Here is a 1,146,817-nt window from a genome sequence, read left to right on the forward strand (position 1 = left end):
TTTAAGAGCCAAACCTGCAGCATATGGAAGCTCCCAGGCTAGGGATCAAATAAGAGCTGTAGCTGTCAGCCTACACCACAGCCACAGCAACACCAGATCTAAGCCGTGTCTCGACCTACACCACAGCTCACAGCAATGCCAGGTCCTTAACCCACTGAGTGAGGCCAGGGATCAGACCTGCGTCCTCATGGATACTAGTTGGGTTTGTTACTGCTGAACCATGAAGAGAACTCTAAGAATTTCTTATGAATATGATACTATATGGTATTTGATTTAAAAAAACAACTGAATCAATGCCTTAACTTAAATTTCTGCAAGCAGCCTAACCAAATCAAGTAAACGACACAATGCTGAGGTTCTTTGTGTTGCCTAATCTCAAAGACTTAAAAGAATCCTTAGAATGTACACACCTGGGGGTTTCATTGGGAAAATCAGAGAGTGATGTAAGTTAATATAATTCTTGAGTTAACCTCAATAACTCAATAATCTTCATCAAGGTCAGGTAAGGGACCTTTGATTAGGAATATTCAAAGTGAAATCAAACTTGCTACATTTTCCAAAACCAAACTAAGGATCTAGAGAAATGATGTCTGGAAAACCCTTTCAGTCAGTGCCTAGTGTGAAGATAGGCAATTTGCTGCTTTAACAATAAAAAGGAGGGAGTTCCCACTGGTGCAGTGGGTTAAGAATCTGATTGCAGTAGCTCCAGTTGTTGAAGAGGCACAGATCCCCGCCCCCGGTGCAGTGAGTTAAATGATCGCCCAATGTGGCAGCTGCAGCGTAGGTGGAAGCTGTCTCTTGGACTCAATCCCTAGCCCAGGACCTTCCATATGCCAAGGGTGCGGCCATAAAAATTTTAAAAACAAAACAAAATAAAATAAAAAGCAAATGATGGGAATTCCCCGGTGGCCTAGCAGTTAAAGGATCTTGCATGGTCACTGCCATGGCTCCAGTTCAGTCCCTGGCCTAGGAATTTCTGCATGCCCCAGGCCATGCCTCTTCCCTGCTAGTACAAGCAGAGGAGCTGGGGTACTTGCTTGGGAATCAATCGAAGGAAAACATTTAGCAGCCACTCTGCTCACAGAGGGGATGTCGGCAGAACTGGATTGAAAACCTTTACCCTTCTTGTAAAGTCCCCGGGCAGTCCCCCAACCGACACTGCAGACCCTGGTCTCAAAGTTGTATAAGACCTAGCTGTTCCATCAAGAGAAAGACATTGACCTCCTCCCTCCCCGCAACATCACCCACCGCCCACCCCGAAGATCCCTCCCTCCAATCAAGACCAACCTTTATTCCGGCCGCTCTTTGATAAAACAAAATCCCCTCTGATTTCCCAGTATTTTGCCAGCTTCTGTGTGTCACCACAAGCCTTTTACATTATTAATAAAAGTTTTGAATTCAGTGGCTTTGCTCTTGAGTATAAAAGCTTCTCTTTGCAGGTCTTTGAAACATGCTAGATGCAAACTTTCCATGAAGGCACTTAGAGATAAAGCATGATGATAGTCTCCCTTTGAAACATCTGGAGTTCTTAAAAATCAAGACCGCCCATGGAACCCGGAATCGTATTTGCACGAAAAGAAAGCACCAGAGATGATGACTCAAAGAAGCTCTCCATTTGAATGTGGTATAATTAAAAGCTTACTTTCTTCCAACGGTTGCTATGGGAACAATGTTTCCTTGTATAAGGGCCAATGGGGATACATGACGGTGGGCAAAATGATTTGAGGTGTGTTTTTGAGGATGTGTGCATTTGAGAGGGGCAGGGAGGAAATGGGAAGAAAGGGAAGGGGTGAATGCATCCAAAAGGTTCCTTTGGCTTGAATTATTTGCCCAGAGGCAAATTTGCAAAGATGTCCATCTTAGATGAGTAGAATTCCAGTGAGTTAGTGATGGCATCTATTGCTCCTAAATGGAATTATCTATTTATCTATTAAACATTTCCTTAAAAAATTGTCTTTGGGGGAGTTCCATTGTGGTTAAGGAACCCGACTAGCATCCATGAGGACAAGGGTTCAATCCCTGGCCTTGCACAGTGGGTTAAGGATCCAGCATTATTGTGAGCTGCAGTGTAGGTCACAGACATGGCTCAAATCTTGCCAAAACTTCAGCACAGGTTGCAGCTGTGGCTTGGATTCAATTCCTGGCCCAGGAACTTTCATATGCTGAGGGTGTGGCCATAAAAGGAAAAGGAAGGGGGAGAAGGAAGGAAGGGAGGGAGGGAAGGAGGGAAGGTGAGAAGGGATGAAGGAAGAAAGAAATTGACTTTCTTCCTTGTCTATTGCATGCAGCAGTGCCCAGAAGCAAATCAGTTTGGGATGAATGACCAGGTTGCTTTCTGGTTGGGGAGCTAGGTTCCCAGGGAGTCCTACAATTAATTCAAAATAGGGAGTTGCCTTTTGATGGATTAAATATTCGGTGTTGTCACTGCAGTGGCTTAGGGTCACTGCTGTGGCGGGGGTTTGATCCCTGGCTGGGGGAACTTCTGTGTGCCTCATGGACTGCCAATGAAAGATTACCTGCAATTCAGAGGGCCGGGATGAGGACTGCATAGACAGGGCAGAATCAGTGCTTGGGGCTGCAGCTCAGATCCTGTGTCGCTGTGGCTGTGGTGTAGGTCGACAGCTGCAGCACCTATTCGACCCCTAACCTGGGAACTTCTATATGATGCAGGTGCAACCCTAAAAGGAGAAGAAGAAAAAAAAAAAAAAAGAGGAGGAGGCGCTAAATAAAGCATCAGGAAACTTTATCTTTCTTTTCTTTTCTGTGGGGCTTAGCCTGTTGGGGGCAGAGAAAATCAAAGAGCATTTACTGAGGTTCTGACACCAAGGGCCTGGATTGTGACTAAACAAGCATGCTCTTTCCACAATATCTGACTGTCCCTGACTCTAAACAGGAGGAGAAAGTCCTCCTTTGACTTTTTTTTTTCCTTCACTGCAGGTGAGATATGTGGAAATTCCCAGGCCGGGGCAGGGAGTTGGGGGTGGGGGGCCACACCACAGCAGTAACTTGAGCCACAGCAGTAACAACGCTGAATTCTTAACCCGTTGTGCCACCAGGGAGCTCCGGACTCCCTTTTTCTTTTTGTTTTTCTTTTTTTTTTGTCTTTTTGCTATTTCTTGGGCCTCTCCCGTGGCATATGGAGGTTCCCAGGCTAGGGGTCTAATCAGAGCTGTAGCCGCCAGCCTACGCCAGAGCCACAGCAACGCGGAATCCGAGCCGCGTCGGCAACCTACACCACAGCTCACGGCAACACCCAATCAACCCACCGAGCGAGACCAAGGATTAAACCCAACGCCGGATCGTTAACCCACTGAGCAAGGGCAGGGATCGAACCCGCAACCTCAGGGTTCCTGGTCGGATTCGTTAACCACTGCACCACAACGGGAACTCCCAGACTTCCTTTTTCTTAAATACGTGCCCCCCACCCCCACCCCACACAGAGACATACCTACAGACACATATCATCAGAGGACCTGTGGAACTAATCTTGGAGAGGAACTCAAGACTTTGGAATGAGAAAACACAGCCGCTTTTACTCCTGTTCCATAGCCCTGAAGTGGTAAACCAGTGACTGTTTTCCTTATCCCCCTGGAAACACGTAAGGGGCCAAAGGCAACTTCCAAAGGAAGAGAGAGATTTTGAACTTCTGAACTTTGAGCAGGACGCTGGTGCCACTGGCTGTGCCCATGCGGAGAAATTATTCAAGCGGTGCAGGAGGGACCCACACCTGCGTTTGTTTCCATAAGACCAAACCCGACCAGGGTGCCAGGGCAGGCTCTGAGCTCCGCCCCTCTGTCGTCAGCATGACGTCATGCTCCAGGGGTGCGGGTAGGTGGGGTGTGAGCAAACGCAGGCCCGCCCCGCTTCAGCATCCAGCCCTGGGTCCCTATGTTTCTTGAGCTCAATTGCTACCTCTGGAGGACAGGAGTCAACTCCACCCTGCCCCCTCGCCTCCCCCGCCCCCACCCCCGGAAAGCCCGCCGGTCTGCCACATCCTGATAGCCTTGCTGCCAGCTGAGCGGCCAGAACAGATGTTGGGAAGTTTGCTTTGTCAGAAAAAGACAAGCAGGCCTCTCACAGACCCTTTGATCTCACCTCGGAAGAAAGTTATAATCCGTCCCCGCGAATCTCTGCAGTTGGGACATGAAAGACCAAGGGAGGGGCACGTGACAAGCACAGGAAACTCACGTAAAATCAAGCAAAGGGTCTTTGAACGCGGGCGGGCTCTGGACGCGGCCTTCTGGGCCGGGTTTCTTCCTCCAGGCTTGTCCTTTTTTTATCTTTTTTTTTTTTTTTTTTTTTTTTCAGATGGAGATGTGCAAAGCTGCAGCTTTTGATGGGGGGTGGTGACGGTGGCCGCTTCAGGGGAAGGAAGGCAGCGGAGTTATTTCTCAGCCCTGGGCTGTGCCTGCAACCGCCAGAGCATCACAAGGGTTGAGAGTTCAGGGCAGGGGTGGGGGTGTGGAACCTCCCCTGCTTTTCCCACTCACCTCGGAAGAGTCGACACAGCCAAAAACGCCGTAGGTTTGGCAGCTACCAGAGCCTCGGAGATCTGGGCCTGGGTCTACGGTGCTCCAGAGTGTCCTGGCCTCTCTTTGGCTTTGGCGGTAGAGGCTGGCTGTGCTCTGGAACGTTCTAGCGGATCCAAGGGTCAGCCACTGCCCTGCGGCCTCTGGGTGGTGGCAGAGAGTCCTTGTCCAGGAGAGCTGCCTTCTCACGTGTCCTTCCCCCAATCTCCCCCCCAAGCAGATGATACCACTGGCATTTGGAGTGCTACCTGGAGGCTCTGCTCTGGACCCACTCACTCAGTATACCTCCCTGCCACGGCAGGAGGCAGTGTCACTGTCGTCCTGTGGTCCAGTGGAGACACCAAAGTCCATGATGAAAACTCTGAGCCACGCAGCTGGGAAGTGAGCCCAAGCCACTCAGGCCGGTCTCAGAGCCCACAGATGAGGAGAGAATGTGGTTGTGACCCCCTCCGCCCCTGCCCAGCAAGGTGATTGATTGACAGGTCCCTGCAGGGGGGCTGCTGGCTGGGCATCGCTCCCGTGTCCCCATCCTCTGTAGAGGGAGGTGTTCTAGAATGTGGATGCTTAGCGGATCAGAGATGCCAACCTGAGTTCCTACGAAGGGAAATGAAAAGCACTCCTCCCCATCCACCCACTCAGCAGTGCCTGCTATCAGCCAAGGGGCGGTGCCAGGTGATGCCCGCAGTCCTCCAAGCCTCTGACTGCAACGTTATGTTACCGTTTTTTTCAATAAAGAAGTTCCCTGCTGGCTCAGCAGGTTAAGGATCTGGCATTGTAACTGCTGTGGCTCTGGTTACTGCTGTGGTGCAGGTTTATCCCTGGCTTGGAAACTTCTGCTTGCCTTGGATATAGCCAGAAAAATAAATAAAAACAATAAAATATAGGGAATGACAACATTTTATGATAACTGGGTTCCTCCCATCCTGAGTAAGGAAGGGCAGGTCTGCATCCTGAATCACACTGGTGCCTGTCTCATCTCCACCAAATCAGTGGGAGCCGCTTTCTCGGGTGGTGAAAGGTGCTGTATGATTGGCAAGGATTTACCAAACTCAGCTGACACCAGAGGAGCCCCAAAATATACAAATAGCATGCAAGTGGCCAAGAAGTCCCTATTCCTGAAACATCTGGAACAACTGTGATGGAATGTGAGGCCCCAAAAGTCAGGAGAGAATTCATTTTCGGGAGCGTTCTCCAGCAGGGACTGTGAAAACAGCCATTCTAACCTGAAAAAGGCATCCTTCAGCCCGCTGAACAGAGTGTCAGATCGCCTGTGGCCAAGCAATCTGTCTTGCAGGATGGGGCACCGCTTTGAGAAATGGGGTGCTCTCTCCAAACCACCCCTCACCCCATCCCCATCCCTTTAAAGAAGTGGGCAGTGTTCCTTTTTAGGGATAGAAATCAGGGGGCAATGACAAGACATCAGGGATTTGCTTCAACATACTATATCCCAAATAAGGAGAAGGGAAAGGGGGCGGGGAGAGGAGGGAGTAGAAACAGAGGAAAAAGAACAGATGGTGCTACTGCGGTAAAATGGTGATTGTGGGTGAATCTGGGGCCTGGGTCCATGAGCTCTGCTTTCCTAGTCTCACTTTTGTCCAGGTTGGAATTTCTAAAATTTTAAAAATTTGAAACTAGGATATTACAGATACATTATCTGTAATTATGACAAACTGGAATGAGCCAGATGACCAAAGCTGGCCCAGATCAGGTCCAGCCACCTGCTAGATTATTGTGATTAAAAAAAGTCACTTAGATTCACATGTCAGTGCATGGACCGCTCTCCAAGACTTGCTACTGAGTCCAGAAAATCATATTGATTCATAGGATATGATGCCATTCCTGTAAAAGTGGAAATCTGCCAGCTAATATTTTTGCCCATATAGTCATGGAAATGAGCCGAAACGGGTTTGGATGAAACCTGTGGGAAAGGCCTGGGGTGCCATATTGGGGGCGATGGTCAAAGGAGACATTGGAGGCCCTTATGGTGTTCCTTTCTTTCTTTTTCTTTTCTTTTTTTTTTTTTTTTTTTGCTTTTTAGGGCCGCACCCTCCACATATGCACATATGGAAGTTCCCAGGCTAGGGGTTGAATCAGAGCTGCAGCTGCCAGCCTACACCACAGCCACAGCAATGCAGGATTGTTGGAGCTGTGTCTGTGACCTACACCACAGTTCATGGCAATGTCAGATTCATTAATGCTGAACCATGATGGGAACTCCATTATTTTTTGAGTAGCTGATGTTATGGCAAGGCTCTGTTCTAACTGCTTCATATGCAGGAATTTGCTTAATCTTCATAAGAACTCTGTGAGGTTTATGCAATTTTTTTCGTTTTTGGCTGCACACGTGGCATATGAGGTAAATGCCTTTAATGACAGGAGATGGAAGAAGAGACGAGGTAAGTTCTCACTAAGCACCCATAGGACTGCAGGGGCACAGCCCAGGTTTTGAGCCGGGCAATATGGCCCTGAGCTGGCACTCAGCCACACCCCTGTCCTGCCTTTCTTTAGCCACAGTGTTGCTTTAATTTCTTCTCTATGGCCACACCTGCAGCATGTGGAAGTTCCCAGGCCAGGGATCAAATACACACTGCAGTTGCAACCTGCACCACACCTGTAGCAACTCCAGATTTTTAACCCTTTGTGCCACAAGGGAACTTCCAGTATTGCTTTGATTTTTTTAATATTTATTTATTTACAGCCACAACTGCAGCACATGGAAGTCCCCGGCTAGGGGTGGAATCAGAGCCTACACCACAGCCACAGCAATGCCAGATCCAAGCCACATCTGCCACCTACATTGCAGCCTGCGGCAACACTGGATCCTTAATACACTGAGCAAGGCCATGGATCAAACCTGCATCCTCAAGGACACTATATTGGATTCTTAACCTGCTGAGCCACAACGGGAACTCCTGACTTTGGTTTTTTAAAGTATGTTCACATAGTGTCGATATAACTAGTTTGAACAGAAGAGGCACCTCCAAACTCCAAGTTGCTGGGGTCTACCCAGTCCCATCCTCTTTCTCATGTCCTTGGGTCCTGGCAACCTTCAGGATGTACAGCTTCCAAAATTCTCCTTGTGGGAATCTCATAGCTTTCCCATCACTTGGGCTCACAGGTCTTCTAGCCTCAAATCTGACCAGCAGAAACTATGGCTCTGTCAAGGCAGGCTGTGGGGTGAGCCTGTGGCTTGCGAGACCCTTGAGACCCCCAAATCCTCCCCAGTTCCCAGTCCCTTCCCCCAGGATGAGATGCGGCTTCACAGACTGTCCTGATGCCCGCTGTTTCCAGAGCTGCTTTTGTCTTGCAAAAAGACTTTCTCATGAAGACAGATTCTTTCTATGGAAAGAGACCAAGGTGTGGGCTGATAGCCGAGGTTCCTGGGCTCTGGTCCCCAGGCCTGTTGCCTCATACAGTATCCTTCCAGAATGGAAAGGAGTTAAGCCTCTCCTATCATTGAAAACAAAGCAGGGAGTTTCCTTTGTGGCTCAGTGGGTTACAAACCTGACTAGTATCCATGAGAATCCAGGTTCGATCTCTGGCCTCACTCAGTGGGGTAAGGATCCAGTGTTGCCATAACCACGCATAGGTGGCAGACTCGCCCCAGATCCTGCATTGCTGTGGTTGTGGTGTAGACCAGCAGCTCCAATTTGACCCCTAGCCTGGGAACCTCCATATGCTGCAAGTGTTGCCATAAAAAGATGAATAAATAAATAAATAAATAGGTAGGTAGGTACCGTCCCCCCAAGTCTGGCTGGCAGTCCCCACACCCCTACCCACCTGCCTCTGCTTCCTGCGTGCCTCCCCCGCTGTCCCCCGCCCTGCCCCGCACTTGACCATCCATTTTCCCCACCACCTCCCTCCCTCCTGTTCTCCCCACCTCACCTGTCCCTTCCCAGCCTGAGTCCTCGGGCCTGGTTCCCCTCTCTCCTCGCACTCCTCCTGGGCAGTCTCTGCCACACCCCGGAACCACAGCCACCACCCAGCTCATCCCCTCCCCAAGGCCTGTCTCCTTGGGTGTCCTGCTGTGTATGTCCCCTGCCTGTGCCATGGGCTCCGCAGGCTAAGGATTCTCCACCTATGATATATTTGATGAGTTCTTTCTTCCTGTTCAAACTTCTCCTTTGTGTGTGGGCACTAGAGTTGGACAGAGTTTTAAATCTGTGGTAAAAATGTGTGTGTCTTCTATGTTTGTGCCTGTTTAAAAACGTTCTCTTGTTCCGATTCAGCCCATTCCTTAAATTTCTGCTCAGCTATTCTTTGTTCAATGAGTAAACAGTCATCACTAATTACTCTTGTCTACTTGACTTTGGTGTGTGTGTGACTATACACACCTGTGTACCTGTACACGCTTAAGACACATGTATACATATAATCACACCTGTATGCAGACATATATAAACATGCATGTATACACAAGACACATATGCATATATATATATGCATGCAAACACATATATACATGCATAAAAACATATGTATACACATGTACATATAAACACATACTTAATGCACATAGACACAAATATGTATACATATATACAAACACATATGTATACACATATACAGATAAACACACACATATACATATATACATACAGCCATAAATGCAAATATGTATACACATTCACATAAACACATATGTATACTATATATATAATACACATATAAAAACACAGGCATACACATACATATATATCCTATGTAAAATGTATTTTACAGAGGAAAAACCAAATATATATTAAGTATCATATATAAAACCATATATACATAATATGTCTAATATATGATTTTTCTCCCCTGTAAAATAAAGATAGGAGTTCCTGTCGTCGTGCAGTAGGAACTAATCTGACTAGGAACCATGAGGTTGCAGGTTCAATCGCTGGCCTCACTCAGTGGGTTAAGGATCTGGCGTTGCCGTGAGCTGTGGTGTAGGTCACAGACACCGCTCAGACCTGGTGTTGCTGTGGCTGTGGTGTAGGCCGACAGCTGTAGCTCTGATTCGAACCCTAGCCTGAGAAGCTCCATATGCCACATGTGCAGCCCTCAAAAAGACAAAAGACAAAAAATAATAATAATAGTAATACAAAAAATAAAGATAAGATAGAGAAGATACCTGTTTCACCCACTTCATAGAGTTGTGATGTAAAAAGTAATATGCACAAAAATTTTTAAGCACGTATAAATTGCAATCTTATACAAAAGCTGGTTATTATTTATTTCTTTTCTACCAGACTTTTCCAGGCCAACCTTAAAAAATTCTTTAAAAGAGAAGAAGTTAACTAAGTCTCTATGGGAAATGCAAGTTAAGCTCTGTCTAAATGTCCTTGCTCATAATAGTGATTGCTAACATTTAATAAGCTCCTACTATGTGCCAGAAAATTTACAGCTCCTTTCAATCATTGTCTTTTTTTTACCGACACCTGAGGCTCCAAGGCAGCCTGTGCTTTGCTAGGATAAAGAGGTGAGTGTATTTCCAAAGATGAACTTGAACACAGGAAGCGCTCTTTCCAAAGGGTGGGCTTTGCCCATGCTTGCTGTCGTGCACCTTCAGCTCAGTCACTAAACTTCAGGCCAGTATTTCTTTTAAGCTGAGTTGTGGTTTTGGTTTTGGTTTTGGTTTTTTTTGGCCACGGCTAAGGATGTGGAAGTTCCTGGGCCAGGGATCAAAACCTGCACCATAGCAGTGACAACACTGGATCCTGAACTGCTAGGCCACCAGGGAACCCTTAAGCCGAGTTTTTAAAGAAGATTATTTTTTATTTATTTATTTATTTTTTTAGGACTGCGCTGGCAGCATATGGAATTTCCCAGGCTATAGGTTGAATCAAAGCTGCAGCTGCCAGCCTATGCCACAGCCACGGCAACACCAGATCCACGCCACATCTGCAAACTACACCACAGCTTTTGGCAACACCAGATCCTTAACCCACTGAATGAGGCCAGGGATCGAACCTGCATCCTCACAGACATTATGCCAGCTTCTTAACCAATTGAGCCACAACAGATTTCCAAGAAGATAATTTTTTAAAATATAGATTTGATTTTATAAGCTCTTGGGCATTTGAAAAAAAAAAAAAAAAAAAAGGAGTTCCTGTCATGGCTCAGTGGAAACGAATCTGACTAGCATTATGAGGACTCAGGTTCAATCCCTGGCCTTGCTCAGTGGGTTAAGAATTCGGTGTTGCTGTGGCTGTGGTATAGGCCAGAGGTTACAGCTCTATTGGACCCCTAGCCTGGGACATCTATATGCGTGGGGGTGGCCCTCAAAACCAAGAAAAAAAGGAAAGAAAATGCCAACACCTTCTGATTCTAAATGACAGCATTGGTAAAATTTCCTACAATTTATGTAACTCTCAAATCCCCTTTATTATCATTTCAGAAGCTCCCTTTGAATTCATATTACACAAAAACACTCACCCTTTGGGTAGCTGGACTACCCTTTTCCTGGCAGTTTAAATACACAGCCTCCTACTTCTGACAATGCAGGTCAGTGGGGTGGGGGGGTGGGGATGTGGGGGGCCCTTACTCCCCTCCATTTATCTGGTCATTCCTTCCTAGTCGGCAGAATCAGGATGAGTAGACTGAAAAAGAATGAAGGCAACTTCAGAGAAGCAGGGTAGGTTTTTGGGTCGTCTTTGTAATACAGTTTCCACCCCTCTGCCCACCCCCACCCCTGTGGTATTTGGGGGGGATTGTGTCTTTGGCAGCGAAGATTAAGTGGACTGCATGCCCCCCACGGAGGATTTAATTGGCAACAGAGTCAGAAGCCAGTGATGTGTGCAAAATTCATTATTGTATTGGGGTTTGGAATGCTTGCACGGGCCAGCCGTTTCTCTCTCTGATTTTCCCACAAGCATTCAAAAGATCTGGTGTCTCTATGTCAGAGTGTTAGGCCCCCGGTGGGGCCAGGTTTCTGAGTTCCTTTTTTTTCAGTAACCTCCAGGGCAAGGAAGAAGGTATGCAATTCCTCCAGCTTCGGTGATCACTGGATGAGGCAGAAGAACATGCCAGGGATGAGAGGAAAGTCAGGATGCTTAGCAGTGAGACCGGCTCGGCTAATAGCGATTGATGAGAATTCACACACCAGCTGGGGATCAGGGGAGAAGTCAGCAATCACTGTATCTGGCTCCTTGGAGAGTCTCTGAGGAGAGTCTGAGTTGCATGGGACCCGGTCCAGATGGCGCTTGGGAAGCTGGGTATTCTAATTCCCCAAACCAGCCAACTTCTTCCTAATAGGTTGAATAAGAAAAGGGGGTGGTACTTTTATGGCAGGCAGAGGAGTTTAAAAGTTCCTTTTTCTCCTCTCTGGGAATACAGGGGATGCTTGTTTTTTGGGGGCCACCAAGTGACAACTTACATGTATTTGGGTAAAAACCGTTATTGGTTACAAGCTGCTGCAGCAAATAGAGCACTGACCATAGCTCAACCCAACAAAGGTTGTTTTTTGGGTTTTTGTTTTTTTTTAAGGCCACACCTGCAGCATATGGATGTTCCCAGGCTAGGGGTCAAATCAGAACAGCAGCTGCAGGCCTACATCATAGCCACAGCAACTCAGGATCTGAGCTGCCTCTGTGACCGACACCACAGCTCTCTAGATCCTTAACCCACTGAGCAAGGCCAGGTATCGAACCTGTATCCTCACAGACACTAGTTGGGTTCTTAACCCACTGAGTCACAATGGGAACTCCAAAGTTTATGTTTTATTCATGCACAAAGCAGTAGAGGGTGGGAGATTCTGCCGCATGCAGTCATTCAGGGACCCAGGTTAAGCATGACTCAACCGTTTCTAATGTGCAGCTTCCAAGGTTACCTTCAGCATCCACCATTCCTGTGAGCTGATGGGTGGAGAGAGTGACAGAGAGGTCTTAGGCTCACATTCTACCCACCAGGGCTGAGGAACACAGTTACATCTAGTTGCAAAGGAGGCTGGGAAATGCAGATTCGTTTTCTGCCTGGAAGGGGGGGAGCATGGATTTCAGAAAGCAATCTCTTAGGAATTCTCCCCACAGTTGTACAGTCTTGGTGGGTCTATACATCATGGTATCCTGCCTCCCTAACCACGGCATGTGATCCAAATTTGGCCAACTGGACTGTTTCTCCCATGGCTTTAAATTTGCTAGGACAGGAAAAAGGTTTTTTTTTTTTTTCTTTTTAATGAATTTAAGCAGATTAATTCCAGTGGCAGACCTTCAAGCTCTTCCCACTATGGAGTTCCCTGGAGCTACTTTCTTTTTCCAAGTCTTAGTCTGCCAGCCTTCCCATTAGTTATGGGAGCTCCCTTGGAGAGTTCCAGTAAATGATCCTTTGCTTTAATTAGACAAAGATGTTGCTATAAGCAACAAGCAAAGAATGCTCAGACAGGGGGAGGGGGTGCTGAACTCTGAGGAATTTGGGTTGACCCAACTTGATACTGTGTCATGCCAGCCAAAACGCACTGGGGAATTCCAGCCATATCTGTGTACTCCCTGGGGAGTCTTTTGTCTATTTCACAAGCATGAACCCTAGCAATGGAAACTTGGTGTGGTTGAGCAGAAATGGACCTAGAATTATGAGTCTTAGAGTCAACTGGAAAGATGTCTGTAGTTCATTCAATTCTACTGTCAAGAACAGACAAAATCTTGGGTTCTATTTATTTATTTATTTTTCCTTTTTCAGCTGCACCCGTGGCATCTGGAAGTTCCCAGGCCAGGATCCAAGCCACAGCTGTGACCTACGCCATGGTTGTGACGATGCTGGCTCCTTAACCCACTGGGCCACAGCAAAATCCTAAGTATTAGATGTGGATCTTGCAGGTGTTAAGAATTATGTAAGTCACTAAAGTTGCTTATATTTTCCTGGGAAATAGGATGACCCAGTCTACCTTCAATTTTGTGAAGACTAAATGCAATGAAAGATATTAAAGCCTTTAAAAGCGCAAATGTTACACACATAAAAGATATTTTTTGCTTTGAAGTAAGACCGGTAAGGAAAGTGAAATTGTAAAACAGAACAAAACAAAACACATCAGCCCCGAGGTAGAAAGTTATCCCAGGGCATATACCTCCTAAATCAAGAAGGATGTTGGGGAGTTCCCATGTGGCTCAGTGGTAACAAACCCGACAAGCATCCATGAGGATTTGGGTTTGATCCCTGGCCTCATTCAGTGGGTTTAAGTGTTGTCATGAGCTGTCGTGTAAGTCACAGATATGGCTTGGATGTGGTGTTGCTATGGCTGTGGCATAAGCTGGCAGCTACAGCTCTGATTCAACCCTAGCCTGGGAACTTCCATATGCCATGGGTGCAACCTTAAAAAGACCAAAAAAATAAAAATAAAAAGTTGGGTGAATGTTATCTGAAGGTGGCAGGTAGACAAAATTCACCTTCAGATATTTGTTTGACTTGCACAGTGTTTGAATTATTTAAACACCATAATTTTAAAAACTGGAAATTTCTTCTTCTTTTTTTTTAATGGCCACACCAGCAGGGTATAGAAGTTCCCAGGCCAGGAGTGGAATCAGAGCTGCAGCTGCTAGCCTATATCATAGGCACAGCAACACAAGATCCCAACTGCATCTGAGACCTACACCACAACGCCAGATCCTGTACCCACTGAGCAAGGCCAGGGATCGAACCTATGGACACTATGTTGAGTTCTTAATCCGCTGAGCCAAAATGGGAATTTTGTAAACCAGGAAATTTAGAGTTGTGACTTCCTCATTTTCTTGAAAGACATCCAAGATTTTGCTACTTTTTTGCACCTTCAGTATCTCTCGGTGACTCTAGGCAGGGCTGAGTAACAGCGCCCTCTTTAGGCAAGGTTTTCCTTCCCTTTCCCTCAACCCCCAACCCCCCCCCTGCCGCTCCCACCAGCTGTCTATTCAGTCAATAAAGTTACCAGATCAGCCAGGAGAGGCATCTACATGTATGCATTTGGGAAGGATGACTGAGCCCCTGAATAGCAGGACCCATTGTGGTTTAAGGAGATGTCCACTGAACTCTTCATCCTTATCTCTCTCCTCACTTCACCTTGATCTCCCCACGCATGTGCAAGAGAATCCTAAGCCTCATGTCCAGAATTTCATCATCCCTCTTGGCTTCTGCCATCATTCTCTGTCCTTCCAGTTTCCTCCCCTGGGGGCCTCCTGGACCTGACTCCTAGAGCAGCAGGGCAAGTGCCCAGAGCTGTCTGGGTGGATAGGAAGAAAGCCATGCAGCTGGGGTGTAATTGTTACCTGGAACCAAATTACCTTTAATGACTTTTTGTAGCTACCCAGCCCCCTCCCGATTCCCACCACTAGTGAAGGTGAACAGCCTCTGGGGCAGGTACGCTGGAAGCATTAAAGCCAACTGGCTGCTGATGGCAGAGACTGACTGATGTGATGAGCAGCACCCAGGATAAACCTCAGGGAGAAATGCCCACTGTTCAGACTGCTCCAAGGAGGTGGTATTAGAAACAAGGAGATGAAAGGAGAGGAATCTTCAGACTGATTATCAGGACGATTTTCCCAAGAGTGAAATCAATAGACCATTATGGAAAATGATATTTAAAAAGAATGCATAGATATTTATGACGGGTCACTTTGCGGTACAGCAGAAATGGGCACAACATTGTAAATCAACTATACTTTAATTAAAAAATTAAATTTTTTAAAGTGCTAATTAAATAATAATGAAAAAAAGAGGGAAATCAATTAGCCTCTTAAGACTTGCTTCTGGGGAGGAATTTGCCTCCATCCTGACCCAGAAGAACATCTGCAAGGAAGCAGGAGTGAACCCCCAGCAGAGGAGAAGGTGAAGTCTCCCGTGGGTCTTTGCACACCATTTCTTTAATTTCTGTAAGTGAATTTTTTTTTTTTTTTTTTTTTTTTTTTTAGGGCCACACTCATGGCATGTGGAGGTTCCCAGGCTAGGGGTCTAATCGGAGCTACAGTTGCCGGCCTATTCTATAGCTCACGGCAATGCTGGATCCCTGACCCATTGAGTGAGGCCAAGGATGGAACCTGCATCCTTTGTGGATACTAGTTGGGTTTGTTACGGCTGAGCCACAATGGGAACTCCTGTAAGTGAATTTTTGAAGCAAGATGTCTTTTCTTCTCTAGATGAGTTACAACAAAGTTTGACCTGAGTTCGTTCCTGACTCACAAGTGATAAGAGTATTTGCTGTTTCCATGTTTGTACTTTCTTGGCTTCTCAGAGCTGGGAGCTTTAACCAACAGGCTAAAAAAAAGCAGGGCTCCTGGTCTGAGGTGTCCTGCCCTCCCCTCCCAGCCTCAGACGGCTTCTCCTCATCCCCTGACCCCAGGGTCTGACCACCCAGAACCTTAGTGTGGATTCACTTAGAAAAATGCAGCAAATATTTTTCAAGTCCTTACTATGTGCGGAGCCCCCTTCAAACTCACTGGGAAAAGCAGAGAGTATAAGACCCCTGTTCTCATGGTCTGTAATTGTATTGAAATAGTCCAATAGAATGATATCAGAGGAATGGTCAACCATGTTCAGTTTCCTCTTCTCCCTCATTGGCAGAAACCCAATTTGTTTAGGAGCACCATGTGCTTAAAGAAATCCCAGATTCCCTCTGGGCTGGGCTGGTCATGTCACCTGTCCTGACCAATGAGACTGAAGCAGATATTAGAGGGTGGCACTTCCAGGAAAATGCTTCCAAGGGGTGTAGGCTGATCTGGCTCTTCGGATTGAACCTTAACCTTTCACCTTCTGGATTATGGTTCCAATGCTCAGCCACTTTGCAAACATAAGGCAAAAGTCTCATATAAATATAGTGGAGGAAGGGAAGAGAAAACGCTTAATCCCTAGAGCAGAAAAAGTAGGCTGCCTCCAGAATCCTCCTAAGACTGGAAAAAATAAACTCCTAGTAAGTTAAGTGACATAATTAGTTCTACTATTTAATTCTCTTCCATTTATCTGAACCCAATATGTGAGAATAAGTAATCCAGAAATATCTTTTCAAATAGGGTCTTAGTTTTTGCCTTGTAGTTTGCCAAGGTGGTTATTGCTATGCCGTGAATCACAAATCATTCTTGCTCTAAAAGCTTCAGCAGATCTAGGCTTAGCTGGGATGGTCCAACAGTGTCTAATGTGACAGTGCTAGTCTAGGGTGGTTGATCTCAGGGTAGCTGAGCTGCTGACATGGCAGCTGGGGCTCCACTGTGGATGCTCCAGGGAATGAGGCAGGAGCTGCAGAGCCTTTGGGAGTCACTTCTGTTGCACTCTAGGGGTGAAGCAGCCACAAGCCAGCCAAGTTTCCAGGGGACATCACAGAGACTCCCCCTCTCAATGGGGAGAGTATCAGAGAATTGCAATTCTTCTAAGACTGCTACACCCTCCAAAGCTTGGTTCACAACCACCTCTTCCAAGAAGCCTTACGTCTCCACCCCAATCACTTACTGATCTCTCCTCCTGGTAACTTTAGCAATCCATTCATTTGGCCTTTGTTCACCCTCTGCCCAATTTTACCATCTAACCACCTGGTATAAACAACCTTCTTGATCATGGATGCAATCAGCTTTGGAGCAAAGATGAAACCTTGTGGTTTTACGCTTATTTTGCCCAAGAGACATTCTCCACCTATGTGTCCCCGTCACCTTCTCTTGTTTTTCCTTCTACTTCTCTATCTCTATCTTTTTTCTGTATCTCTTTTCCCTTTATCCCTCTGGGGGCAATATTTATAAGGGATTAGGAGCATGGGTTTCAGAGCCAAAGAGAGTAGTGCTTGATTCTTACCAACTGTGGCACCTCAGGCAAATGGCTTCTGTCTCCATTTCTTCATTTGAAAAATGGCAATTGTTGGGTTCCTTCAGCTCTTTAAATTGTCCCTTATATGATGGAATGCATGTGAACCTCTAAACAGCTGGCGTATAAGTGTGTTTGAAAACGTTATCGCTCTCATCATCACTAACACAATCATCATCTCCGTGTCTGCATTTTGCCTCACATAGATCTAGCTCCTCATTATGTGAAGCCTCGAAGTAGGGGGTTCCATTGAGACTGAGCAGTGCCTGGATCCATGTAATTCAGGGAAGAGACAGTGGTCAAGAAGAGTTTAGAAAACAAACAAGTCTGCAGGAAATCTGGAGACTTTCAAAAACAGCCTATAACAAAGTAAAACAAAAAGGCTGAGTGGATGGTGATATCATCTGTCTGATCAGAGAGGAGAGGAAATTGTCGCCATGTCTCCGGGAAGTGTGGTGTGGCTGGCGGGGCAGCACCGCCATTCCAAGGGACTCCGGGGACTGCCTTTATCCGGCACCAGCGGGGACTCTTGCATCTCATCATGTTTATAAGACATCTTCTTTCCTTTTTAAGATATTTCTCACTGGACACAAATTAATAGGTTTTCAGCTACATATGCACAAGGAAGCATTTTACATATGCTCTGGGGGAGAAGAGAGATGAGAAGTTTTATTTATACCAAACTCTCATGAGTGATTATTTCTCAGGTGAATGTCCATGACTTTTACTGTCAGAAACAAGAACAAATGAGGACTTTGCAGAAGATCTTCTTTACCAAGGATGTAAAAGTATTATGACAGAAAACAAAGAACAATCTCAGAAAAGTCAAGCCTTGAACGGGAACTCATCCTTTACTTTGCAAAACGTAGGACTCTGTTTTAAACTGAGAAAGATGGAGTTTCTACTGCCTTTACTCCACAGCATTTAGAGAAGGAATATTTCTTTACCTGTATTGGTTTTAGGCAGATTTTGTCACATTTTTAAAATAAGTAGATTGATAATATATCTTTTAATTTTTTTTGACAACTTGTATATTGTTCCATTAGGAATCCTGGCTCTGCCACCTGCTGCTCTGTCACCTTGGGTAAGTCACTTAGCCTTTCCAATCCTCAGTGTCCTCATTTGGGATATAGGTGGGATGATGGGTCTGGGATCCTAGAGTCACGTGGAGGAGTGAATGAGATGCCATGTGGCACCACTCTTGACGTATTTCCTGTCCTGTAACTTAACACACTTGAAGTGGCATGAGAGAGAACGCTCTGAAGAAAGGATTTGAACTCCTACATTCAGTTTTGCCCCAAAACAGGTCTACCCTAGACTTTATTGGAGACAATACATTTATCTATTTATGCTGTAAAAAAAAAAAAAAAAGACTTGGCATAGATATACATCATGGAGTACTACTCAGCCATGAAAAATAATGAAATCATGGCAGTTGCAGCAATGTGGATAGACCTAGAGATCATCATACCAAGTGAAGTAAGTCAAAGACAAATACCATGTGATATCACTTACGTGTGGAATCTAAACAAGTGATACAAATAAACTTATTTATAAAACTGAGACAGATTCACAGACAGAGAGAACAATCTCATGGTTTCCAAAGGGGAAAGGGATAAATTAGGAGTTTGGGATTAACAGATGCACACTGCTTTATATAAAATAGATGGCCAACAAGGACATCTGTTTAGCACAGGGAGCTATACTCAATATCTTGTAATAGCCTATTATGGAAAAGAATAAGCTATTGTGTAATAACCTATTATCTTGTCATAACCTATTATATATATCACAGTGTATTATAACTGAATCACTTTGCTATGTACCCAAATCATTGTAAATCAACTATCATTCAATATGAAAAATAAATATTAAAATTAAAAATTAACATTAAAAAAATCAAAAATAAAACAGCTCTGCTTTACCTTCCAGAAGTTTCCTTCTTTTTTTTTTTTTTTTGCTTTTTTGGGGCCACACTTGTGCCATATGGCATATGGAAGTTCCCAGGCCAGGGGTCAAATCAGAGGTACAGCTGCCAGCCTATGCCACAGCCACAGCAACATGGGATCCGAGCCGCATCTGCGACCTACACCACAGCTCATGGCAATGCTGAATCCTTAACCCACTGAGTGAGGCCAGGGATGGAATCCACAACATCATGGATACTAGTCAAGTTCATTACCACTGAGCCACAACAGGAACTGCCCAGAAGTTTCCCTTCTTACCCAGAATCTCTTCCTCTAACTCCACCTTCAATCCTATATCCTCCCTCCATCTCTCTCTGTCCTGTCTCAGCTCCCACTGCCTCCTCCCTAGACCACAGATTCCCCACAGGCGGTGCTCTACCTAGGGCTAGAGCAAGTCTTCTAAAACCGACTGCAAGTCTTGCTTCCCCCTGCTCCACGGCTTCTACCCCGTCCCCCCAGACCTCCTCCCCACGGCACAACCCCCCCCCCGCCCCCGCACCTCCCAAGGCCACAACCGTGCCACAGGCTCCTCTCCATTCCTGCTGCTGCCTCACCCTGGTTCTTATTTTTTTTTAGGGCCACATCCATGGCATATGGAAGTTCCCAGGCTAGGGGTTGAATTAGAGCTGCAGCTGCCAGCCACAGCCACAGCAACACCAGATCTGAGCTGCGTGCGTGATCTACAATGACAGCAGCTTGCCGCAACGTTGTATCCTTAACCCATCCTATCCTGATGGAGGCCTGGGACTGAACCCACATCCTCACAGACACTCTTTCAGGTTCATAACCCACTGAGCCACAACAGAAACTCTGGTTTTGAATTTTGCATTGCATTGCTTTCTTCCTTCTCACTCACGGCCACCACGTTGAGCATGAGGTTGGGCTGTGTTCCAGATTAGCTCTTGTTGGAGAGTCTGTTGGGTGTGAGTGGGAAGACACCACGGCGGGGCCTTCCTCCCCGCTAGTGTGACCCGAATCGCATTCTGATGGGGATGTCTCTGCTTTAGGGACCCTCTCCCCAGCTCGTCTCCAGCTCTTTGGGATGAATTAAGCTAGTTATGTCAGTCGTGGTCATTTAATTCCCTTTGCCCATGACTGGTTTGGGGACGGGCATGTGATATAATTCTGATCCAGGAGGGTAAGTCTGCTGGGTGGGAGCCCTCCTGGGAAAGGTTTCCTCACTCTTTTTTTTTTTTTTTTTAAAGTATTGTTGATTTACAATGTGCTAATTTCTACTGTACAACAAAGTGGCTTAGTTAAGCACATATATATAAGTATGATTTTTAAAATATTCCTTTCCATTATAGTTTATCCCAGGAGATTGGATATAGTTCCCTGTGCTACACAGTAGGACCTCACAGTCTATGTAATCTAAAAACATCTCCTAACCCCAAACTCCTAGTCCATCCCTCTCCCTCCCTCCTCCCCCTTGGCAACCACAAATCTGTTCTCTATGTCTGTGAGTCTCTTTCTCTTTCATAGATAGATTCATTTGTGCCATATTTTATATTTTACATATAAGTGATAGCATATGGTATTTGTCTTTCTCTGTCTGACTTACTTCACTTAGTATGATCATCTCTAGGTCCATCCATGTTGTTGCAAATGGCATGATTTTGGTTTTTTATGGCTGAGTAGTATTCCATTGCGTATATGTACCACATCTTTTTTATCCATTTCTCTGGTGATGGAGATTTATGCTGCTTCCATGTCTTGGCTATTGTTGGAGAGAAGCCAACACGCTGAGGATGGTGCTAAGAACCTGGTGGTCACTGCTCCATTGAGGTGACTAACCCTGTGTCTGCCCGTGTGTGGTCTTTTATAACATGAAATAATAAACATCCAGCTACTCAGGCCTTTTTGAGTTGAGTGTTCTTTTTCTTGTCGTCAGTTTCCTGTTATGGGTAAGGACATCATGACCATGGTTAAGAGCCCAGACGTAGAGTCAGACCCAAATCCAAGTCTTTGCTCGACTGCTCACTTGCTGTGTGACCTTAGACATGATACTTAGCCTCTCTGACCTTCAGTGTCTTCATCAGTCTCCAGACAGGTGGGGTGCTATAAGCCTAACCCGTCGCAAGTACTCAATACATTTTAACTATTTTAAAATTTGGCCGTTGGTCGGAAGGATTTCATGCCCAAGAAGATGCAAAGCCCTGCAGCCCAAAATTTTCCAAACATGTTTGTGACCCAGGGTCTTTAGGTTAAGGCTTTGGGGGCTTTTCCTTGGGCCCTCAGGTTTATAGCCTTACATCCTAGGTGGAGTTGACAGCCTTTTTTTTTTTTTTTTTTGTCTTTTCTGGGGCTGCTCCTGCAGCATATGGAGGTTCCCAGGCTAGGGGTCTAATCGGAGCTGTAGCTGCTGGCCGATGCCACAACCAGAGCAATGCCGGATCCGAGCTGTGTCTGTGACCTACACCACAGCTCATGGCAATGCTGGATCCTTAACCCACTGAACAAGGCCAGGAATGGAACCCACAACCTCATGGTTCCTAGTCAGATTCATTAACCACTGAGCCACGACAGGAACTCTTTTTTTTTTTTTTTTTTTAATTATATGCACCTGTGGCATGTGGAAGTTCCTGGGCCAGGGATTGAATCTGAGCCACCCCTGCAACCTATGCTGCTGCTGTGGCAATGCTGGATCTTTTAACGCACTATGTCAGGCCGGGGATCCAACCTGATCTTCTGCAGCCACCTGAGTCACTGCAGTTGCATTCTTAACCCACTGTGCCACAGTGGGAACTCCTGGAGTTGACATCTTTTAAAGCTCTTTTTGGAGTTCCCTGGTGGCCTAGCAGGTTAAAAACTCAGCATTGTCAGGAGTTCCCACTGTGGCTCAGCAGTAATGAACCTGACTGGTATTCATGAGGACTCAGGTTGGATCCCTGGCCTCACTCAGTGTGTTAAGAATCTGGTGTTGCCATGAGCTGTGGTGTAGGTCACAGACATGGCTCAGATCCTGCATTGCTGTGGTTGTGGCATAGGCCAGCAGCTACAGCTCCGACTGGCCCCCTAGGCTGGGAACCTCCATATGCTGAAGATGCGGCCCTAAAAAAGAAAAAAGGAAAAAGAAAAACTCAGCATTATCACTGCTGTGGCTCAGGTCGCTGCTGTGGCATGAGTCTGATCCTGACTTGAGAACTTCCAAGGCCAAACAACAACAACAACAACAAAATTTAAAAATAAAATGGAAACTATAGTGATTCTTCAATTCAAAATGGACTCATCACCCAATAAAAGGGATAGGTATGTTCACCAAAGAAAATAGACAAGGCCCCGTGGCCATCTGATTCATTAGAGGCCCGTCCTGTCCCCCATTCCCCAAAGTCATATGCTGAAATGACAACACATGGAACCTCAGAATGTGCTCTGATTTGGAGATGGGGGTCTGTCTAGAGGTGATCAAGTTAACTCAGGTCACTGGGGTGCAGTATGACTGAGCTCCTTACAATAAGGGGAAACTTGGATGCAGAGACAGACACGCACAGAAGAAAGACAACGGGAAACACGGGGAGAAGACGGCTGTCTGCAAGCCAAGGAGGGGGCCTGGAACAGACCCCTACCCCGCCCCACCAGCCTCAGATTCAACCCTGCTCATGGCTTGATCTGGAACTTCTCTAGAACTGCGCACAAATATATATTTTTTTTTGTCGTCGACTGTGACCTGTGGAAGTTCCCGGACAAGGGATCAAACCCTCACTATAACAGCAATTGAGCTACAGCAGTGACAATGTCAGATTCTTAACCCACTGAGCCACCAGGGAACTCCATAAATACTTTTTTTTTTTTTTTTTTTTTTTTTGTCGTTTGTCTTTTTAGGGCTGCACCCGTGGCATATGGAGATTCCCAGGCTAGGGGTCTAATCGGAACTGTGGCCACCGGCCTATGCCAGAGCCACAGCAACACCAGATCCCAGCCGCATCTGTGACCTACACCGCAGCTCACGACAACACTGGATCCTTAACCCACTTGAGCGAGACCAGGGATCAAACCTGCAACCTCATGGTTCCTAGTCGGGTTTGTTTCCTCTGCGCCAAGATGGGAACTCCATAAATACATTTTTGTAACTGTGAGACACCCAGCCTGTGTCCTTTGTTATGACAGCCTGAACAAACGGATACTTTCAAGCCTCAACTTGTACAACACAGGTGCCCCTCAGGAATTGGAACAGGTGGATAAATTGTGGTGTGAGACATTGGCACAACATTGCAAATCGACCGTACTTTAGTAAATTAAAAGAGAATTGTGGTGTGTTTGCACAAAGGGGCAGAGAGATTGAACTCCTAACTAAACACACACACACACACACACACACACACACACACACACAAAACCCACTCACATCAAGTCTAGCACGTGAAGTCAGAAGCAAAAGAGGATGTCCTGCATGCTTCCCCTGATGCAAAGTGCACAGGTGGGGACAACAAGTGATGGTGACAGAGTCAGTATAGTGGTCATCTCAGCAGGAGGGGGGGGTAGTGACCATGGGGGACATAAGAGAGCTTCTGGGAACTTGAAGCTCGGCTTGTTCCTGTGGTTGCTAACTCTGGAGGAGCAGTCACCCCCAGGCCAATGAGCTCAATAATTCTAAGAGGCGGGGGTGCCCATCAGAATCACTAGGGCCCAGAGGCTCCAACATGGGTGGGCCCCATCCCTGAGGCAGGTGGTTGGTGACCTCTCCCTCCCAGTCCACAACTCCCTTTGGTGCCCCAGTGTCCCCTTAAGCTCTGCTGTGTGAGCAACCACAAAAGATAAAAGGTGACTTGTCCTCAGCCTCTTCTCTAGCCTCGAAACTGCCAACTTCTTCTTTATGGCTGAGTAGTATTCCATTGTATATATGTACCACATCTTCTTAATACAGTCATCTGTGGATGGACATTTGGGTTGTTTCCATATCTTGACTATTGTGAACCTATCTAGAAAACAAACCCAGACTCAGAGACATAGGGAACAGACTTGTGGGGATGGGAAGGGAGTGGGACGGATGGGGAGCTTGGGGTTAGTAGATGCAAACTATTACAATGAGAATTGATGAGCAATGAGGTCCTACAGTACAGCACAGGGAATTATACCCAGTCTTTTGTGATAGAACATGATGGAAGATAATATGAGGAAAAGAATGTATAGAGAGTTCCTGTTGTGGCTCAGCAGGTTAAGAACCCGACTAGTATCCATGAGGATGCAGGTTTGATCCCTCGCCTCACTCGGGATTAAAGATCTGGCATTGCTGTGAGCTGTGGTGTAGGCCTACAGATGCAGCTTCCATTGGACCCCTAGCCTGGGAACTTCCATATGAAGCAGGTGTGGCCATAAAAAGCACAAAAATAAATACATAATAAATATAAATAAATAAATAATTTTAAAACTGTGTATATATATATATGTATAACTGGATCCCTTTGCTATACAGCAGAAATTTTTTTTTTTTTAAATACTTTTTAATTACTCATATATCAAAGAATGGCTGGAATAGAGCAAGGCCAGGGATGGAACCCGCAACCTCATGGTTCTTAGTCAGATTCGTTAACCACTGAGCCACGACGGGAACTCCATATACAGCAGAAATTGACACAACACTGCAAATCAACTATATTTTAATTAAAAAAAAAACCCACCCCCAAAGCCCTGCCAACTTCTCAGAATTAAAACCAAAAGGAGAGGTCACGGCAGGCAAGGCCTCTTGGTGGAAATGCAGGCGTCTGATGGAGGAGATTCTCCAAACCAGAACACGTCCTAGAGCCTTCAGGGAGCGGCCCACACAAGACACGCACCCACTCGCTCTTGATGACGGGTGTGTTGACATCAGTCATATCTCCCCATTTTGGAAATAAAGAAACAGGTTTGGAAGGTAGAGCGGAGCCCAGGATCCAGTAACCTGGGGATCCGCCAAGTCCACCCCCTTTCTGGGTCCTTCCAAGCCATTGACCCCTCCGACTTGGCTTCCAATGCTGGGAAACTTTGCTTTAATTACCCCTCAGGGACGAGGTCTTTGCAGGGAGCAGATGGAAGGCAGGGCAGAGTGTGCCTGGGCCGTGTGGGCTGTGTTGGGGCCACAGACCTCAGATTCTTTCTTTCTTTCTTTCTTTCTTTCTTCCTTTCTTTCTTTCTTTCTTTCCTTCTTTCCTTCCTTCATTTCTTTCTATGGCTACACTCTCGGCATATGGAAGTTCCCCAGCGAGGGGTCGCATCAGAGCTGCAGCTGCTAGCATACACCACAGCCACAGCAACATGGGATCCAAGCCACATCTGCAAACCACATTGCAGCTTGTAGCAATACCAGCTCCTTAATCCACTGAGCAAGGCCAGGGATCGAACCCACATCCTCAAGGATACTAGTCCGGTTCTTAACCCACTGAGCCATAACGGGAACTCCCATGTCTCCCCAATCTTGAGGCCTTCCTAGTTGATCCCCAGACATCAAGGGGCAGAGAAAAGCCATCTAGTTGTGTCTTGTTGGAATTCCTGGTCACAGAATCCCTGAACCCACAAAACAGCTGCTCTCTTACCCACTACACAGGAAGTGGTTTATTAGTCAGCAGTAGAAACTGGGTCCATGAAGGATACTAGTGGGGATGTCCTGGGGAATGTGGTGGATTTAAGTGGATTGACTAGCACCCCCTCCCCCGGCCCCCCGCAAAGATAGGTCCAAATTACAATTCCCGGCCCTGGTGACCAGGATCTTATTTGGAAATAGGGTCTTTGTGGATGTCGTCAGTTAAGGGTCCTGGATTTATAGGGAGGGCCCTATATCCAATGAAGAAATGTTCTTATAAGAGAAAGAGCAGGGAGGCATGAGACACAGAGACATGGGGGGAGAGGCCACGTGAAGACAGGCAGAGATTGAAGAGATGAAGCTACAAGTTCAGGGATGCCAGGATGGCCAGACAGTGGGTGGGAGGGACTGTCCCTTGGAGCCCCAGACATAACCCACCTGACAACTCCTGTATTTCTTTTCTTCTTTTTATTTTTATTTTATTATTTTATTTTACTATTTTATTTCACTTTTATTTATTTTGCTTTATTTTATTCTACTTTAATTTATTTTACATTATTTTATTTTATTTTTTGGCCACACTCCCCAACTTGTGGAAGTTCCCAGGCCAGGGATTGGACCTGTGCCACAGCAGTGACAACACCAGACCCTTAACCCCCTGAGCCACCAGGGAATTCTGATGCCTGGATTTCTAAATTTTAGCTCCTGAAGTCTTAGAAGATTTCTGTACTTTGTTAGGACAGCCCTAGGAGGTGACAAAGGGACTTTGAGTGGATTAAATGAGCCGGCCATCCTCACACTCGAAGGCCTGGACCAAACGTACCCTCACTGGGTACCACCTTTCCCCATCACTATTGGCCAGGGATGCTCTGTGCCTTCACCCCTGCAGAGCCCCTGGCGTTTCCTTGGTTCCAGATGCTCTCTCTTCCATTCTCATCCCCTTCCCCACTTCAGGGCCTGACTCCAAGAGAGCAGAACCTCCCATCTTCCCTGGCCCTCGGCTCTTCCCCCCCACCCCCCAACCCAGAAGAGCCTCCCAGGGGATGGAGGTGGGGCCACACTGTCACTGTGTCCACTCGCACCCACCCCAGCTCCCCAGCTGCTTACGCCCACCCTCCATTTCCCAGGAACATTCTAATCAGCTCTAGAACCCTTTTCTAACCAGCTCAATGGCCTGTGTCAGTGAGAAGGTTGGAAAGGGCTAGGTGGGAAGGGCTGGGGTTCTTGGCGACCGCCCTGTGAGAGCTCTGCCTTCTGGCTGTACCCTCCCACCCAGGCTGGAGTCCCTGCGTCCCCACGTGGCCTCCTCTGCTCTCTGCTCTACTCCTCAGTTGGACGCAGGGTGGCCCCAGGGCAAAGAGCCAGCTGTGACCTCTCTGTTCCCTGGAGACCTTGGCAGCACTTCTGAGCACCTCCAGAGGCAGCGGTGACACTAGGGAGGTGGTGACGCTGAGCCAACATCCTTGGAGTGATTGTTTGCAAACACAGATGCTTATCTGTGCCCAGTGCTCCCTCCGGCTCTGTGGGGAAATCTGGGCAGGTACTGGAGGCCAGTTGGAACCAACACACCCAAGGGCAGTGGCCCTGGAGCTTTGGGGGGAAGCTGGGCCTGCCAAGCGGGAGGATGCCGAGTGCATGGCCTCCCCTGGATACAGATCACTGGGAAGTCTGAGGGAACCTGTTCAGGATGATGAGAGCCAGGAGTGCCCTCCCCACTCTGCCCCAGACCTCCTGGATGGGAATGGGCCTGGGTTCCTCCTTCTTATGTACCTGGAGATGAGGAAGGAGCTGGGAGTTCCCATTGTGGCTCAGCGGATTAAGGACATGATGTAGTCTCTGTGAGAATGTGGGTTCGATCCCTGGTCTTGCTCAATGAGTTAAGGATCTGGTGTTGCCACAAGCTGTGGCATAGGTTGCAGATACAGCTTGGATCCAGCATTGCTGTGATTGTGGTGTAGACCTCAGCTGCAGCTCTGATTGATCCTTGGCTGGGAAACTTCCATATGTGGCAAGTTAGACTGTGAAAGAAAGAAAAACAGGAAGGAAGGAGAGGGAAGGGAAGGGAGGAAAAAAAGAAGGAAGGAAGGGCCCAGAATGGGGTCATCTTACCCTGGCGCTGTGTGGAGGGGGACTGGGCAGAAGCCACTCTGTAAAGACTAACTGTCACCACTGCTGTCCTCATGGTTAGAATTTCTCACCATTACCTGCTAAGCCCTGACACTCCATCTGCTCGGCTCTCTACACCACAGTTTTGTGTAACCCTTCACGCCATCCCATGAGTTAGTGGCTGTTTTCACACCCATTTTATAGATGAAGAGCCTGGGACCCAGAGCAATGAATCAAGCAGCTCAGACGGGATGAAATTCAGCTTAGATGAAAACTGACCCCAGTCAGACCCCCATGCACCTGCCCACAGCAAAGTGAGTCCAGATTTAATCCGGAAGGATGAGCAGGCAAAAGTATGAAGAGAAACAGGAAAAAAAGATAAACAGGGAGTTCCCGTTCAGACTAAGCAGTAATGAACCTGACTAGCACCCATGAGGATTTGGTTTCAATCCCTCAGTGGGTTAAGGATCTGGCGTTGCCATGAGCTGTGGTGTAGGTCAAAGACACAGCTCGGATCTGGCGTTGCTGTGGCTGTGTCTGTGGCCAGCAGCTGCAGCTACAATTTGACTCCCAGCCTGGGAACTTCCATATGTTTCAGCCACAGCCCTAAAAAGACAAAAAAAAAAAAAAAAAAAAAAGATGGGGGGTGGGGGGAGAAAATTAGATGAAATTCAACTTTCAGGGTCCACAAATAAAGTTTGATTAGCATGTTGGCCAAACTCTTTCATTTCGATACCATTTGCAGATGCTTTTGAGCTACTGCAGAGCAAAATAACTTCAGCAGAGACCGTGCGGTCTGCATTGCCAAAAATAGTGATTGTCTTACCCCCTGACAGACAATACTTGCCCAGCTCTGATCTAAATGCTGGGAATACAGCAATGAGGACCAGCAAAATACAACCAAAAAACCCAAACAAAAATCTCTGAAACCTAACTTATGGCTACCAAAGGGGGAACATGGGCAGAGGAGGAGATATAAATTAGGATTTGGGGATTAACCAATACATGCTACTAGACATAAAATAGATAAGTAACATGGACCTACTGGTTAGTACAGGGAAATCTACTCAATATTCTGTAATAAACTCTATGGGGAAAAAAGAATGGATATATGTATTTGCATAACCGATTCACTTTGATGAATCACATCTGAAACTAACCCATTGTAAGTCAACTCTACTCCAATAAAATTAAAAAATATGTGTATGTGGAGTTCTTGATGTGGCTCAGCGTGTTAAGGACCCAGGGTTGTCTCTGTAAGGATGCAGTTTTGATCCCTGGCCTCGCTCAGTTTTAAGGATCTAGCATTGCTGCAAGCTGCGGCGTAGGTCGAAGATGTGGTTCAGATCTGGTGTTGCTATGGGTGGCGCAGGCCAGCAGCTGTAGCTCTGATTCAACCTATATGCACATATGACTTCCATATGCCACAGGTGCATCCACTTAAAAAAATTCTCTGCCCGCACAGAAGCACGCTTTGTGTGCGGGAGAACATCGACAAGAGAAATAAGGAAAGAACATCATGTGTCTGACAATAAGAAGGGGTTGCGGGAAATAAGGCAGGAAACAGACGGGGAGAGCCACATAGAAGATTGCTACTTTATTGTATTTTATTTCATTTTATTTTATTTGTCTTTTTAGGGCCATACCTGCGGCATACAGAATTTCCCAGGCTAGGGGTCAAATTGGAGCTGTAGCCGCCAGCCTACACCACAGCTACAGCAACTCGGGATCCAAGCTGCGTCTGCAACCTACATCACAGCTCACGGCAACACTGGATCCTTAACCCACTGAGCGTGGCCAGGGATCGAACCTGTGTCCTCATGGATACCAGTTGGGTTCGTTACCACTGAGCCACCATGGGAACTCCGAAAGTTGCAGTTTTAAATACAATGGTCTGAGATGGCAAGACATCAGTAGAGACCCACCAGGGGAGACAGGAGCCTTATGTCAGGCCACAGGCAAGAGTCCAGCCAAAGGAAAGAGCAATTCAGAGCCCTGAACAGGGAGCACGCCCAGCCTGCTGGAGAAGTGGAGGCCATTGTGGCAGAAGGGGTGAGGGCCAGGGAGTGGACAAGGGTCCAGACGGAGAGGCAAGGGAAGCTGGGCTGAGGTCCACAGCCGTGAGCACAGTCAGGACTCCAACTTTTTTCTGACATAACAGGGAGCCACTGAGGGTTTTTAAAGTAATCTATAGAGATGAGATTCACATAACATAAAATCAGCCAAAAGTGAACAACAAATTGTTGGCATTTCATATATTCACAATATCATGCAACCACCACTTCCCAAAGCATTTCCATCATCTTAAAGGGAAAACCTGCACACATTCAGCAGTCTCCTTTTTTTTTTTTTTTTTTTTTTTTTTTTTTGTCTTTTTGCCATTTCTTGGGCTGCTCCTGTGGCATATGGAGGTTCCCAGGCTAGGTGTCGAATCACAGCTATAGCCGTTGGCCTACGCCAGAGCCACAGCAGCACAGGATCCGAGCCGCGTCTGTGACCTGCACCACAGCTCACAGCAACGCCGGATCGTTAACCCACTGAGCAAGGGCAGGGATCGAACCCACAACCTCATGGTTCCCAGTCAGATTCGTTAACCACTGCGCCACCACGGGAACTCCACATTCAGCAGTCTCTGCCTGTTCCTCCTCCTCCATACACTGCCCACCATTGTCTGGCACTATGGATTCATCCACTCTGGACACGTCATATGAATGGAATCCTATAACATGCAACCGTTTGTGACTGACTGCTTTCATTAGTATCATGTTCAATTTGGGTTTGGGGTTTTTCTGCTTGTTTTGAGGGGCAGTTGGCCACAGCTTGATGTGGGATCTCAGTTCCAAGACCAGGAACTGAACTCAGGTTGCTGTGGTGGAAGCACTGAATCCTAACCACTAGACCGCTAGGGGGCTCCCTGCATTACGTCTTTGAGTTTCATCCATGTTGTTGAAGGAATTGGTTCTTTTTTATGGCTGAGTAATATTCCATTCTAGGAACATATCATGTTTTGCTTGTTCCTCCAACTCTTGATGGACACTCAGTCTGTTTCCACTTTCTACTGTAAATAGTGCTGCTCTATGCATTTGTTTGCATGTGTTTGCTTGAGCCTGGAAGGATTTTGAGTAGAGGAGCAGGATTTTCTTTATTTTTTAAATTATTTTATTTTATTTTATTGCTTTTTAGGGCCACACATGAGGCATGCGGAAGTTCCCAGGCTTAGGATTGAATTGGAGCTACAGCTGCCAGCCAACACCACAGCCACAGCAAGACCAGATCTGAGCCGCATCTGCGACCTACACCACAGTTCACAGCAACGCTAGATCCTTAACTCACTGAGCGAGGCCAGAGTTCAAACCCACTTCTTTACGGACATTATGTTGGTTTCTTAACCTGCTGAACCACAATGAGAACTCCAGACTCTGTGATTTTAACGAAATGTTTGGCTGTGGAGCTCCACCGCAAGACTTCCATTCCAGCTTGTTCACTCAAAAGCTGTGTGGCCTTCAGCAAAAAACTCACACTCTCTGTGCCTCTGTCCTCATTTGCAAGTGAGAATTACAGAGGGACCTGCCTCAGGGGGTTGTTTTGAGGATTCAGAGAGCGCATGTAAAGTGCTGTGAGTAATATGGCACCTAGGAAGTGCCATGTAAAGATGTTATCGATCATGAATATTCTTTAATGAGATTCTGAGCCCCATTGAGCACAAAGACTAGTGTCTTTTTTTTTTTTTTTCAATCTTTGCTGTATCTCCAGTGCCCAGCAACAGGTCTGGCACACATGGCCTTGCGAGGATGCTTAAAGGGCTTCAGAAGGATGGACGGCCACCCCTTCCCCCTGGGGAGTGACCAGGGTTGGGTATGAGGGGTGTGTAGACAAGTGCAGCCGGAGCTGGGCATGATAGATCAGGTACAGTCCCCAAGGGAAGCCTGGAGGAGGTGGCAGTATGGTCAGCAGCCAAGAGGAACAGTGGGCAGGGCAAGCTGGAACCAGGGTTGGAGGGGCAGTTAGAAGCTGAGCCATGGAGGAGCCTACACAACAAAAGGCAGAGGCTGCACTTTACTCTCTAAGAAGCAGGGAGCCATCGTGTACGTGTTGGGCCATCTTGGAAGTTGAGAGAGGCTGGGGCCAACTCAATTTGGGGAACTCTTGGCATGTTAAAAAAAAGAAAAAAGAAAACAAATGCTAAAACAGGGTTGTGAAAGCCTGCAGTATGTGGACACATTACCCCTGCCTGGGTATGACTCTGTTACATAACTGAGAGGCTGAAAGGCAGACATCACAGGTGACCCAGCAGGGCTGTGAAATCCCTTTGGACTCCAAACCAGGGTTCTTATCTGATCCATGAACATCAAAGGGATCTGAGCAAACATTTCCTCAATTCTCTCAACAAGGGAGCTCAACTGGTACCCTTCGAGATGCCTAGGAAAAGTTAATTATTCATGTACAGGAGATGGTCTGGCCAGGGCTTACTCCTCTTGGAATCCTCGCTATGAGGGAAAGAATGGAAGAGATGAGAAGAGGGTGGAATCAGGTTGGAACAGAATAGACAGTATCCGAGTACATGACACATGAATAGAAGAGATTGTTTTGAATAGAAGGGGATTGGATAAAACAGGCTAGAATCAGATCAACTGGGAAGGAAGGAATACACGGAAGATATCACAGGGCATCAGACACGCTGAGTATATCCATTGAGGAGACTTCTGGTGCACGTGTTGCATGTGGACCATGATATGAAATGAATTCCCATCTCTGCTGGGTCAGGGCCTGAGCTTGACCCCTAGGCCCAACATATAAGTAAAGTCTCTCATCTTTTCTGTATCTCAGACTTCTCATAAGAAGTGAGGGAGTTCCCGTTGTGGCTCAACTGGTGAAGAACGCGACATAGTGTCCATGAAGATGAGATTCGAGCCCTGGCCTTGCTCAGTGGGTTAAGGATCCAGTGTTGTCGTGAGCTGCAGTGTAGGCTGGAGATTTGGCTGGGATCTGGCATTTCTGTGGCTGTGGTGTAGGCTGGCAGCTGCAGCTCCAATTTGACCTCAGCCTGGGAACTTCAGACACCATAGGAGCAGCCCTGAAATAAAAAAGTGGGGATCGTACTTGTACCTGCCTCAGAAGGTTCTTAGGACAATGCGATGAATTAAGGTATGTTAAGCTCTTAAGATGAGGCTCAGCAGGGATAACAAACGTAGCCATGGGTATTGGCAAGAAGTCAAGAAGTCCCAAGGTATCTCAAGCAGGAAGGGATTGAACACAGGGCATTGGGCTCTTGCAAACTCATTGGAAGGCCTAGGGTGGGCTCCTCCAGGGCTCCAGCACCGGCCCAACCAGAAGACTTCCACCTCCCCCACAGCCAGGAAGGCAGGTATCACAAGTCACCCCTAGGTCAGGTCACAGAAAGAAGGTACCACTTCAGCTACCAGCCAGAGGTCAGGAGAGATCATCACCACCACCCCCACCCCCCCCATCGCAGTCATCATCTTTGTGACATGTACAACCGACTCAAGGAGATGTAGTTGCAGACCCATCAGGAGGCTCTGCACTGGTCTATGATCAGAGGGGATTTGGACTAAACCAAGGACACTGCACTGTTCTCAGGACCTAAAGAACAGCACCCAGTAGAGCAGCAGCGCCAGTCGTGTAATAATCAGGGGCTCTGACTTTTCAGCTTTCACTCACACTTTGCTCACTTGCGCCCTCTGCAGGCCAATGTGGAAGTTACACGTTGAAGTCCTTGAAGAGCCCTTTCCGGCTTTGAGGATCTCAGTGGTTCCCCATCCTGATTGAAGAGCAGAATCACCTAGGAGCTTTTAAATAGTATTGAGGAGATACCTGGGAGCTCAATGGGTTAAGGATCTGGTGTTGTCATTGCAGTGGCTGCAATGGCTTAGGTCACTGCGGTGGCACGGTTTCCATCCCTAGCCCAGAAACTTCCACATGTCATGGGTGTGGCCAAAAAAATTTTTTTTTATGAAAATAGAAAGTAAACGACGCCAGAATCCCAAAAGCCAATCTCCAGGGATGTGGCCTAGGTCTGTGAAAGAACCCCGAGGGGTTCTCATGGGCAGCCAGGGCTGAGAACTACCTTGACAGAGATTTTCTCCGTCACCCCCTGTTGAAGGGTGATTCGACTTCCAAGCTGGCGTGCAGCCAGGCGTGGGCAAGCCCTGCTGCGTGCCCCTACGTGCCCGAGTGCGCAATCGCAGTTAGGCAGCAGACGCACTTTGAACGTGAGGAGCTTTGCCAAGTCGCCCTAAAGCAGCCCTGCTCATTTACACTCCCGCCAAGGAGAAGGTCTCCCCAACACATCCCTTCATACCTGATAACATCAAACTTTTAATTTTTTGGCCAATCCGATGAGAAAAAAATGGCACCCGTTAAAAAAGAATGATGTAGGTTTTACATACCCGTTTGACAAGATCGCCGAGATAAATCTTTGGAGCGAACGAAACAAGTTTTGGGGTATAGAAAAACACGACGCCAGCTGGTGGAAAACAAGTTGCAGAAAGACACCATTCCAGGGACATACTCCACCTGCACGCAGGGGGAAAGGTCCCCTGGGGAGGGATCCAGGGGGTACCAAGCAGGGGGCGGACGATGTTGTCAAGCGGGATGTCCCCTACGTCTGGAAAGTCTCTGTTTTTTACAAGGAACATGAGTTCAATTACATCATTAAAGATTTCTTTTTTCTTTTTTCCTTTTTAGGGCCGCACCTGAGGCATATGGAGGTTCCCAGGCTAGGGGTCGAATTCGAGCTACAGCTGCTGGTCTACGCCACAGCCACGGGCAATGCAGGATCTCCACAATGTCTGCAACCTTCACCACCGCTCACAGCAACGCCACAAACTTAACCCACTGAGCAAGGCCAGGGATTGAACCTACATCCTCATGGATGCTAGTTAGGTTCTTAACCTGATGAGCAAAACAGGAATTCCAAGATTAATTTTTTGAAAGCTTAAGGGAAAAGTACATATATGTAGATGTGGGTTATGTATGGAAAAAGAGAGAAAGTACAGCAAGATGTGAAGATCTTACCACTAGGCATCTGGATAAAGGGTATCCAGGAATTCTTAGCAGTATTCGCACACATTCTCAGTAAGTCTGAAAGTATATTGAAATTAAACATTACCAAAAGACCTTAAAGGGATCAAGGAGAGCCTTGAGGGGCCATGGGCAGCCTGGGAAGGATGGAGGGCCGGCTGGGCAAAACTGCCCCTCGGTCCCAACTAGCTCCATCCTGCCATTCGGAACACCGAGGACAGACAGGCAACTTCCTCTTCAAAGACCATCCTGCTTAAACCAGGACGCCTCCCGGGATGGGAGTTCAAAGTGACATTGGGGCAGGGCTGTTTGGTGCCAGTGTTTGGCCTGGGGATTTGAGCGGATTACTGAGCCCTGTGTTGCAGGCGGCGGGTGATGGGGCCTCAGGTGCAGTAGGCCTTTGATGGCCCGGAGCTCTTTAGAGGCCCAAGCAAATTGAGGACAAACCAGCTGGGCTGCCCAGGAGGGGGGCCGGCTGTTGACCCTTTCTTGCCAGTCTTAGGAAAAACAAATACTTGATATTCCAGAGGCTGAGTAAACTCATTAAAAGGATCTTGAACTTCCTGCCTTTTCACGAAGCCCTTGGAAGCTTCTCGCTGGCTTGCAGCGAGTGGGAGGAGCAGGGTGGCTGGGCTCATCTGGAGGCCCTGGCTGCCTGTTCCAGCTGGTCCCTGGGAGTGCAGACCTCAGCCACGGATGCCTGGGCACAGACACGGGGCTGGTGTGTGGCTCTTCTCTCCCATCCCTAATCTGCCTTTTTCTGGGGTCTGGGTCATTCCCACACTACCTGGCCTTAGAAATTCCCACTTTCTCAAGTTGCCAGCTTCAGGCTACAGAGCAAGCAAGACAGAAAGGCTTTAGTGCCCATGACCGCATCGCTACTCAGAAGTGCTGATAGGATACTGCGAGGGCCTCTTTTTCTCCCATTGATTCCAGTTCCTTCATCTTCCCTGGTCCTCCTCCCTCTTCTGCCCCTAAATCCAAAACTGGCCACAAGAGATGCCCTCATGGGAGGATCACCCATCACGCATGTCAGCCGGAATGGCACCATCCCCCATTCCCCGGCATTTTCTAAGAATCATGGATGCTGGCGGCAGCTGATGGGGCAGCGTCTGCCAGCAGGGATTTGGGGGTTCTAAGGTACAAAGGACCCGGGGATGACGGCTGTGGGGTACAGGCAAGGAGGTGGAGACCAGGTTCACGGGGAAAATGACAACTTGAGCTCCAGCTGGCTTCAGAGCCTACGTGTCCTTGGGTGTTGGACAAATCACTGTCGCATGCATGTGTCTTTCAGCCCAGCACTCCCGCAGGGAAGGTGGATTAGGGCAGAATTGCCCCAGTGTGGATGGGGTTCCCCTGGCCTCTCTCCCATCTTCTCCAGCAGCTCCAGCGTACTTGTAGATCATTTTTAAAACTACAGCTTTTTCAGGGCTGCACCCACGGCATATGGAAGTTCCCAGACTAGGGGTTGAATTGGAGCTACAGCTGCCAGCCTATGCCACAGCCACAGCAAGGTGGGTTTTTTTTTAATTTAATTTAATTATTTGACTGCCCTTGAGGCATGCGGAAGTTCCTGGGCCAGTGATTGAACCTGCACCACAGCACACAGCAGTGACCATGCCAGATCCTTAACCTGCTGAGCCACCAGGGATCTCCAGGGTCAGATTATTTTGGGCGTCTCTTCCAGCAATAACATTCTCTGAGTTTCCAAGAGGATGGGTTTTGAGGCTCATGGGGATGCTTCAGTTCCAGGAGACCCAGAAGGGCCACACATTTATGGACTGTACACCACGTGAGAGATGCTGGTCAGGAGTGAGGATACAGCATGAGCCAGCCCTGGGGCACTGGAACCCGCTCAGGGCACTTCCAAGAATGGATACAATTTCAGGAAATTTGCAGGCTGGTTGTTATACACAGTGCTTACTCTTTTTTTTTGACAGGGCCCAAAGCATGTGGAAGTTCCTGGCCCCAGCCAGAGCAGCAACCCAAGCCACAGTGTGACAACACCAGATTCTTAACCTGTTGAGCTACCAGGGAACTCCTAGTCCCTATTTTTTAAAAAGATAATGTAAACTTACAGTTAAATAAATGATATTTTCAGTAATGGTAATCATATCCAAACATATTATTTCTAATTATTCTATTATGTTTTTCTATTAGCTGTGCTCTTGAGGTGATTTCCATCCATTCAATCCATGTGGTGAAGTTAAAAATGATGTTGTGCTAATGAGCGGCTCTTCCTAATTCTTGTTCATTGATGTCTCAGCAGTTAGGCAGAAATTGGCCCTGGTGGGAGTCTTTACACCACAGTCATTGGCAAACACTCTGAATAGGGGCTTGTTTATTGCTTTGTTGATTGTCTAGACTTAAAAAAGTAATGGAGAAAAGTGTTAATGATGCAGATCAAATTTACAAATATGGGAGATCCTGCCCTGGCTCAGCAGAAATGAATCTGACTAATATAATGAGGATGCAGGTTTGATCCCTGTCCTCCCTCAGTGGGTTAAGGATCCGGCATTGCCATGAGCTGTGGTGTAGGTTGCAGACTTGGCTCGGATCTGATGCTACTGTGTCTGAGGCATGGCTGGCAGCTACTGCTCCAATTCAGCCCCTAGCATGGGAACTTCTATATGCCATGGGTGAAAAAAAAAAATTAACAAATATGTCATGTCTATAGCCATTACATGGTGAATAAAACAAAAAAGCAGAGGAAATACTCTAGCATTTGAAAACCATGATCTCATTCAGCAAAGAATTCACTTTGTTGACAAACTAGTGAAGTTCTGACAAGAATTTTGGTTGTTTTATTTATTTATCTATTTATTTATTTGTCTTTTTTGTCTTTTTAGGGCTGCACCCATGGCATATGGAGGTTCCCAAGCTAGGGGTCTAATTGGAGCTGCAGCTGCCGGCCTATGCCACAGCCACAGCCACGCCAGATCTGAGCCATATCTGTGACCTACACCACAGCTCATGGCAACACTGGATCCTTAACCCAATGAGCGAGGCCAGGGACCGAACCCACAACCTCATGGTTCCTAGTCGGATTCGCTTCTGCTGTGCCATGACAGGAACTCCCATTTTGGTTGCTTTATATTCTTCTTTCTCAAGAACAGAAATGAAAAAAATAAAAACACCAGCCAGTGAGCCAGTGTTTGCAAAATTAGATTCATTCATCCATTACCATTACTACTTGTAAGATCCAAGAGTTCTGCAAAGGAGTTCCTGCTGTGGCAGAGTGGGTTAAGAATCCAACTGCAGCAGCTCGGGTCACTGTGGAGGTGTGGGTCCTACCCCTGGCCTGGCAAATTGGGTTAAAGGAGCCAGCCTTGTTGCAACAGCAGCTCGGATTCAATCCTTGGCCCAGGGACTTCCATATGCTGCTGGTGTAGGCATAAAATTAAAAAAAAAAAAAAGTTTAGGAGAAAATGGGCTAAATTGTTCTGTGAAAACCAGCTTGTCCTATAGAATCTACAATCAAGAGGACTAAATATTTTATTACTCTCTGTAAATTGTATGCTTTGTGAATGGTATCTAATTCCTTAATCAGCTATGAAATACATTAACATAAATACAAATAATTAATATAATTTAACTTTTGTAAATTGTATTTTTCTTTGTAAATTGTAGAATGTATCTATAGACCACCTTATAACAGTAAATCTATAGGACACACACACATAAACATTCCCCCCTAAAAGAACCGGTGGTTAAATATTCACAGGCAAAGTCCTAGATGAGAGCTGCTGCCCTGATGGAATCTTCATTCCTGTGTCAAGGGCAAGGTGAGTAGATGGCAGGAAGGTGGTCCAAAGAGGAGAGACATCTGGGCATGGCTTTCTAGGCTATGGAGGAAGTTGACAGGAGTCCCTTGCAAGGGGCAAGCGGGCATCACCTCCTGTGATGACCCTGCTGGGTCCTTGGGAAGAGAAACATGGCATGCATCCCATTCAAGCCATGTCTTGGCCTGGGGAGGATGCAGCAGAGGTCTCAGAGGACACTTAGGATGCAGGCATTACCTGCTCCTAGGAAGCACTCAGGACAGGAAGTGCTGGATTGCTCAAGAAGGGAGACATCGGAGGATGATTAAGTAGATCTGAGCCATGCATGAAAGTCACACTGACCTTCCCCCACCTGTACCTCCACGTCCACCTGAGGTTGGCTGAGAGCAAGGAGAGACCTTGCTTAGAGTCTTGGTGGCCTGGGCTTTGACCCCATCCCTGCCATGTCACCTAAGCTCTCTGTGCTCTGATCCCTTACCTGTAAACTGGGGAATTAGGAAAGGACTTGGAATAAAGCTTGGGATCCAGGGCCTTCTCTGCTGTGAACAGGTCACCCCTCTACTTAGCTGGGTCCTAGAGGCGAAACAGAAGACAGGCAGGCAGGGTCTGAGTGCTACTGTGGACCCCACTACATTCGTCCTTTTAATAAAAATGAATGACAATATAGGCAGTTTGGAGTTCCCGTTGTGGCCCAGTGGCTTAAGAATCTGAACACCCATAAGGTTCTGGTTTGATCCCTTGCCCTGCTCAGTGGGTTAAGGATCCAGCATTGCCATGAGCTGTGGTATAGGTTCCAGACCAGGCTCGGATCTGACGTTGATGTAGCTGTGGTTTAGGTTGGCAGCTGCAGCTCCTATTTGACCCCTGGCCCAGGAACTTCCATATGTCGTGGGTGTGACCCTAAAAAAAGACAAGAAAAGAAAATATAGGCTGTTCTCACTTTCGTGCACTTCACAGATATTATGTTTTTTTACAAATTGAAGATTTGTGGTAAGCTTGCGTTGAGCAATCTGTTGGCGCTGTTTCTCCAACAGTATTTGTTCACTTTGTGTCTCACAGTATTTTCAACTTTCGTTGCAGTGGTCTGTGAAGTTATTGCTATGATTTATTGAAGGCTCAAAAGATGGTTAACAATTTTAACAATAAGAGATTTTTTTTTGGCTGTGCCAGCGGCATGCAGAAGTTCTCCTGGCCAGGGATCAAACCCACACCACACCAATGACACAAGAAAGAGCAGTGACAAAGCTGGATCCTTAACCTGCTGAGCCATCAGGGAAATCCAATAAGGGATCTTAAAATTAAAGTACAGACGTTGTTTTTTTTAGACATGATGCTACTGCAACTTAGACTACAGCATAGTATAAACATAAGTTTATTTGCACTGGGAAAACAAAAAATGTGTGACTCATTTTATGGCATAGGCATGGAAACCAACCTGCAATATCTGAGATTTACCTGTGTCAAGTCTCTCTGATGGGGGAAAAAATCAAAGCTCACTGGGATAGGGGTTCATGGTGGGCTTCCTGGAAGAGGAAGCAAGCTGGAAATCAGGGGCTGCAGAAAGAAAAGCCTGCAGGCATCAGCAGGTATGGCTGAGTGACTGATGAAGTCCCATAGGAGGAGAAGGGCTCACCCTGTGGGAAAGGGGGAGTCCCCTTAAGAGAGAAAGAGAGAGCGCTTTGGCTCAGCCTGGCTCCACTGCTAGGCTGTGGACATCAGCTCATCTTGTCAGATAGCTGATATTCCAAGATTCCAGGACTTTTGTGAGCATGTGTGAAATCTCCCAGCTTTTTACATTGACAACTCACTCCATGGTTAGCCCTCAGTGGACCACACTACACCCACCTCTGGGCTTGTAGAGCCCTCATTGCCACAGCTGGTCTAAGGAGAATTCACCAGGTGAGAAAGTAGTAAACAAGCCAGGAAACAGAAGGTTCAAAGGCCCTGGGGAAGAGAGGGAGCAACCACAGTAATCCCAGGCTCATCACTTGACAAATGCCCACTCGTGTCCATATGCATTTGCACATGTGTGTGCATACCTGTAAAGTGTGCATGTGTCCATTTATGTGTGCATTGTGTCCACATGCATAGGCATGTCATGTATACCTGTAAAGTGTGCATGTGTACATATGTGCATTCCTGTGTGCATTGTGTCCACATGTATCCACATGCATATGCACATGCGTGTGCATATCTGTAAGGCGTGCACATGTGTAATGTGCATGTGTGTGAGCCTTGTATGCAAGTGTACCTATGTGTGTGCACCTGTGAAAGTGTGTGCATATGCATGTATGCATGTGCATATGTGTGCGTGTGTGTATCCATGGGTGGGCCCATGGATACACTTGTGATTGCCTAACAATGGCCTCTCCAAGTCTTGCTTTCAGGGCCGTGTCTGGTCCTCCCGTGGTTGTTTTTCATGGACATTGGTGTCCCTCAACGGTGAGCTCCTAGTCCTCCTTGGAGCCAGCTGTTGGGTGGAGGGTATTCTCAGGCTGGCATGAGCTCAGTAGAGATGTAGGGATGAAAGAGACCTCTGAGGATGGGGACAGATGCCTCCACGAGGGACTAGAGGAGCTTGATAGGGGTCACGGAGTGGGGCACGGAGCACCAGTGTCTGGTGAGCTCCTAGAGGCTGGTGCGGGGAACAAAGAGAGCAGAGTGGGAAAAAACGTTTCAACTTGAAGCAGATCTGCTGAGGCACCAAGTACCAACCTTTATTACTTCGTGCAAATGCTGCCACCTGGTGGCAAATTGGGGGCCACTACCAGAGGTAGAGGCCAGCGATGCTCTCCCTGTGCCTGATGGGAAAATCCTCTTCTTCCTGATGGGCTCTCCCAGGGGGCAGCAGGCACCTTTTTGGAACCTATGCTGTGTTTATCTGCACTTTTGTGGATTTCAGACTTAGGAAGCGGGTGACGGAGTCCAGAGAAAGTGAGAAACCCTGTCATTTACTGAGTGTGTTGTGAGCTGAGCAGGTTCACAGGCAGCCGAGGACAGAGATCTGGTGGGTGGGTGCTGACTCTGGGTTCAGAGCCTACATCTCTTTGCCTCAGTTTCCCCCTTCAGAATGGATGGATGGCTTTTAAGGATATTGGAAGATGAATGAGATAAGTGCCTTACAATGCTGAGTCAGGCTCTTAGTAATTACACACTTTAGAGACTATTAATCTTCACAATGACTCTGAATTATTATGTTTATTCTACCATTTTACAGATGAGGAAACTGAGTCTTAGAGAGATCCAGTAAATTGCCCAAGCTCATACTCGACTGTAGAGTCAGCTTAACCTCCCCCCCCCCGCCCCCGGGTCTGATGCGGAATGATTTTTTTCTCTCTTCCTCCATCAGGTTCACATCTAGATATTTTTCTTTAGACTGAATTCCTTCCATTATTCCTATGCTCTTTGACACCAGAATGAAAATTCCAAGAATTCCACGAGGGTGGGTCTTTGCTGGAAAATGTTTAATAACAGGCTCTCTGGGGGTAAATGTGTGTGTGTGGTATATATACATATATAGATACACATATATATGTATATATACCACACATTACATATAAAATAACTTTAATGGCAGAACAAGTGTGTGGCACACAGTTTACAAAGAATAAAAATATACCCCAATGTACATAGCAGTACTACGCACAATAGCCAAGACATGGAAGCAACCTAAATGTCCATCAACAGAGGAATGGATAAAGAAGATATGGTACAATGGAATATTACTCAGCCATAACAAAGAATGAAATAGTGGCATTTGCAGGAATGTGGATGGATCTATAGATGATCATACTAAGTGAAGTTAGTCAGACAGTGAGAGACAAATATCATATGCTATCACTTATATGTGGAATCTAAAAAGAAGATATGAAAGAAATTATTTACAGAACAGAAACAGACTCACAGACTTTGAAAGATTTGTGGTTACCACAGGGGACAGGTGGGGGGCAGGAAGGGGCAGGCTGGGGTTTGGGATGAAAATGTTCTAAATTTAGGTTGTGATGATGGTTGTACAACTATAATTTTTTTCTTTTTTTTTTTTTTTTTTTTTTGTCTTTTCTAGGCCCACACCCACAGCACATGGAGGTTCCCAGGCTAGGGGTCTAATCGGAGCTGTAGCTGCTGGCCTACGCTAGGGCCACAGCAACTTGGAATCTGAGCCGCATCTGTGACCTACACAACAGCTCACGGCAACGCTGGATCCTTAACCCACTGAGCGAGGCCAGGGATGGAACCCGCAACCTCATGGTTCCTAGTTGGATTCGTTAACCACTGAGCCATGAGGGGAACCCCACAACTATAAATATGATAAAGTTCATTGAATTATTAAAAATATGTGCTCGGGAGTTCCCATCATGGCTCAGTGGTTAATGAATCCGACTAGGAACCATGAGGTTGCGGGTTCGATCCCTGCCCTTGCTCAGTGGGTTAAGGATCCAGCGTTGCCGTGAGCTGTTGTGTAGGTCGCAGACACGGCTCGGATCTGGCATTGCTGTGGCTCTGGTGTAGGCCGGCGGCTCCAGCACCAATTTGACCCCTAGCCTGGGCACCTCCATATGCTGCGGGAGTGGCCCAAGAAATGGCAAAAAGACAAAAAATAAATAAATAAAATAAAATAAAAATATGTGCTCATACTTAAATTATAATTTCCACTAGAGACAGTTATTTCTTTTTTTTTTTTTTTTTGTCTTTTTAGGGCCACACCATGGCATATGGAAGTTCCCAGACTAGGTCTAATCCAAGCTGTAGCCACCAGCCTATGCCACAGCCACAGCAATGTCAGATCCGAGCCATGTCTCTGACCTACACCACAGCTCACAGCAACGCCAGATCCTTAACTCACTGAGCAAGGCCAGGGATCAAACCCACAACCTCATGGTTCCTAGTTGGATTCGTTTCTGCTGCGCCACTGTGGGAACGCTGGGACAGTTATTTCTCGTAGCATTCTTCTGTTCATTCTGTTCCCGAATCCTTAGCCTACCTCGGGCTGCACTGCTGAAGCTTGTGTTTCCAAAGGGAGGCTTGGCTGGTGTTTTCTTTGATGTTCATGAAGATGGTGAGTGTGAAAAGAGAGCTCTATTCTGGGGTGGCCCAGAACTCAGGAGATGGGGGGGCACCTGGCTTGGGCAGGGTTTCAGCTGGATGGCCCTGGTGCCATGCTGGCCAGGCTCTCACCTCTCTACCGCCAGGTTCCTGACTGACCTCCATCTGCCCCACCACACCGGCTTCTTCCACCTACTCTGCTCCCCATTCCTTCCAGATTGGCTATTCCTCCCAGACTGTTAATGAGTCAACACCGGGCACTATTGGCTCAAAGTCTAGAGGTATGGCTGCCATTAACTCCCCCAAAGAAGACCCTGGCGCGCTGCAGGGTCCGTCAGCGGGGTAGGGTCAGTCAGTCCCCAAGGGACTCAGCCCCCGGTAGGGAGGCGGGTAAGAAAGCACTGTTTTCCATTTTCTGCAGAGAGTGACCCTGCTGTGAACAAGACCTGACTCTTGCACTTGTCTGTTTACCTGGTCCGAAGGCCCGGAGTCCCAATTCCCTTCGCGCATCCTCGCAGGCTGGGCGCCCCCCACCACCACCACTGTTTGTCTTCCCGTTGGTTTCCCGAGTCTGCCAAGTTCCTCTGCACCCCCAGGCCTCTGTGTGTGTGCCATGCCATCTGCCAGTCCCCTACCCCCGACCCCCAGGAATTGCTTCCCAGCATCTGCACTTCGGCCCAAGTGGAGTCCGCACAGAAGCCCCCCACCCTCCAGGGACCAAGCCACCTGGGGCTCCTCCCACATTTCGGGGCTGACTATATAGAGGGCTCTTTACGCCCTCTGGTGGCTGGTTGGAGAACCACGGGAACAGCCATCAGATCACCTAGTCCTGACAAATTTCCAGGGCCCGGAGACCGTCTGGGAGAGGTCATGGCTTCAGTGCAGGACTTCTGGGTTTTAGACGCCCGGTTCCATCTCCGGGGACTTATTAACGTCCTGAGTCCCCGGGCGCCCAGCTGCAAACAGGACTGAAGCCTCCCCACCCCCACCCCGCCTACCCCCAGGGCTGGTGTGGGGATTAGGTGAGCCATTCCAGCCCAGGTTGGAGCCAGGCATATGGTGGGTGCCCATAAACTCGAGCTGTTACAGTTCTTTTGTTGTTGTTGTTGTTGTTGTAAATAGGCTCACTGCTGTCTTTTCCAGAAAATGGAGTTGAAAATGCTTAACATGAAATTTACCATTTTAAAGTGAGCAATTTACTGTATTTAGTACAGTGACAATATGCAACCACCCTCCCTATTTCCAAAACATTCTCATCGCCCTAAAAGGAACCCTCCAACCCCTCAGCAGTCACTCCCCACTCCCCTCTGCCCCCAGCCATCCCCCACCACCACCCCACCCTCGCAACTCCCAATCTGCTTTCCATCTCTATGGATTTAGCTATTCTGATCATTTCATACAAGTAGGACCATACAATAGGTGGCCTTTTGTGTCTGGCTTTTTTTCTGTTAACCTAACGTGTTCAAGGTTTATTCATCTTTTTTTTTTTTTTTTTTTTTGTCTTTTTGTCTTTTTGTTGTTGTTGTTGTTGTTGTTGCTATTTCTTGGGCCGCTCCCGCGGCATGTGGAGGTTCCCAGGCTAGGGGTCGAATCGGAGCTGTAGCCACTGGCCTACGCCAAAGCCACAGCAGCACAGGATCCGAGCCGCGTCTGCAACTTACACCACAGCTCAAGGCAACGCCGGATCGTTTAACCCACTGAGCAAGGGCAGGGACCGAACCCGCAACCTCATGGTTCCTAGTCGGATTCGTTAACCACTGCGCCACGACGGGAACTCCAGGTTTATTCATCTTATAGCAAGTATTAGTTCGTTCCTATGGCTGAACAATGTTCTAATTACAGGCATAGATCACAGTTTGCTTCTAAGCGCAAATTGTTTCCACCTTTTGACTACTGCAAATAGTGCTGCTATGATCATGCCATACATGCTTTGGTTTGAGTACCTGTTTTCATTCTGTGGGAATTATATACCGGAGAATGGAATTGTAGAGTCAGATGATAATTCTCCATTTAACTTTGCTCAACTTTTTTTTTTTTAATGGCCACACCCATGGCATGTGGACGTTCCCAGGCCAGGGATTGAGTCCAAGCCACAGCTGCGGCAATGCCAGATCCCTTAACGGATAGCACCAGCTGGGGATGGAAACTTCATAGAGACCCAAGCTGCTGCAGTAGGATTCTTAACACGTTGCACCACAGCAGAAACTCCAACTGTACTTAACTTTTTAAGGAGTCACCAAACTGCATTCCCCAGTCCCTCCAGTCATGTAGGAGGGCTCCGATTTCTTTCCACATCCTTCTCCCGTCTCTTTCTTTCTTCTTCTTTTTTTTTTTTTTTTTTTTTTTGTCTTTTTGCTATTTCTTTGGGCCGCTCCCACGGCATATGGAGGTTCCCAGGCTAGGGGTCAAATCGGAGCTGGAGCCGCCGGCCTACACCAGAGCCACAGCAATGCGGGATCCGAGCCTCGTCTGCAACCTACACCACAGCTCACGGCAACGCCGGATTCTTAACCCACTGAGCAAGGGCAGGGACCGAACCCGCAACCTCATGGTTCCTAGTCGGATTCGTTAACCACTGCGCCACGACGGGAACTCCTCTTTCTTCTTTCTTCTTTCTTTCTTTTTCTTTCTTTCTCTTTCTTTCTTTCTTTTGCTTCCTTTCTCTCTCTCTCTCTCTTTCTTTCTTTCTTTCTTTACTGCACCTGTGCTATGGAGAAGTTCCACCAGGAAATTTGAGCCACCGGGGAACTCCCTGGATCTCTCTAAATTGACAACCCAAACTGGCAAGTCCCCCCACTCAGGGACACCCCCGACATCACTGGCCTGTATGATCAGTGAGGGCAGAGAGTAGGTGGTCAGCTATTAACATCACCTATGAATCCCTCCGGGATCGGCAGACCTGTGCAATGACACCTTTCCTGCAAGGCTGTCATTATGATGGATCCTATTAAGCCCATTCCCAGATGGGGAATCCGAGATATAGGCTGCTTTTAGAATGCCTGCCCATCCCAGTGGCGCTCATTAAATCATTAATATTTCTAAATGCTCCGAGATGCGCAGATGAAAGGAACAGCATCGGGCAAGCATGTTATTATCTAGATTGGCACCTCCCGAGAGATGATGCTTTCTTGTGTCTGTGCACTGGCGGGGCAGGTATGAAGAGATGCCCGATCTGAAGGCAGTCTTGTCTCTTGGGTTCCCATTGAGAAAGGCTTGTTCTTGTCTGGTCCAAACAATCAAAGCTTTCTCATAAGAATGTGATCTGGGAAATTCGCTGCAGGCCACTCACAAGTTTGCTTGAAAGCAGATCTGGGGGCACCCTCACCTGCTGGGAGTCCATCTCCCGTTCTGCCCACAGAACTCCACGCCCACTCACTTCATGGTGTGGGGTCTTCCTAGGGAGCTCATGGCACCTCCCAGAGATCTCTGTCTTGATTCTACTTATACCCTTCTCTTTCTGCTTTTTTGTTTTTGTTTCTGTTTTTTGGCTTTGCCGGTGGCATGTGGAAGTTCCCAGGCCAGGGATCGAACCCGAGCCACAGCTGGAACCAGAGCCACAGTGGTGACAATGCCAGATCTTTAACCCATTGAGCCACCAGGGAATGCCTAACCTTCTCTTTTTTGACTTTACTTTTTTTTTTTTTTTTTGTCTTTTTGCCATTTTTAGGGCCGCTCCTTCGGCATATGGAGGTTCCCAGGCTAGGGGTCTACACCACAGCCACAGCAACGTGGGATCCGAGCCACGTCTGCAACCTACACCACAGCTCACGGCAACACCGGATCCTTAACCCCGTAAGCTAGGCCAGGGATCGAACCCACAACCTCATGGTTCATAGCCGGATTCATTAACCACTGAGCCACAACGGGAACTCTGACTTTACCTTTTTTTAATAATGATTTTTATTTTTTCCATTGTAGCTGATTTATAGTATTCTGTCAGTTTTCTACGTCACAGCAAGGTGCCAGTCACACATAGATGATTCTTTTTTCTCTCTTTTTTGACTTTAAAAAAGCACATGTGCTAGGGTGTTTGTTGACCCAGTGGGTGTACTTATGGGTGTAATAACTACATCTTCTCCTTCCACATTTTGTTGCTAAAACTCGGCCTCTGTCCACTGGTGCTACGTAGAAATGAGAGACAGGGTTTTGGGTGAAGGGGAAAAAAATAGCTTTTATCGCTTTGCTAGGCAAAGGAGGCCACAGCAGGCTAATGCCTTAAAGACTGTGCCCTCCCTCGGGGAAGAGTTGCAAGGAGTTTTATCATCTAAAAGGAGGAAAAACAGGGTTTCAGGTAAGAATCAAGGTTGGGGGCAGATATGCATGCTTCTTTCTTTGGGGGAATCTTAGTCCTCAAAGCTGGAGTCGGGAGATCTCAGCATGCTCCTGGGGGTGGTCTTCTGGGTTATTGCCTAGAGTAACAGTACTTGCGAAAAGGGAACATTGATCAGAGATGAGAACAAACTAGGAAAGTTCCTGAAAACCATCATGTGCTAATCATCTTTCACCCACAGGCAATAGTGTTCAGGGTGCCTAATTTTTAGCTTATGGGTGATTGTGTTTAGGGTGCAGTCAAATGAGGGAGAAGCACAAGTAAGGGCTTGAAGCTGTCCAGTTTTAAAGTATTCATTTCTAAAAGAAACATCAGGAATATCACTTTTCTCTTAGGTGTATAAGATGCCTGTGTCATTATGTGTCTCCCTTGAGAGGGAACCAGGATCCTGCCCCAGGGCTGCTCTATTGTCACTTGACTGCTCCTCCCTGGTCTCTGCCTCCCCTCCCTTCCCTGATCAGCAACTGTCTGAACCTGCCCCTTGGAGCTCAGGGAAGGTCCTGGAGGCTGAATGAGGCCCATTTCCTAAGAACAAGAAATGGGGGACACAAAAAGGCTTCTGTACCCAGAAGCCCCATAGGGCCCTGCTCCATTACAGTTTGAGGTGGAAATTAGTCAAGGTCAAGGTGAAACAGAAATGGATTGAACAGCTACTCTGAGCCAGGCTTAAGGGATGGTAGCAGTGATCAGACAGGTGTGTGATAACCTAACACTTACAATCTGTAGGAAAGAGATGAATGATAAAGTATAAATACATGAATAGATTCTACAGAATGGTCATGATGAGTGCCAAGAGGACCTGAAGTGGGAAAGTGGACAAAGGGGCACTGGGGGAGGCACCATTGGACAGATGAGTCATGGAAGAGTTCTTGGAGGGGGAAGATGCTTGAACTGGACCTACGTGATCATAAGACAGGATGTGGGAGAAAGCTTTTTTGGGAAGAGGGAACAGAAAGTGCACAGGTCTTGAAGCAGAAATGAATTTGGTGAGTTGAAGTAACAGAAGCCAATGCAGTCAGAGAATAGTGGGTGAGTTGGAAATGCAGGAAGGGACTACATCATACAGGGCATTGTGACACATTAGGAGTTTGCTGTTAGTGTTGGAAAAAGTGTATCAATCAGTTTTTGCCATGTAACAACCAAGCACCAAATCTCTTTGTTTCCAACCACATACATTATTTTTCTTGTTTGTGAGTCTGTAGGATTTAGAGGAAGGGGTGGCTGATTTCAGCTGGGCTGGGTTGGGCTGAGCCCCAGGTTGCAGGCTGTGAGTTCAGACCTTCCTGGGGTGAGTCCTGGACTTGTTTTCTCCCAGCAGGTGGCAGGAATGCCAGGGCCCATTGAAACTCCTACTTGCATCATATCTGCTGACATTCCGTTGACTAAGGCAAGTCACATGGCCAAAACAATGGGGCAAGAAGTATAAAAAATAGTCCACCCCCAAGGAGAGGGAGTGAAGGCTTGTGGGAACCACAGACCAATTATTTAAGGTCATAAGAAACATCTTAAACCCCATACTTTAATCCAATCCTCCCAAGAGGAAAGGTGCCTGGCTTTGTAGCTAAGCTGACATCACACCTTTCTCAATACTGTGTTCTATGCCTATATACCTGCATCTTCTTCTCTTGGCCTTAAATAGAGAAAAAAATGCATTAGGAGGCTGCTGTATGTGTGAAGATTCTCTTTTAAAAATTGAGCTATAGTTTATTACAATATTAAATTAATTTCAAAGTGGGCAACAGAGTAATTCAGGATTTTTACAGATTATACTCCATTAAAAGTGATTATAAGATAATGGCTCTGATTTCCTGTGTTATACAATATATCCTTCTTCTTATCTATTTTATACACAGTAGTTTGTACCTCTTAATCCTCCTTACACACCTGAGATGGAATGATAAGATCATTTCTCCAAAATGGTAAATTCTCCAAAAGTAGCATTGACTCATGACATTTTTTTTTTTCAAATAGGATGTTTTCATTGTGATAAAAAATATACATAAGTTTTACCATTTTGACCATTTTTACAGGTGCTGTTCAGTAGTGTTCTCATAGTCTTGCAACCATCACTCCACCATCCATCTCTAGAACTTTTCACCTTCCCAGACTGAAACTCTGTCCCTATTGAACAGTAGCCTCCTTCCCCCTCCCCCTCCCCCAGCCCCTGGCACCCATCATCCTACTTTCTGTCTCTCTAAACCTGGCCCCTCTAAGGACCTCATGTGAGTGGAGTCATATGGTACTTGTCATTTTATTATTGTCTTTTCACAAATATAGACATATTCAGCATGGATCAACCTTGATCCTTTTGAAGGCTGAGTAATATTCCACTGTGTGGATGGAACATAGTTTGCTATTCCATTCCTCTGTCAATGGACACCTGGTTTGTGTTTGGCTATCGTGAATAACACTGCTATGGATATTGATGGACAAATATCTCTTTGAGTCTCTGCTTTCCATCTTTGTGAGTGTATACTCAGAAATGGAATTGCTGGATCATACAGTAAGCCTGTTTTTTTCTTTGAGGAACATTTATCCAGTTTTCCAAGTGGCTATACCAATTTACATTCCCACCAACAGTGCACAAAAGTTTGCATTTCTCCACCTCCTTGCCAAAACTTTCTGTTTTTTCAGTCATAGCCATCCTAAAAGTTGGAAGCCCGATCCTTTTATAGGTAGTTATTCTATGTTTCCTCTTTCCTTGTTTATGGGAAATTGGACCTCAAATTCCAATAAAGCTCCATGAAATTGTTTATTAAAAATTCCACATAACTTTATAGAAAAATGATTAGACCTTGACAAGCAGGCATGATCCCACCTGTGTGATACAATTTTGTTTTTTTTATGTTTCATCTATCTTTGCCCCCACAAATCCACACCAAATACATTTCCTTCTCCCAAGTGAGTTTCCTGCAGATTTATTCCAAAACAGAGAGGAAAGAAGGAAGCTCTGCTTTCCAGATAGACAATTCCTTAAGAAGACATTACTGGGAGTTTCCTTCGTGGCACAGCAGAAGCGAATCTGACTAGGAACAATGAGGTTGTGGGTTCGATCCCTGGCCTTGCTCAGTGGGTTAAGGATCTGATGTTGCTGTGAGCTGTGGTGTAGGTTGAAGACAGGACTCGGATCCTGTGTTGCTGTGGCTCTGGCATAGGCCATCGGCTACAGCTCCAATTCGACCCCTAGCCCGCCAACCTCCATATGCTACAGGTGTGGCCCCATAAAGCAAAAAAAAAAAGAAGAGGAATAAGAAGAAAAAGAAGACATTACTGTTTTGCTTACTGAATCATGTACTTATTTCACTATGTTGGGGGGAAGAAATTGTGCCTGGTGAAATTTGTCACTTCCTGCCAACCTAAAATACAAGCTAAAACAAACAAAAAAAATCCTGAGGGCCTTTACTGTGAGTTTCTTTTTTTTCTTTTTCTTTTGGCCACACCTGCAGCATATGGAAGTTCCCTGACCAGGGATTCAAACTAAGCCACAAATGCAGCAACGCCAGATCCTTAACCCTCTGCACCAGGCTGAGGATTGAACCTGCACTTTCTCAGCAACCTGAGTTGCTGCAGTCAGATTCCTAACCCACGGGGCCATAGCAGAAGTTCCAAAAAAATGTTATTTTAAATGAATTCTTCAGCTAAGAGCTTTCTATTTTTTTTAAAGGAACTCTTTCAAAAGGAGCTTATAGGGAGATGAACTAGACTATATAAATGTATGTGCAGGAGTTTCTGGGTGGCTCAGTGAGTTAAGGAACTGGTGTTGTCACTGCTGTGACTCAGGTCACTGCTGTGACGTGTGTTCCATCCGTGGCCTGGGAATTTCTACATGCTGTGGGTACGGCCAAAAAAAATAAAATAAAACAAAAATATATACAAATAATATATACAGACAGTTGAAGAGAATCTTTAAAGTGGAAAATAGAATGGAATAGCAGAAACTGAAGACCAAGGGAAGTGCTAATAATACTGGCAATTGCAGGCATAGAAAAGCTGGAGGATATTGGTTGGAGTGAAGGTTGAGAAAAGTAGAAGTTCTACAAGACAGTATATATGCAAATATTGCCCCAGATTTCATGAAACTCAGAAACCCATGAACCTGAGCATTTTCCCTCAAGTCATGGAGGGAGCATCTGCATTATGGAATCTAGTCTGTCTTTTCCCCAACCAGCAACACAATATTCTTTGGGAAACCCCACTCTCAGTCCCAGTGGGTTAAGGATCTGGCGTTGCCATGAGCTGTGGTGTAGATTGCAGACGCAGCTCGGATCCGGTGTTGCTGTGGCTGTGGCATAGGCTACAGCTCCAATTCGACACCTAGCCTGGTCACCTCCATATGCTGCAGGTGCAGCTCTAAAAAGACAAAAAATACAAAAAAAAAAGATTCACCTTAGAGCAGTTTTTGCTGTAGAAATACCATGATCTGGCCCTAGTCTTATTCTGTTTAGCCATTGTATCAAAGACTTAGAGCAAGATGATCAGACCTAGGGATGACTCAGAAAAGGTAAATATTTGGATAGTATACTTAAAATTCAGAAGTTCCTGGTGACCAAAAGCATTAGGTCAGAACTAGCAAGATTGAAATGTAATCAAAATAATAGAAAACCTTGACCTCTCAGATTCAGAAAATCAGCTATGAGAGCAATCAGGGCAAAAAAGCCAATGTTTGTGGCACCGTGCACTCTTTGTGAGTGTGATATGGCCATGGAATCAACCCAAGTTGCCTTTAGGCACATTAGGCCATTTGTTTTATTTCCTTAGAAGCCCAGATACTTCTAATAGACCCCAGGTCTACAAGAAACATTTTTAGGAAAAACTCTCATCTTTGTTGTTGTTGTTTATTTTTTCTTATTCTTTTTCTTTTTCTTTTTATGGATACACCTGCAGCATATGGAAGTTCCCAGTCTAGGGGTCAAATCAGGGCTGCACCTGCCGGGCTACACCACAGCCACAGCAAGGCCATATCTACAACCTATGCCACAGCTTGCAGCAACGCCGGATCCTTAACCCACTGAGTGAGCCCAGGGATCAAACCTGCATCCTCATGGATACTATGTTGGGTTCTTAACCCGGTGAGCCACAGCAGGAAGTCCCTGTCGTCTCTACTATACATAACTGAATGTCATTTTGAGGGGGATTAATAAGGACACCTTTTTCTCAAGGGAGATATGATATACTACAATTTTATTTATTCATTTATTTATTTTTTGGCCACAGCTGTGGCATGCAGAAATTCCCAGCCTGGAGATTGATTGAACCTGAGCCACTATAGAGACAAGATTGGATCCTTAACCCACTGTGCTATAAGGGAACTCTAATATTCTATAATGTAGTTGGAAATCTTGTATGCTAGGTAATCCACTAACCAAGAAAAGATAAAATCACTTAACTAAAAAGAAACGTGTTGGTTTCAGTGAATTCTGTTAGAGAACCAGATTATGGTGAGATGTTAATAAAATCATCCAGTCTATCTTCCAGCAGCTCTTTGTCCCATTTTGTTTATTGTTGTTGGATTAGTAATAAAACTCTGGTCATGGAAAATCTACATTGTTTATCGTGTTTCAAAAGATTCTGTTGTAGTCCTTTGTTAATTTTTCTTGAAAATAACTGTTTTCAAGGAAGAATGCCTTAACTATGTTCCTAATTGTAACCACAGCTTTGATGTTGGCTGATCTTAATATTGTTAGATCACTGCAGTTATAACTCAGGTTAATGGTCACAAAGTTGGTGAAAAAATTCAATCTCTGATGAAAAATGTGTCATAACCTTATAACGTTTAATAATCAAGTACTCTTTCCTGCAAATATTCTCTGCAGTATAACCTATAATATACTTTCCTAGTTCAGGGTCTGAGAAGGCACTGGCTTCAGGAACAAAATTTAAAATTAATGCAGAAAAATCCATAATGAACAAAATGTCAAAATGTAACAAAGGACCAATGCAGGTGGAGCCATATCTGAATCTGAGGCCGAAGCAAATTCATTGACAAGATTTTCAGAAGCTTCTTTGCCTTTGTCAGTTTCAATCAGAGAATAGCCTTGCTCAACAATTTCTCCTCATCACCGGATGATCTTAAATCATTTTTTGTTGTTGTCTTTTTAGGGGCCACACCCACAGCATATGGAAGTTCCCAGGTTAGGGGTCTAATTGGAGCTGCACCTGCCAGCCTACGCCACAGGCACAGCAATACCAAATTCGAGTTGGATCTGCGATCTACACCACAGGTCACAGCAACGCCAGATCCTTAACCCACTGAGCGAGGCCTAGGATCGAACCCACCTCCTCATGGAGATAACATCTGGTTCTTAACCCACTGAGCCACAAGGGGAACTTCTTAAATGGTTTTTAATTAACATAAACTGAGGCAGAAGGATAATAACTTCAGTTTAGGTATAAATAAAATATTTACACTTAAGGAATGTAAGTTGTAATACACCCTCTTTTCAGTTTTTTAACAATTTTTAAACTACTTGAATGTTCTAGAAAAAAATAATCATTAAAAAACACAAGAAAAAGCACAATAAAAACTCACAAAACCATGAGTATAAGGCATACTTTTTTCCCCTCATGAAAAATCCTAGCTTTGCTCTCAAGGACTCTAGTCAAATGTTTCATGGACCAGTTAAAAGGTAAATTCTTTGCCTCTTTTAACTCAACTTTTGATAAGACTCAGGTTAAATTTTATATTATAGAATATGCAAATATTTAGTAACCTTCCTTCTTTATTAAAAAACAAAAAACCTTTGCATTTTAAAAGTGCTGTGTCAGCAGGTTTTTTTTATTGTCTCAAGTGATTAAACGAAAGGTATTTTCCATATACAGTAATCTACTTTCTTTTTTATTTATTTATTACTCACATGACTTTATCACATCTATAGTTGCACTACTTTCAACTCACCAATGAGATAGGAAGCTGCTTCGGTCTCAGAGCTCCTGTTCCAAGGGCGCCCCCTACGGGGAAGCAGCCGCAATTGTTTTCCAAGCCTGGTGCTTAACCGTTCATCTACAAGATGCTTTGCACTCAGGGGCACTGAGAAAAGCGTCCCTCATTTTTCAGATTGGTGGTGGACTGAAAAATAGCGCTATCACCCGGTTCTTTCAAAGCCTATACCATTAAGCTCGACTCTATTATCACCGTTACCCTGATGTTGCTTGTGAGTCATGCATTGCGGCAGCTATAAATTTCAAACGAAAATGTTGGGGTGTAACCTAATCTCCTCTGATTGGTTGCGCGGTCTACAACTTGTCAGTTCTGTTAAGATGTGGAAAGGGTGGGGGCCCAGCATCTTTGCTGGACTATTTTGTGTTGCTGACACCACACGTGGCGTGGGAGTCACTGTGGGCCTTCATCTTTGGGGTTTGGCTCTAAGCAAAGTGGGCACAGAGCAAGGTTGGGGAAACTTTTTTTTTTTTAGGGCCACACTTGCGGCATATGAAGGTTCCCAGGTTAGGGGTCAAATCAGAGCCACAGCTGCCGGCCTACACCACAGCTACAGCAACGTGGGATCCGACCACAACTTCAACCTACACCACAGCTCATGCCTACGCTAGATCCTTTACCTACTGAACAAAGCCAGGGATCAAACCCACATCCTCATGGATACTAGTCAGCTTCTTAACCTGCTGAGCCACAGTGGAACTCCATGGTAGTTTTTTTGTCGAGGAGGGGGGGTGGTGGTTTTTTTTTTTTTTTTTTTTGGTCTTTTTAGGGCCGCACCTGAGGCATATGGAGGTTCCCAGGCTAGGGGTCTAATTGGAGCTGTAGCCACCGGCCTACGCCAGAGCCACAGCAATGCTGGATCCAAGCTGAGTCTGCGACCTACACTACAGCTCACGGCAACGCCGGATCCTTAACCACTGAACGAGGCCAGGGATCGAACCTGCAACCATGGTTCCTAGTCATTCGTATTTGTTCACCACTGAGCCACGACAGGAACTCCCCTGTGGTAGATATTTTTGATGGGCATTTGCAAGCTGTCTCATTCAACCATCCTGCATTACAGCTGAGGAACTGTCTTTCAGGCTCTCTGCTGCTAAGAGCCTGGTTGTGCATTAGATTCTGTATTCAGGAGGAGTTCCTGTTTTGGCTCAGCAGGTTAAGAACCAGACTAGTATCTATGAAGATGCAGGTTCAATCCCTGGCCTCGATGAGTGGGTTAAGGACCCAACGTTGCCGTGAGCTGCAGTGTAGGCCGAATCTGGATCTGGTGAGGCCGTGGCTGTTTTGTAGGCTTGCAGCTACAGCTCTGATTTGACCCCTAGCCTGGGAACTTCCATATGTTCCAGTTGTGGCCGTAAAAAAAAAAAAAAAAAAAAAATTCTGCAATTGGGAGAAAAGTTCCCTCCTGATGCTTTTGATGGCAAGCATGTTTGGAAAAAGGATGGTTCTTTTGATTGTCTGTTTGTTTTTCCCTCTGTGGCCAGCATGCCTTCACAGTGACTCATTTCACAGGTGTCCTGAGGCAGCTATGAGGCAACATAAGTAGCTTCCTGACTTTTGATTGTAACATGTCCTGGCCCCACCACTCTACTGAAAGTGGCCAAGGTAGAATACGCCTCCCCCCTGCCGCCGCTGCCCCATCATGGGCTGCTTGGTTCCCATCTGCTGCTCTCACCTTTGCAATGCTCTCACAGGCAGCCAATTTCCTGCATTCAATCCCTTTCTGCTTGAAAGAACTAGAACGTTTTCTGCTTCCAGTCTCTGAGCCCCGACTGGAACAGGCAAATAGCACAGATTGGGGCTTGGCAAACATTCTCTACAAGGAGCCAAGCAGTAAAGATTTTTGGCTTTAGGGGCCCTCCAGTCCTCACTGCAACTACCTAACCCTGCCATCACGTGGCAAAAGCAGCCCCAGACAACACACGAAGTGAGGCAGTTGTGTTCCAATAAAACTTTATTTATAGAAACAAGAAGCAGGCTGGGTGTGCTATAGATTGCTGATCCGCAGGAAGGAGTCAGGAGTGCTTTACATCCTGAGGTGGAAATGCTAACATTGCCCTCTTTTTTTTTTTTTCTTTTTTCTTTTTACGACCAAACCTGCATCACATGGAAATTCCCAGTCGAATTGGAGCTGCAGCTGCCAGCCTACGCCACAGCCACAGCAACACCAGATCCAAGCTGCATCTGTGACCTATGCCACAGCTTGTGACAACGCTGGGTCCTTAACCCACTGATCAAGGCCAGAGATCGAACCCACATCCTCATGGACACTATGTCAGGTTCTTAACCCACTAAGACACAACAGGAACTCCAGCCATTTCTCCTTTGTGACCAGACAGCCAGAAGGCCCCTCCTCATCTCCAAGAGCCGCTACAGCCACAGAGACATGGATATTCATTTTTATGCATCATTATGTCATAGATATAAATGGCCATTTCCTGCTGAGTGGAAACCTCCATACTGTTTGCCACAGTAGCTGGACCAATTCACCGTCCCACCAGCACTGTACAAGTTTTCCCTTTTCTGCACATCCTCACCAACATTTGTTTTTTATGTGTGTGTTTGTTTTTTAATGGCGACACCCACAGCATATGGAAGTTCCCAGGTCAGGGATTGAATCTGCAACCTACGCCACAGGTGCAGCCATGCCAGATCCTTCAACCTACTGGGCCGGGGCCAGAGATGGAACCTGCACCTCTGCAGAGACCAGAGCCACCGCAGTCGGATACTTAACCCACCACGCCATGGCGGGAATTCCCTTATTTGTGTGCTTTTTGATGATGGCCAGTCTAACAGGTATGAGGGGACATCTCTAGTGTTGACTCACAAGTTTCTGATGCTTAGTCACATTGGGCTTCTCTTCCTGAGTCTGGAACAATGTACACACTCGAGTAACTGTCCTAACAACACAGACATGGGCAGACATTTCCCTCCCCCCAAAGAGCTCTCTTGTGTCCCCAGTTTCCATCACCCCGCTCCCAATCGGTTTTCTCTCACATAGATTAGATGTGCCTCTTCTAGAACTTTACACATGTGGAATCATAAAATAGGTACTCTTCGGGGGGGACTCGGATGTCTTTTGCTCAGAAGAAAAGTTTGAACTCAATCCATGTTTGTATGCGGAACGTCTCTCTCTGTTTTAAACCTAGCCTGAAGCAGACAACGTTGTCGTTAACTGTCTCCTTATTTATGAGGTCGTTTGAAGGCATAATGTAATGGGCTGCATGTTAATTTTCCTTGCACTCCTGCTACTGGAGGCCAAGCTCAAGGACTGGAAAGTTATTGGCCTGCACCGTCTGCATCAGAAGTTCGTGACGGGGACCTAACGTCTGTATCATCATCACGTGGCTCTATTATTTCCAAAAGCGCATGCAAGGAGCAGTGACCCCAACGCTTATTCTAATTCCTTCACTTTTTATTGCAGAGCTGAGCCAACCATAAAATAGATGGACAGAGAGAGAGAAAACAAAATCCTATATTTTACAAGCAAACGACATTATTTTGCTTCACGTCAATGTGGAAGGCTGATGAATGGTCCTGGGGTTTCTAAACTTAGGCATCTTCCCGGTTCCCAGAGATGAAGCATTGCAGAAACAATGATAAGTGTCCACAGCCCTGCCCCCATTTCATCTCCTGAATTACCCCCTATTCATTTTTCTCTCAGATGGTTTATTTAATGAGGGCTGTATTTTCAGGACTCCAGGTAGAGGTCAAACTGTTTGAAATACGTTGTCAAAGATAGAGTGGAAGTGATCTGAAATCCCGACTTCTGGGCGAATGAGGTTAGGCTCTAAGCCACAGATTTCTAAATTAACTCAGACCACAAATATTTATCAAGGCAAATATTTCCTGCATGGCAGCAATACTCTTGAGTGACACTGGGTGGCAGCATTGCACCATAGCTGCTGCCACCCTGGGTTCTGGGACCCCCTTCACAGGTGCCTCCTTCATATCCTGATGCTCCCTGTCTTCTTTCCCAACCTCCTTCACTTTGACCTGACCTTGGAGTGACCCGGTCTTCAAGATAATATCCTCTTCCTTCTCTCCTTCACTTCCTCTCTCCCAGTTCTGCTGCTTCTCAGCCCCATCCCAATGCAGCTTATTTCTGAATCTGAAGGATTAAAGATACTCTTTGACCAAGCCTAGAAGACTCGGATGACTTTTTATACAGACCCTGTATCCATCCAGTTCCTAGTCCAGCGCAAAGGAAGACTGATGTTTCTGTCAAGGACTGAACACTGAGACTCAGGTCCCAGGCTTGCATTCCTCACCTCCATCCTACTGCAGACATCCCATTACTCTGCTTGTTAATTTCCCATGGTTCACTCCACACCCATTCCAAGGAGCCCAAGACGCCTTGAGGTGTGTTGTGATGGTTGCTTCGATGTGTCAGCTTTGCTGGACTATGGTACTCAGTTGTTTGGTCGAATGCTATTCTTGATGAGCAGGTATCTTATAGACATGTTTAACAGTTACAACCAGTTGGCTTTAACTCAAGGAGATGACCCTCTCTCACGAGGGTGGGCCTCACCTAGTCAGTTGAAGACCTTACGAGTGAAAACTGAGCTTTCCCAGAGATGAAATTCTGCCTCAGAATTGTAATGTGTGGAGTTCTGGGGTGGGTCAGCGGTAAAGGATACGGCATTGTCACTTTTGTGGCTCAAGTTGCTGCTGTGGTATGAGAGGTCCCTCCCTGGCCTGGGAACTTATGTATGCTGTGGGCACAGCCAAAAAGAAAAAAAACAAACTGTAACATAGGAATCCTAAGTTTCCATCCCACTGGGCTGCTCTACAGATTTTGGTCTTTCTCTCTTTTGTATCTTATACATAATATATGTATTATACCCTAGGTCTCATATATATAATATACATAGTATGTGTGCATATATAAATATATATATGTATTATATATATATAATGCATGTATTATATCTTATGATCCTCTGTATAATAAACATAGTATATATATGTATTCTATGTATGTGTGTTATATCCTATGTATCCCATATATAATAGACATAGTATATATAAGTACTCTACATATAATACATGTTCATGTGTATATATTAGATATCTTTTTATTTTTTTTTTTAATTTTTTTTTTTTTTTTTGCCATTTCTTGGGCCGCTCCCGCAGCATATGGAGGTTCCCAGGCTAGGGGTCTAATCGGAGCTGTAGCTGTCGGCCTACGCCAGAGCCACAGCAACGCGGGATCCGAGCCACGTCTGCAACCTACACCACAGCTCACAGCAACGCCAGATCGTTAACGCACTGAGCAAGGGCAGGGATCGAACCCACAACTTCATGGTTCCTAGTCGGATTCGTTAACCACTGTGCCACGACGCGAACTCCTAGATATCTTTTTAAACGTGTCTAGAAATCCTTAACCCACACAGGCACATTGTCACATTCCCAAGGGGAAGCCTGAGGCTTGAGGACACTCAGCCTTGAGCCATTGCCACTCTGCTTGCTTACAGCAGAACCGCCCTCGCAGTTTTGAAACAGGATGTCTCACTTAAGCACACCTGCACAGAGCAGATTCTTGCAGAAGTTTCAGATATTTTAGTATGTTGTGCATGCACTGCTAGAGACTTGATAGAAAAGTCACCTGTGCCTGGACTGCTGGTGTGTATTGTGGAAGAGGCAGCCCGTGATGGGTTAAGGCCACACTTGCTGCTGTAACAAGTGGGCCCCTGTGGCTTCTCCCAGTAGGAGGAGCAGAACCAAGGATGTCCTTGGATAGCAGGCCCAGAAGAGAAGGTGAAGGAAAGGAAGGTCCCCAGACACCCTGGCCTATTTCCCTGCCAAGAACATGATGTCAAAAGTTATCTGGGAGAAGCAGCTCATCTTGGAAGGGGAAGGGGCAATTTCAACATCTAGTCTTTTCTGCCACACCATGTTCTCAGGGCTTTCATATTTCTCTTCCTGGAAACCCTTCCTGTGACACCACAAACATCCTGCAGCAGGACGAAGCTTTCATTACTGTGTTTACTGCCCTGGGAGCCAGCTTCCCAAACAGAACAGTCCTTAAAAATCAGGTGGTGGAGCTCCTGTTGTGGCTCAGCAGATAAAGAACCCGACCAGGGTCCATGAGGATGTGCGTTTGATCCCTGGCCTCTCTCAGTGGGTTAAGGATCCAGTGTTGCCGTGAGCTGCGGTGTACATCGTGGGCTGCAGTGTAAGTCAAAGATAGGGCTCGGATCCTAACTTGCTGTGGCTGTGGTGTAGGCCAGCAGCTGTACCTCTGATTAGACCCCCTAGCCTGAGAACCTCCATATGCCGCGGGTGTGGCCCTAAAAATGAAAAAAAAAAAAAAACACAGGTAGTTACCTGAGTGTGCTGGAGTGGGGGCGGTAGTGAAGAGGGAGTGTCACCTGTTTTCTTTCTGTGCTTCTGGATTGTTTGAAACATTTACCAGCATTTCTCCAATGATTAAATGGCACCAATTTGAATAATGGGGGCAGAGGGCAACATCTTTCATCTCTTGGATCAATGCTTTGTTGACATGTTTTTGTTTTGGTTTGGATTTTTTAGGGCCACACCAGCGGCATATAGAAGTTCCCAGGATAGGGGTTGAATCAGAGCCCTAGCCTCTGGGCCTATGCCTCAGCCACAGCAACGCAGGATCCAAGCCACATCTGCAACCTACAGCACAGCTCAGGGCAACGCTGGATCCTTAACCCCTGAGCAAGGCCAGGGATCGAACCCAGGTCCTCACGGATACTAGTCAGGTTTGTTACTGCTGAGCCACAACAGGAACTCCCTGTTGATATATTTTAAATCCTGTGAAATAAATTATCCTACCAAACAAGCAAAGAATCAAATCAAGTGGGTTCTCTATTTATGGAAATGATGCTGTACTGATTTCTAGGAGCCGATGGAGTAATCACATAAAGTTATAGAGATGATCCTATTTTATGTTATTTTATTTTATATTTTATTTTTTTAGCCATGCCTGAAGCATACAGAAGTTCCCGGGGCCAGGGATCAAACCTGAGCCCCAGCAGTGATCCACGCCCCAGTAGCGATGCCAGATCCTCAACCCACTGAGCCACCAGGAAACTCCAAGATCCACGTCTTTTAAATGATGTTCAAGGAAAAATAGCCTTCATCTTCTCTTACCTCGCCCCTTGGTAACTTGTCTTCCCCATCACCCTCTTTTCCCCACCTACTTCTGTGACTCAAAGAGTCCAGATACAGCGTGAGGTTCCTGCGGCTTGTCCGCCTCATCGTTCCTTCTTTCCCTCTGAAGAAAAATTATTGGCTGGTGTCCTTTTTGGGGGGAGGGGGAGGGAGCGGCATGTTGGTTTGCAGCCCATTTCTGCAAAGCCCTATTTATCTCACACAGATGCAGGAAGTTCAATTTTGATGATGTGCTTAGCTGTGAAGGAGGGTGAGGAGATGATCTTCTTCCGACAGAAAGGGAGAAAATGAAGCATTATTATCTCAAGAAAGGGATCTGATTGGGCTGTCTTAGGAAGTCAAATGCGGCTGCCAAATTCTCCGTGGATGGGAGGGCGGGGGACCGAGGGCGAGATGCTCAGACCGCAGCTTTTGCCCGGTGGCGGGGGAGGGGGGGGCTGCCTGCTTTCTCCCCCCTCAGGAATAAATCCCAGTCAGCAGCCCGCAATGGCAGGTGCAGGGTGGGGGCTGGGCGGGCAACCCGAGGGGCACCTGGGGGTGGTGAGTGTCCTCAGCCCAGAGGCTGAATGGTGGTGGCTTAGAAACGATGCTCACGTGAGCCTGGGTGGTGTATGGGGCCCCTGGTCCTCCCTGCATCCATCATTGTGTGATTGGTGACTCTTCCAATTTCAAATGCAGAAACCAGGAGTTCTCGTTGAGATCAGTGAGTTAAGAACCCAACATAGTGTCCGTGAGGATGCATGTTTGATCCCTGGCCTCGCTCAGTGGGTTAAGGATCCGGTGTTGCCCTGAGCAGCAGCATAGATCGAGGATGCAGCTCAGATCCGATGTTGTTGTGGCTATGATGTAGACCACAACCGCAGCTCCAGTTCGACCCCTGGCCACGAACTGCCATATGCCGCGGATGCGGCTATAAAAAATTAATTAATTAATTTCTAAAAATGCAAAAACTTCATTTAACTGTTGGAGCGGGTTAAATGACACACATTTAAAAAGGTCAGGGACTTGAGGCGATGCTATATAAAGATGTCAGAAGCCTCTGATTCTCTCGGCTCCTGTTTCCTCTGTTGGCTTCAATCCAGGGCCGGGCCTTTTTAAATGCTGACCTGGTGGCCATGACGATGGAAAGAAAGGCTGAGTGTGCAGTGCTCATTTCTGGAGCCAAAGACTTTTCCACCTACATCACCCTGTCAGCTTGGGGCATTGCTGCCCAGAGGCAAGCCCGGGGCGCTATCTTCTCATAATCAGAGTTCCCATCATGGCTCAGTGGTAACAAACCCCACTGGTATCCATGAGGACACAGGTTCCATCCCTGGCCTCTCTCAGTGGGTCAGGGACCTGGCGTTAGGGTGAACTGTGGTGTAGATCCCAGGTGCAGCTCAGACCTCTACTTGCTGTTACTGTGGCTGTGGTGTAGGTGAGCGGCTGCAGCTCCAATTAGACCCCTAGCCTGGGAACCTGTCTAAAAAAACTAACTAACTAACTAAATAAATAAAATAACATGGGGTAATAAAGAGGACGATGCACAATTTATCCTCTCAACTGGAACCCTTCTAAGAGGCCCATGGAACACCCTCAATAATCACACTGAGGCCACAGGGGTAAATGGGGACACCCCCCTGGGCAAATAGGGGTGATAAAGTTACCTAAGTCACCGGATTGCTGCCAAGATAGAGATCATGGTCCACAGAGAGGGCTGAGCAAACTGCGGGAATGAAGAAAGTGCTGGAAGAGGGCTTTTACAACAGTGCTATCGGGGAGTTCCCTTTGTGCCTGAGTGAGTTATAAACCTGATGAGTATTCATGACATTGTGTGTTAGATCCATGCCCCTGCTCAGTGGGTTAAGAATCTGGCGTTGCCGCAAGCTGCAGCATATGTTGAAGATGTGGCTCGGATCGGTGTTGCTGTGGCTGTGGTGTAGGCTGGCAGCTATTGCTTTGATTCGACCCCTAGCCTGGGAATTTCCATATGCTTTGGGTGTGGCTGTAAAAAGAAAAGAAAAAAAGCAAATGAAAAACAGTGTTATCAGGAACTCTGTGTTCTGAGCCTAGCAAGATTGGGGAGGGTGGGTATCAGAGAGGCTTGGTCACCTGTGAAGGTTCCCTTGGTACCGATCAGGTGGCTGATGGCACATCACCTGGGATTCTTTTTTTTTTTTTTATGGCTGCACTTGCAGCATATGGAATTTCCCAAGCGAGGGGTCAAATCAGAGCTGCAGCTAAAGGCTACACCACAGCCACAGTCACACCAGATCCAAGCTGCATGTGCAACTTGCACCATAGCTCATGGCAATGCCAGATCCTTAACCCACTGAGCTACAATGGGAACTCCTGGTCTTGGATTCTTCGCACTAGAGAATTTTCAGTCCCATGGCGTCTAGAGAAATGGTGCCCCATTGAAGCTACTTGGTTTTCGGTCCCTAATTATCTCTGAAAATGGTCCCCTGTCTGACTAGGTAGTGGTCAGCCTGGGCTTTTCCCAGAGAAGTTTCTTTCTGCTGCATTTTTGCTTCTCTGCATGTGTTTGACTGTGAGGCAGATGAGTAGCTCCCACAGCGATGGCACACATTGGAGCTTGTTGACCCTACTGATGGCTCAGGACCTGGACCACTTGGGGCCTCTCTCCAGGTGAGGCTCCAGGAAAGCCACCCGCCTGCTGCTCTAGCCACTGGCACCATCACCCCATCCCAGCCCATTCTGGGACGGGGACCAGACAAAGGGAGTTTCTAGTGTTTGTCTTGCTGCCTGGGATGTGTCAGAACTTCGGGTGGGGTTTCCATAACGACCTGAGCTTACTTCCTTTACGATGCTTTTAAGAAAAAGAAATCGTTGGGTTGGTTGTTGTCAGATCATCTGCGTGGAAATAAAATCTACCTCCTTAGGTCTTCAAAAGAACAGAGCAAATGGGGCTGCTAACTTCCTGAAATGGTGACCTTAAAAGCATTTTGGGGAATTCTCTGGTGGCCCAGAAGGTTAAGGATCCCGTGTTGTCACTGCAGAGGCTCACGTCGCTGCCGTGGTGTGGTTCGGTCCCTGGCCCGGGAACTTCCACATGTCTTGGGTACAGTTAGAAAAAAAAAAAAAAAGCATTTTGGTCCCTGAAACAGAGGATGTTTTGAGATGCCCCCACAGTGGTCCTGTGATGTTTATCACTTGCCTGGCTAGAAGTCCCTTCCCTTCTGGGCTGCGTAATCCAGCAGGCAAAGCCCCAGCCTCTCTCGGTCACTGTTTTGCCCCCAGCATCTCCGGTGACACTTTATACACATAATAGCTTAATAAACAGCTGTGCTGTGAGTGACGGGGCAGCAGTGGCCAAACCAAGGCACAGGACCAAGTGGAAACGAGTAAATGAGAGAAGTCAGGAATAACTTGATCCTCTAGGTATCTGCCTGCCGGGCTCTGATGGGAAGAAAGAAATGGGGAGAGGGATGGATATTGGGTTGGAAACCAGAACCCTCCGCCCACCACTGGTGTCCATTTAACAAATCCCCCCGCCCACTGCCAACTGCAGGCACAGATGTAGTGGAGGGCTCTGGACAAACTCAGACTCACTCTGTGCTATTCGCATCCCCCTGGAGTGACGCATCCTATTCCCATTTTCCTGTCTTTCGTCTGATAGATAAATTAACCATGATGCAGACATGCCGTGGAATACTACTCAGCTATAAAAAGAATGTACTTCTCATATACACGACAACACCGAATTTCAAATGTATAGTGCAGGTGAAAGGTGCCAGGCTGAAAAAAAGCTACATGCTGTACAATCCCATTTATATGACACTACAGGAAAGGCAAATGTATAGCACCTTAAAAAAAAAAATTAGAGTTTGCCAAGAGCTGGAGAGGGATTTATTAATTTCTTCTTTTTTGGCCACATATGGAATTTCTGGGCCAAGGATCAGATCCAAGCCACGGTTGTGACCCATGCCACACCTGCGGCAACACCAGATCCTTTAAGCCACGGTGCTGGGCTAGGGATCAAACCTTCGTCCTGGTGCTGCAGAGATGCTGCCAATCCTGTTGTGCCACAGTGGAAACTCTGAGGGACTGATTTTGAAAGGGCTGCAAGAGGGAAAGTGTGAAGCTGGTGGAATTCTTATATTTTGTTTCTGGCAATTGTTATTCAACTGTGGACACTTGTCAGATTCTTAGAAGAGTACACCATAAGCATGGTTTCTTCTGTCTCTCAAATTTTAAAGGAATAAAATGTAAAGATATATTAAAAATCTTTCCACTGTCTGAATTGAGAACTTTTTTTTTTTTCTCACAAAGAGGAGCTTAGAGAAGAGTATGCTAAATATATTTTCCCACTGACTAAGTTCAAGAAGTGGAAGTTTGAGCCAGGGTCTCAAAACTGGGTCAAGACACAAATAAAACCACCTCTGAACAATCCATGATCTGCATTTACCTACCATTCTGTGGACATGGATGATGTATTTTTCATTGTTGTTGCCTTTCCTTGACTGTGCTTTGTATGCTATGTGTCAGCCTTATTTGTTATTCTTTCTGTACAATTTCTCCACTTGGATGTCAACTGTTCCGATGACTAATACCTTAAAACTTTAGTCATTGCAAGACAGATTCACTGGATTTTCTTCCTTTTAAGTATACAATCTGGGGGGACAAGCTTTATGGGCATAGTTACACCCAGGTGCCCACAGGTCCCGTAAGAACACGTCAACAGCCATGCAAGCCAAATTCAAGGGCGGGCAGCAAAGAGAATATTTCCAGAGAGGGGCTTACTTCCCAAAAGGGGTAACTGCTCTTAGACAGAGGGAACTGTAATGCAGACAAATATGTATATCCGTACCACTCTTTCTGTGGGTGGAGTGTTTTGCGGAGGGCTGATGAGGGCTGATAATAGTTTCCATCATCCATTCCTTCTTCTCCACAGGGGAGGGATCTGACTTCTGTGGAGCTCATCTTTTCTTCTCTCTCACTCAGTTGGTTCATGGGTACTGGGTTGAGTCAACCCCTACCCCTGTTCCAGGGTGTGTCACATGACTCAGATCTGATGGATCAGAACATCACATCCCCTCAAGGATAATGACTGGTTCAGGGATAAGCAATGCAATCAGTTAGAACCTAGGGCATAAAGTGAATTTACTTGGTTGAGGTTTTGAGGTATTTGGGGTACTACGGAGAAAGAAACACACACTCTGTACCATTCACCACACCACACACCTCTCTCCAGACTTGACCTGGATGGCTTTGGTTGTGAGCTACTGGCTGCCATCTAGCTGCAACGTGGAACGTTGGGATGAAACCCATATGGGGACAGGAGAGCTGTGACGTGTCAAAAGATTGAGTTCTAGGGACAATGTGGAAGGGCCTGAATCATTATAGCCATTGATTTTTCAATTAACTGGCCTCTAAAGAAGTTTGAACTGTTTTCAGTCAGAGAAACTGACATCAGGCTATCAACGATTCAATGTTTTAAAAAGTGATTTATAATTCAGCTTCCATTTATTGAGCATCTGCTATGTGCAAGTGTTATCACATTGGATCCACACATTACTCATGTGTGGTGTTGTATTTTACCTTTCAGTCGGTGAAGAAATAGGAGTCAGAGAAGTCAGGTTCCTATGTATCTTCAGTGCCAATTTTCCTCCATCCAAATAGCTCTTCCATGCATATCTGCTGCATCTAGTCCCCATAAGTCATTCTTGTTTTTCTTCCATGTTGAGGTATCTTTCAGAAAATATCTCTACAGAATGAACCAAACCTGGAAGAATAAAATGTGTGGGAGGGTAGGTCATGGGAACAGAATATCCTTCAGTCATCAATTTGAACATGTCCACTTGTGCCCTGGTGGTTGTGTTGTTTCAGATGCTTATGAAATCAGCATGCAAAGGGGTCATGGTGGCCAATATTCTTCAGCCCCCCTCAGAGTCCCACGTCAAGAGACCTTCTGTGGTTGCCACGAATGTTCTGTCTCTAGACGCAGCCAGGAAAGGAACAGGAGGAAAATCATTTCTCTTATTCCTACCATTTAGTTGCCCATCACTGCCCTCCACTGGCAGAACCGAACAGGAAGTGGCTGTAAGGAGGTCCGGAAATGTAGTTTTCAGACAGTCGACCCCCTGCAATGAAGCCAAGCACAAAGATAGGAATAAGACTGAAGGTAAACAGGCAACCAGCCAAGGCTCCATCCCACCCACCTTCCTCCATGCCAACATCTTCTCATCGTTAATTCTCAGATTCAATTTTTCAGCGAGAGCTTCCTAGAACCCAGACAGGTCTTCTTATGAAATAGTCCTAAATCAGCCTGGGCTTCCCCTTCCTAACTCTCTCTCTCTCCTCATTTTGGTCTTAGTGCCTATTGGGGACTTAATTCAATGATAGAAAATGTTGTAGGGAACAGGCCAAACTCTTTCAGAGAGTTTCAGGTCAAAAAAAAAAAAAATGACCAGAGTTCTCCTTGTGGCTCAGCAGTTAACGAACCCAACTAGAATCCATGAGGATGCAGATTTGATCCTTGGCTTGCTCAGTGGGTTAAGAATCCAGTGTTGCCATGAGCTGTGGTGTAGGTCGAAGATGTGGCTTGGATCCCCCATTGCTGTGACTGTGGTGTAAGCCGGCAGCTGCATCTCCAAGTTGATCCCAAGCCTGGGAAACTCCGTATGCCGCGGGTACGGCCCTAAAAAGCAAAAAAAAAAAAAAAAAAAAAAAATTTTAATTAAAAAAATTTTAAACCACCATTTTCTTCTGACTCAGCACAGCCTCCGTTATCATTTTGTGCCAATTTTCTATCAATTCAAGGAAAGTTTTATGAAACTGACTTTCTTAACAAAATAAGAAAGTTCTCTATGAATCTTTTTGAACAAGATGATGTTGATATGCCAATATTTTAGATCCAGAGGGTTAAACGCCTATTAATAGCTAAGAAACCCTTCAAAGGGAAAGAGGAAAGCAGATTAATTTAAGGTCCTACAAAAGAGTGTAGGTGTTGGGGGTACTTGTTTTCCAGGTAGGATTCTGGTACAAAGGCATTGGGTGGGGCTTTGGGGAACTAAGCGAAAGATAAAAAAGGGTGAGGTCAGAAGAATGACCTTTAGAGGATCTGATATGGCAATCTTAGGGAGATTCTATGAGGCAGGGACCCAGAATCCTTATTCAACAGTCTCCTGGGAATCTGGTGGCAAAGGAGGTACAGGACAGGAGTCTGATCTGCTTGTTTTTCTACCTGTAGAGTTAAAAAGAAAACCACATTAGTTCTCTTGTGGCACAGCAGGTTAAGGATCCAGCATTGTCACAGGTGTGGCTCAGGTCCCTGCTGTGGTTTGGTGTCATCCCTGGCTCAGGAACTTGCACATATGGCAGACGTGGCCAGTAAGTGAGTAAATAAATACATGAGTAAATAAATAGAAAGAAGGAAAGAAGAAAGAAAGAAAGAGAGAGAGAAAGAAAGGAAGGAAGAAAAAAAAGAAAGGGAAAGGGGAAAGCAGATTAATTTAAGGAAAGAAAAAGAAAACCACAGAATTAAAGAACTTGAGCAATGAAAGAAGGTTTAGAAATCACTTAGTTTGGAATTCCCATTGTGGCTCAGCAGGTTAAGAACCTGACATAGTGTCTGGGAGGATATGAGTTCAACCCCTGGCCTCACTCAGTGGGTCAAGGATCTAGAATTGCCACCAGCTCCAATGTGGCTTGGAACTGGCTGTGGTGTAGGCCAGCAGCTGCAACTCTGATTTGATCCCCAGCCTGGGAATTTCCATATGCCATAGGTGCAGCCCTAAAAGGACAATTAAATAAATACATAAAAATCACCGAGTTTAATTTTTCTCAACCTCAATTGTGCCTGAGAGTCAGAAACACCAAGACTCCATTCCTGGTGACCTCTTGGAATTAAATTTTGAGGGAAGCTCTCTGGGACATTTTTTTTTTTCCCCGCCCATTATTTAAGAACTTTATTAATAGGTGCTTGCAGTTTGTTGCCTTTTTTTTTTTTTTTTGAAAAAAATCAAGCTGTAAACTTTTATTACAAATTAAAAATTAGGTTCTTAAAAATCTCAACTTGACCAGATATGAAACAATTTAAAAACCATTAAAGATGTATTGAGACAAACCAGGCCTTTTTTTTTTTTTAACACATTTGTCATTATCAAAACGAGACATGTTTAGGTAAAAATAATAAAAACCCCATGCTGCATAGATAATGCAGATAGTTCTAGTTATTTGGTCAACAGGCAAAAAGCAAGCACTTAAGATCTTCAGCTCCAATCTTTTGTTCATTTCTTATTGCTGGAATTTCCTATTCATTTCTTCTTGTTGGATGGCTAAACCAGATGATGGTAGAATTGGTAAGCCGGCATTTACTCAGCCCCGCTCTGCTCTGCCTCTGGGAGCGGACGAATTCTCAGCTGTGGATCGGGTGCTTTTGTCTCTTTTCCATCTTGTGGTTTAGGGTTTTCTGGGCATCTACACCGGTAATTGAAGTTGCGGTGGTACCCACGTGGCGGTGGCTGCTGACCCTAGGTCTCATCTCCTTGATTTTCCTTATCTTCCTCATGGCCGTCCTCTCTGGCTTGTCTTGGGCGAGGAGGGCCCCTGCGGCAGCGTGCTCTATAGCCCGATGCACACTCTTGTCTCACTGGTCTACCTTGTTCTCCTGCACCCTGCTTGTCAGCACTCCATCCCTTCTCCCTGCACAGGACGGTTGGAATACTGTGGTCCACGCCCATAGGCTCTCCCCATGTAGTAAGGTGGGAACCTTCACTCGCGGTAGGGCCAGCGCTATGCCTGGCCTTCAGGACACTCTCTGATCCCTCATTCTTTTCCCCGCGCTCACTATTCTGGTAATTCCGCTGGTAATTGCGTGGAGGACCCCTGCGACGTGGATAGCGTCTATAATGGTTTCGGTTTGCTGCATATTTACTGCCTTGCTCTGGAACTTCACCAGGGCGTGTAACGTTTGCTGCCTCCGCAGGCTTTTCTCCTTCAACATCAAACTCCGCAGTCTCTCCATCTCCTACACTGCGAAGGGACTTCCTGCGGTCATTCTTCTTTATGGCAGTCTGGGGTACAAATACATCTTCCTTGGTGTCATTCCTGTTGATGAAACCATATCCCATTTCTTACATTGAACCATTATATTGTCCCCAAAACCTTCCTTGAGATGATCTCTGGGTCATTTTGATATCCATTCTCAGGGATGACTCTTGGATGGGGACAAAGAAGCAGAGACGTGGTCCCTATCTTCCCTGTGAGTTTTGTCTCCAAGACACCAGATGGCCACATACCCCTTTCTGTTCCCTGGCTCCCACCTGGGCGAGGTCATGTGACTCATACCATCCAAAGGTGATGTGGTCCATTCCAGGCCTGGCCCTTTAAAGCATGTTGCAAGCTGCTCCAGCATTGCAGTTATGAACTTGGAAACCTACGTGTTCCATAAGGGAGACACTAAGATCACTGAGTTACCACATGGAAACTGTGACTTTCATTTGATTCGGATGAGCAACGAAGAGCATTTGTTGTGTCGAGCCACTGAATTATTTTTAAAAGAAAAATAAATCCACATTTTCCACCTTATTTTTATTTTATTTATTTTGTCTTTTCTAGGGCCACATCCAGGGCATATGGAGGTTTCCAGGCTAGGGGTCGAATTGGAGCTGTGGCAGCCGGCCTACACCATAGCCACAGCAACACGGGATCCGAGCCAAGTCTACGACCTACACCACAGCTCACAGCAACGCCGGATCCTTAACCCACTGAGCGAGGCCAGACATCGAACCTGCAACCTCATGGTTCCTAGTTGGATTCACTAACCATTGAGCCACAATGGGAACTACCACCTTATTTTTTTTTTTTTTTTTTGAATAAATTTTATTGCTGTTCCCTTTGTGGCTCAGCGGAAACAAACCCAACCAGTATCCGTGAGGTTGAGTGTTCAGTCCCTGGCCCTGCTTCTTGTGTTAAGCGTCCAGCATTGCCATGAGCAGTGGTGTAGGTTGCAGGTTCGGCTCGGATCCACATTGCTATTGCTGTGGCTGAGTGCAGGTGGGCAGCTGAAGTTCTGATTTGATCCCTAGCCTAAGAACCTCCATATGTCGCAGGTGAGACCCTAAATTAAAAAAAATAAATAAATACATTTTATTGGAGTATAAGTGACTTGCAAGGTTGTGTTAAGTCACTGAAATTTCAGGCTTATCTATTGCGGTGGCTAGCATTAATTACACTGAGATTGTTATTAAGATGAGGTCTGTATTAAAGAGATCAGTATCTATGCTGGGTATCTTTTTTATGTGTGTGTGTCTTTTTTTTTAGGGCCACATCCGCGGCATATAGGGGTTCCCAGGCTAGGGGTTGAATCGGAGCTGTAGTCTCTGGCCTACACCATAGCCACAGCAACACAGGATCAGAGCCACATCTGTGACCTATGCTCCAGCTCACGGCAATGCTGGATCCTTAACCCACTAAGGGGGGCCAGGGATTGAATTTGCCTCCTCAAGGATGCTAGTCAGTTTCGTTTCTGCTGAGCCACGATAGGAACTCCTAGGCTGGATAGCTTTTGAAAGACTGTGGCTTGTGAAATTTGGCTTTCAACTATATGTACAAGGGTAGCTCTGGGCTGGTGAGATCACAGAGGTGTTCTCTCTGCTAAAACACCTGCTCTTGTGTTGGAAACATCGTCATTGGAACTTCACTCTGTGGGTTTCAATGATGTGTGCTGGGGAGACTTACAGATGACGTGAAGGAGCCTGTCAGAGCTTAGAAGACAGCATTGCACACTTGGACTCTGCAATTTATCAGATCTGAGTTCAAATCTTCCTCTTGCCTGGCTGGCTTATCGTATTTACCTTCCTCCGAACTTGTTTCCTCGTCTGACAATGTGGATGTGAACTGACTTCTTAGGATTGTTATAAGATGGAAATAAGATCAAGTCACATAATGTTGGGGTCTTGATGTTTATTGATTTTTCTTCAATGCAACAGGGAACCAAGAGAGGCTTATCAATGTGCATCTCTGCTTACATCAGCACATTTAGATGGGGGTTCTGAGGAGACCCTGGGTTAGAGAAAGACAATCATTCAGTCATGAAACATTTATGGAGCATTGTTTTTGAGCTAGGAGGAGCTAGTATTACAGACGTTGAACAAAACGAGGGTCTAGCCAAATGAGCTGACTGGCTTAGGACAACAAAGAGACCATCCCTGATTACACAGAATAATGAAGAGTGGGCCCCATTGTTGTGTAAATTCTTATGAAAAAATCCTTAGTTAGTGGTGCCTGTGGGGTTGGGGTGAGGTTATCTTTGAGGCCAGTTTTATCAATAAGTGTCCAGCCTAGGCAACCCAAAATACAGGGAGAAACTAGTAGATTCTTTCTCTCACCATGTGCCATTCTGAGCATCTCTTCCAGAACTGGTAAGGTGGCCTTATGGGGTTAGAGACACCCAACTCCTTTTATCTTGGCTATCTCTACACACAGATGAAGAACAAATAGAAGATACTGCCTATCTTAGATCAACTTCCCTGAGGGCAAGACACTGAGCTAAAGATGTGAGTGTAGGCAGTTTCCCAGGGGTGTTCTTGGAAGTAGAACCTAGGAGGCATTGAAGGAAGCAGAAACAGGAAGAAAAGGAAATTGCTTTAGGATGAGAGAGTCCTAAGTGGATCCAGACATCTGGAGTTGGCTGGAATTGGGGAAGCAGGCTGGACTCCTGTATTTTGAGGCTGACCAGTCACTGGACGTGGGCTGGGGGTGCGATGTGGGAGAGGCAGACCCCTGAGGCTGGGAATAGTTCCTGGCGGGGGAGCGGGGGAGAGGTGGGGAGACTCACCTGGGAGCTTTCAGTCCAGAAAAGGAGATGGTAAAGGCCCCAGAGCATCTGTCACATACCTCTTGCTTATAATGACAAGACCCAAAGATTGCTTATGGCTTCCTCTTGTTTACCATGGACCAGACTGTGGGATAGGATGGCCATGCCTATTTGCAAGAAGGTGAGAATAAACATTCTTTACCAGCAGAGTAGCTTTGTTCTCAGTGAAACCTTAAGAATTCTGTTGCAAACAGAAGGGGGAATATAGCTTGGGACAGCCAAGTGGATGTCAGATGGGGCTAGACAGTCAGAAGACGGAGGGACTTTATTCCAAATGGAGATCTCCATGTTTATGCAAAGGTAAAAAGGCACTGGGAGCAGGGGCAGGGGCGGGGACGGGTGCCACAGGGGAACTTGCCAGCATTTGAACACTGAGCGCATGAACTACTGAAGAAAAAACACAAGCGGGCATCAATGTCCTGAAGCCCATTTCGGCTTCCGAGTGCTGTCTCATCAAGAACTGGCTTTGGCTTTGATGCCAGCCCTGTCACCCAGCATGGCTCCAGCGGCCTGGTTGGGTTTTGCCCCGAGGTTCAGATTCAGGCTGTGTTCCACAGCATCTGAACATCCAATACTTGCAGCCAAGTAACTTGCAGCCAAGAGACAAGTGCAATCAGCTGGTGTGCCTTATGGACAATACACAGTTTGGCTAAAGCTCTCCATTCTAGAGTTTAGCTCTGGCATCTGGATTTCTCACTGGCCCCAGAATGAGATTTTTTTTTTTTTCCACCTGGGAAACCAGTGGTGGCATAGAGTAGCCAAAAGTTCAAACATCTTCCCCAGAGGAATAACTGATTTTCTCTAGCCCATGTTTCCCTGCACAGAGACCCATAAGTTCAAAGGAAAGCCACGACAATCCCCATTTTGTGGAGATGGATGCAAACACCTGCCTCATGTACGTGTGTTGTCCTGAAGAGCATGTATGTTCTCCATTTGAATCACCCCAGTGTAATGGCCTTATTGGGCTTCTGGCCTTTTTTGTTTTTTATTGATTAGTAAAAGATATTTATACAGGAGAGACTTAGCCTTTTTTTCTCCCCCTTTTTGGGCCACACTTGGGGCATACGGAATTTCCCAGGCCAGGGGTCGAATCAGAGCTGCTGCTGCCAGCCCATGCCACAGCCACAGCAATATGGGATCCAAGCCATGTCTACCACCTACACCACAGCTCACAGCAACACCAGATATTTAACCCACCGAAGGAGGCAAGGGATCAAACCCACATCCTCATGGATACTAGTCGGGTTCATAACCCGCTGAGCCACAATGGTATATCCAACCTTACTTTTATGTTTGTGAAATATAAATTTACCCCATTTTGTCATTTGTCATTTGATGTTGTTTGCATAAACAGTTAAATTTATCTGTCCAACCTAGAAAGGCCATTTCTCCATTAAGAATATAGAACAACTCTTCCGTAAGGTTCTCATTTATTTGTCATATGGATGACCAGTTATCCAATTATCATTGGATAATATATCTTTTAAATATTATTGCTGATTTGATTATGGGGAAAATATTTTTGTTTCTGTGAAGCAGAGAAGGGAACAGAAACCTTGACTCTTGAACGGATTGAATTAAAATTCTATTCTTTTTTTTTTTTTTTTTTTTTTTTTACTCTGTATCACTTTTTAATTTTTTTTTTTCCTCTCTTTTTTTAGGGCCACACCCACGGCATATGGAGTTTCCCAGGCTAGGGAATGAATCAGAACCATAGCTGCTGGCCTACGCCAGAGCCACAGCAACACCAGATCTGAGCTGCATCTGCGACCTACACCACAGCTCACGGCAATGCCAGATCCTTAACCCATTGAGTGAGGCCAGGGATCAAACCATGTCCTCATGAATACTAGTTGGACTGCTAAGCCACAACAGGAACACCTCACTTTTTAATTAAAAAAAATTATTGAAGTACAATTGATGTACAACATATGTTGGTGGTGACAATGATGGAGATGGAGAAGGCGATGATGATGATGATGACGATAGTGAAGGAAATGATGGTGACGAGGGAGATGATGGTGGTGATGGTGATGTGGAGAAGCTGATGATGGAGATGATGATAATGTTGATGAGGGAGATGATATGATGCTGATAATATGGAGAAGGTGCTGATGGAGATGATGATAGTGAAGATAAGGGAGATATTGATGGAAATGAAGAATGTGATGATGGGATAGGGATGACAAAGACGATAAGGGTGATGTGATGCACCTCAGCTCCCAGCCTTTTGCTAGTGCCTCCCTGACCATCACTAAGTCCTCCAGACACCACTCTACCTGGCTCCACAAACTCACCATAGGTCCTACAAGACAAGAGTAAATGAAGGTAATTCTGATCCCATAGATCCATCTATCCCATTGCAAATGTTCAAACACCTTCACATCCTCTGCCTCCAAAGTGAGAAAATGAAAACAGGGAATTTCTCAGTATCGCAGAAATAGTAAACCATGTTTACTATTTGTTGATACCATGCTACCTTCTCCTCCTCCTCGTACCCGTCTTCCATATTCCAAGTGTCTATCTGGGTATACTAGGGTTCTTTACATCCCTAGATCCCTGGAGTCTTCTCTTGCCTATAAAGAGGTCTTTTCTGGGCTCACTGGTGGCCACAGCCAAGAATGTCCCAGACCTGATCCCAAAAGGAGCCAGGCACCCACCAAGAACAGTGCTTACAATGGCTTCAGAATTCAGACTCTAAACTGGAACCATCCCCATGCACATGTGGGTTTTGCTTGTAGGTTTTGGGAAAAGTAGGACACTTGTACATTTCTGTGGGTTCCTGTACTTCTGTTAACACAGCGCTTTTTCATTTTATTGTTTCTAATCAGAATCAAAATGTTAAGGTCCAACAGAACTCCCAGACTCTGAGAATTGAAATGCCAGCCATGACAAATGACTCTTTGGTTCTGTGGTGTTTCCCGTGCATCTGTCAAATGCCATTATACTTGCATAATGGTTGGGAATATTCATCTTTTGGAGGAACAGTGTAATCATCCTAGCCTCTGAATTATGAAAAGTGACATTCTTTCTCCCATGAATTATCATCAATGGCATGACACACACAGGCACATGGCCAACTAATTTTGCAAAATAAGGAGAAAACACACACACAAAAGCTCTACTTCTATCTTCTAGACTACCTTACTCTGAGGATTTCCTGTTTGTCACAGTGAGATTAATTTCAGAGGCCAGGCTGAGTGCAATTCTGTCCAGGCAGATGCAGGCACTGGGGACCATTTGTACCTGGACAACACTTAAAAAGTCTGAGATTCCCACTCCCTAACCAGGATGTAGACCGAAGTCATTGACTTTTCTACACTCTGATGCTGATGACTTCATCTGGTTTGTATTAGTGATGAAAATCAACAATTTACTATTTTTTCCTGGGGCCTTTGACAGCATGAGCCCATTCAAAATGGGAATTAGTAGCCAATTATAAAAAGACAATAGTGGAGTTCCCAACATGGCTCAGCAGAAGCATATCTGACTAGTGTCCCTGAGGACACAGGTTTGCTTCCTGGCCTCGCTGAGTGGGTTAGGGATCCAGCATTGCCATGAGCTGTGGTGTGGGTCATAGACATGGCTCAGATCTGACATTGCTGTGGCAATAGTGTAGGTCAGCAGCTACAGCTCTGCTATTTTTACACCACTGAGGGCAGGCATGATCATGTAGTTGTCCAATGAAATCTGAGTAAAAGCAATTCACACCATGTCCAGTGAAAAATTCTAAGAAACATGCCGTGGCTCTGCCATGCTGTCTTTGCTCTCAGAGACTGCTTGTTCCAACTGAAGAGCATTGGAGAGATTCTGCAGCTGACTAAGGCAGGTGTGTGATATGGTCGAGGGCTTAGTATTTGCTAATCAAGTTCTGGTGCTATTTGTTATTGCAGCACAACCTAGCTTAGGCTGACTGATCTGACTCCCATAGCTGTCACTCTGCAGTCGTACTTTCTAACAATAGAAATAACCAGGCAGGAGTTCCCGTCGTGGCGCAGTGGTTAACGAATCCGACTAGGAACCATGAGGTTGCAGGTTCAGTCCCTGCCCTTGCTCAGTGGGTTAAAGATCCGGAGTTGCCGTGAGCTGTGGTGTAGGTTGCAGACGCGGCTCGGATCCCGCGTTGCTGTGTCTCTGGCATAGGCCAGTGGCTACAGCTCCGATTCGACCCCTAGCCCAGGAACCTCCATATGCCGTGGGAGCGGCCCAAAGAAATAGCAAAAAAAAAAAAAAAGAAAGAAAAAGAAAGAACCAGGCATGTTATAGAGGTGGCAGCCTCTCTTCCTAGTCATCAGCTATGACTCAAATTTGAAGAACTGGCTCATCCTTCCTCTCTGTTTTCTTTTTCTCCTCAATTCATAGGACAGGCACAGCAGAAATAAATCCAACTAGGAACCATGAAGACGCAGCTTCGATCTCTGACCTCACTCAGTGGCTTAAGGATCCGGCATTGCCGTGAGCTGTGGTGTAGTTCGCAGACACAGGCTCAGATCTGGCGTTGCTGTGGCTGTGGCATAGGCCAGTGGCTACAGCTCTGAGTAGACCCCTAGCCTGGGAACCTCCATATGCCATGGGTGCAGCCCTAAAAAGACAAAAAGACAAAAAAAAAATAATTCATGGGACATATAAGCACCATGGGAAGCAGGAAGAAGATGAGACATACTCTCCAGTAATGCTTACCATTCTCTGTGCCTGCAACTAGACTTCAGGTTGAACTCAAAAACTAAGAATGTAAATATATATTCCTTTCTTAAAAATAGTGTACATTATTTCACTATTATTTTCTAGATAAAATCTTATTTTATAATACCATAATACATTCTAGCAGATAACCAAGTAAACGTATTTGTTGAAATGTCCCATCCCAAGTCTTCTGTCTTAGCATTAATAAATAGCTCAACTTCAGATCATTTCAGTCCTTCTGCTGGAGGCTCTGAGGCCTCTGTCTTGTACCGTGTTTCTTAATTCAGCTCTAACCATGGAAATGGACATACTTTATGAGGCCATTGCTCCCAAACATAAGCACTTTCATCCTCATCCTCACTGGCCCAGTGTTCAGAAGAAACGCCTTGAAGTCTTCTTTCTCCAGGAAATGCAAGTCTACTTTTTTTTTTTCTCTGACATCTTAGCCCTCCACCCAAACCAACCCTGGCCAGATGAGGAAGAGGAACCCTCATTTTTCATGGCAGCTACACCACTGTTGCTATCCCTGAGAACATCACTTTTGTCATTAAATAAAAAAAAAAAAAGTTCCAAAAGTTCCAGGAGTTCCTGTTGTAGTTCATCAGGTTAAGGACCTGACCTTGTCTCCATGAGGATGCAGGTTTGATCCCTGGCCTTGCTCAGTGGGTTAAGGATTCAGCATTGCTGCAAATTGTGGTATAGGTCACAGATATTGCTCAGACACGGTGTTGCCATAGCTGTGGTTTAGGCTCAGCTGCAGCTCCATTTTGACCACTAGCTTGGGAACTTCCATATGCTGCAGATGCAGCTGCAAAAAAAAAAAAAAAAAAAAAAAAAAAGTTCCAGGGAGTTCCCATTTTGGCCCAAGGGGTTAAGGACCCAACATAGGTTCCATGAGGATGTGGACTTGATCTCTGACCTCAATCAGTGGATTAAAGACCCACCATTGTCACAGGCTATGGAGTAGGTCTCAGATGTGGTTTGGATCTGGCATTGCTGTGGCTGTTTGACCCCTAGCCTGGGAATCTCTGTATGTCAAAGGTGTGGCTGTGAAAAGGAAAATAATAGTTTCGAAGATTAAACTTCAAAAGAAGAAGGAAAAAACAACTAAGAATGTATCTCTGTTATTTATTTCTGTTGTAATAACCTCACTGCACCCCAGGTGATGGATGACTTAGTCTCACTCTCTGAACAGATGAAGGCCACAGTATAAATACACAAAAAATCAAACTATTATCCTGTCACACATATGTTTACCAGCTGTGCTGTCTACCCTTCATACAGTACAGCTCAGCTGGGTGAGACCTGAAAACATACACACCTCCTTAAAAGATCTTGAAGTTAGTTGAGTCTTAGAACAGGAATAAGTAACATATGACCAGACTAGATAGGAACCCCTGCCTTTATAAATATATATTTATAAATAAAGTTTTATTGGCACCCAGCCATGCACATTTGTTTACCTAATACCTGTGGTTGTCCTTGTGCTACAGCCATCAGAGTAGTTGTGGCAGAGACTTTAAAGCCTAAACATGTACTTTCTGGCCCCTTCCAGAAAAAGTTTGCTGACTCGTGCCTCAGAAGAAACTTTTTTGTTGGCGTTCTCTACCTGAGGCAGAGCAAAGCCACCAAGTGTCACATTCCAGACATCAGCACAGCCTCTGTCCTGGTCCCCATTAGTCTGGGGTTTGCTACCTGCCATTGCAAATATCAAATCTTCTCCATCACCTGTGCAACAAATAGGCTGGAGAGATGAGGCCAGGGTCAACCATTTACTGGTTTATTAGTCCCTTCTGTAAGAGCTGCTTGGTACTCTCTGTTCTCTTAGGAGCTCTGCGATTTCTACAGAGCATTTTATCATCATTTGGGTGACCTTCACGGTGGTACCTACAGGCCCCTCCTAGCACTCTTCTCTCAAAAGGATGATCAAAGCAGAGATATTGTGGTTGCAAGAAGACTGCAACATCAGCAACTTCAACTTTAGTAAGAAAAGAGGACGGGGGCAGGCTAGGTAGGGGGATGTGAGCCCGATGTGATTAAGACATTGTAAATATTAACCCAAATCCTCTCCTCACCAACATGGTCATTCAAACCTTCCCTCTCACCAACATGGCCACCCATACCCTCCACTTCACCCATAATGAAACATGGAAGCGAAACAATGTCTATGTATTTATCTTAATGGAATTTAGTGTCTCTCTGTAAAAGCAGTAATTCATGAGGTCTATTACAAATGCATGATGGGAAATGTAACCATAAGCTCAGCATCAGAAAGGCACAGAGGCGGGTCTGTTCTTACCCCACACCTTCAGTTCCCAGATGGAATGAAATCTTGTAGTGATTGGGCCAGTGCTAGAACTTGACAGTGGACATGGAAACCAGCTGTGTGGTTTGTGAGTGTAAGTTGAAGTTTTGTTGCTTCTGGCTCCAGGAACAAAGGGCTAAATTCACAGCAACCTTACCATTTTCATGTCTGAACAAGTAGGGCCACATCTCCTTGAAGACTGGATCCATCAGTATCCCATGAAGCATGGTTGTTGACTAGGGCATTCATCATAGAGGGCAAAGCCACCTAATACCAATCACAAAGTTGATGGATAAATCTAGGTTTGAACTGGTTGTGTTGTCGAACCAAGGTATCCTAATACCTAATGGCTCTATAGCCCTTGCCTAAGAGCTTGCCCCTCCCCAACCCCTTCAGCAGGGACCAAGCCACCTCTCATCTCTGGACTCCCACTTAAGACCATTGTAGCAACCAGCCACTTCTTCTCCAAGCAAAGAAAAACAACACCACAAAAAAGGCAGCAAACAGCAAGTTATAACCATTGTCCAATTCTACATCCCTCGAGTTTTGCTCAGCAAGCTACTTGGAGCCTGACTTCTATCCAGAGGAGAGAGAAGCATTGACATGAAGCTTGACCTCATGATGGGTTAATGCAGATTCCAGAAATCTTATGGGTATCTTGATGGTTGGTCCCAAGATGATAATCACAGGGAGGATTTCTGTGGACTAATCTCTCCTCTGGATCCCTTGATAAATTCTTTTTGTTTACTTGTTTTTTGTCTTTTTAGGGCCACACCTGCAGCATATGGAAATTCCCAGGCTAGGGGTCCAATTAGAGCTATAGCTGCCGGACTATGCCAGAGCCACAGCAACGCCAGATCCGAGCCATGTCTGTGACCTACACCACAGCTCACAGCAACACCAGATCCTTAACCCACTGATCGAGGCCAGGAATCGAACCTCTGCAACCTCATGGTTCCTAGTCGGATTCGTTTCCACTGTGCCAGGACGGAAAGTCCCACTTGGTGAATTCTAAGAATCTCTCCTCTTGACTTCTCTGTTTCAAAAGCCCTTGTTCCCTTCATCTATTCTGTTCATGTTTATGCTATATTACATATAGGACAATATGTTTTATATACTGATTTTTTTCTTCATTTTGTTTCCTTCCTCCTTGAACTTGGTCTTTGGTTGGGGTGCAACTGGTGTTGAATGCAACTGGTGTTGATTCAGAGGAGGAAGTTTGCAGCAGAAGAAAGAATTTGAACAACTGGTATTGATTGCAACTGGTGTTGATTCAGAGAAAGGATGTCGCAGCAGAAAAGAATCTGAACCTTAGAGCCTGGGCTGTGAGGGGAGTCAGGGTATAAAATGAACAAAATACATCACATCTAGATTTCATTCCAGGATAGGCAACATTTTCCTGGGGCAGAAGGGAGCAAAGAGAGGTGACAAGGGAGACAGAGTTATGAGCCAAAATCCTCCTCTCAGAGCTAGAAAGAGCATCCCATTCCCATCAGGCATCCACAACTACGTCTGATCTCAGCATCTTTCCTCCATCCATCCCACAAGCCTGCCTGTTGTTCCCCAAGGCTTGGCTCAAATTACCCTGTGTGGGAATGTCCCCTCCAGGATGAGATAAGCCCTCAGAGGGGGTGGGGTCCTGGACATTTGGTGGGAAGATGTTATGGAGAGAAGAAGAATCCTGGACCTATAAGTGAGGGAAGCTGAATCTGGAAAGTGTCTCTCCTTCTATCCCTCAGGGAGATAGATACCATTATGAGAGCACGACAGGATGGCACACCAATGCAGCCATCCCTTCAGCCTAGACATTTGTAATTTTAGCCATGGGGGAAGGGAGGATAAACCTGACCAACCTATCAGCCACAACTTAATTCAGCCAAATTCCCAAATTAATAGTTTCTGGGCAGAAGAAGACACGGAAACATATTTTATTTGGTCTGTGCTGTATTTTTTCTTTCTTTCTTTCTTTCTTTTTCTTTTCTTTTTTCTTTCCATTTTTGTGTCTTTTAAAAATTTTTTTTATTATAGTTGATTTACAGTGTTCTGTCAATTTCTGCTGCACAGCAGTGACTCAGTCATACATATACATGTAATTCTTTTTCTCACATTATCCTCCACCATGTTCCATCATAAGTGACTAGATATAGCTCCCTGGGCCATACAGGAAGATCGCATTCCTTATCCACTCCAAATGCAATAGGTTTGCAGCTACTAACACCAAACCCCCAGAAAATATGGAACGCTTCCATATTCCATATAACTGACATGTTATCCTTGTGCAGGGGCCATGCTAATCTTCTCTGTGTTGTTGCAATTTTAGTATATGTGCTGCCAAAGAGAGCACCTGCCCTGTATTTTCACATTTGTAAATTCGTTTTTTTCCTCAGAGGCATATTATTTATTTATTTTAGTGGAGGTGCAGTTGAGTTATAGGGCTGTGTTAATTTCTGCTGTACAGCAAAGCGACTCAGTTATACACATATATACATTCTTTTTTATATACTTTTCCAGTCAGGTTTTTCACAGGATATTGAATCTAGTTCTCTGTGCTCTGCAGTAGGACCTTGTGGTTTATCCTTCGTGTATGTACTAGTTTGCATCAGCCAGTCCCTAACTTGCAATCTTTCCTTTCCCGACCCTCTCCCCCTTGGCAACCACAGGTCTGTTCTCTATGTCTGTGAATCTGTTTTTTTTTTTCCATAAAAGTTCATTTGTGTTGTATTTTAGATTCCATTATAGATGTGATGTCATATGGTATTTGCCTTTCTCTTTCTGACTTACTTCTCTTAGTATGAGAATCTAGTTTCATCCATGTGGCTGCAAATGGCATGGTTTTGTTCTTTTTTATGGCTGAGTAATATGTAAGGTCATTTTTTGGCATTTAAAATCATAAGTGCTCACCTAACAATTCTGATTTCTAGCTCCTAAAGAAAAAAATAGAGGAGTTCCCGTTGTGGTGCAGTGGTTAGCGAATCTGACTAGGAACCATGAGGTTGCAGGTTCGATCCCTGGCCTTGCTCAGTGGGTTAACGATCTGGCATTGCCGTGAGCTGTGGTGCAGGTCGAAGATGCGGCTCGGATCCTGCGTTGCTGTGGCTCTGGTGTAGGCCAGGGGCTACAACTCCGATTAGACCCCTAGCCTGGGAACCTCCATATGCCGCAGGAGCGGCCCAAGAAATGGCAAAAAGACAAAAAAAAAAAAAAAATAGACAGAACCACAATTGGCCTCTGTCCCTAAATGGCCACAGTGGGCTGGCACTGCATGCAGGCTGCTTCTACACAGGCAGAACATCAGCTTTTCCTTCCTTATTATCTAAACTTTCTCAACTCCCTCATTTTGGGTATTTTCCTAGCCCCTGTCTATAAGCTTTCCAATGTGCGGTTGCATAATCCTGAGCAGAGAGAGAAAACCCCGCCCTTTTTTTTATTATCATTACTGCTATTGAATAAATTGGCTACTTTGCTAAATTCCTGGTGCTATCAACACAGCTAATGGCCTGTCATCTTGGTTCCAAAGGAACTGATCAGCATGTTGGACCAAGACGAATAGGAATTCTATGAGAGTCTTTCATCTTCCCTCCCGTTCCAGAGTCTTCTTCATTGTTTTGTTTCTCACGATTCTGAAAGGTCCATGGAAAGTTGTTTTCTCCTCTTTCCCTTTTTTCTCTTCTGCATTTTACTCTCATCCCAAATACCTTTCATCTAGATCTAAGGCTTGTCAACATTTTACCATATTGCCTTTTTCCTCTCCCATTCCCTTCTCCTCCTCTTCCCCTCATGCTCTCCCTCTCTTCAAATTCGTTGCTGACGTTGAACAACTTGGAAGGAAACAGCGGACATCAGGACACAGGCTGCTTCACCTCTTAATCCTCACGCAGGCATCTCCTGGGGATAAAGATGGAATCATTATCACCCTTATCAAAAATAATTTTAATTTCATCATAGCATCAAAGATTCAAGCCAGATTTAAATTCCCCTAATGCACCTGAAAATCTTCTAGAGCATTCAAAAACTTTTGAACCACCTCCTGCCTCCTCTCCCTCCAACAATGTTGTCGTCTTGAATTTATAATCTACTGGCCTGAGACATGAACGTATGTTACAAGGCTCTCTCAAACAACCTCAGTTCCTTCTGTCTTGGCAAGATTGGAGATCCCCAAGTTACAGGTACTACATCTTAGCAGCAAATTACCGCAAAACTGATCAGCTTAAAACAAAACTCGGGAGTTCCTGTTGTGGCTCATTGGGTTAAGAACCCAACTAGTATCCAGGAGGACATGGGTGCAATCCCTGGTCTCACTCAGTGGGTTAAGGATGTGATGTTGCCACAAGCTGCAGCACAGGTTAAAGATGCAGCTCACATCTGGCATTGCTGTGGTGGTGGTGTAGGCCTCCAGCTGCAGTTCATTTTCCCCTAGCCTCCATATGCATCCCTAAAAGACAAACAAAAACCTCTTTTGTGGTGCTCCTGGGTGTGGGACTCCAAGGCCTCTCCAGAGGTAAACTCAAAGAGTCTCAGGATGTTAATATTGCTGGGATAAAAGTGACCAGATCCTCATCTCCCCTTCTGCCCCGTTGTAAGTGTTACAAAGTCCTTGAGCCCCTCCTGAGCAACCTGGCCTATTTCACTCCTGCCCCATATAAGGAAAGATATTAGGCCCACTTCTCTCCCTGACCCTCTAGGAAAGTATACGTTCCCAACCAATCAGCAAACATACTCTAAGACCTCGCCCCCCCCCTTCTTTGTTCCTGGTCTATAAAAATAAACAAAAAGGCTATCCCCGATCATCCGGAAGTTGTCCTGCTGTGCTAGCAGCATATCTTATCTCAGTAAACTTGTCTTTCTCTTTGCCTCAATGCATGGGCCACAGCACTGGGTTCTGTGGGCCAGGAATTCAGATGGGGGTGCCACAAAGATGGCTTTTCTCTGCTCTGAAATGTCTGGGTCCCTGCCTGGGAAGACTTTAAGGCCAGGAGCAGGAGCTGGATTTACTAGAAGTCTGCTACCTCTCAAGCCTGGTGTCTGGCATGAGGACTGGGACTGCTGCCTACATGCCTACACACAAGGCGTCCTCACAACAGTCAGTTTCTTAGCTGGTGGCTAAGGGCTCCAAACGTGTTTCAACCAGAGAAGGAAATTGATGACATCTCATGTATGAGTGGCCAGGACCCCGTGTAGACAATTATGTGGAAAGGATAGTCATTAAAGCCAACTTTGGAAAAAAACAATTCGCTGTGTCATATCTCGTGCATTGCTTCTAATTACGCCTTGGAGGCTTCATTCATCAAATTGTCATGTTTCATTATCCTCCATTCTCTTTTACAGACCACTTCTCAGAGTTTCCATTGTAACTCAGCAGGTTATGAACCCGACGAGTAACCATGAGGACTTAGGTTCAATCCCTGGCCTCGCTCATTGGGTTAAGGATCCGGTGTTGCCATGAGCCGTGGTGTAGGTCACAGAGGCATCTCATATCTGGTGCTGCTGTGGCTGTGGTGCAGGCTGCAGCTGCAGCTCTGATCCGACCCCTAGCCGGGAAACTTCTACATGCCTCAGGTGCAGCCCTAAAAAGATAAAATAAAAATAAAGACCATTTTTCTTATTCCTCTGCAATAATGAAATCACCTTCCCACAAGCTGCCCCAAATTCCCATTTCACCTCCTCTTTCTCTCATACACACAACTGCTTTATACAGCTCCTTCAAGGAGTTCCTGTTGAGGCTCAGCAGTAACAAACCCGACTAGCATCCATGAGGATGTGGGTTTGATCCCTGGCCTTGCTCAGTGGGTTAAGGATCTGGCATTGTAGAGAGCTGTGGTGTGGGTCACAGATACAGCTTGGATCCAGCATTGTGTGGCTGTTTTGTAGGCCAGCAGCTACAGCTCTGATTAGATCCCTAGCCTGGGAACCTCCATATGCTACAGGTGTAGCCCCCAAAAGCAATAATAATAATAATTATAATAATAATTATATTATAATAATAATAATTATTATTATAATAATAATCCTACCATTTCTGAACAGGGAAGGTGTCATTGAGTTATTCACATCCACCTGCTTCCATTTAACTGGTGATGAAACAGTCTTGGGTGTGAATTCAGTCGGTGACATCCCAATGAGACTGTGCTCCCCTCCCCAGCAACTGTTCATCCCCCAGCTCTGATGCAGTAACAGGCCTTCCTGTGAATGGAACCAAGCAGGACCCCACGACACCTTCCCCCACATCTTCTGCTTTAGCTCCTCTCTGAAGTACCTAGATAACAGTATCAGTGAGTTCCTGTTGTGGCTCAGGGGGTTAAGAATCAACTGCAGCTACTTAGATGACTGCAGAGGTACGAGTTTGATCTCGGCCCAGTGCAGTGGTTTAAAGGACCCAGCGTGGACCTACACCAAAGCTGAAGCTCAGATTTAATCCCTGACCTGGGAACTGCCATATGTGGTGGGTACAGACAAAAATACAAACAGACAAACCAGAAAAAGTATTTGATGAACATTTCCTGAGTTGTTTTACAGATGCTAAAACTGTCACCAGGAGTTCCCATTGTGGCTCAGTGGTTAACAAACCCGACTAGGAACCATGAAGTTGAGGGTTCCATCCCTAGCCTCGCTAGTAGGTTAAGGATCCGGTGTTGCCGTGAGCTGTGGTGTAGGTCACAGATGGGCTCGGATCCCACGTTGCTGTGGCTCTGGTGTAGGCCGGTGGCAACAGCTCCAATTAGACCCCTAGCCTGGGAACCTCCATATGCCAAGGCTGCAGCCCTAGAAAAGACTAAATAAATAAATAAATAAAACTGTCACCAAATGGAAGATGTTAACTTCTTGGTGACCCTGAGCCCACAGCCCTTAGACCTAGTGGCACCTAAGAATTGATTATGTTAACCCCTGCAACACCACCCTGTTACCTCACCCTCAACCAATCAGATAATTGTGCATGAGCAGACTGCACACCCTGTGATCTCCCAACCTCAACATGGCTTTTTTTTGTTTTTGTTTTTGCTTTTTGTTTTGTGTTTTAGGGCCACACCCAGGGCATATGGAGGTTCCCAGGCTAGAGGTGGAATCAGAGCTACAGCTGCCAGCCTACACCACAGCCACAGCAACGTGGGATCCCAGCCTCATCCACAACCTACACCACAGCTCTCTGTAACGCCTGATCCTTAACCCACTGAGCAAGGCAGGGGATCGAACACGGGTCTTCATGGATTGGTTGGGTTCATTACAACTGAGCCCCAGCAGGAACTCCCATGTGGCTTTTTAAAATGCTCTACAATTTTGGTTCAGGGAGTTTGGGTTTTGGAGGGGGGCTGAGCCACCCGTCTCCTTGCTGGACTCTGCAATAAATCCTTCTCTGCCCCAAAGGCTGATGTTTCAATTTGTTCGGCCTCACTGTGTGTCACGCACATGAACTTGGGCAAACGTAAAAATATCCAGTAGACAGTCTTCCCACAGTGGATTTATGGACTGGACATGCTCTCCCCGCCCCCCGCCCCCCGCCGTCTGCCACAGTTAGAGTGAATTTGAGGTTAACCGTCAGACGCTTTTCTCCTAGGTAGATTTCTTAGCAGGTTGCAAGACTTTGGAAGTAAAACGCATTAACAAACTACAACCACTGCTTGGGCAGGCACATCTCCCACGGGGGATTAACAAAGAATTTCCATGCATTCCTTTTCTAAAGAGCTAGTGTTCCGGAGTAGACAACCGAGGCATAATTAAAGGTAGTAGCGTCGCAGTCACTAATCACCTCCAGAGGAGGCTGCTGTTCTGTGTTATCCATAATGGAGTATGTAGTTAATGTCTGTGCACCATTTGTCTGACAGTATTTCAGCTCATTGATTTCCTGGAGTCCCCTGGTTCCTCCATTAACTGCATGTGCTGTCGACATCCCCCCGGCCCTCCGCCAAATTTCCACTACGATCATGTGCTTGGAGGGAAAAGTTTGTGCAGTAAGTGGTTTTTGCTTTGTCTAAACAAATGAAGTTTCAAAGTGACTCTAGTAAAAATAAGCAGGAAAATGATAGAGGGTTCATTTCATTATGATGATTTTGAAATTGCTCTACAATTGCTCATCAGGAAACACCCACAAAGGTGGAGCCTAGCTGGCCGAAGTGAAATTGTCATTCCAGGAGTTGTCTGAAAATAATGGGAGATTTGGCAAAATGCGGTGAGAAAAACATGTCTTCTGTGTCCTGAATGTGACAGAATAGGAAATCATAGCAGAGATGATGATTCTAATGAAATAATAATGGGATTAACCTGAACTCAAATAAGACTCATCAAAGATGAGAGTAAATTTTATTTGTTTGAACTTAAATATGCATGTATTTACTTATTCAATCTTCATTCAGTATTTTGGAAGGAACGGGGATCTCCAGCCAGAGTTGAAATATTCCGGAAGCTGGTTGGTTGTTAAACTCTGGTGTTTGTTTCTGTCCTGGGAAAGTTAGTTCCATGTCTGTTATTTTTTTAGGGCTGCCTCCATGGCATATGGAGGTTCTCAGGCTAGGGGTAAAATTGGAGCTGCAGCTGCCGGCCTACACCCCAGCCACAGCAACACCGGATCCAAGCTGCGTCTGTGTCCTACACCACAGCTCATGGCAACGCCGGATCCTTAACCCACTGAACGAGGCCAGGGATAGAACGCACGTCCTCACAGAGACAACGTCCAATTCTTCACCTGCTGAGCCACAAGGGGATCTCACCATGCCTATTATTTCTATTAGAACATTACAGGTAAAGGTTTCCCACAGGATTTTCTGTTGGGTTTGAATTGCCACCTCCCCCGCCCCCCACCAAGGAAATACATGTAACTTGAGTTTCTGTGTCTGAATTGCCTTTCTCTTCAGAGTCTGGTTTCTTTAAAACTGCCAAAAAAAACCAAAAAACAAAAAAACAAAAAAAAAAAAACACAGAAGAAAGAATAAGACATGAGAGGAGATTTCTTTTTTCTTTCTTTCTTTTTTTTTTTTTTTGTCTTCCCACCCCTACCCCCATTGCATCCCCATCCTTCAGCCAAGACCCTTTGGAATCTCTTCCCACCATCCCCACCTTCTTAAGTGTAATTCCTAGGCAATCTTTCATGACTAAAATTCTTCATTCTGCCTTCAGAACCCCATTGAAAATGATCCAGGAGTTCCTGTCCTGTAACAAACCTGACTAGTATCCATGGGGATGCAGGTTTGATCCCTGGCCTCGCTCAGTGGGTTAAGGATCTGGTGTTGCCATGAGCTGTAGGTGGCATGAGTCTTGGATTCCACGTTGCCGTGGCCGTGGTGTAGGCCAGCAGCAGCAGCTCTGATTTGACCCCTACCCTGAGAACGTCCATATGCAGCAGGTGCGGCCCTAAAAAGAAAAAGAAAGACTCAGATTTCCTTTTCTTCATCATAGAAGATCCAATTCTGACACCAATTACAATGTGTGGGTTTTTCCCCAGCACTAAGCAATTCTCCGATGCCAGCGGGGTGTTCAACAATACAACTCAGTTCTGATACTGTCCATTCAGAAGCAGTCTCAGACCCCCCAGGTTGAGGGCTTGGTCCTACAAGACCACCCCTCCCCCACACACACCAGACACAAGCCCAGTTTGTCACCTGAGCTTCTCACCTACTGACTAGAGATTAGAGGTTTTACGACCTCCTGCTTGGGTGTGATTAATTTGTTAAAGCGGCTCACAGAATTCAGAGAAACGTTTTACTTACTGCTGCCGAAATTCGGCCTTTGTCCACCGGTGCCAAAGAGAAATGCAGAGACAGAGTTATGGGTGAAGAAGAAAACAAATAGCTTCATTACTTTCCTAGGCACAGGAGGGTCACAGGAGTCTAATGCCTTAAGGACTGTGTCTCCCATTGGGAAGAACATCAGGGAGTTTTATAGCAAAAAGGAGAAAAATAGGGTTCTGGGTAAGTATCAAGGTTGAGGGCAAATACGCCTTCTTCTTTCTTTGGGGGAATCTTAGTCATCCAGGTCGGTGTCATGAGATCTCAGCATGATCCTACTGGTCTTCTGGGTTATTGGATGTCAATTTTTCCTAAAATAAAAATACTTGCATATTGGGCAAGGAAGGGCATAATGGTCGGAGATTAGGGCAATTTGAGAAAGTCCCTAAAAAAAAAAATCACGCTTATTTGACCCACAGGCAGTTGTGCTCAGGGTGTCTCATCTGTAGTTCACCAATGATTGTGTTTAGGGTACAATTAAGCCAGGGAGAAGCAAAAGGAAAGGACTCTAAGCTGTTTAATTTTAAAGTAAAAGAAGCGCAAGGAACATAACTTTTCTCTTAGGTACATAAGACGCCTATGTCATTATGTGTATTCCTTGAAAGTATTGATTGAAAAAACGCACACCCTGGAAGTCGAGAGTTGTGTGCTGCCCTCCAGTTCACAAGGGGATGCAAAGACCAGGGAGCAACAGTCAAGAAACAATAGTTCAGCCTTGGGGCAGGATCCTGGTTCCCTCTTCTGAACTGGAGACTGGCCCTGGCCATCTGCCTCTACACAGATTGAATCATGAGCCACTGCAGCTGCCGACCCTCCACGCCCCCTGAAAGGGGTTCAGGGTGGAGATCGGGACTGAGGCCCTCTGCGCTCCGAGGAAACTAGCAGAACAGACCTTCAGAGAGTTAGAGATTTTTCAGGAGAAGATTTGATGAGCCCAATTCTTGCATCTCTTCATATCTAGAAAAACACTAAACTCCTGCATGGTGATGTCTACACCTCATGACTGGCAGCCACCTTCACGAGGCCAGCAGCAAACGTTTGTAAAATATGTGTTTGGCTGCAGGTACCTCCCCCTTCATCTTTATGCCATATATCCTAGAGCCCCACTTGCCTCCTCAGAGCAGTTTCTCAGGACAACCTGGGATGCGGTCTCCTGGGCTTAAGGCTGAATTTTGCCCCACACAAAACTTAACGCTGTCAACTTTTGGGTTGTGCTTTTTTTTTTTTAAAGTCTAAACCTATTCCTCGGAACTCAGGGAAGGCCAAAGAGGCTGAATGAGGCCCATTTTCTAAAAAATAAGAAATGGGGGGGCGGGGGGGGGGACACAGGCTTTTGCGCCCAGCGGCCTAAGAGGGCCCTGCTCAGTTATGTTACTAAATTAAAGGGTAAAACTCAGGAAACCTAGATGGAAAAGGTGCAGAGGACAAGATATGGGGAAAAGGCCTGGAGCGTCCATGCTCTGGGTGCCAGGCTCCCCAAATCCCTACAGGTTCGACAACGCGGAAGCTCCCTTGGGGGGTTCTTTCTGTATTTTTATGGAGGGCACCATTGATTAAATCATTGGCCATTAGTGGCTGAATCAGCCTCCAGCCTCTTTCCTTCCCAGGGGGTCAAGGGGTGAAGCTAAAAGTGGATTCCCAGGGGCTCCACGAGTAGCCAGCCCCCAGACTCAGAAGCTTTCCAAAAGTTGATTCATTAACATAACAAAAGACACCCTTAAGGCTCCCATCACCTGACAGGCCAAGGGTTATAGTAGCTCTGTGCCACGAATGGGGACAGAGACCAAATGTTTATTTCTTTTCTTTTTCTTTTTTTTTGTCTTTTTGCCATTTCTAGGGCTGCTTCCGTAGCATATGGAGGTTCCCAGGCTAGGGGTCCAATCGGAGCTGTAGCCATCGGCCTTCGCCAGAGCCACAGCAACGCAGGATCCGAGCCTTGTCTGCAACCTACACCACAGCTCACAGCAACACCAGATCCTTAACCCACTGAGCAAGGGCAGGGATCGAACCCTCAACCCCATGGTTCCTAGTTGGATTCGTTAACCACTGAGCCATGATGGGAACTCCCCAAATGTTTATTTCTTAGTCTAAACCACATTGTCACAGAAGGTCTTACAGAACATGCCAGGCAAATTAGCGCCCCACCCCCACCCCAGCTTATGGTGGCTTTTGAATTAATTAATTAATTAATTAGTTTACTTTTTAGGGCCTCACATGCAGCACATGGAAGTTCCCGGGCTAGAGGGTGGAATCAGAGCTACAGCTGCCAGTCACAGCAATGCCAGATCGGAGCCGCGTCTGCGACCTACACCACAGCTCACGGCCCAACGCCAGGATCCTCAACCCACTGAGTGGGGTAGGGATTGAACCAGCATCTTCATGGATACTGGTCGGATTTGCTTCCTTTGACCCACAACAGGAACTCCCCGCGTTTGAATTTGGAGCCAATTGTTTACCTTTCTTTGAAGATCTTAGACCTGGACCATCTCACACCGAGCTTGGGGTTCTGATGGGAGGGGATTTCGGGGTCAGGGGGCTCTGGCCCGCAGAGCAGAATTCCTGGTCGAGCCCCTTTCCTTACTCTTCGTTACTTGGTGGCAACACATACAGCCACCAACCGCTTCCGCAAGAGCGTGTTGCTTTTGAATCGCCTCTCGAAACCATCTCTATTATTTCGGGTGTGGTGAGGGATGTGAAGATGCTTTCTTTCCCAAATCCGACAGCCTTCATTTCACAGACACAAGAGCCGTGGCTCCTCAAGACTCTGACTATTATGGGCTTGAAAGCAAGGTGCTGTTTGGCTTCAAATTACCGAGAGGGAACGTCTCGCCCCCTTCACACACACACAGAAAAACACGTTTCTGCAAATTCCAGGATCTTCTCGGAAGGGGGGGTGGAGAAAAGCGATGCTGGGGTTTTGTTCTCTTCTCCCAGCCTCGCGTTTCTGCCTCCTCCAGTTTTGATTCCCGTCATTTCATTTCTTAAATTGGCTGCGCTGGAAGTTTACAGGGACGGGACTTGGCAGCCGAGGACCGTTTTGCATCACAAAAGCAGAACCGCTGCAGCGAGAGAAATGACCGCCTAAGGGAAACAAAAAAGTCTCCCTTTGAGACAAATCACTAGGAGGCTTGGGGGCTGTTGGCTGGGGATAGAACAGGGCTGTTTGTGGCTGGCGGGACCTGGGAGCGGCCCATGTCCAGAGTCACTGTATTCCCCGGGCAGCTGGGAGCCTTTCTATTTCTCCACCTCTGGTCCAGAGCTGACCTCAATTTCAGCTCACCTGGGAAGACGGATGGATGGGCTCCCTTACCCTCAGCGGATGGCTGACCCCACATGGGTGGCCCTAATAGAACACAGGAGAGTCAGAGGCCAAGGATCACAGCGAGGCTGCCCTATCGGGCAGCCAGGGAACCAGCCAGCCCCCCTTTCATAATGGGGCAGGGACTAAACCAGTTCAGCTCTGCAAGTCTTCTTCCTCCAATCCTCATGAAAAACATGTAAATCCAGCAACAAAGAGGTGCATTTTGCTAATTGAGGGATTCACTCAATAGGGGAAAAAGGCAGAGTGAGTATCAGACCTAAAAGGACAATGACGCTGGCTAAATTGGCTTCTTTGGATCTTGGCGGGGTGGAAACCAGCATGTAATTATTTTCTGAACCAAGCCTGAGAGAGCTGTCAGTACACTTGTGGAGAGGACTACAGCAGGGAGAAGCTTTGTTCTTGGGCTCTAAGGTGGGAGCTTTATAACAGAGTTCAAGATTCACCCAAGCAGCCACAGAGGAGTGATTTACAAATTAAGGATCTAAAAAATAAAATTAGTGATCCCTGTAGGGCTGTGGCTTGTCAGTCTGGGTACTTATTCAGGAAATCCTTTTAAGAAATGGAGTTCCCTCGTGGTGCAGCAGTTTAAGGATCTAGAGTTGTCATTGCTGTGGAGCAGGTTCGATCCCTCTCGGGAACTTCTACATGCCACGGCTAAGGCCAAAAATAAAATTAAATTTAAAAAAATTTGAGCTCCAGGTACTATTCTGGGTGTTAGGGGCCCAGCAGTGGGCAAAGTGCCTTCTCGTATGAGTTATCCCAACCAGAAGTGATTCCAGAAGGAGAGGAAATGGGAGCTGGACAGACAGATAAAAATAGATGGATTACTGTGAGCTTTTTTTTCCTGTCTCTCTCTCTCTGTCTTTTTTTTTTTTTCCTTTTTTGGCTGCCTGGTTGCATGTGGCATTCCCAGGCCAGGGATCAGATCCAAGCAGCAATTGTGACCTATGCCACAGTGCGGGATCCTTAATCTGCTGGGCTGGACAGAGGATTGAACCCAAGCTCCAGCGCTCCAAAGATGCCACCAACTCTGCTGCACCACGTTGGGAACTCCCTTTCCGGCCTCCTAATCTCTCCATCCTTCTATGACTTTGACCACAGCCTCATCTTCAACACTCTTATCATCTCTGTCTCTGTCTCTGTCTCTGACACACGTGATACTTTGGACAATGGAAAAGATAAGGAATTTCATCTGGAACAGCAAACTGGATTCTTTTTTTTTTTTTTCTTTCTTTTTAGAGCCACACCCGAAGCATATGGTAATACCAGATCCAACCGCATCTCCAACCTACGCCACTACTCATGGCAATGCCGCATCCTTAACCCACTGAGTGAGGTCCACATCTTCACAGAACACCAGGTCCAGCTCTTAACCTACTGAGCTACACGGGAACTCCCACTGGCATGTCTGGTTGTCAGTTCCTTTAGTACTGAGCAATCTGGTGTCTATGAGGCATAAAGAAAACCCAGGAAAATAACCATTCTCTTGATCTTTGGGCCTTATGAAATCTGCCTTCTTCTCTTGACCATTCAGACTCCCTTTGTGTTTGTTGCATATGTAACGTCTGTGGAATTTAGCAGTACTTAGAAGGAGGAATAGGGAAAAGTACACCTAATCCATCTTTCCAGAAGTGGAAATATACATGTCTAATGGTCAGAAAATACTAGGTGATATGAACAATAGTCTCTCCTGGGAGTTCCTGTTATGGTTCAGCCGTAGTGAACCCAACGAGTATCCATGAGGATGAGGGTTCAATCCCTGGCCTCGCTCAGTGGCTTAAGGGTCCGGCATTGCCCTGAGCTGTGCTGTAGGTCACAGATGTGGCTCGGATCTGGCGTTGCTTGGCTATGGTGTAGACCAGCAGCTACAGCTCCGATTCGGCCCCTAGCCAGGGAACCTCCATATGCCCCACCTATGGTCCTGAAAAGACAAACAATAATCATAATAATAGTCTCTCCTTTTCTAACACGTCCTCATCTTTCTGGGCTCAAAGAAGCTTGTGTCGTTATTACATTGCCAGTGCTTCCCCCTTGTCTTATGGCTCCTTTGGGTTCTGTTAGGAAAAAATCAAACGCCTGGTCCATACTTTCCCTGGGGACTTTAAACCATTAGATTCTTTCCCAAACCTTCAATCTAAATCTCTCTGCACAAATTACCTGTCTATGGGAGGTCACTCTAATTCCTGCTTTCATTTTTTTTTTTTCAGGCCTTTGATGATGGCGTTTGGAATTAGAATGCAGCAGACACAAAAGGGAAACACTCTGCCCTGTCGCAGGTTGCAGACACATTGTCAGTCACGCTGCCAGCCCCCGTAGAAGTCAGAAAGGCTGCAAACTTGAGAAACAGCTGCCGTGGCGTTTCTGTTGCCTGTCAATATATGGAGGAAGGCCTCTAGCTACAGAAGGTGTTGGAAACCTTTTTATTTAACAAGGTTTATTTTAAAAGCCAAGCGTGTTTCTTTCTTGTGTGCTTCTGTCTGCTTCTTTAAGAAAATTCTGAAGCTAGCAGCATCTGGGCGAAGAAGGAGACGTAAACCACGGCCTTCTGGCTGGACTAAACCCTGGGAAAAACGGTAAAGTAAGCGGTCCTCCCCAAGCTTTTCTAGGTTTAGAAAATGCATGAAATGAATGCACAAGAGTTGCATTAATCCACGGTCCCAGAAGGAAACAGAAGACACATGACATAGATACTGTGAAACAGGGAATGGAGAGGATCAAAAGAAACCAACAGGGGAGGGGGTGGGTGGTGCTAAGGGACCTTTGACTTGGGGGGGCTATTACCATCCCTGTACCTGGAGGGGCAAGGGAAGGAAGTGGTACCAGAACCTGGACAGGGTGGCTTTATTTATTTATTTATTTATCTTTTTAGGGCCGCACCTGTGGCATATGGAGGTTCCCAGGCTAGGGGTCGAATCAGAGCTACAGCTGCAGGCCCCGCGCCACAGCCACAGTGATGTCATATCCAAGCCATGTCTGTGACTTATACCACAGCTCACGGCAATGCCAGATCCTTAACTCACTGATCGAGGTCAGGGATTGAACCCGAATCCTCATGGACACCATGCTGAGTTCTTAACTCACTGAGCCTCATCGGGGACTCCTTGAGTTTTTTTTTTTACATTCTTCTGGTGAAAACTGCATTAACATCAAGGGCTGCACCTGAGGCATATGGAGGTTCCCAGGCTAGAGGTGGAATCAGAGCTGAGCCGCCAGCCTACCCCATAGCCATAGAATCTCCAGATCCGAACCCCTCTGCAGCATATACCACAGCTCACGGCAACACTGGATCCTTAACCTACTGAGCGAGACCAGAGATCAAACCCACGTCCTCATGGGTACTAGTTGGGTCCTTAACCCACTGAGCCACAACGGGAACTCCCAAAATGCCTCTTCCTCCAAGGACAACAGTCCCTGGATAAGAGTTGAATCGGAGCTGCACCTGCTGGCCTACACCACAGCCGCATGGATACTAGTTGTGTCCTTAACCCGATAAGCCACAACAGGAACTCTCAAAAATGCCTCTTATAAGAACAACAGTCATTGGATAAGAGTGTACCCTAACCTAATATGACTTTATCTTAGCTTGATTACACCTGCAAAGGACCTATGTCAAAATATGGCCACATTTACGGTACCAGCGATTGGGATTTGAACATAGATTTGTTGGGGGGATGACAGAATTCAACTTGTCACAGAAGGGAGATGAACTGTGGGATCATCTCTCCCTTGGGATTGGTGAGATGTTTCTACATGTTCAAGGGTGAGCCCTTCAGAGCTGGGACCCTGTGGAGCAATGGCAGCCTGTGTCTGGCTCTGCATGAGGGGCAGCAAAAGGTCAGGTTTTAAAATGAAATCTCACTGCTCATAAACACCCCCTTAAAGCCCCTCAGGCCCCTCAGGTCCTCTTGGCGTCCCATCAGCTACCACAACCTGAGAACTTTTACTCTCTTGTTCCTCTAACTGTTCTGGGGTTTTTGTGTTTGTTTGTTTTGTTTTTTCATCCATTCATCTACGTTTTTAAAAAAAATTTGTTATATTTGTAGTCATACAACCATCATCAACAATCTAATTTTAGTTTTTAGTTTGTTTGTTTTGTCTTTTTACAGCCGCACCTGGGGCATATGGAAGTTCCCAGGCTAAGGGTCGAATTGGAGCTGCAGCTGCTGCTCTACACCACAGCCACGGTGACCCCAGATCCTTAACCCATGGAGCAAGGCTAGGGATCGAACCCACATCCTCAGGGACACTATGTGAGGTTCTTAACCTGCTGAGCCATAATGGGAACTCCACAACCTAATTTTAGAATATTTCCATCCCAAACCCCCAGTCCACCCCTCCTCTGCCCCACCTCTCTGACAGTTTTTGATCCAGAAGTCCATAAGATCAATCTTTCCTATCAAAGACATGAAGACTCCACCAGGAAGTCAGCCTCACAGTAATATTCATCTGAAATTCCCACCTGCTCTTGCTCTGAATCTGTCTGAGAACTGCCCATTTCTCACCTCCTCCACTGTCACCACCAAACTCCAAGTCACCTCCATCTCCTCTCGAGGTTTTTTTTGTCTTTTTTTTTTTTTTTTTTTTTTGTCTTTTTGCTATTTCTTGGGCCGCTCCCGCGGCATATGGAGGTTCCCAGGCTAGGGGTCGAATCGGAGCTGTAGCCGCTGGCCTACGCCAGAGCCACAGCAACGCGGGATCCGAGCCGCGTCTGCAACCTACACCACAGCTCACGGCAACGCCGGATTGTCAACCCACTGAGCAAGGGCAGGGACCAAACCTGCAACCTCATGGTTCCTAGTAGGATTCGTTAACCACTGCGCCACGACGGGAACTCCTCCTCTCGAGTTTTTTTCAGAGCCTCCATCCTGGGCTGTTTTCACTCTTGTACCTCTACCATTTATTGGCACAGCAGCCTGGGTGGTGCAGGTAAAATGTAACGCAGATCAGGGCATCGTTCCACAAAAAGCCTCCCAGTGGCTTTTCGTCTCACGCAGGAGAGAAGGCAATGTCTTATTGTGGCTCTCGGGTCCTTCGGTGTGTTCCTCCATCATCTTGCTGACCTCATCTCCTATGAGTCTCTCTTGCTCTCTCAACTCTAGTAAACCACCCTCCGTGTTGCTCCTGGAAAACGTGAGTCAGGCTTCCTTGCCTCTCAAGCAAGGGTGATGTTACCTCCCAAGGGCCCTTTTGCAATGTCTGGAGATATTTTTGTCACATCTGGGGAGAGATGCCATTGGAATGGAGCAGATGCCAAACAGAGATGCTAGGAAATGTCTACAATGCATAGGACAGTCCCCCGCCCCCCACAAGAGTGCCAAGTTTGAGAAAACCTGTGTCCATCTGCAAAATCTATTCCCTCGGGTTTCTTTTTTTCTTTCTTTCTTTTTTTTTTTTTTGTCTTTTTGCCTTTTCTATGGCCACTCCCTCAGCGTATGGAGGTTTCCAGGCTAGAGGTCGAATTGGAGCTGCAGCCGCCGGCCTACACCACAGCCACAGCAACACAGGATCTGAGCCACATCTGCAACCTACACCACAGCTCATGGCAATGCCGGATCCTTAACCCACTGAGCAAGGCCAGGGACCGAACCCGGAACCTCATGGTTCCTAGTCAGGTTCGTTAACCACTGCGCCACGACGGGAACTTCTCCCTCGGGTTTCTTAATGAAATTTAAGTTAATACACCAACTTAAAATGTTTACTTGAATATCCTCTCATCAGAGAGATCTTCCCATCTCATCTAAAGTTGCAACTCTACCTTCATCCCAACGCTCCCAGTACCCTTTTCCAATACATCTTTTTACATAGCATCTATCCCCTTGTAACACACTAAGACACTTTCGCATTGATGTTATTTCCATCCCAGTAGGAGATAAGCTTCAGAGGTTCATTCTGTGTCCTGCCTTTCCCCTAGTGTGTGAAGAAGTGCTCAAGAATACAAGAGGCACTCAGCAAATATTTCTTGGCTGACTAAAATAAAATTTTAAGCAAAGTACTTTGGCGCCTCTATCTCTGCTTCTTATTTCTAAAATAAAAGCCGGGCTTCACTCTTGTCCACAAGAACTACTTAAGTGTTACTCTCGAATCAAGTAAAGAAACGACACATTCCACGGATGGATTCTGCCTGCATCCGTGGAGAAAATTGGACACCCATTGGGTGCTCTTTTGAGAAAATATTTTCCTCTTCTGTTGTCACCGTACTTCTTCGGAAAGCAGAATAAAATGGCGAAGCTGAGGGCCTGGCCATAGAAGCCACTAAATTTACCTTCTGTGTTTTCTCAGGACCCTGTCTAGCTCTGCAAGCCCAGAACAGAACTACCTTTAATAGTCTTGGGGGTGGCACTCCATTTTTTCATAAATAGGAAGAGTTAATGCTTTTCTTCATTCTTTTAAAGTTTTCATCTGTTGGGAGATACTCAATTTCTGTGCTTCTGTTTAATCAGCACAACCCACTGGCCCCTTGTTTTTAGAGAGTGCACAACGATATATCAGCGATACGGTTTTATTTCATGGCAGTAGCACTCTCCTAATTTCTAGAAAAATGCACACAAGATACCTTCCGAAGATGTTGGAATTCCATTTATATCTAACTCATCCATTATTGGCATAATCTATATTTCAAAAAGTAATTTATTGTTCCTCTGAAGGAAGTTCAATATTTGAAATCAGTTAGCTCACAATGAATAAAATAAAAGTCTGAAGCCAATTTAACCTCTCCCGCACCTGCTGTCCAGCCAAGGCAATTAAGAAGCTTCTTTCAGATTAAAGTTGAACTTGCAATAATTGAATGGATTTTATTCCAAGCATCCCTTACGGTGACATTACTTTAATGTTTAATTTCCTACTGTGTGGCTATGGATCCCAGCCCATTTTCTGTGAGTCAGTGTAGTGTGGGCTTATTTCCAATGCTGGGTGTGTTATCAATGGCATTGCCAACTCTCCTGCCCAATATGGCCATGACCGGAAGGTCCCCGCTGGCACTGGTGCTTGGTCAGAAGTGGGCATCTTTGGATCCCCCAAACATGAGAGGTCAGGAAGGGCAAGGCCTCTCCTGTGCTTGGAAGGCAGATCTAGCCTTACAGGAGACTAGGGGTGATGGTAAAATGGGTTTCTTTCACAGTGTTTAAAAACTGTAGCCCCCAGAATATAAATTAGTACAACCACTATGGAAATAATATGGATTTTCCTCAGAAAACTAAGTATAGTACTACCATGTGATCCAGCAACCCCATTCCTGGGCATATATCCAGACAAAACTTTCATTCAAAAAGATTCAAACAACAACAACAAAAAGACAAAAGACAAAAAAAGAAAAAAAAAAAGGAGTTCCCATTGTGGCGCAGTGGTTAACGAATCCGACTAGGAACCGTGAGGTTGCGGATTCGGTCCCTGTCCTTGCTCAGTGGGTTAACGATCTGGCGTTGCCATGAGCTGTAGTGTAGGTTGCAGACGCGGCTCGGATCCCGCGTTGCTGTGGCTCTGGTGTAGGCCGGTGGCTACAGCTCCGATTCAAGCCCTAGCCTGGGAACCTCCATATGCCGTGGGAGCGGCCCAAGAAATAGCAACAACAACAACAAAAAGACAAAAGACAAAAAAAAAAAAAAAAAAAAAAAAGATTCATGCACCCCTATGTTCACAGCAGTACTATTCGCAAGAGCCAAGATGTGGAAACAACCTAAATGTCTACCAACAGAAGAATGGATTAAGAAGATGTGATACATACACATAATGGAATACTACTCAGCCATAAAAAAAAACAAAATAAGGCCAATTGCAGCAACATGGATGGAACTAGAGATTCTCATACTAAGTAAAGTAAGTCAGAAAGAGAGAGACAGATACCATACGATATCACTTATATGTGGAATCTAAAAGATGGCACAGATGAACCTATCTACAAAACAGAAACAGACTCACAGACACAGAGAACAGACTTGCGGTTGCCAAGGGGGAGGGAGAGGAAGGGGGTGGACTGGGAGTTGGGGGTTAATAAATGCAAAATAAATTAAGAATGGATAAGCAAAGAGGTCCTGCTGTATAGCGCAGGGAACTATACCCAATCATTTGTGATGGAACATGATGAAAGATAATATGAGAAAGAGAGTGTGTCTGTATATGTATGACTGGGTCACTTTGCTGCACAGCAGAAAATGATAGAACAATGTAAATCAACTATAATAAAAAAATTTTTTTTAACGTAGCCACCATTGCTCTAGACACTATGAGCTTGAATTTGAATGCTTAACTGCACAGAAGCAATAGGAAGTGATATTGGACAATGATCCCTGTGCCTCCCATCCTGCTCTTTGGGTTGATTCTACCCACAGGACACACCCCATTGGCATGAAATTATCCCCTAACGACAGTTCATGTCCTCCTCCTGGACACCACTGAAAACTATCCTCTCCATTACGCCACCACTGAGATGAAATAGCCAATGGGCTTCCCTCTATGCCTGATGAAGGGGATTGAAGAATGATTCAATGGGGAGTTATCTTACCCTTGTTGGCTGAGTCACAGCAGGCCATTCATGTACTGGCCCTCTTGTGACATATGATGCATGTGTATGCACCTTTCAACCTCTGAAAAAGCTATCTGACAAAAGAAATGGGTTTGGGAATTCCCGTCTTGGCGCAGTGGTTAACGAATCCGACTAGGAACCATGAGGTTGTGGGTTCGATCCCTGGCCTTGCTCAGTGGGTTAACAATCTGGCATTGCCGTGAGCTGTGGTGTAGGTTGCAGATGTGGCTCGGATCCCATGTTTCTGTGGCTCTGGTATAGACTGGCGGCTACAACTCCGATTAGACCCCTAGCCTGGGAACCTCCATATGCCTCGGGAGCGGCCCTAGAAAAGGCAAAAAGACAAATAAATAATAATAATAATAATAAAAGAAATGGGTTTGTATGTGAATGACCTTGTAATTGTCAATTTCCTGTCATAACCACCCAACTCAACCATTCCCAGTATTGCTCAGAGAAGATGCATGGATCTGTTCACCTGCTCCAAAACCCCTGCCAAGGGCATGCCTTAGCCACAGTAAATGAATTCCATGCTTAATTTTGAGTTGCCCATAGAATCAACATTGAAAGATGTTTTATCTTGTTCTTTTTTTTTAATGGCTACGCCCATGCCATATGGAAGTTCCCGGGCCAGGGATCAGATCCAAGCCACAGCTTCGACCCACACAAAGCTGCAGCAATGCTAGATCCACAGCCCACTGGGACAGGGAAGGGATCAAACCTGAGCTGCCACAGAGACAATGCCAGATCCTTAATCCTCTGTATCACAGCAGGAACTCTAACATTTTCTCTTTTAAAGGGGGTTAGTAGGTTGGAGAAAACAAGGTGGGGAATTCTCTGGTCTTGTGACATGACTGATTTCTGGGTTGTGACACAGAGACCAGATCTGCAGTTCTAGCTATTGAATGTGTCCCCAGGGAGCCAAGCTCCCCTTTCAGTCATTGGATTCATTGGAGGGTTTACTAGGAAAACTTTTTTCTCTGTGTGATGCAGTCATCTCACATAGACTCAGAGGTGCATGGTCCTGCTTTGGGGTGATGATATCCTGATTTTCCTCTCAGGGTTTGGTGAGAAAGGGAGCTCCCTGGAAGCCATCTTCCTGAAGTGAAGCCCTTTGGAGTGGCCACCAGTGGTCATGAAGGGATAAAGTTCTCAAGCGTCCCCTTATTAGGGGAGTGACATGCGGGGGGTGGGGTGGGCGGGGGCGGAGGGGTTATTTCTCTTGCTGTTTTGACAGAGCTGGGTTGATCAGCCTGAAACTCTTTCTTTTTTCTCTCTCTCTTTTTTTTTTCTTTTTTGTTAAGACCTCACCTGCAGCATATGGAAGTTCCCAGGCTAGGAGTTGCATAGCAGCTGCTGCTGCCACCTACACCATAGCCATAGCAACGCCAGATCCTTAACCCACTGATCGAGGCCAGGGATGGAACCCACATCCTCATGGACACTATGTTGCGTTCTTAACCCACTGAGCCACAAGGGGAACTCCCAGCCTGGAACTCTTTCAAGTTAGGTCACTAAGTCAGTAGCCCAGACTGGGGATGGGACGTTTGGCTGGCTCTCAGCTAGGACACTTTGTTTCTACCATCCTCTCCCAGCCTCTTCCCTACTGCTCTCTGTGCCCTGCCAGCTCTTTCTCCCTCTCCGGGCTTTCCGTGGACACTCACAGTATCCTTTTATGTCCTCACCTCCTCTTCCTCTGTCACCAGCTGGACGCTGCAAGCCTCCAGGGGCCAGGCTAATGGACCTCCCTGTCAACAACTCCATGAACACCTCAGAAGACAGCTTAGGTGTTTCCATCAGCAGCCTCGCCCAAAGGCCCCCTGTGTCACTCTGAGGCAGAAGCACTCAGCTATTACAGGAGATCAGAAGGGGCAGGGCTGCTTGATTGGAGCCCGTGTGCCCCTCTGGGAAGGCTGAGCTGCAAATACAAACCAGTGAGGGAAATCACCTTTGACTGGGCTTTCTTGGGAAGAAAGAGACAAAAGCTCTTTCCTTTGAAGTCAATGGGATCTTCTTTGGTTACCACTTGGTGTCCATCTGTTTTACACTAGATAAAATAAGGAGGAGTTCCTGTTGTGGCTCAGTGGGTTAAGAACCCAACTGGCATCCATGAGGATGTGGGTTCTATCCTTGGCCTTTCTCAGTAGGTTAAGGATCTGGCGATGCCATGAGCTGTGGTATAGGTCACAGATGTGACTTGGATTTGGTGTTGCCGTGCCTGGGGTGCAGGCTGGTAGCTGCATCTCCGATTGGTCCCCTAGCCTGGAAACTACCATATGCCACAGGTATGGCCCTGAAAGAAAGCAAAATTAAAATACATATATATTTAAAAAATAAAATAAGAGCTGAACATTTCTTCCTGGTGTTTGTTAAGAGTGACATTTTATTCCCTGACTTTGCGCCAGAGTTTCGAATATCCAGAAATGACCAGTTTGGGGCTATTTCCTTGCAACTTTCATCTCTGTCACTTTTTCTCTTCTCTGCTTCCTCGTCCTCCCCCAATGGCATTTTTTTGTTTCCCTGTTGTAGCATATCCTTCAGGTGGCTTTTCCTCAAACCTTGTGTGATCCCCTCTCTGAGTGTGGGAGGTGGGGACTGCAACCTGCTTCTCACCAACAGCAGACGGCCAAGTGACGGGATGTATATGTTCTGATTATAGAACGTTGTGACACCCATCTTGCTAAGATCCTGCTGTGGGCTTGATGAAGCAAGTGTCCATGCTGGGGACACATAAGGTAGGGAACTGAGGGCAGCGAGCAACAACCTCTGCTGACACACAAGGTGAGCTTGGAAACAGACCCTTCCTCACTCGGGTGAGACCACACACACACACACACACACACACACACACACACACACACACACGACACCTTGATTACATTCTAGAGGGCTCAGCCCAGCTACATCCATACTTCTCACAGAAACTGTGAGATAATAGAAGTGTGGATTTGGGGTTTTTTTCATTTTAAAAAAAAACATTTGTTTTTCTAGGGCTGCACCCGTGGCATATGAAAGTTCCCAGGCTAGGGGTCCAATCGGAGCTGCCACTGCCAGCCTACGCCACAGCCACAGGAACGCCAGATCAAAGCCACATCTGAGACCTATGCCACAGCTCATGACAATGCTGGATCCTTAACCCACTAAGCGAGGCCAGGGATCTAACCTGAATCCTTGGATACTTGTCAGGTTCTTACCCCACTGAGCCACAATAGGAGCTTCCATTTTTAAAACATTTTATTGAAGTATAGTTGATTTACGATGTTGTGTTAATTTCTGCTGTACAGCAAAGTTTAGGTGCTACATCCATACAAATTTGTTACAAAGCAATTGATATACCAACTTTGCCTCTTGTAGGAAGAAAATCAGTAGCCCATGCAAGGCTCTTTTATGACCATATATTATGCATGACATTTCTCAGCTACAAGGATCTGTCACCTCCCTGGGCACTCCCCTTTCCCTCTCAGATTGGTGTGTTCCCATCTTGAAGTGTTGAAATAATTATCAGATACTGAGATGGTCTCATCCTGTCAGGGATTAATATGTAGCCTCTTGGCTGCTGACGCTGCACTCCTCGTGAATAATTCGTGTCCATTGAAACCGCTGGAGAATTTGTAGGCCACCCTCTCTTTAAAGAGCGTTTCAAGCAGCTGCTGTCATCTGTGAAATAAGTTGGGTTTTTATAAATGAACTGTGTTATAAATCAATGAACCTGACTCTTAAGTACACTGGGATAATTTAGGGATGCTATGTGAGGTAGCAAAAATCTTCTCTCAAGCTTAGGATTCAATGGGCAGAGAAAGCCGATGCCTCAGACAATATCGTCCACCACTACCTGCCAGCATTTGGCAGCTGCCACTTTTCCCCCATTCAGGGCAGCGATATCACCAAGGTGGTATTTTCCCTGAACATGTATATTAATCCATTGATCATCTTTCATTGTATTGTATTGCATTATTTATTTATTTATTTTTGCTTTTTAGGGCCACACCCGCAGCATATGGAAGTTCCCAGGCTAGGGGTTGAATCGGAGCTGCAGCTGCCAGCCTACAACACAGCGACCGCAACGCCAGATCCAAGCCATATCTGCGACCTACACTGCAGCTCACCGAAACCCTGGATCCTTAACCCACTGAGCGAGGCCAGGCGAGGGATCAGACCTGTGTCCTCATGGATACGCGTTGGGTTCATTACCGCTGAGCCACAACAGGAACGCCCCCACTGATCAACTAGCAGCAAGTGGGAGTCATGAGTGTGCAGAGGTTGAGTGTCTCTGTCTGTCCCCCTGAAGGTATACATTCCATGAAGTGTGACAAAAACTCTTTCCTGCAGAGAAGGCCGCAGCCTTCATGATTTCAGAGCAGATTAGAAGCTCGTTGAACGGGACAGTTCCCATTTGTCCTTCCAGATTCTTCTCCACTGCCCTGTGCCTCCAGGGACTCCGTTTTCCCTGCAGGGTCACTGTCTGTTGGCTGCAACTTTTCACGGAGCCTCAGCCCCGGCAGAGGAGACACCTTGTCCTTGCAGAACCTGAGGCAGCCTGGGGGCTCTCCCACTGCTGGTCTCCTGGTGTTTTTATTTGTTAAGTTGGTTGGTTGGTTCCTATGATCTTGCCTCCACCTTCAGCCATGGTCCCTTTTCCAATCTCCCCTTTGGAGTGCCAACTCTGCCCTCCTGGCCCTTTCCCCCAAGCTGAAAGTCAGCTCTAAATTCAATGTCTCAGGACTTGACGGGGAAGAGAGCAGAAATGGCCCGGGAAACCGCTTGGATCTGCACCATCGCCAGCCCCCCCACCGCCCCGCCCCAGGTGGAGAGAGGACTTGGGGAGCAACACTATGGAATTCAGAAGCAGAGGACCATGGGGGGCTTTCTCCACCAGCCAAGGGCTATAGGTGCCTCTGGGCATTGATGTGAAGGTGTCAAGACCCCAGAGAAGGAAGGAAGATGGCGCCCTGGCAGACCATGGGCAGACTCTTGGACGGACAGCCCTGTGCCAAGGGTGGGCCTGGAGGGAAATGCCCACCCCCTCAGCATTCATCTCAGAAGCCACCTTGGTGGGCACAAGAGAAAGGACCACCTACCTGGGCCCTGTATGTTCCACCCCCAAGGAACCTTGATGCCATGTTGGACACAGGAGGAGGTTCCCCCACGATGAGAAAAGCTAGCTTGTATTAAGTGCCTGCTGAGTGCCAGACATCCAGTGCCTTACATGGGAAAACTGAGGCCCTGAAAAGTCTTCCCCAAGGTCGTTTGGCTAGTAAAAGTCATGTGGCTCTCAGTTCTCAGGATATTCTTCTATCACCAGTAGAGATGGAAATGAGAAGGCCTTACCAAACCGAATAAGCCCATTAAACACAAAGAAAGCTGTTGCTTTGGCACATAAGTTTTCAGCGATGTCCACAATCAGGGCTAAGCTGGTGATGCCCAGGGACCTCTCCTCCAACTTCTGCTGAGCTGCCCATGTCATTCAGATCTGTGGACTCCTAGGTCCACAGAGAGAAAAGCTAAGGTTTAAGACTGGCTTGGAGTTCCCTTCGTGGCTCAGTGGTTAATGAGCCCAACCAGAATCCATGAGGATGTGGGTTTGATCTCTGGCCTTGCTCAGTGGGTTAAAGATCCCGTGTGCTGTGAGCTGTGATGTAGGTCAAAGACGAGGCTCGGATCCCATGCTGCTATGGCTGTGGGTTAGGCCAGTGGCTATAGCTCCCATTCAACCCCTAGCCTGGGAACCTCCATAAAGACAAAAAAAAAAGTACTGGCTGATTTTTTAGAGAGCTGAAAACTCCAAAGCTGGAAGGGAAGCTGCAAAGTCACTCTATCCCATCCCCTGCCTTTAGACGGATTGATGGTCCTCCCCATCCTGGAAGATGGGCTCCAGATCCACCCTCAGGACTTCATCCCAGAATTTAGGTCCTTTGAATCTTTCCAGATGGATCTCTTGTCACCAGCTGAGCTTGAGTGCCCTTTCCTGACCTTGCTTCCTAAACTCCCCCTCCTGTCTCTATCCATCATAACAACCTGCATGTGTCCTCCTAGCAGTCCCTGCTCTGAAATTATCTGGTGTGTGCGTTATCTCAGGTGATAGCTGCCCGTTCACCTCTCCAGCCAGGAAGACACACGAGAGCAGGTGCTTGCCTCCATTTTGTTCTCTGCTCCTCTCCCCGCATCCAGAGCAAGGCTGGCAGGTGGCAGGAAAGAAATCAAAATTCACTGAATGAATGAGTCATCCTTGTGATCAAGAGTCACCAAATGAATCACAGACACACAGGCTCTCAAAGTTGGAAGAGATTTTAAACTTCTTCCAGTCCAATTAGCTACCCAACACGTGAATTCAAAGTGCCATTTATAACAGAATCATGTCTGTGAATGTTTTCTTGACATTAATTTTAAACACTTAAAAAAATACTTTTCTTTTGTGAGCTGTTCCATCATGCACATAAAATGAAGCCTCTTCATGACACCTCGTTTGGAATCTAAGTGTATATCACTTACAAAATCTGTCAATTTTATAAAAAATTGTTAAGGTGAGTGAATGGCTAAAGTCCTGCAAATATTAGATCATTTAGTTATTTATTTTGGACTGAGCCTTTAGCATGTGGAAGTTCCTGGGCCAGGGATCAAAACCCTGCCATAGCAGTGACTCAGGCTGCTTCAGTGACAATGCCGGATCCTTAACCTACTGTACCACAGGGGAACTCCCATGGTCATTTGATTTTAAAAGTCAGATTTGGGAGGTTTTTTAATTTTTTAATTAATTTATTTTTATTCAAGTGTTGTTAATTTACAATGTGGTGTTAGTTTCAGGTGTACAGAAAAGTGATTCAGTTGCATAAATAGATATTCTTTTTCAGATTCTTTTCCATTATAGATTATTACAAGGTACTGTGGTTATTTCCCTGTGCTATATAATAGATCTTTGTTCTTCATCTATTTTTATACAGTAATGTGTATATGTTAATCCCAAACTCCTAATTTATCCTCCCCCCACCCCTCACCATTATAACCTTTGGTAACCTTAAGTTATTGTGGATAACCATACATTATCCAATTCTGTATATACTAGTTTGCATCTGCTAATCCCAAACTCCCAATCCCTCCCTCCCCAATCCCCTTAGCAACCACAAGTCTGTTCGCTCTGTCTGTGAGTCTGCTTCTGTTCCGTAGATGGGTTCGTTTGTGTAGTATTTTTAGATTCCACATATAGTGATATCATATGGTAGTGGGCTTTCTCTGTCTGACTTACTTCACTTAGCATGATCATCTCTAGGTCCATCCATGTGGTTGCAAATGGCATGATTTTGTTCTTTTTATGGCTGAGTCATATTCCATTGTATATATGTACCACATCTTGTTTATCCATTTACTTGTCAGTGAACATTTAGATTGCTTCCCTGTCTTGGCGATTGTAAATAGTAAAAGTCAGCTTTTGTTAAGAAAATGCTGTGCTTTGTTCAAACCATTGTCCTGTCTTATAAGTGACCATCAACTGCCTATAATGTACAAACCTGCCGTTCATGGATCATATTTCAGTTATTAAAAGTGTCCTTTGAGGAAACGATAATAAAAAGTTAAAAGGATTGTTACTATCATATGTTGGTGAATGTACTGGAAATGGGTAATTTTTTATACCATTAGTATGAACATACATTGGAATTTTGAAAGCATATACCAATTCCATATCATAGAAATTTCCACTAGAGAAATTCTGCCCTCCACACACAAGGATATTTATTTCAGTATAGGTTAGGGAAAACTGGAAACAATAAAATTTCCATTGAGAAAATGCAATTTAAAAGAATAAGGCAAACCTATGCATAATAATGTATAAATATTTCCATGATATATTTTTGAATAAAATATTTATGTAAAGATACTAAGTTTGTTGACTTTTCATGAAAAAAACCTACACTGATACATACAACAAATCTCAAGTCTCCTGCTCCAATACATGTATAGAATTTCATAGAAAAAAATTCCAAGCAGATACAAAACAAATAGGAATTAATGCTTCTTTTGGGGGAAGGAGGAAAGGAATCTGGATTTGATGTAGAAGCAGATGAGAACTTCAGTGTTACCCTTGAATTTCAGGATCTTACAAAGGAGAATATATGCCTGTATTTCTGGTGCAATTAAAACTTAATTTGGGGAGTTCCTATGGTGGCGCAGCGGAAACAAATCTGACTAGGAACCATGAGGTTGCCAGTTTGATTCCTGGCCTCGCTCAGTGGGTTAAGGATCTGGCGTTGCTGTGAGCTGTGGCGTAGGTCGCAGACACAGCTTCGATCTGGTGTTGCTGTGGCTGTGGTGTACGCTGGTAGCTGTAGCTCTGATTCGACCCCTAGCCTGGGAACTTCCATATGCTGTGGGGGCAGCCCTAAAAAGCAAACAAACAAAAAACCTTAATTTTAAAATGCTATTACTACAAATCAGAAAACAGAAGTTCCTGCTACGGCATGGTGAGTTAAGGATATGGTGTTTCTGTAGCTGTGGCTCATATTGGAACCATGGCCTGAAAACTTCCACATGCTGTGGGTACAGCCAAAAAAAAAGAAAAGAAAAAGAAAAAAAAACCAGAAAGAGAGAAAGAGAACAAAGAGTTCCCTGGTGGGTCAGCAGGTTAAGGATCTGGCATTGTCACTGCTGTGGCTCAGGTCACTACTGTGGCTCAGGTTTGATCCCTGGCCTAGGAACTTCCACATGCTGCAGTCTTGGCCAAAAATAATAGTAAAATAAATCAGAAAACCAAACGTTAGTGCATACGTGTGGGTGAGGGAGAAAATGGCAATGCCATCTTAAGATGTCATACTCCTATTCTGCCTTTCTCTTCTTCTTCTTTCTTTTTACAGCTGCACCTGCAGCATATGGAAGTTCCCAAGCAAGGTGTTGAATTGGAGCTGCAGCTGCCAGCCTAAGCCACAGTCATAGTAACACCAGATCCTTAACTCACTGAGCGAGGCCAGGGATCGAACCCACATCCTCATGGATCCTGGTCAGGTTCATAACCCTCTGAGCCACAGTGGGAACTCCCAAGATGTTTTCTTCTTACTGGCTAAGGGCTTTCTGGAAATTGTTCAGTCAACACAAGCTGCTAACGCTTGTCACCTTTGTGTGCCAAGGTTGAATCCACTCAGCAATCCCTGTGAGCTTAGCCCAGAGACAAATGGGAGCAGAAGAGCTGTGAGGTGGGGGATGGGGACGGAGGGAAGAGTGGGAAAGGGGCTCACCTGGCTTGTCCCCCACCTCAGGGGATCAAGAGACCCTTGGTTTTGCCATCAGCACCTCCCCTGGTTCTGGAAGCAACAAGTTCCTCCCAGAACCTGCCACACCACATGGTTTCAGAGAAGCGGTCACGTTTTCGCATGGCCATTCCTCCATGCTGTCACATTGTCCATGGCGGCCAGTCGACCCAATTGAAGCCCATCAGAGAAGGACATTTAGAGCTGGGGAAGAATCCCAGATCGTGGCAGAACCATGATCCATAAAACCTGGGAGCTGTCGATAGCCACATTTCCCACTGAACAAAGAGTTCAGGTCACCAGCAAGAGAGAATAAAACTGATGTGCAGAAATCCCTGGTGGGGCAGTGGGTTAAGGATCCAGCGTTGTCACTGCTGTGGCTCGGGTCATTACTGTGGCTCAGGTGCGATCCCTGGCCTGGGAACTTCTGCATGTCTTGGGTGCAGCCAAAAAAAAAAAAAAAAAAATGAAAATGATTTGCTTAGAGAGGGATGAGACATAGAAGAAAGAGTCCAAGTGGTTTCCCATTCCTTCTTCTGACTTTCCTGACATTTCCACCCTTCCTGTTTAGTAGCCTACCCCTTCGTGAGCGTTCATAAGCCAATATGGGCCCCATCTTGCAGAAGGGAGCCCTGACTAATTTAAGGACTCCAGCAAACCCCATCATAGGAGCGTGGATGTAGAGACTAGGAGAAGGTCTCCTCCTATAACGAAGTCACTGCCCACAACCCCTTCTACCCTTGTGTCTGGAACCTGAGCCAAGGCAGAGCAACCCCTGGTGCCTTTGAGAATTCCAGCGTTTTTGGCAAGAAAAGATGTAAGAGAAGCCAACTAAGTACTTTAACACGTTCAAGGTTATGGTGCCTCTGCCGAACACACCAACATCACTTCATCTTTATGAAATACAAATTGGATTATGTATTATGCTCAAGGAAAGTGTAAAAGAGTGGCTCTGTGCCTACAGTCCAATACCTTCATGCCAGAATGTCCTAGACCAGCACTGCCTTAGAACTGTCACTTTCCTTTGTTTCAGATGCACTGAGGACGCACAGCCTTGTTTCCTGGGGGGTGGGGGTGGGGAGGAACCCAGGGAGGTGGTTTTCTCTGTCATGTTCTGCTTCTCAGCTTTGATTAAAAAAAAAAATCAACTCAGGAGTTCCCGTCGTGGCGCAGTGGTTAACGAATCCGACTAGGAACCATGAGGTGGCGGGTTCGGTCCCTGCCCTTGCTCAGTGGGTTAAGGATCCAGCGTTGCCGTGAGCTGTGGTGTAGGTCACAGACACGGCTCAGATCCCGAGTTGCTGTGGCTCTGGTGTAGGCCGGTGGCTACGGATCCGATTAGACCCCTAGCCTGGGAATCTCCATGTGCCGCGGGAGTGGCCTAAGAAATAGCAAAAAAGACAAAAAAAAAAAAAAAAAAAAAAAATCAACTCATCCAGTGACAACCTGACAGAAGGGCTCCAAATACATCAGAAAGCTCATTCGTGATGTTCCAGAACTTTCTAGAAGCCCATGCCTCCCTGACTGCCATATTCCAGGGTAATCCATCCTCAGAGAAGTCTGGTACACATGGAGCAGGGACAGATGGGAGGGTGGGTTATCCTGAGGGATGTTTCATCCAGTCTGTGAAAGACTATCTGATGAATTTCTCCTGCTTCATATAAAGAAGTATTTCTATAATCGAATTTTTACCTAAGTTAACATAATTTGCCCCTAAACAGGACTGAACAAATGCTCATATTCCTGACTGCCTATTCTGCTCTTTCTGTAGTATAGGGTGGTAATTAATTATACATATTCTGGATTCAGACAGCCTTGGTCACTAGCTTGGGAAAGTCACTTAATCTTCCAGTACCTCAATTTCCTCATCTGTACTATGGAGATAAGATATATCAATTAGAAACACATCATTGCTAGTAGTTTATGCAAGTAGGACATTTCTTTTCTCACAATGAGCAAGTCCTGAGGTATCAATTCAGTGGCTTAGTCATGTCCAAGACTATGTCTATGATTCTGCTAATCTTTACCTCACAGTTACAGCATAGCTGCTGCAGCTCATGCCCTCATATCGGTGTTCAAGGCAGGAATAAATTGGGGATGGTGGTAGCTGTGCCATTCCGTTCCTTCCCCTTTCTCCCAAATTTTTACTTTTTAATAAGAAAATACAAGCTTTACCAGACTTGCCTCTTCCCTACCCTCTAAATTTCGATTTACATGTTATTGGTCAATATTGTGTTCTAAGGCCTCTTCTGGCTGTAGGAAAAGGGATATTTGGTTTTCCATCCTTAGTTGAAAGCAGCGGCAGAAAGGGAATTTGGAAATGGATTTGGGGTTAACTAAATGGCATTATGAAGAGTAAATAGATAATAAAAACAAATTCTCAGGTGTGAAGTGAATACTGGTAATCTTTTTTTGTATTGGTCTCACAAAGCCATCAGTTAACATTGACTACTACAGAAATGCCTCTAGTTATTTTATTTTAATTTATTTTGTTGTCTTTTTAGGGCTGCACCCGTGGCATATGGAAATTCCCTGGCTGGGGGCTGAATAAGAGCTGTGGCTGCCAGCCTATGCCCTAGTCACAGCAATATGGGATCCAAGCCACATCTGCGACCTACACCACAGCTCATGGCAACACCAGATCCTTAACTCACTGAGAAAAGCCAGGGAATGAACCTGCATTCTCATGGGTGCTAGTCAGATTAGTTTCCACTGAGCCACGACAGGAATTCTGCCTCCAGTTATTTTAATAGATATTAGTAATATATATTTTTTGGCTGTGCCTGCAGCATGTGGAAGTTCCTCCGCCAGGGACTGAACTCAGGCCACAACAGTGACCCAAGCCACAGCAGTGACAATGCCAGATCCTTAACTTGCTGAGCCATCAGGGAACTCAAATATTTATAATATTTTAATGGAGATTATATATATATATAATGGAATCATAGAATTTTTTTAACCTGGTCCAAGTCTCAATATCACGTTAGTTTAATATTTTCTTGCTGAAATCTCCATGGATTTCTTTCTTTCTTTCCCTTTTTTTAAGGGCTGTGTCTGTGGCATATGGAAAGTCCCAGATTAGGGGTTGAATTGGAGCTGCAGCTGTTGGCCTATACCACAGCCACAGCAAACTCAGAATCTGAGCCACATCTGCAAACTACATCACAGCTCACAACAATCCAGGATCCTTAACCCATTGAATGGAGCCAGGGATGGAACCAAGTCCTCATGGATACTGGTGGAGGCTCCTTACCACTAAGCCACAATGGGAACTCCTCCATGGATTTCTTAATGTCTCAAGTATCTTGTGTTCCAATATTATTACTTTTGGTTGGAGGAAGGGGGTCTCTTTTATGCCTTTTTAAACTTTCGATGAAGGTTATTATTTGTTTTTCCATTACAGAGTAATAGGATATCAAGAATATAGTAATTGCTTAATGAATGTTGCTGCAAACTCTGCATAACCAACCTTATAATAAGACTTTCCCTGTATTTGAAAACACTTCCCTTAGAAAGAATCCAGAAAACTCAGAGGAAAATATATATCAGCGATTGGTAATCTGTAACTGAAAAATATAAAAGAACAAGAATCTTGAACTTGGAGTTCCCATTGTGGTGCAACAGGATCGGCAGTATCTCTGGAGAGCTGAGATGCAGGTTCGATCCCCAGCCCAGCACAGTGGGTTAAAGATCCCACGTTGCCACAGCTGTGGAGTAGGTCACAACTGCAGCGTGGAGCTGATCCCTGGCCTGGGAACTCATGTACCACAGGGCAGCCAAAAAAGAGGAAAAAAAGAAAAAACCTGTGAACTTTTTGGTATATAGAATAGGTTCCTTCCAATGATGTTTCTGTATTAATAAAGATAAATATTGTGGCTGGTATAACAGATAAACAATCATATCTCAGTGTCATAACAAAATAGGTCTATTTCTTTTATGTCACAGTCCAACGTGTGTTGGCAGAGAGCCTTTTTCCTGAAAGATACTCGGTGACCCACGTCCTTCGCACCTGTGGCTCTATCTTCTTCCAGATCCTCTTCCTGGGCCAGTGTGGGGAGATGGGGAAAGAATGTCAAGTTCAGCAGCGTATATGGCACGTGCCTGGGGGTCAAGTTCAGCAGCGTTTAAGGCACATGCCTGGAGGCATGTATGCCAGTTCCCCACCTTTCCTTGGCTGCTATTCAGGCACGTGGCCAGGGCTAGTTTCAGGGGAGGTTAGGAAGCGTACTTGTGCCCATCACTCCAAAAAAGAGAGGTCAGCCAACAGCTGGCTGGAGCCCTAATGAGAAGTCTTGCTGGAGTGAGGTTAGCATGCCCAAAGGCAGGCTGCGTGGCTCCAGGAAGAGAGGTTTAAAACAGGAGTTCCCGTTGTGGCTCAGAGGGTTAAGAACACAACTAGTATCCATGAGGATGTGGGTTCCATCCCTGGCCTCCATCAGTTGGGTTAAGGATCTGGTGTTGCCATGAGCTGCGGCGTAGGTCACAGAAGCAGCTTGGATCCAGGGTGGTTGTGGCTGTGGCATAGGCCAGCAGCTGTAGCTCTGATTTACTCTTAGCCTGGGAACTTCCGTATGCCGCAGGTTCGGCCCTGAACAGAAAAAAAAGACAAACAAAAAAAAAAAAAGATAGGTCTCCAATCTGTGGTGGATCAGAGATGGCGCCCTGGCCGCCACAGGCAGAACTGCATCTGCACGGTCGCTGGGACACTCGTGCCTTCCCACACCTTGTCCCCAAAAGCACTTTGGGTGGCACTGCTGCCTGTGTGGCTTTGACGTACAGAGCTCCTATGAGTTACCCAAGATTCTCTCCATAAACCTCTTTTCTGCTTCAGTCAGCCAGACTTCCTTTCTGTTGGTTGCAAGCCTAATAAATCTCACCAAGAGATTGCAAGTGTTCTCAGCACCAAAAAGGGTAATTATGTGAAAATATGGATGTGTTAAGTAGCTTGATTACGGTCATTATGCCATGATGTGTTCCAGAACATCATGTTGTATGACTAGAAACGCACCCAATTTTTATTTGCCATTCATACCTCAATAAAACTGGAAGAAATCCGATTGTTCACTGCAAACACTTATCCAGCTGCCTTGCTCAAGTTGACCATTAACATCCATTGTGCTGAATGAAGGATAAATTCACAAACACCTCCTGAGGACCAGGGATTTGGCAGAGCATCCATGCAACTGACATAGAGCTCTAATGACCCAAGTGTGAGCAAGGACCGTCAGGAGGGCGTCACGTCTGGCACATAATGTCCCTTTATATAGGAAGCAAGAGCCAGCCACTGGACAGGTTTAACAGAGCTCAGGGCAGGATATGAAAGCTGCATTTCCCAATGATGTCCGGTAGGTGTTATTTGCCCTCGTTTCTTATTATGAGTTGCTTTCTACATTCACTATCCACAGGGGCCCTGCTCAGAGTCTAGCTTGAGCAGTTGTTTTTCCAAGTTGGTAAATAATGAAAGAGAAAGGTGGAGTGTCCAGGACATCGCTGGCACGTATGTCCACGGTCATGTGCATTTGGTTTGGCTGAATCGGCTCCCATCTGGTCTAAACATAGAAACATCGATTTCATGCCCGAAGATGCCGGGGTTTCAGCTGATTGCTCTCTTTTACACTAATAAACCTGAAGTCAATCTGCCTGATGACAGGATGTGAACACCTGGGGGAGCGCACGGTGTCCCGTCAGTGAACATGCAAGGTCTGCCTAGGAGGCCTCAGTGAATCTCCACGGTGACAGGTGCTCAGGCCACTGAGTTAATGATCTGGCCAGGCTGCGTGCCCAGGGTATCGCGAGGGCAATTCAGGAAAAAGTCTTCTTGTCCACAGAAGAGAAGCAGTGAGCCTCAGGGACAGGGAGGTTGAGACTGGATGGATATGATGATGTGGCCAGCTCAGCTTGGGAGTCCTGAGACTCCTCCTGCCATGCCTGGGAACAGTGGACCTCCTCCTTCCAGAAGAAAGGAAGAGCAGGAGGGCATCTGGCCACCAACCTGAGAAGTTAGCGAGGCTGCCTGGAAGCAGAGCACGGGGGACCCTGACAGGTGAAACTTCATTCATTGTCATAAGGCCACTGTAGTGTGTAAATCCACGTGCAAATCCTTGCCTCAAGTTTGCTTTCCAGTAGAAAAGGAATCTGGTGACTGAAAAAAGAACTGAAGAGGAACATTACTGAACCAAGTGTTTTTTTTTGTTTTGTTTTTTTTGTTTTTTTTTTTTGTCTTTTGTCTTTTTGTTGTTGTTGTTGTTGCTATTTCTTGGGCCGCTCCCGCGGCATATGGAGGTTCCCAGGCTAGGGGTTGAATCGGAGCTGTAGCCACCAGCCTACGCCAGATCCACAGCAACGCAGGATCCGAGCCGCGTCTGCAACCTACACCACAGCTCACGGCAACGCCGGATCCTTAACCCACTGAGCAAGGGCAGGGACCGAACCCGCAACCTCATGGTTCCTAGTCGGATTCGTTCACCACTGCGCCACGACGGGAACTCCCTGAACCAAGTGTTATTCGAGTTTCTGAAATGATGGTGTATCTCGAGCACCTGATCATCTACTAGAAAAGTGTAAGAGGAGCAGAATCATATACAGTTGAAAGTCCAGGCTCTGCAGCTAGAAATCCTGGCTTTGCTCTGCTGACACTTTCTGGTTTGGTGACCCTGGATAAGTTATTGAAATACTCTGTGCTTCAGTTTCCTTAACCTTCACATGGAAAAAAAAAAAAATAGAATCATCTACCTGATGGAGCTGTAAGAATCAAACAAACAAATGATGTACTTTAGTAAGTGTTGTGTGTTAGACATTATTATGACTACAAGTTTAAAAAAAAGAAACCTCTAGAGTTCCCGTCATGGCTCAGTGGTTAACAAATCCGATTAGGAACCATGAGGTTGCAGGTTCGATCCCTGACCTTGCTCAGGGGGTTAAGGATCCGGTGTTGCCCTGAGCTGTGGTGTAGGTTGCAGATGTGGCTCGGATCCCACATTGCTGTGGCTCTGGTGTGGGCCGGCGGCTACAGCTCCAATTCGATCCCTAGCCTGGGAACCTCCATATGCCGCTGGAGTGGCCCAAGAAATGGCAAAAAAAAAAAAAAAGACAATAAATAAATAATAAACCTCTGTGCCTTTATTCAATTATATTTAGGAGTTCCTACTGTGGTGCAATAGGTTAAGAAACTAACTGCAGTGGCTTGGTTCACTGCAGAGATATGGTTTCAATCCCTGGCTGGGCCCAGCTGCAGTTGCTGTAGCTGCAGCTCAGATCCAGTCCCTGGTCTGGGAACTTGCACATGCCTTGAATGTGGCCATAAAAAATTTTTTTTAATTATGTTTAAATATAATTTAACAATAATATATCACAAGCTTAAATAATACAGACCTAAATTACCAATAAAATACCACTGTACAAGTATATTTGGGATAACATGAGAATATGAATGTTTATGCATCAGCTTAAATGCATAAATGAGTTATAAATGGATGTATGAATACCTCCAACTTTGGTTACTAAAAAATATAGGCCAAAATACTCAATTATGCTTTAACAGGTATGGTGAAGTCAATCAAAACTCAATAGGGGGAGGGGGAGATTGGGGGTTTGGAGTTAACAGATGAAAACTAATATATATATAGGGTGGATAAACAACAATGTCCTACTGTAGAGTACAGGGAACTAGATTCAATATCCTGTAATAAACCGTAATGGGAAAGAATATAGAAAAGAATACGTGTGTGTATGCAGTACATATATGTATGTATAACTGAATCACTTTACCGTGCAGCAGAAATTAACACGGTATTGTAAATCAATGATTGTTCAGTTAAAAGAATATGAAAAAGAACGGGTATGTGTCCATGTATAACTGAATCACTTTGTTGTACAGCAGCAATTATCACAACATTGTAAATCAATTCTACTTTCGTAAAACTTTAAGAAATGAAAGAAAAAAAAAAGATTCACCTTTTCCTGGTGACAATCTAAGTAGTATATGAAAATTTAGACCATTTGCTTCCCCCAAATAAATGTATAATAAATGAAATAAATTTTAAAAACTCAGTATAAAACTCAATGGATAATAATGAAGCCAAAGTAACATTAATTTGAGATTGCCAAACAAAATGTTAGCAGTTGAAAACCACAGCTAACTTAAGATAGAACTGCAGATTTACTGATAAAAATACCCCTAAATTTGCAAAACCTCTATCTGCATCCCCTTTTACTTATCATTTGCAAAATATTAATCTTTTCTTATGCAAATATTTCCCCCACTGTTCATTTGCCTTATTAGTGTGTGTGTATTTCTGTGTGCATATGTGTGTCTTGACATTCAGAAAAAGGTAGGTTGGTTTTTTTTTTTTTGTCTTTTTAGGGCCGCACCCTGGCATATGAAAGTTCAGGCTAGGGATTTAATGGGAACTGTAGCTGCTGGCCTACACCACAGCCATAGCAACACGAGATCGGAGCTGCATCTGCAACCTACACCACAGCTCATGGCAATGCCAGATCCTTAACCCACAGATCGAGGCCAGGTATCAAACCTGATTTCTCATGGATGCTAGTCATATTCATTTCTGCTGAGCCAAGACAGGAACTCCCAGAAAAAGGTAGATTTTATTCAAGCTATCCTACCCATATGTTCTCTTTTGTGATTTCTCTCTTTGGCATCTTGTTCCAAAAGCCAGTCACATCAAACACCTACATATTAAAATTACCTATGTTCTGTTGCAACCTTGTATTATATTCATTTCTATTCCTGAAACATAAATGGCCACTGGAGGAAGGATCCTGGAAATACTCAAACCACATTAAGAGTTTAATGGCTTTTTTATTTTTTATTTCTTTTCTTTATTTAGCTTTTGGGGGGGGCAGCACCGCGGCATGTGGAAGTTCCCAGGCTAGGGGTCCAATCGGAGCTGCAACTGCTGGGCTATACCACAGCCATAGCAACACAGAATCCAAGCCACATCTACGACCTATACCACAGCTCCACCCACCGAGCAATGCCAGGGATCAAACCCGCATCCTCATGGATACTAGCAGGATTCATTTCCACTGAGCCTCAACGGGAACTCCCTGGCTTTTTTATTTATAAAAGCTGTGACCACAAGATAATGGGGACATATTTCTAAATGAATGTGTCAGAAATAAACAATATTGCCAAAAGGTGGCTGTCCCTTTCAGAACAATCTTCTTGGGTACCTATTTAATAATTCCAGTGATATCTTCAATGCTGAAAATAAAATAAAAGTAAGACAGGAGTTCCCATTGTGGTTCAGCAGTAACAAATCCAACTAGTATCCATGAGGATGCAGGTTCCATCCCTGGCCTTGCTCAGTGGGTTAAGGATCTGGCATTGCCGTGAGCTGTGGTGTAAGTCACAGATGTGGCTCGGATCCCGTGTTGCTGTGGCTGTGGTGTAGGCTTGTGGCTACAGCTTCAATTAGACCCCTAGCCTGGGAACCTCCATATGCAGCAAGTGCAGCTGTAAAAAATTAAATAAATAAATAAATAAAATCACTGAGCTTGAAAAGTTAGAATCTACTCTACACAAACTTGTAAAATAGAAACAATATACTATCTTTCTTGGGGAAGAGACAAGGTTGGTTTTTACACTTCCCTCTCAAGCTTCCTTAGGAAAATATTATCTAACATAATCTTTCTTCCTGAGTGTTAAGGAAATAGCATGCTAAATAATTTGTTAGCTCAAGAGTGTTTTCATTTTAATAAAAGGCGAAAGAAGTAGGCAACTCTTTATACTCTTTGTTGTGGTGGAATTGTAAACCTCGGCTTGGGAGTGTGTGTGACTCAGAGGCTGCCCAGATGGCCTCAAAAGATGCAAGTGTAGCAATTGCCTGGTAAACCTATTAGAAAGGCCCCTGTCATGGTGAGATGCTGTTCTTAGGTCCTGGGGATATTTTACATCAGGGTGGCATTTGATAAAAAGTTGAAAAGGGTGAGAAGGAGCTTAGGGGAAAGAGAGGGAGATGGAATGCAAGGGGGGGGCACACGGAGGAGTGTGGTGGAGGTGAGGTCCTCAAGGTGGTGGGAGGGACGTTATGTCGGGCCATGTGGATCATTGTACGGAATTTGGTGGGGTTTTTTTGTTTGTTTGTTTTTGTTTTTGTTTGTTCTTGTGTTTGTGTTTTTGTCTTTTGGCCTTTTCTAGGGCCACTCCCGCAGCATATGGAGATTCCCAGGCTAGGGGTGGAATTGGAGCTGTAGCCGCCAGCCTACGCCAGAGCCACAGCAATGTGGGATCCAAGCCACATCTGCAACCTACACCACAGCTCAGGGCAATGCCGGATCCTTATTAGCCCACTGAGTGAAGCCAGGGATGGATCCTCCAACCTCATGGTTCCTAGTTGGATTCGTTAACCACTGAGCCACAACGGGAACTCATGGAATTTGGATTTTATGCTACATGAGACAGAAGGTACAGGGTTCTTTTTAGCAAAGGAGGTATATATTCAGGGTTCTCCAAAGAAACAGACCAATAGAATATACATATAATATATAGAATGCATATCATATACAGAATGCTTATCATATATTCTGTATGATTTGTATTCTATATGTGATATATTTATTCTACATGGTACATATATGACATGTGTATATGATGTATTCTACATATATATGAAATATATTCTATGATATTCTGTAATGATATATTCTATATATATTTTCTACATATGATACATATATTCTATATGTGATAAATTCTACATATAATTTTTTTTGCCTTTTTTTTTCTTAGGGCTGCACCCCCGGCATATGGAAGTTCCCAGGCTAGGGGTCTCAACGGAGCTATTGCTGCCGGCCTACACCACAGCCACAGCAACGCCAGATCCAAGCTGCATCTGTGACCTACACCACAGCTCATGGCAACACCAGATCCTCAACCCACCAAGCGAGGCCAGGGATGGAATCTGCTGCAACCTCATGGTTCCTAGTCGGATTCATTTCTGCTGCACCACAATGGGTACTCCCTATATATGATATATTTTCTGTATATGAATATGTACTCTATGTATATTTTCTGTATATGTGATATGTAATCTATGTATAATATATTCTCTATATGTGACACATGTGCATATTATATATAAACATATATACATATTTTATACACATGTGTAATCTGAAACAGGATGCCCAGATATGAAGTTACACATTATTTCTAGATGTGTCAATGGTGAGGATGGGTAAAACAGAATAACCTCCAGTGATATTTAATATTTCTTTTTCACCCAGAACGTTAAAAGTAATCCAGTCTTTTTCTCTGTTCCTCTTCAAAAATGAAAAAGACATTTCAGACATTGGCCATGATTAATCAACCCTAGAATCACCCAGATGAAAAGTGAATTATTCACTTACATAAGGGCTAGTCACCCATCTGGATGTTTACTTGGAAGTCCTCACACTTGTCTTTGTGTAGACATGAGGGCCAGGTACATTTCATCCACATTTCCAACTAAGATTGGCAGGCGGGGACTTCCAGGGAGCCTATGTTGAGAAGGATTCCGAAGTCTAATCTGGACTCGGAATCCATGAGTAGTGTGAGCTCCTATTGCTGTCTGCCATGGATGGAGGGGTGAGAAATAGCATCATGCATCTCACAAATTTGACACCTTTGGAATAGCCTTAAGCAGTTTTAGATGCTTAGGTCAATAGGTTTGTTTTATGTAACAGATATTTAAACTAGAGTTGACAGGAACATTTCTCATTTATCGGCTCAAACAGCACTTTCCTTTAATGATAAAAGCCCAAATTATGTCTCAAATCCACAGGCAACTTCTTACACTTGTACCTCGGTGCTGGTTAAGGAGCTCTTTGTTTAATTATTTTTCTATACCTTTGTTAAGCCATCATCTCATTTCTCTACGTGTAAACCTTCATTTTCTCATAAGAACTGCACCGAATTTCAATTATTCACAGATAATAGGTTCAAATAATTGACTTTTGGTTTAAGGCAGAGAAGAAGGAAACAGTGGAAAGCAGAGACAAACCTGAAACATTTGTAATAGGGTCCTTAACTCATAAGTCCTGAGATTTTTTTTTTCTCCCTGTCTTTTAGAATCTCACTCAGTATTGTTTCAGTCCATTAGTGAGTGTTGAAATTAATGTAGCGGGATGTGATCATCATTTTAAAACAAATGAGAGACCATCACATACCAGGGCATAACTCACTTAGTACAGGACAGGATGGGATAGAAAATAACAAGATGGTTTACATATAACAAAGGTAGTAGATTAAGTATCATTTTCTGAAGTTTTGTTTCAGTTGTGCATGTGGGCGCTAGCGCACACACCACATGCACCCATCTGTATGTTTCAGGTAATATCAAATTTCTTAGATGGGTTGCAGTCCAAAAATGTAAAAGACAATTGGTGTGAATGGCATATATTATATGGAAAGGACTCCCCCTGCCCCCACCCCTGCCCCAGCTACACGCAGAGAACATCACCACCAGCAACATTCGGTCTGAGCGGGAAAGAGTGTTGCTAATTGTGTGCAGTCGCCAGCCTTGTGCTATATGCATGTGGGCATTAGGCAAATACTATTCTGGTTTTGATTGCACCAGAGACCCTATCTTGGATATGGAAATTAAAGGCTCTGTCCACCCATCCTCAGAGATGGGAGGAAGCTAAGAGGGACCCACAGCAGCTTTGAGACAGCCACATGGAAAACTTCCAAAGAGGCACACTGCATTTCTCTATTTTGCTGAGCCAGAGGGGAGGTAGTTTCTAATACCGTTCACTCTTCAGACATGGAACCTAGAAACACTTCAGCTGTAACTCTGTTTCTGCCTGTGCAGCAGGTTTGAAAGTAATGCAGCTTTTATACACCTTGAGGGTATTTTTTTCTTTTCCTTCCCTTTCTTTTCTTTCCTTTTCTTTTCTCTTCTCTTCTTTTCCTTCCTTTCCTTCCTTTCCTTTCCTTTCCCTTTCCTTTCACTTTGTCTTCTGCTTTTCTTTCCTTTTCTTGAGGACCTCCATCTTCTAGGCACACATTCTGCTCTTGACTTATGCCTAAGGTAGAGTGGAAGCGTCGTGTTCATGGACCAAATGCTCATTGCAGATAATTTTGCATGCCTGTGGCTGAAAGACTCCATTTGCAGCAGAGAGATTCTCACCTATAGAAAATAGTCTTAGCTTTCTAATACAACCCATAAGGAAAGGGAAACGCCACACACGCACTCACTCACGTACTTAAGTGTAATTTAAAACCAAGTCTTGAGCATAATGGGATATTACAGCTAGTATTTATTTATTTTTCCTTTCATTAGATAAATAATATTAAATTGGTATCCTTGAGAAAATTGTACCAACGGTATCGTTTTGGAATGTATTTCGAGCTCGAGTCTCACTCAGGCAAAATTTTATCCTATGCAAATCATCATCATTATGCAAATAAGAGCATCCTCATTGCAGTGCGAGTGTAAAATGGATGTTTGTTTTTATGATGATGAATTATCTTTCACGGTTCCAGTACACTGCGGTGCAGTTCGGAAATTGGTGTAGGGGCCCTTGTTTGTTTTTCAGACATTTTTGCTGGTTCCAACGTAAATCTATTGCCAGCTTGGGCAACATGGGTTTTCTCTTTTTTTTCCCCAGGTCTGGAATCCAAGTTTCTCTGCTGAAGCGTTCCTGGGGTTCTTTATTATATGTATGGTTTACATGTAATAGCAAGTCTACAGCTGACTTGAAAAGCTGTAACTCTCCTGTGGTTCAACTGGAAAGTTCCCTGTTTACCTTAAAAGTCCTCCGAGCCCTTCCTAGGAACCAGGTGACTTATTAGAATCCCTCCAGGGAAGAAAGTGATACAAACAGTGGGTTATTTTATTGCACTGCTGTGTAATATAAGCAAACTGGATAATATTCATAACAATAAGTCATTAGCAATTAATGCTTCCTCATTGAATCTGAAGGTACTGTTATCATTTCCTTTTTTTTTTTTTTTTTGTCTCTGAAGGGCCACATCTGTGGCAACTGGAAGTTCCCAGGCTAGGGGTTGATTCAGAGCTGCAGCTGCTAGCTTACTGCACAGCCATGGCAATGCCAGATCAGCATCTTCAACCTATACCGAAGCTTGCAGCAATGCTGGATCCTTAACCCACTGAGGGAGGCCAGGAATTGAACTCACGTCCTTATGGATACTAGTTGGGTCCATTACCACCGAGCTATAACAAGAACTTCATCATTCCCATTTTGAACTTGAGGAAACTAAGCTCAGAGATGTCAGATGACTTGTTCAGGGTCACACAGCCCATAAGAGGTAGAATTAGAACTCAGACCCAGGTTCCTGCTCCCACAAAGCTTAAGGGTGTTAGTGAAAAATATTACCTGCCATATCGGTAAACAAAGGATGTTGCAGCCATCAAGCCATCACATTACAGCTGCCCTGAGGGTGAGGCCTGAGGGAACTCAGGATAGAAACAGGACACCTGCCATCTAGTAGTCACTTCCTGCAGCCCCACCCCACCCTGGTGCACCTTGATGGGACTCAGGATGGAGAAAAGCAGAATTCTGGCCTCAGATAGCTAAGGTACATATCAAAGGAATGATTTTCAATGAGCCCAAACTCTTGCATCTTTAGGTACAGAAAGGTGCTAAATTCCTTAAGTTGAGATATCTGGTTTTCTTTAATTAACAGTAAACTTTTAATGTTCTCACTACCTGGTCTCTGTTGGAAAAATTCCTATATGTCCTGGCTCCCCCCACCCCACCCCTCCCCAAACCCTCGCCTCTTCCAAGCAGCCTCTGTGAGTTTTCTGAGATGCTATGTCCTGTGTTTAAGTCCTCAGTTTTGCCTGCCAAATGAAACATAACTCTCGGAGTTCCCATTGTGGCTCAGCGGGTTAAGAACACAACTAGTATTCGTGAGGGTGCAGGTTTGATCCATCGCCTCCCTCAATGGGTTAAATATCTGGTGTTGCCACATACTATGGTGTAGGTCACAGATGCAGCTTGGATCAGATCCTGCATTGCTGTGGCTGAGCGTAGGCTGGCAGCTGCAGCTCCGATTTGACCCCTAGCTCAGGAACTACTTCCATGTGCCACAGGTATGACCATAAAAAGAAAAAAAATTACCAACTTCTATGTTGTGCATTTTTTTTCAGTCTACCCAAGGGTGACTTGCACTCCGAAAGCTGGAGCTATGGGTCCTAATTAAAGCAGGGAGCCTGTCCAGGAGGCAGCAGATAAAGAGAGATGCTTGAATATCCATGCGGAGTGCCTGGGGATCCATCTTACCCTTGAGGATGAAGGAGAAGCTCCAGCAAGATGAGTGGCAGCCGTGGTGGGTGAAGGTGGAGATGGAGGAGGACCAGCTGGTGAACTAGTGTCTCTGAAGGGAGGCAGCGTGAAGACAGAGGACCCTTCATCGTATGGTTTCTGGGAACACGTGAAATAATAGAAGTGGTGTGTCCAGACTCCCATGGCCTGATCTTTATTTTAGTCCTAATTGTGGAACTCGAGCCACAGCATATCGGCTCAAACACAAAACCTGAAGCTGACAAAATCTGGATCTGATGCTGCAATAAAGAAGTAATCTGCCTTAGAAAGCTCTCTAGTGATGCCGGAAAGATGTTACCGGAATCTGGGTTCACGTAGCGGAAGAATGAACTCAGCAAACACACAGGCAGCAAGCAAGCAAAATCTTTATTACAGGAAAGCAAATAGTTCCCAGGGCTCCTGGGAGGGGGGAGAAGAGCCCCCCCTCGCTGTTGTCCTATAGGGGTTTTTATCCCTAAAGGGGTACAAACATGGAGTCCAGAAAGATGTTTCTCCCCACTGGCCTTGCCCATTTACCTACGTCAGTCCTTCTCCAACAGGGATCTTAGGGGTGGAAATGTCCCGTAAGTTTTCTGGTTTCTTTGCCCTTCTCTTCCCTCAGTCACCATTCCTCTCTTTCCTTTTCTTTCAGTTGAGGAGTGAATGAGAGATTAAGGTCCATCTGGGCATAAGTACACTCCCTATAGTAAATAAGGCCTGTGGGGAATTACTCTCTGGAGCCCTTAAACCACAAATGTTAATCAATAGCCGTATGAAAGAATGCATGGAAGCCCTTGCTCCTACACTGACTCCCTGAGTTATTATTCTGCCTCAATAGGTTCCCAGGGGGATGGTGACAGACCACCCCCCAGACCGTCCCAAATAGCCTTTCACCTTGGAGACCTCCTGTGGACATGGGTACCACCCATCACAAGATTTCCCCCTCCCAGAATCTAGATGCTCAAGTTGGGCAGCAGGAAACAATTGCCTGAGGAAAACAACTGCCTGCTTAGATGAACTGCCTTCAAGGATTAACTGCCCTCTGTCATGGGACTCGACCCCCCACCTCTTCCTAGACCTTCCCCTCCTCCTCCTTCGTTGTTCCTGCCACAGGTTCCCACCATGAACTCCTGCCTTGAATCCTTTATAAGCCTAGCATCTCCTAGAGTCAGTGCTGGTGCCATCTCGAGCTCAGCCCATCTGCTTCGGATGCCTTAACACATTTCTCTTGCTTTACCAACTTGGCCTTGAGTGTTCCTCCCTCAGCAAACCTGACACCAAGCGGGCCCTTATCAGGAATGAGGATGGTTTCAGGCCCCCAGCTAATCAGTAAAACCACACCACCCTTTCCCTTTCTGAATCAGAGACTGGCCCTTGCCATCTGCCTCTATGCGGATTGAATCATGAGCCACTGCAGCTGCTGACCCTCAACGCCTCCTGAAAGGAGCGCAGGGTGGAGACCAGGAGTCAGGCCCTCTGTGCTCTGGGAAAACTAGCAGAACAGATCTTCAGAGAGTTAGAGATTTTCAGGAGAAGACATTATGATCCCAATTCTTGCATCTCCTCGCATCTAGAAAAACACGAAACTCCTGCATGGTGATGTCTACACCTCGTGACTAGTAGTCACCTTCACGAGACCAGCAGCAAACTTTTGTAAAATGTGTGTTTGGCTGCAGGCACCTCCCCCCTCGCCTTTATCACACACACGCTGATATTATTTCCCCTGCCTCTCTGGAGCAGTATTTCAGGGCTATCTAAAACACCACTGCCACGCTCCAGGCTATTGTTTTTTTAAAAAAAAAAAACAAAGGATGCCACAGTTTTCAGCCAGTGCAGCCACCCCAAAGGGTGAGCCAGTGAGGGAACTCGGGAAGGAAAGAAAGAATACCTGCCATCTAGCAGCCATCACACTGCAGCCACTCCTGAAGGAACTCGGGCTGTGAAAACACAGGATACTGGCCCCTAATAGCTGAGGTGCTTATCAAAAGAATGATTTCATTGAGCCTGGATTTTACATCATCCCATAGAAAAGTACTAAATTCCTTAACTTGAGCCATCTGGTTTTCTGTTAGTAGCAGTAATCTTTTGTTCCTATTACCTGCCCTTTGCAGCAAAAACTCCTATATATCCTGGTCCCGCCCTCACCTCAATGGAGCAGTTTTCCCAGGGTTACTTGAGATGCTGCCTCCTGGGCTTAAGTCCTCATTTTGCCCAAAATAAAACTTTACTATCAACTTGTAGGTTGAGCTTTTTTTTTTTGTTTTTTTGTTTTTTTGTTTTTTTGTTTAAGTCAATATCTTACTCTCTAGCTATAAAAAGAAGCAACCAGAGTTCCTGCTGTGGCTCAGCAGAAACGAATCTGACTAGTATCCATGAGGATGCAGGTTCAATCCCTGGATCGCTCAGTGGGTTAAGGATCTGGGTTTGCCATGAGCTGTGGTGTAGGTGGCAGATGTGGCTCAGATGTGGCATTGCTGTGGCTGTGGCTGTGGTGTAGGCCCGTGGCTACAGCTCCAATTTGACCCCTAGCCTCGGACCCTCCATATGTCACGAGTATGACCTTAAAAAATAAAATAAAATAAAAAATAAAAATAAGAAGAAGCAGCCAACTTTTATAAGGGTCGGCTTTTCCCAACCACCAGGAAGCCATCCCACTGCGCTAGCCACGTTTCTTATCTCAATAAACTCATCTCTCTCCTCACTCCTCTCCGTGTCTGAAAATTCTTGAGGACCACGATACTAAATGCCCTTTCCCCTCTTCCCATCTACCTTAGCCTCCCCCTGCAACCCCATCAATTCATTCCAGGCTTAAGAGGGACACACCTGTGGGCGAGAACCCCATTCTAGAACATTCCTTCTCAGGTTCTGGGACTTTTCCTTTGTAGGCATCTCACGGCACTGGACCAGAATCAGAGCTGCAGCTCAGGCCTATGCCACAGCCCTAGCAACACCAGATCCAAGCCACATCTGCGATCTACACAGCAGCTTGCAGCAACGCTGGATATTTAACCCACTGAACGAGGCCAGGGATCGAATTCACATCCTCGAGGATATTTGTTGGGTTGTTTTGTTTGTTTGTTTGTTTGTTTGTCCCCCGCACCCTCAGCATATGGCGGTTTCCAGGCCAGGGGTTGAATCGGACCTGAAGCTGCCAGCCTACATCACAGCAACAGCAATGCAGGATCTGAGCCATGTCTGTGACCTATACCACAGCTCATGGCAATGCTGGATCCCCAACCCACTGAGCAAGGCCAGGGATTGAACCTGCATCCTCATGGATGCTAGTCAGGTTCGTTAACTGCTGAGCCACTATAAGAACTCCTATTTGTTGAGTTTTTAACCTATTAAGCCACAACAGGAATTCCCTCTGTGCTGCTCTTTAAGACAAATACCAGAGACACTTTCCTACAAAGAGACAGGTCCTTCCCCACCTTTCGCTAATGTGGGTTCTGCCGGCCCTGGAGTCTCCTGGTTTAAAGTACACAGAGGTAGTTAGGGTGCGAGGGTGCACTACGCCCAACATGAAGGGATGGAAATGCACATGTGTACGAATGATTTCCTACAGGCAGCTCAAAAGAGCTGTGAAGGCTTGTGGTTGCCAGAGGGAGGTGGGTGGGGGAGGGAAGGTCAGGGAGTTTGGGATTAGCAAAGGCAAACCAGAACTAACAAGGACCTACTGTAGAGCACAGGAAACTCTATTCAATATCCTGTGATCCACCATCATGGAAAAGAATCTGAAAAAGAGTATTAAAAAAAAAGAGCTGTTAAAAAGTCAGAGATGGTGGCTTTAAGAAGACAAAGGCCCATGATCATGACAGGCCCTTGGACATGGAACCACCCCACCACCTCTCATCGTTGTCACTGAGCTCAAGATCAGGATTCCCAGAAGAGATGATGTCTTGTGTTTAGCCTGAGTTATAGGCCTGCTGAGGCCGTGTGCAATGGGGAAGGGGAGTTTTTCCACAGAAAACAGGTGCTTCTCCCTTGAGCAGATGGGAGAAATGCAGGATGGGCACACACAACAGTGGTCCACTCAGGCCCTTCCCTTCCTGGCCCCACATCCCACTGAAGGTTCCATGTTTCTGAATCTGAATTTCCTTAGGTCCCTTGCAATATCTCTTGGGGAGAGAGTGGTTAAAATACATTCATGTTTTGGAGTTTCCTGGTGGCCTAGTGGTTAAGACCCTGTATTGTCACTGCTATAATGCAGGTTCCATCCCTGGCCTGGAAATTTCTGCATACTGTGGGCATGGCCAAAAATATATATATGTTCACATTTTGAAGGCAAAATCAACAATATGCACCTCTAGGATTTTTGTACATTTCGAAGTCACATTTTCATTTATACAGGGTACTGTTTTGTGTGTGTTTGTGTGTGTGTGCGCACGCACCATTCCTGGGACATGCAGAAGTTCCCAGGCCAGGGATCAAACCCATACCACAGCAGTAACCCGTGCTGCAGCAGTTACAGAACCAGATCCTTAATTGCTAGGCCACCAGGGAATTCTGAAAGAGTACTGTTCTTTACAGCAACAGTTCTAGGTCCCTGGTATGGGTTGGACTGTATGCCACCTGTGTGCCACTGTGTATCACCTCCCCAAATTCATATGTTGAGGTCTTAACACTTGATGCCTCTGGATGTGACAGTATTTTGAGATAGGGTCTTTATAAAGGTAATTAAGGTAGGAGGTCATAGAGGTGGTTAAATCCAATATAACAGGCGTCCTAGAAGGAGAGGAAATTCTGACACAGACTTACAGAACACAGGGAGAAAATGGTGGGCCAAGGAGCGCAGTCTCAGAAGAAATCAACTGTGCCCACACTTCTAGAAATGTGAGAAAATACATTTTTTTTCCTTTTTTTTTTTTTTTGGTCTTTTTAGGGCTGCACCAGTAGCATATGGAGGTTCCCAGGCTAGGGGTCCAATAGGAGCTGTAGCTGCTGGCCTGCACCACAGCCACAGCAACTCGGGATCCGAGCTGCATCTGTGACCCAAATATACCACAGCTCATGGGAACGCTGGATCCTTAACCCACTAAGGGGGGCCAGGGATAGAACCTGCGTCCTTTTGGATGCTAGTCGCGTTTGCTAACCACTGAGCCATGATGGGAATTCCAGAAAACACATTTCTCATGTTACTTTGTTACAGCAGTCCTTGCAAACGAATACAGCCTCTGGAACTCCTCTCACAGAATAGATGATGTATGCAACTACAGAAGTTGGGGGAACTTTAGTATACATTAAAGGTTAGTTTTGTTTGTTTTTTACAAGTTCTTTTTTCTGACTCCGGCAAGCAGGCAGACTTTCTGAACCTGTCCGTAAGATTAATTGTCCAGAAAATTGTGTGAATTAATTGCTTACATCCTTCAAAGGTCAGGAGGGAACAGGTGATGCCTTTTTAAAGAGGTGGTTTGCTGTATGGGTTTTATGGGCTGCTCCGATGTTTCAGCTGAGCTTAGAGTGAAGAAGTATAAACAGCCCATTCTCTGATCGGAAGTTCAGTGACAGTGACAACTTACCACATAAGAGCCAGACTTGATGATATATATGTATTATATATGATGTCATATTCATATAAAAGACTGCTTGATTAATTTGTGGCTGCTTATTTTTTTTAGACGTTGTGAACTTTGCATAAGTAATGGTGAAATTTTCCGCCATCATGCTTTTTTGAGGCTGAGAAGGTTATTTTGACTGGGCTTTCTAGACCCCTATATGTTACCAAAAGCCCCCCAATTCCCTTTCTGTCAGTTTCAGTTCAAATGGTCCAGGGGATCAAGCACAGCTTCCTCCAGTCGTGCTGATTGGCTCAGGCATGGGTGTGTGAGTTAACCAGGTCCAATCAGAATGAGGCTCAGGCCTTCATGTGCTCCATCAGAGAAGACTACTTCTGATCACTTTAGTCTGAATTTGGGAGGATGTGGGCGAAGCTTCAGCAACTTCGGTGACCCCAGGAGGAGAGCGCTTGGCTGAGAACAGAGTCTGCCAAAGTACAGCCAAGAGGGAGAGAGAAAAATCAGATTTCCGTGAAATCAATTGACCTCAGATTAAGCCATGTGTAAACAGATCTGAGTCTTTTCAGTTACATGGTCCAATAAATTATCTTTTTCCTCATGCGATTTTGGGTTGAGTTGTAAAAGTTTCTTTTCTAAGTGAAGCATCAAAAGGCAAAAATTATACTTGGCTTGAAATATTTAACACAATGGAGAAAAGGCAGCCCATTTATGTGTTAAATGGCCTTTGTGTTAATTATTATGAGAGAGCTTTTGCCACCTGACGTTTGCAATCTTATCCCTCGAGCTCACCTCAAGGAGAGATCTAAGCAGGGATATCACTGTGCTTGAGGGCAGACATTGGTTTGTACCAAGAGCTACACTATTCAGCCATAAGGCAACAATGCATCAAGCCTGGTTTGCTTTCACCCTAATTTATAAATGACAAGAAGTTTTGAAGGCCCAAGGGAGAAGATGGTGGCTTCATTTAAATAAAGATATTTATATAAATATTTAATATTAAATATACACTTATATATTGCCTAAAATAATAAATAATAAATACTGTAAATATATTTATATATCATATTAAAATGTATATTTATATGTGTGTGTGTGTTGTCTTTCTCCCTGTGATATACTCTTACATTGCTCCCTTGTGTTAATTATCACAACAATAACTAAGTCATTAGTAGCATCATAGGGAAAGTTAATTATTACTGATGCTTTCTTCCACTAGAATTTTTTTTTTTTTGGCCATGCGCATAGCATGTGGAAGTTCTTGGGCCAGGGATCGAACCCATGCCACAGCAACACAAGCCTCTGCATCACCTGGGAACTCCTCCTCTGCTAGACTATTAACTGCATTAAGATATGACTTATGTGATCTTGTTTGCTACCATTTCCCTTGTGCATTGTAGGACCTCAGGAATAATTTGGTGTAAGAATGAGGACATCAGGATCAAGATATTAACTTGCTCAAAATCACACACTCATATAGAGTAGAGCTGGAATGAAGGTTTCCTCTTTATAATCTCTAGGCTGTGAGGATGTAAAGGGAAAAAGAGGACAGAGCATTGCATGAGACTCCCAGATGGAAGTTGCCCCAAGGCAGCGCTGGAAATTATAGCAGAAAAGAAATGCAGTGGATTAGTTCTCAATAAAACTGGTGGATTGTCAAAGAAGACATACAGACAGCAAATGAAAGACATACAAGAAGACATACAACAGGCAAATGAAAAATGCTCAACATAATTGCTAGAGAAATGCAAATCAAAATTGCAATGAGGTAACACCTCACACCAGTCAAAATGACCATCATAAAAAAAAATCTACCAAAAAAAAAAAAATCTGTAGAGGGTATGGAGAAAAAGGTAGCCCCCTGCACTGTTGGTGAGAATATAAATTGGTGCAACCACTATGGAGAATGGTATGAAAATTCCTTAAAAACTTAAAACTAGAGGGGAGTTCCCGTCATGGCACAGTGGTTAACAAGTCTGACTAAGAACCATGGGGTTGCGGGTTCGGTCCCTGGCCTCGCTCAGTGGGTTAAGGATCCGGCGTTGCCGTGAGCTGTGGTGTGGGTTGCAAATGCGGCTCGGAGATCCCGTGTTGCTGTGGCTATGGTGTAGGCTGGCAGCTCCAGCTCCAATTCGACCCCTAGCCTGGGAACCTCCTTATGCCATAGGAGCAGCCCTAGAAAAGGCAAAAAGACAAAACAAAAAAACAAAAAAACCTAAAACTAGAACTGCCATGCGATCCAGCAATTCCACTCCTAGGTATATATCCAGACAAAACTATAATTCACAAAGATACATGCACCCCTCTGTTCATTCACAGTAGCTAAGACATAGAAGCAACCTAAGTGTCCATCAGCAGATGAATGGATTAAGAAGAAGTGATGCTGGAGTTCCCCTGGTAGCTCAGTTGTAACAAAACTGACTAATATCCATGAGGACACAGGTTCGATCCCCGGCCTTGCTCAGTGGGTTAAGGATCCAGCATTGCCATGAGCTGTGGTGTAGTTCTCAGAAACAGCTTGTATCCTGAGTTGCTGTGGCTGTGCTATAGGCTGGCGGCTGAAGCTCCAATTTGTCCCCTAGCCTGGGAACTTCTGTGTACCACAGATGCAGCCCTGAAAGAAAAAAGAAAAAAAAAAAAAGGATGTGGTACATAGATGCAATGGAATACTACTCAGCCATTAAAGAGAATGAAATAATGACATTTCAGCAACATAGATGGACACAGAGATTCTCATATTAAGTGAAGTCAGTCAGAAAGGAAAATAAAGAAAAGGACAAATACCATATGATATTATTTCTATGTGAAATTTAAAATATGACACAAACAAAGTTATCTGTAAAACAGAAAGAGACTTGCAGACATAGAGAACAGACTTGTGGTTGCCAAAGGGGACAGGGAGGGGTGGATTAGAAGTTTGGGATTAGCAGATGCAAACTAGTACACACAGGATGAATAAACAACAAGGTCCTACCAACCAGCACAGAGAACTCTATTCAATATCCAGTAATCAACCATAATGGAAAAGAACATGAACAAGCATATGTATAACTGAATCCCTTGGCAGTAGAGTAGAAATTAACACAATATCGTAAACAAATTGTACTTCAATTAAAAAAGAAAACAAATCTGGTGGATTGTCTCAAAGGTCAAAATTTACAAGACACCAGGCTGGGTAGAGAACATGGCAGCATGAGCTTCTGCAGAAGTTTTTGGTCTGAACCCCGTGAACCAGGAGATGAAAGACACCCTTCTAGGATCATTGGCTAGAGGTCCAGTCTGGAGGGCTCTCAGGAGGCAGTGTTTCCAGGGAAGATGCAGGTCTCAAGGGAGGAAGAAGTAGCATCTTATGATCCCCAGGCATCAGGAGGTGGAAGGAGATAAGTGTGGGCAGAAGAGGAAAATGAGTGGGTATCTTAGTCAGAGTCTGGTCGTGAGGAGCATCCAAACCAACTACTGGAAGAGAGATTTAAACCAGGGCCCAAATTATTGACAGAGAGGAAAAGCCAAATTGAGGATGTGAGGAAACCAGAAGTCCTAGGGCTGGAAGGACATGGAGGGAGGCGACCGTCCTGAGGTCCCCTGAAAGAACTGGTGACATGGGGACATCTTTCCTGCCACCTGAGCCCCTGTTGCCCAGCCTCATCAGAAACCAGGTGGCCAGGGATCCTCGGACAGGTAAACTTCCAGGTTCAAGCCTCACGGATGCAGAGGAGGGAAGGCAAGGGGCCAGGACTGGAACCAAAGGCAGGGTCCGTGGTTCAGGATTGAGGACGGCAGGGTGTGGAGAATCACACTTGGTTCTGGAAAGACTTGAATTCAATTCTCCGCCTGAAAATAAGAGGTCTGGGTGGAAGGGTTACAATTCAAGAAAAATGAATTTTGAAAATCCCAAGAGTGCCCACATGTTTTGTTATTAGATAATAATTAAATAGAAAAGGAAAATGCAGTGTTTATGGTCATACATTATTAAAATAGAAACCATGCCCCACAGAATCTGAATTTCCTTCTTTTCTTAGTTCACTGAGGGCCCCTGAGCTTTCTGGATGCAAATTCTGTTTATTCAACACAGTAGGCAAATTAATTCAAATTATTTATTAATGGTGCTTATTTAATTTGATATCTGGGGTGTTTTCTGTGCATGTCTGATGTCATTTGGGAAACAGACCATTGTTTGCTGTTTTTTAGTCCTACGAAACAGATGTGAGAGGGAATTATTCATGGAATTGTTTAATTTTGAGGGAGTTTGATTATGTTGAGGCTGTGTGTCATTTTCTCCTCCTTTATTAAGGCTGCCAGAAGTCAATTAGCCATCCCTAAATGAAATACAACAGATATCTCATTAACAGTTGGCTTAATATTTAATATTTATTTTTTTCTAGATTCTGTTTCATTTATGGTAATAGCTTTTGTTAAGATAAATGATTGTATGGATGCTTTGAAATCCATACATGGCTTTTTTTTTTTTTTTGTCAATGAAATTGAATGTAATTATTTCACACAAAAGTGTTTCCTAGATTGTACACTGCTTGAAAGCAGGGACCACATTTTGAACGTTTAAAGAATACTGGCTATGGGAGTTTCCGTTGTGGCTCAGCGTAATGTAACATTGCAGCCCAGCATAAGGATGTGGGTTCAATCCCTGGCCTTGCTCAGTGAGTTAAAGATCTGGCATTGCCATGAGCTGTGGCGTAGGTTGCAAATGTGGCTCGGATCTGGCATTGCTGTGGCTGTGGTGTAGGCTGGCAATTGCAGTTTCTATTCGACCCCTAGCCTGGGAACCTCCATGTGCCACTGGTGAGGCCCTAAAAAAACAAACAAACAAAAAAATACTGGCTAACATTTAAGGGGTGTAAACTCTATGTAAGTGGATTACAAATATGATCTGATTAGAGTTCCTGCTGTGGAATTCCAGCGGCTCAGGTCACTGCAGAGGCACAGGTTCAATCCCTGGCTTGGCACAGTGGGTTTAAAGGGTCTAGCATTGCTGCAGCTGTAGCATAGGTCTAAGCTGTGGTTTGGATTTAATCCCTGGCCTAGGAACTTCCGTATGCTGTGGGTACAGCCATTAAAAATGATAATAATAAATATGATCTGATTATTCTCACCATATCTTTTTGATATGGGTAAGAAAGAGGTACAAGCTCACAGCTGGCTCTGGCCTTTCCAAATTCTGTTATTTTAATTCATCTCCTCTGAATATACCATGGAGACTGACAAATCATAAGGACCAGGTAAAATTTTATTTTGTAAACCAAAGAAGAAATATAGCTGTAGAAGTGTTTTTGAGCTATTTCTGAAGAAGGGTACAATGTCACCTGGTGATCCTGCAACCCGTTTTGTTCTAAATGCCCATGGGCAATTTGGTGGTTTATTACATAGGACTCTGGATTGCAAATGACAGAAGTGCAATTCATGAGTTCTCTGGTGGCCAAGCGGGTTAAGGACTGGCATTGTCACTGCTGTGGTGTGGGTTCAATCTGATCCCCAGCTGAATTTCTGCATGCCTCTGGCTTGGCCAAAAAATAAATAAATAAAAAGAAATACAATTCAAACCGACAGAAGCAAAAAAAGGAATTTGGTTCCCAAAATCATAGAGTTGGTAGGAAGTGTTAGCTTCAGGTATGGCGGGATTCAGGTGCTCAATCAATGGAGATATCTTTTCACCACTAAACTCTCCAGTCTTCTGGGTTGTGTTCCCAGCAGCATATCACCTCATGAGGTTTTAATGCCAAACCAAGCAGTTCAAATCTTAGTAACCAAGATTACTAAGGTAATCTCTTAATGCCTTTCCATCCAGTGGCTCCAGGAAAAGACCTAGGAGGGGTGTGATGGGCTTTGATGAGGTCACATGCCCATCCTTCAACCAATCACTGCAGCCAAGGAGTGTGATGCTTTGATCAGCCATCCCTGGACCATTCAACCATCCCAGGGCCAGAGCCGAAGTCGGAACAATTCAAACCACTTGGCTTGCCTGGGTGAAGTATGTTGTCCTAAAAGAATGCAAGACAAGACACCTAAGGGTTCACTTGTTGACTTTAGAGAAACTTGGGGTGGGGGGTGTTTGTTTTGGTTTGGTTTATTTTTTGCTTTTTAGGACTGAATCTACAGCATATGGAAGTTCCCAGGCCAGGGGTTGAGTTAGAGCTGCAGCTGCTGGCCTACACCACAGCCACAGCCACAGCCAAAGCCACACAGGATCCGAGCCGCAGAATTTGGCAATGATGAGTCCTTAACCTGCTGACCAAGCCCAGGGATCTAACCCACATCTTCATGGATACTAGTCGGGTTCTTAACCTACTAAGTCACAAAGGGGGGCTCCTTGAGAAACTTGTTGATAATATGTGTCACTTCTTTTTTTTTTTTTTTTTTTTTTGTCTTTTGTCTTTTTTTTTTTTTTTTTTTTTTGTTGTTGTTGTTGTTGCTATTTCTTGGGCCGCTCTGGCGGCATATGGAGATTCGCAGGCTAGGGGTTGAATCGGAGCTGTAGCCACCAGCCTACGCCAGAGCCACAGCAACGCCAGATCCGAGCCGCGTCTGCAACCTACACCACAGCTCACGGCAACGCCGGATCGTTAACCCACTGAGCAAGGGCAGGGACCGAACCCACAACCTCATGGTTCCTAGTCGGATTCGTTAACCACTGCGCCATGACGGGAACTCCATATAATGTGTGTCACTTCTGATTATATCCTCTGCTCTCAGTGTTTGAGTCACTCTCCCAAGAAGGTTCTAGCAATCTCCATTGTCTGGGGATGCAGGTGGAGAATTAATTATCTTACCTTTTTGGGGTTTAGTGTGTTCCATGCATGATTCATCACGGCCGCTGTTCTTAAGGTGGTTGAATGGAAGCTGTGATGAAGTCCCAGATGTGAGATCTCTATTTTTTTAACTTGTCATTTCTGCAACTATGGCTTAAAGACTTGAGGAGCCTCTTGGGGAAAAAAGGAGTTGGAGATACAGAAGTGAGACCCTTTTCTTCCCCTCTCACCTTTCTCCTTAGAGGCAGGACATTAACCCCAGCCCATTTCCTAGCTAGTTAATTAAATAAAGTACACAGAGACATCTTTACTACAAGTCCAGTTAAACAAGGAAGAAAATACATACAGGCACACATTTCAAGATACAGACATTTTTTTGGGGGGGGGCCACACCCACTGCATGCAGAAGTTTCCAGGGTAGGGATCTAACCTGAGCCACAGCAGTGACAAGGCCAACCCTTAACCCACTGAGCCACAAGGAAATTCCAAGATACTGACAATTCTTTCATGAAGATTCACTTGTCTTGGATACGCCATCTTTTTCCTAGCCCAGCATCTGTCTGGATCTGGGAGAAGTTTGTTCCTTGTTGATGTTTTCTGTTTTTTACTTCCAGCCCAAAGAACCTATCTTTTTCTTTGGATTCTCCTGACTACCAAGGAAATATGCTCCTTCTGCCTGATGCTGCCACTTTTTCCTCCTCAGAGTGGCTAGGCGTTTATGACTGTCACAGAATCAGTCACTTAACACACAGACACAAGAGTCAATCGACAACTAGTCGATCAACAATCAATCAACAAACGGACACCAATTGTCTTGCTTTAACATGGTGTTGGTAGGTACTGATATAGCTCTGACCTCAAGGACCTCACACCCCAGCTATCATGAACAGCATGGAGTTCCCGTGGTGGCGCAGTGGTTAACGAATCTGACTGGGAACCATGAGGTTGCAGGTTCGATCCCTGCCCTTGCTCAGTGGGTTAACGATCCGGTGTTGCCATGAGCTGTGGTGTAGGTCGCAGACACGGCCCGGATCCTGTGCTGCTGTGGCTCTGGCGTAGGCCAGCGGCTATAGCTGCAATTCGACCCCTAGCCTGGGAACCTCCATATGCCACAGGAGCGGCCCAAGAAATGGCAAAAAGACAAAAAAAAAAAAAAAAGAAAAAAAAGAAAGAAAAAAGAAAGGCAGACTCTCCTAGGAGGGAGGTTGGGAAAGGCTATCCCATGATAAACTGCGGACAGAAAACTCTTGAGCAGAGAGAGTTGTCAGCGGGCTCAGTCCAACGGGCAACTAGCATTTATTCTTCCTTCCTGGCTGCTTTCTTTTTCTATTTTGGAATTGAGATGCAATTTACATAAAATAAAATTCACCATTTTGTTAAAGTGTACAATTTGGTGCTTTTAGCATATTTAGAGGGTGGTACAATCATCACTATGTAATTCCAGAACATTTTCATCACCCCCAAAGGAACCCCATACCCATTAGCACTCACTTGCCACTTCCCCCACACTACCTCTGACTCCTGGCAACCACTAATTTATCTTCTCTCTCTGTGGATTTAGCTATTCTGGACATTTCATTTAAATGGAATCCTACAGTAGGGGGCCTTTTGCATCTGGCTTCTTCCATTCAGCATGGTGTTTTCCACGTTTGTCTATGTTGTGGACTGTGTCGGGGCTTCATTTCTTTTTATAGCTAAAGCATCTGCATGATTTTTTTTATGGCTGCACCCGCAGCATATGGGCCAGGGATTGAACCCTCGCCACCACAGAGACCCAAGCCTATGCAGTCGAATTCTTTTTTTTTTTTTTTTTTGGCTTTTTCTAGGGCCACATGTGCAGCATATGGGGGTTCCCAGGCTAGGGGTCCAATCGGAGCTATAGCCACCAACCTACGCCAGAGCCACAGCAACGTGGGATCCAAGCCGAGTCTGCAACCTATACCACAGCTCACAGCAACACCAGATCTTCAACCCACTGAGCAAGGCCAGGGATCAAACCCGAAACCTCATGGTTCCTAGTCGGATTTGTTAACCACTGAGCCACGGTGGGAACTCCTGCAGTTGAATTCTTAACCCACTGTGCCACAGCAGGAACTCTCTGCACTATTTTATTTTATTTTATTTTTTGTCTTTTTAGGGCCACATCTGCAGCATACGGAAGTCATATCCACAGCAACGAGGGATCTGAGCTGTGTCTGCAACCTACACCACAACTCTCAGCATCGCTGGATCCTTAACTCATTGAGCAAGGCCAGGTTTTGAACCTTCGTCCTCATGGACTGGCTTCCATTGAGCCACAATGGGAACTCCCAAAACACGGTTTTGGTTTTTGTTTTGTTTTGTGTTTTGCTATTTTTTAGGGCTGTACTCACAGCATATGGAGGTTCCCAGGCTAGGGGGTCTAATCAGAGCTTCAGCTGCCAGCCCACACCACAGCCACAGCAACGATGGATCCCTGACCCACTAAGTGAGGCCAGAGATTGAACCCTCATTCTCATGGATACCAGTCGGATTCATTTCCACTGTACCACAACTGGAACTCATTTTATTTTATTTTATTTTATTTTATTTTATTTTATTTTATTTTATTTTATTTTTGGCCATGCCCTAGGCATGCAGAAGTTCCCAGGCCAGAAATTGAACCCATGCCACAGCACTGACAATACCAGATCCTTAACCAGCTAAGCCACCAGGGAATTCCACATATGTACCATTTAAAAATCCTACCATGAATGTATGAGATTTCCAACCATGCCACATCCTTGTCTGGTTCCTTTGTCTTTTTCCCTTTCTAAGATATTATTTCTTGCTATTATTTATTTATTATTTTATTTATTTTATTTTTATTTACAATGTTGTGCCAAATTTTGCTGTACAGCAAAGTGACCCAGTTATAAGAAAGGGAATGTGTGTGTGTGTGTGTGTGTGTGTGTGTGTGTGTGTGTGTGTGTATACATATGTATTCAAATCAGATAAACTGTCCTCTGGAGACTTAGAGACATGAAGCTCAATAATAATAATATATATATATATATATACACACACACACACACATTCCTTTCCTTATTTTATCTCCCATCATGGTCTATCCCAAGAGACTGGATAGAGTTCCCTGTGCTATAGAGCAGGATCCCATTGCTTATCCATTCTAAATGGATTCATTGGCAGCTACTAACCCCAAACCCTCAGGCCATCACTATTTTTAAAAAAAATTTATTATAGTTGATTTACAATGTTCTGTCAATTTCTGTTGTACAGCAAAGTGACCCAGTCATACATACACGTATATACATTCTTATTCTCACATCCTCTGTCATGTCCCATCACAAGTGATTGGATAGAGTTCCCTCAGCTACACAGCAGGAGCTCATTGCTTATCCACTCCAAAGGCAATAGTTTGCATCTACTAAACCCAAGCTCTTAATCCATTGCTATTTTTAAATTTTATTTTTACCTATTAGATGATACGTTTTATTTTTTGTCTACTATTGAACTTCATATCTCTAAGTCTCCGGAGGACAGTTTATCTGATTTGAGTAAATATGTACATAAACCCTCATCTAGACTACAATGGAATAGTCTCTTCACACAGCAATAAAATCTACAAAATCTAGATTTGATGATCTCCATCATTCTTTCTAATAATTCTAATATCCTCCCTATAAATAAGTAAGCCGAGGTGATCATTTTAGGGTGGGAAGATTTGGCGGGGGGATTTTGTGCATTTGGATGGAGGCAACGGAAACCTCATGAGAATATAAGCAAATATAAACTATATGCCCAGGAGTTTTCTGCGGAATGCAACTGTAAGCGCTCTGCTGGCTGATAAGAACTGGGAACTGGAAACCTTTGTGTCTACTGCTCTGTGCCCCTGAGTTCTGTTTTTCTTTGCCTGTAATGTGCCTTCATTTGTGGCTGGTCTCCTGGGGCAGACAGAAGGCACCTGTCAGCAGGGCCTAAGATGCTTTCAGGAGAAGCTCTCTGGTGGGTCTAGCTTGTCACAGTGACCTGCCAATGGTCCAGTCAACAGCAGACAATGGGGGGGTTCCCGCTGTGGCTCAGCAGGTTAAGACCCCGTGGCTAGTGTCCGTGAGGATGCAGGTTTGATCTCTGGCCTCGCTCAGTGGGCTAAGGATCTGGTGTCGCCGCAAGCTGCAATGCAGGTTGCAGACGTGGCTCAGATCTACCATCACTGTGGCTGTGGTGTAGGCCGGCAGCTGCAGCTCTGATTCAACCCCTAGTCTGGGAACCTCCATATGCCTCAGGTGCGGCCCTAAAAAGGAAAAAGAAAAAAGAAAAGACCAGTGGTCAATGGAGAAAGTGGACATCGGTCACCAAGACCCCACCATGTGGAGACAGGATAAAGGAGTCTTTTGAGCTCCCTAGTGGCCCGGTGGGTTAAGGACCTGGCATTGTCACTGCTGTGGCGGGGGCTTGATCGCTGGTGTGGGAACTTCTGCGTGGCAGGACATGGCCAAAGGAACCTTTGGACCTCCCTGTGTTGATACCTCAAAGGATGTATCTTGGAGGAGACCAAGGTGAAGGAAGAAGTGGGAGAGGAAAAGAGGGGAAGAGATGTCCTGAGAAGACGCCAGGCACACTGGGGTCCAAGGGACTGCACTGGAGTGTAGCGCAGAAGCCCCAGGGGAGCCTGAGACAGTGGGTGAGTGTGAGAAAGTGGCCTGCATTATTCATGAGGCTCGTGGGCCAGGCTGTAAATGCCCACGGCTCTCATAAACCTCTTCTACCAGGTCATTCTCCATTTGGATTAAGAGCTCCCAGGGCAAAGCCCACTTTTCTCCAAAGCCAGCATCCCCTCCTCCCCATTTGCCATGGAATGAGGAAATAAATAAATACACTTGGAAACATAAATGTGTAATAAATAAAATAAAAATGGCAATAAGACACCGTTTACCTTGCGAGGTACCTCCTTATTTTAATGAAAACTTTTTTATTGCACCATTTACCAGCCTTGTGTCCGATCAATATAAAACCTTAATAATGTAACAAGATCCCACAGCGCTTTCTGATGGCACTAGTAAATTTTGGGGGGTGGGGGGATTTTTTCTTATTAAGCTAAGATTCAGTGTGGCCATTAAAATTCTGCAATGGGGGGGCTAGAAGAAAAGCTTGAGTTCTGCCATTGCATGTGAAATGGCTTTGATTAAAATGCCATGAAATACAAAAAGATTCTGCTATTATGTGTTCACGCTGCATCGTAGCAAAGGCTGTATTCCTTGAAAGAAAGCAATTCCTTTTCATGAGTAACCTTATTCATCTAAGAGTTGTAGACTAGAAAAACAAAATGGGTGGGTTTTGGATTGGCTGCCAAATATTGAACTCCCAATCACGCATATGAAGTACAATTGCAGATAAAATACACTCAGCCTATGTCTATAATTACATTTTCTCACAATTAAGACGAGTTAATGCCTAAGGAAAATTGTGACTTATTGCCTCGTAATTCCTATGATCTCACAAAAGCTGTTTTCAAGTCTCTTAGGAAGTTTAAATATTCTGTTTGTATTTCAGTTCAGAGGGGAGACAAAGACTGCTTCACCACTGGCATTGGGACAATTAGCTATTGACGTAGAAGGGAATTAATTACATCTTCACCTCACACCATAGAGTGCAATGGATTTCAGATAAATTAAAGAATTAAATTTAAGGAAATTAAACGGAGAAAACAGAGATGGTTAATTAGCCAGTTTCGGTGTGAAGTTAGCTCTCCCAAGCCTGAGAGCAAAGGAGGAAACTTCAAAGTTGATGGTTTCAACTTCGAGAAAACAAAAACAAATTACTATATCCCCCAAAGACCATAAATAAAATTAAAGAGCTAATTAGAATCTCCCTTGTTACGCCGCAGCAGGTTAAGGATCTGGTGTTGTCCCTGCAGCCGTTCAGGTCACTGCTGTGTCGCAGGTTGAATCCCTGGCCCAGGAATTTCTATGTGCCAAGGATGTGGCCAAAAAATACTTAAATAACGAGCTAATGAACCACTAGGGGTAAATACTGACGATGTACAATAAAGCATTCGTATCTTATTAAGGATTTATACTCAATACCTTAAACATATAGCACATTATTGAAGAAATGTGGAAAAATTGTCAGTAGGTAAGTGACCAAACAGGACTGAAAATAGGTGAAAAACTTTATGCTTATTGATAGTGAAAACAAAAAAATAAATAAATAAAAGTAAAAACAATCTAAAATAATGAGAAATAACTTTTCAACTATCAAGTGAAAGCCACTTTTAAAATATTAACACCCTGGGAGTTCCCACTATGGTACAGTGGGTTAAGAATCTGAATGCAGGGAGTTCCCATTGTGACTCAGTGGGTTACAAACCCTACTAGTATCCATGAGGATGCAGGTTTGATCCCTGGCCTTGCCCAATGGGTTAAGGATCCAGTGTCGCTGTGGCTGTGATGTAGGCCGGCGGCTGCAGTTCTGATTCAACCCCTAGCCTGGGAACCTCCATATGCCGCAGGTGAAGTCTTTAAAAAAAAGTGTCTGTGAGATATGAGGGACAGAAAAAGAGGACAGAAGCTATATATTTTATGACATTATAAAATACTAAATTTTAATTGCCTGTAGAAGTTGTCCAAGAGGCCCTGAGGAATTCAGTCTGGATCTCAGAGCAGTTTCTTGGGTAGCTCTGGGGCCATCTCTTCATGGTTGCTGGAGTGCCCATAAGATGCCAAGGAAGGTACCCTAGCATTGAAAAAAGGATCTATTCCCAGAGGATTCTCGAGAGGTAGATAAAGCAGAAAGCAGAGTAAAACTAAGGAGGAATCTCAAAGAGAGAGGAAAAAAAAAAAGAAAAAACTTTACAAAACCATGAGATAACAGCCTCAGGAGAAAAGCAGTGGATAGTGTTAAGTGTTACAGAGAAATAAGACAGATGGGGAATTAAACACATCCTTGAGATTTTCAATTAGCAGGTCACCTGCGACACTACTGGAAACGGTTTCCGTACACTGATGGTGGAAAGATACATGGCAGGGGGCTGAAGAATAAAAAATCTATTTCGTATTGGCAGACAGAGATATTTTCAACAGGAACCCTAAATTCTAGCAATGAAGGATAAATGGTTATTTGCACTCCATGACCAATTAACAAATGAGTCCTCTGCTCTTCAGAAGATTTAACATTCGACACACAGAATAATGACAAAATTAACAGTCAGAATTGAACACTTGTTGTAGTTGGAACTGTAGTTTTCAAAGCCCATGGAATGGCAATGTCCTTTGAGAGAAGTCTATTGCGGAGGCAAATTGCAGGTACTTATATGTGTGATAAATATAATAAAAAGAAGTAATATTTATTAACTCTTAGGAGCCAGAAATGTTACATATTTTGTTTCATTTCATCTATCCTTATAACTCCGGGGTCCCTGTGTCCCTGACAACAAATGGGTCCATGGATGCTATTGCTCAAATTTCACTTTTTTAGCTCTTCCCTTACTTGTCACTTGTTTCTTTCTCTTTCTTTCTTTTTTTCTTTCTCTTTCTTTCCTTACGGCCACACCCACTGCATATGGAAGTTCCCTGGCCAGGGACTGAATGTGAGCCACAGCTACAATTTATGCCACACCTGTGGCAATGCTGGATACTTTAATCCACTGTGCCGGGCACGGGCTCAAACCTGGGCCTCCGAAGCAACCTGAGCCCCTGCAGGCACTCCCTAGGAGTCGTTTCTTGGATAGAATTGGAGAAGATTCCTCTGTGTGAGCCATAAATCAGTGGAAGTCCATCTCTAAATAGCTCAAGCAAAATGGTAATTCATTGGTTCACATTATAAAATTGTTTAAAGTGCAAGCATAGATCTGGTGTCAAGAAAAAAACTGGAACCAGGCTGACAGATGCCCTCTGGATTTCCTTTCACTCACTGTAGACTTAATTTTCTCGGATTTGCTTTCTCCAAGATGGGGGACACTGTTACTAGTGGCTCCAGGTCTCATGGAGTCTCAGCTTTTCAGCAAGGAGAAATAAGGGCTTCTATTTTCAAGATCCAGTTTGAAAATTCTTAGGGAAGGGAGTTAAGATTGTGATTTAGCTGGTTAAGGACTTGCCATTGTCTCTGTGAGGATGTGGGTTTGATCCCTGGCCTCGATAAGTGGGTTAAGGATCCAGCAATGCCGTGAGCTATGGCACATCACAGATGGGGCTCAGATCCAGTGTTGCTGAGGCTGTGGATGGACCTAGAGATGATGATACTAAGTGAAGTAAGCCAGAGAAAGACAAATATCATGATATCATTACATGTGGAATCTAATAAGAATAACACAAAAGAACTTATTTATAAAACAGAAACAAACTGGAAATTCCCATTGTGGCTCAGTGGTTAAGAACCTGACTAGTATCCATGAGGATGCAGGTGTAATCCCTGGCCTTTCTCAGTGGGTTAAGGCTCTGTTGTTGCCAAAACTTACAGTATAGGTTGTAGATGCGGCTAGGATCCAGTATGGCCATGGCTGTGGTGTAGCTTCAACCCCTAGCCCAGGAACTTCCATAGGCCACAGGTTCAGCCCTAAAAAGACACACACACACACACACACACACACACACACACACACACACGCACACACGCACACACACACACACACATACACACACACAAAATGAAGGAAAGAAATGAACTCATAGATGTCAAAATCAAATTTATGGTTATAATAGGGGAAACTGTGGCAAGGGAGGGATGAATTAGGAGGATGGGAATAATATATACACACTACTGTATAAAATAGATAATTAACAAGAACCTATAGTACAGGGCAATCCACTCAGTGGTTTGTAATAACCTATATGGGAAAAAAGAGTCACTATGTATAACTGATTCATTTTGCTGCATACCTGAAACTGATACAACATTGTAAGTCAACTCTACTCCAGTGGCATTAAAAAAAAAAAAAGCCGTGGAGTTCCCTCTCTGTCAAAATGGGAATCAGCAGTGTCTCTGGATGCATGTTCTATCCCCGAACGGCACAGGGGATTGAAGGATCCAGTGTTGTTGCAGCTATGGCATAGGTCACAACTGCAGCTTGCAGCTTGGATCTGATCCCTGGCCCAGGCCCAGCAACTTCCATAAGCTGCGGGGTAACCAAAAAAAAAAAGTAGAATCCTTGAACAGGAGGTGACCAGTTAGCCAAGGACTGGCATTATCTGAAGGCTCTTGGACTTGCCTACTTGGGGCCTCAGCTGGAGACCCTGAAGATTAGGGCGGCTGCCTGAAACACTGATGCGTGTGGTCCCTCCATGTGACTTGGCTGGCCCCTCCCCCAGGCAGTCAGACTTCTTCCAGGGCAACTCAAGCCTCCATGAACAAGGGCTCCAGCAAGCAGGACAACCTTCCTTCTCTGACCTGCCTCAGAAGTCACCTGGCATCACTTTTCTCTTGGTTACTGGTGAGGCACAAGTCCAGGTAGATTCCAGGAAAGGGGACAGAGCCCCCATGTCCTGATGGGGTGTGTTAAGATGACATTGGGAAGAGAAGATGGTTGGGAGAAAACTTTGGGACCATCTTTGGAAAATACAGCATCATCATGGGAGATTCTGTGGTGGCTCAGTGGGTTAAGAACCTGACTAGTATCCATGAGGATGTGGATTCCATCTCTGGCCATGCTCAGTGGGTTAAAGGATCTGGCATCACCTCGAGATACAGCGTAGGCTGCAGACATGGCTTCGATCTGGCATTGCTGTGGCTGTGGTGTAGGCAGGCAGCTGCAGCTCTGATTCAACCCTGAGCTCAGGAACTTCCACCTGTTGCAGGTGAAGCCCTAAAAAAAAAAGGAAAAAAACACAGCACTGTAATTTGGGAAAGGATATTTATTTGGAGGGTGGTGGGAAGAGATTGACAATATTATATGAGGTAAATGATTGGAATTAGCAATGATTATTGATTTTTGTGTGTGTATGTCTTTTTAGGGCCGCATCCTTGGCATATGGAAGTTCCCAGGCTAGGGGCTGAATCAAAGCTGCAGCTGCTGACCTATACCACAGCCATAGCAACACCAGATCCGAGCTGGGTCTGCAAGCTACACCATAGCTCACGGCAATGCTGGATCCTTAACCCACTGAGCCAGGCCAGGGATTGACCCACTGAGCCAGGCCAGGGATTGAACCACTGAGCCACAGTGGGAATTCCTGATTATTTATTATTGATTAGCTTTAGCTCAAGTGGTGTTGCTGTCCCCAACATAGCCTGAAGACAGAGGTTCATGGGCAAGGGTGCCTTAGAGGAGGAAGAGGGGAGCAGGCACTGGCACTGATCTTGGAAGGAGATGAAGGGCCCCTGTTCCTTCCTCCACTGAGTCATTTGACCTTGGGCGCAGGGCCTGGCCTTGAGCTCTGGAAAGGGCACCATCCCCCAGCCCAGGAGAGCAGCTCTGTCTTCTAGGTGGGCTGCTAAAGTTATATAAACACCCCAGCAACACCCTTTTAAAATGGTAAGTCTGACACTCAACTTGAACTTGGAGTTGCAACAACTCAAGAACAAAGCCTGAAAATGTTATGCATGGGTGACAGAATGGTTTCTATCTCAGTCAGCACTTTTTCCTAACCCTGTACACCAAAATGAAAAACCAACAAACAGAACTTACACCTTTAGGCTCTTCATCACAGAAAAATTTGCAATTATATAAGGTGTCTTTTTTGTGGCTCTTTTTTTTTTTTCTTTTTCCAAGCCTTGGAATTTTTTGTGCCCCGAAAGGAAAAACTTTAACGCAAAAAGAGCAAGAGTCTTATTTTAAACCCCAGGATGAGTAAAGTTGATTCGTAAGCACTATTTCTCTGATTTCTTAATTACTGATGTTTTAAAGATCTGCTATGAGCATAATAGCAATATTTTCTTTTCTTTTTGTCTTTTTAGGGCTGCACCTGTGGCATATGGAAGTTCTCAGGCTAGGGGTCGAATCAGAGCTGCAGCTGCAGGCTACACCACAGCCACAGCAACACCGGATCCAAGCTGCATCTGTGACCTACACCATAGCTCACTGCAACACCAGATCCTTAACCCACTGAGCAAGGCCAGGGATTGAACCCACATCCTCATGGATACTAGTCACATTCTTAACCTGCTGAGCTACAATGGGAATTCCAACAAGTCTTCCATTTGTAAGTTTGATCCTCACGGAGACCATTTAACATCATGCTAAGAAAATCTGGTCCCGGCCTTGGCTCTGCATGAAACCCAATTAATTATGCAAATACTCAACTAGGGAACCAGACAAAGAAAAATACAACATTTTGAACAATGTACTTTCTGTTCTTGCAGAGAACAGTAACTAACAATTGCTCTGTTTTTTAATGCTAACTGTATGCTCGGATGCCAGGTACCATGTGGGTGCTTTATATGGGTGTCCTCAGTTAATTCTGAAACAGCCCAACATGTTAGGTGAGAGTATATCCTACATTTTTTAAGATAAGGAAACTGAGGAGTTCCCATCATGGCTCAGTGGTTAATGAATCCGACTAGGAACCATGAGGTTGCAGGTTCGATCCCTGACCTTGCTCAGTGGATTGAGGATCTGGCGTTGCCATGAGCTGTGGTGTAAGCTGCAGACAAGGCTCAGATCCCAAGTTGCTGTGGCTCTGGCGTAGGCCAGTGGCTACAGCCCCAATTAGACCCCTAGCCCGGGAACCTCCATATGCCACAGGAGCAGCCCTAGAAAAGGTAAAAAGATAAATAAATAAATAAATAAGGAAACTGAGGCTCAGAGGGGTTTGGTAACTTGGCCAAGGTCACACAGCTATTAATTCAAACCTAAGCAGAGGTGTCTCCCTAACCACTCCATCACACTGCCTCAGAAGGGCATCCGGTGGACAGGAGAACTGGGAGATAACCAGTTGTAGTAAGTTTCATATTAAAGTCAAAAAAAGAAAATACAGTCAAGCAGATCACATCACTCCTCTAGGTATCCACCAGCTAAACGAGTGGCTGTTTAACTGCGCTTCAAGCTGGAGTTCAATGTTAAATTCGTTAAGCTGAGCAGTTGTTCTGCCCAAAGATAGCAGGTAAATAGTACCCAAGCCGTGTCCTCTTTAAATAGGCTGGAGAACACATTTTCCCTCAGAATAGCAGAGGCAGGGAGGTGGGGGCAGAAGTCACCAATTCATTCCTTAATTTTAAAAATGCTACAGAGGGTACAACCACTACGGAAAATGGTATGGTGGTTCCTCAGAAAACTAAATATAAAACTATCATATCATCCAGCAATCCCTCTCCTGGGCATCTAACCAGACAAAACTATAATTCAAAAAGATACACGTGTCCCTATGTTTGTAGCAGCACTACTCACAATAACCAAGACATGGAAGTAACCTAAGTGTTCATTGACAGATGAGTGGATTAAGAAGATGTGGTACATATACACAATGGAATACTACTCAGCCATAAAAAAGAATGAGATAATGCCATTTGCAGCCACATGGATACAACTAGAGATTCTCATACTAAGTGAAGTAAGTTAGACAAAGACAAATATCATAAGATATCACTTATACGTGGAATCTAAAATACGGCAAAATGTCAAGTTCCATTGTGGTTCAACAGAAACAAATCTGACTAGCATCCAAGAAGATGCAGGTTCTATCCCTTGCCTCGCTCAGTGGCTTAAGGATCCCACATTGCCGTGAGCTGTGGTGTAGGTCACAGAAACAACTCAGATTCCACATTGCTGCGGCTGTTGTGTAGGCTAGTATCTTCAGCTCTGATTCAACCCTCGCCTGGGAACCTCCATATGCCATGGATGTGGCCCTAAAAGACAAAAAAATAAAATAAAATATGGCAAAAAGAACCTATTTACAAAACAGAAACAGACTCATAGACATAGAAAACAGATTCATGGTTACCAAGGGGGAAGGGGAGGGAGTGAGATGGACTGGGAGTTTGGGGTTTGTAGATGCAAACTATTCCATTCAGAAAGGATAAGAAATGAGGTCCTGCTGTACAGCACAGGGAACTCTATCCAATCTCTTGGGACAGACCATGAGGGAAGATAATATGAAGAAAAAGAATATATCTAAAGTTATGAATGAGTCATTTTGCTGTACAGCGGAAATTAGCAAACATTGTAAATCAACTGTAATTAAAAACTATGTGCATCAAAAAATAAAGAAAACTCAGAGTTTCCGTTGTGGCACAGCAGAAATGAATCTGACTAGGAACCATGAGGTTTTGGGTTTGATCCCTGGTCTCACTCAGTGGATTAATGATCCATTGTTGCCCTGAGCTGTGGTGTACATTGCAGACGAGGCTTGGATCTGGTGTTGCCGTGGCTGTGGCTGGCATCTGTGGCTCCGATTCGACACCTAGCCTGGGAACTTCCATATGCCGCGGGTGCAGCCCTACAAAGCAAGCAAGCAAGCAAGAAAAAATGTTACAGAGGGGACTGCGTTATTCTGCCCTGTTCTGGACCACAAATTTAGACCAGTGAGCAAAACACAGCTCTCATTCCCAGAGACCTGATATTCCAGGCAGTGAGAAAGACAGGTATTCATGGTATTCAGGTGTTGACAAACGAAAGGAAACACAAAGCAGGGTAAGAGGAGAGAAGGCCATGGGGGCTGCTGTTAGAATACTGTATTTAGCTGGACCAGAAGGAATTAACCCTGTGGGCATGTGAGGGAAGCATGTTCCAGGCAGAGGGAATAGTCTGTATGGAGGCTCTGCATCAGGGGCAGGGTTTATATGTTGCAGTTCCCAAGCTAGCAGTCAAACCGGAGCTGCAGCTGCAGGCCTATACCACAGTCATAGCGACTTGTGATCCTAGCAGCGTCTGTGACCTACACTGCTGCTTGCAGCAATGCTGTATCCTTAACCAACTAGGTACGGCCAGGGATCAAACCTGCATCTTGGAGTTCCCGTCGTGGCGCAGTGGTTAACGAATCCGACTAGGAACCATGAGGTTGCAGGTTCGATCCCTGCCCTTGCTCAGTGGGTTAAGGATCCGGCATTGCCGTGAGCTGTGGTGTAGGTTGCAGGCGCGGCTTGGATCCAGTGTTGCTGTGGCTCTGGTGTAGGCCGATGGCTACAGCTCTGATTGGACCCCTAGCCTGGGAATCTCCATATGCCGCTGGAGCAGCCCAAGAAATAGCAAAAAAAAAAAGACAAACTTGCATCTTAATCGACACTATTTGGGTTCTTAGCCTGCTGAGCCACAACAGGAACTCTTGTCTTTCTTTTTTTTAAAAAAAAATTTGTTTTTTGTCCAGAAAGAGTGGGTACGACGCTTCAAAATGGAATGACGCCAAAGCTCGTTGTCTTGCTCCCTACTCTAGCAATATTTTTATTATCATGCTCTTCTATGTTGATTTCAGTTGTTTTACATGCAGTATGTCCTTCCTGCTAGTAATATAACATTTCACTTTTCTAAAAAAAAAAAAAACAAAGAAAAAAGTGGAATTTATGTGGAAATGAAACTGTTCCATGGAAAGTGAGAAATGACAAGAATTAGGGACTAGCAGGGTAGCCAAACTTTGTCTCTTAAATCTGTTCCCCTTGGACTGCTTCTTCCACGTCTCCAAAACATTAGGTAGTGGCCACATGATCAGCAAAGTCTCTATGTTGCATCTTGTATCTTAGGTCTCCAAAGGGAGGTGCCAGTGTCCTGGGGCAGGGCTATGGTGGGTCTGGCTTAGGCGTCCCCTCCAGGCAGTCATCATGATCAGGACCACAGTTTTGTAGTTGACACACAATGGTGCCAGATTTGGCAACAATGTAAGTGGTTTGAAACCCAGCCAGTTATTCAAAAGCATCCAGTCATGATGGGTGCCTACGCAAATAACTCTGGTTTTGCTAGCATGGAAATTTTATCCAGACAGTGCTTTTCCAAAGGACAATTTGGGAAAGGAATGGGAAATATTTGATAGCTAGATTTGTTTTAAGCACAGATTTCTCATAACTGATTTTCTAGAAGCCATTTCCATAGTGGTCCCAGTACAGAAATGCCAGAACAAAAGAAAAAGAAAAGAAAAAGAAACCCAACAATCTGTATTTTAGTTTATTTGAAACATATCACTGAGTAACAGCCACAGCTAGATGCTCCCGAGTAGACAATTTTTAGATGTAGCTGAAAACGATGACTAGGAGGGGCCAATTTTGACTGTCAGAAGTGATTTATTCTCAGATTTCTACTTCCTACATTATTTCATCCTTGTGGTAATGGTCTTAGAAGGTAACAACAACTAAGTTAATGTTGCAGCATATGGAGGTTCCCAGGCGCAGGGTCAAATCGGAGCTGCAGCTGCCAGCCTGTGCCACAGCCACAGCAACGCCAGATCTGAGCCACATCTGTGACCTACACCAAAGCTTGCGGCAAACTGGATCCTTAACCCACAGTAGCAAAGCCAGGAATTGAACCTGCATCCTCCTGGAGACTAGTGTAGTTCTTAATCCACTGAATCACAATGGGAAATCCAGAATTCCCTCATTCTAATTTTCATTTTCAGAAATCCAAAATGGGAGGATGGAAATAGGGCATGGCCAGGATGCCTCGGTGCTAGGATTCTCTATTTTAACTAGTCCCTGCCATTGTCAATGACGCTGGTATGACTCTGGACGTCTCCCAAACGGACTTGTCTTTAAATCACAAGTAAAATTCTCCTCTTCAGGAGTAGGACCCAGGATGCTCCCAATCTGAAATCTCTTTCTTATGCAACTCTTTAAACTCCTTCAAAGGAGCCAGGGTTTCCTACCTTTGCTTAAGAGTATTATTACTTGAGAGTAATACTTTTGTTATTTATATATTATTACATATTATATATAAGTATTACTTATATACTTAATATTATTGTTTTAAGTATTAATTCTTGAGAGTATTAATACTTAAGAGTATTATTTGAGCCTGAGAAAGTGGAGGACGCCCTCAGCAAGCTCTTTTGGAAACATCCATCTGTATAATTAATGTGGGTGCCCACATCCGTTTAAAAATGAGCAGTTGCTTGGCAGATTTTAAAGAACAAAGCAGTGTCAACTCAAGTATTAGGGAAGGTTCACACAGTAAAAATGCTTATATTTTCATTTTTAAGTCGATTCCACGATGCTTTTATTTACATGTTTAGGAACATATAAGGTGCAAGGTGGTGGCTTTCAGAATTTCCTGAAAGAATTTCCAGCCTCAGAATTTCCTCTGTGACAGTGCGCAGGCTTGGTCCCCTACTTCGTTTGTTAAAATACGTGATAAGAAACATTTCCCGGTTTTAAACATATAACTGACTTATTCAACTTGTTGGTTGGAGCAGGAGAGAAAGCATTTCATCTGAGATGGGAAAACAGGTGTCTTGAGCTGCCCCCTCTTCAGCACTAGGGGTCGCTGCAGGTCCACTAAAGCTGTAAGTCCGAGCGGCCCTTCAATCAGCTGCCTGGGTGCCCCCAGGACCGCAGTTCTGCACTGCTGTGCTTGCTGGCTGTGCAAAAAGAAAGGTTTGAGAGGGTCCCATCTCCAGGTGCTGCTTTGCAGCCTTTCTGATGCATTAAAATAATAAAAATAACATTTATCCAGTGTTACATATATTTTACGATTTGGGGGTAACAATTTCAAATGATTTTTTTAGGAGTTCCCATTGTGGCTCAGTGGTTAATGAATCCGACTAGGAACCATGAGGTTTTGGGTTCCATCCCTGGCCTTGCTCAGCAGGTTGAGGATCCGGCGTTGCCGTGAGCTGCAGTGCAAGTCGCAGACGCAGCTCGGATCCCGCATGGCTGTGGCTGTGGTGTAGGCTGGCAGCTGTAGCTCCGATTAGACCCCTAGCCTGGGAACCTCCATATGTCATGGGTTCGGCCCTAGAAAAGACAAAAAAAAAAAAGATTTTTTAAACCAACCCTCCAAAGACACAACATCATCTACCACTGAGTTTACTTTTAGACTCAAAAAGCTCATTGATGTCACCGGTCAGTTTCTCCAGATGGACCTGTCTCATCTGATGAAAGATCAACTTACAAATGACTGATCATATTTAATCACATTGAATGACTCCTATGTTGATCAGCTTACCTTCTGACAAGATGAAAAACAGGTATTTGATGTGTTCCCTTCATGGCTCAGTGGCAATGAATCTGACTAGCATCCATGAGGGCACAGGTTCAATCCCTGGCCTTGATCAGTGGGTTAAGGATCCAGCCTTTCCAGGAACTGTGATGTAGGTCACAGATGCGGCTCGGATCTGGCATTGCTGTGGCTGTGGTTTAGGCCGGCAGCTACAGCTCAAATTCGACTCCTAGCCTGGGAACCTCCATATTCCACGGGTGCCCTAAGGGGGGAAAAAAAAAAAAAGGAAAGAGAAACAGGTATTTGAGAACTGTTAGAAATAATCTTTTTAAAGATTTTTGTGACTATTTATGGTGGAGACCCTACCTCCCATTTTTATGAGCCATAAGAGAACCAATGTAAGTTATTGAAATCCCAAGCAAAGAACACTGTACTGTTGAGAAAAGCTAGCTGCCGTAAAGAAATTGGAATGTACACCTGATTTACTCGGTGAACTTAGAGCATTTTGATTAAGAGGAGAAAGGAGAGTTCATCTAAGCCAGGAAGTCTTCCCAGCCCTATTATTTCCATTTGTTTATTCCCTAAAGCGCCCTTAAATAACTTCCAAATTAGGCCGTTGAAAACATCCTCTGATTTCAGCTTTGAAGCTCTGGAATGTTCGCTTGTAACAAACTGGCGGCACTAACCTTCTCTTTGATGTTGGCAAACTCTACAAATTGCCAGATAAAGCGTTTCCCTCCATGGCTGCTCCGGGTTCCTCGGGGGCAGTATCAACTCCCTCTGTGTAACTTTCATAAACATTTTTTTTTGGCCGGGGTGGGAGCCATTTTTTTTTCCATCACAACCCTGGGATACGTACCTCTGAATTAAAGGTCCACAAAAGGGGTTAACTCACTCCTGACAAAGGTATCTAAACCCCGAGACCTACCCTTTCAAGCCCATTGGAAACACCTATTTCAAAGGGGCTAAAGAAATCAGATCTTGCTGGTGCAGGAGCTCAGAAAAGTAAATGGGTCCTTTCAATGCATTAGTCTCATCATGGGAGCCTGACTCGGGCCACACAGATGCCAGTGTTCTCTCTTTCTCTCTCTCTCTTGTCTGCGCCTGCAGCATGCAGAAGTTCCCAGAGCCAGGGACTGAACCGGAGCTACAGCAGCAACCTGAGCCACTGCAGTGACAATGCCAGATCCTCAACCTGCTGAGCCACCAGGGAGCTCACCAGTGTTCTCTTTTTGTCTGTGGTCAAGTGCTCTTGAAGCATTAGGCAGCAGCTAGATCTTTCTCTGGGAAGGATGCCCTCTGGATTAAGACCTTCAGACCAACACCCCTTTTTTTGTCGATTGTGTGTCAGCAGCCCACTGTCGGTGGAAGAGCCTCTTCTCACCAGTGGCGCTTCTCAAGGATCACAGAGGTGGAAGCTCCAAACTGGGGGTGGTGGCTGCCAGTCCAGCGATGTCAGACAGATTTCCGGTTTGGCCTGGGTTCCAATGCCAATCAGACCCGCTGGCCTCTTTGTCCTGCCCCAGAGAATAATACAGCTGGTGCAGGGCCTGTATGAAAGCCCATGATCCACACTTGTCAGAAGAGGAAAGGTGTTTTCAAGCTAGAAAACTGGGACCAGAAATTAGGGAAGTAGGAAAGGGCTCAGCGTGCTGAGGGCCCGTCCACATCAGCTCCCCAGAGCCAATTCTAGCTCTGGGTGTGTGATTTTTTTTTTTTTTTTCTTTCCCTTTTACAACCCCACCAGTGGGCGTATGGAAGTTCTGAGGAATTGAACCTGAGCCTTTGCAGCAACCGGAGCTGCTGCAGTTGGATTTTTTTTTAGGCCACACCCACGGCATGTGGAAGTTCCTAGGCTAGGGGTATAATGGGAGCTGCAGCAGCTGGCTTATGCCACGCCACAGCTACAGCAACGCCAGATTCTGGCTGCATCTGCAACCTACACTGCAGCTCATGGCAACGCTGGATCCTTAACCCACTGAGTGAGGCCAGGGATACAACCTGCGTTCTCATGAATACTAGTTGGGTTTGTTTCCACGGAGCCATAACTGAACTCCTGAAGTCGGATTCTCAACCCTCTACACCATGGTGGGGACTCTGTGGTAGTGTGAGTCTTAGCTCACCAGCCTCCCTGGCACCCATGTGGCCACACAGAAGCCCCTGTGTCCTGGAGGCAGGAAGGCAGGTGCTCCAGGAGGGGAGGAGAGGCTGGCATGCTCATGATTGGCCCCTGTCTCTTAGGTGCTCTTGGAACACTGGGAGATCTCCTAGAAATGACTTGACCTCCTACGCCAGCCTCTCAGTTTCCTGACTCCAATCCCAGTCCCCACGAGGGTGTGCATCTGTCTCCTGCAGTCCCCTGACTCACCTCCTTCCTTGCGCTCCCTGGTTCACTTGGCCTCATATACTGTCTTCTTTCTGATCCTCCTAGCTTTTTCACAACCTCAGGGCCTTTGCACATGCCATTCCCTCTACCAGATATGGCTGGGACCCGAATCTGCATGCACAGGGTCCTTCTCACCTGTGAGGTCCCCTTCCCATTGCCACCTTCTCAGACAACCTCAGGAAACACAAATGCTGTTCTGCTGGAGTTTTTTCTTGGGCTCTTTCTGAAAGTATCTTGTTCTCTATTTGCTTGTTTCCTGTCTGTGAGTCCTCAAGAAAATATAAGCTCAGGGGTGGTTTGTCCCTTGCTAAACCTCCAGTGCCTGGTCGATAATAGGCAAGGAGTAAATGGATTGAATGGTGTTCAGGATCCCTGTAAATCCTGTCCCTCTGAGTACCCCAGCCTGTGAGGACCCTCCCTTGGAAGTCCCAGCACTTCTTCTCTGCAATACACTCTAAGCTCTTTAAAGGCAGCGTGGAGCTCCACACCATTTGCACGCTGCCTGGGTGCATGCTCATTAATGAGTGTGGTTGGCACAGCCATCACTTGGTGCCAAACCATCCCCATCCTTGAAGCTCTCCTGATATGGATCATAAATGTTCCAGGAGTTCCTGTCATGGCTCAGTGAGTTTAGAACCCAACAAGTATCCATGAGGATGCAGGTTCGATCCCTAGCCTCACTTAGTGGGTTAAGGATCTCGTGTTGCTGCAAGCTGTAGGCTGCAGGTGCAGCTTGGATCCAGCATTGCTATGGCTGTGGCGTAGGCTGGCAGCTGCAGCTCTCATCTGACCCCTAGCCAGGGAACTTTCGTATGCTCCAGGTGCGGCCCTGAAAAAAAAAAAAAAAAAAAGATAAATGATCCAAAGCTTAGTTGTGGTTATAGGCACCCCCGTTTCTCCCTCCACTGGACCACAAGCCATTTCTTGGTGAATAGAGTTGAAGGGGGGTGGATTTTGTTTGATGCTCTGCCTGTATCCCACCCCTGCTTCTGCAGAGCCATCCGAGTCAATGGGGGTGTATTGTTTAGAAATACTCACATCAGCTGTCGAAACAAACCAACCCTCAAACTCCAGGGACTTAACACAATACAATCTTCTTTCTTGCTGGCCCCAAATCCAGGGCTAGATGGTGACCTTTCACACTTGGAGAGCCGGCTTCCCTCTGCCTTTGCTGGGAAGTGCCTACTGGACTTCTGCCTCCAGCTGGAGGATGTGGAGAGAAAGTTTGGAGGATCATGGCTGAGGGAGGTTTCGCAGGCTCTTCCTGGAAGGGACAGGCCTCGTTTCCACGTGTATTCTTTTGGCCCCAACTCAACCTACAGCCACACTTAGCCTTAGGAAGGCCAGGACGCGTGGCTGGGCTGCAGGTCGAAGGAGTGGGTTTTAGCAAACGTGGAGCATGTCTCATAGTCTCCTATGAATGAACAAGTGAATGGCAGAGACAGGTTTGCAGCTTCTCCTTGTCCCCCTGGTAGAAGCCTCCCTCATGACTGAGGCCCCTCGCCCCCGGGAGGCTGGTGAGGCTACAGGTAGAAATGCAGGCTTTCTTCGAGGCAAGAAACTTCAAAGAAGACTATTTAAGGCCCGTTGAATTTTCTGTATTGATCCACGGATCAATAAAATAAGGCAAAAGGTGCAATTTACTACTGATATTTCCAAGAGTCTCTTCCTTTTGGTTCAGCTAGGAGTAACATGAAAAGGCCAGAGGTCGTAGGGGTCAGGAGTTAGTGGTTCACATATGCTTTTTTTTTTTCCCCGGGTTTTTAACATCTGCTTGTGGACCCATGGGAGGAGGTGAATCAGAGGAGAGAGAGAGAAGAAGGGTCTAGATTTCACTACAGTGACCTGGAAGGACCCAGAACCGCAGCCACTTAACACAGTGAGGATTCCTTCCCCCTGATGGGTGTCTCCTGTGGGCTGGGGTGGGCCGGTCTGTCTCCCTAGCTGTCTGCTGGGCTGACTGATGGGAGTCCCACTGTCTTGGAGCAGCTGCGCCCCCTCAAGCACAGCTCTCTTCCCCCACTCCCCGCACTGGGGTGGGGGGAGGAGCAGAGTGGAGAATCACAGGTGGGCTTGTCACTGCCCCATCTTGGAAGTGCCCTCATCACATCTGCTCACATTTGATTGGTCCCCTGCAAGGGAGCTGCGCAGCATCGCCATCCACCCGCCCACGTGCGGGATCCTGCAGCATTCTCAAAGGCACTTCCTGGGGTCCTGGGGGTACTCTGTCTGGAGGGAGGCCCTCGCTCGGCCTCATTGGGGAGGCACCCCCCACGATGACAGGTTAACTGTCCTTGAAAGAGATGGGCACTTGGATTTGGCCTTTCTCTGTCCTGGCCACTCCGTGAACTGGGGGAAATTGAGAGGAAAAGTTTCAAAGAGTCCCCCCTAATATTGTGATAATCTCTGTGGGAAAAAAATCTGAAAAATAGATTGGGAGTTCCCACTGTGGCACAGTGGGTTAAGAATCCAACTGCAGTGGCTTAGGTCACTGATGAGGTATAGGTTCGATTCTCAGCCTGGCAAAGTGGGTTAAAGTATCTGGCATTGCCGCAGTTGTGGCATAGTTCACAGGTGCAGTTTGGATTCAATCCCTGGCCCAGGAACTTCCATATGCCAAGGCTGCAGCCATTAAAAAAAAAAAAATGGGGAGTTCCCGTCATGGCACAGCAGAAATGAATCCGACTAGGAACCATGAGGTTTTGGGTTCGATCCCTGGCCTCGAATGTTCAGTGGGTTAAGGATCCGGCCTTGCCACGAGCTATGTTGTGGGTCGCAGACTGGCTCGGATCTGGCATTGCTGTGGCTCTGGTGTAGGCCGGTGGCTACAGCTCTGATTAGACCCCTAGCCTGGGAACCTCCATATGCCATGGGTGCAACCCTAAAAAGACAAAAGACAAAAAATAAAAATTAAAATTAAAAAAGAATGGATGGGGAGTTCCCGTCGTGGCACAGTGGTTAACGAATCCGACTAGGAACCATGAGGTTGCAGGTTCGGTCCCTGCCCTTGCTCAGTGGGTTAACGATCCGGCGTTGCCGTGGGCTGTGGCGTAGGTTGCAGATGTGGCTCGGATCCCGCGTTGCTGTGGCTCTGGCGTAGGCCGGTGGCTACAGCTCCGATTCAATCCCTAGCCTGGGAACCTCCATATGCCACAGGAGCGGCCCAAGAAATAGCAACAACAACAACAACAACAACAAAAAAGACAAAAAGACAAAAAAAAATAAATAAAATAAAAAAGAATGGATGTATATGTATAACTGAATCACTTTGTTGTACAGTAGAAATGATTACAACCTTGTAAATCACCTATACTTCAATCAAACTTAGAAAAAAAAAAGAGTGAAATAAAAAAAAAGGCTCCCCTGCACCCACAGAAGAAATTGATCTGGGAGCTCACATTTCATCCTGGTCTCTCTCAGACTTCCGGTATCTCTCAGCATCTTCACGAATTTTGTCAAGGGAGGAAGATAAGTGCCCTGGCATCAGTGGTAGTTTACTGTTTTCCTTGAAACCAATCCATTCTTCAAACACTCAGGTAACCGAACTGAAAAGTCAACTTCTACCACTCAAGGGAAACTGAGAAATCAAAAATATTAATTATCATGGTAAGAACATAAACTGAAGTTAATAAATTCTAGAGAGACACTGCCACTCTGAGCAGAAAGACATAGCCTCTGTTTTAAACGCAAGGGCTTTTGCAATCGTGAAAAGTTGTTCCAGAGTTGCTCAGACCTGCCCTTTCCTCCTTGATGTGATCAGAAGAGTTGGAAGAAGATTGACTCAGTATTTTTTTTTTTTTTTTTTTTTTTTTTGCCACACTGCAAGGTATGCAGAAGCAGAAGTTCCCAGGCTAGAGATCAAACCCAAGCTGCAGCAGTGCCAGTGCTGGATCCTTAACCGCTAGGCCACCAGGGAACTCCAGGGTTGTTTCAGTTTTTTGTTTTTTTTTTTTTTTTTTTTTCTTTTCTTTTTAGGGCCACACTGACAGCATATGGAAGTTCCTAGACGTGGGGCTGAATTGGAGCTGGGGCTGCCAGCCGAGGTCACAGCCAGAGACACACCAATCCGAGCCACATCTGTGACCTACACTGCAGCTTGTAGCAATGCTGAATCCTTAACCCACTGAGCGAGGTCAGGAATCAAACCTGCATCCTAATGGAGACTAGTTGGGTTCTTAACCCACTGAACCACAATGGGGACTCCTGGGTTGATCCAGTTTTAAATAATGTCCCATCTTTGTGGTACCCTAAAGCTTCTTCTACCCACCAATGGGACAGTTGCCTTCAATCCTGGAATTCCAGCTTTACCATCTCCCGGATAAAGCTGATCTCTCTGGAAACTGCTGCAGAAAATGTTTTGTTTTATTGAAAGATAACCACCCAAACTGCCTGGTTGTAAAAGCTTAATCCACACAGCACGGACAATTAGTACTATTTAATTACTGACAAAACTCGGCTTACAAATTGATTTACGGCCTTGCAGATGAAACACATATTCTTAGAGGAAAGCAGATTTCTCACAATTAATTTGAAAGAGACAAGGCAGGCGCTTCTGGTGGGAAGTTGTCCCAAAGGCATGGATTGTGGCTAAGGACCTGGCAGTCCTCAGCCCACTTCTCCACGGCTTCCTAAGGCACTGCTTCTCCCAGGATTAGCTGTGCTAATTACCCAAAGAAGATTAGATGTATTTGCTAGAACAGCATACTGGAGGGTGAGTAGCCATGCTGACATCTTATTTTCTCCACTCCTCAGGTATCTAGAGTTGCAGATTCCCCCCAAAGCTTCCACACCAAAGAGTAGAAAAAACTGTCCAGCCAACCATGCAAAACGGGGAAATAGTTTTTTGTGTTTGTTTTCTTTTGCTTTTGCTTTTTAGGACTGGGCCTGTGGCATATGGAAATTCCCAGGCTAGGGGTCAAATTGGAGCTGCAGCTGCTAGTCTATGCCACAGTCACAGCAATGCTGGATCTGAGCCACATTTGCGACCTACACCACAGCTCACAGCAACCACGGATCCTTAACCCACTGAGCAAGGCCAGGTATCATGAACCTGCCTTGAAACAGTGTTTTTTTTTTTTTTTAAATAAATAGTTTTTAATTTTAATTTATTTTTTTTTGGCAGCCCTTGCGGCATAGGGAAGTCCCCAGGCCAGGGATCAAACTCAAGCCACAGCAGCAACCTATGCATCCGAAGTGACAATGCCTGATCCTTAACCCAATACGCCACAGGAGAACTCCTGGAGAAATAGTTTAACATAGAATCTGTTGGCCACCTTTTGGCTTGAGGACACAGATAGAGAAAATCTTTTGCAATGATATATGCTCCCCGCAAAGAAGGTATCTGATGATTGCAATTCTGAGGGGAAAATATTTGTTTTGTTTTGTTTTCTTTTCTTTTTATGGCCATACCTGTGGCATATGGAAGTTCCCGGGGTAGGGGTTGAACCAGAGCTACAGGTGCCAGCCTACACCACAGTCATAGCAACACTGGATCTGGACCACATCTGCCACCTATGCTACAGATTACAGCAATGTTTGATCCTTGACCCACTGAGCGAGGCCAGGGATGGAACCCACATCCTCACAGAGAAAACATCAGGTCCTTAACCTGCTGAGCCACAATAGGAACTCCAAAACGTTCGCGTTTAATCAAGAATAAGGATCATTAGTTCCTAGTCAATTTGAAAATTGTTTTAAAAATAGACTAGATTTCACAGTAAAACTGACTTTGGTGAGTGGGAATTGGCATTTTGTGCAGTTTACTAGCTCTGCCATTAAGAGGCCAGGTGAAGGGATGCCAGGTACTAACCCTCAGTTTTCCCATCATTGGGGTGGAGGGGAATAGTGTCTCAGACCAGTGGTCCTTGGATGGGAGGCATCAGCATCACCCAGATATTGTTAGGGATGCAGATTTTTATTTTTTTAATTTTTTTTTTTATGGCTACACCCCTGGCATATGGAAGTTCCCAGGCTAAGGGCTGAATCAGAGCTGGAGCTGCTGGCCTATGCCATAGCCACAGCAACCTGGGATCTGGGGCAGATCTGTGACTTACACTGCAGCTTGTGGCACACTGGATCTGTAACCCACTGAACGAGGCCAGGGATCAAACCTGCATCCTCGTGGATACTATGTCAGATTTTTAACCCACTGAGCCACAAGGAGAACTCCAGGAATGCAGATTCTTGGGTACCACCTACACCTGCTGGATCCGAGGCTGGGGGTGGGTGGGTAGGCTCAGTGTCCCAGGTGATGCTGATAGTTACTCAAGTTTTGGAAGCACTGAAATGCAAAATGCATTCTCCCTTAGGTTCTTTGCTGCATTGACTCTTCATAATTTTTTTTTGTTTTAAGGGCCACACCCGTGGCATATGGAGGTTCCTAGGCTAGAGTAGAATGGGCTCTACAGAGCTACAGCTGCCGGCCTATACCACAGACAATAGCAACCTGGCATCCGAGTTGCATCTGTGACCTACACCACAGCTCACAGCAACGCCAGATCCTTAACCCACTGAGCGAGGTTAGGGATCAAATCGCAAGCTCTTGGTTCCTGGTTGGATTCATCTCCGCTGCGCCATGATGGGAACTCCCGACTCTTTAGAATTTTAAAGGAGAGTGATACAAAGAGAAAAGGCAGGAAGTTTAAGAAAGAAAAACAGAAAGACATTCATAAAATTAAACACAGAATAAAGTTCCACAGAGTGAAACCCAGATAGCTAATCCTTTGAGACTCCGAAAGCTAAAAACTCTCCTCCTGTCCTTTTTTGGCTCTCCTGCTAAAAAAGTTCTCCTGCCATCGATCAGATCCCAGCCACAGCTGCGACCTAAGAGGCAGCTATAGCAACCACTATATCCTTTAACCCATTGTGTCCAGCCAGGGATGAAACCTGTGTCCTGGTGCTGCAGAGATGCCACCCATCCCGTTGCAGCCACAGCAGGAACTCCGAAAGCATAAAACTCTTAAAGCTTTGGTATGGTTTTGCAACCCCGGTCATGGAGAATAAAACATCTGTGGCTCCCTAGTTCAGATGTTGAGGATGACCTGTTTTTACCTACTCGAGGTAGATCCACCTCATTTGATTGGGCTGCTGTTGGTTTATGATATTCTTTAAATAATCAGAACTCTTTCCCTCGTTTTGATTTCTGATCTAGTTAATTCAGAGGCTCCGATGGAGGAGTGCAGTCTTTGGGCTAAAATCGTAGGATGATGCTTTGTGGCTTTAGTTTGCTGGATATCTTCATTTGGGTTTCAGGAACTGTAAATAAAGAGTTTGTTTTTTCTCATCTTCTCAAGGCCACGTTCGCCTTTAACAGATCCATTCCTAGGCCAGCGGGGAGTCAAGATGGGATTCTTTTAGAATCGCTGACTTGGTGGTCACCCCAGGATGGGGTTGAGGGGACCAGCATGATCCTTGGATGACATGTCAGAGGCCCTCCTACCCAGGGATTGTTGGGGAAAAATCAGTGCGTGGTGAGGGCCCCTCTACAGCCATCTTTGTGTTGACTGGCAGGCGAAGAGCCTCAGAATCCCCAGGCTGGAGGACTTGCCCTCAGCTTGAGGTTTAAAGAGAAAGAGAAGGCAAATGGCCTTTTTGACACCTGTTGGGAGAACAGGACGCTCTCTCTGGCATCCTCTGAGCTGGCAGTGCCGGCCGGGTACTCGCCCGCCTCCCAGAAGCCCCCTCCGACTGGCGCGCGCAGGGAGGGGTGGCCGGGAGGGTGGGTGCGGGGCAGACCGGGGGGAGGTGGGATTGACTGTGCGGATTGGGGCTCACAGCTGTCACTCCGAAAGGGTGGGGCTTTTTAAAAAAACGACAATTTTTTAAGGCAGACCCCAAGCCAGCACGGGGCATCGTGGCGCTCGCGTCCGTTGCCGGATGCAGTTTCGGCTGAGCGGGGCCGGCGCGCGGGCGGCGAGGTCCTCGGGCCCGCGGGTCCTCCTCCGCGCGCCGCTGGCCCGCCTTCCCCCAGCGCCGGGGGCAGCTCTGCGTCCCCGGAGCCGGCCGTGCGCGCCGCTCGCCTAGGGCCCCGCGAGCCCGGGCCGGGGCCGGAGCAGGTCTGGGGCGGGCAGCGAAGGAAGCAGCTGCGCCCCGCCAAACTTTGGGCTCTGGCGCGCGCCCCGGGGCGCGGCCGGGCGGGATGGGGGCCGTGCGCCCGGGCGCCCCGCGCCGCGCCACCCGGCCGGGGACCCCCGTGCCGCCTCCGCCCGCGCCCCGGGCGCCGCAGCCCCGCTGCCCCGCAGCCCGCGAGCGCTAGCCCACCCGGAGCCACCCGCCAGCGTCCCCGCGCTCCCGGAGGCGCCCTTTAGGGGCCACTTGGGGGCCAGTCCTCGCTGGGTAAACGGAAAGGAGCAGATCCTCGTGGATGAAAATAAAAATATCCTGGTGGGGGTGAAGGGGAGGTGGGGTTTGCCTGCGCGCGCGTTGGACTCGGAGAGCAACTCCAGAGCGGCGCACGGTGTCGCCTCCCGGCCGACCATGGACTGGCGGGAGGAGGGCGCAGGGCGCCGCCGCTGCTCTCGCCCCTAGCCCGGCATTCCCTCATCCTTCCGCCCGCTCCGGTCCTCTGGGGGCTTGGTGACTGCGTCTTCTTCGCCCAGACGGCGCTGGGGAGCAGGGGATCTTCGCTCCGGGTCTCCGCGATGTGCACGTCTGAGATGGGGACGCTGTGGCACCATTGGTCCCCCGTTCTCATCAGCCTGGCCGCCCTCTTCTCCAAAGGTAAGGGGATGCCGCCGCCACCTCGGGCCCCGAGACGAACTTTGCTGGGAGTGAGCGTGTGGGAGGGTGCGCATGTGTGTGGGGGTGGCGGGGAGAGAGGGCGTGGGGTGTGTGTGTGTGTGTGTTCGTGCTTGTGCACGCGCGCGCGTGCGGCGGCCAAGGTCCTCCGAAGCCCCTTGGCACCACGTGCCTCCCCGGAAGACTTGGGTGGGAGGCCCTGGATGAGACCGCAAAGGGAAGAAAAATAGCCCGTCCACCCCACTGCGTTTTCAATTCGGGGAAGGCGGTGGAAAATCTTGAAAGGAGAGGTGGGCGCTGGGAGGGCTGAGCAAGAAGTCAGAGGAAGGGATTGAAAGGACTTCCTTGAAAGGTTCTGGAATTGAGACTTGACTTTTCCTGCTGCCACGGACCCGTTAGGAAATGATTCCAGAGCATGTTCTGTATGGGAATGCTGTAGAGTGCATTCCTATGTCACGGAGCTAGGAGAGGTGGTTTTGAGTTTCTCTAAGAGAGGTTTTGGAGGGAGAGGGGGCATCTGTGGCTATTTGCCCGTGGTAGCATCCGTGCAGGTTAGACACGGAGTTTAAACCACACTTGTACCTGAGTTGTCCCAGCAGAGCCCCTGACTTGCAGCTGTGAGGAAAGCAGGGATTCCCCATCTGCTTGCCTTGCCTTCTGTCACCATTCCTGTCTGTCATTGGAACAGCAAGTTTGCAAGCTCAGGACACGAATTCCTTGAAGGGAGATGATTGGATTCACACAGGAGATGGTTGGAAGGACCAGCAGTTCTTTCTTCTTACTGAGCAGGACTCTATATTTGTGTGTGGTTCCTCCCACCCCCCCCCCCAGCCTCTTACCTTCAGAGAAATAGATGAGGAGAGAAGTGGAGCATCTTAATCAGCTCTAGCATGGGGCCCTGATCCCTGTAAACATTTTTTTCTGAGAAGCTATTCGAGATGAAATCTCTCTTAGAAACTTCAAAGCCAATTATCATGCACAGAGCCTTTTAATTACAGGAATTTTCTGTTCTCTGAGCTCATCATGGAGGTTACATTGCTTTAGATCTGACAATAGTTCACTCGCCGGGTTTTTGTGCTGGAGAGTGATTTAGAAAGGAGGGGGGGAACCTGTGCCCACCCTTCTTGGCTGTCTTTTCAAGTGCGGACGTCATGGGCTCACAGCTCCTCATTATGAGTTAGAACAGTTCTGAGGACCGGAGCCTCGGGGGGGTTTATGTTGTGCTTGAGAGAGACGGAAGAAAAGGTTGATGAATTCAGTGAATCCAACCCAGCAGACGTGAGGTTACCAAAAAAAAACCCCCAAATCCACAGCAGCAACAACAGCCCCGCAGACTTGCCTATTGCTACGAGGCGTGCTTTTTTATTGGTTGTCACTTGGTTTGTTCGTCGGAATAGGCTACTCTGTTTTTATGCTGCCATAACAAGTTTTATTAAGAAAGGTACAGAATAGCATTGTAAATGTGACCTAACTGGTGTGTTTTCTCCGTTAAGGTACATAGGTCCCTTAACTGATTTCTCTGTTAGACTGAGAGGTGCTGCAGAGAACTGCATTTCCCCTGATACTTGTGAACTTTTTCAAGTAGAAACACTGAAAATGTCCTTAAAATGAGGAACGCAGATGTGGAGGTCTCAGCTTGTAGAAGGATGCTGTAAGTCCAACCTCTGACATATTTTGAGCTTAACACCCCTAAAACCATCAGGTTGTGTACAGTTTCATGGTGCAGATGTAATTTCTAAATGCAGGGACCTTTTAGTGCTTTTTCCAGTGTGTTCAAATCACTTTCCCCTCTCGGAGCCTCCGGCCAAAGTTCTAAACCAGCTTGAAATCCAAGGTGGATTGTATTTCAGAAGATTTTAACTGGAAGCAAACATGCATAGATACACATGCTCTAAAATGCCTAATTTGTCTGGGTCTGATGGAAACATGGAGATTATTACCAAATATTAACTATATGCTTCAGCATATTATTGTTTTTACTGTACTGCCTTAGTTCTTTCTACCTATGAAGCTTCAAATGAAAAGATGTGCCCATTTTTTAAAAATAAATTTTATTAAAGTTGGTTTCCAAAATTGTATCAGTTTCAGTTGTAGCGCAACGTGCTGTTTATATACATATAATCCATTCCTTTTCAGATTATTTTCCCATACAGGCCACCACACAGGACTGAGTAAAATACCCTTTGCTGTACACATTTGGAAACCAAGTTCATGTCTTTGAACCTCACCTCTGTTTACATTTTATGAGCAGGAAGTGATTGGTCATAGAGCAACTTGATGCAGATCTTGGAAAAATCAAATCAAAATAAAATGTTACTGCTTGCACTTCAATCCCTTGGAGCCTGGAAACTTTACGATGAAACAGAGAATTTTACTGGCACTGTTGTCAGGTGGTCCCCAAAACCCTTCCTGGTGAATGGCCTCATATCAAGTTGTCTGTGAGCTTGTGGCTTCTGTTTTCGGGTCTAGGCTTCCTTAGGGATGCAGCTTACAGCTGTGCCGGCTTGCAGATGTATTTTATACATTTCTGTTCACTTCATGGGAGGAGGCAGGAGCCAGGAAAGTGTGTGTTGGGGGGGGGAGCGAAGACCAATTAAGGATGAGACTGGAGATGCACACGCAGAGTCAGGCAGGTTTCAGTCCTAAATCAGGAAGGCTGCCTCATTCAGGCTGCTTGTCCTGACCCTTCCCTGCATCCCCCGGTTGTGTTCTCTTGCAAATGCTTTTTGAGAAGCAGACACTCACAGAGGCTTGGGATCCTGCAAGAGGAGCCGCTGGCTGCAGTGATGGGGCCCTCCGGGCTATGCCAGCCACGTGTTCTGCCTGCGTCCAGCAGAGTCCAGCCAGCTTCCTGGGGCACAGCTTTGCGAGGGCACCTTCCTGCAAAGTGTTTCCACCTTGATTAGCCTTCCTCTTAGATCAGAGGTGAAGCATCTGAAGGGTGTAGCACCACCTCTAATTTAGGAAATATCCATCTGTAGCTCTGGACCGCAGGTGCTTCAGTTTATAGTGACAGCTTATCCAGGCTTTCAGGGGAGGAAGGAATATTCAGGAGAGAGCACATTGGTATGGGGTGTGGTGTGTGTGTGTGTGTTTGAGAGACAGAGAGATGAGACTTTATTGCTTAGATTTAAACACTATCAAAAGAAAAGGCTACGGAATGGGGAGACCATGAAATTTACTTTTTTCCTGAATTCAAGAGTTAAGTACTAAATATGCTTTTATAAAAAAAAAAATACCTCTATGCATAGAAAGTTAGAATTCCAAGTATCAAGGTCCATTTAATTTAGTTCAATTCTGAAAGTCAAGAGAAAATGGAAAACAAAACAAAAACTCCAAGAATACCCTACTGCAGAAGCTTATACTGCCCTATATTTTAAATTCATGTGTCATTTATCTATTCACCCATTTCTTCAACCAATCATCATCCATCCATCTATGTACTCTTCCATCCATCCATCCTTTATCCATGTATCCATGTATCCATCCACCCACCCACCCATCCATCCACTCACCCATCCATCCATCCATCCATCCATCCATCCATCCATCCATCTGTTCATGCATAAATCCATAAAATGTGTTCATTCAACAAATATCGAAGGCCACAGGCTTCAGTGAGCCTGAAACTGCAGGAATTACTATTTGCCGGTGTTCTCAGAACACAGGGTTAAGGAAGGTACTAAAGTGTCCGTAGATCCAGGATGGTTTATTTACTGCTAGTCATTCTTCTGGTGCGTAAAGTGCAAAAATCATCCGTGGTTTTAAGCCCTGAGCTCAAAACCCCCCAGTTCTGGGTTCAGTTCCCGATTCCTTTTCCTCCTCTGGTTTTCTCCATCCCCTCCCCTTCCTCATTGTGTCACAGTAACTGCCTTTTGACCACCAACCATATACCCTCCTCCATGCTGGTCATAGGGATTGCAGTAGTGAGAAAATCCCACAGTGATACGGTTACCACACTCCCAGAACTAGCAGTTTATAGAGGAGATAGAGGAAGATATTAATTACATAAAATGTAACTGTATATTATATAAAATGTAATATTATATAAAGGAATGTGAAGTTCAACTGTATGCCCTAGAGGGATGGAGTGAGCATCTGGAAGTGCAGGTATGTCAGCATTTGACTTAGAGCATCTGAGTGATGGGGTGGTATTAACAGGGAGGGGATGTCCCTAAGAGGGAGGGTGCATGCACACACGCGTGTGTGCACACATGCCCAGAGAGCACTGGAACTTGTGGTTCTGCACAAAGGGACAGAATAGTGAGTGACCACACTGAATCGGGGACAGGCAGTGGTCAGGTAGGCTGCGGAGCTACCCATGGCATGTCCTGGTTTGCCTGCATCAGCCCGTCACCCACGTCGTCCTGGTGAGGATAGTAAGAGCATCTCTTTCCCCCTCAAAACTGTCCCAGCAAATGATGAATTCTGCAGCCGCCCTTTCCTCTGCCCTGTTGAGGAGAAGAGGAAGGACAGGGATGGATTTTAATCAGAGGGTCTATAAACTTCCTCTGGCTGCCTTATCACATGCCATGGAAACTTAAGACAACAGAACTTCATTCTCACACAGTTCCAGCTCTGGAGGCCAGAAGTCCAAAGTCACTGTCTCGGGGCCTCAATCAAGGTGTTGGCAGGAGAGTTGTGGCACGTTCTGGAGCTTCTGATGATGGGCTGCGGGCCTTACCTTAGAACAATATCGCTGCAATCATCCTCTTGTTTTTCTTTTTCTTTTTTCTCTCTCTCTCTTTTTTTTTTTTTTTTTTTTTTTTTGTCTTTTCAGGGCCTCACCTGCGGCATATGGAGGTTCCCAGGCTAAGGTCCAATCAGAGCTGTAGCCGCTGACCTACACCTATACCACGGCCACAGCAATGCGGGATCCGAGCTGCATCTGCAACCTACACCACAGCTCATGGTAACACCAGATCCTTAACCCCCTGAGCGAGGCCAGGGATCAAACCTGTGCCCTTGTGGTTACTAGTTGGATTTGTTTCCACTGCACTGCAAAGGGAACTCCTTCTCTGTTAAATTTTAAGTACCTCTAGAGACAACATCTGTATATTTTTCTATCCATCTTTGGTTTCTCTCCAATATTTAGTATAGTATTTGGACATTGCAGGGGCTGCATACATGTTTAAGTATCCTTAAGAGTGTAGACTATTGCTAAAAGAAATTTTGTGCAACACTAAAATGGTTTAATGCTGTTCCGCACCCCCCCCCGCCCCGCTCCCATTCAAAGTGCTGCCAGAAATACTTTGGTTGATAATAATAACATCAGATTTTAAAGTCACTACATACTAGGCATTGCATGAGTGACTGATGGAAATGATTTTTGTGCATTTGCAGATAAGCCCACTGGGGTCGGTTTTGCTATTTACCCCATGTTACAGATGCAGAAATTGAAACTCAGAGAAGTGAAGAAACTTGTCCAAGATCTTACAACTAAGAAGTGGCGGAACTGGAATTCTGAGACTGTTAGCCATTTTACAGTCTGCTCTTGATTATATATAGTAACTACAAACAAATCCATGTATCAGGCAAAAATTATACATGGTGATGTTTGAGGGCTGAGAGGTCAGGGTGGAGAGCTGTGAGCCTTGGATGTGGTTGGTGCTCAGTATTTTGTTAGATGAATGGATACAGGGACGTCCTGTTCTCTAATGTTTTCCACCCTCATTTTCCATCAATGTCCATCAATGGACAATGATATGGAAAAGGGACTAAAATGTAGATTTTAATCCCAAGACAGTGCAGAGGTGGAGGAGGTGGTCTGAGGATGGGAAATGGGTATGGTTGCTGCCAAAGCCAGGATGCTTACGATTCTGTAATTGTGCTCCCTGGGCTGTGACTCCAGATCCCTGGATCCTTCTGCTTCACTAGCACGCAGGCACCCTGGGTGAGGGGCATTCTGCGGTGGCCTTGGTTCCCCCAGGATTGAGAGTTGGGGTGGATCTTTACTGAAATTGTAAAGAACTAGGAAGAAGCAGATAGATTGAAGGCAGACGATATTTTCCCTGTTTCTGAAAGGAGAATGTTAGGTTCTGTCAATCTAGGGATAGATGAGTTTGACTTTTGATGCCAGACAAGAGTGAATGACTTAGAGTTCCCCTTGTGGCTCATTGTAACCAACCTGACTATTATCCATGAGGACTCAGGTTCTATCCCTGGCCTCACTCAGTGGTTAAGGATCCGGCATTGCAGTGAGCTGTGGTGTAGGTCATAGAGGAGGCTCCCATTTGGTGTTGCTGTGTCTGTCATGCGGGCCAGCAACTACAGCTCCGATTTGAACCCTAGCCTAGGAACTTCCCTATGTCCCAGGTGTGGCCCTAAAAAAACAGAAAAAGAAAAAGAATGAATCACTTGTGGAGAGAATATTGTGGGGCCCCCAGCAAACAGGAGCAGTGATCACAGGAAAGCAGCATGGATTTGCTGTGAGATGACACCAAAGACTCAGGAAAGTTCTTTATTACTTTTGTCATTTATTCTTAAAAATCTGCTTTAAAAAGTATCTAGAAAAAGAGTTCCCTGGTGGCACAGTGGGTTTAGGATCTGGCATTGTCTCTGTTGTGTCTTGGGTTACCACTGTGATGCAGGTCCCATCTCTGGCCCCAAAACTTATGTATGCCATGGGTGCGGCCAAAAGAACAATCCAGAAAGACTTTAGAGGAGCACTGAACAGCCTGAAGCTGGGGTCTTTTTTTTTTTTTTTGGTCTTTTTAGGGCCCCATCTGCTGCATATGAATGTTCCTATGCCAGAGGTTGAATCTGAGACGCATCTTCGATCTATATCACTGCTTATGGCAACACTGGATCCTTAACCCACTGAGTAAAGCCAGGGATCGAACCCGATTCCTCACAGAGGCTATGTCGGTTTCTTAATCCACTGATCCACAAAGGGAACTCCTAGATTCTTGACTTTTGATTTCGAGAGCAAAAGATTTGGAAAAACATAGGTTCCCAGGCATATGCTTTCGTGGCCTCTTTCTCTTCTTTCTCAAATCAGTAACTATTGAAAGAGGAGCCATTGAGGGAGAGAGGAAGCAAATATAGAGATGAGCTCAGATGACAGTGTTTGGAGATGCTCTGTGTCTCTCCATCCCTAAGATGAATTAGAGGGATATAAGATAGATTTCCCCAGTATATTTGGAGATTCATAGATGAAGGGAAACTGCTGTAAATTGCTGGAGGGAGAAGCAGAAGAAATGCGTGCGTGTGCTGAGTGGGCAGTGAGCTCTAGCCAGGTGCTGGGAATGGCAGAGTGTTTTCCTGGTCAGCTGAGGGAGCTGGTGCAGACATGGCAGAGGAAGCCCAATCAACCTAAGGAGGCCTTGAGGTTAAGTCCATGGAGGCATCTCTGTAGTCTGCATGGACTGAGCTCAGGAGACTGGATGCTATTTGGACCAAAGTCTGGAGTTGGAGTGAACCCTTCTGGCTGTTCTGGGCACTTTGAACCTTTCAGAACTTACATGCGATCCCTAATTGGAGGTGGAAGTAATAATTCGAGGTGGAAGGCCATGATACTAGAGCCATTGTTAGGCTACTGGGTGAAATGGGGAATCCAAAGAGAAATGAAATCCCATCCCATAAAAAGAAAGATACCTGCTTTTCTTGCTCTCCAGAGGTGGGGACCGAGTTTGCGTTCGCTTCAGCATGCTTGTCAAGATGCTGGACGAACATGTCCTGGTGGCACTGAGCTTTGGTGGAATGTAGGTGTCAGATGGTGGCAGGTAGCTAATGTCAACCTGGAGCATAATCGGAGGGTTCCCTTGTCCCAGGACTCCATCCCAGACTTTCCCAAATGGACCTTTCTATCAGAGGCTGGATGTGATAGCAATGGGATGCCTATTCCTGAGAGTAGCCTGAGAATGGCAGATACACACATAGATGGTGAGGGTGCTATGTGGCAGCCTTGCATTGGGAAAGATCAGAGGTTAGAACAGTCTAACACAGGAGATAAATGGGTACATGCATCCCACTGAACGTGGGGCCATAGATGCCAGCAGGGGAAGCACAGCAGACAGGAGCTGGAGAGTGGCAGGTGCAAAGACAAAGTGGAGAGACACCTTGAAGACTTTATCTATTAAAACATTCGCTTCTCCAAGGTCCTTTTCTAAGAAATGCTTCCTAGACCTTAGTACCAGGAAAAAAAAAAAAGCTGTGTTTATACCGGGAAATCGTTTACACTTTATCCTATGAACACCATGAATTTTCTAAGTGAATTTCGAAGTGTTTGTCTTTGCTTCAACTCCTCGGAGTCTCAGAGCCAGATTTGCTATTTATAAGTCTAGGAACTTAAGAGACACATCTTGTGACTCAGCTTCATCCTTGGCTTTATTTTATTTTCCTTATTCTGTCTCTCTTGTCTGCCTCCTTGCCTTCTTATTCTAGCCCAATATGTTTCTTTTTTGTAAGCTACTTCAAAGTAATCCTGACATGAGGGAGAGGTAAAAAAAAAAAAATAACTTCACTACCCAAAGATGACTGCCTCACATTTTGATGTCTTTTGTCCTCGTTGTTTTTCTATGAATTTTTAAAACAGTTGTGTTCACATTGTCTCTGGGACACATAATTGGTTTCGGACTTTTTTTGAGTTCATGTGTTTATATAAGCATTTCCTCATGTTTTAAAAATGCATCACAAATATATTTTTAATGCCATAGCTTTAAATTTTCATCTCTTGCCGGACAATTACATAATTTATAGTTTTCTGCCATTGTGAGGAAATTATTGTCTTTGTGCACAATTTTTGCTTTGTGTGACTTTCTTTGAGTCACTGTCATTTAATTACTGGGCCAAAGAGTCTGGCTAGAGTTTTGCTGCCAAGTTCTTTTCCAAAGGGACTGCACCATTTGCTACAGGTATTAGCGATACATGAAAGCATCTATTTCCTTAAACCCTGATGCTCGTAGCGATGGCAGTGTCGGTGCCTGCTCTGCCCAACAACCTTGCCGAGCACCTTGTTGTCTCTGGAAAGTATTCAAAACACGTGGAGGATGTGACTTCTAAGGCCCCGAAGCTGTTTTCCTGCAAGTGTGGTCCTATGCCCCGGGATGATTTGCCTCTTGAAGGCTGAGGAAGTTGGAGTGGATGAGGTCACAAAGCCTGTGGCTGGTGAAGAAGATGCAGAGTTGGTTACAGTGGGTGCTCCCAGGGATGCTTTGTGAAGAGAACCTCAGTCAACAGATAATGTGGAAGTAAACATTAACGTCTCTGCCTAAAGGAAAATGGAAACATACTTGTTCACATAGCTGGAATTCTGGGGGCATTCTGGTATCAGGCGAGGCTTGATCCAGGTGCTCACATGATGCCAAAGGGACGTAGAGTCTCCTTGTACCTCTTTAACTGTATTGGTTCTATTCGAAGACACATTGACATTCATTTACATGAGGTGCTTCCTTAGCTCAGAGTTACACCTTTTTACTCTAAATTCAGTAAGTAGGAGTTCCCGTTGTGGCGCAGTGGTTAACGAATCCGACTAGGAACCATGAGGTTGCGGGTTCGGTCCCTGCCCTTGCTCAGTGGGTTAACGATCCGGCGTTGCCGTGAGCTGTGATGTAGGTTGCAGACGCAGCTCGGATCCCGCGTTGCTGTGGCTCTGGCGTAGGCCGGGGGCTACAGCTCCGATTCGACCCCTAGCCTGGGAACCTCCGTATGCCGCGGGAGCGGCCCAAGAAATAGCAACAACAACAACAACAGACAAAAAGACAAAAGACAAAAATAAATAAATAAATAAATAAATAAATTCAGTAAGTAGAGCATTTTTCGTAAGAGTTCCATCAAAGTTCTGCCTCTTAAAGGCCCATGTTGCTCCATAAGCCTGTCCTGAATCAGCATAGAAGGATGGGTTAGGTGCAGGCTGATTGGCTCAAGTTGAGCTCGAAAGCTTCTTCTTTGGAGCCTGGAGTAGGAAGCCCCTCCCAACCACCTGCTATGAAAATGGGGTGGGGGAAGCAAGTGATGCAGCATAGTTTGAAGTACTGGAAAAGGGAGCAATGGATACTCGATGGTTGACGACATGACAATATTCCAATATTTGATTCTTATGATCATTTTCTTTTCTTTTTTTTATTTTTTTAGGGTGGCACCTGCAGCATATGGAAATTCTCAGGCTAGGGGTTGAATCGGAGCTGCAGCTGCCGCCTACACCACAGTCACAGCAAAGCCAGATCTGAGCCACATCTGCAACCTACACTGTGTGTAGCTCATGGCAACACCGGATCCTTAACCCACTGAGCGAAGCCAGGGATCAAACCCACATCCTCATGAATACTAGTTGGGTTCTTAACCCGCCGAGCCGCAACGGGAACCCTAAGATCATTTTCATCTTAAACCTAATATGAAAAATATTCACATGTTCTCTCATCGTTAACCTTAAATAGAATTTTGTATTCATGCCCAGACAACAAGTCCCAGGACAGAATTGTCCCCTCTCAGAGAAGTTACTTTATCCTTTGAACGTCTGTTTAGATGTAATGTACGCTTTTGTGTTCCATGATTGTAATTTTTCAGAGGCCCTAATTAGATGTAAAAACTATGCACAATGGAAATTACTGTTGTGAATAAATATTTGCATTATGTGCTGTTAAAAGCAAGCATCAAAATACACAATTGCTTGTTTTACAAGCATTCAATATTTTGAAATGTGAGATCAGTGAAACGACGGATAATTCTATTGAAAGGGAGAGAGAACAGCTTAAATAATACTATTTGCATTTGCAGGGGAACCATGTCAATGAAAGGAGGGAGAACAGTGATTTTGATGTACAGAAATGTAAAGGCAGCTTGCTGTGGGGTCCTGTCTTAGCCCTTTAAGTTCTGCATATCTGGTTCCCATAATGCGAGTGATTGGCTTAATTTCATTAACTAGGGAGTTGAGTTTTGCTTGCACTTTCAGATAAGGGTAACCTTACGACAATGACGGGAGTTCCCATTGTGGCGAAGCAGAAATGAATCCGACTAGGAACCATGAGGATGCAAGTTCAATCCCTGGCCTCGCTCAGTGGGTTAAGGATCCCGCGTTGCTGCAAGCTCTGGTGTAGCTTGCATACGCGGCTCAGATCTGGCATTGCTGTGGCTGTGGCCTAGGCCGGCAGCTGTAGCTCCCATTGGACCCCTAGCCTGGGAACCTCCATATGCCGCTAGTGTGGCCCTAAAAAGCAAAAAAAAAAAAACCAAAAAAAAAAAACCAAAAAACCCACCAAAAACAGAAAACAAAAACCAACAAAAAAACCCCAAAACAAAACAATGGGGAAGAACAGTTTCCAGGATATTCCAGTTTTACAGATAACCTAATATTTACATTTTGTAAAGGCCAAAAAGCTTGCAGTGCACATGCAGTGCACATTTGGGCCAGAAGTCACTATTTTACTTTCCGAAAGTAGTTTTCCTGGGATTCTTTTGGATGTGCTAAAAAGATTTTTGATAAAGTAAAGGACATCATTACTGTTCTTTTAAGCCTGAAGTTTAAAAATTGGCCTTGTGAATCTGAAGGATGCAAAACAAAGTAATGAGGGAAGTTCCGGTTTTGTTGCTTAGCAGGTTAAGGACCCAGCATAGTGTCTGTGAGGATGTGGGTTCAATTCCTCGCTTCACTCAGTGAGTTAAAGATCCATTGTTGCCCCAAGCTGTGGTATAGGTCACAGACCTGGCTTGGATCCCACATTGCTGTGGCTGTGGTACAGGACAGCAGCTGCAACTCTGATGCGACGCCTACCTGGGAACTTCCATATGCCGCAGGAATTGTGAATTGGAAAAGGGGAAAAAAAAAAAAAAACCAATAGGGTGCAATATGCCTTTAGTTTATAAGGGAGAAGAAATGATTTTTATTTTTATTTATTTATTTTTTTGGTCTTTTCAGGGCTACACCTACAGGACATAGAGGTTCCAGGCCACAGGTCCAGTCACAGCCACAGCAACGCAGGATCTGAGCCATGTCTGCTACCTACAGCACAGCTCACGGCAACGCTGGATCCTTAACCCACTGAGCGAGGCCAGGGATCAAACTTGCAACCTCATGGTTCCTAGTCGGATTCGTTAGCCACTGAGCCACGACGGGAACTCTTTTTTTTTTAAATGCATTTTAAAAGCCTTCAGGTTTCCTCCTGTGGTTGGATGTCAGCAGTGTAGCTTTTGATTGACAGGTAGTGTCAGGTGGACAACCATGGCCTGCAAATATGTTTTATGTAGGGTCCCAGGTGGATGTGTTGTCAATATTTTGAGATCAGGAGATTTTCATAAAAGTGTGGATTTCCCTGTTTCTGTGGCGAGCGGCCCTGAGATTTCTGCGTGTTAACAATAGGCCAGAGCCGGGCAGCTGCTGCCTCCACCAGACAGGGCAGAGCCAGCGGTCTGCACGGGGTCCATGTTATTACATCTGTCTTTCCCCCTGATAGTTAGATTTTCCTTGAGCTTGAACTACTAGAGGACTACTGCTCTGGGCTTGGGTATCTGTCAAAAGTGGGCAAATGAGAGTTACGTGGTGGCTCAGTGGGTTAATGATCTGATATCATCCCTGCAGTGATGCTGGTTACTGCGGTGGTCTGGGTTCAGTCCCTGGCCGGGGAACTTCCACATGCCTTGGGTGCAGCCAAAAAAAGAGTGGGGAAATGAACTATGGGCAGGAATCCCTGTTTTGCTTGAATCTGCACAGGTTCACTAATTTATATTATTTCTCTGGGTCCTGGTGATGTGTGAGTTGACAACCCTTGCTGGATAATATTGAGCTTTAATTTCCAGAAATTGCTGGATTTTTGTTTATTGCTTTGGTTTTACTTTATTTATTTATTTACTTTTTAGGGCTGTACCCACGGCATGTGGAAGTTCCCAGGCTAGGGGCCTAATCAGAGCTGCAGCAGTCGGTCTACGCCACAGCCAAAGCAACAGTGGATCCGGCATCTGTGACCTACACCACAGCTTGCAGCAATGCTGGATCCTTAACCCACTGAGCAAGGCCAGGGATTGAACCCACATCCTCATGGACACTAGCTAGGGAGCCACAACAGGAACTCCCATGATTGATTTATTTGGAGTAGTGCCCTTGACAGCAGGATATATGAATGGGTGGGGTGGTGGGTGTCCTGTAAAGACCTTCCGAGGGATATGTGAGTGGGGATATTTTAAAAGGGATGCATTAAGAGTTCCCTGGTGTCCTTGTGGTTAGAGATCTGGTGTCACTGCTGTGGTGCAGCTTGGATCTGGGAACTTTTGCATGCTTCAGGTGCAGCCAAAAGAAAAAAGAAAAGGGAGGACTTCCCGTTGTGGCTCAGTGGGTTAAGAACTTGACATAGTGTCCATGAGGATGCAGCTTTGATCCCTGGCCTTACTCAGTGGGTTAAGGATCTGGCATTGCTGCAGGCTGTGGTGTAGGTCACAGATGCCGCTCAGATCTGCGCTATGGCTGTGGTGTAGACCGGCAGCTGCAGCTCTGATGCGACCCCTAGCCTGGGAACTTCCATATGCCACAGTTATGGCTCTCAAAAAGAAAAAAAAAAAAATTAAAAGAGGGATGCACTGGCATTCCCATCATGGCTCAGCAGTAACGAACCTGAGTAGTATCCATGAGGATGTGGGTTTGATCCCTGGCCTTGGTCAGTGGGTTAAGGGTCCAGCGTTGCTATGAGCTGTGGTGTACGTCACAGATGCGGCTTGAATCTGGCATTGCTGTGGCTGTGGTGTAGGCCGGCAGCTGCAGCTCTAATTCAGCCCCTAGCCTGGGAGCTTCCATATGCTGCAGATGCGGCCCTTTAAAAAACAAAAACAAAAAGGAAAAAAAAAGGGGGATGTATTTATAAATCCTCCAGTTACGTATGTATTTGCTCTTAAATTTGGTCTCTCTAAATTAATTTACAATTATCCTGTTCATCCTGTTTCTGTCACATACACACACTTCTTTGATTTTACAAGAGAAAAGTACCTCTCATCCATCTAGTGTCTTATTATGATTCATTTCTCCCAGGTGTTAAAACCTCCACAGTCTCCCAAGTACAATTAGTAATTACAGTTTAATCAAGGAACGTAACACACCCACCCTATAGCTCATTAAAAGGTGCATTTACAAGAAGAGAATTACTTTTTATTTTTAAAAAAATTATTAAAATATGTAATATGTTTATGTTGTTTGGTGTGGTAATCAGATCTGTAACAACACCAACTTGATGAAGTTTTTGAATCCTGAGAATCTTACAGTAAGGAGAAACTAGGAGTTCCCTGGTGGCTCAGTGGGTTAAGGATCCTGTGTTTTCACTATGGTGGCTAGGGTTCGATCCCCGGCCTGGAAACTGCTGCATGCTGTGGGTGTGGCCAAAAAGAGAGAGAGAAAGAAAGGAAATGAAAAAGTTTTTTGTGTGTGTCTTTTTTTGCTATTTCTTGGGCCGCTCCCAAGAATCCGGAGCTGTAGCCGCCAGCCTACGCCAGAGCCACAGCAACGCGGGATCCGAGCTGCGTCTGCAACCTACACCACAGCTCACGGCAACGCCGGATCGTTAACCCACTGAGCAAGGCCAGGGATCGAACCCGCAACCTCATGGTTCCTAGTTGGATTCGTTAACCACTGTGCCACGATGGGAACTCCAGGAAATGAAAAAGTTTAATTTCAGTGTATACACACCTATGTTGCTGTTGTAGGAAGATATAATGGGATCATGAGTACATTACTTTCAAGTTTAGAAGTATATTAAGTTAGGATAAAATTCTGTAAGGGAATCAGAATGGAAATGTGAGTTTAGGGGAAAAAGGAACAATGTAACATTTCTGATTGTTAGATTTTATAAATGGATAATGGTGGGTGTCAAGTCATTCTGTTATTTATATTTCAATGGATGCATTTAAAAAAGTGATGTAAGAGTTTCATTTTAAATGTCAGGATTTACAGTACACTTAGAAACTTTATCCTTAGCAACTATTCAAACTCTGATGAAAAATATTAGGTAGCAGATTTTAAATGTGCGAGTGGGTACATAGTTTTAGAAGTTTTCTCTCAGGAGAGAGAGAAACAATCCTCTTGGAAGAGCTTAGCTTTTTGGGAGTTGCTGTTGTGACTCAGCAGTTTAAGAACCTGACTGGTAACCATGAGGATGCAGGTTCGATCCCTGGCCTCACTCAGTGGGCTAAGGAGCTGGTATTACCAACCGTAAAAAAAGAAAAAAAAGGCCTGCACCTGCAGCATATGGAAGTTCCCAGGCTAGGGGCCGAAACAGAGCTGCACCTGGGGCCCTGCACCACAGCCACAGCAGCTTGGTATCTGAGCTGCATCTGTGACCTGCGCAGCAGCTCGTGGCTACACTGGATCCTTAACCCCCTGAGTGAGGCCAGGGATCCAAACCCTCATCCTCATAGAGACGACGTTGGGTCCTTAACCCTCTGAGCCACAAAGGGAACTCCTCTGTCTTTTAAATAGTCATTTGGAGCCCATGTTACACGGTAGAATTCTCTGTCAAGGTTTTCAACATTCTATTACAATATCCTGGGGGCACACCCAGGAGTTGGTAGTTTTGAAAGCTCACACAGCTGAATCTGATATGAAATCGAGGCTTAGAACCAGAAAGTGAAGCCATGGAAGGAAGGCATGTGTGCCTTGGAGAAGGGAGATTCTGACTGCTGGCCACATACTGGAATCTCCTGAAAAGGTACTGGGGATGAATTATAGTACATTTGCATGGGGTAGCATTCCTATTTCTGTACATAGTCAGAAATGAAATTTAACAAACGCACATAGTCTTCTATATTGACCGCTGATGCATTCAGGTTAGAGAACATTTCCTTCACCCCCCAAAGCTTTCTTCTACTCCTCCAGCACTGGTCCTCCACTTCCACCTGCCTCCCCTGGCAGGTGGAGGTGGGGAACCAGCTGGCTCTGTTTCCCATCCCTAAAGTTTCGCATTTTCCAGAGTGTTAGCTGAATGGCGTTATGTCATATGTAACTTTTTGAGATAGACTTATTTTACTTAGCCCGATGCAGTGAACCTTCTTCAGGTGTTAAGATATATGCTATAAAGTCCAGACTAGTACTGCTTACCACACAACAGGCCAGTAAATTGAGAGACAAGGTGTTGGGGCAAGGAATAGCGACTTTATGCGAAAAGTCAGCAGACTGAGTTAGTGTCCTAAAGCATCTTAACAGAGTTAGAATTCAGCTGTCTTCTTTTTAAAAAAATGGGTTAAGAATTTGACTAGTATTCATGAGGCTGCAGGTTCGATCCCCTGGCCTTGCTCAGTGGATTAAAGGATCTGGCATTGTTGTGAGCTGTGGTCTAGGTCACAGATGTGGCTTGGATCTGGCATTGTTGTGGCTGTGGTGAAGGCCTGCAGCTGAAGCCCTGATTCGACCCTTAGCCCTGGAACCTCCATATGCCGCAGATGCATGCAGTTGTGAAAAGACAAAAAATTTTTTTCGTAATTAAAACTTAAAAAAATTTAATTAAAAATTTTTAATGAGGAGTTCCCGTCGTGGCGCAGTGGTTAACGAATCCGACTAGGAACCATGAGGTTGCGGGTTCGGTCCCTGCCCTTGCTCAATGGGTTAACGATCTGGCGTTGCCGTGAGCTGTGGTGTAGGTCGCAGACGCGACTCGGATCCTGCGTTGCTGTGGCTCTGGTGTAGGCCGGCGGCTACAGCTCCGATTCGACCTCTAGCCTGGGAACCTCCATATGCCGCGGGAGCGACTGAAGAAATAGCAAAAAGACAAAAAAAAAAAAAAAAAAAATTTAATGAAACAAATCTTAATAAACTTTAATTGTTTATTGAAGTATATCTGCTGTATACTATTATTTAAGTTCCAGGTATAAAATATAGTGATTCACAACTTCTGAAGAGTATACTCCATTTATAGTTATTATAAAGTATTGGCTATGTTCCCTGTATTGTGTAATATATCCTTGTAGTTTTTTCTATATCTAATAATTTGTACCTCCCACTCTTCCAAATCTATATTGCCCCCCCTTACCTCTCCCCACCTTTTTTTGGGGTTTTTTTGGACTTTTTAGGGCTGCACCAGTGCATATGGAAGTTCCCAGCTTAGGGGTGAATTGGAGCTGTAGCTACTGGCCTACACCACAGCCACAGCAATGTCAAATCCAAGCCTTGTCTGTGACCCACACCACAGCTCATGGCAACGCTGGATCCTTAAACCCACTGAGCTAGGCCAGGAATTGAACCTGCGTCCTCATGGATGCTAGTCAGATTTCGTTTCTGCTGAGCCACGATGGAAACTCCATCTCTCCCCACTGTTAACCACTAGTTTGTTCTCTTTATCTGTGTGTCCCTTTTTGTGATATTCACTAGTTTGTCGTATTTTTTAGATTGCACATATAAATGATAGCCCCACAGTTTTTGTCTTTCTCTGTCTGACTTACTTCACTTAGCATAGTGCCCTCCAAGTCCATCCATTTAGTTGCAAATGGCAAAACTGCATTTTATTTTTTTGGGGGGGCTGAGTAGTGTCCCATTGTATGTACACACTGGACACCTAGACTGTCTCCATAACTTGGCAATTGAAATAATGCTGCTCTGAACATTGAAGTGCATGTATCTTCCAATTAGTACTTTTGTTTTTTTTCTGGATGTATACACAGGAGTACAGCTGCTGGATCACATGGTAGTTCTATATTTAGTTTTCGTGTGTGTGTTTTTGAGAAACCTCCATACTGCTTTCCGCAAATGTACAAGGGTTCCCTTTTCTCTGCTTCCTGGTCAACATCTGTATTCTAAGAGGGAAAGAGATGTGGATGGTCGGTGCAGACTTCCTGGTCCATCCAGACCTGGCGGGGATGTGATAATCCTTTGTTCCCACAGCTGTCCTTGTAGGTCTGGTCACAATGTTCAGCCCTGACTGTTGTTATTTTCTGTTCTGCAACTTTTTATCTATATATGACTATAAAGTGTTATTTATACCTTTAAAGGTCACGCCTGGGATGCAGAGCCTTGAGAAAGGGCTATTAAGTATATTTCAGGCTCTAGGCAATGTTCTTTTACTGATGGACAAGACAAAGGTGCAGAGCCAGCTCAAACAACAGAGTACAAAGTTTAGGATAGATCCATCTCTGTAACAGTTATGTCAGGAGTTCCTTTCTGCTGGGTAGTATGTCATAGCAGGGATATATCAGAGTTTGTTGATCCATTTGCCAGATAATAGATGCCAGAGTGTCTAAGAGTTTTGGCTGTTAGGAATAAAGTCTCTATACATGGTGGTGGACAAGTTTTGGTGTGAATCTATATTTTCATTTCATTGTGGATAAATACCTGGGAATAGGACTGCTGGGTAATGTGGAACCTGCACGTGTAACATGTTTATAAGACCCTGCCAAAGTGTTTTGCAAAATTGTCGAACCATTTGGCGTTTGTACCAGCCCTCTGTAATGTTCCAGCTGTTCCACATCCTTGCCAACACTTGATGTTTTCACGTTGTAGTTTGATTTTAGCCTTTTCTAATACACGTGTAATGGTATCTCATGGTGACTTTAATTTGCATTTCCCTAATTACTAATGATGTTGAGCAGTGTTTAGTGGCTTATTTGCCATCTGTATATCTTTTTTTTGGTAAAGTATGTGTTCAGATCCTTTGCTGTTTTAAAATGGGCAACTAGGAGTTCCCGTCGTGGCTCAGTGGTTAACAAATCCGACTAGGAACCATGAGGTTTCGGGTTTGATCCCTGGCCTCGCTCAGTGGGTTAAGGATCCATCTTTGCAGTGAGCAGCTCAGATCCAGCATTGCCGTGGCTCTGACCTAGGCCAGTAGCAACAGCTCCAATTAGACCCCTAGCCTGGGAACCTCCATGTGCCGTGGGTTCAGCCCTAAAAAGACAAAAAAAAAAGGGGGGGGGGCAACTAATTTGGGTTGTCTTAGTTTTGAGAATTGTATGTATATCTTTTTATGTATGTGTTTGAAAATAATTTTTTCCTAATCTATAGTATGCCATTTCTTCTACTAGCAGATGTTTGGTAGAACAGACTTCTTTTATCTTGATGAAGTCCTATTTACTTTCTTTATTTTTAAGTGAATTTGCTTTTGTTTTCTTATCTTAGTAATCTTTGTCAAAAGTAAGGGTCACAAAGCTTTTCCCTTCTTTGTTTTTCTAATAAGTGTAATAGTTTTAGGTTTTATGTTGAGGTGTGTGGTTCACTTTGAGTTAATTTTTTTATGTGGTGCCATGTATGGGTCAAGTTTTAATTTTTTACATATGAATGCCCAATTGTTCTGGGATCATTTACTGTTAAAAAAGACTATTGTTTCTCTCTTAAATTGGCTTTTATATTTTTGTTGAGATCATTTGACTATGCATGGTAGCCTATTCCAGAGTCTTTATCCTGTTCCCCTGATTTATATGTCTGTTTTTTTTTTCCGCCAATACCACTCTGTCTTGGTTACTGTTCTTTATAATAAATCTTTCAGTCAGGTAATATGAATCATCCAAATTTGTTCATTTTCAAAAACATTTTGGCTGTTCTAGTTCCTTTGATTGCAATATAGATTTTGGAACTGGCTTCTCAATTTCTAAAAAAAGATCCTATTGTGATTTGATTGGAATTGCATTGGCTTTGCTGAAAATACACCTTCGTGATAATGAGAACTGTCATCTTAGTCACAATGAATTCTGTAATCCATGAACATGGTACATCTGACAATTTATTTAGGCCAGCAGCTGTAGCCAGCAGCTGTAGCTCCAATTAGACCCGTTCATGATTTTTATGAAGTTTAAATTTTAAAATTTTTATACAATTTTTAAAAGTTATACTACATTTATGGTTAATATAAAATATTGTCATATTCCTTATGTGGTACATAAATCCATGTAGTCTTACACCCAATAGTTTGTACCTCCCAGTCCCCCACCCCTATATTGCCTTTCCTTCCCCACCTCATAAGTACCTGTTTGTTCTCCATCTGTGAGTCTTCTTTTTTTTAATACATTATTCACTAATTTATTGTATTTAGGTTGCACATACAAGTGATATCACACAGTACTTGACTTTCTCTGTTTGACTTATTTCACTTAGCATAATGCCCTTCAAGTCCACCATGTGGACGTAAATGGCAAAATTTCCTTCTTTTTTATACCTTTCTTTGATTTTTATCATCACTATTGTATAGTTTTTAGTATATGGGTGTTGCACTAAGTTTTAGATTTATACCAAAGTGTTTCAGATTTTTGGGTTACATTGGTGAATAGTATTCTTTTTATTTTTATTTTTAAAATTTTTGGCTTTTTGGGGCCACTCCCACGGCATATGGAGGTTCCCAGGCTAGGGGTCTAATTGGAGCTACAGCTGCTGGCCTACACCACAGCCACAGTAATGCGGGATCCGAGCCATGTCTGCAACCTACACCACAGCTCATGGCAAGGCCGGATTGTTAACCCACTAAGCAAGGCCAGGAATCGAACCTACAACCTCATGGTTCCTAGTCAGATTTGTTTCCACTGCACCACGACTGGAACTCCTAGTATTCTTTTTAAAATGTGAATTTATGAACTTTATTGCAAATGTAGAGAACAAAGTTGATTTCTCCTATTGACATTATGTCCTAAACTTATTTGTTTTATTAGCTTTGTTTTTTTTTTTTTTTTGATAGACTCTTGGGGACATTTTATATGGACAGTCATGTCTTTGTGAATATAGTTTTATTACCTACTTTTTGATCTATATGCCTTTCCCCTCTGTTCCCTTTGCACTGGCTAGAACCTCCTGTATGATGTTAAATAACAGTGGTGAGAGCTGACATCCTTGCCCTGTTCCCAATTTTAGGAGAGAGACACTCAGTCTTATATCATTAACTGTGATGTTGTAGGTTTCTTTCTGTCTGTCTGTCTGTCTGTCTTTTTAGGGCCACACTCATGGCATTTGGAGGTTTCCAGGCTAGGGGTCGAATTGGAGCTGTAGCTGTCCACCTGTACCATAGCTACAGCAATGAGGGATCCAAGCCAAGTCTGAAACCTACACTGCAGCTCATGGCAATTCTGGATCCTTAACCCACTGAGTGAGACCGGGGATCGAACCCACATCTTCATGGATACTAGTCAGGTTCATTAACTTCTGAGCCATAGTGGGAACTCCTGTCTTACTGTTTTTTTAATTGGTATGTTTAGACAATTTATATGTCATATAATTTTATACACATTTGGGTTAAGATCTACTGTCTTCCTAGTTGTATGATATTCTTCCTGTTCTTTGTGCCCCCTTTGTTTTTAGTTAATAGAATATTATTTATAATTCTATTTTATCTCTACTACTGGGCTATTACTTGTCCCTTTTTAAATTCACTGCATTTGGGGAGTTCATGTTGTGGCTCAGTGGAAATGAATCTGACTAGTATCCATGAAGATGCAGCTTCCATCCCTGGCCTTGCTCAGTGGGTTTACATTCGGCAGTGGCATGAGCTGTGGTGTGGGTCACAGACGTGGCTCAAATCTGGTGTTGCTGTGGCTGTGGTATAGGCTAGCAGCTGCAGCTCCGATTCAACCCCTAGCCTGGGAACCTCCATATGCAGAAGGTGTGGCCCTAATAAGACAAAAAGTAAAATAAAATCACTGCAGTTGGAATTCCTGCTGTAGTGCATCAGGGTCGGCAGTGTCTCTGGAGCACTGGGATGCAGGTTTGATCCCAGCCTGGTGTGGTGGGTTAAAATGATCTGGCATTGCCACAGCTGTGCCATAGGTCACAACTGTGGCTCAAATCTGATCCCTGAATCAGGAACCCTGTATACCACCGGGTTGTCAAAAAGGAAAAGAAAAAAAATGATCGCAGTTGATTGCCCTAGAGTTTTCAATATAGGCTATTAATTTATGTCAATCTGTTTTCCAAACAGTATTACACCACTTCATATATGGTGTATAAGAACCTCTAAATTGTATATTTCCACTCCTTCTCTCCCACTTTTATTTCTATTAATGTCATTTTTTAATTTTTACACATACTTTGAACCCACAAGGTAGTGTTATTATTTTTGCTTTATGCAGTCAATCATCTTTTAGAGCAATTATAAATAAGAAAAAAAATGGATTTTTTATCTATGTATATTTTAGCCATTTCCAGAAGTCTTTATCTCTTTGTGTAGGTCTAAGTTTCTGCCTGGTCATATATTCTTTCCTCGTGAAGAACCTCCTTTAACATATTTAGTGTATCTGAGATCCGATAGCCATGCACTTCTGGCTTACTTTTCTGAAAATACCTTTATGTTTATCTCTGAAAATATTTACTTAAAGGTGTTACTTTGCTGTCTCCTGGCTTATGTAGCTTCTGACAAGAGGTCTGCTGAAATCTTTATCTTTGATCTTCTCTATGTAATCTGTCTTTTCTCTTGGGCTGCCCTCAAGATTTTCTCTTTCTGTTTCTTTTTCAGCAGTTGGGATATGAGGTGTCTAGATGTGCTTTTTTGAATTTACTTATCCTGCTTGGGATTCTCTGAGCTTCTCAGTCTGTAGTTTGATAACTTGCACTGTTGGGGGAAAATAGCACTCATTGCTTTTTCAGATATTGCTCTCTCTTCCTCCTGGGATTCCAATTACACATATGCTGGATTTTTTTCTTTTCTTTCTTTCTTCCTTTTTTGTCTTTTTTTAGGGGCCCTACTTGTAGTATATGGAAGTTCCCAGGCTAGGGGTCGAATCAGAGCTGCAGCCTCCAGCTAACACCACAGCCACAGCCACACCAGATCTGAGCCACGTCTGTGACCTACACCCCAGCTCACATCAGTGCCACATCCTTAACCTACTGAGCGAGGCCGGGGATCAAACCCACAGCCTCATGGATATTAGTTGGATTCATTTCTGCTGAGCCACAGTGGAAACTCCCTGGGTGTTTTCATGGTGTTCCATGGTTCCTCTGTTTTCTCACTCCTGTTTTCTCGTAGTGTTTCAGTTTCTATAACTTCTGTTGTCCTGTTTTCCTATTGCTGACTCTTCCCTTAGCCATTTTCAGTCTCGGAATAAGCCCACTGAAGATATGCTTCATCTCATAAAATTTAGTAAAAAAAAAAAAGAAAAAACAGAAACAAAGCAAAGAAAAAAAAGATAGGCTTCATCTCTCTGTGGGCTTTTTATGATTATGTTATTTCTAACTTTTCCTTCTGATATTTTCAAAGTTTCCATCTCTGCCAAAATCACCCCTCTGGTCATGAAGTTGTTTACCTTTTTCATCAGAATCTACTTGTGGAGTTCCTGTTATGGCTTAGCAGATTAGGAACCCAATATGGTATCCATGAGGATGCCAATTCCATCCTTAGCCTCGCTCAGTGGGTTAAAGATCCGGCATTGCTGCAAGCGACGGCATAGGTCTAAGATGTGGCTCGGATCCCGTGTTGCCATGGCTGTAGCGTAGGTCTCAGCTGGAAGCTCCCAATTGACCACTAGCCCAGGAACTTCCATAGGCTGCAGATGCAGCTGTCAAAAGAAAAATAAAACAAAGAATCTGCATGCACTTGGAGTCTCTTCCACCCGAGCTCTGGCCCCGGGGAGCCAGTGGCTCTTGTCTTTTTAATTATTTGTTATTTTTATTTTATTTTTTTTGCTTTTTAGGGCCGCTCCCATGGTGTATGGAGGTTCCTAGGCTAAGGGTTGAATTGAAGCTACAGCTGCCAGCCTACACCACAGCCACAGCAATGCAGGATCTAAGCCATTTCTGTGGCCTACACCACAGCTCAGGGCAATGCCAGATCCTTAACCCACTGAGTGAGGCCAGGGATTGAACCCAAAACCTCATGGTTCCTAGTCAGATTCATTTCCACTTCACCTCAATGGGAACTCCCTTGTCTTTTTTATTTCTTTTAAATTTTATTGAAATGTGATTGATTTATAATGTTGTGTTAATTTCTGCTCTACAGTCTCTTGTCTTCCTGAAGGAACTTCTCTTTTCTTGGATTTCAGGCTAATTCGTGTCTCTGCAACCTTAGCTTTTTGATATGTTGAAGAAACCCCATTAGTCTGTAGTTTATCCAGTGTTTTGTTGTTGTTATTACTGTTACAGTGGGAGCAGTGCTTTTCCCAGTTTTCTACATTTGAGGCAAAATGTAGAAAAACGCAGACCCAGAGATTCTGATCTATTTGCCTTGCAAGGGGACCCAGACCTAAGTCTAGTTCTAAAAACTTTTCAGGTGATTTTTTTTTTTAATTTTTATTTTTTTTTTGCCTGTGCCCACAGCATGTGGAAGTTCCTGGGCCAGGGATCAGCTCCGAGCTGCATCTATAGCAATGCTGGATTCTTAACCCACCGCGCCGGGCTGGGGATCAAACCTTCACCAGATTCTTAACCTACTTTTCCACAGCGGGATCTCCCATATTTATATATGTATTTTTTGGCCTTGCTCATGGCATGTGGGAGTTCCCAGGCCAGGAATCTAAGCCACGCCACAGCAGCGACCCAAGCCTCAGCAAGGATCTGCAGTTATTTTATAAGTGAGCTTTGGGTCCAGGTGAGCCCCTGGTCAGTCTGAAAAGGGACCTCTTTGCCAGGTGAGCAATAGATCGTTTCCATAAATCAGTTTTCAGAAATTTCCTGAAGCCGACAGTGTTGATCATCTCACGGTCATACCTTCCTGGGCAGGAATATCCTGGATCAGATCGTGGAGTTGTTTTGATAGAGATGCTCTTTGTTTTCAGTCTTGTTGGTTATGCTTTGGGGATACAGGTGGTCTCTGTTCTTAGGGCCAAAATGGACAGACTCTGACCCCCCATCTGTGTGAGACTGAGTCTAGGCTTCAGCCTTCATTCCAGGGTCGGAGAGAAATCCATGCAGTGTCTCACATGTGCCTTACAGGGAGTGGTTAATAGGAAGGTGTTAGATTAACTAACTTATCCTGGTGGGCTTGGACGAGAGACAGCCACCTCTGTGCCAGTTTGCAGACACCTAGGAGTCAGCTTTCTGAAAAGGGCTGTCATCAGTTCCTAATAGCTCTGCAGGGAAGCTTCGGGATGAGGCTTTAGGGTGTGTGTGTGTGTGTGTGTGTGTGTGTGTGTGTGTGTGTATTTGGTTAACAGGTAGAGTTAGGCTGCCGTTCTCCAGTAGTTGTGCCTGCTGTTTTACCCGTGTCTATTAGTGGGCTGGCCCCGGGAGGCAGACGAATGACACTCTTTGACCTTGTTTTTCCTAAGATATTTAAGGATGTTTTTCAGCAGATCAAAGTGAGAGGTACCAGCCTTCATTCATCAGCAAGGGTCCCTGAGAGTGGACTCTTGATCACCTGGGTTCCTGGGTCTGGCAAGTGTGTGGGGGTTGAGGAAAGGTCATGAACACCTTTCTGTAGTTCATTTCGCCTCTGTGTGGTTCTCTGAATGGGTCTACACCTTAGTCGTAGCGAATATTTTCCTTCACTGTCTCAGCTGTAGAACAGGCGTTTTAGTTTCCTTTTGTTCTTTGTTTACAAGGTCAGAAGGGGCTTCTTCATTGAGGTATAATGCATACTGGGCAGGAGGGTGGGGGTGGGAGAAGATTCACGCTCACTGGAGTGGACAGAAAGTGTGTTTGCACACCCAGCCTCCATCCCACTTCTCACAGCATCATCTTGTGTCCTTTTGGGGAAACCACCCCTCCCACTGTATCCATAGAGTGAGGCTGATGCCAGAGGAAGCAGGAGGGAAGCGATCACCACATACCATCCACCTGACCACCGTGATTGAGTCGAGGCTTGGTACCTGATCTAATTCCTGACTTTTGGTGGAAACCTTGGCAAAGATAAGGTTACCTCTTGTGGGGATGAATGACAGTGAAGGTGATGCAAGTTGGGGCTGCTGGGAGCTGTCTCATTGAGAGCTCAAGAATGAAGTCAACACAAAGACACAGAGAGAAGGCAAACATGATGGCTTGATCCAGCAGCGGTGCCTGAACCCACCAGCTGGACCCCAAAGCTGTTCAGTTATATGATTCAGTAAAATCTCTCTCCCTCTTTCTCTTTCTCTCTCTCTCTCTTTTCTTTTTTTTTAACAGCCACGCCTGCAGCATGTGCAAGTTCCCAGGTTAGGGGTCGAATCAGAGCTGAAGCTCCAGGCCTACACCACAGCCATGGCAACACGAGATCCAAGCTGCATCTTTGGCCTATGCTGATCCTTAACCCACTGATCAAAGCCAGGGATCGAACCCACATCCTCACAGACACTGTGTCGGGTTCTTAACCTGCTGAGCCACAACGGGAACTCTGTTTTTTGTTTTTTGTTTTTTTTTTTTCTTTCAGCTGATTTGATTTCAGTTTGTGTCATTTGTTGCTGGAAGTGTCCTGAGGAATATACTCATGGGAGGAGTATAGCCATGGCCATGGAGACAGCCATGAGAAGGGCCAGTCAGCCACGGAATCCCCAGCTGTGATTTTTTACTGCTGCTCAAAACAAGCTTCTAAGTGGAGAGCTCTTGCTGAGTTGGAAATAATTTTGATTTGATCGCCCTTCCTTTGGACTTTGCTAGGATCACATTGGAAGTCCTTGCTCTAAATGAATGGATTTAGGAGCTCAGACCACTGTATTTAAAACTGCAACTTTCAGAGTTCCCATTGTGGCTCAGCAGTAATGAGCCTGACTAGTATCCATGAGGACATGAATTTGATCCCTGGCTGCACTCGGTGGGTTAAGGATCCAGCATTGCCGTGAGCTGTGGTGTAGGTTGCAGATGTGGCTTGGATCCCTTGTTGCTCTGGCTGTGGTATAGGCTGGCAGTTGCAGCTCCTATTTGACCAATAGTCTGGGAACTTCCATATGCCTTGGGTGTGGCCCTAAAGAGGAAAATAAATAAATAAATAAGTGGATTTAGTGTTGAGGTTGCTAAGGGCTGAGTTCAGATCACCAAATACTTTTATTCAGCATGGAATGGGCACTTATGGCCTCACTTCTTGCCCTTTCAGTGGTGAAAATTCACACACAACACAAGGAACCCCGCTTAACAGTGCTGAGAATGTAGCATAAGAATATTTCCAAAGCTTTTGTAAATAATGAATGAATGAGTGAGCACTGTAGCATTGATTACTTTGGAAATCTCCAGGCCAGAGAATGGTAGCTGGCAGGGCAAACATTCCCTGTGGGCTTGTGTTTGATCAATAGATTTTTGTTGTTTTCTTTTGTTCCTTTTTTGGGTGGAGGAGGCAGGCACAACAGTGACAACACCCAGGCCTTAACCTGCTGAGCCACCAGGGAACTCCGTGTTTTCTTACTTAAATTGTCAGCATTTTCGACTCAGGAGAATTCAAGTGCATTTGAATTTCTGGTGACTTTTTAAAAATTTTTTTTATTTTGTCTTTTTAGGGCCCCACCCACAGCATATGGAAGTTCTTGGGCTAGGGGTTGAGTGGGAGCTGTAGCTGCCAGCCTACACCACAGCCACAGCAATATGATGATATCCTTAACCCACTGAGTGAGACCAGGGATCGAACCCATATTCTCATGGGTACTCTTCGGGTCCTTAACCCTCTGAGCTTCAACAGAAACTCTGGATTTCTGGTGACTCTTGAAGTTTGGAAGTCTGGGCAGGGCCAGTGTCCCACCCTCTTGCCTTATTTTGTGACCTGCCCCACCCTTGAACCCAGTCTAGTGGCCTGGCAGGCAGTGCCTCTCTTCCGAGCTGCGCCCACTGGGTGTCCCATGTCTTCCCTTTAACGTGGTCTTAATTTGAACCTACAAGGCTAAGTGTGAGTCGGGACAGCATGGTTTCATTGTTTTTTGAGTCTATTATTACATTTAAGAAGATAGAACTAGAAGCAGAAGAAGAAAGACCCCAAATGTTTGCATTTGACATTTACATATAATAATTCACTTTGCTATAGTGCTTACACTATACATATATAAACATAATATAAGCCTTTAAGATCTCATTTGTAAACAATATTAAATGGTTATCTTCCCAGGAGGTCCTTTGGAAACAGGAAGTTCAGGGCAGATAGTCCTCCTGGTGTTTTCTCAGCTCTAAGTTCATTCATTCATCATCCATTCAGTATTTGGTGAATGGCTACTTGTGCAGGGCACTGTGGTGAACAGCAGAGAAGTGTCTGCCCGAATAGATAGAGCTTCTACTCTGGGGCAGGGGGCTAGACAACAGAAATGGGATATATAGAATAATTTCGGGGAGTTCCCATTGTGGCTCTGTGGGTTAAGAACCCGACTAGTATCCATGAGAATGCAGGTTCGATCCCTGGCCTTGCTCAGTGGGTTAAGGATCTGGTGTTGCTGTGAGCTACAGCGTAGGTCACAGATGTGGCTCAGATCCGGTGTTGCTGTGGCTGTGGTGTAGGCCAGCTGCTGCAGCTCCGATTCAACCCCTAGCCTGGGAACTTCCATATGCCACAGGTGTGGCCCTAAAAAGAAAAAAAAAAGAGAAAAGAATAATTTTGTTGGCAATGCTGTGTGCTAGGAAGCACATAACATGGAGTGAATAAAGAGTGAGTTGGGATGGGCTGTGGATGGAGGTGGTCAGGGAAGGTGACATTTAAGTAGAGACCTGTTATGTTAGTTTTTTCCCCCAGGTTCCTATGTTGAAACCCCTCCTCCTACATCATGGTCCTAGGAGGTGGAGCCTTTGGGAGGTGATTAGGGTTCAGTGAGGTCGTGAGGATGGGGCCCTCATGGCTGGGGTTAGTGCCCTCACCCATTGCAGGGGACTTGCTTCCTTCTCTCTGCCTGAATTCGGTGAGAAGCCAGCCATCTGCAACCAGGAAGAGTGTCTTCACCAGAACCCTACCATGCTGGTGCCCTCATCTTGGACTTGAGCTTCCAGAACTGTAAGGAACAAATTTTTGATCTTTCTAAGCCACGTTATCTATGGTGCTTTGTCACAGCAGCCTGAACCTGAGGCGCTGGGGAGGCTCTCTGGGGCCAGAATTTTCTAGCATCCCAGTGGAAGGATGTTCTAAGCCAGGTTCAGCAAACTTGCATGTATGGGATGCTATGCAGGCCCTGCCATCTCTGTCACAACCAATCAGCTGTGTCAATGCAGTGGGAGAGCAACCAGACATTATGTAAACAAAATGTCCCTGCCTCTGTTCCAAGAAAGCTTTATTTATAATCACTAATATCAAAATTTCATATGTTTTTCATAGGCCATGAAATCTTTTTTTTTCCCCTGGTGGCTCAGTGGCTTAAGGATCCAGCATTGTCCCTGCTACAGCTCTGATTACTGCTGTGGCATGGGTTTGATCCCTGGCTCGGGGATGTCTACATGCCTCGGACAAACCTCCCCCCACAAAAAAAAGGGAAAACCCATTTTCACATTGCAGCTGTATGGATACAGATGGTCTGGATTGCATCTAGGAGCCCTGGTTCCCTAACCCCTGTTGTAAGCAGGTTGCTGGGGGTGGGATGTGACCAGCAGGGAAAGCAGTAGGGAGTGGTATCCGAGATGCAGGTAAAGCACAGTTCACGGAAGGTTAATTGATGGGCAGTGGGATGATGTTTTTAAAAAACAGGGATGTGATCCAATTTATATTCACAAAATTTACAATCTCATCAACTCTCAGTCTCTCTGGAATACTTTTCTCTTACAAATGATATGGAATGTATTCTCAAAAAGAACCTGTGGGTTTTTTTTTTTTTCCTACCCACAAAAAGGAAAACAGAGTACGTATTTTGCCCTTGTGAAGTTGGGTCTTTGTGAGTTCGATTTTGGGTGGATTTGCTTCTCTGTAGTTTATCTGCTCAAAGAGCTAATTTGAAACAAGGCAGTAGCATCTCGAGGATATGACTCCTTTGTGCGAGGGGTTCCCGCTGGTTTCATGTCTAACCATTGGGGTGGTTTAGCAAAGAGCCAGGATTTAAAAAATTCTGTTGCTGATGCTTCCTGCTGCTTTTGACAAATCAGCTTAAATTCCTATTGTTTGTTTTTTATAATAACGTAGGCAATGGCAGTCTGGTTTCTCTTTTAATTGTCTTCATTTCTGCCTTTATTGGAGTTGCAGTAAATCAGGGAAATGGTGTGATAATGACAATCCCAACAGCTTTTTTCCCCTCTTGGCGTGCCGTGTTCCTTTCCATTTTGTTAATCACAGTCAGAATAATGCATCTGCTTGGAGGGCCCACTTCCATCAGATCTTAGAAGGGGAGACACAGAGATTGGAAGATAAATAGTCTTTGTTGCCTGTCTGAGGCAAGGAAGTAAAGGAAAAATAACCATCTGAACCATTCAATCAGAATAGGGGCTCCTCTATGACAGTTGCAATAGAAAAATGTTAGGTGTTGCCCCCTCTTTCTTTCTGTGATAGAGCAGTCAGAGGCCAGAAATGTGACTGGCTTAGGGCCTTCCAACAAGGCAAAAATTAAGATTTAGGTGTTCCTAGGAGCACTGCCTACTCTGTTTTGAGAGAGGAAACCTTGGGAGTTCCCGCTGTGGCTCACTGGGTTAAGAACCTGACCAGTACCCATGAGGATGTAGGTTTGATCCCTGGCCTCGCTCAGTGGGTTGGGGATCTGGTGCTGCCCTTAGCTGTGGTGCAGGATCGCTGTTGCTGTGGCTGCATTGTCGGCCGGTGGCTGAAGCTCCGATTCAACCCCTAGCCTGAGAACCTCCATATACTGCGGGTGTGGCCTCCTCAAAAAAAAAATTAAAAAGAAAAAAAAGAAAGAAGAAACCTTTGCCTCAGTGGAATGTGCTTCCTGAGGTTTCTAGCAAGGCACCTGGGTCTCTCTTTCTGTATCCGTATGGCGTGAAGGATGAACTACATCATTTCCAAGTTCACATTCAGTGCCGATGTATTTGAATCTCGCACAAAGTACATCTTTTATTAATGGATTTGTTGACCTGATAGACATTTCCTTAGCCAGCCAAGCGTGAACTGTCAACGTCCTTGCTCAGCGTTTAATCCAAAAATTTGTCCTTGAGGTTACGCCCGGTGGACACAGGGGTTTGGACAGGGTGCACGGAGACCCTTTCATTGGCTTTGGCTGTGAAAATGGAACCGTTTTGGCTTCAATGGACACATAGTACCCACAACAGGCTTCTAAATAACTTCCTCATATTTGTTTTTTTCCTGGGGGAGCAGACTTGACCTTTAAAGCTTTTAGCCTGAGAGGAGGATTCATCCTTAGATATTCTGCAGTCAGATAAAAAGTCTTTTTGCACAGCTAATGCGGAAGCGATAATATCACAGTTGGGGAGCCGGAGCGGAGGACAGTGGATTGTGTTGTTCCTCTTGGAGATCAAGGCTGTGTGATCAGAAGGTTCATGTTCTCCATGGTGTAAATGCTTTCCATTTTTCCACTTCCTGTAAAAAACTGGATTAGGGATTTTGTGCCTTTTTTCGTGGGGAGCGTTCTTCCTATGGGGGGAAGGTAGAGACCAGGTATTGAAATGGGCTCTGCTGTCTGTTTCCTCCACAACTCAGGAGCGGGATGTAATCCTATCTGTGTTCCCACTGTCCACGCTGAGAAGTCCCTCAATTAGAAAGCAGTCTTGTGTGGGTCTCTGATGGAAGTTGCTGGAAGAAGCTGGGCGGCATGTACCTAGGGGGCTTTGAAGGATCTGATAACCTCCAGGAGCGAGTTTCCTTGTCGGAGTCAAGCCTGTGCTGCTGAAACTCAGCCTTTGTCCATCGGTGCCGAATAGAATTGCGGAGACAGAGTTTTGGGCCAAGGAGATTAAAAAAAAAAAAAAAGCTTTATTGCTTTGCCAGGCAAAGGAGGCCACAGCAGGCTAATGCCTTAAAGATTGTGCCCCTCCTTGGGAGAGATTAGGAAGTGGTTTTATAGTTTGGGAGCAGAAAATAGGACTGCAGATAAGGATCAGGATAGAGGGAAGCTTTTGTTCTTCTTCAGAGTTGGTGTTTAGTGGCCCCAGGCCCGGTTCTGGTGGTCCTCCTCTCTGGTAGTTGTTTGCTGGGGGCTTTAGTTCTGCAGAAGATATTGCTGTGTATATTCCTTGAGGGGGAGCCAGGACCCTGTCCCAAGGCTGCACTATTGTCTCTTGACTGCCCCTCCCTGGTCTCTGCATCCCCTCCCTTCCCTGATCAGCCTCTGTTTGAACCTCCCTTTTGGAACTTAGGGAAGGTTATGGAGGCTGAAGCCCATTCCGTAAAAACAAGAAATGGGGGACACAGAAAAGCTTATGTGCTCAGGACCTTGCTCGGTTTCATAGTGAGCTGATGCGGTGTAGGTAGCAGATGTGGCTCTGATCTGGCGTTGCCCTGGCTGTGGTGTATGCCAGCAGCTGCAGCTTCAGTTCAGTCCCTAGCTTGGCAACTTGTATATGCCATGGGTGTGGCAGCTCAACAGTGAATGTAGATCCAACAGATGTGGAGAGAAGACTGATTTTCTATCCACCACTTTCTCCTCCAGTTCCTGGGGCCTGAACTATTGAGGCTGGAAAGGGAAGGGAACATCAAAGCTGGGGAGGCTCAGTTGGGCAGGGGGTTTTGTGGAGGTTCAAAGACTGGCCTTGAACCATCCCATCACCTCTGAAGATAGTTTTTTTGGTTCAAGAACTGGAACCAGCGATTTGCTGGTAAATGTTTAGCAATTGGTTCTCACCCCTGTGTGGCTAATTGCAAACAACTGACTTGCAAAAATTCCTGAAGATTTAACAGTTGGTTCCTGAAAGCTGGTGTGAGCTGTTCCAGCTGAATAGAACAATATTGAGAGGCTTTTTGAGTTGCCCCTGTTTGTTGGAAAAGTTTAAGTGGATTTCAACCTGGTGTACTTTTCAGGGCTCATTGCATACAAGTGACAGAAACTTCAAACTGCCAAACATAGAAAGGGATACTTACTGATTTTCTTAACTAAGAGACCAGGGGTCCTTTGCATCTTGGCCCAGCACCTGATGTAGGGACCACAGAAGGTGCTTCAGGATTCACTCTTTTCTTCTCTTTGAAACTGATGACAATTGTGACTTAAACCCAGCCAGAACCCAGATTGGGACTTGAACTCAAGATTTTTTTAATAGAATCACTCATCTGGTGTCTGGACTTACTGAGGCTGAGGTTCTTTGTGTCTCAGCACAGAAGGAATTCAATGAGAGAGAGAGAGAGTAATAGGCAAGAAATAGATCCTCTGCCCTGGGGATTAAGTAGGCAACCTTTTTGTAATCCAAGGGGAGTGGGGGGGGGGGCACCAGCTTTTTCCTTGTTCTTTGATTAGACCTCAGGCTTACTTACATGTTAGCTCCTCCTTCATATCTAGTAAAAGAGTATTTGATCCTATGAGGTCAAACTAGGACTGTCGTGGTGCTTACTCAGATCAGCAGAAGGGTGGTAACAGATGCTAAAATAGGTTGAATAAGCTCAGGTTTTGCTATAATAAAGGCCTCCTACTTTGTTTTTTTGTTTTTTTTTCCCCTCAACTCTTTTTTTTTGAGGGGGGGGTCTTTTGGCATTTCTTGGGCTGCTCCCACGGCATATGGAGGTTCCCAGGCTAGGGGTCGAATCGGAGCTGCAGCTGCTGGCCTACACCAGAGCCACAGCAATGCGGGATCCGAGCCGCGTCTGCAACCTATACCCCAGCTCACAGCCCCGGATCCTTAACTCCCTGAGCAAGGGCAGGGATCGAACCCGCAACCTCATGGTTCCTAGTCGGATTCGTTAACCACTGCGCCACGACGGGAACTCCCATGGCCTCCTACTTTGGAATGTCATCTTTCCCTGAAATTCCTGTCCTGGGTCCTAAGGGTCATTGTCTTGCTGAACTTGAATGCAGGCCTCATTTTATCTTTGACTTAATGACTTGCAGCATCTCATACTTTTATTTATGGTTTTATAATTAAAGCAAGCCTGCTTCATTCAGCTGGCTTTCCCTTTTTTTTTTTTTTTTTGGCTTTTTTGGGGCCACACCTATGGCATATGGAGGTCCTCAGGCTAGGGGTCAAAACGGAGCTGTAGCTGCCGGCCTACACCACAGCCACAGCCATGCAGGATCTGTGCCATGTCTGTGACCTACGCCACAGTTCATGGCAATGCCAGATGCTTAACCCACTGAGCGAGGCCATGGATCAAACCTGCAACCTCATGGTTCCTAGTTGGATTTGTTTCCACTACGCCCCAAAGGGAACTCGGTCAGATGGATTTCTTGAGTGATTATTAACTTATAGTGATCTCCCAAAGTTCCTTAGGTTTCCCTCTCTATCTATGATCCCTTATTGGGACTTCTACAACCCCCTGTGTAGCTATCCTACTCCATCTCTGTCATCTTGGCACTGTTTTATTTTATGTTGGCTTCATTCTTGGGCAGACCTGCCATCATGGTGGCTAAGTGACTCTTCACCACTTCCAGGGCTGCATTCTATCTCTTCAGCAACTTCAGCAGGAAAGAAAGCCAACACTCCTTTGCTCTGAAGCGCTCCCAAGAGTTTCAGACTTGCCTCTCATTGGTTTTGCTGTGAATCATTGTTGGTTCCATGATGAATTGTCTCTGGCCCAAGGCCCAAGTGGAAGCTGCACAGGGATGAACAGTAGAGTTCCTCAGCTCCTGGGTCCCAGGAGACCCAGGATAATTCAGAATAGCTGTGAGTGTGTGTCACAGGGCCCAAATTCTGGGGATGGCAGCCTTAGCGGCCTCAAAACAACTTCCCTGTCTTCATATAGATGTAGGTATGAATAATGTTTTAGACACCAACTCCTTGATGCCAACTGGATGTCCTTCAGTTCAATCTGATCCTGTCTAACTCCCCAGAGTCAGCGCAGACCCCACAGGTTAATGTCATGGTCTGTGCACACGGGTCAGAAAAGAATTTCCCAATTCATATCGTGGTGAAAAGAAAGAGGAGTTTATTGAGCATGTTGAGGTGGAGAGAGTTTATTGAGATAAGAGATGGAGAGCTGACCCCAAAGAGAAGGCAGAGTTTAAGATGAGAGATGCTGCAAGCTACAGGATGACTACCTGATGATTAGGGAGAGCCTACACCGAGCAGGTGGTCACGTCCATTTTTATAACTCAGGGAGAGGAGAGGTCTCAGGATACACCTGCTGACCTGCTGATTGGTTGGGAAAAGATAGGGTTTTATGATACACTTGCTGATTGGTTGGGGGTGTATAAAGCCCTATAGGGGTAGGGTGAGGAGTGGGCTACATACCTTTGCTAGTATGGGCAGAAAAAGGAGTAGGCTAGGTTCCTCAAGATGGGGGAGGGGGCATTACAATGAGACCGGTGGCGGGGGGGGGGGGGGGGGCAATGATAAGGGAGGGCCTGGTGATTCTTGTCTTGGCCAGAGGCTTTGAGTTCAATCTCTTCCAAGGCCAACAGTTAAGAGCTCAGTTCCAACCAGAAAGGTGCTTATTTCTGCTGTTGGCTGTAAGTGAGGTCCCCAGGCACTTCTGACAGCCTTGGCTGCACATTCAGGGGTTCCCATGACACCCCCTTTAGGTTTTATAACTTGCTAGAACAACTCACAGAACTCACTGGAACACTGTACTTACAAGGATAGGTTTTATTATAAAGAACACAACTCAGGAGTTCCTGGTCATGGCTCAGTGGAAACGAATCTGACTAGTAACCATGAGGACACAGGTTCAGTCCCTGGCCTCGCTTAGCAGGTGAAGGAACCAGTGTTGCTATGAGCTGTGGGGGAAGTTGCAGATGCTGCTCGGATCTGGCGTTGCTGTGGCTGTGATGTAGGCTGGCAGCTGCAGCTCCACTTTGACCCCTAGCCTGGGAAATTCTCTATGCCTCAGGTGCAACCCTTAAAAATAAAACAACAACAACAAAAATACACAACTCAGGAGCAGACAAATGGAAGAGAGGCACAGGACAAGGTCTGGAGGGTGGGCCCAGAAGTTTTATCAACTCTCCTCGTGGAATCTGGGCCGTTGACCTTCTCAGCTTTGGATGTGTTCACTCATCAGAAGGCTCCACAGAGTGTAGAGGTTTGGGGTTTTTGTATGGAGTTGGCCACAGCATCAGCCTACTTATCTCCCAGAGATTGGAGTGTGAGCCGAAAATCCCTCTCCTTACCTGCTTTGCGTTTCTGGGGTGGTCTGCCCCTCCCTGGACTTTATCTATGGGGAGTCACCTCATTAGCATAAACTCCTTTGAGTAACAAAGCCTTTTATCGCTGAGAAAAATCCCATGGGTTTCTGAAGCTCAGTGATAAGAACCCAGACAGACCAGACAGTGTCTTTCTTATACCAGATATGGATATAGGTGTGGGTAGGACAGATACAGATACAGATATGTATGTATACTCATCTCATGCTGCAAACCCATTGGTGGAACATTTATTCACAAAACCCTTTCTCACATAAATCTCCCCTTGGTAATGCAGAGCTCAAGAAGCATAGCAAAGTAATTGCTCCTAATTCAGATGAAAAAGGATTTTCGTGCCTGCTTTGGAAAATAATTACTTTTTCTAGTTTACTATATTTAATTAGGTGCATAAAATTAAGCCGGAAAAGACAGGCCATTCCATGCCTTGGTACCAATCTTAAGCAGATATTCAACTTTGTCTCAAACAAAGTTGACGGGACAAATCTTTAGGCCCCTGGAGGTGTTTTATTATGGGAATTATGGCACAGGACAAAATATAGTGGGTTTGCAGTGGGAATTGGAGGTTTTTGTCTTGCCTAAAGATATTTGGAGGAGTTCCTATGGTAGTACAGCAAGTTAAGAACCCAACATAGTGTCGGTGAGGATAGGGTTTGATCCCTGGTCTTGCTCAGTGGGTTAGGATCCAGCGATGCCGTAGGTCACAGATGGCGTTGGATCTGGTGTTGCCGTGGCTGTAGCGTAGGCCGGCAGCTGCAGCTCCAATTCGGCCCTTAGCCTGGGAACTTCCATAAGCTGCAGGTGAGGCTGTAAAAAGAAGAAAAAAAAAAAAAAACAAACCCATTCAGGGAGTTCCCTGGTGGCCTAGTGATTAAGGGCCTGGCAATGTTACTGCTGTGGCTTGGGTCACTGCTGTGGTGTGTGTTCAGTCCTTGGCCCAGGAACTTATACACGCCAAAAAAAAAAATTAAAATAAAAAAAAGACACATTCAAAAATAAGCAAGAAAACACAAAACAGAAATGCTCTGATGCCTGAGAAAATAATTCTAAGGGCCAGCCTTAGATGGTGAGGAGGTGGTCATTTCACAACCCAGAGATGAAGCGGGTCCTAGGTCTTTGGAAGCCTGGATCTTTGATGTGAAGCTGGTGTCACTCTGTCCTTGCTCCCCACCTTTTTATGAGCTCACTTCTAGCTGAGAGCAGCCCAAGTGGGCGGGATGGGAGGGTGGGTGGAGGTGAGAGGGACTCTGTTGTGTCCTGAGCTGCTGGGGAAACTTCTGGAGGATCGACTTGTTTCAACCTGAGAAGGCCAGTCGTGCAGTCTCGGTGGTTCTGAAACATCTGCTCAGGTTTTACTTGTGTCAGCTGTGTGATCAGCTGGCACCTGCCTACGGGCCTGCAGGACGGAGGAGGTGGGAGGGGCTATAGCAGCCCAGATGCTTTTGCTCCAGGAATTCCTGTATTAATGAGGTTTGCCCGGACTACAGGAACTGAACTAAAGCAGCCTTTTTCTTTTTCTTTTCTGGCTGCACCTACGGCATATGGAAGTCCCCAGGCTAGTGGTTGAATGGGAGTTGCAGCCACAACAATGCTGGAACCTTAACCCACTGGACGAGGCCAGGTATCCAACCCGTATCCTCACGGACACTAAGTTCAGTTCTTAATCCAATGAGCCACAATGAGAGCTCCAGAAGCAGGCTTTTCTCATGCATGTGTCTTCCAGGAGGTCCCCCTGGAGGCTGTAAGGTGGCTTTTCATTGTGTAGATGGGATATACTCACTGAAATCTGAATAAGATGTTATCTACTGAAGTGAATACAGACTTAACACCTTGTAAATCAATTTTATTGAGGTGTGATTTGCATACAATCTAACACACCCATTTTAAGTGTATAGTTAGTAATTTTTTTGACTAATGTATACGTGTCAGCATTGTCACAGTTAAGCTAAAGATGATTTTTATCATCCCAAGAAGTACCTTTAATGCACTTGAAGTCAGCCCCTCCCCATTCCTGGCCTGAGGCTGCTCCTGTTTATCACCATAGGTCTGATTTTGACTTGAACATACTTTAAAAAAATTTTTTTATCATACTTGATTTACAATGTGTAGCAATTTCTGCTGTCGAGCAAAGTGACTCAGTTATATATGTATATATGTATATATACATTCTTTCTCTCATATCATCTTCCATCATGTTCTATCACCAGTGAATATACGTTTTTAACCCCAGGCATGTTGAATGGAGCCACAGTGGTGGGATAGGAAAACCCAGCCCAACCCATAACAATTGTTGAAAGACACAGACTGAAACAGCAAGATAATCCTGGTCTCATAACACAGCCAGTATCACCTGGGGATGGAGGTCTGGAGCCAGACTTCCCAGGTTCAAATCCAGGCCCCTCAACCCACTAGCCATCTGACTGCGCGGCCAAGGCTTTCCTCCATTCCTTAGAGTTCCAAGTGCAAATGATAAAATCTGTGCTTCTTGGGGTTGTGAGAATGAAATGAGATGGTAGCTGTAACGATCTTGGAGCAGTGCTGCACAGAAGAAGCCCCAGTCATCCCATGGCGTGTGATGAGACAGTGCCTCCTGTGTCTTCAACCCAGGGCTCTGGCAGTGCATTTTTCACACAGCAGCCAGGATGTGCAGAGAAAATGCAGGGCAGACCAGCACCCACCTCACTCAGCTTCCTGGACCTCTTCACTTTGACTCAGCTCCTTATACCCCCCAACCCCCACCCGGGCTTTATGCTCAGGCCACACCAGACTTGTTTTTATGCTCCTGGAACCCTACCTTCAATTCATTTCCTTTTCATGGTGTTTGCATCTGCTGTCCCCTCTGCCTTCACACCTTTGCATTTGGTGTCATCTTGATTGTCATGCAGTGAGAGGGATCTTTCTGGCCCAGTCTGTGCACGTAGCTCTCTGGGGGGCCTCATTCCCTCCTGTTTCCTGACACTCATTATGAATTATCTTGTGTGTCTCTGTGTCTTTATTTTTTTTTTAATTTTTAAGAAGATTTGTGTTTGTTTTATTTATTTATTTAGTGTTTTTAGGGCCACACCCGCAGCATATGGAGGTTCTAGGTTAAGGGTCGACTTGGAGCTGTTGTAGCCACTGGCCTACATCACAGCCACAGCAACGCCAGATCCAAGCTACATCTGCCACCTACGCCACAGCTCATGGCAACACCAGATCCTTAACCCACTGAGCGGGTTCACATCCTCATGGATACTAGTTGGGTTCTTAACCTGCGGAGCCACAATGGGAACACCCAGATTAGTCTTTATTTTTTTTTGTCTTTTTGCCATTTCTTGGGCCGCTCCCGTGGCATATAGAGGTTCCCAGGCTAGGGGTGGAATTGGGACTGTAGCCACCAGCCTACGCCAGAGCCACAGCAACATGGGATCCGAGCCGCGTCTGCGACCTACACCACAGCTCACGTCAACGCCACATCGTTAAACCACTGAGCAAGGTCAGGGATCGAACCCGCAACCTCATGGTTCCTAGTCGGATTCATCAACCACTGTGCCACGACAGGAACTCCCTATTTTTTTTAATTTTTAATTTTTTTCTTTTTTGGCCACCCAGTGGCATATGGAGTTCCCAGGTGAGGGATCAGATCCAAGCTGCAGTTGCAGCAACGATAGATTCTTAACCCACTCTGCCAGGCCGGAGCTTGAACCTGTGTCCCAGCTCTCCAGAGACGCCGCCGATTCCATTGCACCACAGCGGGAATTCCTATGTGTCTGTTTATAGTCTGAATTTCCAATGCCTCCCACCAGGAAATAAGTTCTGTCATAGTGTTGCCGAAATATTGGCTGCCTCTCTCCCCAATGCCAAATAGAAATGCGAAGACAGAGTTGGAGGAAACAGAAAAAATAGCTTGAATGGCTAGGCAAAGAGGAGACACAGCCGGCTTGTGCCTCAAGGACTCTGTCCCCCTTGGAGGGGGTAGTGAGGAATCTTATAGTCTTTGAGGAGTGGGGCGTGGTCAGCTCATGGACTCTCTCCTGATTGGTGGGTGGTGAGGTCATTGGGAGTCAGCGTCATCAATCTTCTGGTCCCAACTGGTTGTTGATCTGCATGCCTGTGGGCAGCGTTCAGTTGACTTCTTCCACCCAGTAGGGCTTCAGCACCTGCCAAACAGCTCCAAAGACATGGCTCAGAATAGTACTTATAGTCTTTGAAGCACTGAGGGTCCTTGACTTTGCTGAATGGCTAAATTACTATTTTCTTTTTTCTCTGTATTTTTTTCCACACTTCTCCAATTACATTGGTTCTTTGACTAAAGTTTTTCTCCAGATAAAAAGGCAGGGGGAGGATGTGAGTGGGAGGGGGTCCACCCTGGGAAGGCCTCCAGGGTCCTGCTCAGTCACAGTAGGAGACCCTGCAAAGATCAGCAGCTCATGCTAGCAGGCTCCCTGATGAACTCACTGGGTTGGGTATGCCTTCCCTTGTTGGATTGCCTTTCCCTAATCTTTAGTCTACCGGCTGTGGCCAAAAGTAGCAAGATTGTTTTTGCTCCATACCTTGGGATCTACCCATCTCTCTCCTAGTGCAGCAAGTGGACTCTCTAGTGTAACATGCTAGAAGCAGTGCAGGGATTACTGAATGAATAAAGTCGGGTTTTTGAACACCTAATGAGAGAAATCCAACCCAGACTGACTCCAGGTAAAAAACAGAGGTGGTGGGAAGGTTAATTGTCTCAAACAACGAAAAGTTCCAGGGTGAGACGATCATACTAAGTGAAGTAAGTCTGAAAGAGAAAGACAAATACCATATGACATCACTTATATCTGGGATTTCAAATATGGCACAATGAACCTATCTACAGAACAGAAAGAGACTCATGCACATGGAGGATAGAATTGTGGTCACCAAGGAGGAGAGGGAGGGAGTGGGATGGAAGGGGAGTTTGGGGTTAGTAGATGCAAACTATTATGTGTAGAATGAATAAGCAGTGAGGTTCTGCTATATAGCATAGGGAACTCTATTCAGTCTCTTGAGATAGACCATGATGGAAGATGAGAAAAATAATGTATATATATATGTATGACTGGGTCACTTTGCTGTACAACAGAAATTGGCACAACATTGTAAATCAACTATACTTTAATAAAAAATAAAAGAAAATGAAAGTTCCTGTGTAGACTTCAGGCATAGCTTGATCCAGGGACTCAAATCACATCATCTGCACTCAGTCTCTCCTCATCTCCTGTTTCTATCTTACAGATTGGTTTTTTTCCCTCAGGCAATCTGCTCACGTGGTGGCCTCCAGCAGCTCCTGTTGTTTATCTCTCCAAGTGTCCTGTTCAGCAGGAAAACCACTTTCTCTTTTCCAGTGGTTACAAGCAAAGGGCCCTCTCTGAGTCTTACCAGCTTGCCTGTGGCCATGTGCCTTGTATTAGTTATCAGTTGCTCTAGAACCAGCAAGCACTGGATGGTGATAATGATGTAAAGGAAGATACCTATCATTTTAGTTTCAAAAGGACAGAAATTCAGGCAGAGCCCTGTGGGGGTGGCTTGACTTTGCTTTGTGATGTCGGGGGCCTCAGCTGGGGGACTTGAAGGTCAAAGTGTAAACTCATTTGAAGGCTGGACCGGGCTGAAGAATCATTCCAAGGAGGTGCTCTCCTAAGACTGCCTTTGGTTTCTTCCCAAATGGGCCACTTCTTAAGGCTTTTAGCCTCCTTGCAAGATGGCACTGGTTTAGAGATCCTGCCTTGGTGGATTGTGTTAAGAATCTCACTGTAGCGGCTCGGGGTGGTGCTGAGGTATGGGTTTGCTCTCCAGTCCAGTGTAGTGGGTTAAAGGATCCGGTGTTGCTGCATCTGTGGTGTAGGTGCAGGTTGCAGCTGTGGCTCAGATTCAGTCCGTAGCCTGGAACTTCCATATGAGGCGGGTACAGCATTTAAGTTGGAAAAAAAAAAAAAAAAAGATGACACTGGCTTCCCCAGAGAGAGCAATCCGGAGAGGGGCAGGTTGGGAATAGCAGTGTCCCTTGTGACCTCTGCTGGGGTCACCAGCACCATCACCTCCACTCTGTGCTAGTCTTTAGGAGTGAACAGTGGTTCCAGCCTTGTACTGGGGCTGGCAGTCCTGCAGTTAGGCTGACGCTTTAAAAGAATGAGTGGCAGAAGAATTTGTAGATATACTTCAAAGCCACCACCACCGGAGGCTCATCACAGTTGCTGGACCAGGCTTATTGTTGAGGGGTGGCTGTACTGGTTCCTGGGGGCCCTGTCACCAGGAGAGGACAGAAAATATTCTGTTGTGCTCTCCTCTGTCCACCCCCCCCCCAATAAAGCCCAGATATTATCACACTGGTATTTTATGTGTTAAAAATATGCTGGGACTACAGGCGACTTTATTCTTCTCTGGGGAAAAGCCACTGATTTTATACTAATCCCAATTTTTTTTTTTTTTTTTTACTTTTAAAATTTATTTTATTTTTTTATGGCCACACTTCTGGCATATGGAAATTCTCAGGCTGGGGGGGTTGAATCGGAGCTGCAGCTGCTGTCCTACACTGTAGCTGCAGCAATGCCAGATCCAAGCCGTGTCTGCCACCTACACCACAGCTTGCGGCAACACCAGATCCTTAATCCACAGAGCAAGGTCAGGAATCAAACCTGCATCTTCATGGACACTATGTGAGGTTCTTAACTTGCTGAGCCACAACAGGAACTCCAAATTTATTTTAGTTGCACTATAGTTGATTTACAATGCTCTGTTAGTTTCTGGTGTCCAGCAAAGTGATTCAGGTATATATACACACACATATATTCTTTCTCACATTTTTTTTTTTTTTTTTTTTTTTTGTCTTTTGTCTTTTTGTTGTTGCTATTTCTTGGGCCGCTCCCGCGGCATATGGAGGTTCCCAGGCTAGGGGTTGAATCGGAGCTGTAGCCACCAGCCTACGCCAGAGCCACAGCAATGCGGGATCCGAGCCACGTCTGCAACCTACACCACAGCTCACGGCAACGCCGGATCGTTAACCCACTGAGCAAGGGCAGGGACCGAACCCGCAACCTCATGGTTCCTAGTCGGATTCGTTAACCACTGCGCCACGATGGGAACTCCCTTTCTCACATTTTTTTCCCTTCTAGATTATTACAAGCTCTTACGTATTGCTCCCTGTACTCTTGTTTCCTAGTAGCTCTTAGGACGCAAGTGTTATCCCGAAGGCCATACTAGCCAGGCTCGTGAACATTTTGCTTCGACATGAATGTGTTAGGGCTGCTTTAGTGAACTGGATAGACATAAAAAACCAAAAATGCATCCTTGTAAAGTGGAGAAATTAAGCTGTGCAAAATAAGGATGCTTCATTTTACAAACAAAAAAACGAAAACAAAAACCTGACCAACAAGTTACTTAAAATAGTAGATTCCGCCCCTCCCTTTTCTTTTCTTTTTCAGCTGCACCCAGGCTAGGGGTTGAATCCAAGCCACAGCTGCGGCAATGCCAGATCCTCAACCCACTGTGCCACAGCTGGAACTCCCATTTTAACGTGAAATGTCACACTCTCTGCACCCAGTCTCTGCAGGGGTAACTTCTCAGGGAGGAAGGTTTGCACCTTCAGTCCCTAGGGAAGGATGCGACTTTGCATCTGGGCACCTGCTGGTTTCTACTCCTGTGGGCTGGAGCCTTAGCCATGGTCCAGAATCAACCCCTAGAGAATTTCACTGTTCCCTGCTAGCATTCCCATAGATGAAAAACTTCCTTTTAAACTCAGCTTCCAAGACAGACACCAGGATTTGTAACTCTTGCCCAAGCCGAAAATTAGTGTCCTTCCTGTGACAGAGCCTGTGTTTGTCTGATGATCAGCCTGTTTTCAAGTCCAGGCTCCTCCACATGTTCCGTGGCTCCGTTCTTTGAATAGATTGATGAGTGGCGAATCCCTGTTTAAATCTGCCATGGAATTCCTCCCTTGCTGCAGAGGGCGGGTCTACACCGCCAGCATCCTCTCCTTCCATCAAGATGCAAGGTGTGGGAGTTCATGTTGTGGCTCAGCAATAATGAACCTGACTAGTATCCATGAGGAGGCGAGTTTGATCCCTGGCCTTGCTTAGTGGGTTAAGGATCCGGCGTTGCTGCAAGCAGGTCATAGACGTGGCTCAGATCTGGTGTGGCTGTGGCTGTGGCATAGGCCAGTGGCTACAGCTCTGATTTGACCCCTAGCCCGGCAACTTCCACATGCCATGGGTGTGGCCCTAAAAAGACACACACACACACAAATGCAGGGTGTGTTGGGGGGGGCCTCTGGTTCTTTGATTGCTGTGGCTTTTTTTTTTTTTTTTAAACTAAGCTCATCTGCCTTCTTTAGGCGTCAAGCATGTTGCCTAGGCCGTGTCCATGGTCAGTGGTGTTTTTATTTTATTATAATGTAATGATTGTAGGCAGTTGTGGGTAAATGGCTTAGCTAAGTGCTTTTGAATCCCATACCCAGTCTCTGATTATACTTGTGTCCCATCTTGATGAAATTCAAATAAACAGCTCTCTGGCATGAAAGGCCCTCTATTAGATTTATTTCTAAATTCTTTTAAGTGTGTCAGCAGGTAGCCCCCAGGATGTCACAGGAAGGCACAGGCCGTCAACCTCCGTGGTGGCGGTGAATTAGTCTGAATCTATTGGAAATGAAAAGTTCAGACAGCACAGATGGAAGAGATTGAACTAGTGGCTCAGAATGAATAGAAAGGGCAGGTGTGTCTGGCGCTTTACGGGCAGAGAGAGGCCCATGCGTTGACAGTGTCATAATGTACAGCTCTTCAGAGATGCTGGGGGCCCCTTGTTCCAAAAGGCGAGTCTGTTTCCTGTCATTTCATGGGGCAGGGAGATTGCTGGCAGGTCTCCAGCAAGGATGCAGTTTCCCTGGTTGGCATTGAACTTGACATCCCCACCTGATTTGGGTGCTTGAAAGGTAGGGAGGACTATGTCTGCAGTTTGTGGCTTTCCGAGTCAGTCTTTTGAAAGGAGTTCCCGTTGTGGTACAACGGGACCTAAGGTGTTTCTGGACTCCTGGGTTGCAGGTTCGATCCCCGGCCAGCACAGTGGGTTAAAGATTGGGTGTTGCCTCAGCTGCGGCATAGGTTGAAACTACTGCTCAGATCTGGGAACTCCCTATGCCACAGGGTGGCCAAAAAAGAAGAAGGCAAAAAGAGCAGCTCTGCTAGGCAGAGCATTCCTAAGCTTCTCCCACTGGAAGAGTCAAAGGCTTGTCAGAGTGTAATGATTTCAACATTTGAGGTTGTAAACATTTTTGCAAGTTTAAAACATAATGTAACAAAGTAAGCCAAATACTGTTTAATTTGTTGGAGTCAGTAACTTGGTGCAGCTGGAGTGAAGACGGATTGTGAGAAACTGATAACCACACACACATTCAGTGGAAAAAGTAAAAGCATGCTGGAATAGAATTACAAAGTTGGCCGACCTGTGGGCAGTAAAACAGTAACCCCTGAGGTTTTCTTTTCCACGAGGCAGAGATAATTTGCATCTCTCCTGGACAGAAGTTGTTTGCAGCTTATTAATCCTCTACCAGTTAAATCTCCAGTTACAGAGTCTGGGCCTAATCAATACTAAATAGTAAGTCCAACAGAGTCCCCTTTCCCTAGAGGAACCCGTGACATTTCGGTGGGGTTGTTGCATGTTCTCATGTAACTTTGAAAGGGCATGCGCTGAGCTTGTTGCCTTGTTTCTGAACCGTGCATGCAGGATTTGTCTTAACAGATTGCCTTCTTCAAAGGCAGACAGGGTGATGGGTGATGGAAATGGGGTGGGTGGGGGGCAGATCGGGTGGGGCAGCCACTTCCCAAGGCCAAGGGCTTGTTCCCAAGTGCATTGTGAATGCTTTGTGGCTGGAAATTCCAACCTGTCCATGGGAAACTGTCAATCCTAGTGTTTATGGGAAATATCCCAATTAAAAAATGCCAGGGAGTTCCTACTGTGGCTCAGTGGGTTAAGAATCTGACTACAGACCTGGGGTTTGATCCCTGGCTTGGCACAGTGGGTTAAGGGATTCAGCATTGCTGCAGTTGCGGTGTAGGTTGCTGCAGTTGCGGCTCGGATTCAGTTCCTGGCCTGGGAACTTGCATATGCTGTTGGTACGGCCAAAAAAAAAAAAAAAAAAGAATCTGGAAACAGGACTTCAGGTTATATCGAAGCTTCGGGATAAAGCAGAACACGTGAAAACTTCAGGTCAAGCCGGCCAGCTCAAGTGTCTGTCACCCGAGATCACCCCAGGCAGTGACAGCCAGGTTAGGGTAGAGGTTAGCTGCAGGGTATCTGTATATAAGCCTTCTTTTGTCTAGCTGTGGTTCTGACACATCAGGAGGCAGAAGAATTCTATACTAGAGCATGTACTGTGCGTTATTGGAAGCTTAAGGGATTTTCCAAGATAATCTTGAGTATATATAATTTTTACCTTAAGCCCTCACTTTGGAATCTCTCCTCTCTCCTCCACTTTACACGTTAAACTTTGGGGGCCCTATTCACACAGCTGTCCTAGGAAATAAAGGGAATTTATTCTTTTTTCCTGTAGGGAAAAAATTTTAGTTTTTTTTTTTTTTTTTTCTTAATGGCTGTACCTGTGGCATATGGAGGTTCTTCATATGGAAGTTCTCAGGCTAAGGGTAGAATTGGAACTGCACCTGCTGGCCTACACCACAGCTCATGGCAAGGCTGGATCCTTAACCCACTGAGCGAGGCCAGGGATTGAACCTGAGTCCTCATGGATACCAGTCAGGTTCCTTTCCACTGTGCCATGATGGGAACTCTGGATTTTAGGAATATTCAAGTCTGGGATCTCTCCATATTGGAAAATCAGAAAACATCCTAAAAGATGAAAGCTGCAGAACCAAAGGTTGTCCAGCTCTGTTCTGGAACCTTTATCTGTGTTCTGCTTTAAGGCTGTGCAGAGTTTCCTCCCACTTTTCTAAAACTCCTTACTTACATTCTATGGATTGTTTATTTGTTGAAGTTAAAACATGATGCTCATTCTGAAGACCTGGAACAAAACTACTCCCCTGGGAAATTCAGGCAGTTTACTACATCTGCAATCTTGAGTGGGAGATTGGAGAACCAGAGAGAGGAAGAAGAGGGAGAGGAAAGGGAGAAGGAGGGATGAGGAGGAGGGAGGGAGAGAGAGACAGAGAGAGAGATTGGTTCTCTCAGGAAAAGCCCTTAAGGAGTTCCTGTCCTGGTGAAGTGGTGAAATGCAGCAAGGCTGCAGCTGTGGTATAGGTCACAGCTGCAGCTCAGATTCCATCCCTGGCCCAGAAGCTTCCATATGCCATGGAGGCAGCCAAAAAAAATAAAGATCTCTAAACACAGGCTTGGAGTTCCTGTTGTGGCTCAGCAGTTAGCGAACCTAACTAGCCTCTATGAGAACTCTGGTTCGATCCCTGCCCTTGCTCATTGGGCTAAGGATCCGGTGTTGCTGTGAGCTGTGGTGTAGGTCGCAGATGCGGCTCGGATCCCGCGTGGCTGTGGCTGTGGTGTAGGCTGGTGGCTACAGCTCTGATTGGACCCCTAGACTGGGAACCTCCATATGCTGTGAGTGTGGCCCTAAAAAGACAAAAAGACCAAAAAGTAAAAAATAATAAAAAAAAAAAACACAGGCAATGAGATGTTCATACAGATACATGCTGAGAAAGGTTAGAATTAGAAAGAGGGACAGCAGAGCGAGAGTAATCAAATGTAGGGAGATGTCAGATACACAGAGAGAAAAAGAAAAATAGATTTGGAGTCACACTTAACCCTCAGCTGCCTAGCACATAATCACCAAGTGGTCACCAACAATAGGACCCTGAGTTACTTTCAGAAAGAGAGAAGGTTGAAGTTCCCGTCATGGCTCAGTGGTTAACAAATTCGACTAGGAACCATGAGGTTGCGGGTTCCATTCCTGGCCTTGCTCACTAGGTTAAGGATCCAGCGTTGCCGTGAGCTGTGGTGTAAGTCGCAGACGAGGCTGGATCCTGTGTTGCTGTGGCTGTGGTGTAGGCCGGCAGCTACAGCTCTGATTCCACCTCTAGCCTGGGAACCTCCAGATGCCATGGGAGTGGCCCTAGAAATGGCAAAAAAAGACAAAAACAAACAAACAAACAAACCCCCCCCCCAAAACGAAAGACAGAAGGTAAATCATGTGAATAATTGTAAGAAAAGACAGAAGTACCAATGAGTCTGCAGTGATTTTAAAAACTAGCCCAGAGGATGAAATACGTAATTGGATCTGGAAGGCACTGAGGGTGGGGCAGAGGACCAGAGGGGTAGGCAGGCTTGTGGGCTGGCAGTTGGTCATCCACCCTCCTTCACAGCTGCTGATGGTCCTTTGGAAGGGATCAATTCAAGGAAACTCCCAAAGGCTCTCGTATTTGCAGATACCCAGTCAACCAACCCCAAAGCAGGCCCTTCAAGGAATGAACGGAGTGCGGGGGAGGGTGTTCTTTACTCCCCACCCCAGCCCAGTGAAGTTTGAAGAAGGCTTTGCTTTGATTTTCCATCGGGTTCAATCCTCGGCTTCACTCTTTGAGTTAAGGATCCTGTGTTCCACAAGCTGCGATGTAGGTCGCAGATGCAGCTTGGATCTGGCGTTTCTGTGGCTGTGGTGTAGACCTAAGCTGCAGCCCCGATTCAACCTCTAGCTTGGGAACTTCCATATGCAGTAGGTGAGGCCTTAAAAAGAAAAACAAAAAACAAAGAAGAATGATACTTCCTGCCATGAAGAAATTATATGAAATTCTAATGTTGATGTTCAGATAGAAAGTGTTTGTTTTTTGTTTTGTTTTGTTTTGTTTTGTTTTTTGTCTTTTTAGGGCCATGGCATGTGGAGGTTTCCAGGCTAGGGGTCTAATTGGAGCTGTAGCCACCAGCCTACACCAGAGCCACAGCAATGAGGGATCCAAGCCACGTCTGCGACCTATATCACAGCTCATGGCAACGCTGGATCCTTAACCTAGTGAGCAAGGCCAGGAATGGAACCCGCAACCTCATGGTTCCTAGTCGGATTCGTTTCTGCTGCGCCACGACAGGAACTCTCAAATACAAAGTTTTATTGGAAGGCACCCACCGTCGTTCAGTTATGTTTTTGGCTGCCGTTTACTACAGCGTCAGAGTGGAGCAGCTGTGGCATTGACCTGATGGCTGGGAAAGCCTAAAATCTTGACTCTCTGACCCTTTACAGAGAGAGTTGCTGCCCCTGGTATGGATTGTGATGTGGATGCTCCCTGGAGTTGTGCAGTGCACAGCATGCACAGCTGTACAGGAGCAGCACACAGCCACACACATACTTTACAAAATAAAACAATGCCAGCATCCTGGAGTTTATTTTATCATGGCTGGCACTTTGGTTGCCTCTAATTTTTCACTATTGCAAATAACGCTGTAGGAAACAGCCTTGTCCTATCAGACAGGCTTTTGCCTGTTCCCCAAGTTACAGCGATCTCCAACTGAGAGCCGTGTCAATGCAAGCATGTGTACTGTTTCATCCACCATGTGGCAACTGGTGATAAATGAACAATTTTTCAATTTAATATTTATGGCGGCAGCCTGAGCGAGGAAGATCGCCTCTGACTGGTTAAGAACAACAACAACAAAAGTCTGTAATGGTTTGGGAGATTTTCAAATCCTAAATGGGAAACGCAAGTCACCTCATTTCCTCATTTCCAAATGATCGGGAAACTATTCAGCATGGAGAAAATAGAGCATTGCACGTGCTTGGCTTAGCTTCCTATGGAAATTGGATCCTGACTCACTCTGTAGAAGTTGGTTTTCCCTATGGGTAGCAACAGCTGCCTTTGTCTACATCACTGTGAGAGGTCTGGACCACAGAATCCTGAATACAGCATGCATCTTCCCGAATGCAGCTAATATTTGCATGACTATGGAGAGGCTGTTCCCTCTGAAGTAAATATTGACCTTAGTCTCTTGCTTAATTCAATGCTGAGACAGACACACACCAGAATTTCTTGCAAAATTGGTTTTCATCCTGATGGAATCTGCTAGAAACCTATCCAGGTGGCTGCTGTTTGCTAATGGCCTTTTCTGTTGAAAAGAAATGAATAGAGTTGCCTGGTTGCCTAGTGGTTAGGGATCCTACATGGTCACTGCTGTGGCATGTGTTTGATTCCTGGCCTGAGAATTTCTGCATACCACAGGGAGGCAAAAAAAAAAAAAAAAAAAAAAAAAAAAGAAAAAGAAAAAAAAGAAAAATCAAAACAATTTTTTTTTTTTTTTAGGGCTGTACTTGCAGCATGTGGAAGTGTCCAGGCTAGGGGTCAAATCAGAGCTGCAGCTGGAGCCTATGCCACAGCCACAGCAATGCCAGATCTAAGCCTTGTCTTTGACCTACACCACAGCTCATGGCAACACCGGATCCTTAACCCACTGAGCGAGGCCAGGGATTGAACCTTCATCCTCATGGATGCTAGTTGGGCTCATTACTGCTGAGTGCCGATGGCAACTTTCCAAAACAATATTTATAGTTCAACCACCACTACCCCAAACATTACCCCAAACACCAAGCAGTGTACATTTCATATTTTCGTAAACTTGATGTCACTTTTGGGTGATTTTTCTGCCCTATTCATATCCCCTTACTGTGTTTCATATTTGTATGGTGAGTTTCCCCATAAACTTTTAAAAAAATTTTGTTCTATTGCCATATAGTTAATGTACAGTGCTGTGTTAGTTTCTGGCATCCAGCAAAGTGATTCAGTTATATATATATATATGTGGTATATATATATATAGAGAGAGAGATATAGTTATATGCATGATATATATATATATCACATGTAGAAGAATGTGTTATATATAGTTATATAAAATAATGGTTATATATATAAAAGAATATGAAAAAGCTTTTTCATGTTCTTTTCCATTACAGTTCATTACAAGATAGTGACTAGTTTCCTGTGCTCTATAGTAGGTCCTTGTTGTTTCTCCATTCTATATATAATCCACAAGTTTTCAAAAAAGCAACTTCTATATGTCTTTGGAAGGGCTGGCCTAGCCCATTTAAATGGTAGATTTATGGATAGGTTCCAAGGTGAATTGTTCTGGAGCCTTCTCTGTCCAGAAAGAACTCTGGTGGGAACCCCTCCGGTCTGCTTCTTCCTCTCTCTTGCTCTCTCATGTTCCCATCATGGCCCCACCAAAGTCACGGTGAGTGCTGGAAGAGAGCTTCCTCTGTTTTCAAACCTGGGCCTATACCTTCCTTTGTTCTCACTTTAAAGAACTCCCCAAATTAAGTCGTGGTCAGAGCTTTCAAAGCTCAGGTCCACTAATATTTGGGAATTCCACGTTGTTCTATTTGGAAGCTTTTACCAAACAGAAGGTCATTGTTATGGCTTGAGCATTTTCCTCTTGGCTTTTATGAATATTTCCAGATATTGCTATTTGCCAGGCTAGGTAGTGGGGTGTGCTGGCCTGGTGAAGCACCTGGCATGTGTTTACAGGTCGTCATTCAGAGACAAGGTAGAATTTCAGGAGTTCCCATTGTGGCTCAGTGGTAATGAACCCAGCTAGCATCCATGGAAATGTGGGTTCAATCCCTGGCCTCCCTCAGTGGGTTAAGGATCTGGCATTGCTTGAGCTGTGGTGTAGGTCACAGATGTGGCTCAGATCCCGAGTTGCTATGGCTGTTGTGTGGGCCAGCAGCTGTAGCTCCGAATCAACCCCTAACCTGGGAACTTCCATATGCTTTGGGTGCGGCCCTAAAAAGCAAAAAACAAAACAACAAACCAAAAACACAATAAAGGTAAGATTTCAGCTCTGCTTATTTTTTAAAAAATTTATTTTATCAAAGCATTGTTGATTTCCAATGTTGTATTATTTTCAAGTGTGCAGCAAAGTGATTCAATTATATATATATACATATGTATATATATATACTTTTTCATATTTTACAGGATATTGAATAAAATCTCCTGTGCTCTACAGTAGGACCTTGTTGTTTCTCCACCCTATATATAACAAGTTGCCTCTGCTAATCCTAAACTCCCAATCCTTCTCTTCCCTACCCCTCTCTCCCTTGGTGACTGCCAATCTGTTCTCTATGTCTGGGAGTCTGTTTCTGTTTCATAGATAAGTTCATTTGTGTCATATTTAGATTCCATGTGGAAGTGATATGTGATACTTATCTTTCTTTTTATGACTTACTTTGCTTAGTATGATCATCTCTAGTTAGGTCCATGTTGCACATTCTTTTTTATGACTGAGTAGTGTTCCATTGTATGTATGTGCCACTTCTTTATCCATTCCTCTGTTGATGGGCATTTAGGTTGTTTCCATGATTTGATGATTCAGCTCTGCTTATTGATTAACTATCCAACCTGAACGTTTTCTGACTCAGTTCTTTTATCTGCATAATGGGTGTTCTGATATTACAGTCATAGTCACGTTGCACGATTCAAATGAGATAGCACGTGGGAAATACCAAGCATGGTGCCTGGCAAGAAGGTGACCTCAGTAAAGGTCATTTCCCTCCCCCTCTTTTGTTCCCAGCTTCCCTATCAGTAACATTCTCAAAGTGACAACTAGACCAAATAGTTTTTCTAAATGTTGAAGTGATATCATTCTTTGGGGGGTGCGGTCAGTGGTGCTGTAATGTAGTAATTTTATTGTATATGTATTCGTCATGGGTGACTGTATCCACATAACTGTAGTAAATTCTAATCTGATTGGGAATTCCCATTGTGGCTCAGCAATAATGAACCTGCCCAGTATCCATGAGGACCTGGGTTCGATCCCTGGCCTTGCTCAGTGGGTTAAGGATCTGGCGTTGCCGAGAATGCAGTGTAGGTTCCAGATGTGGCTTGGATCCTGCATTGCTATGGCTGTGGTGTAGGCCAGCAGCTGCAGCTCTGATTAGACCCCTAGCCTGGGAACTTCCATATGCCACAGGTGCAGCCCTAAAAAGAAAAAAAAGTAAATTCTAATTTATTATTATAGTGACAAAGTGGTCTGCTTTTTTTTTTTTTTTTTGTCTTTGTTGTTGTTGTTGTTGTTATTGTTGCTATTTCTTGGGCCGCTCCTGTGGCATATGGAGGTTCCCAGGCTAGGGGTCTAATTGGAGCTGTAGCCACCGGCCTATGCCAGAGCCACAGCAACGCGGGATCCGAGCCGCGTCTGCAACCTACACCACAGCTCACGGCAACGCCGGATCCTTAACCCACTGAGCAAGGGCAGGGATTGAACCCGCAACCTCATGGTTCCTAGTCGGATTCGTTAACCACTGCGCCACGACGGGAACTCCTGGTCTGCTTTTTGTAAAGTCAGAACAAACTCCATCCCCAGATTTTTGGTCTAGGTTTTGGTTTTAGATTGATGACTCAAACTAAGGGAGGATTTCTTCCCCCTTAACCCGCCTCCTCCCCCCCGCCAGAAGTATGGTTTTATGGTTATATTTGCTTGCTGTTTAGTTCTACACTTTAGAAGAGCTTGTTTGGATGTTTAAAAATAATGTTTTTTTGTAACCTATATGTTTAAACAGATAAGTAATAACATGAAATAACTTTGGATTTAGAAAATGAGAATGGATTGAACATAGCATCCTCCACCATCCTGGAGACTTTATGTCCTTTGGGAAAGATGGAAGCTGGAAAACCAGAGATGCTTACAGTCTGATTTGTTGCATTAGAAACTCCTGTTCATGACTGTGTCGGTAGAATGTGTTTTTCTCTGGAGCATTTGCCTTTAAATTACTGGGTCTACACTCCAGTGTAGGGAGTGAATGATTTGCAATCCAAGAATGATGATTTGTATAGCAGAAGTTGGCACAACATTGTCAATCAACTATACTTTAATTAAAAAAAAGTTTGAAAACAAGACCAGGAGAAGAGAATGATACTTTGCAATTAGACGAGAGGCATGGATGAGAAGAAAGTTGGATGGGGTGTAACGAGAAAGAGAGTGTTAACAGGGTCAGACGGATAGAATTGAGCAAAGCCAAAAGAAAAAAAAAAAAGATGTGTGAGAATATGAGAATTAAATTCTCTTCCACTGTAGACTCCTTGCTTCAGGGATGTGCTGACCTGCACGGGTTAAGGGACCTTAAAACTGGTTGATTTCATCTCAGAATACTCAAGGAGTCTGTTGAGTCTTTGAGAGTGATGATTCAAATGATCCCTCAAAATTATTTTTAATCTTCGTGATTCAGAATTTCAGTTTCTCAAGGGAGAGATTGAAGTAACTAATCAAAGAGACAAGCCCAAGGAAAAAAAATAAAGTGCTCAAATCTTCCTAAAAATAAAATTTTTCATTTGCAGATGCCTGTTCCATGCTGTTACCCAATGCCATAGTCCTTGCTAAGAGTCATGTAGAGTATTTTACTTTCTTAAGATATTTTTCTCATTGGAACCAAGGGTATTTTTTGATTTTCAAATCTTGCTGCTAGGACCAACTTATCAAAACAAGCCATTTTTATCTCAAGACCAAGCTCAAGTATTTATGTACCAGGTGACAGTTCTTTTTATGTATCAAGGAACAAAAATTGTCACTTCCGTGTCCAGATTCCTCCGTTTCCTTTAAGGGCATATCCTTAAGGGGCCATTTGTACCTGAAGTCTTTACAAAAATGCTGTGATAATTTTCAGAGGAAGCTTTAGGAAATGATTTTGGAGTATTTCAGATATCAAATACAAAAAAATGGCCTCAGTTCAGTGGGGAAATCCTACTGGAATGAACTGTGATGCTCAGAGTCCATCCAGAGGGCACCAACTTTCACTTATTTACAAGTTAATTGAGTAGATTAACAATCTGCTAGTGATGCAAAGTCATTGTCAAGCCACACATGACATGTAATGCTTCCGCTTTGGAGCCAGCATACCCCCGGGTCAGATAATAGTCTTTTTTCCTTCTTTAAAAGCATGATCATTTGGATGAGTGAAGGTGACTGACTTGCTTTGGAGGAAATGTCATGTTCGGATCATTATTTGCCGGTGAATAAAATCCTGATCTTTTTACTAATGATAGTAAACACAGGGATGGGTGATTTTCTGTGAAATTCTTCTTAGGCTTGAAGTATGTCCTGAAGATAATTATTTGTCTTCATTAAAACTGAGTTACATGTTAAATCCATTGGGGTGAGAATTCCTTAAGTTTGTTCACCATCTTCAGATACTTCTAGGTACTAAGGCACCGATGATCCAGCACTGATGATCTAATACAGAAAGTTCCACTTAATGCAGTCAGGATGGGCTGTGCTATGCTACAGTAATGAATAGCCCCCTGCATGTCTGGGGTTTAAAACAATGATTACGTCTCTTCACCCTGCACATCCATTGAGTTTCCTCTGTGAGGTCCACCTGGCACCATTCTCACTCTGGATCCAGGCTGAGGGAAGGAGTGTTCATTCACCCCCTGAACATCACTGCTCATGGGGTGGAAAGAAAGAGAGGGTAGCAAAGTGTCCTTGTCTCCTCAGGCTGCAGGGACATGTTTACTTTCTCACCTTTCATTGGCCACAACCAACCGTGTGGACATATGTGCATGTAGTGTCTGGGTAGGATAGTAGGTTCCTAGCGTGTGCCCAGAAGGACAAGGGGAACCAGACACTGTGAAGAGCCTTAAAGACTGTCACGCAACACTTATGGAAGTGACCTTGCAGAAGGGAGAAGTCCAAAGGTGGGATGATGTTGTGATGAATGCCATGAAGAAGAAAGCTAAAGATGGTGAGAGGATGGAAAATGACAGAGGATCTTGTTCAGCAGCGGAGGGTTGAGAAGTGCATCTCTGAGGATAATCAGATGAGAGGCCCGGATTAAGTGAGGAGACCAGCCCATGAGGATCTGTCTGTGTTACCCTGATACAACAAAAGTTGGCTATTGCATTTAAGGCTTAATGAATGATTGGATGGTTGTAATGGGCACAACGTCTTGTGTGTGTGTGTGTGTGTGTGTGTGTGTATGTGTGTGTGTGTGTATGTGTGTGTGTGTGTGTGTGTGTGTGTGTGTGTGTTTTAGGGCCACACCCACAGCATAGGGAAGTTCCCAGGCTAGGGGGTTAAATCAGAGCTATAGCTGCTGGCTACACTACAGACACAGCAATGCGGGATCTGAGCTGTGTCTGCGACCTATACCATAGCTCACAGCAATGCTGGATCCTTAACCCACTAAGTGAGGCCAGGGATCGAACCTTATGGATACTAGTTGGGTTTGTTTCTGCTGAGCCACAATGGGAACTCCTGTTTTTAATATATTTTTTTCCATTATGGTTTACCATAAGACATAGAATATAGTATTCTGTGCTGTACAGTAGGTCTTTGTTGTTTATCCAGCCTACATATACTAGTTTGCATCTGTTAATCCCAAACTCCCAATCCATTCTTTCCCCACCCCCTCCACCTTAACAACCACAAATCTATTCTCCTTGTCCTTGAGTCTATTTCTCATTGGTGTCATATTTTAGATTTTTCACGTATAAGTGACATCAGATGGTATTTGTCTTTGTCTGGCTTACTTTACTCAGTATGATCATCTCTACTTCCATCCATGTTGCTGCACATGGCATTATGATGGTCTTTTTCATGGCTGAGTAATATTCCATATATATATATATATATATATATATATATATATATATATATGGAATATATATGTATATCTCTTCTTAATTCCTCTGTTGATGGACATTTAGGTTGCTTCCACATCTAATGCCCTGAACATTAATGTGCATGTACAAACATAGGGTTTCTTATTGTAATGGGCACAACTTCTATTTCTAGCTGTGTGTTAGGCTGTCTCAAATTGGTCTGGATCTGTTACTGAGGACAAGCAGTGACATGGAATAATATTTTACACACCCACACATACACACCCACTTTCCTTATTCATTATTTTTTCAATATCTAGAAGTACAATATATTCAGACTACCTGAGGGAAATAAACTCAAAACTGAATATATATATTTGATATGATTTGATTACTAATCGTGTATTGAAAGCAGTAAGAGGTTCCACAACACCAAATAAACCAGTTCTGAGGTTTTCCCCAAGATAAAATTTAACAGCTCCAGCTTCTTCAGTGTTTATCAAAATACAAAAGAAAAAAGTAGAGGATATCATTTTCGATGGCAAATCCGACCCCTGTGGGCTGAGGAAGTGAAAGCCCATGTAGACAGGGGCTCCAAGGGGCTGGGGCTCTAGGATGACCACCCATGCTTCCGCTGGTGAGACCCCAGAGAGCCCGGAGCAGGCCAGCAAGGGGACTGCAAGGCTTCCGCTCCAGCCAGAGCGTTCCAACCAAAGTGCCCATGTTGACTCAAGAAAAGGCTGGGATTCCTCCAAGGGGTTCCTCCATGGCTCCTGGGCGGCCAAGTGAGCACAAATACAAGCAAAAATGTAGTGGGGTGTGGGGGGAGCAGAGATAGAGCGAATCAGCGGGTTCCTGTGGTGACCATGCAGCATGGATCATGGCTAGTTCTGCTCCATTTCATGTTCCCAACGGGCATCAGACCACCAGTGGACTGGACTCAGGCCATTACTGCAGAACCTACACTAGGCGCATTTCTCCCTGCTGTGTGTTCAAGTGTTCTCCTTATCTTGTATTTGCAACTATTTTTTAAAAATGCACTGAGTTTGGGTTAAAAACAAAAATGGATATTAACACAGATCTAAAGCCCAGAGAAGGAGGATTGGGTCTGTCTGACACAGTGGCTCCTAGATGACCCGTGTGCCTAAAATTCCTTCTCAGTGCTAAACAGTGGCTTGGTTTTCTTTTTACAATAAAAAAGCTGAGTAACATTGCATAGGAGTACCAGAAACGGCCTCATTGGAAGCAAAAACTATTTACATTAAATAATCCAATTGCAGGCTGTGTTTGCACATTTACAGCATGTTGAAGCACACTGTGACTGTCCACGGAGACAGCGTCTGGCACTCACACCACAGGGGCACGTTTGCCACCTGAGCGTAAAGCGAGGGTGGAAGGAGGGAGTGAGAGGGGAGGAGAGAGGAGTACAGCTCACTTCTGGTTCCGGAGCTGATGGCACAGCCAGTCCAGTCCCTCATAGAGCCCATCACCACTGGTGGCACAGGTGGACTGAAGGTACCAGTTCCTGTGGCGCAGAGAGTGTAGGCCCAGCTTGTCAGTGATCTCAGCTGCATTCATGGCATCGGGGTGCTTCTGTTTGTTAGCAAACATGAGCAGAACAGCGTCTCTGAGCTCGTCGTCTGCCAGCATCCTCATGAGCTCCTCTCGGGCCTCCTTCACACGCTCTCTGTCATTACCATTAACTGCAAAGATGAGACATTGCATGTGCTGGAAGGAGTGGCGTCACAGTGGCCGGATCTTGTCCTGGCCGCCCTCGACCCACACGGTGAAGCTGATACTCTCATGCTCCACAGTCTCCACGTTGAAGCCTGGAGCAGGAATGGTGGTCACGTTTTCCCCCAGCTTCAGTTTGTACAGGATGGTGGTCTTTCCTGCAGCATCTAGACCCACCATGAGAATACGCATTTCCGTCTTCCCAAAAAGGCTCTTGAAGAGGTTTGCAAAGATGATCCCCCATGCTGTAGACCGCTGGGAGCATCACTGGCCAGAGAAACCCTTGACGGCCATGGTACTGCTGCTGCTGCTCAGAGGCAGGCGTTGGTTTTGCTCCCACAGGTGAATATATATATATTTTAAACACACATCCATGGCAAGTCTGTTTTATGGCTAATATTCCAGGGATTATTAATGATCAAAACAGTGCTTTCCTATAAGAATGTCTAGATGCAAAACAAATGGGGCTACCAGGCAGGCAAAACTGAAAGAAAGAAGATGGTCATCTGATGCAGAGAAGGAAGTCACAATCATTTTCATTATCCTGTGTGGATCTTGCAGTTGATGGGTTCATCTGGGTCATTCTTCCTTGGGGTCTCCATGATCACTGTAGGCAGATGCTGGTGCCAAGGCTGGAGTTAGCAAAGTCTTCTCCACGCTGTCTGGCTCCCAGGCTGGGTGACGCCACATAGCCTCTCCACATGGCTAGCTTGGGCAATCCGACTGAGGGGGCAATCCAACTTTTTTTTTTAAATGAGGCATCTCTTCTTCCAGAGCAAGTATTCCAAGAGACAGGAAGGAGAAGCTACCAGGCTCTTAAAGCTTGAGCTTGGATCTTGGCAGACCATCACATCATCCATAGTCTGTAGGTCAAAGCAGGTCACAGACCTCCCCAGCTTCAAGGGCAGACCTCACCTCTTCATGGGAGGAGTGTGAAGATATCTGTAACCTGTCATGGAAGAGACGTGCCATCATGCACCAAGCATTCCTGATGCTCTAAACCACTTTCTGACTCAGGGCAGGTGCAGATTTTGAGCCACAGCTAAGAGCGAACAAAGTAGATCAGAGCTATTGGTAGCTCATCAGACAGATCTGGAAAGATAAAAAATTGGAGCTCAAGATTAGGAGACATCGGGGACTGAGATTAAGAACCCAGAGAGAAGGAAAAAGCATAGAAGTCAGCCCAACATTCTGCATCATGGTTTTTGCTGTTTCTCGAAGTATTTGCCAATGAATAGCAGCAGCTGAAAGGCTAAGGAATTGGAGAGAAGGTGGCAGCTAAGTGGCTGATGAGCTGATAGGCTAGGGCTCTTGGCAATTTCATTATACATCTACTCAGGAGAGACAGAAATGCAGTTCAGGACCTAGCAAGGAACCTGGGCCCATAAACATGCAGGCTTTTAGTTGGAATCCCTAAGGGATCAGAGGCCAAGAATAAGGGTAAACCAGTAATAGATAAATCCTCACAAAAACTCAAAACCGGCTTTGAGATTGTTCAATGCAAGCTAGATTGAGATCATGTCCCCTTACTCTGCTTGTCTACATGAAGCAAAATAAATCCTCCTTAGGGGAAATTCACATAATTCAGAGCCTTTATAGCTTTTCATATGCATTGTCTGGCATTCAATCAAAAATTGCTAAGCACACCAGAAGCCAGGACCACTGGCAGAGGGGACAGAAACAGACCCAGGGTGATCCAGAGACTGGGATTTTCATAATGGATTTAGAAATACTGAGGGAGTTCCCTGGTGGCCTAGTGGATAAGGATCTGGTGTTGTCCCTGCCATGGCTCAGGTTTGATCCCTGGCCCAAAACTTGTGCATGCCATGGGCATGGCCAAAAAAAAAGTCTGGGGGAGTTCCCGTCGTGGCGCAGTGGTTAACAAATCCGACTAGGAACCATGAGGTTGCGGGTTCGATCCCTGCCCTTGCTCAGTGGGTTAACGATCCGGCGTTGCCGTGAGCTGTGGTGTAGGTTGCAGAGGCGGCTCGGATCCCGCGTTGCTGTGGCTCTGGCGTAGGCCAGTGGCTACAGCTCCGATCCGACCCCTAGCCTGGGAACCTCCATATGCCGCGGCAGCGGCCCAAGAAATAGCAACAATAACAACAACAACAACAAAAAAGACAAAAAAAAAAAAAAAAAAAAAAGTCTGACAAGTATATGCAAGAAAATAGATGTCATGGAGTTCCCATCATGGCTCAGTGGTTAACGAATCTGACTAGGAGCTATGAGGTTGCGGGTTCGATCCCTGGCCTTGCTCAGTGGGTTAAAGATCTGGCGTTGCCGTGAGCTGTGGTGTAGGTTGCAGACACGGCTCGGATCTGGCATTGCTGTGGCTCTAGTGTAGGCTGGCAGCTAGAGCTCCTATTCGACCCTAGCCTGGGAACCTCCATATGCTGTGAGAGCAGCCCAAGAAATGGCAAAAAGACAAAAAGACAAAAAAAAAAAAAAAAAAAAAAAAAAAAAAAGAAATAGATGTCATGTGGATGGCGAGACTTAGCAGGGAATTAAAATATGTATAAAATAATTGAGTGACAGTTCAAGAGACAAGTAATAGAGTAACTAAAATGAGAACATAATAAGTTGATGGACCTAGAGATGATCATCCCAAGTGAAGTCAGACAGAGAAAGACAAATGCCATATGATATCACTTATATGTGGAATCTGAAATATACAAATAAACAGAAACAGACTCACAGACATAGAAAACAAACTTAACGGTTACCTAAGAGGAAAGGGAGGGAGGGGGGATAAATTAGGAGTTTGGGGTTAACAGCTACACAATACTATATATAAATAAATAAACAATAAGGTCCTACTGTAGAGCACAGAGAACTATATTCAATATCCTGTGATAAACGATAATGGAAAAGTATGAAAAGTATGTGTGTGTGTGTGTGTGTGTATAAAACTGAATCCCTTTGCCGGACATGTGAAACGAACACAGCATTGTAAATTAACTATACTTCAATTAAAAAAGAAAATAATAAATTGGTTTAAGAGAAAATGTGGAGATGTGAATTGGAACATGTATAGGTCAGCAGAAAATATTCTGAAGAGCAAAGAGGAGAGAGAGCGAAGACGAGAGAGTTAGTATTATAAATTGGTGAAAAACATGAGTCTGCAGATACAGGTTCAGGAAGCGCTATAACCACCCCCCCAGCATAAATAGAAAGAAACTCACATCCAAATATATCATCATAAAACTGCTAAAAAGAGAAAAATGACATTTAACTTGAAAGCAGCAACAGTAAGACTTATAGTTGACTATTAACAGAAGTAAAACTCGGAAGACAGTGGAACCACATATTTTAAAGGCAGGAGGAAAAATAACTGTTAGGACCTAGAATTCTACATATAAAAAAATACGACTGTAAAAACTGAAGATGAAATACTGATGTTTTCTGAGAAACAGAAACGGAATTTGTCACTGCAGACCTTCAGTGAAAGGGAGACGGAAAGGTATTTTTCACATACATAGAAGGACCATGACCCCAGAGTGAAGCAGACAAAAGCAGGAAGCAGTAAAGGGTGATGGTTAAATATGTGAATCCTCAACTGACCACACAAAGGAATAATGAAAAACCTTTTAGGGTCGTTTTGTTTGAATTTTGCTAAAGCCTGTTTATGACCTGGTGATTTGTGCTCTTGACATTTTTAAATGGCCACACCTGGGGCATAGGGACATTCCCAGGCCAGGGATTAAATCCAAGCTGCAGCTGTGACCTACACCATAGCTATGGCAGTGCTGGAGCCTTTACCCCACTGCGCTGGGCTGGGATCGAATCCCTGCCCCACCACCTCCACAGCCATCTGAGCTGCTGAGGTCAGATTCTTAACCTACTGTGCCGCAGTGGGAACTCCAAGAGTCATTTTAATTTGGGATCAATGTAATATGAACTTGTAACTTTGGAGGCGTGTCTTTCCCATGGGCAGCAGATGGGCCCCTGTGGAATGACATTTGAATACAATATATGCAGGATTTAAATCTATTAAGATAGAGGGCCAGTGGTGGTGGTGATTAGTGCAGTCCTTCTAGTCTTTAAAGTTTTGCTTTCCCCAAACCAATATAAAATGATTTCTGATTAAGATGGGACGTGCTGATCTCTATGCTGCTAGAACAGTGACACTGGGAAAAACTTTCATGTTTTCTCTTGTTTTTAGAAGCTGCTTTCAGATTTGCCTATTTTTCAGCCATTTATTTTGTATCTAAACATTCTTATAGGAAAGCACTGTTTTGATTATTAGCCATCCCTGGAATATTAGCCACAAAACAGATTTGCGATGGATGCGTGTTTAAAATATATATATTCAGTTTCACATTTATTTCCCTCAGGTCGTTTGAATATATTGCCCTTCTAGATATTGAAAAATAATGAATAAGGAAAGTGGCTGATCTCAGCCACTCTCTAGCTACCAACAGGTAATCTTATTTTTGAGAAAACAGGGAAAGGTAGTGCTTTCATGATTTTTTCAGTTTCTTACATGGGAGGATTTGTTTGTTTGTTTGTTTGTTTTAAACGGCCGCACTGCGGCATATAGAAGTTACCAGGCTAGGGGTAGAACCAGAGTTGCAGCTGCTGGCCTACACCACAGTCATGGCAATACCAGATCTGAGCCGCATCTGAGATCTGCTCCACAGCTTGTGGCAACACCAGATCTTGACCAGGTGAGCGAGGCCAGGGGTTGAACCCACATTCTCATGGACACTGGTGGGTCCTCAACCCATTGAGCCACATTGGGAACTCCATTTTTTTTTTTTCTTCTTTTTTCAGCCCCACAGCATGTGGAAGTTCCTGGGCTAGAGATTGAATCAGAGCTACAGCTGTGGCCTTAACTACAGCCATGGCAACACCAGATCCATTGCCACAAACGCCAGATCCTTAACCCAGTGAGCAAGGTCAGGGATGGAACCTGTATCCTCACAGAGACATTGTTGGGTCCTTAACCTGCCAAGCCACAGAGGGAACTCCCCAACTTTTAAAAAAGTCTGTTTGAGGCTCACATGCCCTCCTCAGAGGGTCCAGGACAGGAAGGCTTTCTTTCAAAACTGGAGAAGATCCCACTATCTTTGGATGAGCATCAGGTTAAAAGGTTGGATCTTTTCATAGTGATAAAATTATATCCCTAAACATTGGAATCACGCCTGTCTCAGCAAGATACCTGCCTTATGAGAGGTGTCGGGGTTACCAGGAGTCTGAAAAGAAGGGCAGAAAAGAGTGTCCCCATCTCACAGTCATGTAGGAGACTAACTTGCAGGCATATCTGCATCCTTTAAATTATTCTGCCTTCTGTCGTAAATCAACTATAATAAAAAATTTATTTTAAATTATTCTGCCTTTTCCCCCTCCTCTGCTCCTTACTTTCCTTCTCAATTTTTACAAGCACATAAAAATGGAATTGGTTTAAGTTGCTCTATTTCATTGAAAATAAGCTATCATCTTCCAGGATGTATCCCATTCTCAGATAGGTTGCCACGTGCATCTTAATAATGACAAGATGAAAAAGGATGCCCATTGCATGGAAAAGATACATTCTGATCAATTCCAGGGATGCATTACTTAGATGGTCATGAAAGTATCTTTCACTCTCTTTTCTTTATCAGTAGTAATTTTTTGTGTGTAATTGGGGTGGTGTCTTCTTATAACAACAGCGATCTATTTGCATTATAAAAATTGTAAAATACACAGAAACTGTCACATGGGCCCATCCTGTACGTGGTCTCTGTTCCTGCTCAGACAAGGGGCAGCACTTCTTCCTTTTCTTTTCTTTTTTTTTTTTTTTTTTTTCCCTAGGGCCGCTCCCGTGGCATATGGAGGTTCCCAGGCTAGGGGTCGAATCTGAGCTGTAGCCACCGTCCTACGCCAGAGCCACAGCAATGCCAGATCCAAGCCACGTCTGCAACCCACACCACGGCTCATGGCAATACCGGATCCTTAACCCACTGAGCAAGGCCAGGGATTGAACCTGAAACCTCATGGTTCCTAGTCGGATTCGTTAACCGCTGAGCCATGACGGGAACTCCCCAAGGGACAGCACTTCTTTATGTTGTTCAGGAAGTGTCCATACCTGCACAAACACAGCCTAGATTTGACTAAATATTTTGCGCAAGTGGAAAACGGAGAGTTTTTTATTTTTTGAATGGCTGAACCCATGGCACATGGAAGTTCTGGGCTAGGGATTGAGCCCAATCTGTAGCTGCAGTCATGACAGATCCTTTAACCCACCGTGGTGGGCTGGGGATGGAACCTGTGCCTCAGCAGTGACTGGAGCTGCCGCAGTTGGATTCTTAACCCTCTGAACTACAGTGGGAACTCCCGGAGAGGTTTAAAAGTACAAAAGCTGAGGCAAAAACTTATCAAATCCTGAGCTTCGCCTTTTCTTTTCCAAGCATCTCGCCCACAGACCCCAGACATTCTTCTCTGATTTTTGTTTGTTTCTTCAGGTAATTTGGATCCTTTTCCTTTTTGATTATATAAGTACTTTGTCAATATCATTCATTTTAGCTTTTGATGATTTTTGGTGCTTTTTTTTTTTCCCCTGTTGTTCTTCGTTCCCTGTATTTGATTTGTATCCTGTGTTTCCAATGAAATCATAATGACTTACAGGCTAGACTCGTGTCATGGTTTTTAACTATTCCATTATGGTAGGAATGTGATAGATGTTTGAAAATCTCGGTGTTTGTAGAATTCAATATTTCCAATAGACATCTTCTTGAAAATCTTTATTATTGAGTTGTTCCCTCTTTTAATTTAAAACATGTTCTCATTTTTGTTTTTAAATTCTAATGAAAGTCTTATGGGAACTGATTTGAGACATTGTTTAGGTCCGTCTTTGGAGATTCTTTAATGTATCTAAAGGAAAATGGGTCCTTGCCCTCAAAGACATGGAAGAAATGCGATTAGAGTTAAGGAGTCTTTTGAAGACAGTACTTTTCAGAGATTACCCACGTTCATGGGCATTGCCAAGGATTTCCAAACTTGAGTTAGGTGTGTCTCACTTTTATAATATTTGCCGTATCTAGAACCAAGAGTACACTTGTTTGCTTAATGTTCTTTTTTGGTAAAGAGATACTTGAGTTTTGTTTTTTATCGAAGTATGGTTGATTTACAATGTTGTGTTAATTTCTGCTGTACAGGAACATGACTCAGTTATACATGTACATTCTCGTTCATATTCTTTCCCGTTATGGTTGATCACAGGATATTGAATATGGTTGCCTGTGCTGCACAGTAGGACCTTACTGTTTCTCCACTCTGCATAGAATAGTTTGCCTCTGCTTATCTCAACTCCCAGTCCATCCCTTCTCTATCCTTCACCCCATGGCAACCACAAGTCTGCTCTGTAAAGAGATTATTTTAAAGTACACATTTATATTGTAAATTTTATTTTATGGTACACATTTATATTATAATCAGGAAACCTGAATTACTTCTGAACAATAGAAATAAAAATGAAACACAGTGAAAGAAAACAGTGTGAAGATTCTCTGACTAGATACTGTTACCTGTTCGGTCTTTTTTTTTTTTTTTTTTGGTCTTTTTGCTATTTCTTGGGCCGCTCCCGCGGCATATGGAGGTTCCCAGGCTAGAGGTTGAATCGGAGCTGTAGCCACTGGCCTACACCAGAGCCACAGCAACGCAGGATCCAAGCCGCGTCTGCAACCTACACCACAGCTCACGGCAACGCTGGATCGTTAACCCACTGAGCAAGGGCAGGGACCGAACCCGCAACCTCATGGTTCCTAGTCGGATTCGTTAACCACTGCGCCACGACGGGAACTCCACCTGTTCGGTCTTTATTCAAAGGGCAGGTGAGCAACCAGCTGCCAGAGATACAGTAGCTCTGGAAATGGGTTGCTCTCTGGATGTAAATCTGTAGGGTGGAAAAGACAAGGAAAAGAGAATAACTTCTTCCTGGTGGCACCTATCCTATTTGATGCCAGTTTGTGACCTACCTGTGAAACCTCTGAGTGGACCCTCAGGGGTGTCCATCAGACTCCGTGGGAAAACTGGATGCTGTGATTTTTGAGTCAAACATACTCAAGCTAAAGAAGTTAAAATGCACCAGGGAGGAGTTTCTGTCGTGGCTCAGTGGGTTAAGAAACCAATATAGTGTCCATGAGGATGTGGATTTAATCCCTGGCCCCACCCACGGGGCTAAGGATCCAATGTTGGAGTACCCGTCATGGCGCAGTGGTTAATGAATCCGACTAGGAGCCATGAGGTTGCAGGTTCGGTCCCTGGCCTTGCTCAATGGGTTAAGGATCTGGCGTTGCCGTGAGCTGTGGTGTAGGTTGCAGACGTGGCTCGGATCCCATGTTGCTGTGGCTGTGGGGTAGGCCGGCAGCAACAATTCTGATTAGACCCCTAGCCTGGCAACCTCCATATGCCATGAGTGTGGCCCTAAAATGACAAAAAAAAAAAAAGAAAAGAAAGAAAAAAGAAAAGGAAAAGAAACTAGAGATCTATTGATTCAAAGGAATATTCCTGAGATTATTACTCTGGTATTTGGGGGGACTTCTCATTTAAATACAGTGAATGTTGTAGTGTTGATGGATTCATCTATTCGACTCTCATTGCTCTCATTGTTTCCACTTTCTTCTTTCTCTCTTTGCCTCTCCCTATGAAAGAACTTTATCTATTAAAAGGAGGGAAAATAGGGCAAAAGTTTAAGAAAGAGTTTAAATGCAAATTCCAAATAGCATTCACATTTCAGTGCACCTCATGATTACCACAGAGGAGGGCAGGAAACACAAAAGGTAAAATTAACACGCTCTTGGCTGAAGTTCATGGCTTTGAAGAAAAAGTTCCCTCAGAGGAGCAGGGGGGCTTAGGGTTGATTAAACTGGGACTTCAGCATCTCTCAGCTCTGATGAGGGAGATAGAAAGTCATTCAGTCGAATTAGACAATCTTATGGGGGCTTTGAAATACCCACCTATGGTGAGGTTTTTTTTCTTCTTTTAATCTCAGAAGTGGACTTTCAAAATATTTTTTTCTTCCAGTTGAGATTTGGTACTCTCCAAGGAGGAAGCACATGATTCCTAGCTCCTTGAAAACTTGGGAACTGCATTATTGAGAGTTTTAAAACTTTTATGTATTCATATAAACATATATATATATGCATATATACACATACACAAAAATGTGTGTGCGTATAAGTACATACATATGTACTATGCAATCATGTATGTTATATATGTACATATATATTCCCATATTTGTACCTCTGCATTATGATAAAGTTGAATAAACTTAAGCTATATTATTTCTAAAGACTCAGTTTTAAGATCATACAGCACACTTAGGTAATCTTTTTTTTTTTTTTTTTTTCTTTTTTGGCCGCACACATGGCATATGGACATTCCCAGGCCAGGGATCCAGTTTGAGCCACACCTGCAACAAGGCCAGGGTCTTCACCCACTGTGCTGCAGCGGGAACTCCACAGTCAACTAATGTTCTTACATTTAGTGATTATCTTAACAGGAATGCTTTCAAGTGTTTAAGCATTTAGCGCATGTCAACCCTTGTCCTTTTTTTTTTTTTTTTTTTTGGCTAGGGGTTGAATCAGAGCTGCTGCCGTGGCCCTATGTCACAGCTGTAGCAACTCGGGATCTGAGCTGTGTCTTCGACCTACACCACAGCTGACAGCAAAGCTGGGTCCTTAACCCACTGAGCAAGGCCAGGGATCAAACCTGTGTCCTCATGGATACTAGTTGAGTTTGTTACCGTTGAGTTACAATGGGAACTCCAGTTCTTTTTTTTTTTTTAAGCCCAATAACCCTTTTTAAAAATTGAAGTAGAGGAGTTCCCGTCGTGGCGCAGTGGTTAGCGAATCCGACTAGGAACCATGAGGTTGCGGGTTAAGTCCCTGGCCTTGCTCAGTGGGTTAAGGATCTGGCGTTGCTGTAAGCTGTGGTGTAGGTTGCAGACGCAGCTCGGATCCCACGTTGCTGTGGTTCTGGCGTAGGCCGGTGGCTACAGCTCCGATTCAGCCCCTAGCCTGGGAACCTCCATATGCCGTGGGTGCGGCCCTAGAAAAAGGCAAAAAAACAATAAATAAATAAATAAATAATTGGAGTCGATTTACAATGTTGTGTTAGTTTCAGGTGTACAGCAAAATGATTTAGTTATACATACATATATATGTTCTTTTTCAGATTCTGTTCCATTATTGGTTATTACAAGTTGTTGAATATAGTTCCCTGTGCTGGATAGAGGTCCTTCCAGTGTTGTCTTACTTCACTGTCACCACAGTCCTCTAGGGGAGCTAGTCTTTGTTGTCCATGCTGACAGACAGGGGACAGAGGGAGCTTGTCCAGTCCCTGGGCCGTGAGGGGCAAACTGGACCCAGGCCTGCAGTTGGGAGAGGGTTTGCATCATGAGCCTCCTGCTGGGGCCATTTGTACAACACACTGAACCGGACTTTTTATTTTCAGTTGTGCACTTTGGAAAGTCTGGGTTATCCCTCTGTTTTTACTTTTGTCCAAGGATAATTTGCTTCCTGTGTTGAACTTGGAAGGTTTGGGGTTTTTATTTGCACTCATTATGTACTGAGAATGTACAGTGACACACCACTGGGCACTATTCAAATGAAGGAACCCATCTTCAGGCTCCAAGAACCTGACCTACCTGTGTCACTTATCCAGGCCTGTGACGCGGGTGCTGTCTTGGACCCTGATGGGTGAGGGGACTGAAGCCAGGGGCTGGGGGTCACTGCCCAAGGCTGTTTCGATGGTCAGGTCACTTCCTCTCCCAACCCTACCCCTTTTCAGGACATGAGTTACATTCAAAAGGAGAAGGTGGGCCTTTCTGAGCCAAGGACTCAAAAGAAGGTGATGCCCGGGGTGGTGGGTGGACATGTATGTGGAAGGAAAAGAGTGGAGCTTCTCCTTATGTGTAATTTATACACTACCTTAAACAAAGTTGAGAAAAAGTTTTTAAAATTGACTTTATTGAAGTATTGTTGAGTTACAGTATTGTGTTAATTTCTACAAAGTGCTTCAGTTGTACACTTTTCTTTTTCATATTCTTAATTCATATTCTTTTTCATATTCATATTTCATGATGGTTTAATCACAGGATAGAAAAAGTTTTGAGAGTACATATTATTTTTATTTATTTATTTTTGACTGTGCCCGTGGCCTGCCGAAGTTCCTGGACCAGGGATTAAACCCAGGCCACAATGCCAGATTCCTTAGCTGCTAGGCCACCAGGGAACTCTGAGATTACATTTTATAATGAACATAATATCTTATTATGGTACTTTGTGTACCTCATTCACACAAGGAAAAATATATATAAGTATACATTATATGCATATATAGTACAGAATATACAGTATACAAATATATAGTGTATAGATATATAAATATTACTTACATGTGAATTATGTACACACACCTACCGCTGTACTAATATACTCCTGCATTGATATATGTGTTATACGTAATATATATATATATATATCCACTTATATATTTACTGAGGTGTGAGGATAAGTTCATAATACATATCTATATAGATAGATAGATATGTATACACAGTGGGTACTGAAAATATGGCTTATTGCCCAGGGTGCATTTTTTTTTTTTTTAGTGTTTCATCTTTTCAGGGCCGTACTTGTGGCCTACGGAGGTTCCCAGGCTAGGGGTCGAATCGGAGCTGTAGCCCCTGACCTGCACCACAGCTCACGGCAGCGCCACGGCAATGCCATGACGGGAACTCTGCCCAGGGTGCATTTGATTGTGCAGTGAAAAATGCAGAAGCTGGTGGGTTGAACCCTTGCTGGCCTGGTGTGTGAGTCCAGAACTCAGGGAACTTTAACTTTGTGTGGCAGTTGGTCTTGGTTTATCCTCCCATTTTTCATCCCTGAATTCAGATGCACCCTGGGCAGGAAACACTGGTTTGAGTACCTGCTCTGTATATATGTAGGAGATCCTGGAGGCATGGCTCATTTTCTCTCCCTTCACACCTTCCAAGTGACCTCCTGCAGCTGGGCAGAATGTTTTCTCCTGTTTCTGCAGTTGTGCTGTGATAACTCCCCTTATATCCATATTTTTTTAACATTTGTGCAATCTTTTTAAAAGGCATTTTCCTGGAGTTCATATAGTGTCTCAGCAGTAACAAACCTTACGAGTATCCATGAGGATGTGTGTTCCATCCCTGGCCTTGCTCAGTGGGTTAAGGATCTGGCGTTGCCCTGAACTGTGGTGTAGGTCACAGACATGGCTTGGATCCTGTGTTGCTGTGGCTGTGGTGTAGGCGGGCATGTAGCTCTGATTTGACCCCTAGCCTGGGAACCTCCATGTGCCGCACCTGCGGTCCAAAAAAAAGCATTTTCCTAAAGTGGGATTTTTGGGCCAAGAGTATTTGTAAAAGGCTTTAATTTTGTTTTATTTTTTTGAATATTGAGTTGCAATTTTATTTATTTTTTACATTCTTTTTTATATTATTTTCAATTATGGTTTATCTCAGCAGATTGGATAGAGTTCCCTGTGCTGTACAGCAGGACCTCATTGCTTATCCATTCTAAATGGAATAGTTTGCATCTGCCCACCCTCCGACCCCATCCATCCCACTCCCTCCCCCTCCCCCTTGGCAACAAGAAGTCTGTTCGCCATGTCTGTGAGTCTGTTTCTGTTCTGCAGATAGGTTCGTTTGTGCCAGATTTTAGATTCCACATATAAGTGGAATCATATGGTATTTATCTTTCCCTTTCTGACTTACTTCACTTAGCAAAAACCTTTGCTTTTTAAACTTGGAAGATCCTGTTCTCCATTGGCCTCCAGAAAGTTGCAGTGACTTCCTGTGACCTTGGCTGCAGTGGGTCTGGCAACTGCAGAGGAAAAAGAACTTCTCTTTCTTCTTTTCATTTTCATCTCTTTGATCGCTCTTAGGTGAAATCACTTTCTTACTGGTTTTTCCCCCTTTGCTTCTTTCCTTTTGAGAATCAACTTTACATGTTCATTTCCTATGTAGACTTTTTAGTGTTGGGGTGTTCGTGTTTTTAAAAAAATTTTTAATGTAATTTTTACTTTATATTGGAGTTGAGTTGATGTGCAGTGTTATGTTGGTTTCAGGTGTACAGTAAAGTGAATCAGTTATATATAACTGAATGTTACATATATAATGTTTTGATTCTTTTCCATATGTCCATTCTTTTTCAGATTCTTTTCCCATATAGGTTGATATAGAATACTGAGTAGAGCTAGCTGTTTTACACTGGGGACAACTTTTATCAAATATATTACAGATTTTTTTTTTTCTTTACACAGCTTGGCAAGAACTGTGGAGCCATTCCTATGTTAAACCAGTCTTTTTTTATTCCCCTCCCTTGGAATTCAGTGTGGAGGAGACTGATTGAACATTTGAGTGACAGATGAGGGATCAGACGCAGGAGAGATGGCAGAGCTTGGATTTGTAGTTCCTGCAGGTGGGGTTCTGGGGTATGGCCTCTGGTTCTGCATAGGCAGAGTTGGTTGAATTCACTCACATTCGAGCTGGACAAAATACACTCTTTCGCTTGAAAGTTTAGGAAGAGGATTAAAAAGGGCTTTCCTGGAGTTCCTGTCATGGCTCAGTGGTTAACGAATCCAACTAGGAACCATGAGATTGCGGGTTTGATCCCTGGCCTTGCTCAGTGGGTTAAGGATCTGGCGTTGCCGTGAGCTGTGGCATAGGTTGCAGATGCGGCTTGGATGCCACGTTGCTGTGGCTCTGGTGTAGGCCGGCGGCTACAACTCCGATTCGACCCCTAGCCTGGGAACCTCCATATGCCGCAAGAGCGGCCCTAGAAAATGGCAAAAAACAAAAACCAAAACAAAACAAAAGGGCTTTCCTGGAGTTCCTGTTGTGGCTAGGGGTAATGAATCCACTAGTATCCATGAGGAAGTGAGTTCCATCCCTGGCCTGGATCAGAGGGTCAGGGATCTGGCATTGCCGTGAGCTGTGGTGTTAGGTCACAGATGTGGCTCAGATCCTAAGTTGCTGTGTTCATGGCGTAGGCTAGCAGCAAGTTGGGGTCTGGGAAGTTCAATATGTCACAGCTGTGGCCCTGAAAAAAAAAAAAAAAAAAAAAAAAGAAAGGGCTTTCCTATTGTAGAGGATACCACAGAGCAGCCTTATTTACTGTTTTTCTCTGGGCTGATGAGTGATTTAGGGAAGACAATATTGACATCTCTGAGTTAACAGCAGCTCACCCCTGGCTTTTCATCCTGATTTATGGCCATGGTTTTAGACTAGAAATCCAGTGTAGCAATTTCTGTAATGGAGAAAGCCACCGCCCCCAAAAGGCACACTGAATGATCAAATGTTATTAGTTCATAAGAATGTCAGAGGTGAGTATCTTTGTTTGGTAGGGCAGATGTTTAATTCCAAATAGGGGCAATGGCTTTATTTTTGTCTGAAGAGAGAAAAAAAAAAGATAGATGTTTTGGATTCCATTTTGTGTGTAATTGTATATGACAGATGTATTAAATTAACCTTACCAGGGTTTTTGGAGTTTTGCCTCCAACTTGTAAATTTTACTTGACTTTTTCATTTATTTGCAGGTGGCATGAAACAATTTCATGTATATTTCATGGGCTCCAAAGAGCCAGAAAAGCCTAAGAAGTAATGTGAGGTCACAGCCCATTTGTCCTGAAGCAGACATGGCACGTGGTGGGGGAAGAAATTGTTGGCATTTATGTTTTGGGTTAAAAATATTGACCAATCAAAAACCCCAAAAGCTTTTTGTTTGGTGGGAAAATTCACTATTAGCAAGATCTGAGAAAGTTTGGAGTAGGAATATGTGGTGTTTCTTCTTTCTTTCCTGGTCCGTAAAAGTGTAGTTGCTTCTATTTAGAAAACTTGCCTCGTTGAGGAAGAGAAAATCAAGGTGCTATTTTTGAATGTGATTCCGCTACAGAAAGCTTTGGAAGGCATCGTGTTTGTAAATCTAGTAATTTAATTATATTCCTTTGCGTGTGTGAATTTTCTACCTAAATTCCTAAACTCCCAAACTCCCCACCTTGGAAATAACACTCAGGGCTTGAATTTATTTGGGGTATTTCTGAGTTTATTTCCCATAAAAAAAGTAGTATTCTTGAGAATCAACTCTTTGGGGAGATGTCAAATGAGAAAATTATCAGAAAGCATTTGCACAAATATGCATATTCCAAATGAAGCAAGCAGCGCCCATAAAAAATAAAAATAATTATTAGATTTAGGCGGCACATCTGTTGCTGTATAAATTACATAACTTCCCCTCGGAGACATTACTTTAAGTGGCATCGGTCACACACATCAAACACTGAAGTCATTCTTCTCTTTCCTAGCAAATGTCTTCGAACCAAATTCCTTTTCCCTCTGGGCGAAGAATAGACCCCCCCCCCATTTGCTTTTTCTTCTTTGCTTTGCAAAATTTGGAATCAGTGAGGGGAATAGATTTGTTAAAGGTTGCCTTAATTTGTCTGTTAATAGCTAGAGCCGCGAAGTAATTTTTTAAAAGCTGCCCAAATCTTTAGGTTTGCGGAGTTAGCAGTGCAATAATCCTTGTCTCAGATTGCTGTGTTTTACTCACCGTGTGTAAACATTAACAGACAGCCAGGGAATCTTTTTACTGCAGTAATTCATCTCTTTTTATGGTGTTGGGGAGGGGACCCGCTTTCTGATTTTAATGATTCATGGGAAGTGTTTATTTTATGCGCCTAGAAGGCAGTGTCATTATGTTGTTAGGTAAGCGCTACCTTTGCTTGAAAAAGGGCTAATGTGTACGTCTTTACATTTAGGAAATGCAGAATGTGCATGCACACGTGCACACACACAACACGCACACCCGCACAGTCCGTATTCCATTCCTGCAGCCACAAGCAATGCACACCATTACAGGAACTCTTTCGTTCTTAAATAACAATTCCCTGACACGGTGAAACAATGTATAGCTATTGAGAGCCAGTGGATGGAAAACTCTCTCTCATGGCCCCAGAGGACCCCAGGCTAATGAGATCCCAGCCCCAGTGGTTGGTCACAGAGAGCAGGGAGGTGACGGAGGCAGTGAATTCTGCCAGGTATGAGATAATGGTAAGTGGAGACTTTTATGGACTTTGCAGCCCCCATGCTTACCTGTCTTATCAAACATATGAAACCCACTGGCATATGGAGGTTCCCAGGCTGGGGGTCTAATCGGAGCTGTAGCCGCTGGCCTACACCACAGCCACAGCAACGGGGGATCCGAGCTGCGTCTGCGACCTACACCATAGCCCACAGCAACACTGGATCCTTAACCCACTGATTAAGGCCAGGGATGGAACTGGCAGCCTCATGGTTCCTAATCAGATTTGTCAACCACTGAGCCACGACGGGAACTCCTGATTTTTTTTTTTTAAACCTTCTATAGAACACATGTTACAGAGTGAAAGAAGCTCCCCTGAAAAGGGTACACGCTGTATGATTCCAACCCTAGGACATTCTGGAAAAGTCAAAATGATGGCCCCAGGAAAAAGACAGGTGGTTCCTGGGGTGGGGAAACCAGAGGGTGTTTAGGGCAAAACTAGTGACAAGAGTCTGCATGAGGCCTTAATGGTGTCATTATTCATCACATGGGGCAGTATATGCACTTGTCCACACTCACAGACTCTGCCACACCAAGAATGAATTCTAATATAAACTCCGGATCCTGGGTGACTGATGTCAATGTAGGTTCAGCAGTTGTAACAAATGCTTCGTCTGGTGGGGGCTGTTGATGGGGCGGGGGTGCTGTGCCCATGGCGAGGCAGTGGACAGTGAAATTTCTGTACCCTCTTCTCTATTTTGCTGGGACCCTAAAGCTGCTCCAAAGAAGAGTCTTAATCAAAACAGACTGAAAAATCCGCATATGGAAAATCGGGTTAATAGTGTGAGGTTAGGGAGTTCCCGTCGTGGTGCAGTGGTTGACAAATCCGACTAGGAACCATGAGGTTGCGGGTTCAATCCCTGGCTTGCTCAGTGGGTTAAGGACCCGGCGTTTCCATGAGCCGTGGTGTAGGTTGCAGACTCGGTTCGGATCCCGAGTTGCTGTGGCTCTGGTGTAGGACGGTGGCTACAGCTCCGATTCGACCCCTAGCCTGGGAACCTCCATATGCCACAGGAGGGGCCCTAGAGAAACGCAAAAAGACAAAAAAAAAAAAAAATAGTGTGAGGTTAGACTGTCGTGCACCCTGAACAAGACCCCTTCTTGCTTATTTTCTGCTTTTCCCTTACCTCCTAACCATAGTCCCTCTCTCTTCCCTCTGGGTGCCCATCTAATCCTTTGGTACCGAGCTTCAAATATGAGGTATCTTTGTAAAATCAACAGTCATTGTTTGTAGCGACGTGTTAACGAATTTGATGGCTGTCACACTGCATCCTTGCTTCAGCGTCTTACTGTTTCACTCAGCAGTAGATATATTTTAATACTGAGGCATATGCTGTTACTCATCTAACTTGTGTTCAGTTTTCCATAGCATTCATTTGCTGTGTTTATCACGTCCTGGAAAAGCTTTAGGTTCTGAGGAATGAAATGGTCCAATTCATAGCTCATGGAGCGCTGGAGCATGTGATTTCCATGTACGATGGATGGATTCACTGTGCCGGGGAGCTCCCTGGTGGCTCAGTGGTTAAGGATCTGGCATGGTCACTGCTGTGGTTCGAGTCACTGCTGTGGCGTGGGTTTGATCCCTGGCCCGGGAACTTCCACATGCTGTCGGTGACCAAAAACAAAACAAAAACAAAAACAGGAATGCTGTGCTGGCCCATAGCCCCTCTGGACTGGTTTCATCTGTGGCTCTCTTGTGTGACCCCCTCCATCTACTTACTGCCTTTAGTGCAGACAAAGCTCCAGACAAGCTTTGGACTCTGGCTTGGCCCCCAAAGGCCCACTGGGGAGGGGACAATCAGGCTGACCCCTACATCAGTGATTCCAAAATGAGGCCAGGCAGCAGAATCATCTGGAGAGCTTGTATAACAGGGAAGAATCTTGGGAACACCCCATCCCCACCCCTTTATGCAGCAAGCAGGAATCTTTTGTAAACCTCGCATTATTTTTAGGGATGTGGGCATTTGGAGACACCAGTGGGGATCCACAGACGTAGTTTTTGTATTTGGCTGTGAAGTGTATATTTCTCTAAGACACACCCACAATGATTTGATGTGTTGCCTGAGGGGAGAGGGTGGGAATTAGAAGCTGTGTGTAAGGAAGGTATCTGTGGGGCTGGGCTGTGGACTTGTCATTGGCATCATTTTATTCTCCATAAGAAGCACTAAAATGCAGAAGCAGACTCACAGAAGTGGAGAAGAGACTTGTGGTTGCCAAGGGGAAGCGGGGAGGAGGTGGGATGGGTTTGGAGTGGGGGTTAGTAGATGCAGACTATTCCATTTAGAATGGATAAGCAAGGAGGTCCTGCTGTACAGCGCAGGGAGCTATATCCAGTCTCGGGAGAGAATATGATGGAAGCTAATATGAGAAAAAGAATGTATATACATGTATGACTGGGTCACTTTGCTGTACAGCAGAAAGTGGTGCCACATTGAAAATCAACTATACTTTAATAAAAAATTATTTTAAAAACACTAATTACCATTAACATTAAGATATATAAATGAATCAAACAGAACATCCTTTAATGGTGAGGTGAGAGAATAGCTTTGTGTGTGAAGGGGCGTGTTTTACTAATGGTTTGTATTAAAAAGAATTCAGGGAGTTCCCATTGTGGCATAGTGGAAACGAATCCGACTAGGAACCATGAGGTTGAGGGTTCCATCCCTGGCCTCACTCAGTGGGTTAAGGATCCGGCCTTGCCATGAGTTGTGATGTAGGTCAAAGATGAGGCTTGGATCTGGCGTTGCTGTGGCTGTGGTGTAGGCCGGCAGCTGTAGCTCTGATTTGACCCCTAGCCTGGGAACCTCCATATGCCGTGGGTGTGGCCTTAAAAAGCCAAAAAAAAAAAAAATTAAAAGAATTCAATTGCAAATTTCATAAAGAAACTCTAGGTAGGCTTTTTTATTGTTAATTTTTTTTTGTGGCTGTACCTGTGGCATATGGTTGTTCCCAGGCCAGGGACTGAATCCAAGTTGCAGCTGCAGCAACATCGGATCCTTTAACCCACTGTGCCAGGCCAGGGATTGAACCTGTGCCTCTGAAGTGCCCCTAGCCATTGCAATTGGATTCTTAACCTATTGCACCACAGCAGGAACTCCTAGGTTGGCTTTAATTAGGGAGGTGTCTCAGGGGTCAACGTACACCTAACACAGAGGACAGCCTAAACTAAGGCACGAGAATTTTGAAGAATAAAGTCTGGAAATCTGCAAGAGCCTTGAAATTTGCAAGGGACATTAGTGTGTGGCATCTTGTGTATTGAGGGCAATTTTCTGCCAGTTCCCAGCTGGAGTCGGGGTAGATGTGAAAGGGAAGAAAGCATCAGGGGAGCTTTCTAGTCCTTGGTAAGGTAGAAGTGCAATGGAAGAGCCGAAGCACATAGAGAGAAGCTCGCCAACAGGTGGAGTGGGCTCTTTGGTGGCATCACCAAGGATGGACTTCCGGGACCAGGAGATGTGGCAAGTCAATAAAGGAAGCCATCTGCAGGATCGTGGCAGGGTTTGGAGGCAATGGTGACAGGCAGACCTGAACACACCATGGCTGCAGACTTGGCTGCTTCTGAACCTGTCTCATCAGCTGTTTGTATCGCAGGGCGCGAATATATGGAATATGCAGATCCCGAAGGAGGAGGTGTTGGGTAAGCCACACAACGCTTTCATCGATGTCATCTGGCTTGATTCTGTGACCAAAATTGGGCAGATTTAATTCCTGTTTTCATGAGGAAACAGGCTCCCCAGGGTTTAGTGCAGGGGTCCACAAAGTTTTCCCATAAAGGGCTCGATCATCACTTTTTTTTTTTTTTTTTTTTTTTTTTTTTGCAAATCACATACAAGTCCCTCTTATGTCTTCCTTGACCTTGAGCTCTCCAAGGTCAAGGTAGCAAGGGGCTCCTTGTGAATGGAGTTGACTCACAGTGTGAGGCTGGGCGGAAGCAGTGGGGAAAAAATGAGGGAGGGAGGGGGAGAGAGAGAGAGAGAGAGAGTAAGACCATTTGGACATGTGAATTCTTTCTTAGGTACTTAGAGATTAAAGTAGCAGTAAAAGTCACTTCTAGCTGATGTCCAATGAAGTTGACTCTTCTGTCACCACCTACTGAAAATGTTGATTAAAAGCACTCAGGTTTCAGTTTTTGTGAAGACCTTTGTAATTATAATAACTAACCCTGATAAAATACTGTCTATATTCCACGTGTGGTTCTAGAAGACATGTGTCTCCTTCTCTGTCTCTTCTTTCACTCCATCCAATAACCGCATGGCACAGACACTCTTATCACCCCAGATTTGCAGTTGGAAATGCAGGTGCCCCCCAGGTAATGGAGCCCGACCTCTGGACCACTCTGCCCCTGAGAAGCATGGAGCTTATTTAGATCACACTCCAGGTTCTTTTTCACAAGTAAGAAATGAGATACAACCCGTCAAGGAGACACGCTTAGAGCCTGGGGTTTTAGCTGGAGTGTTGAATGGGGTTTGATGCAATAGCGTGAGTGCTCGCATTCTTCCCACCTTCTCCCCTTCCCTTCCCTCCCTCCTCCTTCCCTCTGTCCTCCCTTCCTCCCTCCTCCTTCCCTCTTTCCTTCCCTTCCTCCTCCCCTCCCCCTCTTTCTCTCCCTTCCTTCCTTCCTCCAACCAAAAAGAAAAGATAAAGGTCTTTGGGCTGCTCAGCCACCACGTCTGCCTGCCGCAAACAACCCCATGGGTTTAATCTGAGCATCGTATGGTACCAATATCCTAGATGATCGCTATGATGTTGGGAGGGGAGGCAAGGCTGTTGTGAATGGTGATAGATGGTTTGAGATTTATCTGCATGGATACATGAGAATTGTTACCATTATTTATACAGATAATTGTATAATTTCTAAGTGCACAGAAATCGTTTGGCTTAATGATTTCTAAATGCATGCAATATAACATTAGGTGGCTTTTATTAATGCTATTTATGGAGGGAGAAGCCAAGACGGAGAATCCTGACTCTTAAATATGCCCAAAGAAGCGGCTCAAGAAAATTCCTCTGCCTTGCAAAGAGGCCAAGATCATTTCACAGAGCCTTTGCAGTCATTTCTGCTTCCCAGGACCCCCAACTTTGCCATTATTTGGCGTCTGTGGGTACCTTTGCATATAATTTGCATACAGTCATTTTCACTGCAGTAAAAGAATATAGTTATTAATGTGCTTGCTCTAAACCCGGGTGAGCATAAGCTTTCATTTACAGAGTCTGTCTTGAGGGCACACTTCATTTCACTTAGAATAAATTATCATACATTTATCATTAGTTAGCAAGTTATTAACATTAATATAAACAAATATGTGGCACATTTCTTCAGGAAGATTACGTTTTTAATCACTTAGTGAATGTAGCAGGCCGCTTATACATATTTTATTTTTCAATGGATGTGCTTTCTCAGTTTCCATATTCACATTAAAAACATAATTCCAGGCACTTTGCATCTGTTAGCTCAGAATACTCTTAATTGAGGTGAGGGGGTGTTAAAAATGAGCTTTTTTCTTCCAGGGACAAACTTCCTCAGATACCTTTTTACACTCGAGTCTTGTTCTAATGCATTGGTTAAGAATGTCTCCGTCTACAGCAAGGACTGTTTTAAAATGCAATTTAGCAAAATGCCAACATAGGAAACAAGAAGTGCTTCCTTGGTGGTACCTGCTCAGAATGTATGTTCCAACAACCCAAAATTAGGAAGGACAGAAATGACCGAGGACACGATTCGATAAACCGTAAAGCTAAGATCGCATCAAGTTGTATCTTGCAAATTCTGCTCTTTGCTTATAACCAGGTAGAGGAAAAATAAGGCAGTATTGGTACAGCTGTTGATGTTTTTTCTCCAGTGTTCCGGAGTTCTCAGTCATCCTTGACCATTTAAAAGCATGAATTGGGGGCCAAGAAAGACTAGACTCTACTATTGTTAACTTTATACCATTGGGCAAGTTACATTGTTTCTTCACACTTCAGTCTCTTCAGGTGAGAATGGGGATACACGTAATAGTATTTATTTTGTAGGATTGGTATCGAAAGTAGGGTCTGTCTGCTGGCTGCTCTAAAAGCCAATAAAGAGGCAAGTTTGGTGGGAAGGAAGGTTTGACTTATTTGAGAGGCCAGCATCGAGGCGGAGGGTGGACATCTGTCCAAAGGCCAGCTCCCCCCAACTGATAACCAGTGGGTAAGAGCTTTTATAGGCAGAGGGAGGGGGCTACGTGTGGAACAAACAGCACAGTCAGCTCTGACAGTCATCTTGAAGTTGGTCCCATGGTGGTCGTGAAACTGACAGCCCTTATGACTCACACTCAGCCAGAACACAGATTTGGGACTTGAACCCAGCCTAAACCTAGACTGGGACTTGAACCCACGGCTTTTAAATTAGATTCACCAGGTATCTGGAGTTACTGAGGTTCAGGTCTTTTTGCCTCCGCAGAAGGAATTCAGTGAGAGACAAAGTGATAGGCAAGAAATAAATGTATTAAAAAGAGAGGATGCTTGTGAGAGATGCAAGCTGGGAGGAGGAGTGGGAGAAGACCACCTCTTTCTCTTTCTTTTTTTTTTTTTTTTGTCTTTTGTCTTTTTTTTTTTGGTTGTTGTTGTTATTGTTGCTATCTTTCTTTTTTTTTTTTTTTTTTTGTCTTTTGCCTTCTCTAGGGCCCCTCCTGTAGCATATGGAGGTTCCCAGGCTAGGGGTCAAATTGGAGCTGTAGTCACCAGCCTACGCCAGAGCCACAGCAACGCTGGATCCGAGCCGAGTCTGTGACCTACACCACAGCTCATGGCAACACCAGATCCTTAACCCACTGAGCAAGGCCAGGGATCGAACCGGCAACCTCATGGTTGATTAACCTCATGATTCTTTAACCACTGAGCCACAACGGGAACTCCTCTTTTTCTCTTTCTTCAGTAGTAGCTCCTCCTCGGTATCCACTAAAAGAGTATTTGACCCTATAAGGTGAAACTAGGCCTGTCAAGGTGCTTATTTAAATCAGCAGAAGAGCTGTCCTTAAACTCCTGCCCTTGGTCCTAAGGGTAGTGACCTGAGGTGTATCTCGTGCTTTTATTTGAGACAAGCCTGCTTCATCCTGATGGCTTTATTGAGCCATTATTAATTTACTGTGGTCCCCCAAAGTTCCCTAGGTTTCTCTCTCTATCTGTGGTCCCCTATGGGGACTTTTATAACTGCCTGTGTAACTGTCCCACTCCATCCCTATCAGTCTGATCAGTGTCACCTTGACTGTTTTAAGTTCAGTTCGTCTTCAGTTCCAGGGCCGGTGTGTTCCCATTTCTCTGAGGCCAGTTCTTAGAATTGTGGCAGCTTAGGTCCTGCTACAGTCTGGTCATCACATAGTTAACTTCTTCCACTTACCGGTGGGGGTTTCAGTATCTACAAGACAGCTCACAGGACGTGGCTCAAGATGACCTCTAGCCCTGGAGGAGGAACTAAAGGTCCCTGACTTGGCTGATGGATGAAACTATTATTATTTGGTCTCTGTTGACTGTTTTCCATTACTTCTGCATTTTCTCTCTTTTCTGATTAAACGTATTCTTTGACTCAAGTTTTTTCCACTGACAAAAGGCAGGTACAGGCCAAGGAGGGGAAGAACCGTGGGGTCCTGCTTCTTTCAGAATTCCAGTAGGGATTTAAGGAGGTCAGGCATGCAAAGAGCTTAGCATAAGCGCAAAGGGAGAGAAGTTCTCCATCGTTACCTCCAGGCATTAACATTCATTGCTGTGAGATAGTCAATTGCCTGATGGGCTGCCAAATAATGACCATATTGTGGTCCTCAAATTTTTCATATTTCATCACATGCTCGCTTATCTATTTATTTATTTATTTTGCTTTTTATGGCCACACCTGTGGCATATGGAGGTTCCCAGGCTAGGGATCAAATTGGAGCTACAGCTGCCAGCCTACGCCCCAGCCCCAGCAATGCTAGATCCAAGCCACATCTTTGACCTACACCACAGCTCATGGCAATGCTGGATCCTTAACCCTCTGAGCGAGGCCAGGGATTGAACCTGCATCCTCATGGATACTAGTCAGGTTTGTAACCTGCTGAGCCACAACGGGAACTTCTCACATGCTCATGTTTAGAATAAAGCTGTTAGCAGAGCCCCTGCCTCCTTTTTTTTTTTTTTTTTTTTTTTTTGGTATGTATTTATGTGTGTGTGTCTTTTAAATTTATTGAAGTAGAGTTGACTTACAAGGTTGTGATAATTTCTACTGTATAACAGAATGACTCAGTTATGCATGTACACACATCCATTCTCTTTCAGATTCTTTTTCCATATAGATGATCACAGCGTATTGGGTAGAGTTCCCTGTGCTCTACAGCAGGACCCTGTTGGCCAGTCATTCCATATATCACAGTGTGCACATGCCAATCACAAACCCCCAGTCCATCCCTCCTCCTCACCTGTCCCCTTTGGTAACTAAAAGTTTTTCAAAGTCTGTGAATATGTTTTTGTTCTTCAAATAAGTTCTTTGTATCCTTTTTTTAAAAATACAGATTCCACATATGTGATATCATGATTCATTTATTCAAATAACTTCTGAGAAAAATCTTCAAACTGCCTTTGCCTCTTCCTTTCACATGTAGTTCATAGATAGGTTTCTATTTGTCCTGTTTGACCTCGTCCCTCCTTCTCATGGCTGGTTCCCCGACCCCATGACCCATCCTGGGGGTGGGTGATGGAGAGATGCTAGTTGGTCACAGGCTGCAAAGTTGCTGTTGGATAGGATGGATGAGTCTAGAGAGGATATGGGCTGTGGTCATAACACTGTAGCGAATACTGGAAATTTACCAGGAGGGTGGACTTCAGGTGGTCTCAGTGCCCTCTAAATGGAACCTGTGTCAAGAGAAGGCAGGTTAATTACCTGGACAGCAGTGATCATTTTACTCTGTATGTCAAATCGTCACATTGTATACCTTACATAGATACAATTTTGATTTTAAAAAAGGATCCCCTGGAGTTCCCATTGTGGCTCATTGGGTTAAGAATCCAACATTGTATCTGTGGGGATGCGGGTTTGATCCCTGGCCTCGCTCAGTGGGTTAAGGATCTGGTGTTGCTGTGGCTGTGATGTAGGTGAAAGATGGAGCTCCAATTCCACCCTTAGGCTGGGAACTTCCATATGCCACAGGTGCATCCCTACGAACAGCAGTATATTTTGAGTCGAATGGATTTCTGGTCTACCTCCAATGAAATACGAACATTCTACTTAGAGAATCTGGTGGCCCAATCTGACCTTGATATATGTAGAATCTATGGGTCAGTGTTCCAGAGTGGAAACCAAGACCAGATTTGCATGCAGAGGCCTGAGTTCATGCCATAGTTCTGCCACACCAGAGTCAGCCCCTTGGACTCCCCGCCTTTGGCTCCCTTACCTGTCCAGGGGCATCCTTGATCCCCACTGACCTGACAGGGTTGTTGGATGGAGATGCCAAGGAAGCAGTGGAGGGAAAGAGCTTTGTTCATACTTACAATGAGGTCGAAATGCGTTGTTTCCAACAACTGGCCCTTGAATTCCTGGTAGGGGGAGAGTGATCCTTGGGGGTGGGGCAAACTCTTGAAAAGCATTCAGGCAATTGAAGGAGCTGGTTTCTCCTGTGGCCAAGATCTCAGAGATGAGAGAGATTGGGAGTGAGAGGAGAGGGAAGAGATGAGAGGAGAGAGGAAGCAGGAGAGGAAGGAGGCTCTTCATGGAGGAAAGCCTAAGAGGGGCTTTAGGGGGAGTCATTCTGAGAGCAGGAGTGGCCTGGGGTATCACTGGGACTGTCTGCTCCCAGGTAACCTTGGAATTCCTTCCTACCTCCAGCCTCAGCCTGCAAATACTGTGTATCACGCTCATGAATATTTTAGGTGAGCAGCACTTCCTTTTTGATAATTTCAAAAAACATGCCCAGGAGTTCTTGTTGTAGCTCAGTGAGTTCGGAATCCGACATAGTGTCCATGAGGATGCAGGTTCGATCCCTGGCCTCACTCAGTGGGTTAAGGATCTGGGTGTTGCCACAAGCTGTGATGTAGCTTGCAGATGTGGCTCGAATTCGGTGTTGCCATGGCTATGGTGTAGTCCTGCAGCTGCAGCTCCAATTTGACCCCTAGCCAAGAATTTCCACATGCCACAGGTGCGGCCCTAAAAAGGAAAAACAAATACCGAACAAAACAAAAACATGCCAGACTCAGAGGAAAATAGAGAATTAAATAAGTGATAATCATAGTAATGGTTTTTTTTTTTTTGTCTTTTTGCCATTTCTTGGGTCTCTGGCCTTGCTCAGTGGGTTAAGGATTCGGCGATGCCCTGAGCTGTGGTGTGTAGGTCGCAGACACCGCTTGGATCCCACGTTGCTGTGCCTGTATGGTACACACACACACACACACACACACACACACACACACCTTTCTTTAGGATGGAGTTGTACCTTAATATCTGGTGGAATTGGCCTGAACTGATTCTCTCTAGGTCTCAAGAGCTAGGGACCCTATCTAGCATCTAAGTTAAGGTCTACATGATATTAGGATTTTTTTAAACCTATTTTATTTACCCAGTTATTTTGTAATGAAAGGTGAAACTAGAGGCAACTCTCCTCTCTGGCTCCTGTTCTTTCTTCTTTTTTTTTTTTGCTTTTTGCTCTTTAGGGCCACACCTGTGGCCTATGGACGTTCCCAGGCTAGGGGTCAAATCGGAGCTGCAGTTGTTGGCCTACACCACAACCCCAGCAACACCAGATCTGAGCACGTCTGTGACCTACTTGTGGCAACGCCAGATCCTTAACCCACTGAGTGAGGCCAGGGATTGAACCCACATCTTCATGGACACTAGTTGGGTTCGTAACCTGCTGAGCCACAATGGGAACTCCCATCTTTAAGGAATTTATTTATAGTCCAAGAAAGCACTTTGGGAATGAACCTATGTTTTTGTTCCACTTGAAGACTTTCTCCAGCAAGGCAGGGGCTGTGTAGTCGGCAGAGGAGGGGCTGTTATGTGACTTCCAGTAGCTCCTAAGGAATGAAAACAACATGCTCTTCCTCGTGCCCCGTGAACACCGCTGCAGTGTGTGTACACAAGGGCAAACATTCACCAGGACAGTCCTCATGCACTGAAGACTCCAATTCCAAGGTGGCAGGTTGGCCTGAACCCACCATCTTGGAAAAATACATAAACACACATGTCTTCTTATCTTGAGTTTTTGGCCTGATTCCTTTCATTCTTCCTGTTGGCTGAAAGGTCCTCTCCTTCATTTCTCAAACTGATAACAGGGCGAACTTTCCGAGGCTCCGCAGATAGAGCCTTCAGAATTATAGCTAGAAATGGCTTGGTGGTCAAGAGCCAGGCTTGATTTGCCCAAGCTCTTCAATGCAGAGACTGGATTTGCGAACCTCTGCCTCTTGTTATCTCTTCTGCTTCTGATCATTTCAGTGAAGGATGATGACCGAGAAGTTAGTGGTCGCCGGCTGCTCTGTGTGCTCGTCAAGCTCCCAGATCCTTGTCCCCTGTGGAAATAAAACATCTGTGTCACTACCAAAAAACTCTAAGTGGCTGACACTTAGTAGGTCTTCAGTAACTATACGTCCACTGAAGGAAGGCATGAATATATGAAGGTTCAGTGACACTTTCACTGCCAGGAATTTTAAAGGTAGCCAAGAAGTGAACTTAGGATCCCTCCAATTTCATCCAATAATGAACCCGCTTTTACCGATCTTTTGCAGTCGTAACCAATTTAGCATGTAATCCATGTCTATTCGTATTAATGTCAGCTGGTTATTAAACTGACTCCTGTCTAATTAGCCAAGCGCTATTCTTGGATCAAATTGAATGACTGTCATAAAAGCTGACTTATTATTTGAATAGGAAAATCTGGTATCTCTTTATGTTCCTGTTTGTGATTATTTTCCAGATTGTTTTGGTCTCTGATGAAACTATCTCAGTATTTTAGAAATACTCATTCACGCATGAGAACCTCATCTGCATGCGTTTTGGCAGATGCTGTAATCGAAGACCTCACATTGGAGAGGAGACCTAAGCTGTAAGGGGTCTGAACATGAACTCACAGGGCTGTTCTGACATGTGTCTTGAAAAGAAACCTTTTCCCCCAGACCCAGGAAGGCTGGTGATTATGAAATAGATCTTTCTCCTTCTTCATCCTAATTGTGGTATTCATCATTTTTATCTTCCTTTTATGGGCTCAAAGATAGAATTTGCTTCTTTTGGATTTTGACTTTTTCCATTTGTGTGTGTTTTATTTTATGCCCGTTTTCCTGTAATTAATATTTGGTATCTCTTGGATGCAAGCAGGGTGGAAGGTGGAGGAGGCCTTTTGCAATAACGGTGTCTAAGAAGGGAGCCTGGTTCGCTCACTTACAAAGTAAGCTCAGTTTTTCTATCTGGAAAATGGAGCTGATACCACCCTGAGTCCCACTCGCCTCAGTGTGGGGCGTCCAAAATTACGGATATTCTAACACATGGCAAGAAATGCAAATTATCCTTTTAAAATGGTGACGATATGGGGAGTTCCCTCTGTGGTTCACTTGGATCTGAGGTGTCTTGGGAGCAGTGGGACACAGGTTCAATCCCTGGCCTGGCACAGTGGGTTAAGGATCTGGTGTTGCTGCAGCTTAGGTCCAAACTTCCGCTTGGATCTGATCCCTGGTCCGGGAACTCCATATGCTTCGGAGTGGCCAAAAAAGAAAAAGAAAGGGTGAAGTTTTTATTTATAGTCATGTGTGCACAGATGTTTACGTTTTGCTGATATTTTTTACATTCTTACAAAAGAGGGCCAGGGTGCTTGGAAACATATTTTGGAGTATTGCGGTAGAACGGAGGCAGTTTGTTTTTGTTTTTTTTTTAAGGCCCTTGGCTGCCTGCTTGGCAGGTTTTATGGTTCCCATAAAGGTACATGTTAGGCAAGAACGAATCTTGGGCAGAGCAGGAATCCTGCACCCACTTTCCAGCTCCAGTGTACCCCAATGTATGGGAAGGGAGGAGAGAGAAAACCAGAGGGAGCCCCAGGCCATGAATCGTCTGGTTTACACGGACCAACTGATGTCTCTTAGTGATCAGTAGCTTCCCTATACTGAATTCAGAAGTTCCTGTTTGGGCGCAGCAGAAACAAATCTGACTAGGAACCATGAGGTTGAGGGTTTGATTCCTGGCCTCACTCAGTGGGTTGAGGATCCAGTGTTGCTGTGAGCTATGGTGCAGGTTGAAGATGCAGCTCAGATCCCACATTGCTGTGGCTGTGGTGCAGGCCTGCAGCTGTAGCTTCGATTGGACCCCTAGCCTGGGAACCTCATATGCCGAGGGTACGGCCCTAAAAAACCAAAACCAAAAAACAAACAAACCAAAAAACCTACACTGAATTCAAACCACTTCTCCATCACTGGATGTGTCTCTGTTTCCTAAAGAAAAGGACTCGGATTTTTAGACAGTGCAGACGAGCCTGAAGCTGAAGATGAATAGTACCTGAAATTCCATTACCTGAGAAAATACCACTTATGCTTGGGGGGGGAGGTTTCTGGAGTCACATGGACAGACAGACACACACAAATGCTTCTAAATAAAAATTAAGTCTTAGGTAAGTATTGCCTCTGCAGCTAATTGAAAAGAAATACTGAGAATGGTCTGTCAGCTTATAGGCCAAATGGTTTGGTATCTGGGCCAGCACCTGGCACATTCACCCATCAGCATAGCTGCAGGCTGGGACTGGTCGTGATTACTGTGTACATGTGTGGTCCATCCAGAGAGGTGGCAGGGCCTTATTTATGTATTATGTTGCTTAACAACTCTCCCAAGCAGTGCCTGGAAGTCCCAGTCCTATCATATTCACTCTTTGGCAACCTGCTCTTTTCCTTCAACAATATATTCTGGATTCTGACATGTTCTTGTAGGACCAGGAACTAAATCATTCTCTTAAATGGCTACATATTCACGCAGTGTGGGTATGTACTAAGCTTTACTTAACACATGCCCTTAGGTTCATTACTCCACCGCAATTAAGGCCCTGGTTTACATCTTAAGATAGTAAGCATCTAGGGTGTTCTAGGAACAGTCTCCAATCTCATGGGACTCTTAGACTGGTGGGGAGGTCTGACGACAAACAGGGAAGCCTGTAATTACAAGTGGAAGGAAATGATAAGGTCATTGGGTGCAGAATGAGAGGTGATGGAGGGGCTTGAGATAGGCTTGTTTGAAACAGCCTGTGTGATAGTGGTTTAAACTGAATTGTGGAAGATGCAAAGGTGTCACTTGAACGAACAGCAGGAGAAATGTGTCTTACAATAAGAGCACAGCCACCAGGGAATTCCCAAGACCATATCTTTTCAAGTGTGCAAAGCCATTTAGAAGAAAGTGTCCACAAGAAATGTCAATAGTTCCCTGAGGAGGAAACAAGACAGTAAATTTTTTGGAACACAGGAGTTCCCATTGTGGCTCAGCAGAAATGAATCCAACTAGGAACCATGAGGTTGCGGGTTCGATCCCTGGCCTTGCTCAGTGGGTTAAGGATCTGGCATTGCCGTGGGCTGTGGTGTAGGTTGCAGACGTGGCTTGAATCTTGCGTTGCTGTGGCTGTGGCCAGCAGCTGTTGCTCCAATTCAACCCCTGGCCTGGGAACCTCCATATGCCGAGAGTGCGGCCCTAAAATGCAAAAATAAATAAATAAATACATTTTTGGACCACAGTCTAGTAGTATTGAAAGCAGCTCTTTTGCCTTTTTTCTGTTTGTCCAATTCTGTTCACCCCTAACCTTGGTGGCTTTGCTGGTCCTGGCTCCTGTCTTTTTTTTTTTTTTTTTTCTTTTCTTTTTACAGCCAAACCTGTGGTATATGGAAGTTCCCAGGTTAGGGGCTGTGAGCCTACACCACAGCCACTGCAACTCAGAATCTAAGCCACGTCTGTGACCTACACAACAGCCCATGGCCACACCAGATCCCTAACCCACTGAATGAGACCAGGGATCGAACTCGAATCCTCATGGATACTAGTCAGGTTCATTACCTGATGAGCCACAACAGGAATCCACTGTTCCTCATTAACCTTAAAAGAACCTAATTATAGGAATGAGATCTCTGGGCAGTTTAACCTAACTCCTGACGTGTACACCACCCCTGGCCTAACCTGCTGATTCTTTTCCTAGATGAAAAGAAGTAAGGATGAAGTATTAAGCAATTAAAGAATAACTAGCTTTCTACCTCCAGTGGCCCTTTTAGCGGTCCTGCAGGCAAGGAAGAAGGATGCAGAACCCAACCTCCTGCCTCCGTGATTCACTGAGGTTCTTCCCCCCACCCCCTTTTCTCCCCTTTTAAAACTGTCACGCTGAGCAGATCTTTGAGGTGGGTCCAGGGTGAAGGAAGAGGGTGGTGAGAGGGACTGAATGCTGGCCAGCGTGGCCAGCTCTTAGCCAGTACAGGGGGTGATGGCTGGAAAAGACATTGACCTTGGAAAAGCCCCTGGGGGACCAAGCTAGCGTTCAGAACACGTAGGTTCATTGGACCAGGGACTTTAGATTGTCTTCACAATAAAACAGAAAGCCGGGGAAGAGTTTTAAACAGGAAGCGAGATGATCTTAGCTCACACTGAGGAAGTCTGGATTGGAGGAAAGGGAGGAAGCAAAGAAACCAGTGGTATCTCTTTGGTCCACAAAAGTGATGAGTGGGACCCAGACTGTGAGGATGATTGGGTCTCCAGAGACACGGACAGACTGGGGAGGTGCTTAGCAAGTGATGCGAACCAGATTTCCTGAAAGATTGAGTGGGAGGGGTGAAGGGAATGAAGCAATCGAGAGTGACTCAAATGTTCCTGGTTGGAGCACCTGTCTTTAAGGTGGCGCCCTGCACTGAGATGGGAAAAGCGGAAAGAACAAGGTTAGGAGGCAAGAGCATCAGCTCAGTTTGGGGCATTGGAGAAACTTGTGTGACGTCTGAATGGCTCTGCAGAGTAGGCATTGGCTCTGCAAACCTGGGTCTCGTGGAAGTGTTCTTGAAGGGTCTCGTGAAGCTAGGCCTAGGCATAGCTGTTTAATTAGGAGGGGACCATGTCTGGATGGTGTTAGGGTCTGGAGGTGGAGGAGCTCTCCTAGGGAGACAGTGGGGGGAGAAAATAGAAGTCGTGAGCAATTCCAACGTTTAATAGTTGCCTGGCAGAGGATTATCTGGGAAAAGAGATTGAGAGGTGGCCCGAGAGTTCAAAGGAGCAGCAGGAGTTGGTGGTGCCTGGAGAGAAGGACGCTTCAGTGCAGGGAGAAGAGGTGGTACCTCGAGACAGGGATGCTTCTGTGCAGCCCTGTTGAATGGTGTTGACAGGTCCCCATGGAGAGATCCTGGCCCTTTGATTCAGAGACAGAGATAACTGGTCATCTGGGAAGCAGCGTTTCAGGGCTGTGGTGAAGACAGGAACCAAATTGGAAAGTCCTGAGGACTGAGCTGAAGGAAATGGAGACTACTCCCGGAGACAATTCTTAGAGCGGTTTGATGAAGAAGGGAATTGCAAAAGGGAAAAGGAGTCTTTTGAAGGTGCATAATAGTAAAACATGATTGTATTAGTCAGGTGCTTTGATACTACTGAGAAAAGTTGCAGTGGTAACTTTAGGCAGAAGACCATTTTTGTTCATTTTTGGCTGTACCCGTGGCATATGGAAATTCCTGGGTCAGGGATCAAATCTGAGCTGAACCTGTGGCCTGCACCACAGCTGCATCAACACTGGATCCTTAACGCACTGTGTCACAGCGAGAACTCCAGAAAAACTTTTTTTTTTTTTCCTTTTTATGGCTGCACCTGCGGCATATGGACGTTCCCAGGCTTGGGGTCTAATTGGAGCTGCAGCTGCAGGCCTGACCCATAGCCACGGCAACACTAGATCCTTATTAACCCACTGAATGAGGCCAGGGATTCAACCTTCATCCTCACAGAGACAACGTCAGGTCCTTAAGCTGAGCCGCACTGGGGACTCAGAGAAGCTTTTTAAAAAAGAACCATATGTGGTTCCCAGAAACTTCGAGGGCTGCAGGGTGGTTGATGAAACTACACAGCCAGGAAATAGGCTCAGTGACACCACACAGCCCCCTTCCGTGGCAACAGCACTGTGATGGAGCAATTCGCTCTGTCAAGGCAGAAGAGGGGTGGGTGCTGGAGGAGGGAGGGAAATTAGACTGAGCCTTGGTGGTGAGAGTGTGGGCATTTGGATCTGGTGCAGTTTCTGATGAAGACAGAGTGGGAAGGAACGGCAGAGTGGATAAGATTTCCCAAGGGTGTTACTCCCAGTTTTATGCATCAGTGGTCCTGTTGGGTCCAGCTGGGTTTTCTGTCTCAAAAGGCAGAGACCCAGGTGTCTGCCAGGCTGGGCTCTCAGCTAGAGGCTTCGGGGGAGTCTGCTTCCAGATGTAGGCTGTTGGAAAAATCCAGTTTCTTGGAAACACGGGACCAAGGTCCCTGTTTACTTGCTGGGGTCACCCACGTTCCTGCCTCCGTCTTCAAAGCCAGCCATGGCACTTGTGCCTTTCTACATTCTTTTCAGCCTGGCTTCAGCTCCTGCACTTGCTTTTAAGGGTTCCTGTGAGGAGTTCCCTGGCGGCTCAGTGGGTTAAGGATCTAACCTTGTCATTGCAGTGCTTGGGGTCGCTGCTGTGTTGTAGGTTCCATCCCTGGCCCAGGAACTTCTGCCTCAGGTGCAGCCAAAAAAAAAAAGAAAAAAGGGTTCCCATGATGACATTGAGTCCACCCAGAGGATCCAGAATGACATCCTACCTTAAGGACAGTTGACTAGTAACCTTCATCACACCTGCAAAATCCTTCTTGCCATGGAAGGTACCATATTCAAAGGGGGTATCTCATCATAATTATATTCTCCGGGATTAGAGCAGGAATCTTCTGGGACCCCCACATTCTGCCCACCCCCAGAAGGTGAAGGTGGAGTGAAGGAAATGGGAGTCCTTCCACAGGGCGGAGGATCACCTTTGTGATGCTGAGGTTACTGAGAATGTCCACAGGCATTGAGGATCACGTGGCTTGAGTATGTTGAAGCAGGGATGGAGAGGGTACCCAGCACGGGAGGTGGGGGGACACCCGCTGGTGTGAGCCTCAGAGGAAGGGCATGGGGGTGTAGGACAAAGCTGTCCCCAGTCCCTGCCCAAGGAAGACTAAGTGTAGGAACCAACAGATTAAAAAGGAGTTGCTGTCTTTTTTTTTTTTCCCCCCACATTGTATTTTCCTCGGTGTAAACATTTTATTAAAGAGGTCTGACACATTTCTTGTTAATCTACTCAGGGATACTGTATATTTCTTTGAAAATTATAGATGGTATCTTTCCATCTTTGCATTTATAACTGGTTATAGAGTCTTATAAGAAGTCCCTAATTTTGTGTTTTGTGTTTTAATTATGTCAACAGTCTCCTTCTTGAATGCTCCTACCATTTAAGATTGTTTTCCTGTTTGGGTTTTTTTTTTTTTTTTTTTTTTTTGGACATATAGTTGATTTAGTTTATAGTTATTAGTTTCAGGAGTATAGTAAAGTGATTCAGTTTTATATATATAAAGTCATTTTCCATTATAGCTTATAACAATATTGAAAGATATGCAATGACATTTTCCTATAGTTTTGGTTGGATTTTCTAGGCATGCAGTGTCATTAGTGCTAAATATCAATAGGGTTATTTTTTCCCTTTTTTTTTTCATTTTTTTAAGGCCAAAGTTGTGGCATATGGCATACTTTCGAGGCTAGGGGTTGAATCAGAGGTGCAACTGAGGCCTTACACCACAGCCACAGCAACACCGCATCTGAGCCGCCTCTGCAGTCTATGCTGCACCTTGTGACAACGCCAGAACTTTAACCCCCTGAGCGAGGCCACAGATCAAACCTGCATCCTCATGGACACTTGGTTGGGTTCTTAACCTGCTGAGCCACAATGGGAACTCTGCAATCTTTTTTGTTTGTTTGTTTAAGAATAACTATTTTATTTTGCTTGAGAATTTTCAGTTGGGATAATTTTGACTTTCCTTAAATGGATCTTTTAGGCAGCACTCAAGATGGTTCTATATTTTTCTTCTTCATTCTATTAATGTTCTGAATAATAAATTAGTAAATGTTTTAATGTTTCTCTTTTTATTCCTAGAATGATTCCACTTAGACCTACTCCTGCTAAAATTAGATATAAATATTTAAACATTTTATTTAAGTCCTATTTTTTAAATTCAAGTACAGTTGATTTATAATGTGCCGGTTAAGTCCTATTTTTGATACACTTCTGTATTGGTATTATTCTAGAACCCTCCTCTTTCTGTGTGCTAAGGAACAGGTTCAACTGTTCACACAGTGCCTGTGTGTGTTTATTTCCTTGAATATGTGAAACAGTTTACATTTGAAACCACCAAAAAGGTCTGATTTCATTATCCCTCTGCCCCTTTTTGGGGACACACACACACAACACACACACAAAATCAGAAATCAGCAGTCATTTATTGGCCATTCCGGATATAGAAATACTAACATTTTGTGTTTTTTTTTTATTTAGATTTTTCTTTTTGTTTGTTACAGAAGAAAAATAGACTATTTCAGGTTTCTGGAGTGTCTTAGACTTTTTTTTTTTGTCTTTTGTCTTTTAGGGCCGCACCTGTGGCATAGGGAATTTCCCAAGCTAGGGGTCGAATTGGAGCTGTAGCTCCGAGCCTCGTCTGCAGCCTGCATCACAGCTCACGGCCATGCCGGATCGATCCTTAACCCACTGAGCAAAGCCAGGGATTGAACCTGTGTCCTCATGGATACTAGTTGGGTTCGTTAACCACTGAGCCATGACGGGAACTCCTGAAGTGTCTTAGACTTTTAAAGGTAGTCCCCTAGTGGTGCAATGGGTTAAGGATCTGGTGCTGTTATTGCTGTGGCTCAGGTTGCTGCTGTGGCACAGGTTCCATCCCCAGTCAGGGAACTTCTGCACAGTTCTGGTGCAGCTAAAAAAGAAAATTGTGGATGTTTTGTCTGCAAAGGACAGTATTTTTCTTTTTTCTGAATCTGTATATCTTTTATGTATTTACTCGATCTCTAGTAATAAATGTTGGCGATGGAGCTATTCTGCCCTTCTTCCTGATAAAAATGCCAGTACTGGAGTTCCTGTGATGGCTCAGGAGGTTAAGAACCCGACATAGTGTCTGTGAGGATGTGGGTTTGATCCCTAACCTTGCCAGTGGGTTAAGGATCTGGCATTCCCGTGAGCTGTGACATAGGTCACAGACATGTCTTGGATCTGGCATTGCTGTGGCTCTGGTGTAGGCCAGCAGCTGCAGCTCCCATCCAACCCCTAGCCTGGGAACCTCCACATGCCTCAGGTCCAGATATAAATAAAAAGTGCCGGTACTATTTCACCATTAAGTTAAATTTTGGCTTAAATTTTGGTAGATCCCAGGTGGGAAAATTGTCTTCTGTAATTGGTTAATTAGGCCCTTTTCCTTCTAATTCCAAATGCTTTTTTCTTAGGGATAACTCCTTGAGAACTTTTCTAATTTATTAGACATCCATTTTTCCACTTTAATCTCATCTTTTTTCCAGAGTCCATTTTTTATACTTTCGAATTTCCTAGAAACATCCCTTTGCTCCAGATTTTCAAATTTATTAACATTGGGTTAATTTATACAGTATTATAAGCCTTTAAATTTCCTGAGCATCTGTGTTTATTTGCCCTCTTTCATTTTTAATTTTCATCATTTATTTTTTCTGCTCACATTCCTAGATTAGGTTAACTGGAAGCTTCTCATTTTTTATTAGTGTCTTGCCACATGATTCTTTAAAAAAAAAAAGCACATCTGCTGCCGTTTTCCCCAGAGTCTCAAATCTACTTTAGAAACTGAGCTCAGTAGGTTTTCAAAAACAGAGGACTTGATAATATTGATGATGAGTTCGATGATGAGTTCATTAGACACTTAAGTGTTAGGGAGAAAAAGGCTACTCTACTTCTCAGCAGGAGGTGGTCCTCCGGCCAATATGGGCACCCCACCCCCTCGCCTTCAGTGACTCACAAAGCTGGCTGCCCAGGATGTTGGCTGCAAGACCTCATCCATTCTGTTCTCATTTGCAGGTTTTATCAGCCAGTCTGCACTATGCCTTCGATTTCAGCTTGACCCAAGATTTGCTTGAAGAATTCACAAATGTCTCGGTGGTTGGCTTGTTGCTATTATTTTCTTCCTGTTTTAAAAGAGTGTAATCTTGTTGCCAAACTCAGGTTCAGGTGCTTGCTTCTCAAAAGCTAATACTGGAGGCAAGTGTTGGTAGAAAGGGAAGTTGCTTTAACCAGAAGGGTGGCAATTTGGGGAGAAGACTGACTCATGTCCTCAAAACCCACTCTGAAGATCTGCTCAACCATGATATATGTTTGTTTGTTTGTTTATTTATTTATTTGTTGTTTGCTTTTTAGGGCCTTATCCCAGGCACAGGGAAGTTCCTGGGCTAGCGGTCGAATTGGAGCTACACCTGCCAGCCCGCATCACAGCCACAGCAAGGTGGCATCTGAGCCATGTGTGCAACCTACACCACAGCTCATGGCAGTGCCATATTCCTAACCCACCGATTGAGGCCAGGGACTGAACTTGCATCCTCATGTATGTTAGTGAGGTTTATAACCCGCTGAGCCATAACGGAACTCCAGCCATGATAGTTTTTAGAGGAAACAAAAGTAAATACATGAAAGAAAATGTGGGAAAGAATCTCTATGAATCACCGAGGCAGGAGGTTAGGTTCTGCATCCTTCTTCCTTGCCTGCAGGATCGCTAAGGGGGCCACTGGAGAGAGAGCCCTAGTCATTCTTTAATTGCTTAATTCTTCGTCCTTACTTCTTTTCATCTAGGAAAAGAATCAGCAGGTTAGGCCAGGCATGGTGTGTGCAGGAGAGCAAAAGTCAGGAGTTGGGTTAGTGATCTCATTCCTATCATCAGGTGCTTTTAAGGTTAGAGGGGAACAGAAATGGGCAAACAGGAAATGGGCAAAAGAGCTGCTTTCAATATTGCTAGATTGTGGTCCAGAAATTTCCTGACTTGTTTCCTCTTCAGGGAACTACTGACGTTTCTTGTGGACCTTTTTTTTCTAAGTGGTTATGCGCATTTGAAAAAGTATGGTTTTAAGGTCTTGGCATGGTCACTGCTGTGGCTCTGGTTACTGCTGTGGCTTGAGCGTGACCTGGCCCAGGAGCTTATACATGCTGTGGGTGCAGCCAAAGGAAAAAAAAAAAGGAAACAGTTTGGTCTTGAGAATTTTATGTTTAATTTTATGTGTAGACAAAATGATTAAATGAACTTTGTTCCTTACATTTTTCACATTCTCTGTAGCTCTTTTCTTCCTTCCAGTCTTCATGCATGGAAAATGCAAAAGTAGAAGTAGTATGTTGATGGTTTCTCATTTCTATTGGGTTCTGTCCAGTGTCTCCTTATTTCTGTTGATCAACTTTTGCTTTTTTTTTGCTTTTCTTCTAGGGCCGAACCCTTGGCATATGGAGGTTCCCAGGCTAGGGCTTGAATTGGAGCTGCAGCTGCCAGCCTACACCACAGCCATAGCCACTAGGGATCTGAGCCGCGTCTGTGACCTACACCACAGCTCACGGTAATGCTGGATCCCCAACCCACTGAGTGAGGCTTGGGATCCTGCATCCTCATGGATACTCACAGATGCTAGTCAGATTTGTTTCCACTGAGCCCCAGTGGGAACTCCAATCAACTTTCAATTTATATTCAATATATAATTCTGTTTTTTACGTTTCAGTGCTATGCAACTAAGCCCTTAAGAGTTCATAATCATTGTGTCTACACTGTCCAATTTTACTCTTTGGATTCAGAAACTGTTTCTTCCTCTTTTTGTTCTTTTTACCTTGAATTTAACTTTTTTTCTCACGCTATTGTTTCAACCCCTGCTTTCTTGATTGATTCGGGCCCAATCTTTCTTTTTGCCCTTTCCAGTTTCTGTGGAGAGGTAGATTTTTGTTTTCTGACCCAATTTGAGAGCATTTTTCTTTCAGTAGGTGAGTTATGGTAACCTGGGTTCACTGTTTTTATTCTGCATCTATAGTCTAGATCTAATAGTATTGAATTCTGCTATTCCCGTGATTTAACTAAAAAATAGAATTCATTAGGCAGAAAAGGTAGGAGGCTTAAGGTGTCGATGTCTGTGATTAAGCCGTGCTGTACAATATTTGTGTGATTTAAATTTCTTTCACCACTCGTGATCATATTCAACAGGCACCTCGTTCCTTCCAGCTGAAAATCGAAATCATTGTTTCCTAAATAGAGTCCTGTATTTTGTAAGGACATGGTATTACATCAGATGCCAAGACTGACTCTGTGAGTTCTGTTAGCCAAAATAGTTACGTTTTTAAGGTTTTTCTCCTGCTAACTCTCAAGACTCCCTGCTGCTTTGGAGCTCATTGTTCTGTGTAAATGGGCATCCTTAAGTAAACCTCCAGGAAAGATGCTGCATATTAAGCCAGAGTGTTATCTAAGGTAGCATAGATTGCTTTAAAAGGAGGGGTCATGGAATAAGGTCGGGCTGCTGGAGGTGAATGGGTATTTGGTTGTTTATCAGCTACTGGTGGACCTCAATCATCACACACTATCTTCACCTCGGTGGGTCCATCCTAATCAGAATCGGTTCAACCTGCCTGCCTTTTGCGGGTAGGCACTGCTTTCAGGTAGAAGACCACGAAAGACCAAAGACAGCTTTGAACAACCAATATTACATCTTCTCTTAACGTTGCAGAAATAAGCTATCAAAGCCGACAGCCGCAGTGCCACATACGAGTAGTTTATACACGAAGGTTGTGAGAGAGAAGCCGTGCAAAATGTGGCCACTTGAGAAAGAATGTCGTTTTTAGTTTTTTCCCATAAGGTTGTGTGGAGATTGGGTGTGGTGGGCGTCGGGGATGGAAAAGCGTGTCCATCTGTCAGTTTCAGTGGAGAGATCAGCATAAGGAGGCCGCTTTGGTGAAAGCCACCTTAGGGGACCATTGAAGGCAGGTCTCCAGACTCACAACACCTCCTGCGCAAGCAGGTAACGGGGTGCTGAACAGGGTCCAGAGGGAGGGGCTGGGAATGGGAGGGGCCTGCATTCCTTGGAGCAGGCTGTCCAGGGCTACAGAAGGCGGGTGACAGTTCACCTTGAATTGATGTCCAGTCATGTTTGGGTCTTTCCTTTTTGCTTGCCAGGAGAACTCAGAAAATCTGCATTTTCTTGTAAAAACCTCTTGATTTTTCATCTGGCAATTATATTAAACAAAAAGAGGGGGAGACCCACTGTTAACCAGTAGTGTGCATGCTCAGATACCTCTGTAGGTCCATGTAGCTCTGCTGATAAAAGGCCAGGGTGTGTCCTGGCTGTTGTCAGGTTGTTCAGGGGGGTGGTGTGTACGTGTTACTCCTTCCTTGAACCCCTAAACATGGTTGCCCCATCACAGGCTTTAACATACCCCTTCTCCCCTATTTGTACCATAGACGAGATGGCATTGCTTGCTCTGTACTGGAGTCATAACCAGACAACTCTATGAAGAGAGAGACCCAGGAGTCTGGGGGGGCCCGGGATGGGGGGTGGTGCACTCAGCATCTAGCTCAGGTCATAGTCTCAATATGGAATCATTGAAAAATAAACATATTTTTCCCCTTTGCTGTTTTAATCGTCTGTTGTCTCTATCCTTGGCATCCTTTATAAACCCTCCCTGCCCCCTAAGTCTAGACTCTACGTTTTGGTTCTAAACACACCTTCTTCCTTTGCACACTTCTCCGCACTCCCTCCCCCACCCCTGGTAACGTCTTAGAAAGATGAGGAATGTTGAGGAAAATAATCAGTAAGAAATCTATAAAAAGCAGAAAAAAGCGTGTTTTTTTGTTTGTTTGGTTGGTTGGTTGGTCTTTTTTTGAGCCAGGCTGAGGCTTCTAGCCTGGAAAGCAAGCCTCTCAGGTTATTCTGAAGATCTGCTCCAGAGAAGTGTGGTTTTCAGCACAGTTCTATGTCTTGTTGTTCTTGAGTGGCCGTGGGGTGAAAGCGCTGAACCCTAACCCCTAGACCACAAGGGCCGTACAGCTTGATGTAGGGCCCCAGTCCTTGACTCTTTGGAGAACAAGTTCAGCCAAGAGACTGAGGGTGGTGAGGCAAATAAAGAGTCTGTTTCCCCAGAGAGGAGAGAGAGGAGTTCCCCCTGTGGCTGGCATCCATGAGGATGCGGGTTGGATTCCTGGCCTCGGTCAGTGGGTTAAGGATCCGGCGTTGCTGTGAGCTGGGGTGTAGGCACAGATGCAGCTAGGATCCTGCATTGCTGTGACTGGTGTAGGCCAGCAGCTGCAGCTCTGATTCCATCTCTGGCCTGGAAACTTCCATGTGCCATGGGTGTGGCCCTAACAAAAAAGCCAAAAAAAAAAAAAAAGGAAGAGAGGTGTCAAAGAAGCATGGCAGGGGCGGGGTGGGGGTGTTGGATGGAGGGGAGCGCAGAGAGAGGGATAAAGACGGAGAGAAGCTAGAGAGGAGAAGAGCGACCTGTGCTTTGGAGGTGGTTTCAATCACTTGCGTGGGGGCCGTCCTTCCGGGCTTCCTCTGGACAATCATCTTGCTTCATCTGGCCTCGAGCCCACATTTGGCCTGACCCAGAGCCCTCCCCAGTGTGTGCCCATCTTTTAGCCAAGATGATTCTAGCGCAAGGGTCTCTGGGATGTTGACCGGATGTATTATGATCTGACGACCCTCCCTTCTCTGACCCCCCCTCCCCAGGAGCCTTTCTGCCCACGTGACCTCAAGAATGAGAAACATGTGGTCTCTACCTTTTACCCAAGCAGGACACAGCTCCTCGCGGTTGCTGCCCTAATCTTCATCTTGAAATATCTGCCGCGGGGGACAGATCCCAGTTGCCCTGCCTGGGACCCATCGACTTTCTGCCTCATTGTTAGAACACAGAACATCAAACAAGACAGGGATACCTTCCTTTAAGATCTCTAAAATAAATCAACAAATAAAGGTCATGTGCACAGCGAGGCGGGATGGCCTTGGCCCTTGGGAAGGGAGTCTTATCGTCGAAGGAGACCCAGCATTGGTGTCCCAGGAAGGGAGGCATTTAATCTTTATTTTTAACACGGACATCCTTTCCTTCTGCTCAGCACGCCCTTTTCTTTAATAATTAAAGCAGAGGGACAATGTGTGTTTGGTTGGCCACAAACAGGCTGTTTGGGTTAGCATGAAATTCAAGTTAACTCAGGCATAAGCGGGAATATGTATGTCTTCTCAATATGGGAAAAGGTCCTCTAATAATAGCAAGATGCTTCCCCTCTGGAAGTTTGTATCATAGCATTTCTAGGGGATATTTATCTCCAGCTGCATATTCAATGACATGATAATGGGCTGGCTTGCTCTTTCTTTCTTTCTTTCTTTCTTTCTTTCTTTCTTTCTTTCTTTCTTTCCTTCTTTCTTTCTTTCTCTCTTTCTTTCTCTCTTTCTCTCTTTCTCTCTTTCTTTCGTGGCATATGGAGGTTCCCAGACTAGGGGTCGAACTGGGGCTGCAGCTGCTGGCTTATGCCACAGCCTCAGCGATGCCAGATCCAAACCACATCTGTGACCCACACCACAGCTCACGGTAACGCCAGATCCTTCACCCACTGAGTGAGGCCAGGGATCGAACCCACAATCTCGTGGATACTAGTCAGATGCATTTCCGATGAGCCACAACGGGAATTCTGCTAATGGCCTTTCTTTGTGGGAAAGTTCAGGCACAATAGGGAGATGTTTTGAGGGTTGGGCCTCCTGTCCTGTAGAAGCTTTTTTAGAGTTTGCTGATTGCCAAGGCTGGTTTTCATTCTAAAGCTGGTAGAATGAATGAACCCGGAAGCCCAAGGCAAGGTGTCCCGCGACCAGGACGTTTTTTTGTGCCAGCATTTCAGGGTGAAATGAGTTTTGACAGCAATATGAAAAGCCTCCTAAGAAGGGCACAGTCTGAGTCCCGGGGCTGCAGAGCTGAGCGCAAAGGACCTTCAGAGGACACACGCCACCCCTCCTGGTGTCAGTCTCCCAGTAGCGGGGGCGGGTGTCGGGGAAGAGGGTTCACTGCTTTCTGGACAGCACTAAACCCTCATTGCCCTGGTAACCCTCAGCATCAAGGCCTCCAGATTCTTCTGCATCGGGAATGGAAAACCCTCTTCCCCATAAGGACCAGGCTGAGCAAAGGGGGCAGGGTTAAGACCCAGTGACTCGAAACTGGGCCGATGTGGAGGAATCAGGCATTGGAGGGCGCTGGGTCTGTCCTGGAGCAGAACCCTAGGGGGCCTTGGGGGGTGAGGTGGGGGGGACCCTTCCCCCTTATCCTCTGCTTTAGGTTCCTGAAGAACCTGGATAACAGTATCGGATGCATGTTTCCTGAGTTATTTTTCAAATGTGAAACATCACCCCCCCAATAGATGATGAGCATGGGTTTATAGCCCCCAGGCCTCCTGGAGCGTAAGGATTGATCATGTTAACCCCTGTGACACTGCCCTGTGACCTCCCCATCAGCCAATCTGAGAACTGTGCACCAACTGATCACTTACCCTGTAACCCTCTCCCTTACCTAGCTTTTATTTGTTAGTGCTTTTTAAAATTATAGTTGATTTACAATATTGTGCCAATTTCTGCTGTAAAATGACCCAGCTATACATATATGTACACGCATGTATACATATATGCATATATACATACACACACACACACACATTCTTTTTCTCACATTATTTTCCATCGTGTTCTATCCCAAGAGACTGTAGAGGGTTCCCTGTGCTGCACAGCAGGACCTCATTGCATATCCATTCTGAATGGAATAGTTGTATCTACCAGCCCCAAACTCCCAGGCCATCCCACTCCCTCCCCCTTCCCCTTGACAACCACAAGTCTGTCCTGTATGTCTGTGTGTCTGTTCCCGTTCTGTGATAGGTTCATTTGTGCCGTATTCTAAATCCCACATATTAGTGATATCACGTGGTGTTTGTCTTTCTCTTTCTGACGTACTTCACTTAGTATGAAAATCTCTAGTTGTATCCATGTTGCTGCAAATGGCATTATTTTGTTCTTTTTATGACTGAGTAGTATAGCTTTTAAAAATACTTTACAATTTTGGTTTGGAGAGTTGGGGATATTTTAAGGGCATAAGTTACCCTTTTCCTTGCATGGCCCTGCAGTAAACTTTTCTCAGCTCCACATTCCCACGTGTTGGTTTGTTTGGCTCCACTGTGTGGGGGGCCCACTGGGGGCAGAATTCACTGTCCCCAGGTGAGAGCTGAGAGGTACCTCATGGCATCCAACCCCAGTATTACCTGAACTTCCTGCATCCCAAAGAAGCCTGAAATCTACCATCTTTTTTTCATTTTTAAATGTAATATTCAAGGATAGTTGATTTATAATGTTGCGATAATTTCTAACAAGCCCCCTAGAGATATACAGTGTCTTTAATGATAAGTGCACAGCGACTACTTTGAGAACCTTAGGAGGCATGTCTCCTACCTTGCCTCCCCGACCCAGCAATCCTCATTAATATGAATGCGAGATTATAGTCAGCAGTGTAATGAAGCATCCATGCAGGCAGACAGAGGCACAGGCAGCCACAGGAAGGGGTGAAGCAAGAAGGTCCATGTGAACAGTATGCTGTCAGTGCTCTGGAGCAGGGAGTGCCTGACAGTCATTGGTCATGTTGCTGGGAAATGAACATTTCTCAAAGGAGTACCAGGCAGTGGGATTAGGGAGTTATTCCCAAGGGCCACAGATGCTCCGAAAACATTTAAAGTGGGTCAGCCCTTTGGCTCAAGGTGTCAGTGGGGGAACTAAAAGCAAAGTGGAGAAGAGTAAAATATCTTCCTTCAAAGAGCGTCCATCTCTCAAATGGCACCTGGGATGGATAGAAATTTTCATCAAGGTTGAAGAGAGAAACAGGAGCAGAATGAGACCGTATGGTGATATCACAGGGGGGAGAGTATGGTGCTAAAGAGGAAGAGGGTGTGTGTGCTTTTGAGAGGAAGTGTTGATAGAATAAGAAAATGTTTGGTTAACCTTTGAGAAAGACAGGCTTTAGAAAGTAAGAAGTGGAGGAGTTCCCATTGTGGCGCAGTGGTTAACGAATCCAACTAGGAACTATGAGGTTGCAGGTTCGATCCCTGGCCTTGCTCAGTGGGGATCCAGTGTTGCCGTGAGCTGGGGTGTAGGTCGCAGATGCGGCTCAGATCCCGCATTGCTGTGGCTCTGGCTTAGGCTGGTGGCTACAGCTCCGATTAGACCCCTAGCCTGGGAACCTCCATATGCCTCTGCAGTGGCCCAAGAAATGGCAAAAAGACAAAAAAAAGAAAGTAAGAAGTGGAGGTTGAGATAAGGTAGCAGAATTAGATGAATTGGGGAAAGCAAGAATGAAAAGAGCTGGCTTGATAGGAAAAGTGTATAGGCATGAAAACTATAGGGGGTTTCCATTGTGGCTCAGTGGGCTAAGAACCCAACTAGTATCCATGAGGATTCAGGTTTGATTCCTGACATTGCTCTGTGGGTCAAGGATCCTGCATTGCCACAAGTTGTGGCAAAGTTGCAGACACCTGCAGGGAGCAGATCTGGCATTGCTGTGGCTGTGGTGTAGGCTGGCAGCTGCAGCTCCAATTGGACCCCTAGCCTGGGAACTTCCATATGCCTCGGGTGTGGCCCTAAAAAGTGGGGGGGAAGAAGTGAAACCTACAGAAGCAGTAAATGCTGTTGTAAGTAAAGGTTTTTTTTGTTTTTGTTTTTGTTTTGTTTTGTTTCAAGAGCAAAAACACAAATTGTAACAAGTATGTAGGGGAAAAAAACTTGACGTATTATTAAAACCCTCCTCCCCTGAAGAAGAAAAAGATTGGGTCTAAATGGTTTGATAGGATGTTTTCTTGTGGTTTTTAAAGGAATGTTCATTTCCAGTGGATATAAACAGAAATAAATAAGACATAGGCAAAAGTAAAGGTCTTTTAGTGAATCTTATGAGGCCAATGTAATCCTCAAATGAAAAGCTGAAAAGATAGTGAAAGAAATTTTTTACTTACTACTATCATATTACTATTTTACTAGAAAGAAAAATCTCATCCATAAAGATAGTTGTAAAAGTCTCTAGTAAAATACTAACATGTCAAGTGGAGTAACACAATACATTAATAAAACCCAAAGTTTTAAAAACCTTCAAGAATGATATAATATTAAGAAATGTGTTATTCAGGGTGCCTTTTTAAAATTTATTTATTGAAATACAGTCAATTTACAGTGTTCTCTTACTTCCAGGTGTGTAGCAAAGTGATTTAGCTACATATTAATATATATAATCACTTTTCAGACTCTTTTCCCACATAAGTTATTACAAGAAATTGAACATAGTTGCTTATACTATACAGTAGGTCCTTGTTGTTTATCTATTTTATATGTTGTAGTGTGGATATGTTAGTCCCAAACTCCTAATTTATCCCTCTCCCCCTGCCCCCACCTTCCCCTTTGGTAACGGTAAATTTGCTTCCTATGTCTGTGAGTCTGTTTCTGTTTTATAAAAAAGTTTATTTGTATCTTTTTTTAGATTCCACACATAAGTGATACCACATGATATTTGTCATTCTTTGATTTAGTTCATTTAGGATAATAATCTCTAGGTCCCTCCCTGTTGCTGCAAATGACATCATTTCATTCTTTTTTATGGCTGAGTAGTATTCCATCATGTATATGTACACACACTACATCTTTATTCATTCATCTGTGGATGGACATTTAGGTTGTTTCCATGTCTTGGCTATTGTAAATAGTGCTGTAGTGAACATTGGAGTGCAGGTATCTTTTCAAATTAGAGTTTTTTCCAGAGGTATGCAGAGTAGTGGGATTGCTGGATCATAGCTCTATTTTTAGTTTTTTGAAAGGTAAAGGTGACTTCTTGATATATGTCAACAACAATTTTGATTTAAAGAAAGAGAAGGAGGATGATCAGAATAGGATGATGCTCTCCCAGGAATGTTATACACAGTATCCCTCTGAGTCCAGTAGCTTTGTTACATGGAATGGCAAAGTATAAGCAACAGCCCGATAAAGGATGCCCATTGTGAACACAGGGATTTAGCAATGCTTTCATTAGGTGAGGCCAGCAGCTTTGGTGCCATGAGATACTTTTGTTAGAATCGCTTGTGAGGTCGGTCAAAACGATTTTTGAATTACTGTTCATATTTATCACTGTCTCTGAGTGAGTTACTGTAGAGGATACGGTGGGATATGGCTGTGATCTTGTACACTTTTTCAGGTGTGAGATGCAGCTTGCACCTGGGAGACGCTGTGTTTCAGCAGCTGTGCAGTGGGTGCCTGGGGATGCTCTGGCTTGTGAACATCCCCTGTCAGGGCTGGGGCTAGAAACAGTCAAGAATCTGTATTACAGTCAATGCAGCAAGTCAAGAAAGGATCAGACTTGCCACCGGAAGGGATGAGGGTGGATCATAGGTTGCTGTTAATGGTTTTAATGCAAAGAAGTATAAAGACCATGATATAAGGCAATAATTCACCTCCCTTAGGTAAACCACCTTCATGTTAAAAAATAGTAAAGGTTGAGTTCCCGCCACGGTGCAATGGGATCAGTGGTGTCCCTGCAGCACCAGGACGCAGGTTCGATCCCCAGCCTGGTACAGTGGGTTCAAGGATCTAGAGTTGCCACAGCTGCGGCATAGATCGCAACTGCGGCTCAGATTTGACCCCTGGCTAGGAACTCTATATGCCTCGGCGTGGTCAAAAAAGGAAAAAAAAAATAATGATAAAGGTAATACATGTACAAGGTTAGATTACTCAAATAAATGTGTATATACTGGTGCCAGAGCCACTTGCCTTCAGCCTGCCTGTTCACACGAAATAAAGTTTATTACTATTAATGTAATAGTTTGGGAGTTCCTGTCATGGCTCAGCAGTAACAAACCTGACTAGGAACCATGGTTCAATCCCTGGCCTTGCTCAGTAGATTAAGGATCTGGCGTTGCCCTGAGCGGTGGTGTAGGTCACAGACGCAGCTCAGATCCTGTGTTGCTGTTGCTGCAGCTGATTCCACCCCTAGCCTGGAAACTTCCATGTGCCATGGATGTGGTCCTAAAAAGCAATAAACAAACAAACAAACAAATAAATAAATGTAATAATTTGCATCTACCAACCACAAACTCCCAGTCCCTCATAGTCCCTCCCCCTCCCCTGGCGAGATCACTGCTTATCCTGAGATGTTAGTCATCCAGAAATCAGTAACATGGGACTTCCTACCCAGAGTAGTGCAAACATTTGCTTTGGAGTCTGAATGGCCCCCTGAGAGGTCAAGGGGACTTACACCTGTAGTGTAGCACTGTTAACAGATAACAGATCCTTTTCCAGCAGCCTGGAAAAATTAAAATGGGGTATCTCTCCTTCCCAAGGCAGGCTGTCAGAAAAGGAGGTTCCGTAGCCTCTTTCGGTCTTTGCCCCAACGTGTAGCAATATAGCGGGTGTATCAGGCATACATTCTAAAAAGCAGATCTGTGGATTATCTAATTCTGCTGATGGCTGTTAGACGATTTGCTTTTCAAATTGATTTTTTTTTTTTTCAGCCAAGATTCCAGACATCAGTGGCTGAAAAAACTCAAGGCTGGGCTGAAATGGAAAGATTCATTGTGTAATTAGATTCTGCAAAATCACAACCTTGGTTCTTAGAAATGTGTGGGGAAGCACAGATTGCTTACTGTGGGGGTTAATTCGGTCTGTTCCTTCCAAGGAGTAGAATGCTTGTGATTGGATGGGAAAAAAGAAACTAAATTAAAATATTTTTCTTTTGAATTCTAAAGTGGTCAGAGTTCAAGGCAATGATCATTTTTAAGCCACATAGAACCTTTTTCACCACCTCTCTTGCCTGGCAGCAAGACAGAATGAATAGCTTCATTTCTCTCCGCTACTTTGCTCTAGAAGCGGCATTTATTTTTACAAAGATGAAACAGATTATATCATTTTCTATACTCTTCCAATGTGCCACATAATTAATTGTTAAAGGTCAATTTCTCTTTTGTTGTCAGTCTGCAGGTATATTTCCATGTGTTTTGTTCCCATTTTGCTTTTAAGATTACTATATTTCAGACCTTGTTTCCTGAAGCAACTCATAATTGTGATTCTAATGAGACAGGACTCTTGATTTCACCCCCTTGTCTGTTCCATTGCCTTTGACTAGACACTGCTAATTTGATTGTATCTTGCTGGGCAGTTTATGCAAGCTATTGAAGTTAAGGAAGCATATTCAGTTTATATTAAACTTAAGACACCTCTGGTGGAGAGTGTAATGGGAATGTCATCAGAATATAGATATCAAAAATGAAATATTAAGCATTCGCACTGCGGCTCAGTGGATTAAGGACCTGATGTTGTCTCTGGGAGGATACAGGTTTGATCCCCAGCCTCGCTCACTGGGTTAAGGATCCAGCATTGCTGCAAGCTGCATCGTAGGTTGCAGATGTGGCTAGGATCAGCTGTGATGTTGGTCTGAAGCTGAAGCTCCGATCCGACCCCTAGCCTGGGAACTTCCGTATGCTGCAGGTGCAGCTGTTAAAAGAATTAAAAAAAAAAAAAGAAATGAAATATTAGATTAAAGGTCTTGATACCTTTGGCCCTTTGATGATTGCCAATTTAAAAATATTTTTTTCCTGTTGAAAACAAATTCAGAAAATCCTAAATCAAGATAGTATGAATGTTGGGAAAGTGATTATGATGCACGTCAACTGCTAACCATTCTTTTTTGTTTCAGGCACTGTGCTTGCTGTGGGGGACACAAGATGTTTATTTGTAGAGAAGACAAAATTAAGACGATAGCATAGCCAGTGCGAAACCTAGACATGTGCTGTCCTATAATATACGACCCATGATGAAGGACTAATTCTCTTTCTTAGTGGATTTTGAATGGTTATTGAGAAATTCCCATGGTTACTGGATTTTGAGAGAGGGATAAATTAGGAGTTTGGGATTAACAATATAAGCACCACTGTATATAAAAGAGATAACCAACAAGGACCTACTTATAGCACAGGGAACTCTACTCAGCATTTGTAATAACTTATAAGGGAAAAGAATCTTAAAAGAAATGTGTCTGTTTTCAGGTTCTTTTCCCTTGTAAGTGCTGTTTGTGTGTATACACACACACACACAACTGAATCATTTTGTGGTACACCTGAAACTAACACAACATTGTAAATCAACTATACTTCAATTTAAAAAAGAGATTTCGAGGCTGCTTGTTTTGTGGGGATAGGGCAAAAACGTAGAAAACATCCATGGTCCTTTTTTGTTTTTGTTTTTTGCTTTTTACTGCTACACCTGTGGCATATGGGACTGCCTGGACTTGGGTTCTTAACCTCCTGAATCATAACAGGAACTCCCACGGTCCTTCTGGATGCATCCTCAATCCGTTGGCCTGTCCCTGTCTCCATGACCCCATCTATCTCCAAGCCACCACGTTCTTGCCTGGTTAGTGCCCGAGCCTCCTTGCCGCAAACCTTGTCCTCCACTCATCTCTAATCAGTCATTGAAAAGATCTGTCATTGCACAAACATACGAAGATTGCAGATTCTTGATTAAAACCCTCCCATGGTTTGCAATCATATTTAGCACAAAATTCAGACTCCTTGCTGTGACTCACTACCGGAGCTGATCTCTTTTTATCCCACGAACTTCTCCTATCATTTGCTCATCACTCACAACCATCCAGCCCCACTGGTCTGCTCTCTTTTCCCCTCGGATGCCAAGCTCCTGTCTGTTTGCTCTTCCATCCAACTAGGAAGTCGTTTCTCCGGGTTCTTCCCTAGTTTGACTCCTTGTCCTTTACGTCATGTATCAACAACCCAGAGAATGTTACTTCCTTGAGGTGCCTGCTGCTGAATCTTCCCCCAAACCTAGCGCAGTGTCTGATTCAGAGTACACGCTCCATGAATGTTTGTTCAGTGGATGAGCCAATCCATGCTGTAGTCGTATTTCTCCCTCCTGAGTTTTGTGTGTGTGTTGGGGCAGGGGGGGTTGTTTGTTTGGCCACTGTGGCACATGGAAGTTCCCAGCCAGGGATTGAATCTGAGCCACAGCTGCGACCTAACTATAGCTAGGGCAATGCTGGATCCTTAACCCGCTGCACCACAGTGGGAACTCCTCCCTCCTGAGTTTACTCATGTTTTGGTTGGCTATTTGGTGTGCTAAACCCTTTTTTTTTTGTCTTTTTGTCTTTTCTAGGGCCACACCAGCAGCATATGGAGGTTCCCAGGCTAGGGGTCCAATTGGAACTACAGCTGCCAGCCTACGCCACAGCCACATCAATGCCAGATTCGAGCCGTGTCTGCAACCTACACCAAAGCTCATGGCAATGCCAGATCCTTAACTCAGTGAGCGAGGCCAGGGATTGAACCTGCAACCTCATGGTTCCTAGTTGGATTCATCAACCACTGAGCCACGAAAGGAACTCCTAAAACCTTCTTGAAGACTTGAAATGGCTGAATGGATGCCCCTCTACTTTGAGTATGGCGAGATCTGTATGTATGTGTGTATGTATTTTATCGATCTTGCTGAAAAATACTGATTTTTTTCTTTTGAAAAATAGGCTGGGCCGGAATCGCCCATCCTTGATCCTTGAACCTCCAATCTGTGATTCATCCTTCCTATTTTCTACAACTTCATACAGGCTCTCAAGCTGCATGCTTTGGGAAGATGCAAGTACCTCAAAGACAAAATTTCCACTCTCACAAAACTTCTCCTCTCATATTTGCGATTGATCCCAGGGGCTTTCATTAGAACACAGGACATAGGAGTTTACATGAAGAATTCTAGAGGGGTTCTACTCTGGCTGCTCTTCAAGAAAATCCAATCATGAATATCTGTGGGCATAAAACAGAGAAAAGAAATACCCAGTTCCAACAGTGTGCTGAGCATCTGTCATGGCTTTGCTTCACCAGCTGGTGAAGAGTTCAGAGAAGGCATTTGAATGCCTTGGTTTCCTTTGTACTCAAATTTGGATAAATTCCTTGCTTTCTGAGTGGTTAGGTCTGGGAAGGGCAGTTACCTGGGTGCCTGGGGAGGGAGGTCGACCTTGAGGTCTGGGTTGGGGTACAATGCTGTCCTCAGGTCCTGCCTTGCCCCCACCCCCACCTCCCTGGGGACAGGATGTGTCTGTGTCTGGGCATTTCTGGGATGAGCAGGGACCGTCTGCTCTCTCCTCCAGCGCTGGCCCTCTCTGCAGGCATTTAAGTGGCTGCTTCCAATGCTCCAGAAACACAAACACAGTCGCCCCACTTCATCAGTGTTTTATCCCCCCCCCCCCCCCGCGCCACCCACCAAGGAGGGACCGTATATCTGATGCTGTCTCTCCTGCCTTCTCTTTGTCCTGGTGGCCTTCGTCCTTTTCCTACTGGAATTCCATTTTGTCCTGTTAATAGGGGTGGGGGTAGGGAGCAGGAACCTAGACAAACCCTTGGTTTACTTCAGGCTTTATGAAAAGCATCTGGGATGGTTTTTCCTCTTTGGAGGAAAGTAGCCCTTCTTGAAATGCCTAGGACTGGGGTTTTAGGGGAAATCAAATAAATGTCATTGCTACTTTCAGGTCAGTTTGGACAAGTAAAACTTTGACTTTTTTGTGTGATGAGATTTGAACTACAGAATTTTTGCAGACCATTCAGTGCAGTGCTTCCATATACCGGGAGGAAACAGGCCCAGAGAAGAGAACAGATCCCCAGGGTGGCAAAGCTAGTCTTAAGCTGAGCTGGTGCTGGAGTTTGGGGAATCCTAATAGCATCTATAAAAGGAGGAAGGCTCTTCCTACGGAAAATGTTTTTACTTCCCTCGTTCCATCCTCCTCTTCCTTCCTTCCTTCCTTCTTCCCTCCCTCCCTCCCCTGCCAAGCAGGAGAGGTGGAGAAAAAGGTTTTACATGGCTTAAAAAATTGTCATTGTGGACTTCCCGTGTGGCTCACAGCATAACTACTCAGCGTTGCTTCTATGGTGGCTGTGGCTCGGGAACTTCCACATGCTGCAGGTGTGGCCACTTGTTTAAAAAAAAAAGAAAATTGTCATTGTCTTGAACTCCCATACTTTAGAATACAGAAGAGGAGCTCCTGTCATGGCACAGTGGAAACAAATCTGACTAGGAACCATGAGGTTGCAGGTTCGATCCCTGGCCTCGCTTAGTGGGTTAAGGATCTGGTGTTGCCGTGAGCTGTGGTGTAGGTGGCAGATGCCCCTTGGATCTGGCGTTGCTGTGGCTGTGGCGTAGGCTGGCAGCTACAGCTCTGATTGGACCCCAGCCTGGGAACCTCCATATGCCGCGGGTGTGGCCCCAAAAGACAAAATACATAAACAAATAAATAAAATAAATAGAATACAGAAGAAAAATATTTTAATTTAGGGTTTTTTCCTTCCCTCCATCGTCTCCCCCTCCCTCCTTCCTTCCTTCCTTCCATCAGGTCACAAGTAGCCAAAATGTTAATATCTGTAAGTTGAGGATCAAGCCTTACTCAAATGAAGGCCTGTTGGAGTAACATGGTCAAATGGGGGTGGGGGGTAGAGTTTGGAAGGAGGAAGGGAAGCATTTCCTCGATTGAACTTCGCCTACTTTGGGGTGGGCAAAGCTTTCCAAAGCCACCTACAGTTCAGGATTCACCCATCCACTGTGACTGCTACCGGTTCCCCCGTCTTTCCTTGTGTCGGCAGGGACCCCAGTGGCCTGGCCGGGGTCTTATCCTTGTGTAATTTGCCCCTCCCACACTGATGTGCTTTGAGCTCCGACTACTCTGTTTTTCTTCCCTCTCTTTTATGTGACAGTAGGATACCATCCAGCTGGGTGTCGCACATTTCCTGGCCCTGGAGTGGAGGAAGGAACACGGCAGGAGGACATAGTGCCTGTGGAAGTTTGTCTTTGCTCCTGTCAGGGAACTGATGAAGGGAAAGTGCCTTTTCTGGAGGTTTCTTTCTGGGCCGTGAGCTCCGTTCCCTGCCTTGGCAGCTCTGATGGACAAGCCTCAGCCATGAAACTTCAAACCCGCAAATTTCTGATAGATAAAATAGATGCTGATACACTAGTGGAAGTATGTAATAAATAGAGTCAGTAAAATTAAAAAAAAAGCAACTCGATGTAGCCGGCTGTCAGGAGATTCAGTAAAAATTAACTTCATTTCTGATTTCCTGGAGGTGTCAGGTTCATATTGAAAGGTTTGTGGAGCAGGTCGTGTTTTCCTGTATCCTAGGGATTTTATGTGCTGCCAAGACAGAAGAAAACGGAATCTTCTAATCTCGGGGACCTTTGGATGCCTGCATTCCTGCAGTGAGCTGGTCCCACTAAGACAGAAAGATGGGCTGGAGCTTTTGTCGTTATGCAAATCACCTTCAGGACAAAATCCTCTATGTCTAAAGCCTCCTGTTGTTTCTTAGAACTGGTGCAAAAGCATAGCTTTCCGGGTACACCAGCCCCATCACCTTCTATTTTATTATTGTTCACAGAGGAGCTTTGTAATTTATGCTTTTCTCACCCTCCAGTGTTGTGGGTTCAGGCTTAGCTTTTTTTTTTTGCTTTCTCTAGGGCCGCTCCATGGCATATGGTGGTTCCCAGGCTAAGGATCGAATTGGAGCTATAGCTGCCAGCCTACGCCAGAGCCACAGCAATGCAGGATCTGAGCCGCGTCTGCAACCTACACCACAGCTCACAGCAACGCCAGATCCCCAACTCACTGAGCAAGGCCAGGGATTGAACCCGCAACCTCATGGTTCCTAGTCAGATTCGTTAACCACTGAACCACGATGGAAACTCCCAGGCTTGGGTTTTTGTAACATTGTTTTCTCTTTCCAACTTCACTCAACTCAATCTCTAAGAGCAGTGGTTCATTCATCCTTTTAAAATGTAAGCATAGGTTTAACTTTTCCACTTAAAATCTTCCCTGGGGGACCTCCTGCTGTGGCAAAACGGGATTGGTGGCATCTTGGGAGCTCTGGGTCTCCGGTTCAGATTTCCCCAGGCCGGCACAGTGGGTTAAAGGATCTGGCTTGCCATGAGCTGTGGTGTAGGTCACAGATGCAGCTTGGATCTCACGTGGCTGTGGCTGTGGCTGTGGCTGTGGCTGTGGCTGGCAGCTGTAGCTCTGATTCGACCCCTAGCCTGGGAACTTTCATATGTTGTGGGTATGGCCCTAAAAAGACCCAAACTCAAACCAAAACAAAAACCCACCTCTTAAGTAGCACCTTCTGTATACCAGGTAGCCCTGTGTGTTATCTTAATTCCAACAAAGTCCCTGGAGGTAGATATTATTATTTCCATTTTACTTGTAAGAAGATTTGTTCTCCTAATGGTCATGTGCACCCAAAATTATGCCCACTGTGTAGCAGGGCTGACCTCAGAACCTACAGTGGCTGTTTTCAGGGTCAGACAGGAACAGAGCAAGGAAGTCTAAAGGAGTGAATCAGGCTGGATGTAGCAGCCAGGCTAGGGGCTTCCTGAGCCTGCCCTCTGCTCAGCTCAGGGCTGCAATTTCAGCACCTAGGACAGGGCCTGGCACACAGCAGGTGCCTGATGAATCTTCACTAAAGGAGAGCTCTGAGGCTGCAAAAAGGAATTTGGATTGTCTTGTGAGACAGCGTGATTTTAAAAGCTGACAAGGTATTGGTGGCAACAAAGATAAACTTGCCACCACATGGGCTGATAATACCTTATTCTGGCAGAAACAATGGGAGTCTCATGAAATTCACACTGCCAGTGTTTATCCTTTGTGATAAATGGCTGGTGCCAGAGATGCCTTTGAGGTTTAGCTAGAAAGTGGTAGACCATCCTTCAGAGAGTTGCTTGTGCACAAGCCATGTGACATTTTGTATACGATGGCTTACTGACCTTCAGGGGTTTATGGGGTTGAAATGCAAGCCCCCTACTCTGGGCCCCTATGGATATTCCCTGCAGGATAAGCCTCCATTAGAGTTTGGGTAGGGAGTTCCCCCGGTGGCACAGCGGGTTAAGAAGGTGACACAGTGTCCCTGAGGATGCAAGTTTGATCCCTGGCCTCACTCAGTGGGTTAAGGATTCTGAGTTGCTGCAAGCTGCAGCATAGGTTGCAGATTTGGTTCAGACCCTGCGTTGTTGTGGCTGTGATGTGGGCTGTCAGCTGCAGCTCCAATTTGACCCCTAGCCCGGGAACTTCCATATGCTGCAGGTGTTACCATAATAAGGAAGGAAGGAAAGAAAGAGAGAGAAAGAAAAAGAAAAAAAGAAGTTGGGTAGAAGGATCGACCTTCAACTCACCCAGAGGTTGTTCACTAATAGGAGGGAATTAAATCACACTTTACAGCTTACTGGACTTTAAGTTTAATATGTACTTTCAGAGGATCTGGCTTGCCTGATCAAAACAAAGACAAGACAAAGATGAGAGAAAGAGAAGAGGGGGGATATTGCCTGGCTCTGTAGCAGTTGTTGGCTGGCACATGGGCTGGAAGTGGGCTCGTTACCTTAGCTCCAAGGAGGAAAAAGAATCTTGCCTGCTAGCCTTTTCTGCCATACTGTGAGAGTAAATACTTTTAAAAAACATTAATGATGAATTAACTGGATTTTTAAGAGTAAATTTAAGAATTGAAAAAGGAAAGCAGAAGAAAAAAAATAAAAACCACCAATGAGGGCAATTACACCTGAGCACACATTATAGCCTTTGCACATGGATAGAAGATGCTTTATTTTACTGTTTTGTTTGTTTTTTTCTTTTTTTAGGCCCACACCCAAGGCATATGGAAGTTCCCAAGCCAAGGGTCAAATCGGAGCTGCAGCTGCCAGCCTATGCCACAGCCACAGCAACGCCAGATCCAAGCCACATCTTTGACCACAGTTCACAGCAATGCCAGATCCTTAACCCACTGAGTGAGGCCAGGATTGAACCCATATCCTCTGGATACTGGTCAGGTTCATTGCTGCTGAGCCACAGTGGGAACTCCATATCTTCCTCTGTTTTGATAGTAAGTTTCCACTTAACATTCCTAGAATGAGCTTCCTGTGACTCAGAGAGTAATTTTAGGATTTTAAGATGAGTTTTTCCCTACAAAGTGAACACTAAGTGCCAGCCAGTGACTTTACCTAGGACTCTTCTCAAGAAACACAGATCTCCTCTGATCTTGCAAGAGGGAAGAAGTGAATAAAAGTAAACCTGAAGATTCCGACTCTACTGGAATCACTGAAAGACATTCTGATCATTGACAAGGTTGTGTATTGCTGGGAGATTGCAAAGATAATTTGTGACCATTTCTTGCTTCAAAGACAGAAGCGATCCTTGCTGATAGGCCTAGCAGGGGATACCAGCAGGTGCCATTTCACCCATTGTTAAACATTTTGAACATTCCTCTTGTTTATCCACTGACTTCATCTTTCATAAAACCAAATACTGAGGGTTTTTTTTTTTTTTTTGGTCTTTTTAGGGCTGCACTCTTAACATATGAAAGTTCCCAGGCTAGGGGTCAAATCGAACCCAGCCACAGCAACACCAGATCCTGCCATGTCTGCGACCTACACCACAGCTCACAGCAACACCAGATCCATGACCCGTTGAGCTAGTCCAGAGATCAAACCTGAATCCCCATGAATAGTAGTCAGACTTGTTTCCTCTGTGCGCAACAGAAACTCCTCAAATACTCAGCTTTTGACTTCCACCAAAATATCAAAATTGAGGTTATTCCAAACACGGGATTGGAAGTGTAAACCACTTGAATCAGAAGTTGAATCCAAAAGACCTGTTTTCCCCGTTGCGTTTGTCTGCCACACTTTCCCTGCATATCTGCATCCTACAGTGAATATATGTAAACCTGGAATATACTTCTGGTTCGGCCACACATAAACTCTGTGACCTTGTATAAGAAAAAGGCAGTTCCAAGGAGGGGCGGTAGAGGAGGGATGGATTGGGAGTTTGGGATTAACAGATGCAAATTAGCATGTATAGAATTTGTAAAGAAGGTCCTGCTGTAGAGCACAGGGAACTGTATTCAACACCCTGTGATCAACCATAAGGGAAAAGAATAGGAAAAACAGTATATATGTACAACCGAATCACTTGACTGTACAGCAGAAATTAATATAACACTGTAAATCAACTATACTTCAATAAAATAAAACTTTTAAAAAGACACTTAGTAATGCAAAAAAAAAAAAAAAAAAAAGACAGAAAGAAAAGAAAAAGTCACTTCCAGGTACTGTAGGACGTCTGTGGAGGGTTCTGAGAATAAACCACCGATGCGGAGGAAAGCAGTTTATTATCAGCAACATTCTTTGCAGAACGAGATCATATTTATGACCCTGTTTTGGACCATTTGCATCTCTGAACATAGGACTTTTTTTAGTACTTTATTAACCCTGCTGACCCTCTGAGGCAAGACCAAAGCTCACCAGTTTTCACTTAGCTTCAAACCTTAAATCAGACCTATCTTGGGGCTCTCAGAGTTGTATGTTAGGAGGGCTTTGGAAATAAAAAAAAAAAATGAACAAAGCCCTGTGAATCTAATAGGATGGTTCTTCCCAGAAAGCTCTTGCATTAGTCTTTTTTTTTTTTCTCTTTTATCTCCTTTTTGCTTCAGTTACTATATACTTTTTAACAACTGATATCATTGGTTTACATTGTTGTGTTAATTCCTGCTATACAGCAAAGTGGTGCAGACACACTTTCTCTCTTTATATTCTTTTCCGTTATGGTTTATCACAGGACATTGAATACAGATCTCTGTGCTGTACAGAAAGACCTTGTTGTGTATCCCTTCTTGTTGTGTAATAGTTTACATCTGCTAACCTCAATCTCCCAGTCCATCCCTCTCTTTCTCTCTTATCCCTAGGTGACCACATGTCTGCTCTGTCTGTCTCTGTTTTTTTTTTTTTTTTTTCTTTTGTCTTTTTAGGGCTGCACCCGTGGCACATGGAGGTTCCCAGCTTAGGGGTCAAATTGGAGCTGTAGCTGCCAGCCTATGCCAGAGCCACAGCAACGTGGGATCCAAGCCACGTCTGCAACCTACACAACAGCTCATGGCAACGCCGGATCCCTAACCCACTGAGCGAGACCAGGGATCGAACCCGCAACCTCACAGTTCCTAGTGGGATTTGTTTCTGCTGTGCCACGACAGGAACTCCTGTTTCTGTTTCGTAGATAGGTTCCTTTGTGCCATATTTTAGATTCCACATAGAAGTGATGTCATATGGTACTTGTCTTTCTCTTTCTGACTTAACCTCACTTAGTATAACTTCAAGCTTATAAGTCCCATGGGCTCACCCAGCTGCAGAAGGGTCAGGAAATGTAGCTTTGAGCTACATCCAAGGAGAATATCTAGTTTTCTTCAGATCTCAAAGCTTTAAGAAACTGGAGTGACCGCTTCAGAGCATCAGAAAGATATTTATTTGGTTTCCAAATTTAGGGGGACACTTACTAGGAAAGACTTCATCTACTGACCGCAATGACCGTGACAACAGAAACAAACAAAAAAGGCACCCAGCTCTGGAAATAGGATCGGGGGTCCCAGGGAATGGGAATTGAGCTGCCTCTCAGTTGGAATTTTCAGGGCTCAATATGCGCTAAGACTTCATTTCCCAGCCTTCCTTGCAGCTATGTGAAACTGTGTGGCTAATTTCTGGCCACTAAAATGTGAGTGTTGGAGTTCCCCTTGTGGCTCACTGGTAACAAACCCAATAGTACCCATGAAGATGCGGGTTCAATCCTTGACCTTGCTCAGTGTGTTAAGGATCCAGCGTTGCTGTGAGCTATGGTCTAGGTCACAGGTGTGGCTTGTATCTGACATTGCTGTGGCTGTGGCATAGGCTGGCAGCTTCAGCTCCAATTAGATCCCTAGCCTGGAAATTCCCACATGCCTCGGGGGCGGCCCTAGAAAGCAAAAAAAAAAAAAAAAAAAAAAGATGTGAGCTCAAGGATTAAGCATGGGTTCTCCTGAATCTCCCCTTCTTTTCCACTGTCTAGGATGCAGGCAGGGTGCTGGGGGCTGAAGCCAAGCATGATTTTATAGTTTGACAAGCATATGTCATTGAATTCTCACTCTGTCCCCCTGAGATGGATACTGTATCTATCCCATTTTTTGCCAGTAAAGAACAAAAGGACAGGGAGATTGAATCATTTGCCCAAAGCCAAACAGCTAGAAGAGTCGAAGCAGAATTCAGATACACCTTGCAGGACTTTTGGTTCTGTCCAACATGTCCATAAGAAAAGGTCTTTGAAATTCAGTCTCCAATTCACACGAAAAGGTCATTGAAATTTGGTCATGTCTGCAATGTCCATGTGCATATTTGGTTTGTGCAGAATGTTTTGGACAAGACCAAATATCAAGGATCTTTTGCTGTGGACCACATTCCTCATGGATGTTTGGACAGGACCAAACATCTACTAACCACCTTACAGAGTGTCCAACCACAGAGTCTGTGGTCTGAACTGTGCTACACGTCGACACATATTTTTACCCTGGGGATCACATGATGCATTAATCTCTTGGTGGGTGCCCCCTCCATCTGTTTGCCAAGAAAGGCCCAAGTGTTACATAAATCACTTTTCACTGCTCACTGGCAAGAGCTTATAAGTCCCATGGGCTCCCCCAACTGCAAAAAGGTCAGGAAATGTAGCTTTGTGCTATATCCAATTGCACAGCCCAAACTTGGGAGTTATAGTATTAAAAGATGAAGGGGAGAAAGGATTTGATAAGGTATTAGCAGTCACATCCACACTAGAGAAGGGGGATCTTCCTGGATTTAAAACACAAAATTTCAAAATACCCATAACCTTTCTGTAACACTTGGGCCTTTCTTTTAAAAACTGCTTCATGGATCTTAGCTTCCCACTGGCTGGGATGTAGATGTGATGGTGGGAACTGAAGCAGCCACTTTGGACTCAGACGTAGAATCCACATGGTGAGAGTTTAGAATTGCCCTACTAGCCCATTTTTTTCCTCTACATGAGAAAAAAATGTAAACTTGTGCCTTGTATAAGCTGCTGTATTTTGGCGTCAGTTTTTATGGTACCTCAACTAACACACTCAGAAATATGTCTCATATTTGGCCATCCATAGAATTGTCCAGGCTTCTTTGCAAAGTATGTCTCATTTCATGCTTGGAACTATTTCTAGGACACACAAGTCAGAAATATTGTGAGGTGTCTATGGTTTAAGACAGATGAGCCACTTTAATATTCATAGATGAAGGGCCAAGAAAGACAAATGTCATAATTTCTGTATTGTTTTTATCTACTGGGATTCTTTTTTTTTTTTTTTTTTTTTTTTTTTTTTAAGGGTTGCACCTGTGGCATATGGATGTTCCCAGGCCAGGGGTTCAGTCAGAGCTACAGCTGCCAGCCTACGCCACAGCCAGAGCAACGCAGGGTCCGAGCCTCATCTGTGACCTTATACCACAGCTCATGGCAACACCGGATCCTTAACCCATTGAGCGAGGCCAGGGATCGAACCTGCAACCTCAGGCTTCCTAGTCAAATTCTTTTCCACTGTGCCACGACAGAAACTCCGCTATTGGGATTCTTAAGAAACTTTAAAACCAAACCTTGACCTTAGGATGTTATAGATTTAAAAAATGCATTTTGCAGCAGAGCCTTTGACTAAATACAGCTTCGTGGTTCATGTTGCACCGCCCCCACAAATATGCTTTTGAGCTCACAAAGCTCAAGATGCCTTCACTTGCCAAGAGTGAATGTCCATAGCAACCCAAAGGAACCTCTCATTCATATATTCACGCGCTTGTCAGAAGTTTTTTTTAATTAGGAACTTTCCTGATAATGGCTGTTACAGGAACACCACTAAGTTCTGTGTTAATCAGTGCTCTTCCCCAGAAACATGGTTATTAACATCCCTTTGCTAAAGATCAAAGAGAGATTCCAGCCACTGTTTCAATTTTCTGTTCAATTTAATGATGATAAAAGGTCCTGGATTAATAGCCCCAAGGTTCTTTTTAGTTATTTATCTATGTAGCAGGTACAGGGACTTGTGGAAGCTTGAGATTCAGTTATTACAGCCTTTGCCTGGAGCTTAACTCTCTGTACCATTTCCCCCCACTTCCCACGGGTCATAAACTCAAATGCCCCCAGAGCCAGGCAGGTAGAGTCAATTTAAGTGAAGCAGACCAGGTGGAAGCGTGGTCTCCATGGCAATGCATCCTGGCTACAGGAAGCAGCTGGTTCTCCATCCTGAGTGGAAATGTGGGCCCAGGTTACTAGACCTTCTCCTTTCCCAAGAGAAGACAGACATTCAGATTTTAATGAGACACTTCTGATTTTTAAAGGTTAATAAGTAATCTTCACAAAGATTTTAAAACATTTTGGCCCCTTGGCTTCCTCCTCCCCCCAAAAAAGTGTAAGCGAAATGAAAATCCTGGCTGGAGTTCTCTTGTAGCTTATAGGGTTAAGGATCTAGCATTGTCACTGCAGCAGCTCAGTTGCAGGTTTGGTCGCCAGCCCCGAAACTTCCACATGCTGCGGGTGTGGCCAAAAACCAAAAACCCTGGCTGCCTCTTTAAGACCTGCTGGCCCACAAATGTCTAGTGGGCAGAAGGGGTTGAAGCTCATCACAGTGCCCTGCATACAATAGGACTGAGTAATTGATGGCTTGAATCACATCTTTCAAGTGAGGCTAGGTATGTGATACCTAAATGTCAAAAAAGCAGTGAGGGAAGTCCCTTGTGGTTCTGGGTTAAGACCCAACATTGTCTGTGAGGATGTGGGTTTTATTCCTAGCCTTGCTCAGTGGGTTAAGGATCCAGCCTTGCTGCAAGCAGTGGCATAAGTTGCAGATGCAGCTCAGATCTGGTTTTGCTGTGGCTGTGGTATAGGCCGGCAGCTGCAGCTCTGATTCGACCCCTAGCCTGGGAACTTCCAAATGCTGCAGGTGCAGCTGTAAAAAGAAAAATAGAGAAAAGAAACGCAGTGAGTTCTCAGGTTTGGACAGGCTGGGTGGGCTGCATCTCCACCCGTTTGCAGCCCTGGTATGTGAGGACAATAATCATCAGAAAGCCCCATCTCAGAGGCAGCAGAGGGGAACACTGAGCCCTTTACACAACCTGCTCAATCTCCTTGGGCAACTCCAGATTCTGGGCTTCTGATCCTTCTTTGCTCTTTGCTGAAAGTGCCACCTTGGAGGAGGGTTGTAAGAATTATATGTAAATGCACACAGTCCCACAATGTTCGATCATTAATAGTAATGATATTGAACCCTAAGTTTAATGAGACCTGCCAGAACAGGGGCTGTGATTGAAAATGGCTGGGACCCTTACTGAGTCAGAGTCTTCTCAAGGTCTCTCCCTGTATCTGTTCTCCTTCCTTAAAAATAGGACTCTTGATTTAAAATAAGCACATGGCCACCTAAAGTAAAAACTGTACTTCGTTGTCGCTAGGTGTAGCCATTTGATTGCAAGAAGAAGTGGCCAATGGATGTGTCCTTAAGATGCAAGTGCCTTTCTTTAATCTTCTACCCTCCTTTCTATCTGGATTTTGGCTGTGATGGCTGGAGCTGATGCAACCACTATGTTTCAAGACAATTTTTAAAGACATAGGTGGGAAAAGATGGAAGGAGCCAGGTCCCCTTTTTGTCATGAAGGCACAATTCCAGTCCTAGAAAGCTTAGCACTAGATGGCATTTACATGACAAACTTGTTAAACTTGTTAAACATGCTTTTTTTTTAATTTTTGATTTTTTTGTCTGTGTGGCCATTACTATATCCTTTTATCCACAAACTGAATCGATTGTCATGTGCAGCATATGGATCTAATGATGATGGGCCAATCCAGGTGTGGTTGAAAGAGATATTTGGAGTCCCCCCAACTAAAAAATATGTAGAAACTTAAGCTCCTCACTTTTAGGATAATAGCAATCTGCTCCATACAGCATTGTATCTCCAAATGAGTAATGATAAAGCAGTGTATGGGTCAGAGTTTAAGCTACTATTTTTCGCAGTCACCCGTTCCACACATTTATTGAGTGTAAAAGTCCCCAATTGTCTAAAATTATCCCAGTTCAACAGCAACTTGCAGTTTTCAAAAGCATCTCCCCCCCTCCCCCTCTTTGCTTTTTAGGGCCACACCTGCAGCATATGGAAGTTCCCAGGTTAGGGGATTGAGTTGGAGCTGCACCTGCTGACCTACACCACAGCCACAACTCAGGATCCAAGCCAAGTCTGCGACCTACACCACGGCTTACGGCAAAACCGGATGCTTAACCTGCTGAGCGAGGCCAGGGATTGAACACGCATCCTCATGGATTCTAGTCAGATTTGTTTCTGCTGAACCTCAACAGAAACACCCTCAAAAGCATCTTCTACCAACTATAATAAATAAAATAAAAATCATTTTTTAAAAAAGTATCTTTTTTTCGTTTTTACAGTTTTTAAAAAATGATTTTTATTTTTTCCATTATAGCTGGTTTATGGTGTTCTGTCAATTTTCTACTGTATGGAAAGGTGACCCAGACACACATACATATATAGAGATTCTTTATCTCACATTATCCTCCATCATGCTCCATCATAAATGACTAGATATAGCTCCTAGTGCTGTATAGTAGGATCTCATTGCTCATCCATTCCAAAGACGATAGTTTGCATCCGTTAACCCCAAATTCCCAGTCCATCACACTCCCTCTCCCTCCCCCTCGGCAACCACAGGTCTGTTCTCCAAATCCGTGATTTTCTTTTCTGTGTAAAGGTTCATTTATGCCGTCTATTAGATTACATTAGGTTTATACGGTTGAGCCCAGTTCTGCCCTGGGTTGTGGAGCATCAGGCTTGAGAACAATGTAATCTGAGTGGTGGAATTTGCACAGTAAATTAGGTTTATAATTATACATACCTGTAGAGTGATTTTAACTTGTTCTTCATTTTGTTTTTGACATTAAAGGAAATTTAAATTTCTTTGCTTTGAGATACTGTTTTGATATTTGGGGTGTTCCTAGAGAGAGTTGATGATGCCCTTGTAATTTATGAAATTTTGGGTGATAAGAAATGGGTAAATTAAAAGAAAAGAGGAAGGTCCTTTAAAGTTGTTTTATAAAGTTATACAGTTCCCAAATGGGACCATATTCACAAGATCTTCTATAGTTATTCTTTTTTAAAAAAAAAATCATTGCCACACCCACAGCTTATGGAAGTTCCTGGGGCCAGGGAGCAAATCTAAGCTGCAGCTGTGACCTACGTCACAGCCATGGCGACTCCGGATCCTTTAACTCACTGCACCACAGTGGGAACTCTGATGGTTACTCTTTGGTGGCAGTGATGATGGAAAGGCAAAGGTGGGATGAGGCAGACTAGGTGGCTCTTCTGGTCCAGTGGAGAGACTGTTCAGAGGTTGGAAGTGAGAATTTGCAGGCTGCATCTAGTTCTTGTTGTTCACCTCACCAGTTTTTTGATATGTTTGTTTTTTAAAGTTTGGATTAATTACCATTTTTTAAACAAATCTATCAATGTCACATAGGAAGGAAATTGTCTAGCTTCTGTATCATGATCAGCAGCATCCTGACTTCCTCTTAAAACAGGGCAGGAATTCCAAAAGCCTGCAGTTCCTGCCCCACTGAAGTTTTCCCATTCATGCTATTGGACTGACCCTGAAACCCTAGGAGTCTGGGCTTCCCATTCCTGCTTAGCTAAATGCCGCCTGAAATACCAGTAAGAAATGACACTGCACCCTGGGGAAGGCCTACAACGTATAGAGCCAGCTCAGCTATTCTGTAGGATTTTCTAAAATGACTGAATCAGGGTGCTCTTTTGTGCCGTAGTGGGTTAAGGCTCTGGCATTGTCACTGCCGCAGCTCTGGTTGCTGCTGTGCCTCAGATTCCATCCCTGGCCTGGGAATGTCCATATGTCGTGTTTTCAGCCCATAAAATAAAATAAAAATAAAATGAACAGGACTGAGTTTTAATAACTGAGTCATGTTGTTTAAAAAAAAAAAAAAAGACTGAATCGAACATATATATATGGTAGGTCTTTAAAAACACCTTAATAAAAAGAGACATCCCAGCGTCTGACTTTGTTGTTGGAAATGCTGCTACTCAAAGGTATAGATTTACTTTCCTACTCAAGTGTGTAGAGGTCGATTAAAAACAGCAAAAGAAGCAATGGGCTTGATTAAAGAGGTTGTCTTTTTTTTTTCCCCTCCCTGGAAAGAAAGGGAATTTTTGTTTGAAGCCTATTATCTAGAAATGTAGCTTACAGACCTGACAAGTTGTTCTTGTTACTTTTTTCCTAGTTAAGAAGCAAGAACTTGCATAAATGATGAAGGAACACAGCCTTTTCCTTCTTAAGTATCCAATTTAAATATGTTTATCACCAAGTATGCGGCTGCTTAAAAAAAAATGAATTGAGCAGTTTTTTACAAAACAGCTGACAAAATATAAGCAGCAAGGTAAGGCTGCCATTTTTCTGTGATGGCTAAGGAATGACCTCCTTAACTGGTAGCTGATAGCCAGGAAGTCTTCAGATCAGACCTGAACTCACTCCACAGTCAATCACTGGTTCCTGAGGAGGAACCAGAAGAGGGAGATTTCGGGGAACTGGGGTCAGGTGAAGGTGTCGGGGGCCACTAGCATTTGAAAATAATGAAAGGGGGAGTTCCCGTCGTGGCGCAGTGGTTAACGAATCCGACTAGGAACCATGAGGTTGCGGGTTCGATCCCTGCCCTTGCTCAGTGGGTTAACAATCCGGCGTTGCCGTGAGCTGTGGTGTAGGTCGAAGACTTGGCTGGGATCCTGCATTGCTGTGGCTGTGGTGGAGACTGGCAGCTATAAGCTCCGATTCGATCCCTAGCCTGGGAACTTCCATATGCCGAGGGGGCAGCCCTAAAAAGATTTAAAAGAAAGGTTAATTCTGACCTTACAGACTGACCTAAAAAGGGGGGGGGGCAGGTTCCCAAACAGCAGTCCTAGAATTCTCTTCAGTAGTAGTCCTTTCTTTCTTTAAATTTTTTTATTATAGTTGATAGTATTCTGTCAATTTCTACTGTACCAGCAAAGTGACCCAGTCATATGTATCATATATATATATATATATATATATACACATTCTTTTTATCCCACATGTTCCATCTATCCTAAGAAATTGGATATAGTTTCCTGTGCTGTATAGCAGGACCTCATTGCTTATCCATTCTAAGAAGCAGCCCTTTGAACTCAAGCATCGGATGTGTTAAAAACAGGTGCCCTGGGGGCAGAGTTTGTGCCCTCTCAGTGTTTCTTATTTCTCTGGGATTGAAGTCATTGGGGTTATGGAGTAATTGGTGTTAAGAACAGGACTCAAGCTGTCCCAGCACAGGAATATCAACCTTTCCTTCTTTCCCAAGATTTCACTTTTATGGAGCCAAGGGTTTAAAGGTATACCACTTTCTCAATCTTCCTGGAATGATGTTTTTCAAGTCACGGCACAAATACAGAATTCATTACAGCTCAGTTTTAAGGCTCATTACTTGTTGTATCTTGGCTTCTCATCCAGAGAGAAGTTAATTTTCTTCCTTATTATTGAAACCATGTAGCATAGAGTACTCAGCATCAAAGAAACATACATATGTATGTATGTGTGTGTATACACACCATAGACACACACACACACACACACACACATATATACACAGATATGGATGCATGTATATGTGTGTATTTTTGTACGGGTATATATATATTTGTGTGTGTGTGTATGTATGTGTGTATTTCAAATGGTATGTGTTTTTATGCAACAAAGTCATTTGCTTCTTTTTTTTTAATTGATGTTTTCCATTTTTCGCCATACCCATGGCAACACCAGATCCTCTACCCACCACACAGGGCACTGAACCAGCAACGCTGAAGAGACAAGCCAGATCATTAACCATTGTGCCACAGTGGAAACACCTTTATGCAACAGAGTTAATGCCTCTAGTAGCCCCTATGCTGCAAGAGTGCAGAGGGAGGGATGTCCCTCAGGACCAGAATGAAGTCACTTTTAACAGAGGGCCACTTGACATTATTTATGTGATTTTTTTTTTTTTTGGTCTTTTTAGGGCCACACCTGAGGCAATGTGGAGGTTCCCAAGCTAGGGGTGGAATTGGTGCTATAGCCGCTGGCCTATAACACAGCCACAGCAACGCTGGATCTGAGCTGTGTCTGTGACATACACCACAGCTCATGGCAATGCTGGATCTTTAACCTGGTGAGCGGGGCCAAGAATCGAACCTGCATCCTCATGGATACTGGTCAAATTCATTTCCTCCAAGCCACAACAGGAACTCCTTTATGTGATTTTTATCCTCACTTCCTTGATCTTCTGTGTTTTTAACTTTTTGTATTTATCTACCAGAATCCCTTAGTGTTAGTTGATGATACTTGTGTATTTTATGAAAGGGTGATAAGAAATCAGTAAATTAAAAGAGGAAGGTCCTTTAAAGTTGCTTTATTAAGTTCCCAAATGGTACCATATTCACAAGATGTTCTATAGTTATTCTTTTCTTTAAAAAAAATTATTGACGCACCCATAGCATATGGAAGTTCCCAGGGCCAGGGAGCAAATCTAAGCTGCAGCTGTGACCTACGCCACAGCCATGGCAACACTGGATCCTTTGACCCACTGTGCCACAGTAGGAACTCCTATGCTATTCTTTAGTGGCAGTGATGATGGAAAGGCAAAGGTAGAATGAGGCAGACTGGGAAGCTCTTCTGGTCCAGTGGAGAGACTGTTCAGAGATTGGAAGTGAGAATTTGCAGGCTGCATCTAGTTCACGGATGTATTTTATTCACCCCACCAGAGGTTTTGTTTGCTTGTTTGTTTTTTAAAGTTTGGATCAATTACCATAAAAAAAATGTATCAGGAGTTCCCAGTGTGGCTGAGCAATAACAGACCTGACTAGTAGCCATGAGCACTGTGGTTTGATCTGTCAATGTCACATAGGGAAAAAGTTGTCTAGCTTCTGTGTAATGATCAGCAGCATCCTGACTTCCTCTTCAAACAGGGCGGGAGCGCTAAAACCCTTTTGTATTTATCTACCCAGAAAGAATGGGGTTGCTTTCCGTCGCGTTGTTAATTGGCCTCAGTTTCTGTCACAGAAATGCTAACGGTGGCAGAAATGTGACAGCCCCCTAGAATCCCTTAGCAACACGAAGCAGGGAACAGAGGGCATTTGTACCTCTTTCCAGCAGCCCAAGAGCGATCCCTCCTCTGTCCATCCTGGGTGGGTTTCAGCAGCCTGATTCTTTGGTGAATTAGGAGGTTCCCTTCAGCAGGATACTTTGCAAGGTCAATGCCTGTATTCTGCCGCTATGGTGCAGTCAGATAGGTTGAACCCAGATGTTTATTTTGCTGGGGGTGGTGGTTGTACAAAGCTCCAGTTGTAGAAAATTGGGGATGTGGGATGGGAAAGAATGCCTGAGAAAAGGAGGGATGTCTTGCATAGAGACAGGATATAAATCAGAATTGTAGCAGAATTCCCAGCGTGGCTCAGCGATAATGAACCCGACTAGCATCCAGAAGGACTTGGGTTTGATCCCTGGCCATACTCAGTGGGTTAAGGATCTGGCAAGATCCCCTGTGGCTGTGGTGTAGGCCAGCAGCTACAACTCCAATTCGACCCCTAGCCTTGGAACCTCCATGTGCTGCAGGTGTGGCCCTAAAAAGACATACACACACCCACACACACAATCAGAACTATAGCAATATCTCTCTAGTCCACAGCTGCAGAATACTTGTCTTTTCCTCTTGGGGATTATTTAACTTTTTGCAGGAGTTAAGGTTAAGCATTTGTGGAGAGTGTTCTTTCTGTCTTGAAAACCAAAAAAGAAAAACTTAAGGAAAGAAAGGAAGCTGCAGTCCAATCCTGTGGCTCTAAGAGTAATGGATAATATTGACCCAGAGCTTTCCAGGTGAATACTGGGAGTTCCCATTGTGGCTAAGTAGGCTAAGAACCTGACTGCTATCCATGAGGATGCAGGTTTGATCCTTGGCCTTGCTCACTGGGTTAAGGCTCTGGCATTGCCACAAGCTGCGGTGAAGGTTGACGCAGATGTGGCGTGGATCCCAGGCTGGCAGCTGCTGCTCTGATTCAACCCCTAGCTTGAAATTTTCTTTTTATGGCAAGTGAGGCTGTGAAAAGAGAAAAAAAATTAGGGAGTTACACGTATAACCTGGACAGACCCTCTAAGCATATGACTGCTGTAGTGACATAGGATTTATAATAAAAACAGAAATGATAAAATGGGAAGAAAACAAAAGAAGAAAGCAAACTAACATGTACAAGGGTCGAGGCTACAATAAAATATGACCAGATGTGGACAAAGACTAGGAAGGAATGGGTAGAAAGGGGAGACGCACTATTGCACGGGATTTGTTACTGGCTCACCCTCTGCAATCAGCCTGTTTGGATTCTAGTGTGTCCCTGCTGTTTCCTGCAGCATGGCCTTGGCCAAGCTGAGTGATCTCTGGGCCTCAGTTTCCTCATCTGCAAAAGTGGGGGTAATGACAGCATCTACCTCACAGGACTGAGAGGATTAGGTTAATGAATAGAATATATGAGAAGCAGAGAACAATGAGATACATACATTTGAGATTTTTTTTCCTTTATTTTTTTAACCATTGTTGCATTCATGAACATTTAGGCTGTTTCCATTCTTCCTTAGGCTGAACCATCCTGCTCTGAACATCTTTGGAGATGTACAAAGATGTACACAACGTACACATTCCAGCCACTCAAGCCTTCTTTATGTTCTTGAGAGAAGACAATCTTATGTCCACCACAGGGCCTTTGCACTAGCTGTTCCCTTGGCTGTAATATTCTGATACTGCCATATCTTCACTCACCCAACTCATTTTTTTTTTCTTTCTTTTTCTTTGGCCACATCCATAGCATGAGGAAGTTTGAACCTGCACCACAGCAATAATCCAAGCCACAGCTGTGACACCACTGGATCCTTCACCAGCTGAGTCACCAGGGAACTCTCACCCAACTCTTTCTTTCTCTTTTTTTTTTTTTTTTTTGTTTTTAGGACTGCACCCATGGCACATGGAAGTTCCCAGGCTAGGGGTCAAATCAGAGCTGTAGCTGCCGGCCTACTACACAGCCACAGTGACACAGGATCCGTCTGTGACCTACACCACAGCTCACAGCAACACTGGATCCTTAACCCACTGAGCAAGGCCAGGGATCGAACCTGCAAACTGATGGTTCCTAGTCGGATTTGTTAACACTGAGACATAATGGGAACTCCTCACCCAACTCTTTCTTGATAGACAGCCCTCAACTCAGATTTCACCTCTCCATCAAGGCTTTCTTGAGTCAATTGAAGTCTGATGTTCTTACCTGCTACTGTGGTTTTACCATCTTATGTTATCTTAAGAGCACTTAGCATCCTCTCTGTTGCTACTTCCTCCTCCTTTTCTACCTCCCTTCCTCCACTGCAGCATCTCCATCTGCTCACTGGTACAATGCACAGCACACAGTAGGCATTCCACATTAAATGCGTGATTAAGGGATTGGCTACACCTTTAAAAAAAATTGTATTCAATTACTTCATTAGAATCAGTCCCCTAGGGATGGGATTATTCTGCCCAGAGGGATATTTTTGCAGAGGATCCCCAGGCACCCAGCGTGGCCGATGGACAGAAAAGCAGCCTGTGTTCCCTGCAGGCTCGCGGGAACAATCCCTTGCCTCTTCCCTGGTGCCATCCTGCCCCGCAGAGATGAAAAGAGTTCTGTTTCCTCTTACTTCCTTTTCTTAGTGGCACAGCAATGAATCTTGTGCACTTTGTCAGCATCTGTGTCTTCTCCGTTCCTCAAAGACGCTAAGGAAGATAAATGATAGGGAAGAAGTCCCAGCTCCAATGCGCTTAAGTGCACGGCTCTTCCGTCCTTACAGGTCTGGGGCCTGGGCACATCCCGCTCTTGGAATTGTCAAGCAACACGGTAATTACACAGTCCTGGGCTTCTGCTGCCGGATCTGAGAGGACTTTCTGTTCCTTTTAGAAATATCTAGATTCCGGGGAGTTCTCGTCGTGGCTCAGTGGTAACGAACCTGAATAGTGTCCATGGGGACCAGGGTTTGATCCCCAGCCTCGATCAGTGGGTTAAGGTTCTGGCGTTGCTGTGAGCTGTGGTGTAGGTTGCAGAGGCGGCTCAGGTCTGGTGTTGCTGTGGCTGTGGCATAGGTCGGCATCTGCCACTCCAATTTGACCCCTGGCCTGGGAATTTCCATATGCTGCAGGTGTGGGCCTAAAAAAAAAAAAAAAAAAAATCTAGATTCTGTTATTATGGGAAATGGAAAAAGAAGTGGGAAGAGACAGTAACGTGGTTTATCCACATGTGTGCTGTCTGAGAGCTGAGTCTTCAGGGATCCTCTTCAGACAGTGCTTCTAGATTTATTTCCTGTAGGAAACTGCATGTAACTCTTGTGTTGGTGTGAAGCCCTGTGTGCAAGTCATGGGCAGGATTTAGGTATTTAAGATGTAGACTGAATATATACATTCACTTTCTTGGAAATCCTTCACTCGTCTCCTTCTTTGATCCTGTGACTCCTTTTTCAAATTAATGGTCCAAGTGACTCCAAGTATATGGAATCCAAATCGTTAAAAAAGCAAAACCAAACAAAACACATTAGGGAGTTTGCTTGTGGTGCAGTGGGTTAAGGAGCCAGAATTGTCACTGCAGTGGCTTGGGCCACTGCTGTGGCATGGGTTTGACCCCTGGCCCTGGGGAACTTCTGCATGCTATGGGCATGGCCAACAGAAAAAACTTTACAGTTTGTCTTCTTACAAAAGCTGTACAGTTTTACCATACGAATCTCCAAATTTATCAAAAAATTAATTTTGGACACAGGTCCTAATAAATTTCAATGGAAATATCTAGGAAATGACTCAAAAAAAAAAAAAAAAACCTATTGCGATCATACTTTGGAATATGATGCACCATTTCAAAAGAATCAGGCCATTTATAATTTATATTTCTATTCAATTTATTAATTTTATTTCTCCCATAGAAATAGTTTTTGGACATATTCGGTGAAATGAAGATGCGTTTCCTGTCCCAGTGGGACCCCATTTGTGAATCACAAAGAGTCATGTTCTCCCATCCTGTGCTGAGAGTGGAAGTGCAGTCCCTCCTGTCTTGGTCAGGCATCAGGGCTGTCCATTGTGTGTGTGACTTTGGTTGTCACTTGAGGAAATGGGATAATAGTAGTGAGTTGTACAAATTGATGAGCTGATGTTTGTTAAGGACTAAGCGTTTTTTTTTGTTGTTGTTTTTCTTTTTTTTTTTTTTTTTTTTTTTTTTTTTTTTTTTTGTCTTTTTGCCTTTTCTTGGGCCGCTCCCTCGGCATATGGAGGTTCCCAGGCTAGAGGTCGAATCGGAGCTGTAGCCACCAGCCTACGCCAGAGCCACAGCAACGCAGAATCCGAGCCATGTCTGCGACCTACACCACAGATCATGGCAACGCCGGATCGTTAACCCGCTGAGCAAGGGCAGGGATCGAACCCGCAACCTCATGGTTCCTAGTCGGATTCGTTAACCACTGCGCCACCACGGGAACTCCCTAAGCATTTTTTATAAAACTTTTGTGTGTGTGTATGGATATGATTGGTAGGTTTATCCTAATCCTCATTATCGGAGAATTTCACACTCTGTATGACATGAAGCTAGTAGAAACTTACTGGTTAAGGGGATTCTCGGGGGAGTTCCTGCTGTGGTGGAGTAGGTTAAATGATCTGGCTTGTTTCTGTAGAAGCAATTGGTTCAATTCCTGGTACAGCGCAGTGGGCTAAGGGTGGATCCAGCATGGCTGCAGCTGTGGTGTAGGTTATAACTCTGGCTTGGATTTGATCCCTGCCCCAGGAACTTCCTTATGCCATGGGGGTGGCTGAAAAGGAAAATAAATAAATAAGTATATAAAAGTGGCTTGGTATCTGGAGCTAGATTCAAGAGATCATGGGATGAATTTGATGTCCTTTTTGTTCCTGGGACCTTCAGTGTTAAGAAACTTGGTGGTTTTGATATGAGCACTTAAGAATCAGACATGAGTCTGTTTCTGTTTTGTAGATAGGTTCATATTTAGATTCCACATATGTGATATCATATGGTGTTTGTCTTTCTCTTTCTGACTACTTAGTGTGAGACTCTCTAGGGCATCCATGTTGCTGCAAATGGCATTACTTCACCCTTTTTATGGCTGAGCAGTATATTCTATTGTGTATATGTACTACATCTGCTTAATCCATTCATCTGTTGATGGACATTTAGGTGGCTTCCATGTCTTGGCTATTGTGAGTAGCGCTGCTATGAACATAGGGGTGCAGGTATCTTTTGAACTGTAGTTGTTTTTGGAGAAATGCGCAGGACTGGGACTACTGGATCATATGGTAGTTCTATGTTTAGTTTTCTGAGGAACCTCCGTACTGTTTTCCGTAGTGGTTGTACCAATTTACATTCCCACCAATAGTAGAGGAGGGTTCCCTTTTCTCCACATCCTCTCCAGCATTTGTTATTTGTAGACTTATTAATGATGGCCATTCTGACCAAAACTTCCTGGACAAATACTGAACCCTCTTCAGATGCATACGGTTAGCGTCCCTTCCTAATGGTCTTCCTAGGATTTGTTACTTTCCAAAGGAGTCCATCCCAAGTCCTCATCTTCTTCTTCTTCTTCTTTTTTTTTTTAGGGCATAACCTATGGTATATGGTGGTTCCCAAGCTAGGGGTCAAATCAGAGCTACAGCTCCTGGCCTATGCCACAGCCACAGCAACACCAGATCTGAGCCACATCTACAACCTACACCACCCATGCGTCAACACCAGATCCTTAACCCACTGAACGAGGCCAGGGATCGAACCTGTGTCCTCATGGATACTCATCAGATTCGTTTCCGCTGAGCCAGGACAAGAGCTCCAATCTTCATCTTCTTTATCAAAATGTCAGGAGAACTTGCTTCCCTCCCTGATCAAGGCAGCTCTTGAAGAGGAGTCTTGACTCCTTAGGGAATAAGAAAGTCTGAAATTGGTGTTTTAGGGACTCAGGAGAGGGGACACCAGCTTCTGAGGAGCACCTCCTTCTTCCTCCTATTAGCACAGTTGTTTTAAGATGAAAAGGTCTTTTTTTTTTTCTCAAATACCAAGTCTGTAATCTTTTCCTCCACAACAGCCAAATCTATAGTCTTGCTTATGTCCACCATGTTTAGTGTATTTTATGTATGGTTGGAGGAGAGTTTCAAAGATAATTGGAAACAAGTGTGATTTTTCTCCCTGCCTGTTGTTTCAAGAAACAAATTGCCAACATAGGAGATAATCCTAACATGTCTTAAACATTGGCTGAAAATCCACAATAGATCTGTATCACCTGATGAATGCTTTTGGCTGAAAAATCCCAGAAAGCCCCATTCATGGGTGACTTCAGCACATCGAAGTGCATTTTCCTATCCTCACAGAAGTCTGGAGGGAGGTGGTGGCTAGCATCATGGTTGCTGTTGATGGTTTGTCACCTTCCAGGCTCCACCCCTGTGTTGGTGTCTTCCTCATCCTTGTCACGTCGCCATTTCAAAATGATGGATGCGGAGTTCCCGTCGTGGCGCAGTGGTTAACGAATCCGACTAGGAACCATGAGGTTGCGGGTTCGGTCCCTGTCCTTGCTCAGTGGGTTAACGATCCGGCGTTGCCGTGAGCTGTGGTGTAGGTTGCAGACGCGGCTCGGATCCCGCGTTGCTGTGGCTCTGGCATAGGCCGGTGGCTACAGTTCTGATTCGACCCCTAGCCTGAGAACCTCCATATGCCGCGGGAGCGGCCCAAGAAAAGGCAAAAAGACAAAAAAAAAAAAAAGATGGATGCACTCTCAGGCAGAAAAACCTGGTGACAAGGAGAGACCACCTCTCACCTGTCAGGATGGGCACTATTGAAAAGAAATGAAACAACGAGTGTTGGAAAGATGGGAAGGACGCGGAAGCCTTGTGCAGTATTCAGGGGAATGTAAATTGCGGAAGCCTCCATGGATAGTTTTATGGTGGCTCCTCAAAAACCTAAATATAGGAGTTCCTGTCGTGGTTCTGTGGTTAGCAAACCTGACTACCATCCATGAGGACTCGGGTTCAATCCCTGGCCTCGATCAGTGGGTTAAGGATCTGGAGTTGCTGTGAGCTGTGGTATAGGTCAAAGACACAGCTTGGATTCCGTGTTGCTGTGGCTGTGGCCGGCAGCTGCAGCTGCAATTGGACCCCTAGCCTGGGAACTTCCATATGCCACGGATGCAGCCCTAAAAAGACAAAAAGACCAAAAAAAAAAAAAAACTTGACTAGCATTCATGAGGGTATGGGTATGATCCCTGGCCTCGCTCAGTGGGTTAAGGATCCAGCGTTCCCACAAGCTAAAGTGTAGGTCGCAGACAGGTCTCGGATTCCGTGTTGCTGTGGCATTGGCTGGCAGCTGCAGCTCCAATTTGACCCCAGCCTAGGAATTTCCATATGCTGCAGGTGCAGCCACAAAAAGAAAAAAAAAAAAAAAAGGAAAATAAAACCTAAGAACCAGCAGTCCCACTTCTGGTTATATACCCCAAATCATCGAAATTGGGGACACAGAGATACTTGCCTGCTCACATTCACAGTAGCGACACTATTCCCAGTCACTGAAATGTAGAAGCAACCCAAGTATCCATCAACAGAGGAATGGATTACAGAATGTCGTCTCTCTGTACAATGGAATATTATTCAGACTTAAAAAGGAAGGAAATTTTGGAGTTCACATTGCGGCTTAGTGGGTTAAGAACCCGATATAGTCTCCATGATGATATGGGTTTGATCCCTGGCCTCGCTCAGTGTGTTAAGGATCTGGCATTGCCACAAGCCATGGCGTAGGTCGCAGATATGGCTGGGATCCTTCTGTAGCTGTGGTTTAGGCCTGCAGGTGCAGCTCAAGCTCCAATTTGACCCCTATCCTGGGAACTTCCATATGCCACAGGTACAGCCGTAAAAAGTTTTAAAAAAGGAAGGAAATTCTGACACGTGCTCTAAAATGAATGAATCCGGAAGACACTATGCTAAGTGAAATAAACCAGATACAAAGGACCAATGCTTATGTGACGATCCCAGAGATAGTCCGATTCATAGAAACAGAAAAGAATGGTGGGGACCAGGGGCAGGGACAGTGGGTAGTTAACATTTAATGGGGACAGAGTTTCAGTTTTGCAAGATGAAAAGAGTTGGAGATAGATGTGATGGTTGTACAACAATGTGAATGTACTTCATGCCATTGAATTACACACTTCAAAATGGTTAAAATGGGAGTTCCCGTCGTGGCGCAGTGGTTAACGAATCCGACTAGGAACCACGGGGTTGCGGGTTCGGTCCCTGGCCTTGCTCAGTGGGTTAACGATCTGGCGTTGCCGTGAGCTGTGGTGTAGGTTGCAGACGTGGCTCAGATCCTGCGTTGCTGTGGCTCTGGCATAGGCTGGTGGCTACAGCTCCGATTAGACCCCTAGCCTGGGAACCTCCATATGCCGCGGGAGCGGCCCAAGAAATGCCAAAAAGACCAAAAAAAAAAAAAAAGGTTAAAATGGCAGGTTTTATATGTGTATTGTGTATTCCACCACAATTAAAAAAAAAAAAAAAAAAACGGGAGTTCCCTCTGACACAATGGATTAAGAATCCAACTGAAGCAGCCCAGGTCGTGGCGGAGGTGCAGGTTCTATCTCCATCGTGGCGCAGTGGATTCAAGAATCTGTGCCCTTGCCCACAGCTGCAGCTTGGATTCAATCCCTGGCAAAGGAATTTCTGTATGCTGTGAGTACGGCCATGATAAATAAAATAATAGAATAGAATAGGATAATAAAGGAAAATAAAATAACATAGAAACACACATACAGGCCATTCTCCTAAAGAAAGACTTTGCCATTTTATTGGTGAATGGGAGTGGATGCTAGTCCGTGCAAGTCATTTACAACCTACCTCCAGGGTTGCGAAATAGCTCCCTTAGAAACAGCTGACCCCAGGGGTGCCCACTTGAATCTAGACAGTACACTCTTCACCAGTGAGGCACACGTGCTTTCCTGATTCCTGTAGCCAGGAACCAGTCATGTTGGTTTAGACCTTTAGACCAGTCATAGGCCAAGAAGAATGGGCCTTCATGATTGGGTTAGATCAGTAATCAGATTAGACCAGTGGGGCTGATGTAGGGCTAACAGCTACCTGAGATGTGTTGGATTCTTCCTCACCACCTGAATACACAGGGCATCAATTTTCAAGGAAGTGGCGGAGCTTGATTATTAGGAGGCGGTGAATATGTGTGCCGTGTTACCTCATCACATACCTACACGCACATGTGAATTTATGTGTGTGTGTAAGCATGGACGCTGTTAGCGCTTTCTCAGCAGGGACCGTGCCATTGACTTCTCACACTCTGATTGTTACTGGAATATGTGTAACCTGTTTATATCCATAGAAGGACCACTGATGAGAAACGACCGATAATTTGTGAAGCTCTTTTTCAAGTTATTTCCCTGCACTGCTGAAGTCATTTTGCTTTTTCACCTTCATTGACCCTCCTATTTTCTTATAGTTTGGATTTGGGGTGGAAATTCAGGAGGGGAAAAGAGACTTTATGGTTTCCTAGTTTCCTTTCCTGCTTTCTTATGTGTTGTATTAATATAGATTATATACTTCTAATTCTTTGAAGGCAAAAGAAAGAAAAAAAACCAAGGTGATGAGATGATCATAGTTTACACTCTAAACATAGAGGGTTTATATTATTCAAAGCACTTCTTGACACTGTAATGTCCTACTGGGAAAACTTTTCAAGGGCAATCAGATGTCTCAAAATCTAAAAACAATAGCAAAAATGGAACCTGCTTTAAAAGGAGTTCCTGCTGTGGCACAGTGGGTTAAGGATCTGGCATTGCTGCAGCTGGGGCGTAGGTTGTAGCTGTGGCTCAGATTCAGTCCCTGGCTTGGGAACTTCATATACTGTGGATGTGGCACACCCCCACCACCACCACCACAGCAAAGAGTTTTACAAAGTCAGATAACTTTGTGGCCCAGTTAGATGACCCACATGTGTAAAGCAGTCTGTTTTAAGATGTGGGAATTAAGAGGACATAGTGCTCAGTGTCTGCTAGTGATTGGCATTCTAGATGCCACGCCCAGAGCTGCTGATGTTATCATAATTGGTGGGGGGAAGCCAGACATCTAGATTCTCACTTGGAATTTCTCATTTAAAAAGTTGAGTTCTCACACTAAAAAAAAAAAAAGCATTAATAGAGATGCACTTAAGCCCTGGGAGTGCAGTTTACAACCTTCGGTTTGGTGACTGTGAGTTGTGTTTCTCCTTATAAATGTCATTGGTTGAAAAAAAGAAAATGTACCTTGGAGGAGTTCCCATTGTGGCTCAGTGGGTTAAGAACGTGACTAGTGTCCATGAGGATGCAGGTTCGATCCCTGGTCTCAGTGGCTTAAGGATCTGGCATTGCTGTAGCATAGGTCGCTCAGATTTGAACCCTAGCCTAGGAACTTCCATATGCTGTGGGTGTGGCCCTAAAAAAAAAAAAGTGCTTTGGAGTTGTGAGTTAGTGGGCTGTTAATTCCACATGCACGAAATGGATCCTTTTGTACTTTTCCAGCAAGGTGTAGGGAAAACAACAACTACAGAGTTCAGTTGATGTATTTCCACCCACCCTAGTGTATGTGCATGGGTGGCACAGAACATCTTGGCTGGCTTTTTCAGGGACTTGATGCCTGGTAATGTAAGAGTGACAGCAATATCTTTTCCACCCCTCTCTTCAAACAGGGATAAAGCAGTTGCTTTGCACAATAAATGGTTAAAGACTCCAGAAACAGAAGACCTGGCTCTGGTGAATGGGGCAAGGTTCTGTGTCAGGAGAAGGTATGCATGACAGGAGGTCCCAGGAGTTTGCAGTTTGGATGAGGCATCTTCAGCCATTAGCACTGTCTGTCTCACCCACTTGCTTATGAAGGCAGAATGCTAATGCTGCACTTAAAATGAGTATAACTGCCTTTGACTTCAAGGAGAGTGGAAAGAAGACAGAGTCAAAATACCTACATAGGACAGGGCCTTTGAGCCTCATTGAAATAATTCTCTGCACTCATTTTGAATTGTCATTATAATATAGCCTGATTCTGGGATTTAAAAAAAAACCCTTTTGGAAAAACAATAGCTGATTAAACAAAAAACAAAAAGCAACTCCATCTGCCCATCTTAAGCAGGCAAAGAACATCAGCTCCTGTGATTGATGGGAATAGGACATTAGAATTGAACTATTTGAGGCAATCACATATCCATCCCTACCTCAGTGAGGATGGCTTGTTTGCCAGTAACGGAGAAGACAGATTGAACTGGGTGACACGATGAGAAGAAAATTGGAACATGTAATTGAAACATTTAGGGATGGAAGGCATCAGGTACAGATTGATCCAGGGGTTTAACCATATAATGGGAGCTCTGGCTTCACTCCTCTCTGCTTGTCCCAGTTGTGTTCTCATCTAGGTGTCAGTTTCATACTCAGGCTGGAGTTTCTCACTGCAGAAAAACTTCTGTGTTGACTCTAGTCCTAAGGAGAAGCAAGCCCTTGAGTCCAGTGTTTGAAAAGTGTGTCTTGATGTTCACTCTTTTGGGATCCATGTTGGCCACGGGCTTGTTTGGGCACCCGTCACTGTTGGCAGGAAATTGCAATAGTTGGATGACTGAGCTTAGGTCTGTAGGTTCATTTCTGAGGAAGGGATGTGGACTCAGCTTCCAGGAAGCTGCTGTAGTTGCAGACAGAAGTTAAAAAGGAACCTGGGGAGAAGTGGATGCTCAGGGGTTGTCAGCACAGCTTCCCTAGAAGGTAGACCCTGAGACACAGCTTGCATGCTGTCATTTTTATGTATGTGTATTAGGGTGGGGAGGATGGAGATGGATCTTTTTTTCGGTTCCTTAATGACTCCCAAATACCACTGAACAAAGTGCCTCTGCAATTCCAGGCTGTTATCAGCGCTTCCAGGCAGATGCTTTGGAAGCAAGATCCATGATGCTGTTGCATCTGAATTGAGAGGTGGTGGGGGAAGCCATATCCTCCAGGTTCATCTGGGTTAGTACAGCCCAGGGGGTCATCCCGAGCTCTGAGATGGGAGGGGGCGGCCGTGGCACTGGGCAAAGAGGTCAGGCTTGTGGACCCAATCTGAAGATGTTCCAGAAGGAGGGCCCGTGAACTTGGCCTTGTGTGGGAGGCTGCCAAGCCATGCTGAACAGTGGGAGTGTCTGCTCTGGAATGCAGCTGGCTCTTTCTGCTAACATCACAGCAGATGTATGTAACACAATGTTTAGAGGCTACAACTGGGTCCTTCAACCCATGTTTACTGAGTTATTCTCTTACCCTTTATAAGGCATTTATCCCCTAATGGATAAAAGAGTAAAGCTATACAAACCATAGGATGATTAGTGTTCCCTAATGCCTTTAGATGCTATACCAGATGCTGTTAAATACACTTACACAAATGGGCTCAGGGTGTGTATGTTTATTTTGGTACTTCAATTCCTATATTTATTTATTTTTATTTTTAAAATTTTTTTGCTTTGTAGGGCCGCACCCAAGGCACATGGAGGTTCCCAGGCTAGGGATCGAATCAGAGCTATAGCTGCTGGCCTTTGCCGCAGCCACAGCAACGCCACGTCGGATCAGAGCCCTGTCTGTGACCTATACTACAGCTCACAGCAACGCCGGATCCTTAACCCACTGAACGATGCCAGGGATCAAAGCCAAAACTTCATGGTTCCTAGTCAGATTCATTTCTGCTGCACTCCCAATTCCTATATTTAAAGTGTATCTTCCTCCCCACCACATACTCATAAATAGCCACATGCATAATTTCTTTCAATGTGCCCTAACATCCTAAGGATCAGGATAAATTCAATGCCAAAAAATCTAACCCCTGGAGTGAATTTGGCTGTTTGATGATACATGCTTTTATTATTTTAAAATTTATTTTGAAATTAAATAGGGTTTATGAAAATTATCCATAGGATCATAGACAAGGATTATAATATGGAAAAAAAAATGAAGAAGACAGTAAAAGTTATTTAGTATTATATTCAGATACAGTGACTGTTGACACTTTGGTGAATAACTTTCCCCTTTTTCTATGCATATTTATGGATTTTTATTTATCTGGATCAGAGGCACTTATTTACTTTCCATTTTATGTATGCATTTTGGCATAACCATTAGTCAAGATAGGATAGGCTTGGTTGTGATAATACATAAATTGCACCTATTTGTAGACTTATATAGCAAATATATATTTCTTCAACATGAGAAGTCTCTTTTGTATAAAATTCCTGCTTGAGGGATGTCTTCTGAGGAATTCCTCCACCCTCTGAATCCGGGATGTGGACTGCTTGAATCATATAATGATCCATCTGGAATATAGGGCTCTGGGAGCAATGTGAAAAAAAAAAGAGTTGGAAATCTAAAAGGGCGTGGTTGGGAGTTCCTGTTGTGGCTCAGCAGAAACGAATCCGACTAGCATCCATGAGGACACAGGTTCGATCCCTGGCCTTGCTCAGTGGGTTAGGGATCCAGTGTTGCCGTGAGCTGTGGTATAGGTCGCAGACTTGGCTCGGATCTGGCGTTGCTGTGGCTGTGGTATAGGCCGGTGGACAGCTCTGATTTGACCTCTGGCCTGGGCAGCTCCATACGCCCCAGGTGTGGCCCTAAAAAGACCAAAAAAGAAAAAGGAAAAAAAAGGGGTGTGTCTTTTTTTTTCTAGTTGATATTTTATTGAAGTATAGTTGATTTATAATATTGTATTAGTTTCTACTGTACAGCAGAGTGATTCAGTTTTATATCTTTTTTGTATTTTTTTCATTATGGTTTATCAGAGTATTGAATAGAGTTCTCTGTGCTATGCAGCAGGACCTTGTTGTTTATCTATCCTGTATTCATTATAGTAGACTGCATCTGCTAACCCCAACTCCCAATGCATCCCTTCTCTACCCCTCACCCTCTTGGCAACCACAAGTCTGTTCTCTATGTCTGTGACTGTTTCTTTTTTGAAGTTGAGTTCATTTCTATCATAGTTTAGATTCCACATATAAGTGATATCATATGGTATTTGTCTTTCTCTTTCTGATGTACTTAGTGTAATCATCTCTAGGTCCATCCTTGTTTATGCAAATGGCATTATTTCACTCTTTTTAATGGCTGAGTAGTATTCCACTATATATATGACCACATCTTCTTAATCCATTCATCTGTTGATGGACATTTAGGTTGTTTCCATGTCTTGGCTATTGTGAATAGTGCTGCTATGAACATAGGCGTGCACAGATCTTTTTGAATTACGGTTTTGTCTGGATATATGCGCAGGAGTGGGATTATGCATCATGTGACAACTCTGTTTTTAGTTTTTTAAGGAACAAAAGAGCATGCTTAGAAGGACCAAGTTTGGAACTGTCTTGATCACTTCCTCGTCCACTCCATGGGCTAAACTTGGGACATATGACCCATCTGAATCTCAGAGTGGACTTCTTGTCTGTCCAGAGAGAGGCAATGTTATGGTCCACAGCCCCATTTACTGGTTTTGGGGGAGCCTGATTTCAGTGGTTTACCTTGTCTTCTGTCTCACTAGTTTATTAACCTAAAAGTGCTGTTGTGTCTGATGTTTTGCTGTTGTCAGTGGGGTGTCAGTAACCATGGTGATACATGTCAACTTTTGCTTATCTTTGATTTTTCCTTTTGGATAAATCCCTAGATGGAGGAGTGATAAAAATAATCACCAAACTTTCATTCTTAGGTTTGTCTGGAATTTTTAGATACTCTCTCATTTAATGAGCAAGACATTATAATAATCTCCATTTTACAGATGAGCCTAACCAGCCTTTGAACTCTCAACTCCTGAGGGCAAATCTTCCACTCTCAGTGCTGATTCAAAGAAACTGGACTTCTGAGCCAGTTTCTTTTTCAGAAAGATTGTATTAACACACACTCTTTCAACAGCACCTAAAAATGATTGAAGACCCAATTCCAACACATTTTTTTCCTTCAGTTTTGTCCAGATGAGTAGTTCCAATGTGAGAACATAGCTCAGTGACTGAGAAATTAAACAAGTACAAGACAGATTTACTTAAGACTCATTGCTCTTCTGTTGCTTCAGTTTATACATTGATAAAATTGGTAGGTCACCTCAAAAGATTTGAGGTTAGAAATGCTCAGAAGTTCCCCAAATATCTTCTAAAAATGGTAATTAAGAATAGAAACTTCTTGCTGTGGCTCTAGCGTAGGCTGGTGGCTACAGCTCCGATTCAACCCCTAGCCTGGGAACCTCCATATGCCGCGGGAGCAGCCCAAGAAATAGCAACAACAACAACAACAACAACAACAAAAGACAAAAAGAGAAAAAAAAAATTAAAAAAAAAAAAAAAAGAATAGAAACTTCTGGAGTTCCCATTGTGGCTCAGTGGTAATGAACCAGACTAGTATCATGAGGATGCGGGTTCGATCCCCAGCTTCGCTCAGTGGGTTAAGGATTCAGCGTTACTGTGACCTCTGGTGTAGGTGTAGGTCTTAGAGTCGGCTTGGATCTGGTGTTGCTGCAGCTGTGGTGTAGGCTGGCAGCTGCAGCTCCAATTCGACCCCTAGTCTGGGAACTTCCATATGCTGAGGGTGTGGCCCTAAAAAGATAAAATAATAATAGTAATAAGAATAAGAATAGAAACTTCCAAGGCATTCAAATTCCAATATTTCTAATTCTGTACCCTTCCAGAAAATACTGAGGTTGAAAAGATTTTTAAACAAGTACAAAAGCTGCCCAATGAATGAAATTTCATATCTGTCATTAGAAGAATTGGCACTCCCCTCTATGTTATAATCATGCATTAACATAATCATATAACAAATATTTGTTGTTATATAACAGCTATATATATATTAGGGCTGTCTATTGACGGGCTTTGGGATGTTCTGGGAAACAGATGTGAGTTAAACAAGCATGATCCCTTGGAGTTTCTGTTGTGACTCAGTGGTAATGAACCCGACTAGTATCCATGAAGATGTGGATTTGATACCTGGCCTTGCTCAGTGTGTTAAGGATCCAGTGTTGCCGGGAGCTGCGGTATAGATAGCAGACATGGCTTGGATCCCTCATTGCTGTGGCTGTGGTGTAGGCTGGCAGCTGCAGTTCTGATTTGATCCCTAGCCTAGGAATGTCCATATGCTGCAGGTGTGGCCCTTAGGGAAAAAAAAGGGGGGGGGCCTTACTGAGTGTTTTTCAAGTGTAGGAAGCCGACACCAAGTAAAACTAGTCACATGCACAATGAATTTCAGCTGTAGCACATTTAGGGTCAGTAGTGCTAAAAGAGCTTCCAGCAGTAGAATCTGCTCTGTTCCTGAGGATAAGGAAATATTTCTTGAGTTCATGCCGTGGTGACGGGATCATAAGGAAGGAGGAAGAATCACACAGTTGTAAAGGAGGAAGGCAATTCCACGAGGCAGAGTGAGTAACATCTGGAAAGACTTTGGGGCAGGAAGAAGCCTGGTGTCATTAACAAAACACAAAATATAGAAGATCATATGGATAACACAGAGAGAGGGCAGGGGAGAGGGTGTTGAGAAGGATGAAGAGAGGGAGCCCCTGGATGGACACCTCTTGGATTTTTCCTGAGCTATGGAATCCTGTTGGAGGCTTTTCCACAAAACTGAGATGTGATTATGTTTGCATCTAAAAGAAACAAACAACAGTGTACTCTTGATGCATGGAGTCATTTCAAGAAGGACGGTGGGGTTGATTTAGGAGGTGACAAAGTTTAGGCTGGTAGCAGTGGAGAAGAGTGGACAGATTTAAGTAACTTGGCAAATGAATGACTTTGAGGTTGAAAGAGAAGGACATGACTAGGCTGTAGCGGAGATTCCCACCCCTGCTAAGACATCAAACTTAGAAGCAGGTGGGGGCGGGAACGATCCCGAGGCTGACTTTGGACAAGTTGAGTTTGGGATGCTGGTAAGACATCCAAATGGAGCTGTTAAGTAGGCAGCGAGAGACAAGGGTCTGGAGCTCAGTGGCAGGATTTTGGCTGAGAATATGGATTTTTGAGTCATTGGCATATAGATGGTATTTGAAACCGCAAATATATAGTCAGAACAACCAAAATTGGCAGCCTTTAAGCAGTGACCCCTCTGCAAAAGCATGAGATAAAAGAAGAAAAGAAGACATCATACACTGGAAGATTCTTTAGCATTAGGAGCTATCATCCCACAGGTGCCATTAATTTTTGAAATAATGGCAGGGTCTGCCTGCTGGTAAACTGGGACTGCATTTAAAGTTCCTTTTTGGGGGAATGTTTCTCTCTTTTAAGAGCTAAGTCTGTCTGGATGATAGATACACTGCTGGAAGAAGAATTGCTGTCTCTTTAGTCTTTAGGTTAACCCCACCCCCATGGGTGGTGTTTTTCAGGCTACTTGATCAAGTATAAAAGTGCTGCCATTTAAACTTAATCTTAGAGAATTTTCTAGCGCATCCCCCCCGCCCAAGGGATCTGAGTGCCTGGTCATGGGGCTTCCGCTTGACACACATTATCCCACCTCTCCATCCATATCAGCATCTTCTCAAGTTGCCATCTTCTCATTTGCTTTCTGCCTGGCTGGTCCAGAATCTGTTCTACCACTGGGTCCCTTCATCCAGACCCACCATCCCCCCTCGGAAAATAGTACTTCTGTTCTTTGGGGTCACCAGACTCTTGATGGTGTGGCTTCCATTTCTTTTTTTTTTTTTTTTTTTTTGGCCACCCTGTGGTATATGGAGTTCCCAGGCCGGGATCAGATCCAAGCCACAGTTGTGGCCCACGCCACAGCTGCAACAACTCGGGATCCTTATTTCACTGTGCTGGCTGGGGATCCAACCTATGTCTGGCACTGCAGAGACCTGCCTATCCTGTTGTGCCACAGCGGGAACTCCACTGCCTCCATTTCTCAGGCATCCTGACTTCAAGCCATTCCTTTCAGTTCTCTGGTTTTCTTGCCATGGAGCTGTGGGAGGCTCTGGTAGGTTTGGACGCCCAAGATTCTACATGGCAATTTAAGGCACAGATTGCTTCTGCTCTGGGACCTCCCAGTATATCTGGAGGGGAGAGGGGTTCTAGCATCCATCACCCCAACTTCCCATGGAGACAGTTCTGAGGAGCAGGCAGCATAAAGTACCGTTTCATCCCATCTCTTTCCAGCATCTATTTTCATCTTTTTCTCTTTGTAACTCTTCCCCTTCCTCTTTCTTTCTCGGAGAGAATTAGGCTCTGAGAGTTTGAAGAAAGCACATAGTCTTCAAAATCTTTTGCATAGAGTGGCCCTTGGTTTTCACACTCCAAGCCAAGAGTTGCTTTTATTCTTTGCATTTATGCTCCAACGTAAAGGGGAATTTGAGACCTGGGAGAATCAGGGTCTTATGGAGGAATGATGGGGGGAGGGACATGAGAAGAAGGAATAAAGTAAAAGATTATGACAAGGGTTAGACAAGAAGTAGACGGAAGGGCAAGATCACGTAATAGTTAAATTTTTTTCGTACTGCAGTTAGCACAGTGGCTTGTACCAACAGGGAGTAATGTATAGTCACGGAGTGGACTAATGTACCTTATATAATAAAAAACACCCAGGAAATGTGCTCCTTTAATTTCCTTTTTGTTGAAATTGATGAAGTTTTAAGTGTGTCATTTCCAGTACTTGCTAAATATCATGTGATTGTGTATGAGTGTGTATGTCTTTTTTCAATTAACTTGTCAGTCTACCCTTATTTTTCAGGAAAAGAAAGCATTTCAAATTGTTCTAAATTGTTTAAATGAATGTGCCTACTGATTTGTGAAAATCCAGGATTTGCTCTGCAGTGTTTTTACCGGAATCACTTTGTAATTCGGAGAACACTGGGAAAGCTGATAAAAAACAATTCTTTCCTTTAATCAATTGGATGAAGTTTAGGGGAAAAGATTCTTTCTGATTTCTTTCAGATCTGAATCATGCATGCGCTATTGGCCTTAAAGGACTTTATGTATTACATCGTGTTATGTGTATGTTTCCATATCGCAGCCCCGTTGGCGCTTCTCAGACAAGAGTGATGAGAAAGGATGCCTGTGGGATGTTCCTTCTGTGGGGTCTTGATACTAATGTGGGGCCAGATCAAAGGGAATTTGGAAGAATTTCATCCTTAGGTCCTAATGGAAAATTTTAAGTAAATCTAGGTTTATAGAGAAGCCTACATTTGCACAACCATCTCCAGCTTCTTGAGAGGTAAATTTCACTCTACTTGCCCTAAGTGCATCCCCATCAAGAACAGGTGACCATGGCCGTGGTCCTGAAAGTTACACATAACATATCATTTGTAGGCTTTTGCCTGCCCAGCATCCATGCTCCGTTCCTCTAACAGCCTCCTGCCCAGGTTGCTTTGGGTACCATCCTTCCTCCTTTGGATGAGGGCTTGTGGGAAAATTCGGTTGATATCTCTTACCTTTCCTGGCCAGCAGGTGGTCCTGCCCTTACTGGGCCCATCAGATGGTTCTTCACAGTGCAGGGGCCCCAAACCCAGAAGTGGTGGAAATGTATTTATCGCAACTGAGGCATCTTGGAGATGATTTCTTTCTCTTCTCAAGCCTGAATCCCTAAAGCTGCTCAGGGCTCTGTCCTTTCTTTCTTTCTTTTTTTTTTTTTTGGTCTTTTTGCCATTTCTTGGGCTGCTCCCATGGCATATGGAGGTTCCCAGGCTAGGGGTCGAATCGGAGTGGTGGTCACAGGCCTACGCCAGAGCCACAGCAATGTGGGATCTGAGCCGTGTCTGTGACCTACACCACAGCTCACGGCAAGCCAGATCCTTAACCCACTGAGCAAGGCCAGGGATCGAACCCGCAACCTCATGGTTCCTAGTCGGATTATTAACCACTGCACCACGACGGGAACTCCAGGGCTCTGTCCTTTCCATGTTGAGTTTTGTTTCAGTGTCTACTGTTCTGGGACCAGTTTCAAGGAGTGTTTGAAGGGGTGAGGGGCATATTCCCATATGGCCAAGCAATGTCCCACTCCAGCTGGAGGTCCTGCAGTTCAACTCAGTTCTTTTTTTTTGTGAGGGAGGGGGCTGCCCTGTGGCATGTGGAAGCTCCTAGAACAGAGATTGAATCCATGCCAAATCCTTAACCAGTTAGGCCACCAGGGAACTCCTCAACTCAGTTCTGACCCTGTCTACCAGGAGAGAGCCTCAGATCCCACAGGTCCAGGGCTCAGTCCCAAAAGACTGCCCCGACCTACCAGCTATAGACTGTAGGTTCCAATGACCCCCTTCATTGGGTCTGATTCATTTGCAAGAGTGGCTCCCAGAACTCAGAGAAATATTTAACTCACCAGGTTACCAGTTTATTATAAAAGGGTATAACTCAGGAACAGCCTGATGGAAGACTGATGCTGGGGGCAAAAATGGGGGGAGTGCTCAGCGCTTCAGAACCACCCTTCTGCCCACGTCTCCACCTGTTCACCAGCCCGGAAGTTCTCCCAGGCTCATCCTCTTAGGTTTCTATGGAGGCTTCTTTACAGAGGCGTGATGGATTAAATCACAGACCTTTGAAGACTGATTCAACCCCTCTCCCCTTCTCTGAGGTCAGGGTGAGGGTGGGGGGATGGGAGTAATAACTGCAAGTCCCTACCCTTTAATCAGAGGGGCTGCCCCACTGTCAACGGGCCCCCACCATTAGCTGTGGTCCAAAGGTCACTTTATTAATATACCGAAAGACACCTTGGTAGCTCTCCTAACCGGAAATTCCCAGCGTTTTAGGAGCTCTATGCCAGAAATGGGGACAAAGACCAAATACATTTTCCTTCCTATAAATAACAACATCCCCGTGACCAACCCCCCATAGCCTTCTAAAAATCTCCCTGAATTGCAGTTTAGCAGCACCGTTGCTCCTGCTTGCAGCTGAAGAGCCCTGAGTTGTGTATGAGCAGACAAAACCCTCTGGAGGCAGAATTAGAATCTAGAAATTTCCAAATTGCATAGAATATTTTGATAGAGCTTATCTGGCCACAAAGAGTTTTTAAGGCTTATTTTCCACAGTGTTCTGATGTATGAAAGTTTGGTTTGCTGGCTCTTCCAGGTGAAAATTCTGCTATCAAGACTTGGACAGAATCAGAGTCCTTTCTTAAGGTGTAAGGGAGAATAGTGAAACCAAAACACCTCTGACTCCAACCCAGGCTAAATCCTTGGACCCATGGTTTTTTAATTAGAATCACTCATCTGGTTTCTGGACTTACTGAGATTCCGCACAGGGGGAATTCAGTGAGGGACAAAGTGATAGGCAAGAAATAGATTTATTAAGATAGGATGCTTGTGAGAGATGCAGATGGGCAGACAAGGAGGCTCTGCCTGGAGGGAGGATTAGGTGGGCTACACGTTTATCATCCAAGGGAAGTAGGGTTGGGAAAAGTCACTTCTTCCTTATTATGAGTAGACATCAGGCTTACATCACTAGCTCTTCCTTCATATTGGCTAAGAGCGTATTTGACCCTATCTAGTGAAACCAGGACTGTCCTGGTGCTTATTCAGATCAGCAGAAGGGTGGTAACAGATGCTAAACTAGGTTGAATCATCTCAGGTTTTCTTATAAGGAGGGTCTCCTACTTTGGAACGTCATCTTTCCCTTAAAGTCCTGTCCTTGGTCCTAAAGACCTTGCTGAACTTGAAGGCAGGCCTCATTTTATCTTTCAATTAATGACCTGAAGCATATCTTGTGCTTTTATGTTTTTTTTTTTTTTTTTTTTTTAATGGTTGTATGTGTGTCTTTTTTTGTCTTTTTAGGGCCGTACCTGCAGCATATGGAGATTCCCATTCCCAGGCTAGGGGACTAATTAAAGCTGTAGTCGCCGGCCTACACCACAGCAACTTGAGATCCAAGCCACATCTTCGACCTACACCACAGCTCACAGCAACGCCGGATCCTTAACCTGTTGAGCAAGGCCGAGGATTGAACCTGCGTCCTCATGGATGCTAGTTGGGTTTGTTAATCGCTGAGCCATGGCAGGAACTCCCTTTTTATGGTTTTATAGTTAAGCAAGCCTGCTTCGTTCCAAGGTGTGCTGATAACTTTCCTGGGCGATTATGAACTTACAGTGATCTCCCAAAATCCCCTAGGTTTCCCTCTCTATCTGTGGTCCCCTACGGGGACTTCTCCAGCTACCCGTGTAACTATCCTAATCTGTGCCTATCAGTAGTACATACCAATCGTCATTGGGTATTGTCACATTCTTGGAGTTTCTTTACTCTGCTTGCTTGTTTGTTTGTTTTGTTTTGTTTGTTTGTTTGTTTGTTTTTGCTACAGCATGCCAGCATGGAGTAGCTTGATGTGGGATCTTGGTTCCAAGACTCAGGCTTGATTCCGGGCCACAGCTATGAAAGCCCTGAGTCCTAGCCACAAGGCCACCAAGGAACTCCACTGGAGTTTCTTACATTTGGTATTTTGAATTACCTTCCTGTGATGGAATACATGCATTGCGTGTGTGTGTGTGTGTGTGTGTGTGTGTGTGTGTGTGTGTGTGTGTGTGTAGTGGTGTAAAACTGTAAACATAAACATTTAAAACATAGCAAAATTTTTTCCCTTTTTTTAAGGGCCACATCTGTGGCATATGGAAGTTCCTAGGCTAGGGATTGAATTGGAGCTGCAGCTGCCGGCCTACACCACAGCCACAGCAACTTGGGATCCAAGCCACATCCTCCAACTACACCAGAGCTCACGGCAACACTGGATCCTTAACCCATGGAGCAAAGCCAGGGATTGAACCCACATCCTCTTGGATCCTTGTCGGGTTCGTTAACCACTGAACCATGAAGGGAACTCCTACCCCTTTTTAACATTAAAAAAATACTGAACCCCATCTAGTGTTTCTTCCACATCTGACAGGGTCAGAATATAATCCACTTAAAATCTTCAAAGTAGGAGTTGCTGTGTGGCTCAGCGGTAACAAACCTGACTAGTATCCATGAGGACAATGGTTTGATCCCTGGCCTCGCTCAGTGGGTTAAGGATCCGGCATTGCCGTGAGCTGTGGTGTAGGTCACAGACCTCTAGCCTGGGAACTTCCCATATGCTGCGGATGGGGCCCTAAAAAGAAAAAAAAAAAAGTCTTCACAGTAGTGGGAGGGCGGGGCACAGAGCAGTTTCAAATTTATGTTTTCCTTTTCATAATTTTATAGAATTGGGATTTTTGTTAAGCAAAGAATGATGAAGCTTGGTGACAAGCAAGATTAATTTTGCATGAATTAGTCTCTGATGAGATTAGTTTTAATTAAGATCCCAAGGAAGAGTAAGTAATGAGAGGACAGCAAAGTCCAAGAGTGAAATTATACTAAAACCAGCTTTCTGTCCAGCAAAGCTATTTGGAACTGCCTTTTAAGTTTTCTCATGGAAACCCTTCAACAGAATACAAAACCGTCACGTCACATTACTAGGGAAGTTGCAAATCCTGGTCAGTAGATGCAGATGTGGTCTTGTCAGACAGTCTATATTTAATGCACAAAAAATTGCATCAGTGTGATCAAGGTATAGTCTGTAGGCTTGGCTAAAGTGGTCTGAAAGCAAATGACTTCCAAAGTTACCTCCTTGTGTCAATCAGCGTTTTAATTCAGGTTCCTGAATCCATGCCTCCAAGGAGGCTGAGGCCTGCAGGGAGATGGGGAAAGACTGGGAAGTGATGGGACAAGTGAAAGATGGAGGAATTTGCCCTTCATCTCAAGAAAGTAGCTGGTGTTCAGTCCTCGCTGAGCATGAGTGAGGCCCTGATGAGTTTTCTCAATGCAAATCTCTTGTTTTTTAAAAGTTAACCATGAAGTTCCCATTGTGGCTCAGCTGCTTAAGAACCTGACATTCTCCACGAGGATGCAGGTTTGATCCCTGGCCTTGCTCAGTGGGATAGGGTCTGGCGTTTCCATGAGTTATAGTGTAGGTCACAGATACAGCTCAGATCCAGTGTTGCTTTGGCGGTGGTGTAGGCCTGCAGCTGCAGTTTAGGTTTGACCCCTACCCTGGGAACTTCCAGATGCCACAGGTTTGGCCTTTTAAAAAAAAGTTAACCAGGAGACATCCAGATGGCCAACAGATACACGAAAAGATGCTCAACATTCCTGATCATCAGGGAGAGGCAGGTCAGCACCACTGTTAAGGTAACTCAGACCCAATTGTCTTTTGCAACATTCTTTCAACAGGCAGAGCAATTCGCTGGTACTCTATGCGGTATTGATTTCCATGCTCCTTTTTTGTTTCTTACTTTGTTCCAAATAGTGACTCATTTATTCTACAAATATTTATTGAGCATGTGCCATGTGCCAAGCCCAGTTCTAAGATGCACAGGATACAGGTTCTTGCAGTTGGTTGTGGAGATGACATCTTGATGAGGACCAGACAATGAATAGATAAAATAAATCTCTCTCTCTCTCTCTATATATATAATATACATACACGTACTTTTGTTGACCCTTGAACAACAAGGCGGCAGGAGTTCTGAGTGCCAACCTTCCTCAAAGTTGAAAATTTGCATATAACTTTAAGTAGCTCATAGTCGCCCGCCCTTCATATCTGCTTTTCTGCACCAGCAGATTCAACCAATCAAGGATCTTGTAGTCCTGTAATATCAGTTGTTGAAAAAGATCTGTGTATAAGTGGACCCTTGCAGTTTAAACCCATGTTTAAACTCATACTTACTCTATCTGTATCTGTGTATCTGTATCTATAGGGTGAAAATCTTAGGTAGAAAAATAAAGCAGGGAGGTGTGTTAAAGTGTGTATGTGTGTGGAGTTCCCGTCGTGGCGCAGTGGTTAACGAATCCGACTAGGAACCATGAGGTCGCGGGTTCGGTCCCTGCCCTTGCTCAGTGGGTTAAGGATCTGGCTTGCCGTGAGCTGTGGTGTAGGTTGCAGACGTGGCTCGGCTCCTGCATTGCTGTGGCTCTGGCGTAGGCTGGCGGCTACAGCTCTGATTGGACCCCTAGCCTGGGAACCTCCATATGCCATGGGAGCGGCCCAAGAAATAGCAAAAAGACAAAAAAAAAAAAAAGTGTGTATGTGTGCATTTAAAATATGTGGAAGTGACATTGAGGTATACAGAATGATTGGCCAACTATGACCTGCTCTAGAGCACAGGGAACTCTACCCAATAGGCTGTGATAACCTGTATGGGAAATGAGTCTAAAAAAGAATGCATGTGTATGTGTCTAACGTAATCACTACAGAAATGATCACAACATTGTAAATCAACTATACTTCCATAAAATGTAAAAAATGAAATAAAAATAAAAAATGAAAAGTGTGGAAGTGAGAAAGTACCTGTCGGGTATAGCTGTGGAGGAAGCAGGCTGATGAACTATGGGGATTTGGATGATAAATCGGACAAGGAGCCCAAGACACAGGTCTTTTAGGGCCCTGACCAAGGGGAGTGTAGGGTTCTGTCTATGGAGTTGGGGAGGCTGCAGACGAAGCAGGTTCAGGAGTGGGGAGACCAGGATTATAAAATTCCTTTAACTATGGGTCACCCCCTCCACCCAGGGCTTCTTTAAGATGTAAAGCATCTTTGTTTTTTGTTTGTTTTTGTCTTTTTAGAGCTGCACCCACAGCATGTGGAAGTTCCCAGGCTAGGGGTCCAATCAGAGCTGCAGCTGCCAGGCTGTGTTTCAGCCACAGCAACACAGGATCCATGCTGAGTCTGCAACCTACACCACAGCTCCCGGCAACGCTGTTTCCTTTAACCCACTGAGCGAGGCCAGGGATCAAACCCTCATCCTCGTGGATACTAGTTCGGTTCCTTACTGCTGAGCCACAACAGGATCTCCTCTTTAACCTAATAAAGCATCTTATCCTCATCACCAAATGCCTTGGGAGGTCCTCTATGAAGGATTAAATACATGATGACATCTTTTTCTTCTCTGTAAGAAGGGTTTGTGTGTATATATAAAAGAGAGTGTTTTTTTTTTTTTTATTGAGAGTGAAAAAAATAGATCATTCTTTGTTCAGTATTACAAAGCACTCCAACCCACTGCCCACACCCATGCTTTCCCCTTCTTTTCTAGGCCTGAACTCATCTTCCTGTATTTTGAGCCTGATAACATCTTTGCATCTCTACCTTCCCTACGCAGGTCCAGGACGCTGTCATGACGTCACGTCTTTTTCCTTGTCAGTGTCCTCCACATTTCCCCCCCACCCAATTCTGCTCCTGGCTCCTTGCAAGTCTTTCCCCATCGCCACAGTGGCAAGAGTGATCTTCAGTGCAGATGCATTCAAATCATTCTCCAGCTTGAAATCCTTTGATCATTTCAGGGCAGCTTAGAGAAGAGGCAGGTTCTTGACCTGAACGGTTGTGCATGATGTGTACCCAGCCTGCCTTGTTTTGCTCCAGTTACACAGCTTTCCCTGATTGGATCCTTCAAACCTCTTGTTTCACCAAGGCCCCTGTGAGTGTTGCTCCTCTACCTGGAAAGTTGACTTGCTGACTTTTTTTTTTTTCTTTTTAGGGCCGCACCCACAGCCTATGGAAGTTCCCAGGCTAGAGGTCACATCGGAGCTGTAGCTGCGGACCTCCACCACAACCCCAGCAAGGCAGGATCCGAGCTGTGTCTGCGACCTACACTACAGCTCATGTCAATGCCGGGTCCTTCACCCACTGGGCGAGGCCAGGGATTGAACCCACCACCTTATGGTTCCTAGTTGGATTCATTTCTGCTACGCTGCAATGGGAACTCCTGTAGTTGACTTTTTTTCATTCATCTGGAAATGTTGTTCTGGGTCCTGGAAAGCTCCTTCCTTGGCTTGGCTCTGTCTGCTGAGGCAGGTCCCTGACTGATGGGCATTCCCTCTGTGAGCTCTGCCCACACCCATACCCTCCTGGCCCACCTAAGAGGTCCCCCAGCATTCTCAATCAGTAGGGCTGGGTGGGTCTGGGGAAGGATGGTTTACGGACCAGAGGTGGATTCACAGACCTTAACTCTACACAGGTGAATGATTTACATCATCCTTCCCTTTGAAAGTTGTTCCTCAAGCTCATCCCTTTGTGTCTTGTTTTATTCATTTACCAAAGTCCTACTGTGTGTCTACCTTGTTCTGTGTCCTGAGGGACCTGTGGGCGGGAGCAGCACTGCTGCTCTTGTGCGTGGCAAAAAGCATCACTGACACTTCCCAGCTGTCCTTCACAGACCAGACCCAAGGCAGATGTGAACTCAGGTGGTGTCATCTTACTACTGTTAGGATTTCCGCTTTGAAGAGAAGAAGATGAGCCATGGGGAGATGAGTAAGAGAGATGGAGGGTTTGCACCCAGGCAAGCTGGGGCTCCACCTCTCAGGTTAGAGCAGAAGGACCAGGAGATGCTCGGGGATGGGCAGATGAGAGGACCATCCAGGTGGGCAGGTTGTGAGAAGGTGGCAAGTCCCACACAATCTATAAGACACTCCCAGATTTATGACCACCTGAGGTCTTGGAACAATGACCAAAGCTGCATTTGTGGGTGTTCTATCGTTATCTATCTATCCACCCATCCACCATCTACTACATATTGTCTCTTTGTTCTATTGATAGATATATCTATCCATCCATCACCTATTATTTATCTGTCCATCCTTTATCCATCTGTTAGCTAGATAGCTATCTACTTACCTATCTATCTGTCTCTATCTATCTATCTATCTATCTATCTATCTATCTATCTATCTATCATCTGTCTCATCTATCTATCATCTATCTGTCTGTCTATCTATCTATCTATCTATCTACCTTTCTATCTATCATCTGTCTCATCTATCATCTATCTACCTATCTATCATCTATCATCTGTCTCATCTATCTATCTGTCTCATCTATCTATCTATCTATCTATCATCATCATCTGTCTCATCTGTCTATCTATTTATCTATCTTTATCTATCTACCTACCTACCTACCTATCTGTCATCTATCATCCATCTGAAAGTGTCAATATTGCAAGGAAATGTCTAAAGATGAGCACATGCTATGGGGTAGAACTTTGCTTTCCCAGCACTTCCAGCCAGTCCTCATGATGGTTTTGAAGGTGATGTTGCATAGATTAATTGAACTTCTCTGCCTTGATGCCTTTGTGTGTTCTCCCCTAGGTCTTCACCAGCCTCTACTTTGAGGGTTTCCTCTTCACTGGGGTCTGCTCAGGGTGGAACCAGGGGGAAGCAAATGGGGTGCTCAGTCCAGCTCCTGCAGATCAGGGATGGTGCTGGAGAGCAAGTACCTCCTTATATTTTGAGCCCTGGGCCTGTGACTTTGCTCACCCTAGTCCAGCCCTGCCTGTGCTAGAAGCTGAAGAGCTTTAAGACACTGGAATATAGACAGGGCTGCAAATATATAATCTCTACACTTAGAACTACTCTTTCCAATTACCCATGGGCATGTATATTTGTCACAGGCTCCATTTCAGCCTGTCTCCTCTTGCTGTGGGCAATATAAAATCTCCCTCCACCGCTTTTAATAATTAAGTAGGAGACTTCCAGAAACATGAGATTCTGGAATAGAATCTTTTCAATGTAACAATAACATTTTCTGCTGTGAGTTAAGAAAGCACATCTTGGGAGCTATGTTACCTTTGTAGCATTTGCAACATTAAGCAGTTAAAAATTGACATTCAGTATGATAGGAAAGGCCGACATTTATTTCATGCTTGCTATGTGCTGGGTATTGTTTTAAGCGTAATAATCTTTTTAAAATAACCCATGAACTAGCAACTGCTCTTACCCCCATAGCATAGATGAGGAAGATGATTTTTTTTTTTTTAAATTGAGGTATAGTTGATTTACTATGTGTTAGTTTCAGGTATACAGCAAAGTCATTCTCATATATATATGTATGTGTGTGTGAATTCATACACACACATATATAATATATAATGTAATATATGCTGTATAATATATAATATGTATATAACCTATATATGATGATGATGAAAAAGTGAGTCATAATTATCTAATTGTTTTTGTCTAGGTCAAGATAAATGTTAGCAGATGAAATAAACCCTGAAAAGGAAAAAAAAAATATATATATATATATACACACACACATGTATAAACTCTTTATCATATTCTTTTCTATTATAGATTATTACAAGGTATTAAGTAAGTATAATTTCCTGTGCTATATAGTAGATCCTTGTTGTTTTAAACTCTTGCATATAGTGGTGTGTTGCTGTTAATCCCAAACTCCTAATTTATCCCTTCTTCTCCCCCCCTTTTCATCTTTGGTGACCATAAGTTTGTTTTGTATGTCCATGGATCTCTTTCTGTTTTGCAAATAAATTCTTTTGTATCATATTTTTAGATTCCACATATAAATGATATCAAACATTTGTCTTTCTGTTTGACTTACTTCGCTTAGTATGATCATCTCTAAGTGTATCCATGTTGCTGCAAATGGCATTATGGCATTCTTTTTCATGGCTGCATAATATTCACACACACACACACACACACACACTCACACGCGTGCACACACATACTGATGGTGAAATTATTAGAGTCTGGCTCCATCAGCACACAGACAACTTACAATATGGTAGATACCTGGATTCATTACCTATTTTGGTTGGTAACAAATTTCCACAAATGTAATGCCTTAAAACATATACTTTTTTTTCCCTCTTGTACTCCTGGAGGCTGGAAGTCTGAGCTAAAATCAAGGTGTCAGTAGGGCGGTGTTGCTTCCAGGGGGGTGGGGGTGGTCCAGGGCAGTGTTTCCTTGCCTTTTCCAGCTTCTCGGGGCTGCCCTCTGGTTCCTGGTCCTTCTCTGTCTTCCTGGTCCATTGGTTGTACCTCCTTTTTGCCTCCCTCTGCTAAGGACCCTTAAGATCACGTGGAATCAGCCCTGATGATCCAGAGTCATCTCCCATCCCAAGATCCTTGACTCAGTCATCTCTGCAGAACCCCCTTTGCCCTGTAATATAACATATGCACAAGCTCTGAGGATTTGAATATGGAGATCTTGGATGGCAGAGAGGGGAGACATCATCCTGTCTCCTCTGATCCCTAAGAGCTGTTAAGTTTGCTGAGGGAGGAACACTCAAGGCCAAGTTGGTAAAGCAAGAGAAATGTGTTAAGGCATCCGAAGCAGATGGGCTGAGCTCGAGATGGCACCAGCACTGACTCTAGGAGATGCTAGGCTTATAAAGGATTCAAGGCAGGAGTTCATGGTGGGAACCTGTGGCAGGAACAACGAAGGAGGAGGAGGGGAAGGTCTAGGAAGAGGTGGGGGGTCGAGTCCCATGACAGAGGGCAGTTAATCCTTGAAGGCGGTTCATCTAAGCAGGCAGTTGTTTTCCTCAGGCAATTGTTTCCTGCTGCCCAACTTGAGCATCCACGTGCCAGGAGGGGGTGTAAATCTTGCGATGGGTGGTACCCATGTCCACAGGAGGTCTCCAAAGTGAAGGGCCGCACTCAGGGGGTGGGGGGTGGGGGTGGGGTCTGTTCCCATCCTTCTGGGAATCTATCAATTACACAATCAGAACTTTCCAAAACAGGAGAGAGGTTGCCTGGATGTGGGAAGGTTTTCTTATCATAAACAGAGACGTGGAAAGCAGACCATGGAACCAGGGTCAGCAGAGGTGGTTGTAATCGAAGGCTGTGGCCAAGAGGTTGGGTTATAACTCTGGGATTGGAGGCAACTTCCTGGAAGCTTTCTCGGGCATGCTTTCACAGCATGATTCCCCCAGTGGCTCTGCGGTCACTTTCAACAAAGGTGGTGTGTTCATTTTCTGTTTTGCAGGGTCAGAGTCCTTGCTCTAACTTCCCAGTTGTTGCTGAAACTCGGCCTTTGTCCACAGGTGCCGAATAGTAATGTGGAGACAGAATTTGGGGTGAAGGAGAAAAAGATAGTTTTATTGCTCTGCCAGGCAGTGAGGCCAGAGCAGGCTAATGCCTTGAAGACTGTACCCCCCTTGGGAGAGATTAGGAGGTGGTTTTATAGTTTGGGAGTGAGAAATAAGGCTTCAGATAAGGATCAGGGTAGAGGCAAGCTTGCACTGTCTTTCAAAGCTGGTGTTTAGTGGCCCCAGGACTGGTTCTGGTGGTCCTCCTTCTTCTTGGAATGAAGACTGCTTCATCAGGTAGTTCTCCCATTTGTGGGGTTTTCTGCAGAAGGGCTCAAAGATACTGTTTTGTAGGTTCCTTGAGGAGGCATCTGGACCCTGTCCCAAGGCTGCACTATGGTCTCTTGACTGCTCCTCCCTGGTCTCTGCATCCCCTCCCTTCCCTGATTTAGTAATTGCCCTTTGGAACTCAGGGAAGGTCATGGAGGCTGAAGTTTATCCCTAAAAACAAGAAATAGGGGAACAGAAAGGTTTGTATTCCCAGGAGCCCCATAGGGCCCTGCTTGCTTACACAGTGGGTTCCTGTTCTGGAAGCCAGAAGGCAATTGAAATTGATGAAATTCTTGCATTTCAGTGCTTCAAAGAACAGGGTTCCATCACTTTCAGTCTCAGGGATGGAGGCCATAGGCAGTCACAGAGTTGGAGAACGCAAGGCTGCTTCGGACCCGTGGCCTGCACGTGACAGTTTGTTTTAAAGCGTTCTGAGGGACTAAAGATCACAGGTACCCCCTGGGAAGTTGACTCCTTGTGGAACACATTGCTGGATTTGTTAAGAGTGGGATACATTTTCTGCAGCCATACCAGGAGCAAACTTTAATTGTTTAAGATCCCAGAAGGAATGGCATTTCAGGAGTTCCCACTGTGGCACAGCGGGGAAAAAAATCCAGCTAGATCCATGGGGATGCGTGTTTGATACCTGGCCTCGCTCAGTGGGTTAAGGATTTGGCATTTCTGTGGCTGTGGTGTAGGCTGGCTGTTGCAGCTCTGATTTGACCCCTAGTCTGGGAACTTCCATATGCCGTGGGTGTGGCCCTAAAAAGAAAAAAGAAAAAAAAAAAAAGCAAAAAGAAGGAGCAGCTTTTCTATAGAGCCTCTTTTTCTCAGAAAGCTGTCGTGGAAACTCTGCAGTATTTGAACCTTAAAAATTTGTTGTTGGAAGTCATTCTGGTGTACCTGCCACACCGACCTTTGAAAGAAGAGCCCCCAGCAAAGCACTGAGCATTCCCTTACCCAGTGTGATGGTTGATGTTCTGTGTCAGCTGGCCTGGGCCTGGGAGGCTGGGAAGCCAGGACTTCTGGGTGGGTCTGGGAGGGTGTCTCTGGAAGAGATGGGCATTTGCATTGGTGAACTGAGTAAAGAAGCTCTTACCTGCGTACTGGGCAGGCATCTTCTTCCTTCAAGCGCCTGAACCAAACAAAAAGACAGAACCCTTCTTGCTGGGCTGGAGCTGAAACATCCATGTTCTCCTGTCCTCAGACATCAGCGCACCCAGTTCTCAGACGTCCTGACCTAGCATGAATTACCTCACCCGCTTTCCTGGATCTCCAACTTGCAAAGGCAGATCATTGGGACTTCCAATCATAGGAGCCAACTCCGTTAATCAGTCTCTGTCTTCTAGATCTGTTTCTTTATCTATCTGTCTATCTACCTATCTATCTATATCTATCCATCCATCATCTATTATATATCAATTATCTATCTATAGAGATATATCTATTCATCAATCCATCATCTATCCATCTTCTATACTCTATAATCTTTGTACTATGTACATGAGTATGTATGTATGTTATCTATATATCTATATATTTATCTATCATTTACCAATCCATCCATTCATGAATCCATCATCTCTCTATCCATCCATCCATCATCTATTGTCTATAATCTATCTATGTATCTATGTATCTGTCTATGTATATGTGTATGTATGTATATATGTATCTATCCATCCATCCATTCATCTGTCCATCATCTCTCCATCCATCCAGCCATCCATCATCTGTTATCTATAATCTATCTTCCTCCTGTTGGTTCTCTTTCTCTGGAGCACCCTGACGAATACACTCAAGTCATCATTTTGTACACCTTGTATGCTAATGATAAGGATGCTGTTAGTTTAGGAACAAATAATGATCCCAGTCATGTCCGAGATTGGCTTTCTTTAAAAGTCTCTGAGGTCAGCTGTGGTCAGTTGCCATTGTCTCTCGAGCATAAAATCCTTAGGACGAGGGTCTGCCCCATGTGTCGATATGTCCGATATTGAAAGCTAAAATGGCCCCTTGAAGATTGCCCTCATTTTGTAGCTAAGCTGCACAGGTCCCCAGGACTTTTCATGACTCTTCCAAAGAGACCGAGACAGGACTTAAAATCATATTTCTTAATTTCTCTTTTAGAATTTCATTTTATTATTATTTTTATTTGGCTGCACCAGTGGCATATGGAAGTATTTGGGCCAGGGACTGAATACAAGCTGAATCCTTAATCCACTGTGCTGGGCTGAGGCAGACCTCTTCAATGACCTGAGCCATCGCGGTCAGGTCCTTAACCCACTGTGCCACAGTGGGAACTCCACAGTTCCTAAGTTCTAATTCGGTGAACTTTGCAAAAGCACTTGACCCTGATGGCTGAGGTCAGCCTCTGACCGGGTGGCCATTTTGCAGAATTACAAGTTGAGGCTTCCTCCTCCCTCCTGTGTTCCTGCCATTGAGAGAGATGATGCTCTTCTCCACGCTTGGTGCCACTGTGCCTTGACTTTGATCTCCATCAGGGTCTTATTTCTGATTTAAGAATCTCTGAAGACCCTGTTCATCTCTTTCTCACATGGGGAGCAGCTGGTAAAGGAATGTGTCTGTCTTTATTCTGTAACAACAGCTTCTATTTACTGAGGGCCAACAAAATGCCAGGCACTGGTTTTCAGCAATCAGCACACCAAATCCATCAACCTGAGGCTGTGGTTTTGGATAAGACCCAGAGTTGACAGAGGAGAAAACCAGGTCCGAGAGGTCAAGGCAGGTCGTTAAACTCAACAGCTCAGACAAGAGCTGGAGGGGAGATGTGAAGGCGGGAGCTCAGGATCTGACTGCCCCAGGCATTTCCTCACTGTGAATCAACTTCTGATCCAAACTCCTTGTTTCGGGGGTGGAAGAAATGGGCCCCCAGCTGACCTGGTGCTGAGGCTTTGTCCCAGTTCTGAGGTGGTGGTGGTGGGGGATGTGCACGGTGCCCAGAGTATCTGGGGTGGCTGCCTGGGTTCCCCGTGTCATTCGCCTACACTCGTATCTCCTGAAAGGTGCATTCTCCCCCCTCATCCTTGCACCTGCATCCATGTGGGTTCCTGTTGACCTGCCCCTTGTTTGCACAAGGCCCTTTCAGATCTAGTGCCTTTCTCAGATGGATTCTTGCTTAAGGCAGGAGATGATCTAGGAGGCTCTTCAACCACTGGCTGCCATGGCCTCTCTGAATCTTTGGCTGCCTCCCACCCTGGGGTCTACCCTGATTCAAAACACAGGCGTCCATGCTGTGGCCTGGCTTACTCCATGGGGCCTGGGCCAGATCCCTTCTGGGGGACCCCTTCAATGTCTGTGCACTGTTGCTTCCGTCTCTGTCCCCCAAAATCCTCATTGACACGCATCGTCTGTGGTGGACACCGTGAACAGTCCTGTCTTTTCAAGGACTCTTCCCTTTAACGATCAAAAACAAGAAGGAAACTGTCAGGCTCTGCCTTCATCTGAGACTTGAGCAGGAAATGATTTGCTGGAACATGGCAGCCCAGGGTCCCCAGGGTTTCCAGGCACTGGGAGGAGGGATCACTTCATATTTCCAATATTATCCTGCCCCACCTGCCCTGTGTGTTTTTGTTTGTGGGATAGGAAGTAATGTCCATCAGTATTTCAACAATTGTAAAAATTAAATAAAGGAGTTCCTTGGTGGCTCAGTGGGTTAAGGATCTGGCATTGTCACTACTGCAGCACAGGCCACTGCTGTAGTGCAGGATTAGTCCCTTGCTCAGGAACTTCCTCATGCCACAGGTGCGCCTGCCCCGTCCCCACAAAAAATAATAATAATAATTTGTCCTCTGCCACCTGGGGAACATTTTACATCAAAAGCTGGAGTAGAAATTCTTTGGGAGATAAAGAATTCTTTTAGACACTTAGGCTGATTGGATACAAATCATAATTTTTCTAAAGCTCTTCAACAAGGCTGTATGTTGGATGTAATTCAGGGCCCCCACATATAAAAATTCTGTCTTTAATGTCATAATTAAATTGGAAAAATCTGAGGCTAACTGAATGGTATATTGAATGAATCCTTGAAGGGGGGGGGGTTCCCTGGTGGCTCAGTGGGTTATGGATCTGGTCTTGTCACTGTGTGGCGTGGCTTCAGTCCCTGGCTCTGGAACTTGCTAATGAGGTGGGTGCAGAAAAAAAAAATTTCTTGAAATAACAGAAAGTAGCAGAAAAGTACAAGAACATTCCCATCCCATCAGTTTACTTTACCAGCATGAACCCTGTGTTCATCTTATATAATAGTATCACCTTCCTCTTTTTTCAAGGAGTTGAGTGGTTTTGAAATGATTTTTCAGTGTACACAAAAAGACTTTGTAGCACAAGCCAGAAAATAATCTATTTTTTTTCTATCATGCTTTCATTTATGTTCTGTTGTGTTGGGTACATGAGCTCTTCAAAAGCCCTCGAATATTTTTGTAGTCGTCTATAATTAGGTGTCAGTCCTCAGAGTCAGTGTGTGTAAGAGTAGAAAGGATGCTGACACTTACAGTGATTAAAACTTCTGCAGCTGCTAGAGTAGAAACGAGAGCTATTTCTAGCATAGAAGGTGACTACCTTCAGGCAGGTACCCTGCCTTATACATTTGAATTTCCAGGGTCCAACCATGATGCCTGGTGTGGAATGACAGCGTGAGTGTTTGCTGAGTGAATTACAGAAGTGTTGGAGTTCCCGTCATGGCTCAGTGGTTAACGAACTCGACTAGCATCCATGAGGAGATGGGTTCGATCCCTGGCCTCCATCAGTGGGTTAAGGATCTGGCGTTGCTGTGAGCTGTGGTGCAGGTTGCAGATGCGGCTTAGATCCCCTGTTGCTGTGGCTGTGACATAGGCCAGCAGCTGTAGCTCTGATTCGACCCTAGCCTGGGAACCTCCATATTCTGCAGGTGCAGCCCTAAAAGACTATACACACACAGACACACACACACACACACATATATATATAATATATATAATGGAAGTGTTGATGAGATATGTGAATATCTTAGAAGCTTAAATGATGAAAGTCACAAAATTCTTCTGCATGAGGGCATGAGTCAAAATTCTAGTAGGAAATGGGCAGTATAGTCCAGTTGTACTGTTATGGCCGCTGTGCTGCAGCCCTGTGGCCACAGTGATTCAGCTCCAGCAGCTCTGTGGCTGCAGTCTATCAGCTCTTTCACCCGGCCAGAAACCAAGCGAGCACTTGGAGAGTTGGAGAACTCAGGTTTATTGCCGGCGGGCTCAGAGGACATTGCTCTCTGGAGTCTGAGTCCCGAGGAAGGGTTTCACAAGGCTTTTGTGGGCTAGTTCTTGTGGGTCTGTGCTTGGCGGGACGGACTGGAGTGAGGACAGGCAAGGTAGTAGATTCAGAAGCAAGTTTACAGAAGCGGATGTGTGGCGGGGGTGGTTGGGGCAGCCGGCTGGACTTTGCTTAGTCATCATGGCCGGGGTGTCTCCTTTCTACCTTTTTATTGGCACATTTTCTCCTACAGTACAGGGAGTTTGTTGATGGGATTCATGACTGAGACGTGATCTGAGTTAAAGGACCAAATCCTGGGACAGCAGGAGTAGGGAGGAGTGAGTCACTGCTCCTTGGGGGAAGAGGGGGTAGGTGGGGGGAACATGAGAAGAGCTGGGGCACAGACAGGCGTGAACACAGAAGAAATTCCCCGTTTCCTTTGCTACCCCGCTCTGGATCTCCTGGTGCCTTCCACTGCCTGAACTCAGCTGAAGCAGAGGCTGAAGGCGACCATACAGAGCGGGCCTGTGGGGCCCACGTGTGAATGGTCCAGCAAGACATTCATCTCCAGGGGCTGGGATGGTTAACCACGTGGAGCTTCCTAATGCTGCCTGGGAAGTGGAACTCGCTGCATGTGAATTTCAAGGGACCCAGACAGCCCAGGAAGTCCCACCTCTGTTCCCAATAAAGGGTTATTTTTCCTCTGTTGTATGAGAATTCTAAGGGAATGGGCTTGTCCACATTTCTCTCCTTCTCCCTTTGCCTCCTCCCCGCTCTCCCCACAGGGACCAGGGCGGGACTGGTGCCGCCACCACCTTGCTGTTCACATGTGCAGCCCCCCTCCCCTTGTGTTGGTTGGGGGCTCATCAGGTCTTTGGGAGGCAGGAATTCTCCCTTCCTGGGTCTCCCCCTCCTGTGTCTCCCTTAGTGTGAATCAGGCGTGGTTGAAGCCGGTCTTTGGTAGCCTAGGTGAGAAGCCAAAGCGGAAGCGGGCTGGAGTGAAGCCTGGGCTTGTGCAACTGCGGAGGACCCACCCACGCATTCACTCCCTGGTCCTGGGACTGGGCGGGGCCGAGGTGGAGGCGGTCCTTCTGTTCGTCTATCTGCAAGCTCTGCCATGGGGTTGGAACCCTGTGCCCCCTCCCTCAGAAAGAGGGAGCCATCCCTCCGCCACTAGACCTGGGGGAGGAGGACTAGGACAAACCGAGATCCCTACCGGCTCTGGCTGCCCTCCCCCCCCCGCCAGGTCACGTGGGGGTGAACCAGGCTGATGAGGCTAGGGGGTCACTGTCTCCTAATAGAGTTATCTTGCAGAAGGAAAGCAAGTTCTGTTGTTCAAATGGCATTGACCATATTCTTTTGGGAATCAAAATCCTGCTCTGACTGTGCTCAGAATCTGCCTTTGACCTGGGTCTGCCTTCGACATACAAGATGGAAAATCAGCGAGAGTGGGTCTGACTGAGTCTTTTAGGACAGGTCCAGGGAGAGCTCTTACGGTTTCTAATTCCTTCTGCCAATAGCCGCTGAAGATTTAAGTCTTATCCTTCCACGTGGGTGTTCCCGTGTTTTGCTCTCATGTCTTGGGATGTTCATCCTTTCTTTTGCATCTCTGGAGTCTTTAGTATAAGGCTGCAAATCAGGAATCACACAGCTTCCCTCCTTCCTTCCCGCTCCTCCTTCTTTCTCCTGCAAAAGCAAAAGCATCGATGCTTTTGTGTCTGGTGGGACTGTTATTTAAATTTCATCCATTAGGCAGCAAGGACTAACGTGGCCACTTAGGTTTTGCAGCAAGATCTCTAATCTCATTGATTTTTCTTGGTATTTGGTAGGATATGATAGCTGAGATGACTTAAATAAGATTTTGATAAATGATCAGAGGAGTCATTTAATCTGCTTGTTCAGTAAAGGCCGATCAATACAGTGCATTATTGGCTATAGAAATGCTGTGGACTTTGTCTCCTGATGGATGACCCTGTAGATGATCAGAGGGCAGCCAATTTAAAAAAAAAAAAATTCACTTTTGGTGGCAGGTGAGTCTTGGTGATGTTGCTGCAGTGCCTATAAACCAAAGAGAGGAATAGAGTAGTTTTCGCTCAACAGATCAGATCAGCAGGTCACATGAGGCCCGGGCCTTGGTGAGACTTGACTGTTTTTAATGTTGATCTTTAGGTAACTCCCTTTACTTCTGTTTGTATTTTACTTGCCAAAAATTAGTTCTTTTGTTCATAGCGGAAATGTCTAAGTCCTTTGCAGTTGGGGTAGATGCGGCCAATTTGGATTCTACAGGGGCTGGAGGTGAATTCTATTTGAGTGAAACTAACAAGTGTAAGATGGAAGGCATAGTGTCAACCCCATGGTATGTGGCTATGCGGCTATGTGGCAATGGGCACAGTTGCTGAGGAGCTATAGGGAGTGGTGTGGACTGTGGGAAAATGAGATTGGGTATCCTCTAAAGAGGGCTGCTGGTTGTGTCAAACCAGTTAATCCAACAGTGCAGCCTAAGTTCAGAGATTCTTTTTTTTTTTTTTAACTTTTTTAAAAAATTTTTATTTTATTTTGTCTTTTTGCCATTTCTTGGGCCGCTCCCGTGGCATATGGATTCAGGCTAGGGATCTAATCAGAGCTGCAGCCGCCAGCCTACACCAGAGCCACTGCAACTCGGGATCCGAGCCATGTCTGCAACTTACACCATAGCTCACAGCAACACCAGATCATTCATTCACTGAGCAAGGCCAGGGATTGAACCCGCAACCTCGTGGTTCCTAGTTGGATTCTTTAACCACTCAGCCTTGACGGGAATGCCTCAGAGATTCTTTATCTTCTGATAACTCAAGAGATAGAAAAAAAATTTGATTTCACTTGAAATATCCCAAATGTTCAGTGTTGGCAACTTATTAGATTTTTTTTTTTTTTTTTTTTTTTTTTTTTTTTTTTTTGGCTTTTTAGGGCCGCATCTGCAGCACATGGAAGTTCCCAGGCTAGAGGTCGAATCAGAGGTACAGCTGCTGGCCTACACCATAGCAAGAGCAACTTGGGATCCGGGCTGCATCTGCGACCTACACCACAGCTCACAGCAATACTGGATCCTTAACCCACTGAGCAAGGTTAGGGATCGAAGCCACATCCTCATGGATCCTAGTTGGGTTCCTTAATTGCTGAGCCACGAAGAGAACTCCCCAGAAAATATTAAAAGGATATTTAGCAAAGACTTTTTTGTTGTCACACCTGGAGAAGATGTTGATGGCCTTGGGGTAGAGGCCAGAGATGCTGTTAAACATCCTACATTACACAGAACAGCCCCCACAGTGAGGAATTATCCAGCCCAAATGTCAGTCTTGTTGGGTTGAGAAACCACATCTTAGGTTGCCTTAGCGCAAGGGCCACCCAACACATTAATGTTTCTCTAAATATTTATGCCCAAGATTTTCTTTCTAAGAATTTCAAATTCAGGAATTCCTATAGTGGCTTAGTGGGAACAAATCTGACTAGCTTCCATGAGGATGCAGGTTTGATCCCTGGCCTTGCTCAGGGGGTTAAGGATTGGAGTCACTGTGAGCTGCGGTGTAGGTCGCAGATGCGGCTTAGATCCTTCGTTGCTGTGGCTGTGGTGTAGGCCAGAGGTACAGCTCCGATTCGACCCCTAGCCTGGGAACCTCCATATACTGTGGGTGCGCCCCCCCAAAAAAAAGACAAAAAAAAAAAAGAATTTCAAATTCAATTTTTCCATAAAGGGAGGCCATTTTTGTCTGTCTCATAGCATTTTTTTTTTATCTTAGAATTTAATGTGGCAAATTTCAGTTTTTTTAAAATATAAAATCTTTCATTATATACAAGGACCTTTTGTAGAGCACAGGGAATTCTATTCAATATCCCATGATAAACCATAATAGAAAAGAATATGAAAAAGAATGTGTATATGTGTATAACTGAGTTACTTTGCTGTATAGCAGAAATTAACATGATGTTGTAAATCAACTATACTTCAATAAAATTTAAAAAATGCTTACTCTTGTTTTCTGTTGGAACAGTAATTCCTCAGGAAGCCTGTAGCTCCATCCCTCTGCCAACTTTCTTCCTCACTGAGCAGTGACCTGATCGCTTTTCCTGCTCTTCTCTTGGCTACCCCTGGAACATGGTATATTTGTTTCAGAATGAACTGCTCTTTTATATTATGTGTAAAGTGCTTATGAAAATACTTGGGGAGAACAATATTTCACATACGAAATATATCTCTCTCCATGTGAGTTGTACTGCTCCAGCCAGTAAAGGAATATTTATTCTTGCTTCTGTGAAACCAACATCAAGGGAAACTAGAAGTGCCATAAAAAAGAAGGATGACGCAATTATAAATGAGCAGTCGATAAAGAGGGTGACTTCTGTTGGGCACATACCTCTTTAGAGAAACAGCAATAGAGACAGTTTGTTTTCAAGGTGGTCTATTACGCAAAGAGAACAAAAAATTGGACACCGAAGAGAAAAGTGCTTGTAAGAGTAGAAATGCTGAGGAGAGCGAGATGACGTTAAGAGGAGAGAGAGAAAGAGAGGGAGAGAGATAAAGAGAGAGAGATGGGGCTCCCAGTTGTTTATAAGGACACAGAGAAGAGGAGCATTTGGAGCCACGCAGCAATTCCACGCAGTGGGAATGGTTGCGTTCTGTTTGCTGCTTCATAGTCACTTTCCTGCCTTCCTCTGTCTGGTGTCCCAGGAGGATGATCCTTATGGGGTGCAGGAGGGAAGAGAAAGAGGTCAGCTTAATGCTTCTGGGCATCTCATGGGGCTCTCTTCCCGTGCAATGGTAGCTCCCTCTAGTGCTGACCTTGAGTACTGCATCCCCCTTGGGGTGGGTTTTGCTGCATTAAAAACTTTACGGTAGGAAGTTCCCCTTGTGGCTTAGTGGTAATGAGCCCGACTGGTATCCATGAGGATGTGGGTTCGGTCCCTGACTTGGCTCAGTGGGTTCAGGATCCACCTTGGCCGTGAGCTGTGGTATAGGTCGCAGACGCGGTGCAGATCGGTCCATTGCTGTGGCTCTGGTATAGGCCTGCAGCTGCAGCTCTGTTTCGACTTCCTAGCCAGGGAACTTCCATATGCTGCAGGTGCTGCCCTAAAAAGCAAAACAAAAGCAAAGAAGTCACAGTGAAGCTGTTCCGGTGGGTTGTTGCTTCCTTGATACAGTGATCCATGGGACTTTTAGCAGTCTAAAATGCTCTAATTAAAATAAAAATACTCCTAATATCATGGAGACATAATACTAAAAGCAATACTTGGAGAACAATTAACACAGTATACAAAGATACCTATAAAGGGACATTTGTTACAACAATGTTATTAAGAAAAAATAGAAAAGAAAAGAAAATAGAGGAGTTCCCATTGTGGTTTGGTGGGTTAAGGACGCGACCTTGTCTCCGTGAGGATGCAGGTTCCATCCCTGGCCTGGCTCTGTGGGTTAAGGACCTGGCATGGCCACAGTTGTGGTGCAGGTCGCAGATGTGGCTCGGATCTGGTCTTTCTGTGGTTGTTGTGTCGGCCTCAGCTGCAGTTCTGATTTGATCTGTAGCCTGGGAGCTTCCATATGCTTCAGGTGCAGTCTTAAAAAGAAAAAAAGAAAGGAACAAAGAGAAAATAGAAAACAAAAAAGATGAGCCAAGTAAGAAAATGAACCAATTAAGCAATTAAACATAAATTTGATTCCCAATGAGAACCCATAGCAGTAGTTTTAAATACATATTATTTATTGAAGTATGATGTCTATAAAGAAAATAGAACAAATGAATTGTTATACGTAATTAATATACCCATGATCAAAAGATAAAAGTAGTTGCTGGGGGCTGAGGGCTGGAGAAGTAGGGAGAGGGTGGGCAAAGGGTACAGACTTTTAGCTACAAGATAAATAAGGTTTGAGGATCTAACATAAAATAGTAATTGAGGGAGAAACAAATCTGACTAGGATCCATGAGAATGCAGGTTCGATCCCTGGCCTCAGTCAGTGGGTTAAGGATCCGGCATTGCCGTGATCCGTGGTGTAGGTTGCAGACGCAGCTTGGATCTGGAGTTGCTGTGGCTGTGGTGTAGGCCAGTGGCTGCAGCTTCAATTCCACCCCTAGCCAGGGAACCTCCATAAGCCATGGGTGCAGTCCTAAAAAAACAAAATAATTTAATAATAATAAAATAAAACAATAATCGAGGCGCTAATGCAATAGTGACTATGGATAACATTGTATGACATTATTGAAATTTGCTGAGAGAGTAGAACTTAAATGTTCACATATGTGTTTAATTACATATAAGTAAATATACTTATTACTTGTATATAAATAAGTACCTGAGGTGATGAGTGTATCAGTTAACTGGGTGGGAGAAGTCCTTTCATAATGTACACATGTATCAACTCATAACGAGGTAGGTTTCTAATGCCTTACAATTTTATTTCTGGATTATACCTCCATAAAGCTGAAAAAGACAAGAAAAAATAGAACATCTTTGGCATCTTAGAACCTCCTGTCACTCACTCCTGGTCACTTTCTCCTTTACTCAAAGGTCACCCTCCACCTGAACATATATTGGTTTCCCCTGTTCTCTTTTTTTTTGTAGAAATTTTTATTATAGTTGACGTACAATGTCATGTCAATTTCTACTGCAGAGCAACGTGACCTGGTCATACATACATATACATTCTTTTTCTCATGTTACCTCCCATCATGTTCCATCAAAAGAGACTGGATATGGTTCCCTGTGCTGTACAGCAGGACCTCATTGCATGTCTATTCTAAATGGAATAGTTTGCATCTACTCACCCCAAACTCCCATCCATCCCACTCCCTCGCCCCCTCTCCCTTGGCAACCAGGAGTCTGTTCTCCATGTCTGGGTTTCACCTGTTCTTGAATTTTTTGCAAATGGCATCCCACACTCTGTAGCTGTTTGTGTGTAACTTCCTACACTCATTACATGAGGTTCAAGAGTTTTCTGTAGGGTGCTAACATCTGGTCCCATCGTTTGCCTAACTTATTATTGTTTTTTTTAGTCTTGTTGCTATTTTTTTCTTTTAGCCTTGTTGGTAGGCCTACGTGCACAGGGCTATTTGTACATATATGTATGATGAAATTCCCAGACCATCACATGTTTACATGTTTTTATTCTGATGTGTCTTTTAAGCAGCTGCCTAAGTTATATAACCATTGTGCTTTACCCCACAACTATGTCCTGGATCAGGCTCTCTAAACATCAGACACTGTGCTAAAATCTGGGGATAAACAGTGAGCAGGATAAAGGTCTTGCCCTTCACAGATAACTAAATAAGCAAGAATGCAAAACGTGGGAGTTGCCTTGTGGCTTCTCGGTAACAAACCCCACTAATATGCATGAGGACTCTGGTTCAATCCCTGGCCTTGCTCAGTGAGTTAAGAATCTGGCATTGCTGCCAGCTGTGGTGTAGGTCTCACATGTGGCTAGAAGACGGCATTGCTGTGGCTGTGGTGTAGGCTGGGCAGCTACAGTTCCGATTCCACCCCTAGCCTGGGAATATCCATGTGCCATGGGTGAGGCCCTAAAAAAAGACAAAAAAACAAAATGAAACGAAAAACCATGGGGAATGTTAACACCATTTCATTAACGAGTTCCCGCTGCCTTGTAATTAGGCCGTGGCAAGATTGTCTTTTTTTTTTCTGAATTGTAATATTTGGGATGGGGAACTTTCCAATCCTTCTAGCCTTTAACTTGTAGTTTTTTTTGTTTTTTTTTTTTGACTTTTTGGGGCCACACCTTCAGCATGTGGAGGTTCCCAGGCTAGGGGTCAAATCAGAGCTACAGCTGCTGCCCTGCACCACAGCCACAGCAATGCCAGATCCGAGCTGTATCTTCGACCTATATCACAGCTCACGGCAAAACCAGATCCTTAACCCACTGAGCAAGGCCAGGAATCGAATTCGTGTCCTCATGGTTACTAGTGAGATTCTTTTCCACTGAGCCAAGATGGGAACTCCAACTTTTAATTTTTTGTTGTTGTTTTTGTTGTCATGCTGTCATATGGGTGGGTCAGACTTATTCTAGCATTTTAATAGTTTAGCAGCTGTGGAAATAACATTGATTTTTGATATTTTTAATTTATGAGGATTAGAATTACTTTGTTCCTTGACTGTCTCTTGGTCTCTGTACTATATTACCACTGAGAAATTGGATATTGGTTTGGATTCAGAAATTTAGTGTTACATTGCCTTACGTAGGAAGCTAACTTTCCGTGATTAAAGACTCTAAAGTCTCCAAACTTCATTTAAAAAAAGTTAAAAAAAATTTTTTTTTGTCTTTTTAGGGCAACAGCTGTGGCATGTGGAAGTTCCCAGGCTAGGGGTCAAATTGGAGCTACAGTTGCCAGCCTACACCACAGCCACAGCAATTCGGGATCCGAGCCGTATCTGTGACCAGCACCACAGTGGATCCTTAACCCACTGAGTGAGGCCGGGGATGGAACCCGCAACCTCATGGTTCCTAGTCAGATTCGTTTCCGCTGCACCACGATGGGAACTCCTTTAAGTCTCCAAATTTTAGAGTTTCATCCTCCCCTTTTTTTTTTTTTTTTCTTTTCTGGTCCCCACATCGTACAAAATTCCCAGGGCAGGGATCAGATCTGAGCTGCATCTGTGACCTGTGCCATAGCTGCAGCATTGCTGGATCCTTAACCCGCTGTGCCAGGCTGGGAATTGAACCTTTGTCCCAGTTCTTCAGAGACTCTGTGGATCCCATTGTGATACAGCAGGAACTCCTTATCCTCTTTTGTTTTTAGTCCTAAGAACACCAGGGGTGGGGGTGTAGACAAGAATGGAGAATTTGCTGGGAATTAAATTCTAAGGTAAACAAAATCATCTCTATTTTTTGCTAAAAGAGGGAAGTGTTTTTCTTTTGTAATCAGTGTGCCCAAAGAATATAAGATCTCTTTTGGGGTAAAATTCATTTTGATTGAGTTTATAGGGTTATGGATTTGATAGAGTATTCTGTTGTTCATCACAATTCATAATCTAAATAGCAGTTCCAGAATAATAGAGGGGATGTCACATGCAACGCGACAGCTAATTGCACAATGAACTGAACAAATAATAACTGCTGTAGAAGTTTAGAGAAAAATGGGATCAAATGGGGGGTGATCAGAAAGAAAGCTCCACTGAGGAGATGGAATTTGACCTGAGGCTTAGTATTTTGACAACAATTTTGGTTAAAGGGGAAGAAGCTCATTTTAAGTGTTTGGAACACCCTAAAGCAGTAGAGAAGGGTTTGGGTTTTGGGGTTTTTTTGGACATTATTTGTGGCTTTTGTCAATATATTTTCTTTATCCATGATAGCTTCCATTTTCATCTGGGCCAAATCCAGGGCAGCATAAAGAGAATAAGCATGATACTTAACTAAGGGTAATTGGGTGTCCCGATTTTTTATTCTTCAAGGGGAGTTGGCATTGGGTTTCTGCTTACTGGTCAATGGCATCCTTGTTCATTCATAAATGGCTGATGTTCTTAGTGCCCAACTGAGTCATCGTCTCTGACGTTGACTTTGTCAGCTGCTCCACTTTTAGCTTCCATCATGCTTCATGATGGAAGAAGATAAAAGAGGAGAATGGAATGAGAGGTAAAATAGGCAAGATTGGCTTGGCTATAACTCCTACGTGCATCCTTCAGCAGAATTTCCACCTTGAACCATATCCATCTTGTAGCCTCTTCTCATGACTGGCTCTGCTGCCAAGCTGGTCCTGGCCCGAGCTGCCATCATCTCTCACCTCCATCAGTGCCATACCCTCTCATTCATCCTTCTTCTTCATCCTTCCTTCCCTACCCTTCTCTATATTAGTCAGGATGGTCATTTTTAACATCTGGGGTTTGTGAATGATTCTACAACCTAGAGATTAAAAAGCAAATGCCTACTGGGGGATGGGATGTAAATGATGCATAAGGGCTGGGTGGGGACAGAGGCCAACTACTGAACTCTTACCCCATTTCAAGTTTACAGCTTTGTGGTTGGTTGTAGTGGGGTGACGGATTCACAAATTTGTCATCTCTTGCAATGTTGGTTTTTTTTTTTTTTGCTTTTTTTAAGGGCTGCTCCTGCAGCATATGGAAGTTCCCACGTTAGGGGTCGAATCAGAGCTGCAGCTACGGGCTTACGCCACAGCCATAGCAACAGTGGATCTCAGTGGCTTCTGCGACCTACACTGAAGCTTGAGGTAATGTCAGATCCTTTAACCCACTGAGCGAGGCCAGGGATGAAATCTGCATCCTCATGTGTACTAGTCGGTTTCTTAACCCCCGAACCACAATGGTAACTCCCTCTTGCAATGTTTTAAAGAAAAACTGAGCGTCAGGATTTTTATGTGAAATGTTCTGTTTTATCAATATTGGCCTTACAAGCTAATTATGTATTTCTATAATATCATGCAGAATCAAGGAAAACAGTCATTGGAGCCAGATTCAGCCCAGTTTATAACATCTGCTGTGGGCAGTAGGGAGAATTTAAAAAAGAAAGAAGTTGGAGTTCCCATGGTGGCGCAGTGGTTAACGAATCCGACTAGGAACCATGAGGTTGCAGGATCGATCCGTGGCCTTGCTCAGTGGGTTAAGGATCCGGTGTTGCCGTAAGCTGTGGTGTAGGTTGCACACGTGGCTCAGACTTCAGATCCGGCGTTGCTGTGGCTGTGGTGTAGGACGGCAGCTACAGCTCTGATTCGATCCCTAGCCTGGGAACCTCCATATGCCGTGGGTGCGGCCCTAGAAAAGGCAAAAAGACAAAAAAAAAAAAAAAAAAAAAAAAAAAAGAAGAAGTAAGAGAAGGACCTGTGGGGTGCCATTCTACCTGGACTTCCTCCTAAACACGTGTTTGGGGAATGACAGGTTTCTCTTAGATGCTGTAGAACCAGTGCCCCTTTTTCTCTCTTTATAACTGCACATGTCCCTTTGCCAGATGAAAGAAGCCCTGGGATTTTATAAAGCAGAATGATTATTTTCAAAACAACTTTTTATTGATGTATAGTTGTTTTGTAGTGTCATGTTAGTTTCAGGTATATCTCAAAGTGACTCCGTTATATGAAGACACATGTACATATATCCATTGTTTTTCAGACTCTTTTCCATTGCAGATTATTACAGGACATTGAATATAGTTCCCTGTACTAGATAGTAGATCCTTGTTGTTTATTTTATACACAGTAGTGGGTATCTGTTAATCCCAAACTCCTAATTTATCCCTTCCTCCTTTCCCCTTTGGTAATGAAGTTTGTTTTCTATGTCTGTGAGTCTATTTTTGTTTTGTTAATAAGTTCACTTGTATCATTTTTTGAGATCCCACATATAAATATCATATGATATTTCTTTTTCTCTATCTGGCTTACTTCACTTGGCATGATAATCTCTGGGTGCATCCATGTTGCTGCAAAGGGCATTATGTAATTTTTTATAGCTGCATAGTATTCCAGTGTGTGTGTGTGGGTGGGTGTGTGTAGATGTAGATAGATAGATAGATAGATACCACATCCTCTTTATCCATTCCTCTGTCACTGGGCATTTAGGTTGCTTCCATGTCTTGGCTGTTATAAATAATGCAGCTATGAACACTGGGGCGCATATATCTTTTTGAATTAGTGTTTTCACCTTTTCTGGATATCTGCCCACAAGTACAACTACAGGATCATATGGTATCTATTTTTAGTTTTTTAAGGAACCTCCATACTGTTTGCCATAGTGGCTGCATGATCTTACGTTGCCACCAACAGTGTAAGAGGGTTCCCTTTTCTCCACCCCCTCTCCAGCGTTTATTATTTGTAGATAATGACCATTCTGACAGATGTGAGGTGGTACCCCACTGGGGTCTTGATTTGCATTTCTCTAATAACTAGAGATGTTGAGCATCTTTTCATGTGCCTGTGGCCATCTGTATGTCTTCTTCGGAGAAATGTCTAGTTAGGTCTTCTACTTCTAATAAGTAGAATTTTTAAAGGGAAATTGAAACTGGTTCTTTTTTCTTCCAAACGGCCACAAGTTGAACGTGGAGAAACAGAATTTACTTGGAAAAGTTAAAGTGTCACTGCTGGCCAGGCCTCTGACCTGCCTCTGAGGACCAAGTCTCACAGGTTGTGCTGGTTCTCCTAAGATTTCCTTCTGGACTCTCATGAGAGAAAGCGGCTGATTGCTCATGGAGAAAGATTTTGCAGGCAAAACTGAGTGGACTGCACATTAATTATAATTATTCCTATTAGAGAGGAGAACTCTGAGCTTGCTCACTCAGAAACAAAACTTGTTGGCAAATGAATTGAGAAACAAGAAAAAATGTTATTCATTGTGAATATCTTTGCTAATGCTTTAAAGAAAAGAGGGCTTATTTTATGTCTCTTCTGATTTTAGCAAAGCTCTTGTACTGATGATTTCCTCTGGCATCTTGTCATGTTGCATTCTTTTTTTTTTCTTAAATGACAGCCTGTATAGACGTTCCCAGGCAAGGGGTGAATCAGAGCTGCTGTTGCTGCCAGCCTACACCACAGTAACAACACCACCAGATCTGAGCCATGTCTTTGACCTATGCCTTAGCTCTAGGCAACACTGATGCTTTAACCAGCTAAGCGAGGCCAGGGATTGAACCTGCATCCTCATGGATACTAGTCTGGTTCTTAACCCACTGCACCCCAAAGGGAACTCCCATTTGCATTTTTTACATTCTTTGTCTATATTCTTCTTTTATGGTGGAATGAAGAGAGGGACTCTTGAGAGACCCCGCTTCACTCCCCCACCCCAATAGTATCTTCAATGAGCTTCCATCCTTCTGGTTTCTAACCCTTATCCTAAACAATTTTTTTGGAGTTCCCTTGTGGTACAGTGGGTTAAGGATCCAGCATTGTTACTACAGTGGCTCAGTTTGCTGCTGTGGTGTGGGTTCTATCCCTCTCCCTGGAACTTCGCCAAAAACAATTTTTTTAACATGTTATGCAGAAGAGATGCAGAAAGAGAGGCAGCATAATGATCCTGGTAGAGAAATGCTGACAAGTTGGATCAGAAAAGAATATAGTTTCCTGATTGAAAAGGATGGGAGAGGGTGGGTAAAGACATTCCATAAACCTGGCCAAAAGTTAGCTGTCTGCCCTGCCTCTTAGCTCCTTTTCTTTTCCATCAGTTCAAAAAACATGTAAGGTTCTTAAGGTTGCAGTTTCCAGTTTTCTTCCAGCGATACCTCTTAATCCACCCACACTTTATGTTCCACGTTTGAGTTGTTCGTTTAATTTAATTATAAAGTCACTTCAGAAAAAATTAAGAAAAAAGTCTCATGCTGAGTAACCAGCTCCTAGTGATAGATGCTTTTGGGGAACTTAACGTGGTCCAGGGGTGAAGAGACTTACATGGTTCCAGCCAGCCCTCTTATTCTCTCTGACCTGGACATACCTATCCCCATTTTTCTTTTCTTTTTAGGGCTACACCTGTGGCATATAGAAGTTCCCAGGCCAGGGGTCAAATCGGAGTTGTAGCTACTGGCCTACACCACAGCCACAACAACCCCAGATCCTTAACCCACTGAGCAGAGGTGGTGATCGAACCCGCATCCTCATGGATACTAGTTGAATTCTCTGCTGCTGAGCCACAACGGGAACTCCCTACCCCCATTAATTTGTCCAGCTTTTTCTGTTTTCAGTCTTGGTCTCTGAGTCACTAAAATAAAGACAATCACCTTGTTGAATTAAGAGATGGAAAAAGGAATCTCAAGAGTATTACTGCACCTAACCACAATTCAGGATCACCTGGAAAATTAAAAAAAAAAATTCTGTGTTTGGGCCACATTCATACAAAGAAGTCAACACAGGCATGGGGTGGGTGGGTACTACTATTTCTTTAAAGCTGCTTAAAGAGAATCCTTTTATGGCTCAGAACTCTAGCTGCTAGAGTTCCTGCTGTGGCACAGTATTAGTGATGCAGCTTGTCTCTATGGAGGCCCTGGTTCTATCCTCAACTCAGTGCAATGGGTTAAGGATCTGCTGTTCCCGCAGCTGTTTTGTGGGTCACCGCTCTGGCTTGGATTCCATCCCTGGCCTGGGAACTGCCATATGCTGCAGGTGCATCCAACAAAGAAAAAAAAGAAAAAAGAAAGGGATCAAGGATGCTGATACTCAGGGTAGAAGCTGATGATGGAACTCTTGTTCTTTGGCCAAATATGTTCAGCTAAGGAAGGGTCCAGACCTCCTCCCACAGTTTGCCAAATTTGCCATATTCAAGGACTTTTTACCACTACACCATCTACACTAAGCCCCTGGGGTTCATTGCTGCTGTTGCTTGCTAACTGGGCTGCCTGCCCAGTAAGAAACCCTTTTGTTCATAAATTCAGTCACTTCATTCAGGCTCCAAATGCTTCAAGGTCTTCCAGACACTCAGAATAAAGTCCAACGTCTTCATGATGGCCTGGACAACCTCTCCTGCTCTGGTCCATGGCTGTGTCTGACCTCATCTACAGCCAGGAGCCAGTGATGCTACAGCCAGGAGCAAGTGGTGCTCTGTGCCTGGTCTGGCTGGATTCTCACAGCCAAAAATCACGTGTTTTCAACTCTAGCCTGCCCTAGAGGTCCCCTAGTGTCTCCCTGGCAAGGAAGAATTAGGAAACGAATGGCTTACTGTTATGGGAGAGGGAGAAATCAATCAGATTCGTCAACATACAAAAAGCAGCCTGGAATCAAAATAGATGATTAGTCTTTTGGGTTCTTGAGGCTTTAGTCACCTGAGCCTGGACTCAACGTGGGGAAACTACAGATCTCTGGAATTCCATTTTTTTTTTTTTTTTGTCTTTTTTAGTGCCACACTGGCAGCATATGGAGGTTCCCAGGCTAGGGGTCGCATCAGAACTACAGCTGCTGGCCTATATCACAGCAATGTAGGATCCTAGCTGCGTCTGTGACCTACATCACAGCTCACAGTAATAACAGATCCTTAACCCACTGAGCGAGGCCAAGGATTGAACCTGCAAGCTCACGGTTCCTAGTCAGATTCATTTTCACTGTGCCGTGGTGGGAGCTGTTAGAATTCCATTTAGACCATGTAACACAATGAGGACTTACAGAGGCAATTCAGTTGTGTTTTAGACAAATTAAAAAAATCAGGGAGTTTCTGTTGTTGCTCAGCAGTAGCAAACCCCACTAGTATCCATGAGGACTCTGGTTCAATCCCTGGCCTTGCTCAGTGGGTTAAGGATCCAGTGTTGCCATGAGCTGTGGTGTAGGTCGCAGATGAAGCTCGGATCCTCAGTTGCTGTGGCTATGGTGTAGGCTGGCAGTTGCAGCTCTGATTCTACCCCTAGCATGGGAACTTCTATATGCTGCATGTGCAGCCCTAAAAAAAAAAAAAAAAAGAAAAAGAAAATCAGATTTCCCTGCAATATAGCACAGGGAACTATATTGGCTAACTTGTGATAGAACATGATAGAAGATAATATGAGAAGGAGAATGTATATATATGTATGACTGGGTCACTTTTCTGTACAGCAGAAATTGACAGAGCATTGTAAATCAACTATACTTTAATAAAAAGTAAAAATATATGTAAAAACAAACAAACAAATCAGATTCCCAGGGACCCAAGTTTGTGATGTTAAATTTTATTCCTTCTGCAGAAGAAGCATGGTCGCCTGGTAGGTTGGACGGGAGAGCCCAGTGGGAGGACCCTTCCAGCGGGAAGTTCTCTCAAGTGGACCCTCTAATGGAATGCATTTACTTATGGTTGTTCACATCTGTGTCACCACCAGGGCTTTGTCCTGAGGGTCTATACGTGAAGGATGCACGATAGGTCAGAAGTTCTGCCTGTCTCACTCCTCTACCCCGCATAGTCACTTGTCATGAAAGCTTCCCAGGTGGCAAACTCAGAACCCAGTTCTTGGCGATCATCTGGGTACTGATGGGGAGGAGATTCATCTATGAGCTTCAGCAGAGCACCCCTTGGCCATGGAGCCCCCCACCCAGTTAGATTCCACTAGTAAGATTCAGGGACTCACTAGAATGACCCTCCCGTCTCTGGGCAGAACCCTAAATAGGTTCTTGGTTTTAGAAACATGGCGACATGGATTATTTCTGAGCACCAAGAAGAAGTGACCATTACTGAATGCAAGTTGATGTGTCTGACGCACAGTGAGGGCAAATAAACTGAAACGTTGTAGTTTTGGAGCAGAGAAAGTCTTGTTGCAGGGCCATTCAAGGACTCTGGGAGCTCGTGCCCCAAGCCCCAAAAGCCCTGAAGGGATTAAGGAAAGCACTTTTAGGGTCCTTTTTTACATTTTGTTTAATTTTAATTTTTAAACTTAATTTATCAGTGATTTATATAACATGGCGGAATAATGCCATCCCCTCTGTAATATTTTTGTTTTTATTTTTTAATTTTTTTTGATGCACATATTTTTAAATTAGATTTGGTTGATTTACTTTGTTAGACCAATTTCTGCTGTGTAGCAAAGCGACCCAGTCATACATATATATATATATATATACATTCCCTTTCTTATATTATCTTTCATCATGGTCTATCCCAGGAGAGTTCCCTGTACTGTACAGTAGGACCCCATCAGCAGAGCCCTTTTTTAAAGGCAAGATGAGGGAAGGGCATGGTTGGTTGGTTGTTGCAGACCTCTTGGTGTCGGAATCCTTTGTTCGTGCGGCTGTCCACATAGGTCACGTCACTATGTTCCTGTGCATCTCCCACAAGGCGAGTGTTATTCTCTGTTGTGCAACTTTTTATCTCCATATGAATGGAAAGGGGTCACACCCTTAAAGGTCAGAGTCTTGAGAATAGGCTCTCTTGTATATTTCGGGCTCTAGGAAATTTACCGCGAAAACAATAGGATGCAAAGGTAAAGTAAAAGAAGCTGATCTAGAAGTTCCCATTATGGCTCCACTGGTTAAGGATCTGACTGGTATCCACGAGGATGCAGGTTCGATCCCAGACTTTACTCTGGATTAAGGATCTGGTGGTGTTGCAAGCTGCAGCATAGCTCAAAGACATGGCTCGGATTCCACGTTGCTGTGGTTGTGCTTAGGCCTCAGCTGCAGCTCTGATTTAACCCCTAGCCTGGGAAGTTCAATATGCCGTGGGTACAGCCCTAAAAAAAAAAAAAAAAAAAAAGGAAAGAAAGAAAAAAAAAAAAGCTGGTCTAATATGGAGTCAGATAGCAGATTTGTTCTTCCCTGTCACTTGGCAATATCAGAACATCTTGTTCTCTTATTTCCTATTATTTCCTATCAAATTCCCTGCGAAGCACTATTTGGACACAACCCTCTTGTGGTTGGATTCTTCAAGGAACAGGACAGTCCTGGGCGTGGATGTGTTCTTCACACACCTGAGTTACCAGGACCATCGGTCATTTAAACCCTTTAGTTCATTTAGAACATTGTTGTGGTTTGCCTGACATCGTTCACGTGTGCAGCGTTTTTATGAAAAACCTCGTCTTTAACAGCGTATCACACATCTGACATGGATCTATTCCACACCGAGGATGACTCCAAAATGTAGTCCTATTAGAACACTTACTGTATGTAGTCTTGATTATAAATCCTTAAAGGCCCACTCGAAACTTTTTTTTTTTTTTTTTTTTTTTTTTTGGTGGGATAAGTGTCCCAGACCACTGGTTATAAAATGTGATTGGCAAATTCCAGCCATTAAATAGCTTTGAAGGAGGCAGTAAACCAAATAAGTAACTCCCCCAAGCCTTGTTTAAAAAACTCCTATACATTTAGAACCAGATATTTTCTTTGTCAGGGTGAAATAAACTTGTCATCGAGAGGCATAACATTTAATCAGAAGTTTAAAATGATGGTGGGTACTGTTTTAGACAAATACTAGGGAAGAACCCAGGGCTCTCAAATAAACACTTTCTGGTAGAATAAATAATGGAATCATTTTCAAAGCAGCTGAGCTACCTGATGTTTACAGAATTCACTGCTTTAAAAAGTGCTTTGCCTGTGGGGAACACTCCTGAGTTTCCTGAGGCTCACAGAAACGTGTCCTATATGAAGAAATATCTGATGGTAAAAATAAGCAATTAAAGTTTTCCCTTGCAGCTGTCATTCATGTGGATTCAGACCTTCCTAGAGAGAACTATTGAAAAATATTTTGTAAATGTGTGATAAATCACACTATGCCTCTAGTTGGGTTTTTAGACTCGAGCATTTTTTTTTTTTTTTTTCCTTTCTAGGAAATACATTTTTCACTAGAAAACTGGATGGAACTGAGCTGGATGTGACAATTTTCACCTCTTTTTTTTTTTTTTTTTTTTGTCTTTTTGCTATTTCTTAGGCCCCTCCCGCGGCACATGGAGATTCCCAGGCTAGGGGTCTAAGCGGATCCATAGCCAGTGGCCTACGCCGGAGCCACAGCATCTCGGGATCTGAGCCTCGTCTGCAACCTACACCACAGCTCACAATGCCGGATCCTTAACCCACTGAGCAAGGGCAGGGACCGAACCCTCAACCTCATGGTTCCTAGTTGGATTCGTCAGCCACTGCGCCACGACGGGAACTCCCACCTCTCTATTTTTTTAGGCTACCTCTTGAGTATGTTGGCAGCTGTGGGTGGCTTTCTTCATCGGAATGGCTAGAATGCCATTTCTGAAAACAGTTAAATTAATAATGTACTAACTCATACATTACATAAAATAACTTGCGGAATTCTCTCAACCACTGCAGGAGGCACATGCGGTTATTATCCCCATTTTCTAGATGAGGAAACTGAGGCTAAGAATGAGTAAATGATTTCCTAAAGTTATACATTGAGTGGTCATACTGGCCATAAACCCTGACCTAAAGCTTATTCCTTAACTTTCTGCTTTACTGCCTGATTTTCATGTTCTCTTTTTCTCAAAGTGGTGGGAGAAAATGAGTTAATTATTGGCTGTTTATTTCTTGTTTTATTAAAAGAACATAAATTAAGAGGAAAATAAATTAAGAATTTGTGTGTTGGGGCGTGGAGGTTTCTCTAACTCCTATTTATCCTCAGAGACGCGTAAAAGGAAATTTCTTCTTCTCTCTAATACCCTAATTAATGCTTTTATAGTAAATCAGTTTCCATTTTGCTGTGCAGCCGGGCATTTCAGGGGAAAGAACACACATTCTGGAATCAGGCTCCTTCAGATCCATGCTCTGGCACTTGGTAGCTCAGTGGGCCAAACATCTGTAGTTCTCTCGGCCTTAATTTTCCTGGCTGCTAAGTGGGGATAGTAAACAGCTTACCCTGGTCCTTCATGAACACTGAACAAAACAATAAATAAAAAGTGACCGGCATTTGGCAGAAACACAATAGATATTACTTACCCCCTTCCGTCTCTTCCTCACTTTTCCTGTGAAACATCTTTTTTTTTTTTTTGGCTTTTTAGGGTTGCACCCGTGGCATGTGGAAGTTCCCAGGCTAGGGATCCAATCAGAGCTACAGCTGCCGGCCTTCACCAGAGCCACAGCAACGAGGGATCCGAGCCTCGTCTGCAACTTACACCACAGCTCACGGCAACACCCAATCAACCCACCGAGCGAGACCAAGGATCAAACCCAAGTCCTCATGGATACTAGTCATACTCATTTCTGATGTGCCACAGTGGGAACTCTGAGAAACATCTTTATAAGTAAACTGGCTTCCAAAGAAACCAAAATGCAAAAGGGTGACTATCAGGTTAAAATAAGGACAGCAAGCCTGCTCAGCTCTTATTTAACTGGGAATGAAACTTTCACAACATGACATATTAGACCCTGCTGTTTTTATTATGTCCGTGACATCCTGTGGGGAATTTCCTAATCCAGGATGTGAGTGGGACTGAATCCACACCAGTATCAGGGTGGAGGTGTGGCCCAGGCCTGGCCAATTAGCATATTTCATTTCCTTGGCCACTGTGATTGGCTTAGTCATGAGTGCCTGACCCACGTTGGGCCAATGATCATCAGGCCTGGGGTTTTTATTGGTTTAAGAAGCAAAGCTACTATTTTCACAGGATTGGACCCTGGGAGAAGAGTCAGGAGCTTCTAGAGGTGTGAACATGAATGAGACAAACTGAAGATTGATCCATTAATTTTGGAGGAAACAGATGCAAGAAACAGTGCTGCTGGTGCACCTGGATCCTGACTATTTTTTTAATCTAAAATATTTTTTTAAAGTATAGTTGATTTACAGTGTTATGCCAATTTCTGCTGTAGGTAAATGGACTCAGTTTATATGGTTGCTGTACGATATTACATAGGTTATGGGTGTACAATATAATGATTCTCTGCATAGTCACTTGGACGCAGCGTGATGGAGGATGATGTGAGAAAAAGAATGTATACATATATGTGTGACTGGGTCACTTTGCTGTACGGTAGAAAATTGAAAAAAATCCTTACAAAAGAAAAAAATAGCGATTCACAATTTTTTTTTTTTTTTTTTTTTGTCTTTCTGCTACTTCTTTGGGCCGCTCCCGAGGCATATGGAGGTTCCCAGGCTAGGGGTCAAATCGGAGCTGTAGCCTCCAGCCTACGCCAGAGCCACAGCAGCGCAGGATCTGAGCTGCGTCTGCAACCTACACCACAGCTCACAGCAACGCCGGATCCTTAACCCACTGAGCAAGGCCAGGGACTGAACCACAACCTCATGGTTCCTAGTTGGATTCGTTAACCACTGCGCCATGACGGGAACTCCGATTCACAATTTTTAAAGGTCAAATTCTGTTTATAGTTTTAAAATATCAGCTATATTCCCTCTGTTGTACAGGATATCCTTGTAGCTTATTTATACCTAATAGTTGTACCTTTTTCTCCCCAAGCCTTACAATACTCCCCCCATCCCCAACCCCACATAACCATTAGTTCTCTATACATCTGTGAGTCTACATGTTTTTTGTTATATTCACTAGGGTCTGATGTATTTTTTAGATTCCACATATACGTGATATCACACAGTGTTTGTCTTTCTCTGTCTGACATACTTCACTTAGCATAATACCTTCCAAGTCCATCCATGTTGTTGAAAATTGCAAAATTTCATTCTTTTCTGATGGCTGAGTAATATTCCAGTGTGTATACACCACATCTTCTTTAGCCTTTATCCATTTATTTGTTGATGGACACTTAGGTTGCTTCTGTATACTGGCAGTCACCTAAATAACTAAGGCAAAGATGACAGGATGTAAAGGGAAAAATTGATAGTAACACAATAGTAGTAGGAGAGTTTAACACCCCATGTACTTCCAACAGTGGAAGAGCATCCCTCTTCCACTTTTAGGGACCCCTGTGATTGCAATGAGCCTACTCAGGTGGTCCAAGGTGAGCTTCCATCTCCTTGTTCTTACCATAATCACATCTTCAGAGTTCCTTTTACTGTGTCATTTGCATATTTGCAGGTTCTGGGGTCAGGAGGTGAGCATCTCGGGGGACATAATTCTGCCTACCACACACTTTTTAGAAAATTTGGTCAATTATTCTAGGCTTTTTTTTTTTTTTGGTCTTTTGTCTTTTTAGGGCTGCACCTGCAGCATATGGAAGTTCCCAGGCTAATTGAAGCTGTAGCCGTCAGCCTGTGCCACAGCCGCAGCAACACAGGATCCAAGCCAAGTCTGTGACGTACACCACAGCTCATGGCAATGCTGGATCCTTGATCCATTGAGTGAGGCCAGGGTTTGAACCTGCAACCTTGTGATTCCTAGTCGGATTCATTTCCACTGCACCACGACAGAAACACCCATGTTTTATTTATTTTTTTTAATTAAAAAATTGTTTTCTTGTGTATTTTGTGTTTTACAGCCACACCTGTGACATATGGAAGTTCCCTGGCTAGGGGTCAAATCAGAGCTGTAGCTGTGGCCTCTGCCACAGCCACAGCAACACAGGATCTGGGCCCCATCTGTGACCTATGCCACAGCTTGCAGCAATGCTGGATCCTTAACCCACTGATGCAGGCCAGGGATCAGAGCCACATCCTCACAGATACTATGTCGGCTTCTCAACCTGCTGACACTCAACAGGAACTCCAGGACTTATTTTAATATTTTAAAATTCAGAGGACCTTGTTTCTGAGCAGATGCAGATGCACTCTCAAGTTTAACTTTTCAAGGAGAAATTCTGTTACCCAAATACAGGCAGCCCCACTCCCTCCCTGGAGCTTTTGTCTCTGTACCTGGGCAATCAGAACTCATCTGACTTTCCAGGTAACTGAGTCAGAACACCGGTTTTGGAGGCTCTCATGTATCATCTCATGTCCCTTGATCCAGGGGGCAGCCCTTTCCCTGGCCGCCTTGTTTGCAGTCTGTACAAGTGTCCTGGTTTTGCAGTTGCATTCAGATAACACCTGAGACTGCAAATCTGGAGCTGCTAGGAATACAGAAGTGGTTCCCTAATCTTTCTGAGATGGCATCTGTCTGGGTCATCTTGCTGTATTTCCCCTGTGAAAATTAGGAGATTTTACCTCTGGGAACTTGGACATCAAAAGGTGAGAAATAATGATCATTTTCTGCCTGCAAATGGATTAGTCCCGCTCTTCAGATGAGGTTTTTACTTTCCCTTGGGATCATCATGGATGGTTTTGGTGCTGAAACTTGGCTTCTGTCCACAGGAGCTGAACAGAAACATGAAGACAGTTCTCGTTGAAGGAAAAAAAAAATAGCTTTTATTGCTTTGCCAGGCAAAGGAGGCTATAGCAGGCTAATGCCTTTAAGACTGTGCCATCCATTGGGAAGAATTGCTCCGGGTTTTATAGTAAACAAGGGGAAAAAGAGGTTTTCAGATAGGAATCGGGATTGGGGCAGACATGCATTCTTCTTCCTTTGGGGGAATCTTAGTCCTCAAAGCTGGAGTCAGGAGATCTTGGCTAGATCCTGGTGGTGGTCTTCTGGGTTATTGCCTAGAGTAACAGTACTTCTGAAAAGGGCATATTGATCAGAGATGAGAACAAACTAGGAAAGTTCCTGAAAAATATCATTTGCTCATAATCTTCAACCCACAGGCAATTGTGTTCTGGGTGCCTAATCTTTAGCTTATGGGTGATTGCGTTTAGGGTGCAGTTAAGCCAGGGAAAAGGACAAGGAAGGACCCTAAGCTGTTCAGTTTTAAAGTGTTCATTTCTGAAAGAAGCATAGGGAATATCACTTTTCTCTTAGGTGTATAAGATGCTTACATCATTATGTGTCTCCCTTGAGAGGGAACCTGGGCCCTGCTGCCCCAAGGCCACACTATTGTTGCTTGACTGCTCCTCGCTGGTCTCCGGATCCCCTTCCTTCCCTGATCAGCAACTGTCTGAACCTGACCCTTGAACTCAGGGAAGGTCCTGGAGGCTGAATGAGGCCTGTCTCCTAAGAACAAGAAATGGGGGACATGGAAAGGCTTTCGTGTCCAGGAGCCCCACGGGGACCTGCTTGGTTACAGTTTCAACACAGGTGCTATACTTCCCGAACCTCTTTCTCTATTTGATCCTGTGCTGGGTCTTCTTGGAACATTCTGGTGGTACCGAAGTGAGCAGTTTAGGGAGAGTGCAGATGTGAGCAGAGCTGAACCGAACCTCCCATCCTCACAGGCATGGGACCTAGAAGACGCCTCCCTCCAACTCCCCCCCCCCCATTCCTCTTCTTCTCCATTAAAAGATAATTTTCAGAAGGAGGCAAAATCATGACTCTCCCACAGATATCAAATGAAACACATGTTAAAATTTTTATTTAATTCATTAAGGAAACAGGACATCAGGCAGATAGGATGGCTGCTCCAAAGAGGAGGCCAAGAAGCACAGAAAGCCTGTTGAATGGCCTCCCTGCTGATGTGAAACTGACCTTTCAGGCCAGTGGGGGGAGGCTCCTCCTACCTCTGGAGAGAACTGATTTGCATACCTATAGGCAAGAATTATTTTGAATTCCTCCCAGTTATCTGCAGCCTTGTAAAACAGCTCCCTTAGAATTTGAATCTGAAAACCTCAAATGGTATGTGTGTGTCTTTTCCGCTGAAACAGATTTTTTGCTTTGGCCCCCTTCCTGCTAGATAAACTCTCCTCTGAACAGCAGTGTTGACTTACCTCTGCCCTTGGATTCCCATTGGCAATCTTTTGCTTGCTCTGTCTCCCCTCTCCCTCCTCCCCCTCCCCACACTCTCTCCTTCCCCTCCTCCCTCCTTCTCCCTTCTCACCCTTCCTCCCCTCCTCCCTTCCTCCTTCTCTCCTTCCCTACTCCCCCCCCCCCCCCCCCCCCCGCCTCCTCCCCCTTCCTTCTCCTTCTTGCCTTTTCTTTTCCTCTATCTCTTTCCTTCTTGCAGAGAATTCGGTATATTGATTAAATCACTCAAACAACTTCACCCTCAGAAAATAGAGAGGGAGAAACAAGTTTGTGGGGCCTTTAATCCCTGAACTAATTAAACATTAATAGAAACAATTTTTTAAAAGTTTTGAGGCGTGCCACTCTACCATTTTTTTTTTCTTTCTTTCTTTTGAGGGCTGTACCTATGGCATATGGAAGTTCCCAGGCTAGGGATCGAATCAGAGCTACAGCTGCCGGTCTACACCACAGCCACAGCAACACTGGATCTGAGCCGTGTCTGCGACCTACACCTCCCTTGCGGTAACTGGTTCCTTAACCCACTGAGTGAGGCCAGGGATTGAACCCTCCTCCTCATGGATACTAGTCACGTTCTTAACCTGCTGAGCCATAACGGGAACTCCTCCAGTTTTAATATAAGAAACTTAATGAAGTCCCCCCCTCTGGATGTGGAGCATGTGCAGCCGGGCTGCTGGGGTCGCTCAGGGATGGTGAGGTCAGAGGTTAAAAATAAAATGAATGCTCTGTGTTCAGGCTGCCTCTTCCTCACTAGATTTTATCTTAGTGGGGTTTCAGGAAGGGCTAGTCTGGGGGTAATGAGACAGAGAGATTGGTTTTGAGCTGTTTGCCCAGTATCTTTTCATTTTATCCATTTGTTTCTTCTTTCAGTCGTGCATTTACCTAATGTCCTTCTGTGTCCTGCTTGTTGCTCTTGGCCCTGAACCTAGAATCATGACCAGGTCCATTCAGATCCTTGCCTCCAAGGACCCAGCAAAGAAGGAGGGATCTTCAGGTTTAATCAACAAAACAAATAGAAGAGTCCATTTAAGATGGGAAGAAACTAAACAGGGCATGAGGCAGGGCGATTTCAGGCTGCTTCAAGGTGCCTCTTATGCTGAGACCTGGACCTGGAGAAAGAGCTATGCAGCAGGCTTGCAAAATAGCATTTCAGCGAGAAGGAGGGGCCAGTGCAAAAGGTCCTGAGGCAGGAGCTGGCATGGTGCACTCGAGAAATGTCATGAAGGGCAGTGTGCATGGAGAGCCAAGGGCCAGGGGGTCATCATAGAGAGAGGTCAGCTTCGTCATGCAAGACTTTGTACATGGCCTTCTATGGCATCTTGAGGTATCTGCTTTGTCCATCCATCTCCTCTTTCTTAACAGTTCTGGGGTGACTTTTCAGGTCTTCGGGGCAATAAGCACATGGTTTCCAGAGGGTCGCCCCTGGATCAGCTGCATCTTGTTAGAATGCAGATTCTTGGGTACCACCCCAGACCTACTGTGTCAGAAGCTCTGGGGTGAGGCCCCACCACTGCAAGTCTTCTAAGTGATTTTGATGCCAGCCAGAGGGTGAGAAGCACCACAGCCAATGACAGCAGGAAGGTTTTGTTTCTCTGGGTTTGATCTTTGCCATCTCAAAAATCATGGCCAGAACTCACCCACCTCCCTCTCAGCCACAGTTACCAGAGAAGACCCTTAGAGTAGCTATGGAATTTAGATGCTGAAGCTCAAGTGAAACATGGCAGGTGAAGATGGGGCCAAATCTGATCAGATTGTCTGGTATGCCTGGCTGGTTATAGTTTTTAAAATTGCCTTGGATCTATTTGTGCTTCTTCTAGAAGCACAAATCTCTTCCACTTACATTATTTGCAGTAGTCTTGCAATTAAAAAAAAATTATTATAGTGGATTTACAATATTCTGTCAATTTCTGCTGTACATAATCAGTTTTTTTTAAAAAAAAATTAGGAATAAAAGGAGAGGGGGCCCTGGGCAAGGTCACAGAGGTAATAGGGGCTGGATCCTTTAGGGACATTGCAGTTGTGCCTTCATTAGTCTTCATGGTCAGAGGATTTGATGAAGACTTTCAACATATATATCCATGAGAAGCATGCATGCATGCATGTATATGTACATAGCATTAGTATGTACAGTTTCCTAAATTGCAAAACTGGAGTGGGGTGGTGGTTCTCTAGTAGGAATGGTTTTTGATTTCCAATTAGAGTAGCCAGGTACAGCCAGTAAAAATACAGAATGTCCAGTTCAGTTGATTTTTCAGATAAACAGTGAATGTTCCATGCAATAATTGGGGAACACTCACTCTCAGAAAATTATTTGCAAAGCTCCCATCATGGCTCAGTGGGTCTATGAGGTTGCAGGTTTGATCCCTGGTCTTGCTCAGCGAGTTAAGGATCAAGTGTTGCCCTGGCTGTGATGTAGGCTGGCAGCTGCAGCTCCAGTTCCACCCCTGGCCTGAGAACTTCCCTATGCCAAAGGTGTGACTCTAAAAAAAAAAAAAAAGTATTCACTATGATTCTGAAACTCAGATTTCAATGCGTGCCCTGTATTTATCTGGCAACTTTATCCTGAGGGGCATTTGGCTATGTCTGGAGACATGTATGATTTTCATAACTGGGCAGGGGATTTCTATTGGCATCTAGTGTGTTGACGTCAAGAAATATTCAACAATGCACGAAACAACCTCCTGCCACAAAGATCCTCAGTGGTCCTAGGGTTGAGAGTCTGTGGTTGAGACTGTCTAAATTTCTGTTTTGTTTCCAGGCATTTGCGTTTAGCTGGTGAAGTGGATAGGCTGACAGGGACTAAATATGATTAATGTATATGGGAACCTATAACTCTGCTCCCAGCCTCCTTGTCTCAGGCTGCAGACCTACCTAACTGGCTATTCTTCAATCTGTGCACCCTGGTTTATTTTTCTTAATGGCACTTACTGCTGTGTGAAATTACATGACATGGGTTTCTTTCTTTACTGGTGTTTTAATCTGCCCTTCTCCTTAGGATGCCAGACACCTGAGGCTAGGGATCTTGTTTGTTCTGTTGAAGCTTGTCTCTTCAGCACCTCGGACAGCGCCTGGGCACAAATATTCATGCCTGGATGACGAGATGAATGGATACCAAAACTATCTTGCTTTTAAGAGACCTTCACAAGCCTCCAAACACATTCTCATAACAAGTTATTCTTTAAGCTAGAGTGCTTCTCACACTTAAATGAACAGTTAAATCTGCTGCTTTTATCACTGGCTACGTTCCTTAGTTGTCAAGCTGCTTTGGGAAGCTGCAGTCAAATGCCCTTTTCCTGAATCATTCGAGGTATGGAAATGGGCTTGAGAAATGAAGACAGTATCTGAGCTATTGGAAGCAACAAAATTCAATGTTTTAGAAGCAAATTAAGAGCCGTGTGTTTAGGAGTTCCTGTCGTGGCTCGGCGGAAACGAATCTGACTAGCATCCGTGAGGATGCAGGTTTGATCCCCAGCCTTGCTCAGTGGGTTAAGGATCCAGTGTTGCCATGACCTGTGGTGTAGGTCACAGACAGGGCTTCGATCTGGCATTGCTGTGGCTGGAGTGTAGGCCAGCCGCTATAGCTCCGATTCTGCCCTTAGCCTGAGAACCTCCGTATGACATGGGTGCAGCCCTAAACAAACAAATGAACAAAAAAGAACCAAGTATTGAAAGGTGTTCATCTTCATCTCCAGACCTTTCTCTTGTAATTCAGGGGTTCTAGGGGGTAAACAGGGGATGCACTTCTTTTTAAAATCCTCAAAAATTGTCCTTTTATTGACACAGGTCCCAAGGAACCACATGGATCTTTCCCCAGAGCTAACATGCTGTCACTTAAAGAGTACATGGCAAGCTCCCCATCATGTGCTGGGTTCTGCGGGCATCACTGTTGCCATTTCCCAATTTTTGCTGCAACAGCATGTCCTCTAAGTCTTGGACCAGAAATTCAAGCAGCCACTGTCCATGGATCACCACCAAGTACCTGCTTTTGTAGCATCCTCAGCAGTAACAGTCAGTCACACATCTTGGGCTTGATGTCAGAATTATATTTTTCCAATATTCATTAAGACAGATGCATGGCCAATTAGGATGTTTAAAAATAGGTTTTTCTGTGTGCCACTGGGAGTTAATCAAGAGAGGTGCCATTGACACTCATGACACATTCTAGGAAAAGCATGATTTAACATGGAAAGATGAATGCCACGGGGTTGGGTCCTTGCATGGCGTTGCTGGAAGTATTGTGTTCATTCATCATTCTAGAGCCTATAGGCCAGTGTCCAGAGCAAAGTAAGCTTAATTTTTTTTAAAGGGCCACACTCGCAGCATAGGCTGTTATTTTGTGAATTGAGAGCAACTGTTTTTTTTTTTTTTTTTAGGGCTGCACCCGTGGCATACAGAGGTTCCCAGGCTAGGGGTCAAATCAGAGCTACAGTTGCCGGCCTATACCACAGCCACAGCAACGCCAGATCTGAGCTGTATCTAGTACCTACACCACAGCCCACAGCAATGCTGGATGCTTAACCCACTGAGCGAGGCTAGGGATCAAACCCACATCTTCATAGACACTAGTCAGGTTCATTACCACCGAGCCACAACAGGAACTCTGAAGTGTAATTATTAAATAAATAATTTGGCAGAGGAAACACACTAACTTAACTGCCATACAAAGCAGAATTTGCTACCACCCAAGGAGAAACACAGAATCAAAATATTGCATAGGCATGGAGAGCCCATTTGGCTGGTGTGTGTAGAGAGGGTTCTTAACACTGGAGGCTGTAATGTGCAGTGACATAGAACAGATGGTAACTTTCCTGTTAGAGATTTGCTTTGGGGGAGAGGGTATGACAACCTGGAGACTGAAAGCAGCAGAAGAGGGAACCTAGGGGTAGCATTTCGTGAATGGCCAGTGTTCAGTTGGGTTGGAGTACAGGTTATGGATTGGAGTGCAGGTTAGATGCAGCTGTTAGCAAGATCCTGAGGCTGGGGAGGAAGGAAGGCTATGAATACCAGGAAGTTTTTGTTAGTTTGTTTCTTTTTGTTTTTTCTTATGGCCTCACCTGCAGCATATGGAAGTTCCCCAGCTAGGGGTCAAATCAGAGCCACAGCCACAGCAGCACTGGATCCCAGCTACATCTTCAATCTGTGCTGCAACTTGTGACAATGCCTGATCCTTAATCCACTGAGTGAGGCCAGGGTTTGAATCCACCCCTTCATGAACACTATGTTGTGTTCTTAACCCGATGAGCCACAATGGGAACTCCACCAGGAGGTTTTGGATGCTGAACTGTAGAATGTGAATTTTATAAGGGGGTCACTGGAGAGCCAAGGAAATCTTTAACAATAACAGAAAAGGTGATAGGCTTATTGGGGAGTGTGTTGAATTCAAACCCAGGCAGCAGACCAACAGAGTATATGTTTAATAACTTGCTGTGGTAGGGAGGGACAGACACCTGGTTTCCAGGGTTTGCCAATGCCTATAGTGTAAACACTCCCACCATGGGTGATTGGCATCTACCCACCGGAAGTCACTGAATGTGGAGCTGGGAGAAAGATGCATAGCATCAGTTCCTGTGAGCTGCACCTGCCAGGTATAGTACACCATTGACCTAGATCCCCTTCCAACCCTCTGGGGTGCTGACTAGCTTTGCCAACCTCAGTCAAGTTGTGGATCCCTTTGACTCTTGGTTTCCTTATCTATAAAAAGAGGAAAATAATATAAAGCAGCAGAAATGACACTTCCAGTTACTAAAAGAGAAAGGCATTGAGGTCAGAAGACTAAAATTGTTCTGTAGGCCAGTGTTCCTTCCAGAGGCTCCAGAGGACAATTGTTTCCCTGCCTTTCCAGCTTGTAGAAGCTGCCCGCATGGCTTAGTTCACTGTCCCTTCCTTCCTCTTCAAAGCCAGTAAGAAGCATCTTCTTCCTTTGTGACCTTCAGCCATTCTCTTAAAAAAGACCCTTGTGATGACATTGGTCTTACCGAATAGATCAGGATCATCTGCCATCTCAAAATGTTTAACTTAATCACACCTACAAAGCCTCTTCAGCCATAAAAGTCACATATTCACAGGTTTCTTTCTTTTTTTTTTTTTTTTTTTTTTGTCTTTTGTGTTTTGTTGTTGTTGCTATCTCTTGGGCCGCTTCTGCGGCATATGGAGGTTCCCAGGCTAGGGGTTGAATCGGAGCTGTAGCCACCGGCCTACGCCAGAGCCACAGCAACGCGGGATCCGAGCCGCGTCTGCAACCTTCACCACAGGTCACGGCAACGCTGGATCATTAACCCACTGAGCAAGGGCAGGGACCGAACCCGCGACCTCATGGTTCCTAGTCGGATTCGTTAACCACTGCGCTACGACGGGAACTCCAAGGTTTCTGAGATTAAGTCGTAGATATCCTTGGAAGGAGGCATTATTTCGCCCACTACCATGGCCACAGACAACTAGACAACTGTGTGTGTGTGCATGTGTCTTGGAAGTTTTCTGTAATCATTGACATAAACATGTCTACAAGCATATTAATAGTAGTATCTGTATTTGTCTTTTTAAGAAATTTTTTATTGTAGTTGCTTTACGATGTGCTATATGTGATCACTTGTGATGGAACATGATGGAGGATAATGTGAGAAAAAGAATGTCTCTTTAAAGGTATATAAAGAGGCATTCTTTTTCTTTGATTATCTTCCATCATGATCTATCCCAGGAGACTGAATATAGTTCCCTGTGCTGTACAGTAGGACCTCATTGATTATCCATCCTAAATGTAATAGTTTGTATCTACTAACCCCAAACTCCCTGTCCATCCTGGGTTTTTAAGCTGAGGGGAGTTATCCAGTTGAGAGGGAGAAATAGATGATGTGGAAGTTTGAGAAGGAAAAGTTGCTGGGCTTAAGGACTGGTTTTTGAAGGAACAGGAGACACTTATCATCAGAGGCCAAGATGGGTAGCAAAGGCTAAGTGGCTGACAGATTTGCTGGAGGGAAGATGGAGTCCATTTCCTGAATGAAGTGCAAGTCATCAGTGGAGCATGCTTGAGGGGTTGAGTGACAGGTAGGGGGTTTGACTCTTGATTATTCATCTCTGCATAGGGCAGCCCCTCTGGTATCTGGGAGCTGGAAGGAGCAGGAGAGAGAGCTGGGAAAGTTAGGAAATTTGATTTGGGCTTCTGTCTGGAATACCCTCTAATCTAAATTCCTAGAGGGCACATCTCTCATCTATCTGCTTTCCTTCATCTCATCTCTGACACTCACACCTGTGACCACGTGACATCACAGGAAACAGGAAGTGCCAATAGGGTTTCTGGTTGTGGGCTTTTCCACATCTTTAGGTCTTGTGTAGTCCAATTAGACCCTTCCAGTCCATGAAATAACCTTCATGCACTCTTGGGAAAAGCGGTTTAATTCATGCTGGGTTGGACATTCTTCATGATTTTGAGTTTTTGGACCGTATTCTTCTTGCTTTATCGGAGATGGGAGAATTTCTCTCTTTTATGTAAGATGTTCTTATTGTTGTCAATGACTTGTAAGGGAGAGGAATGACGTGGAGGGAACGTGACTTCATTTGGATTTATTCAACAGAAACTCCAGAATAGTTTCCCATGGTAATAAGGTATGAATCTATTCAAATCTGTGTATTTTCTGCTTGATCATTAGTCAGATTGAATGCATATTTTCCCCTTGACAATAAGGAACGTCTGCAGTATTTGCCAATTGCTAGAAAGTAAAAAGGAGCATATAAAAATCAATCCAGGGAAAGAGAAGAAATGAAACACACACACAATGGTGGGACATTTAAGCATAAAATAAGATAGCAGGAATAAATCCAAACACATCTATCAGGCACAGGCTTACAATCAAAATCTATTTAGACACTGACACCAAAGAAAAGTGACTCAAAATCACTGAAAATAAAAGCAGGCAAAAAGTTGCACTAAGAAAATGCTTAACAAAGTGCACAGCAAAGGTGGAGAGGGATGGCTGTCTTAATCTCAGGGAAAAAAATACAATTAAAAGCCAAAAGCATTGAGAAGGATCAAAGGAAAGTTTTTAATATTGGCAAAAGGAGACATAATACACAGGAAAATAGGATGGTCATGATTCCTTATGTCGTGACCAACAGATTGAACACCGGTTTGGTTAACTGTTTGAAATACAAGAACCTAACCATTCAAAATCCCTGGGAAAAACTAACACATCTTTCTCAGACGCTGACAAATACGGCAGACAAAAATAAGACAGGAAATAAGAAAACTAAATCTACAATTACCAAATGATCCGATATGGAACCAATTCATGCTGTCTGTGATGTCTTTTAGAACCTCATCAATATCTCTGACCCATTGATCCTGTCCTTATTTTTGCTTCCCAGATTTACACCAGCTTTTTCTTTTCGAGGAATTTTCTGGGGAAGAATATGTAAATGAATGGCCTTAGTTTGCCTTCTGTAACAACTGATTTTATAAGGTTTTTTTTTTTTTGTCTTTTTTTTTGGGGGGGGGCCAAACCTGCGGCATATGGAGGTTCCCAAGGTAGGAGTCCAATCAGAGCTACAGCTTCCAGCCTACACCACAGCCACAGCAACGCAGGATCCTAGCTGAGTCTGTGACCTACAGCACAGCTCACGGCAACACCGGATTCTTAACCCACTGAGTGAGGCCAGGAATCAAACCCGTGTCCTTATGGATATTAGTCAGGTTCGTTAATCACTGAGTCACAATGGGAACTCCATGGTTTTTTGAAAATTTAATTGAACATTTCTTTGGCTTAATTCTCAATTGTTTTAGATTTTTATTTCCTTGAGTGGAATGCTTAGTTTATCAATTTCATTCTGTTTTGTTTAATACCGATAGTATTGGCGACTGTGTGAATTAGTTTTTGACTACATCGTTGGCTGCTTCACCTATGTTTTGTTTGATATGTACTGTTGTCATTATTAGTGATTTGTAGATATAGTGTAATTAAAAGTTTTTATTTATTTATTTATAGTGTCTGTAGAGACTACAACCTCATAATTCGTATTATTTATATCTTCATATCCTTACTTTTCCATCCTTCATAAGTCAGCAACTGTGAAAGAAAGTATATAACATTTTCAAACAAAATCTATTTACTATCAATTTCTAATTGTAACCTTAAGAGGTTTATTACATTAATTTTGGAGATATATTTTTGTAAGAATTATTGATTACTATAGATACACTATGAGTTGCGTCATTCCATAGTTAAGACCTTGAACCCAGGGAGTAATTTTTGTTCTTAAATTTTACTTTATGCTCTGATATTAAAGTTGTGACTCCAGCCTTTTGTTTTGTTCCTGTGGAATATTTATGCTCAGATTTTGTTTTTAACTTTTAAAACCTCTCAGAATTTCTCTGGTGGCTCAACTGGCTAAGGATCTGGCATTGTCACTGCTGTGGCATGGGTCTTATCCTTGGTCTGGGAATTTCTGCATGCCATGGGCATGGCTAAATGAATAAATAAATAAATACATAAATTATATATATATATGTGTATATATATATATATTTTTTTTTAGGGCCGCACCTGCAGCACATGAAAGTTCCCAGGCTAGGGGTTCAATTGGAGCTGCAGCTTCAGGCCTACACCACAGCCACAGCAACATGAGATCCAAGCCGCATCTGCAACCTACACCACAGCTCATGGCAACGTGGGATCCTTACCCCACTGAGCAAGGCCAGGGATGGAACCCACATCCTCATGGATACTAATCAGGTTTGTTACTGCTGAGCCACGAGGGGAACTCCAGTAAATAAATGTTTTTAAAAAAATCTCCCAGTCATTTTATTTTAGGAGTTCTCCTGCAGACATTTTTAACTTATATTCTTATAATTTTGAGTCATCCTGACAGCTTTTGTCTTTTCACGGAAGATATGTTCTTACTCCTTCCATCGAATTTTATGCTGTAATTTTTCTTTTTGACTATCAAAGTTCTGTATTTTCAATATATCACTCAAGGAGCTATTCCGTTTTTCTTTCTTTCCCTCTCCCTTCCCAATTTTGTAAGCCAATCAGATTTTAATCTTACAGAAAAGTTTAGTTGAATATTTATTTATTTGGGTACCATTGACAAAAATAAACCACTTCTATAACTATACAAAATCGGTAGCACACTTTTTTTTCTTTTCATGTTTCTTTTGGCATTTTTACCAAGTTTATGATTCTAAAATGATACAATCTTTGGATTATGACTCTTTTTTTAATTAATAACTATTTTGACCTTTTTGGTTTTGCCTACATTTAGAACTTTAATTTATTCTAGGCTTAAATGTTTTCATGTTTATGCCGTGACTTTCCTGTTCTTAAATATTACACTTTGATTTACCTCCTGGCTGCCTGAATAACATGCTTCTGTGATCTTGTCTTGTTTTTTTAAGGAAGGATAGATAGGCTGTAAACTTGTATCTTTCTGTTGGCCTCACATATTAGCAGGGAAATCTCTAGGTTCGAGAATTGTTCAATTAGAACACTCCTCATCAGATTTTTTTTCTTTTTTTTTTTTCTTTTCTTAGGGCACACCTGTGGCATATGGAGGTTCCCAGACTAGGAGTCGAATCAGAGCTGAAGATGCCAGCCTACACTGCAGCCACAGCAATGCCAGATCCGAGCCCATCTGAGACTTACACCACAGCTCACGGCAATGCCAGATCCTTAACCTGCTGAGTGAGGCCAGGGATTGAACCAGAATCCTCATGGATACTAGTCAGGTTCTTAACACTCTGAGCCACAACAGGAACTCCAGATTTATTTTTTAATACTTAATTTTGCACAGTAGACATAACTGAGGCCAGTTTGATTTTTTTTTTCTTTTTTAAACTTTTAGTTTAAATAAGCACTTACAGAATTATTTATTTATCCTTAACCATAGGAAATGTCTTCAGGAAATGTCTAAAGAGTGGTATTTCCTGTTTTCCTTGGAATTCAGGGAAATACCTATTTATTTATTTTTACTCCAGGACTGTTTTCTTTTCTCTCTTGTCTTTTACTGATGCTTCTTTCTCATTTCTGGTATTTTTCTTAGAATCCCCATTATCTCTGTCTAATAAGGTCTCATGTTTGCAGCCTGCCACTGACCATTTTCATTTCTTGTTTTTTCCATTTAGCTTTGGGAAAGCTTCTCAAATTCTCCTTCTCATAGGTGAAATTCAATTTTCTGCTTTTTCATATCTCTTTCATTGCTTCTGAAATTATTTGAAATCCCTTACTTTTAATACTGCCAAAGGTGCTTCTGTCTTAGTCTTATTTTATTCTAAAACAACAAAGAGCCTGCACTTTCTTGATTATGGAGAGCTTAAAAGTTATCCTGTGTAAACTACACTGCAGTAGTGTGGTCATCACTCTTCAAAGGCCTGTTGTTCCTCTACCTTCCAAATGCTCTTTAAAATGTCTTTCTTTGCTTTTGTAAGTTTTTATTTCTGAAACATTTCCTTCGTCTTCTGTTTTTTTTTTTTTTTTTTTTTTTTTTCTGCATTTGCCTTCTCTTTAGCTGTCTTTGAACGAGGGTGGCCGCTAGTGCACTGGAATTTCCCACACACCATGGAGTGGATTCCTCTTCTTTCCATTTAGTTTGCATTTTCTTTATAGTTAAAAGTTGCATAGGAGGAGTTCCCTGGTGGCTCAGTGGGTTAAGGATCTGGTGTTGTCACGCTGTGGTTCTGGTTACAGCTGTGGTGCAGGTTCAGTCTCTGGCCTGGAAACTTTTGCTTGCCGTAGGCATGGCCAAAAAAATGTGTAAAATAATAATTGCACAGGAAACATCCACTGGGAAGGGCCACTGGCCCAACATTGCCATGCCTGTGACGCTAGCCTGAGGAGTGTGGGATGCATTGGATTTGCTGATATTCCCAGATCACAACTGTAAAACCTTTTCACTCAGTTTGGTGCAGCTGCAACACTGGGGACCAGTTTCCTGTACATCATTTTGGTTTGGCCTGGGGTCAGTCCATGGTGAGACGGTGTCTCTCCAGTGTCTCCAAGTCTGCAAGACACCCTGACTCTGGGGTTCTCTATGGGGTGTGGTCAGACTCACTCTTTTTTTTCTTTTCATGTATTTTTTAGTTGGATTTTTAAAAAATCAAAGTATAGTTGATTTGCAATGTTGTGCCAATTTCTGCTGTTCAGCAAAGTGACCCAGTCATATATATACATACATTCCCTTTCTTCCTTTCTTGCTTCTCCCCTCCCTCCTTTCTTCCTTCCTTTCTTTCTTTTCTTTTCTTTTTACTGCTGCCCCTGTGGCATATGGAGGTTCCCAGGCTACAGATGGATTGGAGCTGCAGCTACAGGCCTACACCACAACCACAGCAACACGAGATCCAAGCTGAATCTGCAACTTGCACCACAGCTTGGGGCAGTGCCAGATCCTTAACCCACTGAGAGAGGCCAGGGATTGGACCCGCATCCTCATGGATGCTAGTTGGGTTCTTAACCCCCGGAGCCACAATGGGAACTCCCAATTCCTTTCTTCCAGTATCTTCCTTCATGGTCTATCCCAAGAGACTGGATAGAGTTCCCTGTTCTATACAGTAGGATCTCATTGCTTATCCATTCTAACTGTAAGTTACTTCAAACTCCATTGCTTTCCACTACCTCCTCCTCCCCCTTGGCAACCACAAGTCTGTTCTCTATGCCTGAGAATCTGTTCTGTAGATAGGTTCATCTGTGTCATATTTTTGATTCCACATATAAGTGATATCATATGGTATTTCCGACTCACTCTTGAGTCCTTCAATGCACCTGATTACAAACATCATTGGCAACCAGCATCAGGACTATTACCAAGGGCGGGTCATTCCTGGAATGCATAGCCTTTGCTCTTAGAAATACTGGGGTAGTTCTACCAGGCTAGTATCTTCTTTCTATGACATCATGCTTAGGGGTCCTAGATTTAGCCAACAGTGGTACAGGAGGCTCTGCTGCATTCATATTTCAGATTAATAACAAACTTTTTCTTTTTTTTTTCATTTTTGGCTGCCCCCCCAGCAAATGGAGCTCCTGGGCCAGGAATCAGATCTGAGCCACTGTCTTGACCTAAGCTACAGCAACGCCGAATCCTTAACCCACTGTGCTGGCCCAGGATCGAACCCGAGTCTCAGCATTCCTAAGACACCACCAATTGTGTTGCACCGCAGTGGGAGCTCCTCATTTGTTTGTTTTTTAAATGATAAGCATGCCCCATGCAACATTTCCATTAATTAGAAATGGAAGCATAACTGGGTTTCTGTATTTTCCGTGGCAACCCTAACTGTGCTCTATTTTCTACGGGAGGGTTTGCATCTCCTATGATTTCTCAGGAAATCTCGCAATCCAAGGCGTGCACTTTGCACTGATTTTTCAGCACAGGAGCAGATTTTTGCTTATTATCACGTTCCCTTAGTTATTGCTTTTGAGTCCACTCAGGGGAAACTTTAAAGGTCTGTGCTCAGATTGCCATCTTCTTCATGTTTCTTAAAAGTATTATTTAGAGGAAATTATCTTTTCGAAATGTTAATCCAAAATCTCTGGGAGGCCACTGAGTTTCTTAAAGATGTGAATATGTCAGTTTCTCTCACATAAGCTTCTAAAGCCAAGGCACCAAAATCCAATGTAATTTTCTTTCTTCATGGGTTATTAACTGAGATTTACCACGTGCAGCTTCTTTGTTGACCCCTTGCTCTTTTTTTTATGTGGGATTGGTGTTCTTAGGTTATAATAATGTCCTCCCCATCCATGTAGGGATTCAAGGATAATGAGTTTTACTCTTGTCCATCCTCTGCATTGTGGAACTGTATTTTTTGAGTTTTGTTTTAAAAAAAAAAAAGGAATGATAGAAAAAGGAAATTAGGGAGTTTCCGTTGTGGCTCAGTGGTAACGAACCTGACTAGTATCCATGAGGATGTGGGTTTGATCCCTCAGTGGGTTAAGGACCCGATGTTGCCGTGAGCTGTGGTGTAGGTTGCAGACGTGGCTTAGATCTGGCATTGCTGTGGCTGTGGTGTAGGCTGGCGGCTGTGGCTCTGATTCGACCCCTAGCCTGGGAACTTCCATATGCCTCAGGTGGGGCCTAAAAAAAAAAAAAAAAAAGATAAAGGAAATCGCACTTGCTTTAGGTCAACTTGGCGCATTTGTTTTGTTTTGTTTTGTTTTTGGCTGTGCCCTCGGCATTCAGAAGTCCCCTGGGAAGGGATTGAACCCTGGCCACAGCATTGACAATGCTGGATTCTTAATGCACTGAGCCACCAGGGAACTCCTTGGAGCATTTTTTTAAAATTAAAAAAAAATGCTTTTATTAAAGTATAGTTGATTTACAACATTGTGCCGATTTCTGCTGTACAGCAAAGCGACCCAGTCATACATATATATATATATATATGTATTCATTTTCTTTTCTTTCTTTTTATGCCTGCACCTGTGGCATTTGAAAATTCCCAGGCTGGGCATTGAATGGGAATGGCAGCTGCAGCCTACACCACAGTAACACCAGGTCCAAGTTGCATCTGTGACCTACACCACAGTTTGCAGCAATCTGGGATCCTTAACCCACTGAGCAAGGCCAGGGATCGAACCTGCATCCTCATGGACTTTTTTGGGTTCTTTACCTGCCGAGCCACAAGGGGAACTCCTACATTCCCTTTCTCATATTATCTTTCATCACAGTCTACTCCAAGAGACTGGATATAGTTCCCTGTTGTGCCATACAGTAGGACTTCATTGCTTATCCTCGGAGCAATTTTAGGCAATAAACAATTAGGTCAGATATCAGGTGAAAAGACAAACAGGTCGTTTGTAGAATAAACCTTAAGAATCACTTCCTTTTGCATGATGCCTATGGTGACCCCCTTACTGTTTTCCCAAATAAAGTCAGAGGACCCAAAGCCACTGCCTTTAGAATGTGTAATTAGTTGCACAGTTAAGGTAGGAGCCCTCAAGTAGTAGGCGTCAGATGTTCAACAGAAAAGTTCACAGAACTTCTGCATCTGGGATTAATGTTTAACTATCTACAAGCTAGTTATTAGGCTTCTGCAGGATCTACAGTGAATGACAGGCTGGTGTGATGACAACCCAAAGTAATTGTTCTGAGCGTTGCCAAGATGTATTTTTAAGACTCAGGGGATGGTGTGTAATGGGTATGATGGGTGTAGGTCTTTTTTTTTTTTTTTTTGGCTTTGCCTACAGCATGTGGAAGTTCCTGGGCCAGGGATCTCACCTGCACCACAAGCAGCAACCTGAGCCACAGCAGTGACAGATCCAGATCCTTAACCTCCTGCGCAGGAGAACTCCAGGTTGTAGGTCTTTTTGTGTGTGTGTGTCTTTTTGCCTTTTCTAGGGCCGCTTCCCGCGGCATGTGGAGGTTCCCAGGCTAGGGGTCCAACCAGAGCTGTAGCTGCCGGCCTACACCAGAGCCACAGCAACGCCAGATCCGAGCCGCGTCTGTGACCTACACCACATCTCACGGCAACGCCGGATCCTTAACCCACTGAGCAAGGCCAGGGATCAAACCCACAACCTCGTGGTTCCTAGTAGGATTCGTTAACCACTGTACCACAACGGGAACTCCCAGGTTGTAGGTCTTTTAAGGACCTCATTGTGCCTACCTTTTTCACTCCCATGACACCAAGATGTATTTTTAAGAATCACGGCCACTGTGTAATGGATTTAAGTCTTTTAGGGACCTAGAGAAGTGCCTACCTTCTTGAGTCCCATATTCCTAAGATTATATGGAGCTCGTACATAGGATAAAAGGATGGAGGAGTCTAATTATAGACTGATGGAAGAAGAGGAGACTACCTATAAAATCCTGATATGAAAATATCATCTGCCTTTTGTAATACTGAAAGCATCATTTGTTTATCGAATATTGACTGAGTACCTAATCTTTGCCAGGTGCTCTCCTAAGGATTATGAATACAATGGAGAAAAGGCCCATATGTCATCTCTGCTCACTTCATATAATTCACGGGGACATAAAGGGAATTACAGCAGAGCATAAAGCCCTATGATGGGGAAGAGCAGGACATACAGAAGGTCATCAGTGGGGCATAGGACTCAGAATCACACAGTCAAAGGCAGCATTCCAGAGAAGTGCCTTTTCCATCAAATCCTAAGGAATGTAGTTAGCAAAGTGGGCGAGGGGAGGTGGTACCCAGAGAAGGGATGAAGGAGACAACTTGAACCCAGATCATCAGTGTGAAATTCACTGCCTGTTCTTTGCTTTCACGAAAACTCACATGTAAAAATATGAGCTTATTAAAATATATATATAAATATATATATAATTATATATATATAATTATATATAATATATATATATATAATATATATATAATGTATAAATATAAATCCTGAGCGATTTCTAGAACATAAAGGAAAATGTGATCCAGAGAAGGTCTTTTGTTAGGTCTACGATATTTTGATTTTTGAAAAAGAAATTCCAGAGTTCTGTTGTGGCTCAGCGGGTTCAGAACCTGACTAGTATCCATGAGGATTTGGATTTGCTCTCTGGCCCCACTCACTGGTTTAAGGATCGGTGTTGCCATGAGCTGTGGTGTAGGTCGCAGACATGGCTCAGATCTGGCATTGCTGCGGCTGTGGTGTAGGCTGGCAGCTGTAGTTCCAATTTGACCCCTAGCTTAGAAACTTACATATGCCGCAGGTGTGGCCCTAAAAAGACAGGTAAAGAAGAAATTCCTGTTTATTAGCTTGAATTGTATGAAATCGCTGAGAGAGTGAATGAAAACTGCTCAGATATTGGAGGTTTCCAATGGTTCTGCACCATAGAAGCCTTCATTGCTGAACTGGGGCTCAGCCTGGCCTGAGTTTAGTGATGCCGTGGGATTGAAAGAGCCCATCTCTTGGGGCTGTCCGTTAACTCATGGTGAGTGTACATCACGCTGGCTTCTTGTCTGGAAGTGGGATGGATCACAGCATAGCGCTCTGTACTGTTAGAACTGGCTGGGGTTTCCAAGCTCTAGTCCATGACCTGTGTCTACAGACCAGCCCAGCAGAAAGGTTCAGTGACCTGAGTGCTCTCTCTTGAGATCTGTGCAGCAAAGCCACAGTCAAGACTCTTTCTCTGATTCTTGAATTTCTCTGCTTACACACAACTGCCAAGAGGGGTCCAGACTCAAGTAAGCCTCATGCATCAGAAAACGTGCTCAGGTGTGGCTCTGAAACAGGTTGGCCGTGGGAATGCCAGGGCTTGTGTTGCTTTTCTTGCAAAATAACCAGAGATAATTACATGGCTATTCATGAGAAGGGCTTCACACCTTGTGGAGCTTTGCCTAGAAAGCCAGTGTTCCCAGAGCCAATGGTTTCCATTTCTAAGACCTGTTAAGTTGGTCCTTGAATTATGCAATTTCTATGTTTGTGTTTTTCTTACTGACTGTAAGGCACACTGTGAAAAACAACATGTTGGATTTTTTTCCCTCTGAGGGAAGGGTACATTCGGGGAGGGGGAAAAAAAAAAAAAGAATGCTTTCTGTGCCTTGTGTCAACACAGCTTTTTCAAAGGATGTGGTTGTCATGAAAGAGATGGGCTCCCCTGATTCTTGGGTTGTAGGGACACGTGGAGGCCACATGATGTGGTCAGCTCGTCATCATTCTTTCTGGAGGGTTCCTCCTAGCATTGCCCTACCAAAGTCTTTTCTTGCTATGGGTCAGCTTTACCCTGGGGAAAGTCCATGATGTCCAAGTGACTTAGGATGGACCGTCTTAACATCTTTTGTCATTTCCCAATGATCAGTGTGTCTTTAAGTGCAGCATGTGTATCTGCCAGACCATGAAATGGTGTCAGTTAGAATAGCGACGCAGCGGCATCCAACCACATGCTGAGAAAGTCATTCCTGTTTCCAGTCTCAGTCTGTCTGGTTGAGTTCAGGGGAAAACCCTTGTCTTTTGGATGCCAGTGGATTCTTGAGACCTTTCTCATGAGGATCTCTCTTTTTTTTAATTTCAATGATTATTTATTTATTTATTTTTGTCTTTTTACCGCCACATCCTTGGCATATGGAAGTTCCCAGGCTAGGGATCGAATGGGAGCTGCAGCTGCCAGCCACAGCCACAGTCACAGCAACGCGGGATCCGAGCTGCATCTGCAACATACACCACAGCTCACAGCAATGTGGATCCTTTACTCACTGAGCGAGGCCAAGGATCAAACATGCGTCCTCGTGGATACTAGTCAGATTCGTTTCTGCTGAGCCACGGCAGGAACTCCTTAATGATTTTTTTGAATTAAAGTGTAGTTGATTTACAATGTTGTGCCAATTTCTTCTGCACAGCAAAGTGCCCCAGTCATACATGTATGTACATTCCCTTTCTTATATTATCTTTCATCATGGTCTCTATCCAAAGAGATTGGATATAGTTCCCTGTGCTGTACAGTAGGACTTCATTGCTAAAGGCATTACTTTAAATTTTGTTTGCACGCTCAACTTCTGTCTATGGCCAATGATACCTGTTGTCTGCTTACTCCAGTGGCATCAAAAATTTTTAAAGAAATATATCTAATATAAAATGAGTTGATTTTGGTGTTCCCTGGTGGCTCCTCTGGTTAAAGACTGGGCGTTGTCACTGCAGCACCTGGGTCGCTGCTGTGGCAGTGGGTTTGATCCCTGATCCCATGCAGGAACTTCCACATGCTGGAGGTATGGCCCCCAAATAAAACAAGATTAGTTAAGTAAGACATTGTGGAAAAAGAATTGCATAATTAGTGTAAAGACAGCAGTCAGTTACAAAGGGGGTGCAGGGACACTTACAGTACTGCTCACCCTGCCCTAGAATTTCTAACACCTGAACCCCATTCCTTCTGACAGTGGCGGAAAGCCGAGGCATCCTGGAAAGCATCCAGAGGTTTTCCTTGCTGCCCACCTACCTTCCGGTGACCTACCACATCCACCACGCCGACGTGTCCTTCTTCCTGAAGGAAGCCAACCAGGACATCATGAGAAACTCCAGCCTGCAGTCGCGCGTGGAGTCCTTCCTGATTTACAAATCCAAGAGGCTCCCGGTCCTGAATGCCAGCTATGGGCCTTTCGCCATTGAGCAAGTGGTACCCCAGGACTTGATGCTGCCTTCCAGCCCTTTTGGATTCACCAGCAAATTTTCTCTGAACTGGAAGCTGAAAGCGCACATCCTGCGGGACAAGGTGTACCTGAGCCGGCCGCGGGTGCAGGTGCTGTTCCACGTGGTGGGCAGGGACTGGGATGACCCCGGCCCCGCGCAGGCGCAGAAGCTGCCCTGCCTGCGGGTGTTTGCTTTCCGGGAGACCCGGGAGGTGCGGGGCAGCTGCCGGCTGCAAGGGGCCCTGGGGCTGTGCGTGGCGCAGCTGGAGCTCCTGGCCAGCTGGTTCAGCCCCCCGACGGTGGTGGCCGGGAGGAAGAAGTCGCTGGAGCCCTCCGAGGGCAGCCCCGTGGAACTCTACTACACTGTGCAGCCGGGGGACTGGGACGAGCGTGGAGACTGTGTCAAGGACGAAGCCAGGAAAGCTGGAGGGATGCGTCCGGATGTCGATGAATCGGGGCCTCCCTTGCAGAGGATCGGGAGTGTGTTTCTTTACCAGACCCACAGCCGGCCAGCCCTGAGAGAACTACGTTTGGATAACAACGTGGCCGTCCAGTACGTGCCAAAGACGGTCAGGCAAGGAGATGTGCTGACTTTTCCCATTTCCATCTCCAGAAACTCCACCGAGGACCGCTTCACCCTGAGGTGAGTTCCTTGGGAGTCTCCCTGTAGGAGCGCCAAGGTCAGGGGTGATTCTGGGACGCCGTCTATTTCATCCAGAGAGCTGCTTTGGCGCTGTCCCGGGTCGAAGCCTCCCACCAGCTTTTACAAACTCCATTTTCACTGTCAAACAGAGAGGCCAGTTGGCTCTCTCTGGGTTGGCAGTTGGGTGGGGAAGATATTTTTATTATTGGGTTTTTTTTCTGGCCATCCCAGAACCACCAAGGAGATGCTGATGTTCTGCCTTTGCCTAAGCTTAGGGGTTCTCTGCGGGTTCTGGGAGACTGGAATGGCTCATGGTTGAAATGAGTCTGCAAATGGGATGGCGACAGTTGTCGGCAAGGATAGAGAATACAGTTTTGCCAACTCAAAATCTCTTCCAAACACGAGAGTTCTAAGTATGCTGTGGTACCAACCTCAGACTTATCATTTTGTTTCTCTCTGGAAATAGAACCTAGTGTGCAACCTATAAAAGAGCAGACAGTGTGAAGGATGTACGGTAGAATTCGTTGAGTGTCTTACTTAAGCTTATACTGAAGATGAGGCATTTAAGATGAGTAACTGTGGGCTTTAGGAGAAAAAAAAAAAATGGGTGTGTTTCTCTTTGGAAAATGGTGTGTGAGAAAAGCTGCTTCCCTTGGTTTGATTGTTTTTTGTTTGGTTTGTTTTAAACACAGACAAGTCTGATTGTAACAGCTATTTGGTTTAAGGGTTATTGGGTCTCTAAATATGACCTAACATTGCTACATTATCTGACATTTGATCTAATAGCAAATTTGATCCAATCAAATTTGTTATGATTCCTGAACATAGTGTTACTGGACATGGGATATGTTTACCTGCAGTTTGGGTTTTGTTTTTTGTTTTGTTTTTGGTTTTTTTGCCATGCCCATGGCATGTGGAATTTCTCTGGGCAGGGACTGAACCCACACCACAGAAACAACCAGAGCCACTGCAGTGACAACACCAGGTCCTTAACCCAGTGAGCCACCAGGGAACTCATATATGTGGGGTTTAAAGTTCATCCCATAATGATTAGTCCCTCTTTTCCCTCTCCATCTGGGCTCAATAGCTACATTTTTTCTTTCTTTCTTTTTTTAATAAAAACTTCTTTCTTTCTGTGTTCATTAAGGGGTAGACGAGTTGAAGAAGGGAATCATTCTTTGAGTTCCTGTTGTGGCTAGGTTAAGAATCCATCATAGTGTCCATGAGGATGTGGGTTTGATCCCTGGCCTCGATTAGTGGGCTAAGGATACGGCGTACTGTAGGTCACAGATGCGGCTTGTATCCAGTGTTGCCATGGCTGTGTGTAGGCTGGCAGCTGCAGCTCTGATTTGACCCCTAGCCTGGGAACTTCCATGTGTCACAGGTGCTGCCTTAAACAGAACAAAAAGAAAAGAAAAGAAAGAAAGAAATCATTCTCTTGCACATTTCAGTTTTGTTGATTGTGACCTAGTGTTGGGAACTCCCTCTTAATCTCAACCAAAGAAACAGAACCAGTGGATAGAATTAACCTAAGGATTGAACTTGGCTGATTGTTGGCAGGTGAAACCTTTGGTTGATATTGAGAGTGCATCTGTGGATTAAACATGGGGATTTTGGGTCATAGGCAAACCTGTGGGACTGAGTCCTCATGATCTTGTCCTTCTGTCCTTTGGAAATCAGACCTAGGTTCAGCTGCTCATGGGCCCTCTGCATGGTGTCCTGGCTCTGTGCTTGGATTTTCCAGGTTTAACACTCTTATATAATATTCTCAGTGAAGATGGTTGCTCATCTCCAGGAACATTTTGCTGATGGGAATGAAAGGTTTTAAATAAGGGGAATTCACAGGATTTCATGCTCTGCCATTTTTTTCCATTGGCCACCTACAGCTGGTTGATTTCCTGGACCCTGGGTTGAAAGCCAGACTCTCCTTGAAGCTTTAACTCTCCAGGAGATGATCTCCACATCCCGTTTTTTGGGGGGAAGCAGTTGTAGGTGTAGAATTAAATTTCACCGAAAGCTGTGCATCTGGCCACAAGTGATTGCCTGCTAAACGTGTTCATCTGAGTTCTGAGGGTGGCCCCAACCTCTGCAAGCTGTGGCACAACCTATAGAAGTTGGCTCTGCTGGGCTGCAGAGTCTGAAGGATCCAAATCTTGGCAGATTCAGAAACAGAGGCCTGTGAAGCATCTAGATTTGGTGGCTCCACTTGTAAAGTCAAAAGACTGGAAAATTTTGGGGTGATCGCCGGAGTGCATTTTTCAGAGTCCATCAATTAGAAATGTGTGTGTGTGTGTGTGTGTGTGTGTGTGTGTGTGTTTTAATCTATTTTTTCTGGCTAAAACAATAGGAAGGGAAATCAGTAAGTATTTCATGAACATGTGTTTAGCGTGGTAAGGTGGCACAGTTTTCAATCTCTTTAAAAGCTGGCATTCATTAATAATGTGCTTGCTGGATGCTTAACATGCACTAATTACAAGTAAGTCTTATCTGTTTATGAAGACAGCTGGCAGGGAACTTGGATCTGGCAATGTCATCAGCCTTTAGTTTGAATTCTCATAATCAGAAAATAATGAAACTGTATATCTTTTTTAATGAAGTCAATTTGACACTAATTTAGCATAGCTTCCAAATATTTAGAATTAGCTGGGGCCTGCTCTATCTGGCCATCTGCTATAAATAACCCTGAGAGATGCAGTCAAGTATCCTTGGGTGCTTTCCTCTGAAATGTTGACTTTGTTGCTAGACTCAGGGGTGACAGTGCTAACGTGGTCCAGAGGTGGGTTCATGTTTAGTAGGTCAGCTGTCAGCCGGCCATCGATCGCTACTTAAGGATGGCCAGGGTAGGGAGGCGACCACATTAACTGCCGCCAACAGGAAGGAGCCTGTTCAGATCGGCTCCTGCTGCAGCTGCAATTCAAGTTCTATGCACGCAGTGATTGACCACCCACTGCCACCTGCCTATCACCGCTGTGCCTGTGATCTCCCGGTGACCCCGTGGCTGCACACAGGGGCTTGGTTTTCATTCTCGGTTTCATTTCAAGGTTTGTCATGCAAGTTATCCATAAGGGCAGTTTGGAAAAAATAGCTGGTTGTGTGTGCGCCTGTGTGTTTACCGTTGCAAAGAGGGAAACCCCGATGGGGCTGTTTGTCATCTTAGAAATTCTGTTCGTTCCTGGAGCTTGTGCCTTCCAAAGCAGACCTCCACAAAGGAAACAAAGGAAAATGCTTTCATTCCTTAGACATCTAAGGGTCCCTTTTAATTTCAGAAAATGTGTTCCTTCCAGTGGACAACTGAAGCATCCCACAGCACTTGGGCCCTTTCTTCCACGTTCTCACCACTCGGTCCCTTTTCCTTCCCCTACAGAGAGCCAATTTCAGCAGCATCCTCAGTCTTTCATTACCTGATGATGCGTCTGGAGAATAAAAGAACTCCAGAGCTCTTTCTTGCTCATCCTCCGCATCTCTTCTTCCATTGCTTTTTCCCGCAGGAAGTCAGTTTCAAAGGAGTTCTGGTTGTTAGATCTGGAGCCACATATTTGCACAGCATTAGCGTGGTTTTTGGACACTCCAGGAGACGCAGGTGGAAAGGTGCAGAACAGGGGCACGGCACTCAGAAGCCTGGGTGCTTTTGTCCATGGCAGAGATATTCTTAGATTGGTTGAATGAATGAATGGACATAGTGTTAATCAGTAACCAATATATTTACTTGGCTGCAGTCTTTACAGTTTGAAATGCTAAATACTCAAGGATTAATAAAGAATTGGTGCCCAGCACTGTGGTCTGATCTAAAGCCATCTCCATATAAGGCATTATTATCAAGTAGGTGTTCTTGCCAAGGGGAGAGTTATAAAAGAGAAAGGGAATAAAATAAGAATATTTGACAAAAGTACAGTGTGGGCCTGAGGTTCATAAGGTCCACAACATAGACTTTGGTGGTTTGGGAAATTCACTTTGCCGAAGGTTTTGAGCTTGTTAGAAATAACAGGTGTGGGAGTTCCCGTCGTGGCACAGTGGTTAACGAATCCGACTAGGAACCATGAGGTTGCGGGTTCGGTCCCTGCCCTTGCTCAGTGGGTTAACGATCCGGCGTCGCCGTGAGCTGTGGTGTAGGTTGCAGACGCGGCTCGGATCCCGCGTTGCTGTGGCTCTGGCGTAGGCCGGTGGCTACAGCTCCGATTCGACCCCTAGCCTGGGAACCTCCATATGCCGCGGGGGCGGCCCAAAGAAATAGCAAAAAGACAAAAAAAAAAAAAAAAAAAAAAAAAAAAAAAAGAAAAAGAAATAACAGGTGTGGAGTTCCCATTGTGGCTCAGCGGGTTAAGAACCTGACATAGTCTCCACGAGGATGCAGGTGCAGTCCTTGGCCTTGCTCAGTGGGTTAAGGATCCAGCGTTGTTGCAAGCTGTGGCATAGGTCACGGATGTGGCTTGGATCTGGCATTGCTGTGACTGTGACATAGGCCAGCAGCTGCAGCTGCAATTCAACCCCTAGCCTGGGAACTTCCATAGGCCACAGGTATAGCCCTAAAGGAAAAGAAAAAGAAATAATATATGGAGCTTCATTCACTTGAATGATGCAGTCTTTGGACTTGCCTTGAACCAGGATAGGATCTCTCCTTATTCTGTTTCAGGTATAGTATGCCCTGGGGTAGCCAATAATATTCTTGGTTACTGGAAATACATCCCAGTCTGACTAATTTAAGAAAATAAATAGAAGTTCCCTAGTGGCCTGGTGGTTAAGGATCTGGCGTTAGCACTGCTATGGTGTAGGTTCAGTCCCTGGCCCAGAAACTTCCACATGCCTTGGGCTCAGCAGAGAAAACAAAGAAAAATAAATAAATAAAAGGTTGGTTAGACGTATATTGTGGGTCTCAAGAATTCATAAGCGATGGGAGTGCTGGCCTTGGCAGTGCACAGTATTAGGGTTGGGGTGGGTGGGGTGCCCTTGGTTTAGATGTGACGGCCTGCTTCCCCAGCACCTCTTCCCTGCCTAGCACAGTGAATTCCTTCAATAATTCCCTCTGTTCTTACTATAATCTCCTGTGGTCATCCAGTGGGGATAAATGGAGTTGTTTCTGAAGCTGAGTGGAGTGAGAGGCAGACAGAGAAGAGAGTGTGTTCCATCTGTTTTCAATAAAACTTCTATTAGAGAATAGACCTAGATTTGCCAAAAACTTATGAAATCAGTACTGGACAATGCCACATGCCTCAAGGCTAGTTTCCCCCTGTTATTAATATCTTACATTGGGATGATTCATTTGTAACAATTAATCAATTGCTAAAGCCTACACTTAGTGAAATTCCCTTGATCTTTTTTTTTTTTTTTTTTTTTTGGTCTTTTTAGGACCTCACCTACACATATGGAAGTTCCCAGGCTAGGGGTTGAATCACAGCTGTAACTGTGGGTCTATACCACGGCCACAGCAATGTGGGATCTGAGCTGCATCTGCGACTTATGCCACAACTCTCAGCAACACTGGATCCTTAACCCACTGAGCGAGGCCAGGGATTGAACCTGTGTCCTTATGGATACTAGTTGGATTTGTTTCTGTTGTGCCACAGTGGGAACTCCCAGAACACCCATTTCTGTTCCAGACAAGTAATCTTGTCTTTTTAACTTCTCTTGAGTGTTACCATTTCTCAGACTTTCTTTGTTTTTGTTGACCTTGACAACTTCAAGACTTCCTGTTTAGACCTTATGGGGAACTGTCCCTCATTTGGGATTTGTCTGACATTTTTCTCATGATGAGACTAAAGCCATGGGTCTGAGGGTCAAAAACCACAGAGATAAATTGCCCTTTTCACTGCGTCATATCAAGGGCATATACTCCCAGCCTGACCTATCACTGGCTTTTTTTTTTTTTTATTAAAGTATAGTTGATTTACAGTGCTGTGCCTAGCTCTGCTGTACAGCAAAGTGACCCAGTCATAGTATATATGTGTTCCTTTTCTTAGATTATCTTCCGTCATGGTCTGGCTCAAGAGACTGAGTAGAGTTCCCTGTGCTATACAGGAGGACCCCATTGCTTATCCATTCTAAATGAAATAGTTTGTAGCTACTAACCCTAAAACCCAGTCCATCCCACTCCCTTCCCCTCCCCCTTGGCAACCACAAGTCTATTCTCCATGTCTATGAGTTTATTTTTGTTTTGTAGATAGGTTAATTTGTGCCGTATTTTAGATTCCATGTATAAGTGATACGGTATTTGTCTTTCTCTTTCTGACTTACTTCACTTAGTATGAGAATCTCTAGTTGCATCCATGTTGCTAAGAATGACATTATTTTCTTCTTTTTTATGGCTGAGTAGCATTCCATTGTGTATACTACTCAGAAGATGTGTACCACGTCTTCTTAATCCAGTCACCTGTCAATGGAAATTTATATTGTTTCCATGTCTTGGCTATTGTGAATAGTGCTGCTATGAACATAGGGGTTCATGTATCTTTTTGAATTATAGTTTTGTCTGGTTAGATGCCCAGGAGTGGGATTGCTGGGTCCTATGATAGTTCTATATTTATTTTTTCCGGGAAACCTCCATACTGTTCTCTATAGTGGTTGTACCAATTTACCTTCCCACCAATAGTAGCGGAGGGTTCCCTTTTCTCCACATCCTCTCCAGCATTTGTTATTTGCAGACTTATTAATGATGGCCGTTCTGACCAGTGTGAGGTGGTACCTCATTGTAGTTTGGATTTGCATTTCTCTAATAACTAGCATCTCATTAGCTGAGCCTTGCTCATATTCCCAGTACGTAAAATCACGATGGATGACACAACGGTGGTGTTCTCGGCCCTTAATATTGGGGTGGTTTGTTAGGTAGCAAGAGATAGGTGGGATCATAAGTTGTCATTAGTAATCAAGCAAAATTTCAGGGAGTTTCTGTTGTGGCTCAGCAGGTTACAGACCCAACTAGTATCCATAAGGATACAGGTTCGATCCCTGGCCTTGCTCAGTGGGTTATGGAGTCAGAGGTCCCATAACCATTGTGCGATGAGGCCCTTCGATTAGTGGGTTATGGATGTGGCTTTGCTGCAAACTGTGGTGTAGGTTGCAGACTCGGTTTGGATCTGGCTTTGCTGTGGCTGTGGTGTAGGCCTGCAGCTGCAGCTCTGATTTGACCCCTAGCCTGGGAACTTCGGTATGCCACAGATGCAGCCCTAGAAAGCAAAAATAAAATAAAATAAATAAAAATTCATCAATAAGCCCTGCTTGCAAAAGAACAGAGGTGGGTGGGTGCCCTGGGGGTACTTGCTCTGTGGTTTATTCCTCACCCTTCTCCTGCTGTGCTGTGATTCTCAGGAGGTCCACCTCTGTCGCCTGCATTTCCCAGATGCCCTGTCCTACCCAGATTTGGCTTCTGATGGGGTTTGGCCAATGAGACCCAACAGTAGGAATCATGGTGATGAGAAGTCAGATGATTTTCTCTCTTGCTCCCTGGTCCCCTACTCTGGACAGAAATCTCCTTCATCTCTGGTTCCACCTCCCACCAGGCAGGCCCGTGCACAGCTCCAGTGCCTACAGGGAGACTGGTTTTGGCCTCTTTGACTGGTTTTGGCCGCCTTACTTTGCCCTTCTGGGCTGAGGAGACAAGACTTCCTGCCGTTATTAATATCTGGGCTGCATCACCATCATCTAGTTGTTCTGTCAGCAATTTCAGCCCCTCTGTACCTCATCCTCTGTATTAAAGTGCTTCTGGTCAGTTATCTGCTGTGGATTCTCTTTGCTGACTTGACCCTGTGGATACAGCCGTTTGCAAAGATAATTTTTATGCCAGCAGAATGTCTCTACTGATCCACTCCACACTGTGCGAGAACCAGGGCCAGTCACCAGGGTTTGTCCCTTGTGTCAGTCCCAGCTGGGAGCAAAGACGGAAGGGTCAGAGGTAAGGCAGAGATGAATTTACCCAAACAGAAATCATCATAAATAAGATAACAAGTTTGAGATGACTCAGAGGCAGAAGAAAGAGAACACACAGGAGTGAGATAATATTTTTCTCTCCAGGCTGTGAATGCTTCATGCAAAGGTGAAAAATCAATGTCTGTGTTTCTTTTTCCCTTTCTCGTCTGGGCAGTTGAAGGATTGGTGATGGTCAAAGAGATCATCCAGGGATGCCTGTCGTTATCAAAGCAAGTGTCCCAGATCCAGAGATGAACCGGAGGGATAATCTGAAGCCCAGAGTTATCTTAGAAGATGGAAGAAGTATAATATGAACGCGCTCATCTTCCATTTCTCTGTCTTAACACACACACACACACACACACACACACACACACACACACACACACTTGAGTGAATGCTGGTGCAGAGTCTGAAAAACTACAAAAAGGAGGGACACGTCCTAATTTCATCCCTCAAAGTCCTGACTGAGCCTTCTTCCTCTCTCCGTGATCCCAGGTTGTTGAAAACTCTAAGTGTTGATGTGTATTTTGTGAGACAAAGCATGTCAAGTCGAATTCATCCCCGTTGCCTTCACACACATAGAAAAGCCTGGGTGTGGGTCAGAGTTGTTCACATTGGGCATGAAGCAGATGAAAAGAGAAATAGCAGGAGTTCCCACAGTGGCACTGTGGGATAATGAGCTGGCTTGTCTCTGTGGTGGCGCCAGTTCGATCCCCAGCCCCGCACAGTAGGTAAAGAATCTAGCATTGCTGCAGACGCTGTGCAGGGCGAAGCTGTGGCTCAGACTGTATCCTTGGCCCAGGAACTTCCATATGCCATTGGTGCAGCTGAAAAAGAAAAACAAGAAGAAAAATAAAAAGAAATGGCAGTATATCTATGTAAATATATTGCAGAAGGGAAGGGAAGAAGGAAGACAGAAGGAAGGAAGAAAATACAAAGACATAAGAGGGAGGAAGAATTTATTTGGAAAGAAACAAACCAAAAAAATTTTTTCTCTGTGTCTAAATGAGTAGGAATTTTTTAAGAGGACTGAACCTAATAAATGAAGATTTCAAATATAGAAAGGAAACAAAAAAGTAACACATGAAATGAAGACCCAAGCACTGTAAAATAGAAATTAAAAACAAGGAGCAGAGTAAACATAGTGAAAGCGGGTATTATTGGTCTATATAGAAAAAGATGGAGGAGTTCCCATCATGGCTCAATGGGAATGAACCTGACTAGTATCCATGAGGTCATGGGTTCCATCCCTGGCCTCTCTCAGTGGGTTAAGGATCCAGTATTGCCATGAGCTGTGGTGTAGGTCGCACATGTGGCTTGGATCCTGCATTGCTGTGGCTGTGGTGTAGGCCATTGGCTACAGCTCCTTTTTGACCCCTAGCCTGGGAACCTTCATATGCCGAGGGTGTGGCCCTAAAAAGACAATTAATCAATAAATAATAAAGTAAAATAAGTACTTTTTTATATTAAAAAACAAACCATAATGGAAAGAGGTATTTGTAGTACAGAAAGACCAACAAAGAATTAGGATGCAGGATATATAAAGTATACCTATAATTCAAAAATAAAAATGGGCAAAAAATATGAGCAGACATTTCACAGAAGAAAAACAAAGTAGCCAATAAATAGAAAAGATAGCCCATCTTACTAGAAATCAGAGAAAAATTAAAACTATTATACATTTTTATGATTTTTATGGGAGTTCTCATTGTGGCTCAAGTTAAGAACTCTACTAGTATCCATGAGGGTGCAGGTTTGATCCCTGGCCTCGCTCAGTGGGTTAAGGGTCTGGTGTTGCTTTGAGCTGTGGTGCAGGTTGCAGATGTGCCTCAGATCTGACTTTGCCGTGGCTGTGCCGTAGCCTGGCAGCTGCAGCTCTGATTTGATCGCTAGCCTGGGAGCTTCCATATAAACAAACAAACAAATTATGTATTTTAATTTCATTTTTACCACATTGCCAAAAGTCAGGCAGTCTGATAATATCATGAGTTGTGGAGAATATGGAGCAGAGGAAGCGCCTATTTATTGCTGGAGGGCAAAATTGGTACAACCTTTTTAGAAAATAATTGGAAATCTTCCAGTAGTATCAAAGATATGCATACACCATGACCCAGAATTTCCCCTTCCAAGATATAGAATCTAGAGAAACCCTTGTGTTTGTTCTCTGGAAGGCATCTAGAAATATTCATAGCAGCACTGTTTTAATAGCAAAAAAATGGAAGTGTCCCAAATGACCATGGAGAGGCTAATGGATAACTGAATGTTGGCGTATTTCCACAGTGGAATCCCATATATTCATGAAAATGATTCAGTGACATCCACGTAGGTGATCTCTGATGTATACTATTAAATGTAGATGAAAGCTTCAGAAAAATATGTGTACATAAAATCAAAACTAAAAATGAGGCATCAAATTAACAACGTGTTCTTGGATGATGGATACACACATTCACTGAGGTAAAACTGTAAGAATTAACAAAGAGATGAAGACAAAATTTAGACTAGTAGGTCTTGGTGGGGAGGGTGAGGATATTCATGGGAGGAAACTTGCACGGGGCTTCAAAGATACTGGGTTAATTTTAGTTCTTAGCCAGGGGGCTAATACCTAAGTGTTCATTTTTGTCTTTTAAAATGTTTATGTATGATATATACTCTTTTCTTTAAACTACATAAATCTCATTTCAGTTAATGATTTGTATATACGTGTGTGTGTGTGTGTGTGTATGTGAGTGAGTGATACGTGCCAGATTTTAAAACCTTTTGTAAGGAAAAAGCGAGTCACTTGTCACTTAGCAGGAGGAAACATTCAGACTGTTTTTAGATTTTCCACGGTAACATCCCATGCCCTTCAACGCAGAAGATAACAGAACCATAGCGACAAATCACTCAAGTGCTCATTAAAGGGATACTGATTATTTACATTCACGTAATACTATTCACAGCATACTGGAGTTCCCGCTGTGGCACGGTGGATTAAGGATCTGAGGTTGTCTCTGTGGTGGCTCAGATTCGATCGATCCCTGGCCTGGGAACTTCCATATGCTGCAGGTGTGACTGAAAAAGAAAAATTAAAAAGAATACTGTATAGCTTTTCTGCTATGAAAGTTTTCAACAACATTAGGTGAGAAAAGTGGAAAGGCAAAGATGGGATAGTACAAATGGATGGAAAGCTACCTGGCTAGCTAGATAATTGATACATAATGGATGATCGCTGGATAGATAGATAGATGAGTGGATGGACAGATGGATGGGTGGAAAGGCAGGTGAATGAGAGTTGAGTAGATACATAGATACATAGATGATGAATGGATGGATAAATGATAGGGGATGGGTGGGTGGATGGGCGGATGGACGTATAGGTAGATAGGTAGGTAGACAGGTAGCTACAAAGATACATGGGTAAATGGTTACATAGATGGGTGGCTGAATGATGGCTGGCTGTCTAGATACATAGATACATAGGTATTGGTGAGTCTCCTTTAACTATTTCATCTCAGGTAGGGTCCCTCCCTTCCTCCTCATCATTTTGCTTTAATTTGTTCTCTAATAAAACTGCACCACCACTTGGCATTCGGCTGTTCAAATCATTGTGCTTTGACCCTCTCAGTCTTGCCGTCTGTGAGGGCCACGTGAGCAGACCTCTTTCCTTTCTTGTGCATCCTCAAAGCCGCAGTGAGCGACCCTGGTACATACTTGGTGATTAATTTAAAGTCAAAGATCATGACCGATTTCAAAGCCCCAGAAGGCTCTCTGTGTGTTGATGGAGCCCAGGTTTGCCGATGTGAAAGCAGAATGACCTTTTACCTGGGGCCCTGTGTCTCAGATCCGGTTACCTTTCGTTCCCAGCTCTTCTCCTAAGGCAGGTTTCCCAGCACAACTGTCTGGACTGAATACTTTGTTCTCTGTCTCTCTCTCTCTCTGTGTCTGATGGGGGGAGAGGGTGTTCTAAGATTTATAGGATTTCCAGTGGCTGTAGGATTTTGAGCAACGCGCCTATCCTTTGCTCACTGGTAACCTTCCTCCTGCTTCAGCTGTGACATCAACCAGTGTCTCCAGACATTGCCCAGTGTCTCCCTGGGGGGCAGATTACCCCCCCGCTGAGGCCATTATCCTAAGGAAACTTTTCCTTCTTATCATGGAATGAAATATAGTTGAATTCCAGACTCTCTTTCCAATGTACACAGTAATTTTTAATGAAGTTTATACCTACCTTCTTACTGATTCTTTGGCTCCAGGTTTAAATTCTTCCTCCATAATCTCCCAGTGTTTTCTAGGCATTTCTTTCTCTTTTTTTAATGCTGCACTTGGGGCATATGGAAGTCCCCAGGCTAGGGGTCCAGTGGGAGCTGCAGCTGAGGCCTACCCCACAGCCACAACAATACAAGATCTGAGCTACATCTGCAACCTATGCTGCAGCTCATGGCAATGCCGGATCCTTAACCTACTGAGTGAAACCAGGGATTGAACCTGCATCCTCATGGATACTAGTTGGGTTCTTAATCTGAGCCACAATGGGAACTCTTCATTCCTTACTGGTAGACGGTGTTTTTAGGCTCTGAAGACAAGTGTGTTACCACTTCCTAGATGCTGTGCAGAGAAAACAAAAGAAACAGAAGAATCTGTTTGTTGAGGGACCAAAACACACATGCTGAAAGCAACCAGAATCTAAGAGAATAATGTTAATTCTCTATCATAAAGCACAGCAACACAGTCTATGTGGAAAATTCCCCAGGAATTTCCTGTTGTGGCTCAGTGGATTAAGGACCTGCCATTGTTCTTGAGGATACAGGTTCGATCCCTGGCCTCTCTCTGTGGGTTCAGTATCTGGTGTTGCTGCAAGTTGCAGGGTAGGTTGAAGATGCGGCTTGGATCCGACATTGCTGTGGCTGTGGCATAGCCTGGCAGCTGCAGCTCCCATTTGACCCCTAGCCTGGGAACTTCCATATGCTGCAGGTTAAAAGAAAGAAAGAGAGAGAGAGAGAGAGAGAGAGAGAGAGGAAGGAAGGAAAGGAAGGAAGGAAGGAAGGAAGGAAGGAAGAAAGAAAGAAAGAAAGAAAGAAAGAAAGAAAGAAAGAAAGAAAGAAAGAAAGAAAGAAAGAAAGAAAGAAAGAAAAAAGAAAGAAAGGAAGGAAGAAAGAAAATTCCCTGGAATGGGTGTGGTGTAGGATTAACCCATCATCTAAATGGTGAGTTCAGAGTTTGGTCTTGAGTATCTTTTAAACCAAGAATTAATCAAACAAGAGAATCATCTTGTTACTACGGATCTGATTTGTTGGGAAAAGATTTCTGAAAATGGGGTTACTTTGGTAAATGGAAATATAGGTTCTCAGAAGAAAAGAAAGTTTTTGTCACTCTAAGTAAAATCGCAGTATAAGAAAAGCCGCCTTTTCTTAAGGTGAATTTACCCATTTTCTTTGCCAGAAGGGACATCTAGGGCAGGGCTGCCTGGATTTCCAACATGCTGCTCAGAAAAATGTGCCCTTTCCAAAGCTTCATTCAATTCCTTGATGCCTCCAAAATTAGCACCTGATGCCCTTTTCCGTTGATTTGAGGTAGATTTATTTTAATTCTACTTTTCAAACTCTTGACTATATTAACAGCCAGGAATACTCAGGGGAGCTTATATTTCCGACAAGTACAAATGGAGAGGGGAAGATTTAAGCCTTCCTGTGTCATCCGCAGTCTGCTGGAGGGAGTCTTCTGCTGCGCCGATGGGGTGACTGTACCCATGCCTCAAATTAGGTCTTGTCTCCTACCAGACCTGTGTCGCCTTGGAAAAGGGGCCAAATCCAATTTTTTTACAGTAGGTTCCCTCATTTTAGGCAAGTTTTATCTTGGAGAATGAACTGGCCTATTTCTGTGCTATTGAGCCTCTGCATCAGAAACTTAAGGGATGCTCAGATTGGTCCAGAGCAAAGGTTTGATATTGGCTTTTTCTGGAGAAATAGGACACGGCTTCTTGGTTTCTTTAGATGTTGGAAACTGTCAGATCCTGAAAATGCAGACTCAGAAACTATCGATTGCACTTCCTCTCCCCTCCCCCTTGGCAACCACAAGTCTGTGCTCCATGTCTGTGAGTCTGGGCTCCATGTCTGTGAGTCTGTGCTCCACATCTGTGAGTCTGTGCTCCACGTCTGTGAGTCTGTTCTCCATATCTGTGAGTCTGTTTCTGTTTTGTGGATGGGTTCATCTTGCCGTATTTTAGATTCCACATATAACAGGAGAAAATGAATGTGTGTATATGTATGACTGGTTCACTAGGCTGTACAACAGAAAGTGACACAACGCTGTATCAGCTCTACTCTAATAAAAAAAGAAAAGCAAAGAAACTATCCATTGTTTACTCCCTGCCTCTTGTAAGGAGACCAACATTGTTCCAAGACCAGGTTGTCTAGGCTGAGCCAGTCCAGATTTTTTTTTTCTGTCTGAGGTCTTTGATTTCTTTGGATTCCTTTTAAGTGGCAACACTTATAATACAACCAGAGGAAATAAGAGACATTACGATTTCAACATTCAAAACCTTTTTATTATTGAAATTTCCCAAATTATGCAAAAAGAGGGAATGAAATAATGAACCTCTGTGAACCAGTGGCCCAGATCCATCAGCTACCAGCCTTTCCCACCCTTGTGTCATTTTCCCCGTCTCATAGCATTTTTAAAAAATCGGCTTTCAAGGCAATCCACTGAGTGAAAGACGCCAGCCCCAAAAGGCTGCATCTTGTGTGATTCCATTTATGTGATATCCTGGCAAAGTATGAGGATGGGAAATTGGTCAGCGGTTGCTAGCGATTGAGAAGAGAGATGTTTTGACTGAAAAGGGAAAACACAAGGGAGGCTTTGAGGTGATGAAACTTCTGGGACTTGATTGTAGGGGTGGTTGTGGAAATTGATGCAGGTCGGAAAACTCATAGAAACATACGGCAACATATTTATATCCATATACAGACATACAGATGCACATGCATGTAGATCGCACGATTACACGGGTCTGTAAAATTGTCAGAACTCAACAACCCTGTCAAATGGATGAATTTAATTGTATGAAGCACTATCCATTTTAAACCCCACTTTTTTTTTTTTTTTTAATCTGACTGCACTGACGTTGCTACTGTCACCCTCACCCAGATGATCTGCTTTTGACTCTTCCCAAGAATTCAGGCTCTGGTTGGTTCCTTCGGTTACCTAAATCCATCTTCTGCTTTGTATTAGAGTCGGTGTCTCCAGATGCTGTAACAAACCAACCCCTACATCTCACATCCTTCCTGCAGTACATGTGTGCTTCCTGCTCAAAGTCCAGTGTTCCCTAGGAAGCATCCACGGAGAATGTGGGAGCCCAGGCTCCCCGGAGACCCTGCATCCTGTAGGACTTGAGGTCCCTCGCTTCCAGCCACTAGGTAGGAAGTGAGAGCGTAGAGGGTCCTGTAGGGAGTGTTGACCATCCTGGAAATGGACATCACTTTTGTCCACATCCTATTGGCCAGATGCCATTGGTCATGTGGTTCGATATCACTCTGTGGCCATGGAAACAAGAGGCCTGGCTGTGTGCTCAGATGGGGCTGGTTTGGTCCCTGGCAGCCTCTCTCACATCCCTCATGGTTTAATTCTTGGACTTCAAAGGTAGATAACCTGGCACTTTACCCTTCATCACAGTCTGCCTCTTTTGCATTCCCCGCCGCCGCTGTGGTGGCCATGGGAATACTGTCACTAGAGCAGCCTGGAGTCCTGGAGTGGGAAATGTCTGTCCTGCACTTCAACATTTCTTTTTACTTTAACCGTGGTCTTCTGTGGTCTGATCCTCACTCTTCTGCAGTCCAGCCTTAGGCTTGGGATGTAGAGGAATACAAGCCATGAGCCCAGGACCGCTCTTGTTACGCCAGTTTGCTTTTTCATCTCTCTTCTTCCAGGTCGGATGAGCTACAGTTTCTCTCCAATTTAGAAATTAACTCTTTGTATTTGTCCCCATAGCTAGTATTGGTGCCTCTCCCCTTCCCTGACGCCACGGGCTGCCCTCCATTCAGAATTGTTTCTTTGGGGGTTTCTCTCCCCTGTGCCCTGACCCAGCCACTTCCTGATCATGCTTTGTTCCCCAGCCTTGCTCCAAATTGTTTAACCCCTTCAGCCCCACAATTTTATCTTTTCCATGTAGTCTTTCCTTCCCCCTTCAACCAGCTTGGTTTTCTCACTTTCTTATATTCCCACTGGTACTTAACTAATATTCCACATTCTTAAAACTAACTTAATCAGCTGGTCTTGCAGTTTCTGAGAGCAATGATGAAGGCTTTTCTGGCCAAGGTGCTGGTTATATTTACTTCTTTCTATCTGAAAATGCACTCACTTTTAATTTATTGGGGTGCATTTTTTAATGAAGGATAGATATGCATTTTGTTTCATTTTATTTTGGCTATACCTGTGGCATGCGGAAGTTCCCTGGCCATGGATTGAAACTGCGTCACAGCTCTAACCAGAGCCATAGCAGTGACAACATAGGATCCTTAACCCACTGAGCCACCAGGGAACTCCTGGGATGCATTTTTTATCAAGGAAATTTCTTTTTTCTTTTTTTTTTTTTCTTCATTTTTGGCCTCCCCACGGCTGTGGCTGAGGTTTAGATCCTTAACCCACTGTGCCAGGCAGGGGATCGAACCCGTGTCCCAGTGCTCCCGTGACGCTGCTGATCCCTTTGCATCACAGCAGGAGTGCCAGGAAATTTCTTTTTAATTTGAAGAATAGATTTACAATGTTGTGTTTGTTTCTGGTATGTAGCACAGTGATTCAGTATATATATGTATGTGTGTATGTGTATATATGTGTGTATATGTATGTATATAAATATATATGTATATATATTGTCTCTTTTTTGTTTTGTTTTGTTTTTTTCTGGGTCCGCACCCATGGCATATGGAGGTTCCTAGGTTAGGAGTCTAATCAGAGCTGCAGCAGCCGGCCTACACCAGAGCCACAGCAATGCCAGATCCGAACTGTATCTGCTGTCTACACCACAGCTCACAGCAACGCCGGATTCTTAACCCCTTAAGCAAGGCCAGGGATCGAACCTGCAACCTCATGGTTCCTAGTCAGATTTGTTAACCACTGATCCATGACGGGAACTCCTACACATATTGTATATGTATGTGTGTGTGTGTGTGTATGACATATACATGCACATACATATGCATGTATGTTTGTGTATTTCCATATCCTTTTCCATGATGGTTTATTAAGGGATACTGAATATAGAGGAAACCCGTTTTTGATTTAACATTGGAAATCTTTTGGAAACAACCATTTCACCAGAGCTTGGAGCTCATCTCTTCCACAAAGTGATCTTTTGAGTTGCTTCTCTTCCTTGTAGAGTAATATAAATTCCTAAATATGAAAAATGTCCCACATGCGGCTCCTTTCCTCTGGTCACAAATATTTTTTACTCTTCTATTTTCTTTGCTAGGAATATTATGAAACGATAGTTTTATGTATTGTCTCAGCGTTTACCTTTTCTTTGTTTCCTCTCTCTCTTGCCAAAATAAATTTTCAGTCCCTCCACATTCCATGGGGAAGGAAACATTGGAAATAGTTCCAAGGTTCCTTAAACAAAAGCTTCCAAATTCAATTTTTTGCTTTTGCAAATGGGCAAGAAATATGGCACAAACTCCTGCCAAATGTGAACATGTGTGTCTTCCCAATATTCCCCCAACTTGTGGCTCCCTCTGGCTCAAACTTACTTCTGGTCTACCACGCGGAGGACTTCTGAGCCATTTTTTTCAGAAGTGTGCCTAAGAGAGAAATGAGTTTTATTTCTTTGTAAAGTTTGTTCAAGGGAATTAAATAGAATGTACTTCATCTAAGAAGAGAGAGTGATTGAAGGTCCCTAAAGACTTCCCAGATCATCCTAGGTGGTTCTCAAATACGGAAGAAAGGCATTGAATATGGATTTTGCAGATTTTTTTCAAAATGTGCCAAAACAGATTAGTGCCTTGAAGTTCTTAACTATGAGGCAATGCATCAAAATGTATTTGAATATCTACTATATGCCTATCACTGTGCGAAAATCACGTATGTTACAGCTCTGTGCATTGTGTAATATATATATATTAGGATATATATAAGATTATATATATGATATATAGGAAAAGGGTAATATAACTAATCTCTGCGCATAGAGATGGTCACATCTTAGGAAGTTTAAAAACTCATGAAACTATTTTCAAATGACTCAGCAAATGATAAAGTGTTCAATAATTCTGTGTCTGAAAGAGATCAAGATTTTAAGTAGAGCGTTAAAACAACGCAGTTCCCTCTTTGCATCCCTCTGCCTTCTACTTCTGATTTTCCATGGGTACCATGTCGTGCTGCCTTTTGTCCTAGCTCATCTTGCAAGTGCCCTGGTTCCTTGCGTTTCGCTCCTGTTTATCTGGTAGATACTAAGGCCTGCTTGCATCACTCAGGATTGCCCATTCCCTTGGTGATACCAGCAGCTCCCAAGGTGAATACCTCTCAGCATCTGTCTGGTTCTTCATTTTCTACTTGCTTAGATTTGGCTCAGCCTGCCTGGAGCATCACTGCTGCTGTTTAGATTGTGTCAGATCCCTACACCTAAGGTGGCCCATCAGCCAAGCTGGAGGTACCCCTGGGGTGTGGAAGAGGATAAAGTTTGGGACCTACATCATGCTTGTTCTTATATACAGAGGCTGCTGGCGTCCTTACAGGTGGCAAGGGCTAGCTGTATTTCTGTGTGGAAAGAAGGTGATGTCAGAGTTCCTGTGTGGCTCAGTGATTAGGAACCCAGCTAGTATCCATGAGCATGCAGGTTCGATCCCTGGCCTCGCTCAGTGGGTTAAGTGTTGCCATGAGCTGTGGTGTAGGTTGAAGATGTGGCTATGATCCCAAGTTGCTGTGGTTGTGGTATAGGCCAGCAGCTGCAGATCTGATTTGACCCATAGCCTCAGGTGCATCCCTAAAAAGATTAAAACAGAAATTAGAAGTCCAAAAAAAACAGTTAGTGATCCCTGTGGGGCTGCAACTTATCAGTCTGTGTATTTTTTTTTTTTTCAGGAAATCTATTTAGGAAATGTTTTTTGAGTAGTTCCCTGGTAGCATAGTAGGTTAAGGATCCAATGTTGTCACTGCTGTGGCAAGATTTCAGTCCCTGGCCCAGGCACTTCCACCTGCCACAGGCATGGCCAGAAAAAAAGAGTTCAGACTCCCTGGGTCCTCTGAACACATCTGATTCCTCAACCTCCAAGTAGGAACAATTACAGCATCTACCCCTGTGGTGATGAATGCATACAAATAACTGTTAACAGTGCCCTGCACATAGCAAGTGCTGCAGTGCTTGGTAAGTGTTAGTTGTCCTGTTATTGCTGTCATTGTTGTGTTCATGGATCTAGTGATTTTTGTGTCTTTAGTTTTATTCCAAAGTGTCTCAGGGCTGACCAATATTGAGGCTTCGTACTTCTCTGAAAAAGTCTTCTTTTTTGAGATTTTTTTTTTTTTTAATTTTTATGGCCACACCCATGTCATATGGAAGTTCCCAGGCTAGGGGTGAATCAGAGCTTCAGCTGCTGGCCTATACCACAGCCACAGCAATACCGTATCTGAGCCACAGCTTTGACCTAAATGCTGCAACTTATAGCAACACCAGATCCTTTATCCAGTGAGTAAGGACAGGGAGTGAATCCTCATCCTCACGTCTACCACTCGGGGTTCTTAACCCATGGGTCTACAACGGGAACTCCTTGAGGTTTTTTGTTTTCGTTTTTGTTTTTTACATTCTTCTGGTGAAAACTGCATTAACATTGAGAAACAAAAAGCAGTTCAAGGGGATTTAGTTACTTTAATTGCAAATTCCCTTATTGCCTGACAGATGTGTTTCTATGTTAGAGCTGGTTCCCACTCACGCAGCCCTTGAAGGTGGAATTCTTTCATTGTCCGGAAGGTTTGGGGACTGTTGACCTGAGCCAGGGGTGTGGAGAGAGGTCAGCCACCCTTCCAGGAGGGCTGTGCTCCCAGATCGTGTACTGATTTTCTCAGGATTGCGCTCGTGGGTCCTTGATGACTTCCAGTCACAGTTTTCTTACCTCCACTGAAAGTCTGATGGCTACCTTCTCGCTATTATATTTTTCCTGTAATAGAAGTCAGAAAAATCAAGAGAGGATGATTTCCAGTCACAAATATCTCCTTGCAAGAGATGTGTAAACATTGCATTTCTCCCCTCTTCTCCTCAATGTATGCACTAATGTTTTTAAAAAATAAAAATGTTTTAAAATAGCTGTCTCTATCCCTTGTGCTATACAGTATATCCTTGTAGCTTATTCATTCGTATGTAGTAGTTTGTAGCTGTTAGTCCTCTCCCTCTGTCTTGCCCCTCCCCCTTCCCTCACCCCGCTGATAACCACTAATTTGTTCTCTGTGAGTCTGCTTCTTTTTTGTTAAATTCCCTAGTTTGTTGTCTGCTGTTAGAGTCCACATACAAGGAATGTCACATGGTATTTGCAATTTTTTTTTTTTGTCTTCTCTGCCATTTCTTGGGCCACAACCATGTCATATGGAGGTTCCCAGGCTAAGGGTCTAATCGCTGCTGCAGCTGCCAGCCTACGCCAGAGCCGCAGCAATGTGGATCCGAGCTGCATCTGCGACCTACACCACAGCTCACGGCAACGCCGGATCCTTAACCCACTGAGCAAGGGCAGGGATCGAACCCGCAACCTCATGGTTCCTAGTCGGATTCGTTAACCACTGCGCCACGACAGGAACTCCAGTATTTGCAATTTTTAAAGTTTCATTGACGTGTAGTTGATTTACAAGGTTGTGATAATTTCTACCTTACAGCAAAGTGATTCAGTTATACATATAGCCACACCCGTTCTCTTCCAGATTCTTTTCCCACATAGATGATCACAGAATATTGGGTAGAGTTCCCTGTGCTCTACAGCAGGGCCCTGCTGGCCAGTTGTTCCTTATACCACAGTGGGGCCATGCCAATCCCACACCCTCAGTCCATCCCTCCCCGGTATTTGCATTTTTTTACGGCTGCACCTCAGCCATTAAAAAAGAACAAAGGTTTGTCATTGGCAGCAACTTGGAGGGCCAGGGTCTGCCAAGGGACATAAGTCAGACAAAGACAAATATTCTAGGCTCACTTTTGAAAGAGGCCCCCAAATACTGATTTTTACTAATTGGAGATGAACTGTCCAAGTCACTTCATTCCATATGATTTGCACCTATGAGAAGAGAAAATAAAAAGCACTGAATGATTTCATGGAGGACAGTTTTCCCCAAGGAACCTCATAAATACTTGGGGGAGGGGGCGTATTCATTGCCATGGATTAAAAGTCTCTCTTCTCCTTTCATTCCTGAACTTGGATAGTCACAGATGGACAGCATGTTGATTTGCCATCAATTATTCAGAATTAATTCTTGGTCATTCTGCCAGAAGCCACTAGCTGCCTAGCCAATGTCTGCTTCCCCCTCTATTCCTTGCTGATAGATTTCTGACTCTATTCAGGAGGGCAAGGGTCCTGTTAAAATCTTTACTTTCCAATGTGGCCACGGTGGTGGAGAAGAAAGACCCCGAGCTCACCTCCTCCCATGGGCACCAATTGCTACTATTTATAGAGCAGCTTTACGCCTCCATTCCCCCCCCCACTCTGTCCATCTGTTTATATTTTATTTTATTTTATTTTTGCATATGAAGGGTCCCAGGCTAGGGGTCCAATCAGAGCTACAGCTGGTGGCCTGCACCACAACCACAGCAACGCCAGTTCTGAGCCGCATCTACGACCCACACCACAGCTCATGGCAAGGCCAGGTCCTTAATCCACTGAGCAAGGCCAGGGATTGAACCTGCACCCTCATGGTTCCTAGCTGGATTTGTTTCCGCTGTGCCACCACAGGAACTCCTCTTTATTTTTTAAAAATTTTTACTAGAGTGAATTTGCAGTGTTCTGTCAATTTCTGCTGTACAGCAAAGTGACCTAATCACATTCTTTTTCTCATATTCTCTTCCGTCATGTTCTATCCCAAGAGACTGGATAGAGTTCCCTGTGCTGTACAGCAGGACCTCATTGCTTATCCATTCTAAGTGGAATAGTTTGTGTCTGCTTACCTCAAACTCCCAGTCCATCCCAGTTCCCCGCCACTCCCTCTTGGCAACCACAGGTCTGTTCTCCATGTTTGTTAGTGAGACTCTATTGATGAGAATGACCCGAAGGTCAGTAGAACAGGTCTTCCATCACTAAAGGAAGGGGTGGACTGGGGGCTTTGGATTGGCATCCGCACACTGAAGTATATGGAGGGATTGGCCGAGGGGGCCTGCTATAGAGTATAGAGCACTCTGCCCAGTATGCTATGATCATTTATGTGGAAAAAGAATCTGAAAGAGACTAGATATGGATACAGGTATAACTGCATCACTGTTGTAGAGCAGAAGTTATCACAACCTTGTAAATTGACTATACTTCAGTAAAACCTAAAAAAAAAGATATCAAAGAGGAACCACAACAAGGCACGTAGGAGGGGCAGAGACACTGTCGAGTCAAGACTTACACCTCTGGTACCAGTGATCAGCAAACAAAAGGATAATTACCATTGCAGGGGTTCTCCCCAAGGAGCCAGGGGTTCAAGCCCTACATTGGGCTCCCCAGCCCAGGGTCCCCTAACCAAGAAGACAGGATCATCTGATTCCAGAACATCTGTCTTGAAGGTCAGGGAGACTTGCATATGGGAGAGCTGGAGGGCTGTAGGAAACAGAGAATCTGCACTTTTTTTTTTCTTTTTAGGGCTGCACCCACAGCATATGGAAATTCCCAGGCCAGGGGTTGAATCAGAGCTAGAGCTGTTGGCCTACGCCACAGCCATGGCAATGCCAGATCTGAGCTGCGTCTTTGACCTACACCGCAGCTTGCAGCAATACCAGATCCTTAACCCACTGAGCAAGGCCAGGGATCAAACCCACATTCTCACAGAAACATCAGGTCCTTAACCCGCTGAGTCACATGGGGAACTCCAGGGTCTTCTTTTCAAGGACTCACGCAAAATCTCATATGCTCTAAGTCCCAGCTCAGAGCCAGTGATTTGAAAGGAGCCTGGGTCAGACACACCTGCTGATCTTGGAGAGATTCCCTGCAAGGCAGGAGACTGTGAGACTTTCCCTGGGGACATGGATGTTGGTGGCAGCTGTTTGGGGAACTCCTTTGATCCTGAGGACATTGGTGCTGACAAGCACCATTGTATGGCCCTCTTTCTAGCCTCTTAGTGCAGGGGGCTTGCCTTCCCATCAGCTGGTCGACCCCAGTCCCTCCATTCCCAGGACCATGCAGCCAGCCACGCTGAGACCCAACCCTACTCACCAGCTACACGCAGAATTACCCGAAACTACTTTCTTACACCTTATAAAAAAATAAATTCACAATGGATTAAAGACCTAAATATAAGACCTGAAAACCATAAAACACCTAGAAGAAATCATAGGGAGTAAGCCCTTTGACTTTGGTCTTAACAACGTCTTTTTTTTTTTTTTCTTTTCCAGGGCCGCATGCGTGGCATATGGAGGTTCCCAGGCTAGGGGTCGAATCGGAGCCATAGCTGCCAGCCTACACCAGAGCCACAGCAATGCCAGATCCAAGCCACGTCTGTGACCTACACCACAGCTCATGGCAACGCTGGATCCTTAACCCACTGAGCGAGGCCAGGGATCAGACCCGCAACCTCATGGTTCCTAGTTGGATTCATTAACCACTGAGCCACAAAGGGAACTCCCCCCCCCTTTTTGGATATGTCAAATCACTGTGATATTTTGGAAATATCAAATCACTAAGTTGTGCACCTCTAACCAACATAATGTTGGAGGTCAGTTATACTTCAAATATAACTGAAATGTAAAACACTTTTATTAGTTTTTGTTCGTTTGTTTGTTTTGCCACACTGGTGGCATGCAGAAATTCTCTGGCCAAGGATCAGACCCTTACCACAGCGGTGACAACCCCAGATCCTTCCTCCTTCACTGCTAGGCCATCAGGGAATTCCAAAATACATATATTTTTTTACTTGCTACATTAAAAAAAAAAAATACTTCACTTCCCAGTGAAGTGGTTAAAGTTGACTGTATGGTCCAGTATGTTCTGGTGAGATCTACATGGAGATCGCTGCAAGAGATTCCTTGGGGAACTATTCTTGTCTTGGTTAAAAAGGGCAGGAATAGCCAGGACATGCTTTCTGCCTTTCTCCTTCTTTCTTGGCACAGAGGCCTAAGAATGGATGCAGAGAATAAAACTGGCGAGCTGACAGTCATGATCTAGAAGTGGTAGCAGGAAACCAGAAGGAGCGTGGGTCCTTGATAACTTCTTTAGTCCATGGCTCTAGCCTGCCTCCAGTCTTCATCTGGAGTTCTTTTACATGGGGGGGAAAACAATCTCTCTTTCTCGCTTTTTTTCAACCACTGTGGTTCAAGCCTGATGCAGTCCTAATTGTTCATGACTTGTGTTTTACCTGCCTTATTAGGTCAATAGATCTGAGCCTTGGGCACAAAAAGCCAAGGTTGTGTATTCTCTTCACCTAGGTCATTAGATTTCTTGAATCCCAAGAGTGACATGCTTGAACCTGGCTGCTCTTGGTAAGTCATTCAGGGAGCGGAGGCAGAAGAGACCATCCACAAATAGATGATCCAGCAAATTCTATTTGGTGGAAACACTTTCACCCCAACTTAAGGCTGGGTTGGTGCTGTCTTCCATCCAAAGGGACTTCTGAATTTAAGGTGAGAGTTAGTCATAGCCTCATTTTCTTTGTGAGATGCACGCCCTGGGTACCACAGAGGGGGAGGCTCAGACTTAGTCCAGCTCCTAGATCGTGTTTGATCTCAGCGAGTGTCCTGCCAGAATGGTTAACCCACCTTCTGTCACCCGAGAACACTCCCTCACCTGAACTCTTATGACACTTCTGATCTGTACCACGTGCTCGAGCTTGTTTCTGAGTTTCTCAAATAATAATTTTTTTTTCTTTTTTTTGCTATTTCTTGGGCCGCTCCCGCGGCATATGGAGGTTCCCAGGCTAGGGGTCGAATCGGAGCTGTAGCCACCGGCCTATGCCAGAGCCACAGCAACGCGGGATCCGAGCCGCGTCTGCAACCTACACCACAGCTCACGGCAACGCCAGATCGTTAACCCACTGAGCAAGGGCAGGAACCGAACCCGCAACCTCATGGTTCCTAGTCGGATTCATTAACCACTGCGCCACAGTGGGAACTCCTCAAATAATAATTTTATTTATCCTTCCAGTTTGGTATCCATGCGTAGACTTTTTCTACAACTTGGATATCCCATAGGTCATGCCTAGCCTGGAACTGATGTTTGGACTCAGTCAAATTATCTTCTCTGATCATTCCAATGAGGGGCATATTCATGAAGTAAAAGAGAGAAAACTCCATCTTTGCTGCCTTGCTATTGTATTTCTCTTTTTCCTTACTCTTGGTGACCTGGAGCGTGTAAACATAGGGGAGCCTGTTTTTGGCCAGAGTGTACTAAAAAGCTTTGGTGACTTATCAGCTTGAAACCGAAAACACTTCTGACCCTAACCCAGCCAAAATGCAGATTGAGACTTGAACTCACGTTTTTTGTTGTTGTTGTTTTTGTCTTTTGTCTTTTTGCCTTTTCTGGGGCCGCTCCCATGGCATGTGGAGGTTCCCAGGCTAGGGGTCCAATCAGAGCTGTAGCTGCTGGCCTACACCAAGCCACAGCGACGCCAGATCCAAGCCGCATCTGCGACCTACACCACAGCTCACGGCAACGCTGGATCGTTAACCCACTGAGCAAGGGCAGGGATCGAACCCTCAACCTCATGGTTCCTAGTCGGATTCGTTAACCACTGCGCCACGACGGGAACTCCCCACAATTTTTTAATTAGAATCACTCACCTGGTGTCTGGACTTCCTGAAGTTCAGGTTCTTTGTGTCTCAGCACAGAAGGAATTCAGTGAGAGACACAGTGATAGGCAAGAAATTGATTTTTTAAAATAGGAGGCTTGTGAGAGATGCAAGAGGGCAGGTGAGGAGGCTCTGCCCCGAGGATCAGGTGGGCTACAGATTTATCATCCAAGGGGGTGGGAAAGAGTGCCTTCTTCTCTTCAAGTACACGTCAGGCTTACATCACTAGCTCCTCCTTCACATCAGGTAGGAGAGTATTTGACCCTATGAGGTCAGACCAGGACTGTCCTGGTGCTTATTCAGATCAGCAGAAGGGTGGTAACAGATGCTAAACTAGGTTGAATCATCTCAGGTTTCCTTATAAGGAGGGTCTCCTACTTTGGAATGTCGTCTTTCCCTTAAATTCCTGCCCTTGGTCCTAAGGGTCATTATCTTGCTGAACTTGAATGCAGGCCACATTTTCTCTTTCACTTAATGACCTGAGGCATGTCTCCTACTTTTATTTATGGTGTTATAGTTAAGCAAGCCTGCTTTGTTCCACGACGTGCTGATGGCTTTCTTGAGTGACTATGAACTTACAGTGATCTCCCAGAGTCCCCTAGGTTTCCCTCTCTATCTGTGGCCCCCTCCTGGGACTTCTGCAGCTGCCTGTGTGACTATCCTACTCCATCCCTATCAAGTCTCACCGTATGCGTATATACACATAGATATGCAAGCAAGCATTTGCTTTGATTCTTTATGCATTGAGCAGTACGGCCACGTTCAGAGGTAAAACTGGGACAGAGAGATCCAGCTGGAGAGAATGTTTTAAAGGCAAGTGGAGCTGTGCTTTCACCTACAATTGGAGATGACTGTCCGATTCATCAAATCGCCTTTGAGTGGTGGGGATGTTGTCTACAGTTTGGCCTTTATGGAGGGAGGAAGTCCAGGTCTACTTTCCTGACTAATGAGGCTGCAGGGACTAAGCTTAGTGCATCCCCAAGAGCTGTATTTTCCAAGCACCAAATAACCTTTCCGCCTTCCCCTTCTCCATTGTTGAAATGTGTTTCACGATCTGTGAAAATTAGATTTTCAGGGAGTTTCTTTGTATTGGATAACTCCAGGAGCCGCTGAACAACAGAAGCGAACCTTTGGCAAATTCATTTCCATTAAAATGTCCTGGCTCTGGGAAAGCCACTCAAATGTCTATGGCTTTCAAACACCAGCTCCAAAGACATTGTTTACAAATGGCCACAGGTGGGAGATCCACTTTAACCCAGACCATGGAAACCACTTCTCCTACCAGGAACTTCTTTTCTTATTTATTTATTTATGTATTTGTTTATTGCCCTTTTTAGGGTCGCACCCACAGCATATAGATGTTCCCAGGCTAGGGGTTGAATCTGAGCTGCAGCTGCTGGCCTACGCCACAGCCACAGCCACGCCGGATCCAAGCTGTATCTGTGACCTACACCACAGCTCATGGCAACGCCGGATCCTCTGCCCACTGAGGGAGGGCAGGGATCAAACCGCATCCTCATGGATACTAGTTGGATTCATTACCACTGCACTACAATGGGAACTCCTTTTCTTTTCTTTTTTTAGATACTGCTTCCTCCACTTGCTCCACGATGACTTAGATTTTAGCAGTGGTGTTTGCATGTTCCACAAAGACTTGGGAAATAAATTGGTCTGTGGGAAAATAAATGTGGTAGGAGATGTTAACTGGGAAAAAAAAAAAAGTTGAGAACTCTAGTTTATTCCTAGGGCTTTCTGAGGTCTCTGCCCCTGGAGGCAACTTCTCGGAGGACTCTGAGGGGCCACTCCAAAGAGGGAAGGGAGGAGCCAGGATAGATTGGGCGTTTTGCAACAAAAACCAGGTAGCTGGAACATCAGAGGTTAGTGTTCATTAAAAAAAAACTAGGCAGCTCAAGTTATTGGATTTGACACTTTTCTATGCATGGGGACATGCAAGGGTCTGGGTTTCTTGCCATCATTCCTTTGACATGCACCTTAGCTCTCTGGTGTCAGTATCTTGTTCTTTTCCACCCCGAGTCCCCTCAGAGTGCACAGTTGGGGGCGAGGCAGCAGCAGTGGCTAAGGGCTTATTTGTTGATAGGGTGGGTGACATTCTTAGTCCAGAGATGTCGGTGGTAGTGTGTTTTAGTCCTCTAAGCTACCTCCTTCGTCTGGATGATGGCATTAGTGATGCTCTCACCAAACGGTGTCAAGAGGATGTCAACTTGAGAAAATGAGACAGAAGTCATCTATTATGGAGGCTCATTTGCCAGAACCCATGGGTGTATCTTCTCCCAATACCTGGGGGAGCCTCAGCACCGCCAGCAAGGGGTAGCAAAATGGTCCATTTTGCGTAGAGAAGAGACTTGTGGTTGCCAAGAGGGAGGAGGGGGGAGGGAGTGGGATGGATGGGAAGTTTGGGCTTAGTAGATGCAAACTGTTCCATTTAACATGGATACACATTGAGGTCCTGCTGTATAGCACAGGGAGCTATATATCCAATCTCCTGGGATAGAACATGATGGAAGATAATATAAGAAAAAGAATGGGTGTGTGTGTGTGTGCGCACACGCGCGTATGACTGGGTCACTTTGCTGTACAGCAGAAATTGGAAAAACCTTGTAAATCAACTATACATTAATAATAAAAAGTTATTTTAAAAAATGTGGCCCATTTTGACCACAGTAACTCTTGCACCCCCAAACTTGAGCTGCTCCTCAGGGAAGGCAGTAAGTAGCCCTCAGGCATCATGCTACATGAGCCTTTGATTCTGGCACATTTGACTGGACCAGAGTTTGGAATCAATACAGAAGCCAACAAAATGCAGACTGGTTGGCTATCAAGGAAGGCCTTATCAATGAGTTTTATTTATTTATTTTTTTTCTTTTTATGGCTGCACCTGTAGCACGTGAAAGTTCCCAGGCTAGGGGTTGAATGGAAGCTGCAGCTGCCTGTCTACACCACAACCACAGCAATGCCAGATCTGAGCCACATCTGCAACCTACACCACAACCTGCTGGGAAGAAGGATGGCGATTCTGAATCATGACTCAGCAGTAATTCCTCTGACAATTCTGGTGACCCTCTTTCCAAGCCCACCTCTTTGATGCCTCCTGGTAATCTCTTCCACTCTTATTTCTTACCTCACAGGCATGCCCACATAAAATGTCTTGGTTTTCACCTTGACAATGATACCTACTTTGAAGATTTAGAGAACACCATTCAGTAAGTCCAGCTGAATCATTCTCTGAAATAGTGATTATTTGTAAAGAGCTGAATTGCCTTTCATAAGAAAATGGTCATAATCAAAATCTCCTCTACCCTGTCGTGTAGTATGATATGGCAAAAGCCATTTACAATAATCTACAAAAAAGGTATCCTGTATTCTTAAGACTAATTGCACAAAACTTAGAGAAGAACAGCAGCGTTTATGTTTTTATTTATGTTTGTTTTGTTTATTCACCTATTTTTTTTTACCCATTATTAGGAGAAAAATCAAGTTGTTCTCAGGAGTTCCTGTCGTGGCTCAGCAGTTAACGAACCCCACTAGCATCCATGAGGACTTGGCTTTGATCCCTGGCCTCACTCAGTGGGTTAAGGATCCGGCATTGCCGTGAGCTGTGGTGTGGTTTGAAGATGTGGCTTGGATCCCTAGTTGCTGTGGCTGTGGGGTAGACCAGCAACTGTAGCTCCAGTTGGGCTCCTAGCCTGGGAGCCTCTGTATGCTGGGGGTGCAGCCCTAAAAAAAAAAAAAGTTGCTCTCAATTCTCAAAATAACAGCCTTTCAAGCTGGCTACTCCTTTACAGTTTATAGGAACAGGGGAAGTGAGTAAACACTGGTTTTTGAGAATTTCTAAGTAGATGGAATCTAAGAAAAAAAATCTTTTTTCCCCCATGCCAAACATCTTAGAAAGTTTCCTTTTGAGTGGTAGCACAATATAGCCATCAATCTGATCATGCTGGGATTCTTGTGTGTGTGTGTGTGTGTGTGTGTGTGTGTGTGTGTGTGTTTAGGGCTGCACTCACAGCATATGGAAGTTCCCAGGCTAGGGTCAAATGTGAGCTGCAGCTGCAGGCCTACACCATAGCTTACGGCAACTCTGGATCCTTAACCCACTGACCAAGGGCAGGGATCGAACCAACATCCTCAGGGATTCTAGTCAGATTCGTTTCTGCTGCTCCACAATAGGAACTTCCAAATGTTGGGATTCTTGATGAAAAGTTATATACTGAATATCTATTACTATATAAAGAATTGTCCCAAACTTAGTGGCTTAAAACGGCTTTCAATTTGTTGACAGTTCTTTGTGTTGGAAACTCAGGACTCAGCTGGGAGGTTTATCTCAGCTGCAGGTGGCATTAACTGGGACATCTGATGGAGGGGCCCCATGGCCAAGTTGACTCCTAAACTCCTTACCTAGTGGTTGGCTTCCCATCATGCATGGATTTCAAGGAAGCAACCCGAAACTTCAGGCCTTCTTAGGATCTCGCTTCTGAAGTCATCCATCAAGCAATTCATCTGTTGAGCAATTCACAGAAGTCACCCCAGGTTTCAGAGCAAAGGAATAAGACATGACCTTTCAATGGAAGGAGTAGCAAAGAATCTGTAGCCCTCTTTAATCGACTGCTTGATGTTTGCTACTGTCGTTTCCCCAATGGTCTGAAGTGCTGATCTGTGAAGCTGGTATTTATAAGATGCCAAGGCTTGAAACTAAGGAATACATTTAGGGGAAGAGCATAAACTATGAATTGTGGAGTAACGACAAAGAATAAATCCTCTATTAGACTATGGGGACTTATTGAAATTTTGTGGGGGAAATGAAAAAAGACATTCTAAGCCCCTCTGAGTTCTTTGGAACTGTTTATCTAAATTGCTCAAACTAGGAGTTCCCGCTGTGGCACTAGGGGATTGTCGCCATCTTAGGAGCAGTGGGTCGCAGGTTTGACTCCCAACCTGGCACAGTGGGTTAAAGATCTGGTGCTAAAGATCTGGTGCTGCTGCACCTGTGCCTTAGGTCATGACTGTGGCTCAGATCTGATCCCTGGCCCGGGAATTCCATATGACGTAGGACACCTAAAAATGGAAAAAAAAAAAAAAATTGCTCAAACAAGTGGTTATTTGTCACCACCAGGTATTAATCCATTCTGGTGGATTCCTTTCTTTAGGAAGCTTGTCCTCTTTGCATAGTTTGTGCTTTGTCCTGGAGCTGGTCTCATTCCAGAGTGTCACTTGCTTCGAGACACTTTGCTGGTTGTTCTCTCCAGCACGTGTCACTGTCTGAAGTTGCATTATTTGCGTAGAGTGTTTGATTGCAGTGATCCTCTCTCCCATGCTGCTCTAGAACTGGTTGATTGGTTTACAACTGAGAACTGTGTCCAGATTAGTGATGTCCTGAATTAATAGTTGATCACACAAAGGACAATGCCAGCTACTAAGCCTCCTTTTCAGAAGCCTGTGTGATGTGTCCGGAAGCTCAGAATAATTGTCTGTTTATCAGTGGCCCGTGTGGATCACTTAGCATCTCAGTTTCTGGTTTCCCTGCCTTTAACCACAGCTGTTTTCCCTAAAGTCCATCCCCACCCATGACCAGATGCCCAGTGCTTTTAACATGAGAGAAAGCCAAATGGCCCTTTACATTGCTCTTAACTTATCCATGCAGGTTTTTCTCTTTTTTTGCTTTTTAGGGCCGCACCTGTGGCAAAGGGACATTCCCAGGCTGGGGGTCGAATCGGAGCTGTAGCTGCCGGCCTATACCACAGCCACAGCAATGCGGGATCTGAGCTGTGTCTGTGACCTACACCCTCAGCTCATGGCAACGCGGGATCCTTAACCCATTGAGTGGGGCCAGGGATTGAATCCGCATCCTTATGGATACTCGTTGGTTTCTTAACCCTACTGAACCACAACGGGAACTCTGTCCATGCAGTTTTATAGACCTCAAGGCCTTGTTGCTTCGAAGGGGAGTCTGCCTTCTGAAATGATGACCTTCAGAATTTATTTTAAATGCAAAAAATATGTTTGATGGATGGTTAAGGGGCTGCATAGAAACCTTGTTTATTTCCCTATTGATGGTGAGAAGGTAGCTATTCCATTGTTGCTTAAGGCATCAGAGCCAACTCTTTGGAGGCTGGCTTGGGACTGGGGCACCCTGGGGGCCTGGGTTCACAGGAGCCCATCTGCTGACTGTTTGTGGCATCTGGCCAGCCTGCCATTAGTCTTGAAAGAAACTAAGACCCTGACCAGAAGTTTGGTCACTTAAAATTGTACCTCTGTGGCTGCTTTTGCACCTGTAACCAGAGGGTTCAATCCTGTAGGAGGTCACCACCTTTGCTCCTCTTCAGAATATGGCATTATCCAGAGAGACAAAAAGCAGCCCCATCCCAGAAAGGGCTCTTTCAAGATGATGCTGTTTTCTGGTTCAGCTGCCAGCAGCTCATTACAGAGGAAATGAAGGGCTTTGCTGCCATGCTGGGGGGATGAGCACGGCTGCTCGCCATTTGTGAAGTCAGCTCTCAGTGTTCTTATGTGAAGTTTGAAAACTCAGAGTCGTCCAACACTGAAAGACAAGTAGGCAGGGAATTCAAGGAAATGAAAGGAGACAAAAATGGAAGGAACGTGTTTTAGGACAAAAGGACAGTGGTTGGTGGGTGCGTTGGTTTAGTTTTTAGAATCTCTGCCTCCATTTCAGTGGTACTCTTCTCATGTTTCTCAAATACATATATTTCCCCGCATATCAAATGTCAAACATCCTGAGTCTTCGAGCAGCCCTTTAAAAAAACAGTTGTAAATTGGACAGGAGTCAAGCATTTTTCCAGTTGTCTTCCTAGCAAGGAGCAGCCTGGAAATTATATATGGCGACCCACCACCATTGCACCACCGTTGTGATTTTTTTTTTTTAATTTTTTAAAAGTGTAAATGCAGGTGTTCCCTGGTGGCCTAATGTAAAAGGATCTGCCATTGTCACTGCTGGAGCTCAGGTTGCTGCTATGGCTTGGGTTTGACCTCTGGCCCGGGACTTCAGCATGCTGTGGACATGGGGGGTAAATGTAGGTATAGGTCATGCATTTTTAATGCAGTTGAAATTGTCCCCCAAGGGTTCAATAATTGGTTCTTGGGGGAGTAAAAAGAACCTTGCTCTTATTATGTAAGAAAATACAGATATATTTAGAGTACTTAACAGATATGCAGTACATCTAGGCTCCTTACCATCTCGTGGGGGAAAGTGATTAGGAAATACATGTGTGACAAAGCTTCTTAGACCTGAAGCATGCTGTAATGGCAGAAAGGAAGACGAGCTCATTCACAGACACACACACACACACATACACACACACCGCAGATGGAAATATGCCACAGGCATAGGAGTCCCAGCTCCCAATGGCCAACGCTGGGCATGTACCTTTGATGTGATGCAAAGGAAATGCCACTTTACATGTATTGACTTCCTTCCAAAGATACTTCACTCCAGTCTAATCATGAGAAAAACATCAAACTCCAATTAAGGGGCATGGTACAAAATACCTGATTAGTACTTGTCAAAACTCAAAGTCATCAAAAAGAAAGAAGTCTGAGGACTAGCCAAAAGAAGCCTAAAGAGATTTGATGAGTAAATGCCACATGGTACCCTGGATGGGATCCTGGAATAGGGAAAAAAAAAATGTTAGCTAAAAACGAAGGAAAGCTAAATACCTGATGGACTCAGTTAATCATGTACCAGTATTGGTTCATGAATTGTGACGTGTGTACTGTAGGAATAGAAGATGCTAACATAGGAGAAAGTGGATAGATGAGAACATCCTGTACTCTCTTAGCCATTTTTCTGAAATGGTTCTAAAATTTTATGAAGTTTATTTTTAAAAAAGGTCTCCCCAGGGAATGATAATGAACAATTAAGGGTTGAGAAACTCGTGTACAGGGACAGGGAGAAACACAGCTGGTTTTAATTGGAGGCACCATGTATACTGGTGAGACCTGTATTCAGCTGCAGACCTGAAGTTACCTAGCTAGCTTTTTATGATATGAATTAATCTTATCCAAGTGTACCTCCTTTTGGTGTTCTCCTGTGGTCATTTGGTGTTAAAGTAAAAAAGTAGCAAAATAGAAGGAACTTTAAGAAAATGTGAGGCTCTTTTCCGAAAGAGCTGTCTTTCGTGATGCACTTGGTCGCCTGTCCTGCACCTGTGGCTGGCGATCAGGTGACGTTGTCCCAGGGCTTCATTGCACGTAAACTGGTATGATCTGGGCCCTGCCTACCTCTCCAGCTCCATTCGGGCAGTTTTCCCCCTTGAGTGCCTAACCATCGTGACCTCCTACTGGACTCACCTATCTCTTCTCTTCACCTGGTTGCCTTAAATGCCACCATGACTATCTCACTTAAAATGTGTCGACTCAATATGGCATCAGTGAACCTACTTACAGAACAGAAATTGACTCACAGACATGGAGAAGAGACTTGTGGTTGCCAAGGGGGATGGGGGAGGGAGTGGGATGGACTGGGAGCTTGGGATTAGTAGATGCAAACTATTCCATTTAGAATCGATAAGCAATGAGGTCGTGGTGTATTGTGTAGAAACTGTGTTTGATGTCTTGGGATAGAATATGATGAAAGATAATATAAGAAAAGGAATGTATATATGTATGACTGGGTCACTGCTGTACAGCAGAAATTGGCACAACATTGTAAATCAACTATAAAAAATAATTTTACTTAAAAAATGTGTCAACACAGTTTTTTCCTTCAGAGAATATTAGGCATCAGGTTCACTTCTTATAAAGACTTGAGGCAATTTAAAATATCTATGATGGCTTGTTTTCTCAATTACTATCTTGGACTGTGGGCTGACAGTGGGGTCTAGGGCGGAGACATGTAAATAGACCCATTGGCTTCATTACTCTGCACCCAGCCCCTAGCACATGCCTGCCAAGCAGTGAGGCTTGTATTAGTTTAGTTTTTGCTGCTGTCACAAATGACCACAAAGCGTGGCGGCTTGAAACAACTAATTTAATACCTTACAGTTCTGTAGATGAGAAGTGAATGGTTCTCACTGGGCTAACATCAAGGTGTGAGCAGGGGTGTATTTTATTTCCTAGAAGGTCTGGGGAAGAATTTGTTTCTTCGCTTCTAAAAGGCCATCTAATGGAGAACAGACTTGTGGTTGCCAAGGGAGGTGGGGAGGAAGTGGGATGGACTCGGAGGGTGGGGTTAGTATATACAAACTATTCCATTTAGGATGGATAAGCAATGAGGTCTTGCTGTACAGCACAGGGAACTAGGTCCAAACACTTGTGATGGAACATGGTTGGAAGATAATATGAGAAAAAGAATGTGTATGTATGAATGACTGAGTCACTTCCCTGTAGAGCAGAAATTGCTGTAACACTGTAAATCAACTATACTTGATTTTTTTTATTATTTATTTATTTTTAATTTTTTTCCCCCGCTGTACAGCATGGGGATCAAGTTACTCTTACATGTATACATTTTTTCCCCTAAATCCTTGATTTTTCAAAAATGAAAAAAGTACAAGGCTGTCTATATTCCTTGGCTTGTAGCCCCTTCCTTCATCTCAAAACCCAGCAGAGTAACATCTTTGACTTTCTCTCTGACTCTGACTTTTTGCCTCCCTCTTGTACGTATAAAGGGCCCTTGGGCTTTATCAGGCTGCCCGGGTAACCCAGGATCATCTTACATGAAGGCCAGCTGGGTAGCAACAAATTCTGTTTGCAACCTTTATAATCCCCCTTGTCTAGTAGCATACCACGGTCTCAGGTTCCTGGGAAAAGGACATGGATGTCACTTGGGGGTCATTTTTCTGCTTACCAGTAGTGTTCAAAATAGAATTGTTGAATGAATGAATAAGTAAGTGAATGAATGAGTTTTCTTTTTTTCTTTTGGCCCCACCTGTGGCCCGTGCAAGTTCCCGGGCCAGGGATGAAACCTGAGCCAAGCAGGAACCAGAGCCACAGCAGTGACAACTCTGGACTCTTAACCTGCTGTGCCACCAAGGAACTCATGAATGACTTTTCTCCATCCAAAGTTGTTAGGTAGAGGTGGGCCCCACAGCTTCCTGCTGAACTTTATCAGAAAGTAAATGACCCTCTTCTCTGTGGAGAGAACCGAGAAGGGATTCCAGTGGATTAACTTGATTCAAAGAATGGGTTACACTGGTGATGCATAAACTGGACATCAAAGCACTAGTGGAGATGATCAGAGCCCGCTTAGAGGCTGAATGAACCAAAGGATCAGCACACCCTTGCTTTGGTTTTTACAGGTACATGGTTTGCAAAGCCACTGACCCCATGTTTACTTGCGTCTAAAGGCGACTCCTAGGATGCTGCTAAGTGATTTCTCAAAGTTACAGACATTTTGAATTCAAAGACTGAAATCAGTATTTGGCTGCAGTGGGCTGAAAACCTTGTTAGTCTACTATTAAGGATACACCACAACCCCTGCAATATTGCAAAGCCCCTACTGTGTGCAGGTGCGTCCAGGCAACAGCCAGGAGAAGATGTCCAGAGTTGTTTGCAGTTTTCAGTTGTTGCTTTTCTTGCTTCTCAGTTATGAATGACTCTGCTTATTTTATCCTCAATGTTATCAACTTAATTTGTTTGGGGTTTCTTGAACTTTAGAGTGACTGAGATGCTGGAGAAACTATTTCTTTAATAGCCTGGAACTTGCCATTAGTTACAGTCAGAGACATGCTGTGGTTTAAATATAATGGTTTTTGAAGTTCCTTGGTAGCCTAGGGTTAAAGGATCTGGCATTGTCACTGCTGTGTCTCAGGTCGCTGCCGTGGTGTGGGTTTGGTCCCTTGCACGGGAGCTTGTGTGTGGTGCGGTTATAGCCAAAAACAACAACAGCAACAACAACAAAAAACAGTTTTTGTATCTCCTTTGCTTGGGGATATGTATATAAATATAAGCACAATATATATGGGTAAGTAAGCACAATTTGTGGAAATATGTATTATAATATATTATGTTATATTACATATGTAATATATATCACATCAAATATATATTAAATATATGTATAATATATATTTTCCAAAATTGTGCTTACTTTGGCTAGTTCAATCCTCACCTCCTTCCCCCATTGGGCAGTAGGAAATGGTGGGGAGACAGGCTAAGAAATGGATCTTTTGTTTTGTCTGAATGAACCAAGATTAAAAATAAATTGGGAACCACGGGTGCACGCTGTCCTCATGTAACTCCCCTGCCTTAGAACATTAATGAGGCTCAGTCACAAAGGAAGATAATGGCTGCAGCTAACACGGGGATATTATATCTTTGAATCAAAGTGATTAAGTCCTTGTTTTCGGCATCACAGTGACACTCTCCTACTGGGGGAGAGGGTTAAATACTCAAAATGATCACAAGCATGCAAGCATAGTGGCACATTCAGAAAGGAATATGGTGAGTAGGGAAAAATCTCATTGATTGCCTGAGATTGGAGAATAGATAAGGACACCACGAGCAGGTGCTAATACATATGCGGGGATGCTGGGTTGGGCTCTGTGCTAGGACATTAGTGAGACAGGCTGGGATCTGGGACCTGGGACCTTGGCTGCAGTGGCTGCAGTGTTTGCACCTGGACAAACATCTCCTCCAGCAACAAAATACTCTAAGGGTCTAAAAATAACTCTGTGCAAGCACCGTTGTGGCAAATTATGGACAGGAAGATGCAAAAAGATTTTTAAAAAAAGGCAACTGCTGCTTCTGAAGAGCCTACAGCAAAAGCAGGAAACTATGCCTGCCCCCTGCCCACACCACCGCCAGAGGGGTGGGCAGACCACCAAAGCCTCCCTTCTGGCTTGACCCCTAGACCTGCCCCTCCCCTCAGCCCATATAAGGAATCAACACCCCCTTCAGAGTGATTAGAGAGAGTGAGCAAGGAAATCTGTTACTTGTTTTCACTCCCGCTCTGCTGCAGCAGGGACCCCAGTAAAGCCTTGCCTGAATTTTCTTTTCTTCTTTTTTTTTTTTTTTTTTTTTGCCTTTTCTAAGTCCGCTCCCGTGGCATATGGAGGTTCCCAGCCTAGGGGTCTAGGGGTCTAATTGGAGCTGTAGCCGCCGGCCTACACCACAGCCACAGCAACACGGGATCTGAGCCAAGTCTGCGACCTACACCACAGCTCATGGCCATGCTGGATCCTTAACCCACTGAGCAAGACCAGGGACCGAACCCGAAACCTCATGGTTCCTAGTCGGATTCGTAAACCACTGCGCCATGACGGGAACTCCCAGGCCTTGCCTGAATTTTCTTGTCTGGCTTCTTATTAGTTTGTATTGATTAAGGAGGCCAAGGATCCTGGGCGGTATCAGTAGAAGAAAATGTGGTTTTTGAGAGCTGTGGGTGTTTGTATATGCTACTTTCTTTTTTTTTTTTTTTTTTTTTTTATGTTCCCACTGTACAGCAAGGGGGTCAGGTTATCCTTACATGTATACATTACAATTACAGTTTTTCCCCCATCCTTTCTTCTGTTGCAACATGAGTTTCTAGACATAGTTCTCAATGCTATTCAGCAGGATCTCCTTGTAAATCTATTCTAGGTTGTGTCTGATAAGCCCAAGCTCCCGATCCCTCCCACTCCCTCCCCCTCCCATCAGGCAACCACAAGTCTCTTCTCCAAGTCCATGATTTTCTTTTCTGAGGAGATGTTCATTTGTGCTGGATATTAGATTCCAGTTATAAGTGATATCATATGGTATTTGTCTTTGTCTTTCTGGCTCATTTCACTCAGGATGAGATTCTCTAGTTCCATCCATGTTGCTGCAAATGGCATTATGTCATCCTTTTTTATGGCTGAGTAGTATTCCATTGTGTATATATACCACATCTTCCGAATCCAATCCTCTGTCGATGGACATTTGGATTGTTTCCACGTCCTGGCTATTGTGAATAGTGCTGCAATGAACATGCGGGTGCATGTGTCTCTTTTAAGTAGAGTTTTGTCCGGATAGATGCCCAAGAGTGGGATTGCAGGGTAATATGGAAGTTCTATGTATAGATTTCTAAGGTATCTCCAAACTGTTCTCCACAGTGGCTCTACCAGTTTACATTCCCACCAGCAGTGCGGGAGGGTTCCCTTTTCTCCACAGCCCCTCCAGCACTTGTTATTTGTGGATTTATTAATGATGGCCATTCTGACTGGTGTGAGGTGGTATCTCATGGTAGTTTTGATTTGCATTTCTCTTATAACCAGCGATGTTGAGCATTTTTTCATGTATTTGTTGGCCATATGCTACTTTCTGATTTCCCTGACTACCCAGGAGTCAGCCAACATTCGGGCACAAAGAGAGTAGTCGAAAGTTACTTAGAAAATGTTCGAGGTGTACAGGTCATTAGCAGCTGCTCTGTTGTGAAGAGTAATTCGAAATACAATGGAAACAAAACAAAACACCTGAACAGGTTACTCTTGAGAGGAAACTGCTCATCAATGGCCGTAGAAAAGATGCTCAATTTCACAAAGAAATGAGGGGAAATAAAGTCGTGGAAATGGATAATTGAAACCAGATCAAGGTGCTATTTTTTTACATCAGTTAGATTGATGATGAATAAGTGTGACAGTGCTGTGTGGGGTGGATGGAACGGTAGGGACGCTCATATTCCACCAGTGAGAAGATGGAATGTTACAACTATTTGAAAAGTGATTTGGTCATGTGGATTCGATATGAAGATGTCTGATCTGCCAAATGACCCAGTCGTTCCTTTTTTTTTTTTTTTTTTTTAATTATCTATCCTGGAGGAAGCTTTCACTCTTCTAAACTAGGGTTAATATAAGACGGTTTAAAACAGCATTACTTGGGAGTTCCCATCGTGGCGCAGTGGTTAATGAATCCGACTAAGAACCATGAGGTTGCGGGTTCGATCCCTGGCCTTGCTCAGTGGGTTAAGGATCCGGCGTTGCCGTGAGCTGTGGTGTAGGCTGGTGGCTATGGCTCTGATTAGACCCCTAGACTGGGAATCTCCATATGCTGTGAGAGCGGCCCTAGAAAAGGCAAAAAAAAAAAAAAGAGAGAGAGAGAGAGAAAGAAACAGCATTACTTGGAGACTGGGGACTCAGTGGGTTAAGGATCTGGTGTTCTCACTGCTGTGGCTCAATTCACTGCAGTGGAGCAGGTTTGATCCCTGGCCTGGGAACTTCTGGATGCTACAGGCACAGTGAAACAAAACAAAACAAAACAAAAAACTCAGCATTACTTTTACTATAAAACAACATACATGTTTATGAAAAAGAATGCATCTCTAAGTTATGAAATGATCATTCAATGTGGGGTTTTTTGGGGGTCTTTTTAGGGTCGTACCCATAGCACATGGAGGTTCCCAGGCTAGGGGTCGAATCGGAGCTGTAGCCACCAGCCTACACCACAGTCACAGCAAGGCTGGATCTGAGCCATATCTATGTCCTATACCACAACTCACAGCAACGCTGGATCCTTCACCCATTGAGAGAGGCCAGGGATTGAACCTGCATCCTCATGGATAGTAGCCAGATTCGTTTCCTCTGAGACACACTGGGAACTCCCATTCAATGTGTTTACTGCAGCAGAGAAAATGAATACACTACAAAGGGGTTGATATCGCACACATAGAAAAAAGATCACATTCTAGGTTGGCATGTACAGTGTGATGTACTTTCCATAAACTTGCAAAACAGTTATTTATAAACACAGGTGTAGATTTATATGTATTTTGAGGGTGTAATTATATAAGATAAATGACAACTCCAAGTGCAGGAAAGGAGAGAGATCCCTGGAGGCAGAGTACACGAGGTGAAGCAAACAGCAGGAGAGGAATTACGTGGGGACTTTGGTTGGATTTGTAATATTTTATTTCTTCAGCTAAGCCTTAGGTACTTATGTCTTACTGTATATCTGAAACAGTTTACCAATTTAATAAAGAATATAATGGAAACCAAATTTTTTTAGAGTTCAGGTTTCTCTAGAGACGAGAGAAAAATACTTATAGTCATAATTATTGAATTCTTTTGCAGAGAAGGTAGAGTGATGCTTGATGACAGATTCACCATCCAGTGGTAGAGATGGTTTCCATCTCACTTTTGTGCCCTTGCTTACTTTTTGGAGGGCTTTCCTATGCTTATGTTGGTATTTAGCTAATTGATGACTTTGGGGGGAGAGGGGGCAGAAGGCAGTTTACATCTGACAATGCAACTCCAAGGTACCCTCTGCCAACCTCAACATCTGGGAATGGGTCCTAAGAGAAAGCATTTATTTGGAAGCTAGTTCAGTGATGATACCTTATTGACCTGTCTTGTCAGAACTCAGTTTCTGGTGCACTGGAAGCAAATTCTTGTTGAATAAGAGACAAGAGATCTGAGTGTGAGTCTTGAGTCCATTACTCATGGTGTGACTTTAGGAAAGAGAAAGGCGAATACTGTATGATATCACTTATATGTGGAATCTAAAGTACGGCACAAATGAACCTATCTACAAAACAGAAACAGACTCACAGACATGGAGAACAGACTTGTGGTTGCCAGAGGTGGAGGGGGGAGGGAGGAGGGTTGGATAGGGAGTTTGGGGTTAGTAGAGGCAAACTATTCCATTTAAAATGGTTAAGCAATGAGGTCCTACTGTACAGCACGGGGAACTATATCCAGTCTCTTGGGATAGACCACGATGGAAGATACTATGAGAAAAGGAATGTATATACATACGTCTGGGTCACTTTGCTGGACAGCAGAAATTGGCACAACATAGTAAATCAGCTATACTTTGATAGAAAGTTTTTTGAAAAGGAAGTGGTCAAAGCAGGCAGCTTTTATAATTTTTAGACAAGGAAACAATACATTGGTGAAGAGTTGACAGGGCCAAGAGACTTAGGTGCTCAGTAAGGGAGGAATCTAAACAGTTTGGGCTTGGCATAGTCAATTAAAGCAGTAACAAGGTTTGTTTATGGAGGTTTCTTGGCTTGAGTTCCCCATATCGGGTGATAAGGGGATCCTGTAGGTCCCATTATGGCCCAGCAGGTTAAGATTCTGACATATTATCTGTGGGGATGTGAGTTTGATCCCTGGCCTTGCTCAGTGTGTTGAGGACCCAGTGTTGCTGCAAGCTGCAGTGTAGATTGCAGACATGGCTCTGATCCCACATTGCTTTGGCTGTGGCGTAGGTTGGCAGCTGCCGCTCCAATTTGACCCCTAGTCTGGGAACTTACCCATGCTGCAGGTGTTGCCCTGAAAAGGAAAAGAAAAAAAAATATCCTAAGGCCATCCTTCTACCTCCAGACACAGGAAGGGCCCCTTTCACATGGGAAATTTCTTCACCTTATGTTTCTTGCATTGGCTGTTTCTTAAGTAACTTTGATTCAAAATAATCACTATGCCATTGAGGCACATTTGCAGGAGGGGCTACCCCAGATTGCCCCAACACTTCCCTACAGGATTATAGCAAGGATTAAATGAAAGAATGAGCCTAAGACATGCAGAGTTGTGTCCACCTTCATGGATGTTTTTCTCTCCCTTCCTGGCATCCTACTATGTTGTGCCAATTTCTGCTGTCCAGCAAAGTGACCCAGAGTGAGACCATATGAAATGTGTTTACCATGAGGTTGTGGGGACTCATTTGTTTTGCTTTGCATTCTGTAGTTAATTCATTCTGAGGTTTTAATTTACCAATTATACACAAATTTATAAAGGTAAAACCCTATTAAAATAAATTTTATGTGAGTGAAAATGTGTCATGAAAATTTTAGAGAGGGATTTCCCATTTATTTGATGCATTATTCATTGAAATCAAATTGTGTTAATAAAATACAGTTGTTTAGACAGGACATTGATGATTTGCTGCAAATAAAATCAACTTGTATCACAGTTGAACATAAATAGTTAGATCCTTAAGGGTGAAACCCATTAATCATTAATACTTTTTAAAGCACAGGCTGTGTACTTGACACAGTCCTGTGTGCAAAGTATATGACAAGAGAATCATAAAGCAGGCTGAGCCTAAAACAATAAAGAATAACTTAAGATCAGAATCGTTAAAGATCTCATGCAAATCAGTAAGAAGAAGCTGAAGAACGATAGAGCATTTAGCAAAGGGCATGAATAAGCAATTCTCCGAAGAAAGAATGTAACCAGTCAATAAATGTAAAAAAGATGTTCTGTGTCTCCAGGAATCAGAGAAATACAAAACATAGGACACTGTTCCACATTTATCATATTGGCAGGAAGGTAAATTCTGATAAGAAAGGGGATAATGGGAATGAACGTTCCCCAGGGGTGGGCATGTAAATTGCTCCATCCACTCAGGAAAGCAATTTATCAACATCAACATCAAGCAAAGCAGAGGGTCCTCTTCCTCCATGACTTGGCAGTCCTTCTGCTAGACAGACACCTTTGAAATTCTCTGCATCTGAAACCAGAGGCAGCTACAAAGAAGTTCATGGATGGTAACAGAGAAAGATTAGAAACAATCTAAACTTTCATCAAGGAAAGAAGTGGATACACACCTTACAGCTTATGCATGCAGTAGTGCAATGCAGAGAGTTAAAGTAGAGCTCATGCCTCAAAATGGAAAAATCCTCCCCAACTAGCCCACAGAGTCAGCAAATAAACAAGTCACAGAAAAACCGTGATTTGACCCTATAACACTTTGAAAAATATGCAAAGCAATACTATGTTTGGGAAGTTCCTGTTGTGGCACAGCCGAAACAAATCCGACTAGGAACCATGAGGTTTTGGGTTCGATCCCTGGCCTCGCTCAGTGGGTTAAGAATCCGGTATTGCCGTGAGCTGTGGTGTAGGTTGCAGACGTGGCTGGGATCCCGCATTGCTGTAGCTGTGGTGTAGGCCAGCAGCTGTAGCTCTGATTAGACCCCTAGCCTGGGAACCTCCACATGCCACAGGTGCAGCCCTAAAAAGTAAAAAAAGCAAAAAAACCCCCAAAAAACCACTGTTTGGTGTGTGTGTATGTATACTAAAAGCTGTACATATATGTATGTGTATGTGCACATATTATATAAATATACATTTATTTACATGCATGCATATATTTTTTATGAACACATCTAGGAGTGATACACACAAGTTCATGGTGATAATTGCAATTTTATGAGATTCATTACCATGAGGGATGGAGAGGGTCCAGTGGGTTCTGGGAAGAGTGTTTATCTCTTAAACTGGGTGATGGGGACCTAGATGTTCATTATGTTATTATACGTTATAATACATCTTTTGTATTATTGAAATAGTCCCTGATACTAAAGCCTTTACCCCTCCCTTACTTTGATATGAGGAGATGCTGTAACAAGTGCTAGGAAGTGCCTCGCATTAGGACCAGGAGAAGCTTTGTGATGTGGTAGAAAGGTCAGGGGTGGGAGTCCAGGCACTGGCAGTTCCTAGCAAGGCCCCCCTCGGGATATTTACCCTCTTGGACACCCAGCATTGTCCTCTGCCAGGTGGGGAAGATCATTCCTGCTCAAGGGAAGTTGTGGGGAATAAAGGAGAAATGCACTTTGTCAGCTCGGAAGCAGGGCTGCCCAAGAGAAAAATAATGTGAGCCACAAATGCGTGCCACATATATAATGTAGAATTTCTTCCCCACCCCCATTTTTTGAAGTTATGTTGAAAGAGAGTTGATTTACAAAGTTGTGATCGTTTCTGCCATGCCACAAAGTGATCCAGTGATACTTGTACACATAGCCATTCTCTTTCAGATTCTTTCCCCACAAAGATTATCATGGACTATTGGGCGAATCCCTGTTGGCCAATCATTCTCCATAAACCCCAATGTGCTTGTGCCAATTCCAAGCCCCCAGTCTGTCCCTTCCTACTCCCTGACCCTTTGGTAACCATAACTTTGTTTTCAAAGTCTGTGAGTCTGTTTCTATTCTGCAGATAAGTTCATGTGTATCCTTTTTTTAGATTCCACATGTAAGGGATATCATATGATGTTTGTCTTTCACTGTCTGACTAACTTCACTTAGTATGATCATTTCTAGGTCCATCCATATAGCCATGCTAAAAAACAAATAAAAACAAACAATAAAATAATTTTAATAATACAGTTTGTCTAATCCAGGGAATCTAAATTATGGTCATTGCAGCATACAATCAGTGTACAAATATTAATGATACATCCTTCTTTTTTTACTATGTCTTTGAAATCCAGTGGGTTTTACACTCAGAGCACAGCTCAGTGAAGAAGAGGCCTGCATCTCCTTGACCAGCACCTAATTTACTGGACATTGTATCCCTGGAGAACTATGCTAATGCTGGTGGGTTATAATTACTAATAGATTTAAGGTCTTTAAACATGGAACAAGAGAAAAATCAGTGTGTTAAAAATACATTGGTGATGGATTTGTTCATTCTCAGAAATACTCACTGAGTATGACAGGATGTGCTTGGTAGTTTACCTATATTATTCTTTTTTAAAAAACCATTTTTTAAATCGAATTACAGTTAATTTACAATGTTGTGTTTGTTTCAGGTGTACAGCAAAGTGATTAAGTTATATACATACTTTTTCAGATTCTTTTCCATTATACATTATTACAAGATATTGAATATAGTTCCCTGTGCTAGACAGTAAATCCTTGTTGGTTGTCTATTTTATATACAACTGTGTGTATATGTTAATCCCAAACTCCTAATTTATCCTTCTTCCTCCTTTCCCCTTTGTGACCATATGTTTTCTATGTCTGTGAGTCTATTTGTTTTGTAAATAAGTTCATCTGTATCATATTTTTTAGATTCCACATATAAGTGGTATCATATGGTGTTTCTTTCTCTGACTTACTTACTTAGTACGATAATCTCTAGGTCTTTCCTTGTTGCTGCAAATGGCATTATTGCATTCTTTTTTTTTTTTTTTTTTTTTTTTTTTTTGGCTGCACCTGTGGCATATGGAAGTTCTTGAGCCAGGGACTGAATTGAAGCCATAGCTGGATTCACCTCAGCCATGTGGGATCCCTTAACCCACTGCACCAGGCTGGGGATTGAACCCATGGCTCTGCAGCTACCCATGCTGCTGCAGTTGGATTCTTAATCCCTGCATCACAGTGAGAACTCCTCATTCTTTTTTATGGCTGAGTAGTATTCCATTGTATATATGTACCACACCTTCTTTATCCATTCCTCTGTGGAGGGACATTTAGGTTGTGTCCATGTCTTGGCTATTGTAAATAGTGCTTCTATGAACGTTAGGGTGCATAGATCTTTTCCAATTAGAGTTTTCTCCACATCTGTCTCATTCTCTGATTGTTTTAATCGGTGTTATAATTCCTCCTTTTGTGATAAGGAACCAGACTTCATCTCCTGAAAGTGTCTAACTTGTCCATGTTCACACTATTTCAGGCTCTCTGATTGCCATGGTAACACTCTTTCTGAGTCCTGTTGTCTTTGTGGAACTGAGAGTCTATTAAAGCCACAAGGTGTATGGACAATTAAGGCAGTGATGCAGCTGTAACAGAAGTGTGTTCAAGGAACAAAGAGGAGGAGCTTTATACACCTTGGAAAGGAACCTCATAGATACAGTGATGATCTAAGAATGATGTCCATCCACCAGGGCAGGGATGGACCCACATTCTATAAAAAGCCAGATGGTCAGCATTTTTGGCCTTGTGGGTCATGCGGTTTCTACTGTGACTGCTTGTTTGCCATAGTGTAGAGGAAGCAGCCACAGAAAATACATAAAAGTGCCTTTACAAATGCAGGCGGTGAGCAGGATTGAATGGGTGGGCTGTAGTTTGCCAACCTCTTCATCAGGGTGTGTGAAATGATTTTACGTGGTACAGTGACTCAGCACACATTTTATATACATAAATATATATATATATATATATACATATATATATATATATATATATTTTTTTTTTTTAGGCCCGCACCCATGGCATATGGAAGTTTCCAGGCCAAGGGTTGAATTAGAGCTGCTGCTGCCGGCTTAACACCACAGTCCCAGCAACACTGGATCCCTGACCCACTGAGTGAGGCCAGGGATCGAACCTGGGTCCTCATGGATACTAGATAGATTTGTTTCCACTGTGCCACAAAGGGAACTCCAGCACACATAATATTTGAGCCCAGAGCTGAGAAAGTAATTCCTTTCCAAATTATTTGTGAGTCCTTTCGGTGATGGCAAGGAGAAATACTCAATTGTAGTCAGGATGTGTTTAACATGTTTCCAACTCTTTAAAAATTTTTTTATTAAAGGATAGTTGATTTACATTGTTCCTTCCATTTCTCCTGTACAGCAGAGTGACCTGGTCACACACATATATACATTTTTTTCATACCATCTTAACTCTTTTTGGAAAAATTTTTGTTTTTCACCATGCCCACAGCATGCAGAAGTTCCCAGACCAGGGATCGAACCCGATCCACCGTAGTGATGATGCTGAATCCTTAACCACCAGGTGCCAGGGAACTCTGACATGTTTCTGATTCTTGAAAAATTTCTGATTTCAGCAAAGATAGATGTCCGTGACATAATCACTACCAACCTAAGACTTTTTCTAGCGTGCTAATGAGGTTCAGTTTACAGTAATCATGCGAGGTTTCTTTTCAACATACATGGATTTTTTTTTTCTAAAGTGAGTTCAAGGTCAGTATTTAGTATAGCACAATATTGGTGATATATACATGCTAAAAAAATTCATGAAGAGTCTACCTGAATATCTGAGATATGAAAGACACAGTTCTTGTCCAAATATCACCTTTTCTGGGAGTTAAAGCTCCGAGCAAGGTGCCAATTGCAAACTATGGGGCTAATTAGGAACAAATCAGTCTTCAAGAGAGCATTGGTTGCTGAGCTGGGTCTAGACGCTGGGCCTGAGATTGGATGTTTAGAGAACACAGGATGAGCTGGACCCAGGGGTTCGAAGTGGACACAGCTCCGTGAGAAGATGGAATGAGGAAGCTGGTCCAGTCTGTCCGAGCATCTGTACAGCAGCAACGCTGGCGACAATCAGTGGTTTACTGTACTTTCCCCCAGGGGCTCTTTCTCAGTGGCCACGAACCAGCCCCCGTGTTGTTTCTTGGGCTGACATCTATCACAGTATTTGCCATATATGAGGGCCTTTTGCCCTCTCTTGCCTGGGATCTGATGAGTTTGTTTTCAGGAACCACAGAAAGTGGAACTCGAGAGTATTTTCTTTGGTTCAAGAAGGTGAACTAAGCACACATTGGCTGTTGTAACTGTTCGAAGACTGTAATGAAATCTCACCTGTCTCTCTGTCTCTCTCTCGCTCTGCCGACAGCAGAGACCCCTGCAATTCAGAGCTGCTCAATTAGCCTCTGACCATGTAGCCTTAGCCATTCCCTGTCCACTAGCAGTTCCGCAGTCCCCCCATCTCTGAACTACTGGATTTTCTGCTTGGTTTAAGATGGAATGGGGCTGTCATAGCGTTCTCCGAAACAGGTTCGGTTTTTACTCGGAGGATTTTCATGATATAACACAGCCCAGTAAGCTCCAAAATGAGCTGCGAGGAGACATTTACACAGTTAAAATCTGAAAATGAAATAATGGGCTCTTTAAAAGCATCACTGCAGGACTTGTTACTGTACAAGGGAAAGCCTCTTCCGAGCTACTCGAACTCCTCTGAAAGAGAAGTGCAAGTGCAGTGGAGTGACCCTCGGCCTGTCTTGCCCCACCCCCACCCCACTCTGCTCCAGAAGTCCTGACACTGGCTGTTTGGATGGGTGTCTTAGGGCTCCGTGTCACAGGGGCCCAGGCAGAGCAGGTGCAGGGGAGGGAGGGGCCTGAGAGCCTGTGGCCACATCAGGTTCCTCTGCACCAAACTGACTTGAACCAGGACGCCCAATGGGACAGAGTTTCCTGCTGGGTCTTGACCTCCACAGCTTCATTGGAAATCACATGAATGCAGGAGACGAATGGATTCGTTTTGAAAGTTGTATCAATGCGCCTTAATAGCATCTCGTGGACTCTTTCGGATAATAGCCTTCTGCTGCTTGCTGGATTCATTCATTTAGTATTTTTTGAAAACGTTTTATGGACTGAGCATTGTTCCGGGCTCTGGTGATAAAACAGATGAAGTGATCGCCTTCATGGAATGTAACTTTCTAGCAGAGTTGAGAATGAATGAAGTCATGGATGAAAGTACGATAAAGGCAGAAGTCATGAGTGCTAAACTTTTAAAAAGAGTGATGTAACCGAGCAGGATTTCCTAATCACCTTCTTTTTTTATTTTAAATTGAGGTATAGATGATTTACAATGTTAATTTCTGCTGTATAGCAAAGTGATTCAGTTAGACATATATAGATACCCGCTTTTTGAAAATATTCTTTTCCGTGGTGGTTTATCATAGGACACTGAATGTAGTTCTCTGGGCTGTACAGTAGGACCTTGCTGTTTATCCCCCTCCGTGTATCATGGCCTAGAGCTGCTAACCCCCACCTCCCACTCCCACCCTCTTCTAAATCGCTCCCCCTTGGCAATCTCAAGTCTGTTCTCTATGTCTGTGAGTCTCTTTCTGTTTTGTAGCTAGGTCCATTTGTGTGATGTTTTCGATTCCACACACAAGCGATATCATAGGGTCTATATCTTCTTATCTTGCCTGATGTGGGGAATAGTATCTGTGCATCACAGAGGGATAAAGGAATACAGTGGGTCCTGAATAGTGGGTGTCTAACCCCTCCCCATCTTTCCTAGATTCCAAGGGCTGCAGGTAATCTATATGGTCATGATTCTTTCCCCAGCAGCTGTCTGTGAAGTTCTGGGATGGGAGTGTTGGGAGGACTTTGGATAATGTGGTCCAGAGCGGGAACATGTGAGCGCTGACAGTTGCATAATGATAAGAAGTCACACCAAGGGAACATTTGGGGTGTGTGTGTGTGTGTGTGTGTTTGTGTGTGATAATTGTATTTCATGGTAAGAAATATGTGTGGCAGCATCTTGCATTATGTCAACATGGGAGCATTTTGATACATAGCAGTTTTATGTCTCTGATACAGAGTGGGTTTTGTTATTTTGGGGACTTTCTTCTGTCCGTTGCTGTGATGACTGTCTGATTCACAGTTACCCAAATCTCACAGTGCCTGTCATGTCACCATATCAAGGAGTTTGGATATTATGGAAAGTAGGGGAGTTCCCATCGTGGCACAGCGGAGACGAATCCAGCTAGTGTCCATGAGGATGCTGGTGGAACAGGGATCTGGCAACGCCATGAGCTGTGGTGTAGTTTGCAGATGTGGCTCAGATCCCTTATTGCTGTGGCTGTGGTATAGGCCGGCAGCTATAGTTCTGATTCGACCCCTAGCCTGGGAACTTCCAGTGCAGCTCTAAAAAGCAAAAAAAAAAAAAAAAAAGGATGAAGAGGAGCCACTTTTTCGAGCAAGGTAGACATGTGATTTGATATATGTGTTTTAAGATGTTGCTTGCTCTGCTCACCCTGTAGAAAATGGTCTTTAGGGCCACCAGTGTGCAAATGCAGACCCCAGGTGGGATGTTCTGTCATCAGTCCAAGCCATGGGGACAGTGAGCTGGGCAGAGTGGCTGTCAAGAGGGAAAAATGACCAGGAGCTCCAAAAAGGACATTCTGCGCACGTACCTATTGAAACAATAGAAATCAGTGTTTCTAACAGATAGCATATCTCCAAATTAGTATTCTTCATACAGCAGTAGAAACTGATGGATCAGATGGAAATTTATTGCGGCGGTCTTTTTGATACCTGACTTTGATGATTAAAAATCCATCTTCTCTACATATATACAATGGAACACCACTCAGCCATAAAAAAAAATGAAATAATGCCATTTGTAGTAACCTGAGTGGACCTAGAGATTCTCATACGAACGGAAGTAAGCCAGATAGGAAGACAAATACCATGTGACACCACTGGTAAGTGGAATCTAAAATATGACGGAAATGAACCTGTCTATGAAACAGAAACAGACTCAACAGACATGAAACGGACTTACAGACGTAGAAAACAGACTTGTGGTTGCCACGGGGGAAGGGGGTTGGAGGAGGGATGGATTGGGAGTTTGAGATTAACGGATATATACTATTATATACAGAATGGATAAACACAAGGTCCTACTATACAGCAAGGAAACTATAATCAACATCCTGTGATAAACGTAATGGAAAATAATATGAATATCCCTGTCTGTCTGTCTGTCTGTCTGTCTATCTATCTATCTATCTATCTATCTATCTATCTATCTATGAATCCCTCTGCTGTACAGCAGAAATTAAAACAACATTGTGAATCAACTATACTTCAAAAAAATAATTTTTAAAAAATACATTCTCTCTTTGACACATCAACTTCTTTGTGTTTTGTGGGTTTGCTTTGTTTTGTTTTATTTATTTGTTTTGTTCGGTGCCATTTGGAACTCCTGGCTTTGCCAGTGCTCCGTGCGTCTCCATTTAATCTAATATGCCTACACACTTGCCATTAAATGAGGAGGCAATGTGGACACCTTTAGCGTTAATTACCTTTCAGACACATAATTGCAGGGACCACTTATCACATTAGGCTTATGTGGGAATGATGTTCACAAACATCACACCTGCATAGTTGATAACTTCCCCTGCTGAAGCCGAGAAAACATTACATAAAGAGGTACCGACGGGATCCACAACTGCTGAAAGATTTGATAGTTCCATTTTCCATATGCTGTCAGTCATTCAGGAATAATATTTTTTGTTAAATTTATGGCGCTGAAAAAGGAAATGTAATTTTAAAATTCCAGGTGTGGTCTTCGCATCCCCTTTATTCACACACAGTCATCTGGCTGGTTGGGCTGCATCTAGAACAATGCCCTTCCTATGCTGGATGTGTCCTAGTATTTGTGGGTGAAGGTTGGGGCTCAGCCATTCGACAGCAGATCTGGGCTTCCCATACAATGTGGGGTTGATTCTATGCCCCTGCTGTGGTAGGAGAAATCATCCTCAAACGCAGGTGTTTCATTTTCCTTTATTACAATGTGCAGCGTCATGGAATTTACAGCCAGGAAGGATGAAGGACTGGGGATCTCAGATAACTTTGCCATCTGATCGGCTCTCACTTATTGGAGCTGTTTCATGTAGGGATCCCTACTGTTTTGAAATGAAGATGATGGTGGTGTAAGATCAACTTAATAAGGCAAGTAAAGGAATTCCTGTTGTGGCTCAGTGGGTTAAGAACCTGGTATAGTATCCATGAGAATGCAGGTTCAGTCCTTGGCTTGCTCAGTCAGTTGAGGATCTGGCCTTGCCCCAAGCTGTTGGCATAGCTCACAGGTATGACTCAGATCTGGTGTTGCCATGGCTATGGCATAGTCCTCACTGCACCTCCGATTCGACCCAGGAACGTCCATATGCCCCAGGTGTGGCCATAAAACACACACACAAAGTAAACAAACAAACAAAAACCAAGAAAAGCAACTAAGGATATAAGGTTCTAGCTATTTTGCCACCTTTTTCTTTTTTTTGAGATCCTTTTATAATGATTTTTATTTTTTCCATTATAGCTGGTTTACAGTGTTCTGTCAATTTTCTACTGTGCAGCAAGGTGACCCAGTCAGACATACATGCATACATTCTTTTTTCTCACATTATCATGCTCCATCATAAATGACTAGATGTAATTCCCAGTGCTATACAACAGGATCTCATTGCTTATCTCCACCTTCTTTTTGCTATATTGTGTTGCTTTGAAATTTCTATGGGTGCATAGAGACTGTCTCTTAGTACCTGGCTAGCAGGGCTGACCCTTGTGTCATTTCAGGTACAGAGAAGTTCTTTGAGAAGTGGCATCATATTCAGTCCTTTTCTCAAAGTCTATAAAAGGCAGCAGAGCTGTTTCAGGCTCTTTTCAGTAAAAGCATGGCAGAGTCATAGCTCTTGTTGATTTTTTTCACCACAGATTTTGCAAATGAAGAGAAATGGCTGTTGGCATTTACAGTGAAGGAGTTTGCTTAAGTGTTAGAATTAAGAAATTGAGCCTGGGAGTTCCTCTCGTGGCTCAATGGAAATGAATCTGACTAGCATCTATGAGGATGCAGGTTCAATCCCTGGCCTCGCTGAATGGGTTAAGGATCCGGCGTTGCCGTGAGCCCGTGTAGGTTGCAGACGCGGCTCAGATCCTGCGTTGCTGTGGCTGTGGTGTAGGCTGGCAGCTACAGCTCAATTCGACGGCTAGCCTGGGAACCTCCATATGCTGTGGGTGCAGCCCTAAAAAAGACCCCCCCCAAAAAACAGAAGGAAATGGAACCTGTAAAGTATTTCCAGGGGAACATGTCTTCTTACTATATTTGGGCTAAGAAGTCTGCTCTGGAATTTGAATCTCAGCCTGGAGAATCCCAGTAGTTACACCGGGTAGGACCTGGGGTCTGTCATGACCCCTGACCTCTAAAATGGAGAAACTTAGATCACAATTTTGTAGTGGATGAACTAAGACAGGTATCAATACAAAAATGTTCCATCGGATGGAATTAAACAGATGGAAGCCGTTTTTCTTCCTTTTTTCCCTTCTTTTTTCTTTTTCTGGAGCCCCATGGCATATGGAGTTCCTGGCATATAGGCCAGGGATCAGATTCAGGCCATAGTTTTCGACCTAAGCCACGGCTGTGGCAAGCCGGGATTCTTAACTCAGTGTGCCAGACCAGCGATTGATTGAACCTGTGTCCCAGGGCTCCCAAGATGCCACCTATCCCCTTGAGTCACAGCAGGAACTCCAGTAAGCTAGAATACTTTATTCAAAGCTATTGCAACAGAGAAGAGAGAGGTCAGGATGCAATCTGAGTTCAGCTCCCCTAAAGAAAGGTGGAGAGGGAGTTCCTTTCACGGCTCAGCGATTAACTAACCTGACTAGGATCCATGAGGATCCGGGTTGGATCCTTGGCCTTGCTCAGTGGGCTAAAGATCTGGCGTTGCCATGATCTGTGGTGTAGGTCACAGACTCGGCTCGGATCTCGAGTTGCTATGGCTGTGGTGTAGGCCAGCATTTGCAGCTCTGATTCGATCCCCTAGCCAGAGAACTCCCATATGCTGCCGGTGCAGCCTTAAAAACCAAAAAAAAAAAAAAAAAAAAAAAAAAGAGAGAGAGAGGTGGAGGGGTTTGTAAGAACTAGGATGGGGGATTTGGGGCCAGCTGTGTATGCTAATCAACTTTACCCAAAGAAAAGTGAAGTTTCTCCCATCTTCCCAATAGGAGGGAGATTGACAACTCAGAGCAGGGTTCTCACCCACCTGAGGCTCCTCCCATCCTAGGCGACTGGGAGGCGGGGCGCTGTCTTCCTTGAAGTTACTTTTCACAGAGCCCAGGTCCTTGAAAAAGACATCTCTGGGAGGATTTTTTTTTTCCTTCCTTCCTTTTATCTTTTTAGGGCCACACCCACAGCACCTGGAAGTTCCTAGGCTGGGAGTCGAATTGGAGCTGCTGCTGCTGGCCACAGCCATAGCCACCCCAGATCCTAGCCACATCTGCGACCTACACCACAACCAGGGTAATGCTGGATCCTTAACCCACTGAGTGAGGCCAGGGATCGAACCTGCATCCTCATGGATATTAGTTGGATTAGTTACTGCTGGGCCATGATGGGAACTTCTTTTTTTAAAATTTTAAACAATTTTTTTTATAATTGATTTACAATGTTGTTCCAATTTCTGCTGTACGGCAATATGACCCAGTCATACATACATACATACATACATGTACCTTTTGGTAAGAAATTTTTAAAGATTTAGGTCTTGAAGGGGCAGAGAAAGAACTTACTGGTGACGAGTTTCTTCCTAAAGTAAATGCTTTAAAAAAGGGAGAGAGGGGGCTCTGTGGATAGGCTGTCTGGATTCAGTAAGGACTGGGGGAGCCTGGCTAAGGTATAGCCAAGTTGAGGCAGGCATGAAACTTTCTGGGTCACCGAGCAGCAGAACAATGGCTGCCACAAAATGTGCAGATCTGATCCTAGAAGGTTTTGGATCTTTGCGAAAAGTGAATTAGAGAGTGATTATCAGTTTAACCCATAGTTTCTTTAGAGTAAAAAAGAAAAAAGAAAAAGAATAACACCTATTCAGTTTCCTCTGCTGTAATGATCTTCCCAATGTATTCAAATAATTCCCTTTATAAAAAATGTAAGAGCAAAGCAGGTTCATAAACTTATTTTTCAGTGTAAATCTTAGAGGAAAAGTGTAGATTTGAATACAGAGTGACTGACTTAAAAAATGGCTGAGTCACTTGCATAGGGAGAGAAGAAACTTGACCAAAAAAAAAAAAAAAGGATATTTTAGTTAAATAAAAGGTGTTTTTGAGAAATAAAAAGCTATTGTAGGTGATGTGAGGATTTTATCCAAAGCAGTTAGGGTTATGTGTGCCCGAGTCACCTTTGCTTTGGAAATTTGATTTGTGTATGTTCTTCTATTTCCTGTTAAGAAATACATGTGGCAGCATTCTGCATGTGTCAGTGTCGAGGATGTGGTACACAGTGGTTTTATGCCTCTGGCATCTTTGAAGTCATTCGTCATTACAGGCACTTTATAAATGCAAACCTCTGTCATAGTTGTCTGATCCACTGTTGTCCTAAGTCTTGACGTGGTCTTCGATTGTCAAAAAAAAAGCAGGAGAAATTCACTCTGAATGAAAAGGCGGTCCAGTTCTGACTTTTGTTAAAAAACAAAATTAATCCAAGCAGGAATTACCACTATGGCTCAGTGGTAACGAACCCAGCGTTACCATGAGGACTCAAGTTCGATCCCTGGCCCCACTCAGTGGGTTAAGGATCCAGCATTGCCATGAGCTGTGGTGTAGGCTGAAGATGTGGCTCAGATCCCACATTGCTGTGACTGTGGTGTAGGCTGGCAGGTGTAGCTCCAATTCGACTTCGAGCCCAGAAACTTCCATGTGCCTTGGGTGTGGCCTTAAAAAGACAAAAAAATTAAAAAATTAACCCAAGCAGATTTTCAAGATCTCATTGGCTTTGTTGAACAATTCATGAATGGGGCAGACTCCAAAGGGCTGCAGAAAGGGAAAGGTTTTTAAAGGCAAGCTGAGGAAATCATCAACCAAAAAGGGCATTTCGGGCTTTGGTAACCTACCTCCTGGGCAAGGAAGGGGATCTTGGTGGCAGACACTTCATCTTCCTTCAGGGGATGGAGGGGGAGCATGTGACAGGGGACCTCCTTGGTGCTGAACAGGAAATTCCAGACTGACAGGTTAAGACTTCATTTCTGGGGGGTTCCCGGATGATGCAGCAGCTTAAACATCTGATGTTGTCACTGCTGTGACTCGGGTCGCTGCTCTGGTGTGGGTTCCATCCCTGGTCCGGGACCTTCCATATGCCATGACTGCAGAAAAATAGAACAAACATAAGAAACTACAATTCAGGGGGAGTTAGAGCTTCAGTGGGGTTAGATAGGAAACCCCAGCTTGTTGGCCTCACATCCATGGCTCCATCTTGAGCTTGTGGTTTCCTTTTTGCCACCTTTGACTTTTGCATCCAAGCTACCACCTCCCTGCCCTTTCACCTCCACTCTGTCTGTGTCACATTCTCTCTGTCTCACACACATCCACCCACCCACCCACCCAGACAAACACACACACACACACACACACACACAAAACCAGACACACGTACACACAACCAGACACACACACACACACACACACACACACACACACTCACTCTCTCTCTCTCATCTGTACCAAGTCACTTGCTTCCCCTCTGGAAAGATGCCACAGAATAACCAAGTCAGGAATTTGGACAACACTCTGCCTTGACAGACTACTTCTCCACATCATTAATTGTCATCTCTGCCAAAGGTAATCGACTAAAACTGGCTTTGAGTCTTGAGGGCTTCAGTGCCACCTAAGGCGAGGACTAAGTGCCCGTCTTCTGACCACCAGTTTCCATGTTAGCTGCTGCCTGGCGTGAAGGTGTGTGCTGCCATGGGGCGTGCCTGCCTGCCCAGAACTGAGGACCTGGGGACAGACAGGTGACTCTCCCGGTCCCTCTTCCTTTTCTCTTAGGCTGCTTTCCCACTCTTTGCCTCCATCTCTGTGTCAGGGACCCTCTCTTTTCCACTTGCTTGAGTGCTTTTGAGGATTTCCTGTTATAGGGATATCGGCAAGGATAAAATGACTCAAGAGCTCAGCCTCCAACTTTCTTTTTCTTTTTTTGGTGCACCTGGGGCATATGGAGGTTCCTGGCTAGGGGTGGAATCACAGCTACAGCTAAGGCCTATACTACAGCCACAGCAATGCCAGATCCGAGCCACTTCTGCGACCTATGAAGTAGCTTGTGGCAATGCCAGATCCTTCACGCACTGAGTGAGGCCAGGGATGGAACCTGCATCCTCAAGGACGCTGCGTTGGGTTCTTAACCCGCTGAGCCACAAGGGGTGCTCCAGGGTTCAACATTTTTAGGCAGATCATGTAGCTGCCACATCCGAATTCACTGTTGCTGGGACCTTGAGGGAAGATGAGTATAGCAATCAAATCTAAGGTTTAGAAATGTTCTCTTTCATAATTAAATCTACGTTATGCATATTCAAATGCAACTAGATAGCTATGTTATGGGAAAGCATTTTATTACAGTTGTAGAGTTGGTTTGGAAATTCTAAGATTTCAAGAACGGAGCCATAGAAGAAGCCCAGGAGGTACAAATTCTTACACAGCCTTGGTTTCTGGTGCCCAAAGCAGCATAACATTTTTAAACAAGTAAATTGCAAAGCAGAGATTAGTGGCTTAAAATTATCTATTTGCGTAATCTCTTAGCCCTTAAGGAAACTCTAATGCACATTTAAAAAAGCAAAACCTCTTTGTTTTCTCTTTAATGTGTCAGTGCAGAAAATACTAAGAAGACCAGAAAGATGCAGCTTTTTCTATAAAACAAAATACCTTAAACGAATATTTTCTTTTTTTGTTTTTGGGTATGCCGATGGCATGTACAAGTTCCCAGGGAATGAACCCACATCACAGCAGTAACCTGAGCCACAGCAGTGACAATGCTGGATCCTCAACCCACTGCACCACCAGGGAACTCCTGCTTAAACAAATTTTTAAAAATAAAATATTCCTGGGAGTTACTCCTGTGGCATAATGGGTTAAGGATCTGAGGTTGTCTCTGCAGCAGCTGGGGGTCGCTGCTGAGGTGTGGCTGTGATCCCTGGCTGGCACAGTGGGTTATGGATCCAGTGTTTGCCACAGCTGTGGCGTGGGTTGCAGCCTGACTCAGATTTGATCCCTGGCCTGGGGAACTTCCACATGCTTCAGATACAGCCAAGTAAAAATAAAATGGTCTAATTTTGACACATGGAGATTTTGCTTTCCTTGTCTGACATTTTCATTTAATACAAGACGATCAATCCCATGAACCATTTAGTAAAACCCAAGAAGGAAATGTAAAAAGCATCAGGTTTGCACTCTAGGTTCCAATAGAATTAAGGTTCGACAGGTGATTGCATAAACTTTGAACTTTTAAAAAATTGACCATTCTGGGAGTTCCCATTGTGGCTCAGCGGGTTCAGAACCTGATATAGTGTCCGTGAGGATGCAGCTTCGGTCCCTGGCCTCACTCAGTGGGTTAAGGATCTGGCATTGCCATGAGCTGTGATGTAAGTCTCAGATGCAGCTTGGATCCCATGTTGCTGTGGTTGTGGCTGTGGTGTAGGCTGGTGGCTGTAGCTCCCATTAGACCCCTAGCCTGGAAACATGCATATGCCACAAGTGTGGCCCTAAAAAAAAAAAAAGAAAAAATTGACCATGCTGGACAATTTCATTAGCACCTAGTAAGTTTGAAGTACTGACTTGAACACAAGTGGTGCACAGCCACAAAGACCCCCACTCGGACCTCAGGGAGGGCGACAGCCTCAGGGACAGTGAGAGAGGTGGGTGGTTGGAATGGGAACAGGCAGAACGGACATATGTTCTGAGACTCGCCACCATTTCAGCATAAGTTCATTGCTTCCTCTGCAACAGAGACAGATCTCTGGGAGAAGGTTTTTGGGGTTTTTTGAGGTTTTTTTCTGTTTTGTTTTTTTAATATTGTTCTAGTAACTCAGATGAGGACTCAAGACTCAGAAGAGATTAGCTTAACTGCTTTGGATGTTGTATGTTTAAGTTTCAGGGGCAAAAACGCCTCCAAAGCCATGGTGTTTCTGTTGCTCCTGAGTTCCCCTCAAAGCATGTATTATTAGTGGTTCTCGGGCAATAAGAAGATGAAGCAATTTGAAGGAAGGCTGTCAGGCCCGGGAGTAAACAGGAGATGGATGGGGAGTGTGATGTGCCCTGACAGCCTGTGAGCTGGTTGCTTTGCCGAGCCCCTGCTCTCATCCATCACACTTCCACCAAGAATGGGAGATGTCACTTGGTGGTACTTAAATTCTCAAAGAGCTGATACGATGACTCTAGTTGGGGATGGCTCAGGCTGTGTATCCCAGTCCCCTGGACTTTGAAGGGGATTAACGCCCAGGAAGAAGGACACAAGCCACCGAGTTTCCATTCACAGAACCCTTAGTAGGCGCCGTTTCCCGTGGAATTCAGATCCTTCACGCTTCTGGAGACAAATATAAAAGATGTAATGGGTTTTCTTGGCCGAGGTATTGGCCAGGAATGTCATAGATCAGCTTTCTCCCACCAGCCTCCAGTATTTCTCTAATTGGTACAAAAGTCAGCTCACTGGGTTTATATTGTTTCTTGAATGTAAACAGATAGAAACTCTTTAGAAGAATGGGAAAGGATGGGGAGTTCCCACTGTGGGGCAGTGGGATCGGTGGCGTCTCTGCAGTGCCAGGACATAGGTTCGATCCCTGGCCTGGTACAGTGGGTTAAAGGGTCAGGCGTTGCTGCAACTGCAGTGTAGGTGGCGACGTTGGCTCAGATCTGATCCCTGGCCCAGGAACTCCATATGCCTCGGGTCCAACAAAAAAAGAAGAGGAAAAGGAAGAGGAGAAGAAGGATGGAAAGCAATGGGATTTTTGAGAACTTTGGATTTGCCTGATTTGCCTGGTTTCAAAATACCCATGGATGGTTGATCCGTAATGCATTAAGTATTGTGCGATATTGGGGAAAAAAAATACAGGGGAGAAGTGGGCCAAAGCCTGTGTGAAAGATGCTTATCTCTTGGTACAGAATTTTGCTTTGTTTTTGATGTCGTGGTGGAGGGAAGCCAAGTTTGCCTCCCCAAAGTCTCTTTGGCCTGCAGATTATTTCAAGCTGACAACGGTCAAGGCCCCAAAAGACTCAAAAGAAGTTTTGACCTTCTCTCTGACTGACTAAAATATCTTCAGTAGAGGGTGTGTTTTCAGACATACCATATTCAGAGAGATACTTGAAAAGAGTGTGGGTTGGGTGTGGTAGGGAACAGGGCCCAGAGATCAGAGGCCATGCTCTGTCCCATTGTCTCTGCCTGGCCCAGCAAACACTTCTTTCTGAAACATTGGCTTTTCTTGTTGCCTTCTTCCCTATTTGAGGTCCTAAACCACCATCCCCAGCATTTTTTTTTTTTTTTTTTTTTGCTTTTTAGGGCCACACTCTCGGCATATGGAGATTCCAGGCTAGGGATTGAATTGCAGCCACAGGTGCTGACCTGCACTACAACCACAGCAACACCAGATCCGAGCCGCATCTGTGACCTACATCACAGCTCACGGCAACACCGGATCCTTAACCCGCTAAGCGAGACTGGGGATTGAATCTACAACCCCGTGGTTCCTAGTCAGATTCATTTCTGCTGAGCCACCATGGGGAATTCCTTTTTTTTTTTTTTCCCCCCAGCATCCTCTTTTGATTTTCTCTGAAGGTGTTATTTATGGGGAGGGCTTCAGCCATGTTGGTGATTCACTCAGGTATTTTTTTTCTTTTTTTCTAGGGCTGCATCTGTAGCATATGGAAGTTCCCAGACTAGGGGTCAGATGCCATATCTGAGCCACATTTTCAACCTGCACCACAGCTCTCAGCAACGCTGGATCCTTAATCCACTGAGTGTGGCCAAGGATCGAACCTGCATCCTTACGGATACTAGTTGGGTTCATTTCTGCTGAGCCGCAATGGAAACTCCTTTACTCAGTTTTGCTATGTCTCTCCCGTGTCTGCATGTCATTAAACTTTTGTGTGGTTTTCTCCTGTTCACCTGTCTCATGTCAATATAATTCTTAGGCCAGCCAGAAGAACCGAGAAGGGGAGAGGAAAATTCCTTGCTCTCTGACAGTGGCAATGTGGGGTTTGTGGCTCCAGTTTGGAGGCTGGATGATGGTTCTGTTAAAAGCTCAATAGTATTTGATACAGAAAACGTCTGTTCTAAACCAAGTTTCCTACTTGTCCCTCTGCAGGATTTGAAGCGCTCAGATGTGACCATGGGGTTTGCAGTCTACTCAGGAGTGTTGACAGGGGAACAGAGTGCAGGAGAAACTCCGGGGCTATGAATGAGTGAATCCAGTGTCTAGACTAAAATCATCGAGAGTGACCTTAGCTATGGATACGGCAAGAGATGAAGGTTGTGGGCTGGGATTAACAGGAGAAGGGGTTCATAGAAGAGTCTTAAGATGACTTTGATGGTTTCGTAGGATTTCCATAGCTGACAATAGAGAATAAGAGCAGATGGGGTGACCTCCTACCAGGGACCAGCAAAGTGCCCAGGGTAAGAAACCCTTGTCCCGTGGCCTTGAGGCAGATCCAAGGGAAGTGAAACACAGTCAGGATGAAAACAGGAGATACAATAAAAGACAGACTGGCTCTTTATTTTAATCGCTTGGAGGCTGAGCTTCAAAGGCTGGCTCTCCCTCTGTGGGAAGTGGGGGAAACAGAGGATCATATGAATTCTTTACTTATTTATTTATCTATCTTTTTATTTTTCATGCCTGCACCTAAAACATATGGAAGTTACCAGGCCAGGGATAGAATCTGAGCCACAGCTGCAGCAACACGGGGTCCTTTAACTCCCTGTGTTGGGCTGGGGATCAAACCCATTCTTCCACAGTGACCTGACCTGCTGCAGTCGGATTCTTAACCCACTGTGCCACAGCGGGAACTCCCATAAATGAATTTTGAATTGAGGATTAATCTCATCAGAGCTGAGCATAGTATTTCTTCTTTTTCCATCCTTCCTCCCTCCCTCCTGCCCTCCCTCCCTTTTCCTTCCTCCCCTTGTTTTCCCCATCTCTCTCTCTTTCTTCCTTTTGCTTAAAAGCATTAGGGAAAAATAGATAAAACCTCTGATCCTACCACTCAGACTGGGCAAACTTTGCATTTGTTCCACGTTCTCTTGCTCTGGCAGTCCTTGGCCACTAGGGGCAGGATTTTTTACCTCGTCATAATGATATGCAGACACAGTCGAGGTCTGGCTTTTTTCATTGATGTGTAACCCAACATAACATCTCTATTTCCCAATTGTGCTAAACTAACTTCCTAATTATAATTTTCAGTACTCTTAATAATCTTTCCTGAGTAAGCCCCCAAATACTTGCAGATTCTTCCTCGTAATCACAGTGCATTTATGATGCTTGCTTGGTTCTCCTGTTATAAATAATGCCGTAGGGGATATTTTTGGACAGTTTACTTTGGCTTTTATTTATTCCTTGAAATAGTTGCTGATTTTATTATGTGTTGAATTAATAGTCTTAAATTCTAAGGTGTGATGTATTTGGATAGCAACCACCCTTGGCTCCGAGGGGCTAAATATTTGATCGCTTAATGCTTCCTGTTAAAAGATTCATGATCAGGAGTTCCCCTTGTGGCTCGTGGCTCAGTGGGTTAAGAACCAAACTTGTATCCATGAGGATGCAGGTTTGATCCCTGCCCTCGCTCAATGGGTTAAAGATCCGGCATTGCCGCAAGTTGCTGTGTAAGGTTGCAGACACCGCTCAGATCCCACATTGCTGTGGCTGTGGCTATGGCATCTGTAGCTCCAGTTCGACCCCTGGCCTGGAAACTGCCATATGCCACAGGAGGGGTATGAAAAAAAAAGAAAGAAAGAAAGAAAAATTCATGATGAGCAGGGGGAAATTGTAAAATAAAATTTATATATTTATGATAAGACAAGAAAAATTTAAACATAAAATAATTTTTTCTCAGCTCTTTGGCCTCCTCTCTCCCCATGCTGTGCATTGTGTATCTGCATTATGCATTTACCAGCCTCCCCCATTGGCAGAAATAACTGCTCAACCATGAAGGGCAATACTCTCCTAGAAGCATCCACAACTCCTTAAAAGATAATCCTTTCTTGATCTTGCAAGGGGCCACCTCACCTACCACAGTGACATCTAGGTCTGGATTGTGTAGACTGTCAATAATATGTCATTTGATGTCATTTGGTATATTTGAAGTCCCTCTGTCTTTAAAAAAACAAAAACAAAAAAACCTTCTATAACTGTGCCTGGACTTCTAATGGGCGGAATAGTTCTTAGACATTTCTGAGATGCTCTTCTCTGGTTATAATCCTCGCATTTGGCTCACATAAAAATTTCCGTTTCTTTCTTAGATTTACTAATTTTTTGTCAGCAATGGGAAGATCCCAGAGTCTGGACTCCTGGAAATTATTCCTTTGATAGGCATCCTAACTAGCTAGGCCCTGTATCCTGTTTTTCGCCATCTCGAACTCCCCTCTGGCTGCACCAAGCGGGTGGGCAGCTGCTGAGGCTGATGGTTTTATGGCCATTGCATACTTGGTTTCCTCGAAAGACTGGGGCATTCTTTGTCCACAAGTCACATTCATAGCCATTAACAAGGACAAGGCTAACCATTGCATCCCTCTGCTTGTCCATCAGAAAGATAGGAGCAACTTGGCTTCTCTTCACCGAAGATTCATTTGTCTGGGAGGCAAGACATTGCAGAATTCTCACATCTTCTTTTTTCTCTCAGTGATCTTTTCCCAGCTAGGAGTTTGTCACATCTATTACCAGGGATCCTGGGATTTCCTCCCCACCTGCCTTTACCTCTTTCCTGGAGAACTTCTTTGCTTTCCTACATGTGTGAGGGTGGCCGAAATTCCTCCTCTGTCCACCAGTGCCGAACAGAAATGCGGAGACAAGAGTTTTGAGTGAAGGAGAAAAAAATAGCTTCCCTTGCTTTGCCAGGCAAAGGAAGCCACAGCAAACTCATGCCTTAAAGACTGTGCCCTCCCTTGGGGAAAAATTACAGGGAGTTTTATTGTCTAAAAGGGGAAAAACGGGGTTTCAGATAAGAATAAGGATAGGGGCAGATTCACGTTCTTCTTTCTTTGGGGGGGATCTCAGTCATCAAAGCTGGAGTCAGGAGATCTTGACATGGTCCTGGTGGTGGTCTTTTGGGTTATTGCCTAGAACACTGCTTGCAAAAAGGGTGTATTGATCAGAGATTAGAACTGACTGGGAAAGTTCCTGAAAAAATCATGTGCTAATAATCTTCCACCCACAGGCAATAGGGTTCAGAGTGCCTAATCTGTAGATTATGGGTGATTGTGTTTAGGGAACAATCAAATGAGGGAGAAGCACAAGGAGGGTCTCCAAGCTGTTCAGCTTTAAAGTATTCATTTCTAAAAGAAAAAAAGAAGCATAAGGAATAGCACTCTTCTCTTAGGTGTATAAGGTGCCTCTGTCTTTCTGCGTCTTCCTTGAGAGGGAACCAGGACCCTGCCCCAGGGCTGCTCTATTGTCGCTTGACTGCTCCTCCCTGGTCTCTGCCTCCCCTCCCTTCCCTGATCAGCAACTGTCTGAACCTGCCCCTTGGAACTCAGGGAAGGTCATGGAGACTGAAGGAGGCCCATTTCCTAGGAACAAGAAATGGGGACACAGAAAGGCCTTTGTGCAGAGGAGCCCCACAGGGCCCTGCTTGGTTATAGGAGGAGCTTAAACCTTTGGTTTGGATGCTTAGAATCCCCCCCTCCCCATCTTTCTACTGCGACATGAATTTCTTAGTAGGTTAACATGTAACATGTAACATATTTCTAAAGCCATGTCTGAATCCTTTTCTTCTATGAGTTTGGAGGTGTGGCATCCTTTCTGCTCCTTTTTTTTTTTTTTTAATCTTTATTTTTTGATGGTCAGACGAAGCCTTTCGTCTTGAGGTTGGACTTGGCTGCTTTCTGGTCCTTTTCAAGAGGTGGTCCTGGCTGAGACAGTCAGGATGTTACCAAAGAATCGGATTTCACTGCTAACCCCTCCCAGAATCATGTACACACTCACGGATGGTAGAAAGGAAATGTTTCTTTAATCAGAAGGCCGGCTCACGGGGGAGATGGTGGACTCAGGGTCCCGCAAATCCCCTCTGAAGATGCTTCTGGGCCACGAATGTTTTAAAGGGAAGACAGGAAGTCATCTCAGTTAATCCTTGAGAGAGGGGGTCAGAGTCATCACCCCCCCTGCTAGGTGCAGGCACGTGGACTCGGTGGTCTTTTTCTAGATGCTGTTGATCACACGGTCTGGTCACATGGTTTGTTCAGGAGATGACTGAGGGGGAAGGTAGAGAAGAGAACTAACTGGTCCTCTGTTTGAGGACAGAATACTAACCCAGGTAGTTAGTCAGTGTAGGAGCATGGGCTCGGTACATTCTTTGATATGGATATGGATTAACATTTGTGGTTTAAGGGCTCCAGGGAATAACACCTCCACAGGCCTTGCTTTATTATAGAAAATGCACATTCCCCACAGGCTTTGTTTACTGTAGGAAATGCAAATCTCTAGCCCACTCCTCAACTGATACAAAAGGAATGAGAGGAATGGTGACTTAACCTAAGGAAAGAAAAGGACAAAGAAACCATAAAACTTAGGAGACATTTCCAGCCCTGGAAGCCCTATTGGACCAGGACTGATATGGGTAACTGGGCAAGGCCAATGGGAGCAAACCACATCTTTCTGGACCCCACGCTGGTGCCCCTCCCCACCTGTAAGAGATAAAAATCTCTATAGGACAATAAAAAAGGAGGCTCTTCTCCCCTCTCCCAGCAGCCCTGGGAGCTATTTGCTTTCCTGTAATAAAGACTTTGCTTGCTTGCTGCCTGTGTGTTTGCGGAGTTTATTCTTTGACTGCCGTGAACAAGAACCTGGATTCCAGTATCATCTTTCCGGTATCATGTTCTTGACTTATTCTTCATTCCTGCTTCTTTGATTGATGTAAAGAGCCAACAGTCTGGGGAAGGTACCATGTGATTAAAAGATCTGAAAAGTGTGGTAGGGCCAGAGATTAGTCCTGCATGGGGGCGCCTGGTTTGGAAGTTGCAATAGAGAACAAACTTGTGGCTGCCAAGGGGGAGGGACCCTGGGGAGGGAGGGTCTGAGAGTTACATTTAGAATGCATAAGCAATGAGGTCTTGCTGTACCGCTCAGGGAACTCCATCCAATCTCCTGGGATGGGAAAGAATATAAAAAAGAACGTACATGTGTATAACTGAGTCATGTTGCTGTCCTGCAGAAATCAGCACAACATTATAAATCAACTATACTTTTAATGTTACTGTTATGATGGCTGTACCCATGGCACAGGGAAGTTCCTGGGCCAGAGGTCGAATCTGAGCCATAGCTGTGACCTACGCCACAGCTGGGGCAACACTTGATCCTTTAACACGCACTGCCTGGGGCTTGGGATCACACCTGCTCCTCTGCAGTGGTGACCCTTGCCACCGCAGTTGGATCCTTAACACACTGCGCCACAGCATGAGAGTACAGCAAATCAACTAGACTTTAATAAAAAAATTCATAAGTTAATTACAACGTAACTTTGCTAAAGTGACAAGATAAGGGGCTTCCTGCTGAGGGAGGTTTCCTGTAAAGAGCTGCTTAGATCAGGAAGGTGCAGGGCTTCGGGCGCAGAGGTCTGTAACCTCCATCCAGGAGCACCTGTGCCTTTATGAAGGAGGATGGATACAGAAGCACAGAAGGAAGCAGGTTCTGACATCACGGCCCTGAGCTGAATCCCAGCTTTTCGCCTCCTACTCTGGGCAAGTAGATGAACAGCTCTGAGCCCCAGTATTTTCATCTATAAAGTGGGTATGACGGAGTTCCCGTCGTGGCGCAGTGGTTAACGAATCCGACTAGGAACCATGAGGTTGCGGGTTCGGTCCCTGCCCTTGCTCAGTGGGTTAACGATCCGGCGTTGCCGTGACCTGTGGTGTAGGTCGCAGACGCGGCTCGGATCCCGCGTTGCTGTGGCTCTGGTGTAGGCCGGTGGCTACAGCTCCGATTGGACCCCTAGCCTGGGAACCTCCATATGCCGCGGGAGCGGCCCAAGAAATAGCAACAACAACAACAACAACAAAAGAGACAAAAGACAAAAGACAAAAAATAAAATAAATAAATAAAAAAATAAAGTGGGTATGATGATCATAATTAAAGCACTCTACTCTGTATAGTCACTATAAAAGAACAACCCTGGGGTGGATGCACTGTGTGCCGTGGCACGTCATGCGCTTTCAGTAAATACTGGCTCTTACTGATCACTAGCATGATGGCAAGAATGACACATTTGATGGCAGTTGCTGCGTCAGGCTAACTGCCCCTCTCTGTTGACTTTCCTTCAGTATTTCCAAGTCTTCTGTCCTCGAAATGTTCCAGGAGACCTGATTTCTATAGGACACAGGACATGTTCCGACCCCTTTTATTTATTCCAAGATGATCCCTGTACAGAGGATGAACAGCCAATGCAGTGTACCATCTGATTCCAAGGTGTCTTCTGCATCTTTGCGATGAGGTTTCCTTTTTCTTTTTTTTTTTCCTCCGCGTCTGCTGCCCTGAACTCTAAATGTAAACCATTGAGTCACGCTGTTTCCATCTGCCTGTTTTCCTCCAACATGCACATGCCACATCTAATTCCTGTTCCAAACGAACACTTTGAAATTGAAAATGGACAGCATTCATTATTATAGCCAGTCAACAAGAGTCAACCAGGGCTCCCAGGCCAGCTGGGACATCTGGAAAATTGACACGGCGAGCTCACATGCAAACCCATTTTTGTACTGGGTGTCTAGCCAAACACGCCACTTTTTAAAAACGATTTAACCAACCACCCAGCAGATAGGCATTAACTGCCTGCTATGGGCAAAGCTCATTTTCATTTGCTGTCTAAATCCAAAGATAAATCACAAACAAATCTTGTCCTTCAAGAATACACTGCACTTTTAATTGAGGTGTAGTTGATTTACAGTATTATGTTAGTTTCAGGTAGAGAGCATAGTGATTCAGTATTTTTACGGATTATAGGCCACTAAAAGTTATTATAAGGTAATAGCTCTAATTCCCTGGGCTGACAATATATCCTTGTTGCTTATCTGCTTTTCTGTTTTATATGTAGTAGTTTGTATCTGGTAATCCTAGACCCCTAATTTGCCCCTCCCCCTTGAATACATTGTGCTTTTACCAAACAGTTAGTTAACTTCAAAAATTCAACTCTATGTGCTCATATTTATATGCAAAGCGTATCCCAAACACAAACCACCCTACACTGTCTGGTGCTCTAGCAAAAAACAGCAGCCTGCCTCCTCTCTGTGGTCACACTTAGAGACAGTACACTGTCACAGGTTTGGGTACAAAGTCATAAACACTGACATTGTGGGTCACCTAGGGGATTTTCAAGGATGAATCTGATTGTACAGCTTTTTCTTTCTTATCCATTCACTGGAGGACCTAACTCTTAAGTAAATTCAATAGCACACATAAAGTCATAGAAGTAAGACATGAGCTTCAGCAACTCTAGGGAAGCATGTGGCAGATGGATGTGGTGGAAGAGGCAGAGATAAATAAGGGGATTAATTTGATGTCTTCCTGGTGGGAGGAGGGGGGTTGGAGGAGACTCCTGAGCTGAGCTCTGATGGATTTATTCATCAAAAACTTGTCAAGCATAACTTTCTGTCATGTGCTGCTCTAGGCTAGATTGCAGCCTACCTACTCTCTGGACGTGATGAATAGACAAAATGCACATGTGAATAGAAATCACTATCATAACTCGGGTAATTGCTACCAAGGAGCCTTACCGATACTCTGAGAAGGTGCAAGGAAGTGTGAAGAGGCACTTTCTGGGGCCGAAGGGATCTAGGCAAGATGTGAACGATAAGGAGCCTATTTAGGGGGAGAAAGGAGGGAAGCATATGCTAGATGGAGGGCACGCCATGTGCAAAGGCACTGTGGTGGAAGCAGGGGAGCTTGGGCTTGGCTGGAACTGAAGGAGTGATGGAGGGAGAAACAGAATGAGTGTGTGTGTGTGTGTGTCTGTGTGTCTGTGTGTCTGTGTGAGAGAGAGAGAGAGAGAGAGGGAGGGAGGGAGGAAGTGATGAGAACAGAAATGTGATAGAACCAAGATTCAGAGTTCCTGTTATGGCTCACTGGTAATGAACCTGATTAGTATCCATAAGGATGTGGGTTTGGTCCCTGGCCTTGTTCAGTGGGTTAGGGATCCAGCGTCGCCGTGAGCTGTGGTGTAGGTTGCAGAGGAGGCTCGGATCTGGCATGGCTGTGGCTGTGGCACAGGCCAGCAGCCGTGGCTCTGATTTGACTCCTAGCCCACGAACTTCCATATGTCATAGATGTGACCTTAAGAAGAAGAAAAATCATATCTGGGGGGACACATGCAGCCCATAACACAGGTCATCAACACCGCCTCATTTTTCTCCCTCCTGGAGCATCTCAAAGCCCTGGACCAGTAGAACTGCTGAGAAGGCGTGCAGAGGAGAAGCCTGTTTAATTTTATTTAACCTAGTGTTTCTCAAAATTAATAGACCATGGAGCTTCTTTGTTTTCAGCCTAATACTGATTAAAATTCCATTAGAAGCTAGTGTTCCAGGAGACACAATTGGTAAACAACTGTAAGTTGATAAGTTTGTAATAGCCATGGACCACTTACAGCTTACAGTGAATTATATACTTTTTCCGCAGTGAAGAGCAGTTCTCCAAGTTAAATTGTTTAAAGTTAGGTAGAGTTATTTGTGTAATTTGCCACAACAGCAATCATCTTTAAGCATCCCAAATTGAGACTTCACCTACCCCCTCTGCGTGGGTGTTATTTAAATGCAGCCTCGCAAGCGGGGCTGGGGGTGTGTGCAAGAAATTCCTGTGGGTGTACAGGCAGTAATTTGTGTTGTGGGTAATAAATCCTGTCGTTAGATGCTGCAACAACTATGCAGGGCTTTCTTTGAACTACCTCATGTTTGACTGGTATTTCTAAAGCATAGCAGATTTCATCCTTACTCTCACTGTTGGAGATATGGTCATTGCTTTGCAGGTCTGCGGGCTGAAGCAGTCTGCAAAGCTGTAGGAATCACATCAGTCTGGAACAGAGAGGGTGTTCATTATTGGAGTGAACAGAGCCTGGGCACATATTGATCCTTGAGACAGAGCTGGCTTCTCCACTTTTGTTTTGACCCTTCGCCTGTTCCTCTCGGTATTGACCTGACAGAAACAAACCTTGGGAGTGTGAGAACACTGTTTAAAAAGTGAAAGCTTCAAAGAATAATGTCGCTTGATTGGGGAAGCTTAGATTTTTGTATCTTTTTCTTAAACTTTAGGAAAACATTGGGTACCAGTGCCAGAAGTGTATGACCTTGAACAGGATGGCTAAGTAGAATCTAGAACATAGGAAAACCTTGCAATCAATGGAAATGCCCAAAAGAAAAGTGAGCAAAGGGTATGAATGGGCAGTCACGAAGAGGATATTGGAATAGCTTGTGAGACTAGGAAAACGTGGTCAACCTGAGAGATAGTCAGGTTCACTTAGAAATAAGATACCCTGTGAGGCAGTATCGTTACGTATCCAGTTGGCAGACGCTAAGACTTCTTCCTGTGCCAGCAATGGGACTGAGTACCATGAGGTGTGGAAGGCTGGGGGCTCTCCTGTGTTGCTGTGGAAAATAGAGTTCCAGCAACATTGCACGGGCATCCCGCTTGGCCCCACCGCATCCCTCCTCCTCCGTTCTCCTCTCTGCTCTGTGCCTGGAGAGGATGGCAGGGTGGGGTAAAGCAATGGGCTCGCTTGCCCTAGGGTTTCTGGGGCATCCAGCCAGTGGGCCCATTAGCAGGAGATCTGAGGTTAGAGAGAAGGTGCATCCCTGGCACTGTTCCCCTGTTGTCCTCCTTGATGGGCTATGAGTTGACAAAGGTTGCTTTCCTTCTTGGAAGCCTCTGCATTTGCCATGTTTCCTACTGGTCTTTTTAACAAAAAAAATTAATTGAAATAACAGTTGATTTTTTTTTCAGCACTTAAAACAATTTTACTAATGTATAATGTTGCACCAGTCTCTGCTGTACAGCAAAATGACCCAGTCATACATACTTATGTGTTGTTTTTCTCATATTATCTTCCATCATGTGAATGTAGTTGATTTACAGTGTTGTGTTAGTTTCAGGTGTATGGCAAATGGATTCAGTTATATATATTTGTGTGTGTATATGTGTACATATATGTACATATCCCCCCCACACATATATTTATATACATACACACACATATTCTCTTTTAGATTCTTTTCCAATATAGATTATTACAGAATATTAAGGAGAATTCCCTATGTTATACGGTAGGTCCTTGTTGATTATGTATTTTTCTTCTTTAATTTTTTAATTATTTTTCCTGAAGATTATGTATTTTTCATACAGCACTGTGTATCTGTTAATCCCACACTCTTCTTTTATCCCTCTCCCCCTTTGTCCTTTGGTAAAGTTTCTTTTCTATGTCTACGAGTCTGTTTCAATTTTGTAAATAAGTTCATTTGTGTAATGTTTGCAGACTTCACATGTAGGTGATATCATATGGTATTTGTCTTTCTCTGTCTGACTTCACTTAGTATGATCATCTCTGGTTGCATCCATGCCGCTGAAAATAGTATTATTTCATTCTTTTTTATGACTGAGTAGTATTCCATTGTATATATGTACCACATCTTCTTCATCCATTCATCTGTTGATGGACACTTAGGTTACTTCCATAACCTTGGCAATTGTAAGTAGTGCTGCTATGAATACTGGGGTGCAGGTATCTTATCAAATTGCAGTTATCTCTGGAAACATGCCCAAGATTACAGAATCATTTCTGCTGGTCTTTATGAATCCTAGTAACTACCCCCTCCCTTTGTCCCTAATCTCTGTGAATAGGCTCTTCATGAAACCCTTTTCAATTTCCACTTGGGATATTCCAGCTTTTTCCTCCCAGAACCTTGAAGAACAGCTAAAGGCCTGTAGTCCCCGTGACCCTAGAATTCATGTTTATAGAGAACCATTGGCATTGGCCCCAAAAACACATGGAGAGGATAATCCTAATAGCGTTATAAAGCTGAAATATTCTAAACAAGCTACATGTCCATCAAGAGAGGATAATTAAAGTTCGATATGTTTGTATAATTAAAAATTACATCTTTTCTGCAATATTGTTTTCCCAGAGAGCATGATAAGATAAACAAAGATAAGAGAGTGGAATGAACTCATTCATGTATTGGATTATTCAACCACATATTTATCATATTTTGTTAAATATTTTATTCAACAAAAGCCTATAGGAGTTCATATTGTGGCTCAGTGGTAAGAAACATGACTAAAATATCCATGAGGATGCAGGTTCCATCCCTGGCCTTGCTCAGTGGGTTAAGGATCAGGCGTTCCCACAAGCTGTGGTATGGGTTGCTGGCACAGCTTGGATCCCGAGTTACTGTGGCTGTGGTGTAGGTCAAACAGCAGCTCCTGTTTGACCCCTAGCCTGGCCTGGGAGCTTCCATATGCTGTTGGTGTGGCCCTAAAAGCCAAAAAAAAAAAAAAAAAAGCCCATAGGCAGGCAGGAAATTGTGCTGTGTGTTGAGGTTGGGTTGGAGAGATATACAAAAGTATACTTTGAGTCTGTTGTTTTTTAAGAAGCTGAGAAGCCACCAAGAGAGACAACACACTAACATTAAAGTGTTACCTAAAATTCGTAGTCAGGATTTTGTTATTATTAAATAAGAGAGAAAACTCAAATCCAACTGGTTTCAGCCAAAAGCATGCTTCTGGCTTCAGGGACAGCTGGATCCAGTTAATCAAGTGTTATCATTAGATTCCTCCCCCAGCCCCACCCTCTTCCTCTGTCTCCTCACCTTCCTCTCAGCTCTGATTTCCTCTGTGTGTGATTTTCATTTTGCTGTATTGGAGATGAACTTACATTGCATCATATATCCTGGGAAGATGCCTATTCCAGCCTTAAATTTTATGCCCACGCTGTAACACAGTCGAAAGGAGCCTTCTTGCAGTCCTGGATTAGGTCATTTATCCATCTCCTAGCCATGCACCAGGGCAATGAGAACAGGTTATTCTGAATGGCCATCCTGTGTCACATGGTCACTTCTGAAACTAACCAGTAGGGTGCCATGATTGACATCTCCCCTGGGACCACACAGATAAGACAGGGATGCTGGGAGATAAAGCACTACTCCATCTATGTAGAAATAGATAATAGCTCTATTATAATATAATTTATAAATTATAATACAGTGCATTTATAATAGCATTTAGTACACGAGTGCCGAGGAGAGGGAAAGCCCTATTTGCTGATACAGTTATGGGACCTCCTCCACGTGAGGGCTGTGGAGCCTTAGCTGGGTCTTTTCTATATTTTGAAAAGCTGGATCAGCTGTAGGGTGTAGGATGCGGGACATCAGAGCATCATTTCATTGTCTGACCTTTGCACCTTTTCCTAAGTATACTTTCCTCCAGATTTATTCACATTCAATTGCCTATATGGCACATTAAGATTTTCAAGGATTCTACTACAGTTGTGTATAGAGCATCTCTCGGCTCCGTAGACTCCCAGAGATGCCACCATTTTTAATGTATTTGCAGGTTTCTGGTCCTCATCTCCCACCAGGGACTGAAATTCACTGGGGACAGAGCCTGCCTCCCCTGATGGTACTGTACCCCCAGGGTCTAGCAGACTCCTGCAGAAGGTGGTTCCTAACATTCCCACGTTCACTGGACTTCACATTGCATGTCATTCTCCATGGACCAGTGCATCTTTCTGAGAAAAGAAGTCATTCTCCTGAGGATGGATGACCTTTCAGGATGTTTGTGTGTGTGTGTGTGTGTGTGTGTGTGTGTGTGTGTGTGTGTGTGTGTGCTTTTTATGGCTGTCCCTGTGGCATATGGAAGTTCCCATGTTAGGGGTCAAATCAGAGTTGTAGCTGCCAGCCTATACCGCAGCCATAGCAATGCAGGATCTGAGCTGTGCCTGCAACCTACACCAGGGCTTGCGGCAAATGCCGGATCCTTAACTTACTGAGTGAGACCAGGGATCAGACATGGATCCCAGTCAGGTTTGTTTCCACTAAGCCACAGTGGGAACTCCACAGGATTTAAAATCAGAGAGGGCACCAGCTTCTTCACTTTCCCAATAAGTCAAGTGGGTGCTGGATAGAGGATGGACCATAGCCTAGACTAATCTAATAAATAGATAAAGAAATAAAACAACAGCACTCTGCAGGAGTGACCATGAGCAGTCACGCATGGGAGCCTGAACCCAGGCCACCTGGTTCAAAGTCTGCCTCTGTCAAGCAGCTGTGTGTCCTCAGGCAAGTTATGTTGCCTCTCTGGGCCTCAGACTCTGCGCATAAATAGGACAACAGACCTACCTTACGTAGCTGGAAGATGTAAAGTGTTAATCTTTTAGGGACTCGGAACCATGCCCGGCAATTGCTAGCATGCCCTCAGGATGGGCTTACTTTTCAAGTATGCTTAAGCTGGGGACCAGGGGCCTCATTCATGTGCATCATGTGTTGAGTTATGGACATGGTGCCAAGCATGCAATTGTGGCCAGTGGTGATGCAGTAGTCAAAAGACAGGCCAAGTCCTGCCTCATGAAATGTGCATTCTAGCTGAGAGAGAAAATAAACATGTGAATGGTTTGTATGGAAAAAAAACTTGTCACTCCCAAAATGTCTTTTTGGCATGTGGATTATTTTGAGCTGAAAACACTCAAGACCCAAAAGACTCAGGAAGAAACTTTGACCTCTCTCTTAACTGCCTAAAAGAATTCCCGTCGTGGCGCAGCGGAAATGAGTTCGACTAGGAACCATGAGGTTGAGGGTTCAATCCCTGGCCTTGCTCAGTGGGTTAAGGATCCGGCGTTGCCGTGAACTGTGGTGTAGGTTGCAGATGCAGCTCGGATCCCGAGTTGCTGTGGCTGTGGTGTAGGCCGGCGGCTACAGCTCCAATTAGACCCCTGGCCTGGGAACCTCCGTATGCCGAGGGTGCAGCCCTAAAAAGACAAAAGACAAAAAAAAAAAAAAAAAAAAAAAAAGAATTTAGATGGAGGGTCTCTCTCTGAAATAGAGCAATGACCACTGATATATGTGAAGAAAATGGGCTGGATATGATGGGGAGAGATTGGAGGTCCACTCTGTGTCCCCTTGTCTCTGCCTGGCCCAGAGAACCGTTGTTTACCAAACGTTTGCTTTCCAGCTCCATGTCGATTGCCTTCCTCCGTTCTGAGGTCCTAAAGCACTACCCCATCGTCCTCTTTTGCCTTTAGCTAAAGATGGTATGGAAGGAGAGGGCTTTAGCCATGCTGGCAACTTAGTTTTCCTGGGTGATTAAACTTTTGTGTGATTTTCCTCCTGTTCATCTGTCTCATGTCCATTTCATGAGTAGATCAGCAGTAAGAACCCAGAAGGGGAAAGAATACCATCTTTCTCCCTGACACATTCTCTAGCAAGACATGTTTCTACATGCACTGGAGAGAACTATACCAGTGTAGGAAGGTCTGGGTGGTGGAAGGGACGGGGATGCTCTATGTTTGGACAGTCTGGACAGGAAAGGCCTCCTTGATGGGCAGAGCTGGGATAGGTGGCATCACAGTCCTCCAGGCAGTAGGATCAGCTGCAGCAACAGCTCAGAGAATGGTATGTGCTTGGGACCTTGGAGAATTCAAGGAGGCTGGTATGGCTGGAGTAAGAAAAAGAGGGGAGAGAAATGATGAGAGAGGCAGGGATGGGCAAGAACCCAGGGGCCAGTGAAGCCTCAGGAGAGACTTTGACCTTGACCTCAACCTTCACTCTGAGCATTATGGGAGGCCATTGTTGTCTTGGCTCTGGATGATGACCTGGCCTAGCATATTTTAGAAGGATGCCGCTGGCTTCTGTGTGCAGAGTAGAAGAGTCTGTTGCAGTGAGAGTCTAGATCAGAGGGAAAAGTGGCTCTCCTTGGTGGAGACAGGGGCGGCGGTCACAGGTGGCTGTGGATGTTGGGTAAGCCTCAAAGGTTGAGTTGCCAGAACTTGCCAGTGAGTTGGTTGTGAGCTTGAAAGGAAGAGCAGAGCCCAAGATGCAAACTATTATATATAGTACTATATATATAGGATGCGTAAACAACAAGGTCCTATTGTAGAGCACAGGGAACTCTATTTAATATCCTGGAATAAACCATAATGGAAAAGAATATGCAAAAGAATATTTATGTGTAAAACTGAATCACTTTGCTATACAGTAGCAATTGGCACTTATTGTCAATCATCTATCCTTTAACCAAATGAAATTTTTAAAAAAGAGGACCCCCAGGAATTCCCTTGTGGCACGGCAGCTTAACGAGTCAGCATTGTCACTGCTGTGGCTTAGGTTCCATCCCTGGCCCTAGAACTTCTGCATGCCATGGGTGCAGCCAAAAAAAAAAAAGATGTCCCCAAAGATTTGGCAGATAGCTCTTGTAGGAGGAGCAGGGTTGGGGGCAAAGCAGACATGGATATGAATAGACTAGAGATACTGCTGACTTGGCTTGAGTAACTATGGGCTATTTTAGGGTTCTGTAATCAAATACGACTAATTCTGAATGTCTTTCTAGAGGGGAGTTTGTTTTTTTTTTTATATCCTAAATGTCTCTCTCCTGTTAGGGCAAATGCACTCAATTGTAAAATGAAATGTCCTTAAAAAAAATCTTGATGGTGTTTAAGAAAGTGATTACTGAAGCTCAGTCTGAGTCCAAGAAAGTTGTTTAACGATTTTCATTAGCACTGCCGATGGAGACCTTTATACCAAATGTCAGATGGTCCTCACATTTAAAACACTGAGAGCAGATATTGGTAATGGGAACATTAAGAGAATGTAGTTCAGCAAAAGGGATTATGGGGGATACCTTTCCTTTCAAAAGTTAATTGACTTTACATAGAAGGCAGTTTGGCTGAAGGTAAAAAATCAAATGGCAGCCAAGGGGACGGGCTAACCCAGGACAGATGCATGTCTGAGGAATAGGAACACTTTGGGATATTAGCCAAACATAGGGACAGTTGGCTGAGTGTTTCCATATTTAATTAGGTAATAAGCCCTTCGTTGGCAGGCACATTCCTGCAGGTATATTTTTTTCTCAGGAGTGTCCTCTGCTAGATGTGACGTGGGTGTCAACAAAACAGAAAACCTTGTCCCTTGTAGGGGGCCATGTTTATAAGTGAATTTCAGTGGGGACATATGTATATTCTGTTCGTGTGTGTGTGTGTGTGTATTTTAATATCTTAAATCCATGTTGCCTTAAAAAAAAATGATCCAGGAGGAGTTCCTGTCATGGCTCAGCAGTAATCAACCTGGTATCCATAAGGACATGGGTTTGATCTCTGGCCCCACTCAGTGGGTTAAGAATCCAGAGTTGCCTTGAGCTGTGGTGTAGGTCACAGATTTGGCTCTGACCTGGCGTTGCTGTGGCTGGGTGTAGGCGGCAGCTGTAGCTCCAATTCAACCCCTAGGCTGGGAAATTTCATATGCCTCAGGTGAGGCCCTAAAAAGAGAAAAAAAAAAAAAAAAAAAAAAAAGATCCAAGAGTTTCCATTGTGTCTCAGTGGGTTAAGAACCTGACGTAATGTCTATGAGGATGCAGGTTTGATCCCTGGCCTGGCTCAGTGGGTTAAGGATCTGGCACTGTTGCGAGCTTCAGTGGAGGTTGCAGATGTGACTTGGATTTAGTGTTGCTGTGGTGTAGGCCTGCAACCGAAGCTCTGATTTGACCCCTAGCCTAGGAACTTCTGTATGCCATAGGTGTGGCCATAAAAAGGAAAAAAAAAAAAAAAGATGCAAATAAACTTATTTAGAAAACAGAAAAAGACTCCCTGACGTAGAAAACAAACGTACAAAGGGGGGAGGGATAAATTTGGAGTTTGGGATTAGATACGTGCTACTATCTATAAGAGAGATAAACAACAAAGACCACTGTACAGCTCAGGGAACTGTACTCAATACCTTGTGATAGCCTATAATGCAAAATAATCTGGAAAAGACTATGTATATATATATACACACACACACACACACACATATATACATATACACACACACATGCGCATATATATATATATATATGTATCTGAATCATTTTGCTGTACACCTGAAACTAACACAACATTTTCAATCAAATATCTTTTAATAAGAATTTAAAAAATAAAAATAATAGCAAACTTACTGAATACTAAGAAAAAAAAAGTTGCTTTTAATGATCATTGAAGCCACACAAATTTTAAGGTATTGAATCTCTGTGTTTAGACAGTCTTCTCTCCTAGTTATTGAGTTTAGCTGGATTTGAAGTAAGTATTTGCAACAGAGACCACCGAGCTGACAAGACCAAAGATAATTGACTTTTCCGGAGCAGGAGAAGTTTGCCAGACCATGAGGTAGAAAACACTGACTTAGAACTAAACAGACATCCATTAAATGAGCAAACACATCAGGTACATTTCATAGGAGGATAGAGTTTAGTTTGCCGTCAGTGTTTTTAAGATGTCTAAAGCTTGATTATTATTATTTTTCCTTTTATTTATTTATTTTTTGCCACACCTGTGGCATGTGGAATTTCCTGGGCCAGGTATCGAACCTGTGCCACAACAGCATTTACAAGCTGGATCCTTAATTGCTAGGCCACCAGGGCACTGCTATTTTTGTTTTATTTATTTTAAAATAGTTTTAGATATTTACGGGTCCAGAGTCTAACAGGTGAGCCTGATCTTGGAAAAACTGAGTGGAAAAAGACCTTGGCACTCGTATCTTTCCTACTTGCAGCCTTTTGAATTTTTTTCTCTCATTTAAAAATCACCTCCTGGGGAGTTCCTGTTGTTGCTCAGCAGGTTAAGAACTCAACTAGTATCCATGAGGATGCGGGTTCAATTCCTGGCCCCCTTTAGCAGGTTAAGGATCCGGTGTTACCATGAGCTGTGGTGTAGGTCGCAGATGTGGCTCGGATCTGGAGTTGCTGTGGCTGTGGCGTAGGCTGGCAGCTGCATCTTTAACTAGACCCCTAGCCTGGGAACTTTCATATGTATCAGGTGCAGCCTTAAAAAGGAAGAAAGAAAAAAAAAAAAAAAGCCACCTGCAGGCACTGTTTGGGGCTGGTTCCCTTCATTGCCTGCCGTCCTCATAACAACACTACAAAGTAGGTATAGTTTTTATTACAGGCTGGGATGTTAACACCCAGGGAAATAAAGGGACTTGCCAAGGCCACGTAGCTGGGAGGTGTCAGGATGTGTCAGACCTGAGATTTGAAATGAAGCCCATCTTTTCCCAAAGCCATAGATGGAGAAGGGCTTATAGGAGGGTGAAGGGAAGATCTGAGGCCTGGCGGCAGCGATGACTGGAATGGTGAGTGACTTTCTGTAAATGAACCTTGCTCCCCCAAGTCTGGGATCTAGAAGCTTTTCACAGATTCTTTTCATCTTTCCACCATTCATTTGCCGGGTTAGCCTTAAAAGTGGAAGTTTCCAGAATGCCAGAGCAGCTGGTACCCTGTCCCTGCTTCATCCCATTGGTACTCCCCTGTGGGCCAGGCCCCACAAGCGTGGATGTCAGGTCTCAGTCTGTTCTCAGACCGTACCCGACGTGACGTTGTGGGTTCTTTGCAGCCTGGGTCCTCTGCTTCCGAACTCTGGTTAATCCAGGCAACTTGTGACGAAGCTTTTACCTGTCTTTCCAGCCTTTTCACAGCTGGACTGATGCGGTCTGGCCCTGACATCACTGAGCTATTGAAATTATCACAGAAATAGCTTGTTTCTGGATCTTCTGTTATATGAGAAAAAAACAAACAAAAATATGTGCATCTTTGGTTAAGCCACTCAAGACCTATTTCTGCTGTTTGTACCCAAGAACACCACTAACTGCTTAATGTCTAAGAGCATTGGTTCTGCAGCCATATGACCTGGGTTAGATGCTGGCTTTTCTGCATCTTAGATATTGCTGAGATGACTGTACCCATCCGAGGTCCACGTGCCTCCCTACATCCCCAGCCTCCCTCGTGATCTGATGTGGGGCCGTGGGACTGAGTTCTGGCAGGTAGGGATGTGAAGTAAATAGCACATCACCTCAGATCCCAGGCACAGTGGTCCAGGGAATTCAGCATCCATGTGCCTCCTCCATCCTTCTCTTCCCACGATGGAATGAACTTGAAAGCCATGTGTTGCTAGGCTGGCATCACAGGATGGAGGGAGCCTGAGTCGTTGAATCACCAGATGGAGGAGAGCTCCAGTCAACACACGTCGGACCTAGTGTGAAGCGAGAACGAAAGTTCTGTTGTGTTGGGCTTAAAATAAACCTCGGGCCCCCAAGCTTCCCGGAATAAGGAACAGGCTTTGAAAGTTGTGCGGCTCTCCAAGTTGGTCAAGTTCATTTCAGATGTACATGGAGGATAATGGAGAGGAAACCCTGCCAGGATGCAAACCCAGGAGCAAATATCGATTACAGCCAGAGACTCCCTCCCAGATAGGATAGCCCTGTCAGGGCGTCAAGTGTGAGGACAGTTGATGTTCATTACCCTAAAAATACACCAGCTCTGTGGTCTTGATCCAGCAAGGGATTCTTCCTCTGCAGGCCTGAGTTTCCTTTGAAGTGAAATCTAGAGAGTAATAGTGTCTAGCTCAGGGGTGTTGTAAGGATGATATAAAGTACTTAGGAAGCTTTAGACAGTATCTGATTCATGGTAAATGCAGAGAGAGGTGGGGGGAGGAGGAGGGGGGAGGGGAGGGGAGGGAGAGGAGAGGGGGAAAGAGAAGGGGGAGAGAGAAAAAGAAGGAGGGAGAGGGAGGGGGAGAGAGAGCGGGGAATCCTCTAATACTTTACAAGCAATCTTGCTTTGAATTCTGCCACAGATTTTGACTCCTGGAATGTCATCAGGGGTGCAGCTGAGATGGGGAGATTGGGGATTAATGAGCATTGCCATTCTGCCTGGATCTAGGTGAATGCAGCTTTTCCCTGGGGGGCCTCTGGACCAGTGCCTCTTCTTAAGTCTGTTATCAGAACATTAGTGCAGTGTCACACTAACGCTCTTTTGTGGGTACTTAGCCTAATCACCCTGTAAATCCCTCTGATTATGTGCTGTTTATTTCCTAACGTGTCCTAAGAACACATTTGTAATTCCCTCATGGACGAACAGAGCTGCCTTCTAATAGGTTTTTTTTTGTTGTTGCTTTTTTGTTTTTTGTTTTCCTGTTAGCACCATCAATTGCCTACCTGCTTGCAACCCCAGGAATACAGCACCACCGTTCTCCCTTCCCCCCCGCCTGCCACCGCCAATTCACACATTTGAGATTTTAAGTGATGCTGGGTATGTACCTGTGGACAGAAGGGAGCAGAACTGTTTGTTCCCTTCTGATTGGCTAGATGTTAGCTTCTCAGAGCACCTTCCACAGACTCCCCAAGCCTCCAGGATATAGCTCAATGTCTAAAAAAAAGACCTTCAAAAGTTCTCTTGTGGCACAGGGGGCTAAGGATCCTGCATTGTCATTGTTGTGGCTCACGTTTGCTGCTGTGGCTTGCATTCCATCCTTGGCCTGGGAATTTCCACATGCTGTGGGTATGGCCAAAAATAAAAATTAAAAAAAAAAAAATTGAAAAAGATACTCAGGGAGTTCTGGCTGTGGCACAGTGAGTTAAGAATCTGATTGTAGCAGCTCGGGTCAATATAGAGGCCTGGGTTTGACCCTGGCCCAATGCAGTGGGTTCAAGATCCAGCATTGCTGCAGCCGTGGCATACGTAGGCAAAGCTGTAGCTTGGATTCTCTCTCTAACCCAGGAATTTCCATATGCAGCCTGTGCAGCCATTAACACAAACAAACAAACAAACAAACAAAAAAACCCCAAAAAAAACACTCGGGTGTTTTGAGTTGTTTTAATGTTTTATTGAGTTAGATGACAAAGAAGGAATAGAAGTGGGAGATTTTTATTGTAACAGGATCCATTAATATATCAGGGGATATTGTTGGTGAAGCTGTTTAGAGGAATTGGCGTTACATGTTTCTTTCTTTTTCTTTTTTCTTTTTTTCTTTTCTTTTTTTCTTTTTTTTTTTTTTTTTTGGCTTTTTAGGGCTACACCTGTGGCATGTGGAAGTTCTCAGACTAGAGGTTGAATCAGATCTATAACTGCTGACCACAGCCACAGCCACAGCCACAGCAACATCAGATCTGAGCCGCTTTTGCAACTTACACCACAGCTCATGGCAACGCTGGATCCTTAACCTACTGAGTGAGGTCAGGGATCGAACCCGCAACCTCATGGTTACTAGTCATATTCATTTCCACTGCGCAATGACAACAGGAGCTCCACCTGTTACCTCTTGAATGCTGGCTCATCACATGCCTCTTCTCATTGAATTCACCAAGTTTTTTATTGTGATAAAATAGACTTTGCATAAAACTGACCATTTTAACTGTTTTTAAATGTACAGTGTAGTGTCATAAGGCACTTTCACACCGTTAGGCAATCATCACTACTGTCCATTTCCAGAACATTTTCATCACCCCAAAGGGTGACTCTGTACCCATTAAACAATAATTCTTCATTTGTTCTTTCCCCTGGCAACCACCGTTCTATTTTCTGTTCCTATGAATGTGACTGCTCTTAGGGACCTCATGTAAGTGGAACCATACAATTTGTCCTTTAGGGTCTGGCTTATTTCTCTCGTATACTGATTTGAAGTTTCATTCATGTTGTAGCCTATGTCCGAATTTCCTTCCTTTCTGCCTTTCTTACTTCTTTCATCCCTCCCTCCCTTCCTCTCTTCCTTCCTTCACTCTGTTTTTGTTTTTTTTTTAATGGCCACCCGAGCCATATGGAAGTTCCCAGGCCAGCAGTGGAATCCAAGCCACAGCTACAACCTACACCGCAGCTGCAGCAATGCCAGATCCTTTACCCCACTGGGCCAGGTTGGGGATCAAACCCCAGCCTCTGTAGCAACCCAAGACACTGCAGTCAGATTCTTTGCCCACTGCAGAATTTCCTTTCTTTTTACGACTGAATAGTAGTCCATCATTTGTAAATCGCACATCTTGTTTATCCATTCATCCAAGAGCACTTGCTCAATGAGATTTAAATCCTGTGTTATTTTCCTTGTTATTCAGACTCAGAGGTGAGGTAACTTATTCAAAGTCAGAAACCTACTGATTTCTGAACTCTGCCCAAAGGGGTTTGGTTTGTATGTTTCTATAAAACTCCTTGTGACAAACTCTTTTCATGATGATGAAGTTTCAAGGCTGGTCAACACAGACTCATTTTAAAGCAAAGAAAAAAAAAAAAAAAGGAGTTCCCATCATGACTCAGTGGTAACAAACCCGACTAGTATCCAGGAGGATGTGGGTTCGATCCCTGGCCTTGCTCAATGGGTTGAGGATCCGGTGTTGCCGTGAGCTGCAGTATAGGTCATAGATGTGGCTCGGATCCTGCATTGCTGTGGCTGTGGCTGTGGCTGGCAGCTGCAGCTCTGATTTGCCCCTGAGCCTAGGAACTTCCATATTCTACAAGTGTGGCCCTAAAATGCAAAAAAAAAAAAAAAAAAAAGAAAGAAAATTTGGAGGTCCCAACACACACCTACTCCAGTTGGAAAATTTGTGGGTAGGATCCAGCAATCTGCGCTTTAACAAGCCCACCATGTGGTTGGGTACCCTTGAACTTTGAGAAACACTTCTCCAGTAGGTTTCTTTGCAGCCAAAGTAGGGCAAGAGTTGTTTGGAAACTGTGGAATGAGAAAGAGTAAGGATGATGCCCAGAGAGGGAGAAAGACGGGAACTGATGGGTCAGTACATTGACTTTGATATTTTGGGTTTAATCCATTAATAGGAGTCACTTGTTTTTCTCCAGGGCATGTAGTTTTGTTCTTTACCTGTAAACTCAGCATTTCCCCCTCCACCCCACCCCCAGAATCAGAGTCACTAAAAAGGACACTCAGAACAGGTTTTTAAAAAGCACATCGATGGCATTTCCATCCAGTGAACAAACTGGTCTCTCCTTAACAGTGTCTGTCATTGGTCAGATGTGAGCTTTAGAGCTGTCCTGCCTCATGGCTTTCTTACTGTTTCTAGTGACATCTGAACCTTTATCCATCATGGACATATTTAGGCTTCCCCTTCTTTGCAGAGGAAAAACAACTCTAGACCTGAATGGAGTGAAGATGGGTTTGGAAAGAGCACTTTTAGTCTCCTCAGCCGGGCGTCACAGCCCACCCCCTGCAGAAGAGCCAGCCTTTGGTTAGCCTTTGCCAACTTCTCTGGTCTGTTAAGTGGAAAGCCAGGGTGTTTCAAGTGAATAAACATCAGCGTTCTTATTTCTGCTGCTGCAGGGTCAGGAGGGCTGAATTAAAACCCCTTAAAACACCCTTCACTGTTCCTTCACAGTGATTTTCGTTTAAACGCCGGAGTGATCATTCTGTTCTTGTGGTATGTTATCTGTTTCCCCCATAGCAATCAATATTTCACAGAATCTAGCAGAAACAACTCCTCATCTGTCAGCCTCCTCCACCCTAGTCAGCACATCCCCTGGGGGCTGGGTATCATTATCTGGTACGGTACACTTGGGCGGTGGGATTCCAGCCATGAAAAGTATGTTATAAGCTGATGGGTGGAATTAAAAGTTGAATTCCTGCCATGAACAACTCCGTAAGCAGCCTCTACATCTTTTGAGAGTTGTAGGGGAGAGCCTGTATGAAATCTCCATGTTCACAAATAAAGGTGAGCAAGCACTTAAATTGCTTATTTAATTTATTTTGGAATTGGTCTTCATTCCTCCCCTCTTCCTCCTCCCTCCCACCCTCCCTCCCTCCCTTCCTTTCTGCCTTCATCAGCCATCCTATTTATTCAACAAACATTGAATTGTGCCCTAAAAGATTAACCTTACCAGAGGACAGTTTTGGTCCTTGGTCCCCAGGTTCTGGGGATGGGGTAAGGGAGTTAATCTTTATGCCCTTGGAATTTGCTACCTGAGAAGAGGCTTTGTTTACCTGGGGACCTTGGGCCATGCCAGATAGTCAGTGTCAACAGTATGATTTATAGAAGGGCCCATGATCCGAAAAACAACAACTCCATCTTTGGACCAGCTGGGAACTAAAATCAGCCAGGCAGGTGGCCAGCCATGTCTAGAGGACCAAACTCCAATAAAATCTCTGGTCACCAAGTTTTGGGTGAGTGTCCCTGGTTGGCAGTGCTCCTTACATAATATCCCATATCACTGATGGGACAGGTAGGCACTGTCTGCTCGGCTCTGCTGGGAGAGGACCACAGCAAGTCCTACATCTGGTCTCTGCTGGATCCCGACCTTGTGCATCTTTCCTCTTTGCTGATTTTAATCTGTGCCCTTTTACTGTCATACACCATAACCTTAAGCATAACAATTTTACTGAGTTTGCTGGGTTGTTCTAGTGAATTCTTGTTCAGGAAAAAATTGGGGACCTCCTCTATTTCAGTACCTGATCAAAAAGCCAGGAGCTATGTTAGCACTGGAGACACAGAGGTGAGGACAAAAGTCTCTGTCTTCATTTTCAAAAGAGACAAGGAAATCAGTGATCACAAAAAAGCATAATAAATGCTCGTGGGAAATACAAGGGTACAGTGGTAGTTACTTGCTTTTCATTCTTTGGAATAAGGCTGCATCCTGAGTGTGAAACTACACACCAAGGATTTTTGTAGAGGTTGCTTCTGTCAGATGATAAACTAAAGTGTGTAAGAAATGCAGTTGTATTCCTCCAAATTTAATGTAATTTCTCTTTCTTGCCCCTGCTTTTTACCCAAGTGGCATAAAATTCATCTCAATCAGTCACAGGTCATTCACTATGGTCAGTTCTGTGTTCTCTTTTCCTTTTCCAAAAAGTCTTTTCTTAAGTTTCAGGCAGTTGTGTAGTGCCTGTCTCGGGTTGGAGTGATGTAGGGTGTAGTATGGTCATGGGTCCATCTTCTTAAGCCTGGTCCTTGGCTGTGCATCCTCTCCCATCAAAGCTATGTTCTTACTCTGTTTCTCTCCAAGCTTCTGTCTGAGTTGGTAATTGAGTTATCCATACCATCTCATGGATAGAGGCATATTTTAGCAGCTTTCCCACATGGCTATGGGCCTGTGACAAATTCAGAAGCTATCTTAGGGTCTCTTTACCTAGATGTGACTGACCTGTCTCATCCTTCTACATCTTCTTGGCCATTTTCCTCCATTTCTCCAGGTTTTACTCAAGAAAGTCTGTGGAGGCATCTATGGATCGACTCCATCCCTAACCACTCCATCTCCCTTCCATCTTTCCTTTTATACTATTGTCAAGTAAAATGACATTTCCCAAAGACCTTATTAGCTGGGGTTCCATCTGTAACTTGTTGTGCCAAGAAGATACCACTCACAAGACTGAGAGGGAGGAGGGAAATACAAGGGCAGGTGGCCCTGTGTGGAGAAATCATCAAACACTCTGGCTGAGGGTCTAGTCCTTCCTACTCAGCTTTGTTGGCGTGTGTGTCATTCAGTCCTTAGCACAGACAGCTGCACAGAACTCATAGCATCTGCTGTGGTATTGTTGCTACAACAGTTTTCTGGTAGAGTTGAGCCTTTTTTCCTGGCTGCCTTGTTTCTGGCTTCTGAGCAACTTAGCCTGTTTATCTGGCCCTTGCAGTTCCAATATGGCTGCTGTTGCAGCATCCAAGAATTCTGATCCATTAAAACAAGGATGGATAAAAAATCCCATTGCCTGTCTATTAAGTTACCATAGGAAATGTGACTATCCAGGATTCCAAAGGAGAGTTTGCTAATCAGCACATTTTCTCCCTAACTGCAGATATTATCTATGAAGCCCTAATTGCCCATCATCATTGAAAGACTGTGTAGGAGGCGTGAAGTTATCGCAAGAGAAACTAGTGAGTTTTCTAGCCCTGAGATCCAAGGGTCAATCAAGGAGAAGATGAGACAAGGTCCTTTTTGTTCCCTTGGATATAAGAGAGACTATAGAACCTTCATAGAATGTTGAGGATTCAAAACAAGGCATCTGGGTCCTTCTCCACTTGCCTCTTACTGTGTATTTTGTACACACGCTTTTAGGGATGAACTGGTAAGAGAGGAAATCGACAATGCTGTGAGAAAAAGAATGTCTCCACAAGTGCACATCATTTTTATAATCACATCCATCATGTTTAAGTCTTCTGTGACACACTGATGTGTTTTTGTGTGCAATAGAGCGGAGCACAGACTACAAAGTATGTGGGAAGGAAATCTGAAAGGGGACCGATGATGAGAACCTTAAGAGTGAGCCCCATCAAGGTCATCTTGGATTTATATCTCTAGTCTATTTTAAGGGTAAATGATTCATCTTTATAAATATCTACACTCTGAAAAGAAAAAAATTAAAATTAATATCTGGATAGGTCACTCCAGTGGGGGAAATATATCTTTGTTCTAAAATTGATATCTCACATCTCCATGTATGCACCAGCCTTTCTCCCCCAAGGGCAAGGCTGTTTTAATTAGAACTGTTTTCTTAGGAAGGTATGCATTTGTATTGTTTAATATTAAGTCTGCTAACAGCATCTTAATTTTGTGCCTTGACTGGGTACCTGGAACTTGGAATTCATTTGCAGCTAGTCAAGCTTAGATAATGATAATGATAATTAAATCTCATGCTTCAGCATCTAAGTATGATAATGCCTCAGGCATGAGGGAGGGAGGTGTTTCTTTTTTTTCCCCCCTATCTGTCATTTTCCAATTGGTTAGCTGCTTTATAGTGATTTGAATGCATCTTTTCTTTCCTAATTCAACTGAAAACAATTACCAGAGGCTAGACAGTTGGGTCAGGTCTGGAAATGATGACATCTGCGAGGTTCTGAATCAAAAATGGCATATGCCCATGTGACTGAAATCAATAGTAGGTCCACAGAAATGCAGAAACTAGGTCACAACGTTGATGTCATGGGAGGTGACTGGTATCAACCTATGATTTTATCTTGACTTCCCTTTCCCCCTCCTATGTTTTTTTTTTCCCTAGTCTTCAATTATTTTTTTCTTATTTTTTCTCATACTTTTCAGGTTATCATTGTCTCCTCCCTTTGTTTATATAAGCCAGTGGTATGCCAAGCATTCCTGCTCTTTCCTTTAGAAGAAAAATATAAAGAGATCATTGATAACTACACTAATATGTCTTGGTATCAGACTTTGGTTTTTGTTTCCCCTGTTTATGGGAAGATGGGATGTTAAGATATGGGTAAATGTTTGCATAGTCTTAAACTACAGTGTAATTGTAATAGTTGGAGACGGGCTGCCCATCTTTCACCTTTCGTCATTCTCCGTAATGGCTTTTCATGTTATCAATTGGCCCTTACCGCCATTCTGCTGACCTAGCATAGCCTTTGTCCGGCACTGTCCTCGGTACTGAAGTTACAAGCGTAAATAGATTCCAGTGGAGAGACCAGAAATAAATAATTGTGATTCCATTCAATACAAGGGATCATGAAAACATTCACAAGATATGGATGGAACATTTAAAGTGCATGAATTATAAAATACATGAATTCTGCTAATCCATGACAGTGAAACTTTTTTTTCATGGTTCTGAGGTTATGTTTAAAATGTGGCAACTTCGGAGCAATGATACATTCTAACTGATGAGACAAATTATGTGATATGGGTACTCATGTTTTGGATTTAAATTCTTTTCTGTTTCACTGGGAGGGATTTTTTTGTATGAAGGTGTTATTCTCACTGATATTTAAAGCTTCTATAATTCCAAGTCACATAGATATTATTACTTCTGCCCGAGATTATAAACAAAGAATTGCAAATACACGCACCAAAACATATCAGTTGTGAATGCATTAATTGCAAGGGACAGAAACCCTACTGAAACCAGATTAGGCAGAATGAGAAATTTATTGGTTTATAAAACTGGGAATTCCAAGGGTGGCCCCCCTTCATGCATGGCTGGTTCTAGGATTAAAACAGAGCCAATGGCAGTAAATCTTTCTCTATTTCTCAGCCCTGTTTTCTGTTCTCCACTGGTTCCTGTCCTTGTTGAAAATGTGGCTTCCAGAAACTCCAAGCCCGCATTCTGTCCCTGAGCAATCTTAGGGGAGAGAGAATACTCCCCAGAAGCCCAGGGACTTTCTGTGGCTGGTTCGATCACATCAAGTATCCATCTGTGAGTCAGATATGATGCAAGGCTATCAAATGGTATGACTGGCCAGGCCTCAGTCTAATGCCCAGCTTAGCTTGGGATAGAAGTAACTCACCAACCCACATGGAATTTGGATGAAGAAGAGGTGGACATATAGCTTCTGACATCAGATTAAGATGGAACAGATTCTTGGAAGGCAGTACAGCTAATATCCAATATTCATTACCAACATGATTTAGAAATCATTGCAGTTGTTTTGTAAGCTGTGACTTTTCCATGCAAAATTTTTTTTTCGTTGTTGTTTTTATTTTTCTTCTCTTGGTGGTATTCCTTCAGCTTGTATGTATCATGATTATACCATTTCTTGCTTATTTTCTGCCATGATTGCCAATGCAAAGCTAGAACTATAGCATCAATAGAAAATACAAACACATAGAACATCTATTTTCAGTTTTGCTATAGAGGTAGAAACATATTGCTGAGAGGAAGAGAATGATGATTCTATGTGGGGTGAGGAAAAACCAGGATCCCAGTGCTTTGCTCAGATGTCAATGTCAGACTGGGAGGTTGACCAGTAGCCTGTCTGTCTTTCCAGCTCTCTTGCAGCCCCTCCTGAGTGTCATTCTAAGGTTCATTATGCTCCTTCACAGCCCAGGAAGGAATAAAGAGCATCCCCATCATGTAGGATGAATGTTCCTTATGGAAAATGAAATGTGTGAAAACACTGTTTCTTAAGAATCTTAAGATTCAGTGTTTCTTAAGAATCTGCCCTAGGAATCTGGCTTGCAGTGTGCCAGGATTCTACCCCTTTCAAATGTACATGATGTCTATTTGTGATAGAATTTCATTGTAGTTTTTTTTTTTTTGTTTTGTTTTGTTTTGTTTTTTTGCAAAGAACATCATGGCTGGGTTCCTACCTTTGACCATCTTCTCGATTCCTCAGATTCCTCACTGCTTTCAAAGGAATTCCAATAGGCTTCCAGCCTATTCAGATGGCATTTAAAACAAACAAACAAACTCATGTTTGAATGGATCCAGCACCACCCCTGCCCCAATAAAGCACATCCAGTTTGAATTCAGGGGTGGGGTCGGGGGAGGATTATAGGACTGTTTGAGCTCCTCCACCAAGCAAAGCTCAGTGGGAAATGATTAGTCCATCGATAATGGCAGGCTCATCTTTGGGGTATTCTGTGATCTGCAGTGAATGGTTCAGCCAATGTAGCTACAAGTTCTAAAAGCTACATCATAGTTGAAATGCAGATGAGAATCTGAACATGATATTTGGATTTCTCAGCTATACATTTTTATTTTATTTTATTTTTTTGGCTGCACTCCCAGCATTTAGAAGTTCCCAGGCCAGAGATCAAACTTGTACCACAGCAGTGACAACACACCAGATTCTTAACTTAATGAGCCACCAGGCAACTCCAGTAGTCATTTCTATTTTTAAAATAAATTTTCCATGTTTCTCTTAGGGGAATGACATTTTCATCCTTGGGCTGCCTGAGGGGACCTGTGCTTATAGAATGGGTTGAGAGGTAATTCTGCTTTCTCAGGGGACATTCCTACCTGTGCTGTGTGGATGTGTTATTTGCTTCTGGGGAATTCTGATGGAACATTGCTCTTTGTAAAATCATTTGACTTATCACCCTGGGAAGTGCTGCAGCTCTGTGTTATGTAAATACTGGGTGTTCATTGCAGGAGATCGGGCTATATTTTATTTCAGAAGGTACCTTTTTAACATTTCAGTACCTGAGAAAATACTTCATAACGTTCTGATGACCAATTTATGCAAATAACTTGGGCTGTATCATCTTGCTCTTCTTTTTAATATTCCTTTGGTTGATATCAGGGCAACTGTGGTCCACTATCTTGAAAATATTACCCATTATTAGGTGGATAGAGAGACAGAAGAACCATGTTTCATTTCCTTGTAAAAAGAGCCCAAACCACTACTCCAGAGCAGAACTCCGACCACAGTTGGTAGGAGAACTCCTTCCATTAGCAGTGTACTCAATACAACTCTTCTAATCTACTAAAAGAGAGAGAGAGAGAGAGAGAGAGAAGGATAAATAGATACAGAGATATATAGAGACATGTACATATATATGTGATATGTATGATATGTCATATAATTAAGTCTGGTTATACGTATATATAGTATGCATATATGCTGTATACACACATATATACATGTACACATGTATTTACATATATATGTATGCTATAACACCTGCACATATGCACACATATATCCCATGTATAATATACTTCTTCAGGAACACAAAGAACTATATGGTTTCATGACAACTATTGGAATAGCCTCATTTTATCTACCTGCCTCTCTTCTCACCTCCATGTGTCCTTTGCCCTACAGCGTTAATTACCTATCAACAAGATGAACAGATGGTGTCAGTTCCTTGTTTTATGACTTTCCAGTGTTCTTCCATCGTAGTCATGATAACATCTCCACCGCGTCCCACAGGGCCACCCTCAATCTAGCCCTTCTTGCTTGTTTGGAACCATGTTCTGCCAGCTGTCACACATTGAGAATGAGCTGCTCAGTCACACTGGATGCCTTTCTGATCCTTCACATCTGACCTGTATCTTCCTTAGAGGATTTGAAGTCAGTTTGCAAATTCCTCCCTAGGATATCAGTGAGCTGTGGCTGCACAGGGTTCCATATGGCACTCCGCCCCCCCAAAGATGGGCAGCACAAGGGAGTCAGCCTTTCTATCGATCTGATGTCACTTGATAGTTGGGGGTTAGCTGGAGATGGGGTGATGCAGGCTAGCCTGGACTTGGTGACTCTGCTGGTCTCTCTAGGCTGGGCTCACTCACACATCTGCAGCCAGTCGGCTCATTGGGAGCTGGCCTTTCTCTGCCTGCCTCTCAGCTTGCTCCTGGTGTCAGCCACCTGCCCAGGGATGTTCCCATGGCCGCAGCCAAAGATGGACATGCCCCAGACTTCTTTTTTTTTTTTTTGACAGTAATAATACTTTATTTGCATATTTTATGGGAATGTTTTAAGGTCCAAATGAGATGGACATACATTGAAGAAATTTGAAAAATATAAAGGATAATGCAAATGAAAAATATTGATTATTTTTACCTGGACCAGTCAAAAATTACTGGTTGAAAAAGATTTCAATTAAAATGCTTTAATGTAGGAGTTCCTGCTGTGGCACAGCAAAAATGACTCTGACTAGTATCCATGAGGATGCAGGTTCGATCCCTGGCCCTGCTGTAGTGTATGTGAGGTTTGGATCCTGTGTTGCTGTGGTTGTGATGTAGGCCAGCAGCTGTAGCTCTGGTTCAGCCTCTAGCCTCGGAACTCCCACATGCCAGAGGTGTGGCCTAAGATCCTGCTGTACAGCACAGGGAACTAACTATATCTTGCGATGGAACATGATGGAGGATAATGTGAGAAAAAGAGTTGCATATATATGTATAACTGTAACTTTTCTGCACAGCCGAAATTGACAGAACGCTGTAAATCAACCATAATAAAAAAATTAAAAAATAAAACATTTTAATGCAGATAAGCCCAAACAAACCATCGTTTCTTTAAAAAAAATTGTTAAAGACTAGTTGATTTACAATGTTCCTTCAATTTCTTCTGTACAGCAAAGTGATCCAGCCATACATACACATATATACATTTTTTGTCATACTGTCTTCCATCATGTTCTAACCCAAGAGACTGTGCACAGTTTCCTGTACTGTACAGTAGGAAGGACCCCGCTACTTGTGGCCCCAGACTTCTTGGGGACAGGTTCAAAGTCATGCACGCCTCATTCTGTTGACCAAACTGTGTCCCATGGGCTGAATTCAGGGTTGAGGGGTGGAGAAGTGGCCCCGCTCCTTTCACGGGAGGAGCTGTGAAGTCATATGGCAAAGGTCGTGAATCCTGGGACAAGTGAAGAATTAATTGAGTCCAGTATGTCGAAGTCAAACTGCCGTCTTTGCCGACTCCTTCCTCTCAGTTCATCTGAAGTGCCCCCCAGAGGTGGTCCCTCTCTGAAGTAGTGTCGACCGTAGGCATCCTCGTTACGTCACTGCATTTTATTTCCTAAAGCTGATCTTGTCTACCTGTGCACTGCCCGCATCCCTAGAGTATAAGATCCGTAAATCTACCCTCAGGATCTGAAACAGCATAGGTACAAAGCAGGCACTTGATGTTGCGTTGTTGAATTAATGACAAGCTTAAATGTCAGCTTCTATTCACATCCATGTTTGCGTATTGTGTGATTTCACTGTGAATTAATTAGGAGTTCAGGTTTCTCATCCAGGATCCGCTGTTCACATGATCTGTATCTAGGAGCAATGTTCATTCTCTCCAGCCTTCCTTTCTTTATCTGTAAAAAGAAGCCATTATCGTGTACGGCTTCAGAATTTGCTTTCAGCTCTCCCCGTCTCTGATTACAGATCCCGAGTCTATTGAATAAGGTAAATTTACATTGCTTCTGTTCTGAGAGCCTTAGGAAGCAGTATGTCCACAATCTGAGCAGCAGTCCAGGTATCGAAAGCTTTTCAGCAAGTGTCAGTTATGTTTGTACTGTGTACACATGTACGTGTTTGAGGTGGAAGACATGATATACTAGGAAGGCAAGGAATCTGCTCCAAGGACCTTACAAGAATAGAAGCAAATGTGAGACCTCAGTGTGAAAAGGTTGGGTGTACAGTCCAGAAAGAACTTCCACAGGGTTTAGGAAAATTCTGAAGACATTGGTGCAAGTTTGAAGATGTTTGCCGAGATTGTGTCTGACTATGCACCTTCTCTAATCTTAGTGGAAAACTATTGTAGCCAATTTTTTTTTTTTCTTTTTAGGGCTGCACCCATGGCATATGCAAGTTCCCAGGCTAGGGTTGAATAGGAGCTGCAGCTGCCGACCTACAGCACAGCTCACGGCAACACCGGTTCCTTAACCCACTGAGCGAGGCCAGGGATTGAACCGACATCCTCATGGATACTAGCTGGGTCCTTAACTCACTGAACCACAAGGGGAACTCCTAGCCAGTTTTTGATTGGATGTCATACTTGCAAATTTCTTTATATGTCAGCTTACTATCGTAAGTGATAGGTCCCTTCTTACACTTATTCTAGTGACAACTGAAGGCAGCTTGCTGTGTCACCTGGTCGAGAACCTCTCTTGACCATCGCTTCTCCAGGTCAGTTAGGAAACAGCATATTAATTTCCCTTGGCTGTGGACATTAACGTTGGTTTAGCTGGTGGTCTAACCGACAACTGTCAAGAAAATCTCTTGATGAACCTTAAACGTACAAATCACCTAGAAGCGGATCATTGTCTCAAATGAGGCCAGGTGGCTTATGGGTGACTAAGCTGAATCCGCTTAGAAAAGCTTTTAAAACCACTTCTGAGTACCACGGGGGAAGCCCTATGAAGTGCTCTGTGTGTGTGGTATTAAGCCATTGCTGATTCCTTAGGGTATCCACAGGTCAAAAGGACATGACCTTACATCCTCGTGGCTTAACCACGAACCACGAGAGCCCAGAAACAAGCTCCTTGTTTTTGACAGGATGCCTTGGAAATCTGTCAAAATGGGGCCACTACGGATTTTTCTTCATCTGACATAAAATGATAGAGACATAATAGGAGGTGCCTTGAGAGCAGGGTGATGGGTGCAAGGTCGGGGGCAAAGAAAAGCTCTGATGAACAGTAAATCATACAAGCTTAAAAACCCCTGGAAGCTGTACGGCACTTATATTTTGGAAATTTCCATGTTAAGCAGAGGCGTTCCCTATGATATTTGATCACAGCTGTACTTAACTTATACTCCTGATAAGTTAAGTTAGAAAGTATAGCCTTTAGATTCAGCACTATGGTAGTTTGTTTTAGCCTACAATATTGACTGTGGAACAAGTAAAGGGAAAAAAAAAAAATCTTCCCCTCAGAAGTTGCCCTTAATTCCTTGATGACAATTGCTGGTCTTTCCCCAAAGCCAAATCCACAGTTGGTTAGTGTTTGGCATCAGTATTTTTCCTGTTCACTCAGCCTTTGCCCCATCCTCCCGCCTGCCACTCATCCACTTTGCCATCCATTAAAAATCAGCCAAAGCCTTTCCCGACTTTCAAGTGTCTGAGACCCGATTTATTTCATTGATGTGTATTAAAACACGCTTGAATTCAGCCAACGTACGTGACCAGTGTTACTCCCCTTTCTCCCTTGCTGGTAATGGAATTTTTATGGTGTAATAAAATATCTGGGGTCATGTGGCATTTTCATCGTCTTTCCCTAAGTTGGTGTAGTTTGACCAGCGTGTTGTTAAGGAAATCTTCCTTCACCATCATTGGGCAGCCTGGGGTCCTGCCAGCCTCTGCGTTGCAAGACAGAACAGGAGACAGTTCAAGCATTTAATATCCTTGACCCAATATGTACCCTTGTTTCTAACCAGTTGAGCTTTTCTCATAGTGATTAGTCGTATGAAATGTGTATCCTGCCTGTGGGAAGAAGCGTTCAAGAGACCAAAACCTCAAAGGGCTCCATATACTTCTTGACAACTGATGTCACATCAGTTTAGGAATGTGTTCTGGCTTTCTTTTCTTTTTTCACTTGTTAAAGTTTTATTGGAGTGTGGTTGACTTACAAAGTTGCGATAATTTCTGCTGTACAGCAAAGTGATTCAGTTATAGATAAACACACATCTGTTCTCTTTCAGTTTCTTTTCCCATATAGATAATCACAGAATATTGGGTAGAGTTCCCTGTGCTCTACAGCAGGTCCCCATTGACCAATCATCATTCCAAATACCACAGTGTGCACATGCCAGGACAAAACCACCAGTCCATCCCTCCCCTCTACCCCTTTGGGTTACCATAAGTTTGTTTTCAAAGTTGATGAGTCTGTTTCTGTTCTGCAAATAAGTTCACTCATATCCTTTTTTAAGATGCCACATGTAAGTGACATATGATGTTGTCTTTCCCTTCCTGAGCAACTTCACTTAGTATGATTGTTTAGGAGTGTATTCTGGCTTTCATCCCCCCTCCATCTCTTCCCCATCCTCCTCCTTACCATCATCATTATTGCATAGGCAATATATGTACATAAAAAAATTACAAAGTACAAAGACATGTGCTATTAAAATAATCTTCTTTCTAATGTCTCCCAACAACTCAGTTTCTGAGCTGTCTCTTTTCCCCTGATCTCCTTTGAGACCTCTGCTTTTACCTACATATGATCCTTATTATATATATGGATGACAGAAAATGATATCATGGTGCATACAGTTGACCCTTGAACAACATGGATTTGAACTGCATGGATCCACTTATATGTGGAATTTTTCAATAGGAAATACTACAGTGCTATGCAGTGGTTGGCTGAATCCAAGGTTGTAGAGGGACTGTGGATATGGAGGATTCACTGAGTTATCTGCAGATTTTTGACTGTGTGGAACTTTTGCATTGTTCCAGGGTCAACTCTATTGTATAATCCTTGTTCTGTCTTCATGGATATACATGAAACACAGTTCTGCATCTTGCTATGTGTCCATTAAGAATGGAGTTCCTGTCATGGCTCAGTGGTAATGAACCTGACTCATATCCATGAGGTTGAGGGTTCAATCCCTGGCCTCACTCAGTGGGTTAAGGATCCAGCATTGCCAAGAGCTGTGGTGTAGTTTGAAGATATGGCTTGAATCCACCGTGGCTGTGGCTGTGACATAGGCCTGCAGCTGTAGCTCCAATTCGACCCCTTGTCTGGGCACCTCCATATGCAGCAGAACAACAACAACAACAAGACAAAAAGATAGAGAAAGTTCCATATTAGAACATATGGAGCTGGCTCCTTTTTTTTAATGGGTGCATGGTGTTTTGTTGGGCAGATGTACCATGATGAATGTAATCGGTCCCCTGCTGTTGGATATTTAGCTTGTTTCCAGTCTTCATTTCACATAATACTGTAGAATGTTCTTGTATATACATCATTTCAGACCTCTGGAAACATATCTGCCTAATAACATCTTAGAAGTTGGGTCAAAGGAAAGGTATTTCCAAATTCTGTAGGATGATTGGGTTAACCCATAAAATGGGAAATTCCAAAGAAAGACTAATTTCATTGGACTTGGGATAGGCAAGAGTAATATTTTAATGGCCTGTAATTTGAGGATGCCTTTTACTTTTTCTCACTATGTCCTGTTCCATCTAGAAAGCTGATCAGGAGTTCCTGTTGTGGCTCAGTTGGTTAAGAACCTGACAGTATCCTTGAGGATGACTTCATTTTACCTTCAGTGGCTGTCTCATACTAGACTACTAGACACTTGATAAACACCTTTATGGCCTCATCCTAGTTCAGCAAACGCAAAACCAATATCCAAAACCAATCTTATTCCAAATGCTGATTGAATGATGGCATTAATTCTATTTCACATGAATGCTGTTCTTGATTAGAGCATTCTTGATGTATCGTAATCTAGCAAAATGCCCCACATGTTCATTTCTTGTTAAGCCACTCCCCAAGCATGATTTTCTAGCTGATGCTGCCACATGGTGATGTTTTGTGCTATACAGGATGCATGCTGTAGGACTTGCCCCACTACAGCCATTCTCAGAAAGAAGACCTGGAGCAGATACGTAATGTTGTCATTTCCAGGTGAATCAGGAACTTGTAGAAGGCCAAGGGGAGAAGCTCATGTGCCAGGACCTTCACCAATGTTTCTTCCCCTCAACTTCCTTCCAGAGCTTTCCCCTGCTCTTCAGAGTTTGTTTACCTCTCCCTCCCTTCCTGTTGATCTGAAGGTATCTCACCCGGACCCCCCTTGTGGATTTTTGGGATTCCTAGTTATCCTTAATAGTCTTTGTTTTTCTTCTTCCTCCTCCTCATCACACAACCACAACGTCTCCTGGTCACCTGACCCCCATGATAAAGACTGGATGTTTTAACTTCCCTTTTTGCTGGGTGATGCCATGTGCCGTGTGGTGGAGACCACGTATACAGTTTTCAAATTATGCCATAGAAAATGATAAAAACAAAAGAACCTATTCAGGAGTCCCCATCTGTGGCTCAGTGGGTTAAGAACCTGAACATAGTGTCCTTGAGGATGTGGGTTAGATGCCTGGCATCGTTCAGTGAGTTAAGGATCTGGTGTTGCCACAGATGGCTGTATAGTGGACAGATGTGGCTTGGATCCAGTGTTGCTATGGCTGTGGTGTAGGCCTCCAGCTGCAGCTCCGATTCGACTCCTAGCCTGGAAGCTTCCATGTATGGCAGGTACGGCCCTAAAAAGAGAGAGAGAGAAAAAAAAGAACTCACAAGAACTTGTTCACAAAATAGAAACAGACTCACATATTTTGAAACCAAACTTAACTGGAAATGTTGGGGGGAGGGATAAATTAGGAGTTTGGGATTAACATGTACACACTACTGTATATAAAATAGATAAGTAACAAAGACCTACTGTAGGGGGCAGGAATAACCTTTAAGGGAAAAGAATCTGAAAAAAAGAATGGATGTATGTCTATGTATAACTGAATCACTTTATTGTACACCTGAAACTACCACAATATTGTAAGTCAACTCTACTCCAATAATATTTTTTTAAAAGTGCCATAAAAAGGAGATAAGCCCACAAGACTTGCTGCCTCCTTTGTGCTGGTTAGAATGAGGATGTGGAAGGGAGCTGGCCTGGACACAACAGTAAGGGGCATGCAGCTATAAGGACCCCAAACCCCATCACCACTGAACAATCCCCTGAGTGCTAGGTCGCTCACACAGGGTGAGAAATGAACTGCTCTTTTAAGGAAGTCACCATAACTGTCTCCCCTGCAGCCCCTGAAACTCTTCCCTAAGTAAATCCAATCCTCATCTGTCCTTCACCCAGCCAGCTAAGAGGAACGGTAGTAAAATGTCTTGTCATCTCCTTTGGACCTCCTGCCAGACTCTGGCAAGAATTAAGAGAAAGAGGAGCCAAAAAAGGGAAACAGCATGTAGAAAAATTTGCACCTTAAAGGGTACCTGTGAGAATGGTGATGTGCAAAATGGGTGATTGGAAGGGACAAGGGCCTCGTGTGCTTTCAAAGGGACTTCAGGGTGTCTGGGTACTGAAGAGATCAATTTCCATGGTGGCTGTATCAGAAAAGGGACCATCCTGATCTGGCATTTCTTTCTCTTTCCTTCTTTCCTTCCTTCTTTCCTTCCTTCCTTCCTCCCTTCCTTCCTTCCTTCCTTCCTTCCTTCCTTCCTTCCTTCCTTCCTTCCTTCCTTCCTTCCTTCCTTCCTTCCTTCTTTCTTTTGCCATTTTAAGGCTGTACCCATGGCATATGGAAGTTCTCAGGCTAGGGGTTGAATTGGAGCTACAGCTGCTGGCCTACACCAAAGCCACAGCAATGCAGGATTGGGGCCATGTCTTCGACCTGCACCACAGCTCACAGCAACACTGGATGCTTAACCCACTGAGCGAGGCCAAGGATGGAACCCACAACCTCATGGATGCTAGTCAGGTTTGTTAGTGCTGAGGCACAGTGGGAACTCCCTGATCTGGCATTTCTTGGTGTCTTGGGATCTGTGGCAAAGAGCTATGGGTAAGGGTGTGCTCATCTCAGCCTCACCAAAGAAGGAGAAGCTGGAAAAATGCATTTCATTCCTGACCCCTTATTATCAGAGAACCACACACAAATTGGAAGGGGTTTGTAGAAGAAAGAAAAAAATAATTAAAAATGAAAAGAAGAGAAATTCCCTGGTGGCTCAGCAGGTTCACTGGTGTTACTGCAATGGGTCAGTCGCTGCTGTTGCCTGGGTTTGAGTCCTGGCTCAGGAACATCTGTGTGCCATGGGTGCAGCCAAAATAAAAAAGAATAGCATATTACTCAAGATTCTGAAGAAGTTGATTTACGAAAGAAGATTAAACCAACTAAATATGTGTCTCGTGGCTAAGTGGTATCTAAAAGGGAACATGAAGATAATGTATTTGAAAGGGTAGAAGCAGAAAGACAAAAGGGCAACATTGAATGTCGTCTCAAGGACTAAAAACAGTGAAATTTAAAAAAGAGAAATGCGAAGTTCCTGTTGTGGCTCATTAGTAATGAACCCAACTAGTTTCCATGAGGATATGAGTTCGATCCCTGGCCTCGCTAGAGGGTTAAGGATCCAGTGTTGCCATGAGCTGTGGTGTAGTTCACAGAGGCAGCTCAGATCCCGCGTTGCTGTGGCTGCAGTGTAGACCTGCAGCTGCAGCTCTGATTGGACCCCTAACCTGGGAACCTCCATATGCTGTGGGTGCGGCCCTAAAAAGACAAAGATAAAATAAAATAAAAAAGAGAAATGTGCTGTAAAGTTCCAGGGGGACAATTCAGGAGGTGAAATTCGTGGCACCACACTTGTCTTGCAGCAGAAGATTCACTGCTTAGTGGGCTTAGTCCTATTGGTAGAGTGGAATAAATGTTTTTTTTTATGTTGAGATGTGGTCATTCTCTGCTCACTGCAGGCCTATGGCAGTAAATTTACTTAACCAGCCATAAATATTAGCCCGTTGCACCTGCCCAGAAGAACCACCTGGAAATCAGAGTCTGTCCTGAAGAATGTATATTATCTATTTCACTTTTCTTCCCCTGTGGTGGTAGTTAATTGCAGAAATCAGTATAAGGATCTAGACTTAGAAAGGACATAGAGAAAAAGCACAGCCAGACATCCATGTTTATCTTTATGTCTGGAGCATTTATTTGTTCTTGCATCTGTAGCCAGGTACCAGTTCCTCCCTGTCCCTTCCCCAAGATAAAGAACTTCTGGAGAAAACTCGAATGCAGAAAGACCCATGCACCACAATGTTCATAGCAGCACTATTCACAAGAGCCAAAATAAGCAAACAAGCTAAATGTCCATTGACAGAGGAATGGATAAAGAAGGTGTGGTACCTATATACCATGGACTAGTAGCCAGAAAAGAGAATGAAATAATGCCATTTGCAGCAACTAAGTGATGAGAGATATTCATACTAAGTGAAGTAAGTATGACAGATAAAGACAAATATCATATGATATCACTTATATGTGGAATATATAAAAAAGTGATAAAAATGAACTTATCTACAAAACCAGAAATAGCTTCATAGACATAGAAAACAAACTTATGGTTACCAAAGGGGAAAGGTGGGGGTAGATAATTAAGACTTTAGGATTAACAGATACATGCTATTTATAAAATAGGTAAACAAAAAGGATTTACTATATAGTACTGTGAACTATATTCAGTATAATGGAATATAACAAATATAACAAATAATAATGGAAAAGAACCTAAAAAATTTTTAGGTTTTATATATATACATATATAAACTGATTTAGATTTTATATATATACATATATAAACTGAATCACTTTGATATACACCAGAAACTAACACAACGTTGTAAATCAACAATACTTCAATTAAAAAATAAAATAAAACTCATACATTATAGGTATATAAAATATATGTATACAAGTGTATATTCTTAAAAACAAACTGGTCCAAAAATAAATAAAATAAATAAAAATATATGAAATCGGAGTTCCCATCGTGGCGCAGTGGTTAATGAATCTGACTAGGAACCATGAGGTTGCAGGTTTGATCCCTGGCCTTGTTCAGTGGGTTAAGGATCCGGTGTTGCCTTGAGCTGTGGTGTAGGTTGCAGATGCAGCTCAGATCCCACGTTGCTGTGGCTCTGGCGTAGGCCAGCGGCTACAGCTCCAATTAGACCCCTGGCCTGGGAACCTCCATATGGCGTGGGAGCAGCTCTAGAAAAGGCAAAAAGACCAAAAAAAAAAAAAAAAATATATATATATATATTAGTCGAATTTGTTAACCACTGAGCCATGATGGGAACTTCCTCTTCCATTTCTTTTATTTACCTTAAAGTGCTTATGTTTGTACCAGGGTAGATACCCTGTTACTGCAAACTTAGCATTTTTAATTGTGAGTATTTGTTAAGTGATTCTGGTTTCAAGAGCCTAAGATTTTTGAATTTTTCTAGAGCACATGTGTGTCGTGTTGGCCACTTAGTGAGTGAATCTAGCCTACTGTGTAAGTTGAGAATCAGCAGTCCTAAGGTTGCCATGTCCTCATCTCTGGAACCTGGGAATATGTTACCTTAGGTGGTGAAAGAGACTTTGCGGATGTGATCAAGGATATTTCTTGTGTGTGTATTTTTTTTTGGTATTTTTATTTAAAGTGTAATTGATTTACAATATTGCGTCAATTTATGCTGTACGGCCAAGTGACCCAGTCATTCATATATACATGTAAATATGTGTGTGTGTGTGTGTGTGTGTGTGTGTGTGTGTGTGTATTCCCTTTCTCGCATCATCCCCTATCCTGGTCTGTCCCAAGAGACTAGACACAATTCCCTGTGCTCTACAGCAGGACCTCATTGCTTATGCATTCTAAGTGGAATAGTTGGCATCTACTAATACCAAAACTCCCTGTCCATCCCACTCCCTCCCCTTCCTTTTTGGCAACCACGATTCTGTGCTCCATGTCTGTGAGTCTTTTTCTGTTCTGCAGATTGGTCCATCTGTGCTACATTTAGTTTCCACCCATAAGTGATATCATATAATATTTGTCTTTCTTTTCCTGACTTACTTTACTTCATATGAGATCTTCTAATTGCAGCCATGTTGCTGCCAATGGCATTATTTTTGTCATTTTTATGGCTGAATAGTATTCCATTGTGTAAATGTACTATATCTTCTTAATCCAGTCACCTGTCAGTGGACATTTAGGTTGTTTCCAGTTCTTGGCTATTTTGAATAATGATCAAGGATGTTGAGATGGAAAATTATCCTGAATTATGGAGTGGATGCTTAAAAAGACAAGGTCCCTTATGAAAGTGAGGCAGAGAGTTCAGAGAAGGAGAGGTCATGAGAGGAGTAGAGGTCAAAGTGATATGAGGCCACAAGCCAAGGGATGAGGTGCCTCTAGCTTCTAGGAAAGGCAAGGAAATGGGTTTTCTCCTAGCCCTTCCAAAAAGAATGCAACCTTTCTCTTAACTTACTGAGACTGATTTTGGACTTCTGACCTCCAGAGCTGTGCGATGGCCAATTTGTGTTGTGTAAGGCGCAGAGTTTGTGGTTATTTTTTTACAGCAGCAACAGGAGACTAATACACCACGGATGAGAGTTCCTGACCCCTTGCATATATGTTTTTTTTCTTTCTAGTTACTTTGTCTTTCTTTCTTTCTTTTTTTTTTTTTTTCTTTTTAGGGCCACTCCTGTAGCTTATAGAAATTCCCGGCTAGGTTTTGAATCTGCCTGTGCCGCAGCCACAGCAATGCAGTATCAGAACCGCATCTGTGACCTACACTGAAGCCTGCAGCAATGCCCCGTGGTGACCTAATGGTTAAGAATTTGGGGTTGTCACTGCTGTGGCTCGGGTTTGATCCCTGGTCCAGGAACTTTCGCATGCTGCGGGCACAGCCAAATAAATAAGTAAAATCTGTATTTTTAATTTGACATTTAACTAGCATTTTCCAACGTGTTTCGTGGTCGTTAGACCTCTCTCTGACGGCACTGGGAGGAATGAATACATTTCTATTGCGTGAAACCAACGGAATTAATTTTTGTGATTGGTCGTCCGTTTCTATCTCACATTGTCTCATTTTCAAAGGGACGGCTAATTATTTGAACACCATCTCTTGAGTCATCTATTCTTTCCTTATTCATGGTAAATGCTATCGTGATCTTTATTACATGTTTTATATCTGTATCAGTCAAGATAGGCAATGGCGTGGTCTTGTAGCCCAGAAGCTTTGAAAATCAAATCGTCAGCATGACACAATAAACTTGTGTTTGCAACGTGCAGCACAGTCTGAGGTTGGTCACGGGACACCTGCCTATGTTGAAGTCATGCCATTTGCAGGAGACGAAGAGATGGCCTTCAAGGAGGATGCTATGGAACAGAAATGGGCTGGAGGGTTGAAGGCAAAAGTGCTAAGCCTAGGCACGCCTTGGGTGGCTTCCACCATGTTCCATAGGCAAAACCCAGTTGCATGTTCCCAACGGAATTGCAAGGGAGCTTGAGAATTTTATTCATCTTGTAGGTACGAGGAGAGAAGAAGGTATGGTGCACATACACCAGTAGCTCTACCCTAGATCAGTGCATACACGGCTCTGGTCCTAGATGCCCCGTTTTGTTCCAAAGAACTATTTATCCTTATTTCAACACAATTCTCTCTTAATTACTATTATCATAATTTTCCGGTACATTTTGACATACCGCAGGGAATATTTTTCTTTTATGTCTTTTTTTTCCCCCTAAATAGTCTTGGCTTTTCTTATGCAAATACATTTATTAAATAAAATTATCAAAATAGTCTCTACACACATACAATCTCATTGGCATTTGGATTGGAAATGCATTACATTTCTATTTTCATGGGGCAGGGGACATCAACATCTGTATGTCATTTACCTTTTCCTCCAGATGCTGCTAGTTTGAAAATGAAAACTTCCAAAATCTTCATCTGCAGTCCCTGGGGAAAGAATTCTGGGGACATTTAGCCTGTGCTCATAATGATGTAATGGAATAGAAAGAAATCAATGGTGGAAATCCATGCCAGCCAATCACCCCGTGCATCGGGCGTCACTTTTGGGCATCTGAAGAGTCACTGGGGGCAGATTATGACGTGTCAGTCATTCCTGCAGATGCCTTCCTCGAGATAAATCATGCACAGGGACACATGGCCTAATGTCTGTCCAACACATAGCAGAGCTGGCTGCCTGCCATGTGTTTGCTCCACTTTCAGTGTTTTGAAAAACTGCTCATCTTGTTTGCAGATGCCTGAATAGTGGTCCAGAACAAACCAATTGGTTCGAGAGCATAAGGATGTGTTTTCTTTCTCTCTCGGAACGTCACCCCCACCACGTGCAAGACACGGGCATGGCAGTGTGTCTTTATTACCTTTGACTCTTTTTTTCAAGCAGACTGCAGTTGGTGTTCAAATATTCCACTCGTATTAGGAGCATATAAGCCTTTTCATGCATCTTATTGAAATCGTGTTTAAACTTCTCTGCTACTCAAATGTTCACACACGTTCCTTTAATATAGGTGAAGTCCTCTTGGATGACTAATTAAGCCTCTAATTCATAATGATAACAACAAAGCTGCTCTTTATTAAGTGTGCATTCAATGCCAACCCCATTCTAATCATTTTATTTGCATCAATGTATTTCATCCTCAGATCCATTTATTAAGCAGGTATTATTACTTTCACCATTTTCCAGGTGTGGAAATGGACGCACCTGCAATAATTTCACAAGTTCTCTCAAACCTCCAGCTCAGAGCCAGGATTTGGTTCTGAATACTCCAGCTCTGTTCTCACTCTCCTTCCACTCATGGAATGGGAGGCCCTTGCTTTTCTCTTTGTGGAGCTTACCCAGAGATTCAGAGCTACTCTTTCTTTTCACCATTAACTATCTCATGATAAATATTGGATGACTGGAGAAAGCCTTGACCTTTCCTATGGTCTCCTGGAACATTCCAGTCTTTGAACATCATTTGAATCAAGGCAGTGAACCCAACTTATAGCTTGGAGCCAAGCCTCATGGCTCCCAGTCACCACAACCTGTTTCAGGCCTGCTTACATCACACCTGCTCACAGCCCATTGGTTAAAGCCCATCACATGGCAGAGCCCAAAGGCAGGGGATGGGGAAGCGGCCTCCATCCACATGAGGCTGGAGGACTTCATGTAGCCAAGGTCAATGATCAATAAGGTGCAAAGTATGCCTCTTCTGTGGAGCGAGTGGAAGGTTATTGATAAACAGTAATTTCATGTACCATAGACTCATTTCAGGAACAATACCAAAACTATCCTTGGAATTTTAAAAATACAGACAAATTTCCCTAAGCTAAACATATTGGAGTATCAGTAAAACAATAAATATGAATATGAATACAACGCCTAAACTAGTTCCTGAATCACCAATAACCAAATCCGACAAGATGCCAGTATTCATGGTTCACTATAGTGAGTTCATGCAGAGAGGAAAGATATAAGACTTGATAACAGGGAATAAAAGTATTTTTGTTGTTTCTAATAAGGTGCTTCTCTGCCAGTTCTTTTTGGAAATTTTTTTTTTCTGAAATTTTACTTGATGGGAGCCCATGGAAGGATGCTTTTCAAAGTTTCTTCATTCTCCTTTAAGATGCATTATTCCGGGAGTTCCCATCATGGCTCGGTGGTTAACGAATCCAACTAGGAACCATGAGGTTGCAGGTTCGATCCCTGTCCTCGATCAGTGGGCTAAGGATTCGGTGTTGCCATGAGCTGTGGTGTAGGTAGCAGATACGGCTCAGATCTGGCGTTGCTGTGGCTCTGGCGTAGGCCTGCAGCTGTAGCTCTGATTTGACCCCTAGCCTGGGAACCTCCATATGCTGTGGGTGCAGCCCTAGAAAAGACAAAAAAAAAAAAACAATACCCAAAAACCAAAAAGATCCATTATTCCAGACACTTCCTTAAAACAATCACAAAATCTCAAAGTTAAAAATATTAAACTGTTCATTATTCTCTTAAACAGTAAGGTTAGAAACCTGTGACAGTCTTCCATTTTGCCATTGTAAAGATATTATTTCTACATAACTCAGTGACAGGGAGCAAGCTTTGTCCGAAGGAGCAGAAAATGTCTTTCTCAGAGAGGAAGAGAAAACGCTAATAGAATTTTAAAAAGCAATGTAAAAACTGTTTCTTGAGGAAACCTTTCCTGAGGGTTGGGAAGGTGATAGAGGTGAGAAAGTACCTGAATGATGTGTTTTGCTTTTCCTCTTCACATAGAGTAAATTGCTGTGAAACAGTGTCTAGATGGTAATAATCAGAGTAACCAGGTGAGGATTCACATCTCAATATACTAATGGCAGCCTACACGGAAAGTGCATTAAATTCATAGGTCTGTGGCATTTTATTACCTCTTTTCCAGACATTTGTTTAAAATATTGAATCCATTGTGTCTATTTCTTTTCTTTCTTTCTCTCCTCCTTCCATCCTCCCTTCCTCCTTCCCTCCCTCTCTTCCTTCCTTCGCCTTTTTAGGGCTGCACCTGCAGCATATGGAGGGTCCCAGGCTAGGGGTCAAATCAGAGCTACAGCTGCTGGCCTGCGCCACAGCCACAGCAACGCGGCATCCTAGCTGCGTCTGTGACCCACACCATAGCTCGTGGCAACACTGGATCTTTAACCCACTGATGAGGCCGGGGATCGAACTCACGTCCTCATGGATACTAGTCGAGTCCCTAACCCATTGAGCCACAACGGGAATTCCCCATTGTGTTTGTTTCAAAGGCAGAGATTCAGAGATGGTAGATCTTATGTTTTGTCACTGTGGACAGTTCCTTTTCTAATATCAAAGTAAAAATATTATTTTGGAAAACATCCATTGAAAAAGACCCTTAGTTGCACATCAGAAGACAAAACTTTTTTTTTTTAAAAATCTAGATTTCTGAAAATATCTTCAGATTGTGGTGAATAAGACGGATTTCTTCCTCACAAATATTTCCTTAATCAGAGTTCCTAATGTGGCTCAGTGGGTTAAGAACCTGACGTTGTCTCTGTGAGGAGGTGGGTTTGATCTCTGGCCTTGCTTAGGAAGTTAAGGATCTGGCACTGCCACAAACCGCTGCAGATGCAGCTCAGATCCCATGTTGCTGTGGGTTAAGTATCTAGCATTGCCTCGAGCTTCAGTATAGGCCGCAGATGTGGCTCAGATCTTGTGTTGCCGTGGCTGTGGTGTAGGCTGGCGGCTGCAGCTCTGATTAGACCCCTAGACTTCCATATGCCGTGGGTGGGGCCCTGAAAAGGAAAAAAAGAAAAAAAATGTCCTTAATCAAAGAAAATTTTCATCTTGGTAAGTTAGGGGAACATCCTGAGGAAGAAAGACATCTAAAAGTGAGAAAGCTGTGGTGTAGGTCGCAGACGCGGCTCGGATCTGGCATTGCTGTGGCTCTGGCATAGGCCGGCAGCTACAGCTCCTATTAGGCCCCTAGCCTGGGAACCTCCATATGCCGCAGGAGCGGCCCTAAAAAGACAGAAAAGACAAAAAATTAAAATAAAATAAAAGTGAGAAAGTTAATTGGAAGACTTTGTATTTAAGTCAATAGGAGATTTCCCGCAAGATGACTATACTGTGTTTTAATGCACGTTCAGGTTTGTCTCAAAACAGATTATTTTAAAACTTTCCATGTATGAAAATTTCTAGAACAATGAAAAGAAAGGACAGAAAGAGTTAATCCTAGACCTGGGTGGCGATGAGTTTTATCATTTGTCTTCAGCTTGACCAATAGGTAATGTCTCCCTAGAAACGTTTTGAAACTGAGTCCATCTACAATTCCTACTCAACTAGAAAAAGTACCAAGCTCGCTTTTATATTCCTCTCTCCAGTAACATACACTGTAAAAGGCCAGAAAGCCATACTTTTTAGGCTTTGGGAGCCATACGGTCTACATGGCAGCTATTTAACTCTGTGCTTGTAGCAGGAAAGCAGCTGGAGACAACACGGGAACAGACGTGGCTATCATTCCAATAAAACTTTATTGATGGATGTTTCAATTTGAATGACATATGTCCTGAAGTATTTCTCTTCTTTTGATTTTCTTCAAGCATTAAAAAAGGTAATACTAAAAAAATTTAGTTTCCAGGCTGTCAAAAGACAGGTGTTCAGCAGTTTCTAATGTTGTGTAGTGGGTTAAGAATCCAACTGCAGTGGCTTGGGTCGCTGTGGAGGTGCAGGTTTGATCCCTGGATTAGGTTGCAATGGTGGCTCGGATCCAGTCCCTGACTGGGAACTTGATCTGTTGCAGGTGCTGCCATTTTAAAAAAAGCTGGGGGGGGGGGGGGCGGGAGGTAAGGGGAGTTCGATTAGTGGCTCAGGGAAATTGAATCCAACTAATATCCATGAGGATGTGGGTTTGATCTCAGGCCTCGATCAGTGGGTTAAGGATCCAGTGTTGCAGAGAGATGTGGTGTAGGTTGCAGAGGTGGCTTGGATCCCACTTTGCTGTGGCAGAGACGGGCAACTGCAGCTCTGATTCAACCCCTAGCCTGGGAACTTCCATATGCCGTGGGTGGGGTCCTAAAAAAACTCCAAATAAATAAAGAAATAAATGGGGAGTTCCCGTCGTGGCTCAGTGGTTAGTGAACCCGACTAGCATCCATGAGGACGCAGGTTCGATCCCTGACCTCGCTCAGTGGGTTAAGGATCTGGCATTGCCATGAGCTGAGGTGTAGGTTGCAGACAAGGCTTAGATCTGGTGTTGCTCTGGCTCTGGCGTAGGCTGGCCACTGTAGCTCTGATTTGACCCCTAGCCTGGGAACCTCCATATGCCCTGAATGAGGCCATAAAAAGACAAGTAAGTAAATAAATAAGTAAATAAATGTTTAAAAATTTAAAAAGGTGGGTGGTCAGATGGATTTGACCCATTGATTCATAACTGGCTGACTCTTGACATAAAACTTGTAAATCAGAAGGGCTGCAGAATGGGCTTGAGTGAGGTGATCATATCCTTTAACTGAGTGCATTCAAGTGACTGTCACATGCAAATATGAGATGAAAGGGCTGATTTCATTATTAAGAACTAAATATTAGCTAAAATATCAGTAAGAAAACCACTAACAATTCAATATAAAAAAAATAGTGCTCGCTTCCGCATCACATATACTAAAATTGGAATGATACAGAGAAGATTGGCATGGCCCCGGTGCAAGGATGACAGGCAAATTCGTGAAGTGTTCCATATTTTTTTGGAGAACAGACTTGTAGTTGCCAAGAGAGAGGGGGAGGGAGCGGTATGGATTGGGAACTTGGGGTTAATAGATGCAGACTATTGCCTTTGGAATGGATAACCAAGGAGATCCTGCTGCTTAGGACTAGGAACCGTTTCTAGTCACTTATGAAAAAAGAGTGTATTATACATGTATGTGTAACTGGGTCACCTTGCTATACAGTAGAAAATTGACACAACACTGTAAGTCAGCTATAACAGAAAAAATAAAAATCATTATAAAAAATAAAATAAAATGCCACTTCTGTCAAATATTAAAAAAAATAGTCATCTGACAGAAGAAAAAAATTTAATAATAATCTACAAAACAGCTTAAAGCATCGAACAGGTACTTAACTCAGAAAAACTATGTCGATTTTCATCCAACAGTTATATAAGGATCCAAGTTCTGGATAAAGAAAAGTGTTGACCATCGTGTACTAAAGAAGGCTCTCTCCACCTGGTTTTTGGGACTTGAAATTGGTACCATCATGTTGAAGGACAATTTGACATCCATTAGTATTTTTCAAAGAAACACCCTTGTTCACTCAGAAATCCCATTGTTAGGGACACAGCCTGTAGCCTACTCGAGCAAAGCTTCTCTACAGGGACACTCACTGTAGCATCATTTACACTTTCAAAGGCAACTGAATGCTTATTTAAAGAGAACTCCTTCGGTAAATGGTGGTCTGCCTTAAAAATGGGTTAGTGTGCAGAAAGGGAAAAGCATCAGTGTATAACTCGACTGATCTGAATCAATCTCTAAGGTATGTTATTAAGTGAAAAAAAAAAGATGCGAGAAAGCTCTCGCTTAGTTAATAATAAACTAGAAATAGAAGTTGCATCTGAAGATTGGCAGAAGAGAAAAGAGTTTTATTTTTCTCCTTTGCACCTTTTTGACAATCTGAATTTCTTGCTACATGCTCCTTCAGTCAAAACTCAAAAAAGGAATGAATGTGTCTACTCAAACAACCGACTCACTCTGTTGTACAGCAGAAATCATCGCAACATTGTAAATCAACTCTACTTCAATACAAATTTAAAAAATGCAAAAAGGGAGTTCCCATTGTGGCCCAGCAGATTAAGAACCTGAGATAGTGTTTATGAGGGTGTGGGTTCGATCCCTGGCCTCAAGAGGTTGGTTAAGGATCTGACATTTTGGCAAGCTGCAGCATAGATTATAGATGCAGCTCGGATCCGGTGTGGCCATGGCTGTGGTGTAGGTTGGCAGCTGCAACTCCTTTAGACCCCTGGCCTGGAACCTCCATATGCCACAGGTGTAGCTATATAAAGAAAAAAGAGAGAAAGAAAAAATTTAGGATAAATTTTTATCAACTAATTATTTATTAGTTCTTGCTTTTGTGTGTGCTTTAAACATTCTAACCTTTATGCCATGTTTATTCAAAGCTATACGAAAATTTAATTCTCCACATTGAATAAAAGCTATTGAGTTTCGGAAAATGAAATGTTTATTTACAACAGAGAAAATGTGCAAGGATGGTCTGTTGAACCAATAATGAAAAAAGAGTAACAAAACAAAGACAACTACCATTTTTCCCCCCTGGGGGTTATTGACTCGGGAAACACATTGTTAAATGAGAAAACTCAAAGTATTGGTAAAAGTGTGGCAAAGCTGTCATGTTCTTTGCCCCATTCTGCAACCTGGCTGGTTCTTTCTAGTCTTTTGGTCTGAGCTTGATTTCTTTTCAGAGAGGGCTGTCTCACTACTCCATCTAAAGCAAGTATGAGCCTTTTGGCATAACTCAGCCAATACTAGCACTTGCTTTGGGCAGCTCTACCTGGCTGATGTTCTTCCATCAGCAGAGATGCTTTTGTCCAGGTCGTCCCTTCCCATGCCGTCCTGGGTACCGGGGATGGCCGAGAACTGATGTTAAAGCAAAGTTTGTGATTAGCTACAAATGTTGTCAGAGTGCACTGAGGAACGACCCAGCTCGAGAAATCTGGAACCATCTCTTGTTAGCAACATCAATCCTTAGAACATCAGTCCATTGTCTATCTACTGCCAGTTTACAGGTGATTTTTCACACCGGGATCCTGCCCATAATTTGAAATGTTTGAACATCAGTGATGGTCTGTGTCAGTCTAATTTACACTAACAGCAAAAAGGTTGAGACAAACTGGGAGTCTTTCCAGAATCTTAGTGATTTTCTTTCTTCTTTTTACAGCCGCACTTGTGGCATATGGACGTTCCCAGGCTAGGGGTGGAATTAGAGCTGCAGCTACAGGCCTGCTCCACAGCCGCAGCAACACTAGATCCGAGCCTCATCTGTGACCTATGCTGCAGTTTTCAGCAATGCCAGATCCTTAACCTGCTGAGCGAGGCAAGGGATCAGACCTGCATCCTCACAGATACTAGTCGGGTTCTTTAACCTGAACCACAATGGGAGCCACAACGGAAACTCCGGTATTCATATTTTTGAGATTTGTAAGATGATGCTCGGAAATATGTAGACTTCTACTTCTAAATTAAGATTATCCTGGGAGTTCCTGTTGAGGTGCATTGGAAACGAATCCGCCTAGTACCCATGAGGATGTGGGTTTGATCCCTGGCCTCACTCAGTGGGGTAAGGATCTGGCATGGCTGTGGCTGTGGTGTAGGCCGGCAGCTACAGCTCTGATTTGACCCCCTAGCCTGGAAACTTCCATATGCTGCAGGTGTAGCCCTAAAAAGCAAAAAAAAAAAAAAAAAATTAATCAAAGATTATAGATAAGCAATGAGATCCTGCTGTGTAGCTCTGGGAACTGTCTATTCACTTATGATGGAGCATGATAATGTGAGAAAAAAGAATGTATACTTGTATGTGTAACTGGGTCACCTTGCTGTAGAGTACAAAATTAACAGAACATTGTAAACTGACTATAATGAAAACAAAAAAATAATCATTATATTACAAAAAAGATTATCCTAGTTTCCTCCAAACCTCCCCCCAATATTTTATTTAGGGGACGTTCATTTTATAGCACAAGGCATTTGTGGATTGGATACCTTTGGGGCACTACTTCCAGTCCTGCCAAGTTCAACTCATTCCAGGCACGGACATGAGGATCAGTTCGGCACAGGCTTCGCCTGGATCCATCCAGGCGCAATCTGACCATTTCTAAGTTCAGGCATGTAGTGTGTATGTGTACTACTTTCTACCTCAAAGTTTCTCTCCTTGAAGGGACCACTTGGCATTCAGGTGCACGGTTCTCGGAAATGTGGGAGAGGAAGTGTCTCATGGGAAACGCTTGAATGACCACAGGGCTGGAGCCAACACATCAATCCTTCCCCATTCTTCTCTCCAGCGATGGCTTTGCCCTGACCCCATGAGGTCTTCCAGAAGGTCCCCTGGTCTGGCAACCACTGTCTCTTTGATGGTCAATCTGATAACACACCGCATGCTCACTCTCCCCCTCATGTCTCTGTTCCTCAGTCCAAACCTGGAGATCATGCTGTCAAAGGCAACCACTCATCTCAGACTTCATCCTAGACTTTCTTTTTGGAGCAGTTTCGGCTAAAATACCTCTGCTGGGAAAAATTCTCTGTAAACGTTCAGAACGTGTGAAAGAAGGTAAATGTTGACATCATTCCTGTTTCCTCTTGCGATAGCGCTGTTAGTAAATTCAGTGTTTCTCCCTTTAAAAGGGGGAGAAAATGGGATGGGATCAGCATTTATGCTGAAAATGTATTTTTCCCTGGGGAAAAAAAATTTGTACTTAAAATCACAGAGGCATGTACGTATTTCGTTTTTCAACAAATATTCAGCACCTACTACTAAGTGCTGTTCTAGATAATGAGCCTACGGTGGTAAGAGGACAGGGTTGCTCTTTTCAGGGAGCTCATTCTGCAAGGCTGTTTCAATAATAAATTAAGAAAAATTGATTAAAAAAATCATTGCGAAAGACCCTCAGGCAACATTCGAGAAAAATGACTGTTGTTTTGAGCTGCTGCTTTGTGGTTTGGTTTGTGAGGTAGTGTCATTGTGAAGACAACTAAGTCTCACAGAGTGTATATGACATGTTTCTCAAGAAGAGATGACAGTTTGCACGCACAGGTCCTTGGGTTGACATTGACCCACACATGGGACAGTTGGCCAGAAAATGTTCAAGTATACCTACAGGTGTGTGTCTTTGAACTAATCTCTGATGCATGTACAGATTTCATGTAAGACTGGATTTTTTCTTTCATTGGAAAAGCAGATCAGACAATACTACATCCATATTTTGTTGGCGCCAACCAGTTGGCTTTAGCAATCTGTGCATTTTTTCAGTTTGTCCAGCTCTTCAGCCCCTTTGTATCACCAACCAGCTCCTGTAATCATCTCACTTTTGACCATAAAGAATTATTCTAGTCACTAATTTAGGGCAAGGTTGCCAGCACTGGCAGGAAAGCTAAGAGCATTGACTAGTTTCAATGAATAGCCGTTGGGGAGCCTTAATAATGCCGGGGACCATTAACCATGCTCATGTGATGAAAATGGTCTGGGAAGCTGGGCATCTCCATCTCAACAACTAGTTCTTCTTAAAAAAATTTTTTTTATTAAAGTATACTTGATTTACAATGTTGAGCCAATTTCTGCTGTACAGCAAAATGAGCCAGTCACACACACACACACACACACGCGTAAATATACACACACATTCCTTTTCTTATATTATCTTCCATCATGTTCTATCCCAAGAGACTGGATATAGTTCCCTGGGCTGTACAGTAGGACCTTATTCCTCATCCATTCTAAATGTTATAGTTTTTTTTTTTTTTTTTTTTTTTTCCCAGTTCTTCTGAAAAAGTCTCCTTGCACACTCTGGGTGGCAAAGAGAATGCTTTAGACTTAAACTGTACCTCCTGCAGATGTAATGAGGAAATGAGCTGCTTGCTGTAGAGTTTTGGCTCCCCTGTGTTTCTGGCTGCATCTGCATGGAGGCGGCTACACTTGGTGGAATGTTGGCATTTGTATCTTGCCTTCTCTGGCATCAAGCATCTTCCTCTCTTCTCTCCTTCTTGATCTGGCCATTTCCTTAGTTGGAGTTCTTTTTCATTTGCCTCATTTTGGATCCCGTCATCTGTCATTTGAAATCTGAAAACTCTGAGGGATATGGTGAACCTCAGATTTCCAAAATATGGGAGAGAACCCCGGACCAGATTCTTAGATTTCCATGCTAACTCAAAGGCTGAGTTGCTGTGTGTTTGGACATATCACTTTCCTCCTATGAGCTTCCGCTTCCTCCTCACTCAAAAGGGCATCAATAACGTCTCACCCCTGTCCTGTGAGACAAGGAATGGTCGTCATCATATTCCGTAATGTGTTTTCCTCTGCACACAGCTGCCACCCCTGTTCATGTTCCCTCCCCAGAAAAACAGAAATCCAAATTCCGGTGTGCATAGAGTCTTTGCCTCTTGTTAGATTTTTTTTTTTTTTAAGTCTCTGAGATTTGGAGTTGCCATTGTGCTTCAACAGCAATGACTCTGACTAGTATCCATGAGGATGCAGATTCGATCCCTGCCCTCACTCAGTGGGTTGGGGATCCTGCATTGCCGTTTGCTGTGTCCTAGGTCACAGATTTGGCTTGGATCCCGCATTGGTGTGTCTATGGTCTAGGCTGGCAGCTGCAGTTCTGATTGGATCCCTAGCTTGGGAACTTCCATATGCTGCAGGTGTGGCCCAAAAAAGCAAAACAAAAAACAAAAAACAAAAAAAAAAGAGAGAGAGAGAGATAATTACCATCGCCCCACAAAGTTCCTTCCTGGTCAGTCCCATCCCTACCCTACTAGACTCTATCCTTGTTTTATGTTTTTCCGTCACAGATCACATTTGTGTCATCTCGAGTGTCTTATAATTGGAACCACACCACACACACTCTTGCATGAGGAATGCTTCCCTGACTCAGAATAATATTTTGAGATTCATCCACAGTTCTGTATATCTGTACTTTTATCACTCGGTAATTTTTCATTGTTTGAAAGTACCATCAACTGTTTATCCATGCTCCTCTTGGAACAGCTGGCCTGTTTCCATTTGGGACAATTAAAAGGAAAGCTACGATGAATATTTGAAGAAGGGAAATTCATAACACACCCTCCAAACTGTCATGATCCATAGTTTTATTTTTAAACACGTAGGTGAAGAATGTGGACTTCAGATATTGGTGTCAGAGACACCTACAGGGAAATGCCCCCTCTTCCACTTACTAAAGGGGGCTAGTCTCCTCTGGGCTGGCCACTCAGCCTCAGCCATCACAGCTTCCTGAGTTACAAACAGAGTTGACAAGGACTAGGCTGTCATTGTGAAAGTGAAATATAATGTTGCTGATCCTGACATATGAATTGCACATGGTGGGTACTCCATTAAGTTGAAGCTACTAGGTTCTTGATAAAGGTGACTGGGGCAGTGACAACATCAAGCCTCTCCCTTTCCTCCGGTCAGGCTTTTCTGGTTCCACATAGGAAAACAGAAGCTTCAGGCTTAGTTCTCTCTAGAATTGCACACCTCAGTGCTCTCCGGCCCTTCATCATCCCCAGCCATGCTGTGGACTATTCCTTATGGTAATGACTCTGGCTTGCTGGCTGAAGCATCAGCCCCTAATAAGAACCAGCCACCCCATAGAGGTGTGGTGTCTCCAAGCTGTCACCCTGGATATTAAGTTATTCCAGGACTTCCCACCCCCCATGGAGCTGCTTTGCTCTCTTGAGGCCATCAGACTAATTTAGAAAACACTTTGACGGGCTTTCCAAACTGGCTTTCCCCAGAATCCCAGGAAGAGTATTTCCCAGTGGAAGTCTCCCTGTGGGTACCACCAGTTCATCAACAGAGCCCTCTGCCCTCAATCCATACGTGTCTTCCCAGATTCCACGCACCTTCCCATTCCAATCTGCAGACACCGTCTGGGACACCCTGCTTGTCTGTTCAGGTCCGTCCTTGTACCCTCCAGCCCCACATCATTGTGTCAAATCAGTTCAATGCTCTTTCAAATATTGTGAGTACAGCAAGGCTTGAATTCACAGAATTCAAGTTCATGGAAAATATAACTGTGTCCCCCCTGTCTGAGTCAGTGTGGGTGACACTCTGGGGTGACTATGAGAGGAGCACCTAGGCTCACTGTGGTCCATGGCTGGTGTTGTCTCCAGTAGAGCTGAGTTTAGTATTCTAGGTTCTGTGCAGCTGGAGGGAGCAGCTCCAGGACATGTCTCCTTGTCTACCTCTTCCTCTTATACTTTGTTAAAAAAAATGATTAAAGAAGGCAATTTAGGAGTTCCCGTTGTGGGGCAGTGGTGAACGAATCCGACTAGGAACCATGAGGTTGCGGGTTTGGTCCCTGGCCTTGCTCAGTGGGTTAACGATCCGGCGTTGCTGTGAGCTGTGGTGTAGGTTGTAGTCTCGGCTCAGAACCCGCGTTGCTGTGGCTCTGGTGTAGGCCGGTGGCTACAGCTCCGATTCGACCCCTAGCCTGGGAACCTCCATGTGCCGCGGGAGCGGCCCAAGAAATAGCAAAAAAAAAAAAAAGAAGGCAATTTAAGTGACGCAAGCAAATTTTAGTTAACAGTTCATGAAGTGGACAGTCTCCTTTCAGAGAACTGAAAACGAGGTGGAAGGCAAGAACTTTTTTCTTGTTCTTACTCTTCTTCTGGTTCTGGTTCTTCTTATGGCCAAGCCCATGGCACATGGAAGTTCCCTGGCCAGAGATTGAATCTGAGCTGCAGATGTGACCTATGTAGGATCTTTTAACCCACTGTACTGGGCCGGAGATCAAACCTGCACATCTGCAGTGACCTGAGCCACTGCCATCGGATTCTTAACCCACCACGCCACAGCAGGAACTCCAGGAAGCTTTTATAGGATCAAGAATAAAGAGAAAAAAAAGAGAGAGAGAATAACAGAAGATATCAGTTGCCTGGGGCCACAGACTCACCCTTGTTTGGGGCGAGAAAACCCAAGTTGCCTTGGCATTTCTTGATTGGCTGTCTGGATATACTGCATATCTAGTTTAAAGGGAGCGTTTACAGAGATGTGAAAGTTGCTTAAGTTTTGATTTGCTGACAGGCACCCTGGGCTGGGTGGCTCTGTCTTGGGCCAGAAAGTCATTTTGACCAAACCCATCTACATAATCCACAGGGACGGCCTATTGCTTTTAGCTATTGTGTTTCATTTTGCCTTTTTTTTTTTTTTTTTTTTTTGCTTTGCTTTTTAAGGCTGCACTGCAGCATATGGAAGTTCCCAGGCTAGCAGTCTAATCAGCTGCAATTGCCTTCCTACACCACAGCTCATGGCAATGCCAGATCCTTCACCCACTGAGTGAGGCCAGGGATCAAACCCACGTCCTCATGGATTCTAGTCTGATTCATTACCACTGAGCCACAACAGGAACTCCCAGCTGTTGTGTTTCTTGACTGACATCTTCATCTCCCAATAATAGGAGTGAATTCTCTTGATTTGTACTATCTAAAATCTGTAGTGAGGGGTCACCTGTTTTCTCAAGTTTCTCCTTATTGGCAGTGCCTTTCTCCCTTCTCTGGGGTGGTGGGTAGTACCCTCCTTTTCCATTCGAAATATCAGATTAAGAATGGGATCAGTTTACTTCTAAACGGTCACTCCCTAGATTTACAGAGATGAGCTTTGTCATTGGCCATTGTTCAAATTGACCACTAAATTCCATTTGTATTTGGTCGTATCCTTGGCTTATGAAAGTTTCAGGGGAGCCGCAGCTACGATCTATGTTGCAACTGCAGCAACACTGTATCCTTAACCCCACCGCACCCAGTCAGGGATCAAATCCATGACTCTACAGTGACCCGAACTGCTACAGTCAGGTTCTTAACCCACCGCACCACAGCGGGAACTCCCAAATGACCACTAAATTCTTATGCAAGCTACTCCCAGATTGGTGATGCAAATAAAATAACACAAGGTTATGTTAATATTAATATTAACAATAGGAGTTCCCATCATGGCTCAGTGGTTAACGAATCCGACTAGGAACCATGAGGTTGTGGGTTCCATCCTTGGCCTTGCTCAGTGGGTCAAGGATCTGGCATTGCCATGAGCTGTGGTGTAGATCACAGACGAGGCTCGGATCCTGCGCTGCTGTGGCTGTGGTGTAGGCCGGTGGCTACAACTCCGATTCGACCCCTAGCCTGGGAATCTCCATGTGCCGCAGGTGCGGCCCCAGAAAAAAGACAAAAAAAAAAAATATTAACAATAACATAGTAATATAATAAATGTAAAATACAATGAAATAGTGAAACAAATATAAGATTTTTCTGTTGCTTAATGCATTGCTTAATATGTTTGAAAGATTTTTTTTTTTAGACAGATTTTTTAAGGAAATGAGCTGCCTTTCTGCAGATGTGCAGTGGGACTTCATAGGGAAGAGAACAATTTGATGTGAGGTTTTTCAATACAACAGATGCTTTCACATATAATGGTGTCGATATGATCAAAGTTAATGTCGAAGAAACAACCGTAGGGAAAATGATGTCAGGAATTAATGGTTTATGAGTGCTCTGGGGTGTATCTGCTTCCCAATGTATAAACATCTCCCCCTTCTGTTCTCCACATAGTTTTTAAATTTTAAATTAATATTTGAGTGGAAAATGAAGAGTAATCTGCAAATAACTTCAAGCTTCCATAGGGAGTTTTGGCCACCCTGTAGTAGGAATTAAGTTTCTATTTAACAGTGTCCATCTGGAGACAGAGAAGATGTCTTCTCCTCTGATTACGTTTCAGTGGAATGAAATCTTGGCATTGCTGCAGCTGTGGCATAGGTTGTAGCTGGGGCTTAGATCGGATTCAATCCCGGGCCCAGGAACTTCCATATGTTGCTGGTATGGCCAAAAGAAAAAAAAAAAAAAAAAAAAAGGAATGAAATCCTCCCTAACATCGTGTAATGCAAACACGATGGAAATCTGACATTAGCCCTTCTGTCCTTTCTCCTTGGTGACTGCAGAACCCTGGTCATCTCTGTGGGCATTCTCTCTGTTGCCTTGCCCCAGGGGAGTAGGCCCCCTTCCAGCCCCAAGGTTCCCTCATGGTTTGGTAAGCCAGCCTCAGTGATCTGGCTGTCCTTGCCATGATGGGTGCAGTTTGAGCATGTGACCTGAGACACTTGTGAGAAGGGGTTTTCCCTTTCACAATATCAAGAGTATAATCACCAGCCACCTCAACTGTAAAGCCTGTGGGAGGGAACATTTTTCATCTCTGATGGATTTTTTTTTAAATTTTGTGTTAAAGAATAGTTGATTTACAATGTTGTAACAATTTCTGCTGCACAGCAAAGTGACCCAGTCACACATATTATACATACATTCTCTTTTTTGTGTTATCTTCCATCATGGTCTATCCCAAGAGACTGGATATAGATCCCTGTGTTACATAGCAAGACCTCATTGCTTACCCATTCTGAACGTAATAGTTTGCATCTACTAATCCCAAATTCCCAATCCATCCGACTTCCTCCCCCTACTCCTTGGCAACCACAAGCCTGTTCTCCATGTCCATGAGTCTGTTTCTGTTCTGCAGATAGGTTCATTTGTGCCATATTTTAGATTCCACATGTAAGTGATATCATGTGGTATTTGTCCTTCTCTTTCTGATTTACTTCATTTAGTATGAGAATCCCTAGCTGCATCCATGTAGTTGCCCATGGTATTATTTCATTTTTTATGGCTAAGTAGTATTCTGTTGTGTATAGGTGACACACCTTCTTAATCTGATGGATGTTTTAACAGGTCCTGTTGGTGCCTGGACCACATTTCTTTGCTCTTATTGTTTTGGTACACTCTCATCCAACATCAGCAGCCAGCATCTTCACTTCCTCATCTGGGGACCATTTTGGCCATTAGTGCTTACTTTGCCCATCCCTCTGGGGACCAGAACTGCTGTAGAATTAGTACTTCCAGGGGTAGCCACCATATTCAATATCTGTGCCAGGGCTGTGTGTTTCACTCTGGGTTCCCAGCAGGATTACCTAAAGTTTCATGTAATAGCTGACTTAATAATGTACCTGGAGGGAGTTCCTGTTGTGGCTCAGTGGTTAATGAACCCGACTAGCATCCATGAGGACACGAGTTCTTTTTTTTTGTCTTTTTTTTTTTTTTGCCTTTTCTAGGGCCACACTCACAGCACAGGGAGGTTCCCAGGCTAGGGGTCTAATCGGAGCTGCAGCCCCTGGCCTACACCACAGCCACTGCAACATGGGATCCACGCCACGTCTTCGACCTACACCACAGTTCGTGGCAACGCTGGATCCTTAACCCACTGAGCAAGGCCAGGGATCAAACCCACAACCTCATGGTTCCTAGTTGGATTCGTTAACCACGACAGGAGCTCCCTAGGATGCGGGTTCAATGAGTGTTGCCTCGAAGTATATTTTTAGACAAAACTAAAATAAGACAGATGTCATTGCGCCCCCTTGAGATACTTGGAGGTACCATAGTCATCTTGAAACTTTAAGAAGAAACCCACAGGCGTAGATGGTGGAAAAGATGAGTCTTACCTGGGCTGCAAAATGAATCAACCCTGATACTGCTCTTCCCCTTGATTTGCAAGATGATAAACCCCTTATTTATCTAAGCAATGGATAGCTGGTCTTTTGTTACTTCAAGCCAAAGCATCCTAACGGATGTACTCCTGTTGCTTTGGTCTTCTGGTCCTACCCTTGTCACTACTAAGTCATTTCTGGGTGGCTTTATTTAGCCAACAGAAACATATTAAAAATGTATTCTGTCACCCTGCTCCTTCCTTTAGAGTTGAAGAAACAGCTGGCTTTATTTGCCATCCAGGAAAAAAAATCACACACCAACTGCTTTACAGGGATTTAGAGCTGACGTAAGCTAGGTCCACTTTAATTAAAAGTGCTCAGTGTAAACTTCCATCCGCTGACTACGAAAACCCAAATGTGAGCATCAAAAGGTCCCTCCTCCCAATATGGTAGCAGCAACTGGTTGATAATTGACCTTGAGTTTTGTTCCCAGATCTCAGTTTCCAGCAGCCAGCCATCTCACAGGGGAGCTTGGTGATAGGAAGCCATTTCTTGGAAAGCCTGCAGGTTCAGCTTTGATGGGTGTCCCAGAAATTGGCATGTTGTACAGCCTTGAGCAATACAAATGTGGTTCTGGAAAGTCAAATAAACCTGTATTTAAATTTTTGAATACTAAACTATTTTCATTCTACAGTATAATACAGAGGAAAAAGGCTTTTATGCACATTCATGTCTCTGTCACCTCACACTTCCTAGAGCATTGAGCCCACAGGAGAGTATCTGCCAGCATGGAAATCACTGATCAAATCTGGGAGATGGGAGTTTCCGTTGAGGCTCAGTGGGTTAAGAACCTGACATTTTCTCCACGAGGATGAAGGTTCCAACCCTGGCCTTGCTCAGTGGGTTACAGATCTGGCATTGCTGCAAGCCGAGGCATAGGTTGCAGATGTGGCTTGGATCCGGTGTTGCTGTGGCTGTGGTGTAGGCTTCAGCTGCAGTTCCTATTTGACCCCTAGCCTGGGAACTTCCATATGCTTCAGGTGCGGCCGTAAAAAGAAACTAAAAAGATGGTGACATCTGTATAATTGCTATGGCTGGTCGCAAGTGTTATACTGTAATACTGATCTGCAAACTATTTTCTATTGTTTGTACCTGTGTAATGAAATGGTCCACAGATATCCAAGTTTACCTTCACTTCTCTTTCAACCTCTGCTTTCTATGGACTTTTTTTTTTTTTCTTTGTTCAATATGAAGTTTAGTAAACTTCTGAAAAGTTGGGATGGGCATTAACAAGAGTAAAGAAAATATTTTGAGAGAGAAAAAGACGCAATCATACAATTATCAATTGCTGTGATTTTCTATGCTCTTTTAACAATGGGATAATCACATAATGTTTTAAATTACTTTTTTTTTTTTTTCTTTTTTGGCCAAACTCAAGGCATATGGAAATTCCCTGCTGGGATTGAATCTGAGCCGAAGCTGCCACCTCTGCCACAGCTGCAGCTGCAGCAATGCTGGGCCCTTAACCCACTGTACCATAGTGGCAACTCCATGAATCACTTTTCTCTTTTTATTAGTTTAATTTGTGGGTTTTTTTTTTAAAACAATGAAATATATGTACCTCAGCTGCAGCCCTAATAAAAATAAAAAAGGAGTTCTCATTGTGGCATAGTGGTAATGAACCCAGCTAATATTCATGAGGACACAGGTTCCATTCCTAGCCTCACTAGTGGGTTAAGGATCCCACATTGCTGTGAGCTGTGGTGTAGGTCACAGATGTGACTCAGATCCCTTGTTGCTGTGACTGTGGAGTAGGCTGGCAGCTATAGCTCTGATTCGACTCCTAGTCTGGGAATTTCCATATGCTGAGCGTGTGGCCCTAAAAAAAGACCAAAAAAAAAAAATTATAGTACAGTTGATTTAGTGTTAGTTTCAGGTGTACAGCAAAGAAATTTAGTTATACATATTCTTTTTCAGATTCTTTTCCACTTTAGGTTATTACAAGATATTGAGTATTTTTCCCTATGCTATACAGTCGGTCCTTTTTGCACTTGCAGTGCTGCTGGCAGGATAGGTAAATTGATCACAGTCAGATGATTGCCATTATTTTATAATCAGAAGACCATCCATGTGAAATCTTATTGATCTGGTTATTGAATGAAGATGCTTGTCCCCTACATCAAATGTTCTTACTGCTCTCATGTTTTCACATCTAGCTGTTAGAAGCTTTAATGGCTAAAAACTACCTGGGCCATGTCACTCTCTGTTACTCTGGGACGGTGGTTCTTAAAGTGTGGCCCCTGGGCCAGCAGCTTCAGGATCACCTGGCAATGGAGGCAGGTGATCAGCCTTCCTGAGTCAGAGTCTCTGACAGTGGGACCCAGCCTTCTGTGATGTGATACCTTTAGTGTGTGCCAGGGTTTGAGAACCACTGCTTTAGGAGTGGATAGTGCGTCCTTATTTATAAGAAAGTTGTATATCTTCCTGACCTGTGGAAGCAGTTACTCTCGAAGTCTACAGGTCAACGTGTACCTGCTTTGTTTTCATTTCTATTGAATAACCTGGAAAAGAAAACAAAAAGCATTCAGATTCTCTTTAAACATAAGATAACAGATTAGAGATACAAATATAACTTAAGATTCTGCTACTATAACAGTAATAATAATATATTTACATAACTAATATGAAATACAATAAAATAATGAAAGAAACATAAGTTTCTACTGCTTAATGCATTGCTTAATGTGTTCGAAGGATTTTTTTTTTTTTTTTTTTTTTTTTGGCTGCATCACAGCAGTGACCGAAGCTGCTGCAGTGGCAATGCTGGATCCTTAAGCCCCGAGCCGCATGGGAATTCCTGAGAATTTTTTTTTTTTTTTGGAAACAAATATTTTAGAAAATGATCTGCCTTTCTGTAGATGTGCGGTGGGACTTCTTAGGGAAGGAAACAGTTTGATTTGAGATTTTTCTTATTTTAACTTTTTTCAATTTTTTCTAGGGCTGCACCCTTGGCAAATGGAAGTTCCCAGGCTAGAGGCTGAATCGAAACTGCATCTGCCGGCCTACACTACAGCCACAGCAGCGCAGGATTCTAGCCGTGTCTGTGATCTACACCACAGTTCAAGGCAATGCCAGATGCTTAACCCCACGGAGTAAGGCCAGGGATCGAACCTGCATCCTCGTGGATACTAGTTAGGTTTGTTACCACTGAGCCAGAACGTGAACTCCTGAGGTTTTTCAGTACAACAGATACCTTCAGATATAATGGTATCAATGTGATCAAAGTTAATGTCCAACAAACAATCAGAAAATTATGTCATAAAATAATGCTTTATGTGTACTTTGAGGATGTGTCTGCTTGCCAAGAAATAAGACTCTCCCCGCGTTCTAGCAGAAGGGACGTTAATGTGTCAGTGCCCCGAACCATTGGCTGTTGAGTGTAAGCTGTCACCCAGGGTAGTTGTGTAAGTTAGGGTCTGGTCGCAAGTGATAGAAAATGCTTAAACTGATTGCACAGTAAATACAATATATGCCCTGTGAACTTGAAAATTCCAAATGCAAGAAACTTTTAGAGAGGTTCAATTCAGCCTTTCAAACAATATCCCCAAGAACTCTGCTTTTGGACTTGGCTGTTCCAGATTCTCGGTGAAGCACCCAAGCAACTGTAGGCTTTCCCCTTGAAGTTCCCATAACAAACCCCTACTGGAAGCCCTAGTGGGGGATAAAATTAATTCTTTGCTCTTTAGAACATACCAGAACATCATCTTTTTTTTTTTTTTTTTTTTTTTCTTTTTACTGCCACACCCTGCAGCATATGGACGTTCCCAGGCTAGGGGTCGAATTGGAGCTGCAGCTGCCTGCCTAGGCCACAGCCACAGCAGTGCCAGATCTCAGCTGCGTCTGAGACCTACACCACAGCTTACAGCAATGCCAGATCCTTAACCCACTGAGCGAGGCCAGGGACTGAACCCATATCCTCAGGGATGCCATGTTGGATTCTTAACCCCATGAGTCACAACGCAAACTCCCAAATAGCATCTTTTTTTTTTTTTTTTAAGGTATAGTTGCTGTACAGTGTTTCTTCAGTTTCTTTCGTACAGCAAAATGACCCAGTCACACAGAGTTCCCTGTGCACATCCATTCCAAATACCACAGTTTGCATCCAAAAAGAACACCATCTTAACTCTTTCTCTCTTCAGGTCACAGGTACATCCCTGAAAGGCTACCTGCAATATGCAGACGTTGAGATCTCCTAACGTGCTTAAAGGTCTCAAGCTTTTTGCTCTGGTTCCCTGCACCCTCTTTAAAATTATCAAGGAGGAGTTCCCGTCGTGGCGCAGTGGTTAACGAATCCGACTAGGAACCATGAGGTTGCGGGTTCGGTCCCTGCCCTTACTCAGTGGGTTAAAGATCCGGCGTTGCCGTGAGCTGTGGTGTAGGTTGCAGACGCAGCTCGGATCCCGCGTTGCTGTGGCTCTGGCGTAGGCCAGTGGCTACAGCTCCGATTGGACCCCTAGCCTGGGAACCTCCATATGCCGCGGGAGCGGCCCAAGAAAAATGGCAAAAAGACAAAAAAAAATAAAATAAAATAAAATAAAATTATCAAGGACTCCCAAGAAGTTTGTTCATTTAGGCTATACCCATTAATACTTATTTTTTTAGAAATTAAAACTGAGGAACACAAAAAAATGTGGCTTTGTGGATTTGTTTTAAGCAAACCACTGTAGGAATTCCCACTGTGGTTCAGCAGTAACAAACCCAACTAGTATCCATGAGGATATAGATTTGATCCCTGGCCTTGCTCAGTGGGTTAAGGATCTGGCATTGCCATGAGCTGTGGTGTAGGGCACAGACATGGCTCAGATCCAGAGTTACTGTTGCTGTGGCTTAGGCCAGCAGCTGTAGCTTCGATTAGAACCCTAACCTGGGAATTTCTATATGCTGAGCTTATAGCCCTAAGGAAAAAAAATTTAACAAACCACTGTAAAGCCACCACACAATAAAATAATGGTATCATTTTTATGAAATACAATTATAGCTTCCCAAGCCAAAATAAAATTCATGAGAAAGGCAACTGTTTTCCATTTTTTTTGCAAAGTTTTTAAATGTCTGGCTTCACAGATGAGGGCTGGATACTCATATTGACTCCTGAATTCAGTCTGTGGTGATAGTATTATTTTTACTGAAGTATAGGCATAGTTTGATTTCACAGGTATATATGTAATTAGAAAAGAGAAAACGGAGTTCCCATTGTGGCTCAGTGGTTAAAGAATATGACTAGCATCCATGAGGATGCAGGTTCAATCCCTGGCTTCGCTCAGTGGGATAAGGATCCAGTGTTTGTTGCTGTGAGCCGTGGTGTAGTGGCAGACTAGAAACCATGAGGTTGTGGGTTCCATCCTTGGCCTTGCTCAGTGGGTCAAGGATCTGGCATTGCCATGAGCTGTGGTGTAGATCACAGACGAGGCTCGGATCCTGCGCTGCTGTGGCTCTGGTGTAGGCCGGCAGCTACAGCTCCAATTCGACCCCTAGCCTGGGAACCTCCATATGCTGAACAAACAAACAAAAAAAACAAAAAGAGAAGAATATTTTATTTTTTATTAAAGTATCATTGATTTACAGTGTTGTGGCAAATTCTGTTGTACAGCATAGTGACCCAATCAGTCATACATATGTATATACATTCTTTATCTCATATTATCTCCCATCATGGTCTATCCCAAGAGACTGGATAGAATTCCCTGTGCTGTGCAGTAGGACCTCATTGCTCATCCATTCTGAATGGAATAGTTTGCATCTACCAACCCCAAACTTAAGAAAGGAATGTTTTAATAATGCTACGCCGAAACTTGTGATGTAGCTTCTTTTGGTTGCAGTGTGGATACTGAAACTTTTGAGTGACTCCCTTACCTAAGTGTGACTGACAACATTCTCCATTGGTTATGTGGAAAATACGGATTCCCTGGCTATGGACAGCTTTCAAATGATGACCCATTTCATCACACAATATCGAAACCCGCATCTTCTTTTGAACAGCGGTACCAATCTCATCAGAAAAAGCCTGCAACCATTGAGAAGCGTTCAGAATATACCAGTTTTCCAAATATTCTACTTTTTGCTTGCAAGCTCTAATTATCACGGGTAACCAATCTGGTCAGATGTTTTTCTTGAAGTGGCAGGCTCACTTTTTGTTCATTCTTGTTTGTCAGTGAACTAAATTGAATACCCATAGTTTGCTAGTTTTTTCTTTTTAAGTGAAAATGATGCTTCAGGCGAAAAAGTAGTCAGCTCAGCTCGAAGCTCAAAGAATAACATGCATAGGTTTCCCCAACAAAGCCATGAGGACTCAGGATGTAGTACAAGTTTATATGTTTTTGTCACATTAGACAATTAAAAAGACATGTATTCAAGGACGCATATTTAATAAAAATCATTTTTTACTGTTCCAGCAAGGATATCCTTTACCAAAGGTGAAAGGAGGGGGAGGATAAATTAGGAGTCTGGGATTAATAGATACACACTACTGTATATAAAATAGGTAACCAACAAAGACCCACTGTCTAGCATGGGAAACTACACTCAGTATTTTATAATAATCTATGATGGAAAATAATCTAAAAAAGAGTATATTTATATATGTATTTATGTATATTTATACTTATATACATATATATAAATATATGTATAACTGGATCATTTTGCTGGGCACCTGAAACTAACTCAACATTATAAATCAACTGAATTTCAATTAAAAAATAACTGGGTCACCATGCTATGCAGTAGAAAAAATATATATATAAAGAAATTAAAAAAATTTTTTTAAAAGGTAACCTTCGGTAAAACTGGCACTTTTTTACTTTGTGAGTGTGTGACAGTGAAAAATATCATTACTAGAGATCAGGTTGATTTCATTGCCCTGATTTGTGCTAAGGTGACAACAACTTTACTCACTGTTGCCTTTGCACTGTTAGTGGGAATGACAACATCGTACAAAAATTTGAATAGCCTCTTGGTTTGATCATGAAAACAGTTTGGATTTTGCAGTTTCCCTGGAAGCATTTTGGGGGTTCCCCAGGGCTTCCCAGGCTATACTTTGAGAATCACTGGTGTGAGCCATCAAGAAACCCTCCTGTGGCGTTCCCATTATGGCTCAGCAGTAATGAACCTGACTATCGTCCATGAGGACTCAGGTTGATCCCCGGCCTCACTCAGTGTGTTGAGGATCTGGCATTGCTGGGAGCTGTGGTGTATGTTTCAGACTCGGCTTGAATCTTGCATGGCTGTGGCTGTTCTTTTGGCTGGCACCTGCAGCTCTGATTCAGTCCCTGGCCTGGGAACTTCCATGTACCACAGGTGCAGCCCTAAAAAGACAGGAAAAAAAAAAAAAAAGTCCCTCTTGTTGTAAATCAACTATACTTTTAAAAAACTGAGCATTGTGCATTAAAAAAAAAAAAAAAAAAAAGAGGAGTTCCCACTGTGGTTCAGCAGGTTAAGAACCTTACATAGCGTCTGTGAGAATGCAGGTTTGATCCCTGGCCTTGATCAGTGGATTAAGGTTCCAGTGTTGCCAAAAGCTGAAGTGTAGGTCACATATGTGGCTCAGATCTGGTGTTGCCATGGCTGTGGTGCAGCCTGGCAGCTGCAGCTCTGACTCAACCCCTAGCCTGGGAACTTCCATATGCAGTTAGTGCGCACCCACCCCCAACAAAATCCATTCATGTTGTCACAAAAAAAAAAAAAAAGAAAAAGAAAAAATAAGAAAGAAACCCTCTGGTAACTAGTCATTTCCACCCAAGCCACAGGGCTGGAGAGTGGAGATGACGATGTTCTGTGGAGGAACAAAACTGCACTGCGCTGCTTTAACAAAAGAAGAGTCAAAGCAGGTTGAGTGGCAAAATAGCAGATGTCCAAGGAGGCTATGGGCATTTTGTGCACAGAGTTCTTGAGGAGCTCAGAGGATGACCTGGGCCCAAATGCTTCAAGCCCTGTCCTTCCCCGAGGCGCCGGGCTGTTGTGATAGGTTCATTTTAGTCTGTAAACTCTGTCAGATCCTCTGACCACAGCCTTCTTATGCAGGTCCTAGGCAGCTTTCTCCCACGTGCTAAGGAGGAACTGTGTCACATGACACATCCCCCAAAACCTGGTTTTATTTTCATCAGTTCAGCAAGTCAAGGAGAGTCAGATCCTAAGACCAGAGCTGCCCCTGACTGGGCAATTTTACTTTACCTCTGTCTCCTTCTCATCTGAAAAATAAGGCAGGTTCCATAAAACTTGAAAAAGTGGAAAAAAGGAGTTCCTGATTTGGTGCAACAGGCTGGATGGTGTCTCCGCAGTGGCAGAGACATGGGTTTGATCCCCAGCCTACCACAGGGGGTTAAGGATCTGGCACTGCTGCAGCTGTGGTCTAGGTTGCAGCTCCAGAGGATTTGATCCCTGGTCCAGGAATTTCCATATGCCTCAGGGCAGCCAAAAAAAAAAAAAAAAAAAAGAAAAAAAGAAAAAAGAATAAAATAAAAATAAAATAAGAGAGTTCCCATTGTGGCTCAGCAGGTTAAGAACCCAGCTGGTATCCGTGAGAGTGCGGGGTCGATCCCTGGCCTTGCTAGGCAGTTAAGGATCTGGCACTGCAGCAAGCCAGTGTGGGTTGCAGATGTGACTTGGATCTGGCATTGCTGTTGCTGTGGCTTAGGTCACAACTGCAGGTCCAATTCAACCCCTATCCTGGGAACTTCCACATGCCATAGATGCACCATAGAAAGAAAAAAATAAATAAATAAAAATGAGGCAGGTTGACTAGATAATTGCTAAATTGTTGTCTATACCAGATTCTCTGGGCAAGGTAAGTGAAAATCCTGTGAAATACCTTAGGCTGTTATATTAAGTTCCTTGTGGTCTGTTTTCTGGCAGTAAAGCTGAAATACTGCCGTGTGTAGAAGTAGCTCTCATAATCTTCAAAAATAGGTGTCTACTTCCTATCAGACTGGCCAAGGATTTGATTCTGTCTTTGGTTTCATTTCCTTTTACTTCGTCCCTCCCAACCCTGCTCCACCCCCCACTCCACCCCCACCCCCCCCCCCCCCCGCCCCCATCCCAGGTCAGGAACAGCTCAAGAAGAATTCATGGCTATTCTGACTGGTTTTGGTAATGTACCCATTGTTAAAAATCCTTGGATTATTATTTAAAATTGAAATTTATTATTATTCCTCAAAAACGATTTAATTATTCTTGCCCCTGGATCCAAGGCTCCCTCTCAGGTGGGCATTCAGATAAAGGTTTCATGTCTCCGCTCTTTGTTAACCTTCTCTCTTCGCTCCCTGACAATCCTACCTCTCTTTCCATTTAGGCTCTTCTGCCCCCAGGGTCCTGAATTCACCGTGAAAGGACAACTTGATTGGATCTATGACAGTTCAGTGCAAGAGGAGGCTTAAGTCCTTCAGATTTTACAAAACTGAGATATCTATCAGAAAAATGAACATCTCTCTTATCAGCTTCCTCGTAGGGTAACTGGTCTATCATGCTGACCGATTCTCTGTCTCTGTAGCACACTCTTCCTTCTACCCCTCAAGAGAGCTTAAGATGGGGATAAAAGAAAGAAGGACGAGAAAAAAGCATCTCGATATACCTTTAGCTATGCCCAGGTAAACCCGTAAGCAGAACCAAAGCACTGAGGATCAAAAATAAATGTCAGAGAACAAACAAAAGCTGTGTGCATTCTGGAAAAGTGGACATTTATGTCAACCTGTTAGGAAGGTAGAAATTTATATCACCATGGTCCTTAAACAAGGTCTTGGAAGTTTTATAGAGATGGACAGAGTAGTGGAGAGAACAGAGAAATATTGTATGTTTAGATGGTATTTGGGGAAGTTGTATCTTGCAGTTATTCTCTCTCTCTCTCTCTCTTTTTTTTTTTTTTTTTTTTTGGCCTTTTTAATTTTTTTTTAGGGCTGCACCCTCGGCATATGGAAGTGCCCAGGCTAGGGGTCCAATAGCAGCTGCAGCTGCCAACCTACACCACAGCCACAGCAACACAGGATTCGAGCCATGACTGTGACCTACACCACAGTTCATGGCAACACCAGATCCATAACCCACTGATTGAGGCCAAGGACTGAACCTGCAACCTCATGGCTCCTAGTTGGATTAGTTTCAACTGCGCCATGAGGAGAACTCCTCCAACATGTTTCTGACTCTTGAAAAATTTCTGATTTCAGCGAAGATAATTTTAGCATCCATTTGTAACTATGGTAAATGGAAGCACCCTCCAAAATAATATATGTGATGTCGCCCTATTAATTGAGCACCTACAATACAGAAAGCCATCTTGATGAAAAGTCCATGGGTAAAGGAGCTTGCTATTTAATATGATAAATTACATATTGATTTCATGTCAATTACAGGCAAAGTTGTAGGTACCATAATACAAATATTTACAGAGTGCTGCTGGAGTACAGGCCTGGTTTATCTGACTTGCTCAAAAAAAAAGCAGGGCATTGCCATTGTGGCTCAGTGGGTTAAGAACCTGATATAGTGTCCATGAGGATATTAGTTCAATCCCTGGTCTTGCTCTGTAGGTTAAGGATTTGGCCTTGCGCCAGGGTGTTGCATAGGTGACCAATGTAGCTTGCATCTGGTGTTGGCTGTGGCTGTGGTGTAGGCCAGCAGCTACAGCTCCAATTCAACCCCTTGCCTGGGAAGTTCCACATGCTGCAGATGCTACTTAAAAAGAAAACAAAATAAAACAAAACAAAAGTAAATCAGGAATGACTTCATTAGAGGACTTTCTAAAAACAGTCACAAAGGAAGCATAATATTTATCCAGGTGAGGAAAAGGCTGAAGAATACTCTAGACCAAGAAAGACCATAGGCCTTTTGACACACATCTGGAAGTGTGGGGTAATTGGGGGGACAGCAGAGAATGCCATGGTTAAGGTTTGTACATGCATGGGTCTTGCTGATTCTTTAGAATAACTTGAGATAACCCTGAAGGTGGGTTATCTCAAAAGAGAACACTGAGGTTCAGGGAGATTATCAGGCTCATTGTCCAAGAAAAAAGAGCTAGTGGAAGACTGTCTTAAGCTGGAATCCAGGTCTTCCTTCAGCTAGGATGAGGATTCCTACTACGCCACCAGATTCCAGAGGTATGGGGGACTCAGGGCTTGCTCACAGTTTCTCTGTGCCAGCCTGTTCTCTAATCTGTTCTCTTGTGTCTGATTATCTGTCTGAGTGATTTCTTCACTGACTTGATGAAAAGTAGGGTTGCTGGCTAGTAGGGAGGGCTCTTTAAATTGGGTTAATTGGTCTGTAGCAGCATTTTCTTTTTGGCCGAGAATAGATAATGCTCCCAATCTACTACATTCTGTTATGGAAACATTGCTATATTGAATGTCACCTTCCAAACACATGATTTGGCACTCCAAGAATTACCTGGACTTGGATCGTGCAGTTGAAAATCAAGCCATAAGCAGAAATTGACACAACACTGTAAATCAACTACACTTTAATAAAAAAGAAAAGAAAAGAAAATCAAGCTGTATCAGATTATCCACTCTCAGAGGCAGGGGCCTTTGATTCCGATACTTGGAGCTTCGAGGAGATCCTTGGTTAGTTGAAGCCGAAGTCCTCCATAAATCTTCTGAATTTAGCAATAAGCACATAGAATATTCTACCAAATGTTTCACTGTTTCACTGTAAAATATTTTTCAAGAAATGTATGTATACATTTTCAAGCGTATATTTATGTATACTTGAAAAAAAATATATACACACACACAAAAGCCATCAGAATTAAGTGGCATTTCTATTTCTGGAGAGAAATGCACTTATGGTCTGAATTATTTTATGTAGAAACTGTTCATCTACCTTTTCCATTCAAGTAGACGGTGTCCCAGAATTCCAGCTCTAACCCAAAGCACTAACCATTGAAATGCTGAGACCCAACTGAGACCCAACCCCTTTTGATGATTAAATTCAGCTCTGAAACCTCCTGAGATTTTTATCTTCAATATTTTGATTTGAATGAGGGTTGTCCTGGTATCCGGTTGGAATGCTTTTCTTTCCCAACTCTTAATTGGGCAGAGAATCCAGAGATAAACAAATTGATTTAATTTTAATCTGCTTTCATGGTGATGCATAACGATAACTAGTTTATGTCTCATAGGGTTGAAAACCCCAGCCCTTAATAAGAGTCTGTGGGTATATTATGCAGCTTTAAATAGCTTATGCTGTGCTAGACTGCCCTCCGTAAATTATTCCAACTCCAGCAGTATCTCAGGGACTCCTGGTTCTTGTCTGCTGCGGATTTTCCATCAGTGAAACTGTTAGTGTGACATGAAGAAACTGAGCCGCCTTCTATGAAGAACAGCACTGATTCCATGCCTAGTGTTCCATAAATGAGATTAGTTCTGGAGAAAGTAGCCTTGCTGTCTGTCTCCAGTGAATCACAGAATGGGCAGGGAGGATGACTGGGCTTTCATGCACAGGTATTGGGAATGATCTTCACATAGTAGGTGCACAGACATTGGTTGGATGGGTGGTTCAGAGTGTTCATCCTGAATTAGGCAGGATGAACACTCCTGGTCTAGTTAGAATGATAGGTCATTGACTCAAAGTGGGACAGGATTTTTAGATTCTTAACCTATTTGGTCCTTTCCATCCCAAATTAAGCGTCTGCCCATTGGAGAGGCACTCTTTGAATCCTTCAACCTCCTTTAGACCCCTTATTTACTTTCTTCTGGTGCCTTAGACTTCATCACACTCACCATGACCTGTCATCATACTACCATGTGCTTATCATCTGTCCCTCTTTATTGGCCATGGCTACCATCCACGGATATCCACCCTAGGAAGAGATGTGAGTTCTATTTCTCCATCATCGAGAAGCTAGGTATGCTATATGATTTTTTCTAAGGATAAATAAGCAAAAGGGACATGCCACTCTGAGGTGAATTCAAGTAAAACCTGTCATGAAAAAACTTCCATCTTTTCTTCTCCTGTGGAGGGCCAGCAGCATTCTAGATCATACAGCCTTTCTTGGCCTTCCCTGAGCAAGGAAGTCACTGCCTCCAGGTGAGCAAGTGAACAAATGAGAAATAAACACATGCTGTTTCTTTCATAGATGTTATTTGTTACTGCAGCATATCATGCGTTAACCTGACCGATTCATTCCCGCTTAGGTGATAAGCGCCATAAGAGTATGAACTAGAACTGTTTTTGCTCTGCTATATCCCTAACAGTTAACAAGTGCCAGGCACATGGATGATGCATCTTAAGTGTTTTAAATGTATCACGTAAGACCCTCACTCTTTCGTGCAGTGTTCATCAATGGATCATCAGGGATAATGGAAAATCTTTCTTGCCACTGCACCTCCTAAGTTTGCCCCCCTAAGCTTCAGTTAGCTTTGAGTGCTCTGACCCTCTTCCTGTTGAACCCAGATCCACCTTCTTTTAGTGTTTATACTTTTCTCTGGCCTCCACACATGTTCATTTCCCTCCACTTCACACTTCTCATTTTCCTTAAAGCCAGTGCCTGTGTCTTTTCTTATTTTACCAGTAGATTTCTGGTATGAAAATTTTCCTTGTGTTTTTTGGATTTAGATTGGTTTCACACGATGACAGAAAATGTGGTTATGCCTGTTCTTTCTACATCAAAAAAATATAGAGAAATGGAAGTCTTAAGGTGGGCTTGACATCAAAGAATCTGTTCTGTTGACTTTTTCAATGTGTCTTCCAACAGAAAGCCCAAGGTAGAAAGACTATTAATAAACACTTCTGATTTAGGGAGGAAGAGGAAATCTAGGTTAAATAGTAGCCTCTGCATGTTAGGTGAAGACAAATGAAATTAAAATAGATTTCCTATCTAGTCTCTCATGTAACCTCTCAAGTCATAGGAAATATTGCACATGCAGAAAACCCATAGTCTTTGTAGCTTCTGGAAAAAAAAAAAAATATCTGGTGTGTTCAGTGGTGTGTTGGTGGGTCATGTTGTGATTATTCATCTCCCTGAACTCTATGTCCCTTTTGGACTGAAAAAAATTTTTTTTAATTGTAAAGGTCTTCCATAGAGAACAGACTCATGGTTGCCAAGGGGGAGAGGGGAGGGAGTGGGATGGACTGGGAATTGGGGTTGGTAGATGAAAACTATTCCATAAAGAATGGGTAAGCAGTGAGGTCCTGCTGTATAGCATGGGGCACTATAGCCAATCTCTTGGGTTAGAACATGGTGGAAGATAATATAAGAAAAAGAATGTGTGTGTGTGTGTGTATATATATATACATATATATATATAGTGTATATATATTGTATATGTATGTATAAATGTATATAGAATGTATCTAGAAAGAATGTGTGTGTGTGTGTGTGTATATAATGCGTCACTGGGTCACTTTGTTGTACAGCAGAAATCGGCACACCATTGTAAGTCAACTATACTTAAAAAAATTGTGGGGTCTTCAAACTGGGGCACTGTATGTCTAGTGTCATGCCAAGCTATTCAAGGAGTCTATAGATTTAAGTCATTTTAAGAGAATCTGTTTTTCTGAGCTCTCTACTTCCTTCTATTGTCTTTCCTAAAGTTAAGCTGCCAAGAAAGCACCCATCAAAGTAGTCAGCTTCTTATTTGTTCTGCTCACCCATCTAAGATCTCACAGTGATAGATGGCTCTGGTAGGAAAAAGCTGTGGGCTGACAACCTGCAGACAATTTAGTGATGTCGGTGCCTTTGAGAAAGCAGATTACTCTAATGATGAGATAACAAATCCCTTTGTCAACCACAGAGTCTCTAATTCTTTGCTCTCAACAAAGCAGAAAAAGGAGGACCTGATCAAATAGTCAGATCTTTACACATTCTTTCTGATGATGGATGGTGATGTCATCTTTCTCCTATGAAGAGTTGAGAGAAATGAGGGATGCTGCTGTAACCGAGCCCTGGACCACATCTAGAATATTGAGATGAAGGACTGGCATGGAGGCTGATCCCGTCTCATTCCTGCAATACGTGAAAGATGTCTCATGATCCACTGACATGTCCTAACTGGGGAAGAAGTTTCCCAAACTAGAATATCTGTTATCAGTTTGCCTCACTTGATACTTATTGCATCTCAGGGCAGAAATCTGCACCCACCCCTCCCCAGACTCCCTTTGCCCCTGTGGTTCTGGGTTAGAGTCTGCCAAGGGAGGCCTGAGGATGTGAAAAGTAGCAAAGATGAGGCATTGTTCTCCTGTGATTTCTCTGGGATGGTTGAGATTTGCAGCATCTGGGGAGCTAATGCTGGACATCATCCACTTTGGGGCAGCACATGGTGGAAATGGTTAGAAGGGGCCTCCCAGCCCTTACTTCTGGCTTGCCAGTAGTTTTTGCATCCTCATATTAAATGTCTTCCACTCACAATAGTCTCGAGTTGCTTCAGTTTTTCTACCCAGGTGGGGCCCTAGAGGAGGGTTGCATTTCCCTGGTTCCAGGAAATAGGCTGTGCTCATGTGACTTGGTTTGGCCAAAATGACGTATGTTACTTCCACGTAGAAGCATGTGTGAGACATGCGGTGATATCTCATGCTTTTCCTTGGGTTGGAAAACTCTGAAGCGCCAGGCAGTGATGGCACCCACATAATATGGGTTCCATCAGTCTGAATGCCTGCCTATCCACATAGAATGTCAAATCTGAGCAAAAAATAAATCTGTGACTTTGAGCCAGGAAAAGTCAAGGTTATTTGCTACATTAGCATAACGTAGACTCTCCTGACTACGTGACCCTCCTCCCGTTATTAATTAATGCATTTCTGATCATCTTTCACTACCTTATGTTGAATAATTATTCTCTCAAAGTTATACATATTTTTTTTCTTAAGGGTATACTGAACAGAATTGTAATGCATCTCTATCTGGAATTTTAAAAACCACATTTAGAGACTTATGGACACAGGGAAAAATAAATTTGAATGTAGCATACATATATTTGTTGCAGAGAAGCATGACAGAGTGATCAATAAGACTTTCAGACATAAAAATAGAACACAGAGTAAAATGCTGTGAGATGAAAAAAATAGATACGCAAGCTAAAAGAGAAAAAAGAGAAATATAAAATTCAAGTCTGGTAAAGAAGGGGTTGTCTGTGTACTTTTTGAAAGCAAATAATGGTGGGTGTCAAATCACCATGGTATTTGGATTCCAGTGACTACTTTTAAAAGAATGACATAACAGTTTAATTTTAAAATGTCAATAGTTACAATATACTGAAAATTTCAACCTTTGCTGCTGAGGAAGGAAAGTTTCAAATGTCAACTTTAAAATGTACCTGGGGATGCATAGTTTTGTAAAAATTATCCTAGAGCATTGCAGGAAATTTTCTAGGATGATTTTCTATACCTGCCCTGCCCGACAGCAAAGCCCTTATCTGCATATGGCTATTACATTCTCAAGTTGTGGCTACAGCACTAAGGAACTGAACGTATTTTATTTTATCTTTACTCTTGGCCACGCCCATGGCAGGCACAAGTTCCCAGGCCAGGGATCAACCCCGAGCCATAGCAGTGACGACACCAGCTCCTTAACCCCCTGAGCCACCAGGGAACTCCCTTATCTTTACTATTTTAAATTTAAATAGATTCACAGGACCAGGGGGTACCTTTCTGGACAGTACATTTTCCAAGACTATGCAAGCAAGGCAACTAGGTTCCTGGGCCATCAGATGTAAAACAGGTCCAGGTAAAATTGTGAGATTATTTCCATTAGCTGCCTTAAAAGAAGGGCCACCTGTTACAGTAGCATGCGAGCTCTTTCCAGCAGTTCTTAACCACCACAAAGACAACCTTGTGTTTCTCACCTTGGCACCTTCAGAAGATGAAGCCCCACTCCATTGAGAGAGGAGGACACCAGAGGTACCTCCATTGTGATGAGTGATATGTCACGATTTGGAGGGGCTTGGACTGATCAGGGGCCGGGGGGGCGGAGAATCTCATGGACCTCTTTGCAGCCCAATGCAAATTAAGTGCCAGGCGGTCAGGTGTTGGTAGCCCTAGTGGCCGAGACCACTTTTCTTCCCACTTTCGTGATACAGGGACAAGTGATGGGTGGGATGGACGGCTCTAGAGGTTTACGTTAGAGGATTAATACCTCCGAAAACAAATGCATGTTTTCCTCGATGCTTTGCACATTCCTCAAGGCTGCACTCGGGCCAATTGGATATGCAAGGAATGAAGGCGAAAAGGAAATGTAAAACTCCATGTGACATCGTCTCAACTTTGTCTTACTAAGGAATTCATGCATATTCATGATAGAAAACTGGTGTCTCAGTGGAGAAAATACAAAGCAGAAAATGTAAATCACTTGTAACCCAGTCGCCTAAGATTTAACTCTCAAAATTGGACACAGTTTTCCAGCTTTCTTATACATATCTATAGTTTGGTCCGTAGTATCTACAGGGAGGAGCATAAATAAGTAAAACTGCAATGTCAGAAAATCTGTTCGTATACAAACTATTATAAATAAAATAGATAAATGACAAAGGCCTATTCTGTAGCACAGGGAGCTATACTCCACATTTGGTAATAACCTGTAAGAATCTGATATATATATATATATATATCATATATATATATATATGATATATATCATATATATATATATCATATATATATATATATATATATGAATCATTTTGCTGTACACCTGAAACTAACAGAACATTGTAAACCAACTATACTTCAATTAAAAAAAAAAAAAGAAAACCTGTTCACTTATATATTATAAACAAGTTTATTTTCTTTATTTTTACTTTTGGCTTTCACTTTACTCAGAGTCTAGGGGAGATATGAAGTAGATTTGGAGTCAGGAGGACTTTAAAAGTCCTAGGCACTCTAGTTTCAGTTGTTGCAGTGGGTTAAGAACCTGATATACACAACAGATGCTGAGTCACAGACATTGAAAAACTTAGGGTCTCTGGAGGAGACAGTTTGGGGGGCAGGGGGATGTACTTGGGCTGTGGGATGGAAATCCTGTGAAATCAGATTGTTATGATCATTATACAACTACAGATATGATAAATTCATTTGCATAATTTAAATTAATTAATTAATTAATTTTTAAAAAAGAGAGGCATTAACAAAAAAAAAAAAGAACCTGATATAGTCTCCATGAGGATGTGGATTCGATCCCTGTCCTTACTCAGTGGGTTAAGGATCCATTGTTGCCATAGCTATGACATACGCTGCAGCTGCAGCTCCAGCTCCAGTTCAACCCCTGGCCTGGGAACTTCCATATGCTGCAGGTGCAGCCATAAAAAGAAAAAAAAAAAAAAAAGTCCTGGGCACTGACAGCTCAAAATGGCCACATTCTTCTGCTAATTAATTTGAAATATAAATAAAATATGAACTACAAAATACATTTTCAAAGGTCCAAAAACTTTTTTTTTCTTCTGATAACTCTCTATGTCCTTTTACAGATTAATGTCTTTGAAATAATGTCTGCTATTTCCCCAGCTTTTTTGTGTGTATATTTCACAAGGCCTGACACTTATTCTGCCCAGTAGACAATGAACTCTTCTCAAGTTACCGTCCTGCTAAGAGATTAATCCTGGGTAATTCTGCGGCTGCACACCCCAGGTTCATGCCACCCGGAGGCTTGTTCTTTGAAAGGTACTGCTGGAACAGACCTCTCTTTTCATTAGGACATCCTTAACTTCAAATACATTCTATTGTAGGTTTAATGTATTCTTATGCATTCAATCTAGCTGCTACAGCTATGTCAATGCCATGGTAAACAATGAGGTCACCTAAGACCTAAGTTCTGTATAATCCACTTCTGTTTCCAATGTGGACAAGAAGACATTGTGATGGTTTTAGGGATGTGATGCCATTCTTATTGTCCTTGTTTGCAGCCTAAAAATTGGCAGGTTATTTGATGATTTGGAAGCACTGAGAGGGACAGTAACATAGCTGGGGAGACTATACAGCTTGGAAGGCTGGAAGTTTTAAGTCACAGTAGGGCTAGAGGAGATAATTATTCAAGTGACTAGAGCTCAATCAGGAATAGGGAGAAAGCATCAGAGGAGACCAGGCCCTCAATATCTCAGCAACATGAGAGTGGTGACTTGAGGGTCTGACTGAGCTGGAGCTCACATTCTTGAGAAATTTTTGGACATTGGACTCAAATGTCGCCCATCTCATGCACCATTAACCTCCTATGGGAGTGCTGGTTAGATTCCTCCTGGAAGCAGGTCTCCAGGCTTCTCTTCCCTGCAAAGCAGAGTTACTTGCTGGGCAATGTCAAAGCCAACACAAGTCCCATTTTCTAGGTCTCTGTCTAAGGGATGGCAAAGAGAAGGTTGTAATAGATGGGCAAGTCATCAGGATTTTTGACTCAGAAAAGAGAGTGTTAATTAAAGAGTATGTGTGAAGCTAGAAGGGAAAGATGATATATAGATAGACACACAGACAGATAGCTAAAGATAGATGATTGATAGGTTGGAGATAGACAGACACATAGATACACAGGTAGATACATAGAACATGATAGTAAGACAGACAGATGGTTAAATGGTCAGGTAGGTAAAATTTAACATAGGAGAAAACACAATTGCAGTATGACTTTGCTGTTGCAAATTCAATCTCTCACTTGCCCATCTATATGCCTTGAAGTGGTTTGGTTGGAAGTTACCCATGGAACACCTCGGTGCACCTTCTTCGTGACTTTGCTGTTTCTTTCAGAACACTGTTCATTCATTTACTCTCAGGCCTCCACAGACATACTCTTTTCTAATATTATGGGAAGGAATTTAGAGCTGGAGAGAAACCTCACTAATCCCTGAACAAAGACTTTCCAAGGACTTTGTTTCTGCCCATATATGTTACTGCTATCTCTCCGGTAATATATTCATCACCTCAACCAAAATACCAGCTGTTGCGTTCTCTTTGTTGTTGAATGTCACAGGACTGTATTAAACTATTAGGCTCTGTGGTTACTGACCCACAAGCAACTTTGGACCCTTTGTTAATTCCAAGAGCAAAAGCAGGGGTCCCAGACTCAACCGCCTTCATGGGACAGGCAGGTGCGGAGTGAATTAATTCAGGTTGGGCGTAAGGGAGATGTTTGTGTTTGGAGATGCACTAGGGAATGGTGAAGACCAGAGAAAACTGAAGAACACCTGTACTGTGGACAGCTGGCAGCCTCAGCTGCTTGGTGTGTAAGGCAGCAGATCAAGTATTACTGTCCTGTGTTTCAAGACAAGCCAATGGTGTGGATTTTTTAAAGATTTTTTGGCTCAGTGATCCAAATGACATAAAGGTATGCCAGGCTGGAGATGTAGAGGCTAAATTCAGCCAGTGAGCTTCCATGTATCCTTTGCTGGAAGAGTCCCACCTTCCCAGGCAGAGCCTAGCCCCCAGTGGAAACCAAGGACAGTTTTACATCAGAACATTGTTGTTGCATTTTCGCTTGCTACATAACAAACTTCATGCTCTAAAAAACAAGGATTTTCTTATGTTCTTGGATTCTGTGATTCAGAAATTGGGAAGCAGCATATCTGGAGTAAATGTTTCTGCTTGGGGCTTCAGCTGGGAAGGCTTGAAAGAGGTGACAGGTACACCGATGGCAGGAATCCTCTGCAGGCTCACTGCAAACATGTCTGGTGGTGGATGCCAGCTCTTGCCGGGACCTCAGGGGGGCTTGTCAGCCAGAGTCTCAGCATGTGGCCTTATCAGTGGGGCTGCCTCACAGCATGGTGGCCTCGCACTGCGCAGGGGTGGGTCAGCATCACGGGAAGACCATGGGAAGCTGATTACCCTTTTATAACTCAGTCCACACATCTCATAGCATCTCTTTCACCCTAGGCACAAGGCTTCCTCCTTGAGAGACAAGGTCCCAGTGTAGGAGGGCGGGAGGGACAGGAGAGAGGTGCCGATGGGTGGTCTTGGGAAAACACGATCTCCCATATCTGCTAAACACCAGGTGGACTGAGGTGATGAAAGAGAAGCCAAATGGAGATTTAAATCCACCCGTTACAAAGGTACAAGCTGTCCCTTCTTATTTACCAAAGTGTCTGTCTTCACCTCCCTGGGTTTTCTTTGTAGTTTACAACCAGCTTAGCACTTAGCTTTCAGCTGGTGTCATTATTGTGGGCTGGTAATGGCTGTGAAATTGTTACTTAAGTGTTGTAGAAAGTGGAACAGCTGGCTGCTGACAAATACCCGTGTGACAGCATGTAGGCTGTGAAGGGCCACGACGCTGTGTCAACAGAGGAGCTAGTTCAGAGGGTGCCTCCGAGGGTTCTGCTTTGGTGTCACTCAAGAGTCTCAGGAGTTACAGCAGGAAGGAATCATCTTCAAGGGGTATCAGAGAGGAGGAACCCTGAGCCTCCCTTGTTCAAGAAACCTCACTTCCCAGTTGCGAAAGCAGAGGGATTGAGCCCTCACCCTCCACTCCTGAGGCCACAAAGTCAACAGGTTTCTCTATCAGGACTTTTTTAAAATAAAAATATAGGAAAGGAGTTCCCCACTGGGTGCAGTGGGCTAAGAATCGAACTGCAGGTCTCAGGTCACTGCAGAGATAGATGCAGTTTTGATCCCTGCCCAGCACAGTGGGTTAAAGGATGAGGCATTGCTACAGCTGTGATGTAGATTCAAGGGATCTGCTTGCCTAGGGAGAGCAGAGGATAAAACCAACTCTTCCCATGCCCACCTTGACACAGATATGGTCACCTGACTTGCTTTGTCCAATAAAATGTGAGGGGAAGTGACGGCTGTGGAATTCAGGGAGGAGCTTGAAGAGTCAATGTGGCGCCATCTGCTGGTGTCTGTGGGGTAGGGTTTTACAGCTAGAAGTCAAAAGAATAAAAAGGGTCTATATTCAGGTTCTGATTTCCAAAATGGGATTCTCTTGTGCTCAGAGAGATAGTCCCTTGGAAAGCCAGGTTTTAGGGAGGGAGAACAGATTCTCTTGAAAATCTTCCTTACCCCACTCCCTTTTTAACATAGCACCAGGGAGGTCTGACAAATTAAATCCATAGATCGTGTTGAACTGCAGGGGCCGGGAGGCAGAGAAGAGGATGTAAAAAAGCCAGATCCCACCTCTGAGGACATAAACAAGGGTTTGAGGGATCTTGGAAAGAAGAAAGGGTCCAAAAGCAGTAGCAAGAGGGTGAGCTGCCAGAAAAGTCATGGGCAACTCCAAGTTCAGAAGGGCCTCTGCTAGCACATAACTTGGGTTCTGGAAGGAGACCGCTTCATGGGTTGATTACATAATGACTTCATCATCAGCGTTTGATGAAGTAAGGTCTAAATTGATGTCAGCCTGATTGTAATTGTGAGGCACACACAGGTTTCCACATATCAAGTCCCCATGTGCCCTTAGAGGGTCAGGGGAGATAGCTGAGGGCAGGGACTGTCAAGTTACCCAAAAGGCATCCTACAGGGATAGAAGAGTCACAATAGAACAGAGTGGGTAAGAGAAGGGCTCTTACCATTTGTTAGCTGTGTGACCTTAAGTAACTTGCCCAACTTCTCTGTGCTTCAGGGTCTTCATCTGTAAAATGGAGCTATAACTTGTCTCTAGAACAGCTTTTGCTGAAGGATACCATTGTCCAGACAAGATGCTTTCCCTCCAGAAACCCAGTAAGAGACGTGATAATGCTGATGTGTGGGTTTAGGTCCTTCCACTGCACTGTGGGATGTTGGTAGTGGGGGAGGTTGGGTGTGGTGTGTGTGATGGGGGTTCAAGGGGGTACATGGGAAAGCTCCATACTTTCCACTCAGTTTTGCTGTGAACCTACAATTGCTCTAAAATATAAAGTTTATTAATTTTGAAGAAGTGATGTTTCAACATTTAGGTTTTAGGCAGAGATACTTTCACCAAAACTTATTCACAGGATGCTTTCTAGTCCATTTTTAGTAGACGAGTATTGTTTAGAACACATTTTAATTGTCCATCATGTTTGGGTGGAATTGCAGTGATAAAAGGCTTGAGTTTGCAGGGAACCCACTGAAATGACCTTGCTGTGCATTGAGTTCTGTTCCCCCCAAATTCCTAACCCCCAGTTACTGTGGATGCAACTTACTTGGAAAATTGAGTCTTTGCAGACATAATGAATACAATACCCCGCTGTGCCCTTAAAAATGTGTTGACGAGTAGATCTCAAAAGTGTTCTTATATTTTTTGAAAAAAAGTAAAAATGAAAATGTAAAAAAGCCCCAAACCTAAAATGATTAAAACAAAATTTAAAATGTGGATCAGTGGGAGACTGGACCTGTGGTAACTAATGGGCAAGTGGTAACAGGCAGACAAACGTAGATCTTGTTTCGACCTGGTTGGGTCAAAAATCCAGAAATAGCAAATTAAAACCACCAGCTCAATCGAATAGTATTTAGTAAGAGTTTATCGTGCATGTAGGAGCAGTTTTCCAACTGAGAGCTTTCAAATTCCAGGTGAATGTGAAGCTCAGAGGCATGACGGTACAAGATGGCTTGTTGTGAACGTGAGGATAGTTTAACCTTTGCAATGATTGGTTTTTACCATGGGGGTTCCCAGATGGCAGGGGGTCAGTTCAAAGTGATTATCTTATACCACTTTTAGGAAGATGACTTAACTTTCTTTTGTGTGAGGCACTTACAAGAAGAAAGCGTAAGTTCACTTTTGCTCACATTCATGAAAGTCGCTGCATTTCATTTGCTGATAGAACTACATGTTTTTGTCTACTTGGGCAATCTTCAGGTCTGATCTCCACTCTATCATACTATATTATATTTTAACTGTTGGAGTCAGGACTCCAAGATCAGCCAGACTCCATCTCTCTCTGCCAGGTTCCCAGGCTCACGTCCAGCTTTGTCCCTTCACATCTCAATAGTTCACATCTCACATCCTCCCAAGACTCTGGTGAGGAACTAGAGAAGTAAAGGCTATCTTTTCTTGGAGCTCTGGGAAAATTGCTGAGCCCTTCAGTCTGATTGGACCAGACCACTGTGACGGAAAGGAAGAAGAGTGCTGATTGGCTGAGGCTGACCCCATCTGACACATGGACACACTTCCAAGGCAAACCACGAATCTGCAGAAGGCTCTCATGGTCATAAAGAACCTTGTGTGTGAAGCAGCCAGGGTCTTGTCTGGATCCAGCAGTCACACTGGACCTCGTGACTACACACTCGAAATTATTTTTCCAAAAGCTATAACTTCTACTTTTGGCCTTCGTCCGCCATAACTGATTGATAATGTGTGAGTTTTACTGTCGGGGCACCTTTTTTCTTTCCTTTTCCTGAAAACTGAAAGCCTACCTTTGAAAATGTGCTGACGGAAATGATTTTCTTTGAAATACGCATCAAGATATTCCTGAAGAAAGGGGGGAAATAAGAAGGAGATAGCCCTACTAGATAATAAAATGTCCCAAGCTATGGTGTTTAAAACATTTGGGTACTGGAGTTCCCGTCATGGCGCAGCGGAGAAGAATCCGACTAGGAACCATGAGGTTGTGGGTTTGATCCCTGGGGTCGCCCAGTGGGCTGGGAATCTGGCGATGTGGTGAGCTGTGGTGTAAGTTGAAGATGGGGCTCGGATCTGGTGTTGCTGTGGCTGTGGCCTAGGCCGGCAGCTGTAGCTCAGAGAGGACCCCTAGCCTGGGAACCTCCATATGCCCTGGTTGCAGCCCTAAAAAAATTTTTAAAAAGCTAAATAAATAAGTAAATAATAAAACTTTTGGGTACTGATGCAAGAGAAGGCAGAGAGATTAATAAAAGCACATGAAGAGGCCAAAAAATCAGCCTAAATTCATGAGTGCATAGTAAAGATGGCGTTTTAAATTAACAGGTACTGGGTGAATCATTGAATAAATAGTGCATGGATTTTCCATGTGGGGAAAAAATTAAGCTGGCTCTCTCTTTCACTCACTTCTCACACTAAAATAAATTCCAAATGGATCAAGGGATTGATTTCCTTACTAATCAATTTTCTGGTAAACCTTAAAAGCAAGGCCATCAAAGCAATAGAGAAATGGATAAAGGATGTGAAGACCAGTTTAAATGGTTATAGGTAGATGGAAAAGTAGTCCACACCCCTTTGACTTAATGAAATACTATTTATATTTATCAGATCTGCTGTGATTAAGACACTCTTAGTGAAGGCACACATTGGTAGAGTCTCTGAGTGGTAATTTCGCAAGTTCTATCAAAATTGAACATGAGCAATCTCTTTTGGCTTGGTAATTTCTCTTTTAGGAGTTTATACTGTAGACATGCTTGTGTGCATACAAAACTATGCATGTATGGAAATTCTCAGAAGCACTGATTGTAGGAGCCAAGATTGGAAACCACCTGTGCGTCCATTCGCATGGGCCACAGGCAGTTAGATTTTGTTCAAATATATTTATACACCGGAATAGTAATGCAGTTGTAAAATAAGAATGAAACAGATCTATAAATGCTGAAAGAGACATGCTATGAGATATGGTTTTTATGCATATATAAGGTGCATAAAAGTGTGTACAGTGGGTTGCCATTGGTATATGAATATATTTAATTTTAGGGCCACACCTGCGGCATATAGAAGTTCCTAGGCTAGGCATCAAATCCAAGCTGCAGCTGCAACCTATGCTGCAGATGTGGAAACACCAGGTCCCTTAACCCACTGCACCAGGCGGGGATTGAACCTACACCTGAGCAGTGGCCAGAGCCACTGCAGTCAGATTCTTAACCCACTGGGCAACAGCAGGAACTCCCACTGGTATTTTGTAAAAATTTACATTTCTGTGTTATCTCCCAGAAAACGGGCACTAAACTGGGGGGACGTAGGAGAATAAGAGTTTTGCAGTGAAACTTTTCAGGTATCCCTATTTGTAATACATGAATATTTACCAACATGTTATTTGATCAATTTCAATGAAAAAAAAAGTGTTAATTAAAAAGTAATACCCCCTCAGTTAGGCAATACATATGGAATGGACAAACAACAAGGTCCTACTGTAGAGCACAGGGAACTACATTCGATATCCTGAGACAAACCATAATGGAAAAGAATATTAAAAAGTATACATATCTGTATAACTGAATCACTTTCCTATACACCAGAAACGAACACAACATTGCAAATCAGCTACCCTTCAATAAAAAAGTAACAACCCCTCAAAACATGGTCCCTGAAAATGTTTCTTAAGCACAGTTCTGCTTTTGATTTAGAATGTTTTCCTTAATTAAAGGCGTGTATTTAAACCATCCCTCTAAGACAGCAGTAACCTTGAAGCCTGGAGAAAACAGCAATCCAGTTCTATTATGTGCCGTAGTGAAATTAGAGGGTTGGGGCTCATAACAGACAGTAAAATTAGGTCTTATCCCAAACCCTGGGAAACAGACACATTCCAGCACCCAATGCATCTCGGTGCCCTGGGAACGGGGAAGGGAGCCTCGTGTCCCCAGACACTAGTCGGAAGGCCGTCCAGACTTGCTGTCCTGCAAATCTTCATCTTGCTGGCTCTGCTGAGATGAGTAACTTGGTGAAATCTGAGATGTCTTAGACCTATGTGGAGTTTGAATCTCTATCCTCTACCTCCCACGAACACACTGATTCAGTCTGAGGGACTCTTCCAAAGAGATCAGGGAGAAGCTGGGATAGATAGGAGTTTTTGCTGGGGGAAAAAATGTGAACATCAGAAGATCATAGCTAAACACACAAACAGACATCCCAAGTTAATGATTTTAGTGCCTTTTTATGTGTGGGAAGATGCAGGAGTCTGGGCTCATTGAAATCATTCCTTTGATATGCACCTTAACAGTGTGGGAAGGGTAGTCTGTTTTTCTTCTTTTTTTGTGTGTCTTTTTTTAGGGCTACATTCTTGGCATATGGAGGCTCCCAGGCTAGCGGTCAAGTCGGAGCTGTAGCCGCTGGCCTACACCACAGCCACAGCAACGTGGCATCCAAGCCTTGTCTGCAACCTATACCTCAGCTCATGGCAACGCCGGATCCTTAACCCGCTGAACAAGGCCAGGGATCAAACCTGCGTCCTAGTGGATGCTGTAAGATTTGTTTCTGCTGAGCCATGAGGGAAACTCCTATTTTTCTTCTTGAATTTCCTCAGTGTACACCATCCTGGGCTGCTGCAGTGGCTGATGGCTTGATGGCCTCAGCATCCTTTGTTTACTGAAATGGCAGGTGACGTTGTCCACGGTTGTGAATAAACCAGTACATAGAAGGATAATGACAAAAACTTTGATGATTTAGGTTCAGTGTGAAGGAAGTTCAGATGATTTTTACTTTTTTCCTTATATCTTTGTGCATTAGTCTTTTTCCGCAATGAGCATATTCCAATCCCTTAATTGGGAAAAAAAAAAGTGATCAAGCTATCATCACATCATGTGTGTTTGTGTGGGTGTGGGTGTGTGTGTGCGTGTGCATGAGCATGCCTATGTGCATGCAGGGGACAGGCGTGTTTTAATGCCCTTGGATATCCCAGTTACACCCCCACCACACCCCTGGTAACATGACACTTGCGCATGACGCCTTCACATCCCTGATTGAATCATTGATTCATTGACTCATTCAGCATGGATGGATCTTTCTACATTCCAGCTAACAGAAGTCACAAACTGATGACGCTGGGCTGTTTCCAATCCTCAATCGCTTTGCTTCCCCAGGGCAGTTTTTTAAATGTGTAGGATTTCACATAAAACTGAGAATTTCTGTCCTCCCTTCGATGTTGTAAAGATTTGGCAACACCCGGTCTGTGCTCACAGTTTGCGACTTCAAACCCTAGTTTAGTTGGCACTTTAAGAGGAATGACATCATTTCCACCGCCAGGGCCTTTGAATGTTCAATTAATCAGCCAATGACTGAAAAGTGCCCGCCTCCCTCCCACCTGACTGGCTGTGGGTCCTGCATCCCGGAGGCCACGCCTCCTCTTCCTCCACTCTTGGCTCTTCCAGGAGCCTTGGTGCCCACCCTTCAGGTGTGAACTAACTTCTCTCTGTATTTGATCTTCTGCTCTTTAATCTCCCAAGGATGGTGCCTTTGACAGCCGGTATGAGCTGCCCACGTCCTGTGCCCCTCTAGCACTTGCAGTGCCTCCCAATAGAAGCCATGAAAAATGGCTCATCTTCAAGTGACTGGCCTTCTTTCTAAATTTAACTTTACCCTCTAAATGGTCCTTGAAAAGAGATTCCTTCATACTCATAAAGGTAGAAACTCACAGAGCTGGCAGTAGAGTTTAAGCTTCTTGTTAATATCCATTTACCTGCTTCCTTGTCACATGACTTTTGCTCATTGAGTTTATCCATCCAATGCTTGAGAACTAACGGTTCCAGCAATTTTGAGCAGTTCTCTTTAAGTGGGGGGGGGAGGTGCTGCGAGGGTTATACAAAATGTTTCATGGAAGCAATGGAAAAAATAGGACTTCTTGACATGTTTATTTGGAACCTCATCTTTTAATATTTTGTGTGTGATTTATAGTCCAAGTGTAAATCTGATAAATAAATATACCTGTATTAAGGTTGAAATCTAAAAAATAATTTACTGCTATGAGTGCCTGATTTTTTTTTTAAAGTATTTAGAACCTTTCAATTTAGACTCTTACTTTAGCTAAGATCAGCTGTTCTGTAGCACTGTTAGTTTCAGTGGTTAGTCCTAAACGATGACCGAGAGACTTAGCAAAGTCATTCCGGTGATAGGAAGGGGACTCATTGTCACAGGAAGGGGAAAGTAGGACACGATTAGCAATGAACTGCTAATAATATCATGTACAAGCACATTAAAATAATTGTTGGCTGGGGCAGGGCCAACATATAAAGAGAGGGCTGAACATGGTCCTTAAATGAAATGTTGTATGCTATGCAGCACAGGTGAGAAGCATACTGCCATAAAGTGGTACAGTCATAAATTGGTCCTGGTCAAATAGAAATTAGAAGCAATGAGTGATTGCGAAATATCACAGTGTAGTTACTGCATAAGAGAAAACAGAACGTACCTATTCTTTCCCACCGTTAATGAGAGAAGACAAGTGAGGAGACGGGAAGGAATTTGAAACAGCTTTGTTTTGACCCAAAGGAGTTTCGTTGGATGGTGAACCAGTGGGGAAAGAGGTTTCCATTAGCTAGTTGGGAAGGATGCCACTAACCAACTCCACAGTGCTTGTAAGTGCGTTGCATCCTTCTGTTACCCAGAATAGGAGAGATTGGATATGGGGAACAGATATAACAGATGTATACCATGGTTCTGGTCCCAGGTTGCTGGCTGTTTCACTTGTTACTGGATAATGTACTTGGACTACATACATGCACACACATATGCATGTACGTACACATATATGTATACGAATATCTATATGTAGATATATGTATATGTGTGTATGCATGTATATGAGTGCATTATGTGTTTATGTGTGTGCATATACATGTCCGTGTACATATGTTTGTATAGGTATGTGTAAATGTGCATATATAGGTGTGTGTTTATGTGTGTGCATATATGCCTATGTGTATATATGTGTGTACATGTGCATATATGTGTGGCTATTGCATATACATGCCCATAGAGGTATATATGTATGTATGTATATGTCTGTATATTTGTGTATATGTTTATATGTGTACATGTGTGTATATGTCTACATATGTGTATATGTGTGTGTACTATAGTTCTGCTCTGATTTAAAAACTTACTTACTCTTAAGCCTAGCTGTGTTTATTTATTCCAAGCCACAGTGTATATGCATTCTATGGGGGGAAAATTATGCCTTTTTTCTCAATCACTGTGGTAGATATATTATTAAGTATAAATATATAGCAAATGTCTTTGGAAATCAAGTGCTATGTTTATCTCTGTGTAATGAAGCTGCCAGTGTAACCTGTATTTATTGAACCACAAGTAGGTTATAAAACTTCCACTAATGAATGTAATAACTCAGTTATCATAAACAAAAGAAAGAATTTGCATTTGGTTCAGACCCAGCGAAGCCAAGTTCCACGTGTTCCAAGGATTATCTTAATGGCTCCAAAACACTGCCACTTAGAGTCCTGAGATAAGTGTTTCAAAATTATTAACCCAAATACAAACCTCACTCAGTATACTCCATAGATGTGCCTCTGAGAAATAACCAGCCAGTTTCTTGCACACATTCATTCTCGATGTACACACTCTATTCAGTGATGACTCTTGCACAAAGATCCCCTTACCCAGTTCAGAACATCTGAAATATGCTATAGAAATGTGTCTTCTCTAATGGAACATATCCTAGGCCTACAAAAGGTAATTTCCGGGTGCCCTGCACTAAATTTCAGAAAGAATCTCTCCTTTGAAATAATGCTGTCAATTATAGCTTCATGTAGTTGCAGTAGAATTTTTAGCAACAGACAGTGGGTACTTTGTGGGTTAAATAAGCAACCATGTTCTTTCCTAAGACCTTTAAAATGATTCAGTGGACAAACATTACCTGAACTCCAAATGACCTCGCTATGAAGAAAATTTAGGAAAAATAGGAGCCCATTCTATATCAGAAAAGGCCTAGGCACCAGTATCTATTAATAAAAAGATTGCCAAATCCAGGTTGATGACCTATTTATTTAAAGCCAATTTGATTCAATAAAATTCCACTGCACAGTAATTGGGACAGCCCTTAGAATTCATTTTAATATGATAGCAGCTGTCCATAGGGAATTGAACTCTTTTTTTTTTTTTTTTTAATCACCCATCTTGCTTTCTTACAATTAGAATGAGTCCCTGCAAGGCGGAGGGCATAGCACAAGTGTCCAGAAGTTTAGGTGGTTTCTGGCCTGTGCCTGCAATTCCCACTTTATAAATGACAGCATTCAAGATGTTAGCTTGGGTGAGGATTATTTATAACAGGAAATATTTTAATTTTTTTCCTCTAGAAACAATGCTATACAGGGCGTTCGCCTTCTAAAAATGCCAACTTTAGCACTGGGTGGGACGAGGGTCATATGTGAAAAGTGATACCTCTTCTCTTGGTAGACCTGTCAAACCAGCATATTTTGGGGTCCCCAAGACCATCCCTGGGTTTGATGACTTATTAGGAAAACTCCTAGGGCTCGGTGTAGAGTCAGATTCATGGGTAAGATTGATTGCACCTAAAGGACGGAAAGCAAATTCAGCCAAGGGAAAAGGCACATGGAGCAGAGTCTGGGGGAACCAAGCACAAGGGAAAAGCCACTTGATTCTTCCAGCAAGTGTTGTGACAACACGTGTGAACTGTTGTCTTCCCGGAAAACTCACTGAGCCTGGGGGCTAAGAGTTTTTACTGGGGAGCCCTAGGCACCGTCTGCCTGGCAGGCACTGAAATTCCAGGCCACCAGAAAGAGAGCAGGTGTCCGGCATAAACTATATTGTTTGTACAAAAGTTTAGGCTCAGGAGTTCCCATCATGGCTCAGCGGAAATGAATCTGACTAGTATACATGAGGTTGCGGGTTTGAACCCTGGCCTTGCTTAATGGGGATCCAGCATTGCTTTGAGCTGTGGTGTAGGTCACAGACAAAGCTCGGATCCTGCATCGCTGTGGCTGTGGTGTAGGCCGGTAGCTGTAGCTCTGATTCGATCCCTAGTCTGGGAACGTCCGTCCATATGCCACAGATGCAGCCCTAAAAAGCCAAAAAAAAAAAAAAAAAAAGGTAGGCTCAGAGAACTTCTCTTATTAGGGACTTGGGGGAACCTTCCTGAAATCCAAGTTCCCACGTGCCAGTCCAGGACCAGCTTTGCAAGCCTGCCTTTATCGATGGCAATCTCAGACTTACTATGTTCACTCTTTTCTGCACAATATGCTTTTATTTTTATGGAAAAAAAAACTTATTGGAATACAGTTGACTTACAATGTTGTATTAGTTTCAGATGCCCAGCAAAGTGATTCAGTTATACGTGTACATATAGCCATTCTTTTTTTCCCATGTAGATTATTTTGGAATATTGAGTAGAGTTCCCTGTGCTATACAGCCAGTCCTTGCTAGTCATCTATTTTATATATAGTAGCATGTTAATCCCAACCTAATTTATCCCTCCACCTCCATGGTTCCCCCTTTGGTGACCATAACTTTGATTTTGAAATTCTGTTTGTTTCTGTTTCACAAATAAGTTATTTTGTATCATTTTTATTAGATTCCACATAGAAATGATATCCTATGATATTAGTCTTCATCTAACTTTACTCAGTATGATCATCTCTAGGTCCATCCATGTTGCTACCAATGAATGGCATTATTTCATTCTTTTTGATGACTGATTAATATTCCATTGTACGTGTATTCACCACATCTTCTTTATTCCATCCTCTGCTGGTGGACACTTAGGTTGCTTCCATGTCTTGGCTATTGCCCAATATTTTTTTGCTTATGCTTTTTAGGGCCGCAGTCATGGCATATGGAGGTTCCCAGGCTAGGGGCCTAATCAGAGCTATAGCTGCTGGCCTACACCACAGCCACAGTAACACCAGTTCTGAGCCGTGTCTGCAACCTACACCACAGCTCATGGAAACTCCAGGTCCTTAACCTACTGGGCGAGGCCAAGGATCAAACCCAAAGCCTCATGGTTCCTAGTTGGATTCATTTCCACTGTGCCACGACAGGAACTCTCCAGTATTTTTTAAAAGTTGTTTCCATGGGAAATAGCATCCCTAATGCTTGCAGACATCTCCTTTCCTCTCCAAGCCCTAGTCCTAAAAGCATCATCTTTTCCTCTCTCCCTACTCCTAATAGCAGGGGGTGGTCTGGCTCATCTCCTCTGATGATAAGAACAAGATTTTAAAGATGGAGACTCAGGACCCACCTCCTTGCCTCTGTGTTCATACAGGTACTACCGTTGTAAATCTGGGGACAGAGGCTGCCACTCTCCCACCTGGCCACCCATCCACCTGCCCCATCTGTCCCCTAGCATTCTTGCTTCCAAATCCTTTATATTTTCCTCAAGGGACTAAGAAAAGAAAACGCAATGGGAAGCAGAACTTGTCCCAGCAGTTTGTACCTCTGACTGTTGGCCATGTCCTGACACTTGTCGTTGTACTCTATCCTTTCCATCCCATGTAGTTTTTTTTTTTCACTTGAAATCCCTGAGAGAAAAATAAGACATACGAGGAAACCAGTTCTGCTGTGCATCCTGCTGCCTCTAGCATCTGGCTTCTCTGATATCTTGGGAAAAAAGCCTATGAGCATATCATCCGTCTTTTTCCAAGAAGGGAGGGAGGGAGGAAGGAAGGAAGGAAGGTTGGCAGGCGTGGATGGAGGATAGAAATAATAAGCAAAGTCTGTGATGGAGGGCACACTTTGCTTGGGCAAAGTTCTCTTTGCCTAACATCTGAGCAGATGTTAGATCTCGCGACAGGTCCTGACCAGCATTGGGTAACAAAGGATGTGAGCGGGATCAAATACGTGGCTTCGGCACAGAAAGTTTTATGTGATGCCAAGGAGAGCGCCGAGCTTGGTTCACCTGGTATGGTGATCAGGAGCCATTTCAAATCCTGGGTCATCTGCTCATGAGGTGTCTGCTCCCTGGGTTGCTCAGCCTCTCAGTGAAAATGAAGATGTTACTGAGCTCAGAGGGCGTGGGTGAGAGGGAAACGGGAGAGAACTGTAACGTACTTGGAAGAGTGCCTGATCCGTGGTAAGTAATCGATAATGATAGTGGTGGTGATGGGGTGATGGTCCTGGTGGTGGTGATGACAATGACAGTGATGGGGTAGCAGGAAGAGCACAGAGGTAGAAACCAGACCGATTCGCGTGCCTATCAGCATCTCTCTTTGCCTATGAACCGTCGTGATTCCTGATCCTGTCTGAGCTGCAGCCTCTCCCTTTTGAACTTGGAACATTGCCTAGGAAATCAGATGAGAGAATACTGATTTAGGGTCTATCAGTGCCTGGCATGGAAAAGACATTCCAGGGATGTGCATTGTTATTTTTAATTTTACTTTTGCAGTTTTTTCCATGTTGAAAGGCTTATTGAAGTAGAGTTGACTTACCGTGTTGTGATCTTTTCTGCTGGACCACAGAAAGATTCAGTTACACCTGTACACACATCCGTTCTTTTTCAGAATTTCTTCCCATGTAGATGGTCACAGGATTTTGGGTAGAGTTCCCTGGGCTATACAGCAGGTCCCCCGTTGGCCAGTCATTCCATATACACAGTGTGCATATGTCAGTTCCAAACCCCCAGTCTATCTCTCCACCCACCTCTCCCCTTTGGTGACTATAACTTTGTTTTCAAAGTACTTTTACAGTTTTGATGAATGTCCTCTTTCTAGCTTCAACAGTCTAATGGTATTCAGGTAATTCTTTTTTTAATTAAAGCCATCCGCTAGCGTAACCTTATTTCTTTATGTCACTCATGCTTGCCTATGTCAGTGAACTATTTCGAGCTCCTCTTTTAAAGGAAGGAATAACTGGGGAAAAAATTAGGACGGATGGACTGGTAGGTGATTGCAAATATGTGATCAAATTCTATTAAACATGAGCATCCACCTGCTAGGCGACAGTGTGCCATTAAGTCCCCTGTGTTCCCAGCAGCAGCAGTGGTAACCTGGGGGTGTCCAGAGCCGTCTCAGCTGTACGCTTGCTGTCTCCAACAGGGCAAAGGTGATGAAAGGCATGAACATCATTGGGGTGAGAGCCAGCAGCCCTTCCATGTGGGAGGTCAAGGAGAGCACGGATTACACGGGGAAGTACACGCCAGCTGTCATCATGTGTCAGAAGAAATCTGCTGGCTCAGAAAACCGGTGAGTCCCAATGGCCTGCAGTATATTCAGATTAGCTGCGACGGTGGCCTGCTTTTCCTCCAGATTTGCTAACAACCCTGTTCGCTGCGGTTTGCACTTGGGGGTGTGTGGTCTGTCGCATTAGTGCTTTCGAGGTAAGATGGACAGACTCCCTTATTTGGAAGAGGTGGGCTATTACTCACAGTGGACCTACTTAAAATCCCAGCACAGCTCCTGATCACCTGCAGGGACAACTCCACGCAGAGGGAATTTGTCTACAAATGATGTCGTGTGGCAGCACACCCTCTTTCTGGTCCCTATGATTGGGTCAAATGAAAAGACTGGGCAGCTCTGATTAACATGGCCTGTTTTGCAAATGTTACAAACAAGAGTTGGGTGGTCTCTCGGCGCACGAAGGAACCTTCCACAGTTGCTGAATAGATTTAAATGAAATACATGGATTGTATTTGCAGGTGGCCATTGTCTGACAGTCCAGTGAACGATCTGCTTTGCAGCTGTAGGAAATTGTGCCTCTGTGTCTGGTGCCCACCAAGTGAGAAATAGTCCATTTCACAGCTGGGCAGAGAGACTCGGAAACTCAGTGGTTCTTGATGTATTTCTGTTTTTTGAACCCTCATATGTGTGGCTCCAGAGGATTTCTAGTCTAGTCACCTGTCTTTGTCGCTTTTAGGTTGGTTGCCTTTTTTTTTGGTCTTTTTAAGTCTGCACCCATGGCAATGACGTTCCCAGGCAAGAGGTCCAAGCGGAGCTGCAGCTGTTGGCCTATGCTGCAGCCTCAGCAACATAAGTTCTGAGCTGTGTCTTTGACCTATACCACAGCTCAAGGCACTGAGCTCAACGCACTAAGCAAGGCCAGGGTTCGAACCCACATCCTCATGGATCCTAGTCAAGTTTGTTACTGCAGAGCCACAACAGGAACTCCAGGTTGGTTGCTTTTTGCTCCTTATGTTATCGGCAATTGAAACACTAATGCATGGATCAATTCCAGGATTGAACCTTATTTCAGGAGTCTGTCTTTTTAAACGTCAGAGCTCAATGTTTGGAAAATATCTTTATTTGGCATTACTTATTCTAATACAGAGGTTGTGGATCTCAGCTAATGGTTATTTCCAAAGTGTGTTTGACACCAATTTGGGGGTGGCGTGACCTGGACTTCTCTATGTGCTCCTTTGTCTCATGTGGGTGCACCAGGGTTTGGGTTATCAATTGTCAAGCTCTGGCATTGTGCCTTTCCTTTGGTGACCAGTGTTTCTAAGACTTTTTTCCTTAAAGATTTGCTAGTAGAGCCAATAAGAGGGGAAAAGAAGCAATCTATATCTGAGTTCTGCCCTACATGTTTATATAGCAATGGTGCATCATGCGGAGTGCCTTCATTTGCTTAAAAATAAACACGCATCCAAAGGTGTCTGTGCCAGTGACATGGCTTGGGAAATAAGATGCTACCTCAATTAAAGGTTTCCTTTGTGTTACGAAGTTAGTAAAAATTAGAAAGGATAGATAGGTAGGCAGGTAGGTAGGTAGATAGATACATGGGTAGGCAGGTATTTTATTCTTTACCAGAAAGGCAGGGTGGAGGTGGGGGGTGGGTGGAGATTTGGAGTAAGAATCTCAACCAATGTGCTTTTTTTTTCCCCTCTTGTTCTCTTCTTTCTACTCTGTAAATTAGCAATAGTGATTGTGGTGTTATGTGCGAAATTCAAAGCGATTTGAAGAATTTGAGACATTTTATTGGATGTCTGGCTAAGAATGCATTCAGTTCATCTTGAGCATGGAGAAGTCAGGAAACTTTTCAAGGGTACTGTTAGGGGGTTAGGTGTAAGCTGACTTTTTATGGATCAAATAAGGCAGGCTCTCCCAGGGGTTTTAACACGTCCTTAAATAAATCAGAAACTCAACAGCTCCAGAACATATCTCAAAACATAAAAATGTACGGTGCTTATAATTTTCTCCCTTTCATCTGCATCATCTTCTTTAAGAAACAAGTACTCTGAATGGAATATCAAGCTACTCCTTCAAAGATCTGATATCATAACGCGATTCACTAAGGAGAATATTCCTAATCCCTTTGTGAATTCTGATTTCGGTTTTCTACTTCCTACTATGGGTCCAGATGATGGAAAAAATGGTACATGCACACATAGACTACATAAATGCATGTAAATATGCCTACATATGTAATGTTATGTGTGTATGTGGAATATTATATATGGATGTGCATATACAGTGTTTGCCTGTGTATGTATATATAGAACACATATGATATGGGCATTTAAAATGTACATATATGTACATGTATTATTTTATGTGATTTATATACACATATATGTGTTGATGCAGAGCTTTATTCTTTTTTTTTTTTTAATCCAGTTCTACACTGCCAGGAAGCATTTGCTTAATTTGGAAGCTATAGAATGTAAGCTCTTTTAGTTGGGAAACCATGTCTGTCTGGTTTGCAGCTGTTTCCAGCCCCTAGAGTCGCATCTGGTACACAGGGGGATCTCCATAAATATTTGCTTAATGATATTCTAGAATTAGACTATATCTCTGTTCCATTATATATACTATATACATTATGATGCAAACCCATACATACACGTATTAAGTTGTCTCTGACACACCTGTTCAAAAACATAAGGTGCATAACAGCATCTATATTGAAGCCCCATTTGGGGAAAGTGCAGAGAAGGAGACTTTTTGAGCAGAAGGACTGGCAACTGTGATTTCTACTGGGAGGAGCTGGGAAGTCGGGGGAGAAGACTGCATGTAAATTACTTTTTTACTGTGAGCCATTTGGACTATGAATTTTTTTACTATGTGCATGTATTACCATTTAATATTATATACACGGTTAAAATAGACTTTCTGGAATATGATATATTCATTTATAGGTTCAACTTTTATCCTCACTTCAGAATTTTTTATTTCCTTTCTGTCTTTATGGAATTAAATAAAGAAAAATCATGCTCTGCTCTTTGGGTTAATGAGTGGACCAAGAGGAGCTCTTTTTCTCTTTCTTTAAAGGCTAATTGGAGGACATATTATGGAGTAGATGTTTTAATATTAGTAGGTTTTGCTTCAGCAGCTATTTTGCTTTATACATTCTTCCTACTCTCTTTGAATGCTTTTCAGTTATTCTTACAAGTCAAGAATCAGATCATCGGAATGCAAAGGAGGGAGTCTTAATTAGCTTGAGAGTTATGGATTTTGTCTTGCTAATAATTCACCATGGATCACAAAGTTGCGTTAATGAAGTTAAGGCACTGTGACAGGTGTAATTTTATGGATTAAGGAGACACGCATGCTAGTGATGAACTCCACAGGAGCGAGTGAAGACCTCTTATCTAAGTTGAAATACATCCATCCTTCTTTTGAAGAAGTTCGGTTGCCGAAAACCTCATCATCCCAGTATTAACATATGAATGTTATCCACAGCTATCAGATCTGTTTTGACTAAGCATGGCAGGGAAATATTACGGAACAGAAGCAGAATAACTAATTATGCTCCATCCGTCAAATTCCACTTGGCATTTTCCGAATCTTGCTCACTCTAGCACTATGTAAACTTAGTCAATGTGTAACAAAAGCCATGTGCTTTTTATATCTTTGCTCTTCTCTGCCTAGATGAGTGTTTTCCAGTTTGCCACAGTTGCTATTTAAATGACTTTAGGCCATACAAAGAAATGGGGTCAAATAAACTTGAATGAACAGAAACTTATGTGCTTTCCAGTTCTCCAGCAAGACTTCTGATTGAAGAGAAATTCATCTCTTTTAGAGACTAATATATCTTTAAAGTCTCCATCCTTTGCTAATAGATTGTAGACAAGCAGGAGGACGTAGTTAATCTTTTTTCATGATTATCATCTGTTTACATCATGCGAGATTGAATTTCCATTTATTGTAGGTAATTTTGTTACAGAGTTCAAGCTCCTACTACGCACCACACAATAGGCCAATAGATCAAGAAACGAGTTGTCAGCACAAGGAACGATGACTTCATTCAGAAAGGCAGCAGACCAAGAAGGTGGTAGATGAATGTCCTAAAGAACCATCTCACCTGACTTAGAGAATTCAGGCAGTTTTTCTAGTAAAAGGGGAGGGGATGTGGTGGGTTGTTGCAAACTTCTTGGTGCTGGAATCCATTGTTCTTGCAGCTGTCCACCTAGGTCAGATCACCACATTCCTGAAAACCTCCAAAAAAGACAAATGCTACTCTTTCTGCAACTTTTTATCTCTATATGAATGCAAAAGTGTTATACCTTTAAGGTCAGAGTGTTTGGCCTGGGCTATCCTGTATATTTCAGGCTGTAGGCGACTTTCTTAATTTGTAGGAAAAGCAATGAAATACAGAGGTTAAAGTAAAAGAAACAGATCCAACATAGAGACAGATTTGTTCTTCCCCCTTACAATATGTTTCATTTTAAAACAAATATAATTGAATCACATGAGGTACCATAAATAAAAAATAATATTTCAAATATATATGGATGTGATCACAAATGTGAATGTATGTTCAAAGTTAGAATATGCCGGCATTGAGAAATCCACCTTATACTATATTTGTTAGGGTTGGGTTTGATTATTTAATAAGAGTGACTTAACCAATTAGAATGACTTAAACAAATTGAAAGTCTATTTCTCTGTCACATAGTAGAAGCCCCACTGTAGGCAGGCCCATGGCTGGTATGGCAGCTCCTCAGCATCATCAGGGTCCTGGGCACCTATTTTTCTTCAACACTGTATTACTGCATGGCTTTCATCCTCATGGATTAAGATGGCTGCTGGAGTGCTAGCCATCACATCTGTATTGCAGGCTAAAGAAAACTGACAGAAAAGGGCCTTCTCTACCAGATCTCCCTTTAAGCAACTTTCTTAGACGCTCATGCCAGCCCCCCATACTCCTTTGCCTCTCACTGGTCAGGACTTAATCACATGGCCACACCAGACTTCAAAGAAAAGTAGGAAACATCATTGATTACAGGCAACCATGTGCTTAGCTCAGAATCCATTTTCTGTTCCAAAAATAGAAGAGCAGACTGGACAGCCTGGGCAATCAGAAACCTCTATCTTAGCAATTTATAAAGAATAAACAGGAGTTCCCGTCATGGCGCAGTGGTTAACGGATCCGACTAGGAACCATGAGGTTGCGGGTTCGGTCCCTGGCCTCGCTCAGTGGGTTAAGGATCATGAGCTGTGGTGTAGGTCGCAGGCATGGCTCGGATCTAGCATTGCTGTGGCTCTGGTGGAGGCCGGCAGCTGTGGCTCCGATTAGACCCCTAGCCTGGGAACCTCCACATGCCGAGGGAGGGAACAGCCCTAGAAAAGACAAAAAGACAAAAAAAAAAAAAAAAAAGAATAAACAGTACATTGTGGGATTTCTAATGGGATGAAGGAAAGAGAATGGTACCTATCTCATTCTACCCGGTTTCTGTGGACATCTCCAGTGAAATATGATAAGGGTGTGAAGACTCACATTAGCAGTGCACTAGCAACGTTATCATGCATGTGTTAGACACAGAGAGAAGTGTTTGTGTAAGGTGCAGGACTGGGTTGAAGGAGGATGCAAAGATCACCAGTCTCAATTGTGCCTTAAAAAGTAAAGGACCAAGAATGTGAGCGAGGGAGACCCAGGCATTAAACAAAAAAAATCAAGACTGTCTCCTAAAAATCTACAGGAGTGGGTGATACAGATGGCTATGAACATGTCAAAGGCAGCAAGATTCCTTCTCTGGACTGGTAACAATAAAAGGCACTTAGTGGGCAAGGAGTGCACCTTTGAAGCAGGTGCTCAAATAGGCAGAAAACCCATAGACTTAGGAAAATATCGTCTTAAGAATTGGAGAAAAATTCTTAAAAATCAGAGACAAACAGAATTCATTAGGGTTAGTGTTAGGGTTAGGGTTAGGGTTCAGTAGAGATGCTTTTAAACACTCATTCAGTAGAGATGATTTTAAACATTCATCAGTGTTCTCAGATTCAACATAAGCACAGTATCGTCAAAGAAAAATGAAACCAGCAAGGCTGAGAAGCCGTCTGAGATAAGAAAGATGGGGAAAAGGTGAGAAATATAATGGCTATTGGATTTGCTGCTGTAGAAAATGAAATCAGTGAAGTTGAGAAAAAACTTTAGGAGGAGAAACTTCGGAGGAGAGACTGAGAAAGAAGTGAAAGTAAGAAAGGGAAATCCTTGAAAACCAGTCAAGCAAGAGTATATGGAAAGAAGGACTATATGAACAGGTGGAGATTACCTGGTCATCAATAAGGTCCCACTAGTTCTACCCTCAAGAGAACTGAAAGCAAATGTCCACTCAAAGACTTTGTACACACGTGTTCACAGTAGTGGTTGTCATGACAACCAAAAGATGAGTGGATAAACTTGTGATACTCCATGCACTGGAATATTATTCAGCCATAAACAGGGAAGAAGTGCTAATAGGTACCACCACACAGATGAACCTTAAAATCATTGTACTATGAAAAATAAGCCAGATGTAAATGACCACGCATTGTATGATTCTATTTATATGCAACGTCCAAAAGAGGCTTTTCTTTTTTTTTTTTTTTTTTTACACCTGCACCCATGGCATATGGAAGTTCCTGGGCTAGGAGTCAAAGCAGAGCTACAGCTAGGGTCTACACCACAGCCACAGCAACACTGGATCTGAGCTGCATCTGTGACCTACACCACAGGTCATGGCAATGCTGGATCCTCAACCCATGAGGGGTTGAACCCGCATCCTCATGGACAGTATGTTGGGTCCTTAACCTGCTAAGCCACAACAGTAACTCCCAGAAGAGGCAAATTCTTAGACACAAAAAAGTAGATTAGTGGTTGCCTGGGGAGGGGAGAATGGAGATATTCTGGTAATGGATATGGAATTTCTTTGGGAAGTAATACAACTGTTTCAAAATAAGTTAGTGGTGATGGCTGTTCAATTCTGCAAAGAAGCTAAAAACCACGATGGGTAAACGTTGAGATGGATGGTGACTTTTATAGCCTTTGACTCATATCTTAATAAATCTGTTATACATCACTTGAACACAAAAGAGCTTACACGATAACGCCAATTCGGCTTATAAATAGAGGGCAGGGAAAATTGAGGAGATGTTCCATCAGGATGTTGGCCATGCTCATCCCCAGATGGTGATATTACTTGTGATGCGTAATATCGCCTTCATTTGCTCAATATGTATATCTGAAAATTCCCGTTGTGAACATGGCTTTTAAAAAAAAAAAAAAAAAAAAAAAACTAGGAAGAGATAAGATAGGGAAAGCAAACCAAAGAAAGTTGTAATGCACTTCGGCTGGGAAAACGGTTTAATTGAGTCCTGGACATCTGTCCTTGTAATTGCTGAGTGGAATACTGACAATTTGGGGATGCTTTCTTCATCTGCTGACTTGACTAAATTTGAAGTCAGAAAGATCTGGCCCTTTTCGTTTTGTTTATTTCAGGCAAAAGTTACTCGTAATGGAGATATTATAGATTGTTTAACCATGTTCTGATTTGCTTTAGAAAGCAGCTTTAGTGATTGCAGTTTATTGCTGCTTGACTGTGTCAAGATGACAGAGTAAGTGATGGGGAAAAAAAAGATCTTGAAGTTTTTTTAATTAATGTAATAATTTGATTAGAGGCATTTTCTAGCAATCTGTCTTCGACGAGACAGTTCAGCTCTACTGACATCCAGAACCTGAGTTTAGCAACAGCAAAACCTGAGACAGGGAGTTCCCATTGTGGTCCAGTGGAAATGAATCTGACTAGTATCCATAAGGATGTGGGGTTGATCCCTGGCCTTACTTGGTGGGTCGGGAATCCGGCATTGCCATGAGCTGTGGTGTAGTTCGCCGATGCAGCTCGGATCCCATGTTGCTGTGACTGTGGTGTAGACCGGTATGTGAGGCTCCGATTTAACCCTTAGCTTGGGAACTTCCAATTGTCTCCGATATGGCCCTAAAAAGCAAAACCAAAACAAACAAATAAACAAAACAAAAAAAAACCCTGAGACAATGGTATAAAGTTATCAAAATGTTATGTCTTTCCTGTGACCAATGGGATTTTTTTTTTGATGCCTTAAATGCTTCCAGTATCTTTATCATTGGCTCTTATGGATTATAATAGACATACATATTATCATCTGAATGATGATTCTTTTACAAGAAAGGACATGGGCGTAAGATTCAGGAAATCTAATATTCATTTCTCATTTTAATGCTGGCCACCTCGAATTTCACCAGACAGGGAATAAGAGGTTAAAACATCCTATTCTGTAATATCAGCCTAATAGTGTCCACCTTGGCTGGACTATGATGAGACTCTCATCTAATCCTACATGTGAACAGACACACTTGGAAATAATCCAGAGTGCCAGTTAAAGAAATCCCACCTATTAATCATTCTTAGATTGTTAAAATGACTGTGTAGTAATATGCCCCCTACACCCAAGGCCTCCTAAATCATGAAAGATTAGACTTTATTTCCATAGCCTAGTGGAAAATTTCCCAGAGAACCAGGTGAATTACATCAGTTGTATGTAGAGCCTGTATTGGGTATGAACAAAGTTTTCCCATTGTGTTTTAAGTTTTGACTCTGTCAGGATCATTTCCATTCAAGTTTGTTTTAATAACTTCTGCATTAGAGATACAGTAGACCAAGGTATTATTTCCCTTACTAGGAGATGTCATTTCTCCTAATCATATTGGCAAAAAAAAAAAAAAAAAAAAGATGCAAGTAATAACAGGTTCTTCTGAGAATGAGGGAAAACGCAGAATCCTCACACAGCGTTGGGGGAATTATAAAGTGGTTCAAAGTGGTTCGTATACTTTGGGAAGAGAATTGTCAATACCTAGCTAATGACTTTCCAAACGTGCATCCATGAGTTTCCAATGCTCCTCACTGGGTTAAGGACCCAACGTAGGGTCCATGAGGATGCGAGTTCCATCCCTGGACTCGCCCACTGGGTTAAGGGTCCAGTGTTGCCACAAGTTGTGGCGTAGGTCGAAGATGTAGCTCAGATCTGGTGTTGCCACTGCAGTGGCATAGGCCTGTGGCTGCAGCGCCCATTAGATCCCTAGATTTGGAACTTCCATATGCTATAGGTACGGCTGTTTAAAACAAACAAACAAACAAACAAACAACAACAACAAAAACTTGCACCCATATGATCCTGAAATCACAGTTGTGGGTACATCCACTCCAGATAAAAGCGTAGCCATGGATATGAAGAGATGTGTACAAGAGTGTTCATTCCGCATTTAAAATAATAGCTAACTGTTGAAAGCAATCTGTATACCCATCAAAAGGTGAATTGATTTAAAAATGGTAATTCATATAATTGAAACTTACGCAGCAATTATGAAGAACTGCCTACCTATAATTACTAATGTTTATCAACAGTAGTTTGAAAATGTAATCTTCAGGGGAGTGGGAAACTTGACTAACAACATATGCAGTGTGATACCATCCAGGTAATTCTAAGAAGAGACCCACAGAAAAATGTGGATTTTTACACATTTTTAAATTAATACAGATTTAATGGGATGAGAGATGGCTGCTACTTAAAAGACCAACATTTGAGCCACAACCCAAAGGACAGTGTGCAAGGATGTAGGTCAGTCATGGTGGAGGAAAGGGCTTTAAAAATCTTCCTAAAGAATGGAGTTCCCTTTGGGGCTCAGTGGAAATGAATCCAACTAGTAACCATGAGGTTTCAGGTTCGATCCCTGGCTTCGCTCAGTGGGGTAAAGATCCGGTGTTGCCATGAGCTGTGGTGTAGGCCGGCAGCTGCAACTCTGATTCGACCCCTCCCCTAGGAACCTCCATATGCCACTGGTGCAGCCCTAAAAAGAAAAAAAAAAAACTGAAAAACAAAAACAACTTCCTAAAGGAGTTCCCTGGTGGCCTAGCAGTTAAGAATCTGGCATTGTCACTGCTGTGGCATGGGTTCCACCCCTGGCCCGGGGACTTCTGCATGCAGTGGGCGTGGCCAAAAAAATCTTCCTGAAACAGCACCAAGTTGTGTTCCGAGGGGGAGATGTAAGCTTATTTGTCTCGCTTCCATTAGCAACATATAGGCTAAGAGAGGAGGCAGCGATAATTCAAACACATGATATTACAGGTTCAGGGAATTATGAGCCTGACTCCCTAGGAAATGATACCTGGGGCTGACTCCTTTACCACTTTCTGACGCTAATCCAATCCCATTATATGGTAGCCCGGGGCAGTGTGAGGTTTGCCTTAATTTACCCTTGTGTTGCTTTACTTTTATGGCATCCATATATTTGGTATTTAACATCTCCCATTTCCAAGCAGAGTACCAAATTTAGAATTAAATTATTTAACACCCACTTTCAGTGGGTAACAGCAGTGAGTTACTGTTGCACGTCTTTACTGGGGAAATTTCCTTTGCTTTCCATAGGATCTCCAGAGCACTGCAATAATACTAAAACATTGACTGGCTTTTCTGCCAGAGCTACAGAAGTAACAAACGTGGCATAAATAATAATCTAATAGAAACAATAATTATCTTATGCCACTTGCTGCTGTTCATCAAAATTACTTCATAAACACACTGTGGTGTTGTAGATCATAGCTAATGTGTGGTTGTTGTGGGTTTGTGATTTCGTAGAGCCCTACCAACCCATTGTCATATTGCCTCTTCATTCACTGGAATTACCAAAAATGTCTGCAGTAGCAGAAGTATCTGATGTGACACGTAACATCCATTGCGAAAAACATGAGCTGCTCTTTGTCTTTATCCAAATTTCTGAGCTTGAAACGTCAATGAATATGTATGTGTGCACCTGAGTGTATGTGTGTGTGTTTACAGCCATGTGTGCAGAGCCCTTGGTGTCCTCCATTCCAAACGTGGAAAACAACAACAGGAAACGCCCTACAGAAAAAAATTCCATCTGTATCTAACTCGCTACCTATATATTTGTATATTTTTTTCCTCTAGATTTATATCCATACTCATATCTTTAACTTATCTGTATCATGCCTATTATAAATATATATGCATAATATATATGCACAATGCAAAGTATAAATTATAAATATATAAATTAAAAATGTATAAATTATAAATATAAATTATAATTATAAAAATATAAATTATTTTTTATTTTAAAAGGGTCATTAAAAACTATAATTCAAAAAGATACATGCACCCCTATGTTCATAGCAGTGCTGTTCACTATAGCCAAGGCACAGAAGCAACCTAAATGTCCATCTACAGAGGAATGGATAAAGAAGATGTGGCACATATAGACAATGGAATATTACTCATCCATTAAAAAAATGAAATACTGCCATTTGCAGCAACATGGATGGAACTAGAGATTCTCATACTAAGTGAAATAAGTCAGAGAAAGACAAATACCGTATGATATCACTTACATGTGGAATCTAAAATATGACACAGATGAACCCATCTACACGACAGAAACAGATTCATAGACATGGAGAACAGACTTGTGGTTGCCAAGGAGGAGGGGTTTGGGAGAGGGATGGAATGGGAGGTTGGGTTTAACAGATGTAAACTATTATACATGCAAGGGCTAAACAACAAGGACCTACTGTATGGTACAGAGAACTATGTTCAATGCCCTATGATAAACCATAATGGAAAAGAATATAAAAAAGAAGACACACACGTATGTATAACTGAATCACTTTGCTCTATAGCAGGAATTAACACAATATTCAAATCAACTATACTTCAATTACAAAACAAATTTTTCAAAAAAGAAAAAAATACAAAGGTCAGGAGCTTTTGTTTTTGCTTTTAAAGATATTTGTTTTGATGAGTGTCCATTGTAAAAGCAGGTGCACAGATTTCTGCATACCTTGGATGTTTTTGACAGTGACAGGTGACATTCTTTGAAAAAGTTATTTTTAGAGTTGAGTTATACAGGCTTCCAGAATCTCTGATCTGTGTCTTCATTCCCCATGACCATCTTTGCTGTAAGCATCCTACCAAACATGCTGAAATTACCTGATTTCCCTGGTGTGCTTAGCTTGATGGAGCAAATGCCGTATTTGGATTATCTGTTTCTTGAAGAGTGCTTGGGGAGCGGTTTAGAAAGATAACAGTATTTCATGGATAGTAAAAAAATAAAAAAGAAAAAGAAAAAGAAAAGAAAATTATGGAATCCATCCAAAGAAGCATTATTTACAGTCCAACTGTGAAAACTATCATCTTGTTTCTTATGTTCTAAAAATTTCACTCTGATTATTGTTCTCTTGGTTGGGATGTCTTATTTTATTTTTAAGTGTACCTATTTTGGATTTTCTGTCGTTTCTAAAAGTGCCTTTCTCTGACAGTTGTCATCTTCCATGCTGTGTGCCAGGTAGTTCAAGAAGTTTCTTTGGTGATTTCTTAGTCTTTTAACCCTGGTGATTGATTTTGTCCGCAGTTAGCCTCGTGGACTTTCTCTCTTAGGAATGGTACTTGAACTTAGATGTAGTCGGAGAAATTAACAATGAGGGCAAGGAACTTTATACTCCTACTTAGAGTTCTTTTATTTGTTACAGGTTTTGAGTTATAAATTATATAACATAAAATTCGCCAATTTTAAGTATGCAGTTAAATGAGTTTTAGAAAATTTATTTTGGGAATTTCCATTGTGGTGCAGTGGAAATGAATCCAACTAGTATCCATGAAGATGCAGGTTCAATCCCTGGCCTCACTCAGTGGGTTAAGGATCCTGAGTTGCCATGAGCTGTGGTGTAGAGTGCAGACATGGCTCAGATCCTGCACTGCTGTGGCTGTGGCGTAGGCTGGCAGGTGTAACTCCAATTCAGCCTCTAGACTGGGAATTTCCATATGCCATGGGTGTGGCCCTAAAAAGCAAAAAATAAATATAGAAAATTCGTTTTGTTGTTCAGCTATTACTTCTCTCTCTCTCTCTTTTTTTTTTTTTTTTTTTTTTTTTTTTTTTTGTCTTTTTACCTTTCCTAGGGCTGCCCCCGTGACATATGGAGGTTCCCAGGCTAGGGGTCTAATCAGAGCTGTAGCCGCTGGCCTAGGCCAGAGCCAGAACAACTCAGGATCCGAGCTGTGTCTTCGACCTACGCCACAGCTCACAGCAATGCCGGATCCTTAACCCACTGAGCAAGGCCAGGGATCGAACCTGCAACCTCATGGTTCCTAGTCAGATTTGTTAACCACTGTGCCATGATGGGAACTCCTCACCTCTATCTCTTTTGAGAACACTTCCATCTGTGGGAAAAGTCCCTTTTAATCCGTTTGCTGTGAATTCCCACTTCTTCCCTAGTTCCAGGCAACTACTTGTCCCTTTTCTGAATCCATAATGGTTCCTTCGCCATAATAGCCTAAGCTGGAAATAACCCAAATATCAATCAATTGGTGAATGGATTTTAAAAAGTGCTACATTTTAGCAATGGAATAGTATGCAGCGATGAAAAGGAACCACCCTACTGATCTGTGAAAAAATGTGGACAAAGCTCAGAAATATTATACTTAGTGTAAGGAGCCAGTCGCATGAGATGACATATTCTCTGGGCCCACTGATAGTAGGTTCTCCATATTTGCAACTTCCATATTTACAAATCCAAGCAATAGCAGATTGAAAATATTTTTTTCAAAAAAATTCCATGAGTGGTTTTTAAATCTGAAAGTTTGTTTCTGTTTTCAAAATAAGTTCCTTTCATCATTTTTTTAGATTCCACATATAAGTGATATTATGTGATGTTTGTCTTTCTCTGTCCAACTTACTTCATGCAGTATGATAATCTCTGGGTCCAGCCATATAGCTGCAAATGACATTATTTCATTCTTTTTTATGACTAAGTAATATTCCACTGTGTATATGCACCACATCTTTTTTATTCACTCCTCTGTTTTTTGTTTTTTGCTTTTGTTTTTGTCTTTTCTAGGGCCGCATCCATGGCATATGAAGGTTCCCAGGCTAGGGGGTCTAATCGGAGCTATAGCTGCCAGCCTACACCAGAGCCACAGCAAGGCCAGATCCGAGCCACGTCTGTGACCTACACCACAGCTCATGGCAACACCAGATCCTTAACCCACTGAGCGATGCTAGGGATCAAACCTGCAACCTCATGGTTTCTAGTTGGATTTGTTAACCACTGAGCCACGACGGGAACGCCATTTTCACTCCTCTGTTGGTGGACATTTATGTTATTTCCATGTCTTGGCTGCTGTAGATGGTGCTGCAATAAACATTGGGTGCATGTGTCTTTTCAAATTGTGGTTTTCTCTGGATATATGGTTACCATAGGCGAAACCATTGGGGGAAGGGAAGAATTGAAAGGGTGGGAATAACATTACACACTACTGTATAAAATAGATGATTAATTAGAACCTACTGTAGAGCACAGGAAAATCTACTCAATGGTTTGTAATAACCTATATGAGAAAAAAGAATAGATATATTTATATATATGACTGATTCACTTTGATGTACACCTAAAAGTAAATCAACTGTAAATCAACTATATAGTTGATAAAAAATAAATTAAAATTTAAAAAAGTTCCAGAAAGTTCCAAAAAACAAAACTTGAAGTTGCTCTCATACAACTATTTACCTAGCATTTACAACTATTTACATAACATTTACATTGTTTTAGGTATTATAATTAATCCATAGATGATTTAAAATATATAGGATGATGTGCGTGATTATATGCAAATACTGCACTAAAGAGACTTGAGCATCTTGGATTGTAGTATTGGGGTGGGGTGGGAATGAATCCCCACAGATACTGAGGGGTGACTATCAATACAGTTTTAGATCTCATTTTATTATATTATTTTCATTAAAGTATAGTTGATTTACAGTGTTGTGTCAGTTTCTCCTGTACAGCATGGTAACCCAGTCATACACATATATACATTCTTTTTCTTACAATGTCTTCCATCATATTCTATCCCGAGAGATTGGACACAGTTCCCTAGATCTCATTTTAAATTAATTGATTTTCTGTTCCTCACTGGGATCCATTAAGTTATCAGGCGCCAGATGACTTGAATTCTTTCTGAATTTATTTTCCTTTTATTTTTATATAAACTTGCTCTTTTATAAGTTTTAAGAACTTTCTCTCAAAGGAACCCTTCCATTTAAATGCTCTGTTATCATCAGGAGAAGAAACGACCCACAGATCAGCCATTCTAATTACAGGCAGCATTAAAAGCTTTCTTCAGCTTACTATTCTGAAGAGGTTTATTTCTTTAAACAGAAGATGCCAATCAATAAATGCAGGGGACTCTACATCATTCATCTTTGTCATAAGGGCAGATCCAGTTTTTATACCATAGTAATAAGATGTTAAGGATGACCTCAACTCACATTACAAGGTCAGTGATCGCTTTCCTATAATCTGAAGTCTGAAATATACCAGAGGGAAAAATATTTTTTTCTTATTCAGTTGTGGACCAGATTAGCTATAGAGAATGTAACTGTGTTAGGATCAACTTCACAATGTGCAGATATCGATTTACATGCAGCTGTCCAGTTTTCCCTGAACCACTTGCTAAAGAGACTGTCTTTTTCCCGTTTTATATTCTTGCCTCTTTTGTCAAAGATCAATAGACTATAGATATATGGGTTTATTTCTTGACTCTCTATTCTGTTCCATTGATCCATATGTCTGTTTTTGTACCAGTCCCACACTGTCTTGATTACTGTCGCTTGGTAATATTGTCAGCAGTCCAGGACAGTTACACCTCCTGTTTTTGTTTTTGTTTTCTCTTTCCTCTAGGTTTGCTTTGGCAGTTCTGGGTCTTTTATGGTTCCATATAAATTTTTTGCGTTATTTGTTCTGGTTCTGTGAAAACTGTCATGGGCGGTTTGATAGGGATCACTTTAAATCTGTAGGTTGCTTTGGGTATTATGGCCATTTTAACAATATTAGGCGAAATAAGTCAGAAAGACAAATACCATACAATATCACTTATATGTGGAATCTAAAATGTGGCACAAATGAACCTATCTACAAAACAGAAACAGACTCACAGACTTAGAGTTCCTATTGTGGCTCGGAGGAAACGGATCCAACTAATATCCATGAGGATGTAGGTTCGATCCTTGGCCTCGCTCAGTGGGTAAGGGATCCAGTGTTGCTGGGTAAGGGATCCAGTGTTGCTGTGAGCTGCGGTGTAATTTGCAGATGCATCTTGGACCCTGCATTGTTGCTGTGGCTATGGCCTAAGCCGGCAGCTGTAGCTCTGATTTGACTCGTAGTCTGGGAACTTCCATGTGCCTTGGGTGCAGCCCTAAAAAAAGCAAAAAAAAAAAAAAGACTCACAGACATAGAGAATATACTGTGGTTGCTGATGGGGAGGGAGTGGGATGGACAGGGAGTTTGGGATTGGTAGATGCAAACTATTCCATTTAGAATGAATAAGCAATGAGGTCTTACTGTATAGCACAAGGAACTCTATCCAGTCTCTTGTGATAGACCATGATGGGAGATGATATAAGCAAGTGAATATATATGTATGTATAACTGTGTCACTGGGTACAGCAGAAATTGGCACAATATTGTAAATCAGCTATACTTTACTTAAAAAATAATAAAAGAAAAGATGTGCAGAAATCACATGGGACTTTCTCAACATATGAATTCATTTGACATTGGCTTTGGTCATGGGTTTTGTGTTTGTCTATAACCACTCAGCACTTTCCTTGTAAACTTATATGTGAGGCAGAAACAGACTCATAGATATGGAGAATAGCTACAACTGCTGGCCTACACCAAAGCCACAGCAAAGTGGGATCCATGCCGCATTTATGACCCACACCACAGCTCATGGCAACACCATATCCTTAACCCACTGAGCAAGGCCAGGGATTGAACCAGTGTCCTCATGGATACTAGTCAGATTCGTTTCTACTGAGCCACGACGGAAACTCCGATGCACACTATAATGTATGGAATGGATAAATAGCAAGGTCCCACTGTATATGGCACAGGGAACTACATTCATTATCCCATAGTAAACCATAATGGAAACGAATATGAAAAAGAAATGTATGTATATATAATATGATATATAATATGTATAACTGAATCACTTTGCCTTACAGCAGAAATTAACACATTGTAAACCAACTATAGTTCAATAAAATAAATTTTTTAAAACATTACAAATTCAGGACCTCCCATCATGGCAAGGCAGAAACGAACCCAACCAGTATCCATGAGGATGCAGGTTCAATCCCTGGCCTTTCTCAGTGGGTTAAGGATACAGTGTTGCCACAAGCAGTGGTGTGGGGCACGATGCAGCTTGGATCCCACTTTGCTGTGGCTGTGGTGTAGGCCAGCAGCTGTAGCTCTGATTGGACCCCTAGCCTGGGAACTGCCATATGCCATACCTGTGGCAAGGAAAGAAGGGAGGGAGGGAGGGAGGAAAGGAAGATAGATTATAATTTCAAAAGGTAAAAAAGTTACTTCCCATTACTTGGTAATTTACAAGACCATTGTTTCAGTAAACCAGGTTTTCTCCACTCAGAATTCTCTTTTCCAATATTAAAGCAGCTGCTAATATTCACAGTAGAAAGGCAAGAAAATCACATTCAGTAAATCCCCAGGTACCTACAAAGTTTAAGTCAAATCACTGTGCCCAAATTCAAGGCTGCCACAAATTTGATATGTTCCGTCTTACCTCTTACCCTAATGAGAGTCAGGACCAGACTTTCCAGGTTCAAATCCCAACCTCATTTATTGTATTAGTAACTATTGCTACCAAAAATGGGGTTTGACTGCTTGCTGCTCTAAAGCCAATAGTCGAGAGACAAGATGGGTGGAAAGGCAAGTCTGCTTTATTTTGGAGGCCAGTTTCTGGGGGAGAGGGCAGACTTGTGTACGAGGGCTGACTCCTCCCCTGACAGTCAGTGGGCAAGAGCTTTTAAAGGGGAATTTCAGGGGTGTACAGGTGGAAGGAGGGGGCTGTGCGCAGAACAGCACAGTCAGCTCCGCCAGTCTTCTTGAAGTCGGTCATGGTGTGGTCTGATCAGCGTCATCTTGATTGTTATAAGAACAGTTCCTCTTCAGTTCCAGGGTCAGCTTGTTCCCATTTCTTTGAGGCCAGGTCTCAGAATTGCGGCAGTTTATGTCCTGGCTATAATCTGGTCATCACGGAGTTAACTTCTTCCACCTGGTGGGGGCTTCCGTCTCTATAAGACAGCTCACAGGTTGCGGTTCAACATGATATATAGCCCTGGAGGAGGAACTGAAGGCCTTGACTTTGTTTAGTGGTTAAACTATTATTATTTGGTCTTGTCTGACTGCTTTCCTTTTCCTTTTTCTGTGTGTGTGTTTTCTCACTTCTCTGATTAAACTTACTCTTTGGCTAAAGTTTTTCTATAGACCAGAGGTAGGTGGAGGACACGGGGGCGGGGGAGGACCATGGCACCAATGGACCATGGACCCCTTTTCACGACCTAATTCTTCACTTTGCTTCTGTCCCTTCCTTACTCAGAGTGCTGTCTCTCCTCCTTTCCTGCTCCACCAGACTGTCATTGTTAAAGCACCAGCTACAGCTTCTCCACGGTCTCTGATCAGCCCCAATTTTCTTTAACCATCTCTGTACATTTATTCCACCCTTACCATAAATCTAGCTCTCTTAAGGTCTCTCATCAGATTCTGCTCACTTATTTAGGTTCACATCAGCTTGTGTTCTTGAATGTATACACCATTCCTCCAGTTAATTCGTGGATTTTATTCACATTTTTTAAATCACCCACAGCACCTAGCGAGTATATAATGCATAGGAGTTACTCAGTAAATATCTCATTGTTCTGTATTGTGTTCAGCCTTTGTATCCAAATTACTTTTTTTTATAGCTGCGCCTGCAGCATGTGGAAGTTCCCTGGCTAGGGGTTGAATCGGCCCTGTAGCTGCCAGCCTCAGCACAACCACAGAAGCACCAGTTCTGAGCTACATCTGTAATCTATGCCACAGCTTGCAGCAATGCCAGATCCTTAATCCTCTGACCGAAGCCAGGGATTGAACCTACATCCTCATGGACACTATATTGGGTTCTTAACCCACTGAGCCACAATGGAACACCTCCAAATAACTATGGTTGAGATTGGTCCAGGTTTCCCAAAGTTCTGATGTTAACATATTGTTTTCACAATTTTTACCGAATCTCTCCTTAGCCTGCAGGATTACCTGCCTACTTCTTTAAATTCTTACATTCTTAAATGTAAGTAAATATATTAAAAGGGAGCTTATTTTGTCCAAAACAGATAACCAGGATAACTTGGATCCAGAAGTTAACTGAAATTCAAACAATGAGAGAAGTTAATATTATTGAATTGCAGGTGGACATTGCTGTATGTGTGTATCCACACACATACACGTATATATATATTTTCAGATTCTTTTCCATTATAGGTTATTACAAGATATGGAGTAGAGCTCCCTACTGTGTTCCGACAGTAGGGCCTTGTTTATTTTATATATAGTATTGTATATATGCTAATTCCAAACCCCTAATTTATCTCTCCCCCTTCACTGTTTGGTGACCATAAATTTGTTCTGTATGTCTCAAAGTCTGTTTCTGTTTTGTAGACAGGTTCATTAGTGCCATATCTGAGATTCCACATATAAGTGATGTCATATGGGATTTGTCTTCCTCTGTCTTGACTTATTTCACTTCGTATGATCATCTTTAGGTCCACGCACATTGTTGCAAATGGCGTTATTTTATTTTTTAATGGCTGAGTACTATTCCATTGTATATATGTACCACATCTTCTTAATCCATTCATCTGTCAATGGACATTTAGGTTGCTTCCATAACTTTGCTATTGTGAATAGTGCTGTAGTGAACATTGGGGTGCGTGGCTTTTTTAGCAAGAAAGTAATTTTTAATTCAAGTGTGTAATTTTTTTTCAACATAATGCTATGGCACACATCATAGACTAGTTATGTTTATACTTAACAGGGTCCCTCCTCATTGTTTTATATGCACTGTGAAACCTAAAAATTCATGTAGCTTGCTTTATTACCCACTTTCTTACAGTGTTCTGGAACTGAACCTGAAACATCGCCAAGGTCTGCCTATATTAAAGACAGCTCTGCACCAAACTGAGGGCTTTGTCCTTAAGGGAATCAAAAGGACTGAAGGAAAGATGGAATAGTGTTACTTGTTTCGTATGTGTTATCTAGTATTTAGCCTGCGTAAGCACTCAAAATCGTGTTAGGTATAGGCTGACACTCTTGTGTAGTTACAGTGGCATGTGGTACACACATTCCGAGAGCCCTTTACAATTTGCACTGTGTGTGTTACCCAGGAAGCTTGTTTTATCCTGATTGTTCCATTGCTGTCTTTAAATCAGGGGTCCGTCTCATTTTTTGGTGCCATCGACCATATTGGCAGCTCTCTGATGCACAGGAATCTTTTCTCAGAATAATGTTTTCAGTTTCATAAAATAAAATTCTTAAGAATAGGGAGGAATGGGATTATATTGAAATGTACTTTCCAAAATATTTTTCATTGTGACAGGACATACATGCTTCCTTCATAAAACCCTGAGAAGGAAGCCTCTCAGCATGTCTGATAAATACTGTGATTTCAAAAAAAAGTGTTAAGGGCAGGCTGTATTTCCAAGTCTCTGTCACAAATGCAATATGACATGAAGATCACTGTGACTTCTACTGGTGGAGATCCTTGTCACCACTAATCTGGCTGTTCCTATATTCATTTTCGAAGGATAGGCTAAATTTCAGTTCAAGCCTAAAATAATAAATAAATTAAAATGTAAATAGGCATTTTTCCATCAAAGACCTCTGAATTCCATCTCCATGGATACCAGATCAATAACTCCTTCCTTTAAAAAAGTTCAGGTCTCTTGAAACAGAGTGAAACATAATTAAGGGTCCAAATATTTGTAACATGTCCAAGCCTGTGCCTCTCTATGCTACATTTAAAATCAGTATATTTTAGTACAACTTCGCATGAATATAATTGTAAAAAAAACCCCAAAAACCCAGAAAGTCTTCATAGAACCTCCCATACAGAAAAGCAATATATCTCTATGTGTCAAGACTTGTTAAAATGTTTAATAACCTTTTGGTCCTATATTCTAGGAACTTATCTTAAATAATGAATTAGAAATATCCCAAGCATGATCTTCACACTTTTTTTTTTGTTTTGTTTTGTTTTTGTCTTTTTAGGGCTGCACCTATGGCATATGGAAGTTCCCAGACTAGGGGCTCCAGTGGGAACTGTAGCTGCCGGCCTTTGTCAGAGCCACAGTAATGCGGGATCCGAGCCGCATCTGTGACCTACACCACAGCTCATGGCAACACCAGATCCTTAACCCACGGAGCAAGGCCAGGGATCGAACTCAAGTCATCATGGATGCTAGTCAGGTTTGCTAGCATGATGGGAACCACGATGGGAACTCCGACACTTTAATTAATAATAAAAATTTTGGAATACCCTAAGTAGGTAAGGATAGGGAGGTGATTAAAAAACTTGAGCGTATTCACATAGCAGAGTGTGACAGGGCCAAGAAAATGCTATTTTAAAGATTTACTGGGAGGAAGAAATGCTCTCAATTGACTGGTATGTTCACACACATACAACACAGTCAAAAGGCTAAACATGAACCGTCTCATCACAGTGAGATGATGAGTAATAGTTATTTTCTTCTGAACCCAAACCATACACTTTATTTGAGAACCTAGCATGTGCTGGGTATTCTGTCATACATGGGTTCAAAGTTAAAACAGGCTATCTGTTCCTGTGGATCTTAAAGTCTGCCTTTCGTTTGTTGACATTTACTAATCTCTATAATAAGCATATATTACTTTTATTCATTACAAAAAAAATCCAGAAGTTTTCATTCTTCTATTGTTATTTTAAACTTGCCATAGAGCAATACACATATTTCCTTCAAGATGAAAATCAGGGTCAGCCTGACGGGAGCTGTCAAGGTATTCATGAAATTGTTTACTCTCCTAGGATAAAGAACTGTCTTTGAAAAATGATTGCCTTCTGACTATCTGAGCAATTATATACATTGTACATTTTTTAGGCATGTTTACAGTTAAGTGCATGCAGCTAAATTCACTTTGGATTGGAATAATGAAAATATCTGCAGTGCTTATGAAATATCATGGGTGTTGCCAGTCTTTCAGTAAGATAAATTAGACTTGATCTCTAACATAATACTCTTAGGATGTGTGTGTGTGTGTGTGTGTGTGTGTGTGTGTGTGTATCAAAGTTATTTAAAAATAAGGAAAATCAACAAGTTCTGATTCACACGATGGTATCAGAAGTTGAATTTTCTTCTTAAAACACAAATATATATATATTTATATTTACACAAATCCAAGCGTAATTTCCCCCATTCCTTATTCACCCATGCCTGCTGCAGAGAAAACTGCCTCCAAACTAATTTCAGAGTGACCTTGTGATGGGGTTACGAGCCTAAGAAATTGTCGCAGAAGCCTTAGGCAGGATTTATGAGAAGATGTGAATTGAATTTTGCATGGGCAAGGAACATTTCATTTAGTATTTATTGTCAGGTGCTGTTTGAACCTAAGGCAATGAAACGGCTTGAAACCCTTGAGGATGACCCTCAGCTCTACCCTACCCTGAGTGGGCATTTGTGGTCCCTCTGACCCTAACTTTGCCATCTTTATCCCCCCCTCCTCTCCTCCATTTTTATTTTTATTTTTTGGGGGGGGCTGCATCCATGGCATGTGGAGGTTCCCAGGGTACTAGGGGTCTAATCGGAGCCGCAACCACCAGCCTACACCACACCCACAGTGACACGGGATCCGAGCTGAGTCTGCAGCCTCCACCACAGCTCGCGGCAACGCTGGATCCTTAAGCCACTGAGTGAGGCCAGGGATCGAACCCACAACCTCATGGTTCCTAGTTGGATTCATTTCCGCTGTGCCATGACGGGAACTCCTTCTCCATTTTTAGACCTTCTCAGGACCTCACATTAGCCCCTTTCCCTTCCAGTATAATGGCTACTTTTGGACACCTGCAAGCAGTAATTTGACAGCTAAGATCTTCCACTTATTAAGAGATGAACATGTTCCAGCATCATCTAAGTGTTTTCTTACAACGACTCTACATTTGACTCGTTTGATTCCTTCTCCTAACATTAAAGGCACAAACTGCATCCCCATTTTATGGATCATGAAACAGAGACCCAGCAAAATCTAGGTAACCCAAATGACTCCCTGGAGTAGGCCGAATTACGCCTCCCCCAGTCCCTCTCCACAGACTCTATCTATGTCCTAATTCCTGGATTCTGTGAAGAGGTGACCTTACAGGGTAAAAGGACTTTGCAGATGTGGTTACATTAGGGATCTTTCGAGAGGGAGACTTTCCTGAGTTATCCTGATAGACCCAGTGTGGCTACAGTGGTCCTTCCACAGAGAAGGGAGTAGAGAGAAGTAGTGAGGTGACAATGGAATCAGATTTGATGGCTTCCAAAAAGGGGCAGGGAGTCGAGCAATGAAGGCAACCTCTAAAAGCTGAACCAGGCAAGGCAATGGACTTTCCTCTGAGGTCTCCAGAAAGAAGCAGCCCAGCTGACCCTTGACCTCAGACGTCTGATCTCCAGAACTTTAAAAGAGTAGATGTGTATGGCTTAGGCCCCTAAGGTTGAGGTCATTTACAGTAGCAACAGGAATCTAGTGCACTTCCCTTGTGTTCAGTCCTGCAGTCATGGTAGAATGGGTTTCGAACCCAAGGGTGACGGGTCCCAAGCTTGAGCTCTTTGCTGCCATGCTGTCCTTAAAGATCCTTTGACTCAAGTCAGGCCCCTGGAGATAGGAAAGCTTAGTGGCGAAGTGAGTGGTAATGAGGATTCAAGGGTCCATGCCCTGGCACCTGTCAGCTGTGTGGCATTGGCCAAGATCTGTGACCCCCAATCTGCACTGTGGCCAACATCTTCAGTGTCCTCTGTGACATGGATATAATAGTGACAAGCCTTTAGGGGTCCTGAGGGTGGAAGAACTTGATGCATGAAAAGGCACTTGGCCTGATTCGTGTCTCATTGTCATATTTAGTAGCAGAAGGCACTCCACGACTTTGTAAGGCCAATTACAGTTTCAGATATCAAATTTCAATCATGTGGCATTTCTGCTGTGGCACAACAGGATCAGCAGTGTCTCTGGAGCATTGGGACACAGGTTCAATCTCTGGGTTAGGGATCTGGTGTTGTTGCAGCTGCGACATAGGTCACAGCCGTGGCTCAGAGCTGATCCTTGGCCTGGGAACTCCATATGCGGCAGGGCAGCCAAAAAGAAAAGAAAAAAAAAGCAAGGCAAAAAAAATATCAGTTGTGTTTCTCGGACTCTTCACTCATTCATTCATTCATAGTCATTATTTGTAACTAGTATGTGAAGGGAGCTGTGGGTACAAAACTTCTATCCTGACATGAGTTTAAAGGACCATAAAAAGCTGAAAACCAATTGACTGAAATGAGAAATGAGACACAGAGACACATGGCAATGAGACACAGAGTTGTGACTTCTGGGGAGAGTTATGTGTGTGGTCACCTGGCTTCCTCCTGGAAGCACTGATGGGCATCTTGGTAAAGAGATAAGTAAGTTAAAATTAAAGTAGGTAGGATTGGGTCTACAGGGCCAATGGGGTCAATTCTGATTTCTGAACATGCTGAATTGGGGTTCTGAGGAGAAGCAAGAGTTGATGTTCTTTGGAAAGAGGCTTTCTTGGTGTAAAGCAGCAGTTGATACTGGAAGACTGTGATTAAATGAGTCTTTCTGAATGACTAATGGGCAGACCTCGTTTGCCATCAGTGGACCTTCTGGAGCATCCCTAATCATGGAGGGTATTGTTTTACACCGGACCATATTTTCCTGTGAGATCAGGGCTGCAAATGGAGGGTCGCATTCCTGGTGGAGAGCTCCAGCTTCCAACAAATCATAGCTATTAAAAGATGGCATCATAATGCAACTAGAGAGTCTCATACTAAGTACGTTCAGAAAGAGAAAGACGAATACCATAGGATATCACTTACATGTGGAATCTAAAACGTGGCACAGATGAACCTGTCTCCAAAACAGACACAGACTCACAGACATAGAGAACAGACTTGTGGTTGTCAAAGGGGATGGGGAGGGAATGGAATAGACTGGGAGTTTGGGATTAGTAGATACAAACTATTACATTCAAAGTGGCTAAGCAATGAGGTCCTATTGTATAGCACAGGGAACTATATTCAATCACTTGTGCTAGAACATGATGGAAGACAATATGAGAACAGGAATATATATACATATACATATATACATATACATACATACATACATACATACATATATATATATATATATATATATATATATATATATATATATATGAGACTGGGTCACTTTGCTTTCCAGCAGAAGTTGACAGAACATTGTAAATCAACTATACTTTAATAAAAATTTTTTATAAAAGAAATAAAGAATGCGTCATAAAACAGAATTCTAACCACCTTAAATACTAACATTCATTTCAAGCACTTAAATTCAGTGAGGTCTGTCCTGTTCTGCAAATGCATATTTTTTTTTTTTTTTTTTGTCTTTTGTCTTTTTGTCTTTTTTTTGTTGTTGTTGTTGTTGCTATTTCTTGGGCCGCTCCCGCGGCATATGGAGATTCCCAGGCTAGGGGTTGAATCGGAGCTGTAGCCACCGGCCTACGCCAGAGCCACAGCAACGCAGGATCCGAGCCGCGTCTGCAACCTACACCACAGCTCACGGCAACGCCGGATCGTTAACCCACTGAGCAAGGGCAGGGATCGAACCCGCAACCTCATGGTTCCTAGTCGGATTCGTTAACCACTGCGCCACGACGGGAACTCCTGCAAATGCATATTACGCTTCTCATTTGCAGCTGGCACTGGGCTAGGCACGGGGGCGGGGGGAGGCAAAGAGAATAAAACACAGTCCCTGCACATTCATGCAGCTGGCAGACACAGATTAATCACGTCATTTCGTTGAGGTAAGCAAGATGAGAGGTGTATGCACTTACTATGGGTTTTTTTTTTTTTTTCCAAGAAGCCGTGCTGTTCGATACAAACGTAAAAATCTAGCCCTTCAGTGTCAGAAATCAGACTGTAATTTGACAGCTGTGGTGTGTCAGACGGAACACTACATTTAGAGTGAGAAGAAGGCATTTCTGATTTCTCTATCAGCTGAATTCTCTTTTTCTTCTGAAAAAGACCAGAAAGCCCCGATCCAGCTAGTTTACTCAAAGCACACAGAAAAAAAAAATAAACTAGGAGATTTGATGGAGAGAGTGGTGGTCGTGGTGACGGTGGTAGCATTAGGAGCTCATGAAACAAAAAAGTCTTGACTGTAGACCTTCAAGTATAACTGCTGTGGTGGTTTCAAAATATGTCTAGAAACAGACTTGCAGTTGCCTGGAGGAGGGGGTGGAGGCAGGAGAGACTGGGAGTTTGGGGTTCACAGATGTAAACGAGTATATATAGAATGGATGAACAAGAAGGTCCTGCTATACAACACAGAGAACTGTGTCCCATAGCCTGTGATCAACCATAATGGAAGAGAATCTGAAAAATAACACATATGTATCATTGAATAGCTTTGCCGTACAGCAGAAATTAACACAGCCTTGTAAATTAACTACACTTCAATAAAATACATTTTAAAAATAGGTCTAGAGGAGTTCCCATTGTGGCTCAGTGGAAACAAATCGGACTAGTATCCATGAGGACACAGGTTCGGTCCCTGGCCTCTCTCAGTGGGCTAAGGATCTGGTGTTGCTGTGAGCTGTAGTGTAGGTCGCAGATGTGGCTTGGATCTGGTGTGGCTGTGGCATAGGCCAGTGGCTACAGCTCCGATTTGACCCCTAGCTAGCCTGGGAGCCTCTATATGCCACAGGTACAGCCCTAAAAAGACTGAAAAAAAAAAAAAAAAGAGGGTCTAGAAATTCTTTGATCTTCCCCCCTTCTAAAGATGCAGTCTAAGAGTTCCCTTGTGGTGCAAGGGATCTGGCATTGTGCTTTAAAAAGCTCAGGTCACTGCTATGGCATGAGTTTGATCCCTGGCAAAGGAACTTCCACACACCACAGGCGTGGTCAAAGAAAGAAGGAAAAAAAAAAAAAAAAAAAGATGGGAGTCTAAGATCCCTCCCTTTATGTGTGGGTCAGACTTAGTTACTCGCCTCTAATGACCACAGCATTGCAGAGTGATTGAAACTAGATTGTCAATGACGTCACCACGTCTGCTTTGCTCTTTGTGGAAATGTTCACTCTGGGACAAGCCAGCCGGCTGCCATGGCAAGTGGAACTCAAGTAACCCATGGAGAGGTCCTATGGGGTTGAACGCCAGGGCTCCTGCCACGGCCAACACCGACCCACCAGCCTTGTGCCTGAGCCACCTCAGAAGCAAATCCTCCAGCCCCCGTCAAGCTTTCGGATGCCCACAGCCCTGGCTGCAGCCTGATGGCAGCCTCAGGAGAGGCCCTGAGCCAAAACAACACAACTACGCTGCTCCGAAATCTCTGACCTCAGAGAACATGAGGAGGATAAATACTGCTGTTTGGTTACCCAATCTGGAGGTGCAGTTTCAAAGATGGCATCAGTACTGAATGTCTTTCTGTCACTTGGCACTTTTGTGCTGTGTGTGGTTTCAGAGAGGTCACCTCTCTTCAAGGCAAACTGGTTCCAGCAGTTCCCACAGCTCAGCATTCCCATTTCCCAATCCAGCAGGAAAGGTGTGGTAAAGCGTTTCTCGGGTTAATTCCTCCAGAACTCCTGGGGTTTCCTCTGATTGTTCCAGCCTTGGTCGTGTGCCTCTCTCTGGACCAATCTCTGTGGCTGGGATTTAGGTCGCATGATGGAGAGAGCGGAATAGCCATTCCTTGGGTGAAACACAGAAAGGTTGTGTGAGAGGCTATTTTCTATCCGTCCTACCATAGTCTTCTTATGATAAGAGAGGAATTTAGTCAGTAACTATTGCAGCGGCTGCTGTGTGCCAGGCACATTTTCTAAGCCCTGGAGATATATCAGGAAAACAAAAAAGCACAACATTTTCCTTTTTCACATTGCTTACATTTCAGTGAATGAATTCTGAGGTGGTTAAAACCACTGCACATCTAACTAATGGTCTGATAGTTGTCAACTGTCACAGCTGTTCAGCTGTGTGACATAGAATAAGTCATTTTCTTCTCTTATTTTCTTTGTCTGAAAAATTAAGAGACAACCTGTCTCTTCTTGCCTTGGCCACTTTCTTCCTAAGGATGAAATGAAGTGATGGGTGCGGAAACCCTAGATAAAATATAGAATATGCTTTTCAATATTAAAACTGAGTTCACACACTGGGAGAAAATACTGGCAAATCATATTGCTGACAAAGGACTGGTATACAAAAGAGAAGATAAATGACCCAATTTTTAAAAAATGGGCAAAACATTTCAACAGAGGTTTCACAAAATAAGATAGGCAGAGGGTAAATAAACACATGACAAGATATTCAACACTATTAGTTATCAAAGAAACACAGGTTTAAACTATGATGAGGTATCTCTACACATCGCCTAGAATGGATGGATTTAAAAAGATGGATAGACTTAAACTTAACCTATTCACCGCAGCTTTATTCCCAATAACTCCAGGGTCCACCATCAGGTGTGGTGATGAACACACTTCCATGTATCTGTAAATGGAATAAGACTCAAAAAATTAAAAGGATAAGCACTGAGGTCCTACTGTACAGCACAGGGAACTCTATCCAGTCTCTTGGGATAAAACATGATGGAAGATAATATAAGAAAGGGAATTTGGAGTTCCATCATGGCGCAGCGGAAATGAATCCGACCAGTAACCATGAGGTCGCGGGTGCGATCCCTGGCCTCACTCAGTGGGTAAAGGATCTGGTGTTGCTATGAGCTGTGGTGTAGTTTGCAGATGAGACTCAGATCTGGCGTTGCTGTGGCTGCGGTGGAAGCCGGCAGTTGTAGCTCTGATTAAACCCCTAGCCTGGGAATCTCCATATGCTGCGGGTGCGGCCCTAAAAACACACACACACACACACACACACACACACACACACACACACACACAAAAAGGGAATTTGTATATATATATACGTATGACTGGGTCACTTTGCTGTACAACAGAAATTGGCACAACATTGTGAATCAACTCTACTCTAATTAAAAAAAAAAATGAGGAGTTCCCGTCATGGCGCAGTGGTTAACGAATCCGACTAGGAACCATGAGGTTGAGGGTTCGGTCCCTGCCCTTGCTGAGTGGGTTAACGATCCGGCATTGCCGTGAACTGTGGTGTAGGTTGCAGACGCGGCTCGGATCCCGCATTGCTGTGGCTCTGGTGTAGGCCGGTGGCTACAGCTCCGATTCAGCCCCTAGCCTGGGAACCTCCATATGCCGCGGGAGCAGCCCAAGAAATAGCAACAACAACAACAACAAAAGACAAAAAGACAAAAAGACAAAAAAAAAAAAAAAAAAAATGAAAGGAACAAAATCCTGACACACACAATATGGATACATCCCCAAACCACTTTGCTGAGTAAAAGAAGCCAGCAACAAATGAGTATAGAGTGTACTGTTCCATTTATACGAAATTCAATAAATGGCAAATCTAAGTCTGTTAGGGGTTCCCTAGGGCAGAGGAGAGGTTGGGAATTGACTCCACAGATTCCCAAGGGACTCTTTGCATTGATGGATATTTTCTCTAACTTGATTGTGGATACATGACTCTATACATTTGTCAAAATTCAGCCAGCTCTAGGCTGCAAGTGGGTGCCTGGCATTATAGGCAAATTGTACTTCAATACATTTCATTGAAAAGTAAATTAACATTGAACTGTGGCCTCATTTGACCTTCCAAGGGTTTCAAATGGCCTTCTGGCGAGGGGTAGGAGAAACCAAGTCCTCGAAAATGGCCTCAGGAATTGAAGGAACCTTGTAAATCAACTATACTTTAATAAAAAAATTTTAAAAAAGAAAGTAAAACTGCCTCCGAGAGTTTGAGCTCCTGCAGCTTTATACATTTCTGTATGGGAGGTGGGGAGATCCTGACTCATTCAATTGGTCTGATTGCCCAAAGCGGTAGCTTCAATAAACAATATCTGTGTAATCAAGGGTGACAATCTGGTGAACCGAAGGCCAGATCAGGGCTCCCCGTGTATGTTTTATTTCGCCCACACTGGGCTTTAGAATTGAAAAATTTTACATCCAGAATGCAGACCTTTGTTTCTCATGCAATTCGCTATAATCTCCAGCACTGGGTCTGCTGGGCTGCAGCTACAATCAGTGAGAGTGACGCGGGTGCTCTTTATACGAGGAATCACAATCAGGTTTGCCTCCATATACCACCCCAAAGCCCAGGACCCACCCCTCATTTTTAATCACTGGCAGACCTCGTTTTATTGAGCTTTGCTTTTTTTTTTTTTTTTTTTTTGTCTTTTTGCTATTTCTTGGGCCGCTCCTGCGGCATATGGAGGTTCCCAGGCTAGGGGTCGAATCGGAGCTGTAGCTGCCAGCCTACGCCAGAGCCACAGCAACTCGGGATCCGAACCGCGTCTGCCGACCCACACTACAGCTCACGGCAACGCCGGATCCTTAACCCGCTGAGCAAGGCCAGGGATCGAACCCACAACCTCATGGTTCCTAGTTGGATTCGTTAACCACTGCACCACAATGGGAACTCCTATTGAGCTTTGCTTTGTTGCACCTCACAGATGTGTTTTTCACAAATGAAAGTTGGTGGCAACTCTGCATTGAGCAAGTCTCCCGGTGCCATTTTTCCAACAACCTTGGCTCACTTTGTGTCTCTCAGTCACATTTTTGGTAATTCGCCCAATATTTCAAGCCTTTTCATTATGGTTGTGTCTGTTACGTGATCTGTGATCCATGATCTGTCATGCAACAATCACAGAAATATTTTGATTTGCAAGGAGTTTCCGTCGTGGCTCAGCAGGTTAAGAACCCGACATAGTGTCCCTGAGGATGCGGGTTTGATCCCTGGCCTCACTCAGTGAGTTAAGGATCCGGCGTTGCCACAAGCTATGGTGTAGGTCACAGATTTGACTTGGATCTGGTATTGCTGTGGCTGTGGTGTAGACTGAAGCTGCAGCTGTGATTCCACCCCTTGCCTGGGAACTTCCATAGGCTGCAGGTGCAGCCTTAACAAAAAAGAAAAAAGAAAAGATTACAATTCACTGAAGGCTCAGAAGATGGGTAGACCTTTTTAGCAATAAAGCATTTTAAATTTAGGTAGGTACATTGTTGTTTTAAGACATAGTGCTGCAGTATAGTGTAAAGGTAACTTTTATATGCACTGGGAAACCAAAACATAGTTGTGATTCACTTTACTGTAGTATTTGCTTTATTGTGGTGGTTTGAAACTCAACCTGCTGCATCTCTGAGGTGTACCTGAGCCTGCTTACACCCCATGAGTCTTTTCTTAAGACCCTTAGCTTCTTTGGTATATGTGGTTCTGGGTATGCATTTACAGGCAATTTGATATATACAGCATCTCCTCTTATTTCTAAAACAATTCCTGCAGAATAGATAATCTTATTTCCTTTTTTTACAATAGAGAACACATCAGCCAATAAATGAAGCAACCTTGCCAAGGTCCCAGTGCTAGGAATTTCTAGATCTAGAATTCGAACTGGCTTCTGCACTTCTGTAATATTTCTTAATAGTGAAAAGGAGGAGACTGAGGAAGAGGAAAGGGTGTGGAGAGGAGGAGAGAATTATTTTCAAATAAAAATGTACTGGATTTCGAGCTGTGGTGCAGTTATGTTAGTGATCCAACTTGTCTCTGTGGCAGTGCTGGTTCATTCCCCAGTCAGGCACATTGGGTTAAGGATCCAGCATTGTGGCAGCTGTGGTGTAGGCTGCAGCTGTAGCTCAGGTTCGATTCCTAGCCTGGGAACTTCCATATGCCACAGGTTTGGCAGAAGAAGAAGGAGAAGGAGAAGAAAAGCTTACTCAATGTCCATTCCCTTTTTTCGTTCCTGCCTTGCTTTATTCAGGGCTCTAGTCTGCGCATAGGCAGTGCTTAAGTGTCATCATTGTCATTGGACTGAATTGATTCCCTCCTCAAATATTCCTAGTTTTTATGTTTTTTAAATCAAATATTCCTTCCACGCCAACCCTTGCAAAAAGTGATTCAAAGTATTACCTTCACCTACAATATATCATTTTAAAAAGCAGAAAGACTGTTATATATTATAACCAAAACACTTAAGGATGCTGCTAGCTTCTGTCTGTCTGTCTGGTCAGCATGTTTGGTCCACAGATGCCATCATCACCACTTGCTGGTTCCAAATTAAATAAGAGATATCACGGCTGCTCCCATCCTCTCAGAGGAGAGGGTAGAACAGTCATTCACAGGCTGGTGGGTTGTATTGCATATTTAAGAGTTCACAGAGCAGGGGCAGCATGAAGGCCACCATGCCCACTGGCATTGGAACAAATAGAATATGGCTCCAGAAAGAGCTAGAGAGGAACGGGTCATAGTGGTGCAGCGTTAAATGTCAGAGTCTGGGCTTTTAGATGAATTTGCAGTGGGTGTAGAAGCTTTGGAGCTCCAGAGAGATAAGAGAACAGTCAGATAAGGGCTCAGATTTTGAAGGAGGAAGGGAAGGAGAACAAGAAGGAGGAGGAGGGAGGGTCCTGTTGTGGCTCAGGAAGTTACAAACCCAACTAGTATCCATGAGGATGCAGGGTTGATCCCTGGCCTCTATCAGTGGGTTAAGGATCTGGCATTGCCATGAGCTGTGGTGTAGGCTGGCAGCTGCAGCTCTGATCCAACCCCTAGCCCGGGAACCTCCATATGCCTCAGGTTCGGCACGGCCCTAAAAAGAAAAAAAGAAAAAAAAAAGAGGAGGACAAAGGGAATCTGGATCATTCTGTTTCAAAACAGAGGGAAAATAAGGACCACCTACTGGAATCTTGGGTGCAAAGAGAAAAAAAAACATTCCGGAAGCTTGGGTCCATCTTTTTGACTGTCTCCCATCTTTCTTTACTTTTTTTTCTTTTTTGTCTTTTCTAGAGCCACACCCATGGCACATGGAGATTCCCAGCCTAGGGGTCCAATCAGAACTACAGCTGCCAGTCTACACCACAGCCACAGCAATGCCAGATCCAAGCCTCCTCTGAGACCTTACACCACAGCTCACAGTAGTGCCAGATCCTTAACCCACTGAGCGAAGCCAGGAATCAAACCTGCAACCTCATGGTTCCTAGTCGGATTTGTTAACCACTGAGCCACAATGGGAACTCCGTGTATCTCATCTTTCCTTACCCATATCTCCTAGTATTGTTAGGATTGATTAACTATGTTTTTTAAAAAGTTGACTTTACAGATGATCCTGACTCTCACTCAGGAGACAGATGCCCTGTTTGGGCTAAGTTCTGGTGATGTGAAATGCAATCTGTAATACAGCTGCAGTTCCCAGATTTAAAATATGTGAACAAAATATTTATGATTTAAAAAAAAAATCCTCTGTGCCTTTACATATGCTGTTTCCTTTGTCTGCTATGTCCTTCCCTCCTTTCTCTGCCTATTCAAATATACACAGCCTTTATGATTCAGTTTAAATGGCCCCATTTCTGGGAGTCTCTGATCTCCAGACCCTTGAACAAAGATGAGACCATCTGTCTCTCTCTCTCTTTGTTCCTGTAAGGCTCTGTCCATAGTTCTTTTGCTGTTCTGGATTTTCTTAAACCATTTTTAATTGAAATATAATTAATATACAATGCTGTGTTAGCTTCATGTGTACAGCAAAGTAATTCAGTTATCTGTGTGTGTGTGTGTATATATATATATATATATATATATATATTCATATTCTTTTCCATTATAGGTTATTACAAGACATTGAATACAGTTCATGATGCTATACTGTAGGTCTGTGTTGTTTATTTTATACTTAGTAGTGAAGATATATTGCTTTTTTGGATTTCTTTTTTTTGTGTGTGTGTGTCTTTTGTCTTTTTAGGGCTGCACCTATGGCATATGGAAATTCCCAGGAGATCAGAGACTCCCAGAAATGGGGCCATTTAAACTGAATCATAAAGGTTGTGTATATCCTGAATCGGAGCTGCAGCTGCCGGCCTACACCACAGCTACAGCAATTCAGGATCCAAGCCGCATCTGCAACCTACGCCACAGGTCACAGCAATGCCGGATCCTTAACCCACTGAGCGAGGCCAGGGATCAAACTTATGACCTCATGGATACTAGTCAGGTTCGTTAACCACTGAGCCATGATGAGAACTCCGGTTTTTTTTTTTTTTTTTCATGGCCACACCCATGGCATATGGAAGTTCCTGGGCCAGGGATTGAATCTGATCCCCAGCTGTGACCTGCACCAAAGCCCCAGCAATGCCAGATCCTTTAACCAACTGGGCTGGGCCAGGGATAGAACCTGAGCCTCCTTAGAGACCCAAGCCACTGCAGTCAGATTTTTAACCTACTGCGGCACAACAGGAACTCCAGCTATTTTGGATTTTTATCTCCTTCTCCAGATGTGAGGAATCTTTATAGACTTCCTTTGTAGGGTCTGCATGTGACACACAAACATGAAGGCAGTTGGAAAATTCTAAACATAAAATCACTCTCGAGTTGCAGATATATTGACTGCGAACAGATACTCCCTAATTATCATGAAGTTACACAAGAATTTTCCTAGGGTCTTGGACTTCTATTGCTTTCTGCTTACTATTATCCAGTCTCCTTTTCATTCATTCATGAATTCTTTGTTTTGCACCTACTATGTGATGTTGGTATTATAGGATTCACTGGTAAATAAGACCAACAAGGTTTCCTGCCCTCATGGAGTTTATATTGTAGCAGAAATAGACAGACTAACACACAACTAAGGGAGTTTCTTCATGGCTTTAGTGATTAAGAATCCAGCATTGTCACTGCTGTGGTGCGGGTTTGATCCCCGGCCCAGGAACTTCCCTGTGGCCAAAAAACAAACAAGAATATAATTAAGTAAGATTGGGACCAGTCCTCCCCAATTCTCAGTTCATTTGCTTGGGGGAAAGCCAACTCCATCCTCCAACCCTAGAGGAGTCAGTGATGTGGTCCAAATCTAGCTAATTCCCCTGGACACATGTACAGGTAGGTCCATAGATAAGTGAGAGACAGATATGTGGACCCAATGAATATCAATCCTAGGATCTTCATGGGAAATAAGCTTTTTTTTTTTTTCTTTCTGCTCTTACTGCCTGGAATTGTAGGATGCAAACTTGGTGGTTAACTTGCCATAATGTGGTATAACTCTGCCTGAGAAGAGTATGCACAGAAGAAAAGCATCCAATTGAAGGCGAAGCCCATATGTCTTATGGCCATGTTTTACACCTAGATCCAGCTCTGCCTGAAGGCGGTGTTCTCCCTAGGCTTGTCACATACATGAGCCAATAATGTCTATTTGCTAAAACCAGTCAAATCTGGGTTTCTCCCATTGGCAGACCTGCCTTATACACTAGGTTGCAGTTCTGACTATTACTGTTAGCGTAAAATTTTCAAATTTTGGGAGTTCCCTGGTGGCTTGGCAGGTTAAGGATCTGGCATTGTCACTGTTGTGGCATGGATTTGATCCCTTGCCTGTGAATGTTCACATGCCCTAGGTGTGGCCAAAAAATTTTTTCAAATTTTATAATATATGTCTCAGAATTGCAAAAAATGGCACAAGAAGAAGAGCTTCTAGTTCCAGCCACTGTGTAAAAGCGTTTATCTAAAAGGACTAAATATAGAGAGCTTGAGATTACTCGGCTTCTAAATATGGATACTGCGTATATCAAAAGTTTTATGTCTTTGGGAGGGTGCTCTCTGAGTATCTTCTTATTTGTTTTGTTTTTTGTCTTTTTAGACCACCCCCGTGGTATATGGAGGTTCCCAGGCTAGGGGTCAAATCGGAGCTGCAGCTGCCAGCCTGCACCACAACCACAGCAACACCAGATCTGTGACCTACAGCACAGCTCAAGGCAAAACAGGATCATTGACCCACTGAGCAAGGCCAGGTATTGAACCTGCGTCCTCATGGATGCTAGTCAAAATTCATTTCCGCTGAGCCACAATGGGGACTCTGTCCTTATTTGACCTGTGGCTTCAAATGGGGAGTATGTGAACATCTGTTATTCTCTGATTTCACATCTTTTGCCAAATTGAGAACTCATGACCCAATAACTTGACACTCAAGCTCCCCAGTGGTCCCCAACATCACTTGAATTAAGAAAATCACAGAAATTGGGAGTAGAGATTGTTTGGTCCGAGACATACATTTCACAGATGGAGAAAAAATGGTTCTGAGCCTGCATCGTCAGAACTCAGGTCTCAGGATGTTCAACGCAGTTATTCTCACCAGCGCCCATTTGGGAAGTCGTCTTAGTTGAATTTAGAATCTGCTGCAAGCTTTTGATAGTTCTTTCCATGTATTGCTTTGAGGATATTCTGGAAGGCTGATCGTTTTAGAAAATTTTTAAATGAGAAATGCACACGTCTCTCTGATATAATCAGATTTTTTTTTTCAGAAGAGAAATTGCAGGGTGGTTCCCCAAGCTACTTTTCTTAGCAGCCTCGGAAATCATGAGACGTGAGATTGTATTTTCGGACTGTCTAAGTAAACCTCCATTTCTCCTCCCAGCCTTGTTTTTCTAATCGGAGGAGATAGATCTTAAGTCTTTCCATCTCGGTGAAATGATTTTGGCTTTGGTTGTCATTTTAAGTATGAATTTCCCCTTAATCCTGGAAGCTTTATTTCGTTTTGCACCTCTTCCTGTAGCCAGAAATTGAATTTTACTTTGAAGTTGCAATTTCGAGGTTCTGTTCTTTATTAACAGAGTTGTGCTTTGGGGTAGACCAAAGATGCTTAAATTGTACCCTCATTTACAGGGGAAACTATAGGGAGAAAACAGGAAAGAAACAAATGCAGTCATGATGGAAATTAACCATGTTTTGAAGCGGAACTCTTTTACTTGCCCAGTTTGCTTGTAAAGCATTGGTATTGTCGTAAAACTCTCACTATGGCCCTCTGGGATGTTTGATCAGATGCCCCCAAAGGACCAGGGTCATCAGTGCAGGAAATGGGATGCATCACAACACAAACACAATTAAGCATTCAGATCACAGCGGCCATTCAGGAGCTGAATGTCCAGTTTTCTGTCAAGAAGGAGCCAGCTCAGGAGCAGGTGGTGTTCCTGAACTCAGGTTTGGTTGCTTGCTGCTCAAAAGGCAGTCATTTGAGAGGCAAGTGTCAGTAAAGGAAAGATGCTTTAATTGGGAAAGCCAGCAATCCGGCGAGAACGTGGACCTGTGTCCTGAGACCAACTCTGAAGATACTGCTCAGTGGTGACAGTTTTTAAAGGGAAAGGGTGGGGGGAGAAATCTCAGTGAATCATTGAAGCAGGAGGTTGACTTCTGTATCCTCTTCCATTGTGGGCAGAATGGCTGGCTCTCTCTTCAGATGGTACCTTGCCCATGTGATCTGCCTGTAGAATCGCTAAGGGGGGCTGTTGAGGGTCCAGAGCTAGTCATTTTCTAACTGCTTAATTTTTCGGTTTTTGGTTTTGTCTTTTTAGGGCTGCTCCTGTAGCATATGAAAGTCACCATGCTAGGGGTGGAATTGGAGCTGCAGTTGTGACCTACACAACAGCCACAGCAACACCAGTTCCAAGCCTACATCACAGATAGTGGCAACACTAGATCCTTAACCCACTGAGCGAGGCCAGGGATCAAGCCTGCATCCTCATGGGTACTAACCAGTGGGATTCTTAGGGAACTCACTAACTGCTTAATTCTTAATTCTTACTTTTTTTAATCTAGGGACAGAATCAACAGGTTAGACAAGGCATGGTGTGCATTCAGAAGAGCATAACTCAGGAGTTAGGTTATACTGCCCAGAGATCTCATTCCTGTAATTAATCTCTTTTAAGGTTAGAGGGGAACAGAAATGGGCAAACAGGAAAGGGGCAAAAGCTGCTTTTAGGACACATGTGCCTGGGGAACCATGAGAGAAGTTCTCTTTGTCCATCTGGAGCCGGGAGAGAGGCAAAGTGGGGGCATTGTGGGTGAGGTTGAGCATATGTATATGTAACAGCATATTTTCTTCATTGAAGGTTGTGGCTTAGCAGTAACAAACCTGGCTAGTATCCATAAGGATGTGGGTTCGATCCCTGGCCTCACTCAGGAAGTTAAGGATCCAGTGTTGCCGTGAGCTGTGATGCAGGTCACAGGTGTGGCTTAGATCCTGCATTTCTGTGGCTGTGGTGTGACCAGAAGCCACAGCTCTGATTTGACCCCTAGCCTGGGAGCTTCCATGTGCTGTGCATATGGCCCTAAAAAGACCAAAAAAAAAAAAAAAAAAAAATTTGGACTAGGCATTTAAATGTCTCACTGTGTCTGGGGCAGACCCCACCCCATGTCTTCTGGTTGTGTTTTACCTCTTTTAACAGCAACAAGGAGAGAGAGGCAGACTTCACAGCTGTTGGTGGTCCATGCAACCCAGTACAAGCATCAAGTGGCTGGCGTGATCTCTTTCCTCCAAGCGGGGAGTCGGAAACAAGGGGACAGATGAGGTCACATGAGTTGCTTCCCCACTTGGGTCTCATGTGGCTTTTGACTCACTGTGGGGGAAACATCAAAGACAGCACAGTGACCAAAATAACTCTTCCCAGAGTTCCCGTCACGGCTCAGCAATAACAAACCCGACTAGTATCCACGAGGACGTGGGTTCAACCCCTTGCCTCACTCAGTGGTTAAGGATCTGGTGTTGCCATGAGCAAGGCCAGGGATTGAACTCACATCCTCATGGGTACTAGTGGGATTCATCCCTTCTGCGCCACAACGGAAACTCCAGGATCTATAAATATTTTAAATGAATGAATGGATAGAGGCAAGCTGGCAATGTACTATATTTGGCAGGCATATTTTTCAAAGGCAAAGAAACAAGATGATGATAGAGAATAGAGAGAGAATGAAAGTGATGCCTGAGGGGCAGCAGAGGTGAGGAGAGAGAGAGCCCTGGCTGTATGGGCTGTTAATTTCAATTCTTTTTTGAGTCCTGGTATATCCTAGCCTTAGAGTCCATAGGATGGTTCTGTATCCTCCTATGTGACTTCTTTCTTCTTACATAACTTTGGTTTTTAAAAATTTTTTTAAATTTCTTATTAAAATACAGTTGATTTACAATGTTGTGCCAATTTCTGCTGTACAGTACAGTGACACAGTCATATATATATTATATATATTTATGTGTTTGTGTGTGTGTATATATATATATATATATATATACACAAACATTCCCTTTCTTATATTATCTTACATCATCTTACATAACTTTGAATCAAATTCTCTTCCTTGCTACCAAAGAACCTTAACCAGTAAAGGCAAACAAGAGATGTGCAATAGAGACTTTGCTGTGATTGAGTTGAATATTTCATCTGCCTAAAGGTGTATTGGGGTTGCTAAGTACCCCAAACTCTGCATTCTGAGCCAGGCCAACCAATAAGGTTCAGAGAGGGAGAAAGAGGTGGGAGATTGCAATTAGCATTGTTTCTAGACCTCAAGATGTTGGAAGGCTGTGTCTCCTCTTGAAGCTGATAGGATGCCCCTGCAGTTATGCATTCTGTTGGGGCCTGAAAATATTTATCCCCCTGAGACGCCACAGCAGCATTTTATTACTGGGCTTCTAATGTCCTCTTTTCTCTCTGGGTTCACATGGAAAGAAGAACCATGGGGGAATGGTATTAATGTGATTTCTCTTTTTTATCTCCTTAATTTTCACTGTTCAGAGGGGAAAAAACAACAAGATAGCCTAGGAAATTTGTATTGTGTGTGGCTCAATAAGAAGAAAGAGCCTTAAAGAAGGGAATTTTCTAATACTTTCTGAAAGCCAGTGGACAGTTGGTTTCTTCCCTGTATTCCCTGCCATTTGACACTCCTGGGTCATTCTGGAATTCTCCATTTATTCAAATACCTTAGGAGATCATCTGAAGTGTTTTGTATGAGCCAGGGTTCCAGCAGGAAACTCCAGATGGTTAGAATGGAGAGACTTTGGTGAAGAGTGAGATGTGAGCAGGATTAAGATAAGTAATGGCATTGTTGGTGCCCTGGAGACCCCAAGAGTAGAAAACCATAATTATCTCTTGGCCTGAGTTGACAAGGGAAGAGAGAATAGAGTTCCTGGGCTCAGTAAGAGGGGGGGTCTCCAGAGTACCCATTGTGGCTCAGTGGGTTAAGAACCTGACTACGATCCATGAAGATAAGGATTTGATCCCTGGCTTCACTCAGTGGGTTAAGGATCCTGTGTTGATGCCAGCTTTGGCATACATTACAGATTCAGCTCAGAACCAGAGGTGCTATGACTGTGACATTGTCCTGCAGCTGCAGCCCCACTTCAACCTCTAGCCTGAGAACTTCCATATGCTGCAGGTCCAGCCCTAAAAAAAAAAAAAAAAAAAAAAAAAAAAAAAAGATGTCAGGAGCCAGATAAGGGCCCACGTGTCACAAACTAGACTTTTGAAGAAATACAGCCACCATCTACAATCTGGAATCCAGCAGAGGAGTGGGAAAGAAAACCCCGAGCCTATCCTCCTGTTTCTTAGTCTCAGACCTGGAAGTCCCATTGGCGAACCCATTGGAAGCTAAAGGCCAAGGGAGACCCTGATGGGACCCGGGGATGCCATCCATCAGAGTCAGCCCCTGGGTTCACAGGAGGTGGAGAATGAACCTTGAGCAGGAGGGGAGGCAAATAGAAAATAATCATTACACCATGGTTTTCAATAGTCTTCTACATCCAGTTTTGGTCAATGCATGTGTTCATCTTGAGAAAGCCATTGAAACCTTTGGGATTTTCTTCTTCCTCTCCTACTGGTGGTTCTGACCGTCCCCCACACTATTCGTTGCAATTGGGAAATATAATAATATTATTACTTCTGAGACCCATATTTTCTTTTCTTCCCACGTGAATATTTCTGGCTGGGGAGTTGCCTATTGTCATCTTTGGAACGTTTCCAGAATATATCCTTACCTTGATTATTATTCATGCCAACATCATTTCCCACGTTGACTAGTGTAATTTCCTCCTTTGTGATCTGCTTAAACCCTTACTCTTTACACATCAGGGGGTCCAGACTGAGTCAGCCAAACACTTTCTTCAACCAAACAGTCTTGTCATCATTAGTGATATTTTTTTCTATCACTTGATAAAACCAGTTTGGAATGTCTTTCCTGATTTTTAAGAGTCTCTCCTAAACGATTTAGTCATGTTCTCTGAATATGTGTGTGTATATATATATATATACATATATATATCTTATATATATCTTATTCCTGCCCCCCCATGTGCATTTCTAAATATAGCAGCTCTCCTCAACAGCTTAGATTTTTTTCTATTTTGTAGTTACTCAATAAATTCATTCAAGAAAATATTAATTGTATGGATTTATTATACCATGTGTGATGGGTGTGGTGGTGAATGAAACAATTTAGTCAGAGCCTCCAGACAAATCTCTTGCAAAAAAAAAAAAAAAAAAGGCTGTGTATTGTTCTTTTTGTGTTCATGGTGAAATTTTTTTTTTTTTTTTTTTTTTTTTTTTTTTTTTTTGCCTAGTGAATTTCTTGATGCCCTCCTTACTGTGTTTTTCTGTGTATCAAATCTTATTGGTAAATGTCAAAATGAAACTCCTCTTTATTTTGGTATCACATCAAAAAACATTTGTGGAGTGGTGGGCCACTCTATCCCAGGTGGAATGAGGTTCAAAGAAACCTGAGCCATGGGCCTCACCTCAAGGGTGTTAAACCAGGCTCCTCTCTTTGGGTGGTGATCAGAAGCAACTCCTTAATACAAAGACAGGCTCATCGTTGTCACGTGTCACTCCCAATTTAAAGCCCTTTAAAGCTCTCCATCACTTTCTGGTTTGAGAAAGACTTAACCAGCCAGTCCACAGTCTTTCCCTCAGGGTAGCAGAGAGGGTGGAAACACCTCCAGAAAGAAGGAAGGCCGCTGATTCTGTCTCACCTCCTGTCCGCTTTTACCAAGGCTGTTGCCCCAGGATCACACCCCTGCCCCTTCCTCAAATAGAAACCAATTCCTCTGATCTAAGTTTTAGGAGGGAGCAGCAAAGAGATAAACAAGAACTGGTTAGAACCAGTGAGGTCCAAGAGGACTGCAGATTTGACTTCCCTTGAACCTTGAGCCTTATTATACGCCCATTGTAATGCTTTAGCAGTGACACACCCACCAGTGCCAAGACAGTTGCCATGACAGCAACCAGAAAAGCTCATTTGAGGACTGAAAGGGAAAGTTGCATCAGTTCTGGGTCCAGACCACATCTTTGGTCTTGGATAAGTCATGAATGTACTTCCTAGTCTTTCTCAATCCCTCCCTTTTACCCTTGACCTGTGCGCACGCGCGCGCGCGCGCGCGTGCGTGCGTGCGTGCGTGTGTGTGTGTGTGTGCGTGCATACACATACATGGAGATGCATGGAAAACAGCATGGAGGTTCCTCAAATAATTAAAAATAGAATTACCATATGACTCAGCAGTGCCACTCTTGAGTATACATCCGAAGTAACTGAAAACACTAAATCAAAAAGATAACATGCACCAAATGTTCCTTGCAGCATATTTACAATAGTCAAGACATGGAAACAACCCCAGCACCCATCAGATTAAAAAGATCTATAGATGTTTCTGCCCTAGTTGGGTTGAGAAGTTGATTTTCAGTCCCACTTCTCCATTCGTTGACCCTGAGTAAAGTTTGTGCTGTTCCAGTCTTGGCGTTGTTTCCTTATTGGCAGTGCAAATGCAAGTGAGAAAAGAATCTCCATGGCTGAGACAGGCCGTCTGGTCCAGGCCAGAACCCCCACCCAGGTTCAGTTGACCTATTCAGATAATGACAGGCCTCCTGGCAATCAGCTGGCAGGGGTGTCCTTATCTTAGTAATGTTTTAGCCCAAGATTGCTCATTGTAAATATTGACTGAAAGAGAAAAGCACAACTGAAAGGTTGAGAATTATGTTTTTTGGGGGGATCTTACTGAGGACTTAAATTTGGGAAACAGACTCCCAAACTGCTCGGAGGAACTGCTCCAAAGAGGTCAGGGAGGAGCCAGGATATATAGGAGTTTCGTTGGGGGGAAAAATGTAGTCAAACATCAAAAGATTACTGCTAATCACAAAAAACAAACCTCTCAAGGTAATGCTTTTAATACTTTTCTTTATATGGGAAGATGCAAGAGTCTGGGCTTATTGAAATGATTCCTTTGATATGTACCTTAACTACCTAGGGCCTGCTTTTCTCCATCCTGAATTCCCGTCAGGGGTGGCAAGGGTGACTTGACAGCCGCCATGTCTTGTTTATCAAAATGGCAGGAGCCATTCTTTGTCCACATAAACCTGGAATCAGTGGAGTTCTGAGTTATGGCTCACAGGAAGAGCACGTCAGCTGTGTGACCGTCTGCATATAAAACAGAGATGCTTGGTGACAGCCAGCTTTCTTCTAAGGGACATGCATTGTGTACACACCACTTGGAGACCTCAGAGGTTAAGCTGGGCCAGCTGTGCTCCAAGTGAGGAGAAAGATCTGGATGTCTGCCCCCGTTGTCCTTCTGGGACACATGTTCCCACCTGGCCCATGTCCAGCAACTATTTGCATCCTTGAAATTACTGGTTAAACGTGCTAAGGGCTCTGAGCTCTTTTTTTGTGCGAATCTGATTTGACGAGCTAACAATGTATGTTATTTTATGGCGAAATTCCTTACCCCTTGGTTAAGAAAATGAGGCTTTTCAAAATATACTTAAGCCCACCTCTGCCCACTCCCTTTCTCTAGAGGAGGCCATTCAGATCTCTTTCTTCCCATTCGCCATGCTCACCTCAAATGCTAGGCCTTTATGGATGCTCATTACCTCACCTGGAAATTCTTGCCCATTCGTCCAGCTGATAATTTCTGAGCATGTACCCTGGGCCAAGCACTTGTTTTAGACACCGGACAGCCACTCTTGAGTGCAGGAGATACCACTGAAGTGTCCAAGAATCAGCAGGAGGCTGGAATGCTTGGAGCTGGGAGAAAGCGAGGGAGAGAGTGAGGAAGGAAAGAGGCCAGGCCTCAGACATCCGATGTGATTTCCTGATGGGAAAATATTGGACAGGCTGAGGAGAGACATGCCGATCTTTGGCCTTTTTTTTTCTTTTAAAGGGAGAGGGTAAGTGTTCTACAATAAAATATTATCCAAACCAGCAGAGGCACAGGGATAAAAATTGAGGCAATGCCAGTGATGAAAGCCAAAAAAATCTATGGCATATAAGTTGATGTATACTGCTTTGTACATTTCTTAATATGCAAGTGTAAACAAGTCATTAACATATCCTCTTGACAGGGCAGGCCTGTGCTTGCAATGTTAAGAAAAGTGGATGCATGAGTTGTGTTCAAAAGAAAAGGTGTGCCGACAGGTAGGCAGCCCCTGCGTTTCCATGCAGTGTGTCTTAGGGCAATGAAGGCACAGACAGTCTGGAGCCAGAGATTTTCCAGCCCTGACACTTAGCTGTGTGACCTTATCTGTTTTTCCTTAACTCCTCTGATCTTTAATTCCCCATAAACTGAATAAAGATGCTAAAGAAAACATGAGTCCCTTGCCCATCCTGGACCCATATACAGGCAGTAGAGGAGCATTCCTGGCCTCTTATTGACTAGGCAGGTGACATCCACCCAATTTGCCACCTAAATTCAAGTTTCTTTTAAATGCCTGAACCATGGGGATTTTGTCTCTTCATTTTCCTCTCCACTCCCAACTGTGTGAGGCAGGGAGTTTGGATGGGTTTGCATCTGTTGATGCTAACTTTCTAGCAGGTGGTCTGCCTCAAACTCTAGACTGGATGGTGGGAGTGGGACAAAGAGGGGAAGATTTTTCTTTCGGCTTTTTAGGGCCAAACCTGTGGCGTATGGGAGTTCCCAGGCTAGGCTTTGAATCAGAGCTACAGCTGCTGACCTACACCACAGCTACAGCAACTCGAGGTCCAAGCCATGTCTGCAAACTGCACCACAGCTCACGGCAACGTTGGATCCTTAACCTACTGAGCAGGACCAGGGATCGAACCCACATCCTCATGGATACGAGTCGGTGTCATTACTGCTGAGCCACGATGGGAACTCCATGGAGGTGTAGGTTTTATGGAAGCATAGTTGATTTACAGTATTGTATGTAGTAGAGCATAGTGATTCAGTATTTTTGCAGATGATGTTCCATTATAGGTTATTGTAAGATACTGAGCATATAATTCCTTGTGCTGTGCAGTAAATCCTTATGGCTTGTTGATTTTATACTGAGGAGTTTGTATCTATTAACCCTGTGTCCCTAATTTGCTCAGCCCTCTCCCCTTTGGTAACCACAAGCTTGTTTTCTCTGTCTGTGAATCTGTTTCTGTTTTGTGTACACCTCCATTTGTATCAGTTTTTAGATTCTACATGTAAGTGATAACATATAGTATATGTCTTTCTCTGACTTATTTCCCTACACATAACATTCTCTAGATCTGTCTATTTGCTGCCATTTATCGTACTTTTTTTAAATTGCATGTATACACACATACATCCTCTTAATCCAGTTGTCCATTGATGGCCACTGGCATTGTTTCCATGCCTTGGCTATTGTAAATATGCTACTAGGAACATGGGGATGCATGTACCTTTTTGATTCTGTGTTTTCATTTTCTTCAGATGTATATACCCAAGAGTGGCATTGCTGAGACAGGTGGTAATTCTATTTTTAGTTTTTCAAGGAACCTCCATGGTGTTTTCTCTCGTGGCTGCCCCAGTTGACATTCCCACCATCGGTGCATGTGCATTCCCTTTTCTCTGAGTGGGAAGGGAAGATTTTACAGTGCCCCCGGATGGTGTTCCTGAGCCGTGTCCTGCAACCTTACCCTGATCACAAGTTGGCAGGAGCCAAGTTTCAGTCCTTAATTTCTTGCAAACTCGGGCGGAGAACTGCGATTTTATTGATCGATCCCCTAACACTTCCACAGATCAGGGTGGCTGCTTAGACTTCGTGCTCTGAAGGCGGCCGTCTTCTTGGTTTCCCTGATTTATCTATGCCTCATCTTCCTCATAGGATGACTCACGTTGCAAGTATCATGAGAATGAAATAAGATAATAAGTGTCATGTGTTTAAATTTGTACCTAGTACATGATAACCAGTCAGTTCACTTTAGATGTTGTTGTTGTGTTGAAAATGAGCACACCCTCACATCATGGATCTGTGCATTTTATGATAATGCACATTGATTTATATAGACTGTTCCTGAGAGGTTACAGAGTAACTGGCTATCTTATTGACTCTAAGGAAGAGAAGTGAGGAATGAAGCCTGGAGAGTGAGGAGACTTACTTTTAACTGTGTGCCAGTTTTTGCTGCTTGAATGTTTCAACAATATGGATCTATTACTATTCCAACCATGAAAATTACTTAGAGTACTGCCCAGCATACAGCAAACACCTACTAAATGTTAACTGCGATCATCCTTGATACTGTTTTGGATATTCACGTGGGCTTATTCATTACCAAGTTTGAGATGCTTATCATATAATAGACTCTTAGTAATGGTAGCTATAAGAAAATATTTTTCCATTCACTGCTGCATTAATTTGAACTCTTTGCAAGTTGTAGAACCCCAGCTCAAAATTAAACAAACAAAAACAAAATGAGAGAGAGGAGAGAGAGAGAGAGAAAGCACATTTATTGGCTCAAGGACCTGGAAGTACATAACATGTAGCTTCAGGTACAGCTGGGTACGTGGACACAAATGGTGTCATGAGGGCGTGGCTTTCCCACCACTGGACTCAGCAGTCTTCACATCAGCTTCGTTATTTCCAGGAGGCGCCAGCTGATTATTGCATAGATAATAATCTCAGGGAAAAAGGGGGTTGCTAACTCTCAAACGGTCCCGGCAAAAGTTCTAGATGTGCGCCTTTCTGGTCTGGATTGGGCCATGTGTCCCTTTGAGCCTTAGGGTACGGACAGGCCCAACTGCCCAGGCTTGGTTCGTGGCACATGTATACAACTGAGGGTAGGGCAGCCTCTACCCTCAGTTATGTAAATGGGAAATGGATAACCACCCTGCCCCCAACATGTAGGGTGTCATGGCCGAAAATGGGGCTGTCATTACATGAAAGGGCAAAGTCACCTTTGTCTTGTGTATACATTGCATTTCCTCTGGCCATCTGAGGAAAAAAGGCCTCCCGATGAGTAAAGTGGCAGAAAGAAAATTACAAGATGGGAGTTCCCATTGTGGCTCAACCAGTTAATCTGACATAGTTTCCATGAGGATGTGGGTTTGATCCCTGGTCTCGCTCCGTGGGCTAAGGATCTGGCATTGCTGCAAGCTTTGGCATAGGTCAAAGCTACTGCTCTGATCCAGTGTTGCTGTGACTGTGGCATAGGTTGCAGCTGCAGCTCCGATTTGACCCCGAGCTCGGGAACTTCCATATGGTGCAGGTGTGAACGTAAAAAAGAAGAAAAATAATTACAAGTCGTATTAAGTAATGATTGTGCAACATGATGTAGAAAACCGGGGACTGCGTAGAGTTATATTCTCTGAACCAGTTGTGATTCTATTATAGTGCATTTAATGATATAGTATATAATTAGATGTTCTCTGCTATACAACTAAGTGTACTTATGTTTTATCACTTTATGGACAAATTTCTTTCATGATCTCTTTGTATGGAAAAGCTCTCTCATGTTTTCTTAAAATAAAAATTAATTGCTTCTCAGCGAACTCTGTGGGCAAGAAGATGTGTCTCCCAGGAAGTATTTCATAATCAGTCAGTTTCCAAGTACTGCATTGGGAACCAGAACTATTCTTAATTGGCTTGAAACTGACGCTTGCTAATTTTTCTTACTAATTTTAACTCAAAAAGAAAGAAAGAAAGACAGAAAAAGAAAAGAAACTCCTAACTAAATCCAGGAAGTTTTTTAACTTGATAATCTGTCAGACATGACAAACTATCGATGGAAGACATTTTCACATATTGGGGTATGGATAAGTCAGTCTGGCTTCCACATGATTTAACTTGAACTTTAGGCTAAATAAAACCACCTGTTTATGGCCTATTAAATATGTATTGTGCCCAGGCGTTAGCTATTAAATAAAATAACGCATTTAAAAAATTGAAGTGGGGGAGTTTCTGTTGCGGCGCAGGGGAAACAAATCTGACTAGTAGCCACAAGGATGTGGGTTTGATCCCAGCCTTGTTCAGTGGGTCGGGGATGGGGCGTTGCTGTGAGCTGTGGTGTAGGTTTCAGACGATGCTTGGATCCTGCATTGGTGTGGCTGTGACGTGGTCTGGCAGCTGTAGCTCTCATTGAGCCCCTAACCTGGGAAATTCCTAAAAAGAAAAAAAAATCCGCTTGCATATCTGTAATTATGAACTCATCTACTATTTAGAAACACTGTATGTTTTTTTGAAAATAATGAAAGTTTTAAAAAAGATAATTATGTTCTACTAGAATAATTTCCGTTTCCCTCAAATGATCTCCTAGGAATAAAACTTGTAAAAAATGGCCTCTTTTAAAAGCCAAGGCCAAATAACATTTACAGCTGCAATTAACAATACCATAGGGCCAGAGAGTGATGCATATGCATATATGATGCATATACTTATTTTATTTTAAATAAGATAGCACCACAGTATACCTTTGTTTTCTCTCAGTGCCTCAAACACTGTTTGAGACCCAGTAGACATTGATTAAAGATGACATGCATTCCCAAGACCCTGTAGACGCTTTGAGTAGGAAGTCCAATGTCAGATGATTCCATGGTTCTGACACAGCACTGAGTCCAGAGTAAAGACCTTAGTATTTGTTGAGCTGAAGTGACCCTGAGAAGGAAGGACATTGAAGGAGAAAATTTTGTCTTATTATTTTTCCCTTGCTTCTAGAAGAAAAATTCCTCCTTCAAAATAATTTTTATTTTCATAGAATAAGAAGTCCTCATTCTTATCACTCAGTCCACAGAAAGGAAGGAAGGGAGGAAAGGAAGGATGAAATAAGAAAATTTTGTTTTTTGTTTTTTTAGGGCCGCACCAACGGCATGTGGAGATTCCCAGGCTGGGAGTCCAGTTGGAGCTGTAGCTGCCAGCGTATGCCACAGCCACAGCCACATGGGATCCGAACGGCATCTGTGACCTACACCACAGCTCACAGCAACGCCAGATCCTTAACCCACTGAGCAAGGCCAGAGATCGAACCTGTGACCTCTTGGATACTAGTCGGGTTTGTTAACCGCTTAGCCACGACGGGAACTCCTGAAATAAGAAATTGAGAAGCAAGTAGAGATGCAGTGGGAGCCCAATTCTTTGGTCCTGAGATTATGGCAGTGTACACAAAATAATCCTGACATCCATTGCATGGTTTAGAGTGCCTGGTTTATATTTGATCTCTTGCTGTGAATATCTCCCTGGACCTTAGCAACAACCCAGTAAATATGTCTGGAGAATATGACTTTCCCATCATTCCCATCATTCCCCATCATGAGCACTAGATGCCACCTGCACAGGGATGCTCAGCAGCAAGAAAGGGACAGACTGAGGTCATAAGCATTTTTTATTATTATCGTAGCTCTTAGTTTGGGACTTTGAGCAAATGACTTTCACGTGCGTAGCCTTTTCAAATGCAGATCATCATAACCTTCTCCATTTGGCTGAAGGGGAGGAGTAGGATGAGTGGGACAAAGTGGACACATGAGGCCCACCCCTCCCATTTGTAGGCCTGGGACAAATGCACCAATGGAGGCCCATGCGCCATCTTGGTTTGGATTCTCCCCAGAGCAGGTGCTGAGACTAGCACTGGGGTGCAGATATTGTTGTGAACATGAAGGAAAACACCAGGAAGTAAGACAGGGAAGGGAATAGAGCCAATAAAAGACATCATCACTCCCATGGATGACTGCAGCCTCCCCCCTGATGGCGAAACTCTGAACACGCCCACCCCAGGGAGAGGAACCCAAGGGTATGTCTCTTCCAACACCCATCGGTCTTCTCTTGAAAGTTGCTCCCTGAAGCCTTGTTCATCTGCATGCTCTGCCTGCTGTGCTGCCAGCAAAGCAGACGCCAACAGCAACCAGAAGCCCTGAGGCACAGAGAAGCAGATTTGGCAGTTGGAAGTCGGGCTGAGCACACCTGAGTGGGGAAGCCCAGGGAATGGGGGAGGGGGGCCCATAGCATCTGCTGCAGACAACATATGTCTCAGTGCTCAAGTGCTGTAAATCGAGCTAACAAACTGATAAATAAAAGATGTTCGGTCCTCCCACTATGACAACTATACCTGAGATGCCAAGTTAGAATCTGGAATTGGACTTGAGCCTTCAGATCTGCCTCCCATGGGACAACCAGCCTGGGCCAGCTTCCCCCTGTTATTGCCTCGCCAACCACGAGGGGCACACACAGGCATTTGGATAGTCCTCTGGGACCCTTTGCAAAGAGCTTCCTGCCCCCTGGCCACCCCTCGGGTCCAGCTGTCAACATGCAGGCAGTGTGGGTCCATTCTCAGGAGGCTGGACTCAGGGAGGAGGGGTGTGCAGACATGGAAGTGGCCTCGGTCCATTGGGACAACACATCTGAGGGTCACCCACTGGAAGATGCTGACAATGCCTGACATGTAGCCCCACTGCCCTCCCTGGAAGCTGACCTCACAGCTGCCAAATGCAATTGCATGTGACTTTCCTTTTTTTCTTTTTCTTTTTTTTTTTTTTTTTTTTTTGATGGTTTGGGTCCATTCAGCTCATCTGTGGGGCAGGCTGGACGTGTTGGTGGGGGTTGGTTAATGCCACCAAGAGCTGCTTCCACTCTGCTCCCTGACTCATGTATGTTGGGTTTTCTGGGGCGAGTTCTAAGGGGTTCCCCAGTGGAATTGCCCACAGTGATTCCCATGCCCTGTGACACACCATATATTGGCCTCCTTCCCCTCTAACTCCCATAGTCCTCTGCATTCGTTCTTGGGGTGACCTTCCAAATTGAACACTCACATACTTATCTCGTGGTCTTAATGTACCTGGGTTCCCAGAATATGGTCTATAAAGGAGTCACAAGTTCCAGGTGATCCTCTTTGGGGAGAGACAAAACAGGGTCTTTTAAAAACACATCTGGGAAAGCTACAATGAGGTACCACCTCATACCAGTCAGAATGGCCATCAATAATAAGTCCACAAATAACAAATGCTGGAGAGGGTATGGAGAAAAGGGAACCCTCCTACACCATTAGTGGGAATGTAAATTGATACGATCATTATGGAAAACGTTATGGAGTTTCCTTGGAAAATTAAATCTGGAACTACCATAGATTTAATCCCCCTCCTGGGCATATATCTGGACAAAACTATGATTCAAAAATATACATGTACCCCTGTATCCATTGCAGCACTCTTCACAATAGCCAAGACATGGAAACAACCTAAATGTCCATGAACAGATGAATGAATAAAGATGTGGTACATATATACAATGGGATACTACTCAGCCATAAAAAAGGATGAAATAATGTCATTTGCAGCAACACATGGATGCAACTAGAAATTATCATACTGAGTAAAGTAAGTCACACAGAGAAAAACAAAGACCATGTGATATCATTTATATATGGATTCTAAAATAAGGCACAAATGAACCTATCTACAAAACAGAAAGAGACTCACAGACATAGAGAACAGACTCATAGTTGCCAAAGGGGAGTGGGAGGGACTGAGGAATTTGGGGTTAGTAGATGCAAATTACTACATTTAGAATGGATAAGCAATGAGGTCCTGCTGTACAGCATAGGGAACTATATCCATTCTCCTTGGGTGGAACATGATGGAAGATAGTATGTAAAGAGAAGAATATATATGTGTATACATATATATGTAGGACTTAGTCACTTTGCTGCACAGCAGAAGTTGGCACGACATTGTAAATCAAATATACTTTAATATGAAAAGAAGAAACACCAGGGGCACATTACAGACAGAGTAAAGGCCATGTGAGGACACGGCGAGAGGGTATCCACCCGCAAGCTCAGGAGAGAAGCCTCAGGAGGAATCAAACCTCAGGACACCTTGATCTTGGATTTCTAGCCTCCAGAACTGTGAGGAAATAGTTTTGTCTTGTTTACAATACCTGGTCTGCAGTATTTTATTAAAGTGACCTTAGTAGACTAATAAAAGCCCCAGTGATTGAACAATGAAAACATAGGGTCTGGGGCCAGAAGCACCCTTACTTGTAACTTAGCAAGAGCCCAGCCAGTGGTACTTGTCATTATTATTGTCACATTTTCAAAACCCAAATCTTTTGAATTCTTATGAGATTCTTTCCCATACACGCCAGCTATGTTTGCTTTCTTTCTTCTTTTTAGGGCTGCACCTGTGGCATATGGAAGTTCCCAGGCTAGGGGTCAAATTAGAGCTGCAGCTGCCATCCTACACCATAGCCATGCCAACACCGGATCCTTAACCCACTGAGCGAGCCCAGAGATCAAATCTGTATCCTCATGGATACTATGTTGGGTTCTTATCCCACTGAGCCACAATGGAAACTTCCCAGCTATTTCTAATACATAGAAGAAAGCTGTGTATAGGGGTGATTTTAGTGCTTAAACTTCCTCAAAGATTTCATTGAAAGCACTGGGTAAAGGAGCTGAGAATACTAACTAGCCTCTAAATTTCTCAGAACCTGGGGGCAGAAAGCAGAGGAGAGAGTGGATTCCATTTCTCCCCCATGTCAGAATGTTAGGGGTTGAATGTTTGGGTCCCCCGCCCCAGAAGCCATTGTCAAAATCCCCAGTATGATGGTGTTGGAAGGTGGGGCATTTGGACGATGATTAGTTCATGAGGTTGGAGCCTCCACGAATGGGATTCGTGCCCTTATAAGAGGAGGCCAGAGACCTCTCTTTCAGCCATGAGAGGACACATCTAGAAGGCTTCAATCTAGAAGGGGGCTCTCACCAGGTCCCAACCACACTGGTACCCAGATCTGAGACTTCCAGCCTCCAGGATTGTAAGAAACCAATGTCTATAGTTTAGAAGCTACCCAGTCTGCGGTACCTGGTTACAGTCTTCTGGGCTGATGAAGACACAAGGGTTGCAAGAGAACACGGGACTTTGGAGAAGAGCAGCAAGGCAAAGTCTGTCTCGCCACTTGTAGGGTCAATATACTACTTATGAAACCCCCAGAGAGCTTATGACTTTTCCTCCAATATGCCAGAATCTTTGCGACCTTTCTAGCGCATGGGATGATATTTTATAGCAAACAAAATTGCCAAGCAAAAATATGAGCCAGGGAAGCAGACATTTAATTACCTGGTCATGTGCCCAGCACTGTGAACATAAACTTCCTGTTCTCTGGAGAAGTCGATGGTCCAGGTGAAGAATTTAATAGCATTTGAGAGAGTAAATCTAGTGCTCAAAAATAGTTTTAAAAATAAAGAACTGAGGGTTCCCGTTGTGGCACAGTGGGTTAAGAACCTGACATAGTGTCCCTGAAGGCTGCAGGTTCAATTCCTGGCCTCCGTTAGTGGGTTAAGGATCCAGCATTGCCATGAGCTGTGGTGTAGGTCACAGATGCAGCTCGGATCTTGTGTTGCTATGGCTGTGGTGTAGGCTGCCAGCTGCTGCTCTGATTCAACGCCTAACTTAGAAACTTCCATATGCTGCAGGTGCAGCTGTAAACATCAAATAATAATAATAATAAACAAAGAACTGACTAAATATAATTCAGAAAAGTTCATAATTTTAAAGGGAGCTTGTCCTGAGAACAGACTTGTAATTGCCAAGTAGGGGAGGACTGGATTGGAAATTTGATATTAGCACATGCAAACTATTATCTATAGGATGAATAAACAAGGTCCTACTGTAAAGCAGAAGGAACTGTATTCAATATCTTGAGATAAACCATAATTGAAAAAATATGAAAAATTATGTATATATGCATGTAACTGCATCACTTAGCTGTACAGCAGAAATTAGCACAACATCATAAATTAATGTAGGTCCATAAAATACATTTTTAAAAAATTGAGTTTGTCCACATATATTTTGGCAGGTACAAACTAAATTAGAAAAAAAAATCATAGAGAAATGTAGCTATTTTCATGCCTTCCAAAGGAATTTTGTGAATGAAATGCTACAGCCTTGGAAAAGATCTTACAACAGAGCTATGAAACACCACCTAATTATAGCGCTGTGTTCTGAACATTATATCTTATGTTGGTATCAAGCAGAGCTTAGTATTTTGACATGGAGACACACAGGCCAGCCTCTGAAAGCCTCTTGCATTCGCACAGGGCTTGTGCTTTCTCTAAAGGATGTTCCTGGTTAGCAGAATTTTTATTTTTATTTTTTTATTTTTTTTTGCATTTTAGGGCCACACCCACAGCATTTGGAAGTTCCCAGGCTAGGCGTCAAATGGGAGCTGCAGCTGTTGGCCTACACCACAGCCACAGCAACGCAGGATCCAAGCTGCGTCTGCAACCTACACCGCAGCTCATGGCAATGCCAGATCCTCAACCCATTGAGTGAGACCAGGGATCCAACTCACATCCTCATGGATACTGGTCAGGTTCCTAACCCATTGAGCCACAATGGGAACTCCAGAATTTTTTAATGAAATGATGTTTCTTTTATTTACTTTCAAACAACATAACTTCCATGAAGTGCAGTTCATATTAAAACCAAATGAAATATAATCCCATGTGTCACTGCTTCAAAAGAATTAAGAACGTGTTGTGTTCAGGAGTTCCTGTTGTGGCTCAGCGGTTAACGAACCCGATTAGCATCCATGAAGATGTGGGTTCAATCCCTGGCCTCACCCAGTGGGTTTAGGATCCAGCATTGCCGTGAGCTGTGGTGTAGGTCGAAGACATGGCTCGGATCTAGTGTTGGCTGTGGCTGTGGTGTAGGCCAGCAGCTGCAGCTCCAATTCGACCTCTAGCCTGGGAACCTCCATATGCCGCAGTGCAGCCCTAAAAAAACAGGAAAAAAAAAAAAAAAGAATGTGTTGTGTTCATTGAGAATGGCTATTGCTCATACTCATTGTGAAACCAATGTTTCTCAGCATTGGGTGCAGATTAAAATCACCTGAGGTTTGCATCTTATATCCTCATGTTCAAGCTTCGTCCAAATTTAAAATCTCTGGGTGGGACCTGGGCATGCGTATTCTGGAGCCTTCTGGAAGATTCTGATGGGACGGCAAAGTTGAGAACCACAGGGTTAGACAAAAGAAGGGAAAAGTCAAGCATACTGTCATGAATTTGTCCAGATTCTATTATGCATGCAAAAGTTTCTCTCAAAGAAGAAACACAACGACAGGTATTTGACAGCAGCATTTTTTGACCATTTGTTTAATGAGTATGATGTGTAGAAAACAAGATCTATTTTCAGGTTTCAGGTCATTCGAATTCCAGAGCAAAAGGAATTTTTGAAGGTGTGATCGTTTAGCTTACCTCTTGCAACACACAGATACACAGACACAGGCACACTCAGACACACACACAGGATAAGCATGTTCCCAGAAATAAAACCAGATATTTGCACTTTCCAATGGAACTTGGTAGGAAGAATGCCAGATAATCATATTAAATGAGTCTTGAAAACCCAGGTAGAAAAAGGCTACTGAAAATTTTCGCAGAATTAATGTGAACCATGGAGATCCCGACATGGCACAGTGGTTAATGAATCCGACTAGGAACCATGAGGTTTCGGGTTCAATCCCTGGCCTTGCTCAGTGGGTTAAGGATCCGGCGTTGCTGTGAGCTGTGGTGTAGATCACAAATGCGGCTTGGATCCCGTGTTGCTGTGGCTCTGGTGTAGGCTGGTGACTACAGCTCCGATTCGACTCCTAGACTGAGAACCTCCATATGCTGCAGGAGCGGCCCAAGAAAAAGGCAAAAAGCCAAAAAAAAAAAAAAAAAAAAAAAAGAATTAATATGAACCTAAGGCTGGCAAAACAAACAAGAAATGATGTTGCCTTTAAAATTAGTGAGAGAACCTCTTGCAGGCGCTCTCAGCTTTACTCTCTGCACTTTTTGATGTTGATTTTTTCAGATGCTGATCTTTAAAAAAAAAACTGTCTTGCACTCTCATTTTTCTCATTAGATTTTCTTTAATTACTGGAGTAGTGTGTGTAATGAGTGCATTACTTTAAAAACACATTTAAAAAGTCAATAATCACCTCGCCACATTCTCCCTCCCATCCTCCTGAAATAATGAGTGTCAACCACCCAGCGCTGTCTTCCACTTTTTTTCTTGCTCCCACACACATTTCTTTCGCATTTATTTAAGGGTTTAAACGTCTTTTTCTAAAACTGAGATCATTCACGAGGCTGCTGTTTACATTTTCCCTTATGCTAGGAGGGTATGTGTTTAGGTGGGCAGGTGTAGGTTTTTCTCACTGTGGTCCTCACACATGCGTCTGCAGGATGGATGCAGTGCAATCCGTCCATCATTCCCCTGTGGGTGGACACCCTGGTGGCCTCCAGTGTTCATCACTCCACTCGCTGCAGTAATGATACAGCCATGGAGGAGATGGTTCAGTTCTGCTCCTTGGCATCCAAGGTCTTAGCTGGGATTGTTTGAATGGCTAGGGTTTGGCTGACACAGCTCTGCTAAGATTGTGGGCCTGGGACCTCATTCTGGTTGGTCACCTGGGCTCTTTGGATCTCCTAATGCAGCTGGAGTTTCTTTTTCTTTCTTTCTTTCTTTTTTTTTTTTTTTTTTTTTTTTGGTCTTTTTAGGGCTGCCCCTGAGTCATATGGAAGCTCCCAGGCTAGCAGTCGAATTGGAGCTGTAGCTGCCAGCCTACACCACAGCCATTGCAATGCAAGATCTGAGCCAAATCTACCACCTACGCTACGGCTCATGACAATGCCAGATCCTTAACCCACTGAGTGAGGCCAGGGATCGAACCACATTTTCATGGATACTAGTCAGGTTTGTTACCACTGAGCCATCATGGGAACTTCTAGCTGAAGTTTCTGACGACATGGTGGTCTCAGGTTTCCAAGAGGGAGTGATCTGAGCCTCTGCATATGTCACTTCCTCCAGTCCCATTGGCCAAAGCAAGTTCATGGTCAAGTCCAGCATCCGTGTGTGTATGTTGCAGGGGGTGAGTACAGAATTTTGTGACTACTGGGAGAAATGGTTCATCAGGGGCCACCGAAAAGCAGTCTTACTAGGTCAAAGGATATATGCGGTTTTCATCTTAGTCGACATCAGTCAAATCACCTTCCCCAAAGGTGTGGCCATTAACATTATCACCAGCAACATATGAGAGCTCATTTCCTAAATTGATGCACAGACTAAATGTTGATTTTTAAAATTTGACAGTGTTTTAGGTGAAAACTGCTATCTTTTTAAGAGCTGTGGCAAGATTTCTTTTTTCATTTTTAAAAGTTTTTTTTCATTTTTTAAGGTTTTATTGACGTAGAATTGATTGACAGCATTGAGATCATTTCTGCTGTACAACAAAGTGTTATGTATACACACACGTCCATTCTCTTTCAGATTCTTTTCCCACCTAGAGTTTTCATTTCCTTTACCATGACTAAGATTGAGAATCTTCTCACTCCTTTGTCAGTCCATTGAATTTCTCCTTCTGTGAGCTTTTTTCATCATTTTCTCCTTTTATATAAAGGTTGTGGTCATATAGTTTCATGGGATCTTTTTGGGTATGAAGCTCTTCTTTGGGTCCTGGTTCAGTAGGAACCACCTGTTTTAGATCTCTTGACTTCAAATGTAGCCTAGACCCTCTTCTGATTCTTACCTTAATCATGACAACCTGTAATTTTACAGTCCACCCGCACTGCTGTGTGTATTTCTGGTGAGTTAACTCTGCCTGTTGGATAATAGTCCATAGAGCTCATGGACCACATTCTGCTTGCCCGTTCCCCATGGAGGGCACCAGGCAGGCTCCAGAGCCCTGCTGCACCTGAAGCCTCACACATACACCTGCATGAGCATCCTTCCAGGTGTGTCTCAGAAGTGGCTTGCCAAGGTGGAGGAAGTGTGTCTGCTTCATTCCAGCAAGTCCATCCAGCTTGCTCTGCAGGGCAGGTCCACTTTCCCCATGTTCTCGCCAACACATAGCATTATTCCATTTTCTAAATTTTGCCACAGATTTATCTAGACGCTGGAAATCCACAATCTCCACCCCCTGACCTGAAAGAAGTGTTGGAATGTGAGATTGCAAAGATGCGATCAGGATGTGATGATCATATATCAGAGAACATTTCTGTCACAGAAAGTTCTATTGGGCAGCAACTCTCAGACCTCTGCTAGGGGCCCTTAGAGGATTTGGCTGGTGCACAGAGCATCTCCCACTAGATGAATATAGGAGCCTCCTGGCTAGTCTCCTTCCTTCGTGGCCCCCTGCAGTTTCAAACAGTAGCCAGAAGGATGCTGTTGAAATCAGATCACGTCCCTCCTCTACTCCAGATCCCTGATGCTGCCTCACATCACTCAGGGTCAGAGGCAAAGTCTCCACTGTGGTCTACAAGAATATGCACAAGGAGGACAATGTGGAAGTTCCTTAAAAAACTAACAGTAGAGTTGCCATATGATCCAGTAATCCTACTCCTGGGCATCTATCCAGCGAAAACCATAATTTGAAGATACCTGCACTGTAATGTTCATAGCAGCACTGTTTACAATAGCCAAGACATGGAAGCATCCTAAATGTTCATCAAGAGATGAATGGATAAAGAAGATGTAGTATACACACACACACACACACACACACACACACACACACACACACACACAATGGAATATTATGCAGCCGTAAAAAGGATTGAAATAATGCCATTTGCAACATGAATAGACCTAGAGATTATCATACTAAGTGAAGTAAGTCAGACAGAGAAAGACAAACACCATATGACAACACTTATATGTGGAATCTAAAATAAGATACAAATTAACATGTCTACAAAACAGAAACTTACATAGAGAACAGACTTGTGGTTGCCAAGGTGGAGGGGAGTGGGAGAAGGAAGGATTGAGAGTTTTGGATCAGCAGATGCAAACTATTATATATAGGATAGATAATCAACAAAGTTCTTTATAGCACAGGGAACTATATTCAATATCATGTGACAAGCCATAATAGAAAAAAATATGAATAAGACCGTGTGTGTGTGTGTGTGTGTAACTGTGTTACTTTTCTGTACAGAAGAAATTAACACAACACTGTAAATCAGCTATGCTTTAATAAAATTTTCTAAAACATCTAAAAATTCACTTCACCTACTTTATTGGTTGCTGGGGATTCAAAGGCGATTAAAAGAACTCCCTTAGAACTCCCTTATCTGAAAGAGTTTCATCTCAATGCTGAGTTGTTGAGATGATCCTATCAAACCAGATGTAAAGCAAAAGTTCGTGCCCTGGAAATCCTGCAGAGCAGAGAGGAGGGGACAGTTAAGTGTGCTCAGTGAGGATGTCCTCATCCATATGCGTAGCTTTCTTTGTGCATTTCTAACACATTTTAAGTCATTGTGAGGTTGAGAGGACATAATGCCAAATCCTTAAGAAAAAAAAAAAAGTCAGGGAGTCATATTTTATTGTAGCTTCATTCAAAGAAAACTTCATGAAGCTCAGATTCTGAATTTTTTTTTTTTTTTTTTTTTTTTTTGCTGCACCCATGACATGTGGAAGTTTCCAGGCCAGGGATCGAACCTGTGCCAGGGTAGTAACGTGGGCCACAACGATGACAATGCCAGATCTTTTATTTCATTTCATTTATTTTATTTTATTTTTGTTAAGGTATAGTTGATTTACAGTGGTGTGTCAATTCCTGCTGTACAGCAGAGTGACCCATTCATACATACATTCTTTTTCTCATATGATCTTCCATCATTTTTTTTTTTTTTGTCTTTTGTCTTTTTGTTGTTGTTGTTGCTATTTCTTGGGCCGTTCCCGCGGCATATGGAGGTTCCCAGGCTAGGGGTTGAATCGGAGCTGTAGCCACCGGCCTACACCAGAGCCACAGCAACGCGGGATCCGAGCCGCGTCTGCAACCTACACCACAGCTCATGGCAACGCCGGATCGTTAACCCACTGAGCAAGGGCAGGGACCGAACCCTCAACCTCATGGTTCCTAGTCGGATTCGTTAACCACTGCGCCACGACGGGAACTCCTCTTCCATCATTTTATATCCAAGAGACTGGATAGAGTTCCTTGTGCTGTACAGCCAGACCTCATTGCTTATCCATTCTAAATGGAATAGTTTGCATCTACTCAACCAACCCTGTCTACCCGACTCCCCCACCTCTCTTGGCAACCACAAGTCTGTTCTCCATGTCTGTGATCTGTCTCTGCAATGCCAGATGTTTAACACGGCACTTGACAAGGGAACGCCATCAGATTCTAAAGTTTGAAGTCAGCATCCTATACCCTCTCTCTTGGATTTCAGGGTTCAGGGTGGGGGGGGGTGTCTAAGAGCATTTACCAGCCTCTGATATTTGCCCATTTAACAAGATATTTTGGAAGCAGCTACCTACCTGGCTAATTTTGAAACAGAGAGGGAGATTCTTTCAGCAAACTGAAGGAGGTTTGCCATGTGGACTGAAGAGACACCACTGGGTGCCTCGATCTAGTTCCAAATGAAATACTTGCCTGCATGTTCTGAACCACACTGCAGACAAAAAAGTACTTCTAGCCCCAACCTTGTCAGTTTGGTCGAATATGTTTTTTTTTTTTTATTATTTTCCCACTGTACAGCAAGGGGGTCAGGTCATCCTTAGATGTATACATTGCAGTTACAGTTTTTTCCCCCACCCTTTCTTCTGTTGCGACATGAGTATCTAGACATAGTTCTCAATGCTATTCAGCGGGATCTCCTTATAAATCTATTCTAGGTTGTGTCTGATAAGCCCAAGCTCCCGATCCCTCCCACTCCCTCCCCCTCCCATCAGGCAACCACAAGTCTCTTCTCCAAGTCCATGATTTTCTTTTCTGAGGAGATGTTCATTTGTGCTGGATATTAGATTCCAGTTATAAGTGATATCATATGGTATTTGTCTTTGTCTTTCTGGCTCATTTCACTCAGTATGAGATTCTCTAGTTCCATCCATGTTGCTGCAAATGGCATTATGTCATCCTTTTTTATGGCTGAGTAGTATTCCATTGTGTATATATACCACATCTTCCGAATCCAATCATCTGTCGATGGACATTTGGATTGTTTCCATGTCCTGACTATTGTGAATAGGGCTGCAATGAACATGCGGGTGCATGTGTCTCTTTTAAGTAGAGCTTTGTCCGGATAGATGCCCAAGAGTGGGATTGCAGGGTCAATATGTTTTTTTCACCTGATTCTCTCCATCCTTAGACCTTGAAGGTTTAAGAGGCAAGGTTTAAGAGGAGGAGATATACATACAATCACTTGGGATAGAACATGATGGAAGATTATATGAGAAAAGAATATATATATATTTGTGTGTGTGTCTTACTGGGTCACTTTGCTGTACAGCATAAGTGGACAGAACATTATAAATCAACTACAATAAAAAATTTTTTAAAAGAGGTGATATTTTTGGAATGGAAGTCGAAGATCTAGTGAGGAAAAGGCAAGACTTAAAAAATCTTGCTGGTTTTTCGGTCTCTTTCTGGGCCTCTCCATTTGGGCCTGGGGCATGCATGAGAGTTAACATAGATGATTTCTGTACGCCAAGCTTATAAAGTGCAGGAGGTACCCTAGGGCAGCTGAAGAGTCTGCTACCTTCTTTTCATATGACGACCAAGCGAAGTCCAACATCATGTCTTCCCTCAGTGGTTTTCAGCCTGGGAAGATACGACTGATTCTGGAGACATTTTTAATAGGAGACAGGTTTACTTCTGACAGCGAATGGGTAGAGGCCAGGGCTGCTGCTAAACACCTCACAATGTGAAGGATGGCTTCGCAAAACAAAGAATTATCGGGACCCAAATGTCCAGGCTGAGAAACTGGTCCTGGCCGTCTTTCACCATGGTAAGCGCAGAGATGTGCTCTTCATTAATTTAGAGAATGTTGAGATTTAGCATCAAACTGAGTGGCAAGTGCCATCCACTGGCCCCAGTTAGTGATGGGAAGATGAAGGTCATGGTAACCTGGGCCAGGTTCTGGGCATCAGAGCAGTTCTGTTACCTAAGCAAAGTGGGGGGGGGGGCTCCCACAGTCAAAGAGACGGCACTTTGGGAGTTAATTTGGTGTTTGTGCACTGGATCCACAAATGAATAAATTAGTTAATTAATTTCTTTCTAAGAGGAAATTTGAGTATTTACTGAAAAAATGATGAGTTCCCGTTGTGGCTCAGTGACAGTGAACCCAACTAGTATCCCTGAGGATTCGGGTTCAATCCCTGGCCTCCATCAGTGGGTTAAGGATCCGGCATTGCCGTGAGCTGCTGTGTAGGTCACAGATGTGGCTCGGATCCCGAGTTGCTGTGGCATAGACTGGCCTCTGCAGCTCTGGTTTGACCAGTAGCCTGGGAACTTTCGTTTGCAGCAAGTGTCGCCCTAAAAAGCAAAAAGAAAAAAAATAGAAAAGGAAGAAAGAGAGAAGGAAATAAAGGGAGAAAGAAAGAAAGTCAGAACACTGCAACCTTTAGTCATCATGTTGCTTTTCATCCTGAATTCCAACATCAGCTTATTTGGAGAAGAGGGGTCATTCTTGGCATGGAATCTACTATTGTAGTCTACCATTATCGTACTCATTGTGTTTACAGTAACCATGTTTATATAATCCTTTGGTTTGCATTTTCTTACTTTTTCTATTTGAACTCAGAGACACTTTAAAGAGTCCCCTCGACCAGTTGTGCTGTGGATATCCAAACGTTCTAGGACCATTTACTGAAAAAAATGGTCTTAATTCTTCTGCTGATCTGAAATGTCCAACTTTGTTGTGTACTAAAGCTCTATATCTGAATCCAATCCATCTTTTTCTGGACTCCATTTTCTGTTTTATCCTCCACCACCTCCCCCCGCCACCCACTGAACAAACATCACATTCTTTTAATAGTGTGAACTTGGTACTTGTGTTTTATAGTAGGTATCACACTTCCTTCATAATGGTTCACCGTTTGCCAAGTCTTGGAGGTTAATGTTGCAGATTCTTCCTTCAGGTGGATTTAAAAATCATCTTGGAGGAGTTCCCGTTGTGGCTCAGCGGTTAACGAACCCGACTAGCATCCATGAAGATGTGGGTTCAATCCCTGGCGTCGCCCAGTGGGTTAAGGATCCAGCATTGCCGTGAGCTGTGGTGTAGGTCGAAGACATGGCTCAGATCTTACATCACTGTGGCTGTGGTGTAGGCCAGCAGCTGCAGCTCCAATTCAACCCCCTAGCCTGGGAACCTCCATATGCTGCTGTGCAGCCCTAAAAAGCAAATTAAAAAAAAATCGTCTTGGAGAATCTCCTAATAAATACTCTTCCTATGTGGATTGGGATTGTAATGAATTTATAGATTAATTAATGGAGGGGGCTGCGGGACAGACGTCTTTGAAATGATGAATTTTCCCTTTCAGGAATATAACCTTCCATTCATCATGTTTCTTTTCTTTTTCCTTGATGGGTACACAAATATATTTAAATGTGGGTGTACAATTTGGGAAGTCATCCTCACTTGCTCTTCATTCTAGTCATAGGCAGCTATTTCTCAGAATGGTGATCCCCAACCCAAAGCAACACCCCCCCCCAAATTTCCATAACAATCCTTCCCACTGAATATATGCAGAGATACACACACAGACACACACACACACAGACACACACACACGCCTAGGGGACATTTATTAATGTATGGGAAGTGTTATTTTTGGCTGATGCCCTTGCTGGGATCTGTCACTAGTGTTTAGTGGACAAAACCCAGGGATGTTTAATGTCCTACAGCCTTGGAGCCTGTCCCTCCTAAAAAGAATTGAGTTCTGTGTGTACATACAATTTTCAAATGCCCTAGAGGACAATGGTGATGGTAAATAGGAAAGCCTCCTTATAAGTGTTTGACCTTGGTACTTGATGCCATTCAGTATATAAATACACTGTATTTTGCATAGCTTTAATATACACCAACTTTTGAGGATGCAATCACTGGGCAAATCAAAACACAATTGCATTCCGTTGAGTTCAGAACTTTTTCAAAAGCCATTCAACTTTCCAGAGAATTCTGTGACTCTACACAGTGTCGCATGCATGATATCCCTTCAAAAGGCAAACGCCTTTGACGTCTTCATTGTGCCTTTCACAGTAGTCACAGGGTGCGTCTTCACAGTGGAGTGTCTCATTAGAAACCACTTTCCAGTAATCACATCATGGTTAAGTCATTACATTTCTTTTGAATTATGGATGCAGATAATCATATTATCTGTGAATTTCATTTTAGAAATGAAAGAGGACAAAACAAAATATTTGTCATGAAGAGGGGGCCTTGAAAATACTGCCGTGGCCCAATTAAATACAAGTCTGTTTTTCTCAAGAAGGTCTGACCCCATTAGTTTCCGACTCTGTGTCTTGTGTGTGTGTGTGTGTGTGTGTGTGTGTGTGTGTGTGTGTGTTTTCCTGTCTTCCCTGAATTGAGGAAGCAGTTTGTGGAAAGAAGCCTGTTCCTGTAGGTCCTTCCTTCTGTGTGAAGAGTAGTAAACACAGGATGACTAAACACAGGGATGCAAGATGAGAGACTCTTACCTCACTCCAGCATACCACCTTCTCATCTTCTGCAAAAGTCCAGTCACAGTGGCTTTCCTTGAGGTTCCTGAAATTCCAAGCCATTTCTGCTCCAGGACCTTCATCAGTGCCAGCACCTCACTGCTTCCCAGCCCCTCACTGCTTACTCTTTTCATCTAAGTTAATGTCATCTTTCTTGATCACCTAACTAATGGGTCCCCCTGGTATTCTCTGTCTCAAGACTCAATCTGTTAATAGCAGTTACTCAGTTTATAATTATACATGTTGGTCTAGGCCGTAGCTTACATCCTAGTTAACTGGGCATTTGATCTGGACTATAGCTTACATCCTAGTTAAGTGGATATTTCATCTAGACTGGAGCTTACATTCTAGTTAAGTGGATAGTTGATCTGGACTGTAGCTTATATCCTAAGTAAGTGTGTATTTGATGTAGACTGTAGCTTACATCCTACTTAAGTGGGTTTTTGATCTAGACTGTAGTTTATATCCTAATTAAGTGGGTATTTGATCTGGACAGTAGCTTACATCCTAGTTAAGTGGATATTTAATCATAAGGAGAAACTTGTGAATGCTTGCTTATATTATGAAGGATTTATGAAAAACATCCAGATACTTAAAAAGTAGTGGGGAGTTCCCATCATGGCTCAGTGGGTTACAAACCTGCCTAGTATCCATGAGGATGCAGTTTTGATCCCTGGCCTCTCTCAGTGGCTTAAGGATCCAGCATTGCTATGAGCTGTGGTGCAGGTCACAGACTCGGCTTGCATCTGGCATTGCTGTAGCTGTGGCGTAGGCCGACGGCTACAGCTTCCATTCAGCCCCTAGCCTGGAATCCTCCATATGCTGTGGGTGCTGCCCTAAAAACACAAAAAGACAAAGAAAAAAAAATGGGTGGAAGAGGTATGATGAGCTCTCAGAGGTCGAGAACATTCTCAGATACCTCCTTTCTCAAATCTCTGAGTCTCTCTGGGTCCTCATGTTCTATTACCTCTATTACATCCTTCCTCTTTCTTCCAACCTGCAGGCTAGCTCTCTGGTCATTTATTGACTTACACACACCCTTGGTTACCTAAAAACGCTCCTAACAAATGACAGCCTTCCCCTGCTTTTGTAGGAACAAAAGGCACGGAGAGAACTTATGGACCAGTTTTAGGCTCTTGAAAGAGCAACTGGTTTAGTAAATGTCCATATCTGGGGGCAGAAGCTTATGTCTAGAATTGCGGCCATCATTCATTGCATGCTGTGCTGTGCCCTGGAACCCTCCCTGTACAGTTTCCACTTGCAACCCCCTTAAGGAATATTGGGCTGAGAGATGAACAGCTCTGAGTCCATCCTTGACTTACTAGCTGTATGTCCTTGAGCATGTGCCTTCACTGCTGTGATCAATAATTCCCTCATCTGAAGAATAAGAACAAAACACCACATACCTCCCCCTCCCACAGACCGTTATCAGGAGGATATATTAAATTGGGAATCATAAGCAAAGCCCCCTTTATATGCCTGACACAAAGTAGGGAACCCTAAATAAATGCCAGTTCACGTCATTCAGAAGATCACAAAATATCTTCTGTATGAATTACACTTCCAGATCTGTTGGTAGGTGCTTCAATCACCTGAAATAATTTAAACACACACACACACACATAAAAATACTTGAAAACTGCTTGGTAACTTCACAAAGAAACCCTCTTCAAAGCCTTGCCAAGTTACTCAGAGGAATTGTTTTTGAAGTTAATAACCCCCAATGCCTTCATCTTATATGACCATTCCACAAAAACAAATTGCTTTTATAGTCTAACCTACAAATTTAGACCCCTTGATCAATACCCCCATTTTATGAGCTGTCTCTGGAGAGAGCTGAAGATGCTACCTTGCTTGATGGCCTAGGAATAAAGATTGATCAACCCAATATCTTTCCATCTATAGATTCCAGGTTGATTCACATACGATACACAGGCCAGGCAGCCACCCTCCATCCCTCATCAAAATTACGCAGTCAATACCTTTTCCTCTGAGCAGTTCTTATAAAGGCTTGAAGGGGAATATGACCCCAGTGAGAAGGGGAGCAAGCAATTCACACAGGTTATCTTTGCTTCCAATGGGGGCCGGGAAATTCAGTTTCCCATTTCTTAGCATCACCTGGCAAAACATTTTCTGTGATTCCACTTTAGAGGTGTTTCTGTGGGTTTGATCTTTGACAGAGGTGGCAAATGACAAAATCAAAGACTCAGGTTGAAGTTTGTCCACTCAGCTTCTTGAGGGGAACATCTTATTTCCCTTTAACACAGGCTTGCCCCAGTGGGGAAGCCCGCAGTGTTTGGCACTTTGTAATCTGAAGGCATTGCAGTGAATTTTAGAAGCATCCAAGGGTCATTCCATTTGACTTTGTCAGAAAGCCAGAGATGTACTCCACCAGCAATCATGATGAGCATTATTCTCACTCTCTGTGCCCCCCTGGGGTAGGCAAGGTCGTATGTCTTGAACTGAATAGGTGATCAGTGATTCCTTGGGTGGTGAATGGAATGAACATTCTCTTCTCTTATTAGACCTTTTGAATTTTTTTTTTTAATTTCTCAGTTACTCTGCAGGAGTAGCTCTCCAATTTTAACACTTACCAGAGTCACCTAGAGGGCTTGCTAAACTACAGATTGCTGGGCCCCCTCTCTGAATTTGTGATTCGACAGGTCTGGACAAATTGAATTTCTAACGAGCTTCCGGGGGGTGGTGGGGACACATTTTAAGAAATCTTATCACGTGTTATCCCCCTAAATGTTTTAAGAACTTGTAGACTCAAAAGCAAAAAAGTCTTGCATGCATAGCAATGAGAAAAGATAAGACTTTTTAAAATCGAAATATAGTTGATTTACAATGTTCTATTAGATTCAAGTGTACAGCAATGTGATTCAGTTATATGTGTGAGTGTGTTCTTTTTTTGGATTCTTTTCCCTTTGGGGTTATTAAAAATATTGAATAGAGTTCCCTGTGCTGTACCCTGGGTCCTTGTTAGTTATCTAACTAACTGTAGTAGTATGTACATGTTTATTCCAAACTCCTAACTTAGCCCTCCCCCTCTTTTCCCCTTTGGTAGCCCTAACTTTGTTTTCTGTATCTGTGGGACCATTTCTGATTTGTATATAAGTTTATTTGTATCACTTTAAAAATTATACATATAAGGTATATCATATGATATTTGTCTTTCTCTGTCTGACTTACTTCACTTAGTGTGATATCTCTAGATCCACCCATGTTGCTGCAAAAGGCATTAGTTCGTTCTTTATTATGACTGAGTAATATTCCATTGTGTATATATATACATATCTTCCTTATCCATTCGTCAAGACAGACATTTTTAATCTCTTGATTTGAGGCAACGAATAAATGCCTGCTACACTAATGGAAGACAAAAAAAGTAGCAATCTGGCTTTCTCTTAGGATCTACATAGTCTTTTATGGATGAAACATGCAATACATATCTAAAAAGCAATCATTCTGTGAAAATGCAGGCCCGTGTTCACCCACAGGCATGCAATTACAATACCAATTTATGAATAATTGAAGTTGAATTGAAATATAAGTCACAAGAGCTCTGAGACAAGTTAGGAATTGGAGTGCTTTGTTTTTATTTAAAAATCAGGAGAAAAAATTTAAAAAAATATTACTTTGGTTCCAGTTAACACATCTGCCTTTGTAATTTTGCTTCTGCTTTCGTTGCCTGCCTTGCCACTTTCTCTTAAAATTCTCTGTAAACCAATTGAACTTAGTATGAGGCTGCTGAAAAAACATTTTAAAAAGATCATATCAGATCACATCAGAATTCCCTTGTCATGCTGCCGGTTAAGAATCCGATATTGTCATTGCGGTGGCTTGGGTCGATGCTGTGGTGTGAATTTGATTCCTGGCCCAGGAACTTCCACATGACATAGGTGCGACCAAATAAATAAATAAATAAATAATTCAAAATAAATTAAGGGGAGTTCCAATTGTGACTCAGCGGGAATGAACCCAACGAGTATCCATGAGGACATGGGTTCAATCCCTGGCCTCGCTCAATGTGTCTGGGATCTGGCATTGCTGTGCGCTTTGGTGTAGGTTGTAGACATGGCTCGGATCCCAAGTTGCTGTGGCTGTGGTCTAGGCTGGCAGCTGCAGCTCTGATTTGACCCCTAGCCTGGGAACTTTCATATGCTGCATGCACGGCCCTAAAAAGCAAAAAGCAAAAAAATAAATGAAGGTACAGTATTAAAGAGCTGTCAAATCATTCTCAAAAGGGGAAGGTGGAAAAGAACTACTTGAAAGTAAATCTTCTGAAGATATTTATGATATATTGTTCGATGAAAAAAGATATATATGTATATCCAACAGTATATATAATCTGACAATATTTCCGGAGAAGTAGGTGATAGACAGGTATGCAGATAGATTACACATGTACATAGTTTCAAGTATAAAAGGACACACCCAAATTATTTTACAGTTAAAAAAAAAAAGTACACACACCATATATTTGTGGCCGATTCTTGTTTCTTCTTTTTACTTATTTGCACTTGCCTAATTTTCTACAATTACCATACATTACTCTGAAATAAAAACAAAAATTAAAAAAATTTAAAAAGGGAGTTCCTGTTGTGGCTCAGTGGGTTAAGAAACCCATGTAGTGTCCATGAGGATGTGGGTTTAATCCCTGGCCCCACTCACAGGGCTAAGGATTCAATTTTGGAGTTCCCGTCGTGGCGCAGTGGTTAACGAATCCGACTAAGAACCATGAGGTTGTGTGTTCAGTCCCTGGCCTTGCTCAGTGGGTTAAGGATCCAGCGTTACCGTGAGCTGTGGTGTAGGTTGCAGACGTGGCTCGGATCCTGCATTGCTGTGGCTGTGGTGTAGGCCGGCAGCCACAGCTCCGATTAGATCCCTAGCCTGGGAACCTCCATATGCCACAGGAGCCGCCCAAGAAAAGGCAAAAAAAAAAAAAAAAAAAAAAAAAAAAAAAAAGGATCCAGTATTGCCGTGGCTGTAGTGTAGGCTGGCAGCTGCAACTCTGATTCGACCCCTAACTTGAGAACTTCCATGTGCCACAGGTGCAGCCCTAAAAGGGAAAGAAAAAAAATAATAATGATAACAATAAAAAGGATACAGTCTCTTGTAGCTTTACAACATTCAACTGAGCTCTTTTTTTGTTTTGTTTTGTTTTGATCCTAAGTTCCCTTATTTTCAGGCCACTTTTCTTTATTAATTCAGGGAAGAAAAGTTTTGTTCTCTGATTGTCTTAATGTGTTAGGTGACATGCAGGCTTGAAGCTCAGTCTTAGAGACGAGAGCTTAAGTAGCCTGCCTTCCCACGTGGGCCTCTTTCAGAGAACGCCCCATTAAAACACACACCGTCAAGAAAGCAAAACATCTGTTTCCATCTGGAAGAAGCCAGATTTTAAAGGCGTAACATTAAAATTGATTTATCTCATCATAAAGATAAAGCAAAATAAAATGCAGCACGTACCCTTGCCTTGGAGTAATTAGAAATATACGGCTGTCGGGGGGAAGAACAGAATGCAAAATACAATACGTAAAATATTGTTTTATGAAGTGTGAAGAGAGAAAGAGAAGCTGCCAAGGGGGGTTTCAAAGAAGTGTAATCACCGACATACAATTGGGAAAATATTTATGAATAGACTTGCATTTTGGATTAAGGCTTAAGGACTTGCGTTTTTTGGAAAGCCAAAACAAAAACCAAAATCTGTTGACTGGAGGTCTCTGGAGGCTGGGGAGATGCTGGGAGGTGGGGACAAGTTCTATCTGTTTCATTGTCCTGTGAATGCAGGCGTGATGCAGCGGTCATATTTGCATCAGTGGCTTCTACATCTCCTTTGCAGTAATGAGAGCTAATGTGTATGCATCCAGGAAGGGCCCCAGGGACATGGTTTTCTGCCTTCTATGTCTCCATTCATCATGGTGCAGAGGAATCAGCCAACAGCAGCCTCACTCAGGGTCAGAGTGGGATGGAACTCCCCTTCCTGGCTCACCACCCTCTTTCCCTCCAACAAAAGAAAGAAAAGGTTGTGAGCTGCCATTGTGACTCATCTGTCATGAACCCAGCTAGTATCCATGAGGATGCAGGTTCAATCCCTGGCCTTGCTCAGTGGGTTAAGGATCCAGCGTTGCCATGAGATGTTGGCAGCTGCAGCTCTGATTTGACCCCTAGCCCAGGAACTTCCATATGCTGTGGGTGCGGCCCTAAAAAAAAAACAAAACTAAACAAAATACAGCGTTGCCATGAGATGTTGGCAGCTGCAGCTCTGATTTGACCCCTAGCCCAGGAACTTCCATATGCTGTGGGTGCGGCCCTAAAAAAAAAACAAAACTAAACAAAATACAGGAAAAAAAGGACGAAAGAAAGAGAGAGTAACCCGCTGGAGGCAGAAGCCCAAAAAAGATGCAGTTGTGGGTCATGCCTCGTAAGAATAGTCCTTGAAAAGGTCTTTGCTTTGTCTCTCCAGTGATATCCCCAGATGCCTAGTGGCTGAAGAGAGGAGCTGGCTTGGGTGGAAAAACTACCTCAGAAGCCACCACTCCCTTCCTAGCCGCTCCTGAATTCTTTTGTCCCCCCGCGTGTTCTTCTTAGAACACCTGACCCTCCTTATCTGTTACCTGGATGACTGAAACCCTCTCTTCACGCTCACCCAGGGCACTTCATACTCAGCTGCCCAATGGGTCTTCCTAAAGCAAGAATCGGGTCCAGCATCCTTCCAATGGAAAAGCTCCACTGGCTTCTGACAGCATTACATCTCCTGCAGTCCAGCACCGGAGGCCTTTTGGGAGCTTGTTCTAAAGTGGATTTCCAAACTAGATGTGTCATCCTGCTGTGCCTTCCCATAAAATTCCTGTCTATGTGTCTAAATTCCTCCTGGTTTCACACCTATGGTCAACTAATACATGTCAAAAGAGGCAAGAATATACTACAGAGAAAAGAGTCTCTTCAATAAGTGCTGCTCAGAAAACTGGACAGCTACATTTAAAAGAATGAAATTCTCTAACACCATACATAAAAATAAACTCAAAATGGATGAAAGACCTAAATGTAAAATCAGATACTACAAAACTCTTAGAGGAAAACATAAGCCGAACACTCTCTGACATAAACTACAACAATATCTCCTCCTAGAGTAATGAAAATAAAAGCAAAAATAAACAAATGGGACCTAATTAAACTTAAAAGTCTTTGCACAGCAAAGGAAACCATAAGCAAAACAAAAAACAAACTACAGAATAGGGGGGAGATATTTGTGAATGAGGCATTTGACAAGGGATTAATCTCCAAAATATACAAACAACTCAAACAGTTCAATATAAAAAAAAAAAAAACCAAACAACCCAATCCAAAAATGTGCAGATCTAAATAGACATTTCTCCAGAGAAGACAAACAGATGGCCAGAAAACACATGAAAAAAATGCTCAATTAATTGCCAATTAATAGAGAAGTGCAAATCAAAACCACTATGAGGTACCACCTTACACACCAGACAGAATGACTATCATCAAAAAGTCTACAAACAATAAATGCTGGAGAAGGTGGGGAGAAAAGAGAGCCCTCCTACACTGTTAGTGGGAGTATAAATGGGTACAACCATTATGGAAACCAGTATGGAGTTTCCTCAAAAACTAAATTCTTCCTGGTTCAAAGGCCAAGTACAAACACCTTGGTCCCTCCATGCCTGCCCTGTTATCATTTCCAAATTCCTATGATGCATCTCATCTTCTCAACAAGATTCATAAAGAGGAGGTCTGCTCTTCTGGATGCCCATCATCTCTTTCTCTTCTTCCCCTAATACACCTTGACTGTGTGATGGGAACCTGCTCCCTCTCACAGGTACAGACAAGTAACCCAGCCCAAGCCAATCAGAACAGCCCATCCCCTGGGCCACAGTGATTGGTTGGGGGTGGTCATATGACTCAAGCATGGCCAATGAGATTCTATCCCAGGACTTTGGCAAGAGTTGTTAGGAAAATAGCTCTGTTTCTAGGAAGGGTATGGCACTGATATCACTTAAGCTTGGAACTGCCCATTACCATCTTTGAGATGGAGAAAAGTGGGGTGAAAAGCTTGTCCTGACGACAAAGTTTAAACTCTGGATTCAGCCAGGTCTGGCTCAAGACCCACTATTTTAATTTCCCAGAAATGTAATCCTTTTTTTTTTTTTTTTTTTTGGTCTAAGCCAGAGTTGCTTACTGACTTTTCCATTCAAGTACTTATAAAAGTAGTAGTACTTATTTTCTTGGCTGGATTGGAATTGTGGATGCGTATTTAAAATTTTATTCTCAAATATTCATTTAATATACATTTTAATGAAGTATCTTTCAGATTCCCTATTTGGCACTAAGAATGGTTCCTACCTTTTTAAGGGCCGATGATCCAACTAAAGGGAGAGATATACAAGATTACAGCAGTGCAAAGTAGCTCTGTAGGCACTTCAGAGAATCTACCTTTTTCATGCCACCCTAGATCTATCTGAACTGACTTCTTGGAGGTGGTGACATTGGAGCAGACTGTTGAAGAATGAATAGGAGCTTCCTACACAGGCCACAAGGGACTAAGCATTCCAGGCTAAGGAAATGAGCACAAATAAGAGCATGTGTAGTGAGTTGCGGAAATACACATAATTCATCCTGGCAGGAAAACTGTCCAGGATTCCCAGTTGACCTCTGAAATACCTACAGAGCAGTGCTTTCCTCAGAGAATGTATTGAATAAGTGTTCATTGAGGGAGTGAGTTAATGAATGAAAGTGATTGTCAAGTGCTGTCGTAGATAGTAGAAGATTCCTAACAGCTACCATAAGAAGGAATGATTCATTGAGGTGCAGAGAAATAAATTATTATATGAAAAGAAAACAGCTACTCAACTAAGCACTGCTACACCTGCCCAACTTTCCAGTGACTTTGAATGAGACACCAGACATGACAGCCTTTGTCATTTGATTGAATTGGGCATGTAGAAAATGATAGTGAAAGTATTCTTAGTAACAGAGATTTGTTATTTGTGCAGCGCTTGCTCTGTGCTAGGAGTTGTGCTAAGCAGTGTACTTGCATTGTGTCAATCACTGTTGACATCAATCCAGTGATATAGAAACTGTGCATAGCCCCACCTTTTAAAAGAGTAAAATGGGGCTAACAGGGGTTAGACAACTTGACCAAGTTCATTCAGATGTTAAGTGGAGATGCTGACTCCAAGGCTGGTAGGAGGAAAAACCAGAATTTCATCCCAAGAAGGACAGTCTCCCCATTCAGAGCTCTTGTCCAAAACAATCTGACTGACAGCATCTCAGGAACAATTGATGTTGGCTGGACCCAATGTCCTTTTGTGTGTCCCTTGAATCAGATTTCTTTCTTTCTTTCTTTCTTTCTTTCTTTCTTTCTTTCTTTCTTTCTTTCTTTCTTTCTTTCTTTCTTTCTTTCTTTCTCTCTTTCTCTCTTTCTCTCTTTCTCTCTTTCTCTCTCTCTCTCTCTCTCTTTCTTTCTTTCTTTCTTTTTCTTAAGGCTGTACCCACAGCATATGGAAGTTCCCAGGCTAGGGGTCAAATCAGAGCTACATCTGCTGGCCTACAACACAGCCACGGCAATGCCAGATCCAAGGTTCGTCTGTGACCTACAGTGCAGCTCACAGCAACGCTGGATCCCCAACCCACTGAACGAGGCCAGGGATTGAACCCATATCCTCATGGATACTAGTTGGGTTTGTTTCCATTGCGTCACAATGGGAACTCCCAGATTTCTTAATATAAGAATTTCAAATGTTTATTAGTGTGAGATCTTTGGGGCGTGCCACGGGCTTCGAGAATTCCTGGGTTGGGTTCTGCGAATTAAAGGCGATAGAGCCTGCCTCCGTCTTTGCCAAGACCTCCGTTCTCATACAGTGGACACAAGATGGATAAGGTAGGAACTATATGTCTCATTCCATCAAGGGCTTGGAATCCAATGGGTTAATTCTCTATTGCCTTGACCTCTGGTTCTCAAAGTCCCGTTTATAATCAGATTGAAATTGCTAATTGGACAAAAGAATTCTTTATTACCGTATCCCAAGGGAAGCCAAAATTTAATTGCTGGAGGCTTGTTTGTGCAGGCAATTTCTGTCTAACAAAGAGAGATATTTAGTGCCGTTGTAAAATTAATTGGGTGTGTTATGCTTCGACCCCCACAATAGTCAGAGGGCTGGGAGAGTGTTTATTAACCACATAGATTTCATAATAATTTCCTTTGCAAGTGCAGCCATAAAACCCCGTCCTAAGCACCATTTTACTTCAATCATACAAATGTGAAAATTACAACTCAGACTGTAACACTTTTTTTTTTCTGGTCTGTGATACCATTTCAATTTTTAAAAGTCATTGTTCATTTTAAGATGAAAATCAAGCCTCCTTCCTTTCTTGTGGATTTCCTCCCTGTGCCCCCCCTCTGTTTTTCTATCTCTGCCTCCTTCCATCAGTCTCTCTGTCTGTGCATATCTCTCTTTCTCTCTCCTCCAGCGGGATGCACTTCTTTAATCAGTACCTCTCCCTCGTCCCTCTCTTTAAACTTTCAAAACGAGCTGCCCCTGCAGTGGTCTCACTCCAGAGATTTAGTTCCCACTTGGTGAATTTCTCTTTTCTCCTACCTCTTCAGCTTGAGGACTACCCTTAGAAGAAAGGCCTTGGGGAGGGAGTTCCCACTATTGCACAGTGGGTTAAGAATTCTACTCCAGAGTCTCAGATCACTGTAGAGGCATGGGTTCTATCCACAGTCTGGAGCAGTGGGTTAAAGGATTCAGTGTTGCCAGCTGTGACACAGGTCGCAGCTGCAGCTCCAATTCAGTCCCTGGCCCAGGAACTTCCATGTGTTGTACAACCATTAAAACAACAATAACAACAACAATTTCAGACAAATCCATCAAAGTCAAGGAAAAAAAAAAAGGCAGAAACACCAAGAGTCACTGGGGGACAAGGTGGATATTTGGGGACACTGAGGCCACAGTGTGTAGGAGTGAAACCCCTGTGATCCAATGAGTCTTGCTTGTAGCTGTGTCCCTTACAAAGTCTCTGATGGCCCTGTTTTCTGTGAACAATGAGTCATGATTGCTAATAAAAGGAATGACAATGTGCTTATACTCACAGCATACTTTAATCAACCCTTGAGATGATATATCAAGAAATAATACATCTTCGAAATAAAGTCAGTCCTTCAGGTGGTGGTTTCAGTACCCAGTTCTGTGATTGCCATTAACCTTGTTATGAAATCTTAGGGTTACTACCCCAAAATGTTTGCTGGTATTTTCTAGTGTTGGAATATTCACTCTGGGCTGTTATTTGTAAATGCAACTAAATCAAATACTTATGAGACACACTTTATTTACCCATGACAATGAGTAAAGAATGTGAAGAGTGCTAGACTATTTTAAGAATAACCTATGATTTCCAAAATCCTCTGAGCATTCCAAGAATTTCCATTTCTCTTTTTCAAGTGCCAAATATTCACATTGCTCCAGAATGCAGAATACCAGCCTGGATGCAGTCCTGCTTTTAACTTGTACTCTAGAAAATCTCTAGCCATACAATTAACATTTTGTAGCATATATATTCCTATCACAAACAGAAATCATCTTGCTTATGGTCTGTGTCATCCACCTGTATGGAACCTTCGTGAGACAAGGACTTGTCTGCCTTGTCTACCACCTCACATCAGCAGCAAGAACGGCTCCCAGCAAGTTATAGGCGCTCAATAAACATCTGATGGCTCCATGAGTAAATTAACATGACCCATCTTTTAAAGTGGGCAAAAACAAAGCATTGCAAACTAGGAAAGAGTGTTCTGATACCAGTCATTGAGCAAAACAGATGCTGTCTTGAGCACAGAAGGGCCCCTTTTATAGACACCAACAGGATGGTTGGTCCACAGCCTGTCCTGATTTCTGCATGCTTCCCTGGGCTGCCCCAGGACATCCACCCAGCAGGATGTCACCCAGAGGTGAAGGGGAAGTCACTGAAGATCTTCAGGGAACACCTTCAGCAAGGAGGTGTTTCTGGTGTCATGAAAATCTGCTGAGCACAGGGCCCTCATGTCCTAATCGTGAGGAAACTTCTGATGTCCCAAACCTCAGACAGCAAACACTAGCCTTAGGCTCTTTCTTGATAATTGAGAAAAATGTCTTGCCCTTTTCTGTGGAAAGGGAGAGAGGGGAGATCTCTGCTTCTGATCCGCCTTCCAGCTTCCAGGTCCATGACTCAGTGGGTCCTACCTACCAGCCCTGAGCTGGGGGTCATCTCTTTCCACTTCACTGGGTGAAATTGTGTCAGAAGTAGAGAGTCAGGAATTCGTGTCATGGCTTAGCATAATGAACCAGACCAGTGTCCTTGAGGACGTGGGTTCGATCCCTGGCCTTGCTCAGTGGGTTAAGGATCTGGCATTGCCATGAGCTGTGATGTAGGTGACAGATGCAGCTTGGAACCTATTTTGCTGTGGCTATGGTAGGCCGGCAGCTGTAGCTCCAATTCGACCTTCGACCCCTAGCCTGGAAACTTCCATATGCCGTGAGGGCAGCTCAAAAAAAAAAAAAAAAAAAAAAAAAAAAAGGAGAGAGTCAATGTGTATGTGTGGTCAATTCCAGTCTTACTGCAGGTGGTGTCTGCTGAATGTCAAGACTGCCGTGGGCGTCTCTGGGCAATCATTTAGCACCTGAACAGTGTTCCTTCTGAACCCCATTGTTTAGCCTGTTGCCTTTGCCCCGAAATGTCTCACTACTGGTTGGAAGGCTGTGAGTTCAAATCCCCTTGGGAATGCGTTTCATTAGCACTTCTCTCAGTTCCATTTCTTTCTCTGTGTGATGCCCAAGGCTCGCTGTGTAATTATCCTTATCAGAGGCATCTGATTAAACCACTTCAGAAAGTCTTTGAATAGAAAAGGCAGAAAATTGTAATGAATATAGCTGGCATCTCCTGGTATCATTTTCCCTGGACTCAAACCCTGTCTTGAAAATAAAAAGAACAAAGGAAAACACAGACTTCTTCTTGCTCAGAAATGAGGCAAATACTAGCTTGTGAAATAGCAACACCATTATTTTTTTGTTGTACTTTAAAAAAAAAAAAATAGAGTATAGTCGATTTACAGTGGTGTGTCAATTTCTGCTGTGCAGCATAGTGACCCAGTCATACATACATAGACACTCTTCTTCTCATATTATCTCCCATCATGTTCTGTCCCAAGAGATTGGACATAGTTCCCTGTGCTGTACAGCAGGACCTCATTGCATATCAGTTCTAAATGGAATAGTTTGCATCTACTAACCTCAAACTCCCCATCCATCCCTCTCCCACCCCCCACCTTGGCAACTACAAGTCTGTTCTCTACGTCTGTAAGTCTCTTTCTGTTTTGAAGATAGGTTCGTTTGTGCCATGTTTTAGATGCCACACATAAGCGATATCATACGGTATTTGTCTTTCTCTTTCTGGCTTACTTCACTTAGTATCCTTTGCAGTGGAGAGGGAGGGCTTATACCCAAAGACTAACCAGCCCTGTTGAGTTTTTGCCCCCTGTATTGTTACAGCTGAGGTCTCAGCAGGAAGCAGAGGAGATATGCAGGGAGGGTGTGGCGGGAGAGATAAGGGGAGATCATGGACTGAGGTGGAGGCAGTAAGAAAGACCCAGTAAGTGATGACCAGCAGCAGGAGGCTCTCACCCCCCAGGGTCTGGAGGACAGAGGGAGGAAAAGATCCCATCAGAGTGCAGGTCAGGCTGGACCCCTGGAGGAAGGGTCCATGGATAAGGGCTCTCGCCGCAGAGGGTGAGGTGCAGCTCCTGTTAGAAATCAGGCAATGGATCAGGGAAGAATTGGAGAATAAACACCCCTTCTCCTCTCTTCTTCTATCCTTTGTCCAAAACCAAACAAAAGCCAGAAAATAAGGGATCCTGGGAGTGGAGCCCCGCGGGGTCCCAGAGACGAACAGAAGGAAGGGAGTGAATCTGGGGTGGCAGATGGGTAGGTAAGGGGAGATATAAATAGAGAAAACTCAGCTGTATGGATCATTTATTGATAAAGGTGACGAAGGTGATGAAAGATGGCAAAGCCTTTGTTTACAGCTAAAAAGAAAATGTTTGGTTGCCCTGCCACTTCATTTTTCCTTTTCTCCTTTTTTAACATTAAAAAAAAAAATTAAATGTACCTATTTCTGCTGTATAGCATAGTGACCCAGCCATATATATATTCCTTTTCTTATATTATCTTCTGTCGTGCTCTGTTCTAGGAGATTGGATATAGTTCCCTGTGCTGTACAGCAGGACCTCATTGCTTATCCATTCTAAATAGAATAGTTTGCATCTATTAACCCCAAACTCCCCATCCATCCCACTCCCTTTCTCCTCCCCCTTGGCAACCACAAGTCTGTTCTTTATGTCTGTGAGTCTGTTTCTGTTTTGTAGATAGGTTCATTTGTGCCATATTTTAGATTCCACATATAAGTGATATCATATGGTATTTGTCTTTCTCTGACTTACTTCACTTTTACTAAGAGAATCTCTAGTTACATCCATGTTGCTGCCAATGGCATTATGTCTTTCTTTTTATGACTGAGTAGTATTGCATTGTACATATGTACCACATCTTCTTAATCCATTCATCTGTCGATGGACATTTAGTTTCTTTCCATGTCTTGGCTATTGCGAATAGTACTGCTATGAACATAGGGATGCATGTATCTTTTTGAATCATATATCCAGACAAAACTATAAGCAACTTTATTTTTCAGTGGCGAACACAAAGTTTTGATTTTGTGCACAAGACTATTCGTGAGGTTTTTTTGGCCACACCCACAGCATGCAGAAGTTCCTGTGCCAGGGATCTAACCCTCACCACAACACTGACCCAAGCCACTGCAGTGACAATGCCAGGTCCTTAACCTGATGCATCACCAGAGAACTCTGAGGAGTATATTTTATCTGCAGCAGGAGGGCCATCTGGAAAGCCAGCTCCATTTGCCCCAGGAAATTTCTGGCAGGCCCTGGGGGTCAGTGATTGGAAAGAAGGGAAGATGCTGGGATTGGGATCTCAGCCAGAGGACCACTGGGACAGCTAACCAGGCATGGGGAGAACTCAGACCTCAGTGTGTTTCCTTCTCTTCCAGCATCATTTCGATCATTATAATGATGACAGTAATAAAGTCAGTGATAACAGCCACTATCCTTTACTGAATGCTTCCCATGTATCCAACTGTATGCTAACAGCTTTTGTGTGTTCTTTTATTTTATCATTATGGTGGTCCTAAACAAGGGTCACTCAAATGATCTCCAGTTTAGAAAAGAGGAAACAGTGTCAGCAGGCATAACCATATAAACACACCGAGTGATTAGGGGAAAAAAATCAAGATCTGAAGCAGGTGGTTTTTCAGTCTGGAGGTTTTTCTCTTAACTTCTGCAATGTCCTTTTGGCACATCTGATCAAATCATGTGGTTCTGTGTGTCCCATCTACCAAGCATCTCTTGAACTCTTCACCTCCCACATTGTCCTGCCTGGATGATTGCAATGGGCTCTTAAATCATCTCCTTGTCTGCTTCTGCTCCTCCTTGTGAGTCCCTTCAACACACAAAGAGTGGAGCTGTCCTCCCCGGAAAACATAGCCACTGTGTCACTCAGAACTAAAACCTGCCTGCTCCCCAGAAGACAAGTTCAGTCTCCTTTCTGCATCAGGCAGGGTCCTTACAAGGAGCTTGAAACCCACCTCACCAGCATCTTCTCCTGAGCCACAGCTTCCTGATCTTTAAGCTGCAGCTGTGCATCCAACCTCTTCCGGGACATACAGTGGCTTTGCATGTGCTCTGATTTCTGCCTGCAGCTCCCTTCATCTTTTCTCCCCATGGAAAATTCCTAGAAATAATTAAGACCCAAGGAAATGATGCACACCTTACTAAACCTTCCCTAGCCCCCTCCCCTGAAACCATTTGTCCTCTCTTTCCTGACCTTTCTACTCAGTATGTTTCTTATCACAATGTATTGTAATCACATTGCTGAAGTCAGCTTCCACCTCAAATCTGAAATCTTTAAAGCAGCAACTCAGTCATTCATATTATCTCCTGTAGTACTAGCGAAACAAGATAAGACAAAGCAAAACAACAACAACAACAACAAAAAACCTGTGAGACAAATGGCTGTGATTATCCTCAGTTAAAGTTGGGAAAATGAAGGCTCCAAAAGGTTAATTACTCTGTCCAAGGATGCACAGCTTTGTAGTGCTGGAGTTGGGTTTGAAGCCAAGAAGTTAACCACCCAAGCTTTGCTCACTCTTACTGCTCTATAGAGTCACGAGCCTCAGCCCTCTGTGGGTTATATCCCCATGGCTTTATATGCTTATCCTTGACTACCCTGCACATCATTCTAGAACCTACCAGAACCCAAATACATGTTTATTGGATAAATGCAGTTTCCCTCTTGGAATCTGCAGCCAGAGCCCAGACCCTTGATGATATTAATTGATGGACCCTCTGAGCTTTTGGTCACCTATACGCACATCTGTTTACTTTTGACATGTTGCCTTGTGATTCCAGGCAATGGAGCTGGGTTATGAGTGCTCTTTGTCTTTTGGAGTCTTTTCAAAATCTCTAAAGGCCTACTGTTAATGAGCTGGATTTCTTGCACTCAACTTTGATGGTCATGCATTAGAGATGGGAAATCCTTGCACTCAACTTTGATGGTCATGCATTAGAGATGGAAGTCATCCCAGTGCTTGCAACCATGGAGTTCTTGGAGGAAAACAAACAAGCGGACAGGCTGGCACCTATCTTGGATTGCAATGATAATTGCAGACAGTGGCTCAGAACAAAGTGTTGACAAACTGAAGAGAAGGGAGGAGAGAGAGACGGGAAGTACACCATCTTGTGGGAGAATCAGCTCCTTCTTAGACCATATCATCCTTGGCTAAGGTCGTGACTGAAGAAGTGATTTCTGGGGAGAAAGCTCTTACCATTTTTAAGAGCCAGTGCAATGTGTCCTAAGCTTGTCTAACACATCAACTGAAGGATCCTTTGGTCTTGCATCTTGGTAAAGACATTTTTCACTTGCTATTGGAGTATCCTTGTGTCTAGACTGCCTTTGATCAACCGTCTCAGAACCCCTTCATCCACCACCTGGAAGACACGTTAAAGTCAAGTGCACACCCATATACGATGTTCTCACCAGGAAAGGTTTTCGCAGCAGCCTACTCTGAGTGCTTCCCAGATATTGTTCCTGTTGGCTTTGCTTCCCACGTCCACAGCCCTCACCACGCCCACTGCTCCACCCACATGGGGAACAGAACACTAGGTGTTGAAGAGATGCCTTATACCCAGAGCCCTACTCCTGGAGTCTAATCTTTTCCAAAACTCCAGAGTGTGTTTTCAACACTCATCATAATTTAATGTCTCTTATTCCACAGCTTAGGAAGAGTTGACTCTTCTTGCTCACTAGTCATAGTAATGCTCAAAACCGTCATTCGGTGAAATGCATAACAGTCATGAGCCCTGTTTAGCGCTGGCAGGAAACGAAGCTCAAAGGCACAGAGTGTGACCTCAAGAAATTATGTTCTGGCCTGAAGGATAATTGAACTATACAGAGATTTATAATACAAAGTGCAGCACGGGCAGTATTGGAGAGGGACTGTTAGAGTTGCTCTTTAGTATCTGTTTTAGAACTAGAACTCCAGCCAGACCTCCTTTACTGTCATCTTGTGCAGTTGAGGAGTAACTGACAGGATACTGCTTCCAAGGGGAGAAAGGAGAACAAGCGGAACGCAAACAGCATCAAACGCACACAGATACCCACAGCCACGGATACACACATATAGACATAGACACACACAGATACGCAAACTCAGTCAGGTACACACACATAAACACAGACACACACAGAGATACCTGCACAGACACACATAACACAGATACAGACACACACATATATACAGACATATACATACATAAGGTACATACAGTCACACGTGTGCACACACAGATACACAGAGACACAGAGAGATACAAACATAGACATAGATTCACACCTAGACACAGATACACAGACACACACATATATGCAGACACATACACACAGACATACAGGTACACACATGCACACACACAGATACACATGCACACAGATTCACACAGTTACATATAGACACACACAGATACACACAGACTTATACACACAGACACACAGAGATACACAGTAGTGACAGTGATGAGTTTCAGAGTGGATGTAGGACCCAAGCCAAGTCCAGGAGACAAGATGGGACTCAGTTCTGCACTCTTGGGAGGTGATCCAGGAAGAGCCGATCCCAATGCCCTGGGCTTCCAGGCACTGAACATGGAAGCCTGGAGCCTCCTGGGGCTGGTCCAGGGGCCAGAGTGAAGTCACAGAGAAGACAGCCCAGGCCACAGCTGGAGGAATCACCACGTTGTACGCTTCATGATGACTTTCTTCATCGGTGATGCCCCAAGAAAGCTAGATAATAACCCCCAAAAAATACCTGAGCCTCATCCTGGTTAGAACCCCCAAGTCCAGCCGCCACTAGACTATCTTATTGCCTGTGAATACATCCTTCTATAAATTATTGTTGGCTTTAGTTAGTTCGAGGTGTCTATTTGCCTTCAACTGGGATGAAAATGAGTCATTATTAGAAAGGGTCCTGTCCAATCGGAAGAAGCAGTTTTAACCCTTTCTTTGAACACAACATGTGTTTAGAAAGGATGGGACATTGTGGGAGGGAATTCCAGGCAAAGGACAACACACGCAGAGCCAAGAGGTGGGGGGAAAACAGATATGGACTCTCACTTAGTCTGCAAAGATTTTTTTTTTTTTTAGATCCTCTGCAGTATGCCTGGGTTTGTTCTAAGAGCTAGAATACCAAGATAATCCTACAATGTTGCAAAAGCCTGTCTACACTGTTTCCTGGTTAAAAGGTTGCGCCAGGTGGGTGTCATAGGGGACAAAGCCTAAGTTAGCAAATAGGCAGGGAATAGATTTCTCTCCCTCCCCTCCCCGTCCCTCCCTCCTCCCTTTCTTTCTTTTTAAAAATATTCAGAAGCCATGGATCAATCAAGGTTTAAAAAGAAAGATGATCAACTTATGGATTCCCAGGAGACTGCTGATACAATAATGCTTCGGTCCACTTGCACACCGTTTTGTTTTCCCGGACAGTGGCTGGCAACGCAATTGCAGGCTTGGGCCCCTGGGTTGCAATGAAGATCATAACCCGACAAGAGTTAAGTCAGTATCCACTAAAAGCAAGAGGAAAGAACGTGACCAGCATGCCGTGGTGAATGGAGACGGTGTCGCAGCCTCCTTCCCTTTAGGGCTGGCTTCGAGGTTTATCGATAAGAAAGCGAGTTTGAAGACTTTGGCTGTCCATCTGTCAAGCCACGTCCATTGACGCGTTTCCTCACAATGAACCCAGAGAATTTCTCCCCACGGCCAGCACGCCTCTCCCCCTCCCCAAGCAGGAGCTGTTCCCCACAGTCCCCACACCCCCCGCCCGCCACTTCAGGCAGAATCCAATAATTCTCCTCGCTGCTCTGAAAAACGATCCAAATACGATGGTGCAGAGGGATCATCCATCATGGTTCCCGGGCCGTGTCTTGGAGGAAATGAGCAAAGGGAAACCTTCGCCAGAGCTGCGGGAGATAGGATTTCATCTCTTTAAACTGACCTCCAGGATCCCAGATTCAAGATGAACTGTTTGTTCCAGCTCCTGTATCACTATGGCAGATGGCAATTTGTCTGCCTAATATTGATTCTGCCCTTCCTCCCCGCTGTTGGTGTGAGGGAGCCGTGTTCTAGGTGAAACCACCCTCCCAGGCTTCTCTGCCGCTGAGGAGGCAGGGGACATCATTCTGAAGAGTCAGTGCGGACGGGGAGTTCCCATTATGGCTCAGCAGGTTACCAACCTAGCTAGTATCCATGAGGATGCGGGTTTTGATCCCTGGCCTTGCTCCGTGGGTGAGAGGATCAGGTGTGGCCGTGAGCTGTGGTGTAGGTCGAGGACATGGCTCAGATCCTGAGTTGCTGTGGCTGTGGCATAGGCTGGCAGCTGTCGCTCCAATTGAATCCCCCGAGCCTGGGAACTTCCATTTGCCGCAGGTTCGGACCAAAAAAAAAGAGAGAGAGAGAGAGAGCTCCTGTCTAGTCCTGACTGTCCATTATCTGGATTTCCTGTTGCACAAGAAAAAACCCCACTGGACAGGTCCCATGGAGACAGTTACAAAGCTCTGTAGCCACATGCCTGACTTTTGACATCTTTAATTAATTCACTTTACTTTGGCTTCATTCTTAAAGTTCATTCTTTGGCCTGATGTATATTTGCATCATAGTTTTGCTGGGTAATCAGTATAATGTCCCCTTCTTTCTGAACATTTCATTATTTACTCGCTTTATGACCCTGTGATTGTCACTCAAACCTCTATGTGAGTTCCGTAGGGGCTATAATGAATGTTCCCTCTGCTGGCCCCCGATATGCAGCAAAAACTTTACTCCAGGAAACAAGATGCCTAAATTGGGGTGCAGCTATGCAGTCATGCGGATCTGAGTTTTAACAATGCTTCTGCCATGATTAATGCCTGTTTATCAGAGTTTTGTGTTGCCAGCTGGGTAAATTCTGGCAGATTTTTCTGATGTATATTTATGAAGACCTCCTCGCCAGCCTCTGTGTATTTTGTTTTCCTTGACAACGCTGAGGAGCTTTAGCCACTCTGTAGGAAACGCAGGCAGTGAGGATTCCTGAAGCACAGAGCATCTGTGGACCATGATTTGAATTTCAGTGCATCAGGAAGCAGAAGCCAGACACATTTGCCAGAGAGCCACGGAGCCTTGATAAGAAGTTAAGAAGATGTGGTCCATATACATAGTGGAATACTACTCAGCCATTAAAAAGAACAAAATAATGCCATTTGCAGCAACATGGATGTAACTACAGCTTATCATACTAAGTGAAGTAAGTCAGAAAGAGAAAGACAAATACCATATGCTATCACTCATATGTGGAATCTAAAATATGGCACAGATTAACCTATCTACAAAACAGAAACAGACTCACAAACATAGAGAACAGATTTGTGGTGGTCAAGGGGTAGGAGGAGGGAGTGGGATGGCCTGGGAGTTTGGGGTTGGTAGATGCAAACTATTACATTCAGAATGGATAAGCAATGAGGTCCTAGTGACAGCACCAGGGAGCTATATCCAGTCTCCTGGGGGTAGAACACGATGGAAGACAGTATGAGAAAAAGTGGTCCAGTCATTCATATGGGTCTCTCTGCTGTACAGCAGAAATTGACACAACACTGTGAATCAACTCCACTCTGATAAAAAAAAAAAGTTCTGGAAACTTCCCAGTGCAGAAACACCTATCTGGATGCCAGGTGATTTCTTTAATGAGCCCTAGTACCTGCGTGTTGCAGAGAAACAGACGAGCTTATAAGTGCTGGTTTTCCTGTTGATGCTACTATCAGCGCATTATCATCAATAATTTTTCAAAACATAGCGCTGCTTGTTTTTTTCTTTTTCCTTTTCTGATAGGAGTGCACTTCTCTTCTACTTAAAAATCATACCTGGAATCTTAACTTACATAAGGATCAGACTGAGATCAAAGCATTATTGAAAATCACTTAACGTCAAAGTCATTTTTGAAAATCCCTCACCATAAGACCAATATTACCCACTTTGAACAAATCAGACATATCCGTGTATCTGCCAGCCCTGAGAAGAGTGCAGTTTCTGTCTCGGGAATATTTCTTTGCTTCATTGGAATACTCAAGGAAGTGGCTCGCTGGCAGACACTGAGGGCTGTGCTGGAGGAAAATATAAATTTCCAAAGCCTGGACTCCTACTTTTCGTGCCAAGACTTTTCACATTGTGAGTTTCTAGAAGACAGCATAGTCCAAACTCATACCTCTCCAAGGTGCTGACCAGCTGGAGGGATGGGCAGCCTGGTTGTCAACACCCTTCAAAGCTGCATTTGTACCATATGATATCACTTATATCTGGAACCTAATATATGGCACAAATGGACCTTTCCACAGAAAAGAAAATCATGGACATGGAGAACAGACTTGTGTTTGCCAAGTGGGAGGGAGAGGGAGTGGGATGGATTGGGAATTTGGGGTTAACATATGTGACCTATTGCCTTTGGAATGGATAAGCAATGAGATCCTGCTGTATAGCACTGGGAACTATATCTAGTCACTTATGATGGAGCATGAGAATGCAAGAAAAAAAGAATGTATACATGTATGTCTGACTGGGCCACCTTGCTGTACAGAAGAAAATTGACAGAACACCATAAACCAGCTATAATGGAAAAAATAAAAATCATTTAAATTTTTAAAAAGCTGCATTTGTATAAGTAACAATATGCATGCTGAGATTCCACAAGACCTGTGTTGGGGTCTAGAATGGCCAGGGGGAGGCAGGAAGATCCACCTGCCAACCTCAAGTGTGGCCTCCCACCACATAGAGGACCAAGATCAGGGTCATGATGCACAGACCTGGGACCACTGCTTCTTCTCCAGGCTTGGAGATGCCAAGGAGGGTTCATCACACGAGGCACCAGTTTAGCACAACACTTGCCTCACATAAAGGAAAAGTGACAGGTCCTCCCCAGTGGTCCATATCCAGCAAGATTCTGCAGGCATGCTTCTCATGCTGCAGATGGAGAACTCCTTCCTGCCCAAGCTCGGCGGGGATACTGGTGGGGCTGGCCAAGTGCTATAGGACCACTTGCTGGGCAGATACGGTGAGGTTCACTGTGTGCCTGGAACAGTGGGAAGGTTCCTCCTGAAATGGAAGAAGAGGCTGCATCAAGCAACACACGCAGCACCTGGCCTTCATCTAAGGAATGTTCCATGCTTAGCATGCTGATTGGGACCACAGGATCCCATAACACTTGCTTTCCCAACAAAATCTGAGTGTGTAAAAGATGTGTTACACCTCAGAGCCTTCTTCTAAACCCCAGACACCCCAGTGGTTGTGATGGAAAGTCACCCTGCCATCTTACCTACCTCTGCATGGTCATTAGAAGTTGGACTGGTCAATTCCTCCTTAATTTAACACTGGACATTGTTAGGTTGTCATCAACTAACTTATTCTCCAAGCATTTTGATGAAGTTGACTTTTTTTTTTTTTTTTTTTTGGTCTTTTTAGGGCCTCACCCATGGCATATTGCAAGTTCTCAGGCTAGGGGTCAAATAGGAGCTGTAGCCGCCAGCCTACACCACAGCCACAGCAACGCAGGATCTGAATCACATCTGTGACTTACACCACAGCTCATGGCAACACTAGATCCTTAACCCACTGAGTGAGGCCAGGGATCGAACCTGCAACCTCATGGATACTAGTCTGCTTCCTTACTGCTAAGCCACGACAGAACTCCGAAGTTGACTTCTTAAAATTGCGACTGTTTGATAGATGAAGACCCAAGAGTAATCAAGTGACTGACCTGGAATTTGAGCCTTGGATCTCCCAACGCCAATGGTCATGCTCTTTCTTACACTCTCCCCCCACCCCCCTGCTGCCAACCCCAACCAAACTCCATTCTCATTGTGGACAATGAAATCTCATTTATCAGACAATAAAAAGGAGGCAGTCAGCCTGCCAGTAGAGAAAGCTCCAAAATCTTCACCACTATTTTATGGGATACTATTGATGAGATGGACTACCAAGGCACCTTATCTTTCTGTTTTTGGGGTTTTTTTTTAAATTTTCTTTCTTACCTTTGGTCCATTGAAAATACTTGATTTGTGATGTGTTCCTGGCACCATGTCAAATTGTAACTTCGTCTGTTTGGGCTGCTCTAGCAAAGTACCACAGACTCAGTGGCTTAAAAGGATGGAAATGTAGTTCTCACAGGTCTAGAAGCTGGAAGTTCAAGATCGAGGTTCAGGGAGGGTGAATCTGGTGACAGCCTTTTTCAGGGTGGCACAGCCAACATCTTGCCATGTCTACACATGGTGGAAGGGGAGAGGGAGTTCTCAGGCCTCTTTTCTAAGGGCGTTAATCCCATTCCTGGGGGCTCCACCCTCCTGACCTCATCACCTCCAAAAGACCCCACCTTCTGACACCATCACCTTGGGCATCTCGTTTCAACGTGTGAATTTTTGTTGGGGAGAGGACACAAACATTCTGTCTCGGGCAGTGAGCATAGGGTAGGAATTAATAACAAACTGCTCTGTTACTTCTAAGTACTCTCTCGCCGTTCTGCATGCAGTGAAGCAAATATGGCAAAGCACCAACCACCATTTATATGCATGTGGAAGGTGTACAGGTTTCAGTAGGTCATTCCCTCTGATTTTCCTGTAGCCTGGAAGTGTTTCAAAACAAAAAAATTTAAAAGCATAGATACCTCATCATATACCATTATGTCCTTTAAAGAAGTTACTTAACCAAAGTGAGCCTCCATTTCCTCATCTGTAAAATACTTGGAATGAACACTCTTTTGTATAATTGTGGAGAATCAAAAGATTACTATGTCAGTGCCTGGGGCAAAGAATGTTTTTATTCCTTTTTTCCACATAAGTTCATTGAGTACCTACAATGTGCCAACTATTTTACTGAAAGTTCTGCAGATCTTATGTCTGTTTTTGTTGTTATAAGCCATTGCAGTTTCCCCCTTTATTTACTTTTAATGGAAGTACAATTGATTTACAATGCTGTGTTAGTTTCAGGTGTATAGCAAGATGATTCAGATGTGCATAGATATCTAAATCTACTCTTTTTCAGGTTTTTTTCTGTTATAGCTTATTACAAGATCTTGAATATAATTCCCTGCACCATATGGTAGGTCCTTGTTGGATATCCATTTTTTAAAATTTTTTAATTATTTTTAATTTTTAAAGTTTCTATTTTTAAAAAATTAGATATTTTTATTTATCTATTTTTATTAAAGTATAGTTGATTTATAGTGTTTTGTCAATTTCTGCTGTACAACATGGTGACCCAGTCGTGTGTGTGTGTGTGTGTGTGTGTGTGTGTGTGTGTATACACATTCCCTGTCTTATATTATCCTCCATCATGTTCTATCTCAAGAGACTGGATATAGATCCTTCTGCTCTACAGCAGGATCTCGTTGTTTATCCATTCTAAATGTGATAGTTTGTAAGATTTTTTAAAATTTTGTTAAACATTTTGGACTACAGTTGACTTATAATTTTGTGTTAGTTTCGGGTATACCAAAGTGAATCATATCTTTATCCATATATCTATTCTTTTCCCATGTAGATTATTGCACAGTATTGAGTAGATTTCCCTGTGCTCTACAGTAGGTTCTTGTTAGTTATCTATGTTATATACAGTAGTGTGTATATGTTAATCCCACCCTCCTAATTTATCCCTCCCACCGCTGTTTCCCCTTTGGCAACCATAAATTTTGTTTCGAAATCTTTGAGTTTGTTTCTATTTTGTGAATAAATTCTCTTGTGTCATTTTTATTAGATTCCATATATTAATGATCTCCCATGATATCTGTCTTTCTCTGATTATCTATTTTATACATAGGAATGTGTATCTGTTAATTCCAAACTCCTAATTTATCCCTCCCTCCCCTTTTCCCCTTTGACAGCCATAAGTTTGTCTTCCATGTCTGACCTCATCTCTTTCAATGCCTATCCTGGAGATATCAGTGGACTCGTTCTCATCTTCCAGGAGCTCACGGTTTGCTGGCAGCCAGCCTTCCAGAGTATTCCAGCTCAGATGAGTGGTCCCTAGACAGGCAAGGTGGTTGGGTAGCTTCACACAGCCAGAGAGTGGCAGAGACAAGGAACCAAGATGTTCTAGCCCTGGTGCTGTTTCCACATCACCAAATGAGCAACCGTGTGTTTACTTTATTGTAAATCTAGAGAGCTGAAGCTGCCAAAGTGCTCCCTGGAAGACAGTGAGCTCGTGTCGCTGGTACACAGACACAGCTGTGGATAACAGTGGTTCACATGGCAACAGAGTGAACCTCTTTTCACTTCTTTTCCAACCATGTGGATTTCCTCATGGAGAAAGGCTCTATTTGATAGTGGGAGGTCTTTCTTTCTTTCTCCCTTCCTTCCTTCTTTCCTTCCTTTCTCTCTCTTCTTCTTTCCTTCCTTTCTTCTTTCTTTCTTTCTTTCTTTCTTTCTTTCTTTCTTTCTTTCTTTCTTTCTTTCTTTCTTTCTTTCTTTCTTTCTTTCTTTCTTTCTTTCTTCCTTTCTTCCTTTCTTCCTTTCTTCCTTTCTTTCTTTATTCCTTTCCTGGCCACGCCCAAGGCATATGAAGTTCCCTGGTCAGAGATTCAATCCAAGTCACAGCTGCAACCTATGCTGCAGCTGTAACAACACAGATCCTTTCACCCACTGCACTGGGCTGGGACTCAAACCCACACCTCTGCAGTGACCAGAGCACTGATTCTCAGCCCACTTTTTCACAGCAGGAACTCCCAGAATGTCTTAATTTATTTAATTGCAATATGGTTATAAGTGTCCAAATATATATTCTTTTTTAATGTTCTTTTTCAGATTTTTTTCCCTTGTGGGTTATTACAAAGTACTGATTATATATCTCTATCCTATATAGTAGGCCCTTGTTGTTTGTCTATTTTATATTTAGTAGTATATATATGTTAATCCCATTCTCCATCTCTCCCCCACCCCTCTGTCCCCTTTGGTAACCATAAGTTTGTCTTCTCTGTTTGTTTCTGTTTTGTAAATAAGTTCATTTGTATAATCTTTACTAGATTCCACATATCAGTGATATTATGTGGTATTTGTCTTTGTCTGGCTTACTTCACTTAGTATGATCATCTCTAGATCCATCCATGTTGCTGCAGATGACATATTTCATTCTTTTTTATGGTAGAGTAATATTCCATTATATCTATGTATATATATATATATAGATGTATAGATATCTCACAACTTTTTAATCCATTCATACTAGGATGTCTTTAAATCCCAATATTTGCATCCTTCATTCTTCACAGTGAAGTGCAAGTCAGAGGCAGAGTCTTTGGCAGGCAACAGTATACAGTTAGAATTAATCGTGTTGTTTATTTTCTCCTCGGTTGTGTTTATGACTGCCTCCTCTTTATGGTAAATGACACAGTTTCCCTTTAATAGTCGTGCGATAAAGCTTCCTTTCCAAATGAATGTATTTAAGTCAAGAAAGCAAGTCCATATAATACAATACTAAGTTTGCATAAGAGTGCTGGTTGCCTGCAGTCGAGCAAACATCACATTCCAGAATGACTGAAGCAGAAAAATCCCTGAGCCAGACTATTTACTGAGCTAAAAATAACTCTTGAAAGAAAAGATAAAATTGGAGAAAGGGCTGGGTTTTGAATAGTCTTTGAAAAAAGTAAATGGAGCCTTCGTTCAGGGCCTTAGGTGCCATAGAGTCACTTTCCCAGTGTCAGGGAGATGAGAAGAGAAATAAGGAAATTGTCAGTTTGTGTCTGTGAAGGGCAAACTCAGTACCTGGGATCCTGGAGCAGCAGGTTTTTATCTCTGCAGATTAGCCTATTTTAGATTCAAAATGATAGTTAAATAATGCCAAGTGCAGTCCACTTGGGAACTTTGCTGTGTGCTAATCATATGCTCAAACTCTGAGGCATTTCTTTCCTAGAGACAGTTAATGCCCTATTAAAACTTTAAAGGGGCAATTGCTATTTCTAATAAAGAACTCACCTGCCCCTCCCACCCCCCATCCAGCGTTTTCCTTCTTAAGGTAAGAGAAGGAGAAATTGTGAAAAAAACAAAGCCTAAAGATACCATGGACAGCAACTTGCAAGTCCTTTTCATCAGTTTCATGCAGCACCTGCCTCACCCGCAGCCTGTGTAACAAGGATGCCCTGGGTATTTTATTGCTGCTCAAAGGCAGGGAAGGACTGGGCTCTGTAAGGGCAGAGAGCTGAGAAATGTTCATGTAAAAGGCAGACATTGAGCATCAATTAATATAAATACATCGGTTCATTCGTGGGCTGATTGAATGTCTTATTCCATATGAGGGCAAGGATCTTGTCTCCCTCCCTCACTGCCATACCTCCCACATCTGAGATTTGGATTCTCAATAGATAGCTTGTAATGAACAGCTAAGTCGTTTCTGCATGGGAATCAGCAGGGCAGCTATGGTGCAGAGCTCTAGAGGGAGCCCCTGGAAGTCACACTGGGCCAAGTTAAAGCAGCCATCCTGCAGTCCTGGGAATTAGGGGTAGAAGGACTGGCCAAGTCATGCCATATTCTCTCCAAGATCTCCCATTCTCTATGTCCTCAGAACTCAGTGCACCAGTGGGGGGTGTCTTGGTGCACCCCCAGATCTTATGCTCCACCCCTGAGATTCTTCCCCTACCAGCTGCTAGGAGAGGGTGAGGGCAGCCAGTACCTACCAACTTAGCCCCTTTTCTGGATTTGTCCTGAGTAGCATCCAAGGTCCAGCTCCTTTCCTGTCCAGTGACTGGAAGGCACAGCTATATGAAGGCTGAGGCCCTGGTTTCAGTTTGGAGGAACCCTAAAAAGCCCACCCAAGTTCCATATGGGGACAGCCTCCATAAGGCTGCATCACAATTTGATTTTTCACTCTGCCCAATCCTGCTTCCTTGATTCCCCTACAGATATTTATTCCAGTAACATTACTGGAACAAGGGAGTAAAAATGCCCCATGTAGGCTATGCTGTGAGTTTTGCTGTGATTGATCTGTATGAACTCCAGGACCTTAAGTGGAGAAAGGGCTGGGTTTTGAATAGTCTTTGAAAAAGCAAATGGAGCCTGCGTTCAGGGCCTTATGTGCCATAGAGTCACTTTCCCAGTGTCAGGGAGATGAGAAGAGAAATAAGGAAATTGTCAGTTTGTGTCTGTGAAAGGCAAACTCAGCACCTGGGATCCATGTCAATTTAGGCCTAGTAGGCAATTGATTGACTCATAAACTGAAAAATCTGGGGTGGGAAACCTTCAGATATAGCTGGATCCAGTAGTTCATGTGAGGACATAGTTTAACCTCTTCCCACCTTTGTCTCCTCTTTCCTCTGGGTTGGCTTCAGTCTCAGGCAAACACCTCAGACAGTGAGAAGATGGCCTTTGGAAACTGGAGGCTTAGATCCTAGTACTTTGGAGTCTTAAAAAACGAGCATCTTTCCTGTGTCAGTTCAGAAAAAAAAAAAAAAAAAAAAAAACTCTGGACTCAGATCATTGTAGTCATTTGGGTCAAATGGTCAAGCTGAAAGCATCATGGTGGACAAAGAACATGAAATGTATTTCCTGACGATGCCTGGTTGATATGCTCATTTCTGGATGTGAGGAGGAAAGCATTACATGGCTTCTGGACTACGTGGACTAATGGTAGCAGAGGGCACCTCTCAAGGAGAAGAGAGAAGCTGTGAGCTAGAAAAGGGAAATTAAGTGTTAACTGCAGTGGGGACGGAGGGAAGAGGAAAAGAGATGAGGGAGAAGGGAAACAGAATGAATGTCTAGAGAGGGAGAGGGGGAAGAGGCGTAGGCAGAGTGAGGACAAGACAAGGAAGCAGAAGGGAGGGAGACCATGAGAGACAGTGTCCAAGGACACCTGGGTGTCTAATCCTGGCGATGCGTCATTGCTCACCAAGCTTCCCTTTTATCTTTCCATATTTATCATCAGATCTGAGAGCATGTGAAACGGCTCTGGATGGTATCAGAATGGGATGTATCAATTCAAATCCGACAGTTCTGCAGTGCCCTCAGATTTAGGGAGACCTTGAGGTGTGGGAGACACTGGAAGAGGTGGATGACCTTGAGGGTCTCATGGCTGAAATGCACACTTCTCTCAGGCAGGGTTTCTGGAGAAACAGGCTCTGAGATGGACATCCATGTGTGCAGGAAGTGTTTGGGGCGTGTCCTTGGGAAAAGCTTACAGAGGAAGCAGGACTGGCCATATCCAATGTGGTTTCCACAAAGGTCTCAGCCCATCTCAGTGGGAGCTCTGGGGCTGGGGTGAAACCACAGTACCAGAACTTGTATCCACCCTGACCCTGGAGGGAGCATGACCCCAGGAGAGGTGACCTCCCATCTTCTGGGGGCAATCTCAGATGTTGTCCACCCCCGTTGCCTTCATCTGGAAGTGGCAGCATCCCACAGCATCCACAAGGCTGTCTCTTGTCATACTCCAAGATGAGTAAAGGTCAGGGTTGGAAGGACTTTGGGTCACGAATGCATGTAACTCATTCCTTGTCCTTGTTTGGACAGTGTTCAAGGAAGGAAAGCCCCCAGGCTTATCTAAATGTGACACGAACCACATTGGGTATGCATGCTGGCATCATCAACCATGACTGTGTGTTTGGTGTTCCACTGTGCTTTGAAACCCCAGCCATTTCCAGCTTCTTGTTCCAAATCCATCCATGACACTCAACAGGCACCAACAGAAAGGCAGGGGAATTCGGTGGATAACCAAGAGACCCCACCACTCTCTCTCAGCTTTGTGTGTCCTGGCTTGTATCCCTCAGTATGGGAGAAATGCTCAGTGACTTTTGTAGGGCTACATAGCAGGGAAAGGGAAGAGTCTGGGGACTCCCACCCCACCCCCAAGTCCAGGATCATTTCTGCTTAACATGGAAGCATGGAGCTCTCTCCCAAGAATGACTGAGCTAGTTATTTGGGCTGATGTAGAACCAGCCATTTCTGGCAAGTTTCTCACAGACCCCTCCTTTACACTTTCCCTGTTCTACTCCCAATCACAAAGCGTGGATTGCTCCAAATTCTGTTTTTCAGGCTCCCTTTTGCACACTGATTACAGGTAAAATTAGGAGATTTGAAAGCGAGGAAGAAGGAGAACCCAGAGTATCTATCTATCTATCTATCTATCTATCTATCTATCTATCTATCTGTCTGTCTGTCTATCTATCATCTATCTATCCTCCTCTCTCCCTGCTCCCCTCTGCTTTGGGCAGCATCTCACTCAGTGGTCATGCCTCACCTGTAGCTCCCTCTCATACCAAAGGGCTTCCGCCATACTCCTATCAGGTGGCTTCAGTTTCTGGCACTGGTAAGACCATGCCCTCTTAGTTGCCTCCATCCCTAGAGATGTGGGTTATTTCCTGTGATCACTGACCCCTAGGTTGCCTTATGATTTTTGGTTCTTCTGATACCTTTTTTGTTTGTTTGTTTGTTTGTTTGTTTCCTACTTTTTATTTTTAATTTTAATTAATTTATGTTTTATGTAATGATTTTTATTTTTTTCCATTATAGCTGATACCTTTTTAAGTTTTTACTGAAATCTATTATGTATATAGATAAGTTCATATAATTTTGGACAGCTTCACGACCATCCAACTTCTTTTAAACTAGTCCCCTGGATTAAATTCACCATGAAACGCCAGACAAAATCTGTGTTTTCCTGACTGGACTCTATATCCATAAAATCACTAATCAAAGCTAGATTAATGAAGACGTAAAAGATGATTGGTGAATAGAATAGTGATGGCTACAAATTCAAATATAAAAACTTATATGAGCAAGACCTAATGTTACTTTTCTATAGTTGATCTTTTTTTTTTTTAATGGCTCTCCCTATGGCATATGGAAGTTCCCAGGATAGGGATCAAATCTGAGCTGCAGCTGCAACCTATACCACAGCTGCAGCAATGCTGGGTCTTTTGACCAACTGCACACGGTTGGGGATTAAACCTGCACTTCTGCAGCATCCTGAGCTGCTTCAGTCTGATTCTTAACCCACTGTGCCATAGTGGGAACTCCTATAGTTGAGCTTAATATTTATTTGAAACTTTCCTTCTGTGGGATGAAGGCACGTCCATCTCATTCACCTCAAGTTCACTCACATCCTCACTCTGCCGATGCCGGCTTCCAGTTTTTTGCACAATTGCATGGACATTTTGAGTGATGTCCAGTTGCCAAGGGTTCGAGAGAAATCTGGATTTGGCCACCATTTAGCCACCTGACATCTCCTTGAGATGCCTGAGTTCTGCCTAGGCTTCAGGTGTGGGTATGCCCTGTTTTTTTTTCTCCATCATGAATCTTTCCCTCTATAGTCACCTTCAAGTCTTATGTGCATGGAGGTGCCTCTTAGGGACCCCGGTGCTTCTATGGGACATGTGAGAGATTTATCATTTTGCCTTTACATCACTGCATCTGAACCAACTCCCCTCCCCACCTCCGTAGTTGGAGCCCTTTGCCTCTTTACACCACACAATCATTTCCTCTCTGGGCTCTTACTTTCTCTTCTGGGTTTTTTTCCAGGGGGGAGGAGCACACCCACAGCATAAGGAAGTTCCCAGGCTAGGGGTCAAATCAGAGCTACAGCTGCCAGCCACAGTCATAGCCATGGCACCTCAGGATCCCAGCTGAGTCTGTGAGCTACACCACAGCTCACTACACCACCGGATCCTTACCTCGCTGAGCGAGGCCAGGGATCGAACCCACATCCTCGCTGATACTAGTCAGATTCTTTACCACTGAGCCACAGTGGGAACTCCTGTGTTCCTACTTTTATTTGAGAGATGAATCACATTCTCCTTGGCTCTTCTGCCCTAAATCCCTTCATTGTCTACGACCTTCTCTCCCCGAGACTTAGGGAGACAGATGTGGCCATTCTGTTCAGACATCCGCAATCTCGACTCAGTCCTTGCTTTTCCTTTCCAACATCTACCTCATACATTTATTTGAAAATGCCTATGTATAAGCATTTTTGTCTTGAGGACAGGAAACTCCACTCATGTTATCATGAATGCTCCAAAATCCATCACTTCTATAGGCACCTGATGCTTCCCGTTTCCCAGGACATCTATATTTTGTAAAAGTCAGCTTAGGTAACAGGTGACCATGAGGTCTCAGGCTCGTACCCACCAAAGCTTGTTTGTTGCCCTCCCTGCCAGCCCATGTGTGGCGACATTTAGCTTTGGGCCATCTCTTTTGCATTCTGGGAGAAAAACAAAGGAGCCACTGTTATCCAGGACAGGTGTGTCCTGGCGAAAGGAGAGATCTTGGAACTGCATTGTAACTCTTCAAGCTGCTGCCCACAAGTGTCCCTGTCAGTTCTGCTTGCATGTCCTGGGTTCAAGCAAATCACATGTCCAAGCCTGACATCCATCGGTGGGAAAGCAGAATCCTACTGCAGCGAGGGCCATCAGGCCTTTGAAAACTGTAGAATAATCTATCACACTTTTTAAAATGCCAGTGCCTGGAAAACAGTCTGTGTCTGCCCTGAGGCTGAACATTAAGAACAGGATAGACTTGCTTATGCATGAATGGTGGCGAGAAAGCTGATAAAGAAGAAAAGGCAGGGAGTGGAGATGATGTTGAAAAACAAAACCAATCCAAAAAAACATGGTGATTCATGCAAACAGAGCACTGTCCATCAGGCGTTTGGATTGACCTTATTCTTAGAGGGATTTTTCTGTTACCAGATGGGGATAAATGGTCGAAACAGAAGCTCCCTTACTGCTTTACAGAGCCCCCAGAGAAAGGAACCTGCTCCTGAAGGTAAACCTGATTAACTTTGTGCATTTCCAGTTTCAGATATTTAATATTAACTCCCTCATATTCAGTAATCCCCAAAGTCCCAAGTGCTGCTTCAGTGTCCTTTCCACATAACTTCCTGCAGCGTTGTTTCTAGGAGGAAAGCCCTGAAAGCAAGTCATGAATCCTGTAACCATTTGGTCTCTTTTTAATCCTCCGCCAGGCATAAGACCTGGGGATTTGGAACTAGTGACCAGAAGCTATGGCAAAAGCGATTTGTTGAGAATTACAATTAAAACAAACAAATTTCAAAGGGGATTCCATATGGCAAGCTTTCTGTACATGAACTGTCAAGTAAACTGATTCTGAAAACACATACTGCTCTGCGATATTATGTTTGAGTTAACTTTTTTTTCCCCCTGGTTGCACCTGCGGCATATGGAAGTTCCCAGGCTAGGGGTACAATTGGAGCTGGAGCTGCCAGCCTACACCACAGCCACAGCAACGCCAGATCTGAGCTGCGTCTGCAACCTACACAGCAGCTTGCAGCATAAGCCAGATCCTTTAACCCACTGATCGAGGCCAGGGGTCAAACCTCTATCTTTATCGATACTAGTCAGATACTTAACCTGCTGAGTCACAATGGGAACTCCTGAGTTAATCTTTGATGACAATTTATTTCTGTTCAACACCTAATTGACTGGTGATATGATACAGATTTTTAAAAATTATCAAGTTCTAACATATTCAGGAAACCTGTAAGTCTTAAGTGTCCACTGTGATGAAATGTTGCATATGCAGACAGGTCCCCAACCCTCCTTATCTAAAAGCAGACCCATTCCATCATCCCAACACATGCTCTTGCCCGTCCGTGCCAGGACCCACCTTCACTGGAGGGGAAGAGTCACTCTGATCTCTCTCCCCATAAGCTAGTTATTGAATATCACATAAATGGAGTCATAGAGTATATACTCTTAGTGTCAGCGAGAGGTATCTATCTATGCTCTTGTAAGGAGAAGTGTTTTCTCAGTTCCTGTTGTGGTTCAGCAGTAATGAACCCGACTAGTGTCCATGAGGTTTCGGGTTCAATTCCTGGCCTCACTCAGTGGGTTAAGGATCTGGCGTTGCCATGAGCTGTGGTCTAGTTCGCAGAGGTGGCTCAGATCTGATGTTGCTGTGGCTGTGGTGTAGCAGCTGCAGCTCCTATTGGACCCTTAGCCTGGGAACCTCCATATGCCAATGGCGTGGCCCTAAAATGCAAAAAAAAAAGAAAGAAAGAAAATTGTAGAGTCAGGGTGGACCAGGATGGCCAGTTAGGCTCTCATAATTGTCCAATAGGGAGGTGACTGAGGCTTGGACCAGAGCTGGAGGGATAAAGGTGGTAAAATGCATTTGGGACCTGGCTCTGGTTTGTAAAGCAGGGTCCAGAGGTTGGAACCCAATACCCAAAAGGACTTCCAGACCCACGGTTCTGGAGATGACGAGAGATGCTCCAGGCAGCTGGGTTCTCAGGCTCTCAGCCCAGATGTGACAGATGTGTCATGGCCCTGTGTCTCTTGGGAGAGGTAAACAGGCAGAAAGTTGGCTTTCTGGAAAATCTGAAGCCAAGAGGAAGAATTCTTTGGGAAATCCAGGAACACAGCAGGCTGAAGTGTGAAAGTGCCAACTCTTCACCCAGCCACTGGGATTGTTGGATAGGTAGCTGAATCTTTCGGAAACTCAGTGTCCTTTTCCACAAATAGGGGCTGAGGACAGTAGCCCCCACAAGGGGAAGTTGCGAGGACCCAGTGAGATAGAGGTGGGGAGCATCCATCCCTCTCACAGTCATAACAATGTGCAGCTCCAGCTCCCCTCCTTGGTAGCTCCCCAAAATAAGGCAGAAGCAGGTGAGCTTGAGCTCCTGGGACTGACCCGCTGGCCAGCACTGACACTTAATCACAGGCCAGGTTCCTCCACCAAGCATGCATCCCAAAGCCCAGCCAGAGCCTGCCTAGGTATTCAGCCTAATGAGAAGCAAGCCTATCTCCTGCGTTCCCCTTGGCAATTCCCCACATACCTCCCCAAGCTCAAGGAGCCGACACCAGTGCATTTTCCTTTCCGTGAGTCACCATCTCATAGACTGCTCTTGTTGGCAACTGGGGAATTGTACCCACAGGAAAGGTCAGGGGAGTCACGGAAAACCAACATTTATTGTGTTTGAAAGTTACCTGGGAGGAGTTCCTGTTGTGGCTCAGAGGGTTAAGACCCTGACATAGTTTCCATGAGGATTTGGGTTTGATCCCTGGCCTCCCTCAGTGGATTAAGGATCCCAAATGGCCACAAAGTGTGGTGGGGGTTGCAGACGCTGCTCGGATCTGATGTCACTGTGACTGTGTTGTATGCCAGCAGCTTCACCTTCAATTAGACCCCTAGCTCAGGAACTTACATATGCTGCAGGTACTGTCCTAAAAAAGAAAGAAAGAAAAGAAAGTTGTCAGGGATTTTACAGGGATTCTTTTTTTTTCCTCTTAAATCTACTCTCCTAACCATTTTTTGGCCACACCCACAGCAGAAGTTCCGGGCCAGGGATGGAACCTGAGTCACAGCAGGGAGCCAAGCCACAGCAGTGTCAACCATGTGACAAGCCGGATCCTTAATCCACTCTGCCACCAGGGAACTCGTATAGAGATTTTTTTTAATTCTCACCATCAACCCTATGAGAAGGATGATTTTCTCCCTATTTACAGATGAGCAAACTAAAGCTGAGTGCTGCCTAGGGCTGTCCAACAGACAAAGTGCAGAAGTGGATTTAAAACCAGATGGGGTAGAAATGGTCAGCTGGCTCACTCAACATCCTCTGAGACTTTAAAGAAGGAAAAACTAAAAGCCATACTGCCCCTCCTCCCTGGCAGCCAGGATCTTGCTGATGAAGGATCTGTCAACCAGATCCTGGGAAACACCGTCAAAAGGCACAAAAGGCATCGTTCTCCTGGTATAGACTTAGTTCTGGATCCAACAGAACTCCCCAGTGAGAGAGTAAAGCGTGTTCCAGGAGCACTGGTGGGACAGTGTTTCCTAAATTTCCAGATTTTTAATTAGCAAAGGCAGCAGCCTCTCGCTAGGTGATCCTCTTCCTAGAGCTTGTCCTTGAAGTTGTTCCTGAATGCCAGCCTGGAGCCAGTTTTGTAAAGTAATCCCATCATCTATTAACCGCCTTTCTCCTCCCCTGTGGGAGGGGGGTTTGGTGAATGACAGCTGTACCCCGACTGACAGAACTGGCCCATCTAACTCATCTTCCCGTAGAAATTAGGGCACAGTTCCCAAAGACTCAGTCAGACCAGCCTAAGAGATTCCCCATAAGTGATTTTGAACTACATTACAATTAAGAGGCAACATTCACTCTGCTTCAGCTATTCCCAAGGAGACGTGTGTTTCCAAAGGAAAACCTCCAGCCATTGCTGATGCCACTTTTCTGTCCCCTCCCCTAAGTGGTAAAAGGAATTCAGTGTTCTCATCAAAAGTGTTCTTTTTCTTTCCTTGTTTCTGTTTATTTTTTTATTATAGTTGATTTACAATGTTGGGCCACTTTCTGCTGCACAGCAAAGTGACCCAGTCATTCATATATAAATAATGCATTCTTTTTCTTATATAATCTTCCATCATGTTCTATCCCAAGAGACTGGGTAGCGTTCCCTGTGCTGTACAGTAGGACCTTGTAGTTTTTCATTCTAAATGTAATAGTTTGTATTTACCAACCCCAAACTCCCCATCCATCCCACTCCCTCCTCCCTCCCCCTTGGCAACCACAAGTCCGTTGTCTGTGTCTGTGAGTCTTTTTCTGTTTTGTAGATAGGTTCGTCTGTGCCATACTTTCGATGCCACATATAAATGATATAAGTTATTTGTCTTTCTATTTCTGACTTCACTTAGTATAAGAATCTATACCATATGATCCAGCAATCACACTCCTGGGCATATATCCAGACAAAACTGTAATTCAAAGAGACAGGTGCACCCCTATGTTCATTGCTCTTCGTCACAATAGCCAAGACATGGAAACAACACACACATCCATTAACAAAGGAATAGGTTAAAAAGATGTGGTCCATACACACAAAGGAGTATTACTCATCCCTAAAAAAAGAACAAAATAAGGCCATTGATGGCAACATGGGTGCAACTAGAGATCAAGTGCATTCTTAAGGAGTGAGGGTGAGTTGATAAAAAATAAGAGCTGTTCCCTTGAGAAAAGGTCCAAGTCATGCATTTACATAACAAGCACAATGCCACCTGAAGCTCAATATTTTTTTTTTCCTTTTCTCGTTTGGTTTTGAGATGGGCTTTTTTTTTTTTTGGCAAAATATTGTTGTATTTCAGCCTCTATGAATATGTAAAATTGAGAACGGACCATGGCTAATCTGTTTCTCTGCCAAAGAAAACTAGCTTTTGTCCTAGGGCTAAAAAAAATAAATAAATAAAAATCAGATTTTCTGTTTGAACCCTCTCTGTCATATATAAGCAATGAGATCCCTCATCCAAATAATAACACATGTTAAGAATTCTTGAACATGGATCGCATGAACCACAACATTTCACAAAATAGATAAATGCAAATTTGAAGCCTTCCCCTCTTTGCTTTTCATCATTTAAATTTCACACTCGGGTCCTGAAGGGCCTTTTTTTTTTTTTTTTTTTTTTTTTTTTTTTCCGCTTTTGCTTTTGCTTTTGTTTCAAAGGTAAGGTGTTTTGATGTTCTGTAAATAAGATGCTGTTGTCTGTGACATATCTGTAAAGCACATCTGGACACTGAATTACCCAATTTAAAAATTGATTTATAAATTCACATAAAAGAAACTGATTTCTTTCTTTCTTTTTTTTTTTTTTTTTTTTGTCTTTTCTAGGGCCACACCCACGGCATATGGAGCTTCCCAGGCTAGGGGTCGAATCCAAGCTGTAGCTGCCAGCCTACGCCACAGCCACAGAAACGCCAGATCCAAGCCACATCTGTGACCCACACCACAGCTCACGTCAGACCCTCAACTCACTGAGCGAGGCCAGGGACCGAACCTGCAACCTCATGGTTCCTAGTCAGATTCGTTAACCACTGATCCACAACGGGAACTCCAAAACTGATTTCTTAAACCTGATTATGTCACATTTAACCTTCCATGTTCTCGGTTTTCTCTTTTTTGTGTTTCTGCTTTTGCTTTTTTGGTTCCTGCGTTCACTCTTCCTGCCATGGATTTTTGTGTTTCTGTTTATCAGGTGGGTGAAAACATTTACTGGTGTGTATACATTTTTACAGAAGCTTAAATGCCCCATCCAAAAATGTGCATTAACCCTAGAGAGAACTGAAAACACAGCCATAAGAGCAGAAATAAGATGGGAAAGCTCAGCGGGACTTAATCCCTGAGAAATCTGTTAATACAGCAATTAAAGTGAAAATACCTCTTGAAGTAAAATCAAAGACTTAAATATCTATTGCATTGCAGTATCCTAAGACCCATAATTTTGTTTTTCTCCTGTAGGAAATTTACAGGATTGACTTTCTTCCAGAAATGCAATTATTTTTTTAAAGTACATCTTAATTTTACATTTTTTCTGACAAAAATGGGGATGCATAGTGAGTCAAAATGACCAGGATCAAACTAAAAGCACAGAATGCTTCCTGAATATTAGGCCTCATATTCTTTCTTATCTCTCCTTCCTCCCTTCCATCCTTCACTCCCGTGATATATGGAAGTACCCAGGCTAGGGGTCGAATTGGAGCTGCAGCTGCCAGCCCACACCACAGCCACAGCAACACAGGTTCCGAGTCCCATTTGCAACCTACACTGCAGCTTATGGCAACACCGGATGCTTAACCCACTGAGGGAGGCTACGGATTGAACCTGCATCCCTCCTGGATACTGGTTAGGTTCTAAACCTGCTGACAGACTTCATATTCTGAACAAGAGAAGAAATGATAGAGCCTTCTTATCCTCTGCCAGACCTTGCAAATTTACCGCCTAGATTGTCTGTCTCCTTATCTCTTACCATCCACACATCTTTGTTCTGACCCTGCATGAGATTCACATCTGCCCAGATGGTAAACATTTCAGCAAAAAGCACTGATAAGGCGAGGATTTTCAGTATGCATGCTTCCGGGAGAAGATTTCATTTATTACTCACAAACATCCTCTGAGGTTTGTGTCATCACTCACATTTCACAAGCCTCAGCATGAGGAAGGTGACTTACCCAAGGTCATGCATCTTTTAAAAGGTTGTGGGTCCCTGGTGGAGACCATATGTTCTGCCTGTGAGAGGCCATGGGTCTGGATGAATGAAACACGCATGTTTGAGACAGGCTGTCTCCTGACTGTGCGGCTTGGGGCAAATTACCCAACCTCTCTGTGCCTCGGTTTCCCCATTTGAATAATGGTGGTGATGATAGACTTTGATCATGTGATTGCTGTGGGATTTCACCATCAATATATGTAAAACACTTAGAAGAGTACCTAGTCAAGGGTAAGTGCCATGTGTTAACTACTGCTGCTGTCATTATTATTATAATTTAGAATTTCATGCTCAGCAAATTCTTCCTATATTTTAACTATTTAAGACAGGATTGAAGAGGTTGTCTTTTAGCATCTCAGTACAGTGAGACATTTAGACATTAATGGGGCCACTATTGCTCATTGCCTTCCCCACCCTCCATCTTGCCTCCTTCTTATTACAGAATCCTGACTGTGCCTGAGGAATAACCATCCCAGCTCTAAGACTACATTTCTGAGCCTCTTCTGCTTGTAGAAGGGGTCAGAAAAGTACGTGGGATCATATGAAACAGCTCCCAAGAGGTTTCTGGAAAGGTTTTACTTCCAGGCTCAGGGAGACTCCTTTCTCCTTGTTGTTTTCTTCTTCGTAGTCTCCCTTCCTGAATTATATTGTTAGATGGAGGGAGGTGGTGCAGCCGTCGTGTGACCATAAGGCAGTCATAGCATGAAAGCCATCCAGGCACCAGGAAGGGTACCTCATGGAGCAAAGCTGGAGTACCTGCTTCTAGACTTGCTACTGTTTGAGCAAAATGAATCGCACCTCTGGATATAGTTACAGGCACCTGAACACAATGTCTGGTCTAACAGTGACCTTCAGTGGATCTAGATGGAGAGATGGGTATCTCTCTGCTGCCAGTTTCACGGGCCCTTGAAAATCTGTGCATTATGCACAGCAGTATCCTATTCTTCCTCAAATGTGTGCCAACTATCACTCCATCCTCCCAAAGATCTGATGAAAAAAGCCCTGATGGAACAAGCAGGGGTTCACATGTCAGCTCATTCGGTCCTTTGCTGCCTGCATGGCCCCGAGGAATCTACTCAACTTTTCCAAACATTAGTCTTCAAGCCTAGAGATGGAGACAGTTGAAGCTGCTTCCCTGAATCTTTATCAATTATACACAATAAGGTGGAAATGACCCCAGTAGGTGCCTGGTTTTGGAAAAAGTTCAATAAGTGTCAGCTATGAATACCGCATACTGTCCCTTGTGTCAGTATCACAGAATCACTCCTAATTGTTGACTGCATAAAGAGGAACACAGTTCTACTTCAGAAAGAAGGGTGTGGTTAAGATGTATCAGGGAGGGTGAGTGGTCATTTTATTCTTGACCATCATGTTCATTAGACATCTGCAGGTTGTGTTTCCAAAGTGTTGGCCAAAAGAGGTTAATTTTCTTTTTGAGTTCCCGCTGTGATGCAGTGGGTTAAGGATCTGGCATTGCCACAGCTGTGGCATGGGTTGCAGCTGCAGCTTAGGTTTGATGCCTGGCCCGGGAACTTCCATATGCCAAGAGTGCGGCCTAAAAAGAAAAAAAGAGAGAGAGATTAGTGTTTTATTGAGGTATAGTTGCCTTACAATATTGTGTTCGCTTTAGGTGTACAGCATAGTGATTCAGTATTTTTGCAGATTAGATTCCATTATGGGTTATTACAAGGTAATGGGTAGAGTTCTCTGCTATATGGGAAGTCTTATTGCTGATCTATTTTATGTATAGTAATTTGATTCTGTTAACCCCACTCCCTTATTTTGCCTCTCTCTCCTTCCCTCTCCCCTTTGGTAACCACAAATTTGTTTTCTATGTCTGTGAGTCTATTTCTGTTTTGCATGTGGATTCATTTGTATTATTTTTTAGATTCTACATATAAGTGATATCATATTTGTCTTTGGTTTATTACACTAAGCATAATATTCTCTAAATCCATCCATGCTGCAAGTGGCATTATTTTGTTCTTTTTATAGCTAAGTAACATTCCATTGTGTGTGTGTGTGTGTGTGTGTGTGTGTGTGTGTGTGTGTGTGTATAAAATGTCTTAATCCAGTTGTCTGTTGATGGGCACTTGAGTTTCTTCCACACCTTGGCAATTGTAAATAGTGCTACCACAGACATTGGGGTGTATTATCTTAATCTTATAATGTCAGAGTAAAAACAACTGGAATGTAAAAACTCCTATTATGATGAAACAAATAGAGGGACTGAAAAAAACCTACCATACAAGCTGCTTGTGGAAAACAGAAGCTCTCCTATCCTGCTGGTAGGAATGAAGCAACTTTGGAAATCTTTCTCTTAAAATGCTAAACCTAAATTAACCATGCAACCCAGCAATTTTACCACTAGACAAAGAGAAATGAAATCACACATCCTCACAAAGACTTGCACATGAATGATTTTTTAAAATTTTTTTGCTATATATATGTATATACACACACGCATTCTTTTTTTCACATTATTCTCCATCATGTTCCATCACAAGTGATTGGATATAGTTCCCTGTGCTGTACAGCTGGATCTCATTGCATATCCACCCCAAATGCTATAGTTTGCTTCTACTAACCCCAAACTCCTGTCCCTACCCTCCTTCTTGGCAACCACAAGTCTGCACCTGAATGATTTTAGCACCATTTATTAACGATTGGAAATAGCACAAATGTCTATCAGCCAGTGAGTGGATAAGTACAATGTGGTATATTCATTCATACAAAGAAATGATGCAATAAACAGGAATGGCGTGTTGCTATGTACTGCACCATAGCTGAACCTCAAAACCTTTATCCTAAGTGAAAGAAGCAGACACAAGGCTACATATGGCATGATCCCATTTATATGAAATAGCCAGAGAAGGCAAATCTACAGAGACAGAAGGTAGATTAGTGGTTGCCAGGGGCTTATGGTAGAAAGGGAGATTAACTGTCTCTGGGCATGAGGGATCTTGCAAGATGATGGAACTAACCTCAAATTGATCTATGATGATGGTTGCATGGTTGCACACCTTGGTAAATGTAATTAAAACAATTGACATGTATGCCAGCAATGGTTGAACTCAATACTATTTAAAATGTACTTCAGTAAAATATTTTAAAGCTGAAAGCAGTTTTATTTTATTTTATTTTAGCCTTTTTTTGTCTTTTCTAGGGTCGCACCCGTGGCATATGGAGGTTCTCAGGCTAGGGCTCTCATCGGAGCTGCAGCTGCCAGCCTTCACCACCACCACAGCAATGTGGGATCTGAGCTGTGTCTGTGACCCATACCACAGATCACAGCAACGCCAGATCCTTAACCCACTGAGTGAGGCCAGGGATCAAACCCATAACCTCGTGGTTCCTAGTCGGATTCATTGACCACTGAGCCACGATGGGAACTCCTGGAAAGCAGTTTTAAAGTGAAGAATTCTTCATGTATTTTTGAGATGAGTCATTAGAAAACAGGATGAATTCTGAAGGTTAAAGAGTATACCATATAAGAGGTGGCCTTTGCTAAACCAAAATCAGGGCAAGGCAAGGAGAAGATGATGGGGTGGAAGACATTGTGTTCTACTGGACAGTCAGCCCCAATATTTAACACCTATCTTCTTGGAGTGAATTCGGGAGAAAGCTGTGACTTTCTCGGGGAAACTTCATGGTGACAACAGTGGAAACCCTGCTTGTGGAAGTTTTGTCATAGACTCACCTTAGGTACAAACCAAAAAAAAGCCCTTATAAGTAGGTTTTTGGAACATAAATCATCCACGCACAGAGATGCTCCTAAATTCCATTCTCATCATCATTATCATCATCCAACTGTCATGAGTTCCAAACATATAAAATCCTTGTAGAAAATAGTATATCTTGTTGGAGATGATTTTTTTTAAAGGTTCAACCATTTTAAATGTAATTTTCTAAAAAGGGCAAATATTTTCTCAGCCAAAGCTGCCCTGATGATCTACCGATGAGGCTGAGAGGAGTTGTAGGAAATATTAGACTTTTGATTTGTTTGGCTTTAATGAATTGAATTTCATGCCCTAAATTGCTCTCCTCGGAAAATGTATTGTTAAAAAATTAGGATGCCGTGGGTTTTCCTTGTCAAAAGTTGTGACATCTTTCTCTTTCAAGTCAACCCATATTACTGTCAATACTATTAGAAGTTAATATTCATTTATGAAAACATTATGCATCTGCCACTTTAGGGTACTAGTTCCTTCCAGTGATGGGCACAAGGGCTTCCATTTCCTATCGCAAAACACCTGTCTTGAGCAGCATCCGGAACTAGGTTGGCAGTCGGCAGACTTTCATTCATGGTCCCCTTCCTCACCGTGGAAGGCTTCAGTAATTAATCATGGTGCTCGTTCATCAAGCATTAACATGGCTCCTGGCTGCCGCTACCCATCACCCACATTTGTTTCTTAAAGTCAAATCCATTTGCCAAGCCAGCTCTCGAAGAATCAGGTCCCCTGATGAGAATGTCACCAAAATGCTGTAGAAGAGACTGTATTTCCCCTGACAAGACAGGGCCAGTACAGTGATGGTCACCAGTGCAAAGATTTGCAATGCACTCAATCATGTTAGTCCACTGTGTCTTATTTTCACCCTTAGTTGGGTGCTGATTTGTGGAGCCCTTTGGGAATTTACAGGCTGGAGAGGAAAATCAAAGAATGGAAATCCTCAAATGATCATTTCTGACTTAAAATGTCAGCCACACTTGTCTAAATGAGTGTTTGTATTTGTGTGCATATTTTTTCATTCAGGGATTGATAAATTTTTTACCTAAAGGTGTGTTCTGCATATTTTCCCGGATCAATACATATGTAATGAACCCGCCCCCCCCCTTATTTCTTTTGCTTTTTAGGGCTATACACATGCAGCATGTGGAAGTTCCCAGGCTAGAGGTCAAATCAAAGCTGCAGCTGCTGGCCTACACCACAGCCATGGCAACACTGGATCCTTAACTCACTGAGTGAGTCCAGCAGTGGAACCCACATCCCCATGGATGCTAGTTAGGTTTGTAACCTGCTGAGTCAGAATGGGAACTCCCTGAATTCTTTTTTTATAAAAAGGCATTTTATATATATATATATATGATGTATGTATTAATGTGTGTATACACACACACACATATATATATGGGATGGAAATGTTCTAAAATTAGGTTGTGGTGATGGCTGTACAACTATAAATATAATAAGATTCATTGAATTGTAAAAAGGGCATTATCATAAAAAGAATAATTTTACCATAACAGACTCAACCATTCATTCCCCTCTTGACTGGTTAGCCTCTTGCCGGTATTTTTGTCAGTAGGAATAATTCTGCACACATCCTTACCTCCTAGTGACTTTATTCCTGTAGGTAGATTCCCAAGTGTGATTTATGGGCCACAGACTATGTGAGTTTTTTTATGATAACAGACATGGCCAGATTAATTTTCAGAATGTGGAAGCAATTCCTTTGTCTGACAACGTTTTGTCAAAGCACTTATTTACCAATCACCTCTACAGACATAGATGTTCGCTTATTTCTTGCCAATCTGATGAGAGAAAATGTTATCTTTGTGATTTTATTTTGCATGTACTTGACTGCTAATGAGGAAAAGCATTTTCCAGATGTTCCCTGGCCTTTGGCAGCTTCTCTTTTGTGACTTGTCTGCTGGTACCCTCTGCGAATGCTTTCGTGTCTTGTTGTTTGTCTTTGTCTTATCCATTGTCCACACTCTCCTCCCATGAAGTGAATGGGCAACATTTGCCCACAGTGATAGAGCAACCCTGCCTCCCTCTTTTGGTTCTGTTTCTGATGACTTTGACCAACTTTTTAAATGATATGACTCTTAATTTCTGCCTCTTACATAGGCTGTAAATATGTTAATACTCTAGAGATGTAAATATGCTCTTAAATATTACCATTATGCCAGTAGGGAGGTAGGAAAGAAAGAATTTTTAACATGGCAATAAGGTTAAAGATTAATTGCAATGAGCAGAAATTAATTTTAAAATGAAAAATATAGGAAAAAGAGGAAGGAAGGGAGGGAGGAAGGAAGGAGAGAGAAAGAAAGAGGGAAGAAGAAAGGAAGGAAGGGGAGAGAAAAAGAATTGAAGAAAGACGGAGAAGGGAAGGGAGGAGAGAAAGAGAGGGAGGGAGGAAGGACAGAAGGAAAGAAAGAAAGAGAAAGGAGGAAGGAAGAAAGAAGGACAAATGAAGAAAGAAAGAGTAAGAAAGGAAAGAAGGAAGGAAGGAGTGAGAAAGAGAAGATGAGGAAGGAGGGAAGGAGGAAATGAGGGGACTAGGTTAGTTGAGGGAGGATTTGACTGTGAAGGGGCAGGACAAGAGCATCCCCAAGGGAATTTGGGGGTAGGGGATGCTGATGGAACTGTCCTGTGTCATTACTGTTGTGATGGTCACATCACCCCATGCTCTTGTCCAAATTCATAGAAACACACACCATAGGAGGGAGCTGTGCTACACGTTAAGTAAAAAAATAAATAAATAAATTTTAGGAGAAAAGATTCCCAACTCTTCTATGAGTCTAGCTCTACCCTTGATGCCAACATTGCACCATAGCTGAAAAACAAAGAAAATTACATGTCACATCACTTATCAACGTAGGTGCACAAGTCCCACATAAAATATTAGTAAATCAAACCCAACAGTGTATTAAAGATATGACCAAGTAGAGATGATCTTGGAATGTAACTCATTAGGACCTCAGGGTCAGCGTTAGGAATCTATTGAGACAGCTGTGTGAGTCTCAGCACTGTTGGCCCTTTGGAGTCAATAATTCCTCGTCGAGAGGTGGGGATCATGCTGTCCGGTGCACTGTAGGATTTTTAGTGGCATTTCTGGTCTCTACCCACGAGGTGTCACTGCACCCTCCTCCATCAGATAGGACAATCAAAAATATCTCCAGAAATTGCCAAATGCCCTCTGGGAGGCAAAATCTCACCCAATGAGAACCAGGGGATTCTCTTGCCATGTAACTGGTTAGCAGAATAAATGAAAAAACACAGGATCATCTCAATGGATGTTGCATAGACATCTAAATTAGATATCTCAAAATTGAGGAGTTCCCCATTGTGGCTCAGCAGTAACGAACCCGACTAGTGTTCATGAAGCTGAGGGTTCAATCCCTGGCCTCCATCAATGGGTCAGGAATCCAGCATTGACATGAGCCATGGCGTAGGCTGGCAGCTGCAGCTCTGATTCAGCCCCTAGCCTGGGAACTTCCATAGGCCACAGGTCCAGCCCTAAAAAGAAAAAAAAAAAAAGATGTCTCAAAATTGAATGCCATTTCTTGATTTTTAAAATAGATACACAAATAGCTCAAATTATAGGAATGGATGAGAATGTTCTTAACTAGATGAAGAGTGTATACCCCAAACTTTTGTTCCCCTTGTGGCTCAGCGGGTTAAGAACCTGACATGGTGTCCGTGAGGATGCCAGTTCCATCCGTGGCCTCACTCAGTGGGTTAAGGATCCGGCATTGCTGCAAGCTTCGGCATAGGTCACAGACGTGGCTCAGATCTCGTGTTGGTTGTGCCTGTGGCATGGGCTTGCAGCTTCAGCTCCGATTCAGCACCTAGCCTGGGAACTTCCATATGCTGCAGGTGTGGCCCTAAAAAGCCAAAAAAAAAAAAAAAATATATATATATATATATATATACATATATATATATACCCGAAACCCACATCAGACACCTTAGGTAATGAACCATGGAAATGTAAAAACATGCCTGGAATCTTTCACCAGTTAGTAGGTTAATACTGGGTATCCTGTGTCCGTCCTCAGAAAAAAATAAAAAATATTGGAAGTTACAGTTACAGTGTTTTGGCTTAGTTGGAGACAGACTTTGGAGGGAGGCAGAAACAGGTGTGACCGCTGGGGGGCTTTCTCCTTCACCTTTTTGCCACTGGTGATGACAGATCTTTGGCAGCAGGGATTAATCATCCGTCTTTGTGACTTCCAGCAGGACTTGAGGTCGGAGAGAGAACTCACCAACAATCCAGCAAAAGAAATAGTTTTCTTTCTATTGTGCTGGCTGTCCTGTTGGCTCGAATTTTTTCCCCTGCTGTTTTCTTCATTTATTTCACAGGTCTGCCGTGATGCTGGGCAGAGGGAACTTAATGCTGGGCTATTTTAGAGATGGTTTGGAACCTGTCAGCATTCATGTAGAAGCTAGGAGAGCCTGTCAGTGACAAGAGTATGTGTGGCGGTTGTTGACAGGTCTTCCCGAAAATGCCGGTGACCCAGACATTCCCCCCCTCCCAATCTGTAACCATTTAAAATGAGCTGCAGAATGTTGTTTGTGAGAGTCAAAGAGTATAATATACAGCATCTTGGCCCTACGCTTTTAGCCAGGGATGATATTCAAGCTAGTTTTCTCCTCTCTAGTCACATATTAGGCATCATAACTAACCACACACTTTCCCCGAGTTTTCATGAACTCAGAACCTTCTTCTTCTTCTTCCTCTTCCTCTTCCTCTTCTTCCTCTTCTTCTTCTTTCTTCTTTCTTCCTTCTTCTTTCTTCTTTCTTCCTTCTTCTTTCTTCTTTCTTCTTCTTCTCCCAAGGCATATAGAAGTTCCCAGGCTAGGGGTTGAATCTGAGCTACAGCTGCCAGTCTACACCACAGCCACAGCGAGGCAGGATCCAAGCCTCCTCTGTGACCTACCCCACAGCTCATGGCAATGCCAGATACTACACTCACTGAGTGAGGCCAGGGATCATACATATCACACACACACACACACACACACAACCTTACATATCACATATCACACACACACACACACACACACACACACACACCTTTGTTTTCTCATATCATCTTCCATCATGGTCTATCACAGGAGACTGGCTAGAGTTCCCTGTGCTGTACAGAAGGACCTCATTGCTTATCCATTCTAAATGGAGCAGTTTGCATCTACTAACCCCAAAATCCCAGTCCCTCCCACTCCCTCCCCTCTCCTCCTTGTCAACCACAGGTCTGTTCTCTATGTCTGTGAGTCTCTTTTGTAGATAGGTTCACTTGTGCCCTGTTTTAAAAATTCCACATATAAGTGATATTATATGATATTTGTCTTTTTCTTTCTGACTTACTTCACTTAGTGTGAGAATCTCTAGTTGTAACCATGTTACTGCAAGTGGTATTATTTCATTCTTTTATATAGCTGAGTAGTATTCCATTGTGTATATATGTACCACATCTTCTTAATCCATTCATGTGTCGATGGACATTTAGGTTGTTTCCATGTCTTGGCTTGTGCTCTTTGTGACTTGACTGGTGAACAGAATGTCATTGCAAAAGAGCTGGCTCCTATGGCGCCACCTAGACATTAATGTGAGGACTGCAGGCCAGGTGCCCAGGGGGACCCTGCTTTCCAGAGTGGCATTTACACTTTAAAGCTGGTTCAGCAGGTGTCTCCTGAGTCACAGCTCTTCTGGGTCAGAGGCAGTATTGGGAAGTACATCTAGTCTCCTGCAGAAAATGAGTTCTCCATGTCTACTCACCTGTGTATAAGATATTATTCAAATTATAAAGATAGAACTCCCTTTCTGTCTTGACATTTCTCTATCATGATCAGTCTCTATGTCACACCAGACCTTCTCTTTGAAAAGGAAGACATGACTTCTTAATGTAAAATTTAAAAAATTGCTATCACATGTTCACAGTAACTCTGAAATTCATTCTCTTACATGGTTGTTGAGTGTGTTCTGTATGCTAGGGAAAAATAAGGGGCCAAAGATCCATTCCCTTCCCTGGGGAAGGTTCCAGTATTGTTTGAATAGCAGACATGAGAAATAAACACAGAGCAAACACTACACTTCAAATGGTAGTAAATGCTAAGAGGAAAAGGTGTTTGGTGTCAGGACAAAGAGTAAGTAATTTATGGTACAAGATTCAGGAAGGCTTTCAGATGCAGGCTGAGTAGGAGTCAGCCAGGCACGCAAGTTCAGATGTAGTGACTTGATAGTGATTCTTTACAATAAAGCATCGCAGTGCCAGGGCCCTCGAAGTGTGTGGGTTGTGTTCTCGTGAGAGGTATAGTGAAATGTTTTAATTCCATTTAGAAAATATTTTGGGAGTGCATGTGGAGTAGAAGATGTGCTGAATTCATGCTCAGCTAAGATGTTCCTAATACTTCATTTGTATACTTCACAGAAGGAATAATTACTCCTTCTTTTGTATTTCGATAGATCACTAGCCCAAACCCCTATCACAGTATTTACAATCTTATTTAATTGTCTCTCTCTCAGAATAGACAGCATGTGATCTCTCCAAGATCAAGCTAAGAGTTTCCTCTTGGTTTTGCACTTAGCAAAACATTTGGCGTGCAACAAACATGTGTGGAACTTGAAACCTTGGGGATGTATTTTCATCTTCCAAAGTCAGAAGGTTCTAGAATGATGCTTGCTGAAAAAGCATCATTTTTTTCCAATATAGTCTATTATATTTCTCTAGGGAGTGAAAATCTACCCCGTCCTCTCAAATGAGTTTTTTATGCCCAAACTGTAGGAAATGGCAGAGAAAATTTCTGTGGACATTTTCAGTCTCAAGAGAGTAATATTAAATATCCAGAAATGTGCATTGATTAGGTATTGTTTGAATCTGTGTGGCAGTAACTGGACTACTGTCATTAAACCCATTTAACCCGATAGAGGATTATATTTTTCTCAATAAAAAAATTTTCACCTAGGCATTCCCATTGTGGCTCAGCGGGTTAAGAACCTGACATAGAGTCCTTGAGGATGCAGATTTGTTCCCTGGCTTTGATCAGTGGGTGAAGGATCCAGCATTGCTGTGAGCTGTGGTGTAGGTCACAGATGCAGCTCGGATCCCAAGTTGCTGTGTCTGTGGTGCAGGCTGGCAGCTGTAGCTCCAATTCAACCCCTAGCCTGGAAACTTACATATGCCATAGGTGTGGCATAAAAAGAAAAGAAAAAAATAATTTAGTGCAGATGAAGACTGTCCGGGTCTAAGGCATCATCTCCTCACTATTTTCCATGTCCATATTTCCACTGTTCCATCCCCAAAGCATGGTTTTCTCCCTCTTGGATTTGAGACAGCTCTTTTTCCCTTCTTTGAAAGAGGAACAAGGCAGGGGTGACACTTAGAGCAGGAAAGCAAAGTGTTTTCAGGATCCCCAGCTGACTTCTGCATTCTCAATACTAGGCAGAACTGTGCCCTGGCCTCCCTAAAAGCAAGGGGAGTCGTTGTTTGGGTTTGTGAAGGCTTGGATCACTGCCAAGCTAAGCCAAAGGGAGGTTCTTACAATAAAGGAGAAAAGGGGATATGAATTTTGGAGAGGCGACTCGCAATGCCATCCACAGAGGGTTCCTGAATGAACAAGTCAATTTATTCAAGCTGTTCATGCTTTGAGGCGAGAACCAAGTCATACTTTATTTTCCTAAAAACAAGAATTCATACTCTGCAAAAGCAATGAGTGTTTTTGTAAATTTTAGCTCACCATCTAAAACCATTACAGTCTTTACCATAGTATCTGATTGTCTGTATATATACACACACACATATGATATTCTGTCATATATATGTACACTATATGTACATTAAATATATTTATATTTTAAATATAAATTTGAAGTTTTATGTATATGATATTCTGTCATACTTGTACACTTTGTATGTATATTAAATTTATTTATTTTTAAGTATAAAACTGAAGCTATATATATATAGATAGATACACATATATATGTCTATATTTAGACTCTCTTTGAAATGAGGTTTTCTGATATTTTGGCTAATTGTTCCAATTCAGATTATTGATTAAAAACTGGTTTTCAAAACAAATAAACAAAAGTAGATGCTTGGATGTGAGTATTATTGTTCAGTTAACTTCTCGTTTGTTAAATCTAGTTAAAGGAGGAGTTCCCCATGTGGTGCAGTGGGCTAATGATCTGGCTTGTCTCTGTGGCATTGCTGGTTCGATCTCCAGTGCAGCACAGTGAGTTAGGATCCGGCCTTGCCGCAGCTGTGGTGTAAGTTGAAGCTGCAGCTTTGATTCAGTCCCTGGCCTCGGAACTTGCATATGCCACATATGGGGTGGCCAAAAAAGAAAAAAAAAATCTAGTTTAAGGAGACAATTATGCAAACATATTTACATCCTTCCCTGCCAAGCTATCATTTAAAACATAGAAAGGAAGTGAAAAGATTATGAACACACAACAGAGAAATTCTGAGGATGGGGCTCTGGGAGGAGGGAAGGTCGAGGTCTTTGTGGGAGGGGGAGAGTATGATGGCAGGTGTAGTGACAGCCGAGGGGCTGTGTGTCCCTCGGAACCTCAGAGAGCTTATGGCTCCCTAAGCGCTGGCAGAAAGCTAGTGTGAGAGCCATTTCACCAAAATAGAGGAATTCACTAAATTCAGGGACAGAATCAACCAGGTATTTTAAATTGCATGTGGTCTTTGTTTTCTTGCTTCTCATGAATGGTTACATAGACGTGAACTCTGACACTGTCCAGTAAGGACACCCCGGTCACCTGTGGCTCTTTAAGCTAAAAAGAAATAAAACTAAAAATTCTGTCCCTCAGTTGAACTGGCCACATTTTCGAGTGCTTGGATAGCTCGTGGCTGTATGATTAGGAAAGCAAAACTTTTGGAGTCAAAAATCTTGGGTTAATTCAGGTGTCTGCCACTTACATGAACAATATATGCATTTTCTCCCTTAGCATCATACTTCAGAAAAGAGGGAGGGTTCTTTCACTGAAGTCCTTAAGATGTTTCTTACATGACATTTAATTTTTGGACACATACCAAAATGATTGGTTTTAAGTGTATTGCTCTGAGACGGCAGTCAAGGTGAAAATCAAGGATCATATTGTGCTAAACATGATTGCTTATGGGAAAAACACTGTAGCTCTGTGTGCCTGTGAACACAAAGATTTTCAAAAGAAATACTGCTTAGTGGCATTATGGCCAGAGTTCTGGAAAGGGGGGAGCCTCTGAAACCCTCTTGTTTACTTGCTAGTAACCATCTGGGGAAGACATATCTGCTCAACCTCACTCAGCCAATGCTGGTTTTAGAAGTTTATAGAGCTTAAAACAGAACTGATTTTACAATAATTGGAGAGACAAGGGGAGAGATGAATGTAACAAATTAATATTTCGAAGGAAATGACTTCATGGTTGCAAACAGGACTTAGAAGATTTAATCTAAAAAGCAATACAGTAAGTGGTTCCTTTTTAAGGTTCATGTACCTGCACCTACAGGATAAATGAGGACGTCAACTGTTCAAATATTACATGGATGAGTTCTCACAATGGGAGCAAAATTTACATCGTAAGTGGTTACATGTGTCCTCAAACAACCTCCATGGGGGTGACAGCTCTGAAAAATGGTGGTTAAAAAGCTGTGGTTAAAAAATGATATCTGGGGGTTCCCACTGTGCCACAGTGGGTTAAGGATCCAGCATCGCTGCAACTGGCGTAGGTGGCAGCTCCGGCCCAGATTCAGTCCCTGGCCTGGGAACTTCCACAAGCCATGGGTTCAGCCAATAAATAAATAAATAAATGAATAAATAAAATCCGACACAACATTGCAAATCAACTATACTTTAATTTTAAAAAAGAAAGACACAGGAGTTCCCGTCGTGGCTCGGTGGTTAACGAATCTGACTAGGAACCATGAGGTTGCAGGTTCGATCCCTGGTCTTGCTCAGTGGGTTAGGGATCCGGCATTGCCGTGAGCTGTGGTATAGGTTGCAGACGTGGTTCAGATCCTGCATTGCTGTGGCTCTGGCGTAGGCCAGTGGCTACAGCTCTGATTGGACCCCTAGCCTGGGAACCTCCATATGCCGCGGGAGCAGCCCTAGAAAAGGCAGAAAGACGAAAGAAAGAAAGAGAGAGAGAGAAAGAAAAAGAGAGAGAGAGAAAGGGAGAAAGGAAGAAAGGAAGAAAAAGAAAGAAAGGAAGGAAGGAAGGCAGGCAGGCAGGCAGACACAGACATAGAGAATAGACTTGTGGCTTCCAAGGAGGAAGCGGGGAGTTGGACTGGGAGTTTGGGGTTAGTAGATGCAAAGTATTCCATTTAGAATGGATAAACAAGTCCTACTCTACAGCACAGGGAACTATGTACCAGCCTCTTGGGATAGAACATGACAGGAGATTATTTGAGAAAGGGAATGTGTATACATACATACATACACATATGTATATGCATGACTGTATACATACGTACATACATATATGTATATGTATGACTGGGTCACTTTGCTGTTCAGCAGAAATTGGCACAGTGCTATAAATCAACTAAACTCTAAAAATCTTTTTTTAAAAAAGGAAAGAAAAAAACGATGTCTGGCAGATGAGAGAGTATGCACATACACACAAACACACATATACATAGACGTAATGGAATACTACTCAGTCATATAAAGGAAATTTTGTCACTTGCAGCAGCAAGGATGATACACCTGGAGGGTTTTAGGCTTAGTGAAGTAAATCACACAGACGAATTATCACTTATAGGTGTAATCTAAAAAAAAAAAATGAAACAAAGGAATGAATACAACAAAACAAAAACAGCTTTATAAAGAAAGAAACTAGTGGTTACCAGTGGGCAGAGGGAAGAGGGAGGGTCATGATAGGGGTAGGGGATTCAGAGGTTCAACCTACTATGTATGAAATAAATAAGCTACAAGGATATATTCTATAGCACAGAGAATATAGCCAATATTTTCTAACAACTTTAAATGGAGTATAGTCTATAAAAATACTGAATCACTTAAAAATGTCTGTGACAAAGACAGCTATGTTGCAAAGACATGTGGAGAGTTGGTACAAAATTATAAAATTTCAGCACAGGAAAAAATACACATTTCTAAATCAAGATATCACAGTGATACAGTTTTAATATGTTACATTTTGAATATTAAATTAAAAATTAATTAAATTGTAATTCAAATTTTCAATTATAAATTAAATATTAAAATTGAGTAATTTTAAAGGTTAAAATTAAAATCTGCATATAAAATTGTGTGATTTTAAAGATGTTTGTATAATTGAGTATTTGAGGAGTTTACTTATATCCTTAAAGGCTTATAAATATCCTGTAGATATAGGTATAAATATAGACATAGCCTGGAGTCCCTGCTGTGGCACAATAGGATCAACAGCATCTCTGCAATGCCAGGTCACAATTTTGATCTCTGGCACAGTGGGTTAAAGGATCTGGTGTTGCTGCAGCTGTGGCCTAGGTCACAACTGTGGCTCAGATCTGATCCCTGGCCCAGGAACTCCATATGCCATGGGGCAGCCAAAAAAGAAAAAAAAAAGTAGATATATCCAATTAGGTGGAAAATACTTTGGAGAAATAGTTTCACTGGGAAAATGAGAGAATCAACTTGTATTTGAGGTGAGTTACAAAGACAATGCACACCTCAGTATCGTTGTCTGAAAATAAGCATGATAGGTGATCCCACTAGGTCATCAGAGTACAGAGAACACAAAGTCCCGTAAAGGGACAGTCAGTCCATAGGAAAGGAAAGGATAAAGGCATCCTGCCTTTAATTAATCACAACATATTCACTGGCATCTTTATTAACCGAAACCCAGTGTTTCAAGTGAGATATCTGAGTGCAGAAAGGGTGATTTTTTTTTCCCCTTTTACTTTTTAGGGCTGTACCTGCAGCATATGGAAGTTCCCAGGCTAGGGGCTGAATCGGAGCTGCAGCTGCTGGCCTATGCCACAGCCACAGCAATATCAGATGTGAGCCGTATTTGTGACCTACACCACAGCTTGCAGCATTGCCTGATCCTTAACCCACTGAGGGAGGCCAGGGATCAAACCCACATCCTCACAGACACTAAGCTGGGGACACTAAGCCACAATGGGAACTCTGAAAGGGTGCTTTTAAAAGCAGCCATGCCAACATCAGTTCTTTCCAAATGCACTTCCACTCACACTGGGCTTGGGTTTGGACTGCTGTGCACCCTTTACTATTGTCAAGCCATTCCCAGGATGACAGTCCTGGAATTTTGTCAAGAACTCATAGCATCTGGAAGCACAATATAGTCAACTGGTAGGTCAGCTTGTGTGTGGGTGGTGGGTAACCTAAAATTAAGGGCTGTATCCTGAGAAAACAAGAGTGATGCAATTATATCTGGCTCCATCCAGGTAATATTGGCCAATGATCTAATTATATAGAGATTTTTTTTCTTCCTAAGATTAATCTAGTCCATTCACATGAATTTTCGTATCTTATGATAGTTTGCTTTTTTCTCTCCAAGTGGAAATTACTTTATTGCTTATTGAGATTATGGATTTTTTAAAAATTGTGTTGAAGTATAGTTGATTCACCATGTTGTGATAATTTCCACTGTACAACAAAGTGATTTAGTTATGCACATTCACATGTTCATTCTCTTTCAGAGTCTTTTCCCACATAGACTAACATAGAGTATTGGGTAGAGTTCCCTGTACTCTACAGCAGGTTCCCATTGGCCAGTCATTGCATATACCTCAGTGTGCATATGCCAATCCCAAACCCCCAGTAAATTCCTCCCCTTCCACCTGTCCCCTTTGGTAACCATAAGTTTTTCAAGGTCTGTGAGTCTGTTTCTGATGATGATTTTATTATTTGCATGTTCATTAGGAAGAGTATTTAAAAATAAGAGTTCCCTGGTGGCTCAGTGAATTAAGGATCCTGCATCGTTATTGCTGTGGCTTGGGTCACTCTTGCAGTGGGTTTGATCCCTGGCTCTAGAATTTCTGCATGCAGCAGGCTGGCTGAAAAAAAAAATGAAAAGAAAAAAAAAGTATTCAAAAATAAAAATGTATAAAAATACAAAGAGTTCTTCTAAAAGAATCCCAGGTTCCCAGATTACCAGCATTCCCGAGCCTTCCCAAGGTTAACAGTTTTCAACCCTCTAATGTTTGTCTCTGCGTTTAAAAACATGCTCCACTTTCCAGACCATTCAGACATCTGGGTTGTGTTTTTGTGCATTTATCAAATTGAATGAATGCGGTTTACTATTCTATATGCACTATTAAGCTCCACAGTCTGAGCCCTGTAACATCTAAATATGAAATCACATAGTTTTCAAATATGTGTATTTACTATTTCTAGGCACCCAGTGCTTTCACACTCCATATGTAAAGAAATGCTTCTGTTTATTTTACGGAAGTTAAAACCACATAGGGGAGTTTCCTAACGTGGATGACAAATTAGCTTCCCAAAATTTTGCTGAAGGTGGCCATTCACAATTTACACAAGGGGTTCACCCAACAGGTTCTTGGTATCCACGGGATGAAATATCTTCTCCCATGGTGGCTTTGTGGCTGGAACATAAATGATTAAAGACCAAGAAAGCTTTTATGTGGGAGTTCCCATCAGGGCTCAATGGTTAGTAAACCCGACTAGCATCCATGAGGCCTCAGGTTCGATCCCTGGCCTTGCTCAGTGGGTTAAGAATCCGGTGTTGCCATGAGCTGTGATGTATGTAGGTCGCAAATGCTGCTTGGATCCTGCGTGGCTGTGGCTGTAGTATAGGCTAGCAGCTACAGCTCTGATTTGACCCTTAGCCTGGGAACTTCCATATGCCATGGGTGTGGCCCTCAAAAAAAATTTTTTTTATGTGCTCTCTGAGAAGACTTGGTAAAATGTTCATACTGCCTTGCTTGTCCTCATCTGGACCTGGGTGCACTCACATGTGTGCCTGTGCGTGAGTGCATGTGTGTGCACACGTGTGTGAGTGCATGGAGGTATTGTAATGTGTGTATGAGAGAATGTCACACTTTCTACTTCCCAAAAGAGACATAAGTAAGTTTGAATACAGACATACGTACATAATGATCACATTAAATAAAAAAGAATTTCTGAATGTGTATCAATTTCTCTACTTAGGAGCTCCCGTTGTGGCGCAGCGGAAATGAATCTGACACGGAACCATGAGGTTGCGTATTCAATCCTTAGCCTCACTCAATGGGTTAAGGATCCGGTGTTGCTGTGAGCTGTGGTGTAGGTCGCAGACGCAGCTTGGATCCTGCATTGCTGTGGCTGTGGTGTAGGCCGGCAGCCACAGCTCCAATTAGACCCCTAGCCTGGGAACCTCCATATGCCACGGGTGCAGCCCTAAAAAGACAAAAAAAAAAAAAAAAAAGAATTTCTCTACTTAAAAAGTCGTTACAGGGAGTTTCCATTGTGCCTCAGTAGGTTAAGGACCTGACGTCTAGGTGAAGATGTGAGTTTGATCCCTGGTCTTGATCAGTGGCTTAAGGATCTGGCATTGCCACAAGCTTTGGTCTAGGTCGAAGATGTGGTTCAGATCTGGCATTGTTGTGGCTGTAGCACAGGCCGGTAGCTGCAGCTCCTATTCAACCCCTAGCCAGAAACTTCCATATGCTGCAGGTGCAGCCCTAAAAAGAAAAAGAAAAGTTGTTGCAGGTTTACTTCACTTATGGTCATGGAACCCAAGAATCTCAGACCCAGTATGATATGCAGGCATATGTGTAAACATAGGCCCACATGCATATACTCATATTTATATGTACAGAGAGCTTATAAATGTCATAAACTTTATCATATTCTCAAAGAAATCCATGACTCAAAAACATTTGGAGCCAGTGACCCAGGGCGTACTTTAATATTTTTCTTCTGAACATCTCTCAGTAGTATTAAGCAGCCTGAGTAAAAATGTAAACTACCCAAGAATAAACTCAAGCCTTTGTTTGGCAACAATATGGAGAAAATTCCCAAACTCAGCATAGGGATAAGAAACAAGCCTTAAGTAATTGGAATAGCATTCCATATTCCTAGATGGTAAAAAAAGGCTGATCTCAAAAAGTGGTTGATTGGCCACAAATTAATTGATAAATGCAATATTACGCTCATTAAAATCCTAACCGGGTGTGCAGAAAAATAACAAAATCATTCTCAAATTCATCCAGAAGAACAAATACTCTAAAGAGCCAAAATATTTCATAAAAGAGAAGTGATGAAGGAAGACACAGATTCCGAATAAATTACATGCTACATGCTTATACCTACATGATGCTGATAAAGGAGTGGAAAAAAAAACATATTCAGTGAGTGTATATCATGTCAGGCACTATCCTAATGCTAGCAGTAAGCAAGAAAGCCAAGGAGTTCCTATTGTGGCTCAACGGGTTAAGAACCCGACCCCATGTCCACGAGGATGCAGGTTTGATCCCTGGCCTCACTCAGTGGGTTAAGTGTCCATTGTTACCACAAGCTGCGGTGTTGGCTGAAGATGCTACTCGGATCCCGAGTTGCTGTGGCTGTAGTTTAGGCCGGCAGCTGCAGCTCTGATTTGACCCCTAGCCTGGAAACTTCCATATGCTGCAGGTGCCAAGCTAAGAAGAAAAAAAAAGAAAGGAAGAGAAAGAAAGCAAGCCAAGATGTAATATGTGGACAAAGGATGGAGATGCTTATCTTATAGATAAGAACGATGGTAAGAATAAAACAGCGTGTGGTGAGGCATAATGGCTGAGGAGAGGAGGATGCCACACTAAATGGTTGGGTTGCCAGCAAAGGTTTCTCTGAGCAAGATAGATCAAGGGCACAGATCTTTAAAATCCAATCACGGACTTGCATATTTTAATAATTTACCATCTATTAATGGTGACATTTGAAATCACTCCACCATGGTTGTTTAGGACTTTTATTATCCGTTTCTAATAAAATAAATATATGAAGTTCCACCATATGCCTTTTTCTCTGAGCTTTTTGGAGACTGATAGAGGCTGGAGCCACTTCTCATTTTCATGGATTCCATGATTCTTTCCAATGAAGAAATGGCAAAGTAAGTTACAATTGTCGTGTTGCATCTTAAAGGTTTATAGTTAACAAATTAACATTTTAACCTCTGTATAAATTGCGTTAATTAGAAAATGTGTTAACTTGCATTCTTTGTTTCTCCTAAGAATTGGTCCATAGTTGCAATTGGAACCTAAATTTTGCTGAAATGATGTGATGCACACTTATTTGAATAACTTTAGCTTCATAAATCAGGGCTTAATCCAACCTCCTTGATAGAAGATAATGTAAGAAAAAGAATGTATAACTGGGTCAACTTTGCTGAATAGCAGAGTATGGGTACAACATTGTCAACCAACTATACTTCAATAAAACCTTTAAAAATGAAAAACGGGGAGTTCCCGTCATGGCTCAGTGGTTAACGAATCCAACTAGGAACTGTGAGGTTGCGGGTTCAATCCCTGGCCTCACTCAGTGGGTTAAGGATCCAGCATTGCTGTGAGCTGTGGTGTAGGTTGCAGATGGGACTTGGATCCTGCATTGCTGTGGCTCTGGAGTAGGCCAGCGGCTACAGCTCTGATTAGACCCCTAGCCTGGGAATATCCACATGCTGCAGAAGCGGCCCTCGAAAAGGCAAAAAGACCAAAAAAAAAAAAAATGAAAAACGGAGTGTGTTTACCATAGATAGCAAAAAAATATTTTCATTGTTGATTTTGAAATGTTGGACCCTATTTTAAGAAGAGTTAGAGTTCCCTGGTGGCTCAGAGGGTTAAGGACGTAGCGTTATTACGGCTGTGGCTAGGGTCATTGCTGGGATGTGGATTTGATCCCTGACCCGGGAATTTCCCCAAGTCATTTGGGTGCAGCCTAAATAAATAAACAAATAAAGTCACTTCAAGGCAAGGAAAACTTGGAAAACTCGCCTTTTCCTGTACCCTTTTTTCTTTGCTTAAGGAACCTTTGCTTTATCTAATAGGGATCATTTCTTTTGTTAAAAGAAAATGTTGTCATTAATATGCAGGGTGTGTTGGAGGCAGAGAAAAACAAGGCAAGGAGAAAAATTAATAGGCTGGACACAGAAGTCAAATATTCTGTGTCTCTATCTGAAAGAGCTACTCCAGGGAGGGTAGGTTGCTTATGGTATAGTTTGGGGTGACTGGAGTGTAGGCTGCCATTCAGACAAGAGTCTGATTATACAACACACAACCCATGGGTCATATGAGAAAACCCAGTCTCTGCCATGTCATCACTGAAAGTTCATATGTGTGCCCAGTGTGTGGTGTATGTGTATGGTGCGTGCATAAACATGCCTGTATGCATTAGCACATGCAAAACATTTGCACGCATATGTGCACATGCATGTACATACCTGTTTGTATGTGTATATATAAATACTTGTATATATGTGCATGTAGTCTGCTTAAGAAACGTTGTTTCTAATTTACCTTTGGTTAAAGTATATGAATAGGCACTGTTTTCAAAAAGTATAGGTTGTGGAGTTCCCATCATGGTCCGGTGGGTTAAGAAGAACCTGACAGAGTGTCTGTGAGGATGCAGATTCCATCCCTGGCTTCACTCAGTGGATTAAGGATCTAGGGCTGCTGCAAGCTGTGATGTAGGTCGCAGATGCAGCTTGGATCCGGTGTTGCTGTGGCTGTGGTGTAGGCATAACACTCCAATTCAACCCCTGGCTTGGGAACTAGGCTAGGGGTTCCAAGGTGCAGTCATAAAAAGAAAAAAAAAAAGTATAGGTTGTGAAGCTAAAGTTGAATTACTCTAAAAAACACAAATACTCTGCTGTAGTAATGACAGCGTGAAATTGATATATATATATATCAATTTATATATTGATAAAGAAGGCTATTTCTGTTTTTCATGGGGTTTCTAAGTGAATCAGTGAATTGGGTTTAACTTGTCTAATGCACCATTATCTAAAAAATGAGTAGGAACTTAAAATTTCTCTTTCAGAACAACAACAACAAAATACTAAAGAAAAAGATCTGATATCTTTGATAGACTCTTGTTTCCTCTCTCTTCTCTCGTTCTTTCTCCTTTTTAATGATTCAAGGGAAGTCTCTACCCCTACAAGTGATCATCCATGGGAGGGTGGTGGGTGGGGAAAGGGATTCGTCTTCTTACAGAAACAGGACTGGCTTTGAAGGAGCCATCCTTGATTTCTTTCCTTCCAACCCAAGACCTACCTGGACCCGTCCACAAATGCAGTTGGATCTACTCTCCAGAAGAAATTCTGAATCTGGCCACTTTGCCAGCTCCTCCCAGTATCACTCCTTGCTTCTGCCCTCAGCCCTACAGCCTCGTCTTCAGCCCTGGAAGCCAGGGAGGTTCCCATATGTCTGGGAGTTTTCCATAACATTAAATTTTCCAAAAATCAAAATGATATGGATAGGTTCATTTGTCCCATATTTTAGATACAACATATAAATGATATCACTTGGTATCTATCTTTCCCTTTCTGACTTACTTCACTTAGTACGAGAATCTGTAGTTGCATCCATGGTGCTTCAAATAGCACTAGTTTATTTTTTATGGCTGAGTAGTATTCCATTGTATATATGTACCACATCTTCTTAATCCATTCATCTGTCAGTAGACTGTATAGCAGAAATGGATTCAATGCTGTAATTCAACTATGCTATAGTCTAACAAAATTTTTTGAAATAAATTAAAGCAAAAAAAAATTACGTGAAGGTATACATGAAGACATGTCCCCATTTAATTCACATCCATACTATGGTCCCACGATTAGGTTGTATGTTTTTATTCCTATATTACATCCATCTTTACATTTTTAAAAGATACTCTTTTTTAACATTTAAACAGTCAGAGTTTCCTGGTGGCCTAGCAGTTAATGATCTGGCATTGTCATTGCTATGGCTCTGATTTCTACTGTGGTACGGGTCCGATTCCTGGCCTGGGAACTTTCACATGCCATAGGTGCAGTCAAAAAAAAAAAAATCTGGATTTTACTGCATTAAATTATAGGTTGTATGTATATTTTGGGTTTGTTACAGTTGACTAACAATGTTGTGTTAGTTTCAGGTATACAGCAGAGTGAATCAATTATACATATACATATATCCATTCTTTTTCAGATTCTTTTCACATATAGGTTATTACAGAACATTGAGTAGAATGGTCTATGCTATATTCCAGGTCCTTATTGATTATCTCTTTTATGTATAGTCTTGTGTATGTGTTAATCCCAAACTTCTAATTTATCTCCACCCCCGTTTCTCCTTCGGTAACCATAAATTTGTTTTAGAAATCTATGAGTCTGTTTCTATTTCTAAATCAGTTCATTTGTATCATTTTTATTTATCACATAGAAGTGATATCATATGATATCTGTCTTTCTCTGTAAAAATGCTCTTTTCAACATGTGAGTCCAATAGCCTCTCTGCTAAAGAACTTCCAGCAACTTCCTATGTGACTCAGAATAAAATCCAAAATCTTGATCCAGGAGAAAAGCCATACACCTTTTGGGTCATTTTCTCGCTGGCTTCATCTCCCAAACACACTCAGCAGATGCCAACCTTAGGGCCTTTGCTTCTGCCCTCCCCCCTGCCGACCTGGAACATGCTTCTCTTTGACATCCCTTAGCGACCTCTCTCACTTCATTCAGATCTTTTGCTTGAACTTGACCTTACAAAGAGCCTTTCCTGACCAAACTTCCTAATTAATATCCTCGTTACTCTTCATCCACTTTATAACAGGTACCATCATCATGAATCTAGTTTTCTTTTTTTTTGAGGGGGGCACACCTGCAGCATATGGAAGTTCCAGGGCCAGGGATCCAATTCGAAGGGCAGTTGCAACCTGCGCCACAGTTGCGGAAATGCTGGGTCTTTTAACCCATTGCACTGGGCTGGGGATTGAACCCGTGCCTGCACAGTGACCTGAGCCACTGCAGCCAGATTCATAAGCCACTGCACCATAGTGGGATTTCCTGAATTTAGGGTTTTTTTGTTTTGTAAGTTTTGTATCTTTTTTTTTTTTTTTTTTTTTTTTTTTTTTGGCTAGAAATTTGATTTCAAAATCTTTTCTTTCTTTCTTTTTTTTTTTTTTTTGTCTTTTTGCCTTTTCTAGGGCCGCTTCCCACAGCACATGGAGGTTCCCAGGCTGGGGGTCCAATCAGAGCTGTAGCCATCAGCCAATGCCAGAGCCACAGCAATGCAGGATCTGAGCTGAGTCTGCAACCTACACCACAGCTCACAGCAATGCCGGATCCTTAACCCACTAAGCAAGGCCAGGGATCGAACCCACAACCTCATGGTTCCTAGTTGGATTCGTTAACCACTGAGCCACAACGGAAACTCCCTGATTTCAAAATCTTTAAGTCTGTTTCTCTTTTGTGAGGTTTAAAATAGTTTTTTATGAGTTCCTATTGTGGCTCAGTGGGTTAAGAACCTGACATAGGGTCTGTGAGGACATGGGTTCAATCCCTGGCCTCACGCAGTGGGTTAAAGTTCCAGCATTGCAGCAGGCTGTGGCATAAGTCACAGATGAGCCTCAGATCCCGAGTTGCTATGATTGTGGAGTAAACCATAGATACATGTCCGATTTGCCCCTTAACCTGGGAACTTCCATATGCTGCAGGTGCGGCCGTGTAAAAACAAACAAACAAAAAAATTAAGCTTTCGTCACTCAAGACCTATAGCAGAGGACTTATCTCTCTTACTTTCCCCTGTATCTGCAGTTGCTACTACCCTGTGCCTGATACACAGTAGAACCCCGGAGATGGTAATTGGCCACGTAAATGAACACGGAGAAATTGTTCAGCTGGGTCCTTGCTTTTGCCTGATTTCTTTTTTTCCCTACTGCAAGTGCATTGCACTTTCCACAACAGATGTGTTCCTCAAAAGTTATGTGTGAGCTGAATTTTCGCAGATCAAGATCTGTTTAAAATTCATTAATGTGGTTTCCCTATTTGAGACTGCTCACCTCTTGTGAATGCTTTGCAGTCACTCTGAACATCTGTTTTGTGAGTTTAGTCCTTGCTACACTGTCTTTTTTCAGGGAGATGTGTGTGTTCTAAAGGATGTCTCTAGATCTTCCTAAGAGAGACATCCCTGGGAATATTTTCTTTTTTTCTAGAGCTACACCTTCTGCATATGGAAGTTCCCAGGCCAGGGGTTGAATTGGAGCTGCAGCTGCCGGCCTACACCACAGCCACAACAACGTGGGATCCGAACTGCATCTGTGACCTACACCACTGCTCTCAGCAACACTGAATCCTTAACCCACTGAGCGTAGCTGGGGATTGAACCTGCATCCTCACGAATACTAGTTGGGTTTGTTTCCGCTGTGCCACAACAGGAGCACCCCTAGGAGCATTTTCTAAAGCCACTTGCTACTTTTCAGCATTCTAGATGAACCTTCTCATCTCACTGAGACTCAGTAGCAGTCCCCTTGCCTGACATGTCTTTGGTAACAAGCAATAGACTTGCATAAGCCACGGGAACTTTACCTTTGGGTCCTGAGGTGGCTTCGAAAGGCCTTCTCAGTGAAGACTATTATTTATTTATAATGAAGTCCTTTAATAATTTGTCTTTAGCACTGAGTTGGGACAGTTGAAGGGCCTACCATTATCCTAGTAAATAATTCTATTGGATGGGTCTTCTTTGATAAGCCATGGCTGAAAACACAATACAATCCCGTAAGACAAAGGAGAATTCATCAATGTATGTAAGTGGACATTCAGTAAGAAGGCTGATACTGAGAGAAATCCCCGCAGGACCAGAGCCTCAGTCTCTCTCCTCTTCACCACCTGTCCGACCAGACTCCCCACCCATCTTCGTAGCACCATGACTAATGGGAAAGAAAGACTTTTTCTACTCCATCAGTCAAAAATGAAATAGATGAGAATTCCTACTGTGTCTCAGCAGTAACAAACCTGACTGCTATCCATGAGGATGCAGGTTTGATCCCTGGCCTTGCTTCATGGGTTGAGGATCCGGCATTGCCTTGAGCCGTGGTGTAGGTCCCAGACATGGCTCAATTCCCACATCGCTGTTGCTGTGGTGTAGACCAGCAGCTGTAGCTCCAATTAGATCCCTAGCCTGGGAACTTCCATATGGCACAGGTGTGGCCCTAAAAATAAAAAAAAAAAAAGAAAGAAAGAAAGAAAAGAAATAGATGCACCGCATCCCATCCTCGAACTAAAAGGCTGAGTCATGTTGATGAGTTGAGCTTTAACATTTCCTGTGAATACCTGGGTGAGGAGGTCTCATAGACCCCTGTGGTGGCCAGTGACCATACCTCCTGGGCATCTCATCAGAGGCACTTGGAAGGGCAGTTACAGCCCATCTTCCTTTTGTTTTCTTTTTCTTGTTTCTTTTTTCTTTTCTTTTTTTTTTTTTTTTTTAGGGCCGTACCTGAGGCATATAGAAATTCTTAGGCTAGGGTTTGAATGGGAACTGCAGCTACTGGCCTATACCATGGCCACAGCAATTCAGGATCCTTAACCCACTGAACAAGGCCAGGAATCAAACCCCACGTCCTCATGGGTAATAGCTGGATTCTTAACCCACTGAGCTACAATGGCAATTCTACCATCTTCCTTTTGGTCCCTAATGGAAATGTCATTGACCCAGAGCTGTACAGGCTCAGATGAATGTAGGATTCTAGAGACCAGGTGAACGTGATTTCTCTTATAAAGTCTTAGAGGCAGGTTTCTAGGAAAGTTGTAGGACAATGAAGCTCTCCAAAGAGTTTTCCATCTTTCTCTCTTTGTCATTCTCCAGATCATCAACAAAAAAACAAATGCTAGGAGTTCCCTTGTGGCTCAATGGGTTAAGGATATGACATTGTCACTGCTGTGGCTTGGGGTCCCAGCTGTAGTGCAGGTTCAATCCCTGGCCCTGAAACTTCTGCATGCTATGGGCACAGCCAAAAAAAAAGAAGTCCTCACAAGTTCCAAAAGTAGATGGGAAATGCAGAAAGGGAAAAGCAGACTGGTAGATGCACATTTCCCCCCAGGCAGCCTGGGGCACTTGCTTTCTGTCCTTGGACACAGACACATTGGGTTGTAGAAATGGATGGAAATGGAGCCTCTGTGGCTGCGCTTCTCCATTAACTCCTTGCCCTCTGTCTGCTTCCCATGGTGGTCCTCCAGTTCCGGCACCCAGCATCACAGGGCCAGTGGATGCATCAAGAGAAGAAGTGCTGAAGTTCCCATTGTGGCTCAGTGAATTAAGAACCTGACTTGTATCCATGAGGACTCGGGTTCCATGGCCTCCATCAGTGGGTTAAGTAAGGATCAGCATTGCTGTGAGCTGCAGTGAAAGTCACAGACGTGGCTTGGATCTAGCATTGCTGTGGCTGTGGTGTAGGCCTGCAGCTGCAGCTCTGATTTGATCCCTAGCCTGGGAACTTCCATATGCCACAGGTGCAGCACTAAAAAGAAAAAAAAAAAAAATTCGAAAGAAAAGAGAGAGAGGCGAGGAAGGGTGTCATTGCACAGGCTGACTTTGATGGGTCAGCTCCCATCCTTAAACATGAACGTGTGTCCAGAGGGTGCAGGACTGTGCGGGTGAGGAGGCTGGAAAAGAAGAGGTTGAGGAGTGGAGGGAAGGTACACAGATTTGAGCTGGAAGGTCAGGCTCCAATCCCAGCTCATTACCTGTGTGACCTAGGAGAGGTTGCTTAGCCTCTCTGTGCCCCCACCTGCTCTTCTGTGAAGTGCAGAATAAGAATAGCCTTCCTACTTTATATGGTCCAGATGAGGATTAAATGGGTTAGAGTGTGTAAAGCATATCTTAGAACACTGGTAGCCTGGGTGGCCCAGCAACCATTGCTTTTATGTTTCCTCTAGGGCTCTACTGAATCCTGAGCCTTTTCACTGTTTCCCCATAAATGAATTGTGATGGTGGAGCAGCAACAGTGTCAGAATGAGATCATTCATTCTACAGCCTTAAATCACACGGCTTCATCATGGCCAGATTCGGTGCTGAAAAACTAAACTGACAGTGGTGTTCAGTAAAAACCTCAGGGGTGCAATGGAGATAGGAGAAATAACACCCAAGGTCTATAGATGGGGAAAAGCCCTAAGGAGACTTCACACATGCACTGAACTTTGTTCACATTTGGGAAATCACATCATGATAAATCATGCAATACTTTTCCTTCATTGAATAATTTCTAAATGACCAACATGCTGTGACTCACACTTTTTTCCCACAAAGATCTTGGTAGTTTTCCCACTCAAAGGGAACAACTGAGAGTTAATGCAAAAAAATATTACTTATTTAACTTGGCATTGGGATTATATATTTTCCCCAAGAATTTTTCTTCCAGAAACTGCAAATTATACAGCTCCCTCTCCATCATCCTGATTTGAAAACATCAGTGTTGAGTGGATTGGACCCTGAGGTTCATTTATTGGATCTTGGAGATACAGAATGAATTGATTTCATGGCCGACAGAGCCCAGGTGCCTCTGCATCTAAAGAGGGGCGTGGACCACGTTAGCCCATTGGCAGGACTAGGCTTCCCAGCATCAGTTAATTACAAGTTCAAACTGAAAAGATACTCTGTTGACTAATGCATCCGCATCTGGATAATACTTCTGGAGATTTGGCCTTATGCATTTGTCCCCAATAATCCTGAACTTGGCCTTTGCTCTAGTCTGCATTCTGGGTCCCCATTATAACTCCTAGGGTACAAGGTTCTCCAAGCTTCTCTCCTCTCATCCCCTGTGACTTTCAGGTACTATATACACTCTTTCTCCAGGGTGTTCACATGGAGGAACCAAAGCATTGGCCCTAAATACAAGCCCTGGTGGCAAGAGTCTGAAAACTCTTAGTCTATGGGTTAACTTTTGCTTTCTTGGAAGATTTCTGGTTCCACAGCCAGAGATGGACCAAAATAGATCTCCATGTAGCCAGAGCAGAGGTGACTCCTCAAGACTGGATGTCACTATCAAGCTTTGCTTTCCAATCTAAGCCATTGGGGGAATGAAAAATGTTGTCAGAGTTAGAATAGTAGATTTATTTGTCGATGGGAAAACCACTCAGCCAACCCATAATGATCATAAAGACCCTTGTTCTTCTGACCCTCAGTGGCAGCCACACACTTGGTGAGCAATAGGCATGACCAGCTCCATCTCGCAGACCACCAAGACTCCTCCGAAACCTCACAGGGCAAAGTGGAACATTAGAAAAGGCCATTTGAAGAGGTTCGTAAACATCCATTGCGTTTTCTGCACTGAGATGCACTGTGTGATGTGAGATGCTGAAAGTGGATGGTGGGCTCTGCAGAGACCTGGGCACTGAAGAACTTGGAGCAAAGTGTCAGTATTCCTAGAAGGTTAAGAATGGGGTTATTCTTTGCCCAGGGCTTGGGAGAACATATGAGATATTAAATAAATAAATCCACCTGCAAACCAAATAAGTGTGTTTATGTGATATAATAGATCTCTTGTGGAAAAGATCTTAAGTCACAGCTTGGGGTACCCAAGCGATGTCGACAGTCTTTATATTTTCTTGGATAAATTTAAAAGTTTCAGGAAAGCACAAAAACTAACACAGACATAGAAATTACTGTGTAGCCATGTCTTACCTCTGTAATAATGAACAATATGGTTTTATCATATTTGCTCTTGGATTTGTTAAGAAATTGAAATGTTCAGATATAATTCATCCTTACATGCAACCTTGTGTAGAGTGTTGAGTACAGGTTCTTTAAGAAGGGAGCGGGATGGAAGGGGAGTTTGGGATTATAAAGTAGATGTAAGCTATTACATTTGGAATGAAGTACTGCTATACAATAGGGAACTATATCCAATCTTAGGATAGACAATGATGGAAGATAATAGGTGAAAAAGAATGTATATGCATATATGACCAGGTCACTTTTCTGTACAGCAGAAATTGATACAACATTGTAAACCAAGTACACTTGAAAAAAATAGTTTTAGGGGGTCCCGTTGTGGCTCAGTGGAAATGAATCTGACTAGTTCCATGTGGCAGGTTTGATCCCTGGCCTTGCCAGTGGATTAAGGATCCCACGTTGCCATGAACTGTGGTGTAGGTCACAGACATGGCTTGGACCTAGCATGGCTGTGGCTGTGGCATAGGTCAGCTGCTATAGCTCCGATTAGACCCCTAGCCTGGGAACCTCCTTATGCCATAGGTGCAGACCTAAAAAGACTAAAATTTTAAAAAGTTAAAAAAATTTTTTTTCAATAAAAAGAAAGAATCATCAGTGGAGTTCGTTTGTGGTTCAGCGGGGGAAGGATCCAGCATTGTTACTGCAGTGGCTCAGGTTGCTGCTGTGGTCCAGGTTTGATCTCTGACTCAGGAACTTCCACATGCCGAGTGCATGGCCAAAAAAGTAAAAGAAAGAATCATTAACAGTGTAAAGAAGGTAAGAGATTGATTCATCTCTCCTACAGAAATCCAAGCTGCCAAGTCACCAGGATAAGGAAGGCAGGTCCATTCTAAAGGTTGTCCAAGACCCAGGCCCCTTTTATTGTCTTATTTTCTAGAATGGTGCCATTGTCCACATGGACATAAATGGTCCAGCCCCATCAAGTCCTTCTTTCATTTCCGTTAGTAGGAAAGGGAAAGAACAGGCAGCCAACAAGCAAATTCCACTTAGGGATGTGACCTGGGTACTGCACAAATGAGTTTTTCTCATCTTCCCAGTGGACACACATTTGCCACATGTCCACCCCAGCCACGTGGTATGATGCAAATGGCTATAACAGGTGATAAGCTCAAGTCATGAATAAGAGGTTCCTGTTATTAAAAGTAAGAAAGGAAACAAAATGTGGGCAATAATTAGCAGTTTCTGCCCAAACTGCCTCCTTCAGTCTCATCCCATTCCCCACTGTCCCATGATGCACTTCTGTCCTTGGTTTGCTGCACATCTTGAAATTTTACATCAATGTGTGTTTATTTTCATTTTATACGAATAATGATGCTGAACATATATATCATCTGGCAATTTTTTCTTCACCCGAATGTTTTTCTTGAGATTAATCCATGCCCACATTCACATACATGTGAATATATATTCATATGCACATATAAATATACTGTATCTACATGCATCTGGTTATTTTTAACTATTAAATAATATTTCACTCTAAAAATTTGTCCTTCTTTGCATGGTTGCTTATTGGGATATTTTTGTAGTTTTTTTCACCAGGATAAGCATTATTGCAATGGACATCTTTGTGCATATCGCCATGAGTGCATGAAAAAGAGTTTCAGGAGTTCCCATTGTGGATCAGGGTTATGACTGACACAGTGTCCGTGAAGATGCAGGTTTGATCCCTGGCCTTGCTCAGTGGGTTAAGGATCAGGCATTGCCACAAGCTGTGTAGGCTGCAGATAGAGCTTGGATCCGGTGTTGCTGTGGTTGTGGTGTAGCCTGTAACTGCAGCTCTGATTTGACCCCTAGCCTGAGAATTTCCATAAGTGGCAGGTGTGACAGTAAAAAAAAAAAAATAAGAAAAGGAAAAAAAGGAATGAAGGAAGAAAAGAAAAAAGGAAGAAAAGAAAAAGAGTTTCATATACACTAGAGTGTTTTTAGACTAGGTCGTGAATGTTTTCTGTTATACCACATACAGCCAAATTCCTCTCCCAAGTGGCTTTAGCAGCTCAACACCCCACCAGCCTTACACTAGAATAGTGTTCCCTAATTCTTGCTCCCGTTCTTATTGTCAGACATCACAGTCTGTACCCACCTAATGGGTGGAAAATGGTACCTGTAATGTTTCATAATAAAAGGTAATTTCCATTTTGAGTCTTACAGTTTTCTTAATGGTTAGAAACATTTAAATGATTTGGGGGTGCCCATACATTTGGAGGGGTGCTTCCATAGAACTCAGTGGATGGATGACAGAGTCCTTAGTGTCATGGTTTTTACAGAGCTTAATAGATGTATAACTTACATTTCATGAAGTTCCCCTGTAGGTTTGTTTGTTTGTTTGGTTGGTTGGTTGGTTGGTTGGTTGGTTGGTTGGTTGGTTTTTTTTTTTTTTTTTTTTTTTTTTGGCTGTGCCCAGGGCATGTGGAAGTTCTTGGGCCAGAGATTGAACCCATGCTATAGCAGTGACCCAAACTGCTGCAGTGACAATTCCAGAACCTTAACTGCTAGCCCACCAGGGAACTCCAAAGTTCCCTTATTTTGAGTGTACCATTCATTGACTTTAGGCATATTTACAGAGTTGTGTAACCAACACCATAATCCAATGTTAAAACACTTCCATCACCCTCAAAACATCACTATCTTTGCAGTCACTCTCTCTTCCCACCACCAGCCCCAAGCAGCTATATACATACTTTCTGTCTAGAGATTTGCCTTTTCTGGACATTTCATATACAAGCAATCATAATATGCAGTCCTTTCAGTATTGTATTTTCAGCTGGTATGATGTGACATGTCGTTGAGTGTATTGGGGGCATCTTATGTACACAGTTTAGCCTATCAGAGGCACCAAGCCCAGATTGTCTTCAGATGCTGCACTGCTGTGCCACTTACCCCACCCCTTCTTCTTGGGTTTTTTGTTTTTGTTTTTGTTTTTCTTTCTACAGCCAAACCTATGGCATATGTAGTTTCCCAGGCCAGGGGTCAAATTGGAGCTGCAGCTGCCAGCCTATGTCACAACCACAGCAACACCAGATCTGAGCCTCGTCTGTGACTTACACCACAGCTTGTGGCAACACCAGATCCTTAACCCACCGAGAGAGGCCAGGCCTTGAACCTGCATCCTCACAGAGATATGTTGAGTCCTTAACCCACTGAGCCACAATGGGAACTCCTATCCCTGCTTCTAAACTCCTTTTCTCAAGATACCCCTTCTGACTCCCCCCAGCTCTAGGAGGGCCCAGATGTAGGGGTCTTTTATCCCAAGAACTGCCCATGAAAGTTTCCAAGAAACAATGCAGGCCCTCCAAGATCTAGCTGTTTCTTTAGTTAGGGAAGAGTGAGAAAAACACTTATTGTCATTCCTAAGCCTCAGTAGTTCTAATTCCTCAGTAGTTCTGTGGACCAATCGGTTCCAATCCTTGAGTTTCTGGGTGGTATTGCAGCCTAGCAGGCCATCCTAATGACCTCCTTTCATGCTCAGGGTTGTATTCCCAGTTCTTACAAAAATGTATTGAAAGAAGCAGCAGCCAGCAAGGATAAAATCTCTTCATGTTTCTTGGCAGAAACTGTAACGGACAGTAATAGCTGCAACTCCCAGCTCAGGGGTCAGTTTTCTTTTTCCTCCCCCCGCCCCTCATTCTGAGATTACAGAGTTTGATCAATGGCTTAGGCTTCTTGGCTTGTTACTGAAAAATGTGCAACACCATGAAGCTGCTCTGCGATGGAAGCTGTTGAATTCAATTTGTAATTCTGCCTTGTTAAGGAGGAAGTGGTGGTGATGAAAAGCTTTGTTGCTGATTTAAATATGAATTTCAATGATGATACTGTCAAGAAAAATATTTCTGCTTGGTCAGGAGGTGGATATCTCTTTGGAGAAGCCTGGCGGGTATGACTGAGTTCTGGGGAAGAGCCCAACCATGGTCAGTACTTGGGGAGCATTGCTTTATCCTTTCCATGTCCATGTGTCACTGTGGGTTGTGATGGGCATTTCTGAGTGATGGATGTAAGAGGGAAGCCCCTTCAGTTTGCCATGAGTTGCTGGCTGAGGTGTTCAGCTAGCTAAATCTATTTATCTTCAGCAGAGCCAAGTCACTCAAGACTTGTCCAGAACGGCTTTTGAAAATTTCCTCGGACCGGTAAAATAGTCATTTTCAACTGAGCCAAGTTTCTGAGAAGCAGCCTAAGGCAGCTACGTGAACTTTGCTCCCCACGAAGCAACCAGAACATTAAGGCTGCAGTGTGGCCTCATGCCATCCAAACTGGAAGAAGGTTAAGCATGTCTTCAAAAACTACTTAACATACTCTTAGCCACTCTTCAGACACAGCCTCTGCCATCCTGGAAAGAGATATGGGAAAAATTCCCTAGGTCGTCATTGCATCTAAATTTTAACCAATCAAAACAAATTGGCACACCAAGGTTGATTGACTTTTTTTTTTTTTTTTTTTTTTGGTCTTTTTGCCTTTTCTAGGGCCACTCCCGCGGCATATGGAGGCTCCCAGGCTAGGGGTCCAATCGGAGCTGTAGCTGCCGGCCTACACCAGAGCCACAGCAATTTGGGATCCAAGCCACGTCTGCAACCTACACCACAGCTCACAGCAACGCCGGATCCTTAACCCACTGAGCAAGGCCAGGGATCGAACCCACAACCTCATGGTTCCTAGTCGGATTCGTTAACCACTGAGCCACGATGGGAACTCCAAGGTTGATTGACATTTTTAACAAAGAGCTGGACAGTGCCCATGTTGGTTTACTCATTCATTCATTCATTCATTCAGTGCTCACTTCGGCAGCACATATACTAAAATTCATTCATTTAGTCAATGGACACCATTCTGTGCCTCTGCAGTCACACACACTGGGCAAAGATGCTGCAAGCAACAAAGCCGTTTTTCCAGGAAATTTCACCTTCTAGACCAGAAATCAGAAACTCATAGCCATTGGGCTGAACCTGTCCTACGGATAACTCTGTGATTCTCCCATAGGATGGGGTTTGAACCCTGTTTAAATGAAAATTATTTACACGTCTTATTTGAAAACTCAAGTGCTTTTACCTAACCATCTGGGCTTCTAGCATTTTGAAAAGTCAAAGACATCTGTAACATAGATTGGAGATGAGTAGAGATTGCTGTCTTCAGGTGGGGTTCACCTCCAGGTAACCACATCCCTCCCTCTGATGCTTATCTCAACATGAAGGGGAGTGCTATGAGTCATCCACCTTGTCTTACTATTTTTGGCCCAGTCTCTTCCCTTGAACTACCTGTCCAGGCCTTATAAGCATTTCATTTTGTCACACTTGGTACAACAGTGTGTATGTTCTCAAATAGGGTTAACACATCACAATGGTCTTCCAATTTTATGTGCATCAAATACACCTAAGAGGTGAAAATTGGGGGTGTGCCTTGTTACAGCAAAGATCGTGAGCCCCACCCAGAGTTTCTGATTTGGTATATGTGGTTACGGGCCCAAGGATTTGTTTCTGACAAATTCCTGGTGACACTTATGCAGCTGACCTGGGGATCTTGTTTTGAGAAAATCCCTTTGTGGGGAGGGCTTTGTCAACAGCTTAGATAATGCATCAAAATATTAGAACAGGTGTATTGCCAGCACATGTCATGTGCCAATCATTTCATTATCATGTCATTATTGTGTCATTCTTCAAGTAGAAGTGAGTTGACTTAAGGAAAATAGTGAAGTTACAAGAAGCATGCTAATGGCAGAACCTTGGGATTAACTTTCTCTGGGTAAGGGGAAAAAGGTAGCCATGGAAAGAATAATGATCTTATTAATCAACAGACACAATAATTGAGAGATATAGAACTTACAATGTACTATATATATAGTGCATATATGTGTATGAGTATTAGCAGGTATTAAACAAAAATCACACAAGTCCTATGAGATAGGTAATATTAGGAACCACATTTTACAAATGAATGAAGATGTGGAGAATTTAAGTAATTTTCTCAACACCCCACTCGTAGTATGGAGTTGGGATAAGGCCCCAGTCTGGCTCCTGCATCTACATCCTCAGTGTGTTCTACTCTCGATTTGACGCAGCTAAGATCAGGTGACAAGATGGAGAGAACTGGGGTTTGCACAGTCACCAGGAAGAAGCAGCATGGAGACCAAGAACAGTACTTGGAAATCAGCAAATAGAAGGTGATACTAGACAACTGTATCGGTTGCCTACCAGCATCCGAACCCACCTGGGTTCTCCTATAGAGAATTGCCCTGACTCATGGCTCAGCCATGTAGAGACCAGAGGTCATCCCGAACCTCTGGCCCTGTCTCTATCTGAGGCCAGGATCAAATGGAACATTTTGTTACAAAAAGCAATAATGCCCTCTTTGTGGTTGACACCACTTTGAGTTGACTTGTCCGTGCCTTTTATCCACAGCTTCCTAGAAGCTTCAGAAATACTGGAAACCTGTTTCTGATCAGTGATGTGGACTCCAGATTGTCATGGGGAAAGAGGGAGTGAAGGGGTATGGATGTCCAGGAGGGAACTGTAGACTGGAAAACGGTCGGAGAGTAAAACTCTTTTGTTTAATGACCACTACTCATCTCAGTCATGGTGACTCTAAAGAGCCGTAGATAACCTGTGACTAGGTGGGGAGGCTGCATTCCAGTAAAACTTTATGTACAAAAACAGAGATAGGCCTGACTTGGCCGTAGGCTATAGTTTGTTTGCCTCTGGTGTAGACTACACTCTAGAAAAGTTAGAATACTACTCAGCCATAAAAAAGAATGGAATAATGCCATTGGCAGCAACGTGGATGCAACTAGAGATTCTCATACTAAGTGAAGTAAGTCAGAAAGAGAAATACCACATGATATCACTTATACATGGAGTCTAAAATATGGCACAAATGAACCTATCTACAGAACAGAAACAGACTCACAGACATAGAGAATAGACTTATGATTGCCAAGGGGGAGGGGGGAAGGAGTGGGATGGACAGGGAGTTTGTAGAAGCAAACTATTCCATTTAGAATGGATAAGCAGTACGGTCCTACTGTATAGCACAGGAAACTATATGTCCCATCCCTTGGGATAGACCATGATGTATGATAATATAAGAAAGGGAATGTGTATATATGTATGACTGGGTCACTATGCTATACAGCAGAAATTGGCACAACATTTTAAATCAGCTATACTTTAATTTAAAAGACAGTTTCTTGGTGTAGGAACGTACAGAGCCATCCGTGCATCCACACCAGTGCTGATAACCAGTGTCACACAATCATTTTCCTCCCCAGCTGGTCCTTCAGCATCGCAACCAGTGGTGAGGTTCAGATGTGGAAGGCAGGGTCCTTATGCTGTAGAAGGAGGTCCCAGTGCTCGCTATAGCAATGGTCTCCATATGGCATTTCCCAGAAACCTATGGGTGGCGTTCACACCTGAAATTCCCCCTCAAGTCTGAGATTGCCTGTTCTCAAATATTAGCTCTTCCTCAGATTTTGACCTTGGACAAGGAGCCTGGCCACTCTCTGCTTCAGTTTCTTCACCCATCCCTGGACATGGTAATCTCCCTACTTCAAAGAGGTTTTTAGGAATTGAATGAGTAAGTACCCTAGAGCTTAGAACACATAGTAAATGTTCGATGTATCTTAGCTCTTGTCATTTTATTTATAGACTAGTATTAGTATCAGTGTTACTATGGTATTATTATTCATATTAGTATGAACCTAGAACAGTATTAACATTGGCATTAGTATTGGGGTTAGGGTCAGGGTTAGAGTCAGTGTTAGTTGTATTAGTGGTAGGCTTAGGTTAAGGTTCATATTAGGGTTAGTATTACTGCTAGAGTTAGGGTCAGGGCTAGTCAGGGTTGGTATTTGTATTCATGTTAGCGTTAAGGGTAGTGTTAGTATTAGTGTGAGGGTTGGGGTTAGTGGGAGTGCTAGTATTAATATTGCTCTTAGTATTAGGGTTAATATCTGTGGAAGTATCAGAGTTAGTGGTAGTAACTGCATTGTGTTAGTGCTGTGGTTACTGTTAGCATTGGTATTAGTGTTGAGGGTTAAGATGAGGTCAGTATTAGGGCTAGCATTAGTGTTAGTGTTTGGTTTGAGGTCAGTATTTGTATCAGTGTTGGAATTAGGGTCAGGGTGAAAATTAGTATTACTGTTAGAGTTAGGGTCAGGGTTAGAGTTAGGGTTAGGTCAGAGTCAGCAGTAGTGTTAGTGTTAGGTTTTGCATCAGGGTTGGAATTAATATCAGTGTTAGAGTCGGGGTTAGTATTAGTATTAGTGTTAGGATTAGACCAGGGTCGGCATTAGCATTAGCTCTAGATTTGGGGTCAGGGTTAGAATTAGTGTTAGATTTAGGATCAGGGTTAGAATGAGTATTACTGTTAGGGTTAGGGTCAGGGTCGGTATTGGTAGTATTATTGTCAGAGTCAGTATTAGGGTTAGTGTCAGGGTGAGTATTAGTATTAGTGTTTGTTAGGGTTATTTGCAGGGTGAGCATCAGTATTCATGTTGGGGTTAAGGTCAGGGTGAGTATTAGTCTTTGGGTTAGTGTCAGGGTGAGTATCCGTATTAGTGTTACAGTTAGGGTCAGGATGAGTATTACTATTAGTGTTAGGTGTAGGGTCAGGGTCCATGTTAATATTAGCGTTAGGTTTAGTGTCAGGGTTAGGGTTAGGTTCAAGGACAGGGTGAGTATTAGTATTACTATTAGAGTTAGGGTCAGACTTAGTTTTGCAGTTTAAGGTCAGGGTTAGTAGTAATGTTAGTGTCCCTTTTAGGGTCAAGATTAGTATTAGCATTCATGTTGGGGTTAGGGTCAGGGTTAGTGTCTGCAGCCCTGGGGAACAGACAGTCGCTTGATGCTTTGGTTACAGTTTCCATAGTTGGGCAGGAGCATGTTCCATTCCCACTGTCAGATAGTCTGACCTAAGGAGGGCTTCTGGCTGCATGCATCCCATGAAGCTTTGATCACACAGGAATGAGCCACAGTGAATTTTCAGGGAAGTGTCATCCTAATTGGCCAGTTGGTAACGAGAATATCAGAGTTGGGCGCTTGCGGGAACAACCAGGGAACCGTGTACGCCACAAAGTGGCCTGTCTCCGGTGGAAATTAATTAAGAGGTTCTAAGGCTCACTCTGCTGTGCTGCTCCTCTCCCAGCCTCTGCGCGGGCGCATGTCAGGGTTGATCCCAGCCTCTTCCTCTTCTTTCCTAATACAGTTTCTTTCTCCAGGGAGTCCGTTAAGTGTGCACCAGTGGTTTGTCTGCTGGCCCGCTGCTCTCTCTAATACACAGTCATAAAATATGCAACAGAAGATATTGTTTGCCTTCTGAGCAAACAATTCAAGCTCTAAATTATTAAACCTGAAGATAAGATGGAGAGACATTTTTAGCAGTTAATCTTGACTCCTAACTCTCCTGTCAGTGCATGGGAGACTTGATTTGTGTTTCCAACTAATTCTTGCTGCATATTTAAAGAAAAGGGAAATTGCAGTCTTGTTCTCTTAAAAAAAACCAACCAGACAGTAAGAGATCAACTACTGAGCCATATTGGTGAGCAGGAGGTGAATGAATAAGCTGTTTATTTTCAGGTCACTGGGAATAACCAAGATACAAAACTATTTTTCCCTGAATGTCCCAATAAATCTATAATCCAATAAGTTTAAGAAGCACTTCAACCATTTAAAATGTTCACTGGAGAGTTCCTGATGTGGCACAGCAGAAACAAATCTGACTAGGAACCGTGAGGTTGCGGGTTCGATCCCTGGCTTTGCTCAGTGGGTTAAGGATCCGGCGTCGCCATGAGCTGTGATGTAGGTCGTGGACACAGCTTGGATCTGGCATTGCTGTGACTGTGGTGTAGGCCGGCATCTACAGCTCCGATTAGACCCCTAGCCTAGGAACCTCTATATGCCACAGGTGCGGCTCTTAAAAAAAAAAAATTAAATAAAAATTAAATAAAATAGAAACAAAAACACTTATAGCCTAATGTAGTAGGGGATATAGGAAATTTTTTCCCCGGGGTTTCTAAGACTGTCATGTTCATATCAATCACTTGGAGACGGGGTTAAAAAACAGATTCTGATATAGGAGGTCTGAGGTGGGCGTGAGAGTGTTCTTTCCAGCCAGTTCTAAGAGATGCTGGTCTCTGGACCACACATTGAGTAAGCAGCCAGGTTTTGTCCTTGAGGAAGAAGTGGATTGATAACCTGGGGCAGACCCTTTATGTAAAAATAGAGCCAGGAAAGCCAATTGTCATTGTTTCATTTGTTTTCTGGGAACCCAGGTATAACCTTGAATTTTGAGACAGTTTTATCTACAGGAAAGACAAAACCATGGTCTAAATCCCCAGGAGTCCTCCTGAATGTTAATTTCTTGGAGATTTACCCCTAGACAGCTTTGTGGATCCCATCCTATTGTGATGCAATTTGTGGCCAGCTGTCTTTTGTCTGTTTTTCATTGTTTGTTTTGTATTGTTTAACTCACTCTTAAAGTTTCAATAAGCTCTTTTAAATTTTCTGTCATTGACTTGCTAGCTGTGACTGTTCATTTTCATCTTTCTTTTATACATAAGGTTTTACTCATCAAACTCCCCCTGAAACAATTTTAATGCAACTCTTTGGCCGCACCTTCTTGTTTCTCGTGGTAAGCCTGTGCTGTAGGAGTGGTTGGAGCATGTTCTCCAGTCTCTCTTTTATTTTGTGTTTGTGTGTGTCATCTTTACTTGCCATGTGGTCCTGAGCCTGATGATAATCTTCTACATCCGTGAAATTCGATGGTTTTCATAAGATACCAGAGGTTTTCATAAGATACCAGGGTAATCACAGTATCTTCAAATCCAGTGTTGCTCACCTCTGGCTGCATATGAGAATTATCTAAGGGTATCCTCAGCCACCTAGACTGAGTGACTCAAAATCTCTGGGATCTGGGGAGTTGGGACCCAGCTCTCTGCATTTTTTTCGGGGTGTCTGTATGAATCTGATGCACAGTGAAGGCAGAGAACCACTGTTCTGAATAATGGAAATCTTAACCTCAGCCAAGTTTGTCTATAAAGTTGACTGAAGATTTAAAAGTATAGAGTTGACATGAGGTGATAAAATGGTCTCATCCAAGTTTCTATTGATAATATTCCTAAATGCTACACGATGCGGGCTGGTGGGCTTGGTTTGCATTCTGCCCTTTTGGGGAGCTACTGAGAACTGCATTTCCAGATGGTCTTGCAGTGAGGATTTCTGGGTGTGATGCAGGTTGCCAATCAGATGCACTCTTGCAAATTTGGATTTGGAACTGGATCATATCGTGAGAGTGGCAAGGCATGGGGCTCCTTCTGTTGCTGGTGCAGCCTGGAGCTGGCAGGTCAAGGGAGGCAAGTGGTTTGGCTGGTAGCCTGCTGACTTGACAGCTCTCTGATTGGGGTGAGGTAGTAGCTCCTTGATGGTCGAGTTCTGTGATGTGGCTTTGGTAATTATTCCCAGAAGCTAGGAACTCAGTCTAGACTGTCTTTTAGGTATCCCAATGTCATTAACAGCCCAAATTAAAAAAAAAGGGGGGGGGGGTTCTGTCCAAGGAAACTAAACCCAGCGCAACAGAAATCACAAACAAGAAATTATAAATAATTAAATCTGTCTTGTCTAATGTCATTTAAGGCCTGTGTTTCTTTATTGATTTTCTGTTTGGATGATCTGGCCATTAATGTAAGGGGGGGTGTTAAAACCCCCACTATTATTGTGTTATTGTCAGTTTCTCCTTTTATGGCTATTGGTAGTTACCTTATATATTGAGGTGCTCCTATATTGGTTGCATATACATTTATAGTTGCTAGATCTTCTTCTTGAATTGATTCCTTGATTATCATTTAGTGTCCTTGTTTGTCTCTTCTAACACTCTTTATTTTTATTTTTTGGCCACACCTGTGGCATAGGGAAGTTTCTGGGCCGGGGATCAAACTCTGTTGCATTTGTGACCTGCACCACAGCTGTGGCAATGCCACATCCTTAACCCTGTGTTAGGAACTTCCTAACATTCTATATTTTTTAGTGATTTTCATTTTTTCCATTATAGTTGGTTTACAGTGTTCTGTCAATTTCCTACTGTACAGCAAATTGACCCAGTCACACACACACACATATATACATTCTTTTTCTTAGATTATCCTCCATCATGCTCCATCACAAGTGACTAGATATAGTTCCCAGTGCTGTACAGCAGGATCTCATTGCATATCATTCCGAATGCAATAGCTTGCATCTATTAACCCCAGAACATTCTATATTTTAATGTCTATTTTGTCTGAGAATTGCCACTCCAGCTTTCTTTTGATTTCTATTTGCATGGGATATCGTCTTCCATCCCTTCATATTCAATCTGTATGAAGATGTGGTACATATATACAGTGGAATGTTACTCAGCTGTAAAAAAAAGAACAAAATAGGAATTCCCATCTTGGTGCAGGGGAAACGAATCCGACTAGGAACCATAAGGTTGTGGACTCAATCCCTGGCCTTGCTCAGTGGGTTAAGGATCTGGCATTGCCATGAGCTGTGGTGTAGGTCACAGACTCAGCTAGGATCTGGTGTTGCTGTGGCTGTGGTATAGGTCGGCAACTACAGCTCCGATTAGACCCCTAGCCTGGGAACCTCCATATGCCGTGGGTGTGGCCCTAAAAAGACGAAAAAAAAAAAAAAAAAGAATAAAATAATGCCATTTGCAGCAACATGGATGGACCTAGACATTATCATACTAAGTGAGGTAAGTGAGACAAAGGCAAAACCATATAAGATCACTAATATGTGGAGTCTAAGAAAAAATTATACAGAAGAAGTTGTTCATGAAATAGAAACAGACTCAAAGATTACAAAACTAAACTTATGGTTAGCAAAGAGGAAATTTGGGGGGAAGGGACAAATTGAGAGGTTAGAATTGGCATATAAACACTACTGTATGTAAAATAGATAAGTATCAAGGATCTATTGTGTAGCACAAGGAAATCTACTCAGTATTCTCTGGTGGCTTATATGGGAAAAGAATCTGATAAAGAAAGGATATATGTGTATGTACAACTGATTCACTTTGCAGTACACCCAAAACTAGCACAACACTGTAAGTCAACTATACACCAAACTTTTTTTAAAAAAGGAAATTATAGATGTAATGATAATTCTACCAAAAGGGGAATCTGACTCCAACAGCACTAACAGCCATAAAAGAAAACTAAGATTTCTTCTGTCCTTGGACCCCTGGCTCTCAGAACAGACCGAGTTGTAAAAATGTTTTCCTTCCAATTCTCACATTTTACTCCTTCAAAAAATACTGCATATCATGGAAAGAGGCCAGGTTCTAAGTTCCATACAAGGTTGACAAACTCAAGATGCCATGGTGTAAAAATTGACCTTGGTTAGCATTTTCGCCTATGATGAAAATGATGCATGCAATCATGAAAAAGTAATGATTTCTAGTTATTAGCCCTTCTCAGCGTTAATAATTAGGGTCTCTCTTCTCTTCTTTCTGGCTCAATTGAGTCAATATTTTCATTTACACTTGAGATTTAGGACTTTATGTTTTCTGCTATCAGAATTGCAGCGGTGGGTAGGCTGCACTTTTCCACTTCATAGGCCCCCTTATCTGTAACTGCTCTGTTAGAGAGATCTGGGGTCCAGCCCTGCCTTTCGATCTGATAGACAGCAAATGATTATTATTTTTGCTGGAGCAAGTCTCTCTACTGTAAATATTGCCTCAAGACATTTTTCCAGTAATGATTATAGTAATACTTGGTAATTGAGTACCCCTTGTCAGCTTAATGGACTGGAAGGAATTTAAGTGCTCAAAAAATTGTGATCAGATGTTCTAATCTCCATTAAGATGACTGTGGCTTGAAAGGTGGTAAATTTCAAAGAAAGAGTCTTATAAACCAGCTTCTGAGTTGATGTTCGATGACCAGATAGAAGTGGGAGGGTTTGATATTTAAATTGACTTCCAAATATTTTAATACCTAAGTACTTTTTCAGTAGCCGGATGGAAATTCCAATTGTTACTAAAATTTCATAGTCTTTCATCATACTTGAGCCTCTAATAAGTTTTTCTGAGAACATGATGGTGTTTAAAATTATGGATTCTGATCCAACATTACAGCCCTGGGTGAATTATACTGCCAAAGAAAGGAGCACATATAGGTTTCTAAAAGAAATGTGCTAGAATGTTCATAGAACATGGGCACAAGTGGTGAACAACTCAGATACTCTTCAGGAGTAGAATGGATAAATTCCAATTCATTCACACAGTGGAATACAATACTGCTCTGACAATGAATGACGCACAGTTGTTCTCAACAATATGGATGAGCTCATATTAAATGAAAAGAACCAGACATAGGAGAGTACACTTTGTGTAATTCCATTTACATCAAGTACCACAACAGGCAAAACTAATCAATGCTTTGAGAAGCCAGATAAATAGCTACTGTTAGGTAAAAAGGCAGTATCTGGAAAGGAACTCCTAGGATGTTGTTGATTTACCATTATTAGATCCAGTGACTAATTACAAGACAAATTCATTTTGTGAAGATTTGTCAAGCTCTGCACATATACCATGTGGACTTTCCTGTCGGGAGCATATACTTACTTCAATGAAAGGTTTAAGCAATTTGGAGTCCCCTGGTGGCTCAGCAGATCCAGCATTGTCACTGCTGTGGCTTGGGTCACTGCTGTGGCATGGGTTTGACTCCCGGCCTGGGAACTTTGCATGCCGTAGGTGCAGTAAAAAAGTTTTTTAAAAAAATAAGAAAAGTTTTGGAGTTCCCATCATGGTGCAGCGGAAACGAATCCGACTAGGAACCATGAGGTTGCGGGTTTGATCCCTGGCTTCGCTCAGTGGGTTAAGGATCTGGCATTGCCGTGAGCTGTGGTGCAGGTTGAAGACGTAGCTCGGATCCCGAGTTGCTGTGGCTGTGGCTGTGGCTGTGGCTGTGGCTGTGGCGGAGCAATAGCTCCGATTACACCCCTAGCCTGGGAACCTCCATATGCCGCAGGTGCGGCCCTAAAAGGACAAAAGACAAAAAAAGAAAAGAAAAGAAAAGAAAAGAGAAAGAAAGGAAGGAAGGAAGGAAGGAAGGAAGAAAGAAAGAAAGAAAGAAAGAAAGAAAAAAAGAAAGAAAGAAAGAAAGAAAGAAAGAAAGAAAGAAAGAAAGAAAGAAAGAAAGAAAGAAAAGTTTAAACAATTAAAAAAGAGTTGGTGCAACTCCAGAGTCAGACTGCCTGGAATCAGATACTGGGTTTTCAGTTAAAAGCCACAAAATGTGGGGAACTCTTATAACCGTGCTGGGTTTCTATTTCCTCATATGCACAATGGGAATCATCAAAAAAAGAAAAAAATGAAAACTGCCTCAGAAATGGCAGCAGACACTCTAGAAGAGTTTGTTAAATAAATTCTAAAAAAAAAAAAAAAAAAAAAAAAAAAAAAAACAGGGAGGATGTTCCAAACCTAATTGCAATGAAAGGCGGTAATTCTGAGTCGGTTGATTATTTGAAAGGAACGAAGTGAGTCCCAATCTTCTCAAAGGCAGATTATCCTTTTGTGAGCCATTCTGGAGCCCAGTCTCCCTCCTTTGCGAGGTTTTCGGGGCAACTTTATCACTCTCTGTCTATATATCCATGAGTCTGTAGGAGGAAAGAAACCAGAAATCAAATACCGAAAGGCATAGTCGTATTTAGAAATAACTTTGTTGTAAAAGGAAAATGCACGTGTTGAAAGGGTGATTTTGAATACTATAAGCTTCTGGAACTACCTGTGAGCTTCAGCTGTATCTCCCACCCCTTTTATCACTTCACAGGAGTGATCAAATGGCTGCAGTGATTTATATCAAAGTTGCCACTGCTGAGCTTGAAGCTCACCTCTACCTTTTAGGAAGATTGTACAAATGACGGTCTTTATATACTTATCTAAATACCCACTCCAAACAATCCTCAAAGGATTCAATATCCATTTTCTTTGTCAAAAAACAATTTAGCAATAAAAAGGAATGAACTATTAGTACATGCAATAACTTGGAAGGATCTTCAGAAACTTAGGCTCGGTGGGAGAAAAATCCTATCCTAAAAGGTTACATGCTTTATGATTCCATTTATATAACATTTTTGAAGTGATAACATTTTAGATATGGGGAACAAAAGAGTGGTTGCCAGGGATTAAGGATGGGGGTTTGGGAGGCAGGAAGGAAGTGGGTGTAGTCATGAAAGGGCGACATGAAAGATGCATTGCTCAGTACTGGAGCTGTGGTGATGGATACACAACCAATACTTGTGATTATAGAGAACCGAATATACAAACACACAAATGAGTACAAACCTGGGAAACTGGATAAGGCCAGTGGACCATATCGATGCCGAGATCCTGATGGTGAGGAGTTCCTGCTGTGGCTCAGAGGAAAAAAATCTGACTAGTATCCATGAGGATACTGGTTCGATCCCTGACCTCGCTCAGTGGGCTAAGGATCAGGCGTTGCCATGAGCTGTGGTGCAGGTCACAGACACGGCTCGGATCTGAAGTTGCTATGGCTATGGCTGTGGCCGGCAGCTATTGCTCCAATTTGACCCCTAGCCTGGGAACCTCCATATGCTGCAGGTGCGGCCCTAAAAAGTAAAACAAAACAAAACAAAAAGGATCCTGATTGTGAGATTGCACAGATATTATCATTGGGAGAAACTGGGTAAAGTGGGTCTTTATTATTTCTTTTAATACATGAAACTACAATAATCTCAATATAAATATAAGTGGAAAATACTTAATTGTCTGGTGTTCTCTGGTGTCCAAGTGGTGAAGGATCTGGCATTGTCACGGTTGTGGCTTGGATCACTACTGTGATACAGGTTCAGTCCCTGGCCTGGAAACTTCCACATGCCAGGGGCATGGCCAAAAAGAAAAAAAAACCTAATAATTGTTAGTACCATAAATGTGTATTGAACATTTAAAAATATTTCCTGGAGTTCCCATCATGGCGCAGTGGTTAGCGAATCCGACTAGGAACCATGAGGTTGCGGGTTCGGTCCCTGCCCTTGCTCAGTTGGTTAACGATCCGGTGTTGACGTGAGCTGTGGTGTAGGTTGCAGACACGGCTCGGATCCTGCGTTGCTGTGGCTCTGGTGTAGGCCGGGGGCTACAGCTCGGATTTGACCCCTAGCCTGGGAACCTCCATATGCCGCGGAAGCGGCCCAAAGAAATAGCAAAAAAAAAGAAAAAAAAAAAAATTTCCTGTAAGAAATGGAAACTTTTCTTCTCTGCTTTATATGTTTGCCTGCTAAGTAAATCCTCAAGGTAATTACCAGTTTATTACATATTTGTCTAGTATTTTTTTTTAAATGCATCTCAGGGTGTTCCCTTGAGGCACAGTGGGTTAAGGATCTGGTGTTGTCACTGCAGCAGCTCAGATTACTGCTGTGGCATGGGTTTGATACCTTGTCTGAAATCTTCTTTGTCCTTTGGGCGTGGCCAAAAATAAAATAAAATAAAATGTACTTTATTAATTGCATCCTCATATAAGTGGATGTTGTTGTTACCATATTCTATTAGAGCCAAAGGGCCTCAGATTGGAAAATGTATTAATATGTTGATTGCCATGAAAAAAAGCTATGCCATTTAAGGGATGACATCTTCTTCTTCATAATTTTTTATGTTAAATGAGAGATCTCTTTTAGACTCATTTGGATTCAGGCTTTTTATTTTATTTTTTTTTTTTTTTTTTTTTTGTCTTTTTGCCTTTTCTAGGGCCACTCCTGCAGCATATGGAAGTTCCCAGGCTAGGTGTCTAATCGGAGCTGTAGCCGCCGGCCTACACCACAGCCACGGCAACTCAGGAACCCAGCCGCGTCTGTGACCTACACCACAGCTCACGGCAATGGCGGATCCTTAACCCACAGAGAGAGGCCAGGGATCGAACCTGCAACCTCATGGTTCCTAGTAAGATTTGTTAACCACTGAGTCATGACAGGAACTCCTGGATTCAGGTTTTAATCACATAAAGCAAGATAAGGCAAAATAAATTGACTATGGCATTTCTAACCTACTCCTATTTAGCCTGACTTCTTTGAATCACATCAACTCTGAGTTACCAATAGCCCCATTTTTCAAGAGTATCACTCTCTCACCTTCAAGAGGCAAGCATTTTTTTTTTTTTTACACCCCACCTGTGGCTAGTTCCCAAGCTAGGGGTCAAATTGGAGCTGCAGCTGCTGGCCTATGCCACAGCCACAGCCATGAGGAGATCCGAGCCGCATCTGTGACCTACACCACAGCTCACAGCAACACTGGATCCTTAACCCACTGAGCAAGGCCAGGGATTGAACCCATATTCTCATGGACACTGTGTGATGTTCTTAACCCTATGAGTCACAATGGGAACTCCATGTCAATACTTGATTTTAATACTTTCTTGATATTTGCACCTGATGTCAATGAAAGGTTTTTGAACCACAACCAGGACTCATGTTCTTTCCTCAACTGTCTCTCAAAGTGGGTTGTTGACTAAAAACTGGGGAGAGTAGCGTTTGTCCAGGTATACCACCCATGAAACAAGCAAGTTCACACATTCACAAAGACAAGATCATCTTGCCTATTTCAAAGAGGTTAGAATGTTAAAGAGGAGAAAAGGGCACTTAGAACTCATGAAATGAAGAAGTACTAGGGTGTCTCTTCAAGGAACCTGCTATTTTGGGGGTCTTGGGAATACTATAAAGATAGAGATCTTGGAGTACCCGCTGTGGTGCAGTAGGTTAAGAATCTGACAGCCGCAGCTCAGGTCACTGCTGAAGTGTGGGTCTGATCCCTGGCTGGATGCAGTGGGTTAAAGGATCTGGCATTGCTGCAGCTGGGGTCTAAGTTGCAACTGCGGCTCGGATTCAAAACCTGACCTGGGAACTTCCATATGCCCCAGTTGGGGCTTTTAAAAAGAAAGAGAGAGAGAAGAAAACAAACATAAAGATCTCATAAAGCAACGTTAGGGTAACTTTGGTTTAGTACGTGCACTGCAAGGAAATAAACTATAAAGTTCAGCAGGGCTCATGGGCTGTGTCTATATGCAAATATTTCTCCTTCTGTAACATCTCAATTTAAGTGGGAAAACTTGTTGTCAGTTACCTTTCATAAAACACATTTTTGCAGCATTTTTTTTTAAATCAAAACACAACTATACCAGGAGAGGAATGCTGGCAACTGGGCATTTTTAATTACCACCACAGTTGTTCTGATAATGTAGGTTTGTGATTAAATCACAGTTTTAGCAGTTGTATTTCCCACCTTTTTTTAAAAAAATTAAAGTATAGTTGATTTGCAATGTTGTATTCATTTCAGGTGTACAGCAACGTGATTCATTTATATATGTATTTTTCAGATTCTTTCCCATTATAGATCATTACAAGATACTGAATGTAGTTCCTTCTGTTGTACTTGTTGTCATACTTAGTCCTTGTTGTTTATCTCTCAGATATAATAGTGAGAGTGTGTTAATCCCAAACTCCTAATTTATCCCTCCCCCCTTCCCCTTTGATAATCATAAGTTTGTTTTCTATGTCTATGGGTCTATTTCTGCTTCATAAATAAGTTTATTTTTATCTTTTTTTTATTTTTTTTTAGATTCCACGTATAAGCAATATCACATGACGTTTGTCTTTCTTGGTCAGACTTACTCTATGTAGTAGGATCATCTCTAGGCCCAACCATGTTGCTGCAAATGGCATTATTTCATTCTCTTTATGGCTGAGTAATGTTCCATTGTGTGTGTGTGTTTGTGTGTGTGTATCTTCTTTACACATCTTCCTTATCCATTCATCTGTCAATGGACATTTAAGTGGCTTCCATGTCTTGGCTGTTGTAAATAGTGCTGCAGTGAACATTGGGATGTATGTAGCTTTTCAAATTATATGTATTTCCCAGTTATCAATCTAAATGCCTGATGGTGAAAAGAGACATCTTTATCACAGTTTCATTCATTCATTCATTCATTCACTGATTCACCTTTAATGATTCCTGCCACCTGCACAACAGGTGCAGCTCTAAAACCTCTACAAAGGGTCTTCCTTTCCTTCTATTCTCATTGAGTACAAACGATCAAACCTGTAATGTAATCACCTATGCTTGTCTGTATGTGTGTGTGTCTAATTGACAGTGGAGCTGTGACCATATAAGATAAGAGGCTGAAACAGGACTGAAAGAGTATTTCCACAACATTAAATCCCATGTTAGAATGAAAGCCCTCCCCAGGATCACACATTTCCATGTTTATTACCCATAATCAGGTTCATTAAATGTAATCCATTGATAGAATTAAAAGCATAGTCTCAAGAGACCTATTTGATGAAGTGCTCCAGTTTTCCCAGGCGATTAGCTCCTGACAACATCCAAAATCATGTTGGTGATTGAAAATAACACTCAGAGCTTATATTTGTTTCTGTCTCTGAAGCTCCTTAAGACATTTATTTCAAAATTTACTCCCTCAACCTCTGCCACTTGTGGAGGCTGAGCTTTCCAATGGCATCCGAGTTCTCACTGGAAAAGTACAGAAAGCAATAATGGTGCTGATGGCTACATTTTAAAATAGCTTGGCACTGCCACCGTACACCAAGCCTCGATAGCTAGAAAATGGGATGCTGTAAGTAGCTGAATGGGGAATGGGGGCGGCATTCTTCCATTTAGAGCTGGCCTGTTCTGCTTCAGGGAAGACAGCCCTGAGAAGGAGCTAGCAAAGCATGGAGAGATCCCATTATTTAATTTTCTCTTTCAGCCAAAGCTCTTTAGCTTTCAGCTGCCTTGAAATTATTTGTCTCAGGTTCCCCCACCCCCGCCAACTCCAAACCTTTGATTAGCTCCTGAGAAATCTACTCTTAGCTATTGAGAGCTTTGAAAGTGTCTTGTGTTTCAGAATACAGCCTGACCACAGCTTTCAATTAGCTTCCACGGTGCTGAGTAGCAGAACCGTTCCCAAAGTGCTGGATCACTGAAAGTAAAGTTGCTTTGATCAACTTTGGAATATCCCTGTTAGACATTGAGGGTAGCCTCAAAGCCTGGACTTACCTACCTCTACAGAACTGGACGTATGATGTGCCTTGTTCTCTCCTTTAAAATACCTTCACAGCTTTTAATTAAAATACCCTTTGAGCCACAGGACACCTAATTGTTCTTCACTATATTTTAAAGTTTCACTTTGGGGAAGTGACCATTTTGATGTGACTTCAGAAAGAAAAGAGGTACGGTGATTATTAAATGTCATGAAAAGATGTGTGCGCAAATATTTCAGGGCATTGTCCCATAGTAGCAGAAACTGACAAGATTACAAAATAATGTGATGTATTGACTTTGAAGACAAAGACCATATTTTGAACATAGCAACACTAGGAATACTTCATAGTTCATATCTACTTCATTCCACAAATGACTTGAAGTGGCTTTGTTTACCCTAGTGAACTGTAGAGGAGAAAAATAAAATAATTAGGGGGTCCACATAAAAGGGAAACATGGATAGAAGCAGAACAGTCAAGTGAGGATTCATAGTGGGAATTCACACCATGAGGTTCTGCACACTTGCAAGAGGGTAGAACAGAGGTTTCTTTCCAAAAGTCTTAGTGGTCAGCAGACCAAAGAATGCAATCAAGTAAAAGATTCAAAGTAACCACAAAATAGAGCCAAACCAGTTACTCGGGAGATGCATGATTTCTCTTGGCAACAAGACCTGACTGAGTAGATGCCTTTTTGTTGATCCCAGACAAGGGATATTGTGCAATATGGCAGACCTTGCCCTTGGCAATATCTCAACAATTAGGAAGAATAATGTGTATTTTACCATTTCTTTTAACATTTTTCAATGCCGGTTGAGAGCTTAATGCATTTTCTCTTCTCTTTCCTGGAATGCTCTTCTCCAAGATGTCCCCATGGCTCACCCCTCTCTTGAATTACGACTTGTTTGAAATGGCCAGTTCCCAGAGAGGTCTTCTGTATTAGTTTGCTTGGGCCACCACTGCAGATGATCACAGACTGGTAGGCTTCAACAACAGGAAGTAATCTTCTCATAGTTCTAGAGGCTAGAAATTTGAGCTCAAGGGTTGATTTCTTCTGAAGCCTCCCTTCTTGGCTTGTAGCGGGCCCATTTCTCGCTCCGTCCTCACAGGGTGTCTGTGTATGTCTGTTTCCCAGTCTTCTCATTTTAGAAGGACACCAGTCATTTTGGATTAGAGCCCAGCCCAAAATCCTTGTTCAAGCTTAATGACTTCTTTAAAGACCATATCTCCCCAAAGAGTAACATTCTGAAGTACTGGAGAGGGTAGGACTTCCATATATGAATATTGAGGGGATAGAATTCAGCCCGTAACACCTTCTGTGCCTACCGTATCAAAAGTGGAAGCTCTGTCTCTTCCCTTCCCTTCATCATGTATTCTTCAGAGCTTTTCTCTTAGATAGGGTTCCCCTGAAATGGACTCTAAGCAAGAGAGTTGGATGCATAAATTTTCCTGGGGAGGCTTTGGGGAACTTACTATTAGGAAGTGGGGGAGGAAGGAATGGGGAAAGGGAGACACTGACCTTCTATTCACCAGAGGATTCAACTGATCCAAATGATTTTAATATGCTGTGCAGGTAAGGATATTGATTTAAATGGTCTCTCCTCAGTTCCTCCCCAAATCCGATTAACTGCCCCAAGCAATTTCCTTGCACTCACAAATGGTGGTTCTCAATCATGACTTTATATTTGAATCATGCAAGGTAATTTTTTAACCCAAAGGCATGCCCAGTACACACCCCAGACGAATTGAATCAAACTCAATGGGAGATGGCATTTCAGCATCCATATTACCTGGTAATGCAGGTAATCCCCAACATGTAGCCAGCATCATAAAACTCTGTCCTAAAATGACACCAACTTTGAGTCTGCCATGTAGACACAACTACAGATGTGTTGCCTGAATCACAATCTCTCGTGATTGGGCTATTTGTAAATTGCTCTGTGTTTACTGACTGCTGTACTGAATAATTTATTGAATTAGTATAAGGATGAGCATAACATATTTGATGTTGGTTTATCATCTTCTTTACATAAAGTGGTCTGTGACTGTTGGATTTGTTCTGGCAGAAATGATAAGAGGTAAAAAAGAAGCTGTGCATTGGGTCACGGCACTTTGAGAATCCCTCTGGTCAGCCATGCACAAGGGCATGGCTTTTCTAAGTGGCTGGAGTAGGGTAGGTCTCCCCAGGTAGGGAAAGCGCCAGGTGGGGGTCATCGTGATGTTTCCTGGAGCTGGGGTACATTTTCCTGGTTCCCCAAGGGGTGACCTGAAGCCCCAGCCAAGTAGTTTTTGAAGCATTATGCTTCCTGCTGCCCTACCAACTTTCTGAACTATTGTTGGGTCAATGGGTTGTTTACCTTGAGTAAATGAAACAGAGCAGAGCCCTGTGGGGTCCTAGGCAGTCAAGAGACAATAGTGCAGCCTTGGGACAAGGTCCAGGTTCCTGCTCAAGGAATATACACAGCAATATCTTCTGCAGAACTAAAGCCCCCAACAAAGGAATACCAGAGAGGAGGACCACCAGAACCAGTCCTGGGGCCACTAAACACCAACTTTGAAGAAGAATGAAAGCTTGCATCTATCCTGATCCTGATCTGTGGTCCTATTTTCTGCTCCCAAACCAGAAAACCACTTCCTAAGCTCTCCCAGGGGAGGGCACAGTCTTTAAGGCATTAGCCTGCTGTGACCCTCCTTTGCCTGGCAAAGCAATAAAGCTATTTTTTCTCCTTTATCCCAAACTCTCTGCATTTCTATTTGGCACCTGTGGACGGAGGCTGAGTTTCAGCAGCATAAGCCAGACTGTATTCTGCCGTCTTGGGGCAAAAATTAGTGTCCTTCCTGCTGTCCCTCACCCGCCTCTGAGCTGCAGTCCCCAAAAGGAAATACTCACAGGCAACATGAAAATGCCCAGCAAAGGTCTTGCATCCATGTTTGCCTCGGTTTTCTCAAAACCAGGCTGCAAGTCTGTTCTGTGCCTCTGTTCCCCCTCTGCCTGTTCTCCTCAGCACTGGCTCTTGCTTCTCACCTCAAGACCTCTTCTTCCTACCGTCCCTGAATCCCCTTCCACTCCCAGCCCAAGGCATTTGCTATGGACAGAATTGTGTCTCCCTCGCCAGAATTCACGTTGAAGCCCTTACCCACCGTGTGACTATTTGGAGACCCGGCTCTTAGGTGGTAATGAAGGTTAAATGAGGTCATTAGAGTGGAGCCCTAATCTGATAGGATTACTTTCCTCATAAGAAAAAGGAGAGCAAGATCTCTCTGCACCCCATGTGGACATGGAGGAAAGGCAGCCGTCTGGAAGCCAGGACGTGGGCTCTCACCTGAACCAGACCTGAGCTGGGACTGCCCGTCTCCAGAACCATGAGAAATAGGTTTCTATTGCTGAAGCCGCCCCATCTGTGATATTCTGCTTCAGCAGCCCCCACTGCCTGGAAGGAAAGCATGTTGGACTGTTCTCTTACACAGTCTTTGAGATTTTCCTCTCTTTATTTATTTATGAATTTGGTATTTCCCTTAGATCCTGGACATTTGAAAAACTCCACGTTTTCTGGCTTCCCAGAAGCACTCAGCACCACCTAGCCTCTCTGCCTGAACTCAGAGAGGAAAGGAAGAAGGAAAATAAGTTAATTTTTTTAAAAAATGTTACCCCACCCTAATCCTCAGGTGGCTTGGCTTATTTTATACCTCGAAGTCCTTAAGGATGAGCCGGCTCTTTGCCTTATAGAGTTAACATAACTGTGACCCATGTGACATCAACAGAAAATAGGAAGCAGGCTTTTTTTCTTTTTTTCTTTTCTTTTACTTTTTTGCCATATGGAAGTTCCCAGGGACAGAACCCACACCATAGCAGCAACCAGAGCCACAGCAATGACAACATCGGATCCTTAATCACTGCAGCACCAGGGAACTCCCAGAAAATAAGTGTTTATTTACATGCCAAGAAACTTCTGGAACTATATCTAATCACTCATAATGAAACACGATGGAGGATAACGTGAGAAAAAGAATGCATATATATGTATAACAGGATCACTTTACTGTACAGCAGAAATTGGCAGAACATTGTAAATCAACTATAATAATTTTTTTTAATTTAAAAAAGAAATTTCCTACCTGCTTTTAAAATGTATGTGTACGTGTGTGTGTGTGTGTGTGTGTGTGTGTGTGTGTGTGTGTATTCATGATGCTCAGAGCAAGGTCCTAATCTGTTTCTCTTTTTTAATGAAGCCCAAACTTTCATCATTTAAATACAAGTATTACGGAGTTCCTTTTGTAGCTCAGCTGGTTAAGGACTCGACATGTCTCTGTGAGGATGCAGGTTTGATCGCTGGACTTGCTGATTGGGTTAAGAATTCAGTCACAGATGAGGCCCGCATCTGGCTTTGCTGTGGTGAAGGCAGCAGCTGCAGCCCCAATTTGACCCCTGGCCCAGGAATTTCCATATACTGCAGGTGCCGCCATAAAAATAAATAAATAAATAAATAAATGTGTTATGATTGGAATAGGGCTTTTTTTGTTTTGTTTTGTTTTGTTTTGTTTTGTTTTTGTCTCTTCTAGGGCTGCACCCGTGGCCCAGGAATTTCCATATACTGCAGGTGCAGCCATAAAAATAAATATACAAATAAATAAATAAATAAATATGTTATGATTGGAATAGGGCTTTTTTTGTTTTGTTTTGTTTTGTTTTTGTCTCTTCTAGAGCTGCACCCGTGCCTTATGGAGGTTCCCAGGCTAGGGGTCTAATCCGAGCTGTAGCCACTGGCCTAAGCCACAGCCACAGCAATGCCAGATCTGAGCCGCGTCTTTGACCTACACCACAGCTCATGGCAACGCCGGATCCTTAACCCACTGAGCGAGGCCAGGGATTGAACCCGCAACCCCGTGGTTCCTAGTCGTATTTGTTAACCGTTGCGCCATGACAGGAAGTCCTGAGTAGGCCTCTTCTAAACATGGGGTGGTGTTGGGGTAATAAATTAGGCTAGAACGATTTGTTCATGAAAGTCATAAAGTCCCTTTCCTCAATGCCTATTACAAACACTTAGCATTCAGACGCACGTATCCCTATTAAAAGAAACTTAGTGTCCTAGTCCACTCAGGCTGCTATAACAAAATACCATAGTCTGGGTAGCTCAAACCACACATGTTTCTCTTTCACTAATGGGGACACGGGAAGTCTAAGATCCAGGCACTGGTATATTCAGTGTCTGGTGAGGATTCTCCTCCTGGTTCACAGGTGGCTATCTTGTTTGTATCCTCACAGAGTGGGTCTTTTAGAAGGGCATGAACCCATTCCCAGGGGCTCTATCCCCAGAACCTAATCACTTCCCCCTGTTTCCCACCTCCTAATACCATCCCATCAGGGGCTTGGTTTTAACATATGAATTTTGTAGGGACCCAGATATTCGGCATCCGGTATTGCCACAGTAGTGGCATAGGTCGCAATTTCAGCTTGGATCTAATCCCTGAACCGGGAAATCCATATGCTACAGGGCAGCCAAAAAGGGGAGGAAAAAAAAAAAAAAAAAAAAAGCAAGATAAATTCATTCTCTCACTGCAAGTCAGGAGTCTGAAATAATTTTCTCTGGATGTCACCAGGCCTAGGCTCCTCTGGACAGGCTGGTGGAGAATGTTTCCTTGTCTTTTTGGGCTTCTAGAACCCAGCTCTGTTCCTTGGGGTCTCACCCGTCCTTCCATCCTCAAAGCTCACCCCTCCAATTTCTGTTTCTGTCATTGTCACATGGCCTGTGGCAAAATCTCCCTCTTACGGGGGCACGTGTAATGATATTTAGAGTCCAGCTGGATAATCCAGGATAATCTCTTCATCTCAAGAGCCTTAACTTAATCACAGCTCCAAAGTCTTTTTTGCCATATAAGGTAGCATTTACAGGTTCTGTGGATTAGGATGTGGATATCTTTAGGGGGTCATTATTTAGCTGACCACACTGGTTCTTAGCTGAAAGGAATACTGGGGATGTGATAGAGAAAAAGATAAACGGCAGGAATGCATTCTTTGCTACAGGCCCCGTGGTCTTCACTCGAGACCCCCGTCCAAAGGCAGCAGCAAACCTTCCCTGCTACCCAGGGCTGGCCAGAGGCTGACTGCAACAGCCCCTTCTTTTTTCTTAACAACTGAGGGATACACTGTGTCATAAGCTGGGACTGACCAATGAATACTGGCCCACACAGTAACTACCACGGAAACAAGCATGTTGGTATAGTCAGGATCTGGGGCTGCCGAGTGTATGTTGGCCCAACAGCAAGCGCCCTGTCAGTCGTGATCATGATGTGACAAGGAAATGGGGGGTGGTTGAGTTGTGGTCTTTTGATACCCCCACAACACTGTACTACGTTTGGCAGACAAGTACAGATATGTATAGACTTCAGGAGTTTTCCATTTCTTTTCTTTCTTTCTTTTTTCTTTTTCTTTTTTTTTTTTTTTTTAATGTCTTTTTAGGGTTGCATCCGTGGCATATGGAGGTTCCCAGGCTAGGAGTCAGATCAGAGCTGTAGCTGCTGGCCCACGCCAGAGCCACAGCAATGCGGGATCCAAGCCTCTGTCTGCAACCTACACCACAGCTCACGGCAACACCGGATCCTTAACCCCTGGAGCAAGGCCAAGGATCAAACCTACATCCTCATGGATGCTAGTCGGGTTTGTTAACCACTGAGCCATGACGGGAACTCCAAGTTTTCCTTTTCTGATCAATGCCCCACTCATTACCATCATCATCATCACCATTGTCACCATCACCATCACCACCATCATCATCATCACCATCGTCACCATCACCACCATCATCATCATCGTCATCGCCATCACCATCATCACCATCACCACCATCATCATCATCGTCATCGCCATCACCATCATCACCATCACCACCATCACCACCATCATCATCATCGTCATCACCATCATCATTACCATCATCACCACCATCACCATCATCATCATCACCACCATCATCAATACTCTCACCGCCATCACCATCATCTTTATAATCACTACCTTCATCACCCCAATCACTGCTGTCATTATCACCACCATAATCACCATCATCTTCATCTTTATCATCACCTTTGTCATCATCATCAAAATCATCACTTTAAAGGTCTGATGGTCAGTGTTACTTTATTTTGTGAAGTCATTATGAAGAAAAGTGGACTCATACATACATTCTGGAGAAAAGAGAATATACCTTATACACTAAGATTAAGACCTAATGGAGGCCCCTTATGGACATGGCTGATATTCAAGCTCATCTTCATGCAAAGGGTTCTGAACCCCAACTTTATGCCTCTTGCCAAATGACGTGTCTGGCATGAGCTATCAGTCTAGAGAGAAGGGGCAATGAACTAATTCATACAGCACCACACAGGCCAGCTCGGCTCATAAACCATGGATGTCAAAAATCAAAAGGATTCTCCAGAAACCTTTATCATTGTCACAGCTTCATGGCAGTAAAGGATGAAACATCCAGTCTCTTAAGTTTCCTTGAAGCCATGCAAAACATTTCTGCCAAACCTGGTCCGAAAACATATTTGTTTGGCCTACATGGTGGTTCTCAGAAATTTGGAATTAATTGTCAATGTGTAATAATCAGGAGCTTTCAGATTTTAAAAATGGATGAATGTCTTTTAAAATTTTTTTTCTTTTTAAAAGTATCTGAGGAGGAGTTCCCCTCATGGTGTCGCAGAAACGAATCCAACTAGGAACCATGAGGTTGCGGGTTTGATCCCTGGCCTCACTTGGTGGGTTAAGGATCCGGCGTTGCCATGAGCTGTGTTGTAGGTCGCAGACTCAGCTCAGTTCCCGCATGGCTGTGTCTATGGCATAGGCTGGCAGCCGTAGCTCCGATTAGACCCCTAGCCTGGGAACCTCCATATGCCACAGGTGTGGCCTTAAAGACAAATAAATAAATAAATAAATAAATAAATAAATAAAAGTATCTGAAGATCTGCCAGTACTGCATTTTTTTCAAGAATCTTCTGTGGTTTGTGACAGTCCTTGAAGCTGCTGCTTTCCTCCACCAGGCTGCATTCCTTATTCTGGGACCTGCTTGGCCTTGGCGGTGTTTGAAACTGGAAATCTCTTTCTCAGTACTATGTCCTTATACGTATCAAAGATAAAGAGAGTTTACAAGGATGCTAAAATTGCTTGATCTCACCTGGCTTTAATCTCTTTTTAAGAGAAACTCTTCCCCTCTCTTTCCCTGCTTGTAGCTTAAGATGACTGTTCATGCCTTCGGCTATGCTCTTTGCTGCTGGTAAATTCAGTTGTCCTGCCTCAAGTCACTTTTATCATGCGGCGATCTTTGCAAATTACTCTTCTGGCAGAGAGAGCCCTAACTGTTTAGATCTGCCCCAAGTTACCTCTCAACAGCTAGGCGGGCTGTTTTAAAGAATAAATGACAGGAGATTACTGGCTCCTGTGGATCAGAGCCGGCTACCTGTGAGTATTTAAATCTGGTCATGTAATCTTGCGATTGTGTTCTCCAGCATTCTAGAGGGGATTAGAATAGTGTGCCATCAGCTAAATTCCATCAGTTTCTGGCCTCATTAACCTGAACAGACTCAGATATAGAATTGCTAGAACAGGGAGTTCCTGTTGTGGCTCAGCGGTAATGAACCCCACTAGGCTCCATGAGGATGGGTGTTTGATCCCCGGCCCTGCTCAGTAAGTTAAGGATCTGGTATTTTGGTGAGCTGTGGTGGAGGTCGCAGATTTCGACTTGGATCCTGTGTTTTTGTGGCTGTGGTGTAAGCCGGCAGCTGCAGCTCCGATTCGACCCCTAGCCTGGGAACTTCCATATGCCACAAGTGCGTCCTTAAAACACACACACACACACACACACACACACACACACACACACACACACACAGAATTGCTACAACAGCAGGACTGATTTTTAAATTTAAAAAAAAGCACGAAAAACAGATAATTTTTATCAAGTTAGATTTTTTTAAAGTAGGTCATTGATTAAGGAGATGGGCAGTGGGCATTCTGATTGTCACATTCTGTCCGCAAAGCAAACATTTCTTTTCCTGTATCCCAGCAGACCTTCACACAGACACCTCAATACACACGACGAGAAGTATACACCTTCTCTGTACTGTTAGGATGGCATTCAGCTGCAGGTAACCAAAGCCCAAATGTAAGTACCTTTAAAACATTGAGGTTTGTGTATCCCAAACAAGGGGAAAATGTAGGTAGGTACTCTGTGGCTGGTATATGGTTAAATGGTGCAGTGGGGTCTCCTTCTATCTTCCTGCTCTGCCACCTCAATTTCATAAGATGGCAGCTGCACCTTCAGATATCACATCAGTATCCCAGGCAGGAAAGAGAAGGGAGGGAAGGTTAAAATCATCTGCTGTCTGAAACTCCACCTCTCTATCAGAGGAAAATCTTGTTTCCTGGAAGCTCCACAAAATAGATTTCTGCTTGTATCTCCTTGGCCAGAAATATACACATGACCTATCTTCCCAGTGAGTTAATTTTTGTTCACAGGGAGCAGGTATTTCTACCTCAAACAGATTGAACTGGTGAGGAGGAAGGGGCAATGGATTTTGAGTAAATCCAGCATTGGTCACATGGTTATTGAATCACTACCTAATTGAATACTCATCTACTAAGAACCTAGAATCTATGGGGGCCTATAAAGTTTGAGTAAAATAAATAGTTAAAAGGAAAGAAATGAAAGACAGAAGAGACAGAGGGAGGAAGGAAGGAAGGAAAGATAGACAAAAGCAAAGAAGGAGGGAAGGAACAAAGGAAAGAAGAAAGGAAAGAAAGAATTAAGGAAGAAAGAAAAGAAAGGAGGAAGGGAAAGAGGGAGGGAAGGAAGGGGAATAAGAGGGTGGGAAAGGAATACTTTCTGTCCTCCAAACATTCACTTTCTGCTAGGAGAAAGAGATACGAAAATAGGTAATTTACAGTAATAACATCCATCTCTTTGTACGGTCTTCAGCCCTCTGAGTACATTGTGTAGATGACCCACTGAACAATTCTAGGGGCACCTTTCACATAGTCTGTGTGATGTGTCTGAGTTGAGCAGTGCACAGCCTGCACAGATGTATGAGGCAGTTCTAGCGCTGGAGATGATTAAATGGGATCATTTGTACAGAAATGGTTGTGATTATCTACTATTTTATAATTGAGAAACTTGAGGCTTGAGGAGACTAAATAGTAGATAAGTAGTAGCTTAAAATAGTAGTAGATTAAGTGGTAGATAACTAGTGACATAATCAGGATCCAGTACTGGGTGTCATATACTCCAAAATCCATTCTCTCAACCACCATGTTTCATTGCTAATAGCTACTCTCTCATGTCAAGAATGTTCACGAAACCCAGATAAACTTTCACGCTGTAAAATCTCTTTGGCAGTGACCTGAACTGTAAGGTTAATAGGTGGATGTTTGAAGCCTTCGATAAAATAAGGGGCAGTAATTTCTATTTCCTTACATGAAACCGGTAACAAACACATCTAACCACTTGTATGAGAAAAACAAACATCTTAATGAAATTTTCCTTCCCAGCAGCTTTGTGCAATTTTCGCAAAATTACCCATCATGCCCCAAACCAGAAAGGCAACATTGACTTAAAGTTTATCTTTAATTATATTTAAATCATGAAGCTTAACTGAATGTATTGACATTTATACCAAGAAATTCATTGACATTCCATTAACCTTAACCAGCAAATTAATTCTTTAGCCTCAGACCTGGAGCACTTGAGGGCTGAAGCACATTTATGTATTGATCACGGGATATGGTATGGCTCGTGTAGGTGGGAGCCTAACAGCTAAGCCTAAAGAAACAGAATCATCCCTTTCCCAGGAGGAATGAACTAGATATATATTTGATTTTTTTTATTGCAGAAGAATAATACATCTGAGCCTCTCAGCATTTCCTTTGTCATGTCAGGCGGGAGTTGTGAAAAACCACTGGGAGAGCTAGCACAGATCATCTCTATCTACTAATAATCCTGTTTGAATTTTCACATGAACCGAGAGCAATTCGGCTGAAGTTGAAAATCTAAAATCTAAGTCTCTGTCACCACTAGATAGAGAAAATTCATCTTTGTTTGCCGTTTATTCCAGGATCAAGCTGACGATGTTAGATTTTTGTCTTCAAGATATCACATGCAATTTAGCTTTCAGGGTTGGATGTTTAGGGCAGCAACCTCACCTTCCCATTGGAGATAGTTCTTTGGTGATCACCTGTAAGCCATAGTGCCTCCCTTTGCTGAGGTACCAAAAAACCCTTGTCAAGACACACAGAATGTCATCCCAAACTGTCTTCCTTTGACCTGTCTGCTGACGTAGTCTGCTAAGATGGAGTCTTTTTTTTTTTTTTTTGTCCTTCTGCCATTTCTTGGGCCCCTCCCACGGCATATGGAGGTTCCCAGGATAGGGGTCTAATCAGAGCTGTAGCCGCCAGCCTACGCCAGAGCCACAGCAACGCGGGATCCGAGCCGCCTCTGCAACCTACACCACAGATCACGGCAACGCCGGATCCTTAACCCACAGAGCAAGGTCAGGGATCAAACCCACAACCTCAAGGTTCCTAGTCGGATTCGTTAACCACTGCGCCACGACGGGAACTCCAATGGAGTCTTATTAGAGGATGTCTTCTCATTCTATTCTCTCTTAAAAAAGTAAATAAATAAATACATAGGAGAAAAGGGAACCCTCCTGCATTGTTAGTGGGAATGTCAATGGGTATAACCACTATGGAGAACAATATGGCATTTCCTTAAAAAAAAAAAAAAAAAAAAACTAAAAATAGAACTACCATGTGATCCAGCAATCCCACTCCTGGTGAAAACCATAACTCGAAAAGATCCATGCCTCAATGTTCATAGCAGCACTATTTACAATAACCAACGTTTGGAAACAGTCTAAGTTTCCACTGACAGAGGAATGGATGAAGAAGTGTGGTACATATATATAATGGAATACTACTCAGCCATAATAAGATTGAAATCATGCCATTTGCAGCAACATGGATGGACCTAGAGGTGATTATACTAAGTAAGACAGAGAAAGACAAATACCACATGTCACTTACATGTGGAATCTAAAATATGATGCCAATGAACTTATTCACAAAATAGAAACAGCCTCACAGTCATAGAAAACAAACTTAAGATTACCAAATAGGAAGGGGAGGGAAGGATAAATTAGTAATTTGGGAGTAACAGATATACACTATTATAGATAAAATAGATAAACAAGGACTTACTATATAGCACAGAGACCTATACTCAATATTTTATAATAACCTATGTGAGAAAAGAATCTTAAAAAGAATATATATATATTATATAGGTTATATATTTAAATGTATAACTGAATCACTTTGCTGTACATCTGAAACTAACGCACCATTGTAAACCAACTATGCATCAATAAAAATACATACATACATAAAAGTGGAGGAGTTAAGGAAATTTTTTGATGTTTCGAAATACTGATTTTTTTTTACTGAACTGTAGTATATATAGTCTTTTCAGATTCTTTTCCATTATAGCTTATTAAACATATTGTGTAGAGTCTCCTGTGCTAGACAGGAAATCGCAGAGGAAATTTTTAAATTAAAAAAATTGTCAAGAGCAAAGTCTAGGGCAAAACTCTGTGTCATGTACACTTGTCAAATTTGGAGAGTAATATGCTGAGCTGGTGCTTCAAAGACAGACCCTCTTTCCAGTCCCCAGAGAGGAGATATTGAGATAACCAGGAGCTAATTGTACATAATTGGCTTGCTCACCAAGTCCCCACTGCATTATGATTTTGTGCGTTCTGCCCAAGACGCATCTAGGGTTTCTTTTCATCAGATGCTGAGCAGAGGAGTTGATGGTGTCCCCGTTACCTGTTTATGCAGACAAGATGTGATCTTGAACAGCGGCAGCCCTGGCAAAGTTGCTAATGTGTCTTTGGCAGCATACAAGTTGTATTTTTTTTCAGTTTAAAAAACTCCTAACGAAAGAAATCTATGAATTAAAATATTTCTCCAAGTGAATGAGTTTTAAGAGAATGTCATGAGGTGGAGATGAAAGAGTTGGCTTTATTTTTCTTTCTCTGTTTGTCTGCAGCAGAAGGGCCAGTACACATGTGGAAAACACTTTCTGATGGGGGCGAGTGAGGGGTGGCAATTCCAGCATCGTTCCGAGAGCGTCTCACTTTGAAATAGAATATCCCCTTTCTGTCCTGTCTATGAGCCTGAAGCCCTTGGTGGTTTCTGATGCTTCAGCCCTCCCACTTCAGCCCCATCTCTCTTTTACTATGAATGTTGGAAGTTCTCACTAGCTGAGGATAATACTCTTTACAAAATCATTTGAAGTCAATCTATGTAGAAGAGAGGTTAAAATGTCGTAATACAAGTGGTTACAAACGAGTTTGATTTGGAACTTACCATTTATAAATGAAGCTTAAGACAGAGACGATCAGGTTATTTCACCTTAAATAAGCCAAAGCTATCATTAGAATGATGTTCTTACTCTCCGATAAAGTCTGCAACCAGTATTGATTGGGTGAGAGAGGTAGTCTTTCAGAGGGGAGGAAAAAAAAAACTTTCGGTTTTGATCAGTTTTGAAAAAGTCATCTAGGTCTTCATCAACTTTTCTCAAAGTGCTTATCTTGTGCTTTTGTGAGTCACCTCACATGTGTTTGAAGTTCCTAAATTGTCATCATCTCCGTTGATTTCTCTCCTTTCTAAACACTAGCGTGTTTAACTCGGCTATGTCCCCCATTTGTCAGTCATTTCATATGTGATCAAGTACTTCCAGCAGTTCTCTCCAAGATTCCATTGGTGGATTTCATAAAATATGACCTCTTTTCAAAGATTAGAAATATCCCTTGACGGTTAATTTGCGTGGCATTTGCATGTGCTTACATTCTGTACACAAATAGCAATCCACGATAATTTTTTTAAACTTCAGTCTTTTTTTCTACTTTCTTATTGAAGTATAGTTGATTTACAACATTAATTTCTGCTGTGCAGCAAAGTAGTCATACATATATACATTCCTTTTTGTATTCTTTTCTATTATAATTTATCGCAGGATATTGAATATAGTTCCCTGTGCTATACAGTAGGTCCTTGCTGTTTATCCATGTCGCATATCTAACAGTTTGCATAACAATGGCATTTATGGAATTCCCGTCGTGGCGCAGTGGTTAACGAATCCGACTAGGAACCATGAGGTTGCGGGTTTGGTCCCTGCCCTTGCTCAGTGGGTTAACGATCCGGCGTTGCCGTGAGCTGTGGTGTAGGTTGCAGACGCGGCTCGGATCCCGCGTTGCCGTGGCTCTGGCGTAGGCCGGTGGCTACAGCTCCGATTCGACAAGCCTGGGAACCTCCATATGCCGCGGGAGCGGCCCAAGAAATAGCAACAACAACAACAAAAAGACAAAAGACAAAAAAAAACAAAACAAAACAAACAAAAAAAAACAATGGCGTTTATGATGGACATTTAGGATGCAAATGCTGAGTAAGGAGACATCATTGAATGAGGTCTAGGGTTCTACCCAGGGTACATCACATACTCCTTATTCAGATACAAGGAGCCTCTATATTTCTTCAAATGTCTCCCCTGATTTCTGTTTCTTTATTTACCTTTCCTTGCTGCAGGGAAAGATGATCTTTATAAACACTTTGGTGTCTTTGTGGTTATAGGAGCAGTGAATACATTTGTGTTGTGTTTGTTTTCTTGCAAATCTGCAGTCATAGACAGTAACCAGTGAAGACAGTCGCTGGACAGGAAGATGGTAACTCTACCAATAGGAGCTTTAAAAAATCAAAACAGGAGTTCCTGTTGTGGCTCAGTGGGTTAAGAACCCAAAGCTGTCTCTTTGAGGATGTGGGTTCAATCCCTGGCTTCACTCAGTGGGTTAAAGATCCATCGTTGTCACAAGCTGCAGCATAGGTCACAGATGCGGCTTGGATCCGTGTTGCATGGCTGTGGTGTAGGTCTGCAGCTGCAGCTCCAATTATACCCCTAGCCTGGGACCTTCCATATGCCACAGATGTGGCCCTAAAAAGAAAAAAAAAATCAAAACACAAGTTCATATATACATGTATATACAGTAGTGCATCGCTACTACAAATTCTTCCACTGCCCACCCAAGCTCCAGTGAGTATCTCCTACAGCCTTATTTGATTTGAACTTCTGCCTGCTATTCTCTGGTCCAGCTCTGATCTGTTCCCAACACCGTAGCCATCATGATGTTTTCAGACCCTTCACCTTTTGCTGAGAATGCTCAGGTGGACTCCCACTTAGATGGGTAGGACTCTCAGGCTGCTTCTGCATGTGGCAATGTCCTGGTGTGCCCCAGGACGCCTTGAAGATGACCGAAACTGCATCTGTGTTTCTAGTCAAGGACAAACTCATTCATGGATTGACTGCTTGACCCCTAGGATCCCCTCCATCAGGGATCCAGCAGTGGACCTATCTAGGAAGGAGCTATGTGCTGAAATGCAGACTCCACGTGCCACTTTTGTCATCAGAATAAGGAAGGCATGAGAACTATGTCTAGATACTCATGTTGCAACAGAAGAAAGGGTGGGGGAAAAAACTGTAATTGCAATGTATACATCTAAGGATAACCTGACCCCCTTGCTGTACAGTGGGAAAAAAAAAAAAAAAAAAAGAACAAGGAAGGCAAAAGCCCAAGTGCGCAGTGGGAGACATCCAGGTGAGGAATGAGGAAGTGCTCGGCCAAGAAGGTGGTGGCCGTGTTTCCAGGGTCGACCTCAGCCCTTTGTGGGTTGACTTCCTTAGGGCAGCCTATCCTGACCTCCGCCCATTGGTGGACTGACCTGGAAAACTCCCCTAAAGCATCTCCACTGCCCACCCACCCAGCATGCCCAGGTCAAGAAACTGAACTGAGCGGTCAGATGGAGGGTGGGTGTGGTCACCAGCTTCAGGGGAGCTTGTCCCATCCCCCCACTGTGAAAAAAGCAAGTATCCACTGCCTGCCCCCACCCCTTTCTGCATCCAGAGGCCTCAGCAGAATTCCTCCTTTTGTTCCGTCCACCCCCCACTTTCATCCCCACTGACCTTGCACTCTTCCTTTTACACGGAGGATCTTGGGGCTAAAAACAGGGTGTGAGGCTGGAAGAAAGAAAGGCAATGACCAGTTCTGAGCCCCACCTGGTTCAGAGAAGGACCCTCTAAGAACAGATAAATGAGACAAAGGATTAAACACACACAGCAGTCTAGGCTTCTCTTTAGAGATTGTTGGGTGTGGTTTGACTGTCATCGTAATTGGGGTTGGCTTTTGGCACTTGTAGGACAGGGCCCAGGATGACACATGGTGAAGAATGTCCTTTACTGGGTTTGAAATTCAAATGTTCTGCAGATATTTTTGCAGGATTCATAACTCATCTGAAAGAATGCCACCTTTACCCCCCGCCACTACAGCCGTCTATAATTTGACTTGACCTATCCCTATCATTCCTAGCTCAGTTAAAGTCATTCTGTCCTTCTCTTAGTCTTATACAAATAAGTTAAGCCTATGAATTCTTATTCTAGTTGCAGTTTTTATTGGAGAGTTGCACCTACATCTTGTATTCTTTCATTTCCTACTCTTCTTAATTCAGTCTTAGATCAACTCTTATATCCAATTTATTTTTTTTCATCGGTAGGAATAAATATTTGACCACCTCACGCTGTCTTATAGTGACACTATTTCCAAGCATTTACATATTGCAATCAAGGTCAGTTTGTTGTTTTTTTTAAAGGTTTAATAATTTCCCATTTCTCTCATGATAAAGAGCAGAGATTTGTAAGCTTTTCCTGTAAGGAGATAGTAAATATCAGCTTTACAGGCCATTTGCTTTCTAGCATGCATATTCTTTTTTTCTTTCTTTCTTGACAATGGTTAAAAAATGTAAAAGCTGCTTTCAGCTTAGGATCTATGCCTAGACAAGCTATGGCTGGATTTGACCTACCAGCTATCATTTGCTGACTCTGACAAAAACCAGCTGTGAATGTGGCTACAACGACTTGCATGGTGTCCCTCTACCCACCCCCAATCTGCATCTCAATTCCAGCCTCTCTGCAGTTCCCAGCCAAACTGATTTCTTTTGTTTCCTTCAACCCATCCTGCTCCCTCCAAGAAAAGGGCATCTATATGTGCAGTTCCTTCTTCCTGATAACTATCCAGTAAAGGGAACACAGCCCAAGGCTTGCTGCCCCAAGAAATGCGTCTTTGTCTCCTTGACAACACGAGGGTCCTCTAACATAGCCCTCATCTCCCCAGCTACATCTGCTTCTCACCTCTTCTTACAGTTGTCCATTTACAATTGTAGATGTGGTAATTTATTCAGTGTCCATCTTCCCCACTAAACTATATGCTTGAGAAGAGCAAGTATGTTCAACCATCTGCCTTGGGGGGGTGGGGTGGAGAAAACCCTGCACTACAGCAGTTGCCAATTTCCATGGTATAAATGCCTACCTCCCCCAGTCCATGTCAAGCTACCAAAAGGATGTCCTGCCATGTAATGGTGGAAAAGGATGCTCAGAATCAGCGTAGTTTGGGCCACCACTAGGTCTCCAGCTTTCTAAGCTAACCTTTGTATCTGCATCTCCCAGAAGAGCATCCAGCAAATAACAAGAATTCCAGAAATATCTCTTGAATGAATGAAATATTGGGATGGAGAGCAATGGAGCACCGAAATAAAAGGAAAAAAATGCAGCATGATTTGGTTCAAGCTTCAACTTTTACATTTTCTTCTCCAGAACAACCCCCATGACCAGACCTCAGAGTATATGATAAGGTGGAAACAAATGACATGAGAAAATTTATAGCAACCAAAAAAAGAAAAAAAAATCCCATTAGAATACATACATTAAAGTGATCATATGTTTTAGTTCATAGTGAAAGGTTTTTATCCTGAAAATGCTAATGAGGATGTTAGGGGGGGAAAAAAGATGTCACTAATGAAAAACTTTATTCCTGTGATCTGGTCTTAAAAGAAACCATTTATTTGAAATCTATCCTTATTTTAATCTTGAAAATAAGATGTGAAGGGAGGGGGAGGAAAGGAGGACTCCTGCATTTGGTAGACATCAGTTTTGTCTGTGTCTGATGCAAATTTCCAAAACGCCATTGCAGACCAATGTTGGCTTGGTCACGAGGATTCCTCTGAGTGGAGCGAGGAAGGCTCAGTACCAGACTTGTGCCCCCTCCCCCCGCCGCCCCTTCACTCATCCCTTGTATCTCTTTCATTGCTAGAATCTTCCACACAGCATTTGTCAGTTGCCTTTTGTGCCGCCTTTAAGAACTGGCTCTCTTTCCCAGGATCTCTAGAAAGCATATGAGGTTTTTGGAATACATCTCAAACTGTTTCCCAAGGGCATGGCCCTTCACTTAGTACCTTCACCCTCTTTCTAGCTTTGTTTCCAGAAATTTTGCCCTTTTGTCTTTTTGAGTACCATCTAGAAAAATGGTATGGCTTAGCTGGAAATGGAATTGCACTCCCTGTGTCCCCCCACCTACCCTGCCCGCTTAGCCTCCGACACTCACGCTGGAGGTGGAAGCCAGTTGCCCACATGGGTGGTTGCAAAATGCAGCCTGATCACTGGCATGCTTTTTTAAGGACCTACCATTATATGTTGGCTTTATAATCGGGAAAAGAAATACAGGTAGTTTTAAGATGCATTGACTTATATCTCAAATACTTAGCTTTGAGCTATACTACTGCTACAGGTCCATGTCTACACACTTTCTCATCTCTCCAAAGGAATGGTAGGCTTCTGTATCTAATGCTCTTGTTTCCACATCCCTAATTTGATTTATAGACACATCGTGGAACTTTAAGTGTTGGCAGTAGAATCTAAAGGCAAGCTAATCTCAAAGCATCTTGTCACGAAAATGTCTTAGCTCTGCTTGTGCAGAATTCACTTGAAACATCGTTTCTGGGTCTCGAATAAGCCCTGTGTAGTGTCCTGACCAGTGTTTCCACTGGGGGATGAGAAGGGTCTTTAATGATCTTCATTGCTAATAAGCATGCTGGTCCTTGCACTGAAAAAAGAGGTGGGGTTTATAACCCTGTGATCAAGAGTGAGCATTCTGCAGGAGTTCCCATTGTGGCTCAGCAAAAATGAACCTAAGTATCCATGAGGACTTGGTTTCAATCCCTGGTCTTGCTCAGTGGGTTAAGGATCCGGTGTTGCCATGAGCTATAGTGTATGGCTCAGATCTGGTGTTACTGTGGCTGTGGTGTGGGCGGGCAGCTGCAGCTCCAATTCGACCCTTAGACTGGGAATGTCCATATGCTGTAGGTGTGGCCCTAAAAAGCAAAAAAAAAAAGTGAACATTCTGCATTTGCAGCAACATGAGTGGAACTAGAGATGGTCATACTAAGTGAAGTAAGCCAGAAAGAGAAAGACAAATATCATGTGATGTCACTTATATGCAGAATCCAGATATGACACAAGTGAACTTATTTACAAGACAGAAACAGACTCAGAGACATAGAGAACAGACTTGTGGTTGCCAATGGGAAGGGGATGGTGGGGGAAGGATGAATTGGAGGTTTGGGGTTAGAAGATGCAAATTAGTATGTATAAGATAGATAAAAAAACGAAGTCCTATTATATAGCGCAGGAAACTATATTTAATATCTTGTAATAAACCATAATGGAAATATATAAAAAAGAACATATATATATTTATTTCATATATATATAATTGAATCACTTTGCTATACAGTAGAAATTAACACAACATTTTGAATCAACTGTACTTCAATAAAATAAGTTGGATTTTTTTTGTTGTAGTTGTTTTTTGTTTATTTTTGCTTTTTATGGCTGCACCCATAGCATACGGAAGTTCCCAGGCTAGGGGTCAAATCGGAACTGCAGCTGCAGGCCTACACCACAGCCACAGCAACTTGGGATCTGAGCGGTGTCTGCAATCTACACCACAGCTCACCACAGCCAGCTCCTTAACCCACTGCTCAAGGCCAGGGATCAAACCTGCATCTTCATGGATACTAGTCAAGTTCATAACCCACTGAGCCACAATGGGAACTCCAAAATAAGTTTGTTTGTTTGTTCATTTGTTTTTAATGAATGGGCATTCTGTAGTCAGACCTCCTGGCTCCTTCACTCTGTAGCTGGTTACTAGACAAACAGTTTACCTCCTTGAGCCCAAGTTTCTTGTCTACAAGCTAGGAGTAAATAGCAGTGATTTATTGAAATACTGTGAAGATTATAGGCACAAGACATAAAAACCTCTTAAAATAGCACCTAGCACATTAAAAATATACAATGAAGTTTACTTGTTCCATCACTCTGGAAAAAAGAAGAAGCATGCCAATCCCCAAATAATACAATACTTTCTTTTTTTTTTTTTTGGCCCTGGGATGCACTGAGGTGGTTTTGCAAAGCCTCATGTTTAGTTTTCTTTCTTGGGTTCCTGAGTTGTGGCCCCAGAGGATGTGATTACTGCCTGTGCTTGCGATGACCCACAGTCTTTGTTTCCTGAAAGGGCATTTTATTTTCCTGAAATTGGAGGAAGCCTCTGGCTATGTCTCCAACCATGTGTCTTTGTTTAAAGGAAGAACTTCTGTGTGAAAAAAGCCTAGATTTTTTTTTTATTGTTAAACTATAGTTGATTTACAATATTGTGTTAGTGTCAAGTGTAGAGCATAGTGATTCAGTATTTTTGCAGGTTATATTCCATTATAGGCTGTTACAAGATAATGCATCTAATTCCCTGCACTCCACAGTATATCTTTGTGGCTTAGCTCAGAGGCTTAGATTTTTGAAGCCAGTGCACAAAGGGGAAAGTTATTGGAAAATGAGAAGAGCTCTTCAAATCAAGGCCACGTTATTTATCCTCTCTGTGAAAGAGGACAGGTTACTAAAAGAGTTGTAGTGCCCCAGCAGGTTAAGAACCTGACTAGTATCCATGAGGATGCGGGTTTGATCCCTGGCCTTGCTCAGTGGGATAAGGATCTGGCGTTGACGCAAGAGGCAGCATAGATTACTGATGCGGCTCGGATGCCGAGTTGCTGTGGCTGTAGTGTAGGCTGACAGCTGCAGCTCCGATTCAACTCTGGCCTGGAAACTTCCATATGCTATACGTGCTGCCCTAAAAAGACTAAAATAAAATAAAATAAGCCTCCAAACCTACAAGTGTGGAACCAGTCAGTAGGGGCCCACGGGAGGCTGCACTCCCTCCTCTGCTTCCATGTCTGTTGTCCATACAAAGGACACCTGCAAGCAAGACAGGGCAGGAAGAGGGCTTCTCGGTTTCCCTGTGCCAGTAGCAGCCACAGAAGTGGGAGAAGCCAAAGCTGCAGGTACCTCCATGCCCTGAGGGGTCTCAGGTCTGTAAGTAAGATCCCCATTGAGCCTCTCCTTGGGCGACTGCACTGTTTTCCTTGCAAACCCTGCCCAAACTCAACAGCACTCAACAGCAGTGCTGCCTTCCAGATCAAGCTCACACATCAAGTGTTGCCCAGATCTGTATTGCTAATTATTTGACTTGCCTATGGGGGGAGCAGTGGAGGGAGCCTGGGTGGGTAGGGCTGTGTATAGGGCCACCAGAAATGGCATCTGAATGCTTTATGCTTATCCAGACCCCAGACCCCTTGGCTGGAACTCTGTTCTTGTCCCTCCTCACTCTCATATTCATGGACATCAAAATCCCTGAATTTTTATTTTTCTTCATTTGCCTGTATCTTTACAGATTTTGCTGATCATATTTCCTAAATCTGCATAGTACATACTATTTCTAATACTTTTATATACGGAATACTTCTAAGAGCACTGATAGCCACATGATTAATTTTTTTATAGCCCTCTAATGCAATCGTTCACAACCCTGGCTGCATAATAAAATCACCTGCATGAAAAAGAAAGAAATACAAAATAAAAGAGAGCGAGAGAAAGAAAGATTATGAAGGAAAGAAGGAAGGAAGAGACAAAGAGAGGGAGGGAGGAAGGAAGGAAGAGAGAAAGAAAAGGAAGGAGGGAGGGAGGGAAGGAAAGGAGGGAGAAAGAAGAGAGAAAGAAAGAAAAAAGAAAGGAAGGGAGAGAGGAAGAAAGAAAGAAAAGAAAGAAGGAAAGAAAGAAAGAAGAAAGGAAGGAAGAAGACAGACAGAGAGACATTGAAAAAACAAGTGCCTGGCCCCAGTCAGGAACAATCAGAAATCTGTGTGAACGGTGCCTGTTATTGGTATTATTTGTAAAATTCCTCCAGGCCATTCAAATGCCTGGGCAAGGTGGAGTACAAATATGTAGACATATTTTATAAATTTCTATTTAGGCTACTGTATTTATCTCCTATAACCTAGTAGATTCCCTTCTGATGAATACCAGATGTTACCCTCTGCGCTGGGCACACTTGGAACCAGATAAGCATGGCTACTCTTTTTAGTCTAATATGCTGACTCTCAAACTTGCAAAGGTACAGTCCATGGCTTTCCAGTTAAACATGAAGAAGTGATAAATATTGCCAAACATGCAAGAGTTCTGGAAGCTCTCAAGTGCTAAATATTTACAAAAAGGTATTAAAATCCAAATTTCCACTACCTCGCCAAGACACACAGGATGAGTTATTCCAAAGTTAGATCACCATATGCAGAATTTACAGAGGAAACTGCTAGGAACACGGTCGCACTCTACTGTATCAGATTTTTTTTTTTTTCTTTTTAGGGCTGCAGGTACAGCATGTTCTAGGATAGGTGTCATAGCGAAGCTGCAGCTGTCAGCCTACACCACACAGCCACAGCAATGCCAGATCCAAGCTGTATGTGCAGCCCACACCACAGCTCATGGCAAGTCCGATCCTTAAACCACTGAGCGAGGCCAGGGATCGAACCTGCATCCTCATGGAGACTAGTCGGATTCTTTTCCAGTGAGCCACAAGAGGAATTCCTGCATCGGAAATCTTGAGAAGCCCAGGCAAGCTTGGGAATCGTTCAAGAAAAACACAATTTCAGGATACACAACCTTCCTAAAGTTGGCTGTGACCAAGAGGTGAAGAATTCCCAATTTAGAGGGTTTTCATCAGCACATCAAAGAGGAAAATCAGCTCAAAGGAGACTGTGTTTCCTTTACATCTTGGCCAGGCAAGGGATCTAAGGGAAAAGAGATCACATGTAAATGGACAACTATGTAAGGTTATTGAAGGAGTAAAATTAGATGAAGTAAATAGAGCACTTAAAAAGTCATTGCTGATGTTGTTATAGGGAGGTCTTGCAGAATGGGAAGAATGTGAATAGATGGAGAGATGGTTATAAAAGTGTTTCTGATAACGTGAGCTCCATAAGTACAATGTGGGAATGTGGGGATTCAAAAAGTCCTATATCCTGGTGAAACCATGATTGTTCAGTTTGCTTGCAGTTCTGGGATCTGCAAGGAAATGGGCGTAGAGAATGGTGTAAGGTATGGAGTAGGGTCATGTAACTGCAGGTGAGGAATTACAGCTCTGAAGGGATTCCCAGACACCTCCATTGTAGCGCTGAATTTCTGAATTCAGCATTTACCAGTGCTATTCTGTCAATCTCCCTTTCCTTGTGACTTAACATAGAAGGCAAGTCTCAGGACAGCCAAAAGAAGGATGATCCCATTTTATGAATGAGAAAGTAATAACAAAATTCTTGCAAACCCCAAATATAAAAACAAAATGGAAAACAGTATGGAGGTCCTCAAAAAGCTGGAAATGGAATTGCCATATGATCCAGCAATCCCACTCCTGGGTATCTATCCAGACAAAACTCTAATTCAGAAAGATACATGCACCCCACTGTTCATACCAGAACTATTCACAACAGCCAACACATGGAAACAACCTAAGTGTTCACCCACAGAAGAATGGATAAAGAGGATGTGGTACATATATACAATGGAATACTACTCAGCCATAAAAAAAGAATGAAATAATGCCATTTGTAGCCACATGCATGGACCTAGAGATGATCATACTAAGTTAAATAAGCCAAAGACAAATATCATATGATAGATGTCACTTCTATGTGGAATCTAAAATATGACACAAATGAGTTTATCTGTGAAACAGAAACAGACTCACAAACACAGAGAACAGACTTCTTGTTGCCAAGGGGAAGGGGGAGAGGAATGGATTGGGAGTTTGTGATTAGCGGATACAAACTATTATGTATAGGGTGGATTAACAACAAGGTCCTACAGGGAACTCTATTCAGTATCCTGTGATAAACCACAATGGAAAAGAAAATGAAATATATGGATAACTGAATCACTTTGCTATACAGCAGAAATGAACACAACACTTTAAATCAACTATGCTTCAATAAAATAATGTTTAAAATATACAAAGGCAAAGATGCATTCTAGCATCTCAAGCCCAAGTTTTCTAAATTGTGGAAACCCCAGTTCCAAATTCCAAAAAGACAACAGCATGTGTCTTAGGAAAAGGAAGCTCAGAGAGTGGATCAGTCCACAGGCACTGACATGATTCTGTTTCCAGTTCTTATCACAACTGCTGTTTCTCCATTTTGTTCTAGTCATGGGTCACAGCCCAGTGTAGCTACTCCTGTTCTGTGCAAGAGGTTGCAGCTTGTGCAGAGGCATAACCTCTGTAACCTGGGCTTCCCTCTTTGGGCTGTTCTCATTTCCTCCTCTGTTTCTTGCCTTCCTCCTCTTGCTCCTCCTCTTTCTCCTCTTCCTGTTTCCTTCTTCCCTCCCTTTCTTCCTCCTTCCCTTCCCCTTCCCTTCTTCCCTCCCTTCCTCCTTTGACTCTGGTCACCCCTGACTTGCTAGTATTCCGCTTCGTCTCTTACTTTAAGAAGGAATCTCCCAGAGTTTCCCTTTGTGGCTCAGCAGTTAATGAACCCAACTAGGAACCACAAGGTTGTGGGTTCTATCCCTGGCCCTATTCAGTGGGTTAAGGATCCAGCATTGCCATGAGCTGTGATGTAGGTCACAGACGCGGCTTGGATCTGGTGCTGCTGTGGCTGCTGTGTAGACCAGCAGATACAGCTCTGATTGAGCCCCTGGCCTGAGAAATCTCATATGCCACTGGTGCAGCACTAAAAAGGAAAATAAATAAATAAATAAATAAGTGGATCTCCAGGTAGTAGACAACCAACAAAGATCTACTGTAGAGCACAGGGAACTATTTTAGATACCTTGTAATAACCTACAATGGAAAAGTATCTGAAAGATTCTGAAAAATCTAATACCTGAATCACTTTGCTGTACACCTGAAGCTCACTCAATATTGTTGTCAGCTATATGTCAGTATTCAAAAAAAAAAAAAAGAAAGAAAGAAGCTTCTCGGGATCCTCACCATTTATCTCTGAGCGTCTGATCAATAAATTTCCTTGGGTTTGATGGTATGATAAAGATGTTTCAATAGCTTTGTCATACAGAAAAAGGCCAAGCCTTATCCTCCTAAATGCCAGAGTCAGAGATGATTTCAACAATGTGAAATTCAGATCTCTAGAGATGGATGTGATAGGCAAAAGTTGCTTTGGTCACCAAGGCTTAGAAAATCTCTCTCCTCCCTGCCTCACCTGCAGTTCCTCACTTCTTCCCTCAGGGACTGGCTGACATGACACCTGTCTTTTTTTCACCTGTCCCTTTTTCTCCTTTTCTTTTTACGGTTGCACCGGCAGCTTATAGAAGTTCCCGGACTAGGGGTCGAATTGGAGCTGCTGGCCTACACCACAGCCACAGCAACACTGGATCCTTAACCCACTAAGTGAGGCCAGAGATAGAACTCATATCCTCATGGATACTGTATCAGGTTCGTAACCTGCTGAGCAACAATGGGAACTCCTCACCTTTCACTGAGAAGAACAGACATTTTATAAAAGCTGACGAAGAAAAAGAAAAAGAGATAGCCAAGAAATTAAGCAAACAAAATTAGCTGCAAAAATCATCCTGAGAGAGTTCCTGATGTGGCTCAGCAGGTTAAGAACCTGACATAGTGTCTGTGAGGATGTGGGTTCAATCCCTGGCCTCGCTCAGTGGGTTAAAGATCTGGAGTAGCTGCAAGCTGCAGCATAGGTCACACAGATGCAGCTTGGATCCCACATTGCTGTGGCTGTGGCGTAGGCTGGCAGCTGCAGCTCCAATTTGACTCTTAGCCTGGGGAAAAAAATTTTTTTAAATCATCCTGGTACTCTAACTTGGCTTTATTTCCAGATACATGTTTATAGAAAACCCAGAATATCTAAAAACTAATAATTTTCATAATCACTCCAGTTTCCAAATAACATCTGACTACTTCCCCTTGCTTATCAGTGTGGATCCCCCCCTCGTGCCTCACCTAGGATTCTCTGCAATTCTGTGTCACCCCTGCCCCCCCACATAAAAAAGCCACCTCACCCTCAGACACCTTTAAAATCCTGTGCACCTGACTTGAATAGACTGTGGCTTTGGAAAGTCCAATACAGGCAGCATAGAGATTTCTGGGAGGGAAGGAAAGAAGCCTATCCTCCTAGATGGAGCACAGGGAAGAAAGCATTTAGGAAATTCAATCACCATTTCCTGTAATTATCCACAAACACCTGTCCTGGGGACTCTCAGCAGCTCACAAAAAATAGAAGTTGAGAAGCTTGAGTGACGGTGTTCATGGCCAAGCCAAGGCTGAGAATCTTGTTAAAGGTAGTTTATTCTCTGGAGATGGCGTTTCTTTTCTTTTCTTTTTTTAAATTATAGTTTTGGGGGTTTGGTTTTTTTTTTTTTTTTTTTTTTTACAGCTGCACCTGTGGCTAGGGGTTGAATCAGAGCTGTAGCTGCCGTCCTGCACTGCAGCCACAGCAATGGCACAGCTTGGGGCACTCCAGATCCTTAACCCACTGAGTGAGGCCAGGGATTGAACCCACATCCTCATGGATATTAGGTGGTTCTTAACCTGCTGAGCCACCATGGGAACTCCAAAATAAAAGTATAATTGATCTACAATGTTGTGCCAGTTTCTGCCATATAGCATAGTGACCCAGGCATACGTGTGTGTGTGTGTGTGTGTGTTTGTATTCTTTTTCTCATACTATCTTCCATCATGTTCTATGTCTTTTCTTTGTTTTTAAAAATCAAAGCATAGTTGATTTACAAGGTCATGATAGTTTCAGGCATACAGCAAAGTGATTCAGTTGATAGATAGATGGATAGATAAGTATAGATATAGATAGTATTTTCCATTATAGTTTTTACAAGATAATGAATATAGTTCCCTGTGCTATACAGTAAATCCTAGTAAATCCTTGTTGCTTTTCTATTCTACATATAGTAGTGTGTATCTGTTAACCCCAAACTCCTAATTTATCTCTCCCCACCCCCTTTCCCCTTTGGTAACCACATGTTTGTTTTCTATGTCTGTGAGACTATTTTTATTTTGTAAATAAGTTTATTTGTATCATTGTTTTTAGATTCCACATATAAGTGATATCATATGATGTTTGGCTTTCTCTGACTCCACTTAGTATGAGAATCTCTAGGTCCATCCATGTCGCTGCCAATTGCATTATTCTGTTCTTTTTGTGACTGAGTAATATTTCACTGTATGTATGTACCACGTCTTCTTTATCCAGTCCTCTGTAGATGGACATTGGGGATCGTGTCTCTGACAAGCTCTTCACAGGGATGATGAGAACACACATGTGAAATAGTCAGTTACCTGCTGTGCACACCCACCTGAGTCCTCAAAGCTGTTCCCTCTTTCTCTGCAGGGTGGATGGCTCCTCCTATGAAGTCATGCAGATCGATGTAGAAATTGAAGAGCCCAGTGACCCACCAGCCACACAGCTTGTCACCTGGCAGGTTGAATATCCAGGAGGAATCACATCTGACTTGGGCGTATCCAAGATCTACGTGAGCCAAAAGGACCTGATTGGTATCGTCCCACTGGCCATGGTAAGAATGTCCCTGCCCTGGGCTGTTAATACAGACCTTGGGCAAAGGCAAGGCACCACACCATGACCCATGACCCAAACATGGTGGGGAAATGCCAGTGAGCCCAGAACCATGAAGTTCCTGCAAATCGCCAATTCTTAAATTTTAAAAAAAGTTTTTAAAATAATATCTTTAGCATAAAAATATAATTAAATAAAGACATTATTTTCTAAATAGCCTTTATTCTTAAGGTATTGTTTAGAAAATAATCCAAATCCAGGCGTTAGATTTGGGTCTTCTACTATGTGAAAAGTGCCGACAGTTTAATCACAGTGTTTGTATGACACACGGGAGACTATTCAAGGATGTGAAATACATACACTGGCAGAGACCAAAACAAATCAAGTATATGGGTGAAATGTGACTTGACAAACACTTCCCCAGTGAAAAGGCACCAGCCAATGTTTGCCATGCAGGAAAGCCTAGCCAGATTCTGAATTCTTAAAGAGGTACTGATTCAAGAAAAGCCATCAATGTTTTTTTAACGTGAAACATCAGCTTGTTCCTTTTGGAGCTAATTTAAAAAAAAAAAATCAAACCTATTTAGGAAAGAGTTAACTATAATCTATTCATAGGCCATCTATTTATATAACTTGTCATCTAAAAGATTTAGGACGTTAAGTCTGTGCATGTGTTTCCCGGGATTTGTGAAACAGAGATGGGTTTTCATCCTCAAAAGGAGCCGCCTCCTGGTTGCTAAGCAGCAGAATACTTTGCCTGGGAAGACTAATCACCTAGGTTCACTGAAAACACACCAAGGCCCTGTCTAGCTCCGCCTCCCCCCCCCAACCCCTGTGGTCTCTCTACAAAAGAGTAATGCATTTTCTTCATGAGAATTTTCACAATGCAAATGCTTGAGCCTTTGAGTTGGCTGACAGGAATTTGAGATTTCTCCTGTTGCAAAAGTACTTTTTCTGCCCAGAGTGAAGGATGGGTTGACCTATCCGTTGACAGCCTGGTGTCTCCCCTTCACCATCTATTAGGAACTATTGACAAGTGTGATTACGGGGTGGTAAAAGGACATCAGGAATCAATCTTTCAATACAAGGCAACACAGACTGTTGCCTAGTGAACAGAAGTTAGTTATTATGCTGTTCATTAGGAAATGTAAAGGTGCTGGGGTCCTGCAGTTGATCAGGGCTCTTATTAACTCTTTCTTTTATTTAAAAGCATGGAGCCTCCCCTGGTACATTATTTCATGGGTGACAGGAGCACACCTTCGTTTAGGCTATTAGTGTTTCTATTACTGGGGATGGCAGGACCACTTGTCTGTAATAAGTAATTATTTGAATGTGTCCTTTTCAGCACCTTTAGTCTGATGAGCTTTTAGCAAAACACTGGGCGGCTTCTATTGCTTAGCTCAGTGTTGGTCTGTTTGGTTTCTGGCACTCAGGATCTCTCCTGCCTTGTCTGTCCCTGAGCGCCTGTTACCTGTTCCAAACCCCGTCATTCTCTCCTTACATCACCTTTCGGACTATGACACATCATCTTTCTATGATATATGTAGTGTAGAGAGTGCATAATAGGGGAGCTACAAAGAATCTCTGCTAAGACCTAGTAGATGCTCTTATCAGTTAGGAGTTGCATTTGGCTAAAGGCAAAAGTGCCTTCCCCACTCACTCCACCCTCCCGCAGCCATTAGTGACTTTAACACAAGTGTGTTTCTTCTTTCATGTAAAAGAACCCCAAGGTTGGTGGTCTAGGGCTGGTATGGTGCCCCTTGCTGTCTGAGACTCAGCAGCATCGTTATCACCGCTTCAGCAGTCGAGGGCATGGATTCCATCCTCCTGGTTACCTCCTGGTCCAAGGTGGCTGCTGGAATGCCACCCAGCATATCCACATTCTGAAGCCCAGAAAAAGTAGCAGATGCGGAAGATCAAACTGGGTTCATTCCTTTTCCCTTTCAAGAAGTCGTTACAAGAATCCAACATAATATTTCTGGTTCTATCCAATTGACAAGGACTCGGACATGTGGCTATACTTAGTTGGAAGAAAAACTGATAGATCTGGCTTCTTCTTTAGCATGGCGCATTGTTCTGTTACACGGAAGCAGGAGATTAGATATTGCAAGGCAGAGAGCAGTATTTGCACCAATCCTTCTCCATTTTCACTTGAGGAAACACATCCCAGCTCAGAGAGGTCCCTGATCGCGGCCCTTGGGTGTTTTCCATTCTATATTAGTCTTTATGAACCTCCTAGGAGGCAAAAATCATATACCTATATCTTAGTTTCCCCTATTAACTTCACCATGCCTCAGTTTCCTCATCTATAAAGGGTGTAATACTTATAAGGTTGATGTAAGGATACAATGAGAATTCAAGAGGGCTTGTAAGAGTGCCCAGTACAGTCAAATATAAGAGCTTCTATTACGATTACTTAATTACTGAATGCAAAGGATAAACAATACCTGGCAATTATGCTGTAAATTCTTTCATGAAAGAGAATCATCCAGGCCCCCATTTTTCCGAGATAAGAAGAGTGCTAGGCACTGCATCGGTACTCACCGGTTTTTTGTTGTTGTCATTGTTGTTCGTTTTTTAAATTTATTTTTTTTCCACTGTACAGCATGGGGACCAAGTTACACACACATGTATATGTGCTTTTTCCTCCCATTGTTGTGTTGTAATGTGAGTATCTAAACATAGTTCTCAATGCTACACAGCAGGATCTCATTGAAAATCCATTCCAAGAGCAATAGTTTGCATCCTTTAACCCCAAGCTCCCAATCCCTCCCTCTCCCCCCAGGCAGCCACAAGTCTATTCTCCAAGTCCATGATTTTCTTTTCTGTGGAAAGGTTCATTTGCGCTGTATATTAGATTCCAGTTATAAGTGATATCATATGGTATTTATCTTTCTCTTTCTGGCTTATTTTACTCAGTATGAGAGTCTCTAGTTCCATCCATGTTGCTGCAAATGGCATTATTTTGTTCTTTTTTAAGGATAAATAGTATTCCATTGTGTATATATACCACATCTTCCTAATCCAATTGACTGTCGATGGACATGTAGGTTGTTTCCATGTCCTGGCTATTGTGAATAGTGCTGCAATGAACATGCGGGTGCATGTGTCTCTTTTAAGGAAGGTTTTGTCTGGATATATGCCCAAGAGTGGGACTGCTGGGTCATATGGTAGTTCTATGTATAGATTTCTAAGGTACCTCCATACTGTTCTCCATAGTGGCTGTACCAGCTTACATTCCCACCAACAGTGCAGGAGGGTTCCCTTTTCTCCACACCCCCTCCAGCACTTGTTATTTGTGGACTTATTAATGATGGCCATTCTGACTGGTATGAGGTGGTTATCTCATGGTAGTTTTGATTTGCATTTCTCTAATAATCAGAGATGTTGAGCATTTTTTCATGTGCTTGTTGGCCATCTGTATATCTTCCTTAGAGAATGGTGTATTCAGATCTTTTGCACATTTTTCCATTGGGTGGTTGGCTTTTTTGCTGTCGCATTGTATAAGTTGCTTGTATATCCTAAAGATTAAGCCCTTGTCCATTGCATCATTTGAAACTATTTTCTCCCATTGTGTAGGTTGTCTCTTGTTTTTAAATACAATTTTAAAGTTTGCTTTCCATTTACAGTTACTACAAAATAGTCCCCGTGTTGTATACTACATCCTTGAGCTTATCTTACACCCAATACTTTGTTCCTCCCGCTCCCACCCCTATATTGCCCATCCCCTACCTCTCCCCACAGGTAAGTTGTGGGGGGGGGGGTCTGAGAGTCTGCTTCTTTTTTTATTATATTCATTTGTTAACTGTATTTTATAGAACCCATGTTGCTGCAAATGGTGTTCATTCTCTTTTATGGCTGAGTAATACTCCATTGTATATATGCACCACATCCTCTTTATCCATTCCTCTGTTGATGGACACTTAGGTTGCTTCCATGTCTTGGCTATTGTGAATAGTGCTGCTCTGAACATAAGGGGATGCTCGCTGATCCTTGAACCTAAATGAATGAATTGCATTAAAACACATTTGGTCCAATGAGTTTTTACTAATCCTCTCTGGAACTAAGAGTAAAGTCTTTAGAGTCCTGACCTCTGGTCTTTTGTATCTGGAATGCTCTGGGTCCCTTTTCCAGAGAAAGTCATTTTATTTCACCTTTGACTTGATGGGTAAAAGAATTTTTGTCATTTTTAAGGGAGTTCCCTTCTTGAAATAGACCTTTTGCCATTTCATTTCTGTTTTGGTTTTGTTCCCTATACAGTCATTGAGAGATGTTCTAAGAGCTCTGATATCAAGGCATCTGTGTATCTACTCATTTATGTTACACATTCTTTTTTTTTTTTCTTTTTAAGGCTGCACCTGTGGCATATGAAAATTCCCAAGCTAGGGGTTGAATCAGAGCTGCAGCTACAGGCCTACACCGCAGCTACAGCCACCCCAGATCCTTCACCCACTGACTGAGGCCAGGGATCAAACCCACATCCTCACAGACATGATGTCGGGTTCTTTTTTTTGGCCTATGGAGTTCCCAGGCCAGGGATCAGAACCGAGCCAAGCTGAGAACTAAGCTACAGCTGTAGCAACACTGGATCCTTAACCCACTGTGCTAGGCCAGGGATTGGATCCATGTCCCACCGCTCCCAAGGTGCTGCCAGTCATGTTGCACCACAGCGGGATCTCCTAGATCAGGTTCTTAACCTTCTGAGCCACAACGGGAATTCCTTATGTTACACATTCTTGCAATGTTAATGAGGCAGTAGGAAGGCCAGGTCGCATGGACCATGATGAGGCCATGAGGAGAGAATACTCAAGCTGTGATCAGGGTCGCTTGGGAGCTTGTAACCTGGTGTGGAGGAGTTGGATCTTTATGTGTGATGGGGAGCCTCTGGAAGGCTTTCAGCATGGTCCCCACTGCACTGATGTCTCCTTTTAGAAGAGCACTCAGGTTGACTGCTGAGAGTGGATTTGGGAGGGTGAGGGGGCATCGGGGAAGGTGAGGGATTATGCTCACGCTGCTGTAAATAACCCTGACCTAAGAAGCTTGGCATCTGCTTATCTCCTCTCTAAATGTGAGTAGCCTTATTGGGTGGCTCTGGGGGTAAGACATCCTTTTGTCTTGTTGCCAAGAGACCCTAAAGATCCTAAGCTCATCCTCATGGCCCCGAATTAATAATAACCATAAATATTGTGGCAGCCAACAGCAGTAGGACAAGGGTATGGTGGGAAGGTGTGCTCATCTCCATGCAGGGCATGGCCTTTCTCTGAATCCCATCAGCCCAGGAACTCAGCAGAGTGACCATGTCTAGTCTAGCTGCAAGGGAAGCTGGGATAGCAAGCTTTATCCCAGGAGGCCATGTGTTCTGCTATAGACATGTTGTGGTGGAAGAAGGAAGGAGTGAACACGTGTGGGGGACCACCAAGGCTAACCTGGACCAGCCCAGGGGACCACCATAATCCCAGTCGAGAAATGGAGAGATAGGTCATCTTAAGATACGTCATAGCAGATAGGTGATAGGGTTTCTCAGTGCATTAGATACAGGTGTCATCATAGTGGGTAGGTGATAGGACTTTTCAACACATTAGATATAGGTGTGAAGCAAAGATGGGAGAAAAAAGATGAGTCCTAGTTTTGGACCCAACCCCCAAATGCCCATATGTCTTCCTGACACCCCCACACAAACTTTACATGTTTAAGATTCCCTGCAATAGGAGTTCCCGTCGTGGCGCAGTGGTTAACGAATCCGACTAGGAACCATGAGGTTGCGGGTTCGATCCCTGCCCTTGCTCAGTGGGTTAACGATCCGGCGTTGCCGTGAGCTGTGGTGTAGGTTGCAGATGCGGCTCGGATCCCGCGTTGCTGTGGCTCTGGCGTAGGCCGGTGGCTACAGCTCCGATTCAACCCCTAGCCTGGGAACCTCCATATGCCGCGGGAGCGGCCCAAGAAATAGCAACAACAACAACAACAAAAAGACAAAAGACAAAAAGACAAAAAAAAAAAAAAAAAAAAAAAAAGATTCCCTGCAATAAAAGAGCCCAGGGTTGACATGGTTGCCCCTCCCCTCCAACCTTTGCACACATCTCTGATGAACTCCCCAAGAGAAATCTTTAGAGATAAATGTGAATCAAAGGCTGTGAATCAAAGCACTTGTAACACTGTCACATTTTTTTGATAACAGTCACCAAACTGCCTTCCGGAAAGTTGAACCAATTTACTCTTCTACCCGCTGTGTATAATGATACCCATTTCCCTGCAACTTCACCAACCCAGAATATTAACATGAAAAGAAGAGACAGTTTAAGCCAAAATGTTATCTGGGTTGCTTTGATTTGCCCTTTTTTGTTTACATTGTTCTAAATGGCCTTCTTAAACATTTGTTCTTAGCCCGTTTTTTTGTTTTGTTTTGTTTTGTTTTTTCGTTTTTTTCCTATTGGAAGGGCAACTTCTTACTTTGTCTTAAAATATTTTTTATTATGGGTAAAAAAACCCTGTGACATCAAATGTGCTGTCTTGATCACTTTTACCTGTACAGTGTATTAGAGTTAAATATATTGACATTGTTGTGCAACAGGGCTCCAGCTGTTTTTATCTGGCAACCCTGAAACTATACCCACTGAACAGTGTTGCCCTCTCCCCCTCCTCCCAGCCCTTGGAAACCACCTTCTGCTTTCTATTTTCATGTGTTAATTGACACTAGCATTTTGACTGACATACAGCTGGTACATTCTCCCCAACTTAACATCTGCCCTTGGATGTCACTGATCGTATATTTTAGCCATGCCGAAGTTTGGGGATATTTGTTTAATTTTAATGTAGTCAGATCTATTGGTCCTTTCCATAATGGAAGCCCTTCCTCTCCCCCTAATTATTAGTATTATTATTTTGTCTTTTGTCTCTTTTTTAGAGGCACTCGCGGCATATGGAGGTTCCCAGGCTAGGGGTCTAATCACAGCTGTTGCTGCTGGTCTATGCCACAGCCACAGCAACACCAGATCCAAGCCGAGTCTGCGACCTCCACCACAGCTCACGGCAACACCAGATCCTTAACCCACTGAGCAAGGCCAGGGATCAAGCCCGCAACCTCATGGTTCCTAGTCAGATTCACTTCCGCTGCACAACTACAGGAATTCCTATTGATTGATTGATTGATTGATTGATTGATTTACTTATTTTTTGCTTTTTAGGGCTGTACTCATGCCATATGGACATTCCCAGGCTAGAGGTGGAACTGGAGCTGCAGTTGACACCACAGCTCACAACAACACTGGATCCTTAACTCACTGAGCAAGGCCAGGGATCAAACCCACATCCTCATGGATACTAATAGGATTTGATTCCACTGCATCACAACAGGAATTCCCTCTCCCCCTAATTATAACCAAGAGGGAAAAAACATGTTTGTTCTATGTGTTCTTCTAAAATGAAATATGAGAATATGCACACATGGCACATTTGAATAGGTAGGCCTATAATCTTCAGAAAATAATGCTAAAAGTAAATGTAGCTGTGATTCCTTATACTCTTATTAAGGATTTGAGATCAACTTGGAGGGACACACCTGGCCCCTCCATTCTTTGTGGGATGTAGAATTCCACCCCCAGGAAAGCTTTGAAATGACATGCGGTTAAACACTTCCATTCAAAGCTAGTTTTCCAAAAGACATTGATTGTTCCTCAATATTTTGCATATTTTTTCCTGACATCTCTCTCTCTCTTTTTTAATCTGTTCATGTATCTCTATGATTTTTATTACATTATTCTTTTTTTTCTGTTTGGAAAATGATACCTTAGTATCTCATAGGTAAATCAATTTTTTTTCATCCTTCGGGAGAAAATTCTGAGGCAAAGGTTATTAAATAAGCATTACCATTAATCTAATCAGTGCATATCTGTAACTGCATGCCAGTGTCAGATTCTGGGAGCCGTGTTTGCATTTCCTAGAAGAGTCAGAACACCTCCTTCTGGGGTGGGGGAGCCCCCAGTTTCTCAAGGCTCTTCATCATTCTTCTCTCCTTCCTGCCTCCTGAATTTTGGTGTAAACAGTGCTTTAAGTTTCCTCCAGGATTCAGAGATGATGATACTGATGTTCATCAGTTTGAGTGCCGTAGTGGCTTTAAAACATATGAAAGTGTGCTCTTTATCTTAAAATAAAACAAACGTGTTTTCATTTGTTTCATTCGTTTCTGGTACCCATGGCCATTGGGTACCAGAACAGTGGCTACTGTTCTAAGGGTGAGATGGACTGGACTGACCCAGCTCTGCTATGGACTATAAGGATACGCTCTCCTCTGGTATTGGATTTCTGAGCAGTTCCTCATTTTGCTGTGTCTCTCATCCTAAAGTGACTTGGTGATGGTGACATGTCATGGTATTGACATAAGGTCACATAAGAGTGCAGAAGTGGGAGTTCTAATTGTGGCTCAGTGGGTTAAGAACCCAACTAGTGTCCATGAGGATGTGGGTTCTGTCCCTGGCCTTGCAAGCTGTGCTGTAGGTTGCAGATGTGGCTCTGATCCCATGTGGCTGTGGCGTAGCCCGGTGGCTGAGGCTCCGATTTGACCCCTAGCCTGGGAACTTCCATATGCCATGGGTGTGGCCCTAAAAAAGGGCAAAAAATAAAAATAAAAAAGAACAGTATAGAAGTGTCTGCCAGACCCAGTCCAGCAGATGCTTGAGAAAGCACTCACACTGTATTTAATCAAAATCAAAGAGTTTGATGTGCCATGTGCTCTTTGTCAAGTGCCATTTGATATATTTCAAGCCTCTCTTCACCCGACACTGACGGGAGCACAGATCCTGCTGAGAATTCTCTGTAGAGCCCATCTCTTGTGCCACCTCCTCCAGGGAGTCCTCCTGGATCTTCACAGCCAAATGCAATTCTCCTTCACCCTTCTGTTCTGTCTTCCCAGTGATTTCCTTGCCCGCAGTCAAGTTGAGAGATTCAGACCATTTTGAGTTATTTTTTGCTGGTTGAGATCAACACCACTGGAAGCCAAAATGGGCCAGAGCTGTACCCAAGATGCATAGGAAGATCTCAGCTCAGGATGTCTCTTTATGGACTTTCCAGGTCCTTCCTTCTGTCATCTTATTATTTGAACCCTATTCTTGTTGTTTGATTCGGATCTTTCTGATCTCCAAGATCTACTCCTCGACTCCGTGGCACCACTGCTGACTTACCATTTATGTCCAACTCAAAAGCCTTCTTGTCATGATCTTGAGTTAAGGGCTCCTCTAACACAGACAATGGCAGGTCTGAGCCCAACAGTTTAGAATTCGCCAGATCCTTCCCTTACTTGACCAAATCCTAAGTTCTTTCTTCTCTAATTCTTGGGATGTCATGAAAGCAATCATCAAATAACCTCTTCCCTCCTTGTCTCATTTGCATCTTCTTAAATCTTACAGATCCGGACATGTTCCCCTAAGTCTAGTATTCGGTAGATGTTCCATTTCTGTAAACATCAGAGACAAAACTCATCCATAACCATGTAATTTACTATTGTGAAACTTCTGATGAAATAAATGCCTCTTAAATACACTTTCCTCGATGGAACACATTTTCTCTTCTTAAATGAAGTGAAGGTTCCTGTTCATCCACCGCTCCTTCCCCAAATATTTAGAACCTTTGGGTCTTAATCTCCTGGCACACTCATCTTGCCTTGCTTATCAGCTCCCAACACTGTGATTGTCATCAAACCATGTCCCCTTCATCTTTGTACAGCCAGCAGAAGGCATGGTGACACCCACAGGAGAAGCCCAGAGAACAGTATTATCACCCACTGGAATGCATACAGTTGTGTCTATGAAGCTAGGTCACCCAGGCTGCTTCATGCCCCATCCATTGTGTCATTAGCACAGGTCATGTTCCATGACGGTCCCCTTCCAAGATCAGAACTTGAGAAAAGACCCGCAAATTGTGGAAGGAAGTCATCTTTCCTGGCTCCCAGAATGAAATTTCTTGTGGTTTTTGACATAAAAGCAAACTCTTGGCTCTTTTTTTTTTTCTTCATTTTTTCAAGTTTTATTGAAGTATGGTTGATTTATCAGGTTGTGATCATTTCTGCTGGAAGACTCTGGACTCTTTTTTATTTGACTTTCTTCGATATCCTTTCCCCGTGTCAGGCTGTTAATTAATATGCCAGCTACCCTCTGTTGTTTTGCACTCAGACTTTTTGAAAATGCAGTCACATTGGATAACACACTACTGCTTTCATTTTTATACTTTCTCAACCAAGTGCAAATTAAGATGCTCCAACAGCCCTTGAGAAAAATCTCTGCTCCAAGACGCAGTCTTGCCTTATGCATCTGCCGAGTGGCCGCGCCCCCCCTAAAGAGCATCTGTAGCAAAGACACCATACTGACTTTAGTACGTACCAGGTATGGCTCTAGGTCCCTCCTTATAGATACTATCCCATTCCATTTTAACAGAGACCCGCGGACATTGCTATGATTCTTATCCCCATTTCACAGGTGGGTTGAAATCACACTGTCTTTAAAGAATGGCCCCAAGTGATTCAGCTGAGAAGCTGAGCTGGAATCAGCTTCAAGATAGATGGGCTCCAGAGTCCATGCTTGCAATCAGTCCACTGTACCAACCCTCCTAAGTGAAAACAGAATTAAGGCTGTTGATCACCTAGAGAGGCAAAAAGATCTTTGGGAAATGCAAATGCCAGAAAGCACGCTCGTGAAAATCTGAAATTGAGAAGTCTTTCTGAAATAGGAAAAGTCATCCGAAAATGAATTATTTATTACGTACAAAGCCACTGCCTTTTCTTTTTCAGCCCACTCGGCTGTCTTTGATGTTCCCTAATGAGCTGTTCTCTCCAGAGGTGATTTATAATGAGACAGCAGCGCTGCTCCTCAGTGCTTTTAAAGGTACACGACACTTAAACAGGTCAGGAGACTTATTGCTATTGTGGTTCATTGTGTGGTTATTACCAGTGATGGTACAACAAGTCGCTCTCGGTGAAACAAGTTCTCGTGATGTAACTCATTCTGTAGACACTACAATGAGGCAGCCCTTTTACGAGACATTTTTCTGAGTTCCCCTTACGTGCTTTTGTGTAGAGGTGCTAACAGAGCTCACATCCCACTCAAAGGAGGTGGCTGGTAAATAAGTAATAAATAAATAAATAATTGAGCATGATGAATTTGAAGTTGGTCTATGTTTGGAAGGAAATAGGATGTTGAGAAGAAGGACCAGCTGGGTGAACTCTTTGAGACTGGGTTGTCTCTGCTGAGGTGACATTTGTGCTGAGCCAAATGTCAAGAAGGATCCCATGTGGAGAGATCTGAGATGCGCTGGCTTTCCGGACAAAGGGAAGGTGGATGCCAGAGCCTAAAGCAGGGCCAGCTCGGTGTGCTTTAGAAGGGAGAAGGTCCAGTGATGCTGGGGAAATAGTGAGATGGGAGGATGAGGTAAGAGCAGGCAGGCACTGAATGAGGTAGACCCTTGCCTGCCATATTATGTGCAGTAAGATTTCTAAATCTCCTTTGATTCAGGATTTACTTTGAAATACCGCTCTGAACCCCAAGGAAGGAATCCATTTTGGAGGGGAACAGATTTTGGGGAGGGGCTAACAATGGAAATGGAAAGATCACATTGGGGGCTACTTTAATGGTCTGGGGGAAAGGGATGAGAACTTGGACTAGGATGATGGCAATGTAGAAGACAAATGGAAGGTCTCAGGATGTCCTTTCTAAGTAGAGCCACCAGAACCTGCTTATAGATAGGACAAGGAATGTGTTTTCCTTCTGTTTTTATGGCCTCACCTGCAGCATATGGAATCCCAGGCTAGGGGTTGAATTGGAGCTTCAGCTGAAGCCTACGCCACAGCCATGGCAACACCAGTTCTGAGCTACCTCTGCGACTTATGCTGTAGCTTAAGGCAACACCAGATCCTTAACCCACTGAGTGAGGCCAGGGATTGAACCCGCATCTTCATGAACACTGTGTTGGGCTCTTAACCTGCTGAGCCACAACGGGAACTCCTGGGAGAGATAGCTTAACACAGCTCCTACTCTGGATACACAGAGAATGAAGGTCATTCAGCACATGGCTAAAAATGTAGTGAAAGTAAATGAAAACCTAACCAAATTCATGGCCATCAAGAAAAAGTAGGCAAGCAGCCAACTCCTGAAGATCAGCATGATTCCTCAACAGAACTCAAAAGCCACCCAGCCACCCAAGAGCTTGCCTCGCCGCTGGTAGGATGGTCCTAGGCTGACATGGACCTTGGGGAAGAGTGCTTTGTCTGTGCCCTTTGCCTTGCTCATTTGGAACTTTTGACTTTGTATCTAGTCCTCTGGTCTGTTTCATGAAACCTTTTATCAGACCCATTATCTGATTAGACAGTACCATCCAACAGAATTTTCTGAGATGACATAAATATTCTGTAATCAGAAATATCCAATATGGCAGCCATGGCCACATGTGGTTATTGAGTTCTGGAAAGGTGACTAGTATCCCCAAGGAACTGAATTTTTTATGTAGTCTAATTAATTTAACTTTAACTAGCAATATGAGCTACTGGCTCTCAAATGAGACAGTAAGGTGTTGAAGTTTGGGCTTGGGAATCTGAGGGTGGCCGTCATGCTACTTTCTGAGTTGGTGGTCTGCACATTCTCCACATGCTTCATAGACCCACCCTCCAGTCTTCTGCACCCTGAGCTGTGCCCCTTGAGTTTTTCCTGAATGGATTGCCTCAAACAGACTGCCTTGTTCCCTGGATTCTGGTTGGGCCCAGACATTGGAAGGCATTGGGAGATTGGCCATGGGTTGAAGAGAAAGGTTGGTGGAGTCGATTTGTTTTTTTTGTTTGTTTGTTTGTTTTTATTGAAATATAATGTATTTATAATGTTGTATTAGTTTCACATGTATAGCACAGTGATTCAGTTATATTCATTTTCAGATTCTTTTTTCCCTTGTAGGTTATTACGAATGTAGGTCCTTGTTTGTTATCTATTTTATATATAGTAGTGTACATGTGTTAATTTAAAACTCTTAATTTATCCTTCACTCCTTCTTTCCCCTTTGGTAACCATAAGTTTGTTTTCTATGTCTATGGATCTATTTCTGTTTTGTAAATAAGTCCACTTGTATCTTTTTTTAAGAGTCCACATATGAGCAATATATGATATTTGTCTTTGTCTCGCTTACTTCACTTAGTAAGATAATCTCTAGGTCCACCCATGTTGCTGCAAATGGCATTGTTTTATTCTTCTTTATGGCTGAATAATATTCCATATCCAACCACTATGGAGAATAGGATAGAGGTTCCTTTAAAAATTAAAAAATAGAACTACCATATGATCCTCAGTCCCACTCCGAGGCATATATCCAGAGAAAACTAGAATCTGAAGGTACCTGCACCCTAATGTTCATAGCAGCCCTATTTACTAGCCAAGACATGGAAGAAGCAACCTAAGTGTCCATCGATAGGCGAATGGATAAAGGTTGGGTTTTGATCCCCCTCCTTCCCTCCCTCATGGGCCACAGTCTGTCTGTCTGTCTGTCTGTCTGTCTGTCTGTCTGTCTTTCTTTCTTTCTTTCTTTCTTTCTTCCTTCCTTCCTTCCTTTCTTTCTTTCTTTCTTTCTTCCTTCCTTCCTTCCTTCCTTCCTTTCTTCCTTTCTCTTTTTCCTTCTTTCCTTCCTTCCTCCCTCCCTCCCTTCTTCCTTCCTTCCTTCCTTCCTTTCTTTCCCTCTTTCTTTCTTTGTTTTCAGGGCTGAACTTGCAGCAAATGGAAGCTCCCAGGCTAGGGGCCAAATTGGGGCTTCAGCTGCCAGCCTACACCACAACCACAGCAACACCAGATTCAAGCCGCTTCTGTGACCTATGCTTCAGCTTGGGCAATGCCAGATCCTTAACCTACTGAGTGAGACCAGGGATTGAACCCACACTCTCGTGGATACTAGTTGGATTCTTGACCCACTGAGCCACAATGGGGACTCCATGCCACAGTTTCTAAATGGCCATGTTACTCTATCAGTAACATCAGTTCCTGTCATTCTGGTCAAAGAACAGCCGTAATACCAGTTGTGGAGTTTGTGTTACAAATAACAAGCATTCATGTCCATCTACGCTGATGGTTATCTCATTCACATCCTCCTACAATTAGGCGAAAGTATCTGAATGCACTATTATGTTTTGTTGTATAGTTCCTGCGCCCAAATGCATGCATTGAAATACCTATTATTTCATTATAAATGATTTGCTTCTATTGCTCCTTTTATAATTCAAAAGCCACCTAAGACATAATACTGATTTTCTTTAAGCATGTGTGTTGGTAGATTATATTCATTATGGTTTTTATTTCAGGGTAATAAAGTCAGCCCTACTTAATTTGTTATATAAAAGGAGCAATATCTCAAATGGGGCTGAAAACAGTGGCAGCAGCAACTCTTTTCTGTGGGGGCATGGATAGTAAATATTTGCAGGTTTGCAGGTCTTGCAGTCCCCATCACAACCACCTAGGCCCACTTTTGTGGCTCAAAAGCAGCCAGAACAAGTAAGCAAAAGGGCGTGGCTGGGTTCCAGTAGAACTATTTCTGGGCATTGAAATTTGAATTTTATATAATATACATGTGTCACCCAAAAAAGCGTGCTTCTTTTGATTTTTGTCCAAATGTAAAAGCTATTTTTTTCTCCCAAACATAAAAACTATTCTTAGCAGCAGGCTATACAAAAATGACAGCCCGTAATTTGCCCATCCCTGGCCTAAAGTGGACCTAACCTTTTCTCGTCTTTGTCTCAGTTTCTCCTTTCAGGGGGCTGAGCACATCCTTCCTGTGTGGTCCAATCATGATATAAAGCTGGATCACCTTGAACGAAGGCTTCTCTAACAAGAAAAACAAACTTAAAAACGACCATGATGGAATTCCTGTTGTAGCTCAGTGGTAACAATACTGACTGTATCCATGAGAACTCTGGTTCAATCCCTGGGCTACCTCAGTGGGTTAAGGATCCAGCATTGTCGTGAGCTGTGGTGTAGGTCACAGATACGGCTCGGATCGGGCATTGCTGAGGCTGTAGGGTAGGCCAGCAGCTGCAGCTCGAATCTGACACCTGGCCTGGAAACCTCCATATGCTGCATGTGTGGCCCTTAAAAAAAAAAAGTAAAATGATCACTAGAAGAGTGTATTTTCCACAGCAAACAGGGAAACCTTTCCCACTGTACTCCACTCCAGGGAGGTCCGCGTTAGCCAGCACAGGTAGTCTGAGGCTTGATTATGCTCTCAGCATCTCAGTATGGACAGCTCAGCCCTGTACTTGTTAAATTTCCCTCTTGAACAAACTCTTCTGATGGTTTGACATTTACAGTCAAATAAATGCCTTCCCTCTTTTCAGAGTCCTGGGAGATCCCCCACACTCAAGATATTTATTCTTTTTAGGGCCACACCCACGGTGTATGGAGGTTTCCCAGGCTAGGGGTAGAATCCGAGCTACAGCTCCTGGCCTTGCCACAGCCACAGCAACGCCAGATCCTTAACCTGTTGAGCGAGACCAGGGATCGAACCTGCATCCTCATGAATACTGGGTCTGGTTCGTAACCTGCTGTGGTGTAGGTTGCAGATGCAGCTCAGATCTTGCATTGCTATGGCTGTGGTGTAGGCAGCAGCTACAGCTCTGATTCGACTCCTAGCCTGGGAACCTCCATATGCCGTGGGAGTGGCCCTAGAAATGGCAAAAAGACAGAAAAAAAAAGAAGAAAAAAAAAAAAAGAAGAGTATGCTTGCCTCTATATCCCAGATCCGATGAGCTTAGGCCACCTTCCCTTGCCTCTTGAATCATTTTCTAAAGGCTGGCTCTCTCCAAGACCTCTGAATCTTGGCAGCATTTGCCAGAAGGTGAAAACACCTCGCAGAAAAGCAGGCTCGCCTGAGTGATCCATAGGCATTTCAGGCATTTACACCAACTGCCAAGCCCACCGTGCTTTCTCATATTTGTGCAATGTGTGCTCTTTCTCACAAGAGAGACCACCCAAACCCAACTCAAAATTTTGGAAAACTCTCAGGACCCAAGTGGTTTAAGATACCATACAGCTCCACCTGGCTTATACGTTAGGGTCACAGCTTGGTGGTCTATAGCCTGTGGTCAAGATCATGGTCCATAAATCCCAACTTCATCGGAAAGGCTTTTCCCAACCAATCATCCTATCAGAAGAGATGGCTCCTTCATTCTCATCTCCTTATCTTCATTTTTCATTCTCCGTGGTACTTTGGATACCTAACATTTCACAGAGGGACATTGTTCAGCCTACAAACACCAAAATAGGGGCATTGCCAGTGAGGTTCATGCTGTATTTCTATCACTTAGACCAGTGTCCGACCCACAGGAGAAGCTCCATAAACATAATGCTGGTGTAGAAAGCATCAGATGGAGCGGAATTAATATCCCAGGCTTGAGCGTTTATAACTGTGTGGACCTTATGCCATTTAAAATACCTCTTTGCACCACATTCTTCTTACTTGTAAAATGGGGATAAATAATGGAATTTTACCTCATGGGGCAACCTAAAATTTAATGAGTCAAAGTAAAACATGTGGCACAGTGTCTGCACTTAGTGGCTGCACCATAACATTCTTGTTGCTGTTAGTAGCAACAACAATGAGAAAAAAAGGTACATTTGGGGATATGAGCATAAAATATTGAAGCAGTTGCTGTTTTTTGCCATATTCTTCCTGTACAAGTTTTCCAAGAAGTGGAATGGAGTTCCCATTGTGCCTCAGTGGGTTAAGAACCGGACATAGTGTCCTTGAGGTTGTGGATTTGATCCCCGGCCTTGCTCAGTAGGTTAAGGATCTGGCATTGCCACAAATTGCAGTGTAGGTTGCAGATGCAACTCAGATCCTGCGTTGCCGTGACTGTGGCATAGGCCAGCTGCTGCAGCTCCCAAGAACTTCCATATGCCATAGGTGCAGCTGTTAAAAATTTTTTTCTTTCCAAGAAATTAAGGAAAAATAACTTTGAATGTTCTGTAAGCATTAGATGACTCAAAAAACTTATAACATTTTAAATAGTAGGTTATATAGTTATGTGTATATATGTATCACTGAATCACTTTGCTACAGACCCGAAACAAACACAACCTTGTAAATCAACTATATGTCAATGAAAAAAATAAGAAAACATAGAAGTAATGAATAATGGCTAAGTTCTATACAGGAAGCCTTAGCTGACCTGTTAGGCAGGTGCAGAATGAAAGCGGTGAATCTTTTAGGACATTTTCAAATTCAATCCAAACTGATGTATGCAGAAATCAGAATGTATTGGCCCACTGTGTAAAATGGGATTCATTTGACTATGTTAAAGAGACCTCAAAACATAACCACTTTAACAGCAATGGAAGTTTATCACTTTTGCATAGGAGAGAAGTCTGGAGGTAGGCACTCCGAGACAAACATGGTGGCTTCGCCATCTATCAGGGACCCAGGATCCACCAGTTGTGTCTTTCTTCCTTGAGACTCCATTCTCAAATCACCTCCTGATCCAGAATGGTTAGTGAAGCTCCATCCATCAAGTATGAGTGATAGACTTAAAGAGGAAGTAGGAAAGGAACCAAATATTCGCCTGATAGGAGCCTGGCTTCCTGGGAGCCTCCCCCTACACTTCTGCCTACATCTTATTGGTCAGGACATAATCGCGTGATCGTACCTCAAAGTGCTGGGAAACAAAGTCTTTGGGCTGAGTGCAGAGGCTGCTAAAGAGGGCTGCGTCATAGTACAACTCTAGGAGTGTGCAGTACAGCCAGTCTGCATGTGAATAAAATTGAGACTCTACCACTATGGGAAAGAGTATGGAGGTTCCTCAGAAAGCTAAGGTTAGAGCTACCATATGATCCAGCAGTCCCACTCCTGGGCATATATCCGGACAAAACTACATTTCCAAAAGACACATGTGCCCCTGTGTTCATAGCACTGTTCACAATAGCCAAGACACAGAGACAACCTAAATGCCCATCAACAAAGGAATGGATAAAGAAAGCATGGTACATATACCCAATGGAATACTATTCAGATACAAGAAATAATGAAATAATGCCATGTGCAGCAACACGGATACAATTGGAGATTCTCATACTAAGTGAAGTAAGTCAGAAAGAGAAAGACAAATATCATATGATATCACTTATATGTGGAATCTAAAATATGACACAAATGAACTTGCCTATGAAACAGAAACAGACTCATGGGCAAGGAGAACCGACTTGTGGTTGCCAAGGGAAGGGGGTTGGGGGAGGGGTGGAGTGGGAGATTGGAGTTAGTAGGTATAAGCTTTTATACACAGAGGGGATAAACAACAAAGTCCTACTGTATAGCAAGAGAACTACAGTCAATGTGCTATGATAAACCATAATGGGAAAGAATATTTTTTAAAAAGAATGTGTGTATATATATGTGTGTGTGTATGACATATATATGTATATATATATATATATCACTTTGCTGTACAGCAGAAACTAACACAATATTGTAGATCAACTATTCTTCAAATAAAAATAATAAAAATAAATAAATAAAATTGAGCCTCTAGTACTAAGGAAATGGGTAGACCAGATGTTCTGAGTAATCAGCCATGTCCTCCAGACACAGACAGCCTCAAGATCCAAAGGCTGGTTTCAAACCAGTTTTACTCCAGATATTACTCAAGATCTGCTTCCCTGAAACTCCTTCATATTCTCAACCAAGAACCTGCTTCACCCTCAGGCAGATTCCCCTCTCAGTAGCAAAATGTTGACGACTATGCAGGCCCCACATCCTCATTTTTCCCAATCCAAGGGAAAAGAAATAATTCTGCAAAGAAATATCTGTAGCTGTTAAGGGGAGAAGAAAGAAATGAATGCTGCAAAGGGTGCTAGTGAATTCCACTGTGTTTTTTGGGTTTTTTTGTTTGTTTGTTTGTTTTTTGGTCTTTTTGCTATTTCTTTGGGCCATTCCCGCGGCATATGGAGGTTCCCAGGCTAGGGGTCGAATCGGAGCTGTAGCCACTGGCCTACACCAGAGCCACAGCAACGCGGGATCCGAGCCGCGTCTGCAACCTACACCACAGTTCACGGCAATGCCGGATCGTTAACCCACTGAGCAAGGGCAGGGACCGAACCCTCAACCTCATGGTTCCTAGTCGGATTCGTTAACCACTGCGCCACGACGGGAACTCCCCACTGTGCTTTTATTTTGCCCAGTAAAGGGGAACGCTCATGGATTTCTCCGGTATGCTCTGCAAAGAAGCGTGCAAACTCATAGACAAGATTGAGAATGCAGATGTCTGACTACTGAACTCCTGCACAACCTGGTGACTTGCACCATACACAAGTATTGTCAAGACATGAATGAAGCATGTATTGTCTTTTTAATAAGAACTCAAGACTTTATTTATTTATTTTTTTTAATTTTTATTTAATTTTATTTTTTTGTCTTTTCTAGGGCTGCTCCCACGGCATATGGAGGTTCCCAGACTAGGGGCCTGATTGGAGCTGCAGCCTCCAGCCTACGCCAGAGCCACAGCAACGCGGAACCCTAGCCATGTCTGCGACCTATACCACAGCTCATGGCAACACCAGATCCTTAACCCACTGAGCAAGGCCAGGGATCGAACCTGCAACCTCATGGTTCCTAGTCAGATTCATTAACCACTGCACCACGACAAGAACTCCAGAACTCAAGACTTTAAAATGCAGATGTTGTGTAATAGAGTAGCAGATGAAGAACAGCCCCAAATAAGTCAATCTCCAGGGAACCTTAGTTTCTTTCTCTGAGACGATGTTTATCTTAGATAAGAAGCTGATCAGCATTCACCAGTGTTGGTTGTAAAGCATATGGAGGAGTTTCCATCGTGGCGCAGTGGCAACGAATCTGACAATGAGGATTGTGGGTTCAATCCCTGGCCTCGCTCAGTGGGTTAAGGTTATGGCATTGCCGTGAGCTGTGGTGTGGGTCGCAGACTCGGCTCAGATCCTGCATTGCTGTGACGTAGGCCAGCAGCTGTAGCTCTGATTAGACCCCTAGCCTGGGAACCTCCATATGCTGCGGGTGCAACCCTAAAAAGCAAAATCAAGCTATCGATTAAAAATATAAATTTAAAAAAATTAAGTATATGGAGAAGTAGAGAACTCCCATTTCAAATAAATCGCGAATAATTCTGCAAAGAAATATCTGTAGCTGTTAAGGGGAGAAGAAAGAAATGAATGCTGCAAAGGGTACTAGTGAATTCCACTGTGTTTTTTGTTTTTTTTTTTTTTTGTCTTTTTGCTATTTCTTTGTTTGCTATTTCTTTTGTTATTTCTTTATTTAATATAAACATGTTGGTAACTACGTACTGGTCATAATGAGACAAAATTTTTATTAAAATTTGTGAGGAGTTCCCTGGTGGTCTAGCAGTTAAGGACATGGTGTTGTCACTACTGTGGTGTGGGTTCATTCCCTGGCCCAGGAACTTCTGCATGCCTCAGGCATGGCCCCCCAAAAAAATTTTTTTCAAAGAGGACATTAAAATTTATTGTCACAAAATGAGACTTAACTATTTTCCCAGTGTTCTTTAACTCAGAAAGTATCAACAAAGAACATTATTTTCTTGACAGCTGCTAAGAACACTGGAAATTTCAATAGCTGTTGAAATTTGAGTTGGTGTAAAGTTGAAGAAAACTCCATTTTAAATAACAGTTCCACAAGCTCTTTATTCATCTTTGTGTGACGGGTGGTAAATGCAGAATGAGACATTTACAATATGGGCAAGTTGGAAAAGAAAAAAACCTATGGTTTGGTATTAAAAAAAAAAAAAAACACTTCAGTTGATATAAACCAGTCTTTTTCAGTTGTGGGGCTAAGTTATCCATTACATTGAGCCTAAGCAAACATGATTGATTTATCCTTCAACTCAGTTTCTCTTTTGCTTCATAGAGGAGATTATGAATGCAAATGATGAAGACATTGCTTCCCTGCTCTTCCTTTAGTAAAAAAGACTATCTTTTTTTTTTTCTTTTTTTTTTTCTTTTTTAGGGCCACACCTGTGGCATGTGGAAATTCCTAAGCTAGATGTCGACTCAGAGCTGCAGCTGCCGGCCTACACCCACAGCCACAGTAACATGGGATCAGAGCCACATCTGAGACCTACACCACAGCTCACAGCAACGCCAGATCCTTAACCCACTGAGCGAGGCCAGGGATCAAACCCGCATCCTCACGGATACTAGTTGGATTTGTTTCTGCTCCTCCACAATGGGAACTCCCCAAAGCGACTGTATTTTCCTCTCTTTCTCTTCTTTCTCCCCTCTCTCCCCTATGCCTTCCTATCCTCCTGTATTAGTCTGGGTTCTCCAGAGAAATAGAACAATTTAATAGAAATGTATATTATAATACATATATACATATTTGGAGAGATAGAAATATCTCATTATATATGTTATTACTCTCCTTTTCTCAGCTTACATTATATTATATTAATATTATATGCTGGAGTTCCCTGGTGACTCAGCAGGTTAAGGATCCATCATTGTCACTGCTGCAGCTCAGGTTGCTGCTATGGCACAGGTTCAATCCCTGGCATGAGAACTTCTGCAGGTGGAGCCAAAAATATTGTATGCTAAGAAAAGGAAGAAATGTGCCCCTCTTCCCCCACCTCCCTGCATAAGCTGGGACATCTCAGCTCATCCTGCTCTCAGACTGGGACTTAAAGCACCAGCTTTCAGACTCAGACAGGACTTAACGCCACCAGATTTCCTGGGCCTGCAGCTTGTGAAGAGCGGATGGTGGGATCCCTAAGGATTTTATTATGGCATTTATCAGGAGCCAGCGGTCCACCTCTGCTGCCGCTTGGTCTTGCCTCCATGCTCCCTTTATGGTTATCATCTACCACTGGGGCAAAGGGACTCTTGTCTACATTCAACCAGAGAAAGAATGGCTCTCTTCCAGCTCTTCAATGGAAATCCATCCTCTTAATCAGTCCTTGCCAGACCAGGTCATCCCTTGCCACAAATCCATTACCAGAAACTCTGAAAAGCCTAAGGCAGCCTTCCTAACCTCATCACAACCGAGAGGCAGAGTATCTATGCGTGGCTGGAATGGCGGATGGCATCAGCCTTTCCTGAATCCACAGGCTCTAAGTGTGGGCTCTAAGTGTAACCAAGCAGGGCCCTGTGGGGCTCCTGGCCACAGAAATCTTTCTGTGTCCCCTGTTTCTTGTTCTTAGGAAACGGGCCTCATTCAGCCACCATGACCTTCCCTGAGTTCCAAGGGACAGGTTCAGACAGTTGCTGATCAGGGAAGGGAGAGGATGCATAGACTAGGGAGAGGCAGTCCAGAGACAGTAGTGCAGCCTTGGGGCAGGATCCTGGTTCCCTCTCAAGGGACCCCTAATATGCCTAAGAGAAAAGTGATATTCCTTATGCTTCTTTTAGAAATGAATACTTCAAAACTGAACAGCTTAGAGTCCTTCCTTGTCCTTCTCCCTGGCTTAATTGCATCCTAAACACAATCACCTGTAAGCTAAAGACGAGGCACCCTGAGCACAGTTGCCTGTGGGTGAAAGATGATTAGCACATGATGGTTTTCAGGAACTTTCTTAGTTTGTTCTCATCTCTGATCAATGCTCCCTTTTCGCAAGTACTGTTACTCTAGGCAATAACCCAGAAGACCACCACCAAGATCATGCTGAGATCTCCCGACTCCAGTTTTGAGGAATAAGATTCCCCCAAAGAAAGAATGCGTGTCTGTCCCAAAGCTGATTCCTATCTGAAAACCTGTTTTTCTTTTTTACTATAAAACTCCTAGCAGTTCCTTCCATTGGGGGATACAGTCTTTAGGGCATTCCCTGCTGTGACCCCCTCTTTGCCTGGCAGAGCAATAAAGCTATTTTTTTCCTCCTTTACCCAAAACTCTGTCTCTGAGTTCAACTTGGCATCGGCAGACAGAGGCCGAATTTCAGCAACATAGGTATGGAGGGATACTTGGATAAAACCAGGTTTCTAATGGGAAGGAGAGAAGAAGGAACGGGAACACGAACCTCTATGGGGGTTACTTAGAAAAATCCCCAGCAGAAAAATACAGAACAAATGTGATTGCATAGGGTTTCGAGTAAAAGGTGATAACTGCCTCTCACATCATTTGCCAAGCCAATCTTAAAACCTTCAACAACAATGACAAACTTCCTATAGAAAAGGTGCTTGAAAAATCAAAATAGGAGTTCCCATTGTGGCTCACCAGGTTAAGTACCTGACTTGTTTCCATAGAGATTTGGGTTCAATCCCTGACCTCCCTCAGTGGGGTAAGGATCCAGCATTGATGTGAGCTGTGGTGTAGGCTGCAGACAAGTCTTGGATTGTGGTGTAGGCTGCACAACAATCTGGCGTTGTTGTGGCTGTGATGTAGGCCATGATGTAGGCCGGCAGCTGTAGCTCTGATTCAACCCTTAGCCTGGGAACTTCCATATATGCCTCAGACGTGGCCCTAAAAAGGAATAAATAAATAAATAGTTGTTTAAGTTTTCATTTTACATTGGAGTATAATTGATGTACCATCCTTGTGTTGGTTTCAGGTATACACCCAAGTGCTTCATATACACATATCCATTCTCTTGCAAGTTCTTTCTCCATATTGGTTGTTGCAGAATATTAAGTAGAGTTCCCTGTGCTATACAGTAGGGCCTTGTTGATTATCTACTTTATTTTTATTTTTTTGGCCACACCCCCGGCACTTGGAAGTTCCCAGGCCAGGAACTGACGCAGGACAGAGTTGTGAGCTGCACCACAGCTGTGCCAATGCTGAATCCTTAACCCGATGCACCACAAGGGAACTTCCTATCTATTTTATATACAGTAGTGTGTATAGGTTAATCCCAAAAGGATTTTAACCAACATGTGCCAGAGTAATTTGACAGTCTTAAACTCGAGTCTAAACTACCTCTAATCACATTTTTGTAAAAAATCAGCACTCTTCTTTAGACTCAATTTAATTCTCTATGGCTCACTGGTAGCAAATCTTTGGTTTATTAATTCATCTAATGCTGCATGTTGTTTATTTCTCTGTTTGGAATATGTTCAGAAGGCCTAGTATTAATCCCCAAGGCCATAGCAAGTGGATGTGTATCTGCTTTTCTACTAATAGAATGACTGTGTGTGTCAAAGAATATCATGATTAGTGATTTCCCACTGTGGCTCAGTGGGTTAAGAACCCGACTAGTGGAGTTCCCATCATGGCGCAGTGGAAACAAATCTGACTAGGGACCATGAGGTTGCAGGTTTGATCCCTGGGCTCGATCAGTGGGTTAAGGATCCAGTGTTGCCATGAGCTGTGGTGTAGGTCACAGATGTGGCTCGGACGCTGCATTGCTGTGGCTGTGGTGTAGGTCAGCAGCTGTAGCTCCGATTAGACCCCTAGCCTGGAACCTCCATATGCCACTAGTGCAGCCCTTAAAAGAAAAAAAAGAACCCAGTTAGTATCCATGAGGATGAAGGTTTGATCCCTGGCCTTGCTCATCAAGTTAAGGATCCAGAGTTTCCATAATTTATGGTATAGGTTAGTTACCAATATGGCTCCGATCCAGTGTTGCTGTGGCTCTGGCTTAGGCCTTCAGCTCCGACCCCAGCATGGGAACTTGCATATACTGTAGGTACAGCCGTAAAAAGAAAAAAAAAAGTATATTATGACTAGATCAGTATGATGGGAAAAGCTAACTACTTCAGCTTTTTTAATTGTAAAAACATGAAAGATATTGACAGTAATAGGAAGAAGGGGCTTTTTTATGTCTTATGTAAAAAGATAGCTGTACCATAAAACAGCAGAGTGACTGCCCTGCGGCAGAATTCTTCAAAATTACTGCCTGAGGGATGTGGTAGTTACAGCCAAAGTGACTTTTTTAACAGAACTGATTTGTCCTAAACTTGTCAGTAATGAACTGTGGGGGAAGGAAGTATTTAAACAGCTCTACGTGTTCCATGTAGATCTGTTTTCCTGACAATTTTTAAATGGAAATGGAGGCTATTGGTTCTTATGACTTCGTAGTGATATGCAAGTATAATAAGATAACATATGGAAAAGCCATGGAATGATTAAGAAAAAGGGTTTTTCTAAGCATGTTACCAGAGATCTGAGAGTTCTATCCATAAATCTTGCATTTCCATATTAAAAGTGTGTGATCAGCCAGTTAATTCTTTTAAGGAATATAAGAGGGTTGGGTATTACCTACCTCTTACTGTGTCCAACAGATTCGTCTTTAAAAAGGGGGGGGGGATGTTGAGCTCATTTCTGAGATACGAGGCACGTGGCAAATTTAACCTTCCAGCGTATGAATGAAGGTATATGATGGAACTCAGGTCCCGTGTCTTTCTGGAAAAATCTGTCCTTGATTTAAAGAAATTCTCTTTGTTGTACTGGCGTTGGGGGATATTAATAAACATACAATTACTGAGCAGAAAGCTCGATACCACAAAAGAAACAGATTGTCTTCTTTATTGAGTACCTAGGTAATTATTTTGTTATCTGACTTGTCATGTAGACTCTTTACAGAACCTACTTTTTTTTTTAAAGCCTCACATGCAGCATATGGAAGTGCCTGGGGTAAGGGTAGAATTGGAGCTGCAACTGCAGGCCTGTGCCACAACCAGATATGAGCAACAGGTAGTGCAGGGAACACCAAATAGGAGCCACATCTTTGACTTACGCTGCAGCTTGCAGAAACTCTGGATACTTAATCCATCGAGCGAGGCCAGGGATTGAACCTGCATCCTCACAGAGAATATGTTGGGTTCATAACCCACTGAGCCAGAATGGGAACTCCAGAACTCCTTATTTATGCTTTTCAATAACATGAAAGGCATCATGGCCATTTTTCAGATGGGAAAACTGAGACTAGTGGAAAGAAAACAAGTTACTGAATGTCATATGGCTAGAAGGTTCTTGTAATTGTTAACCATCAGAGTTCAGTAAGAATATGCAGAAACGTTACTTGCCCTCTGAAGGGGGATGCAGGATCTGAGACACATCTGTGTTCCCGAAGGCAAGAAAATGTAAAACTTTGATCCCACACATGGATGGATGGTAAAGTTGAACCTCAGGCCATGGTCCTAGATAAATATATCTGCAAAATGGAAAATGAGGGAGCAGAGCTGTGGTGTGAATAACCTACTGTGGCGTGGTAGCAATTCTGCCTCCTCTTTTCTGCCTGAATCCCTAGGAATCCTCCCTCAAAAAAAACCCCACTTCTCACCACACACCTCTTGGCTGTCCCTTCCCTGAGGGTTTAGACTTTTCTTCCTCTGGCAATCATTTGCTTTAGTGAAGTCAGAATTTCACTTTTCCCCCTTGGCCGGATCTCATCAAGATTTTCTGTCCATATAACTTTTTTTTTTTCTCTTTTCTCAAAATTTTTAGAAATCTAGCTTCCTTCTGAAACCCTGCTTGGTGACAAGTGACTTTTTCCCACTGGCCACTTCCAGCTCAGCCAGATGGCCCGTGGGAACTTTCCAGCTGTAAAGGATGATTCGGATCTAGATTTTAGGGGCAGTTTTCTTAGCGTTTTCTGAGATCTAGCTTCACTTTTATTTTTTTTTTTTTTCTGCAGGATTTCTTGATTATCTGGTTTTACCACCTCTTAACCTCCAGTGAGTTTGAAATGCCCTGTGTTTCTTTTTGCAATGAGAGCTTCACTGAGCACATCTTCATTGTTCAGTCTATAAGACTCTTTGTCCTCTTAATGTGTGTGGGCAAATTAGCAAATATAAGCCAAGGAGAAGAACACAGTTCATGGGCCTGCATTAAGCCCAGCTCTCCTCTAGATGGTCAGACTGGGGTTGCTTTTGAAAATAGACTATCCAGCGTTCCCACTGTGGCTCAGCAGGTTAGGAACCCAACATAGTGTCCATGAGGATGTGGGTTTGATCCCTGGCCTTGCTCAGTGGGTTAAGGATCCAGCATTGCCAGAAGCTGTGGCACAGGCTGCAGAAGTATCTCAGATATATTGCCATGGCTGTGGCATAGGCCATAGCTGCAGCTTCAATTCAGTCCTTAGCCCTGAAACTTCCATATGCTGCAGGTGCTTCCATGAAAAGAAAAAAAAAAGAAAAAGAAATTGGGCCATCATCTGCGTTAGCATCTTTAACCACTTAACTCACCAGTCTCAAGCCAACTTTCATCCCTAAGAACTCCACCCACCCCAGGGTACCATTAAGGAGAGGAAAAAGATAAGGCCAAAAGTATGTTAAAGAGACAAATCCAAGAGGACTGTACAGACAAATCTTGGAACAAAAGCTGTTTAGATAATTTGGTGCCTAAGTAGTGATAAAGTAATTACTGAACTACTAATTAGATAGGTAATTGGACAATTTGTTTCCTCTGCGTTTAACAGCAGCAACAAAAATGTCACCAGCAACCATAAAAGGAACATTAAAAATCAACTCAGCTTTCAAAAAGAACCAGGGGAAAAATATAATGGGGGACCTCGAAAGAGCTCCCTCTTTAGCGAAGATATGGATGATGGATTCCGCTGTTGACAGCCATGCTACTTGGTGGGCTTGTGAATGTGTTCGTTCAGGAAGTTACACACGTGACACAGAGAGATGGAGAGTTAAACATCTCTTCAATGGATGGGTCGGCCGAGGCTGTGAAGAGCATCTTGTGTGCCTTCAAGACAGAGTCTCTCTGGCTCTCCCCTAACATAAGCAGCTTACCCCTTCAGTACTTTTCTTGCGATTTTGGTTTTTTTGTGTTTTCTGAATTCTATCATTACTTAATTTTTTAAAAGAGATGTAGGTAAGGTTTAAAAATTCTTTTATTTTTGTATAAGTTTTGTATATATATTATGTATTTTGTATATATCTGTGTGCATATATATATACACACACACACACATATATACATACACATACTTTTTCAGATTCTTTTCCATTATAGGTTATAACAAGGTATTGAGTAGAGTTCCCCGTGCTGTACAGTAGGTCCTTGTTTATCTATTTTGTAGATAGTAGTGTGCATCTCTTAATCCCGCAGCATATGGAAGTTCCCAGGCTAGGGATCGAATCAGAGCTATAGCCACCAGCCTACACCACAGTCACAGCAATGTCAGATCCTAACCCACTGAGCGAAAAGCCATATCTTCATGGATACCAGTCAGGTTCATAACTCGCTTAGCCACAGCTGGAACTCTCCACTGAGTCATATTTTAGATTCCTTCACATAAGTGATATCATACGGTATTTGTCTTTCTCTCTCTGACTTACTTAATGTGATCATTTCCAGGTCCATCCACGTGGCTCCAGATAACATTGCTTCATGCTTTTGTATGGCTTCCCTTCGGATTTTTTACTAGAAGCTACGGTTACCTACTTCTCTTATAGAACCTCTAAGAATGTCATTTAGATTAACATCTAAAATGGTGACTCAATCAATATCCACCCAGGCTCTGCTATTGACCTCTTCCTGGCAGAAAAGAGACCCCTTACCTAGGACATTTTTATTCCATTGAATATTCTCTGCACATGTGTACCTGGGATTGGTCCAGAAAGAATGGCTGAATTACGACTGCTCTTTCTTTTCCCAAAGCCTAGGTAATAAATCCGTCTTCCATCTAAATGCCATAGGCCATTTATTGTGTATTATTATTCATTTGAGAATTAACTAAGAGGTATTTTGCTCTTTCTGAAGTATCATTTCATTTTGCTGCTATAATCAATTTAGGATTTCTAAACAAGGCAAGGGGTCATTGATTATTTTTAAGGGAAATGATGGACAGCAAACCCTGCCTGTATTTTGATATGTTGGCCAAAGCGGTTCTGTGGCAGAAAAAATGGAAGGGAATTAGTTAATGAATCGTCCTTTCATGGATGTTTTGCAAATTGTTTACAAAATGTATCATACATTCGAATTACATCCCTTTTTCATAAAGAATCTTTTGTGGAGTTTTCCTCATTCATTCAATCAGGCATAGATTCTACTCTCTATATAAATATACAGACACACATATATATACACACATGTATATATGTATACATATTGTATGTATGTGTATGTATGCATATATGTATATATTTTGTATGTATATGTATATACTATGTATGTGTACATATTAATATGTGTGTGTGTGTGCCTTGAATGTATCAGATAAGTGAAAAGTTTGGTAAATAAAACAAACAAAAACAGACAGATCCCACTCTAGCAGTAAAGATGTAGGAGACAGATAACAGGTAAATAAATAAATAAAAACTGCTATGAAACAATGTGCTATAAAATATCAAACAGAATAATCATTATAGCGAATTAAGGATTGGGGAAGGGAGGGGCACATGGTTTGGAAGATCACGGAAGGTCAGCTCTAAGGAGGTGGTGTTTAAACTGAGACTTACAGAGTAAAGAGATGTCGGTTATGCAAAATGCAGGGGATGCGGGCGCTGCCGATGGAAGGAGCCTTCTGCAAGTGGGCTCTAAGACAAAAAAGGACTCAAAGTGGCCAGGGTGGCCAGAAGATAAGGAGTCAGAGAAAAATGTCTCAAGTTGAGTTTGAAGAGGGTGTCTAGATTTAAGTCCAAGTGCAATGGTTAGAATTTGGGGAGTGTCAGTGAGATAAAATTTTAAATATATTTTATTGTTTTTAAATACTTTGGGAGTGGAGATTGTATGGGAGGAGAGGAGAGATGGAGGTGGCAAGACTACTTTCAGAGGACTTTGCAGCATCCGGCTAAGAAAGGATGGAAGGGGGAGGGGCAGTGAGAAGGGGGTGGAGTCAAGACTTGGGAGGCTATACTGGTGAGGAAGAGCTGTGGAGATGCGCTGGTGGGTGGTCATGTGGGCATGGAGAGAAAGAAGAGGATCCTGATATGTCTGTGTCTGACTTCAAACAAATGGAAAGAGGGAGGCACTTGCTGTAAACTGAAGAGGTGAAGAAGGGAATGGAATGGTTTCAAGGAGAAATGAAATGTTTAGGGTTTTTTTTCCCACATGTAAATGTATTTTACTTATTTATTTTGTTAGAATTTAGTTGATTTACAGTGTTGTGTCAATTTCTGCTGTACAGGATAGTGACCCAGTCTTATATATATGAGTATGTGTGCATACACACACACACACACACACACACACACGTACACACATATTCTTTTTCTCATACTATCTTCTATCATGTTCGGTCCTAAGTGATTGGAGCTCCCTGTGCCATACAGCAGGACCTCTAGTGTATCCATTCTAAATGTAACAGTTTTCATTTACCAACCCAAAACTCCCGGTCCATCCCTCTCCCTCCCCCTCCCCCTTGGCCACCACAAGTCTGTTCTCTTAAGTCTGTGAGTCTGTTTCTGTTTTGTAGATACATTCATTTGTGCTCTATTTTAGATTCCACATAAAAGTGATATCATATGGTATTTGTCTTTCTCTTTCTGACTTACTTCACTTAGTATGAGAATCTCCAGTTGCATCCAGGTTGCTGCAAATGGCATTATTTCGTTCTTTTTTATGGATTTTTAATTTATTTTTTACAATAAATATATGCATTTATTGTTTATATGTACCACATCTTTAATCCATTCTCCAGTCAATGGACATTTAGGCAGGTTGTTTCCATGTCTTGGCTATTGTGAATAGTGCTGCAGTGAACATAGGGGTGCATGGATCTTTTTCAATGAAAGTTTTGTCTGGAAATATACTCAGGAACGGGATTGCTGGATCATATGGTAGTTCTATATTTAGTTTTTTAAGGCCCTCCATACTGCCCTTCATAGTGGTTGTACCAATTTACATTCCCACCAACGGTGAAGGAAGGTTCCCTTTTCTCCACACCCTCTCCAGCATTTGTTATTTTTAAACTTTGTTAATGATGGCCATTCTGACCAGTGTGAGGTGGTACCTCATTGTAGTTTGGGTTTGCATTTCTCTAATAATTTGTGATGTTAACCTTTTTTTTTGTATATACCTACTGGCCATCTATAGGTCTTCTTTGGAGGAATATCTATTTAGGTCTTCCACACATTTTTTGATTGGGTTGTTTGGTTTTTTGTTGTTGGAAATAATTTAGTTTTGAATATGTAAGTGTGGGGATGTCTGGGAAACAGGAAGAAGAGCTAAGGTTATGACCTTCACATAAATCATAGGTTCATTGCCAAAAAGAGTCTCTAGGCTTGAAGTACCAACAAAGTACAACCTTGAAGCTTAAGCTGTGGTGTTTCCACTGATGTCTTTTTTCAGTATCAGTAATAATAACTAATAATAATTTGCTGAATGCCCGCTGTCTATTAGGTGCACGATAGGGACCTTATAGTTGCTGTCATTTATATAAACTCTATCTTTTCCATGGTGTTTTTGAGTTTCTCTCTACTTCTCTTAGAAACTCTCTGAAATCTTTCTACATTAACATATAAACTCCATTTTCAAACTAGTGGCACTAATTTTAAAACAATTTTAAATAGTACCTCTATGAATGTCACAAGTTGCATTTGGAATAGCTAAATTTACTTAGGGGGAAAAAAATCCAGGGTAGTCTTTGCTCACTGTCCTGTGTTCCTTCTTTATTTCAAATCTTAGAATATTTGAAGAAGTCCAGGTTAAAAGCTCACTAAACCCCTCCAAACTACCTGTTTCCAGATTTACCTAGTGTTCATTAGCTGATCCTTAGGTCCACTTGTATTCCTACCTTTCCTTTGGCCAGGAAGATGCTGACAGCCACGTTTGCGGCTGGCCTGCGGCAGCTGGATGCAGAGATGGCGACGGTCTGGACTCAGGTGCACTGCCTGACCCTGGATTTCTCATTCTCATCCTCATTTTTCTCTGCACCATGATTCCCTCAAATCAGCATTTCATAAACAGATGCTCCCTGGCACATGGACGCTCTGGATGTTATTGATTTTGTATTTTAGGAAATGCTTTGCCAGGAAGGCAAAGTGCTGGGCTAACCAAAGTTAGCAGGCTTCTCCGAGGTAGAGCCACTCAGAACCGTAAATAAGGATCATTTTCTGCATGAGGGAGGATTAAGATACTGTTTTCCACAGATTTTCTTCACCTTGGAATCCTATTTGCCAATGGATTTTTCCCAAGTCACGATCACTGCTGTCTATAATTGTTCCATGGAATGCAGTTTGGGATATTTAACTTGTATTAAATATATTTCCAGTTCCTTCTTTTTATTATTTTTCTTTTTTTTGTTTGGAAAGAGGTGAAATGTAAGTTTAAACAAAATGTAAAGTTGGGTAAATTCTGGAAGGGTTGCTATGCTGACATTGGTTTTCAGACCTTTTTTTTTTGTTCCGCTTTTTAGGGCCGTACCCACAGTATATGGAACGTCCCAGGCTAGGGGTTGAATCATAGCTGCAGCTGCCAGCCTACACGACAGCCATAGCAACACCAGATCCGAGCCACATCTGTGACCTACACCACAGCTCATGGCAACGCCAGATCCTTGACACACTGAGTGAGGGCAGGGATCGAACCCGCATCCTCATAGAGATTAGCTGAGTTCTTAGCTCTCTGAGCCACAACGGGGACTCCCATTGTCAAACTCTCTTAATTTTGCATGGATGTTGTGAAAATAGACAGAACTGCATCACTTAGATGTGCTTTTTAAGCTTTCGGTAACCAAGGTGTTATGTAAATTTCCAGGACTTGTGGGTACTGTGGTTATAATAAGCAATGTAACTTTTCTGCTGGGTAACCCTGAGATAACATTATCAGAGAAAAAAAAAAAATGGCTGAACCAAACCATTTCCATGAGTTAAACCCACTCTCCGACAGCTGGCTAGTGGGTGAGCTGCTGAGCTCTGAGATTTGAAGTGGCATTTACAGAAGACCTTATTTTGAGCAGGCACCATGGGGAAATTATAACAAGTGTTATTTAACAGCTCTAATTATGACTTTCTTCCTCTCTCTCTTTCCCCGCTTTGTATCTCCAATTTGGTCCAAATTAATATTTATTTATACTAATAATAGCCACCCCAGATGGATTGCTTTCTATGTACCAAGCCCTGCTCGCAAGGGCTTTGCATGCACTGACCCATTTCATCTTCACGATAACCTGGGAGGTAGGTACTAATAGCATCCCCATTTTAATGATGGCGAGACTGAGGTTACAAAAGGTTAAGAAACTTGTCCAGATTCTAACTCAGAATCCCAAGTGATGTTGCTAGCTCCAGAGCTCAGATCCCAAGTGATGTTGCAATACATCACTTACAGACATTCGTGCCTGGTTCTTTTACCTTGACTTTGTAACTAACACATAACTTGACCTCCTGGTCTTTGGAGGCTACACGAGACTTTTGGCTCAGCCTCAGGACAGACAGTAGCCCTTGGACTCTGTGAAACTTTCAAGCTTCCCAAATACCAGAGATGTGCTGAGGTTGATCAGCAACTCGGATCCTTAGCAGTATTTCTCTACAAAACATCACTTTCTCCAGCTTTCTGGAGCACATGCGAGTTTCTTGTTCAGATGTCTTGTTTGCTCATTTTTAAATTCAACACAATATGGAAGGAGCCATTAATATAAGCTGGTGCTGTGCTTATATTGCACCAGAGGCATCCAGATGTCATAGGCATTCCAGAAGGGAGGATGGTAGGAAACTACACATCATTTATAAAAGAGCAAATCTATAAAAGAATATAATACCAAAGGATTATAAATGCAAAATATAGTGGCACAAAATTTGAACAAGAAGAAACCAGGACATCATGGAAATGGGCAGTCAAGGGGTACAGTGCTGAACTGGGCTATTACAGTCCTTGCTCTTAAATTCCTTTATGAAGAGGATGCTGGCATTGCCCAAGTGAAATAAATAAGAGCAGTTTAGTTCCTGGTGGACGTGGGGAGGGTGTGCCCTTCTGTAGGTGACCTAGTTAGACCTGGATATCAAGAAGGACCAGGAAGTTCCTGTTGTGGCTCAGCGGGTCAAGGATCCAACTATTATCCATGAGGCTCTGGGTTTGATCCCTGGCCTCACTCCATGAGTTAAGGATCCCTCATTGATTGCTGTGGCTGTGGCATAGAGCTGCAACTGCAGCTCTGATTCAGCCCCTGGCCTGGGATCTTCTATTAGCCGCTAAGACATTCATAAAAAGCAAAAAAAAAAGAAGGACCAACACAGATTGTCCACCAAGAGGGTCACCAGGCACCAGACAATGAGAATAGCAAGTTTTAACCACAAATTGGAAGACCCAGGTGTGCTCTGGGACATGAAGTCCAGGTGGGGGACTGTACCAAGATGAAGCGAGAGAGGTTGGCTGGGCCTTGGAGGAGATGGGGTCTTTTAGGGCATGACCTGGAATGGGAATTTTATCCTACATGCAGAGCAGTAAGATTCGGAGTTTACACTTTCAAAGATTACCCCAGCCAGTGTGTGAAGACAGAGGGAACATATAGCATCAGTGACACTGCTTCAGAGCTCTGAGAAATGGGTGATGATCCAGTGGGCTGCTGTCAGTGAAAACAAAGAAGAGGGTGGCGTGCAAGTGGTAACATTGATGCTTGATGCTTGGTGATGGATTCAATGTCTTGGAGGAGTGGAAGGAAGGAATTAGGCACAAGAACTTGTAAGTCGGGTAGGGGACATTGGGTATTATTTTTTGGTTCCTCCTCCATCAAAGCAGTGTACAAGTGAGGGAATCACTGTCAGGAAAACCAAACTAGAAGGGACAGCCTGTGGGAGATCGCACTGGGATCCCAGCTCTCCATCCTATACTTATAGCTGTACCCCTGCCTTCCTGGCGAGTGGAGTTCACCTTCTCCCCCACTGACTTTGAGCTCAGCCATGTGACCTGCTTTGGCCAAGGTGATGTGAGTGGAGGTAGGCGGAGCAGGTTTTAGAAGCGGGTTTACGTGGCCAGGTTTGCCCTCTTGTGCTTCTGCCTTAATTATGAGAAAAACATGCCATGGGGGCTGGCGGTCCCAGAAGAAGGAAAGCCCTGTGGAGCCCATCTGAGCCCCATCTGGAGCTAAGTCCTGGGGTTCTTCTGAGCCAGATGACCCACAGCCTGAAGGGGAACATATGAGCGGACCCTCACATCAGAAATGCTGAGAATAAATGCTTTGCATCCTACGCTGCTGGCTAACCAAGGCAGAGCCCTTCAGAGGCACACCCAGCCCCCGCCCTGTAGGAAGTGTGGCAGACGCCGCTTATGAATATGGATAACTCCTGACTTTTCTTAAGCAAAGTCTTTGGAGCCTGGAAATCTGCTAGGATTCACAGTGGCTACAGTTAATGCCCTTTAGATAAATGCTGCAGATAGGAGGTAGAAAAGAATTGAGGAGTTCCTGCTGTGGTCCAACAGGATTGCAGAGCCTCTGGAGCTGGGATGCAGGTTCCATCCCCACCAGGCACAGTGGGTTAAGGATCCAGCTGCAAGTGCAGTGTAAATAGGCTCTGATCCCTGGCCTGGGAAGTCCATATGCACTGGGACAGCCAAAAAGAAAAAAAGGGAAAAAAAAAAAAAAAGAATTGAGAACCCTCTGGGCCTTTTGGTGCTTTGGAAGTCTTTAACTATGTATCTGCCTAAAATATTATATTTCTTCCCACCGACATCATTGTCTGAGATAATAGAATATGGCGCGTAGAGGTGGAGCCTGGAAATCAGATTGTAGTGACAGTAATTCTGTATCTACCATTTACTCCCTCTTGGTGTTGGGTATTTAATTCAATTTAATCTCCCCAGACCTCAGTTTCCTCCTTTGCTAAAGGAGGCAGTGATACCCACCCACTGAGCTTGGGGAGGAGGGGAGATTTAATTAAATGATACATAAAAGCCCCTTAGAACCATGCTTAATACAACAGGTATGTTCACTAAGTGTTAGCCACTCTGCTGTGGGGTGGCTGTGACCACTGCTGTTTCTGCTCTGGATCAAAGTGAAGGGCTAGATTCTAACCCAACTGTCATTGGTTCCCAATCTGGAAAATAAGAAGAATGTCAATGCTTTGGCAGCAAGTTTGATGAGGAGGTAAATTACTGTGGACCCTTCAATGTCCTGTATGAGTTTATTTTCTTTAAACATTCCCCAAAGGATCTTTGCTCCCATTGCATAGGAGTTCCCATTGTGACTCAGTGGGTTAAGGACCGATGTTGTCTCTCTGAGGATGTGGGTTCAATCCCTGGCCTTGCTCAGTAGGTCTGAGATCTGGCTTTGCTGCAAGCTGCAGTGTAGGCCACAGATATGGCTCCAATCTGGTGTTGCCATGGCTGCGGTGTAGGTTGCAGATGTAGCTTTAATTCGACCCCTGGCCTGGGAACTTCCATATGCTGCAAGTGCAGCTGTAAAAAGAAAAAAAAAAAAATTGACTGCATAAATGTTAAGAGGTAAAGAAGGGGAGATGGAGGGTAGGACAGTGCCAGGACCCCCACCCCCCAATACACACACACACACACACACACACACACACACACACACACGCACGCACACACTCAGCTCTATACAAGGATGTACTGGATACAAACATCGGGAAGAGGATTCAGACTTTTATAATCCGAAGACCTAAGAAACCAAACTCTGAGAAAAGTTGAACAGTAGCAAGAAGCTTGAATTATTGACAGCAAAACCCAGTGTTTGCTCTAATGGGATAGTCCTTCCTGGAATGGGAGTTTGTGCTTTGCTTTCATCATCTGCTTTCAAAACTGTGTGGGAGTTCCTATTGTTGCTGAGCAACAATAAAAACCCCACATGGTGTCCCCAAGGATGCTGGTTCAATCCCTGGCCAGTGGGTTAAGGATCCACTGTTGCTACAAGCTGCAGCATAGGTTGCAGATGCGGCTTGGGGCACAAGTTGCAGATTCGGCCAGGATCTGGCGTTGCTGTGGCTGTGCGTAGACCAGCAGCTGTAGTCCTGATTCGACTCCTAGCCTGGGAATTTCCACATGCCTCAAGTGTGGTCCTAAAAAGAAAATTAAAAGACTGCATGGGATAAATAATAGCCCCCAAGATGCCACATCTTTAATTCTGGAACCTGGGGATGTCATATAGGCCAAGGAGGCTTTGCAAAACCACAGGCTTTGTAGTCAAGGCTGTGAAATGAGGAGGCTGCCCTCATCCTCCCTAAGGATGTGACCACGGATGCCCTGATGTAAGAGAAAAGCAGAGGGAGAATTGGCCACAGGGGGACATGCATGGGAGGATTTTTCCAAGGAGGTTGGAGAGAGGTGACAGATTGGAGTGAAGCTGGAAGGGGCCACAAGCCATGGAGTGCTGGCAGCTTCTAGGCTTTTGGCAAGGCCAGGGGACAGATTCTCCCCTGCAGCCTCCAGAAGGACATACCTTCCTGACACCTTGCTTTTCTCCTGGGGGACTTGCAAAAGCGAAAGAGAATCCATTGGCTCTGTGCTGAGCCACCAGGCTTGTGCTGTTGGGTTCCAGCAGCAACAGGAGATGGACACAGGTCCTTAAATGGGTGACTGCATGGGTATGAGCTCTGAAGTTTGGCAGGTCCCCAGTGATGATCGGTAACCCTGTTTTGCCATCTCTAGCCCTGGCTACCCAACTACTGAAATGTCTTTTTACTTGAATGGGTCAATGACATCCCCATTTTTATGACTCTCTCAGACTTGTCTCCTTTTATAGGATAACTGCCTGGCGGCATGCCTTGTTCTGCGGGTTAATAGCTTCTCTGAGCATTGATTGGCCTTGGGGGTATGGGACGCACACCGCACACTCTTGCATCTTTATTAAGTAGCTGCTCAAGTATTCAGCGTCACCTCTAAAATTAGTTGGCACCCCGGTACGTTTTGATAGGCCCATTAAAACAGTCATTCTTCTATGCATCTTCTTGGTGCCCAAGCTCCAAATGTGCAGAGACTCAAAAAAAATTGAAAGGTGTGAGGTTTTATTTTTTTTTCTTCATTTTTGCACCTCTTTTTTTTTTTGTCAACCTTTAAAGCACTCGAGTTATCTTTGTGTGTTTGACTAATTTCAGATTTTGAAAGCACCAGAAGGTGCTTGAGGTTTGAAGCTTGCCTATGAAAATGATTTAGCGGATAGAGAACAGGCAAGCCTGGATGGCTCATTGAAGAATCTGTTTAACTTTACAGCACAAAAGGTTGATAGAAATGATAGCTTCCTCTTTACCACCACTATGAGAACATCCTGAAGGACATCTGAGAAAGATGTAGTGCCTGCTTCCCTTTTGTCTCAGCAGTGAATTAAATCTACTGCCAATGAAGAAGTGAAAATGATATTTTATTATTAATAATGTCTGCATGTTCCGAGAGTTTCTTTTTAAAATGTTGATTCTTCACTAAGTCCAGTTTTAATGAGAGGTGGGGTGGGGGAGACTCATGAGTTGTCACATGTATAACATTTTCTGAGCTGCCTCAGCTCTCTGAAAATGATTCTTTCTGCGGTTTTGTACCAAAATGTGCCTTGGAAAAACATCTGTCCAGTGTGAAACTTAAAACTCTTTGTTGCAAGTGGCAGAAAACCCAGTTCAAGTGTGTGAAACAGAAAAGAGGTATTTGTTAACTTCTGTAAGAAAAAGTCTGTAAATAGATTTCAGGTATGGCTTGATCCAGGACCTTAAACAGTAGGATCAGGGCCAGTTTTGCTCTCTCATTTAGCCGGATTCCCCTGTGTTTGTCATGTCAGCCTTCACAGACTGACCCCTGCATCTCCAAGTTCACATTATTTTTACCACTCACAGTCCCCATAGACCCATCTCCCAAGAGCCTCAGGCAATATCTCATGACCCTTTATTGGCTGTTATCAACTCGTTCAGAAATTGTTCCTTCACCACTTGTCACTGGTGGGCCACACTAGAGTCTCGTATCTACATCTGGACTTCTTTCCGAAGCACAGGGCCTGAAAGTAGAATGAAGTTGGCTCCGTGAAGGACAGTTGAGGGTCTGATGCCTCCTCAACTTGGAAGAATTGGTTTGAAAGGCAACAACTCCACCAGTTACCTTGCAATGCTCATATCTTTTTTAAGCCCCATGCTGAAACTAGGCATACTGGACATGTGATAATGAGCCCATATGCAGGGGAACTTTAGCCTGACAGTTACCTAGGGTCTGGCCCCAGCTCTGCCGTTGATTAAAAGTAGAAATGTAACCTGATAAGCTATAGGTTTACCTGAGCTCTAGAAGTCTGAGCTACATTGATCTTCCTCAAGCCTCTTGTTGCTGCAATAGCCATGGATCATTTGGTCCACTTGGCACTTATTTTAATACAGAATAATTTATTTTGCTGAAGTATAGTTGATTTGTGATGTTGTATTAATTTCTGCTGTACAGCAAAGTGATTCAGTTATATATACATATATGTTTTAGATGTAAATATATAATATAAAAAGAATATGTTTGCATACTTACATATAAATATACATCCCTATTCTTTTTTATGTTCTTTTCCGTTACAGTTTATCTCAAGCTATTGGACAGAGTTCCCTGTGCTCTACAGTAGGACCTTGTTGTTTATCCATTCTGTGTGGAATAGTTTGCATCTTGGTACTTCTTTCATCTTCCATGGGAAATGACCCTATCCAAGGCTCCCAGGTGTTGTGGTATTAATTAACATTGTTCGCCAAATGTTTCCATTACTCTCCACTTCCACTGTGGACCTACCTTTCCTTTGCCCCTTGCAACTGGTAGGGCTGTTGGACTCATTCTTGCCAAAGAACCTTGAATTACCCATTCAGAAACCTCCAGCCCAGTCTTTCTGGCTTTATGTCTGATGATGTCTTATATGACGTCTGACATGCCCCCCCCCCTTTATAGTCTGGTTCCCAGAATAGGGAGAGCCCATCCGGTGACAGGTGAATGGTGTTGGGGAGAAGAAAATCTTCATTAAAGCACCAGACAATGGGGCTGCTTGTTTTTTCTGTAGATCCTAGCTTATCCAGACTGATGCAGGATTCCAATGGGAATATGTTTCATCCAGTTACCGTGCCCTGTCCTCAGCTGAGCAATTGAGGCATGGACACACCCCAGGCAGGCTGAACCCATCAGATTCTCTCCCAGAATGTTTCAACTTGAAAAGAAAATCTCAGCAACAACAGATCCAGGAATCCCGCTACTGTGTATCCCCTGCATGTAAGAGATCTCGTCCTTCTGGACACCTGCGTTCTCAGTTGTCCTTTCAATCCTGGTGTCCATCCCTGGCATCTTTCCTATAAACCCCTGCCATGGTTGCATGATGCAAAGTTGCTTTCTATTTTCTATAGTGAATACCTTGCCTTGTCCCCACTGTGAGATTTCACCAGGCCAGGACCACCCAGCATGGCCTTTGGAGGGCGGGTAAGAGAGCTGGACTAAGGAATTTAAGAGTGCCCTCATGGCATAGCAGGTTAAGGATCCAGCATTGTCACTGCTGTGGCTCAGGTCACTGCTACGGCCTGGGTTTGATCCCTGGCCCTGGAACTGCCACATGCTGAGGTTGAGGCCAAAAAAAAATTTTGAATTTGTATCAGTTACTCATGTAACTGTGCTGGGTGACCCTCACCTGGTTAATTCTCACAGTCTCACCAGACAACAGCCCAGGTTTGACTGGTAGCCCAACCAAGCTGATACAGAAGATGAACCATTGCAACAGTGAGAAATTATTTTTTTCATCACACTGAAGAGAAAGGTAAACAGTCAAAAGATATTTCAATGAAATATTGGAAGGTGGAAAGAAGACCGTCAGGTGGTAACTGAAGGAGCAGACCAGAAGTAGCTACCATTTGCAGAGGGGTGGAAGGAATATATTGATTAAGGGGGGGTGGAATAAAAATGCTTAGCACTTGGAGGTTCCAGCTATCTTGGAAAGCAGTGTGAGGGGGACCTGAAAACAGGAAGACAGGTTGAAATCATATATAAGAACCACTCAGCCCTTCCAGAGCTATCCTCCCCCCTTCCCCCACAGCCCTTGCTAATGTCACCTGTCCACCAAGCCCTCACTATCCCACTGTGAGACTGAAGATTGGCTGTCTGGATAAGGTTAGTGAGAAGGGCTCTGGCCCTGCCGAGGGGCAGGGTGGAGCCCTACAGAGCAGGGGACACTTCTAAATGCTATGTTTATTTATTTATTTGGTTTTGGTAAGATTTTTATTTTTTCTATTATAGTTGATTTACAATGTTCTGTCAATTTCTGCTCTAAAGCAAAGTGACCCTGTCATATATGAATGTATATATATATACATTCCTTATGAATGTACATTCTTTTTCTCACATTATCTTCCGTCATGTTCTTTCACAAGTGATTGGATATAGTTCTTTGAGCTTTACAGCAGATCTCTTGCTTATCCATGCCAAATGCAGTAGTTTGCATCTTCTAACCCCAAACTCCCAGTCCATCCCACCTCTTCCCCCTCCCCCATTTGTTTGTTTTTGACTGCATCCACAGCATACAGAAGTTCCCAGGCTAGGGATCGAACCTGAGCCATAGCAGTTTCCCAAGCTGCAGCAGTGGTGGTGCTGGATCCCAAACCCCCTGACACACCAGCAACCTCCTTGTTTATTTATTTGTTCATTTACTTATTTATTTGTGGCTGCACCTGTGGCATGCGGACGTTCTAGGGCCAGGAATCAAACCGGAGCCACAGCGGTGACGACCGCAGATCCTTAATGCACTGCACCACCAGGGAACTCTGGGGAGGGGCTTTTCTAAATGTCTTCACACACCCAGGTGAAATGCCTCCCCATGATCGTTCCTTGTTTGAAACCCCACATTACTAACCCAGGGCAGATGATGGATGATTTTATGATCATCTTCATTGCACTGTTTCATTTTCTAAAATAGCTCATCTAGTGACCTTGTTTTCCAGATTAGGGAACAGACATAATGATCTGCCAGCCATTGACTCCCCATACCCATAACGGGTATTCCAGGTGTTTCAGCATCTCGAAGTGTCTTATGAATCATGGTAGAAACACTGAACGTGAGTCCATGTAATTCATCCTATTCCAGTGACATAAATGTTCATGATCCTTCCATGCAAATAGTGTCCCAAGCTATAAACTTAAGGAGGCAAAATAAGTATTTTTATTACTTTTCTATGACTCAATTTCTTTCAGCTTTCTGCTAGGCTAGTTGCTGAAACTCTAATGTCAGTTCCTGCTGTGGGGAAACAGGATCGGTGGCTGCGTCTAGGGAGCACTGGGACACAGGTTCAATTCCCAGCCTGGCACAGTAGGTTAAGGCTCTGGCATTGGCGCAGCTGCAGGGTAGGTGGCAACTAGGTCTCGGATCCAATCCCCGGCCCGGGAATTCCATCTGTCCCACCACCCCTTTTCTTGTTGGGCTGTTGACATTGTGGGATGATCCAAGGTAGGTTTCCAAAGCATATACAGATGGGGACATCTGACTGCATCCAATTTGTGACATCTCAGGCAAACTATCTCTCTGGAGACTCTCCCTGCCCCTGGGACCTCGTCTCAGGGAGCAAGTAACAGGGTAGCTTTTCTGCTCTTGGACCCTATCTCTGCTTAGCTTGAAGCCCAAGACTCGATGCAAAACCCACCCAACCTGCCTCTTCCCATCATCCCCTCCTTTTAGGTTGAAAAAGCAAATTCAGGAAAGTAAAGGACCCTTGCTATTACTTACAGAGTATTCCTTCTAATCTCAACATTGGCTGTATTTTTCTTCTATTCCAGTGTAGACTTTTGGAAATCAAAAAAGCCAGGAACAGATTTTTCTCTCCTTCTTTTGCTTTCTTCTCTACTTTTTATTCACACAGCTCATCCCACACTGTGGCATAATTAGTCATGGGTATATCTGCAGTGGTCTTAATTATATTGTATATTATTAAAAATAATGTCTTTTATGGGAGTTCCTGTTGTGGCTCAGCGGGTTAAGAACCAACACAGTCTCTGTGGGGATGTATGTTTGATCCCTGGCCTCCCTCGGTGGGTTAAGGATCCAGCATTGCTACAAACTATAGTGTAGGTAGCAGATGGGGCTCCACTTCATCCCCTAGCCTGGAAGCTTCCATATGCCACAGGTGCGTCACCCCCCCAAAATAATAATAATAATAATATTAATGTCTTTATAACCCACGGTAATTCCAACTGGACTCCTTAAATGGTTCTACTTGCATTTCTCTAGGTCCATCTCTACCAAGGATAATTGGTGGTGTGGCTGGAAAAACATCCATGTATCATTTCTTCTACTTCGTTTTTAATGTTTCGTGTCTCTGGTTTAAGACACGTTAATAGATGTGTCCATTGTTGGAGAATTCAGTAAAATAATGAAGTTTCATCTTTCTGGGGTTCATTTCTAAAGATAGTAAGTTAAAGTAATTACAGCCCAACTTTCCTTTGCAATGAAGCCCAGCTTCACTTCACTGGGCTTTTCTTAACAGAGACTGTCTTTTGTATAATCTTTCCCCATTGACTAATAGGGATCGTATACTTAACATTGGCTGGGGTGGGGGTGGGACCATCTACACTGTACTTTATGGACAATTTAAGGAAAATTTTAAAAGTAATACATTTTATGCAATTTCTGCCTTTAGCTCTGACTCTGAGACTTAATCTTCTGGGAAAATGCAACTTTATTATACAGGAAATAGAGAGTCTGGCTCTACCAGATTAATGATGTCTGTAATGAAAATGCATCTTTGCCATGGGTTTACAAATCATTTCGTGGAGGTCAACAACTTAACAGACTGCCCACTTTTATGGTGAATTTTAATTACAAAAATGATTTCTGAATATATTATCATATTTTAAATATTATAGATAAGATTCCCATTCTGCATTCTTTTTTTTTTTTTTTCTGCCACACCTGAAGCACATAGAAGTTCCCCAGCCAGGGATCAAATCCAAGCTGCACCTGCCACAGCTGCAACAACACCACATCCTTAACCCAATGCACTACAGTGGGGAACCACATCCTACCTTCTGATGCCTTCTTCCTCATCCAGAATTACCATGGATTCAATTGTGTGTCCTTCTCAACCTTCTTCTGTCTTGGAAGGTTATATACACATCCATGCACTTGTAAAACATACTCATTTTCTACACATTCATCCACATTTCCTTTACCTACAGATTCATGCACAGGTGACACCTGTATAATGAATTTCTGAGATTTTATCTCAGCATAGTAACTGTCATCTGGAAGCGATTGTTTTACAACTTCCTTTCTTCTTAATCAGCTGTGTTTCTAGAGATCTTCCCAGGCCTCTCCACGTAGGATCAGCTATTCCTGTCAGCTGTCATACAGTTAAGTTAATCAGAATGAGGTAGGTTATATTACAGTAACAAGTGTTCCTTGAAAGCACAAAGTCCTAGCACAGCAAAAACTTATGTCTCAGTCATGCAGAGTTAACATCAGCTTGCAAGGAGCTTTTTCATCCAGTGACTCAGGGAACCAAGCTTTTTCCACATCGTGATGCTTCCACCTCAATGCATGGTTTCCAGGAATAACGTGGAAAGGAAAGAGTCGGTTGGAGGAAACAAACACATGGTTATTTGGTCACTTTTTATTTTGAAAGAAGTTTAGGCTTAAAAATATGTTGCAAATGGAGAACTATATTCAATATTTTATAATATCCTATAAAGGAAGAGAATCTGGAGAAGAATAAATATATACATATACATACACACACATATATACATTATATGTAGGTATAATATGTAGATTATTCTGTTTCCCCTATGTATTCATTGGTGTGCTGTACACCTGAAATTAACATGACATGTAAATCAACTATACTTCAATTTTAAAAAAGAATATAAGCACAAACTTCAGTGGAAATACAGCTGGGTTTTACTTAACTATGGTCTGATTGCTTTTTTGGGGAAAAAAAAAAACCTCTTAAGCATATCAAGAAAATGTGTTAGTCTTAGTTTAGAATTGTCATCAGAAAGTGATGTGGGAAGTTCCCGTTGTGGCTCAGTGGTTAACGAATCTGACTAGGAACCATGAGGTTTCAGGTTCGATCCCTGGCCTCACTCAGTGGGTTAAACAGACGCAGGTTGGATCCTGCATTGCTGTGGCTGTGGCGTAGGCCGGCAGCTACAGCTCCGATTCGACCCCTAGCCTGGGAACCTCCATATGCCGCGGGAGACGCCCTAGAAAAGGCAAAAAGACCAAAAAAAAAAAAAAAAAAAAAAAAAAAAAGTGATGTGGATTTATTTCAAATGCCTTTGAAAGGTATATCAAATCTATCAAAAATACAGTCGAATTTTTTGGGGTATATTGATTCAATACTATACACTTTCTGAGAGTAAATAATCCTTGCATTACTGAAATAAATATGGTTATATTGTCACATATATGTATTATATATATGTGTGTATATATATATATATATTGCAAAAATAAACTTCCCTAAATGTGAACATGTTACATAACCACATGGTAATGAGCAACACCAGGAAATAAACATGGATCCAGAATGATGAATAAATACAGACCTATTTGAATTCCACCAGTTGTTCCATTAATGCCATTTTCTGGCCTGCTTGGGGTAGTTCCTTATTCTGCCTTAGTTTTTCATGACCTTGCCATTTTTAATGAGTCCAGGCCAATTATTTTGTGAAGTGTGCCTCACTTTGGGTTTGGCTAATGTTTCCTTGTAACTGAATTCAGGACATGCTTTTTTTGGCATGAATGACCATGGAAAGTATGCCGTGCCTTTCTCAATGTGCTGTCTTGGTAGGTAGATCATGTCATTATATGCCGTTCCAGGTGAGGCTGTAGCTTGAGGCCTTTGGTTAAGATGGCATCTGCCAGATTTATCAACTGTGACATTTCTGTTTTCCCCTCTGCGTTAGATAACTATGGAGATACTTTGAGACTATGTCAATATCCTATTAATTGTCAGACTTTGCCCACAAATGGTAGCATCCTTTAATAATTCTGCTCTGAAACAATCATCATGGTAGTGTTTGCTCCTGCAGATTTTCTATTCCCATCATTCCTCCTTTGTTTATTAATTGCAATTGCAATTAATTCAATGTATTAACTGTTTATTAATTTATTAAATACAATTTATTCAATTATGTGTTTACATCAGGTATGGACTCCTGGATAGTTCTTTTCTTTTGTGAAATGTAATCTCTCTTTGTCATTGTTTATTTTCTTGCTCAAATGATCCCATATTTATCCATTTAAAATGCTTCCAGGGAGTACCCTAGAGGTCTCGTGATTCGGATTCCTGTGGCTTTTACCACTGCATCCCAGGCTCAATCCCTGGTCTGGGAACTAAGATCCCACATCAAGCTGCCACACACCATGGCCGAAATAAATAAATAAATAAAATTTTAAAAATAAAATCTTAAAAAATAGGAGTTCCCATCGTGGCTCAGCCAGTTAAGAACCCAACTAGTATCCATAAGGATGCAGGTTCAATCCCTGGCCTCACTCAGTGGGTTAAGGATCTGGCATTGCCACAAGCTGTGGTGTAGGTGGCACTTGCAACTGAGATCCTGTGTTGCTGTGGCTGTGGTGTAGGCTGGCAGCTGCAGCTCCAATTTGACCCTTAGCCCAGGAACTTCCATGCGCTGCAGGTGCAGCCCTAATAAATACATAAATTAATTAATTAAATGCTTCCAGTTAGTCCTCTATCCTTTCAGAATACCACCAGCTCCCCCCACCACCACCTTTTTTAAACACTTTCTAAATTTTCCACCACCAGAAGAGGTCCCAGGCTCATCTTGTGCTATTCATGTCACCAAGACTGCGATCTGCCGTTTCTCCAAGCTTCCTTTTATTGGCGATGTTATTTAGGCTCCATGACCAGGGTCCTAGGGGCATACACTTGCTCTTTGCCACTACTGAACAGAAACAATGTCTTACCCTCTGCTTTCATTCCCCATTGCCAGCTCCCAGCATAAGAATAGGAGGAAGGAGAAAGTTTCTGTTCTCTGTGCCCAGGTGGAGGGTGCCATGTGCTAATCATGCAACCTTGTTGCCATCACCGTAGCACTGCTTTGTGTGCTGAGCCCTCTATTTATTTAACAACGTCTTGTGCTTCCAACTTTTCACTCTTAAAAATAACCCCACAAGGTACTCCTTCAAGCCTGTCTCCTGGTCACATTCCCAGTAGATTATCCACACTCCTTGTCACTAAAAACTATCTCAGCTGATCTATAAGAAGATCAGGACGGCTTCAAATATGGCCATGGTGACAAGTTTTCCAAATTGTATTCACCACTGCAAGTGACACACCATGGCCCACATAGATATTTTGGGTTCTGCACTCTCTCTGGGTTTGTCCTCAGCTGTTTTCCCTGTATAATGATCTAAAGTGGCTTGTGGCAAGCTGGTGTGTCTGAAACTCTGACTCTAGTTATCTTATTTTTAGTTTGACTTCTCCTCCTAATGAATCCCAAACTAAAGAACCCTTCTCTCCGTAATTGGACTCAGGGCTTGGTGGCCACAGCCTTCCATAAACTGTTCATTTAAAATAAACCTCTCTGGTTAGCAAGAAGAAAATCAGAGGCTTTCATAACATAGGTTTTTTTTTTTTCCTAAAAAAAAGCATCTTTAAAAAAAAGATCTTGTCTGAATAAATAGAAATATGAAACTGTGAGATGTCGTTAGTAAAGTTACATCATTTCTACAACAAACTATGGCTAAAGAAAAATCTAGATTAGAAGTCTCTCTGACAAGCAGAAGGGAGACTATCACTGGTGTAGGAAAAGTGAGTTAGACTGAGGTGACATTTTTTTATAATGATGGAAGGAGAAAGAAGGTACTTTTCACACCTATATTTTAGGCAACTTGATTTAAATATAAGTGGCTACACCATATCAAAATAGAAACTTATTTGGGGACATTAAGATGAAAGTAAATTTCAATCATTTCTCTTTTATGATAACATATTCTTCTCTAGCTATGTCATATGCCAAAGAGTCGTGACCTGGGGTTGCTTTTCCAGTTTCTGGAATCAGAAAGGTACTTTTCCACTGATGGACTGTTGCTCTGTTCCTTCATTACATCCCCATCTGAGATATAACAGATCCTCCTCTACAAAGGGCCATGTCGCCACTTAAGGATACAGTCTTATAGCAACATGGATGGACCTAGAGATGATTCTACTAAGTGAAGTTAAGTCAGACAGAGAAAGACAAATACCATATGATATCACTTATGTGTGGGTCATTTGTAAAAATGATACAAACAAATTTATTTACAAAACAGAAACATACATATCTCGAAATCAAATGTGTGCTTACCAAAGGGGAAATGTAGGGGAGAGGGATAAATTAGGAGTTTTGGGTTAACACATACACACAACCATATATAAAATAGATAACCAACAAGGACCTACTGTATCACCCAGGGAACTCTGCTCAATATTCTGCAATAGGAATTCCCATCATGGCCCAGTGTTTAACCAACCGGACTAGTATCCATGAGGATGCGGGTTCGATCCCTGGCCTCGCTCATGAGCTGTGGTGTAGGTTGCAGACTCGGCTCGGATCCCAGTTACTGTGGCTGTGGCTGTGGGTGGCAGCTACATTGCCGATGTGACGCCTAGCCTGGAAACCTCTGTATGGCACGGGTGCAGCCCTAAACAAAGACACCCAAAAATAATTCTGTAATAAACTCTATGGGAAAAGAATCTAAAAAAGAAGGGATATATGTATATGTATAACTGAATCATATGCATATGATATACCCCTGAAATTAGCACAATGCTATTAATCAACTATACCCCGATAAAACAGTATAGAAAAAGGATACTGCCTTAGTGGCATAAAGGTAATAGAACTGCTTCTAAAAATAATTTATGGAGGTGAAATTGAAATGGCATAAAATTAACCATTTAAGTGAACAGTTTCAGTTGCGGTCACAATGGTGTACAACCATGTCTATGGACTTCCAAAACACTTCCACCATCCCAAAGGGCAACCCCATGCCCAGGAAGTAGTTTCTCTCCACTCCCTTCTCTCAGCCCCTGACCCCACCAATCTGCATGCTGTCTCAAAGGAATTGTCTATTATGACCATTTCATAGAAATAGAATCAGAGGGTAGGCAACTTCTTTCACTTAGTGTGATGTCTTTGAGGTCCATCTACATTGGAGCACCTGTCAGTACTTCATACCCTTTTGATGGGAATCATATTCCATTGTATGGATGGATCTCATCTTGCTAATCCATTCATCTTCTGATGGGCATTTGTGACTGTTGTGAATTGTGCTGCCATGAACATGCATGGGCATAGATTTGTTTGATTGTCCGTTGTCCGTTCCTTGGGGTGTCCACATAGCAGTGGAATTAAGAGGTCAAGTCTATGTTCCATTGCTTTCTGACCTGGATGCCTGCATGGTGGAAGCCATGGTTTTCAAGCTCAGAGAACCCTCAGCCTTCTGTCTGTTCAGACACAGCATTTGACATTAAGGGGTTGTTTTAGCTCTCTGTGGCTGAATGCCTTCAAACAACAGCTGTTTTCTGATCTCTCGTGGCTCTGTAAGATGATCGGGACAAACTGAGTGGGTTTTCTGCTTTAAATGATGTAGGTGAGGGCTTGTTCATCCAAGTGCTGGATTAGACTGAAATGTCACTTGCACGCCTGGATGTCACATGACATCCAGCTGAGTCATGGCTGTGTTGCACAGCCTTCAGTTCTCCTTCACGTCCTTTCCCTGACCAGGGCTTCTCACTGCGTGGTGGCTGGGTGCTGGGTGGGGGCATTTAGAGCTGAGTTTCAAGAAAAAGGAAGCAGAGCTGCTCATCTTCTTATGGCCTCACATGTCATGTCAACACATTCTATTGGTCAACACATTGTACTATCAACACATCCATTGTGGCCCAGCAGTAGCAAGCCTGACTAGGATCCATGAGGATGCGGATTTAATCCCTACCCTCATTCAGTGGGTTAAGGATCTGGTGTTGCCATGAGCTCTGGTATAGGTAGCAGACTCAGCTAAGATCCAGCGTTGCTGTGGCTGTGGTGCAGGCTGGCAGCTACAGCTCCGATTGGACCCCTAGCCTGGGAACTTCCATATGCTGCAAGTGTGGCCCTATAAAGCAAAAAAATAAAAAATAAAAAAATCACAGGGCAAGTTCATATTCAAGGTTGGGAGCATGGGGATAAAGTAGTTCCTCCTCCACCACGTGTATGTACAGAGAGATGAGGAATTTCTGGGGGGGGGAGTGCTGCCTTTGAAGACTCAGTAACCCCCAAGGTATGATATCATTGAAGGAGCATGAATTGTTTGGAAAGGAGATCTCCATCATTGGAGTAACTATTATCCTCATCTGGTTAAGTGGCCTGAGAGTTTTGGAGTACAGAAGCCCAGCCAGTTAACCTCCTGTGGCCACTAGCATTATCTCTCCTTCTTGGGAAATGAGGAACAATTCCCTTTTCAAAGAGATATTTTTTCTTCTTTTTTTTTTAAGTTTTATTGAAGTAAAATTGATTTGCAAGGTTGTGTTAATTTCTGCTGTACAACAAAATGATTCAGTTACATATATACACGCACATTCATTCTCTTTCAGTTTCTTTTCCTATCTAGATGATCACAAAATATTGGGTAGAGTTCCCTGTGCTCTGTAGCAATTCCCCGTTGGTCAGTCTTTCCATCAAAGAGATATTTTGAAAATCATTCAGTAACTTTAGGAAGAAACATCTCTAGTTGAAGGTATTTTTTTTATGTGTATGCAACCACGATAATCCCATTTAAGAAATAAGAGGAGGGAGTTCCCATTGTGGCTCAGCAGAAACAAATCCAACTTATATCCATGAGGATGCATGTTTGATCCCTGGCCTCGAGTGGGTTAAGGATCCAGCGTTGCCATGAGCTGTGGTGTAGGTCACAGATGCTGCTGGGATCCTGCCTTGCTGTGGCTGTGGCATAGGCTGGCAGCTGCAGCTCTGATTCGGCCCCTAGCCTGGGAACTTCCATATGCTGCAGGAGGAAAAGTGATTAACTTGGACAATTTGGAAAGATTTCTAGCACACCAAGAGGGGAGTTCTATGGTTGCCTAGCAGTTAAAGATTCAGCATTACCATTGCTGTGGCTTTGGCTTGATTCCTGGCCCAAGAACTTCCACATGCCATGGGCTCAGCCAAAATAAAGAAAGTGCATGAGGTGCATGATTCAGATCAAACACATGAACCACATAAATCCCTATTGTGTCCAAGAAGGTAAAGGTGCGAGATTCCTATAGTTTGGGGGAGGAATGGGTCCATTACTGAGAACTTTCTCATTGTAGAGAAGCATTGGTGTGAAGCCCTCTTTTCCCATTCTGCTAAGATGCCAAGCTCATGCCCATGTTAGGGGGTTTTGATTTGATACTTCCTTTGCCTGGAGTATTTTCCTTTCGATGTCACCTGGAAGACAGCGGGGTGATAGCTCAAAGGTTACTTCTCTGGCATGGTTTAGATTCCAGATTGCAGGTCCTCTCCTTGGACAGGCTCTTCTTATCTGAAGAGGTCCTCCCTGTCTGACTCCATCATTTGGTTCCCTCTGCGACACTGTCCTGTCCTGCTGAGTGTGTAGCAGTGTAACAGTGCAGCGAGGCTGATCTATAATATGATCACCGTATAATGCCAGGCTGGTTCCAGCCTACCAGTCAAGTGGACCCTGAAACTACACCATCTGGATTGCAAACTACGTTCCACCACTTCCTAATGATGACCTTGGGCAGATCTCTTACCTCACTGCCCCTCCATTTCTGCTTTGATTAAATTAGAACAACAACCGGGAGCTCCTGTTGTCGCTCAGTGGGTTTAGAACCCAACTAGCATCCATGAGGATGCAGGTTCAATCCCTGGCCCTGCTCAGTGGGTTAAGGATCTGGCATTGCCGTAGCCTGCGGTGTGAGTTGCAATTGGATCCTGCATTGCCGTGGCTGTGGCAAAGGCTGGCAGCTGTGATTCGACCCCTAGCCTGCAAACTTCCATAAGTGCGGCCCTAAAAAAATAAAAAAAATAAAAAATATTAAAAATTAGGACAAGTTTCATGTATCTCATGAGGTTTCCATCGTGACTGAGTGAATCCTATAAAACACTCATGAGAGTGTGGCACATAGGAAATACAGATGATCGTTTTCAGAGCACTATCACTAAAATTATATATATTGATAATATATTGATGTATTGTCTTTCCTCTCCCCTAGAATGTAATCTCTATGAGAGGGATTCCCTTTCTGCTGTTATCACTGGTAAATGCCTAAAGCTGATAAGAATATCTAATTTATAGCGGGTACCCAGTAAACAGCCGTTTGATTCATGAATGCCTGGGTGAATGATTAAGAGAATGATAGATCTACAGCTGTCAGCTCCTGCCTGACAATTCCTCTCTGCTACTCTGTCAATAGAGCTTCTGAAAAGACCTGAGAATCAAGGATATTTTTTGTCTTGCGCTCAGGAAACTCACACATTCAGACACAGGTTCCCCGGAATGTTAACATTATACCCACAAGACTGACCAATGCGTTTTCATTGGGCCTCACTGATGAGAAAAGCAACCCCAGCCCGGGTCTTCATAGTTTAGATATTTTTCTTTCACTGCTTGTGCTCTGGGGCCCTAGCAGCCAATGGGTTATCGTGATCTGAAATGCTTTCGAAGCCTACCGGGTATAACTATCATCCCAATAACATAGCTAGACAAGAAATGTAAATTTAGGGAGTTCCCTTCATGGCTCAGTGGTTAACGAACCTGACTAGCATCCACAACAAACCCGACTAGCATCCACAAGGACACGGTTTGATCCCTGGCCTCGCTCACTGGGTTAAGGATCCAGCGTCACCGTGAGCTGTGGTGTGGGGTCACAGACCATTCCTGTGGCTGTGGTGTAGGCTGGTGGCTACAGCTCCGATTGGACCCCTAGCCTGGGACCTCCATATGCCATGGGTGTGGCCCTAAAAAGACAAAGAAAAAAAGAAAGGTAAATTTATCTCATTTTCTAATTCTTGATTTTCATTTTTTCTGCATTCTACCTACATCACAGGTGATTGCAAGTCTGAACTCACACCTCTCCAGGCTCCAGTATAAACTCCATGGACTGGAGTTCCCATTGTGGCTCAGTGGGTTAAAAACCTGACATAGTGCCCATGAGGATGCGGGTTTGATCCCTGGCCTCGCTCAATGGGTTAAGGATCTGGCATTGCTGAAAGCAGATGTAGTGTAGGTCCCAGATGTGGCTTGGATCCTGCATGGCTGTGGCTGTGGCAAAGGCCAGCAGTTGCAATTCCGATTCAGCCCCTGGCCCAGGAACTTTCACACACTGCAGGTGTGGCCATAAAAAGGAGAAAAAATTTCCATGAGCTCTTATTGTCAAGTCATACATTGTGCTCAAAGGAAGTCACCTCCAGGTGTTGCCAAAACTCAGCCTCTGTGCACCAACGTAGAACTGAATCTCAAGACAATTTTTTTTAATATTTTTACTTTTTTGCTTTTTAGGGTCGCACTGACAGCATATGGAACTTCCCGGGCTAGGGGCTGAATTGGAGCTACAGCTGCAGGCCTACACCACAACCACAGCAGCATTAGATCCGAGCTGTCTCTGTGACCTACACTGCAGCTTGTGGTACCGCTGGATCCTTAACCCACTGAGTGAGGCGAAGGATCGAACGTGCATCCTCATGGACACTAGTCAGGTTCTTAAGCTGCTGAGCCACAGCAGGAACTCTGTGCAGAGCCCCCTTGAGCAAGGAAGACGGTCTTTTGTCTTCCCTATTGTTGTGGTCTGCCACAGATTGGAAAAGAATTTCCAGACTCAGAGCAGGATGAAGAGAAAGACGATTTTATTGGATAAGAAGTGCTGCTAGCACAGTGGGATGACGTCCTGATGCTCAGGAGTTCTTCATCTGTTTTTATAGACCAGGAACAAAGGAGGGGGCGAGGTCTTTAGAGTACATTTGCTGATTGCTTGGGGATGTATTCTTTCCTATAGGGTCAGAGAGAGGAGTGGGCCTAATACCTCTCTTTATATGGGGCAGGAGTGAAGTAGGCCAGGTTGCTCAGAAGGGGCTCAAAAACTTTCTAACAATTGCAATGGGACCAAAGGGGCAATGAAGATCTGGTAATTTTCATCCTGGCAACATTGACACCCTGAGACTCTTTGAGTTTATTTCATTGGAGAGGCCTTGGAATCCCATACCTATCAGTCAGGCATGGATAGTGGTTTGGGGTGGTTTTCAGTGGCTTTCAGAACCTTCCAGATAATACCAGGAGAGACAGATCCCATCGCCAAAGGCAGTTCTCAGGGGATTCCTGTGCTGTGAGCTATTAGCAGTTCTCAGGGGATTCCTGTGCTGTGAGCTATTAGCCAACCTCCAGAGCAGGTTCAAGGTTGGAATAGGGGCTTAATGGTCCCAAGTATCTGGAAGTGGAAGATAATTGGGTACATGTGAGTGCTATGGTGAACCAGTGGGGCATCAAGAAACTTCTTTCCGTTCTCAATGAGTCTATAGTCTAGATGAGCCACGTATTCCAAATTCTGCCAAATGCCTCTCCAGCAACAAAATTCAGGGTCACGCCATTGGGGGGGAGTCAGTACATAGGCCCAAGAAGCCTTGGCATGAACCCCTCCCAACTGATTTCTCAAGTTCTCCAGCAGAGTAGGGACTTGGACTTGGAAATATCTGGTTGGTGTAAAAAATTCATAATTCAAATTCATGAATTCATAATTCAAAATTCAAAATTTGATTTTCAGGGTTTGTTGTTTTTGAAAAGACAAATGCCATATTAGGATTCTACTGTAAACACAATGCTCTTGGTTTAAACTGTATGAACAACCATGTGCCAGCTTGGTCTGTTCCTAGAGTCACTGTGTGAGTGATGGCTGTGACTCCCATCACAGGACCTGTCTTGAATGCCTTTTATGAAATAGCTCACATCGTTACTTACAAATCAGAGTGGGGGTGAGGGATGGGATGGACTGGGAAGCTGGTATTAGTAGATACAAACTATTCCATTTAGAATGGATAAGCAATGACGTCTACTATACAGCAGGGAATTATATCCAGTCTCTTAGGATAGAACATGATGAAAAATAATTTAAGAAAGGATTGTATATCTATGTATGACTGGGTCAGTTTTCTGTACAGCAGAAATTGGCATAACATTATAAACCAAATACACTTTTTTTTTTTCTTTTTAGGGCCATACCTGCAATATATGGAAGTTCCCAGGCTAGGGATTGAATTGGAGCTGCAGCTGCCAGCCTACACCACAGCAATGCCAGATTTGACCTATGCTGCAGCTTGTGACAATGCTGGATCCTTAAACCCACTGAGGGAGGCGAGAGATCAAACCCGCATCCTTACGGATACTAGTCAGGTTCTTAACCCATTGAGCCACAGTGGGAACTTCTAAATCAACTATAATAAAAAAAAAAATCAGAGGGATGATGAGGATGTCAAAAGAACTCAACAAGATGGCACTCACAGTTGGCATCTTGACTATACTATGCGTATTTCACTTTCTCTTCTCTGTGTACAACTACACTGTTAGCCTTAATTAGAACATTAAATACTATAGTTTCACTTTATGAAGCCAGCAGGGTTTTCTTTGCTGTAAAATGAGTAATTCAATTCCCCTCCTCCTAATGGATAGAGGATAATTAACATTGTCTTGAGGCTAATTTTCATTTACGCCGCCATTCCTCATAAGCCGCACATTAGTCTCTAGAAAAGTCAATGTGTCACTTTTATGAGCCCAGTTTGCACTTTAACACTGAGAAAATTAATTCAGGCTACATTAACGTACTTGACTTCAGAAACAATAGAATTATCTGACTCTGTCCTTTATGAAGTCGTGTCGCTTAGAAGTGAATGGATGCAGCTGAGTAAAAAAATGAGCTCATCCTTTGAGGCTTGTACACTTAGCGATTTTTCCAAGTTGTGTGGCAGGGCCTTGGGGAAGGATGGACAGAAAATGGTTTTCAGGATTTCTCCGTTTTGACGCATGAGGCCAAACGCGCCATCTTTTAAGACGGTGGGATTCCCAGCAACTTAACGCCCTTGAAGAATTGGCTTTAATTCATTATTTAATCTCTTGCTAAAAGATTTTCTGGGTTTGTGGTTTTCCTATAGGGGGAGAAAAAAAAAAAGATGAAGGAATCAAATATTCAAGACTGTAGCCATTGGGGAATTCTCAGACCTTTTTTTCAAGCAACGTGAAATGTGATTACAATTTCTGTTCCAGGTTTGCCACTTTAGCAAGGATGTTTCACAAATGGCTGGAACTTCTTGGGCAATTATCTACTAAATGAGAACAGAAGTCTTCATTCCTCAAAGTTTCTTTAGGAAGCAAAAAAAGTGGAAAAAAATCTCGTGCCACAACATTTATTATTTTGCCAAGGTCCATTAGATTTACACTTACATAATGTGCTGTTGAGTTCACCAAGTTTTAAGTACTGACCATGATCCCCACAAGAGAAAATCCTAGTTTTCTTAACTGTCTTTCTTCAGCACTAATTAGATGATAATGACTTCTCCCTTTGAATCAACATCTGCAGATAGGTGTCCCCATGAGTCCGGTATGTTGTGCTTGGGCTACATAGGACCTTTTTTTTTTTTTTTCTGACTATTTTTTAAGAGCAATTTTATGTTCAGAGCCAAATGGAAGGAACAGAGATTCCCCCTCAGCCCCTGCTCCTACATATACATAACCCCCACGCTCAACATTCCCCCCAAATAGTACATTTCTTAGAATTGATGACCTACATGGACATCCATCGTCACCAGAAATCCATAAGCCCATAGTTTATATTAGGGTTCGTGTGTATGTTGTGCCTTCTGTGGGTTTGGACAAATGTATAATGAAATGTATCCATGATTATGGTCTCTTATGGAGGATTTTTTTTTTTTTGTCTTTTTGCCTTTTCTAGGGCCACTTCCCACAGCATATGGAGGTTCCCAGGTTAGGGGTTGAATTGGAACTGTAGCCACCGGCCTACACCAGAGCCCCAGTAACGTGGGATCCAAGCCGCATCTGCAACGTACACCACAGCTCACGGCAATGCCGGATCCTTAACCCACTGAGCAAGGCCAGGGATCGAACCCACAACCTTATGGTTCCTAGCGGATTTGTTAACCACCGCGCCACGACGGGAACTCCTCTTGTGGAGGATTTTCACTGCCTTAAGCATCCTCTGGGCTGTGCCTATTCATCCCTCCCACTCCATTCCACCTCTGGCAACCTTTCCATCTTTCTCATCTCCACACTTTTGCCTTTTCCATGTCATATAGCTGAAATCATACATATAGCAGTATGTAGCCTTTTCAGATTCCTCCTTTCACCTAGTAATATGCATTTGAGGTGCCTCCAGGTCTTGTTGTGGCTTGATAGCTCATTTCTTTTTAGCACTGAATAACATTTCATTATTTACCACACTTCTTTATCCATTCTCCTATTGATGGGCATCTTGATTACTTACTCACAGGGATTTTTTTTTTCTAAAATAAGAAATTAAACTTCACATCAGCAAATTTTATGTCAATTCTGGTTGTCTGAGTCCTCTTGTTAAATGAGAAGCTGATGTACAGGTGGGAACCCTGCTTGTTAATAGCCAGTTTTCCATTCATACACTGCATTTTCCAGCTGGCCACAGGACTGGCCCATTCCACTCTATTTTTGGCTCTATCAGGCATTTGTGAGAGTCCTCTGGTCTAAACAGCAACAACAAAATGAGGTCTAAATGAATATTGTCCAAAATGGAGCAAGTTGTTTATGCCTATGACACTTATCCTGTCTTCTGCTAATGTCTCTGCATTACTTTTTACCCTCTGGACCATTCAGGGCTGGGTAGTAGGACTCCAGAGTAGATTTCTTTGAAGGGGGGAAAGCATAATCCTTTTAAAAGTCAAGTTCTCTTTATTCCTCCCAGAGCCAAAGGCCACATAAGCCCTTGGTGCTACAGGTGCCTTTTTCAAATAGCATTAGTTCTCCTCCTTCCTAAAGAGGAATCTAAACGCAGTTGAAGGACTACTTGACCCTGAATGTCAAGTGTTGCCCTCTCCTCTCCAAGCATGGCTGGGACCCAGATGAAAGACTGGGTTTGAGTAGGAGTCTTTGAGTGCTTGGCCTGGAGTGAAAGCATGATTGCTCCCTTCTGAACTAATCCGTTCCCTTCTTTGAAGACTTCCTCCCCCATTTTTTTTTCTTAGGGCCACACCTGCAGCATATGGAAATTCCCAGGCTAGGGATAGAATCAGTGCTGCAGCTGCAATCTATACCACAGCCACAGCAACTAGGGATCTGAGCCCCATCTGTGACCTACACTGAAGCTTGCAGCAATGCCAGATCCTTAGCTTACTGAGTGAAGCCAGGATTCGAACCTATATCCTCATGGATACTAGTCAGATTCTTAAGCTGCTGAGCCGCAGTGGGAACTCCAAGGGAATCATTTTTTTTTAAGCCCCACCTGCGGTATATGGAATTTCCCAAACCAGGGACTGAATCTGAGCTGCAGCTGCGACTTTTAACCCACTGCAGCAAGCCAGGGATCAAACCCATGCCCCCACAGCGACCCAAGTCGCTATAGTCAGGTTCTTCACCTGCTGCAGTCAGATTCTTAACCCACTGTGCCACAGCAGGAACTCCTTCCTCCCCCAGTTTTTCATGACCTTTTCCACTCAGCCAGCAGTAACATAGCAGCAGGTCCCAGGAGCGATCAAGGCCACATGTGTCCATTGGGTCATTCCCAGGAATGATGGTCCCTGAGTCCCCCTTCCCCAGCTCTGAGTCATCACTCATATGATGTCCATCACTGTGCTATGACGTTTGCTGCTGTGTTGAACTCACAGAAGCCGTAGGGAACTCAAGTAAATGTGCCGTGATGGCCTGTATGTCAGCTGAGAGCTTGGAGGGGTGAGGGGTGTGCAAAGGGGTAAGCCATTAAGACTCAAGCTGGCCCAAGACCAGGTCTGCCTTGAGGGGGCCCTGTTGTTGGACCCCAATCCTCCCTACTGCCCTCATCTGTTCCTGAGTTCTCTGATCTTTCACTGTGGCTGGGATTCTTTGTACAAAAAGAAGAGGGTCGAAGTTCCCTGGCAGCTCAGTGGGTTGTCACTGCAGCGGCTCAGGAGAGAGGGTTATATGCTTTCCTGCCTTCAAAGAAATCTACCATGGAGTCCTACTAGCCAGCCCTGAATGGTCTAGAGGGTAACAAGAAATACAGAGACATTTGCAGAAGACAGGATAAGTGTCATGGGCATGGACAACTTGCTCCATTTTGGAAAATATTTATTATTTTAAAAGATGACGTGGATTTCCCTGTTGGCTCAGCGGGTCAAGGATACAGTGTTGTCACTGCGGTGGCTCAGGTTGCTGCTGTGATTCAGCTTCGATCCTTGGCCCAGGAACTTTCACATACTGAAGACTCGCTCCCTGCCAAATGATATTAGGAGACGGGAGTTCTCACCCTTAGGGAATCATCCTTGGGGTCAGCTTGTCCCAAGCTTTATATCCTTACAAACTGGAGCAGCCCTGCGGGGATTGAGAAAGTCTCTAGAGCATCCACAAAGGTCCCTGAATAAGTGATGTATTTATTATAATTATGTGGTTATGATAAGAAAAACAAAACAGAAGCAATCAAGAAAAACATTAAGAGTTCTCGTTGTGGCTCAGCATGTTAAGAACTGGACATAGTGTCCTTGAGGATGCAGGTTTGATCCCTGGCCCCACTCAATGGGTTAAGGATCCGGTGTTGCCATGAGCTGTGGTATAGGTGGCAGATGCCACTCAGATCTGGCGTTGCTGTGGCTGTGGTCTAGGCTGCAGCTGCAACTCTGCTTCACCTTCTAGCACAAGAACTTCCATATCCTCCAGGTGTGCCATAAAAAGAAAAAACAAAGAAAAAGAAAAACATTAGGTACTGAATTTGCTTGTAGCTCCTAAATACAACCTTTTGCATCTCTTAATAAGAAACTTTAGCTTGCACGCCTGAGCATAACATTTACATATCTGGTTTTATTCTTGAAATGGCCACATCAAATCTTTTTTAATGAGCTTTTCAAATTCTTGATAGCATTGGTGAGTAGGTGATAAAAAGACATGTTTAAATCATTTTTTACAAGCATTCAAACATTTACAATAGTTGAAACTACCTCCTTTTTTCCCCTTGACAAATTGAATGTTGAAGTTTCTTGTGATAATCTGAGTAGATCGCTAATCAAATAGAACATTTTTTAATATCAAATATTTCAAAGTAACAAAGAAGCTCCAATCTGACACAGATCCTGCTAAGATTTGGGTTGGTGGTGAAGAATAAATCTCTTTTTTAAAAGAGACTCACAGACACACAAGACCAAACCCCTCTAGCCAGAAAAATAGAATAAAGGGAGAGGAATTCTCATTGTGGCTCAGTGGGTTAAGAACCCAACATAGTGTCTGTGAGGATGCACGTTCAATCCCTGGCCTCACTCAGTGGGTTAAAGGTCCAGCATTGTGGCAAGCTGTGGCATAGGTTGCAGCTGCGGCTCAGATGCATAGCCACGGCTGTGGTGCAGGCTGGCAGCAGCAGCTCCGATTTGACCCCTAGCCCGGGAACTTCCATATGCTGCAGGTGTGCCCTTAAGAAAAGTGAAAATTTTAAAAAAGGGGGAGAAAGCCAGGCTTGTTTCTAAAGTTTTTGTTTTATATACACCCTCCTTTTTCTCTCCCTTTCGTGTTCTAAGACCTTAAGTTCACCTTTTTATAATTAAGCAGAGAAGGTGCTGCTCTATTCAAGCTGACTTTGGAACCCCAGCCTTTGGTCCACATTGGCATCTCCTGGCAAAAGACAATGCTTGCCTCGCAGTCTTGCCTTGAACTCTTAGGCAGAGGGACGCTGACAAACAGCACTGCCAGTCACCAAGGGCACCTGGCAGTGACACATTGCAATTCATCCAAGTGAACAGCAATGGTTTTTGATTTTGCATAATGAGGCATGATCTTACCCAGAACCCTTTGCGTAATGTGAGAACAATAAATCACATTGGCCTTGTCAGTAATTCTCGGGGTTATGCATTAGGTAAACAAATGGGGCGTCATTATCCTTCAAAAGTTTGCAGGAAACCAAGAGACAGTGATTCTGTTATTGTACTTGTTAAACCATGAGCGCTTAGTAATTGTTGAAAACTCTCAGCGTAAGTGGGTTATGATTTATCCCTGATTCCCCCGCTTTGTCTGAAGCTGAAAGAAGATGCAAACAGTCCTCCTCTATGGAGTGGCCGCGTGCCTGGCTCTGATAAATGTATCACACTCCTGCACGACTTGATCTGAGAAACAGATTTTGATCACTTGCTAGGATTTAGGTCAGTGGCTAATTCAGTACCAACAGCAAATCGTAGTGCTATTGACAAAAGCAAAGACATAAATAACTGGCAAATTCCATAAATCCCTGGCTTGTAAGTAGCTCTCTTTTCATAGATTTATCGTCAGTGTCCTTGAAAGCTATCTCTTAAAAAAAAAAATGTGCACATTCCCCATAGTTGGACGGTTTGGTTCTCGGAGTCGCCAGTGACTGAGTTCCCCCTAAAAGCTGCTATTCAACAAAACGGTGCCTTGGGTAGCAAACATTTTATCTTTGGCTAATAATACCAAGAGAAATTTTGCATGGAGGAATGATCAGTGAGTGATGGAGACTTGCTTTTCCTAAATGGACAGAGTCTGAACAATCCCTTCAGCAGTTAACCTCACACCCTCGAAGACCGTCTCTTCCGGGGCAGGAAAGTTCTCTGATCTCAAGCATGGCTTCAGTGACTCACAAGGGACCTGCGACCCGGGAGGACTCTGAAAACGGTGGCAGCACGAACAAAGATGGAACACACCTCCCCCGACCTTGATCTCTGGGTCCTCCCATCCCCTGGGGTGCTTGAGCTGCCCTGTGTCCCTCTGGAATGATTTATTTGGGGAATAATCCTTTGATTTGTTTATTTTGGGAACTCAACTCGACATGGGGTCTGAGTTTTCTGAGCACATGGGTTTGCACTTTTTTAGCTTCTTTTCAAAGCTGGCAAGTGGCACCGAAATAAACTGATACTAAATAATGGGATAAACACAGTATTGCTTAAATTACAGCAGCATTGCCCCAATTTCAGTCATTCAAGTACAACCTGCCCGATTTGGGGATTTTTCTGTGTTCCTGCTTCTGCTAACAGCTTCCTGCTCTTCTTCAAACAGACTCAACTTTTCATTTAATAAATGTGTTTTTCCAGATACCTTATATCACTTTTATTGCTCTGTTGCTTGCAATAAAGTAACTGTAAAAAGAGCTCTATTAGAAAGCAAACAATCCCAGTGCATCTCTTTGCCAGGAAGAGGCCTCTTGGTCTATGTTAAAAGGAAAAAAAAAAAAGAAAGAAAGAAAGAAAGAAAAAGATGGAGAGGGGCTTGGCCACATTGGAAAAATGGTCAAGTCACACCAGCATCAAAGTGACATCAACTCTGTAGCATCCTCAGAACCACTGAGAGAGCATTGAGGTGGAGCCTTGCTGCCTACGGCTTGTCACTTTCATGCTATATGCATGCACTAACCTCCCCCAGGGCCACCCTCTGATTAACTCTGGACCCAAGAATTCCAGTGCAATGGCATCTTCTATTAGATCGACTCTGTCCTGTGTTCTATAAGTTTAAAACACAGTTTGTTTGTTTGTTTTGTCTTTTTAGGCCCATACTTTCGGCATATGGAGGTTCCCAGGCTAGGAGTTGAATCCAAGCTACAGCTACCGGCCTACACCACAGCAATGTAGGATCCGAGCCACATCTGTGACCTACACCACAGCTCTTGGCAACCCTGGACCCTTAACCCACTGAGTGAAGCCAGGGATGGAACCTGCCTTCTCATGGTTGCTAGTCAGATGCGTTTCCTCTGAGCCACAGTGGGAACTCTAAGAGCCCACAGTTTTAAGTAAAAGTATTCCCCTGGATTGGAGAGGCAGTGGGAACAAAGCAGCCCCCATCCCTTTCAACATTCATGCCCAACCCCCTATTTTTAGAGGAAATCTGTTCATTCTCTCTATTTCACCAGGACAGGATCCACATGAAAGGAACTGTCTGTTCTTTACTGTGGTAAGTGCAGGATGTGGTTAAATTAGCTCTGCTGGAGTTCCCCTTGTGGCTCAGGAGGTTAAGAAGCCAACATAGGGTCTGTGAGGATGCGGGTTCTATCCCTGGCCTGGCTTAGTAGGTTAAAGATTGGGTGATGCCTCAAGCTGCTGGGAACTTCTACATGCTGCAGCAGTGGCCCTAAATAAATAAATAAATAAATAAATAGGTCTAGGTCTGCTCTCCCCGTATCCATAACCTGCAAAATAAAGACATCGGGAATCTGGGATTTGAGTCAGATGCACAGAGGCTTCAGAGCAGGGCTGTGTCTCCAGAGTAAAGAAATGTCCCATTTGTGTGGAACACCATGGGACCCCAGAGTTAAAATGTGTCAAGTTCCAATTACAGATTTAATAATTAATCATGTTTCTCATGCATTCACCTAAGGAGGCTGGGAGGCAAGCCTGTGATGTTATGGTCAAGGTTTTTTGGTGACCCGTTTGGTGACCTGGTCCCCTGCCTCGTTGGAGAAGAACTTCTTAGATCTGATGTGCACACAGATGACCTGGCGATCTGGTTACAATGAAGACTATGACTGCATTGGTCTAGAGTGAGCCTGGGACTCTGCATTCCTAACAAGCTGCAGAAGGTGTTACTTCTGGTGCCCCAAGGACCCTCCTTGGAAGAGCCAAGGGCTCTGTGGTTTGGGGGTCCTTTGCTTTCTCGTCCTATTGTTACTGAAAGAGGGGATCTGGCTGCTCCCTACTCTAAAGCCAATAAAGAGGTAATGCTGGTGGAAAGGAAAGTTTGCCTTATTTTGGAGGCAACTGATATGGGGAAGGTAGACTGCTGTCCAAAGGCCAACTCCTCCCACTGATTACCAGTGGGCAAGACTCTTTTATTTTTTAGGGCCACACCTGCAGCTTGTGGAAGTTCCCAGGCTAGGGGTTGAATCGGAGCTGCAGCTGCCAGCCTACGCCACAGCCACAGCCACAACACACCAGATCCAAGCTACATCTTCGACCTATGCCACCACTTGCAGCAATGCCACATCCTTAATCCACAGAGCAAGGCCAGGGATCAAACCCACATCCTCCTGGATACTAGTCAAGTTCTTAACCCTCTGAGACACCACAGGAAGTCCCCCTCCCTTCTATTTATTTATTTATTTATTTATTTTTGGCTGCCCCACAGCATATGGAGTTCCTGGGCCAGAGATCAGATCTGAGCCACAGTTGCAACCTCCGCTGCAGCGGAGGCAGTTTTAGAACCTTAACCTCCTGTGTGAGGCATCTTCAGCTCCAGGGTTGGTTTTTTTCCCCATTTCCTTGAGGCCAGTTCTCAGAATTGTGGCAGCTTATGTCCTGGCTGCAGTCTGGTCATCATGTAGTTAACTTCTTCCACCTGGTGGGGTTTCAGTATCTATGAGACAGCTCACAGGACGTGCTCCGAATATGATCTATAGCCCTCGAGGAGGAACTAAAGGTCCTTGACTTTGCTAAACTATTATTGTTTTGCCCTGTTTGATTGTTCTCCTTTGCCTCTGCATTTTCTCACTTCTCTGATTAAACTTATTCTTCGAATAGTTTTTCTACAGACAAAAGGCAGGTGGAGGACATGGCAGGGTAGTGGAGCTGGGAAGGACCCACAGGGTCCTGCTCTATTTTACTGTCACCCTTGAAATGTTTAAGTACCTGGCATTCAACCACCCCAACTTTGAGGATGAAAAATCTTCATGAGATTTCTCCTATCACTGAAGAGGTATAATTTTTCCAGTGAGACCACTGCAGGAAGACTCTTTGCCTGCTTTTATTTAGCTTTGGTGTTACACAGCTGAGAATAGGAGTTTCCGTCATGGCTCAGTGGAAACAATCCAGCTAGTATCCATGAGAACTCAGGTTCCATCACTGGCCTTGCTCAGTGGGTTAAGGATCTGGCATTGCTGAGAGCCGTGGTGTAGGTCACAGCCATGGCTCGGATCTGATGTTGCTGTGGCTGTGGTGGAGGCCTTCGACTGCAGCTTCAATTTAACCCCTAGCCTGGGAACTTCCACATGCTGCATGTGTAGTCCTAAAATGAAAAAAAAAAAAAAATAGTTAAAAGCTAAGAATAACAGTCTTCTTGAAAACCCACTAAAGGGAGCTCCCCAATCTATCAAGAGCCAGTTCTCTGCTTTATTTTTGTTTGTTTGTTTTGGTCTTCTTTTCCCTGCCAGCATCAGTCAACCCCAGCTAAACATGACTTGGTCTTTTTTTTTTTTTTTCCAAATCACCTTCACAAAAAGGACTCAAGGGAGTTCCCACTGTGGTGCAATGGGTTAAGAATACAACTAAGAATCCGACTGCAGAGGTGTGGATTCAGTCTCTGGGCGAGTGCAGTAGATGCAGTGGGTTAAAAGATCTAGAGTTGGAGTTCCCATTATGGCTCAGTAGGTTAAGAACCCGACTGGTATCCCTGAGGATTCGGGTTCAATCTCTGGGCTCGATCAGCGGGTTAAGGATCCGGTGTTGCCACAGCTTTGGTGTAGGTCCCAGATGCAGCTCGGATCCAGTGTTGCTGTGGCTGTAGGCTGTGCCTCCAACTGAACCCCTAGTCTGCGCAGCCCTGAAAAGAAAAAGAGAAAAGATTAAAAAAAGAATCTGGTCTTGCCAGGGCTGTGGTGTAGGTTTGCAGCTGCCACTGGGATTCAATCCCTGGCCCAGGAACTTCCGTATGCCAGTATGCCACGAGAGCAGCCGTAAACAAACAAACAGGACTTAAAAGCTACAGCTTTAGGGAAAATACACTCCAAAATTCCAAAAACAAACAAACAAACAAATTGACCAAACAACAACAAAAAAACATGTGAACGAATGTCTGGGGTGTTGTAAAACACAACAAGCATTAGTCCTTTACATGGTCTTTAGAATGAAGCCTTTGAGGCAGCTGTCATGGGGAACTGCTGCCATGGATGGCAAAAACCTTCCTGCCTATCAGAAAGCCAGGCCCACAGATGCTACTGAGATACTCAACAACAACCAGTTTTCAAGTGCAAGTTAAACCTTGACATGACCGTAATTATCTGTGATGAATTCCGAAGGGATGCTCATGTTTTGACGTGTGACCAACTCGCAAGTTGAGAGCTAATTTGAAAGCGGCTCAGCCTTTTGTTAATGGAACTCTTTAGAACCTCGCTTGCACAGTGAAACAAAACATACATATTTTTCCGACTTGCCTTGAGCCATAAGCTGCCTCACACGCCCATTCTCTTGATACACACGCTCACCCGCCAGCAATGTGGGATTTTGACTGTGGAGGACCTTAAGGCACTTCCAAAGATCAAGGGAAACCTTCCACATATGCAGTTGCATTTCATATCCTGTCACTTGATGGAGATTTGTCTAGACGTGATTCTCATGGCATTTAAGTAGGGTACATCTCAAAGCTTTGTTTTCACGGGGAACATGTGATAGGATGACACATGCAGACTAGCGCCGGCTTGCTTAATGCTGCGAACAGTTCTTGGCTAGATTGTCCAAATACCTTCCTTTTCCAGAAGTCCTTCTTGACTCTTCAGTCTGAGAATTTAAACTCAGGTGGTACCCTGTGTTCTAGGTGGTTTCTATGGTAACCAGGCCAGACAGGCCCAGATTCTGGTCCTGGTTATTTAGCTGTGGTGACAGGAACCTGCTCTTGACAACAGTTACCTTTCTGGCAGAGGCGTAGATGATAAATCATTGCTGGGAAAGAAAATGAGAAAAGAACAAAGGAAGAACCAGCATAATTTTGTCTGCATGCAGGACATGGGCACCAAGAATCCAGACTTAACAAATTGCGACTCTGAAAAGGCAGAACGTATCAGATTCCTCTGAGACCCTTTCCTGTCTTCCTTGGCTTTTCCCTACTGGATTGCTGGGTTTTCCCATTCTGGTCCAGCTGTCATTGTCACTCACTCATCAGATGGCACCCCGAGTTCATGCCTCTGCCCTCCCTTTCAGAGGATCCTGGTCACATCCTATCCATCACTGAGTGGCAGTAGCTGAAGCCCTTGTTGTTCTGGCACTGTCACTAACATGATGCTGGCTTCTGCATACAGCATGAAAATTAGATCTAGTCTCTGCTCAGAGGAAACCCCACCTAACTCTGACCCAATAATGAAACACAAAGGACCAGCCTGCCAGTGGGACTGAGGGGAAAGGAGCTGAAGCAGAGCAGAGCCGAGAGCAAGGGGCCCTGGGGATTCTGTTAAGTATGTAGTTGCCAGGCTTCTCTCTTCCCCCTCTGCTGCAGTCATCCTGTCCTAATAACCCATCTCCCGGTTCTGCCTGCCACATGACCACTGAACAAGTCCATTCATGCATACATTCACTCAACAAATATTAATTGAGTATCTGCCACATAGGAAACACTGTTGTAGGCTGATAGATGGCACAGAGCCCAAAGTTGGCAAAACCCCTGCTTTCGTATAACTTGACGGTCGAGTGGAGCAAACATCCAAAGGAAGGAGGGGAGGGAGGACAAAGGGAGGGGGGTGAATATCAGAATAAACACTGTACAGGAAAGGACACAGGGTAATGCAGTGGGACAGACCCCCTTGGGCCAGAGGCTCTGGAAGTTTCACCCTGACATACACTGAGATCGGAGTCAGATGGAAGAGCCCGTTATGAAGGATCAGGAAAAAGTACAGTTAGAAGAGGGAACAGGAGTTCCCACTGAGTTAAGAACCTGACTAGTATCTATGAGGATGTGGGTTCAATCCCTGGCCTCACTCAGTGGGTTAAGGATCTGGCGTTGCCATGAGCTATGTTGTAGGTTGCAGGTGCAGCTCAGATCTGACATTGCTGTGGCTGAAGTGTAGGCTGGCAGCTGTAGCCCTGATTCTACCCCTGGCCTGGGAACTTCCATATGCCACTGGTGCAGCCCCAAAAAAAAGGAATATAGATAGGTGCATAGATAGATAGACAGATAAGGTATATATATGATAGATAGATAGATAATAGATAACTGAATCACTTTGCTATGCATCAGTAACTTATAAAACATTGTAAATCATTGTAAAACTATACTTCAATTTTTTAAAATTCTAAAAAAACAACAACAAAGCACAGTGTAGCATGTCAGGATTAGTAATGGCAAAAAGCCATTCCCCTGTACATCTCAGGAAATAAGTAGAGGGTGCAGTAAGTCTAACCCAGAGAGATACCATGTGGAGAGGGCCACTGGGCAGCAGCAGTGGCCTTGGACAGAGGACATGGCCAGCCCACAGAGACCCTGTGAGAGTAGGTGCTGAGGGGCATGGGGAAGGAGATCTCAGATTTCCTTTGTGCCTTCTCTCTGGGCTGTTGCTAGAGCTCCCCATTGGACTGACCCAAATGGAAACCCAAGGCCAAGGAGCCCTGGAGAGCCATGCTGGGCAGCCTCCAGGTTCCTGAGGAGAGTGGGGAGGGGTGGGACGAGCCTGGAGGATGAGGTACCCAGAACACAAGGATGGGTCACCATTGTCCTTTGGTCCTGCCCCTCAGGCAGGGACTTTGCCAACCATCCCACCATTCTCCACACAGACCATGAGCCTCTGGAAGGGGCAGGGGTACACCAGGCCAGAGGTTGCAAACTGGAGCCTCTAAGGTCATATCAGTGAGGAAACACTCGTGTTTTTTCCCAGGTCCTGTTGCCTTTTTCTGAAAGGCCAGTCAGGTAGCCCTGAACCCATGTTCTTCCACCACGCCTGCAGTTTCTTTAGTCGCAGTACACACATTCCAGAATTCCGCGACTTTTACTCTCTCTGTGGTTATTGACCCCATCCCTACCTTCCCAACTCAGGAGACACTTGTGTTTGGAACATCTGCCTTGTACCTGTAGCATGCCTGGAATTCAGTAGAAATCGAGGAGCTATGAGGGTGATAAGGTTCCTGTCAAAGACCAAAACAGCTGATGCTTCTGGCAGGGAAGAATAATTAGAACATTCATTGTTATGCCTTTCTGTGCTCTAATATTTTCAAAGCTAATTGCGTATTCAATTAAGGTCTTTTGCCTTGATCAAGGATATTACCATAAGAAATTAGCTGAAACTCTGCTTTATTCGGTGCATCCTTTACACAAATAGTACATGAGCAGCCATGACAGGCAGAAATATGCAAGGGTAAGCTCTGGAGGGGATGTTTCAGCTACAGAAAGTTCCGAGAAAAGATCAGCCCCTGTGCTGGCCCCCCTGGACCCATCCCTGCTTACCTGCCTAAGGACATGTTCACCTGAGAGTTCCTTCTCTCTCTCAAGTCATCAGTTTCTCTCATTTGTATCATTAAGAAAATATGCTCTACTATCCTGGAGTGGACTGAATGGCATCTTCAAATTCGTATGTTGAAATCACTCCCTCTGTGGATGGACACTTAGGTTGCTTCCATGTTCGGCCTATTGTGAATAGGACTGCGATTGAGTTCCCATGGTGGCTCAGTGGAAATGAACCAGACTGGTATACATGAGGACATGGGTTTGATCCCTAGCCTCACTCATTGGGTTAAGGATCCTGCATCACCGTGAGCTGTAGGTCACAGACGTGGAAACTTCCATATGCCACAGGAGAGACCCTAAAGAAAGAAGAAAAAAAAAAAAAAACAGTGCTGCTATGAACATCTGGTGTGTGTATCTTTTCAAATTAGAGTTCTCACCAGACTTAAGCCTAGGAGTGGAATTGCAAGATCATATGGTACTTCTGTTTTTAGTTTTTTGTGGAACCTCCATACTGTTTTCCATACTCCTGAGATCTTGTCATGGTTCTTTTCCTTTGGGGGCATCTCACACACAGCCAATGCAAGGATGCTGATGAGACTAACTTAAAGCGCTCATGGTGGGGATGCTGGTGGCACTCAGCCTAAGCCCCCCAGCGGTCAGTGTTGGCTTCCTGCCTGCTCTGGAGAATGACCCTTCATGTCGAAAAGCTGCTTCACCTGGGAGGCAGTGGTCCGAAGGGCAGCCCGGAGCCAATGATAGGCAGATATGTGATTCATGCTGAGTGATTGATGGCGCAGGAGGCTCTCCCAAGCCTGGGCTCCACCAGAGACACCTTCTTGCTCATGTTTCCCTCATGATAGGTGTTTGCTCCCACGATAAGGCACACATTCCAAATCCCCACCTCAGGCTCTGCTTCTAGAAAACTGGACCAAAGACACACATTATCTTATTGCCTTATTTATTTACTTTACAGCACTCATCGTTCTCTGAATGATCCCATTGACCCATTTGTTTGCTGACTTGCTGTCCTTTCCTCTCACTCTAAATTCTTTGAAAGTCGGTGATCCATGTCCAATGCCATTCAAGCCCAGGACCGTGCTGGGTGGATAATGGGTGCCCAGAAACATTCCGTAAGAAAATGAAAAATTGGACAAATGAATGCATATGAAGTAGGCAACTTATCTTCCGTGACTGAGTAGCAAATTGATTGTCTTTTGGCACAAAGGCAAAGAGTGAACACATGGCCGGGACCATTATCCTTCCCTTGCAGATGTCAATCGGAACTCATTTAGGACTGTCCCATAACTTCGCCATTCAGAAATGATTACTCCCAATGGCTGTCTATAAGCCAAAATATATCAGGAATGATTTATTCCATGGTTTGAGGATGAGCAACTTATAGGCATGGAACGTGCCTTTCTTTTCCACTTTGGCAGGAAAGATCAAGAATAGAATCACCCTATATACACGCATGTTTGATACTCCAATTACTATTAACAATGATGTTGCTAATAATAATAATTATCTTTGATAGGGTGTTCTGACTATGGCTCATATATGTACTGTCTGATTATACAGATGGCTTCATTGAATCCTTAAAACAACTCTCTAAATTAGGTGGGATCTAGCCCAGCTTTATAAATGGGGATACTGAAGCTCAGAGAGTTTAAATGACTGCCCAAGATCAGTCATCCAGAAGGGATTGAAATATAATGCAAATGCATGCGTCCAGCTCTACAGGGAAAAGTGTCCTATTGAAACAGTGCGGGCAGTGCATCCTCTCTAAATTGTTGCAAGAGGTAGATAACCTAGTCCTAAATGGCTCAGGCAGAAAAGGCTCATGTAAACTCTACATCTCATGTAAATAACATGTAATAGGACAGTCCTTGAGCACTGACTTCAGGTGTGGCTGGATCCAGGAACTCAAACAAGGTCTCTAGGGTCTGCTTTTCTCTCCATCTCTTGGGCTGGCTCCATTCTCAGACAATACCATGTAGTGTCAGAATGGCCCCAGTACTTCAAGTTCAAGTTCAGTCCTCCTAGATTTAAATCCACTGGCATCTCTTAGAAACTTAGGACCAATAAAGCCAAAAGATTGCCAGATAAACAAGTAATTTTTAGTATAGGTATATCCTATATAATAGTTGAACATAATTTTACTAAAAAAATATTTATCTGAAATTCAGTATTTTTATTTTTTTAAGTTTTTTATTTTTTTGTCTTTTTGCTTTTTCTAGGGCCACTCCTGTGGCATATGGAGGTTCCCAGGCTAGGGGTCTAATAGGAGCTGTAGCCACCAGCCTATGCCAGAGCCACAGCAATGCAGGATCCAAGCCGCATTTTCGACCTACACCACAGCTCACGGCAACGCCGGATCCTTAACCCACTGAGCAAGGCCAGGGATTGAACCTGAAACCTCATGGTTCCTAATTGGATTTGTTAACCACTGAGCCACGACGGGAACTCCTGAAATTCAGTATTTTTATTTGCTAATTCTTACAACTCTATCAAGCCCTCACTTTGAGATGGGGTGAATCAGGTCCCTACAGGGAGACACAGTTTGAGCCCCTGGATCAAGCCTTCCTGAATGTATCAGTTATAAAAACAATAAATTCCCTTTCAGATTAGGCTTGAGTTGAGTTTTCTGTGGCTTGCAACCAAAGAGTTCTGACCACTGCCCATGGACAGGGTAGAAGGAGAGGTGAGACTTTAAGGCTAGAAAGACTGGACCACAACCTGGTTAACATAAATAAAGATATGAGTAAACTTGAAGAAGATGCAGATGGTGGGGAAGAATGAGAAAGGAGACTCACAGAAGTGTCCCTGGGTAGCGCCTATTCTAGAAATGGTCAGAAGAGCCTTGCCTGTGACTTGTGTGCCCCTCTTAGGAAAAACAAAACCCCATAACATTTATTGAGTCCTTTGAATGCTCCAGGCCCTGCAATAAGCTCTTTACAGACATGATCTAATTGAATCCTCCCTGCAGCTCTACAATTTAGATACTCTTATTTACTCCCATTTGATTGAGGGATCTGAGAAATTAATCAGAGAGTGATTAATTTGCCAAAGTCCCCAATTCAGTAAGCAGCAGAGCTGGGGACTGAACCTAGGCCACCTAACCCATGCTCCTATTTAAACTCTCTATCCTTCTAAGGGATGCTCTGAAGCACAGGCACTATTTTCTTTTTCTTTTTATATCCACACCTGCAGCCTGTGGATGTTCCTGGGCTAGGGGTTGAATTGGAACTGCAGCTGCAGCCGACACCACAGCAACAGCAACGCTGGGTCCTTAACCCACTGAGTGAGGCCAGGAATGGAACCCACATCCTCACAGACACTATGTCAGGTTCTTAACCTCCTGAGCCACAACAGGAACTCCACAGGCATCATTTTAATAACCCCCCTCAATTTTGATTCCAGGCAACTCCCACACTTGGGGAGTTTCCCACAAATTCCCGACCCAATGAAGATGCTCTGGCCAAAGAATTCGAGCCTTCAGTTCTTTCTGGCACCAGACCTCCCACAATGAAATAATAACTGGCCTTATGGCTACAGCAGTTCCTCTGCTTCTGCCAAGAAAGTCAGCCTCCCAAAATCCCACCCCTTCTGAGAGACTGGGAGGAGGTTGGGGTTTGTTTTGAGCTTTCATTTTTTGCCCACTGACTCCCAGTTCCTTTCAAAGAGATTTTTCGATTCAAACTTCTTCAGAAGGAAATTAATTTTTCACAACTGTGCCTTTATTTCTCTTCCTAATTATTGCTGTGGGAAGAATAACCAGATCCCATCGCACCTGGAAGCATATCCACTCAGCTGGGCGTCTTTGAGTTGGCAGGAAAGTAGCTCCCCCCTCCTCCCACAAAGAGAAGTGAAAACAAAAGAGGCAGCCCCCAGATTGCACCAGGATGGAGCCCGCTGAACCTGCGCTTTCTTCCAGTGCCTTCTCCTTGCTTTGCAAGACGCCCACCCCTCACAGGCGGCTGAGTTCAGCTGAGACACGGAACAGAAAACTCAGTCCTGTTGCCAAAACTCAGCCTCTGTCCACTGGTGCTGAATAGAAACCTGGAGACAGAGCTTTGGGCTGGTGTTGAAACTGCAACACCTCTGCCTCGAACCCAGTCTAAACCCAGAGTGGGACTTGAACCCACGTTTTGGTTTTTTAATTAGAATCACTCACCTGGTGTCTGGACTTCCTGAGGCTCAGGCTCTTTGTGTCTCAGCACAGAAGGAACTCAGAGAGAGACACGGTGATAGGCAAGAAATCGATTTATTAAGCTAGGAGGCTTCTGAGAAATGCAGGTGGGCAGGTGAGGAGGCTCTGCCCCCAGGATCAGGTTGGCTACACTTTTATCATCCAAGGAAAGTGGGGAGGGGAAAAGCCCACCGCCTTCCTCATTCTTTCTGTGGACGTGAGGCTCACATCAATAGCTCCTCCTTCAAATTAGAGTATTTGACCCTATGAGGTCAAACTTGGGCTGTCATGGTGCTTATTCACATTAGCAGAGGGATGGTGACAGATGCCAGATGGTGTTGCATCATCTCAGATTTCCGCAAAATGAGGGTCTCCTATTTTGGAATGTCATCTTTCCCTTAAATTCCTCCCCTTGGTCCTAAGGGTCATTACCATGCTCGACTTGAATGCAGGCCTCATACTATCTTTCACTTAAAGACCAGAGGTGTATCTTGTGCTTTTACTTATGATTTTAAGGTTAAGCAAAGCTTCTTTGTTCCACAACGTTCGGATGGCTTTCTTGAGGAGTCATTAACTTACCGTGGTCTGCCTAGGTTTCCCTCTCAATCTGTGGTCCCGTACTGAGACTTCCATGCCTACTTGTGTAACTATCCTGCTCCATACCTATCAGCATCATTTGGAGTTCCCTGGTGGCCCAGCAGGTTAAGGATCTGGTGTTGTCACTGGAGGGACTCAGGTCACTGCTGTGGCGTAGTTTTGATCGGCCCAGGAACTTCCACATGCCACGGGCATTCCGCCCCACCCACAAAAAAAACCAAAAAGGCGGATGTCCGGCAGTCCCAGGACTGGTTTTGGTGGTCGTTGAGAGTATTGTACAGTGACTTACTTTCTGGAATGACGGCTTCATCAAGTAGTTAACATCTTCCATTTGGTGGGAGTTTTAGTTCTGCAGAAAAGCTCAAAGATCTCATTATGAACATTCCTTGAGGAGGAAACAAAACCCTGCCCCAAGGCTGTCCTATTGTTTCTTTTTCTTTTTCTTTTTCTTTTTTTTTTTCTTTTATACTTTTTAGGGTCACATCTGTGGCATATGGAAGTTCCCAGGCTAGGGGTCACATCGGAGCTGCAGCTGCCAGTCTACACCCCAGCAACCCAGGATCCGAGCCACATCTGTGACCTATGCTGCAGCTTGTGGCAATGCAGATCCTTAACCCATTGAGCAAAGCCAGGGGTTGAAGCCGCATCCTCATGGATACTAGTTGGATTCTTAACCCACTGAGCCACAACGGGAACTCCTAGACTGTTGTTGCTTGACTGCTCCCCCTTGTCTCTGCATCCCCTCCTTTGCCTGATTAGGAAGTATTTGATCCTGTCCTTTGGAACTCAGGGAAGGTCATGGAGGCTGAAGCTTATTTCATAAAAACAAAAAATGGGGGACACAGAAAGCCTTGTGTGCCCAGGGGCCCACAGGGCCTGCTTGGTTTCACTTGTGGCCAGGAGACCTGAGTTCTCTGTTTTGTTCAACATCCAAAACCTGACTTTAGTGGGTATAAATCTCAGTGGACAGGCTCAGTTAGTCAAGAAATATTTATTTCTTTGTTTTGCTGTAACTCAACTTAATTACTTTTCCAAGACCCCATTATTTACGATTCAGCAGGAAAATTAACCCCAGTGTCATTTTGTTTGATTCTGAGGTCGTTTAAAGGTTGTGGTGAATGAGCTCATAGTACCAGGACTTTGGGCAGGGTGGGTCCGTCAGGTTCTCAGATCCCCACCCAGTCGGGTCCCTGCTGGGCAGCCATTGCCTCAGTCACCCCGGCTGTATGAACTGAGGTCTCTTTGAGGTTTCCTGGCAATGCTTGGGAACCTGGAATCTTTCCGGAAGGTGACCCGTGGTCTTATCTGCCCAGCTTCACCACCAGTCGCTTCTGTGGATTCCCACTGCTTCCCCAGAGGTGGAGGCAAAAATCATCTTGGCTAGAGTTCCCTTGTGGCACAGTGGGCTAAGGATCCAGCATTGTCACTGCAGTGGCTTGGATCACTGCTGTGGCCCGGGTTCACTCCCTGGCCCAAGAACTTCCACATGCTGCAGGCAGAGCCAAAAAAAAAAAAAATCATCTTCTGTCTTGGTGCCCCATCCCCACCCCCACCCCTCTGCATCCCCCCGCCTCCCCCCACTGGCATCCAGGGATACAGCCCTTCCATCTCAGGGGGAGGAGCAAATCCCACACCCAGTCCCTTGCTTTTGGACAAATAATTCTGTCCACATTATGATTTTCCTATGTTCCTTTCTAAACAATCCCCTTGTCTTCTAAGATTTTTGTAACTTTGAAATATAGGCATCTGAGTCTCGGCTCTACTCATCATATGGATGTAGTATGAACATGTGAATGATTTGACCACTTTTTATTACTTAAGTAGACTAAACTGCTATAATGAGTAAGGCCCCCAATGCAGTGGCTCAACCATAATTATCTCACATAAAAGTACAGGGTTACACTTAACAGCTACCAAGATGCTCTTATTCTAAAAAATGATTTAGGGGCCCAGGTTCCTTCTACCTTGTGGCTCTGCCATCTCCATGGAGTCATGGCTTCTGAGGTCCAGGCACACAAGTCAATAAAGAACCCAGAACAGGCACACTTGCTCTCCATTATTCCATCTCAATCCATTGGCAATTCTGAGTCACATGACCACACCTAGCAGCAAGGGAAGCTGGGAAATGTAGTCCAGCCTTGTGTCCCAGAAAAAGGGGAGAGCGAAGGCCAGAGTCTGTGCCAAAAATTCTGAACTTAACACTTTAATACCACATGTAGCCTCTATATCTCGTTTAGTCTTCAAGAAAAAATGTAAATTTTTAGAGGCTTGATATAAGGTAAAATGAAGGACTTCCTGCAGGACTGAGGACAAGCAGGCATGCTTAAGAATTATTTATCCAGGAGTTCCTGTCATGACTCAGTGGAAGCTAGGATCCCATGAGGATGCAAGTTCGATCCCTGGCCTCACTCATTGGATTACAGACCTGGCGTTGCCGTGAGCTGTGGTGTAGGTCTCAGATGTGGCTTGGATCTGGCATTGCTGTGGCTATGGTGTAGACCAGTGGCTACAGCTCCAATTCGACCCCTAGCCTGGGAACCTCCATATGTTGTGGAGCTTGGCCCTAAAAAGACAAAAAAAAAAAAGAATTATTTATCTATCTCTCATCCATGAAAGGGATTTGATGTTTAACCTCAAGACAGAGGAGTTTCGATTATTAAGGATCCACATGGGAGTTGCCTTTCCACTTCTTCCTTTGGTCTTGCTCAGTGCATCCAACATCAGTGTGCATAAGAATGGCTGTGCAGGGCTGCACACATTAAACCATGGTAGTTGAAATTCATGGGCAACTTTGGTTACACACAGTTTTACCTTATGCACCTGCTGACGTAAACTACCTCTTGTGTAAAATACAATTCTTTGTACTAGGAAATCTGGGGTGGAAATACTCTGAGTTCGTATCTCACACTCTCCCACCCTCTCACACTGTTTCCTCTTTTGGAACAGCCCCCAAAAGCCCAGAGCCCGACCCTGGTCGGGCTTGTATTCTTGTCTTTGGAGGACTGGTCAGCCACTAGCACCAGCCCACACATGTCCCAGGTGCTCTTGAGAAATGTGGGCATCTCTGTCATTAAATCATTTTAAATCACTCCATAGAGAAAATGAATGAATCACTCACTGCATTAAGCATGAATAGACATTTGGTCTAAGAGGGACCATTAATCTAAGAGTAGCTCTGGGACCTCCTGGCTTTTCTTATTCACTCGGCACAGAAGTGCTCTGTCTGCCTCAAACACTTGTCTGAGGTGCAGGAGGATGGGACTCGAGAAGGATTCATGCTGTTGAGCAAATTGAAATAAGCACTTCTCTCCATGCAATTTACACAAGTCGTGAACCGTTTTACTCTAAAGGTAATTCCAAAGGAAGAGTTTCCAAGAATTCTTTTTTACTGAAGTTTAGTTGATTTACAGTGTTGTGTTAGTTTCTGGTGTACAGCAAAGTGATTCCATTTCAGATTTTTTTCCATTATACTTTATTACAAGATATTGAATATAGTTTCCTGTGCTGTACAGTAGGTCCTTGTCGTTTATCTTTTTTATATATAGTAGTTTGTATCTGCTCATCTGAAACTCCTAATTTATCCCTCCCCCACCTTTTTTCCCTTTGGTAACGCTAAGTTTGTTTTCTATGTCTGTGAGTCTGTTCATTTGTATCATTTTTTAGATTATCATAGATAAGTGATATGACATAATATGTCTTTCTCTTTCTAACTTACCTCACTTAGCATGATCGTCTCTAGTTCCATCCATGTTGCTGAAAATGGCAATATTTCATTCTTTTTATGACTGAGTAATAGCCCATTGTATGTATGTACCACATCTTCTTTATCCATTCATCTATCAGTAGACATTTAGGTTACTTCCATGTCTTGGCTATTGTAAATAGTGTTGCCATGAGCATAGGGGTGCCTGTATCTTTTCAAATTAGATTTTTCTTCAGTTGTATGCCTGGGAGTGGGATTGCTGGATCTATTTTTAGTTTTCAAGGAACTTCCAAACTGTTCATACACTTACATTCCTACCAACAATATAGGAGGGGTCTCTTTTTTCTCCACTTATTATTTGTATAGTTTTTGGTGATGGTCATTCTGACCAATGTGAAGTGATACCTCATTTAGTTTTGATTTGCATTTGTCTCCTAGTTAGCAATGTTGAGCATCTTTTCATGTGCTTGTCTGTATGTCTTCTTTGGAGAAATGTCTATTTAGGTCTTCTGCCCATTCTTGATTGAGTTTTTTTGTTTGTTTTGGAGCTGTGTGAAATGTTTGTGTATTTTGGAAATTAAACCCTTATCAGTTACATCATTTTCCAAGAATATTTTGAGCAATGAAATAAATCGAGGACTTTCCAGGGGCATTACTCTAAAGGTCCCTGAATGCATTGCATATCATTGTGATATTTCTTGAACCATCCATCAGTCTCTTTCATTGGCCACATTCTTCAGTTATTCAACAAACATATGCTCAGTTCCTACTGTGTGCCAGTCCCCATAACGGGTGCAGGTACGATGGGCCAGGGTCATGTGCCATGTGTAGTGACTAATCGCTGTGTCCCTCAGGGCTCTCAGTTGCAACAGATACTTACCTTGGCTGATAAAGACAGAAGAGAATTTAGGTTAAAGGTTGCTGATGGCTCAAAGAATCATGGGGAGAACCCTAGAACCACATTTAGCATATAGACAGTGAATTCTTTGGGGTCCCAGAAGAAAAAAAGATGGCTTACTCACATTAGGAGACTTTGAGGCAAATTTAACAAAGCCCTTAGGGAAGATATTTGAAAGGTGTGATAAGGGCAGTGATAGCAGAGCTGTGAGGCCTGACTGGGTGAAGGGAAAAATTAATTACCAAGACTAGGAGACAAGAGAGGGTGGTGTGGAGAAGGCTCATATAGAGCTACTGAGACCTTCAGTAAAAGGCATGGAGCCATCAGGGGACACCCTTCAAGCTGGAGGACCAGGTGCTAACTTCCTTCTGTTGGATCTTCTCTGGCTCTTCCCATTGGCTGAACCCATCAAGGAACCAAACCAGAAGCCAGTAGGGCCAAGGGTCTCCATCCCAGTCACCATCCAGGCCACCCCCGAGGAGAGGGGGATTCCATCTAGAAAGGGATGTGGAAGAAAGTCAGTGGAGGCAGCTAGAAGGAGACTGGGCAGCCAGGACCACAGCCACACCCCTGTCATAGGGCAGCCTCTGGGTATAGCAGCTGCCTTCCATCCCTTCACAGGTGTACTCTCCAGCCTCTTCTTGTTGGCACCACCTGGTGGGAGTGGGCAAGTCAGATAATGAGAAAACTAATACAAGGACATCATAAATGCAGGTAGTTCTAAGTACTAAGAAGACTTTTTTTTTTTTTTTGGCTTTTTAGGGCTGCACCTGCGGCATATGGAAGTTCTCAAGCTAGGAGTCAAATTAGAGCTGCAACTGCCGGCCTGTGCCACAGCCACAGCAACAGCAACACCAGATCCTTACTTAACCCACTGAGCAAGGCCAGGGATCCAACCTGTGTCTTCAGGAATACTAGTTGCGTTCATTTCTGCTGCACCACGATGGGAACTCCTAAGAAGACCTTCTTGAAGCAACTGCTAGATACCCGGATGTGACAGGGTACTTTAGGGAGTCAAAGATTTGGAAAGCATTATAGGACATCCTCAGGAAGCACTGATTATAAACATGATTTTTCTTTTACTTTTTTAAAAAAATAAAGTATAGTTGATTTACAATGTTGGGCCAATTTCTGCTATACAGCAAAATGATCCAGTCATACATATATACACATTCTTTTTCTCAATTTATCTTCCATCCTGGTCTATCTCAAGAGACTGGATATGGTTCCCTGTGCTGTACAATAGGACCTCACTGCTTATCCATTTTAAACAGAATAGTTCGCATCTACCAACCCCAAACTCCCAGTCCGTCCTACTCCCTGCCCTTCTCCCTCCCCCTTGGCTGCCCCAAGTCCATTCTCTAATAAACATGGTCTTTAAATTTAATTCAGTACCCATTCAGTATCCTGAAACATGACAAAGCATGATCCTACATGATTTTATTACCCTTAATGAGCTGTCTTCTAGCATCGTGGATTAGAGTTGAGGTAGCTTTTATAATAATCCATCTTGTCTGAAAAGAAAATTTAAAACAGATATTTTAATTTTTAAAAAAATCTGCTCTCATTAGTTTTAAGTCCTTGGTGTGGCGGTAAATATCAATTTATGTGGTCCTCAGTTAGCACTTACAGCAATTTCTATGCCGTACCACAATGAGATTTTGAATTCAATTTTGAAATTAATCTATTAGAATTATCTTCTAATTTTTCAAGGAGGAATCACTTTGCTATTTTATAATGTTGAGAGTGTCTACTGCACCCTTTCGTGATAGCTGAATTAATTGGTGTGAGATCAGAGGACTGTATTGAGTTCTGCCACAGCTTTGATGGGGAGATCCAGCATCAATGACACAGTGTCAGCGTGAAGTGAATGAATGCTCTTTGCTCCAGCAAACATTTCAACCCATGGGGTTCCCTCAACAGTTCATCCTTCGGGAGTTCCCGTTGTGGCTCAGTGGAAACAAACACAACTAGTATCCTTGAGGATGTGGGTTCAATCCCTGGCCTCACTCAGTGAGTTAAGGATCCGGTATTGCTGTGAGCTGTGGTATAGGTCACAGATGTGGCTCGGATCCCGCATTGCTGGGGCTGTGCTGTAGGCCAGTGGCTGTAGATACGATTCGACCCCTAATCTGGGAACTTCCATGTGCCTTGGCTGTGGCCCTAAAAAAGAAAAAAAGAAGCAGTTCATCCTCTGTCTCGAAATCACAAGTCAAATCTGATTAGAATGATTAGCTATTGTAATTTTATCTGCAAACACTTTGCCCTTCTTTGCAAATAGACTGGCAGAAGTTTAGCTCCATGATCTCAGGCTCGAGAATAATTATAGATTTGACTTCGATTTTATGTTACCGCTACATCAATATTCAATCAATGTGATCTTATTTATCTATTAAGATGTCACTGCTGGCTTGGAACTTTGTGGCTTCAAAGCACTTGTTTCTTATTCTTTCAAGTTTGTATCCTGAAAAACTTCTCTTGGAGGCTGGAAACCTCCAATTTCAGTGACAGTTTTTCTTTTTTTAGGGCCACTCATGTAGCATAAGGAAGTTCTCAGGCTAGGGGTCGAATCAGAGCTGTACCCTCTGGCCTACACCACAGCAACATGAACCTACACCACAGCTTTCTGCAATGCCAGATCCTTAACCCACCGATCGAGGCCAGGGATGGAACTTGCATTCTCAGAGACAGTATATCAGGTTCTTAACCCACTGAGTCACAACGGGAACTCCTCAGTGACATTCTTCTAGCCACGCAGACTCACCTAATGTTACCACAGTCCCCACCCCTTCACTTTGATTTGAGATGGTGAGGAGGGAATTTTCCTGAGAGCTAGTGACTATTTTAACTAAACCAACTCTAATAATATTTTTAGAAAATGCTTATTCCCATGTTATTAGAAAATGGAGGGAGTTCCCTGGTGGCTTAGTGGGTTAAGGGCCCAGCATTTTCACTGCAGAGTGGCTTGGGTTGCTACTGCACCTTGGGTTCGATCCCTGGCCTGGGAATTTCTGCATGCCATGGGTGTGGCCAAAAAAAAAAAAAAAAGAAGAAGAAGAAGAAAGAAAATAGAATATTAACCTTCTCAAATGAATATAGCAATGTAGACATCTCCTGTGTAGGGCATGAGAACTTTTAACCCCATGGCATACAGTCTCATCTGTGACCTAGTCAAGCTATGATCTCCGCTCTTTCCATTGGCTTCTGTTGCTTTTTCTATCAGCTTTGGTTTGTATGTTGAAAAGAAAAAGCAGGCTTGATGCTTCTGCCGCAGTGCACCATCCTTTCTGCTTTTGTGTCTTTCCTCGAAAAGAACTTAAATTGCTTTACAATCTTTGCATTGAGAGACTTCTTTGTGAACATGGTAATCTGTTCGGTGAGATAAAAAACTTAGCTCCTGTTGTGACTCAGCGGTAACTAACCTGACTGGTAACCACGAGGATTTGGGTTCCATCCCTGGCCTCGCCCAGTAGGTTAAGGATCTAGGCTTGCCATGAGCTGCAGTGTAGATCAACTCAGATCTGGTGTTGCTGTGGCTGTGGTGTAGGCCAGCAGCTGCAGCTCCAATTTGACCCCTAGCCTGGGAACCTCCATATGCTGCGAGTGTGCCCCTAAAAAGACCAAAAAAAAAAAAAAAAAATGCCTATAGGAGCCAGCGTAAGTATGAAGAGGGCCAGGCAGGAAATATGATGGACCAGCCAATACACATTCTGGCTATGGGGGAGGGCAGCTGCCTCTCAACTCAATCAAATGTCCTGGCACAATTGGCAGTTTTTCCAGTTTTTCCCCCCAAAAAAGCCATAGTTCTGTAGTTTTCTGTGAAACCTCCTGATTTTTTTTTTCTTTCTTTCTTCCTTTTTCTTTTCTTTTCTTTTTGGACCACCCAGAGGAATATGGAACTCCCAGGCCAGGGATCACTAGGTCACAGTTGTGACCTATGCCAGATCCTTAATCCACTGTGCAAGGCCGAGTATCGAACCTGCGTCCTGGTGCTGCAGAGACTTGGCTGATCCTGCTGTAGCACTCTGGAACTTCCTGATTTTTAAAGGCTGGCAAGCAACTCTGCTTTTTTTTTTCTTTCTTTAAACACCAGGCCGGCAAACAGAAGTCATCTGTGGGCCGGGTCTGGCTTCTGGAAGGCCGGTTTTCACATATTGTTCTTTATTGTATCAATTTCCTTCTCTCTCTACCACTTTGCCTGCTGCTTGCTTTTGTAGCCCACAGCCATGCCCTATCTCCCACGTCATCTGCTGTCACTGTCCTTTACAAACACACCACATAACCCCCTAAAAATACAGGGAGTAAAAGTTACTAATTTATCAACTGACATCAGAAATCAACCAACGGCAAGAACTCTCTTTAATCAGAAAAATGTTCTCTAATATAATACAAATGAACTGCGCGTTTATTGTCATTTTATTCATGTAATTGACCCCCAGTTGGAAGCAACCAAGATGTTCTTTGGAAGGTGAATAAATGCACTAAGACACATGCAGACAATGGAGTATTTTTCAACAACTCTGCATTTTTTAATTTTATTATTTTTTGTTTGTTTGTTTATGGTCATACATATGGAGGTTCCCAGACTAGAGGTCTGATCCGAGCTGCAGCTGCCAGCTTCGCCCAGAGCCACAGCAATGCTGGATCCAAGCTGCATCCGCATGTGACCTACGCCTGCTCTTTAATCCACTGAAAGAGGCCAAGGATCGAACTCACATCCTCCCATAGACAACATCGGGTCCTTAACCTACTTAGCCACAGCGGGAACTCCTAAAGCTGCTCTTTAGATTTTGACTTTCTGGTGTTATAAATCAACCTTCCTAAGTGTGCCCTCTTCATTTTTTTCTAGTTTCCAATGCATTCCTTGCCCCTTTCTAGTTTCTATACGATCAAGTCAAAATGCACGCAGACACGTGAAGTGTTTATCCTTTGTTTCATGGTCAGTGGCAGTCACTTTCTGTGACTTCCCTCCCTGCTCACAGCTGTCCCTATCCTTATGAGAAAAGTGCCTATGACATAGGAGTCCCCCCCACTGCATCCCCTGAGAGGTGTTAAGATTCCAGATGTAAACCTAAGCCAGTTACCTGCTTCGTTTACTCAAGAAAACGAAATCAGTCAAAACAGAACATTTCAACAGTTAATCAAAATTCCAAGATGCGGGAGTCATAGAAGCAATTATCTAAGATGTAGTCAATCGGTTGTTGGTAAAACCCATTTAAAATTAATCAAGAATAATTTGCTATTTGATATTGACATTTTATATTTCTCATTCATGCTAAAGAAAATCCCATTAAAGAATCAAATTTGCCTTGCATTAACCTCACCTTTACAAGAATTGAAATCAAATCTCGCCCGATGATAATGATGGGACTCAGAAAATACCTGGAGGTGCAGCTCTGTGTTGACAAAGAAATCAGCCGAAGGTGGCACTCTTTCCAGCTGTTCCCATCTGGGCCGCAAAATTGTCTTGGTTCAGCAGCTGCATGCATGTGCGAAAAGTAGAACCAGGTTAACCAGCTTTTGCAACCTTCCTTCCCCCCACTCAGGGCTTCTAATCCACAGAAACATTTACAACCTACAAACAACAAGGCAAATATTGGAGCTTCCACTGTGTATCAGCAGGTTAAGAACCCGATATTGTGTCCATGAGGATGCAGGTTTGATCCCTGGCCTCTCTCAGTGGGTTAAGAATCCAGCATTGCCAAAAGCTGTGGCGTAGGTCACAGATCTGGTGTTACCATGGCTGTGGCATAGGCTGGCAGCTGCAGCTCCACTTCAACCCCTGGGAACTAATAAATGCCACAGGCGCGGCAGTAAAAAAAAAAAAAAAAAAAAAAAAAAAGGACAAGACAAATATCACCGAAATATGTCATGAGTGCAAATTGTATTTATCCAGTCACTGCAGGGCAGTGTGAATGAGTGCAGCCATCAAGCCATCACATTACAGCCACCCCAAGGGCAAACCCCGAGGGAACTCAGGATAGAAACAGGACGCCCACCATCTAGCAGTCACCTGCTGCAGCCGGACCCCCAACCTTGGTGCAGGATGGAGAAAAGCAGGATTCTGGCCCCAGATAGCTAAGGTACATAACAAAATGTCTACTTAAAAATATGCATAACCTGAAAGTTGAGAGTTAAGTTTTATTTGGGGGCAGAGAGGACTATAGCCCAGGAGGTGGCATTTCAGAGAGCTCTGAGATAGTGCTCCCAAGAGTCAGGGGGAAGGTCAGTACATATGTGATTTCGGTGAAAGGACAGGTACATGCAACCAAGCACACATTTTTTTTTTTTTTCTTTTTAGGGGCCGCACCCATGGCGCATGGAAGTTCCCAGGCTAGGGGTCAAATCAGAGCTGCAGCTTCCTGCCTACACCACAGCCACAGCAACACCAGATCCTTATCCCACTGAGCAAGGCCAGGGATCAAACCTGCATCCTCATGGATACTAGTCAGATTTGTTACCGCTGAGCCACAGTGGGAACTCCCCAAGCACACATTTTGCAGAAGGTTACTGCTGGTCTTATGAAGGTCACTGCCAGTCACGAGGAGCAGACGTCACCATGAAGGATGTTTGTGTTTTTCTACATACAAGGAGATGTAAGACTTGGGCTCATAATATCTTCTCCTAAAAATCTCCAACTATCTGAAGCCAGTTTTCCCATAGCACAGAGGGCCTGACTCCTGGTCTCCACCCTGAGCTCCTTTCAGGGGGCTTTGAGGATCGGCAGCTGCAGTGGCTCATGATTCAATCTGTATAGAGGCAGATGGCAGGTGCAAGGCTCCAGTTCACAAAAGGAATGGTTTCGGTGAGCCCAAACTCTTGTATGTTCTCATACATAGAAAAGTGCTAAATGCCTAACTTGAGATGACTGGTTTTCAGTAATTAACAGAAATCTTTTGATGTTCTGACTACCTGGTCCTTGTTTCAAAAACTCCTACCTCTCAGTTCCCCCCTTGCCTCTTCAGAGAGGTCCCTCAGAGTTATCTGAGATGCGCTGTCCCAGGCTTCCATTCTTAGATTTGTCCACCAAATAAAACATAACTCTCAACTTTTAGGTTGTGCTATTTCTTTTTTCAGTTGACGTAGAAAGAGTGCCAGATTTGTTTGTAAATCTTGGGTCCAAATCCCCTGACTACCACACTCTCAAGTCCTCATCTGTAAAACTGAATCAGAAATACCTACCACTGGAGTTCCCGTCGTGGTGAAGCAGAAACGAATCCAAATGGTATTCATGAGGATGCAGGTTCGATCCCTGGCCTTGCTCAGTGGGTTAAGGATCCCAGAGTTGCCATGAGCTGTGGTGTAGGTCGTAGACATGACTCAGGTCTCGTGTTGCTGTGGTTGTGGTGTAGGCTGGCAGCTGCAGCTCTGATTCGACCCCTAGCCTGGGAACTTCCATATGCCTCACCTGCAGCCCTAAGAAGCAAAGGAAAGAAAGGGAGGAAGGAAGGAAGGAAGGAAGGAAGGAAGGAATTACCAAGAGGAAAAGCTGTGAGCAAGTAAAAGCGATTTTTAACTACAACTAGAAACTGCCATATGCTTACATCACATTCAAAAAAGCATTTAGTGACTTGCATAATGGTTTATCTCTTCTGATTAGAGGTAGCCAAAGCCTGTATGTGCGAGAATATGTGCGTGTGCATGCATGTGCTTGCTTTGCTTTGCTTTGACTTGCAGTGCTGGAGGGCTAAATCCAACCATTGGTTTTGAACACAATCATGAAGCAGAGTCTAGATTTTGCCTTCCATGAAGAGTGCTTTCCATTCACGAGATAGAGGAAAGCCAGCCCTCAGGCTGCTCTTGTGGACCCTGATTTAAAATTATTGCCTCTCTCACTGGACCATACTTCCTCAAGGATGCTCTCTTCACTTTCACACTCCTGCTCTCTGGCATTTTGTCACAGCTCAATAACAATTAAATGATTAAAGAACAAATCGATGGACCATTAAAAATAAAATCAAATCTCTGGAGTAATTACTGAAAGTGGCGGGGGGAGGATGAGGGTCGAGAAAATAGATGAGGAGGAAAAATCAAAAGAAGGGAGAAAATAACAGCCAAAACACGAAGCCAAAAACTGAAAAAAAAAAAAAAAAAAAGAGAGAGAGAGAGACAAGATGAGAAGAAATAAAATTTTAAAAGAGGTCAAATTTTAAAAGCCTGGACAAATACAAAGCACAAAATATATACGGCACAAAATAAATAATTCAGATATAAAGGTAATGGTAACCAATGAAAATGAGTTAAACTCTGCAATTCAAAGACCAAGATTGTCAGACTAAACTTAAAAAATATAGTACTTCAGCTGTATGCTTTTATTAAACACACATACACATCTAAAAAGGAAGGGCACAGAAAGAAAGTGGAAGGCTGGAAAATTATATACCAAGCCAATCGTAGCCAAAGGAATGACCCTGTGTCTATATAACTCTCAAGTGAGACAGATTTTGAAGCAAAAAATATAAGTGGACCTAAAAACATTCTCTTTCTATCCATGTATCCATATTACACACATTCTATACCCCCTTTTATTGTTTTGGCTGCACCCACAGCATGAGGAAGTTCCCTGGCCAGGGATCAAACCTGCACCATAGCAGTGACAATATTGGATCTTTAATGGCTAGGCTGCCAGGGACTTCCTTCTATATCCTTTCTGCATGCATAGGTATTTCCCCAAAAATAATAAGCTTCCAAAACCCTACTCCTCACATAGGATAACCAGCAAAGTGATTAGACGTAAGGAAACCTTTTTGAATGAGGGAGGATTGAACTCTAGACCTGGTCAATAGGAAACACTGTAAAGACCCATTCTCCAGAGATAGAAAAGAACAGGGAGGACAGACGTTTTCTGGAATGACATTTTGATTGATGGACTCTAGTGTCCCACCTGAGACCCATTCGAACACTAGGAATGGATGTCGCAAAGCACCCCTTGACCAAATGCCTGGGATCAGTGAATCAGTCTTCAAAGTATCTCTCCCTCTCTCTATTCTTCCCTCCCTCTCTCTTTCTCTCTGTCCCCTTCAGAACAGATTGTTTTTTTTTTTTTCTCTCTCCTTAAACAAGTTTGGTCATTCTCCCTCCATGCATTCATCTTTTTTTTTTTTTTTTTTTTTTTTTTGCTTTGCTAAAAAGGGCCGCACTCGAGGCATATGGAAGTTCCAGGCTAGGAGTTACAGCTGCCGGCCACAGCCACAGCCACAGCAACACAGGATCTGAGCCGCATCTGCAACCTACACCACAGCTCACGGCAATGCCAGATCCTTAACCCACTGAGCAAGGCCAGGGATCAAACTTACAACCTCATGGTTCCTAGTCGGATTTGTTTCTGCTACGCCACAACGGGAACTCCTCCGTGCATTCATCTTTATAATTATTGGCACCTTCTATGCCTCATCCATTCAGGAAATACTTTTGGTCATCTGCTGTTTTCCATGCACTCCGTGAGGAGCAGAAAATAAAAACAAAACACACATGTTCTCTGCCCCCGGGGAGCACAGAATCGGGTGAGCAAGAGAGATCTTAATCGAATAATTACACAAATAAATACAACCATTTATCTCTGACAAGTGCTATGCAGTAGAGCTAGAACATGCCAGAAGAGCTACAGTACCGTGGTTGGCTTATTAAGAGAAGGTGGAGGAACTTTCTCCAAGGAAGTGGTACTTAGAGATCAAAAGGGTGGATCGGAGGGAACTGGGTTCACAGGGGGTAGGACAGTGTATCAGGTGGAGGGAGTAGCACCTGCACAGAATCTGGGGCAAGAAGGAGCATTATGCAGAGATGCAGGGAGCAGGACTCTGGCTGGAGAACAGAGTGTCATAAATTGTATAGGAAGAGGGTGCACATGGCTGTATCACCCAGAACCTTGTGGGCCAGGTCAAGGAAGTTTTTGCTGGGCTGTTCCAAGAGCAAAGGCAAGGAGTGAAGTTGGTTTGGGGGCCAGGGATGGTGAAGGGCAGGGCCATGGGGAACCCACAGATAGGAAGGAGTTTTCTGGCTGGAGGACAGTGATGGATGGACAGGGAGGTTGAAGAGCAGTCTGCAAGCTTCCCAGGCTGAGAGTCGGAACATGGAGAGAAGGTCATGCCCATCTTTAAGATGAGAAAAACTGAAGTGGACCAAGTTCATGGGAGAAGTTCATCAGCTTAGGTATGCACATGGTAAACTTGAGGACAGTACCCTAGCAATTGAGCATTAGTACAAACATCAGCAAGGCCAAGTGCCTCGACTTGAAGAGTTCAGTCTGGGGGAGAAAATATCCATAAAAATATAATGATGACACAGGTGCATTCGATGCTCAAAATCACAAAGCTTTTTTAAATCAAGAAGCTCTTCTGCGTGCTGGCACTTCCCTCATTCTTCTGCCTCTTGACGTTGTAGTTTAGAAGCATTATAATGTCTAGATGGATGCATTCTTATTTGGGACAATTCTGAATTTCTTATTCATTCACCACAAATGTTCTGAGAAGTGACCGCGTCTCAGCTACCTCAGCCCCTCCGTGATGTAATGTCTGCTTGAGCATCATAAGCATCACTACCCTGGGGGAAATTCAAAACAATTTACTGGACCAGGATCAAGCAAATGTTAACATTAGCATCACAATAGGAAGTGAGAGATATCCACGGTGATACAAGCAAGCTAGGGAGTCATTTTATACATAAAACAAACAAATATACGGAGATACTGGGAAAAGTCCTGGAGGTTATGCAATGACACTTTAATAGTGATTCTGTCTGGGTGGTGGGCTTCCTGCTTATGTCTATTTTTTTCCTATTATACACACACACATATATGTGTGTGTAGGTATTTTTTTCTTTTCTTTTCTTTTCTGTCTATTTTCTTCTTTATGCACATATGTATTTTCCAAATGTTGTGCAATAATGCTGTTAACTTTTATCTCTAATGCCAAAGAATGGATGTCCACCTTTTTGGATGGGGAGGCAGACACCCCTGATGGCTGACCTAACAGCCATTTCTCCCTTTTCCTTGCCAAGAGTCTATTTTGGAGAGAGAGCCGTGAGTGGTGGCTTGAATCGAGATCTTCATTCTCTGCTCAGGAGTTGAACCTGGGCAGCCTGGGTGAAAAGCAGGACTCCTAGCCTCTAGACTAGCTAGAAGCTAAAAGCAGAATTGCCCTGATTCTGGCTCCCCATTGAAAGCAAGACTGTTTCAAGGAGGCAAAGACTGTGAAAACTGGTACAAAGAAATACAACGTGTGGGAGCGGGAGCGCACCCAGAGAAGTCGTCTATTTATCCAAGGCAGAAGCAAGGCGGTAATACACACCCAAAGGAGGAGGGAGGGTGTGGGCGTCCCCCCCCCATAAGGAACTCACAAGAGAGGTGATTTAAATTCCTTACATAGGACGGTTCTTTTCGGTCTTTGTCATTCTTTGGCCAATTATCCTGACCAAACCCAGGACCCTCCCCCACAGGCGTTTGCATCTTTTGGCCAAGATGGATTCCGGAGCAAAAGATTCTGGAATGGTTAACAGAAGTTACTATGCAATGGCACTCTCGCCCTTTCTGACCCAGAGAGGTCTTTCTGTGCATGTGCATTTGGGAGTCTCCCTGACCCTGAGGATAGGAAATAAGTGACCTCTTGATCTTTTGCCCAAGCAGGGCTCAGCCCGTCTCTTCCCCTGTCATTACTGTTGTTTAACAAGTTTGCAGAAAACAGGTCCCAGTTACTTGCCCTGTGTCTGTTGTTACTTCTATCCTGAAGTATAGACAGTGGCTCGTTTTAAATGTCTGTTCTGGGAGTTCCCATTGTGGCGCAGTGGTTAATGAATCCGACTAGGAACCATGAGGTTGTGGGTTTGGTCCCTGCCCTTGCTCAGTGGGTTAAGGATCCGGCATTGCCGTGAGCTGTGGTGTAGGTCACAGACACGGCTCGGATCTCACATTGCTGTGGCCATGGTGTAGGCTGGTGGCTACAGCTCCGATTAGACCCCTAGACTGGGAACCTCCATATGCCGCAGGAGCAGCCCTAGAAAAGGCAAAAAGACAATAAATAAATAAATATCCTGGAGCCCAGCTATCTCCTGCCTCAAGAGAAGACCAATGTTGTTAAACTGTTGAGAGTTGAGAAGGAATATGTTCAGGAAATCTGGGTCCACACCCAGGGGGCCGAAATGGCAGTTGTTCCAAATGAAGTGTATTAGTGACTTCAGGCTGCCTTGACCAATGAGCACATGCTTGGATGGCTTAAAACAACAGAAAATTACTCTCTCACTGTTCCAGAAGCAGAAGTCTGAATCAAGGTGTCCATGGGACCATGCTCCCTGAGGCTCTAGGCAAGCTGCCTTCCTGGCCTCTCCCTAGCACCTAGTGGCTGAAATCCTTGGCATCCTTTGGCTTCTAGATGTGTTACTCCGATCTCTGCCTTGGAGATCACATGGCACCCCCCCCCCCTTTCTGCATCAGTGTCCAAATTTCCCTTTTATTATAAGGATACCAGCCATTGGATCAGGGTCCACCCTCATTCACTAGGAGGTCATTGCGGCTCACTTATGTATTCAGAGACCCCCTCTTTCCCAATCAGATTCACAGATACTGAGGATTAGGATTGGAACATAGCTTCTGTGGGGCGGCAGGGGTGGGTCTCAGTTCAACCCTCAGTACAGGTTTTCTCAAACTTGGTTGTAGTTACAACAATACTTACTCAATGCTTCCATTGATATAAAAGTCTAGAAAATGCCAACGAATCTGCAGTGGCAGAGAGCAGATCATTCTTGCCAGGAGACAGGATGCGGAAGAGAGGATATAGCAGGGGGGTAAGGAAGCAAGGCTGACCAAGGGTCACAAGGAAATTTTGAGGCTGATGAATATGTTTATTACATGGATTGTAGTGGAGGTGGCACTGGTGTCTACATATAAACATTTAATTATCGGCTGTACCAGTGGCATGTGGAATTTCCCAAGCCAGGGATCCAATCCAAGCTACATCTGCATCCATGACCACAGCTGCATCAGTGTCAGATCCTTAACCCACTGAACCACAGTGGGAACTCCTTAAATACTTACCTTTAAATATGTCTGGCTGACTACATAACAAATATACCTCAAGGAAGGTGTTTAATTTAAAAAAATTAAACCATCCCAATCCTACACAATCTCTTTGGAAAATTAGAAACAGTATTACCATTTACGTTATGAGACCAAGATTACTCCAATACTATAGCCACACAGAGACATCAAAGGGACTCAAAAAATAATGCCTCGGAGTTCTCTTGCAGCACATTGGGTTAAGGATCCAGCATTGTCACTGCTGAGTGTTGCTGCGGAGGCATGGGTTCAAATCCTGGCCAGATCAAAGTGGTTAAATGATCCTGCATTGCCACAGCTATAGCTCAGATTCAATCCTTGGCCCCGGGAACTTCCATATGTTATATGGTTGGCCCATAAAAAATAAAAATTAAAAAATTAAAATATGCATGGTGGCCGACACTGCTCCATCAAGAAAAGAAAAAAAAAAAAGGAATTCAAGGCAATATTCTATTCTCAAAGAAAGAGTAAGAGTGAGCATAATTTCAAGTTTTAATTTGACTAGAATTTTTTTCAAAGTTATTCAGTAAAGCTTACTGTGTCACTCTTAATGAAGTGTCTCAAATATGCCTTAAATACACATTTAATGTACATCTAATGAGCTTCTTCGGCCAACTAATTATTAAGCATGTTTAATGGAGTTTAACAATTGCAGGCAAGATGCATAGCCCTTTCTACATAGATTTATCCTTATCAAAATACTTTTAAGATAATGGATTTCACTCCCATAGATTGCCTTTGTGAATAAAAACCATTATACTCACCCACAAAAATAGGACTTATATTTCTATCAGTTATTAAAAACCTATCCAATTAACACCAGAAGTCATTACTATTGGCACTCTTTATGGATCTGTGATACTGTGGGCCTGTGGTGTTTTAAAGACATGTAGATAAAATAGGAAATCTCATGAAATGTACTGCATTCTGGTCAAGAGGCAGAGAAGAAATACTGGTTTTGTGTTTGGGGCAGGTGAGAACAGGACTGCGGGTCATTATAAATCACATTTCGGAGAAATGTAGATTTTTCACGGCACTGGCTTTGAAAGCCCAAGTCAAGCCCAGATTTATTTTCTTGAGCACAGAATAGACATTAACATAAATTCTCTTGGAACCAGTTGGGAAAGATTAGCTGTTTAACAGTTGCCACAGAGCCTACAATGAGAAAGGCTTGGAAGCCTTGACCTGCCTTTTTTTCAAAAAATATTATCACAAGGCATTATCATGCCTCTTCAGAACGGCTTCTTGGAGACCCCATTTCCAAACCTTCCTAGATTTGCAAATGACCAGCAGTATAGTCTTCATGGTTTTTCCTTATTTTAATTTCCATTTTTTTTAATTTCCTCATCACCCTCCTGCATTGCAATAAAAAAACTATGTTTTTTTTCTCCTACAGTCATTTTACAAATTCTTCTTTTCCTTTTTTTTTTTTTTTTCTATATTTAGTGGCATATGGAAATTCCTGGGCTAGGGGTAGAATTATAGCAGCAGCTGCTGGCCCACAGCACAGCTCATGGCAACGCTGGATCCTTAACCCACAGAGGGAGGCCAGGGATCAAACCTTCGTCCTCAGGGATACTAGTCGGCTACTAGTAGGATACTAGTAGTCTACTAGTCGGCTTCGTTAACCACTGAGCCACGACAGGAACTCCTACAAATTCTTCTCAATGACCAAATTCCTAAAGTTCTATTTTACCACAGGCAGAGTAGAATTTACATTTCAAAACCAGTATTTATGCACAAAGGGATTTCAGGGTTAGAAAACAAAGTAGTCTTTACAGCCCTCCTTAAAGATTGATGTTTGATGGAATTTGCTTTCTTTCTGTTTTGCTTAGAGCATTTAGACCCCAAATTAGCATGGTTGTGATTTTTTTAAATACATGGTTGGCTGTTTTTATTTTAATCCTTTGACCCTTGGAAATATTGAGACCCAATCATGTTAAAAAATAATTTAAGGATATCAGTTTGCAATTTCAGTTTATTCTCCCAAGTTGCAATGGTATTTATCACCCTGTTTGCTTCAGAGTTTCTCCAATGTCCTAGGAAGCATACTTCGTAGAATCAATCCTGCTTTCACCAAAAATATATCCTATAATGAGCTAGGATATAAGAGCTTTCGGAGCCACTCTAGCAGGACATAACTTTTAAAAGATAAATTGCCATTTGGGGGGTTTGAGTATGAAAAAGAAGAATAACTCTAGGAAAGAAAAGAACCTTTTTTTCTAGAAACTTCAGTAACATCCATCCATCCAGTCATTCAAGGATGATTGAAAGTCAGCGCTGTGTGTCACTACATCATGTGATGGTGTTGCTGAAACGCAGCCTCTGTCCACCACTGCCGAATAGAAACACAGAGAGAGTTTGGAGGTGAAGGAGAAAAAGATAGCATTTATTGCTCTGCCCGGCAAAGGAAGGTCACAGCAGGCTAATGCCTTAAAGACTGTGCCCTCCCTTGGGAGAGAATAGGAGGTGGCCTTATAGTTTGCGGAGTGGAAAATAGGGCCACGGATAAGGATCACAGTAGATGTGAGCTTGCATTCTTCAAAGTTGGTGTTTAGTGGCCTCAGGACCAAATCTGGTGGTCCTCCTTTCTGGAATGAAGAAGGCTTCATCAAGTAGTATACCTTCCACTTGGTGAGAGTTTTAGTTCTGCAGGAGAACTCAAAAGATCTTGTTCTGTGTACCCCTTGAGGGGGAACCAGGACCCTGCCCCAAGGCTGCACTATTGTCTCTTGACTGCCCCTCCCTGGTCTCTGCATCCCCTCCCTTCCTTGATGAGCAACTGTTTGAACCCACCCTTTGGAACTCAGGGAAGCTCGTGAAGGCTGAAGTTAATTCCCTACAGACAAGAAACGGGGAACACAAAGGCTTTTGTGCCCAGGAATCACACATGCCCTGCTCAGTTTCAGTGGGATCAGAGCAGTGAACAAAACACACATGATCCTTATGCTCATACATCTTAAAGTCCAGAGTAGGGAATTCCCTTGTGACTCAGTGGGTTAAGGATCTGATGTTGTCACTGCTGTGGCTCTGGTTACTGCTATCATGGGTTCCATCCCTGGCCAGGGAACTTTCACATACTGCAGGTGCAGCCAAAAAAGAAAAAAGAAAGAAAAAGAAAAAAATCTGAGGTTGGAGATAGATAATTTTAAAAGTTTAAATTATTCATCTTAATTATTCGATCATTTTTCTTTTTCCTTTATTTTTTCTTTCTAGGGCCACACCTGTGGCATATAGAAGTTCCCCAGCTAGGGGATGAATTGGAGCTGCAGCTTCAGGCCTATGCCCACAGCCACAGCAATGTGGGATCTGAGCTGCATCTGAGACCCACAGCTTGTGGCAACACCAGATCCTTAACCCACTGATCGAGGCCAGGAATTGAACCCACATCCTCACGGACACCAAGTCGGGTTTTTAACCAGCTGAGCCACAACAAGAATGCCAATAACATTTAATTTAATAAATTAAAACTTAAAACTAAATACGTATATCAAGCGGGTGCAATAAACCACATATATTAATACCAAAAACCACTAAATATGTATAAAAATCAGATCTTCAGATCTCATTTCCGACTGAAAAATGAACAAAGAGGCAATCATAATGGGGAAGGATTGGGGAGGTAGTTGTGAGCTGGGAGCCCCAGGCAACCAATAGGAGATCATTCTGAGAAGAAGAGCCTTGGAGGCAGTGAAATTGGAATGGAAGAGGATATTGGAGTGGAAATGTGAAAGAAGAGCTAGAGCCAGAAGCTTGTGCCCTGCCTGGGATATCCTGCATCCCCTGGACTGCAGCTTGGAATCTCTGGACCAGATGGCTGTCCTCCAGGCAAGTCAGAGGCCACGTGGTTGTTCCTGGATTTAGCTCCTCGCCCAGCTGACCTCCCTTGCTTCTGTGTTTACTTTATGGCACCATCACTCTCTTTTAATATTCCTTAAACATTGAGCAGTAAACCTTCTGCCTCACCTGGGTTTGCTGATTGCCCTCTGTGTTCAGTCATTTGTCTTAGGCCAAGTTGGTGTGCACACGTGTTTTCTAGATCCGACAGAGTGGAGGGTGCTTTTGAATCACTAAGGAAAGTGACCATCCTTTGTGGACAAAGTGATGGTCACAACATTGGCTTTGCATAGGTGAATCACTGGGGAGATTTGAAAACTCCTAAGGTCCAAACTGCAACCCATCCCAATTAAATCAGAATCCCAGAGCATCTAGCATCGGTACTATTTAATCTCCCCAGGTGATTCCAATGGGCAACAAAGTTTGAGGACTGTCAGGTTAGAGATCACTGATGAAGATGTTTTAAAAAAAATGTAATGATAACTGGGTCCCACTCCCTGGAGATGGTGATATAATTGGTTTGAGGTGGGTTCCTGGCATTGGTATTTTTCTCTGCAGGACCATCCTTTGTAGCCTTTGAGAATCAGTGCTCTGGACCAAACCTTGGATATCCCAGTGCCTTAGGAAGACAAGGTGATTTGTCTCCCAGAATTCCTTGGTGGCTCAGCAGGTTCAGGATCCCAAGTTGTCACTGCAGCAGCTCTGGTTGCTGCTGTGGCACATCTTCCATCCTTGGCCTGGGAGCTTCCACATGTTGTAAAAAAAAAAAAAGGATGGTTGGCTCTGATGTGTCCATTCTTTCTCTTGTACATATTAAGCTGTTGGCCAGACTTAGGGTTACCATCGCAATCTGCTAATTTTGAGCAAACCTGCAGCCAGGTGGGCATTGACCCATGGCCTTGGACTCATTAACAGCATGCTCCAACCAGCTGTACTAATCAATGGCAGATGCTTCTTTGGCTGCCCATCCATTAGAACACTTCTGCCTAAGGCCAGCTTAATTAAATAAAAAAATCATGATAATAATGGCACCCAAGGTGGTGACAGTGTGGAGATCCCAGCCAAGGAAGCATCATTGCCTTCTGTTCTTGCTCGAATGAGATAGTCTGCTTGCCTTACACATGTGATTCCTCTTTCACTTCAAGCCCTATGGATGGGACAAGATTCTCCAATTCCAGCTGGTCAGTGTGGCGAGCTAGAGATTACTACAGGGATACACCAAGAGTATATTTAGCTCTTACTGGAGAACAAAGTATCAAAGAGAACATGGGCAAAATGCAGAGAGTCTGCTGAAGATGGACGTGGATGGGATGGACTTGGACACCAGTTGGAGGAATGCTGATGAGTCTGGCATTAAACAGATGACCCTCAGTAGTCTGAAGCATAAGTGCCACTTGCGTCCTAAAGTTAGTGTCCTGGTCTGTGGGTGCAGGTTGGAAAAAGAGTTTTCCAGACTCAGAGCAGGCTGGAAAAAAAAGATAAGTTTACTGAGATAAGAGATGCAAGATAAGTTTATCGAGATAAGAGATGCTGCTAGCATAGTGGGAGAACTTCCTGATGATCACAGTGGACCCCGAGCATCTGGTCATGTCTGTTTTTGTAGCCCAGGGAGAGGAGAGGTCTCAGGATACACCTGCTGACCTGCTCATTGGCTGGGGAAAGAGGGGTCTTACAATACACTTGCTGGGGACATATAAGGGCCCTATAGGGGCAGGGTGAGGAGTGGGTCACATACCTTTCCTAGTAGGGGCAGGAAGGAGCTGGCCAGTTTGCTCAGGGTGGGGGAGGGGGCATTACAATCATTTGTGTGGGGCAATGATAAGGGTCTGGCCATTCTTGTATTGGCCAGAGGTTTTGAGTTCTATCTCCTCGAAGGGGACTTGAAGTCCCACAGTTAGGTCTGGACTGAGTATGGAGCCACACAAAAGCCCTGCCTTTCTGGAACTTGTATTCTGAAGTGGTTGAAAAGGCAATAAAATCATAGGGGAAAACATGATTTTTGAGCATGACAAAGTTTGCACTGATAGAGTAAAATAAACTATATGGGGGGTTTCGGAGGCTTTTTCACATTTAAGGTGATGTCAGTGGAGGTGGAAGGAGGTGGCTGGGTTGGCAGAACGTGTTGGGACAGGACTAACAAGCATTCCCATGGCCAGTGCATCATGGATGGAGGTGCCATGGAGGCTGAGCTAAAGAAGAAATGAATGATGACTCTTGAGGTTCTGGCTGGAGTGACCAGGTGCCCAGTGGCACAATTTACTATTCAGAGCACCAAAAGAGAGAGTTCCCATGTGGCTCAGCCGATTAAGGATCTAGCTTTGTCACCACTGTGGCTTGGGTTCAATCCTTGTTGCCAAAACTCGGCCTCTGTCCATCGGTGCCAAATGGAAATGCAGAGACAGAGTTTTGGGCAAAGGAGAAAAAAAATAGCTTTATTTCTTTGCCAAACATGGAAGGCCACAGCAGGCTAATGTGCTAAAGACTGTGCTGCTCTTCTTTGGAAGAGAATAGGAAGTGGTTTTCTAGTTTGGGGAGTGGAAAATAGGGCCACAGATAAGGATCAGGATAGATACAAGCTTTCGTTCTTCTTCGAAGCTGCTGTTTAGTGGCCCCAGGACTGGTTCTAGTGGTCCTCCTTCTTTCTGGAATGAAGTCTTCATTGAGTAGTTACCTCTTCCATTCATTGGAGGTATTAGTTCTGCAGAAGAGCTAAAAAATTTGCGATGCAGATACCTTGAGGAAGAACCAGGACCCTGCCCCAAGGCTGCACTATTGTCTCTCTTTTTTTTTTTTTTTTTTTTGTCTTTTTTGCTATTTCTTGGGCCACTCCCGTGGCATATGGAGGTTCCCAGGCTAGGGGTCTAATTGGAGCTGTAGCTACCGGCCTACACCAGAGCCACAGCAACATCAGATCCGAGCCACATCTGCAACCTACACCACAGCTCACGGCAACGCCAGATCCGTAACCCACTGAGCAAGGGCAGGGACCGAACCCACAACCTCATGGTTTCTAGTCGGATTCATTAACCACTGCGCCACGACGGGAACTCCCCTGCACTATTGTCTCTTGACTGCCCCGCCCTGGTCTCTTCATCCCCTCCCTTCCCTGATTAGCAACTGTTTGAACCTGTCCTTTGGAACTTGGGGAAGCTCATGGAGGCTGAATGAAACCTGTTTCCTACAGGATGAGGAACACAGAAAGGCTCTTTTGGAGTTCCCACTGGGGTACTACAGAATCTGCAGCATCTTGGGAGTGCTGGGATGCAGGTTCAATTTCTGACCTGGCACAGGGGGTTAAAGATCCAGAATTGCCATAGCTGCGGCTTAGGTCACAGCTGCAGCTCAGATCTGATCCTGGCCCAGGATCAAAAGAAAAAGAAAAAGAAAAAAGAAAGGATTTTTTGCCTAGGAGCCCCACAGGGCTCTGCTTCATATCACCTCTGGCCCAGGAACTTCTGCATGAAGTGGGTGTGGCCAAAAAACCAAAAGAAACAAAGAAGAACACTGAAAGAGGAGCAGGTTCGAGGGAGGTTATCAGAAGTTCCATGTTGGACCCAGAAGAGTCTGAGACTCCCTGGTTGGAGAGGTCCCATCCACAGGGAGCACCTTTGTCGGGAGCTCATGGGAACAGTCAGAACTGGAGATGGAAATCTGGAAATGAACAGAATGGGAAAACCCCAGGACTGGATGACCTCACCTTCTAGAGTCTGGTCTTCCACGGCAACGTGGCCCCACAGATACCCTGATAAATGGAACTGCTTTGCTCAAACACGCGTTTCTCTGTATTCTCTGACAGGTTGAGGGTAAAACCGGTGTCCATGAGGCTTGATGACAGAGCTTGACCACAGAGGGTCTGGAATTATCATTTGTGTTATGCCCCTGTGACTTTCATCTGTCTTTCTGACATTAGGACAGCCGCCCCCAGGAATCATAGAATCAGAAGCTTACAGACCTAGAGGAGACTGAGGGATCTAAAGGCTCAGGCAGGGGGAGCAGCAGAGAATGCTAATTTTGTCCCTTTCAAAGGTAACACCGGCCACTACCACCACCAAGAAAGAAAAGGAGATGCCTGGAAAGCATTTCCATGGCCAGGACCTTATGGGGCTGAAGCCCATGCTTGGGTGACTGTGGCCAATTTAAAATCCCAGATAGACTTTCCCCTGCCTCTCAGAAGGATGTTAATTGTGTCCCCCCCCGCTTCCTAATTAGTTTAGGCTCAAGACAAGCAAATTCATTGTTACATTAGCCTAAGAAAAACATAATTAAGTTGTCTGGTACAAAAAAGCAAAAGCACATACTGCGTTCCGGGGGCCAAACTGCAAATGACTTTTGGACGTTACACCATTTCAAATTAGCAGTATCATTGAATCCTCATTAGCATAGATAATCAAGGCTGGGCTCCAAGCCCCACCAATAAGTCTGGCTGAGATCTCTGTGGCTCGAAGGTCACAGAAGCACTCAGAACCACTTACAGTCCCTCTGGATCCCTAACCCCCTGAGGTGGGCCATGGATAGAACCCTCGTCCTCATGGATGCTAGGCAGTTTCGTTACCAGTGGACTGCAACAATAACCCCCGAGGGTGGAGATTCTAACGAATCCCTACTTTGGGGTGCACCCATTCCGTTCCACAAAGTCTGGGAGCAGCTCTTTCATGTTTCTTAATTTTGGATGTCTTTTCCTCCTACAAATTAATTCCTTAGTTTCAGAAAACCAAGCGGCTTCTCCCAGCCTGTGGAAAATTCTGTCGCCTTTGACAGTTTGACATGCCTTTTGCTGTAGTGATAGGGAAGAGGGTCCGGCAGCTGGTTGAGTTCCAGGCTACAGGCAACACTCCCCCAGGGAGCTCCCGTTGTGGTGCAGCAGAAACGAATCCGACTAGCATCCATGAGGATTCGTGTTCGATCCCTGGGCTCACTCAGGAGGTCGGGGATCCAGTGTTGCCATGAGCTATGGTGTAGGTCGCAGACACTTGACTCAGATCCTGAGTTGCCATGGCTGTGGCTGTGACTGTGGCTGGCAGCTGCAGCTCTGATTTGACCCATAGCCTGGGGACTTCCAAATGCCATGGGTGCGGCCCTACAAAGACAAAAAACAAAACAAAACAAAAACCCAAAAACAAATACCTCCCCCAGTTTCTAAGAGCCAGTACTTAAGGGTATCAAGAGGATTCTGTCATCAGACATACATTAAATATTCATGCCGAATTTCATGTAATTGCCTTTTGGAGGTTCTAAATGAAGTTTAAATTTCTTATAAGAACCCTCACCAACATCCAGAGTTGTCAATCTTTGTTAGGTGTTGAGTGTACTCAATGGCATTTTTGTCATGTGTCAGAATTTTCTCATCCAGGAGGGCAGTGAATCCCTGGATTTATAATCTGATCCAAAGAGAAGCTTGCTTTAAAAAAAAAAAAATGATGGGAGTTACTGTTGTTATTCAGTGGGTTATGAACCTGACTAGTATCCATGAGGATGCATGTTTGCTCCCTGGGTTAAAGATCCATTGTTGCTTCAAGCTGCAATGTAGGTCACAGATAAGGCTCAGATTCTGCATTGCTGTGGCATAGGCCCACAGCTGTAGGTCCTATTCGATTCCTAACCTGGAAACTTTCATCTGCCACAGGTGCAGGCCTAAAAAGACAAAAAAAAGTTAAACTTCTATTTCTAAAAAGGTTTGGCAAGGAGTTCCCTGGTGGCTTCGTAGGTTAAGGATCTGGCACAGGTCACTGCGGTGGTGCCCAGGAACTTCCATATGTTGTGGGAGTGGCCAAAAAAAGAATAGTAACTTAACAATTAAATAAATAGCTAAAAATGTAAGCAAATGGGAGTTTATTCTCTTGGCCTCTCTTTCGGCCTGCAAGATCTTTGACATTCCCTTCTCTCTGTGTTTTCTTGCCATCTGCTCAGTGTTGCCCAGACAAGGATTAAAAAGCACGGGTGATAGATAAGCCCAAGCTCCCGACACAACTTAGAATAGATTTACAAGAAGATCCTGCTGAATAGCATTGAGAACTATGTCTAGATACTCATGTTGCAACAGAAGAAAGGGTGGGGGAAAAAACTGTAATTGCAATGTATACATGTAAGGATAACCTGACCCCCTTGCTGTACAGTGGGAAAAAAAAAAAAAAAAAAAAAGCACGGTGCAAGGGGGGGTGGCAGGAAGAAGGAGGGGAAGGGAATTCATCATCTTGAATCCTTTCTCCAGTGCTGAGATGCCTAGCCAGCCTCAGACTGACATCTGACATTTACAGTCAGGAAGAAATTGTGATTTCCTCTCTTTCACGGATGTTCCTCTTGAAAAAACAGAAATCCTAAGGATAAAATTGGCTTAAAGTCTTAAACTTGTTCATATGCCTTTGTCTTCTGCATCCGGAGGAGGATACACAGCCCATTATGTAAGGACCAAGGGTTAATCCACATCCTTCTCCTAACATAACACAACTAAACCCTTGGGTTTGCTCCACGTCATAAAGTGCGTTTTGAGGACAACCCCAGCCCCCCATCAAGTCTGTTTTCTTTCTTTTTTTTTTCAATGCAGGGCCTGTTTGTTTAGCAGATCTAAAGAAGTTTGTGTGACTGTTAGATTTGGAGTCTTCTGTAACAGTTAATATAATACATAAAAATCTAGGATTTCTCACTGTGGCACAGGCAATGGGATCTGTGGCATCTCTGTAGCACCGCGACCACAGGTTCAAACACCTGGCCCCGTACAGTGGGTTAAAGGATCCACCGTTGCCACAGCTGTGGCATAGGTTGCAACTGCAGCCCAGATCTGATCCCTGGCCCAAACTCCATGTGCCCTGGGGCAGCCAAAAAAGAAAGGAAAAAAAAAAAAAAAAAAAAAAAAAAAACCCTGTATTTGACCACATCCATAAAGACATCAAGAATGCTTGGCCAATCAGCTTAGCATCTTATAGAATCCTCACAGGGGCCAAAACACGGCCCTGGGCTCTCCCTCCAGTTATACATTCCTCCTAGAGGGGATTTTGGTAATGCTGTCTAATCAGCTTAAGGAGTTAATTAAACACCTGTCACTTAGCTTCTTAATTCTGAAACTTGATGCTAAATAAGATTTGAAATTAAGAATGCAAAATCAAGCAGTGCTTTTGTGACACTAGGGGATTTCTTTAGGTGGCCCAGAATAAAGGAGACCTTATTCCCAGACAGCAGGGGTCTCGGGTGACCCTGAGAGAGGAATCGGGGTCCTGGGAAAATCCTGGCCTTGCTGGTGATTGCAAACAAGTAGAGTTCAAAATCTCCCTTTTCACCCTTAAGGGACTTCCCTGTTAGGGGAGATTATTATCTCCTAGGATAGAAATCAGAAATTGGAACCCAGAGTCATCAAAACCTGTAAACATGCTTTGTTTGGGCTTTCCCAGGGGTTTTCACCAAAGGAGAGTCAAACGGAAAAACCACATAAAAATATTGATTCTTGGTTTCTCTCGAAAAAAATCAGGAAGTGTGCAGACCTGGGTCCACGTCCCTACAAGGCAACCCTTAGCTGGAGCTAGAACTGCCCACTTTCAATCCAGTGTGAGACCCTGGTTCTCCAGGTTTTACCATCCGTCACCTCTGGGGCCCCATGTTGAAACTAGGGCTTTGATACCATGCCTTGAGGCACCACATTTAGTGGATGTTTGTCTGGATGGAGATACCTTCGCCACTCAGGGCAAGAGCCACCTGCATGAGAATGGCCACACCCCTTGAGATGCCTGTGAGCAGTCAACATGGTCCTTGACAACTCCTCCAACCACTGGTAAAATACAGTCTAGAATCTTCCAAATCTACTCTTTTTTTTTTTTTTTTTTTTTTTTTTTGTCCTTTTGCCATTTCTTGGGCTGCTCCTGTGGCATATGAAGGTTCCCAGGCTAGGGGTTGAATTGGAGCTGCAGCCACCAGCCTACACCACAGCCATAGCAACGCGGGATCCGAGCCACGTCTGCAACCTGCAACACGGCTCACCACAACGCTAGATCCTTAACCCACTGAGCAAGGCCAGGGATCGAACCTGCAACCTCATGGTTCCTAGTCGGATTTGTTAACCACTGAGCCACGACGGGAACTCCCAAATCTACTTTTCTAAAAATTTCCTTCAGCGTTGAAATAGATCATTGTCCTTGGTGAGCACCAAGCAATGTTGTTGACTTAGGCTCCATGAGCCTGCGTGTGAAAATTAGATCTTTAATCCTAGAGTTACTATCAGTGCCATAAAGATGCTCCCGCTGGAGTTCCCATTCTGGCACAGTGGAATCGAATCCGACTAGGAACCATGAGGTTTGGTCCCTGGCTTCGCTCAGTGGGTTAGGGATCCGGCATTGCTGTGAGCTGTGGTGTAGGTCACAGACTCAGCTTGGATCTGGCATTGTTGTGACTGTGGTGTAGGCCAGCAGCTGTAGCTCCGATTCGACCCCAGCTTGGAACGTCCAGGTGCCTGCCGCAAGTGCAGCCCTAAAAAGCAGAAGAAAAAAAAAAAAAAAAAAAAGATGCTCCCACCTGGAGGTGCTGTGGGTCCTGAGAGCAACTGAGGGAACTTCGAATTCCTGCCTCTGTGGTCTTAGCCAATGAGCATGAGTTCCCTGAAGGTCATGGCTTTTTTTGTCTTTTTCCACTCTTATCCCACCCTCTCTCCCTCCCTCCCTTTCTTGCTTTATCAGTTGCCAAGAATGTATTGAATATGTATAAGTCATGGTGTGTATCACATGATTCTACTAATAATAACTACCTATTGAAAAATTAATAATGTCGTGCACTGTTTTCACACTTTGAAGGCGTTAACTCCTTTGCTCCGCATAAGAACTTTCTGAGAGAGATACTGTTTAGCATCTTGTTCCCAGATGAGAGAAACAAGGTGCAGAGAATTTAACTAACTTGCAAATTCACACCACTAGGACAAAGCAAAGCTGGGATTTAAACCCAGGAGGCCTGAGTCCAGAGCCTGGGCCAGGTTTCTACCTTAGCTCATTTAAATCTTCTTTTAAGATGAGAAAACTTGCCCCCCTCCCCGACATCTTACATGAAGTGCCCAAAGTCACCTAGCTGTGTAAAGCTGGGGCTCAAATCCTTCAAACCAGGCTCCCTTTCTCCTGTTCCCAGGATGCAAGTCATGGCTGGAAGGGGTCGGGCAGAGTGGATGATCATAGCATTTTTCTTACTATTTTCCATTGTGGTTTATTCCAGGGTATTGACTAGAGTTCCCTGTGCTCTACAGTAGGACCTTGTTGTTTATCCATCCTATGCATACTAGTTTGCATCTGCTAACCCCAACCTCCCATTCCATCCTTCCCCCAACTCCCTCATCCCTTTGGCAACCACATGTTTGTTCTCTGTGAGTCTGTTTCAGTTTTGTAGTAAGTTCTTTTGTGTTATTTTAAAATTCCACATATAAGTGATACAATATTTTTCTCTCTCTGACTTACTTCACTTAGTATGATCATTTCTAAGTCCACCCTTGTTGCTGCAAATGGCATTATTCCATTCTTTTTTATGACTCATATTCCAGTGTGTGTATATATTACATATCCTTTATCCAGTCTTCTATCAATGGATATTTAGATTTTTCCCATGTTTTGGCTCTTGTGAATAGTGCTGCGATGAACATTGTGGTACATGTATCTTTTCAAATTAGAGTTTTGCCCAGAGATGGCTAGCATGTATTTTTGTTTGGCACAAGCCGGTCACGGTTCCAAGTACAGTAATTCTGATTTCCCACATAAAATCCTCACATCAACCCAATATCATGGGAACATTTGTAAGCTCCATTGTACAGATGAGGAAACTGAGACACAGTACAGGCACTAGTTTGCCTAGAGACACAGTGCTAGTACATACGGAAAGTGGAGTTCAAATCCAGGATGTCTAGCTTCTTCACCCTATGCTCTATGCCCTCCTGTCTCCATGTATAATTTATTTTCTATAATAGCCATAATAAAACTATACATAATAACACAGTGATTAGTTCTACCTGGAGAGATTAAGAAAGTTGTAGCATTTGAACTGGGCTTGGATCTTCCATTTTAGAATCATTTTAATTTTTATTTTATTATTTTATTTTTATTTTTTGGCCACCCTGCCGCATATGGAGTTCCCAGGCCAGGGATCAGACATAAGCCACAGTTTCAACTTGAGCCACAGCTGCAGCAACGCTGGATCCTTAACCCATGGTACAGGGCTGGGGATCAAACCTGCATCCCAGCACTCCCAAGATGCTGCCTATCCTTTTGCACCACAGTGGGAACTCCTAGAATCATTTTTAATAGCGAGTTTCCACTAGCACAAAAAAATGTGATTTTTAAAATGTATTTGTATTCTGCTTACATTTACAGCAGACAGCCGGTTCTGGTTACACAAAACCCTGCACACAGTAGACTTTGTAATTGCTGCTGACATAAAGAAAATCAAGGATTTCCCTCCCTCTGACTTTAGCATTCAAAAAAATGTTCCCATCCTTTGGTGCATATATTTCTTAGACTCTGGAGCTAATAAAGTCTCCAAATTGCATCTATGAGGTAGGCTTGGAGAACACAAATGTGGGAACAGAAGCATGGAAAGTTCCACTGGGAAGACTTTCCAGGAGAGTGGAGAGGTCAGTAAAGCGCTTGACAACAGTTAAGTTACAATAAAGACAAATTGTGAAAAGCCGAAGAAGCGACCGGCAGTCAGGAACACCAGCGTCCATAAACATTAGGAGGAAAGGAAGTGGGTCCTACATTTGTCAGCTCTCCCATGGTGGTTCTCAAATGGGATGACATTGGGTGAAGTCGAGACACTTTCAGTCATCACAACAGAAGGAAGATACTGGCATCTCCTGTGCTGAGTCCAGGGATGCTGCTAAACAGATAAAGTGCACAGACTAGTCAGAGAACAAAGACTTTTCCAGCCCCCAAAATCAATAGTGTCTAGCGGAAGAACCTCTGCTCCACCGTGAACAGTATTTGTATGAGTATAATAGATCCATTACCAGTTTGCAACTTTCAAACTTTGTACAAAGCACAGAAGTTTTCATTATATTTCCAGACACAATGTAGCTATCATCAACCTTGAGAGGATTAAAGGAAAAGTGAGAAATGAGAAAAATTGGGAGGTCAGCGTAGCGGTGGAAAGAGCGGAAGGGGTGGTTAAGCTGTGCTAATAGTCTCATAAAGTGTGTGTGTGTGTGAGGGGGTCTCAGTTACCTCTGGATGCATAAGAAAGTGCATGTTGTGGCATCACTCGGTGAGGGTCATTTATGTTGCTCTCTGTCATGGTTCTGGGAGTCGATGGGACTCAGCTAGCTGGCTCCTGCTCAGCTGGGAGGGTCCCCTAAAAGGCTTCTTCAATGATGTATCTGATGGCTCAGTGCTAGATTTCAGCTGTTGGCCAGACCACTTACATGACGTAGCATCCCCATGTGGCTTGGGATTCCTCACAATATGGCAGCTGCTTTCCAAGAACAAACATCCCCAGGAAGAAAACTAGGTGGGAGCTATGTTGTCTTGATGATGGAGCCTCTGAAACCACAGGGCATTTCTTCCACTACACTCTAAGCCTTGGGCGTGAGTCACTAAGGCCAACCTGTCTGGAAGGGGAGGGCCCCAAGACTCCACCTCTGCATAAGAAGAGGGGCAAAAACTGCACAGACATACTTTTTTCTTTTTTTTCTTTTTTCAGCCACACCCACAGCATATGGAAGTTCCCAGGCCAGGGATTGAATCTGAGCTGCAGCTGTGGCAGTGCCAGATCCTTAACCCATTGCACCCACAGTGGGAACTCCTGCACAGGCATACTTTTAATCCACTTGGGAATCAACATGTTATCTCTTGATTTATGTTTGCTTAAAATTTAAAAGATAGCCAATAGGAGAACCAAAATGGGAATCTAATTGTATTGAATGGGACAGAAGAGACCATGAAGGGAGAAATTTTTATCTATCATGCCCCAAATCAGTAGATAGTATTTGAACTTCCTATATCAAGAATGTCTAAGAGAGTGTATTATTGAAATATTTAGATATATGGGGAAAAGCCTTCATAACATAGTAGAAGAGATAGAAGTGATGGCTTGAGGAGAACAAAAATGGGTGGGATGGCTTTTAGTGGTATTTTATGATAAACCCTTCCACAAACGTAATATTTTAACAACAAGATTGTGTGACCTCAATAAGATTTTTATGTATTTCTTTTCTTTTTTTTTTTAGGGCCACGCCCATAGCATATGGAAGTTCTCAGGCTGAGGGTCCAGTTGGAGCTGCAGCTGCCAGCCTACACCATAGCTACAGCCACAGCAATGCGGGATCCAAGCCACATTTCTGACCTATACCACTGCTCATGGCAATGCTGGACCCTTAACCCACTGAGCTAGGCCAGGGATCAAACCTGCAACCTCATTGATACTAGTCAGTTCATTATTGCTATGCCACAACAGGAACACCTCTATAAGATTTTTACACTCACATAAAAAAGTAAATGCACCATGTATTGGATTTGTGTCTCAATGGCATCCAGAAGACAACCTAACTGGTAAGAGGTGTGAGCAGGCTGTAATATGGATGGCTTTTGCTGCTTCCTATGGGAGGGGGGATAATATTATTTTACCGCCCTATGGCTGCTAAAATAATTCTTCCTATCATGCCACAGCCATTAAACCCAAGGGAAGATGTACCTTAAAGAGACAAAGAGGTTTACATATTTGTGTGCAGCACAGCTACCACATTGATGGATGCTTCTGCTTATTAAAAGAAGCACAAAAGGTATTTACAGTGATGCAGCATTATTGCCAATGAGATGGAGTATTGGCGTCCATGGAGAGGGCTCTGGTCATTTCATGGCCCTCCGTTTAATGTGGTATGAATTGGCGTGTTTAGTAGTCAGTGGGGGTGTGGGGCGTGGGGTGGGGGTGTGGGGCTGGAATAACAGAGCTCCACCAAACAAGCAGGAAACAAAGACTGAGTGATGAGTCACTATTCTTTCTTTGTTGGCGAATGAATTGAAAAGATTTAAGAAGGAATCGCATTGAGGAAGAACACAGCAGCAAGGATGTTAAGACCCTGCACTGACTTGGGCAGGGTCTGCCCAAGCTCATTTCAACAGAAATCAGGGCAGCTAACCAGGAGGTAGAGGGCCAGTCACCCATCAGTGTTAAATTTTCATAGCTGAGCAATCGAGTTTGGCTTGGGGCACAGTCCAGAACTCAACAAATAGACATAGACATTTTTTGAAACTGAAGTTGGGATATATTGTGTATTAGTCACATCATTAGGATGTGTTAGGTTATACTGCAGTAACGAGTATCTCTAACATCTCATTGCTCTAAGACAGGAAAGCATTTTAATGACTCCTGCTTCATGTCCTATATGGGTCAGCAGGAAGCTCTTCACCATACGCTGACTTGGGTGGAGCTGCCATCGTGGAGCTGCCCCATCTGGAACATGCAGCCTCCTCAGTGACCTGGGCAGGTGATGAGAAAGAATGGGTCATTGTGCGTGAAAGCTTTACAGCCTCAACCCAGAGATGGCAAACCACACTGACCTTCACATTTTAGTGGCTATAAGTTCACATGTAACCATAAGTCATGTGAACCCAGGGGTAGAAAATAGGGAAAATACAGGAAGCAAATGGCGTATTTTCTGAGACTTCCCTTTTTTGGCATAAGCTGAAATTCACCTGCATGGTATACTCACCGATGTCCAGGCTGATGAACCAGGCATCTCTTCTGATGGACTGGTACCCATGCCATACCAGTGTTTCAGGGTCCCTCCACCATATTTTAAATGTTATTTTGGATATGATATATTTTAGCAGGAAGGGGAAAAATCATTTTTTGGTACCTGATCTGGGCATCTGTTTTTAACTCAGCGGTGTATTTATTTTAGTATGAAAACTAAATTCTCTCTTCCTATATCCCTTTGACATTTGGTGTCCTAGAATTCAGCCTGCCATGGACAAAGAATCATAAGATACTATTTGTTTGCGTCGCTGGAGGGGCATCAAGAGCAGAGGGTGAATAATGCCAATAAGATCAAACTTAAGAGAATTAGCAGACTTAACAGAATATGCCTTCTTGTATTTTAACATCAGAAAAATACCATCGCATGTAGTGTTGACATATATAGTAGGAAAACCATCATTTGTATCTGCCCCAAAGGTATGCTTTTTGCATTCTTAGAGCTCCCTGTGGTGTAAATCTCATCTTCTCTAGGTAAATTCCAAAAATCTACCTTATGCAGCCTCCCCTGAGAGAGAGCAAAATGTGTGAGGGTTTAGGCTTGTGTTTTAATCTCTGCCAGTTGAATGCACCTGCAATATTGTTTCCAGCGTGAGGAAGAGGAAGTATGTGGGCCTACATTTGGCTGCCTGAGATTCGGAAAGAGGCCCTGAGATTCTAGAATCATCTGCCTGATATGTCAGCTTCTTACTCATGACAGAAGTCCATGGTGGGCCCAAAGTGTGGCTCCGGGTGTTGATCTTGGGAGGTGGGCTGGAGTCTATTCCTTCAACCCTGTCAACAATGCAGGGCTCTGTCCACACTGGGCAAATCCCTTCCAGGTGAAATGAGCTATAGTGGATTCTGTCATCTGCAACTAAGATCTTTGGCCCACACACTATTTCTCAAGACTGAACGTTGTTTCCAAGATACCTTATTTATTTATTTATCTTTTTAGGGCTATACCTGCAGCATATGGAAGTTCCCAGGCTAGGGGTTGAATCGGAGCTGCAGCTGCTGGCCTACACCACAGCCACAGCAACGCTGGATTTGAGCTGCCTCTGTGACATATGCTGAAGTTCATGGCACATAGGATCCTTAACTCATTGAAGGAGGCCGTGATCAAAGCCACATCCTCATGGATATTAGTCAGGTTCATTACTGCTGAGCCAAGATGGGAATTCCTACGATATCTTGAAGAATGGGTAAATATGGTAAGAAATTGAGTACCTATTAACACTATGGAAAATTGCAGAAGTATCAGCAAGGAGTAAGAATGTTGCAACTCGTAGGGTGATCTAAACTGTGCTCCCAGGTCCCTGGCAGCTTACTGGGTTCAGGATCTTGCATTGTCACTGCCATGGCTCAGGTCTGTGCTGTGGCTTGGGTTCAGTCCCTGGCCTGGAATTTCCGCATGCTGCAAAAAAAAAAAAAAAAAAAAAAAAAAAAAAATTCTTTTGGGACCACAGAAATAAGCTGTGGTCCCAAAAGTGCAATGTCAGCTCCTGAGATGGTGTCAGTTCTCTTACTGTGGGTCCCTGATTCAGGGTGTATGAATCCCTCATATCCTGATGACCTGTAGGTTCACCATCATGTTTGGGTCTTTGCTTCAGTGGAGCATTTGATATGGTCTCATTAAGTGGGTATTTTAGTCTCTCCAAGGATGATGATATGCAGACAAGTGAAGAAGCATTCCTTCTGAAACTTGCTATTTAAATTAGTGTGATTTCTGGCCACATAGCTCCATGTCAATGAGAAAGTCCAGGTATGTTTCATTTTTCAAAAATTAAGTGAAATACTCATCCCAGAGTTTTTGTTTGTTTCTTTGTTTGTTTTAGGGCTGCATCTCGGCATATGGACATTCCCCGGCTGGGAATCAGTCACAATTGCAGGCCTGCACCACAGCCATAGCCAAGCCAGATCCAAGCTGTGTTTACAAGCTACAACACAGTTCGCAGCAACACCAGATCCTTAAACCACTGGGCAAAGCCTGAGATCAAATCTACATCCTTATGGATACTAGTTGGGTTCATTTCTGCCGAGCCACATTGGGAGCTCCCTGTCCCAGAGTTTGTCATGGGGAATTTCTCTCTCAACATGAGGGCAACTTTGGAACACCTGGGGCCATTTCTGGAGCTGCTGTCACATCCTTTGTCTGGTGCCCTTCCCCTGGGCACATCCCTGACCTGGTCCCACTTTGAGTCATTCGAACAACTTCCCAGGGATTGGCCCAGGGCTCTTCTTACATCCTGGGAGCCTGTGCCCAGGTGTAGAGTTTATACCCATGTTTCCAGCCTTCAGTCAGCTAATCCTTGGAGGCCAGGCCTCTGCAGAAGAATTTAGGGAATTCCCATCATGGCTCATCATTAATGGACCTGATTAGTATCCATGAGGATGCAGATTTGATCCCTGGCCCCACTCAGTGGGTTAAGGATCCGGCATTGCTGTGGCTGTGGTGTAGGCTGGCAGCTGCAGTTCTGATTCAACCCTTAGCCTGGGGAACTTCCATATGTCATAGGTTCGGCCCTAAAAAGACAAAAAACAAAACAAACAAAAAAACCCAATTTATTAAATGAATACAAAGAATGGATAAAATAGCTTAAAAGACAGAAAACTTAGTGGAAATACAGAGAACAGGACAACCTAGATTTTTCCAGGTGCCACCAGTGAAACCAACAAAACCCAAGCATTCTTGATTCTTGCCTCTCTTCTTAAATGAAATTCAAATCCCAGGGTAAGAGGGCGTGACTGTGGAGTTCCTGTCGTGGCTCAGTGGTATTGAACCCAACTAGCATGCATGAGGATGCGGGTTCAATCCCTGGCCTCTCTCAGTGGGTTAGGGATCCGGTGTTGCTGAGAGCTGTGGTGTAGGTCGCAGATGCAGCTTTAATCCTGTTGCTGTTGCTGTGGCTGTGGTGTAGGCTGGCAGCTGCAGCTCCAATTCAAGCCCTAGCCTGGGAACTTTCACACGCCATGGGTGTGGCCCTAAAAAAAAAAAAAAAAAGAGAGAGAGAGAGAGAGAGATCCTGACTATTATAATTTCTCCGGCCCAGGGTTGGTTGGAAGGTTATCATGATTTTCAGTTCTAAGGAGAAGAGATGCTTTCTCCAAAGGAAAAACAGGTATCCAGTTATGAGGAAGGAGTTGGGAGCAGGACAAAACAAAGGCTGTCATCCCAGGAACTCATTATTTTCCTTTAAAACTATTAGAAGGAACTTGTCTTTAATACATCACTCAAATCCTATCTGCTGGAGAGTTTAGACTCTCTTCTTCTGTCCTCATTACCACCCCCCCCAAGTAGGAAACGCTATCTTTGTAAAATCCAAGTCAAATCGGGCTGAGTGTGCAGTTCACTTTTATTGCCACCTCCACAAAACGCCCATCTTTCAAATTTCTCTCTCATGGAGTTAAAAGATGGGAAACACCCTGCTCGGAGAGAAGGGGCTGGGGCTGGTACTGCTGAGACCTGGGGAGCCACCAGCTTTCCCAAATGCCCACCCCACGCCACGCTTCCCACATTACCACCCAAAGAGGAGCTTCCATCTGGGCTCCATTTCCTTTGTTTTATAGGACGTTGCCTTCCCTGCCCTCTTTCTGTGGGATGCTTGAAGCTTCATCTGCAATGCTTTTGTTTAGAGAGGGAACAGTGGATGCATTTGACACTGCATGTATTCTGTTACAACCTTGTTCCTGGAGTTTAACATTTCAGAACCACATATTAAAATAATTTCCAAAAGGAGTTCCCTGGCGGCTCAGTGGGTTAAGGATCCAGCATTGTCACTGCTATGGCTCAGGTCACTGCTATGGCTGGGGTTCCATCCCTGGCCTGAGAACTTCTACATGCCCTGGGTCCAGTCAAAATAAATAAATAAAATAATCTCCAAAACTCACAATAATGTTGAAGGCCAAAAATTGTTTTCTTCTGGAGTTCCCGTTGTGGCTCAGCCGGTTAAGAACTCAGCTAATATTCACAAGGATGCAGGTTCGATCCCTGGCCTCGCTCGGTGGCTTAAGGATCCACCATTGCCACAAGCTATGGTGTAGGTTGCAGATGTGGCTCGGATCCAGTGTTGCTGTGGCTGTGGTGTAGGCCAGTGGCAGCAGCTCTGATTTGATCCCTAGCTTGGGAACTTCTGTATGCTGCAGGTGCAGCTGTAGAAGAAGAAAGTAAAAATTGTTTTCTTCTTTTTTTTTTTTTTTTTTTTTTGTCTTTTTGCTATTTCTTTGGGCCGCTCCCGCGGCATATGGAGGTTCCCAGGCTAGGGGTCGAATCGGAGCTGCAGCCACTGGCCTACACCAGAGCCACAGCAACGCGGGATCCGAGCCGCGTCTGCAACCTACACCACAGCTCACGGCAACACTGGATCGTTAACCCACTGAGCAAGGGCAGGGACCGAACCCTCAACCTCATGGTTCCTAGTCGGATTCGTTAACCACTGCGCCACGACGGGAACTCCAAAAATTGTTTTCTTCTTATTAGGGGTAGTAAACAGTTTAAGTTACTCGCTTCAGCCTAAGACCTGTGGATACTGATCAGGATTTCTTCCTTCTAGGTGGTGTCAGATAGGATTGTGATTTTCTGAGAGTAACAGGACACACACACACACACACACACACACACACACACACACACAGGAAGTGGGCAGGATATTAGTCTTCTCTCCAGATATGTTTGGAGGGAGCTGTCCAATCTTTGTGTTCTGGGGCAGCTAGCACCCAAGCTGCTTCTATTTGGGGCTCAGTCTTTGTACTGGTTTCCTGGGGCTGCTGGACCATATGTGGTGGCTTGAAACAATGGAATTCCCACAGTTCAGCAATCCCCAAGTCCAAAGTCAACGTGTTGACAGGACCACGCTCCCTCTGAAGGCTCTCAGCAAGGATCCTTCCTGCCTCTTCCAGCCTCTGGTGGTGCTGGCACCTTTGAGGCTCCTGGGCTGGTACCTGCTTCCTCCCCATCTCTGCCTCCGACTTCACAGGGCCACCTCCCCTGTGCCTTTGACTGTGTTTTCTCTTCCTATGAAGATGCCAGTCATTGCATTAGGACTTACTCTAACCCATGTTAACGAATTATATCTGCAAAGACTCTCTTTTCTTTCTTTTCTTTTTTTTTTTTAATCTTTTTGCCTTTTCTATGGCCTCTCCTGCAGCATATGGAGGTTCCCAGGCTAGGGGTCTAATCGGAGCTGTAGCCGCCGGCCTACACCAGAGCCATAGCAACGCGGGTTCTGAGCCGAGACTACAACCTACACCACAGCTCACAGCAATGCCGGATCCTTAACCCACTGAGCAAGGCCAAGGATAGAACCCGCAACCTCATGGTTCCTAGTCAGATTCGTTAACCACTGCGCCACGATGGGAACTCCAAACATTCTGCAGTTATTAACCCACCTAAACCTAGGGCCAAGGCAAGAGGTGGGCTCTGTGATCCTCATTTTATAGTTGAAAAAATGGAGGCATCCAGAGCTCAGTAAATTTTGCCCAAGGTCACCCAGTGGGTGGTGTCCGAGGTGGGATTGGAACCCACAGGTCCCACACAGCTTCCCGTGGTACATCCCTGGACCATGTGGCCCTCAACAGCATCCTCCAAGTTCAGGGATATGAGATACAGCCCCAGCTCCAGCATCATCGATGCATAGTGGGCAGGAAATAAGGGAAGATGCAAAACACCCCTGAGAATCTGCTTTTATTTTTCAAACAGACTTTTCTGGAAGCTTCACCCAGTGACTGCCATTTATATCTCATGCACTAGAAGTGTGTCACAGATTAAGGGCAGCCAAAAGAAAAAAAATGCAAGCATTTCAACCGGGCATTTTACAGCCTCACAGTTGACATTTTGTTAGGTAGGCAGGAAGGCAGGATGGACGCTAGTGAGCTACAAACTGTCTCCAACACACAGATCTGCCTCTTGATGTGTTTTTTAAGTTTTCTTTACTGAAGTGTAGTTGATTTTCATTGTTGTGTTCATTTCAGGTGTACAGCAAAGTGATTCATGTACATATACATATATCCATTCTCTTTTAGATGCTTTCCTGATTTTGGTTATTATATTATAGAATATTGAGTAGAGTTCCCTGTGCTATTGATTAACTATTTCATATACGGGATATGTGTGTGTGTGTGTGTGTGTGTGTGTGTGTGTGTGTACCTATACATATATACATAAATCTACATTATATGTGTGTGTATATTTTTTCAGATTCTTTTTCATTATAGGTTATTACAAGATATCAAATATAGTTCCCTGTGCTTTACAGTAGGTCCTTGTTGTTTACCTCTTTTATATAGTGTGTGCATGCTAATCCCAAACTCCTATTTTATCCCTCCCCCCTTTCTCCCTTTGGTAACCATAAGTTTGTTTTCTATGTCTGTGAGTCTGTTTCTGTTTTTGATGTGTTTTTAGAAAGCCCCCCTCTCATAAAATATTTTCCTGTATCCATCATTTCCTCTCCTCTGTGCCTCTGTCGGAAAATTAATTTTCAAGACTGCCTGTGAATAAATGACTGTGCTCAGAAAGAAAACCAAGATACTCGAAGCATGAGGAAACATTTTTAAAAACAAACAAACACTCTCGTGTGGGTTCCAAGCCGCCAGACCTCCGTATGACAAATTATTTCACACCTAAGTCACAGCAGACTGTCAGCACTGTATGCATTTCCCTTGCACCCTGCCATGGCTGGGTGCTCCAGACCAATGCCAAGTGCTCCTGTCTGCCAGGACTTTCTCTGGGACAGTAGGAGGCTGTTTACCTGCACACGCAGCAGGAGGCACCTGCCACAGAATGGTCAGCCCCTAGGAGCTGCTGTATAAATTCCCCAGCTCCCTCGCCCCTCCGTGGAATTATTTTTAGGAGTGTATTTTAGATCATTTCCCCATGGGGAAATATACACTCATACATTTCAGCATACTTAAATACATAAACTACACAGTGGGAGTTCCCGTTGTGGCTCAGCAGTAACAAACTCAACTAGTTTTGACCCCTTGGCTGGGAACTTTCATATGCTGCGGGTGCAGCTCTAAAAACAGAAAAAATAAATAAAATAAAATAAAAAATAGTATATGTGGTGTATTTCATGATAGAAATCAACCTCCAGGATTAAGCTCCAGCCCCTCTGTGGTCCATGGCAGGACATACCCATTCACTGCCTGCCTCTTTTTCCCCAGATCACTTCCCAACTCCCTACGGATGTCTCCTGCACCTCCCAGATAAATGGCCCTTGCATCCTAGTCCCAGCCTCTATTTCTGGGGGCTTTTGAAACTAAGACATGGGTCAGCATTTCTCCAGCAAAATGAGGACAGTTATTCTTTCCTTACAATAGACGATAATGAGTTAGATTCCAAGAAAAGGATGGATGGCCTCACTTATGAGGTTGTCTCTTTTCCCAGGGCCACAGTCAGTTTCTCGTCTCCCTTTCTGCCTCCTCCTGGCCTCTGGTGCCAGCCTGCAGTTCCACAGCTGTGTTGGCACATTCGCAGGAAGGCCTTGCTGGCAGGAACAGTGTCCAGGAGGCAGAAGGCGAGCCTGGGGCTACCAATCGGAACCACAACAGCGCTTTCTCAGGAGATGCCTGCCCCTCTCATTGGCAGCAATGCTTCTCCTAAGAGTGAAAATTACCTAAACATCTATCCATGAGGATTGGTTCAATGAATTGTGTTATACCCATACAATGAAATTCCGTGAAACTGTCCCCAAATAAGGTAATTATGTGTGTAACTCCATGAAAACATATCCATAGTTTATTATGTTGAGAAAGGTTTTGGAAAAAAAAAAAAAGTTTTTTGGAGTTCCCATTGTGGCTCAGACGGTTAAGAACTCGACATGGGGAATTCTCGTTGTGGCTCAGCAGTTAATGAACCCGACTAGTATCTATGAAGACTCGGGTTTGATCCCTGGCTTGCTCAGTGGGTTAAGGATCTGATGCTGCCATGAGCTGTTGTGTAGGTCACAGACGCGGCTCAGATCTGGCGTTGCTGTGGCTGTGGTGTAGGCCAGCAGCTCTGATTTGACCCCTAGCCTGGGAACTTCCATATGCTGCAAGTGTGGCCCTAAAAAACAAAAAAACAAACAAACAAACAAAAAGAATTGGAAACACTAAGAAGGCAGGGAAGTATCACACCTGAAAGCTCAGTCACTAATCCCCACCAAGGCTCTGCAGGCAGAATGCTGCGTTCTGTTCACAGGCTAAGAAAACACCCCATACCTACAGGCTCACAGCTGCCCATTGGTTATCTCAGCATCATCTCCTAGGATGCTGACCTGAATGTGCAGATGCTTAAAGGCCTTTTGAGTTTCACTGTTGGCGCAGACAGCCTCTTTTCTTTTCTATCACAGGTGTGCAAAATTGTTTTCCCCGAAATTTGTATCAGCATGCTCATTCTCTAGTCTGTTTTTTGTTTTTCCCCTTGAGATGGGCCAGTTTGGGCCTGAGAGTTTAAAAATGCCTTTTCCCACTTCTTCCCAAAGTGTGAATCGTTCCTCTTGATCTCTGCCCTTTCGAGTAGAAAAATATGCCTGGCCTTTTTTCTCCCCAGAGGCATCGGGAAGTAGCACCACATTCTGACTTGGCTCCTTCTTTATTTTACTATGTTCATACTCAAAGTAAAATGAAATCAGGCTCAGAACCCACAGGAGAGAAAAAAATAGTGCCTAAGCAATGGGTCATTTGGAGGCCTAGGTATATTTTCAGACAGGCCTAGGCAAATTTTCAGAAAGTATGAGGCGTAGTCTTTGAAATTCAAGAACGCTACAAACTGTAGTCTTGCCTTTTAGAAATAAAATAATGAAACCATATATATATATATATATGTGTGTATATGTGTATATATATGTCTATTTATATATAATCATATTCAAAGGCTACACCAAATGAGCTAATTATAAAATGAACCTAGTCCTATAAAGGAAAAGTAAGATCTTATGTAAGAAATAGAAAGTTAACATAAGGAAAGTGGTTATGTAATTTTAAGATGATAAACTTCTATGCCTTCTTCTGGCGCGCGTGCGGCTAAACAGGCGTTTGCGATTTCACATGAAAATCGAATTAACAGGCATCTTTGCAAGCCTGTCTCTAAGGGATGTTAAAGCCTCCCCAGCCAGCTCCTCGTGCCCGCGCAGACGTTTGGTTGTGGCCATACCAAGGCTAGCCGTACAGGTTCAGACGTGCAGAGGATGCTCCAAGTGTGTGCTGACACACACCTCTTGGGAACATGGCTGGCGTGTGCAGGGTGAGGACTGAACCAAGAATGTCCTGGGCTAGACCTTGGAAGTGCTGTTATACGGAGACGGCCAGTTATATGGGGACTTTGATCTCTGTTTCAAGGAGTCAATCCCTGCAGAGAGGAGTGAGATTCTTGCTTCTTGGGGTCCAGAGTTTTCCATCTGAGAAATGGGCTTCGCTGATCCCCCAGGACTGTGCCAGTTCACAAACCACAAGAGGATAAGGATAAGAGAAGAAGGCCTGGGCGCCCTGGGGGGAGGGGTGCAGGGTAAGGGTTATGGCTCAGCGTCAAGGAAGATTGCCTTGAGGAATCCAGGAATGCAGACGGATAACATATGATAATGCTTCTATGTGGAATCAATCAAATGATACAAATGAATTTGTTTATAAAACGGAAACAGACTCACAGACATTGAAAACAAATTATGGGAGTTTCCTGGCAGCTCCTCAGGTTGTCACTGCTGTGGCTCGGATTCGACCCCAGGCCCTGGACCTTTCACAGGCTGCGGGCATGACAAAAACATAAATAAAATAAAGTAGTTATTATTTTTAAAAAGAGAATAAACTATGATTTCCAAAGGAGAAGGGGGGAGGGAGGTTTAAATTAGAAGTTTGGGATTAACATATACACACGACTATATATAAAATAGATGACTAACAAGGACCTACTATAGAGCACAGAGAACTCTGCTCAGCATTCTGCAGTAACCTATAATGGAAAGGAATCTGAAAAAGAATGGGTATATGTGTATGTGTCACCGAATCACTTTGCTGTATGCCTGAAACTAACATATAATAAATCAACTAGACTTCAATTTTATTTATTTATTTATTTATTTACTTATTTATTTATTTGTGTCTTTTTAGGGCTGTACTTGTGGCCTCTGGAAGTTCCTGGGCAAGGAGTCAAATGGGAGCTGTAGCTGCAGACCTACGTGTAGCTCATAGCAATGCCGCTGGATCCTTAACCCACTGCGCAGGGCCAGAGATCAAACCTGCCTGCTCATGGATACTAGTCAGGTTCTTAACCCGCTGAGCCACAATAGGAACTCCCTAGAATTCAAGTTTAAAAAATAAGATAAAAGGGGAGAAGGGATTCATGCACAGAGGACTGAGATACAGAGCAAGGAGATGATGTGATGTGATGATGGTGGTGGTGGTGCTGATCTTGGTGGTGATTGTTTTGTTTTGTTTTGTTTTCGGTCTTTTTAGAGCTGCACCTGAGGCATAGGGAGGTTCCCAGGCCAGGGGTCTAATCAGAGCTACAGCTGCTGGCCTGTGCCACAGCCATAGCAATGCCAGATCCGAGCCTCGTCTGCAACCTACACCACAGCTCACGGCAACGCCGGATCCTTAACCCACTGAGCAAGGCCAGGGATCGAACCGGCAACCTCATGGTTCCTAGTTGGATTCGTTAACCACTGAGCCACGACGGGAACTCTAATGATGGTGGTGATTGTGATGACGATGTCGTGATGCAGACTCCAGTTCCTCCCTTGCTGGGTCCTTCTCCATTCCTTCCACAGGCCCTGGGCAAGGTCCTGGGGAGCAGAAAGCAGGTGCGGCCCATGGGGCCCACAGTCTAGAAGGGGAACAAAAGGACTGAATACCTACAAGTAACAATAAAATAACAACTGTGTCAGGTGCCCCAAAGGAGAGGCCATGATTTTCTTTCCTGGGCTCTGAGGGGCTGTCATTTTCTGGGCTCTGAAAGCAAATCACTCAAGCAGATGGGTACATCTCGAAGGACACATATTTTGAGCTGAGCTCTGAAGGACGTAATTAATGCATGTCTGGGTATGTGGATGTGTGTGTGTATGCTGTGCACATGTGTGTCACATTGGTGGGGCTGTGGGCGTGTCATCGAGGCCATTCTCGCATTCCAGACAAGGTCAGGACCCAGCCTGGAAAACTGACAGGAAATGAAAAAAAGCTGGCGTGACAGAGTACAGGGCGAAGGTTTGTCCCAGCCTCCACCTGTCCTCCCACCCCCCAACTCTGGTATTAGTACTAACTAAACACCTTGCTCCTCTGGCCAGCAGTTGGCTACTTACTTTGGAATCATTGTGTATGAATTTCAGCCAGTTGGAATGGCAAACCCATGGACTCAGGAGTTGAACTTCCTGGGTTCAACTCCCAGATTCACGATTTCCTAGCTGTGTGACCTTGGGGAGGTGACAAAACCTTTCTGTGCCATCCACAAAATGGATCTAATACTGATGCATGTTGGGATGCTGTGAAAGCTAACAGGTCCATATTTGTAAAGTGCTCAAGACAGTTCCTGGCACTGGCTGAGGTCTGTCAAACACAGTATTCGTGATAAATCTGCTCAGAGTTCCCGCTGTGCACAGTGGCTCAAGAATCTGATTGCAGTGGCTCAGGTCGATGTGGAGGCAAGGGTTCCAACCCTGGCCCGGTGCAGTGGGTTAAAGGAGCTGGTGTTGCCGCAGCTGCAGCATAGGTCACAGCTGCGGCTCAGATTCAACCCCTGGCTGGGAAGATTCCATGTGCTATGGGTGTGGCCATTAAAAAAAACCCACAAAGATACATCTAATCCTTTGCCCTCCAATACAATGTCCCTTCCCCATCACTTTCTCCCTGCGGAAGTCCGGGGGAAGGCAGAACATTCTCTGAACACCAGGTTTGGAGCCTGGGTAGGGGTGGAGTTCTTTGCTGGGAGGCTGGGGAAGGCACTCTGCAGGTGGGAAGGGATGTGACGGAAGGGTGTGTTTGGTCTTCCAGGAGGCAGAAATCCTGAACACGGCCATCCTCACGGGGAAGACGGTGGCCGTGCCGGTGAAGGTGGTCGCCGTGGAGGAGGACGGCACCGTGGCAGACCTGCTCCAGTCTGTGCAGTGCCGATCGTCTGATGATGATGTCATTAAGGCAAGTTGATACCGCCGGGTCCCCGCAGAAATCCGCTGTCATGTCAGCATCCATATTTATCGAGTGGCTGGGACACAGGAGTCCCCAGGGGGCACCCCCCCATCCCGCTCTGGTTATCCTGTCACTTCATTCCCTGCCCAGGAATGGGACAGGATGAGAAACTGCTGTGGGGAGCAGTCCTGGTCTATGAAGGCCCCTGACTGCCCGAGTTTTCAAATGCTTGTGGCCTCTTCCCCACCGCTGGGGAGCTGGCGGTGAGATGAGGGACCTCCACCCTAATGGAGGTGACTGTCCCCCCACTGCCAGGCTGGGAAGGGGGGAAGGGGCATCAGAAGTTGGGTGGATGAGGAGTTCTTGTCATGGTGCAGTGGAAACTAATCCAACTAGGAACCATGAGGTTGCAGGTTTGATCCCTGACCTTGCTCAATGGGTTAAGGATCCAGCATTGCCATGAGCTGTGGTGTAGGTCGCAGACGAGGCTCAGATCTGGCATTGCTGTGGTTGTGGTGTAGGCCAGCAGCTGTAGCTCTGATTGCACCCTAGCCTGGGAACCGCCATATGCCATGGGTGTGGCCCTAAAAAAAGCAAAAAAAAAAAAAAAAAAGAAGTCAGGTGGATGAGTATGCTGTGACGCTCTTAGGTGATGCCATAGTACAAAGCGTTTGTATAAAAGCAGGGGTACAAAGTATACAATTACTCGAGTTCCCATTGTGGCTCAATAGGTTTCAATCCTGACTAGTATCCATGAGGACACAGGTTCAATCCCGGGCCTCACTCAGTGGGTTAAGGATCCAGCATTGCCGTAAACTGTGGTGTAGGTCACAGATGCAGCTCGGACCTCTCGTTGCTGTGGCTGTGGTGTAGACCAGCAGCTGCAGCTTTGATTTGACCCCTAGCCTGGGAACTTCCATGTGCCGCAGGTGCAGCCCTAAAAAGAAGGGAAAAAAAAAAAGTATACAGTTATACCCAGCTTTGACTCCCAGCATGGGCCAGCGGACAAAGAGAAGAAACCATTCTCTACCCCTCTAGCCAGCCTGTGGAGTTCTCTGTGACTTAGGGATGAGGTGACTAGCTCTTGCCGTTCCTCATTTTAATGCCAAGGACCCCTTCTTTCTCTCTGGCTTCTTCTTTCTGGTTTTAAATTGAATGCAAAAACCATCCAAAACAAAGGCCCTCTGGGACTCTGAGTTTGCTCTGCCAGGCAACTTAGAGAGGAAAGAAGCTTGTCACTCTGCTGCCACCATCCACACTGGAAGCAAAGGCATGGCGTGCATCCCCTGGGCCAGCCTCCCAGCAAATGCCCCAGGATAGCGAGGGGTGCAGGGCGGCTGGTGGGGCTGAGAAAGGGGACTCCCATCCTCGTGGTCCCAGGACAAGTCAGAGCCCAGCCTCCCTGCCCATTTTGCACAGGGCCCCCCAGATCTCTCTGCCCCACGTGAACCCCAGGGAGCATTTCCACCCACAGGAAGGCAGTGGACAAATGCAGCTTGAATCTCCACTGAGGGCTAGGTCCCATTTCAGATGTCAGGACCTCAAGTTAGAGACTCCTCCCTGTAGTCCTTCGTTGCTCTGAGAGAAAGCAGGGATGTGGGAAAATGACAGAGCTGTGTGACACGTTACATAACACCCCGAAGTCCACTTATTCCGGAAGCTCCTTCACGTCATTGTGTGGCACATCCATCCCTCCAGTGGCTCAGACCCGTATCTTGTCTCATCCCTGATTTCTCATTCTCTCCCCCCAATCCAGTCCTTTAGCACATCCTGTTGGCAGTGCCTTTGGAAGACACCCAGGACCCCACCCTTTCCCATGATGTCCTGCCACCACCCCAGCCCAAGCCACTATAACGCTCCTCGGTCAAGGCGATGACCTCTTTGCTGGTTTCCCCCAGGGGCCGCCCACCTTTGCCCACCTGCTTCTGATTTTCAGTGCAGCAGCTGGGATGATCCAAGGATAAGCCTGCTGATGTCATTCCTCAGCTCAAAAGCAGCCACTTGGCTTCCCTCCCGTCTTAAAGGAAAAGCCAGAGTGTTCCCAAGGACACGGGAAACACAGCCCAGCCGGCCACGCCTGCCTCCACACCTTACTCTTACTATGTTCCCGCTCCGCTTGCTACCTCTGTCCCAGACACACTGGAGTTTTTGCTTTTCCTCTAAAGGCTCAGACCCCTCCCCCCTCCCATCTTCTAACTCTCCCCCCCCCGGGTATCTGCCCTGCTCGCTTTCCCTTTCTCTTCTCTCCAGAGCCTTCCCTGAGCCACATTTGTCAAATTTTCACACCTACCCACAGCCTTGCCTTTCCCAATCCCTGCTTACTCCTTATCCATCTTATTTATTCCTCTGTGTTATCTATATTATAGTCTATCTATTTCTACATTGTGCATTTATATATTTTCAAATATGTTCTATATTTGAAATGTTCATGTTATTGATTGTCAGACTGTCTTACCAAGATATAAGTTCCATGATGGCAGGGCTACCTTGGTCCCCTTCATTTGCTGCTGTATCCCCATCTGCTAGGCATGCAGTAGGTACTCAACAGATGTTTGTGGAGTGAATAAATGCACAGTAATTAATAAGGAACAGTGAAGAGAAAATGCAGAATTGAATCATGGAAGGGTTCTCGGGGGAAATGTTTAAATTAAGGCCTGAAGGATGAACATACATCCAGGCAGCCAGAAAAACACATAAAAGGGGAGGGAGTTCTGCTGTGGCACAGTAGCTTAAGGATCTGGCGTTGCTGCAATTGTGGCATAGGTCTCATTGCAGCTCCAGTGTGGATTTGATCCCTGGCCTGGGAACTTCCACCTGCCATAGAGGTGACTGACAAAGAAAAAAAAAAAAACAAAAAACACACATACACACATGAAAGGAGAGTTCCCTGGTAGATCAGTGGGTAAGAATCTGGTGTTGTCACTGCTGTGTCTCTAGTTACTGCTGTGCCTTGGGTGTGATCCTTGACCCAGGGATTTCTGTATACTGCAAGTGTGGCCCCAAACAAAAGACATGCAAGGGCAAGGTAGGCAGAAGAAATGGCTGTGGGAAGGGAGGTGGTCAGGGATGTTCCTTGTGCCATGTGGCCACATTCCCTTGGTCCCCTGTGATTTCAGCTGTGACTGAGATAGACAGTTCCTGCATTGTGCTTTGGCAGTGTCCCACCTCTAGGGTCTGGTGAGTTTCTTGGTTTATCTGTCCTGGGGATGTTCTGAAAGCTGGGAGAGCTTTCTCAACCCTTCTGGGGAGTTAGCATATGCAGGGGTAACCCTCAACCAACATGGTCGCCACCGTCTCCATCCCTTCTGAAAGTCTGTGCCTTCCACCAGTTCCTCAGAGGCAGGGCTGAGTCCCAGGTACTCCAGGGGCAACCAAATGGACAACATATCTTTTACCTTTGTTCCCCCTTCCTTTCCTTGTCATCCTTACTTTCCTCTCCTCTGCTGCCAAGAATCACTTTCCTGCCTGCACTTAATCCTTGTCTCAGGCTCTGCTTTCAAGAGACTCCAAAGTAAGATAGTGGGACAGAGGCGTGAGGGATCCTGGGCTCTGGTCCATCCAAGATGTTCCTACCTTTTAAGATGCAGCTGAAAATGTGCTTCCTCCATGAAGTCATCTGTGATGAGTCTGCCCCACGTTGCTGTTTCTTATCTCTGAAATCATATGCAGTCTGACCCAGTGTATCATTTATTGAGCACCCTCTACATCCTGGCCCCAGGAAAGCACTAGGGAAACTGTGAAGGGGAACCTACAGAAAGATCTCAAAACTACAAATTCCCCCTCAGGAGGTCTACTACTGGAACTTGTATTAGCTTCAGCTTTGCAATGTCATGCATGTCATTTTATACTCCAGAAAAATCTCTTTGTTGGTTATTTGTTATGAACTAGGTGTATCATCCATTCTAAGTTTCTTCCTGGTTATACAGCTTTTAGGGAAGCACTGCTGATTCCCAGAGTGGACATTTATGCCTTGTCTCTCTGGCTTCCATTTGCCTTTTCTCAGATAGCTATAACTATGTCTTTGCAGTAAATTCATGCAAATGTTTTCCTTCTTTTCAAAAACTTTAAATTTTCTAAATTTATTTTGCTTTTTTCTTGCAGATTTATTGGAATATGATTGACAGTACAGCCCTGTCTATGTTTAAGGTGTACAGCATAATGATTAGATTTACATGAAACGATTATTACAATACGTTTTGTAGTGATCATCCATCTCTTCATATAGACATATAATTAAAGAAATAGAATTTTTTTCCATATGATGAAGACTCTTAGGATTTACTCTCTTACATACAGCAGTGTTAATTATATTTATCATGTTGTGTGTTATATCCCTTTTACTTACTTATCTTCTAACTAGGAGTTGGTACCTTTTGACTCCCTTCATCCAATTTCACCTACCACCACTCCTTGCTTCTGGTAACCACAAATCTAATCTCTTTTCCTATGAGTTTGGCTGGGGAGTATAATTGACCTACAACACTATGTGAAGTCCTGTTACACAATGTTGTGAATTGATATTTCTGTATATTCCAAAGCACATTCACCCTAAGTCTAGTTAGGATCTGTCACCATACAAAGATATTACACCTTAGTCCCACACTGCTGTTTCACACCCATGACACATTTATTTTAAATCCATGTAATTTAAATGGCATTGTGTCCACCCCAGCTTCCAGTGGTCACATGACCTAGTGTGGCCAATCAAAGCACTGCATCCCTCCAGGCACTGCCATTGGCTCAGGGAGAAACATAGTATCCAATCCTAGCCAAGGAGAGGCAATCTTGAGACCTGGCCATAACTCCTGCAAGAGAAGTTGTTTTCTCTCCTTTTGTTCTTATTCCCTATCTTTGAGAGGATGTGGTGGAGTTACCAGGTTCCATCTTGAGAAAGGAGCCTTCCAGGGAGTTAAAAACAACAGAGGAAGCCAGAACCACTACGCAGAAAAACCAAGCCTTTATGAGAGTGTTGGAGCGCTTGAATCCCACCACCCCTGAAACACGGGCCAATCTGCACAAACTGCAGAGCAATTTGTGTGAGATTTATAATGCCAATTACCCAACAAGTCCACATTTATATCCGTGCCCTAAAGAGTTCAGAATGACTTGAGTCATCTTGGGAGTCAGGAAATCACCGTCAGAAATGCAGAGATGCAAGAAAAGTTGGAAAAGCTCCCTGCATTCGGTTTCACAGCCATCCCCAGGCCTCACCACCCGGTGTACAACTTAAAAATCAAAACCCAGAGCCTACACAGCTGTCACCGTGTTGCTCAGTGAATCACAGATGTCAAAAGAGAATCACTTGGTGTAGATAATGTTTTGGTGTCATTTGGAAGCCCTTGAGGAAGAAAGCCCATGGATCCTTGGAGAAGCTTCTCAATCACCTGTTCCAAGGCTCCTGGGACATCTCTGAGCAGCAGGTCTGCCTTTAAAGCCTGCCCCCCCCCCCCCCGCCGATCTTTTTATTTTTATTTGCTTTCTCTTCCTTCCCCAACCAGAGGCCCAGGACACTCTCCCATTCTCCTCCATCCATATCAAAACTCCCTCTCAGGAAATCCACTGGAGAACTCAGGCTCACTGAATTGTAAATTACATGAAGGCATGGTTACCTTGGGCCCCCAGGATGCTGCGCTGTTAAGAAGGCAGCAGATCCCTCCCAGATGCATTTCAGATGTTGGTGCGAATATCAGTTGTGATTCTTAGGGGTTGGAAATAACAGGAAATCCCACCCGCACTGACATAAGTTTTTTTTTTTAAAGTGTGGCTAATATAAGTGAAAGCTTTAGTCCAGGCTAGTTTATGGGGGCTTTTAATTCAGAACATCAAAAGAGACCAGAACTCTTTCTTTCTCTCTTTCCCTCTCTCCCCCCAACCCCTCATCTATAGGCACTTTCTTCTGGATGAATTTCATTCTCACAGAGGCTGCCCTTGTGGGAGCATAATAGAGCCTCAGAACTGCCTTATCCTTGAAGCTCAGGATTGCCCAAAGCCTACATCACCCTAAAGCACTTAAACTAAACAGAGAGGGAGGAGGGGGCCCCCAGGGGAGTTCGGTGTGCTTTTACCACAGAGTCCGGCTGTGGGCTCCCAACAGCAGAAGCAGCATACACCCCTGCAGCCACTTAGGACTGACAGAGCTATGGAGATTAGGGACCCCTTAAGACCCCCCAAAAATCTGCCCTCTGGAAGCAAAGCCAAGTGCACTTCATACACCGCAAAGATGGGCATGGGTTCAAGTATCACTCCTGAAATGCTTGCTGAGTGTTTCTTTTTTTAATTGCAGTACAGTTGATTTACCATGCTGTATTAGTTTCTTGTGTGTAGCAAAGTGATTCCGTTATATATACATATATACATATTCTTTTTCAGGTTCGTTTTCCTTATAGTTTATTAGAAGGTATTGAATAGAGTTCCCTCTGCTATACAGTAGTAGGTCCTTGCTTTTTAATCTGTTTTATATATAGTAGTGTGTAGCTGTTAATCCCACACTCCTAAATTATCCCCACCCCGTTTCCCCTTTGGTAACCACAAGTTTGTTTTCTATGTCTATAAGTCTGTTTTTGTTCTGTAAAGAAGTTCATTTGTAGCATTCTTTTTTTTAAGAATCTACGTATACGTGATATCCTATGATATTTGTCTTTCTGTGTCTGACTTACTTCACTTAGTACGATCATCTCTAGGTCCATCCATGTTGCTGCAAATGGCATGATTTCATTCTTTTTAATGGCTGAGTAGTATACGCCATTGTATTTATATGCTACATCTTCTTTACCTATTCATCTGTCACTGGGCTCTTAGGTTGCTTCCATGTCTTGGCTATTGTGAATAGTGCTGCTGTAAACATTGGGGTATAGGTACCTTTTCAAACTAGAGTTTTCTCTGGATATATGCTCAGGAGTGGGATTGCTGGATAATATGGTAGTTCTACATTCAGGTTTTTTTTTAAGGAACGTCCATACTGTCCTCCATAGTGGATGCACCAATTTACATTCCCACCAACAGTGTAGGAAGGTTCCCTTTTGGCTGTGTGGTTTTTGTTTGTTTATTGTCTTTTTAGGGCCGCACCCCTGGCATATGGAAGTTCCCAGGTTAGGGGTCCAATCAGAGCTGTAGCAGCTGGCCTACGCCACAGCAATGCAGGATCCAAGCCGCATCTGCAACCTACACCACAGTTCATAGCAGTGCCAAACCCTTAACCCACTGAGCAAGGCCAGGGATCGAACCGGTGTCCTCTTGGATACTAGTTGGGTTCGTTAACCACTGAGCTACGTACGATGGGAATGCCTGCTGTGTGGTTTTTAAAGTATTCACGAACAGCTCCTCAACAAAGAAGGGTCTCCCCCAAATCAGAGAAACATCCTCTGAGGCCGGTGAAGTGAGGTTAACCCCTGCTCAGCACAGCAGAACTCAACGAGCCTGCTTCCTCATCTTATAAGATCCCACAGCATCGGGACCACCCTGCTTCTCCAGCAGAGACCCACCCATGGAAAACTGGGCTTACTCAAGCCTGGCACGCTCTCCAGAGACTGATCAAGGTGGAGGTGTTCTTGCAGCAGCAGCAGATAGCCCCAGGGGGAGGAGGGTGATTTCAGGGCTGGAGTGAGACTCTTAACCACCAGGGGAAAAGAGGAGAAGCAGGAATGGCCTCCCTCTGGGGTTCAGGCTCCGGCTTGTCCTTGGGTGGCCTTGTTCACAGGGAAAGGGGATGGTGGGGGTGGGGAGATGGCTCGCCAAAGAGAAAGCCACAGGGAGGGAGCACCTTCCTGAGTCCTTTTTTTGGGGAAATTAAATCATCTTTTTTTAAATCATGATAACAATCGTTTGAACAGTGCTTGACTTCTTTGCATGGTATCTTTTCTATGTCTTGATGAATTCATATTCCTTTCTAAGTTAAGATCAGCTTTTATCATGTTACCCTTGCGCTTTCAATGTCCTGAAGTGTCTCGGAGTTCCCTGAATGGGAAGGTTTTCACCAATGTCACCTCCCTGAGCCATCTGCGTCCCTTTTTCTTTCTCAGTCTGCTGATCTTTTACTGCAGATCAGCATTTTCATCCCCGCCCCGAGAGGTTGGCCCAGTGGCTTCTTAAATACCCAGCCAAGGAATCAGGAAGTTGCCGGAATAATGCCTTCTCAATCATCCCCGCTGCCTCTTTGGGGGACTTTTCCTGTGTCACTTGCCAGGGAACAGCTCCCGGAAGCAGGTCCTCCAAGTATGAGTGGACGCCTTTCAGGTGCTGATACACAAGATGCACTGTGTATCGCTGTGTATTCGCTAATGACCTATCTCTTGAGTGCTTTTGTTCAGCAGGAGTGTTGGACTCAGTCTCTCAATAGACCCCTTCTTCAGTCCATCTATATGCAAATGGGTGGTTATTTTTCAAATAAACCTCTCATACTGGAATAGAATCTGTAGCTACAGAGGGGGATGAAGCCAGATGCTGGAAGCACGGACGGGACCCATATCTGTCCCCTGGCCATCATTGGAGACCCAGGCCTTACTGGATGCAAATGAAGCATCCATCGGAGGCAGAAAAAAAGCCTGTAGGGTGTACTGCATCAACTCTGCCCATATATCTGGTGCTGTTCTTTTCTTCATGGCCACACCCACAGCACATGGAGGTTCCTGGGCCAGGGACTGAATCCAAGCCACAGCTGTAACCTCTACCACAGCTGCATCAACACCAGATCCTTTAACCCAGTATACTGGGTAGAGGATCAAACCTGTGCCTCCACAGCAACCTGAGCCACTGCAATCAGATTCTTACCCCACTGTGCCACAAGAACTCCTGGTGCTATTTCTTCTTATCATAGCATCCTGTCTGGACACCAAGTAATGGTGTTCCTTCTCTGAACTCGACTTCCTAATGTCAGAAATTTTTTATTGCTTGATTGGGTATAAACGTTTTAGTTTATAGAAAACAAATTTCTCTTCCTCATACAGAGACCTGGCTTTTAGATCCTAATTCTCTTCCTCTCTATCCACCTATCCAGTTTCTAATATATAAAGCATCCAAGCATCCTTTCAGAATTATTAGTAGGTCTAGACTCCTGGTGCAGAGATGATGTAAAGAGAAGTATTATACTAATAATAATACTAGAAATACCAATGATTCTGTAAGTGTTGGGTGTTCATTACACAGCCGGTGAGCATTTCCTTAATCCTCACAACTTCCTGAAATAGTATTATTTTTATCTTTATATTTCGGATGAGGAAATCGAGGCACCAAGAGGTTCTTTTTAAACTGTGGCAAAATACATATTACATACGATTATCATCTTAACTATTTCTAAATGTACAGGACAGTAGTGTTAAGCCATCCACATTTTAGGGCAGTCGTCACCCCCATCCATCTCCAGAACTCTCTTCATCTTGCAGAGCTGAAATTCTGTACCCATTAAGCACTGATCACCGCTTCCCCCTGCCCCTGGTAGCTTCTATTCAACTCTCGTCTCTATGAATTTTACTGCTCCAGGTACTGCATATAAGTGGAGCCATATGATATTTGTCCTTAGCGTCTGGCTTATTTCGCTGATCATAACATCCTCGAGGTTCATCCATACTGTAGCTTGGGTCAGATTTTCCTTCCTTTTCAAGGCTGAATCATATTCCATTTTATGGACAGACCACCTTGTTTTTCCACCATCCATTGATGGACACTTGGGTTGCTTCCACCTTTTGGCTGTTGTGAATAATGCCATTATGAACACACAGAATTTTAACACATCCTCTGAAACGAGGATGGTACTCATTTCCAGGGCCTGTTTTGTTTTTGCTTCCATCACTCATCATTTAGGACAGGGGTTGGCAAACTATGGCTGCCATGGTAACAAGTTGAGGATATTCATCCATTTATGATTGTCCTTTGTCCATGGCTACTTTTTTTTTTTCTTTTAGGGACACACCCATGGCATATGGAAATTCCCAGACTAGGGATTGAATCGGAGCTGCAGCTGCTGGCCACAGCCACAGCAATATGAAATCCAAGCCACATCTGCAACCTGCACCACAGCTCGTGGCAATACCAGATCCTTAACCTGCTAAGCAAGGCCAAGGATTGAATCTGCATCCTCATGGATACTAGTTGGGTTTGTCACTGCTGAGCCACAAGGGGAACTCCTCCGTGGCTACTTTTTTTTTCTTTTTTGGCCATCCGTGAAGCATGCAGATATTCCCAGGATAGGGATGGAAGCCACTCCACAGCAGTGACCCAAGCCACAGCAGTGACAAGGCAGGATCCTTAAGCCACTGAGCAACCAGGGAACTCCACATGCATGGTTACTTCTGCACTGCCACAGTAGAGTTGAGTAACTGTAAGAGGGATTACATGGTCCACACAGCCAAGAATACTTACCGTCCATTTCTCTACAGAAAAAAATTGCCCACCTCTGTTCAAGAACTCTGAGAAGCCTTTCTTTTCATGGGTGATTATTTACCATGGCATACAGGAAGCCCACACTCCCAGCCAGAAATAACTCCTCCCTGTATGGATGCATGCAATCCCTCTAAGAAAACTTCATGCCACTGAGTTAATTAGTAATTCTCCCTGCACTCCTTTGTCAAAGTAAAAATACTTCTGGGAGAGACAATCTATTCCCATTCCCGGAAATTTTGTCAGAATGAACTTGCTTGGATCACTTTCCTCTTTGATAGTCGAAATCAGGACAGACAGAGATCCTGTCTCCTGGGAACATGAGGAAGCCAGGGAAAATGGGACAAAGTGGGACAGAGAGGGCAAGCCAACCTTACCTTTTAGCCTGGGTTAACTGAGAGGAGCATCAGCAAATATATCTCACACAAGATACTCCCTACAAGCACCAGACCTATGGCAGACATCACCAGTCGAATACAGCACATCTTTTGATTATGCTCAGACACTCCTGGTAATCCCTCTCAACACCATCCATCATGGGTGTAAGAGATGAAACCTCTTTGTCATCTCTGACCTTGAAAGAAACCACGTATCTTCTCCGTGTCACCTCACTTACATAGAATTTATGTAAAGGATCTTGGAGAACATTTAGACCAGGGATCACAAACCCAGAATACAAGATCCACACAATGACTTAAATGCCCAAAGACAATAGGGAGTGGTGGGGACTGCAACAAACTAAGGAGCACGTCTGATCTAAGGTGCAGCCAATGCTGCATCCTACCTGACTAGTGCTGTAAGAAAAGAGTACACATGGTGTTTGAGAGTTTGGGATTTGTGTCAAACTGCCTGGATTTAAAGCCTGGCTCTGATATTTGTAAATGAGAGCTGGCTCTATATAATTAAATTCTCTGTTCCGTTCCTGAGTCTCTTTAGTCGTAAAATGAATATAACATTCTTATGATGCCTTTGACTCCTGTTGCATTGGGAGATCAATCTATTAGAGCCAATTTGATCACTTACACATTTGTTTTATAAGTAGGTATAGATATTTACAGTATAAACGTGCCTTGTAGCCACATTCTTCATTTCAGGAATATACGCACAAAAATCTTTCCAGGTTTAATTTAGGACTTAGCAAGTGGGGTCAAAGTTGGAAGGTAAAATGAACTTTCCACACAAGCTTCCCTACCTTACTGCTTTCAGCTTTGTCTTCCACCCCCAAATCTATTCTCAACTCAGCAGTGAAAGTATTCCTTTAAAAATGTGAGTCACATCACTTCCCCACTCAAGATCTTCCTGTGGCCTTCCAATCTCCCTCAAAATAAAATTCCTTGCAGTTGCCACCAACACCATCCAATCTCCCCATCCTACTTCCTGCATCCTCACCAGCTGACCTCATTTCCTGACAGTCCCTCCAATTATACTGCCTTCTGGAGATTCCTGGAACCTTGCAGGCATGCTCCTGCCTCAAGACCTCCACAGACCTGCAACACCTCCATCGCTTCCCATCCCCTTTCTCTGATTTATTTTTATTCTTGAAACTTATCACCATGACCTCGCTTATCTGTTCATTGTCCACCCCCAGGAAGCCAAGGGCATATTGCTTCAACAAATACTGATTTCCCAGTGCCTAGAACAATGCCTGCTGCTCTATCAATAGCTGTTGAGAGGAAGGGTCTTGTCTATAAAGTCACAAAGTGATGGGGAGGAAGAGCTCCATCCTCAGTTGTGACATGGAAGATTATACTATCCAAGGGAAACTTCTCTTCAGTAGGAAAAAAATCAGTAAACAACCCAGAACAGCATTATCCTCTTTGGGGTGAGGAGACCCCTATATATTCATTGTGCAGTAGGATTTTCCTGCACCTTCATATAAACAAGCAAGATCATTTCAAGGACAGTGGGTGGGAACTTTCTCTAGGACTAGGGGAAAACGTGCAGGAGTTCCAATTGTTGATGGATATTGAGTGGCTGGATGGTAACAGAATTGCATTAAAATAGCTCTGTTAGTGCAGTTCGGAAAAGAGTAAAGGTGTGATGATAATGGCTGTAGAGATAATATCTTGGATGTAAAGGCAAGGTCAGGAGAAGAGGGATCCAGCCTCATTGCTACTCCTCCATATTTTCTGTTTCCTACATGAAGGAACTGTGACAGCTAATTAGGATCCTTTGGCAGCTTAAATGGTAACAAGAAGCCATGGGCTGGGTGTTTCTTTCTCAGACTCTGAGCAGGCAATTAGACTGTGCTGGAGGATTATATACTGTTACTTCCAAGACGCTAAAGATCAAAATGACAAATGTCAAGACTTCAGAAGTCAAACAATACATTTGTGGTCCAAAAAGCCCCAATTTAAAAGATTTTCAAAAGTAAGTTTCATTCTAGATGAATGCACATTTTTTTTTTTGACCATGCTTGCAGCATGTGCCAGGGATCAAACCCACACCATAGCAGTGATCCAAGCCACTGCAGTGACAATGCCAGATCCTTAACCCACTGAGCCACCAGGGAACTCCGAATGCACCTTACTTTAGACCTTAACTCTTAGATTAAATGTGGCTGTACTGTGCTTAGAATATGGTCATCCTCAGTTATTTATAGACTTGGAGAAATTCAAGACTAGGGACTTGTCTGACTCCTTTCTGTGTTCTTGGACTTAATGGAAGTTCTGGCACAGTGTGGCTACTTAAGTAAATGTTTGTGGGAGTTCCCTGGTGGCACAGTGGGGCAAGGATCCAGCGTTTTCACTGCTACCGCTCAGGTCCCTGTTGTGGCGCGGGTTCAGTCCCTGGCCTGGGAACTTCAGAATGCCATGGGCACGGGCAAAAAAACAGTTTGTGGCATGAATTAATGGTAAAATAAACCCAGATTTGTGTTGAATAGTGATAAACATGCAGTGAAGCATAAAGTATTAGATCCTCCATTTACCTCCCATGATATTTTCCCTTAACTTGCCTTTTTGTTAATACTCATACTTTGTGTAAATTTGGATTGGGGATGTATTGCTTGCTGGATACCAAGAAGCACCTGTGCACATGTGCAGTCAGATGCTTATGAACCAACGTTTCTTGACGGACACCACCTGGTGGCAGAAGCCCAAATTGCAGGCACGGTACCTTCCAGTATTCTGACAGGCATATAAGGGTGAGTCTGGCTAATTCTCCTCCATTTCTGTGATGGAAATTATTTCTTTGACTTATAATTCTGTGACTACAAGTACATTGTTATAGGAAGAAGAAAAACATGTTCACAACAGGTGCATTAAGGCATGCGGTATAGATTATAAGTCCTTTTATATTCTCTGACTCAATGCTCAGGCATTTAAATGCTGTGTGTCATGTACAGGGTGCATGTCACTGCATTGTTCTTTTGAAACTCAGCATAAGGACAGTAGTGTTTTGCATGATGATTTAGGATTCAAACCTCCACTGGTGGTTAAATGAGGCATGCAGCTACCAGCTCACACATCACATTTAAAACATATCTGAAGGTATAACATACCTGCTGCGATTCAAACCCCAACGTACATCAGAAACTCTCATTAACGAAGCCATCAGTAGATAATTAGTACCAACCCAACAGCACATCCCTATCTTCTGCATCTATAGAATTAAAATTTAACAGGGGAGGCAGAAGGACAGCAAAAATATACATGTAGAATTCAAAACTTAAGATTATACTTAATCGAAGTTGTTTTTTTTTTCTTTTTCATTGTTTGCCTTTCAGGGCCTGGCACTGAGCATTTCTGTCTTGACACAGAATCTTTATTTTAATGTTAGTTTCAGAAGCTTCTGCTGGCTTTCCCCCAAGGGAAATAGTCTTTGAGCCAAGAAGAGAGAGAGAGAGACAAAGTACCAGGATTATAATCAGTATTTGTGACCAAGGCAAAAACCCAGCTTAGGGCCCTTCCAGTAAACCTAGTGAGTTGAGTTTCTCACTTTGGAGGCAGTGGTCACAGTCAAGGAAGAGAATCAGTGTGGTTCAAATCCCAAATGCAGACCCTCTTTGGACCCTCCAATCTCTGGGCAACATTTCTCACAACAAATTAAGTGAGTGGAGGGTCCAGAGATCCAGCCCAGATAAGGCCTCCCCACTGGGCCTAGACACAAGTCAGGCCATGGGAAACAGTAGCAACCCAGCCCAGGTAAAACTCAGGTATTGGGAAAGCCCAGAGATGAGCATTCAGCCACCCCATACACGGAAATACTTTTTTTTTTATTTATTATTTTTTTAACAGAGTCAGATTAAGACCCTAGAGATCTAAAGTTCAGAAGATATTATAGGAATTCCCCTTGTGGCTCAGCAGGTTAAGAACCCAACTAGCATCCATGAGGATGAGGGTTTGATTCCTGGCCTTGCTCAGTCGTTTACAGATGTAGTGTTGCCTTGAGCTGTGGTGTAGGTCGCAGATGCAGCTCAGATCTGGCATTGCTGTGGCTGTGGTGTAGGCTGGCAGCTGCAGCTCTGATTAGACCCCTAGCCTGGGAACTTCCATATGCTGTCATTGTGGCCTTAAAAAGAAGAAAAAAAAAAAAACCCAAAAACAAAAAAGTGAAAAAAATAAGATATTATAGAACCTCCCATATAGAATTCAAAATTAAAACCATGGTGAAATGCTTTTAATTAGTCTAATGAAAAGCTTAATTATAAACATAAAACATTCAACAAATACTTACTGAGTTTTCAATGCATAGAAGGCATGGTTCAGATGCTGTAGATTTAGTTGTAAGGAAAGCAAAGTCCCTGCCCTCGTGGTTCAAGAAGGAAGACAGAAAATCCTATTTTCACATATATGTATCTCATATCTTATATTTATTTCTTCTCAAATATAGTGTCATATATACAGTTTACAGAGGAGGAAAGTAGGGGACATATTTATTTGTTTATCTTACATAACCTATAATATATAGTTTCATGTACAGACAGCTATATATGCTGTATATTTTTAATATATATGGGTATATAATATATGTATATATACACACACACATATTTTCACATATAGTTTCCTCCATGGAGGCAAAAAATAGAATATATATGTAAATATCCTATTTACATATTACTTATTTATATAGTACATACATTATTACATATAGATATGTATATTATATATAATCTGTCTGTATTGTATAGAAAGTTTCATATGCAGTGTCCTTTATAGAGGAGGAAAATAAATATTTTCACTGTTCTGTATATCCTATATTCATGTGTTTTCCTATACAGTCTCTTCATATATATTATATCATATATATTGTGTATATATATATATATCTCCTATATCTTATATAATATTTCACATATATAAATATCCTATTTTCTTATATATTGTATTTATCCCTTATATGTGTAGTGTATATGTCTCTATCCTAAATAATAGTTTCATTTATAAAAATCTGATTTTAATACATATAGTCTATATTTAGCCTACATTTGTGTAGGGTATATGTCCTCTATCCTATATAATAGTTTCACATACATAAATATCCTATTTTCATATCTATAGTATATATTCAACCTATATATACATATGTATATGTAGTGTATATGTCCTCTATCCTATTTTCATTTATAGATAGTCTATATTTATCCTATATATGTGTAGTATGTATGTCCTCTCTCCTGTATAATAGTTTCATATACATATCATATTTCCTCCCTTTGTGCCTTTTCAGCAAGGTGTATGTGTGTGCATATATAAGTGTGTACACTTCCTGAAAGGGTGACTGTGGGTCCAGATCTAGAGGCTGAGCCAGCACGTCCATGGGAGCAGAGGGAGGGCAGGCCTGGAGGTGGAAGCCCAGGTGTGTGGGAGGGACAGGGCACTGCTGGAGAGCCTGAGCACGAGGCAGCATCAGGGGAAGAGCTGGGAGGGTGGGGAAGGCCTGTGGGGAGGCAAGGACCATACCTTTATATGATGGGGTGGGGAGGTGGGACCAGAGGAGGGAGGCCACCTGTCTGAAGGTGGCAGGAGCTCCCTGGCTGCTGCGGAGAATAGACAGCCAACGACAGGCTGCTTGAACTCCCTTGAAATCTATATGCGTTTTCCATTGCTGTTGTGAAAAAATACACAAATTTATCAGCTTAAAACAACCCATATTAATTACATTACAGCTTTATAGATTAGAGGGCCAAGGTGGATCTCACTGGGCAGAAATCAAGGGGTCAATGGGGCTGCATTCTTTGGGGCTGTTTCTAATGGAAAATCTATTCCTTGATTTTCCCATATTCTAAAGAAATTATCCACACTTTCAGTTATAAGATGAGTAAGTCCTAGGGAGCTAATGTCAGCTTGAGGATTACAGTTAATAATACTGTATTATAGATGGAACTAGAGATTCTCATACTAAGTGAAGTAAGGCAGAAAGAGAAAGACAAATACCATATGATATCACTTATATCTGGAATCCAATATATGACACAAATGAAACTACCTACAGGAAAGAACTTGGAGAACAGACTTGTGGTTGCCAAGGAGTCAGAGAGAGAGTGGGATGGACTGGGAGTTTGGGGTTGGCAGATGCAAACTATTGCATTTGGAGTGGATAAGCAATGAGATCCCACTGTATAGCACAGGGAACCATATCTAGTCACTTGTGATGGAACATGATACAGGATAATGTGAGGAAAAGTGTGTGTGTGTGTGTGTGTGTGTGTGTATGAGACTGGGTCACTTTGCTGTACAGCAGAAATTGACAGAACATTGAAAATCAACTATAGTAGAAAAAATAAAAATCTTTAAAAATAATACTATATTATACACACATACAACATGGACCTACTGTGTAGCACAGAACTATACTCAATACCTTATAATAATCTATAGTGGAAAAGCATCTGAAAAAGAAAAAAATATATATATATAAACCGAATCACTTTGCTCTATTCCTGAGTCACTGTAAATTAACTCCAATTTAATTTTTTTATTTAAAAAAAGACCCCCCAATAAAGCTGTACATCACATAGAAAAAATAGTAATATTGTATTATACACTTGAAAGGTGCTAGGAAAATAGATCTTTGTTTTGCAGGGGGGGTTGTTTTTATTGTTTTCTTTTTAGGGCCACACCTGCACCATATGAAAGTTCCCCAGGCCAGGGGGTCGAATCCTTGCTGCAGATGCCAGCCTACTCTGCATCCACAGCAAGAGGGGATCCAAGTCACATCTGCAGCCTGTGCCACAGTTTGCAGCAGTGCTAGATCCTTAACCCACTGAGCGAAACCAGGGATCAAACCTACATACTCACGGACCCTATGTTGGACACTATGTCGAATTCTTAACCCACTGAACCACAATGGGAACTCCTTTTTTTTTTTTTTTTTTTTCTTTTCGAGACTAGGTCTTAAAGGTTCTCAGTACAAATAAACTCATCATCATCATCAGTGACATGGTGGAGGTGTTAACTAACCTAATCACGGTAGTCATGTCACGATATACACATGTATCAGATCATCATGGAGCACGCCTTAAACCTATACAATGTTCTATGTCAAGTTTATGGCAACAAAGCCGGGGGGGGGACTAGCAAAAAACAGGTTTAGTATTGAAACCAGAGGTTAATCCAGTTTTGTCTCTGAATGAAAAGCAAAACTCGTAAAACCAGAAAAGATTGCAATAGCTGTAATAACAAAATGATAAGCTAGAAGAAAATTAAATAAAATAATGTCTTCATAATGCTTATAAGTGTGAAAGAATAAATCAGTGTTCATACTTCATCTGATTTCATCCATCATTGATTTTTACATCGATTTCAAATACCACCAAGAAAGAAAGATGCTACAGCTAAAACGTGACCCAAGGCTGGCACTGTTGATTGTAACATGTGTCCTGGTTTCAGAGATGGTACAAATGGGGCAGAGAAAAGAGCAGTCTCAGAACTATTGAAATCCTGTCTTCCTTCAGGGACAGAATCTGAGGCTTATAATGTTTGCTTTAGGTGAATGCTTTTAAAAAGCTTATTTTGTTTTGTTTTAAACTTTCCACCATCCTCGGGGAATATGTGTGTAAATGCACAAGGCAGGAGGTGTTGACTAAAACCTCAAAGACGGTCCCACTAAAAATTAAAAATCTTGAGTTCTCATTGTGGCTCAGCAGGTTAAGAAACTGACTGTCATCCATGAGGATGCCAGTTCAATCCCTGGCGTCCCTTGTTGGGCTAAGGATCCAGTGTTGCCGCAAGCTGCAGCATAGGCTGCAGATCCGGCTCAGATCTTGGGTTGCTGTGGCTGTGGGGTAGGCCAGCAGCTGCAGCTCTGATTCAACCCCTAGCTTGGGAACTTCATATGCCAGAGGTGTGGCCCTAAAAAGAAAATAAGAAAAAAAAATTAAATCTGCCTTTAAAAAGTAAATAAATAAAGGCTGCCCTCAGCTTCTGGTCTGTGGCCCCTTCCTCCACCTGGAAAGCCAGCAGGATTGCATTTCTGACTGGTCTCTTTCCAAGGTCATACCTCCCTCTGATTCTCTTTTTCTGCCTCCATCTCTCACTTCTAAGGGCCCTCTGACTCAGCTGGGCCCACCTGAATAATCCAGGATGATCTCCCTGTCTCACAGTCAGCTGATGACAGCATTGAACCCCTACAGCCGCATTTCCCTTTGCTGTGTAACCCAACACACACAGCTTCCAGGGACCAGGATGTTGACATTCTTGGGGACACATTGTCCTGCCTGCCACAGGTGACCTTGCCAACATCTTAGCCACCTTGACGGACTCCTCTCTCTCTTTCTTTTTTTCTTTTGCTTTTTAGGGCTGCACCTGCAGCATATGGAAGTTCCCAGGCCAGGGGTCAAATCGGAGCTGCAGCTGCAAACCTATACCACAGCCACAGCAATGCAGGATCTGAGCCACATCTGTGACCTATGTTGCAGCTTGTTAAGTGGGATCTTTAACCTGCTAAGAGAAGCCAAGGATTGAACCTGCATCCTCATGGACACTAGTTGGATTCATTATTGCGGAGCCACAATGGGAACTCCACAAGTGTCTTCTTAGAATGGATTTTGCCTGAGCCAGGACTGCCAGAGCTATCTCTTCAAGAGAAACCAGACACCTAGACTTTTAGTTAAAATCTCTCCCCCCCTTTTTTTGTGTGGTAATAGCTTTATTGAGATATAATTCATACACCGTACAATTCACCCATTTAAAGTGTCCAATTCCGTGTCTTAGGGACATTCACAGAGCTAGGAAACCACCACCACAATGAATTTTTGAACACTTTCTTTGCTCTCAGAAGAACTCTGTGCCCTTTAACTAGCATCCTTCCCATTTTCCCATCCCTGCCTCCAGCCTCAGGCAACTTTCTTTCTCTGTAGATTTTCCTCCTCTGAATATTGCATATAAATGGAATCATAAGGTATGTGGGATTTTTGCAACTAACTTCTTTCCCTTAGCATCGTGCTTTCAAGATTCATCCATATTGTAGCATGATACAAGCATGTATGGTTAGAACTTCATTCCTTTTTAGGGCCAGATAATATTCCATCATCTAGGCATGCCATGTTTTGTTTATACATTCATCATTTGAAAGTAAAGTCTCTCATTTTTTAAAATAGTGGCAGCAGATACATATTAAAAAAAAAAAAAAAGTTCATGAGCCAAATGTGGCTGAAAAGCCATCCATAGGCAACCTCAGCCCTAAAATATCCCAAGGTCCATTCTAGAAGTTCTGTAATCCATGAAATTCAGTGCTGTGGAAATGGAAATATACCTGGGGGTACAGGAAAAAATGAGTAAGCTCTTAATGGACTGTAAGACTGGAAAGGCCTTTGGCCACAGAACGCTTTCATTGGCTAGAAGCCAGTGACAGGAAGTTCTCCATCCAGGGGGCGTCCAAAGATGGTACCACTTCCACCTGTGACGTGCCCCTCTGGCTTATCCTAGCCTTGACAGCATGGTTGACTGTTACTCTGGATGTTCCCAGCTAACCATCCTGGTGTTTATACCCTCATGTAGCCCCCTCCCATATGGATGCTGGCCTTGGCCATGTGGTGGGTTTGACCAATGAGATTTCAACAAGAGTGATGCAACCTGAGGCTTGATAAGTGCATACACGGGCTGGCTCCTAGAACACTGGCTCTTAAATCCAGCTGCCATGACAAAGCTTAATGTAGCCTCATGGAGAGAGGGGAGTCTCAACCTCCTGGCCATGCTGCCATCTAACTAAACCCCATGAGAACCCCAATGGAGGCCAGCAGAAGGCCACCTGAATGGACTCCAGCCAACCCACATGACATTGAGAAACAGTAAATGTTTGTTGCTTTATCCACTAAGCTTTGGGATGGTGTGTTGCTCAGCAGGATGTAATCAAACAAGGGGGTGATCTCATCCCCTTATGTGATGGTGAAGTTTGTGTGTCAGTTTGGCTAGGCCGCAGTACCCAAGCAGTCGATGGCACAGTTATTGTATCTGTTTCTGTGAAGTTACTTTTAAGGTGAGAGCAACATTGAAATCAGCAGATTTTGAATGAAGAGATTGCCTTCTATAACATTGACGGACCTCGTCTAATTAGGTGAAGGTCTCTATAGCTAAAAGGCTGACCTTTCCCAAGGAAGACAGAATCCTGCCAGCAGACTTCCTTGGGACTCAGACTGCAGCATTAACTCTCTCCTGGGTCACCAGACTTTGGTTCTACCAGCCTCCACAACTTCATGAGCCAATTCCTCAAAATCTCTCTAGATAGATAGATAGATATTGACATCAATAGATATATCTACCTGTATGAGATCTGCATATCTGATGTAGGGACTATATCAGATACTTTGCTATATTTCTATCGGTATAGCTAATATCTCTATATCTATGTCTACATCTTTGCCAAATATATGTACAAATATGTAGATATAAAGGTATAGATATATGTAGAGAGAGTGAAAATGAAGATATAGGTCCATAGATACATAGATATAGCAAAGTATCTGATACAGACCCTATATCAGGTATAGACATCTGACACAGATATCTATAGTTTTATGTGTATAAATACATGTGTACAAACACAGACACATACTCAAACATCCCACTGGTTCTGTTTCTCTAGAGAACTCTGACTACGGCAGGTGTGGATGCTTTGGGTCTTACATGTGTTCTAGTTGCAAGATGCACCGTCCAACAGGAAGGTCAATGACTATTGCTCCACATTTCATTCATCTTGGTGGCAGGTTAATTCTTCGTACCTTTTCGTGTCCCTCCCGCTGCCTATCTTCTGTGTTTGATGTGTGTCAGGCCCTTTACTAGATGCTGGGGACACTGAGATGAATAAAACACCTGGTGGCAGTAGGAAACAGAGAAATCTGCGCACCAAAAGAAAAACAGTTTTGCCTGTCAATGCGATACCATATGATATGGGAGAGGATAGAAAATTGAATGGAGAGTAGCGGATACATGCAGGATGGGATTAGTCATAGCCCCACAGAGGAAGAGGAAGGTCAGAGGATGTCTTTGAAGTTGAAGCATCTGAGATTAAATGGGGTCTCACCCAGGATGTGGTTTAGAGGAAATTCATCCTAGGCAAAGAGAATAGGTTTTACTAAAACAGAGAGGCAAAAACAGCCTGGACTCTATGCCTGGCAGGTTGGTCACAAGATGGGACAGGACCATCTAGGGAGCCCTGTGTGGGCCACGCCAAGGTTCAGGCTTTGTCCTACAGTGATGGGAGTCTTTGAATGGATTTCAGAAATGGAAGGGCGTCTCGAGACTTCCATTTCAGAAAAAAATCTCTCTGATATTGGAGAATCAATCAAAGTGAGAAACCAGAGGCAGGGAGACCAGTTTGGAAGTCATTGCGATTGTCAGGGAAAGACATGATAAAGTTGGGATACAGAGAAAAAGACATTTTAGAGGCTTTATTTGAGATGGGGTCCACAAGCTTGGATTGGGTGTTGGAAATGAAGGAGGAGAAGGAATTTGAAAGGGCTTCCAGAATTTTCAAAGGAGAATAGTGGTACCTGAGCTTGAGGCAAGAGAAGGAAGAAATTTGGAGAGAAAATAAACTTAGCCTGTTTATAATGAGGATGGGGTGCCCACTGCATTTCCTGTATCTGTTCACATACCCCATCCTGCACTGCAACAAGACCTGAAACCAGCCACTGGCATCTTTTACCAGGATAACTGCAATATCCATCGTCTGGATCGTCATATTTTCTTCTGTGATCCCCTCAGCTCCATCAAATCATGTCTACTCTCTGTTGAAGTCCTCTAGTGTCTTCTCATCCCACTAGAAAAAAAAAAAATCTAGGAGTTCCAGCTGTGGTACAACAGGATGGGGGGCATCTCTGCAGCACCAGGATGCAAGTTCCATCCCCATCCTGGCACAGTGGATTAAGGATCCAGCAGTTGCCATGGTGGCAGCATAGGTGGCAAATTGTGGCTGGGATCAGATCCCTGGCCTGGGAACTCCACAGGCCTTGGGGCAACGCCAGATCCTTAACCCACTGAGCAAGGTCAGGGATCAAACCCATGTCCTCATAGATACTAGTTGGGTTCATTACCACTGAGCCACAACGGGCACTCCTGGATTCCTCATCTTCTGAATGCCTAGAACAGTGCCGGGCACCCAGTTGGTACTCAGGATGTGAAGATTGAATACATCCATCAATGAATAGCTGAATGAGCATGAGAACAAGTAAATAGATGCATATACAGGCACCCAGTGTGAGTCAGGGTGCTCATCAAAGAAGTGTGGGCTGGCCGTGTCCAGCTGGAGTGGTGTTCACATAAGTTAGCCATTGAAGCCATGGGAATAGATTCATTACCGAGGGAACGTCTGGAGAGCGTGGAGAAAATTAAGTATAGACTGCCTCTTCCTCCTCCCATTTGTGCCGCTTAAGAGTAAACTGGACATCTGTTGAATCGTGCTGACTGGACAGTGGTCTAGAGACAGTGGCTGGTTTCCAGTGGTCCAGATTCTTTCATTTTATGACAGTGCCCTGACCTCCCTGGTGCCCTATCCTGGGGGATGGTGGCAACAGAAAAGCTGCCCTGTCTTCATCAGACTCATGTTCATGCTTCAGCAGCTTCCTTCTTGAGCACTCTAAAGCCCCTGAGAAACTGCACAGTTCCTGGTGGGTTGGTTTGCCTCCTAGGCATACAGAGAGAAGCTACGGTTTCTGCAAGCCTGAGCTGCTCAGTGGCCTGGGTAGGATGGCAATAAAGGAAGGGACACCCATGTCCCTCCACATCTTCAGATCCGAAACGGCTAGGGAGAATCACGCCAGCTTCCTTGTCTCCCGCAAAGAATGACAACAGGGACTCTCCCCACTACCGTGCCCCCCGTGTCTTGGCTCCCAAAGCAGAGAATCTGGGCACTCCTTACAGCTGTCGCACTGCACCCTGAGAAGCCAGCTGCTTTATCGTCTCGAAAAGGGGTCCCCACCAGAGGTACCACCCTTCCCCGCCACGGGGAAATTAAAATCTCGGGCTTCGATTTTCTGAGTCATTGTTGGAACCATGCCCTTTTTGCTGGCTCCTTATCTATCCCGCTCCTCCTGCTGATGGTTTTTCCATCTACCTCCAGGATCCACATTTTGCTCATCCCCACCTGTGTGGCCAAAGGCACTTTTTCTTTGAACCGCCAGGTCCAGCTCAGCTGATGTCTGCAAGGGTGCAGACACCTGGCTGCTCATCTGAGGCAGGAGGGTCCATGGTCTGGCATTCCGCTCAGATGTGGGTGTGACTTGTTGGGGTTATGCCTTTTATCTTCAGGCTGGCTAGTCCCAGCTATGCCCACCGTGGTCCTATGGTTGTAGGGATAGCCAAGCAGAACGCCCCACCGCCCACATGCTTTCAAAACCTTTGCTTATTTCACCTTTGCTAATGTCCCACGGCCAAAGCAGCCATGGGAGCAAACCCAGGTTCAAGGGGGGGAGGAAAAAGATGTTATGATGGTGGGGGCATCAGCAAAGCCCAGTGGCAAATGCACCTGCATGGAAAGAGCATGCAACCAGTTTTTCATTTGACCATACCTTGTAATTTTTTTTTCAAAGCAATTTAAAGGCTTTCAACAGTCATTTTGGCAACTCTCATTATTTCACCCTCTCTTAGTCTCTGCTCAAATATCACCTCAAGGAAGCCTATGTTACTCATCTTATTTTAAATCACTTAAGACTCTCAATCTTCCTTACTCTGGTCCATTTTTCCACATTGGGTATCACTTTCCCATTTACTATGTAATATACTAATTTATCATATTGATTATGTATTCTCTGTCTGCCCTCAGTAAAATATATGCCCCATAAGAACAGGGATTTTTCTGTGTTATATTGACTGATTGAGCCCATATGGGGACATTTCTCGTCAGGCTTTCAAAAAATATTTGTGTTTTTTTGTTTTGTTTGTTTTTTTGCTTTTTAGGGCCGGCCCTGTGGCATATGGAAGTTCCCGGGCTAGGAGTCAAATTGGAGCTACATCTGCTGGCCTACACCATAGCCATAGCAATGCGGGATTGCAGCCGTGTCTGCGACCTATACCACAGCTCACGGCAAAGCCAGATCCTTAATCCACTGAGCAAGGCCAGGGATCGAACCTGCATCCTCATGGATCCCAGTCGGGTTTGTTACCACTGAGCCACAAGAGGAATTCCAAATATTTCTTTTAATGAATGAATTCATTGATTTAAAACCCAACTCACAAGTGAGAGTAACCCTTATTTGTGATTCCATTATAAGTATTTAACGTCATTTTGTTCCTTTTATTCCATAATTCCCAATTTCCTGAGAATGAAGTCTTGCCAATTGTGATTTTGCCAACAAGATATATTTCAGGCCTAGGGGCACCTTTGTCAGTAAGGAATGTCCAAACCACGCCCCACATTAACGAGAAGGGTCTAGATGAGAAGTTCGGGCAATACCACTGAGGGCTCTCCTTGGCCATATTGGCATTTTTCCCTTCCAGCATGTTTGACTATTTCCCAAATGGCAGCTTTTGATCTCAGGTTAAATACACCTCCGTGCCTGGTGCTTTGCTTCGTCACAGCTGGGACCTGGCAATGAATAAGACGCGTGTCAAGGGGAATCCGTCTTATTTCTGGGAAGCTGGTCCCTAAACTCTGTCCTCACACCTGTGATGAGTGGTGCCAGGCCTGCCAACATGGCTACCCTTGGGCAAAGCTAATTACTGACCGTGGGATGTTTCAGGCTCTCTCTGAGGCCACCGCAAAAGTCTCAAAACAGATGGTAAGGCCCCTTAATGTTAAGAAATGTGTTCTCTGCCAGGTTGTGGAGAGAAGCATCCAGGCCAAGTGGCTAGGAGAAGGCAAGCTGCAGAAGGCACCACTCTGGCACAAAGAACAAAAGACGGTGCCGCTAATATTTACGTGTCTCCTGGAGGCCCACATTCTCCCATGGCCTTGCCAGGAGGTGGGATGAGTTTCTGAAATTCCGAAGTTACAGTTCTAAGTCCCAAAGAGCACCTGGGGCAAGCCCTGTGGTGGCTGCATCTGAACCCACATGTGAAGCTACATTGTGTGTGAATTTGTCCTGGAAAGTCAAGTGCATACCTGAGCTTAGGGAGAGAAATCATAATCAAATAATGAGTGGAGTTCCTGCCATGGCACAGCAGATTAAAGAGCCAGCATTGTCTCTGCAGCGGTCAGGTCACTGCTGTGGCGTGGGTTCATTCCCTGGCGCAGTGGGTTAAGGATCTGGTGTTGCTGCATCTGTGACATAGATAGAAGCTGCAGATTCAGTCCCTGGCCTGGGAACTTCTAAATGTCACAGGTGCAGCCTATAGATAGACAGAGAGAGAGAGAAAGAGATTTCACCCACCTTCCATGCGTGGGGGATCTCCCTTGTGGCCATGTGAGAAAGGAGCCAGGATCTCCTCTTCTCCCATCACCTTCCACCCCAGATACTTCTCAGGATGCAAGCAGCTTTCTGCACTAGCTTTTGACAGTACCTAGTATGGTCCCTGCCACAAGCCCTTCACTGGATACGGTCCTTAACCGAAGAAATGGTGACCCATTCAAGAGCTGGGAGCAGGTGTGATCTTGTTAGAATTACTCTGAGACAGTCTCCAGCTCCTGCAGGATGCTGCTCTAAGGTGTTTGCAAAGGAGAGTTAGGCTCTGCAAAACATTGCGTCTTCCATCGTAACTGCTCTTTGAGATTCAGTCCTGTGAAAAACCAGAAGGTTCTTGGGCATGATCAAAACCATCCTGGAAAACAAAGGATACTAATTCCAGGAAGTTAGGTAGACAAAGCACCATTGCGTTTGCAACAGCAATAAATTTTGCAAACTAAGGACACGTGGTAAGTACAGCAGCAAGATGGTCTTGCCTTATTACGATGATTTCATTTATAGAGCCCTTGACATGTTTCTGAACAAGGTTCTGATAGTCTCCACAGTTGCAAAAACTGGTAAGGCAGATAAGGAAACTGAAATATGTAGTGTTTTTTTTTTAATTTTATTGGAGTATAGTTGACTTACAATGTTGTGTTAGTTTCAGGTATGCAGCAAAGTGAATCCATTATGCATATACACATAACCATTCCTTTTCAAATTCTTTTCCCATATCATTTTCCCTGTGCTATGCCTTAGTTTCCCATTACTGGTCTATTTTACAGACAGTAGTGTGTATGAAATACCTAACATTAAATGAGATCCTGATATCAAATGGACAAGGAGGAGATGACATCAAAACCTGTCTCCGGGTATCACATGCTGGGATCAGGACATCATGCTGCATCCCCCTTGGAAAAACAGAGCATCATTTTGTCAGATGGCCTAATTTTGACTTTGGATGCATATTTATAGAGAGCCAGGCTGAGTTCATTTGGGTCCAATTTTTATTAACATAGATGTGCATTTCTCTCTTCTCTTGAACCACAACTTAAAATTATTCTGAAAGTCAAGCAATTGGGAGGCAGGCTTGCCTTTATTCACAATATCTGAACACCCTGAAAAAGAATGACAGATTATCAGCACCTGTTCCACACAGGTGGATTGTTAAAAAGCTGAGCATTTGGTGGAGTAGGGTGGGGACAGTCCATTAAGTAGAAGTTAAGGCCCCCTTTCTAGAGATTCAATCAAGGCATTCATCATTATGGACATTCATACAAATAATCAGCACATTTAGGTCTCGGTTCATAAATGCAAAGTGACAGCCTATGACTTAGCTACAAAAATGGTATTATCAGGACAAAGAGAATTGGAGAGGAAATTGAGGCTGTGGGAAGGAGAAGGTGGTAGAATTGAACGTTGGCAGAAATAGAAATCACAAAAGAAGATTGGTTTAATGCAATATGAGAGTCAGAAACTGCAGGGGTTGAAAAGATCATCTGCTCATGAGGGTGAAGAGTCCCCCAGGCTGAAATCTCTGGTGAGACATAAGCAGGTTTTGGACAAAAAGAATCAGCCCTAGAAAAAGGCAGCTTGAGCTGGTCCAAGAAATAATGTCTCATTAGGGAACATCCTTTTTGCAATTTTTAGGTACCACATTAAAAAAAAAAAAATGTCCAGAGGCACCAAGGATCAGGTCCTTCATCTCAGCGTAGGTTTTCCTTAAAACACGGTCCATTTTGGAGACTTTTGGAGGAGGCAAGATTTATTAATTTTATAGCAACAAATATTTACTGGGCTTATGTGCTTGCTCTCTATACCGCAATCCTTACCCTAAATCTGTTAAATTATCTATTGCCTGGAGCATCCACTCTGCTGGCCTCAGAAGTCATTATCTTTTATTTATTCACCATTTGCATATGATAAGAGCATTTGGGAGCAGTCTCTCTTCATGGTCTCACCCCTGATCTCACCTTCCTTCATGGCCTCACCCATGACCTAGCAGGTCTACTAGCATCTAGGAGCAGTTCTAAATGAGAAAGGGATTTGGAGATGTCATGATTATTCAAGAAAAAGTCAGGCCACCCCGGATTCAATTGCAGAATAGCTGTAGTCCAGCAGGGCATCCTGACTTGTGGACATGACCATAACCACCCATAGCTAACTTAGGGATTCTAGGTGGTACATGGACAGACACTTTTGAAATGCAATATTTGTGTGTTTCCTTTAATCTGTTGGAAAAATATAAATAACATGTCAAAACTGGGCTTGCATATATTTTGCTTAGAAGAAGGTTAAGGGTATTTTTGTGAAAAATATTAACCGTAGAAGGGGTGTTAAGATATGTGGCAAAAATCATGAAGATGGTATAGATAAATGACTGAAGCTTGAGAAGGGTTGCAGCAGTAAATTCATTCATTGATTCATTTATTCATTCAATAAATACATCTTGAATCCCCTCTCCATGTTAAACCCACTTCTAGAGGATGGAAATACAGAGATAAACAAAAAAATTGATGAAGTAATTCTCTTGAGTTACATTCTAAGATGGCAATGTACCTTGCAGGATGCTATCAGATAAAAATAACAGAACGATTGACTGAAAATAGTTAATAATAGGAGTTATGATCTACTCTATAAGACAAGAAGCCCAGAGGTTGCCAATTCCAGAGGTAGTTGTGTCAGCAGTCCTTGATATCAGGGCTCCGACATGGCTTCCAATGTGTCTCTCAGCTTTATACTCACTGTCACAGAATGGCTGCCACAGCTCCAGCCATCCTTATACCACCATGACTCAAAGTTATATCTCCTGCCTGGCTACCACAGCAGATATTTGTGTTTGAGAGTCTTAGTCATAATAAAGGGTAGTATGGGCTTACTTTCAGATGATGGTTCTCAAAGTGGGATCCCCAGACTAGCAGCATCAGCAATACCTGGGAACTAAATAGAGACGTAAATTCTTGCCCCCCTCTCCCAGACCTACCAAATCAAAAACACTGAGGGTAGTGACCAGCAATCTGTATTTTAACAAGCCCTTCAGATAACTTGGTGCATGGTGAAGTTTAAAAACCACTGCTTTAGGAAACATGCTCTTTGGGTAAAAAGCAGCCTGATTTCAGTCAGTTAAATGTGAAAGGTAGATTGCTAAAAAAAAAGTAGGTATCAAGTGCTAGGATTCTGGTCCCTCTTTTGGCCACTAGCTAACTGGGATGTCAGGAAGTAAATGAACCTCCTGAATTTTATTTATTTAAATGGCAATGGGAGGAGTTCTATTGTGGCTCAGTGGGTTAAGAACCCGATATAGGAGTTCCCGTTGTGGCTCAGTGGTTAGCGATCCGACCCATGAGGTTGCGGGTTCGGTCCCTGCCCTTGCTCAGTGGGTTAAGGATCCGGCGTTGCCATGAGCTGTGGTGTAGGTTGCAGACGCGGCTCGGATCCCGCGTTGCTGTGGCTCTGGGGTAGGCCAGCGGCTACAGCTCCGATTCGACCCCTAGCCTGGGAACCTCCATATGCCGCGGGAGCGGCCCAAGAAATAGCAAAAGACAAAAAAAAAAAAAAAGAAAAGAAAAAGAACCCGACATAGTGTCCATGAGGATGTAGGTTCAATCCCTGGCCTCAGTCTTTGGGTTAAGGATCCAACATTGCCATGAGCTGCAGCATACTTCACAGATGTGGCTTGGATCCTGCATTGCTGTGGCTGTGGTGTAGACCTACAGCTGCAGCTCCAATTCGACCCTTAGCCTGGGAACTTCCATATGCTTCAGGTGCAGCCCTAAAAAGTAAAAAAAAAATGGTAATGGGAGGCAGGGGTGGCAGCTTTGAGAAGAGGTTGGGTTAGATCAGTGGTTCTCAACCAGAGGTGATTCCTCCCCCCAAGGGACATGTGCCAATATCTGGGACATTTTTGGTTGCCACCAAAAATGGGAGGGAATGCTGCTAGCATCTACTGAGAAGACAACAGGGATGGTGCTAAACAACCTACTATACAAGGGACAGCACCAGGGAACAAAGAATCCCCCAGCCCCAAATGTCAGCGGTGCCAAGGCTGGAGAAGCCTGAGATGGCTCTAGGGATATTACCACATAAGTGAACCTCGAAAACATTTTCTTAAGTGCAGGACAACAGACATGATGAGCCACATGTTGTAGGATTCTGTTTATGTGAATTATCTAGAAGAGGCAAATCCATAGAGATTGAAAATAGATTATTGATTGCCCAGGGCTGAGGGGTAGGGGAAAAGAGGAGTGACTCCTAATGGGTCTGGGGTTTCTATTTGGGGTGATGAAAATTGGACGTGATGGTTGCACAACCCTAAAGATACTCAAAACTGCTTCACTGAACATTTTAAAAGGGTTGTGTTTATGGTATGTGAATTATATGTCAATAAACTATTATTGAGGAGAAAAAGGATGGGGGGAGAAGATGAAATGAGAAGCCTGAACAAAGCCCCCGAAGTAAAAACCTGTTATGGGAACTTTTCTTTCTGTTGAGAAATCACAGTTATATTTTGTAGAAAGAGCTGTCATTTTCCACTGCTAATACCTTAACTTTTTTTCAAAAGAGAATATATTTTTCCAGGAATCATCCCAACTTGCTACTTTTTCTTCTATTAGCTCTGTCATTTCATCTCTGTGAATTTGGCTCTCATTTTCACCTTTTGCAAGAAGCTTGATTGTTTTGGAAACCAGGGGACAAAGACTTTTTTTTTTTCCTTTGGATAGGCTGCTTCTTCTGGAAGGTTCACTCCATCCATCCTCACACAGTGCACTAGCCCAGGTGCTCACAGCAGCCTCTGTGGTCTTCTGGGTCAAGGTAATTCTATGATATTGGAGCTCACTTCCTTGAGCTCTCATATCTTAGAAACGCCAAATGTAGAGCCTGGGTTGGTTCCAAATTTGTCAAACTGCTGTTCAATTTAAACTTACATTATTTTATGCTATTTGCAGCAACTTGGATGGACCTAGAGATGATCATACGCAGTGAAGTAAGTCGGAAAGAGAAAGACAAATACCATATGATATCACTTATATCTGGGATTTCAAATATGGCACAGATGAACTTACCTACAAAACAGAAACAAACTCACAGACATAGAGAACAGACTTGTGGCTGCCAAGGGGAGAGGGGGAGGGAGTGGGAGTTTGAGATTAGCAGATACAAATTATTGAATATAGAAGGGACAAACAACAAGGTCCTACTGTAGACCACACGGAACTCTAGTCAATATCCTACGCAGCAACTATAATAGAAAAGAGGAGTTCTTATCATGGCTCAGTGGTTAGTGATCTCTGACTAGTATCCATGAGGATGAGGGTTCGATCCCTGGCCTTGCTCAGTGGATTAAGGATCCAGCATTGCCGTGAGCTGTGGTGTAAGTCACAGATGCAGCTCGGATGCTGTGTTGCTGTGGCTGTGGCATAGGCCAGAGACTACAACTCAGATTAGACCCCTAGCCTGGGAACCTCCATATGCCTCAGGTGCGGCCCTAAAAAGACAAATAATAATAATAATAATAATAGACTATGAAAGAGCGTGTATTTATATGTGTATAACTGAGTCACTTTCCTGTACAGCAGAAGTTAACCCAACATTTTAAATCAACTGCTCAATAAAACAAATTTAAAAAAACAAAATTAGATCATTCTAATATTACAAAGACACACACCCTATAGACCTAAGTTATGTCCACTATCATACAAAGTGGGTTAAAGCAAATTCCGCCATGTCACGCCGTATGTGTTCAGGAAGCAAGAGAAGGCAAGTTCCCCCCACCTTTCATCTTTCCACAGAGAGATGTGCTGAGACCAAGGGCAGGTGGATACCTGCAGAGGGGCCCTGACCCCTGCTGCCACTACTGCTTTTTACCTGGTAGGTGGGAAGCAACCTTGTCAGCTGGTAGACCAGAAACAACCTGGATACTATCAGTCTGGTTTTAGATGCCAGCTATTTATAGAAGTTGTCAGGGAAGCTAACTGCCTGGTAGCTGGTGACTTTGCTGCCTCTCCTGCTGAGGAGAGCCAGCCACTGATCTCATAAGATGCTGAGTTTACTGGGTCCCTCCCACTGTGTGATGGGGGAGCCACTGACCCAGCAAGTCTGCTGACCAGGGAACATACAGGGTTCCTGAGATTGCTTTAAGAATATTCGTAAGAATTGCGTGGAACAATCCCAAGAAGCAGCACTGTGTCTCTGCCGTTGACTGCTGCCTCCCAAAAGTGGTCCTTTGCATAGGACCAGAAAGATCTGGCCATTGATGAAATTGTTACATCCAGGGGTTCACACCAGACTTTCCACTTTCCGCTCAGGAATAAGGTTTCATTTTTTGTTATTGTTTGTTTCTATATTTTAATATTATATTTTAGCAGTCACACAACAGCTAATTTATAGCATTTTAATGGTGAATTGATTGCTGATATTTAAGTATTTATTTAGGTATTCAGTTAGAATCTAGGTTTGGTCTTCACTTAAGATATCAAAAAGCCTGCAACCCCAGCTTACATTCATGCCTATCAAAGTAAGCTGGAACTGAAATAGACTTGGCCCTTTAAGCACAAGAGGGGTGGGTGGTGGAGCTTCCATTTTGCCACAGTCCCCACCAGCCCCTATTTAACCCCACCACTGAATCAGGTGAGAGTGAAGGGTCCCTTCAGGTGTTCCCTTTTACACAAAGCCCACGGGGTATTTTTTCCTGCCTGAGCTCTGCAGCCATTTGAGTTTCTGATGCCTGGTTTAAAATCCTAAAAACTGGTTATCAAGTCCTAGCCCCCTAATTATTCACGTTGTAACTAGGCTACTCACATAACCTCATGGAACCTACTTTTTATCACTCTTAAAATAGTGATAAGAATAGCCTTGCTTTCAAATGGTAGCTGTGAGAATTAAAATAATATGTATAAAATCAGATACCATGATATTCACCATGTTTGTTTTTAATCAATTTTTACCTAAAAATGTCCAAAATAGTGAAGTGATTAAACTTCTGCTCTTATTTAATTACCACAGGTTTCATACCAAATGTTGACACATAAATTTGTATTGGGTGCAAGTTATAATTTTGACGTCATGTGAGTTTATATTGATTTTTTTTCATTTAAAAATCCATTAATGGTATAAAAAAGACCAATAGGTGTTCAATGGGAAATGTATTTAGCAAGCTGGTTCTTGCTTAGGTGATAAACTTTGTAGCTGCCTCTTTAACAAGAATTTATAAACAGTTTTTAAGAATTGTTATTTATAACTTTGAGTTGTAATTAGAACAAGGCAAATCTTACATAATTGTGTAAATATTTTTATTTTTTCATAAAAATGTAAATTTCACATAAAAGTTGTACCCTTAATAAACATGTAATACATATTTTTAAAATAATGCATGTAAGTATGATCAGTGTCCAGCACATGGTAAGCTATAAAATTAATGATCACTATGAATAATATCATGAGTGTTTTAATCACCTCTGGCTGCTATAACAAAATACTATAGGAGTTCCCACTGTGGCTCAGCAGGTCAAGAACCTGGCTAGTATCCATGAGGATGTGGGTTGAATCCCTGGTCTCACTCAGTGGGTTAAGTATCAGGCATTGGTTGCTGTGGCTGTGGTATAAGCCAGCAGCTGCAGCCCCGATTCAACCCCTAGCCTGAGGATATCCATGTGCTGCAGGTATGGCCCTAAAAAGAAAAAAAAAAAAAAAATATGCTGTCAGAGTTCCCGTCGTGGCGCAGTGGTTAACGAATCCGACTAGGAACCATGAGGTTGTGGGTTCGGTCCCTGCCCTTGCTCAGTGGGTTAAGGATCCGGCGTTGCCGTGAGCTGTGGTGTAGGTTGCAGACGCGGCTCGGATCCCGTGTTGCTGTGGCTCTGGCGTAGGCTGGCAGCTACAGCTCCGATTGGACCCCTAGCCTGGGAATCTCCATATGCCACGGGAGTGGTCCAAAGAAACATTAAAAAGACAAAAAAAAAAAAAAAAATGCTGTAAACACCTGGAGGCTTAAACAACAGACATTTATTTCTCACCATTCTGGAGGCTGGCAAGTCCAAAATCAAAGCCCTGAAAGATTCAGTTCCTGGTGAGAGCTCTCTTCTTGGCTAGTGGACCTCACCTGCGGGAGAAAAGGCAAGAGCGCTGGCCTCTTATTTTTTTCACATATATGTATATATTTAAAGCTTTATTGAAGTATAGTTGATTCACAGGGTTGTGATAATTTCTGTTATACAACAAAGACTCAGTTTTACCTGGACACACATTCATTCTCCTTCAGGTTCTTTTCCCACATAGATGATCACGGAATAGTGGGTAGAGGTCCCTGTGCTCTACAGCAGGTCCCCACTGGCCAATCATTCCATATACCTCAATGTGACTCTGCCAATCTTCCTTTATTATAAGACCATGGGTACCATCACAGGGTCCCTATTCTCATGACCTCATCGAAACCTAATCACCTTCTAAAGCCTCATTAATACCATCCCATTTAGGGCAGGGCTTCCACACATGCATTTTGGAAGAATACAAATATTCCATCCATAATACAGAGCATCATCTTTTGGTTTTAGATATTAGTTTTAGCTGTTGTCAAGTTACCAGGACTCTGTAGGATGATTCTTCTAAGGAAATCAGATCATAAATTATGCATCCCAGGGCAGTACTTGATGCTGCCAGTGGTCAAGCAGGCATCAGTTTGGGGATTTTTTTTTTTTCCTTTTATTTCCATCAAGAGAAACAACCTAGGGAAAGTCTAGTCAGAATAATTCAGGACTCTCTGGAATGGCTTTCTTGTTGTCACTATTTAACGTTCTATAATGCTTTGGGTTTTTGGTTTGTTTGTTTGGCTGCGCCAGTTACATGCAGTTTCTAGTTCAGGGATCAAACCTGTACCACAGCAGTAACCCAAGCCACAGGAGTGACAACACTGAATCCTTAACCTACTAAGCCACCAGGGAACTCCCTATAATGCTTTGGTTTTAAGATGCGTATCTTCTGCAGGGGAAAAAAAAAAAAGGATATGACCTTGCCCTGCCCATGGCCAAATCTGCATCTGTGACATCAGTCACTTTCCATTTTGAAGGTAGGAGGAGTACATATAGAGAACTGTGTTGGAGGAACCAGGTCAGGAAAAGTCTAGTTTTTGCAATTAATATTTTGCTATGGGATTTCCCATTGTGGCTCTGCATGTTAAGGACCTGATATAGTCTCCATGAAGATGCAGGTTCAATCATTGGCCTCATTCAGTGGGTTAAGGATCCAGTGTTGCCACTAGCTGTGGTGTAGGTTTCAGATGTGGTTCAGATCTGGCTTGGCTATGGCTGTGGATGTGACTGTGGCTGGCAGTTGCAGGTCCTATTCAACCCCTAGCCTGGGAATTTCCATATGCCACAGATGTGGCCATAAAAAGAAAAAAAAATATTGTGCTGTACTTACTTTATCACACTTCTTCTGTCTGTCTATACCTGTAGCTGCTGATATATTTCTTTGTATATTTCAAGGTTAGTTGTAGACATCAGTACACCTCACCTTTGGACACTTCGGTACATTAACTAGAGTTCAATATTTGTTTTCAGTTCATACGTTTCAGTGAAATTTCTACTGCATGAAATTCACAAATCTTAACAGTCCAAGGTGATAGATTTTGAGAAATACCTGTGTGCCCTAAACACCGGTCAAGACAGAACATTCCCCCCGCTCCTCTCTCTCTCTTGCTCTTTTTTTTTTTTTTTTTTTTTTTTAAAGGGCTGCACCTGGGGCATATGGAAGTTCCCAGGCTAGGGACTGAATTGGCAGTGCAGCTGCTGGCCTATGCCACAGTCATGGCAATACCAGGTCCGAGCCACAACCACAACCTATGCTGCGACTTGCGGCAGCAATGGATCCTTAGCCCACTGAGCAAGCAAGGGATTGAACCCACAGCCTCATGGAAACTAATCAGTCTCTTAACCCACTGAGCCATAATGGGAACTCCAGAACATTTCCACTCTTCAAGAAAGTTTCTCCATCCCCTTTTCCAGGCAACTCCAGCCCTCTTCAGAAGCAACCACCATTCTGAAATTTTTTTCAGTAGATTTGTTTGCCTGCCTCAACCTTTCTTATAAATGGAATCATCCATTTACATAAAGTCTGGAAGACTTTTTTCATTTAATGCAATATTTTTGAGACTCATTCATGGTATTGTGTGAAATGATCATTTTTCCTTCTAATTGCTGTGTAGTTTTCCATTGTAGGGATATGCCACTATTAGTCCGTGTGTTTTCCCGCTGATGGATACCTAAGATGCTTCTAGATTATAGCTCATGTCAGTGCCGATAGGAACATTCATACCTAAGCCTTTATATATTTTCATTGCTTTCCTGTAAACATGAGTAAAATTTCTGGGTCAGGTGTTCCCATTGTGGCTCAGCAGGTTAAGAACACAACTAGTATCCGTGAGGATGCTGGTTTGATCCCTGGCCTTGCTCAGTGGGTTAAGGATCCAGCTTTGCTGCAAGCTGCAGCATAGGTCACAGATGCAGCTCAGATCTGGCATTGCTGTGAGTGGTGTAGACTGGCAGATGCAGCTCTGCTTTGATCCCTAGCTTGGGAACTTCCACATTCCACAGGTACAGCCCTAAAAAGAAAAAAATAATTTCTGGGTCATAGCTAGGTATGTGATTTGATTTATATAATTAGAAACAGCCAGACTTCCCATCCACCAAATCTGAGTTCCACTGGCTTCACATTCTTGACAACATTCCAGCAATATTTAAAAGATGCATTTAGGGGAGTTACTGTGGTGGTACAGTGGTATCCATGAGGACATGGGTTTGATCCCTGGCCTCGCTCAGTGGGTGAAGGATCCAGCATCGCCCTGAGCTGTAGTTAGGTTGCAGATGCAGTTTGGATTTCATATTGCTGTGGCTGTGGCAGAGGCTGGCTGCTACAGCTCCAATTTGACCCCTAACTTGGGAACTTTCCTATGCTGTGAGTGTGACCCTAAAAAAAAAAAAAAAAATGTTTAGCCCCTTTAACTGCAGTGGGTGCATAGTTGAAGCTCCTCACAGCGAAGGAGCCACCTGGCGAGTTACAGAGCTGTTGGGCAACAGGGACATTAATGCTTGACCTGGTTCAGAGCAGATGCCTCATGTCTAGTTCTTGCCACTGGCTGACCAGGGAATGTGGTCCTTGTGAGCACAAAGCCAGGGGCTAGAATAATCTCTTGTCAGCCTCCAGACTCCAGGCATGCGTCGTGGGTTCTTCCTGAGGATTTTGCGTATTAATCAAGCAGCCCCCTGGGAAACAAGCTGGGTTGCTGGAGAAGGTCAGAGTGTTAAGGTCCTTGGTCCCAGCCAGGGAGGGCACAGGAGGCCATGCATCATGACATTAATCACACCCTTGGAGAAAGGGCAGACAGACACTCGGTATGCATTTCCATCCAGCAATCCACCTACACGCTTCTCTTTCCTGCAGAGTAGATTGCAATTTCAGGTGAAGCAGACAAAGGAGTAAAGATGGTTGAACTAGAGTGAAAAATAAGGAGTCGATTGTCCTTTATGACTTGGGGTTAGCAGGAAACTGGTGGAGGGGACTGAAAAGAATTGAACGAAGGGCATTTTCAGAGGCATGGGCAGACATGACAAAGAACCAGGAAAGAGTAACCAGAGGAAGCCCCTAGCTTCCTTGGCCCTAAGGTGGGAGGCAGGGAGAGGGAGCAGGGGCTGAACCCCAAGGTCATAACCCCAGGAGAAGCTATGCACAAGGAACTTAGAGGCAGCAGGTGTCAATCAGCAAGAGGTGGAGGAATAAAAGCCCTGAACTTTCCCTGCTCCTGGTCTGATTTCCTGTCCCTGTCTTCCTTTGGGCCAACCCAGCCCAGAATCTCAGTGGGGGAAGGAGATCTGTTGATCTAATCCATGGAAATCAGCTTCCTGGGGTAGCCCAGGGGCAGGGAAGAGCAGCAAATGTACCCAGAGAGGCAGAAAGAGAAAAACTACCCACGGTACATTCCCAAAGCTCATTGAATTCGTAGTAGCTGTTGCTCAGATGTAGGAAGAAGAAATTAAAATGCTATTTAAAACAATAACTGCTGCAGCTGCTTTAGCATTGTTATCTCATGAAATGCTTCACCAACTTGGACACAAATACAATTAATTACCTCTTGTATTGTTGCAAACTAATTTCTTAAGCACACACCTGCCTTATTATCAGGATGTCTAAAATCTTCCTTTCAATGGCCACCCACTTGCGCATTGTCTAAGAACTACAGGGGCTTGCAGAGAACAAGGAAGGTGGGGGGTAGAGGGAAGTCAGGGGGAGGTTTTTAAGCCCCCCCATGCAGAGCACCAGATAACAGATTCACAGCTGCCATTGCAGCCTGCAGCCATGGGGTGTCACTATTGCGGACTGGATGTACAGAGTCTAACGGCCACGTGGTTGATGATGGGGTGGAGACCTTGCCAGCCCAGGTCCCAGGTGTGCACAATGCCCCATGGATGCCAAGATCAACATTCTCTCACTTCACCTGTTCACTGCATTAGCCTCCCCTGGCTAGCATTGCAAAAAAACACAGATTGGACACCTTACGCAACAGAAATTTATTTTCTCACCATCCTGAAGGCTGAATGTCTGAGATCAAGGTGCCATCAAGGGTGTTTTCCAGTATCTCTCTTCTTGTGTTGCAGGGGGCTGTGTCCTCACACATGGCCTTCTCTCTGTGCATGCAAGAAGGGAGGGAGGGAGGGAGCGAGAGAGGGACAGAAGGAGGGAAGGAGGGAGAGAGAAAGAGGGCACCCTGGTGTCTCTTCCTTCTCTTCTAAGGACACCAGTCCTATTGGAGTAGGTCCCACATTTATGACCTTAATTACTTCTTTAAAGGACCAATCTCCAAATACACTGGAGGTTAGGACATTAGCCTAAGAATTGGGGTTGGAGGATGACACACAATTCAGTCTAAAACTAAAACCATTATTCTCCAAAGCATAGCATTTCAGGTGAGACCGCACACTCGCCAGCAAAACTTAGGCTTTTGTCCTCATCCTGAATCGCCAGGGCAGACCAGCTGTGTACTCCTGAGAAATCCCCCTCTTTGGGTCATTCAATACCCGCATACGATTTTTTAGAATCTCCCTCTTCCCTAGTACCAAAGAGGTGTCATAGGGCCCTGCTTTGGGACAGCACAAACGTGTTTCTTACCCGCTTACAGATGCTTCCTACTTGTCCATTTTCAGAATGGTGAGATTCTGGTACAGCAAGGCAGGTCATCCTCAAGGGGGGCTGTGGCTCCTACTTGAGGACCTAAGAGAGGCTGGCCTAATTTGATGACCATTTCCATGGTCCTTCAAGCTCACCTTTGCCGAGCAGAGGGATGGAGAGAGAAGATGGGTTCAGGATATTGTTTATGGATTTAGGAAACCACTTGAATAGCTGTTGGGGGACAAAAAGTCAGCCTGTACCCCCTCCACCTTGCATGGTCTGCCCTGCCACCATTTTTCACTCCAGCGACAAGGCATGGTCTGGAAGGAGGGGACGAGAACGAATCGAGTGCTGGTAACACACTGCATGAGAAAAGGTGAAACAGTTTGGAGATTGGAGACTGACATTTGGGGGGTCTTTTATTTTCTTGAAGTAGAGTTGATTTACAATATTATGTTAATTCCTGCTGTACAACAAAGTGATTCGGTTACACATACCCACATATCCATCCTTTTTCAGATCCTTTTCCCATACAGGTTATTACAGAATATTGAGTAGAATTCCCTCTGCTGTACGACAGGTCCCCTTTGACCATCCATTCCGTATACAATAGTGTGCACATGCCAGTCCCAACCCCCTGGTCCATCCCTCCCCCATAGGGTCCCCTTTGGTAGCCATAAGTTTGTTTTCGAAGTCTGTGAGCCTGCTTCTGTTTTATAAATAAGGTCTTGGTATCATTTTTTTTTTAGGTTTCACATATAAGTGATATCCTATGATGTCTTTCTCTTGTCTGACTTACTTCACTTATTATGATCATCTCTAGGATCATCCATGTTGCTATAAATGGCATTATTTCATTCTTTTTTTATGGCTGAGTAATATACTCCATTGCGTATATGTACCACATCTTCTTTATCCGTTTCTCTGTTGATGGATATTTAGGATGCTTCCATGTCTTGGCTATTGTGAATAGTGCTGCTGTGAACATTGGAGTGCATGGATCTTTTCAAAACTAGAGTTTTCTCTGGATAGATGCCCAGGAGTGGGATCGTTGGATCATATGGTAGTCCTATGTTTAGCTTTTTGAGGAACCGCCATGCAGTTTTCCATAGTCCTTGTACCAACTTACACTCCTACTAACAGTGTAGTCAGGTTCCCTTTTCTCTGCACCCTCTCTAGCATTTATTATTTGTAAAATTCTTTGATGATGGCCATTCTACTGGTGTGAGGTGATACCTCATTGTGGTTTGCATTTGCATTTCTCTAATAATTAGTAACATTTTCAAATATTTGGAATGTAAATTATGCTTTTTTCCACTTAGGGGTTTACATCTTCTTTTTTTCATTTTTAAAAGTTTTTTTTTTGAAGTATAGGTGATTTACAAGGTTGCGATAATTTCTGCTATACCACAAAGTTATACATATACACACATCCATTCTCTTTCAGATTCTCTTCCCACATAGATGATCACAGAATATTGGGTAGAATTCTCTGTGCTCTACAGCAGCTCGTGGACTTTCTTCTGATTGGTTGGTGGTGATATAATTGGGAGCCAGCGTCATCAGCCTTCTGGTTCCAACCTGTCTGGGGGTCTTCATGCTTGTGGGCAGCATCCAGTTGACCTCTTCCACCTGGTGAGGGTTTCAGTATCTGCAGAATAGCTCAAAAGCTCAGAATAGTGTCTATAGTCCTCAAGGTTCTTGACTTTGTTAAATGGCTAAATTATGATTATTTTGTCTTGATTGATTATTTTCCTTTATCTCTGCATTTTCTCACTTCTCTGATTAAGTTTATTATATTAATTTTTTTTTGACTGAAGTTTTCCTACAGACAAAAGGCAGGTGGAGGACATGGGTGGAGGTCTATTCTGGGAAGGTCTCATAAGGTCCTGCTTGGATACAATTCTACACCTCTGCATATCTATCCATACTCCTTTTTTGGGGGACAGGGGGGGCTACACCTGCACATGGGAGTTCCCAGGGTAAGGGTTGAATCAGAACTATAGCTGCTGGCCACAGCCACAGCACAGCAACACGGGATCCAAACCACCTCTGCGACTTACACAGCAGCTGATGACAATACTGGGTCCTTAACCCACTGATCCAGACCAGGGATCCATCCCTCATCCTCATGGGTACTAGTCAGGTCAGGTAACCTGAGCCACAACAGGAACTGCCCCCAACATACTCATTTTTGATACACAGAATGTACCTTTGATACATGGTCCTGCACCTTGCTTTTTCCATTTAACCCTAAAACTCAGAGATCATACCAGATTAGTGTACTAAAAGTTTGGGAACTAAATCCAGTGTGTTTGTGTTGTGGGAAGGGGATGGGATGGGCTGCCCACCAACAAGCAATTCCAGCTGGGTGTCCTACTGTTCAACTCAACCCCGGCTCTATCTACCTGGAGACAGTATCAGATCCCACAGGTGAAGGGCTCAGTCCCGCAAGGCACCCACATCCCACTTCAGACACCAATTGCAAGTCCAGGTTGCCACCTGTCCTTTTGATCAACTGTCTCTCAAACAGAAATTCCTACACCTATTGCTTGGGTTCAACTAATTTGTTAGCATGGCTCACAGAGCTCAGGAAATCAGTTTTATCACTAGATTACTGGTTTATTACAAAGTATTTTAAAGGATATGAATCAGTAGTTCCTGTTGAGGCTCAGTGGGTTAAGAATACCCAACACAGTGTCTGTGAGGATATGGGTTCCATCCCTGGTGGGTTAAAGATCCAGAGTTTCCATAAGCTGTGGAGTAGGTTGCAGACCCATCTCGGATCCCACTGTGCTATGTCTGTGGTGTAGGCTGGCAGCTGCAGCTCCAATTTGACCCCTAGCCTGGGAACTTCCATATGCTGTAGTTGCGGCCCTAAAGAGAAAACAAACGAATGAATAAATAAATAATACAAATCAACAGCCACAGGAAGAGATATGTAAGGCAGGGTCCTCAAAAAAGGATTCTGTCCTTGTGAAGTTTAGGTGACATGCAGATGGGTTCTGATCCCTCATCCTGGAAGGTCTCTGAACCCCATCCTTTTGGGACTTTTATAGAGGTATCATTACATAACCATAATTTGATTAAACCATTGGCCATGGTGATTGATTCAACCTTCAGCCCCCTTACCTCTTGCTCCAGGACACCAGAGATGTTGGACTGAAAGTTCCATTCAGGGTTTGTTCCCCTGGCAACCAGCTCCCCATCTTTAGGGGATTTCCAAAAGTCACCTTGTTAGCACAAACCCTGTTGAGGTTGAAAGGGGCTTGTTATGAATAATGAGATACCCATTTTATCTTTATGGCTCTGAAGCTGTTTTGAGGAACTGAGGAAAGGAGACCAAATATTATAACAAAAGATGCTCCTGTTGTTCTTATAGCTGAGGAAATTCCAAAGTTTTGGGGGCCCGTGATCCAAATATATATTTCTTTTGATAAATCACACATAGGTGTGTATCACAAATACATAGCCTCATTCTGTTGTAATCACCTCATAGTATTCCGTGGTGTGGATGCATCACAATTGATTTAATCTGTTTCTTAATGAGAGGCATTTAGGTGTTTCCTGTCTATTCCAACTGTTTTTCAAGAAGGAAGCATCAGTTCCTAGTTCCAGGGCCTGAGGAGAGAGAAAAGGGGGTTGTTTTTTTCCTACACGGGAGAGCTAGTATTCAAAACAGTTCATGATCCAGAATGGCCAAAGTACCAATTACTTGGAACAAAGGCCAGCCAACATGTTAGTCTGGCTGCCAGGTGGGAATGGATCCAGGTCGTAGATAGATACAAAAAGACATTTATGAATCAGGGATTCAGGATTTAGCTACGAAAAGGAAGTGGGTTTGAGTGCTTGATGGGAGAAGAAATTTTCTTCTCAGAATCTTCTCAAAGCTTTAGGTTCCTAAACAAAGTCCTAACAAAAACTTTGGCGTTGCTGGGGCTATGAAAAATAAAAAGTCAGAAAGAAAAGTGGAATGGTCCAAAATGATAAGGTAAACGGAGGGAGAACCTCTTAGCTCTGCAGAAGCCCAGCAAGTTCTAGGAAGTAATAATACTTTACTGGAAGTTGAAAGAAAAGAATGGGGTTATGATGTAACTTCTTATATATTAACAGTTATGTAAGAGATTCCAAAATTACTGCAAACACATAAAGGATTGGTTTAGCAGTGAGCTGTTATATACTTGCCTTTGTTTTAACATAAAAAGGATCTATTATAAACTTTTCCCAGCTTCTGAAATAGCGCCTTGGGATTAATCAGTACTCATGCTAAATATCTGCAGAAAGTGTGGCTCACCAGAAAATTCTAGATTTTGGAGTTGGCATTGTGGCTCCCAGGAGGTTAAGAACCCAACTAGTATCCATGAGGAGGTAGATTCAATCCCTGGCCTCGCTCAGTGGATTAAAGGATCTGGCATAGGTCACAGATGCAGCTTGGATCCGGCATGGCTATGGCTGTGGTGTAGACCCCCATATGCTGCGGGTGAGGGCCTAAAAAGAAAAAATAAAAAAAATAGAAGATAAAGAAAATTCTGGATTTCGATATTTCTAAGTCTATTCTAAAAGCCTAAGGTGTTTAGTTAAATGCTTCTGTTTACTTTTGTTTTCCGTATTCTTTAAAGCATAAGGAATAAAGGTGCATTTTACAATGAGTTCAGGAAAGGAAAGGATTGTCTCAAAGACATATTTGCACCCCCATGTTTATAGCAGCACTACTCACAATAGCCTAGACCTGGAAACAACCTAAGTGTCCCTGGATCATGAAGAGATAAATAAATGAGAGAAATTGTGTGTGTGTTTATATAAAGAGAGATAAATAGATATAGATATAGTATATACACTATATAGTATATCTTGCATATATATAATATACAACAAAAGAGAGCGATTGTGTGTGTATATATAGTATATACTGTATATATAATATAAAATAAATGTGAGGTATTAGGCAAATATATAGTATATATACTATATATATACTATAGTATATATAGTGTGTATTGTATATATATAATATATATACACATAGTATATATTGTATATATATAATATATATATACACAGTGGAATATTATTTAGTCATAAAAAGAAGGAAATCCTGCCATTTGTGAAACATTAATGAATCTTGAGGGCATTATTCTAAGTGGAATAAATCAGTTAAAGGTAAATACTATAAGATGTCACTTGTATGTGTAATCTAAAAAAAAAAAAAAATGAATGCATAGAAACACACAGTGGACTGGTGGTTGCCAGGAGCCGTGGGGTAGCGGGTGGGTGGAGAGATGTTGAACCAAAGGTACAAACTTCTAGTCATAAGACTGATAAGTTCTGGATCAAGAACCACACTCTTGGCAACATACAAGTACACAATATATACACAGTATGTACACGTATGTTGCCTGGTGGCTGTAACCACCAATGTACCACTAATGTATGGTATACTTGTATGTTGCCAAGCGCATAGTTCTTAAAGCTCCTTACTTCAGAAAGAAAAGATAACTACGTGAGCCGAGTTGGTGGAGATGGTAACCTCTTTGTGGTCATCATTTTGCAACATAAACGTATATTGAATCATCACGCTCTACACCTTGAACTTACCCAATGTTGTAAGTCAATCACATCTCAATAAAGCCGGGGGAATAAAAGAAACAACAGATGGCCTCTACACATGTTGGATTTTGTCTTCAATCTGTGCCACTTTTTAGTTGCCTGCAGCTGTTTAACATCAGGACTACGTGCACCTGCCCCTCTGATCCCATAACACAAGTGCCCTCTGCTCTTCACTTCAGCCTGGGTCCCTTTCCTCGGCCCTTTACAGTCTTTTTTTTTTTTTTTAATTGTGTGGAGGTATAGTTGATTTACAATGTCATATGAGTTCCAGGTGTACAGCAAAGTGAATCAGTTATACATATACACATACATATGCATATGTACGTGTGCACATAATAGGTTATTACAGAGTATGGAATAGACTTCCCTGTGCTCTGCAGTAGGTCCTTATTAGTTATCTTTTGTATATATAGTAGAAGGTATGAGTTAATCCCATCCTCCTAATGTATCCTCTCTCCATGGTTACCCCTTTGGTGACCCTAAGTTTGACTTAGAAATCTTTGAGTTTGTTTATAGTTTTTTTAGTATAATTTCCTTTGTATCATTTTTGTTAGATTCCACATATTTTCCTTGCCCTGTTCCCACCACAGATCACCCCAACCCCCTGTCTTCTCCCATCTTTCTGAGTGTTGTTGGTAAAATATCTCTTCCTCTCATAACATCTGCTCCATTCCCATCCTTCAACTTCCCAGGGCTCCTGGTTTCCCACCTGCCTCTGTGGCTACTCTGCATCCATCCATTCATCTCCCAAATCAGGCATCTCACATGGTCCTATCTTCCACTTTATTCCTTTCCCTCTCTCCCTCTCTCCCTCTCTCAGATGACTGATCCATTCCTGCAGCTTCACTTCTCATTTCTAAGAGAAATGAACCAATTTTTTACATTAAAGCCTACATGCCCTGAATTCTCAAAGCCATGTTGGCATGGATTTTTCTGCCCACAGGGACCCGACCTCACCTCAGATGAGTTCATCTAAAACCAAACCTGTCATCTCCCTCAACTTGTGACCTGCATTTTCTCTAAGTGGCCTCACCATCCTTCCAGTCACTCACACTGGAAAACGCCTCTCTCTCCATTTCTCCTATTCAGTCAGTCGTCAAATCCTATTTGCTTTCTTTTTTGAGTAGCCACTAAGAACTTTCCTTTCCCTGTCCAAATCCATCATCCATGTTCTTCTGTCGTAGCCAGAACTCTTTTGTAGAGAAGGTCAGGAAACTTAACCCCAAAGGGAATTGTTAGCTTGTGTAACTGAAAAGTCCAGGGATGCTTCTGACATCAGGTATAGCTTGATATAGGGGTTCAAACACTGTCATCAGGATCAGTCTCTAGCCATCTATCAGCTCTGGCTGCTTTATCCTCAAGCAGAGTGGTTCAGTGACATGATCCAACTGTCAGCAACACAACAGAGACATTCTTCTCTCTAGTCATTCAAAATAAATCCCAGAACTGAGTCTTATTGGTGCATTTTGGGTTACTTGCCCGTCTCTGAACCAATCAGTGTGACCAGACAGAATGGGATTGATTGGCTGGTTAGACCTGGATGCATGCTGTTCCTAAGCTGATTGATTTGAACAACATGGCCTGAGAGTGGGAGAGAGGTGGTTCCCCAGGAGGAATGGGAATTCTGTAACTCAGATAGGATACAGTGGCTGTGGTGTAGACTGAAACAACAGATACAAAGACATATTTACCAGGAACTGCCTCAGGGGCGAAGCAGATTCCTTCAAAAACACAATCGACCATGATACATGGTTTAATGGATGAAGGTCCCAGATTCCTCAAATCAGAGCTCATCTCTGCCAAACAAGCACATCACTCCACATTCAACAGCGGGTAGTTTACACTTGCCCCATGTCCTCCTGGTCTGCTTCTGCCACCTCCTCCTCCCCCTCACCCCGGGCCAGCCAGCATCTCAGTCCTTACTTCACAGAGAAGTCAGAAAGAGTCAGATCAAAACATACACCTGCAGAGCACCTGTTTTGGCTCAGCGAGTTAATAATCCAACTAGTACCCATGAGGATGCAGGTTCGATCCTTGGCCTCACTCAGTGGGTTAAGGATCCGGTGTTGCCATGAGCTGCGGCATAGGTCACTGAGGCAGTTGCTGTGGCTGTGGTGTCGGCCAGCAGCTACAGCTCTGATTTGACCCCTGCCCCGGGAACTTCCATATCCTGCAGGTTCCCTAAAAAAACAAAACACAAAAATGAAAAAACTCCCAAGAAACCCCACTTACTTGCGTCTCTGGTCATTCCACCTTCTCTCCTTCCTGTCTCTGTGGATGAGGTGGCCTTTCTCTGCAGGGAATCATAGCTGAACCCATTTTCTATAAATCCCAACTCTCCTTGTCTTTTCAGCTTTCCCTTTTCCATTCTGCATGTCACATCTCTCTCTCAACGGGTTTCTTCCCCAGACATCAACATGTTTACATTCCTTTTACATTAAGGGGGGGGGAGGATTCTATACAGAGTGCTCCCTCCAGCTAGTGGCCAGTTTCAGGCTTTTTCAGGGCTTAACATCTTGAAGACATCATCTGCGCTCACCAGGTCATCTCTGACCCTCTGTTCACTCTCAGCCCCCAACCCATCATCGTTTATCATGTTGTTGGGCTAAAAATGCTCTTGCCAGGGTCCCAGAACCACATACTTGCTATTAAAAAGAAAGGTAAGTTTTCCATCCTCAACCTACTTGACGTCTCAGCAACTTTTGACCAAATTGACCTCTCTTTCTTCCTTGAAAAACTCTCTTTCTTGAAATTCCATGATGCATTCTTTCAGTTTTTCTCCTGTTTCTTCATATGGCTCCTGTCCTTCTGGCCAAGACTTTGTCAACTTAAAAAAGATACATAAGGTATGGAGAACAGATCCGTGGTTGCCAAAGGGGCGGGGGGAGGGAGTGGGATGGACTGGGAGTTTATGGTTAGTACATCAAACTATTCCATTTAGAATGGATAAGCAATGAGGTACTGCTGTACAGCACAGGGAACTATATCTAGTCTCTTGGGATAGACCATGATGGAAGACAATGTAAGAAAGGGAACACACACACACACACACACACACACACACACGATTGGGTCACTTTGCTGTACAGCAGAAATTGATACAATATTGTAAATCAACTATAAAAATTTAATGAAAAGCTTTAATTAAAAAGATTTTTAAATACACACTGTGAAGGCTGTGAGTCAGGTTTATTCAGTGCCCTACTGAGGACTACAGCCCAGGAGACAGCCTCTCAGAGAGCTCTGAGGAACTGCTCCAAATAGGTAAGGGGGAAGGTCAGTATAGATGTGATTTTGGCAAAGGGGTTTCCTGCAACCAAGCCCATGTCTTGGTAGAAAGTTGCTTGCGGTCAGAAGGAAGTCCTAGTTGATGGTTTTAGTGCTCTTCTAACTATGGGAAGATGCAAGAATCCAGGTTCATTAAAAAATGGCTCCTGAAAATACCTAACCATCTGAAGGCCTATCCTACCAGTTTTTCCCAGAACTCAGAGGGCCCCCTTCCAGATCTCTGTGCCCTAGACTCCTTTCAGGGTGTGTTGAAGCTCAGTGGCCACAGTGGCAATGGGCCAATCCTGTAGAGACAGCTGACAAGTGACGTTCTTTAGTTGGTGACTTAAAGGTAGATGCTGCATCCTCTGCCTATTCGTTTCTTGTGATGCCACTCACTCTGAGGGATCCCGCCCATTTCTGTGGTTTCACGTAACCATATGAAATGCACATGGATACAATGCCACACCAACTGACAATCCTCAAATAGGAATTCCAATCCCATCGTGTGTTCTGGGCTCATGTCTGTTCCACCTGCCAGAGCACTCGTGCCGTGGACCACTTGAGCTCAAGATGTCCAGAATCAAAAGCGTCACTTTCCCTCAAAATCCTCTTTATCCACTTGAGTTTTCTGTTCCAAAAGCAAGAGTCTTTCCCAATTCCTCCCTTTTCTTCCTGTTGCTTTCTCAGGCCTGCAAAACAGATCCATGGGCTTGTTCACTGGGAGTCAGCCACTAAGTCTAGCATCTGAAACACATCTTCCTTAATATATTTTCAAGCTGTCCTCTTCTCTCCTTGGCCAGGCCACCATCACCTCTCCACTGAATTTCTATAGCAACCCCCTACATCATCACTGGATGCCCAGTTTTTTTGTTCTTTTTAGGGCCATACCTGTGGCATATGGAAGTCCCCAGGCTAGGGGTGTTGAATTGGACCCATAGCTGCACCTACAGCACAGCCACAGCAACACTGGATCCAAGTCGCATCTTCATCCCACACTGGATTCTTAACCCACTGAGCGAGGCCAGGGATCCAACCCGCATCCTCACAGAGAATATGTCTGGTTCTTAATCTGCTGAGCCACAATGGGAACTCCTTCCTGGGTGCCCAGTTTTACTCTCTCCAAGTCACTAAATTATAAGCCCTACTTATCACCCTCTGGTACCAAGGCACTTCCCAGCCTGCCCACTGACTTTTTCTCCGTCTTGTCACCATTCACCTGTCAAGGTGTATTTCCCCAGTCAAACTGAACTACATTGCCATTGACTCATGATACTATGAATTCCACTCTTCTTAAGTTACATCTGGCCATCTAGTAAGTGCTTTGACACCTGCAGAGGAAAAAGCAATGGAATGACATGTGTCATAAATTTTAAATATAAGATGAATCGTGATTATCAAAGAAACCACATTGTGTTCTTAATAATCATTAAAAATTTCAAGTTATGATGACATTGCAAAGACCAGATGGTCTGGGGTTTTATTTCCAGTGACTATTCAGTCATCAGGATGGAATTAATATCAGCTAATGTATTTTTATATAATATGTGTGTTTCATTTGCATTTGTTAGATTTTCAAGGTGCATTGTCTCTAGTCTATTGGCACCATATTCCGAGTTCATAAAAATAGGTCAGTGACTGCATAGGTTAAACTTAGTGATTAAAATAGTAATGCTAGAATTTTATCTAGAATGACAATATTAATGTAAAGAGTGAGCAAATCCCAAGTGCAGATCTGAACGTACTGAGGCCAGTGAATCTGAAAATCTGATGCACTTTCATGAAAAAGATAAGAGTAACTAGTAAGAATGATAATGACTCCCCGAAAATTGGATTTTATTAAACTGACAGGAAGCCATGGAAATGGTTGCAACATTTCAAAAGAAGTACCTCTAATCAACCTATTACAACCAGAGCAACATAATGCTTTTTATACCAAACTAGCATCATGGTTATAGGTAAAGGAAACAGAACTACATAATTATCCTCAAAGACATATGTATTCCTTGTAGCATAAAATGAATACGTATCACACTAGCTCTAAGAAGCTTGCAAATTCAGGTGCAAATTGAATGCCAGATCTGCTTGGAGAGAGAGAGTGTGATGCACTATTGGTAAGTTCCTTTATCAGATTGCTTTCTGTGTGGAAAAGCAATTACTTGTATCTGTGTATTCTTGCAAATATTTTATTTTACAAATGTAAGAAATCATTGATGTGTGCATTTCATACAAAACAGCTCTCGGTGTGTATGCTGATCTCCGCATGCATGAGAAAGAAAGGTTAGATGACTTCATATTCTCTTCACTGTCTTGTGGTCAACACTATGCTTCCTGACCTTGACTCTGGAATACCAGGAAAGTGTAAATGTGATCACGGACACACTGGGGACGTGTCCTTTCAGGAGATGTCTGGAAAACGGGCAGGAATTTATGTAACTCTTAAGAAATACTTGGCGATTAAAAGCCACACAAAATGCTCTGGGTCTGTGGTCATTTCCAACATCCAGAACTGTTAGGATCAAGCAAATTCTAGCTGCTGCCCCTGATGAGCCAAGAAGAAGAAAGAAGGAAGGAGAGAAGAAGGAAGGAAGTAGGGAAGAAGGAAGGAAGGACAGGGAGGAGGGAGGAAGGAGAGAGGAACACAAGGAGGACAGAGGGAGGGAGGGAAGGAGGGAGGGAGGAAGGGGGGGAGGGAGAGAGGGAGAGAGAGGCAGAGACAGAGAAAAGTAACCAAGTGGATGAGTGGGACAAATGGCTTAAGGTGCAAGCCGTCTGTCATTGACTCAAAGACATTGCTGGGAAATATCAGAAATACAATCCTCTTAGGGACATAAGTATCATTATTATTGTTTTAAAATATGCTTTATTTATGAATTTGTGCTTTACACACAGACATCCATTACATGATCCGAGGATGCCAAGTGTTGAAGAAACAGTACCCAAAATCAGGATCCATCTTTGACGCAACTCAGTAAATCTTCAACCCTCTTGGATGCTAAATAGTCAATATTTGTTGAATTAATGAATAAATCTGTGTCATCTCATCCCAGCTCCCTAATATAAATTGCAAAATTTGAAAACTTGAGGATATTTTCCACGGTTTCTAAAAATGTGAAGGAAGGCAGAACTTGAATTTGAATGATACACATGGCCCTCTAGATGCTGGTAGCTGCCTGTCTATTATTCTACTGAACTATAATCCTGCCGGCACCCTCTCTCTCTCTCACTCCCCTTCACTGCATCCCCAGAATATCTCAAAATGCGGTCTGTGGTCCACTCAGCAATCTCTTAGGCTGTTCTCGGTTGTCAAAAAAGAGGCGATGAAACGTGACCAGATCATGCATTTTAAATATGATTAATTATAAATTCAAGAAAACTTTAACAATGAAAGAATAACCAGAAACTCAGTAAAGGTTCTGAATGGTCTTAGTAAACGTTCTGAATCTCCCACTTTCACCCACGCCTGCAAAATGCATTTCCCATGTCGCATTCCAGTCCATGAAATGATTACCATGAAATAAGAGCCAGCATCTTCCAGGGCACACAGGTAAAGATGCAGGACCACCAACCCCCATCCCCTGAGTCTTTCCAATAAACTCCACCTGTTTCCTCTGCCTCTATCACTGACTCTCAGATGACATGAGGGGGTCCCCAAGAACTCATGGTTTTACTGTGGCTGCTACCACCAGCTGAGCTTGGGGTTCTTAGAAAAGCCACCTTCCTTCTGATTTAGTGGTTCTGAAAAGCACCTATTCATTTTTCAGATGGTATATTTACTGTATTTGTTTAGAAGTATGAAAATGCCTCACTACATCAGCCAGTGAGAGTCATTAACAAAAAGCACAGAAAAGTCAAAGGTAGAAACAACTAGTAGGGGAGTTTCTATTGTGGCTCAGGAGGTTAAGAATCCAGCTAGTGAGTTCCTGTCATGGTGCAGTGGAAACAAATCTGACTAGGAACCACGAGGTTGCGGATTCGATCCCTGCCCTTTCTCAGTGGGTTAACGATCCGGCATTGCCATGAGCTGTGGTGTAGGTCGCAGACGCGGCTCGGATCCTGCGTTGCTGTGGCTCTGGGGTAGGCTGGCAGCTACGGCTCCAATTAGACCCCTAGCCTGGGAACCTCCATATGCCGCGGGAGCGGCCCAAGAAATGGCAAAAAGACAAAAAAAAAAAAAAGAATCCAGCTAGTATTCATGAGGATGTGGGTTCGATCCCTGGCCTTGCTCAGTGGGTTAAGGATCCTGTGTTGCCATAAGCTGCAGCATAGGTCACAGATGTGACTCAGATCCTGTGTCACTGTGGCTGTGGTGTAGGCCTCTGCTGCAGCTCCCATTCGAACCCTAGCCCAAGAACTTTCATATGTTGCAGGTGCAGCTATAAAAAGAAAAAAAAGAAAAGACAGCCATCCTTCCCTTATTCACAGCAGGATGTGTAAAAGTTTGCGAGCTGGCTATGCAGGGAAGAGCATTGCAGATTTGTGAACATGGCCTATTGAGGGAAATGTTGCTATAAAGTATGGGGGGGGGTATATGTGGATTAAGTTGTCCAGGTGAGCTGGGGCCACATGGTAACCTGCCATTTGCCCACACACAGGAGTTTCTATCATCTGTTATTCTGTAATGTGGATGGTGTTTGGGTAATTAACGTAGGTTCAGTGAATGATGTCAAGACAGGGAAGACCACTTTGGTGCCCCTGAGAGAAAATGGATCTGACAAATAGAAATGACATTCTAATTAGTTGATGGGGATGGTGACAATCCAGTGGACAGATAATGAGAATTGGAACGCGGGAAGTTGTAGAAAGGCTACTAGGAAGAAGGGATTTGAAGATGTCTAGGAAATACCATCAATAAAATGAACACAGTGTGAGTGACTGATTTAGTGGTTGATGAGGAAGCATCGAGAAACCTTCCCTGTTCCTGTTGTGGCTCGGCAGGTTAAGAATCCAGCTAGTATCCATGAGGATGCGGGTTCAACCCCTGGCCTTGCTCAGTGGGTTAAGGATCTGGCATTGCCATGAGCTGCAGTGTTGGTCGAACATGTAGCTCAGATCTGTCACTGCCATGGCTCTGGTGTAGGCCAGCAGCTGCAGCTCTGTTTTGACCCCTAGCCTGGGAACCTCCATATGCTGCAGGTGCCTTTCCACTGCAGTTCCCTGGTGGCCTAGAGGGCTAATGATCTTGGGTTGTCACTGCTGTGGTTCAGGTTTGAGCCCTGGCCTGGGAACCTCTGCATGACGTGAATGTGGCCAAAACAAACAGACAACCAAACAGTGCCTTCCCAGGCTTCTGGCTTTTGTAGGAAAGAGCTGGTTTGAGGCAGAGAACATACAACTGTCATCCTGGAAAATCTCAAGGGCCGTTGGTACACAGGGGTTCCAGTGGGTCTGCCTAGTCTGTTACTGTTCTTCCCAACTACAGATCTATTGGTTGTGGCTTATGTAATTCTTGTTACTGTCCAAAATATTATTGAGAAGTGGTTTTATTTTGTGATGTGAGCAAAGCTTTGTAATTTATGATAGTGTAAATGAAAGGGAAAGTGTTAATTCTATTAAATTCTAAAAAAAAATGATGTCACTTATATCTGGGATCTAATATATGGCACCAATGAACCCTTCCACAGAAAAGAAAATCATGGACATGGAGAACAGACTTGTGGTTGCCAAGGGGGAAGGAGAGGGAGTGGGATGGACTGGGAATTTGGGGTTCATAGATGCAAACTATTGCCTTTGGAATGGATAAGCAATGAGATCCTGCTATGTAGCCCTGGGAACTATATCTAGTCACTTGTGATGGAGCACGATAATGTGAGAAAAAAGAATGTATTATGTATGTGTGACTGGGTCGCCCTGCTGTACAGTAGAAAATTGACAGAACACTGTAAACCATCTATAATGGAAAAAAATCATTTTTAAAAAGTAACATATACATAGTTTTTTTATTACTCAAATGAATTTATCACATCTGCAGTTGTATAATGATCATAACAATCCAGTTTCACAGGATTTCCATCCCATAACTCAAGCATATCCCCCCACCCCCCAAACTGTCTCCTCCAGAGACCATAGGTTTTTCAATGTCTGTGAGTCAGCATCTGTTCTGCAAAGTTCAGTCAGTCCTTTTTTCAGATTCCACATGTCAGTGAAAGCATTTGATGTTGGTGTCTCATTGTACAGCTGACTTCACTTAGCATGATAATTTCTAGGTCCATCCATGTTGCTAAAAATGCTGGTATTTCGTTCCTTTTAATGGCTGAGTAATATTCCATTGTGTATATGTACCACATCTCCTTGATCCACTCCTCTGTGGATGGACATTTGAGGTTGTTTCCATGTCTTGGCTATTGCAAATAGTGCTGCAATGAACATTGGAGTACATGTGTCTTTGCGAGTCATGGTTTTCTCTGGATAGATGCCCAGGAGCGGGATTGCTGGATCAAATGGGAGTTCTAGTTTAGTTTTCTGGGGAATCTCCATACTGCTTTCCACAGTGGTTGCACCAATTTATAATCCCACCAACAGTATACTAGGGTTCCTTTTTCTCCACCCCCTCTCCAGCACTTATTGTTTGTAGATTTTGGATGATGGTCATTCTGGCTGGTGTAAGGTGGTACCTCATCATGGTTTTGATTTGCATTTCTCTAATAATGAGTGATGTTGAACATCTTTTCATGTGTTTTTTGGCCATCCGTATGTCTTCTTTGGAGAACTGTCTGTTAAGATCTTCTGCCCATTTTTGGATGGGGTTGTTGTTTTTTTGATATGGAGCTGCAGAAGGTGTTTATAAATTTTGGAGATTAATCCCTTGTCAGTTGACTCACTTGCAAAGATTTTCTCCCATTCTGTGGGTTGTCTTTTTGTATATATAGTTTTAATTAACAGAAACTATCAATGGGAATAAATACCATCATTTCCCTTGTTAAAAAAATTAAAATGTAAATTCTAAAAAAAACTATTTCACACAGTAAAAAAAAAAAAAAAATGGAAAAGGCTTGGAAGCTCATCAGTTTGGGTGCCTTTGAGACCTCTGGGTGGAAACATCAAGAATCCTGTTGGCTTTGAGTCCAGAGCTCAGGGTTGGAGATGGGTATTCAGGGTTATCGCTGTCAGCTTGGTGGCAATGTGACTGTGGATGACATCACCTAGGCAGGGTACCCGGGAGACTCCCAGGATCAGTGGTGTGTTCTTTAAATATGATGAAATCTGGGGCCCTCTCCTGGAAAATGCACAAGTCTGCTTGCACTGAGAAGGCTTCTCATACATTTAAGGAACTACCTCTGGAAATTCGTCCCCGCAACCCCTCCCTCCTCATCCAAGTTAAAAACCTCTTTTCTGGGTCAGGGATTTGAACCGTGAGTAACAAGCCATTAGCTGGTTGTGCAATCAATTTAGTGGGTTATTAAGCAGTATTAGTTAGAAAGAGAAGATGAGAGGGAACAAGAGAAAGAATGGCATGAAAGGAAAGGAACAGGAAGAGGAAATATTATCATGCATGACATGTAGCAAAAGCAAGACTTGTTTATTTTATTTTTTTAGGGCCACACCTACAGCTTATGGAAGTTACCAGACTAGGGGTCAAATCAGAGCTGCAGCTGCCAGCTTACACCACAGCCACAGCAACACCAGATCTGAAACACATCTGCTACCTACATCACAGCTCACGGCAGCACCAGATTTTTAACCCACTGAGCAAGACCAGGGATAGAATCCGCATCCTTATGGATCCTAGTTGGGTTTGTTACTGCTGAGCCACCATGGGAACTCCAAGTCTTGTTTCTTATACCTTTCATTTTGGTTCTACGTGCTTACATATGAATACTGTGTTTCAACCTATACATGTATAGGCTAATACAGGCATATAAATAGTTCACACATGTGTAGATATATATGTAAATAAACATATACTGCCTTAGATGGTTGCTAATGGAGTGTGTATCCATTATCTATTGTAAAAGCCAGAGTGCCTTCACTTAATGATCATTTGTATGTAAATACTTGTATGACTGCCATTTGGGCTTATCTCTGCTCTGATCACACAAGTAGCTGCAGTCCTCCACAGGGCTGAATGGTCCCAGAAGCTTCCCTCACAGGTCTGCCAGTCAGCTAGGCTGTCCACTGGGCTCCTCAGTTCCCCTGCACCAGCCTTCTCCACTTGACCAGCGCGGGGGGAGGGGGGGGTTCCCTCACATGGCACCTGATTTCCTAAAGGGCAGGCACCTAGCAGAATTTTGTGTCATGCTTGTTGATGTTACATTTGCCAGAGCGAGTTGGAAAATCATCATTTTGGCACAAAGCCCAGAGCCAGTGTGGAAAGAGACTGCCCAAGGATCTGGATATTGGGGGATGTGAGTGATGAGGGGCCCTTAGCGTAACCTCAACCACAGAGCAACAAGCATGTGACTCCTGGTGTGTATTTTCCATGTTCTGCTTGCTCTTGAGTTTTTGTGTTTGTTTGTTTGTTTGTTTTGCTTTTTAGGGCTGCACTTGTGGCATCTGGAAATTCCCAGGCTAGGAGTCCAATTGGACTACAGCTGCCGGCCTACACCACAGCCACAGCGACGCCCGATCCTTCACTGAACGAGGTCAGGGATTGAACTCGCATCCTCGTGGATCCTAGGCGTATTCATTCACCACCGCGCCAGGAAGGGAACTCCCTGCTCTTGAGTTTTAAGGCTCATCCTTCCCCTGGTTCATCCCTGCCTCCCTCACTCTTTTCCTGTCTTCCCACCTTTCTTCTTCATTAATTGAGATTCTTCAGGGAAGCCTCTGTGCTAGAAGTAGGGAATGGCAAGAAGGTATCCTCTTAGTCCTCAGGCCACTGATCAGCTCTTTGAGTAGATAAGGGTCCAGCAAGAAAAATGCTAAATAATAGATCAGGGCACTGCTCAGCTGTCACAAGGCAGCTCCAGATTCACGGTCTGGGGAATTTCCTCTGGGAGCGCCAAAGTGGGCAGGGTCATGGGGCCATTCAACCCCGTCTCCTGATCACTTCTCTTCTGAAGGGCTTCATTCAAGTTTTCAAGGGAAAAATAAGAGCAGTGTCAAAGTAGAGGAATTCTGTTTTAAAAAAAGATTTTTATCGGCATGTGCTACCACGGACTCAGAATTCAAACTTGTTATTTCTTCTGATTTCCGCAGTTTTTATCAATATAGGGTTGTTGGTTCTGCCTGGCTGTTCCCTGTGAGCTTTCTTTTTTGGGGGGTGGGGATGGGGAACAGAGAGAATAACCCATTTGTTCTTGTGGGTTGAATGGGCCACCCCACCTGTCTCTGGTTCAAGACTTGCAGAATAGAGAATTGTATCCTTTAAAAAAAAATTTATTAGAGTATAGTTGATGTACAGTGTTGTGTCAACTTCTGGTGCACATCAAAGTGACCCAGTCAGGAGTTCCCGTCGTGGCACAGTGGTTAACGAACCCGACTAGGAACTATGAGGTTGCGGGTTCGATCCCTGGCCTTGCTCAGTGGGTTAAGGATCTAGCGTTGCCGTGAGCTGTAGTGGAGGTCGCAGACACAGCTCGGATCTGGCGGTGCTGTGGCTGTGGCATAGGCCGGCGGCTACAGCTCCAATTCGACTCCAGCCTGAGAACCTCCATATGCCACCACAGGAGCAGCCCTAGAAAAGGTAGAAAGACAAAAAAAAAAAAACCAAAGTGACCCAGTCATACATATACATACATTCTTTTTCTCATAGTATCTTCCATCCTGGTCTATCTCAAGAGACTGGATAGAGTTCCCTGTGCTGTATAGCAGGACTTCATTGCTTACCCATTCTGAGTGGAATAGTTTGTATCTACTAACCCCAAACTCCCAGGCCATCCCACTCCCTCCCTCTCCCCCTTGGCAACCACAAGTCTGTTCTCCAGGTCTGTGTGTCTGTTTCCGTTCCGTAGCTAGGTTCATTGTTCCATATTTTAGATTCCACGTATAAGTCATATCATATGGTATTTGTTCTCTTTTTGGCTTAACTTCACTTAGTGTGATACTCCCACCCCCTATTTTATTTTATTTTATTTTATTTTTGTCTTTTTAGAGCCACACCTCTAGCATATGGAGCTTCTCAGTCTAGGGGTTGAATTGGAGCTGTATTCTCTGGCCAATGCCACAACCATAGCAGCGTGGGATACTAGCAATGTCTGCGACCTACACCACAGTTCATGGCAATGCTGGATCCTTAAGCCACTGAGCGAGACCAGGGATCGAACCTGCATCCTCATGGATACTAGTCAGATTCATCTCTGCTGAGCCACGACAGGAACTCCCCACCCCCTATTTTAAATTGTAATCTCCAAAAGAAGAGAACCTTGTCTGTCTAATTCACAGTTGTGTCCCCGAATTCTGGAACAGAACTTGACGTTCTAAGTGCTTCAACATCTGTTGGCCGAATGAATGATTTCCCATCTAAGCACCCTGGCCATCGAACATGAGAAGGATCACGAATCCAAATTGAGGGCAGGACGTTCTTGGAGCTGTCATAGTTTCAGTGATACTGATGTCGAGCTTGTTTAAAGCAAAGTTATTTCCACCCCTCTATTTATATATTTGTAAGTGAGAAGTGCAAGGTTATCAGTGTGATGTGTCATGCTAAGAAATCAAGCTGAAATGCGAGGTTTGCAGTATTATCTATAAAAGCCAATACCTGGAAGCAGCCCATAAGCCCAATGAAAGGTGACTGGATAAAAAAAAAAAATTGTACACACCTGGAGTTCCCATCATGGCTCAGTGGTTAATGAACCCAGCTAGTATCCATGAGGACGCAGGCTCCATCCCTGGACTCGCTCAGTGGGTTAAAGATCCAGCTTTGCCGTGAGCTGTGGTGTAAGTCACAGATGAGGCTCAGATCCTGCATTGCTGTGACTGTGGTGTGGGCCAGCAGCTGTAGCTCCAATTAGACCCCTATCCTGGGAACTTCCATATGCCGCGGTGCAGCCCTAAAAAGACAAAAAAAAAATTGTATACACATACAAGGGAATGCCTTTCAGCAGTCAGAAAGAGTGAACTATACATATATTTAGGGCCACACCTGCCGCATATGGAAGTTCCCAGGCTAGGGGTCAAATCAGAGCTGCAGCTGCTGGCCACAACCACAGCCACAACATTGTGGCATCTGAACCACATCTGTGACCTACACCACAGCTCATAGCAGTGCTGGATCCTTAACCCACTGAGCAAGGCCAGGGATCGAACCTGCGTCCTCATGTATACCAGTCAGGTCCGTTACCACTGAGCCATGGCAGCAACTTCAGGAGTGAACTTATTGTCCCAGGCAAACGTAAGGATAAATCTCAAAAACATGATGGTACATGAAAGAAGTAAACATAAAGGATTCCATGCTGTAAAATTGTGTTTGTATGAATTTCTGGGCGAGGTGCCGGGGGTGGGGGGGGTGTACCTGTACCAGTAATGACAGGAAGTTAATGAGTAGTTGCTTCTGGCCAGGGGAAGGGACCTGAGGAAACTCATAGGATGAAGAATTATTCTGCATCCTGAGTGTGTGGTGGTCACACGATTGTATGCAAATAGCAAAATCTATCCAACCATATGCTTAGTATTGTTGAATTTTATTGTATGGAGATAATACCCAGATAAACAAAAAAGAAGGAAAAGCTCATGGCAGTTTTGAAAAACACATACATCCCTACAGACTTTAAAATATATGGAAAAATAGGAGTTCCCATCATGGCTCAGCAGGTAAAGGATGTGACATAGTATCCATGAGGATGTGGGCTCAATTCCTGGCCTCACTCGGTTGGTTAAGGTTCCAGCATTGCCCAAGGTTGCAGGTGCGGCTCGGATCCAGTGTTGCTGTGGCTATGGTGTAGGCCGACAGCTGCATCTCCAATTTGACCCCTGGCTCGGGAACTTCCAGAAGCCACATGTAAAAAAAAAAAAAAAAAAAAACTAAAATAGGTGCTTATAAAGTTCAGAATAACCAGTTGTTTATTGGACCAGGCAACAATTGCTGCAGAGAGATTTGAAATGTGGTTTTGTGTGGTTACCTACCAGTGGCAAATGTAATGGGCTGGGTAAATGAGCTTGCTTTCTCTCCTGCTGTCTTTGCCCCTTTGTGTCCGTCATGTCCAAGGTAAATACTGGGCAGGATGGCCCTGAACTGAGGGTTTACAGCCTGTATCTGATTGGTTAGCTGGCCGTTCTAACCATGGTGGTTGAAGGGTCTGAAACCCAACACTGCATGTAACAGCAACTCAAAACCCATTCATATCTCCCAACACACGCATGTGCACACGCATGTGCGTGCACACACACACACACACACACACACACACACTTTCTTTGAAGCCAGAAATTCTAGCGGAAAGAGAAGGAACTTGATGGTCATGCTGCCCATCTTTTGCTCCAGGCAACATCAAACATGCTCTGGCAGGATCTTGGAGAATTGATATTTTTTCCCTCTCTGTTTTCCTAACTGTTCGCTGGGACTCATCTTTCCTGCTTCTTGCAGGCTTCAAGTAATATTGCAAAAAAAAAATTACAGTGTTTGGGCAAGGGGAGGATTTTAATGGGCTCTTACTGAAATAGTCAGGGCTGCTATTTCCAGCACTAGAAAGCAGCATCCAAGGTTAAGTCTGGGGGCAGCCATTTGTCATCAGCATGAAGGCTGGGTCATTGGTGTGGGTGCTACAACTAGAGACACAGCAAAGGCTGGAGAAATGGGCTTCATGCCACAATATTTCATGGTTTCCAGCTTCTGGGTTGATGAACGATCGCCATGTGAGAAGATTGTATTTGTCAACTTGTTTTTGCTGTTTGTTTTTATTGCTGGTTCAAAGATCAAAAAGTTCCAGCCTGATTTCTTGCAGCATTTTTCTTCTCCTATATCCCTAAAATAAATAGATACCATGATGTCAGTTTTTTATTCTAAGTCAGAGTTTGCCCATTGGAGGTCCTTGGATCCTGTGTTGCCAATATATGCATTGGCTTTGGCCTTAAAGTTTTTGAATAGTGGCCAAGATTTTAAAATCTGGAATGGTTACATTAAAATTTATGTGAAAGCTAGGTTTATATAGACCCACAGACATAGAAAACAAAATTATGGCTACTACTAAATTAGGAGTTTGAGGTTAATACATACATACTACTATATATAAAATAGATAAGGAGTTCCCACTGTGGCTCAGTGGGTTAAGAACCCAACACAGTGTCTGTAAGGATGCGGGTTCAATCCCTGGCCTTGCTCAGTGGGTTAAGGATCCAGCATTGCTGCAAAGTGAAGCATAGTTCGCAGATGCAGCTCAGATCCGGTGTTGCTGTTGCTATGGCTATGGCATAAGCTGCAGTTGCAGCTCCAATTCAATTCCCAGCCCAGAAACTTCCAGATGCCCCAAGTGCAGCCATTAAAAAAAAAAAATAACCAACAAAGACCTGTTGTGGAGCACAGGGAACTATGCTCAATATTTTGTAATAACCTATAAAGGAAAATAATCTGAAAAAGAATATATATACATATATATACATGTGTATATATATGCATACATACATATGCACATGTATATGTGTGTATATACTGAATCACTTTGCTATACACCTGGAACTAATACAATATTATAAATCAACTATACGTCAATTAAAAATAAAATTAAAAATAGGATTTATAGCTTCTCTTAGAAAATGAAGTACCTGGAGTTCCCGTCGTGGCTCAGTGGTTAACGAATCCGACTAGGAGCCATGAGGTTGCGGGTTCGATCCCTGGCCTTGCTCAGCGGGTTAGGGGTGCAGCGTTGCCGTGAGTTGTGGTGTAGTTTGCAGACGCGGCTCAGATCCCATGTTGCTGTGGCTCTGGCGTAGGCTGGTGGCTACAGCTCCAATTCGACCCCTAGCCTGGGAACCTCCATATGCCTCGGGAGCAGCCCAAGAAAAGGCAAAAAGACCAAAAAGAAAAGAAAGAAAAGAAAATGAAGTATCTGGCAGCACTGACCCCTTCCACCACCACCTTTTTTACAAGGCAAAGGTCAGATAATCCAACAGCTTCCCTTCTTCTGCATGGGAGGAAGCTTTCTAGTTCATACCTAAATCATTTATTTATGTTATTATTTATATTCTGTTATATACCCTCTGTAGCCATTGACATCGGTGACCTCCAAACTAAACTGAAAGTTTTAGAAAAATGTTTAGAAACTAGCATGCCTTAAACAGAAGGAAGTTGTATTTGTGCATGGGGATCAATTAAGATCACACATGGCTAAAAGTCATGGGGATCTGACAATAGCAACATATACAAAAACAAAAACAAAATTCTGCTTTTGTGATTGGACTTGTGACAAGGAGTCCCGAGGTAGGAATCCAGAGCTGTTGTAGCTGTTCAGCAATGATAACAAGAGACCAGCCTCTTTCTTTCCTCTTGCAGCACCATCTTTAGCATGTTGGTTTTCTTGCTCAGGTCTGTTACCTCATGGTCACAAGACGGCTGCCATACTTCCAGCCACAGATCTACATTCCAAGCAGGAAAAAGAATGAAGCAGGAGGGGGCACAGACTATATCGGGAAAGCAAAGCATTCCCAGAACCTATCAGCTTATTACCCGTTGTCCAAAAGGTACCACATAACCATGAGCACCTTCAGGGGGGTTTAGAAAGGTAGACACATTGCAACCCTGAACACTGTAAGGGCAGAAAGGGGTGAACATCAGATTCAAGGAGGAGTGAATATAGCATGGGACATACAGTCACTGAAACTTGGATTCAAGGTGTAACCTAATTACTTGAGCAAGCTACTTAGGTTCCCTGGCTCTTAGTTTCTCGCTTGGCACATGAGGGTAGTAATAGTACCTATCATATCAGATTTTCATGAGAGCTAATGAGTCTGTGACTGTGAAGTAATTCATACAGTACCTGGCGCAGGGTTGGCAATCATGAAAGGTGGGGATTGTGATGGCAGTGGTGTTGATGGTGGTGGTGATGATAGGTTTCATTTGGAAATTATAGGTACAGGGTTTTCAAACAGAGCTTCAAAGTAGTGCTAATGTCCCCAGGAGAAAGGCACATCCCAAATGCATAACCTCAATTAAATCATGAGAAAACACCAGACATATGCAAATCAAGGGACTTCTCCTAAATCATTGAACAATACTCCCAGAACTTTCAAGGTCATGAGCAATTGGAAAAGACAGAGGAACTGTCCTCAGTCTCCAGCCTCTCCATCTTGGCAGGTCTTTCCTATCTGTGTTCGAATGATTTCTTCCCACACCCAACAAACTTCTCCCACACCACGGGAGCCTGGCCACAAGCAATTCCATGTATTTCACCACCAGGGGGACCCATGACCAGGGAGGATGAAAGAATATCTCTTCATAGACTTTACTTTGAAGCAAAATATGACAGGACTCTGATTGGTCCAGTTGGGTTTAGGGTACCTCCTTGGACGAGTCACCATGGCCTGGTGTTGTGACGGTCCCCAGCCAAGACTTATACCACCTGTAGGATGGGCTCTACCCCCAGAAGAAGTGGGATAATGAAAGATATGTCCATGAGAGGAAGCATTTAGGTCTTCGCCTAAGTGCCCAACAGCAGCCCATAGCAAATGGCAATAGCGGGCCAGTCTGTCCATCACCAAAGGTCAGGCTATTAACCACAAACAACACCTGTCTGCCCTGCTGAGCTCAGAGTCTCCTTTGGCCCCTGGAAATATGCCTCATAAAGGCCAATAGCACAACCCTGAATCTCATGTGTAACAGCGAAGAACACAACCTGGGTTCCCAATGATCTGTCGATTTGGCTGCAACCTCCAGGGGGACTTGAGAAAAACCTCCTCTTTGTCTCTTTGTTAAAGGTCTTTGAAAACAGAAATCGTTGCTTTTAGTTTAACCAGAGAAACACTTATTCCTAATTTAACTGCTTAAGAATTCTACTAAGTATGAGAACTACGTTCCTATTTCCTTAAGACAGAATCTTATAAATTTAGGAACTTAAGATGTATAAAGTTCACATATATCATATATAGAGAGGATATATTATTACATTATATGATGATATACACAGTAGATATAATTTATAATACATAATATGTATTTTATTATATGTATATTATGTGTATATGATGTTATATATTTTATATGGACATGTATATATTCGCATATACATATACATGTATCTTTTCTATTTTATGAATTCCTGACACATTTTTAAAGAAAACATTTCTTTAAGAGCAAATGATTGCACCAGCTTTCTTTCCCTTAAACATGCTTTTTAAATTACTCATTGCAAATAAAAACGAGAGTGAAGAGCAGGATAAAACTTAGAATTTAACTCTTGTAAACAGAGGACAATTGCTTTGTACCCATGAATCGTTGCCGTCTTGATTTCAACCATTTGGGCTGGCTAAATTTGAAATCATTCAAGTGAAGCCTTGAACTAAAAGTTTAGTATTTGTCCTCCTACAAAAGTTTGAAAATATTAAGAAAATATTTGCTTTTAATTTTGGTTATTTCATTGAAAGTGTCCAAGAGCAAAGACTGTGTGCTCTTAAAAGGAATTTAATCATTAGAATGAGTTGTTGGGGTCTAATGGTCTCTGCAGAAATTCAGGAAAATAGAGCTGCATGGTATTTAAGCATAAAGTCATCAGCATTGCTTGACAACCCCTTTTTCATGATTTTTTCACTAAACCTATTTTGAGTATGCTGGATTTTTTTTTTTTCCTTTCTTTTTAGGGCCACACCTGCCGCATATGGAAGTTTCTGGGCTAGGGGTCAAATCAGAGCTGCCAGCCTACAGCATAGCCACAGCAGTCTCTGATCCAAGCCACATCTGTGACCAATGCTGCAGTTCAAGGCAACCTTGAACCACCTTAACCCACCGAGCAAGACCAGGGATCCAACACGCATCCTCATGGATACTAGTCAGGTTCCCATTGTACTGATCCACAATGGGAACTCTGAATACGCTAGATTCTTATACCTGTTCATGACCTGCTATTTTTAGGAGTGTCTTGTACATAGGTCTTCTCCAAAAGCAGCCACCTGTAGACCCCCCCTACCCCGATCTGGAAAATGCTCTGAAATATAGAATACCTCACATGTGCTTGTGTGTGAGCACATACATTCAAATGCAATCACATATGTGATTTACATGACTATGTACCTATGAAACTGCATGTAAAGGACATGATTTCCTTTTAGATTTTTCATGAGTATTTTTGTAATCTGTGCGTCATGATCTTCCACATAAATCAACCAAATGGGTGTTTGGGTGGCTGGTGTCAGCCCAGCTGCACATAAAAACACCTCAGGGGCTGTTAAAATGCTGATGCCCGGGCAATATTGTCCAGTTGGATCAGAAACTCTGAGCATGGGTCCTGGGAACTGGCATTTTTTTCCATGTTAAATTTCTATTGGTTTATTTCTTCTTTTAGAGTGTAGACGATTTACAGTGTTGTGTCAACTTCTGCTGTATAGCATAGTGACCCAGTTATACATATATATATACACATTCCCTTCCTCATACCATCTGCCATCATGCTCAACCCCAAGAGACTATACATAGTTCCCGGCCCTGTATAGTAGGACCCTATTGCTTATCCATTCTAAACTTAATAGTTTGCATCTACCAACCTCAAACTCCCAGTCCCTCCCTCTCCCTCCTCCCCCTTGGCAACCACAAGTCTATTCTCCATGTCCCTGATCTGTTTCTGTTCTGTAGATAGGATCACCTGTGCCACATTTTAGATTCCACAAATGAGATATCATATGGTATTTATCTCTTTCTGACATACTTCACTTAGCATGAGAATCTCTAGTTCTATCCATGTTGCTGCAAATGGAATTATTTTGTTTTTTTTTATGGCTGAGTAGTATTCCATTGTGTGTATGTGCCTCATTTTCTTAATCCATTCATCTGTCAATGGACATTTACATTGTTTCCATGTGTTGGCTATTGCAAATAGTGCTGCTATGAACATAGGGGTGCATGAATCTTTCTGAATTAAAGTTTTGTCTGAATATATGCTCAGCAGTGGGACTGCTGGATCATATGGTAATTCCATATGTAGTTTTCTGAGGAATTTCCATACTGTTTTCCATAGTGGTTGTACCAAGAACTGACATTTTTAAACCACTCCCCCAAGATTCTAATGGGTAGAGAACCGTTTTGTGGGTTCAGCCCAGCAATCTGAGTTTAAGTGAGCATCTAAGCACACATCCAGGATAACATCAGGTGTGATGTTCTTGCTGATTTCTATAGCATGCATTTGTTCACTGACAGTCAGCACTTGCCAATTATTTATTTACTTATTTATTTATTTAGGGCCATGCCTGTGGCATATGGAAGTTCCCAGGATAGGGCTCAAATCGGAGCTACAGCTGCCGGCCACAGCCACAGCAGCACCAGAATGGAGGCAAGTCTGTGACCTACACCACAGCTCATGGCAACGCCAGATCCTTAACCCACTGAGCAAGGCCAGGGATCGAACCTGCATCCTCATGGATACTAGCCAGATTCGTTTCACTGAGCCACTACAGGAACTCCCTACTTGCCAATTCTTTAGCAAGCGGCCCCTCCCCAGAACTTCCTCCCGACCACCTTGCCTCACTTTCCACGCCCCGCCCCCGTGCTTGACATATCATTCTTCAGACACTGTAGCCTCTGGGCTACCCCTGCAGGATGCTGACTCCTGCTACAACCTCCAAGGTTAGAACACATGTGGGACAGGATATAAGAAGTGTCCACTACAAAGTGCCAGCCTTCCAGGAGTTCCCTTGTGGCACTGCGACTTAATGATCCAGCATCGTCACTGCTGTGGCTCAGTTCACTGCTGTGGCGTAGGCTCGATCCCTGGCCCTGAGAACTTCCAAATGCTGTGGGTGTGGCCCCCCCCCCAAAAAAAAGTGCCAGCCGTCCTTACTCTCCCTCCTGCTCAGCCAGACATCTTCATTCAGAAACGTGGACGCACCAACTAGGCAACAATCTGGCTGTGGTTAAATCTGTTGCTTCTTTCTTGGCTTGAGGGAGAGGATTTGTGGCCTTCTGCTTTTCTGGCCAAAAATCTAGGGTAAAAGAGAAAGAGGAGCGTTTTCAAAAGCCCCAGTGCTTAGCAAATGCTTGGAGTACCAGCTATTTATACATCTCTCAGTGGCTGATTTTCTTGGGCATTTGGCTTATTTGCTTTCATCTGTACACAAGCAAGGACCAAAATGTGGCTCTTGGGGAAACTTCCAGACCTGCCAAAGCCACAGGGCCTGGTCAAGCATCCCCATCGCTGACTTCTGTCCAGTCTCAGCCATGGCCGTGAAATTAGCCTCAGCTGCTCTGAGGTTATTTGGATTTGGGGCCGGCGAGGCATTTGGCAGGAGGAGACAGGAGACGTTGGTTTGTGTGAGGCTCCACACCCTGCTCCCATCTTTCTCTGAAAGATCGTAGGGTGAGGGGAAAAAGTGTTCTTTGGATGTAAGCGATGGGAAACATCAAAAACTTAATCAAGTTGCTCACTGGGTTAAAGATCTGGCTGCCCCTAACCTGGGAATTTGCATATACTCCAGGTGAGGCTGTAAAAAGAAGAAAAAAAAAAAGTCCATTACACATTTTAATACAACAGAATTTGACAGAATATCGTAAATCAACTGTAATTTTAAAAATTAAAAAAAAAACTTCATCAAAGAAATGCATGCTTTGGTACTTTTCGTGAATAGTATAGGACAGCCTTAATGCCAGTGTGTTCATTCATTTTATGCATCCTTCTCTCTCTTGGCCTCTGCTGGATGGGCCAGTGTGCCAGTTCTTGGCACCAAATGTTTTTCCTCTAAATGTTTCTCTGCAGCTTGTGCGGACTGCAGACTCTGTACCCCTTCGATGTCACCCCCAATTGTAGGGCATCCCATGCCCCAGATCGCCACAAATGTAACACCTTCTTCCTGACTCTCAGCATTTCAGCATCCCAATGACAGCTCTGTTAGCACTAAGGCCATCTCCTTTCTTGTAGAACTTGGCCCCCTCTCGTAATTGCCTGATGCTAATAAGGAAGAGGAAAGCTCTTTGTTCATTTAAAATTCCAGAGCTACTAAGATAAACTCTGTGCTCTAGCTCATTTTAACAGACTCTTGAAAAACACATTCAAGTAGATCCCTGTGTCCATTCAAGGAACACTGATTCGATCCCTAATCGAAATCCCTGCCAAATGCGTACATATCGTGACAGTTATTCCCATACCTTTCACCCCACGCCCCCCAATAGCGCTGGTATATTTTTGTTCTTCAAATAGCCAAATCCCTTACATACTGCTAGGATGCTTGCAGCCTTGAGTGGGCTCCTGAACAGGAGATGTGATCCACACTCATTAAACTAAGAGGAAAGAAAACCACTTTCTCGCCGCTTCTCTCACTGCTTTTCTCATTGCTTCTTACACCCGTCCTTCCTTTCTGTGTGTTTAAGTGCTTCAGGAACTTTGCTGGGGGAGAGGTCTGGGAACCAAAAACTGCAGACAGGACCTTGCTGGAGAAGAAAAAAGTGGAGTCACCAGAGAGAAAGCCATGTCCTTGAGGTCTCAGAACCACCGAAAGAATTCTTTATTGAAGAGGAGTTCTATCAATGTGTTAGAAATCAGGTGTACGACGAAGTGACTCACATACATATAACCACAGACTGAGAATGAACAAATTATCAGTATATTTTAGTATTTGCTAATTTTACTGCACCCTTTTGTTATTTATATGTAGGAAAGTCATAGGGATTATAAATTCAATTTGAGTAAAGTTTAAAACTATATATACATATATATACACACATATATATTCTTTTTCAGATTCTTTTCCATTATAGGTTATTACAAGATATTAAATATTTCTCCATGACATATAGTAGGTCCTTGTTGTTTATCTCTTTTATATACAGTAGTGGGTATCTGTGAATCCCAAACTCCCAATTTATCCCTGTCCCCTCCTTTCCCCTTTGGTAAGCATGAGTTTGTTTTCTGTGTCTGTGAGTCTGTTTCTGTATTACAAAGAAGTTCATTTGTATCATTTTTTAGATTCCATGTATAAGTGATATCATATGGTACTTGTCCATCTCTGACTTACTTCACTTAGGTCCATCTGTGTTGCTGCAGATGACCTTATTTCATTCTTTTTTATAGCTGAGTACAAAGATCTTTTAATTGGCTCTGGAATGCCACCATATAGATACCAAAAATATTTATATGAATATGGTTATATAGATATAAATATAGAGAGAGCTTGTAGATATTAATATCAGTGCATTTCAAGATTCTATATGTATGTCTGGTCCAGGTTACTTTTAAAGCCCATGTACTTCTTGGGATGAGTTGAGCAAAAGTAAAGGGAAATTTTTCGATGCATGCAATGCCCCAAGCTCCCCATATCTCACAAAAAGGACTTGCTTGTTGCGCATGTCCTCCAGGAGGTGACCTACCTCTGTACACTGTGTCAATTTGCAGAAGATTGGGAGGGGCAAGGAACACCATGTCGATAATGTTTCAAGAGGAAAGTTCTGGCCAAGCAGAGCATCATGTCGCAACACTGTGAGCTCAGGGTGGTCCAGGGACCAGCACAGATCCACACACTCTCTGCTAAAAATACTCAGTGAGACAGGTACAGAAGTTAAGGATGGGGGTCTAGAAAGGCTTATAGCAGCTCAACATCATCACATCCTCCAGACGGAGTTTTATTGTACTTTACAAAAGGTGTTAGTCTGTGCTAGACTGGGAATTAAAAGAAAAAAAAATATCTTTCTGTATCACAGAGAGATTAAGGAGCCCTGCACTGGAAGAATCGTATTCTTGTGTTGGCATAACTCAGACCCGCTGAGCTAGTTTCTTGCTAAATTCTGGAAGGGTGAAAGGGATGAGTTTCCACAATGTAGCCCTCAACTTCTCTGATACAGTTTCTATAGGACACACTGTCCCAGAGGATCTAGATTTTTCAAATATCACATGCATAGTCCCTCTGGAAATGAGCATACGTCCAGGAACACGTCACCTTATCTCTCTCTGGGAACCAACAGAAAAGCATGAAGCATCCCTCATACATGCCAGGCATCCTCGCCCTCCAGGGCTTCTCAGGATGTGCTTCATCCCAAAGGTAAACAGTCCATTCTCTTGTCCTCTTCTTAGGATGTGTTACAGCCGCGGCCACGTAATCGTAAGGAGATGGGAAAATGTAATGACATTAATAGCCAGCACCAGAGCAGAAACTGAGTGTATTGGCCAAGAAAGAAGAGGAAGTGCTGGTGATGAAACATAGGTCTATCCGAAACCAAGCAAATCCACCCAAGAAAAATGAAGGCAGGCATCATCACAAATTATATACTATTTACTTCACTTAGTAGGATCAACTTTCAGTCCATCCATGTTGCTACAAATGGCATTATTTCGTTCTTTTTTATGGCTAAGTCGGTCAGAAAAAAACAAATATGCTATCTCTTATATGTGGAATCTAAAAAAAAAAAAAAGATGCAAATGACCTTCTTCGCAATACATAAACAGACTCACAGACATAGAAAACAAACTCCTGCTTACCAAAGGGGAAAGGAACAGAGGGATAAATTAGGAGTTTGGGATTAACATACACACATTACTGTATATAAAAGAGATAAACAACAAAGATGTACCCTATGGCCCAGGGAACTATATTTAATATCTTGTAATGACCTATAAGGGAAAAGAATCAGAAAAAGAACATATATATTATCTATAATATATATGTATGTATGTAAAAGTATGTATAACTGAATCACTTTTCTGTACACCTAAAACTAACACGACATCGTAAAGCAACTACACCCCAAGTAAAAAATTTCTAATTAAAAAAAGATGATTAAAAAAAGCTGTGTTCAAGAATGTTCACAACCACATCATGTGTGATGCCCAAAGCTGGAAAGGAGCTAACGCCCATCAACAGGAGGACAGATAAACACACAATTGTGCGTTCATACAGTGAAACGTTGCACAGCAAGAACAGTGAGCATGGGCACAGCTCACAAGCCTAAAGGTGAGCTGATGAAGCTGGAAAGAAGAGAGGACATGCAGTACCATTTCTTCTCTATGGAGTTCTAGAAGGTGTGAAACTCCTCCATGGGAAGGAAGGCCAAAATAATGGTTCATAGTGGGGGAGTGATAGAGGGATGAGGGAGATTTGGGAGGGTTACAGGTGGTCTGGAGTTTGGAGGGCTGTACAGGTGTGCGCATGTGCAGACACTCACTGAGTTGGATAGTTAAGATGTGTGCACATTCAGGCGGTAAGTTACGACTCAACTTTTCTTTGAAACGGAAGTTCTTTGCATATAGGTGAGAACTGGAGGTCAGGGGTGTGGGTGGAACTGGTCCTCCTGGGGCCAGGTGAGCACTGTGGACAATCCCTTCGTCCCTCCACATTTTTCACAACCTTGGCATTTTGGAAGAGTCCCAGTTAAATATGTTACAGAGTGTTTCTCAGTTTAGTTCTGTCTGATATTTTCTCCCAATTAAATGGAGGTTATGTTTTCTGGTGAGCACAGCCCAGAAGTCATGCGATGTGATGTGATAGCCAACATGATTTCTTCCTGGTGACGTTACCTTTGATTCCGTGGCTAAGATGATGCCAGCCGGGTTTCTCCACGGTGAATTTGCTTTTTTCCCTTTGCAGTTAATCTCGGGGTAGTATTCTGATTCCTTGAAAATCCTCTTCTCTTCAAATATTCATGCACTGACATAAGCATCCACCTGTGAACATTGCCTTCAGACCTTGTTCCCCACAATCCAACTCTCACCAAGTAGCCAGAGTGGCTCCTTAAAAATGTAAATCAGGAGTTCCCTGGTAGCTCAGTGGGTTAAGGATCTGACGTTGTCACTGCTGTGTCTCACGTTGCTGCTGTGGGCTTGGGTTCCATCTCTGGCCCTGAGAACTAACATGTGCCATGGCCGTGGCCAAAAATGTAAATCAGACCTTATCGTTCCCATGCAGCTAGCATCCTAATGGCTTTATGCAATGCTTTTAATGAAAGCTAACCTCCTCACCTTAACCTTCCAGTCCTTGTATGATCTGGCCCCACCAATCTCCTCTCACCCACATTGCTCCTCTCCCTTCGACTTCAGCCATCATGTCCTGCATTTGTTTTATCTCTCCAAGATTCATGCTTGTTTCTATTGTCCGACTTTTGTACTTGCTTTTTTTCAAAATACCCTCAGCTAAAGTCTTCTGAGGGTCCAACCCAGGACTTTAGATTCAGGTGTCTGCTAAAACATTGCCTCCCACTGCTGCCTCCCTCCCCTCCCTCCAGCACCCTCCCCCTCATCCCTCCATAGCCTGGGATTCTACTTCATTGTCAGATCCTACCATTATCTGAATGCACAACTTTGCCCCCAATGGGACCATCTGCTGCTTGAAATCAGAAATTTGATCTCTACCATCTACTGCTTTATCTCTGACATCGAGGGCAGTACCTGGCCCCCCAAAGGTGCTCATGAAACATTTGTTGGATAGGAGTTCCTGGTGTGGCACAGTGTGTTAAGAATCGAGCTGCAGTGTCTCAGGTCAAAGCTGAGGTATGGGTTCCATTCTGGGTAGTACAGAGGGTTAAGGATCCAGCACTGTTGCAGCTGTGGTATAGGTTGCAGCTGTGACTTGGATTCAGTCCCAGGCCTGGGAAATTCCATATGCACAGATGCAGCCATAAAAAAAAAATTTTGGATAAATGAATTCCTTTGACCCTGTGTACCCTGTTCATCACTCTAGCCAGTGTCAGGTCTAGGAGAGGTTAATTTCATTGATTCGATTGACCTTTTTCAGGCTCTGAGGGGCCCCTAATTCTAGCATCTCCAGACTTGGCAACTTCATTCCTTCATATAAAATCTGGTCAAGAGACACCATTTCCAGGTCTTGGCCTCCAAGCTGGAATTCTACCAGCTGTTTTAATTTGTCCTCTCCTAGGGGCCCCCTCAGCATCTCCTGTAATCATTGGAGTCAGTCTCTTGTCATGGAACAGCTCATAGAATATGCTTGAAAACAGGGGCAACATACTTGCAGCAGCATGGATGGACCTGGAGGGCATTATGCTAAGTGAAACAAACCAGACAGAGAAAGACAAATACTGTATGATATCACTTATATGTGCAATCTAAAAAATGCAACAAACTAGTGAATAAAACAAAAAAGAAGCAGGCTCACAGATACAGAGAACGAACTAGTGGTTACCAGTGGAGAAAGAGAAATGGGAGGGGCCATATAAGGGTAGGGGATTAAGAGTTACAAACAATTAAGTAGAAAATAAGCTACAAGGATATATTATACAATACATGGAATGTAGCAAATATTTTATAACTATAAATGAAGTATAACTTTTTAAAGTTGTGAATCACTATTGTAGTCCTCTGACATGTAATACTGTACAGCAACTAGACTTCAATAAAATTTAAAATATTTAAAAAAAACAAAACCCTGACAGCCAAAATAGGCAAACATAGCATAAAACAATCAATGATTGTGCAGCTGGGAATATACTATAAACCATTGAACTGTATGTTTTTTTCTTTTCTGTTTTTGGTTCCCCTGTGGCTCAGCAGTAACGAACCCCGACTAGTAATCATGAGGGTGTGTGTTCGATCCCTGGCCTCAATCAGTGGGTTAAGGATCTGGCGTTGCCAGGAGCTGTGGTGTAGCATCATCTTCCAAAGTTTCACTTTAATTCTTAGACTTTTTTTTTTTTTGGCCACACCCATCATAGCATGTGGATGTTCCTGGTCCAGGGATCTAACCCACGCCACAGTTGTAGCCTGCGGCTGTGGCAAATCCAGATCCTTAACCTGCTGTGCCACAAGGGAACTTCCTGATTCTTAGACTTTCGATCACTAGAAACCTGAAATTTACTGACAAGGATTTAGAACTGCCCACAAGCTATATTTTTAAGGAAAAAGTGTAGACCATAGAATGTTGGCCATCATTTTTTTTTTTCCTTTTGCTTTTATTTTATTATTTTTTTTTAATTTAATTTTTTTTTTTTTTTTTTTTGGTTTTTAGTGCCACACCCATGGCAGATGGAAGTTCTCAGGCTAGGGATCAAATCAGAGCTGCAGTTGTAGGCCTACACCACAGCCACAGCAATGTGGGATCCGAGCCGCATCTGTGACCTACACCGCAGCTCACAGCAACACCAGATCCTTAACCCAATGAGCAAGGCCAGGGATCGCACCTAAATCATCATAGTTACTAGTCGGGTTCTTAACCTGCTGATCCACAATGGGAACTCCCCATCATATTTTTTTTTTTAACAAGAAAATATGTACTTAAAATGCTTGTCCATACACAGACTCTTCTAGAAGGATGCACAAGAGACTGGCCATGATGGTTACTTTCAGGCTTGCAGAGCAGGGGGAGCTCAGGCTAGGAGGGGGCGGGGCTTATGTTACACCTCAAATGCCTCTGACTTTTTTTTTCTGTCTTCCGAGGGCTGCATTCAAGGCATATGGAAATTCCCAGGCTGGGGGTCAAATCAGAGCCGCAGCTGCTGGTCTACACCACAGCCACAGCAACACCGGATCTTTAACCCACTGATTGAGGCCAGGGATCAAACCTGCCTCTTCATGGGTACTAGTCAGATTTATTACCACTGAGCTACAATGGGAACTCCTGACTTCTTTTTTTTTTTTTTAATTATAGTTGATTTACAATGTTGTGTCAATTTCTGCTGTACAACAAATGACCCAGTTATACATGTACATACATTCTTTTTCTCATAAAATCTTCCACCAGAAACCCCTATCAATGTCCCACTTTTATGCCCCCAGATAATTAACAGTTGAAAAGAAAATCTCCAATGAGGTATTCAGACTTAAAAGGCAGGCAATCTGAAATGTTTCTAACATATGACAAAGCTTTATGAATTTTAAAAAACTGTTGAAAGGAAACCTGTACTTATTATAGAAATATTTCTTTTCATGGTAATGGAGGCTGAAGTTAGGCTGTTAATTTGCAAGCTAACTGGTGTTTTCTTTTTAAAAAAATTTTTTAAGCTTTTTGACCATGCCCATGGCATGCGAAAGTTCCCAGGCCAGGGATCAAACCTGAGTCACAGAAGTGACAGCATCAGATACTTAACCTCCAGGCCACCAGGAAACTCCCAAACTGGTGTTTTCTGTATTGAAGTATGACAGGCAAGAATGTCTGAAGGTGCAGCGTCACAAACCAGCATCCTTGGGTTCCTACCAGCTATAACCTGGGCCATTTGATGTCTTAGTTTCCTCTCTCAAAGACACAGTCATGATAACAATACTTCCCTCCTTGTATTGTCATGGAGATTACATAAAACATGGAAAGCACTTAGTGCTTGGAATATAGAAAATACTATAAACTGGGTCACTTTGCTGTACAGTGGAAATTGACCCAACATAGTAAATCAACTATAATTTTAAAAAAAGAAAATACTATAATAAACATTAGGGGGTTTTGAACGAGTTTTGATACTTCATTAATAACTAAAGCCCATAGTTTCCTTTCTTTTTTTTTTATTGGAGTAGAATTGATATACAACATTGTATTAGTTTCAAGTGTACAGCAAAGCAATTTAGTTATACATGTGTATTATTTTTTATATTCTTTTCCACTATGGTTTATTACAGGGGATTGGATAGAGTTCCCTGTGCTCCCAAGCCATTCCTCCCCACCCCCGCCCTTGGCAACCACACGTCTGTTCTCTATGTCTGTGAGTCTGTTCCTGTTTTGTAGATAAGTTCACTTGTGTCATATTTTAGATTCCACATATAAGTGACATCATGTGACATTTGTCTGATTTATGTCACTTTGTATGATCATCTCTAGGTTCACCCATGTGGCTGCAAATAGCATTATTTTATTTTCTTGAGTTCACCCTTGGTGAAACTTCTGTGTTGTGCCTCCATGGATTTTGATCAAAGCATGATGACATGTATCCACCATCATAGCATCATACAGAATAGTTTCACTGCCCGAAAAATCCTCTGTGCTCTGTTTAGTTATCCCTCCCTCCTAACCCCTGATTTTTTTTGCTGCCTCCAGAGTTTTGCCTTTCCCAGAATGTCGTAGAGTTGGAATCAAACATTGCGTAGCCTTTTCAGATCAGCTTCTTTCACTTAGGAACATGCACTTAAGGTTTCTCCATGTCTTTGCCTGGCTGATAGCTTATTTCTTTTGACCACGCACTTTTTAACATTTATGTATGTATGTATGTATGTATGTATGTATTGGCCACCCCAAGGCATATAGAGTTCGCAGGCCAGGGATCAGGTACAAGCCATACTATGCCACAGCTGTGGCAACACCAGACCCTTTAACCCGCTGTATTGGGGCCAGGGATTGAACCTACATCCCAGTGCTCCAGAGATGCCATTGATCCTGTTGTGATACAGCGGGAATGCTCTGTTTCACAGACTTCTATATGCTGGGTCCTCAGGAGTGATTCCAAGATAGAAACCCCTTCCTTGCTCTGTGGGAGGGGTCCCCAGGGGTCCTGAAGGTGGCAGAGGCCACATGGAGACTGAGAGCAGTGACGATCTAGAAACCAGTCGAGGAGATTTTCAGTGATCTATCAGCCAGTCAGGGCATTGAGCATGTAGCAGCCCTGGCTCTCTTGCTTTCCTCATTTCAGGATCCATCCTGGATCCCTCCACATCAGTAGGCAGAGGACCTGTTCACCGCTTTCTCTACCTGTGTCATGTCTGCAGCCCAGGGTGCATGTCCAGCTAGGAACGATGTCATTCAGAAGAAGGGTCACAGGCCCGCTAGGGCAACATGGCCCCCAGGTGGTCTGTGCCAACAGGGAAATACAGGGCAGAGTCAGGGAGTAGGCATTGCATCCTGTTCCCGTCAGGATCTCTCTGCCTCTTCTCTTCTTACTGAGGAACTTCTGATAAGACTGAAAAGGAGGGCATTGTTATTGCAGTATTGTATTCACAGTGCTTCTGGAGTAGTTACTTCATGCCTCAGTGATATATTAGTATGTGTAATCATTATTCCTAGAACCTTATTTATGTGTTTAATATCCATTTGTATGTATGCTATATTTACAACCAAAAAGAAAAATGAGGTAAAAAATATTTTTAAAGATTAATGTGTGTGTGGCTCTTTGTGGTTAACAGGAACCAACACCTCCATCGCCAAAGGAATGAATCACTAATGGTGGATTTTCTAAATAAGGGTGGAAGAAGTAATAGCATTTTCAGTTTCCTCCCTTGGCCCTGGCTCACTGATCCCAACATGTGGGTCACCCTCAGCGTCAGTGTGCATCTTCAGGATCAGGCAGAGCTAGATGTGCAAGAGACTAATCAGAGGAAAGAATAAAGTAGAGAGGGAGTGGGAGTTAGCAGGGCGAGCTTCAGAATGTGATGTGGGTCTGATCCCTGTGAAAGGAGAAGGGTGGGGACAAAGAGAAGACAGGAGGACCCTGCCTGCAGCAAAGCTCAGAATCCTCTAGCAGTTGAGCAGACGGAAAGCTTACACTAGGTGGAAATGACCACCTTTTGCTGTCACCATGCTCGGACACTGGCTGGCAGATGCTGGGGGCCATGTAAGGCAGAAGCTGTCAGCAAAGACATTCCTTATGGTGGTTCCCAATGAAGGGGGATCTGAACAGTGCTCCTCACGGCTGCTGTGCATCTATTCTGCTGCCCTCATCTCTACCTTTCTAGACTGTAAGGTAGAGAGTGGTCGATAGCTTTATTGAGTGTCTGCTGTATGCATGCAGAAGCCTCAGACTGCCCATATATTCACTCATTTACTCAAGCCATGAAGCCGGTACTATTATCCTACCCCCATTTCGCAGATAAGGGAATCAAGGCACAGAGAGGTTAAGTGATTTGCCCAAGGTCACACAGCCAGTGAGTGAAGGAGCTGGAATAATGTAAAACCAGAACATCTGGATCCAGAGCCTAATGACCCTAGACAACCTTGGGATTTATCCAGAAGGAAAAACATGCACAGGCCCCTTCAGGCCAGAAGAGTCTCACTGCCCTGTAGAAATTCTGAACAAGTTCTACTGGTTTCTTCTAACCCAAATGTGGTTTCATTGCCCTTATTTAAAAGGAGTTAGTTCCATTTACACATAGTGATGATAGTTTTCCATCTCTGATAGTAGCACAAAGTTTTTTTTAAGTGAAAAGGAATTGATTCTTAAAGTCTAGTTATTAACGGGCAGGCTGGGAGTTCCCGCTGTGGTGCAGTGGGTTAAGAATCCAACTGCAGCAGCTCAGGTCCCTGCTGAGGCGAGGGTTCGATCCTGGCTGGTGCAATAGGTTAAAGGATCAGGCATTGCTGTAGCTGCAGCTTCCATTCAATCCCTGGTCCAGAAATTTCCATATGCCTTGGGAGGGGGAGGGCAGCTACCTTGATCCACAGACTTCATCACCTGCGTGGGAGGGTGCATGCGGTTTATGAATCACAACCAGAAAACCAGTTCTTTCCCTGTATTTTTGTAGGCATCTTTTGTATTTACTCATTCTCATTTATAACCAGAAAGTTGCCAAAGGACTTGGATTGCAGTCAGCATATTTCCTCCAATTTCTCACTATCAGTACAAATGCTGTTCTCCCTGGAGTATCACTTTCCTGATAAATGGATGGAGGGATTGCGCTGCTCTGGCTTAGGGAGAAAAACAGCATGAAGTAATGAAATGAGCAAGGATGCCAGGGCCGGGAAAACCTTTGGGTCGGATCCCATATCTGCGATGTAGTGGCTGACATTGGAAAACGTGTGTGATTCTTCATGGCCGTGAGGACTTCCTCCCTCAGACAATTCTCTCATCTGGGTTTGGAGGCTGCTTGCATCACTGATTCTCTCCCTCTGGCAATTCTGCCTTTTCAGAGGTTGCAAATCCAAGGGCTGGTGACGAGACAACAGGGGATGGTGGGGACCCTGTGAACAGGAGAATCCTAGGAATGGTAGGAGAGTGGAAGTGGCTTGTAGCAGCCAGCAGGACCCAGTTTTGCTTGTCTCTTCCCAAATCTGCATTCAGTGACTTTAAGTTGGTAGCATGAAATTAGGAGCATTTCTATTAAAACATGCTTTAAATGAGGCTCGTCTTTATTTTACAGAGAGCTGGTGGTTACATTTACCAGCAAACCATTGCCCAGGGAAAGTCACTTCTCAGATGACCATTGCCTTGAGGGGATGTGACTCAGTGTTGACAGATTATTAGTCTTCCAGGGACAGAGGTCTGGCTCTGTCATCTTCTGGCTGACATAAATATGTTCAAGACAAATAAACCATGTCTCGATTTCCCCATCTATAAATTGGGGATAGTAATCATTCTTACCCGGAGGCAGAGCTGTCATGAAACCAATGCATCTTAAGCTTGAGGTCCCTTCCCTTCCCCAGACTCCTTTCCAAGACCTAGCACAGACTGTAGAAATGTCGTGTCCTTGATTTGTACTATTTAGTAATGAGGGCCCCAAATCATCTAGAATTTCTGGCACAAAGGGGGATGTGGTGAAGCAAAGTGCTGAACAGGTAGGGAATGGGAAACTGGGACAAGGATGCTGCACTCCTGAGACACCCCCATGAGAGCCCAGAAAGAGGGCTCCCTTAGGGCAGGCGACACAGCCAAGCCTGGAGCTAGGCTGATGCCCATCCTAGGGCCTGAGAACAGAGAATTGGTTCAAGGTCAGCTTTACATTTTCCAAGTGTATTTTCTTGTTTTGGTTTGCACAACAAACCACAGTGCTGTGGGTTGACTGGGCCCAGTGAGGCAGTTTCCATTTGATGACCTCATGTTGTTGCCATCAGGGAGGTGCCTGGAAGGAGTTATCTGAACACTGAACTGTGCTGACATCCAAGATGGCGCACCCATGCACATGGCAACAGATGTATGTGGTTAGCTCGGAGCCCAGTGTGAGCTGTCGACTGGAGGGTCCACAGGCGACCTTCCCTCTGGCCTGGACTTCCTAGGACATTGCACATGGGTTCTGAGAGGGGGTATCTTAAGGGCAAGAGTTCCAAGAATCCCAGGTGGAAGGCTTCTCACAATCTGGTGTCAGACATCACAGGTGGCCACTTGCATTGCATTCTCTTGGTCCTTGAGGCCAATCCAGATTCAAGGAGAGGAAGTAAAGCTCCACCTCTTCAATGGGACATGGCAAGGCCCCCATGGAGAAAGAACACGTGAGCTGGGAGAGATAGTGGTGGCCACCTTTGAAAATACAGTTTGCCACGTTCTTTCATTTTTTTGAGTCTTAAAGTTCTCAACCCCTGAAAAAGGCAATGTCATCACACTAGCCTCACAGGACTGCTGGGAAGAGCAAAAGGAGATGGTAGAATCCTCAGGGCATGCTTCTCCATATGTAAAACCTGCATTAGAGCACGGGGATTATGCACAAGGACACTCATCACTGCATGGTTTTCAAAAGCCAAAGATGGAAATATGTAAATGCATCTTCATTGACATAGTTCCCTCCTTTGTAAAATGGAGATAGTTCTACCAGGTGGGGCAGAGGATTTTGTGCTCTTCAAAAAAACCATTTAAGAAATGATTCCCAACAGTCTTAAGTGAGGGTGACTTTGCAGCCCAGGGGACGTTTGACAATGTGTGGAAACAAGTTTTTGTTTTATTATTATTATTATAGCTGATTTACAATGTTCTGTCAATTTCTGATGTACAGCAGCAAAGTGACCCAGTTATACATACATATGTGTGGGTGTGTGTGGGGGGGGTGTGTGTGTGTGTATTGGATTGGATGTATAGTTCCCTATTCTATACAGCGGGATCTTATTGCTTATCCACTCCAAATGCATTAGTTTGCATCTACTAACCCCGCACTCCCAGTCCACCCCACTCCCTCCCCTTTCCCATTGGCAACCACAAGTCTGTTCTCCATGTCCATGAGTTTGTTTCCTTCCTGTAGACAGGTTCATTTGTGCCACACATTAGATTCCAGACATAAGTGATATCATATAGTATTTTTCTTTCTCTTTCTGACCTATTTCACTTAGTATGAGAATCTCTAGTTCCATCCATGTTGCTGCAAATGGAATTATTTTGTTCTTTTTATGGCCAAGTAGTATTCCATTGTGTACATGTACCACATCGTCTTAATCCATTCATCTGTTGATGGACATATTTAGGTTGTTTCCATGTATTGGCTATTGTGAATAGTGCTGCAGTGAACGTAGGGGGGGCATGTATCTTTTTGAATGAAAGTTTTGTCCAGACATATGCCCAGAAGTGGGATTGCTGGATCATATGGTAGTTTTATATTTAGTTTTCTGAGGGACCTCCATACTGTTTTCCATAGTGGTTGTACCAGTTTACATTCCCACCAACAGTGTAGAAAGGTACCCTTTTCTCCGGAGACAAGTTTTGTTGTCACAGCTGGAGGGAAGGTTGGCATCTAGTGGGTGGAGACCAGGGATGCTGCTAAACCCCTTACTGTGCCCAGAACAGCTCTTTGCAGCAAAGAAGTATCCGGCCCCAGATGATAATAGTGCTGAGGCTGGCCTGGGGCAGGAGCTGCTTGGATTGGTCATTATTAAAAGTCTTTTCTGACAGAATGCTGAATGGCAACTCTGATAAGACAACGGTGATCTTGTGACCCAGGCCTTGGGGTGGATAATTTGAAGAACTAAGAGAGAATGTTCATTGAATGTGTTATTCCTTCTGACCAAGGAGAGAATGAAAGTGGGAATAGAGGGTGGTGTAAAAATGTTGTTTTGATTTTAAAATAACGGAGCTTCTTGGGAACTTAAATTTAGGTTTCTGGAGGAGAAAAAAAAAAATAGGCTATCTAGTATAGATGATTCTAAAGACACCAGAATAGCCCTGTTCAGTGTCATAAAAAAGAAGCCCATTGTGGTGACACGGAAGGGGTCCCATCTGCTCCTTATAAAAAAGGTTCTTGAAACCTAGCAAGACTCTGCAGGGCCTTCCTGGGGGCAGACCCCGCAGTATCCCCTGTCTCTTGTTTGTAGAAAAGCTTTAGCCTCCTAGCCCTTCCCTGAGTTCCAAAGAGCAAATTTAATCAGAGACGGAAAAAAAATATAGAAGCGAAGGAAAACAGTCAAGCAAGACAAAATAATAATGGTTTAGGCATTAAACAAAGCCAAGGACCTTTAATTCCTTCTCAGGGGGCTATAGATAATATCCTGAGCCATGTCCTTACTAAAACCCTCACCAGGTGGAGGAAGTTGACTGCATGCTGACCACCAATTACTGAAATTCCTCAAAAATCATCCTGTTACTTCATCACCAAACAATCCATGAGCTGATCAGGTACCCTGCAAATTTCACCCCCAATATTGCTTTTTAACTCCTTCCCTAGGAGTTCCTTTTGTGGCTCAGCAGGTTAAGAACCCGACTCAGTGTCCCTGAGGATTTGGGTTCAGTCACTGGCCTCACTCAGTGGGTTAAGGATCTGCTGTTGCTGCAAATTCTAATGCAGGTCACAGATGTGCCTCAGATCCTGCATAACCGTGACTGTGGTGTAGGCTGGCAGCTGCAGCTCCAATTAGACCCCTAGCCTGGGGACTTCCATATGCCCCAGCTGCAGCCCTGAAAAGGAAAAAATAAAAATAAAATCCCTTTCCTAAAAGCCATCGGAGAGTTCGAGTCTTTTGACACAAGCTGCCTGTTCTCCTTGTTTGGTATCTGCAATAAACTCTGTGCTCTCCTTCACCGCAACCTGGGGTCAGTAGATTGGCTTTCCTTTGCATTGGGTGATCAGACCCAAGTTCAGTTCAATAACACTCTCTGCTCTGCCTCAAGGAGCATTGGTAGCCGACATCCTCAGCTATTTTTTAGCTCCTTGGGTCCCCTCAGTTTCAAGTTGAGTCACTTCTTGGGGGAGTCCCAGATGCTAAGACAAGGGTATGAGGGTCTGGCCATTTTCACCAAAGCAGGGCTTCTCCACTGGGCATCTGCTCTTGGCTTTGAGCCACTCAATTGAGCTGGGAGAAATGTCGTCGGGTCTGCATCTGATATGAGAGCCTTACTGCCCATCCTTATTCCTTCAAAGATGTCACTGCCTAATTAAACTTCTGTCCTGGCATCTGCTTCTCATGATCACATCATCTCATGTAAGGAGCAGGAGGGCCACCTCCAGAGCCAGCATGGCTTGGATTCAAATCACAGATCTAATACTTTCTAGCTGTGCAAACTTAAACTCATCTCATCTCATTGGGATTAAGTTTTCTTATCTGTACCGTGGGTATCACAATAATTCCTTGCCTTGGGGATGCTGTCGGAATGAAACTAGTCCTTGCATTTGGACCTTTGGAAAGGTACCAGGTAACAGAAGTCCCCAATTCTGGCTTTAATGGTCACCAATAGATGAAGCTCCTCCCTCCACCCTGGAAGCCAGCTGTCCCCTGTGCTACCTGCTAACCTCCCCTTCATTCAAGCTGGCCATTTCTTCCTCAAGTAGGAAAACAATCTCTAGAGATTGGCTTGAAGGCTCTATCAGTCTGTTAAGGATGCCATAACAAGATAATACAGACCAGGGGGTTTAGACCACAGGAGGTGGTCTCACATCCTAGAGGCTGGAAGTCCAAGATTGAGGTGTCAGCAGGGCAGGTTTCTCCTGAGGCCTCTTTCCTGGGCTTGTAAGAGACCAGTTTTTCGCTGTGTCCTCACATGGTCTTCCGCAGTCCATGAGCACCCAGAAGACTCTCCCTGTGTCCTAATCTCTTTCCACCTGAACGGCCTCCTTTTAATGGAACAGGCTTTGTAAAGACCCCGTGTCCTGATGAAGTCACTTTCTGAGGTCCTGGGGTTTAGGCTTCATTATATAAATCTAGGGGGACACAGTGCAGCCTGCAAAAGAGTCAACTGATGCTCAAGTCAGCTCTTTTTTTTTTGTTGTTGTTGTTAAAGTAGAGTTGATTTACTATATTGTGTCAATTTCTTCTGTATTGCAAAGTGACCCAGTCATACATACATATATACATTCCTTTTATCATTATTCTCTTCTTTCATGTTCTATCCCAAGAGATTGGATATAGTTCTCTCTGCTATACAGCAGGACCTCATTGCTTTTTTTTTTTTTTTTTTTTTTTTTTGGCTGTGCCCATGCCATATAGAAGGTCCCAGGCCAGGGGTCGAACCCATGTCACAGCAGTGACAATGCCAGATCCTTAATCAGCTGAGCCACAAAGGAATTCCTCAAGTTAGCTCTTAAGCTCTCTGCACACCTGGCATCTCCATCAACCTCAGTATCAGCCTTAGGACCCCTGTGGCACATCTGTGGATCCCTGCCTCGGCTCTTCCTCCTCCACTGTGTTATAAAACTTGCTTTTCTCTTGACATAAAAGTGTCTATTTTATAATAACAGATACCACTGAGGTAGGTAATGTCATCTCCCAATAAATTAGCCTGGTGCAATGAGCTTTGTAAATTCTCTTCCAATGAATGTACCCAGTGTAATATGTCTGCCATGGCGATAGGACACCGTGCCTCGTTTTCTCTTCTGAAACTTGGAGTAATGGCACATTCCTAATAGACTTATTGTGAGGATTAAATGAAATGATAGCTAGCAAAGCACATGGCATATAGCAAACACTTAATAAATACTAGCTGCTGCTTTTCTCATTACCGCTATTATTAACGGTATCATTTTTGATGAGATAAAGACTCATCTCAAGGAAGTGATACCTAGCTTGAGAATCAGATGCAAATATTCCTGCAAGCTGTCTCCTTTTGCCAAATTTAAAGGGAAGGGGGATGGAATTTTAATATCCTTAGCTCTCACTCTTGGGGGAAAAAAATAGGAAAGAGAAAAGTATCAGAAGAACATAAATTTTACCATGAATGTTGGTGATATTTAAATAAGATTTAAACTCATACAGCATTTAAACAGAAAAGAAGGAAATGGCATTAAATTCACCTAAGTGCTGGGTTATGCACACTGGAGGCAGACACATTAACTACATCCCCATCATGGAACAGTGCAGCCAGCTGGAAATGGATTACAAAAGGGGTTCAAGGGTTTTCATAGATCCCTCCTTCAAACCTTCAGCACTGTAAAGTGGTAGTTAATAAATTACCAGATGTGTACAGTCAGTTGTATTTTAACAAGAGGGAATGAACAGGTCTTGTCAGCTCACCTAGACAGTCCCATTTCTCTGCTTCCTCTCTTTGAGGGAGTGTGTAATTTTTTTTGTTTTGTTTTTTTGCCTTTTCTAGGGCCACCCCTATGGCATATGGAGGTTCCCAGGCTAGGGTTCTAATCAGAGCTGTAGCCACCGGCCTACGCCAGAGCCACACCAACTCGGGATCCGAGCCTCATCTACACCTTACACCACAGCTCATGGCAATGCCAGATCCTTAACCCACTGAGCAAGGCCAGGGATCAAACCGGCAACCTCATGATTCCTAGTCAGATTCATTAACCACTGTGCCACATCAAGAACTCCAGGGAGTGAATAATGTTTAACACTCAAATGCAATGGCAGGGGAGATGGAGGGGTAGATGGATGAAGGGCTGGATCTGCCCCATTGGCTCTTGTAGGAATACGTGTCACCTCATCTGTCCTGGACAGACACCCAGGATGCGGTCAGGGCCCAAGTCTGCCCTTGGGGGAGCAGGCTGAAGGTCAATCAGTTTTAAGTCAGGAGATCAGGCACCGTGTGCCTGAGATTCGTTGTAGAAAGAAGACCCTCCCCTGGGAAGAAAGGGGGTGAGAGCGAGGGAGCAGGACAGAGCAGAGGGAGAGGGGGGCCAGCATGGCATATCAGGTTCCTGTGGCCACTGTCAAAAGTGACCACAGGCTCAGGGTCTTAAAACCACAGAAATGCCTTCTCTCGGTGTCCTGGAGGCCAGAAGGCTGATGTCGCTCTCTGTCAGGGGCTCTAGAGGGACTGTTCCGGCGGCTCCTGGCAGTCAGCATTCCTTGGCTTGTGACCGCCTCACGTCTGCCTGACCTGCCTCCTCTCCATGTGGCCAGCTCTTCTTTTACTGTCCAGCCTCCCTCTGCCTCTCCTGGAAGGATATGGACACTGGGCTGGCATTTGGGGCCCATCATCAGGAGGATCTCATCTCAAAATCCTGAACTTCATTGCATCCACAAAAACGCTTTTTCTTTCTTCTTCTTCTTCTTTTTTTTTTTTTTTTTTTTTTTTTGGCTTTTTGCCATTTCTTGGGCTGCTCCCGCTGCACATGGAAGTTCCCAGGCTAGGGGTCGAATTGGAGCTGTAGCCACCGGCCTACACCAGAGCCTCAGCAACATGGGATCCAAGCCGCGTCTGCAACCTACACTGCAGCTCATGGCAACGCCGGATCCTTAACCCCACTGAGCAAGGGCAGGGATCAAACCCGAAACCTCCTGGTTCCTAGTCGGATTCGTTAACCACTGAGCCACAACCGGAACTCCACAAAAAAGCTTTTTCTGTAGAAGATGCCGTTGATGGGTTCCAGGGATCAGGAATCTCCAGTGAAGCAGTTCCCACCAGCCAAGGGAAGTTTCCAAAGTTCCCTCCCCCTCCCCCCCTCCTCTCCCCCCTCCTTCCTCCTTCTCTTTTCCCTCCACCTCCTCCTTCACTTCCCCTCCTTCCCCCCCTCCTTCCCCTTCTCTTCCCCCTCCTCCCTCTTCCTCCTTTCCCCTCTCCCTTCCCCTCCCTCTCTTCCTCCTCTCCCTCTTCTTCCCCCTCCCCTCTCCTCTCCCCTCCTGCTGCTTCCTCTGAACAGACTCCAAAGTATTTGGAAGCAGCAGGAGACCAGGAGCACTCACAAGGCAGTGGCAGCCACAACTTGCAGCAGCCAGGCTAAGCCACAACCCACAGTGCAAGCTCCTGACGGCTCCCAGGCTGGAGTCCCCTCCATGTAAGGATGGTAACACGCAGGTCCCTGGGGGACCAGAGTCTCAAAAGCACCCGATTCAGGAGCATCAGTGCCCCCAGGCAGGTGTCATGCCCCCGACCTCCCCGGCACCTAGGCTCAGTGAAACCCATTACTTATCACCAAAGTCTTTGCCGCAGGAGCCCTCAGTCTTTATATTCTACTCAAATCCTTCTCCAGCTTCACCTCAACCCTCTTCCAAAGTGCAGCCTGCAAGGCAGTGCATCTTTCTTCCTTGACTTTTATTTATTTTGCTTGTGTGCAGTTTTAGTCATTTCTAAGGTCATGAGCATGAGGCAGGGAGGTTCCAAGAGCTGGCATTCACGGATGATCTGTGTGTGGACGGCTTAGGGCAGAGACCTCTGCCCCCACCCCGCCCATTCCTTTGCAGACCCCAATTACATTCTGGACTCGTTTTGTGTTTGCAAGAATTAGGATCTTCCCATCTTCCTCATTATCTTACCTGTCCTCATATATCTTATTCACCCGGCCCTAGCCTGCTAAATCCATGAATTCGGTACATTCTAATTTTTTTAATTTATTTTATTGAAGTATGAAATCATGCCATTTGCAGCAACATGGATGGACCTAGAGATGATCATACGGAGTGAAGTAAGTCAGACAGAGAAAAATACCATGTGGTATCGTTTACATGTGAAATCTAAAATACGACACATATGAACCTATCTACAGAACAGAAACAGACTCACAGGCGTAGAGAACAGACTTGTGGTTCTATTTTTATCAATTCAGTAATCAGACTATGTCCGTGCATGTTGGTGCCGTCAGAATTATCTCCACCAACATGAGGTAATGGATCATCCTACACATTAGTGACTTTGAACAAGAAAGGTGTATCTGTCACCCATGTCGCCTGTCCTTGAGGCTTTTTTGGGGGGTTGTGTTTGTCACAGGCACTCAGGAGGCCAGGCTGGCCAGGTAGCCACTGCCTGCCCCATTGCCAGTCCCCATGGTAGGGGAAGAGGGACCTCTGGAAGGTCCCGCATAGGAAATTCAATGTTCCCGCAAGGAGGTGCCATCTCTCGCTCTTGTTCACAGCTCCCTGTCAAGACAGGCAATCCCTGGGAGTTCGCTGGTGGACTAGCAGCTAAAGATCCAGCGTTGTCATGGCTGTGGTGCAGGTTCAATCCCTGGTCTAGGAACTTCTGCATGTCATGGGCACAGCCAAAAAGAAAAAAAAAAGAAAAAGACCAGCAATTCTTGTCCAATGACAGGTGAGCTAGAAGGACAGTCCTACTATGTCACCAGAGAAGAACCAGATGTGGTTGGCAAACAGGGTTGATGCCTCCACTCACAAAGCATGAACAGCAGGACTGGGGCTAGACATTAGCAAATGCACTTGCTGTTCTTATTACCTGATATAAATACACACACACACACACAAACACACACCACTGTCACCACCACTCCCACCCCCACCATCATTACCAGTATCACCCCTGCCACTACCACCACCAGCGTCAGCAGCAGCACCATAATCACCACCATCAGCAGCATCAACAGCAGCTTCTCCATCTCAGTTCTCTGCTCAGTGGACACAGCATAGCTGTTCCGAGTCCCTGGCGTCAGCTGCCTCCACGTATTTCCGCTAAGATGACACTGCTTAGGTGTCAAGCCCTGCTCTCCCTCTGCTTTCCTTCCTCCCACTTTTCACCAATGTCTAGCTCCCACTTTTTCTTAGTACCTTGAGGAGAAAAACAGAGTTCCAAAACAGAAAACAAAATGCACGAAGACTTAGTTTTAAACTCAGGACTATGCCTAGCACACCTGGCATCTGCCTCTTTCAGCAGGAGTAAGGGGGCAAGCCTGCCCACGACAATCACCAGGCTCCTTGTTTGACAAGAGGGTCCAGAAAACTAAAAATCATGAAACAGCTTCTTTTTCTGAAAGCAAGTCCTATCAGTATTTCCCTTTTCATTCCCTCTCTCTCGATTATCTGTGACAATTCAGCCTAATTCAGAACTGAAAGACTTGAAAAGAAAAAGCCAGAGTTCCAATCATGGCTCAGCAGGTTAAGGATCTGGCCTCGTCTCTGTGAGGATGTGGGTTTGATCCCTGGCCTCACTCAGTGGGTTAAGGACCTGGCATTGCCACAAGCTCTGGCGTAGGTCGAAGTGGCAGCTCAGATCTGGCATTGCTGTGGCTATGGCTAGGCCGGCAGCTATAGCTCTGATTCGACCCCTAGCCCAGAAACTTCCGTGTGCCACAGGTGCGGCCCTTAAAAAAAAAAAAGAAAAAGCCTAAGATTCAAGACTCACCAGCCCTGAAGAAAGGACTGTCGCCACGACACAAATTATAATAAAGCCACCCAGGCAGGTTCCATCCTGCTTTGCAGTCAAATTTAAGTATTTCTGCTGCTGGCAGACGCTTAGACACCTGCAGCTCATACATGGACCCAGGTCCGCATATCCCTCCAAGATACTGACAATGCACTGGACGCCAACCCTCCTGGCACCCCTCTGGGTGTGCTGCACCCCTGCTGCCTCACCAGGAAGATATAAGAGGCTGTCATCAACGATCTTTTTTTTTTTTTTTTTTTTTTTGCTTTCTAGGGCCTCCCCACGGCACATAGAGGTTCCCAGGCTAGGAGTCAAATCAGAGCTGTAGCTGCTGGCCACAGCCACAGCCACAGCCACAGCAATGTTAAATCCAAGCCTCGTCTGTGACCCACCTATATCCCAGCTCACAGCAATGCCAGATCCTTAACCCACTGCACAAGGTCAGGGATCAAACCCGTGTCCTCATGGATGCTAGTCAGATTCATTTCCGATGGACCATGATAGCAACTCCCTATAATCTTTTTTCTTTTTTGGCTGCCCCACAGTGTAAAGAAGTTCTCGGGCCAGGGATCAAATCTGAACCATAGCTGCAAACTACACCACAGTTCAGCAACACTGGATCCGTAAACCCACTGCACCGGGCCAGGCATCCACCCTGCATCCCTGCCACTGCAGAAACTCCATTGCACCACAACAGGAACTCCCTTTTTTTTAATGGCCACACCCGTGGCGTATGGAAGTTCCCAGGCCAGGGATTGAATCCAAACCGTAGTGCAGACTATGTGACCTACACCACAGCTGAGACAACACCAGAACCTTAACCCACTACACCTGGCCGGCAATCCTGGCACCTCCACAGCGACCTGAGCCGATGCAGTGAGATGCTTAACCCACTGCACCATAGCGAGAACGCCTCAGCAATTCTTTTTTAAACGTTCGAACAACCTAGTAATTTCTGCCTTGCTTTTTTTCATGCCCTTCTAAGTGCTGGAGGGAGGTTTTGCATCCTTTAAGACAGACTTCGGGAGAGCATTAGGGCAGGAGTGAGGCCCGTGCCAGAGAGGGAGGCAGCTGGGGGCTGATGGGTTGAGTATGGTCTTGGCCGCTTTGCAGCTGTGTTTGGCCTTGGGGAAATGTTCCTTAATGTATCAGACCCCAGGTTGATCCTCTGTGAAGTGACAGCAATGGCCCCTGCCTCCTGGGTTGTTGTGACCACCAACAGGGGTCACATATGTGACATGCTCAGCCGCTCGGCCGGGCACAAGGTAGATGCTCAATAAACCCAGCAGCTCGCTCCTGCCTACCCCCCACCCTGAGTTCAACCAGCCAGGCCCCAGAACAAGGAGGGCACCCTCACGGCCTCTGTGTCCATCCTCCTCCACCTCTCTGCACCCCCTGGTGGCTGCTGGGAGTAAGGACCACAGATGGGGTAGCTTGAAACCACACTTCATTTTCCCACGGTTCCAGAGGCCAGAAGTCCAACATCAGTTTCCCAGGGTGGCAGTGCGCCTCACTTCCTCCTGAGGCTCTAGGAGAGAATGCTCCTGCCTCTTCTGGCTCTTAGAGATGCGTGCCCTGGGGTCCTTGTCCCCTCCCTCTGTCCTCAAAGCCTGGAACGTGTCATCCTGCCTTGGTGACACATAGCCATCCTCTGCCATGGCACTTGAATCTCCCTGTGCTTCTCTCCCATAAGGACATTCGGCTCGCATTCAGGGCCCACCTGAATAATCTAAGATAATCTGTCCACCCCAAGAGTCTTAATCTTACCTTCAAAGTCCTTTTTGGGCCCAAATAAGATAACAGTACCAGTTCCAGGGATTAGGACCTGATCCCTTTAGGGACCATCATTCTTTTGACTACACAGCCCCAAGGATTTGCCCCATTCTTTTTTTTTTTTTTTCCTTCTTTTTACGGCTGCACCTGCAGCATATGGAAGTTCCCAGGTAGGGGTTGAATCAGAGCTGCAGCTGCTGTCCTACACCACAGCCACAACAATGCCAGATCTGAGCCACATCTTTGACCTACACCACAGCTCATGGCAACGCCAGATCCTTTAACCTATGGAGCAAGGCCAGGGATCCAACCCACATCCTTATGGCTCCTAGTCAGGTTCTTAACCCGCTGAGCCACAACAGAAACTCCCTTTGCCCCCATTCTTGTTGAGGATGAGCACGAGCTCTGCTGGAGAGTCAGGAACCAGAGGCAAGGCAACAAGGTCCTTGCTTTGAACTTGGCTCTTCTCTCAAACGTCAGTAGAGAGGAGCAGTCTCATACACAGGCACTAATTGAGAATGTAGATTCCGGAGCCAGACCCCAGGGCCAAACCATGGCTGGCCCTGCCTGGGCGGGGGCACCATAGACAAGCTCCTGGATGCTCAGTTTCCTCATTTGGAATATGAGGTTAACAGGAATGCTCAATCCTCGGGTTGCTCTGAGGATGGACTGAGCTAACAGGTGCCTGGGTTAATGTGTCTGGATTCTCTGGAAAGCAAAGCCTGATACATGGACTTGAGGGCAGCTGGTGTATCTGGGAAGTGATGCCAGGAAGCAGAGGGAGGGCCTGGGAGGCAGGACAGGATAGCTGAATGGAAGAGAAACCACTGGGAGGTGCTATTGAGCTGGTTGCCATGGCAGCGGGCAGGCGGGGAGAATCCCATGGAGAAGTTCCGAGGAACCATGAGGAACGAAGCTCAGTATCTGCCCACACAGTGGAGATGGGAGGGTGTCAGCACATGGTTCACTGAGGACTTTCTCAGGAGACATCTGTTGGGAGTGAGGGAAGCAGGATGCAGGAAACGGGGAGAAGATGAGGCAGGACCCTTTCAGATGAAATTGAAGCTTGGCTAATCCCCGGAGGAGCTCTGGGTCGTGAACTCTACACACAGTTCACCCCTTCTTGAGGCAAACCAGAACTCATCACAGCACGGGGGGGGGGGTGGGAGGTACCTAGCACCCCAGTAACTGCAGGTACAGCTCCATCACCTAGGGGTGGTCCTCCAGAAGAGGTACAGTATAAATTGTCAGCAAAGCACCTGCAGTAAGTGGGGATGAGTGCACCCAGCCAGGCAGAGATCCCAAGAGTGGTGGCAGTGGGGGCTCCTTGGCATTTGTCGTTGCCGAGACCAGCTCAGCAGGTGAGGGCTGAAGAACGGGTGCTGTGAAACTTAAGAAAAAAGTTAACATAAAACAAGACACAGAGACATTTATCTTAATTAAAGGTGGGAACCGGGGAACTTAAGGTCTCAGGGACCAAGAGCCCCACCTCAAGAAACCACATTGCTTTTATTGTGCTCTTTGGGATTAGGTCAAGTGAGGAGGAAGCTATAGGTGCAGGGTATAGTTTTTTATTATTATTATTATTATTTTAAAAGTCATATAGCCGGTATCTGGTTAAGCTTTTATTCTGACCTTTAGGCATTTAACAGTCATTAGCATTGAGGAAGCTTGGCGTCAGCTATCTGTGCATCTACGCATAGCATCTAAATCATCATTGTGCTTCTGCAAACAGCATGCCTATCTGTGGCAACCCTGTGTGCCTAGGTTTGCGCCTCGTTCTCCTTGCTGATGCATGTTCTGCTAATGACCCCTCATAAACCACTTGGGGCCTCGAGGTTCCTCCTTCTCTTATTTTAACAGGACATATCATGCTGTGCAAAGGGCGTGCCAATCTACTCAGGTCTGGCATGTCTAGACCAGGTCTGGCATGCCTAGACCAATGCATTATGTCCTCATTCAGCTGACCACATGAATAACTTATGCCTTTGGTCTTTGTTCTTAAGCTTAAGTCATTTACCAGCACTGCCACTGTGTTTCAAGCAGGAATATGGGGTAAAGCAAAGCAGAACAAGATGGAGTTTTTAGCATAGAAAATAGAAACCGAGAAGCTAAGAAAATATTGTAGAAACATGTCTCCCAAAATGTCATCAGAAAGCAAAAACCAGGAGTTCCCCTTGTGACTCAGTGTGTTAAGAACCAAACTAGTATCCATGAGGATGCGGATTTGATCCCTGGCCTCGCTCAGTGAGTTTAGGATCTGGTGTTTCTGTAGCTGTAACGTAGGCTGGTGGCTGCAGCTCCAATTCAACTCCTAGCCTGGGAACTTCATATGCTGCATGTGAGGCCCTAAAAAGGAAAAAAAAGGGTCTACATTAGGACCCCCCAAAAGCCACAACACTTCCCTTTCCTCCTCTGCTTTTCTTTTGGGATATGATAAAAACTCAGGCATCCCCACGCCCCTGTCTCTCTTCCTTTCAGGTTTCTGACAGATGTGACTATGTCTTCGTCAATGGGAAAGAAATGAAAGGCAAGGTGAACGCGATGGTTCACTTCACCTACCAGCACCTAAGCAGTCCTCTGGAGATGACGGTGTGGGTGCCTCGGCTGCCCCTACAGATCGAGGTCTCGGACACCGAGCTCAACCAGATCAAGGGCTGGAGGGTCCCCATCATCTCCAACAAGAGGTGGGTGTGTTGGTCAAGGCTCATAGCAGAACCCAAGTCAAGTGCGCTTGGGCTAAAGGTGGAAATGCACAGGGTAGCTAACTTCAGGCATGGCTGGTTCCAGGGGTTCAGCATCTCTCTTTCCCCCTCTCAGCTCCAGTTTGCATCAGGCTTTTTCTCATGAGGTTCTGGACTTTCTCTCTGTCTTCTCTGTGACTACAGAAGTTCATCCTCTCTTCCCCAGTAATTCCTGCAAGAGTCCTGGCTTATCCTCATTTGGGTTGTGTGCCTATCCCTGATCTAATCACTGGAGGGGAGGTGGAGGGAGAGGAGGGAAAGAGGAGGAAGAGAAGGGGGTAGGGGAGAGGAGGAGGAGGGTGGAGGAAGAAGGGAAGAGGACAGAGGGAGGGGGAGGAAGAAGATGAGGGGGAGGAGGAGGCTGAGAAGGAGGGAGGGAAGGAGGGGGGGAGGGGAGGGGGAAGCAGGGCAAGTGGGGGTGGGGGAGGAGATAGAATACACTGATTGGCTGGCTAGGCTTTAGCCACAGTTCTTGGCTGGAGCCAGAAGAGCTAGAGAAAGAGGTCAACCCTGTCTGAACCAATGGATCAATACCAGGAGAGGGGAGGATTGATTCTGGAAGGGCACAGAGATCCACCAGAGAGACATCTGAACAGATGCTGCCTGATCTGGGCAGTCTTTCTGTGCCCCCTGCCCAGGAGCTCAGAGATCGCCTTCCCTTGGGGAGATGAAACCTGAAGCTCTGCACCTGTGCGCCTGGCACATCACTCTGACAGTGTTTGATGGAGTGACAAGTCCCCACCATCCACATCAGGCAAATAAATGGGCATCGTACAGAGTTGTAAGAGCTCGGGCTCTTTGTCCAGAGACTTCGTCATCTCAGAGAAACCCCTGCTTAAGGAATCGTATCCAAGTCACCCATAAAAAGTCAAAAATGAGCATGGGCAGCATTAGACAAGGAAATAGTCCTGGGGTCTGGGTACTCGGCAGGTACTAGAGAATTGGTACCCATCTGAAGGATAACTTTTACATTCCTTCCCTTGCAACCCACCTCTTTTAGTTCTTGTGACCCCTGTGGCTTCAGGAATGAAGGTTAAGATCCCCTGTCCAGTTGGAAGATGGTTTCAGTGATGACCCTTTTCTGAACCACTGGGGTTTCGGGTGTTGGGTTGGGAGAATGGATTTAAGAGGGTAGGCAGTTGCAGGAAAAGACTCAGCCAAGAATTGGCTGCATCTGATCTTGGACATCCTAGGTGCTGCTCAGCTGGGCTATGGCAGGGATGTCATGCTGAGAATCTCTGATCACTGGTATGGCCTGAGTACCAACCAGTCCGAAGGGACTGGCTTGGTCAGCAAAGCTCTCAGATGTCCCCAACGATCCCCACCTCCAGATTCACTTTGCAAAATCCCTTCGTTCTGCATATGAGCTGGACCTAGGAAGTTTCTTCCAGGGAAAGATCATGGAAACAGAGTGAGTTTGACAGGGGAGCCACTGTTCTGATGGAAACAGTGGTGCTGCTGGGAAGGGCCAACAGCACCTAACTCTTCAGATGTGGGGAGAAACTAACATCTGCCTCCTGGTCAAATCATCCTTGCCCTTTCTACACTTATTATTACTTAGAGGCTTACCTTGAGTTAAACACTCACCTCCTTTGTGCCCTGGTTTATAGGCTCTACTAGTCATCCATAGCCCGATTGTATTAATTATCTATTACTACATAATTTTATGGCTTATCACCAAATCAAGGGGCTTAAAAGAATAGCATGTGTTATCTCACAGTTTCTCTAGATCTGGAATCCAGGCGAGGATTAGCTGGGTTTCTCACAGGCTGCAATCCAGTTGTCAGCTGGAGCAGGGGTCTTACCTCCAAGCTCAGGTGGGGAAGGATTTGCAACCAAGTTCAGGTGCATGTTATCGGGCCTCAGCTCCTCACGGGCTGCGGAGATTAGCGCCCCACTTCCTAGTTGGCTGTTGAGGTGAGGGCCCCAGTTCTCAGTGGCTAGTGAGCTGAGAGCTGCATTTCCTCATTGGCTGTTGAGCTGAGGGCTCCAGTTCCACGTTGGCTGTTGGCCAGAGGCAGCATAGTTTCCAGCCATAGGATGTCCCCATGGGGCCACCCACCACGTAGCTGCTGGCTTCATCACTGGCAAGCAAGAGAGAAGAACCAAGAAAAGAGTGCTGACCAAGACAGAAGTCACAGTCTTTGAAAACCAAATCTTGAAAGCGGCATCCTGTCACTTTTGCCGTGATCGTTCATTGGAAGAAACTTCCTAGGTCCAGCTCATATGCAAAAAGAAGGAATTTTGCAAATTGAATCTGGAGGTGGGGATCGTTGGGGACATCTGAGAGCTTTGCTGACCAAGCCAGTCCCTTTGGACTGGTCAGTACTCAGGCCATACCAGTGGTCAGAGATTCTCAGCATGACCCCTGCATGTCTGTCTGAGCCCGCCTGGGGCTGTGGACTCTCCGAAGGCAGGGCTCATGCCCACTCACCCTTTGCAGCCCCTCCCATGCTTCACCCTTGACTACTGACCCCTCAAATCAGCATCTGGTAAACTGAACCGACCCTTTGACAGGCCAGCTCGGGACAGTGAGGAAGAGGACGAAGACGAGAGAAGGGGCCGGGGCTGCACTCTTCAGTACCAGCATGCCATGGTGCGAGTCTTGACTCAGTTTGTGGCCGAGGCGGCTGAGCCTGGGGCACACCTGGCCCACCTGCTGGGCTCGGACTGGCAGGTGGACATCACGGAGCTGGTAAATGACTTCATGCAGGTGGAGGAGCCCCGGATCGCCAAGCTGCAGGGGGGGCAAGTCCTGATTGGCCAGGAGCTTGGGATGACCACCCTTCAGGTAAGGAACCACCCCCTGCCACGGTGGCAAAGACTTTCTGTATCCTTGCTTCATCTCCACCCAGATGAGAACCAGCTGTTTGTCATCACTTAGAACAATAGCCATTTATAAAAAATTTTTATGAAATCTAGTTGATAGACAATGTTGTGTTAATTTCAGGTGTACAGCAAAGTAATTCAGTTATATAATTAACTGAATATATATATAATATTAACTGAATATTATCTATGCAATATATAATTATACATATAATTATATAATTATTTATATAAATATAAGTATTTTTTTCAGATTCTTTCCCTTAGAGGTTATTAAAAAATTCCAAGTTCCTTGTGCTATATAGTAGGACCTTGTGGTTATCTATTTTATACATAGTTGTAGGTATATGTTAATCCCAAACTCCTAATTTATCTCTTCCCCCCTTTCCCCTTTGGTAACTGTAAGTTTGCTCTCTATGTCTGTGAATATATTTCTGTTTTGTAAAGAAGTTCATTTTATCATTTGTTAGATTCTCTATATAAATGATATCATATATTTGTCTTTCTCTGACTGACTTACTTCACTTGGTGGGATAATCTCTAGTTCCACCCATGTTGCTGCAAATGGCATTATTTCATTCTTTTTATGGCTGAGTAATATTCCATTGTATATATGTGCCACATCTTCTTTATCCACTCCTCTGTTGATGGCCACCTGATTGCTTCCATGTCTTGGTTACTGTGAATAGTGCTGCCATGAACATTGGAGTGCATGGATCTTTGGAGTTATGGGTTTCTCTAGATAGATGCCCGGGGGGGTGGCATAGCTCCCTATTGCATGAAACATGGAAATGGTCCTATGGGGGTATCTGAGACCCCTAGTTTTTCCCTTTTATTCTCACTGAGCCTTCCTGAGTTATAAATTCCCTTGTCTACTTTTTCTAGGGACTCAGATTTCATACTTCATGCAATTCAAATTGTCCTAACTAGACTTAGAAATTGAAGAGGGTCTTTGGATAGAAATGTGGAGCTTTGATAAAGGAATTGAATGAGTCCAGGGAAAATTAGCATGACATACGTCTTCACAAATATTGCCCACAACTAGGACAAGAAAGCCATTTTACCCAGAAGGTTAAGGATTCATGGGCAGAGGGTAGGGTGGAAGGAGCCTAAATCAGCCCTCTGTAACTTGGGTGAGGGGCAAGCTAGAGGGAGAGATGATTTCATAGATGTTCTTCCAAAGCAGGATTTCCTCCTCAGGGTCTAAATTAAACTTGAATTTCATTCCCCAGAGCATCACAGGCATCCAGAGACAAAGGAGACTTTGGGACACTGGCGTCAGTGGTGGGACTCACTGATGAGTTTATCAGGGGATGCAAGCTGACATTCCAAAGTGCAGCTGAGTGTCACCTGATATGTGACCTCACCTCACTGCTCCACATTCCCCAGAGTGTGGAGCACTAATTCCTGGTGACACACAAGATGCTTTAGGTGGTGCATGGGCCAAGCGTCTCTTCTTCTTTTTTGTTTTTGTTTGTTTGTTTGTTTCGTTTCGTTTCGTTTTGTGCTTTTTTAGGGCCACACCCTCAGCATATAGAAGCTTTCCAGGCTAGGGCTCAAATCGGAGCTGTGGCTGCCAGCCCGCACCATAGCCACGGCAAAGCAAGATCCGAGCTGCATCTGCAACCTACCCTGCAGCTCACAGCAATGCTGGATCCTTAACCCACTGAACAAGGCCAGGAATCAAACCCGAATCCTCATGGATCCTAGCTGGGTTTGTTACTGCTGAGCCATGACAGGAACTCCAAGTGACTCTTCTTTGAGAGCAGCTGGTAATTGAGGATTATGTTATAAGAGAGAAATCTAGAAATAGATAGCTAGCATTCTGAAACCATTTTTCTTTGATGCTATGAGGTTTTTAAAAAGAAATTATTTAAGTAAGATAGTTTGACACAGAAGGCGCACTAAGTAATAGGACAAATGATCCATGCTGTGGAAGAATCATCCAGATGGTGCTCAAATGAAGGAAAATGTGATTTTTTTTTTCCTCTCAAGGACTGAGGTGGTGCATGATGGGTGAGGGAGTTTGTTTGCAGGCTGGGGCTGTGGCACCAAGCACTACCCTATCTACTCCTAACCTCATCTTCCTAAATAGTTAAAAATGCACTAGATTTTCAGAGTTCCCTGGTAGGCCAGTGGGTTATGGATCTAGTATTGTCACTGCTGTGGCTCAGGTTTGATCCCTGGCCCTGGAACTTCTACATGCAAAAAAAAAAAAAAAAGTATTATATTTTCACAAGCAAGCTGTATCTTTTAGAAGAAGGCAAGGTGCTCCCATCGTAGCACAGCGAAAACAAATCTGACAGGGAACCACAAGGTTGCAGGTTCGATCCCTGGCACCACTCAGCAGGTTAAGGATCTGGCGTTGCCATGAGCTGTGGTGTGTAGGTTGCAGGTGCAGCTCGGATCTTTTGTTGCTGTGGCGGTGGTGATTTGACCCCTAGCCTGGGAACCTCCATATGCTGTGGGTGCTGCCCCCAAAAGACAAAAAAAAAAAAAAAAGGAGTTTCCATCATGGCGCAGTGGAAGCAGATCTGACTGGGAGCCGTGGAGTTGTGGGTTCGATACCTGGCCTTGCTTGGTGGGTTGAGGATCTGGCGTTGCCGTGAGCTGTGGCGTAGGTCGCTGACATGGCTCGGATCTGGCGTTGCTGTGGCTCTGGTATGGGCTGGCAGCTGTGGCTCTGATTGGACCCCTGGCCTGGGAACCTCCATATGCCATGGGGGCATCCCTAAAGGGACAAAAGACAATTAAAAAATAAAAGAAGAAGAAGAAGGCATAAGTGGGCAAGACCCATCCTTGCTCTTTCTGACTTGTCTGTCTGTCTCTGTTCCCTCCTTTTCATGGAGCCATCTTTCATGCCACTGGAGGGATTTCTGGAATAAAAGAGGAGGCTTTTCCTCTCTGTCACTTCTGCCTTTCAGATCCTGTCACCTCTGTCAGATGCCATCTTGGCTGAGAAGACCATCACTGTGCTGGACGAGAAGGTGACAATCACAGACCTCGGGGTCCAACTGGTGACAGGGCTGTCCCTCTCCCTTCAGCTCAGCCCAGGGAGCAACAGAGCCATCTTCGCCACAGCAGTGGCTCAGGAACTTCTGCAAAGGCCCAAACAGGTGTGGGGGTGGGGCCTGTGGCACTGTAGGGAAGGGGTCATGTATTAGGAGGGGTCACACAACAGGTGGGTGACATCAGGTGGGTGACAAATTAGGTGAAGGTCACACATCAGGTGGGTCACATCAGGTGAGGTCGCACATTAAGTGAGGTCACACATCAGTAAGGTCACACATGGGGGGCGTCACACACCAGGTGTGACATTTTTCTCTTTATTTGAATCCAGCATGTGTTGAAAGAGGGCGTGTGGAATGTTTGTGTGTATGTTTGTGTTATGTACGTGTGTTGTGTGTACGTGTGTGGTGTGTATATGTACATGTCATTGTGAGTGCTTGTATGTTGATACAATGGGCACTGTCTGAAGGACACTCTCCAAATGTTCTCTCCTCTCCTCCATCATCAGAGGTGGATAAACATTGTTCCGTAGAAGGAATGTAGAGCTTAACCACCAAGGATAGGAGGCTCAGGCTCTTCATTCCTACTCCCCCTGAGATGGGACCATCCTTCCGTGGGGCTGCAGGAGGGTCTGCAGCCCGTGTAGGGAATTTTGAGGCAGCTTCCCCTATAGGTCAGGAGCCCCTCCTGGAAGCTCTCTCCCCAGGCCCATCTGGGCCCCCTCTTGCACCTGCTGAGGCTGCAACTACATTCAAGCCAGAAGACACATGGAGGCTTGCCACTTTCCCAGCCCATACCCAATGCCAGATGCACCCCTGCTAGCTGTCACCTAATCCTTTGCCCCTTTACTATGGTCTTTGGTACAAAGGTTTGCATTAGAAAGCATTTGAGGCGTTCCTATGGTGGCTCAGCAGGTTTAGAACCCAACATTGTCTCCATGAGGATGCAGGTTAATCCCCGGCCTTGCTTAGTGGGTTAAGGATCTGGTATTGCCACAAGCTGCGGTGTAGGTCACAGATGCAGCTTGGATCTGACATTGCTGTTTGTGACTGTGGTGGAGGCTAGCAGCTGCAATTCTGATTTGGCCCCTGGCCCAGAAACTTTCATATACCACAGGTGCAGCCAAGAAAAGAAAAGAAGGAAGAAAGCAAGAGAGAGAGAGAGAGGAAGGAAGGGAGGAAAAAGAAAGGAGAAAAGAAAAGGAAGGAAGGAAAGAAAAGAAAGAAAGAAAAGGAAGGAAGGAAGGAAGGAAGGAAGGAAGGAAGGAAGGAAAGAAAGAAAGAAAGAAAGAAAGAAAGAAAGAAAGAAAGAAAGGAAGAAAGAAAGGAAGAAAGGAAGAAAGAAGGGAAGGAAAAGAAAAGAAAAAAGGAAGAAAGAGGAAGGAATGAAGGAAAAAGAAAAGAGAAAAGGAAGGAAGGAAAGAAATAGGGAGAAAGGGAGAGAAAAGAAAAGAAAAAAGGAAAGGAAAGGAAAAGGAAGGGAAAAGGAAAGAAAAGAAGAGAAAAGAAAAGAAAGCAACAAAAAAGACAAGATATTGAAATGTACACAACCCTGGCGCTGGCCACTCTTTCGTCTCCCAGTTTCCCCCAATGTGTTAAAAGGGGGATGGAGAGACAAAGATTTTCCCAGCGATGAGCTTCCTCCCTCTGGCTGGGTGGTTTTATTCCTGGCCTCTAAGCCAAGACCGTGTCTCAAGCCAACACAAACCTATTCCCAGATGCAGATGTGGCAGGGCCAACACAACCACAGCTGACAGCTCCTCTGGGGCGCCCTTGCCTAAACAAGGGACCTTAATCGGTGTTGTGAGTAATACAGGGAGGCTCGGTATTAAAGCAACTTAAAAATAATGTAATAAATAGCTTTCATTTAGACGTGTAACACTTGTAAATGATCCCACTAACCAGTAAATCTCCTTTGACGTGCAATTTATTACTGTGCAGAAGTAGATCCTGCACCACAGAAAGAACCCATCTTTTTTCAACACCTCGGAAAAGAAAGCAAATGTTATTAAGGGGTTTTTATTCCTGGTCCTGATTTGTCATTGTCATTTCACTGTTGTAGTTGTAGTTTTCTTTGGCTTCTTTACAAGACTTAATTTTTCTTTCGTACCCTTACCACTTTTTTTTTTTTTTTTTTTTTTTTTTTTTTAGCTAAGCTCCTGGCATGAGGATTTTCCCAGGCCAGGGATAGAACTTGCACCATTGCAATGACCCAAGGCACAGCAGTGACAATGCTGGATGTTTAACCTACTGAACCACCAGGGAACTCCCTTGTTTTTTTTCCCCTTGTTACTTTTTTTTTTTTTTAATTTTTAAAAAATTTTATGGCCGCACCTGCAGCATATAGAAGTTCCCAGTCCAGGGACTGAATCTGAGCCACAGCTGCAATTGTGCCACAGCTATGGCAACGCCAGATCCTTTAACCCACTGCACCATGCTGGGGATCAAACCCGTGCCTCTGCAGCAACCCAAGTCTCTGCAGCTGGATTCTTAACCCACTGCACCACAGGGGGAGCTCCCTCCCTTAGTACTTCTTATCTCTTATTTCTACACTGCTTAAACCATTTTCCTTTGTTCTTGCAGTATTAATTTTGCTGCAGAGTGCTTACTTTACTGAGACTTTGTAATCTTTTGACCCATTTTGATGAACTTACTTTTTTCTCTTCAATAGGAGGCAGCCATCAGTTGCTGGGTCCAGTTCAGTGATGGTTCTGTCACCCCCTTGGATATTTACGATGCAAAAGACTTCTCGCTGATGGCCACATCCCTGGATGAGAAGGTGGTCTCCATCCACCAAGACCCCAAGTTCAAGTGGCCTATCATCACTGCCGAAGCCGAAGGACAGGGAGCTCTGGTCAAGGTCGAAATGGTTATTTGTGAATCATGCCAGAAATCCAAGCGGAAGAGCGTGCTGGCTGTGGGGACCGCCAACATCCACGTTAAATTTGGCCAAAACGACGCCAACTCCAACACCAGTGACAGCAGACACTCGGGGGCGGGAGTTCACCCGGATAATAACATCAGCAACAGAAGACCCCCCAAACCCTTGCAAGAGTGGGGGAGTCCCGAGGGCCAGTACTTTGGCAGTTCGTCCATGGGCCTCATGGAAGGAAGGGCCTCCACAACAGAGAAGTCCACCTTCCAGAAGAACCAGGGCCAGGAGAGCCTTTTGGATGATGACAGCCATTTGCAAACCATGCCCTTTGACCTCACCAGCTTCCCAGCCCAGGTGGACCTGACCAGAAGCAACGGGGAAACGGAAGACCCCACGCAGGCATCCAAGGGGCTGAGCGACTTGGAAATCGGGATGTACGCCCTGTTGGGTGTCTTCTGCCTGGCCATTCTGGTCTTCCTAATAAACTGCGCGACCTTTGCCTTTAAGTACAGGCACAAACAGGTGCCCTTCGAAGAACAGGAAGGTATGAGTCACTCGCACGACTGGGTTGGACTGAGCCACCGGACCGAACTCTTGGAGAATCACATCAACTTCGCCTCCTCCCAAGAGGAGCAGATCACCGCCATCGACAGGGGCATGGATTTTGAAGAAAGTAAGTACCTTCTCAGCGCGGGTTCCCAAAAGAGCATCAATGGACAACTGTTCAAAATGTCAGGCTCCACCCTCACGGATGGGAAGGATCAGAAGAGCGAGCCCCCCACGTCCCCTACCTCCAAAAGGAAAAGAGTGAAGTTCACCACTTTCACCACCATCTCCTCGGAGGACGGGTGCTCCACCGTGAACTCTATAGCCACAAGTCGGGAGGATACCATGAACTGGGTCCACCAGGATCTGGACCCTGGGGAGTGTCGAGAGTCATGCGGCTACGTGGAAGGTTTACACGAGGCTGTGTAAGCCGGGGGCGTTCACGCACCTTGGTTCTCACTCACCTTTCAGCCTTTAATTTGGGGACATGTGGCATTCCCCAGTGGGGGAAAGAAAAAGACAGGACAAGGAGCTCCCTGGTGGCTCAGTGGGTTAAGGAGCTGGTGTGACCACTGCTGCAGCTGAGGGTCGCTGTTGTTGGTGAGGGTTCAATCCCTGGCCTGGGAACTTCCGCATACCATAGGCATGACCAAAAAAAAGCAAAAAAAAAAAAAAGGAGAAGATAAGGCTGATATTATCCACAGAGCCCCAGAAAATGACCTTAGCTCCAAGAGGGAGGCCTCAAGTGGGACTCGATCGAGGTCCACATTGCAGGGTACAGTGTCTTGGTCTGTGTTGAGAGGTTTATCATCATGCATGGCAAGATTTTTTTAAAAACTTGAAAGCAAAATGAGTTCTGAATCACCAAGCTTTGGAGAGCTTCCAGAAAGAACAGTCTCTCCCCCCATCTCTAATCAGTTTGGATATGGTCAAAGCCATGCAGCTGCCAGAGTCAGCGCTGCAGACTGCAGGTGCAAAACCAGACTCAGGTTGTGCAGAAGCAGAGAGATGAGAAGTGGTCCTTGCAACTGGTGCCCTACATCCCGCTGTGAGCATGAGCAGAGGCGGAGTCCAGCGCAGCCCGCAGCTCTCAGGAGGCATGATTTCTGGGTTACCTCTCAAGACTGGGTCCAGGCAAGCCCAGGTTCTTGACAAACCCAGGCAGTTGCCGACAAGGACTGAAAGGGAACCAGCGGGCAGATAAGCCACCAATATATTTGTAACTAGATTCTAAGGTCAAACGCGTGCGCACGCACGCACACACAGACACACACACAACCCCTCTGAGCCATTCAGAGCATCTCTTGTTGTGTGTAAACAAGGGGTCCTGGGTACAGTGTTTCAAATGAGTTCAAAGAACCAGGCTTGCTTTTTTTTTTTTTTTTTTTTTAAGCAAAATAACAGTGTTCACATTTGTACACATCCCCTGCATCACCGCCTTTCCAAAAGTCGTTGGTCACTTGTGGGCGGGGCTGGGGGGGGCAGTGTCAGCAAGCATTCATTGGGTCTCTTCCACTGTGGCCTCTGTGACAACCACAAGGTGACAGGCTACACTGAGGGCCCAGTGGGTGACCTCCACACGTGTCTTTCTTTGAAGAGGCTGGTCTTTGAGGGTCAGCAGCACTCACGGTGAATTCGGCCCCAAGGAACGCCCGTGCCCCTTTGCTCTTCCAGAGAGAGGAGAGGCCTGTTTGGGGGATGGGCCTGTCACAGTCCCATCCAGTCGGCTGCTCAAGGCTAAGGAGACCAGGCTGAGTCTCCAAGCAGAGGATAGAGGGTGGGACTTGGGGTGTGTGATGAGATGGGCCGGGCGGGGAAGCCTGTCCCTGCTCCGTGTGGGCAGAACGTGAGGCTTCTTTTCCACCTTGGAGAGGTGGAGGGGGCCCAGGGGCTGCCGAACAGGGAGGAGGGTTGGGTTATGCCAGCGTTTGGTCCTCATGTCAGCCCTCAAAGGGTTAATGTTGCTTAAAATCAGAAGGACCCTTGAATATCTCCAAAATCACTCATATGCTGCGAAGCCTTATGAAAACAGAGGTAGGGGAATGCCTGTTGTGGCTCAGCGGGTTAAGATCCCAACGTAGTGTCCATGAGGATGCAGGCTTGATCCCTGGCCTCGCTCAGTGGGTTAAGGATCAGGCGTTGCCACAAGCCTCTGTGTAGATCGAAGATGTGGCTGCGATCTGGTGTGGCTGTGGCTGTGGCATAGGTCTGCAGCTGCAGCTCTGATTCAGCCCCTGGCCTGGGAACTTCCATATCCTGCAGGTGCAGCTGTTTTTTTAAAAAAAAAAAAAATATATATATATATATATATACATACATATATATATATATATATATATCAGAAGTGGGGAGAAATGAAGGTTCTTACTCCCTTGCCACACTCATTCCAAAGCAGAAAATGATGGTGGAACCATTGCCAAGCAGGTCTGGTTTTGAGAATTTCGGTCAAGGGAGAAGTTACCCAGAGGAAGCCATCCTGTTGAAGTGTGTGTGTGTGTGTGTGTGTATTTTCCCTCCTATGTATCTTCTCCTATCTCTCTGCTCTTTTGATTTCTTTTCCAATTTCTCTTCCTCTGTGTGTCTGTGTTCTCTGAACCTCTCTGCTTCCTCTGTCTCTCCTCTCTGTGCCTCTCTTTCTGTATATAATTGAATTCTCCTTAGATCAAGGGTGTCAATGCCACCAGTTTACCCTGAATCTCAGCACTCTCGTCACCCAAACTACGGTGCTGTAAGTTTGCTCAAAGACTGGGATTCCAGCTACCATAAGCCGCCTGCTGCCATCCCCAAGTTGAGTTTCTCTGTCTGGCAGGGTGATTAAGCTGTCACCCCTTTTCAATGATAATCCTTTCCTTTCAGCGCCCCCCCCATTTCATTCACTCTTTCCCGCCTGATGTTCCGTTGAATCTCACAGCCGCTGCCCCGTCTCCAGTCCCTCTGCGTGCAGAATGTATTGTAGATTGTAAGAATGTAATATATATTTATAAACTTACTGACTGTAAATATAAAGTTTGCCTTCCGGGGCTTTATGGCTGTCCTTTGTCTTTCTAACACACTGACCCCCCCCCTCCCCCCAGGGGACCTGGCGTCCACAGCAAATGACTCCAAAGCTGCGGCTTTGGGTAAATGAAAATGCAGATTTAAGGATCCCAGCACAATCCAATTACATCATGTAATTCAGAGCTCACTGCTCTCTGCATTGAGGCGATGTTGACACATGATGACAGAGTATGTTGTATACTAAGTATCTCTCCTGCAGGACGTGAAAGGATTTGCAAATAAATCACACATGCAATTCTCTGCTAAAAGCCTGCTGACGGATGGCGGTAAGTGAGAAGCATGGCAGGCGAGTGAACATTCCAGCCTCCCTTTGGGCTTCAGAGAGGAAAAGGGCTCTGTCATTTCTTTGGCTCTCGCTGGCACATTCAGATGTCAACTTCCTGAGGCAGGTATGTACCCAGGGTAATTCTGGGCTGAGTTTAAGAAAAAAAAAAAGTTGATTTTTAGATTCCTCTATTAATCAAATCCCCAGATGATTCCCCAGAAAAGGAGGTTGCATGAAATCCTCATCTTTGTGCAGAGTATCAAGTGATGGATCATTCGCTTTTTCAACCAGTATTTATTAAACATCTACTGTATGCTAGGAACTATGGAAAACACTGGAGGTGAACATCAGTAAATAGGGCAGACCTGTGCTTACTCTTAAAGAGCTTACCTCCAGTGGAGGGGGAGGGGGGAAGGAGATAAAGAGCAGACAAGATAATTTGCAGATAGTCATAAATTGTATGAAGATGGGTTACAGAACAGACAAAGATGGAGTAAACATTGAACACGTTGGCTTTTTCACCTAGAAACCCTGGATGCCTGTCTTCTCTCAAAAATTCAGACGCTCTTTGGGAGTTCCCATCATGGCCCAGTGGTAACAAACCCAACTAGTATCCATGAAGACATGGGTTCGATCCCTGTCCTCGATCAGTGCGTTAAGGATCCAGCATTTCCATGACCTGTGCTGTAGGTCGCAGATGTGGCTTGGGTCCTGTGCTGCTGTGGCTGTGGTGTAGGCCAGAAACTGTAGCTCTGTTTCAACCCCTAGCCTGGGAACTCCCATATGCTGAAGGAGTGGCCCTAAAAAGAGGACAAAAAGTTTCAGATGCTCCGGCAAAAAGAGGCTTACAATCCAACTTGGCCCTAATGGGACCCTGTGGGTTGCTGCTGTTGCCTCCAGGCAGGATGGGAGTGCCCCCCCATACGGCCCAAGGTCCCTGAGAGCCCCCCCACACCCAGATCATCTCCCCAACTCAGGAGTGCAAATTTCATTTTGCCACTGCCTCACCGTTTTTCTTATAATAGCGAAATATTTCTCCCCAGCCATGTCCCTACCCCAAAGGGCAGAAAACAGAGATGGAGGAAACTGTGTGTTCTCCAGACAAAACTAGGAGAAGTATATTGTTGTATGGAAGAGAGAGCCTCTGCATCTCCCAGGAAAATATAAAATGTTGTCTAAAGATCACAACTGATGGCGTTCCCTTCATGGCTCAGCGGTTAACGAACCTGACTAGGATCCATGAGGATGTGGGTTCGATCCCTCACCTCGCTCAGTAGGTTAAGGATCTGGCATTGCCATGAGCTGTGGTGTAGGTTGCAGATGCGGCTCGGATCTGGTGTAGGCCGGCGGCTACAGCTCCAATTAGACCCCTAGCCTGGGAACCTCCATATGCCATGGGTGTGGCCCTAAAAAGCAAAAAAAAAAAAAAAAAAAAAATCAGAACCGAAAATGTGTTCATCACAACCCCTAATATGATCTCTGCACCCAGGAGCCAGGAAAGACATATTAGTAAACTGATATTTCAACAGCGTGTCTTTGGGAATGGGAAAAAAATAAGTGATGCTGCTTGATTTCTCTTAGCCTGGCCTGCTTCCTCATTTTCAGCCCCTGCAGGGCAGGAGGCAGCAAGTTCCAGTCCTGTTGACTAAGATCAGACCCCGCCAGCCCATGGGAACCAGGATCACCAGCGCCCCCCAGTGGTGGCCATGGCTTCCTGCGGCTTTCAGTGCCCCGGACTTGAGTGATCCTTCACCAGCTACATTCATTTTCGTAAGGAAGTCCCACAGACTGAGGACTACAGAACAGCAGACATATGCTGTCTCAAGCTGGAGGCTGGAAGTCCGATAAGGTGGTGGTTCCTTCTGAGGCTCTGAGGGAGACTGTTCCAGCCCCTCCCGGCTCCTGGTGGAACACCCTTGTTGTTCCTTGTCCTGCAGACTCTCCACCCCATCTCCGCCCCCACGTCATGTGTATGTGTCCAGTGTCCATGTGATGTGTCCATGGGATGGCGTTTTCCATGTGATGTGTATGTGCCCAGTGTCCAAATTTCCCCCTTTTGTATAAACGCCCTGCCATTTGGATCTGCGCCCACCCTACCCCAGCATGATATCATCTTAGCTAGAAAGAGCCAAAAAGACCCTCTTTTCAAAGATCATATCTAGTACTGGGCGTTAGGACTTCAATGTGTGAGGTTGAGGGGCACAGCTAGACCCAAAACACTTGCCTCTGACCGAGGTCTTGGACAGCGGAACTGGTGAGCAGGAGGAGGGTGTAGCCAAAACTGACTTCTGCATGCCAGCACCAATGAAATCTCAGAGACAGCGGTTAGGGTGAAGCAGAAAGAACAGCTTTATTGCTTTGCCAGGCAAAGGAGGCCATAGCAGGCTAACCCCTCAAAACTCTCTGCTCCTGAGAGAGGATGGCAAGAGGCTTTATGGGTTTAGCTTGAGAAAACAGGGCTGTTAATAAGGATTAGGGTCCTGCATTCTTCTCCCTCCGTAGATCATTTCAAAGTCATCAAGGCCAGAATCAGGGGGTCGGTGACAGTTTCTGGTGGCCTCGGGATTATAGAACTTTGACCTTCTCTCTGCCCTGAAGATGGCTCGCAAAAGGAAGGGGGTGTGGGGAGTGTTTCAAAGGGAAAGAAAACACCAGGTGCCATGTAACTAACCAGAAAGCAAGCATTAGTAAAAGAGAGCAATGAAGCAAGGAAGAAACCATTTGTGAAAATCCGGGTAGAGTCAGTGAGGGGACCAATGCAGAACGTAACATGGAGACAGTTTTAACTAGTTTTTAGCTGTATCCATATTTCCTCATCATTCACACTTGAGTCAGCCTTTTGAGACTGCAGGGAGGCTAAAGGAAGAGCCTTTTTCTTAAAGCACAAGGACCCAGCAGCTTGTACACAGTTTCAAGGGCCACTGAATGCTCAATGGACCGATCAGGGTATGAGGGTTCCAGGAATATGTGTCTGATCTGGAAAAAGCCTTGCCGTGCCCTCAGTTTCACACCCACTTTACAAATGAGGCTGTGCTAGGATCCCCTGGGAGTGCAAGTGAGTCATTTATCTCTTTTCCTTCTGGGAATCTCAGAACTGGGAATTAATTACCCCATGTGTCGTTTCCCAAGATTCTACCATTAGGGCCTCACCAGTCCCTCCCCAACCCCCACTCTGCTGTGGCAGCAGCCCTAGGGGTCCTGGCAGGGATGCAGTTGATCCAAGGGTGCTCCCTTGTGATGGCTCAGGTCCTCCAGTCCAGGGGTCATTGGGTCATTGATGGCGAGGATTAGCAAGGCTGTGACTGAGGGGTGATGGTTGGGGTGGGGGTGGGGGTGGGGGTGGAGCGTGGTGGCCAGAGGTCCAGATACAAGTGTGACCCCTGCCTGGCCCAAAGGCCTTCCCCTCAAGTTCTCTATCATATACTTTCCCTACATCTGGCCCCAGGAGATGTGTAAATGGGGTTAAACACTCCTCTGTGTGTTGGAAGGTTGTAGAGAGGATAATTGAAGGTGTCCTGAGGCTGTCATTTGGGAGGTGCATTGGCTTCCTGGAGCGACCGTTGTAAAGTGACACAAACTGGGGGCATAAAGGCACTGGAATTTATCCTCTTCACCATTCTGGAGGATAGAAGTACAAAATCAATAACCTTTGATTTTATTCAGGAAGGTGTTAATAGTGTTGGTTCTTCCCTTGGCTGCAAAGGAAAATCTGGGCCATGCTTCTCCCCCGGCTTCTGCTGGTTGCTGGCAACCTTTGGAATGCTTTGGCTCTCAGACGCATCCCTCCCATCGCTGCCTCTTCCTGTGTGTCTCTGGGTCTAAATTTTCCCTCTTTTCGTAAGGACGCCAGTCACTGGATTAGGGCCCACTCTACTCCAGTATGGCCTCATCAGGACTTGATAGTATCTGCAAAGATGTTCTTTCCGGACAAGGTCAGAGTCACCTTATTAGGATTCAGAGGTTAAGATTTTGACACACCTTTCAAGGGACCCAATTCTACCCACTCCAGGAAGGAAGTAGTCCCCCTGGATGGGAAGGAGTGCTGTCTTGATGTTTGCATTGGAGAACATCTTTTCATTGTAAGTGGCTTTTAAAAGTGTCATCTAATAGGACTTCAGGAAAGACAAGAAGGTAGGGGTGGACAGAATTAATTGCATAGGACCGAACAAGTGGAGGTGAACTGGCCTCAGGAATGGTTGGATCCAGGTTCTATCTCTTCCTCTCTCCTACTCTTGACCAGCATTTGCCTATTTGACTTCAGGCTCAGGCAAAACTTTTCCATACAGTGGCCTCTGGAAGCTCTAGCCTTGGTAGTTTCACAGCAAGGACTCTCAGAGTAAAGATAGTAGGTGTCTTGACACTATCAGGAAAAGTCTCTCAAATGATCTAATTGGACAGCTGGAGCCACAAACTGAACATAAATCAAATCTGTTGCAAGGAGATGTAATGGTCCAGGCCTTGATCACAGATGTTTCCTTCCAATCCTAGAGCCTGTGGAGGCAGATCAGTGTTCACTTGCACCGTGGGGACACAGAGAGAGAAGGGACAGACTTCAAGGGAAAAACAAGATATTTTGCCTTAAAAATGGATGTTGGTCCTGCAAAGCAATGGGTCCCCCTGCTCCCTTCATTGCCTTTTCCTAGTTTCCCCACCATCCCAGCCCCATAAACTTTGCTTTCTGGACATCCGGGAAGATTCTGGAACTGTATAGAAAGGACCCCAGAAAATTGAGGGTCATGCTGAAGAAGAGAAAATAACCTGCATAAGTCCACCTTGAAACCCATCCATCTCTCTCTGGCTGGGTCCCCCTGAGAGTCCTGTGGGTCATCAGACTCTCTGTGTCACTACCTCTTTCTAGGGCAGCTGGACTTTAAATTTCTCATGGTCAATTTTCCATGATGTTCCATCAAGTCAGATGTGCCATTTATGCTAATGGATTCAAAGCACTATGGCCAATGTTTGTTTTATAAATTTAAAAGCTTCTGTCTTTCTCTCCTTTGCTCTCTCTGCCTCCAGAGCATTTCATGGCTCTTAGATGAATCTACTAAGTAGACAGTCAATGTTTGCTAAATGAAACTTAATGGGGCGACCTTTTAAAAACATAATTCAAATCATGTCATTCCTGGACTTAAAACCCTCCAGTAGATGCCCATAAATCCTAGAGTGAAATCTGAACTGAGGACCATGGTCTTATAAGCCCAGTGTGATACAGATCTGCCCTGTACTCCACCCTCAGTTCCTGCTGCAGCCCTTCTTGCTCACTAACTCCAACCTCACTGGTTCCCTTCTGTTTGTTCTTCTAACAAAACAAATCCATTCCCACCTCCAAGTTTTGCCCTCTTTGTCTGTCATTTCTTGAGTTCTATTCTCCCATATTGTCCCTGGTTTGACTCCCCCTCATGACTCAGGTCTTAACTCATATCTCCCTTCCTCAGGGAGGCTATCTGAACACCTTAGAGTAGCCTCACACCCCTCCCATTCAAGTCCCTCCTTCTCTTATCCTTCCATCTCATAGTCGTCATAGCTCCTAGAGAACTCTGGTGTGGTCCTTTCTAAATATTTCCTTTCTTGTTGATTGTCTAGTAGACTATAAGTTCCAGAAGAGTAAGGATCTAGTCTTAGTTGTCCTCTGCTATATACCCCTTGACTAGAGCCATGTCCAGCAAGAGTCAGCAGTCAACAAGTATTTGTTTTGATAAATGGATGGATGGATGGATGGATGGATGGATGGAGGATGATTTGATGCTTGAATGAGTGCTTGAACGGATGGGTGTATATTTGAATGGATGAGTGGATGGATGGATGGATGATAAGATGTTTGGATGGATGATGGATGGATAGATAGAAGATGATTAGATGCTTGGATAAGTGCTTGAACAGATGAATGTATATTTGGATGGATGAGCGGATGGATGGATGAATAGATGCTTGGATGGATGGATGTTTGGATGGATATATGTTTGGACGGATGGATGATGGACAGATAGAGGATGATTAGATGATTTGATGAGTGCTTAAATGGATAGATGTTTGGATGGATGGATGATTAGATACTTGGATGGATGGATTTTTGGTTGGATAGATGTTTGGATGGATGGATGATGGATGGATAGATGGATGATTGGATGAATGCCTGAATGGATGGATGGATGACTGGATGGATGGATGGAAGAATAAATAGATTTTTGGAAGGATTAATGGGCAGGCAGACGGACAATGAATAGCTTACACAACGTGAATGGAAGGCAGAGTCTAATAAATTAAATTGGCCACTTAGTGGGAACCATGAAATAAACTTAATTGCTTCCAGAGGAGTATATACATACATATATATGTCTATATATATAATCTAGTTGCACCACCATATTGTTGTGACCCCAGCATCTTCCCCTGGGCCAATAGACAAGTCTTCAGATTTGGTCACCTCAGGGAAGATAAAAATAGTCAGTTGCAACCAAATCCTGACTTCAAGAGGGCATAGAAGACAATACCTCTTCTCTTCTATTTCTATAGAGACTTGGCTGGCTTACCCACAAGGTCCAGCCCCCTGTGAGTGAAGCATGGTTAGAATTAAATATTCCTCTTCTTCCCAGACCAACCCCACTGGGTGGAGGGGTTCACTATAGCTGGAATCCTGCCAACTATGTCCCATAAAATCAGTATGTCCAGCATCTACTGACAAAGATATTTCCCTGGCTTTTTCATCTCCCCAGGAAAGGAAGGGGGCTCCCTTCTTTATCTTGAGCCCCCAAGTACTTGTGGGCTTTTGGACATGAGGGAGTGGGGGCTGAGACAGTCATGCTCAGTACTTTTCCCAGCCTGCTTGCAGTTCACTTGGAAGTTCACATGATGAGTTCTGGCAATAAGTGTGAAAAGTAATGACTGGTGTTACTCCAAAGGGGGGCGGTCGAGGAGTTCCCATTGTGGCTCAGCGGGTAATGAGCCGGACTGGTATCCATGAGCATGTGTGTTCCATCCCCACCCTCGCTCAGTGGGTTAAGGATCCAGCATTTGCCATGAGCTGTGGTGTAGGTCGCAGATGTGACTCACATCTGGTGTTGCTGTGGCTGTGGTGTAGACCGGCAGCTGTAGCTCCGATTCCACCCCGAGCCTGGGAACTTCCATATGACTCTAGTGCGGCACCCCCCCCCCAAAAAAAACCACCACCAAGAGAGGGGGTCAACGACAAATGTCGTGAATTCTTCATAATCCCTCTGATCCCAACTTGGTGACCAGGAAGCCACATGTTGACGTGTGGTCCCACACGTTAAAGGGAGCCTAGGTCCCTGAGCCACCCTGGGAGGTTTGGGGCCCAGAGAGGATGGGACCCTCACAGACCCTTCCTGACAAGAAAGAGACCTTCCTCCTGTTCACTAACTGCTACTTGCGTTCATCTGTGACCATAACTGCGTTGATGGCTACAGTAGTTGTTCAGTCGATGCTGGTTTATTGAATGACGGGATTCCTGAGGGCAGACCTTCCTGTGAAGGCCAGAACTCGGAGGCAAGGGGAACCAGATGCACGCCAAACCAGGTGCCTTTTCCCCTTTAAGGATCTGCATGACTTGATTGCCCACGTGAACTTGGCCTGAAGGAGCGGAACAAACTCAGCATCTTGAGAGCCAAGAGGTCTCTTGAGGCCTAACTGTGATTCTTTTTACCAACCTGAGGAAATTGACCAGGGACTTTCTGGGGCCAGCCTTATAGCTGGTGGGAGCTAATTCGTCAGCCAGCTTTGCTCTGTCTGTGACAGTGTCACCCAGAAGCCTGGTGTTCCCAAAGGCCTTTGTGCTGGCCAGTCCTCCCAGCTCCACTTATGGCCCTGCTCCCAAACTACCCTTTTTCTTTTTGCTTTCTGGGGCCACACCTGCAGCAGATGGAAGTTCCCAGGCTAGGGGTCAAATCGGAGCTTATAGCTGCTGGCCTATACCACAGCCCCAGCAACGCCAGATCCTTAACCCACTGAGCGAGGCTAGGGATCGAACCCACATCCTCATGGATACTAATTGGATTTGAATCACTGAGCCACAACAGGAACTCCCCAGTCTACCCTTTGAAGTACAGAACTCAAAGTGCGGCTGTGGGTGCTGTGGTTCTGAGGAGCTCGTTTCCAATCAGCTGTGCCTCCCAGCTCCTGTTCCAGCTTCAGAGATGCGCCAAGCCTCTTAAGGTCGGGAAAGAGCAGGACTGAACTCTGTTCCAACATCTGTGCCTATGAGTGGCAGATGTGGGTGGACTTCCAGGCTTCGACCTCGGTATGGGCTCAGCAGCTCAGTGGAAAGCTGAGGTTGCTCAAAGCTTTCTGTGTCTCCTCATTAGTGATGGAAGAGTTTCAAGGTGCTAAGATCGGATACGGTAACACAGGGAACTGACACAAGCCAGCCTCAATTGTATCACCTGTAATATGGACAGAATGTCTCCTGGCTAAGTGACACATCTTAGCCTGCACCACATTTTTTTTATTTTTATGGCTGCACCTGTGGCATATGGAAGTTCCCAGGCTAGGGGTCCAATCAGACCTGCAGCTGCCAGCCTAAGCCACAGCCATAGCAACATGGGATCCTTAACTCACTGAGCGAGGCCAGGGATCAAACCCGCATCCTCATGGATACTGGTTGGGTTCTTAACCCACTGACTCATAATGTGAACTCCTGCACTACTGTATTTTGACAACATCATGGTGGCCCTGCCTGGAGGGGTCTCCATGGACCCCACACCCCTGGTTCGTTGGTGGCCATGGCTGCTCTCTGAGAGCACCACCTTTTTATAATCGAGCCCTGGAAACTCTCCCTTCCTGGCTGCCACTTCCTGCCCTTGGACCCCAGCTAAGGCCCATTTCATTGGCTGGAGTCTGTGCTTTTTGTTTCAAGATGCAAAGCTTTGTGCAGGCAAGGTTATTACATGAGAAGGCCAGCTACCCCATTAAGATGGCTGGAGTGAGGCATCCCTGTTGTGGCTCAGCAGGTTAAGAATCTGATGTCGTCTCCCTGAGGATTCAGGTTTGATCCCTGGCCTTGCTCAGTGGGTTAAGGATCCAGCCTTGCCACAAGCTGCAGCGTAGGTCACAGATGCGCCTCAGATCCCACGTGGCTGTGTCATAGGCCTGCAGCTGCAGCTCCGAGTGACCCCTAGCCTGGGAACTTCCATATGCTACAGGTATAGCCATAAAAAGAAAACAAAAACAACAAGCAAACAAACATACACAAAAAACGACAGCTGGAGTGACCTTGTAAGGTTATCCACGGGACCTTCACCAAGTAGCGAGCTCTTCTTGGGGTGGATGCAGAAAGAGCTGTTGAAATGAGGACATCAGTAGCCCTCTATGAAGGTGGTCATCTTGAACTGGACGTGGAGGCTCCTTGGGGACACTTCTGGGTGGCATTGCCTTTGGCTGTGAACTTGGCCCTGCCTCTCTTTCATCCCATGAACACTCTAACCCCATATCTACAGGGAAGCGCCGTTATCAGAGGTCTCGGTCTCCATCCAGCCCTATTTGAACCTTGTGTCCATCTCTCAAGACACATCAGGGAATTTCAGCCTTAGAACGGTGAGGGAGGAGTTCCCGTCATGGCTCAGCGGTTAACAAAACCAACTAGTATCCATGAGGACGTGGGTCCGATCCCTGGCCTCGCTCAGTAGGTTAAAGATCCAGTGTTGCCGCGAGCTGTGGTGTAGGTCACAGATGTGGCTCAGATCCCAAGTTGCTGTGGCTGCGGCTGTGGTGGAGGCTGGCAGGTGTAGCTCCAATTCAACCCCTAGCCTGGAAACTTACATGTGCCACGTGTGTGGCCCTAAAAAGACAAAAGACAAAAAAAGAGAAAGAAAAAAACAAACAACAACGGCAAAAAACGTGAGGGAGTGCCACAGCCGGTAGAGAAAACACGGACCCTGGAGGAAGTGGAGTTCTTGACTCCCCAGTGAGTAGACCGAGGTCCTGGAAGATGAGATCCTTGCTTTCCTTTTGCCTCTTCTTTTTTCCCCACCATTTTAGGAAAATGTAAGCCCAAGACTATCTATCAAGGCGCCAGATGAAGCTTGATATCCCACTGATATTTCAAGTTGTCCCAAATCTCCATGGCCCCAAAGGGAAACATCCATTTCCACTCTTCAGGGTGATTCTGGGCTCCCTCTGTGCTGAAGGGGACAAGTCCCTTGCTCTGTCACCCGCTGCTGCTCTGGAGGCTGTCCCAAGCTCCCCTTACTGCTCTCAGTGTGAATCTCTGTGTTCCCATGGGCTGTTCTCCCCAGATGTGACTGTCACCTGTGATTTACCATGGAGAGGACAGACACTGAGCCTGGAGGGGCCCTGGGGGCAGAGCTCAGGCACCTACAAATGAGAAGCCTTCCCACATTGTATTTCTCTCCAAAAATAATAAACAAAATCACAATCCTCCTAGTTTTTAAAAAGCCTCAAGGAATATGCAAAACTTTACTGTTCTCCTTAAGATATTTGAAAATAATTATGGTTCAAAAAAAGAGAAAGAGGAGTTCCCACTGTGGCTCAGCAGTGATGAATCTGACTAGTAACCATGAGGACTCAGGTTTGATCCCTGGTCTCGTTCAGTGCATTAAGGATCCAGTGTTGCTGTGAGCTGTGGCATAGGCTGGCAGCCGCAGCTCTGATTTGACCCCTAGTCTGGGAACTTCCATGTGCCGAGGGTGTAGTCCTAAAAATAAAAACAATAATAATAAAAAATAAAAGAGAGAAAGAGAGAGCATGGGTTAATGAATGACTCAGTGGCCTTAAGAACCCACTACCTGCTCCACCTTGTTTCTAGGACTTCAGGACTGACTCTCTCCTCCAGGGAAACAGACAGAAACCAAACCACCGTGTCAGGGAGAAAGGGTTTTAATGAGAATTTGATGGGGTGAGATTCATCTCCAGGACCCCTCCATTTGGAAGAATTGTGTCATGATACGTTGAAAAAAAAAATCCATATGTCCTAGGGCTGGGTGATGAGACACAGTGCAAGCTAATAACGTGTGTTAGATAGTCATGGCTGCAAAACAAATTACCCCAAACCTTAGCAGTTTAAATCAATGAATGTTCAGAAGGTCAGAAATCTGGCAGTGGCTTGCCTGGGTGATATTGGCTCCCCATCACTTGTAAGACTGCATCAGAGATTTGCTGGGACTGTGGGCACCTGGTGCTGCATGATATGCTTCTTGACCATACAAGCTCACTCGCTTGTCTGCATGTTAGTGCCAACAGCCTCCTTGCTAAAGGCTGCTTGAGTGACCTCACAACATGGCAGCAGCTTCCCCCAGAGCCAGGGACTCCAGAGACAGCAAGAAGGAAGCTGTGCTGTCTTTAGGACCCAAGCTGGGAGTCACATAATGTCATTTCCACTATCCTATTCGTTATACAGCCTTGTCCTATTCCGTAAGGGAGGGAACCACACATGACCCTTAATGGCAGGAGCCACGAGTCATGGGGAGGAGTTCCCATTGTGGCTCAGTGGAAACAAATGCAACTAGTATCCATGAGGATGTGGGTTCTATCCCTGGCCTCACTCAGTGGGTTGGGGATCCATGGTGGCCATGAGCTGTGGTGTAGGTCGCAGATGTGGCTTGGATCCTGTGTTGCTGTGGCTGTGGTGTGGGCCAGCAGCTACAGCCCCCATTGGACCCCTGGCCTGGGAACTTCCATATGCTGTGGGTGCAGCCCTAAAAAGCAAAAAAAAAAAAAAAAAAAAAAAAAAAAAAGAGTCACAGGGGAGGCCGTCTTGGAGGCCAGTTACTCCCACCTTCTCCAGGAGGCTGTCTTCCAAGTAGCAACAAAAATGCCTTCCCCCGTTAATGAGCTTACACCCAGCAGTTCAGAAAACTACCGAGGAAAGGGATCCTATCTTTCCCAATGGTTCCAACAACTCAGAAATGGAGCCGTGGACCTGACCTGAGTTAAATGCCCACTCTCTATCCAATCATCTTATGACCGGGGGATAATGGAAGTCTTTGATCTGAAAGACTTCAACCCTCTCCCCACCTCCTCAGCAGGAGAGTAGAGTCACCCCCCTTCAAATCCCATGGCCAAGGCTGATGGTGGCATCATCCTCATGGGAAAGATAGGGGAGCTTTCTTCTTGCCGTAAGAGAGGGGAATGGACAGAGAGCAGAGAAGATCCACCAATATCAGCCATGGGCTCTCCCTGCTTATTCAGTCCTAGAGCCCCACCCCACCCCACCCTGAGAAGAAAGATAAGCTTCTCTGAAGTTAGGTGCTAAGCCCTGCGGGCAATGGACTGAAGCAAATCAGCCTGCCTGCTCCTGGCCCTGGTCCCCTCTCGTCAGACACTTGAGTATCAGTGGTTCAAATTCAGGACATGCAGAATGGGATAAAGGCATGATGCCTCTTTATGGCTGGATGGGTTATTCATCACAGCAGACCCCGGTCTGTTTCTTTCAACTTTTGAGATGCTTTCAAGCTTATGAAGGCTTTTTTTTTTTTTTTTGGCCATGCCCACGGCGGCATGCAGAATTTCCCAGACCAGGGATCACACCTGCACCACAGCAGTGACAATGCCAGATCCTTAACCTGCTGAGCCACTGGGGAACTCCAAGTATATGAAGCCTTCGAAGATAATTCCCAGTCCAACTCGATGCCCCTGAGATCCCTGCAACAAAGTCAATATGTGCAAATAAAATTTCCCATCTTAGAGTTCCCACTGTGGGTGCAACAGGATGGGTGGCTTTTCTGAAGCACCAGGACACAGATTCAATCCCTGGCCGGCACAGTGAGTTGAAGGATCTGGCATTGCTGCAGCTGTGGTGTAGGCTGCATCTGCAGCTTGGATCTGTTCCCTGGCCTGGGAACTTCACATGCCTCAGAAAAAAAATTTTTTTTTCTTTCTTTTTGGATGTATCATTGGACACTCAACTAGCCTGAGCTATTGGTGTCAATACATAGATCTTGGCAAGGATGGTAATCTGCTACCAGCAGCTGTCAATCATCTTATACACCTGCTTGAGTGGATCTGAGTGACTTTGGGAGGATGTGGATTATTGGAGATTCTAGCCTTCACGCTGCCATTCCTCGCCCCACCCCCCACCCCTGCAAAGGGATTTTCTCAGAGTCACATGGCTAGTAAGTGGCAAAGCCAGAGGCTGAATCTCTTCTCCTCACTTGTACACCAGTGATCACGGATTAAGGCAACAAGCACACTCAGCACCATCTCCTACTGCCACCCCAAGTTCCTTTACAATTACCTCACTCCACTGAGTTCCTTCTTGGTGGGACAGTACAGGCAGGCGTTACAGTACATCCATCCTTCTCCACGGACATCAGAGGCCATCTGGAGAGTCCTGCATAGCCTATCCAGCAGGTGAACTCACAGCTAAGCCTGGTTAACCAGCTAGATGCACTCAAGGGCCATGAACTCTCAAAGGAAGGAATAAGCAGATGAAATACACCCTTCCCAATATTGCTGGAATTTGGCTCTGCTCACAGGTGCCGAACGGAAATGCAGAGACAGAGTTTTGGGTGAAGGAGAAAAAATAACTTTATTGCTTTGCCAGACAAAGGAGGGTCACAGCAGGCTAATGCCTCAAAGACTGTGCCTCCCTTAGGAGAGATTGAGAGGTGGTTTTATAGTTTTTGGAATGAAAAATAGGACCACAGATAAGGATCCGGTAGAGACAAGCTTGCATTGTTTTCAAAGCTGGTGTTCAGTGGTCTGGTGGTCTTCTTTCCAGAATGAAGAATGTTCATTAACCTTATCTATTTGTTGGGGGTTTAGTTCTCAAAGATATTGTTATATGTATCCCTTGAGGGGGAACCAGAACCCTGCCTGCCCAAAGACTGCACTATTGTCTCTCTCTCTTCCTTTTTTTTTTTTTTTTTGTCTTTTTAGGGCCGCACCTGTGGCATATGGAGGTTCCCAGGCTAGGGGTCGAATTGGCCGGTCTACACCACAGCCACAGCAACACGAGATCCGAGCCGCATCTGCAACCCACACCACAGCTCACGGCAACACCAGATCCTTAACACACTGAGCAAGGCCAGGGATCGAACCCACAACCTCTTGGTTTCTAGTCGGATTTGTTTGTGGAACTCCTACACTATGGTCTCTTGACTGCCCCTCCCTGGTCTCTGCATCCCCTCCCTTCCCTGATCAGCAACTGTTTGAACCTGCCCTTTGGAACTCAGGGAAGGTCATAGAGGCTGAAGTTTATTCCCTAAAAACAAGACATGGGAGAACAGAAAGGCTTGTGTGCCCAGGAGCCCACAGGGCCCGGCTCAGTTTCACTATGAGGAGCTACTCATCAAATTGTTCCTGCTTGGGACTATTTTTGTCGCTCCTGCTTCCCATCTCCCCAGGGATTCTGTGGCCTTCTGGGAAGTTATGTTTTGCTTGTATTCATGAGAGTCCGTTTCTTGCCTGCCATCAAACATCTTATCTCAAAAAAATTGTCCTTTCTATTATGCCTCCTGATAATAAAAGGGTCTACCTGGTTTCCCAGGATGGTATCTAACCACAGTATTTTGGGGATGTTTGATGCCCTATGTTTGGATAAAGTCCTGTATTGTGGTACAAGTTAAGCTTGTAGGAAAAAGAAAATAGAGGTATTTATTACATCCTTTCTCACCCCCACCCCCTGCACTATTTTGATGCTGGATTATTCTTTATTAGGGAAGGAGGAGGTCCTGTGTATCATGTATATTTTACAGCATCCCTGGCCTTTACCACTTGGTACCCAGCTATGGGCCTTCGTTCATTTCCTCCCTATAAACTTCAGTTGTCTTCCGTGGAAAATGGGAATAAAACTGCACATATACGAGTTCCCGTTGTGGCTCAGTGGGCTAAGAACCCGACATAGTGTCCATGAGGATGTAGGTTTGATCCCTGGCCTCACTCAGTGAGTTAAGAATCAGGTGGTGTCTGTTGTATATTTGGCATTGCTGTGGCTGTGGTGTAGGTCAGCAACTGCAGCTCTGATGTGACCCCAAGCCTGAACTTTCATATGCCACAGGTGCAGCCCTAAAAAGAACAAAATGTATAATGGCACATATAGCCAGGGTTGGGAGGAGACATGATGAAATAATGCCCACTGCCTGGGTGCAGTCAGCCCTCATCATGGTTGTGAACAGCACTCATTCCATCTTTCCTGGATGATGAGGGGTGGCTTGCAGCACTGGACCATGTCAGACTCTCCTAAAATCCACCTGCAGACATTTTACAGAATATGGCTTGAAAGGCCCACCTCCCAAGGAGTTTTGTTAGGCCTGGAGCAGGGCCTAGGAGTTTGCAGGGTTTGTTTGTTTGTTTATTTATTTTGTCTTTTTGCCTTTTCTAGGGCCACACCCGCAGCATAAGGAGGTTCCCAGGCTAGGGGTTTAATCAGAGCTATAGCCGCTGGCCTACGCCAGAGCCACAGCAACTCAGGATCAGAGCTGTGTCTGCGATCTATACCACAGCTCACGGCAACGCCGGATCCTTAACCCACTGAGCAAGGCCAGGGATTGAACCCGCGACCTCATGGTTCCTATTTGGATTCCTTAACCACTGAGCCACGGCGGGAACTCCTTGTGGGGGTTTTTTAAGTTTTTTCCTTTTATTAAAGTATGGTTGATTGACCATGTTGTATTAATTTCTGCTGTACAGCAAATTCATTCAGTCATACGGCTATACAGTCTTTCCTTAAAATATTCTTTTCCATTGTGGTTGATCACAGGCCATTGGATAGAGTTCCTGTGATCTACAGTAGGAGGTTGTTGTTTATCCTCCAGGTATCACAGCTTACATCTGCTAAACCCTGCCTCCCAATGCATCTCTCTCCCAATGCCCCTACACTTGGCAACCACAAGTCTGTTCGCCATGTCTGTGAGTCTGTTTCTGTTCTGCAGATAGGTTCGTTTGTGTCATATTTTAGATTCCACATATAAGTGATATCACACGGTATTTGTCTTCCTCTCTCTGACTGACTTCACTTAGTATGATGTCTCTGGTTGATGCAAATGGCATTATTTCATTTGTTTGTTTGTTTGCTTTTTAGGGCTGTACTTGCGGCATATGGAAGCTCCCAGGCTAGGGGTTGAATTGGAGCTACAGCTGCCAGCCTACACCACAGCTCATGACAACACTGGAACCTGTAACTCTCTGAGCAGGACCAGGGATCTGAACCTGCATTCTCATGGATACTAGTTGGGTTCATCACTGCTGAGCCACATTGGGAACTCCAGGAGTCTGTATTTTTAAAAGCTTCCTCAGTTGATGCCAATGTGTAGCCAGGTTTGAGAACCAGACAGTCCAACTCTGAGATTTTATACCCGATTCTTTAACTTTGCTCTCTGCCCTTTTATTTTCATGCCAGAAATCCCAGCCTCCATCCCCTCTAGCCATTAATAAGCATTTACGACTCTCTGCTGTCCTCCCTCCTTCCAGCCCTGAACAATTGCTCTTCTCTTAGCATTTGGCATTCACCTGCAGGCGTGGGGTGGGTTTCCAAGGTCAGCGATGGGCAGAGAATGTTCCCCTTATACAGCAGTGCTGGCCTGCACGCTGGATTCAGGATGCTCTGCATTACTGAGCCGTTCAGCAGAGATCTGATTTAATGCAGCCCTTGGCTCTGTGTGCACGGCCGAGGGATACTCAGGAGGAGCACTCAGTGGAATACTCCAGGGAAGAGCAAGCTGAGTGCTGGGGAGGGGTGTGAGCAGGGCTGGGCTATAGCCGAAACCAGCCTCCATACATCGGCACCAGTGCAGTCTCAGAGACACAGACTCTGGGATGAAGCAGAAAGAACAGCTTTATTGCTCTGCCAGGCAACAGAGGCCACAGCAGGATAATGCCTCAAAGCTGTGTCCTCCCCCGAGAGGGGATAGCAAGACGTTTTTTATAGATTTAGCGTGAAAAAACAGGGCTGTTGATGAGATTAGGGTCCTGCATTCTTCTCCCTCCATAGATCATGTCAAAGTCATCGAGGCCAGAGTCAGGGGGTCGGGTGACAGTTTCTGGTGGTCTTTGGGGTTATCACACCTTGACCTTCTCTCTGCAGTGAAGGTTACTCACAAAAGGAAGGGGGTGTGGGGAGTGTTTCAAAGGAAAAGAAAACACCAGGTGCCATTAACTCTAACCAGAAAGTAACCATTAGTAAAAGAGAGCAAGGAAGCAAGGAAGAAATCATTTGTGAAAAGCCGGGTAGAGGTGGTGAGTGAGCCACGGCAGGAGGTAACATCATGGAGACGGTTTTAACTGGTTTTGAGCTGTAACAATATTTCCTCATCATTCACTCTCCAGTCAGCCTTTTGAGACCGAAGGGAGGCCTGGGAGGCTAAAGGAAAAGCCTCTTCCTTCAAAACACAAGGACTTAAGAGCTTATACACTGTTTCCGGTACAGAGACTGGCTGCTGCTGCCTCCATTGATAAATCAGCTTCTAGCAGCAGGAGCTCTGTTTTCAAGGAGCTCCGTTCTTGCACGCAGTTATTTAGATGCCTTGCCCAGGGCTCCCCCCATCCCCAGCCAAAAAAAAAAAAAAAATAAGAAGGAGTCTCTCTTTGAAGTGATAGGGACAGAGTAAAAGGCCAAAGTAGGTGATTAAATAGTGAATCCTACTAGGGGACTGTAAGTTTAAAAAAAAAAAAAAAAGTATGGGAGATCCTTGTATGTTAATGATCACTCAAGAAAGTAAGCTTGTGGAGTTCCCATCATGGCTCAGTGGTTAACGAATCCGACTAGGAACCACGAGGTTGCAGGTTCGATCCATGGCCTTGCTCAGTGGGTTAAAGATCCGGCGTTGCTGTGAGCTGTGGCAGATGCAGCTTGGATCTGTCATTGCTGTGGCTCTGGCGTAGGCCAGCGGCTACAGCTCCGATTAGACCCCTAGCCTGGGAACCTCCATGTGCCGCGGGAGCAGCCCAAGAAATGGCAAAGAGCCCCCCCCCAAAAAAAAGAAAAAAGAAAGCAGGCTTGGAGCTCCCACTGTGGCTCAGTTAGTTATGAACCCAACTAGGATCCCTGAGGATGCGGGTGCAATCCCTGGCCTCGCTCTGTGAGTTAAGGATTGGCATTGCCGTGAGCTGTGGTGTAGGTTGCAGATGCCGCTCGGATTCTGCGTTGCTGTGGCTGTGGTGCAGGCCAGCAGCTGAAGCTCTAATTGGACCCCTAGCCTGGGAACCTCCATAGGCCACAGGTGCAGCCCTTAAAAGCAAAAACAAACAAACATACAAACAAACAAACAAAAAGAGGGCTTGCTTAAGATCAAAACCAAGTAGGCTTGCTTAGCAACAAAGCCAGGCAACAGAAGTATGAGACACACTCCCAAACAATAAAACAATGGTGGAATGAACCCACATCCTGCCCAGTGAGGTCAGCAAGTTGATGATTCCTAGAGCATGCTAAAAACAAAAATATAGGGAAAGGTGACGTTATGCTGAAACCTGAGATGATTTTCCATATTTTCGTATATGTTACTGCCTTTTTGCTCATTTCCGTGGTGCCATGATGGTCCCAATTTGACCACGTAGGGACAAGAAAACTCCCCTGCCCGACATGGAGAAGCTGATGATGGAAGATTGATGTCCACTTAAGAATGAGGAAAAAGGTGGTCTTCTCCTCTCCCCATTTTTCCTCTGATTATAAAACTGTAACCACTAAGTTCTTAGCCCAGCCTGCCCATGTGTCAACCTCACAAGTGTCAAATTCTAATAAATAACTTATCTATCACTTCGCCTCTTGCTGAATTCTTTCTATGCTGAGATATAAAGAACCAGAGCTCCTCGAGTCCCCCAGATGCATTTCTGCAGTTTCAAAAGCAAACTAATTTTTCCTACAACTGGACCTGCACATTTGCACAGAGACAGAAGGAGGCATGAGGATATTTCTCGCAGGGGTCTTTGTAGTGACCAAACACTGGAAATGATCCAGATGTCCATCAACGGGGAGTTGGCTATAGTGTCTGGTTCTCTGGGTTAGGACCAGCTTCTCAGACCCCAAGTTCAGTACCGGCTTCCAAGGCCTTTTATTGACCCGTAAGTGTCTCCAGGCTTCTGGGACAATATACTCTATGGGAGTGATGCACTGATTGCAAAAGGGAGCTCCAGTTCTCTTCCCTATGTGCACACCATCTTCAATGACTTTGCAGCTCTTTCTCTCAAGAGGTAGAGTATATTTCCCCACCTTTACTGTTTGAGCTAGTCTGGTCACTTGCTTTAGCCCACAAAATATGGTGGAAGCGACTCTGTGCCTGTCCCACTCCCAGGGCTCAAGAGCCCTTCTTCCACTCACTCCTTAAAACTCTGCCTCCCCATCAACAAGCCTGCTGGAGAATGAGCCATGTAGAGCAGTAGGGGAAATCCAGTTGTCCCAGTCAAGATCCCAGATGCCAGAAAGCCTGGTCAAAATCAGCAGAGTCAATCTAATGGCTGACTCACCAACTGATATAGAAACATCAGTAAGCCCACCCAAGACCAGAAGAAATGTCCAGCCAGTGCACAGACGCATGGGCTAAAGAAATATTTATCAATTAAGCAATGGGATTTTGTGCTTGTGTTACACAGCAGTAACTGACAGATATACCTTGGTAAGGAACCAGGATGATTCCTTACTCTCTAGAATCAGTGTGGCTTCCTTTTGTCCCAAAGGATCCTATAGGCTCCATGGTTATACAGGGTCCATGGGGTGTTCCCTGGACATATGAAATCACCACAGGTAGTTCCCATCGTGGTGCGGGAGAAATGAATCTGACTAGTATTCATGAGGATGCAGTTCAATCCCTGGCCTTGCTCAGTGGGTTAAGGATCTAGTGTTTCCGTGAGCTGTGGTGTAGGTCGCAGAGAGAGCTCAGATCTGGTGTTGCTGTGTCTGTGGTGTAGGCCAGCGGCTGTAGCTCCAATTCGACCCCTAGCTTGGGCACTTAAATATCTTGCAGGTGTGGCCCTAAAAAGCAAAAAAATAAAAGAAAAAAAGAAATCACCACAGGATCCCAGGAATCCCTTCCCATCATCATCAGAAGAGGTGACTCTGGGAAAGATGTTGGTCACTGTGCCAACACAGTCATCAAGGGGGTGTTATCATGATGAGTGGCTTTGGAAAAATCAACTTGGGTGTTGGCTGAGCTGCCTACCCTCTGTTCATCAGCATGACATCACTCTAGCAGGAGTGCCTACATCACATCTCACATCAGGGACAGCTGCATGCACTGGAGTTTATGCAAATGACTAAAAAGAATGAAGGATGTCTCTACATAGTATGGAATACTCTATGTGCCATTGTTAAGTCAAACATGCAGATGTAAAGACTAGATCAGATATACATTCAGTCGAAAACTATGTTATTGGGGTGATACAGAAGAAACCAGTAACTAAATCACCACTTATATGGTCATTTTTTTTTGGGGGGGGGGCCTTTTTTGCCATTTTCTAGGGCCGCTACCGTGGCATATGGAGGTTCCCAGGCTAGGGTCTAATCGGAGCTGCAGCTGCTGGTCTACACCACAGCCTACACCAGAGACAGAGCAACGCGGGATCTGAGCCTCAGCTGCAACCCAAACCACAGCTCACGGCAACACCAGATCCCCAACCCACTGAGCAAGGCCAGGGATCAAACCTGCAACCTCATGGTTCCTAGTTGGATTCGTTAACCACCGAGCCATGATGGGAACTCCCTATATGGTCAATTAATCTATGTCCAAGGAGGCAAGAATATACAATAAAAAAAGGACAACCTCTTTAATAGACGGAGTGGGGGGAAATGAACAGCTATGTGTAAAAGAATCAAATTGGACTACTTTCTCACACAATATACAAAAATAAACACCACATATATAATGCAATATTAGCCATAAAAAAGAAGGAAATGCTGCCATTTGCAGCAATGTGGATGGGCCTAGAGAATAGTAGGCTTACTGAAATAAGTCAGACATAGAAAGACAGATAAAATATGATATCACATATCTATGGAATCTAAAAATAATACAAGTGTATCTATGTACAAAATAGAAAGAGACTCACAGACATAGGAAAAAAGGGTTACCAAAGGGCAAAGGCAGGAATGGAGGGATAATTTAGGAGTAGGGGATGAACAGATGGAAACTGCTATACATAAAATAGATAAGCAAAAAGGATTTACTGTATAGCATAGGGACTTATACCTAAATATCTTCACCTCTAATGGCATATAATTTGCAGAAAACCCTGAATCTCTCTGTTGTACACGTAAAACCAGCATAATATTGTAAATCAACTATACGTCAGTAAACTAAATAAATAAAAATAAACACAACATGGATTAAAGACTTAAATATTACACCTGAAACCATAAAACTCCTAGAAGAAAACATTGGTCTTAGCAATATTTCTTCGGATATGTCTCCTCAGGCAAGAGAAGCGAAAGCAAAAATAAACAAGGGGGATTACGTCAAACTTAAAAGCTTTTTGCACAGCAAAACAAAAAGTCAGCCTATGGAAGGGAGAAGATATTTGCAAGTCATATATCTAATAAAGAGTTAATGTCTAGGCAGTTCCCATTGTGGCTCAGCAGGTTACCAACCCAACCAGTATCCATGAGGACCCAGGTTTGATCCCTGGCCTCACTCAGTGGGTTAAGTTTCCAGCATTGCCATGAGCTGTGGTGTAGGTCACAGATGTGATTCAAATCCTGCGTTGCTGTGGCTGTGGTGTAGGCTGGCAGCTGTAGCTCTGATTCAACCCCTAGCCTGGGAACTTCCATATGCCAAGGTACGGCCCTAAAAAAAAAATAAAAATAAAAACAAAAAAAATTATGAAATCTTGCCATTTGTGACAATATGGATGAATCTAGAGGGTAATACTGGAGTGCAATGTCAGAGAAAGACAAATACCACTGTCTCCCTTCTATATGGAATCTAAAAACAAAACCAACCAAACCAAACCAAACAAAAACAGATACATGGAAACAGAACAAATGGGGGGTGGGGGCTGAGTTCCTTGGTACTTGCTCAAGATCATACAGCTCATGAGCAGCAGACCCAGGATATGAAATTAGACAGGCTGCCTCAAGAACCTGCATTCTTTTTTTCTTTAGTGGCCACACTCACAGCACATGGAAATTCCTGGTCTAGGGATTGACCCTGTGTCTCTGCAGCAACTGGAGCTGCTGTGGTCAGAATATTAACCCACTGCACCACAGAGGGAATTGCAACAGCCTGCATTCTTAATCCCTGTTTTATAGCTACATGTGGTGTGTTTGCACACACAAAACACACGTTCACACACACACATAGACACACTTAGCACACATACAGCAACTCAAGGTGGCAATCCCAGCTTCCATCTGTGTATGTCTACTACCGATAAGACTCACTAATTTCTTCTTCAATTTTTTGTTTTCAAGTCTGTCCCGGTGAGGCCATAACTTCTCAGTGATTCAGCTGAGTTCACCTTAGTGGAAAACAATGCGTGTTCCTTGTGAGTTATGTCTGTAGATGAAATGCCCTGTGCAAAAAGCTCTCATATTAATTGTAGCTTCTCAATCTGTTAACTGGGTTGGGCTGGCGATCACGCATTTATGATACAAGGTTGAGCCCAGAACTCACTCAACTTGGTTGTTACTGCAACAAGGTAGAAGCAGTAGGATAGGCTTGTCCGGGTGCTTACCCACCCAATGGAAAATAAAGAAGAATAAAAAATAGGTGAAGGTTCAGACGTGAGACCTGCTATTTCCACTTGCTCTGCAGAGGAGGAATCTGAGTCACTATCACATGAGAGTAACTGGGTTGTATTTCCAAATCTGCAAGATTAGAGTGATGTCGGCCAAGCCAAAAAAACTATACCTGGGGAAAAGTTAGCTAGATACAGCTTAAGCCATCCCACAAAGAACAGAGGCTGAAGCTTGGGGTGGGAGAGGGAAGGAGTAATTGGATGTATAAATATTACACAAGTTACAAATTCTGCAGTAAATGCAAAGGCTATATCTTTATGAATGGATTCCAGAGGACTTGCAGGGTGATACTCTACAGAGGCTCCTCCTTCCCCGAGGGAAATGTTGGCAGTGGCATTCTGTTTGTCCAGCATTGCAGGAACCCAATCCTCTTGCGTCCCTGGCTATGCTACTCTGAAGTTATCCCACAATTGTCTTTCTTGATTTTTTTGGGGGGGTGGGGGGCTGCACCTGCAGCATATGTAAGTTCCCAGGCTAGGGGTCCAATCAGAACTGCAGCTGCTGTCCTGCACCACAGCCACAGCCACGCCAGATCTGAGCTGCATCTGCAACCTACGCCACAGCTCATGGAAGCGTCGTATCCTTAACCCACTGAGCGAGGTCAGGGATTGAACCTGCATCACAGGCACTGTGCCAGGTCCTTACCCTGCTGAGCCACGATGGGAACTTCGCCTTCTCTGATTTCTTTTTTCTTTTTTTTTGGTCTTTTTGTCTTTTTGCCACTTCTTGGGCCGCTCCCGCGGCATATGGAGGTTCCCAGGCTAGGGGTCCAATCGGCGCTATAGCCACTGGCCTACGCCAGAGCCACAGCAACGCGGGATCCGAGCCGCGTCTGCGACCTACACCACAGGTCACGGCAACGCCGGATCGTTAACCCACTGAGCAAGGGCAGGGACCGAACCGCAACCTCATGGTGGTTCCTAGTCGGATTCGTTAACCACTGCGCCACGACGGGAACTCCGCCTTCTCTGATTTCAAAGACAGCTTTGAATAAGACACAGCTCCCACATTTCACAAGCCATTTTGAATAAAATTTGAGGCATTTTACTGTGTTGTCCACTGACTGTATAAAAATGAGAAACTAACACATATGCCAGGTCGTGATATAACTACATACTGGCATCCTTGGACAGAGGAATCTTAACACTGCAAGGCTGGAGAGGGACCAGGCACAGCAAGTATAGCCAGCACATTTACAGAGGTCACACAACTGCCAGATGAGATGCTAAAAGCAGCAAAAGCCGTCTCTGTTATTTCCAAATTAACAATATTTCTAGCCACAGTGCTATCTAAATCCTGGCAATAGGGAACTGGCAATAGGGAAGGGGAACTGCTTTCAGGTACCTTGTTTGGAGAGGGTGCAGAGGGAACCCATGGGAACACCAAACTCAACCTTTCCAGCCAAAAAACCAGCATCCCTGGGGCCACGCAGTAAGAGGCTTTCCCGATCTGCCTAATTGTCTGGCAGCATCTTGAGTGTGGGCAGTTTTATCATTTGAGAGAGGCAGCGGAATGTGGTCCTTAACCTCTTTTTCCCCCAAAGAAAAAAAAAAAAAGGTGAAATTTTCTTCTAAGAAGCTTATTGGAGACAGTCTGTTTTCTTGGTTGCAAGCAACAGAAATGGACTTATTATTGTGAAAATATCAGGACTCAGAGAATAAAAGGGGATTAAAAGCATGAAAACAGAGCAGGAACCAAAGGAATTATTAAGAGCCAGATATTGACTATCACAGCAAAGGTGACACAAGCCACTTATATTCCTGCTACAAGTGTGACCTCCTATAGCCCCAGCCACCCTGCATTTGTTACTCAAGAATCAGAATTCTTGGGAGTTCCCATTGTGGCTCAGTGGTAATGAACCCGACTAGTATCCATAAGAACGAAGGTTCGATTCCTGGCCTTGCTCAGTGGATTCAGGATACAGCGTTGCTATGAGCCATGATGTAGGCTCAGATCTGGCGTTTCTGTGACTGTGGTGTATGCTGAAGGCCAAAGCTCTGATTTGACTCCTTGCCTGGCAACTTCCATATGCCACAAGTGCAGCCCTAAAAAGACCAAAAAAAAAAAAAAAAAAGAATTCTTACAGAAAGAATGCCTTTGTGTGTGATTGGATCACTCTGCTGTACAAGAGAACTTGAAGAAATACTGTAAATCGACTATAACTTAATAACAATAAAATAAATTTTAAAAAGAAGAATCCCCTGGTACATATACACAATGGAATATTACTCAGCCATTAAAAAGAACGAAATACCAGCATTTTTTGCAGCATGGATAGACCTAGAAACTATCATGCTAAGTGAACTCAGCCATACAATGAGACACCAACATCCAATGCTTTCACTGACATGTGGAATCTGAAAAAAAGACAGACTGAACTTCTTTGCAGAACAGATGCTGACTCACAGACATTGAAAAACTTATGGTCTCCGGAGGAGACAGTTTGGGGGGTGGGGGGATGTGCTTGGGCTGTGGGATGGAAATCCTGTGAAGTCAGATTGTTATGATCATTATACAATTACATATGTGATAAATTCATTTGAGTTATTTTTTTAAAGTAAAATAAATAAATAAATAAGGTTTAAAAAAATAAAAATAAAAAGAAGAATCCCCTTGGCCAAGCCCAGGCCATGTGCTGACCCCTAGCTGTCAGAGATGGAATCTCACTTTTTCAGCTTGAGCGGAGACCCACATACAGTGAGGGCTTTCCTAAAGGGACATTCAAAGGATGACAAAGGTCCACCCCAACAGGGAACCACTAACTTCTGAACGATGTTCTTGCCACAGACAACAGAAGTCCCACCAGCAGATCCAGAAGAGTTAAAACCCAAGAACCTACCTGCAGCTATTTGATGGAATCTAAAACAAAAACGTGGTTCGAAAGGGCTACAGTTCTTCTCCCCTCTCTTCTTAGTTCTTCCCAGTTCCTGGATGCAAAGAATTGCTGAAATTAAATACAGCAGTTGAAGCTGGCTATTGTTTCCCGGGATTTCATACGTTACCACGGCGCCTTCAAGCTCAACCATCCATCTGCCTCACCTCTGGTGTATGGTTCGCACAATGGTTATTGTTGCAAAAAGAGACCCAAGAAAGGGCTCTGGTGTTATTCACTTCATTTATTTTGATACAATATTGGGAACTACTTGATTACATTTGCTTAGAGTGTCCTGTCATTTTCTTCCCCCTCTGCCAGTGTCTGCTTCATGCAGATAATATAACACACAGAGGGTGACAAAAGTTTCCTTCAAAAGGAACAGAAATTATTTAACGTGATTTATAGATCGGGACAAGCGTTTTTCTTTTCTCCCCTCAAAGGCACCAAATCGCATGAAACATTTCATTAGAGAACTATCAGTGGTTGGGTTTCTAAATGGCTGAGGCAATTAAACTGCTATCCTTCACGACGAAAAGAGACCTGCTTTGGCGCTGTCTTTCCTTTTTGTGGAGGGGAAGGGTTCTCCAGGAAAGTGTGCTCTGACAGCAGAGATGCTAACACGCAGCAGTGAGAGTGTGTACTTTTAACTTTCATCCACATACGAGAAATAAATCTTCAAGTTCTAGGCAATCTTGCTGTTTAATCTAAGGAAACAGCTGAAAGCTGAGCGGCTATCTCATCAGGGAGCATTGCTTTTACTTATTTATTTTATAGTTAATGACTTTGTCACTCGTTGCCAAGAGAAGCCAGGTGAATAGGATTTTAAGATATTTTTGGAGTTCCCGTTATGGTGCAGCGGAAACGAATCTGACTAGTATTCATGAGGATGCGGGTTCAATACCTGGCCTCAATCAGTGGGATGAGGAACTCGTGTTGCTGTGAGCTGCGGTGTAGGTTGCAGATGTGACTTGGATCTGGTGTTGCTGTGGCTGTGGCACAGGCTGGCGGCTGCAGCTCCAATTTGACCCCTAGCCTGGGAACTTCCATATGGCGCTGGTGCGCCCCTAAAAAACAAACAACAACAACAACAAAAAAAGACATTTTGTTGAGTTCAATTAGATTTAAAGGTCAATTACCCCAGTTTTACAATGGGAATCCTGAGACCTTAGATGAAACAAGATATGATTTAAGAAGATGAGTTGACAGAATGTCAGAATTCCTAACCCAGGGCTCATCTCATTAGACACTAGACACACTGGCTCTGAAATTATCTAGAGATGAATATACAGAGAAGGAAGGAGATGCAAACAAGAAACTAGTGTGTGTTTATTTTTACTTTTCCAGCTTTCCGGGAAAAGGAAATTTTTTTGGCCATGCCCACAGCATGCAGAACTTCCTGGACCAGGGATGGAACGCAGGCCACAGCAGTGACAACACTGGCTCCTCAACCTGACAAGCCACCAGGGAACTCTGAGAAAAAGTTCTATAATAATGAAATTGTGTGAAGTTCTCTGTTGCACCCCCGCAGGGCTATCCCAAGTATTTACAACAAGGTCAACTCTGATTGGTCAATGATTCTACTAGGTATTAATGTCCCTACGAGGTGATCTTTTCTTTCTTTTCTTTTTCTTTTTCTTTTTCTTTCTTTCTTTCTTTCTTTTTTTTTTTTTACAGCCACATCTGTGGTTTATGGAAGCTCCCAGGCTAGGGGTCAAATTGGAGCTGCAACTGTAGGCCTAAACCACAGCCACAGCAACACCAAATCTGAGCAGTCTCTGTAACCTATGCCAGAGCTTGCAGCAACGCTGGATCCTTAACCTATGGGGCAAGGCCAGGGATCAAACCTGCATCCTCATGGATACTAGTCGGTCCTTAACCTGCTGAACCACAAATGGGAACTCCCCTTACTAGTTATTAAATTTTTAAAAATTTTCTCTCTCTTTGCTTCCTTTCTTCCTTTCTTTCTTTCTCTCTCTCTCTCTCTCTTTTTTTTTTTTTTTTGGCTGCAACTGTGGCATATGGAAGTTCCCAGGCTAGAGATCGAACAAGCACCACCAGAGAGACAAGCCAGATCCTTAACCCACTGAGCCACAGTGGAAATTCCTAGTTATTAAATATTTTGTATACAACCACTGCGTCCATCAAGAGAGGGAGGGCATGGTGGTCACGTGGCTTAGCTGTCTTGGTGTCACCCTTTCCCTGACGACGCCATGGCAAATTGGCTTTGGAAGAGACAGTTACATGTCCCCTACTGGATGCAGCCTGGTGGAGCTCTCAATCAACATGCCTGGATCTCCTCCACTCCAGGGATGTCCACCTGCTGCTATCCACAGTTTCTGCACCCCACGCCTATTCTGATGCCTTGGTCTTTTCCTGTCTATTTTAAGTCTAGTTTTCAGTCTAATTTTCTATTTTCTAAGACACCACAATTACCTTCTACTAAAGGCTGTTTTCTCTCTTTTTTGTTGTTGGTTTTTGTTTTGTTTTGTTTTGTCTTTTTGCCTTTTCCTGAGCCGCTCCCGAGGCATATGGAGGTTCCCAGGCTAGGGGTCTAATCAGCCTACTCCAGAGCCACAGCAACTCGGGATCCGAGCCACGTCTGTAACCCACATCACAGCTCATGGCAACGCCAGATCCTTAACCCACTGAGCAAGGCCAGGGATCGAACTTGCATCCTCATGGATCCTAGTCAGATTCGTTAACCACTGCGCCATGACGGGAACTCCAAGGCTGTTTTCTCTTTAAATCAAAAAAGAATAGATAGGAGTTCCTGATGTGGCTCAGCAGGTTAAGGACCTGATGTTGTCTTCCTGAGAATGTGGGTTTGATCCCTGGCTTCGCTCAGTAGGTTAAGGATCCAGTGTTGTTGTGAGCGATGGTGTAGGTCGCAGACGTGGCTTGGATCCTCTGTTGCTGTGGCTATGGTGTAGACCAGCGGCTACAGATCCAATTTGACTCCCTAGCCTGGGAACCTCCATATGCTGTGGGTGTGGCCCTAAAAAGACCAAAAAAAAAAAAAAGGATCAGGCGTTGCTGCAAGCTGCAGCCTGGGACTCAGGTGAAGCTTGGATCTGGTGTGTTGCCATGGCTGTGACATAGGCTTGCCGTTGCAGTCTGATTCGGAACTTCCATATGCCAAAGGCCCGGCCTTTAAAAAAAAGAAGTTACAGCATAATCCCACTCTTTTTTTTCAACTTCTAGTAAAGTATTATTACTTCCCAGAGTTTTTGTGTTTCTGTAGAACTGAAAATTCCCCCTATATTTACTGTAATGTTTTAGAAATTCTCCTTTTTTCGGACTTTCTATTTTTCACAGCCCCAGCAATGCCAAGATTTTCCTTAGGCTTTTGTTTAGGAACCCAAAGCCTGTAAATGCAGCTCATATCTGGTGTTGTTGTGCCTGTGGAGTAGGTCAGCAGATGCAGCTCTGAGTTGACCCTTAGCCCGGGAACTTCCATATGCCAAGAAAGTGCGTGTAAAAAGGAAAAAAAAGGGTGTGTGTGTGTGTGTGTGTATAACTGAATCACTTTGCTTTATAACTGAAACTAACACAACATTGCAAATAACTATATTTCAATTAATTAAAAAAATAAGAGAGCTGACCTGGGGGAGGGGAATTAGTCAAAATCAATTTCTGTGACTGGCAACCAAAGAACCTTGGATGAACCCCAAAAGATGAGCCCCCTAATGTTTTAGAGATGATATAAATCAACCCAGGAGGTTATAACAAGAAGTCACACTCTGCAGATGGAATTAAAAGTCTGCTGGAATGCTTTCCTGAAGCAAATCTTCCTGAAAATATAGCTTGGAGACAAGTTATCAATGAGATTAAACTGCCTCTCTATGGCATCAGGAAATACCAACTAGGGAGAAAATTCTATAACTGTGAGACTCTTAAGATGTTATAAAACTGTCTGTTTAGGTCTTCTGCCCATTTTTCAATTGCGTTGTTTGTTTTTTATGTTATTGAGTTGTATGAGTTGTTTGTATATTTTTCAGACTAAACCTTTGTCGGTGGAGTCATTTGCAAAAATTTTCTTCCATTTTGTGGGATGTCTTTTCTTTTAATGGTTCCTTTGCTGTGCAGAAGCTTTTGAGTTTAATTAGGTCCCATTGGTTTATTTGCGTCTTTATTGTCTTTGTGCTGGGCGGTGGATCAAACAAGATGTTGCTGTGCTTTATGTCCAAGAGTGTTCTGCCTATGTTTTCCTCTAGGAGTTTTATAGTATCTGGCCTTACATTTAGGTCTTTAATCCATTTCGAGTTTATTTTTTGTGTATGGTGTTAGAAAACATTCTAATTTCATTCTCTTACATGCAGTTGCCCAGTTTTCACAGTGCCGTGTATTGAAGAGACTATCTTTCTTCCACTGTATGTTCTTACCTCCTTTGACATAGATTAATTAGCCATAGGTGTTTGGGCTTATTTCTGGGCTTTCTATCCTGTTTCACTGATATGTATTTCTGGTTTTGTGCCAGTACTGTACTGTTTTGATGACTATAGCTTTGTAGTAGAGTCTGAAGTCAGGGAGCCTGATTCCTTCGGTTCCATTTTTTAAATATTGCTTTAGCTATTCAAGGTCTTTTGTGTTTCAATACAGATTTTAAAATACTTTGTTCTAGTTCTGTAAAAAAGTGTCATTGGTAATTTTCTAGGGATTGTATTGAATCTGTAGATTGGCTTATGTAATATTGTCATTTTGATTCTATTGATTCTTCCAATACAAGAACATGGTATATTTTTCCATCTATTTGTTTCTTCTTTGATTTCTTTCATCAGTGTCTTATAGTTTCAGAATACAAGTCTTTTGTCTCTTTAGGTAGGTTTATTCCTAGGTATTTTATTTTTTTGATGCAATGATAAATGGGATGGTTCCCCTAATTTCTCTTTCTGATCTTTCATTGTTAGTACATAGAAATGCAATCAATTTCTTGTATTAATTTTGTATCCTGCAACTTTACCAAATTTATTGATGAGCTCTAATAGTTTTCTGGTAATGTCTTAGGATTTTCTAGATATAGAATCATCTCACCTGCAAACAGTGATCGTTTTACTTCTTCTTTTTCAATTTGGATTCCTTTTATTTCTTTTTTCTTTTTTTTTTTTTTTGTCTTTTTGCCTTTTCTTAGGGCCACTTCCCATGGCATATGGAGGTTCCCAGGCCAGAGGTCTAATCGGAGCCGTAGCCGCCAGCCTGCACCACAGCTACAGCAGGATCCAAGCCCGGGATCAAGCTGCATCTGCAACCTACACCACAGCTCACAGCAACGCCAGATCCTTAACCCACTGAGCAAGGCCATGGATGGAACCCACAACCTCATGGTTCTTTTGGATTCATTAACCACTGCATCATGACAGGAACTCCTGGATTCCTTTTATTTCTTTTTCTTCTCCAAATGCCATGGATAGGACTTCCAAGACCATGTTGAATAACAATGGTGAAAGAAGACATCCTTGTCTTATTCCTGATCTTAGTGGAAATACTTTCAATTTTTCACCATTGAGAATGATGTTTGTCATGAGAGTTGTTTTTTTAATCAGGAATAGGTGTTGAATTTTGTCAAAAGCTTTTCCTGCATCTAGTGAGAAGAGACATTTCTCCAAAGAAGACTATACAGATGGCCAGCAGGCACATGAAAAAAATGCCCAATATCACAAATTATTAGAGAAATGCAAATCAAAACTACAATGAGGTACCACCTCAAACCAGTTAGAGTGACCATCATTAACAAGTCAACAAATAAGAAATGCTGGAGAGGATGTGGAGAAAAGGGAACCCTCCTACACTGTTGGTGGGAATGTAAATTGGTACAACTACTATGCAAAACAGTATGGAAATATGTCAAAAAAGGAAATATAGAACTTCCATATGACCCAGCAATCCCATTCCTGGGCATATATCCATACAAAACTTTCATTGAAAAAGATACATGCACATGTATATTCATTGCAGCACTATTCACAATAACCAAGACGTGAAACAACCTAAATGCCCTTTGACAGATAAATGGATTAGGACGATGTGGTGCATATATACAATGGAATACTACTCAGCTACAAAATAGGACAAAATAATGCCATTTGCAGCAACATGTATGGAGCTAGAGATTCTCATACTGAGTGAAGTAAGTTGGAAAGAGAAAGACAGACACCATATGATATCACTTATATGTGGAGTCTAAAATATGGCACAAATGATCTATCCACAAAACAGGAAAGATCATGGACTTGTAGGACAGACTCGTGTTTGCCAGGGGGGAGGGGAAGGGAATGGGATGGATCAGGAATCTGGGGTTAGCAAATGAAAACTGTTGCATTTGGAATGGATGGGCAATGGGATCCTGCTGTATAGCACAGGGAACTATATAATCTAACCACTTGTGATGGAACATGATGGAGGATAATGTAAAAAAAAGTGTGTGTGTGTGTGTGTGTGTGTGTGTGTATACACATGTATGTATGACTGGATCACTTTGCTGGACAGCAGAAATTGACAGAACCTTTTAAATCAATCATAATTTTAAAATTATTTTTAAAAAGATGTTATAAAAAGTCTGTTGAAAATATTTACTCTGGAGCTCCCATTGTGGCTCAGCAGGTTAAGAACACGTGTTGGCCTCAGCTGCAGCTCCTATTCAGTCTCTAGCACAGGAACTTCCATATGCCACAGGCATAGCCATAAAGGGAAAAAAAAATTGCTCTGGCCAATGTGAACTTCAGAGAACAGTAGTAGTCTTAGATTAAATAAGACTTGCAAAGGGTTTAATCAATATTTTTCCAGAACTGTGCAGGAAAACTGTTCTCATCTCAAGATTCTTAATAATGGCTGCTGTAACGACCCTATGTCCAAATAAGGCATATTCTAAGATTCTGGGTGGACATGACTTGGTGGGGGTGGGGGAGTACTTATTCACCCCACAATAGGCAAGAATCAAGTGTGGGAGTAAAGAAGAGCTCTCTGTGGGGGTGAAAGACAGGACAGACTGAAAAAGCTTTCCTCAGAGTTCCTGCTGTGGTATAGCAGAAACGAATCCGACTAGGAACCATGAGGTTTCAGGTTCAATCTCCGGCCTCCCTCAGTGGGTAAAGGATCTGGTGTTGCCAGATGCGGCTCTGATCCTGCATTGCTGTGGCTGTGGTGTAGACTGGTAACTGCAGCTCTGATTCAAACCCTAGCCTGGGAACCTCCATTTGCCACAGGTGCAGCCCTAAAAAGCAAAAAATAAAATAAAAATAAAAAGCTTTCCTCTCATGTTCTGGGTGGTATTTAAGCTCAAAGAAAAGCAACGCACCAGGGGTCTACTTGCCAAACTAAAATCTGGTATCTGGAGGGGCTCCCTGGTGGCTCAGCAATTTAAGGATCCAGCATCATCATTGCTATGGCTCTGATTATGGCTATGGCTCAGGTTCAGTCCTTGGCCTGGGAACATCCACATGCCGTGGGCATGGCCAAAAAATAAAATTAAATTAAATTTAAATTATAAAAATAAAAGAAAATATGGAGTTCCCATCGTGGCGCCATGGAAACGAATCCAACTAGGAACCATGAGGTTGCGGGTTTGATCCCTGCCCTCGCTCAGTGAGTTAAGGATCTGGCGCTGCCGTGAGCTGTGGTGTGGATCGCAGACACAGTTCAGATCCCGAGTTTCTATGGCTGTAGTGTAAGCCGGCAGGTACAGCTCCAATTAGACCCCTAGCCTGGGAACCTCCATGTGCTGAGGGTGTGGCCCTAAAAAGACAAAAAGACAAAAAAATTAAATTAAATTAATAAGATAAAATAAATAAAGTAAAATCTAGCACCTTGAAACTTAACAGTTGCAAGCTTTTCTGACAACACTTCCCCTATGTTGTCTTGGTGATGAGAGGATGTACATGCACGTGTGCGTGTGTACATGCATGTACATGCACATGCCTGAGTGGCAGCGGGCAGTGGCAGACAAAAAGAGAAGCAAATCAAAGAGGACTGAGAGATATGGAGTTCCCATCGTGGCTCAGCAGGAATGAATCTGACCAGTATCCATGAGGATGCAGGTTTGATCCCTGGCCCCTCACAGTGGGTTAAGGATCCAGCATTGCTGTGAGCCGCAGTGTAGGTCACAGACGTGGCTCGGATCTGGCAGTGCTCTGGCTCTGGTGTAGGCCAGCGGCTACAGCTCCAATGAGACCCCTAGTCTGGGAACCTCCATATGCCACAGGTGCAGCCCTAAAAAAAAAAAAAAAAAAAAATTAAAAAAAAAAAGCAAAGAAGACGGAGAGATATCACTGCCGAACTGTTGATGGTGCAAAGTGCTTTCTTATCGATCTCCATTTTAGGGTAAAACGTGAGAACTTCTTCTCTCTCCCAGTAGCACTATAGGCTGCTCTAGAGAAACCTCCTCCCTCATTTTTTAAATTATATTTTTTCAAGTTTTATTGAAGTATATTTGATTCACGATCTTGTGCTAATTTCTGCTGTACAGCACAAGGATTGAGTTAGACATGGACACACATCCATTCCCTCTCAGATTCCTTTCCCACATGGATTATCCCAGGATATTGGGTAGAGTTCCCTGTGCTCTACAGTAGGTCCCCACTGGCCAGGGAGCAAACCTGCATTCTCATGGATATGATGTCGGGTTCTTAACCCGCTGAGCCACAATGGGAATGCCACATGCTGTGGGCATGGCCAAAAAGGAAAAAAAAAAAAAAAAAGGCAGTGGATTCCCATTTCGGTGCTCTTGTTTTAAGCAGTGTAGTTGGGTACAAACAGTTAGCAAGGAAAGCAGTCCATAGACTAGGTCATTTCAGACAGTGACAATTGGCAGGAAGTTGATAAAACTGGGTGATACAGTGCAGTCCTGATTACCAGCTCTTTGGAGAAGGTGGATAATGATGTGACATTGGAACCAGGCTTGGGGCATTGGCGGGGGGTGGGCTCTCTGGTTATCAAAGGTTATCAAAGGAGAGAGGTGCACGCTGGCCAAGGTGACAGGAGGAAGGCCAGAGGGCTGAGGGGGGCAGGGAGGATGGTGTGGGGACATGTGGCGGCAGGGGCTTGGTGGCTGGGTTAGGAGGCGGGAATTTTATTCTCAGTACGAGAAGCTGAGAGGTGCAGATGGGCCACAGTCTTGTTTGCAACTCATACAAGACAGTGCTGAGTGCTGTGTGCAGCACGGGCTGTGGAGGGGAGAGCAAGAATGGACCCAAAGGGGCCTCTCCCACTCCCCTCCCCGCTTTATAGGCAGAGAATACAAGCTCTGCTTCAGAATGTGCTGGTCTCCATACCAGGTACCAAGGCAACTTAAAATAAACTTCTAGGAGTTCCCGTTGTGGCCCAGCAGTAATGAACCTGACTAGTATCCATGGGGATGTGGGTTCAATCCCTGGCCTTGCTCGGCGGGTTACAGATCCGGCTGCTGTGGCTGTGATGTAGGCTGGCAGCTGAAGATCTGATTTGACCCCTAGCCTGGGAACTTCCATATGTTGTAAGTGTGGCTCTGAAAAGCAGAAAGAAAGAAAGATAGATAGAAAGAGAGAGAGAGGGAGGAAGGAGGGAAGGAAGAAAGAAAGAAAGAAAGAAAGAAAGAAAGAAAGAAAGAAAGAGAGAGAGAGAGAGAGAGAGAGAGAAAGAAAGAAAGAAAGGGAAACTTCTAGAGGAAAACAAAATACCCACCTTGGGGAGGACCAGCTGACACCCGCGTGCTACCAGCTGTGACTCTCAGAGCCCAGCTGGCTGTTTGTGTGTGTGTGCGTGTGCGTGTGCGTGTGCGCTCGCATGTGCGTGCAGAAGAAGCGTCCTGCTCATTCACCAAAGTTCGAGGTTCCCATATAAGCCATATGTCTTCCCCAGATCTGAGCATCACAGCCCAACACACTTCAATTCCCCAGTTTGTCATTAACTGGCTGAAAAAATGTCACATCACACAAAAACAAAAATGACCTTTCAGTGGATTTTCTGGCTGTCAGTGGGAGAGAGGGGCTGTGAGAAACAGCTTCTCTCTCAGCATCTGCAGGCAAAGCAGATGCCAGCAGCTGACCAGAGCTAGGGGTGGGAGCAGACTTTGGGGCTGAGAACAGACAGGTCTTTCTTCCTGTAAAACTGACAGCCCCAGGGATGGTCAACTGTGACAAGGTGGCTTCCTAAGTCAGGAAACTCCTTAACTCAAATTATCCTTCTCTCCATCTGGGGAGCTTAGATGCCAGAATTGCCTGCAGTCAACATTGCTTTTTTTTTTTTTTTTTTTTTTTTTTTTTTTTTTTTTTTTTTTTTTTTTCCTTTTTAGGGCCACACTTGCAGCACACAAAAGTTCCCAGGCCAGGGGTTGAATCAGAGATACAGGAGCAGGCTTACACCACAGCCACCCCAACACCAGATCCGAGCTGCCTCTGTGACCTACGTCACAACTTGCAGCTGAGCCACAACAGAAACTCTGACATTGCTTTAAGTTATTTCAGGTCCTAGGTGGATGCAAATGTGTTTCCAGGAAAGAGTGGTTTTATTTGTTTGTTTATTTGTTTCTTTTTTAAAATTTTATTTATTTTGCTTTTTTAGGGCAACACTTGCAGCATATGGAAGTTCTCAAGCTGAGATGGAATCGGAGCTATGGATGCCAGCTTACACCACAGCAACAGCAGTGGGGGATCAGAGCTGTGTCTGCAACCTACACCACAGCTCATACCAACCCCAGATCACTGACCCACTGAGCGAGGCCAGGGATCGAACCCGAATCCTCATGGATACTAGTATCCTCTGCACCACGACGGGACTCCCAGGAAAAAGTGGTTTTAATCCATTGTTTTTGACCTGATTCAGTAAGATGGGCCATCATGACTCAGTAAGGCTTGGAGAGGTGGCAGACGGGACTGGTAAGCTTTCATTGGGAAAGGTAGCAGGAAGGAAGGGAGTTTGTTGAGGTCCCTAGTCACACGTGAGCATAACGTTTTCCAGAAATAATGAAAGGGCTTTGCTGGAAAACTAATGGTTTAGAAGAACGCCAAAGAAAAGTAGAGATAATTAACTTCAGCAGATTCATCAACACCTGTTCAGTAAGAGAAATAAGAAAATATGTGCAAGCTGGTTTTCTCCGAGAGAGAGAGTGTGTAAGGTGTGTGTGTGTGTTGTGAAGTTTTTTAGCACAGTGCCTTTGTAAGGAATCAGCCAGAATGATTTTGAAGAATTGAAAGCAGAGACGCCACAGTTATTGTGTACCGGAGATCCCAGAAGCATTATTCCCAACACTCAAAAAGTGGAAACAATCAGATCGTTATGATCATTATACAACTACAGATGTGATAAATTCATTTGAGTAATAAAAAAATAAAAATAAAATAAAATAAAAAAGTGGAAACAGCCCAAATGTCCATCAAGAGATGAATGTGTAGCAAAACATTATGCAGCCATTAAAAAGAATGCAAATTTGGTATTCTACCACAACATTGGTGGACCTTGAAAACATTGTGCTTCATAGAAAAATCCAGATAACAGAAGGAGAAGTATCGTATGATTCCACTGCTACAAAGTACCCAGAAGAGGCAAATTCACAGAACAGAAAGTAGAATCAGAGTTACCAGGGGCTGCAGGGAGGGAGGAGTGGAGAATTATTTTTTAATGGGTTCAGAGTTTTTGTTGGGGATAATGAAACTTTTGGGGTGTAGACTGTGGTGATGGTTGCACAATGTTGTGAATGTATGTAATGCCAAGGAGTTGTACACTTATGAATGGTTAAGTGATAAATATTACGGTATACATATTTATCACAATTTTTTTAATTAATAGAGTGAGAGAGTTCCCTGGTAGTGTAGAGGGTTAAGGGTCTGGCATTGTCACTGCTATGGCTCAGGTCACTGCTGTGGCATAGGTTCAATCCCTGGCCCTGGGAACTTCTGCATGTCATGGGTGTGTAACCAAAAAAAAAGAAAAATTATAGAATGAGACGAAAATTTTTTAAAAGAATGATTTTTTACTCCATTTTTTTTTTTTTTTTTTTTTTTTTTTTTGGTCAGCATCCTCTAGTATAAGCAACAGAAACTAATTTGGGCTGATTTTTTTTTTAATGGAGGGACAATAAGGTCCATGACTGGACAGCCAAAAATATTTCTCCCAGTGATCTCATTTGGTACCTCTGTGTGGAGCCACCAGACACACAGTTTACACTTGTATGTACTTGGCTCCTTAAATCTGTCATAGTCCATAGATTCCCCACCCGACAACATCCCAGGCAGACACGTATTCTGAATACTTTATAGCAGCCTTTGGTCATGGTCACATCTTTTTTTTTTTTTTTTTTTTTTTTTTTTGTCTTTTTGCTATTTCTTGGGCCGCTCCTGCGGCATATGGAGGTTCCCAGGCTAGGGGTCGAATCGGAGCTGTGGCCACCAGCCTACGCCAGAGCCACAGCAACGCAGGATCCGAGCCGCGTCTGCAACCTACACCACAGCTCACGGCAACGCCGGATCGTTAACCCACTGAGCAAGGGCAGGGACCGAACCCGCAACCTCATGGTTCCTAGTCGGATTCGTTAACCACTGCACCACGACGGGAACTCCCATGGTCACATCTTAAAGGGAAAGAATATTTTGGGACAATCACTGCTAAATCCTTTTTTTTTTTTTTTTTTTTTTGGCCACAGTGTGAAGCAGCTTGATGTGGAATCTCCGTTCCCAGACCAGGTATTGAACCTGGCTGCAGCATAAAATCCAAAATCAAATCTCCAAGACCCAGAAATGGTTTTCATAGGTTTGTAGCAAAACTATTGCTAGTCATTAATGAGGAACCATACAAAGTTCTCATGGAGCCCACTTCCTGTAACTGTTTTACATGTTTTGCTGCATATTAAAAAATTTTATTATGGGGTGCTACTCCAGAGGTGGATAACATTATATATACATTTATCCTGGAGTTCCCGTCGTGACTCAGCAGAAACGAATCTGACAAGTATCCATGAGGACACAGGTTCGATCCCTGGCCTTGCTCAATGGGTTAAGGATCCAGCGTTGCCATGAGCTACAGTGTAGCTTGCAGACACGGCTCGGATCCCACATTGCTGTGGCTGTGGCTACAGCTCTGATTCAACCCCTAGCCTGGGAACCTCCATGTGCTGTGGGTGCAGCTCCCCCCCACCCCCGCCAAAAAGGACCAAAAACCATTTATCCTCCCTAGCTTCTAGATAGATAATAGATACATAGATAGATAATAGATAGATAACTGTTAAATGATAGGTAACAGATACTAGATACGTAGGTAATAGAGAGATAACAGATAGATGATAGATAATAGATACATAGGTAAGTAATAGATAGAGAGATAGATCACAGGGAAAGAGAGAAGCATGTATCTCTATATAGAGTATGTTATATATATTATATTACGGGGAAGAGAGAAAGTGTGTATGTAGCAGATACAAAGATAAGTACATATGTACAAACATTTATGTAATCTATAATATATATTATAAAGATAATATATTTAATATATGAATATGCTACTACTAAACACTTATATAAGTATAATATATTATTCAATAATTATATATAGTATTAATATATGTTTATATATTTACATAGTATACATTCTATACTATATATTATGCAATGTATATTATTATTATAAATAATATATATTATATATTAGAGAGTATGTATTATATATACAGATAGATAGGTAGGCTGTGTGTGTGAGAGAGCGAGAGAGAAAAATTCCAAAATCATTAAATCTTGAAGTTCAACCGAGCACCAAAGGATCTGGATAAAGGATTGTGGACCTGTGGTAGGTGGTGTAGTTGTTTAAAATACTCATTCCTAGGAGGAGGGAGTGGGATGGACTGGGAGTTGGGGGTTAGTAGATCAAACTATTATATTTAGAATGGATAAGCAATGATGTCCTGCTATAAAGCACAGGGAACTATATCCAGTCTCTTGGGATAGATCATGATGGATGATAATATGAGAAAAAGAATGTGTGTGTGTATATATATGTATAGTTTGCTGTACTGCATAAATTGGCACAACATTGAGAATCAACTATAATTTTTTGAAAATTTTTTAAAAAGAAAAAACACTAAAATAAAATAAAGTAAAATAAAATAAAATACTCACTCCTGCTCCTCCCTGAAGGACCAGTTTCTGTGGGAGGATCCCATCTGTGGCCCCACCGACTTCATGCATAACAAATGACTTGCTTCAGCCAATGGGATATGAGCACAAGTACCCTCTGTTACTTCCCAGAAGGTCTATGTGCCATTGAATGGCCCTCACCTTTCTTCTTCCTTGGCCACACGAGCAGCAGCTTCTCAGCTAAGGGCCATTCTCTCTCATCATGGATATATGATATGAGCCTGAAATAAACCTCAGTGGTTGCAAGTCTCCGAGACCTGGGGGTCATGTGTTCCTGGAAAACAATCAGCCTCAGCTGGCCAGTTGAAAACTTACTTCTGTGCCCCTGTTACCTCCTCTTTACCTAAGAGGTAACAGGTGCACAGAGAGGTGAAGAAATTTGCCCACAGTTACACAGCTTGTCATTGGCAGGATCTGACCTCAAATCCAGGCGATCTGGCCCCAAACATACTCCCTTGATTGTCACAATCAACCTTCCCTCCCTCAGCCCATTTATTCCAACAGGCAACTTCCTTCTCCAGGATCCAAACTCTCAGATTCGATTGCTCTTCAGATGAGCCCCTGTTTCTGAGAAAGCTCTCTTGTCTTTTTGTGTTTTTAATGGTTTCCTTTGCGGTGCAAAAGCTTTTGAGTTTAATTGGGTCCCCTGGACTTATTTCTGTTTTTATTGTCATTATTGTAGGAGGTGTATCAAACAAGACGTTACTGTGATTTAGGTCAAAGAGCGTTCTGCCTGTGATTTCCTCTAGGAGTTTTACAGTAAATGGCCTTATGTTTAGACCTTTCATCCTTTTTGAGTTTATCTTTGTGTGTGATGTTAGAGAGTGTTCTGATTTCATTCTTTTACATGGGGCTGTCCAATTTTCCCAGCACCACTTATTGAAGAGGCTGTCTCTCCTCCACTTCATATTCTTGCCTCCTTTGTCATAGATTAGCTGGCCATAGGTGCTTGAGTTTATCTCTGTTCCATTGATCTATATTTCTGTTTTGAAAACAGAAACAGTACCATACTGTTTGATAACGGTAGCTTTATAATATTGTTTGAAGTCAGGGAGCCTGATTTCTTCATTTCTGTTTTTCGTTTTCAATATTTCTTTGGCTATTAGGGATCTCTTGTGTTTCCATACAAGTTTTAAAATATTCTGTTCTAGGGGAGTTCCCATTGTGGCTCAGTGATTAACAAATCTGACTAGGAACCATGAGGTTGCAGGTTCAATCCCTGGCCTTGCTCAGTGGGTTAAGGATCCAGCATTGCCATGAGCTGTGGTGTAGGTTGCAGACATGGCTCAGATCCCATGCTGCTGTGGCTCTGGCGTAGGGTGGTAGCTACAGCTCTGATTAGACCCCTAGCCTGGGAACCTCCATAAGCTATGGGAGCGGCCCTAGAAATGGCAAAAAGACCAAAAAAAATAATAATAATAATAAATAAAAAATAAATTCTGTTTTAGTTCTGTGAAGAATGTCCTTGGTAATCTGACAGAGATTGCACTGAATCTGCAGATTGCCTTGGGTAGTATAGTCATTTTGATAATATTGAGTCTTCCAATCCAAGAGCATGGTATATCTTTCCATCTGTTTCAGTGTTGTCTTTGATTTCTTTCATTAGTGTCTTATAGTTCTCAGAGTATAAGTCTTTTCTCTCTTTAGGCAGGGTTATTTCCAGGTATTTTCTTGAGAAAGCTCTCTTGTATAACCTCAGTTGTCTTGTACTTCTACAGAAGCCAGCCAGTGAACAAAGCCTTCAGACCAGCCAGACGCACAGGGTCTCATCAGAGCCGGGTCTAATGAGGGAAGATTGTCCACAGAGTCCTGATTTATTTTCTTCCTTCCTGAGGTGTGAGCTGTGTGGGTCAGGATAACTTCCCTGCTCTCCTGAAGAGAAATGATGTCTCTTTGGCTCCCCCAAGGACAATTGAGTCCACAGTCCATATGTAAAGGCAGCTGTGGGAATTCTGTCCTGAAGCTATAAAAACAGCATGGAGGATACCTTATTATCAGGCTTGTGGAAGGCCAGCTCCTTCTTTAACTGTAAACTCTCCTGACATCTCCAGCTGAGATAATTATGATGCTTCAGGGAACTTTTGGTCTTGCTAAAAATACTTAGCAACAGTTTTCGTGGCAAGCAATGCACTTCCAGGTGACCCAGTAAAGACTCCGGAGCCAGCATTTGCTAGTTCGTCAGGAAACCTGCCTGGCTGCCTGGCTGCCTCCTGCTTGGAAGTGCCTTTATTCCTCCTGTGTCATTATCCTCCTTGACCTCACACCAAGCTTCCGATGCTAGCAAGCTTAGGTGAACTCAGTCTTACCCAGCAGTGAGGGAATAGCAAGAAGATAAAGCTGTTGAGTTCAGTGGCGGTGGCAGATGCTGCTGAGGGTTCACCAAAACCCAATTTCCTTTCCCCTTGGGAACACAGCTAAACTGAATTTCCCAGTGTCCCTTGCAGTTAAATAAAGCAAATACCTGACACCATGGAGAATAGTATGGAGGTTTCTCAAAAAAACTAAGCATAAGGCTGCCATATGATGCGTCAATCCCACTCCTGGGCATATGTCCAGACAAAACTATAATTCAGAAAGATACATGCACCTCTATATTCATAGCAGCACTATTTACCATTGCCAAAATATGGAAATAACCTAAATGACCACTGACAGATGAATGGATAAAGAAGATGTGATATATCCTCTTTATATATATATATATTATATAAAGAAATATTACTCCACCATAAAAAAAGAATGAAATAGGAGTTCCCATCGTGGCTCAGTGGTTAATGAATCTGACTAGGAACCATGAGGTTGCAGGTTCGATCCCTGACCTTGCTCAGTGGGTTAAAGATCCGGTGTTGCCCTGAGGTGTGGTGTGGGTCACAGACGCAGCTCGGATCCCGCGTTGCTGTGGCTCTGGAAAAGGCCAGCGACTAGAGCTCCAATTGGACCGCTGGCCTGGGAACATCCATATGCCCTGGGTATGGCCCTAAAAAATAAAAAAGAATGAAATAATGTCATTTGCAGCAACATGGATGGACCTAGAGATTATCATATTAAGAGAAGTAAGTCAGAAAGACAAATACCATATGATATCACTTATATATAGACTCTTAAAAAAATGATACAAATGAACTTATCTATGAAAGAGAAACAGACTCACAGACTTCGAGAAAAGACATGTGGTTGCCAAGTTGGCATTGGTGGGGGTGGTAGAGGGTTGGATTGGGAGTTTGGGATTAGCAGATGAAAATCAGTATATATAAGATGGATAAACAAGGTCCCACTGTATAGCACAGGGAACTATATTCAAAAGCGATAAATCAGGAGTTCCTATTATGGCTCAGCAGAAATGAACCAGACTAGTATCCATGAGGTTGGAGGTTTGATCCCTGGCCTCACTCAGTGGGTTAAGGATCCAGTGTTGCTATGAGCTGTAGTGTAAGTCACAGACAAAGCTTGGATCTGGCATTGATGTGGCTATGGTGTAGACTGACAGTTTCAGCTCTGATTCAACCCCTAGCTGGGAACTTCCATATGCTGCAAGTGCAGCCCTAAAAAGCAAAAAAAAAAAAAAAGGCGATAAACTGTAATGGAAAAGAATTTATGTATACATAAAACTGAATCACTTTGCTATATAGCAGAAATCAAGACAACATTGTAAATCAACTATACTCCAATAAAATAGATGAAGAATAAAAAAGCAAATAACTGAGATTTGGTCAGTGGAAGGTGGGTGGAAGTGATATGCACCAATTAAGGCCTGGAGCATCAAAACCCTCTGGATATGATCTCTCTATTTCTCCATCCACCAGCTGAATGAAAAAGCCCCAGAGGAGGGCAGAGCCACAAGATGGAAAGAACCTGGATCCTTGAGTCACTATGTGGAAGGATACCCACTATACACATTCCCCAAACAAGAACAAGAAACAAACTCTATTAGCCACTGTTTACATCAGTTAACCCAGCCTAACCAATACCATAGCCCTGATGCCACGTTCCCCCTACTCAAATTCTAGGTGTCTTCAACTGGATCACCTAGGAAATCCCCTGAAGAGCCCTTGTTGAAATACTCATCCTCTAAGTTGACCCAACTTACACATGATATGCCCTTTAACTTTGTATCTAATTTATATGTATCATCTATCTGCTGATTCATTGTAATAAACCACAACCATGAGTAGAAGAGTTTTTCTGACTTCTGGGAATTATTCTAGTGAATCATGAGCTTGAGAGTGGTTTTGAGGGAACCCCCAACTGCAGTGAAGTAAAGGCAGTCTAATTCAAGACCTGGTACGGGAAAACACAGAGACTGGAAAATGCCATTTGTGAACAGACAGTTCACAGAAAGGGGAAAAAAAAAACTACTCACAAACATATGGAAAAAGGTTCAACATGACTCCATAGGATCACAAGTATAGATTAGAAGCAGATTGAAATACCATGTTTTAACCTAGCAGATTGGCACAAATCCCAAAGCACGGCAACATGCTGTGTTGTTGAAGCTGCGGGAGGCAGACGCTTCTCCAGAGACGGTGAAAATGTAAACTGATACAAGCTCCATATGGATGCATTTGGCAATGTTCATCAAAACTACAAATGCACAAACTTTGACCCATGAATACAGCCTACCCATATATGTGCACATGCAGGAATGCATGTAAATAAGATTGTTGACTGCTGCATTATTTCTGTAACAGCAAAAGACTGAAAACAACCCATATGGCCATCAGGAAGGGACTTGTTGGGTAAATTACATTACACTATCCAACAAAGTATATAATCAAATGCTGCACATCTAAAAAAAAATTGAAAGAGAAAAATGTGCACTGAGGTAGACACACATTTCAGTGGGGAAAAAAAGCAAGTCACAAAACACTGTGTACAGTGGACAACTATTTGTATTAAAAAGTGGGAAAACTATGTATACATTCTGTAGTTGCTTCTGCTTGCATGAAGATGCTCTGTAACAATACACAGTAATTCATAAAATAATGACCAGTTTGGGGGTGAAGGGAGGAAGGGGCACAGGGGTTATGATTTTGGTACCATGTGAATGTATTGCTTATTTAAGGAGTGGAATTTTTGGCGATGCCCAAGGCATGCAAAAATTCCTGGGCCAGGCATGCCACAGCAGCAACCAGAGCCATAGCAGTGAATACACTGGATCCTTAACCTCCTGAGCTACCAGGGAACTCCAGGAGTTAAATCTTAAAACAAGCAAACAGGAATTTCTGTTGTGGCTTAGTGGGTTAAGAACCTACCTATTATCCATGAGGAGGCAGGTTTGACCCCTGACCTTACTCACTGGGTTAAGGATCCAGCATTGCTGTGAGCTGCAGTAAAGCTTGCAAATGTAGCTCAGATCTGGTGTTGATGTGACTGCGGCATAGCCCTCAACTGCAGCTCCAATTCGACCCCTAGCCTGGGAAATTCCATATGCTACAGGTGAGACCCTAAAATAAATAAATAAATAAACAAATAAAGTACTGCTTTCTAAACCACAGTACATTCTGAATGCTTCTAAAAGATGGAAAAGGAAATGACTGCAGAAAGATGCTTTGGGTCATGTACGTTGGTCTCTGTGACCGTTAAGACCACAGTCTCTAATGCCCCCAGTGATCCCTGCCTTCTGGTGCCCATGCCTAGGTGGTCCCCCCCTTTACTTGTGAACTGGATTTAGCAACTCCATTCTAACCGATAGAATGTAGCGGAAGGGATGTAATGTCACTTCCAGGCTTAGGGTATAAAAAGACATCGGCGTCCATCTTTAGGACTCTCTTTCTTGGACTGCTGGTTCTGGAGGCAGTCCTGTAGAGACCATATGACAAAGCTAAGGCTGACCAATAGTCAGGTGAAGGGGCTGAGAAACTTCTGGGTCTTTCCCAGCTGGAACCTTGAGATGGTTCTATGGGTTCGACCTAGTCTATGTGGGAGGGAACTACACAATGATGAGAATGACAGGGATCAACAGACACCATGTTGGCAAGCTCTACCACAAAATTTGTGAGAACTGGAAATATTCAACATAGCCCCAGAGCTGGGGATGGAGGTGGGGGCAGTGGGGGGTAGGGGACAGGATGAGGATGGGGAATAGGACTTCAGCCTTCTCAGATGCCCTTGTTATCTGCTTGGTGTCTTTCCTTTTCATCCTTTGGCTCTGTGTTTACATAGAACCTATCTATGGGGAAGCGGATTAGCATAAATGGATAATATGCTAAATATGTACTGTGGCAATGTTTTACACTGCAGTATGTCATGGAATTCTATCAATGTTAGCCCAAATAGATCTATTATATTTTTTAACTGCTTCATGGTATTTCATTGGATATATGCACTGTTTATTTAAATATTCCCCTATAGGTATACTTTTAGATTAGTTTCAGTTTTGCATTATTAAAAATAATGACAGAGGAGTTCCCTGGTGGCACAGTGGATTAAGGATCCAGCATTGTCACTGCAGTGGCTTGGGTTGCTACTATCGCTAGGGTTTGATCCCTGGCCCAGGAACTTCCACATGCCACAGCTAGAATCAAAGAAAGAAGGAGAGGAAGGAAGGAAGAAGGAAAAACTTTAAAAATTTCAAAAGTTTATGTGGTGTATGTGCAAGTCCATGTCTACGATATCTTCCAAAAAAGCTGTATCATTGGAGAACAATGGTCGCCAGAGATAAGGGATTGGAGAGGGAGGATGTGGTTTTAAAGGAAAACTCAAGGAATTTTCTGCATCCCGATCCTGGTTTTAATTCTATGCATCCATACTTTGCTAAAATTCATGGAACTCTACACAGAAAGGAAGCCAATTTTATTTTGGGTTCATTTTTTAAGTTAAATTAATTTAAAAAATCATCACTCTTGCACAAATGCTAGCCTGACTGTGCACCCACCATGAGAGTGGGGCTAGGGTGGCTTTTAAGGAGAGGAATTTCCTAGTCATAAGGTATCTTATCTTTGCTTTCAATATTTTCCGCCAAATCGCCCTTCAAAATTTCCTGCCATGGAGTCCATGAGACACCTCCACAGAGAATTGAAAACTTATATATATTAAGACTCTTACAGGGAATTCCCATCATGGCTCAGTGGTTAACGAAGCCGACTAGGAACCATGAGGTTGTGGGTTTGATCCCTGGCCTTGCTCAGTGGGTTAAGGATCCAGTGTTGCCGTGAGCTGTGGTGTAGGTCACAGACACGGCTCGGATCCCGTGTTGCTGTGGCTCTGGTGTAGGCCGGTGGCTACAGCTCCGATTAGACCCCTAGCTTAGGAACCTCCATGTGCCACAGGTGTGGCCCTAGAAAAGGCAAAAAGACAAAAAAAAAAAAAAAAAAAAAAAAAAAAAAGAATCCTACAATGTTCCAAATCTGTATTCCAAACTGCTGTCCTTTCTTTTCCCTGGTGTTGAGTCACAGCACAGGGTAAGAATCAAACAGTAAAAGGGAATCCGAGCAGAAGTTGAAAATTCACATACCTACGGGGCCTTGCAGGAAACAGAAAATAATGAACATCACAAGGATAACAAGAGCAGACTTTTACATAACGCCCTCAAGGTGCCAGGCACCGGACAAATCACTTTGCATGTCAGAAGTTATTTGAGGAGTTCCAGTTGTGGCTCATTGGGTTAAGAACCTGATAGTATCCATCAGGATACCAGTTTGATTCCTGGCCTTGCTCAGTGGGTTAAGGACCGGGTGTTGCCATGAGCTGCAGTGTAGGTTGCATATATGACTTGGATCCCAAGTTGCCATGGTTATGGTATAGGCTGGCAGCTGCAGCTCTGATTTGACCCCTAGCCTGGAAACTTCCATATGCCATAGGTAAGGCCCTAAAAGGAAAAAAGAAAAAAAAAAGGAGTTATTTGAGTTTCACAACAAACCTGTGAAGTGGGTTACCTTCATATCCCCATTTTACAGATGAGGAAACCGAGGCATAAAGAGATTGAGCAGTGTCTACTAGTACAGCTAGAAAATGGCAGACCTAGGGCTCCAGGATGAAGCAGTCTGGCTACAAAATGCACAACCTTAAATGAGCGAAGTGGGCCAGGAGCAAGAACCCAATATTTTGACATGATCCAATTTCCTTTTCAACACTGCAGCTGACCACAGGAATCAGAACCAGGTTGTGAGGAGGCAAGTGTGCAAGCAGCTTACAGAAGCAGCAGCCGAGAATCACAGCAGCATGTTGCTGCCCTTGGTAAAGGCATATTCACTATCGAAAGGCATTTTGTTTTCCAGAAAGAGATAAAAATTAGGATTTCTTTATGAAACATCTCAATTTTTTTTTTTCCGCAATGTGTAGCAACTTGATGGAGGATCTCAATTCCCAGATCAGGGTTTGAACCTGGCAGCAGTGTTAAAGTGCTGAGTCCTAACCACTAGGACTCCCTGAGATGTTTCTGTTTTAAAGTATTGGGTCAGTTTGGTTTTAATAACTGTATCATCACATTACCACCTCTGAATTAGAACTAATTAAGTCAAACTAAAAATAGAGTTGCCATATGATCCAGCAATTCCACTCCTGGGCATATATCTGGGAAAAAACTCTAATCCAAAAAGATACATGCACCCTCTATGTTCATTGCAGCACTATTCACAACAGCAAGACATAGAAGCAACCCAAGTGTCCATTGACAGAGGAATGGATTAAGAAGATGTATACACACATAGTGGAATATTACTCAACTGTTAAAAAGAACAAAACATGGAGTTCCTGTCACGGCACAGCAGAAACTAGGAACCATGAGGTTGCGGGTTCGATCCTGGCCTCGCTCGGTGGTTAAGGATCTGGCATTGCCATGAGTTGTGGTGTAGGTCGAAGATGCAGCTCGGATCTGGCGTTGCTGTGACTCTGGCATAGGCTGGCAGCTGTAACTCCGATTCGATCTTTAGCCTGGGAACCTCCATATGCTGCAGGTGCAGCCCTAAAGAGACAAAAAACAAACAGAGAACAAAATAACGCATTTGCAGCAACATGGATGGAACTAGAGATTTTTCATACTAAGTGAACTAAGTAAAAAAGAGAAAGACAAATACCAAATGATGTCACTTATATGTGAAATTTAAAAATACAACACAGGAGTTCCTGCTGTGGCTCAGTGGAACGAATCTGACTAGCATCCATGAGGACTCAGGTTCGATCCCTGGCCTCGCTCAAAGGGTTAAGGATCAGGCACTACTGTGAGTTTGGGTGTAGGTCGCAGACACAGCTCAGATCTGGCATTGCTGTGACTGTGGTGTAGGCCAGCAGCTACAGCTCCAATTCAACCCCTAACCTGGGAACCTCCATGTGCTGCAGGCATGGCCCTAAAAAGACAAAAAAATAAAATAAAAAATAAAAATACGACACAAATGAACATTTTATGAAACAGAATCAGACTCACAGACATAGAGAATAGACTTGCGGTTACCCAGGGGTAGCAGGGAGGGTGGGATGGATTGGGAGTTTGGGATTAATAGATCCAAACTATTACATGTAGAATGGATAAACAACAAGATTCTACTGTTAGCACAGGGAATTATAATCAACATCCAGTGATAAACCATAATGGGAAAAAAAAAGAACTAGTTAAAGATAATATGGTTGAAACTGTTGAAAAGGCTGACCCACATATTGCCAGCATCTTTGTGATTCTTTTGATCCACCCTGAAAATCTCAAGTTTACTCTTTCTCTCTTTTTTAAAAAATCTATTATTGCATTAAGCACCACAGCAAGCGTCAGTGACTTAGAATGAAAGTGGCTTATTTTTCATTATCCTATACTGGTTTTCTGGGCTTTTTTTATGGCCACATTCTGCAGTATATGGAAGTTCCTGGATTAGGGATTGAATCCAAAGCCACAGCTACAACCTAGGTAGAAACTGTGGCAACGCCAGATCATTCAACCCACTGCCAGGGATCGAACCCGTGCCTCTGCGGCGACCTGAGCGGCTGCAGTCAGATTCTTTTTTGTCTTTTTAGGGCCATACCTGCAGCATATGGAAATTCCCAGGCTAGAGGTCTAATCAGAGCTATAGCTGCTAGCTTACACCACAGCAACACGGGATCCGAGCCACGTCTGCCACCTACACCACAGCTTACAGCAAAGCCAGATCAGATCCTTAATCCACCGAGCAAGGCCAGGGATCAAACCTGTGTCCTCATGGATACTAGCTGGGTTCATTAGTGCTGAGCCACAAGGGTAACTCCCTGCAGTCAAATTCTTAACCCACTGCAACATGGAAGGAACTCCATGTATTGTTTTTATTAATTGGAACATATGATATAGTTATAAATTATAATTTATTACAACAGTGTATTAATTATTGTAACTATTGCTCAGAAATCTGTGCTTCCACTGATCTAAGCCATGCTCCGTGATGGTGGCTGAGCTTACCCATGTCCCTGTGGTCAACTCTCCAGTCAGCTGTAGGCTGAATCGTCTAGTGTGGCCTCAACTGGAATAGCTCTTCTCTGCCCCCGAAAGGCTCTCTTCCTCCAGCCAGCTAGTCTGGGCCTATTTATGGAGCAGTTCAGCAGGTTTCTAAGAAGATGATCAGCAGCATCCAACACTTTTTGGGTCCAGACTAAGGACTCTTAAGACACTGGTTCCCCATGATGGAGGATAATGTGAGAAAAAGAATGTATATATATATGTAAAACTGGGTCAGTCTACTGTACAGCAGAAATTGACAGGACATTGTAAATCAACTATAATTTTAAAAAATTTCTTTTTTTTGTCTTTTGTCCTTTTAGGGCCACACCAGCGGCACATGGAGGTTCCCAGCCTAGGGGTCTAATCGGAGCTACAGCTGCTGGCCTATGCCACAGCCACAGCAACGCCAGATCTGAGCTGTGTCTGCGACCTACACCACAGCTCAAGGCAACACCAGATCCTTAACTCACTGAGTGAGGCCAGGGATTGAATCCACAACCTCATGGTTCCTAGTCAGCTTTGTTTCTGCTGTGCCACAAAGGGAACTCCAAATTTAAAAAAAATTTTAAACCAATTAAATGCTATTATAATTATGATTTCCTATAAATGTATTGATTATTAACCTGGGAGTAAATGAGAAAACCAATGAAGGGCTAAAGCTGTGGACAGAACCCACATCTTTTTCATTATAGAAAAACCTTGCTGATTTCCATGTGAAAAAAGGTAGTTCAGAAGGGCAGCATTAGATACTTAACATATAAAAATATGTTGAGGAGTTCCTATTGTGGCTCAGCAGTAATTAATCTGACTAGTATCCATGAGGATGCAGATTCGAACCTTGGCCTTGCTTGGTGGGTTAAGGATCCATTGTTGCCAGGAGCTGTGGTGTAGGCCAGCAGCTGTAGCTCCGATTCAACCCCTAGCTTGGGAATTTCCATATGCCTCGGGTACGGCCCTAAAAAGAAAAAAAAAAAAAAAAAAAAAAAAAAAAGAATATATCGAACAATTCAGGCAAGAGATCATGGTAGCCTGAAATAAAGGACAGTGGACATGGGGAAACATGAATGCATTTTTGAGATAGTTTAGAATAAGAGTTGGTAGATTGTGGTTGATTGCATATGGGTATCAAGAGAGGGAAAAATAAAAGATATTAACCCCCCCAAAAAAAGACACTGGTTCCCTTGCCTTCTATTCACCAAAGCAAGTCCAAAGGCCAGATTGTCTCCCACCCAGGGGTAGAGAAATAGACACTTTTTTTTTTTTTTTACTTTTAGGGCCACACCCATGGCATATGGAGAGTCCCAGGCTAAGGGTCGAATCAGAGCTACAGCTGCTGGCCTACACCACAGCTCACGGCAACACTGGATCCTTAACCCACTGAGTGAGGCCAGGGATCGAACCCGCAACCTCCTGGTTCCTAGTCAGATTTGTTTCTGCTGCACCACAACAGGAACTCCGAGAAATAGACTCTTGATGAATGCATTGGCAAGACACTGAAGCTACTTTGGCAGCCCCACTACCTCCTCCTTTTGGGCTCCTCTCCTAAATCATTGCCGATTGTTTTCATGAAAGACAAAGTGTGGAAAAACAACCATTAGGCTTTCAGAAGAGCTATGGAGTGGAAATGGTTCGCTGACATCTGGTACATCCCAACTGTTCAGACCCAATTTCCATCTTTGCTCCTATTCCCAGGGAAATAGTCATCTAAGGAAGCTGAAATGAGAAGCCCAACACTATTGGGAGTTAATTCTCTAGATAACACCTCTTGAAAATAACGGGGAAAAGTGAACAGGATGAGTTAAAATGGAAGTTCAGTAATATATATTAACCCCACAACCCTCCATAGGAAGCTTTTACTACCTTCTGCCTAGAAAGAGCATATGTATTATATATAATATATTCACATATACACATACACACACACACACACACACACACACACACACACACACACATATATATATATACACATCCACATACTCCAGGGCCTGGAACAAAGGAGGAGCAATGGAAGCACAAGCTATAACAAATATCACTCATAAATTCCACAAAATCTTACTAAGAACCTACTGAGTGCAAGATATCATACACGAGATGCACTGTAGGATTTAATAAACATTCATTGAGTAGAAAATAGCTGATCACTTTGCAACTTGATTCTCAAAAAACCCCATTCAGGGAGTTCCTGTTGTGGTTCAGGGAAAATGAATCCAACTAGTATCTGTGAGGATGTGGGTTCAAGCCCTGACCTCGTTCAGTGCATCAGGGATCCAACATTGCCATGAGCTGTGGTGTAGGTCACAGACAAGGCTCATATCCTATGTTGGTATGGCTACAGCATAGGCTGGCAGCTGCAGCTGTGATTTTCATATGCCTGGGAACTTTCACATGCCAAGGGTGCAGCCCTAAAAAGACCCCCCCCCCAAAAAAAGCCCATTCACAGCTCAGACCTAGAATAAGTGGATTTGCAGAAGCCAGGAATGTGGATTATTCAGCTTAGTTCTATGCTTCTCTCCCCTACCTGCTCCAACTCATGAATTAGATGTGGTAAATAAAACATGACCCCTCTCAAAGATGTCCACATCCTAATTTCTGGAGCCTGTGGTTATGTGACCTTCCACAGCCACGGAGACTTTGCAAATGTGATTCAGTTAAGGATACAGAGATGAGGAGATGCCCCTGGATTATCCAGGGGCACTCAATGTCATTACCAATTCTTATAAGAGGAAGACAGAGTGTCATAGTGAGAGATATGAAGGCAGAGACAGAGGTCAGAGGGAGAGATTTGAAGACATTATGCTGTAAGGTTTTGATTGTTTTGCTTTTTAGGCCTGCACTTGGGGCATGTGGAAATTCCCAGGCTAGGGGTCCAATTGGAGTTGCAGCTGCAGGTCTATGCCACAGCCACAGGCACAGCAATGTGAGATCCAAGCTGTATCTGTGACCTACACCATAGCTCTTAGCAATGCCAGATCTTTATGCACTGAGTGGGGCCAGGGACTGAACCTGCATCCTCATGGATTCTGGCTGGGTTCATTACCACTGAGCCACAGTAGGAACTCCCGGACACTTCTTCATTGTCTGTGAGTCAGCATCTGTTCTGCAAAGAAGTTCAATCTGTCCTTTTTTCAGATTCCACATGTCAGTGAAAGCATTTGATGTTGGTGTCTCATTGTATGGCTGACTTCACTTAGCATGATAGTTTCTAGGTCCATCCATGTTGCTAAAAATGCTGGTATTTTGTTCTTTTTGATGGCTGAGTAATATTCCATTGTGTACATGTACCACATCTCCTTGATCCACTCCTCTGTCAATGGACATTTAGGTTGTTTCCATGTTTTGGCTATTGTAAATAGTGCTGCAATGAACATTGGAGTACATAGGTCTTTGAGAGTCGTGGTTTTCTCTGGATAGATGCCCAGGAGTGGGATTGCTGGATCAAATGGGAGTTCTATGTTTAGTTTTCTGGGGAATCTCCATACTGCTTTCCACAGTGGTTGCACCAATTGACAATCCCACCAACAGTGTACTAGGGTTCCTTTTTCTCCACACCCTCTCCAGCACTTATTGTTTGTAGACTTTTGGATGATGGCCATTCTGGCTGGTGTAAGGTGGTACCTCATCGTGGTTTTGATTTGCATTTCTCTAATAATGAGTGATGTTGAACATCTTTTCATGTGTTTTTTGGCCATCTGTATGTCTTTTTTGGAGAACTGTCTGTTTAGATCTTCTGCCCATTTTTTGATGGGGTTGTTTGCTTTTTTGGTATGGAGCTGCAGAAGTTGTTTATAAATTTTGGAGCTTTATCCCTTGTCAGTCGATTCATTTGCAAAGATTTTCTCCCATTCTGTGGGTTGTCTTTTTGTGTTGTTTAGGCTTTCCTTTGCTGTGCAGAAACTTTGAAGTTTGAGTAGGTCCCATTTGTTTATTTTTCTTTTTATTGTCAATACTCTGATAGGTAGATCTGAGAAGATGTTGCTGTCGTTTTTGTCAGAGAGTGTTTGGCCTATGTTTTCCTCTAGGCGTTTGATAGTGTCTGGTCTTATATCTAGGTGTTTAATCCATTTGGAGTTTATTTTTGTGTATGGTGTTAGGGAGTGTTCTAATTTCATTCTTTTCCATGTGGCTGTCCAATTTTCCCAGCACCACTTATTGAACAAGCTGTCCTTTCTCCATTGTATAGTCTTGCCTCCTTTGTCATAGATTAGTTGGCTGTAAGTGCATGTGTTTAATTCTGGGCTTTCTATCCTGTTCCACTGATCTATATGTCTGTCTTTGTGCCAGTACCATGCAGTTTTGATGACTGTTGCTTTGTAGTATAGTCTTAAGTCTGGGAGCCTGATTCCTCCAGCTCCATGTTTCTTTTTCAGGATGTCTTTGGCTATTCTGGGTCTTTTGTGCTTCCAAACAAACTTTAAAATATTTTGTTCAAGTTCTGTGAAAAATGTCCTTGGTAATTTGATAGGGATTGCATTGGATCTGTAGATTGCCTTAGGTAGTATAGTCATTTTGATAATATTAACTCTTCCAATCAACGAGCATGGTATATCTTTCCATCTATTTGTGTCATCTTTGATTTCTTTCATCAGTGGCTTGTAGTTTTCAGAGTATAGGTCTTTTGTTTCTTTAGGTAGGTTTACTCCTAGGTATTTTATTCTTTTGGATTCAATGGTAAACGGGGTTGCTTCCCTAATTTCCTTTTCTGCTTTTTCATTGTTAGTATATAGAAATGCTGTCCATTTCTGTGTATTGATTTTGTATCCTGCAACTTTGCCAAATTCATGGATAAGCTCTAACAGTTTTCTGGTAGTCTTTAGGATTCTCTAGGTATAGTATCATGTCATCTGCAAATAGGGATAGTTTTACTTCTTCCTTTCCAATTTGGATTCCTTTTATTTCCTTTACTTCTCTGATTGCTGTGGCTAGGACTTCCAGAACTATGTTGAAGAGTAGTGGCGAGAGTGGACATCCTTGTCTTGTTCCTGATATCAGCGGGAACTCTTTCAGCTTTTCACCATTGAGAATGATGTTCGCTGTGGGTTTGTCATATATGGCCTTTATCATGTTAAGGTAGGTTCCCATTATGCCCACTTTCTGAAGGGTTTTTATGAGAAATGGGTGTTGGATTTTGTCAAAGGCTTTTTCCGCATCTATTGAGAGGATCGTATGGTTTTTATTCTTCAGTTTGTGAATGTGGTGTATCACACTGATGGATTTGCAGATATTGAAGAACCCTTGCATCCCTGGGATAATTCCCACTTGATCATGTTGTACAATCCTTTTACTGTATTGTTGGATGTGGTTTGCTAGTATTTTGTTGAGGATTTTTGGATCAATGTTCATCAGTGATATTGGCCTGTAGTTTTCTTTTTTTGTGGAGTCTTTGTCTGGTTTTGGTACCAGGGTGACGGTGGCCTCATAGAATGAGTTTGGGAGTATCCCTTCTTCTGCAATTTTTTGAAATAGTTTCAGAAGGAGAGGTGTTAGCTCTTCTCTAAATGTTTGATAGAATTCGCCTGTGAAGCCATCTGGTCCTGGACTTTTGTTTGTTGGAAGTTTTTTAATCACAGTTTCCATTTCAGTTCTTGTGATGGGTCCATTCATCTTTTCTATTTCATCTTGGTTTAGTCTTGGAAGATTGTACTTTTCTTTTTTTTTTTTGTCTTTTTTTTTTTTTTTTTTTTTTTTGTCTTTTTGCTATTTCTTTGGGCCGCTTCCGCGGCATATGGAGGTTCCCAGGCTAGGGGTCGAATCGGAGCTGTAGCCGCCGGCCTACACCAGAGCCACAGCAACACGGGATCTGAGCCGCGTCTGTGACCTACACGACAGCTCATGGCAACGCCGGATCGTTAACCCACTGAGTAAGGGCAGGGACCAAACCCTCAACCTCATGGTTCCCAGTCAGATTCGTTAACCACTGCGCCACGACGGGAACTCCCAGATTGTACTTTTCTAAGAATTTGTCCATTTCTTCTAGGTTTTCCGTTTTATTGGCATATAGTTGCATATAGTAGTCTCTTATGATCCTTTGTATTTCTGTGGTGTCCGCTGTTACTTCTCCTTTTTCATTTCTAGTTTTATTGATTTGAGTCCTCTTTTTTGCCTGATAAGTCTGGCTAGAGGTTTATCAGTTTTGTTGATCTTTTCAAAGAACCAGCTTTTCGTTTCATTGATCTTTTCTATGGTTTTCCTTGTTTCTATTTCATTGATTTCTGCTCTGATCTTTATGATTTCTTTCCTTATACTAACTTTAGGTCTTGTCTGTTCTTCTCTCTCAAGCTGCTTTAGATGTAAAGTTAGCTTGTTTATTTGGGCTTTTTCTTGTTTCCTGAGGTGGGCTTGTATTGTTATAAACTTTCCTCTTAGAACAGCTTTTGCTGCATCCCATAGGTTTTGGAGTGTCGTATCTTCGTTGTCATTTGCTGCTAGGTATTTTCTAATTTCCTGTTTGATTTCTTCAGTGATCCATTGGTTGTTTAGTAGCATGTTGTTGAGTCTCCACGTGTTTGTGTTTTTTGCAGTTTTTTTCTTGTTGTTGATTTCCAGTTGTATAGCATTGTGGTCGGAAAAGATGCTTGCTATGATTTCAATTTTCTTAAAGTTACTGAGGTTGGATTTGTAGCCCAGGATATGGTCAATCTTAGAGAATGTTCCATGTGCACTTGAGAAGAATGTGTATTCTGTTGCTTTTGGATGGAATGTCCTATAAATATCTATTAAGTCCATCTGGTTTAATGTTTCATTCAGGGCCTGTCTTTCCTTATTGATTTTCTGTCTGGTTGATCTGTCCATTGCTGTAAGTGGGGTGTTAAAGTCCCCCACTATGCTTGTGTTATTGTCAATTTCTCCTTTTAAGGTTGTTAGCAGTTGCCTTATATATTGTGGTGAACCTGTGTTGGGTGCGTAGATATTTAAAATTGTTATAACATTTTCTTGGATTGATCCTATGATCATTATGTAATGTCCTTCTTTGTCCCTGAAAATATTCTTCATTTTAAAGTCTATTTTGTCTGATATGAGTATTGCTACTCCAGCTTTCTTTTGATCCCCGTTTGCATGAAATATTTTCTCCCATCCTCTCACTTTCAATTTGTATGTGTCCCTAGAAGTGAAGTGGGTCTCTTGAAGACAGCATATATATGGGTCTTGTTTTTGTATCCATTCAGCCAGTCTATGTCTTTTGGTTGGGGCATTTAGTCCATTCACATTTAAGGTAATTATTGATATGTATGTTCTTATTGCCATTTTGTTAATTGCTTTGGATTTGTTTTTGCTGCTCTTTTTCCTTTCCTTCTTCTCCTGTTCTTTTCTGTCTATAGAAGTTCCTTTAGTATTTGTTGTAAGGCTGGTTTAGTGTTGCTGAATTCTCTCAGCTTTTGCTTATCTGAGAAGGTTTTGATTTCTCCTTCAAATCTGAAGGAGAGCCTTGCTGGGTAGAGTAATCTTGGTTGGAGGTTTTTTCCTTTCATCACGTTGAGTATATCATGCCACTCCCTTCTGGACTGCAGAATTTCTGTTGAAAAATCTGCTGATAGCCTTATCGGGGTTCCCTTGTATGTTATTTGTTTCTTTTCCCTAGCTGCTTTCAAGATTTTCTCTTTGTCTTTAATTTTGGTCAGTTTGATTAGTATGTGTCTCGGGGTGTTCCTCCTTGGGTTTATTTTGTATGGTACTCGTGCTTCCTGGATTTGAGTGAGTGATTCCTTTTCCATGTTAGGGAAAATTTCGGCTATTATCTCTTGGAATATTTTTTCTGTCTCCTTCTCTCTCTCTCTTCTCCTTCTGGCACTCCTATAATACAGATGTTGGTGCGTTTCACATTGTCCCAGAGTTCTCTGAGACTCTCTTCATTTGTTTTCAATCTTTTTTCTCTTTTCTGTTCTGCATCAGTAATTTCCACTAATCTGTCCTCCACCTCCTTATTCATTCTTCTGCCTCCTGTATTCTCCTGTATTCTGCTTCTAGTGAATTTTTTATTTCAGTTATTATATTTTGCATCTCTTCTTGTTTAAGTTTTATATCTTGTATTTCTTTGGTCAGTGTTTCCTGTAAGTTATCCATCTTTGCCTCCAGTTTATTTCCAATGTCTTGTATCTTCTTCAGCATCAACAGTCTAAAGTCTTTTTCCTGGAGGCTGAGAATCTCCTCATGGCTTAGCTGTTTTTCTGGGGTTTTTTCTTTCTCCCTCATCTGAGTTATAGTCCTCTGCCTTTTCATTTTTATAGGTTTTTGGTGTGGTGACCTTCTTACAGATAATAGAGTTGTAGCCTCTCTTACTTCTGATGTCTGCCCCCCTGTGGCTGAAGTCAGTATGGGGGCTTGGTGTAGGCTTCCTGATGGGAGGGGCTGATGCCTGCCCCCTGGTAGGAAGAGCTGATTCTAATCCCTCTCGTGGGTGGGGCTTAGTCTCTGGATGGGATTAGAGGCAGCTGTGTGCCTGAGGGGTCTTTAGGTAGCCTGTTTACTGAGGGGTGGGGCTGTGATCCCATCTGGGTTGTCTGTGTGTGCCTTTTAAGAATGGGGTCTCCGTTTCCCCCAGTCCCGTGGAGCTCTTGCACACAAGCCCCACTGGCCTTCAATGCCAGATGCTCCAGGGCTCTTTCTCCCTGTGCCAGATCCCCACACGTGAGAGTTTGATGTGTGGCTCAGAACTCTCACTCCTGTAGGTGAGTCTCTGTGAACCAGTTAGTTTCCAGTCTGTGGAGCTTCCCACCCAGGAGGTATGGGGTTGTTTATATCATGAAATCGCCCCTCCTACCTCTTGATGTGGCCTCCTCTTTTTCTTCTGGAGTAGGGTATCTTTTTTAAGGTTTCCGGTCCATTTTGGTGAAGTGTGCTCAGTCTTTAGTTGTGAATTTCATTGTTTTTAGGAGAGAAGTTGAGCTCCAGTCCTTCTATTCCACCATCTTAATCCCGTCTCCTCCCGGACACTTCTTAATCAGTGCTCAACTTGGCCTCTCCAATCCTACCAAGAAAAAGCGTGGCAAGCATGGAGCCACCACTGAAATTGTGGTCTGCAGACTGCACCTCTGCGAGCCCAACTCAATGTCCAGGTGCCTCAGTTTCTTGATCTGCACAATGGGGCATCACAGTAACTCATGTCTCATTGTGTGGATAAAAGGACTCAATGAAACAATACTACAGGATATACAAGTTAACTCTTAGGTATATACAAAAATATGCCCTGAATTTTCCATCACCATTTACTGAGAAGACTATCAGTCCTAACAATATCTTTCTGGATCCGTTGCCTTAATAAATGGCCACAAATTATTTGTTGAGTGAACCGACGATAGATGAATGCACGAACCCCATTTGAGGCAAACTCAGATGGGATCAGAATGGACTGTTAGTTGGAGGGAATAAGCAAATGTCCACTGTGAAAGAACACATCATGGAAAAACACACACGTGAATCAGCTGAGAGCAAAGGGCTACATAATGGATCTGAAGAACGTGCTTCAGGAATTTTGCCCTAACCGGGCAGTAGAGGACCTAGATAGAGCTGCCTTCTTTCTAGCTGCTGGCTTCTGTCCAACCCAAAAGAACAGAAGAAAGAGGAATACTTCCCAGAATGATGAAATTACACTGGACAACTTAATGACAAATTCTCGATTCCCACTGAGGCATTAAATAGTTGGTTTCCACATGGAAGCCTCCATGGCCTGTGACAAGCCTTTGACAAAGGGTTTCTTCATTTTTTCATAGAAATATTAGGGGTGAAAAAAGATAAGCCAAAAAAAAAAAAAAAAGATTTCCCCCAACTGCAGCCTTGTGGGTTGAGCTTCACCGATCACCCATTAGGGAGACTCACCCAGAGGCAGAGCCAGCAAGCTCAGAATGGATGACGCTTTTGCATCCAATTATAACAAGGTATTCGTTACGTGCTTTCCAAGCTGACCTGTATTATAAATCGCTCATCTAGAAAGAGGGCGATTTTCTTTTTTGGTGTCATTCACCACTACTGCCTTCCATCAGGAAAAATAAGGGCTCTTATTTTTTTGGAGGTTTCAAATTCTAGTAGCTGAGGTTATGAAATGATGAATGATTAGCTCTCATGGTTCAGAAAGCATCTGCATTTGGCTAATTCAGCACTCCTGGGCCGACCATTAAATCTTTAGGTGACTTGGGCCACCTTTGAATTGATGCTGATGTCCCAAATACCTGCAATTAATTCACCAAGCACACCTGCTACCAAACGTTAGGATGGGTAGGGTCTTAGGTGGACTTGACACGGCTGATTAGCTGACAGTCACGGTAACGGCTCATTTCAATTAAGAAGTATGATCAGGAGTTCCTGTCGTGGCTCAGGGGGTTAAGAACCTGACCAGTATCCATGAGGATGCAAGTGTGATCCCTGGCCTCTCTCAGTGGGTTAAGGATCCGGCGTTGCTGTTAAGGAACCCTGTGGCATAGGTCACAGATGCGGCTTAGATTTGACCCCTGGCTCAGGAACTTCCATGTGCCTCAGGAACTTCCATGTGCCTCAGGTGCCACTGTAAAAAGAAAAAAAAAAAAAAAAAAAAAGGTGATCAAGGAAAGCTTCAAGCACTGTGAAGGGAAGACATTCTGGCTTATTCCATGGGTTAACTTGGATTTTATGCTAGTAAAATAGCCTGTTTGTGGCCTATCAACCATACACGATCCATCTGCTTTAATTACTAGAGAAAAGAACACATCGATCCAAAATAAAGATGCTCTATGTTAAAAATAAAAATTAAATGTCTCTTCCCGTGTGGCTAGGGTAGGTCCTCTGGTGAGAAGACTCCCTTCCCAGGTGACAAGGCCATCCTGACTTGCTGTGTGTGTGCTGATCTGTTGGGTTTTTTTTCCTTAAAAATGTGTCCCTGACTTGTGTAGTGTTCTTTGTTCTAACACGACAGAAAACTGTGCTGGAAACCATGATACTCCAGAGTAATTTCTCAGAGTAACCTGGGAAGCGGGCTTCCAGGCTAGTCCTCAGATTGGCTTAAATAAAACTCTTATTTACTCTTCTCTTTTTTTGGCTGCGCCCGCCATATGTAGAAGTTTCCCAGGCCAGAGATGGAACCTGCGCCATAGAAGCGACTCAAGCCACAGCAGTGACAATGCCAGATCCTTAACCCGCTGCACCTCAGCAGGAACTCTGATTCTTTGCTTTTTGTTTTGTTTTGGTTTGTTTTGTGTTTTTTGTTTTTGTTTGTTTGTTTTGTCTTTTTTAGGGCCACATCTGTGGCATATGGAAGTTCCCAGGCTAGGGGTCATATCAGAGCTGTAGCTGCCTGCCTACACCATGGCCACAGCAATACTGGATCCGAGCCGCATCTGTGACCTACACCACAGCTCACGGCAATGCTGGATCCTTAACCCACAGAGCAAGGCCAGAAATCGAACCCACATCCTCATGGATACTGGTCCAGTTCTTAACCCGCTGAGCCACATCAGGAACTCTGGAACTCCCGTACTTATTAAAGATAGTTTGACAAGTACATTGGCTGTATCAATCCTTGACACATCATGCCATATTTGACTAGAAAGCGACTCCAAATCTCGTACTTAGTACCCTCGAAGATCAAAGCCAGGTGCTGGTCAGCGTGTGACATAAACATTTCAACCGTCCAGCCTCCAGCACTGTGTTTGAAGTGTGCTCTACATCCGTGTCCAATTTCTCCTTCGCTCTCATTCTATTAACTACATCCAAGAAGCCAAAACACAGCCTTAAGCCAGAAGCCTGTGAAATACTTAAACGAAATATGGTTTTCATTTTTCACGAAGATTTTTAAGACTCTCTTTTGAAGAGACAGCTCCAGTGAGACTTCTAGGAAAAAGAGAGGAAGATGCCCTTCACTTCCTGGCCTGCCCTCAACTACTTCATTGCAGAAATAACACCTCAGCCTCTCATGTTAGAATTTGGGCCTAACAGGAACTCTAGAAACAGACACTGAGGGATGGAGAGATCAGGGCTTAGTAGTTATTTTTCCTGCTTCATGTCCTTTATTGTTATTTTTTAAATATCATTTTTCACCTATAGAAAATAATATATGTTCATTTTGGGAAATGTAAAAGCCACAGAAAAAAATGCATAAGAAAATTAATGTTCCCATAAGCTCATCACTCAAATACCTGTGTGTGCACACATGCATGTGTGTGTGTGTGTGTGTGTGTGTGTGTGTGAACCATTACAAATTCTTGGTTATGAATATATATGCATAAGTTTTTGTTTTTCTTTTTAGGGCTGCAAGTGCAGAATATGTAAGTTCTCAAGCTAGGGATCGAACTGGAACTATAGCTGCTAGTCTACACCACAGCCACGGCAGTGCCAGATCCTTAACCCACTGAGCAAGGCCAGAGATTGAACCCGCATCCTCCTGGCTACTCGTCAGATTCATTACTGTTGAGTCACAATGGAAACTCCTGTATGCAGAAGTTTTGATATGACTGAGATCATCTTCCACCTGCTATGGGGACTCTGTTTCCTTGTCAAGGCATTTACACTATAATTTCTGAAGGCTGAACACTAGTTCATGTTAAAACCATATAATAGCTTAATTAAGAGATCAGTTATTTGTGAATATTTGCATTGTTTGAAATATTTGACCATTATAATTAACACTGTGATGGATTTACTCTTCACAAAAGCATTTTCTTTCACATAAGCTTTTAATCATCCTTGACTATGCCTTTGGGATAAATTTCTGGAAGTGAGATTGCTAAATCAAAGATTATGTTATGTATTTGGTTTTATATACACAAAATGTATATATAATACATACTATATTTTATAAATAAAATATATTTTATATATCATTATAGATAACAAAATTTTTTGTCCATAGATGATTTTTACTACAATGAATAAAATACTTAAATAATTGTTTATGTTTGTATTTGGTTATTTATAAATAATTGTAGATAAAATTTTTATCTTTATAGCTTTATATTATATATAAATTAGGTGGTTTTTTTTTTTGTCTTTTCTAGGGCTGCACCTGCAGCATATGGAGGTCCCCAGGCTAGAGGTCTAATCGGAGCTATAGCTGATGGCCTACACCACAGCCACAACAACAGATCTGAGCCATGTCTGCAATCTACACCACAGCTCATGGCAACGCCAGATCCTTAACACACTGAGTGAGGCCAGGGATTAAATCCATACTCTCATGGTTCCTAGTCGGACTCGAACGACTGAGCCACCACAGGAACTCCAAGAAAATTTATAAATTAGTTTTTAATTATAGGTAATTTTTCATTATATTACTTATAAATTATTAATGCCTATATTTAAGTTTATGAATAGATTCATAAAACATACTAATAATTTATAAATCATATAAATCTGTGAAATATATATTTATATTTATGTGTGTGTATATATATATATATATACTTAGCGCTAAGTAATGAATGAATCAATACAGTGTTAATGATCTGTGTGCTCTGTGCTGCACCATATGTGCATATACTTATATAAACATATATAAAACCAAATTGGGAGTTCCCATTGTGGCACAGCAGAAACAAATCCGACTAGGAACCATGAAGTTGCAGGTTCAATCCCTGGCCTCGCTCAGTGGGTTAAGGATCTGGTATTGCCGTGAGCTGCGGTGTAGATCACGGATGCGGCTCAGATCTGGTGTTGCTGTCTGTGGCGTAGATCAGCAGCTGTAGCTCCGATTCAACCCCTAGTCTGGGAATCTCCATATGCCACGGGTATGGCTCTATAAAGCAAAAAAAAACAAAAAACAAAAAACAAAAAAAAACTCACCAAATTGTCCTAAAGAAAATTTGCACCAGTGACACTCCTGGGAGCAGTACATGATTGTTTGATGATGTTTAAAATGTCACATCTTTAGCAGAAGCTTTGATGTCCTCCTTTCCATAGGACCAGCCTGCTAATTCCACGTGGCTGAGAGCAAGCACTCTGATTGATCTTGCAGGATTTGGTGTCCACTGCCCTACTCCCCATGTATTGACCCAGCCGCCCTCCTAACAGCATTGTGGCTGGCTGCCTAAAGAACCCACATTCACAGAGAGTTGTGTGTGTCTGTGCAGGAGGTCACATGCGTGGCACGCATCCAGATCGTGCCACGCCCATGACAGTCTATAAACATGGAAGCCCATCATCGGCTTATACATGGCAGTCTTAAACTGGCTAAACATTATATATGCTGGTTGGGGTAGGTTGAATTGGGCTCCCAAAGGTCTGTCCACCTGAAAGCCTGGAACATGACCCTATTGGACCAAGCATCTTTGTAAATATAATTAAGGTGAGAATCTCAAGATGATATCACCCTGGATAAGGGTGAGCTCCAAATCCAACAAGGAGTGTCCTTTTAGAAGAGAGAAAAGAAGACACAGTACATCTGTCTGTTCAGGCTGCCATAATAAAATACCAGATGGGGTGACCTACACAAGACACATTTATTTTCCCAGTTCTGGATGTGGGGAGTCCAAGGTGAAGGTACCACCAGGCTTGGCTTCTGGTGAGGGCTCTCTTTCTGGCTGGCAGATGGCCGTCTTCTGGCCGTGTCCTCCCATGGCCTTTCCTCTGGGCATGTTGGGAGCAAAAGAGGTTTCTGGTATCTCCTCTTCGTCTTCTTTGGACCCCAGTCCTATTACAGTAGGGTCCCATGCAAATGATTTTTACTTAATCATTTCCCTGTATGCCTTAGCTTCAAATACAGTCACAAGGAGAGTTAGGGCTTCGACATATGAATCTGGAGGGATATGATTCAACTCCTAAAACACAAAGACACAGAGGATGCCGTGTGAAGGAGGCAGCAACGGGAGTGATCCTGCCACAAATCAAGGAAACTCAGTAGCCTTCCAAAGACTGGACCTAAGCTTAGAGCTCTTAAACTTGGAGTTTCTGCTCTAGCACAACAGGATCAGGGGAGTCTCTGGAGCTCTGAGGCCCAGGTTCCATCCCTGGCCCAGCTCAGGGGATTAAGGATCCAGCATTGTGGGCAGCAACTTCATCTCTTGGATCTGATGCCTGGCCCAGGGACTCCATGTGCCACTGGGTGGCCAAAAAAAAAAAAAAAAAGTTACTCTTAAACTTGACCTTTTAGCCCTGGACTAATGATTTTGCAGACTTCCAAGCAGCCCAGATCTTTGCATTTTTCATTGCAATCCAAATCAAACTAACATAAGCAAAAAAGATAATTTATTTTCAAGAAAAGGAGTGTCACTTTAAACCAAAGGGCAAGAAGGAGAGCAGGAACAACCTGAATCTGGAAATTGAATGCCTTAAAACTCTTTTTTCCTCTCTCCTCATTTCACATTCCACTTTTCTCTCTAACATTTGTTGCATTTTTCTCTTTTTCCAGCTCATAATTCTCAGGGAAAGATTCTGATTGCCTATCCTGGATCAAATGTTCATTCCTGGACCAACTAATTGTGGCCAGAGGAAGGATGTGAGGAAGAGATTTTGTGTGTGTGTGTAACTGATGAGGACTCACACACATTGCAAATCCAAACCTTCAGAGATTAAAAGCAGTTTTTGTCAAATTGCAATGCACAGGATTTAGAGAAGAAAGCCACAATAACTATGGTTTCACCTGATCCTATTTCGCAGGTTTTAGGATTTCACTGACTGCATAGATATCAACTTTTCAAGTCCATTCAACTGGCTTTGATTTCCCACCAGTTCTCTTATAAATGTGTTCAATGAAACCTGACATAGTCTCATTCGTAGAATTATGTTTTTAACACCTTGAAAACTTTATTCGTGATATGACTCATGCCCGTGGGTTGGGGGCCATGGGAACAATTATCAGAGTGGAAACGACAAAACAGCTGACTCGATACAAATGCACCTGCGTGTCCTGGGTAGTTGTGAATAAAGGTGGGGAGGGAAGCCCTGGCAAAAAGAGTTAAAGAGATAGGACAGGAGTTCCCATCATGGCTCAGCAGGTTAAGAACCTGACAATAGTATCCATGAGGTCACAGGTTTGATACCTGGCCTTGCTCAGTGGGTTAAGAATTTAGCATGGCTGTGGCATAGGGCTCAGCTGCAACTCTGATTCCACCCCTAGCCTGGGAATTTCCATAAAAAGAAAACAAATTTTTTTTTTTTTTTTTTTTTTGTCTTTTTGCTATTTCTTGGGCCGCTCTCGCGGCATATGGAGGTTCCCAGGCTAGGGGTCTAATCGGAGCTGTAGCCACCAGCCTACGCCAGAGCCACAGCAACGCAGGATCCGAGCCGTGTCTGCAACCTACACCACAGCTCACGGCAACGCCGGATCATTAACCCACTGAGCAAGGGCAGGGATCGAACCCTCAACCTCATGGTTCCTAGTCGGATTCATTAACCACTGAGCCACGATGGGAACTCCAAGAAAACAAAATTTTTAAAAAATTTAAAATTTAAAAAAAAATTAACAGAGACATCACTGCTGGCAACCAGCGGCAACCTTCTGCCAAAATGTGTGCTTGATGGCAAGTACCTCCTTCACCAAAATCCCGTGTACACTGACCTCCCACCTTTCCTCTTTGGAGCAGTCCCTCAAAGCTCTTTGAGAGGCTTCTCCTGGGCCCCAATCCTCATTTCGCCCCAAATACAACTTAACTCATCCTGCTGTACAGCCTTGCGGTAGAACATGGTGGAGGATAATGTGAGAAAAAGAATGTGTGTATATATAGACACACATATACATTCATACATGTATATATACATACATGTGACCCAGTTATACATACGTGTGTGTATGTATAACTGGGTCACTTTGCTGTACAGCAGAAATTTGCAGAATATTGTTAGTCAACTATAATTTTAAAAAGTAAAAAATAAAACCTTTTTTAAAAAAAGAAAAAGAGAGTTCCCATCGTGGCTCAGTGGAAATGAACCTAACTAGTATCCATGAGGACGCAGGTTCGATCCCTGGCCTTGCTCAGTGGGTTAAGGATCCAGCATTACTGTGAGCTGTGGTGTAGGTCACAGATGCAGCTCGGATCCTGCATTGCTGTGGCTGTGGCGTAGGCTGGCAGCTGCACCTCCGATTTGACCCGTAGCCTGGGAACCTCCATATGCCATGGACGTAGCCCTAAAAAGACAAATAAATAAATATTTTAAAAAGAAAATAAAACAACTCATAATTCTTTGTGCATTTTTTTTAAGTTGACACCTCTATCATTTTTTCCAAGTGGGAGGCCATAAAACATATAAGACGATATGCATATTCTCTCAAGCAAGAAGTTTGTATTACATGTGGAAAGGTGTATGTGGTCAAGGGAACTTCCTCAAGCCATGGGGATCCCCCCACCCACGGGATCCCCCCACCCACCCCATCCCCCATAATCCTCTATGCGCTGTGCTTGTGTGCCCCCTCCTCCCAGGAACAGTAAAAGAGTATCTTTTCAGTAGCAGCTAAGGAGTTCCCTGGAGGCCCAACGTAACCAAGCTCCTCTCTGAAGTTAACAGTATCTGGTGCACATTTCCCAGGTTGTTTTACAGATGCTAAACCCACTACCACAGGGGAGAAATTAACTACTTGATGACCTTGAGCTCGTAGCCCTCAGGCCTTCTAGAGCCTAAGGACTGATAACGTTAACCCCTGTGACGCACCCTGTGACCTTGCCATCAGCCAATCAGAGAACTGTGCACAAGCCGACCACACGTCCTGTGACTCCTCCCAACCATGTAGTTATTTAAAATTCAAAGAAAATTGGGGGGGGGCATAATTCAAGCTTTTTGGGGGCGCAAGCCACCCATCTCCTTGCATGGACCTGCAATAAATCTTACTCTGTTCCCAACTCCCACGCTTAGGTTTATTTGGCCTCACTGTGCATTGGACATGCAGACTTGTTGCTTTACTACACCTCAAACTACCTATTAACACAATGTATTTTACTTTATTTTATTGTTTGCTTTTTAGGGCTGCACCTGCGGCATATGGAAGTTCCCAGGCTAGGGGTTGAACTGGAGCTACCATTGCCAGCCTATACCACAGCCACAGCAACGCAGGATCCAAGCCACATCTGCTATCTACACCACAGCTCATGGCAACGCCAGATCCTTAACCCACTGAGCGAGGCCAGGGATTGAACCCACATCCTCATGGATACTAGTCAGGTTCATTTTCACTGCACCACAATGGGAATTCCTAACACATTGTATTTTATTTAATTTATTTATTTATTTATTTATTTATTGCTTTTTAGGGCCACACATGGGCATATGCAGGTTCCCAGGCTAGGGGTCTAATAGGATCTATAGCCACTGGCCTACGCCAGAGCCACAGCAACTCGGGATCTGAGCCATGTCTGCAACCTACCCCACAGCTCACAGCAACTCCGGATCCTTAACCCCGCTTAACGGGGCAGGGGATCGAACCCGCAACCTCATGGTTCCTACTCGGATTCGTGTCTGCTGCGCCATGACGGGAACTCCCCAACACACTGTATTTTAGAACAGGCGCCATACACCATCACAGCTTCCTCCCCACTGGGGCCCAGGATGGAGTTCAGGGGCCCACTGTCCTGCCAAAGCTCCAGAGGAGGGGGCCTTATGTGCCCCCATTCCCAGATTCCTGCATTTCTTCATCCCAAGCTGGGCAGAAGGAAGAGGTGGGGCAGACGCATCCTGCTCCACCAGCATCTGTGCTCCAGGCTTTGCTCCCAACCCTTTTCCCGCCCCAACACCCTCACCACCACCAGCTCCAAGCCTGGGCCAACGTTCAGGGCCTATTTTCTTCCCAATCTGATAATTAAAGCACAGACCTTTCACCTCAGATCCTCCAAGACTTGGCTTCTGATACACAGTCTAGACCTTGTGTTTTGACCAGCAGAACCTTTTCTCTTTCTCTTAAAAAAAAAAAAAAAAAGCCAAAAAAACAAAAAACCTGTTTGCAATTCAGAAGCCTTGGTTTTCGAGACAGTTGTTTTCTCCCTCATGAACTCAAAGCCAAGAATCTGACTCTTTTATATCTGAATTTAATCTGGCAATGCCCATCTCCAGCCCCAAAAGGCGATCAGCTTGAAATGGTCTAATTTTCATCAAGAACTAAGCTAAGTGTGCATCTGTGTGTGCGCATGTGAAAATATACACTTAGTTAATCTAAAAGTATATTACTCTGACACCAAAAAATAGAAGAAAAAAAAATCACACAAAGGCAGCATCATAGCTTATGAGGTTACCCAAAGAACAGTTTTCCTGGAACACTGAAACACACTCTATAAGCAGCCAATAGTCTCACTGTATTTAAGAACAATTGATCAAAATCCCCTTGGGTTCTACTTCTCAACAAAGAACAATTTTTCTATGTTATTCATTGAAAATAAATGTGCTGATGTTAAAACTTATGTAGGGGAAAATCTTTCTCTCTTCCCCCTTTGGTTCAGGAGCCAGGACCCTGCATGTCTAACTGATGGAAGCCAGATGAACAGAAGGAAAAGGCGGGAGTTCCTGATGTGGCTCAGCAGGTTAAGAACCCAACTAGTATCCATAAGTGAGGCAGAATATTAACTCAGGTAATCAGTGTAGGAGCCCGGGCTTTGATGCCTTCTTTGATATGGCCATTGATTAACACTTGTGGCTTAAGAGCTCCAGGGAGTAACATCCCCACGGGCCTTGTTTACTACAGGGAGTGTACCTGTGCCCAGACAGACATTAATCCCTAACCCCCTGTGACTCAGTTTATGGTAAGAAAAGGGCAAAGAAACTGAGACTTATGGGATATTTCCACCCCTAGGACCCTATTGGACTAGGACTGATATGGGTAACTGAATAAGGCTAATGGGAGAAGACCACATCTCTCTGGACCCCACTTTGATGCCTCTCCCCACCTTTAAGAGATAAAAACCTCTATAGGACAATAGAGAAAGGGGGGGCGCTTCTCCCCCTCCCAGGAACCCTGGGAGCTATCTGCTTTCCTTTAATAAAAATTTTACTTGTTTGCTGCCTGTGTGTTTGTGGAGTTCATTCTTCAACCGCCGTGAACAAGAACCCAGAAGTGGCATCATCTTTCCGGCATCATAAGGATGCAGGTTCCATCCCTGGCCTCGTTCAGTCAGTTAAGGATCTAGCATTGCCGCAAGCTGTGATATAGGTCATAGCCCAGGCTCGGATCTGACGTTGCTTATGGCTATGGTGTAGGCCAGCAGGTGCAGCTCTGATTGGACCCCTAGAGTGGAAACTTCCATATGCTGCACTAGGCCCTAAAAAGAAAAAAAGAAAAGGAAGTTCCCGTGTGGCTCAGTGGTAACAAGCCCGACTGGTATCCGTGAGGATGCAGGTTCAATCCCTGGCCTCACTCGGTGTGTTAAGGATCTGGCGTTGCCATGAGCTGTGGTGTAGGTCGCAGACACAGCTTGGATCTAGCATTGCTGGCTGTGGTATAGGCCAGCAGCTGTAGCTTGGATTCGACCCCTGGCCTGGGAACCTCCATATGCTGCAGTTATGGCCCTAAAAAAACAAAAAATGAACAAACCAAAAAAAAGGAGGAAAAGTGATAGGTCCCCAGGAGGACAGAGATGGGCCCTGCCACCCCCCAAAAGTGGCTGTTCACCTTGGAGACCTGCTGTGGACACCCTCTCCCGGAATCTGGATGCTCAAGTTGGGCAGCGGGAAACAGCTGCCTGCGGAAGACAACTGCCTGCATAGATTAACCTCCTACAAGGATTAACTGCCCTCTGTCCTGGGACTCGACCCCCTACCCCTCCCTTGACCTTCCCCTCCTCCTCCTTCTTCATCGTTTCTGCCACAAGTTCCTGCCAGGAACTCCAAGCACAGATTCCCACCAGATCCTTTATAAGCCTAGCACCTCCTAACAGTCATGGCTCGCCCCATCTGGATCTCAGCCCGTGCCCCTCTGATGCCTTAGTAAATCTCTCTGGCTTTACCAACCTGGCCTTGAATGTTTCTCCCTTGGCAAACCTAACAAAAAAGTTTGTTTCATATGCAGATGGAGCCTCACAGAAATGAAAGGAAAACCCTATGGAGATAGTGAGACCTGGAGGCTTACTTACCCTTTTGCCAAAATTCTCCTTTGTGGGGAAGTCGAAACCATACACTTCAGTTTGAGACTTGAACCCCTGTGCTGGGACCCTAACCTGGCCAAAACTCAGACTGGGACTTGAACCCATAGTCTTTTTATTAAAATCACACACCTGCTGCCAGGACTTACTGAAGCTCAGGGTCTTTATGCCTCAGCGCAGAAGGAACTGAGTGAGAGGCAAAGTCATAAGGTAAAAAGTAGATTTATTGAGAGACAAAGTGTGGGCCACCTCAGAAGGTGAGAGGGTGGCCCGGGGAGAAACACTCCAGACACACTGTGGGCCCCGAAATGGGCAGCGGTGAGTTATTATGGGCGGGGCAATTTCATTGGCTAATGAGCGGGAGGATGTTTCCAGCTATTTCAGGGAAAGGATGAGGTTTCCAGGAATTGGGTCACCACTCACATTTGGCCTTTTATAGTCGATCGCAGAACTGTCCTGGCGCCTGTGGGAGTGTCATTCCGCTACTGTGTGACAGGGAGCATATGATGAAGTTCAAGTTCCACTGGAAGTCAAATCACCCACCATCGTGGACCTAGTTGGTTCTAACCAGTTTGTCACATTCTCTAGGACTAGGTCATTCTTTCAAGGGTTGTGCCCTGCCCCCTTCCCTCCTGTTTCAAAGTGACAAGATAAAGGAAAAAGGTTTTGAGATTTTAAGGGTAATAAAGTGTGGGAAGGGAAATAGAAGGGGAACTAATGAAAGATAAGAGTTACTTAGTAAAGTTTGTTTATGGCCCATCTTGGTACTGACCTCAAAATAATCCATATTTGGGGTTGCATATTCTTTTTTTTTTTTTTAATGTCTTTTTAGGGCCACACCCACAGCATATGGAGGTTCCCAGGCTAGGGGTTTAATCGGAGCTGTAGCCGCCAGCCTACGCCACAGCCACAGCAACACGGGATCCGAGCCACGTCTGCAACCTACACCACAGCTCACAGCAACGCCAGATCCATAACCCACTAAGCAAGGGCAGGGATCGAACCCAAAACCTCATGGTTCCTAGTCAGATTCGTTTCTGCTGCACCACATCGGGTACTCTGGGTTGCATATTCTAATCCTTTTCAGTTCCTTTTGACTTGGGCTGAACACTTGTCTAACTCAGGTGCGAACTAAATTCCTCAGAGTAGAGGGAGTTCCCATTGTGGCTCAGGGGGTTATGAACCTGACTGGTATCCATGAGGATGTGGGTTTAATTCCTGGCCTTGCTCAGTGAGTTATGGATCCTGAGTTGCTGTGAGCTGTGGTGTAGGCCAGCAGCTGTAGCTCTGATTCACCCCCTAGCCTGGAAACTTCCATACACTGCAGGTGCAGCCCTGAAAAAAGCAAAAAACAAACAAACAAACAAAAATAAATTCCTCAGAGTATAGCTGACAGCTAAGTGCATGGAATATGGAGACAGTCATACGTAGTGTTGGAGGGAGTCTTCTAAAAAAAAAAAGTACATGGCTCAGTGGTTAACGAATCTTACTAGGAACCAATCCCTGCCCTTGCTCAGTGGGTTAAGGATCTGGCATTGCCATGAGCTGTGGTGTAGGTCGCAGATGTGGCTCAGATCCCACGTTGCTGTGGCTGTAGTGTAGGCCGGCGGCTATAGCTCTGATTAGACCCCCAGCCTGTGAACCTCCATACGCCATGGGTGCGGCCCTAGAAATGGCAAAAAGACAAAAAATAAAAAATAAAAAAAATTTAAAAGTACAACATGAAAGTTGTGAGTTAACTTTGGCGGGGGGGGGGGGGTGCGGCAAAATAAGGACTATAGCTAGGGAGGCAGCATCTCAGAGAGCTCGGAAAAACCATTCCCAAGAGGCAGGGGGAGGGTGATTTTGGTGAAGGGGGAGGCTCACATTTTGCAGAAGATTGCTGCTAGTCTCTCTCTCTCTCTCTCTTTTTTTTTTTTTTATTTTTTATTTCTTTTTAGGGTTGCCTATGCGGCATATGGATGTTCCCGGGCTAGGAGTCAAATTGGAAATGCAGCTGAGGCCTATGCCACAGCCACGGCAACACCAGATCTGAGCCGCATCTGCCACAGCTTGTGGCAACACCAGTCCCTTAACCCACTGAGTAAGGCCGGGGGTTGAACACACACCCCCATGGAGATTATGTTGGGTCCTTAACCCACTGAGCCACAGCGGGAACTCTGATGGCTGCTAATCTGGTGAAGGTCCCTGCTGGTAATGAGGAGCAGACATCCATCACCATGAAGGATTTTTCTAGATACGAGGAGGTACAAGAATTGAGCTCATAAAATTTTCTCTTGAAAATCTCTAACTCTCTGAAGACCTGTTCTGCCAGTTTTCCCAGAGCCTAGAGCACATCACTCCTGATCTCCACCTTGAATGCTTGCAGAGGCCGTGGAGAGTGAGCAGTTGCAGCAGTTCATGATTCAGTACTTAAGGAGGTAGATGGCTCCTCGTGAGCAGTATAACCTTTGGGAGATTAGCTGCAACCTTCTGTAAAATGTGGGTTGCATGTACCTCCCCCTTCACCAAAATGACATATACACTGGCCTTGCCCCTACCTCTCCGGAATGGTTTCTCAGAGCTCTCTGAGATGCTGCCTCCCAGGCTATCATCCTCATTTTGCCCCCAATAAAACTTAAGCTCAACATTTAGGTTGTGCATAATTTTTAAGTCAACACAGCCCAGCTGAGTATACCTTCTGCGACTCAGGACCAGTCTCCCTACCTGCAAAATTGTGGGGCTGTTGTGAGGATTGACGGCGACATTGCAGATAAGGCACTGTCACGTAAGAAACAAATCCTTAGTAAAGAGAGATTTTGTGGAAAAGGATTCTTGGGGACTCTTGCCATGGAGACGACCTGACAATAAGGTCTGCAAGCATCTCACGGGTTTAGGCAAAGTGGGTTTCTGTTTTATAGGGTGGAGTAAACCAGGCTAGTGAGAGCCAGGTGTGGGTAAGTGGGATGGGTGGGAGAATGCTGTGTCCTGGGCCAGCCTATTGGATGGCGGTGGGGACTGTTATGGATGGGCTGGCTGCTGGCTCAGGCTGAGGCTGGACCAGAGCCTGGGGAAAGAGAGCTCCACATGGGGGCCTCCCTGAGTTCACCTAAGTCATGTGGGGAAGGGAGGTCCTTAGCAATAAACCATTTCCTGGAACATAAAAGTGATAAGGGGATTTTTTTTCTTTTAATTTGTTTTTCTTTTTATGGCTGCACCTGTAGCATATGGAAGTTCCTGGGCTAGGGGTGGTATGGAGCTGCAGCTCCAGGTCTACACCACAGCCACAGCAATGCCAGATCGAAGTCGCCTCTGTGACCCATGCTGCAGCTTGGAGCAACGCTGGATCCTTAGTCCACTGAGTGAGGCCAAGAATCAAACCTGCATCTTCATAGACACTAGGTCAAGTTCTTAACCCAATGAGCCACAACTCTGGTGGGGGAATTTCTTAACCTTTGCTGTTTGCCAGGAACACAGGTGTCGACTAAAAATATCCACAATGGGAAAGTTGAGAGTTAAGTTTTTATTTGGGGTGAAATTAGGACTTAAGCAACGCAGGTAGCCCCAAGAAACCGCTCCAAGGCAGTGAGGGGGCAGCTAGGATATATAGGAGTTTTTGCAACAAAGGGCAGGGAGCAGGACCAAAAGAGGCCTGGGCTCGCTGAAATCCTTCCTTTGATATGCTCCTCTGCTATAAGAGCCAGGATCCTGAGTTTTCATAGCCTGCAGGACTCACTGGCTCTCCTCCTTGGAGGTGACTGCATTTACAGAGGGCAGTGACGTCCTTATCCTTAACCATAGACCAGGCTGAAATACCACCCAAGGAGGAAAAGGGGGAATATCAGGATACAATAGGGGGGAGGGGGAGGTGCATGCAGCACACACGCATCTTACAATGCACACACATTTTACAAAAGCTTGTTGCTGATCTGCTGAAGGTTAGTGTCAGTCACAAGGAGCAGACATCACCATGAAGGATTTTAATGTTTTTCTAGATATGAGGAGATGCAAGAATTGGGCACATAGGGAGTTCCTACTGTGGCTCAGTGGTTAACGAATCCGACTAGGAACCATGAGGTTGCGGGTTCGATCCCTGGCCTTGCTCAGTGGGTTAAGGATCCGGCGTTGCTGTGAGCTGCGGTGTAGGTTGCAGACATAGCTCGGATCCTGTGTTGCTGTGGCTCTGGTGTAGACCGGAGGCTACAGCTCCGACTGGACCCCTAGCCTGAGAACCTCCATAATGCCTCAGGATCAGCCCGAGAAATGACAGAAAAACAAACAAACAAACAAAAAAACAACAACAACAAAAAATGGAATTGGGCACATAATATCTTCTCCTGAAAATATCTTGACTATCCGAAGACCTGTTCTTCCAGTTTTTCTAGAACACAGAGTGCGTCACTCCTGGTCTCTCCCCTGAGCTCTGGGTGCTGCAGGTTCGTAGCTGCAGTGGCTCATATTTTACTCTATGTAAGAGGCGGATTGCAAGGGCCAAACTTCAGATCAGGCAGGGCTCAGGTAAAGTTCAAGGTTGCCCATGGGGATCACTGTGCTTGGCACACAGAGAGTGTGTCCAATTAATGTTTGTGATTACTGACAGAATTGGAGTAATGACACCATTTCAAATCATAAACGCAGCTGCTTTTTCAATCACCTCATGTATTATTGTTGTTTATATGCCCACTGATCTAAATGCATTTAGACCTTGGGAGAGATAGGATAGAAAAAATACAGGTGAAGAGTTCCTGTCTTGGCACAGTGGTGAATGAATCTGACTGGGAACCATGAGGTTGCAGGTTTGATCCCTGGCCTTGTTCAGTGGGTTAAGGATCCAGCGTTGCCGTGAGCTGTGGTGTAGGTTGCAGAAGCGGCTCAGATCCCTCATTGCTGTGGCTCTGGTGTAGGCCGGTGGCTATGACTCCAATTTGACCCCTAGCCTGGGAACCTCCATATGCCACAGGAGTGGCCCAAGAAATGGCAAAAAGACCAAAAAAAAAAAAAAAAAAAAAAAAAAAGTACAGATGAAACAGAGAAGAACAAACCTGACCCCTTTGTAAACCAGAGACTGGCCCTGGCCATTGGCTGCTACACGGATTGAATCATGAGCCACTGCAGCTGCTGGACCCTCAACACCCCCTGAAAAGAGCTCAGGGTGGAGACCAGGAGTCAGGCCCTCTGTGCTCTGGGAAAACTGGCAGAACAGATCTCAGATAGTTAGAGATTTTCAGGAGATTTTATGAGCCTGATTCTTGCATCTCCTCGGAAGCAACTTTCCTTAAAATGTATGCTTGGTTGTGATAGGGATGGAGTAGGCACAGGTAGTTGTAGAAGTCCCAATAAAGGACCATAGACGAAGAGGGAAACTTAGGGGACATTGGGAGATCACTGTTAAGTTAATAACGGTTCAAGAAAGCCATCAGCACAAGGCAGGCTTGCTTGACTATTGGAGGTGTGAGAATTGCCTCAGGTGATTGGCTGGGGAATGGGATGAGGGCTGCATTCAGATTCAGATCAAGGGCAGGAGTTTGAGGACTGCCCTTCTGTAGATCTGAATACACATCTTACCAGATACCAAGGAGGAGCTGATGCTCCTAGAGAGGAAAAGGTGGGCTTTTCCGACCTCCACTCCCCTCGGAGGATAAAACTATAGCCCACTGGATCCTCCTTGCATCTCTCACAAGTGTCCTATTCTAATAAATCTATTTCTTGCCTATCACTTTGTCTCTTGCTGAATTCCTTCTGCGCAGAGACTTGAAGAACCAGAGCCCCAGTGAGTCCAGACACAGGGTGAATGATTCTAATTTAAAACTGTGCTTTAAGTCCCAATCTGAGTTTAGGCCGGGTTCAAGTCCCGGCACGTGGATCAAGTCCCATTTCTGGCTGGGTTCAGGCCGTTCGTGCTGTCTTCAGTTGCGTGAACCTCCCCCTTCGCCAAAGTCACAAATATAATGACCTTTCCCCCTTCCTCTTTGGCGCAGTATCTCAGAGCTTTCTAAAATGCTGCCTCCTGGGCTATAGTCCCATTTTGCCCCAAATAAAACTTAACTCTCAACTTTTAAGTTATGCTCTTTTTTTTTTTTTTTTTTTTGATCTTTTTAGGGCGGCCCCCATGGCATATGGAAGTTCCCAGGCCAGGGGTCGAATCCGAGCTGTAGCTGCTGGCCTACAGCACAGACACAGAAACCCCAGATCTGAGCCACATCTGCAACCTACACCACAGGTCACAGAAATGCCATACCCTTAACCCACAGAGCAAGGCCAGGGATGGAACCTGCATCTTCATGGGTGCTAGTCGGGTTCGTTTCCATTGAGCCACGATGGGAACTCCCTACATTGTGTGTATTTTTTTAAGTTGACACCGCTTTGGATCTATTCCTTTAGCTCTAACCCCTGTGCTCTGTTGCCTATGCTTAGTCATACTGGCCTTGCTCCTTAAGTAAAAGCACCTGAAAGGCTGCCTGGAGCCCGAAATGTACAGGAGTGCCCAACCTCAAGGTTAAAGAGTTAGTGCTTTTCCATTCATATAGAGATAAAAAATTGCAGAATGGAGAATGACATTTGTCTCGTTGGAGGTTTATAGGAACATCCTGACCTGACATACAGGCAACGCTGCAAGAACAAAGGATTCCTGCACCAAGAAGTTTACAGCAACCAGGCACACCCCTCCCTTTTTAGTACAAAGTCTGAATTCTAATTAATATAAGAGGGGTCTTTGGGACACTAGTCCACCACCTTCTCCGTCTTCCGGCATTCTGAATAGAGTCACGATTCCTTGCCCCCAAATCTCATTGTTTTGGGCCTGTTGTATGGCAAGCAGTACAAGCTTGGACTCAGTAACACAGAGATGCAAGACTTCTGAGCAAGCAGAAATCTAGCAGATCTCTGGATTCTATGAACTGTTTTTCCAGCTATTTCTAAAATGGAGGAATTTCACCAAACACCAAGTCAAAAAGTTGGTCTCCTAAGATAACTTGGCTCTTCACTCTCCAGCTTCTTGCAAATGTCTGGTTATTAACCTCTGATTTTGGGGAAAATACTTAGCATATTTTTATATTAGATGCTAAAGAAGAAAATCCACTTTAAATGAAGCATGACTCTCCTAATAGCTGAAGCTTTCTAGAGTTCATAGAGTGATTTTTAAGGGCTTCTATGGAAAAAGGCATCACAAAGTTAATTTTTTTCCCTAAGGAGAATGCTTTTGTAATTTAGCAGAATTGTGTAATTTGGGGGAGAGATATTTCTCTCAGCCTAGATTTTTCAGGACTATTTAAGAGTTTGAAGAAAGAAGTAGATTATAAAATCATCTCTTCAAAATAGACTGTGGCCACAGATAAAGATGAAGTCATTTTTTTTAACTGACACTCCCCCCACACACAGCTGTTTTTGTATTCATTTTTTTCCCAGAAGTTCTTTTATAATCTATTAAGATTCTCTTTGAAATTGCCTGTAGCCTTGGGTATGGATTTCATTCTAACTCTGGGGGAGTAACAGCCCTGTGGATCGTGTTCCCACTGATTTTTGACCCCAACCCCTTCCTGAGGGTTGGCTCTACTCTCATTGACTGCCTGCAATAGCTTCTATCCAGGTCTGTGCAAACAGTGAAGCCCACTAGGAAAGACCCCCATGAGGGCTGAGAGTGTTGCCTGCTGTATCCATGCCAGAGAGCAGTGCCTGCCTCAACTACTGCAGGAAAGACTGGCTTATGATACGGGGACGGCCTAAGTGTCTACCCATGGATGAATGGATAAAGAAGTTGTGGTACATATATATAATGGAATACTATTTAGCCATAAAAAAGAATGAAATAATGCCACTTGGAGCAACATCAGTGGACCTAGAGATTATCACACTAAGTGAAGTAAGCCAGACAAAGACGAATACCATATGATATTGCTTATATGTGAAATCTAATGATGAATGGATGAAGAAGATGTGGTACATATACACAACAGAATACTATTCTGCCACAGAAAAAGATTGGAATTTTGCCATTTGCAGCAGGATGGATTTGGAGGGCATTACAATAAGTGAAATAAGTCAGACAAAGACAAATACTGTATGATGGCACTTCTATGGGGAATCTAAAAAATACAACAAACTAGTGAATAGAACAAAAAGAAGCAGACCCACAGATATGGAGAAAAAACCCGTGGTTATGAGTGAGGAGAGGGGCAATATAAGGGTGAGGAAATTAGAGGTACAAATTATTAGGTATGAAATAAATTAAAAGGATATAGGGCACAGTACAGGAAATATAGCCAACATTTTAGAATAACCTCAAATGAAGTATAACCTTTAAAAGGTGTGAATCATGGAGTTCCCATCATGACTCAGCAGAAACAAATCTGACTAGCATCCATGAGAACGCAGGTTTGATCCCTGGCCTCGCTCAGTGGGTTAAGGATCTGGCGTTGCTGTGGCTACAGTGTAGGCTGGTGGCTACAGCTCCAATTTGACACCTAGGAACCTCCATATGCCATGGATGTGGCCTAAAAAAAGACCAAAATGAAAGTGTGAATTACTATATTATACACCTGTAACTTGTATACAGTATTGTACATTGACTGTATTTCAATGTATTTATTTATTTGTTTGTTTATTATTTTGCTTTACAGGGCTGCATCTGTGGCACATGGAAGTTTCCAGGCTAGGGGTCAAATCAGAGCTGCAGCTGCCAGCCTATGCCACAGCCACAGCAACTCAGAATCCTTAACCCACTGATGGAGGTGAGGGATCAAACCCACATCTTCATGGATACTAGTTGGATTCGTTACTGCTGAGCCACAATAGGAACTCACAACTATACTTCAATTAAAAAAAAAAAAAAGAACTATTCACTGAGTAAATAGCTAGATAATATGAAAACAAAATGACGCAAATCCCACTGGGAACTAGAGAGTGTTTCTTGCTTCCTGCTAGGGATTAAATTTATATCTAGGAGTTCCCGTCGTGGCGCAGTGGTTAACAAATCCGACTAGGAACCATGAGGTTGTGGGTTCGGTCCCTGCCCTCGCTCAGTGGGTTAACGATCCGGCGTTGCCGTGAGCTGTGGTGTAGGTTGCAGATGTGGCTCGGATCCCGCATTGCTGTGGCTACAGCTCCGATTCAACCCCTAGCCTGGGAACCTCCATATGCCGCGGGAGCGGCCCAAGAAATAGCAACAACAACAACAACAACAAAAGACAAAAGACAAAATAAATAAATAAATAAATAAATAAATTTATATCTAAAATCAGAGCCAGGGTTGGGGGAAGGGAGAGACTGGGGGTTTGGGACTGGCATATGCACACCATGGTATACGGAATGGGGCACCTGCTGAATAACACAGGGAGCTCTACCCACTGTTCCGCGATAACCTATATGGGAATGGATGCATGTATGTGGACAACTGAATCACTTTGGTGTACAGCAGAAATTAACACAACATTATAAAGCAAATGCAATTTTTAAAAAAAGAGAAAAGAAAATCAGAACCATGTGATAACCAGATATTCAGAGGGTGATGTTCTTTAATCTCGTTTCCTAGTTCTAATGTTTGCCTGTGAAGGTGACTGATTGAGCGGGGCTATAAACACACAAACAAACATGCTATGCTTGTGGGGAGTCATCTCGACTAATTTTGACCCTGCAAGACCTTTGCTCTAAATGCTATTTTTAGAACCTAGACACCAGGCACATCTTGTTTTTTTCATGCAAATTCTTGCTTCTCTTCAGTCAAACTCTAACTCGCGGGTCATTTCCCAGATGATTTCTATTTCCCAAGACGTTCCAGCATGAGCACTGCAGGGCTTCCTCATTCCGGGCAACCAGGAGGACACCCTGAAGGGCAGCACTACAGACAGAGAGTCAGTAGGCTTCATTTCATTGTGTGTTCCAGGATTGTGTGTCACCTAACCCAGGAAACACTTGAGGAGATTCAGATGGGAAACTGTGTACCCTTTGACTCTTGAGTTTTTCATTTAGAAGCTGCAGGGGTTGAAGTCCGAATCAATATATGGCGCTGGGTAAGGGCTTGTATACAAATGAGACCTTGGGGAGACAAGGTGGGCTGGTCGGGACGGCCTTCAACGCTTAATGAGAACCTTGCAGAAAACACTTCTCTTGGCATTAAAAGGTCTTCAGTGATGCCTAAGATGTAGTACGGCTGTAACCACTACGAAATCTTAAACTAGTTTATCACGATGGCTACTGCACTGCAGGTTGTTCCTAATAGGTCTTCTCTCCTCTTTTGATAATAGACCCATAGTTTTTAACTGGGCACAGGGCTGCTGGGAGAAAAGCCTGCATTCCTAAGCTTTCCTTGCAACTGGGTATGGACACTGTATGTAAGTAGAAACAAGAATTATCCTGAAAGGGAGAAGAAATATCTTTGTTCCCCCTACCCTCTCCCTGCAGCTTGGGATTTGGGTGTGATGGCAGAGCTTGGGCAGCCTCATCTTACACCATGAGGTAAAGATGGTCACATACTGAAGACGGAGGGGTCTGAGTCCCTTACCCCCCAAAATACCACATGTGCCTTGTTAATCTCTTTACGTGACAGAGGAAAAAATGTGTTTGTCTTCTGCTGAAGCCACTGTTATTTTGGATTTTCTGTCATTCATATCCAAATGTTAATCCTAATCAATACCCTCCCAATCACCACACCAGTATAAAGCTGACCCCCCTTTAATGACTGTTCCATGTTCAAAGTGTTTAAATGCCAACACAAGGTAAATCAGCTAAAAAATAAAATTGCAAACCTTGCAAAAGATGCAGGGTTTTCTAGGAGTTCCCGTTGTAGTGTAGCGGAAACTAATCCAGCTAGTATCCATGAAGATGTGGGTTTGATCCCTGGCTTTTCTCAGCAGGTTGGGGATCTGGCATTGCCGTGAGCTGTGGTATAGGTAGCAGACCTGGCTCGGATGCTGCATTGCTGTGGCTGTGGTGTAGGTCAGTACCTGCAGCTCTGATCTGACCCCTAGCCTGTGAACTTCCATATGCCACAGGTGGTTAAGAACCTCACTAATCTCTGAGAGGATGCAGGTTCGATCCCTGGCCTCACTCAGTGCGTTAAGGATCTGGTGTTGCTGCAAGCTGTGGTGTGGTTCTCAGATGCATCTCCGATTCGACCCCTAGCCTGGGAGCTTCTCTACACAGGTGAAGCCATTAAAAAAATATATATATAAGAAGTGGGGAGGGGGAGAACAGGGAGAGAGAAGAGGGAGAAGACAAGAACTAACACTCCCTGTCCCCTAGGTCCCCTAGTGGGCAGCAATAAAGGAATTGCAAGGTCAAGTACCAAAAATAAACTTCAAGGAAGAGTTTTTTGCCTGTGCCAAATATTACCCAGGATGACATAGAAATGCAGTGAGCACTTGAAACCACAATGCCAGCTGAGAGTGCAAACATTTTCCAAATTGCATCCTTTTTTGGGCAGGGGGGCAAATCTGTGGCATGCACAAGATCCCAGGCCAGGGATGGAACCTGTGCAATAGCAGTGAAAACACCAGACCTTAACTGCTAAGACACCAGGGAACTCCCCAAGATCTCATCCTTAATTGAACACGGTAAGAGCAGCCATCAGCACATGCCAGGTCTGCTGTGTGCACAGGGTGTCTGGCTGGACGGAAAACCTACACTGTCTGCTCTTGGAAACCTGAAAATATATGATGAACCTTTCAGATCAAAACAATGCTGTCTTGGGAGTTCCCACTGTGGCTCAGTGATAACGAACCTGACTAGTACCCACAACGGGGAGGATTCAATCCCTGGTCTCATTCAGAGGGCTAAGGATCTGGCGTTGCCATGAGCTGTGGTGTAGGTTGCAGATGCAGCTTGGACCTGGCATTGCTGTGGCTGTGGTGTAGGCTGGCAGCTGCAGCTCCAGTTTGACTCCTAGCCTAAATACTTTCATAAGCCCAGGGTGGGGCCATAAAAAGACAAATAAAACAAAACAAAGCAAAAAAAAAAAAAACCCAATGCTGTCATACTTAACTTCACTGTGAGAGCATGAGGAAGTGGTGAGAAGGGCTATTCCAGCAGAAGCTGTTAAGCACAAGCTCATCACATGATAATAAGCAGGTGTGAGCGCTGCCACTTTGCAGGGTAACACTCTGCTACATTAGCTGCATTTTCCCTCTGATGTGAAGGTTACGGTATCTTAGCTCTCTCCGGAAACTGACTCTTTAAGTCATCCAAACCTGTACATCAGCAAATTGGAAACGATAAGCAAAATGTTTAAACATAAAGTTAACCGAGTATGAAACTGAGAGCACCTTGAACATTTATAGAAAAGCATTTTTTTAAGTCTATACTTTGGTATTAAGATAGCAATTGCATTTTAAACCCTTCTTCATTAGATGCTCCAGTGTACCTCCTTTTCAAGCTCGAGGATGGGAGGGGGGGTGCTGTCTGTTTCTTCTGCAGACTGAAGCTCACGATAGGAACACACAGGGATCTTTCTGTACCGTGGACGGTGACACTTTATTCATTTAAAAACATGCCCTTCCCCAAAGGGCAGGCGGCCTGGGTGTGTTTCCATAAAGACATAAATGAATGAGATTGAAGTAGAGAACGGCAGAGCACGTACAATGTCATTCAACCAGGAAGAGAGCAGGGCTTCCCCAGCCATGGGCATTTTATCAACCGCAGCATCACTGCTTGGTACCCAGGCCAACATGGGCCTTTTCGTAGGTTGGCAATGCTGACTCCTGATAGACGGAGCTGTCTCCCAGGATTTGGACGGCTTTTACCTCCCTTTCCTCGCTGTGGCCACAGGGGAGCCCTGACCTTGGTGACTCTCAGATGTTAAAAATAGAGGGTGGGAGACAGTGAGGGGTATTCTTAGCAGGATTGTGAATCCTGGGCGGAAGACCATCTGCAGGTTCCAGGGAACTGCCTCTGGGAAGGGACCGTGTTCTGAGATGAAGGCGCAGAACGGAACAGGAAGTGACGGGAACAGAATCTACAAATGTGCTGTTCCGGGTCCCTAAGTCATCAGAGTTTAAAATATTACAATCTGAGGTTTGTTCTTTTACAAATAAGATGTAGGTCTGGCTGTGTATTTTAAAAAAGGATGGCTGGAAATTTTAAAAAATCCAATGTTGCAAAGCCCGTGGCAAAGCTGCCATGGGTCCCTCCTCCTGCCTCTGGGGTCTTCAGAACACACCTTAAGGAAACACTTCCCACGGTGGGCTCTGGGCCCCATCCTTCTGGACCCCCTAGCTTCCCACCTCAAAAGAGAATCAGAACATTTCATCCCTAGTTGTTGGAATGGAAAGTCCACCAGGAAGCAGAGACTCCAGGATCCAGCAGAAGCAAATACTGCCACTCAGAAAAACAAACACGGGGTTTGGGGGACCTTGCACACTGCAGCCAGGATGTCCCAGGGATGCTGACACTTGGTTAAATTCCAACCCCTCCCCCACTTGTTGGATAAGGTTGCAGGACTGAGTGTGGGTCTTGAGATGGGCTGGAGGCTGATGACCAGGTGGACATTCACCCGTGGGTCCCCGATGCTGGATCTCTGATGCCGGACCCTCAGGGCTGGCTCCAGTATCTCCCAGGCCGTCTTCCAACCAGTTCTCAACCCAAGTTCAACCAGGAGGTGGGTGGAGCCTCTGCGGGATGGGATCCACCTACTTATCTAGAGAACTCCTGACTCTCCTTGAGTTACCTGATGGAGGATTCGGAGGACTCAATGCAGAGTGCTGTATCCAGTGCTTCAGAAGCCAGCCTGGGGGCCCATCCCTGAATCTTTTGGGGCCCCAGATTTGCTGCAGAGTCAGTCTCATGTTAAAATCGCTACCAGGACCTCTCTTGGCTGCCATGTTTTTGCTTTTGCTCTCTGGACAGTGACGGGTTCCAGGTCATCCCAGGACAGGGGAGAGATGCCTACACAGGGACACCTTACAAATAAGCCCTTACTGTCCCAAGGAAGTCCTAAAGCAGCTCTCTTCCTGATTGCCCCTAAAACCAGTTATCCTGCCCCCACCCCCCAGGGAGTCAGCGAGCTTCGGCATCTCCAGGAGAAGGGCGGATCTGGGCACACATCAGGGGTGTTACCCGGAAGCACAAGTTGGACTGGACTATGTTAGGACTGGAAGATCTGCCATCCCAGTGGTTTGTACTGGACGGTCCCGCTGCCCAGAGCTCTATCCCCTGGGTATGCACCCAGGGCTGGACATAGGACAGCACCAGGTGGGCGCCCTTAGTCTTCAATGCTTCTCTGCAGGGTCCTGATGAGGTGCCTGTAGGTGTTTCTCTCCACCTGCCATGAGTGATGCTCTCTCACATACTCCCTTGCATTGGCCACTATTTCCTTTTCCAACGCAGGGTCACTGACCAGTCTCTTTGCCAGCCGAACAAACTCCTGCCAGGAAGGAGGTGGAGGAGACACAGACATAAGTGACTGGGGAAGGGGGGTAGCAAACGCATCCCAAAGCCTGTGTCTTGTTCCATCCTGGTCCCTCACCTCCCTTATTCTGGAGAAAGTGGCCTTTGGGAGGGATGTGAGTTAACCCAAATATTGGGATTGAGTAAAAAATTATACACATGCACATGCAGACACACACACACACTAGGGTGAACATCCATGGAAAAATACTGAAGTCACCGATGATGCTTCTTCCATCTTTCTTCCCTAGATTGCCCAGACCTGCTATCTCTTACAGTGATTCCTAGATTCACCACTTCTTTCTTGCTTTATGGATATCAGCTGAGATATGAATTTGGGTCTTATTCCAGAATCTGAGTTCCTACACTTTAGACAATACTACCATTGCCCAGTTTGTTTTCCATTGTGTTGGTTCCTTTGTCCACTCTGCACATGCAGTGTGCCTTCGAATTACCTGGTGGAGTGGAAAGTGCCCGGCTTTCACTGGTTTGGAGCCGGGTTCAAATCCTTTGAGACGTGACTTAGCTGTGTGGCTTTAGACAAGCTGGCTAACCTCTCTAAGCCCCACACTGATCATCTCCAAAGGAGCAGGGGGCAATGGATGGGTGAGTCCAGCCCTGCCCCTGACTCCATGGGGTGAAGGGAGGGAGAAGGAATGTAACGCGCCAAGATTTTCTAGACGTTTCTTCTGTCACTCAGCCTCAGAAGGATGATGTCTGCTATATTGGTTTTTTTTTTTTTTTTTTTTGGTTGCCCCTCAGCTTATAGAGTTCCCAGGCCAGAGATCAGATTTTGGCTGCAGCTGCGGCAACGCCAAATCCTTCACCCACTCTGCAGGGCCAGGGACTGAACCCCATCCCAGCGTTCCAGAGTCACAGCCCATACCACTGCGCCACAACAGGAACTCTACTCAATATTTATTAGTGCTCACAGACACGGATGTGTGGAGAAAGCAGCCCTGCTGAGCATTTTTTCACATCAAAGTCCTTCATGACTGGAACTAACTAAAATTATTTTGATGGTGAAAGAGTATGCAGAGGGAGGAGGGGAACATGCTTTTTTTATTATGCTTGCACAGAGGTCAAGGCAGGGTTCACCAGCCAGGGGGCCCGCATTTAAATTTACACCCTGCCTTTCAAAGGAGCGAGGCTAGGTACATTTTGTAACATCTCTGGGCCACGGTTTCCTCATCTTTAAATAAGGGATAATGCCACTACTTGTTTTGTACAGTGTCGAGAAGATTCAATGAGTTAATAAAAAGACCTTGGGGCAGAGCCCAGTTCAGCATTTGCTATCATTTTGAGTGTGATTCTCCAACCTGTATAAATTCCAATAAAGCAACAGTGCCTGAGATTAATATACAAAGCTTTGCTTTTTAAAAGGAACATCCACATACTTTCAAAATTATTGTTAATTAAATGTTGAATGATTTTTATAGCTGGCAATATAAATAGCAATATTTACAAGAGAGTGGAATTATATGTTTATGTATTCTGTACATACTTTATAGTGAATTGGTATTCTTTTTATAATAAAAATACAACATATTTATTCCCAACTCAGAGGAGAACAACATTCTTATTAAAATTATTCGAGAGGCTTAGAGCTCTGGTCCATTTTTTTATGATGCTGGTCACATTTTGGATTTATCTGATGCAAAGGCTTTGGCTAAAACCCAGCCCCTCTGCTTATGATTTCAACAGAATGCATGGCCATTTTACAGCAGAATCCTGAATGATAGTTTCCAAGAAAAGGGATGTAAGAAGGCACACTTTTTTTCTCTCTCTCTCTGCATGGAAGATGAAGCAAAAAACACCAAGTTCAATATAGGAAGAGAGATTTGGGTGAGGCGTGAGAAGCATCTTGGCCTTGGCGTAATAAATGCTGGATGTGTGGCTGAAAGAAAAGAAAGACAAGAAAAGGAAAAACCCACTCCTGAATGGTTAAGAGTCACTCCCCTCCTGAGGCCCTGGGATGCTTTCCTTCTGGGCTAAAACAGCTCCTGTCATGACAACTAAAGCAATCCTCTGAAATTTATTTATGGGATCAATGGAATGTCACCTACAACTAGAAAATCTGCGGATAATGAGAAGAGAGCGTTGACCCAGGCTGCCATTCAACTGGGTGCAGAGATGGTGGCCCGGTCCCACCATCCTTGCAACAGGATGTGCAGGTCTCTTGGCAATAGGACCCGCCTGCTCCTCCCAGGAAGGACATCTATTTCCCCATCTCCTGAATCTGAGCTCGTCCCAGAAACTGGTTTTGACCCACAGGATAGGTCGGAAGTGATGTACTTTGACTTCCAAGCAAAGCTTCAAAAGGTCTCAGAGCTCCTACTCTTACCATCTTGGACCCCTGACGCCACTGCATAAAGGAGGCAGAGTTAGCCTCCTGGAAGACGAGAGCCTGCTGGGCAGACCAGTGACCAGATGTGTGAGGCTCAGCCAGTGGACCGTGTAGTGAATGCTGTGGCAAGATCTCCAGGAAACAAGGACAAATGCTGGTTCATCATCATCCCAGCCAATATCAAAACATCAGCTGCAGATCTTGCCAGGACACTCATCATCTGATGGCCAAGCACTGACTGTGGGAAGGCTCCTCCTCCTCGAGGGCCTTGCATGATGTGATGATCAACTCTTTCTTTTTTTTTTTTGTCTTTTTGTCTTTTCTAGGGCCGCACCCAGGGCATATGGAGGTTTCCAGGCTAGGGGTCTAATCAGAGCTGTTGCCGCTGCCAGCCTACACCACAGCTACAGCGACACGGGATATAAGCCACGTCTGCAACCTACACCACAGCTCATGGCAACACAAGATCCTTAACCCACTGAGCAAGGCCAGGGATCGAACATGCAACCTCATGGTTCCTAGTCAGATTCGTTAAAACCACTGAGCCACGACAGGAACTCAGACTCTTGCAATCAAAATTTTTTTTCTTCCTTTTACAGCTGCTCCTGTAGCCTATGTAAGTTCCAGGGACTAGGGGTTAAATCAGAGCTATAGCTGCCAGTCTACACCACAGCTCACAGCAACTTGGGATCGAAGCTACATCTGTGACCCACATCGCAGCTTGCAGCAATGCTGGATCCTTAACCCACTGAGCAAGTCCAGGGATAGAACCTGTATCTTCATGGGTACTAGTCAGGTTCTTAACCCACTGAGCCACAACGGGAACTCCTGGAAAAATATTCTCGATAAGTTATAAAGCATTCAGGAGTACACACTCAAAAACAATTAAAAGAGAAACCAAGTACTGGGATTCCATATCTTAAAAGACGTGTGTGCAAGCTCTGGTTTAGGTTATAGATTTCTAAAACGAAAAACACACACAAAAAACAATTCATGCAAAAGAGCATAGTTTTGTTTTCACAATTATCGAATTAGTAGTTGACCATTTTCACAGTGGTCTTTGCTTGTGGAAAAACTTCTCATGGAGAAATGTCAGACAGAGAGAGACAAAAGCTGTAAATTATCCCTTATCTGTGGACTCTAGGCATAAAACAGAGGCATAAATATAACAAAACAAACAGACTCAGACATAGCAATCAAACCAGTGGTCACCAGTGGGGAGAGGAGAGAGGCAAGACAGGGGTAAGGCAGGAAGAGGCACAAATTGTTACGTGTAAAATAAATAAGTTACCGGGATATATTATACTGCACAGGAAATGTAGCCAATATTCTATAGTCACTTTATTGCTTTTGTTTTTTTTTTAATTTTTCTTTTTTGGCCACACCTGAGGCATATGGAAGTTCCCAGGCGAGGGATCGAATCCGGCAGGAACTGCAACCTACACCATAGCTGCTGCAGCAACACCAAATCCTTAACCCACGGCACCACAGCAGGGAGCTCCTTTTTAGTAATTTTAAATAAAGCATAACCTCAAAAAAAGAATATATATATACATATATATATATATATATATGTATATATATATACATATATATATATGTATATATATATATAAAATCCCTAAGTTGTACACCAGAAACTAATAAATCAACTATATTTCAAGTAAAAAATTTGTTTTCCTCACTGAATCCTTTGGATTGACCTTGTCTCCCTAAGGCACCAGCCAGATCCTAGGGATAAGATGCAGTGTCAGTCTCACAGGTTGGATGTTTAAACTCCTGTTGGGATCCTTCCCGCCATTGTGTCCCCTGAAAGCCACAGGGCAGGGGAACCCCTCAGTGAGAAAAAAGCCCCTCATGCAGAGAGAACACAGCAGGGAGCCGGCAGACTGAATGTGGGGTGGTTTTGAAGCCTGCTGCACTCATTCTTCTGGGAGTGAGACGTATTCTTCCAGGAGAAGTGAAACGTAAAAACTCTGCATTTCAGGCTTGGGATGTATATTCCATTAAACAGCCCTGAAGCTGCTTCTCCAGATGCCTCAAATACCACCAGCTACTGATGGGAGAAGTGGACGGGAAGGTTTCTGAAAATGGACAGATGTGCTGTTGTTAAGATCTTGGTTTTCCTCGGGCTTTGATGCCTGGGACCCTGGGGGTAATTAAGGCTTAGTCTGTGCCTCTGGTCCTCAGACTTTGCTGTCAGATTCTGACTGGGGAGGTGGTGGGGGGCAGAATGCTGTCTTAGTCTGTTTGAGCTGCTATAACAAAACACCGCAGACTGGGCGGGTTATAAACAGCAGACATTTATTCCTCACGGTCCTGGAGGCTGGAAGTCCAAGATCAAGGTGCTGGCAGATTCGAGGGTCTCTTTTATTGGGGCCCTAATCCCATTTGTGAGGGCTCCAGCTTCATAGCCCATTGAATTCCCAGAGGTCCCGCCTCCTAATTCCATAACTGTAGAGGTTCAAATTTCAACAGAGGAATTTGGGGTGAGTGGCTGGAGGCACAAACATTCATTCCATAACACATGTGTATTTTCTTTTCTTGCTTTTTCTTTTCTTTTTTTTTTTAGAGCCACACCTACTGCATATGGAAGTTCCTAGGCTAGGGGTCAAATTGGAGCTGTAGCCTCCAGCCTACACCACAGCCACAGCAACGCCGATCCAAGCCACATCTGCAACCTACACCACAGCTCATGGCAATGCTGGATCCCTAACCCATTGACCTCAGCCAGGGATAGAACCCACAACCTGATGGATACCAGTCGGGTTCATTACTGCTGAGCCACAGCAGGAATTCCTGCTTTTTTTTTTTTTTTTTCTGTGGCTGCACCCATGGCATATAGAAGTTCTAGGGCCAGGGATTGAATCTGAGCTGCAGCTATAACCTACACAGGATCCTTTAATCCAATGCACCAGGGCCGAGGATCAAACCTGCACCTCCACAGCGACCAGAGCCACTGTAGTCAGATTCTTAACCCTCTGCACCACGGCAGAATGGCCCACATGTATATTTTCTAACAGTTCCCCCAGGCAATTCGGGAGAGTCATGCTGTGAAAAACTCTGGTCTAAGACAGACCACTGTGCCAACTCTGTTCTACACAAGTTATCTGGCCAGAGAATATAGGGCACAGAGAACAGATTCATCTTACGGACAACTGCAAGGTGTGAGAACATGCTTCAAGATCCATCTGAAGAGTGACATGCAGGCATCAGTCCTATTTTTCTTACAACACCATTTGCTGGTCGAGTCTGAAGCTAGGGGCAAATGCCACCGTTCACAGTGATGTGTATGTAACAGGGTCACACAATAATCTCAACCATCTGCATCCTGATAACTCCTGCTGTTGGATAAAGGGAGGACCACTCAGAAGGATGTGCAAACAGTCTGGGAATTCCTCGGCATAAAGCTTCAGCCCATCTTCTTTTTTTAACTGAAGTATAGTTGATTTACAACGTTGTGTTAGTTTTTGCTGTACAACAAAGGGCTTCAGTTATACACATACATACATTCTTTTGCATATTCTTTCCCATTATGATTTATCACAGGATATTGAATACAGTTCCCTGTGGTATACAGTAGGTCCTTGTTGTTTATTTTATACACGGTAGTATCTATCTGCTAGTCCCAAACTCCTAATTTAACCCTCCCTAACCTTCCCTTTAGTAACTGTAAGTTTGTTTTCTATGTCTGTGAGTCTATTTCTGTTTTGTAAATAAGTTCATTTGCATCATTTTTTTAGATTCCACACATCAGTGATACTACATGATATTTGTTTTCCTCTGCCTGGCTTATTCACTTAGTATGATAATCTCTAGTCCATCCATGTTGCAGCAAATGACATTACTTCCTTCTGTTTTATGGCTGAATAATATTGCATTATACCACAGCTTCTTTACCCATTCCTCCATTGATGGACATTTAGGTTGTTTCCATATCTTGGGTATTGTGAATAGTGCTGCTAGGAACACTGGGGTGCATGGATCATTTCTTTTTTTCTTGGTTTCTTTTGTTGGTTTTTATAGCTGCACTCGCAGCATATGGAAGTTCCCAGGCCAGGGACTGAATTTGAGCCACAGCTGTGACCTTTGTCACAATGGCAAAGCCAGATCCTTTAACCTTCCATGCTGGGCCAGGGATTGAAGCCAGGCCTCCGCAGCAGTCTGAGCTGATACTTAACCCAGGGCCTCTGACCATGACCTGTGGCCATGAATGGTGGCAGCTGGGAGTCTGAATGTTTCATTCCAGCTGTCCACTCCAAGTCTGGTCACTACAGAGTCTAGCTGTGGATCCTGTTCACACACACCACAAGCTTAGGTCCTTCTCTGGGACAATTCATGAACTCACCTCCCACAAGCCAGCTCGCAGACTGGGTCCCCTAATCCAGCAGATCTAGACTGACATTCTTGGGTGGCCCATGAGAGGTAGTAGGAAATGGGAAGTGAATGACCATGGACCATTTGGTGAAAAAGTGAACCCCCTTTCAATTCTCCTTTGTGCCTGGTTGAGTCAAAGAGAAAGCCTCAGAGTTCCCATCGTGGTGCGGTGGAATCCGACTAGAAACCATGAGGTTGAGGGTTCGATCCCTGGCCTCGATCAGTGGGTTAAGGATCCAGCATTGCCAGGAGCTGTAGTGTGGGTCACAGACACGGCTAGGATCTGGCATTGCTGTGGCTGTGGTTAGGCCAGCAGCTGTAGCTCCAATGTGACCCCTACCCTGGGAACCTCCATATGCCATGAGTGCGCCGCCCCCAAAAAAAGGAGAAAACCTCAGTGAGGCGCCAACCTGTTCTTTAACTTCTCATTGAGGACAGCTGGTCTTTGGCTGAGAGCCTCCCTCGGGGGACAGAACTAGCCAGAATTTTACAGTAACAACAGCTAAACATTTATCAAGATGATGCCCAGGTAACAGGCCATGTTTTAGAATCCAGGCTTTGGGGTTTTTGTTTTGTTTTGTTTTGCTTTGTTTTAATTTTTTATTAAAGTATAGCTGATTCACAATGTTGCACCAATTTCTGCTATACAGCCAAGTGACCTAGTCATATATATATATATATATATATATATATATATATATATATATTATTTTTCTCATCTTATCTTCCATCATGTTCTATCCCAAGAGACTGGATAGAGTTCCCTGTGCTGTAGTAGGACCTCATTGCTTATCCAGTCTAAATGTAATAGTTTGCATCTACTAACCAGATTTGGGGGGGGTTATTTATTTATTTATTTATTTATTTGTCTTTTTAGGCCAGCATATGCCACAGCCATAGCAGCTCGGGATCTGAGCCGCATTGGCAAACTACGCCACAGTTCACGGCAACGCCAGATCCTTAACCCACTGAGAAAGGCCAGGAATCGAACCTGCGTCCTCATGCATACCAGTCAGATTTGTTTCCACTGAGCCGTGATGGGAACTCCCTGATTTGGGGGTTTTTAATAGCGTGGTTTATGTGCCCTTTTAGTAACATATGCCCTCCATATGTTAAGGATGTGTGGTTTAAGGCAGCACCCCACAAAAAACGCACCGGATCTCCTGAATCAAATGTGTGAATTGTCCCGCCAAGCAGGATAAACAAAGCCATGAATAACTTCACATCAGCTCAGATCCAAGTTTGCTGCTAAGTGAGTTTTTGGCACCCAACTTACTAAAAATAAAATTAGGGCTTTGTGGATTTTGGAATTGCAGAGAAGGGGCCAGGGGCTGTGCCATCACTGTGATTCCTTTTCAGAGAGAAAGAAATGGGAGCACAGAGAGGTCCAGGAACCTTCCCAAGGTAACAGAGCCATAAGTGGAAGAAATGGGAATTAAACTCAGACGGTGCAGCCCCAGAGCTAACATCCTTCTCCACCAGGCTTGGCTGCTTCCCAGGAGAATAAAGCAAACCCACAAAGCGACCACAGAGATCAATAAGATTTGGGAACCACCGATTAAGCTAAAAGCAAGGATAGCGATGATTCTGTGTTTCTGGCTTTCTTGCCTCCCAGGTTCTTATCAGAGCATCATTTCAAATACATGAGCTGCCAGCAAATTGCTCTTGCTACCCTGGCATGCATGGAAGGCAGGGACAAAGAGGACATCAGGAAGGAAAGGGAAGAAAGAGAGGAAAGGCTTGGAGAGAAGAGGTGGCTCTGGGGGGGGCGGTTCCCATGGTCACATGAGCTGCAGTCACAGGGTCACCAGCCACAAAAAGTCAGAGGGAAACAACAAAACCTGCAAGAAATGAGCATGTAAACCTGCACTTAAGTCATCCTAGTCATGCTCTCTGGGGAGCTGGCAGGAACATGACACAAATGGGCAGTGTCAGCCAAGGAAAGCTGACTTCAGCGAAGCCATGGAGAGAACCATCTAGAGACGGTCACCTCTGAGTCCAGGCAAAGTCCAACCCCAGCATCTTCAAAGCCTCCTGATCAGACGCTCCTGCAGAGGCCTCATGACTGCCACAGCCTCCAAACCCACAATCGGACTCCATACACCACCTCTGTGAGATTTTACAAGCCAGAGCCTTGGCTGATAGCCACTGTCCCTGTCCTCATGGATGTCCATGGACCCGCCCAACTTGCATGGTGGGCAGAGCTCTCCTTCTTGCCAGCCTTGGCTGCCACTTGTCCCTTCTGGCCCCAAGAACTCCATGGCAGCCAGCTGCGGGAAGGGCCGGAATAAAACACAAGAATTCCTTGGTGGAGGTCCTGTCGTGGCGCAGTGGTTAACGAATCCGACTAGGAACCATGAGGTTGTGGGTTCGATCCCTGGCCTCGCTCAAGGGTTAAGGATCTGGCGTTGCCGTGAGCTGTGGTGTAGGTCGCAGACACGGCTCGGATCCTGCGTTGCTATGGCTCTGGTGTAAGCGGATGGCTACAGCTCTGATTCGACCCCTAGCCTGGGAACCTCCATATGCCACACGAGCGGCCCTAGAAATGGCAAAAAGCCAAAAAAAAAAAAAAAAAAAAAAAAAAAGAATTCCTCGGTGACAAATAACTCAGTCATCAAGATCACGGCACTGTCATCCTCCCTCCGAATAACAGTCTGCTCTGACCAAAACCTTCTACCTGTCATGTGTAAACGCCGGGGTGGGGACAGGGGATAAAGGTTTTACTATCTCTACGTCTCTGAGACCAAGAACCAAGATGGATTTCCCACCTCTGCTGAGGCCAAGATCTGTGACAGCGGATAGAGAGTAGCTGATGACATGTGTTATGAACCAAGGGACTATTCATTTCTGGGACAAAAGGGACAGGTCATCTGTGTACCTGTCCTGAAAAGAAAGGTCTTGAAAACATCAGATGAGTCTCCAAATGGTACACTCTGGATAATTTTTTTTCTTTTTAAGGCCAAACCTGCAGCCTATGGATGTTCTTAGGCCAGAAGTGAATTGGAGCTGCAACTGCCGGCCTACACCACAGACACAGCAACACAGGCTTTGAGACATATCCGTGACCTATGCCACAGCTTGCAGCAGCACCAGAACCTTAACCCACTGAGTGAGGCCAGGGATTGAACCCACATCCTCATGGACACTGGTAAGGTTCTTAACCTTCTGAGTCACAATGGGGATCTCCACTCTGGATATTTTTTAATTTCATTTTCATTTTTTATGTTGTTAACTTTTCTATAAAAACTATACATATAAAATTATTTTTAATAAAAAAGATGGGAAATTGACTCATCCTGGTCTAGACGGTGAGATGACTAAGAACAGGAAGGATCTGGAGTTCCCTGGTGGCTTAGTGGTTAAGGATCCCACGTTGTCACTGCGGCGGCTCAGGTCACAGGACCTACAGTGAAGCCAGATCCTTAACCCACTGTGCCAGGGTGGAAATCGAACACTAGCCACCTCGGAGACAACACTGGATTCTTAAGCCACAGCAGGAACTCCATTACTTTTGGAGACAGAGCCCAGAAGAGTGGTGCCTCCCCAGATGGAGGCAGGAGGCCCCAGGGAGGAGGCCTGAGCCAGCACCCAGGTCCCACACCTTCTCCTATAGCATCACCCTGGCAGCTACAGACCCCAAAGGATCTTGCACAGGCCACTTGCCTGAATTCTGCAAGTGCTAAGAAGTCACCAACATCTCTATGCTCTGAGCTTCAGGATATTAAATGCACCTCCAGGGCTGGTTCCTGGAGCAGGCTGGGGACCTCACTGGCTGCCCTGACATCTAGTCAACAGAAGAGTCCACCAGGTGCCCTCAGGCCGCCAGGAAGAGGGACAGACTCACAGAGTGATGGGCAGGGGATCGGCCAGCAGTGCTGGGTTGGGAGGGTCCCTTCAGTGTGGTCTGGCTGGGTCTCTCAGGCCACCCTCCTAATTGCAAGCCTCCAAAATAAAATCAGTTGGTTTTTAATTTCAAATTCTCTTTCTTTCTTTCTTTAGGCCTACACTTGCGGCATATGGAAGTTCCTAGGCTAGGCGTCGAATAGGAGCTGCATCTGTGACCTACACCACAACTTGTGGCAACACTGGATCCTTAACTCACCGAGCAAGGCCAGGGATCAAACCTGCATCCTCATGAATGCTCGAAGGTTCTTAACTCACTGAGCCACAATGGGAACTCTTCACATTCTATTTCAGGTTGCAGAGATTTCAAAATACAATGAACCCTCCTAAAGCACCTATCTATTCTGTCATATTCATTATGGATGGTTCAAGCCCTTAAACTGAATAGAATTGAAGTAATTAAAAATTCTCACTTTCAAGAAAAAAAAAAAAACAACAAAGTACACCATGCTTGTTCCCAGGCTGAGTGGGTGTGCGGCCAGGTGTTCAGGGAACAAGCAACACAGCCCGAGAGGTCAGGCCAGAAGGTCAAGTCTGAGACGCTGTCTCCTGCCCTGTGAACGTGGCTGAGGAATCTGCAATTGGAAGAAAAACTGTCCTCTCTTCGTCCTGTTTTAAGAGACTTCCAGATGCAGCCTGCTGGCCTGGGAACACAGGAGCCAGAGCAGGGACGGGCCTCACACTACAGCCCTGATTTGTGGTCCATCCCTGGCCTGGTCTGGGCTTTCCTGAGCAGTGAGCCCCATCTTGTGGCTCTGTCCACGTCCTCACCTCACCCAGGCTCCCAGGCTGCTCAGCACTGTGCCCACCTTAGGTGTCTCCCCCCCTCACCGCCCAGCACCTGGATCATTCTGACCCAGGGACCAGGCCTCGGGCAATGAAGCCAAGCAGGACTGGGCCTAAGGAAGACGTCCGTTCTCCCCAGGGATCCGGCAAAACAGTGGTGAGCAGAGTCCTTCCAGGGGATGATCTTGGGGAAGTGTCCCCTTCTCCCCAAAACAAGAGAGGAGGGGAGGGAGGGAGAGACACAGAAACAGAGGGAGACATAGAAGAAATACAGAAGGGGAGATAGAGAAACAGGGACAGAGAGGGGTAGATAGAGACAGAGAGAAAGACACACAGACAGAGAGGGAGAGACAGACACAAAGGGAGAGATAGAGGCAGAAGGAAAGACAGACACACAGAGAGGGGGAGAGAAAGATGGGGAGACACACAGAGGGGGAGAGAAAGAGACACAGAGAGAGACAGAAAGGGAGAGATACAGATGGAGAGACAGAGACAAAGGGAGAGACAGAGACAGAGAGAGAGAGACACAGAGAGAGGAAGAGAGAAAGAAACAAAAGAAACAGAGACAGAGAAAGAAGGACCCAGAGACAGAGGGGGAGAGACAGACACAGAGACAGATGGAGAAAAAAGAGAGACACACACAAAGACAGAGAGAGGGAGACAGAGAAAGGGAGAGACAGAGACAGAGAAGGAGAGACACAGAGGCAGAGGCAGCCACACTGGGAGTCGTGTGCAAAAGCTCTTGGGGGAAAAACAGAGTTGGAGAAAGAAGGAAAGACAGAGACAGAGTTGGGCTCTGCAATAGAGCTGTGGGTTCAAGTTCCTGCCCTGCCCCCTCCAGCTGAGCTTCCTCAGGCAAAGGCCTTACCCTCTCTGGGATCATTAGGGTAACACTTTCGTAGGTTTCCCTGGGAGGATTACCATGAGAAATGATCAAGGTCCCTACCACAGTGCCAGTACAAAGAGGAGGCCCGGCTGGGACCCTCTTGGGGTGTCAGCCCTGCCCAGACCCACACCCCCTTCCCTTCCCAGAACAACTCCCCTCCACTCCAACCCCGGGGCACTGAATGAGGCCAGAGTGCCAGGAAATGCATATTTAATTATTCATTTGAATGGACTTAAATTTAAATTTTAAAACTGGTGCTCCATTCAAGTATTGCAAAGCCAAGGGTATAGAGTCTCAATGCAAATCAAATTTGGATATAAATTTAATCTCCAGATTGAGATGAGCTAGTATGTAAAATACAGGTGGGATCTGGATAGACAGAGCTAAATAAAATATATCATTGATATGGATTCCTTTTTTTTTTTTTTTTTTTTGTCTTTTTGTCTTTTCTAGGGCTGCTCCTGGGGCATATGGAGGTTCCCAGGCTAGGGGTCTAATCGGAGCTGTAGCCGCCACCTACGCCACAGCCACAGCACCATGGGATCCGAGCTGCATCTGCAACCTACACCACAGCTCACGGCAACGCCAGATCCGTAACCCACAGAGCAAGGTCAGGGATAGAACCCGCAACCTCATGGTTCCTAGTTGGATTCATTAACCACTGAGCCACAACAGGAATTCCAATATGAATTTCATCTGTTTTTTTATTTTCTTTCAATGTTGCTGTTAGAAAATGCTATCTCCCATAGATCTCTCGCCTGTTCCCTAACAAATACCAGCCACGCGCCTCATCACAGGTCTGCATCATTTGCAGCAACATCCCAGCATAATTACCAGTAACAATGCAAATAAATGTTTAAGACTCACTTCCAATGTAATTCACACCAGCGTCTCCTTTGGGCTTAACTGGAAATCCAATCAGTCCTGGATGTCCCTGAATTGGAGAATTTACATTTTGGAGGGGCTAGCTGGGGGCTTACACATCATAGGTGCATTTAACATCTGGGAATTCTAAATGTTTGATTAAAAAGTTTAAAAATGGTTTTAACTAATAAAATGAAAAGAAGGAGGGGGGGAGAGATGATATTTGCATAATGTTGGCCAAATGCCACAAGGAGAATGTTTCACTGTACTGATGGTGACTCCAGGGCTTAGACCTAGGAGCTTGGCAGACTATCCGGCACCTAAGGGACAGACTATGATTCTGTGTCACTGCAGCTTTCCCCTGAGGCTGAGGCAGGCCCGTCCTACACCTAAGAGAAAACTCACATTCTTTACGCTTCTATTAGAAATGACTAGTTCAAAACTGAATAGCTTAGGGTCCTTCCTTGTGCTTCTCTCTGGCTTAACTGAACCCTAAACACAATCAGCCATGAGCTACAGATTAAGACCCCTGAGCAAAACTGCCTGTGTGTCAAAGATTATAAGCACAAGATGTTTTTTTCAGGGACTTTCCTAGATGCCCTAATCACTGATCATTATGTCCTTTTTGCAAGCTGGGTTCTTTTTTTGTCATTTTTTTGGTTTTGTTTTTTTTAGGGCCATACCTACGGCGCACGGAAGTTCCCAGGCTAGGGGCTGATACACTGCAACTTCAGCAATGCGGGATCCGAGCCCCATCTGCGACCTATGCCACAGCTTATGGCATTGACAATCCTTAACCGACTGAGCAAGGCCAAGGATTGGACCTGCATCCTCATGGATACCAGTCAGGAGCCACAACAGGAACTTCTGCTCCACAACGGGAGACCACGCTTGTGACCCCCAACCTGGATAACTAATATTCCCCCAAAGAAAGAAGAAAGCATATTTGCTCTCAACTCTGATTCTTATTCTGAACCTCTTTTTGCTATAAAACTCCCTGAAGTTCTTCCCAAGGGAGGGCACAGTCTTTAAGGCACTAGGCTGCTATGGCCTCCTTTGCCTGGCAAAGCAATAAAAGCCATTTCTTTCTCTTTTACCCAAAACTCTGTCTCCGGATTTCTACTTGGCCTTGGTGGACAGAGGCCGAGTGTCAGCTGCAAGGCCAAGGATGAGACTCCGCCCCACGCGCTTGCTGTTATTGCCCAAAGGGGAGCATCACCATCTCCACCCCATGGATGAAGGAATGAGCAGAAGAAGGAAAAACATGTCCAGGACGACTCAGATGATCAAGGGTAAAACTCAAGATCTAAGCACAGCTCTGCCAGAACAGAAGTTTGGAGGCTCAGCATTCTCCAACCTTCTTTGCTTCTTCCGAACATTAAAACACTATCAACATTTTAAAATGACATAGTCTCTTTTTTTTTTTTTGTCTTTTTAGGGCGCACCTGTGGCATAGGGGAGTTCCCAGGCTAGGGGTTGAATCGGAACTGCAGCTGCTGGTCTACACCACAGTCACAGCAACGCCCGATCTGATCTACATCTGTGGCCTACACCACAGCTTAGGGCAAATGCCAGATCCTTGAACCTGCATCCTCACAGAGACAACATTGGGTCCTTAACCCACTGAGCCACAGTGGGAGCTCCCTGAGCTGGGTTCATCTGCCAAAAAACACTTGGCACCAGGTACTGTTGTGGGTGCTAGGGCAGTGGGATGTGCAACACAGAATCCTGAAGAGGAGGCATCTTGAATTTACAGCTGAAGACAATGCCTGTGTGGACCTGCGCTTTAGCGGGATGAAGGTGGGACTGGGTGGGGAAGAAAGGCGGCCATGAAGGAACAAGTACAGGTCTAAGCATCTGAGTGTGTCAAAGCGGCACAGCGATCAAAGCCATGGAGGAACTAAAAGGGAAAAACGTGGATTTTTTTCTCCCTGATCTTCCACAGGAATCAGGAAGGTCTCATGGAGCAGGAGCCACCAAACCGAGACCCACCCAAGGAGAAGCATCCAGCCCGAGGAAGAGCCCAGGAAGACACTTCAGATGGAGAAACAGAGACGGTCTACTGAGTGGGAGGCAGGGGCTGGGTCAGGCCAGCTTGGTGACTATTGTGAAAGCTTGGACTTTCCACTGGAGCATCTCAGCAGGGGCATCACCAGTCCCTCCCTGTGCTTAGCAGTTGGCTATATATGTCTCTTGCTCCCCCCATCAAACTGCACCATGGATTCATCTTTCCAGCTGCTCCCAGAAGAGTGAAACACAAGAGCAGGGATTTCGGGAAAAGAGACACATGTATAAGACCCAGCAAGACCCCATGGCATCCCCTTGGATGCCGTCCATCATCTCAAATGGGATGCATCAGTTACCCAAAACCGTTCTCTTTCTAGACAGCCTGCCTCTGCCAGAGCTGAAAAGCTCAGGGTTGGGGAGCAAAGAATTGGGAGGGTGGAAATAACATATACACACTACTGTAGAAAAGAGATGATTCATGAGAACCTATTGTAGAGCCCAGGAAAATCTACTCAATAGTTTGGAATAGCCTGTATGGGAAAAAAGAGAGGATGTATGTGTATGTATGACTGACCCACTTTGCTGTACACCTGAAATTAATACAACATCCCAAGTCAACTCTATCTCAATAAAACTAAGTTAAAAAAAAAAAACCTGCAAATCTCCATCCTCTGCAGAAGCTCCACTGGCTCCCCTTAATATCTTCCCTTGGAGAGTTCCCACTGTGGCTCAGAAGGTCACGTACCCAACTAGTATCCACAAGGATGTGGGTTTGATCCCTGGCCTCACTCAGTGGGTTAAGGATCCAGCATTGTCGTGAGCTCTGGTGTAGATTGTAGACGCAGCTCAGATCTGGCATTGCTGTGGCTGTGGCGTATGCCGACAGCTGTCGCTCTGATTTGACCCCTGGGAACTTCCATATGCCTGGCCCTAAAAAGACCAAAAAAAAAAAATCTTCTCTTGCCTTCCTCCCAGTCCTAGCTCCCTCTTGGGGCAGAGCTAACCACCACGCACTTAAGAGTACATTTGGGGTACGCACGTGTTTATCGTCTCCTGGTTTCTATAAGTCAGAACCCCAGGCTTGGTTGAGCTGGTTCCTCAGACCAGCATCTTACAAGATGGGCTCGGGGCCCTTTTTTAAGTGCACATGGGGTTGGTGCCAAAATCTAGCTGCTTGTGGTCATGGGACCAAGATCACCTTTCTCTTCCTGGCTACAGAGAGGTTGGGGGGCTGCTCTCAGATCTTGGAGGGAATGCGCAGTTCCTGCAGGGGGCGCTAAGCAGGGCCACCTCCTTCCTGAGGGCGCATGGTCTCCTGAATGCGCGGTTCACCCCCTCCCTCCTTCACCATTGCTTCTACCACCTGGCCCAGCACAAGCCACGTTCAAATGGGCTTCTCCTTTTCTATTCCCTCCACTCGATCCTCGCTCACGTTTGCCTGTCATGCACCTCTTCCCTAAAGACCTTGCTTCTGCCATCTACACTGATTAGCATATTAAGGTTGCAACAGCTGATGTATCATCTTTTACCTTCAGAGGCCAGACATGTGCTAGTGCAGGGACTTTGGGAGGCTTGGTTTGCACACAGAACCTGCTGCAGATCCCTAACAGACCGGTCAAAGGGAGGCGAGCTTGCGCTCCAGGCACCCCATGTGCCCGCAGCATCCTCCACCCTGAAAGGCGACGGATGTGATGCCCTAACTAAGTGAGCACCAGGAACACTCCCTGTGCAGCCTGAGGACCAGGAAGGGGAGAGCAGGAGCCCAGGGCCCTGGTGGTCAGAAAACACCGCCCAATGCTGAGGATCAAAGAATATGAGAAAAGGCTATGTTTGCAGGGGAAAGTCACATGTCTGCTGCACCATCGGTTTTGTTTTAGAGACAGGTCCGCAAAAGAAACCAAGGGATAAAGGAGGCACTTTGACAACCATTCATAGCCTTTAGGCAAAACCTGTGTAAAACTCATTTTCCATTTTGGAAAGGAAATGAGAGGGCGGGTGTGAAATGTACAGTCTACCTTGTATTGTCTCAATAAGGGAATAAAAATGAAAGCAGGGCATTCCCACTGTGGTGCAGTGGGTTAGGTACCCTACTAAAGTGGCTTAAGTCGCTGTGGAGGTGCAGGTTTTATCCCTGGCCCAGTGCAGTGGGTAAAAGGATCCCATGTTGCCACAGCTGTGGCTCAGATTCAATCCCTGACCTGGAATGTCCATATGACTTGGGTATGGCCATAAAATTTTTAAAAAAGCAAGCGAGCAGAACTACTGACTACTGATTTAGAAGGATGTGAACAGCATTTGTGGTTAAAAAAAAGTTACGTATACATTATATAGATAGATACAGATACAGACATATAGAAATCCACATTTATATCTATGGATCTAATCTATGTATCCATGTATCTATCATTCAATCCATCTATCCATCCATCCATCCATGTATCTATCTAACCTATGTATGTATGTATGTATGTATGAATATCTATCTACCTATTAATCCATCTGTCCATGCATCTATCCATCCACCCACCCATCAATCTATCCATCCATCCATCTATTCATCTATCTAATCAATGTATGTATGTATGTATGTATCTATAGATATATCTATGAATCTATCTATATTACATCCTGGCATGGAAGTCCCTTCTTAATAAATGAGATGCCACTCCAAATACATATTTGAATATACATTTGAAATTAGTCTTGCAAACGCTGGAAAACAACCAGTGGTAATTTCACCTGAGCTCCAGAGCCAGACGACTGTAAGCCCACTCAGTGACTTATCTAAACTGCATATTTGTTTTTGAAGCAACAGCTCCAACTCTGTGCTAGATTGAGTCTGATCACAACTATAAAACAAAGCCATGTGTGATATCCGTGTCTAGCGCACTTTCTCAAAGTGTGTCGAAAATGCACCCTCCCCGCCACTCCTGCTCCCAAGAAACTAAGAGTGTTCTATTTTTTTAACATTCTTTGTAAAACTAATGTTAAAGCCTTGGAATCAAAATAAACCCACACCTTAACTTTGTGGGAGCTGCGAGGCTGTGTCTGATACCTTCATAAGAAGCCGGCAATCGGCAGAGATGACTTGGATGTGTCAGAGATAGGAGAGTTATTTGCAAATATTAAAAGGAATATCTTACAAGAAACATGCAATGAAATCAGGGGAGCCAAACGGCTCTCATTCCAGTGTGGGGCTGATATACCCATTTATAAGTGATGGCTATACAGACACTCAGTGATAAAATTGTAGTGCTCTGAAATTGAGCTATAAAATAAATAGACATTGTGTTTGGGGAGATGAGAATAAAATCTCTTTGCCCGCGTGGAAACCATATTCTATGACCTGTAGCTTGGCTGGTGTTGATTTTGAGAGACGTGGAACGTGGTAAAAAGCAATACACCTTTGTCTGGAGCATCAGCAAGGAACAACCATGTACGTGGTGCCCTGGTATTGTTTTGGCTTTTAGATGTTACTATTTAAAGAAAGGCAAACCACACAGGACCTTGTAGGTAGCACAGCCTGACTCCTTCAATCCATTCCCCCTCCCACCCCTGTCCAGTGAAGCTGACTCCCATCTTGCTTGTGTTGACTCTGGGATAGGCAGGCAGTCAAACGAGGTGACCCATAATTTATACTAAGGGACAGGGAGAAAGTCTGGGATGAAACACCTGCCAGAGGAAATGTGAGACATGGACATTTCAAATATTTGAGTTGACCGCAGCTTGTAAGTATAAACCCTGCATTTCAGCATGTGCATGTGCCTTAATAAAGATGATGGTGAGTAGAACCCCATTTGTACTTACTTACTTTTTGGCCACACTGGCGGCTTGTGGAAGTTTCCCATCCAGGGATCGAACCTGAGCCACAGCAGTAATGACTTGGGATCCTTAACCTGCTGTACCACAAGGGAAATCCTAGAACCTAATTTTTATATCTAAAGACTTAAAGAACATGGAGTTCCCGTTGTGGCACAGTGGTTAATGAATCTGACTAGGAACCATGAGGTTGCAGGTTCGGTCCCTGCCCTTGCTCAGTGGGTTAACGATCCGGCATTGCCGTGAGCTGTGGTGCAGGTCGCAGATGCGGCTCGGATCCTGCATTGCTGTGGCTCTGGTATAGGCCGGTGGCTACAGCTCCGATTGGACCCCTAGCCTGGGAACCTCCATATGCCGCAGGAGCAGCCCAAGAAATGGCAAAAAGACCAAAAAAAAAAAAAAAAAACTTAAAAAACAAAGGATGGAAAAAAAAAATTTTTTTTCTTGTCTTTTTGCCTTTCCTAGTGCCGCTCCCACGGCATGTGGAGGTTCCCAGGCTAGGGGTCTAATCGGAGTTGTAGCCACCGGCCTACACCACAGCCACAGCCATGCAGGATCCAAGCTGCATCTGCAACCTACACCACAGCTCATGGCAACACCAGATCCTTAACCCACTGAGCAAGGGCAGGGATCGAACCCAAAACCTCACGGTTCCTAGTCGGATTCTTTAACCATTGAGCCATGATGGAAACTCCCAAAATTTTTTTTTATTTTTTTTTTTTATTTTTATTTTTTATTTTTATTTTTTTTTTTTTGGCCATACCCAAGGCATGTGGAAGTTCCTGGGCCAGGGGTCAACCTGAGCCATAGCAGTGACAATGCCAGATCCTTAACCTGCTGAGCCACCAGGGAATTCTCTTTTTTTTTTTTTTTTTTTTTTTTGTCTTTTGTCTCTTTGTTGTTGTTGCTATTTCTTTTGGGCCGCTCCCGCGGCATATGGAGGTTCCCAGGCTAGGGGTTGAATCGGAGCTGTAGCCACCGGCCTACGCCAGAGCCACAGCAACGCAGGATCCAAGCCGCGTCTGCAACCTACACCACAGCTCACGGCAACGCCGGATCGTTAACCCACTGAGCAAGGGCAGGGACCGAACCCGCAACCTCATGGTTCCTAGTCGGATTCGTTAACCACTGCGCCACGATGGGAACTCCAGGGAATTCTTTAAGATTCTTTATTGCTGCCGCCTAAAACAAGCCATAGGCAGCAGCAACGCTTCTCCTTTTGGTGATAATGGGTACCCAGGGCCCTGACCATCGCTGTGCCCACTGCTCAGCTCTGCATGTCAGCTCCTTCCACCCACGTCTCTCCTCTAAGATCAGAGTTATAATTCCCTTCATGGGTCCAGAGGAGAAAATAGAGCTTGGAGACTCAGGCCAAGGCCACACACCCTGCACAGGGTCCCAAGGTTCAAGGACAGGCACATCCTTGGACCCTCAGCACTTTGTGACCGGGATCCCTTCACACACATGTGCCCCTGGTGACACGGCTCCACCAGCTGTGCCCACTGTCAGCTGCACTGACCTTTATTTAATTTCAAGTACACTCAACTACTCTGCCTCTTCGGTATGTTGTTTCGAGGGGACCACAAAGGATCAGATATGTGACAGTCTTCTGAACACCAGCAGGTGTTCTAGAAGTGCAGGATTGTATCTGAAGAGTACCCGCATTCTGAAACCAGAAAGCCAAGCATCTCAAAGGGGAAGTGACTTGCTCAAGGTCAAGGTCATGATAATCACCACCAGTGGCATCAGAAACAGAACCCAGGCCTCTGGTTTCTTGGACGTGCCCAGGTTTCTTTGGATCACACATCCGGGCGGCTGCCCCTGTGACAAGCGTGCTTCACACAGGTATCTACTGATTATAAAGGGAACCCCAAGAGCTAATCACAAAGAGGCAGGTCACAGACTCCGAAGGACATGCAGAAGAAAATAACCCAGACCAGCTGAACACGGATATCACTCTCCTTTACCTGAGGGTCGGAAAACAACAATCCTGTAACTTCGTGCGTCACCACTGCGGCGTTCCCCGGGATGTTCCTCGCCAACACGGGGACTTCCAAATCCATTGCCTAAAAGGGTGTACAGAAGGAAGGAGACAGGTGGGCAGTCATTTTAAGAGCTTCTGTGGTGGGATAAGTCAATTTCCGGGAGAATAATTCTGGAGTTTGGGGGAGGCGGATTTTTGGCTGTTCCGGGCCAGGGATTGAACCCACATCACGTTAGTGACTCACGCCACAGCAGTGACAATGCCGATTCCTTAACCCACTGATCCACCAGGGAACTCCAAACTTCTAATGATTTTTTTTTATGGCTGCACCTGTGGCATATAGAAGTTTCTGCATTAGAGATCATGTCAGCTGCTGGCCTACACCACAGCCACACCTTCCCTGATAAGTAATGTGCTTCCAGCACTAGCTGTACGAATGCCACCGGGACCACACACACCCCTTTGACAGATCCGAGTTGCATCTGCAACCTATGCTGCAGCTTGTGGTAATGCTGGATCCTTAACCTACTGAGTGAGGCCCGAGATCAAACCTGCATCCTCACAGACACTGTGATGGGTTCTTAACCCACTGAACTACAATGGGAACTCCCAAACTTATGTTAATGAGCCACCAGGGAACTCCAAACTTCTTATGTTAACTGGACCTCTGGCACCACACAAAAATACCCAAAGAGCTTGCTGAAAATGATACCGCAATCCAAACCCCGGATTTTGCAACTACATACTGAATTTTAATGATTGATTATATTTGCAAGTCCTGGAAAACTATATACTGTAATGGTCTGTCTGACATTGCCACTGCAACATAACAAAGAATCCCTCTCTCAAAGTGTTTGGTTGACTCTTCTTCCATGGCAGAGTATACATTTTTGGCTTTTTGTTTTTATTTTTATGGCCACATATGGAAGTTCCCAGGCTAGGGGTATAACTGGAGCTGCAGCTTCAACCTACACCACAGCCACAGCAACACCAGATCTGAGACACATCTGCGACCTACGATACAGCTTGAAGCAATACAGGATCCTAAACCCACTGAGCAAGATACTATGTTGGGTTCTTAACCCCGAGCCACAACGGGAACTCCCTGCCTTTTTAATTACTGTCATTACCTTCCCTGATGAGTAATGTGCTTCCAGCACTAGCTGTACGAATGCCACTGGGACCACACACACCCCTTTGACAGGCATAGAACAGCAAGGAGCAACACGGTTAATCATTCTGATTATTTACTAAGCAGTCTCTAGTCTCAAAGGGCTGGGATCAGCCAGCACAGGGCGCCCCATAGCACGACCTGGGATCGAAGCCTCAAAAAGATGCTCCAGGAGTTCCCATTGCAACTCATCAGTAATGAACTCAACTAGTATCCATGAGGACTCAGGTTCAATCCCTGGCCTCACTCAGTGGGTTAAGGATCTGGTGTTGCTGAAAAAAAGATACCCCAAAGCAGGGCAGGCAAGGTTGACCTCACCTGCCAGGAAGGGGGCATTTTTCTGGCCCTCTCCTCAGTTTGGGGGAGCAAGGCCTAGAAAAGTAGAGCATTAGGCCAGCTCTTCTGACGTCTACTTCTACTCCCTACACCGAATCTCCTGTGGTTACTTTCACAGGGGCCAACCCAGCTTTTATGTGACAGGTGTCTTCAGCAGGTGACAGTCTGGTGTCCGGAGGCAGCCCTGAGGGGCATTATCAGCAAACCAATCATCCGGCTCTTGCTCTGTACAAGGATTGTTCTAGGTGCTATGATTCTGCAGATGGTACTAATTTCAATTCATACAAAAGGGGTGACATTGGAGTTCCCATCGTGGCTCAGTGGTTAACGAATCCAACTAGGAACTATGAGGTTGCGGGGTCAGTCCCTGGCCTCACTCAGTGGGTTAAGGATCTGCCGTTGCCATGAGCTGTGGTGTAGGTCACAGACACGGCTCAGATCTGGTATTGCTGTGGCTGTGGTGTAGGCCGGTGGCTACAGCTCCAATTATACCCCTAGCCTGGGAACCTCCATATGCTGCGGGAACGGCCCCAGAAAAGACAAAAAAAAAAAAAAGAAAGAAAGAAAGAAAGAAATAGGTGACACTGAGTTCTCAGACATGTAAAATTACCCAGTCTCAGTCACTATGATGGGGAGCTTTGTGACACTCAAGGTTTCACATGGCATGGATGCCACCAATGGCCAAGTGCCCAGAGCCATGTGCGTGACACACAGCAGGTGTTCAACCAATACGTGTGGAGTAAATGTTCTAGAAACACCTGGACATAAATAAATTGTAATGTGGGACTTCAAGGCCCCCTCAAGGAGATAGAACGCAAAGCCTCTGGCCGAGACAAGAATGACCAGACCCATATCACCCCACCCGTCTTACTGTAATGCCCCTTCCCCAACCTTGAGCAACCTGGCCTGCTCCTTCCTATCCCTACTAGGAAAGGCATGTGGCCCACTCCTTGCCTCGAGCCTGCAGGGCCCTCATATGCCTCCAACCAACCAGCAAGTGTACCATTAAGACACCTCTTTCCTTAACCAATCAGTAGGTCAGCAGGTATATCCTGAGACCTCTCCTCTGGGCTATAAAAACAGACAGGACCACATGCTCGGTATAGGCTCTCCCTGATCAGCAGGAGGTCGTTCCACGGTGCCAGCAGAATCTCTCATGTCAATAAACTTCTTTCTCTGGAGGGTTGGCTCTCCCTGATTATCAAGAAGTTGTCCCACTGCGCCAGCAGCATCTCTTATCTCAATCAACTTTTCCTTCTCTTCATGTGGCTGTGCTGCAAAATTCTTTTTCCAACTCGAGTGCATGGACCATGACGTGTTAAGTCAGTGGTCCACGCTGGCCATCTTATCATTAGCAGTTTTCTTGGTGAGCTCACCTGGTTCCCTGGTTCTGTGTCACCTCCATCTTCCCCAGTGCATGTTGAGTTTGAGATCCGGGTCTTAGATAAGGTTGGGGGAGTGTGGACACCCCTCCTCCTCCCCCCCCCCAAGATTATTCTGTCCCCACCATCAGAGAAAGTAGAGGAGCTGGCTCGCCCCTGGGACTGGAGCCCTCCTGCTCAATCTCAGCTGCACAGCTGCCTTTCCAAGACAGCACGGGTTCTCATGTCGGCGTTTCATGGTCACAGAACATCTCCAAGTTGTGATTTTCCTGCTCCCATCTCAGAGGGCAAAGAGCAGGACCTTCCATTGTTATTAATTTGCTACACACCGGAAACTAACACAACATTGTAAATCAACTGTACTTCAATAAAAGACAAAGAAATGAGAACAAAGAAAACAGAAAAGAGTCATCTTAAGAATAAGGACCCGAAAATGCTATTTTCATACAGCCAAGACACGGCATTCAGGAATCGCATGGTTGATTCTCAGCTCCCTTTCTTCAGGTGTGAAATCACCTCTTTCAAAACAAACTGTGTCTTCAAGAAAGACAGAGCCCCAGAACACAATGGCACTGGGAAGCCGGTCCTGGCTGAGGTCTTGGGTGAGACTGTTTGGAGCCGCACCCTCTGAATTCCCCTGAACTCCTGCTGGTCGTGAACAAGGAATGGGGGTGTCAGTGGGGGAGGCACTTGGGGCAGAGAGGCACTCAGAGCCGGGATCAGGGGCCGGCTTTGGGACTCTGAAGAGGAGGCATCAGAGCTAAGCCCCGGCTGAGTCTGCAGTCCATGGACTCGTGTGGCCCCCAGTGAGCTTTGCGACCTTTCATCAGGGGGATGGAAATGTCATATTCAACCTTTTTAAAAACCTTTGTTAGAGTCCCCGTTGTGGCTCAGCAGGTCAAGAACCTGACTAGCATCCATGAAGATGCAGGTTTGATCCCTGGTGTCATTCAGAGCATTAAGGATCTGGCCTTGCCATGGCTGTGGTGTAGGGTGCAACTGCAGCTCCAATTCAACCCCAAGCCCAGGAACTTCCATATGCCACAGGTTCAGCCCTAAAAAAAAAAGAAAAACTTCATCGCTGGTCCACTATCTTTAGGTTTCCAGTATAGTTGGCCCCTAGTCTATACCACAGAACAGCCTTCAGAGGTGCAGCCTCACCAACACAGGCAAGAGGATTTTTGAAGGGCTCGGTCACCTGTACTGATGTTTCAAGCTTCAGACGGAATTTGGAGGCACACCCTGGGTTGTAACCTCTGGGGTCCAGATTTCCTTGCAGAGAGGTCTGCTTGCATTTTCCTGGCATTGACTGAGGGTGTGTCCAGCACCACGGTCACTGCCTGTCAGGTGGGGATGCGGTTGCTCCAAGTGGTCTGTGCGTTCAGACCTCCCACCGTGGGGGTTAGGGCGTTTCCTGACGGGGAGGCCCATGGCATTGTGGGCACAGCTCCTGGCTGCACAAAGACTGTCCTGCAACTTGAAGAAGACTTTACCTCCCCCCAGCTCCCTCCCCGCACCGTGTACCAGACCCTATATCTTTATGTTCTGAAGTAAAAGGCCTTTTCTTTAGGCTCCCAGGCCTCCCCGCAGTCTCAAAAAGCTGACTCAAGAGTTAAGGATTAGGAAATACTGCTACAGCTAAAACCTAGTTGAATCAGTCTCCATGACGTTGTGTCCTGCCTTAGAGCACTAACTTGTTACTAATATTTACTTTCTAGTTAAGAGTTACATTGCACCTAGTGTCTGGCTTTTCACAAAGATCTCTTCCTTGATTAATCGCTTTCTTTTACTAATGGTTAATTTCCAGTTAGAGTTACATTGAATCTAGCATTTTCTTTTGTAATTGAAACACTCCCTAACACCCCTTCCCCTTAAGCCATCTTCATTCCAGAGAGAAGGTCAAGGAACTATCACCCCGAAGACAACCAGAAACCATCACCAGACCAACTGATGCTGGATTTGACGACTCTGAAATGACCTACAGCTGAAGAATCGTATAGACACCTTCATCAATAATCTGTCTCTGAGCTAAACCTATAAAACCCCTTGCTATCTGCGCTCTCGGAACAGGACACGGGTTTAAGGCATTAGCCTGCTGAGTCCTCCTTGGCCTGGCAGAGCAAGAAAGCTGTTCTTTCTCTTCCCCAAAACTCTGTCTCTGAGACTTCATTGGTCTGGTGTACAGAGGTTGCACTTTCAGTTACAATTCCGACATGCTTCCACGACAAAACAAAGCGAATTCTGAAAGGTCAAAAGAGTCCTTCCTTCAAAAGCGACAGGCACATATTCCGTGATTAACCACTTTGGTCATGTGAATTGACTCTAAAGACATCCACCCTTGATGACTCCTCGAAACTCAGTTTCATTCCAAACCCTCAGCCCAAAGGTTAGTTTGGAGTTTTTCAAAAGGAACACGGCGGCGACATTTGAAGGCAGACAGAATTGCTAACAGCTGCCTTTCCTTTGAAGTAAATGAGATTTGACAGCACTTCATCTGCAATGAAACGCTGTGTGTGCTGGTTATAAAAATCATTCCCCGAATTCGACTTTACCTTTTCTCAAGAAGTTGCAGCAGTGGTGGTGGTGGGAGGGGGTATTTACATACAAAGGAGCGATTCAGCAAAAGCTTGAGGATGAGTGCTGCAGGGATGTACATTTTTAAAGTTAATATAGAGAGCAAAATGCATCTCTCCAGCGACTACAGTCGAAAGCTGATTTTTAAACCACAATGGAGATTAAAGCCAATCATTAAACAGCCATAGACCGATGAAGCTGTTGACACTTGTCTAGAGGAATATCTAAAGAGGAATACCACGCTGTGCTTTGAAAACTGGAATTACAGGCGTAGCTATATAGCTTCTATCCCAGCCCATATTATTTTGGTTTTGGTTTTGGCTTTCTTTGTTGTTTTTTTTTTTTTTCTTTAAATTTTTTGTTTGTTTCTGGGCCACACCTGTGGCATGCAGAAATTCCCAGGCCAGGGATTGAACCTGTACCACAGCAGTGACCATACCAGATCCTTAACCAATAGGCTGCCAGGGAACTCATGTTTGCTTTTTTAAGTGATGCCACAGTAATGGAAAATATCATGCATATGACATCATTCATGCTTAAATTTAGGGAGAATTTTTTTGTCTTTTTAGAGCTGCACCCATGGTGTATGAATGTTCCCAGGCTAGGGGTCAAATGGGAGCTGCAGCTGCTGGCCTATATCACAGCCACAGCAACACCAGATCTGAGCCATGTCTGTGACCCTACACCACAGCTCACGGCAATGCTGGATCCTTAACCCAGTGAGTGGGGCCAGGGATTGAATCCGAGTCCTCATGGATGCTATTCAGGTTCATTACCACAGAGCCACAACAGGAAATCCAGGGAGGATTATTTTTTTTCCTGCTTCATTGACCACAATCTCCAAAATACTGAGGTTCACAAATTGTACCTTTGGCCAGTAAATTGAACTAGTGTCCAAAGGAATAAATGGATATTGCAAACACTTAGGCTTAAAATAATAGCATTGCTCTAACTAGACCCTGAAGTAAGACCCTAGTGTTGTGAGAAAGGGGATGTGAAATGTGCTTCAAAGACTTGGAAGATCAACAGCCAAAGGCTTCCTTCTCTTCTTCATTTTTTTTTTTTTTTTTGCCATACCCGCGGCACATGGAAGTCCCCAGGTATCGAACCCGAGCCGCAGCAGTGATAATGCCAGATTCTTAACTAGCTGAGCCACCAGGGAACTCCCAGCCCTTCCTTATCCCCTAAATTCTGGGATCCTAGACATGATGAAAAGAGGGAGGAGACACTGAGACAAAAGGAGGCTTCCTACAAAACATACCTTCATCCTATGTCCCGAACTTTCATAGCCTCAGCCACCTCTCCACGGAAGCTACTTGGTGGGTCAGTGAGGCAACACAATTCTAGCTTTATTCCATTTTGTAGCAGGCAGGGAGAAATGGCAATGAGAAAGAAAAGAGCATTTTGAAGTCACAAATAGAACTTCAAAACTACTTTGGGGAGTTCCCGCAGTGGTGCAATGGGATTAGCGGTATCTCTGGAGCACTGGGACACAGGTTCAATCCCCCACCCAGCACAGGAACAGTGGGTTAAGGCTCCAGTGTTGCCATGGCAGCAGCGTAGGTCACAGCTGTGGCTTGGATCTGATCCCCAGCCCGGGAACTTCATATACTGCAGGGTGGCCCAAAAAAGAAAAAAAAAAGCGTAACTGTTGAACTGAAGAAAGCTCTCTGAGCCTGGAGGAGGTCCCCTCCATAAATAAAAAAGGGGGTGACAGGCAAGTTCCTATTTCCACTTTTCAGGACAAGAGTTCCATCACTACCTCCAGGATTGCGGCTGACATGCCTTCGGACACGGAGCTGTTGACCACCGCAAAGCAGTTCTTCACAACAGCGTGGAGATCTTCCTGGGCCATCTCCCCAATCAATCGGACTCCAGGAGTCCTGAAACGACACAGAGCAGCGTGTCCATGGCTGGGGATCTTATGGAGAGCAGGGGCTGGGGGAAGGAAAGACAAATTTGGAGAAACATTCTGGATCAAATAGGAAGGAGTTCCCATTGTGGCTCAGTAGGTTAAGGACCCAATGTAGTGTCCATTCGAGTTTGATCCCTGGCTTCACTCAGTGGGTTAAGGATCTGGCATTGCTGCAAGCTGCAGCATAGGTCACAGATGCGGCTTAGATCCTGTGTTGCTGTGGCTGTGGCGTACACTGGCAGCTGCAGCTCTGATTTGACCCCTGCCCCAGGAACTTCCATATGCTGAAGATGCAGCTGTGAAAGAAAAAGAAGAAGCATTATTGAGAGTTCCCTGGTGGCTCAGCAGGTTAAGGATCTGGCATTTGTCACTGCTTTGGCTCAGAGTTTTGTTTTGGTTTTTTTTGGTCTTTTTGTCTTTTTAGGGCTGCACCTGAGGTATATGGAGGTTCCCAGGCTAGGGGTCAAATCAGAGCTGCAGGTGCTGGCCTGCACCACAGCCACGGCAACACCAGATCCAAGCCATTTCTGTGACCTACACCACAGCTCACAGCAACGCTGGATCCTTTACCCACTGAGCGAGGCCAGGGATCAAACCCACCTCATGGATACTAGTTGGGTTCATCGACCACCAAGCCACAACAGGAACTCACGATAAAGGGTTCAATACAGAAAACCTTACAAGGCTGGGAATCTATTCCATTTCCTCCGTGATAAGAGAGGGAGGAGGCCTATTCACAAGTCTGCTTTCATTCTGAATCCATCTGACAAAGAAGACACACATTTCTCAGACACTGGAAGTCAGAGATATGGCTCTCACCATTTTTCTCCATCTGATTTAGAAACAAATCTTTCTAATAACTCAACCTTCTTTCAAATACTTTTTAAAAGATACTACGAGAGAGAATTATAGACGTAAAATAGAGGCAAAGGCATCACTTTGGAAATGGAAATAGTAATATCGAGAGAATAATTCAACCGATACCCATGTGCCCAACACTTGGTCACAGAGGTTTTGTCTTGTTTTATTTTTTTCACCCAACAATAAAGACATTCTTCCCTGTCCCCCAGCCTCTCTCCCAGTCTCTTGATTTTTCTTTTTCTTTGTCTTTTTTTGGCTTTTTAGGGCTGCACTTGCAGCATATGGAAGCTTCCAGACTAGGGGTTGAATTGGAGCTGCAGCTGCTGGCCTACACCATAGCTCACAGCAACACGGGATCCTTAACTCATGGAGCGAGACCAGGGATTGATCCCACATCCTCATGGATTACTAGTCAGGTTTGTAACCTGCTGAGCCATAACAGGAACTCCCCTTCAGATTTTTTTTTTTTTTTTTTTTTTTTGTCTTTTTGTCGTTGCTATTTCTTGGGCCGCTCCCACGGCATATGGAGGTTCCCAGGCTAGGGGTTGAATGGGAGCTGTAGCCACCGGCCTACGCCAGAGCCACAGCAACGCGGGATCCGAGCCGCGTCTGCAACCTACACCACAGCTCACAGCAACGCCGGACCGTTAACCCACTGAGCAAGGGCAGGGACCGAACCCGCGACCTCATGGTTCCTAGTCGGATTCGTTAACCACTGTGCCACGATGGGAACTCCCAGATTTTTTTTTTTTTTCCTTAAGCCCACACCCACGGCATATGGAGGTTCCCAGGCCAGGGGTCTAATCAGAGCTGTTGCTGCCGGCCTATGCCAGAGCTACAGCAATGCCAGATCCGAGCCGCGTCTGCGACCTACACCACAGCTCACAGCAACACCGGATCCTTAACCCATTGAAGGAGGCCAGGGATGGAACCTACAACCTCATGGTTCCTAGTCGGATTCGTTTCCACTGAGCCACGATGGGAACTCCTATTTATTTTTTTTTAGTGAGCAGTTAAGGCCCTGTGTGTGTAAGCCAGCTTTGGTGAGTCTCTGGCTGGAAGACAAAGGCAACAGATAACAAATACCCTGACAAATTGCTTTCCAAGGGGCTGGCAGCGATTTTCACCCTCACTGGCAGATAGTTTAAGTCTTTTCAGTTTTGGCCAACACGATCAGTGATGATTATAACCTGACATGACAACGGGTTTCCTGGGCATTTCCCTGAACTAGAGAGGCTGCATGAGTGTCAGGGTTGCCACTGTCCAGGGAAAGGCCTCTGTTCCCAGGACTGTGCAAGGGGAAGGCCACAGCGCCGAGGATCTCACAGGGTCATCAGGTGATTAAAGGAGGAACTGAGCTCTGGGAACAGAGCCTGGGACACTCAGTGCTGGGAACTGGGTTCATTTATAGGTCACACTAGACCACCTCTCCTGCAAATTGCTGGTTCACTCCCTGTACTTACCTCTTGACTTTGGCTTTGACTTCCCTTGTGAACACTGGATCGACCTGAAGAGAGACAAAGATGAATTTCAGGAAAAGCCAGAAATGAATGGAAGTCTCAAGAGGATTGCCTAGCAAAAGAAAAAAATCAAAACCCTTCTAAAGGGAGATCGCCTTGGGACTCAGTGGGTTATGAACCCGACTAGGATGCATGAGGATGCCGGTTTGATCCTGGGCCTTGCTTAGTGGTTAAGGATCTGACATTGCTGTGCTGTAGGTCACAGACACGGCTCCAATTGGACCCCTAGCCTGGGAACTTCACTATTCCAAAGGTGCAGCCCTACAAATCAAAACCAACCAGCCCACCAAACAACAACAACAACAAAACTCTTCTAGAAAGAGTAAGAGAGGAGTTCCCGTTGTGGCACAGTGGTTAACGAATCTGACTAGGAACCAAGAGGTTGCAGGTTCAATCCCTGGCCTTGCTCAGTGGGTTAAGGACCTGGCATTGCCGTGAGCTGTGGTGTAGGTCACAGATGTGGCTCAGATCTGGTATTGCTGTGGCTGTGGTGTAGGCTGGCAGCTACAGCTCCAATTAGATCCCTAGCCTTGGGAACCTCCATATGCCTCGGGAGCAGCCCTAGAAAAGGCAAAAAGACAAAAAGAATAAAAATAAAAATAGAAAGAACAAGACTGCAGATTGCACCACAAATACAAAAATACCTATACACCTAATCTCAAATGTATACTTTCCCAATGACACTGCCAGACATCTCAGCAGGAGAAAGACATCTGGACACATGAAGGTAACCACTGTATCCACAGAGGAATAGAACTTGTTTCTGAACCAGAAACCATACTCTAACAACTCTTGGCACAAAATGACCACTTCTTAGGTAAATGTACTCATATCAGTACCAAGGGAAACTTCAGGGATACTTTTCACAGGGTTTGTATAAGCCTACTTAGGAAGCTGCAGCATATATTTTATGACATCTAGTTCATCCAACTGCAAACTCTTCAACACAACAACCAGTGGACTGGTTTTGCCTGCACCATCCCTCCACTGGTTTTATTAACAATGAATACAATTTTAAAATAACTGAGCAAATAGTCTCAAATTTATGCAAGCGTGACACAGAATTCTAAACCCATCTTCAAGACAGAGGCAGGTGAGGGTGTGAACACATTTTACTAATACAGTGTCTGCCGGCTCATCCTGTTACTGAAGATGAGCTTAGAAGTGAAAGCAGATTCAATTTCTCTTCTCATTCGCACTCTACCAGTAGGTATTAGAATGACAAACCAAGTGAGTGTAATGAATATGATGACATCCTTAGAGCTTATTTTGCGAACTGAAATAACTGTTTTCCAGGAACTTCATTTTGGTTTTGTTTGGCAAGGAAATGCTGTGTGTGTGTGTGTGTGTGTGTGTGTGTGTGTGTGTGTGTGTGTGTGTGTTTACAGGCACATGTGCTGAACCCCAAATCCTTCAAATGACTCTTAGCAGTGGCATCTCAAGGAGCTGGTAACACAAAGCTCACTGACATCCCTGAAGTTACTACCACATCACTACGAAGGTTAACACCGTAAATGTGGATACATAAGGAAATTTGTTATTCCCAATTTTTTTATGGTTCACTGTATTTTTTTAAATTTATTTTTGTCTTTTGTCTTTGTTTTGGGGCCATACCCGAGGCACATAGAGGTTCCCAGGCTAGGGGTCTAATCGGAGCTGTAGCTGCTGGCTTATGCCACAGCAACGCCAGACCTGAGCCATATCTGCGACCTACACCACGGCTCACGGTAAGGCTGGATCCTTAACCTGCTGAGTGAGGCCAGGGATAGAACCTGCAACCTCATGGTTCCTAGTCAGATTCGTTTCCACTGTGCCACGACGGGAACTCTAGTTTACCGTACTTTAATAGCAAACTTGCAGGAACAGCACAAAAGACAAGACCCAATCAAGCACATATACTTGCATGTAGGCCACCTCAGAAAAGTGCTATGAATGTATGGAATCTGCTGTACAATAAAGATGCTGCAAACACTATTTAGTTGCCATCAATAAGAAATTTACTTGCTATTGCTTGATATGATATTGCTTATACCTGGAATCTAAAAAAAAAAAAAAAATGATACAATGAACTTACTTACAAAACAGAAACAGACTCACAGACCCAGAAAATAAACTTATGGTTACCAAAGAGGAAAAGGGGGTGGGAGATAAATTAGGAATCTGGGATTAACAGATACACCCTACTATGTATAAGAGAGACAAACAACAAGGTCCTACTGTATAGCGCAGGAAATGCTACTCAATATCTTGTAATCATCTATCGTGAAAAAGAATCTAAAAAATAATATATGTGTGTGTATAACTGAATCACTTTCTTATACACCTGAAACTAACACAATGTTGTAAATCAGCTATATCTCAATAAGATTTCGTTTTTTATGGCTGCAAACAAGGCATCTGGAGGCCAGGGACTGAATCTGAGCCACAGCTGTGACCTACCCTGCAGGTGCAGCAATGCCAAATCCTTTAACCCACTGAGCTGGGCCAGAATCCAGCCACTACAGTTGGATTCTTAACCCACTGCGCCGCAATGGGAACTCCAATAAAAAATTTTTTTTAAAAAAAAAGAAATGTATTTGTTTCAAGAAAATCCAAGCACGCCCTTGTGGCACAGTGGGTTAAGATCTGGCACTGTCACTGCTGTGGCTCTAGTTACTGCTGTGGCATGGGTTTTGATCCCTGGCCCGGGAACTTCAGCATGCTGCAGGTGTGGCCAAAAAAAAAAGAAAAGAAAAAAGAAAATCCAGAATATTTTAACAGGTTTCTCTATAACTTTCATAAAATTCAACTTCTGAAACTTGTTTGTCAAAACATTCTGACCTGTCCTAATGTCTCTGCTTTTATATTAAAAATTCATACACAAATGAAAACAGAAAAAACAGTCAGTCTCTGATTTCTGCCCCTTATTTTTCCACACACTTAGGTACTTTTTGACTCCATGGGGTAGGGTTGGGGGATCTAATGTTCGGAGCTATCAAACAAGAAGAGAATTTTTTCTTTGTTTAAAGAATGAAAATTTCCCTTGGAAGTTTCCATTGTGGCTCAGTGGTAGTACCTGACTAGTGTCCATGAGGACATGGGTTCGATCCCTGGCCTTGCTCAGAGGGTTAAGGATCTGGCGTTGCTGTGAGCTGTGGTGTAGGTTGCAGACGTGGCTCAGATCTGGTGTTGCTGTGGCTGTGGCGTAGGCCAGTAGATGCAGCTTTGATTCGACCCCTAGCCTGGGAACTTCCATATGTCATGGGTGCAGCCCTAAGGACCCCCCCAAAAAAGAAATGTTTCCCATCTTTGTTGTCTTAAGCATGTGTACTCAGGGTGAAGGCTGGATGTCCTCTAGCAAATCTGTTACAAATCTGGTGTAGATCATACACAGGCTGCTGTCTTCCAAAAGGACAACCAAACGGGCTTCATTTGTGTTTTGCCGAACACGGATAGCTGTGCTCTGGAGGTGCAGATCTGTCTGGAAGTTCTGAGCAATTTCTTCCCCAGACCCTGGAAGGATCATCTGCCAATCAGAAACTCAGTGGACTTGTGACAGCGTGTGTGCCAGAGTCAGTCCCCCCACCCCCGTCCATAACCCAGAACCCAGAGCCCAGAGCCCAGAGCCCAGAGCCCAGAGCCCAGAGCCCCTACAGGCCTGTAACAATGCATTTCTTCACCCCTCCAGTAGAGGGCGCACTCTTCCTTTTAAAAAATTTATTTTATTCAAGTATAGTTGATTGACAATGTTGTGTCCCTTTCTGGTACAGGGCAAAGGGATTAAGTTATGCATACATAAATGTACATTATTGTTCACATTCTTTTCTTTTTTTTTTTGAAGTTTTCAGAATATTTATGTTTGGTATTTCCAAAAAATGCCCCTGAATACAAAACTAATGAACTGATTAAAGTGTCAGCCATCCAGGTTTACCCGCAGATTCTCAGCCCCTACTGAACAAAGCCAACAATTTATATCCAAAATGGGGCCCATTATTTTCTTTCCCTGGTTAAAGACAGTGAGAAATCAGCAGTTCCCCTAGGTTGAATTTCATATTAAGAACCTCTATTTCAAAGGCTCCTTTAGAAGCGGGTCTGAATAAAATGCACAAATCTGGGGGGTAATGTGACTAAGTATCTTTTTTTTAAAAAAGTACAGTTGATTTACATCATATTCTTTTCCATTACGGTTGAACACTGGAACTGACTCCAGTTCCCAGTGCGCTACGGTAGGACCTTATTTATCCATCCTAGATATACACTAGTTTGCATTTTCTGGCTTTAAGTTGACTGCTTGAAGTGCATGTGCAATATTTGTGTGACAACTGGATACAACGGATAAAGTGTAGAGCCTATAAAATGTTTCCCCATCAACCCACCTCTGTACTTGTTTGTTATGTCTGATGAATTTCCCCCAACGTGAACAATTGGGCCAATATGGAAACAAAAAGTAAGTCTAGCACAGAGGGACATGAATGGACCCAGAGCAGGCACCCCTCTGGCAAGGTAGGAAAAATATATTTATTATCAATGCTTCCTATGGTCAGATTTGCAGTTAAAAGGAGAAAAGGAGGGAAGATATTTTTCCCATATTGAAGAATGGGAAGTCATTCTGGCTTACACATGATTTAATGCGGATTTTAGGCTAATCAAAGCAGCCTGTTGGTGGACTATTAAACATATATTGTACATCTCCTTTCACCATTAAAGAAAAAAAAATTCAAGAGTTCCCATCGTGGCGCAGTGGTTAACGAATCCGACTAGGAACCATGAGCTTGCGGATTCGATCCCTGGCCTTGCTCAGTGGGTTAAGGATCCCGCGTTGCTGTGGCTCTGGTGTAGGCCGGTGGCTACAGCTCCGATTAGACTCTAGCCCGGGAACCTCCATATGCCATGAGAGCGGCCCAAGAAATGGCAAAAAAAACAAAGAAAAAAAAATTCAGAGAATAACACAAAGATACATCTCTGGTTGTTTTGTTTTGTTTTAGGGCTGCAGGTGCAGCATATGGAAGTTCCCAGGCTAAGGGTCCAACTGGAGCTGCAGCTGCCAGCCTATGCCACAACCATAGCAATGCCAGATCCAAGCCACATCTGCAGCCTATGCCTCAGCTTGTGGCAATGCCTGACCCCTAACCCACTGAGCGGGGCAAGGGATCAAACACACATTCTCATGGTTACTAGTCAGGTTTGCTACTGCTGAGCCACAAGGGCAACTCTCACAAAGGTGTGTTTAGAAGATTATTCTCATTGCAATACATCTACTAATTTTCTAATGTTTGCCCAGGTATTATATGACAAAGTGATCAAAGAGAGAGATAATGTTTTTCATAATACAAAATATTGCCACTAAGCTTGGAACTCGAGATTATTTCCAACTTCATGTCCATTCCCCAAATTAGGCAGAACCATGCCCCATTTCAGCAGGAAGTAACCAGAGCCATCGCCGTTCCATTCCCTCAAAGAGGTGGGGAAAATTGGAACAGAGATGGAACTAAACCCAAGTTCCTCTGCCAAGTTTATGATCAACCTCTTTATCCAAGACTTTATTCCCTTTCTTGTTCTGTACCTGTCCCTCAAGACTGAGGAGCATCAAAGGAAAGGGGAGGTTGAAACAGAGCAGGACCCTATGATCCTCCCCCCACATCCTCCATCTGCCTTTTGTCTGTAGAAAAACTTTACTCAAAAGAATAAGTTTAATCAGAAAAGTGAGAAAGTGCAGAAGCAAAGTAAAACAGTCAAATGAGACCAAATAATAATAGTTTAAGCCACTAAGCAAAAGTCAAGGACCTTTGGTTCCTCCTCAAGGGCTGTAGATCATATTCCGAGCCACACCCTGTGAGCTGTCTTACAGATACAGAAACCCCCTCCCCGCCAGGTGGAAGAACTTAACTACATGTTGACCAGACTGCAGCCAGGACATAAACTGCCACAATTCCAGGGAACTGGAACAAACTCATCCTGAAACTGGAGATCAACTGTACTTAAAACAGTCAAGGTGATGTTGATCAGATCACCACATGACCAGCTTCAAGATCAGAGTCAGAGCTGACTGTGCTGTTTCTGCATGGAGCCTCCTCCCTCCACCTTTGCACCCCTGAAAGCCCCCTTTAAAAGCTCCTGCCCACTGACTGACAATGGGGAGTTGGCCTTTAGAAGTCCTTTCCCCAACCCCCAAGCCCCACCCCGGATGCTGCACTCCAAAATAAACTTTCCTTTCCACCAGCCCCGCTCTCCAGTATCAGCTTTCAAGTGGCAAGCAGCTAGACCCCACTTTGGTGACACCATCACAAAAGGTAAACAGTCTAATGCAAGCCCTCTTTTGGCACGACATATTCAGTTTGACATATGCTGTTTTGTTTTTATGGCTGCACCCATGGCATATGGAACTTCCCAGGCCAGGGATCAAATCTGAGCCACCACTGAGACCTATACTGCAGCTGTAGCAATACCAGATCCTTTAACCCACTGCACCCCATCTGGGCTCGAACCTGCACCTCTGAAGTGATGCGAGCCATGGTAGTTGGATTTTTAATCCACTGTGCCACAGCGGGAACTCCTGACATACATGTTTTACTTAATGATACGTTTTAGTTAGAAATTCCTCCTGTTTTTAATGGTACTAACACATTTCTGCTCTCATGATTACCTATCTAGAGGAAAAGAATTCATCAAGGGGGAAAAAAACAAATTGTACAAGACAGCTGAAACAGCTAACCCTTTAACTAAAATTTCACTGAAGGAATAACAGCAACTCTCAAGCTGAAAGTACAAACCGCATTAAGCTTTCCAGGGTTTACCTTCCGCATCAGTTCATTTTCGAATCTCTTAGTGAAGCCAAGGGGAACAAAACACAAGATAAAGAAAATAAAAAGAAGGGTAGCTATTTTTATTTAGTGAGAGCCCATGTTATGAAATTTTAAAAAGCAAAAGCACCGCAAGCAGCAAAGAAGAAATTCTCGTTTCCCCTGTCTGAGCTTATTTATTTTCTAGCAAAATATATTGTCTCCACTCCCAGGCTTAAGGAAAATCATCTTTGATATAAGAAATTATCGTGGAAAGTCATTAAGCCTGTCATGCTCACACTGAATGTTCCTACCACGCTGCTTATCAAAGAGTACCAGCAAATGCCCCCACTCCACACACCGCTGTAAGCAGAAACTACACGCTTTGCCAAGAATGGCCGGACTGAGAAATCAAAGAAGCTTTAATAGAAAACCAATGCCTAACTCAAACCATCCTGCAGCTAAAACAGAATCCTACCATGTCAACATCAGCACAGAAAGTTCTTTCATGTAAAGCCCATAGGATGCCTCCTACAAACCCGGTACTGTGCAACAGTGCACTCATTTTGGCCTCACGAGCAGCAGTTCCTTAGTCCGTCTACTTTACAGATGGGGAAACTGAGGCCCATAGAGGTGAAGTGCACCCAGCTGGCTCTCAACCACTCTACTCCTGGGCCATGCAGGACTATCCTCTGCCTCATACCGATGATGTGATCTTGGTCCAAAGGTGTTAACTAACTTGCCAGCAGTGAGCAGTAATGGAGGAGCAGGTTGATTTCCTGGGAGCACAGAGATCTCACTTTTGAAATGCCCTTGCTAAGAATGACCACAAAAGGAAACACAGGTGTGGTGTCTGAAAAATAAAGCATACACAGTATCACCACTTTTTTCAAGCAACCTGAGAACATGCACCCTACTATTTTGTAAATGGTTGGTAGAGAGGTAAAGGCCAATTGCAAAGCAGAGCAATCATATTCAAAAGATGAGGGCAGCAGGGGGAGGGATAAATTAGTAGGTTGGGGTTAACACATACACACTGCTATATATAAAAGGACAGGATCTGATCCCTAGCCCGGGAACTCCATATGCCACGGGGCACCCAAAATGAAAAAAAAAAAAAAAAAAAGGAGTTCCCACTGTGCCTCAGTGGTAATGAACCTGACTAGTATCCATGAGGATGCGGGTTTCATCCCTGGGCTCGCTCAGTGGGTTAAGGATCTGGCATTGCCGTGAGCTGTGGTGTAAACTGCAGAAGTGGCTCAGATCTGGCATTGCTGTGGCTGTGGTGTAGACCAGCAGCTATAACTCTGATTTGACCCCTAGCCTGGGAACCTCCATATGCCGTGGGTGAGGCCTGAAAAAAAAAGAAAGAAAAACAAAAAAAAAAAAAAGAGAGAGAGAGAGAGAAACAACACGGCCCTACAGTACAGCACAGGGAACTCCACTCAATATTCCATAATAACCTATATGGGAAAAGAATTTGAAAAGGAATGGATATGCGTATACATATAACCAAATCACCTTGGTGTACACCTGAAACTAACACAACACTGTAAATCAACTATACTCCAATATAAAATAAAAATTAAATTAAAAAAAGAAGAGTGTGCGAAGTGCCTTCTGAGCTGAGCCACGGGACCCACTAGGAACAGACGTGAATGCTGTATACACCCCAGCCCCAAGGGCTCCCCTGTCCTGACAGACACACCTCCAGCCTGGCATTATTTGTCCCCATCTATCTTCCTAACCCAACTGCAGGCTCCCTGCGAGCAGGGGCCATCTATTCTACTCACTGCTATGTATCCACGTATCCACCACATGTGGCCCTGATAAGCATTTCTTGAAGGAAGGAATAAGGGGATAGAGAGAGAGATAAAGATAGATGATGGATTATATAGATAATGGGAGAGCAAAATTTGCCACCCCAAAATGTCTCTCTGGCATGCAGATTATTATTTTTTATTATTTCCAGCTATAAACAATCAAAGCCCAAAAGACTCAGGAAGAACCTCTGACCTCCCCTAACTGCCTAAAAGAATGTAGATCAAGGAGCTGGTCCAGGAAGGGAGCTATGACTGTGGACAGAGGGAACCCAGCAAGGTCTGTTTATTACTTTCATCTCTGGAGCTTCCTGGTGGTTCAGTGGGTTAAGGAGCCAGCATTGTCACTGCTGTGGCTTAGGTGGCTGCTACAGCATGGGTTTGATCCCTGGCCTGGGAATTTCAGCCAAAAAAAAAAGCAAAAAAAAAAAAAATTCCTCTCCAGGTCCCATAGTCTCTGTCTGGAGGAGCAAACATTTGCTTACTAACCATTTACTTTCTGTTTCCATGTGAAATTTGTTCCTCCCCTTTGAGGTCCCAAACCCCTACCCCCAACATCCTCTTTTGTCTTTAGCTGAAGATGGTATTTAAGTTGAGGATCTCATCCATTTTGGAGAGTTGTTCAGTTTTCCTGGGTCTCTTGCTATGTATATCTGTGATTAAACTGATGTTTGAGGGAGTAACCATCATGGCTCAGTAGTTACAAACCCAACTAGGATCCATAAGAATGCAGGTTTGTATCCTGACCTTGCTCAGTGAGTCAAGGATCTGGCGTTGCTGTGAGCTGTGGTGTAGGTTGCAGATGCGGCTCAGATCCCACATTGCTGTGGCTGTGGTATAGGCCTGCAGCTCTGACTCAACCCCTAGACTGGGAACCTACCTATGCCACGAGGGAAAAAAACTGATGTTTGATTTTTCTCCTGTTCATCTGTCTCGTGTCAATTTAATTCTCAGACCAGACAGAAGAACCCAGAAAGGATGAGGAAAATTTCTTCCTTCTTGACAATATACATACATACATACATACATACATATACATACATAGGTATTCATACATGTACATATGTATGTACATATATACATATTGTTCATGCAAATGAACAGGAAGTAAATGAAGATATCCAAGCGTCCTCTTGAAGTTTTGCTCATAAACGTCAATATATCCATAAAGGATAACGCCATAAGGGATAATTACTGCACTAAATTACAGCCGAGCATCATTTTCACTGCTAAGAGCATTCTTTCCATTTCCCTAAAGGAAATGCAATGAATAAATGCCAGATACCAAACATAATGGCCAATTTATTTCCATTAAGTGACCTATAAAAGTCTTCAGTTCTTGTTTGATCATTCATAAAAAAACAAATAGGGAATCTGAATATGCCGTGATCATCGATTTTTTTGCTTTGACTGTTCAGCTTCCATTTCACCTGTTCTGCTTCCTCTGGGGGAGGGGTCTTCCTCCCCTCCCCTCACTGGATGGGGTCTGGTGTAAGTGGAATCAGGTGTCTGGTCCACTCCTTACAATACGGCAGACGTAACCCATGCTGGACCGTGGACCCTGACGGTGATGGTCCGGAGACCATGAAGATGCAGTCCTGACCTGGTCTGCAGCCTCTCCCACAGTTCTCTTAGTAGCTCCTATAATCTCCTAATAAATGTCCTTGGGCTTGTGGCCGAAATTCAGCCTCTATCTGCTGGTGCCCAACTGAAACTCAGAGACAGAGTTTTGGGTAAAGAGAAAAAAAAAAAAAATAGCTTTACTGCTTTGCCAGGCAAAGGGGGTCACAGCAGGCTAATGGCTTAAGGACTGTGTCCCCCATTGGAAAGAATTGTGAAGAGTTTTATAGTAAAAAGGAGAAAAACAGGTTTTCAGATAGGAATCAGCATCAAGACAAATGTGCATTCTTCTTCCTTTGGGGGAATCTCAGTCATCAGAGCTGGAGTCAGGAGATCTCAGCATGATCATGACGGTGGTCTTCTGGGTTATTGCCTAGAGTAACAGTACTTGCGAAAGGGCATGTGGATCAGAGATGAGAACCAACTAGGAAAGTTCCTGTAAACCTTCATGTGCTAATCATCTTTCACCCACAGGCAGTTGTGCTCAGGGTGCCTCGTCTTTAGCTTATGGGTGATTGTGTTTAGGGTGCAATTAAGCCAGGGAGAAGCACAAGGAAGGGCTTGAAGCTGTCCAGTTTTAAAGTATTCATCTCTAAAAGAAACATAAGGAATATCACTTTTCTCTTAGGTGTTTAAGATGCCTACAACATTATGTGTCTCCTTGAGAAGGATCCAGGATCCTGCCCCAGGGCTGCTCTATTGTTGCTTGACTGCTCCTCCCTGGTCTCTGCCTCCCCTCCCTTCTCTGATCAGCAACTGTCTGAACCTGCCCCTTGGAGCTCAGGCAAGGTCATAGTGGCTGAATGAGGCCCATTTCCTAAGAACAAGAAATGGGGACACAGAAAGGCTTTTGTTCCCAGGAACCCCTTGGGGTCCTGTTCAGTTACAGGCTGAAGTTGGTCTGAGGCTGCTGGCAGGGGCCACTGGCTGAGCTGTGTAGCTTCTTTGCTGGGCTCTCCTGTGGGACCAGGCTCTATGGAGAGAAATGCACAAGACTCTGTCTACACTGTGATTATTCCCTAATAACAGACTCAGCTTGTCCGCTAGACATATTAACTAACCAAGTCAATGCAATTTTGTCCTAAGAGGCCCTGCACGTGACCTGGAAAAGCGACAGCCTTCCCAAAGTGTATAATTTAGATGTACAGAATTTATTCAGTCATTGAGCTTAGCACTTAGCAAAGAAAGAAATGAATGGAAGAAGCGTGTACCCACATCAGATGTCAAAAATAATGGTAGTGCTCGGGGTGTTTAATCTCTTCTAAGAGATAAGGATTGAAAGGTGAGTTTTAATGTGTTCAAACATTTGACCTCTGACACAGTTCTCAAATCCATTTCCAAACGATCAGCCTATTAACCTGTAACACTGTAGCAAATACTCAAGTTCAAGTGTAAAATCAGTTCAGTCTTCTTCTAGTTCTCTGTTCCAAGGTGATAGTAAATTGAATTCTTGACACTGAAAATTGAGAGATGTTTGGAAGTCTTATAATGATGATAGGGAAGAGCTTGTTTACATTGAGTGGTCAGAAGAAGCATATTTGACCCAGGCCAAGATCTGGGCAGGGAATTTCATGGAGGATGGAGCCAATGCACTGGTTTTCAAGAGGGAATACATTTAGTGGTCACACATACACACGTACCATCCAGCATGGCCCAAGTCAGTGATTTCCAAACTTCAGATCATTGTAGTTTCCATTGTGGCTCAGCAGGTTAAGAACCTGACATAGTATCCTTAAGGATGTGGCTTCGATCCATGACGTTGCTCAGTGGGTTAAGGGCCCAGCGTTACTGTGAGCTACACTGTAGATCATAGACACAGCTCAGATCTGGTATTGCTGTGTCTGTGGTGTAGGCCAGCAGTTGCAGCTCCAATTCAACCCCCGGCCTGGGAACTTTCATAGGCTGCGGGTGCAGCCTTAAAAAGGAAAAGAAAAAATGAGTCCAAGTCCAAAGCCTTTGCTTCTGCACTCAGGTCCGTGCAAACCTGAGAAGATATCTGTCTACATTACTGCAGGGAGATTTAGATCTGGAAGATCCGGTCTCACTTGTCGGCTGAGGAGAAGCGAGCAAATCTCTTAAAGCTCTGGGCTGAGTGTGCCCGTGGCCCAGGGCCAGGTGCTTACAACTAGTTTTGCTAAGTGGTGATTTTGCAGCCCAAAGAGGCCTTTCCCCATTTCTTAGAGGGTTTTTAATTATAGATAGCAGAGCAGCGGAGCGCCTCGTGGAAGTTGTGCTTGAGAATTATTAATAATTCATGTCAATGAATGTAAGGACTAGCAACTCTCAGATCATAACCCTTCACAGCTCTTCACTCAAGAGCTCCCTTTCCCGGCTACTCTTTCACTCATTCATTCTCTTGCGGCTTTGTGTTCTTGATTCTACACAAGCAAACTAACTCGGCGGCCATTGGATGCAGCTCTGGAAATGCTCCCGTGGGGGCCTTGGGGGTGGGAGGTTCAGGAGACTTGTCCTGGACCTGTATTTGCCCAGCAAGCATCCTGTCCTTAGGTGTATCACAGGTTTATTAGACTAGCTTGGAGAAAGGGAGGCAGGGCTGGTAGAAATTGTGAAAGCATTAAAGCTTCCCAAGGCATGCCTTTCCACGGTCCCTGAAAAATTGCTTTGCTTCATCCGGCTCAAGCCCCCATCTGTTCCCTGATCCCCATCAGGCAATCATGACAGCCCTTGTTCAAGACTACTGAGAACTGCCTTCCTCTGGAAGTTACAAAAAAGAAAACAGAGATGCATTTTTTAGGGCCGATGAGGCAAAGAGAGAGAGAAAGAGAGTGGTGGGGGGAGAGAGTATGTACACACATAGTTGTGGTTACTGAATTAGTTCTCAGCATTTCTTTTACTTATTTAGGGCCACACCTGTGGCATATGGAAGTTCCCAGGTTAGGGGTTAAATTAGAGCTGCGGCTCCTGGCCTGCACCACAGCCACAGCAACATAAGATCCAAGTCTCATCTGCAACCTATGCCGCAGCTTGCAGCAATGCTGGATCCTCAATCCACTGAGCAAGGCCACAGATCGAACCCATATCCTCATGGACACGATGTCAGGTTCTTAATCTGCTGAGCCACAATAAGAACTCTCTAGACAAACTTTCTTTATGTGACTCTTCTGTATTCCTGTAAGAATTCATTAGTTAGCCTTTGTAGGAATGAATTAATTGTAAGGACTTAGAAAGCCTCATCATCTTTAACCTTAGTCTGGTGTTCATTTCCTTTAAATCAATAGACCTTATTTTTTAAGCGAGTAGACCTTATTTGACTTAAGAAAGAAAGAAAATTGGTTAGAAGAGTAACACAAACTAATTTTGGGAAATACATTAAAAGAATGAAGAGGAAAACAGAGAGGAGATCAATGCAGATCAACTTACTTCAGGACCGACGATTACCATGTAAACGTTGGGCTCTTCCTGATGCCATTCTTCAAGAGGAAGAAGAAAGAAAAAACCTTTACAAGGGTTTTAAGTCACAACTCAAAACGTAATTCAGTTTAATATTAAATACACTACAACATGAATTATTTCATATCATTCATTCATATTCATCAACTTATATTTATTTTTTAATTTATTTGATTGGAGTATAGTTGATTTACAGCATTGTGTTAATTTTTGCTGTATAGCAAAGTGATTCAGTTATCCAGATATTTGCATCTTTTTCATATTCTTTTCCCCTATGGTTTATCACAGGACGTTGAACAGAGTTCCCAAGTTATATTTACGCTAAATAAAAATATTGGACATTTTATGATTTTAAGGAAAAAATTTTTTTCTAGTAGTTTCCTGGTGGCCTAGTGGTTAAAGGATATGGCATTGCCACTGCTGTGGCTTGGGTTGCTGCTATGGCATGGGTTTGATCCCTGGCCCAGGAATTTCTGTATTGCTGCAGGAGCAGCCAAAAAAATTTTTCAACTAGAATGTTACACATTATCCAGATGTCCAATTGATTATGTGATTAGGATGGATATGCCATCATGACTCAATATGGACTTTCAAATATACTGAAGAGTCTATAGATTAACTTAAGAAATGCAACAAAATTCTAAATGCATCATACAAATTGGCATGTATGAAATATTTCCAGATAAAAGTATTTTAGCCTCCTAATTATTGGCTCTTTTTTACAATTTCCTCTGAAGCTGAGGACACAGGAAAGTAAGAAACAACTGGAATTACTACACAGTGTGACTATTTTTCTGGTTGTTTCCAAAGTAACAATCCAGAAACAGTCCTGCTAATGTGCAAAAGAGGAGAAAAACTCAAAGTCCTAAGGAGAGAGATGGGGAGACAGGGACCCCGGTGGAATTCCACATCCAAAGGATCCCAGTAGGAAACATACCCGAGAATGCCTCCACCAAGTAGAGAGGGTCTTTCACTTGTCTGAGTCCACAGATCAGGAGAAACACGTGTAGACTGTCAGCACTTTGGTTAATCTCTGCAACAGAAGAGTTCAGGGTATGTCAATGGAAAGGACTTGGCTTGATAACTCAGTAACAAAGACCCCATGGACACTCGGCTCTGACCTCTCAGTCCACTGCTCCCATGCCTAACCTTTGTCTTCATTTCACTGCGTGAACTAACTGTTCCTTCTGGTGGGTCAATCTGAGCTGAACTTGACCTAATAAACATGAAGATGCTTCTGCTGCAATGCAGAAGGATGGGGCAACAGAATATAGTCCCAGTTATTACTGAAACGTGAGCTATGGGTTCTCAAAAAGATTTCGATGCAATTTCAGCTAGGAAGAATATTTTCTTTATGAAACTGGAAAGGTGGTTTATATAGGAATGCCCTCTTGTGTCCATATATATGTACACACATGTACAGGGGCATGCATTTAATGTAAACATGTCCACAGATACATAAAAGGTTTTGGTTTGCCATATTGAAAGCTGTTATGTTAGACCAGTTGTGGATAACCACCTTCTTCATGGTCCCTCTTGGCAAGAGGTGGAACCAGTTTCCCCAGCCCTAGACTCTAGGCTGACCCACTTTCCTTAATAACAGAGCACACTTGGAGTTCCCACTGTGACACAGTGGGTTAAGAATCTGACTGCAGTGGCTCGGGTTGCTGTGAAGGGGGGTCCAATCCCTGGCCCAGAATTTCCATATGCCACAGGTGCAGACAAAAAAAAAAAAAAAAATCACCAGGGATGGAAGAAGCAGATGTTATGTGTCTCCAGGTGTGAAGCAGTGAGGAGGTAACATCCCTTACTCCATCCTTATGATGTACATGATACATGGAATAGCCACTCAACAATAGAAAAAGATGGGGAAAAGGTAAGAGAAACCACAAAAGCACCAAAAAGAAGAGGAAATCAGAGAATAGATATTACTGAATTGAAAACAGTAAATACAAAACCAAAGCCAACACAAAGATGGTACCCAAAGGCAGCACCCAAAGAAAGCACTATTTTAAGAATCTACGTGGGAGTTGCCATTGTGGTGCAGTGGAAACAAATCCGATTAGTATCCATGAGGATGCAGGTTCGATTCCTGGCCTCACTCAGTTGGTTAAGGATCTGGCCTTGCCCTGAGCTATGGTGTAGGTTGCAGATGAGGCTCAGATCCCACATTGCTGTGGCTGTGGCATGGGCCAGAAGCTGTAGCTCCAATTGGACCCCTAGCCTGGGAATTTCCATATGCTGCATGTGCAGCCCTAAAAGGGAAAAAAAAAAAAAATTATGTGATGTTTCAGTAAAAAGACTGGATCTAACTCATTACTGTGCTCTGTGATCAGGACAGGTGTTGGAAACTGACTTTACTCTTTTACTCTGATTTGACACATGTTAGCTCCTCTGACAAAGCAGTTTCAGAAAACCTCTTGGCCTTCTGGTTTGGTAAAGCTGGAGAAAAGTGCCCTGGATGAACCTCCACCCCAGAACCCTTACGAAAGCCAATCATGGGAGGGAATAATCCATAAATTACAGCATTGATCTTTAGAATGTTCCGACCATAATTTACAGTAAACATTTATATTGCAACCCCGTATGTGAGATGTAAGTGGTGTGGGGGTTGTTTGTTTGGCCTCACCCCTGGCATGCAGAAGTTCCTCCAACAGGGATCTGTGCCACAGCAGCGACCCCAGCCACAACAGTGACCACACCCGATTCTTAACCACTAGACTACCAGGGAGCTCCAAAACAAAAGTATTTATACACATAGACCCACAGACACACACATACACAGTACAGTTCTAAAGAATATTAGATCTGCTACACAAAAAGCATAAGTTCCCAGGTTAGAGGCTGAATCAGAACTGCAGCTGCCAGCCTACACCACAGCCATAGCAACACTGGATCAGAGCCAAATCTGTGACCTACATCGAAGCTTGCAGCAACGCTGATCCTTAAACCCGCGTCCTCATAGATACTAGCTGGGTTTTTAACCCGCTGCACCACCAGGGAACTCCACACTCAGATTTTTAAAAAGAACTGCCAGAGACCAGCCTGTAGAGGTTTGGAGGTGAGGCAGGTCCCTACCTAATTTGTTTAGTGGATTTCATTTCCTCATTTGAAGCCCAAACTTATCTTTCTTCTCTTTACTTTTCCTCTAATATCCGGGATTCATACGAGCCAAGGTTGAACTCATCCTTTACAAACACATTTGTTTGCATGTCTTCCCGACATCACCGTTGCCTGGAGGATGGTATTTTTAATCTTCCAAACAAAATGTGTCATTTCTGTGGTCTGGCACCATAGCGGTCCCAACAGACTAAGCATCACATGCCCTAATCTTCTAAGTGACTCATCAGCTGGTGCAAGAATAGAAACCCAATCCTCCTTTAAGCCACTTTCTTTGCCGTTTTCTATTCCAGGAGCTCTGTTTATTTATTTATTTTTTCACGTGTTATTATAAGGAGGAAAGAATTCAAGGACTTCTGATGAGTGATTAGACTTAGTGAATTTTAGCTGAGAAATCTGATGGGGGGGTTGCTGTGAAAGAATCGAAGGCCCTAATAAGATTAATTTTCCTTACGAAAAACAAGTGAGTTTTCCTAGGAATAGCCTGAGGAAGAAAAATACGACCATCTGAGTTTTGCATAGTAGAGTTTCCATATAAAAATACAGACAGAATTTTAAAAAAGAGAGAGGGGAGTTCCCATTGTGGCACAGCAGAAACAAATCTGACTAGCATCCATGAGAATGTGGGTTTGATCCCTGGCCTTGACAGTTGGGTTCAGGATCCATCAGTGCCGTAGGTCACAGACACAGCTCAGATCCTGAGTTGCTATGGCTGTGGTGTAGGGCAGCAGCTCCAATTCCAATTCAGCCCCTAGCCTGGGAACTTCCATATGTAGCAAGTGTGGCCCTAAAAATCAAAAGAGAGAGAGAGAATTAAATAAACAATGAAAATAGAAATAAAGCAGAAATAAAAAAAATGGAGTTTCTGTTATGGCTCAGCAGATTAAGGACCTGATATTGTCTCTGTGAGGATGAAGTTTCAATCCCTGGCCTCAATCAGTGGGTTAAGGATTGGGCATTGCTGCAAGCTGTGGCTTAGGTCACAGATGGGGCTCAGATCTGGTGTTGCCATGACTGTGGCACAGGCCCCAGCTACAGCACTGATTCAACCCCTGGCCTGGGAACTTCCATATGCCACAGGCGCAGCTGAAAAAAAAAAAAAAAAAAAAAAAAAGGCACCCCCCCCAAAAAAAAAACCCAAGAAGGTGCTGGGAGTTCCTTGGTGGCTCAGCAGGTTAAGGATCTGGCATTGTCACTGCTGTGGGGCAGGTTCGATCCCTGGCCTGGGAATTTCTGCATGCCACGGGCATGGCCAAAAAAAGACTATAAACCCTGGGAACTAATCAACTACCCTCCCTTGATTTCAAGGTTAACAATTCCTAAGACTCCAGAGGGTGAGTGTTTGATCAGTAATGGTTTGCATCAAATTCACTGTAAGTTCTGTTTTCACCATTTCCAGCTCCAAGTGGAAATGACACACCACAATCACAGGTGTCGAATGCTCCAGAGCCCGGGGTGAGATAGCAGACAGGCCGTCTCTGGAGTCTGTAACACGACCAAGACGAACAGCCATACAAATGAGAACAGACGCCTGATCATAAAACCCAGAGGGCCCATGAATTCTCCATCTAACCCCAGAGCCATCATCTAAGTGAGCCGGCTGCCAGCGTCACAACCCTAGCTCCCCAAAGCCCATATATTCTGCATACGTTTACAGCTTCTAATTGCACACATTAAGATTAAACTGCAGCCAAGAAGATCTCCGGAGGGAGCGCTGCCTATGGAGTATTTTACATCTCCAGGCTGTTCCGTTAATCACGCCACCATAAGACGGATGGAACAAGCAACCACAAGGCTAGAGGACTTGATGACAAATCACTCTCCTTTTGGAAATTATGAATCTTAGTTACACCGCCTTGGCGACCTGTGATAGACGGAAGATGGAATAACCTTACAACAGGCCACTTAAGATGGGCCCACTGGCTCTGAATAACAGCGCACACTTTCTGACATGATAAAGCAGGCGGACGGCGTGGCTTCATTTGTAACGCGGACAGTGGCTCTGCCGTGGCTGCTGAGGTTGATGGAAAACACTTGGGAAATTATTTCTAATCAAACGCTGGGAAATTTCTTCTTTTCAGAGGAACCCAAGGCTGACACAGAGTACGTGGCGGAGGTTCTGCTTGAAGTTTGGGGAGTGAAAAGGGGCCAGGGGTGTTCTCCTGTCTGCCGTGGGCGGGACACTGATTTTGCATTTTCAGGTTTTTTCTCTGAAGTTTCCAAGAAGGACCTGTAACTTCAACTCCCCCTAATGTGCTTGTTGTCTCTAGGGAAAAACATCTCAGGTTAAAACAGATGAATTCTTAGGCCTCGAATTGCATTTGCTGAGACAATGTGAGGTGTTCCAGCATCTTTACTGGAATGACTGGGCTGATCAGCCTCTAAGGCAGCTATAATCCCAAATGGCATACACTTACGGGCTTCATTTGCACACAGCTGAACTTTTTACACTTAAAGATACCACGCAGGAGTTCCCATCATGGCTCAGTGGTTAAAGAACCCAACTAGTATCCATGAGGACTCAGGTTTAATCCCTGGCCTTGCTCAGTGGGTTAAGGATCTGGCATTGCTATGAGCTGTGGTGTAGGCTGAAAACAAGGCTCGGATCCTGCGTTGTTGTGGCTGTGGTGTAGGCCGGTAGCTGTAGTTCCAATTGACCCCTAGCCTGGGAACTTCCATATCCCAAAGGTGTGGCCCTAAAAAAAGAGACAAAAAATTAAAAAAAGACGTCACACAAGAATATATAAGTATATTTTTATATATAAGTATATAACAAGCATTTATATATATATGTAAAATTTTTGAGAAAGATACATCAAAATACTAATAGTCTTTCCTTTTTGGTGCTGAAATTTCAAGTGGTTTAACCCTTGTTTCTTAGTCTGACCTCTGTTTTCTTCTTTTTTTTTTACAATGGTCACTTATGTGTGTAGTTAATAAAGTAACATCAAATGAACACAGGAGATTGGCATCCTTAATAAGAACAGACATGACATGATACTACACATCAGGGAGGTTTATCCAAAAAAAAGCAGCATCAGAAAGGCTATTGTGGAGTTCCCGCTGCAACACAGTGGGTTAAGGATGGGCACTGCTGCAGCCGTGGCTCTGGTGGCATGTGGCCAAAAAAAAAAGGAAGAAAAAAAAGGCTGGCACTACTCTTCCTCCTGCATCCCAGCCGCAATTCCTCCCAAGGATGACACCGCTGATGTCACCACAGGGAAAAACAAAGTTTGTTTTAATGGTACCTGGCCCCCTCCCCTTGTTCTGCCAAAAGAGTCCACTTCTTTGACCCTGACAGCCTCTTCTTCCAAACCACGGGAGCCTAGCAAGGGACTAACACATGTTGACAAGATGCACTTGAATCAAAATTCTACCGAAGCTGTACAGGAGAAAACTGACAGAACACTGTACACCATCTATCATGGAAAAAACAAAAATCATTAAAAAAAAAAAATCCTACCAGAGGATTTCACCTCTTACCTGAATGCTGAAGAAAGGTGTTCCAATTAAAGGTGGCGTTCGGCACGGTTGCAATTCCTGGGCCAAAGGGAAGAGAGGAGAAAGTTCATGTTGTTGAGACAGAACCCGTTTTTTTCCGTTGACATTTAAATAACCGTCATGCTCAGTTCTTGTAAAGAACTCAACAGTCTGAGGATCTGGCTGAATTCTCCTTGATCCCTCCAAGCCCATGAGGCTTAAAGGGCGCCCATGGAGAAGAGATCCATCACTTTCACCCCCAGCTTCTGTTACTGGGACAGACTGTCCCCAGGTCACAGAAAGTTTGCGTTCCTAGTTCCTAAAAAATGCATTTGGGTGAGAGGTGTCTGAACCATTCCCAACTAAGCTCTAATAAAAATCACACAGAAATTATGTCTGTATTTAAAATGCCTCATCTCATGGCAGGGATAAATAGCAAGGTCCTATGATAGAGCACCGGGAAATATGATCCATTATCCTGAGGTGAATCATAATGGAAAAGAATATTAAAAAGAATGTTTATATACATATAATTGAATCACTTTGCTGGCAGAAATGCATAAAACATTGTAAGTCATTTTTCTCTGAAAAAAAAATGAACATTTTAAGAGTCTGAAAGCCTAGAGGCAACATTGAACGGATTCTCTTGAAGGGGGAGGAGGTGGGATGGGCTGAGAGGGTGGGGTTAGTAGACGCAAACTATCCCATTTAGAATGGATAAGCAATGAGGTCCTACTGTACAGCACAGGGATAGACCGTGATGGAAGATGATATGAGAAAAAGAATGTGTGTATGTGCATCCCTAGGTCACTCTGCTGTACAGCAGAAATTGGCACAACATTGTATATAAACTATACTTTATTACCATTATTTATTTTTTTGTCTTTTTGCCATTTCTTGGGCCACTCCTGCAGCATATGGAGGTTCCCAGGCTAGGGGTCTAATTGGAGCTGTAGCCGACGGCCTACACCAGAGCCACAGCAACTCAGGATCCAAGCCGCATCTGCAACCTACACCACAGCTCACGGCAATGCCGGATCCTTAACCCACTGAGCAAGGGCAGGGATCGAACCTGCAACCTCATGGTTCCTGGTCGGATTCGTTAACCACTGAACCACAACGGGAACTCCAACTATACTTTAATTTTTAAAAAGTCAAAAAAAAAATGGATTCTCTTGAGAGCAGAAAAGAACTGAAATTTTATAGCATGTAAATCACATCATCTAACCACCTCTTCAAGGCACCTCTGAGCTTGCCGTTCACAGTGACTGGTACGATGCCAGCTAGGTAAGGAGTGCTTACCCACACCTGCCCTGGACAGCCTCTGGAATGGAGAGTGGGGATGGTCCCCAAAAAGCCTAAGTCCTATTAAGCTGGTTGATTCCTCCAATTCATCCGGCTGAAAACTGACATGCACAGAGGTTAATCGGGGTCTGACATGACTCAGTGTGTGGGTGGGAGAGGCTGTGCCCCAAATGCAGCATCAAAGCCTATGTTTTTCCTGCTGCACCAGCGTTTTCAGTGGCTCTAAACCAGGCCACGGCAGATGCATGGGTGGTCCAACCCTCAGGCTGCCCTGACTCTTCCCCCTTTTATACATTCTGAGTCAGCGCAGCTTTTTTTAAATGGGGGCTCCACAAAAGAGTGTATTCAATGAGTGATTCTGCTGCTATAAGCATCCTGGGAACCACTAGCACATTTATTTTTATTTTTTTTTCATTTTTTTATTTCCCCAATACATTACTTTTTTTCTCTACCGTACAGCATGGTGACCCATTTACACATACCCATAGCACATTTATACCTCAGCAACATGACCTGGATAAGGTGGCCTTGAACTCGTGGCCCTGGGTTCAGCACTGGTTCTCACCTCAGCTTGGAGTGAGCTGTGTTCTTTGGAACCACTGTTTCCCTGATTTCTACCATGTGGGTCCATGGTTTTGCTATCTGGGTTTAGGAGAAGCTCAGGGTCTCAAGAAAGGATGTTGGAGGCCACCACGGGGCAGGACTAGGGGAGGGAGGGCAAGAAGGGCTGGAGATGGAGGCAGAGGGTCCTGGGTGCCCCCAACTCAATTCAACTTAAATGAAGTTCATCTTTTTCCTTTTGTCAACATACCACTGATATTGGTGGTATGTGTACTTCTGTTAAGTGACTGTATTTTAAATTACACTTTTACTTTTTTATTTTTATTTTTTGTACAGTCGCACCTGCAGCACATGGAAGCTCCCAGGCTAGGGCTCTGACCAGAGCTGAAGCTGAGGCCTATGCCACAGCCACAGCCACGCCAGATCAGAGCTGCATCTGTGACCTACACCGTAGCTTGCAGGAATACCAGATCCTTAACCCACTGAGCAAGGCCAGGCAGGGATTGAACTCACATCCTCATGGCTACTAGTTGGATTGTTAATCTGCTGAGCCATTACAGGAACTCCTAAATTACTCTTTATAATGTTCTCCTATTTACCTTTTATCTTCGTGTTAGAAAACAAAAGTGTACCTATTCTGCTATTTTTAACTGAATCCCAGACATCTTATTATTATTTGGGGAAACAAATGCTTCAATATTTCAGTACATGTCTCTAAAAGATAAATACTCCTATTTTTTTCAAGTATACTTAAAAATTCTTACCTTGATTCTGGACATAGATCTTACCCCTAGCGTGTGGCTTTGGAAAAGAGGGAAGAAAGAACAACAACAAAAAAAAAAAGAAGTCAACTGGACAATCCATTACCATTGCTTTTTAGAAATAAAATGAAGGCCATTAAAAAAAAATCCTCTTGGAAGACATTGCAAAGAATCATCTATACAGCCACTCACAGACTAGTTACTTTGTAAGAGCAAAGAGTCACTTCTGCTTTTAATGGGGGGTAGCCCATTAAAAATACAGCATCTCTAAGGTAAGAAGCACAAAGAAAGATGTCCCTTAAATCAGGCATAATGCAATGTTACAAATTTCTAGTAACAATGTTAGCAGAAAAATTCTGAAGCTCAGAGAACATGCCAGGGATGGAGCCCATCAGGTGCACATCCGGAGCTGAAGCTGAAGGTAGAAGTTTTGGGGAAACAAATGCTTAAATAGAGAGAGAACACCCCCCCCCCAACTTTGGAGAAGAAAGGACAAGAGGGAAGGGGAGGAGGGGATGGGGAGGAGGGAGGAGGAAAGGAGATGAGGAGGAGGAAGAAAAGGAGGAGGTGAGGTGGAGACAGAGGAGAAGGAAGAAGAAGAAAGGAAGATGGAGGAGAAAGAGGGAAAGGAAAGATGGGAATGGAGCAGGAGGAGGGGTACCCAAATGCTGCAAAACAAGAGAAGAGGCCCAGGAGACAGATTCTTCCAGGATATGAGTGGCTTGGTCTCAAGAACCCTATAAGGACCTCCCCAAATGCCTCTTTCACATCAAGGGACACAGTGACACCTGCATGACTAATCTAGATACCTGTCCCCAGATATAAACTTACTATTCCTAGTGGTGTTTTTTGGTGGAACTTCACAAAACTACTAGAGAGAAAATGAATCCATTTCTTGGGGTCATTTTGAAGTGGTGTCATATATACTTTTAAAATCAGGTTTGGACCCAACGGTGGAGCAGAGTGAAAAATCCACTGTTGACATGGCGGCAGGTTCAAGTTGGTGCTGAATTTCTCGAGAGTGATAAAAAGCTATGGTCATTTTGATTTAAAAAAAAAAAAAAAAAGTCTGAAAAGGGGCCTCTTTTGGCCAGGTAACCTAAATATCAGCTCCATGCATTGAAATGAGTGGCCAGCACAGAAAACTCACCTCCTCGCTCTCTCTACTTGAATGTGTGGGGAGGGCTCCGGGTGGTCCTTAGGGTGACCGGGAGCCTGTGTATTGCGTGTGGTCAGCCGATCCACTATAACCTGCAACCTGGAATCAGTTTTATGTTTTGGGGAACAACCTAGAGGTGAAGCAGTCCCACCAAGGGATGGATGGGGGGAAGAGGGAGGTCCTCTGCCTTCTGCCTGGTGGATGGGAATGTTGTGGGAGGGGCAGAAACCCACCATCCGAGGACTGCTGAATGCAAGCTGGTACAAAGACCTGAGTCTTGCTCTGGTTTTGCTTTTGACTTTAGAGTTAACTTTTTTTTTTTTTTTTTTTTTTTTTTTTTTTTTTGAGGGCCGCACTTGCGGCATATGGAAGTTCCCAGGCTAAGGGGCAAATTGGAGCTGCAGCTGCTGGTCTACACCACAACCATAGCAATGTGGGATCCAAGCTGCATCTGTGACTTATACCACAGCTCACAGCAATGCCAGATCCTTAACCCACTGAGTGAGGGTAGGGATTGAACCCGCGTCCTCATGGCTACTACTCAGGTTCGTTACCACTGAGCCATAGCAGGAACTTCCGAATTACATTTTATATTAACCGTCAGAAGCACCTGAGGCCACTGAAAGACATAAGTACCCTCCTCAAGTCACCATAGAGCTGGAATGCATTCCCTTTCAAAATGCCCTTAAATCTTTCAGCCATTTTGAGTTTATTTTGGTGCATGGTGTGAGGGTGTGATCTAGTTTCATTGCTTTGCACTCAGCTGTCCAGGTTTCCCAGCAATGCTTGCTGAATAGACTTTCTTTTTCCCATTTTATGTTCTTGCCTCCCTTGTCAAAGATTAATTGACCATAGGCATCAGGGTTTATTTCCGGGTTCTCTATTCTGTTCCATTGGTCTGTCTGTCTGTTTTGATACCAGTACCACACTGTTTGGATGACTGTGACTTTGTAATATTTCTTGAAGTCTGGAAAAGTTATGCCCCCTGCTTGGTTTTTGTTTCTCAGGATTGCTTTGGTGATTCTGGGTCTTTTGTTGTTCCATATAAATTTTTGGATTGTTTGTTCTAGTTCTGTGAAAAATGTCATGGGTAATTTGATAGGGATTGCATTGAATCTGTAGATTGCTTTGGGTAGTATGGCCATTTTTACAATATTGATTTTTCTAATCCAGGAACATGGAATATCTTTCCATTTCTTTACATCTTCTTTGATTTCTTTGATTAAAGTTTTATAGTTCTCGGCATATAGGTCCTTTACCTCTTTGGTCAGGTGTATTCCGAGGTATTTGATTTTGTGAGGTGCAATTTTAAAAGGTATCATATTTTTGTATTCCTTTTCTAATATTTCATTGCTGGTATACAGAAATGCAGTTGACTTCTGAATGTTAATCTTATATCCTGCTACTTTGCTGAATTTATTAATCAGTTCAAGTAGTTTTTTTCAAACTCCTAGAAGAAAACATAGACAAAACACTCTCTGACATCAACATCATGAATATTTTCTCAGGTCAGTCTCCCAAAGCAATAGAAACTAGAGCAAAAATAAACCCATGGGACCTCATCAAACTGAAAAGCTTTTGCACAGCAAAGGAAACCAAAAAGAAAACAAAAAGATAACTTTCAGAATGGGAGAAAATAGTTTCAAATGATGCAACTGACAAGGACTTAATCTCTAGAATATATAAACAACTTATACAACCCAACAGCAAAAAAGCCAATCAATCAATGGAAAAATGGGCAAAAGACCTGAATAGACATTTCTCCAAAGAAGATATACAGATGGCCGGCAAACACATGAAAAAATGCTCAACATCGCTGATTATTAGAGAAATGCAAATCAAAACTACCATGAGATACCACCTCACACCAGTCAGAATGGCCATCATCAATAAATCCACAAATAACAAGTGTTGGAGGGGCTGTGGAGAAAAGGGAACCCTCCTGCACTGTTGGTGGGAATGTAAACTGGTACAGCCACTATGGAGAACAGTTTGGAGACACCTTAGAAATCTATACATAGAACATCCATATGACCCCGCAATCCCACTCTTGGGCATCTATCCGGACAAAACTCTACTTAAAAGAGACACGTGCACCCGCATGTTCATTGCAGCACTATTCACAATAGCCAGGACACGGAAACAACCCAAATGTCCATTGACAGATGATTGGATTCGGAAGATGTGGTGTATATATACACAATGGAATACTACTCAGCCATAAAAAAGAATGACATAATGCCATTTGCAGCAACATGGATGGAGCTAGAGAATCTCATCCTGAGTGAAATGAGCCAGAAAGACAAAGACAAATACCATATGATATCACTTATAACTGGAATCTAATATCCAGCACAAATGAACATCTCCTCAGAAAAGAAAATCATGGACTTGAAGAGACTTGTGGCTGCCTGATGGGAGGGGGAGGGAGTGGGAGGGATCGGGAGCTTGGGCTTATCAGACACAACTTAGAATAGATTTACAAGGAGATCCTGCTGAGTAGCATTGAGAACTAAGTCTAGATACTCATGTTGCAACAGAAGAAAGGGTGGGGGAAAAACTGTAATTGTAATGTATACATGTAAGGATAACCTGACCCCCTTGCTGTACAGTGGGAAAAAAAAATATCCTATGGGATGGTCCAATGCTGAACTTTCACTTAAAAAAAAACAAATAAATAAGTAAAATGCCCTTAAAATAGCAAGCCTCCCCCCCCCCACAAAAAGCTTCAAAAATCGCTTCTTTACTAGTTAAAAGAGATGTTAACTTTCGTGGGGGGAAATGGCTGATGGCAACCATTTGGAATTAGAAATTGAAGCTCAAAGCCCTAAAATATTCATTTAGTTTAATTATAATTTCACCGGAAAACTGAAGAAATTGTATTGGACTGCAGCGCAAGCTAAGGGCACCTCTTCTTTAACCAGCCTAACCAGCCGTAAGCTGAAAACATTGGCTCAAAAAATGTCTATAAAAAGGACATTGAAGCACCATCAAAAATATACCTGGACGTAAAAAAAAAAAAAAAAAAAAAGCAAAAAATACATATATACCTGGATGGCATTTTAACTTTAAAGTTAATATAAGTGTTTGACAAAAATAGATTCAATATAATTCTATACAAATTCAATTCATGAAGGTCAGGCAAAATGGAGTTTAGAGTCTTGTGACTGTTAGCATTAGAACTATGCCATGTAATCAGAAATATATAAACCTCAAACACTCCTTTCAAGAATATTCCTTTGGGCACAAACCAAACTTAATTCATTAAATGGGTATCTCAACTCTATAAACAGAATAAATTGACTCCGTGTGGAAATGTCTGGATTTATCTGCTCATCTTTACCTATCTCTGAGGATTATTCCCCCCCAAATCTATTGAAACCCTCAAAAATATAAGTATCAAGTCCTAGACAGACATTTGAAATGTGTCGTAAGCTGTATTCAAAGATCTTACCCAAGCAAATCAAGAAAAGAGAGTCACAGTATAAAAGAAATCTGAACCTGGGTTATTTTTAATCATTTTAAGAAAAGAGATATGGCAAATACCAATGGGCTTGTATTGATTTCGAAATCATTTTCTATATTAAAATGTTCTAAATACAAATTAGCTTTTGTTGCTCAGTATTTATTGTTGTTTCACTTGCCTTGGCATAGCATGATTCAAAGCCCTTACATATATCATTCCCCTCGCAAGATTAGCTCGCTGATGCATAAAATGAAAAAGAAGACTCTGTGTGTGTGTGTGTGTGTGTGTGTGTGTGTGTGTGTGTGTGTGTGTGTGTGTGTATACAGGCAGGATGGGTGAAGAAGGATTCTCCATTTTTTGGTGTGTGTCTTTTTAGGGCCACACCCACAGCATATGGAGGTTCCCAGGCTAGGGGTCGAATTGGAGCTGCAGCTGCCAGCCTGCACCACAGCCACAGCAATGCCAGAGCCGTCGGCAACCTATAGACCTACGCCACAAATCTCAGCAACGCTGGATCCTTAACCCACTGAGCGAGGCCAGGGATTGAACCCTAGTTCTCATGGGTATTAGTCGGGTTTGTTACCACTGAGCCACAACAGGAACTCCAGGATTCTCCATTTTTAAAGTCTATGAGAACCCATGACAATTCGACCCACTACCGTATATAAAAAGCCAGTGCTCTGTTGGTTAGACGCCTATTAATATATGTGACTTTGCAACAGACCCAAATGTTCATTTATGCTTTATAATGGAGCAGCAGACAGATGGTAACAACAAAAAGATTTCCCATTCTTTGATTAAGATAACCCCCTGACATTAAATTTTCCGCAAGTGGAAACCACAATAAGTATTATTTTTTTAAATCGATGCACAATTTCACCCTCTATGGGTGGCACAAATACTAACTTTAATTTTGAAATGACAGGACAACATCCAAGGATGGCTTTGTTAAACATCCTTTGAAAATAGTGACAAATCGCTTAAAAGAAATCATGGCCCATAAATATAAAGCTCTCAAAGTACGTCACAAAACACAGAGAAATTTGGGAACTTTTCAGAGGACATGGATCTCTTCTTTTCTCCCTTTTCTCTTTCTCCTTAGAAATATGTTTTTAAGCAAGGAAAGAAAATAATGCTCAAAACATAACAAGGCAGGGGGCACAACTGGGCCACTGACTTCCTGCAATTGGATGAGACAGAGATGTTTCAAGAAAATGGAAAAAAAAAAAATCCACAAATGAGATGAATAGGAACTCCAAAAACTGAATTGGGATCTTGTTCTATGGGATAGGATGTGGAGCAAGTCCATAAAGATGAAACTAAACAACCAAGCAAACAGAAAAAACCCTGGGCTAAATCGAGGGATCGCGGGTAACACTTAATCTAATCCAGCGACTCAAGAAACAAATGCCAATGTGAAAATTCCCAGAAAGACTTTTTTAAAGTAGTTAAATCTATGGAGGGAGTTCCTGCTGTGGTGCAATGGGATCACTGTGGCATCTCTGCAGTGCCAGGACACAAGTTCAATCCCCAGCCCGGCACAGTGTGGCAACTATGGCTCAGATCTGATCTCCGGGAAGTCCATATGCTGCAGGGTGGCCAAAAAAGATAAATGAACAAACAAAATCTATGGAGCAGATAACATGGAATGATTGCTGGGTTTTTTTTTGTTTGTTTGTTTGTTTGTTTTTATGTCTTTTGTCCTTTTAGGGCCACACTGGCGGCATATGGAGGTTCCCAGGCTAGGGGTCTCTTTGGAGCTGTTGCTGCCAGCCTATGCCAGAGCCACAGCAATGCCAGACCTGAGCCACATCTGCAACCTACACCACAGCTCACAGTAACGCCAGATCCTTAACCCACTGAGCAAGGCCAGGGATCGAACCCACAGCCCCATGGTTCCTAGTCGGATTCACTTCTACTGTGCCATGACAGGAACTCCTGATTGGTGATTCTATTCAAAAGCTTCCTCTGCCTTAGTGACTGTATGAACGAGAAGCAGGGCTTCCAAATATTTCCAGAAGTTTGTGCCCCAGGTCATAGGAAAGGGTAACTGAGAATCTGTGTTCTCTGGAATTGATGAGTTTTCCATCCTTTGAGTTCCTGTGAAACGTTTCAATTTCCAGTTATCTCATGGAGGGAAAAAAACACAAAGCACATTTGCAGTCCTATCAAGAAATGTCTGGGAGTTCTCATCGTGGCTCAGTGGAAACGAAACTGACTAGCATCCATGAGGACACAGGTTCAATCCCTGGCCTCACTCAGTGGGTTAAGGATCCAGCATTGCTGTGAGCTGTGGTGTAGGTTGCAGATGTGGCTCAGATCCTGCGTTGCTGTGGCTGTGGTGTAGGCAAGCGGCTATAGCTCCAATTCGCCCCTAGCCTAGGAACCTCCATATGCCTTGGGTGCATCCGTAAAAAAGATAAAAAGTAAAAAAATTAAAAAAAAAAAAACCAAGAAGAAATGTCCTAAGAAAGCCCATCTTACTAGAAGTTATTAAAAATGATTAGCTTCCTAGGATTCAATCAATCCCTGGAGTTTCTCTTACAGGGGATTTGTGGGGAAGGGCCAGCCTACAGACTAAGGAGTCCAAAGATGAAACAGAGGACCCGTGTGTTGTACAGTTTCCATTACAGAAGCAACTATAATAAAAGATGCAGTCTCGCAACACTGTAAACCCAGTCTACTTCAATAAAAATTAAATAAAGAGGCAGTCTGTGCAGCTCCTACCCCTGTCAACATGATTTCCGGAGAGGAGCCGAGAGCAATGGGCCATGCAGGAAGCAGCAGCAGCAATGGTAAGTAATTGAGGGGGACAGTGTACTTCAGCAATTCCGGGGTAAGTAGGTCATTTCAGCATAGAAGAACACTGACACCTGCACTGGCCTTAAGAGCTCACCTGTGCCACCAACCACACGTGACTGCCAATGAAATGACTTGCTTTCTGCATTTCAATGTTCGACAGACCTTTGCTGAGTAGATGTACACCACGAAAAGTAAAATTACACATTAGTATTGCCTAACACAACTGCTTCCAGAAAGTTTTTTTTTTCTTTTTCTTATCTTTTGATGGCAGCACCTGCAGCATATGGATGTTCCCAGGCTAGGGGTCATTGGAGCTGCAGATGTCAGGCTACCCCACAGCCACAGCAACACTGGATCTGAACCTCATCTGGAACCTATGCCGAGGCTGTGGCAATGCAGGATCCTTAATCCACTGAGCAAGGCCAGGGATTGAACCCATATCCTCACGGAAGCTATATCAGGTTCTTAATCCACTGAGCCACAACAGGAACTCCAGAAAGTTATTTTTCTTTAACACGTGCAAACCCAAGGTAGATCAATGAGGTTTAAAAAGGCAATGACTCCAAAGTTTCCAAGTTTCAATCATCATCATCATCATCATCATCATCACTGAAAAGTAACAGGAGTTCCTGCCTTGGCAGAGTGGATTCAGAATCCTACTGCAAGACAAAAAACAAAAAACAAAAAACAAAAAACCCATTGGAGTTCCCATGGTGGCACAGTGGAAATGAATCTGTCTAGGAACCATGAGGTTGCGGGTTCAATCCCTGGCCTTGCTCAGTGGGTTAAGGATCCAGCGTTGCCATGAGCTGTGGTGTAGGTCGGCAACTACAGCTCCGATTAGACCCCTACCCTGGGAACTTCCATATGCCGCAGATGCAGCCCTAAAAAGACAAAAGACAAAAAAAAAAAAAAAAAAAAAAAATCCTGCTGCAGCGGTTTGAGTTCCTGGGGAGGACACAGGTTCAACCCCCAGTTAGGTGCAAATGCAGTGGGTTAAGGATCCAGTGTTGCTGAAGGTCACAGCTGCGGCTCAGATTCAATCCTTGGACCAGGAACTTCCATATGCTGCAGGTGGGGCCATAAAATAAAAAATATAAAATAAATAAAAGTAACAATACCAGGAAGCTTAGCTTAGCAGTGACCTCAGCAAAGTGTACCCATGTACTGTGTTGGTTACCACTGTGCTTTTCTGAACTAGATAAACCATGTCATGCACTATTTATTCAAACCCAAGATTTTTTTTAAAATAGCTCATAAACAAATATTTGAATTTAGAAAAAGTCCCCTTAGCTGAGTGAGTACTTAATAGAAAAAAGCGTGTCAACAGTGCAATTAAATTTTGCATAGGCCTGTGGGGTTTTGAACCCAATGGAGACAAGTTAAACAATAATCAGTACTTCTGCAGAGAGAAAAGCCTTCAATTAAGATATACATATACCTAATCTGCTTTTAATTATTTTGGTGAAATAGTTACATATTCTGGTAAAAATCTGGTGAATTTAGAGAAAACACTCTAAATGTGGACTAGAATTAGAAGTGCCCACCTTTGCATTCTGAATGGCTATTACACACTGTAGTAAGAAATTAAAAGTCTTATTTGAATTAGCTTTGGTTTGGTTTTGTTTGCTTGTGACATGTGGAAGTTCCCTGGCCAGGGATCAAATCTATGCCACAGCACTGACCCGAGCTGCAGCAGTGATAATGCCGGATCCTTAACCCACTGCACTACAAGACAACTCCTAGACCAGTTTTAAATTACTATAATACAATGGAGTTTCCACTGTGACTCAGCCAGTTAAGAACCCATGAGGAGGCAGGTTCGATCCTTGGCCTTGTTTAGTGGAATAAAGATCTGGTGTTGCCGCAAGCTGCAGTGTAGATCAGAGAAGCAGCTCGGATCTAGTGTGGCTGTGGCACTGTATCTCCGATTTGACCCCTAACCTGGGAACTTCCATATGCTGCATAAAATATGTCTAGTGGTATCAATCCATCTGGAAACTGGATTCAACCATGCTGACAATCAATCAAACCATCACTCAATCCTACATAAAAAGCCCAGTAAAAACTTCAGACACTATATGGGAAGCAAATCTGAACACCTGAAACTAACACAACATTATAAGTATATGTGTAACTGTTTTACTTTGCTGTACACCTGAAACTTACTCAACATTGTAAATCACCTCTATTCCAATAAAATTAAAAACCAAACAAAACTTTGGACACTAAGCTTGGATAAGCTTCCCGGGCTGGCAAAACTCTGTGCTCAGATCAGTAACTGGAGGTTAAAGTGATCAAAGTTCGAAAACCAAAGGGTTAAATGTCTTGGTTCCCCCCAGGGAGAGGGCAATGGTGTCTCTACCTTTGGCTGGTTTTAGTCTGTATCCTTTCCTAGTAATAAACCACAACCATGAACATAATAACTCCGAGTTGGTTTTCAGTCCTTCAGGCACATTCTCATACTTGAGGGTGTTTGTGGGGACTCCCAAACTTGCAGTTGGTGTCAGAAGTGGGGGCAGTCCTGGGGACAGTACCCTTACCCTTATCCTTTGCAGACTGGCTAACTCCAGAAGGTGAATTTAAAATATATGTATAGGAATTCCCATCATGGCTCAGAAGAAAAAACATCCATGAGGATGCAGGTTTGATACCTGGCCTCACTCAGTGTGTTAAGGATCCAGCGTTGCTGTGAGCTGTGGTGTAGGTTGCAGACACAACTCGGATCTGATGTTACTGTGGCTGTGGTATAGGCTGGCAGCAGCAGCTCGGATTCAACCCCTAGCCTGGTACCCTCCATATGCCATGGGTCTGGGCCTAAAAAATATATATATATTTATATATATATACACACATATATTTTTAAAAACTGATTTTCCTTGTTCTACTTTTAAAAATGTGGCTACTAAAAAATTTTAAATTATATCCATGGCTCACCTTTGTAGGTTGCCTTGTATTTCTGTTAAAAATACTGGTATCGGGAGCGTCCCTGTGTTTTTATTTTTTTATTTTTATTGTTTTTTATTTTTACTGCTGCAGCTGCAACTATTGGAAGTCCCCAGACTAGGGGTCAAATCAGAGCTGCAGCTGAGGTCTACGCCACAGCCACAACCATGCCAGATCCAAGCCTCATTGCAATCTATGCCACAGCTTGCAGCAATGCTGGATCCTTAACCCACTGACTGAGGCCAAGTATCGAACCCACATCCTCATGAATACTATGTCGTGTTCTTAACCCACTGAGCCACAATAGAACTCCGTGTGTCTGTTTTTAAATAAATCAAGTTGGAGAAAACACAAGTTTTAAGCCAGCTTTTATGCTCAAAAACTACATAGATTTATCTACATAGATGCTACATGAAATCACAAAAGCAATAAGAAGCAAAGGCCATAAATTTGGGATTACTGGAATTTGATTCTGGTTTGATAATAATTAGGTAAGATTAACTAAACTACTACCTGAGCCAAACCTGCTCATCAAAAATAAAGAATACAGAATTAGAAACAAAAACTGGCAGTTTGATTTGTTTTGTTTTGTTTTTGGCCACACCCATGGTATGCAGAAGTTCCTGGGCCAGTGATCAAATCCACACCACAGCTGTAACCAGAACCACAATAGTGACAATGGCAGATCCTTAACCCACTGAGCCACCAGGGAACTCCCTTTTATTTTTGTTTTGCTTTGTTTTGTTTGCCGGTAGCTCAATAATGAAGAACAAAACTCAATTACTCAAAAACTGTATCACTGTTCAGAACACTTGATTACAAGCAGTCTCTCCACAAAAATCCATCTCAAAGAACTACATAAATATGGCTGAACAACATCTTTATATTATTTCTACATCATTTTTATCTGCAAAAACTAATCAACTAAAGATATGGAGCTGACTTCATTGAAAAATCATCCACCAAAAAAAAAAGTACAAAAAGCTGTATTAAAAAAAAAAAACAGGTTCACATTCAAATTTAACAACTAAGCCTCACCGCTCTGAACTATAAAAATAAATTCATCCTTTCTTTTATGAGCTTTTATTACAGTGCCTCTGACATCATCATCCCAGATCAAAGAATTTTTGCTGACTTCTCTAGTTTTTTCTCCAAATGCCTTGTTATCAAATTTGGAAAACAATCTTTCTTGCAAACAAGGATGGCAAGTCCAGGGTTAGGGTAGATGTGGTGTGACTGGCCTCCTGGGTGACAGGTAAGTGGTCCATGTAACCCTGAGCTGGAAGATGACCCTTCCTGCAGGATACTACTAGGCAGTATCACATTGCTGTCAAGCCCACCCAGAACATAACAGGTGTACACATCATGCAGCTTTCTTATCTTAGGACATAAGGGCAGCCCTAAAAAAGAAAAAAAAAATCTTTTTTTGGCCTTTTAGGGCCGAACCTGCAGCATATGGAAGTTCCCAGGCTAGGGGTTGAATCAGAGCTGCAGCTGCTGGCCTATACCACAGCCACAGCAACGCTGGATGTGAGCCATGTCTGCGACCTATACCACAGCTCACGGCAACTCGGGATCCTTAATCCACTGAGCAAGGCCAAGGATGGAATCCACATCCTCAGGGTACTAGTCAGGTTCATAACTCGCTGATCCACAATGAGGATTCCTACACAACATCTTCTTAATCCATTCTTCTGTCGCTGGACATTAGGATAGGTTGTATCCATGTCTTGGCTATTGTGAATAGTGCTGCTATGGACATAAGGGGGTATGTATCTTTTTGAATTATAGTTTTGTCCAGATATATGCCCAGACTGGAATTGCTGGATCATATGGTGGTTCCTGTGATTCTTCAAAAATATTCCAGAAAAAAAGAAAAAGTGTGTGTATGTATTTAAGAATGAGGGGTGCAAAGTGAGAATAGATTAAATACAGACAGAAGAATGATTTTTTTTCAAGAGTGTGTGTATGTAGGAGGGGAGGTGAGAGTAGATTAAATATGGATTGAAGCATGGTTAGGCAGGTAATGGGCACACAGGAAGGAATTCACCTTACTATTCTTCCTACTTTTGTATATACTTGGACATTTCTGTAATAAAAAGTTCTAGGAGTTCCCTCTGAGGCATAATGGCATTGATAGCATAATAGGTTAAAGATCAGGTACTGTCGCAGCTGTAGCGTAGGTCACAACTGTGGCTTGGTCTGACCCTGGTCTGGGAACTCCATATGCCTCAGGGCAGCCAAAAAAAAAAAAAAAAGAAAAGAAAAAAAAGAAAAGTTCTAAAGAAGGATGCATTCCTGGCAATATCAATTGGAAAAAATGTGAGGCAGTGTGATAGCCTCTGGGGATACAGGAGTGAACCACAGTTTGGCCCTGTCCTCAAAGAACTCACAGCCACATGGGGAGAAAAGTGAAGGAAAGGATGTAAGAAGAGGAAGGTGTAGATACATATGACCGGGTCACTTTGCTGGTTGGCAGAAATTGGCACAACATTGTAAACCAACTAGACTATAATTTCTCAAATTTTTTAAGAATTAGAAAACGGAGAAGTTAGGGAAAGAGGGAAATCATGGAGGCGAAACATGCATCAATAGGTAGAAGCCTTTTATCTGGCTTAGCAGAAGGTGAACTCTCGTATTTACTTCTCCCTTCAATCTGTCTGCCTATGTTGTTCTGGCTGAAGTGTATAAAGTCCTGCCTCTTGCTGATACCGTTAGAAAAGAGAAGAGTATTTTAATAGCAGCCTTTTTCAGATCATTATAGGTATTAGTCTTGGATATGACACCAAAATAAATGCTAATTTTTTAAAGGTTAACTGCAACATGGAAACTGAAATTATATCACACCCTAACAGATTCAAATCCAGGGGCCTACCTTACACTTTAATGGATCTTTACCTATGCGTGATTCTGTAATGCCATGTATTAGTCACATGAAAAAACTGGTTCACTGAGTGATACAGATCTTCCAAATGTCAAACTATTTCATTATATAGCAACCCCCACCTCCCGAAAAAAATCACATTTGTTAACACGACCACTGATCTCATCAGGAAAGTTTCTAAGGGGAAGCTACCAACCTCCTGGTGGCTTACAACATTCTAATTTTTGCCTGAAAAGTCAAACATTATCATTGGCAATAAATACTGCCTGTTGTTTTTCTTGAAGAGACTGGCTCAATTCACTCATTTTTAAGAAAATGACTGCCAAATGCCCAAGTCTGAATCACCGTAGTGTGTCTACCAGTCTTTCACGTAAAAAAATCATTTTAAGAAGTGGCTGGCTGAGTTGGCACCTCCAATGCTCAGCAACGTCCCCTTGTTCCAGACAACCCCATCCTGCATTCTGATGAAACAGAAAGAGCATACACATGCTTCCTGCTTCATCACAGGGAACGTTAAAAAAAAAAAAAAAAAAAAAAAACTTCACATAACCAAAGGTTAATATTTGAAAGAATTTATAATTTTATAATAATATATATCATATAATTATATATTGTAATGATTATTACAATAACAATCTGTAATGGAAAAGAGACTGAAAAAGAATATATAGAGATATGTATAGTTGAATCATTTTGCTATATACCTGAAATTAACACAACATTGTCAATAAACCACACTTCAATTTAAAAAAACCCATGAGGCGTTCCCTTGTGGCACAGGGTTAAAAGTCCAGTGCTGTCACTGTAGTGGCGAGGGTCATAACTTTGGCATGGGTTCAACCCCTGCCCTGAACTTCAACATGCAGAGGGCATGGCAAAAAATTAAATTTAAAAAATTGTTTTAAATGTATTCACAGGTTAATATTTGATAAAATTAATAATTTTCTAATACTAGAATATAATAACAATTATATATTAAAATAAAAGCCTTCAATGGAAAGAATCTGAAAAAGAATACATACTCATATGTACAATTGAACAACTTTGCGATACACCTGAAACTAACACAACATTGTAAATCAACCAGACCTCGATAAAAAAAAAAATTCAAATTCCTTTTTTTTTTTGCTTTTTTTAGGGCCACACCTGCAGCATATGGAGGTTCTCAGGCTAGGCGTCTAATCGGAGTTACAGCTGCGGGCTTACGCTACAGCCACAGCAACCTGGGATCAGAGCCGCATCTGGGACCTACACCACAGCTCACGGCAATGCCAGATCCTTAACCCACTGAGCGAGGCCAGGGATCGAATCCACAACCTCGTGGTTCCTAGGCCAATTCATTTCTGCTGCGCCATGACAGGAACTCCAAAGGTTAATTCTTAATAAAATTAATAATTTTGTAATATTATAATATAATAATGTAATGCAATTATTCATCATCATCATAAAAACTTGTAACAGAAAAGAATCTGAAAAGAATATATTTATATGAATAACTGAATCACTTTGCTGTACACTTGAAATTAACACATTGTAAGTTAAATAGATGTCAATGTAAAAAACCCATGCATTCCAAGGTAAATATTTGATAAAATTAATAATGTTTTTGCTTCATCAAGGACATCCTTTTTTTCTTATGACAAGTAGATGGCAGTAAATAATAGATGGCTCCTAGCGCAGATGGGGGTTCTTCCTGCCTTCATGAGGTTGAAGGCATCGCTGTTTCCCTCACCACGGCTCTTCACATGGTGAAAGAGACCTTGGCCTTTAACAACATCTTTAAGAATCTCAGCATTATCACCAGAATAGATTTGACTTTGTAGAGATCCTAAAAGAGCCCTGGGACACCCCTGGCCTTTGAGAACCACTGGTGTACATAACTGCCTTAAGGCAGATGGACCATCAAACTGATACAAACATGAAACCAGGAGCCAAGAAGCTTGCTGTTTTTTCATTCATTAAATTGCACTGAGAAAAAAATCCACCCTTGACTCCGCCTGGGGCGTTTGATGTGGAAAATAAAAAGAGGCACACCCTGGCCACAGTGAATCTTCACGCTCACAGGCACATGGTACTCCGGGGTTTGGTAAAGGTCCACCAGCCCCACACAAGACTGTGTTTGTCCTTGTCCCATTGCAGCTGATTGCAAATGTTAGAGTTTCCAAACTGAAAGCCTATATATGAAGAATGTGCAGAGCCTGTAAACTCCCACCTACAGGAATAATGCCTATAGACGACAAAGGCATAAGTGCTATGCACAGCAGTGAGCCGGCAATGCTAATTGCACAGGCTCCTTGCAGGGCTCAACATTGGAGAAAATAGCCCAGGGCCTATGGTCCGCCAGAGGAAAGCAACCTTTGGGTTGGCTTTTTCCTTATTCTTTTTTTTCTTTTTTTGGCTTATTAGGGCCACACCCACGGCGTATGGAAGTTCCCAGGCTAGGGGTCAAATTGGAGCTATAGCTGCCAGCCTACACCACAGCCATAGCAATGCAGGATCCGAGCCACTGCTTCGACCTACACCACAGCTCACAGCAACACCGGATCCTTAACCCACTGAACAAGGCCAGAGATTGAATCGCAACCTCATGGTTCCTAGTCGGATTCGTTTCTGCTGCGCCATGACGGGAACTCCCAGGGCTGGCTTTTCCTTTAGTTTTGCAGACACTGGCTCTGCCATGCCTCTACAGAACTCCCCATGGAGGACTCAGGCTCATGCCAGCTCATTTCCCCTGGCCCCAATTCGTAATGAATTTTAAAAAGTCAATAAGTGCATTAACTTGTGAGGCTACAAAGCCCTCTACTTATTTAAGCTCTTCAAATAGTTCAATCTAGGAAACTACCGGGGCCACCTAAGGGATTGCTACTCTCAAAGTGTACGAGGTTGCTGTAACATTTATAGCGTCGTCTGTAAATCATCCAATAGCAGCACATAAAAGGAAAAGACACAAAGCATTAAAAGATGTGGCTATTGGGCTATTTTTGCTCTTCAGTAAGAACATCAAAAAGAAAATCACTAAAGGCTGAGGAGTACGCAAATAAAAAAAAAAAACATCAATATCTGGGAAACGTAATACACCATTGTGGCCACAAGGGGCAGTGTCGATGGGAACGTTCTGTTCTCAGTCCAGACCATAACACAAAATGAACACATACCCACTGCGTTTGTGCCATTTCCTTCATGGACTCCGTGAAAGCAACAGCAAATCTAGCAACATGAGCAAAAATAATGAAAACAATTAGGGCAGAATTCAGTGAACATCACCGTGAAACAACTCTTTGGAACAAATTGTGAGAGACAGGTAAAGTAACTAAATTTACAGTGCAATCAATCTGTGTTAGTTGTGGTCATTGGTCATGAGATTTCATCCCCATTCACATCCCCCCCAAAGTAAAATTGTGTATGCAGGACATAAACCGGTGAAGCTCACAACTTCCATTTTTCTTGCTCTTCCCATAGAAGGTAAAAGAAGCCCAGATAAACCTGAAAACAAGATGTGAGACAGAACCAAGGAACTTAATATTAAAGGGCAGGCAGTCTTGTCTTTTGGTTTCACCAAAGGACAACTAAACTATATTATTAGAGATTTACTGAATGTTTGTGGCTAAGGAATGTAAACGTCCCCATTCACTGGGAATGTTAACGTCCCCATTCACTGAGAAGCAGCTGTTTCCAGAAGCGGGGCCAGGTATACATGGAATGAACCAGGAACATCTTAGGGGGCCAGAAAGGAAGAAAGTGCTCAAAAATGGCAAGTGCTTGAAGAAAGGATATGGGAGTCAACTCAAATCATTTCCAGAGTTCCCTGGTGGCTGGGGCTTAGTATCTTAAGGATCCGGTGTCATTACTACTGTGGCTCAGGTCACTGCTGTGGCATGGCTTCGATGCCTTGCCCAGGAATTTCCACATGCTGAGGGGCTGCCTCCCCCCAAAAAAATCTCCAATGGCCACCACTGGGATGATTTGGGCACCAAAAATAAGTCATAGGGGTGATAGGTGGCCCATAGGGTGAAATAAAATAAATAACCATGAGTCCATGTTGATGCAAATAAATAATGGAAGTAAATGGGATCAAACAGAAGGAAGATAGCTCTTCCTTATAGTCATAGGAGTGGAAATACAAAATCGCCATCACACAAACAGTGCAGTAAAAATTGTAAAATTCCTGTCACGGTTTTAGTGGGTTAAGAACACAGCATGGTGTCCATGAGGATTCGGGTTCAATCCCTGGGCTCACTCGGTGAGTTAAGGATTCAGCATTGCTGCAGGCTGTGGCATAGGTCACAGATGTGGCTCAGCAGCTCCGATTTGACCCTGAGCCCAGGGAACTTCCTTATGCCTCAAGCCCAGCCATAAAAAGAAAAAAAAAAAAATGTTGCAGAAAAGAACCATCAACAGGTGATTCCTCCCCACTGGTGTGACCTAGAAAGGGGAGTTCATGTTCCCTGGTCTCTGTCTTCTCCAAGACTTCCCTTTCTGCCCCCCCATCTCCAAACCATCCGCTAATCACAAACATAGCCAAGAAACCCTACCCCTGGGGTATAAAATAAACATGGGGGAGGAGGAACAGACCACATCAGACCTTCTATCTGAGTCCAGGGGGGCTCAGACTACTGGCATGACACTCTCCATGCCCCTAAACACTGGCAAGAAACACAAATGGACTGTATTCCGAAGGCATCAACTTTAGTCCAAGAAATGAGGATGTGAAAAGAAAGAAAAAGCAACTAAATATCCACTGCAAGGAGAGGGCAGAAACCTGTCTTTGTGGGAAATGGCAAAAATGAGAAATGGAAGAATCAAACAAATAACACCACACATGTCAACTCCCAGCCACAGTTCCAGGTCCCTAGTTCATTTAACACCTGATAAACACCTGCTATTATGATTTTCTACTAGTACTATCACCACTCACTACCAGGACTTCTGCAAGACGTTAGGGCACCCCATGTGGCCAGTGAAAAAACTATTTGACAGCCTAAAACTTTCAAAAACAACAAAATTGAACGAGAAATTGTCATACCAAGTGAAGTCAGACAGAGAAAGACAAATAAAACATCACTTATATGTGGAATCCAAAATATGACACAAATGAACCTATCTACCAAACAGAAACAGACTCACAGACATAGAGAATAGACTTGTAGTTGTCGGGGGCAGGGGGAGAAGAATGGATTGGGAGGCTGGGGTTAGCAGATACAAACTGGATAAACAACAAAGTCCTACTACTGCATAGCTCAGAGAACACTATTCATGTCCTATGATAAACCATGATGGAAAAGAATATTTTTAAAAAACAACATACACACACACATCACACACACTAAATCACTTTGCTGTACAGCAGAAATTAACACAACAGTGTAGCAGTTCCCACCGTGGCGAAGCGGAAACGAATCCAACTAGTATCCATAAAGATTCGAGTTCAGTCCCTGACCTCACTCAGTTGTTCGGGATCCAGCATTGCCCTGAGCTGTGCTGTAGGTCACAGATGCAGCTCAGATCCCACGTTGCTATGGCTGTGGTGTAGACTGACAACGGCAGCTCTGATTTGATCCCTAGCCTGGGAACTTCCATATGCCACACCTGTGGCCCTAAAAAGCAAAAAACAAAACAAACAAACAAAAACCCATCGCTACAGCACTGGTTTAAGATGACAGGGAAGGAGGAGAGCCTTGAAAAGGTTTTCATCAAAGGTTCAGGGGGTGAACCTGAGTTAACTTTGGCACACACATCATTTATTCCAGAGCCACCGAGGTTGTTCTTGTGGCTGCTCCCTAGAGAAACAGTGGCCTTGCCTTTACACCCACCTAACAGGTCACATTTTAAGGATTCCCAGCCTAAAGATCCTGCGAAAATAGGGACATTTAAAATAACACATTCCTGGAGTTCCCGCTGTGGCTCAGTGGGTTACAAACCCAATTAGTACCCATGAGGACGAGGGTTTGATCCCTGGTCCCACTCAGTGGATTAAAGATCTGGCATTGCTGCAAGCTGCGGTGTAGGCTGCAGATACAGCTCGGCTTTGGGATGGCTATAGCTATAGTGAAGGCCAGCAGCTGCAGCTATGATCAGACTCCTAGTCTGGGAACTTCCATATGTCATATGTGCAAACCTAAAAAGATAAATAAATAAATGAACAAAATAACACTTTTTTTTTCTTTTTGGCTGAAAGTTCCGTGAGCCAGGAATCCAACCCAAGCCACAGAAGCGACCTGAGCTGATACAGTGACAAAGCCAGATTCTTTTTTTTTTTTTGTCTTTTTTTGCTATTTCTTGGGCCACTCCCGTGGCATATGGAGGTTCCCAGGCTAGGGGTTTAATCGGAGCCGTAGCCACCAGCCTACGCCAGAGCCACAGCAACGCAGGATCTGAGCCGCGTCTGCAACCTACACCACAGCTCACGGCAACGCCAGATCGTTAACGCACTGAGCAAGGTCAGGGACCGAACCTGCAACCTCATGGTTCCTAGTCAGATTCGTTAACCACTGCGCCACGATGGGAACTCCTTTTTTTTTTTTTTTGTCTTTTTGCCATTTCTAGGCCTGCTCCCACGGCATGTGGAGGTTCCCAGGCTAGGGGTCGAATCGGAGCTGTAGCTGCTGGCCTACACCAGAGCCACAGCAACGTGGGATCCGAGCCGCGTCTGCAACCTACACCACAGCTCACGGCAACACCAGATCCTTAACCCACTGAGCGAGGCCAGAGATCGAACCCACAACCTCATGGTTCCTAGTCGGATTCGTTAACCACTGAGCCACGACGGGAACTCCCAAAGCCAGATTCTTAACTTACTGAGCCACAAGGGAACCCCATAAATAACCCATTTCTCTGGACAGTGAAATCCTACTGTATAGCACAGGAACTATATCTAATCTGGGATAAACCATAATGAAAAGGAATATTAAAAAGAATGTATAGGACTTCCCCACTGGCCTAGTGAGTTAAGCCTTGGTGTTGTCACTGCTGTGACACAGGTTTGATCCCTGGCCTTGGATCTTCCATATGCCACAAGCATGGCCAAAAAAAAAAAAAAAGGAATGTATGTATGTGTATAACTAAGTCACTTTTCCATACAGCACAAATTAGTACAACGTTGTAAATTAACTATACTTTAATAAAAAAAAAATAATAAAAAATAACAGGCTTTCCCGCTGTGGCTCAGTGGTTAACAAACCTGACTAGCATCCATGAGGACTCGGGTTCGATCCCTGGCCTCGCTCGGTGGGTTAAGGATCTGGTGTTGCCGTGAGCTGTGGTGGAGGTCACAGATGTGGCTCAGATCCCAGGGTGCTGTGGCTGTGTAGCTCCCATTAGGCCCCTAGCCTGAGAACCTTCATTTGCCACAAGTGCGGCCCTAAAAAAAAGAGAATTAACCTTTGAATTTTTTTTTTTTATTGAGGTCTAGTTGATTTACAATGTTGTGTTAGTTTCTCGGATCTCACATTGCTGAGGCTGTGGTGTAGGCCAGCAGCTGCAGATCCAATTGGACCCCTAGCCTGGGAACCTCCATATGCCCAAGTACAGCCCTAAAAAGACAAAAGACAAAAAAAAAGAAAAAGAAAAAAAAATGTGCTAAACAAAAACATAAATAAAATAACACATTTCTTAGGAAAAAAATATAAAACTAACACTTTTGCACTGTGCTTGAATATTGCCATTTCAAAACTGCTTACTTTGACATAAAATTCTGTTTGTCAAAAACACCTTTAGTGGAGTTCCAGTCATGGCTCAGCGGTTAACAAATCTGACTAGGATCCATGAAGACGCAGGTTCGATTTCTGGCCTTGCTCAGTGGTTTAAGGATCTGGCATTGCCCTGAGCTGTGGTATAGGTCACAGATGTGGCTCAGATCCTGCATTGCTATGGCTGTGGCATAGGCCAGCAGCTATGGCTCTGACTCAACCCCTAGCCTGGGAACCTCCATATGCGGCCCTAAAAATAAAAAAAAAAAAAGACTTTAGTAACACTACAGCTCAAAAACCATACTAAATTACCAACATTCAACTGTTTCTGACCTGCGAAACAGTAATTTCACAAGGTTTAACCTATCACGCACTACAGATGTCATAAATGGGAAAGTATTTGTGATGCAATTCATTTCATACAAACCCTCTTTTGTTCATTTGCTTGGCAATGCTAAGTTTTTCTAATATACACCTAGGTGAACATCTTCAATAAACTATTTCCACAAATTTCAAATACTCCTTATTTAATTATGATATTCGTAATTACCAAATACTTACTATAACATTCACAAGCCAAAAATCAGATGGCAAAATAAGTTTGCATACTATACCATAAAGGAAAAAAAGTTTTAAATACTAAAAAAGTTGCAAAACACACCTTATAGGTAAAATATAACTATTTAAAATCTTTTGATTAAAAATGAAACTCTCATTCTAAAGCTAAACAAGTTCAATGCCTTGTTTTAGAAAAGTGTGCTCTAGTGGGTTGGACAAGGAATCGATGATTCATGCAACTTTCCTGCCCAATAACTTCACTCAATAAGCCCCAAATAAAAATCAATGTGCGTTTTAATAACAACGAAAAGAATAATGCTAATGATAATATCATAAAATGAATTCACTCAATATTGTTTCTCCCAAGTAGAATTATTTTCTTTCTATAAGACAGTGTATTACAAACTGCAGGAATCTAAAGGTAATAAATGTTTAGGGTACAAGAACAACAAGGAGAAAACCTGTAATGATAGATCACCTTTCAAGGTGTGCCTACACTGTTACAATACCTTTATTTATTGTAAAACACACAGACACACACAGTGTACTCCTGATTTTTAAAAGGTGGCATTGCCACACTTATATCTATCTAGGAAGTTTTCAGGAAGAAGCAGGGTCCTGAAAGGCAATGCCCACCTGATGGTAACCCTAGTGCTAAGGAGCAAGATTTAAGGCTCAGGTCGCTTCTGGAGCATAGGTTCCATCCCTGGCCCTGGAACTTCCAAGTGCCACGGGTGTACAAAAAAACAAACAAAAACAAAAAAAACTGCCTTCTCAAATTGTTATCAGTAGGCTCTCTGCTGTGCAGGAGAGCTCTAGGACCTATTCCTCTTTATGCATAAACTTTGTGCCTTTTGACTGTGCCATCTCCCCTCTGCACCCCCGCCCCTGTCATTCTGCTCTTGCTTCTGTGAGTTGGACTGTTTCAGCCCCCACATATCAGTGGAATCACACTGTCTTTGTCCTTCAGTGTCTAGCTTGTTTGCCCTGAGCATAAATGTGCCCCAGGCGCATCCCCATAGTTGCACATGGCAGGATTTCCTCTTTTTTTTTTTTTTTTTTTTTTTTTTTTTTTTTTTTTTTGTCTTTTTGTCCTTTCTGGGGCCGCACCCACAGCACATGGAGGTTCCCAGGCTAGGGGTCTAATTGGAGCAACAGCTGCCGGCCTACATCACAGCCACAGCAATGCAGGATCTGAGCTGCATCTTCGACCTATACCACAGCTCACGGCAACGTCGGATCCTTAACCCACTGAGCAAGGCCAGGGATAGAACCCGAAACCTCATGGTTCCTAGTCAGATTCGTTAACCACAGAGCCATGATGGGAACTCCTCCTCCTTTTTTATTTTTAAGTTTTATTGAAGTACAGTTGAGTTACCATGTTGTGATCATTTCTGCCGTACAGCAAAGTGATTCAGTGATACATACACACACATCCATTCTTCTTCAGATTCTTTTCCCATATAGGTAAGCAAGCATGCTAAGTAGAGCTCCCTGTGCTATATAGCAAGCAATTCCCTGTTGGTCAATCATTCCACGTATAATGGCATGCATATGCCAGTCCCAAACCCCTAGTCCATCCCTCTCCCCACCACCTGTTCCCTTTGATAACCATAAGTTTTTTTTTAATTACAGCATAGTCGATTAATGATGTTGGGCCAATTTCTGCTGTACAGCAAAGTGACCCAGTCATATATATATTTTTTGTAAATCATTTTTTATCATGGTTTATCCCAGGAGACTGGATATAGTTCCCTGTGTTATACAGAAGGACTCTTGTTTATTCATTCTAAATGGAATAGTTTACATCTACTAACACCAAATTCCCAGTTCATTCCACTCCCTTCTCCCTCCCCCCTTGGCACTCATGGGTCTGTTCTCTATGTCTGTGAGTCTGTTTCTATATTGTAGATAGGTTCACTTGTGCCATATTTTCGATTCCACACAGAAGTGATGTCATATGGTAGTGGTCTTTCGCTTTCTGACTTAATTCACTTAGTATGAGAATCTCTAGTTGCATCCATGCAAATGGCATTATTTCATTCTTTTTTTAATGACTAATACTCCATTGTATACATGTACCACATCTTTATCCACTGTCTGTCGATGGCCATTATGTTGTTTCCATGTCTTGGCTATTGTGAATAGTGCTGCTATGAACATACAGGTGCATATATTTTTTTGAATTGTAGTTTTGTCCAGATATACGCCCAGGAGTGGGATTGCTGGATCATATGGTAGTTCTACGGATTTCATTAGCTCTTTTTTTCACAATTTTTATATGAACATAGAGAATTTGTATGCTGCTATTATTATGTTAATTATTACCACTGTAATTGTTACATAGAGAAAATAGGGTGATTTTTTTTCCTCCACCAAGCCTTCCTGTTCACTAAATAATGTTATGCAAATGTTATCATTTTCTAAGTATGCCTCAACGTGAAAAAGGTTGGCAAGTATAGCTATGGATTCTCAACGGGGAGGCAATAACTACTCCCATCCTGAGCACTAGAAATATGGAAGGCGTGTTCAATTTTTGCAGTACCTGGACAGGTGCTGCTGATGGGTAAGGTCCAGAGTCAGGCATATGCAGGGCAGTCCTCCCACAATGCCCATAGAGACCCCCTTGAGAAACCCACGTAGTGGCCCCTCTCACAGTGGTTTCTGTATAGCTCAGAAGTTTGTAATGTCAGGAGTTCTCATTGTGGCACAGTGGAAATGAATCCGACTATTATCTATGAGGATTTGATCCCTGGCCTTGCTCAAGAGGTTAAAGATCCAATGTTGCTGTGGCTGTGGCATAGGCCTGCAGCTGCAGCTCTGATTTGACCCTTAGCTTGGGAACATCCATATGCTGCAGGTAAGGCCTTAAAAGAAAAAAAAAAGAAAAGAAAGGATGGAGTTCCATCGTGGCACAGCAGAAACAAATCCGACTAGGAACCATGAGGTTGCCATTTGATCCCTGGCCTCACTCAGTGGGGTAAGGATCCGGGGTTGCCATGAGCTGTAGTGTAGGTAGCAGACGCGGCTCTGATCTGGCATTGCTGTGGCTCTGGTGTAGGCTGGCAGCTGTAGCTCTGATTAGACCCCTAGCCTGGGAACCTCCATATGCCGTGGGTGCGGCCCTAAAAAAGAAAAACAAAAGAGAGAGAGAGAGATTCTATTTGACACAACTAGTAATATGGAAATTACAAAAGCAAAAAATCTCAAAATTTGGTAAAGGCAAATATACAGTAAAGACAGTGAATCAGCCATGTATAAAGCTAGTTGGAAGGTGAAAAAACAAAATCTGGCAAAAATCATCCATATCCTACAATAAGTAGTTAAGGGATGCATGAAACCAAAAGATAGAAAATACAATGCCAGGAGTTCCCATTGTGGCTCAGTGGATTAAGGACCCCACATAGTCTCCCCATAAGGAGAGACCTGATCCTCACTCAGGTTAAGGATTTAGCATTGCCACAGCTGCAGTGAAGGTCGCAGGTGCGACTCGAATCTGGCATTGCTGTGGCTATAGCATAAGCTGGACTGGACCCATAGCCTGGGAACTTCCATATGTCGCAGGTGCAACTGTAAATAAATAAATAAATAGATAGATAGATAAAATATAATGTCAAAGACAGTAAAAGTGGCAGGCGGGAAGTAAAAAGATAGGGCAATGGGAAAGGTGTTTGCACTTAAGAGATCCGCAAGTTAAAATAATCAAAGAGACAGACTGCTCTATACAGCACAAGGAGTAAAGAACTGCAGTATCTTTGTATGATGACATATGGTAACTTGACTTATTGTGGTGATCATTTTGAAATGTATAGAAATATCAAACCACTATGTTGTGTAACAGGAACTAACATGGATTGATGTTGAATTATACTTCAAAACCAAACAAACAAACTCATAGAAAAAGATCAGGGGAGTTCCCAACGTGGGCCAGAGGTTAATGAGCCCAGCTAGCATCCATGAGGACGTGGGTTTGATCCCTGGCCTCACTCAGTGGGCTAAGGATTCAGTGCTGCCAAGAGCTGTGGTGTAGGTCGCAGACACAGCTTGGATCCCTCGTTCCTGTGGCTCTGGCACAGGCCGGCAGCTAGAGCTCCGATTGGACCCCTGGCCTAGGAACTTCCATATGGCTCAGGTGTGGCCCTAAAGAAACTCAAAGAAAAAAAAAAATGAAAGAAAGAAAAAGACCAAAGATTAGGGAGGGGGAGGGGGTGGGCTGGACGTGCAGTTAAGGGTTAATAGATCAAATTATTGCATTTAGAATGGATAAGCAATGAGGTCCTACTGTATAGCACAGGAACTATATCCAGTCTTTTGGGATAGAACATGATGGAAGATAATATGAAAAAAGAATGTGTTTATATGTGTAGAAAAAGCAAAAAGACAAAAAAAAATTTAAAAAATTAAAATAGAAAAATAAATCAGATTTGTGTTTAACACAGGCAGGGAGTGGGGAGAGGGGGAATTGCCTGAAGGTGGTCAAAAGGTACAAACTTCCAGTTATAAAATAAACAGTACTAGGGACCTAATGTACAACATGATCCATATAAGGAACACTGATGTACATTAATACATGAAAGTCAAAATCAAAATCCTGGGAGTTCCCGTCGTGGCGCAGTGGTTAACGAATCCGACTAGGAACCATGAGGTTGCGGGTTCGGTCCCTGCCCTTGCTCAGTGGGTTAACGATCCGGCGTTGCCGTGACCTGTGGTGTAGGTTGCAGACGCGGCTCGGATCCCACATTGCTGTGGCTCTGGCGTAGGCCAGAGGCTACAGCTCCGATCCGACCCCTAGCCTGGGAACCTCCATATGCCGCAGGAGCGGCCCAAGAAATAGCAACAACAACAACAACAAAAGACAAAAAGACAAAAAAAAGTCAAAATCCTAAGAGTTCTCATCACAAGGAAAAACATTTTTTGTCTATTTCTTGAAGAGTTTATATGAGAAGATGGATGTTCAGTAAACTTACTGTGATAATCACTTCCTGCCATATGTAAGTTAAATCATTATGCTACACACCTTAAAGGTATACAGGGCTGCATGTCAATTATAGCTCAATAAAACTGGAAAAATAAAAACATTCTACTTGGGCAAACCTGATGCAAAGCTGACCCTGATTGTGTGCTAATAAAGCTTGAGTTTATCCATCTTATCTCTTGGCAAGAATTCTGTCTCTTCTACCACGTAAAACATTCTGGGAATGTCCACCCAATATTAACTAGAGTCAAAGACCTATTCACGAGCACTTGTTTACAAGGACTACTCATGGCAAAATAAAAATGCGCCAAATGAAAGAAAAAAAATGAAACGAAATCAAAGAATGAAATTGCCTTTATAGAGGAAGATGTAAATCTCCCAAACTATTGGTTTCCCCTGTCTCTTTGTTGAAATGAATTTCATCCAAAAGGGTTAAATGCTTAACTCCTATGAAATTCTCTTAAGGATTACCTGGCTTCTTCAAGGACTTTTCCCATCACTTTGTTTTTTTCTCCGTGGTTAACATCTTCATTTAAATCAGTTCCACCAAAGATGATTCCAAAAGGAATTCCATGACCTGCAAAATCAGAATAATTAACAAAGCCAAGTTTAACTTCGGAATCAGCCCTCCCTAACTGCCACAAAGCAATGATAGCCGAAGTTCCCAGAATATATGGAGCATGTTTTGTTGTTTGCATAATTTTATCTAACTCTCCTGAACAGAATAGGTATATCACTGTTATGAACATGACATGGGGTTAATCACATTACACAGGACTTTTTTTTTTTTTTTTGGCTGTGCCCAAGGCATGTGGAAATTCCCAGGCCAGGAATCAAGCCCTTGCCACAGCAGTGACATCAGATCCTTAACCCACTGAGCCACCAGGGAACTCCAGGCAGGGCTATTTTCAATCAATTTGCTTTAAATTTTTCCTTTTTTTTTTTTTTCTTTTTCAACTACACCCACAGCACATGGAAGTTCCAGGGCTAGGGATTAAATCCAAGCTGGAGCTGTGACCTATGCTACAGTCACAGCAATGCTGGATCCTTAACCCACTGTATGGGGCCAGGGATCAAACCAGCCCCTCCAAAGAGACAATCCGGATCATCAACCCACTATGCCATGGCGGACGCTCAAAATTTTTCTTTTTCAATTTAGCCATTTTTTAATTTGAAATATAGTTGATTTACAATATTGTGCTAGTTCTAGGTATACAGCAAAATGATTCATATATACATATATATATATATAAAACACACACATATATATAAATCTATTTCTTTGCGATTCTTTTCCATTATAGGTTATTACAAGATATTGAATACAGTTCCCTATGCTAGACAGTAGGTCTTAAATAGTTATCTATTTTATATATAGCAGCATGTATCTATTACTCCCAAACTTCTAATTTATCTCCCATCCCATGCCAGCCACAATCTATTAAAGCCAAGCTTATTGTTCCTGGAAAATGGGTTAATCTGGAACTACTGGTGTTTACGACAGAAAAAGAGGGCTTTGAAGTTTGATCTTAATAACAGGCACCATGTGGGCGAGGAACAAAGAGAAAGAGGAAGAGATTACATCTCCAAGGAATGTGCACTACAACAGCAATGATAAATCATGGAGCCCACAAATATATGGGAACCAAAAATATCTGAGATACTGCACGTGTCAAGTGCATGTCAAGAGCATGTGTCAAGAGCATGTTTATTCTGAGTGAAGGCCACTGTGCTGATGGAAGGTACACTCCCTGGCTTGGTCATTTCACGAGGCACCGAGCGTTCACGAATTAAATTAAGCCACATGCTCATCATACAGGGCTCCCCAGAAGGACCTTTAAAAGTCAACTAAAAATTTCAAAAGAGGAGTTAGCATCGTGGTGGAGTGGTTAATGAACCAGACTTGTGTCCATGAGGATATAGGTTCAATTCCTGGGTCAGTGGGTTAAGGATCAGCATTGCTACGAGCTGTGGTGTAGATCACAGATGCGGCTCCAATCCTATGTTGCTTTGGTGTAGGCTGGCAGCTACAACTCCAATTCAACCCCTAGCCTGGGAACCTCCGTATGCTGTGGGTGCAGCCCAAAAAGACATGAAAAAAAAGAAAATTAAAAGAGATGACGGCCAGGAAATCACTAGATAGACCAGATCTAACTTGAGACTTGAGTTCACATAGGGGTTTCTCAAGCAAGCTGTCTCTACCAAGATGCAATATTTAAGCCATAAGGTACTGATCTTTCCTTTTTTTTTTTTTTTGCTTTTTAGGGCTGCACCCGCATATGGAGATTCCCAGGCTAGGAGTCCAATCAGAGCTGTAGCCACACCACAGCCACAACAATGCAGGATCCAAGCCGCATCTGGGACCTACACCACAGCTCACAGCAATGCCAAATCCTTAACCAACTGAGAGAGGCCAAGGATCAAACCTGCAACTTCATTGTTCCTAGTTGGATTTGTTTCCACTGCCCCACGATGGGAACTCCTGATCTTTCTTTTTATTTGCCTTAGAAATGTTTTGTCATGCACATGAGCAGATTCTATCTTCTCTTTGAGTGAGTCCTCTTTGGCTCTCACTGCTAAGAATTCAGTCTCTGGTACAGCAGAAAAGATCACAACATTGGAAATCACGTACACGTCAATAAAATTGGGGAAAAAAACAAAGAATTCAGCCTCTGGATACTAAACCCACAGGTAACACATAAAGGTATAGAAAGGATGTTAGTAAAAACCTCATATGGGGGAGGGAGTGGGAGGGATCGGGAACTTGGGCTTATCAGACACAACTTAGAATAGATTTACAAGGAGATCCTGCTGAATAGCATTGAGAACTTTGTCTAGATACTCATGTTGCAACAGAAGAAAGGGTGGGGGAAAAATGTAATTGTAATGTATACATGTAAGGATAACCTGACCCCCTTGCTGTACAGTGGGAAAATAAAAAAAAAATTATTAAAAAAAAAAAAACCTCATATGGAAACTTTTAAAACATTTATTTATTTATTTATTTACTTCCTTCCTTATTTATTTGTTGGCTGCGCCCATGGCATTTGGAAGTTCCCTGGCCAGGGATCGAACACTCGCCACAGCAATGACCTGAGCCACAGCAGGGACAATGACAGATCCTTAACCCACTGCACCAACAGGGAACTCCCTAAAAAAAACTTTTTAAGTGGAAAAAAATCAAGTGCCTCTGGATGAACACAATATGTGTGTATAAAAGTGAAAAACATGCATTTCTGTGTACGCAGAACATCTGTCAAAAGATATACGAAAAAACCTGGCTGCTCTAGACAAGACAACCTGGAAGACAACAGATCTGGGAAGGGAGAGTAACTTACTTTTCTCTATAACATTTTACATGGTTTGCATTTCTTACTATGGCCAGATATGAGCTTTTCCAAAAATATGTATAGCCAGACAGATATCAAAAAGCATAAAATACCCCTGTCTGGTATAGAGAATTCACCTTCTGCCATGGGGTTAACCTTTGGGGGATACTGAGCTAGAGTGAATGATCGTAGTACATGGGGTGGACATGAATCTTTGGGGAACCACAGAGGAAGGTCTAGGTTGGTAGAATAAAGGCCCTGAAAGACATTCATCCTTAATTCCTAGAACATATGAATATGTTACATGGACAAGGGAAATTAAGGTGGGTGGAAACGAAGTAGCAAATCAGCTAACCTCACAAAGGGGGTGGGAGGAGTGGGATGGACTGGGAGTTTGGGGTTGGTAGATGCAAACTTACATTTAGAATGGATAAGCAGGAGTTCCCATCGTGGCGCAGTGGTTAACGAATCCAACTAGGAACCATGAGGTTTCGGGTTCAGTCCCTGCCCTTGCTCAGTGGGTTAACGATCCGGTGTTGCCGTGACCTGTGGTGTAGGTTGCAGACGCAGCTCGGATCCTGCATTGCTGTGGCTCTGGTGTAGGCCGGCGGCTACAGCTCCGATTCGACCCCTAGCCTGGGAACCTCCATATGCCACGGGAGAAGCCCAAGAAATAGCAAAAAAAGACAAAAAAAAAAGAATGGATAAGCAATGAGGTCCTACTGCAGAGACCTGGGAACTATATCAAAATCTCTTGTGACAGAACATAATGGAAGATAGTATGAAAAAAAGAATGTGTGTGTGTATATATATATATGTATGTATGACTGGGTCACATTGTTATACAGCAGAAATTGGCACAGGGCATGCTGGAAAACGAGGCTGCTCCCTCACCTGTCACACACCAAATCACCAAATCACTGCATGTTCATTGAGAACCTGGTGCTAAACCATCAGCAGCAGAGCAGCTCCCTCGCTGCAATCTACTGAGAGTCAGCCCTCAACAGAAAAGTTTGTAAAAAAATATTTTTTTAAAAAGAAGAAAAAAGAGGGGTTCCTGCTGTGGCAAAACAAGATCGGCGGCATCTCGGGAGCACTGGGACTCAGATTCAGTCCCCGACACAGTGGGTTAAGTGAGCTGCTGCAGTGGCAGCTTAGGTTGAGACTGCAGCTCGGATCTGAGCCCTGGTCCAGGAGTTCCATATGCCAAGGGGCAGCTGAAAAAGAACAAAGATATAGGCATAACATTGCAAATCAACTCTACTTTAAAAAAATAAAATTTTTAAAGAGAATGAGATGAAAGTTACTTTATTAATATTCAAATAGTTATTTTATTACTAAATATTATATGATGATATGCAATATTCAATTACCGAATTGTATTTATCATATACAAATCAGGATAGATAAAAAATATGACTTTTTGATTCTGAGGAATAAAAAAAAAAAATCCTGGAACTGACTCTTGCATTTAGATTTATTCCTGCAGAATTCCAAGAAGAGAATCAATGGTTGTTTGTAAATAAATCTTTAAACTAAAAAAAGAAGAAAAAGGGGGACAGAGTTCCCTTGTGGTGCAAATAGGTTAAGGACCTGGTATTGTCACTGCAGCGGCTTAGGTAGCTGCTATGATGCAGGTTCAATCACTGGCCAGGGGATTTCCGCATGCCACAGATGTGGCAAAAAAAAAAAAAAAAAAAAAAATTCTTTACATAAAAATAAATAAATAGGTAAGGGGGCACATGACCTGGATTATCAGGTGGGCCCAATGTCACCACAGGGTCATTAAATGTGGAAGAAGGAAGCATAGGAGGAAGTCCAGAGTGAAGCAAGGTCAAAAGGACTGGACCGGCCATTGCTGACTCTGAAGATGCAAAGGAGCCCTGGACCAAGAAACGTGAGTGCCTTCAGAAGCTGGAAAAGTCAAGGAAATGGACTTGCCAACATGAACTCCCTATAATGAACACAGCCCTGCACCATCTTAATTTTAGCCTAGGGAGACCTATTTCAGCTTTCTGATGCTCCCAACTGAAGGATAATAAATTGTGTGCTGTTTTAAGCCACTGGGTTTGTGGCAAATGGTTCCATAATTGTGACCTGAGAATTCCAGAAGTCCCCTGCTATAGCAAGATGTTTATAAGATATATTTGCAAACTGTTACGGAGTTTGTTATCAGCTACTGACTCTGCAGGGGAAGGGAGCAATTTGTTATGCAATAATAGACAACTAGTACAGGAGATATATTTCTGGGAGAGCAACCAAGAAAATGGTAACTGCGGTTGCCTCTGGGGATGAGAATTAGACTGTTGGGACAAGAAGTGGGAGAAAAATGGACTCTTTGTGCTATGTCATTTGCTTACATTTCACTCTACCCTGGGGGTAGTTTTTGTATCATGTGCATGTATCTTTTTTTTGTCTTTTTAGGGCTGCACCCACTGCATATGAAAGTTCTCAGGCTAGGGGTCAAATTGGAGCTGCAGCTACCGGCCTACACCACAGCAACGCCAGACTCGAGACATGTCTGCAACCTACACCACAGCTCATGGCAATGCTGGATCCTTAACCCACTGAGCGAAGCCAGGGATTGAACGCACATCTTCATGGATACTAGTTGGGTTCTTAACCCATTGAGCCACAATGGGAATTCAGCAGGTATCATCCTAAATTTAAAAAAACAGGAGTTTCTTCTGTGGCACAGTGGGTTAAGAAGCCAACTGCATCGGCTCAGGTCACTGCAGAGGCTCAGGTTCGATTCCTGGCCCCACCAGAGTTGGGTTAAGGATCCTACATTGCCTGGCTGCAGCATAGGTCACAGTTGCAACTCGGAGTCAATCCCCAGCCTGGAAACTTCCATATGCCATGGGTGTGGCTATAAAAAATAGTAACAATAAAAAATAAATAAGAAGAATTAAAAACTAAAAAACAGAATAGAAACAGAATGTGTCCATATATGAAGACAGCGTCTAGAGGGGGCCCAACTTCCCATGATGCAGAAAGCAGGAGCGAGAGCTGGGAGATTAAACAAGGTATGATCCATGAAGAGAAACAGGAAGTCACCTTTAGCAATGAAACATCTGAAAATTTCAGAAGTGTGACACATTGTGCTGAGTGAAGTTTTATCCTGGTATGACGATTTCTGGAGATAACTGGGGGCCTCAAGTGACATACTCTCTTCTGAAAAGCTACCACTGCCACGGTGTCATTTAACTCATGTTTGGAAAAAAACACTCAGGCTCAAGGACAGCAGAATTACCTGCCCTGCCTTCACTCTGAGAGGCTGCTGTGCTCAGCAAAGTCAAACTGGCCTTGGAGGGGAAGGAAGAAATCTCCAAAAATTATAGATAAAGCCAAGAGGATGATTACATGCAAGTCCTTCCAAGGTCCAAGGAAGCACTGTTTAAAGTTCTCCCGTAGGAGTTCCCGTCATGGCGCAGCAGAAACGAATCCAACTAGGAACCATGAGGTTGTGGGTTAGATCCCTGGCCTCGCTCAGTGGGTTAAGGATCCAGCGTTGCTGTGGCTGTGGCGTAGGCCAGCAGTTGTAGCTCCGATTGGACCCTTAGCCCAGGAACGTCCATATGCCACAGGTGCAACCATAAAAAAAAAAAAAAGATAGCCCCAAAGTTTACAGGTGATTTCCCCACTGGTCATTCATCAGTACTGCAGCCAACCTAGCAACCTAATCTTAAATTATTTTTTTTTTGGCCACACCCGCAGCATGCAGAAGTTTCTGGGCAAGGGATCAAATCCTCACTACAGCAGTGACTTGAGCTACAGCACTGACAACATTTAACCGCTAGGCCACCAAGGAACTTCATAATTCTAATATTCTTTATTAAATCATCTACTCAACTCCCAGTCCTTGAAATACTATTTATTCAATTTATTTATTTATTTTTGCTTTTAAGGGCTTCACCTGTGGCATATGGAAGTTCCCAGGCTAGGGGTTTGAATCGGAGCTGCAGCTGCCGGCCTACACCAGAGCCACAGTAAATTGGAATCCAAGCCACATCTGCAACCTACACCACAGCTCTCAGCAACACCAGATCCTTAACCCACTGAGCGAGGCCCAGGATCAAACCCATATCCTCATGGATACTAGTCGGACTCATTATTGCTGAGCCACAAGAAGAACTTCCTCAAATGCTCTTTAAACTGACTTTAGCATCTTGGTTCCCTTATTAATAAATCAGTTGAATAAAACATTTCCTATGTGCTCACCTTTTTTTTTTGGCAGCTGCATGTGGAAGTTCCCAGGCCAGGCCAGGGATTGAACCTGTGCCACAGCAGTGACAACACTGGATCCTTAACCCCCTGAGCCACCATGGAACTCCTGTGCTCACTTCTGTATTTTGTAAGAGTCTTAATTTTTACCTTTTGAAAATTATACTTTGAGGGGTTCCTGTCATGGCTCAGAGGAAACAAATCTCACTAGCATCCGTGAGGACCCAGGTTCCATTCCTGGCCTTGATCAATGGGTTAAGGATCCGGCATTGCCGTGAGCTGTGGTCGGATCCTGTGTTGCTATGGCTGTGGTGTAGACCAGGAGCTGTAGCTCTGATGCGACCCCTAGCCTGGGAACTTCCATATGCCACATGTGTGGCCCTAAAAAGACAAAAAAAAGAAAAAAGAAAAAAAGAAAGAAAATAATACTTTGAGTTAAGAAATACACATCAGAAACATTCAGGATAATACCCTTAATGATGTAAAGACAGCTACATCATTAAATAGATAAATCCATTCTCAGCTGGCGTAGTTGTATCATTTTAGAACATTAGTCAGAAGAGCAAGATGATGTTGTTCCTTCCACTTTTGCGATGGATAAATGGGATAAATTGTTTCATCTATGTTTTAAGTTGACATTATAGGTGCTCTGGTTATCATGATTTCTTTTCTTTTCTTTTCTTTAATTTAAAAAAAAAAGTGCAGCCCTCCCTCGCCCACTGGTTTTCATGATTTCTGGGGTTGCAGCTTTGAAAAGAGAGAGGGTTTACCTTGCACAAGTCGGCCTCCTCTATAGAGATGAAGAGCCACGGCCGCCTCAAGGTTCTCAGCCTTGATGAAGTTTGCGATTTCAGATGGACTTCCAAAGTCAAAGGCATCTTTCAGAATACACACGTGGCCTGTAGCTTCTAGATGGTCCCTTTGCCAAAAAATAAATGGAGAAAGAAAAAGGCGGTAAAGACATTAAAAGGGCACAGGTTGCTGCTGTGGTTAAAATGTTAAATCAATCAAAGGATTATTTAAAGCAAAAGTTAATATTAGGAGTTCCCGTGTGGCTCAGTGGGTTAAGCACCCAGCATTGCCATGAGCTGTGCTGTAGGGCACAGACACAGCAGCTCGGATTTGGTGTTGCTGTGGCTATGGTGTAGGCAGACAGCAGCAGCCCCGATTTGACCCTTAGCCTGGGAACTTCCATATGCCACGGGTGCAGCCTTAAGAAGACTATATTTGTATACATATATATGTGTATGTGTGCTCAGAAGAGTGCTCAGAAATCACTTAAGGAAAAAACATAACAACCCAATTGAAAAATAGGGATCATCATAAAAGTTTAGTTCATACCAAAGACAGATGACCCCAAACTACAATTGGGCTTTTTAACTGAGCTTTTAAATACAACAAATGATGGTCAACTATGGTCATCCTTTTAAGGTAGACTATTTGTAAAATCAAAAAGTCTGCCTAAGGTTTCATGAAATAAACATTTCTATACCGGGGAAACTGGTACAGCCTCTTCCGCGGGCAAAAGAGCAACATATTTTAAATGCACAAACTCTGGAACCAAAGAAATCCACTTCTAGGAATTGATTCCAAAGAGACACGTAGATATGAGTGCAAAAACATGCACCCAAGAATAAGCACTAAGGCTGAGTGTGAAGCAGCAGAAAGACGACCCAGCCTCTGTGTGCCTCATAGGGAACCAGTGCTATTACGGCGCATATGAAGCCACCAAGTTCTGATGCCAAGAAAAGAAAGCAGATTGCTGTGAAGTAATTTAGAATGAACTCCAAGACACATTGTTAACGGAAAGAGAATTAAGTGTGTATAGAATATTTCTGGAAGGATACGTAAGAAATAAATAACAATGATTCTTGTTAGGTTTGCCGAGGGAGGAACGCTCAAGGCCAAGTTGGCAAAGCCAGAGATATTTACTAAGGCATCAGAGGGGCACGGGCTGAGCTCAAGAAGGAGCCAACCTTGACTGTGAGGTTATAAAGGATCTGGTGGGAATCTGTGCTTGGAGTTCCTGGCAGGAACTTGTGGCAGGAAAAATGAAGAAGGGGGAGGGGAAGGTCAAGGGAGGGGTAGGGGGTCGAGTCCCAGGACAGAGGGCAGTTAATCCTTGTAGGAGGTTAATCTATGCAGGCAGTTGTTTTCCGCAGGCCATTGTTTCCTGCTCCCCAACTTGAGCATCCTCCACATTCCTGGAGAGGGTGTCCACAGCAGATCTCCAAGGTGAACAGCCACATTTGGAGGTTGGGCCGGGGCAGGGGATGGGGGATGGCGGGGGGAGGGGGGGCTCCTGTCTCCATCCTCCTGGGAACCTTTCAATTCTATCTAAAGATGACCAGGGACCAGGGTAGAGGAAAGATTATCTTCTCATCACACATCCTTTTGCACAGCTAGCTATTTTAACCAGATGCACAGATTATCTTTTATAATTGTTTCGAGGGAGTTCCCATTGTGGCGCGGTTAACGAATCCGACTAGGAACCATGAGGTTGCGGGTTCGGTCCCTGCCCTTGCTTAGTGGGTTAACGATCCAGCGTTGCTGTGAGCTGTGGTGTAGTTTGCAGACGCGGGAGCGGCCCAAGAAATAGCAAAAAAAAGGACAAATAATAATAATAATAATAATAATTGTTTCAGGTTTCTGAGTGCATGTGTGTGCATGCACGTGTATGTGTATGAATATACAACCAATCCAATTAGGTCTCTATTGAATAAAACCCTCAAATGGCTCGGGATAGCCAGCACAACTGCCAATCCCATGAGAATGGGGGCTGGATCTGTCTTGCTTACCAAATAAACTAATGGCTGAATATGTCTCTGGGATCAAGTCCAAAGATGAGCACAGAGCACCCTTCATAGCCTGCATCCCCCCCAGAGCCAGGAATATCCCACTCCTGCCACCCTGATAGTCCTGCTCCAGTCCTGACCTTCTGCCTATAGGACGCCCAACATATCACACCTTCTGAGCCCCATGACCATGCCGGACCATGCCCAGTGCCAGCCTCCTTCACTGAAATCGAATAGCCCTTGCCCCTAACATAGCTATCCTCTCAATATTTCCATTGTGCTCTGAGCCTGTCTCTACCACAATCCCTCTGGGCTGCCCTTATACGAAAAGGGAGTCACCTGGTACTTACAGCTTCTATTACAAAATCAGCACCCAGGAGTTCCCGTCGTGGCTCAGTGGTTAACGAATCCGATTAGGAACCATGAGGTTTGGGGTTTGATCCCTGGCCATGCTCAGTGGGTCAAGGATCTGGCGTTACCATGAGCTGTGGTGTAGGTCGAAAACTCGGCTCGGATCCCAAGTTGCAGTGGCTGTGGTGTAGACCGGCGGCTACAGCTCTGATTAGATCCCTAGCCTGGGAACCTCCATATGCCGCAGGTGTGGCCCTAAAAAGATTTTAAAAAAAACAAAACACAGCACCCAGGTGACAATCAAGAACACTTAAAATTACCCTTGAAAAAAATCTCTTAAGTCACCCAGAAGAAGACACGGGCTGGTACCCCAGAATCATACCCCTGCCTCTTCCTTGAATAGAAACCAATTACTCTTATCTATTTCAGGAAGCAGCAGCAAAGAGAAAAACAACAACAGCAAACAGGAACCAGTTAGAGCCAATGAGATCCAAGGTGGCAGAGGATTTGACTTCTAGTGGACCAAGAGTTTCTTTACACTCTCAGTGTAATACATTAGCTAAATGGCACACTCACTAGCACCGCGACCACAACCAGTTGACAGTTGCCATGACAACAATCAGAAAAACCCCTACAAGGACTGAAAAGGAGAGCTGCCTCTGTACCAGGTCTCTACCACACCCCTGTTCTGAGATCACTCATGAATAATCCTCCCACTCTTTCCAACTCCCTCCTTTGTACCTGGACGCTCCTACGCTCCTTCGTATTTGAAGTCTCTACCCAAATTGGGCTGAGAAGTTGATTTGCAAACTAAGTTCCCCCTTCTCCATTCTTTGACCACTGAGTAAAGCTTGTGCTGTTTCCAGTCGCAGCAACAGTTTCGAAGCATTGGTCAGCCAATTCAGTAACAAAGGCACTACAGTACAAAGTTCCAATCCAACACAGCCATTTTTCCCCTTAACTCCAGCAATAATAAAGACTGTTATCCTCCACCCGAACACCAGCTGAATTAGCTGGCTTACAATTAGGGACAATATTAATGTTCAGAGTAAAAACAAAAGAAGGAAGGATCTGGAATCTTTAAGCAAAATGATCATAAAATGACCAACATGCTTAAATCATAGGAACCACAGGGGAACTCAGGACCTGAGAAAAAAACGTTAGAATCAGATCTTCAAGCCTGCATCCACTCTGGACAATATGATAGAATTACCACTTACACTGCCAAATGAATGATAAAATTTCTCTCTCTCTCTGTTTTCTCCTCTGTGCTGTAAATTAAATGCACACTGCTGCAGCTGTCCCTATTTAAAAGAAAGAAAAACTAAGGTCTTGAGACTTGAGTTGCCTTCAGCTACGGAATCGTATTGAGTATCTTGATCTTATCATGTCCAATGTTCTTGTCGGGCCAATCCTTGTTCGCCTGTCCCCACCCCCACCCCCCACCTCCTTTGGAAACGCTGATGGCAACTCTTAAGCAGAACCAGGAAAAAAACCACTAGGCATCAGCTCACTTTAGCGTAAACTTATGCAGCACACAAAAAAATTAGAATGTGACCTGCTTCTGAGCATAGATGAACAATTGTTATTCCATCTCCTTCAAACTCTGAGAAATGAGAAGCCAAAAACAAATGTGTTGATGCATGGAAAAAAAACAGGTTGAATTTTACTTAGGGAACCCATACCAGAGAGATTTCTGGCAGATATGGAATCAAGAGGGCAAGGTATATGGAATAGGGGTGGTTACGTTCAGACAATGGCTTCTCCTTGACCCATTAAACATATCTTCAAAGAGCATTTTGACACTAGCTTTACGATCTCATAAATCATCAAAAGCTTTTTTCTTTTTGATTTCTTTTTTTTTTAATTTTTAGGGCTGCACCCTTGGCATATGGAAGTTCCCAGGTGAGGGGTTGAACTGGAGCTGCAGCTGCCAGCCTAAGTCACAGCCATAGCAATTCGGGATCTGAGTCTCATTTGAATCCTATGCCACAGCCACAGCAATGTCAGATGCAAGTCCTGTCTGCGACCTGCACCACAGCTCATCGAAACACTGGATCCTTAACCCACTGATGGAGGCCAGGAATCAAACCTGCGTCCTCATAGATACTAGTTGGGTTTGTTACCACTGAGCCACCATGGGAACTCTTAGGCTTTAGGGAACTCTTATCACAAGAAGAAAATGTTTTTCTATTTCTTTCTTTTTGTTTCTACATGAGATGACAGATGTTCACTAAACTTACTGTGCTAATCATTTCGTGATGTATGTAAGTCAAATTATTATGCTGTATACGTATACCTTAAACTTCTACTGTGCTGTCCATCAATTATTTCTCAATGAAACTGTAAGATAAATAAGTAGATTAAAAAAAAAAAAAAAGACCCTGGTATTGAAGTGCTGGAGCTCAGCAAGATGAAGGCCTTTGTGTGACCGCCAGCATGAACTCCTGAGCCCCCCTTCGGAAAGGTAAACTAGAGAGAACACGGCTCCACTTGCCTTTATTGAAATAATAACACATTTTCAGGACCTGAGTTACCTCACATACTATTCCCGTGGGTGCATTTTGTAAACCGGAAAGCGTATCTACTTGTGAATGCAATTTTTACAGGATTCATATACTTAAGAGATAACTGCTATGAAATCACTCTTTTGATTTTTTTATTTTATTATTATTATTATTTTTTTGGCTGTGCCTTCTGAATACAGAAGTTCCTAGGCCAGGGATCAAACCCATGCCACAGCAGCGACCAGAACCACAGCAGTAACAATGCCAGGTCCTTAACCTGCTGAGCCACCAGGGAACTCTGAAATCTCTCTTTTTATTTTATTTTTGGATTTTTTTAATTTATTTTTCTTTTCTTTTTTTTTTTTGCAGGTTTTTTGGCCACCTCTTGGCATATGGAGTTCCCAGGCCAAGAATTGGATCAAAGCCATAGTTACAACTCAAGCCGCTTATGCAGCAACTCAAGATCCTTAACCCACTGTGCCAGGTCAGGGATCTGAACCTGCATCCCAATGCCCCAAGATGCAGCCAATCCTGTTGCGCCACAGTGGGAACTACTTTATTTATTCCTTATTAAAGTACAGTTGATTTATGATGTCCTGTCAAGTTCTGCTCTAAAGCAATGTGACACAGTCATACATATACACACATTTTTTCTCATGTTATTTTCCACCATAGTCTATCCCAGTGGTTGGATATAGCTGCCTGTGCTGTACAGCAGGACCTCATTGCTTATCCATTCTAAATGGAATAGTTTGCATCTAATAACCCCAAACTCCCAGTCCATCCCATTCCCTCTGTGCCTACCCCAGCAATCACAAGTGTGTTCTCTAGGTCTGGAAATCACTCTTTTCAAAAGAATGCAAGGAGTTCGAATTGTGGCTCAGCAGGTTAAGAAGCCAACTAGCATCCATGTGGATAGGGGTTTGATCCCTGGCCTCATTCAGTGGGTTAAGGATCTGGCGTTGTTTTGGCTGTGGTGTAGGCCAGCAGCTGCAGCTCCAATTCAACCCCTAGCCTGGGAACTTCCATATGTGGCAGGTGCAGCCCTAAAAAACAAAAAAATTAAAGAATGCAAAAAATACAGTGATGAAACAGGCAAAGTGTCTGCATCAGGAAGCGTCTCAAACCTAAATGTCTGCTGAGCTCAGACTGACAAAAATAAATGCATTCGGGGGGCGGTGAGGGGGTGGGGACCAGAAGACAGAAGGAGCCCTACACCAAACGGGAGGAAGGGTCCCACCTGCAGAACTTAGTCCTGCTTTGTCTAATAAGGCAAACTGGGCTAAATGAGCACCGGAAATGTGACAAGTCTGAACAGAGATGTGCGAAGGGCAAAATATACATACAGCCCACTTATAACTTTTGCATTGAGGACATGTCAAAATGATATTTGGACATACTCTTTTCATGAGAATGTATTATCAAAATTAATTTGATCTGTTTCTTTCTGCTTTGCTTAAAGTAACTACTAGAAGGTGTTTTTTGGCTTATTTGTTTGTTTGTATCTTTAGGGTTGCACCCATGGCATATGGAAGTTCCCTTGCTAGGGCTCGAATCAGAGCTACAGCTGCTGACCTATGCCTCAGTCACGCCAGATCTGAGCCATGTCTGCAACCAATACCACAGCTCATGGCAATGCCAGATCCTTAACCCACTGATCAAGGCCAAGGATCAAACCCATATCCTCATGGATAATAGTCAGGTTCTTAACCTGCTGAGATATGATGGGAACTCCAACTACTAGAAGGTTTTAAATGGCAACACGAGATCCTTAACCCACTGATTGAGGCCAAGGATCAAACCCATATCCTCATAGATAATAGTCAGGTTCTTAACCTGCTGAGATATGATGGGAACTCCAACTACTAGAAAGTTTTAAATAGCACACGCAGACTCCCTTTATATCTGCATTGGACATGTGAGCTCTGGACAGTGGGTACCACGTAGACATGCTTCTCAAAGGGGCCGGTTCTACCGATTCACCAAGAGAAGCCAGGTATCTGAATTTCTATGAAAAAAAACTTCCCAGAGTTAAATCATCGGCTCAGCAGAACCGAATCTGACCAGTATCCTTGAGGATTCGGGTTCAATCCTTGGCCTCATTCAGTGGGTTAAGGATCCGGAGTTGCCATGAGCTTTGGAGTAGGTCGAAGATGCGGCTGGGATCCAGTGTTGCTGTGGCTGTGGTGCAGGCTGGCAGCTACAGCTCCCATTTGACCCCTACCCTGGGAACCTCCACATGCCGCGGGTGCGGCCCTAAAAAGACAAAAGTAAATAAATAAATAAAGACAAAACAGAAAACAAACTTCCCAGTTTGAACCACCACCCTCGAGTTTATCTCTTGCTCTGTCAATGTCAACAACATTTGTTATTCCCTGGTGCCTTCAGAAGTTCAGGGGTCTGCTTTTCCCCTTTCCTTTGTAAGTAACAAAGCTTCCACTCTGAAATGAGTTAGCTCCACAGCATTCATTCTCACATCCTCCCTTCCTGTAGCCTTGAATGTGCCTTCACTCATTTGAGCAGGTTACTCCCAACCCCGAGATCCAAGCAGTTCTTCCCAAACCACCCCCTACCCCAACCCCAGGCTCATGCATACTCCCACCCTGAGGTATGCAATTCTGGGACCTGGGGCTGCCCAACCTGACCAGAACAGGAATCAGACCCGGGAAACAGGGAGCGGGCACACCTGTCCTTACCGTCTAAGCTGCAAAATCAAGCCTGAAGCCGGCCCCACCTCCATACTTTTTATAGGATAAGCTGCTAAATCCCCTTCATTGTCCAGGCCGATTGGGGTTGGGGTTTCAATTATGTAAGGCTGAAAATCTCTGCCACGATTACAGACCAGCAGCTTAGAGCCTTTCTTGTTCATGTATATAAAATCCGCTTGTCACATCAACCTCTTCAGAAGCCACCTGAGTCTCTGACCATGGCTGGTTATCTTTCCCCCATACCCCTCCATCACTTCCAAGGCAACAGTCCTCTGACCTCAGAGGGTCCCACAGCCCCTCCGTGTCCCCAGTTTTTATTTGTAGAAAAAGGCTTTAGTCTCCTAGACCTGCCTTGAGTCCCAAAGGGCAGAGACTCAAGCAGTTACGAATTAAGGAAGGAAGGAATGCAGAAACAGAGGAAAAGCAATCAAGAAACAGTAGTTCAGCCATAAAACAGAACTCTAGATTCTCCAGAAGGGACAGAGATGACAATCTGATGTGTACCTCCGAGTTGTTCTATAGGAAATAAGACCTCCCACCCAGCTGAGGATGGTGACTACACCCTGAGCCTAAGCCCTGGACCAGACTGAAGGCTAATGATTGAGATTCCTGGAACATCACCCTGTTACCTCACCAGCAACACATCAGGAGAAAGGAAAGTGCCCTGCAGCCCTCACCCTAAATGTTACCTTTAAAAACACTTCCCTAAGAGTTCCCATCATGGCTCAGTAGGTTACGAACATGACTAGTAGCCATGAGGACTCACGTTTGATCCCTGGCCCTGCTCAGTGGGTTAAGGATCTGGGGTTGCCATGAGCTGTGGTGTAGACATGGATTGGATCTGGTATTGCTGTGGCTGTGGCGTTGGCAGGCAGCTGCAGCTCCAATTTAACTCCTAGCCCGGAAACTTCCATATGCCACAGGTGCTGCTCTAAGGAGAAAAAAAAAGAAAAAAACCATTTGTGGCGGGGGGGTGGTTCATGTCCTTTGAGCATGAGCTATCACTCTCCTTGCCTGGCACCCTGCAATAAATGCTGTACTTTTCCTTCACCACAACCTGGTATCAGTAGCTGGGCTTTGCTGCATGTTGGGTAAGTGGACCCAAGTCTCCACTGCTCACTCAGCAACAAAAAGCAGGTGCAAGATCATATATGTTGGAGTTCCCATTGTGGCTCAGCAGGTTAAGAACCTGACTAGTATCCATGAGGATGTGGGTTCCATCCCTGGCCTTGCTCAGTGGATTAAGGATCCAGTGTTGCTGCAAGCTGTGGTGTAGGTTGCAGATGCAGCTTGGATCTGGTGTTGCTGTGGCTGTTGTGTAGACCTGCAGCTGCAGCTCTGATTTGACCCCTAGCCTGGGAACTTCCACATGCAGCAAGTGTGACCCTAAAAAGAAAAAAATAAAAAATAAAAAGATAGCTGACATGTTCTCCCCTCTGCTGCATCCCAGGTCCTTCCAAATTGTTTTGAAGTCTATACCCTCCTTTCCTTCCTGTGTCAGCCACCTCAGTCCCTCTCCCCACAATCCTGTTAGCATTCAATCCAGCACCTTCACCATGACAATGATGGGATTAGGCTTCCACCTGCCAGGCCAGCTGCTCTCATTTGCTGGATCTCAGCACTTTGGCTGCCTCTGCTTCTCAACTCCACCAGCACCTTCCTGCCTCAGGGGCTCCACACATACTGGTCCCTTGGCTGGGAATGCTGTTCCCAAACTCTCTCCCTCTTCACTCAGCTAACCCATAAGTTTTAAGTCCCAGCTTAAAAAGTTTTTTCTCCCATGGAAAAGTTCCAAGTGAACGACTACTATTCATAGTAGACAGTAAGTGGAAACAACCCAAATGTCCTTCAAACTGATGGATGGACATGCAAAATATGATGCCCAACCATGGAATATATTGTCCAACTATAAAAAAATTAAGTACTGACACATTATGCAAAGTCCTCAAAAAGGAGCACATAGTATATGATTCCATTTCTGTGAAATGTTCAGAACAGGCATATCCATGGGAACAGAAAGTAGATTAGTGGTTGTCCAGAACTGGGGAAAGGGGAAGGTGGGGGTGAAGCTAATGGGTGTGGGGTGTCTTTTGAGACAGCTGAAAGTGTTCTGAAATGTGACAGTGGTGATGGTTGTATGACTTTATGAATATACTAAAAACCACTGAATTGGATGCTTTCAAAGGGGGAATTTTATGATATGTGAATGATATCTCAATAAAAAAAAATTGAATGAGCAAGAAAAAGCTATTTCTCAGTGGAGCCTCCCAGACCCCAAGAACTTGGTCTGTCCCTTGACCTACCCCCCTGTACTTCTTCCTAGTGCTGATCATATTTGTAATTAAATAATCCATGTAGGGAGTTCCCCGGTGGTCTAGTGGTTAGGCCTTGGCACTTTCACTTCTGTGGCCTGGGTCCAATCCCTGCTCTGGGAACTGAGCTCCCACATCAAGTCACTGCAGGTTGTAGCCAAAAATTAAAAATAAGTAAATTTCATTTAAAAAGACCTGTGCAGGAGTTCCCGTCGTGGCGCAGTGGTTAACGAATCCGACTAGGAACCATGAGGTTGCAGGTTCGATCCCTGCCCTTGCTCAGTGGGTTAAGGGTCTGGCATTGCCATGAGCTGTGGTGTAGGTCGCAGACGCGGTTCGGATCCTGTGTTGCTGTGGCTCTGGTGTAGGCCGGCGGCTACAGCTCCAATTTGACCCCTAGCCTGGGAATCTCCATATGCCGCGGGAGCGGCTCAAGAAAAGGCAAAAAGACAAAAAAAAAAAAAAAAAGAAAGAAAGAAAAGAAAAAAGAAAAGAAAAAGACCTGTGCAATTTTATGTTTGTGCTGGAAGGTTGGAACCTGCTTTTGGATGACAGGGCTTAGCATTGACTGATGTGCTAGAAATCTGGAGGCTGAATGACTGCGGGCCTCTGCAAGGTTCACCAGTCCCTTGCCAGCTCCCCTTACAGTGCCCTCCCAGAGCTGTGCCCACTGGAGATACTGGATAATAAATATTTGCTGAATGACAACAGTAACTGACAATTATTCTTTGGGGGAGGGGGAAGGAAATGGCCTCTTCCCACTGACCTAATGTATCTGTGCAGTTTCCTCAGCATCTTCTTTTTTTTTTTTTTTTTTTGTCTTTTTGCTATTTATTGGGCCGCTCCCACGGCATATGGAGGTTCCCAGGCTAGGGGTCGAATTGGAGCTGTAGCTGCCAGCCTACGCCAGAGCCCAGCAACTCGGGATCCGAGCCACGTCTGCAACCTACACCACAGCTCACGGCAATGCTGGATCCTTAACCCACTGAGCAAGGGCAGGGACCAAACCCACAACCTCATGGTTCCTAGTCGGATTCGTTAACCACTGCGCCACAACGGGAACTCCTCCTCAACATCTTCTAAAGAAAAACTAGAGGAGTTCCCTGGTGGCCCAGGGGTTAAGGATCCTGTGTTGTCACTGCTGTGGCTCAGGTTGCTGCTGTAGCTCAGGTTCAATCCCTGGCCTGAGAACTTACATATGCCTCAGGGACCCAACCCCCCCGCCAAAAAAGTTTTTTCCTGGTTACTCCAGAACAAGTCATGGGATTAGCTCTGATTTTTAAAAAAAGAGAGAGGGTTCCTATTGTGGCTCAGAGGAATCGTATCCGACTAGTATCCATGAGGACACAGGTTCGATCCCTGGCCTTGCTCAGTGGGCTGTGATGTAGGTTGCAAGACGCAGCTGGGATCCTGAGTTGCTGTGGCTGTGGTGTAGGCCGGTGGGTGTAACTCTGATTGCACCCCAGCCTGGGAACCTCCATATGCTGTGGGTGTGGCCCTAAAAAGCAAAAAATTAAAATAGCTTTTAAAAATTTTTAAAAATAAAAGAGAGAGAAAAACGAGATGACTTGAAAAGGCTGAGGCTTTTCTCCTTCCTAAATGCGTGGTGCTCACAACTGAATTCAGACTTACACCAGCAGACAGTTGCTGGGCACTAGAGTCAGAGTTACAGTGGGTGCAATGATGTTTGCCTTTCTTCATTTTTTTCCCTTCCAGTGAGCTTCCACCAGGCCTCCTTATCTAAAATGCTTCCCATTCAAATAAAAACTCTTGCACATGGTGTTCTGGATGGAGGGAGAGGAGAACATGCAATCACACCTCACATCCATTGGACAAAGTCCCCACTCTCAAAACGGGGACATCTGCATCCACTCCAGTGCCAGGATGCTCGTGCCAGGACGGTGCTGACCCTCAGATCTCCCTACTCGGGACCCAGGAAACCTACATCCTTACTTCTTCTTTCCCGTCCCTCTTCCTGCCTTTCCCTGAATCCTTAGCAGAGCTGCACTTAAGACTCAACCTAGCAAGTGTCTGATCATCCACAGCTGGGGTCAGAAAACCTTCCCTGGAAATGGCCAGAGAGTAAACACCTTTGGGTTTGCAGGTGGATGATTTCTGGCCAACTGCTCAGCTCTGCTATTTATTTTAGCCTAATAGGAGGTGCCCTTTGAAACTCTGATCTTGCAGTTACTTCATCACCAAAGCTCCAGGGTGAAATTTGTTTTTTAATCCAGCATTTGCGATTTTTTTTTTTTTTTTTTTTTGCTTTTTAGGGCTGAAGCTGTGGCATATGGAGGTTCTCAGGCTAGGGGTCGAATCAGAGCTGTAGCTGCTGGCCAATGCCACAGCCACAGCAAGGTGGGATCCAAGCAGCATCCGACCTACACCACAGCTCATGGTAACACCAGATCCTTTAACCTACTGAGTGAGGCCAAGGGTCAAACCTGCATCCTCATGGATACTAGTCAGGTTCATTACTGCTGAGCCATGACAGGAACTCCTACTTGTGCAATTTAAATGTCGACCTTTGGAGTTGCCTGGTGACCTAGCCGTTCAGGATTCAGTGTTATCACTGCTATGGCTCAAGTTTGATCCTTGGCCCAGGGACTCCTGCCTGCCTCAAGCGCAGCTAAAAAGGAGATAAATAAATAAAGTTCTACCTTTAACTGTGAGAACCAAGTTGAAGCCGTTCGCCCCATTCAGAGGATCCTCAGGATTTCTGGGTCTTTCAGGGGTTAGAGGTGTGTGGGGAACCATGGTGCCCTGGCTGGACCAAACTCTGGCTTCTAGCTGAGCCAAGTGACACAGTGGGGACAGAGAGCACATGGAGACGAAGACGGCAGGGCTGCTGTGAAGAGCAGGCTCCCTAATTCAGGTCCACATGAGGGCCCAGGTAACCATGCCAGCCAACCACACACTCTAAACATGGCTCCTTCTTTCCCAAATGCTGTGCCATAGCATGTGTGAACAAAACCTTTGATGTAAGTCTCTGAATTTTGGAGTACTTAGGAGAAAACCCCAGAGAGTAGGCCCTGATTAGAATATTTAAAATTCTAGTGAACAGCTCCTGGGTTAGAAGGTAAGGTTACCTTGGAGTTCCTGTCCTGGCTCAGTGGTAACGAATCTGACTAGCATCTGTGAGGATGCAGGTTCGATCCCTGGCCTTGCTCAGTGGGTTAAAGATCTGGCGTTGCTATGAGCTGTGGTGTAGGTTGCAGACGCGGCTCGGATCCCGAGTTGCTGTGGCTGTGGTGGAGGCTGGTGGCTACAGCTCTGACCAGACCCATAGCCTGTGCCGAGGGTGCAGCCCTAAAAAAAAAAAAAAAGGTAAGATTACCTTACTCAGGGCACACTGATTATACGAAAGGAGATAAGGGGCCACACAGACATCAAAGCAGTCACCCTCTAGTTATCCAGCCCCAGACAAATTTCCCCCTAAAATGCCTTCTCCATTACCTACACCTTCTAAAAAAAAATATATATATATATATATATATATATATATATATTCTTTTTCAGGGCAGCACCTGGGTCATATGGAAGTTCCCAGGCTAGGTAGGGGTTAAATCAGAGCTACAGCTGCAGGTCTACACCACAGCCACAACAATGTGGGAGCCAAGCCGAACCTGCAACCTACACCCCAGCTTGCGGCAGCGCCAGATCCTTAACCCACTGAGTGAGGCCAGGGATCGAACCCGCAACCTCATGGATACTAGTTCAGGTTTGTAACCCACCGAGGCACAACGGGAAATCTTTAAAAAACTTCTACACCAGCAGGGGCCTAAAGTTAATACAAAGACCCCGATGTTCCCCAGTTGGTATTCTCTCAATATTTTTCCCCCTATTGTGAAGGAAGTGACGGGGGTCTTTCCCTCCCTCACTTCTAATGAAGTTAATTCCTAGGTAGGGACCCACAAAATAAAGGCCAGCCTATGGCCCGGCTGACATCACAAATCTCAACCTAAGTCAGTCTCTGTGATAGGGACGGGCCTCCCTGTCAAGGAAACTGAACACACACGGGTAACAGACCCCAGCTCCGCGTGCGCTAGGGTGCTGACCCAGGAAAACAGGACCTGCTACTTATAACGAAATCCCCATGGCCTAGCCAGCCCTGTTTCCAAGCTGCTGCTTCCAAGACTCTGTACAACTCAGTCTCACCCAAAATCCCTCAGAAGTGCGCTAGGCTTGTAACCGAGCAGGACCCTGGGAGGCCTTCCCAGGGTGCCCCCCGCCACGTCTTCCCCCTGCCTTTTTATCTATAGGAAAACCTTAGTCAAAGAAACGATGTAATCAGAAGTGAAAAAAAAAATACAGAGAAAAAAGAAAATAGTAATAATAATTTAGCCATTCAACAAAGTCAAGGATCCTCAGTTAGTTCTTCAAAGACTAGAGATACTATGCTGAGCCATGTCCTTGGAGCTGTTTGGCAGGTGCAGAAGCCCCACCGGGTGGAAGAAGTCAACTGGACACTGCCCACAATCACGTAGATCACAGACCAATTGGAAGCAGAAGGCTGATGACGCTGACTCCCAATGACCTCACCACCCACCAATCAGGAGAAAGTCCACGAGCTGAGCACGCCCTGCTCCTCAAAGACTATAAGACTCCTCACTACCCCCTCCAAGGTGGGCACAGCCCATGAGGCACAAGCCGGCTGTGTCCCCTCTTTGCCTGGCCGTTCAAGCTAGTTCTTCTGTTTCCGCCAACTCTGTCTCGGGGTTACTATTTGGCATTCGTGCACAGCTCAGATTTCAACAGGGTGGTTGGGAGGCCCTGTTCCCCCCAGTCCATAGACTGTTTTCCTTTGAACAAAGGATGTTGAAGTTGTTGTTACTGTTGTTTTCCCTTCAATAAAGGACAACAGACACTACTAAATAGTATTTACTTTTTTTTTTTTTTTAATGTCCTCACTTGCAGCATGTGTTAGTTCCCAGGCCAGAGATTATGAATCCAAACTGCATTTTCAACCTACATCACAGTTGTGGCAATGCTGAATCCTTTAACCCACTCTGCCAGGCCAGGGATTGAACCCTCACCTCTGCAGTGGCAGTCAGGTTCTTAACCCACTGTGCCACAGCAGAAACTCCAAAATTTTACTTTTCAAATATGTCAATTCCAAATACCATCTCCTCTGCCACCCTCCTAATCCATCCTTCATGCTGCAGCCCAAACCATCTTTGATCACCTATAAATGTGATAGGGTTGCATGGTTTACTTCTGTTCCTGGCACCAGACTGCAGGTCCTGGAGTTTCCTGGTGGCCTCGAGGTTAAAGGATCTGGCATGGTCACTGCTGTGACTTGCTCCTGCGGCATGGGTTCGATCTCTGGCCCAGAAACTTCCACATGCCAAAAACAAAAATTGGCAACAAAAAAAAACAAAAAAATCCCTGCAGGTCCTGTGTCACTTGGGTCCTGTCTAATCTCCAGCCACATCGGCTAACTCCACCAAGGGTAGGGTTTGTAAGCTTCAGTACTACTGACAGTATTTTCTTGTTTAAGGCCATACCTGTGGGCATATGAAAGTTCCCAGGCCAGGGATCGAATCAGAGCTGCAGCTTCTGGCCTAGTCCAGAGCCACAGCAATGGCAGATCCAAGCTGCATCTGCAACCTTGCAGCAACACTGGATCTTGAATGCACTGAGCGAGGCCAGGGATCGAACTCAAATCCTCATGCATACCATGTCGTGTTCTTAACCTGCTGAGCCACAGCGGGAACTCCAGCACTACTGACATTTTGAGTTTCTTTCATCTTTATTGTGGGGCTGCCCTCTGCACTAAAAGGTATTTAACAACATCCCTGGCGAATATTCTACACTAAGTCCACACAACTCAGTTTCAGGAGGGATAAGCTCTTGTCTGTATCCTACTTGCTGCCCCTCTGCCCATGTCACCCACCTTCACATTGACCTTTCCCCACCTCGCCAACTGCTACAGTTCATATTCTCATGAACAGTCACATACTAAGCACTAAGACCTGTTTCGAAACCTTGACAAGGTACCAATTCATGTTTGATTCTCATAACAAGCCAATGAGGCCAGTCTGAGCTGCGATTATGTAGCATAAATCTTAAGGATTTTAAGCCAGTGAAGGCAGGAAGTCTGTTTCAGAACTTGCGTTTTTCTTTCTTTCTTTCTTTCTTTTTTTTTTTTTTTTTGTCCTTTTTGTCTTTTTGCCATTTCTTAGGCTGCTCACGCGGCATATGGAGGTTCCCAGGCTAGGGGTCTAATCGGAGCCGTAGCTGCGGGCCTATGCCACAGGCGCAGCAACGCAGGATCCGAGCCGCATCTGCAACCTACACCACAGCTCAAGGCAACGCCGGATCCTTAACCCACTGAGCAAGGGCAGGGATCAAACCCGCAACCTCAAGGTTCCTAGTCGGATTTGTTAACCACTGCGCCACGACAGGAACTCCTGGAACTTGCGTTTTTCTATCAGCTTATGATACCCGAAAGGTTCTCCCATCTCTAGCCTGGGATGGCTCCCTTGCCTATATGTTCCCAGAGCATTCTATAGGTTCCTAATAGATATGCCTATCCCACGTCAGCATTACTACTTACATAACAGATGTTAATTCACAACTACACGCTTGAGTGTGCAAGAATGGGCCCTTTTCTTCTTCTTTTTTAAGGCTGCGTCTGTGACACATGGAAGGTCAAATCAGAGCTGCAGTTTTGACCTATGCCATAGCCATGGCAACACCAGATCTGAACTGCATCGGTGAATACCGGATTTTTACAGAGACAATGTCACGTCCTTAACCCACTGAGCCACAATGGTAACTCCCCTTTCATCTTTTTGAACATCTAACTTAGCTAACTCAGATACCTTCCCCTACTAGAGTGATGGGAACCTCCATCCTATTCATTTTGGGAGGGGGTCTCCCCTCCCTGGCTTCCCACAATCACTTGGGGGTCATAGGAGACTTCTGCAGAGAAACTTTGAGGAGATGCTCTGGTTCTCACCGCTTCTTGGCAACTGGCTCCCAGGAAAGTCTGTCACCATAGAAACCTCCCTCCTCTCCCCTTCAGGACGCCCAGTATCATTTCCTCAAGGAACCTAGGCTTTCACAAGACAGATGATGTCTTCCAGCAACTTCCGCTTTTTCCTTTTTCTCCCCCTCTACCCTAGCAATCCTTCCTGAGAGAAAGGGCCACGAAAGGCTGGTTCTGAAGAGAGACCAAAGCACAAAGCACAATCTTGATTCTGTTTCAGGCACAGCCAGGGAAACAAAGAACAAAGTGACCAAATGGCCCTGCACCCCTGCTTAATGTCCCTGGAAGGGCCTGCCTGGTTCTGCTTGGGGCCCTTTGGTCGGCGCAGGCCTCTGGAAGACTTGGGCTCTGGTGTGCAGCTCAGGTGAGAAGCAGAATGTTAAATAATGGATGTTATCGCTAATTTCCTAAGCACAGACTAGTGGCACAGGCTCACTGGGCCTGGCCTCTCCCTCTCTGACCTCCTTTCTCCGCTGTATTCGGGAGAGCATGGCTTTCTTTCTGTTTCTCAAACCCCTCAAGCCTCCCTGCCCCAGGAGCTGTGTTCTTGCTGTTACTCCATCCTGGGACCTTCCAGATCCCTGGGTGCCTGCCTCCTTCTGTCACAGAGGCCTTTGCTTAAATGTCACCTCCCCAGAGAGCCCTCCTCTGAACCTGAGGCCAGAGGTAGATGGGCTCTAGGACAGACATTTGCAACTAGCCTCTTATTTACACCTCTTGAGGCAGGAGACAGGTATGACTATCCTCTTGTTTACACTTCCTGAGGAAGGAGATAGATGAGCTCAAGGGTAAACACTTACAACCAGCCACCTGTCTAAATTTCAAGATAGAAATAAAAGGCACAAGGCAGATAACTGGTCCTTGTCTTCTGTGACCTTGTTAAACAATGTGATGACAGGATCCAAAGAGGGTCTGAGCCCTGCTTGGACAGAAGAACAAAGAGGTCATGAACTCCCCATCCTCAGGGTCAGGGAGACCCCAACTACACACGTGCAGAGAAACCTCTCTGGGTCTACAAGGGGGAAGGGGGGGCCAGGCCATAATAAGCCCAGATAACCTTCCCACCATGCTGTGCTTTAGAATCCATCTTGGCCAAAAGATGTACACACAAATCCAGGAGGGCCCTGGGTCTGTGAAAGATAAAACAAGTTAATTGATCAAAGGAAGACAAAGACCCAGAAGAAATGCCCCATATAATTGGTTTAAGTCACCTTTATGGCGTGCTCCTCATTGAGGGGGATATCCGCACCCTCACTCCCCCTTTGGGTGTGTATTACTGCTTTACTTCTGCCTTAGATAAATAGACTAATACTGGATATTTCATGCTCTCCCACATGTTGCACTGTGTTTCTAACAATAAACTTTACACCTATTTTTACAGTCTTTGCCTCCTTGAAACATTCTTACCTTCAACAGGGGGCAAGAATCAGGGCAATTCTGCTTTCAGCCCCTAACTAGGGGCCAGGAGTCCTGGTTTTCATCCAGGCTACTCAGGTTCAACTCCTGAGCAGAGAATGAAGATCTTGCTTCAAGCCATCACCCACTGCTGTCTCTCTGAAATCAAACCCACAGCCCCAATCCCCTCCTTCATTTCTGGCTACCCCCCGACACACTCCCACCCCCTCGAAGTCTCTCTCACCCACTGAAATGCGCCTCATGAAGGCAGAGACCACAGAGTCCTTCCTGGCTGCATATGTCCAAATAAGTGGCGGCTGTGTTGCTAACTCAGATGTTAAGATAACCCCGTACAGTGACAATCCCCAAAGGAAAAACCTAATGGTAACTTCAGAAGACTGATGGAGCCTGAAGGTCACTCTTGATGATGATCTCTAGGACTAACATGTTGGAGGAGGGACATGAAAGGGCTAGTGTAGCCCCAACTACTCATTTCCATGATGAGGAGACAGACCCACAGAGGGGATGTCAATTGAGAAATTTCCTGAAACAAAGTTTGTTTAAAAAAAAAAAAAAAAAAAAAGGTTCCAGGAAAACGTCATGCCCTCATCAGCTCCCTCCCTGCCCTGAGGGCTTACATTCCAAGGAGGAGAAGAGAAAACCTAGAGCAGTGAATCTAGAAAACAAGATAACTGTATAAGATAACTAGGCAGGGAGAGGGAGAAGGTTCTATGGACGGCAGGATCCAGGAATACTGGATCTGTGCTTTTGCTGCATCCTCGCCTGGATATTTTGGTGCACCCCCACCCCACCCCCAGACTCCTAATTTATCCCTCCCCCACCATGCCCCAGCTTCAAGGAACCTTCCCCCAAAACCAGGCACCCAAGATTCTTTGCAAATGTCATTCTAACAGGGAGGTCTGGGGGTATAAATTAGGAGTTTGGGATTAACATATACACATGACTATATATAAAATAGATGATCGACAAGGACCTACTGTAGAGCACAGGGAACTATACTCAATATTCTGAGGAACCTATAAGAGAAAATAATCTGAAAAAGGATAGGTACATTTATATGTATAACTGAATCACTTTGCTGTGCACCTGAAACTAACAACATTGTAAAGCAACTCTAACTCCAATATAAGATAAAAATTAATAATAATAACAGAGAGGCCTCCCTGGAGCATCCTGCTTAAAATAGCACATGCATACAAGCTGCCTCTTGCCAACATGGATATGTCTATAGGTATCACTGCATATATCCATGTGCTTTTATTCTCTCCCTCCTCCACTGAATGTCGAGTCCTGAGGCCCCGACTTGGTGTTTCGTCGCTGAGTCCCCAAACCTAGGGCGCTCAGGATCTCTTGAAAGCAGCAATGAAGACGGTCCAGCGGAGACGTGAGCGATGAGCGCGGAGCAGCCTCCGCCGCGCTGCCTCCCAGCGCCCCGGCTCCAGCTGCATCACCGGCCGAGTGGCCTCGGGGGGCGCGTCTGCACCCGAGCGCCAGGCGGGGCCCAGGCACCTGGGCCGGAGCTGGGCCCGCGCGCCCCTTGCCGACCGGCGCTTCCCAGGTTCCCCGCGCCGCCGGCCGGTCCGTTTGGGCGCGCGGTCCGGGGAGGCTGGGCCGCTCCCCTACACCTTACCCCGCGTCCCCGCCGGGTACCCCCGGGTCGCCGCGGCACCTACCGGATGCGCTGGGCCGTGACGGCGTTGCCAGTGTGCCGCCGCAGCACCGCCAAGAACAGGAGCCGCATGCCGCCGCCGCCGCCGCCGCCGCCGCCCGGCCATTCACCGCCCTGCCGCGCCTGGGCCCGGGGCGGAGCGGGGACGCGGACTGGGGCGCAGGGGCGGCGGGCGTCCGGGCTCCCTGAGTGAGCCCGCCGCTCCCCAGGCCGCGCCCACGCTCGCCGGTTCCGGGGCCGGGGTCCTGGACGCGCGAGGAGGCGAGGGGGCGCGTGCCCGGGGATGTCTGAGGGAGGTGGTGGTGCAGGGCGCGGGGCCCCTCCATGGGGACCAGCTCCAGGGCTTCCTCGGGTCACCTCCCGTTGGGAACCAGAAGAGACCCTGGATGGACTCCCATGAGGTCCCAGGGTGGCCGTGCGTCTGCTCCCATAGGATCCTGGGGTGGCCACAGGTCTGCTCCCAGGGGGACCAGCAGCAGAGGTGGTTTCGGGTCCCTTCCCTCTGATATGAGAGGAGGGTGGCCACAATCCCCTCCCACAGGGACCAGGGTTGGCCACAGGTCCCCCCACCGCAACACACACACACACACACACACTCACACATGCGCGCGCGCAATGCATTGCTCACATGGGGACCAGGTTGCCACTGCTCCCCTTCCATGGGGGCAGCACCAGGGGTCACTGACGAGTCCTTCCCACCAGAGGAGGCCAGGTGGACACCCAAAGGGACCAGGAGGACCACTGCCCACTCCCATGGGTACCACCACAAGGGATTTCTGACATCTCCTAAAAACGAGAGATCTGGCCATATTAGGCCATCATTCCCAAAGCTGACCTGGCTAAGAAGCAGCTGCCACCTTTAGAGTTGAAAGATAAACTGTGGCATATTGAAAAGTTAATTTGAAAAAAAAAAAATCATTCCAGTTTGGCAGCACCAAACCGGAAGTGGCTAGGAGCACCCCACAGAGGGGAGCTGAAGAGAGACTTTTTTATAGAAAAGGTAGAAGAAAAGTAAGGAAATAATTGATTGGCTATAGCTTAAAGCCTAGTTGGTTCTTTGTGATTGGTTGTCCTTAGGTTTCCATTCCGTAACCTTGAGGCATTTACAGCTTTGGTTTTTGGTTTGCTTAGGACACACCATGGCATTTAAAGTCAAGTGGCCTCCTTGTCTAACAGATGGAACCTGAGCTCTCCAGTGGGCATAGGCACAATTCAATTCCTATATGAGTTCAACCTGTATTCCTGTTTTTAGAAGAAGTTGAAGCTTATATCTTGGCTCCATAGTCACCAGGGACTGGGAATTCTCTCTTTCTACACCACCATCATAGTGTTTGGCCTTCGTTCTTTTTTTTTTTTTTTTTTTGTCTTTTTGCCTTTTCTAGGGCCACTCCCTCGGCATGGAGGTTCCCAGGCTAGGGGTCAAATCAGACCTATAGGCGCCAGCCTACACCAGAGCCACAGCAACACAGGATCCAAGCCGAATCTGTGACCTATACCACAGCTCATGGCAAAGCCAAATCCTTAACCCACTGAGCAAGGCCAGGGATCGAACCTGCAACCTCATGGTTCCTAGTCGGATTCATTAACCACTGAGCCACAGCAGAAACTCCTGGCCTTCATTCTTAATGATGGCCTCTTGGTGCAATGTGACAGCTGCAGCTCCAGCTATTATATTCCAGTCCAGCAGGAAGGCTCCGCCCCCTCCTCACCTCATGACTCATCTGGGACTGTTCTCCACCTCCCCTCCCTCCATGCTCTCTGACCCATCTGGACCGATCCCAGCCTATTTTAGGATTAGGGAGTGGTCAGCCCCTCCCATCACCCAGGTCCAGAGTTCACCCAAGTCTCTAACCTCTGCTTGCCCTGGACAATGTCCTGCACAGGGTAGGGACTCAATAGATGTTTGCTGAATTAAATGAAATCATTGAATCTGCTCTGTTGTGTAGGCTTATTCCCATGAGAATGCATTCCTGCGTTTTTAATGAAAGTCAGTGCTGCTGTGATAGAATTTGCTAGGCTGAAACTCACTTTTATTTGATTTTTCTGGAATACACCTGTTCCATGAGGTAAGTGATTCTGACATATCTTTGGGGGCCCATTACTTTACCCTTTCATGGCTTCCGTTTACCCATTTGTAAAATGAGGAGAACTATAAACAGTATCATAGTTAATTAGTTCATTTGGCTGAGGTCTTTTATGATTCTCCCAAGTAGGTAATATAAAAGGGTACAAAGACAAATGTGTTATGATTGAATAATGTAGAAATAATTACTGAGTGGGGTGGCAGAACAGAAAAGTTTGCATGCATCACTTAGGAGATTTCTCCAGATGCTTCTCACATAAAGCTTTTAAAACATATGTAAAGCAAAAATTTCTTTTTTCTTTGATCATAGTGTTTGCTCAGAATATTTCTCTAGTTCCTGGCACCAGGGAAAATGAAACTTTATTATATACCCTGTACAAATGTGAGAGTGGATGTTCCCACTGTGGAACAATGGGAATTGGCAGCATCTTGGGAGCACGGGGACACAGGTTCAATCCCCACCGGGCACAGCAGGTTAAGGTTGCCACCAGAGGCAATTGCAGTTTGGATCTCATCCTTGGCCCGGGAGTTCCATATGCCACAGGGTGGCCAAAAAAGGAACGACAAAGAAGGTGAGAATGTTTTCAAGGGTGGGCACCTTGGGTGTGTCAACTTTAGAAACGGCTCTGTGGAGTTCCCTGGTAGCTCAGGGGGTGAGAATCCAATGTTGTCACTACTGTGGCTAGGGTCACTGCCGTGGCATGGGTTTGATCCGTGGGCTGGGAACTTCTGCATGCTGTGGGCACAGCCAAAAAGAAAAGAAAAGAAAAGCCTCTGTGATAAACCCCAGCATTTCATATCTTTTTGTCTTTTTTTTTTTTTTTCTCTTCATGACATTAACATAAAGTGAACCACTCTCCTTTGTTTCCATCAGTTTTCTGTCTTTGGACCATCCATCCTCCTCATAGTACTGAGAACTACAAATGTTCTGTGTGTGAAACAGCGAGAGATGTTCATTAAAAAAAGATACATGCAGAATTGTGATTTAAGTGCACTGGTTATGTTTCCTTTTCCTGGCTTTCATTGAAAGCACTTGAAAGTGACCAAATGCAAAAAACAAACAAACCAAAAAACAACAACAACAACAACAAAAAACAGCTGTTGGTGAAAATTAACTAGTTCCTTGTACTGCTGTTTAGTGAACAAAGGAAGTCAACCAGGACTAAGTGATTTTTCCCTTTGAACTTATACAAAGCAGCTGGCCTTTGATTTCCACCGCTGGCCTGATGGATGGGCAGACTCATTTAATCTTTCAGCACACATGTGCTCACCCCAAAGATTCATTGCTGAAAGAGACACAGTCTGACAGAATTTGGTACTGTTATAAGGCAAAGGCTTCCTAATTTTTTTTCTTTTTTCCAGTGCCTGCCACATGTGGAAGTTCCTGGTGTAGGGATTGAATTCTCCCCAGAGCAGCGACCCAGGCTGCTGCAGCAACACCAGCAAATCCTTAACCTGCATGCCACAGGACAACTCCAAGACTTCCTATTTCTAATTAGGCAAGAGACACAAGTCCAATTCTGTGCTCACCAGAGGTTTACTAAAGGGAAGGTTTTTTGTTTGTTTGTTTTTTAATGTTATGACATATGGAAGTTCTCCGGCTAGGCACTGAATCCAACCAAGCCACAGCTGTGACCTGCGCCACAGCTGCAGCTCTTAACCCACTTCACCAGGCCAGGGATAGAACTCACACCTCCAGCAGTGACCTGAGCTGCTGGAGTCGGATTCTTAAACTACTGCCCCACAGCAGGAATTCCTAAAGCAAAGTTATTTTAACTGCTTTCAGTAACAACCTGTTGTTTGCAGAGGCGCATAATTATTCTTTTAGTTTTTCAATTTATTTTTATTACCTAACCAAGTTTTGTTATATAATCATACAGATTATTAAAACAGAATTTAAAAATCACACAGCATCCTGCTACCTTGAGATAAGCACCGTTAATACTTTGGGAGTTCCCTGGTGGCTCAGTAGGTTAAGGATCTGCCCTAGTCCTCAATCTCATCCTAATCCTAGGAAGTAGGTACTACTGTTCTCACTATTTTGCAGAGGAGGAAACTGAGACACAGAAGTTATAACACCTCCCAAAGTAACACAGGCAGTGCAGATTCTTTACTATGATTCCTTGGCTCTGCTTTGAACTCAGTACTTCATTGTTGATTTTTATTCTGCTTTAGATTTGTGATAGTAGCAAAAAAAATAGGAACCTCTCTCTCTCTCTCTCCCTCTCTCTCTCTCTCTCTATATATATATATATATATTATATATATATATATTTTTTTTTTTTTGGTAATTGCTCTTTTTTCAATTGTGATAGGCAAAATTCTAACTTGGCTCCCAAGATTTCCTACCTCCTGTTTTACACCTTCTCCCAGTTCAATCAAACATCCATCCGGGTGATGCTGTGAAGAGAGTTTGCCAATGTGATTAAATTCCCAAATCGGTCACCTTTAAGAACCGGCGGTCCTGCAGAGGGAATCAAACCCAATAACTGTCTCCTTAAAGGGACTGATCATTTCCTGATACTGGAGAGATGCAAAGTATGAGAGAAGGTCTTATGTCAGGGAGATCTTCTCTTGCTGGTTTGGGGGATAAGGGTGGTACATGGCAAGGAGGGCTGGCGGATACTAGGGGCTGAGAGCCGTCCCCAGCTGCCAAACAGCAGGAAATGGGCACTCCCATATACCCCCACTCCCCCCGCCAAAAAACAGACATGGCCACAAGTATTGAGGCTGGTAAGAGAGCTTGAAATCTCAGTCCCGCCCACACCTTGACGTAAGCATCCTTAGACCCTAAGCAGAGAACCCAGTTAGCCCCGCCCAGACTCCCCAATGCAGAGCTGCTCATGAAGGATGTAATATGCCATACGTGGGTGATGTTTGAGCCACTATAGTGGTGGTCATTCGTTACAGGACCCAGAAGACTAATACGGTAACATCAGCAATACTTCTCAGAATCTATTTCTACGGTATCATGTGAATAAAGACATAATATTTCAGTGTATGCAAACACTGTAAATTAATTTAATCAGTGCCTTCTTAGTGTACATCTTTGCTGTTTCTAATCTTTTTGCTATTTTAAGCAACATGGCAATGAACATTTTATAGCTAAGCCTCTGCACACATTATTAAGTTTCTAAAAGTGGAATTGAACAAAGTGTAAGCAAATGTGGTTTTGATGCAAATGACTACTTGTCTTCCAGAAAAGTTGTGCAATTTACTTTGCCTTGGTCATTGGCAAACGCAGTCATCTCCCAAACCACTGCCAACATTGGGTATTTTTCCTTTAAGTGACAAAACGTCCTCTTTTTGCATTTTTACATTATTGGTGAAATGTGATTTTTTTTTTTCATGAAGGGCATTTGTGTTTTTTCTTTTCTCTCTGTGCATGCATGTGTATGTAGTGCTTGTATTAACTGGGACTTTTTCAATCGCAAATGACAGTCACACTTGTTTACAGTGAGAATTTTGGGGCACACAACTGAAATGTCTAGGAAAAGAAAAAAATGCAACTTTAAGGGTCAGAACCAGGACTTAGAAAATGTCATTTTGAAACAAGGTCTTTCTTCATTTCAACCTTCTTCTGTGTTGCTTAATTCTTGGGTTTCACAAGATGGTCCCCAGTAACTCCAGGCTTATATCTAATTCCAAATCCAGCAAAAAGAGAAATGTGTTTGGAGTGCCCTGGTGGTGCAGTGGGTTAAGGATCCTATGTTGTCACCGCTGTGGCACAGGTTCATTTCCCAGCTCAGGAACATCCACATGCCTTCCGCAGAGCCAAAAAAAAATATATCATGGTTAAACTAGTCATGGTTAAAACTAACTTGGGTCTCACGTTCATCTTCAAGCCAATCATTGTAGTGCAATAAATGGACTACAACTGATTGGATAGGCTTAGGTCACATGATCTCTCCTAGCCTAAGGGACCAACCTGTCCTACCTCAGAGGGAGCATTGATTACAAGTGCTGTCACAAGAGGAATAGATGCTGAGATGGCCCAAAGGGCTGCCTGGACATACACTTTGCCCATTATATATAATTTTTTTAACCTTTTTTTTTGCCCATTATATTTATTGGATGCTTACCCAACAAATTTCACAAGATTCTGAGGAACTCTACAAAACAAGGGCAATAACCTTGTTATATGTATTTCAACTATTTTTTCCAGTTTGTTTGCTGTTAACTGCAATTATTCTTTTTTTTTTCTACCAATAAATTTTAGGTCTTCACGGAGTCAAATCAATTAACTTTTCCTTTATGGCTTGAGTGTTGGGCTTAGAAAAGCACTCCCCTCCCTAAGATTTTTATATTTGCCCATTTTTTTCCCTGAACGCTTTTATCTTTTCAATTTGTCCATGATGTTATTTTGGAATTTGTGTTGATACAATATATGAAGACTGTTTTCCCCACGTGTAGTCACTTATTTCAACAGAATTTACTGAATAATCCATTCTCTTCCTCAAAGCTTGGACATGCCTTTATTATCATATGCTGAATTATTTTATGTATGTGCTTCAATTTTTGTCCTTTGGATTCATCTCCATTGATCTTTCTTGGAAGATCTAATTTAAAAAATAAATTTGCTTGTAACTACCAATTATCTATTTTATGACTGCAATTTAAATTAAGCTATTTCTAAAGAATTTTCAAAAGTGGTCCTTAAAAGAGAATGATTAGGTGTGGTCCCAACTTTATTCACATCTTGTCCTTCAAATAGGAGGAAACAGAAGTCCATTTTCTTTCATTCACTCTCTAATTCCCTCTTCTGTCTCCCCCTTCTCTCAGTGAATACATGACTTTTGCAGATGCCTTGTGGGTTGTTAAAACCCCAACAGGGAAAAAACGCAAGAAGTAGAGGTTGCTATTCCAAATATCAAATAAAGTGGGTGCTTCCAAAAAAGTCAAAGCAAAAACCATCCTTCTGGCCACACACTCTCACATCCTTCATAAAACACCAGTCATTCGGAGAGCTGATTTAATCCACACAAAGCAGGCTGGTACAGCTTTGGTTTGGACTCAAGAAAATAAGACTTTATTCCATTGCATTCACTGCCTCTGTTTTTAGTCCATTTTCTACTTCTACCTAGATTATTTGCAGCCAGATAGAACTGTTGCAACCAGGGTGCCCTGTAATAAATTGAATTTCTGACAACTCCCTGTACCTGAGGATCGATGACACGGCCTGTGATTCTAATAAGGCTAATAATGACTCATGCCATGGCCTGATGCACAAAGATGAGCTGGGCCTAAGAGTCCCTCTGTAGGGAACTGGGAAACCAGAAAAGCAGAAGCACTGGCTGTGAGTGCTGACACTGAGCCATCATGACGTATGTGGAAGGTATTCAGTTTGTTGACTGAATGAGTGATGGGGGGGCGTTCGGGGAGGTGCAAAAAAGTCCATGATGACTGCTTGCAAACCAGTGTTTTGAGGAAGCTGAAACTGTCTGGTTGCAAGGGGTGAGCAATGCAGATGTGAAACAAGAAGAAATGTCCTAAAAATATCAGGGAAATTAGGCAGCCCCTGACATGTCTTCAACCTCAGAGGGTTTCTTAGTACCTGTGTCAGAGATCATCTTCTCTGAGCTCTGCCCTAAGCAATGCACAGGGTGGTAGCAGGAAGGAAGGGCCCTGAATTTTGGGCAAATGGTGCACTTCCAATTTCAGCTTACACTGTGGAGCATCCTTGAAGTAAGGTCCTCTTTCCCAGAGGGTCCTTGAGGGGAAAAAGCTACCTTTTCTTTTTTCTGTTTCTTTTTGCCACACAGAAGTTTCAGGGTCAGGGGTTGTATCCACACCACAGCAACCTAAGCCACAGTAATGACAATGCTGGATCCTAACCTGCTGAGCCACTGGGGAACTCCTACCATGAAACTTTTTTTTTTTTCTTTTTAAGGCTGCACCCACAGCACATGGAAGTTCCCAGGCTAGGGGTTCAATCGGAGCTGCAGCTGCAGGCCTACACCACAGACACAGCAATGCCAGATCCAAGCTGCATCTGTGACCTGCACCACAGCTCATGGCAACGCTGGATCCCTGACCTACTGATTGAGGCCAGGAATCGAGCCCTCATCCTCATGGATGCTAGTCGGATTTGTTTCCGCTGAGCCACAACGGGAAGTCCTCTACCCACAAAACTTGCTAAGACAATGTTACCTGCTATCTGAGTTAGGTCGTTTATTTGATCATTTTAGTGCACGGGAGAGACTCCTATGATTACTTTTAGGAACAGGAGATGTATTACAAGTAAACCCAACAAAGTGGTGTTATTCAACGTACATCCATTCTCATCCATTCTTTAGCCAGACAATCACTGGGGCTCAGTGCACAGGCTGCAAAATCTCACTGACTGAAGGGACCAGACAGAAAACTCTAAGAGTGAACTGGGCCAGGTGTGGGGGGAAAAAAATCAGGTTGCCCTCAATTCTATTTTTTAAAAATGAATAAATATTTTATCCTTACAAACAACTTACCTAATAAGGTTTTTACTTTTTTTTTTTACTTTTTTATTTTTTTTATTTGTTATTATTATTATTTTTTTTGGGTTTTTTTTGGTTTTTTTTGGTTGTTGTTGTTATTGTTGCTATTTCTTGGGCCGCTGATGCGGCATATGGAGGTTCCCAGGCTAGGGGTTGAATCGGAGCTGTAGCCACCGGCCTACGCCAGAGCCACAGCAACGCGGGATCCGAGCCGCGTCTGCAACCTACACCACAGCTCACGGCAACGCCGGATCGTTAACCCACTGAGCAAGGGCAGGGACCGAACCCGCAACCTCATGGTTCCTAGTCGGATTCGTTAACCACTGCGCCACGACGGGAACTCCATGTCTTTTTTTTTTTTTTTTTTTTGCCTTTTCTAGGGCCCCTTCCCACGGCATATGGAGGTTCCCAGGCTAGGGGTCCAATCGGAGCTGTAGCCACCAGCCTACGCCAGAGCCATAGCAACACGGGATCCGAGACGCGTCTGTGACCTACACCACAGCTCACAGCAACGCCAGATCCTTAGCCCACTGAGCAAGGCCAGGGATCGAACCCACAACCTCATGGTTCCTGGTCGGATTTGTTAACCACTGGGCCATGATGGGACCTCCTAATAAGGTTTTTAAAGTGGAATCTAGATTAGTTCTGTTTTTTATTTTCCCACTTTGTGATCAAATCACAGTAGTTTTGGGCTAAAAGTAACCAGAAAAGCCAACAAAGTCACTTAAACCATGTCAGATTCATCACCTTTTGTTATCCAATGTCCTCTGATTCTTCTTTTACTTCTTTTTGGCCTGTAAGAGCTTGATGTGGGATCTCAGTTCCCAGACCAGGGACTGAACCCGGGCTGCAGCGGTGAAGTGCAGGAATCCTAACCATTAGATCACCAGGGAAGTTCCTTTTTTTGGCCGTCCCCTGGCATATGATGGTCCTGGGCCAGGGATCAGATCTGAGCTGCAGTTGTGTCCTGTGCCACAGCTGCAGCAACGCTGGATCCTTTAACCCACTGTGCCGGGAAGGGGATCGAACCTGCTTCCTGGGGATCCACGGATCCCTGTGCCCCATTTACAGGGAGGGGCAGGTACCTGGTATTGGCAGATGATGGCTGTGGGGGAAGGCAGGCATGTTTTCATGATCTGATATTGCCTAACAAACCTCCTCAGGACTTAGCGATTTCAAATCATGACTATTTAATTTGTTCAGGATTCTTTGGTCTGGGTTGAGCCTCAGCTGGGCAATTTTTCCTATTAGTCTTGCTGGTGGTTACTTGTGAGTTTTCCTTCAGTGGGCATGTTGGCTGAGAGGCTGGGGTGCAGGGAACCCCTCTCTGTGTAGTTGCAGACTCTCCCCCAACACAGGGTTTCTCCAGTAAGGGAGCTGCTTCAGGGCTCCCAAGGCACAAAAGTGGAAGCTGCCAGAACATCTTAAGGTTTACGCCCAGACCTGGCTCAGGGACACTTCTGCCACATTCTTTTCACCAAAAGAGGTCACAGAACCAACCCTTTGGCACTGTGACCTGCAAATAATATGTAAAGGAACAAATACCAGAGGCATGGTTCAATCAGGAGTGGGGACATGGTCACTAGCTTCACAGGCGGCCCTAAGTCCCAGTGTGGCCAGGGCTCTCCTCTGTCTTTTCAAACATGGCAGGGCATCCAAATATGTGAACCCCCCCCCCCAATTATTAACTGTTAGCCTGTATATTTATATATTTTTTGGTAGTGGCTTTTTTTTTTTTTTTTTGTCTGCACCTGCAGCATATGTAAGTTCCCAGGCTAGGGGTAGAATTAGAGCTGCAGTTGCCAGCCTACACCACAACCACAGCAATTTAGGATCCTAGCCGCATCTGTGACCTGTGCTGCAGCTCCCGGCAATGCCAGATCCTTAATCCACTGAGCAAGGCCAGGGATAGAACCTGCATCCTCACAAACACTAGTCAGGTTCTGAAACTGCTGAACCACAACGGCAACTCCAATTACGCTTTTTTTGAGAATGAATTCACATACCACATGGTTCATGCATTTAACACTCCCCAATCTCCCCAACCCCCAGCCTAGGGCAATCACATACGGGTCTGCATTCTCTCTATATACAGTTGCCTATGCTGCATGTTTCATACAAATGAAATCTTGCAAAATGTGGTTCTTGGCTCATTTCTTTCAAACACTGCAACCAAATGAAAACACTTCTGCCCACTGGATTTGCTTTGCAGCCCCCTGGGGAACAGAGATGGTGGTGCACAGCTGACCTCCCTCATACCAGAAACAAGTGCTCAGGAGTCCTGGGTGCACATCCTGAGCTCTGTGACTGCCTTCCTTCCCCTCCCCCACATCCCCCTTTACACCTGGCTTTATACTACTTCTTCTTCTTTTTTTAAGTGCCGCATCTGAGGCATGTGAAGTTCCCAGGCTAGGGGTCGAATCAGAGCTGTAGCTGCTGGCCTACACCACAGCCACTGCAATGCAGAATCCAAGCTTCAGGCTGCGACCTACCTCAGAGCTCACAGCAACACTGGATCCTCAACCCACTGAGCAAGGCCAGGGATCGAACCCACTTCCTTATGGATGCTAGTCAGATTCGTTAACCACTGAACCACAATGGAAACTCCTGGCTTCATACTTCTTAAACACTGGAGAAAATCCAGTTGGGTTAGCTTGCTGTCATCCAAAACCACACCTCTGTTTGGGGCAGAGCTTCAGCACCAAGTCATCATGATCTTCAAGGTGATGGCTTAATTTTCATTTCATGTTTAATGCCAATGTTATTCTGCTCTTTGCCTGAGTGTATCATACTGTCAGTCCTAGGACAGATACTCAGTTGCTGACTTACCTATCAGCTGGAGTATGGAAGAAGCACTGCCCAAAGAATTAGTTGAGGCTTTTGCTCAAATTTGCCTTTTTTTTTTTTTCCTTTGGCCACACCTGCTTGGTATGTGGTTCCTGGGTCAGGGATCGGACCTGAGCCACAGCAGTGCCCCTAGCCACAGCACTGACAATGCCAGATCATTAAACCACTAGGCCACCAGTGAATTCATCAAGTCTAAGTCCTAATGTCTTCTCAATGTGTGATCCTGGGCAGGAATCTTAAGTGAAAGTAGGATATAATATATGCAATAGAACACCACGGGAGTCTCAAGACAAAATTAGGTGAACATAAAGATGTTCTCCTGGGATCATTTACAATTCAAAAAATATTCAATCATTCATTTATTCAGTTAATTCCACACATATCTCTCATGGGCACGTGCTGTGCTGTATTCTAGAAATATAGCAGTGGATAAAACAAACAAAATCTCAGTCCTCTCAGCTTTTTCTTCTTTTTCAGCTACACCTGCAGCATATAGAAGTTCCCTGGCCAGGGACTGAATCTGACTGTGGCCATGCAGGATCTTCAACCCACTGCGGGAGGGAGTTGAATCCAGGCCTCCACAGGGACCAAAGCCACTGCAGTCTGATTCTTAACCCACTGTGGGAACTCCTGGAAGACCTATTTTGATATTTACGATTCCCTCATTAAATATTTATTAAATATTTATCTACTGCCTGTGTGTGCTAGTATTGAGCTAGGAGCCAGTGAGGATGTTAAACATTTTAAAAAATAAACATGTTAATCCATGTGATTTCAGCCCTTCTGTAGTTGATGGCCTACACCACAGCTACAGCAACACAGGATCCAAGCCGCATCTGCGGCTTACACCACAGCTCCCTGTAATGCAGGATCCTTAACCCACTGAGCAAGGCCAGGGATCGAACCTGCAACCTCACCATTCCTAGTCTAATTCTTTTCTGCTGTGCCACGACAGGAACTCCAATTTCAAGCCTTTAAGGGGGGAATACTTACCCAGATGACCTACCAGCAAGCCCACTTCCTAGGCAACTGTTCCATCCTGATTTTGGCTAGAGTTAAGGATGGAGGAAGAGGAGGAAATGGTTTCACATGAATCATTGCAGCCCTGGGTCCCAATTTCTGGAGCCATGCTGGGAGCCATTTCTGGAGGACACTCTTCTGCTCCACCATGTGCCACGCACAAGACACACATGAACCCTGCTGCCATGGAGCTTATAACTGTGGGGACCACGTAAAAACTGGAAAACAAAGGAATAGATTTTAAAAAGTGGTAGATACTATGGAGAGATTAAAACAGGGTAATGGATGGGCGTGGGATCCACTTTAGATGGACTTGGTCAAGAAATGCCTACAAGGAGTCACCATTCCTGTTGAAGGCTGAAAGAAGACACGGGTCATCCATGTGACAAGGAAACCAGTTTTCTTTTTCTTTTTTCTTTTTTTTATCTTTTTGTCTTTTCTAGGGCCGCACCCCCG

The 1,146,817-nt window shown here is 44.0% G+C and overlaps 2 protein-coding genes, 1 non-coding gene and 3 pseudogenes across 10 annotated transcripts; 2 read left to right on the forward strand and 4 right to left on the reverse strand.

Annotated features, from left to right (window-relative positions):
* Positions 1 to 70,418: 70,418 nt before the first annotated feature.
* LOC100514370 (Y-box-binding protein 1 pseudogene) lies at positions 70,419 to 79,108 on the reverse strand (annotated as a pseudogene).
* A 4,032-nt stretch (positions 79,109 to 83,140) lies between these two features.
* Positions 83,141 to 83,256, reverse strand: LOC146396525 (U6 spliceosomal RNA; annotated as a pseudogene).
* An 83,558-nt stretch (positions 83,257 to 166,814) lies between these two features.
* TMEM132D (transmembrane protein 132D) lies at positions 166,815 to 938,327 on the forward strand. Of its 3 annotated transcripts, none has more exons than XM_021072330.2 (9): positions 166,815 to 167,333; positions 373,684 to 374,575; positions 530,288 to 530,434; positions 712,797 to 712,980; positions 833,876 to 834,019; positions 927,451 to 927,656; positions 930,231 to 930,504; positions 933,467 to 933,658; positions 936,222 to 938,327. In XM_021072330.2, exons 1-9 carry the CDS (start codon positions 167,255 to 167,257, stop codon positions 937,398 to 937,400), a joined length of 3,297 nt encoding a protein of 1,098 aa, XP_020927989.1. In that variant the 5' UTR covers positions 166,815 to 167,254; the 3' UTR covers positions 937,401 to 938,327. The 3 variants fall into 3 exon arrangements, with proteins under 3 accessions (XP_020927989.1, XP_084850457.1, XP_084850456.1); XM_084994331.1 differs by lacking the exon at positions 166,815 to 167,333 and adding an exon at positions 182,866 to 182,971 and having other exon boundaries at positions 936,222 to 937,646; XM_084994330.1 differs by lacking the exon at positions 166,815 to 167,333 and adding an exon at positions 244,838 to 245,197 and having other exon boundaries at positions 936,222 to 937,646.
* Positions 225,136 to 226,438, reverse strand: LOC146396526 (ADP-ribosylation factor 1 pseudogene; annotated as a pseudogene).
* LOC146396527 (U6 spliceosomal RNA) lies at positions 484,168 to 484,274 on the forward strand. Its single transcript, XR_014828595.1, has one exon. It is a non-coding gene; the product is annotated as a U6 spliceosomal RNA (small nuclear RNA).
* Positions 938,328 to 1,004,808: 66,481 nt separating the features above from the next.
* On the reverse strand, positions 1,004,809 to 1,134,382 carry GLT1D1 (glycosyltransferase 1 domain containing 1). Of its 6 annotated transcripts, none has more exons than XM_084994332.1 (12): positions 1,133,943 to 1,134,038; positions 1,113,957 to 1,114,105; positions 1,106,105 to 1,106,210; positions 1,095,571 to 1,095,622; positions 1,079,162 to 1,079,198; positions 1,076,535 to 1,076,591; positions 1,070,869 to 1,070,964; positions 1,069,902 to 1,069,951; positions 1,056,266 to 1,056,309; positions 1,053,789 to 1,053,909; positions 1,046,547 to 1,046,645; positions 1,004,809 to 1,005,001 (listed from the first exon to the last, which is right to left on the reverse strand). In XM_084994332.1, exons 1-12 carry the CDS (start codon positions 1,134,008 to 1,134,010, stop codon positions 1,004,906 to 1,004,908), a joined length of 975 nt encoding a protein of 324 aa, XP_084850458.1. In that variant the 5' UTR covers positions 1,134,011 to 1,134,038; the 3' UTR covers positions 1,004,809 to 1,004,905. The 6 variants fall into 6 exon arrangements, with proteins under 6 accessions (XP_084850458.1, XP_084850459.1, XP_020928522.1 ...); XM_084994333.1 differs by lacking the exon at positions 1,004,809 to 1,005,001 and adding an exon at positions 1,023,655 to 1,025,567 and having other exon boundaries at positions 1,113,957 to 1,114,094; positions 1,133,943 to 1,134,382; XM_021072863.2 differs by lacking the exon at positions 1,004,809 to 1,005,001 and adding an exon at positions 1,023,655 to 1,025,567.
* Between the last annotated feature and the right edge of the window lie 12,435 nt (positions 1,134,383 to 1,146,817).

The sequence above is a fragment of the Sus scrofa genome, chromosome 14 (genome assembly GCF_054392235.1).
Source record: "Sus scrofa isolate SSC_HxYL_T2T_F1_AM1 chromosome 14, Sscrofa_HxYL_maternal_Yorkshire_Landrace_v2.0, whole genome shotgun sequence".
Taxonomy (NCBI): Eukaryota; Metazoa; Chordata; class Mammalia; order Artiodactyla; family Suidae; genus Sus; species Sus scrofa.

Bases quoted from the DNA above. Each gene is read 5' to 3' on its own strand.
- TMEM132D (XM_021072330.2), top strand. From the start codon at position 167,255: ATGTGCACGTCTGAGATGGGGACGCTGTGGCACCATTGGTCCCCCGTT. The intron at 167,334-373,683 runs GTAAGGGGATGC...TCCTTCTGACAG, and splicing joins GGCCGCCCTCTTCTCCAAAG to TGGCGGAAAGCCGAGGCATC. The intron at 712,981-833,875 runs GTAAGAATGTCC...TTGGTCTTCCAG, and splicing joins GTATCGTCCCACTGGCCATG to GAGGCAGAAATCCTGAACAC.
- GLT1D1 (XM_084994333.1), bottom strand. From the start codon at position 1,134,264: ATGGAGGGGCCCCGCGCCCTGCACCACCACCTCCCTCAGACATCCCCG. The intron at 1,076,592-1,079,161 runs GTAAGAATTTTT...CCTTTGGCCCAG, and splicing joins GATCTATGTCCAGAATCAAG to GAATTGCAACCGTGCCGAAC. The intron at 1,056,310-1,069,901 runs GTAAGTTGATCT...GTCTCTCTTCAG, and splicing joins TGGTAATCGTCGGTCCTGAA to GTCGATCCAGTGTTCACAAG.